Below are 1,144,651 nucleotides of genomic sequence, written 5' to 3' on the forward strand. Positions count from 1 at the left end.
GCTTCTACAATTTGCAAGCACATGGATGCTGCAGTGAAGACAAAGGGAAGTAATTCTACACTATGCAATTCACATCCCCCGTCTGCAGCTTTTTAATATTTTCAATATTATTAATTTTGCTATTAGGATTGAAAACTACTTCATCTTTCAATTGCCAGATGACGCTAGTCACCTAATACCTTCACTTCGGTTGCAATGGGTGGGAAAGACTCTCGATGCTGGTCATTTAGGATATGGAGAACAGTGCCTACGTTCTCTCCGATGTGGCTCCAATAAGAGCCGAAAATCGCGATTCAGAGGACTGGACTGTGCTCCGTATTCTAATTGAAAAGTAAGATTGTTTTACCTTCGCATTACAACTGAATAAAAATGGTATACATTTTTATTTTATAGTCGTATTACTCCTTAGAGTAACCAGGTACATTTTCCGTTGGAACTTTACCAAGCTGCATACGGGGGATGTGAATTGCATAGTGTAGAATTCCTTCCCTTTGTCTTCACTGCAGCATCCATGTGCTTGCAAATTGTAGAAGCCTTGGAGGTGTCACCAGTAAAGTGTACCAATAAGTTTTCAATTTAAAAATCTTTTAGTAATGTTTTTAATATTTTCAGTATTATTAATTTTGCTATTAGGATTGAAAACTACTTCATCTTTCAATTGCCAGATGACGCTAGTCACCTAATACCTTCACTTCGGTTGCAATGGGTGGGAAATACTCTCGATGCTGGTCATTTAGAATATGGAGAACAGTGCCTACATTCTCTCCGATGAGGCTCCAATAAGAGCCGAAAATCGCGATTCAGAGGACTGGACTGCGCTCCGTATTCTAATTGAAAAGTAAGATTGTTTTGCCTTCGCATTACAACTGAATAAAAATGGTATACATTTTTATTTTATGGTCGTATTACTCCGTAGAGTAACCAGGTACATTTTCCGTTGGAACTTTACCAAGCTGCAGACGGGGTATGTGAATTGCATAGTGTAGAATTCCTCCCCTTTGTCTTCACTGCAGCATCCATGTGCTTGCAAATTGTAGAAGCCTTGGAGGTGTCACCAGTAAAGTGTACCAATAAGTTTTCAATTTAAAAATCTTTTAGTAATGTTTTTAATATTTTCAGTATTATTAATTTTGCTATTCGGATTGAAAACTACTTCATCTTTTAAAAAAATTGAATTTTGCATAGTAGATTTGAAATGCGTTTATCTCGAAAACAGTTGAGTTAAGCGATGTAAATGTATACCTTTTTTAAGTAAAAATAATAGTGAAGATAAAAATTTTGATCGCATTACATGAGCGCTGAAAGACGCAAGTGGTGCCCTCTGGGTAATATATAATTTTTGGTGGAGTATTTAGGTTTATCGTCCTAAAAACCCCCACTCACCAAATTTTGTGTAGTTATTTCATGCTTGTCAGGAAATATTCAAAAATAAATAAAATAAAAGTTAAACTTTGACACCCTGTATTTCTGTTATTATCAACTTTCGTAATAAGGTAAGTTGGCTTAAATCGACCTATTTTAAGCTCAGAAATCTAAGGTATGGCCCATTCTTTACCAAACACTCTGTATACAGTTTAACCTATTGCTAAATCATGCACTACTTCGGTTACAGTCAATCGAGTTTATATTTATCTCGATTATTGACTTTGAATAAGGTTCCGGCATATTTTATACAGCCTGCCCTAATAGTACTATACCTGTCGGAGTTTTAATCTATGTGTGCCTGCAAGCATATGTCCCAATTGTGAGCCCGAACCAGTTGGGAAATTACGTCTTTTTTTTTTAATTTTGTAATGCCCTCGATATTCAGACTAGCAATTGTCAGTTTTGGCTCTGAGAAAGATGTTTGTGGTATTTTCTAGCCTATTTCTAGCCTATTTGTTTGTGTTGTTTTCCGTTGGTATATTGGTGGAGTTAATGGACTCTGAAAGTCAAATCAATGTTGGCTACTCAGGAATAATTTTCAAACAAAACAAAAATGCACACGTGGTGTTTGTTTAGGTTTTTATAGTTGGATTATATTGCTTGTAGGATGTTTAATTTTTACAAAATGGTAATGTGTTGGGTACCCGTGATTGTAATCCATGCTCATAGTATATTTCCTACCATATTTCCAAATATGGCTGGTTAAGAACCTGAAGAAACACAGTAAGTAGGTACTGTGTAGTGTGCAAATTCTTGATATTGTGTAGGGACATTTATAAAATTAAAAGCAATATGATTTATATGACTAACAAGGATTGTGTCTTTAGAAAAAATGTGCAGATGATTGTTAAAATAAAATAAAATTAAACATGATTACACAAATCCTGTGTATAATCCATTGACAAACGTCAAATATTTGATTTGTTTGGAAACCTATTTGACGTTTTGACGTCACACTATTACGGTCCATTATGCCAATCAACAGGCTCCTGTGAGAGCTCTTCAATCAAATTAACACAAGACTGCTTTTTTTTTCTATTTGCAAGCCATTCTATTGGCCTGCCTCTTCATTTCCTTTATTTATATAAACACAACCTATTATAAAAAACAAATTGTTTATTTGCTTATAGCTTTAAGCAAATACTGCTTTTTTTTATATTTGCAAGCCATTCTTTTTGGCCTGCCTCTTCGTTTCCTTTTTTTTTATATAAACACAAGTTATTATAAAAAACAAATTGTTTATTTGGTTGTACATATAATGATTAAAAAAAACACGAAACACAAACGACACAAGACTAAGAAAAATGGATTGACTGGCACGATCGTGCATATACCGCTAAATTGGACTCTAATCAAACGGAAACGAGACAAATGGACTCACGTCGTTTGGATTGCTCGTGTATGGGGGGTATTAGAACAACAGGAGTTGAACTAATCTAAGGAATTGGGGGCGAACTAAAATAGTTGGATACATGATCACAGGATCGAAGTATTTTGCGCCGATATTAAAACATATACTGTAAGCACCACGTCAGTAGATACACGGGTACCTAATTTCTAGGCTTGGGCTAATTCGGCCCATTCTCAACTGTGACTTTCATGTCTGTCATGTCATGTGACTGACATGAAACTATTCAAAATAATTGTTTTTCTCGTGTATGGGGGGTATTAGAAACCCAGGAGTTGAACTAATCTAAGAAATTGGGGCGAACTAAAATAGTTGGATACATGTTTACAGGATCGAACTATTTTGCATCGATATTAAAACATATACTGTAAGCGCCACGCCAGTAGACACACGGGTACCTAATTTCTAGGCTTGGGCTAATTCGGCCCATTCTCACCTGTCTATCTTACCTGACTTTCATGTCTGTCATGTCATGTGACTGACATGAAACTATTCAAAATAATTGTTTTTCTCGTGTATGGGGGTTACTAGAAACACAGGAGTTGAACTAATCTAAGAAATTGGGGACGAACTAAAATAGTTGGATACATGTTCACAGGATCGAACTACTTTGCATCGATATTAAAACATATACTGTAAGCGCCACGCCAGTAGACACACGGGTACCTAATTTCTAGGCTTGGGCTAATCCGGCCCGTTCTCACCTGTGACTTTCATGTCTGTCATGTCATGTGACTGACATGAAATTATTCAAAGCATTTGTTTCTTAAAACAAAAAATACATTAATTAATAGTATTGTTCTCTGCTTTAAAAAAACGTTATTTATATACCAACAATATTACAATACTTTATAACTTTTACCACTTTAACACAATGACAACTATGTGTAAACTTCAAATACAACAAACAGTCAACTTTCTATGTTTATGTTGGTTTCTATACAGCTTTTGACGTTCTAGACGTTACTAGACATAAAAGTAAACAGTGCAACAAGTGAAGGGTTTAGGACTGTATTAGCTCAATGTACCCGTATGTCTAGTAGTATGGCGGTTACTGTATACATTATTGAAAGACTTAACCAGTGGCGCACTATCAGTGTTTCCTTAATTAACTATATAAAATATATGTATGCATCAGCAGCCTATCGCTGTAAGTCAATAAAAGTTTGAAATGAGATAATAATATGTTTGTGAAAATAGTTGCAGAAAAATAAGGAGCCATTAAAAATAAATAAACTGTATTTTTTATTGAGCATAATATAAATATTTCTATTCTTCTTCTTCTTCTTTTGCCCTTTAATTCGTCCAATTCTGAACATAGGCTTCCCCAGTTTCCTCCATTCGCTTCTGTTTAGTGCTTTCTGTTTCCAGTGCGTTCCTCCTATCTTTTTAATGTCGTCTCCCCATCTCATCTGGGGTCGTCCTCTTGCTCTCTTTCCTGTCCATGGTCTCCATTGTTGTATCGTGCTATTCCACCTATTGTCCGTTTGTCTAGCGTTATGGCCTGCTAAGCTCCATTTTAGCCTGGTTATATGTTGACCTGCGTCTTTGACTTTTGTTCTATTTCTGACCCAGTTGTTTTGCTTTTTGTCTGTCAATTTTACTCCTAACATTGCTCTCTCCATGGCTCTTTGTGTCTTTATTATTTTATCCATGTTTGCCTTGGTCAAGGTCCATGTTTGGCATGCGTGTGTGAGAATTGGGAGTATGCACTGGTCAAACACTCTTGTTTTTAAGTATTGTTATATTTTTTTATTCTTTAGGACCCATTTTAATTTTCCAAATCCTGCCCAGGCTAATCTGACCCTTCTTTTTACCTCCGCTGTTTGGTTTTCCTTATTTATTTTTATAATCTGTCCCAAATATATATAATCATTAACCGCTTCTATTGTGGTGTCGTTTAGTATTACGTTTCTATTGTCTTGTGTGTTTGTCATTGTTTTTGTTTTGGCAAAATTCATTTCAAGTATTTCTATATATTATCTGAATAACAGTTCAAATAACTGTTCAAATAACAGTTCAAGTTGATTATCCAGTTGGAGTTGACTTTTCCTAGTTCGAGTCGACTCAAACGGCTGGTTTTAGTACAAGTTGATTATAAATATAAAATGAAGATTTTCATTCAACTTTTACCTACTAGTAAAAGTAGACTCCAACTAGTTAAAGTATACCTACTCTTCCCAATGCCATTTAGTAAAAGTTGATTCACACAAACAAACGATTCTAGAAATTAAATGTTACTGTATATTATGCTCAAATCGTGATATTTATAGTCCAGGCTGTATCGTCGCCCCCGTTAGGTAAATTATTCCAGTTCGACTTTTTTGCACAAACTTACTCACAAAGAGGTCCTTATAACGAATCCACAGGGTGTCGGGTGGTACCGTAATCGAAAAATTGTTTAAACAATTTTTTTTAAACAAATTCACAAAAAAAATTCACTTCGGACATTTTTTTACATCATTAATTTGGGTCATTCGGAGCAAAAGAGGTCTTTTGTGATTTTTCTGTAAAATTTATTGTTCTCGTAGTCCGTTCTCTAACGGTAAAATATTGCAAAACCTCTAAATTTTAAAGAACCGCTTGGATTGACATGAAATTTGGCATACACATAGCTAACAAGTCAAAGAAAAAAACTGATATTGTGCCGATATGTGCTTTTGCCCTGGGGGATGATTTTCACCCCCTGCTGGGGGTGAAAAAATATTCGTCCAAAGAAAGTCAGGAAATGGATAAACTGGCTAATTTTAAGTAACTTTTGTCCTATAGAGTTTTTTCATTAAGTCAATACTTTTCGAGTTATTTGGCAGTGAATATGTTCATTTTTTCAACAAAATAACCACGCTTTTAGACGGTTTTTCGCAAATAACTCAAATAGTAAGTATTTTGTCGAAAAAACATTTTTAGCAAAAATATAGCCTGTAAAAAATTTTAAAAAATGGTGTATACATCACGTCTCTGCACCTAGTAGAAGCAGAGTTATAGCTAATGAAAAATAGGTTCATATTCGTCAAATTCCAAATGGAATACTTTAACGTGAAATAACCAAAAATGAAGCACATTTCGGGGAAAACTCATTACAACTTATTTAAAGTGTTTAAAAAAAGCTTCATTTCTGTTTTATAAAAAAAATTTCTAGCATCAAAATTAAACAAGTTACGTACAAAATAAAGTTAGTCCCTTTTGGTTTTGGTAAAAAAAATCGAGAAAATCACCCCCTAATTAGTATCTTAAATGAACTTAATCGTTACGACTTCACAAGTTTCTTGACTCGTGTATATATTGTTTATATGATCTGTAAGTTTCATCGGTTCAAAGTCCTTATTATTGAAAGGGCTGTAGTTAAACGGGGTTGAACGAGTCACTGATCACAAATGTATGCAAATTTAGAAACACCAAATCTTAATCAATTTTTGTCTAAAAGAAAAACAAAAAAATACATGATATTCAGAAAAGCAAATCTGACTTTTTTGTTTTTCGAGATTTTTGGTATCTCTAACAATTTTTAAGCTATTTTGAAAAAAAGCATATTTTTCAAAATTTAAATTTTTAAAAATTTTACTTTGAAACCAAATTTTTTCAAAAATAAGCACTTTGAATCGATGAAACTTACAGATCATATAAACACAACATAAGTAAAATAATTTGTGGAGCGGTAACGATTAATTTCATTTAAGTTGCTAATTAGGGGTTGGTCTTCCCGATTTTTTTTTTGCAAAAACAAAAGGGACGAACTTTATTTTGAGCGTAACTTGCTTAAATTTAATGCTAGAAACTTTTTGTAAAAACAGAAATAAAGATTTTTTTAAACAATTTAAAAAAGTTAAAATGGGTTTTCCCCAATAAGTGCTTAATTTTTTGGATATTTCACGTCGAATATTTTATTTGAAATTTGGTGAATATGAATCTATTTTTCATTGGCTATAACTCTGGATTTATGAGATCCAGAGACCTAACGCGTACACCATTTCTTTTTACTTTTTTATAGGCTATATTTTTGCTAAGAACGTTTTTTTCGACAAAATACTTACTTTTTGAGTTATTTGCGAAAAGCCGCCTAAAAATGTGGTTATTTAGTTGAAAAATGAACTTATTCACTCGCAAATAACTCGAAAAGCGTTGACTTGGCGAAAAAGCTCTATAGAACAAAAGTTACTTAAAATTAGTTAGTTTACCCATTTCCGGACTTATTTTGGACATATATTTTTTCACCCCCAATAGGGGGTGAAAGTCACCTCCAGGGCAAAAGCACACATCGGCACAATATCACTTTTTTTCTTTGACATGTAAGCTATACGCATACCAAATTTAATGTCAATCCAAGCGGTTCTTTAAAATTTAGAGCAAAAACCGTGAAAGAATGGACGATCGAGTTATACGCGATTTAAAATTTGAAAAATGTGAAAATGGCCATTTTCAAGGCTTAATAACTCAGTTAAAAATTATTATTATGAAAGTCAGAATATCACCAAATCAAATTTTAACGACCCCCCTACAAGGTACTGAAGAAATATTTGTCATTTTTGTATTACTAAGCTGTTATTTTTAATTATTAACAATGAGCGCTAGGAGCGTATTGAGGCGGCTGTCAATGTGAGTGCGACTGACATGCACCATTGGACGGTAGGAATGGAGGATCTTACTCGCACTCACATTGACGGCCGTCTCAATACGCTTTTAGCGCTCATTGTTGATAATTAAAAATAACCGCTTAGCAATAAAATAATGACAAAAATTTCTTCAGGATCTTGTAGGGGAACCTTTAAACTTTGATTAGGTGACTTTATGACTTTCATAAAATAGTTTTTAATCGAGTTATTAAGCCTTAAAAATGGTCATTTCGCATTTTTCAAATTTTAAATCGCGTATAATTCGAAAACTATCATTTTTAAAGAAAAATCACAAGAGACCTTTTTTGCTCTGAATGACCAAAATAATCTAAAAAAATTTGTCCGGAGTGAAATACTTAGTTATTTATAAAACAGTTCGAGAAGTATGCTTTTTGCGCACGCACGCGATGTTTAGAGCACGAGCGGGCCGAGTGCTATACATCGCCTAAGTGCGCAAAAAGTACTTCACGCACCGTTTCATACAATATTTTATCTACCAAAAAAAAACAAATAAAAAACTGCAACTCTTCGTCACTGGAAAACATTCCTATTTTACAATTTTTAGAACTTTGACATTTAAAAATTCAAACTTCTGTCAAACCACAAAACTGTCAAAACTTTTTTTGTTATTTATTGCTCACATGTCATCACCATGACAAGGCGAAAGTTAAGGATATTTGATTATATGAAAGTGTGCTAGAAAAGAGTGCGAAAAAGTAAATCCCATTTAAAATACATTATTACTTCAGGCACACTTTAAACCCTTCATGTACTGCTATCTATATTTACAATTTTCACACAATAAAAACTTATACATAATATGAGGTAGAGTAGATAAGAAATTATTTTTGTGAATTTGGTTAACAAAAGTTGGTTAAACAATTTTTCGACCGCGGTACCGCCTGACACTGTGTATTTGTTATAAGGATGTATTTGTTTGAGTAAGTTTGTGCAAAAAATCTTCTTCTTCTTCTTATTCTTATAATAGGCCTCTTGGCCTGTTCCTTACCGATTTTGAGCTTGTATTCGTAGCTGTGATGTTGACTGCCAGCTATCTCGCCACCTTTTAAAGGGCCTTCCTATTGGTCTCTTGCCTATTGGCTTCGAATCCCTGGATATTCGGGCTATTATTCTCTCGCTGTCCATTCTCGTTACATGCTGATTCCACTCTCGTCGTCTCTGTCTTCCCCACCGTACTATATCTTGTATGTTACAGAGATCTCTTATTCTGTCGTTCGGTATTCTGTCTCTCAGTGTTTTCCCAGTTATTGACCTCAGCGTTCTCATTTCTGATGCTCTCAGTATCCTCTTGGTTTCTGCTGTGTCACATCTTGTTTCTATGCGTACGTCATGATCGGTCTTACACATGATTTGTATATGCGTACTTTCCCTTCCAGCCTCATATCTTTGTTTCTCCAGATGACATCCCTCAGACATCCTGACAAGTAATTGGCTTTATTTGCTTGCTTTCGGAAGCTCTCTTTAACATCTCCATAACTACATATTTCGATTCCCAGATATTGGAATCTCGAGACTTGTTCAATTAGTTCGTTGTTAATTACTAATTTGCATCTAATGGGTTCCCTTAACACTACCAGGGATTTTGTCTTGGCTGTTGATATTTTCATGTTGTAGTTCTTCGCCATTGTATTGAAAGTTTGTGCCATTCGCTGTAGATTATGCTCGTTATCGGAGATTAAGATTGCGTCGTCAGCATAACAGAGGATTTTTATTTGTTTTTCCGCCATTTTATATCCTTTTCCAGTACCTTTAATGTTTTCTATGATTTTGTCCATGACTAAATTAAAAAGCAATGGGCTCAAGCTATCCCCTTGTCTGATTCCCGAGTTGATTTCTACTTCCGATGTTAGTTCCTTCTCGACTTTTATTCTGGTTTTGTTTTTCGTATTAATGTCTTTAATTATCCTTATCATCTTGTTGGGCTGATTTTTCTCCTTTTATAGACTTCTTTTTCTCTGGTATATTATAGTATATTACTTTATTTCCTGTACATAGTTATAATATTTTATTGATAGAATTCTTTCCCTCAACACTTCTCTTCTACACCTATTGCCTCTCCTTCCTTTCTTACTGCGTCAAAACCTATTCCCGTGCACAAATGGGGAATAAGAACATTTTCTGGGGGTACAAACCTCATCCCTTTTCTTGAACAACTTAATGTCTTAAAACAGTCTAGAGGATATAAGGATTCTGGTCTTTTTCTCTCCGCCGGAGATCTTTTCGAAGGCTCTGCCTTCACTTGGTGGCATAAACACTATTTAAAAAAGTCATTTGCTTCTTGAGATGAGTTAGTTTCGGCTTTGAAACAAACCTATCTACCTGACAACTACGATAGAGCCTTATGGGAACAAATTCGTACTAAACAGCAAGGTCCTGATGAGCTTTTTTTCTCTTTTATAGCCGATTGTGAGGCACTTTTCAATCGTCTTGAAAAAAATGTTTCAGAAGCGGAGCGAGTGGAAGAAATTAGGTTAGGTCTTCTTCCTGATTTTGTTATGGGTCTTGCTATGGTCCAAACCCCCACTGTTGCTGATCTCATTAATGCGTGTAAGTGCATAGAAACTTCTCGTGCAATTTGTTCTTCCCGCTCTAAACAGCCCACTTCCTTACCTCAAAGATTCAGAGAAACATGTTCTTTGAATATAACTTGTTGGAATTGTCGAACTAAAGGATACGTCTATCAGGATTGCCAATCCAAAGTTACTATTTTCTCTTACGGCTGTGGAAGGCAGCGTGTTACAAAGGCAAGGTGTCCGAAATGTTCAAATGTTCAAAAAAACGACCATACTGGCGTCACCACCAACCCGCCAGCATTATCTTCCACCCCACAACAAGGAAGAACCGCAGATCAACCCAGCGTACCCCGTCATTAACCGATGAATCTCTACCTTCACTTACAACTCTCTCTTCACCTGTTATCTCTGACGACCTAACTTTTTACCAAAATAACTTAAATTCAAACATATCTTCGCCATCTGTTATTCCCTCTTCCCTCAGTGTCAATCCACCTGTCTCTACCATTACTCCAGTATCTTTGGCGCATACGTTTCACATTAGTCGAACTTTGTCTACAAATCCTCTTTTAAAAGTTCGTAAACATGACAATCGCCCTTATCTTTCAGTCAGTATTTTAGACGACTGTATATCTGCTCTTATTGACTCTGGTCCTAACGTGTCAATTTTTGGTTCTCAAGCCCTTTATCTATTGAAAAAATTTAAATTGCAGATTAGTTATGACGTTGCAATACACTTAACGACAGCTGACGGTAGCCTACAAGATGCCATTGGCTCTGTTCACGTTCCCGTTACCTTACAGAACACCACAAACTCCTTAAAATTTTTAGTTGTTCCTTCCATATCACATAAAATCATCTTAGGTATGGATTTTATTCGTCTTTTTGGTTTATCTTTTAATTTTTCTGATTTTTCATATAGCTCCAATAATTTTTAAACTTGCGTTATTAATACGATTTCTGATAGATGCACATTATCTCCTTCTCAACTCGCTCAATTAGATTCGATCATTTCTCTATTCAAAGAAATAGCTCCAGAGGACTCTGTTGGTCGAACAACCCTTTATACTCACCACATCGACACCGGAAATGCAAAGCCAGTAAAACAAAGGCAATACCCTCTATCGCCTGCAATGCAGAAAATCCTCAATGAAGGTGTTGACGAAATGCTGAAGCTAAAGGTTATTCAACCCTTACACACTCCAACTCCTTGGATGAGTCCTCTATGGCTCGTTAAAAAGAAAAACTGCACACATCGCGTCTGTTTTGATGGTAGGAAGCTGAATTCAATAACTCTTCCGGACAGTTACCCTATGCCGCTTATCGACTCTATTATCTCTGAAGTTCGTGATGCTAGGTATATAACATCCATTGATTTACGACATGCTTTCTATCAAATTCCTCTCGACGACGAGTCTAAGATAAAAACAGCTTTTTCTATTCCAAATCGTGGAGTATTTTGCTTTAATGTTCTTCCCTTTGGTCTAAGTAATTCCGCACAAGCAATGTGCAGATTAATCGACATGGTAATCGGTCCCAAACTTGACCCCTATATCTTTTACTACGTTGATGACATTATTGTGGCGACTCCAGATTTTGAGACTCACCTTAAAGTACTCTCCTCGCTGTTTAGACAACTGAAACTTGCCAATTTGACCATCAATTTTGATAACGGTCAATTCTGTAGACCATCTCTAAAGTTCCTAGGGTTCATTGTCGATAAAAAAGGTCTTAGAAAAGATCCTGAGAAAATAGATTATATTTTAAAATACCCTGTACCTCAGAATACCACACAGATCAGACGCCTTATCGGTTTAACTTTAACTTTAGCTAACTTTAGCTCTGTTTGTTCTCCAATTTCGGATTTGTTAAAAGGAAAAAAGAAAGGACAGCCCATATCATGGACTAAAGAGGCTGATTCAGCTTTTCATGAGATAAGAAACCTTCTCACTCGTGCTCCTATTCTTGCTAGTCCTGATTTCTCAAAGAAATTTTATATTGCCTGCGATGCATGTGACTCTGGAATAGGGTCAGTCCTGTTTTAAAAAGAGGATGGTTTTGAGCACCCCATCGCTTATTTTAGCAAAACTCTTAACAAATGCCAACGCAAGTACAGCACGACCGAGAAAGAACTTTTGGCCATCCTCTATCAGTCGAAAAATTTAGAGGTTATATCGAAGGCACAGTTTTTTGCGTAATTTCTAACCACGCTTCACTTCAGTGGCTTTTCACTATGAAAAACCCTTCTCCTCGTCTAGCTAGATGGATAATGAAGTTATCTTCTTATACGTTTGACATAGTGCATCGTAGCGGTTCTCTTAATGTCGTTGCTGATTCCCTTTCCAGAATTCCAGAAAATGCCACAGAAGTTTTAGTTCTCAATCTGTCTAATCTCACTAGGGACAATTGGTATAACACCTTAATAAAGAAGGTTACCAATGACCCACATAAATATCCTTCTCTTAAAGTTGAAAATAATATCTTATACAAGCATGTCTTCTCTCGTTCCAAATTCTGCGATTCCTCTCCGGATTGGAAAATTTTTGTTCCCTCCCCACACAGAAAATCTATCCTCCATATGTACCACAACGAACCTACAGCAGGTCATTTAGGTGTATCCAAAAACCCTTGGCAGAATTTCCGAATTGTACTATTGGCCTAAAATGATGCAATATGTTTCAAAATATGTCTCTAAATGCGAAGTTTGCGCTTCGTGTAAATCACCAAATTTACCCCCAGCAGGCCGAATGGGTAAATACAGGGACATCAACTACCCCTTTCAGTTCCTCTCAGCTGACCTTCTAGGTCCATATACTCGATCTAAGAAGGGTAGTCGATATCTTTTGGTCGTTGTAGATTGTTCACTAAGTTTATCTTAGTTCACCCCATGTCCTCAGCGACATCTGCTGGCATCGTGAAATTTATTGAAAATCAGGTCTTCCTTATCTTCGGTGTAACGCAGATTTTTGCTGCTGACAGTGGCCCTCAGTTCATTTCTAAGGAATTTAAGGACCTTATGAAACGATACAATGTACAGAAAATCTGGTACAGTGCCAGATATTTTCCCCAGATTAACCCGACTGAGAGGGGTAAACAAAACTATCGTAACAGCTATCCGCTCTTTTATTCAAGACAACCACAAAGACTGGGATAAAGACATATTTAAGATAGCCCAGGCAATCAGACTCGCAAAACATGAGGTTACCAAATTTTCTCCCTCTTTCCTAACTTTTCCCAGGAATATTCCAACTGACGGTTCCTTTTACGGAAGCATTGAGGATAGGGCAAATAATTCAGTAAATATTAACAATAGTCTTTTCTCTCCCTTGACTCCCGAAAGCTTGACCCTTATCTTCGATGAAGTCCAAAAGAGAATTCGTCATTCCTACACTACCAATAGGGATCGTTATAACTTACGTAGAAGGCCCTCTCCGACTTATTCCCCTGGAATGAAAGTCTGGAAAAGAAATTTTGTCTTGTCTAAAGCTGTTGATAATTTTACCTCAAAACTTGCTCCTAAATTTGTTCCTTGCATTATTGACAAAGTTATTTCTTCCACTGTTTATGCTGTCAAGGATCTTAATGGTGTTGACTTAGGGAATTTCCATGTCAGAGATTTAAAACCTGATGAAACAGATTGTAACGACATTGACGATGATGACGTTGATAACGATACAGACATCGATAATAATTGATTTTGTTTTTCTCTTATATTTAAGAGACATTTTCCACATCTTTATTTTAACAACATTTCTGTCAATTTTTCTTTGTAATCAATATTTCGAGGTTCATAACTTGTGTCTTTTTATCTTGCATTTTTCACGATTGTGATCGCTGAATACGCGTTATCTTGAGTTTGGGCCACCACCAGATTCTATTCTTTCCGTGTTTGGAACTATCTTAGCGTATATTAATTACTAATCTCTTTTCGAAACACAAATGTTATTATGCAGCCGTCCCAGGTGACACCTTTTGTGTAATTCCATGGCGTTTTGAAATAATTTTAATAGTTTTTAGAAAACCATTACCCTCAGGTCGTAAATACTTCCTGAAGTTAAGCGTGCATTATGCATATATAGTTTTTTTCAACTTCTGCGTAATCATGTCTTCTGCTTTAATAGGAAAATTTTATGACACCTTTTACCAATTTTCTCTTTCATGAACCTTCGATTTTTTTGCTTGCATGACGCCCTGGCACTCTTGAAATACCTCCTTACAATTTGAGCTTCAACTACTTTCATCTTAACACCCACCAAAACATCTGAGATTTATTTTTTTATATATTGTGAATACTTTAAATATTTCAAGAGTCTTCTTTTGTTTTATTGACATTGTTTGTTATTGGCTCTTAATATCAGAATTTTAAATGATGTTCATTCGTTATCATTCTTCTTTATCTTTTCTAATTTCATTGTTTCATTTTTATCTATGATTATAACCTTGACTTGTCTAAACTTTTCTGGCAGTTTATCTAGTACATCTTTATTTTACTATCAATGAAATTTTGTTTATCTCATATTACCGTACCTCCATTTTTATTGATAGGCTGTATAATATGTTGTGCTTCCTGCCTAACTTTTGCTTTGACCTAGGGGTGCTTTACTTTACTCCAAAGGCGCAACCCTTATTATTTATTTTATTTATAATTGTAAGTTTAAATTTTAGCTTTTAGTATTAATTAGGTATACCTACAGAATTTGTTAAATATTAATTCAGCTTATTTTTTAGTTATAAATACAATGCTTTATTCTTTTTCTTCGAATGAAGGTATCTGCAGCAAAAATTCAGAGAACAAGGCTTAACTAGCTAGTTAGCGTCATGTCGTATTAGACAGTTGATTTTTATAGTACAGCTATTAGCAACAATTTTTTATTGCTGGTCCAAATATTTATATTTAACTTTAATAACTTGATTTGTGCTAAATATTCTCTCTCTCTCTCTCTCTCCCTCTCTCTCTCTCTCTTTCTCTCTCTTTCTCTATCTCTCTTTCAAATCAACTATTTCTTCTTTTTGTTTTCTTTTTAATATTATCTTAAATATAATTACCCTACTTATTCATTCTTCTTCTGCTTCTTCTTCTTTTCACGTCTCGAGATTTTTATCAACATTTTCTTTCTGCCATTCTTACTTGTCATCCTTCTTCTTATTTACATTTTTTTTACAACTATTTATTTTTTTTGAAAAAAAAAAAATTTCAAGTCCGTGTGAAAAAATTTTTCGGTACCTTGGGGCGTGTGTAACGTTTCAATCAGCCGATTGAACGCTACACCAAGCTCCGCTTGGTATTTGTCCCTCGGACTATATATTTCTACAAGCGACCCTACTATCGCCAAGTCAATTAGTACATCTCTTCGAAGGTATTTAATCCGATACAAATTTGTACTTGCTCTTTTGCCATTGCCACGTAAATCAGGCACAATATTGGCATACATTATCGTGTTTGTGTGTAGGCCGTTAAACAATGGGTAAGTCTGATTATCTAGTTTTAGCCTCAGTTTTTTTTACTAATTTCTTTTGCGCAGCAGATACCTACTTTCTTCCTTGAAATAAGCTTTAAAAACTTTTCTAATTTTATTTCTTTTTCTCTGGTATATTATAGTATATTACTTTATTTCCTGTACATAGTTGAAAACGGATCGAAACCGTATGAATTTGACTGAGTTAACGCGATAAATAACTCGTAAAAGATGCTGGTTAAGTGATTACAACGTGTGAAGAATATTGACTTTATTATCTTTAAGGCACTAACATTAAACAGTAAAATATAAGATAAGTCCGTTACACTTGAACTGTCTAAAGTTTTTGATAAAACACGACCATTTGAATAGATTTGCACAATAAGATGGGATTGTTTCGCCCAAGCCGTGGTGTTTTGACGCGTATGCCTTTACGAACCTTTTCTTGAGCAACTGCTTTGCCGACTGCCTGTAGGCGACTGCCTTTATCGTATGATGATGTGGATATATTGGTATAAAACTACCACGTTGCCACGTCATAAAAAAGGCAAAAATAAAGGAATTAAGAGGGCATAAACATGGCCCCCGCCTTGGCAAACACTGCCAACAAATACCGCTAAACAACTGTTCAAATGTCTTAACTAACTTAGTCCGAAATAGGCAACGGACACACTTTGGCGAAGGAACGAGTAATAATACCATTGTCTGTCTTTATCTTAAAAACTCTTGCTACACCATCGCTGCCACGAATCAGTTCAATCACGCGACCTAACTTCCACCTTAATGGAGGCAAATTGTCCTCTTTAATAAGCACTAACGCGTTTTCCGTCACTTCACCATGAGTAGTAGTCCACTTGGTACGCTTCTGTAGTTCGGAGATGTATTCCTTGTTCCAGCGTTCCCATATGTGCTGGGAAAGCTGCTGGATATGTTGAAACTTCGAGAGACGATTAACTGGAATATGACGAAGATCTGATCTGGATTGGTAGTAAGTGGTCTTCCGATGAGAAAATGTGCAGGAGTCAAGGGGGAGAGATCATTAGGATCACAGGATAAAGGATGAATAGGTCGGGAATTTATTATGGCCTCAATTTGCACAAGCAACGAATAACATTCCTCGAACGTTAGGTGGGCATTTCCTAAGACTCTATGTAAATGATGCTTAACTGTTCTTACCCCGCTTTCCCACAAGCCGCCAAAATGAGGAGAATACGGAGGTATAAAAGACCACGAAATATCATCCTTTAGCAAGGATTCTCTTATCGCTGGAGTGTGTGGCTCTAAAAACTCTTTCAACGCTCTCAATTCCGAACTAGCTGCTATGAAATCAGTTCCATTATCGGAAATCATCTTTTGAGGCTTGCCCCTACGCGCAATAAACCTTTTAAAAGCCAACAGAAATGATTCCTTAGATAATTCGGTAACTAATTCTAAATGTATGGCCTTCGTACAGAAACAAATGAACAAACACATATAACTCTTTATTAATCGGCAACCTCGACCCTTTCTATCGCGAATTAAGAAAGGTCCCGCATAATCAACACCGGTCACGATGAACGGTGGACCACCTGCGATGCGCGACGCAGGTAGATTTCCCATTATTGGCTAAATGGGCTTAGATTTCAAACGAAAACATTTCACACATTTATGCACGGTACGTCGTGCTAAATTTCTACCCGATATGGGCCAAAAGGTTTCTCTTACTGTAGAGAGCAAAAGTTGAGGACCCGCGTGCATTAAGTCCTTATGAAAATGATTAAATATTAAAACCGTAACTACATGATCTGCCCCTAAAATGATTGGGTGCCTTTTATCATAAGAAAATTCCGAATGTTTTAAACGACCGCCTACTCTCAGAATGCCCTGACCATCAAGAAATGGAGACAAGTTTATGAGCTTACTGTTTTTCTCCAGAGGCCTTTTCTGGCTCAAAAGACCAATTTCGCTAGAGAACGTTTGTGCCTGGCATATTTTTAAAATTCGATTAAAAGCGGAATTTATTTCTTCTGCCGAAAGGGGATCGGAAGTCTTTTCTTTGCTTTTACAAAGGTGAATAAATCTGAACACATACGCGGCGGTTCGCTTCAATCGCAAAATACTGGAAAAGCGCTCAAACGAAAATACTTCCCCATTGTGTGTTGTGTCCAGCTTGTTGACAAAAACCTTTATGTTTTTTCGCTCTTCGCTTATTTCAGTAGGCGCAACTTGTAAATTTGGCCATTTATCAGGTTCTTGCATGAGCCACTCGGGTCCATGCCACCATAAGTTGCATTCCATTATTTTTTCTGGCTCCACCCCTCTGGACACTAAAACTGCAGGATTATCTTTACCGGGAACATGTCGCCATTGCGCAAATGACGTGGTTTCTTGTATTTCGGCTACGCGATTGCTCACAAACGTCTTCAATAAATTAGCCGGGGTTTTCAACCAGCTAATCACTATTGAGGAGTCTGTCCAGAGGTAGCATGCGTTAAATTGTACATTTAATGACATTTTGACCTTATTGGTCAAACGCAATAAAATTATTGCTCCGCAGAGCTCTAAACGCGGCAAGGTAACGGGTTTTACGGGCGCAACCTTGCTCTTCGCACACAATAAAAATGAATGTGAGCTACCTAACGTATCGGTAGATTTTACGTATATGCAAGCGCCGTATGCTCTTTCAGATGAATCACAAAATCCATGCAGTTCAATATTGACCTCACGAGAACATATGACGTGCCGCGGTATTTTTAACTTATTTAAATGCCGTAGTGCGCTCCTGAATTGCAGGTAATTTTTCGCTAAATGCTCGGGTATGGGATCATCCCACGAAAGACGCTCCAGCCATAGCCTTTGCAGCATAATTTTCGCGGTAATTGTACACGCGCCTAACAGACCCAAGGGATGGAAAATTTGAGCTATTTCCGATAATAAAATTCGCTTCGTAACGGTACGACATAGAGACGAATTTATACTATAAAATAAAGTATCTGATTAAGGTGAATATAACAAACCTAAAGTTTTCGCGTTTTCATTTTCGCCGAATTGAATAACCGAGCCCGTGACAGTAGTATCCTGAATATCTCTTAATACTTCCGGTGCATTTGAATAAAATTTACGCAATGTGAATCCTCCTCTCTTGAGGACCTCAAAAAGTTGCTTACAGGTTTCGCGCGCCTTTTGTTTTGAATTAAAACCCGTTAATAGATCGCCCACGTAAAAATCGTTCCTTATAATGTTAGCAAGGTCCGGGTTCTTAGCTTCTAGCTCCTCACCCAATGTCATTAGACACTTTATCGCCAAATATGAAGAGCATTTCATCCCATACGTCACTGTTTGCAATTGAAAAACCTCAATAGCCTCTTTCGGAAGATTTCGCCACAAAATGCATTGCAAAGATTTCTGCTCGTCTTCAACCAACACCTGGCGGTACACCTTTTCTATGTCGGCACTCACCACATGTAGATGGGTTCGGAACCGCAATAAAATGGAGAGTAGGTCATTTTGCAGGGTTGGCCCAGCCATTTGAATATGATTTAATGAGACGCCGCTTGTTGTTGGAGCGCTACAATCGAGCACGACGCGCAAACGTGTGGTCAGAGAACTTTCCTTTAGAACTGGATGATGTGGCATAAAGTAAAATGTGCCCTTTTCGCTAAAGTCTGTTACCGCTTCCGAAACTTTACACAAACTTTTCATATGACCTAATTCTTTATATTCTTCAATGAATGTACTATAAAGAGTTCTTAAATCAGCGTCTTTACTTAATTTTCGCTCGAGATTTAAAAAACGATATTTCGCTTGCCGAAAAGAATCTCCGAGTGAACTTATCGGCTCCTTGAGCGGTAAGGATACTATGAATTTTCCCGCTGCATCGCGTTTTACGGTATTCGCGAAATATTTCTCGCACGCAACTTCTTCGCTTGAGAAGGCCGGTTTTTCGCTAAAAACCTCCTCTAGCTCCCAGAACTTACTTAACTGCTCTGTGACTTCCATAGTGTTGGCAAAATTACACTTGGTTTTTCCGCTTCGTGCTGAGTTATTTCGGGTAGAGTACGGCCCTGCTATGATCCAACCAAATGAAGTTTCCTGCATAAATGGTTTATTCTTCCCTAAACTGATTCTATTCGTGCCAAGAATTTGCCAGAACAGATCACTTCCTATTAATAATTCGACCCGTTGTGGTTTATAGAAGTAATCATCCGCTAATTGCAAATGACTGGGTATCCCTAGATCGCTAATATCTATTTTAACCGCTGGCATGAAGCCTGTAATTTCCGGAATTACGAAACAGTTTAACATTGTACAAAAGCTCGTGTCGCTACGGGATTGTACTTTTATTGGGCACCTGAAACGAACGGGAGATGACGCGTTGTTTATTCCTAAGACAGAGATGTCCACTCTGCTTCGTTTAATTCGAAGTCGATCGCATAAATTCTCCGTGATAAATGAACTCTGCGAGCCGCAGTCTAGTAGCGCTCGCACCGCGTATGAGTTGCCCTGCCCATCGACAATATTGACCAATACTGTAGATAGTATGCTTTGTTCAGAGCTGGCCTTGCTGCTAACAGCAGAAGCTGTCAAATTGGTAGTATTTAGAGTGCCTTGTAGGTCATCTACCGCTTGATTTTCGCTAGCGTTTACTACAGGTTGTCGCATTGAAGGTGTGTTTCGCTCGCTTGATCTATCGGGGTGCAAATACGTGTGGTGCTTAGAAGAACACCGCTTGCACGTTGATTGTTTACACCGCCTGTAGTAGTGTCCCCCCTTGAAACAATTCGTGCAAAGGTTCATCTTTCGTACTTTATCGAATCTTTCCTTCGATGAAAGCCTTAAAAATTCGCCGCATTGATAGATAGCATGTTCCCCCTTGCACATAGGGCAACATCTCGCACTATCTGTATTGTTTGGAGTGTCTTGCGATGAGTATAGACCGCGAGTATTCTGCAAATTTTTTGTATTCCGCGGATATGCGCCCGCTTGCGAATTATTTCGCGTATTCTGTTTTTCCGCTTGATTTGCCTCAATTGATTCTAAAAGGTCCGCTCTTGATTTTAAAAACGTCTTAAAATCGTCGAAACTAGGTATTTCGTTGCTCGTTTTGCTGTTCTCCCACGCGCGTAAAGTATATGTGTCAAATTTGCTCGAAATAATATGAATGAGGAGAACATCCCAATATTCTGTAGGTAAGCCTAGTTGCTTTAATGCGTATAAATGTGTTGAAAAAATGTCAACTAGCTGCCGCAATCTACTAGATGACTCTTTATTTACCGGTTCTATATTGAATAGTGCATTAACGTGATTAGATATTAATAATCTATTATTATCGTATCTTTCCCTAACTAATTTCCACGCAATCTCGTAATTTTCCGCAGTGAATTCCAAGGTTCGTATGACTTGAGCTGCGCCGCCTTGTAGAGAACTTCGTAAATAATGAAAGCGCCTAGTATCATCTAAGTACTCATTCTTGTTGACCAATGACTCGAAAATATTTGCATAATCAAGCCAATTATTCATATCCCCGCTAAAATTTCCTAATTCTATCGGTTTCAGCTCGATACAGTGACCCGCGTATGAATTTTTAGAGCGTTCACTTGCTTTATCGCCCCCATAGTCGCGGATGATTTTTCGCGCAATCGCTACTAAAGAAGGTTTGTTATAAAATTCCTCGCGCTCAAGAACCTCCGTAGCTAATTGATCTCCTTGGACCGAAGTTTCGATTTGGTCCTGAATTTCATCAAACTCAACTAAGCTCTCAATGCTACTTAGCATTTCGATCGTCTGTAAAACTTCTAAGTCGGAAATGATGTCACCCCTTTTTATTTTGTCATGTAATGGAGAAATATATTTGCTAAAAATCGTTAATTTGCTTTTACAACTGCCTCGTTTCCTTTTAAAACCTTCCATATCGCAAATGATTATCTAACTAATTGCAAAGGTAATTTATCCAAAATAAAAACCCAAAAATGGTTATTCAATAAAATGACAATGTACCTAATTTAATCCAAATAAATCCGCAAATGATTAATAAATGTAATCTGTTCAAATAACCCTCAAAAATGATTATTCGACAAAATGACAATATAATTTATTCAAAATAAATCCGCAAATGATTAATCAATGAAATGCTAAATGCAATGTGTTCAAAATATCCCGCAAAAATGATTATTCAACAAAATGACAATATAATTTATTCAAAATAAATCCGCAAATTATTAATAAATGAAATGTTTGCAATTTATTCAAAATTGCCCACCAAACGTTCATTCAAATCCCTTCGCTGACTATACAAACAAAAACACGCAATAGATGTCATAAATTATGGTAGGTAATAAATTTAAGGATAAAGGAAGCTATATTTCTCACCCTCGTTTGCAGATGCTGTTATCACTTGTCCTCAAAACCACAAACCACAGGTACTCACAGTCTTTAATTCACGCTCGACTTTTGGAGATACGAGATACGATACACATCTGGCTTGCGTCGCTAGCCGCTCGCCCACTCGCCACTCGCAACGTTGCTTAAGATCTGCAGTCGGCCAGTTCTATATTGTTTTGTCGCACTTAAAAGGCCCGTTCGAAAAGTCTTTTATCTTCTTCTTTCACGTTAAGTATTTATTTGGCTCGCTTAAGGACCATGGAAACGGATCGAAACCGTATGAATTTGACTGAGTTAACGCGATAAATAACTCGTAAAAGATGCTGGTTAAGTGATTACAACGTGTGAAGAATATTTACTTTATTATCTTTAAGGCACTAACATTAAACAGTAAAATATAAGATAAGTCCGTTACACTTGAACTGTCTAAAGTTTTTGATAAAACACGACACTTTGAATAGATTTGCACGATAAGATGGGATTGTTTTGCCCAAGCCGTGGTGTTTTGACGCGTATCCCTTTACGAACCTTTTCTTGAGCAACTGCTTTGCCGACTGCCTGTAGGCGACTGCCTTTATCGTATGATGATATGTGGATATATTGGTATAAAACTGCCATGTTGCCACGTCATAAAAAAGGCAAAAATAAAGGAATTAAGAGGGCATAAACAATAGTTATAATATTTTATTGATATAATTTTTTCCGTTTCTTTTTATTTTTAATAATACCACGCCGTGGTCAGAGATTTTGCTGAGATCGTGTTTCTTTCAATACTCAGCTTTATTTCTGATCGGGCTTTTCTTTTGGGAGAAAACTGATCCTTGTTTGAATTTTTCTAGCCCCTACCTCGGGAAGAAGACTTTAGTCAAGCACTACCTGGAAAAGAAAACACACTACCTTGGAGAGCGGAACTGGCTTACAACCGTATCCTGATGCATCAGTAGAATGAATTAGACAAGACAGCCCTACAGAGACAAGACAGCCCAACAAGGTAGCCCTAGACTTCCCATAACTGCCGGCGACGACAAGTTCTGCAGGGATTGGGGACCTCCTTTAGGAACTGTGACGGGAAGACTTAAAGCTGAGTACATTTTTTATCTTTATAACTTTTATACCGGTTACCAGCAGGGTCTCGGTCACAGGCTCAGAAAATTAATGGTTGTCTGTATACAATAAAATGATTTTTGTTAATAGGTCTGGATCCCGCGTATGAAAAAAAAGTTGATTAATAGCAAGCTGAAAATTTGTTAATAGCTTAAGGGTGTCTAGTCGGATAAACTTTGATATATGGGAACACTGAAACAGGGGCAGTTTTAATTGTGGAACAGGTTAAAAATTTGGAACGGTCAGACCACGAAAACGGCACATTTATTTTGTCCGATAGAACAGACTTAAACTCTCCGAACAGAGATTAAACTCTCATGTAAAAATCAGACTGATATTTATCACCTGTCATAATTCCTGTCATATGTTCTTCATATTCTACATGTTCCACTCATTAAAATACCCATTTGGTGATAAATAGCAGTCTGATTTTTGCATGAGAGTTTAATCTCTGTTCGGAGCGTTTAAGTCTGTTCTGTCGGACAAAATACATGTGCCGTTTTCGTGGTCTGACCGTTCCAAATTTTTAACCTGTTCCACAATTAAAACTTCCCCTGTTCCAGTGTTCCCATATATCAAAGTTTGTCCGACTAGACACACTTAAGCTATTAACAAATTTTCAGCTTGCTATTAATCAACTTTTTTTTCATACGCGGGATCCAGACCTATAAGTTTTTTTATATCTGAATAAATACTGTATTTAAAATGATTAGGTAGACTTTTTGTTTCCTGTACCTTTCTGGGATGGGTGTGAAGGAAGAATGAACAGGGAATGAACAGTAGGTGTGTTGCTGGAATTAATTGAAATGAATGTAATAAAACGAACGGTAAATATTTATTTTATTCTTGTACAAAAATGTGTTTCGCTTAAGACACTCGGAAGAAGGGTCGTTGGGTGTGGTCCGACTTGTTTGCCTGCTGAGCTATTACTAAAGAAGAAAGCCACAAACGATAATATGTTTGTGTTCCTTTTCCTCTGATCAGATGTCAATAAATCACTAGGTCTGGCGTATACTTTTGCAGTTTTGAGAAAACAATTTCGAATGCATTAAGTGAGTTGTTGACATAATGGTCTGATATGGTAACTAATTTATGTGGGTAAGAAAACAGATGGTGACAGGGTAAAGCCATGTCTCTCTTAACATTTTGTATTTGAATGTGCATTTCGAATGACTAACGTTGTTTCGTTTTTGAGAAATAAAATTAGCAAAAATAGTAATTAAAGCGTATCGCTATACCCCCCCTCCGAGAGACTAAGACGATAGATAATACATAATATATACAAATTATAATGAAAATTGAAAATAGAAAAAAAAACAATGCAAAGTTTATACGAGGAGAACGGAAAATCACTTAATACACTGTGAACTGACACTTTCTTGGTAGCTTCCGGTAAATCTTGTTCTTCTCCCCGGTCTGTTGTTTGTTTTGCTGGATACTGTCATTTCTTTTGTTTCGTGATGGGTAGAGTCGTGAAGCTCGTACGCTGGTTTCAATCTGTCTATGGAAATTGTTGATCCTTTTCCATTTACCCGGACGACAAAAGTCTTGTCACCTCGCTTAACAACTGGAAAAGGACCGTGATATGGGTTTTCTAAGCTGCTTTTGATTGTATCACGGCGGATGAAAACGTGAGAGGTGGTTTTCATGTCTTTGAAAATGAAGGTACTTTTGGATCCATGATGCGACGGTTGCGTAGGACGGAGGTTTTCGAAATGGTTTCGAAGCGTTTTTAAATAAATGTGAGCATTGTCGTCGGTGTTTCTTTGTGACGAAAACAATAGTTCACCTGACAAACACAATGGTTGTACGTACACGAGTTCGGCGGCTGAAGTACCTAAATCTTCTCTCCACGCTGCTCGTATGCCCAGTAACACTGAAGGTAGGCTTTCGGTCCATCGGATGTTTTCATGACATCGAATTGCTGCTTTTAACTGTCGATGAAACCTTTCTACCATACCATTTGCTTGAGGATGATAGGCGGTTGTCCTTAAATGGGTAGTTCCAGTTAATTTGCATATTGATTTGAAGAGATGCGATTTGAATTGTCGGCCTTGATCTGTTGTGAAGCGCTTGGGAGTGCCGAAACGAGCTATCCAACCAGAAAAAAATATTCTGGCTACCGTGTTTGCTTCTTGATTACGCATCGGGAAAGCTTCTGGCCAACGTGTGAAACGATTGACACATGTTAAACAGTATCTGTTTACTTCTGAAACTGGCATCACTATAATGTCTATGTGGACATGTTCGAATCGGCTGGAAGGTGGTAGAAAACTTCCAGTAGGTGAAACAATGTGGCGCGATATTTTCGATTTTTGGCACTGTAGACACGCTCGAGTCCATTTCCTCACATCTGATTTAATGGATGGCCAAACATATCGTTGTGTGATCATCTTCACAGAACTGTTGATTCCGGGATGTGCTAGGTTATGCATGGTGCGAAAAATTGCCATTCGAAGTGGTTTCGGTACAAATGGTCTGGCTGTAGCTGTTGATATGTCACAGTACAAACTCACGTTTTGTTCGGAAAAGCGTATTTTCTTCATTTGTAGTGATGTTTTCTCACTTAAAAAAGTTTGCAGTTCTGGATCAGTTTCTTGTGCGAGAGCTAAGTCAATGATGTCGATATTTTTCTTGATGCTATCGACTCGAGATAGTGCGTCTGCCACAATATTTGCTAAACCAGAAATGTGCTGAATGTTAGTGCAAAACTGTCCTATATAGTCTAAATATCTAAACTGTCTAGGACTACATTTATCTAGCTTCTGAGCAAAGGCGAAGGTGATTGGTTTCTGGTCTGTGTATATCGTTATGTCCTTGACTTCGATCATATGTCTGAAGTGTTTTATGGCCAGATATATAGCTATTAGTTCTCTGTCGTATGCACTATATTTCTTTTCGCTAGGTGAGAATTTCTTAGAAAAGAAAGCTAAAGGTTTCATACCTGTATCCGTTTTTTGTTGTAGTACAGCTCCCGCACAAAAATCAGAAGCGTCACAAGTGATGGAGATATCAACATCGTTTACAGGGTGGCTCAGTAAAGCAGCGTTAGCTAAACTGTTTTTGCAGTCGTCAAAGGCTTGGATTCGCTGTGGTGTCCATTCGATTGGTGCTTTTCCTTTGACATTACCTTTTAGGGCATCATGTAGTGGTGCTTGTAGCTCAGCTGGATTGGGTATGAACCTTCGGTAGAAGTTTAACATACCTAGAAATCTGCGTAGGTCTTTCACTGTTTTTGGCTGAGTGAAATTTTGTACAGCTGCTACTTTTTCTTGTGGAGGTGTGAGTCCTCCGTCTGATACTGTGTATCCCAAAAAGGTAATCTCGTTTTTGCCGAATTGACACTTCGCTGGATTTATCACAACGCCAAACTGCTTGAGCCTTTTGAAAATCTCTTCCAAATGCGACATATGCTGCTTTTCGGATTCTGATGCAATGAGAATGTCATCGATGTAGGCGTAGGCGAAGTCTAGACCACGTCAAATCTCGTCTATGAAACGCTGGAATGTCTGTCCTGCGTTTCGTAAACCAAAATGCATATATAAGTATTCGTACAGCCCGAATGGTGTGGTAACGGCGGTTTTTGGTATGTCTTCGGTGGCTACTGGTATCTGGTTGTATGCTCTCACTACATCTATTGTAGAGAAAATTGTCTTACCAGCTAGCGACTGACCGAAATCTTCGATGTGCGGAATTGGATATCGATCTGGAACTGTTTTTTGGTTTAGACGTCGATAATCTCCGCAGGGTCTCCATTCCTCACCTTTCTTCGGGACTATGTGCAGTGGAGTAGACCAGTTACTTTTCGATGGTCTTATGATGCCTAGTCGTAGAAGATTTTCGAACTCTTTTTTAGCCCATTGCAGTTTGTCAGGTGCTAATGGTCGAGGCTTCGAAAAAACGGGTGGACCTGGTGTTGTACCGAATTGGCGCTTGGTTTGATGTTGAATGTCTTTCACGATACCGGCGGGTCGCGTGATTTCCGGAAATCGTAGCAGCAGTTCGTGGTAACGCGACGCTTCCGCGATAGTCTTTACACTGCCGTCGAAACACTCTTTAACGAGTCCCTTTGCTCGAAGGGTTGTCGTACTGTCTACTAAGCACTGGTTAGCAATATCCACTAGGAGCGCGAAATGGGAAAGAAAATCAGCTTCGATAATGGGCTTTGAAATGTCCGCCACTACGAATCGCCACGTAAAATCACGCCGTAGTCCGATGTTTAATGTCAAGTTCACATAGCCGTACGTCGCTATTTTAGTGTCATTGGCCGCGTATAGTTCGTATGAAGTCTTTTCGCGTGCACCCCGTACATATTTTCGCGGGAAAACGCACAGATCGGCTCCGGTGTCGATTAAAAATTGTTTTTTTGTATCATAGTCTGGTACGTAAAGGCGGCGAGACTTTGGGCTTCGATCGGATGCCGCATTTACCGACTGCCCGCGACGTTTCCCTGATGCTTGCACGGAGGAGAGCACTTTTGAGCCTGGTCACCAAAACGGTAGTGGTACCAAAGAATACATATCTCCCAAGAACCGACACAAACGGATTATCTATGAACTAAATTTTTATGCGCATGTGCCAGATCGACCATTTCTCAATTTGTATGAATAGCAAATAATTTTGGTGACATTTGTCTTGTACAGGATCGGCGTTTGTTGTCACAGTTGTTTGTTTGGCTTGGCTTGGCGTTAGTATATTGTTTTTGTATCAGTTTGTAGCTCATAATATTTTGTATTGGCTCTGAGCTTCGCTGGTGTCGCTCCTAGCGGTTACTAATTCAACTTTTACCGGTAATTTTTAAATTTATTATTTAATTGTTTTCGTTTAATATTTACAACGCAAAAAAGTAATTAAATTGTAATCGATTTTTTAAAGATTTTTCTAATCATTTTGACGTTCTATTGATAAAATATAAATTTCTTACTTCGGATACTTTGACAATAATCGTGTAGATGGCGCTAAGATTATAATAGATTATTTATAATTAGATATTACGGAACATTAAAAAAACTTAAATTCAATATTTAAAACGTAAGTATATTTAAGGTAAAAATATATACCACAGCTTTGACCAACTAATATTGTTTATAATTAATGTTTTTAATTTTAATTTTAAATTAATCACTTTGACATTTATGTCAAATTTCCAGTAAACGTTTACAAATTTGTCACTAATGGCGTTCGCGAATTTGTAAATATCCCCTCTACGTACGAGCTCACAGCGTATAGACTTATTTTCTATATATATTTTCTTATATAGCCTACAACTATTAATTGTTATTTTCCAACATTTATACAATTTAATTCTTTTTGAGATATCTTGATTATGTGAATTAATTATTTTAAGCTTTTTCGTGAACTATAAACTATCGTATAAAAAATTAATTTTGTATTTATTGGGATTTCAAAAAGAATTTGAATCTAAAATATCATACAAATTCTCTAACCTTTCTTTGACCTCTACTGTACCAAATGCATCTGCAGGAAGAGCACAAAGTCATATTTTATATGTGTTCATTCCACAAGCCACGTGCTGTGTTTAAAAAATTGAGAATCCAATACTCACAAAAACTTCCATAAAGTACTTTTATCAGCAAACCTAAATTAAATTTAATAAACTATGTTTCATTAAATTGTTTCTGTAGTTTGTATAAAACAATAACTTAGGTCAAATATATAAAACAATTTATGACTGACTACTTGAAATTCAGGATTTTCAGGAGTAACATTATATAATTTAGCTAATTCAAAAAGTTTGATCCAATATCACTTGAAATTGTTTCAACATTCAAGTTAATGCTTGATAATTGACAATACACTCTTCATAATAGGTTTACATTCTCTTGATTATACTTGCGTTCCAACAAAAAAAAGCTAAAGGCTGCTTTCATATGGAATATAAGCTTCTGACCATAATGATCAAAACGTTTCCGTATATATATTAATTAATATATTAATTAAAAAAATCACTTTTTCTCTTTTCTCGATTGCTTATTAGTTTTTATTGTATACTATATATATTTTTTCAGTTATTACATCTTTATATTTATAGAAATAAAATAGTACAATACTTATTAGTTTTTTATTTATTTACCCCGATATTCGACTTTAAATAATCTACTGGCTGGTTTTGGCTGGAATGTACGGAATGTTTTGGCTGGTTTCCAAGACAATAAAAATTGAAAATATTGACATTCGATTTTAACATACAGTTTCTTGTTGTTGATCACGAACATTTGTCATCCAAAAAGAATTGGATTCCGTGACGGTTACAACGGCTGTTATTTTTCGATTATTTTACGAAATAACGAATATAATGAATTAGGAAATACCTCGACAAACAAGTAATTGGTCATAGGTTTTCACCCAAAGTAATCGAAAGTAGAACTGGAAGTCGATATTGGAACTCTTCGTGTAACTTTGCGTCGATTGATCTACGATTTTACTAATTTTGTCATCTTGTTTTACATTCATATCATATTTTGAGTGACTTTAAAACAACTCTAAAACCGAAGTCCGATGTCAAATTTCTCATCTTTAATACCATCCATGGGTTATAAGCTTTCATTCGACACCTCATTTGTCATTCTATCTGTATTAGTAACTGAGGAGTTGTATTCGCGGTCGGACGGACAGACAGTCATGAAACCAGAAGTATATATTTGTTCTCGTCTTGCGAATGCGCGTCGAATAATATATCACTTGTGCTATTGCATTGACTTTAAAAGAGTACTTCCGGTCGCATTTCTAAAACCGGAAGTCCTAGGTCAAATTTCCCACCTTTAGTACCATCCATGTATTATGAGCTTTCATTCGACACATGAGGAGTTACATTTCCCGTCGGACGGACAGACAGTCTAGGTCAAATGTCTCACCTTGAGTACCATCCATGGATTATAAGCTTTCATTTGACACCTCATTTGTCATTCTACCTGGTATAGTATAGTGACTGAAGGAGTTATGTTCGCGGTCGGACGGACAGACAGCCTATTAGGTCACACCAAGTCGTTCAAATTCTCACCAACTTGTTCATACTTTTTCAAAATTGGTGAAAACAACAAATTATATTTTGTATCGTTGTATCAATATAAGCCAAAAAGAATAATTAGTGAATGTCACGCCACTATAATATATTTTATTATTGGTCTTTCAATGCTAAAATCAGGATAAAAAAGGTATTTTATCCATGGTTTTAATCAATATAATTCTCATCATTACTTTGTGTTGTATTTGCAACCTTTTGTAAATCAAAAATAATTCCACCATATTAAGAATGTCAACAAAAGCCGGCCCTGCATGCAACCTTTCTCTCAGTGCAACTAAAATTTTATTGATACACGCCAGAAATGTGCGAGACTTTTCTCAGTGTACTCGCGTGTACACTTGCCAACTCGATACTAAAATTAAGTACATGCTAACAACAAAAGAATCGCCGTCCGTGTCGGTTCTTGTGAGAGATATGTATTCTTTGGTGGTACCAACAAATGTCACTATTACGTTCCCTGCTGTAGCTGCTGTCTCTAAGATAAGGTCTGCCTCTTGAGTAGCTGTGGTTTCGACGGTATCTGTTAGCTTGTGCTTGAGTATTTGACAAGCTGGATAGCTGGATTTTCATTTCAGCTAATTCGGCTGTCATTTCCCGATGGCCACTGCAATCCGATCTGAAACACTATTGTTGGCGCTGGTCGTCATTGTTGATGTTCACTGTATTTAAAACCGGCAAGAGTGTAATATTATTAACACTAACTTTTTAAATTTTCGCGGCGGTTTAAATACTCGCGGGGTCACCAATATTCCGGTAGGTGTGTTGCTGGAATTAATTGAAATGAATGTAATAAAACGAACGGTAATTATTTATTTTATTGTTGTACAAAAATGTGTTTCGCTTAAGACACTCGGAAAAAGGGTCGTTGGGTGTGGTCCGATTTGTTTGCCTGCTGAGCTATTACTAAAGAAGAAAGCCACAAACGATAATATGTTTGTGTTCCTTTTCCTCTGACCAGATGTCAATAAATCACTAGGTCTGGCGTATACTTTTGCAGTTTTAAGAAAACAATTTCGAATGCATTAAGTGAGTTGTTGACATAATGGTCTGATATGGATCTCATAATTTATGTGGGTGAGAAAACAGATGGTGACAGGGTAAAGCCATGTCTCTCTTAACATTTTGTATTTGAATGTGCATTTCGAATGACTAACGTTGTTTCGTTTTTGAGAAAAAATATTAAAATTAAAATTAGCAAAAATAGTAATTAAAGCGTATCGCTATATAGGTATTGTTATACTCGTCCTCCACTGGTCTGGTACACGCTGGCTACATATTATTTCTTGAAAGAGGATCTCTATGTTTTCGATTAAGGTTTCTCCTCCGTATTTCAGGAGTTCATTTGGTATCCCATCGGGTCCTGGTGCTTTTCTGTTTTTTAATTTACGTATGTTATTCCTTATTTCTTCTTTTGTGATTTCTAGTTCTGTGTCTATGTTGGATTCGTCTTCATTTCCTGTTTCTTCCTCTTCTTCAGGTACTATAGTATCTTCCTTATATAGTTCTTCTATATAGGAAGTCCATTGTTCTGCTTCTATTCTATTCAGGAGCGTCATTTGAAATTTTGTTTGGGGGGGGGGGCAAGTACTATATATACATTATATTATATGTGATGTTATGATGAATATTGATGTATTTTCTGTAAATTTCAGTCATTTTCAGGGCCAGGGGGGGGGGAAATGCCCCCTTGGACCCAAATGAAGCCCCTGATTCTATTTAAACTTCTATATTCGTTAATGGGTTTTTTCCTATTTTTTAGTATTTTCCAAACTTTTCTTTGCGCCCCATACAAATCGTGTTCCATTTCTTTGGTAAAGCGTGTCCAATATTCCCTTTTTATATTTCTTATCTTAGAATTAATGTCATTTCTTGTGTCTCTGTATTGTTGGTAATTGTTTGGTGTTTTGTTAGTGCAGTATTGTAGGTATGCTTTCCTCTTCTCATACGCTAGATCTCTTATTTCAGTATTGAACCAGGGCTTTGATATTTTTGTTGCATTCAGGTTAATTTTTCTGACCCCTATGCTTTCCTTTGCGGCTTTTAATATATTATATTCTATTTTTGCCCATGTCTCATTTACTCCTTCACCTGTTGTTACTGGGTTTATCTCAAATCTTTGTTCTAAACGTCTTTTATACAGCCATTTTGTGTTTTGGTTCTCTAGAGACTCAATGTTTAGTTTTTCGAAGTACTACTAGAACTCTGCCTATCCACTGTTGGGTGAACTGAGTAGCTCAGCAGCGGGTTGCTGGTCCCAAGCCCGGATAAAGGAGGAGAGTTCGAGGGTGAGGCTAGCGACCTACCACGGTAAAAATGAAAATGCTCATAGAACCGATCACCAAGCAAAAAAATCGAATCAGAATAATTTACCTAACGGGAGCGACGTTACAGCCTGGACTAGTAATTAGTGGACTAATAATTTAAATTTTTCAAATCAACTTTTACTGCTCGTTTCAGTTGGAGTTGACTCGAACTAGGAAAAGTCAACTCTAACTGAGAATCAACTTGAACTGTAACATATACATAAATACAAATAAGGACAAGCTAATTGTCGTTGGTGTATTCTTTTGTGTTACATCTCATAAAACATTTTTAGGAAGAACTTGACTTACACCGTTTAACTTCTGAAGCATCGGTATATTAGTATGCTAAGAAGTTTTAAAGACAACGCATATTAGTATAATCTTATTATAGATTATTGGTGAAAGTTATAATCTAGCCTAGCAAAATTGTACCTTACAAAAATTAACTCATACTTGCTATTCATTTTCAGGTAATTAAATAGGCAGCAGTATCCTTGAAAAGTTAACATCACTTTAAAATATTCGGTACAGTTTACTGCTTTATTAGCCCATAAACACTTCAACAGTATTTCCTTACAACTTGGCGTCAACTAAAAATGAAATTATCTTAGTATTTAAAAATTATAATAATTATATATCTTTTGTATATATTTTCTTATTATGTGGGAATTATTTTGACATACACGATGCACATACATACTTTACGAAATTACTTGGCAATCATGTAGATATACTTCTTTTTCATATTGACGATAAGAACTTCTGTTTACAAGATATAACAGATTCAAATGGGCTCTCACGTAAAGAACTAAGTTAGTCTAATAGCACCCAAAACAACATTAAAAATGTTGCACCAGATTGAAAACAATGGGAACCTTCTCTAGTTACACCTCCGAGGCTTCTAAAATTTGCAAGCCATAACGGATGCTGAGACTAAGGAAGATGAGGGAATTTTACAATTTATAATTCACGTCCCATCTGCTCATCGCGGTAAAGTTCCAACGAGAAGGATCCCTTCGTACTGGAATCAGAGTAAATATGTAAATCAAAAATGAATAACCATTTTCAATTTAGTTGCAACACGAGACTACAGCCGCATCATATTCAAGTTCAATCAGAGAGTGCTGTAAGCACCTCTACCGGTTTCGAAACTTATTAGTCTCTCATCAGGACGCACATATTCTGCTCTCTCTGACAAAACCAGGACAAACCCCGGCGTGCAGTCACGAACTGCAACGAACGAAATGGCATGGATGCCCTAGCGGCAACTGCCAGCAAAAGACTAAGTTTTCAATCTAATAGCACACAAAACCACCTTAAAAATGTTGCTCTACATCCTACCAGATTGAAAACAATGGGAACCTTTCTCGGGTTACACCTCCGAGGCTTCTAAAATTTGCAAGCCATAACGGATGCTGAGACTAAGGAAGATGAGGGAATTTTACAATTAGTTAGTATTCCTGTAACTGTTTTTTTATAAATTTTAATTTTTTTTAATTCTTAAAAAATTAATTTTAAACACTATTAGATACAATCAGGTCTATTTTTGCAGTCGCTGGAAGCATTATTAACAAATATCGACAGCACGAAAAAATTTGTAAAAAAAAATTGTACGAAATTGCATTTTAACAATTTCAGTTTCTAACATTTTTGTCGAACAGTTGAAAATGGCAGGGATGTCGTATGTCGAACAAGAACGGTTCTTCCTTAAAATTAATATGGCGGCTAACGCGGCGGCGGAATTCAGTTACGATTTAAATTACACTATTACTGACCCACCCAAATATTCATCATCATCATTGGCTCGACAGCCCTTTCTGGGTCTTGGCCTGTTCCAGGATTCTTCTCCACTCTGATCTGTTTCGTGCTTTTTTTCTCCAGTTTTTTATTTTTAAGGTTTTTATATCATTTTCTATTTGTTCTAAATATCTCAGCTTCGGTCTTCCTCTTGTTCTTTTTCCTACTGGCATCTGTTGGAATATTTTGTTTGGTATTTCGCCTTCTTCCATTCTTTCTACGTGTCCCATCCAACGCAGCCGTCCTATTTTAATGAATGTTGTGATATCTGGATCCTGGTATATTTCGTATAGTTCAAAGTTGTACCTTCTTCGCCAAATTCCATTTTCTTTTGTGCCCTTATATATGTGTCGCAAGATTTTTCTTTTAAAGGTGGCTAGCAATGTTTCCTCTCTTTTAGTGAGTGTCCAGGTTTCTGAGCCGTATGTGAGTACCGGTCTTATTAGGGTTTTGTATATTTGGCATTTTGTTTTCCCTGCGACGTTGTCTGATCTTAGTTGCCGAATTAAGCCATGATAACTTTTATTGGCAATAAATATTCGCCTCTTCACTTCCTCTGCTACGTTATTATCAGATGCCCACCCAAATATTAGAATAATAAAATTTGAGGCAGCTCGCCATGGAAGGTCAAAAGACATCCCGACTGGACTACTAGTAACTATTTAGTAATTTTAACAATGATAGAATGTTGGAATGGGCCCATTTACCGGTCGTCCAAATCAGATATTGTTTAATCCAGAAGACGAGTATTTAATTTTGATAAGAATTGTTTTGTATATTTAGAAAATTAAATAAACTAAAACATCCATGGTAGCGATAAACCGATTCTGAGAATTAATAAGTACTCAAATTGAAATCAGTGGCGTAACTAACGCCAATGCAACCAACAACCAATGCGGGGCATTGGGGCACAGGCCTTAGGGGGGCGCAAAAAACTGATATTTTGGAAAATATAAATGGGTAAATATTTTAGATCATTCAATTTTGAATCAAAAAAACTTTTGGATCTCCGATTTGTCTGAAAATTGGTGTATAGCATCTGCGGAATGTAAAAATAAGATATTTAAAGTCGAATTGTCTTCTTATTCTTCTTCTTCTTCTTCTTCTTCTTCTTTTCAAAATGTTGTTTTAAGCGATTTTACAGTGATTTGGTACTTATTTAAACAAATTTACATTTTCTATCGTAAAGTATCAATGGAAAAAATAATATTTTAAGAGAAGGGACTCAAAAATGTCATTATATGTAATTATAACAAGTTATTTTGATTCAAAACAAGTTTTTGATCAAATTTTATTATAGAAAACGTTAAAATACATTTTACATTTTACATAAAATACATTTTACATTTTTCTCCATTTCAAAAATACATCATATTCAATTTGGCTGAAAATTTGACAACACATAAAACCAAAACAAATTACTTTCAGTGGTTAAAAGGATTTGAATAATTTTTCAATACAAAAAGTTACATGCAATATCATAGTCAAAAATATAGGCGTCTACTGTAAGTGCAATTAACTCAGAAAATATCGACCTCACGACAAACATTGTTAAAAAGAACTTGTAATAATTGTAAATACCATTTTCCACCTACCTCTACCGAAAGTATACTTTTCAGGACCTGATTGTAGGGAGCAAAGTTGTACTTTTCCTCCCTAGGGAGGAAAATATTTTTCCTCCCTAGGGAGGAAAAGTAAAACTGACGTCATGGTATTTCATTCATGAAATATAACTTATTGACGCCCTGTACAATATCTATTTTCTATTACGTAAATATCTATACATTTTAACGTTTATTTATAAGACCTGTATTTTGCAGAATGATAAAAAACAGTAAATTGTTATTTTGATTTAACAATGTTTACATTAATAATTTGACTTAAATTTGACAATTGACAGTTATATTGTACCTACTTGTTAGTATTAGTTCTAATAAATTTTGTTGGTTAGTTACATAAATAAATTAAGTAAAAATGAAAAAATGACTTGTTATTTGAGGAAGGTGGAAAAACCATATGTATAACATGGGAGTAAAGTGCCTTTTCCTCCCTTGAATGATTACTGCCCTCAGCTACGCGTCGGGCAGTAAACTTCATTCTCGGGAGGAAAAGTAGCACTTTCCTCCCTTGTTATACAAATAGCTATTATTTGGAACAATTTCAGTTCCTACCATTTTTGCCGAAAAGTTAAAAATGGAGAAATATTGAGCAAAAACGGTTCTCCTTTAAAATCACGATTGCGACTAACGTAACGGAGGAAGGGACGGCCGAAGTGATGACGTAGAAGTTTCAATTTTTATAATTATAAATACGAAGCAAGTTTTCAATCCTAATAGCAAATAATTAATATTGAAAAATATCAAAAATCACTAAAAGATTTTTAAATTGAAAACTTACTGGTACATCCCCATGTATACGCCTCCAAGACTTCTACAATTTGCAAGTCATATGGATACTGCAGTAAAGACGATAGGGAAGGAATTCTAAACCTTGCAATTCAAATCCCCCGTCTGCAGCCGGCTAGGAACTGAAAGATGCACCATAGTTACTCTACTGAGTAATACGAAAATAAAATAATAAAAATGTGTACCATTTTTATTCGGCTGCAATACGAAGGAAAAACAATCTTACTTTTTAATTAGAATAAGGAGTGCAGCCAGTCCCTTTAACTGCAGTTTTCTGCTCTTATTGGAGCGTCATCAGAAGGAACGTAGGCACTGTTCTCCTTAATCCAATCAAATTGCATCGAAAGGTTTTCCCAAATATTGCAGGCAAAGTGATGGTAATGGGTGGCTAGCGCCATCTGGCCGTAAAAATACGAAGCAAGTTTTCAATCCTAATAGCAAATAATTAATATTGAAAAATATCAAAAATCACTAAAAGATTTTTAAATTGAAAACTTACTGGTACATCCCCATGTATACGCCTCCAAGACTTCTACAATTTGCAAGTCATATGGATGCTGCAGTAAAGACGATAGGGAAGGAATTCTAAACCTTGCAATTCAAATCCCCCGTCTGCAGCCGGCTAGGAACTGAAAGATGCACCATAGTTACTCTACTGAGTAATACGAAAATAAAATAATAAAAATGTGTACCATTTTTATTCGGCTGCAATACGAAGGAAAAACAATCTTACTTTTTAATTAGAATAAGGAGTGCAGCCAGTCCCTTTAACTGCAGTTTTCTGCTCTTATTGGAGCGTCATCAGAAGGAACGTAGGCACTGTTCTCCTTAATCCAATCAAATTGCATCGAAAGGTTTTCCCAAATATTGCAGCCAAAGTGATGGTAATGGGTGGCTAGCGCCATCTGGCCGTAAAAATACGAAGCAAGTTTTCAATCCTAATAGCAAATAATTAATATTGAAAAATATCAAAAATCACTAAAAGATCTTTAAATTGAAAACTTACTGGTACATCCCCATGTATACGCCTCCAAGACTTCTACAATTTGCAAGTCATATGGATGCTGCAGTAAAGACGATAGGGAAGGAATTCTAAACCTTGCAATTCAAATCCCCCGTCTGCAGCCGGCTAGGAACTGAAAGATGCACCATAGTTACTCTACTGAGTAATACGAAAATAAAATAATAAAAATGTGTACCATTTTTATTCGGCTGCAATACGAAGGAAAAACAATCTTACTTTTTAATTAGAATAAGGAGTGCAGCCAGTCCCTTTAACTGCAGTTTTCTGCTCTTATTGGAGCGTCATCAGAAGGAACGTAGGCACTGTTCTCCTTAATCCAATCAAATTGCATCGAAAGGTTTTCCCAAATATTGCAGCCAAAGTGATGGTAATGGGTGGCTAGCGCCATCTGGCCGTAAAAATACGAAGCAAGTTTTCAATCCTAATAGCAAATAATTAATATTGAAAAATATCAAAAATCACTAAAAGATTTTTAAATTGAAAACTTACTGGTACATCCCCATGTATACGCCTCCAAGACTTCTACAATTTGCAAGTCATATGGATGCTGCAGTAAAGACGATAGGGAAGGAATTCTAAACCTTGCAATTCAAATCCCCCGTCTGCAGCCGGCTAGGAACTGAAAGATGCACCATAGTTACTCTACTGAGTAATACGAAAATAAAATAATAAAAATGTGTACCATTTTTATTCGGCTGCAATACGAAGGAAAAACAATCTTACTTTTTAATTAGAATAAGGAGTGCAGCCAGTCCCTTTAACTGCAGTTTTCTGCTCTTATTGGAGCGTCATCAGAAGGAACGTAGGCACTGTTCTCCTTAATCCAATCAAATTGCATCGAAAGGTTTTCCCAAATATTGCAGCCAAAGTGATGGTAATGGGTGGCTAGCGCCATCTGGCCGTAAAAATACGAAGCAAGTTTTCAATCCTAATAGCAAATAATTAATATTGAAAAATATCAAAAATCACTAAAAGATTTTTAAATTGAAAACTTACTGGTACATCCCCATGTATACGCCTCCAAGACTTCTACAATTTGCAAGTCATATGGATGCTGCAGTAAAGACGATAGGGAAGGAATTCTAAACCTTGCAATTCAAATCCCCCGTCTGCAGCCGGCTAGGAACTGAAAGATGCACCATAGTTACTCTACTGAGTAATACGAAAATAAAATAATAAAAATGTGTACCATTTTTATTCGGCTGCAATACGAAGGAAAACCAATCTTACTTTTTAATTAGAATAAGGAGTGCAGCCAGTCCCTTTAACTGCAGTTTTCTGCTCTTATTGGAGCGTCATCAGAAGGAACGTAGGCACTGTTCTCCTTAATCCAATCAAATTGCATCGAAAGGTTTTCCCAAATATTGCAGCCAAAGTGATGGTAATGGGTGGCTAGCGCCATCTGGCCGTAAAAATACGAAGCAAGTTTTCAATCCTAATAGCAAATAATTAATATTGAAAAATATCAAAAATCACTAAAAGATTTTTAAATTGAAAACTTACTGGTACATCCCCATGTATACGCCTCCAAGACTTCTACAATTTGCAAGTCATATGGATGCTGCAGTAAAGACGATAGGGAAGGAATTCTAAACCTTGCAATTCAAATCCCCCGTCTGCAGCCGGCTAGGAACTGAAAGATGCACCATAGTTACTCTACTGAGTAATACGAAAATAAAATAATAAAAATGTGTACCATTTTTATTCGGCTGCAATACGAAGGAAAAACAATCTTACTTTTTAATTAGAATAAGGAGTGCAGCCAGTCCCTTTAACTGCAGTTTTCTGCTCTTATTGGAGCGTCATCAGAAGGAACGTAGGCACTGTTCTCCTTAATCCAATCAAATTGCATCGAAAGGTTTTCCCAAATATTGCAGGCAAAGTGATGGTAATGGGTGGCTAGCGCCATCTGGCCGTAAAAATACGAAGCAAGTTTTCAATCCTAATAGCAAATAATTAATATTGAAAAATATCAAAAATCACTAAAAGATTTTTAAATTGAAAACTTACTGGTACATCCCCATGTATACGCCTCCAAGACTTCTACAATTTGCAAGTCATATGGATGCTGCAGTAAAGACGATAGGGAAGGAATTCTAAACCTTGCAATTCAAATCCCCCGTCTGCAGCCGGCTAGGAACTGAAAGATGCACCATAGTTACTCTACTGAGTAATACGAAAATAAAATAATAAAAATGTGTACCATTTTTATTCGGCTGCAATACGAAGGAAAAACAATCTTACTTTTTAATTAGAATAAGGAGTGCAGCCAGTCCCTTTAACTGCAGTTTTCTGCTCTTATTGGAGCGTCATCAGAAGGAACGTAGGCACTGTTCTCCTTAATCCAATCAAATTGCATCGAAAGGTTTTCCCAAATATTGCAGCCAAAGTGATGGTAATGGGTGGCTAGCGCCATCTGGCCGTAAAAATACGAAGCAAGTTTTCAATCCTAATAGCAAATAATTAATATTGAAAAATATCAAAAATCACTAAAAGATTTTTAAATTGAAAACTTACTGGTACATCCCCATGTATACGCCTCCAAGACTTCTACAATTTGCAAGTCATATGGATGCTGCAGTAAAGACGATAGGGAAGGAATTCTAAACCTTGCAATTCAAATCCCCCGTCTGCAGCCGGCTAGGAACTGAAAGATGCACCATAGTTACTCTACTGAGTAATACGAAAATAAAATAATAAAAATGTGTACCATTTTTATTCGGCTGCAATACGAAGGAAAAACAATCTTACTTTTTAATTAGAATAAGGAGTGCAGCCAGTCCCTTTAACTGCAGTTTTCTGCTCTTATTGGAGCGTCATCAGAAGGAACGTAGGCACTGTTCTCCTTAATCCAATCAAATTGCATCGAAAGGTTTTCCCAAATATTGCAGCCAAAGTGATGGTAATGGGTGGCTAGCGCCATCTGGCCGTAAAAATACGAAGCAAGTTTTCAATCCTAATAGCAAATAATTAATATTGAAAAATATCAAAAATCACTAAAAGATTTTTAAATTGAAAACTTACTGGTACATCCCCATGTATACGCCTCCAAGACTTCTACAATTTGCAAGTCATATGGATGCTGCAGTAAAGACGATAGGGAAGGAATTCTAAACCTTGCAATTCAAATCCCCCGTCTGCAGCCGGCTAGGAACTGAAAGATGCACCATAGTTACTCTACTGAGTAATACGAAAATAAAATAATAAAAATGTGTACCATTTTTATTCGGCTGCAATACGAAGGAAAAACAATCTTACTTTTTAATTAGAATAAGGAGTGCAGCCAGTCCCTTTAACTGCAGTTTTCTGCTCTTATTGGAGCGTCATCAGAAGGAACGTACGCACTGTTCTCCTTAATCCAATCAAATTGCATCGAAAGGTTTTCCCAAATATTGCAGCCAAAGTGATGGTAATGGGTGGCTAGCGCCATCTGGCCGTAAAAATACGAAGCAAGTTTTCAATCCTAATAGCAAATAATTAATATTAATATTATTTGCTATTAGGATTGAAAACTTGCTTCGTATTTTTACGGCCAGATGGCGCTAGCCACCCATTACCATCACTTTGGCTGCAATATTTGGGAAAACCTTTCGATGCAATTTGATTGGATTAAGGAGAACAGTGCCTACGTTCCTTCTGATGACGCTCCAATAAGAGCAGAAAACTGCAGTTAAAGGGACTGGCTGCACTCCTTATTCTAATTAAAAAGTAAGATTGTTTTTCCTTCGTATTGCAGCCGAATAAAAATGGTACACATTTTTATTATTTTATTTTCGTATTACTCAGTAGAGTAACTATGGTGCATCTTTCAGTTCCTAGCCGGCTGCAGACGGGGGATTTGAATTGCAAGGTTTAGAATTCCTTCCCTATCGTCTTTACTGCAGCATCCATATGACTTGCAAATTGTAGAAGTCTTGGAGGCGTATACATGGGGATGTACCAGTAAGTTTTCAATTTAAAAATCTTTTAGTGATTTTTGATATTTTTCAATATTAATTATTTGCTATTAGGATTGAAAACTTGCTTCGTATTTTTACGGCCAGATGGCGCTAGCCACCCATTACCATCACTTTGGCTGCAATATTTGGGAAAACCTTTCGATGCAATTTGATTGGATTAAGGAGAACAGTGCCTACGTTCCTTCTGATGACGCTCCAATAAGAGCAGAAAACTGCAGTTAAAGGGACTGGCTGCACTCCTTATTCTAATTAAAAAGTAAGATTGTTTTTCCTTCGTATTGCAGCCGAATAAAAATGGTACACATTTTTATTATTTTATTTTCGTATTACTCAGTAGAGTAACTATGGTGCATCTTTCAGTTCCTATCCGGCTGCAGACGGAGGATTTGAATTGCAAGGTTTAGAATTCCTTCCCTATCGTCTTTACTGCAGCATCCATATGACTTGCAAATTGTAGAAGTCTTGGAGGCGTATACATGGGGATGTACCAGTAAGTTTTCAATTTAAAAATCTTTTAGTGATTTTTGATATTTTTCAATATTAATTATTTGCTATTAGGATTGAAAACTTGCTTCGTATTTTTACGGCCAGATGGCGCTAGCCACCCATTACCATCACTTTGGCTGCAATATTTGGGAAAACCTTTCGATGCAATTTGATTGGATTAAGGAGAACAGTGCCTACGTTCCTTCTTATGACGCTCCAATAAGAGCAGAAAACTGCAGTTAAAGGGACTGGCTGCACTCCTTATTCTAATTAAAAAGTAAGATTGTTTTTCCTTCGTATTGCAGCCGAGTAAAAATGGTACACATTTTTATTATTTTATTTTCGTATTACTCAGTAGAGTAACTATGGTGCATCTTTCAGTTCCTAGCCGGCTGCAGACGGGGGATTTGAATTGCAAGGTTTAGAATTCCTTCCCTATCGTCTTTACTGCAGCATCCATATGACTTGCAAATTGTAGAAGTCTTGGAGGCGTATACATGGGGATGTACCAGTAAGTTTTCAATTTAAAAATCTTTTAGTGATTTTTGATATTTTTCAATATTAATTATTTGCTATTAGGATTGAAAACTTGCTTCGTATTTTTACGGCCAGATGGCGCTAGCCACCCATTACCATCACTTTGGCTGCAATATTTGGGAAAACCTTTCGATGCAATTTGATTGGATTAAGGAGAACAGTGCCTACGTTCCTTCTGATGACGCTCCAATAAGAGCAGAAAACTGCAGTTAAAGGGACTGGCTGCACTCCTTATTCTAATTAAAAAGTAAGATTGTTTTTCCTTCGTATTGCAGCCGAATAAAAATGGTACACATTTTTATTATTTTATTTTCGTATTACTCAGTAGAGTAACTATGGTGCATCTTTCAGTTCCTAGCCGGCTGCAGACGGGGGATTTGAATTGCAAGGTTTAGAATTCCTTCCCTATCGTCTTTACTGCAGCATCCATATGACTTGCAAATTGTAGAAGTCTTGGAGGCGTATACATGGGGATGTACCAGTAAGTTTTCAATTTAAAAATCTTTTAGTGATTTTTGATATTTTTCAATATTAATTATTTGCTATTAGGATTGAAAACTTGCTTCGTATTTTTACGGCCAGATGGCGCTAGCCACCCATTACCATCACTTTGGCTGCAATATTTGGGAAAACCTTTCGATGCAATTTGATTGGATTAAGGAGAACAGTGCCTACGTTCCTTCTGATGACGCTCCAATAAGAGCAGAAAACTGCAGTTAAAGGGACTGGCTGCACTCCTTATTCTAATTAAAAAGTAAGATTGTTTTTCCTTCGTATTGCAGCCGAATAAAAATGGTACACATTTTTATTATTTTATTTTCGTATTACTCAGTAGAGTAACTATGGTGCATCTTTCAGTTCCTAGCCGGCTGCAGACGGGGGATTTGAATTGCAAGGTTTAGAATTCCTTCCCTATCGTCTTTACTGCAGCATCCATATGACTTGCAAATTGTAGAAGTCTTGGAGGCGTATACATGGGGATGTACCAGTAAGTTTTCAATTTAAAAATCTTTTAGTGATTTTTGATATTTTTCAATATTAATTATTTGCTATTAGGATTGAAAACTTGCTTCGTATTTTTACGGCCAGATGGCGCTAGCCACCCATTACCATCACTTTGGCTGCAATATTTGGGAAAACCTTTCGATGCAATTTGATTGGATTAAGGAGAACAGTGCCTACGTTCCTTCTGATGACGCTCCAATAAGAGCAGAAAACTGCAGTTAAAGGGACTGGCTGCACTCCTTATTCTAATTAAAAAGTAAGATTGTTTTTCCTTCGTATTGCAGCCGAATAAAAATGGTACACATTTTTATTATTTCAATTTTTATTGACATATGTCATGTCAGATTTTTCCAAACCTTTCCAAACAAACGTTGTTTAGTGTGGCAAATTTGTATTTTTTATTATTTTTTTATTATTTTTATGTAAGTATTGTTATAGTTACTACAACAATTTTACAAGGTTGTGTAAATAATAAAGCATGATGTTTTATATAAATAGCAATAAAATGTATGTATGGGTGAAGTAAGGTTTGAATTTATTTGATTTTTAGAAATTTTAGATTTTATATTTTATTTTATTTTTTTTTAGATTTTATACTAATTAAAAAGTCTTGAGATTCGGTAAAACCTTGCTTTTCAACGTGTTTACAATCTTTGTTTGGAAAGTGATCATAATAACACTGAATATAGCTGCAGTTGGCCATGACGTCACACTCCGGCCGTCTATTTATTTGCGATTTTAAATTTAGACTACTATTGATTAGAGAAAAAGATTAGAATTTTGGGCAGCTCGGCATGCAAAGTCAAATGATATCCCGACTGGACTAATATAATTTTGAGTCTGATATTATTGCATGTAACTTTTTTTGTATTGCAAAATTATTCAAATCTTTTTAACTACTTAAAGTCCTATCTTTTCGCTATCTGTGGGCAAATTTTCAGCTAAATCGAATATGATATATTTTGGGAATGGACGAAAATGTAAAAAAGGTATTTTAACGTTTTCTACACTAAAATTTGATTAAAGACTTGTTTTGAATCAAAATAATTTGTTATAATTCCTTATAATGACATTTTTTTCAATTAAACATTATTTTTTTCATTGACACTTTAGGATAGAAAATGCAAATTTGTTTAAATAAACAAAAAATCACTGTAAAATCGCATAAAATAACATTTTAAGAAAAAAAAAGAAGCAGAAGAAGAAGAAGAAGACTTTTGACCTTAAATATCTTATTTTTATATCCCGCAGAAGCTATACTTACAACAAGCTTCAGAAAAATCGGAGATCCAAAAGTTTTTGCCTGAGTGATATGACATGAATGTGCCAAATACGAATAGGTTCACACGGGGAATACTTGCATTGGGGCGCAGCGCAGTCAGAATAGTTACGCTACTGTTTGAATTTAACTATAGCTTATTACGTACCCATAACATTAGCTTCCTGAGATTTTTGTAGTGGAGCTTTTCCAAACTATATTGGAGAGACGGTAAACTCTCAAAAGTAGGAGTATTAAAAGTGTACATATATCCCAAAAGCTTTAGTTTTCTGAGCATAATTTCTGAGGATTGATTGGTCACATTTGCGCTACAAATGGTCTAACATTAAATCTAGATTTACCAGTCAACACTTTAAACTACATTTTAATTTACATCTAATTTTTAATGTCAGTTGGAGGTTACTTCTGTATGATATGCAAAATTTAAAGCGTCAGTATCTACCTGCAAGAACGTCCGCATATTGCTGTCAGATACGCGAAAAATATAAATATAATTTCTTAGATTTTTGTATTACAAAAGTACTTGATGAAAAAATATCAAAAATTGAGTATATTTCAGGTTACGGTCTACAGATTTCGAATAGTTTTCAAATAAAATCCACAAGGAAATTGAATTCCTGTAGCTGGCTGTATACCATGAATCACAAAAAATGTAAAATTTGTTTGTGAAAGGTATATTTAAAAATATCTATAAAAAGGGCTACATCAAGACTCACCCATAGACAGGGAACGTGAGCTGGGTTTAGACCGTCGCGTCGTGAGACAAACAAACGTTTTCGGAATAAGAATTCCATCATCAGGTTTTAAATTCGAAGTAGCATGCCTGAGCCACCAAAATAATAGGGTGAATAACCTTTACCTTTCACCCTTATCCGAGCAGCACATTTACTTACGTAACCGGACAACTCGGGTCCGCTGGACCCACCACTGTTCTTGAATGTACTTATTTTTATAGTCGGATCGCTAAACTCAGACACAACTGGCTAGTTATTTTAGTAAGTAATTTTGCCGATTTAATAAAATTGGCAAAAAAATAATTATTAAATAGTTAATAATTAAAAATGAATAACCATTTTCAATTTCGTTGCAAAACGAAAATACAGCCGAACCATATTCTAGTACAAACAGAGAGTGCTGCAAGCAGAGATGGGACGTGAATTGTAAATTGTAGAATTCCCTCATCTTCCTTAGTCTCAGCATCCGTATGGCTTGCAAATTGTAGAAGCCTCGGAGGTGTAACCAGAGAAGGTTCCCATTGTTTTCATTCTGGTGGGGTGTAGAATAGCATTATGTTGTTTTATATGCCATTAGAGTGAAAACTTAGTCTTTTGCTAGCAGTTGCCGCTAGGGCATCTATGCCATTTCGTTCGTTGCAATCCGGGACTGCACGCTGGGGTTTGTTTTGGTTTCATCAGGGAGAGCAGCATATGTGCCTCCTGATGAGAGACTAATAAGTTTCGAAACCAGTAGAGGTGCTTGCAGCACTCTCTGTTTGTACTAGAATATGGTTCGGCTGTGTTTTCGTTTTGCAACAAAATTGAAAATGGTTATTCATTTTTGATTTACATTTACTCTGTGTGGAGTATGAAGGGAACCATTCTCGTTGGAACTTTACCGCGCTGAGCAGATGGGACGTGAATTGTAAATTGTAGAATTCCCTCATCTTCCTTAGTCTCAGAATCCGTATGGTTTGCAAATTGTAGAAGCCTCGGAGGTGTAACCAGAGAAGGTTCCCATTGTTTTCATTCTGGTGGGGTGTAGAATAGCATTATGTTGTTTTATATGCCATTAGAGTGAAAACTTAGTCTTTTTGCTAGCAGTTGCCGCTAGGGCATCTATGCCATTTCTTTCGTTGCAATCCGGGACTGCACGCTGGGGTTTGTTTTGGTAGGATCAGGGAGAGCAGCATATGTGTCTCCTGATGAGAGACTAATAAGTTTCGAAACCGGTAGGGGTGCTTGCAGCACTCTCTGTTTGTACTAGAATATGGTTCGGCTGTGTTTTCGTTTTGCAACGAAATTGAAAATGGTTATTCATTTTTGATTTACATTTACTCTGTGTGGAGTATGAAGGGAACCATTCTCGTTGGAACTTTACCGCGCTGAGCAGATGGGACGTGAATTGTAAATTGTAGAATTCCTTCATCTTCCTTAGTCTCAGCATCCGTATGGCTTGCAAATTGTAGAAGGCTCGGAGGTGTAACCAGAGAAGGTTCCCATTGTTTTTATTCTGGTGGGGTGTAGAATAGCATTATGTTGTTTTATATGCCATTAGAGTGAAAACTTAGTCTTTAGTTAATAATTACTAAATAGTTAGTAATTTTGCCAATGTTGGCAAAATTGGCCAAAAACAAAAAAAAAATACCTACTTACTAAAATCACTAGCCTGTTGTGTTTGAGTTTAGCGAACCGACTATACCTATATACTCCTAATATTATTTTTTGATTTTTGATTAAAGTTCAATTTAAATTGTCTAGATTTAAAAAAAAGTGCTACTATAGTATGCGGTCTACCTCGAGGGTGCGATCTTCCTGAAGGGTAGGTACATAATATGTTTCCGAGTCACAGCCACAGGCCAACATATTTTCATGCCATATTTATCTGGTTTTAAAGGCATAGACTGCTTGAAAGAACACCTTCCTCGATACGGAAAAAGTTGCTCATCTACCGTTATGTTTTTACCTGCTAAATAGTATTTCTAAAAGTTTTGGTTGACTTGATTCCATGCGTCGCGTATAACTGCTAATTTATCGTTCCTTTTTTGTTCAGACCTCGTGTCCTTATCGTAAAATCGAACAAATCTTAGCAAATTTTTAAATCGTTTTAACCCCATGGTAGCTTTAAATATAGTGGGTCCATAAAAGCTTACTCTAAAGTACATCTACACTCTGGTTGTTGACACTCAGGTGCCCTGTGGTTAGTAGTAGTCCAATAAAGCCATATAGCTCTGTAGAGTCGCAATATTTCCAGTTCTCTATCCCCAGGACTGTTTCGGCTTCTTTATTTGTACACTTCACTATTTCGTTCACAATTTTTTCGTCCACAAACTAACCAAAGGAATCAACAGGATCATCTACACTTTGACCATTGGCTGACATTACTTTGTGCACTTTAGTTTTTATTATGTCGCAGGATAGCATACGTCCTGTCGGTTGTGGTTAATTCTTCCAGTTAATTCCATCCTTAGTTTCAAAAATTAGAGTCTCTGAAATCTGGGAACTTGTAGCTACACATTCTTTTTCAATATCACTCAATACTACTTGCTGATCATCATCCTCTTTACTGGCTTCCGAAAGATGATCTTCAATTTCAGAGTTATTTTCAATGCCACCTACTTCAGAAGATTCTTCATCATCGGAGTCCCATAAATTATTAGCAATCTCTTGCAGTTCTTCAGCTGGTAATTGTTTTCGGAACATTTTATTCGCACTATCTATCTACTTTCACTGTAATTCAATATAATCTTAGAAGATTACTTGTCGACACTAACATCGATATCAAACGACTGATAGCAGATGCATTATTTATTTTAAAATATGTATAGGTACCTACCTAACGTTATTATTGCATTCTAACAATGATCATCTGTTTTAAAATTCATTTAGAATAGATATAACACCTATTGTAAGCATTTCATTGATGTTTACATAAAAGAGATGTTTACATTGTTTGTAACACGTTTAGACTGTATTATTGGATTTCCGGAATCATAAAAGTCGTTTAGATAACCCACGTAAACATTTTCTAAAATCATTACCTGAGTGATTAAATTTTGTAACAAAAATTTTTAGACTTTAGGTATAAATACAAATAGTAATACAAGGGTCCGTCGGACCCTTGTTGTCTCTTTACGTGACAAAATTCTTTCGACGCGTTAATTTTAAAAATGATAATGAATATTTTGAATAGCTCATGACTATGTTAACGGAAACATACTTCTAAACAAATTCATTGATGCATAAAATTCAATAAATTTTTTTTATCAGTTTATGATAAAAGAATTGGCGTCTCGGGCCCATTGAACCCACCTTGCCCGGATAAGGGTTAAAGGAGTTAATGCTTACAAAGATTGTACATAGTTTTGTTTTAGTGTTTTAAATTTTCCTAGATTTAACTTCAGGCAACATATAATCCTGCCCCATGTGGGTTGCAATGTCCAGAGGGTGAACCTCCAGAGGTTCACCCAACAATAACCTTACCAACAATTACCTTAACAACCAATGTGCGACTTATTCATTGAAAAAACGCAAAATTGTTTTAAACAATACTTACAGATCTTTTGCCAAAATCATTGCTTTTTCTTTACTGATTCGATTATTACTGCAAATGGCTACTGCAGGAAAAGGAACAGTTCTCGTCTGCGTGGTGGAAAATGCTGGTGTCACAATTGTTGGGTGTTTCATGAAAGAAATATATTGTGCTACAACAACCCAAATAGTGACTATACAAAAGCAAATATAGGTCATAATCCCCAATAATCTGTAAAAAGTTTAGTAAAAAGTTGAACAACAAGATTTACATAACATAGATAGTGTAAAATTGTGAACACTATATCAATAATTGTTATTACTGGCCTGCGTTTCAATACTTTTTTTTGTGAGGTCAAGATAGGTAAATAGGTGGTTTTATACAGGGTGTAAATATTTCGCGAAATGAATATCGGATCGAAAAACTGAAAAATGCGTGTTCAATAATTTAAAAAAATCTATCGAATGACACCAAACACGACCCTCACTCCACCCTCTGAAGGTGGGGTGGGGGTAACTTTAAAATCGTAAATGGAAGCCTTAGAAGTGATGCTGGCTAGATGGCGCAGTTCTCAAAGGTTATAAAAGAAGAAAAAAATGGAAGCCCCCAATTTTTATTGCAGATTTGAGTTTCTTACGTAAAAGTAAGCAACTTTTATTTGAGACATTTTCTCGAATTGCGCAGATGACGCTATAATAGGAAAAAACGATTTATCGTGATACCATAGGTAAATTATAGAAACATTCTAAAGACTCGGGAAATACACTTCCAAATAAAAAACAAAAAAAAATCATTTTTAATATTTTTCAAAAACCTATCGAACAATATCAAACATGACCATCCACCCCACTCCTTAGAGGCGGGGTGGGGAGTAACATTAAAATATTAAATAGGAACCCCATATTTTATTGCAGATTTGGATTTCTCATGAAAAAATAAATAATTTCTCATAATAACATTTATTCGAAACATTTTTTAGGATTATTGATAGCTGGCCCTATAATCGGAAAATACGGTTTATTAGCTCCATCTATCAACAACTCCTAGAAATTAAATTAAATTAAGAAATTAAATTAAATACCTTCATGAGAAATCCTAAACTGCAATAAAAAACGGTGGTTCCTATTTAACATTTAGAGTTACTCCCCACCCCACCTCCAGGGTGTGGAGTGGGGGGTCGTGTTTGGTGTCATTCGATAGGTTTTTGAGTAATATTAAAAACGTGTTTTTTGCGTTTTCATTTGGAAGTGTATTTTCTCGAGACGTTAGACTGTTTCTATAATTTACCTATTGTACCACGATAAATCGTTTTTTTTTTTATTATAGCACCATTTATTCAAAATCGAAAAAGTTGCTTATTTTTACGCAAGGAATTCAAATCTGCAATAAAAATTGAGTGTTTCTATTTATTATTTTTAAGTTACCCCCACCACACTTCTAGGGGGTGGAGTGGGGGGCCGTGTTTAATGTTATTCAATAGATTTTTGCAAATTATTAAACTGTATTTTTTAGTTTTTTGATTCGATGTTCATTTCGTGAAATATTCGACCGTTCCGCTACTTTTGGGACACCCTATATATTAGTGCATTCTGAATTAAAAAATATAACTCATTTTGCTCAATCAGGTGAGATTGTTTTGCTATCTCAAATTAAAAAAAATATATTACTGAAATAAGGAGCATAGCTATTATTTCCAATATGCTAATTTTGTTACAATGTATATGTTACAGTTCAAGTTGATTCTCAGTTAGAGTTGACTCCAACTAGTTGGAGTCAACTCCAACTAAAACGAGCAGTAAAAGTTGATTTTGAAAATTTAAATCAACTTTTACTAGTTGGAGTTGACTCTTCCTGGATAGATTCAGTAAATGTTGATTATACGAGAATCTCAAGTGCATTTTTGATGAGTGTGCGTTTCTTTGTTTTGACCGTTTCAACTACTTATTAGTATAGTCTGTAACGTCGCCCCCGTTAGGTAAATTATTCTGATTCGATTTTTTGCACAAACTTACTCAAAGAAATACATCCGTATAACAATCCTTATAACAAATACACAGGGTGTCACGCGGTACCGCGGTCGAAAAATTATTTAACCAATTTCAGTAAAGTCAGTCAGTAAAGTGATTCTTTATCGAACGAGTCTGATATTACGAGCAGAGGAACAGACGCGTTCGATAAAGAGTATTGAGGTGGTGCGTACAAAATTGTATCGTCAATCATAAAAAAAATTAACACTTACATACAACTTTGAGGATTTTTTTTAAATTTTAGACGAAATAAAAATTCGAATGACAGTAATGACAGTAATGACAGATGACTTTTGCATGATGGCCGGTTTTGATGTTTAATCGATAGTTATCAATATTGTATACCTACCTAATTACTAAATCTGTAAAGTTTTGATTTATTTTGTATCAATATAATTGCGAAACACTACTACACCAGGGTAGAAAAATAAATATGAGCGATTTCAGGGTAAAAATCAATACAGGTATTTCAAGGTGCCAAATCGTAGGGGGGATATAGTTTATTAAAAATACATACAGAGGTACTCGTAAATCGACCTCATTTTTTTATAAACAAAGGCCAAAGTCAGAAAATATTGTTTCTTGCCTATAGCATTTCTAGTATCATATTTACAGCAAAAGTTGTATTACAAAAGTCCTGTATCATGAAATAACGAATAATTTGAATTTTTTAAGTTAAACTACATAAAGAATTAACCGAGATAATTGCAAAAAACCACATTTTTTTCACTATTTTGTAAATGTTAATAACTTTTACCAAATAGGCCTTAAGAAACTAATTATACCTTGATCATGAGGTAATTTAGTGCCTGTATTAGTGCACACAATTTCGAGAAGATCTATTTGTTAGTTTACATGTTATGTTAAACGATTATCCCAGACATCGAATATGTAAACAATCATTGTTGCCCAAGGAGTATTTTCAGAAATTTTTGGCAAAGTGGAATGAGTTCATAAAGACTCAAATTACTAATAAAGTAAAAAAAAGAATATATTTGTTTTTTAAATGTTGTTAAACAAGTCGATAAAAAAATGGTGAACTTTTTCCTTATAAACAATTAGAATATCTAATCTAATCTATCTAATAATTTTTATGATATCTAATTATAGCTGGTTGTATCAAAAACTTGGTAAAAAAAGTCACATTAAAGCAGAAAAAAAACTTTCTAGGACCAATAATAGCCAAGTTATACTTTTTTTTTGAAAAATTACATATCTATTGTTTATAAATATTAAGAGTAGAAATTTTTACATAATGATAACAAATATCTATATTTTATATTACAATTGATAAGTACGGAATATCTTCTATTTAAAACGAGTAATAACCCTTTAAAATCAAGTTACTCACGCTGACTTAGCTGGGACCGTGTGATATGGAAGAAGGTCGGAGTCCAGGTCCTCGCGTCTAGATTTTGCTATAGAAATTTCTATTTGGAGCGCTTGAAAAATTTTACACTATCTCAGCTTCCAGAGAACTTAGAGCTTTCAATTTTTTTTTTGAATTGGGGTAACTCGACGAAAGAATAACAACTAGCTCATTTTCATTGACCGGAAAAATCGGAAAATTCTGGAAAATCGACTTTTTTATTCAACATCCATTTACAACGTTAACACTAATATATTTTGATAAATATTTTCATAAAATATTATAATATTGTGAATAAATATTAAAATATAATTATAGTATATGTTTATTTATATACAGGGTTGTTCATTTTATTCGCCTCGGTGTCTGTACGGAAAACGACTTGATTTAATTAAAATTTCTTCATAGAAATATACAGGGCCATTAACACTACAATCTAAAAATAATATAAATTATACAGGGTGCTTCAAAAAAGAGTGGTATAATAAAGATATATTTTTTTATGGAACACCCTATACCTGATAAAATTTTTGAATTGCCCTTAAAAATAAGCTAGACTATACCTAAGTACAGGGTGTTTTGATTTATTTCAATTTTAAAAAAAATGTACGGTTTAAAAAAATAATAGATATTTACGAATCTAAGAATCGGTGACAAATTTTTCTTAGATCTTCATAATAGAGTATTCAGCATATTTAAACAGATATTTATTGTAAATTTTTTTTTATCTATCTAATTCCTCGACAACTAATGGCCATTGGCATGGTAGGTACGGTAGATTTTTGCAGTTAGGTACCTAGTATCATGTTTAGTGTGTGTGTTTAGTAAATGTCTTGTTACTTTGCAAAGTCGACGTCATTGTCTTTGCAAAGAGACGCTAATTATATCCGAACGTCTGCGGTCCCTCCGGTGAGTACCGATCCCACAAGGACAGAAACTATTTTCATTTATTAATTTATAATAAACGAAAAATTCCTGACCCTGGTAAGATTCGAACTCACGACCATTCGGACCTTTCGATCCAAAGGTAGGCGCTCTTACCACTGAGCCACAAAGGGGGTAACAAAATTTATAATTACTTAATCGTACATTTTTAGATTTAAAAATTAATTGAAAACCAAAACGTTCTCAAATTGAAAAAAAATATGTATAGATTATAATTATTGATATTCGTTAATTCTACACAGTTTTAATACAGATTCGTTAATTTCTTCCACATTATCCATAATTTCTTGAAATAAATCAATTGTACCGAGCTTTGCATAAATTTCAAAGATGACACTGACGAAAAATATGCTACAACCTTTTGACAGTTATTATATATGACGAAACTGTAGTTGAAGAAGATTTGTTTAAAAAAATTAGGGATAATGTTGAAGAAATTAATGAATCTGTACATAAACTGTGTAGAATTAACGAAGATCAATAATTATAATCTATACATACATTTTTATTTCAATTTGAGAATGTTTTTGTTTTCAATTAGTTTTTAAATCTAAACATGTACGATTAAGTAATTATAAATTTAGTTACAATAAACATCTGTTTAAATATGCTGAATAGTATATTATGAAGATCTAAGAAAAAATTTGTCACCAATTCTTAGATTCGTAAATATTTATTATTTTTTTAAACCTTACATTTTTTTAAAAATTGAAATAAATCAAAACACCCTGTACTTAGGTATAGTCTAGCTTATTTTTAAGGGCCATTCAAAAATTTCATCAGGTGTAGGGTGTTCCATAAAAAAAATATATCTTTAATATACCACTCTTTTCGAAGCACCCTGTATAATTTACATTATTTTTAGATTGTAGTGTTAATGGCCCTGTATATTTCTATGAAGAAATTTTTATTAAATCAAGTCGTTTTCCGTACAGACACCGAGGCGAATAAAATGAACAACCCTGTATATAAATAAACATATACTATAATTATATTATAATATTTATTCACAAATTTATAATATTTTATGAAAATATTTATCAAAATATATTAGTGTTAACGTTGTAAATGGATGTTGAATAAAAAAGTCGATTTTCCAGAATTTTCCGATTTTTCCGGTCAATGAAAATGAGCTAGTTGTTATTCTTTCGTCGAGTTACCCCAATTCAAAAAAAAATTGAAAGCTCTAAGTTCTCTGGAAGCTGAGATAGTGTAAAATTTTTCAAGCGCTCCAAATAGAAATTTCTATAGCAAAATCTAGACGCGAGGACCTGGACTCCGACCTTCTTCCATATCACACGGTCCCAGCTAAGTCAGCGTGAGTAACTTGATTTTAAAGGGTTATTACTCGTTTTAAATAGAAGATATTCCGTACTTATCAATTGTAATATAAAATATAGATATTTGTTATCATTATGTAAAAATTTCTACTCTTAATATTTATAAACAATAGATATGTAATTTTTCAAAAAAAAAGTATAACTTGGCTATTATTGGTCCTAGAAAGTTTTTTTTCTGTTTTAATGTGACTTTTTTTACCAAGTTTTTGATACAACCAGCTATAATTAGATATCATAAAAATTATTAGATAGATTAGATTAGATATTCTAATTGTTTATAAGGAAAAAGCTCACCATTTTTTTATCGACTTGTTTAACAACATTTAAAAAACAAATATATTCTTTTTTTTACTTTATTAGTAATTTGAGTCTTTATGAACTCATTCCACTTTGCCAAAAATTTCTGAAAATACTCCTTGGGCAACAATGATTGTTTACATATTCGATGTCTGGGATAATCGTTTAACATAACATGTAAACTAACAAATAGATCTTCTCGAAATTGTGTGCACTAATACAGGCACTAAATTACCTCATGATCAAGGTATAATTAGTTTTTCTACAACCACTATTCAAAGTAGAAGAGTAGCCACTTCAGCGCACTTTGACCTTTGAACCCTAGCGATACAACATCGCGCGTGGCTGTCGATGCACCGCGTGACTCCGGCGTGGGTGACGTCAGTGGGGTAACTTGTCGGGACTTGTCGGGTGACGTCAGGGGGGTAACTTGTCGGGACTTGTCAGGTGACGTCAGGGGGTGACTTGACGGGACTTGTCGGGTGACGTCATGGGGCCACAGCCCGATTAATTATTTTAATTATTTTTAATCATATTTTAAGTCATTATAATAGTCTAAGTATGTCAATAACCATTAATATTAAACAAAAAATTTTTCCTTAGCAGGGAATTGAACCAAGTACTAACAGGACAGTAACTAGATACACATTCCGCTAACCCACGCAAACGCTTGCTAGACACGGGTAATATAAGGTATAAATAAAAAACAAATAGATAGGTAAAAATTGTAAAGAAAATTACTACATACTTAAATGTATTATAAAATTAATATATTCCTAAATTTTAGAAGAAACATTCGTAAATAGGTACATTTATACAAAACACAAAAGCATGTAGGTACCTACACATAAGTATTACTGTATATGAAGAAGCTTCTATAACAGGACAAAGGGATAATAATCTTCTAAGCAGCTCAATGTACATGCAAGATATCGCTTGAAAACCTATTGCGAATAGATGAAAAATCAAACACATCATACCACAGGTCATCCTCACATTATGACCAAACCACCGAACGTGTCTAAGTATAGGTACCTACACGGCTCTCGTCTCTCACACAGATACACACAGATGACCTACAATATTCCTATATAATTATGGGTATTAACCAGCGAATTCTTACAGTATGACCAAACCAACAAACATCCTTTATAATCTTAAAAGTCAATATACAATATTCTTTTTTGTGATTTAATCAATGAGCATGATCCAGTCTTACAGTATAGCCAAACAATAAAAACCTATCTTACTCGATAAAGATATCAGCTGAACGATCACTGCTCAACATGGACCTTATATGAACGATCACTACTATACATAGGTCTCCATTGAACGCGCACAGCTATTATTCTGTATATGCCTATCATATGTATGAAACTTACTAAATCGAGAGGGTATTGTGAGCTGCATACTTTATTTTATCTACGACAATTCAGGTAATACTCTCCAATGAACGTACATTACTATACGCCGCTATTATTCTGGATATGCCTATCATTTTAGTGAATATTACTGAAGTATTGTGATTTGCGTACTATATTTTATCTACGGCAAGTGTGTAATATTATGTTTTTACAGGTTGATATTGAACATCTTCGATAAGAAAGATATGTTGGTCATAGACGGTTCTTCGATAGACATCAGGCAACAATTTCCCCTGATCATGTTTATAAAACATACGGAATGCACTGTATATACTAACCCAAGCTGACAACATACTTTGCAGATATGGATCACGATCAGCTTATAGGTTTATGTACGATTCCCTTCGTAAAGGTACATAGGCGTGCATCCGCGTGGGATAAAAGTCGACCGTCCTTTTTATACTCCGAATAAGAGGACCATCAAATATTCAAAGTTAAAATGTGTCATGGCGAGAAAATAAAATTATATACAGTTTATGTGCGTAAAATATAAACGGTAATACAGGGTAATAACGAAAAAAAATATGTTAATGTACAAAAACGATATCCAACAGTATTGTCGTAAAGAAAAGGGATGTCGTAAAGGTCTTAACGTTAAATCATCTAAATAGCTTAATTTAGCGAGACAAATGATACATCGATGTTAGCATATACATGACAGTCGACTGTCATGTAAATGACACGTACTGTGCTACACGACAATTTTAAAACATTGATTTGACAGACCAATACTTGACGGCTGCGGCAAAGAAGTTGACATGACAAACAAAAAGAAAAAGAATTTACAGCAACATGACAAACGAAAAGGAGAAGAAGAAGTGACAAACGAAAAGAAGAAGTGACAAATCGAAAAGAAGATGAAGAAGAATTGACAAACCGTAAAAAAGAAGAAGAATTGGCAGTTAATATTGAACGTTGACAGACCGCAAAGAAGAAGAAGTAAACGTGACAAACGAAAAAAAGAAGAAATGACAATGGCTCAGCACAATGAAGAAGTGACAAATCGAAAAAAGAAGAAGAAGAATTGACAGAAACATGGCAAACGAAAAGAAGAAGAAGGATTGACAAACGAAAAGAAGAAGAAGGCTCAACACAATGAAGAATAATTTAAAAATCGAAAAGAAGAAGAATTGACAACATGATAAACGAAAAGAAGAAAAAGAATTGACGGCAACATGACAAACGTAAAGAAGAAGAAGTGACAATAGCTCAGCACAATGAAGAATAATTGACAAATCGAAAAGAAGAAGAAGAATTGATAACAACATAACAAACGAAAAGAAGAAGAAGAAGAAGAACTGACAGACCGAAAAGAAGAAGAAGTGACAATGGCTCGACACAAAAAAAGAAGAAGAAATTAAATACGATTTAATTAATTATAAAAAGTTACATTTCACATCTAATACTAGTATTAAATAGAATTTCATTAGTCACACAAAACGAATGTGTCAGCGGTCGTAAGGCATATTCCTCATCTCATATTACACCTGTAACATTATATTGCAATAGTAAGAATGTAGGGCAATGACCGCAAAAAAGCAACGATTATATTTTTTGCAACATCGCCAGAAACACCTTGCAAATTTCAATAGCGGAAATTAAAACTGCAAATTCTAGAAATAATATTCACATGTCGTTTAATTTATGTCGCATTTAATCTGATGGTGCAAAATTAGCAAGAATGTATAATATGACAATGATGCATTAAAACCGCAAGTTCGAACAAAAAAGCATCGATTATATTTTTTAGTATACGATTTTCATCATTATGACATAACATTGTAGACGAACGAAACGAACAGGGAAATCAGTGTAGAGTGAGCACATCTTAAATAAGGTAAATGATTCTTATTTCTGCAATTCTTTTTTAGTAAATACTAGCTGACCCGGTGAACTTCGTTGCACCTTAGATAGTGTGTCATAATTAGATAATCTGTCATAATTTTGATTATAGATCAGTTGCTTGAGCGTAATGGCTAAAAATCAATTACTCAAAATCAACTGCTCGAAAATGAATTTCTAGACATGAAAATTGATCGAAATGCAATTTCCTCGAATAAAAAAGAAAATTATATGTCCAAATATTTTATGCAAAATTTGTAAGTATGGTCGAATGAAATCCGATAGTTTTAAGGCATTCCAGAAGCCGCTACAGATAAAATGTTTTAACAACTTATTAATCATTCAGAATTAGTCGACACTTATTAAAAGTTAAAATAATTAAGACAATAACTGGACGATAACGATTTAATGAGTGGAAAACAATTAAAAATTATTTTGCACATCATATTTGAGACAGTATTTGGTTGAAAAATCTCATTTTTGCTGGCCAAAAATATATTAATTTGTCTGGACTAAATTACAGTTCTGTTTATCTTAAAAGGAATATGATACTATCAAAATTCACACAGTGTTGCCAAACTGGATTTTGTTATTTTGAGTCTAAATTTTCCCAGCGATCTCCGAGGGTACAATACATAAGAAAGATACATAATATGACAAATTATATGATATTCCACGTATACAGTACGTAAATAGTTCAGCTGGACATAGGGAACATACAATATATAGATTTAGATACATAAATACATACATTGTATTATATTGAGATAATTGAGGCAACTGAGTTTTCTCGATGACAATATGGTTGTTAGCATTAAGGGGCATTAACCTCAAAGTTTACAAATCATTTCGACTGACACAAATAAACGTCAAAATATGAGAATGTAGTAGGTAGCTAAATATTTTTGGCCTAAGAGAATGGAAAAACTGTTTAGGTTTTAAAGTAAAATAAATTTTATTATTTTAATTCATACCTTAAACTTTAACTACACGCGCTGGCGTATTTTTGTACGCCACATATAAGAATTCTACTACAAATGAATTTAAAAATTTAATTTTTGTCTTTGTTTATTTATCTAACCTATCACTGGAATGTGCTTTACACTGGATTTAGTTTCGTTATAATCGGCATTCTAAGAAGATCTTAATTTACAATTTATTATTTGTTGTTTCCGGTGGTGGATAACATACGCCACAATTATAGTAATACAATGAAATATATAAGTACATATTTCAAATGTTTTTTAGTCATTATGGCACAAATATATTTTTCTTTATAAACAATACTTTTTCTCAGGTAAAAAATAACGTTTAAAAAAAATATTATTAGCAATTTTATTTATCATGGAATCAGATTCCAATTATATATCCCAATTTGCTTACAGAGAAGGAACTCCAAGTATCCGCTGACGCCGAGTAAGGTTTATAACAAACAAATAAGTGTAATTTTTCAAAAAAAAACAAATCCGCTGTTTTTAAGTATATTTTCTTGTGGCGTATAAAGAACGCCACGCGTGTAGTTATGTTATATTTTGATGTGCGGGTAGTTAAAGGTTAAAATTCTAAATATTAATTAATTATCACAATAACAAAAAATATTATCAATCATTTAATACATGCAATAATGTACATGATATTTTTCGTTAGTTCATCTAATAAACATAAATAAACTGGATGGTTTGCCCACGCGAAAGCAAGATTTTTTGAAAATTCGTAAAATTAAAAAATTCATATTTTATCCAATTTGAGTCCAAAAGTTATTCTGTTGCACTTTTCTTTTATGAAATTTCCCATTCGTTCTTCTTCTTTGCTCAGAATTTTGCTACGGCTTACGGTTCGCTATTTCGGAAAGGGACTGCGCTAGAGAAGAAAAAATAGCAGCGTTTTGTTGGGAATTCAGCAGGAAATCTAATGGCCAAATTTCATGAAAATCGGTGAATTCGTTTCGGAGGAGTATGGCAACAAAGCCGTTCTCGAGTTATTATCAGTGTAACTAACATAACTCGACTTTCTTTTATATATATAGATGTACAATATTTAAATGGCAATTAAAAAATAACGGTTGAAGATAAAAAAGTGAAAATTTAGGATTGTATGTATCTTTTGCTTCTACATCATACAAAATTAAGAAAAAACGGTTTGTCAAAAAATTAAAAAAATATATCAGGGGGGGCAAGCCCCCTTATGACGTACGGGCATGAATTCAGAGTTATGCCTATTCCCAGTCCGGTAGAATACACGTGTAAAATTTCATAATAATCTGATGAGCCGTTCTCGAGTTATTATCAGTGTAACTAACATAACTCGACTTTCTTTTATATATATATAGATGTAAAATATATTTAAATGGCTATTAAAAAATAACGGTTGAAGATAAAAAAGTGAAAATTTACGATTGTATGTATCTTTTGCTTCTACATCATACAAAATTAAGAAAAAACGGTTTGTCAAAAAATTAAAAAAATATATCAGGGGGGCAAGCCCCCTTATGACGTACGGGCATGACTTCAGAGTTATGCCTATTCCCAGTCCGGTAGAATACACGTGTAAAATTTCATAATAATCTGATGAGCCGTTCTCGAGTTATTATCAGTGTAACTAACATAACTCGACTTTCTTTTATATATATATAGATGTAAAATATTTAAATGGCTATTAAAAAATAACGGTTGAAGATAAAAAAGTGAAAATTTAGGATTGTATGTATCTTTTGCTTCTACATCATACAAAATTAAGAAAAAACGGTTTGTCAAAAAATTAAAAAAATATATCAGGGGGGGCAAGCCCCCTTATGACGTACGGGCATGAATGCAGAGTTATGCCTATTCCCAGTCCGGTAGAATACACGTGTAAAATTTCATAATAATCTGATGAGCCGTTCTCGAGTTATTATCAGTGTAACTAACATAACTCGACTTTCTTTTATATATATATGTAGATGTAAAATATTTAAATGGCTATTAAAAAATAACGGTTGAAGATAAAAAAGTGAAAATTTAGGATTGTATGTATCTTTTGCTTCTACATCATACAAAATTAAGAAAAAACGGTTTGTCAAAAAATTAAAAAAATATATCAGGGGGGCAAGCCCCCTTATGACGTACGGGCATGAATTCAGAGTTATGCCTATTCCCAGTCCGGTAGAATACACGTGTAAAATTTCATAATAATCTGATGAGCCGTTCTCGAGTTATTATCAGTGTAACTAACATAACTCGACTTTCTTTTATATATATATATAGATGTAAAATATTTAAATGGCTATTAAAAAATAACGGTTGAAGATAAAAAAGTGAAAATTTACGATTGTATGTATCTTTTGCTTCTACATCATACAAAATTAAGAAAAAACGGTTTGTCAAAAAATTAAAAAAATATATCAGGGGGGGCAAGCCCCCTTATGACGTACGGGCATGAATTCAGAGTTATGCCTATTCCCAGTCCGGTAGAATACACGTGTAAAATTTCATAATAATCTGATGAGCCGTTCTCGAGTTATTATCAGTGTAACTAACATAACTCGACTTTCTTTTATATATATATATAGATGTAAAATATATTTAAATGGCTATTAAAAAATAACGGTTGAAGATAAAAAAGTGAAAATTTACGATTGTATGTATCTTTTGCTTCTACATCATACAAAATTAAGAAAAAACGGTTTGTCAAAAAATTAAAAAAATATATCAGGGGGGCAAGCCCCCTTATGACGTACGGGCATGACTTCAGAGTTATGCCTATTCCCAGTCCGGTAGAATACACGTGTAAAATTTCATAATAATCTGATGAGCCGTTCTCGAGTTATTATCAGTGTAACTAACATAACTCGACTTTCTTTTATATATATATAGATGTAAAATATATTTAAATGGCTATTAAAAAATAACGGTTGAAGATAAAAAAAGTGAAAATTTAGGATTGTATGTATCTTTTGCTTCTACATCATACAAAATTAAGAAAAAACGGTTTGTCAAAAAATTAAAAAAATATATCAGGGGGGGCAAGCCCCCTTATGACGTACGGGCATGAATTCAGAGTTATGCCTATTCCCAGTCCGGTAGAATACACGTGTAAAATTTCATAATAATCTGATGAGCCGTTCTCGAGTTATTATCAGTGTAACTAACATAACTCGACTTTCTTTTATATATATATAGATGTAAAATATATTTAAATGGCTATTAAAAAATAACGGTTGAAGATAAAAAAGTGAAAATTTACGATTGTATGTATCTTTTGCTTCTACATCATACAAAATTAAGAAAAAACGGTTTGTCAAAAAATTAAAAAAATATATCAGGGGGGCAAGCCCCCTTATGACGTACGGGCATGACTTCAGAGTTATGCCTATTCCCAGTCCGGTAGAATACACGTGTAAAATTTCATAATAATCTGATGAGCCGTTCTCGAGTTATTATCAGTGTAACTAACATAACTCGACTTTCTTTTATATATATATAGATGTAAAATATTTAAATGGCTATTAAAAAATAACGGTTGAAGATAAAAAAGTGAAAATTTAGGATTGTATGTATCTTTTGCTTCTACATCATACAAAATTAAGAAAAAACGGTTTGTCAAAAAATTAAAAAAATATATCAGGGGGGGCAAGCCCCCTTATGACGTACGGGCATGAATGCAGAGTTATGCCTATTCCCAGTCCGGTAGAATACACGTGTAAAATTTCATAATAATCTGATGAGCCGTTCTCGAGTTATTATCAGTGTAACTAACATAACTCGACTTTCTTTTATATATATATGTAGATGTAAAATATTTAAATGGCTATTAAAAAATAACGGTTGAAGATAAAAAAGTGAAAATTTAGGATTGTATGTATCTTTTGCTTCTACATCATACAAAATTAAGAAAAAACGGTTTGTCAAAAAATTAAAAAAATATATCAGGGGGGCAAGCCCCCTTATGACGTACGGGCATGAATTCAGAGTTATGCCTATTCCCAGTCCGGTAGAATACACGTGTAAAATTTCATAATAATCTGATGAGCCGTTCTCGAGTTATTATCAGTGTAACTAACATAACTCGACTTTCTTTTATATATATATATATATAGATGTAAAATATTTAAATGGCTATTAAAAAATAACGGTTGAAGATAAAAAAGTGAAAATTTACGATTGTATGTATCTTTTGCTTCTACATCATACAAAATTAAGAAAAAACGGTTTGTCAAAAAATTAAAAAAATATATCAGGGGGGGCAAGCCCCCTTATGACGTACGGGCATGAATTCAGAGTTATGCCTATTCCCAGTCCGGTAGAATACACGTGTAAAATTTCATAATAATCTGATGAGCCGTTCTCGAGTTATTATCAGTGTAACTAACATAACTCGACTTTCTTTTATATATATAGATGTAAAATATTTAAATGGCTATTAAAAAATAACGGTTGAAGATAAAAAAGTGAAAATTTAGGATTGTATGTATCTTTTGCTTCTACATCATACAAGCCCCCTTATGACTTACGGGCATGAATTCAGAGTTATGCCTATTCCCAGTCCGGTAGAATACACGTGTAAAATTTCATAATAATCTGATGAGCCGTTCTCGAGTTATTATCAGTGTAACTAACATAACTCGACTTTCTTTTATATATATATAGATGTAAAATATTTAAATGGCTATTAAAAAATAACGGTTGAAGATAAAAAAGTGAAAATTTACGATTGTATGTATCTTTTGCTTCTACATCATACAAAATTAAGAAAAAACGGTTTGTCAAAAAACTAAAAAAATTAATCAGGGGGGCAAGCCCCCTTATGACGTATGGGCATGAATTCAGAGTTATGCCTATTCCCAGTCCGGTAGAATACACGTGTAAAATTTCATAATAATCTGATGAGCCGTTCTCGAGTTATTATCAGTGTAACTAACATAACTCGACTTTCTTTTATATATATATATATATATATATATATATATATATATATATATATATGTAAAATATTTAAATGGCTATTAAAAAATAACGGTTGAAGATAAAAAAGTGAAAATTTAGGATTGTATGTATCTTTTGCTTCTACATCATACAAAATTAAGAAAAAACGGTTTGTCAAAAAATTAAAAAAATATATCAGGGGGGGCAAGCCCCCTTATGACGTACGGGCATGAATTCAGAGTTATGCCTATTCCCAGTCCGGTAGAATACACGTGTAAAATTTCATAATAATCTGATGAGCCGTTCTCGAGTTATTATCAGTGTAACTAACATAACTCGACTTTCTTTTATATATATATAGATGTAAAATATATTTAAATGGCTATTAAAAAATAACGGTTGAAGATAAAAAAGTGAAAATTTACGATTGTATGTATCTTTTGCTTCTACATCATACAAAATTAAGAAAAAACGGTTTGTCAAAAAATTAAAAAAATATATCAGGGGGGCAAGCCCCCTTATGACGTACGGGCATGACTTCAGAGTTATGCCTATTCCCAGTCCGGTAGAATACACGTGTAAAATTTCATAATAATCTGATGAGCCGTTCTCGAGTTATTATCAGTGTAACTAACATAACTCGACTTTCTTTTATATATATATAGATGTAAAATATTTAAATGGCTATTAAAAAATAACGGTTGAAGATAAAAAAGTGAAAATTTAGGATTGTATGTATCTTTTGCTTCTACATCATACAAAATTAAGAAAAAACGGTTTGTCAAAAAATTAAAAAAATATATCAGGGGGGGCAAGCCCCCTTATGACGTACGGGCATGAATGCAGAGTTATGCCTATTCCCAGTCCGGTAGAATACACGTGTAAAATTTCATAATAATCTGATGAGCCGTTCTCGAGTTATTATCAGTGTAACTAACATAACTCGACTTTCTTTTATATATATATGTAGATGTAAAATATTTAAATGGCTATTAAAAAATAACGGTTGAAGATAAAAAAGTGAAAATTTAGGATTGTATGTATCTTTTGCTTCTACATCATACAAAATTAAGAAAAAACGGTTTGTCAAAAAATTAAAAAAATATATCAGGGGGGCAAGCCCCCTTATGACGTACGGGCATGAATTCAGAGTTATGCCTATTCCCAGTCCGGTAGAATACACGTGTAAAATTTCATAATAATCTGATGAGCCGTTCTCGAGTTATTATCAGTGTAACTAACATAACTCGACTTTCTTTTATATATATATATAGATGTAAAATATTTAAATGGCTATTAAAAAATAACGGTTGAAGATAAAAAAGTGAAAATTTACGATTGTATGTATCTTTTGCTTCTACATCATACAAAATTAAGAAAAAACGGTTTGTCAAAAAACTAAAAAAATTAATCAGGGGGGCAAGCCCCCTTATGACGTATGGGCATGAATTCAGAGTTATGCCTATTCCCAGTCCGGTAGAATACACGTGTAAAATTTCATAATAATCTGATGAGCCGTTCTCGAGTTATTATCAGTGTAACTAACATAACTCGACTTTCTTTTATATATATATATATATATATATATATATATATATATATATATATATATATATATGTAAAATATTTAAATGGCTATTAAAAAATAACGGTTGAAGATAAAAAAGTGAAAATTTAGGATTGTATGTATCTTTTGCTTCTACATCATACAAAATTAAGAAAAAACGGTTTGTCAAAAAATTAAAAAAATATATCAGGGGGGGCAAGCCCCCTTATGACGTACGGGCATGAATTCAGAGTTATGCCTATTCCCAGTCCGGTAGAATACACGTGTAAAATTTCATAATAATCTGATGAGCCGTTCTCGAGTTATTATCAGTGTAACTAACATAACTCGACTTTCTTTTATATATATATAGATGTAAAATATATTTAAATGGCTATTAAAAAATAACGGTTGAAGATAAAAAAGTGAAAATTTACGATTGTATGTATCTTTTGCTTCTACATCATACAAAATTAAGAAAAAACGGTTTGTCAAAAAATTAAAAAAATATATCAGGGGGGCAAGCCCCCTTATGACGTACGGGCATGACTTCAGAGTTATGCCTATTCCCAGTCCGGTAGAATACACGTGTAAAATTTCATAATAATCTGATGAGCCGTTCTCGAGTTATTATCAGTGTAACTAACATAACTCGACTTTCTTTTATATATATATAGATGTAAAATATTTAAATGGCTATTAAAAAATAACGGTTGAAGATAAAAAAGTGAAAATTTAGGATTGTATGTATCTTTTGCTTCTACATCATACAAAATTAAGAAAAAACGGTTTGTCAAAAAATTAAAAAAATATATCAGGGGGGGCAAGCCCCCTTATGACGTACGGGCATGAATGCAGAGTTATGCCTATTCCCAGTCCGGTAGAATACACGTGTAAAATTTCATAATAATCTGATGAGCCGTTCTCGAGTTATTATCAGTGTAACTAACATAACTCGACTTTCTTTTATATATATATGTAGATGTAAAATATTTAAATGGCTATTAAAAAATAACGGTTGAAGATAAAAAAGTGAAAATTTAGGATTGTATGTATCTTTTGCTTCTACATCATACAAAATTAAGAAAAAAACGGTTTGTCAAAAAATTAAAAAAATATATCAGGGGGGCAAGCCCCCTTATGACGTACGGGCATGAATTCAGAGTTATGCCTATTCCCAGTCCGGTAGAATACACGTGTAAAATTTCATAATAATCTGATGAGCCGTTCTCGAGTTATTATCAGTGTAACTAACATAACTCGACTTTCTTTTATATATATATATAGATGTAAAATATTTAAATGGCTATTAAAAAATAACGGTTGAAGATAAAAAAGTGAAAATTTACGATTGTATGTATCTTTTGCTTCTACATCATACAAAATTAAGAAAAAACGGTTTGTCAAAAAATTAAAAAAATATATCAGGGGGGGCAAGCCCCCTTATGACGTACGGGCATGAATTCAGAGTTATGCCTATTCCCAGTCCGGTAGAATACACGTGTAAAATTTCATAATAATCTGATGAGCCGTTCTCGAGTTATTATCAGTGTAACTAACATAACTCGACTTTCTTTTATATATATATATAGATGTAAAATATATTTAAATGGCTATTAAAAAATAACGGTTGAAGATAAAAAAGTGAAAATTTACGATTGTATGTATCTTTTGCTTCTACATCATACAAAATTAAGAAAAAACGGTTTGTCAAAAAATTAAAAAAATATATCAGGGGGGCAAGCCCCCTTATGACGTACGGGCATGACTTCAGAGTTATGCCTATTCCCAGTCCGGTAGAATACACGTGTAAAATTTCATAATAATCTGATGAGCCGTTCTCGAGTTATTATCAGTGTAACTAACATAACTCGACTTTCTTTTATATATATATAGATGTAAAATATATTTAAATGGCTATTAAAAAATAACGGTTGAAGATAAAAAAAGTGAAAATTTAGGATTGTATGTATCTTTTGCTTCTACATCATACAAAATTAAGAAAAAACGGTTTGTCAAAAAATTAAAAAAATATATCAGGGGGGGCAAGCCCCCTTATGACGTACGGGCATGAATTCAGAGTTATGCCTATTCCCAGTCCGGTAGAATACACGTGTAAAATTTCATAATAATCTGATGAGCCGTTCTCGAGTTATTATCAGTGTAACTAACATAACTCGACTTTCTTTTATATATATATAGATGTAAAATATATTTAAATGGCTATTAAAAAATAACGGTTGAAGATAAAAAAGTGAAAATTTACGATTGTATGTATCTTTTGCTTCTACATCATACAAAATTAAGAAAAAACGGTTTGTCAAAAAATTAAAAAAATATATCAGGGGGGCAAGCCCCCTTATGACGTACGGGCATGACTTCAGAGTTATGCCTATTCCCAGTCCGGTAGAATACACGTGTAAAATTTCATAATAATCTGATGAGCCGTTCTCGAGTTATTATCAGTGTAACTAACATAACTCGACTTTCTTTTATATATATATAGATGTAAAATATTTAAATGGCTATTAAAAAATAACGGTTGAAGATAAAAAAGTGAAAATTTAGGATTGTATGTATCTTTTGCTTCTACATCATACAAAATTAAGAAAAAACGGTTTGTCAAAAAATTAAAAAAATATATCAGGGGGGGCAAGCCCCCTTATGACGTACGGGCATGAATGCAGAGTTATGCCTATTCCCAGTCCGGTAGAATACACGTGTAAAATTTCATAATAATCTGATGAGCCGTTCTCGAGTTATTATCAGTGTAACTAACATAACTCGACTTTCTTTTATATATATATATGTAGATGTAAAATATTTAAATGGCTATTAAAAAATAACGGTTGAAGATAAAAAAGTGAAAATTTAGGATTGTATGTATCTTTTGCTTCTACATCATACAAAATTAAGAAAAAACGGTTTGTCAAAAAATTAAAAAAATATATCAGGGGGGCAAGCCCCCTTATGACGTACGGGCATGAATTCAGAGTTATGCCTATTCCCAGTCCGGTAGAATACACGTGTAAAATTTCATAATAATCTGATGAGCCGTTCTCGAGTTATTATCAGTGTAACTAACATAACTCGACTTTCTTTTATATATATATATATATAGATGTAAAATATTTAAATGGCTATTAAAAAATAACGGTTGAAGATAAAAAAGTGAAAATTTACGATTGTATGTATCTTTTGCTTCTACATCATACAAAATTAAGAAAAAACGGTTTGTCAAAAAATTAAAAAAATATATCAGGGGGGGCAAGCCCCCTTATGACGTACGGGCATGAATTCAGAGTTATGCCTATTCCCAGTCCGGTAGAATACACGTGTAAAATTTCATAATAATCTGATGAGCCGTTCTCGAGTTATTATCAGTGTAACTAACATAACTCGACTTTCTTTTATATATATAGATGTAAAATATTTAAATGGCTATTAAAAAATAACGGTTGAAGATAAAAAAGTGAAAATTTAGGATTGTATGTATCTTTTGCTTCTACATCATACAAGCCCCCTTATGACTTACGGGCATGAATTCAGAGTTATGCCTATTCCCAGTCCGGTAGAATACACGTGTAAAATTTCATAATAATCTGATGAGCCGTTCTCGAGTTATTATCAGTGTAACTAACATAACTCGACTTTCTTTTATATATATATAGATGTAAAATATTTAAATGGCTATTAAAAAATAACGGTTGAAGATAAAAAAGTGAAAATTTACGATTGTATGTATCTTTTGCTTCTACATCATACAAAATTAAGAAAAAACGGTTTGTCAAAAAACTAAAAAAATTAATCAGGGGGGCAAGCCCCCTTATGACGTATGGGCATGAATTCAGAGTTATGCCTATTCCCAGTCCGGTAGAATACACGTGTAAAATTTCATAATAATCTGATGAGCCGTTCTCGAGTTATTATCAGTGTAACTAACATAACTCGACTTTCTTTTATATATATATATATATATATATTATATATATATATATATATATATATATATATATATATATATATATATATATATATATATATATATATATATATATGTAAAATATTTAAATGGCTATTAAAAAATAACGGTTGAAGATAAAAAAGTGAAAATTTAGGATTGTATGTATCTTTTGCTTCTACATCATACAAAATTAAGAAAAAACGGTTTGTCAAAAAATTAAAAAAATATATCAGGGGGGCAAGCCCCCTTATGACGTACGGGCATGAATTCAGAGTTATGCCTATTCCCAGTCCGGTAGAATACACGTGTAAAATTTCATAATAATCTGATGAGCCGTTCTCGAGTTATTATCAGTGTAACTAACATAACTCGACTTTCTTTTATATATATATATATATATATATATATATATATATATATATATATATATATATATATATATATATATATGTAAAATATTTAAATGGCTATTAAAAAATAACGGTTGAAGATAAAAAAGTGAAAATTTAGGATTGTATGTATCTTTTGCTTCTACATCATACAAAATTAAGAAAAAACGGTTTGTCAAAAAATTAAAAAAATATATCAGGGGGGGCAAGCCCCCTTATGACGTACGGGCATGAATTCAGAGTTATGCCTATTCCCAGTCCGGTAGAATACACGTGTAAAATTTCATAATAATCTGATGAGCCGTTCTCGAGTTATTATCAGTGTAACTAACATAACTCGACTTTCTTTTATATATAGAGATGTAAAATATTTAAATGGCTTTTAAAAAATAACGGTTGAAGATAAAAAAGTGAAAATTTAGGATTGTATGTATCTTTTGCTTCTACATCATACAAAATTAAGAAAAAACGGTTTGTCAAAAAATTAAAAAAATATATCAGGGGGGGCAAGCCCCCTTATGACGTACGGGCATGAATTCAGAGTTATGCCTATTCCCAGACCGGTAGAATACACGTGTAAAATTTCATAATAATCTGATGAGCCGTTCTCGAGTTATTATCAGTGTAACTAACATAACTCGACTTTCTTTTATATATTATAGATGTAAAATATTTAAATGGCTATTAAAAAATAACGGTTGAAGATAAAAAAGTGAAAATTTAGGATTGTATGTATCTTTTGCTTCTACATCATACAAAATTAAGAAAAAACGGTTTGTCAAAAAATTAAAAAAATATATCAGGGGGGGCAAGCCCCCTTATGACGTACGGGCATAAATTCAGAGTTATGCCTGTTCCCAGTCCGGTAGAATACACGTGTAAAATTTCATAATAATCTGATGAGCCGTTCTCGAGTTATTATCAGTGTAACTAACATAACTCGACTTTCTTTTATATATATATATATATATATATATATATATATATATATATATATATATATATATATATATATATATATATATATATATATATATATATATATATATAGATGTAAAATATTTAAATGGCTATTAAAAAATAACGGTTGAAGATAAAAAAGTGAAAATTTACGATTGTATGTATCTTTTGCTTCTACATCATACAAAATTAAGAAAAAACGGTTTGTCAAAAAATTAAAAAAATATATCAGGGGGGGCAAGCCCCCTTATGACGTAGGGGCATCAATTCAGAGTTATGCCTATTCCCAGTCCGGTAGAATACACGTGTAAAATTTCATAATAATCTGATGAGCCGTTCTCGAGTTATTATCAGTGTAACTAACATAACTCGACTTTCTTTTATATATATAGATGTAAAATATTTAAATGGCTATTAAAAAATAACGGTTGAAGATAAAAAAGTGAAAATTTAGGATTGTATGTATCTTTTGCTTCTACATCATACAAAATTAAGAAAAAACGGTTTGTCAAAAAATTAAAAAAATATATCAGGGGGGGCAAGCCCCCTTATGACTTACGGGCATCAATTCAGAGTTATGCCTATTCCCAGTCCGGTAGAATACACGTGTAAAATTTCATAATAATCTGATGAGCCGTTCTCGAGTTATTATCAGTGTAACTAACATAACTCGACTTTCTTTTATATATATAGATGTAAAATATTTAAATGGCTATTAAAAAATAACGGTTGAAGATAAAAAAGTGAAAATTTAGGATTGTATGTATCTTTTGCTTCTACATCATACAAGCCCCCTTATGACTTACGGGCATGAATTCAGAGTTATGCCTATTCCCAGTCCGGTAGAATACACGTGTAAAATTTCATAATAATCTGATGAGCCGTTCTCGAGTTATTATCAGTGTAACTAACATAACTCGACTTTCTTTTATATATATATAGATGTAAAATATTTAAATGGCTATTAAAAAATAACGGTTGAAGATAAAAAAGTGAAAATTTACGATTGTATGTATCTTTTGCTTCTACATCATACAAAATTAAGAAAAAACGGTTTGTCAAAAAATTAAAAAAATATATCAGGGGGGCAAGCCCCCTTATGACGTATGGGCATGAATTCAAAGTTATGCCTATTCCCAGTCCGGTAGAATACACGTGTAAAATTTCATAATAATCTGATGAGCCGTTCTCGAGTTATTATCAGTGTAACTAACATAACTCGACTTTCTTTTATATATATATATATAGATGTAAAATATATTTAAATGGCTATTAAAAAATAACGGTTGAAGATAAAAAAGTGAAAATTTACGATTGTATGTATCTTTTGCTTCTACATCATACAAAATTAAGAAAAAACGGTTTGTCAAAAAATTAAAAAAATATATCAGGGGGGGCAAGCCCCCTTATGACGTACGGGCATGAATTCAGAGTTATGCCTATTCCCAGTCCGGTAGAATACACGTGTAAAATTTCATAATAATCTGATGAGCCGTTCTCGAGTTATTATCAGTGTAACTAACATAACTCGACTTTCTTTTATATATATATAGATGTAAAATATATTTAAATGGCTATTAAAAAATAACGGTTGAAGATAAAAAAGTGAAAATTTACGATTGTATGTATCTTTTGCTTCTACATCATACAAAATTAAGAAAAAACGGTTTGTCAAAAAATTAAAAAAACATATCAGGGGGGCAAGCCCCCTTATGACGTACGGGCATGACTTCAGAGTTATGCCTATTCCCAGTCCGGTAGAATACACGTGTAAAATTTCATAATAATCTGATGAGCCGTTCTCGAGTTATTATCAGTGTAACTAACATAACTCGACTTTCTTTTATATATATAGATGTAAAATATTTAAATGGCTATTAAAAAATAACGGTTGAAGATAAAAAAGTGAAAATTTACGATTGTATGTATCTTTTGCTTCTACATCATACAAAATTAAGAAAAAACGGTTTGTCAAAAAATTAAAAAAATATATCAGGGGGCAAGCCCCCTTATGACGTACGGGCATGACTTCAGAGTTATGCCTATTCCCAGTCCGGTAGAATACACGTGTAAAATTTCATAATAATCTGATGAGCCGTTCTCGAGTTATTATCAGTGTAACTAACATAACTCGACTTTGTTTTATATATATAGATGTAAAATATTTAAATGGCTATTAAAAAATAACGGTTGAAGATAAAAAAGTGAAAATTTAGGATTGTATGTATCTTTTGCTTCTACATCATACAAAATTAAGAAAAAACGGTTTGTCAAAAAATTAAAAAAATATATCAGGGGGGGCAAGCCCCCTTATGACGTACGGGCATGAATGCAGAGTTATGCCTATTCCCAGTCCGGTAGAATACACGTGTAAAATTTCATAATAATCTGATGAGCCGTTCTCGAGTTATTATCAGTGTAACTAACATAACTCGACTTTCTTTTATATATATATGTAGATGTAAAATATTTAAATGGCTATTAAAAAATAACGGTTGAAGATAAAAAAGTGAAAATTTAGGATTGTATGTATCTTTTGCTTCTACATCATACAAAATTAAGAAAAAACGGTTTGTCAAAAAATTAAAAAAATATATCAGGGGGGGCAAGCCCCCTTATGACGTACGGGCATGAATTCAGAGTTATGCCTATTCCCAGTCCGGTAGAATACACGTGTAAAATTTCATAATAATCTGATGAGCCGTTCTCGAGTTATTATCAGTGTAACTAACATAACTCGACTTTCTTTTATATATATATATATATATATATATATATATATATATATATATATATATATATATATAGATGTAAAATATTTAAATGGCTATTAAAAAATAACGGTTGAAGATAAAAAAGTGAAAATTTACGATTGTATGTATCTTTTGCTTCTACATCATACAAAATTAAGAAAAAACGGTTTGTCAAAAAATTAAAAAAATATATCAGGGGGGGCAAGCCCCCTTATGACGTACGGGCATGAATTCAGAGTTATGCCTATTCCCAGTCCGGTAGAATACACGTGTAAAATTTCATAATAATCTGATGAGCCGTTCTCGAGTTATTATCAGTGTAACTAACATAACTCGACTTTCTTTTATATATATATATAGATGTAGTGATAAATATAATTTTATTTCTTTTAACATTTCCATTTAACATTTATTAAGATAATAGCATTTGATTTTTACGGTCTATTTCTAAATTCGGCGTTGCACCTATCCGCATATTGTTGATTGATTTTACGTTTTATTTAAAAAATAATAGCTTTAATGACACATTTCTAAAGTACTCCTTCTTTTATCCTTTTCTTGTTATGCAAATAAATGAGAGAGGTTGTTGCTATCCACAAAAGGATAATAATATTTTATTTTATGGTTTATTTTTTGTTTCTAATTTAATCTAAATGTATTTTTATGTGTTGTTTTTTTTTATAAATTGTATGTTTCATTTGTCCTTATATTTTTGATCGATTTTACGTTTTATTTAAAAAATTATAGCTTCCGTAATACTTCTTCTGTTTAGCAATATACAGTGGAACCCCGATAAGTCGGCCCCCGATAACCCGGAAGTCCGGCTAACCCGGACCGATTTTCATCAGATAAACATTTTGATTTTCAATATTTTGTATTTTTCAATTTAATTGTGGCTTATTTCCAATCAAAATAGTTAATTATCAGACAATCCTTTCAACAATAAAAGTGTATGTAATATAATATTTGAGAGATAATGTGTCTAGACTCTCTGTGTCGTGTACTTATGTGTGTAATTTGAACACGAGATTAAAAATTACTCATAGTACACGCCGCAGAAACAACAGCCAGCTGTCTGTAGTATCTATTCCTTTTTATTTCAAACTGTCAGCATTGTTTAGGAAAGACTATTTAAAAAATTCTTTTATAAACAATGGTCTTTAGTATTGTGTGTCTTGTATTGTTTGGGTTTGGTGTTTTTTTTAGAATTGTAATGAGTAGGTAATATGTACTGTGCATATTTATAAAAATATTTCATGTTATTTCAATTCTAACGGAGTTTATCTGTAAGTATACCGTATTTTATTAATTTTTACCATATTCTCCGGCTATCTCGGATTTTCGATAACCCGGATCGGTCGTGGTCCCGATTAATCCGAGTTATCGAGGTTCCACTGTACTATCAATCACAGCTAATATTTATTTTTTAATAGCGTGATAATAATAATGTTGCATTTGTACACGTCCCAGCGTATTTTTTTACTTTATAAAAATATATTGACAATCCTACTAATGCATTGGGTTAGTAAATAACACTATGCGTTTTTTATTATTTTTATTTAAATTATTTCATACGAGTACATTGTTAAAGTTAGTAATAATTAAAAAATTAGCCAATTTATTTTAACATTTTCATCCATGGATCTAACGGAATAACGGTTAAATGAAGGTGTCTCGTATTCTATGTCTGTGCGCTATTTAAATTGTTGGCAGATTATTCATTACTATTACAACGTTTTTTCTAATTTTTCTATGCATTTTCAAAACGACTTCGACGACGTGTTTGCTCATTTTTAAACAAAGGTTTGATGGTTTTATTACATTTATCCCGGAATGCTTGATATGTCAAATATCCTGGAGAAACTCTATGAATACCTGTGACCTCTTATATTTTTTATAGTTAAGGCTGTCCTTTGTCGTAAAGTCTTGAGGATTCTTATAAAATAGTAAATTGTTTAGCCCACAAGTAGTTTTGTGCTTGTTATCGTTAATCAGTACATTTTTAGGAGCAAATTTGATGTTTTTTGCCCATTATCCTTTTATCAGTTTTCCAAACACACTGTGGACCTTAAGCTCTATCAATATCTGGGAATAATACCAATATTTTAGAAGGTGTACATCTTCTTCTTCATCTGTGCTCTCATCACCCTTCCATTTTTATATCTTCACCGCTTTTACGCATAAACATTCCTTTTTTCATCGTAATTTTTATTTAATGACATAGAAGTTCTTTTTCATCAGCTTGTATTTTCCGAGAACTTTGTACTTTTCTCTCACTATTGCCGCACGTTTGTTTACCTGAACCGCTCTACTGAAGACATGTTAACAAATGAATTCTCACATGAATGACTTTGAATCTTTGTATATTTATATTTCTGTGCCCTTCTGTTAGTGTGTCTCTGATGACGTCTGAACGTCTCAGGTAATCTTTGTGGTCGTCTGTGCCTTTTGTTAGCGTGTCTCTGATGACGTCTGTACGTCTCTGGTACACTTCTATGGTCGTCTGTGCCTTCTGTTAGCGTGTCTCTGATCACGTCATATTTAACGCCAAATGTCATGTCCTGTGTCAAACGACACGTCCTGCGTCGAATGTAACGTCATTCACGTCACGTCTTTCACATCATATTTCACGACAAATGTCAAGTCATTAACGTAACGTCATTCATATAGGTAAAAAATGGGGGTTACTATACTTTCGACTACCGTGTTTCAACTACCATTCCAAGGTCACAAGCTAACGTAGGTAAGCATGCGCTAATATTTTAAATTGGTGTTCATGGTTAGGAGAGGAAAGAAAAGACAAAACTTTCTGATCTAAGTAATATATTTTTAATAAAGAAGTAAAGACTTAACATTATTTTTAATATAAATACAAAGTTCTAAACACAAAATACAGCTCGTTCTTTATTTTTACTCGGCGTTGTTCTGATTTTATCTAGTTTTAGTTTAATCCTATAATGTAGACTTATGTGTAAATCGTTTATTTCTTTCTCCAACCAGTAGTTGGATACATATAAATCACTTGAATTTTCTAACGACAAAATGTATCTTATTTTATTTCTAAATTTAATTTCTCTTATTCCTCTTATAATATGCTCCGTTCCCTCCTCCAGTTCCTCCAACCGTCGACACTGTGCAACTTTTATTTTGGCGTCAATCTCTTCCATTGTAACCTTTTTGAGATTGTTTATATCGTCCTGGTTATAACTGTCTTCTACAGCAAAATTCTGCCAAACCGGTGTATAAAATTTTAGATTTTCGATCTTTGCAAATGAATTTCCATTAAATGTACATAGTCCGTTTGTATTAAATTCAGCGAAATTATCTTCCGACGGTAAGTAAACGATGTCCAAGTTTTTACAAGGTAAACTAAGATAACCATATTCTTTAAGCTGTTGCCTGTTTTCGAATGCCTTTACAAAGACGGATTTTGCGTATCCTTTTAAAAAGTATACATTTTTATGTCCATCGTTTTCTAATAATACTCCAACATGGGGATATTTGCCCCTATTGTTTACCGTAAAAGCAGAAACTTTATAAAATCCGGATGTTTCCATATTCTTCCAATTCTTAAAATAATTACAAAATTTCTCTTGGGCCGCAATTATTTTCTCTTCTTTTTGGAGTAAAGATTTGTATTCGTCCTTAATTGCAATAGTTTTTTCGGTAAATTCAACTTTCCTCTTTTTAATTTCTATTTCTTCCAGCTCCAATTTCCGTTTGCTGGCACTTATTACGAGAACCGTCGAAAGAGGAGTAATTTCTTTAAAAGGGTATGGAAACAGTTTACTATTCTTGTTCGTTCGTGTTCGTAGAACCTGCGGTATAACATTATTTGTCTTTACCAACCCCAAATCGAAAATATTAATTTCTTTTGGAATTGCGGAAAATAGTGTCTTAGATCGAGTAAACAAAGTTTCTCCAGCCTTAATATAACATTTGTGCGTAACAGTCACATTATTTTCGTATTCACATTCGTTTATCTCCAAATAGTTTACAGGTAAACAATTAAAACTGAATGCAGATAACACATAATTGATTAATTTTTTACGACCATCCTCGTTCTCTGGTAGTTCAATTTGTATTCCAGATAATTTTCTCGTGCATCGATTTCCCCAGTAAACATACTGCAGAAGATTATTAAACACAAGACAACAGCTATTTTGTAAGCAATCTGTTAACTTAGTCCACATTTTAGATAGCGCAACCGAGTATAACGGTGCATTTTGTAAAAATTGTTTATTCATTTCCAAGATGTCTAGGCAATCTTCTATTGGATCAAAATGGTTACAAAGTCTGTGGTTATATATTGTTGCCTCCAATCTGGTAATTCCATGCTCTTTTGCCAAGGAAGATGCAAATGTTTGCTTAAGTCGTTCATCTGGACAATTTATAAAATCTATAACATGTGTTCCAAGTTGTTGGTTGACACCAGGACTGGTAATTTGACAAACAAATTTGTTGTATATTTTAATTCTACAATTGGAGTTCAACCATGTTAAGCAGTCGATTCCAACTGTATTATCGTTATCCACAATTACATTAGAATTTTCGTCGTATTCGCCTTGGTAGCAAAAGTTAAAAGTATTTGTCAAATAATCGCACATCTCGGTCTTGTTAAAAATTCCAGCAAAATCTTGCGTAATGTCCAAATCCAAAAGATAGAAATTATCTGCCTGGAGTTGGTTTAGTAACATCGGTAATTTTTCCAGCAAAATTTGCACTTTAACATCTGCCAATTCAATTTTGTATGGTATAGCAACAGGATTTCCATATTTTTCTTTAATTTTATCCATTTCCTCTTGTCCAATTTGTTGTTCTATTTTTTTTGCTCCTTTTATCACAGGCATCCAAGAGAAATGGCAGCTTTGCTTTGACTCCGTGTCTAGCAGAGACGAAGTCGGAAAATTTTCCACGTAAATAACTGTTAAACGATCCGCACATTTCCTTCTTCAAAAAAACTTTGTTACTTTTCTGCAATATTTGCTGCTCACAGTCACCTCGGTCACATATTTTAATAACCATAATATTATCGCAAAATGGTTCTGTAATAGGCAGGAGTTCTTTATGCTTAAAGCGTGTCTCATTTTCCGTGTACTTTATACTGCCCACATCAGTAATGAGATTGTTATTTTCCAGGTTTTCGAAAAGAAGCCACAACCCGAAACGTTCATTTGTAGGTTTTACTCTATTTCCCAAGAGCTGCGTAACACTATATACTTTGGAGCAGAGGATAGCACGTCGGACGTCACGTCAATGTCGTCCTACGTCGAATGTCACATTCGTGCTAACCTCTGCTACGCTCTGCTAACCTCTGCTACGCTCTACTACACACAGCTACGCATGCGCTAATATTGGGATATAGTTTTTAGCCTCTGCTAACCGCTGCTGTGCTCTGCTACGCTCTACTGCACACAGCTACGCATGCGCTAATATTGAAAATCGGGAAAGTTCGGGCATACTCGAACTACTATTGAAATATATAAAAGTGCAGTCAGAACAATCAATTCTCATAACTCGCAAGTAGTTGAAACTGTTAACATGTCTCTCTCCAAAGTATATAGTGTTACGCAGCTCTTGGGAAATAGAGTAAAACCTACAAATGAACGTTTCGGGTTGTGGCTTCTTTTCGAAAACCTGGAAAATAACAATCTCATTACTGATGTGGGCAGTATAAAGTACACGGAAAATGAGACACGCTTTAAGCATAAAGAACTCCTGCCTATTACAGAACCATTTTGCGATAATATTATGGTTATTAAAATATGTGACCGAGGTGACTGTGAGCAGCAAATATTGCAGAAAAGTAACAAAGTTTTTTTGAAGAAGGAAATGTGCGGATCGTTTAACAGTTATTTACGTGGAAAATTTTCCGACTTCGTCTCTGCTAGACACGGAGTCAAAGCAAAGCTGCCATTTCTCTTGGATGCCTGTGATAAAAGGAGCAAAAAAAATAGAACAACAAATTGGACAAGAGGAAATGGAGAAAATTAAAAAAAAATATGGAAATCCTGTTGCTATACCATACAAAATTGAATTGGCAGATGTTAAAGTGCAAATTTTGCTGGAAAAATTACCGATGTTACTAAACCAACTCCAGGCAGATAATTTCTATCTTTTGGATTTGGACATTACGCAAGATTTTGCTGGAATTTTTAACAAGACCGAGATGTGCGATTATTTGACAAATACTTTTAACTTTTGCTACCAAGGCGAATACGACGAAAATTCTAATGTAATTGTGGATAACGATAATACAGTTGGAATCGACTGCTTAACATGGTTGAACTCCAATTGTAGAATTAAAATATACAACAAATTTGTTTGTCAAATTACCAGTCCTGGTGTCAACCAACAACTTGGAACACATGTTATAGATTTTATAAATTGTCCAGATGAACGACTTAAGCAAACATTTGCATCTTCCTTGGCAAAAGAGCATGGAATTACCAGATTGGAGGCAACAATATATAACCACAGACTTTGTAACCATTTTGATCCAATAGAAGATTGCCTAGACATCTTGGAAATGAATAAACAATTTTTACAAAATGCACCGTTATACTCGGTTCCGCTATCTAAAATGTGGACTAAGTTAACAGATTGCTTACAAAATAGCTGTTGTCTTGTGTTTAATAATCTTCTGCAGTATGTTTACTGGGGAAATCGATGCACGAGAAAATTATCTGGAATACAAATTGAACTACCAGAGAACGAGGATGGTCGTAAAAAATTAATCAATTATGTGTTATCTGCATTCAGTTTTAATTGTTTACCTGTAAACTATTTGGAGATAAACGAATGTGAATACGAAAATAATGTGACTGTTACGCACAAATGTTATATTAAGGCTGGAGAAACTTTGTTTACTCGATCTAAGACACTATTTTCCGCAATTCCAAAAGAAATTAATATTTTCGATTTGGGGTTGGTAAAGACAAATAATGTTATACCGCAGGTTCTACGAACACGAACGAACAAGAATAGTAAACTGTTTCCATACCCTTTTAAAGAAATTACTCCTCTTTCGACGGTTCTCGTAATAAGTGCCAGCAAACGGAAATTGGAGCTGGAAGAAATAGAAATTAAAAAGAGGAAAGTTGAATTTACCGAAAAAACTATTGCAATTAAGGACGAATACAAATCTTTACTCCAAAAAGAAGAGAAAATAATTGCGGCCCAAGAGAAATTTTGTAATTATTTTAAGAATTGGAAGAATATGGAAACATCCGGATTTTATAAAGTTTCTGCTTTTACGGTAAACAATAGGGGCAAATATCCCCATGTTGGAGTATTATTAGAAAACGATGGACATAAAAATGTATACTTTTTAAAAGGATACGCAAAATCCGTCTTTGTAAAGGCATTCGAAAACAGGCAACAGCTTAAAGAATATGGTTATCTTAGTTTACCTTGTAAAAACTTGGACATCGTTTACTTACCGTCGGAAGATAATTTCGCTGAATTTAATACAAACGGACTATGTACATTTAATGGAAATTCATTTGCAAAGATCGAAAATCTAAAATTTTATACACCGGTTTGGCAGAATTTTGCTGTAGAAGACAGTTATAACCAGGACGATATAAACAATCTCAAAAAGGTTACAATGGAAGAGATTGACGCCAAAATAAAAGTTGCACAGTGTCGACGGTTGGAGGAACTGGAGGAGGGAACGGAGCATATTATAAGAGGAATAAGAGAAATTAAATTTAGAAATAAAATAAGATACATTTTGTCGTTAGAAAATTCAAGTGATTTATATGTATCCAACTACTGGTTGGAGAAAGAAATAAACGATTTACACATAAGTCTACATTATAGGATTAAACTAAAACTAGATAAAATCAGAACAACGCCGAGTAAAAATAAAGAACGAGCTGTATTTTGTGTTTAGAACTTTGTATTTATATTAAAAATAATGTTAAGTCTTTACTTCTTTATTAAAAATATATTATTTAGATCAGAAAGTTTTGTTTTTTCTTTCCTCTCCTAACCATGAACACCAATTTAAAATATTAGCGCATGCTTACCTACGTTAGCTTGTGACCTTGGAATGGTAGTTGAAACACGGTAGTCGAAAGTATAGTAACCCCCATTTTTTACCTATATGAATGACGTTACGTTAATGACTTGACTTTTGTCGTGAAATATGATGTGAAAGACGTGACGTGAATGACGTTACATTCGACGCAGGACGTGTCGTTTGACACAGGACATGACATTTGGCGTTAAATATGACGTGATCAGAGACACGCTAACAGAAGGCACAGACGACCATAGAAGTGTACCAGAGACGTACAGACGTCATCAGAGATACGCTAACAAAAGGCACAGACGACCACAAAGATTACCTGAGACGTTCAGACGTCATCAGAGACACACTAACAGAAGGGCACAGAAATATAAATATACAAAGATTCAAAGTCATTCATGTGAGAATTCATTTGTTAACATGTCTTCAGTAGAGCGGTTCAGGTAAACAAACGTGCGGCAATAGTGAGAGAAAAGTACAAAGTTCTCGGAAAATACAAGCTGATGAAAAAGAACTTCTATGTCATTAAATAAAATTTACGATGAAAAAAGGAATGTTTATGCGTAAAAGCGGTGAAGATATAAAAATGGAAGGGTGATGAGAGCACAGATGAAGAAGAAGATGTACACCTTCTAAAATATTGGTATTATTCCCAGATATTGATAGAGCTTAAGGTCCACAGTGTGTTTGGAAAACTGATAAAAGGATAATGGGCAAAAAACATCAAATTTGCTCCTAAAAATGTACTGATTAACGATAACAAGCACAAAACTACTTGTGGGCTAAACAATTTACTATTTTATAAGAATCCTCAAGACTTTACGACAAAGGACAGCCTCAACTATAAAAAATATAAGAGGTCACAGGTATTCATAGAGTTTCTCCAGGATATTTGACATATCAAGCATTCCGGGATAAACGTAATAAAACCATCAAACCTTTGTTTAAAAATGAGCAAACACGTCGTCGAAGTCGTTTTGAAAATGCATAGAAAAATTAGAAAAAACGTTGTAATAGTAATGAATAATCTGCCAACAATTTAAATAGCGCACAGACATAGAATACGAGACACCTTCATTTAACCGTTATTCCGTTAGATCCATGGATGAAAATGTTAAAATAAATTGGCTAATTTTTTAATTATTACTAACTTTAACAATGTACTCGTATGAAATAATTTAAATAAAAATAATAAAAAACGCATAGTGTTATTTACTAACCCAATGCATTAGTAGGATTGTCAATATATTTTTATAAAGTAAAAAAATACGCTGGGACGTGTACAAATGCAACATTATTATTATCACGCTATTAAAAAATAAATATTAGCTGTGATTGATAGTATATTGCTAAACAGAAGAAGTATTACGGAAGCTATAATTTTTTAAATAAAACGTAAAATCGATCAAAAATATAAGGACAAATGAAACATACAATTTATAAAAAAAACAACACATAAAAATACATTTAGATTAAATTAGAAACAAAAAATAAACCATAAAATAAAATATTATTATCCTTTTGTGGATAGCAAAAACCTCTCTCATTTATTTGCATAACAAGGAAAGGATAAAAGAAGGAGTACTTTAGAAATGTGTCATTAAAGCTATTATTTTTTAAATAAAACGTAAAATCAATCAACAATATGCGGATAGGTGCAACGCCGAATTTAGAAATAGACCGTAAAAATCAAATGCTATTATCTTAATAAATGTTAAATGGAAATGTTAAAAGAAATAAAATTATATTTATCACTACATATTTACTAAAAAAGAATTGCAGAAATAAGAATCATTTACCTTATTTAAGATGTGCTCACTCTACACTGATTTCCCTGTTCGTTTCGTTCGTCTACAATGTTATGTCATAATGATGAAAATCGTATACTAAAAAATATAATCGATGCTTTTTTGTTCGAACTTGCGGTTTTAATGCATCATTGTCATATTATACTGTAACAAAATAATTATTGACCTACCCTCGTATACCAGCTCCCGTCTCCGCACAGACGGAACACTATCGATGTTTCGAGATACGCCGATGCAGCGCCGATGACGTGCATGCGATACAGATATTCCAGAAATATCTATATATCTCCAGCTATGTCCATATATATTCTTGCTAATTTTGCACCATCAGATTAAATGCGACATAAATTAAACGACATGTGAATATTATTTCTAGAATTTGCAGTTTTAATTTCCGCTATTGAAATTTGCAAGGTGTTTCTGGCGATGTTGCAAAAAATATAATCGTTGCTTTTTGCGGTCATTGCCCTACATTCTTACTATTGCAATATAATGTTACAGGTGTAATATGAGATGAGGAATGTGCCTTACGACCGCTGACACATTCGTTTTGTGTGACTAATGAAATTCTATTTAATACTAGTATTAGATGTGAAATGTAACTTTTTATAATTAATTAAATCGTATTTAATTTCTTCTTCTTTTTTTGTGTCGAGCCATTGTCACTTCTTCTTCTTTTCGGTCTGTCAGTTCTTCTTCTTCTTCTTTTCGTTTGTTATGTTGTTATCAATTCTTCTTCTTCTTTTCGATTTGTCAATTATTCTTCATTGTGCTGAGCTATTGTCACTTCTTCTTCTTTACGTTTGTCATGTTGCCGTCAATTCTTTTTCTTCTTTTCGTTTATCATGTTGTCAATTCTTCTTTTTTTCGATTTTTAAATTATTCTTCATTGTGTTGAGCCTTCTTCTTCTTTTCGTTTGTCAATCCTTCTTCTTCTTTTCGTTTGTCATGTTTCTGTCAATTCTTCTTCTTCTTTTTTCGATTTGTCACTTCTTCATTGTGCTGAGCCATTGTCATTTCTTCTTTTTTTCGTTTGTCACGTTTACTTCTTCTTCTTTGCGGTCTGTCAACGTTCAATATTAACTGCCAATTCTTCTTCTTTTTTACGGTTTGTCAATTCTTCTTCATCTTCTTTTCGATTTGTCACTTCTTCTTTTCGTTTGTCACTTCTTCTTCTCCTTTTCGTTTGTCATGTTGCTGTAAATTCTTTTTCTTTTTGTTTGTCATGTCAACTTCTTTGCCGCAGCCGTCAAGTATTGGTCTGTCAAATCAATGTTTTAAAATTGTCGTGTAGCACAGTACGTGTCATTTACATGACAGTCGACTGTCATGTATATGCTAACATCGATGTATCATTTGTCTCGCTAAATTAAGCTATTTAGATGATTTAACGTTAAGACCTTTACGACATCCCTTTTCTTTACGACAATACTGTTGGATATCGTTTTTGTATATTAACATATTTTTTTTCGTTATTACCCTGTATTACCGTTTATATTTTACGCACATAAACTGTATATAATTTTATTTTCTCGCCATGACACATTTTAACTTTGAATATTTGATGGTCCTCTTATTCGGAGTATAAAAAGGACGGTCGACTTTTATCCCACGCGGATGCACGCCTATGTACCTTTACGAAGGGAATCGTACATAAACCTATAAGCTGATCGTGATCCATATCTGCAAAGTATGTTGTCAGCTTGGGTTAGTATATACAGTGCATTCCGTATGTTTTATAAACATGATCAGGGGAAATTGTTGCCTGATGGCTATCGAAGAACCGTCTATGACCAACATATCTTTCTTATCGAAGATGTTCAATATCAACCTGTAAAAACATAATATTACACACTTGCCGTAGATAAAATATAGTACGCAAATCACAATACTTCAGTAATATTCACTAAAATGATAGGCATATCCAGAATAATAGCGGCGTATAGTAATGTACGTTCATTGGAGAGTATTACCTGAATTGTCGTAGATAAAATAAAGTATGCAGCTCACAATACCCTCTCGATTTAGTAAGTTTCATACATATGATAGGCATATACAGAATAATAGCTGTGCGCGTTCAATGGAGACCTATGTATAGTAGTGATCGTTCATATAAGGTCCATGTTGAGCAGTGATCGTTCAGCTGATATCTTTATCGAGTAAGATAGGTTTTTATTGTTTGGCTATACTGTAAGACTGGATCATGCTCATTGATTAAATCACAAAAAAGAATATTGTATATTGACTTTTAAGATTATAAAGGATGTTTGTTGGTTTGGTCATACTGTAAGAATTCGCTGGTTAATACCCATAATTATATAGGAATATTGTAGGTCATCTGTGTGTATCTATGTGAGAGACGAGAGCCGTGTAGGTACCTATACTTAGACACGTTCGGTGGTTTGGTCATAATGTGAGGATGACCTGTGGTATGATGTGTTTGTTTTTTCATCTATTCGCAATAGGTTTTCAAGCGATATCTTGCATGTACATTGAGCTGCTTAGAAGATTAATATCCCTTTGTCCTGTTATAGAAGCTTCTTCATATACAGTAATACTTATGTGTAGGTACCTACATGCTTTTGTGTTTTGTATAAATGTACCTATTTACGAATGTTTCTTCTAAAATTTAGGAATATATTAATTTTATAATACATTTAAGTATGTAGTAATTTTCTTTACAATTTTTACCTATCTATTTGTTTTTTATTTATACCTTATATTACCCGTGTCTAGCAAGCGTTTGCGTGGGTTAGCGGAATGTGTATCTAGTTACTGTCGTGTTAGTACTTGGTTCAATTCCCTGCTAAGGAAAAATTTTTTGTTTAATATTAATGGTTATTGACATACTTAGACTATTATAATGACTTAAAATATGATTAAAAATAATTAAAATAATTAATCGGGCTGTGGCCCCATGACGTCACCCGACAAGTCCCGTCAAGTCACCCCCTGACGTCACCTGACAAGTCCCGACAAGTTACCCCCCTGACGTCACCCGACAAGTCCCGACAAGTTACCCCACTGACGTCACCCACGCCGGAGTCACGCGGTGCATCGACAGCCACGCGCGATGTTGTATCGCTAGGGTTCAAAGGTCAAAGTGCGCTGAAGTGGCTACTCTTCTACTATTCAAAGTGCACTTTTCTGCACGGTTTTATGTTAGTAAACTTGATATTTTCTCACAGTATAAGATATTTGACATTAGTGTGCAGAAAAGTGACGTTTCTGTACCGCAAAGTGACGTTTCTGTGCCGCAAAGTTCTTTTCTGCACAGTTGACTACCTCATTCTGAGTAACGTTATATTCTGTTTACATCCGTGGACTACCGCATTCTGAGTAACGTTATATTCTGTTTACATCCGTGGTTAAACTTTAGACAAATATATAACCTATAAGACAATTATTATATTTAACTATAGCATAGAAACTAAATTATGGATGTTACAACTGTTTTATTTTAAAATTTTATTCTTATTAAACATTTTATAATTATCAAATAACCAATAAGGATTTAGCAACCTGTGCAAGAGACGTCGAATGAAGTAGGTTTTGTGTAAATCCGTGACTGCATAAATATAATGTCAATAATGTGTAATAATTGTTTAAATTTAAACAAATTAAGGCAGTGCATTAATTTTTTAACTGATTTCTGTGCAATTTATTTAGGTATAAGGAATTTAAATTGATTAGTAGGTATTAATTAAATACAGTTTAAAATTTATCACATAGGTACCTATTATAATTAATCGTCGTTTGGAAATTGTGATTTTTATTTTTAGGAAAAACTGTGCTTGTAGAAAAAGTATAGTGTGAAACACGTGCAGAAAGGTAATTTCTCACTCGTTTGAATTGCGGCACTCGCTTGCGCTCGTACCGCAACTTTTCAAACTCGTGAGAAATTAGTACCTTTCTGCACTTGTTGCACAATATACTATTGCTCAGAATAACCCAAATGATTTAAAAAAAATTGTTCGAAGTGAAAAAATTATTTTTGTGAATTTGTCTAAAAAATTGTTTAAACAATTTATATATCAAGGTACTGCCTAGCACCCAGTAGATTTGTTATAAGTACCTCTTTTTGAGTAAGTTAGTGCCAAAAATTCGAATCGGAGTAATTTACCTAACGGGGGCGACGATACAGCCTAGACTAATTTGAACATATTCAGTAACATTTAATTTCTAGAATCGAATGTTTGTGTGAATCAGAATCAACTTTTACTAAGTGGCATTGGGAAGAGTATACTTTTCCTAGTTGGAGTCTACTTTTACTAGTAAATGTTGAATATAAATCTTCATTTTATATTTATAATCAACTTTTACTGAAACCAGCCGTTAGAGTTGACTCCAACTAGTTGGAGTTTGGAGTCAACTCCAACTGGATAATCAACTTGAACTGTAACATATATATATATATATATATATATATATATATATATATATATATATAAAGTACAATAGAGAAATACTTATTTCAGTAAATAAAGGACTTTTGATTTTACGGTTTCATGTAAATTTCATTCCCAGAAAATGAAACTTTTCTACTAGTAGTCACAGGTCATTGGTGGCAATATTCTGCAATAGTGGATGAGGACAAATATGGCACCAATGGTAACCTGTGTACGATGGTGATGGTGGAAGGTGAGGAATGCCTGTCACAATGAGTTACAGGCTGTTTGGACTCAGTACTTGAGTGTCTCTTACAAAATGAATCGAAAGTGCAAAAACCATTCCGATCGGTTTTGCTACATTTGTGGTAAAGTTACAATATCAACTAGGATATCAAAAATACCACCGTTTGTACGTTACTGTAAAATGTACCTTACTTACCTAGGTTTTAAGATATGAATTTTCCACCTTACATATGTAAAACATTGTGCTGAAAGCCTGCGACGCTGGAGCAAAAAGAATCAAGCATATTTAGAATTTTGTGTACCTATGATTTAGAGGGAAGGACGAAACCATATTGTTGACTGTTATTTCTGTATGACAAACTTGACAAGTAAGTTACATTTCTGTTCCATCTTCGGATGCCTCCTCATCAGATATCCAGATTGTCACTTGATCTCTTCCTTAGCATTCCTATACTCCTTCGGCCGTTTGGTGATCTATCTCGTGCTATCTTTACCAGTCTTCCTTCTCCCATTCTGCTTATATGACTATACCATTCTTTTTTTCTTTTCAGTGGCAGTCATTTATGTTCTCTATATTACAGCATTGCCTGAGCTATGCCTGTCTGTGCTACGTTGTCAGTCCCATAATGATTTTCCTGTGATATCTCGGACTATTTTCATTTCACACGTTTCCATCAGTCTTTTTGTGCTTGTGGTGTCAGGTCCTTGTTTCCGCAGTGTAAGTCATAATTGGCCTAACTACTATCCTATAAATATTGGCCTTTGTTTCTGTCCGTACATGTGTGTTGCGCCAGACACTAGACATCCTGCTATTCTGTTGGCTTTGTTTATTTGTTGGGCAACTTCCGCTTCCGCTTCTGTATCTCCATAACTGTGCATTAGTAGTCCCAGGTAGCTGATACTTCTTTCGTGCTGGATTATTTTGCTGTCCACTTCCAGCTTGCACCTTATATAAACCTTAGATTTTAAAAAAGAAAATATCTAAGATAATCCAAAAACGTAAAAATATACAGGGTGTACTGTATATTTGGAAATATTTTTAAATTCTGATCCTATCTATGCCCCAATCTCATTAAATCATTTTTTTGTATATCTTACTACAAACGAGTAAGCGACTTCTCCGCACTCTTTATACATAGGTACATAAAAAATCTCTGGTAAAAAAATTTTTCCAAAAAATGTTATTCGTTTTTTTAGAATACCTCCGCTAATTTTTACGATATCAGGTTTATCCGACAGCCTTTTCAAAGATAATTATACTCAATATATTATAATTATTTTCAAAGACTATAATACATAATACCGTATTAAACTTAATCTTCTAAATCCATATGGAATGTTTCGAACTTAACGCGATCGCTCTTCAGGTGGCAGCCATAACTTTGACTTTTTTAAATGGGAAAGTACATCATGTGACACCTCATTTAAAAGACTTTGAAATGCTTATTACAAAAATGTATAATACTTTATTTTTATTTAAGAGCGTAGTCGCAAAATTTCGGAGGAATTATTTTTTAACGCATTATTTTTTTTTCGAATTCTGAGAACAATAATAAGTATTTTTTAAAAATTTAAACGCAGAATGAAAGATTGCATTATTACGGAGGGCTGAAAGTACCTTAGTTTAAACAAAAAGTTTCTTTTGAATGATATATTTTAAATTAAAAATCAGCCTAAATTTTCTCTTTTTTTCATCCTTGTGACTTATTAAAAAACATTATAAAAGTTCTTAGGAAATCTCTACCCTCCGTAATACTGTAGTATTTCATTAAGCGTTTAAATTTTTCAAAAATACTTATTAGTTTTCTCAGGATTCGAAAAAAATGAATGTATTTAAAAATAATTCGACCGAAATTTTGCGCCTGCCCTCTGCAATAGGATTAAATTATTTTACATTTTTGTAATCAGTATATCAAAAGCTTCTAAACGAGGTGTCACATGATGTACTTTCCCATTTAAAAAAATCAAAGTTATGCCTGTCACCTGAAGAGGGATCGCGTAAAGTTCGAAAAATTGATGCTATAATATACTATGATTATTTTAAAAATCGACCTGTCCGAGCGTTTTGCTTATGTGCTAAAAATAAATAGGTTAATAAGGGGGTAACACTTATTCCAGCGCACTGTATAAAGGCAATAGACTCGATGGGCAGAACATGTGATACGTAGTAACGACAATCGCCTTGTAAACAATGTGTTTTGAGAAAGTCCAAATGGGAGAAGGTCTGTAGAACGGCTTAGAAAAAGGTACAAAGATACCTACAGTCAGAGAAGATCTGGAGAAAATAGAAGTGAGATAATGGGAAATGCTGGTACAGGACCGACAAACATGGAAGGCAATAGTCAATAGACCTAAACGCGGCAAAGACTCACGAAGTGTTGTAACGCCATTGATGATGATGAATATTATATTTGTGTTTATATTACTTAGAATAAGCTAAATAGATTTCAAAATAAATATGAACTCTATCCGTGGATACACCGAACACCTAACAAGTACCTACAATGTACCTATTGTACCTACCTACCTATTTTGAAATACTTGTGAAATTGCGTAGATTCGGTTATAAAGCAAGCTGAATCACATGTTCACACTTACCTGATTAGTAAATTTTCAGTTATATGATTTGTTAAATACTTTAAACCAAGAAAGGTAGAATTTGCACAAAACTTTTGGAAAAGTGTTTGAGTAGTTGTTAAATTCGAGTACATATTTAACTCGAATAAAATTTAAAAAATATGCATCCTTTACATGGCACGTAAGATCGATCTGTTTACATATCATTTTAGCAACTTATATACTGGTTTAAAAACAAGTAAAGTTAAAAATATAACAAACTCAAAAAAATAACAAACCTAATAGAAGACGTAAACCATCGAAACTACAAACGTTGGAAGAAAGAATAAAATATGAAGAAAAAGTTAACAGAGAATTAGATCACAATGTGAACGATGAAAACATAGAACAGCTATGGAAAATGGAAAACAATAAGAATGACTGTGACAAATGCAATAACGGACACAGATGGAAATGTAAAGAAAATACAAGAATCATGGTTTGACCATTGCCAAGAAGAACTTGAAGAAAGAAATAGGCTAAGATTGAATATGTTATCACAACAAACAAGACAAGCAAAGGACAAATATAATATACAAATAAGAAAAACTAAAAATGTCCTACGGAAAAAAAAGGAAATTTTATGAAGAAAAATTAAAGCAAATTGAAGAAGATTACAAAAATAAACAGATTAAAAATTTATACAGAGGTGTCAAAAATGAAAAAGAGGTATACCAAGCGAACACTGTATATTATAGAGACAAAAATGGCAAAGTGATCATTGAAGAAGAACAGATCCTTGGTTACTGGAAAGAATATTTTGAAAAACTTCTAAACACTACGACAGAAACACATGAGGCCAACGATTACCACGAGATGAGACAAACAGACCAACTAGAAGCGCACAAGAAGATGACCAAGCACCAACTCTTATGGAAATAAAGAAAATCATAGATAGCCTAAAAAACAATTAGAGCCCAGGGAATGATAATACAACGGCCGAATTGCTCAAATATGGCAAATCAAGGCGAATAAGTAAAATAAATAATTAGAAAAAGACTGTATGACTCGTCAACACTTATATATAAGTCATAACGGCAACAGGTGTACGTTTTCAAAAACTGATAGTGTGTAAAGTATTTATTAAAATCAGCTAAGTATTTTCGGCATAGCAATTGCCATCATCAGAGCTTCGTATTATAGGTATAAGAACCTCATAAAAGAGTAATTGTTGACAAACAACGTATTGAATTTAAAATTTTTGATTCAGGGATCACACCCTGTATCAATTTTAAATTTAATATAGGTATTGTTTGTCAACAATGACTCTTCTTTGAGGTTTTTATACATTTAAGATGTAGCTCTGATGCATTTGCTATGCCGAAAGTACTTAGCTGATTTTAATAAATACTTTACACACTATCAGATTTTGAAAACATACACCTTTTGCCGTTTTGACTTAATAAGAAAAATACATGAGCTGTTGAGAAACATATGGATACAAGAAACAATCAAATAAACGTCAAATTGAAAGGCAGTTTATTTAGAAGTTCTCTTAAAAATTATTAATTTTTAAGGTTTTTTCTTAACTTTTTCGGTATTACTAGTAGTATGAAGAAGTACTAAACTAGTGCTCTGTAAGAAAGTGTAAAATTTCGCGCCTAGAAGTTAAATTTCAGAAAACAAATAATATGGAAGGTGTACCACCGGAACCTCCAGATAGAGGAAAATTTTATGTAGAATTGGAAGGAAATGGGATGATGGAATATAAGAAATTAAATAAAAATAACAATAGGGTAACAAACAAACAAAACCAAACAAGTAGCACTATTGAGGTTAGTAACAAATTTAGTTCCAATAACGATGAAACTTTGACAAATTTAAATCAAAGAGATAAATCAGGTAAGCAACATTTAAATAAAGTAATAAATTTAAGATTAAAACAGATATAAATTTGGAGATAATGCACCTTATATAGTACATATGATAGAAAATCAAAACGGTACCAGTGGTAGATTACACAAGATCGACACGCCCGATTGATTTTAAGTTTAGTATCTGAAATTGAAAATAATATCACACAAATTACAGTAGTTGGTAGAAATAAAATCCAGGTAGAACTAAATAATTTTGCTAGTGCTAATAAATTAATTGATTCTGAAAATCTAAAAAGCAAACAGTACGAGGCATTTATTCCAACGGTTTTTACTCAAAAGAAAGATGTTATAAAATTGTTAAATAAAGAGATAGAAGATAATGATTTATTATCATTAAATTAACCTAGATTTGGAATTAAATTCGAAGTATTACATGTAAAAAGAATTATGCGGAAAGTGATTTAAGAAAATGGAACTACTATTTATGTAAAAACAGAAACCGTAATTGTAACTTTTAAAGGTCAGTCTATACCTAAAAATGTAATAATAGAAAAGATGTGGCAAAGAACACAATAAACCAAATTGTTCCAATCCGAATAATTTACTTTGTGTATTGTGCAAAGGAAAACACAGCGCTACTGACAAGGGAGCAGATTGTACAGAAAGACAAAAACAGGAGTATAATAAAAAATTTATGAATACTGAAAGCATAACATATTATGAAGCTAATAATAAATATAAAAAATATTATGCAACACTAAGTAAAGAACAAGAAAATACTTCAAATAAATATACAATATGTAAATGAAAACGATCAAGTAGTATTGATTCTAGTAGTGTAGATAAAGAATTAATGGAAGCACACAGAAAAATTTTGCAAACACCAAAAGTACAAAATTAGACTTGTTATAATTTTAATAAGCCCATTTATTCTAACAAAACACAAACACAAAACGATAATCAAAATAACATAAGAGATATAATAGTAAACTTTATTTCAGCAACATTAAATTAAATTAATCACAATTTAGATCAAAAAACGTTGGAATTATTGAAAAACAATATTTCACAATTATTATTATAACCTCGTGATGGCTAACATTTCATTTCTTCAATGGAATGCGAGATCAGTTAAAATAAATAAGGGTTATCTAGAAAAATTCTTGTATGAAAATAAAATAGATATAGGACTAATATCAGAAACTTGGTTAAAAGAAAGTCAGTTTATTAACTTTACTGGTAATAATGTCTTTAGGCATGATAGGGATGATAGATATGGTGGAATAGCCATCCTTTTGGAAAAATTAATTAAACTTTACAACAGTCCTACTTTTTACCAAATTAATGACGTAATGTGCAATAGCATATCAATTAAAATTCAATCCGGTAAAAAGATTAAACATTTATTCAATATACTTAGAACCAAATCTTTAAATCACAGAAAATTAATGTAAAAAGTTTTTTAATAGTCTAGAAAAGCCTTTTGTAATTAGTGGTGATTTTAATATTTACAATTATGTTTGGGGTTGTAGTACTGCAGAAGCTATTGAGGACTGTAATCTTGTACTTTTAAATAATGGTAAAGAAACTTTGATGCGTAGACCGAATAGTAATAATAAATCTGCAATAGATCTTACAATATGCTCAATAAGTCATTTTTTTCTATTGAGATGTTGTGGACGAGATATTAGGATCAAATCATTTTGCTATTGTTATTAAGTCAAATATTATATAATGTTAATAAAGCAGAATGTGTCAATACAAAATTCCAATGGAACATAAATAAAGCGGATTGGTCTCTTTTCTCTTCTATCACGGATAATTTCATAAAAATTGATAATAATTTAAGTTACCAACAATTTTTAAATAAATTAAACGAATATTGTAAAATATGTATACCGGAGAAGAGAACAGGGACTAATCCACGATTTAGAAAAACTTGGTGGAATGACAATTTGTAAAAAAGTAATACAAGAACAAAAACTAGCTTTACGCAAGTTTAAACTACAGCATGTTGAGTATTTCTACCTTCGAGTCGCTTTGCAGCAGCTTTGCGCTTGGGCGTAGTGAGAATAATTCAACAGCTGTCCCCTTCTCTTTTGTAAATCATTCTGCGATTCAATAACATATTCCGGTGTGCATCACTTTACAATTTGAAAGACAAAAAAGAAATTGAAAATAAAAGTTGTCAAACTTTAAACGCTAAGTTACTTTTTAACTCAAAAACTACTAAAGCGACCCAAATAAAGTTTTGCATATATTTTCTTTAGACATTTTCTGAGGGAACACTGTTGGGATATTTTTTGTTCCATGGATATTTTTTGTTTAACTATAACAAATACCTATGTTGATTATCACCCTTTATTTACAAAAAAAAAAATCGTTATTTTGACTTCTGAGTGATACCAAAAACTCAAAAATCATTAAAGCTAAAAAAACTCGACAGCATTACCTCGAGAAACTCATAATCTAATAAAATCTTTTTTGAATGTTTTTCCGAAAAAATCCATTTTTTGAGGTGTCTGTAAAAATATGCTACTGTTGGCTTATTAACATATTGACTTTAAGTTTTTTTTATACTTTTTGAATTGTGATCAATATGTTCTATTTAATTTAAAAATAAAATAATTCTACTATAGTTTCAAAAAAAATCACAAACATGTGCTTGAAATGTTGATTACAAACATTAATATATACCCTGTTCCACGAACATACGCCTGTTTTGGATTACTTCGACAACGAATATTTTACTGTGCAAAATAAGAAGAACGAAAGTAAATTGCAAATTACATTGTTGTTTATTGGAATGATGATTAGCGCCATTTACTTTCGTACTTCTTATGTTGCACAGTAAAATATTCGTTGTCGAAGTAATCCAAAACAGGCGTATGTTCGTGGAATGGCCCATACATATAATATAATATAATTACATTAATATAATATAATATGTTACTCCTTATATTTGCAACTGACTTTTAATAACTAGACTATAAATTCTGATTTATAATAAACGATGTTTTGTTCACAAAAATCGTCATTACTTATTTTTCAGCTTTTAAATATAAAATCGATAGTGCAATCATGTTTTAGCAGTTCAAAACAATGTATCCATACTATTTTATTTGATATCGTGTAATAAAGAATAAAATTGTACGTCAATCATAAAAATCAAAACATTTTTTTATAAATATATACATATAGGGTGAGGCAGATAACTGGCCAATTAGATCTCGAGAACCAAAGGTAACTAAATCATGAAAATTGTCAAGAAAGGATTTTGAAGAGTGAGCTGTTCAATGAAAATATTTTCTTCTATTTGCTACTTCCGGTTATACCGAATTTATATTATAACATCGTTTTTTTAATGGAGGACCCTATATATTTTTACATATTTGGATTCTACTCGATGTCTTCTTTCTCAAAATATGAGGTTTTGTAATATTATACGGGATAGTTTACAAGATAATTACGTTTTTTTCTTAATTTCGTAGCAATATTCAGACCCTGTAGAATTGTAGTGATTTGACATCAAAAACTTTATTTATGTTCATATGATTTTTAATATAGTCTATTGTTGAAAATTATTAATATAGCGAAATGCGTAATTTTAGTATACAGGGTTAATAGCTATCTATCTATACCTAACTGCTTTAGTTTGTGAGTTACTTGTGATTCTTTGTCGAACATGAAGATACAACAATGGTGACCATGGACAGGAAAGAGAGCAAAAAGACGACCCCAGATGAGATGGGGAGACGACATTAAAAAGATATTAGGAACGCACTGAAAACAGAAAGCACTAAACAGAAGCGAATGGAGAAAACTGGGGGAAGCCTCTGTTCAAAATTGGACGAATTAAAGGGCAAAAGAAGAAGAAGTCAAACATTAATTGCAACAAAAATTCGTGAAATTTTATTAGTTTGTCCCGTGAAAATATTCAATAAAAAATAATTTTTCGAAAATAAATACATATACTAGATACCTACTAATCATACTGATCCTTAATTTATTATAGTCCAGAAAGCCACTGCGCATCCGCTAGGAAAAATATTCTGATCAGGATTTTTTGCACAATCTTACTCAAAAAGGACCCCTATTAACAAATTTGCATGGTGCCCGGTGCAAAAGTGAGTCAAACATTTTTTAAACGTTTTTTTTTGTTTTTTCCATTGAACAAAGTTTTTTTAGGTTTTTTGGATCATTCCAAAAAGTCTTTAGTGACTTTTCTATAAAGTTGATAGTTTTTGACATATAAGCGATTAAAAATTTAAAAATTATCTTCCATTTTTAACCTTGTTAAACAACTATGTAAAAAAACTGAAAATTTTAATGTTGCCAAGGTAGGTAGATATTCTTTAAACATCGATTGATGAAATCCCGAAGAGTTTTTTCCAATACAATATCGATAACCCCTTTGTTTTTTAATTGCTAATCAAGCGGGCGCGACACTATTTTCAACAGTTGCATGTAGACGTAATCCGAAAACAATTGAAGTTAAAAAAAAATTGTTTAAAATTTTTTTTGACCCATTTTTGACTCTGGCAACATGCAAATTTGTTAATAGGGTACCTTTTCAAGCAAGATGGCGAAAAAAATTGAATCAGAATATTTTTCAGCACACATATTTATGCATATTACATATATATGCAACGGTTGAAAATAGTGTCGCGCCCGCTTGATAAGCAATTAAAAAATAAAGGGGTTTTCGATATTGTATTGCAAAAAACTCTTCGGGACTTCATCAATCGATGTTTAAAGAATATCTACTTATCTTGGCAACATTGAAACTTTCAGTTTTTCACATAGTATATGAGGGTTAAAAATGGCCGATTTCGCAATTTTTAAATTTTTAATCGCTTATATGTCAAAAACTATTAACTTAAGAGAAAAGTCACTATAGACCATTTCTGTTTTGAATGATCCAAACAACCTAAAAAAAACTTGGTTCGATGTAAAAAAAAATAATTTTAGGAAAAAAACAAAAAATAACGTTTAAAAATTTTTTGACCAACTTTTGGACCTGGTAACATGCAAATTTGTTAAAAGGGGTCCTTTTTAAGTAAGATTGTGCAAAAAATCCGAATCGGAATATTTTTCCTAGCGGATGCGCAGTGGCTTTCTAGACTATTAATATTGGACAACAAAATACTTACGCATACTAAAATCACAATAAAGATGCACTAGAAATAAACAAATCAAGACAAGTTGAATGTTACCAGGAGCTCTCCCAAATCATGATTTACAATGTACCTATGAGAAAAAAAATCATGATAAAAGTCGTCAAGAGAAATTGCTGGAAATTATTTTCGAGTTTGTCAAACGTCCGTTAGAGGGCGTAACAACCAACACAAAGTAGAAAAATGGGATTTTTATAGAATTTTGTCTAATGAAAGTTTATCGATGATATCATTTTCATATTTACAGACCATTTCCCTACATTTTTTGCCTAAAACGTTTTGTTCTATCTATCAAAATAAAGCAGTGGGGGAAGTTCAATTGTTTTTTAAACAAACCAAGATTTTTTCCGTTTCTTTTGACCGATTTTAGCAAAATTAGGCTCGTATGAAAGAGCATAATTTGCGCTGCAAAACGCTTATTTGGTTTTGAATTTTTGACTTTTGCTGTGCCGCTAGATGGCGTTAACTGAAAAGGTAGCAAATTTTTTGAGTTAAAAAAAACAAATGTAATGGTATATTAATTTTTATATATTTTAAAAGAGGATAAATTTCTCTATAATTTAATGAAAAGAATTTATTATCTACCTTTTCTTGAACCGTCGATATTGACCAAAATATAATTTTATTACATTAAAAAATGGCACGCCACTGTTTTTTATCAAAATAAAAATCAGTTTTGTAATCTCTTATTAGTGGCTAACAGAAAGAACCTCTTGACTTTTTTTCGTTAGACAAACGGTTTTGGATTGAAAAAATAAAATAGGTTTACATACTGATAAATAAGGTTCAAAATTATTTTTAAATATTACATCTCACAATAATAAAATTATTACCTATTATTTTTATCATTAATAATTATTTAATTAGCGAGAGAATGCATTAGTTCATAATTTATTAATAACAATTATTATCATTTCATAAATTAAATTAAAAATCAAACTTAACTAGGCCATGATCTACGAAACTGAAAATAAAACTAAAGAAAACACCAAATTGTCAATCACGCTAATATTCATTTTGACACTTCCTACCATTGACATCTAATTTAATGTTATGTAAAAAGTATTTTTACAACAAATCATGCCTTTTACGAATGAAGAAGCCTTTGATATGTTGAGAATTTATTTTCAATGTTTTGAAAATGCGGCGATTGCTTCTAGGTAGTATGCACTGCGTTATCCCCTCCGAAGACGGCATTCGAGAATGGTTTTTCGTCGTTTAGCCTTACGTTTAAGGCAACATGGCCAAGTGCAACTAACTCCAACTTTGAGAAGAAATCGTAGAGTAAGAAGAGAAGATAACATTATAAATGTGTTGGCTTATATTCATGCAGACCCCCATTTAGGCATAAGAGAGATCTCCAGATATTTAGGAATATCCTATGGCTCAGTGCAAAAAATATTAATGGATTTTAAAATGCATCCGTATCACGTCGTGATTCATCAATCCTTAAAAGGGACTGACTTTGAACGTAGGCTCGATTACAGCTACTGGCTTAGAGACTTCATTAGGGAAAACCGTCTTATTTTGTCACAAATATTGTGGACAGATGAAGCATCATTTAGCAGTAATGGTAAGGTAAATCTGCATAACATGCATTACTGGGCGGACACTAATCCACACTGGTTACGTGAAGATTACCAGCAGGGTCGATGGAGCGTTAACGTCTAGTGAGGTGTTATTAATGGTGCTATTATCGGTCCGCACATATTTAATGGCAATCTAACCGGTGACATGTATTTGAACTTTTTATTGAACGATTTACCAGGACTCTTAGAAAACGTACCTTTAGAAGTAAAAAGAAACATGTGGTTTCAACAAGACGGATGCCCGGCACATTATTCTCGAAATGTGCAAGATTTTATGAACAGGCATTTTCCTAACCGTTGGATTGGTAGAGGCAGTCTATTTTTCTGGCCACCACGGTCCCCCGATTTAACCTGCCTTGATTTTTATCTGTGGGGCCGAATAAAGGATTTAGTGTATAAAACTCGACCAACTACTCGAGAAGACATGATAGTCCGAATTCAAAACGCGATAAATAGTATTCCAAGATCGGAAATTGAGGCAGCTGTCAACTCCACCCAGAAGAGATTGGACCAATGCATTCAAAATAATGGACAACATTTTGAACATTTACGACAGAATTATTAATTTATTTTTAACGTTTATTTTTAAAGTTCTGTGTTCTTGTTTTTAGTGTTATTGCTCTTGCTGTTGTTGGACAGTTTTATTAAGATTTTTTCCAAATATGTAAATTACCTAGTATGTTTCGAGATATGGGCGCCCCATGTAAACATATCTTATTTTTTCAATCCAAAACCGTTTGTCTAACGAAAAAAAGTCAAGAGGTTCTTTTTGTTAGCAACTAATTAGAGATTACAAAACTGATTTTATTTTGATAAAAAACAGTGGCGTGCCATTTTTTAATGTAATAAAATTATATTTTGGTAAATATCAACGGTTCAAAAAAAGGTAGATAATAAATTCTTTTCATTAAAATAAAAATGTATACATTTTTATTCAATTGTAATGCGAAGGCAAAACAATCTTACTTTTCAATTAGAATACGGAGCGCAGTCCAGTCCCCTGAATCGCGATTTTCGGCTCTTATTGGAGCCTCATCGGAGAGAACGTAGGCACTGTTGAGGTTCCAATAAGAGCCGAAAATCGCGATTCAGGGGACTGGACTGCGCTCCGTATTCTAATTGAAAAGTAAGATTGTTCTGCCTTCGCATTGCAACTGAATAAAAATGGTATACATTTTTATTTTATAGTCGTATTACTCCGTAGAGTAACCAGGTGCATTTTCCGTTGGAACTTTACCAAGCTGCAGACGGGGGATGTGAATTGCATAGTGTAGAATTCCTTCCCTTTGTCTTCACTGCAGCATCCATGTGCTTGCAAATTGTAGAAGCCTTGGAGGTGGTCACCAGGAAAGTGTACCAATAAGTTTTCAATTTAAAAATCTTTTAGTAATGTTTTTAATATTTTCAATATTATTAATTTTACTATTAGGATTGAAAACAAACTTCATCTTTCAACTGCCAGATGACGCTAGTCACCTAGTACCTTCACTTCAGTTGCAATGGGTGGGAAAAGCTCACGGTGCTGGTCAATTGGGGTATGGAGAACAGTGCCTACGTTCTCTCCGATGAGGCTCCAATAAGAGCCGAAAATCGCGATTCAGGGGACTGGACTGCGCTCCGTATTCTAATTGAAAAGTAAGATTGCTTTGCCTTCGCATTGCAACTGAATAAAAATGGTATACATTTTTATTTTATAGTCGTATTACTCCGTATAGTAACCAGGTGCATTTTCCGTTGGAACTTTACCAAGCTGCAGACGGGGGATGTGAATTGCATAGTGTAGAATTCCTTCCCTTTGTCTTCACTGCAGCATCCATGTGCTTGTAAATTGTAGAAGCCTTGGAGGTTGTCACCAGGAAAGTGTACCAATAAGTTTTCAATTTAAAAATCTTTTAGTAATGTTTTTAATATTTTCAATATTATTAATTTTACTATTAGGATTGAAAACAAACTTCATCTTTTCATTAAATTATAGAGAAATGTTTCCTCTTTTAAAATATATAAAAATTAATATACCATTACATTTGTTTTTTTTTTGAAAAAAACTCAAAAATTTGCTACCATTTCAGTTAACGCCATCTAGCGGCGACAGCAAACGTTAAAAATTCAAAACCAAATAAGCGTTTTGTAGTGCAAATTATGCTCTTTTATATGAGCCTAAGTTTGCTAAAATCGGTCAAAAGAAACGGAAGAAATCTTGGTTTGTTTAAAAAAACAATTGAACTTCCCCCACCGCTTTATTTTGATAGATAGAACAAAACGTTTTAGACAAAAAATGTAGGGAAATGGTCTGTAAATATGAAAATGATATCATCGATAAACTTTCATTAGACAAAATTCTATAAAAATCCCATTTTTCTACTTTGTGTTGGTTGTTAGCCCTCTAGCGGACGTTTGACACACTCGAAAATAATTTCCAGCAATTTATATTGGCGACTTTTATCATGATTTTTTTTTCTCAAATCTATACGACCAATATCTTATGAGATATGGCCGCTTGCTACCCTTAGGTAACTGATCACCCTGTACATTGTAAATCCCAAATCATGATTTACAAATGCGGAAATACTTCAAATGTCTTTAAAATTTCCCCATCTCTTAAAATATGTGGCAGACCAGCGTGGTCCAAAGCAGACGTTAAAATTATGTGAAAGTAGAGAACTCACATGTTTCTAAAGGCAATACATTGCCATCGACTTTAAGTCGCCTTATTTTCTTTTATTTATAATGTAGGTTGGACATTTAATCCAACCAGTGCCAGTGTTTGGCATTGTGGCTATTTTTCAAGGACACGGAGTTCACTGAAGATGGAATGATAAGTCCAAAAACGTTCGTTCTGAACAGTGAATGTAATCCTTTTTGATTTTTAAAATTTTAATTCTTGAATAAATTTGATACCAACTACACCAAGGAGTTTTTACTTCATATTAAAAGTTACTTAACTAAATGGTGTACAGCCAACTTACGGGAACTATCCCGTTTTATTTTTATATAAGTACCTATGTAGCAAAGATCTAAGCTTATAAGTAACTTAAAAGACGCCTGATTGCATGGTATTGTGTTCTATTTTCGTCGTGGACTATTTCGAGCGACAAGAACATAATAGTAAAATGTTGAAACGAAGGAAAATATGAGTTAGTACCAGTTATACTTTAGGGAAATATTGAGGGCAGTAAATACAGTTCGCATTGATTTGATGGTGGCCAACGTCCGGAACTTCTAGAACACTTTAAAAAGAAGAAGAATATATCTATATCATATACCTATCTATGCGGTATTACTTTCTAACACACATGTATATGTATAATACATACTTGTAGTTTGTTTAGTAACTTAGTTATGATCTAATCGCTGGTTATCTCAAATATTACGAGTAGATAAATATTTTATACATTTTTCAATCATGTGTTTTTTGTGATTCACTACTAAAGCTTCATTTCATAAATGTATGAGTTATCGTTATTCTTATAAGTTATTCTACAGGGTATTTAAAAAAGAATGTCCAATCTCTGAGTTGTATATTCTAGACTCTAGACCTCAAAATATTAAGATTTAACCCAAATCCCTTAAATAAAATGTGGCTCCTTACTGAGTTACAAGGTGTTTTATTTAAAAATTTACAAACTATTTTTACCCTGTGACGTATCCTTATCATACTTATCAGACAGTGTAGCTACTTTACACACCCTACTAAATTATGATAAATAAACGTTTCTAGCTACTACCAGAGGCGTACGACAGGGGATGGTGAATGGTTGACCCTTCCCAAATTCTACGCCACTGTGGGAATTACTATTTTAGCGAAAATTTTCGATGCTCCAATATTTTTTATGCAAATAATATACTCTTCATTGGTAACAATAAAGTCATTAATTTTCGAGATATTTGAAGTTAAAAATGGAACGGCACAGATATTTTGATTAATTATATGTTTCATATGATTAATGATTAATATTTAAAAAATATTTGTATCCAGCACTATAAAATTATTTGACGTATCCTTATCATACTTGGCAGAAACTGTAGGTACTGTACACGTACACCCCACTACATTATGTTAAATAATCGTTTCTGGCTGCTACCAGAGGCGTACGATAGGGAAAAGTGACTATGACCCTTCCCAAATTGACGCCACTGGGAGAATTGCTATTTTAGTGTAATTTTTGAATTTTCTAATACCTTTTATGTAAATACGATACTCTTCATTCGTAACGTTAAAATCAACAGTTTTCAAGATATTTGAAGTTAAAAATGAAGCGACACAATACATTAATCAAAATAACTGTGCTGTTTCATTTTTAACTTCAAATATCTCGAAAAATAATGACTCTATCGTTACCAATCAAGAGTATATTATTTACATAGAAAGTATTGGGGAATCGAAAAATTGTGCTAAAATAGTAATTCCCCCAGTGGCGCAGAATTTGGGAAGGGTCAACCATTCACTATCCCCTATCGTACGCCTCTGGTAGTAGGTAGAAACGTTTATTTATCATAATTTAGTAGAATGTATCTTAGCCACACTTTTTGCCAAGTATTATAAGGATACGTCAAATAGTTTTAAAGTACTGGGTAAAAATGGTTTTTAAATTTTTAAATAAAATACCCTGTAACTCAGTAAGGAAGGAGCCATATTTTGTTTAAGTGATTTGGGTTAAATCTTAATATTTTGATGTCTAGAATCTACAATTTAGATACTTAATATTCTTAATGAAACACCCTGTATTATATACGATATAATTGTTGTTTATAATTCCACATAATACAGGGTTACTGTATAACAACTGCTTTTTCCTGTATAACAAAAATGCAGGTCATAAATTAAAACACATATTCTGGGACCAAAATAGTTCGATTGAACCTAACTTATTTTAGTACATATGTACACATAAAAAGTTACAGATCTTTGAAGTTACAAAATGATAATCGATTTTTTACAATACATATCTCGAAAACTATTACCTATAGATTTTTTATTGAAAATGGACAAGTGGCATACTTAACTTTTATGCAGTTTCAATTAAATTATTATTGTTGTACCATTGGTTAAACACAATGTTTTTAAAACTTTTTTGCCCCTTAGTACTTTTTCGATAAGCCAGTATTTATCGAGATATTTTGGATATTTGTTGGACCTGTTAATAATTTGAAACTTTATTAAAATTTACATTTTTAGGTACCTATATTTTGAAACACATTAAAAAAGAATGATGAAAGGGTTGCCAATGCGAGTCCATTATACAATTGGATATGGTAATTGAGTCAATACTCGCAATCTTTAGTTTGTATTTTTTATTAGTTGTTATGTAATCATGGGGCAACCGGTTTCGAGTCTTACAATATATGACTCATCATCAGGCCCAGTACAAAAAGTCTTCTCTATACAAACTACAAGATAACAGCCATAGAAACTGTTCCACAGCTAAAGATGTACCTGGAAGTCACCAGCCTCATAAGAAGAGTTGACCAATCAAACAGCCCTTAGTCGCTTAAATTGTTAGTTAAGTGTAATTTGGAACCGTACAAGAAATTATTTTATACTGTGTTCCCAGTGGTGTGTGTTATTTCTCTTAAACAGTTGTTCTTGTCCAATTTAGCAGTTGTTTTTTTTGTTTTATGTAGAAAGAATGTACAAACATTTAATAATTATTAAAATAATGGGACATCACACACAAAATTTCACATGCACAAAATTTTAAAAATTGTTTTTCGGTTGCCAGAGACTTTTTTTTTTTTTTGGAGAAAAATGTCTCTGGCAACCGAAAAACAATTTTTAAAATTTTGTGTGTGATGTCCCATTATTTTAATAATTATTAAATGTTTGTACATTCTTTCTACATAAAACAAAAAAACAACTGCTAAATTGGACAAGAACAACTGTTTAAGAGAAACAACACACACCACTGGGAACACAGTATACAATAATTTCTTGTACGGTTCCAAATTACACTTAACTAACAATTTAAGAGACTAAGGGCTGTTTGATTGGTCAACTCTTCTTATGGGGCTGGTGACTTCCAGGTACATCTTTAGCTGTGGAACAGTTTCTATGGCTGTTATCTTGTAGTTTGTATAGAGAAGACTTTTTGTACTGGGCCTGATGATGAGTCATATATTGTAAGACTCGAAACCGGTTGCCCCATGATTACATAACAACTAATAAAAAATACAAACTAAAGATTGCGAGTATTGACTCAATTACCATATCCAATTAAAAAAGAAGTTTATCATCTCGATAAAAGATGGCTTATCGAAAAAAGACTAATAGGCAAAAAGTTTTTAAAACACTGTGGTTAACTAATGGTACCACAGTAATAGTTTAATTGGAACGTACACAAACATTTGGGCGCTTTAAAGGAACAAAACTCCCATAAAATTTTTATGTTAACATATTAAAAAAGAAACGCATCTCGATAAAAACTGGCTTATCGAAAAAATACTAAGAAGCAAAAAAGGTTTAAAAACATTGTGTATAACTAATGGTACCACAATAATAATTTAATTGAAACGTACACAAAAGTTTGGGGGGGGGGGGTTTAAGGGAATAAAACCTCATAAAAATTTTATGGGGTGTACAAATTTCAGTGTTATTTCTCACTGAAGATGTTCCTGTCATAAGAATACCACATATCCATATTAAATAAAAAATCTTAAACAGTTTTCGATATATTGAAAAAAAAATCGATTTTCATTTTGTAACTTCAAAGGGCTGTAACTTTTTTATGTGCACATTTGTACTAAGGTAAGTTAGGTTCAATCGAACTATTTTTGGTCCCAGAATATGTGATTTAGTTTATGACTTGCATTTTTGTTACACCTTGTATACATAGTGACTGCAAAACACCATTTTAAAAGTTTTGAAATTATAAAATTATTGATATGTACCAAAACTCACACAAACAAATATCACTGTTACAAAAACAACCAAATAAAGCACCCACCTCTAGTCTGAATACATATTATTATACTTTCTATTGCATAGGTACCAGGGTTGCCAATTTAGTAGATTTTCTACTAGATCTAGTAGAATTTCTTGTGATTTAGTGGGAAAATTTTAAATCTAGTAGATTTTAGAATCTGGTAGAAAATTTAGTAGATTACAGTAGGATTTGGTTGTAGTAAAGGAATCTTTTATTTTGACAAATGACAATGACATTACATATTTTTATTTTTGTAAATTTTGTAAAAAATAACTTCTAAAATGTGCTAAAATTCTATTAGTTACCTGTAATATAGATAAAAAGTAAAATAAGATCATGGAAAAGAGTAAAACGTTGAATTTAATTAGTATTTTGTCATTTAAAGAACAACATAACCCATCATAATACTCATCCTACTGGAAGTGTATTCAGAAATACTCTATTTTAGTTGTTAAATAATTTTGCATATTATGAGTATATAAAATGAGGAATTTATGGACAATGTATTGTTAGGAAATATCCAGTTCTCAACTACCTAATGAAATGACACCATTGCAGAATCTTCAGGCAGCAGTTAAAGTGCTGTTTAATCAATCATAAATTATTGCTTCAATTGTTATTGAAAGAAGGTTTGGTATTCTAAAGAGATTTTTCATATTAATATGTGAAATGAGATGCAATGCAAGATACCTTTTGTTCAAATAGTATCAGCTTTACAAATATTGCAGTTGTTTAGAGAAAACATTGAAATACTGGCAACTGAGCCTGCGGTTATTTAATCCAACAAGCTATGGCAGTACATTTATACATTTTTAACCAGGAGAAAATCTAGTGCAACTTTTTGTGCGTGTGTGTTTGTTTGTTTTAAAATGTTGCCATTTAAGGCAAATACAGTAAAACCTCCGTTAACCAAAACATTGTTAAACCGAAATGGCTGACAGTTTCAATAATTTTGTCAATAAAAAGTAAATTAAACAAAAAGCAATAAAATTAAGGAAAATGAACATGTTGAGTGTTTTTTTAAAGAAATCTATTTTCTTTTGTGTTTCCCTTTGACAATGATGTTTTATAGCTACATCTCTCCAATACTATGTAATTTGATAAAATAATAATACAAAAAACAATGTAATTTTTTACTGAAATTTTTGTTATCCAAAATGGCCTACCCCCCAATTATTTCGATTAACGGAGGTTTTACTGTAAATGGTTAATGTTGATAATATATTATTTTTCTTGGACTGCAGTTTGTTAATAAATTTATAAATACATACATGATATTGGTGTTTGATTTGAAATGATTTAAAGTATCATTTAAAGTATGTTATATCACTTTCCGTTAAAAGAACTTCCACAACTAGCAAAAATGTATGAATAAACAAATTGTTTTAAAGGACAAAAAAAAATAATAGTAAAGGAATTGGCTTTATGGTGGTTTTTTTATAGCACATTTAAATAAACAAATGCTGGTGGCATGCAAATGAAATTGTAATACTTTTAGTTCAAAACTTTATAGATTCTAATACATAAAGTATTAAAATTTAAAAAATAAATACTTATAGCTTTGTTTTATTGTATTAACACGTTTATATTGTTAATACCACTTATGTTATATATCTGTTGAATTGAACTCCTACTTTTGAATCCAGAATTTTAACAAATCCTAGACTTTTCCACAATGTCTCGTCTCAAGCGTGATATTTGTGCATTCAAATTAATTTACATTGCATCTTAAATGCCTTAGATTGCATATCAACCAAAGGATAACATGGAACAAACACCTCCAAATGAAATGCAGGCAGTTGGATCTCAAGTTCAGACAAATATACTGGCTCCTTGGTAGGACATCCAAATTGTCATTAAATAGCAAATTACTACTATACAAAGCCATGTTGAAATCAATTAGGATGTATGGTATCCATCTCTGGGATTGTGCTAAATTAACACACATTACAACCATACAACAATTTCAATCAAAAGTCCTTAGATTAATTACTGGCGCACCCTGGTATGTCAGTATTCTCACACTGACCTGAATATTCCCTTCGTAATATGAAGAAATACACATAGATGAAATACAGCTACCAATCATGAAAGTCGAACAAGAAACCAAGATAACGAACTGATCAAACATATCTACCAATGGACCGATAATCAGAAGATTCAAGCAAACGTGGCTACAAGATTTAATACAACAGTGAAATAAACCTATAAGACGAAGCATCATTGGATCATCATCCTTCCTTGCTTAAAATTTCATTCAAACTTGCTTAAAACTTTTAAGAAATTGATTGTAAATAAAAGTTCACAAGGAGCAAAAAATATATACAAATGTTATTTTAATTCCGATATACCTACCTTTAGACATTACAAAAGACAGAAACATACCATTGTGGGTTTAGAATTAGAGGAAATCGAAAATATTTTAAGTTAAAAATGAACTTTGTACATATATACTATTTAAAATTTTTTTGCCTAGAACTTATAGTTATCTTTTACATTTTTAATATGTAGAACTTTCCTTTCAGTTAAATACAACTTATTTTGTTATTTTTACCTTAGGATATTCTTGTGATATGTGCAATCAAATGAAATTGCCAATGCTTGCAGCATTTTATCAGTTGGGGCACAGATTAACACAGCATTATGTTATGTTAATCTGTGGTTGGGGTTTATTGAGTGTTAGAAACGAACTTTAATACACTATTTTTACTGGGAACAAGCTATAGTTTTACATTAAAATAAGTTTACAATTCGAAACGCTAAACTAAAAGTAAAATTTTGGATAGTAAACTGTGTTAAGCACAAGAAAGAGACTTTAAAAAAATTAAATGTACAAAATGTATTAGCATTGTTTAAAAAAGGGTAGTTCTTAAATAATGGTATTAGTTAAAATGTAACTTGTTTCTCTTGTTTTCACCACTTTCTCCTAGAGAGGATATATTTTTCTATAGAATAAGTATTTAATATTATTTTAAATTATTTTTTAGAAATTTCAGTTATGTTGTTCATGTAAATATTTATAAAAATTATTATATTTTAAATAAAAATGGTTTTTGTATATAACAAAATAGCCTGTCATCTGTCATTTCTTCTTCTTTTTCGGCTGTCATCTGTCATTTCTTCTTTTTTTGGGCAGTCATCTGTCATTTTTTTCTTCTTTTTTGGCTGTCATGTGTCATTTGTGAGCAAATAATTTAGTAGAATTTTTGGTAGATTTTATCCTCAATCTAGTAGAATTTGGTAGGTTTTATATATAAATCTAGTAGAAAACGAGGTTCGGTCGTTGGCAACCCTGTAGGTACTTAAGCACTCGAACCCAAACCGTAAACAAAGGCGATTCGGTGCGTTCGGACGACCATAGCGGCTGGCTGCCAGCAGAAATCGGCTGAGTGGTTGCATCCAGCCGTGATAGGGAAAGCTTAGTAAATCTCTCAGCGGCTGGCTTCCAGCGGTGACGTCTGACAGCTACTGCTGGCTCAGCTGTCCAGCCGCTGTGGTCGTCCGAACGCACCCATTGATTCAGAAGCCGAAGTCGATGTTGCAATGGAACAAAAGTTCCAAAAAGTGATGTTATTTGATATTGATGTGTGTATGTAATTTTCACTTATATCCTGTTCGAATGTTTAATCTGGATATAGACGATATTTGTATTATTTTTACTATTATTAAAGTGCATCGACAATCATTCATTTTTGTTTGATAAGGTAAATTACAATTATTATTATTATTGCATACCTAAGCTTTTATTATGGTAGGGGAGCAAAGTATGCTAAATGTGCAGTCACTCGAGCGTTATGGGGACCTATTGGGTTGTGAAGAGTAGGTCCTAAAACCAAAAAAAGTTAAGTAAATTTTCCATTTGAGTGGGCGCTTGAAATTTTAAAATTTAATTTTCCATTTTCCAAAAATCGTTTTTTTCCATTATAACGCGATCTATCCATAATTCGAAAAAATGTTTCGAGTAAAAGTTACTTATTTTTACGTAAGGAATCTAAATCTGTAACAAAAAATGGGGGCTCCTATTTAAGATTTGAAAGTAACCCCCCATCCCACCTCCGTGGGGGGTCGTGTTTAGTTCCATTCGATAGATTTTTCAAAAGTATTGAAGAAGTGTATTTTACAATTTTTCGATCTGATGTTCATTTCGCGAAATATCGCAGGATTCGTATTTAAAATATTAAATTTACCCCCTACCCCTCTCCGTGGAAAGTCGTGTTTATTATCATTCGGTAGATTTTTAAAAAATATTGAGCACATATTTTTTAGTTTTTCGATCTGTCATTAGTTTCACGAAATATTCGCTTTTTTCTTGTGAAACTTTGGGACTCACCCATTTCCTTGCGCCCGGCTCAAATCGTCAGATTTTTGACATATACACTCTTTTGCATGTACTTAACTTACCTTATCATAATCTGACAATTTCGAGTATTTTTAAGGATAGATTTTTTTTTCGGGCCCCCTTAACGAACTCCCCTGTGTTAAGAGCCAATATATCGCACACCTAGTTCAATTGTGCCACAACTGCAAAAAATTCGAATTTTGGGTTAAGGCTGTAAAATATTGCCTATATAATGGCCCATCTAATGCAATACCACTGGCGAAGCGTCCATGTAACCATTGTTACCATTGGTAACAGTTAAAATTTGTAAATAAATATTTTATGACTACAGTGGAACCTCGATAACTCGGATTAATCGGGACCGCGGCCGATCCGGGTTATCGAAAATCCGGGTTAGCCGGAGAGCATGGTAAAAATTAATAAAATACGGTATACTTATAGATAAAGACCGTTATAATTAAAGTAACATGAAATATATATGCACAGTACACATCTAACTTACCTATAGTTGTATAGAGTATGTATAGTATAGAATAGAGTATAGACAGTATAGAGTATTGTTCATTTCTAGGTAAAAAACTCAGTCAGTCTTTGTCTGCCATCGGAACGATGTTATGTTATTTAAGAACAGTGGCTCTTTCATTGTTTAAAAGACCATTATTTAAAAAAGAATTTTTTAAAAGACAGTTGGAAATAAATAAAGGAATAACACGTGCCTCTGTTGTTTGTGATAGCCCAAAATAATGAACGTCGCTCTGCCGCTGCCTTGTGCCATGAGTCATTTTCACTATCATATAGTTCAAATTACACAAATACCCATTATCTCTCAAATATTATATTATGGTCAAAGCGAAGTTTTATCAATGAAACTCGATATTTATAAGACAATCCAGAAGAGGCTACAGATAAAATGTTTTAACATAATATGTATGAAAAAAAAATACCTAGATACATACATTTTTATTGTTGAAATGTTTGTCTGATGAAAATCGGTTCGGGTTAGCCGGACGTCCGGGTTATCGGGGGCCGACTTATCGAGGTTCCACTGTACTATGAAATAATTCCATTTATATTTTTTAAAAATAGAAATATTTGTTAATAGTATCTACCTAATTCAGTAAAATAGCCAACTAGACGCACGAAAATATCAGCGAGTTTATGTAAAATCGGTTGCACGTTATTATAATACGCCCTTACCACAGTATAAAGAGGTTCCATATTTATTATACTGTGCCCTTACCGTGCGCCGCGCCGTTTACCACTTCTGTGAGTGGCAACGATAGTAGGATCTTTGACTGGATCGTCTCTGAAAATTTTGCGGGGACGATGGCTCTGAAACCGCGTATTGGTGTTACCAAATTTTAATTTGGTGACGCTAGGTAGGGCCGGTGTCTATCGGGACAGAAAATACCGACCGTAAGAATATCAGACTTAATAAATGCAATTTTAATTATTATTATAATTATAGGTAATAATTATAATTCCATTTATGAAGTCTGTTATTCTTATGGCCGGTATTTTCTCGATTAAACTCCAGTTAGTTAACCGTACCGGCCCTTTGGATTCGATTATTGCATAATATGCATTATTAATTATCAGTTTATAACTTGTAACTGTACTTGCTTATTATACAGATAATATATCTATACCTTTTTATCCTATATAAATCATATTAATCGATTTTAATTACTTGTCGAAATATATTAATTAACAACAACATTATTATAATATGACATATAATAATATTGATTATACAGTACATTGTAGTGTATAATCAATAAAATAAAAATTATTTAATATTTTAGGCTAAAAATGACAAATGAATGTACTGATTAGTATACTAATTATACAATTTGGATTTTTTAATAAAGTATAAAGGTGATATAATACATATTTTACCTAAAAACAACAAATATGTTTTTAGTTTGTAGATACTTTATAATTTCTTAAATTTTAAATTTTTTAATTTTATTTCATCTATTTTTATAATAGACCTGGATCGCGCGTACCAAAAAAAAGTTGAGTAATAGCAAGCTGAAAATTCACGGTGTCTAGTCGAACAAACTTTGATGTATGGAAACACTGTATATATAAAAATATTTATAAAATACATTATATATATAGATAATATATAATATATCTGGTATATATTTAATGTCTGGTTTTGGTAACACTTTAGAAAAAGTCACGCGTCGCCACTGTGCAATACAGCCTGAACTAAAATATTGTTTTGGATAAGTATAAAGTAAGTTACTTCGGTATTTCACTGTAGGGTTTTTGGAGGTTTTGAAAATGCAATATGGCCATAACTGGGAGATGTGGCGATAATATACACTGCCACAATACAACCGATGTAATTCAATACGTTCAATACGGCCACAACTGCAAAAATCAAGAGAGATGTGGCGATAATATACACTGCCACAATACAACCGATATAATTCAATACGGCCACAACTGCAAAAATCAATTGATTTTTTCATTATATTGCCGCCGTATCTCCTAGGTATCGTTTTATAAATGACTTTCTTCACAATGCAATATCGCCATAACTATCAAAATAATAATAACGTTTTATTTTTAATAAATTGTAATAAGATCCAGCCAATAAGTGTATAATTTGCTACCTTAATTGTAATTTTGAAGCAAGTCATTCTCAAAATAAATTATTTACAGGGCAAAACGCGTTTACTACAGAACGTTTTGCTCATTTCTCGAGAATATTGTGTTTTGCACTTGTGGCACTATTGAACTAGGTGTGCGATATGGTAGAGGTACATCTGCAGGGTACAAGGTTTCTCCCCATATGCTAATCTGACGCGCTCGAGTAACTGCAAAAATCCCAGCTTGGGCTCCCCTATCATTATGTCTTATAAATAAATTATTAAGATCCTGTTTTATAATGCAAGTAGCGAGTAGACTACGGTTATTGTTACGTTTTCATTATTTTATACGATTATTGTGTGGGAATCCCAGGTTTCACGAATATTTTAGTGAAGGAGTTTAGGCATAATGCACACGAAGCGTATCGTCATAGACGCGTATTAGATGCGACGTACGAAAAGCATGCGACGTACGAAAAGAGGGAACCTCTATATACCGTGGCATACGCTTTCGTGCTACTCACTTGTGTCTTTATGGGATACTGTACACGAAGCGTAAACGGCGCGGAATCGTCAATGCAGACAAGCTTCAAGCCGCCAGGCGTACAACGATGTCAATCGCTTGTAGTACGCTTGAGGCCGGTCGTCCATTGGAAGCGTAGTCGCGCGACTCGTAGGTAGCGCGTATACGTCCGTGTATGTGCGATTATGCGACTGAGCGACTGGTATCATCCACTGCAGACGACTTATACTACTTAGTTCGCGACTGTCAAACTGACTGTCATCATCAAAAGAAAGTGTATTTTTGTGAATATCGTAAAATATACATAAAAGGCATAGTTTGAAAGGAATAATTTATTACACAAATATGGATGTTATTTATTAACGTTGTTCTGAAGCTATTTCCTTGTGGCATTTTTATAGTTAAGTATTTTCGATGGGAAATAAGCCACAATTTTACAAAAAAAATGAATTTATTAACGTTTCAACGCCCAAGTCGGGTGTCGTTGTCAAAATACAAAATAATACTAAATGAACAAAAATGTTGTTGCTTAGTAAAAAAAATTCTTCTAATAATTTATTTAATCTGACTCATTTATATCGGCAATTCAGGCATGTATTATACATTTTAAAGTAAAAGACTTTAAAATGATAATGCCAATATTGATGAGTTGCGTTCCTGGGACGACTTTACTAAAAGATAGTTCGTTCGATTACATGAAATCAACCCCAACTAAATATTTATTTTACTGCCATTTTATTAAATACATTTTACTGCCATCGTTGCATTTGGTTGTCTTTTTAGAGACAGATCACATGCTATGATTTTTTGGGGCGGATATTCTTGAGTTGCGGTTGATTTCATGTAATCGAATGAATGTCTTTTAGTAAAGTCGTCCCAGGAACGCAACTCATCAATATTGGCAATATCATTTTAAAGTCTTCTACTTTAAAATGTATAATACATGCCTGAATTGCCGATATAAATGAGTCAGATTAAATAAATTATTAGAAGAATTTTTTTTACTAAGCAACAACATTTTTGTTTATTTAGTATTATTTTGTAGTTTGACAACGACACCCGACTTGAGCGTCAATCGTTAATAAATTCATTTTTTTGGTAAAATTGTGGCTTATTTCCCATCGAAAATACTTAATTATTTATTAACAACTTTTAAAAGGTTTGTACCTTTGTACAATGGCCTCCCCTTCAACGGGAATCGACTCTTCCATATATTGTTGTCGATTCAAATTTACACGAAATATTTACTACACTTTATCAGTATTTAATTACATTTTTCACCAAATTGAAAAAAAACATTAAGTAATTTGTTAATAAAAATAATTTAAAGATTTATATAACTTTATATTTACTTGCTTTAGATGTAAGACGTTTATTATTATAAAAATTTCAAATAAAAATTCTTTCGAAAGTTTGTTAATCCTAAAACTATAAGAAGTATTCACTTCTGTCGGCACTCGCAAGTGCCACGCTCTATTTTTTTTATTTTTCGTTTACATTGTAATTATATATTATAATATAATAATATTAAAAACTCTTTATCACTAGCACCTACTTCTTCTGCAACTTTCGACCACAATTTCCTTTGAACATCACGTGAATGATATCTTGTGTCTTTCACGTTTTGTCCCACAACGGAGACTTTTCATAAACGGCACTAATCAGTTTTTCTAATGAACTATTTTAAATGGGAAATAAGCCACCATTTTACCAAAAAAAAATGAATTTATTTTTTTTTTGGTAAAATTGTGGCTTATTTCCCATTTAAAATAGTTCATTAGAAAAATGCCACAAGCAAATAGCTTCAGAACAAAATCAGTTTTTCGTTATCAATTTCCATATCGAAAATAACACAATTATCGAAAATTAACACAATATCAAAAATACCTTCACAGATATTTATTGCAAACCATTGTAGCATCAACATGCGATTACCAGCGACTAATCCCATTCTAGTGGGATCGGTCGCCAGTCGCCTGTGGTCGGCCGAGCCCGGTCGCTCAAAGTCGTTTGCAGTGGACGTTGTTTAGTTACATTTTATTTGTTAAGATTAGTCGCTTCTATACGGGCGTATACGCGCTACCTACGAGTCGCGCGTCTACGCTTCCAATGGACGACCGGCCTGATTGTTATAACACGTTTTTTGACGGAATTTTATGAGAATGGCGAATCAAATATTAAAATTTGTCCAACTGATTGAAAATTATCAGTGTTTATATAATAATACCCAAACAAGAGTACCCCAGAAAAATGTGTGGAATTTAGAGTCATCTTCGGACAACTCTTTGGCGGCAATAAATAACATTCTGTTGTAGTTTTTGTAGATATAAGGACGCACCCAAAATTTCCTCTGTTTCTTTTTTTTTGCGGTGGCGAAAATAATTTAACAAATGTAAGTCCTCTTCATCACTTAACATCTTTGCAACTACTGTAAAAGCATGGAAAACCTTAAAACAAGACGATCACATGCCGCTTGCAAATCGAATCGTTTGCGGATTTGGAGGCGTAAAGGAATTGTTGCTGCATGACGAAACTTATACGCGTCTATGACGATACGCTTCGTGTGCAGAATGCCTTAACTTACAGAAAAAATCTAACAAGATGGAACTTTTTATAATTTCATTAAGAAATGTATAATAAACAAGATATCAAAAAGTTCAACTCAAAAAGTGGTTGCTTAATTTTTTATTAAATAAATGAACCGCAAAATTAGTTGTTTTTTAAAATACCTACGAAAATATAAATTTTCGAAAAAAAATGACCTGAAAATTGAGAAAATCAAAAAATGTTACACAAAAAACCATATTTAAAGATTTTTCTAAAATTAAATCTACAGCTTATATTTATAATTTTTTATTTATAACGCTCGAGTCACCCCTCTTACAGACAACTGGTGCAATGTATGTAGATTGTAGATGTAGAGTAGAGTTTGGCCTAGGCTAGGGCGCGATTAGCTTAATTTAACACAACGTTTTAATGAATTGATCAAATTAAATTTTACAAATTGGAAGTGAAAGAAGTTAAAGCTATTTTATAGTTATATTACAAAGAAAAAAATATGTGAAATACAGTTTATGTTTCCTTTTGATTCAGAGGCGGTTCAGCATCCTCAGACAGCTGTTTCTGTCCCTAGACTTCTTCAGTGGGGCTACCTGAACACCTCGGAAACGAAAAGAAACCAAACTGTGTATTTAAGCAGAATTATAAAAATAATTTTTATAATCAACTTTTAGGACGCCGTAGCGACATCTCTTAAAGAAAAGATGAAAGTCCAGATGCAAAATTTATTAAAAATATTAACATACATACATACATAATCGATTATCCTCTTATACCGTAAGGTGTCGAGGTGTCTTCTTTACTCGTTATTCTCTGCGAAATTACGCCACTTTTTTCGGTCCCTAGCTAATTCTTTGGCTTCCTGTCACGATTTTCCTCCATCCTGCAATATTTCCATCACACTGGTATTCCACGTTTTCCTTGGTCGGCCTCTCCTGTTTTTCCCTATCGGCCTCGCTTCCCATGTCATTTTAACCTGTCTACCGTCGTTCATTCTGAATAAGTGCCCAGTCCATTTTAATTTCTTTTCATGAATTTTTTCCTTTAATGATTTTATTTTTAATTCTCTTCTAATATCATCGCTACGTCTTTTATCGGTTCTCCTAGCTCCCGTCACTTTTCTTAAATACCTCATTTCCGCGGCTTGCAATCTCTTTTCTTGTTTGTCGTTCATTACCCAATTCTCTGCTCCATATGTAGTGATAGGTGTGTAAATTGTTTTAAATACTATCATTTTGGTTTTCCTTGTTATTTCTTTTTTATTTAGGAAGTTTTTATACAGCGAATGATATGTTCTTGTGGCTGCTTTTATCCTATTTCCAATTTCGTCTTCTTGTGTCCCCTTCTTATTTAAAATTATTCCAAGGTATTTAAATGTATCTACCTGTTCTATTGTTTTGCCTTGGATTTCAATATTTAGCTTAACATCTTTCTTCGATATTGCCATTTCTTTTGTTTTTTCCATATTAATTATTAGATTGTAATTTTTTAATTCTGCCTCCCAGATTCTTATGTTCTCCTCCAGAGCTCTTTCTGTTTTTGCCACAATAACAATATCATCCGCAAATACACAGACTTAGATTTTTATTTGTTGTAGATTTCTGTATCCTATGGTATATTTTTTTGTTTTTGGCCAGCACTTTTTAATTACTTCGTCTATTACACAGATAAACAGTAGGGGGCTCAATACCCCTCCTTGTCTGACTCCGTCGTTATTCTCAAATTTGCTGGAAATAAGATTGCCAGTTCTTACCTGATTTATGGTATTGCAATACAAACTCTTGATTGTAGTTATCAGTTCCATATCCACTTCCTTATTTGTCAAGCTTTACCATATTCCCTCTCTGCTCACCATGTCAAAAGCTTTTTTCATATCTAGGAATCCCAAATATACCGTTTCATCTTTTAGTATGGCTTTTTCAGTGATCTGCTGTAGAGTGAAGATATGGTCCTGAACGCTATGTGCTGGCCTAAACCCACTTTGAATATCTGCTAATCTAGGCTCGACTAAATTCCGGAGCTTCCGTTCTAGGACAATTTCGTAGACTTTTAATGTTGAACAGAGCAACGATATGCCTCTGTAATTTCCACATTCTCTCTAATCGCCTTTTTTGTGTATAGGCAATATTATAGCCGTGTTCCAGTCACTCGGTATTTTTTTAGTTTTCCATGTTAGGTTTAACAGTTCATAAATTTCCTTTTTGCCCAATTCTCCCAGATATTTCAACAACTCGGCATCTAATCCATCTATACCTGCAGCTTTGCCTATTTTTAGATGGAAGGCATCTTCCACTTCATTCATTTGTATTTTATTGTCCTTCAATTACGTCTTGTTCTTTTGTGGTTGTATTGTTTAACTTTGCTGTTTTGCTGCCTGCTGTTGTCTTGTCTTTGCTTAAAAGTTCCATAAAATGTTCTTTCCATCTTTCTATAATGTGATCTTCTTCAGTTATTATATTCCCATTCCGATCTTTAACCAGCTGCAGCTTCATTTGTGGTTCCTTTCTCATATTTTTTAGGACTCGGTAAAATAATTTATTATTATGGGTTCTATTTTCTTCCATACTTTTCCCAAAATCTTCCCATGCATTTTGTTTTTCTTGTTTAACCATTGTTTTAACTTTGTTTCTTTGTTCTTTATATTTATCGTAGACTAACTGATTTCTGTTTTGTATATACATTTTCCATAAACGTTTCTTCTCTTTCACTTCTTTTTTAATATCTGCATTCCACCAGCTCGTCTGTTTTCTCTTGTTGTTTCTTCTTGTAAATCCACAAACGTTTTCTGCCGTTGTTAAGAGTATTTCTTTAAATCTATTCCATTTAACTTCCACATTGTTTATATGTTCACTTTTATCATTATTATTATCAACATTAAATATTAAATAATATTTTAATTCTGAATTTTTTGTGGAACTTCTTTCTGGTGACATCCTAAATCTCTGACTTTTACAATGTATAAGACAAGCGACGACGAATAAAGAAGACGAAAAGGACTCTACAATATGCAGTCACATTTCGCTTCATCCGTCTACGAAAAGATCCGAAAGTTAGTTCCTAGTACTCAACAATCTGAGTAAAGGTAAAAGTGAAAGAAAGTTTATGTTTCCTTTAGATTAAGAGGCCGTTTAGCATCCCAGACAGTTGTTTCTGTGCCTTGACTTCTTCCGTGGGGCTACAAAAAAATATAATGTGTATAAGTACAGTGTGGCCGGAAACTGGTACGTAACATGAATTTTGATTATTCAAAAATGTGTTACTAATACAATTTTATCTAATATCTTTTTTTTTTTGGGAGGTGAGAATCTTCAAAAGACCCTCTGGGAAGGTGTTCCAGGTGTGCCGGATTCAGTCCGGCACGCTTCACCGCGGGCCGAGGCCGCCTATCGACTAAACTCACCCCCTCTTTCTCCAGCCGACGGGTCTGGAACCGCACTTAGCGTGCATATCTGACCCGCCGACCTTACTCCTAACTCCCCTCCGGCACTCTTCGCGTGCATTCCATGAGTTTGGCGGCCTCCTAGCCTCCTCCCCGCAAGAGCCTCACGTCAGACCGGCCGGTGAAGCGACCGTTCAGCGCAACCCTCCCGCGGACAGGGCGACCGGGATGCCCCCCTCACGATGGAACTAGCAAAACAGAACAGTTGGTAATTACGAGCAACGCCAAACATTCTTACTTTCATTAATTCATTCATTCAATACACACATTCATTAAAAATCTCAGACTTAAAACAAGGAGGCAGTTGGCGTAGGTTGGATGTAAAAGGTCCTCCCCCGCCAGCTGCCCCAGGACGGACACGGGTAGAACAAGGAAAACATAAATCAAAACAGAAACAAAACGAGAAACACAAGAGGCACTCAGCCTGAGTAGAAGGTAAAAGTCCCCTACTGAATGCCTCTTGAGACATGCACCACAGTTTAGATTAGAATAAAAACGGTAAAATATTATATAAATAAAATTGATAAATAAATAAATAGATCGATAAAACATAATAAATAATATAAAACAAGGGCAGTCAGCGTAGATTGGATGTAAAGGGTCCTCCCCCGCTGACTGCCATGCATGGCACAAACACGTTAAAAAAATGAATAAAAAAATAAATAATGACGATTGGTCATCCCGCTTGCAAACGCCTCTCTTTTTCCTCTTTGTGCTTGACTGTCTTGGTGACAAAAGCAATGATCAGGTCGAAGTCTCTCTTGCTGTCAATAGCTTTATCGATTAGCTCATGAGGCTCGCCTAGAGGGGATCCCAGCTCCAGCTGCAGCTCGGTACGCCCCGCGTGATATGCAGGGCCCTCAAACACAACATGCTCCGCGTCATCTACCACTCCACACTCGGGACATAGATCGTCCCCGGTCTTCCCTATATGATAGGTAAATTTCCTAAACGATCCATGTCCCGTCAAGAATTGTGTGAAGTAATAGTTGACGCGCCGATGCCGGCAATCGTACCATCTCACCACATCCGGAATCAAGGATCTTGTCCAGGCTGCCTTCTCGACTTCGGCTGTCCATTCCCTCTGCCACATCTGTAGACTTCTCGTCCTTTCTTGTGGTCCTGAACCTATTGCCTCCTTGCCCCTTTGGTACATTCGGACTCTTTTTCCGGCCAGGATGTGCACCGGCGCAGCACCAGCCACCACCTGTAAGGCAATGGTGATACGGTTCTGTACGCGCTGCACACCCTGATCAGAGGTTTTCTCTGGGCCCTAAGAAGCATGTCTTTGTACTTCCTCATTCGAAGGACCTCTTGCCACACTGGGGCCCCGTATAAAACTATAGATAGGATTGATTGTAGCATCACCATTCTTTTCTGGGATCCTGGACCTCCTATATTTGGCATTAACTTGTTTAGTGTGGAGGTCCTTTTTTCTGCCTTCCGACATGCTTCCTGTACGTGTTGTCCGAATGCAATCCTGTCGTCGAATATTATACCTAAGTATTTCACTGTCTTCTGGGGTCTTATTGCGGAGCCTTTGTATTCAAATATAATATCATTTCCTTTTCTCGGTCCCTTCAAGATTATGGCTTCCGTCTTCTCTACTGCTAACTTTAGGTCGTTTCTTTCTATCCAAGCCGCGGTCTTTCGTATTGCCCTATTTACTTTTTCTATTATTCCCCCATTCGTGTCGTCTTCGATTAGTAAAGCTAGATCGTCCGCGTATGCAATCGTTCTCACTCCTCTCTCCTTGTTTACTTCTAGTACCCCATTATATAATATATTCCATAGTAAGGGTCCCAGGACTGACCCCTGGGGTACTCCCGCGGTCATCCGATATGCATACGGTTCTATCAGATAGGTAGTCCTTTATTATGTTGGACACATATTCTGGGGCCCATTCGACGATTCTGTCTACTATAAGGCCCCAGTTTGCTGAGTTAAAAGCATTTTTTATGTCCAACAGAACAAGGACCACCCATCTCCTCTTGCTTGTTTTTGCCGCGTCCCTTATCCAGGTCGCGGCGTCGACTGTCGATCTACCTTTACGAAACCCATACTGTTGATTTGATAACACTCTTTTATCTTCCAACATGCCTTCCAGCCTCTTCTTGATAAGTCCCTCATAGAACTTACCAAGGCAGTCCAGGAGGCATATTGGCCGATAAGAGGATGCTGAGTCGGGGGGTTTCCCAGGCTTCAGGAGAAGAACTAGGTTCGCCTCCTTCAAGTCCCTGGGGAACTCTTGTTTCTGCAGTAGGTCGTTATATATTCTTCTGATCAAGCCTGGTTTCTCAGTTGCTACTATCTTAATTGCCTCTGGTGGCAGCCCGTCGGGGCCGGGAGCTTTCCCCGTCTTCATTTCCTGACCAGCGGTTCGTATTTCCTCTTCTGTAAACTCCTCTACCATTGTTGGAAAGATTTTTACAAAATTCTGGATTTGCTTGGTGGGGAAGAAGAGTTCAGCTGATTCCATCCGCTGGTCCTCGTCAAGTTTATATGGGGCCATGATCTTCAACGTCTTCATGGTAATTTTATATGCGTCGCCCCATATATCGTCTTCCAATGCTTTTATCAGGGTCTGCCACTTCTCTTTTTTTTCCTGTCTTATTTTTTTATTTAGATCTTTGTATATTTCGTTCAGCTCGAGGTTGCCCTGGCTTCTCGTGTAATTCCTACGACCTCTGAGGCATCTCTCCCGTAGACCTTCTATCTCATCCGTCCACCAGTAGGGGGATTTTTTATTTTCCTTTCTCTTCACGGTGGCCAACTTTGCAGCGTTTTCTAGTGCTCTTCTCAATTGGCCAAGGTCAGAAATCTCTTCCTCTTTCTCAAAACGAAACAACATTAGTCATTTAAAATTCACATGTAATACACAAACCAGATGCTAAGAAGTTTTACGAAACCAAATGTATCCTTAACGATAATATGTTTTTATATGTGTTTTTATATGTGTTCAGTTTAACAAACTGAATTTCCCATAAATTAATTACCTTATCAGACCTTATGTCAACTTCTTAAAATACAAAAAGGTTCTCATCTTTTAAAAGGCAGATGCAGTAATTTATGACCCTTCTAGCCATTATCGCAAAACCGCCAACCAGTTGACATAATAGTTGGTGGTCCGGCAAGTCAGTCTCTACACAGCATGTGAACGATGCAGACACCCTCGCTTTCGCTAACAATACCCTTTCGAGATATAAGCAAATACACCGCTTGTTTACCCAAAATAAATAAATTTATTACTGTTCGTTGTTACACTTATTTTTAATTAATTCCGTCAACACACACCACCGGAATATTGGTGACCCCGAGAATATTTAAAACGCCGCGAAAATTCAAAAAAGTAGTGCTAATAATATACTTTTGCCGTTTTTTTAAATACAGTAAACATCGAAAATGACGGACGGTACCAGTGCCAATAACAGTGCTTCAGTGCTTCAGGATAACAGTGCTTCAGTTGATCGGATTTCAGTTAAAATCCCACCGTTCTGGCCCAACGATCCTGAAATATGGTTCCTGCAAGTAGAAAACCAATTTACACTGGCAAACATAACAAGTGACGCAACAAAATTTAACTACATAGTTGCTAATCTCGAAACAGTTTAGTTAACGCTGCTTTACTGAGCCACCTTGTAAACGATGTTGATATCTCCATCACTTGTGACGCTTCTGATTTTTGTGCTGGAGCTGTACTACAACAAAAAACGGATACAGGTATGAAACCTTTAGCTTTCTTTTCTAAGAAATTCTCACCTAGCGAAAAGAAATATAGTGCATACGACAGAGAACTATTAGCTATATATCTAGCCATAAAACACTTCAGACATATGATCGAAGGCAAGGACATAAATATATATACAGACCAGAAACCAATCACCTTCGCCTTTACTCAGAAGCTACACAAATGTAGTCCTAGACAGTTCAGATATTTAGACTATATAGGACAGTTTTGCACTAACATTCAGCACATTTCTGGATTAACAAATATTGTAGCAGACGCACTATCTCGAGTCGATAGAATCAAGAAAGATATCGACATCATGGACTTAGCTCTCGCACAAGAAATAGATCCAGAACTGCAAACTTTCTTAAGTGAGAAAACATCACTGCAAATGAAGAAAATACGCTTTTCCGCAAATCGCCAGGAAATTTTGACATTCCTGTCAAAATTTCTTGAAGAAAAAGTCAGGACTTCCTTACTGTAAGGAAATGTCATTTCCTTACTGTAAGGAAATGATATTTCCGTACAGTTGTTAGTGTTCTACATAAATGATAGAAAACATTGTCAAGTTTGACAATTCAACCTCAATACGTTTCCATAGTAACCCAAGTAATTTTATTAGGAATTTCAAAGCACCATTTATTTGGGAATAAAATTATCGCGTTTTTTTTAAATCAATCAATATCTGTCGAATTTTAAACGATTTGCGGAAAAATAGTATGTTTACCTCGTAGGAAAAGCCACATTCCTGGACTCTGTGTTGCTAAGTCTCGGCTTGCGCCTCGACTTAGCAATCTTCACAGTCGTCCAGGAATGTTAAGCTTTTCCTACCCGGTAAACAATGTACTATTTCCGAGCAAAACGTAAGTTTGTACTGTGACATATCAACATCTATAGCCAGACCATTTGTACCGAAACCACTTCGAATGGCAATTTTTCGCACCATGCATAACCTAGCACATCCCGAAATCAACAGTTCTTTGGCCATCCATTAAATTAGATGTGAGGAAATGGACTCGAGCGTGTCTACAGTGCCAAATATCGAAATTATCGCGCCACATTGTTTCACCTACTGGAAGTTTTCTACCACCTTCCAGCCGATTCGAACTTGTCCACATAGACATTATAGTGATGCCGATTTCAGAAGGAAACAGATACTGTCTGACATGCGTCGACCGTTTCACAAGTTGGCCAGAAGCTTTCCCGATGCCTAATCAAGAAGCAGACACAGTAGCTAGAAAATTTTTTTCTGGTTGGATAGCTCGTTTTGACACTTCGAATCGCATCTCTTCAAATCAATCTGCAAATTAGCTGGAACTACCCATTTAAGGACAACCGCCTATCATCCTCAAGCAAATGGTATGGTAGAAAGGTTTCATCGACAGTTAAAAGCAGCGATTTGATGTCATGAAAATATCCGATGGACCGAAAGCCTACCCTCAGTGTTACTGGGCATACGAGCATTGTAGAGAGAAGATTTAGGTAGTAGATAGTACGGAGAACCATTGTGTTTGCCAGGTGAACTATTGTTTTCGTCGCAAAGAAACACCGACGGCAGTGCTCACATTTACTTAAAAACATTTCGAAACCATTTCGAAAATCTCCGTCCTAAGCAACCGTCGCATCATGGATCCAAAAGCACCTTCATTTCAGTGGCGTAGCGTGAGTGCCGGCCGCCCGGGGCGGAAGACAATTTTGCCGCCCTCTCATTTAGGTATTTTAATTTATTTATAACATTACATACATTAATTATAGAGAACTTTTCGGCAAGAACAGTCATCATTATTTTGCATTATACAGGTTGGATTTTAAATAAAAAAGTTTATCTAAGTTTTACAATCACGTTTATTAATACAAAAATTCTTTTACTTTAACCAATTAGATACATTCATATAACTTAGGTACCGATCACTTAAGATTAGGTACACCGTGGCGATCGACAAAATTAAATAAAATCAATTTTTAATTAGAACTAGAAAGATACTATAATGTTATATTTTTATTTTTATTGAAAAGTAATATGAGTATTTTTGTTAGAATTAAAAACAAAACTTCCGTCTTCAATTAAAAATTTATACGTCTACTTTTTCAAGAGCAAAGTCTTTTATTGCATCATCAATGTCTATCGCATCACACACCTCTTGCTCAATAGACAAAATAGCCAAATTAGTTAGTCTTAGAGTACTCATTGTCGATCTTAAATAATTTTTAATCATTTTCAATTTTGAAAAACTCCTTTCACAGCTGGCATTGCTTATAACTGAATAAAATATTCGGAGCGTTATTAAAATATTGGGCAGAGTATCTTACAGCTTGGATTTAACAATAAATTTTTTCTACAACCGTTTAATAATATAGTCATTATTCGCTATTTTTTAATAGATAATAACACCCATTACTTTACACGTGAGTAATAATTCATTACTCACGGGCTGAAGTCACTCGCGGGTCATTACTCACGGGTTGAAGTTAGATTCAAGTGGTGCAAGGCACTTTTAATATACCTATTAGCAAATAAAATTACTTAAACTTGTTTATTTAATAAAATAATCATTGCAATTTATATGAACAGTTAAATTTGAAAAATGTTTAAAGGCTTTTTTCTACAACCGTGTTAAAAATGCAATTTTTAGCACTCCATACGAGCGTTAAAAATGCTACTTTAAGGCACTAGTCCTTTAAAATATTTTTAAGGCACTGCAGTTTGTATTGACCGTATAGGCAATTTTGATGTAATGTCAAAAAAATATAAAAATGGAATGTCAGTCAAGTTCAAGTAAAAGTTTTTGTAGATATTGTCCTGTAATTACGTTTGTAGAAAAAATATTGTATGATATGCGTGTTAAAAAGTACATTTTTAAGGCACTCATGTGAATTGCAGAACTCGCTATTGCTCATTCTGCAAACTTTCACATGCGTGCCTCAAACGTGTACTTTTAACACTTATATCATAAATAACTATTTAACTTTAAAATGGGTTAGTATATTTTTTACGTTTAAATTTCAACATTTGACATTTTAAGATTGACGTTATTAAAAGGTAAACAATAAACAATCGGTATTAATTTCGTAAAAGGACTTACGGATATGAAATTTATATCAATGAATTCTGTTTTACTTACTGTTCATTGTACAATAGATTTTAATCGAGAGCACACGTTATTTTTCATGTAATTGTCTTAAAATATGTATGTCTTATTTTTCCATTCCATGACATAATGACAACTGTTTGATTGTTTCATAAGCTCAAGGAGTGTAATTCTAACAGTGTTGCCATAGTTATATAAATTATATTTTCTTATGAAAAATAAAATATTTCGTTTGAAATAATGTTAGTAGTTGATAATTATATTTTTCTACCAATCCAAATAAAAAAGGTCGTAGAAAAAGTATAGTATTCTACTTGCGTGTAATGGCTAATACTCATTCTGATGAATTACGACACTCGCCAACGGCTCGTGTCGCAAACTTCATCATCGTGAGTAATAGCCATCATTACATGCTCGTTGAATAATATACTATAAATAATTCAAGTGAGTCTGCAATATACAATTTCTTTGCCTGTAGCAGCAACGAAATTCGAGTCGAAGCTTTTCCAGCTTGAAACCTTGCTCGTCAATTTCGTCAGATGCGTAGTTTAGACTACATTCAGTGTTGTTGCTGTTGAAAATGCTCACGAATTTCTACAATAACTCTATCTAACGAAGAAAACAGCTTTCGTCTCAACTCATTTTTCGTTATTGAAAATATGCTTTCTTGTTAGGCGCCTCCGAGGTTTTATGGAAATTACAAGTTCTTCACACATATTTTTGCATAACCTACAGCGCCATTTGCCCATTCCTCTTTTCTCTGTCAATATCATCTGCAAAGCATTTACTTTCTGAGCGCATAATCTTATGTCAAGTCCCCTTGTTTGTAAATATTTTGTGCATCATTCACTTCATGTAGCACCGGTTGCCATAGGCCCAAAAAACAAAGAAGGAAAAATGACTGCATCGAAACTAGTAAAGCACCTGCGTCTGTTCTAGTGTTTAAGCTTTCACCTGCCTCTGTCAGTTTTTCCAAAGTGACGAGAATGTCTTTGTAATGATGCCATGTCACATTTACGGCATAGCTGCTATCAGAACGATGTGTCGATGAAAAAAAATAAAAAGAATAGCAACGTAGCAAGTCAGTATAGACGTTAACGTTATAGACGCCTTGCCAGTCGCAATAAATATCATTCAAAGAAAAGGAATTCCCTGAATTCGTCACAAAATAAGTAATGAAAAATTCCGTGCTCCTTTCAATCGGTCCGAATTTGCAGTTGCGATAAAAATATAAAATGGTTCAAATATTTACAAAATATTTTTATTATTTATTGTTAAATTTTGCCGCCCCCTAAAAAGTGCCGCCCGGGGCGGGCCGCCCCTGCCGCCCCCACTACGCTACGCCACTGCTTCATTTTCAAAGACATCAAAACCACCTCTCACCTTTTCGTCCGCCGCGATACAATCAAAAGCAGCTTAGAAAACCCATATCACGGTCCTCTTCCAGTTATTAAGCAAGGAGACAAGACTTTTGTCGTCCGTGTAAATGGAAAAGAAATAACAATTTCCATAAACAGATTGAAACCGGCGTACGAGCTTCACGAAAGTATCCATCACGAGCCAGAAAGAATGACAGTGTCCAGCGAAACAAACAGTAAACCGAAGAGGAAAACGAGATTTACTGGAAGATATCAAGAAAGTGTCGGTTAACAGTGAATTCAGTGATTTTTTTTTCTCGTGGTATAAACATTACGTTGTTTTATTTTCTGTTATTTTCAATTTTCATCAAATGTATATATTATGTATTATCTATCGTCTTATTCTCTCGAACGGGGGTGTATAGGGATACGCTTTAATTACTATTTTTGCTAATTTTATTTTCTTAATTTTTAATAACTTTTCTCAAAATGAAACAACATTAGTCATTTAAAATTCACATGTAATCGACAAACCAGATGCTAAGAAGTTTTACGAAACCAAATGTATCCTTAACGATAATATGTTTTTGGTGTGTTCAGTTTAACAAACTGAATTCTCCATAAATTAATTACCTTATCAGACCTTATGTCAACTTCTTAAAATACAAAAAGGTTCTCATCTTTTAAAAGGCAGATGCAGTAATTTATGGCCCTTCTGGCCATTATCGCAAAACCGCCAACCAGTTGACATAATAGTTGGTAGTCCGGCAAGTCAGTCTCTACACAGCATGCGAACGATGTAGACACACCCTCGCTCTCGCTAACAATACCCTTTCGAGATATAAGCAAACACACCGCTTGTTTACCCAAAATAAATAAATATATTACTGTTCGTTGTTACACTTATTTTTAATTAATTCCGTCAACACACACCACCGGAATAGTGTATTGTAAGAAATTCTAGGACTATTTTTAAACAATATATGCGTTCTCAAAATGTAACATATACACAAGCCACAGGTCCCAGTAAGCTGGAACCATACGCGAACTTTTTTATTATGTATTAACTTTATGAAAAAAAAAATATTCTTTATAAAATGCTCTGCATAATCTAAAACCTGAGATGCAATCATCAGATATAAAATTTTATCAATAGTGTACGAGGTATGTTAAAAAATATGAATTTCGCTCAAAAATGAAGTACCTTTATATTTCACAATATCGAAAAGTGTTATTAAGAAAAGTTATTTGGAATTAAAAATTGTTATAATATGCAACTATGGCTGAAAGACTTCGGTCGATGGCCTTTTGGTACATTGTATCAATAAAGTATGTCTCTCTCTCTCTCTCTCTCTCGCTCTCTCTATGCAACTATATTCTTCTATTTTAAAATTTTTCTCAAATTACGGATACTTTTGATGATATCCTACGGATATCATCAAAAGTATAAAACCTTGAAAAAGCATAACTTGCTTAAAAATAGTCGCACAACCTTATACAATAGACCATTTTAAAGGTAATGGACTTCTATTTCTACTAAATGTAGGTACCATTACATATACCTAGAAATGCGTAGAAAAAAGTTACAGAACAATGTTTGCGAAATAATGGGGAAAATGGCGCTAAAAATGTTATGAGCGGAGAACTTTGAAAAATCCTATTTAGGAAAATATAAATCTTAGTGACTTCTACTGAACGTTATTTTAAAGAGAAAGGACTGAAGTTATTTTTCGCTGAAGCAATACCTATACCTATATCCCTGAGGAATAAAGTTATGGGACAAAAAATAAAATTGCTTTCTTTGGTGTTTTTTTCTTGCTTTTCTTTTGAATATATTTTTGTAAAAAACATATTTTTGACTCTAAAATGTGATATTTCGATAGAAAATTTAACCTGGAACAATTTTCCTGTAGACGTGTTTGTACCAAAAGTGCATAGAACTCGCCCTAATTCACTCTGAGCCTAATGACTAATGCGCCCCTTTCTCAAAAACGCACCTATTTACAGGGTAGCACTCCGCGGTTTTTCAAATATAGAGGGCCTTTGACCATATGAGACAATAAAATCCGATTAACGGTGTAGTTCCTTTTAGCTCTCTTATTTTGAACTTAATCAATAGCCAATTTTGAATATTAGTTATTATCTGATCCCTTTCCCTTGTTTCTAAATGATATTCAACTGAGAACACTAAGGTAGGTCATGTTATATTTATATTTATGTAAATGTGTTTATATCTTCTGATACCTATATATTTTTATTATTTTTTTACTCTTTCATTTTCTTTTTATCCAATAGCGCCCACTCGAGCAATTAAATTTCTATTATATTTAAAGTCTTTTTAAGAATCCACCCCCTAGGTCTCTGAGACTTAGTAGCTACCGAGGCATTCCGAAAGATACATAGCACAAAGTATATATTTATTGTATCATGCCATGCCTATGACCAAATAACAATGTTTAAGTATATTTTTATGATTGTTTAATTTGTCGTGCTACAAAACAAAAAAGAAATTGATAAAAATAAAAGTTGACAATACTTTAAACGGGTTTTTCCCAAAACTGCTTCTTTCAAAGCCTGTAGACGTTCTAACTCAAAAACTACTTTACAAACACCTGAAATTTTGTATACGTTTTCTTTACATAGTCCTTGAGGTAAAGCTGCCGAGATATTTTTTGATTTGTGCTTATTTTTTTTTAACAATAATAAATATGTTGATTTTCACCTTTTTTGCAAAAGAAATTCGTTGTTTTGACTTCTGAGTGATATCAAAAAGTCAAAATTCGATAAAACTAAAAAACTCGACAGAGTTACCTCGAGAAACTCGAGTTAATAAAATCTTTTTGAATTTTTTGTTTACCATGATCCAATGATAAGTTCTGATGTCCACCGCAAAATTAATTGTTTTTTGAGGTGTCTTTAAAAATTTGCCACCGTTGGCTTATTTTTCAATATTTTTCCTTGAAATTTTTTTTGAATAATCTATGAATTGTACTGAATATACCTATTAAATTTAAAAATAAAATAATTCTGCCATACTTTCAAAAAAAAATGTGCTTGAAATATTGATTTCAACCTATATGCCCTTTAAGGATAGCTATGACACGATTTTAATAGGCAACCCATGTTAAAAATATTCGTTTATATATGAAATTTAATAAAAAAATGTTTCATCCGGAAAGCAGATGGGGGCAGGTCGACCTATATTCGGATCCCGTACTATCATGAATAATTTCGTTGCTTTTGTAGCGTAACCATGTAATAAAATGTTTGACAACTTAATTTCTAAATTTTCGTAAATTTTAACTATTTATAATGGGAAATAAGCCACAATATTATTAAAAAATGATTTTTATTAACGTTTCGACGCCCAAATCGGGTGCCGTTGTCAAAATACAAAATACTGCTAACATAAACAAAAATGTTGCTTAGTAAAAAAATTCGTCTAATAATTTATTTAATTTGACTCATTTATATCGGCAATTCAGATACATATGATACATTTTAAAGTAGAAGACTTTAAAATGATATTGCCAATATTTATGAGTTGCGTTCCTGGGACGACTTTACTGAAAGATAGTTCATTCGATTACATGAAATCACCCCCAACTCAAGAATATCGGTCTCAAAAAAATCATAGCATGTGATCTGTCTTTAAAAAGACAACCACATGCAACGGTGACATTAAAATTCTCGCGTTAGAGATCTCATAGTAAATCACGAGGGAAAACCAGGAAAAACCTCGTGATACTATCCCGACATCGTAAGTATTTGGTCATACATTTAATTTACTCTCAAAATTAATACCAAATTCTGACTTTACTATAATTTTGTTTAAATTATAAATAATATCAATAATACATGGATATATAATGGAATACTAAAATATAAAATATGTACTAACTCGACTATTGACTTACTAATTGTGGTATTTTCTTTCTATTGACTTCCTCTTTCAGTATGGGTATCCACATCCTACTGCATTCCACCGAGGAATTTGCGACACAATTGGTTTCGTTTAGCATAATTAGAGCCGCTTCTTTGATTTTTCTCTTTTTACTATCTGTTTCTTTCAGGACTATACTTGAATCTCTCCACTGAACTCTATGTTCATTATCCCATGCGTGTTGACATATTTGAGATCTATCAAATTCTCTATTTTTAATATAAGATTGATGTTCACTTATTCTAAAGTTTAATGGTCTTGATGTTTCACCTATATAAAACTGTTCGCATTCACAAGGTATTTTATAAATACAATTATTTGTCCTTCCTTGTCCATTGTTAGGTTTAGTTTTAGATAGAATAGATCTCAATGTGTTTTAAGTTTCTCGGATAGTCCTTTTATGTATGGTATTGATATTTTCCTCGTATTATTTCTTGTGAATGTTGTAGGATCCCGTTCTATGTTGTTCTGTTCCATTCGATCCGATCTTGACAATTCCTTATTTATAAACGATAAAGGATAATCATTTTTTAATAAAATAGATGTTAAGAATTGTTTTTCTTCTAAAAACGAATTTTCGTTAGAACAAGTAATTTTGGCTCTATCATATAAGGATTTTATGATTCCCTTTTTAACGTTGATGTTGTGATTTGATTTGTAATTGAGATATCTGTTGGTATGTGTTGGTTTGCTATACACTTGAGTCTCATATCCAGTATCCTTCTTTGAGAGTAAAACATCGAGGAAAGGCAGGGTGTTATTATATTCCTTTTCCATTGTAAATTTTATTGTCTCTTCTTGCGTTTATAATATTCAGGAATGTATCCAACAATTCTGATCTATGAGGCCATATTGAACACACATAATCTACATATCTCCACCATACAGTGGGTTTTAAATTTTGTTTAATATTAGTTTCGAAATCCTCCATAAATATATTAGCCAATAATGGAGATAAAGAGGAGCCCATTGCTAGACCAAAATTTTGTTTATAAAATTCATTATTTAGTTGAAAATAGGTATTATTAGTACATAATGTCAATAACTCCATTATAGCTGATACATTTAGTTTTGTCCTAGTTGTTAATGTATCATCATTCTCTAATTTCGTTTTGATTATGTTTAAAGTTTTATTTAATGGCACATTTGTAAATAAACTGTTTATGTCAAAACTTACTAAAATATTATTTGGATTAAACTCAGTAGTTGATAATTTGTTTAAAAAATGTTTTGTATTTTTTTATAAATGTGTCATCATTATTAGCAAATGGTTTTATAATGTTTAATAAAAATTTTGATAGTTCACTACAAGGAGAACTGGTGGTACTACAAATGGGTCTAAGTGGTATGTTCGCTTTATGAATTTTCGGCACTCCATAAAAATGTGGTGACTTACTGTACTGAGGTGTCATTAGTGTCATAATGATATTCTTGAGTTGGGGTTGATTTCATGTAATCGAATGAACTATCTTTCAGTAAAGTCGTCCCAGGAACGCAACTCATAAATATTGGCAATATCATTTTAAAGTCTTCTACTTTAAAATGTATCATATGTATCTGAATTGCCGATATAAATGAGTCAAATTAAATAAATTATTAGAAGAATTTTTTTACTAAGCAACAACATTTTTGTTTATGTTAGTAGTATTTTGTATTTTGACAACAGCACCCGATTTGGGCGTCGAAACGTTAATAAAAATCATTTTTTAATAATATTGTGGCTTATTTCCCATTAAAAATAGTTAAAATTGTAAAAATGCCACAAGAAAATAGCTTCAGAACAACATTTCGTAAATTTAGCATGCATCTGAGTTTTAATGTTTTCATTTTTTAATGTATATTTATATTTTTGCAGATTTAAAAAAAATGGGAAATGGTTCTTCTGGTTATAATACTCTTAATCTTACTACCACTAGTTCTTTACGACTACTTTACTACCGCAATTGCTCCTCCTGCAACTTTGAATATCTTTAATGATATAGCACTAACTAGTTCTAGAAATGATTTAGACAGATCGTCAATCCCCGATAAAGCTTCCACAGACAGTGCATCAATTCATCCTAAAGCTATTACAGATAATACTACCAGAACTCCTGGTTGTGGTGTTACAAGCTCTAAAACTAATCTGGAAAGATCAGAGACTAGACGAGATAATAACGAAACACTGGCATCATCTGGAGGAGATTCAAGTTCATCAAGAATGATAAATCAACATTTTATGAAACATACGAACACAACCGCCCTTATACCAGTACGCAAAAATCCAGAAATATTAACACATGTATTCAATATTTTATACAATTTTAATATAAAATTGACTAATGATGTATTTCAATTAGAAAGTCTGAGAGAAGAGTCCTGGGAATATCAACGTATTAAGAGCATATTTTTTCAATCTAATAAAAGTTTCTGTAAATTACATAGCATCGAGAAAGTACACAATCCTTATCTTCAACTACATTACGCACTTAAAAAAGATGAATACATTCGTAAAGGAATCCGTTACATGGAAACAATGCTGTTCCACGGAACAAGGAGAGCAATTATTAAAGATATTTGCCGAAATAATTTTAACTGGAGATTAACAGGTACGTAAAGATCTTTAGAATGTGGATGTTGAGCGATACATATATAGTACAATAATTCATGGTATTGGTTATCACAAAGTAGCTGTATAATTTAATTCGCCCTTATGTATCTGTGTATGTAACCCATTATCCCTCCTGTAGTCTTATGGTAGTCGAAACATTTTTCCATTTCTGCCTATTTTTCGCGATGTAACTCATCTGTCTAAAGGTCATATTGGCTTCTTCTTGGGTACTTCTAATCCAAGTTTCCTTTGGCCTTCCTTGTTTTGTTCTTCCTTGTGAGTTCCAATGTAAGACTTTCTTTGGAATTTCGTTTTCGTTTTTTCTTAAAGTATATCCCAGCCATCCAAACTTCCGTTTGTCCGTTCGCGTATTTGTTTTCCTATTTCCTCTTCTTCTTTTCGGGCCCATAGCTCTTGGTTGCTTATAACTTAGGGCCAACCACTGCTGTAAAGACTTTTAATTTTGCATGGGTTGTCAGGGTGCTTGTACGCCATATCTTATTTAGTTTTGCGAAAGTGCTCTTGGTCTTATTTATTCTTTTCCAGACGTCTTTGAGTACACTCTATTCTTTTTCGACATAGTACTTCCTAAATAGTTAAACTCGTCTATTTCTTCTCTTACTCTTAGTTTGTATATTTTGTGTCGCATTCGAGCTCATCGATTTGGTCTTTCCGTTATTAATTTTTAATCATGACTGGAAATGAAAAGGACTTGCAAAAGAATATTACAATCTGGAATGAAGTACTAAAAGAAAATTATATGAGAATAAATGGGAAGACGAAAAAGAAATTGATGGCAATAGCAGAAGAAAAGCTAAATTTGAGAATAAAGTTAGAAAACCAAGAAATAGAGCAAGTTAACCAATTCCAATATTTGGGAGTAATAATAAATGAAAATGGAGGACAAGAAATCGAAGTGAAATAACGAATAAATAAAGCAACGAAATAGTACTTCGCTATAAACAATACATTTATAAATAAAAAATAAGTGTCTAGGAAAACCAAAATAAGTGTATATAAATCAATGTACAGACCAGTACTCACCTAGGGATGTGAATCCTGGGTGTTAACAAAAAGAATAAAAAGTCAAATACAAGCTGCAGAGATGAAATGCTTAAGATTAAGAAGAGTTAGAGGAGTGACTAAAATGGATAAAATGAGAAATCAGCAAATAAGAAATGATTTAAAAGTATAACCAGTTTTATAATTATTAGAAGAGAGATAGCTTAGTTGGTGGGGGCATCGCCAAAGAATGGACGGCAAGCGACACAAGAACAATATGGGAAGCAAGACGCGACTCACGAAGAAGAAGAGGAAGACCAAAAGAAACATGGGATGATGCGATAGCAAAAATATTGAAGAATCGTGATAAGTTGTGGAGAGAAGCCAAGATGTTAGCTAGGAACAAAAAGGAATGGAGCAGATTTGTACATAAGAATTAAAGAGTTGTTTGTTATCCCTACACCTTACGGTAGAAGGGATTATATATATATATATATATATATATATATATATATATATATATATATATATATAAACAAACAAATGAAATAGAGAATGCGGAAAAATCCCCTTACGAACAATTCACACATCCACTACTTCGTGCTGGGAAAAATTTTTTGAATAGAATCGAAGATCCAAACACCAGCTCTTAGAAATGTGTTTCGCCCTCTTCAACCTCTATGGGCTCATCGGTGAAGATGAGAGGTTGAATATCTTCAGACACATTCCAATCAAAAAACAACATGCGAGACCTAGACATAGCAGGAACGTAAATCTACGCCCAACCTGACAATGCCATTCTCAAGTTTTAATTCCCTAATTACTTTAGAGCAAGTAAGATAATGTTTATGAAAAAACAAAAGATGTAGATCTTTGAAACACACTCAGTGATCAAAAGATCCACAGGTACTGGTTTGGACGACCACTCGTACGAAAACAAACAAATGAAATAGAGAATGCGGAAAAATCCCCTTACGAACAATTCACACATCCACTACTTCGTTGTTTTTTGATTGGAATGTGTCTGAAGATATTCAACCTCTCATCTTCACCGATGAGCCCATAGAGGTTGAAGAGGGCGAAACACATTTCTAAGAGCTGGTGTTTGGATCTTCGATTCTATTCAAAAAATTTTTCCCAGCACGAAGTAGTGGATGTGTGAATTGTTCGTAAGGGGATTTTTCCGCATTCTCTATTTCATTTGTTTGTTTTCGTACGAGTGGTCGTCCAAACCAGTACCTGTGGATCTTTTGATCACTGAGTGTGTTTCAAAGATCTACATCTTTTGTTTTTTCATAAACATTATATTACTTACTCTAAAGTAATTAGGGAATTAAAACTTGAGAATGGCATTGTCAGGTTGGGCGTAGATTTACGTTCCTGCTATGTCTAGGTCTCGCATGTTGTTTTTTGATTGGAATGTGTCTGAAGATATTCAACCTCTCATCTTCACCGATGAGCCCATAGAGGTTGAAGAGGGCGAAACACATTTCTAAGAGCTGGTGTTTGGATCTTCGATTCTATTCAAAAAATTTTTCCAAGTAGGAAGTAGTGGATGTGTGAATTGTTGGTAAGGGGATTTTTCCGCATTCTCTATTTCATTTGTTTGTTTTCGTACGAGTGGTCGTCCAAACCAGTACCTGTGGATCTTTTGATCACTGAGTGTGTTTCAAAGATCTACATCTTTTGTTTTTTCATATATATATATATATATATATATATATATATATACATATATTTATATATATATATATATATATATACATATATATATATATATATATATATATATATATATATATATATATATATATATGTCTTCATATCAAGGCGAGATCCGTTTGTATCATAAGCTATACAAGATGAGATCCGTTTTGCAAGGCGAGATCCGATTTTGGATCTCACCTTGTATTCACGTGTATATAGTGACATCTCGATGTAACAATGGTTGGGGTACAAGGAAATCGATTTTTGTCTGGATCTCATTTTGCACCCCTTTTGGTGAATTTTATATTGCAGTGGTTCCACTAAATCCGCTGTAGAGGGCAGCGCGCGGGAAGGCATAACTCTTGACGGAGAAATTTATAATGCCGAGCTTCCACATGGCTCCGATCCTACTATCCCTACCCCAAAATACTGCAGCAAATGTTGCATTAACGGACACTCTATCGACGAATGCCCTCAAAAAGCATTCGTCTGCCCCCACTGCGGCGGCAATCATAAATCCAGCGCCTGCACAAAACAGCAGGAACCCAAATGCCCGAATTGCAGTGGTGACCACCCTGCATATTCCAATAAGTGTCCACAAAGACACACTATCCCCTCCGCCCAACACGAAATACAGCCACTATCGATCGAAAGATCATTCCCTCCTTTTGAACTCCCAACGGAAACAAAGAACATCCTGTCGATCCAGACTGCTCTGCTGCTGAACCTGTTGCCAGAACTTCGCGAGCATATCGCAGCAATCACGGCTAATCTAATTAGCCAAGTCTACGACCACTCGACAGTGGTCCACGGGTACGGAAGCAATGTCACGGTGACATTCCGCTCCAACTACTAGACACCCTCCCTTATGGATTTCACCCTAGGCACAGTCAACTGTCAGGGTCTCTCCAAAAAGAGACCCCTCATCAAGAATATCCTGTCGAAGCACAACATCCAGATCCTCGCACTCACAGACACTCTGTCGAAAAGCGATCCACACTTCGCAGGATATTCGATCATCCATCGAAACCGCTGTCAGGTTTCACGTGGGAATGGTATTCTCGTGAAACACGGAATACCGCACACCACACACACATTCCCACAAAATTTTCGTCCACCTGACGTGGACTTCCTGGCAATTGACGTGCATATCCCCAATAACGAAACCCTCACGATAGTCTCTTACTACAAACTCCCGGGTCAGCCACTCAGCAGGCACTTGCTTGAGTATTTTTCGACGCTTAGCAAGGCCGTGCTGATGGGTGACCTAAATTGTAGACACACACAGTTTGGTGATCACCGTTCAAACCCAGAAGGCATCCGCCTCACGGATTATCTACTAGACCTTCCCATCTCAAGAATCACCAACACTGAATACACGTTTTTGAACGCCAATGGGGCCTCTATTGTCGACCACATCCTAGTTACTAGTAACATTCTGGATCGGTTCGGGGATAGATGCCACACGGGCGATTCAATAACGTCAGACCACGTACCACTTCTTGTCGACACCGACATACTAATTCCAAAACAACCAAACCCTCCAAGATCTATAAGAGACTATCGTCATGCTAACTGAACTGAATTCCAAAATTTCATCACTCAAAATCTCCCTATGTTAGGCGAACTCGACACTAACGATAGTATCGACACCAGTGCAACCGAAATTGAGAACCTCATCAGTGAGGCGATCACGCACGCAATCCCACTTAAACAAATAACCTATACATCACCGGCACTTCCACAATACATCATTGCCAAAATCCAACAAAAAAGACGTCTTCTACGTCAATACAAGGCCAATAGAAATCCACTAATCAAAACAGAGTACAACCGAATCTGTGCCAGGATAAAGAGGGAGATATCTGACCTAACGGCTCGCCGGTGGGAAGATACTACCTCAAAACTGGACTACAGAGACAGAGGTAAATTCTGGCAGAAATTCAAAGTCCTAACAAAACAAAAACTATCTCAACCATCCCATCTGTTGGTCAACAATCACATAGTCAATTCCCCAGAAGGGAAAGCTGAAGCATTCAGAAATTCGCTTCAAAACAATTTTCAAACTCCAGACAACCCGAACTTTGATCGCTTATTTAAATTCAACACAGAATACATAGTAAATGTTACTCTCAACCACCATATTCTAGTCTATGATCCTATCATGGACCCCCTCACAAACAGGGAAACGGAGAGCTTTTGCCAAATAGGCAAAAACAGCGCTCCCGGACCTGATGGCATCAACCGAAGGTGCCTCAAAAAACTTCCAGAGAGTATCATCCCTCTTCTAACTAAAATATTCAATGCATGTCTCAAAAACAGCCACTTTCCTACTCCTTGGAAAGTGGCCAATACCATCATGCTTTTGAAAAAAGGCAAACCCCCAACCGACGTGGAATCCTATAGACCAATCTCTTTAATCAACACTCTGGGTAAGGTTCTTGAGCTAATCCTAAAAGAGAGGCTCAATGACTTTCTCGAAAACCACAATATCATACCAAAATTCCAATACGGATTCCAGTCAGGTAGATCTACTAAACATGCATTAATAGATTTCACTACTAAAGTTACTCAAACCATCAACGATGGTTCATTCGCCATAGCCACATTCCTGGATGTGCAGAAGGCTTTCGATCAGGTCTGGCATGACGGGCTTGTTCGGAAACTTCTGGACATCGGGCTACCATTACAATTTACCAAAATTGTACACTCATACCTCCACAACCGAACTGTCAGAGTGAAAATAGGCGATCAAAAGTCCACCCCCTTCACTCCACAAGCTGGAGTTCCCCAGGGTTCAGTCCTAGCACCGCTGTTGTACATCATCTACAACAGCGACATCACTAACCAAAATATCCCAGGTACTCGGCTGTTTCTCTATGCAGACGACACGACTCTGCTCACAACAACCTCTCGATACAACCCAAGACTCCTCTTCAGAAGAGCCCAGGCTCTGTTGGACGGGGTCGGCGAATGGTGTTGTAAGTGGAGAGTCACGCTGAACGCGAACAAAACAACAACAATTGTGTTTCGCGCCCCTTCTGTGTCATATAGAATCATAATTAATGAAGACGACCAATATCCACTGAGACTGTTGGGAGAAAGGCTTGTTGTTAGCCCGACTGCGAACTATTTGGAAGTACTGTTCACCAGGACTCTCAACTGGGACGCAGATCTAAAGGCAACTTTAGATAGGGTAAGGAACAGGGCCAGACTTCTCAACCCTCTCTCGGGAAAAATTGGCAAGACACACAAGAAGACTCTCATTCACACTTACAAGACCTTTATTCGACCCGTCATGGAGTACAAATCATGCATCTACTCTCTTTGTGCTAGATCAAGACAAGAGAGGTTGTTGGGGGCAGAACGTAGAATCTTGCGTAGATGCAACTATGAGCACTGGCGATACCCCTCAAACGAAATCCATAACATCTCAAACATCCCCAAAATCACCGAGAGAATAAACTCTCTGAACAGGAACTTCACAATCAAAGTAATTAACGGCCCCCCCTCCGACACACAAGAATCTCTCAAATGTTCCTGTTCATCTTCCGGCCACGTACTCTGCCGAACGCCCAAACACAAAAAGATTCATTTACCGTCTGCTCTAATGCAAACATGCATTGACGAACTCCCGGCAGAGTACGAAAACATCCTTGAGGCTACTCCGTTAGCCTTCCGTACCCACCTATAACATATCCTCTTCCCTACCCCGAACAGGGAGAAGTTGGTTTTTTGCGGTTTTCCAACTTCATTGCTCAATTATACCTGTTCGTCCCAAGAAAATAGCCGCAACTATTTTCTCCACTCGAACGCTCACTGTCCACGCTACGCTCAAAAGCCACCTCCTGACCGCCCACGAGGGACGCAGGTTCGCCTGTCGTTGTACAATGGTTTCTAGGGAGACTGGTCGAGAGCAAAGCACGGACAGTACACGTAAATGTCTACGGAACCAACAACAATCCATCAAAACTTTCTTCTCTGTTGACTTTTAGCCTTCTGGACACCACCGTCCGGCATAACCAAGGAAAAACACCAGGATACGACACTTGCCCCAGTGTGTTTTTCGGACTGTTTGCTTTCACTGCCACACAATACATTCACGACAAACCCTGAAGAGGACAAAATCCTAAACGGGGACGCACATTGAACGCATTTCTTCTTAGCAATTATCTAGACAAGCAAATCAAACAATGTTGGACTGGCGCGGGATCCGTTGTGTATATGGTAAATATATATTTTGCAGACAACCCGAGATCCGGTAAATTTGGAAACATCGCAAATGAATTTCACGGTCAGCTCTCTCACTCGGCTTATGTCTAGCTTGAATAAGAATGTTTACATTATTTAAGGGCTCTGTCCAGAAAGGCGATTGTCAAATATCTCGAGAACTAGACGGCATATCGAAAAAACTTTGGAATGCTTTTTTAATGGTTTTCAAAATCTATATACTTATGCAATAGCAGGGTTCTTATTCTGCCTGCGAAAGCGGTGGGTGTAGCAACTTTGAATTTTCAACTGAAACCCTTTATTTTTAATTAAATAGTTGAAATTTAGAATTAAAAATACACAACTTTTGTTTGAATCGATAATAGCTTCTTTAATCCAGTCGGAAGAGCTTCAAAATCGTCGTTTTGATGTAATTTTTAGGGTTTAGGGGTACCTCGTTAATGTTTATTGATAAACAAAGCTCCAATTCTATTTTACTTCAACTCATTTTAAGGCTATTTCAATAAACTAATCGGTTCTTTTTCAGTTTTTTGGTAAAGTATTGTAACTTATAGACGAAAATTCTTAAAATCGGCTATTTTTCATTTAAATTGTCAATAAATAATTAAATTGAGAAAAAACTGGTCAGATTTACATAAATTTTGTTATTCCGTCCATATAGAAACTAAAACAATTGTTACGTAGTTACACTGAGTGTCATAAAAACCGTGTATTTTTACTCATTTCTTTGAGCTATTTCACGTAATATCGAGATATAAGTTGTATTTTTTACATAAGTTATATTAACGTTAAACTGACTTAATTTATAGTTTTATAAGCAACAATTAAGTATAGCGAAATTTATAAAACCTTGTTTAAATTGTTTTACATGTTCTATAATGCGGTTATCTTAAATTTTGTTTTGAATGTTTTTCTTCTTACTGGTAGACAAAAAATGGCAAAATGTGCATTTTTGACATCAAATTGTTGATAACCAACATAGTTACTACTCAAAATATTAAAAAAACTAACCGTCGGTATAACAGGTTGCCTGGCAACCAGATGCAGAACAGTACCATAAATGTTTTAGACTTTTTAGCACTTTCTTTGAGTGAAATTTAAAATCAGTTACCACCAATAACTTACACCCATGTTCACTCATTACGAAATCTGTTACAAGAATTTCAGCGATTTCAGCCATTTTTTCAAAATTTATTTGGATTTTCTCTAGTAATCCTTCCAAAAGCAATACATAAATGATGAATACCTTTTACACCAACTTCAAGGAGGGTAATTTATACAGGTACATACCTGGAATTATTATATGGACCGTTCATAGGTTGTGATGTTTTTTTGCCTTCTCTACTATCTTCTTCCACTCTCTGCGGTCCTGAATCTTTTCTCTCCAGTTTGCAATTTCCATCTTTGATATATCGTCTAGCAGTTGATCTTCCCATCTAATTTTTGGTCTTCCTCTTGGTCTATTTTTTACTGGTTTCCAGTTCATTATCTTCCTGATTAGTTCTTCTACCCCTCTTCTTTGTGTGCGCCCAAACCATCTGAGCCTTTGTGCTTTAATGAATTTTACTATATCTTCTCCTTTATTTATATTTACTATTTCATGGTTCATCAGCTTTCTATATTCCCCTGTTTCTGTTTTTACTGGGCCATGTATTCTTATAATTTTTCTCTCAATTATTTTTAACTTTTCTTCGTTTTTTGAAGTGAAAACTTCTTTAGGGACGTTGTGCGATTTTTGGATAGGGGAGAAAGCATTGAATTCGCGACCGTCATCGCGACCGTCATCGCGACCGTCATCGCGACCGTCATCGCGACCGTCATTGCGACCGTCATAGCTTATGCTATATATTACATATTTGTATGTATATATAAATTGTATAGAAGTATTTAAATTTAAAATAAGTGTAAAACCTATTTTAGGATGGGGAAAAACCATTTATTTCGCGACCGTCATCGCGACCGTCATTTTGTACGTATATGCATTGAAGTGAAAACTTCTTTAGGGACGTTGTGAACTTTTTGGATGGGAAAATGTATTAAATTGGCGACCGGAAAAAATTATTAAATTAGCGACCGTCATCGCTTCGACGAAATAAATTTTTGAAGTGAAAACTTCTTTAGGGACGTTGTGCACTTTTTGGCTGGGAAAATGTAATAAATTAGCGACCGTCATCGCTTCGACGAAATAAATATTTGAAGTGAAATTTCTTTAGGGACGTTGTGCACTTTTTCAATGAAAAAAAGTATTAAATTAGCGAACGTCATCGCTTCGATGAAATAAATTTTTGAAGTGAAAATTTCTTGAGGGACGGTGTGCACTTTTTGGATGGGGAAAAATTATTAAATTAGCTACCGTCATCGCTTCGACGAAATAAATTTTTGAAGTGAAAATTTCCTTAAGGACGTTGTGCACTTTTTGGCTGGGAAAATGTAATAAATTAGCCACTGTCATCGCTTCGACGAAATAAATATTTGAAGTGAAACTTCTTTAGGGACGTTGTGCACTTTTTCAATGAAAAAAAGTATTGAATTAGCGAACGTCATCGCTTCGATGAAATACATTTTTGAAGTGAAAATTTCTTGAGGGACGGTGTGCACTTTTTGGATGGGGAAAAATTATTAAATTAGCTACCGTCATCGCTTCGACGAAATCAATTTTTGAAGTGAAAATTTCTTTAGGGACATTGTGCACTTCTTGGATAGGGAAAAAGTATTGAATTTGCGACCGTCATCACTTCGCTGAAATAAATTTTGTACTTATATAAATTATGTGTATGTATACATAAATAGCATAGGACATACGCATCGCGTATATGATATAGGTATAGCAGTTCTTGTTGCATGGGGAAAAATAATTGAGCTCGTAATTTATATACTATAAGAAGTTTTCACTTCTGTCGGCACTCCCACGAGTGCCTTCAATTTTTTTTTCGTAAGGCACATTACTTCTGCTCCATAGGCTATCACTGATCTGATTGCTGCTGTGTATATTTTTGATTTTGTTTTTTTGCTCAGGTTTTTGTCCTTGAGTAGTTGGTGATATTTCCAATATACTCTATTACCTGCTTTAATTCTGTCGTTTATCTCTATACTCCTTCCGTTTTTGCCGTCCACCATCACCCCCAGGTATTTGAAGGAATCTACTCTCTGGAATGTATTTTCACCTATCTTTATTTCTGCTATTCTGTTTACATTGTCTCGTGTGCTTATAAGATATTTTGTTTTATTCTGATTGATTATTAATCCTCTCGTCTTTGCTTCTCTTACCAGGGTTAAAAGTGCCTCTTCTAGTCTTTTTTTATCTCGTGCTACCAGTCCCAGGTCATCTGCATATCCTATGATCTGTGTTGAGCTTTGAATAATTGTCTTTTTCAGCCCTGTGTCCCTAATTACTCCTTCTAGAGCGATATTAAATAGTGTCGTCTGTCGTTGACAGACTGTCTCCTTGTCTTACTTCAAGAATATTTTGATGTCATTTGTATCGCCCTCATTTGTTTTAACTTTTGCTGTTGTCTTTTATTGTCATTCTAGTTAGTCTTATTAATTTTGCCGGTATCTCCATTTTTTTTCATTTCTTTTAATAATTGTTGTCTGTATATGCTGTCGAAGGCCTGTTGGAAGTCGATGAATAGTATGTGTAATTCTATGTCATGTTCATAGATTTTTTCAATTGTTTGTGTCAGTACGTGTATTGCATCTATTGTTGATCTTACTTTTCTAAAACCCTGTTGGTGTAGTCCTATAATTTTTTCTGTCTATTGATTTAGTCGGTTTCTTATAATTGTGGTCAATATCTTATACGTTGTATTTAGTAGCATAATTGGTCTGTAGTTGCAGCACTTAGTTGGATCTCCTTTCTTAAAGATTGGTGCGATGTGTCCGTTTTTCCATTCTATGGGCATGCTTTCGTCCTTCCAAACTGTAACCATTAACTTGTGCATTCGCTTCGTGAGCTCCTCTCCTCCGTTGATGATCAGTTCGTTGTTGATTTCATCTGGCCCTGGCGTTTTGTTTACTTTTAGTTGTTTTAATACCTCCATGAATTCCTGATAAGTAGGTGCGCCTTCCTCTTCATCTCTGTTATCTCTTATATCCTCATCCTCTGAATATGCCTTATTGTCGTTTTTGTATAGGTCCGTGAAATGTTTTTCCCAATATTTTTTGTTTATTTTGTCACAGATTTTTTGGTACTGTATTGTTGTTTTATCTATTCGAACAATTTCTTGTTGTCTTTATTATTCGTTTCTAATTCTTGCATTTGTTCAGAGAACCATGTGTTCTTTTTCTTCTATAGAGTTTCAATGCTTCTTGTTTTTCTTTTCTATATTGGTCCAGTTGTTCCTGTTCGGCACTTTGTAGCCATTTGTTTCTTGCAAGGTGCTTCAGTTGACTTTTTTGGTGACATTCCTCATCAAACCATTCTTTCGATTCTTTGTTTTTTTGGAATCCTATTATTTGTTCTGCTGTCTCTATTATGCTGTTCTTTATGTTTTTCCATTCTCCTTCTATTTCTATGTGCTCGTACTGACCCAATTTCTGTTCCAGTTGTTCTGTATATTGTTGCTTTGTTTCTTGCATTTTCAGATTGGCTATATTCCATTTCCTCCTTTTTCCTTCCTTATGATTATTTGCTTTGATTATTTTCATCTAAAGTTTTGCTATCAACAATATGTGGTCAGTACCTTCATTTGCCCCTCTATATGACCTTACGTCTTGTACTATTTGTGTCCACTTTTTCGAAATTAGAGTATGATTTATTTGGTTTCCATCCATTCTTCCTGGTATCATCCATGTTATTTTGTGTTCTTTTTATGTTTATGCCCAGTACTAACTATATATGTATTTGTTGCTGCTGCTAGGTTGCAGATTTCTCCTCCATTATCATTCGTAGTTTCATGAATGGTTTCTTTGCCAGCTACATTACGATTATAGTCCTCCTTTCCGATCTTTGCATTGAAATCACCCAATATTATTAATATGTCATTCCTCGGAATATTTTCACAGGTTTCTTCCAGGATGTCGTAGAATTCTGCTTTATCTTCTTGGTTTGCTTCTTCGGTGGGTGCATAGCAATTGACTATCGAGATGTTGGCTTGTTTATTTTCTTATGTAAGATATCCTTTCATTAACTGCTTTGAATTGTATCAGTTTTTCCCTCATTTTTTTGTTCACCATAAATGCCGTACCATTCGTTCCCTGTTTGTTTTCTCCCGAATAATACATGCTAAAGTTTTTCTTCTCAATTTTTCCTTCTTTCTTCCATCGTATTTCCTGTAGGGCTAGGATTTCTAGTTGGTATTTTTTCATTTCAAGAGCTATTTCTTGCATCTTGCCTACTGCCAGCATGGTTCTAATATTCCAAGATCCCATTCTAATGGGATTTGTTCTTTTCTTCTTATTGAGATTTTTTCTTTATTTTGTGTGCGTTATTTTTTTTTTCGTTAACCGTTTGCATTTCCGAGTCTTCTTTTGCCATGTCAATATCATATTTCAGCCGCTGTTCTTCGTTTATTAGTTTTTTGAATTTTCTATCAGCTGTTCTCTCTCTTCGTCCCATATCTAGATTTTGCCATTCACTATTAATTTCTTGTAGCCGATTTTCGTTTGCTTACCTTTGCTTCTTTCGTCCTTTGCTATTTTAGTTATTTCCTTTTGTATTTCTTTGTCTTTCGATGTCCAATCGTTGTTTATATAGATACGATCTTTATGCTGTTTTAGTTTACGTTTCTTGTTTAGGATTTCCATTTTATCCGTGAGGGCTTCTGTTTCTATTGCGCATACTGTTTCTCCTATTTTTTTGCACTTCTTAGTTTTATTTGTATTTGCAACTCTTGGGCTCTGAAATTTTCCATTTCTTCTTTTAATGTCTTATAATCATTTGTTTCTACTTTCAACCCAGTTACGATCAAGCTTTTCTTTTTGCTAAATTTCTCCAGTTGCTCCATTTATTCATGTAGCTGTTTTACTTCTTTTTTTAGTTTTTGTTTCTCTGCTTTTACACCCATTATCTCTTTATTCGTTTGTTGTTATTCTTTCCTTATTTGTTTTATTTCCTGAAGCATTTCATCGTTTTTATTCATTAGCTCTTTCATTATTGTAATCATAACATTTTCCATGTCTTCCTTGTTTTCGTTGCCTGCTTTGCTTGGTGACCGTTTTTTAATTTTACTTCTATTAAAACAATCATCCAAGTTTTCTCTTTTGCGTTTCGTTTCATCATCGGTTTCACTTCCTGTGCCATTTGTTCCATTTTTAGGAGTGCAGCGCTAAATACCTGGAATACCGATATTAGATTATCAACAATACTTAAAAAATGAAAGTTACCAATTCACCGGTAGTTAATGGGTTATCTAAAAATTAACTGCGCACCAGAGTTGCCAGTTGACCTGTAATTAGGATGGGGGATTAAAATAGATACGAATTCACCGGGACCCGGAAATATGCACACCCTGATATTCAAGTTACGTAAACTCGTCCGATTGGCGCATGACGTCAGCAACAGAGTAAAGCATAGTCCCGTCTATGCGTACGCGAATAAAATTTGAGAATAGTCAAATGAATGAATTATGACTAAAAGAAACTAAGTGAATTTTATAGTTTAGAGGAAAATTATTAAACTATTTACTTTTATTTAAATTGATTTTCAGTTATTTGTAAAGTTCCCAGTTTCTTGATTATATTGGTATCCGGAAAATAAAAATATTCATATAATCGACATCTAATAAAATTATTATATTTCGTTAGTTGGCAAAAATTGATTAGTGGCCTACACATTAGTAAATATAATTTTTACCAAGGGGAAGAAAAGCCCCAAAATAAAACCATAAATTTAATGGATTGATAAAAAAACAAAATTTTTTACTTTTTAAATAATGTATTTCATCAGATTTAAGTAAGAGGCTTGGAAAAGACAATAAGTTTTACAGTTTTCATGCCATGCACTTTATTTAAATTTTGTGCATGTGAAATAGACGTACATACAGCAACTATGTAGCAGTTTTCATAATTTTTCTTTTACGCAATGTCAGGTTGTTAAGAGACTTGTTTAATTCTTTAATTCGGAAGTACATCGAAGACCTAAAAAATAACTTGTTCGCTTTGTTAGAAGAGTCTACAGTTACACTTTTGGACATAAGGTTTTCTAAATAATTTTTAGTTACCAAAATGGAATCACCATTCATGTGGAAGGAAAAATTGTCTCCAGTTACTTAATATATGACAAGAGAGTGTCTGATGGTTTACATAAACCACACTTACTCAAATGATCAACCCACGCGTACGTTGAAACATCTTCGGATTGAATACTGGAGTCCTTCAATTTATGGCAGATCTAAACAGCCAAATTCTCCAAACCATCATACTCGAGGTCACTAATGTTTTTTCATTCTGACTCTCATTGAAAACTTGAAAATCCACAACTGTTTCGTTGTTAGAATCCAGCCTTTGGATCAATTGTCCAGAAATTGGTAAATCTGGGATGTCGTCTGTTTAACCCTTAAACGCCCAACCTTTTTTAGGTCCCATGTACGCCCAAGGGTGGGTAAAAAATGTCCACCTTGAAAATAGCTAATATATTTATTGAGAGTTGTTGGAAATGAATTAAACTTAAGAATCTGATGCTCAAGGAACACAGCATCTTCTAAAATATTAATATAAACAATTTACAAACCTTAAAACAAAATTACAATGTAAATCAAAATTAACATACCAGTAACTGCCAGTAATTCAGATTTGTCGATTTTCTCCACATTCTTCCTTTCAGCCTCCTCATTGGCGGATAATTATGTCGATAATGTAATTATACGTCGATAATTATATGGATTATGTTCCTACCAACGAGAAATTATAGAGAAACCTTTAGTAACAAGTTTTACCAAAGGTGTACTTTTTATGCCCACCCATATTTAACTCAAGATATTACTTTTATTTTCAAAAATATCGGTAAAACCAAATTAACATCAGATAAAGGGAATAAATACTACGTAATAAATAAGTTACAAGGGAATACGCATTAGGTGGACATTTTTTACCCACCCTTGGGCGTTTAAGGGTTAAACGTTCGAAAATTCGTTCCGTTGTCTTTCCTACCCGTATATAACTTTTATAAAATATAATAAAGCTTTTTGTAAACACTTTAAAAAAAATTTAATGGGTTTTCCCCGAAAAGAGCTTCATTTTTTGGTACTATGTATCACGTTAAAATATTTGATTTGGAATTTGAAGGATAAGATCGTCTTTTTTATGACCTACAAATTTACTTTTACTGGTGCTATAGACTAAGAATATACCATTTTTTCGTTTTTTTTATATGCTAAATTTTTTCCAAGAATATTTTTTCGATAAAATACTTACTTTTTGAGTATTTGCGAAAAACCGCCGAAAAACGTGTTTTCTTTTTGTTGAAAAGTAAATATTTTTAGTCGCAAGTGACTCTAGTACCTACTACTGAATTAACCTAGTACCTAAGTTAAAAAAACTCTATAGAACAAAAGTTGCTTAAACTTAGTCAGATCTGTTTCCGGACTTATTTTAAACGTATATTTTTTCACCCTCCAAGTAAAAGCAAACAACGGCACAAATTCAACTTTGAAGTGGGGGATGGGTAGAATCTAAATCCAAATTTTCATGCAATTAGGAGTTGACCCTGAAAATTATGTGTGTTTCTTTTTATATTTTAAATCATTTTACTTAAAATCATTTTTTAACTATCAAATAATAATTACATATTGAGTTATTTTATTTTTTAAACTTTAATAATATTTATAAAAAATTTTACTTTCTTGTAATGTATTTTTAAAACAAGCAATCATTTAAATAATTATTTTGTAACAATTTGTATTATTTAAGAATATAATAATTATATTTTGGTTTCGTAGTAAGTGTTTTTTAAGAATATTAATGTATAGTTTTAAAATATTGTATTGCAAATAATTATCATTATTAAATGGTTATTATTTGTGAAGTATTCTTTTTCCTTTTCACACCCTTATGTATGTAACAAAACTAAGGGACTTTCTGAAAGGTCAATCGTAGACGTTAAAGACACAAAAGAAGCGATACCTACTTAAAAGTTACATAAAGAATTCGAGACAACGCTGTTGCTGCCGTCACACGGTGGTCCTTTTTCATAATCTATGATTGCAAAAGGTATAAAATTTATCTTAAAATAATCGGTTGTAATGACACTCATTGAATACCTAGATAACTAGGTAAACAAAATAAATCGTTCTTAGAACTCAACTCCCACCTCGAAGTGAACAATTGAAACCGAAAGTTGTACTTCTTTACCGAACTTATGCTCAGTAGTTTCAGGCAATTTACCAGCGCACGTGCCCTTCCAAAGTGAATTTAAGTGTACCTAAAACTGTTATTTTAATATTTTTTTGAAATGGAAGTCAAGCGACAGGTATATTTACAATATTATAAAACAATAGTTGTACCTCTGTTGATAAAAAAAATATTTGATTGTAAAGATGATGATAGATTAGCACTAAAATAAGAATTTGTAAAGATTCTAATAGAGTAGAACTTTTGGGATTGTTCGGGATTGTTGCTAAACTATTTTTTTATTGTTACTTTATTCATTTATCTCTCAGAAAAAGTTACTCTTGTGTGCTCGAACGTGCTCTTTCTATATTTTTTTAATTTTTGTACGTTCTTGTATTTTACATATACAACAATGTTTTACCTGTATACGAATTTTCAGTCCCTTATATTTAGTCTAAGAGCTGGGAGCGGATTTTGTGCGTGATAAGTAATATGGAAAAACTATACGGGGGTATATTGAATTAGTTGTGCACATGACTTTCCCCAACAGCCGGAAACCAGAGTGGGGGCGAGGGTAGTTATAAGGGGTCAAAGTCGTGGTTTTTATTATTTTTTTTGTGACGCCCATGATGGAGATAGTGCACCAAAATTTGGGAATAAGTAGATCATGACATTACTAAGTAAAATCTCCAGGGGCGGCATGCTGCGTGGCGGTCAAATGTTGTGATGCGTCACAAAAAAAATAATACAAACTGTGACTTTGACCCCTTAAAACTACCCTCATCCCCAACTCTGGTTTCCGACCCTGGAGATTTTGCTTAGTTACGTCATGATCTACTTACTCCCAAATTTTGCTTCACTATCTCGATCACGAACGTCACAAAAATCCCTTATAATTTTTATATTCACCCCTGCCCCCACCCCTTTGTCGGCACGCAACGTTCCGCCCCTGGAGATTGTACTTACTTACGTCATGACCTACTTATTACCATATTTTGGTGCACTTTCTCGATCATGAGCGTCACAAAAAAAAATAATAAAAACCGCGACTTTGACCCCATATAACTACCCTCGTCCCCCACTCTGGTTTCCGGCCGTTGGAGAAAGTCATGTACACAACTAATTTAACATATTTCCGTATAGTTTTTCCATATTACTTATCACGCACAAAATCCGCTTCTATCTCTCCGACTAATTGTGGTGTAATACTTTTGCAACCATAGATCGTCAGAAAGGACCACTGTGCGTCATTGACTCCGCCCACTATATATCTTTATATCGTGGGAAATATACAATACAACACGAGCTCCAATCGCTCGACTAATACTCTTTAGAGCTGGCATCAGTGTGTGATCTCGCGTTGATCGGTAAATATCTAAAATTTCGTATATAAGTCCTCCCCTTTACTTTTCAGCTACGGATCTCGTTTCGCTGTAAATTTATCAGAAAAATTTAAGTACAAAAATCTTTTCCCCTCTAAGTGTGCCATGATTAATATGTTAATTATAAAGATACTTATGAAAAATATACTCCAATAATTAATTTCCTATTGGTGGATCTCGGGTTGTCCTCGATTTAGTCGGATCTCGCCTTGATATGAAGACGTATATATATATATATATATATATATATATATATATATATATATATATATATATATATATATATATATATATATATATATATATAACAAGGTTGTATTCTTGGGGAATTCAGCAAATTTTATGTGAAAGAAAACACTTTTTACTTGATCCAAGCTTTCGTAAACTTTAATGAATCGTTTACATCATCAGGGTAGACTGTAATAAAAAACGATGGTAGTTTTTTTGGTATAGGACCTTATAAATTAATATACTCACAGTAAGTTGTGGTTGTTCACAAAAAGGTGTTGTAAAAAGTTAATTAAAATCATAAAATGTCTCTTGAAGTTTAAAAAGTGATGGTTAAAATATTTTTTTACATTGATAACTACAATTGTTTTTTAAATTGTAAACAGTTTTTTAAAAAACAAAATATCACAGAATATATATATACTATGACAGATCGGATTACACAAGTAAATAACAGGCAGGAAATATTAGAATGATTTATCATAAAAAATCGGTTTTTAAGCTATTCAGCCATGGTCTTGTTATTAATAAGTATTGAGCCAACTCCAGTATGATTTGAACAAAAGTTATAATGTTGTAATCAAAGTCATTTGAGATTGATAGTAAGTTATTATTGTTAAGATATAGTTTTTTTTTTTTGTTTTTTTTTTTTATTTTTAAGTATTCTAATATAATATTAATATATATATATATATATATATATATATATATATATATATAAATATCATTTATATATATATATATATATCATTTATATATATATATATATATATATATATATATATATATATATATATAAATATCATTTATATATATATATATATATATATATATATCATTTATATATATATATATATATATATATATATATATCATTTATATATATATATATATATATATATATATATAAACAAACAAATGAAATAGAGAATGTGGAAAAATCCCCTTACGAATAACTCACACATCCACTATTTCTGGCTGGGAAAAATTTTTCGAATAGAATCAAAGATCCAAACACCAGTTCTTAGAAATGTGTTTCGCCCTCTTCAACCTCCGTGGGCTCATCGGTAAAGATGAGAGGTTGAATATCTTTAGACACATTCCATCAAAAAACAACATCCGAGACATAGACATAACAGGAGCGTAAATCTACGCCCAACCTGAAAATGACAGTCTCAAGTTTTAATTCCCTAATTACTTTAGAGTAAGTAAGATAATGTTTATGAAAAAACAAAAGATGTAGATCTTTGAAACACACTCAGTGATCAAAAGATCCACAGGTACTGGTTTAACGACCACTCGTACGAAATCAAACAAATGAAATAGAGAATTTGGAAAAATCCCCTTACGAATAACTCACACATCCACTATTTCTGGCTGGGAAAAATTTTTCGAATAGAATCAAAGATCCAAACACCAGTTCTTAGAAATGTGTTTCGCCCTCTTCAACCTCCGTGGGCTCATCGGTAAAGATGAGAGGTTGAATATCTTTAGACACATTCCATCAAAAAACAACATCCGAGACATAGACATAACAGGAGCGTAAATCTACGCCCAACCTGAAAATGACAGTCTCAAGTTTTAATTCCCTAATTACTTTAGAGTAAGTAAGATAATGTTTATGAAAAAACAAAAGATGTAGATCTTTGAAACACACTCAGTGATCAAAAGATCCACAGGTACTGGTTTAACGACCACTCGTACGAAATCAAACAAATGGAATAGAGAATGTGGAAAAATCCCCTTACGAATAACTCACACATCCACTATTTCTGGCTGGGAAAAATTTTTCGAATAGAATCAAAGATCCAAACACCAGTTCTTAGAAATGTGTTTCGCCCTCTTCAACCTCCGTGGGCTCATATATATAGAAAGAAATTTAGGATATTGGGTTATGCAGCAAATTCATTTGCTGCATAACCCAATATCCTAAAGTTCTTTCTATTTACTGTCAGCAAAGACTTCTTGTCTTCTTATATATATATATATATATATATATATATATATATATATATATATATATATATATATATATATCAAGCAGTGATTCTTGAGGATGCAGTCTATTTTTGGCCCACAAGACAAAGAAAACTCTTTGACCTACTGTCAAGCTTTCTTATCTCTTACTTCTTACTCATCTTCAATAACTCAAAAAATATTGATTTATTTTTATAACATTATATAACAAATTTTGCTTAGAATTTGTCCCTCTATCGATATGTGGGGTTATTTTTAATAAAGTAATTTTCACCTCCGAGAAGGGGTGGTAACCACCCTCAGGGTAAAGGCGCAAGGTGGCACCATGTCACCTTTGTTTGTTGGGGTATCCTCTAACCACTCACCAATTTTCGTGAAAATCGTTGAAGGTTCACCGAAATTGAAGGTAATAGTTGATTTTTACCTTCAGTGACTGCACTATACAAAATAAATTGCAATTTAATGACCTAATGGCACGTATTTTGGGAGCTCATAAATTATTAAACGATATTTAGTCGCCAAATAATTAATTTAATGCATTTTAAGTACAACTCTCTCTTAAGCCTGGAAAATGGGGTGGTTTGTTTGCGAAGGGGTTGTAGCTCAATAATCGAAATGCGCATGATTTAAGAATTTATTCTTAGAATATATAAGCTATTGGAATAATATTTCTGATACAATATATTTTAATTTTTTTCAGCATGTTTCTCTTAAGTAAAATCAATTAAAGGGTTGTTTGTGGTGAAGGGGATGAGCTCAAAAATCGAAACTATATCATTTCAAGAGCTCATAAATAGCTCGTAATTCTGCCGCAAAAATCGATTCAATATCCCTATTTTTCAGTTGTGGGGGGGGGGGGCTTTTAATATTAAATTCCTGCTCAGTGGAACGAGCTCAAAATTTTTAATTTGCGGAATATGAAAGCTCATAAATAGCTCATAAATCAGGGCTATTTGTTTTTTAATTTTTGCAAGTGGGGGGAGCCAGCTCAACACGGGTTGAAATCGGACTTTTCGTTCAGAAGTTATCGTGCTATTAGTCACATATGTATAGTCGCCATTTTGAACGCCTGCCATTTTTGTAAAAGGCAAAATCTGAGGTGGCCTCATATCTAAATTTGAACCTTTGTATGTGTAGCATATGTAGTCTAAATTATATGCTTCTACGATTAAATGCACAATAATTCTTACAATATTTGCACGAATCTGCCACACATAGCTACATGTAAAGATAAGTTATGCATTTATTAAATGGTAATTAAAATAACTAAAAAGTTCAAAATATTTCCTAAAAAATATTTTTACGCTCTTTTCAATGGTGGTATTAACTTTTTGAAGAATTAACATATACAGGGTGAAAGAATTGAAAAAAAAACAACATATTTTTACATAAAAAATCAGGAAAAACACACCTTCTGGTAAACCGATTCTTCCGGTTCAAGAGCTCAATCTTATACACCAATAATAAAACCCATATACCAAATTTGGTTGAAGTTTGAATTTTTGGTTCAAAAGTTATCGTGGTATTACTCACATATGTATCGTCGCCATTTTGAATGCCCGCAATTTTTGTAAAAGGTAAAATCTGAGATGGCCTCGTATCTAATTTTGAACCTCTATATGTGTCAAGGGCGGATCCAGGGAGGGGGCCATGGGGGCCATGGCCCCCTCCGAGAATTTAGAATAATATAAATGTAAATATTTCCAGTTCAAATGTTTTCAATTTCAAACACATATATAGTCGGAAAAATGAAAGAATAGGGCTTTTCATTCACAGTCATTTGTTTCGAGCTTCTGTCATGTGTCACAGAATATTAATATATCTACGTCATACGTTATTATTGGTATTGTAAATGATACAAACCAAAGACGTATGACGTAGATATATTAATATTATGTGACACATGACAGAAGCTCGAAACAAATGACAATCGATGAAAAGCCCTATACCCATGAACGATCACATCAATCACTTATTTTTAGGCCAGGGTAATAAGACAAAAATATACCCTGTTCGTGACACTCGAGCAGCCAGGGTACTGAAGCGTTTTTTCGACAAGTAATACCTATAGGAACAAATTGTAACTATTTCCTGCGTAGGATCTGGCGGCCATTTTTATTTATAAACAATTAACTGTCAAAAAATGGCATTTTTACCTTTTTTTTCAAATCAATGGAAAACAGTGAAACTTATGATTTTTTTAGTACAAATATCTTTGAGATTATGGAAAAAGCTTTAAAATGACATATTACAAAGTTTGATATACTCATTTATTGTTAATATAATTGCGAAAAAAGGTCGGAATTGCAAAAAAAATTATTTTCGCAATAACTGCTGTAAAAGTTAGTGTACAGGTTTGAAATTTTTGTCAAATGAGGGTTCTTTGGTGCTTAATATGTGATAAAAATTTCAACTCGATTCATTCAATTGTTTAAATTTTATTCGAATTGTTTATCTCAGTGAGCATTTTTTTTGCACTAACATAAGTCAGAAAAAAATGACGTTAGAACCATTTCACAGGTGTCAAATGGAAGAGCATGAACTATATTTTCAACTTGGTTTAAAAAAAGCGAATAAAAAATGCATTTATTAGTAATAAATAATTGTGCAAAAGTATCGTAAATCTTTCCTTATAAACTTTTTGAATAACTTTTTCCAAAAAAATTAACTTTTTTACCCTGTTTTAAGTGCACAACTACCAAATAATGTTATTTATATCATAATTGATAAAAAATTGTAATAAATATATATAATTTCTTATATAACAAAATAAAAAGTTTATAAGGAAAGATTTACGATACTTTTGCATAATTATTTATTACTAATAAATGCATTTTTTATTCACTTTTTTTAAACCAAGTTGAAAATATAGCTCATGCTCTTTCATTTGACACCTGTGGAATGGTTCTAACGTGATTTTTTTCTGACTTATGTTATTGTAAAAAAAATGCTCTCTGGGATAAACAATTTGAATAAAATTTAAACAATTGAATGAATCGCTTTGAAATTTTTATCACATATTAAGCACCAAAGAACCCTTATATGACAAAAATTTCAAAGCTGTACACTAATTTTTACAATAGATATTGCGAAATTATTTTTTTTTGCAATTCCGACCTTTTTTCGCAATTATATTAACAATAAATGAGTATATCAAACTTTGTAATATGTCATTTTAAAGCTTTTTCCATAATCTCAAAGATATTTGTACTAAAAAAACCATAACTTTCACTGTTTTCCATTGATTTGAAAAATAAAGGGAAAAATGCCATTTTTTGACACTTAATTGTTTATAAATAAAAATGGCCGCCAGATCCTACGCAGGAAATAGTTACAATTTGCTCTTATAGGTATTACCTGTCGAAAAAACGCTTCAGTACCCTGGCTGCTCGAGTGTCATGGAAAAAACCTTATTACCCTGGACTATTTGTATTTTCTGTCCTTTTGTATAAATAACAAACGTTTGTTATAGAAAAAGACATCAAATACAAAATAAGTGATGTGATCATTCATGGGTATTCTTTCATTTTTCCGACTCTATATGTACAAAACAGGGGATAAATATACGTTTTCTGGACTAGAATTGAAAAAAAGAAGTAACGGAGAAGCTTCAAGAATGATTTTTGGGTTTTTTATAAATCAAAATGTTGATAATTTTACAAAGTGCCAATTGTTAGAACGATCTTGAGAGCCATAAAAATCGTATAAATTTCCATATTCTATACACACAAAGAATAAAAAAGAAGTGAAGCATTACTTGGGTCACTAGCACTTAGACTTAGAACAAAGGAGTTGGTTGGTAGTTTCGCACAGTCAAAAGAAACTGTTTTACAGATATTGCGTTGCATTTTTCTAATGAAAAATATGGTCACAATAACGGGATGAGAGCCCAAAGCCTTGTCACGAAACCTTTAACATCTTTCGCCAAACTCATGAGCAAAGACGGAGTCATATAAACCTATGAAAAAACATCATACTACAAGGAGGGCGTTCAGGTTGAGCTGGATTTTCTAAAAAGTTATAGCAACCCTTAAAAGCCAGTCATTAACCAGATAGACTCTCAGAGGTCTAAACAGAAACAAAAATAAAGAAAGACTACGACCAATAGTAGGGTCTATAGTCTATAGTGTTCTTAGGTCGACAAAATATTCCTCTAAGAGACCATCGTGATGATGGCCTTATGCTTCTGAACGAAGATGCTGGACCTAGGAATGAGGGGAATTGCTGTGGTACTAAGGCAAAACCCGATCGTGTTAAGGTTTAAAATTGCATCAGGAGATAAGACTCTTAAATTATACCTATCCACAGCATCTTCCTTAGCAACATGCATTAGTAGCAGCAGTCAAAATCAATTTATAACATGTTGTGGTGAAGAAATAATTGAACAAATAATATTTGACGAAACGACTGACGTATCCCACGTGGAACAGCTTTCTCTAAATTTGGGATATATACACAATAACAACATTCGTGAAGACTTTGTCAAATTTATTGACGCTTATGAGAACCTAAAAATAATTAGTAAAAATCAAGAAAGAGGGAAAGAACAAGCTTCTCCTGACAGGAGAAGCATTGGAAAAAATAGTATTAAACTTGTTGAAAGAACTGCACTTGGATCCGAAGAAATGTGTAGGAATCGGTACTATGGAAGGAATGGTGAGTTTTAAGGCACTTCTCAAAGTCTGTGAAAAGTGACCTTAAAACTCACCATTGTAACCCTAATTTTTAAAAATTGCCCCCCGTACTTCTGGTACTCCTCCCCAAAAAAAGTTTATGGCCCCTCCCGAAAATCGGTCCTGGATCCGCCCTTGATATGTGTAGTATGTGTGGTCTAAATTATATGCTTCTATCATTAAATGTACAATTCTTATAATATTTGCACGAATCTGCCGCACTATTAGTGAACCATACGCCGCCCAAGCAAGTATTATTCGTCGTTGAAATTCACAGATCTGATTATCCTTGCTTATTCTGATTTCATGACCGAGATATACCTATGTACTGTTCTGTCAATTCGACCTCGACCACTTGATTTTGGATAGTTAGGTGTTCGCTGGAAGCAAAATTTGTCATTTTGGTCTTACTGAGGTTCATTTTTAGACCTATTGTTGAACATACGTCTTCTAATTCTTGTAGCATTTGTTGTGCTTCACCCAGATATTCGGTGATAAGTACTATATCATCGGCAAAACGCAGATGGTTGAGCATTTCCCCATCTATTTTTATTCCTATATTTTCCCACTTTAGCATATTAAAGGAGTAGTCGAGGACTGACTGTTATAAATAATTTAGGTGAGATAGTGTCGCCCTGTCTCACACCTCGCTTGATATGTATTTCTCTAGTGGTATCATGTAGTTGTCTGCGCTTTAGTCATGATTAAGGTCAACAAAAAATATTTATGATTAAACAAAATATGTTATTTTAGGTACCGCTTTTGGTTCCAGATTCGGACAAGGCGTAAACTTTGCATCTGAAGCTTACTTTGCAACACGTTTCTGTGACTGTGGAGGTAAAAAAGTGATGATAATAGCTCATGTTTTAATTGGTTACAGCTGTAGAGGATATATTGACATGGTGATACCACCGAATAATTTTGATACCAGCACAAACGACAAGCAGAACGTATACGTTAAATACGACGATAATAATTTCTATCCTTCTTACCTTATTCACTTTGCTGAATAAGATTACAAGAAAAAGAATCGACCAAGTGTCACTGAAAGTTTTAATATTTATTATAAACTGAATATTTATCTATAATGTTTATTTATTTATAATGTTTAATAATATCATGCTGAATAAAGAATATTTAACAATTGTGCATTTGCTTCATATATTTGGTTTTAATTGCATCAAAGCATTTTCAAAGCTTTAGCCGGAATCCTTCATTCTCGCATATTTTTTCATACAGCTCAAAAGATAGAAATAGAATTTATGGAATCGTGTTTCGTTTATTGCCGTTAGAGTAGATGCCACATTTGAGAAATAGATTCTTCAGTTTGACAAAGAATTTTCTCAGATGGGATGAAAAGAGGAGTGACAGAGCAAAAATTAATGCCCTTTGACAGAGCTATGTTAGCTGAATCGGATATCTGAATATCTGAGAAATTGTGCACAACAGTAGAAGGTTGTTTATTTCAAAGTGGCTGTGGATTTTATTGGCAGATAAGTTGGGCCAGTTTGCGTTTCTGGGTTTGGGTTTTGTTGTTGTGTTGGGCTTTTTGGTGAGAAGGACGAACGAAAGTGTCCCATAATAATGGATGGATATTGTAAGAGTGAATGTCATTGTAGGTTTTGAAAAGTTGGGAATTTGTTGTGTCTTTGCATCGTGTCGATTAAATTGAATTTCGAAATAGCGAAAAACCAGTTGTTCTAAGAATTTTGGAAATGGATGAAGATTTGGTGTGATGTTTAATTTGCAGAGATTTTGAAATCACATGATTGTCACGATAAGATCTAAGAAAAGCAAGGTCACAGGGAAGACGGCATTTGCGTGTAAGAAGATTAGAAAAAGATTTAGTTAGAATGAAAAATTCCTCCCCGTAGAGGAAAATGAAATATTCAGTAGTAATTACACGAGAGCTCTAAAATTATCGATTTGTATCCTGAGTGACCCTTTGACAGTTTTAATTTCATGAACCGAAAGGAGTAAAATTATGTCAAAGTGTCACGATGGCAAAACAAATCGATAATTTTTAAGAGCTCGAGAGTAATTCGATAAGATTATTTCATGAATAAAACTTAAGAAAGTACTTAGTAATTCGATAAGATTATTTCATGAATAAAACTGTCTTTTTAAATCATTTTAACTAATATTTTATTGATATCGTCACCGTCACCTGCATATTTGCTAAACCTGTTTCTTGGTGTTTTCTGTGACAAGTTGTAAAACGTTAATTTTCATTAATGCCACTGAATGTTCATTTTTTAGTAGCAACGAAGGGCATCTAACGTAATACTTGACGACGGGAAATTATCAATAGTAATTGCACGAGAGCTTTAAAATTATCGATTTGTTTCCCGAATGACACTTTGACAGTTTAAATTATGTCAAACTGTCGCGAGGACAACAAGTCGATAATAATTTTAGAGATCGAGTGTAATTCGCTGAGATTATTTCATGAATAAGTATTTTTAAATCATGTTAACTAATATTTTATTGACATCTTCACCTGAATATTTACTACACCTGTTTCTTGGTATTCTCTGTGACAAGTTGTAAAACATTAATTGTCATTAATGTCACTGAATGTTCATTTTTGAATAGTAACGAAGGCCATCTGAAGTACCTAATGCTTGGCGACGGGATATTATCAAAAATGATCGCTGTAATTTTTATTTCTGTAGCCTTCCTATTGGTCAGAATCTCCTATGAATGAAATAATCAAAAATTATTTGCATTAACATCACAAGAGAGTGAGAATAAATTGACAATAATGCGACAATTTTTAGAAAACTTAGAATAGACGCAAGGCAATAGACACGAGAACCCGCAGGGCTCGAGTTTCTATTGCCCAATTACAACAAATTTTAGAAAAAGTGGAGCCTTATCTTCTTATTTATTCTTACGGTCGTGTGATATTCGCAAGGTTGTTTTTTAATACTTACATATAAAATTGTATAAAAACATTCAGTAACATTGATTCCAATTAATGTGACACACATTTTTCAACTTTCAAATCATAAAACAAATTGGGTCTGTTCAGACTTAACATTCAAAATGCAATTAATTTAAATCTTCCTCTTAAAACAAATGAAAATATTGAGGTAGCAGTCCATCACCTTACAACAATCATTCAACAGGCAGCTTGGAGAGCAAAAGAGAAAACTAAGAAAACAGTGGCAGACTTCCAGATCTCCTGGGGACAAAACTCAACTGAATAGGGCCACTCGCATGCTTAAAAGAGAACTACACAATTACAAAGATCAAGGCATAAATGAATTTCTTGAAGGTCTCACTGCGACGGATGACACAAATTACTCTATTTGGAAACTCTCAAAAAAACTTAAACATCAGATCAAGCATGATGGACCCATTAGAAAGGAAGATGGTGATTGGGCCAAGGCAGATGACGATAAAGCCCAAGCTTTCGCTAATCATCTCAGGCAGGTTTTTCAACCTCATCCCAGAATTGTCCCTACGGAAGAAGAAGAATTCATTCACAAGAGCTTAGAGGTACCCTACCAGATGTTACCTCCTATTGAAAATATCAAATAAATGAAATTAAAGATTTAGTTAAAAATCTTAATATCAAAAAGCTCCAGGGTATGATTTAATATCGGGAAAAATCTGCAAAAACTTACCTGAAGAAGGACTTCGATTGGTTATGTACATATTCAACGCTATAATAAAGTTAGGCTTTTTCCGTTTCAATGGAAAATGGAACAAATTATTCTAATACCGAAACCAAATAAAGATCCTCACGAACTATCATCTTATCGTCCAATCAGTTTGCTTCCCATTATCTCTAAGATATTTGAAAGATTACTCCTTCAAAGACTGAATCCTATAATCGAGAGACAAAAGTTGATACCGGAGTACCAGTTTGGATTCAGGCAACAACATGGAACAATTGAGCAGGTACATAGGTTTGCCAAGGTAGCAAGAGATGCAATTGAAAAGAAAGAATACTGCACTGCAGCCTTTTTGGATGTCTCACAAGCATTTGATAAGGTATGGCATGATGGGCTGCTATCTAAAATAAAAACTCATTTTCCCCATCCTCTGTATACACTTCTAAGATCCTATAGAAGATAGACATAATGAAGCAATATCAAGTAGGTATAACTCCAATTCTATCAGGAGTACCCCAGGGCAGTATATTGGGACCAACATTATACTTACTCTACACAGCAGATATTCCCACAACAGCAAACAGCACAATTGCTACATACGCAGATGATACTGTTATAATGGCCTCTAGCTCGGTTCCAGTTACAGCGTGCCAAAATTTACATCATTTAAATGGTTTAGAGAAATGGTTAAAACTGTGGCGAGTTAAAGTAAATGGCAGCAAATCTGCACATATAACATTCACTTTATGCAGGGAAAGTGTACCATCTGTGCATATAAACAATACCATCATACCCACAAGAAATGATGTTAAATACTTAGGAACACATTTTGACAGCCGACTAAATTGGGGAAAGCACATCTGGAAAAAACGACTACAACTAGGAATAATATACAGGAAAATGTATTGGTTTATGAACAAAAACTCCAAATTAAGGCTATACAATAAATTATTATTGTATAAGTCTATCCTAAAGCCAGTTTGGACTTACGGTATTCAGATATGGGGTACAGCATCTAATTCCCATTTACTGAAACTTCAGCGTTTTCAATCAAAAGTCTTGAGACATATTACCAACACACCGTAGTATGTGCCTAATTATGTTATACATCGAGACCTTCAGATCCAAAACATTAAAGACACCGTTGTCTCACTCAGTAGAACCTACAAAAATAGACTACTGAAGCATCCAAATACGCTCGCGCAAGACCTACTTAAGCGACCGAGGAGAGGAAGACTAAAACGCCGTGACCCATTAGACCTTTCTGTATCTGTAATTACTGAAACGTGGACTATATAATTTAATGTGTGTGTATTTTAACTATTGATGTTTTTTTTATATGTTCGTAAAATATGTCTCTGTAAATTATTTAGATCTCAGATATTTTTACCAGATAATGTATCGTAAAGGATTTTCATCACTGGATGGATTTCCACTATGTTAATGTGATAAACCTATTGCTTATTGTTTTTTTTTATTGTAAAAACAGATTGCAGTAAATAAAGGATGTTTAAAAAAAATTTCAACTTGTCAAAGTGAACAACACTGTTTAACAAATATTGATATTGGGATGAAGATATTAATTGATTATACGAGTATAATCTCACGTGCTTTTTTGATGACTGTGCGTCTCTTTCTTTTGACCGTTTCAACTACATACTTATCATGATTTGAAAATATAGGCCAGGCTTATTATGCTTATAAGCAATATAGGCTTAGGCTTATATAGGCAATGATTAGGCTTATTTTACCCTCTAATTAATTTTCTATATTGAGCCATTGTACGCTTTTGGTTTTTTAAAGGTGATAACTACCCCTAATTGTAAAAAATTTTAAAATGACATTTTAAACTTTAATATGGTTAACATTTGGTTTTTCTTAGTTAAATAATGATTGTTTTATGCTTTAGGATATAATATCATAATATTTCAACCACCCTTGTTGCAGCTATATACAGTGCATTCATGAAGTGTGGAAACGGTCTATTATCTCACGACTTAATTATTTTCAGAGTTGAAGCTCTGACAGGGTGATTTTTATTTTTAAATTATGGTTTTTTGACGTACATCCCCTAATAATAGTGACGTCATCGATTTGGGCGTGATGACGTCATCGATGATTTTTTAAAAGGGAATAGGGGTCGTGTGGCAGCTCATTTGAAAGGTGATTCAATTCTCTATTCAGTAATATAAACATTAACATAATTATTTTTACAGGGTAGCCCAAAAAATAATTTTTGGAATAAAATAATTGACGCAAAAAGATTGTATGTAATTTATTTAACTCAAAATACATGTTACTGATGCCACATAATATAAAACATGTTTATTTCATAAATAAACATTGCTTTTCGCTTAAATTAAATGTCAAACAGCAACACACCTACCTCTTGGCAGTTTGAACATTTAATTTAAGCGAAAAGCAATGTTTATTTGTCAAATAAACCTTTTTTTTTCTCTTTTCTGACAGCAGTAAAATGTATTTTAAGTTAAATAAATTACATACATTTTTTTTGCGTCAATTGTTTTAATTAAAAAATTATTTTTTGTCCCACCTGTATAAATAATGATGTTAATGTTTATATTACTGAATAGAGAATTGAATCACCTTTCAAATAAGCTACCACTCGACCCTATTCCTATTTAAAAAAATCATCGATGACGTCGTCACGCCTGAATCGATGACGTCACTATTATGGGATATACGTCAAAAAATCATAATTTAAAAACAAAAATCGACCTGTCAGAGCTTTAACTCTGAAAATAATTATGTCATGAGATAATAGACCGTTTCCACACTTTATGAATGCACTCTATAAAAAATGTATTTATCCTAAAACAATAATTTGGGCTTACATCGATTTGCATAAAAATTTGCAATTAGGATCATCTCAACCTGTACTTCATATTCTATATCATGCTCAAGGGCGTTGATTATTTTTAGGGGTGTAAACTACCCCTTATTGCAAGGGGTGTAAGCTAATCTTTAACATGCCGTATCTCAGTTTGTTTTGGTTGTAAAAAAATTATAAAAAAGGATTTTGTTTGTGTTTCTAAAAGATACAATTTTTAAAGCTACAGTTTTTGATTAAATGTATATTTTTTGAGTTATTTTCAAAATACCCTTTAAAAAAGTCGATTTTTTTCGTCGAAAAACTTTTACTTTCAACCGCTAATAACTTGAAAAATATTAGTTTTACGAAGAAAACCTAAAGAACATTTTTTTCTCAGAATTACATTTTCCATCGATTTTCTTGGTTAAAATGTAATGAAAAATTCCCGCCCTCGAGATGGGGTGGCAACCACCCCTAAGGTTTTAACGTACAGCGGCAAGATATAAAAAATAATCCTTGGGCTATTCCCTACTTTCTGTGAAAATTTCAAGTAAATCCATGCTGGACGAAAAAATTGCGAGCCAAAATGCTTCATTTCCTGTCCTATATCCAGTAAGATTTAATTTCTAGAATCGGTTGTTTGTGTGAATCAACTTTTACTAATTTTTTTAAATGTGATTTTTTACAGGAGAAAAAGTATTGTTTATAAAGAAAAATATATTATTTGCCATAATGACTAAAAAACAATTAAAATATGTACTTATATTATGACTTATAGTAATATAATCCTGGGGTATATTGTCCACCACCGGAAACAACAAATAATAAAATGTAAATTACGATCTTTTCAAAACGCCGATTATAACGAAACTAAAACCAAATTATAAAGCACTTTCCAGTGATAGGTTAGAAAAATAAGCAAGGTCAAAAATTAAATTTTTAAATATATTTCCAGTAGAATTCTTATATCTGGCGTACAAAGTACGCCAGCGCGTGTAGTTAAAGGTTAAAGTACTTAACGCATGTCCAGTTTGATACATGCGTACCGAAAGCGATAAGCTTTGAGCTTGTGGATAATTTTAAAAATTGACATTAAGAAGGTTATTCCGCGTCATTTTACAGGGGGCATGCCAAAATAACTAAATATAATTAAATTGTCTAAAACTTATTCTACCCGAAAATAAATAAATGTTAGAATCATAGCAATATTAAAATAAAGAAATAAGGATTCCCGAACATTCACCCCGCCAAAACCAATGTTTTCAAAGTAACAGAGAAAGAAAAAAAATAAAACTAAAGTTAAACTTAATTACACTTAATTAAAAAAAAAAGGCAGTTACATTGCCTAATTGCCTGGAAGAGGACAAATCTTGACCACCGGTCGTTTCATCGTGCCGCGAGAAGTTTTGACTTCGAAAACGCGAATTACATCATCCTGTCCCGGAAATACGTTAACAATACGACCAAGTTCCCATTGCAAAGGAGCTTGCTGATCATTCTTAATAATTACCAGATCCCCTATAGAAACCGGAGGAGACTGTTTGGTCCACTTGTGTCTTTGTTGCAGTGTTGCCAATCGGCGGATAATTATCCGATTTGCGTACCTTTTTGAGAGTTGTCGTATCTTCTTCGTATCTTTAAATAAATCGGATATTTGCGGATATTTTTCAGTGTATCTACCATCGACTAAAACTTTCTCATCCATATATTCCCAACACCAACAACACATTAATTTTGTTTGGTTCCACCCAAATTTTTATAAATAGCCTATACTGGATGAATGTTAGTGACATCCGATACTTTTCATCTTTTGACAAAAGGGACATGTGCCGATTCTTTTGTTTAGAATTTAAATGCACAAGTGCATCCACTTAAGGCATACTAATCCAATTCAAATTTCAAAAACCGACTGCCCTCCGATGTTATTTATGAGTTTTTAATTTTTAGTCTTTAAACTTATGAAAGCTAATTAACGCACGATTTAGTTTTATTTTCATTTTATGTAGTGCAGTGCTTAAGTAAACGTTTCCAGATTTCTCGGACATGAGATGTAGTTAAATCTAGTTCTTTTTTGTAAAGTTCTATCAAATCTAATATCTTAAACAAAACCATTTCATCAAAACATGTTATACTTACCTAATTATATTTATGATTTTTTTGAGGAATGTAATGGTACTATGCAGAAAAGAACTTTCCAGCACAGAAACGTCACTTTTCCGCACACTACTGTCAGTTATGCTGTGAGAAAATATTAAGTTTGTTAACATAAAATTGTGCAGAAAAATGCATTTGAAATAGTGGTTGTAGAAAAATCTACTTATTTGAAACTAGTAATATCTAGATATCTACTAATTAACTCAAAAATCCTTCAAATTTTTTGCCTATAAAAATTATTTAGTCGGGCATTAACGTTGAACGCACCACGGGTATTATGGATAATAACTTTGATACCTTAATAACTACAAGACTGTCAAATACATCTCTATTTTTTCAGTTCTAATAAATCTTTAGTTGTTAAAAGAGCGTAGGCGCAAAATTTCAGACCAATAATCTTTAAACGTATTTATTTTTTTCGAATCCTGAAAAAACTAATAAATATTTTTGAAAAATTTGAACGCAGAATAAAAGATTACATTATTACCGAGGGCTGAAAGTCCCTTAGAATAAACAAAATGTTTCTTTTAAATGAGATATTTGAAATTAAAAATCACACTTAATATTCTCTTTTCCTTTTACCCCTGTAACATAATATTAGAATAAAAATTATAGAAATCTTCAGGGACTTTTGGCCCTCGGTAATAATGTAATCTTTCATTCTGCGTTTAAATTTTTAAATAATACTTATTAGCTTTCTCAGGACTCGAGAAAAATAATGCATTTTAAAAGCATTGACCAGAAATTTTGCGCCTATGCTATTAATGTAGCTGTATTTTATTTTGTATTGATTTATTTATTATTTATTTTTCCAGTACCTAGTTTTAGGTAGTTATTACGTTTAATAAAATAATATTTAAAAGTGTTTTTTTTTACTTAAATAATTATAATAAATTAATATAACGATCCAAATAATGAAATATTTAGATTTATTTATTTATTTAGAATTTAACACTTACGATAATACAAAATACGAATAATATAATAATAGTAAGTAAATAGTATTTACATACATGAATTAGGTAATAATCAGCTAGGATACGAGATTTTCATCTATAAACGAAAATTTTTAAACTGTGAAATAGAGAATCCAGTAGATTAAAGGGCCGGTTGTTCGAACGTTAATCAGAAATGGAATCAACTGATCATTATCAAATATTTAATTACTGTCAATGTCAACTTTGATTGGGTTGCTGAAAACATAATTTATTACAATTATGAGATTAATTCATTAATTAATCAATTATGTTAATAATTGTTAGGTTAATTGATAATTAATAATTAATTAATCAATTATGTTAATAATTGTTACGTTAATTGATAATTAATAATTAATTAATCAATCAATTATGTTAATTATCATAATGATAATTGATTACAATCAACTGATTGGCGTACGAACAACGGATTTTGTTATTTGATGGTTGTTAAGGGGACTAAAAGAATAACATTGGCAACATTGATTTTAATAACAGAATAATTTTTGACCTAGTGTACCTTTTCGTGACAAATCGGATATTTTTCGAGCGATCATCGGATAATCTAGAGAAATGCGATTGGCAACACTGCTTTGTTGAAGAGTGTTAATATACTCTAAAGACCAACGTTTCCAGAAATCGCTTTCGATACGTTGCAGTAGCTTCCAACGACTTAGTTTGTTAAGACTTAAATGCTCCAAATTGGGTTCAGGAATCGGATACGTTGCAGTAGCTGCCAACGACTTAGTTTGTTAAGACTTAAATGCTCCAAATTGGGTTCAGGAATCGGATTATTTAACGACTCGAAAATCAGAAAATGTCCAGGCGTAAGTGGCTGCAGATCAGTGGCGGCTCGTGGTAATTTAAGGAGGGTGTTCAATTAAAGAATGTAATTATACGAACGGTGAATACGCGCCGCAGGCGAAAAATTTTTGGGGCCTCGCTAAAAGATGTTCTGTAAAATGAAACCTATCTTTGACCCGATTAGTCAGGATGTCACACACTACACACTTTTTTTGTTTTGTGCAGAATATGATACCTACTGAATGATGGCGCTTCTTCGGTGGTGAAGGTGGAGGCAGAAGTTACGAATAATGAAATGGCTTTGTCAAAACTGTTTAAAAATCCGTTTATTTTAACGGCATCCAAAGACCGAGATTGAAATTATAGTTTTATTCTTTGAAAATACTAAACATGGAAAACAAAATAAAGAATGTAGTTTATCACACCCACATAATCACTAAGTTTTTCTATATTGTTCAACTTTAAAACAATGTTTAAACTTTTTGTTTCTATTGCACATTCCTGTACCAAGTTTATGTCCTGCCAAGTTAGTCCATTCTTTTTATAAGAAGTCGATTTTCAAAACTATTTGCATTTTCTTTTATAAACTTTACTGAATAAGGCTCCACCATCCTAAAAAAACTACCTACCAATATTGTATTTAATAAAATCCCACAACAGAAAATGCCAAACTGTGAATCGAAACGCTTCGGCCCCGTCCCGGTCGCGAATTTACAAAACCTATACCATTTCAGTCATGCCAGCGACTGAATTCGAATAGGGTTTGTATGCAGAATATTAGTTACATATCCTATACCATTTCAGTCATGGCAGCGACTGAATTCGAATAGGGTTTGTATGCAGAATATTAGTTACATATCCTATACTATTTCGGTCTAGAAATTAACTGTAGTGGTGTAGGATTTGCAAACGAAATTTTTGATTATTATTGAGCAAATATCTATACTGTTTCAGTCATGTACGTAAAACTAATCAAATATTTACTAAGTGGATTTATTTATCATAAAATTTAGATATGTTTTGAAAATTAATATGAATAGTATATATTTGGATAATATTAAAAATTAAAAACAAATGAATAATTACTAATGTATGAATATATACAGTATGTCCCTGTAAGTTGGAACCATAGGGAAAAATTTTTTATTAACGATTTTACGCAAAAAAGATATTCTTCATAAAAAGTTCTGCATGGTCTAAAACCGAAGATGCAATCATCTGATATTAAGTTTTATTAATAGTATATGAGAGATGTCAAAAAATATGAATTTCTGTCAAGAGTAAAGTATCTTTATACAGAGAGGGGCTAAGTTATGGAATAAATTCATTTTATCTAAAATGGACGACTTGGGAAAAAAATCCCGAAACAGGTCGATTTTATTTTTAAATTACAATTTTTTGGCATATATTTCATACTAGTGACGTCATTCATCTAAGCGTGATAACGTAATAGATGATTTTGTTAAATGGGAATAGGGATCGTGTGGCAACTAATTTGAAAGTGTGTTCAATTCTCTGTTCAGTAATATAAACAATAATATCATTATGTATACCAATATAAGGTGACCAAAAAAATATTTTTTAATTAAATTAATTGACGCAAAAAAGAAGAATGTATGTAATTTATTTAACTCAAAATACATTTTACTGCTATCAATAAATAGAGAAAAAAATGTTTATTTCACAAATAAACATTCCGCCTTGCTTAAATTAAATCACAAACAGTCTCCCACGTAACTCTTGGCAGTTTGAACATTTAATTTAAGCAAAAAACCAATGTTTATTTGCCAAATAAACAGTTTTTTCTATTTTCTGACAGCGATAGAAAGTATTTTGATTGAAGTAAATTGCATACATTCTTCTTTTTTCGTCAATCAATATAATTCAAAAATTGTTTTTTTGGTCACCCTGTATAAATAATGATATTTGTGTTTATATTACTGAATAGAGAATTAAACACACTTTCAAATGAGGTGCCACACGACCCATATTCCTATTAAAAAAAAATCATCGATTACGTTATCACGCTCAGATGGACGACGTCACTAGTACCTATGAAATATATGCCAAAAAAATTATAATTTAAAAATAAAAATCGACCTGTTTTCCATATGGTTCCAACTTACAGGGACATACTGTATACATATATTCGTACATTAGTAATTACTCATTTGTTTTTAATTTTTAATATTATCGAAATATATATTATTAATTTTAATTTTCAAAACATATCTAAATTTTATGATATAACAATAAATGCACTAAGTAAATATTTGATTAGTTTTACTTGCATGACTGAAACAGTATAGGATATGTAACTAATATTCTGCATGCAAACCCTATTCGAATTCAGTCGCTGTCATGACTGAAATGGTATAGGATATGTAACTAATATTCTGCATACAAACCCTATTCGAATTCAGTCGCTGCTATGACTGAAATGGTATAGGTTTTGTAAATTCGCGTCCCGGTCTCTGTGTGCAGTGCACAAATGGTCAATGTTTTAAGATAGGAGAATCCCTGGTTCACGGATTTAAGAGCTCTCGTTCTTCTATAGGGTTACTGTATAGTCGTTGGGTTCAATTTGAATTCTGCACTTACCACGTGCATCTAGCGTAGCGGTGTTGTGCAAACAAATTATGTGATTAATAAATACAGTTATATTTTAATGATACTATGATATTTATGAGATTTAAGAAAAAATATTTTAATGATATTTATGAGATTTTTAAAAATATGTATTTTAATGAAATTTGGTTGGGTGTTCACTGCACAAATGAACCAATGGAGAAACCGCCCCTGCTGCAGATCACTAGGATCTGAGCTAATGGGACACAAGGGACGAGAATTTAGAATAGCCTCGACTTGTGTTAGAAAGTTAGAACTGTATAGAATTCTTCTAAGGTTAAAATTTGATTTCCCATAACTCGGTAAAAATATGATTAAAATGACTTGACGCCAGCCTCGACCAATCCATTCAAATGCGGAGAAGCGGGAGGATTAAAATTCCAAGAAATGTCTAATTTTTGTGCTGTAATTTGAGCAAGTTCTATTAATTGATTATTAGCACCCTTAAAATTAGTTCCCTGATCACTTACAATATGATTGCACCTACCCCTTCGGGCAATGAAACGTCTAAAAGCTGCTAAGAATGACTCTGAACTAAGATCAGATGTGGCCTCCAAATGAATGGCCTTAGTAGCGGTACAAACAAATAAACAGACATAACCCTTAAAAGTTTTTGCTCCTCTATGTTTGCTCATCAAAAGCGAAAATGGACCAGCGAAATCAATGCAAACTGATGAGAATGCCTTTAACTGAGAAACGCGGAACAAGGGTAAATCAGCCATATAAGGATTATATGACTTGGGTTTAGAACGAAAACATGTAATACATCTAGATAAACATTTATAAATTGCTGCTTTAGGGGATAAGATCCAATATTGTTGAAGCAACAAGTATTGCAAAGTCTTTAAACCAGGATGAAAATATGAGCTGTGAACTGATTCTATTATCAATTCTGTCAGTCTGTGTGTTTTGGGTAAAAGTATAGAATGTTTAATGTCATAACTAAAAGAAGATCTTTTAAGCCGACCACCAACTCTAAGTAAACCATCTGGGTCCACAAATGGGGCCAATTTACGAAAAGGTTTTGGCAGTAACTGATTTTGATTAATCTTAAGAAAAATATCAGAAAAAACATCCAGCTGAACATATCGAATGATCGGTATAAGTGAAGAATTTATTTCCTGAGGAGTAAGGATTTTGTTTTCGTTGAGTATTTGTTTAGACCTAGAATTTTTTATAAACTTTATAACATAAGCTGAAATTCTTTGAATTTTAAGCAAAGAAGACAATCGGTTAAGTAAATTAAATAGAAAATTGTCACTATTAACTGTCACCGCAAGTGCAACTTGTTTTTCCTCTTTTTGGATCTCTATTGATAAATCAGAGTAAGATTCATTTGTAGGCTGACAGGGCCAAGTGGTTCTAGGCATATAAAGAAAAGGAGGGCCTGACCACCACATAGAAGTATTTAGAAGTTGAAGCGGACTTTGACCACGACTTGCATAATCGGCAGGATTCTGTGAAGACGCCACATGATGCCAACTAGAATTAGGGACAGTTTCTTGTATATGACTTAGGGTACTCTGTTAGCTATAAAAGTCTTCCATCGACTTGGTGAAGAAGACAACCAAGCCAAAGTTATCATAGAATCTGACCATGCATATACAGCGTCAAACATTATGAAGCCCTCATAACTTCTTTGAACAAAATTAATTAAGTTAGCCAGAAGAACTGCTGCCAAAAGCTCCAAACGAGCAATAGACTGGGTCTTTAATGGAGCAACCTTGCACTTAGCGCTAACCAAAAAGGTTTTGATATTACCAGTGGTTTCTTCAATTCGAAAGTAAACCACACTAGCATAACCTACTTGAGAGGTGTCACAAAAGCCATGTAACTCGATGCGAGATATGGCTTTAGGACCCAAATAACGAGCAATTTTAATATCAGCGAGATTTGGTAATTCCGTTTTGAATTTTGTCCAAATTTCGGTAATCTCGTCGGATAAGATTTCATCCCAAGGGACCTTGAGCTCCCACAATCTTTGTAGCAGACGTTTTGCAAGCAGAAGACAGGGTGAAATAAATCCGAGAGGATCAAAAATCCTACTAATTTCAGACAAAATGTGTTTCTTGGTACAAGAGCGATCAAAAGGGACATAGGAATAGGAAAATATGTCTGATGACGGATCCCATTTTAATCCCAACAGTTTGATGAATGAAGGTTCGTCCTTATCAAAACTATAAGATGAGTTCTGACAATCGGAAGCATAAAGATGAGTAATTAGATCAGGGTGATTACTAGCCCATTTTCCAAGTTCAAAACCTCCTCTTTTTATAACTGCGATTAAGTCAGATTGAAGAGTCAAGGCTGAGGGAATATCATTAGCTCCCAGTAAACCATCGTCCATATAAAATTGAGTTCTTAAAGCTTTAGCTACATGAGGATAATTATTTTCTTCAGAAGCTGCGAGTTCATACAAGGTACGTAATGCCAAATATGGTGAAGAAGATATACCATATGTCACAGTGCGTAAATGATACTCCTGAAGAGGTTCGGATAGGGAGAAACGCCATAGAATACGTTGATAGTTCCAATAGTCGGCAATCACATTAATTTGTCTGTACATTTGCTTAATGTCGCAAACAAAGACATAGGCATAAAATCGAAATCTAAGTAAAATACTAGCAATGCCCTTCTGAATCTTTGGACCTACAAGTAAGGTGTCATTTAGAGATACACCGTTTATGTCACGCAAACTTGCATCAAAGACTACCCTTATTTTAGATACAATCTCGAATTCGGAAATTTGTTCCTTAAATATTGCATGATGGGCTATAAAATAGGCCAAAGGAGAATGGTTATGCTCTGTAGGAACGAGAGACATGTGACCCTTATCTAAATAATCTTGCATAAAATCACAATATTTTGTGCGTAAATCAGGATTTTCTCTAAAACGATTTTCAAGCTTCGAAATACGTCGATGGGCTTGAGAATAAGTATCAAGAAATTTAGGTTTTTCTTGACGAAAAGGTAACGGGACAAAAAATCGACCTGTAGAATCTCTAAGAGTGAAAGACTTATATATTTCTTCACATTTTTTATCTTCAGAGGATAAAGGTAAGGATTTAGAAATCTCCTCAAGCTCCCAAAATTTTCTTAATTGCGTGTCGATATTTGTTTCAAGAGACATATGACAATTAACAAGAGTATTTATAGAAGAATCATTAGGGAGGCAATTTACTTTACCTTGAAGAACGTATCCAAAAACAGTTTCTAATGCCACTGGTTGATTTGGATTTCCAAAAATTCTACCCGATTTTAAAATAAACGGAGTGAGTTCTGCACCCACTAACATGTCTATAGAACCAGGTATGTGGAATTTAGGATCTGCCAATTTTAAAGTTTGAAGATGCGTCAACCCAGAAGGATTAATTAGGAATTTTGGCTGATTTGAACATACTTTAGGAAGAACAATGGCTTCAAATGAAAATGTTGGATCGATTTGTCCACACGGTTTCATTGTGCACTGCACTATACCACTGTTTGCAGCCAATGATATTCCATTGAGACCTTCAACAGGAATCGAAAAATTTCTTTTTGAAAGGCCAAGACGTTGAACACAAGATTCAGAAATAAAATTCGCCATAGAACCTGTATCAAGAAGAATTCGTATTGTGGTAAAGTTACCTCGAATATCTTTTACTTTCGCTTCAGAGGTTGACAATAAAATAGTTGATTGAGGAAGTGATAAGGTGTTTGTAATACAGTCAGAGCTGATATAAGTATTTACAAGGGTATTGGTAATCGAAGAACTAGTAGACGGGTTGCAACCCATTGACGGACCAACAGAGGGATTGGAAGAAGTAACCTGAACGTTTGAATTCTGCTCAGACGCTGTTTCGTTTAATTTTTTATCAAAGTGCAATGTTGTATGATGGGGGAATTTGCAAACACGACATTTATGAGATGACCCACAATTCCTCATAGAGTGTGGCGAAACTAAACAATTAACGCAAAGTTTGTGTTGTTTAGCAATAGAAAACCTCTCTTGAGGGGATTTAGAAAGAAATATTCCACACTTATATAAGGCATGAGGCGAAGAACATAAGATGCACTTGTTGTACTGCTCAACTGAATTAGGGCTGGATTCCACCAGAAAACTAGATACGTGTTTTTTATTGTTCACCTTTGGATTGTGAGATGACGAAGCAATATACTGAACAGACTCCAGTGCGATGCATTGTCTATCAAAAAACGACATTAATTGCCTATAAGTTGGCAATTCCTGGCTAAGGCTATGTTCCAGTTCAAAATTGGTTCTGGTTTTTGAATCTAATTTATTAAGAAGCATGTTAAATAGCAAAAAATCCCAATGATCCACAGGCAACTTCATTACCCTGAGAGCAGCAATATTTTCTGAAAAGACACTTAATAATTTTCTTAGTTCAAAAGAATTTGCCTTTGAAATTGAGGGAGCATTAAAAATTTCATTATAATAGTGGCTAGCTAAGATACGTGTATTTTTATATCTTTTTTCCAGATTTTCGTATGCTACAGTATAATTGCCCTCCGTAAGAGGAATGCCTTTGATTAAAGCTAGGGGTTCATTACCCAAAGAAGTAAGCAGATACTGAAACTTTTCAACATTAGATATGTCAGGATTATTGTGGATTAGACTGTTAAAGACATCAAAATAAGTAGGAAAATCTTTATAAGAACCTTCGAAACGCATCAAGGAAAGCTTTGGAAGGTTTACGACACTTCTACGGTTAGAAGAATTAGAATTATCTACAGTAGACATGTTTGCCGCTTGAGAAGATGAGACATTCAACAAAAAATCATGTTTTAGTGATAAAACTCCATAAAAGGCTTTATCAGCATTTAATCTCATCTCATCATAGGAAGAAAATTCATCATCATTGATTAATGAAATGACAGTGTTATGATTACTTTGAAATTCATTATAAGTGCCATCAATAGCATTGGCTCTAGCAAGAAATTCAGGCTTTAAAGACTCATCATTCGAAACTTTAAGACCACACTCGTAAGTTTCTTGTAATCGTTTAAAAGCAGTAGTTCGCTTTAAATTGGTTTTTGTTAATTTATCAGACATGTTAGAAAGTTAATTTAATAAATTAATATTCTAATAAAATTTACTTAAATTTGATTGATTTGTATTCTAAATAGCGAATAAAAAAATTATTAATCAAAGACACAAGTGGTTTAAATAATAAACGTAATTCAAATAATAATTGTTTTGTTATAAATAAGCGAACAACAGCAAGTAACTTTATTTATCAAAATCGACATAAAAATAAACAAGAAAACCTAATTAACGTGAACCCATCAAATTAACCGATAATAATAATTAGCGACAGGTTTAGAAATGCAAAAACTAGAAACCGATGTACCGTTCAATTTCTCGATTCAAAAATATGTGCGAGAATTTACTTTAGGTATCGTATTGTAAAGTTTTTAAAAGTTACAAAAAAGTGACTGTTAATAAAAAGCCTATAACGTTTGTCGTTTATAGAAGCTTACAAGGTTTAAAAATGACGCAAAATAAGCTTATATTATGTAAAATAAATAGAAAAAAGGCTCAAAATCCGGCTCGAAGGACCAAAAATGTTTCAAAATGTTATGAAAACTGCAGGAAATATGAAAACTGAGTTGTAAAAAATAGAATTTAAAATTATGTTTCCACAAGCTTTGCACAATATCGCTTACCTGGAAATCGGTGATGTTTAAGATATGGTAAAATTGTAGATCCAATGGGTGACTCAATTCTGGACTCCTTCCATGGAATTCGCGATGCACGTGGGACGCGGACCACGGTACCGTCAAAGATCACGAAAGGGAGTACCTTTTTCGTTGAAAGCTTGAAGCGAAGTCGCAGCAGTGGTACCTTGTCCTTAAAGTACTTAACGCATGTCCAGTTTGATACATGCGTACCGAAAGCGATAAGCTTTGAGCTTGTGGATAATTTTAAAAATTGACATTAAGAAAGTTATTCCGCGTCATTTTACAGGGGGCATACCAAAATAACTAAATATAATTAAATTGTCTAAAGCTTATTCTACCCGAAAATAAATAAATATTAGAATCATAGCAATATTAAAATAAAGAAATAAGGATTCCCGAACACCCATAAAAAACAAGAAGGTATTCGCATTTTACACCGAGAGAACAATTTCTTTTCTCCTAAATCACTGATTTCTTTGAACTATCTTTCTTAAAAGTTACGATATCATATTAACTTAAACATACCGCTTCACATATAAAGAAACGAGTTTTTAAACACAACTCAATAATTTCTTACAGATAATTTCTTCAATACTAAGAAATGCATTAATGGTTACATTTTAATTTTCTTATCCTAAAGTTTTTATTTCTTAACTTGAAAACTACAAATATTTTGCAGTATAAGAAATATTATGTTAAGTTAATCCATATTTTATTTATATTTGTGAACAAGAAATTTTCTTGCAATCAAATAAATATTTTAAACCACAAGAAACAATTCTTCAGAAATACCTTCTGTAGTAACTGTGGTTATTAAATAAAAACTTTATCATCAATGTCGAAATGTTACTTGCAAAGAGATTTTCTTGCACAAAAGAATTGCGCAGTATCCATTATTCACTATTTGTGATTTAATCTCAATATTTGGCAAGATGGCGTGAAATTAGTTCATTTTCATAGATGGATTTTGGATTTTTTGGTTTTCTTTAAAATCTAAGGGATAGTTTGAAGGTAGGTACATATAGGTATTAACTAAAAGTAAATTGATTAATGTAGGTAAGATGTAATAATAATATTGTTGCACATCCGAATATGTAGTTCTAAAAGAAACATAATAGTATCTTTATATGTATTTTAGATATCTATAATGATGGACAACTCTGAAAGAAAGGATCTTATTCTTACTGGCAAATAAGCCACAATTTAACTTAAAAAATGATTTTATTGACGTTTCGACTTTCACCTCGGAGATAATAATATGATATAAAGCTTCAGAACAATATTGAAAGGAGCTATTAACCAACTAGGGGCTTCCATAAATGGTCGAACTTTATACAGGTAAGTACCTTTATAAAAATGTGTATACTTATGTATAAACTATAATATATTTCTTGAATGTATCGTCTTCTATATACAATCCTACAATTCAACGTTATATCAAACATGGCGTGTGCTTTATTTGTCATAAAGAAATATTAGTTAGTCTAAAAGAAACATCTTAACTGTTAAGAAATTTAGTTAATAGGTATAAAATGGCTTAAGATATAAACTAATAATACTTTCCTGTAATAAAATTTCTTAATGATTAGATTTGCTGTCTCTTTTAGATTATATAAATAAATAAAATTACAATATTATGCCTGCTTCAATGTTTTACATTGGTTGTATTTTTCTTCTTGTTTTAGCTAAACAATGTCTAGTGTGTGACTTAATATTATACAGATTATAAATAATTAATATTTCATAAATATACAAAAAGAACAAAATTAACAAAGATGGTAGGATAAATAAAGCCATGTTTGAACTAAATATGATTGATTATTATTTGTTGAAATGCCAAGAAATGTTTTTGGATTGTAGACTGTTTTACTGATACCTACCGTTCTTATACCAAAAAATTAATAATTTTTATGTGGGCCCGTGTATTTTTTTTTGTATTTCCTTTTGTCAAAATAAGTAGTACTTATATCCTTATAAAAATTTTTGTATTAAAATAAATTTACTCTCTCTCTACATAACGGTTTTTTTTTTCAGGTAATTGCTGATATAGGAAGTGCTATTAACAAAAAGAAGGAAAAATTAAGGAAGTTGGATTTGCCTCTCCATTCTTTTATTATTGAATAGAAGCCAGTGGTTTAAGACGGGAGAAATTATTTGTATGTATTAATATCTAACGTTTTATATCCCGTTTTCATTATCTAATAAAGAATAATTTTACCTTAACAGAATGTTTTATTTCGCCGTATGTAATATCACTTTATTTTTAAGAAACTTAATTCTAAATATACAATTATATCTGCGAAATATATTTCTTAGCAATAAATACATTAATTAATAATGGTAAGCTAATAATATTCAAAATAAAAATGTGTACCATTTTTATTCGGTTGCGATGCGAAGGCAAACCAATCTTACTTTTCAATTAGAATACGGAGTGCAGTCCAGTTCCCTTCACCGCGATTTTCTGCTCTTATTGGAGCTTCATCAGAAGGAACGTAGGCACTGTTCTCCATACTCCAACTAAATTGCATCGAGAGGTTTTCCCACACATCGCAACCAAAGTGATGATAATAGGTGGCAAGCGCCATCTGGCAATTGAAAGACGAAGCAAGTTTTCAATCCTAATAGTAAATTAATAATATTGAAAAATATTAAAAATCACTAAAAGATTTTTAAATTGAAAACTTATTGGTACATTTTGGAGGTACATTTTTTACGGTATTTTGGTCTTGGAGGTGTTACCATGAAAATGTACCAATAAGTTTTCAATTTAAAAATCTTTTAGTGATTTTTAATATTTTTCAATATTATTAATTTACTATTAGGATTGAAAACTTGCTTCGTCTTTCAATTGCCAGATGGCGCTTGCCACCTATTATCATCACTTTGGTTGCGATGTGTGGGAAAAGCTCTCGATGCAATTTAGTTGGAGTATGGAGAACAGTGCCTACGTTCCTTCTGATGAAGCTCCAATAAGAGCAGAAAATCGCGGTTAAGGGAACTGGACTGCACTCCGTATTCTAATTGAAAAGTAAGATTGGTTTGCCTTCGCATCGCAACCGAATAAAAATGGTGCAAATTTTTATTTTATTTTTCGTATTACTCCGTAGAGTAACCAGGTGCATTTTTCAGTAGGAACTTTGCCGGCTGCAGACGGGGGATGTGAATTGCAAGGTGTAGAATTCCTTCCCTTTCGTCTTCACTGCAGCATCCATATGACTTGCAAATTATAGAAGTCTTGGAGGTGTTACCATGAAAATGTACCAATAAGTTTTCAATTTAAAAATATTTTAGTGATTTTTAATATTTTTCAATATTATTAATTTACTATTAGGATTGAAAACTTGCTTCGTCTTTCAATTGCCAGATGGCGCTTGCCACCTATTATCATCACTTTGGTTGCGATGTGTGGGAAAACCTCTCGATGCAATTTAGTTGGAGTATGGAGAACAGTGCCTACGTTCCTTCTGATGAAGCTCCAATAAGAGCAGAAAATCGCGGTTAAGGGAACTGGACTGCACTCCGTATTCTAATTGAAAAGTAAGATTGGTTTGCCTTCGCATCGCAACCGAATAAAAATGGTGCAAATTTTTATTTTATTTTTCGTATTACTCCGTAGAGTAACCAGGTGCATTTTTCAGTAGGAACTTTGCCGGCTGCAGACGGGGGATGTGAATTGCAAGGTGTAGAATTCCTTCCCTTTCGTCTTCACTGCAGCATCCATATGACTTGCAAATTATAGAAGTCTTGGAGGTGTTACCATGAAAATGTACCAATAAGTTTTCAATTTAAAAATATTTTAGTGATTTTTAATATTTTTCAATATTATTAATTTACTATTAGGATTGAAAACTTGCTTCGTCTTTCAATTGCCAGATGGCGCTTGCCACCTATTATCATCACTTTGGTTGCGATGTGTGGGAAAACCTCTCGATGCAATTTAGTTGGAGTATGGAGAACAGTGCCTACGTTCCTTCTGATGAAGCTCCAATAAGAGCAGAAAATCGCGGTTAAGGGAACTGGACTGCACTCCGTATTCTAATTGAAAAGTAAGATTGGTTTGCCTTCGCATCGCAACCGAATAAAAATGGTACACATTTTTATTTTATTTTTCGTATTACTCCGTAGAGTAACCAGGTGCATTTTTCAGTTGGAACTTTGCCGGCTGCAGACGGGGGATGTGAATTGCAAGGTGTAGAATTCCTTCCCTTTCGTCTTCACTGCAGCATCCATAAAAATCTTTTAGTGATTTTTAATATTTTTCAATATTATTAATTTACTATTAGGATTGAAAACTTGCTTCGTCTAATAATATTCCTTACTAAGAAATATTATTGCTCAGAAAGAAGAGTTTTGTAATGCCAAGAAAATATATTCTTATGACAAGTATAATTTCTTTCTGGCAAATGGGTTTGCAGTTTGTAAGAAAGTGATAGTTCAATCAAGTTTAAGATATATTTCTTTGGGTGTATTAAAATTGAATTGAAATATTTTAGAAAATTATATCTTACATACAAAGATATATTTCTCACGCAATATGCCAAGTCGATCTTTCTTAAATATTAATAAAGTTTCTTTATGTCAAGAATTTTTTTCGTTCGGTGTACTTTTTTCAACCATTTATGCTACAATTAGGACCTTCATATTTCACCAAGAAAAACTTTATAAGATGATAAAACAATACGGTAAATTTCATTAAGATCCGTTTAATACACACACCGGCAAAATTAGCCGAACACCTTAAAAATGGGACATGTTTGATGTCTTGAATTTCCTAAACCACTGGTCCGATTTGAGTGATTTTTTTAGTATGTTATACCCTTGTTATTTAAGAATATCGTTGTAATAATATTGTTGCTAGACAGGTAAATATCATTTTATACCGGGTGTACCAAGCATACTGTGTTTTTTCTTAAAGTTTGGAACACCCTGTGGAATATTCTAGCATATGTAAAATATCAAAATTAATACGTGATTGTAGACTTAGGCTTTCTTAACATTCTCCTTTTTGATTCATTTACTTATGTAAGATAATAAAAAAGTTATGTGCGTTAACAACTATCCATATTTTTCATCAATAAATCCTCATAGTAGGGGAGGAAAGTATACTAAATTTGCAGTTACTCGAGCATTATGGGGATCCATTGGATTGTGAAGAGTATGTGCTAAAATCAGAAAAAGGTTAAGTTAAGTTTTCCATAAAGTGGGGGACTTTTCATTATTTAATTTAATTTTCCATTTGAAGCAATCATTTTTCTCCGATTATAGCGCTATCTATCCATAATTCGAAAAAATGTGTCGAATGAAAGTTGCTTATTTTTACGTAAAGAATCCAAATCTAAAATAAAAATTAGGGGCTCCTATTTAAGATTTTAAATTGAATCCCCCACCCCACCTCCGTGGGGCGTGACACCCCACGGAGAGGGGTGGGGGGTAAATTATAAATTTTAAATACGAACCTTTCGATATTTCGCGAAATGAACATCAGATCGTAAAACTGCAAAATACACATATTCAATATTTTTCAAAAATCTGGCACCAAACACGACCCCCCACGGAGGTGGGGTGGGGGGTTACTTTAAAATCTTAAATATGAGCCCCCAATTTTTATTGCAGATTTGGATCCTTGACTTAAAAATAAGCAACTTTTATTCGCAACATTTTTACCAATTATGGATAGATATATCCTATATTTCCTATAATCGGAAAAAACAATTGGTGGAAATGGAAAATTAAATTAAAAAATGGAGAGTCTCACACTTTATAGAAAACTTAACTTTTTTGGTTTTAGCACCCACTCTTCACAATCCAGTAGGTCCCCATAACGCTCGAGCAACTGCAAATTTAGCATACTTTCCTCCCCTACTATGCGGATTTATTGATAAAAAGCATCGCTAGTTGTTAAAGCACATAACTTTTTTATTTTCCAACAAAAGCAAATGAATTAAAAAAGGAAATATTAAGAAAGACTAAGTATACAATCGAGTTTTAATTTTAATATTTTATATATGCTAGAATATTCCACAGGGTGTTCCGAACTTTAAGAAAAAAACACAGTATGATTGTAACACCCGGTATAAAATGACATTTACCTGTCTATCAACAATATTATTACACCTATTTTCTTAACTAATAAAGCTATAACATACTAAAAGAATCACTCAAATCGGACAACAGGATCAGGAGATTAGAGACATCAAACATGTCCCATTTTTAAGGTGTTCGGCTAATTTTGCTGGTGTGTGTAGATTTTGCAAAATAATTTTTCAATCCAGCTTTCGCAAAAAAAAATTCAATTTTCCGCAAATCGCCAGGAAATTTTGACATTCCTGTCAAAATTTCTTGAAGAAAAAGTCAGGACTTCCTTACTGTAAGGAAATGTCATTTCCTTACTGTAAGGAAATGATATTTCCGTACAGTTGTTAGTGTTCTACATAAATGATAGAAAATGACAATTCAACCTCAATACGTTTCCATAGTAACCCAAGTAATTTTATTAGGAATTTCAAAGCACCATTTATTTGGGAATAAAATTATCGCGTTTTTTTTTAAATCAATCAATATCTGTCGAATTTTAAACGATTTGCGGAAAAATAGTATGTTTACCTCGTAGGAAAAGCCACATTCCTGGACTCTGTGTTGCTAAGTCTCGGCTTGCGCCTCGACTTAGCAATCTTCACAGTCGTCCAGGAATGTTAAGCTTTTCCTACCCGGTAAACAATGTACTATTTTCAGAATTTTGCAGGACTCATAATAAAGTAGATAGCAAGTTGAAATTTAGAAAACACTGTACCTTTCATTTGCAATTTGCAAAATTGAAAGCGGTTAATTAGCACGGCGTTAGGAATTTTTTTAATTAAACATTATTTTTTTTTAAATGAGTGAAAATAATTTCGACCACGAGTCAGTATTCTATTAACCGAGATACAATAGTAACAAGCGGCGCCGCTAGGAGAACACTCCAATAATGCGTCTCAGATTACTTTAATGAAACGTGGTCATTTTGTACTCTAAACCGAGTAAGGTATGAAAAAAAAAGAAAATAATCGTTTTTCGTTTTGATTCAATTCGAGACTCTTGCCATCCTCTGACACCGTGTTTCGGGGTCTACCCTTTTTCAAAGAGGCTATGCAAGGAGACTGAATTGAACCATAACGAAACGAAGAAGAACTGCATATATTAAAATATTTGCAGCGGAGTGTGGTTAGACTGTCCTCTAACGGGGAATGACAAAATGAGTGAAAATAATTTCGACCACGAGTCAGTATTCTGTTAACCGAGATACCGAGTAAAAGAAAATAATCGTTTTTCATTTTGATTCAATTCGAGTCTCTTGCCATCCTCTGACACCGTGTTTCGGGGTCTACCATTTTTCCAGAGAGGAAACACTGTGTCAGAGGATGGCAAGAGACTCGAATTGAATCAAAACGAAAAACGATTATTTTCTTTTCTTTTTCATACCGTACTCGGTTTAGAGTACAAAATGACCACGTTTCATTAAAGTAATCTGAGACGCATTATTGGAGTGTTCTCCTAGCGGCGCCGCTTGGTACTATTGTATCTCGGTTAACAGAATACTGACTCGTGGTCGAAATTATTTTCACTCATTTTGTCATTCCCCGTTAGAGGACAGTCTAACCACACTCCGCTGCAAATATTTTAATATATGCAGTTCTTCTTCGTTTCGTTATGGTTCAATTCAGTCTCCTTGCATAGCCTCTTTGAAAAAGGGTAGACCCCGAAACACGGTGTCAGAGGATGGCAAGAGACTCGAACTGAATCAAAACGAAAAACGATTATTTTCTTTTCTTTATTATTTTTTTTGCTTATAAACAAATAAAATATCTCTTACTACGCAATCAAAATAAATTTATAAAAGCTCATTGGAAAGGTCTTTAAAAAATGCTTGTTTAAAAAAGTTACGTTATGTTCGGTAGTTGCCGAGACGGACATTCAAAGTTGAACGCCATTTACAACAAAAGTATAAACAATAGGTGCATTTTTCTTGCGCCAAAATGTTTGTCATTTGAAGCTCTTTCTATGTACAAACTTTCATAATGTTGGAAAATCACAAACACCAAAAAATATTTCTGGTTTGAAATCGAACTTTCAAAATGGAAAAATAAAAAAAATGCATTATGTTGGGTTCTAGTGAAGCGATTTTTATAACCGATGTATCTCTAAGCGAAAATCACAAATAACGATCTTTATTGAACTCAACAGAAATTACAAACTGATAACTGCAAACTTCAAAATCTGAATTACAACTGAACTGTAAAATGTCAAACACATATGTTTATATAGATTTCTGACGTTCTGGACGTCACTAGATATTTCTGGGTTATTCCATGACATCCAGAACATTCTCGTACGTGACTACTTCTTCTTTTACGTCAAGGGACTTTTTCTATGTAGGATCAATCTACGGAACTGTCATAACACTGCTCCCTCCTTTATAGTTATTCGCCTCGGATAACTGGTCTATCAGGGTCTGGTTGAAGCCAACAGGGTGGATCAGTTCCATAATATGGGGCTAAGCTCTCGATATGAACTACCTTCTGTTCACTTCTAGCTGAAAACTGGATGTGGTAGACTAGATCATTTATTTTCTTCAAGACGGTGTACGGGCCTTCCCAGTTTCGTTGAAGTTTCGGACAAAGTCCTTTCTTGCGTGTGGGATTGTATAACCATACTGGGTCACCTCTTTCGAAAATTGTCCCAGTAGCATGCATATCCAGCCTGGACTTAGCTTTATCACTTTGAAGCTTCAAACTTTTACGAGCAAATTCGTAGGCTTTTTCCAATCTTTCTTTTAAGTTTTCAACGTAGGTCAAGGGTGAAGGTTCTTCTTCGCAGGGAGGCAATCTTCCGAAAATAAGATCTTGAGGAAGCTTCATTTCTCTTCCGGTGATCATCATCGATGGAGAAAAACCAGTTGCTTCATGTTCGGAATTTATGTAGGCTAACAAGAACAGAGGAATTAGGATATCCCAATCTTTTTGATTATCAGCAACAAACATTGAAAGATATTGACAAATAGTTCTATTATGTCTTTCGATCATTCCGTCTGATTGTGGATGGAGAGGCGTAGTTCGAGTTTTTTTAGTACCCAAGATTTTCATTAATTCTTGCCATAATTCTGATTCAAAATTTAGACCTTGATCAGAATGCAACTCTAAAGGGACTCCATGTCTTGATACGACGTGTGTTATAAATGCTTCTGCTACTGTAGTCGCTTCTTGGTTAGGAAGGGGTGCAATTTCAGGCCATTTTGAAAAATAATCCATTGCAACCATTAAGTACTTGTTTCCTCTCTCTGTCAGCGAGAGTGGACCGAGAATATCTACTGCAAGCCGTTCAAAAGGCTTTACGGAAAGATATTGTGCCGTTTTACCACGACTTCTTGTTCTAGGGCCTTTTCTACCGTTACATAAATCGCATTTCTTACACCAAGCTTCTACATCTCGGCGACAATTTATCCAATAAAATCTGTCTCGAATTCTGGCCAGTGTTATTTTTACTCCAAAATGTCCTCCAGACAGGCTGCTATGAAGTTCTTGCAACACACTTTTAATGTGTGATTTTGGTAGTATCACTTGTTGAACTATACGTACTCATCGGGATTTTCCCATTTCCGATATAACAGGCCATTCGAAAGATATAAAGATTCCCATTAAGTAGGTACGCCTTATAGTTCCACTGTATTTGGATATTTCCTGCCAAATAGGTCTTACTCCATTTTTAACCCATTCTCTTTTGACTCTTAAGTCATTATCTTTCTTTTGACTCTTCTTAATATTTTCCAGGGAAGTCTGATCATTATCTTCATCCTGTTCAACCGTAGTCATGCAGAGACTTACTTCTTCGGAAACACTCTCTTTTTCTTCAAGTCTTTTACAGTACCTACTGACATTGTCGTTCAAAACAGGGTCGTCTAGAAAGAATATCGGCATTGTTATGGAGACGCCCTTTTCGATGTACTATGTCGAAGTTATACTGTTGAAGTCTCTCTATCCATCGAGCCACTTGTCCTTCTAGCTTTTTAATATTCATTAGCCACTGCAAAGCACTATGGCAGTTCTGATTGTAAAATTTCTGTTATAAAGGAAGGAGGAAGGTATGAAAATATTCTAGAGCTTTTATGATAGCTAAGAGCTCTTTTCTGGTAACGCAATAATTCTTTTCTGCCTTTCCTATTGTTTTACTAAAATATGCAATAACTTTTTCTTCGCCTTCCTGTTCTTGTGATAATACGGCGCCAATACCATGCTGAGGTGCGTCACAATCCAACAGAAATTTTCTATCTTCTCGTGGATAGGCTAGGATAACTGCTGTTGTAAGTCGTTTTTTTAAATCTACGAAGGCAATTTGACAATCTTGTGTCCAGTCAAATTCAATATTGTTTTCGGTTAGTCGATGAAGGGGCTTAGCGATGCGGCCAAAATCTTTAATAAATTTTCGGTAATATGAACAGAGTCTAAGAAAACTTCTGATCTCCTTTTTCTTTCCTGGTTTGGGCCAATCTTTAATAACTGAAATCTTCTCTGGGTCAGTTTTAATTCCTTCTGCTGAAACAATATGTCCTAGATAGTACGCCTCTCTTTGAAATAGTGAACGTTTCTTATAATTTAGCTTTAAATTGGCATTTCTCAATCTGTCAAATACCTCGTTTAAGTTTTTAAGATAGTCATCAAATGATTTGGACATAATCATTATATCATCAAGGTACACTAGACATGTTTTCCAGGTAAGTCCTCTTAAAACCATCTCCATCAGACGTTAAAACGTAGCTGGAGCATTACAAAGACCAAATGGTAGAACCTGGAACCTGTAGAGACCACGTCCAGTTGAAAAAGCTGTTTTGTCTCGATCATCAGGATGTACTTCTACTTGCCAGTAGCCGCTTTTTAAATCTAATGTTGAAAACCATTTAGCACCTGATAAAGTGTTTAGTGTATCATCTATTCGTAGCAATGGATAACTGTCTTTTTGTGTAACTTGGTTTAATCTTCTGTAGTCTACACAAAAACGAGTAGATCCGTCTTTCTTAGTTACTAAGACTACTGGTGAACACCAGGGGCCCGAAGCTTCTTCGATGATATCGGAGTTTATCATATCTTGTATTATGTTTTCAACTTCTTTTTGTCTAGCAAACGGTAATCTCCGTGGGGCTTGACGAATTGGTCTTGCATCTCCAGTATCAATTCTATGTTGAACTAAACTAGTACGCCCTGTAGCTTTATCTGATTCAAAAATGCCGTAGTTCTCATTTATAAATTCATTAATTTTTGCTAATTTGTTGTAATATTTTTAATTAATTGTTTCGCGAAGTTAGCGTCAACTTGGTAAGTTTAAAGCTGTATTCATTTTCAAATATTTTTCACACTTGATTACTTTTTCTCTTGGCGTCCATAATGCTCTTTGTTTTGTCCCTTCTTCAATTTAAAAGGCTTTTTAAACAAATTAGCAATTCTTACTGGAATCTTCTTATCTACGTTAACGAGGCATCTAGCTATCATGATTCCGTCATTAACAAGTTCCTCGCTTTCCACAATGCCAAAATGTAGACCTTCAGGTTTTTGACTCAATCTCTCCAGGACGATATTTTCAGAATTTAGAGGAATTTCTGTATCTTCGGTCACTATAACTCTTACTTGAGGTGTCGAGTCTTTAAAATTTAGAACAATTTCTTCATTCTCAACAAACAAAATTTTATTTTGAAGATCTATGATAAATTTGTTCTGCATAATATCCATCCCAAGAACGCATTCATCTTTAATATCAGCTACAAGAAACAGGTGTTTTATCAAGGTGTTGCCAATCTGTATGGTTGCCGCAGTTGCCGTTATTTCTCCATGAATTGGAATGGTGTGACCTGAAGCTGTCTCAAGAACTAAGTTTGTTTTAGTTGGCTGTAATTTTCTCTTCAGAAGTCCGGTGCGAATAAACGATTTTGTTGCACCGGTATCAATAATAAAGGTGCATTTTTTATTGTCAACGTGGCCCTTAAGTAATAAATTCTGTTCATTTTTATTAAAAGTATAACTGCGAATTTGGGGGCTTTCGTTAGATACAGCCGACGCTCGCCCCTTAGTGTCGACTTTTATTCGTTTCCCTGGTCATTGCTTGGACATCTGTGGTCAGTTTTGGGGGATCGATTCCTTAGATACCTATCTCTACTAGTATTACTTGTAGGACTATGTGATGGGCATCTGGATGTGGCTTCTGCAATTGTTTTGAAAATGTCCAATTCTTCCGTAGTTAAAACATCTTCTCTTTTCGTTTCGAGGTTTTTGTTGAATATTTTGTAGTATGCTTAAAATTTGGGATAAAATAGGTTGTTGATTATCTGAGGTTGTGACTTCTTCGTTTTCTCTTATCTTATTTCTTTTAATTTTGGGCGAGATCTGGAAATACTTTTTGCAGCTTCAAACTCCTGAGCTGAGATTAGTGTTCCATTTAGTGTGTTGTGGTGTTGTAATCGGAGAGCCCGCTGCATTTCGGTATCATGTAGTCTATCTATGAAAGCCTGTATCCCAATTTGTTCCAGAAAATCTTTAGGTGCCTGAGGGTACGCTAAATACAATAATCTTTTTATATCGGCTTCGAACTCTTGCAGGCTTTCGTTATGTTTTTGATACCTAACTTTCAGTTGACTCTGGAAAACCTGCTTTAGATGCTGCTGGCCATATCTTGTCTCTAAAGCTTGTACGAGCGACATATAACTAACTGCATCCTGAGGAAGAAATTGTAAAACAGTTGCAGCTTGTCCTCTAAGTGACACTACCAAAGAAGCAGCCATTTTTTTCTCGGTCCATCCATTTGCTCTGGCTGCAGCTTCAAATTGGAAACGATACCTTTCCCATGCTGTTTGGCCATCGAAAGTAGGTGGTTTTAAACTTTTAGTTGTTCTAATTGCTGGTTCAACTATGTAATTTGATGAAGCTGTCTGTTCTGGTTCGATATTAGTTACTGAAATAATATTAGGCAAAGAAGCTTGGGTATTAATCTCTCTATCTAATTCAACAATTTGTCTTTCTAAATTAAATTTAAAATCGTTTTCTTGTTGTTTTATTTTTTCTAAATCGTCTTGTTGCTGTACTAGTCTATGGTCTAAATAATTTTGTTGTTCGTCTATTTTGTTTGTTAAATTAGTTTTTAATTCGTTTTGTTGTTCTACTAGTTTATTTTCTAAATGGTTTTGTTGTTGGTCTATTTTACTGTCTAAGTAGTTTTGTTGTTGCTCTATTTTGTTGTCTAAATAATTTTGTTTTTGTTCTATTTTTTTATCTAAAGAGTTTTGTTTTTCTTCTAATATATCTATTTTATTAGTAATTCGACTTACCTCTAACTAAAAATGTTCGTGAATTTGGGACAAACTATTCATAAATTCTACCTCTGCTTGTCTACGCCTCTCCTCCTTCTGTTCCTCTTCTTGTCTACGCATCTCTTCGACTTCTTGCCTACGCTTCTCTTCATTTTCTTTCTCTTCTTGCCTACGTTTTTCTTCATTTTCTTTCTCTTATTGCTTACGTTTTTCTACATTTTCTTGCTCTTCTTGCCTACGTTTTTCCTTCACCTCCCTACGCTGCTCCTTTTCCTCTTCCATTTTAAAAAACCATGCTGGTGGTCCGGACGTATCCATTTCTTTTTCTAATTTAAAGGATCTTGTATTCACCATAAATAATTATTGTCAAAATCTTCTTTAATATCTCTTGAATCCCACCGCTGCCACCAATGTTACACTTCTTCTACAGATCTTTATTGAACTCAACAAAAATTACAAACTGATAACTGCAAACTTGCAAAGTTTATACACACCAACCCTAGTTCTGTTGACCTTACCCCTGCATTTTTTGCAATTTCGTCCATTAGTGTGATGAATAACAAAGGAGTCAGAACAACACCTTGTCTTACACCTGTCGTTGTGTAAGACAGTAAAGTATTCTTCTATATGTAAAAAAAATTAACTTGCTATCTGCTTTATTTTCAGTCATGGAAAATTTTTAAAAATTGATTTTTTTGCGAAAGCTGGATTGAAAAATTATTTTGCAAAATCTATTTAACCGATCTTAATGAAATTTACAGTATTGTTTTATTATATCATAAAGTTTTTCTGGGTAAAATATGAAGGTCCTAAGTGTAGCACAAATGGTTGAAAAAAGTAAGATGCGAATACTTGTTTTTTATGTATTTTTTCGCAATTATTGCTTTTTTGCAACAAGGGTGACAAATTTTAAAATTTTTAACCAATCCTACCTTGTAGGAAATTTAATCACGCAACTTTTATGTCATTCAACAACTTTTCTCGGAAATGAATGATTTTAACGTTATGATTACATACGTCAAAATAACTGTCAAAGTCGTGTTCGTTTTTTGGAGTTCGTCCCAAAGAATTATTAATTTTGGCAGTTTTCTCGGCCTTGTTTGCACGTGCAGAGTTTTATCAATAGTTTCTGTTTTGTGGTACTTTGTGGAAAACTAGTGTTTTGAAGACAGCTTTGTTGTACAGAAAATGTCAGGTATCGGGGGCGATCCTGGCCCGCCCTCGGTCAATTTAAATACTAATAATCAAATATATAATAATGATAATCAAATTAATGTTTCTTCAATGGATACAGTATCCTCAAATTTCGAAAAATATGACTTTGATAATAAATATCAACCGACGGATGCAGGTCCGTATCAGGTATTTTTGGAACATACCGATAAGAATCTTGGTCGTCTTTTTCCTATCAGAATTGGCTTTTACTTCCAACAAGTAATTGAATTTAGAAATGATGTTATTGATATTCATTTTGTAGGTTTAAAACGTGTTAAAGTAATTTTTAGAACATACAAAATCGCTAATTTATTAATTAATCACGAAATACTAAAAAAAATAAGTTGATTGCTTATATTCCAAAATTGTTCACGCATAAACGAGGCATAATACGCGGAGTTGATACCTTTTTTACTGAAGAATACTTGAAAAAAGCAATTAATTCCATAGTTCCAGTGGCGGAAGTGAGAAGAATGAAACGAAAAATTATAAACCCTGAAACCAAAAAAGAAGAATTTGTCAATAGATAATTGGTAGTAATACATTTTAAAGGTAATAAAATTCCGTCCTTTATTAATATAAATATGGTTAATTTCCCTGTAGAACCATACATCCATCCAGTCGTTCAATGTGTAAAATGTTTACGTTACGGTCACAATATCGTTCAATGTAAAGGCAAATCTCGTTGTTCTCGATGTGCAAATGAGCATTCTTCCGCTGAATGTAATTCCGAGTTGCAAATGTGCGTTCACTGTAAATCTTCTGATCATCCTTCAATTTCAAGAGACTGCCCAATGTACAAAAAACAACACGACAAAAAAGTAATGGCTTTCGAAAATAAAAGTTTTAAGGATGCCGAATTATCGATTAACAATCCAGCTTATGCCAAAATTAATACCAACAATAGGTTTGATATATTAAATAATCTTGAAAACTTTCCCGATTTAGCACCAGCAAACAAAACAATTTATTATGCTCCTTTAAATAAACCAAAATCAAATTCAACCGCATTAGAATCAAAAACAATTAAAAGGCGAAGAACTGAGACTTCTTCTCAGACTCCAAGCACTAGTAATTCAGATTTAGAAAATTCCCATCAAAAAAGACAAATTTCTCTTCCCCCATATACACCCGCTCCACAAGAGAATAATTTCATGTTTTGTCGAGATAAACTTTTTTCACAGATATATTTATTAATCACAAATATAATTAATAATTAGGGAAAATTTGAATTGAATAAGATCAGGGACAATATCATTACAATATTCGATAATAATGAAGATAATTTAGAATCCATTCTCACAGATAGTGAAAATGGCTACTAAAAATATTACAGAAAAACTAACCATATTACAATGGAATTGTAGATCTATTTATAGTAACAAAGGCAGTCTTATGCATCATATTAACAACTACCATACAGATATATAATAGTTTTATCAGAAATATGGCTCACATCCGGTCATCATTTTAGACTTAAAGGATACAACTTTATCAATAAATGTCGTGAAGATGGTTACGGTGGCGTAGGTATTTTCATCAGACAGGGAATAGATTACCAAGAATCCGAAATTAATAATAATTTCGATGACAGTATAGAAGCATGCGCAGTTTTTTTTTAACAAAATTAATATCTAATTTAATTTAGTTATTTAATAGAAATAAATGACTGGATCAACCTATTCCTTCAGTTTAATATTGCAAAAACTATTTTTCTGGGAGATTTTAATGCTCACCACGGTATGTGGGGGCCAATTGCAGACGACAGAAATGGTAGAATATTAGTAAAGGCCATGGATTATTGTGAAATAATTACATTAAATGACGGAACACCAACAAGAATATCCCCAACTAGTAATCATTCAGCCGTTGACTTAACTCTAACATCTCCCCTCTTAGCCGACCATATAGCTTGGTCAGTAGATTCAGATTCATTAGGTTCAGATCACTACCCAATCAATATAGAAATTTAAATCAATCCCTCCTCCTTTGTCATCAACCCATCAACAAAATGGAATGACTCTCGTGCTGACTGGTCTGTTTTTAGAAATATTTTTGAATTAGAAATTAGTGAGCTCAATAATTTAGATAAGAATTCAAATTCAGTAGACAAAATCGAACACTTTCTGTACCTTCACACATTTCACATCTTCTGTACCAAGACCTTATTGGTGGGATGACGAATGTTCTGCGATTGTTAAAAAACGAAAAGAAGCTCTCAGCGAGTTTAAAAAACAAGGTAATTTTATCAATTATCTACAATATCAAAACATTTCTGCTAATGACAAACGTACGTTCAAACTTAAACAAAAAAACAGTTGGAAAATGTTTTTGAATAAATTAAATAAAAACACTCCTCTGACTGAGATATGGAACACTGTAAGATCTATTTGCAATAAACACCATCAAAAAAGAAAACCACAATTAGACGAAAGCCTTATTCAAAAAGTTCTTGATACATTGGCTCCTTCATCTGCTGCAGGTCCAATTTTTAACGAAAACATTAATCAATTTCACTTCCATCTAGACTCAGACACCCTTTCAAAAAATTTTAGCTTTTCGGAATTAGAATTAGCCTTAAAACAATCAAAAAATACTGCACCTGGACTTGACGGGTTCACGTATATGATAATAAATAAACTGCCTGAAAGTGGTAAACTTCTTCTATTAGAAATTTTTAATGATTGGTGGTTGAAATAAAAGTATTCAGATAGTCTTAAAAATATATTGTGTGTCTTCTAGCGAAACCTAAGAAACCACCTGACTTACCTTCGTCCTACCGACCTATTTCATTGTTATCGTGTATTACAAAAACTTTCGAAAGGCTTATAAAATTTAGACTCGAACATTTTGTCGAAAACAGATCAATTTTATCAAAAAATCAGTATGGATTTCGTAGAGGTATAGGTACAATTGATGCAATCTCCCATTTAGTTACAGATGCTCAATTGTGTCTATCAAAAAATAATTACATGTTGTGTCTTTTTGTGGACCGTAAAGGGGCTTATGATGTGGTAGATTTGGAAATATTTTATTAAAAAATGGCAACGTTTGGTATCAATAAAAGAGTCTCTATAAATGTTTTAAATTTGTTTGCTAATAGAAAAATATCTTTGCGAGATAGTCATAACGTTTTACATGGTCCAAGAGTACTTTACAACGGGCTTCCGCAAGGCTCTATTTTAAGTCGCCTTTTGTTTAACTTATACACTGCAGACTTGCATGATTTGATGAGCGATGACATACAAATTATTCAATACGCGGACGATTTATGCATTTATGTCACCCATAATAACTACGATCGCTGCATGATAGACTTAAGACGTACTTTTGACAGGTTACAAAACTGGTTCGACGATATGGGTTTTAGTGTTTCACCAGAAAAGACAGCTGTGATGTGTTTCACAAGGCACAGATATCAGTTAGTCGATAATTTATATTATCGACTATAGGTAAATACACTATTCCTATCGTAAAAGAATATAAATATTTAGGTATAATTATAGATAGTAAACTTCTATGGACCAGTCACATTAAGTATGTCAAGCAAAGATGTGAAAAAGGGAATTAATCTTCTGCGCTTCCTCTCCAAACAGAGCTGGGGCGCGGATCAACAAATTTCCTTAATGTTCAACAAGTCTTATATTCGCTCGATTTTGGATTATGGGTGTACTCTCTATGGTTCTACCTCCAATACGAACCAACTTACTCTTGATCGAATACAATATAGAGCTCTGAAAATATTGTTATGACAGTTCCGTAGATTGTTCCTACATAGAAAGAGTCCCTCGACGTGAAAGAAGAAGTAGTCACGTACGAGAATGTTCTGGATGTCATGGAATAACCCAGAAATGTCTGGTGACGTCTAGAACGTCAGAAAACTATATAAACATTGACTGCGTTCACCAGATGCAAACACATTCACAAATGTTTGCGCTTTGATTCTAAACTTGTTGACAGCGAACTGAACGGTTGGTTGTTTAGGTTAAAATTTGACATTTTGCTTGCTTGGTTTGAACGTAACCTAAAATAAATTTTTTCTCAATAAATACGTTTTTGAATTTATTTTTTTTTTATTAAAGGAAAAAAGAAAATTTATTTAATAGATAATAACGTAGCAGAATGTCTTCAGTAGCCTTTATTTTATATATAAGACCCTTATCAATATATTTTAAAATATATACAATTTAAATTCCCGCCATATTTCAACACGTTTGCAAAGTTCAACTTAAATATCTTATGTTTGCAAAAATGGCGACCGCTTTCCAAACATGTTTGACGTTAGCAAGTCGTTCAGAACCATAAAGCGCAAACTGATTGCCAACGTTTGCATCTGGTGAACGCGCCCATTGACTGCGTTCACCAGATGCAAACACATTCACAAATGTTTGCGCTTTGATTCTAAACTTGTTGACAGCGAACTGAACGGATGGTTGTTTAGGTTAAAATTTGACATTTTGCTTGCTTGGTTTGAACGTAACCTAAAATAAATTTTCTTAATAAATACGTTTTTGAATTTATTTTTTTTATTAAAGGAAAAAAAAATTATTTAAAAGATAATAACGTAGCAGAATGTCTTCAGTAGCCTTTATTTTATATATAAAACCCTTATCAATATATTTTACAATATATACAATTTAAATTCCCGCCATATTTCAACACGTTTGCAAAGTTCAACTTAAATATGTTATGTTTGCAAAAATGGCGACCGCTTTCCAAACATGTTTGACGTTAGCAAGTCGTTCAGAACCATAAAGCGAAAACTGATTGCCAACGTTTGCATCTGGTGAACGCGCCCATTGTGTTTGACATTTGATAGTTCAGTTGTATTTTGAGATTTTGAGTATTTAAAGTTGTCAGTTTGTTCAAGTTGTTAACGTATTGTAATATTGTATTGGAGTTTAAATAAAGTATTGTAAAGAACTTGTAACATTGGTGACAGCGGTGGGATAAGAAGACATTAAGTAATTTGTATATTGTCAATACAAGATCTACTAAATTCGAGAAAGAAATGGATACATCCGGACCACCAGAATGGTTTTTAAAAATGGAAGAGTTGAAAGAGAAACGTAGGCAAGCAGAGAAAGAAAATGCAGAGAAACGTAGGCAAGAAGAGAAAGAAAATGAAGAGAAACGTAGGCAAGCAGAGAAAGAAATTGAAGAGAAACGTAGGCAAGAAGAGAAAGAAAATGAAGAGAAACGTAGGCAAGCAGAGAAACGTAGGCAAGAAGAGGAGTAGAGGCGTAGACAAGTAGAGGTAGAAATAATAAATAGTTTGTCACAAATTCAAGAAAATTTTACATTAGAGGTAAGTCAAATTAATAGTAGAATTGACACATTAGAAGAAAAACAAAACTATTTAGATAATAAACTAGAACAGCAACAAAATGATTTAAAGCAACAACAAGATAATTTAAAATCTAGTTTAGAAAGACAAATAGTTATGTTAGAACGAAAAATTGATACCCAAGCTTCTTTATCGCATATTTCAGTAACTAATATCGACTCTGAACAAACAGCCCCTTCATCTTCGATAGTGTATCCAGGTACCGTCAGAACGAGCAAAATCTTAAAACCACCGACATTTGATGGCCAAACAGCATGGGAAACTTATCGTTTTCAATTCGAAGCTGCAGCTAGAGTAAATGGCTGGAATGAGAACGAAATGGCAGCTTCCTTGGTGGTGTCGCTTCGAGGTCAGGCAGCGACCGTTTTGCAATTTCTTCCCCAGGATGCACCCAATTATACCTCTCTCGTACAAGCTTTAGAGACAAGGTATGGCCAGCAACATCTGAAGCAGGTTTTTCAAAGTCAGCTGAAAGTTCGATATCAAAAACATAATGAGAGCCTGCAAGAATTTGAAGCCGATATTAAAAGATTATTACATTTGGCATATCCTCAGGCACCAAGAGATTTTCTGGAACAAATCGGTATACAGGCTTTCATAGATGGACTGCATGATATCGAAATGCAACAGGCTCTGCGATTACAATACCACAAAACGCTAGATAAAGCACTAATCTCAGCTCAGGAGTACGAAGCGGCGAAAAATATTTCTAGATCTCTTCCACAATTAAAAGAAATAAGATTTACAGAAAATAAGCAAGTCACTACCACAGATAATGAACAACTAGTTTTATCCCAGATATTAAGCTTACTACAAAATATCCAACAAAAACCTCGAAATGAAAACAGAAGATGTTTTAACTGCGGAAGAATGGGACATCTAAAATCCAATTGCAGAAGCCGATCCCAAGCACGAAAAGAAGAATACAAGAATGAGATCAGAAGGTCGCCTAGTTCGACATCCAGAAGCCTGTCGCAAAGTCTCACTAGAAATGATGGTAGATGGTCACTAAGAAACAGATTTCCTACAACTGACCATAGAAAGGAAGAAAATACACTGGAATTTGAAGTTAGCCATTTGAAGGAACAACTAGCGATTAGTAAAAATAAAATAAAAAGATTAAGAGAACAGGTGACAATATTGCAAGAAGAGTGTAAGGTAATTCAAAATAATGCAAAAACTACACAGTCCAATCTGGAAAACGAATGTCAAAAACTGATGAAAGAGAAGAATGTGTTAAATAAACAATTTCAAGAATACCAAAATGCATTAAATGAATTACAAGTTCAAAGCCAACGTCAGCTAGCACAAAAAAGAGAATGTAACCGAAGAAGTTAGTCTGCGGATGACCACAGCTGAACAGCAAGAAGATAATGACCAGATTTCTCTGGAAAACATTAAGAAGAGTCAAAAGAAAGATAACGACTTAAGAGTTATACGAGATTGGCTTAAAAATGGAGTAAGACCTCTTTGGCAGGAAATATCTAAATACAGTCGAACTATAAAGGCGTACTGGGCTCAATGGGAATCCTTGCATCTTTCGAATGGTTTGTTATATCGGAAGTGGGAAAGTTCCGATGGAGTACGTATAGTTCAACAGGTGGTACTGCCAAAATCACACATTAAAAGTGTGTTGGAAGACCTTCATAGCAGCCTGTCTGGAGGACATTTTGGAATAAAAAGAACACTGGCCAGGGTTCGAGACAGATTTTATTGGATCAATTGTCGCCGAGATGTAGAAGAATGGTGTAAGAAATGCGACTTGTGTAACGGTAGAAAAGGCCCTAGAACAAGAAGTCGTGGTAAAATGGCACAATATCTTTCCGGAGAGCCTTTTGAACGACTTGCAGTTGATATTCTCGGTCCACTTCCAACGACAGAGAGAGGTAACAAGTACTTAATGGTTGCAATGGATTATTTTTCAAAATGGCCTGAAATTGCACCTCTTCCTAATCAAGAAGCGACGACTGTAGCGGAAGCATTCATAACACACGTCGTATCAAGACATGGAGTTCCTTTAGAGTTGCATTCTGATCAGGGACGAAATTTTGAATCCGAATTATGGCAAGAACTAATGAAAATCTTGGGTATTAAGAAAACTCAAACTACGCCTCTCCACCCACAATCAGACGGAATGATCGAAAGACATAATAGAACTATTTGTCAATACCTCTCAATGTTTGTTGCTGATAATCAAAAAGATTGGGATACCCTAATACCTCTATTCCTGTTAGCCTACAGAAGTTCTGAACATGAAGCAACCGGTTATTCTCCATCAATGATGATCACCGGAAGAGAAATGAAGCTTCCTCAAGATCTTATTTTCGGAAAATTGCCTACCTGTGAAGAAGAACCTTCATCCCTGACGTACCTAGAAAGCTTAAGAGAAAAACTGGAAAAAGTCCACGAATTTGCTCGTAAAAGTTTGAAGCTTCAAAGTGATAAAGCCAAGTCCAGGTTCGATGTGCAAGCTACTGGGACAATTTTCGAAAGGGGTGACCCAGTATGGCTATACAATCCCACACGCAAGAAAGGACTTTGTCCGAAACTTCAACGAAACTGGGAAGGCCCGTACACCGTCTTAAAGAAAATAAATGATCTAGTCTACCGCATCCAGTTTTCAGCGAGAAGTAAACCCAAGGTAGTTCACATTGAGAGCTTAGCCCCATATCATGGAACTGATCCACCCTGTTGGCTTCAACCAGACCCTGATAGACCAGTTATTCGAGGCGAATAACTATAAAGGAGGGAGCAGTGTTATGACAGTTCCGTAGATTGTTCCTACATAGAAAGAGTCCCTCGACGTGAAAGAAGAAGTAGTCACGTACGAGAATGTTCTGGATGTCATGGAATAACCCAGAAATGTCTGGTGACGTCTAGAACGTCAGAAAACTATATAAACATTGTGTTTGACATTTGATAGTTCAGTTGTATTTTGAGATTTTGAGTATTTAAAGTTGTCAGTTTGTTCAAGTTGTTAACGTATTGTAATATTGTATTGGAGTTTAAATAAAGTATTGTAAAGAACTTGTAACAATATGTTTGGGAGCCATGGCATCTTCACCAAATGATGCCATTCTGGCAGAGTCTCAAGAACTTCCTCTTAGTTTTCGAAGACAGTTTTTAGCAAATAAAAGTCTATTAAAATATAGATGTTACAACAGTGATTTGATCGCAAAAATTAACTTTCTTGTAATTGAGAACTTGACAAATCATTATTGGAAAAAGAAAAACTCTCCTCCTTTGGCAGATGCATTTATTGATACAAACTTATTTCAAAATGATATTGTTAAACTTAATAAAATACCATTGTATACACACAGTTTCGATTCTATAATTGACAAACCTATCACCATATTCCCTCGGTATTCAGATTGTAATATCTTAAACCAAGCCATGATAAAATCCATTGTGAATGGTCTCGGGTCGAACTTAACTAAAATATATACAGATGGGTCAAAAACGGAGTTAAATACAGGTTCGGCATTTTTTGTTTCAAACATAAATCATATTGAAAAGTACAGAATCTCAAATTATTGTTCCATTTTTACCGCCGAGTCCTTTGCTATTGAAAAGGCACTAAAATGGTGTGCAACTCAAACATGCACGAATGTGGCAATAATTTCAGACTCAAAATCAGCATTACAAGCTATTAGCTGTCACCCAATAAACCAATTCCGAAATGCCTTAATTTTGAACAATAAAAAATGAATTATGGATCTTAAACAAAATAATGTAACTGTTTCGTTTATCTGGACGAAAGGACATTGCGGAGTCGAAGGTAATGAAATTGCGGATATAGTCGCAAAAAGTAATCACAGTTGCCACCATATTGACAAAGTATTTAATTTAAAAGATTTGAATAATGCTCTCAAACCTAATATCAGAAGGAAATGGGAAACTGATTACAAAAGAATTGCAAATAAATCTACAAACCATTATTTCAGGATTTACCCTACACTTCCAAAAAACATTTCTCATTTCACCTTTATTTATAATAGAGCGCACATGTCAGTATTGACTCGTTTAAAATTGAACCATGCTCGCTTTCCATCTCACTTATATAAAATTGGAAAACTTAACTCTCCTGTCTGTAATTGTGACAATATATCCATTGGTGATCTAAATAATATATTTCTAGAATGTTCTCTGAACTCTCAATCTTCTTCAATTCTGTATCAAGAACTAATTCATCACGAGTGTCCATTGCCACTAAATATTACAGCTCTCCTTTCTTCCTCAGATAAAGCGGTACTAGACTCCATCATTAATTTCATCAGAAATTCAAAAATAGCGGTACTTTAGAAATAGACAATATGAAATCATTTAATGTAATTAAGAATTTACATGTTTTGTGGCAAATAGATTTTGTCTGATGCCAGGATCTCTCTCTCTCAAAACACACACACACACACACACACACACACACACACACACACACACACACACACACACACACACACACACACACACACACACACACACACACACACACACACACACACACACACACACACACACACACACACACACACACACACACACACACACACACACACACACACACACACACACACACACACACACACACCACACACACACACACACACACACACACACACACACACACACACACACACACACACACACACACACACACACACACACACACACACACACACACACACACACACACACACACACACACACACACACACACACACACACACACACACACACACACACACACACACACACACACACACACACACACACACACACACACACACACACACACACACACACACACACACACACACACACACACACACACACACACACACACACACACACACACACACACACACACACACACACACACACACACACACACACACACACACACACACACACACACACACACACACACACACACACACACACACACACACACACACACACACACACACACACACACACACACACACACACACACACACACACACACACACACACACACACACACACACACACACACACACACACACACACACACACACACACACACACACACACACACACACACACACACACACACACACACACACACACACACACACACACACACACACACACACACACACACACACACACACACACACACACACACACACACACACACACACACACACACACACACACACACACACACACACACACACACACACACACACACACACACACACACACACACACACACACACACACACACACACACACACACACACACACACACACACACACACACACACACACACACACACACACACACACACACACACACACACACACACACACACACACACACACACACACACACACACACACACACACACACACACACACACACACACACACACACACACACACACACACACACACACACACACACACACACACACACACACACACACACACACACACACACACACACACACACACACACACACACACACACACACACACACACACACACACACACACACACACACACACACACACACACACACACACACACACACACACACACACACACACACACACACACACACACACACACACACACACACACACACACACACACACACACAGTCTTTGATTAACACATCTGAAATAGTGGCGGCCTTCTGGTCTGGAATTGCGTAGATCTCCACCCACTTCGTGAAGTAATCCATTACCACCAACATGTATTTGCATCCATTGTCACTTTCTGGAAATGGCCCGGCAATATCCAAAGCTATTCTTTCAAACGGACTTCCAACATTGTACTGTCTCATAGGAGCCTTTCTTTTCCGGTAGGGCCCGTTACTTGTAGCACAGGTAGTACATTTCTTACACCAGTCCTTCACATCGTCGGAACTATTCATCCAATAAAATCGTTTCCGAATTCTCTGAAGGGTCTTCTTTACACCAAAATGCCCTCCTGATGGACTGTCGTGTAACTGACGAAGTACTTCGGCTACTCTGCTCTTTGGAATCACCAACTGTGTTCTCCTCACCGAACCATCATCATTTTCTATTACTCGTTTAAGCAAGCTGTCTTCCAAGATAAATGAGTCCCACTGGGCCCAATACGACTTAACTACTGAGCCTAGGCTTGATATTTCTTGCCAAGATGGTCGACGATGTTCTTCTTTCCATTTTCGAATCTTCTGTAAAACTGCATCTTTTTCTTGTTCTTCCTTGATCTTGGTAGGCTTCCACTCGTCGTTGACCACTGTTGTTCTTAGTACTGCTGCTTCCTTTGACTCTGTTTTGTTGCAATGGGAACATTCTGCTGGACAAGGTCTTCTAGATAGAGAATCAGCGTTCCTGTGGCTAACTCCGGCTCGATGCTCGATCTTAAAATCATATTCTTGAAGTCGTTCAATCCATCTGGCTATCTGACCCTCTGGATTCTTAAACTGCATTAACCATTTAAGGGCGGCATGGTCGGTTCGGATTAGAAACTTCCTTCCGTAGAGGTATTGATAGAAGTGTTCCACTGATTTTACTACTGCTAGAAGTTCTCTTCTTGTGACGCAATAATTTCGTTCAGGTTTTGAAAGCACTTTACTAAAATATCCAAGGACTCGTTCCTGTCCTCCTTGAATCTGCGACAGCACTCCTCCAATTCCCACATTACTTGCATCCATATCTAAGATGAACTCTCCTTCTGGCAGTGGATACCCTAATATTGCCGCTGTAATTAAATGCCTCTTCAAAGTTTCAAAGGCCGTTTGGCAGTCTCCATCCCAGCAATAATCCCTTGCTTCCTCTGTAAGTCGCGTTAATGGCTTAGCGATATCTGCAAACTTCTTAATGAACCTCCGGTAGTAAATACATAGTCCCAGAAAACTTCTCACTTGATGTTTATCAGTTGGTTCAGGCCATCCCTTAATGGAATCGATTTTTCCCTTATCCACGGCCACTCCTTCTTTGCTGACTATATGGCCTAAATAATTGACTTTACTTTGAAATAGCTGGCATTTCTTGGGGTTTAACATTAACTGGGCAGCTTTAAGTCGATTAAAAACGTCTTCTAAATTCTTCAGGTGGTCTTCAAACGTCTCTCCCAAAACGATTATGTCGTCTAAATACACCAGGCACGTTTTCCAAGATAACCCTCTCAACACATTTTCCATAAGCCTCTCAAATGTCGCAGGAGCGTTACAGAGTCCAAACGGCATAACGTTGAATTCCTATAATCCAGATCCTGTCGTAAAGGCCGTCTTCTCTTTGTCCACTGGATCCATTTCTACCTGCCAATATCCAGACTTCAAGTCCAACGTAGAAAACAATTTACTTCCAGCCAATGTGTCCAACGTGTCGTCGATCCGAGGCAGAGGATAACTATCTTTCTTGGTAACATTGTTCAACAAACGGTAGTCCACACAGAACCTCGTAGTTCCATCTTTCTTCTTGACCAGGACCACCGGAGAGACCCATGGGCTCGTAGAAATTTCTATCACCCCGTCTTTCTTCATTTCTTGAACAGCGGTACCAGTGTCAATTTTATGTTTGACAACTGTCGTTCTTCCTGTCTTTCCTCCTTTCGGTACGAATATGTCACGATATTGCCTAAGAAATTCCCTTAATTTCCTTTTTTCCATTTGATTTAGAGATTGGCCTGCAACTGCAACCATTTGGTCGAACTTATCGTTGTAATTATCTGATGTTGTCGTCTGACGGATTATGGACGTCACAGTTACACAAGTTCCTACTTTTGTCTCCTTCTTGATGGTCACTGGGTAGTCATTAACATTAATCAATCTCACGGGAATTTCTTTAGCAGAAGTAACCAATTCCTTTCCAATTATGATTCCTCGGCCAACCTCCTCGTCGTGGTTCCATGGCTCCATCATAACAGGCGTTCCTTCTTCTACAGTTCCCTGTAGCCGCGCTGCCATGATCGTTTCACTCCTCGCAGGCACAACTGTATCTTCTTTAATGGCTACTAGCACTGTTCTGTCATCATGTGGATGAAGAAATACCTCCTCGTTGCCAACTTTGATTACCTTATTCTTAAAATCCAATTGAAATCCATGCAAATTCATTACGTCCATTCCTAATATAACATCTTCTTCGATGTCTGCAACTATGACAGTATGGACGAACTTTTCTGCTCCAATCCCTAATTGTATCTGGATTTCTCCATGGGTGTTGGCGTTTTCACCTGTGGCAGTCCGCAGTCGCAACCTCGTTGGTAAGAGTTTCTTACGGCTGTTTAAAACTGACGGTCGTATAATGGTCCTGGTCGCTCCGGTATCCCCCAACAATGTATACTTTTTACCATTTATTTCTCCATCCACATATACACTATCTTCACGACATTTCAAAGAAGCTATTAGTATTAGATAGTCTTTAGAGGAGTTCTGAGTCGAGGCTGCCCCCCTAGGGTCTGTGCGTTCTCTTATTTCCTGCTGGCGAGTTTCTTGATTTGCGTTCTTCCTTAAACTCCGTGCGTACCCCTTTTCACCACAATTGCAGCAATTCATGGTCTTCGTTTTCTTCGATGTAAAGTCTTTCATCATATTAACAAGCTGGTCAAGTTTGTCCTCATCCTGTTCCTCTTTCACAGTCCTCACTTTACTGTACCCACCAGAGGCCTGCGTAGCTGATTCGAACTCGAGGGCCGCGGACAATACATCGACCAGCGTCTTGTGACGAGCTAATCGCAGTGTTCTCTGCATTTCAACATCACGAAGACCATCCATAAATGTTTGAACAGCCAATATTTCCATCACGTCTTCGGGAGCTGTTGGATATGCATATCGTACCAACCTGGCAATATCTAGCTCATATTCTTGAAGAGCTTCATCTTTCTTTTGTCGTCGGTTTTTAAGCCGCGCCTGATAGACATACTCCAAATGTTCGTGCCCATAACGCATGTTTAGTCTCTTCATGAGTTGTTCAAAATCATTCGTCTCCTCTACAGCTATGGTCTGGAGTACATCCAAAACCTCTCCTCGAAGAGCAATAACCAGATTTACAGCTTTGTCTTTTTCAGACCATCCGTTCGCTCTTGAAACTGTTTCAAACTGTTTCTTATAACTGTTCCATGATGACTTTCCGTCGAAATTTGGCACCTTAACACGGGCATGACCTACACTCCCTTCAACTATCGACCGTGGCTCCAGTTTGTATTAGGTTTCATCATCTTTAATGTCTGTTAAGATGGGTTCCATCCCTTTGTCTACTTTTTCCGTTTCCTCCATTTTCTTTTCTATTTCCTTGATCTTTTCTTCAAAAGTAGATTTTATGGACGATATCTTGTCGTCAAAATCCGAAGTGATCTTAGAGATGTTAGCAGAGATCTCGTTAGTCATTTTGCTTTCAAGGGATGAAATATCACCCGAAACTTTCTTCTCTAACGATGCAATGTCTGTCGAAACTTTCAAAACATCCGAGGAAACTTGAGAGATTTCACTAGAAACTTTGCTCTCTAACGATGTAATGTCTGTCGATACTTTGTTCTCTAACGATGTAATGTCTGTCGATACTTTGTTCTCTAACGATGTAATGTCTGTAGAAACTTTCAAAACATCCGAGGAAACTTGGGAGATTTCACTAGAAACTTTGGTCTCTAACGACGTAATGTCTGTCGAAACTTTAGAAACATCGGAGGAAACTTTCGAAATCGACGAGATCACAGCAGCATGCTTGTCTTCAAACAAATAGGTTTCTGGATCTTGACCCTCTTCCTGAAGAGCGTTCTTTAGACGTTCGACCAGATCAGCCTTTTTCCCAGTAGAACTCAGATCCCTTTCTTCCAATTCAAGTCTCAGGTCTGCAATTTTTAGCTTACACAAGGTAGACATGATCACACACTTTATTACGATTTATATTTTATTTCTTTTTAAAGGTTCCACACTGTATTTAAACCGAAAATTTACGTTGATATTTATTTCAAGTATCCCTACTTCTGCACCATTTTGTTACGCGATTGACTCTACTATTTTATTTATTTATATCTTTAGGCACTAAGTTTAATTTAAATAAAGGAAGACTTACTGATATTATTTTATTTACCTCACTTATTTATTTTAATAATTACAAATAACACCAACTAACACATCTAATTTATTTACAACTCAAATTTATGATTTAATTAACTAAACATAATAACTTCGATAACTAATATATACATTTCATTAAATCCGATTCGAATACAATTATATCACGCGTCGCGGCTCGTTCATTGACTGACTGGCCTGTGCTCGAATTCCTGTTCTTAAATACTCTGACAGCGGTCGCCTCGAATCGCCGTGGAAGGTCTGGCCTTTACTCGTAACCCCGAGAAGATTCAAGAATAACTAGGCCGGGTTGTGAGGCGTCACAATAATATGTAGATAATTAGATAGATACCAGCCAAGACTCATATAAATTGGACAAAAAACCAATATGCAACAAAATTTTATTTTTGTGATTCAATAATTTATTTAACTATTAAGAATTAAACACATACCATTAAGCTTATTATTTGATATTATGTTTGTAGTTTTGCCAATTAATCAACAATATTTAATACTTTTATCAACTATAATAATTATAAAATAATCAAAATATAAGGTAATATGTATGTATACACCGTTCTTAGGCGTCAACGCCCTTCGGTAGGGATCTATGGAGGAGTATCACCAAGCCGGAAGCCCTTATCCCTTCCCGTACCGCTCCTCCATAGGCCGATCAGACGCCAGTTTATTCCAGACCAAGCCGTAGACTCTATTGAGTTTTATACTACGGCGTTGGCCTTTTATAAATTTCATGACCTAGCTGAGGCTCGAACCAGCGACCGCAAATCGCAAATCCACTAAACTTGTCGATCGACTGAGCCCCAGCTAACTGGACCGTCAAGACCGACTAAGGTAATATCTAGTGCAAATTAATTGTTTTTTATTGGACGAATAAATATTTATCACTGGTTGTGTGATGGCCCAATTAATTTGCACTAGGTATTACTTTTACTTTTTCTTTTTTATATCGCTGTGTCTAAACGCCGCTTTAGTTGTGATCTAATCGCTGGTTATCTCATAGATTACGAGTACCTACATAAATATTTTATACATTTTTCAATCATGTGTTTTTTGTGATTCACCACTAAAGCTTTATTTCATAAATTTATGAGTTATCCTTATTCTTATAAATTATTTTATTATATACGATATAATTATGTCTTTTATAATTCCACATAATATATTAGAGACTTTAGTTTGCAGTTTTTGTCATAAATATTTATCGGTGAAACCTGTAAAAGTTTATCGAAACAGGCTTATACAATGTGGAAGGTGTGTTGATAATAAGGAAGCATCAATCCATAAATCAGAAGGGGTAGAATCACTATATGGAATAATTGCCGAACAATCTTTATTTAAATGTGTTAACAGGTTTGATGGTTGTCGAGAACTGTTAACTTATTCCCAGGTGCGGGAACACGAAGAGGTAAGATTTATTTATATACACCGTTTTTAGGCGTCAGCGCCCTTCTGGTACGGATCTATGGAGAACTATCACTTTTATCCTTTGCCATACTGCTCCCCCATATTCCATAGGCCGATCAGACACTAGCTTATTCGTAGATTCTTAGAATTGTATACTACTGCGTTAGCCTTTTTATTTTTCTGTTCACCGGGCCGCATATTTACAGATGCTAGCGTCTGTAGACACCAGGGTGTTGAAATCAGTTAGGGTTTGCCGGTTTGGACAAACAGTACATTTACAAATACTATCAGATTTGGACACCAGAGTGTTGAAACCAGCTAGCTTTTTTAGTGGCACTACATCTATATATGCATAGATGCTAACGGCTATTGACATTGATTTTATACAGTATGGTGCAAATGTCTGGAATAAATTCATTATTTCGGAAGCCAGTGACTTTAAGGAAAAATCTTGAAGCAGGTCGATTTTTAATTTTAAATTATGACTTACTGACATATATATCATACTAGTGACATCCATCTGGGAGAGATGACGCAATCGATGATTTTTTAAAATAAGAATAGGGGTCGTGTGCTAGCTCATTTGAAAGGTTATTCAATTCTCTATTCAGTAAATATAAACATTGACATAATTATTTATACAGGGTGTCCTAGAAAAATTAGTTTGAATTAAATTAATTGACACAAAAAGAAGAATATATTTCGAGGGTTTAGTATCAAACAACGTTAACTACAAAAACATAAAGTGGCAGAAAATGCGAAAAACTGTTTTGAAACTTAATATCGGCCAACAAATTTTTGATTACGGAGGCAAAATACATTACAATAGAAATCTGTAAATTTATATAGTATTATTATGGTTTCTTTGACATATGGTAAAAATTATTACAGGTTATTGTTATTCTATAGAGAAATAAATAGAATTTTTTTCTAATAATGACCTGATAATGCTTTTTGATATTACCGATTTATATTTTTTGTAACCGTTAACGTCGCATCTGATAATAATAGTTTTACTACAGGGTTAGCACTGCTGGGTGAAAATGTAAAAATGTAATTTCCCTAAAATGTTGAGAAAATTTCACTAATATTTCCCCTTTTTTAAGGATATCCTTTAACTTAAATTCGCTGATATTTGCAAAATTTTCAGGATATCCAATGCAGCACTAACCCTGTATTATAAAAAATGTTATAAGTGTATTTAAATAAAAAACTTTATTTTTCTAATAACATACAATTATTAAACTTATGAAATGTCTAAATACTTATAGGTACCATCTTTAAACGTCTTCATCTTCTGAAACATTTTCATTATGATCATCACCCCTTCCTTGAAGATTCTAGTAAAAGAAGTGATAGTGGTCTTTTATTTTGGCTCACAAACTAAACCTTTTAACTTTTTATTATTAATCGTTAACGGTTTGTCATATTTTCTTCTTGGCACAAGTTTGTTAATTGAAAATGTTCGAAGTTGTCTTCTCTGTATTTTTAATTTCGTAAAGTTGTCTGATTTAAAATTAATAACTGTGTGCAGTGTCTTCTTTTATAATATGTATATTGTAGCCAAACTATGTTCAACCATTTGACAGCATTTCCTTCAATGTCAGTTTTTTTTTATTTTTAATCATTTGAATTTGAAGTTCTTTAAAATTCAAAATGTCTTCCTGATCAATTTCAACTACTTCGTATTTTGATTTCTTTAAAGCCATTTTAATCACTGTACATATACCATCCCGATGGATCATAAATTTCCAAGCCTTTACTCGCGTTTTCGATGTGGGCATGGACCATATCATGTTCCATTTGTTGGGAATATCCGGGCTCAAAAAATAACTGCTCGATTTTTGAAATATTTATAGGGCCGATTGTTCGAACGCTAATCAACAATGATCACTATCAAATATTTAATTACTGTCACAACTGTCAATGTCAACTTTGATTGGGTTGCTGAAAACATAATTGATTATAATTATGAGATTAGTTAATCAATTAACATAACAATTATTAACATAATTGATTAACTAATTTCATAATTGTAATCAATAATTATGTTTTCAGCAACCCAATCAAAGTTGACATTGACAGTTGTGACAGTAATTAAACATTTGATAATGATCATTTTTAATTAGCGTTCGAACAATCGGGCCTTAGTGTTTCAACAGCAAACAGAAACATTTTGGCCCGAACAACTTTCAGACATAAAAGCGAAGTCTTTCCCAGTAACTTCACTTTTCATTGTATTTGTAAGGCAAGAGGCTACCTCAGGAGATCCACAACCCGCTAGTGCTTCGTGTCATAAAAAGTTTTGTGCTACGACTGGACATTTTTCTGTTAAACACTGACAAAATCAAAATATTAATTAATTACGACAAATATATACGTAACCGGCAATAAGAAAATAACATATATGTTTTCTTTTAACTTCGGCAAAACTAAAAAATGTAATGAGTAATCAGATTATTGTAATCATGTAATCATGTAATGAGTAATCAGATGGTAGAATCGAACAATATCGAAAATAAACAAATGTATTTAGCTATCCAGTATCAAAATGACGTTTTTCAAACAAATACGAATTATAATAATAACGCTGTCTACAATTACAGCTTAAAATATTAGTGTCAATAAACGTTAACAGTCGATAACTGTTTTTGATGTATCACGAAATTCACTGTGAAATAACGTTATCACCTCTTAGATGTTTTTGACATGAACAATTTTTTCACAATTGGTAGTTAAGTTTAATGTATCTTGTAATCTGCTGCAGATAGAGATACAGGTTTTTGTTACTAAATTAATTCGAAAACGGTGAACTCGATTATAGATATATCTCAATTTCACAAAAAATGTAGATAACGTTGTTTGACACTAAACCCTCGATTTATGTAATTTATTTAATTCAAAATACATTCTATTGCTGTCAGAGAACAAAAAAAAATATTGATTTTATAATTAAACATTACTTTTCGCTTAAATTCAATGTTCAAACTGCCAACAGGCAGATGGGTGGCAGCTTGAACATTGAAAATAAGCGAAAAGCAATGTTTATCAAAAAACTTTTTTTCTGTTTTCTGACAGCAGTAGAGTGTATTTTGAATTGAATAAATTAGATAAATTCTTCTTTTTGTGTCAATTAATTTAATTCAAAACAATTTTTGTTGGACACCCTGTATAAATAATTATGTTAATATTTATATTATTGAATAGAGTAAACTGAATAACCTTTCAAATGGGCTAGCACGCGACCACTATTCTTATTTTAAAAAATCATCGATTACGTCATCACTCCCAGATGGATGACGTCACTAGTATGATATAAATGTCAAAAAATCATAATTTAATATTAAAAATCGACCTGTTTCAGGATTTTTCCTTAAAGTCGCTGGCTTCCGAAATAATGAGATTTATTCCAGACATTTGCATTATACTGTATAAAATCAATGTCAATAGCCGTTAGCATCTATGCATTATGCATGTATAGCCACTAAAAAAGCTAGCTGGTTTTAACACTCTGGTGTCCAAATCTGTTAGTATTTGTAAATGTACTGTTTTTCCAAACCCTAACTGATTGCAACACCCTGGTGTCTACACACGTTAGCATCTGTAAATGTACTGTTTTTCCAAACCCTAACTGATTGCAACACCTTGGTGTCTAGACACGCTAGCATCTGTAAATGTACTGTTTTTCCAAACCCTAACTGATTTCAACACCCTGGTGTCTAAGCATCTGTAAATGTAGTGTTTTTCCAAACCCTAACGGATTTCAACACCCCGGTGTCAACACACGCTAGCATCTGTAAATGTACCGCTTTTCCAAACCCTAACGGATTTCAACACCCTGGTGTCTACACACGCTGGTCTCGAACCATGGTCTCGGGCCATGGTCTCGAACGCACATCCACTAGACACTAGATTTATCTGTCGATCGCCTCAGCTCGTTTGGCTATCTGACCGACAGATAAGATTTAAAATATATAAAAACGAAGAAGATTTCGTTTTATTGTACCGCGCTAGAGTGACATCTTGCGGGTGTCGCACTCTACGATTTTGTTATTACAAAACTCTTAATTTTCAATTTAAAGTATGTACTTTTTAATTAACAAAAATTGTCGATCTCTTGTCCCTTGTCCGGTCCGACAAATTTACAGCCGCGTTCCGTTAGTCCGACAACGTCTTCTTCCTCTTTATAAGCAATTCTGCTTGTTCATTGGCGGATTGATACCTCTATGAAAGGTTGTCACTCCATCTTTTGCGCAGTCGGCCGATACTTCTTCTACCGATTGGTGATTTATCTCTTGCTATTTTGACCACACGTGTCTCCCCCATTCTGGTTATGTGGTTGTTCCATTCTTTTTTTCTATTTAGTGTTCATTCGTTTATACACTGTACGTTACATTGTCTTCTAATATATTCGCTCCTCTTTCGATCTCTCAGTGTATTTCCTGTAATTCTTCTCAGTACTCTCATCTCTGCCGTTTCCAGTAGTCTTTGTGTTGTGGCTGTATCGGGTCTTGTTTCTGATGCATATGTCATTATTGGTCTTACACTGGCTTTATAAATTCTTGACTTCATCTCGTGTTAATATGTCGGTTTCGCCATATAGTGTTATTAAGGCATCCTGCCAATCTATTTGCTTTTGTACTTGATTTCTCACTTCTTTGTCTAGGTCTCCGTAACTTGACAATGTAATTCCAAGGTATTTTACTTCCATTACTTGTTCAATACTGATACCATCAATTTCTATTTTGCATCTGATTGGTTCTTTACTGATTACTATTGTTTTAGTTTTCTGAGATGAAATTGTCATATTGAATTCTTTTGCTCTTATGTTAAATCTGTGGACTAATCTTTGCAGACTATCTTCATCTTGGGCTATCAATATTGCGTCGTCTGCGTAGCAGAGTATTTTTACTTCTTTGTTTCCCATTCTATAACCTCTTCCTTTGTTGACGTTTTTGATGAGTTCATCCATGATTAAATTGAAAAGCATAGGACTCAATGAGTCTCCCTGTCTTATGCCGCTGCCTATATCTATAGGTTCTGTAAGTTGTCCATCTATTCTGACTTCCATTTTGTTGTTTTGGTAGATGTTCTCAATAGTTTTTATGATATCTAGAGGGACTTCTCTATTATACAGAAGATGGATTACATCTTGGAGTCTTACTCTGTCAAATGCTTTCTTTAAGTCAATCAGACATAGAAATGCTGGATTAGATATGAATAGAAATGAATAGATTATACTCTAGTGATTTCTCAGTAATTTGCTTTATGACGAATATTGCATCTGTACACGATCTTCCAGTACGAAAACCCTGTTGTTCATCTGCTACAGTCCGACAACGTAAAAAGGTTAATGACGCGGGACGCGGTAACGCGTCCAACCTGCACTCTGAAATTTTTCAGAAAGTGGTAGACTCTCTCAAACGAAGCAGTTAAGACCATTTTTAAGACTTTTGTAATCATCTTCCAAAAATGACGATGTAGGGGAAAGGTAGGTAAAGTGGAATGGGTGGGTAAAGCGGAATAAGCTTAAAATTTAATTTCAAAATTGGCGGTTTTTGTTGTAACTCCTACCACAATATACCTTTTGACATTTGGCAATATTTACTTCAATATGGCGCACTTTCATTGATATGTTCATGTGAGTTAAACAAGATCATTGTTTTTTAACAAAAAGTTGTAATATTTGGTGACTAAGACGAAATTTCTTATCAGCAACAGGTAAGTTTTTCTAACCGTATTTATTATCTATTGTATAAAATGGTTATTTGTGGACATAAATACTCTTTCTTTAACTTATTAGCACGTTAGGTTAGTAGCTATCGTGTTTGTACAGAAAAAATGTTGATGCGGGTAAAGTGGAATGAAACGTATGCGGGTAAAGCGGAATGACGTTCCACTTTACCTCCTAAAAGTTTAACAATGTTATTAAGTGACAACATTTTTTTAGCATGCCTAATTTTTACAAACGAAAGACTTCGCAGCAGAGTTGGAACGAGAAGGCAATGGCTGAGGCTCTAACTGCATGTCAAGGTGGTTTATCAATTCATTCTTCTGCAAAACAATATAACATTCCATCGACAACTCTTTTTAGAAGATTAAAGCGACCACCAGAAGAACGTTTAGTGAAGCAACTTGGACGATTCCGTTGCGTGTTCACGGTAGATCAAGAGAGGATGTTGGTAGACTATATTCTTAAAATGGAAGAACGCCTGTTTGGGCTAACTATTTCTGACTTAAAATATCTTACCTACGAGTTTGCCATACGAAATAACATTGAACATAGATTCAATAATGAGAAGAAAGAAGCTGGTAAAGTATGGTTGCTTGGTTTCATGAAACGGCACCCAGTTCTTTCACTTCGACTTCCAGAAAAAACGTCAGCAGCGCGAGCGTCAGCATTTAACGCAGTTAGTGTCGGAAAGTTCTTTGATTTATTGGAAGACTTATACCAAAAACACAACTACAAACCTAACCGCATCTATAATTGTGACGAAACCGGAATCTCTACCGTGCCAAATAAGCCTTCAAAGACTATTTCAAAAAAGGGGAAAAAGCAAGTAGGAGTTTTATCATCAGCTGAAAGAGGTACGCTTACAACTGCAGAAATTTGCTTCAACGCTGCAGGGGAATACTGCTCTTATTTTTCCACGGGTGAGACATCACTTGACATTCGACATTGGAGTTCCTCTGAATACCAAAATTTTCACGCATGCTTCTGTATGGATGCAGACCGAAATCTTTACGGCTTGGTTTCACCATTTTATTAAATTTGCGAGGCCTACCTCCGAGGACAGGGTTTTACTAATTTTAGATGGCCATTCAACCCACATAAAAAACATTGAAGTCTTAGAGCTTGCTAAGAAAAACTTTGTAGACATCCTGGTGCTACCACCACATTGCACACATCGACTTCAGCCACTGGACGTATCATTTATGTATCCCATGTCGACCTTCTATGAACAGGCAGTGCGAGTTTGGCTGCGAACCCACCCGGGGAAAGTTGTGACGATTCATGATGTCGGTCCTCTCTTCGGAGAAGCTTACTTGAAGGCAGCTAGTATGGCAACAGCTTTCTCAGGATTTAAGAAGACGGGTATTTGGCCGTTTGAGAGACCTGATCCAAACGTTTTCGTGGCTGCAGATACAACTGATCGTCCTGGGCCTCTACTCGCTACATCTAACCTGCCATCAGCGTCCACTCCAGTGTCAAATGACATTCTCCTCCATAAGACTATTGTTAGTCCTGCGGATATTTTACCTATCCCACGGGTCGCTTCAAATATCGAAAATCCAACGAAGAAAAGGGCTCGATCAGGAAAAACTGTAGTAGCAACTTCTACCCCTTTTATTGAAGGGTTAAAGAATTTGAAGGCTCCGACCCCAAAAAATCCAACCAAGAAAGTTACGAAGCAACTATTTCAAAGCGACAGCGAAGAAGAAGATGATGCAAACATCAGCATTTATAGTGACACCGACAGCGGTTCAGAGTTGGACCTACCAGTTCAAATTCCTACCATAAAAACAGAAGATATTAAGGAAGGGATATATGTAGCTGTAGAGTACAACGGACAAACATTTCCCGGTTTAGTAATTTCAAAATCAGGTGAATCAGCGTCTGTAAAGTGTATGGAAAGGACGCAAAAATATTTCAAATGGCCTAATAAAGATGATGTATTAGATTACAACATTAAGGACATTAAAATGATTATTAATGAACCAAAACAGTTAAGACGAGGGTTTTTCAATGTTCCTGAGCTCTGTTTATATGCTTAGTTGAATAAATAATATTAATTCATTTTAAGTTCTTGTATTCCGCTTTACCTCCAATATGGCGGGTAAAGTGGAATATTACACCACTGTTACTTTTGACGTTTTTCTCCGAAGTGGTGATATATTAGTTTAATTTCTTAACAGTACTACGTAGGGCTATAACGTAAGTGGCTTCTTCCATAAACTCAAACTTTTAAGACGAATACTTCTACCGGGATACAAGCTTGAATCGGTAATTATTCCACTTTACCTACCTTTCCCCTACTGTGGACTAATACCTGTCCACCACGAGGATATAGGACATTTTGCTTATAATATGCCCCTCTATCGATTTATGGGGTTATTTTTAATAAAATAATTTTCACACACGAGAAGGGGTGACATCCACTCCCAGGATAAAAGCAAAAGTTGGCACTATGTCACTTTTGTTTCTTGAGGTATCCTCTAACTACATACCAGTTTTCATGAAAATCGATGGAGGTTCACCGAAATCGGAGGTATTTTTAAGTTGCGTGACTACACAATTGTAGGTATTTTTTGCTCATAGGAGCAACTAGAGTATTACGATACATCTGACGAATATAGTCGGTTCGCTAAACTCAGACACAACTGGCTAGTGATTTTAGTAGGTATTTTTTTTGGCCAATTTGACCAATATTGGCAAAATTACTAACTATTTAGTTATTATTATTAACTATTTAGTAATTATTTTTTTTTTTTGCCAATTTTACCAAATTGGCAAAATTACTTACTAAAATCACTAGCCAGTTGTGTTATGAGTTTAGCGAACCGACTATATCCGTAAAACGATTAAGTCTAAAATTTATCAAAAGCGAGACTATGATCTGTTGTAGCTTAGGACCGATCAGTAAATAAACCTAATCGTTAAAAACATCTTAGTGTAGGAAACAGAGGTTGAACCTCGCAAAATGGACACAAATCCGGTTTTATTTTTTCTTCTGGTATATCAAGGGGTGCATATTATAAGACTAACTTTTTCTTAAAAAATTTTGCCCCGGAACCCCCCTTTTCATCCCTTTAAAGGGGGTAATAATAATAATAATATCGTATGGCATTTTTGCCGGGGAGATCCTTTCGGACAGTTCCGGCGCCATTTACATCTTTAACCATGTTTCAAGTAACTAGTACCGATGTACACTAGCCCAGGGGGACCGACGGCTTAACGTGCTCTCCGAGGCACGGTGAGACAGCCCGTGTCATTATTGGAAATGAAAATGGTTTGTCTTTGGTAGGGCTCGAACCCACGTGCACTGGCATATGAGGCCAGCGGTATTGCCGTTACTCCACGGCCGCTCACGAGAATTTAAAGGGGGTAATTTGTGGTTTTTGCGAAACGTAGCCCTTCCTGTACGTTTTGCAAAAAATTTACTTTATTGTAAAATGAAGAGGACTATATTATTTCCTACTATTTATTTTCCGACAGCATATGTCTATCACCCACCGTTTAGCGGGGGTGCCGCCCCAAAATTGACAAGTTTTTAAAAAAGATGTTTTAAAAAAATTATTTTTTCCCTAACTGTAATGAAAATTAGGAAGAAACTCTGGGGAGATTAATCACAAATAAATGGCTGATTTTTTGGTATATGTTTCGATTAAGGGCAATTGCTCATTTTTTAATTACAAGGGTGTTACATTTTAAAAAAAAACCCTTTTTATACCATCTGAATCGCCTAGAGCTAAAACCTGCTAGAGTAAAAAAACTTTCAGCGATTATCCATGTACTGGTGTTATTTACAAATTTCTATAATGCACCCCCATTTTTTTCCGGAACCACCCCAAAAAAGGAGAAATAATAAAGAAAGTGATTTTCTTCGAATCCTTCACACTCCCTTTATTAAAATGCTTCACATATAATTTTATGCACGTTCTTATTATCCATGCATGGACACCAAAAGAGATTTCTTTATGCAACCCCTGTAGCCAAAATAAATAAATAAAGGGGGAGTTGAAAACATTTTTTTTCTTTTTTGCTTTTTGACCCATATGGACATATGCTTCATCAATAGAGTTTTTCACAAATATATATATGGTTATTGCAACATCCCTGCGGAAACTACCCCTATCCCTTGGCAAGCATGTTTTTACGATTTTCTCATTACCTATGCATTTTTTTGAAACAATACTGAATTAAAGATTATTTACTATTTTCAACACTATTTTCTCTACAAATAAGGTTCTATGCATTTTTTTTCGTATAAGCAACCGTTACGGCACAGTGGCGCCGTAAACCTCAGAAATGCTTTGGCGGGCTCCAGTTTTTGTTTCTTTTTTTTTTGTCACCTATTCATTTTATGGATAACGTACTTATGGAAAATAAAAAACACACTGTCTGCTACACATTATGACCTATGTATATTTTATTTTCTTTGAACCCTAAAGCCACAGTGGTGGCCCAAAATCAATTTTTGATTACTTTCTTTATTTTTTCTTCTTTTTTTGAGGTGGTTCCGGGGAAAATATGCCGGTGCATTATACAAATTTGTAAATAACACCAGTACATAGATAATCGCTGAAATAGACCTGGATCCCGCGTAAGAAAAAAAAGTTGATTAATAGCAAGCTGAAAATTTGTGAATAGCTTAACGGTGTCTAGTCGGACAAACATTGATGCACGGGAACACTGAAACAAGGGTAGTTTTAACGATGGAGCATGATAAACGTGTCGTCCTGACAAGTTTATGATGGTGAAAAATAGCAAGTTGTTTTTAAGTTTATTCAATAGCCAACGTTATATAATATATGAAAAAATGTTTGTCCGACAAAAAGGTTGGGCATTTTAACGAGTCCGACACGTAGAACATGTCACATCACAGGAACTATGTTGGTGATGAATAGCAGTCTGATTTTTGCATGAGAGTTTAATGAAAGGTTAAAAAAGCAATTGGAAGTTCTGTCGGACAAAATGAATGGGAAATTTTCCTAGTCGGACATTCTAAACATGTAAGATATAGACAAAAATGATGGTGATAAATAGCAAGCTAATTTTGATTTGTTTATGTACAAATTATATTTTGTAACGCAAAAAGTTATATGTCGGACAAAAAGTTTGGGCAAATCGAAGGAAATAAATAAAAAACATTTTTTCAGAATGACTTAGTCACATATTGATAAAGCTATGTTAGTTGTATATTATTATTTATATTCACATATTTGCATGTGCATATATATACATGCACACTCCAAAAACAGTGAGGTAAGTATCAATGCATGTATATATTGCAAAACAATTATTTTTTTGGGTGGAGTTTGTTCTAGATATTCTCAAAATGACAATAAAAAAGTCAAAGAACATGTGAAAGCAATCTCTTAGGGTTTTCTAATTAGGCGCATCAGAAAGTACGGAAAATTTCCTACAAAAAACGTTGTATACATTTTTTTCCATACTCAAATCTTAACCCTGTAAACGACATTGAAAAATGTGAAGAGTCTAAAACTTCGGTGCTTATATAATAAGAATAGACGTAAATATGACACATTATGCTTAGAAGTATGTATTAGAAGGCTGCATTTGTCAGTGTGACACTTTGTGCTATAAAAGTAGTATTTGAAAGTACATGGTCTCTGAGTTTCTGTTTGCCACGTGTGTTGGAAATTAAAATTTATATTAACTATGGAGTATTTTTGTGTCTATTTTTGAGTGTCAACAGTTTAAATTTTAAGTCGCCAAATCAAAAGTGAAACCATTCAACGGAACATTTTTGAGTAATTTTCGAACATTTTACAAAGTTAGTAAAATACTTGGTCATCAATTTAATGAGGTTCAGTTGCCAGATAATTGTGAAAGTTCTATTGAATATCATTCTTCGTGCTATAATGCTTTGCTTGATTGAAAAAGGGTACCTAAATAAATTATTACTAAAATTGTATAACGTAATTTTTCTCAACTTTCTACAAATGAAATAATAATGTAATTAATATGTCACATGGCAAGAAATAATTTGCTGCCAAAATAAATCGATTAGATTAAATTTGAAGTTACGATTGCAATTTATTATGAATTATTTTCAAAAGTGACAGTTTTTCTTAAATGGAAATGTATTCATAGACATAAGGGTAGACAGGGAATACAGTGCAAAAAGTCAATAGGTGGTCTATCTATCTCTTTTAACCAAGCGATCCCGCGCATGTGGCAGACAAAGATAGCTAGACCACTCAATCCCTAATATAATTTGCCTGATCTACTATAAATGTATTACAGTGAGGTATCTAAATGATGTTGAGATAAATCGAAAGATATCGATTGTAATTGATTGCAGGTACTTTTGACATAGAATAATCACCCCTTATTGAAATTTCAAAAATTATTTTTTGAAATTGTCCGACTACAAAATCTACCCCTTATTTTTTTCCGACAACAGCCATTCTTGGTAAGGAATAATTTACTTTATTAAATTTCGTCTTTGTCGGAAAGCTATTTATCACCAGCATTTTTGTCTATATCTTACCTGTTTAGAATGTCCGACTACGAAAACTTCCCATTAATTTTGTCGGACAGAACTTCCAATTGCTTTTTTAACCTTTCATTAAACTCTCATGCAAAAATCAGACTGCTATTCATCACCAACATAATTCCTGTGATGTGACATGTTCTACGTGTCGGACTCGTTAAAATGCCCAACATTTTTGTCGGACAAACATTTTCGCATATATTACATAACATTGGCTATCGAATAAACTTAAAAACAACTTGCTATTTTTCACAATCATAAACTTGTCAGGACGACACGTTTATCATGCTCCACAATTAAAACTTCCCCTGTTCCAGTGTTCCCGTGAATCAAAGTTTGTCCGACTAGACACCGTTAAGCTATTAACAAATTTTCAGCTTGCTATTAATCAACTTTTCTTTCTTACGCGGGATGCAGGTCTAAAAGTTTTTTTACTCTATGGTTCAGATGGTATAAAAAGGGGTTTTTTAAAATGTAACACCCTGTAATTAAAAAAATTGCATTTCCCCTTAATGAAACCTATACCAAAAAATCAGCCACTTATTTTGTGATTAATTGCTGCAGGGTTTCTTCTTAATTTTCATAACAGTTAGGGAAGAATAATTATTTTTTTTAAAACATCTTTTTTAAAAATTTGTCAACTTTGGGGCGCCACCCCCGCTAAGCGGTGGGTGATAGACATATACTGTCGGGAAATAAATAGTAGGAAATTGTAGTCCTCTTCATTTTACTATTAAGTAAATTTTTTGCAAAACGTGCAGGAAGGGCTACGTTTCGCAAAAAGTAAAAATTGCCCCTTTTAAAGAGATGAAAAGGGTGGTTCCGGGGCGAAATTTTTTAAGAAAAAGTTAGTTTCATAATAAGCACCTCTTGATATACCAGAAAAAAAATAAAACCAGACTTGTGTCCATTTTGCGAGGTTCAACCTCTGTTTCCTACACTATCTATAATAGAACATGTTCTATAATAATTTACAAGATGGATTCTCAACAAGAGTAGGTATCCTCCCGTATCTACTAGTTCCTTAAATGATTTTTCCATTAAATAAGTAGGTATCTTTTGAACCACAACGTGTGAAGTAGATAATTTTAAAATTTTGATGTTTGTGGTGTGTTTTAACACTAGAAAGTCGGAGGGGCCAATTTGGCCCCTGTTGAGATTTACAGATATTGTAGTTTTTTTATTTGAGGCAATATTAATTTCATATTTAATGACTTTTAATATTTTGATACAAAGCCTTATTTAACACAAAAAAATATTGTTTACTAAATTTATTAAATGGTTTTTCTAACGAATCTACCATAGAAGTCTAAAGGGCTCAAATTGGCCCTGTGTAAATTATTATCGTTTTCTGGGAAATTCGTCGAGACTTTCTTTCAAATTCCTGTCGGATGGGTAAAATTATATGTATGTATGTTTACTGATCATCTACCTACGTAATAATGATACAATTGTTGGTGAACACAAGTGAACACAATAATGAACATTGTTGGAGTAGAGGACCAAATAACGCGTCTTTATACTACAAAAGTAACTTCAAGACGATGGCCTATGTACGTGTTTTATAATACTCTTGGAAGCAATAAATGCATGGATTATTTATAAAGAAATAACTGCAAGTAGACTCAGTTCGTAAGTTTATTCTTCGGTTGTGTGAAGAATTATGCGCCCCATACCCAAACCTTGCCTCCCGAAATCTGGAACTACGCCTAGCAACTAGCAACATCAGGTCTACCAACAACTATCACTGTTACTATCCAAAGACGAAAAAAATATCAGTTGAAAATATTTTGTAAAGGAAATCATACTTCCAATCATTGCCACCGCTGTAACAAGGCAACGTGTGTCAAATACTTATCAAATACTGCAAACTGTATGGTGTTCCGAATGTTTTTGATAGGCAGCGAATGCGTTAAACAATGAAAGTAAAAAAATAAAATCAGATTCTACCGTCTAGAGTAGATTTAATTTCTTTAAACTGAGTTTTAATTGATTAAAGAACTTGGGGCCAAAATGATCCCACCGGGTTTTCTAGGTAGGAATGCAAAAGCGCGTGATACACACTCAAACACTCAAACGGGTTTAAAGATCGCGGACTTACTCGGCTCGTCGTCGGTGATACACGGCAGACTTAAAATACGCGGTTTTAAAGATCGCGGTCGCCGTCGGTGGTTTGTGCTATTTAGGAATTTTATCGTATTATATACTTCGTATCGTATCCTATCGTGTTATATTATGTTTAATACTAATAAAAAAAAGACGAAATCGAAAAATGTGGGTAACAAACAAAAATCATAGATAAGAGGGTAATATTTTCATCAGGAGGATAAAACAGCCTATAAATAATTAGGTTTACTCAAAAACAGATAATCAAAAATAATTAAGTATAGCTTAAAATAGTGTTTTACGGTTTTCTCAAAACTTATAAAATGTAACTTGTCTTTTTTCAACAATAAACGATTGAATTATTTCTAGGCAATTTGCTTAATTAGTGAAAATATAAAGCGCGTGATACACACGCAATCTTTAAGTACGCGAGTTTAAAGATCGCGGACTTACTCGGTTCGCCGTCGGTGATACACGGCAGACTTAAAGTACGCGGTTTTAAAGATCGCGGTCGCCGTCGGTGGTTTGTGCTATTTAGGAGTTTTATCGTATTATATACTTCGTATTGTATTATATCGTGTTATATATTTTTAAGAGGATCGGTACGTATTTTCGGCTGCAATGCTATTCAAATGGGGATTCATTTTTTTCAAATCCTGAGAAAACTAATAAGTATTTTTAAAAAATTTAAACGCAGAATGAAAGATTACGTTATTAGCGAGGGCCGAAAGTCCCTGAGAACTTCTATAATGTTTATTTTAATAAGTTACAGGGGTGAAAAAACTAAGAGAAAATTTAGTGTGATTTTTAATTTCAAATATCTCATTCAAAATAAACTTTTTATTTATTCTAAGGGACTTTCGGCCCTCGGTAATAATTTAGTCTTTCATTCTGCGTTTAAATTTTTCAAAAATATTTATTGGTTTTTTCAGGATTTGAAAAAAATGAACACAATGCCGTGGTAATATTTTCCAAATCTGTCTTTGTCTTACAACGCACTCAACCGAATATAATATTGTCAGCATATATTGTCAGTCAGACACTGACAATCAGTGACAATTTTAAATATTTGACATTGCATCGGGAATATTTTGAGAAATTGATTAAATATTATTGATATATAGTGTATTTGATAAATAATTGATTTAAGACGTGAACTTAATAAAAAGTTATTTATTGTGTATTATTTGTGGAAGATCCAAGCAGAGAATACATCAGATTGATATATCCTGTGATCCAAGTATTTTGTTGTTAGAGATGTTCAAAATTGTAAGCGTTCCAAAATAACAACATATTATTAAAAAATCACTTTAACACTTTTCCTCTTTTCTCGATTGATTATTAGTTTTTGTTGTACAAATAAATTATTACAATCACTGAAAACATAGTTAGTGAAAAAATTTCACATTTATTAACTGAATTAATAATTTGCAATTATAAAAATAACAGTTATCCAAGAACATTCAAAAGCCATCTCTTTAAATTAATTATGACATTTTCAAGTAGAATGACATTCTAGTAATGTTTACATATCCACACCAGTGTGAATTTTACTACACGTAATTTGCCGTGTAAAGACAGAAAAAGTAGGGATACACGTAAAATATTTGCGAATTATGTACCCATAGCCTTAATACTAATAAAAAAGACGAAATCGAAAAGTGTGGGTTACAAACAAAATATCATAGATAAGAGGGTAATATTTTCATCGGGAGGATAAAACATCCTATAAATAATTAGGTTTACTCAAAAACAAATAATCAAAAATAATTTAGTATAGCATAAAATAGTGTTTTACGGTTTTTTCAAAACTTATAAAATGTAATAGGTCTGGATCCCGCGTATGAAAAAAAGTTGATTAATAGCAAGCTGAAAATTTGTGAATAGCTTAAGGGTGTCTGGCCGGACAAACTTTGATATACGGGAACACTGGAACAGGGGCAGATTTAATTGTGGAACAGGTTAAAAATTTGGAACGGTCAGACCACGAAAACGGCACATTTATTTTGTCCGACAGAACAGACTTAAACTCTCCGAACAGAGATTAAACTCTCATGCAAAAATCAGACTGCTATTTATCACCAAATGGTCGTTTTAATGAGTGAAACATGTAGAATATGTCAAATGACAGGAATTATGACAGGTGATAAATAGCAGTCTGATTTTTGCATGAGAGTTTAATCTCTGTTCGGAGAGTTTAAGTCTGTTCTGTCGGACAAAATAAATGTGTCGTTTTCGTGGTCTGACCGTTCCAAATTTTTAACCTGTTCCACAATTAATACTGCCCCTGTTCCAGTGTTCCCATATATCAAAGTTTATCCGACTAGATACCCTTAAGCTATTAACAAATTTTCAGCTTGCTATTAATCAACTTTTTTTTCATACGCGGGATCCAGACCTATAACTTGTCTCCTTTCAATAATAAACGATTGAATTATTTCTAGGCAATTTGCTTAATTAGTGAAAATATAAGTGTAACTTTAAACGCAATAACATAATGGCTCGAGGCTCGTGGAAGTGATACACGTACGGGTTACGAGTATGATTTCAAACTTGTTGGATCGACGGCGTACTTACTCGGCGGACTTAAAGTACGCGTACTTGCGGTGATACACGCGCGAAAAAGCTCGCGAGCCATAAGTTCGCGTACTTACTCGCGTGTGTATCACCCCTTTAAGTGTAACTTTAAACGCAATAACATGATGGCTCGAGGCTCGCGGCTCGTGGCAGTGATACACGTACGACGTACGGGTTACGAGTAAGATTTCAAACTTGCTGGATCGACGGCGTTATTACTCGGCGGACTTAAAGTAGGCGTACTTGCTGTAATACACGCGCGAAAAAGGTCGTCGAGCCATAAGTTCGCGTACTTACTCGCGTGTGTATCACCCCTTTAAGCCAGACTTTCTAGTGTTAACTATACTACTACACTGAGCACTGATTCTTTCTCCTTTCTGTTTGGTTTTGGTTTGTTGTTTTTTAATAAATTGATTTGTGGTTCATCCTGAAGACACGGAGACAGTGTATTATTTGATTTCTTCATAACTTCATTCTATTATTTTGAAATTCCAGGTAGATACACTGCCGAGCAAAGAAATCGGGTCACTCGATGAAATATACACGTTTGATGTCTCAAATTTCCTAAACCTGTTGTCCGATTTGAGTGATTTTTTTAGTATGTTATAGCCTTATTCTATAAGAATATCAATGTAAGACAGGTAGATGTACTTTTATACCAGATGTAACAATCATACTGTGCTTTTTCCTCAAAGTTGGGAACACTCTGTGGAATATTATAGCACAGATAAAATATTGAAATTAAAACTCAATTGTAGCCTTATAGGCTTTCTTAACATTTTCTTTTTTGATTCATTTACTTATGATGGATAATAAAATAATAAAAAAGTTAGGCACTTTAACAACTAGCCATGTTCTTCATTAATACAGGGTGTTGGGGTGTAGCGATGGATCGCCTCCACGTGGTGCACCCTGGGTAACGGCAAATGATCCATCCTCCCAATCCTAAGGTGTAACACCATCGTGCCGACGGGATGCATGGTACAGGGAGTAAAGTGTATCTAAAGCGATGCCCTAGAGAGATGGCGAACTCTGGGGGATTATAGCCTTAGCACGGTAAGGGCGCACTGCCGTGCCTGACAGCAATTCGTCCCAACTCGTGGGAACAAATATGGAGAACGAGATTGAAAAAACAAACACAAAAACGGGAACGGACACAGAGGCGACTTCAGTCGTGGATTCTGTATCTGTCCCAAATACTGAGCCAGAAGTTGTTCCAAGCGGAACAGACTCTGCACAAAGTAGCAAAAAACGCCTTTCTGGAGCTCAAAAAAGAAAGATGACGAAAAAGGCAAAAATGGCTGCTGGAACATGGACCACAGCAAATCCCCATAAAAACAAAACGGGAGTACTGGTAAAACCCGAGGGCAAAAAGAGACCGCGGGAGAATACCATTACCCCCCCCCCCCCGCAACAAAGGGTTGCTAAGAGACCAAGGAGCTCTCATGAGCAGACTAGGTCATACAGCAATGTCACAAAAGTATTCAGGATAGCGGTGGCACACAGGCACCATCCGGATACTCAACTAGATCAGGCTCACGCAGACCTGATCATCAACAAACTAAAGCTAGCAGTGGATGAGGCTCCTGTTGGAAGTCAAAATCAACTGCTACAGTTCCATAAAACATCGTTTAGCGCAGGTACTCTGTGGGTAAACTGTGCTAACGAACATACCAAAAAATGGACTACTGAGGTGGTAAGGACTATGGAGGGCCTGTGGGAAGGAGTCGACTTAAATGTGGTCGATCCCAGCCACATGCCAAAACGCCCTATGGTCCTCGCCCGCATCCCCGAGAAAGAGGCTGAAGAATCAACAGTCAGAACCCGTTTAGAGAGGCAAAATAAAGACCTTAAGACGGAAGACTGGTTGTTGAAAAATCGGAAGGTCGGAGAGGACATGCAAATCCTCGTATACACGATCGACGAGGTCTCCTATAAAACATTGAAGGCTGCAAATTTCAAGGCGTATTACAGACTTGAAAAGATATCCTTCAAAACCATCAGAGGCATTGATGGCTCCAATCAGAATCCTGCAAGCGAATCTCCAGCATAGTAAGTCAGCTTCGGCAGAACTTACTGTCGCCATGAGAAGGTTTGATGTAGCCTTGATACAAGAACCCTGGGTTTACAAGGGCAAAATAAGAGGTCTATCGGGTATTGGTGGAGAGCTTATATATAGCCGATCTGCCGATGTCCCGAGAACTTGCATAATAGTCAAACGAAACATCAAAACACTGCCGTTGATAAATCACTGTTCCAGGGATTTAACCACGGTAAAGATGAAGATCATAGATGGAGGAGGGGTGAAGCAGATAGTTTTCGGATCAGCATACCTCCCATATGATGATCCCGAACAACCACCATCAAGGGAATTGGAGCAGCTAGTGAGAGATTGCAGGAAAAATGGATTGCAATTGATCATTGGCTGTGATGCGAATGCGCACCATCTGACTTGGGGCAGTACAAACACCAATGCAAGAGGTGAGTCAGTACTACAGTTTATAATGCAACATAATTTAGACATATTAAACGTAGGAAACAAACCAACCTTCGTGACTTCACGACGGAAGGAGGTGATTGATATAACAGTTGCCACGACTAACGTGGCTAGAACTGTGAAAAACTGGCATGTGTCAGATGAGGTGTCCTTTTCAGACCATCGACACATTTGTTTTGAAATGACAGGCAATGAGCTTATCAAGGAAACTTATCGTAATCCTCGTAAAACAAACTGGGAAGCATATCAAGCAGACATAGAATATAGCTTAGGCAGGATTAACGGGAAGATAAGGCATACATTGGACCTAGACATGGCTGCCGAACAATTTCAAGAGATTGTCACGTCAGCGTTCGAAGACAACTGTCCGGAGATAGTCAGGAATTCCAACAGGAAAGTTCCCTGGTGGAATCATAATCTTGCAAATCAAAGGACAGAGGTTAGACGAAAATTTAATTTCGCCAAAAGGTCAGGCGAGTGGGGCGATTATCGCAAAGCTCTGACTGACTACAATAAGGAACTGAGAAGGGCAAAAAGAGAATCGTGGAGAAGGCATTGTGAAGAGATAGAAGGGACTTCAGAAATGGCAAGGCTCCATAAAGTTCTCTCAAAGGACCCTCAGATAAGTATTCCCTCGCTCCAAAAAGAGTCAGGTGAATACACTCAGAATGGTGAAGACACCCTAAAAGAGCTTTTCAGGGTGCACTTTCCTGAGTCTGAGACAAAACTGATACCACTAGACACATGGCAAACCGGACTGGATATCATGAATTATGGTTCTAGGGAAAACTGGCATGTGGCAAAAGAAGTTATAAACCAGGACAAAATCAAATGGGCAATAAACTCATTCGAGCCATATAAATCACCGGGTCCGGACGGGATTTATCCAATACTTCTACAGAAGGGAAACGACCTTCTTTTCAAAAAATTGTGTAAGATACTGCAGGCTAGTTTAGGGCTGGGGTACATACCAAAAGCATGGAGGCTGATAAGGGTGGCTTTTATACCCAAACCTGGCAAAATCGGACAGGAAAGGGCCAAGTCTCTGCGGCCATTAAGTCTGATGTCATTCGTACTGAAGACCTTAGAAAAACTGCTCGATAGGCATATCAGGGATGGTGTATTGGTTGAAAGTCCGATACATCGGGGACAATATGCATATCGAGCGGGAGTCTCCACAGAAACGGCACTGCACCATCTTGTACAGAGAGTGGAGTACGTTCTAGAAAACCAAGAGGTGATGTTGGGTGCATTTCTCGATATTGAGGGAGCATTTGACAACACCTCTTACGAAGCGATCACAAGGGCGATCCGTCTAAAAGGAATAGACGAAACAAGCTGTAGATGGATAGACTGCATGCTGAGAAGCCGTGTGATATATGCTACGTTGCTAGGGGATACAGTGTCAGCTCAGGTAGCCAGAGGCTGCCCACAGGGGGGAGTCTTATCTCCTCTATTGTGGAATCTGGTCATGGATGGCCTGATAGCTGGACTCGACAACGATAGGCATCACGTCCTGGGCTATGCGGATGACCTAGTCATCTTAGCCCACGGAAAATTTAATGGTACAGTCAGAGATCGAATGCAACAGGCTCTGACAGTAGTTACAGAATGGACTTCAAATGTAGGGCTTAACATCAGTCCTCTAAAGTCCAAAATCATGAAATTTACTAAAAGAAGGAATTCAGAGGAATTGGGTCCTCTAAGTCTAAATGGTATACATTTAAATCTGGTGAGTGAAGTAAAGTATCTCGGGATAATATTAGACTCAAGACTTACTTGGAATCAGCAGATAGAAAGAATAACGAAGAGAGCGGTATCTACGTTAATGGTAGCCAGACGTACTCATGGAAAAATGTGGGGTTTGAGACCAGACATGGTATATTGGACTTATAACATGGTAGTAAAACCCACAATTACATATGCATCAGTGGTATGGTGGCCAAAAGTGCAGCAAAAAAGTGCCATCATCAAATTAAGCAAGGTGCAAAGACTTGCTTGTCTCGGGATCACGGGGGCTATGAGGGGCACACCTACGGCAGCTATGGAGGCACTACTGGATCTCCCTCCTTTACATATAACAATAAGAGGTGAGGCGAGAATGGGTTATTATAGACTGCGAGAAAACCTGAGCAACGTACCAGTTAAATCAGGACATAGTAAAATAACGAATGAAATTAATGATGCCGAATGGATGATGATTTCTGACCATATGACATCAAGATATATGCCTGAAGTACCTTTTCAAGTGGACATTTGCCCACGAGACGAATGGGACAGAGGAAACTCTCGACCCAGACTGCAGGGTTGCACCTGGTATACGGACGGGTCTAAAACTGCAGACGGTTCGGGCGCAGGAATATTCTATAGTGGTGGAAATTTCAACATTTCTATTCCACTGGGAGAATGTACCTCCGTATTTCAGAAAGAGATTTTTGCAATCTTGCAGTGTGCAAGAGAAAACAACCTGAGGGCATTCGAACTGCAGCGGGTTAACATATGCACAGATAGCCAAGCAGCCATTGGGGCTCTTATAAGCCCTAAGGTGAACTCTAGGCTGGTGTGGGAATGTCGACAAGAACTTGATAGACTGGCACAACATAACAGTGTTATACTGGTATGGGTTCCAGGTCATCGGGGCATATACGGCAATGAAAGAGCTGATGCACTTGCCAAGAGAGCATCAGCTACAAAATACCTGGGTCCAGAGCCGGCCGTGGGAGTGCCAAAAAGCACCGTCCGCGAACGAAAAAAAGCCTGGATCCGAAGCCAACACAACTCACACTGGGAGAGTGTACCCGGTCAAACACATGGCAAGATGTATATCGGACGGACATGTGCTAGTAGAGCTGAGTTACTGCTGAAAACAAGCAGGAATCAGCTCAGAGTCATAACAGGTTTCCTCACTGGACATGCGCCAGTTAAGGGTCACCTGCATACAATGGGGCTGTTTCATGGAGACTTGAGCTGCAGACTCTGTAACAGAGAACCTGAAACAGTCAACCATATTTTGCATGACTGTGAGGCATTGGATCGGAGGCGGCAAACACTTTTCGGAGACATCGAAATGACTCCAAAATTATATGGCACCCACCCACTAGACCTGTACAAGCTGGTACAGGGTTCCAGAATTCTGGAATGGGTTTCATAAACAATGGAAGATGTACAATAAGCCAAGTGGCTGCAGTACAACCGGTTCACAACAGACGGCTTCCAGGAAAAAAAAATACAGGGTGTTTCTAAATAAGTGCGACAAACTTTAAGGGGTAATTCTGCATGAAATAATAATGACCGTTTGTTTTATAAACATATATCCACAAATGCTTCGTTTCCGAGATATGGGATGTTGAATTTTTTCTTACAAACTGACGGTTTATTTGTTGCTCTAAACCGGTTGAGACATGCAAATAAAATTTGGTAGGTTATAAGAGGTAGTTATTGCGCATTTTTTGACATACAATTAAGAATTTTATATTCACCACTGGTGTGCATACGGGATGTATCTAAAATGTTTATACCCGTATTCACGCCAATGGTAATATAAAATTCTTATTTGTATGTCAAAAAATGCGCAATAACTACCTCTTGAAACCTACCAAATTTCATTTGCATATCTCAACCAGTTTTAGAGCAACAAATAAATCGTCAGTTTGTAAGAAAAAATTCAACATCCCGTATCTCGGAAACGAAGCATTTGCAAACATATGTTTATAAAGCAAAAGGTCATTATTTTTTAATGCAGAATTACCCCTTATAGTTTGTCGCACTTATTTAGAAACACCCTGTATTGATGAAGATTGTGGCCAGTTGTTAAAGTACCTAACTTTTTTATTATCCAACATACGCAAATGAATCAAAAAAGAAAATGTTAAGAAAGCCTAAGGCTACATGTGAGTTTCAATTTCAATATTTTATCTATGCTATAACATTCCCTAGAGTGTTCCGAACTTTAAGGAAAAAACACAGTATGATTATTACCCGGTATAAAATGGCATTTACCTGTCTAGCAACAATATTATTACATTAATATTCTTAAATAATAAGGCTATAACATACTAAAAAAAATCACTTAAATCGGACAACAGGTTTAGGAAGAAATTCGAGACATCAAACGTGTATAATTCATCGAGTGACCCGATTTCTTTGCTCGGCAGTGTATTATATTTAATTAACAGATCCTTTATAAGCAAAACTTTTCTCTTCTTTTTCATTTGCAAACTGTTAAAAAAGTAAATAAAATTTCATTATTAGTCAGAATTTACAAAAATTCATGGTAGGTATTTCTGGGCTGGGATCCCCCGGTGTCAATTATTGAGATGAACGAATTTTATCCAACGCTGCCACGCACTGCGCACTGCACTTAGTAAAAGTCAATAACAGTCAGCTCAGCGATTTGCCTTTAGCGCGAAACGAAAAGTCGAAAGCCGCAAAAATATAAATAGAATAGAGTTAGAATTCGTTGTTCACTGCTGCTCTTTAGAGTAATTTAGGCTAGAGTTTCGTTTCGGTAGTAAATATTTTATATTATATTTTACAGTTACGTATTTGTGTAGGAAGATTGTTATTTGATAGATAGATTTATATCTCGTGATCTCGTTATCCCTAGACCTAGACGTTATCTACAATATTATTATGGCGTTTATAATTCCAGATAGTATATTAGAGACATTACTTTGCAGTTTTTGTCATAAATATTTATCGGTGAAACCCATAAAAGTTTATCCAAACAGGCTTATACAGTGTGGGAGATGTGTTGATAATAAGGAACAATCAAACCACAAATCCGGAGGGGCAGAATCACTATATGGAATTATTGCCGAAAACATTTTATTTAAATGTGTTAACAAATTTGATGGTTGCCGAAAATTATTAAAATATTCTGGGGTGTGGCATCACGAACAGGTAAGATTTATATAATATATAAATCATATTACATTACATATTACAATCATCTACATATTATGTAGATAACTATGTATAAACTAGCTGATCCGACGAACTACGTACCGCCATATTTTTACCGTCAATACTGTCTACTACCTAAAATAAGATTTTAATTACATTAAATTTATATCAATGAATTCTGTTTCACTTTTACTGATTGTACAATGGATTTTTATTCGGGACAAACGTTCTTTTTATGTAATTTCCATTTAAAATATGTATGTCTTATTATTTAAAAACTACCGCAATTAAATACACGAAACGTCGAAATCAGAGCTTTTCATCGATTGTCATTTGTTTTGAGCTTCTATCATATATGTTGTATAATATTAATATACACGGATTATACGACATATGACAGAATCTCGAAACAAATGACTGTGAATGAAAAGCCCTATGGACCGTGATAGTGGGTGCATTTAGCAGACGCAATCGCTGACTAATCGCTTAGTGATTTTCTGCTGAATGCCACATAAATTTTCGATTAGTTATCATTCGATGACTTATCGGTAGCCTTTTAAAACATCGGTTTTGAAATATGATTACTTAGCGAATCGAAACCAGATTGACGTATGACGCTACGTGTATCGTGTATTCTACATGTATTTTAAGACTAATTTTAAGTTATCTGTTATCTTAACAAAACAAGAATTGAAGGCATATAAATCACGCTGATAAAATAAATCAGCAACAAAACAAAAATGGAAAAATATGACAGTTGTCATAACCTATTTCGTATGTATATGAAAGTATACCATTCAGAAGAATCGTTGGTGATTACACATTACAGATCGCTAAGTAATCGATTAGTCATCACAGTTTTCTGCTAAATGCAGCCAGTGTGACGTCAAAAAGGTTTCCAAACAAAGCAACTGTCAATAGGGCTTTTCATTCACAGTCATTTGTTTCGAGCTTCTGTCATGTGTCACATAATATTAATATATCTACGTCATACGTTATTGGTATATAGGGCTTTTCATTCACAGTCATTTGTTTCGAGCTTCTGTCATGTGTCACATAATATTAATATATCTACGACATACGTTATTGGTATATACAATAATACAAACCAAAGACGCATGACGTATATGTATTAATATTATGTGACACATGACAGAAGCTCGAAACAAATGACAATCGATGAAAAGCCCTATACCAATGATACAAACCAAAGACGTATGACGTAGATATATAAATATTATGTGACACATGACAGAAGCTCGAAACAAATAACAATCGATGAAAAGCCCTATTGATTATACACGTGATTTGTGTAAATATTTTTAATTTTATTTTGTGTTAACAATCATCTGCACATTTTTTCTAAAGACACAATCCTTGTTAGTCATATCAATCACATTGCTTTTAATTTTATAAATGTCCTTACACAAAATCAAGGATTTACACACTTCATAGTTCTTACTGCGTTTCTTCAGTCTTCAGGTTTTTAACCAGTCCTATTTGGAAATATGGTGGGAAATATACTATACAAGCAATATATTCCAATTATAAAAACGAAAACAAACACCATTGTGTGAATTTTTGCTTTGTTTGGAAAACTTTTCAGAGTAGCCAACATTGATTTGACGTCACGACTATCACGGTCCATAACAACACGTCAACAAGTCATGACATCATGACAACTGTTTTTTCATCCACAAGGAAAAAGTTTTCCTGTAATTAGCTGTATACCATGTAATACAAAAAACAGTAAAATCCTTTATAAAAGGTATATTTAAAATCCCTAAAAAGGGCTACATCACAATCACATAACTAGTTTTCGACTGGTTTACCAGTCATCATCAGTGCTTACGTGAAGTTTACATGCTAACCACCAAGATAAATTTACAAAAATATTAGGGTCAAAGCCCTGTAAAAGTAATCCGTCAAGCAAACATCCATCGAAAATACTGACTTAAGCGTGGATGTTTGAAATATTTGCTAATATGCCCCAGGTAACATCTGAGCTGTGATTTGACTTGTTCACATACCAGTCGAAAACTATACTTGGTAAACCAGTCGAAAACTAGTTATGTGATTGTGATGTAGCCCTTTTTAGGGATTTTAAATATACATTTTATAAAGGATTTTACTGTTTTTTGTTTCTTCATGTTTCATTTGTCATATTTCATCAGCTCAAGAACTCAAGAAGGGTAATTCTAACAATGTTGCCATAGTTTTACAAAATATATTTTCTTGTGAAAAATAAAATTAACAGATGAAAGTATAGTAACATCTTATTATTAACTACGTTTAACAAAAAAAATACGGGTTTGTTAACATATTTAGATTAGATTTGGTTAGGTTTGGTTACCTACGTTAAGTTAGATTACAACATTTTATTTTTACCTACTTCTAACAAAAAAAATTCTAGTTTGTTAGCAGTTTTAGGTTAGATATGGTAAGGTTAGGTTACGTTTAGTTATGTTAGATCAGTGATATGGAAGAGTGTTAATGGTTAGATAAGATTAAATGTTTCAAATAAAATTTTGATACCTTTTAAAAGTTAAAATTGCAACAGTGTCGAATGTAGATACAATTTTACTTTGTTTGTGGGCATGCCGCCATAATTTTTTGAAATATAGAAAAATCTTAATTATTTTAAACAAGATTATGTATTTTCTCATAATTTAATAGTATATTTAAATAGCAATTAATATGGGTTAATCTTGAACAAATATTTGAATACTGTGTGTAAAGCAGAGACATGTAAAGAGGATAGACTTGGCTAGTAATCTGGGCAGATTATCGGAGAATAGGCCATTTTTGGAAAAAGTTATTTACCAGCAATTTTATTGCTGGAATCGAATCTTATGACTGTATATATTAATAATATAGGTATGCAAAGTCCGCAGATAGTGTGCTACTTTTTTATACACAAAATGGCGCCCTAAAATCATGTTTTTTTCAAGTTTTGCCCTATAACTCCAAAGATTTTAACTTTACACCAAAAACACCCAAATAAAAATTCACCGTGATTAAATTCTGCATAGATACGTGTTTTTCCCGATTTACTTCGACGAAAGTTTTCCCCGGAAAACGCGGGTTTTTCCAACAAAATCTTTAATTTTCAACCAAAATTTTAGATAAGTAACTGTTTATCAATAATTAAATAACTTGGTAATATAAAAGAGTTTTTTGTATAGATTATAATTCCAGAAGCCGATGGAAATTGAATGAACAGTTTAGCAACAACTGAATTGTTAATTACAAAGTTAAGGTCGCTATAATAATGACAATAATTACGATACATAAGAATAATTATGATTTTTGTATAAAAAGACACTGTACCTATGTAATGTACTTTACAGAATTGAAATTGGACTATTTAAGCGGCTTCAGGAATATTTTAAAATTATAAACAATTTTTTGGCTTATAAACAGATAGAATATCTCGGGAAATATTAAATTAAATCATGAAAACGGTATTGAAAAACAAGCGACAGGAAGCTTCTTTTAAAAGAAAAAACTTTTAATTGTGGTTCCTTAAATGAGTAGTTTCTGAGTGGTTCCCCACTTAAATGAGTGGTTCCTGAGATACAACCGGTCAAAGTTGACCGGCATTTACGGCAAATATATAAACAATAGAATCATAATTTTTGAACCATCACCTTTTTATTTTTGTCCTCTTTGTCCACACCAATTTTCATATCTTTAAAATACTCATAACATATATTATTATAATAAAAACTATCGATATTACGAGTGAAAATTGCCAAAAATAGCAAAATTCCAATCAAAAATTAAGTTGAAGAAAATGTAATCTCAAAGTTCAAAATCGGTATACGTTAAAAAAATGCATTTTCTCAGCTTCCCATGGAGCAATTTTCTTCATTCTTTTTTTGTTCCCAAGTAACTCGAGTAGAGCCATCTAACTAACGCATTATTAAATGTCAAATTTGCTTTTGTTTTGTTATAATAAATTAACTATTTATTATAAAAAATTTTTACATTTGTTTAAATAAAGATTGTTTAAATAATTATACAGCTTTCAAATGAGAATATTTGTGTTTTTAACGTTAAAAGGTACGCTTGTAGGAAGTTTATCTAAAAAAAGTCTACAACTGGAAAACATATTTAGTTTTCTTCCCTTATAAATAAATTAATCTATTATAACAAAACAAAAGCAACTTTGACATTTAATAATGCGTTAGTTAGATGGCTGTACTCGAGTTACATGGGAACAAAAAAAGAATGAAGAAAATTGCTCCATGGGAACCCGAGAAAATGTATTTTTTTAACGCATACCGATTTTGAACTTTGAGATTACATTTTCTCCAACCTAATTTCCGAATGGAACATTGCTATTTTTGGCAATTTTCACTCGTAATATCGATAGTTTTTATTATAATAATACAGGGTGTCCCAGACTAAACTAGCCAGGCTATATCTCTTAAACGAATAGAGATTTTCGAATGGGACAAGAACTGATCTATTCCATTTATAATACACTGTAATATGGCGTGTAAAAAATCATCCCCTAAATATACATCCCTTAGTTACAACCCCTAACTTTAATTTTTTTAATAGCACCCTGTACATTTTTTTATAGTTTTGGATGTGATCTTCGATCGTCTATTCAACACATTTTTTAAAAATAAAATCGGTTAGTAAGTAATCAAGAAAAATATCAGTTTATTTTTGATAATTATGTGTCCCAGATAATTTATCCAGACTATATTTCTTAAATGAATAAAGATTTTCGAATGGGACAAAAACTAATCTATTACATTTGTAATACACTTTAATATGGCGTAGAAAAAAATCATCCCCTAAATATTCATCCCTTAGTTACAACCCCTAACTTTAATTTTTTTTTAATAGCACCCTGTAACTAAGAGATAAATATGTAGGGGATGATTTTTTTCTACACCATATTAAAGTGTATTACAAATGGAATAGATCAGTTTTTGTCCCATTCGAAAATCTTTATTTGTTTCAGAAATATAGCCTGGATAAATTAGTCTGGGACACATAATTAACAAAAATAAACTGATATTTTCTTGATTATTTACGAACCGATTTTATTTTTAAAAAATGTGTTGAATAGACGATTAAAGAAGACATCCAAAACTATAAAAAAATGTACAGAGTGCTATTAAAAAAATTAAAGTTAGCGGTTGTAACTAAGGGATGAATATTTAGGGGGTGATTTTTTGTACGCCATATTACAGTGTGTTAAAAATGGAATAGATCAGTTTTTGTCCCATTCGAAAATCTCTATTCGTTTAAGAGATATAGCCTAGTCTGGGACACCCTGTATATGTTTTAAAGATATGAAAATTGGTGTGAAGAAAGAGGTCAAAAATAAAATGGTGATAGTTCCAAAATTATGATTATATAGTTTATATTTTTGCCGTAAATGCCGGTCAACTTTGACCGGTTGTATCTCAGGAACCACTCATCACAATTAAAAGTTTTTTTTATTTTAATAGAAGCTTCCTACCGCTTTTCCTGCCGCTTTTTTGCAATACCGTTTTTATGATTTAATTTAATTTAGTATTTCCCGAGATATTCTATTTTTTTTTAAAAGCCAAAAAGTTGTTTATAATTTTAAAATATTCTTGAGGCCGCTTAAATAGTCCAATTTCAATTCTGTAAAGTACATTACATAGGTACAGTGTCTTTTAATACAAAAATCATAATTATTCTTATGTATGATAATTACCGTAACTTTGTAATTAACAATTCAATGGTTGCTAAACTGTTTATTCAATTTCCATCGGGTTCTGGAATTATAATCTATACGAAAAGAGCTTTTATGCTACCAAGTTATGTAATTATTGATAAATAATTACTTATCTAAGTTTATTTGAAAATTAAAGATTTTGTTGGAAAAACCCGCATTTTCCTGAGAAAATTTTCACCGAAGTAAATCGGGAAAAACACGTCTCTATGCAGAATTTAATCACGGTGAATTTTTATTTTAGTGTTTTTGGTGTAAAGTTAAAATCTTTGGAGTTATAAAGCAAAAATTGAAAAAAACATGATTTTCGGGCGCCATTTTGTTTATAAAAAAAGTAGCACACTATCTGCGGACTTTGCATACCTATATTATTAATATATACAATCATAAGATTCGATTCCAGCAACAAAATTGCTGGTAAATAACTTTTCCTTGTATTTTGCTAATTAGCCCAGAGTATATAGGGATATGCCACTCAATGCATCGGGGTGTAACGTCGACATTGGATTGAGTGGTCTAGCCATCTTTGTCAGTCACATGCGCAGGCTCGTTTGGTTAAAAGAGATAGATAGACCACCGATCGACTGTTTCCATGCTGTTTCCGCGTTACGCTTTTTTGGTGAGTATGCCGAGTCTACGCTTAATATGTCAATGGTGTAAAGACCATAGATATAATAACACAATAAATTAGGCCAGGTCCGAAAAATAGCGTAACGCGGAGCAGTTCGGGTCGGTGGTCTATCTATTTCTCTCTACGGGCGCTTATCTTTCTCTCTCTGGCATATGATGGCTGCCGCCTCTGTGTCACTGTCGTTCCATTACTCCCACCTCTTGGTAGATACGCTCACACTCGCACGACAGACAAAGATAGCTAGACCACTGTACTTGATATTGGCGTTACACAGTTACATCCCGATGCATTGAGTGGCATATCCCTATTAGCCAGATCTACAGAGATCTCTGGTAAAGACGCAGTATTCGCGATATTAAGTCACAATGACGGCCTCTCGTGGATTTCGGCTGAACTAGTTTTGAGGGTGTTTTCAATGTGAAACGCTGAGCACACATGCATTTGAAAGGCAAACAAGTAGGTAGGTCATATTATTTTTACATGTTTTAAATTAATTATTGGGTAATATACCTAAAATGATTAACACGGAATCTTCACGTTTCAATAAAAGTTGGCGTCGATGTTGTATATGTTACAGTTCAAGTTGATTATCCAGGTGGAGTTGACTTTTCCTAGTTTAAGTCGACTCAAACGGCTGGTTTTAGTAGAAGTTGATTATAAATACAAAATGAAGATTTTCATTCAACATTTAGTAGACTCCAACTAGTTAAAGTATAATCTTCCCAATGCCATTTAGTAAAAGTTGATTCACACAAACAACCGATTCTAGAAATTAAATGTTACTGTATATTATGTTCAAATCGTGATATTTATAGTCCAGGCTTTATCGTCGCCCCCGTTAGGTAAATTAGTCCAGTTCGATTTTTTTGCACAAACTTACTCAAAAAGAGGTCCTTATAACGAATCCACATGGTGTCAGGTGGTACCGTAATCGAAAAATTGTTTAAACAATTTTTTTTAAACAAATTCACAAAAAAAAAATTAACTTCGGACATTTTTTTTACATCATTAATTTGGGTCATTCAGAACAAAAGAGGGCTTTTGTGATTTTTCTGTAAAATGTATTTTCTCGAGTTATACGCGATTTAAAATTTGAAAAATGCGTTAATGACCATTTTTAAGGCTTAATAACTCAGTTAAAAATTATTATTATGAAAGTCAAAAAGTCACCAAATCAAATTTTAACGACCCCCTACAAGGTACTAAAGAAATATTTGTCATTATTGTATTACTAAGCTGTTATTTTTAATTATTAACAATGAGCGCTAGGAGCGTATTGAGGCGGCTGTCAATGTGAGTGCGACTGAGATGCACCATTGGACGGTCGGAATGGAGGATCTTACTCGCACTCACATTGACGGCCGCCTCGATACGCTTTTAGCTTTCATTGTTGATAATTAAAAATAACAGACATAATAATGACAAAAATTTCTTCAGGATCTTGTAGGGGGAGCTTTAAACTTTGATTAGGTGACTTTCTGATTTTCATAATAATAGTTTTTAATCGAGTTATTAAGCCTTAAAAATGGTCATTTGGCATTTTTCAAATTTTAAATCGCGTATAACTCGAAAACTATCAATTTTAGAGAAAAATCACAAGAGACCTTTTTTGCTCCGAATGACCAAAATAATCTAAAAAAAAATTGTCCGGAGTGAAGTACTTAGTTATTTATAAAACAGTTCGTGAAGTATGCTTTTTGCGCACGCGCGCGATGTTTAGAGCACGAGCGGGCCGAGTGCTATACATCGCCTAAGTGCCCAAAAAGTACTTCACGCACAGTTTCATACAATATTTTATCTACCAAAAAACAAATAAAAAAACTGCAACTCTTCGTCACTGGAATACATTCCTATTTTACAATTTTTTAGAACTTTGACATTTAAAAATTCAAACTTGTCAAACCACAAAACTGTCAAAACTTTTTTTGTAATTTATTGCTCACATGTCATCACCATGACGAGGCGAAAGTTAAGGATATTTAATTATATGAAAGTGTGCGAAAAAGTAAATCCCATTTAAAATACATTATTACTTCAGGCACACTATAAACCCTTCATGTACTGCTATCTATATTTACAATTTTCACACAATAAAAACTTACACATAATATGAGGTAGAGTAGATAAGAATTATTTTTGTGAATTTGGTTAACAAAAATTGGTTAAACAATTTTTCGACCGCGGTAGCGCCTGACACTGTGTATTTGTTATAAGGATGTATTTTTTTAAGTAAGTTTGTGCAAAAAAATCGAGTCAGAATAATTTACCTAACAGGGGCGACGTTACAGCCTGGACTAATAAGTAGTTGAAAGGGTCAAAACAAAGAAATGCACACTCATCAAAAATGCACGTGAGATTATACTCGTATAAATTGTATAATCTACTTTTACTAACAAGAGTTAGGAAGAGTCAACTTCAACTAGTAAAAGTTGATTTAAATTTTTCAAATCAACTTTTACTGCTCGTTTCAGTTGGAGTTGACTCGAACTAGGAAAAGTCAACTCTAACTGAGAATCAACTTGAACTGTAACATATACAGTATGTCCCTGTAAGTTGTATCCATATGGAAAACTTTTTTATTATTAATTTTACGAAAAAAAGTTATTCCTCATACAAAGCTCTGCATGGTCCAAAACCTAAGATTCAACCATCAAATATCAAATTTTTTGAATATTATACGAGGTATGTCAAAAAGTTTGAATTTCACTCAAGAGTAAAGTAGCTTTATTTTTCACAATATTGAAAATTGATATTATGAAAAGTTGTTTGGAATTAAAAACTATATTCTAGTATGCAATTACATCCTTCTAATTGAAAAAAATTTTTTTGATAAATTTAGGTTAACTAACATTTTCAGTTATTTCAATTCAGATAAAACTCTTTTATTATTAGTTTTACGAAAAAAAGTGATTCTTAATAAAAAGTTCTGCATGGTATAAAACCGAAAATACAACCATCTTATGTCAAATTTTATCAATTTTATACGAGGTATGTCAAAAAATATGAATTTCGCTCAAGAGTAAAATACGTTTATTTTTCACAATATCGAAAATTGTTATTATGAAAAGTTATTTAGAATTAAAAACGATGTTTCAGTATGTAATTACATCCTTCTAATTGAAATATTCTGAACTAAGCAGGTACTTTACTTATTTTTTTTTTGACATACCTCATATAAAATTGATAAAATTTGATATAAGATGTTTGTATTTTAGGTTTTAGACCATCCAGAACTTTTTATTAAGAATCACTTTTTTCATAAAATTAATAATAAAAGAGTTATCAGAATTGAAATAACTGAAAATAGTGTTAGTTACCCATAATTTTCAAAAACATTTTTTTTTTCAATTAGAAGGATTTAATTGCATATTAGAATATAGTTTTTAATTCCAAACAACTTTTCATAATAGCAATTTTCAATATTGTGAAAAATAAAGCTATTTTACTCTTGAGTGAAATTCAAACTTTTTGACATACCTCGTATAACATTCATAAAATTTAATATCTGATGTTTGAATCTTGGGTTTTGGACCATGCAGAACTTTTTATAAAGAATAACTTTTTTTCGTTAAGTTAATAATAAAAATGTTTTCCATATGGATACAACTTACAGGGACATACTGTATAAAATTTGCAAAAAAAAAAAGAATGTGTGTACTTTTGTAAGCACGTAAGAAGTTATACTTCTATTTTTAAGATTTCAACGAAACAAATGTATTTTCAACATTTTAATTGTATTTTTATTTAAATAAACTAATTTTAATACTTAAAATGATACCAAAAATTAAAAATAACATTAATACGTCATTTTTTATAAACTGGAGCGTCTCCGCAATAATTGATTTTCTGGTGAGGAATCGTATAAACTCTAAAAAACGTCGTTTTTCGACAAAAAATTTATACTATAATTTTTTCATGGGCTCTGGCCTTTCGAGTTTCTGCTGTGTTTTCGTCATATTTTAAAATCATTAAAAATGGTAAATTCTCGATAAATAATGTTAATCCATGATTTTTTGACGAACTGAAGCGTCCCAGCAATTATTGCTCTTCCCTTGAGGAATGGTAGAGATCTAAAAAACGTCAGATTTTCTACACAATTTTAATAGAAATATAACTTCTAACGTGCGTACAAAGTACACACACATTCTTTTTTTCTACAGATTAGTTGGTTAGTAAATCTAGTTAGATTCTATTGATTAGTTGGGTAAAGCTCTGTAGATCCGTTATAGTAATAGATAGCGATAAAAGTTAATAACAAAAATTTTAGCCAACTTTGAGCTTTCACATTACAAAAGTAGTTAGAATGTTACAGGTGTTCGACAATATAATGACAGACCAAACTTACGTTTTTTTTTAATGGAACACTCTGTATTTTATTTTATATTCGAAATTCTCTTAACTTCTTCATTACAAAAATATAAAGGTTTGGTATGTTATATGGGGTATTTACAAAGTTATAACCAATTTTATGTGAAAATCGTAACAAGTTCAACTCCCTGTATAAATAAAAATAAGCAGAACGGCAATGGTTTATTGATGCCATATTTTTTATTTATTGTCAAAATTTTCATAAATGATTAATATTGCTAATTTTTTTTATATTGAATACAGGGTGAGTCAAAACGCAAGTACATTATTTTCTCGTAATTTTAAATGTAACACCCTGTATTTTATATCACTATCGAAAAGTACCATACTTTAATTTGTATACAACATTCCCTATGTCCAAATTTATTTGTTTTCGAGATACATATTTTCATTTTTCCATGGACCAGTAGCGTGGCCACCCAGATTACCAAAATTTAATAAACTGGACCGATTATTTTGGGGTTACTTAAAGAATAAACATTATAAAATCAAAATGCCTTCAACAACAAGAGATGAGATGAAAAATGGAATACCTACAAAGTTTATTTTGAAGTGTTAATTTCCAAATGCTTCGTAGTGTAAGTAACTCATTCAATGACCGTTTTTAAGCATGCATAAGTGAATAACTTATGTAATTAAGTATTTAAAATATTTTATTAAAAGTAGCTTTCAATTTTTTCAAAAATGTTGTGTTTTGTGTTCATGTTTTTTTCTGTGAAATTTTTTATTGATAAATTATTTTTCGTTGTTTATTTGTTACATTGTTACATTTGCATACAAAATTAGTTTTTAATGGTTTTCACAAAATGTTGTATTTTGTGTTATGTTTTTTTTTTGTAAAATTTATAATAAATTTAAAAATTTAAATCAATTATTAATAAATTCAATTTAAGAATCTTTTAGTAATATTTTTAATATTTTTCAATATTATTAATGTTGCTATTAGGATTGAAAACTTTACCTTTCAGATGACGCTAGTCATCTACACCATACACGTCAGTTGCAATGCGGGGATTAACTTTCATGGTTTGGTCACTTCGAGTAGAGATCAGCAGGCCTAGGCCTCTCCGATGATGACTCCAATAAGAGTCGAAAATCGTCGATTCAGAGTGCTGTACTGCGCTTCGTATTCTAAGTGAAAAATAAGATTGTTTTGCCTTCGCATTGCAAACTGAATAAAAATGGTATACATTTTTATTTTATAATAAATTATTTTTCTTTCTTTATTTGTTACACTTACATACAAAGGTAGTTTTTAATTGTTTCAAAAATGTTGTATGTTGTGGTAGTGTTTTTTTTTGTAAAATTTATTGCTTATAAATTATATTTCCTTATTTGCTACATTGTTAAATTTATTATCAAATTGATAATCAGTAATCGTAAATTTTCAGTTTTAGACAATTCAGTCATGGCTTAATTAAAATTTGGAAAGGATTAGACCCATAATTAATAATTTGCTCTGAATAATGAAAATATCTCGAAAACTAATAAATTTAAACATAGGAATGTTATACAAAAATTAAAGTACGTTAATGGTACTTTTCGACAGTGATATAAAATACAGGATGTTCCATTTAAAATTACTGAGAAAATATTGTACCTACCTGCTTGCGTTTTGACTTACCCTGTATTCAATATAAAAAAAAATAGCAATATCAATCATTAATGAAAGTTTTGACAATAAATAAAAAATATAGCATCAATAATTCATTGCTTTTTTGCTTATTTTTATTTATACAGTGAGTTGAACTTGTTACGATTTTCATTATATAAAATTGGTTATAACTTTGTAAATACCATGTATAACATACCAAACCTTTATCTTTTTGTAATGGAGAAGTTAAGAAGATTTCGAATATAAAATAAAATACAGGGTGTTCCATGGACGTATAAACAAAGATGGGGTGTTCCATTAAAAAAAAACATTAGTTTGGTCTGCCACTATGTTATCGAACACCCTGAATCATTCTAATTAATTTTTAAATGTGAAGTTCAAGTTGGCAACAATTTTTGCTATTAACTTTTATTGCTATCTATCTATTACTATTACGGATCTACGGAGCTTTGCCCCACTCATCAATAACCCTGTAGATATATTAATAAGCCCAAAAATATATATATAAAAACTATTTAAAAGGTATTGCAACTATAAACTCACTTTTGTCTTTGTTCTCGCAACTTTTAAAACACAACTTAATAGTAGGGGAGAAAATTATGCTAAATGTGCAGTTGCTCATTTATACTTCACAACCCGAGTGGGTTGTGAAGAGTAGGTCCTAAAACCAAAAAAAGTTAAGTAAAGTTTCTATAAAGTGGGTGACTTTCCATTTTTTTAATTTAGTTTTCCATTTCCGACAATCGCTTTTTCCGATTATAGCGCCATCTATCCATAGTTCGAAAAAATGTTTCCAATAAAAGTTGCTTATTTTTACGTAAAGAATCAAAATCTGCAATAAAAATTGGGGGCTCCTATTTAAGATTTTAAGCTCCGTGGAATGTCGCTTTTGGTGCCATTCGATAGATTTTTCAAAAATATTGAATACGTGTATTTTGCAGTTTTTCGATCGGATGTTTATTTCGCGAAATATCGCGGGGTTCGTATTTAAAATTTTAAATTTACCCCACCCCTCTCCGTGGGGGGTCATGTTTAGTATCATTTGATAGGTTTATGAAAAATATTGAAAATCTATTTTTTAGTTTTTTGATCTGACATTTCGCGAAATATTCGCTTTTTTTAAACTTTGTGACTCACCCATTTCCTTACGCCCCGCTCAAATCGTCAGAATTTTTAAATGTACACTCTTTTGCATGTACTTAACTTACCTTATCTTAATCTGACGATTTAGAGGTTTTCTAAGGATAGATTTTTTTCGGACCTCCTTAATGGACTCCCCTGTATTAACCCTTAAACGCCCAACCTTTTTTAGGTTCCATGTACGCCCAAGGGTGGGTAAAAAATGTCCACCTCGAAAATAGCTAATATATTTATTGAGAGTTGTTGCAAATTGATTAAACTTAAGAATCTTATGCTTACTAAACAGAGCATCTTCTAAAATATTAATATAAACAATTTACAAACCTTACAACAAAATTACGATGTACATCAAAATTAACATACCAGTAAAAGCCAGTAATTCAGATTGTCGATTTTCTCCACATTCTTCCTTTCAGCCTCCTCAATGGCGGATAATTATATCGATTATGTAATTAGACGTCGATAATTATATGGATTACGTTCCTACCAATGAGAAATTATATAGAAACCTTTAGTAACAAGCTTTACCAAGGGTGTACTTTTTGTGCCCATCCATATAGTCCTGTCGCCCAAGTTTTTTTTATATATTTTGATCCGTAGAACATGAATTTTTTGGGTAACAGTTGATCCGGATGTCGATAAGATTGTTATAAACAAACAACTTGAGGAATTACTTACCAGCCATTTTTCGCAAAACAAAACATTTTTTTTGTATTTTTTGGGCCATTCTAACCAAAAAGTGTTCCTACAAATTTTTTCGTGGGATGCATAGTTTTCGAGATAAACGAGGTTGAACTTTCAAAAAATAGAAAAATTGCAATTTTTGAACCCGAATAACTTTTGATTAAAAAATAAAATAGCAATTCTGTTTACCGCATTTGAAAGTTCAAGTCAAATTATATCGGTTTTAGTTATTTGCATTGCTAAAAATTTATTATTTTATTGCTAAACCAAGCTACAAACACCTAGTGTTTGAGTGATGTTGTCAATGATTTCTCATTTAAAATCGAACGAGTAGGTAGAGTAGGTAAAAGTGCAGGCGAGGCGATTTCTACGTAACATGCGTTAAAACGCATGTATTAGGCACGGGAAACACTATGTGTTTATAGCTTTTTTTAACAATAAACAAATAAATTTTTAGCAATGGATATATCCAAAACCGATAGAATTTGTCTTGAACTTTCAAATGCGGTAAGCAGAATTGCTATTTTATTTTTTAATCAAAAGTTATTCGGGTTCAAAAATTGCAATTTTTCGATTTTTTGAAAGTTTAACCGCGTTTATCTTGAAAACTGTGCATCCTACGAAAAAACTTGTAGGAACATTTTTTGATAAGAATGGCCCAAAAAATACAAAAAAATGTTTTGTTTTGAGAGAAATCGCTGTTATGTAATTCCTCAACTTCTTTGTTTATAACAATCTTATCGACATCCGGATCAACTGTTACCTAAAAAATTCGTGTTCTACGGGCCAAAATACATAAAAAAATCTTGGGTAAGTCCATCTGAATACAGGAGGCCGTTGTACCCCCCCTGGCGACAGGACTAATATTTAACTTAAGATATTACTTTTATTTTCAAAAATATCGGTAGAACCAAATTAACATTCGATAAAGGGATGTATTTTTAAAAATAAATAATTTTTGAAAAATTTTTGAACACGTAATAAATATGTTACAAGGGAATATGCATTAGGTGGACATTTTTTATCCACCCTTGGGCATTTAAGGGTTAAGAGCCAATTATGGTAGAGGTACATTTACAGGATACAAGATTTCTCCCCATGTGATAATCTGACGCACTCGAGTAACTGCAAATATCCCCGCTTGGGCTCTCCTACCATAATAACCATAACCATAATAATAAAATTGACAACAACACACAGCGCCGGATAAAGGGGCGGGCGAGCGGGTCGACCGCCCGGGGCGCCAAATTTTGAGGAATGCTGATATAAAAATAAAATATTTTTTATATTATTTTTTTATAACTTTGAGCATTATTCCTAAAACATGATTGAATAGTAATTTTAATAATAAGAAAACTATAAACAGAATCAAAAACTCAAAAAAAGAATAACTCAAAAACAAAACTTTTCTGATCAATGTAATGCAACCTAAGAATTTTTATCGCCCATATAATATTAATGCAGACTAAAAATGTTTTTTACGATCTAAAAAGTTTGTTCAGTTTTTAAAAGAACATTTTTGTCACGTACCTATCACTTATGGTAACAATGTAATACATACATACTTAAAAAAATTGACAAAGATCAAATTTATGGATAGTCAGGAATATTATAATACTGGCGCTTGTATATTATGTCAGAGATGTTACATACGCCTCAATGGTTAAGGTTAAATGAATAATTTTGTCTTTCTGTTCTGTAAACTTCCGTTAACAAGACTGGCGTGTGACCGTGGGTGTGTAATAATTAAAGTGAAATAAAACAAAGATTTGTTAGATATTGAGAATTTGTGGTATTGTGGTATTAATTAGGTATTTTTTTACGTTATATAAATTTCGGTAAGTAGGTATCGACGTAAAAAAATATATAAAATTTATGGTAGGAAACATAATATTAAATTGCACATTGTCAGAAGGTAAACAAAATTTTGAACATTTGAAGTGATTTTTTAAAATTATTATTCTCATCGTGTTAGTAAATAAATTTACCTATTCTTTCATTTAAAAGTGATTTATTTCTTCTTCTGACAATTTTTTCTGCCAATAAACTGGGTATGAACGAATTGGAAATGACAAGTTCTTTTTCATATGAATATATTATAGAAACTTATTTCGAATACTTTGTAAGGTTAAGATGTTTTATTTTTTGCATAAAACGGCGCGTTGCATGAAAAAAGGAAAGATAAATAATTGAATTGAATCATGAATTGAACGAAGAATTCCAAAGTGATATTTTATTTGAAATATCTCAGTGGCGTACTTTTTTTTCTTTAAAAATTTCAGACCATTACCCGTATTCGCGCCAAACCGTAGATATAAAATTCTTCATTTTATGTCAAAAAATGCGCAATAATTATCTCTTAAAACCCATCAAATTTCATTTGCATATCTCAACCGGTTTTAGAGCGCTAAATAAATCGTCAGTTTGTAAGAAAAATTTCAATAGCCTGTATCTCGGAAACGAAGCATTTGCGGACATGCATAAACTTTGTCGCACTTATTTAGAAATACCCTGCATATTACTAAAGATTTAAGCAGTTTTCACTGTATTCTATTATCCATTTTGATAGCTACTTTTTTATTCTTGTAGACTGCTCTTATTAATATTCGCAGAATTTCGATGTCTTCCATTGCTTTCCATAGTTTGGTTCTGAGTCCTACTCATTATATAAGATAAATAAAAAGTTAATGAATGGTTTTAATTGAATTTAGATTTAGATGATTGTAAGGCCAAGGATATGACAGTGGCTCTAACATGAATGGATAAAATAAAGGTGTACAAGTTCGTGTTTGCAAAGACTATCGTCCTGCTTTTTTTATGCCATATGGATGCCACTTCCTCAATTTAGTCATTGGGGATGCAGCTATATCTTGCGCACAATCAACATCTTTTTTGGTATTGTACAACATTATTAACATTTTTTTCTGCCTGTTGACAATATGCATTTATCTTTATCTTTTATCTAGCTCCTTCGTCGTTTGAACTTCCTTATGCTATGTCATATGTTGGATCAGTTATAAATAATAACTACTGTACTATTTTTTAAATAAACATATTTTCACATAGTTCTTTTGCCGTAAATTTGTAGGTATATTCTTGTATGAAAGGGCGCCAAATTTTATTTGCCTAGAACCGGCCCTGACACACATTTTTTAACCACAACCGCCATATTTTAGTACAAACGTGTAAGGTATCTGCGCGTGGCACCAACAATTTTGACGAATTTGCTCACATTTACATTCACTCCCTATCGCGCCTAAAGAAGTAGGTATAACTTCAAAAAAAGTAAAAATAAATAATGAATATTACCCACTGGTTTCAAATGCATGTGCACTCAGCGTTTGACATTAAAAACATCAGCCGAAATCCACGAGTGGTCGTCATTGTGACTTAACATCACGATAACTTTATAATAATCGAAATCGAAAATTGACGTATATCAACACATAAAAGATACTGTGTTGAACAATAGTAGTTTTATAATAGAATAAAAAATCGTTCAAAATATTAAATTGATTGCATCAGAATAGAATAAAATATATTTATAAAATAAATATTCCATTTTTATTCAGTTGCAATGCGAAGGCAAAACAGTCTTATTTTTCACTTAGAACATGGAGCTCAAACCAGCACTCTAAATCGACGATTTTCGACTCTATTTGGAGTCATCATCAGAGAGGCGTAGATCTGCTGCTCTCTGCCCGAAGTGACAAAACTACGAAAGCTTATCCGCGCATTGCAATTGACGTGTATGGAGTAGGTCAGGGGTCACCAATTGGCGGACCGCGGTCCGCATCCGGATCGCATAATAGTTTTGTGCGGATCGCGATTAAATTCAGAATATAGTGTTTTGCAATTTTGAAAATTTTTGGCCATAAAATTGTGTATGTATTATGTTTGTCTCAACTTATGCGTGCGAAGCAGCTTTTTCAATAATGAACTGTATATTAAAAATCGGTACACATCTCAGCTAACAGATGAATATCTCAACTCCCTAATGAGAATCAGTTGCACTAAACTCCTTCCAAACTTCAGACAAGTTGTACATTTTTTTACACAGGAAACAATTTTTTTAAACAAATTCAAAATTACCTTTTTCTTCAAAAAATGTATTTTTAAGTTTTTTTGGTAATTGTAAACTAAAACAGTCTCTTGTTATTTATCTCAAATATTGATAGTTTTCGAGTTATAAGCGTTTTAAAATCTGAAAAATGCGAAAATACGCATACGCATTTTCGAGGCTTGAAAATTCATGTGTAAATTATTAGTGTTCAGGTTGACACAACTTCAAGATTCTAACGAATAATCGGGGCTGATGTCAATATAGACCGTTGTTTTTTAATTGTTAATCGTTGCGCGTCGCACTTTATGTGTATACGTGCGACAAAGGCGCACAAACATATTATACACTAATGCGAAAATTTATTAAAATTATATATTATTAGTATTAGTCATAGTTTTTTAGTTTAAAATAATTTATTTACTTATTGAGTTAATTATTGCTAATGTTCTAGTTAAATATGCCAATCATATAGTGCGATACGCACCATATAGTGAGACGCGCCGCCGCGACGGCTTAAGTGTCGAGTGGACGCGCATAATTAAAAATTAAAAACAATGGTCTAAATTAAAATAAGCCAATTACTCATCAGAATTTTGAAATTGAATGCTTAAGCTTCAATTTAGGTACTTACGTCACTTGACCACCTCAAAAATAATAAAAATCCACAAGGAAGAATTTCCTGTAGCTGGCTGTATACCATGAATTTCAAAAATTGGAAAAAAGTCTTCTGCGTAAAAGGTATATCTGTATTATTATATTAATAAATATACCTTTTATGCAGAAGATTCTTCAATTTTTCAAAAATAATAACTTATACATATTTTCAAGCTTCGAAAATACTTATTTGTACATTTTTCAGATTTTAAATAAAGCTCGAAATCTATCAACTTTTGAGAAAAATGACAAAATATCTTTTTTGTTTAAGATGACCCCAAAAATGCGAAAAAACATACCTTCGTGGGCAAAAAAGGTGATGTTTTGAATTTGTTAAAAAAAATGATAAACAATTATTTCTGTCCAAAAAGTTCGCCCGCTATTCTTACGATTTGTTTAAAGCACAGGCGTAGCCAGGTTTTAGTTTCGGAGGGGGTTCAAAAAAGTAAAATGACTAAAACTACATAAAATAACCTTTATATTCATAATAAAAATTTGAAATATGTTAATATCTTAACTTTTCGGGGAGGGTTTGAGCCCCAAAACCCCCCTGGCTACGCCCGTGGTTTAAAGGGGATATTTTTTAACAAGAATCCGCAAATAAACCGAATCAGAACAACCAGATACAGGTAGCATTTAATCCGGACCCCGCAAGTGTCACAGGTTCGAAACGGACCCTCAGGGAACATAATTGGTGACCCCTGGAGTAGGTGACTAGGGTCATCTGGCAACTAAAAGTCAAAGTTTTCAACCTAATAGGAACATTAATAATATTGAAAAATATTAATATTACTAAAAGATTTTTAATTGAAAACTTATTGGTCCATTTCCCTGGTCACCTCAATGGCTCCTAAAATTGTAAGCCAGATGGATGCTGAAGCAAAGAAGACAAGAGGGAATTCAAGAACTTACAATTCACGACCCCTTCTGTTCAGCTGGTAAATTCCAACGGAAAATTGACCTAGTTACTCAAAGGAGTACAGACCAATATAAAAATAAAAATTTCATTTTTATTCAGTTGCAATGCGAAGGCAAAACCGTTTTATTTTTCACTTAAAACAGGGAGCGCAAACCAGCACTCTAAATAGACGATTTTCGACTCTATTTGGAGTCATCATCAGAGAGGCGTAGGTTTGCTGCTCTCTGCCCGAAGTGAGAAAACTACGAAAACTTATCCCCACATTGCAACTGACGTTTATGGAGTAAGTGACTAGCGTCATCTGGCAACTGAAAGTCAAAGTTTTCAACCTAATAGGAACATTAATAATATTGAAAAATATTAATATTACTAAAAGATTTTTAATTGCAAACTTATTGGTCCATTTCCCTGGTAACACCTCAATGGCTCCTAAAATTTCAAGCCAGATGGATGCTGAAGCAAAGAAGACAAGAGGGAATTCAAGAACTTACAATTCACGACCCCGTCTGTTCAGCTGGTAAATTCCAACGGAAAATGGACCTAGTTACTCAAGGGAGTAAAAAAAAATTGAAAAAATTAAATAAAAATTCCAAAAAAAAGACGGTTTTGCCTTCGCATTGCCACTGAAAAAAAAATGGAATTTTTATTTTATTTTTATATTGTTTTTTACTCCCTTGAGTAGCTATGGGTTCATTTTCCGGCTACCATCTAGGGATTTTTTAGTGAAACAATTTTTAAATAAACAATAAAAACGTCAAACTTAGTTGTTTGCTCATAACTTAAAAACTTGTTTATTTAGAGAGTTGGTGTCCACAGGTAACTTTTTCAGAAAAGAAAAAAATATGTATCGAATGAGATACGCTAAATGAAAATCGGTTAATAAACAAAAAAGTTATTGCAATAAAACGCACGACAAAATTGCTGTTTTTGAATATTGTTAATAACAATTTTATTGTTTATTAAAATTTGTTTAAATGTACCTACACTTGAGGGTACACACTATAGTATTTGAAAGGTGTGGAAAAAATGGTCCAGATTTTTAAATAGTTTTTGCGAAATTGCATTTTTTTTTATAAAATTTGAGGCTGGTCCAGTTAATTTGGCAGAATGGATCTCAATAATCCGGTGCTTATTTCCTTCGTTAAGATGTATGTTAATAGCCTATGAAAAAAAAAGTAAAACAAATTCATTTATGTACAGGGCTATTCACTATATTTTGACCCCCCTGTAAACTGCTTTATTTACAGAATTAGAAAAAAAATGTAAAATATAGTATTTTTACTACAAAAACTTTATTAAGTAGGTCAAAATTTTTGACGTAAGAGAACTGTCAAAACATTAGAATGCGACTTTTCATTATTGCCATGTTTTTATAAAAGTCACATTCTAATGTTTTGACAGTTCTCTGACGTCAAAAATTTTGACAGTTCTCTGACGTCAAAAATTTTGACCTACGTAATAACGTTTTTGTAGTAAAAATACTATATGGGCCATTCCACGAACATACGCCTGTTTTGGATTACTTCGACAACGTATATTTTACTGTTCAACATAAGAAGTACGAAAGTAAATGGCGCTAATAATTATTCCAATAAACAGCAATGTAATTTGCAATTTACTTTCGTTCTTCTTATTTTGCACAATAAAATATTCGTTGTCGAAGTAATCCAAAACAGGCGTATGTTCGTGGAATAGGGTATACAAAAGTTATTCGATTTTTAAATTATGATTTTTTCACATATACAGGGTGTCCCAAAAGTAGTGGAACGGTCGAATATTTCGCGAACTAAACATCGGATCGAAAAATTGAAAAATACGTGTTCAATCATTTTCAAAAATCTATCAAATGACACCAAACACCAACCCCCACTACACCTCCTGGAGGTGGGGTGGAGGGTAACTTTAAAATCTTAAATGGAAACCCCTAGTTTTTCTTGCAGATTTGGATTCGTTACGTAAAAGTAAGCAACTTTTATTCAAGACATTTTTTCGAACTGTGGATAGATGGCGCTATAATTGAGAAAAACGATTTATCCTGATATCATAGGTAAATTATAGAAACGGTCTAATATCTCGAGAAATACACTTCCAAATGAGAAACCAAAAAAAAGGTTTTTAATACTTTTCGAAAACCTATCGAATAACACTAAACATGACCCTCCAACCTACCCCCTGGAGGTGGGGTGGGGGGTAACTTTAAAATCTTAAATAGCAACCCCCACTTTTTATTACAGATTCGGATTGGTCATGAAAAATTAGGCAACATTTATTCGAAACATTTTTTAGAATTGTTGATAGATGGCGCTTTAATTGGGAAAATACGATTTATTAGCGCCATCTATCAGCAATTTTAAAAAATGTTTCGAATAAATGTTGCTTAATTTTTCATGACGAATTCGAATCTGCAATAAAAAGTGGGAGTTGCTATTTAAGATTTTAAATTTACCCCCCACCCCGTCTCCAGGGGGTGGGTTGGAGGGTCACTTTTGGTGTTTATCGATAGGTTTTCGAAAAATATTAAAAACCTGTTTTTTGGTTTCTCATTTGGAAGTGTATTTCTCGAGATATTAGACCATTTCTATAATTTACCTATGGTATCAGGATAAATCTTGAATAAATATAAATGTCTTGAATAAAAGTTGCTTACTTTTACGTAACGAATCCAAATCTGCAAGAAAAACTAGGGGTTTATATTTGAGATTTTAAAGTTACCCCCAACCCCACCTCCAGGGGGTGTAGTGGGGGTTGGTGTTTGGTGTCATTGGATAGAATTTTGAAAATGATTGAACACGTATTTTTCAGTTTTTCGATCCGATGTTTAGTTCGCGAAATATTCGACCGTTCCACTACTTTTGGGACACCCTATATATCATACTAGTGACGTCATCCATCTGAGCATGATGACGTAATCAACTATTTTTTAAATGAGAATAGGGGTCGTGTGCTAGCTCATTTGAAAGGTTATTCAATTCTCTATTCAATAATATAAACATTAAGATAATTATATATAGGTACAGGGGTACAAAATTTTTTTTAATTAAATTAAGTGACACAAAAAGAAGAATTTTATTTTCCTCGTGGATTTTTAAAAAGAAGAATGTGTGTAATTTATTGAATTCAAAATATCTTCTACTGCTATAACAGAAATAAAAGTTTATTGCACAAATAAACATTGCTTTTTGCTTAAATTCAATGTTCAAACAGCAGATGGGTGGCAGCTTGAACATTGAAGTTACGTGAAACATGGTTACACCTTTGGTGAAAAGTAATGTTTATTTGTTTAATAAACATTTATTTCTATTTCCTGACAGCAGTAGAATGTATTTTGAATTAAATAAATTACATACATTCTTCTTTTTGTCAATTAATTTAATAAAAAAAAATTCTTTGGACGCCCTGTATAAATAATCATGTTAATGTTTATATTACTGAATATAGAATTAAATAACCTTTAAAATGATAATATCAGACGACCCCTATTCTCATTTAAAAAAATCGTCGATTACGTCATCACGCCCAGATGGATGACGTCATTAGTACGATATATATGTCAAAAATTCATAATTTAAAAATCGAATAACTTTTGTATTTTACATTTTTTCTAATTCTGTAAATAAAGCAGTTTACAGGGGGGTTAAACTGAATAACCCTGTACACAAAATTATTTGTTTATAAATAGCACTTTTTAAGCTTATAAACAATTACAATAACTCCGTAGAAATTAGATCAAATTAAATGGCAATAAAAAATACGGAAAGCTGGTTAAAAAAAATAAACGACTCTTGAGGGCTGAGATGGCCCCTTTTTTTTTAAATCACTATTACGTTAATTAGCAACATTAAGAGCTGAAATTAACCAATCTTTTATAAGAAAAGTCAAAGTTTTTAACACAATTTTTAGCAAGAAACAATATTACAAATTGTTTAAACAGGAGTGTTATAAACAAAGAATATTTTGCGTTCCGATTAGGGTAAAAAATAGTGGGCGTAGCCGAATGATAATGAATTCGCGCGCTACTAGTACACTAAGGGCCGGATGTTCGAACGTTAATCAACAATGATCACTATCAAATATTTAATTACTGCCACCAACTGTCAATGTCAACTTTGATTGGGTTGCTGAAATCATAATTGATTATAATTATGAGATTAGTTAATCAATTAACATAACAATTATTAATATAATTGATTAACTAATTTCATAATTGTAATCCATAATTATGTTTTCAGCAACCCAAACAAAGTTGACATTGACAGTTGTGACAGTAATTAAATATTTGATAGTGATCATTGTTGATTAGCGTTCGAACAACCGGGCCTGAGAGTCGGTATAGGTGAAATTTGCTAATCATTTTAGGCACGATAAGATAACTTAAATAGTAGAATCTAAAAGAAAACATCTGAACACTGTGCCGTCACTTTTTAGTGGCACATGCGTCGACAGTGCCACTCCTCACTAACAAAATTAATTTTTTTTATTTTTTTAGGTTCTATGTGATTAACAAATAAGACTCAGCGTAATTTTAGCCCACCACCCCCTTCCCCCACCATCACAAACTTCATTTTTCGTTTTTATTTTTTTTTTTTTAGGTGGGATGCAATCAATTTTAAAATTACAAAAAATTCACACGCATATTTGAGGCTTTTACAAAACATGTCTATTTTTTATGGACCCCTAAGTTGAGTGAGTGTACATAACTTCAAAAAAAATTTTAAATTTTTCGAAAAAAGTTTTTTGTGGATGGCTGCAGGTCTATTTTTTTAATGTTGTGTATTTTATCAAACACTATGTTTCTAATTTTTATCAGATTTTTCCGTAAGGTTCGCCACCTCCAAAATCCGAAGAACTGTTTTTTAGAGAGTTTTTGGGGATTTTCCCTATTTTATAGACTTCAAAATAGATCAAATCAATGTTTTTATAGGTCATATGAAAATTGAAGTAACTGAGCCCCTTAGAATATTTAAAAATCACAAAACACGTTCAAACACTCAAAAACCCCTTAAAAAACAGTTTTTTTGGGTCCTTGAAGGTGGCAAACCTTACGGAAAAGTCTGAAAAAAATTAGAAATACGTATAGGGTGAGGCAGATAAAGGGCCTATTAGAAATATCTAGAGAACTAAAGACAACTGAATTATGAAAATAGGAATAAGGGGGTTTTGAAGACTGATCTATTTAATGAAAATATTTTAATCTATTTGGTACTTCCGGTTATACCGGAAGTTGCTTATAACTTCGTTTTTTTTTAATGGGACACCCTGTATAATTTTACATTTTTGGATTCTCCTCGATTTCTTCTTTCCTAAAATATAATGTTTTGTAAGATTATACAGGGTCGGTTAAAAGATAATTACGTTTTCTTATTAATTTCGTAGCAATATTCACACCCTGTAGGATTGTAGTAGTTTCACATAATAAACTCTATTTATGCTCGAATGATTTTTAGTATAGACTACTATTGTTAACAATTATTAGTGTAGCTAAATTTTTAATTTTAGTATACAGGGTGGGTCGAAACTCGGGATGAGTATTTTCTGAGTTTTCTTAAATGGAACACCTTATATTTTAGTATTGTAATGAAATGATATTTCATGGTACTTTTTACTTCTTAAGCATTCCCTATACCTAACTGCTTTAGTTTGTGCTTAATTGTTAATCGCACCAACAATCTTAACTTGGATGGTATTTTGATACCTCAACCACTATTGGCAATTTTAAGTATCAGTATAGATTAATATGTATTCATTTCCAAAAAAATTATTGTGACTGAATATTTTCACGGCCAACCTAATACAATTTCACCTATTTTGTGTTGCAATTAATGTTTAGTTTGAATCACCAATAACTCAAAAATTAAAGAAGTTAGGTATAGGGAATGCTTAAGAAATTAAAAAGTACCATAAAATAACATTTCATTACAATACTAAAATACAGGGTGTTCCATTTAAGAAAACTCAAAAAATACTCATTCCGAGTCTCGACCAACCCTGTATATTAAAATGAAAAATTTAACTATACCAATATCTCTTAACAATAGTAGACTATATTAAAAAGCATTTGAACATCAATACAGTTTATTATGCCAAACTGCTACAATTCTACAGGGTGTGAATGTTGCTACGAAATTAATAAGAAAACGTAATTATATTTTAACCGACCCTGTATAATATTACAAAACCTTATATTTTAAGAAAGAAGAAATCGAGGAGAATCCAAAAATGTAAAAATATACAGGGTGTCCCATTTAAAAAAACGAAGTTACAATCAATTTCCGGTATAACCGGAAGTAGCAAAGAGAAGAAAATATTTTCATTAAATAGTTCATACCTCAAAACCCTTATATTCCAATTTTCATGATTCTCTTAGCTTTAGTTCTCGAGATATTTCTAATAGGCCCTTTATCTGCCTCACCCTGTATAGTGTTATAAGATTAAAAAAATTAGACCTGTAACCACCCCCAAAATTAGTTATACGAATTTTTCTGAAAAATTTTTTTGTGAGATTATGTAGGTACACTCAACTTACGGGCCCATAAAAAATAGACTTGCTTTGTAAAAGCTTAAACGATGCGTGTGAATTTTTTGAAATTAAATGCAATTTGCATTTTTGCATCCCTCCTTTTGCAAAAAAAATGCAAATTTTTGTATCCCTCCAAAAAAAAATAAAAACGAAAAATGAAGTTTTTGATGTTGGGGTAAGGGGGAAGGGGTGGTGGGTTTAATTTACGCTGAGTCTTATTTGTTAAACACATAGAACTTAAAAAAATAAAAAAATTGAATTCTGTTAGTGAGGGAGGGTGCCTTTTAATTTATTCATCCCGTCTATAAGTTGAAAGTTTGATGCGCCACTATCGACGCAAGTGCCACTAAAAAGTGACGGCACAGTGTTCATACGTTTTCTTTTAGGTTCTACAATTTAAGTTATAGACTCTTATCGTGCCTAAAATGATTAGCAAATTTCACCTACACCGGCTCTTACTGTAGTAGCGCCCGAATTCATTCTCATTCGGCTACGTTCACTATTTTTTACTCTAATCGGAACGCAAAATACTCTTTATCGCCAACCGTCACTAAAGTCATTCATTATTGTACTCATTTGACGCCATTTGCGGCAGTTATGTAACACTTTATTGTACTGACAGAAGAATTTTACTTTACCTGTCACGATTAATCAAATTAACTGATATTGAATGTAAGCGGTTGATAGCAGTAATCGATTATTCATTTGAGTAAACTTAAAATTTATTTACTTTAATTATTAAAAATATTGTACAAAATTTACGTTATTATTAATTAAATTTATGTCAGAAAGTGAAATTCTGTAGTATTTTGCAATTATATTCATAAAACATAAATGGAAACTTTACATACAGATTTAGTAATTAGGTACTTAGTAATTAGGTATTTAATATTGATTACTTGAACAACTATCGATTAAACATCGAAATCGGCCATCATGCAAAAGCATTCAGTCATCGTCATTACTGTCACTGTCATACGAAATTTTTATTTCGTCTAAAATTAATAAAATTGTTAAATCTTTTAAATGGTGTTTTTGTTAATTCGGTTATAATATAGGACGGTGACAGATATTAATGATAATTTGTTAGCAAATATATTTATTTAGATTTTCTACTATTCATCACGGAAAAAGCAACTGCGCTACGGAAGGCTACACTTCATAAACAAAAACGTAACTATTAACGGTATTTTTAATTGTTGTTATTTTATTGTAAGTGTTAAAATTGCTTTAATATTTAAATAAAAATACGATTAAACTGCTTAAAATATATTTATTTCGTTGAAATTATAATAATAGAAGTATAACGTCTTACGTGCGTAACAAGTACATACACTCTTTTTTCATTAGGATGTAATTAAGTATTAATGTTTTTTATGATTGGCGATAAAATTTTGTATGCACCGCGTCAGTAAAGACTCTTTATCGAACTCGTCTGTTATTCGCCTCGCTCGCTAATGCTCGCTCTGCTCATAATATCAGACTCGTTCGATAAAGAGTAACTTTACTGACTTGATACATAAATAACTATTGTTTATAATACTTACGTTTAAACAATTTGTAATATTTGTTCTTGGTAAAAACTTTGTTAAAGACTTTGACTTTACTTATAGAGATTGGTTAATTTTAGCTCTTAATGTTGTTAACATTTAATTTTCTACGGGGTTATAATTGTTTATAAGCTTAAAAAGTGTATGTGATTACATAAATGTATTTTTTTTCATAGGCTATTAGTATACATCTTAACGAAGGAAATAAGCTCCGGATTGTTCAAATCCATTCAGCCAAATTAACTGGATCAGCCTCAGAAATTAGCTCGTTTTTCAAAAATTTTTATAAACAAATTAAATTTCGCAAAACCTATTCAACAGATCCAGACCATTTTTTATACACCATTAAAACATCATAATACCCATAATAGTCCTGTCGCCAGGGGGGTACAACGGCCTCCTTAATTCAGATGGACTTACCCAAGTTTTTTTTTATATATTTTGACCCGCAGAATACGAATTTTTTGGGTAACAGTTGATCCGGATGTCCATAAGATTGTTATAGACAAAGAACTTGAGGAATTACATAACAGCGATTTCTCGCAAAACCAAACATCTTTTTGCATTTTTTGGGTCATTTTAAGCAAAAAATATTCCAACAAGTTTTTTCGTAGAATGCATAGTTTTCGAGATAACCGCGGTTGAACTTTCAAAAAATCGAAAAATTGTAATTTTTGAACCCTAATAACTTTTGATTAAAAAATAAAGTAGCAATTCTGCTTACCGCATTTGAAAGTTTAAGTAAAATTATATCGGTTTTGATTATTTGCATTGCTAAAAATTTATTATTTTATTGTTAAACAAAGCTATAAACACCTAGTATGTGAGTGATGTTTTCTATGATTTCTCATTTAAAATCGAACGAGTAGGTAGAGTAGCTACAAGTGCAAGCGAGGCAATTTCTACGTAGCATGCGTTAAAACCTATGTATTAGGCACGGGAAACACTATGTGTTTATAGATTAGTTTAACAATAAAAAAATTAATTTTTAGCAATGCAAATAATCAAAACCGATATAATTTGACTTAAACTTTCAAATGCGGTAAGCAGAATTGCTACTTTATTTTTTAATCAAAAGTTATTCGGGTTCATAAATTGCAATTTTTCGATTATTTGAAAGTTCAACCGCGGTTATCTCGAAAACTATGCATTCTACGAAAAAACTTGTAGGAATATTTTTTGCTTAAAATGACCCAAAAAATACAAAAAGATGTTTTGTTTTGCGAGAAATCGCTGTTATGTAATTCCTCAAGTTCTTTGTCTATAACAATCTTATCGACATCCGGATCAACTGTTACCCAAAAAATTCGTATTCTACGGGTCAAAATATATAAAAAAAACTTGGGTAAGTCCATCTGAATTAAGGAGGACGTTGTAGCCCCCTGGCGACAGGACTATAAGTTTAGGTACATTTAAACAAATTTTAATAAATAATAAAATTGTTATTAACAATATTCAAAAACAGCAATTTTGTCGTGCGTTTTGCAGTAACTTTTTTGTTTATTAACCGATTTTCATTTAGCGTATCTCATTCGATGTATCTTTTTTTCTGAAAAAGTTACCTGTGGACATCAACTCACTAAATAAACAAGTTTTTAAGTTATGAGCAAGAAGCTAAGTTTGACGTTTTTATTGTTTATTTAAAAATTTTTTCACTAAAAAATTTATGAATCCCTACATGGTAGTCTTTTTGTAATATCTCATTTCAACGGTCAAACCCCGTCCTTTCAGTTATCTCGAAAAAAGCGTACTTGATTGATCTATCTGACTGATTTGGTGAATTCCAAACTATAGGTACGCTTTTGCAACTGTTTATCATCTTTTCTTTCTTTTTGTCGGTTTATCGTTACTCTGGCTCTGACTGGACTGTGATCGCTTCCTACTGATTGTTTATTGAGTACAGTTACATCTTGAGTAATTTGTTTTTTGTCTGTTATTATATGTAATCATATTCGTTTTAGTTCTTCCGTCTGGACTAACCCACGTCCATTTTCTATTCGGTATCTTCTTCAAAAAGGTGTTCATTACATACAGTTTGTGTTGCAGTAGAAAGTTGGTAAGCATTTCGCCTCTTTCGTTTCTAACTCCGATTCCAAAATCTCCGATTACCACTTCTTGATCGTCTTTTTCCTTCCGAGTTTCTCGTTAAAATCTCCCATTATCAGATTGTAATACACAGGTTCCTGCTTTTTTGTTCTTTCGATTTGTTCATAGAAGGTTTCAACAATGTCATCTCGTAATCTCTGGTGGGAGCGTATAAGTACCTGGATTATTTTCAGATTGTATCTCTTATTTAGTCTTAGATTTATACACATAACTATTGCGGAAATGCAGTCAATGCTCTATCTCTTTTTCTGTAATTTTGTGTGTACATACTAATAAACCTATTCCTTCAGTTGTCGATTCTGTTTCCCCTTTATAGTGGAATATGTTGCCTGACTTTAGTTTGACCTGATCTTTACCTCTTCTTTTGACTTCGTTAATTCCTATAATATCCCGTTTCACATGTTTGATTTTACTTTACCTTTAAGTACTGGGCAATAAAAATAGCCAAAAAAATAAATTAACAAAAGCTCACGTTTTTAAGCCCACTTCGAAAAATTGAAATTATTAAGGGGATAGGCGCAAACTTTCTGCTCCAATGCTTTTTAAATGCATTCATTTTTTTCGAATCCTGAGAACACTAATAAGTATTTTCGAAAAATTTAAACGCAGAATGAAAGATTACGTTATTACCGAGGGCCCAAAGTCCTTGAAAACTCCTATAATGTTTATTTTAATAAGTTACAAGGGTGGAAAAAAAAAAGAGAAAATGTAGTGTGATTTTTAATTTCAAATATCTCATTCAAAAGAAACTTTTTATTTATTCTAAGGGACTATCTTCCCTCGATAACAATTTATGTTAATAACATTAGTCTTTCGTTCTGCGTTAAAATTTTTCAAAAATATTTATTAGTTTTTCCAGAATTCGAAAAAATGAGTACCATGTCCCTGGTGATATTTTCCAAATCGAACATTCTCTATCGTTGTCATACAACGCACTCAGTCGAACAGAATGTGGTGTCAAGACAGTTAGTACGTTCTTTGAAGGTAAAATATTGCAAAACCTCTAAATTTTAAAGAACTGCTTGGATTGACATGAAATTTGGCATACACATAGCTAATAAGTCAAAGAAAAAAAGTGATATTGTGCCGATGTGTGGTTTTGCCCTAGGGGTGAGTTTCACCCCTTTCGGGGGTGAAAAATATATGTTCGAAATAAGTTCGGAAATGGATAAAATGCCTAATTCTAAGCAACTTTTGTTCTATACAGTTTTTTCACCAAGTTAATACTTTTTGAGTTATTTGCAAGTGAATATGTTAATTTTTCTACAAAATAACTACGCTTTCAAAGGGTTTTTCGCAAATAACTCAAAAAGTAAGTATTTGGTGAAAAAAAAATTCTTATCAAAAATATAGCACGTAAAAAAGTGAAAAATTTGGTGTACATATTAGGTCACTGTATCTAGTAGAAGCAGAGTTATAGCTAATGAAAAATAGGTTCATATTCGTCAAATTCCAAATCGTATATTTTAACGTGCCATAACCAAAAAACGAAACACTTTTTTGGGGAAAATTAATTTTAACTTTTTTTAAAGTGTTTAAAAAAATGCTTATTTTTGTTTTTTTAAAAAAATTTTAGCATCAAAAGTAAACAAGTTACGCTCAAAATAAAGTTGGTCCCTTTTTTTTGGTAAGAAATCGGGAAAATCACCTCCTATTTAGCATTTCAAATGAACTTAATTGTTATCACGTCACAAGTTTTTTACTCGCGTATCTATTGATCATACGGTCTGTAAGTTTCATCGGTTCAAAGTCCTTATTTTTAAAAGAGCTGTAGTTAAAAGGGCTTGAACGAGTCACTTATCACGAGTGAATGCAAATTTAGAAACACCGAATCTTGACCAATTTTTGTCTTACAGAAAAACAAAAAATACAAAATATTCAGAAAAGTAAAGCCTACTTTTTTTATTGTTTAAGACTTTTGGTATCTCTAACAATTTTTAAGTCATTTTGAAAAAAAAAGCATTTTTTTCAAAATTAAAATTTTTAAAAATTTATTTATTTTGTCATTCCCGTTAGAGGACATTCTAACCACACTCTGCTGCAGATATTTTAATATATGCAGTTCTTCTTCGTTTCGAGTTGATTCAATTCAGTCTACTTGCATAGCCTCTTTGATAAGGGGTAGAGACCCCGAAACACGGTGTCAGAGGATGGCAAGAGACTCGAATGGAATCAAAACGAAAACGATTATTTTCTTTTCTTTTTAAAAATTTTACTTTAAAACCAATTTTTTTTTCAAAAATAGGCACTTTCAATCGATGAAATTTACAGATCATATAAACACAACATAAGTAAAGTAACTTGTGAAGCGGTAACGATTAATTTCATTTAAGTTGCTAATTGGGGGTGATCTTCCTGATTTTTCTTGCCAAAACAAAAGGGACCAACTTTATTTTGAGCGTAACTTGCTTACATTTGATGCTAGAATTTTTTTTAAAAAACAGAAATAAAGATTTTTTTTAAACACTTTAAAAAAGTTGTAATGTGTTTTCCCCAAGAATGCTTCATTATTTGGATATTTCACATTGAATTATTCTATTTGGAATTTTTCGAATATGAACCTATTTTTCATTAGCTATAACTCTGCTTTTGCTAGGTATAGAGATCTAATATATACACCATTTTTTTCACTTTTTTATAGGCTATAATTTTGCTAAGAATATTTTTTTCGACAAAATGCTCACGTTTTGAGTTATTTACGAAAAACCGTCTTAAAACGTGGTTATTTTGTTGAAAAATGAACATATTCACTTGCAAATAACTCGAAAAGTATTGATTTGGTGAAAAAACTCTATAAAACAAAAGTTGCTTAAAATTAGTCAGTTTATCCATTTCGAAACTTATCTTGAACATATATTTTTTCACCCCCGAGATGGGGTGAAACTCACCCCCCAGGATAAAAGCACACATCGGCACCATATCACTTTTTTTCTATGACATGTTAGCTATGCGTACGCCAAATTTCATATCAATCCAAGCGGTTCTTTAAAATTTACAGCAAAAACCGTGAATGAATGGACTAAGTGACAAACAAGGCTACTAAATATTTGTAGGTCAAACTAGCAAACAGGTTGTATGTTCTCAAAAATATTGATAATGTGTAAAAATAATTATTTTTAGTTCAGCTAAGTACTTTCGGCATAAATCATGCCATCATCAGAACTACGTCTAACAGGTCATAAATACCCCAACGAAGCGTTATTGTTGACATACAACATATTAAAAACTTATTTAAAACTTTTTGCTGCTGGGCTGCGTCACTCATTAGGGCAAAAACCCTTAAATATTCAAATTTTACATCTGATGTGTTTAAAGTTAACAATGGCTACCACATTGTCCCAGGAACAGCTGAACAACAGGAAAGTTTTAAAAGCCAATTTAAAAATCCTTTATATTTAGTATGAAGGGCTATAAATCCTTATAAATATTGAAGTGAAAGACAATTTATGTTTCATTTGGATTCAGAGGCTATGCACAAACTACAGACAGCTGTTTCTGTTCACAACGTCTTCAGTGTAGCTGCGTGCCCACCTCTGAATCGAAATGAAACATAAATTCTTTTTCACTTCACTCATCTTTACTCAGATTGTGAGTACTAAGAACCTTTTTTCGTACCTTTTCCTAGACGAATGAAAGCGGAATGTGGTTGCATATTGTAGAATCCTTTTCGCTTTCGATATTCATCGTCTCTATGTCTTATAAGTTGTAAAAGGCAGAGATTTAGGATGTTAACAGAAAGGGGTTCTAATAAGGAAAGTTTCAGATTTAAATATATACTCAGGGACAAAAATTTTGCATATGCATGTGGAATGAAATTTTTTTTGCTGCTTTCCTTAGCTCCCCTGTATCATAGCAATAGGACTTCTTTTCCAAATGCGATGTTTTAAAGTATCATATAAATGGTATAATCGGATTTAAATCTGATCTAGGCTATATGCTGGCCAGTATAATTTTTAAATTGAGTCTCATCATGGTATACTCACTATGCTAACGGCATGAAGATGTGCATTAGCAGCCATAAGTCATATCCAATATGGCTTTCAAATTGCAAAACATGATCTTCTAAATGTTTTTAATGTACGTATCAGTTGGCATTCGCCGATCACCTCCACGTGTTCCGTATGGCCTTTCAAAGCAATACCGCTCCATAGCCACTATGCCGCCACCACCAAAACTAACGCTCTGTATGAGGTTACAACTGACATACTCTTCGCCAACTCTTCTGTAGACGAAGTTTTGTATATCTTGCTTCCATGTGGTGAACGATATGCCAGATGTAACCTCATACAGACTGTTAATTTTGATGGTAGCGGCATAGCGCTATGGAGTGGTATTTCTTGGAAAGGAGAGACCGAACTTGTGGAGGTGATTGGCTGAATGACAGCTGATAGGTACATTAAAACATTTTAGAAGATCATGTTTTGCCAATTGCCAGCCATATTGGATAACAAATTCGTGTTAATGCACCATGACCATGAAGCAGGTCTTCATGTCGGTAGAATAATGAGCACTTACCTTGATGAGATTTGATTTAAAAATTATATTGGCCACCATATAGCCCATATACTCCAGGCTGTGGGTGAAAAATAGGTCGATTTCAGGAAATAATTCAGGAATTTTTGAAACCTATCAGGTGTTGTAAAGGACGATGCCAGGAATAACTTCTACTAAAATGTGACCAAAAATATTGTGAGCTTTTTTTATTGCGATTTTCATTTGTTAAATTTGCAATTTTTAAAGATTTTTAATTTTGCAGCTTAGGATATTGATTCTAGAGAAAAACTTTTAAATAGAAAATTGTAGTAAATTAAAAAACCTACAATTTGAGCTATGGTAAATTTAATTTCGTTTATTGGTTATTGCAAAACAGCCTGCGAAAGGTCCAAAATTGCCGTTTTTTACAATTACGTTATTTATTGTATAAATATTTTTTTTTATTTTTTAAAGCTTTAAAATAAAGATCTTTCAATTCCAAACATAAAAAAAGTTGTAAGGCCGGATTAACGAATTTGTTGCTTAGATATTATAAATTGTTTATCACAAGAGGTCAAATGTTATAACTTTTTGAATAAAAATCGTAGAGAGTTGGTGAAACATCCAATCTCCTTCTAAAGAGTTATATTTTCATATTCTAATGTAAATAAATGCGTGAAACATTTTTAAACCTCTAATTTTTGAGTTTGAAAATAAGGGGGCATTTTCGTTAAATCATTTAGAGCTGAAGCGGCCCTGTACATCCTATGAATTTTTAACTTACAGATTATTGTTGCTGAAGACGAAACGAAGATTTATAAAAAAATAAAAAATTTCTACGACCAACTGAAGCCGAGCTAAATGTTGGGTTTGAAAATAAGGGGGCAAATTTCGTTATAAACATTTAGAGCTGAAGCGGCCCTGTACAACCTATGAGTTTCTAACATACAGATTATTGTTGCTGAAGACGAAACGAAGATTTATAAAAAAATAAAAATTTTCTACGACCAACTGAAGCCGAGATAATTGTTTTTTTTTTTTCTTAAATCGTAGTGCCTTTATTTATAACAATTAAGAAATTATTTTACAGTCATTGACTAAATAAAGCCTTATATTATCTTAAAACAAAAATTATTATAAACTATAGTCACGTTTAATTATTAAAAATTATTTTTAAATTCGGTGCTTTTGCGAGCGGCCGAATTTTGCAAATCACCCGGCTCGCTTCAAATCCGCGCGCTCGGAAAATTTTTACGTAACTTGTATTAAATTTTGACCGAAAACAATTTAATAATATTACCATTATAATATACAGTCTATTTACCACTGTATTTGTTTTTTCTTGATAAACTTTTAATGTGAAATCTCATTTCTGAAGAAATAATATTACAAAAATGATACATATACAGGGTGTTTCATTAATAATTGTCCATATAGTGACTGGAGAAACCTTAGAACAAAATACGAAGATTTAACCTAAAGCATTTAAATAAAATGTGGTTCCTTAATGAGTTACAGGGTGTTTTATCTGTAAATTTAAAAATTATTTTTGCTCAGCATTTTAAAACTATTCGACATATCCTTTTCATACTTGGCAGAAAGTGCGACTACTATACACCCTACTAAATTATGATAAACAAACGTTTCTAGCTACTACCAGAGGCGTACGACAGGGGATAGTGAATGTTTGACCTTTCTCAAATTCTACGCTACTGGAAGAATTACTATTTTAGTGCCATTTTTAGATTCTACAATACTGTCTACGTAAATAATATACCCTTCATTGGTAACGATAAAGTCATTTGTTTTCGAGATATTTGAAGTTAAATATGAAACGGCACAGTTATTTTGATTAATTTATGATATTATGATGCATATGATTAAAATTTCAAAAATTATTTGTACCCAGTACTTTAAAACTATTTGGCGTATTCTCATCATACCTGTCAGAAAGTGTAGGTACTGTACACCCTACTAAATTAAGATAAATAAACGTTTCTAGCTACTACCAGAGGCGTATGACAGGTGATAGTGGGTGGTTGAACCTTCCCAAATTCTACGCCACTGACGAAATTGCTATTTTAGTGTAATTTTTTAATTTTTCTATACTTTTTATGTAAGCGATGTAAGCTTTTTATTCGTAGCGATGAAATGATTAGTTTTCGATATATTTGAAATTAAATATGACGCGACACAATACATTAATCAAAATAACCGTGTTTTTTCATTTTTAACTTCAAAGATCTCGAAAACTAATGATTTTATCGTTACGAATGAAGAGCATATTATTTTCATAGAAAGTATTGGAGAATCCAAAAATTGAACTAAAATAGCAATTATGCCAGTGGCGTATAATTTGGAAAGGGTCAACCATTCACTTTCCCCCGTCGTACGGCTCTGGTAATAGACAGAAACGTTTGCTTAACATAGTTTAGTAGTTTGTATAGTACCTATTCTTCCTGCTAAGTATGAAAATGATACGTCAAGTACTTTTAAAATGCTGAGCAAAAATAGTTTTTAAATTTTTAGATAAAACACCCTGTAACTCAGTAAGGAACCACATTTTATTTTGAGTGTTTTGGGTTAAGTCTTCGTATTTTGTGCTAAGGATTCTCCAGTTACTATATGGACAATTATTAATGAAACACCCTGTATATGAAACATATAACTATATTTTTAATTTTTTCATTGTTATATAAATATAATAATAATAATGTTACTTCTTATTATACAATATAAAACTTTTTCTTCTTGTAATGACTATCCGTTTTGGATGTTGGCGACAAAATCGGTACTGCTGCTCTAAAAAGATTTGTAGTTGTTGTGTTGAACGACGTACGTAAATTTTCTAGCAAGGTAATCCTTCGCCTTCCTGGTTCTCAGTTTCCAAATGGGGTTTGCCAAATTGCCATGATGGTCGCCAACATCCAAAACGGATAGTCACTACAAGAAGAAAAAGCTTTATATTGTATAATAAGAAGTAACATTATTATTATTATATTTATATAACAATGAAAAAATTAAAAATATAGTTATATATTTAATATAATAATATGTATCATTTTTGTAATATTATTTCTTCAGAAATGAGATTTCACATATAAAAGTTTATCAAGAAAAACAAATACAGTGGTAAATAGACTGTATATTATAATGGTGATATTATTAAATTGTTTTCGGTCAAAATTTAATACAAGTTACGTAAAAATTTTCCGAGCTCGCGGATTTGAAGCGAGCCGGGCGATTTGCAAAATTCGGCCGCTCGCAAAAGCACCGATTTTAAAAATAATTTTTAATAATTAAATGTAACTATATTTTATAATAATTTTTATTTGAAGATAATATAAGTCTTTCTTTAGTCAATGACCGGAAAATAATTTCTTAATTGTTATAAATAAAGTCACTACGATTTAAGAAAAAAGAAACAATTATCGCGGCTTCAGTTGGTTGTAAAATATTTTTATTTTTTTATAAATCTTCGTTTCGTCTTCAGCAACAATAATCTGTAAGTTAGAAACTCATAGGATGTACAGGGCCGCTTCAGCTCTAAATGTTTATAACGAAATTTGCCCCCTTATTTTCAAACCCAACATTTAGCTCGGCTTCAGTTGGTCGTAGAAATTTTTTATTTTTTTATAAATCTTCGTTTCGTCTTCAGCAACAATAATCTGTAAGTTAAAAAATCATAGGATGTACAGGGCCGCTTCAGCTCTAAATGTTTATAACGATATTTGCCCCCTTATTTTCAAACCCAAAAATTAGAGGTTTAAAAATGTTTTACGCATTTATTTACATCAGAATATGAAAATATAACTCTTTAGAAGGAGATTGGATGTTTCACCAATTCTCTACGATTTTTTTCAAAAAGTTATAGCCTTCGACATTTGACCTCTTGGGATAAACAATTTATAATATCTAAGCAACAAATTCGTTAATCCGACCTTACAATTTTTTTTATGTTTGGAATTAAAAGATCTTCATTTTAAAGCTTTAAAAAATAAAAAAAAATCATTTGTACAATAAATATCGCAATTGTAAAAAACGGCAATTTTGGACCAGTCGCAGGCTGTTTTGCAATAACCAATAAACGAAATTAAACTTACCATAGCTCAAATTGTAGGTTTTTTAATTTACTACAACTTTCTATTAAAAAGTTTTTCTCTAAAATCAATATCTCAAGCTGCAAAATTAAAAATCTTTAAAAATTGCAAATTTAACAAATGAAAATCGCAATAAAAAAAAAGCGCACAATATTTTTGGTTACATTTTAGTATAAGTTATTCCTGGCATCGTCCTTTACAACACCTGATAGGTTTCAAAAATTCCTGAATTATATCACGTTTTTTCACCCACAGCCTGGGGTAATACTAAATTTAAATCCTATTATACCATTTACATGATACAATAAAACATCGCATTCGGAAAAGAAATCCTATTTATATGACACTGGGTACAGCACAAAAAATTTTAGTTCACACAATAATTTCAAAATATGCAATATTATTGTCCGTGAGTGTATATTATCTATTATTATTTTAATAATGGATTCTGTATCTGGGACTTTCCTATTTCCTTTAAGAGATGTCGCGCCAGCGTCCTAATGGTGGATTTTTAATCTATTTTTGAAATTCCGCTTAAAAAGACAATTTCGTTTCGTTTTGATTCAGAGGCGGGCACGCAGCTACACTGAAGACGTTGTAAACAGACACAGCTGTCTGTAGATTGTGCATCGCTCCTGAATCGAAATGAAACATAAATTGTCTTTCACTTCTATCTTTACTCAGATTGTGAGTACTAAGAACCTCTTTTCGTGCCTTTTCCTAGACGAATGAAACCGGAATGTAATTGCATATTGTAGAATCCTTTTCGCTTTCTATATTCATCGTCTCTATGTCTTATAAATTGTAAAAGTCAGAGATTAAGGATGTTAACAGAAAGGGGTTCTAATAAGGAAAGGTTCAGATTTAAATAAGTATCTACCTATTATTATTTTAATAATGGATTCTGTATCTGGGACTTTCCTGTTTTACTAAAAAATATTGAGTTTTTTGTCTCCATTTAATTGAAAATTTTAATTACCTATCACATATATGTATACTGTATACTCAGTGTTAATTGATTTTAAAGTTATAATTATTTGATGTTTTTAGGTGTGCTTGGAAAAAATTCACAAGTGTCCTATTTGTTCTGAAGAAATCACAAGTTTTCTAATGATGCGACACTTTCATTCCCACCACAAGGATGCCATATTGGACTATCCAGCACTTGTTTTCAACTTAAATGACCATTTACAAATACCTCGTGCTTATATATACCAAGAAGAAGATAATTTGTTTTTTCTGTATATTAGCTATAGTAAGTCAGAAAATGCAATAAAATTAGATTTTGTTTATATGGGCAGCTATGAACGCGCTAAAAATATATACCATCAATTTACCGTAAGTAGTGAAAACAAAGAATTTGATATTGTATTGAACCAAAAATCATGTACTAATGATATTGTTGTTGTGGATATATCACGTATGTCTAATATATTACTAATTAAATTTAAATTGATTGATCGCAATCAAAAGATTTTGACGATACTAGGTATTACTACTACTGCTGTGATAAAACCTACACCCAAAAATGATCCACAAGGGAACCAAATTGTAAAATACCGATCAGAATTAAATCTACAATGTATTATATGCCAAGAATATTGCATTTTTTCATTGTCTAATTGTCCAATTCAGACTTGCTATATCGACAATCACAATAATTATGTATGCTACTATTGCTATCAGTGGTTCAAATATAATGGAAAATCTGGTCTATATTTTAAAAGACTAATTCCTGATGAAATAATTTATATAATGAAGTTTTTCAAATGGAATTGTAGTAATTGTTGTATGGATATTAAATTTCCAAATATGACATCACATGAAATAAAGTGTAAACTGGGTAGACAATTTAGTTGCCCTATAAAAAATTGTTGTAAAAAAGGAACTACTCACCAAATGATCGAACATTTGAAAGTTCATAATTGTTTGGCATTTTCGTCTCACTTTAAACTATCTTTAAATATTTTAAGCTGCTATGTGTTTGTAAACGAGTATATTGTATATTTAGATTTATCTTGTTCAGGATCGGAAAATTCTGTTAGGACATATAATATTCAGGTGGAACTAGTAACAAAAACTGACAATTATGAAAAAGAAACAACAATGCAACCATATGTTCTGATTTTTGACACCAACAATGAACTTATTAATAATTTGTCTGTATATAATAATGAAATATTTGTAAAAGTTATTGTAATCTAATTAAACTAAATAGTCTTCGTTGAACGTTACTGACTGTATACCATTAATCACAAAAAAATTTATTGAAAATCCTTCATAAAAGGTAGGTATATACAGTGATGAGCGTGCTAATACCCGACAAAATAACGCAAAAGATGGAAAACATAATGCATTGTGAAATCAAAAGAAATGAAACTATGGTCTGTTTTTAAACCAAGAGGAGTAATTCAAATTTACCGCGCCATAATGCTTGTTTGTCATTGGTCCAACCTCAGGCAAGTTTACTCCACTGTTACGAAATTTTGACACTAATAACATTTATGAAATTTTGACACAACTGGCATTTCATGGGTTAATTAAGTTATATCGCCGATTTTTTGTGTTTTCTGCGTTATTCCTTTAATTTTTAAATTTGTAGCCCACTTTTATATAAAAAGCAGTTGTTTTTAGAACTATTTAGCGACGTATTAATATATCATAAGTATGGATTACCGTCGAATGCCGACATGATCAACAAAAAAAGAAGATGTATTTGGTGATTTTTCTAGTGACTTTCTTGGGTGTTATTCTTTTTAGTTTACTCCTCCTGGTTTAAAAACAAACCAAAGTAGAGGGGGAAATTATCGATATAAACGTATAAATTAGCATTACATTCCATAGTTGCACATTTAGACGTATCAGAGGAGTATGACAACTGTCACTGTGACAAGAGAATTTTTATAAAATACTCCTGTCACAGATGTCTAAAGGTGAAAAACTATGTAATGTAATGTTAATTTAAACGTTTATATCGATAATTTCCAATTCTACTGGTTTTATCTCTTTTTATTTCAAAATGTATTGGCGATCTTAAGTCATAATGACGACCTCTCGTGAATTTCGGCAGAACTAAAATTGAGGGTGTTTTTCTTCTTTTTTTTTATTGGCCTACTATAGTGCACGGTTATTAGACATTTACTACGGTTGTCTTGTCCGACGGTGGTGGGAGACTTAAATTTTTGACTTTACGTCACAAGAATAGGTACACAATCTCATATTTTTAAATGATTTTCGTCCATTGAATGTGTATTATTGTGTATGTATGTGTATTATTTGTGTTATTATTTATCTTATATATCCTAGTTTATATTTTTGTATTTGTAATTTTGGTGTTGTTTCCCGTAAAAACTTAGTTTTAATTATTCATGAAGTTATTTATTATATGTAGTTGTACATCCTACCTATTGTAGGAGCTTAAGAGGATCGGTACGTATTTTCGGCTGCAATGCTATTCAAATGGGGATTCATTTTTTTCGAATCCTGAGAAAACTAATAAGTATTTTTGAAAAATTTAAACGCAAAATGAAAGATTACGTTATTAGCGAGGGCGGAAAGTCCCAGAGAACTTCTATAATGTTTATTTTAATTAGTTACAGGGGTGAAAAACTAGGAGAAAATGTAGTGTGATTTTTAATTTCAAATATCTCATTCGAAAGAAACTTCTTATATATTTTAAGGGACTTTCGGCCCTCGATAATAATTATGTCTTTCATTTTGTGTTTAAACTTTTTAAAAATATTTATTAGTTTTTTCAGGATTCGAAAAAAATGGACACCATGTCCGTGGAAATCGAACATTCGCTATCTTTGTCATACAACGCACTCAGTCGAATATAATGTTATGACAAGACTCAAGACAGTGACAAGTAGAGATGTGTCCGACCCGCTATTTTGATATAGCAGTTCATTCTCCTACTGCTTTTTAACGCTTTTACGATGATAATAAAATCAATCAAAGAGTTGTTTATTAAATAGTATTGATAGTGTATTTGAAAAATAATAATTGATTTAAGGCGTAAAATTAATAAAAAGTTATTTATTGTTTATATATTATTTATGGATAATCCAAGTCTTTCAAATCATTAAAGTTCAAATAAAGGTATCATTTTATAAGAGTTTGTTCCGATAACCGTAAATAGGGCTTTTCATTCACAGTCATTTGTTTCGAGCTTCTGTCATGTGTCACATAATATTAATATATCTACGTCATACGTTATTGGTATATAACAATGATACAAACCAAAGACGTATGGCGTAGATATATTAATATTATGTGACACGTGACAGAAGCTCGAAACAAATGACAATCGATGAAAAGCCCTATAGGTACGAGTTTAGCTATAAAGTAAAGTGCCAATGGTGGCATAAAATGTAGTAAATGCTAATGCTTCAAGTACGTACTACATTTTTGAAGATTTCACTACACTTAAAAAGCATTTGCTTTTCTCTGTAGTGTTTGCTTCTATTTACCAGCCTACATGAAAGAATGTACTACGCTTTTGAAGTATATGCTTGTTTAGTAGTATTTTGCTTCAGTTTAAGTGAAGTTGGTGGGTGGACGTCTTCGGCGTATGTATTTTTTTGTTACAATATGGCAGCATTTATGAATGTGTGTCATAGAAAAATTTACAAACTAAGAAGAAGATTCTTAATTTTTGGGGTCATTCTTTTATCAAATAAAATTTAATAATTGTGAAGAAGATTAACAAATAACAATTGTTCATTTTTATCCTCGCGTAACTCGTTTGTCGCTTCGGAATCTGAGTCACTCGTTTTACTCATGTACAATTCTAATAATTAAATAATCCAACAAATAGGTTATTCCTTTAAACGAGAATAAAATTTAATGCGAAAATTCTTGGTTTACCGATAGATTTTATAGATCATATTTTCACTATAAATTTAAAATTAATTTAAAAAATACAATAGTAATTAATTTGATTTATGTAAAAAAAGTACTTACTTCAATTCAGCTAACCGTCTATTTATTCGCTTTTCAGTAACACATTTCTTGTAACAACGTCCCATATTTTAATTTGCGCAAATAAAGAAATAAATAAAGTCTTTATAAATTAATTGAGTAATACTACATTTATACAACGCAGTTCTTCACATGTTCAAACCTTATCTAAGCTTTCCATGGTAACACTACATTATTAAAATAACTTTACAACTTTTTTTCTTTTTCGACTATTTTTATAGTATATAAATAATGGTAACCACTGAATACATAATTAGTGAAAAAATAATCCTATCATTTATCCAAGGTTTATAAAGGTTATCCAAGAACCAAGAACATTCAAAAACTGAACGAGACCGAAATAGCCATCTCTACCTTTCTAATGACAATGTCACTGTCAACCTAATGTTTACATCTGCAGTTTTCATACCAGTGAGAATTTTACTACACGTAATTTGCCGTGTAAAGACAGAAAAAGTAGGGATAGCCGTAAAATATTTGCGAATTATGTACCTATAGCCTTAAAGAAGAATGTATATTTATAACAACGTAGAATGAAGTAAACACTTCTGATGTATATAGGTATATTATAAATTTATTAAAAAAATTTTAAAATTCATCCACAAGGGAGTGGTTGTACAAAACGTTTTCGGTCAAACTGACCATCCTCAGTGTAAACCTGGAAATAAGTGAACCACTTAGATTGAAATGCAAAAGGGTGAAATTTTGACAGTTAAAAAAGAAAATGTGGTTACTTACGTCCAGTGTACAAGTAATTGAAACTAGCCACTTGAAAAGGTGTAAAACCTCAAAATAACATTATTGCTACATTATGAGATGTATAGTAATCGACAATAAGTCGATGTCTTAAGATTAAAAATGTATCACATGTGGATGTATGTCATCCTTGCTCGGAATTAGCACAAGGTTGTGATCAGGTTAGAGGTTAACAACCAACTGATTAGACAGATTGGTGCCTGAAAATTCATGACAAGATGTCAAAGAAGATAGGTGGATTTCTCAAATGTCAACCGAAAAATTTTTGACAGTGTGCATTAATATTTAACTTAATTATTCAATTGTGAATATGCAACTATTAAATTTGTTTGATATGAATTCTAAATTGTAAATAAAGGTTAATAAGCTATAATGATATATTCATTTGTTTACGGTGCACTAATGAATATATCATTATAGCTTATTAACCTTTATTTACAATTTAGAATTCATATCAAACAAATTTAATAGTTGCATATTCACAATTGAATAATTAAGTTAAATATTAATGCACATTGTCAAAAATTTTTCGGTTGACATTTGAGAAATCCACCTATCTTCTTTGACATCTTGTCATGAATTTTCAGGCACCAATCTGTCTAATCAGTTGGTTGTTAACCTCTAACCTGATCACAACCTTGTGCTAATTCCGAGCAAGGATGACATACATCCACATGTGATACATTTTTAATCTTAAGACATCGACTTATTGTCGATTACTATACATCTCATAATGTAGCAATAATGTTATTTTGAGGTTTTACACCTTTTCAAGTGGCTAGTTTCAATTACTTGTACATTGGACGTAAGTAACCACATTTTCTTTTTTAACTGTCAAAATTTCACCCTTTTGCATTTCAATCTAAGTGGTTCACTTATTTCCAGGTTTACACTGAGGATGGTCAGTTTGACCGAAAACGTTTTGTACAACCACTCCCTTGTGGATGAATTTTAAAAATTTTTTAATAAATTTATAATATACCTATATACATCAGAAGTGTTTACTTCATTCTACGTTGTCTTAACAAAGGTATACAGCCAACTACAGGGTTTACCCTTTTAATGTATATTTATAAGATAGGTTGTTTTGCGAAGTTGTTATGCACCGTATGGGAAAAGTCATGCAAGTCGTCAGAACAGTTAAAAATAGTTAAAAATAAGTTAAAAATCGAAACTTAAATATTTTGGCCATGTTATGCGACACCCAGAGAGATATAATCTATTCCATTTAATAATATAATGCAAGGTAGACGTCATGGCTTAGAAACCTGAGAGAATGGTTTAACAGATCCTCTGCATCCCTTTTTCGAGCTGCCGTCAACAAAATTACTATAGCCAACGCTCGATAATCGAGCACGGCACATGAAGAAGAAGGTTAAAACGTTAAAATTTCATTATGTATTAACGTAATAATAATGTTAATGACATTTTAGAATGCCAGGTACAAGCTGTAGTGTGGCCAAATTTATTACCTATTATTTAAATTCTTACGATAAATTATACAACTAATTCTAATTCACATAATCCTAGTTGACCTCTAAGGTATGTATTCAATAGTTAATCCAGTATTAATGGAAATCCAGCGACAAATTTTCAGTGTAGAATGGAGATTGAAGTCCTAGATTTCCGTAAATATTGCATTAACCGTTGGATAAATGTCAACAGTTTTCCATAATTAGGTATTTTAATCCACTAAACATCTTTATTTCTTAACTGTCTTGACTATTTTCCAAACATCAAAGACATAAAAATACCGATTAATCATATTACGATGCAAATTACAGTATACTTGTGACTCATAATCGCACCCTTAATATTCATTGGTTAGTCGATCTGGGCAACCGTAGTTAATGCATAGATATAATAACCAATTAATTAGGCCAGTTCCGAAAAATAGCGTAACGCGGAGCAGTCACCTCTTGGTAGATACGCTCACACTCGTACGACAGACAAAGATAGCTAGACCACCGTACTTGATATTACCACCCTAGTCTGGTCTATTGTTAACATGTCTCTAAGTAAATGTCTAAGAACCGGTAAGAACCGCGACTATAATGGAGGTTTTTAATGTCAAATCGTTGTCAAATTTTGAAATTTCAAACGCGCGAAAAAATATTCATTGTTTACATTTAAATGAATTGTTGGGTAATATTGTTGAGTAATTGTTATACCGGGTGTCCACTTATATTTTCCCCCATTTTAACTGCCTATAACTTAATGTTGTTCTGAAGCTATTTTCTTGTGGCATTTTTACAATTTTAACTATTTAATGGGAAATAAGCCACAATATTATTTAAAAAATGATTTTTATTAACGTTTCGACGCCCAAATCGGGTGCCGTTGTCAAAATACAAAATACTACTAACATAAACAAAAATGTTGTTGCTTAGTAAAAAAATTCTTCTAATAATTTATTTAATTTGACTCATTTATATCGGCAATTCAGATACATATGATACATTTTAAAGTAGAAGACTTTAAAATGATGTTGCCAATATTTATGAGTTGCGTTCCTGGGACGACTTTACTGAAAGATAGTTCATTCGATTACTTGAAATCAACCACAACTCAAGAATATCCGTCACAAAAAAATCATAGCATGTGATCTGTCTTTAAAAAGACAACCACATGCAACGGTGACATTAAAATTCTCGCGTTGGAGAACTCATAGTAAATCACGAGGGAAAACCAGGAAAAAAGGGATAGTATCACGAGGTTTTTCCTGGTTTTCCCTCGTGATTTACTATGAGTTCTCCAACGCGAGAATTTTAATGCCACCGTTGCATGTGGTTGTCTTTTTAAAGACAGATCACATGCTATGATTTTTTTGTGACGGATATTCTTGAGTTGTGGTTGATTTCAGGTAATCGAATGAACTATCTTTCAGTAAAGTCGTCCCAGGAACGCAACTCATAAATATTGGCAACATCATTTTAAAGTCTTCTACTTTAAAATGTATCATATGTATCTGAATTGCCGATATAAATGAGTCAAATTAAATAAATTATTAGAAGAATTTTTTTACTAAGCAACAACATTTTTGTTTATGTTAGTAGTATTTTGTATTTTGACAACGGCACCCGATTTGGGCGTCGAAACGTTAATAAAAATCATTTTTTAAATAATATTGTGGCTTATTTCCCATTAAATAGTTAAAATTGCCTATAACTTCTAAACAGCTCCGGCTCAAGATAGAAATATGCGGTTTTCGCTGAAATGTTTTATTTTAGTAAAAGTTTTGTCTGAATGGATTAAATTTTTTATATCGCTTTCAAATACGAAAAAAAATTAAGGATTTTTGAAAAAAACACTTGACTTTTTTTTAATGGAACACCCAGTATATTTTTTTTGCAAATTGAAATAAAGGTCATTTACCTATCCAGCGATAAAGTTTTTCAAAATCGGTTGTCAAATCACTGAGTAATTTTTAAAATGAGAGGTGCAACGTGGATATCACATACCTATTCCGGTAGGTGTGAGTTGACGGAATTAATTAAAAATAATAAAAATAAGTTAACGACGAACAGTAAAACATTTATTTATTTTGGTAACAAAAAGGTGTTGCTTACTTAGATCTCGGAAAAGGGTCGGTCGTTAGCGAGTAGTGCCTTGTTTGCCCGCTGTGAATAGACTGTTAAGAAAAGCCACAACCTATTATATCGATGTTATGCCTTTCTACAATATGGCCCGGAGAGGACAATAAATTATTTTGATCTGACGTATAAAAACAGACACACTTCTACAGTTTTAAAAACGAATGCATGTCCCAAAGTGAGTTGTTGAAATAATGGTCTCATATGGTAATTAATTTGTGAGGACTTCAGTTTGTTAATCTGACACTTCAAAAACATATGGTTGGATGCATTTCGTTTCGTAAAACCATGTCTTTCTTAGCGTCTGGTTTGTATATTAACGGTAACTTTATATGACCCATATTATTTCGTTTTGAGAAAAAATATTAAAATTAAAATTAGCAAAAATAGTAATTAAAGCGTATCGCTATATACCTAAATATCATAATTAAGCAAATTGATATTATGTTATGTGATTTCCACAAAATAAAAATTAATTTCTCACACATTTGAAAACCGATTTTAAAAAAATTTATATTGCTGGATAGGTCCGTCTTTTCAAGTTTTTAGGTAAATGACCATTTTTTTGTATCGCTTTTAAATAAAAAATGGCGAATTTTTGAAAAAAAAACGGTGTTGACTTTTTTTATTAAAACACCCACTATATTTTTTTGTAACTTGAAAAAACGGTCATTTACCTATCCAGCGATATAAATTTTTTAAAATCGGTTGTCAAATAAGTGAGCAAATAATTTTTAAAATGAGAGATGCAATGTGGAAATCACATAACATAATATCAATTTGCTTAGTTATGTTATTATATTTGGTATGTGAGATCCACGTTGCGCCTCTCATTTTAAAAATTAATTACTCAGTGATCTGAAAACCGATTTTGAAAAACTTTATATCGCTGGATAGGTGAATGACCTTTCTTTCAATTTACAAAAAAATATACTGGGTGTTCCATTAAAAAAAAGTCAACAACGTTTTTTTTTCAACAACCCGCCATTTTTTTCTTATTTGAAAGCGATATAAAAAATTCAATCCATTCAGACAAAACTTTTACTAAACTAAAACATTTCAGCGAAAACCGCATATTTCTATCTTGGGCTGTTTAGAAGTTATACGCAGTTAAAATCGGGGAAAATATAAGTGGACACCCGGTATAACAATTACTCAACAATATTACCCAACAATTAATTTAAATCATTTAAATGTAAACAATGAATATTTTTTCGCGCGTTTGAAATTTCAAAATTTGACAACGATCTGACATTTATCGTATTTATCGTGACATTTTATTAAATATATCGGTGAAAGAAACCGAAAACTTAAAGAAGGTGAAACAATTTTTGATGTTAATGAGCTACTGTACCTGTGAAGCAATAACATTGTGATCAAATTAGGTACACTGTGTACCTATCTGCTTATAGGCCAGGGTAATAAGACAAAAATATACCCTGTTCGTGACACTTCAACAGCCAGGGTACTGAAGCGTTTTTTCGAAAGGTTATACTCATAAGAACAAATTGTAACTATTTTTTGCGTGGAATCTGGCGGCCATTTTTATTTATAAACAATTTAGTGTCAAAAACGGCCTTTTTCCCTTTTTTTTCAAATTAATGGAGAACAGTAAGAATTATGGTTTTCTTAGTACAGACATCTGCGAGAGAATGGAAAAAGCTTTAAAATGGCGTATTACAAAGTTAAATATACTCATTTATTGTTAATATAATTGCGAAAAAAGTCAAAATTTCAAAAAAATTAATTTCGCAATAACTAGTGTAAAAATAAGTATAGAGCTTTTAAATTTTTGACAAATGAGGGTTCTTTGGTGCTTAATATGTGACAAAAATTTCAAAGCGATTCATTCAATTGTTTAAATTTTATTCAAATTGTTTATCCCAGAGAGCTTTTTTTTGCAGTAACATAAGTCAGAAAAACATAACGTTTTCTACAGGTGTCAAATAAAAAAGAGCATGAACTAAACTTTCAAATTGGTTAAAAAAAAAGTGAATAAAAATGCATTTATTAGTAATAAATAATTACGCAAAAGTGTCGTCAATTTTTCTTTTTTTGAATCCTTTAAACTTTTTGAATAACTTTTTTCAAAAAAATCTTATTTTGCACCGTTTTTTAGGTAGGTACATAACTACCAAGTAATGATTATTGTAATAAATAAATATATAATTTTTTATTATATAAAAAAATAAAAAGTTTATAAGGAAAAATTGAACAGAATTTTGCATAATTATTTATTACTAATAAATGCATTTTTAAACTTTTTTAAACCAATTTGAAAGTTTGGCTCATGCTCTTTCATTTGACACCTTTAGAATGGTTCTAACATTATGTTTTTCTGACTTATGTTATTGCAAAAAAAGCTCTGTGGGATAAACAATTTGAATAAAATTTAAACAATTCAATGAATCGCTTTGAAATTTTTGTCACATATTAAGCAGCAAAGAACCCTCATTTGACAAAAATCTCAAAGCTCTATACTTATTTTTACAATAGTTATTGCGAAATTATTTTTTTTTGAAATTTCGAAATTTTTTCGCAATTATATTAACAATAAATTAGTGTATTAAACTTTGTAATACGCCATTTTAAAGCTTTTTCCATTCTCTCGAACGTCTCGAAGATGTCTGTACTAAGAAAACCATAAATCTTACTGTTTTCCATTAATTTGCAAAAAAAGGAAAAAGGGCCGTTTTTTTGACACTAAATTGTTTATAAATAAAAATGGTTACAATGGTTACAATGGTTAAACATAGTTACAATTTGTTCTTACAGGTATTACTTGTCGAAAAAATGCTTCAGTACCCTGGCTGTTGAAGTGTCATGGAAAAACCTTATTACCCTGGACTATTAGTATAAAGATAAGTATCATTAATATAAATTACTAACTTGCAGTAATGTAGTCTTTTTTAAAGTTGTCACTGCAAATATAAAAATACTTGATATTTTTGCTTAAACTACAAGCTTCGATCGATAATACTTATTCCATTTTTTAACTGGACAATATTGCAATTTTGTACTTCATCAGCAGATTTTTTTATAAGTTTCTGTACAACATCGACGCCAGCCTTTATTGAAACGTGAAGATTACATGCTAATAATTTTGTATTAGCCACCAATTTGTAAAAATAAACAATGAATATTTTTCCCGCGTTTGAAATTTCAAAATTTGACAACGATTTGACATTAAAAACCCCCATTATAGCAGGCTCAATAAAAAGAAAAAAAACAACCAATTTTAGTTCCGCCGAAATCCACGAGAGGTCGTCATTGTGACTTCTTCTTCTTGATGTGCCTATGCTTGACGAATGTTGGCGATCATCATGGCAATCTTCACTTTATCTGCAGCAACGCGGAAAAGCTGAACAGATGTATTGTACCAGGTTCTGAGGTTCTTTAACCAGGATGTTCTTCTTCTTCCTGGACCTAGCTTTCCAAATATTTTTCCTTGCAGGATGGCTTGTAGGAGGGCATATCTGGATTCATTTCGGATAATGTGTCCAAAGTATTCCAACTTTCGAGATTTTATGGTGGTTAGTACTTCTCAGTTCTTCCCCATTCTTCTAAGGACTTCCTCATTTGTGACGCGGTCAGTCCATGGGATTTTAAGAATTCTCCGATATAGCCACATTTCAAATGCTTATAATTTTCATCACATATCGTCGTTCAAGGTCCATGATTCAACACCATAAAAAAGGACAGAGAAGACGTAGCATTGTGACTTAACATTGCCAATTATAACTATCTTACATTATTTTCATCTTTTGCATTATTTTGCCGGTTATTATAGTCGGAGAGATAGATTTGCTCATGATAGGTAATATGGAAAAGCTATATGAGGATATGTTGAATTAGTTGTGCACATGACTTTCCCCAACGGGCGAAAACCAGAGTGGGGGACGAGTAGTGTTGCCCAAATGCATGACCAAGACGAGACTTAGAGAGTCTTGGTCTTGGTCTTGCGACAGTACATCTGGTCTTGGTCTTGGTATTGCGCTCCAGGTCTTGGTCTTGGTCTTGCAGCAAGAGTCTTGCAAGTCTCGCAGTTGCCCATTAGCCTATTACATATCTTAGAACAACGTAACAGAGTAGGTCAATTTTAAGCTTTAATATCACAGCCATAGTAAAGACCAACTAAATAATAAATATCTAAACAACTGACACCGGGTGGGGTTTGAACCTACGATCTAAGCGATCCGTGTCTATGTTCCTAAGTTTATTAGGAACTTACGTATTTTTTCGAGTATTTGCTATTGACACTATGTGATTTGAAAAGCATTCAATTCGGTGACAGATGTGCACAATATGAAGGGCCAGAGGGAAAAAGGATGGATGTCAATTTTTGGTCATTTTGAGATTTTTGTGCAATCTGTTAGAAAGAGTACTATCAACCTGTGAATGGACAAGGGGAAATAAATATGATAATCGTCTTAAAATCACGTCACAAGATTGGACGCAAGGGGTAAGAACAATGAATATGTAACTTTGTTTCTCATTTTACCGAAAATGCTTGCAGATAGACATGCATCGTTCTTTCCCCTGGCCCTTCATATGTTAATGCCAGTTCTCATTTGTGTACCGAATACCAAACCGAGAATTATACACTTCTCCAAGAAATTAAGGCACCTCCTTAAAAATTGGTAATTTTTGATGTCTCGAATTTCCTAAACCTGTTGTCTGATTTAAGTGATTTTTTAATATTATATAGCCTTATTCGTTAACAATATCGCTGTAATAATACTGTTGCTAGAAGTTAAATTGTCGTTGTATAGGTACCGGATACCGTATCGGTACTATGAGTGTACCCATCAAACTGTGTTTTTTTCTCAAAGTTAGCATCATCCTGTGGAATATTCTAGCATTTATAAAATACTGAAATTAAAACCCAGCTACAGTCTGATATTTTTTTAACATTTTGTTTTTTCATTAGCTTATGTTGGATAACAGTAAAGTTAGATATTTTAACAACTAGCCATGTTTTTCATCAATACAGGGTGTTTTTAAATAAGTATGGCAAATTTTAAGGGGTAATTCTAAACAAACGGGTCATGTTACCCGTATGCGCGCCAATGGTGAATATTAAATTCTTAATTGTATGTCAAAAATGCGCCACCCAAACCCACCAAATTTCATTTGCATATCTCAACCGGTTTTAGAGCAATAAATAAATCGTCAGTTTGTAAGAAAAATTTTAACACCCCCTATTTCGGAAACGAAGCATTTGCGAACATAGGTACAGCTGGTTCCAAAAAAAACTGATACGACTCTTAAAGCGTATTTTGTAGAAAATTGAGCAGTGTACTTTCTTCTTCTTCTTCTTTTGTTTTTGATCTCGCTGCAAGGCAATTACCAGCACGATTTATAGGGGATCTTGATGTAGTCTGGCTCTAAGCCATGTCAAAATCGCTGACTATGTTCTTGTAAAACGTTTTTGATGAGGTGTGATACAATGAATATGAGTTTAATTATATTTAATTTATTATATTTTGAAGGATAAATACTTATTATTTACATACTGTCACTGTCACTGCCAAATCTTAAAATTTGTCAGATAACTTCAACCTTAAAAAATGACTGTTTGTTTGTTTATTTTATTATTTGTCTGTCATAATAAATATAATATAATGTCAGACCAATCATACACTGCTCAAAATGATCAAATCTTACTAAGAGTCGTATCAGTTTTTTTAGGAACCAGCTTTACATTTATAAAGCAAACTGTCAAATTATTTTTCATGCAGAATTACCCCTTAAAGTTTGCCATACTTATTTAAAAACACCCTGTATTGATGAAAAACATGGCTAGTTAAAAAAGTACTTAACTTTTTATTATCCAACATAAGCGAATGAATCAAAAAACAAAATGTTAAGAAAATATGAGGCTAGAGTTGGGTTTAATTTCAATATTTTATAAATGCTAGAATATTCCACAGGGTGATGCGAACATTGAGAAAAAAAATACAGTTTGATTGGTACACCTGGTATACAATGACAATTTACCTGTCTAGAAACAATATTATTACAGCGATATTTATTCGCGGTGTGCAAGTACTTGGAAGGGAAACGAGAAAAAAACGTGCGCGAGTCGCGGAGAAATATTGCAACTATCTTAAATAATTCATATTGTCAATTGAAATTGTCAAATTGACGTATATTTCATACCTTCTCTCCTTGAAGCAGAAAAATTATATATTGCTCCACAATATTGATATGATATGCAATTATTATATAAAGGTAAATTTAATTAATTGTATTTTGCTTGCAGTACTGCATTTTAATAACTAATTTTATTTACTACATACAATTGTTTAAGTTTGCATAACATAACCTGCATCTTATTTTTTCTTCTTATTATTTTTTTGGACTATGGCCTTGACAATTATCCAGCAACCAGGACTAATATAATTGGCCAATATAATTAAAAGTGCGAATAAAAGTACAGAGCGTAGAAATAGAGGTCGCTTTGCCGAACTTGCACGGTCCCAATACAGAATAAGGCTATATTATTATCAAACATAAAAATCAAATAAATAAAAAATCAAATTATCAACCACTTAAATCGAACAAGTTTAGGAAATTCGAGACACCAAAAATAACTCGTTTTTAAGGTGGTGCGTTAATTTCTTGGAGTAGTGTATATAAACCAAAGAGTATCAAAAGAACAGTCGATTGATAAAACAAATGACCAATTTAATTCAACTACCTAAAGAAAAAACTGCCATCAATGTCCTTTTGTTTTCCATGTACTTCACTGTAAATGTTTCTTTGTTGAATGCCTCGTAGACAGTATATCGTTACTAAATATTTGGGTATTTGGTTACACGGTATAGCCGGCACGGCATTATCTGTTATTAATATGTCTCGTTATCGTAATCCCACTCAGCAGAAAAAATATACATAATAGTCTTATTATTCTATATATCGATATGATTTGTGGTGTTGAAATTCCTAGAAAACTAATTAAGGAAAAAAATGAACTACTTATTAGGTAGGTATATTTTTTATCAGCATATGACATATTTTTAAAAAGTTTCGATATATTAATTTATTAATAGAGGGCGGCTATTCTCAAAACCTGGACAACTAATTTCAGAGCGAAGAATGTATGTTTGTTTATGGTATTGTTCGTAAGGCGCATAAGTCCAATTTTACAAATTTTTTTGCTTCTCATAGAGTACCTACCTAAGAATATACCCGAACTAATATACTTCATAAAACGACCCTCAGTTCTAATTGCAAGATGCAAGAGTCTTGCAGGCTTAGTCTTGTTCTTGCTCAAATCTTGCACGGTAAGTCTTGGTCTTGGTCTTGCTCAAATTAGGCGGTCTTGGTCTTGGTCTTGGTCTTGCGAAAACGCAGGACCAAGTCTATAATATAATTTTATAATTTTTTACAATTAGGGGTAGTTTTTACCCTTAAAACATCAAACGCGTACAACGGCTCAATATAGAAAATGAACTAGAGGGTGTAATGAGCCTAATCCCAAATTTTTGTACAAATCGATGCTGGACGAAAAAATTGCGAGGTTTTGCCATTTTTTCAGCTTCATTTCCTGGACTATATGGTCTTTCCATACAGTCTGCCTATATAAGATGATATTGTCCTTTTCATGAGCATTTTTCAGTGCGTAACAAATGATAGGAAAAAGGGTAAGTCCGTGATAATACCAATGAACTGTCAATACGGATGGAATAGGCACAAAGACAACTAATGCAGCCACGATACAAGAGAGAGGTCCTAGAGAGAGACAGACAAGGTGGTGGAAACTTTGACAGGCCGTGTAATTTGAGTTGCCTATATCAACTTAAATCGGGGAAATATAAAAGTCTAAATATAAAAGTAAAGGCGGCTGCACAATTGACCGGGAACGGGAACGAGAACGGAAACGGGAACGAGAACGGAAACTGAAAGCATCAGCAGATTCACAATTAAATGGTAAACAGCTGTCTTGTGTCACTGTCACTTGTGGTATTAATTATTTTTCTTCTCAAAATAAATTTTGTGGAACGATCTTTTTCTAATTTTATTAAAAGAACATGTCTGTTAACTCTAAAAATATGGATTTATTTGATGACAAGCTTTTAATATTTTCGTTTTTTATAATCTTGGAACTAATTTACACAATATATGTGTGCAATCGCAAAGGTTTGTCAGCATAAAGATAAAAAGCATATCATTCAAATATGTATATTATTATTGTATCTAATTACCATATAAGTACGTGTACTATGATCTACATCAATCATACGGATGAGGACATTTTTCCAATAAAGAAATCAATCGTTCGTCATTTATTTTAATGCAAAATGTATAAAAATTGTCACTAAAACTTGATCACACACTTCTAATAACAAATTTTTATTGGGCATTTGACAGTATTTTTAATACTGCCTTCTGATTGGTTCCGGGAATACAACGGGAACGAGAAAGTTAAAACATGGTCAACTTTCCCGTTCCCGTTACCGGACAGCTTCTCGTTCTCAGTTATTGTGCATCTACAACATTAATTTACATAGAGGTTAACTTTTTTCCCGTTCCCGTTTCCGTTCTCGTTCCCGTTCCCGGGCAATTGTGCAGCCGCCTTAACATAAAAACATAATCAAGGACTTCTTCACTTTGTATAAAACAGTCACTAATTTAGTATTTAAATAGTTTTAAAATTATTTAACTCCCAAATACTTTAGGAAAGTAGGTATTTGTTTTGATAAATACAAATAACAATTCTGAAAAGTATCTAAACACCAAGTATGGCACTGTGTACTCTATTTATCCCCTAAATACAAAAAAGTGGTTAAATTTTGAAATATGTACTGCCAATCAGCATTAGGCCTTAGCCAAGTTAAAATATAAGTTAAAATATTCAACGAACTGTAAATACTGATTCAATCGTGTCCATTTATATAGGCTACTCAAATTACACGGCCTGTCAAATTCTCCAACACCTTGTCTGTCTCTCTCTAGGACCTCTCTCTTGTATGTTGGTGTCAATCTTGCTTCACAATTTGAATGGGACATGGCCATTCCATCCGTATTGACAGTTCATTGGATAATACACATTTATGACATTTATTCTAACATGACATTTTAGTTAAATCTGACAGTTGTCACATTTTATTTTCAATTTGGAATAAAAGCAAATCAAATGTGTTTCTTGCATTTATAAAATGGTATTTTCTTTGATTTGTATAGTCTTATAAATTATACAGATTATATTTGTAATATTATTATCTAATTAAAAAAAATTATTTTTTTTATTATGGCGCCATCTATCGACAACTAAAATAACTAGAATAAATGTTGTAAATGTCTGTAATCACGGACGTGCCTTTTTTCTGTCACATACAATTTAATGCGTTAGAAATCGAAAAACTGTGACGCACTGAAAGATGATCATGAGGGAAAAGAATATTATGCTGATTCCTGTTTTCGCAGTTTTTTCTATTTATTCTATTATTATAACAACTACTATTATGACATCAATATATAAGAAAGGAAATAGAAAAAATAGAAAAAATATACACTCACTGGCACAAAATTCCGCCACCCAAAATTTTTGATTAAGTTTGACAATCTATAACTTTATTATTTGTACTCCCATTTTCAAGATTCTTACATCAGTTTGTAGGTACATGTATTGGTGTTGTTTGTTATTATTCCGGTAACAAAAAATTGTTGCTTAGATGGCATTATACGGGTTCATACTTCTTTTTTGTTATCCTGGAGGCATCACTAAGGTTTTATTTTTGAATTATTCGAATATCTCTTTTATTGTAAGAGCTGTAAATAAAAACTTGCTTTGAAGGTTTATTTAATTAAAATTATCAAGCACACTAAAATTAACAAAACAAAACAAAATTAACAACAAAACAAAAAAATATTAAATAGCGGGTATGTCCACCCCTTGCAGCAACGACTGCTTACAATCTGTTTGGCATCAAAGGTGTGTTATCCTTGCCTGGGGAATGGCCCGATATTCCTCTACCAGAACCATAACTGTACCAAATTTTTTGGAGGCCTAGGATGAAGGCGAATAGCATTTTTTTTTAATCCCATAAATTCTCAATAGGATTTAGATCTGGGCTGCATGCGGGCTATTCTAATCTTATCAATCCAACCTCTATTTTATGAGTCAATCAGTGTTTTTATTTACAAACACTGGTACAGCTCTTATAGGCTATTGATTATATTCAAAATAAGATAGCTAAAAGGAACTACAACGTTAACGGGGTTTTATTAATTGATATGGTCAATGGACATCTATATATGAAAAAACCGCTTAGTGCTACCATTTAAAGGGGTGCGTTTTTGAGAAATGGGTGAATTAGTCCCTGGGCACAGGTTACATTAGGGTGAGTTCTATGCACTTTTGGTACAAATACGTCTACATAAAAATTGTTCCTGGTTAAATTTCCTATCTAAATATACCTTTTTAAATTCAAAGATACTTTTTTTTACAAAAATATATTCAAAAGAAAAAGCACAAAGAAACCCAAAAGAAAGAAATTTTGTTTTTTGTCCCATACCTTTTGTCCACGGGGATATAGGTATAGACATTACTTCACAGAAAAAAAACTTACATATTTTCTCTTTAAAATGATGTTTGGTATAGGTCATTAGGATTTACAGTTTTCGAAATATGATTTTTCAAAGTTCGCCACTCACAACAATTTTGGGCAATTTTCCTTGTTATTTCGCAAATATTGTTCTGTAACTTTTTTCTACGTAACTTTAGGTATATGCAATGGTACACGTAATAGGAATAGAAATCAATTACCTTTAAAATGGTCTACTGTATAACGTTGTACGACTTTTTTTTTTAAGAGATTGTGGTTTTTCAAGATTTTATACTTTTAACGATTTTTTTATTATATAATATATTATATATTATATAATACCTAATATAAAAAAATATACCTAATTTTTTACATTTTTTACGATTATTTTTGAAATTTCTCATTATAACTTTTTTTTTCTTGTACATGAATATACTATCTATATATTGCGCAACAAAGAGGGCTTACTTTCTGTTCTTTAAAATGGTGTATCATCTATATTTAAATACATAATGGAAACCGAGTGATTCTTTGATATTTTTTTACTTGTATTATTTAAAATATTTCTTTTACAGAAATTACAAAAACATTAGTCTTAAAAAACATCACTTTAGTTAAAATTATTTAAACGTTGACATTTAAAAAATTTTCAAAATCAAAGTCCATCTCTTCGTTAGCATTAGCTTCAATATCTTCCTCTGACACCTCAGTTATCTTAAAGTTCCCACAATTAGTACCCATGCACATGCACCCTTTGCAGAATATTGAACAACTAATTCCTGTCTTCCTACAACCGCAGTTTTTTGTACATCCTTTGGTACATTTACATGCTATTTTTTCAAGCGAAGCTTGTGGTGCAGGAGTTTTGACAGTAAATATTGAAATTAATCCATATTTTCAAGTTTGCCCGGCCGAGTCAAGTGGATCAAAAGTATTACCTATAAAAAATAAGATTCAATCATAACACACAATCACATAAAATAGTTATATTGACGAATTTAAAAAATAATCCTAAAATCAAAAATCGTTGCAAGTACTTATTACAATTTGAAAAAGCATATCTTATTCAAAAATAACCCTAGAGTTTTTTATAATACACCATTTTAAAGTAAACAGAATAAGCTTTCTTTTTTATTATATAATATATACCATATAGAAAAAAAAGTTATAATGGGAAATTTAAAATTAATCGTAAAAATATAAAAACTCGTTAAAAGTCTTGAAAAAGATAACCTCTTTAAAAGAAGTCGTATAACATTATACAGTAGACCATTTTAAAGGTAATTGATTTCTATTCCTCTTACATGTCCATTGAATATACCTAATGTTACGTAGAAAAAAGTTACAGAACAATATTTGCGAAATAACAAGGAAAATTGCCCAAAATTGCTGTGGGTGGCGAACTTTGAAAAATCATATTTCGAAAATTGTAAATCCTAATGACCTCTACCAAACACCATTTTAAAGAGAAAATATGTAAGTTTTTTTTCTGTGAAGCAATGTCTATATCTATATCCTCGTGGACAAAAGTTATGGGACAAAAAACAAAATTTCTTTCTTTTGGGTTTCTTTGTGCTTTTTCTTTTGAATATATTTTTGTAAAAAAAAGTATCTTTGACTTTAAAAAGTTATATTTAGATAGGAAATTTAACCAGGAATAATTTTTATGTAGACGTGTTTGTACCAAAAGTGCATAGAACTCACCCTAATGTAGCCTGTGCCCAGGGACTAATTCACCGATTTCTCAAAAACGCACCCCTTTAAATGGTAGCACTCCGCGGTTTTTTCATATAGAGAGATTCATTGACCATATGAAATAATGAAACCCCGTTAACGTTGTAGTTCCTTTCTATATTACATAATCAATAGCCTATTACAAGAAAAGAGATATTCGGATAATTCCAAAAACAAAATTTTAGTGATGCCTCCGGGATAATATGACAGGACTATGAAACAAAATCAGCTCTTCCATTTTTCCACAGAATTTTTTAAAGTTAGAACAAAATACAACGTTTCCATTCACCCCTGTATAATGCCATGCAAGCAAAATTTTTTGTTACATATACATACCTACAAAATTGTGAAAGGATCTTGAAAATTGGAGCACAAATAATAAAGTTCTAAATTGTCAAACTTAATCAAAAATTTTGGTTGGCGGAATTTTGTGCCGGTGACTGTATATACGCCAGTCAATGGGAGCAAGAATAGGATATTACCTCCGAATTCTATCCTACTGCATGGATTTTAATGAAATTTTGGCCCTAGCCTCTATTTATCTCCTAATTCGAAGTCTACCCTATGCCGATGTGTGCTTTTATCTTAGGGGTGGACAATTTTTTGGTTAAAATTACCACGGAATTCGCTAGAAAACCTAATTCTAAGCAAAAACTGTTCTATTTTTTTTAACAATACTTTTTGAGATATTCATGGTTGAAAATTGGCCATTTTCATTGAAACAATAATATCTAGGTACCTTTTCGAACTGTTTTTTGCGAATATCTTAAAAACTATGCATCTAACTAAAAAAACTATATTAAACATTTTTGTAGGTTATAAAAAAACAAAGAGACACTTGCCTTCATAAATCTTCTAGTTATAATACAAAAAGAGATATGGTAGGTGAAAATAGTTTGTTTTTTGGTACATTATCAAATTGGTATACTCAACTTGAAATAACAGAGAAACGGTCGATTTTAGGTGTATAATGCTTCTAACACCTTTTGTAGTGCTTGAAAAGGCCTTTAAAATGGGGTATATTAAAGGTTCATTACATTAAAACTAAGCGAGATATGCTGCAAACAAAATTGATAACTAATGTATTTTAAGAAAAAATGAGAAATAATTTTAACCTCCGTCCACCAAAATGTAAATGCATCGTTTTCCTTCCACAATACCTTTTATTATAGTGTTATTTCTATGTTCAAAAAGTTGGACGGGTTTCAAATTAATGGTTTTTGAAAAAAAAAAGCTCAAATTATAGAGCGCATTTTTAAATTTTCTTAAAAATCTTCCTTCTTCTCCATGTAACTTGAAAATGATAAGAGATACAGTAATGAAAAATACAAAAAAAAAATATCATAAAAAGCTCTACATTGTTGTGTGGTATCTTTTTTTCGAACAATTGGTAATTAACCAGCAAGTACAAAGATAAATTACTAGCCACTGAAATGGATTTTTGGAGAAGGTCAGCAAGAAGATCTAGACTAGAACACATAACGCCCGAACCACACGGACCACGCTGCAGCGCTACTCTGTGGATCCACAGAGTGGCTGAAACAGGCGATTTTCTAACGCCGGCGACTACGCTGAGAAGTGGATCGTTTGGAAGGGTGCGGCGGGTAATGAATGGGCGAGAAAAAAAAGTTTGTTCAAATGATTAAAAACTTGCTGGCTAATATTTTTTTTAAAAGTGTGTTCGTCAAAATCAGTGTTTGTAATGTCCATAGTTTTAAATATTTTATAAAATTTCATACTTACATAACTTTAATACTTAAATAAACTCCATAAATGTAATTAAGAAGAACGAGACAAAAACAGCTATATCACAGAAAGAAGCACATAAAAAATCAACCAGTACATCTGGTATTATATAGGTGTAAAATAGTTTGATACAACCTGACAACCGAGTGAAAGTGAAAAACATGTTAGCTTGCAACCCTCTATATATATGATCGCTTTGTTTTCAACAACAAACAATAAAACCTTTTTTGACCTAGAAAAGGTCAAATAAATAGGTCTAGAAAAGGAAAAATACCTATTTGTTTTGTTCAGTTCAAATGCATCCAATGCATAATAAAATGTAGGTAAATATAAATATGTAATAGAGAAAACATTGCTTATGGGATTTATTCTTTTCGATAGGACCTTCTTTAAAATCAGAAACAAATAATTTAAAGATGACGTCCCACGGTTTTCCTTTTAATGACCTATAAATATGCGCTCGGGTTCTTGTATCACATATTATATCCGGTCTGTTTTGCACTTCAATCAAAAACCGTTCCGAATCGAAATTAATTTTAGGTGCTCACCCTATAACCTCTCGTAAACATCTGTGGCGGCTACAAAAGTGGTCCGTCTGAATTGGGTTTGCCACTAGTGGACGCCACTAGCGTCTGTGGCCGGCTGCTGTGGCCGGCTACACTCGCTCGTGTGGGGTGCGACGGCCACTCTACATAAGAACCCACGGTAAATCATCGTCAGCCACTCTGTGGATCCACAGAGTAGCGCTGCAGCGTGGTCCGTTTGGTTTGGCTCTTAGAAACGACGACATTAGACAACAAATGGAAATAGAAAGAACAATCATAGATGACATCGAAAGACAACAGCTTTGTAAGGACACGTAAGACGAATGGACGAAAGGAGAATCCCCAAAAAAATGTTAGAATGGACTCCCACAGAAAAACGAAAACGAGGAAGACCAGCAACTACATGGATAAAGGGCATCTCCAAGGCGATGTCTGAAAGAAATCTAAGAGAGGAAGACTGCCACAATAGAAAGTAGTGGCGATTAGGAACGGAAAGGCGTAGAACACTATAAAACCAGTGGTGTAGTGGTAAAATTAGCTGTGCCGGAGCTATACCTCTACCGAAAAATTTTTGAAAATTAGCCTACTACCCAAATCGTGAGTTTTAAGGCCCTTTGGCAAATGTTTTGAAAAGTTTAATAATTAAACTAATTAATGATCTTTTAGAGTGATAGTAGTTACAGTAGGGCCTCCTACACATTCTCCTCCAAAGAATAATTTTAACTTTAAAATATGGTAAGACTTTCTTAAGGTAGATTATTACAGTTTGATACCTTAAAAACTGTTTTTAAGGTATCAAACCATAATAATCTACCTTAAAAACTCTATAATTTAAGTTGGAAGCCTTGCTGACAAAAATTAAAAAAACACTGGTGTAAGTTAGGCAAATATTGTAAATGACTAAGTTTTCATTTTCAGTAGTATTAATTTATTATTGTGAAAAAATACACCCACAAGTTACATTAGTATATATATTTTTTATTATTTAACACACACAAACATTATAATCTGTGCCAAAAAAATTAAGAATTATTTGAAAAAACTACATACAGTACAAATAACTTGTGTATTTAACAAAATACATATAATAAATACATCAGATTAATTATAACATACATACTCAAAGTAAGTGCCAAAATGCATCCTTCTTTGCGTTCTTTTTTGGGTTTTCTGCAACTCTTGTCCTGGAATCGTCTGCAGACCGGTGGCTCCTCAGCCATTTAGTGACGTACGTCTCAGGCTGCCATTCTTGGAGAGGTGGACCTTGGATTTTTATGAACATCAATGATGATACATGAGCAACAGTCAAAGCGTTTCTTGATGGTGTAACCATATTGTTCATACAACTGAAACCCCGTTCACAATCAGCTGAGCTGCAAGGTATTATTTTAGTGCAGTTTAACAGTTCTTGCAATCCATCAGGCACTTGTCGGCTGTTGTCCAAATAGTCTCTGTAGGCAGAGACAGCTTTGTTGACGTTCAATTTAAATCTCTTGCACAGTTGCTCTACTTGAGTTTGACCAAAACTTGGTGGAATGCAGGTTGGCCAATACTCAGGTTCTAATACTTTAAAAGAGTTTATAAGATCTTCATATTGGGCTTCCCCATCAAATGTGGTGACAAACATTCTTTGCTTTAGGTTATTTATAACACTAGAAATAAGTTGCTGTCCATTGAACGATACAATTTTTGGATTAGTTTTTAACACAACTGATGCAAAATTTCCTTCTTTTATGGCGATTTGTGCTTCCAGAACTTTCGTGCCTGGCTTCTCCTTTAAGTGCTCTAAATATCTTACGGATCTGTTTATCAGTTTATCTGCATACACAATAGAAGTGTTTCTATTCTCTAAGCTCTCTGATAACAAAGCCAATTCAGCAAGAATGTCAAACATAAAGGCCAAGTTTAGTAGAAAACTCTGAGATGTTAGCCTATTTAATAAACCACTATATTTGCTTTTTTCAGTCGATGTTCTGTCAGGATCGTTTATGGCTTTAGAGAAATGGTTTGCCAAAGCTTGAAAGCCAAACCACACAGCCGAAACGGTACGAAAGCTACTGGCTACCCATCTTGTGCTCAACACTCTTCCGATTTTGTTCATCTGAATGTCAAGTTCTTGTGCACAGTCTTTTAACTCACGCTTGTTTTTTGGAGAGGCGCTGTACAGCGAGTACAGTTTGTCCATAAATATCTGGAAATGATTCACTCCGGCCACTTCGCTGACTGCGTCCCCAATAGCCAATTCCAATCTGTGATTTAAACAGTGCCAAACGATTATATCAGGGTACAAAGTTGAAAACCTCTTTGCCACTCCTGAGTGTTTCCCTAACATAACACTAGCCCCGTCACTTGTGAAAGAAACTAAGTTCTGTTTTAAATAACCATTGTCAAACCCATATTGTTCAAGGCACTTAAGTGTACTGTTAAAAACAGATTCGGCCCTTTGATCAGGAAGTTCAACTAGATCTAAGAACAAAATGTTAGGGGACTTTTCTTTACTTATTTCACACTTCAAATAAATTATGAGTACTGACTTTGAACTTATGCTGGTGGATTCATCAATAATGATAGAAATTTTCCCAGAAACTTCCTTAACCTTATTCAATATTCTTAACTTCATCTCTTTTGATATATGATCAATAATTTCTACAGCACTGTATCTTGAATGAAGGCCTACACCGATATCTACTCCATTTAGTTTTTGAAGTTCTAATAAACCGAAATGATCGTTATATGGTCGGTCGTTCTTAGCTATGTAGTAAGCTGACCTAAAAATAGCTTTAGTTGATTCCATGTGAGCTGTATTTGCAGAATCAACTAATTGCGTAATAGGATTTTTATGAGAGGATTCAACAATGGCCTGAGCAGTACTATGTGCTTTGGACTGTTTGTGCTCTATAATTTTTTTTCTAAGTGATTTGAGCTGGTTAGTTCGGTTTGAGCCGTAACAGCTAACTTGAAATGTGCGCCACTCATGACTTAAAGAAACGTGTTCTTTCTTAAAAGCACCCATAGTTGTGACTTCAAAACAAACTTTGCAGCCTAATTTACCTTCTTTGCAATCTATCCAAGGATAAGTTTCCTTCTTACGAGTCCACATCTCTTCTGTCCAAACGTCAGGCCATTTTGTTTCTTTTTCCTTATTCGTTGATGTGCTGGGTTCACTTATTTGTTCGTTTTTATTTAAAGAGTTTCCAATCGCTAATTCATCAACCGAAACAACATTGGATTTATCTTGCTTGGTTCCTTTAGGTAGGCCTAACGTGTTTAGTTCACGTTTCACCGACGCACTAAAAAATGAGGTTAAAGTTTTTTGTTTAGGTTTAGAGTTATCCATAGCGATACTACAGGTAGCTGATGTCAACAGATTTGGACGTTGGGCAAAGATAACACAACTATTAAAACTATTTCACCTCTTCCAGTAGGTATCCGCGACACGTAACGTAATAATTGGAGCAGAAACACTAAATTAATATACAGTGCACGTGCACTATGCAAAGCAGACGAGACGCAACTACAACTGAGCAGGATTAGCATGGCCGGGTGGGCTGGAGATGCGCAGTAGCTACGGAGTGGATTTCAGTGGTGGGGGAAGCGACTCCGGCGACTCAGTCTGTTGCCGCTCTCACTGCCGTGTGTATCGCTCCAGTCTACAGTGTACAGGGCCAGCTCGCTCCGCTACCGCTCCTCGGGCGGGGCGCGGGTGATCGGAGCGTCGAGTGAGCTAGAGAGAAATCGAGGGGGAGAGGCGAGAGATAAGAAGGACACAATATTTCAATATTGTTGTGGCTATTCCTCCTTCCGTGGTGGGGGGAGGGTTGTGGTGACACGGACACGGTAGTGCTGGGTGCGGACCGCTGAGATGTCTATCATGTCTATCCATCAACTATCCCGTCTGCCAGTCGCTCGCTCAACTTTTGCGCTTACAATTACGAACTACCTAATCGTAGCTGCGTATGCCTTAACTGATTAACCACGATAACTAACGTGTAAAAATTACTTAGTAAAGGACAAAACAATATTTTCTAAATAAAACAATTTCAGATCTATTTTTGTCCTATATAAAAAATTCGATTGAAAAAATCGTAGCCGGAGCGCCGCTCCCCCTTCAAAAGCTGTGCCGGAGCGACGCTCCGGACCGCTCCGGCTCCACTACACCACTGTATAAAACCGATATAATATATATCTTTTTTTCGTATCTCTTATCTTTTTCGCGTTACATGGAGGAAAAGGAAGATTTTTAAGAAAATTTTAAAATGCGCTCTATAATTTGATCTTATTTTTTCAAAAACCATTCATTTTAATCCAGTCCAACTTTTTAAACATAGAAATAACACTATAGTAAAAAGTATTGTAGAAGGAAAACGATGTATTTAAATTCTGATGGATTAGGGGTTAAATATACTTCTCATTTCTTCTTAAAATACATTAGTCATCAACTTTTTTGCAGAATATCTCGCTTAGTTTGAATTTAATCGACATTTAGTATTGCTCATTTTAAAGGTCTTTTCAAGCACTACAAAAGTTATTAGTATCATTATACACCTAAAATCGACAGTTTCTCTGTTATTTCAAGTTGAATACACCGATTTGAGCATGCAGCAAAAAATCAAACTCTTCTTACCTACCATATCCCTCTTTGTATTTTAACTAGAAGATTTATGAAGGAACGAATCTCTTTGTTTTTGTATAACCTACACAAATACTTTATATAGTTTTTGAAGTTATACTTCTTTAGGCGCGATTGCGATTGAGGGTGAATTAATATTAATCGGCGCGCGTGCGCACACCGACAGTATGGTATTAGTCGTTATACGGGCTCTGATTGGGTGTTGAAATGATCTGTCAATAATAAATAATTGTTCAATATGAAGGTAAACAAATTATAATATATTAGTTTTATTGTTGTGAGGACAGAAACAAAAAAGTTTATAATAATTATATGTAGTGACTTTTAAATAGTTTTTAAAAGCAACAGGTACGTAATAATTGTAAATGTATCATAGGTACCTACCTATTTGAACCTACCAAAATACATAGTATGTAATACTTTTATTTACATAATTTGATTACCATCAAAATGTCTATCAATATTCACCTAATATATTGTTTTCTTACTCTATGTTTTGTTGTATTTTTTCAATTCTAAATCATTTCAATTCAAAATCAAAATAATTTGATTTAATTCAAAAATGTCAAAAGTTTAATCCGTTTAGTTAGTCGATCTTCGCACATAATGGCACATTGTCTCCGTGGCGAAGCGTTTAATGCGAATGAACCCCAATACAACGCCAATACCAACCGCGCTGATAAGTTGGTTCGAATCCCAATAGAAACTTTTATTTTTTTTTTATACATTTTATGATTGTAAGTATATTTAGTATATAATTTTATTTTCATAAAATACGTATTTTGTTAAAAAAATTCCGACAATTAATGTTCAGAAATCATTTGTGGCATTTTTAATGTGTTTGTGTGTGTTTTATTCTTTTATTATTTTAATTTTTGGAACTGTTTTAATAAAAATGTTTGAGAAGTTGTAAGTATAAATTAGTTTAATATTTAAATAAAATATAAATAAAAAGTATATTAATTTCGTTTATAATCATATAATAGAAGTATAACTTCTTACGTGCGTACAAAGTACACACCCATTCTTTTTTTGTTAGATGCATAGTTTTTAAAGTATTCGCAAAAATCAGTCCGAAAAGGTGTCATTTTTCAATGAAAATGGCCAATTTTCAACCACGAATAACTCAAAAAGTATTGACTTCTCAAAAAAAAGTTATAAGGAGTCAAAGTCGCGGTTTTTATTATTTTTTTGTGACGCTCATGATCGAGATATTGCACCAAAATTTGGGAATAAGTAGTTAATAACCTAACTAAGTAGAATCTCCAGGGGCGGAACGCTGTGTGGCCGACAAAGGCTTGGGGGTAGGGGTGAATATTAAACTTATAAGGGGTTTTTTGTGACGTTCGTCCCCGACGCAGCGTTCCGCCCCTGGAGATTTTACCTAGTTATGTCATGATCTACTTATTCCCAAATTTAGGTGCACTATCTCGATCACGAACGTCACAAAAAATCCCTTATAATTTTTATACTCACCCCTATCCCCACTTTGTCGGCCACGCAGCGTTTCGCCCCTGGAGATTTTACTTCGTTACGTCATGACCTACTTATTCCCAAATTTTGGTGCATTATCTCGATCATGAGCGTCACAAAATAAATAATAAAAGCCCCGAATTTGGCTCCTTATAACTACCCTCGTCCCTCACCCTGGTATCCGCCTTTGGAGATTTTACTTAGTTATGTCATGGTCTACTTATTCCCCAATTTTGGTGCACTATCTCGATCATGAGCGTCACAAAAAAAAAATAATAAAAACCGCGACTTTGACCCCTTATAACTACCCTCGTCCTCCACTCTGGTTTCCACCCGTTGGGGAAAGTCATGTACACATCTAATTCAACATATCCCCGTATAGTTTTTCGATATTACTTATCACTAGCAAAATCCGCTCCAAGCTCTTGGACTATTAGCGCGCTCATCACTGTATACAGTGATGAGCGCTGAAGATGATAAATATATGCCACTGAAAAATGACAGAGCTTGTTTTATTACTTTTTATTGTTTAAAGATACCGTCAATCAATCATAAGGGCAAGTTTACAGGACAGGCGCTTAGAAGTGCGTTGCGTTAGCATCTGTACGGCCTGAGTATGTAAATGTAAATAGTAGTAATCGCGCGTTATCAAAACCCACGTAAGCGTTTGTCATGTGATCGTGCCGTAAAAGAATTTTAAGATTTTTTCAAAGCATCTGTTTCTGTGAGACATATTGTGTGCAATGGTTCAAGCTCAATTTCCAAAAATTAAAAAATTTTTAAAATATAAATACCTACAAATGCTGAAATTCAAGTTTTTAAAAAATATTAACTAATAGGAAACTTGCATAAAATTTTTAATTCGAAAGAATGCTATAAATCACAACAGAACATAATTTAAAGCATATATTATCACAGAAAAAAAAAAGTATTTTTGTCTTTCGTTAGGCCCCTAAAGACGATTAAAATTGAGAGAAAATTTAAATTATAGCAGGCAGCCCAAAACGCACCCTTAAGGCAAGCGTCCACAGACACGCATCTTACGCAACGGATTTTAGTTTGCCTTGTTCAAAAACTTATGTATTCTTTTTCCAAAGTCAGTTTGCCAAGTTCGGCTTTTGAGATTCTTTGATGCCATTGCCGACCATTGGCGTGGAAATTAAGAAAAAGGATCAGTTCATCACACGCATATTTCAAGAAAAATCATATAATTTTTGCATAATTATATTCAGGAAAATCTCTCAATTTTTGGGCAGAAATTGTTTAAACAATTTTTTAAACAAATTCAAAATATCACCTTTTGTGCTCCAAAAAATATTTTTTTAGGTTTTTGGGTGACTCTAAATAAGAAAGGTACTGTGTCATTTTTCTCAAAAGTTAATAGTTTTCGAGTTATAGGCGATTTAATATCTGAAAAATGCGAAAATACCCATTTTGGAGGCATAAAACTCATATTAAAATTATTATCTTTGCGGTTGTCAAGAGCTTAAATTGAAGTTTAAATATTCATTTTGAAGATTCTGAACAGTAATCGGGTCTAACTTCGATTTAGACCGTTGTTTTTTAATTGTTAATTATGCGCGTCCATCCGATTTTTATGCCGTATACTATTTCAAAAATCTCTTATGTTGCTTTGTTGAAAAACATTTTTTTGTTTATTTTGTGTGTCATTCTAAATTCTAAACAAAAAAGGTTTCTTGTAATTTTCTAAGATGTTAATAGTTTTCGTGTTGTAAGCGATTTAAAATCTGAAAAATACGCATTTTCGAGGCTTGAAAACTCATATGTAAGTTATAGTTTTTGAGGTTATCGTGTGCTTAAATTGAATTTTAAACATTCATTTTCAAGATTCTGAAGAGAAATCGGGTCTAACTTTAATTTATACCGTTGTTTTTTAATTGTTAATTATGCGCGTCTATCCGATTTTTATGCCGTATACCATTTCAGAAATCTCTTATGAACTTCTCAGAACAATGAAAAGAAATATGTTGTGTTTAGAATGGCCTACAAAATCAAAAAAAAAATGTTTTTTTTTTAAATAGTATATCTCATAAAATCGGATGGACGCGCATAATTATCATTTAAAGAACAACGGTCTAAATTGAAGTTAGACCCGATTACTATTCAGAATCTTGAAAATGAATGTGTTTAATTTAAGCTCTTGACAACTTCAAAAATAATAATTTAAATATGAGTTTTCTAAGCCTCTAAAATGCGTATATTGGCATTTTTCAGATCGCCTATAACTCGAAAACTATCAACTTTTGAGAAAAATGACAAAGTCAAGGTCTTGTTTAGAATGACCAAAAAATTTAAAAAATTATATTTTGGAGCAAAAAAGGTGATGTTTTAAAGTTTAAACAAATTCTGCACAAAAAATTAGCTCGACGCCCTTCAGATTTGTTTAAGGGGATATTTTTGAACAGGAATTTGCAAATAAATCGAATTATAAATTTTTTCAGATTGGAACGTCCTCACAATATGTAATATCTACCTATTTTCTTTGTAATAAACTAATAAGTTATAAACTGTCTTATAAACATTGATAAACGTCCTTTGCAGCGGTGTCAACCCTACCCAATTTTTTATTTCGTCGCTTTCGTTTTAAGGAATGATATGTAACAGTTCCTAATTTAACAATTTTATAGATCGTCTTATAGTCGATTTTTTGTTAATTCCTGAATTCTCGAAACAATTGCATTATCAGTCATTCCAGTATATTCTTTTTTGAAACGAGTTCACATTGGACGTGCAAATCGTTGTTTTTTAATTCGATTAATTATTTATATAGTAGCAAAATATAACCTAACCTTCCAGTTACAACTCCGCCACTGTTGGATGGACAACAACAACATTTGTTTGTAGAGACACAGGTGTTCCGCTGTGCTGTGTTGCCACCAACGATGGCCCAAATTCGATGCCAATTTAACGATAGGCATAGTAGGGAAGAACTAACTAATAGTGTTCTTTTGTTGCTGAATTGAAACGAAATATGTAAGTAATGGATGTGACCATCACTCTTTGGTTTTTTATTACTTAAAATTTGATACTTTCAATGTTTAAACTTGTTTTAACATTATAGCAAATTCTTAATATCTCGTTAAAATCATCAACATGGCAACGTCAATTTCAAAGGGGCTTCGTAATTTTGTCCAGCCTACAGTGTTGCCGATACTCCAAAATTTCTTTAAAGTATAATATATACAAAGTTGCTTCAATTTATTAGTGAAGGCCCATTGAAATTTTAAGTACTTATTTAACTAATTTATATATTTTTTAAGAATATCTTCATATTATCTTTGTAACAGTGTCATTGAATAACAATTGAATGGTAAAGTAGAGAAAACATTTTCAGAATATATAAACTTGGGAATTTTAGGAAATATATCTGACAATCTTGATTCGAAAGCCGGTCTCTTTGATATCAATATGACTGCTGATTATGTTGGAAAATTATTAGTGGATAAACTCTAACTGCGTCCACTGATCCGCATCGTACGGATCGCATCATCGGTAATGCCGAAGGGTTGCTTCGAGAGGCAACTTTTGCGATGCGTGCCGATGAATCATTCGGAATGCCGACCAGTGGACGCACCCCACTCACTCTGTTCGGAATTTCGCTTGGCCCAGTGGGAGCTTAATCTACGGCTAATTTGCATTTGACGATCGTCTTCTTCGTAATGAAACAAGTAAACTCAGTTTTAACTTTTATTTTATATATAGGTATATGCAGGTAAAAATATTACAGCCCATGAGAAGTTGATTATGGGGATTAAAATATAAATATTACTCATTTTTCATGTTTTGAGTATCCAACTATGAGAATTATTCTCGTTAAAAAAACAACACATTTTTCTATCTTAAAATGCAATGAAATTTTAAAAAAATATTAGACTTGTTAATGATGTTCCTGAGAGAAGTGTAAAACTGATGCAAGACATTTCATTTCCCTCACAAAAAATGAAAAAGCAAGCAAAGTGTGTTACAAGTACAGTTTGGCCAAACTGTTTAAAAACACAGAAAGTATTTTACCGATTTCAGAAAGGCAACTTTAATTAATCTTTAAAGAAACTTTTACTGATGTAGTTAATATTTTCCATTTAAATCAAATTGTAACAGCTTTGTATATTCCTTTATATCCAAATGTATAATTAGTTAGAAAATGGGTGCTACTATGCGGTCTACCGTCGCGTCGTGTTTCTGCTATAGCTTACGGTCTACCGAGAGAATTGGTGTATAAGCTGTAATATTACTATGCCGGTAAAGAACGTTTACAAATCATTTTTGAATGTATTTTTTTTTTAAATATGTAGAATTTGTGTAAGGTTTTATAGGTCTAAAGTTAATAATTTTCGAAATATTTAAAATGACATATGAGAGTTTTACCATTTTTAAATAATTTAATATCTTTGATATAGGTGTATCAATATAATATACAATGTGATCACTATTTGAAAATACATTTTTTTTCATTTTTTTAAATGGACAAATGGTATAGATATTAGTATTGCATTTTGTAGTAAATATTACAGGCTTTCTTTTGATATCAGGTTGTATGTACCTAAATAGTATGTTTCGTTTTGTAGATATTTAAAAAAGAACTATATATTTTACGTTTTTGAGGATTTCTTATTACTAAACAGATACATTAAAATATCATATTTTGCCATAATAATAAATATAGTTAATATGCATAAATGAATTATTAAATTAAATAAACAACCAATTTTGAAGTGTACCTTAGTAATTTTTCTACCCTAGCAGGTAGTGGCATCGGTAATCCGATCACTGCCGATACAGTGGACGCAGTATGAAAAATTAATCCGATGTGTCCGATGCGTACGATGCGGAGCTGTGGACGCTTCCCTTTTGTCGTGACCTCATATCATTATAGTATTTGATGTCCTCGCCATAATTCATTAGGTTTGGCATTCGTTAACACACTCAGTTTTATAAATATTTTGATATTGTCCTTTTCATAGGAATTTTTCAGTGAGTCACAAATGGTAGAAAAAAGGTAAGTCCGTGATAATACACATTTATAACATTTATTCTAACATTACATTTTAGTTAAATCTGGCAGTTGTCCAATTTTATTTGCAATTTGGCATAAAAACAAATCAATTGTGTTTATTGCATTTATAAAATGGTATTTTCTTTGATTTGTATAGTCTTATAAATTGTACAGATTATATTCGTAGATATATTATATAATTCGTAAATATTTTTTTCGATTATGGCGCCATCTATCGACAACTAAAATAAATGTTATAAATGTCTGTAATCACGGACGTGCCTTTTCTTCTGTCACATATGTACAATTTAATGCGTTGGAAAGAAATCGAAAAACTGTGACGCACTGAAAGATGCCTATGAGAAAAAGAATAGTTGCTATTTCTGAGTAATATTTGAGTGTTTTTGTTAAGACATTTGTATTATTACAATGACATACGATAAATGTCATTATAAATTATAATGATGTGACGTCACAAGTGTTCGCGCGCTTTTTGGTTCGTTTGAAATGGTTTAAATACACAGAAGATTTTAAATTTGTACTTCTAAGTTATTATGAATTTTTCAGGCGTGAAAATTTTGGAAATCTCATTTTTAAACAAAACAACATTATTATGTAATAAAAAAATGTACAAGTTCCCTATTAGACAATTATAACATAGTATATTTTAATATATAGGTATAAGCATTTATTGTTTCATTTATATTATTTGTAATTGTAATAATTATAATTATAATTTACATAACTTATTTGTTTATTTTATTACCCTATAATAGTACAAGATCCCATTGCAAAATCACTACATTCATAATGTAGTTAATTAATAGTTATTTATGATATAAGTGTTAAAATTACACGTTTAAGGCACGCATGTGAAAGTTATAGCGAGTTCTGCAATTCACATGAGTGCCTTAAAAATGTACTTTTTAACACTCATATCATACAATATTTTTTCTACAAACGTAATTACAGGACAATATCTACAAAAACTTTTACTTGAACTTGACTGACATTCCATTTTTATATTTTTTTGACATTACATCAAAATTGTCTTACGAATTGCAGTGCCATAAAATTTTTAAAGCACTAGTGCCTTAAAGTACCATTTTTAACGCTCGTATGGAGTGCTAAAAATTGCATTTTTAACACGGTTGTAGAAAAAAATCACATAATTAATAGTGATTCCTATATTGATGAATCTATTTTTTCAAATAGTGAAACAACTTAGTTCTATTACACAAAAGTATAATAAATTAATTATAAATAAACACTACTTCCCTATGAATCAACAATAACAAATTCTTAAAATAATACACTACTGCACTGAACTGATATCGATACAGATAACAGAAGAGATAAGAGAATCGTGCTATTATTACGCTATTACACTTCGAAATCTGACGCAGGTTTGTCAAAATTACTATTAGTTCCAATGTGACACACAATCTAGGCATGGGATAAAAAAGTTTATTTGAAGAAAGTGTATTTTTTTGTTCTTCTTAATGGCGGTACAGGCTCGTTTTTTAATATTGTATTTAATTATAGAGTAATTTCCACATACTAACATATTTCTCAAATTCGGCTCTGTACCGCCATTCTTTACTATATTACGAATATGTGTGTCAACTATCTCGACAAAAATTTAAAATTAAAGCCGCAATCTTGGAACGCGTTTTCCGTTTTGGTGACGCGCTACTGTAGCCTCTTAAAAAATATCATCGTATTAGACAAAAAATTAGCTTGAATTTATTAGCTTTACAGTTCATACTAAACCGTAGCCGTGATATCTCCAAAGCCCTCGACTGAAAATAAAGTTTCAGATGACATTGCATCTTTAAAAAATAAACTTTCAGGTGATAGAACATCTCTGGAAAGCAAAGTCTTTACCAAGATTTCTTCGCTGGAAAGCAAAGTATTTGCTAACGTCACCTCTGACTTCGACAAGATATTTTTGTTAAAAAAATCCAGTTTCTGCTTTCGAAGAAAAGATAAAACAGAGGGAAAAGAAGATGTAGGAAACAGGGAAAGCAGACAGAGAAATATAACCCATTTCAGTAGAGACAAAAGACGATGAGCCCAAATGTTAGTTGGAGCCATGGCCTATATTTGAAAGGAGGCTCTACCTGAGTACGACTTTTCCCATATCCCTGATAACAAATTTGCATCCTTGGAGGCCATACAAAAGTTCAAAGGCCAATTTTGGAAGCAATTTACCAAAGAATATATAAGCAACTTGTCGCAGTCATACAAATGGGAAGATCAACCAACTCCATTAGAACCCGATGTGCTTCTTCTAATTCACGACAACCAGCAACCGCCCAACAAGTGGTCTCTGGGCAGAATTCTACAGGTCCATCCCGGACGCGACGGGTGGCTTCTCGAGTGGCTTCCATCAGGACTTCATCAGGAACTATCAAGCGGTCAACCAGACATTTGTGTCCATTACCTTTACCTATTCCTCGATGTTTTCGATTATGTATGTATATATGTACCTTTACCTACGCAAGTGAAGTAAAACTGAAGTTCTAGTGTTTAGTGAGTAGTTAACCCCATATATAAATATGAATTTTGAAGGTAACCCTTGAGCCTACCCTCCGCGCTTCCTGACGACAAGATCTCTTGGACAAGTTTGCGGTATCTCTTTCTAGCACATTGTATCGAGAAACTAAGATGACATTAACTGTGATTATAGGCACGGAAGGGGAGGACTACTGTCGCAGCTTTACTATGCGTAAGAGTGAAATAGCACTGAGCCAAAACAAAAAAGATGGTGTCGTCACTTCGCTCTGAATGACACTATGTCTATGATAATATACAGTGAGGACGTTTGAGTTGGAATAAATTCATTATCTCGAGAAGGGGCGAATTTGGAGAGAAATCCTGAGACAGGTCGATTTTTATTTTTAAATTATCGAGTAGGGGTCGTGTGCTAGCTCATTTCAAAGGTTATTTAATTTTCTATTCAGTAATATAAACGTTACTATAATTATTTCTACATGGTGTCCAAAAAATTTTTTAATTAAATTAATTGAGACAAAAAGAAGAATATATGTAATTCATTTATTTTAAAATACATTTGAGTGCTGTCAGAAAACAGAAAGAAATGTTTATTTGACAAATAAACATTATTTTTCGCTTAAATTCAATGTTAAAACTGCCACCCACCTGTCTCTTAGCCGTTTGAACATTGAATTTAAGCAAAAACCAAAGTTTATTTTTGAAATAAACATTATTACCTGTTTTTCTGACAGCAGTAAAATGTATTTTGAATTAAATAAACTTCTTACATTCTTTTGTTTGTGTCAATTAATTTAACAAAAAAAATTTTGTACACCCTGTATAATTTTTTTTAAATATCAAATACAGGGTGAATCAAAACGCAAGTACATTATTTTCTCAGTAATTTTAAATGGAACACCTTGTATTTTATATAGGTAACTATTGAAAAGTACCATTACCGTACTTTAATTGTTAGATAACATTCCCTATATCTAAATCTATTAGTTTTCGAGATACAGTAAAACCTCCGTTAACCGAAACCTTTTTAACCGAAACATCGTTTAACCGAAATGACAGTTTCAATAATGACTGACAGTTTCAATAATTTCGTCAATAAACAGTAAATTAAAAAAAACAATAAAATTAAGGAAAATGAACATGTTTGGAGTGTTTTTTTAAGAAATCTTCTATTTTCTGTTTTCCTTTGACAACGATGTTTTGCAGCTATATCTCTTCAATACTATGTAATTTGATACAAGAAGAATACAAAAAACAATATTATTTTTAACCGAAATTCTTGTTATCCGAAACGATCTCCCCCCCAATTATTTCGGTTAACGGAGGTTTTACTGTATTTTCATTTTTCAATGGACCAGTGCGTGGCCACCCAGATCACCAGACCAGAATTTACTATACTGGACTGTAAGTCCATTGAAATGTTACATTTAGGGTTGCATTTCTTAGAGGAGTCAAATAGAGGGGGTGCAAAGGGCTTTTGCGCTGTATCTCCTAAACTAGCAACCCTACAGAAAATTTAATTACACGTAAAATGTAGCAAATTAAATTTTCTACAATTTTATATATATATATATATATATATATATATATATATATATATATATATATATATATATATATATATATATATATATATATCACTTTTTATCGTCAAGTGACCAACAAAAAAGTTATAAACATAAATAAAAGAAAATTTTGTAAGAACTTTCCTTTTGGAGGTTATAACCAGGGCCGGCGATAACGGGCCTGCAAGGGATGCAATGCAGGCGGGCGCCCCTGTTTGGGGGGCGCCAAAATGAGCGTCTTTTTCTGCTGGTGTTACACAAAATCATAGAAAAATTAATTTTTTAAATATGGTTTAAATTCCAGGCATAATTCTACCAGTGGCGGAAGGATATTTAAAATAATTTTTAATACGTATCAATTAAAGGGAATAATCACCAAACTGGCCGTTTCCATGATGAGACTAGTAAACAAGAACCACTGCGCATTTCCGAGTTATGAATCATATTCCCAAACTTAATTTTGTTGCATTCTACATGACATGCCAGTAAAACTGAATAATAATGACAATAATGATATAATACGCTTTGTTTCTTACACTGATGGCATTGTGAAGATCAACGAAAATTTCTTAGGATTTATTGAAATTGATGATTCAATGGCCGCGGTTGATACGAAAAAATATCAGAAATATTGGAGAAATGGAATAATTCCATTGACGATATGCGTGGTCAAAGATATGAGATTGGAGCGAATATGAGGAGGAAAAATGGGCTACAAAATTTAATTTTAACACAAAATCCTCTGACTTTGTTTGTTCCATGTACTGCGCATACATTCAATTTAACAATAAATGACGCTGCAAACAGTTCAAGAACTATATACCTACATAAAACTTTTTAATCGTCCCCAAAACGTTGGAATATTTTATTACAAGTTATATCAAATTTAACTCTAAAGTAATCGTCAGATACGCGCTGGGAAAGTAGTGTATGTCTTAAAGTTAAATATTTTAAATTTATTTGCAGTTTAATAATTTGGTAACATTTACTCAATAGAAGTATCAATCCAATAGTAAAGCTATTCAAGAGGAAAATATAAATATTTCGTTTATAAATATATCTATTAGAAGTTCGACAGTTAAAAAATAAGCGTCAATTTGTTTATGAACAACCAGATGAACAACCTAAAACGGCCGAAGAGAGGGTTTTTATACTCTAGTTTTTTGTTTTTTTATACCCTTATAGATGATACTCCTTTATGGTCATTAAACGAACTTTTTGACTTGTTAGAAAATCACTTTAATACTTAGCTTTAGGTGTTTATAAAATCTGTTTGAGATAAATAACAAAGATTTAAGAAAACACTGACAATTTACAAGTAAGTTTGACACACGGTGACAACAAAGGTGTTATTAACTCCATAGAATTTTTGGAGGAAATATTGATATACAGTTATTTTTAGTACAAGTGCAAATACGACAATACCAGTAAATCCATTAAAGATTTTAAAATTTATAATCTCAAATCCATTATCTTTTTCAAATTTTGCAATGCAATAGAATTAATTTATTCACGGCTCCAGTAAGCGTAGTGAGTGGCGAACACTCATTTTCAAAATCCTATGGATAATTTTATAGAAATTTAAATAAGGAAAATAATTTTTTTAATATATTTACATCTTAATTACATTTTGTACAATTGCCAGAAGATAAAGTATCTAAATATAGGTACCTAATTAAACCGAAGGGCGCCTTAGCTAGTTTTGCAGGCGGGCGCCTTATACCCTAGCGCCGGCACTGGTTATAACTTTTTTTCGTTCAATTCACAATAAAATAACATCAAAGCGATTTTGTAGAGGATTTTTCAACGAACAATTTCCACTAAAAAGTTGTTTAATTTTATTTAATTATCTAGGTTTCACAGCGCTCCAAACTTACCAGGTTCTCGAATTCTCATAGGATACGATAAAAACAAAACCTTAGGTTTAGATACTTTTCTATCTACATATTTATTTATTATGATTTTAACATTCCTATTGGTAGGGGAGCAAAGTATGCTAAATGTGCAGTCACTCGAGCGCTTTGGGGACCTATCGGGTTGTGATTATTAGGTCCTAAAACCAAAAAAAGTTAAGTAAAATTTTCCCTTTTAGCGGGCGCTTGCCATTTTTTAATTTAATTTTTCATTTCCATTAATCGTTTTTTCCGAATATAGCGCCATCTATCCATAATTCGAAAAAATGTTTCGAATAAAAGTTGCTTATTTTTATGCAGAGAATTTAAATCTGCAATAAAAAATGGGGGCTCCCATTTAAGATTTTAAAGTGACCCCCCACGGAGGTGGGGTGGGTCGCGTTTGGTACCATTCGATATATTTTTCAAAAATATTAAATAAGTGTATTTTGCAGTTTTTCGATCTGATGTTTATTTTGCTAAATATCGCGGGATTTGTATTTAAAATTTAAAATTTACCCCCCACCCCTCTCTGCAAGGGGTCGTGTTTGGTATCTATCGATAGAATTTTGAAAAATATTGAAAGTGTAGTTTTTAGTTTTTCGATCTGACGTTCATTTCGTGAAATATTCGCCTTTTTCTTGTGAAACTTTGTGACTCACCAATTCCCTTACGCCCCGCTCAAATCGTCAGATTTTTTAAATATACACTGGTTTGCATGTACTTAACTTACCTTTTCTTAATCTGACAATTTCGAGTATTTTTAAGGATAGATTTTTTTTTTCGGGCCCCCCTAAACGAACTCCCCTGTGTTAAGAGCCAATATATGGCAGAGGTTCATCTGCAGGGTACCACGTTTCTCCCCATATGATAATCTGACGCGCTCGAGTAACTGCAAAAATCCCCGCTTGGGCTCCCCTACCATATGCTATTATTAAGCTATTTTTAACCCTTTTCACCGCCACCTATGAGGTAGAGTCTGGAGGCGCGTTTTTTCTGTGGCATCCCCAATAGGGGGTCAGACCATGGAGTGGGGTGCCTACATTGTGAAAATGGTGTGCAACCTATTCTTCATGCTATGGCATGCTGGACGAGCCATACAGTCAATAGTCAACACCCCGAGGTATGAGCGGGAACACAAAGTGTATTAATACTCATACGCTTATGAAACGCACCTGACGGGTCATAAGGGCCTTCATATTTTACTCTTTTTCAACTTGTCTTGAGTAAAATGTCTTTAATCTTTCCTATCAGCCTCTCTTGGCTAACACTTGTTTCTTCCGACCCCGAATGGCTATTAGGTTTACGAGAGCAGACGGGTCACTATATTATTTCTTTCTACATACTCTTCACCGAATGATTGCCGGTATAAGCAATCCCCCGCTTGCTGACCAACGGCTTCGTGCGGATGAGTTAGTAAGTGGTAGGGCACTTTTTTGTCCTGGGGTTGAGAAATCGGCCCCAAAGGCGAATGTACCTATATTATGGTCAACGGCATAACGATGTAGAAGGCAACGGGAAATCACTACATTAAAGATCCCAAAGGATATCCCAAGAAAAATCACTAATGAAGAGTCAAAACAAAACGGCCCCGAATGCCCGGTGTCTCTTAAATGGGACAGGGGTGCGAAGAATCCCCGGGCGGAAAAATAAAATAAATATAAGTCTTATTGCAACGTGGAATGTAAGAACATTATATAAAATTGGACCACTAGCAACAGTATCACTAGAAATGAGCACACTTAAAATAGATATACTTGGCCTCAGCGAAGTAAGATGGCCCAGTGCTGGACAGTGTTATCATAACGACATTGTCCTTTATTACTCGGGTAGCAGTACTGGTGATCACAAAAATGGTGTAGGAATCATGATTAAAAAAGCACTATAACCGTATGTCTCTAACTTTATTCCCTATAATGAAAGAATAATAATGTTACAGTTGAAAACCCACCCCATAAACATAAACATAATTCAAATTTATGCTCCAACATCAAGCAGCACTGATAATGACATAGATTCATTCTATTCAGATTTACAAGAACTAACGAAAAACATAAAAAAAACATGAAGTTAACGTAATAATGGGCGACTTTAACGCCAAAGGCGGTAAAGAGAAAGTAGAAGAGATTGTAGGAAATTATGGTCTAGGAATAAGAAATGAAAGAGGAGATCGATTGGTACAATATTGTCAAGAGAAAGAAGTAGTCATTACAAACACCTTTTATCAATTACCACCAAGGAGACTTTATACATGGAGTGCACCAGGAGACAACGAAAATAGTCTGATAAGAAACCAAATCGATTACATTCTTGTCAACAAAAGATTTAGAAATGGGATTAAAAGCGTTAAAACGTATCCTAGTGCTGATGCAGACTCCGACCACAATCTACTTCTTGCCAACGTTAATATTAAACTGAGAAGACAACAGAATAAAAGTAACATTCAGAGACTAGATCTGTCAAAGCTTGAGAATGATCAATCTCAACAACAAATAAACGAAACAGTTGCACCAGCATTCACAGAAGTGTCAAAAAAAGATATTAATAGTGTCTGGAATGTAAAGAATCGGCAGTACTTAACGCTGGACAAACGTTTGTGGGTAAAAAAGAATCAAGTACCAAAAATGACTGGATGACACCAGGTATTATTAAACTCATAGAAGAAAAACGAAAATACAAAAATACAAATAAAGAAAAATACAAGCAAGTGAAGAAACTAGTAGAAACACAGATCAAAGAAGCTAAAGAACGCTGGATGGAAAAAAATTGCAGAGAAATAGAAGAATTTAATATGAAACATGACACACATAACCTACATAAGAAACTGAAAGAAATCACAGGTAATACACGGAAGAGAATACCACAAGTTATACGAAATTCCATTGGAGTATCAGATTCCAATTATCAGAAAAGGAAAAACAACAAACTTGGGAGTAATACATCAAGGACTTATTTGCATATAATAGGGAAGAAATAAATGAAACATTACCAACTAATGAAAAATTAAAAATTCTGGCATCAGAGGTGAAACAGGCAATTAAAAACTCAAAAAGTGGTAAAGCGCCAGGTCCCGATGAAATTCCTGTAGAAATATTAAAAATCCTGAATGATGAAAATATAGAATGTCGTAACTAAATTATTTAACAAAATATACCACGACGGTCAACTCCCTGATGAATGGTTGAAATCTATCTTTCTACCCTTACCCATGAAAAATAATCCTAAATCTTGTGATGAGTACCTACCGATTAATTAGTCTTATGAGCCACACCTTAAAAATACTTCTTCTTCTTCAGTGCCTTATCCGGTCCGGATGTTGGCGATCATCAAGGCTATCATTGTTTTGTTGACTGCTCTGCGAAACAGCTCCGCGGAGGTTATCCCAAACCATTGTCGGAGGTTTTTCAACCACGAGATACGACGGCGTCCCGGTCCTCTCCTGCCAAATATTTTGCCCTGCATGACAAGTTGAAGAACTCGATATTTTTCTTCGGTCCGCATCACGTGGCCAAGGTACTCAAGCTTACGTTGTTTTACTAAATTAAGCACTTATTTTTCTTTTGTCATGCGCTGTAGGACCTCAATGTTGGTGACATGGTCCACATAAGATATTTTTAGTATCCTCCTGTAGATCCACATCTCAAAGGCTTTAATCCGCTTTTCAGTGGCTTGCGTCAGTGTCCAGGCTTCAACTCCATACAGTAGCACTGGAAGAACGTAGCACCTCACTATCCGCATCTTGGTTCCCAAATTGAGATCACCGCAGCACAGCAAGGATCTCAGCTTGATAAATGTAGACCGTTCCATTTCAATTCTGGATCTAATCTCTTGAGCGTGGTCCCATTGTGAGTTGAGGGTAGTTCCGAGGTAAGTGAATCTGTCGACTCTCTGGATCTCTTCGCTATCTGCCATTAGTGCCCCGGGATCTAAATTTACACGGCTGACAACCATGAATTTAGTTTTCTTAATATTAAGGTTCAGTCCGTATGTTACGCTCACAGTTCTCACACGGTCTAGTAAGGCCTGTAGATCATTTAGGCTGGTTGCTAGTAATACAGTGTCATCGGCGTAGCGGATATTATTAATGTATTCACCGTTCACTCGGATTCCCATCTCTAAGTTTGTGAGGGCTTCAGTAAAAATTTCCTCAGAGTATATATTGAAAAGAGTCGGCGAGAGCACACAGCCCTGCCTTACTCCTCGCACGATCTTCACTTGGTCGGTCAACTGGTCTTCGACCTTGACATGAGCACGCTGGTTCCAGTATAAATTCATGATGATCCGAATGTCCTTCTCATCTAATCCTACTCTTTGTAGGGCGGTGACCATCTTCTGGTGCTAGCAACGGTCAAATGCCTTGGCGTAGTCAATAAAACAAGCATAGACATCACAACTAACATCGCGGCATCTCTGAAGTAGAACTTATAAGGTGAAAAGTGCTTCACGTGTACCCATGGAATCGCGGAATCCAAATTGCATTTCACCGACATTTTCCTCGCATTTCTTGTAAATTCTGGCATGTATGATTTTCAGAAAAATCTTAAGTGCATGACTCATAAGGCTGATAGTCCGGAAATCTTCGCACGTTTTCGCAGATCGTTTTTTGGTATTGTTACAAACGTTGACAAGAGCCATTCCTCTGGGATATTACCTGAGTCGTATATGGCGTTGAACAGTTCAGTTAACTCCTTCGTGCTTACTTCACTCATCACCTTAATAAGTTCGACGGGTATTTCGTCCGGACCTATGGCTTTACCATTCTTAGACTGTTTTAAAGCCGCTTTCACCTCGCTTTCTAGTATTGACGGCCCTGTTATGCAATTTATTTCTGGGAGGTTGCCTCGGTAGTCCCAGAAGAGTTCTTCGATGTACATTTTCCAGGTCACCAGCTTCTCCTTAACTGTCATCGCCAGGTTCCCGTCTTTGTTTATGAGGAGGTGTGTGTTTCTCCTCTTGTATTGACCAGTGGCTTCTCGAATCTTTCGGTGAATATTTATATGATCGTGTTTCACTTGGAGCTCCTCGATTAATTTACATTTTTCTTGCATCCATGTCTCCTTGGCTCTTCGTATTTCTTTTTTAATTGTTTGGTTGATTTCTTGGTATTTCTTCGCGTCCCTGATCTTCATTAATCTCATTTGATCCATCATCTGCAGAATGTTATCAGTCATCCATTCTTTATTTTTTACTCTTGTTTTCTTTCCCAGATGTTCTTTTCCCGCATTCAGCACGACGTCTTTGATATAACTCCATTTTTGTTCTACACTCTGTTCTTGTTGTTTAGCGGTTTCTAGTTTTACTCTCATTACATCTCTTATGTTCTGACGAACTACGGGTCTTTTAGAGTGTCATAATCCAGGTTCTGTTTAGGTTTACTTTTGATGAGTTTCTTTAGTTTTAGGCCAGTACCTGGCCCACTAATGGGTTGTGGTCCGATGAGACGTCTGCTCCTGGGTAGGTCTTCACCGAAGTCAAGCTGTTCTTGAACCTTTTGTTAATGAGAATAAAGTCTATCTGGTTTCTGATGATATTGTTGGCTGTATCTGCAGGTGATTTCCATGTGTAAAGTCGTCTCGGGGGAAGTCTAAACCACGTGTTAGCAATAGTAAAATCTTCTTCCCGGCAAAATTGGATAAGTCGGTCTCCCCTTTCGTTTTTCTCGCCTAAGCCGTGTTGTCCGACAGTGTCTTCAATTCTGTTTTTTTGGCACCGACTTTGGCATTGAAATCACCCATGATGATGGTAAGCTCGTTCTTCTTGGTATATTTTAGTGCTTTTTGTACAAGTGCGTAGAACTCCTCGATGTCCTCCTCTGGCTTTTCTGATGTTGGAGCGTAGATTTGAATGATGTTGGTATTAACTGGCCTGCTTTGCAGCTTCATGAGAATGACTCTGTCAGAGAGAGGTAGCACGCTGATCACAGCCCCAGCAATCTTTTTGCTCAGAATTACGCCTACGCCATTCCAGTGATGTGGTTTATCGTTTCCCGCATAATATACTATATGCTCATCTACACAGCACTGTCCCGAGCCTGGCCATCTCATCTCGCTGATTCCCATCACGTCGATATTTAGTCTTTTCATTTCTTGAATGGTGTTGTGTACCTTTTCCCCTTCAAACATATTCGAACATTCCAAGTATGTACAGATTTTTTGAACGTTCCACGTGCATATTTTTTCTCTATTAGTGTTTAAATATTGGTAAGGATTTCGTGAGTTAACGACCTGGGAAGCCTTACATATTCGTGTTCTTCCTCCCCTGCCAGATCTTGGTATCCGAAGTCCATGATCAGTATCTTCTCCAAATTGGTTTACATTAACCATGATGAATGAACTAGGGATTGTTTATGGGGTGGTTTCCCGTTGCCTTCCCCATCGCAGTGTCACAGCCGCTTAACTCATGATGCGAGTGGGCCTGTGAGTATCTAGAATTAAGCCTACAGGATTTTTTTTATACTTTCCCACAGCCTTAATCCAGTAATGACATTACTGCTGCCTAATGTCATATCCTCAGTTGATCCGCGGGTACTTATTTGGCAATGCCTTATTCGTACCTGTCCTGCATATCTGCAGGAACTTTCCCTATCAGCCATTGGGTCGCGCCGTGTCGAGGTTGAGGACTTCCCCGCCCAGTCTGTCTTACGCAAAGTACTGAAGGGCTCTACTCAATTCAAAGCCCCTTCTCTACGCAAGTTGAGACCGGTCACGGTTACTTAAAAATACTACTTAAATTATTCAACAGCGTATATATAAAAAACGTGAAGAACAATAATTAGACAACACACAGTTTGGATTTAGAGGTGGAATGGGAACAAGAGAGGTTTTGTGCGCAATGACGGTACTATTACAAAAATGCAAGGAATACAATAAAAACGTATTCATATGTTATATATATTTCCAAAAGGCGTTTAATAGAGTTCAACATGGTATTCTCATACATGCATTGAAACACATACAGCTACCTTCCAGGTTCGCTCAAATTCACAATTGTCACGACAATATAAAATAACGGAAGGTGTTCTTCAAGGAGAATGCTTAAGCCCGACTTTGTTCTCAATTTTTCTTTCAGATGTGGAGGCCTTTTTTAGGGAGGCAGGGGCAAAGGGAATTAATATTGATGGTAATACTGATATTCTTCTATTACTCTATGCCGACGATTTGATAATATTAGAAGAATCAGAAGTTGACATGACCCGCAAATTACGAATATTGGAAACCTACACCTCACAGAATAAACTGACTATAAACACTTCCAAAAGCAAAATCTTAGTCTTCTCGAGGGGTGGCCATTTCTCCAAGGAGCGAGGATTCCTACTAAATGGTCAAAAACTTGAAAGCGTTAATAAATTTAATTATCTGGGTGTAACGTTTAGTAGTTCCTCGTTATTTCGAGAGATGGCCGTTACTACGATTGCTAGAGCCAAGCAGTCTATAGGAGCAGTAATGAACCTCTTGTCTAATGCAATAGTAAATTCATGGGAGACGAGAATTACATTATATAATTCCATTATTTTAAACTGTATTTCTCAGTGTATATCTGTCTGGGGTCTGCGCTACTCAAATACTCTAGAACAAATTCAAACTAATTTCTTTAAGAGACTGCTGCATCTACCAAAAAATACCCCCAATACTTATGTTAGGCTAGAAGTTGGCCAAGTTCACTTAAAATACTTAATTTTTAAAATATCACTTAATTGGCTTGAGAGAATTTTACTTATGGACTCCTCTAGGTATCCAAGAATTTGTTATAACCGTCTTCGTCAGCTATGTAACAATAATGACAATAATGAGAATTATAACTGGGTAGTTCAGCTAAAAAATTATTTTTCTGAAATTGATGCAATAGAAACTTGGGAAAATTTATCATGGGGGTTACTGAGGCATCAAAGAAACGGTTTGTTATTAAAAATGAAAGAAAAACTCTTCCAAGATGACTTATCAGCATTAACAAGTTCTCGCTATTCTTTGTACTATAAACATTTCTCACACAATAGGCAACCGCAAAGCTATTTACAAATAAAAACTCCCATATATATTACAAGACTTTATTCACAAATCAGACTTTGCTCTAAACTTTACATAAAATTTTATTATAAAGGGATTTCGTATCACATCGACCAAACTGAAAATTGTTCAATATGTAATTTACACAAATTAGAGACTCTTTCCCACATTTTGTTGGAATGTCCATTATACTCGTGTTTTAGATCAACCCTTATTCGATCATTTGTAGAGAATACCGAGAGCTTTTTTCTGTTTTTAAATACAACCCATTCTCCCACTGAGATTAAGGAACTGTGTACATTTTTTATTAATGCACTCAGATTGCGTTCATTTATATTAAATGAATAATTGTAACTAAATCTCCATTAAGCGTCGACTATTTATGTGTAATAATTTGTACTCAACCTCTTGTTATATGATTTTTCATTAGAAACAATAAACATATCTATCTATCTATCTATCTACATACAGCTGGATTCCATGGATATTAATTTAATCAAAAATCTATACTACAATCAAACAGCGGTTGTACGGGTAGAAGATAGTGAGACAAACCAAGTGGAACTTCAAAGAGGAGTCAGACAGGGATGCGTGCTGTCGCCACAATTATTCAATGTGTACTCCCAACTAATATTTCAGGAGACATTATGGGAAAGAACTGAAGGTGTAAGGATTGGAGGGAGCATCATTAATAACATAAAATTTACAGACGATACCGCAATCATGGCAGAGAATATAGACGATTTACAAATTCTCCTAGATATCATTAACAGAGATAGCAAAAATATGGGACTAAAAATGAATATAAATAAAACCAAATTCATGGTGATCTCAAAAAAACCCTGTTGACAACATACATCTGACATTGGAGGGTAAACCGAAAGAAAGTGTCGAGAAGTATAAATACCTAGGAGTAATTATAAACTCACAATTATTGGATCAAGATGAAAGATGAGGAGATAAAGGTCAGAGTCAGAATAGAAATAGCTCGAAAAGGATTTATAAAATTCAACTCAATGTTTACAAATACCTAAGAATTTGAGTATGGACATTAGATTGAGGTTCGTCGAATTTTGTTTGGTCGCAACTACTATATGGGGTAGAAGCTTGGACTCTAAAAGCACAATCTGTAAAAAAATTGGAGGCATTCGAAATGTGGCTATATAGGTGTATTCTGAAAATTCCTTGGACTGCAAAAGTCTCAAACGAAGAAGTGTTGGGAAGAATTGGGCATGGCAGGAAGCTTATGAACACAATTAAAATAAGAAAAACATCGTATCTGGGCCACATACTTCGTAACGATAAATACTCTCTGCTACACGTCATCATGCAAGGAAGAGTAGAGGGGAAAAGAGGCTTAGAAAGAAAGAAGAAATCTTGGCTGAGGAATATCAGAGATTGGACTAACCTCAGTGTTGAACAGATATTTCACGTTGCAAAAGACAGAAAAGCGTTTAAAAAAGTGATCGCCAACCTTCGTTAGAAGACGGCATAAGAAGAAGAGGATCCCCAAAAGGTCTAATCCACGGACAATTTCTAGACAAAATAATATTATTTATTATTACATCTTGAAAAAGATCTATCATAGTTATTACTTTTTCATTTTCTTCGATGGTTTAGGCTGCGAGTCAAGATCTGAATCAGTATCCGGGGTGAATTTTTGTGGTAAACCTAATGAGAGTTAGAGTTTGAGTCATTGTCGGTAATTCATCTTCCAATTCATTTTCTTCAATAATTAATGTTGATATGTCCACGATGTTGCTGCCACTTTCACCACCACAATGGAGGCACACTGCTGAACATTTGAGGTCTGCTTTTTGGCAACCACATACACTTCCAATTTCCATTGCATCTGCAAAAGATGAATTTAATAAGCTCAGGGGAAGTTTGGATTGGTATCCAAAATTTTCCATGCTTTTTCCAGCCCCAATCTTTTGGATCACAATGTTTACCGAGCCATGACTGAATCTGGTGATACACTCGGAGTCTGTGGAATCGGGCTGCATCTTGTGTTGGAGGAAGTGAGAAGAGATTAAATGCATTTTTTGTCACTGTTTTAGCGAATCGTTTGTATTTCAGGGTTTCGAGAGAATCGTCTTTATTTCCGCCATATAAAGAGACGAAAAACGTTCGCCCACAACAGTAAGTAAAGATGGCTCGACTTTCCCACTGACAAATAATTTTCCCCAGAGGTTTCTTACAAATAAAATAACCACCACTCATGATGCGCGCTTACAAAAAACACAAAATGCTTATCTAATCACAAAAATATAAATTTTACTCACAAGACTCTCAATAGAATTATCCTATAAAACTCAAAATACTTTTCACAATTTTTAATACGACTACGTGACCAAATAGGTAGCACAACTGTAAGAATAAGTTAAGTAGAGGGGAACCGACTGCTGTGCCACCCAGGATAAATTATAATAATAAAACTAATAGCAGGCAGATATTCAGTCCGGTATGGAGGAAGAGTGACGTATTAACTGCAAATTTTCTTAATTCCTATTGTATAAAGTGAAAAAGAATATGCCTAATGAAATATACCTGATATTAAAATCATATCTGAACGAGCGATTTTTCCAAATCAAAGTAAATACCTCACTTTCCAAATATCATCCTATACAATCCGGAGTACCTCAAGGTAGTGTCCTCGGTCCCTTCCTTTATCTCCTTTACACTGCTGATATACCTGCTGATGATGACATTACTATGGCCACATTTGCCGACGATACAGGAATCCTTACATCAGACGATAACCCAGATAGAGCTTCTAACAAACTGCAAAACTATTTAAGTTCACTTCAAACATGGTTAACAAAATGGAAGATTAAAGTAAACGGTGAAAAGTCTTCACAAATTACGTTCACAACAAGAAGGATCGACTGTCCACAGGTTCATATTAACAACATTCCTATCCCCTTAAAATCAGATGTCAAGTACCTGGGACTCCATTTGGACCGAAAGCTGACATGGAAGAACCATATCAAAACCAAGAAAGCTCAACTAAATTTAAAAGTCAGACAAATGTATTGGCTGCTAGGTAAAAGATCCCAGTTATCATTAGAAAACAAAGTATTATTATACAAAATTATACTAAAGCCGATATGGAGTTATGGTATAGAGTTATGGGGCTGCAGCAAACCGAGCAACACTAAAATACTGCAAACTTTTCAATCAAAGACGCTGCGCATGATAGCGAATGCACCATGGTACGTCTCCAATATAACTATCCATAATGACCTTGGGATACCATTCATCGAAGATGTTATTAGACTACAGGCAACCAAAGCCCAAGAAAGAAATTTCGCCCATGAAAGTCAAACTATTCAACAACTCTACCAGCCGCCACTTGTGGGAAAAAGACTGAAAAGGACATGGCCAGAGGACCTAACTGATTAGGTGTATTGGAGAACCATCGATGGATGGTGCCCAAAGCATGCCAGGATTCAAGACTTTGCTACTATTTGCTAAATACTCTGTGTTGTAATTGGAGTAGATTGTAAATTTGCACTTAATAAAATGAAAAAAAAAATTCCTATTTATTGCGAATTAACTTCTAAAATATTATGTACAGATGATACAAAAACGACCGAACTGTAAAAATGTACTGAGCCACTATAGAGTAGTTGCGTCGTTACTGAAATACGCGCTACGTTAGACCTTGTTAAGTTTAAAATTAAGTTATCTAATGAAATTCGAACCAATGTCGATAAAAATAAAAACCATCGTTGTCAAAAAACAAACGCCATACCGATGATCCTGGACGATTACTCTTAATTTAATCCCTATTTTAAATATTCAAAAATCGTATTTTTGCTCTTCTGAAGAATTTTGCATTTTTCGGTTGCGTCATTCATCTTCTGGACCGGCGAATTTGTCTTCAAACAACTTCTTGTACCTTTTCTATATATGCTTAGGGTTCTAAGTTTTATAGTGGAGAGAAAGGTCGAAAATATATTAATAATAGCATAGAAGTGTTAAAATCATAATCAATAATTGTATGAATAAAAAATATACAGGGTGTTTCATTAATAATTGTCCATATAGTAACTGGAGAAACTTTAGCACAAAATACGAAGATTTAATCTAAAACACTTAGATAAAATGTGGTTCCTTACTGAGTTACAGGGTGTTCTATCTAATAATTTAAAAACTATTTTTGCTCATAATTTTAATACTATTCGAAGTATCCTTTTCATAGTTGGCAGGAAGTATAAGTACTGTACAAAATACTAATTTATGTTAAACAAACGTTTCTGGCTATTACCAGAGGCGTACGGAGGGCGAAAGTGAATGGTTGACCCTTTCCAAATTCTACGCCACTGGCGGAATTGCTATTTTAGTTTAATTTTTGGATTCTCCAATACATTCTATTAAAATAATATACCCTTCATTCGTAACGATAAAGTCATTAATTTTCGAGATATTTGAAGTTAAAAATGAAACGACATGGTTATTTTGATTAACGTATTGTGTCGCTTCATTTTTAATTTCAAATATCTCTAAAACTAATCATTTTATCGTTACGACTGAAGAGTATATTATTTACATAAAAGGGATTGAAAAATCAAAAAATTACACTAAAATACCAATTTCGTCAGTGGCGTAGAATTTGGGAAGGGTCAACCAGCCATTATCCCCTGTCGTACGCCTCTGGTAGTAGCTAGAAACGTTTGTTTATCTTAATTTAGTAGGGTGTACAGTACCTACACTTTCTACCAAGTATGATAAGGATACGCCAAATAGTTTTAAAGTACTGGGTACAAATAATTTTTAAATTTTAATCATATGAATGATATCGTAAATTAATCAAAATAACTGTGCCGCTTCATATTTAACTTCAAATATCTCGAAAACTAATGACTTTATCGTTACCAATGAAGAGTGTATTATGTACGTAGAAAGTATTGGAGAATCTAAAAATGGCACTAAAATAGTAATTCCTTCAGTGGCGTAGAATTTGAGAAGGGTTAACCATTCACTATCCCCTGTCGTACGCCTCTGGTAGTAGCTATAAACGTTTGTTTATCATAATTTAGTAGGGTGTATAGTAGTCGCACTTTCTGCCAAGTATGAAAAGGATACGTCGAATAGTTTTAAAATGCTGAGCAAAAATAGTTTTTAAATTTTTAGATAAAACACCCTGTAACTCAGTAAGGAACCACATTTTATTTAAGCGTTTTAGGTTAAATCTTCGTATTTTGTGCTAAGGTTTCTCCAGTTACTATATGGACAATTATTAATGAAACACCCTGTAAAGATAGAAAAGTAAGCCTAACGTTTTGTTTTTATTGTATCCCATGAGCATTCGAGAATCTGGTCAAGTTTGAAGCGCTGTAAAACCTAGATAAATAAATAGAATTAAACAACTTTATAGTGGAAATTGTTCGCTGAAAAACGCTCTGCAAAATTGGTAAAATGTTATTTTATTGTAAAATGAACTGAAAAAACTTCCAAATGAAAATTTTTAACTTATTTTTGTTTATATCTTTTTTGTTGGTTACATGACGACAAAAAGTAATGGAAACAAAATTGTAGAAAATTTAATTTGCTACATTTTATGTTCTACTAGATTTTACGTAGGGTTGGTAGTTTACGAGATATAGTTCGAAACCCCTTTGCATCCCTTTTCCAGGATCGCGGCCGGGGGACAAGGGTGGCGACCCCAAAAACTTGAACTTAAGCTCCTACTGATCTCTACACAATAAAAAAATAAAATTGACTCGTCTAACAAATGTAAGGTACGGCCTAAAAAATGTACATTTCAATTGACTACTGATTTTTTTGGGGTTACGTTAATGATGACGTTTATAAAAATCCTCCAACAACAAGGGATGAGATGAAAAATAGAATATTTTGATGTGTTAATTTACAAATGCTTCGTAGTCTAAGTAACTCATTTAATGATCGTTTTTAAGCGTGCATAAATGTGTTAGGACAGTTAGGAGGTAATTTTGAACACTTTATGTAATTAAATATTAAAAATGTTTTATTAAAAGTTACTTTTAATTTTTTCAAACATGTTTTTTTGCAAAATGGATTATTGATAAATTATTTTTCGTTCTTTATTTGTTACATTGTTACATTTACATACAAAAGTAGTGTTTAATTGTCTTCAGAAAATGTTGTATTTTGTATCTGTGTGTTTTTTTGTAAAATTTATTATTAATAATTTATTTTTCTTTCTTTATTAATTTGTTACATTTACATACAAAAGTAGTTTTTCATTGTTTCAAAAATGTTGCACGTCGTGGTTGTGTTTTTTTTTTGTTTAATGTATTAGGTACCAATAAATTATTTTTCTTTCTTTATATATGCTACATTGATTACCGGATTGATAATCAGTAATCGTCAATTGTCAATTCAGACATGGCTTACTTAAAATTTGGAAAAATTTAGACACCTAAAATAATTGGCTCTGAAAAATGAAAATATATCGAAAACTAATCAATTTGGACATAGGGAATGTTATATAAAAATTAAAGTACGGTAATGGTACTTTTCAATAATGATATAAAATGCAGGGTGTTCTATTTAAAATTACTGAGAAAATAATGTAATTGCGTTTTGACTTACCCTGTATTTGATATAAAGAAAATTAGCAATGTAAATAATTTTTGAAAATTTTAACAATAACTTAAAAAATATGGCATTAATAAACCATTGCTGTTTTGCTTATTTTTATTTATACAGGAAGTTGAACTTGTTACGATTTTCATATAAAATTGGTTTGTAAACTTTGTAAATACCCTGTATAACATAACAAACCTTTATATTTTTGTGATGCAGAAGTTAATAGAACTTCGAATATAAAATAAAATATAGGGTGTTCTATTTAAAAAAACATAAGTTTGGTCTGCCACTGTGTTATCGAACACCCTATAACATTCTAGCTAATTTTGTAATGTGAATCTCAAAGTTGTCTACAATTTTTGTTATTAACCTTTATTGCTACCTATATTACTATAGCGGATCTATTGAGTTTTACCCCACTAATCAATCACCCTGTATGGCAAAAAGTCATAATTTAAAAATAAAAATCGACCTGTCTCAGGATTTCTCTCCAAATTTGTCCATTCTCGATATAATGAATTTATTCCAACTCAAACGTCGTCACTGTATAAGTCTATGATATTACCGCGTATTTCAATGACATACCGTCATACGGGGTGAAACGGATCAAAATTGGAAGTTTTTAGTGCTTTTTCTTTGTAGAAACATTCTGAAAAAATACACAATATAGCTACATGCCTTGGCTACGTGTCATACTAGTTTTAATTGAAGTTGGTCAGCTGCTTTTTTTATTTTTTTTTTTACTTAAACAGTGATCCGTTTCACCCCACCTGGTTCACCGGAACCACCCATATATTTTAACGGAAAACTCATTTTATCAAGTTCGCAATTTCTTCGCAGTTTTTTTGTGTTTTATTGAAAAAAATAGCAATATTGTAGTATAAAAACGCATTTATTAATAAAAATGAACGAAAATAGAAACAAAAACATTAAAAAAATTAAACCAAATTGCTCAAAACTGAACGAATACAATTTATTGTTTATGTTGGCTTATAAAACTTATTGCTTATTAAGAAAGGAATAACATTACAAACGATTAACTTAATCCTAAAATTAACAAAGGAACAACATTTTCAATCAGGTATTTCTTTATATAGGTATACATTTAAAAGGTCATTCTAGATTGTACGAACCAAAATGTCTTAAAATAAATTTTCCTCTTCTTAAAGGTTCCACATAATTTTTTTTTACTATAGAACATTTTGGAACCGTTGAAATATCTTACTTGTAATTTTTTAAGTGAAAACTTCTTTAGGGACGTTGTGCACTTTTTGGATATGAGAAAAAGCATTGAATTCGCGACCGTCATCGCGACCCTCATCGCGACCGTCATCGCGACCGTCATTGCGACCGTCATCCCTTATGCTATATATTATGTGTATGTATATATAATAAATTGTGTAGAGGTATTTAAATTTAAAATAAACGTAAAACACATTTTAAGATGGGGAAAAAGGATTTATTTCGCGACCGTCATCTCTTCGGCTAAATAAATTTTGTTCGTATATACATTATGTGTATGTATATATAAATTGTATAGAAGTATTTAAATTTAAAATACATAAATATAAAACCTATTTTTAAATGGGGAAAAACAATTTATCTGGCGACCGTCATCGCGACCGTCATCTCTTCCGCGAAATAAATTTTGTACGTAGATATACTATATTATGTGTATGTATACCTATATAAATTTTATAGAAGTATTTAAATTTAAAATAAATGTTAAACATATTTTAAGATGGGGAAAAAGGATTTATTTGGCGACCGTCATTTCTTCGGCGAAATAAATTTTCTTCGTATGTATATTATGTGTATGTATATATAAATTGTATAGAAGTATATTTATTATGTATGTTTTTTGAGCGTAAGTGTAAGACCATTCTTGATCGAAGATCGTCTAATTTACCTGTCGTATCTAAGTTAAATTCTGCCAAAACGTTGATTAATTCCTCTTTCTTTAATTTATATACCCAGCCTACCGTCTCATCCGCTATTTCTAAACCCACCGTGCCGTCTGATTCCGCCATATTTAATATAAATTCGTACAATCCGTTTAAATGTCTTAAATCTTTTAAAATATCTGCTCGGGCGCCAATGTAACGAGGTCGTTGCGTTGTCGTTACTCCAGGTAATTATCAGTTGAAGAAAAAGAGTTCGATTTTTTAAAACATTTTTATTTGGAATCAAAACATACAGAAGATAAGATCATTAGCCTTAATTATTCGCTAGGTTCGTTAATAAAATATATTTATAATTCTACACATAGAGCGTTCTGTTCGGGCCGATGTGACGATATTTTTATACATGAATGAATGATTTTGACGTTCGCGCGAAAATAGGAATTGCTTTTATTAATACGACATGAATGTATAAGGAAAGGGGAGAAAGGAGATCCTGCTCACCTCGCCGGATGAAAAGACATATAAAGGATATACGATCACCGCTCATATAAGGATAGGTAAGAAGAAAACTGTCGGATTCGCTCAGCTCGCCAAAACGACAGCGGAAAATTGTCGCGAAATACTACCTACATAAACTCACCTCTTGTACCTTGCTGTTGTTTATTATTCTTCGATCAACGTTCCAAGAATAATAACACTGTTCTACAAAATATTTTTTTCTGGGGTACTGATGATTGATCCTAAATGGCCTTTTCGTTCTAAATCAGAATCTGTAATTTAAATTGCTCTATCAGGCACAGATTTTGAGATATTTAGTATTTTATGGTAAAATTCAGGTAAAAATGACCCTAATTAAAATACAATTATGTAGGATAATATCTACCTGGTAATTTCTACCAAATTAGTAACCAAGGGCAAAAATATACCTAAAACTATATTTTCGGGATTATTATAATCCTCACAACACAATAGGACATACAAAAGAGAGGGATCTAATAATAATAGCACGAACTTTCGACAAGGCGGAGGCGGTACCTCTAACCCAGTGCGCATGAGCGCATGGCAGTTTATAAAACCTAATGTAACAATATGGGTGGGGTTAGTTTCATCTAATTCGTTCTTATAGAAAGTTGTGAAGTGTGTTAAGTGTCCGAGAAAATGTCGTCAGGTTATAAGTGCCGCAATAACCCAGACAGTTTCTGCTATATTTGTGGTGAATACATTTTTGAAAGACACAGAAAACAAATGTCTCCAGTTGTACATAAAGCCTACAAACTATATTTTGGTTGTGCCATTGGTGATCAGGATAAAAAATGGGCGCCACATTTTTGTTGTGCGAACTGTTATGTGAAGTTGATACAGTGGTGGAATGGAAAACCTGTTTCGATGGGCTTTGGTGTTCCAATGGTATGGCGCGAGCCCAAGGATCATGTTACAGATTGCTACTTTTGTCTAACAAATGTACGGGGTTTTACTAGCAGGAAGTCTAAACAACACATAGGATACCCCATAAACGTACCTTCTGCTATACGACCAGTACCTCATAATGCAGAAATTCCTGTACCACCAGTTCCCCGTGATGAAGATAAAATCCGTGGTGTAATTGAGAATATGCCAGAAACAGAAGCAGAAACACCTTTGGACACTTCTGCGGAGGGAAATAACTCAAAGAATGAAGAGCCCTTGTCTGCATCAGACCCAACATATGAGCCTTCTAAACACGTAGTACCGCATCTTTTGTCTCAGGGTGAATTGAATGACTTAGTCAGAGATTTAGGTCTAAGTAAGAGTAAGGCAGAGCTTCTGAGTTCACGTTTGCAAGAATGGAAGCTTTTACAGCCAAACACACGTGTAACAGTTTATAGAGACAGAGAGCTTGATTTTGTCAAGTTTTTTGAGAAAGATGACATCATGACCTTTTGTAAGGACATCAGAGGCCTAATGACAGCCCTGGATAGACCATATAAAGCTTCTGATTGGCGCCTATTCATAGATGCATCTAAAACAAGCTTAAAAGCTGTTTTACTTCATAACGGTAACTTAATATCTTCGGTTCCCGTTAGTTATGCAAGTTTGACGAAAGAATCATATGGTGTGCTTCAACATGTATTAACAAAAATTAAATATCAAGATCACAAATGGAAAATTTGCGGAGACTTTAAAATAATCGCAATGATACTTGGCATGCAAGGAGGATATACGAAGTACTGTTGTTTCTTATGTGAGTGGGATAGTCGTGCTCGAAAAGAACATTTTGTAAGAACAGTATGGCCAACCAGAAAATTAATAGTTGGAGAGAAAAATGTGACGAATGAATCTCTTGTTGCCCCTAATGATGTAATTTTACCACCGCTCCACATTAAACTGGGTTTAATGAAACAATTTGTGAAAGCAATGGATAGAAATGGCCAAGGATTTGCTTACCTCATTACCAAGTTCCCCCGCCTGTCTGATGCAAAAATTAAAGAGGGTGTGTTTGTGGGACCACAAATAAGGTATCTGATGAAAGACGATAGTTTCGACACACTTTTGTCTAGAAAAGAAAAGCGTTCCTGGATTGCGTTCAAGAAAGTATGTAAGCAGTTTTTGGGAAGACATCGTTCTGAAGACTATAAAGATGTAGTTAAGTAAATGTTAAATGCATATAAAGATATGGGATGTAATATGTCTTTGAAAGTTCATTTCATGCATTCCCATTTAGACTACTTTCCAGTTGATTGCAGCAAAGTATCAGATGAGCATGGAGAACGCTTTCATCAAGAGATAGCGGCAATGGAAAAAAGGTATGAGGGAAAATGGCAACCGTCAATGCTTGCAGACTACTGCTGGAATCTTAAAAGAGACTGCGACGATAAATACAAAAGAAAAAAATAAAATGTTGTGAAATTATGTTTTTCGATCTTTGTATATATTCTATTAGTATTAAAAAATATATTTTGTAAAAACTTTTTAGTTTTCATGTTAAATATACAGCAGTTAAAAACATACGTAAAATGTGTATTATTCTCATGTGGGGTATCTAAGGAGGAAAGGTGTAGGGGGCACAAATATTTTTTTTAATTTTTTTTTAAATATATTTTCGTAATATACATATAATAGCTGGCATCAGTTAACCCGCGTATAGTTGGTCCTGCCTTAAAAAGTCTTTCATTCCACTGGCGTATTTTGTAAAATAATGGATCAAACAAAAATTCAAATTACTCAAAAACGGTGCCTGATAGAGAAATTTTGAAAGTAAATCTGAATTTAGGAGACCAAAATCATTGATAATCAAGTGCCAGATAGTCAGAAAAAAAGAAAAAGTTTTTTTTTTGTAGAACAGTGTAATCAACTAGGTATAATGGGATTTATCTCATTATTTAGATCTTTTAGAAATCCTTAAATTAACTAAAGTATTCGTTGGATATTTATTTATAAAACAATAAACATTACGCATATTTGTTATAATAATTGCAAAGTAGAACACCTTAGTTAAAGTCCACGTTTTGCTTATAGGCTATTGATTATGTACTATAGAAAGGAACTACAACGTTAACGGGGTTTTATTCTCTATATATGAGAAAACCGCGGAGTGCTACCATTTAAAGGGATGCGTTTTTGAGAAACGGGCGAATTAGTCCCTGGGCACAGGTTACATTAGGGTGAGTTCTATGCACTTTTGGTACAAACACATCTACATAAAAATTGTTCCTGGTTAAATTTCCTATCTAAATATCACTTTTTAAAGTCAAAGATACTGTTTTTTTACAAAAATATATTTAAAAGAAAAAGCACACAGAAACCCAAAAGAAAGAAATTTTGTTTTTTGTCCCATAACTTTTGTCCACGGGGATATAGGTATAGACATTGCTTCACAGAAAAAAAACTTACATATTTTCTCTTTAAAATGATGTTTGGTAGAGGTCATTAGGATTTACAGTTTTCGAAATATGATTTTTCAAAGTTTGCCACTCACAGCAATTTAGGGCAATGTTCCTTGTTATTTCGCAAATATTGTTCTGTAAGTTTTTTCTACGCAACTTTATACATATGCAATGGTACATGTAAGAGGAATAGAAATCAATTAACCTTTAAAACCTTTAAAATGTTCTACTGTATAATGTTGTACGACTTCTTTTAAAGAGGTTATCTTTTTCAAGATTTTATACTTTTAACGAGTTTTTATATTTTTTACGATTATTTTTTAAATTTCCCATTATAACTTTTTTTTCTTCATTTAGGTATATATTATATAATAAAAAAGAAAGCTTATTCTGTTTACTTTAAAATGGTGTATTATAAAAAAATTCTAGGATTATTTTTTAATAAGATATAATATGATTTTTCAAAATGTAATAAGTACTTGCGACGATTTTTGATTTTAGGATTATTTTTTAAATTTCTCATTATAACTTTTTTATGTGATTGTGTGTTATTATTTTTTATAGGCAATACTTTGGATCCACTTGACTCGACCGGGCAAACTTCAAAATATGTATTAATTCCAATATTTATTGTCAAAGCTTTGCTTGAAAAAAGAGCATGTAAATGTACCAAAGGATGTATAAAAAACTTCGGTTGTAGGAAGATAGGAAGTAGTTGTTTAATATTCGGCAAAGGGTGCATGTGCATGGGTACTTATTGTGGGAACTCTAAGCAAGGGCGAATATAAGGGGGGGCCGAGGGGGCCCGGGCCCCTCCCGAAATAAAAATAAATAAATGAAAAATGGTTGATGAAGTTAAAAAATACAAGTTAACACAAAATATTGAAGTGGATGGAGATTGATTGATTTTATGGAGATTGATATATACTGTTTGTTGTGCATGCTGGCTGTTCGGAAGGATTTATCCAAGGAGCATAACTGGTTTATAGAGCCTACACTACTATTTTATAGTGGAGATTATCATTGTCAAATGAATTCCAAAATTTTTGAAAAATATGTAATAGAAAAATTGTTAAGACATTAAACAAGAAAAGGGGGAAAAAGCTCGGACTCGGAAGTAGGTGCTAATTATGGTAACCCCTCACTTACGTCCGTGCATTATTCTCCCCTTCCTTTTTTGGGATCTCCCTAAACGGCAACTTTGCTCAGAGTCGTTCTTAACGTAGCCAGTACATTTTACTTACTACCGCTTTAATTTTAGCGATATGGCAACGCTGTGCGGAACGTTCTCGGCGCATGCTGTGTTGATTGTTTTCAGAGAAGCGTCAGTTACAAACTGCAATTAAGTGGTGTTGAGTTTGCTTTATTTGTTATTCGTTTGTTGTTATCCGTTGTTATATAGTTCAGCTCATTTCGTTATGAAGAGACAAGCTTCAATTGAAACCTTTTTTACGAAAAGGCTAAACGTAAGTGAACCTAGTGAAGTTAACTGTGCCGTTAGCAATGATGCTGCGTCTTCTGTTGTTGCTACTACGAGCACCGATCCATTTCCAGTAGCAGAGGACCGTAACCAGTTAGGCTTATTACAAGTAAGAGCAAACAAATATGATATTGGACACTATTGTCAAATCAACTCTACTCAAAGCTTAACAAATGAAGAAAAAAATTCACTGTTAGAAAATGTTTGGAAACCTCCGATTGGATATAAATTTCCTACTATTTCTAGTTCAAACCATGCTAGATCTTTTCAAATGAAATGGCTAGAAGAATTTAAGTGGTTAGCATATTCCGAGGAAAAATCTGGGTCATTTTGTAAATACTGCGTAATATTTTCTCACTCCGAAACTGTAGGAAAAGGAGACCACCAAATGTCAGGGGCATTGGTAAATAAGGCTTTCACTAATTTGAAAAAGGCAAAAGAAGTATTTGGTAAACACGAAAAATGTACATATCACAAACGATCAATTTTGGTAGCTCAAAATACAGAATCTGTTGTAACTAAAAAATCGGAGAGTGTTATCAATCAACTAAATGCTCAAAGAATAATAGATATTAAAGAAAACAGGAAAAAGCTTATTCCTATAATAGAAAGTATAAGATTTTGCGGGAGGCAACAAATAGCACTAAGAGGCCACCGTGACAGTGGACGAATAGGCTTAGAAGAGCCAGAAAAAAATGATGGAAATTTCCGATCTTTGCTCAGATACAGGGCTAACAGTGGAGACAATGATCTAAAACTTCAATTATTGAGCAGTGGTGGTAAGAGTATGTACACAAGTTCTTTTATTCAAAATGAGCTGATTAGCACGTTTGGTCATTTGATTCAAAGTCAGATTGTCACAAATGTCAGAAAATCTATTTTTTACTCTGTTTTGGCAGACGAAACAACTGACATTAGTCAAGTTGAACAGTTTTCTCTTTGTGTACGGTATGTCGACGACTCATCATATAAAATCAGAGAAGATTTCCTGACTTTTGTTCCAGTGTATGACGTTACTGGGGCAGCATTAGCTAACACAGTTTTGGATACCTTGTCAAGCTTAGGGCTTGACCTGAACAAATTGAGAGGCCAAGGGTACGATGGTGCTTCCACGATGAGAGGGCCCTTCAGAGGGGTGCAAGCGTGCATCAAACAGAAACTGCCTCTAGCGTTGTACACACACTGTTCTTCACATACCCTAAACTTATGTTTATCAGATGCAAGTAACATACCTTCTATAAAAAATTGCATGGGCGTTATTAAAGAAGTCTGAGCATTCTTCCATAAGTCAGCCAAAAGAACTGAAGTATTAAAATTAACCATTAATGAATGTTGTCCTGAACAAAAGAAAAAGAAACTTATTTCTTTATGTGAAACAAGATGGGTGGAGAGGCATGACTCGGTGCTTTTATTTAAGGAACTATTGGAACCCGTCAGTCTTTCCCTTTTGAAAATTGAAGAAGAATCAAGTGACTCAGCGCCTAAGGCACACGCTCTAGGTAGTTCTATCACTCAATTTCAATTTCTTGTAAATACTTTTGTTTTGAGCCATATGCTGTCTAAAACACATAACTTATCTGAGAATCTTCAAAAAAAGAACTTAGATCTCACACAGGCTGTGAAAAATGTTTCGAATGTCTTAGATCTGCTTTCAAAAGAAAGGGAAAATGCCGATAACAACTTTAAAGTCCTGTATAGTTAAATACAGGAGCGGGCTGACAAACTTAAGATTAAAGAGGAGGTTCCTAGAATTTGCCGCCTTCAAACAGCCCGCAAGAACGTTCCATACAGTACCCAAGAAGAGTACTATCGCCGAGCTGTTTATTTACCTTACCTAGACGATTTTTGCAATTCGCTGAAGGAACGCTTTGAGTCTCACAAGGAAACAGTTGCATCCTTACAAAACATCCTTCCAGAATTTTGTATCAAAACTGATTTCTGTGCATTGGAACCTGCTTTCAATTCCTATGAAGAGGATTTGTCCCATAAAGAGGTTGTGGAAAGCGAGTTCATGCTGTGGAAAGAAAGGTGGAGCCAAGAGAAGTATGAAAATCTTCCCAAGTCAGCCGTAAGCTCTCTTGAAAAATGTGACCAAGATTTCTTCCCAAACATTTATGTTCTATTAAAACTGCTAGCAGTTCTGCCTGTTTCTGTGGCAACCGTGGAAAGATCGTTCTCAAGTTTAAGAAGGCTAAAAACATACTTGAGAAATAGCACTTCGGAAAATAGGCTTAATGGGCTAGCGTTGCTTTCAATCCACAGAGACTTTGCAATAAGCAATGAAGAAGTTCTTGACAAGTTTGCGAGTGTACCAAGAAACCTTGATTTTGTGTTGTAAACTTAAAATATAAAAGTTGTAATAAAGTTGTAAACTTAAAATATTAAATTAAAATAAAAATATACCAATTCTTTAAATTTTTTTTCGTGGGAGTATACCCGAACCCCCCTCTGCTTATTCCATACCCCCCCCCCCCCGGATTCCCCGGTTATTGGGCCCCCCCAAAATATTTTCCTATATCCGCCACTGACTCTAAGATAACTGAGGTGTCAGAGGAAGATATTGAAGCTAATGCTAACGAAGAGATGGACTTTGATTTTGTAAATTTTTTAAATGTCAACGTTTAAATAATTTTAACTAAAGTGATGTTTTCTAAGACTAATGTTTATGTAATTTTTTTTTAAAGAAATAATTTTAAATAATACAGGTAAAAAAATATCAAAGAATTACTAGGTTTCCATTATTTAAATATAGATGATACACCATTTTAAAGAACAGAAAGTAAGCCCTCTTTATTGAGCAATATATAGTATATTCATGTACAAGAAAAAAAAAGTTATAATGAGAAAATTAAAAAATAATCCTAAAATCAAAAATCGTTGCAAGTACTTACTTATTACATTTTGGAAAATAATATCTTATTCAAAAATAATCCTAGAATTTTTTGTAATACACCATTTTAAAGTAAACAAAATAAGCTTTTTAATCTTCCGTTACTTGCACACGGTGTATGAGACCGGCCCTCTAAATAACTTCCTATAACCCTGATTGTAGTGGAGATTTTGAATTGCTGCTGCATATACCTCTTCAGTCATCAGTCAACTGTGTGTGAAGTCCACGTGCAGTGTAAAAAAGAGTATTTATTGTACTTTTATTATTAGGCAACACGGTGCGGTACAACGGGTATGAGTATTTGTGCATATTTTTTTTTTTTTTTTTGTTTAAATCAGACGCCGATAGTTTTAATTAGTAAGGTAATTTAAGATCTTTTTCTTATTTTCAATGTTTATATATTTGCTTATTTATATCTAGATATGAATTAAGAGAAGGAGAAGCAAAGATTTTTAAAATTATTTGAGGAAGTATCGACTGACGAGGAAACGTATGAAGATGATGATGGACAAAGTTACATTTTATTAAAGTAATATAATGTTGACACAAACGCATATCTACAAAATTATATGATCATATATTCATTAAATAATATATATGTACACAATTTTGCAAAAAAAAATTTTAAGTATTGCTGACCCATATTTCTGGACCCGGTCTTCTGACCGTGCGCGAGTATTCGATCACAAAAAGTTGCCGCGAGTAACGGAAGGTTAAAAAAATATATTATATAATATATACCTAAATGCAGAAGAAAAAAAGTTATAATGAGAAATTTCAAAAATAATCGTAAAAAATGTAAAAAATAATATTTTTTTATATTAGGTATCATATAATATATAATATACTATTATATTATATATACTATATATTTTATTTTTATATTATATTATAAAAAATCGTTAAAAGTATAAAACCTTGAAAAACCATAATCTCTTTAAAAAAAAGTCGTACAACGTTATACAGTAGACAATTTTAAAGGTAATTGATTTCTATTTCTACTACATGTACCATTGCATATACCTAAAGTTACGTAGAAAAAAGTTACAGAACAATATTTGCGAAATAACAAGGAAAATTGCCCAAAATTGCTGTGAGTGGCGAATTTTGAAAAATCATATTTCGAAAACTATAAATCCTAATTACCTCTACTAAACAACATTTGAAAGAAGAAATATGTAGATTTTTTTCTGTAAAGCAACCTATATCCTCGTGGACAAAAGTTATGGGACAAAAAACAAAATTTCTTTCTTTTGGGTTTCTTTGTGCTTTTTCTTTTGAATATATTTTTGTAAAAAAAGTATCATTGACTTTAAAAAGTGATACTTAGATAGGAAATTTAACCAGAAACAATTTTTATGTAGGTATGTTTGTACCAAAAGTGCATAGAACTCACCCTAATGTAACCTGTGCCCAGGGACTAATTCACCCATTTCTCAAAAACGCACCCCTTTAAATGGTAGCACTCCGTGGTTTTTTCATATATAGATGTCCATTGACCATATGAAATAATAAAACCCCGTTAACGTTGTAGTTCCTTTTAGCTATCTTATTTTGAATATAAGCAATAGCCTATTAGATCAACAAGGTCGATTATTCATTTTGACACACTAACGAGAATATATACAAACATATTTACAAAACGAAGTATTTGATAAATATGGGAACACGATCAGATTTGGGTCATTAGTGGGTCAGTCGAAGTAGTTAGTTAGGTTTGGGAGGTTGCTGCCGTTAGAGCAGAATAATGTAATCACCTATCAACTGAATACATTTATATGGTATTAGTTTAACCAAATAAAGTAGTTCTGAGTACATAGTGCCTTCCTGTTAAACAAACCCCATTCCAGTATAGTAAATATCCAGCTACCACCTTTTCGATCCGATTTTTATATCGTTCGAAACAGTACAAAAACGTGTTTTACTTAATTCATTGGTATACTCTAGATTCTAGATGATAAAATTATATTATCGTCACAAATTTAGGTGATTTTTTTAATGTTATAGCCTTATTCTTTAACAATATCGGTGTAATAATATTGTTGCTAAACAGCTAAATTTTCATCGTATACCGGGTGACGAATCGACCTGTGTTTTTTTCTCAAAATTCGCAACACACTGTGGAATATTCTAGCATCTATAAAATACTGATATTAAAATCCAACTATAGCCTCAGATTTTCTTAACATTCTGTCTTTTGATTCATACGCTTATGTTAGAATAGAATAGAATAGAAATATGCTTTATTGTCATGAAAAATTTAACAATTTTATAGACAAAGCTTACAAGAATCATAAATAAAAACAATAACAAATACAATTTACTAAAATTATATAAATCGTCAATATAAATAAAACATAATAAAGTGAAATAAAAATCAGTAACAATATATTGCAAAATTAAAAAAAATTGCAAATTGCGTAATCTACCTTAAGAAATTTAATAAGTTAAGCTGCTGCATATGACACTCAAATATAGATTAAGATTCTACTTATACTGTTGGATAATAAAAAATAGGTAATTTAACAACTAGCCATGTTCTTCATCAATACAGGGTGTTTCTAAATAAGTGCGCCAATCTTTAAGGAGAAGTTTTCTGCATGAAAAAATAATGACAGTTTGCTTTATAAACACATGTCCTCAAATGCTTCGTTTCCGAGATATGGGATATTGAAATTTTTCTTATAAACTGACGATTTATTTATTGCTCTAAAACCGGTTGAGATATGCAAATGAAATTTGGTAGGTTTTAAAAGGTAGTTATTGCGCATTTTTTGACGTACAATTAACAATTTTATATTCACCATTGGCGTGCATACGGGTCATATTGCCCGGTCATATTAATTTTACTTTAATTAATTTTTAATCACAGTGGAGTGATGTTCGTTACCTTTTTCAATTTTAACAAGTTTTACACCAGTGGCTACATAACTAATAAGTAAATATTTTCATTTTTTGTTGCACTGTCATTTCTGTCATGTCATTTCCGTTACATATTATCAGTTTCCAGTTGCCACCAACCATTCACCATGTGAACAACTCAATTTGGGGTCAAATGGTCAGAGACATGTTCAGGATAGACTTGGCTAAGGATATATGCCACTCAATGCATCGTTTGGTTAAAAGAGATAGCTAGACCACCGATCGACTGTTTCCATGCTATTTCCACGTTACGCTTTTTTGATGAGTATGCCGAGTCTACGCTTAATATGTCAATGCAAGTGGTACCCTGGGCATAATACATGAATGTGATATTATGTGCATACATGTTTAATTTCATAATAAATTATAGTCAATATATCCATGACTGATCAAGTTTAAAGGGTTTTTGCCCTAATATTTTTGTATTTTGATGGTTAGCATGTCAGCATTTTGTGAGTATAACCTATAATTTTTTTTAAGCCGTAGTCAACATTTCAAAAATTTTGCTTAAACTTATCAGGTTAAACTTATTCTACGTCAGCACTGATAATGATCTGTTATCAGATTAACAACTACTGCTTGTGATGTAGCCCTATTTAGGGAATTTTAATAAATACATCTCCTAACATGTATTCTCCGCATTGGAGTATCACAGTTGTGTCTATACAAAGATCTGTTGTATTCGACGGATTCTTTTATTAATACTTTGAAGTATTAAATATATTCATCGTTAGCTGTAACTTACTTATTCTCTTGACTAACAGAAATCAAGTTTGGGTACTATTTTCTCTTTTTGTGTAGTCATTTTGTAATCGTTTTGCAGTCAGATATCTGGAAAAAAATGAGAGTGAGACAATGGGAAATAGTGACACAGGACCGACAAACATGGAAGGCAATAACAAACGCGGCAAAGACTCACGAAGAGTTGAGTTGTAAAGCCATTGATGATGATAACGATGATTTTGTAAACGCTTTATTTCATTCTGTCAGGATTTGTAAATAATATCGTAAAGTTTTTGTATTTAAGTTATCAGTAGACTGTATATTGTAGATATCAAATGGGGTTTTTGGCCTAGTAAACACTTGTTTAACTTTTATGATCTGACAGATCTTTTGTGTATATCATGCATCTATTATTGTGGCTTTCTAATGGACTTTATGAATGGCTTGTGTCTGAGCCTTTCTTTCGTTCTTTAACAAGTATTTCTTGCTGCGTCGCTCATACTCTCCTTTTTCGTCCTTCTCGGTACTGGTCTTCATGGAAGATTTTCTTACTGCATTTCAGTAGTTCCTCATCATCTTTAGAAGTATGGACCGTAACGGTATCCGGTAACGGTAATTCTCCGGTCTCCGGATGATTAGGACTACGTAATTCTACTTACTAATTTACTTTGTTTGTTTGTTCATGTTCACGCAACACTAGGAAGCGGATGATTACTACCAGTAGAATCCCGCATAGCGACAAAAGATTAATGAAACCTGGATGTCACCAGGCGGTATCATCGATAAGCACTTCCTTATCAGCCACCATGAACAAGAGTCCAGTTACTACTGCCTTTACCCGTCCACAACAATTGCTCTCCATGCTCTCAGTCTCAATTTTAGCATACGTCTGAGCTTCATCTTGAAGAAGAACGAAGAACAATAGCGCAGTCAATGAGGGTATTTACATGACTCCGAATTCCATCCTACATCGATTTACTTGATATTTTCACAGTAGGATATAGCTCAAGAAACAAAGTCTACCCTACATACTATGGCGCATTTATCTTGGGGACGGTTCCCACCCCTTCAAGAGGGTGGAAAGTTTCTTGGTCAAAATAACCACGGATGTGGCTAGAAAACCTAATTCTAAGAAAACACTGTTCTATAAATATTTTGAAAACTCGATACTTTTTGAGTAATTCGTGGTTGAACATTGGCCATTTTCATTGAAAAATGACACCTTTTCGGGCAGATTTTTGCGAATACCTTAAAAACTATGCATCTAACTAAAAAAAAACATAAAACATTTTTGTAGCTTATAAAAAAACAAAGATATTCGTTTCTTCATAAATCTTCTAGTTATAATACAAACAGAGTTATGGTAGGTGAAAAGAGTTTGTTTTTTTTGGTGCATGCTTAAATCGGTGTATTCAACGTGAAATAACAGAGAAACGGTCGATTCTAGGTGTATAATGGTACCAATACCTTTTTTAGTACTTCAAAAGACCTTTACTTTAAAATTTACTTGTTTAAAAACAATATTATTACAGCGATATTGCTAAAGAATAAGGCTATAACATATTAAAAAAATTACTTAAATCGGACAACAGGTTTAGGAGATACGAGACATCAAAAACGACCCATTTTTTGGGGGTGCCCGTTTTCTCTGACGCGCAGTGTATTTTAAGAAAAAATGAGAAATATTTTTAGCCCCTCATCCACCAGAATCTAAATGAATCGTTTTCCTTCTACAATACCTTTTATTATAGTGTTATTTGTATGTTCAAAAAGTTGGAGGGTTTAAAATGATTGGTTTTTGAAAAAAATAAGATCAAATTATAGAGCGCATTTTTAAATTTTCTTAAAAATCTTCCTTTTTCACCATTAACTCGAAAATCATAAGAGATACGAAAAAAATATACCGTACAAAAATATAGGGTTTTTTAGATAAAAATTTTGTTTTTGTTTTTCATTACTGTATCTCTTTATCATTTTCAAGTTACATGAACAAAAAGGAAGCCTTTTAAGAAAATTTAAAACATTAATTTTAAACCCGTCCAACTTCTTGAACACAGAAATAACAATATAATAAAAGGTATTGTAAAAGAAAAACGATGCATTTAAATTCTGGTGGATGAGAGGTTAATATACTTTTCATTTTTTCCTAGAATACATTATTCATCAATTTTTTTGCAGTATATCTCGCTTAGTTTGAATGTAATCGACATTTAATATTGCTCATTTTAAAGGTCTTTTCAAGCACTACAAAAGGTATTGATAACTTATGTATAGCCTGCAGATAGTTTATCAATTTTAGATCTAACTCATAAATATTGGACAAAGAAAAAATGTTCCCTTCTTGTAGATAGTTACTTGAAAATATCTCAATACCGAAGTACTTTCTATACTTCTGAAAATCAAGTTTCACCTATGTATTCCCATGTATTAGAAGAACTTTTCTCAAAACAAATTAATACCTTTTTATGGATATTAATTTAAATCCAGCCATTTTTCAATCATTTATACTTCATAAATGGCCACATTATCAGTTTTACTATACAGATGGATCCAAAGTACAAAACAAAGTAGGATGTGAAATAATCAATATTCAAAGTGGATTTAAAAAATTATTCAAATTGCCTTATGAATCATCGATATACACCGCTGAAATGATACTTTTTGCTTTAAAACACATATTTAGAATAACAGAAGTAAATAACGTTAATTGTAAAATCAGAATAGAAAACAATAAAATCAAGGAAATACATAAGAATAGATTATATGCTTACAATCCGAAAACACAGTGAGTGACAAGTGTGATGAAACAATGTTGTTAAACGAACATTTTTATTTTTATTTATGTATTTACGTAGTTTTAGGAAGTTTGTATATAAAATAAATTTTTTGTATTGATTACAACACAGTATGGGTTGGTAGCACTACTTGCAAAATTTTCTGCCCGTAGTCAGAAAATTCTTAAGAGGGAAAGGTGTACAAGAATTCATCTGTACTCATTAGATATCTTTTAAAAAACACCCTTTAATTATCTACGCTAATTTCTTTCGGTTATTTAAATGTCATCATAAACAATTCCAACCTTCTTTCGTTACATAAACATTGTTGACCTAGATCGTGAGGTGTAATTATACATACAGCCACTATAAACACTTTTCAGGGTCGACGCTGACTTTGCACTTTTAAATATATTTATACAACCAAAACATAATAAGGGAATCCTCATTACACATTCCACATTCGTCATTCTATTTTATTAGATGTAAGATTATTCACATTAAAAGATAGTGTCATCTACATTCCGCGAGACGACGTTACGTGGGTTGCTACCAGCTTGTACTCATGCGAGTATAATAAAACAACTTCAACAGTGAAACGACTATTAATCATTCCACCCCTCGGATAAGGGTTAACCACCCTTACCGGGAGAAGATAGCCCTAGTAATCCTGGACTATCATAACGAACCCTATAGCTGCATAATATTTACATGCAGTAAGAGTGTCTTTGACAGACTAACTAACGTACATAAGTCCCAACAACTCAATCATATAGAACTGGAAATTTTGACTCCTTATAATAAAATTGCAAATTTAGGAAAAAACATCATTATAGCATGGATAAAGGGACAAGCAGGTATTAGGGATAACGAAATAGTAGACAGGCTATCCAAATCCGCCCTAGAAATAGGCGAAGAACTTCCCATGAACTTACTACCCATTTCGGATATTGATATTATTAGTAGACGACACCAAAAAGAAAATTGGCAAAGGTGTTATCGAAACACGAGAACTGGTAGTAATTACAAACAAATTCAGCCTGAAATTCCCATTAAAAGATGGTTTCATTCTGTATCAAATCGCCATTTCATAAGAGTTATAAATAGATTGAAATGTAATCACGCTCTTACCCCCCTTCATATGTACAGTTTGGGTCTCACAGAGTCACCTAACAGTGAGTATGGAAAAGAACGTGATCTACTACATATTCTCCTCGAATGTTCATATCAATCAGTAAATACATATAAACAAATTTTATGATAATCTTAATATATTAAAAATTCCACTTCCCGTCTACCTGAACAATTTGATATTTTCTGAAGATATTAATACATTAAAAACAATTTACGAACATATCAAAAACTGTAAATATAGATTGTAGCAATAAAATTTACCCTGTATTTAAGAAATTTTGTTAAAACAAAGCAGGCATGTTTATTAAAACAAAACAAATATGTTTGTTTTGTTGTTATCTTTTTTAAACCCTGTAGATATAAGTAATTATTGTGTATTATAATTGAAAAAAGAAAAGAACAAGAAAAAAAAGAGAAAAGGAAAAGCAAAAAATGCAAAAAAGAAAAAAAAACTAAGAAGATGTAAACCTCCGAGATGTTGAATCGGGTTTATGTCTTAGCGTAGTAAAAAAACAATTCATCATCATCATTCTCTTTGCCTTATCCCTATGCGGGGTCGGCTTCCCTAATTGCATTTCTCCACACAATTCTATCCTGGGTCATATCAATATTTATCCCCTTTACCAACATGTCCTGCCTAATCGTCTCCCCCCACGTCTTCTTTGGTCTTCCTCTCCTACTCCTTCCAGGAATCTGCACTTCAGCTACTCTTCGTATTGGATGATTAACGTCTCGACGTTGAACATGACCAAACCATCTCAACCTATGCAACCTATTTTAAATGTTATGCTTTCTTGTCACTCCACTCATCCATCTAAGCATTCTCATCTCCGCCACATGCATTCGTTGTTCCTCTTTTTTTTTCATTGCCCAACATTCAGTTCCGTACATCATAGCCGGTCTTATGGCTGTTTTATAGAATTTTCCTTTCAGCTTCATTGGAACTTTTCTGTCACACAACACACCACTCGCTTCCTTCCACTTCATCCACCCAGCCCTAATTCTACTGCATGCATCTCCATCTATTTCTCCATTACTCTGTAATACCGATCCTAGGTACTTAAAACTATTGCTTTTTACAATCAGTTCACCATCCAAAGATACCATTTTATTTGTAGTAACTCCATCTTTAAATCAACATTCCAAATACTCTGTCTTTGTCCTACTAAGTTTTAAACCTTTTTCCTCCAGAGCTCGTGTCCACTGTTCCAGTTTTTGTTCTAAGTCTCTTTCACTATTTCCTACTAACACGACATCATCAGCATACATTAAGCACCATGGAATGTTACCCTGTAGTTTCGCTGTTATCTGGTCCAAAACTAATGATAATAAATACGCACTAAGCACCGAGCCTTGGTGCAATCCTACTTTCACATGAAATTTATCAGTCTTTCCCACACCTGTCCTAACACTAGTCGTTACTCCCTCATACATATCCCTTACAATCTTTACATATGCACCAGGGACTCCTTTCTTATTGAGTGCCCACCACAGAATATCTTGAGGAACTCTATCATATGCTTTTTCAAGATCAAGGAATACCATATGAGCGTTTGTTTCTTTACTCCTGTATTTTTCCATCAACTGCCTTATAATGAAAATTGTGTCTGTTGTTGATCTGCCCTGCATAAAGCCAAATTGATTCTCGGATATGTCGGTCTCTTCACGTATCCGTCTATCAATTACTCTCTCCCATATTTTCATGGTGTGGCTAAGCAGTTTTATAGCCCTGTAGTTTGTACACTGCTGTATATCTCCCTTGTTTTTGTAGACAGGTACTAGTATACTGCTTCTCCATTCGTCTGGCATTTGTCCAACTTCCATAATTCTATTAAATAAACCTGCTAGCCACCTTATTCCTTCTCTCCCAATGCTTTCCATACTTCCCCAGGAATATCATCTGGTCCTACCGCTTTTCCTTTCTTTATTTTTTGAAGCGCTTGAGCCACTTCCTCGTTTGTTATTTTGGTGACCATTGCTGCTACTGTCTCCGTTGGCTCCACAGGCTGTCTGTCAAATTCTTCATTTAATAAGCTGTCAAAGTACTTTCTCCATCTCTTTTTGACATCCTTTTCGTGAACTAGTATTTTATTATTTTCATCTCGGATACATCTAATCTGATTAAAATCTTTTGCTTTCTTTGCTCTCTGTTTGGCTATTTTATATATCTTCGTTTCGCCTTCCCTGGTATCAAGTTGATCGTATAGGTTTGAATACGCTTCTGCTTTAGCTTTTACTACTGCTACTTTCGCTTCCTTTTTCGCGACCATATAGTTTTGAAGATCTGTGTTGGATCTGGTTTCTTGCCACTTTTTATATAATTTTCCCTTCTCTTTTATTTTTCCTTGAACTTCGTTTGACCACCACCAAGTCTCTTTATCCTCAAACTTTTTTCCTGACGTTTTCCCCAGTATTTCAATAGCAGTCTCTCTAATACTACTGGCCATTTTTCTCCAAATTGTAGTAGGGCTTCCTTTCATGTTCCAACATATTTTCTCTACTATTCCCATCTTTCTCATTCTCATCTTTTAGCATCCACCACTTAATTTTTTGTGGTCCTCTTCGATATTTTGGTTTAGTTTCACTTTTTACTTCGATGTCCAGAACAAGCAGCTTATGTTGTTGGCTTACTGTCTCACTAACTATTACCTTGCAGTCCTTGCATTCACGTATGTCTACTTTCCTTATCATGAAATAGTCTATTTGGGATTGATGTTGTCCACTTTTGTACGTAATAAGTTGAGTTTCTCTCTTTTTAAAGAATGTGTTAACAATCGCCATATCTAGTGCTGTTGCTAATTCAAGCATATCATCTCCAGCTTCATTTGTAGTTCCAAAGCCTAATCCCCCATGTATTGTTTCGTATCCTGCCTTGGCTTGGCCCACATGTGCATTGAAATCACCTCCTATTATAACTCTCTCCTCTGACGGAATATCACTCAGGACGTCTCCTAATTGGTCATAGAAAGCTCTTCTTTCATTCTCACCCAGACCTGTTTGAGGAGCATACACACACATACACAACATTCAATATCTCTTTATCAATTACAAATTTCACTGACATCATTCTATCACTCGTTCTTACAACTTCCACTACGTTATCTTTCATTTCACTATCAGCAATTATACCAACTCCATTTCTAGTGTTACTACTCCCTGCATACCACAATTTGTATCCTTCACCTAGTTCTTTTGCCCTTTGTCCTTTCCACCTAGTTTCTTGAATGCAAGCAATTTGAACTCTCCTTCGTTTGAGCGCATCCACTAACTCCAGACTCTTACCTGTAAGACTACCAAAATTCCAAGACCTTATCCTGATTTTTCTAACCTGCAATGGTGTTCCCCCTGAGATAGTCCTCACCCGGAAATCCGAACGGAGGCTCATTTTACTTCCGGCACATTTTACCTCAGGAGATGCCATCATTTCAGTATAAGTTTAATATCATTGGAGAAGGTCTTTTCATTATTATGGCCTGAAAAGATTTTGTTTGGATATTTGATGCCTGAATGCCTTTTCTATCAGCACCATACCCTGCCCTGCACGTTTAGCCAATACATCACCAATGCAGCCAAAGTGCAGTATTACCCCACACCCGCCTGCATTTTTCTGTATAGGCCAGGATCTCTACTGAAAGGACTGCCCTATTGGGACCGTGCAAGTTCGGCAAAGCGACCCCTATTTCTACGCTCTGTACTATTATTCGCACTTTTAATTATATTGGCCAATTATATTAGTCCTGGTTACTGGATAATTGTCAAGGCCATAGTCCAAAAAAATAATAAGAAGAAAAAATAAGATTCAGGTTATGTTATGAAAACATCAACAATTGTATGTAGTAAATAAAATTAGTTATTAAAATGCAGTACTGCAAGCAAAATACAATTAATTAAATTTACCTTTATATAATAATTGCATATCATATCAATATTGTGGAGCAATATATAATTTTTCTGCTTCATTGACAGAAGGTATGAAATATACGTCAATTTGACAATTTCAATTGACAATATGAATTATTTAAGATAGTTGCAATATTTCTCCGCGACTCGCGCAGGGTCGTTTCTCGTTTCCCTTTCCAAGTACTTGCACACCGCGAATAAGCCAATGTATTGTTGCCCGTATCCCGCCGCTAGGAGGAACGTACTTTATTCGGGACACAGTAAAATAAAGTAAAAAAAGTAAAAAAACAATTAATAAAAAATAATAATAAAAATAATAATAAAAAACAAATTAAAAATATAAAAAAATACAAAAAAATAAAAATTTACAAAAACAGTGTATTATTTAGTTAATAATTGTAATATGTTAGTTTGTTATGTATTTAGAGTTAGAAATACAGAAAAAATTCCTCTGATTGAAAAAACAAATTTGTTGGTTTTTAAAATAACAAAATGTCTGGCTAATTGGCTCGGCCAAAGCCATCAGATTCACACAAAAAAAGCTATTGGTAGCATTATACACCTAAAATCGACCGTGTCTCTGTTATTTTAAGTTGAATATACCGATTTGAGCATGCACCAAAAAAACAAACTCTTTTCACCTACAGACCATACCATATCTAATTTTGTATTATAACTAGAAGATTTATGAAGAGATGAATCTCTTTTATTTTGCATAAGCTACAAAAATATTTTATATAGTTTTTTAATTAGATGCATAGTTTTTAAGGTATTCGCAAAAAACCATTCGAAAAGGTGTTATCTTTCAATGAAAATGGCCAATTTTCAACCACGAATAACTCAAAAGTATTGACTTCTCAAAAAAAAATATATATAAAACAGTTTTTGCTTAGAATTATGTTCTCTAGCCACTTCCGTGGTTATTTTAACCAAAGAATTTTCCACCCCCAAGATAAAAGCGCCATAGTATAGAGGGTAGACTTAGGAGATAAGTAGAGGTTATTCCCAAAATTTCATTAAAATCCATGCAGTAGGATAGAATTCGGAGGTATTCTTCGGAGATATTTGCCTGGTTTCTTTTGGTTCGAAATATACTCATTATAGTCTAAGAGCTAGAGCCGTAAAATCATCGTCATGAGTAATATGGAGTTTGGCATGTGAAATGTGTCTATTGTATATTGATAATTATGACTCCTTTCAGGCTGACACCTCAGTGGATACAGGAAGTAGCAATAAGGGATGAAAGGGGAAAATTAGTGTAGTCGTTAAAGGTTTTCACCTCCTATATTGTTAAACCTCCATCTAGTTGCATGAAAATTGGTGACTAGTTAGAGCAAACCTCAAGAAATAAAACTGATTTGGTACCAACTTGCACTTTTACCCTGGGGGTGGATACCACCCCTTCTCGGGGGTGAAAACTATTTTATTAAAAGTAAGCCCACAAATCGATAGAGAGACAAATTTTAAGTAAAATTTGTTATATCATGTTATTAAAATAAATCAATACTTTTTGAGTTATTAAAGATAAAAAATTTGTCTGTTTAAGAGCACATGCGTGAAGTTACGGATGATAAAAAGAACGTATTAATTAATTGTATGTTACTAAAATATTATTTTTATATTATTTCGATATTATAAATTTAGCCAAAAATGTATTCGAATATGTCAAATGTACCCATTATTGGACACCCCCAGTTTCTAAATATATTCAGTTTATATTGATAGAACAAATTCTTTATAAAAATAATATTTTACTAACATACAGTTAATTACTATGTTCTTTTTATCATCCGTAACTTCACGCATGTGCTCTTAAATAGACAAATCTTTGATTTTTAATAACTCAAAAAGTATTGATTTATTTTAATAACATGGTTTAACAAATTTTACTTAGAATTCGTCCCTCTATCGATTTGTGGGGTTATTTTTAATTAAACAGTTTTCAAAATCAGGGAGGGGTGGTATCCACCACCAGGGTAAAAGTGCGAGGTGGCACCAAATCAGTTTTGTTTCATGAGGTATGCTCTAACTAGTCACCAATTTTCATGCAAATCGATACAGGTTTAACAAAATAGGAGGTGATAACCTTTAATTACTGCACTAACTTTTCCCTTTCATCCCTTATTGCTACTTCCTGTATCCACTGAGGTGTCAGCCTGAAAGGGGTCATAATTGTCAATATTCAATGGACGCATTTCACAGGAAAAACTCCATATTACTTATGACGATGATTTTTCGGCTCTAGCTCTCCGTCTATTAGGACAGATCGAAAAACACGTACAAGATTCTTGTCTATATTTTTATTTAATAAATAATAAATACAATCTAATTAACGCTAGTAATACTCGATTAGGAGCAACAATAACATATTGCACAATTATTTTAATAAATATAAACAAAAATAACCACTTTAGTTAACATTGTACGTTTTAGTTGACTTATATGTTACGGAGGTCGAAAGATGTATTCGGTTCCTTATATTTCCACGAGGAAAATAATTTTTAAGACATTTTTTAATAAACAATACACGGAAATGCAATTTTTTGTCATGGTAATCAACGCCTATTAATGACCAAGTAATTATCATTTTTCAGATCTTTTACTATTATACATTCACAGCTAAAAATGTTATACATTTTAATTTCGGTTGTTTTTTTTTTTTGTTTAAAACTTGTGTACTTTTTATGACGAAATATCACAGGAGCGTTTTACGTATGTTGCCATTTATTACAGGTAAAAAATGTTTAGATACCTACTGCCATCTTAAGTGAATAAGTTGTTATAATAATAAACAGCATACTATGCTTGAAGAACCAAAAAAATGCATCATTTTTCTTCCTTAGTTTATCCCTTTTCAAGGGTGGCTGTGCTTTATACGTCTTTGCCACTCATATCGCCAAAAAATTAAGTTCAAGAAATTATGTCTTCTGGGTGTAACACTTCTAATGCCACTGAATATATTTATGTTAATACAATTGAAAATACTATATGACAAAAAAATTTTAAAAAATCATAAAAGCTATGTTGTGCACTGCATCTCTGTAACTAAAGCCTGGGTTTCCTCGAAAGCGGCACCGACAAACTGTGACAGTAACACTTCGATGAATTACGTCAGATTACGGTGAAAAATTTAAGGTTCTTCACTGCGCCAATGGAATGTGCAAACTCAGCAAGCGGTGGCTTCCAACGCATCCTTGGAAACCACCGCTATTATTTTGCATGGTACAGTTTTCTATGACGTCATTCATCGCAGTGTTACGTTCTCAGTTTGTCGGTGCCGCTTTCGAGGAAACCGAGGCTTAAGCGTCTTTCAACTGAATACATCTTAAGACCTCCTCGGTACACATGATACTAACGGAACAATATTTTTTGACTTATACTATTGGGTACACCGAATATTTTTGAATTTTAACTAAATAAAAAATCAAAAATATCCACACAAAAAAGTAAAATAAATCACAGTCAAAAAGTATTAAGTATTTATATACCTTTTACAATTATCTATAAAAATATTTTGGAATGTTAATACATACTCATGGGAGGAACAAAAACATTGTGTAACGAAATATTTCCAGGAAAAACTTAAACCATTTGACTGTAAGCCAAATTTTTGTCAATGGTGTATTATTATCTATGAAAAGACGTATTTGTACATTACCATGCATGTCGATTCGGAAATAGCTTCTGATTGCATACAACATGGCCAACTAGTTTGACTTTTTTAGGTCGCGATATACACTTCAGAGATACGAAACTGATTTATGAAAAAATAGTAGTAGTAGAATAAGTAGTAATAGTTTAATAAAAATTTACATAGTGAAAGTTACAAGGATGTGAAAAGTTACCTTTGTGTGAGTAAACTAGAAGAACGATAAATGACATCAAAAGATCTGGAAGAACATATATTTCACAGATATGAGATTCATTTAATACGAAGAGATATTGAGTGGTTAGCTCCTATAAATATGGGAAAGCTCTAATAAGAGAGTTAGAGTAAAAATATATAGCAAAAGAGAAAATGAAAGAAGATATTTTTCGCAGAAACGATAATTATCCAGTATGAGGAGTTAATACCGTAGTTCATAACAAAAGAACAAGAATTAAACCATGGTAGGAGAGAATAATAATTTTCTCTCTCTAGTGTGTCCTGCTCTAAAAACACATATTGGAGATCGAAAATCAAAGTCTACTAAACTATTACCGGACCAATAAATAGTACGTTCTGGATGCGAGACATGGGTGATGACAGAAAATACAAAAATTAAGCTGTAAGTCTTTGAAAGAAAAGTCCTAAGAAAGGATCCATTACCGAAAATGGATTATGGAGATCCAGCTACAACCATGAACTCTACCAACTGTTCAACTGTTCAAAGAGACACCGATCTCAGAATTCGTTAAACTTAAGGGATGTCGATGGGCTGGTCATGAGAATGTAGACCGAAAGATTGTCAAAAAGAGCCCTAGATATGCAGGGCGCAATACCAAAAGGAAGGCCACGGCGAAGGTGGAAGGATGAAGTCAGTGGATGAGCAAAACGAAAAATTAAATGGTGGGAGAGGCCTCAAAAGGACATTTCATAGAAACGAAAGATTATTTCAATATGCAAAGTTCGGCAGTTTTTATTCCTACAGAAGGAAAATTCTAGGAAAGAGATGAAGCAAAAACAGATTACAGGAGAGATGATAAAAAATATATATTCCGTAGAAACGATCATTATTGAATATGAAGTTACTGATTAACAATATAGTAAGTAAGTTCCACAGAAACAAAAATCATTTAATATAAGAAGTTAAACAGTAGACTAAACTTAACAAATCACTGCATAGCCTTTTTCCCAACGATTTCCAGTATATGACTAAAAAATACGTAAAAGAACAATCTCTTATTCATTAAAAAAATGTTATTAAAAAAGTCGATTATTTCGTACGCTTCAAGCTTGATGATTGTATTAATTTTATTGTATCTCTACTCATTGACCTTTCAATATAAATAGTTGTGGAGAATAGACAGTCGAGTATTCTTTTTACCCTTTGTCTTCTATGTTTTTTCCATTTTCATATCATGTTATAAATAATTTTTGTATAGACTAATATGAAAAACATTGAAATAGCAACAAAAATATAATTATTCAATACTAGATAAATAATATATTCCCATGAGTACTTTATATATTTTTAAATAGTAAGAATGCAGTACTCTTTAGAATGATTTTTGAAGATTTTGTTTTAGTTCTATTGAAACCCTTTTTTTGGCAATGAAAATATTGACGGCAATGTTCTACGTATTGCCAGCGGCATCGGTCTAGTATGTAATATAAATACCTACTATATGTATATTGTTGTTGGGAGCACAGAGAACATATTTTCAATACACTGAACTAAAAAAATGTTTCCAAGTAAGAAAATATATTTATGAGATGTCAATATTAAATAACTGACGCTGCAACGTCGCTCTTTGTCCTACCGTCGTCCTTCCACGCCAAAAACGGATAACAATATTGTAGCGATATGACGCCTGCTGCCCGGCGTTCGGCAGATCAATAGCAGAGGATCGAACGCGTTTCCATATCGGCGAAACCAAGGAGTGATGGCTACCGAGAGTGTATTTAAGACGAGCAAGGAGAACCATGAAATCAGTTACTCGCGGCGTACTGAACCGGGAAGAACTCAAACGGCAGATATGCAATGAAGTGAATTGGAACCTGCCGAGGTGGACACGCTCTGTAGTGAGGAGGCGTTCCGTCGGAGCTGTAACCGCAGTGAGCGGTAGCCGCCACCTCTGCCCAGAGCTGGCTGATGGGTAACTGTGTGTCGATGTTTGATTGGAGACTACGAGTCTGAGTGTCTAATTATGAAGATAGATTGATTCCTTATAGCGCGATTGCTATTATATAAACTGTGTTGTTATTATATTTCTGATGATAGTTATAAATACAATTTTATTTAGGGAGCTTGTTCGGGAACGGGGCGAAAATAGAATGATATTTTATTTTGTTATTTTTAATTTTGAGCTGTATATAAATATCCTTTATATATTTATTTTATTGTAACCTGTGTTTTACTGAGTATCTTGTCCTAAAAGAACTACCCGCCACAAAGCCCGAGCTAAAATGGAACATTAAATGAATAAATACAAGTTACCAATTTGTATCTAGCCGTTACAAATTGTATCAATTGATAAAATTATTTTATATAATAATTTAAACACGCGAAAAGGTGAGCAAATTTTGAATTCTCTGTCACGAAGTTTCTAGATCAGTATAGAATTCCATAATTGAAACAGATGGTTTATTCGTTGGATCTTGCGCTGTGCAATTTTTATTTGTTGTTTTCCAAGGTAAAATCTGCACAATAGAACAAGATTTGAAGCTATGAAAGAGAAAACGGCACACGCTTTTAAAGAACTACCTCCCTCACTATTTCGAATAATGGAAGATTTGCAACAAACGTTATAGGATAGGATAGGGGTAAATATTGAAGAGGATAATATGGGATCAAAGTAAAATGCTTTACAACGTCAGTCTCGTTATTTAATACTACTCCCTGTATATATTTGTTATATTTCTACAAAATAATTTGCACAATAATTCTTTTGCTATTAATTATATTTTTTATTGCGACGTTGCAACTAAATTATTATATCCATTGAATCTAATATATTGGTCTGATTGTTTAACTACATGAAAGGCCTTTTTCTAACTGCCTCAGTCATAAATTATTTGTAGACTTAATCATTTGGTTCATATCTTCAAAGTACTACATCGTTACCACTTTCCACAATACACCTAAAAATCGAATCTAAAAATTGAAAAAAAAAATTCAAGAAAGAATATCACGATGTGGAAGCAGGCGTTCTAGTACGACTATGGGCCCGCCTTGGGATAGAAGAAGTAGAACTAGAAATAAAGGCGTAACGTTGAGGGGAGGGCGGCTCCCCTGGTTGCCTCCACAACCTCGAAGGAATCTTCTTCGAGGGCGTCGAGTCACTCGTCCCTGGTGGCGTTACTGATGGAGGGCGCGACTTCCTTGCGGTCCTGGGCGATGTTGGAGATAGAAATTCAGTCACACTGAAACAAGGAAAAGTACTTGTATAAGGTTATTCAATTAAAATAACGAATTGGTTGCATGTGTGAGTCTATTTCAAATGGGTTGAAGAAATATATTTCATTAAAAATGAATAAACATTTTCAATTTTGTTGCAATACGAAAGTACAGCCGTATTATATTTTAGTTCAATCAGCGGTTGTGCAAGCACCCCTACTGGTTTCGAAACTTATTAGTCTCTCGTAAGGAGGTGCATATGCAGCTCTCTCTGACTGTTCCAGAACAATCCCTGGCGTCCAGTCTCGGATTGCAACAAACGAAAAGGCAGGGATGCCCTAGCCACATCTGCTAAAAAAAGTCTAAGTTTTAATCTAATAGCACATAAAATAAAATTTAAAATATTATTTTACATACCACCAGATTAAAACTATTGGGACGATTTTCTGGTTACACCTTGGAGGCTTCTAAAAATGGAAGCTATAACGGATGGTGAGACTAAAGAAAGAAATTTCTTAAAAATTTTTTAGAAGCCTCGGAGGTGGCCATTTTTGAGATTATGTAGACACGTTAATATGTCATATCCTAAAATAATATGCAATTATTTTTCTTTCAAATGCGGTTTTCCTGCTTCTGGATTGAAATGGGTAGTGTTTATGGGATATTAGGGGTAGAAGTGTTTTGTTTCGATCATTAAACATAATTACTGTATGTGATTTTATTTTGATATGAAACAAAAACAATTAATCTTAGGGACTCCAGGTGGGTTTGCCTGGTTGCGGAGTGAAAGAGGTGGTTTCTAGGGGTTAGATGGATTTGGGGTGTGTAGATTTGAGATTTTTGGATTTGAAGTTATTTGATTCGGATTGTCAGATTTGAGGCTGTTGGTAAAAAGTTTTATGAGATTTGGATTTCTGAATTTAGATTTTCCGTTATACACACCATATGGTTAAATGGTAATAAGTTATGGTTTGTAGTTTTTAAAACTAAGAAACCTTAAAATGATATACCTCAGCGAAAAAGGAATATATCTCAGTAAACTCAACGTCATTTAAAATATTGAGACTTATACTTTAAGATGTTTATGACAGCTTCTGAAAGAAAAAATTATTACGATGCTACACAACCTCAAAAACGGCCAAAAACAGCTATTCTTATGGTTAGGATGTCTCAGAAACCAGAGCTAATTTGGCAATTTGGAGTATAGATTCGGCACACAAGAAACCTTCTGAAAAGTATACTCAGATCTCTGATTCTCTGGTTCCGAATATTGGTCAAATTTTGACCTGTGTAATAATGTCTTACTATTTAGTTACCTTCCGTCCATTTTTAATCGTTTTAAGTTCAGTTCAGTTTTTAAGAAATGTGATACCTATTTTATCAATTATTATTAAATTTATCACAAGGAAAAAAATTCCCGTATACCATAAATCACAAAAAATAAAAACCTTACCTTGTAAAAGGTACAGGGTGTTTCATTGGGAAACGGAAATACTTTAATGGTGAATAGAGGTCACCGAGCCGGTTCTAGATATAGTACATATTTTGCCCTACCGACTTTTATAACCGAGTTACAGGGTGTTTTATCGATTTTGCCCATGTCTTTCGTAAGCCATAACTTTAGAACCACCCTGTATATTTTTTTGATATTTGGTACACATACGTCTCATTCAAAACCCAAACGACCGACATACTAATCATAAGAAAAATCCAGGTTCGGATTAACAAAAAATTATAAAGTAATTACCACCCTGTATATTGAAATTTTGAAAATCTGTTTGCATATCTGAAAAGAGCACAAAAAAGTAAGTTTAATGGTTCGCTTCAATTTTTCGGCCAGACAATTTTATGACTTTAATTTTGAAATTATATTGAATTTTTTAAGAACTTTGACATTAAAAAGCAGATATTATGAACTTTTAGTTACAAATTATTAAAGTTAATGAATAAATACTCATTTTAAAAATAATCAATACTTATTTACCACATTGGAATGACCCAATTACTAATGACAAGAAAAATCCAGGTCCGGATTAAGAAAAAAATACAAAGTAATTGTGACCTTGAACCAACACCCTGTATATTGAAATTTTAAAAATTTGTCTGCGCATTTTAAAAGAGCATGAAAAACTGTGATTAAAGGCTTATTTTAATTTTTTCGCCGTTGATTTAATTACATCAATTTTGAAATTATATTGAAATTTTAAAGAACTCTGAGATTAAAAACCAGCTATAATTAACTTTTAATAATTTAATGTTAATGAATCAATACTTATTTTAAAAACACTTAATAATTATTTACTACGCTGGCTTCATGGATTCTCTGTATTGGTAGCTGTATGCACATCATTAAAAATTAGAATTGCGAGAATTGGGATATTTTAATGAATTAGTAAAGAATTAAAAAAACTGCTATATCTAATAAAACAAAAATTCGTTACAATTCAACAATTTAATATACCTAAATTAAAAATATTTGAACTATAACAGTTGCTCAAAATGTCCGCCATTTTGTTCGATGCATTTCCTTGCTCGTTTTAAGATATTTCGAATCGATTTTCTAAGTACATTGGGATTGTTCTTCATTTTTCTGGCAGATTCGTGTCACCTTGACAGAATTAATCAATATGATTTCAAAATTGCCGTAATTAAATTATCTGCGCAAAAATTTGACATGCACCTTTTAACGCAGTTTTTATGCTCTTTTAAAATACACAAAATTTTTTTCAAAAATTCAATATACAGGGTGTTGTTTCAAGGTCACAATTACTTTATATTTTTTTCTTAATCCGGACCTGGATTTTTCTTGTCATTAGTAATTGGGTCGTTCCAATGTGGTAAATAAGTATTGATTATTTTAAAAATTAGTATTTATTCATTAACTTTAATACTTTATAACTAAAGTTAATAATATCTGCTTTTTAATGTCAAAGTTCTTAAAAAATTCAATATAATTTCAAAATTAAAGTCATAAAATTGTCTGGCCGAAAAATTGAAGCGAACCATTAAACTTACTTTTTTGTGCTCTTTTGCTCTTTTCAAATATGCAAACATATTTTCAAAATTTCAATATACAGAGTGTTGTTTTAAGATCACAATTACTTTATAATTTTTTGTTAATCCGGACCTGGATTTTTCTTATGGTTAGTATGTCGGTGGTTTGGGTTTTGAATGAGACATATGTGTACCAAATATCAAAAAAATATACAGAATGGTTCTAAAGTTATGGCTTAGGAAAGAAATAGGCAAAATCGATAAAACACCCTGTAACTCGGTTATAAAAGTCGGTAGGGCAAAATATGTAGTATATCTAGAACCGGCTCGGTGACCTCTATTCACCATTAAAGTATTTCCGTTTCCCAATGAAACACCCTGTATATTTAAAATACCTAAAAATTGTTATATCACAACAGAATGTTTTCGGAATCAGTATTCCATCATCAGTGTTATCACCTAAAATAAGTATAACTCTTTAAGTAAAGCATACGTGAGGTTAAATTTTGACTGGGGTAAAAAAGTTAATAGGTTAATAGTACAGGTCACATTACATGTTTTAAGCGACCAAGATATACGGGTAGAAACCCTTAAGTTGTTTTAAAATTGTGAAGGTTACATTATATTACAAAATTTTATAAATTTTTATTAAGTATATTTTTATTTTTAAACGATGTTAAAAATATTCCCATATTAACTCCCGGCATCACATGACACCAACCATATTGGTTGTAATATTTAAAGGAAGGACCTCACATGGCAGAGTTTAAATGACAACTGAACTTATTGGCTCTCTGAACGATGTCAGCACTAGGCTGTCAATGTTCCTTAAAAAACTGTAATAATATGTATTAGCCCAGGAGGTTGTGTCAAATTTGACCGGAGCATTTTAGCATGGTTGTTTTCTATTTATTTAGTTAGGTGTTCAAAAGCTTATTAACAAATGATGTGTCAGCTGGTCCATATCCGAGTAAATTAGGCAAGAAAAGGCAAAATGTGAAACTTGATGGAAAAACGCTACAAATTATACGTCAAATATTTATCTCCTTGACTTATGTGTATATTGGCGTAGAATACCTAGCTATTGGCTTTCACCCAGGGGACACGGGTTCAATTCCTGGCGTTGGAGATTTTTTTGTTTTTAAAATTGACATTTTGATTTGAAAAATAATTATTTTTTGATAATACTACGTTTTTATTATTTATACGACACAATATAAAAAGAGTCTGTAGGTATGTCTTTTATAGAATCGTAAACTATGCATTTGATTATAGATATTATGATTTGACCTTAATAAGCAAAGTTGTTATACATGAACCCCTGAAGCTTTCTTGATAAGATGCATAGTTTACGATTCTATAAGGGACATACAGACAAACATTCATTTTTATATATTATAGAGAACAGGGAAATATTTAGATGGCTATTAAAAAATGGGGGTTGGTGATAGAAAAGTGAAAAATTAGGCTTGTATGTATCTATCGAAACGAACGTCACCGATGCGTTTCCTACTAACCCTACGTTAGCTCTTTCGATGTCTAAATGGCTGTGCTAAAACCTATTCCGAGCGAGAATCCAGTTCGAGTTTATTGTAAATTGCGGATTGCGGTCGATGCAGCGCCGTTGGAATAAAAACCGAGCCGTCGACTTTTTGTCACTAGTGCGTGGAATACACGATTAGAACCTATTCCAAGGTACCTGCTCCAGTTCCATCATGCCATCTGTAATGTATCTTTTGGTTCTACATCATATAAAATTAAGAAAAAACAGTTTGTCCAAAAAAATAAAAAATAATGTCGAGGTAGATATTTCTGGAATAAAAAAGTAGATTCGTACTAACTCAGGAAGCTTCAGGGGTTCATGTACAACAACTTTGCTTATTAAGGTCAATCATAATATGATCAAATGCATAGTTTACGTTTACGATTCTATAAAAGACATACAGACTTTTTTATATTGTGTCGTATAAATAATAAAAAAGTGGTATTATCATTGATTATATACACGGATAAGCGGTATTATCAAACAATAATTATTTTTCAAATCAAAATGTCAATTTTAAAAACAAAAAAAATCTCCAACGCCAGGAATTGAACCCGAGTCCCCTGGGTGAAAGCCAGTAGCTAGGTATTCTACGCCATTATACACGTAAGTCACGGAAATAAAGATTTGACACATAAGTTGTAGCGTTTTTCCATCAAGTTCCACATTTTACCTTTTCTTGCCTAAAATCCCCGGATATGGGCCAGCTGACACATCATTTGTTAATACGGTTTAGAACACCTATCTAAATAAAAAAACAGCCATGCTAAAATGCTCCGGTGATATTTGACACTACCTCCCGGGCTATATAGTTAATTGAGCCAAAGAATTTAAATATTATGTTAATATTTAAAATAATAACAGTAGTGAACAAACATTTGTTTAACCATTTGTAAACCAACAACTGTTTCTTAACTACTGTTATTACTTTAAATATTAACACAAAATTTAAATTCTTTGGCTGAATTAACTATACATATTATTAGAGTTTTTCAAGGTACATTGACAGCTTAGTGCTGACATCGTTCAGAGAGCTAATAAGTTCAGTTGAATCAGTTGTCATCTAAATTCTGCCATGTGAGGTCCTACCTTTAAATATTACAACCAATATGGTTGATGCGATGTGATGCCGGGAGTTAACCTGGGAATATTTTTAACATCCCTTAAAATTTTATAATATAATGTAACCTTCACAATTTAAAAAACCTTAAGGGTTTTTACCCGTATATCTTGGTGGTTTAAACCTGGTAATGTGACCTGTAAGTAAAACTATCTATTAACTTTTTACCTTAGTCAACATTTAACCTCACGTTTGCTTTACTTAAAAAGTTATACTTACTTATTTTAGGTGATAACACTGATGATGGAATATTGATTCCGAAAACGTTCTGTTGTGATATAACCCTTTTTAGGAATTTTAACTATACCTTTTACAAGAAAAGGTTTTTATTTTTTGTAATTTATGGTATACAGCTAGTTACGGGAATTTTTTTCCTTGTGATATATTTTTTTAAGAATTGTGATATTTGATCAATCATTAAACTATCTCCTTACCTGGAATTGCTGTGCAGCAGCATGAAACACACAAAAAATCTATTACAAGTACTGGAAAAGCAATTTTTTCAAACTAATCTTTGTTTATAAGGCCACTTATATCTTTCATAAAATGTAGATACTATATAAATTTGTATTTGAATATATATACTCGTATTTAACGTATAGGCCAGGAACCGAAGCTTTTCACCTCGCAATTTTTACAGAATGGATCGATTTGCTTGAAAATTTGAGAATAAGTAGTGGATAGTCCAAGGATCAAAATCTATATGATTCCGAAAGGCGCTTTTACCATGGGGGTGGTTGCCACCCCGTCTCGGGGGTGGAAATTTTTTATTATATTTTGACCGCAAAAGTTGTTAAAAACATTCATTCTAAGCAAAAAATGTTCTATACATTTTTTTGATAAAATTAATAGTTTTCGATTTATTCGCTATCGAATGTGTTAGTTTTGTATTGAAAAAATCAATGTTTGACGATATACTCATTTACGATTCACTTAATTTTTGCCATAGAAAAATTTTTTTCAAACTAAGGTCTTTGGAATTAAATAACCTACAATTTTATATTGAAACATTTTTTTGTATCTCTGATGCTAATCTTTCTATTCTGAAGAAAATGGCATTTTTCACCAAACTACAAAAATTCGTTATTCACTTTTAACTCCAGTTTTTTAAAAACTAATCATTCTAAGCCAAACTTCTAGAAGTCTGTGCAAGTCCTGTGCAAGTCAAACTTCTAGAATCTATTAATAATACATAAATAAATAAGAATGAATAAGGCCAATGACTAAAAACACCGCTAACTTACATTATTATGCTTCCAATTGGATTTCTCATTTTTTTTTTCAAAAAAATATATTGATTTTTTAAACGTAACGTTTTTTATTTTTTATCTTAGAAAGTTTGGTAAAAAATAATTTTGTAGGTTTTTACAAGATCTAGCAGCCTATTAACATTAAATCTTTTTAAAATCCTCAGTTACAAAAAGAGGTGACTTTGAAAGGGTTGGTAAAGGTGGTTTTTGCATGTTACTGCAAGCTTTAATTGTCAATAGCTCACTCAATTTTTACCGTAGAAAAAATTTTTGCAAACCAGGTTCTTGGGAATTAAATAAGCTACAATTTCATATTTGAATATTTTTTCGTATCTCTGATGCTAATCTTCCTATTCTGAAGAAAAGGCCATTTTTTTCCAAACTACAAAAATTCGTTATTCGCTTTTAACTCCATTTTTTTTTAAACCAATAATTCTAAGCCAGTCAAACTTCTAGAACCTATTAATTATACATAAATAAAAAAGACCAAATAAGATTAATGACTAATTTTAATTAAGGTGGTGATTAGGGGGTTGCTTGCGATCACTTTTTCGCTGAAAAAAAATGGGGACTGACATTCGTTTCATTATAAGTCACTTAATTTTTGAGCTAGAGACTTTTTTTTTATTTCTGGAGATAAATATTTTTAAGTACTTTAAATTAGTTTGAACAAGTTGTCCTCGAAAAATGCATAGTTTTCCCGTCTTTTGACTTTGAAACTACAATATTTAGCATTTGACGAGGAAGAGCCAATATATAATAAAGTATAGCTCGATTGCTATTGGTCTTAAAGAAAATTAAAAAACACGGTTTTGTTTATTTTTTCGAAAGGTACATTTTTGTTAAGTAAAGTTGTTTTGATAAAACGAAAACTTTTGCAGTTATGCAGAAAACTTATTATTAAAAACATTTATTTTTTCCATATAAAACTAACTCTTTCGATAGCGAATAAATCGAAAACTATTAATTTTATGAAAAAAATGTATAGAACGTTTTTTGCTTAGAATGAATGTTTTTACCAACTTTTGCAGTCAAAATATAATAAAAAATTTCCACCCCCGAGATGGGGTAGCAACCACCCCCATGGTAAAAGCGCCTTTCGGCATCATATAGATTTTGATCCTTGGACTATCCACTATTCATTCACAAATTTTCAAGCAAATCGATCCATTCTGTAAAAATTGCGAGGTTTTGTCTTATTTTAAGCTTCATTACTTGGACTAGTATTTAAAATGGAATAAATCATGTAACGACAACAAAATAGATCACAACAAAAATATGTATACAGTGCTCTTCAGATAAAACTATCCACCTTAAATAACTTTTGAACCACTGCTTTTTAGAAAAAACGAAAAAACACGTCAAATACTTGGAGGGGGAGACATTATGCCATATTTAAGCTTGCCGGTAAAGGCACCCTCTCATCCCCCGTATCATCCCTTATTTTTTTTTAAATTACTACCCTCTTTTTTTATTTTATATTTGGATTCTCCTCTTTGTACTGATTTCAAAAATGTAAAATACCTGATGCTTAAAGTGATTAGTTTATGAGAAAAATAAATACAAAATCAACAAAACTGGATTGAAAAAAATTATTTTTTTAACAATTTTATTACATTAGATATACAATCATTTAGACTGAACTTTTCACTACCAAAAATTTTAACAATAGGTAATTACTCAAAATGACTTTTGAAAGCTTGACTAATTATTGTTAAAATTTTTGAATAACTAATGTTAAAATTTTTGGTAGTGAAATGTTCACTCTAAATGTTATAAAATTGTTAAAAAAATAATTTTTATTCAATCCAGTTTTTTGCTTTTGTATTTATTTTTGTCATAAACTAATCACTTTAAGCATCAAGTGCTATACATTTTTGAAATCAGTATAAAGAGGAGAATCCAAATATGAGATAAAAAAGGGGGTAGTAATTGAAACAAAATTAAGGGATGATACGGGGGCTGAGAGAGTGCCTTTCCCGGCAAGCTTAAATATGGCACAATGTCTCCCCCTTCAAGTATTATTTGACCCGTTTTTGCGTTTTTTCTAAAAATCAGTGATTCAAAAGTTATTTAAGGTGGATAGTTTTATCTAAAGAGCACTATATAATTCTACAAACAATAAATACATATTTAAAAATGGGAATTCCTACTTAAGAGAATGATACATTAACACTTTAGAAACATTTTTGATTTGCTATATTCAAATTCCCATTTGTAAATCACTGTCCTATCTCTATCTTGTGTTAGACACTATCACAGACTACCCTAGTTTAAATAAATCAGTTACTTTTAAAACTTAAAGAACAGTAAAAATATTCATGTAATGATTTTTTGGTTTAATCTTAAATTATATTTTTTGGAAAGAGATATAAACATTTTAGTACTATTTATATACTTTCCAAAAATTCTACGTATTTATCGAGTATTGTTCTCATATGAAAAATCAGACTAGATTATAGTCCGGGAGGTAGCGTGAGATTTGACCGCAGCATTTTAGCATGGCTGTTGTTTTTGATATACCTAATCAGTTGTTCCAAAGCTTATTAACAAATGGTGTGTCAGCTGGCTCAAAACCGGGGCTTTTAGACAAAAAAAGATAAAACATGAAAGTAGATGGAAATACCCTACAACTTATAAGTCAAATATTTATCCCCGTACCTTACATCCATAATGGCCTAGTGGTTAGAATACCTGGCACCTCGCTTTGGGGTTCGATTCCTGGTGTCGGAAAAAATTGACATAAAAAATTGAAAAATAATGGTTTTTTAATACTTTTTTGTGTTGTGTCGTATAAATAATAAACACGTGGTATTATAAAAATAATTATTTTTCAAATCAAACTGTTAATTTTAAAAACAAAAAGGATTTCCGACGCCGTGAATCGAACCCAACTCGCCTGGGTGAAAGCCAGGAGCCAGATATTTTAACCACTAGACCATTATGTATGTAAGGCACGGAAATAAAATAATACTTAACTTAAGTTGTAAGGTTTTCCATCTACTTTCATATTGTATCGGAGTCGCGCCAGCTGACCGACATTTTCGTTATCAAACAAGTACTATCTATCAAAATAAATTCATAGAATCCGTGCTAAAGTCACCCTAAAAATTTGACACTACCTCCCTGACTATTAGACTCGACTGAATTTTTTAGATCAACCATACATCCCATCACCTTCTTGTTTTTCAGTGGAAAAAGCTGGAAGCTGGACTACAAAATCATCACGAAGCAATTCAAAATGTATATTATATAATATGAGATGCCACTGAACAGAAAGCTTGAAGGAAGAGTAGGTACCCTGAAGGAAGAGCTATTCCCACCCCGCGACTGACAGTGCAGTGGGATGTCGAAGCTGAGCCTGTACCTTTTACCACCGGTGAATTTAATGAAACATTTCAAGTACATTTTTGTGAATTTTTTTTGAAAGTATGGTAGAAATATTTTATTTTTAAATTAAATAAGCATATTCAGCACAAGTCATAGATCATTAAAAGAAAAATTCAAGGAAAAATATTGAAAAATAAGCAAACGGTGGCAAATTTTTAAGACAACTCAAAAAACAATGAATTTTGCGGTGGACATCAGAATTCATCATTGGATGAAAAATTTCAAAAGTATTTTATTAGCTTATGAGTTTCGCGGTTTCTAGGAGTAACACTGTCGAGTTTTTTAGTTTTATCGACTTTTGACTTTTTGATATCACTTAAAGCTTTGATTGAATACACCATTCGTGTATTCAATCAACGTTTAAAGTCAAAACAACGATTTTTTTTTTTGCAAAAAGGGTGAAAATCGACATATTTATTATTGTTAAATAAAAAATAAGCATAAAAGGAATGTTAAAAAAGTGAATAAAATGTGAATGTGAATAAAAGTTACCTCAAGGAATGTTTAAAGAAAATACATACAAAATTTTAGGTGGGTCGGTCAAGTAGTTTTTGAATTACAATGTCTACCGCCTTAGAAAAAAGCAGTTTTGAGGAAAACGCGTTTAAAGTATTGCCAGCTTTTATTTTCAATTTCTTTTTTCTCTGTCAAGTCGTAAAATGATGCACACCGGAATATATTTTTGAATCGCGGAGTAATTTACAAAGGAGAATGAATGAAGATTGAAACTAGTTAGGGTGTTTATGGCACTCTCTGAACAAACTGAAATATAATACGTATCTTGTTTTCGTTTCACGGCGAAATTCTGTTGTATTCTTTATTTTATTATTATTATAAATTCCTAACTGAGTATAGAAACCATGTTTTCGTTGGAATTTTGCCACGTTGAATAGACGGGAAGTAAGTTGCAAATTATAGACCTTCCCTGCTCTTCTTTATTTCAACATTCGTATGGTTTGCAAGTAATAGAAAAAAGTTTCCCGAATCGCTTTTAATAAAATTTTTTAGGGGTATCTCATCGAAATAAATACTTTTTCTCTCTTGGTAATTTTTCGAAAAATTCTTCTTTAATCTTTAATGCCTTAGTCAGTGAATTTTGGAATTTTTTTCAAAAAAACTAATAAAAGAATTGCAATTCTACAAGAAACCATTTATCCTATTAAAATATACTTACTTGTACTTTAAGGTTTAAAGATTATAAAGCTTTTTGTAGAATTGCAAATTATTAATAGACTTTTAGAATAAAATTCTCGGGGTAACGGAGTATATATGTGTACAAACATGTAAGGAAAATAATGAAATTTTCATGATTTTCTAGGTCCTGCCAACTAAATAAACTAAACATATTTATTTCAAAATGCTCAAAAAAAATATTGGCATGACGTCTCCTAATGTTTAAGTATACTTGTCCCTTGGAAAATTCTTCGTAAAATTTTCACCCTGATTCAGTGATTTTCTTAGTCCTGCCTTTAAAAAGTTATAATACGTAAATACAATCAATACCTTTTCGGTACTCGGCAGGAAGGTTAAACGGTTCTTGTAAGCCGGCAGGGGTCCTAGACTTGTAAGAAAATTCGTGAAAAATCAATGATTTTCTAAGTCATGCCATTTTGCATATGTTTCAAGAATCTTAATATAAGTCTATTTACAAAGAGGCAGGATGGTTTTATGGTTATTTTGTATACAGGGTAGGGCATTAGTGTGACAAAGTCCAATTACTCGTTTGTCGTAAGATATACGAAAAAAGTTAATTAGGTAAAACATGGGCCACAGATAGGACTGTGATTTAACAGTATTTCCTAATATACAGGGCTACCCGTTTTAACAGGGTGACACAAATTTATGTTTGTTTAAATGGAATACCCTGTATATTTTTACATTTTTGGATTCTACTCGATGTTCTCTTTAATAAAATATAAGTGTTTTGAAATATTATACGAGGTAGTTTAAAATATAATTACGTTTTTTTGTTAATTTTGTAGGAACATTCACACCCTATACATATTGTTAGTGATTTGATATCCAAATTTATATTAATTTATGTTTAAACGATTTTTAATATAGTCAGTTATTTGTCAGTTATTAATAGTATACCAAAATGTTTAATTTTAGTATACGGGGTTGGTTGAAACTCGGAATGAGTATTTTCTGAGTTTTCTTAAATGGGACTAGTATTATAATAAAATGATATTTTATGGTACCTTTTTATTTGTTAAGCATTTTCTATACCATATTTATATACTAATTCCGGCAGTAAATTGATACAGACAGATTACTCAGGTGGTTTTTGGGGTTTCTGAACAAGAATGTCACATTATAACAGATCTTTACCTAGTGCTCGGGGTGACTGATATACACGCCATATTCTTAAATTTCGAGGCTTTCAGACATTAAAGTGATGCAAGTAGATTACTCGAGGAGTTTTGTGGTTGCTGAACATGAATACGCCATCAGAATCGACCTCCAAAAACCCTCTAAATTAGAGATCAGTCACCCTGGGCACCAGGTGCTCCGAGGGTCGGTTGTAATGTCATATTCATGTTCGGCCATCCCAAAAACCCTCGAATAATCTGTTTGCTTTAATTTATTGCCGACATCCCACGAAACTCCAGATGACGTGCCTTAGCAGCAACTCTGAGCACTAGGTGATTCGGAGGTCGGTTCTGCTTGCGTATTCGTAACTCCATAAACCTCCCAAATAACAAAAGTTTGCCCCTAATACACTGATTTTGACAGGTTTATGCATTTTTGGATGCATGTTATGTACTTAAATGCAATTTCCACCCATTTTTATATTGTACACCTTTTCCTGATGTTATCCTGAACACAATGCAAAAAGTTGCAAGTAGATAGGTGCTGTATTTAAAAATCGATTTATTCTGGTGTTGTTACTGTTAGGACATTTTGCTATCAAATCTAGGAAACAATATCTACAATCCTACAATATCAGGAAAACCAGTTGAGTGCGGCAACTTAGCGCCTGTTACTCGTACATGCGTGTATATTTTGTGTTCGAACAAGTAAGAAGGCGGAATAAAATTGCTATGCAACAAAAATATATTGATAACAATAAACAACGTTTCATGGATATAAAACGGGCAAAACAAATCTTAAAGTCCGCCTACCAATGAAACAAGTGTGATTCATGCTCATAAAACATTTTTATTTTCGGAGAGTCGCATAAATGGCCGGACGTCCATTTGTTTAGCAGTGTTTTATTTCCATGAAACGTGATTTACGTTTCATGTTTCTTTGATGTGCCAATAAGTTATGAGATAAAAAATATCCGTTGATCTACCCCAGACGGATGCCTATGACCAGTACTAGAAATTCACAATTGATAAAATCGATTCATCTCTGGAAGAGAAATAAACGTAGCAGTTTTCGTTTTCCTCAATAGAATTTTTCTAAATTCTTTTAAACTCAAAAAACCAAAAACCGAAAAATTTTTCAAATCGATTTTTATAGAGAACTGCGTATTCTTCTGAGTTAAAGCAAAAGTACCTTTTAGTACAAAACTATCCCAGAATTTAATAATCCAGTGTCAGAAATGCTTAAAAGTTAGACAGAAAAGTTATTCGATAAAATATCCGTTTCCGTAACCAAAACGGACCCCTATGACCGGTACTAAAAATTTACAATTGATAATTGACATTTGACAATTGACCTCTGGAAGAACAATAAGTGTACCAGTTTTCGTTTTTCCAAATAAAAGCGTTCTGGAGCTATTTTAAAGAATCTAATTACAAGACTTCGATATGCTTCTTTTAGACGAAGCATATCGAAGTAGAGGTCGTCCGCCAACCAGATGGTCTGATGACATCAAACGGATCGACAGAAACTTGATGCAGACAGCACAGGACAGAAATGCATACAGAAGACTGAGAGAGACCTATATCCAGCAGTGGATAGATCCGGGTTGAATTATGACGATGATGAATTACAAGACGCCATCTTTAAAGAGCTCTAGCTTTCCACGGAAGCATTTTTGAACTAGGTGAATTGAGTTAAATTTTCTTAAAATTATCTGAGGAATCTCCGGTTTTCGTTTGTTATGAGAGTTTCTGGACACCCTGTATAATATAATGGGTAGGTAAATTCCCTACTATAACCAATAAATTGTAAAAATTGTTTATTTACTTTTATTGCGTTTACTTAGATCAAAATATGATCTAATCACTTAAAATAAAGATGTTACAGTTTGCTATTAGATTTGAAAAGTGTGTAAAACTTCCGAGACATTATTCAGGAAAATAATATTTAATAGTATTCGATTGTTTTAATAATATACAAATTAATTTTTTGTATTATTCATCTTTGCGGTTATCCTGCCAAGTTTTAAACGGTTTTAGATTAGTGTTTTTTAAGCATACTCGACATGGCATGACTCAGAAAATTGTGGTGATATGAATATGTTTATAACACCCTGAAATAATTTTACAGACACACAATTTAATTTTTTTATACGAAATAACCATACAACCATCCTGCCTCTTTGAAAATAGATTTATATTAACCTTCTTGAGATATGTGCGCAATGGCATGACTTAGAAAATCGTGTAATTTTCCACGAATTTTCTTACACATTTTTTAACTATATATAGATAAAAATGGTGTAACTAAACATCCTGCCATTTTGAATAATGTCTACTGAAATTATTTATTTTATAATGAAATTTATTTTATGACTTAGAAATTATCACGGAACCAGAGTGAAAATTTTATAGAGAATTTTCCAAGAAACAAGTGCAGTTAAATATTAGGTGACGTCATGCCAACTTTTTTTTGGTCATTTTGAAATAAATATGATTAATTTATTAAGTTGGCAGGACTTGGAAAATTATGAAAATTTCATTATTTTCATTACATATTTGTATATCTGTATACTCCCTTAGTCCTTTTGCAACTGTCCTGCCCAAAAAATTTTCTTCATAAAATAGATAGTATCCTGTTACTCTATGGATATGGCAGGACTTAAAAATTCATCGCAACTCCCAATTTTTTTTTTCATGGAAAATCTAATTTTCACTGGAAAATGTCACAGGAAACCAGTGGATTTTTCCACAAATTGTAAGTACCTTCTCTAACCTTCCGGTATTGCAAAGGGCAGGACTTAAAAAATCGTGGTTGAACTTCTGTTAATATCTCCCGGTTTATTTGTAAATATCCCCTCTACGTACGAGCTCACAGCGTATAGGTACATCCCAACTCCACCTTTTGACGAACCTTCTTTAGTCCAGAAAGCCATTGCGCAAAATATTATAATTCGTATTTTTTGCACAATCTTACTCAAAAATGGGTCAAAAATTTTTTAAACGTTTTTTTTTGTTGTTTTTTTAATATTATTTTTTTACATCGAAAAACGAACACTTTTTTTAGCTTTTTTGGTTGATTCCAAACAGAAAAGGTCTTCAGTGACTTTTCTCTAAAGTTTTTGACACATAAGCGATTAAAAATTTAAAAATTGCGAAATCGGTCATTTTTATCCCTCATAAACTATGTGAAAAACTGAAAATTTCAATATTGCCAAGGTAGGTAGATATTATTTAAGCATCGACTGATGAAATCCCGAAGAGTTTTTTGCAATACAATATCGAAAACACCTTTGTTTTTTAATTACACTATATTGAATCGTTGCATGTATACAACATTGTATGTAATATGCGTAAATATAATATGTGCGGACAAATATTCCGATTAAATTTTTTTTTCACCATCTTGCTTGAAAAGTTTCTCTATTAACAAATTTGCATGTTGCCAGGGTCAAAAATGGTTCAAAAACGTGTTTAAACAATTTTTTTTTAAACTTAAAATGTTTTCTGATTACATATTAATTTATACATGCAACGCAACGGTTGAAAATAGTGTCGCGCCCACTGGATTAGCAATTAAAAAACAGGGGTTTTTGATATGGCAAAAGATGGTAAAAAAAAATTGAATCAGAATATTTTTCCGCACATATACCTATCTACGCATATTAAAAAATAATATACATGCAACCAACGCCAACGCTGCAACGGTTGAAAATAGTGTCGCGCCCGCTTGATTAGCAATTAAAAAACAAAGGGGTTTTCGATATTGTATTACAAAAAACTCTTCCTCAATCAACGTTTAAAGAATATCTACCTGCCTTGGCAACATTGATATTTTCAGTTTTTCACATAGATTTTGATGGTAAAAATGTCCGATTTCACAATTTTTAAATTTTGAATCGCTTATATGTCAAAAACTGTCCACTTTAGAGAAAAGTCACTTAAGACCTTTTCTGTTTGGAATGACCCAAAAAACCTAAAAAACTTTGTATATATATATATAATCGGTTTAAAACGTCCTCCGACGTCTTCCGATGCCCAATCTCCATGCATCTCTATCTTCCCAAAGGTCTTCGTCTAAACCTCTCTCTCGGATCTCTCTGTCTATTCCTTCTCTCCAGCTCTTTCTGGGTCGGCCTCTTTTTCTTTTTCCATTTGGTGACCAATCTAGAATCTGTTTGGGCAGACGGTGTTCTGGCATTCTCTGCACATGTCCATACCACTTTAATTGTTGTACTCTTATATCTTCGACAATCGTATGTGTGACTCCCATAATCTCTCGTATACGTTGGTTATTAACTCTTTCGAGTTTTGATTTTCCTGCGGCACGTCTCCAGTAATCCATCTCCGTGGCTTGTAGTGTTCTTTCAGTAGTTGTCTTTAATTGCCACACGTCACTTCCATACATTACTATGCTCTTTATAATAGTGTTGTATATTCGATGTTTATTTTTTTTGGATATATGTCGATCCCAAATAATACTATTTAGTTGCGATATGGCCCTTCTACCTTGAATGTTTCGTTTTTTTATAGCCTGATCTGATTTGCCGTCGTCCGTGATTTCTACTCCTAAATAAGAATATTTATTGTTGTACTTAATGTGTTGTCCGTCATTTAAAATTAGACTCTGCTCGTTGCCACCGATGTTCATGTACATTGTTTTATCTATGTTAACTTCTAATCCCCATTTTTTGTATTCTTCGATTAATTTTCGAGTCATGTATTCCAGATCGTCATATTCGTTAGCAATCACAATTTGATCATCAGCAAAACATAGAGTGTACAGGTTGTTATTATTTAATTGTATACCCATGCCGCTGCATTTCCGCTTCCAAAGTTTCAATGCTTGTTCCAGATATATTTTGAAAAGTGTCGGCGATAGGCAGCATCCCTGCTTCAGTCCTTTGTCTACTACGAAACCTTTGGAAACATTCGTTCCTATTTTAACTTTGGCGTTGGCGTTATCATATAGTTTTTCCACTGCTGTTATGAGATTTGAGTTGATGTTCGTTTGTCTTAGAGTGTTCCATAACTTATTTTGGGGGATGCTATCGTAGGCCTTTTTTAGATCAACAAACAAAAAGTGGACTTCTTGATTTACGGCAACCTTTTTTTCTATAAGTTGAGTGATACAAAAAAGGTGGTCTATGGTCGATCTACCAGCTCTAAAACCTGCCTGTTCTTCTGCCTCCATATCAGTATATTCTCTTTCTATTCTATTTTTGATCATTTTCCCATAGATTTTACTAATGGTACTAGTAACTGCTATTCCACGGTAATTATCGCAATTTTGTTTGTTTCCTTTTTTATGTAAAGTTGAAATGGTAGAGGTTTTAAATTCGGCTGGAACCTCTACTTTGTTTATGCAGTTTTGAAAGAGTATTGTCAGGTGCTCATATAGTTTTTCAGTTCCATTTTTTATTAGTTCTGAGGGTATATTGCCAGGTCCGGGTGCTTTTTTGTTTTTGAGTGAAGTACAAATATCCTTTACTTCCTTTTTCGTGATTCTTATAGGAGATGCTTCAACGCGTATGTTTTGGTTATTATCTTTTATTTTGAATTCTACTCGATCTTCTTGTAACAGTTTACTGAAGTACATGTCCCATGCTTCTAACGAAATTGGTGAGATTAAATCTTTTTTCTTGTCGTTGGTCCTAAGAGATTTAATAAGTTTCCAGCTTTGTGTACTTCTGGTTCCTCCTATGTACGTATTTATTTTTTGACAGTTTTGATCCCAGGATTAATTTTTTTCTGTCTTATCATTTGTCTCACCTTAGCTTGTTGGTTTTTGTAATTAGACCAATTGGTATCTGTTTTTGCACTTAAATATTGTTCATACTTTTGTTTCTTTTGTTTTATCGCTGTGTCTATTTCTTCATCCCACCAGTATGGAGTATTTTTGTTTTTCTTTTCGTAATATCCAAGGGCTTCTTTTGCTGCAGAGTGAATACTTTCTTTAATGTAATTGTAGTGGTCCTCGATGTTATTGAAAGTTATGTTTTTAAGTTTCTCGTTTAGTCTGTTTTGATACAATATTTTTACACTATCTTGTTCTAGGCTTATAAGATTATATCTTACGTCATCTGCCATCTCTGAGCGAACTACTGGTTGTTCCTTCTGGCATCTTCTTGAAAACATTATTTTTGCTTTTAAGAAATGGTGATCGCTTCCACAAACTGCACCTCTATAAGCTCTTACGTCGTAGATTTTAAGATTTGATCTTTGGCGTACAATCAAGTAATCTATTATAGATTTTAGATTCCTTGTTCTCTGTCCCCAGGTGTATTTATGTACTTCTCGATGTTGATAGAATCCATTTGTAATACGGAGCTGGTTCTGTTCGCATATTGTGATGAGTCTGGTCCCATTGTCATTTGTTATGTTTTCTCCGTAAGGACCAATTATTTTATTGTTTTGTTTTTTTCCGACCCTGCCATTAAAATCTCCAAGTAAGATTAATTCCCTCGTATTTCCTATCGATGTTATTTCTCGGTTTAGTTTCTCGTAGAATTCTTCTTTCTTGTTAACCAATGCATCTTCGTTAACTGCATATACACCTATTATCGTTAGTTTATGAAAAAAAAAACTTTGTTTGATGAAAAAAAAATAATTTTAGGAAAAAAACAAAAAAAAAACGTTTAAAATTTTTGACCTATTTTTGGACTTGGCAACATGCAAATTTGTTAAATGGGGTCGTTTTTGAGTTAAATTGTGCAAAGAATTTCCTAGCGGATGCGCAGTGGCTTTCTGGACTACTTCTCACTTCTCTAAAACAAGTCTCATCATACATTCGCTATATAGGTTAAATCGCCTTGTAGAGAATACCCTTTTGATTAAATTTTAAAAATAACTGACACATTAAACACAATATACAATACTCAACTAGGTACCTATCAGACAGGATGTGACCTTTGGTAGGTAAACTGAATAATTTTTTAATTACCTTGAAGTAAAATGTAAAATTTATATCAAAAAATATATATTTTATTCTAAAAATAAAAATAAGTATTGTTTGATCACTTCGATAAAATCTTTAGAGGTATTATACTAACAGTTTCTAAGAAACTAAGTTACTAAACTATTATTGGATATTATCTTTTGCGACACAAATCCGTGATTTTAAATCATTTACATAAGTTTTTATTCTTCTGCTAACTGTATATTTTTTCTTTATGGAATATTCTGACATTTGATTTTTGACCATCTTAGTTCAGTCATTCAGTTACCTGGAAAGTTTTCCGAGAGTTTTGAAAATTGGTAGTTTTATGGATTTCGGTATGCTCTTTTCGACTTTCAACTTGCTACCTCTTATCTCCGCCGCTCTCGCCGCCATATTGAAAAAATGGCGACTAATAATACGCCAGTCAATGAGAGCAAGAACAGGTTATTACCTCCGAATTCTATCCTACTGCATGGATTTTAATGAAATTTTAGAAATAGCCTGAAAATATCTCCTTATTCAAAGTCCACCCTATGCCGATGTGTGCTTTTGTCTTGGGGGAGGTTCCCACCCCTTCTCGAGGGTGGAAAATTTTTTGGTTAAACAACTACGGAAGTTGCTAGAGAACCTAATTCTAAGCAAAAACTGTTCTATAATTTTTTTTTTTCGAAAACTCAATACTTTTTGAGTTATTCGTGGTTGAAAATTGGCCATGTTCATTGAAATATAACACCGTTTCAAACGGTTTTTTGCGAATACCTTAAAAACAATGCATCTAACTAAAAAAAATATATAAAACATTTTTGTTGCTCATAAAAAAAAAACAAAGAGATTCGTTCCTTCTTCAATCTTGTAGTTATAACAGAAAAAGAGATATGGTAGGTAAAAAGAGTTTGTTTTTTTGGTGCATGCTCAAATCAGTGTATTCAACTTGAAATAACAGAGAAACGGTCGATTTTAGGTGTATAATGCTACCAATAACTTTTGTTGTGCTTGAAAAGACCTTTAAAACAAGCAACATTAGATGTCGATTACATTCAAACTATGCGAGATAAACTGTAAAAATTTGATGCCTAACGTATTTTAAGAAAAAAAATGAGAAGTATATTTAACGCCTCATCCACATGAATTTAAATGCATCGTTTTCCTTCTACAATACATTTTACTACAGTGTTATTTTTATGTTTAAAAAGATGAGCGGGTTTAAAATGAATTGTTTTTGAAAAAAAAATAAGATCAAATTATAGAACGCATATTTAAATTTTCTTAAAAATCTTCCTTTTTCTCCATGTAACTTGAAATTGATACGAGATACTGTTATAAAAAATAAAACCAAATGTTTATCTAGAAGAAACCTACATTTTTGTATGGCATCTTTTTTTTGGTATCTCTTATCATTTTCGAGTTACATGGAGAAATAGGAAGATTTTTAAGAAAATTTAAAAATGCGCTCAATAATTTGATCTTATTTTTTTCAAAAACCATTCATTTTAATCCCGGCCAACTTTTTGAACATAAAAAGAACACTATAGTAAAATGTATTGTAGAACGAAAACGATGCATTTAAATTCTTGTGGATGAGGGGTTAAATATACTTCTCAATTTTTTCTTAAAATACGTTAGTCGTCAAATTTTTTACTGTTTATCTCGCATAGTTTGAATGTAATCGACATTTAATATTGCTTATTTTAAAGGTCTTTTCAAGCACAACAAAAGTTATTGGTAGCATTATATACCTAAAATTGAACGTTTCTGTTATTTCAAGTTAAATACACTGATTTGAGCATGCACCAAGAAAACAAGTTTTTTTCACTTACCATATCTCTTTTTGTGTTATAACTAGAAGATTCATAAAGGAAAGAATATCTTTGTTATTTTATAAGCTACAAGAATGTTTTATATAGTTTTTTTTAGTTAGATGCATAGTGTAACGTTACAAACGTCACATCTTTGATATTTTATTTTTAAATAATTATTTTATCTTATTTCCTTCAATATTTATCTTCTTCTATTTGGTTTACCCATTTCCCCCTTTAAAAATCGGTTGGCGCCCGTTCTATAATAGGCAACCCTATTTACATTGTATCATCTCTTGTGTTCCATGTTCGTTATTTCAAATTTCGTCCAAGGTTCGTTGTCATGTCATTTTAATGACAGTGACAACCCCCGTATCTCATTCTCAAAATGGAGGTGGAAATGTTTTAAAAGGCAGAGCAGCTTCAAAAATAAATGATTTTATTTCAACAAATCATCTTCCTCTTGGGTTTTTGGGAATAAAGATCACAGTCCTCCCTCCGGGAGCTTCAAGCCATCCACACCGGTGATGGAACTAGGGCTATACCACAACAGTTGACCATGAAATCTAGGCTGCACCACACTACAACATCTTTCGCTGCAGGAGCCTAGGGCCGAAGATCCGCCCAGGCCTACGAGAAGTTCACAACAGCAGTACCATTCGACATCAAAAAGTTACCATCGAGCCGAATACCAAAAGCTATAAGTATAATCCAGAATTGTTAGTTTTTGACAAGAATTTGAATACATTCGTTAATGCAATTTACTAAGTCATTTTATTTATTATATCTTTATGAACAATAAACATGATTAGTTAAACATTGTTGTTTTGTTTGCTACCATTCAAATTTTCATAGTTCATATCTAAGGTTAGGACAAGACGAACACACACCTGAGTGACTGAGCTAAGCTAAGGGTGTAGCGATGGCTATCTTGGATGATTGAGGTAATGTTTTCGAATGTTATTTCAATTAACGGGGTAGTCCATCGCATACTCGTTACAATAGTTTTTAAGGTATTCGCAAAAAACCGTTTGAAAAGGTGTTATGTTTCAATGAAAATGGCCAATTTTCAACCAGGAATAACTCAAAAAGTATTGAGTTTTCGGAAAAAAATTATAGAACAGTTTTTGCTTAGTATTAGGTTCTATATCAACTTCCGTAGTTATTTAAGTAAAAATTTTCCACCCCCGAGAAGGGGTGGGAACCGCCTCCAAGACAAAAGCACAAATCGGCATAGGGTAGACTTTGTTTCTTGGGATTTTCCCTACTTACTGTGAAAATATCACATAAATCGATATAGTAGGATGGAATTCGGAGCCACATACCCTCATTGACTGCCCTATAACAGTTTTTTTGGAATATCTCCTTTCCGACGCATTTTATAATAGTACATTATATACCGCGGGACTGAAGTAGTACATTTAATCCTGAAGGTAAAGTTTATGGCCCGACCGCAGGGAGGGCCATAATTTACCTGAAGGATTAAATGTACTTCAGTCGCAAGGTATATACGATACTTTTCGTACTTCCGGTATGATTTTATTAATTATTTCAATAATTTCAATCAGTTTTTTCTCTCTTCAACTCATTTAATAAACTGTCTTTAAAATAAGTTACCATAGTAACATTGCGTTGTGACAGTTATAATTTAGAAACATTGTCATTACTAGTGTCATTGTAAAGAAACATTGTTATTGATAATTATTGGTATCATGAGTGAAGAAGGTGTATCTGATATTGATAAAAGAGCAGCCGAAGTAGGTGAAGAATTGTTACCACCGAAATCTAGAAAACTATACGAGCAGCAGTACGATGCTTTTAAAAAGTGGTGCCGCTTAAAAAATGTGAGACAACCTACTGAAAATGCGCTGTTAGTCTACTTCGATGATAAATCAAAAGCGGTTTGTGCCTCAACTCTCTGGGCACATTACTCAATGCTGAAATCGGTTATTAACATTAGAGAAGATATTGATATAAGTAAATTTCCAAAATTATTAGCTTTTTTGAAGAGAAGAAATGAGGGATTTAAGCCAAAGAAGTCAAGAATTCTCACGTCTGAGCAGGTAGATCAGTTCTTACGGGAGGCTCCGGATGATAAATATTTAATGCTTAAGGTAAATTTGGAAATTTGTTTATATTCAGAAATTTTAAGAAATCAATTTTTTTGTAGGTTGCACTTATTTTGGGCGTTGCGGGAGCTTGTCGTGGAAAAGAGTTGGTTGATTTAGAAATCGACGATGTGAGAGATTTGGGCGATTCCTTCCTAATTGCGATTAGAAACACCAAAAATAAAATTGACCGAAATTTTGTGATCAAAAATTCAGAAAACAGTGCCATCAGTTTTGTGGCGATATTTCGGAAATATGTGGCATTGCGAAAGACAGGGACAACTCATTCAAAATTTTTTGTTCAATACATCAACAAAGAATGTACTACGCGAGTAGTAGGAAAAAACATGTTTGGTACAATTCCACGGCAAATAGCAGCTTTCTTGAAATTAGAAAATGCGACGTCTTATACGGGACATTGTTTTAGACGCACATCTGCGTCTTTGTTAGCTGATTCGGGAGCAACAATAGACGTGCTGAAGAGACATGGAGGATGGAAATCCTCCAACGTGGCCGAGGGATATATTGAATCGTCTATTAAAAATAAACAAAAAATTTCAGATAAAATATTTGGTCAAGTCGCCGATTCGTCCACTATAGTTATGCCACAGTCCTCATTCTCGCTTCCTGTTTCCGCAGGATCTTCGAAACAAACACCAGTTCAATATGAAAAGGACCTATCTGTTACTCGTCAGTTACCTGCTGCATTAACCCAGGAAAGACTGGTCAATATGACGAACTGTCACAATATTAATTTGAATATTAACGTTAATTACCATTCTAATTAATTATATTTTTCAATAAAATATCCCTTACATTCGTTTGTTTGTGATTTAATCGTTCCGGGAGTTTCGTCAATATTTAATCCCGGAGGGATTAAATGTGACACTTTAGTACCTGTCACAAGGGAGTGAAGTTGTCACTTTAGACCCGGAAGTACGAAAAAAATCATTTATGTACAAAATTAAATTAGAAAAAATTCCTACAATTTATGTATTAAATTTTTTTCTGTAAAATCAATAGTATTCGCATACCAGCGTGACAAAGTATTATTCATCTACACCACCACGTGTATTCGACGGATATTATGAAGATCTAGCAAACCGTAGAACCAAATACGCGGAGCCATCCCGACGATCACGAAGAGCTGCTTCAGTAGACATACTTTTTGATGAGACAATGATTCCAACTGTGTCACAAGTTGGAATTCCCCAATTCCTAGGGAATGATGTGAACAAGAACCGCCTCATTAGAGTGTTGAAGACAAAATTTGAAGGGCAAAATTTCATCTTCTGAGAACAAGCCACAGAAGATGCGGATGCGCTAATTATGAATACCGCAATAAATGTTTCGCCAGCATTAGATACCGTAATAGTGATCGACGTACATATAAATTTTCTGATTCTTTTCATAGCTCTACATATGTACGCGATCAAACGTGTACTTTCTCAAACCAGGAAAAGGAAAAATTTCCCAACAAATATATTCCACTGAAAATATCATAAATATATAAAACAGTGCAGATCATATTTTATTTTTGCATGCCTTCAGTGGCTGTGATACATGAGCACAGGGTGCATCGAAAAAGGAGAAATTTTTTTTTTGCGATGGAAAAGTAATACCTTACAAAAGTTGCCCAATCAATTGTTAAGTATGTTGGTAAAATTTTTTCGAAATTGGAAAATATCTTCTGCCCCCCAAGACAATTAAAAATTTTGAAAAAATGTTAACAGACGAAAAAAAATTTTATTTCGAAACGAAAATGTAATAGCTGACAAAAGTTGCCTAACACACTATTTAGTATTTTAGTAAAATTGCGTTGAAATAAAAAAATATTTTCTGCCCCACACGGCAACTAAAAATTAGAAAAAATACATTAATATGCGAATTTCTTTTGTAATGGAAATGTAACACCTTATAGAACTTGAATAAATAAATCCGGTTTAAATTGGAAAATATTTTCTGGTTTCACAAGACAATTAAAAATTTTACTGAAGAAAAGTATACTAAAACATTCTTTTTATAATAAAATAGCCTAACTTATCCGTCTCCCTGACGTCACCCAAGTTTTTTAATACTAAAATAAATATAAAGCGAAGTACAAAATTAGGTATATAAATATTACAAAAAAATATGGTAAAAGCATTCTATTCGAAGATGTCTTCCGATTTAGCATTAAAGTGAGTCATAGTTTTTCTGGAATCAATTCGAGTTTTTATAAATCCATCCCTCGAATACGCTCCACAAACTGCTAGAAAAGTTTGTGTCACAAGCTTGACACATCGTTCTACACATTGTTTTTGGCAGTGATATTTCTCAATCTCAATGTTAAAAGGGTCTAAGTTAGGATTCTTAATAAAATCTCGCAGATTGTGGTATTCTTGTTAGTTAAATACAGTGGCGGCCCGTGAGGTAGTGCCCGTGAGGTAGTGCCATAGAGCCATGGCACTACCTTGCTAACTATGCAGAAACATATTTTTTATCTTCAAAACTTTTTAATTCCTGTTAATTTTTTTGTGTGTATTTCTTTTGATCTTCATAAATTATATAAAATATGGCAACTATGGGCGTAATACAATCCCTGCCGACAGCGGAGAATATTCGACAGGAGAATCTCCTTCGTGCCGAAGTCAGTACTGGCACGACTAAAGAGAGAAAGATTTTACAAGCATTCTATGTAAGTGATAGAGAAAGAGCTATATTGGACTATTAGTATACCTTAAAATTAGAATCTCTGTGCCAGGCACGAGGGTATGATGCCAGTTCTATTTATTTTGAGTTTCTTTACGTGCTGGTTTGTCGCTTTTATTATGTATATTTTCTGTTAAAAAGTTTTTGTATTTATAATTAAACTTTTACTGCATCATGATCGTGGGTATTTTGATAATATTTTGATTATTTCTTAAGTTTAATTTATTAATTGACAATGAAGATTAGTATCTTAAAAAAATTTTTTGGTGGTTTTTCGCTAGAAAAAAAACTACAAATGTTATAAGGTGTTGTGGAGCTTTCGAGTTAGCTTTAAGAGGTCACGACGTAAAAGAAAATTCAGAAAATAGAGGCATATGTAAGGAGCTGGTCAATTTTAGCTCCGAATTAGACAACGACTTAAAGATTCATATTATTCAAAGTACCAGATCTTTCAAAGATCTACCTTCTCCGGACATTTAGTTGCTTCTAATTTATTTATGTCGGAGAAGTTTTCTGCTTATAAGCATCAGTTTTTCGAATCATTTCTTAATGAAACATGGAGACAATTTTAATTTTTAAGCAAAACTCGGTTTAAAACTGAATTAGAAGTAGGTACTGTATTAGCGAGACGAATTAAGTACTACCTCTGAGGCTGTTTCGCTATCGGTTTTATTGTAGAGGGAAGGTTTAAAAAGCACAGTTGAGGAAACTATTAAACTTTTAAGTATTTTAGTTACCATTCCTATATCAACATCTGAAGCAGAACGCTGTTTTTCGATGTTAAAACATAGTGATTTAGGTATGCTATCTGCAGAAAAGCATTTTGTTAATTGTATTGATAATTTTAATTATAAAGTCATTGAAAACATTGCAACGAAAAAATAGGAGAATGAACTTCATATATCGTAAACTTTAAAAGTGACATTACAAAAATTTGTGCATGTGTGTGAATAATGAAATAGTATTATTTTTATAAATTTGTAAATAGAGACTAAATCGTAATAACAATTTTCAAGCACTATCACTATCAGCATTGAATGCTGGTAGTAGGTTAAGAGGTTTTTATTATTAATTAATTTACGGAACTGTTTTGATCAATGTTGGACAATTGCTTGGCACCTCAGATCAATAAACTTAAGATACATAAGATAAAAGTGTCCGCGCATATTTTTTTTAGTTTTTGTTGTCAGTATACCTTTTTTTGACAATATCGCGAATCCGCCACTAAAAATTTTGGGGACTGCCCGAGTTCTGGCACTACCTTCTTAAAGTGGTACGAACCGCCACTGGTTAAATACCTCAAAGTAGTCGTTTGAATCAAAATTTTTATAGGAGAAAGTTTGAAGACCCTCACGTTTTTTGATTTGGTCACTGGCAAACTGCTTTTGATGTCCAAGGGGTAGATGATTTGAATGTCGCAGACATACAAACCACTGAAGCGGTTTTTTAAGATGTTCTTCTAACAGCCGTATTACATCACCCTTAACGCCAGTATTTACGACTGTTTCGTTACATGCAATAGCTGGATTTGATCCTTTCTGATATACCAGATAGCGGATACCCATATCCGAAATATTTGCACCCTGGCTCATGCACAAGTGTTAAGAGTTGTTCCACGATCGATTGACCATAAAACTTGGTACTGCTTTTTATTTGAGCTAAAGTTTTGTCTTTGCGTCAGTAACTTTCTCGTTTTACCGTTGTTCTCTCTGATTATATTTGTTTTTGTTTTCCCTATCAATCGAGCTGATCACCATTTTTCTGGGACCTCTTTGATTTGATGGAAATTCGCGCTCATCCAGAGGCACTTTTTGAAATTTGCTACAAAGACAATTAATCAGAGTGTCACATTTGCATGCTGCAAGATCGGAACGTGTAGTTTTACTTTTGTTCTTAAAGCATTAAATTTTAATTTTGTTAAATTCACTGTTTTGCCTGTTCTTAAATGGTTTCATAAGTTTCATAATATATTTGTCATGATAGGCTTTTAATAGCTGAATAATTCTTGCATGTTAAATTATTGGAATTAAAGCCTACTTCCATATTTCCTCCAATTTAATTGCAACCTGTTCGGCAATACCAGAAAATTCTGGCTCTTTCTTGCTTAGTTTTTTATCCTCTTGCAACCACAAAACTTCATCGCTTGTTTGTATTTCGGTAAAACATTTTCAGGTATATTTGGTGGTTGCCCAACAATGGGGCGGTCCACAGCACATCTTGATTTTATTCTCCATGGTCCTGGTTTGTCTATTTTAAAAATCTTTCGCTTAGAATCACAGAAAATTCGCTTAGAAAAAAAATTAAAAATACTAATATGCTGAAAAATAACACTAGCAACTTTTTCACGCTATTAGATATAACATTTCCAACTTTTATTTTTTCGATGCACCTCTAACTAAGGAAAAATGAAATCCATTAACGTACTCCGAAAACATCCTAATTTGAACGAGGGTATTGAGGTATTCAAAAATCTAAACGTTGATCCAGAGAGCATTTCCTCCTTCAATTATACGGTTACAGTGATGTGAAAAGTAAGAAAAACATGTCTTTAAACAAATATATAGTCCGTCCGCTATAACTTTTCCCATGCGGTACAATTCATTTTCAATCAAATTAAGTCAAAACATAAATTGAAACGAACGTCGATGTGTATATACATTTTGTATACTGTATACTATATACTACACACATCGGCGTACGTTTCACTTTGTTTTGACTTAATTTGATTGAAAATGAATCGTACCGCATGGGAAAAGTTATAGCGGACGGACTATAGATATGTGTACTTTACAAAATCAGCATATAAAAGTAAATTTAATATTGCATCGCTACCACCAACAGAAACAGCAGCACGAACGATGGTTCTTTCAAAACCAGGTTCAGCAGTGGTACGAAAATGAAAAAAATGTAGAACAATGGGGAACAATGAAAAAGAAATAAAAATGGACTAATTCCTGTTACGATGCTCTAACCCTCCGCTCCACAATCGTTATTGAAACTTATGTCTTGTAAGTGTAGAAAGCCTGTGGATGCAGAAAAGCTGGATTAAAATGCTCCGTTATATGCACAAATTGTAGTGGTACTCTGGTACTTGTAATAATTCGCAAATTCCATCATATAATTATTATGATGAAGAGGAAGAAATGGCGACTATTTTTGAAAAAGATTTCGATGAAATCGAAAACGAACAGGCGTTTGATGAGTCTGATAGTAAACTGCTCGTCAAAAGTTAGGGATATAGAAAATTCTGCTGATTTTCATAGTTGATTTTTTCGCGAACAGACGGATTCCGCTATTTTTTTTATTTTAGCCTTTTCTTTAGTATTTACACAGTTGTGCAAAGGTTTACTCAAACTTATTTTTTGTACTTATACCCGGTGGAAGAAAAAAATAGGTTTTTCTTGTGTTAAGTTTGAGACACCCTGTAGGGAGAACGAGGTAAAAATGTGAGTATACATCAGAATGGTACCCCGTCAAAATAGCCCCGTCAAAAAAGTTCCGACAAAATAGCCCCGACATAATATCCCGCACACAAAATAGCTCCGACAAAATAGCCTTCAGACAAAATAGCCGCGGAATAATAGCCCGCCGACAAAATAGCCCCGACAAAATAGCCCCGAAAAAAAAAAGCTTCCTTTAGAATTAATCATGAAATAATTCCTTAAAAATACATTTTTTCGGAAATGGTAATTTTCTCTATTCAGATGTTTATCTTAACCACATTAAATAAAAATTGTCTTTTCAGAGAACTCGAGTCCTGTCTTTCCTGGCTCTTGGAAGTTTGAATATTTAAGTTAACGACGTTCTACACCTTCGGCAAAGAATTAAGGATTTACATGAAATTTTAGTATGTTATAGTTTACTTCAAAAAACTAAGACTTGATTTTTTAAAAATTGTTTTACCGTGCCGTTTAATTACTATTAAGGGTCAAAGTTAAGTTTTAACATGGGCTCTTATGGAAATTTTTAAAAAGTTAATAACTTTTGACCCAAAATTTACGACTTTTAATTATTTGTGCTTAAATTAAAGTTTTTTTTGTAAGGAATAACATATTAAAAAATGAGGATTGTTTACCGTACCATTTATTTTTAATTTATTTATTATAATTAATTCCGTAATTTATTCCGTAATTTTCGTAATTTATTATAATTTAATTTTATAAAGTATTCAATACTGAAACATATGATTTGAGTATTCTGCTATAAATGCAATGTTACCAACTTTCGCTTGCATATAAGTTTCCCCCCTTTCCTCTGAGAGGCATACCCCGCAACGAAGGTGTAGAACGTCGTTAAGCGAAAATCAATGTTAATTTATGATATAAACATTTTTTTCTGTTTTCGGGCAACAGTAAAATGCATTTTAAATTAAATAAATTAAATACATTCTTCCTTTTTGTCAAATAAATTAAATTAAAAACAAGTTTTTGGACACCTTGTATAAATAATTATGTAATTGTTTATAAGAGGCTGTTTTAGCCGGGGCTGTTTTGACCGGGGCTATTTTGTGTGCGATCTATTTTGTCGGGGCTATTTTGTTTGCGGGCTATTTTGTCGAGGCTATTTTGTGTTTGGGCTATTTTGACGGGGCTTTTTTGACGGGGCTGTTTTGACCGGGCTATTTTGACGGGTCACGCATCAGAATAATATTGTAGTCTTATGTTTTGTGAACATGCTGTTGTTTGAATGACCCTGATATCTTTAGAAACAAAAAAAAATAGACGGTTTTGTAATTTAACATGTGTTTTAACCGAAACAAAAGTTTGAGACACCTTGTAGGGAGGAAAAGGCACAATGGTGAGTATACCCCGATATTATGTAGTAGTCTCATATTTCTTGAATATTTTATTTTTTTAATTTCTCTGATATCTTTAATAACAAAGAAACTAGACGGTATTACTCTTCAATATGTTTTTCTATGTTTCACATGTGTGATGTGACGCACGTCGTCAGTTAAAACACATATTAAAGAGTAATATCTTCTAGTTTCTTTGTTATTAAAGATATCAGAGAAATTAAAAAAATAAAATATTCACAAAATATGAGACTACAACAAAATATCGAGGTATACTCACCTTTGTGCCTTTTTCTCCCTACAAGGTGTCTCAAACTTTTGTTTCAGGGTGATATTAAGGGACATTCAAAAAATAAAATGTTCACAAAACATAAGACTACAATACGATTTCGATATATACTCCCATTCAGGCGCGGATACAGAGGGGGGTCAACGGGTCCATAGACCCCCCTTTTGTATTTAGTCTATAAGTATTTTTTTATTATTTATTATTTTTTTCTGTCAACCAGAGCTCATTTCTTTTGATACCGTAGGTATCTGAGATGACTGAATTTTATCTTTAGAGTAAGCGTGAGTCGTATGGCTAAATCTGGATAGTAAAATATTTGCTGCACCTCTGACCCCCCTATTATGAATTTCTAGATCCGCGCCTGCTCCCATTTGTACCTCGTCCTCCCTAAAGGGCGTCTCAAACTTAACATAAGAAAAACATTTCTTTTCTTCCACCCGGTATAAGTACAAAAAAAAGTTTGAGTAAACCTTTGCATAACTGTGTAAATACTAAAGAAAAGTCTAAAATAATAAAAAAAATTTAGCGGAATCCACTTAATCTGTTCAAGAAAAAATCTACTATAAAAATTCAGCAGAATTTTCTATATCCCTAACTTTTGACGAGCAGTTTACATCGTAGATGATGCAGACGAAATTTTGGTCTGCGATGTCTCGATCGATGCTCAGGACGAAGTCGCAACACCTGGTCCATCAGAAACAGCAAAGCGAAGGAGATTGCGCTAAATTTCTAAATAAATGAATAACATGTGGATTAAGCCTACAGGGGAAAACACAATAAAAAAAACGCGCCGCTTACTCTACCTTCAGTTGATGTGGAAATGAGTTTTTTTAAAACGTCTATTGAAATGTACCTACCTACTTTGCGGCCCCGTACGCCAAAACAATTTTTTTTACAGAAAAAATTATAAATACATAAATTGTAGAAATTTTTTCTAGTTTAATTTTGTACATAAATGTTTTTTTCATCAAATGCGCCGGAAAGGAGATATTCCCAAAAAACTGTTATTAGTCACTATTTTTTCAATATGGCAACGCGAGCGGCGGAGATACGAGATAGCAAAGCTGAAATTCGAAAAGAGCAAACCGAAATCCATAAAACTACCAATTTTCAAAACTCCCGGGTAAAACTTTCTAGGTAAAACTACCAAATGATTGGACTACGCATTAAAAAAAACTGATTTACACACAACTAACAGATTAATTCAAATTTCGTGTGAGCAAACAATACTTTTGAAAGAACTGTTTCAGACGAAAGCACAGGAATATAATAAATGTAACATACAAAAAAGGTTGACACTACATAAAATTATAACACCGAATATCAAATCGACGAATACTACCTTCCCGATTCTGAAGCTATTGTCCCAGCCGAGAAATGCGATTAATAACAGCAGCATAAACAAAACAACATAAAATCAATGAAATCATTGTTGATTTAAAGTAAGTCAGGATACAATGGAGTGTGGAGTGGCACTCTTCACTCTTCACCAGTTTACGTCGGCAAAGAGAAATAGAAAATAATAGTGAAAAGACAAGGGAGCACAGTTGGCACCCCACCAACACTTGGAAATTAAAAAAATCACTAATCACAAAAAGTATCGCATAATTTTTGAAACAGAAAAATAGTTTAAATTGTTTGCATATTTCGCATATTTGAGAACTTTACCAAATTTTGCATATTTGTAAAGAAACGTGCATATTATGTGCTTATTTAAAGTCATCTTTGTCCAAACAAAAACATTTTAAAAATTTTTGATTTCGACACAAAATATTCCCCCGCACATGCTGTCATATCTTTTCAAAAACTACCTGAAGTCGGCGCATTAACTACCTTTTCGGTTTTTCTTAGAAAACTAGTACGCGATCATAAAATGATTGTAGAATGTTAAATTCCCTATTGTTAAGTGAATATTTACACCTCTATACATCGTTTTACGATTCTCTAACGAAAATTTAAATATGATTTAAATCAGATCCCGAAAATCAGCAAAATTAGTCACCTTTAGTCGGTCAATGCGAATCTTCAGTTTTTGTATAAAGTTACTTTTGTTTGTGAATATGCCGAAATATTCTAGCCTGGTTTACTCCTGGATTAGAAGCTATTCCTATTAGCTTCTTTACACGAATGGAAAATTATTCTGTAAAGTATGTAATAAACTGGTGAGTTTAAGATTGCTTTCTTCCTCCTTTTTCTTTAATAAATAATACTTGGCTGATTCCTCAACATTTTAAGTTTAAACAATTTGAAAAAGTATGTGTTATTGTCGTAGATACCATCTTAGCGAATATTTTCGGTTAAACAACACGTCGGCACAGAACTACATGAGTCAAAATGCAAGAAGATGAGCGAATCGAAAGTAGTTTTGATCAGTCACCCACTGACACTAGACAATCGTTGATGACTTCATCCAATGAACAATATAAATTTAAAAAATGAATGGGTTGCATGTGTGAATCCATACTATTGTAGTAAAGAAAAGAGAGACGTTCTCACAAACAATTTATTTTACAACTGACGACCGGTTTCGCTGTCTACAATATTCACAGCATCTTCAGGTCACGGTAAAAGTAAAATTAAATGCTACAAATAACAAAAAACCAGAGTTAGTTAAGTGGTCTGGTTGAAATCAAAGGGTAATGATCAAGCCAATATTAAAGTATATATTATTTATGCATACATATAAATACTAACATGAACGTAAATATGGTTTACAACCCTCACACTCACATACATGCACGCATTCAAATGTAGTGGCAACAAAAGTATGTTAAGTATAAGTATAAAATATACACTTACTTTCCGGTATAAGGGAAGAATATAGTAGTATTCAATATCATACTTTTTCTCTATATTATGCTAAAGGGAGAGATGGTAGAGGGGCAGATTTGAATGTAATGCATTAACAAAACCAAAATAATTGGCAGGATCTTGAGGGGATTAGTAAGGAAACACGACATTAAACCGTGAAACCAAAAAAATTGTTAGTTATATATAAAGTAATGTTATTTTTATATTTTTAATTAATAGTGTATATTTTAATTTAGTTGGGATTATTAGATGTTGTTCTGGATGTTCAAGAACTAATAGATGTAAGATTGGTTGTGCAATTTTCCTAAACCAGAATTGGTCAGTTGTGTATTAGTTGTGGTGTGATTGTGAAAATGTTTTAATTTGATTTGTTGGAGATATTGAAATTAAATTGAACAATAGTAATTAGGTAAAAATTTGCTAAAATTTTTTAATATTAAAAGTGTCAAACAATAAAATCATTAATAAATAATTCAGAAATTAAAGTCAAGTGTAAAGGTGGTACATGAAATTAAATTTATAGTAATATAAAGTTATGATTATTTGTGCAGCAATGAGATTTTATGAGATATTACTAAAAAAAGTTAGAAAAAGGTAGAAAAAGGCAAATATGAAAAAATCATTCATTTATGTTAATATCTGTTGAATGTAATAAATAGTTGAGTAAATTGAAAATTAATCTCAAAAGATCTTTGAAAAAGTTACCTGGTTGAGCTGAATTATATGGTATCTTATTGGAATTATCTTCTTCTTCTTTTGCCCCTTAATTTGTACAATTTTGAACATAGGCTTCCCCCAGTTTCCCAGTATTGGAAAAATATAAAATAAATAGCCTCATGCGCCCACCCGAGTTAACTCGGTTATGCGAAAATAGAAACGTATTTCAATACCGAGTTAACTCGGGTGAGTGCGTTAAGCGGTTAAAGTCGATAAATAACACATAACAGATTCTCGAACGCACACAAAGGAGATGGACATAACAGGAGTTTGGGAATTTTTGATGAGGAAAGCAATCTGTGTACTACCCCAGCATAATAAACGAAACCAGCAAGGACACTCCCCGATGCCGCCTTTGAAGTTGAAAAGTACAGAGTCGCCATTTTTAGCGTAGTACATCTCAATGGTGATGTGATGTGTTCGTTCGTCAGTGTTGCCGATGTCACTGTATGAAATTATATTAAGCCACTGCTAAATGATCAGATTTTGCCAAAAATTATGTTAAAATTTTTGATGTTGGTAGTTTCTAAGGGTAATAAAAATACATTAAGAAAAAAGTTAATTTATCTAACTTGTTAATTCAAAAATACTTGTAACAAAATTATTTGCAATACATTATACTATAATAAAACTACATCTGGAACGCTTTCAAATAATATTTCCTCATCCTCATCTTGTGAAAATGAAGACTTTATGTGATTAAAATAATTTAACATTTTTTGTCTGTTTGAAAGGAGTAACATTCTTTTACTCCTTCACTTTTGCTAACACTAATTTAATATTTGCTTAATATTTAATTGAAAGGAGTAACATTCTTTTACTCCTTCACTTTTGCTAACACTAATTTAATATTTGCTGACACATCGCATTTAAACGTCGACAGACAACGACATCTAAGAAAACGTGATTTTTTTTATTTCTGCATTGCTGCAGTATCAGTTATTGCACTAACTGTATTACCCGTAAGAGATTATTTTTGAATATTTTCTGAAATTTATGCAAAAGATTAACAATACAATCGCCATTCATCGTCAATATTTTGTGTTTTGTCCCAATTATTGACATAATTCCCACAGGCATACGTATAAAATTATGTTAAGAAATATTTATTATCAGAATGTCATAAAAGTTAAGAAGATCTGATAATTATGTACAAATAGGCAACACTGTCGATTTTCTACACTGTCTGGTACTGCGCACAAAATGGCCGACGATCCGCGCAGTAATAGTGCGCGAACTTTTCCCGCCTTCTAGTATGTCACTGCTGTTGCGTTTATTATGCTGTGGTACTACTACATCTTATTTCTTTTCGATTTTTAAGAATTGTAAAAATTCCTCTAATTTGGGTTTATTTACAAAGAAAACTCAAATGTCACTGAGAGTGGGAGGTTAAGTCAATGTCAAATTCTTCTTCTTTTATGATGTAGTAATAGTTGCAGGCCTTGTCAGTTTGCGATAAAATATATATTTTTTGACAATATTGTTAATGAATAGTATTGGCTAGATCTAATACAAATTTGTGCAATACTATGATGGTAGAAATCAATTTAAATTAACATATTTGGAAATTACTTGTGGTTACAAAAGATGAATTACAGATAATTAACAATACTGGTTGGGGGGAGGGGGGGGTTGTATTCAAATGAGGAGCAAAACCAGGGTTTTGGTTTTAATACTCATTAAAATCAGATGGATTTATTTGAAAATCAAGTTAAATTGTGACCTGTATAACTGGAAATTTACTCTAAATAAATGTAAATGAATAATTTTTTTATATATTTTTAAAATTTCAAGCAAATTCTGTTGGTATCGTTTAACTGTCAAAAATATTTTATATTATAAAGTTGGTAGAGTGTTAAATCATCTGTTTTACGGCCGGATATGAAGGCCAGGAGGGTGGGGAAAAACTCATTTAAAATTCGGTTGTTAGATTTTGTTCCTCCTTTGAAAAATCCCCTAACAGGTAGCTTTTTCAAAGATCTTTTGAGATTAATTTTCAATCTACTCAACTATTTATTACATTCAACAGATATTAACATAAATGAATGATTTTTTCATATTTGCCTTTTTCTACCTTTTTCTAACTTTTTTAGTAATATCTCATAAAATCTCATTGCTGCACAAATAATCATAACTTTATATTACTATAAATTTAATTTCATGTACAGTTACCTTTACACTTGACTTTAATTTCTGAATTATTTATTAATGATTTTACTGTTTGACACTTTTAAAATTAAAAAATTTTAGCAAATTTTTACCTAATTACTATTGTTCAATTTAATTTCAATATCTCCAACAAATCAAATTAAAACATTTTCTCAATCACACTACAACTAATACACAACTGACCAATTCTGGTTTTACTCTGGGCTAATTAGCAAAATACAAGGAAAAGTTATTTACCACCAATTTTATTGCTGGATTCGCATCTTATTATTGTATGTATTAATAATATAGATATGCAAAGTCCGCAGATAGTGTGCTACTTTTTTTATAAACAAAATGGCGCCCGAAAATCGTGTTTTTTCAATTTTTGCTCTATAACTCCAAAGATTTTAACTTTAGACCAAGAACACCCAAATAAAAATTCACCGCAATTAAATTCTGCATAGAGACGTGTTTTTCAGATTTACTTCGACGAAAACTTTCCCCGGAAAAAGCGGGTCTTTCCAACAAAATCTTTAATTTTCAACTAAACTTTTAGATAAGTAGTTGTTAATCAATAATTAAATAACTTGGTAACGTAAAAGCCCTTTCCGTATATATTATAATTCCAGAAGTCTATGGAAATCGAATGAACAGTTTAGCAACAATTAAAATGTTAATTAAAAATTTACGGTGGCTATAATAACGACAATAATTATGATGCATAAGAATAACTATGATTTTTTCATAAAAAGATACGATACCTATCTAATGTACTTTACAGAATTGAAATTGGACTATTTAAGCGGCCTCAGGAATATTTTAAAATTATAAACAATTTTTTGGTTTATAAACAAATAGAATATCTCGGGAAATATTAAACTAAATTAAATTTTGAAAACGGTATTCAAAAGACAGCGGCAGGACGCTTCTTTTAAAAGAAAAAACGTTTAATTATGACGAGTGGTTCCTGAGATACAACCGGTCAAAGTTGACCGGAATTTACGGTAAAGATATAAACAATAGGATCATAATTTTCAAACCATGACGTTTTTATTTTTGTCCTCTTTCTCCACACCAATTTTCATATCTTTAAAATCCTCATAACATATATTATTATAATAAAAACTATCGATAATACGTGTGAAAATTGCCAAAAATAGCAAAATTCCAATCAAAAATTAGGTTGGAGAAAATGTAACCCTCAAAGTTCAAAATCGGTATACGTTAACAAAATGCATTTTCTCGGCTTCCCATGGAGCAATTTCCTTCATTCTTTTTTTGTTCCCTAATAACTCGAGTAGAGCCATCGAACTAACGCATTATTAAATGTCAAACTTGCTTTTGTTTTGTTATAATAGATTAATTTATTTATAAGAACAGAAAATTACATATTTTTTCCAGTTGTAGGCTTTTTTTAGATAAACTTACTACAAGTGTACCTTTTAAAGTTAAAAACATAAATATTCTCATTTGAAAGCTGTATAATTATTTAAACAATTTTTATTTAAACAAATTAAAATATTGTGTTATAATAAATAAATTAATTTATTATAACAAAACAAAAGCCAGTTTGACATTTAATAATGCGTTAGTTCGATGGCTCTACTCGAGTTACTTGGGAACAAAAAAAAAATGAAGGAAATCGCTCCATGGGAAGCCGAGAAAATGCATTTTTTTAACGTATACCGATTTTGAACTTTGAGGGTTACATTTTCTCCAACCTAATTTTTGATTGGAATTTTGCTATTATTGGCAATTTTCACACTTATTATCGATAGTTTTTATTATAATAATATATGTTATGAGGATTTTAAAGATATGAAAATTGGTGTGGAGAAAGAGGACAAAAATAAAAAGGTGATGGTTTGAAAATTATGATCCTATTGTTTATATCTTTGCCGTAAATTCCGGTCAATTTTGACCGGTTGTATCTCAGGAACCACTCGTCATAATTAAACTTTTTTTCTTTTAAAAGAAGTGTCCTGCCGCTGTCTTTCGAATACCGTTTTCACAATTTAATTTAGTTTAATATTTCCCGAGATATTCGATTTGTTTATAAGCCAAAAAATTGTTTATAAATTTAAAATATTCCGGAGGCCGCTTAAATAGTCCAATTTCAATTCTGTAAAGTACATTAGATAGGTATAGTGTCTTTTTATGAAAAAATCATAGTTATTCTTATGCATCATAATTATTGTCGTTATTATAGCGACCGTAAATTTTTAATTAACATTTCAATTGTTGCTAAACTGTTTATTCAATTTCCATCGGCCTCTGGAATTATAATATATACGGAAAGGGCTTTTACTTTACCAAGTTATTTAATTATTGATTAACAACTACTTATCTAAAAGTTTAGTTGAAAATTAAAGATTTTGTTGGAAAAACCCGCTTTTTCCGGGGAAAGTTTTCGTCGAAGTAAATCAGAAAAAACACGTCTCTATGCAGAATTTAATTGCGGTGAATTTTTATTTGAGTGTTTTTGGTCTAAAGTTAAAATCTTTGGAGTTATAGAGCAAAAATTGAAAAAAACACGATTTTCGGGCGCCATTTTGTTTATAAAAAAAGTAGCACACTATCTGCGAACTTTGCATAACTATATTATTAATATATATAATCATAAGCTTCGATTCCAGCAATAAAATTGCTGGTAAATAACTTTTCCCAAAAATGGCCTATTCTCCGATAATCAGCCCAGACTATTTAGGAAAATTGCACAACCAAGCTTACATTTATAAGTTCTTGAACATCCAGAACAACATCTAATAATCCCAACTAAATTAAAATATACACTATTAATTAAAAATATAAAAATAACATTACTTTATATATAACTAACAATTTTTTTGGTTTCACGGTTTAATGTCGTGTTTCCTTACTAATCCCCTCAAGATCCTGCCAATTATTTTGGTTTTGTTAATGCATTACATTCAAATCTGCCCCTCTACCATCTCTCCCTTTAGCATAATATAGAGAAAAAGTATGATATTGAATACTACTATATTCTTCCCTTATACCGGAAAGTAAGTGTATATTTTATACTTATACTTAACATACTTTTGTTGCCACTACATTTGAATGCGTGCATGTATGTGAGTGTGAGGGTTGTAAACCATATTTACGTACATGTTAGTATTTATATGTATGCATAAATATATATACTTTAATATTGGCTTGATCATTACCCTTTGATTTCAACCAGACCACTTAACTAACTCTGGTTTTTTGTTATTTGTAGCATTTAATTTTACTTTTACCGTGACCTGAAGATGCTGTGAATATTGTAGACAGCGAAACCGGTCGTCAGTTGTAAAATAAATTGTTTGTGAGAACGTCTCTCTTTTCTTTACTACAATAATATAAATTTAATTTACGCCGCGACCCACCTAAAATTCGCCCGCGACCCACTAGTGGGTCGCGATCCACCGGTTGGGAAACGCTGGTCTATCGTCTCCTTTAAGTATCTACAAACCCATAACATTTTAAGTTGAAGCGTGTTTTTCAAATCAGTAAACAAAACGTTGTTAAAGAAGAATATTTATTTTGGACATTTGTGTTCGAGAATTTGATCTGTGCACTATGTCTGCTTGAGTTTTCAATGACGAGGTACGTTCTTACAAAAAAGTGAGTAATATAACGTCAGAACAAGCAGCCCAAATTGTAGGTTTAATTGAAGATGGACGATCGCAGCAATATTTTGCTGAGTTATGGGAATCCACCAATCCAGCGTTTCCAGTACTTTAAGAAGGTGTAGAGAAAGTGAAGGATACACAAGACCAGTTTCAGGACTTGCCAGGTGCTCGAACCCTGCAGATAAACGTTATTTACATCTGCAGACTTTGGTTACACATCATGTTAAAGCTAGACAATTTCGAAATGATCTTAAGACAGCCTGTGGTCCATAATGTTCGGTTCGTAAAGTGTCAATTCGGTTAGAAACAGATTAAGGAAATTTGGAGTCAGAGCCAGAATTCCTGCTACTGCTCCACTGTGAAAGAGGTTACATCATATGGCACGTTTAGGTTTTGCACCAGAACATGTCGATTGGGCTATTAACGACTGGGATAATATTCTTTTTATTGATGAGTTAAGATTTGCACTTTGTGGATCCGACAGTGCCAAGTGTCTGTCGGATTCATAAAGAGCAAACCTTGACTTGTAAAAAGAATATTTAGTCCAGTCGTTAATATCCCAATCGATATGTTCTGGTGCAAAACTTAAACGAGCTATGTGCACTCGTTAACGGTGGAGCAGTAGCAGGCATTCTCAAGCCCTTCTTCTCCACTGGGCAAGGCGGATCCAGGGAGGGGGCCATGGTCCCTCTGAGAATTTAAAGAAATATAAATTTAAATATTTTCAGTTTAAATGTTTTTAGTTTCAATCACATATATATGTACAAAACAGGGAATAAATATGTTTTCTAGACTAGAGTTAGACAGAAGCAGCAACAGAAGCTTTTAGAATGACATAGGATGTTTTGTAAATAAAAATTTTGATAATTTTACAAAGTGCCAATTGTTAGAATGACCTTGGCAGCCACCAAAATCGTATCAATTCCATATTCTGTACACACAAAGAATAAAAAAGAAATGAAGCGTTACTTGGATGACCATCACTTAGAACAAAGTAGTTGGTTGGTACTTTCTCACAGTCAAAAGGGACTGTTTTACAAGTATTGCAATTTATTTTTCTAATGAAAAATATGGTCACAATAAAGGGATAACAGCCCAAAGCCTTGTCATGAAACCTTTAATATCTCTCGCAAAACTCACAGGCAAAACGGAGCCATACAAACCCATAAAAAACATTATACCACAAGAAGTGCGTTCAGGTTGGGCTGGATTTTCTACAGAGTTATCGCAACCCGCAAAAGTCAGTCATTAACCAGATAGACTCTAAACAGAGACTCAGAGGTCTAAACAGATACATGTAAATAGTGAAACACTACGACCAATAGTAGAGCCTTCTTAGGTCGACAAAATATTCCTCTAAGAGGCCATCCTGATGATGGCCTCCTGCTTCTGGACGAAGATGCTGGAGCTAGAAATGAGGGGAACTGTTAAGGTTTAAAATCGCAATCAGGAGACAAGACTCTTACACAACACCTATCCACAGCATCTTTTCGAGCAACATACATTAGTAGCACCAGTCAAAATAAATTGATAACTTGTTGTGGTGAAGAAATAATTCAATAAAATAATGAATCAGGTTCAAAGTGCAAATTAGTACTCTGCCATATTTGACGAAAGGACCGACATATCCCATGTGGAACAACTTTCTCTAAATTTGAGATACATACACAATAACAGCATTCGTGAAGACTTTGACGTTCATTGACCCTTATGAGAACATAAAAATAATTAGTGAAAATCAAGAAATAGTGGAAGAACAAGGTCTGACAGGAGAAGCATTGGGAAAAACAGTATTAAACTTGTTGAAAGAACTTCACTTGGATTCGAAGGAATGTGTAGGAATCGCTACTGACTTACCTAATACTGTAATAACGATAAGTTTTGAATGACTTTATGCCACTCAAAAGTATGTGAAAAGTGCCTTAAAACTCACCATTGTAACCCTATTTTTTTTAAATTACCCCCAGACCCCCGATACTCTCCCCAAAATAAGTTCATGGCCCCTCCCGAAAATCGGTCCTGGATCCGCCCTTGCCACTGGGCACATTGGGCACGTGTTAAGGACCCCGCGATCGATTGCAGTCCCAAAGATTAATAATTTTTGAACTTAATCCCCATAATTGATACCCTAGGCGTTCATCTAAAACAGAGATTAAGTTCGTATAAGAACACTAGCCAACGCTTTAGATTAAATTTTCGCTTGAAAACTTTGAATTTCGAAGAGTTGAGACAAAGTTACAAATAATTTGCTGAAATTTACTATGAAGGGGTAAACGAGAAAGAGTTAGAAATGGAATGTCTGCCGTTAACAGAATACCTGAAACTTAATCAAAGTAAAAAATGAAGCAATTAATAATATTCTGGAAATATATCATCCTTTAACCCTCGTAAGGTTGTGCTTAGATTCTTATATAAACAACGGTGCGGGGCACGGTTATTAGACTTTACTACGGTTGTCTTGGCCGACGGTGGTGGGGAGACTTATATTTTTGAGTGTACGTCACAAGAATACACAATCCCATATTTTCAAATGATTTTCGATCATTGAATGTGTGTTATTGTGTATATATGTGTATTATTTGTGTTATTATTAAATAATAAGACAAATAATACACATTTTACCTTATACCGGGTGGTGAATCGTAAAACGGGTCATAGAAAACTCAATGTAAAATTCTAAATTGTTGAATTCCTGCTTCCCTAATTATTTTACATCAAAAGTCATGAGAGAATACTTGTAGAGAATTAAAATCTGTATTAGAATCAAAAGTTAAAATTGTTCTACGACTTAAATGCATTCCAAAATTTTGAAAAATATGATACATTTGCCACAATAGGTATGCGTGTAAAAGTTAGGCCACACGTTACTATTTAACTAACAGTGCTCACACCATTGACTGAATAAAAAATCTTTATTATTAATACTTTCTCCGCAACTGAGGGTATCTTATCAACTGTATTGTTTTTAAACAATAATTGATAAAATAAAAATATTGACAGTTCAAAAATGTGAACATTATTGCATTGTGTGTGGCCTAATTTTGGGCTGGAAAACTGAAATGTATTACATTTTTACAAAATTTTGGAATATGTTTAATTCGTAGACCAATTTTAACAGTTGTTTTCAATACAGATTTAAATCCTCTCTCTACAAATAGTTTCTAATGTTTTTTTATGTAAAATAATTAAAGAAGCTGGAATTCAAACAGTTTATAGAATTTTACATTGAGTTAAGCAAAATTTTGACGCATGTCAAAATTCTCAATGTGTTTTAATTGTATTCATTTTTTTTTTTTCGAATCCTGAAAAAACTAATTTTGAAAAATTTAAACTCAGAATGAAAGACTACATTATTACCGAGGGCCGAAAGTCCCTGAAAACTTCTATAATGTTTATTTTAATAAGTTACAGGGCTGAACATAAAAAAGAAGTGTGATATTTAATTTCAAATATTTCATTCAATAGAAACTGCTTGTTTATTCTAAGGTGCTTTCCGCCATCGGTAATAATGTAATCTTTCATCCTGCATTTAAATTTTTCTAAAATATTTATTAGTTTTCTCAGGATTCGAAAAAAATCATATTACGATTCAAATGACAGTACACTGGTGACGTAATCGCACCCTTAATGTTCATTGGTTAGTCGATCTGGGCAACCGTATTAATGTCTAAGAACCGTGGGTGCGGGGTGCATTTGCACCTCATCTGTATATCCATTTTTTTTATGTGAACGCTGGGGAAATTAAATTGAAAGATAATTAGGAGTTATTTATTATTGTATGAAACATAATTTTACAAAAATAGTACTCGTTTCTTTTTAATAAAATATTATCGTTGCAAGACAAACACATGAAATTTTTCACAGAATGAGCAACACAAAGTTTTTACACACAATACAGTTATGCCGGGACTTTCGGTCTTTTTTCTCTGACATAAGTAACACCAACCTTGTCCCGTAGCTCTGTTAGCTCCAGGTGGAACATCAGAGACGTCCAATTCAGGATGACATTTTCATCATTTACACCCTACAGTCATTTTTCCAAAAAAGCACGTAAACGCAAAGAGTTTTAAATGCTGTAATGGGTGGAATACGTTTAGAATTGAATTTAATACGAATAAAAAATGGACAAAAATCAAAAAAATTTATTAAAAAAAAATACGTGAGAAAAACGAGGTCTGCAGTTGCACCCCGCACCGCCTTCGAGGGTTAAAAGAGAACAAAATTGAAAACATCTTTCCTAATGTAGAAATGGCACTGAGAATCTTTTTAAGCATGATGGTAACAAACTGCAGTGGGGAACGCTCCTTCTCCAAATTAAAACGAATAAAAAATGAATTAAGGAGTACAATGCTTCAAGAGGGACTAACAGTTTGTCGCTAATGTTGATAGAATGTGATATGCTCGAAAACATAGATTTTGAAGATGTAATTAACGATTTTACTAAACTCAAATCTAGAAGGGTGCCTCTTCAATCCGCATAGATAGGTACTTATAAGGACTAATCGTGGATGCTAATTCCTGGAACTGGTTTTCTTGTGTATCCCGCACTTTCTCTATACTTTCTTAATGTACTTAAAACGCTGGATTGGTGAATCCTCATGACATCAGCAAGATATTGCTGCGATCGTCCATCTTCAATTAAAGCTACAATTTGAGCTGCTTGTTCTGACGTTATATTACTCATTTTTTGTAAGAACGCGCCTTCTCATTAAACACTCAAGCAGATATAGTGCACAGATCAAATTCTCGAACACAACTATTCAAAGTATGTAATATTCTATTTTAACAACGTCTTGTTTATTGTTTTTTTTTCTTAAAAAACACGCTTTAACTTAAAATTATATGGGTTTGTAGATACCTAAAGAAGACGAGAAACAAGTATTACAACATTCTGCTAAAAATTAAAAAATATTTTTAAACCTTTTCTCTGTTTCAAAAATTATGCGATACTTTTTGTGATTAGTGTATTTACTTTTTGATCAAATCAGTCGGACCATGCTTGTCCCGTCGAGTATCCACCACTAGTGTTGGTGGTGGATATTTTAGTAAGTTGGCTAATTTCGTTGGAAATAACGTTATTTCACGTTGAGTTGATTCCTGTCTTTAGTTTTTATTTTTTTCTATTATATATTTTATATTTCTCAAGCCGTGCCACACCACGTTCCGTGGATCCCAACTGTATAGTGTGTAGTGGAAGGCATTTTGAGTTTTTTAGTTCGAAAAACTTTACATAATTTAGATATGCAGGGTGTTTGGCAAAGAATGCGCCATAGCTTAACCTCAGGTCCCTGAGGTTAAAATAGGCCGATTTAAGCTAACTTACCTTAGTTCAAAGTTTATAATAACCAAGATACAGGATGTCAAAGTTAAACTTTTTTTTTAATTATTATTGAATATTTCTGACAGGAATGAGATAACAACATGACATTTAGTATGTGGGTTTTTTTTGGGTCGAGAAAACTAAATTCCCTACCAAAAATTATGTATTGCCCAGAGAGCGCCACATACGCCTTTCAGCACTCATTTATTACGTTCAATTTTTTTTATCCCTCACTCTGTATACTTTTGACATTAAAATTTTTATTTCCTATTAGTTTTGCTTAAAAAAGGTATACTTCTTTTATCTCCCTAAACTCAACCGTTTTCGAGATAAACGCATTTTAAATCTGCGATACACCATAATTTTTAGCATAATATCATTGTAGTTACACCCGAAAAATAACTTAAAACCATAATAATTGTGTCAGTTCTCAAATTTATGTAATGGCATCGCAAATTCCATTTGAAGAAATTTGCGATACATTTTTAGATAATTTTATGGTTTTAAGTTATTTTTCTGGTGTAACTACAATGATATTATGCTAAAAATTATGTTGCACCGCAGATTTAAAATGCGTTTATCTCGTAAACGGTTGAGTTGAGGGATATGAAAGAGGTATACCTTTTTTAAGTAAAACTAATAGGAGAATAAAAATTTTAATGTCAAAATTATACAGAGTGAGGGATAAAAAAATTGAACGTATTAAATGAGTGCTGAAAGGCGTATGTGGCGCCCTCTGGGCAACACATAACTTTTGGTAGGGAATTTAGTTTTCTCGTCCCGAAAAACCCCCACATTGCAAATTTCGTGTTGATATCTCATGCATGTCAGGAAATATTCAATAATAAATAAAAAAAAGTTTAACTTTCACACCCTGTATCTCGGTTATTATAAACTTTGTACTAAGGTAAGTTAGCTTAAATCGGCCTATTTTAACCTCAGGAACCTGAGGTTAAGCTATGGCCCATTCTTTACCAAACACCCTGTATAGAGTCTAACAAATGGTCCAAAATTATTTATTAACTATTCTAAAGACGATTTTATTTGAACTCTACACACTTTTTAGTTTTTGGACTACGTTGCTAGCAATAGCCCTATATATTTTTTGACCTCGCCTTTATAGGCTATTGATTATGTATTTTAGAAAGGAACTACAACGTTAACGGGGTTTTATTGTTTCATAGAGTCAATGGAACTCTATATATTAAAAAACCGCGGAGTGCTACCATTTAAAGAAGTGCGTTTTTGAGAAAAGGGTGAATTAGTCCCTAGGCACAGGGCAAATTAGAGTGAGTTCTATTCACCTTTGGTACAAACACGTCTACAGAAAAATTGTTTCAGGTTAAATTTACTATCGAAATATCACATTTTAAAGTCAAAAATATTTTTTTTTACAAAAATATATTCAAAAGAAAAGCAAGAAAAAAACACGAAAGGTAGCATTTTTGTTTCTTGCCCTACAACTTTTTTTCACGGGGATATAGGTATAGGCATTACTTCATAGAAAAAAAACTTCCATCCTTCCTTTTTAAAATGGCGTTTGGTATAAGTCTATATAATTTACAGTTTCCAAAATATGATTTTTCAAATTTCGCCACTCACAACAATTTTGGGCGATTTTCCTTGTTACTTCGCAAACATTGTTCTGCAACTTTTTTTTACGCAGCTTTAGGTATATACAATGTTACGTTTAGTAGGAATCAAAGTCAATTACCTTTAAAATGGTCTATCGTATAAGGCTGTATGACTATTTTTAAGTAAGATATGGTTTTTCAAAATTTTATACTTTTAATGATTTTTGATATATTTTACGATTATTTTTAAATTTCTCATTATAACTTTTTATTGTATACTTAGGTATACACATTGTGCAATAAAAAGGAAAGCTTATTTTCTTTACTTTAAAATGGTGTATTGTAAAATATTCTAGCTCTATTTTTAAACAAGATATGCTTTTTCATAGTTTGACATATACACATGCAATAGGTCCCACTAAGTTGGAACCATATGGAAAACATTTTATTATTAACTTTATGAAAAAAATTATTCTTTATAAAATGCTCTGCATAGTGTAAAACCTAAGATGTAATCATCAGATATAAAATTTTATCAATAGTGTACGAGGTATGTTAAAAAATATGAATTTAGCTCAAGAGTAAAGTACCTTTATATTCCACAATATCGAAAAGTGTTATCAAGAAAAGTTATTTGGAATTAAAAATTATGTTACAATATCCAATTATATTCTTCTAATTGAAAAAATAAAAATTTAAATTTTTTCTCAAATTACGGATCCCCTTGGATATCCCACGGATATCTTGCTTAAAAATAGTCCTAGAGGTGATTGCAATACAACATTTTAAAGTAAAGAAAATAAGCTTTTTTATTCTAAAATGTATATACTTAAATGTACAAGAAAAAAAAGTCATAATGAGAAATTTAAAAAAATAATCATAAAAAATATCAAAAATCATTAAAAGTATAAAAGCTTGAAAAAGCATAACTTGTTTAAAAATAGTCGTACGACCTTACACAGTAGACAATTTTAAAGGCAATTGACTTCTCTTTTTACTAAATGTACCATTGCATATACCTAGAAATGCGTAGAAAAAAGTTACAGAACAATGTTTGCGAAATAATGGGGAAAATTTCTCAAAAATTCTGTGAGCGACAAATTTTGAAAAATTCTATTTTGGAAACTATAAATCCTAGAGTCTTCTACCAAACGTCATTTTAAAAAGAAAGGATGGAAGTAATTTTTCGCTGAAGCAATGCCTATACCTATATCCACGTGGAAAGAAATTATTGGGCTAAAAACAAAATTATTTTCTTTTGTGTTTTTTTATTGCTTTTCTTTTGAATGTATTTTTGTAAAAAAAATACTTTTGACTTAAAAATATGATATTTCGATAGTAAATTTATCCTGGAACAATTTTCCTTTAGAAGTATTTGTACCAAAAGTGAATGGAACTCACCCTAATTCACCCTGTGCCTAGGGACTAATTCACCCCTTTCTTAAAAACGCACCCATTTAAATGGTAGCACTCCGCGGTTTTTTCAAACATAGATGTTCGTTGACCATATGAGACAATAAAATCCTGTTAACGTTGTAGTTCCTTTTAGTTCTCTTATTTTGAACATAATCAATAGCCTATTATATTCATTCGTTATTAATTAGTATTCGGTTCGTGATAGGGTCCAAAGCTACTATTAAGGAGTTTTCTTTCCATTGCTTTTGTCAGCATCCACGTCTCACACCCATACAGCACCGGTCTAATCACTGTTTCATATATCCTGATTCTTGATGGTCGTGTCTGTTCGGCTCTTGCATTTAATAGATCTGTTTACTCCCTAAATTCTCCCTTTTATCTCTTCCGCGATATCGCCGTCTGCGTTGATTATCGGTCCGAGATATTTAAAATATCTCCACTCTTTCAAAGTTTTATCTATTGTTACATTTGCCCTATTCTATCTTGTATCTATTGTTGGCGATCATCATGGCAATCTTTATTTTATCTGCAGCAACGCGGAAAAGCTGCACAGATGTTCTGTTGGACCAGGTTGTTACATTCTGCAGCCAGGATGTTCTTCTTCATGGACCTCGCTTTCCAAATATCTTTCCTTGCAGGATGGCTTGTAAGAGGGCATATTTGGATTTATTTCGCATGTGTCCAAATTATTCCAACTTTCGAAATTTGATAGTGGTTAGTACCTCTCGGTTCTTCCCCATTCTTCTAAGGACCTCTAGGCGGTCACCACGATAAAAGCCTACATCCAAACTATGTACAACATTTTTCCCTTTACTGCATCCAACTTTTGCATTAACAATATAAAACTTGCAATTTTTAATGTCTTTGTATAGGCTTTGTAACATTACAAGTCGAAGCGTATTCCCGTAAAAAATAGCAAATTGGTCAAACTTATCTCTTGACTCTTATACACGGCAAATTTTCAATAGTTATATAAAAATTTTATACTAAAAAAACTTAACACACCTTATCCAATACAATAAAAACGTATTAAAGCATTTTAAGACCGCAACTGAATTAGCCGCAAAAGTACACATACTTTTACACAATTTCAATATAAAAATGTAATAAAATGTAATGAAAGAATATGAAGACAAAAATTTATAAAAAAATACCAATATTTTTTGACAAAATGCCTTGCTAGGAATATCTATCGAGATGGTTAACTTGTATAGGATTATTTCAGAAAAAAAAAATGATTTCATCGTATCTTACGTTTCACTTTATTTTATTTTAAAATGAATAGGGCACATGGGAAACAGTTGTCAGTGCATGACATTCACTAACACTTGATATTGACAGTACCTACTAGCAAAAAAGTGCATCTAATAGGGCTATGAAAAAAATAATTGAGAAGGGAGGAATAAGAACGGACCATGAGATAGTAAAAATGGTAAAAAGCTTAAAAGAGTGCGAGAATTTACATAAATCTGAAGGCTAAATTTTAGATGATATTAAAGCAGATCAAAAGCAGCATATTAAAAAAAACCAAAAAAATCATCTATAGGACCGTAATTGTAAAAAGCAAGCAAAAAGAAGATTTAAAAAATCAGAGGAGGAACTATTAGACAAATGGGAGATCAAAATATAAACAGCTATATGCGGAAGTGTAAATACAGCAAAAGTATGAAGACGAAAAAAAAATAAAAGCAGGAAAAATGCAGAATGAATATAAAATAACAACATGCATAAGAGCATGTATAATCATATTATTAGGACACTAATCAATGGGAAATAATATAATGGCTGTAGTCGAAATAAAAAATTGATTTATAATACTACTCGTCGCGATTATTGAAAAACTATTTTAAATTGTTGATCTAGTTTTCCTTTAATTATATTTCCATAAGTTTCTGTCTGGCTGTAAAAGTACGTGTACTTTGTGCTATAATAAAACTATTTCAGATTTGTTATCATGGCACCTACTTTAATGAAGAACCTATAGATACAAAATGTAAGCAGATGATACCCAATGTATGAAAAGAATCACCAACGTGCTAAATGTTTAAAGATATATTGAATGTTAGATAACTGTGTTTTAGTCATGATGATAAGTGCAGTAAAAATTATGTTCTTTTTACCTGACTAGAGAACCTGCACTACCATCAACTGGTGATCCACCTAGAAGGGAGGGGCCTGCGGAGATTGGTCGCATCTTAAAAATAAAAAATCATTCAATTTTTTGTACCAAATACCAAAATCAAATAATTTTTTGTTCACTTTATATTAATCAAATATTCCCTGGACAAAATTATGTCGGACACCTTTGTTTTTATAATTTTTAACATAGTAAATTACATATCAAATAATTTTCATCCATTAAACAGATCGTTGAAGGTATTTCTTATATCGGATCTTACACTATTATATAATTAAATTTTAACATTATTCTAACTTAATCGTCATAATTACTCTTCTCTTTATTAGTATCTGGCGTTATTTTCTTTATTTGATTTCTACATACGTTTCTATCTTGTTTCAGCCCTGTTCAATAGTACCATTTTATCCCTCCTATTTCTTACCCTCTCTCCTCATCCCTTACAGACAGATAATATACTTGGATTCGCGACAGGAGAAATCCCGCTCTCTCTCATCAGCCGTTCGACGGTGAACAAGTACCACTCACACGTGAGGGTGCAATCTCCTCGCCACGATATTTCGACGGATCAAGTCGGTACCGCTCATCTCTTGACGGTCCAGCCTTTCTTTTGGGCTGAAACGAACAATAGCAATACGTGCACGAACAGTAATTCGGGAGTGACGCCATACACGATTTCGCAACAGTCAAAACGCGAGGCACGTGGTACGGAAACAGTCATCTCGTATGTGACTGGCTTCAGTGTTCCGGACAAGGTTTCACAACTTGGTAAGACTTTATTATACATATAAATATTGTCTGTATAAAACCTTATATTTTATATTTCCACCTGAACCTAACAATTCTAACTACAGTCCACACCCTCTGAAAGTATATTCATACTCTCACATATGTACAAGTTATCGTACACATGTCTTGTGTAACCATCTCCCACCATCTCGTCTTTGATCTTTCTTTCCTACTCCTTTCAGGAGAGGAAGCTTAAAACAATAATATTTTGCGTACTGAACGATTCTCAATTGAATGATCAACCTGCTCTGATAATCTTAACTTATGGTCCCACATTTTAGTAACATTTATTAGTTGGTGCCATATCTCGAATTTCCCTAAGAAATTCCTTTTTAATTTTCATCTTTCGTCTAACCTCTAACCAGATAAAGATCTGGGACTTTTACAACATCTATATTGGAATAAAGAAGCTTATATTCTGGTAGACGACAAAGAAATAGACAAAATTTGCATTCGAAGAGGTGTCAGACAGGGTTGTGTGTTGTCTCCAACTTTGTTTAACGTTTACTCAGAAATCATTTTTACTGAAGCCTTGGAAGGGCAATGTGGCGTTCGAATCGGGGAGAAACTATTAATAACATCAGATATGAAAATGACACCGCGATCATGGCTGAAAGTATCGAAGATCTTCAATTCCTTATAGATCGAGTCAATAGATAATGCTCCAATAACGGACTTAACATAAATACAACAAAGACAAAGTACTTTGTACAACTTGTAGTTAGTAAAGTACAACTTGTAGTTAGTAAACAAGACGTCGGCCATAAGCAACTAATTGTCAGTAATGAACTGATAACCAAAGTTAACCATTGTAAATACCTAGGATAGATAAATGAGACAATAAATCCGGATGAAGAAATCAAAACTTGTATAGAAATTGCAAGAGGAGCATTTACGAAACTTAGATCTATTCTGAACAATTCTCAGCTGAACTTACAACTAAGAATAAGTTCCTAAAATGTTATGTGTATCCTGTATTACTATATGAATGTGAAACCTGGATCATGAAGGTTAACATTATGAACAAATTAGAAGCTTTCGAGATGTGGTCGTGGTCATATCGTAGAATGCTCAGAATATCATAGGTTAAACGCATTTCAAACAGAGAAGTCATAAAGAGAGCAGGTCAATGCGAAGGTGACTTAATGAAGATGATAAAATAACTTGAATATCTGGGGCATATAATGAGAGCTGGCAGATACAGGATACTGCAGTTAATACTCGATGGAAAGATCGACGGAAAAAGAGGAATTGGTAGGAAGAAATGTTCATGGATATTTCTTCTGGCATAAATGGACTGGCTTATCAGCAGATCAATTATTACATGCCGCGCAAGATTAAAGAACGATACAGGCAAATTGTCATGGAAGCTACTCACGCCTCAAATTTGGGCACCGTACTTAAAGAAGAAGAAGTCTAACCTAACACAACTCATCCACATAAGTATTCTCATCTGTACAATTTTTCCATCAGTTTCATTTCTTTTTGCCTGCTCCACATTCACTACAGTACATCAATATTTCATTCAGGAATATAATATTTCCATCTTCTTCTGTTCTGCGCTATCCAATTCTTTTGAGGTCGTCGGTCCATCGCGTTAAGGGCTTCTCCAGCTTAGGTTGTCTGTCTACATCGTCAACAAAATCACATGAAGCTGAGTGTTCATGATCCTTCAACTTCAATGCTTCTTTTCTTTCAAACTGGTAATTTATTTATTGCTCTAAGACCGGTTGAGCTATGAAAATGACATTTGGTCGGTTTTAATAGTCAGCTATTGCGCATTTTCTTGACATACATATACAAATTTTGTATGCATCATTTGCGCGCATACGGGTAATAGTCTGAATTTTTTTAAAGAAAAAAAAAATTATACGCCACTAAGATATTTCAAATTAAAAATTATTTTTAAATTCCACGTTTAAATTATGATAAAAAACCTCTCTTGTATTATTTTCATATGGAAAATGCAAAAATGCCGTTTTTATGCAAAAATATTCATCTTAGCGCGTATTTTTCATTTAATTATAGTTATTAAGGTACCAAGGGTATTATAAGGATAATAACGCTTGAGGTCAATGGGACCAAGAATAGGATATTACCTCCGAATTCTATCCTACTGCATGGATTTTAATGAAATTTTTGGCCTAGCCTCTACTTATCTCCTAATTTGAAGTCTACCCTATGCCGATGTGTGCTTTTATCTTGGGGTGGTTCCCACCCCTTCTTAGGGGTGGAAAAATTTTTTGGTTAAAATGACCACGGAATTCGCTAGAGAACCTAATTCTAAGCAAAAACTGTTCTATAATTTTTTTTTGAAAACTCAATACTTTTTGAGATATTCGTGGTTGAAAATTGTTTTTGCGAATACCTTAAAAACTATGCATCTAACTAAAAAAACTATATTGAACATTTTTGTAGGTTATAAAAAACAAAGAGACACTTGCCTATATAAATCTTCTAGTTATAACACAAAAAGAGATATGGTAGGTGAAAATAGTTTGTTTTTGATACATTCTCAAATTGGTGCATTCAACTTGAAATAACAGAGAAACTGTCGATTTTAGGTGTATAATGCTACTAATACCTTTTGTAGTGCTTGAAAAGAACTTTAAGGCTGATTCTCACTAGCATGCAAGGCAAGTGCTCGGCATGGGCAAAGCATCGGCTCGGCAAGATACATTTTACATAAAATCTTATGCACTTCACGGGATGCAATTCACACTATGCGTGCCAGGCACCGGCAAGCGACGTTCTTTTCGAAACAATCTTTGCCGAGCATGTGCCTTGCCGTTGCCGGTACGGTTCCTTGCACGTCTAATGAGAATCGGGCTTTAAAGTGAGCTATATTAAAAGTCCATTACATTATAAGTAAGCGAGATATGCTGCAAAAAAAAATTGATAACTAATGTATTTTAAGAAAAAATGAGAAGTAATTTTAACCCGCATCCACCAAAATGTAAATGCATCGTTTTCCTTCTATAATACCTTTTATTATAGTATTAGTTCTATGTTCAAAAAGTTGGACGGGTTTAAAATGAATGGTTTTTGAAAAAAGGATCAAATTGTAGAGCGCATTTTTAAAATTTCTTAAAAATTTTCCTTTTTCTCCATGTAACTTGAAAATGATAAAAGATATAGTAATGAAAAATAAAAAGGAAATTTTTATCTGAAAAGGCCCTACATTTTTGTGTGGTATCCCTGAAAAGGTTTTAATCTGAAAAGGCCCTACATCTTATTTTTTTCAAAAACCATTAATTTTAATCCAGTCCAACTTTTTGAACATAGAAATAACACTATAATAAAAAGTATTGTAGACTTTAATGGATGAGGGGTTAAATCCTACTTCTCATTTTTTCTTAAAATACATTAGTTATCAACTTTTTTGCAGATTGTCTCACTTAGTTTGAATGTAATCGACATTTAGTATTGCTCATTTTAAAGGTCTTTTCAAGCACTACAGAAGTTATTAGTATAATTATACACCTAAAATCGACAGTTTCTCTGTTATTTCAACTTGAATACACCGATTCCAGCATGCAGCAAAAAAACAAACTCTTCTTACCTATCATATCCCTCTTTGTATTTTAACTAGAAGATTTATGAAGGAACGAATCTCTTTGTTTTTTTATAACCTACAGATATTTCATATAGTTTTTTTGTTAGATGCATAGTTTTTAAGGTATTCGCAAAAATCCGTCCGAAAAGGTGCCATTTTCAATGAAAATGGCCAATTTTCAACCACGAATAACTCAAAAAGTATTGAGTTTTCAAAAAATAATTATAGAACAGTTTTTGCTTAAAATTAGGTTCTCTAGACTCTTCCGTGGCTGTTTTAATCAAAACATTTTTCACCCCCGAGAAGGGGTGGGAACCGCCCCCAAGATAAAAGCGCACATCGGCATAGGATAGACTTTGTTTCTTGAGCTATTCCCTTCTTATTGTAAAAATATCAAGTAAATCGATATAGTAGGATGGAATTCGGAGACAAATATCCTCATTGACTGCCCTAATGGTGTATAGACCGAGAGCCTTCGGCCCGAGGTATATACGTTGACCGAAAGCGTTATTATTATAATACACGTGGTGCCTTCAACGTTTAATGTCCGACTAAATTATTCTTTATATGCAAAAAATTTGAATGAATTTCGAATTAATTAGTTTTCAAATAAGTACATTTACCAGAAATAGTCGTAACGTAATTGTGGTAACCATAGTTTTACTGAGTTTTATTTGTCAACTTGACAGTATTTAACTCGTTATTTAAATTTAATAGGCCCTAGGGCGTTATTGTTCAATAACACGCCCTTGGGCGTTATATCGTACTTAATAGACTTCGAAATAATGTCATTATTTGTCAAATAATAAACCAGTCGGACATTAATACATTATCAAGAACTATCTAATACAATAATACTAAACTAGAACAATAACAGAAAATATCACTAATTAGATTTCAACCAGGCGCAAAGCTACAACAAATGTTCAAAATGACCTTCTTCAGTGGTGACAGAAGAATTTTATATTCCTCATTGAATTTTTCTAATGATAAAAATAGTACGCCACTGAGATATTTTACATTAAAAATCATTTTTGAATTGCTCGTATAATTTATGACAAAAAATATATCTTGCCTTTTTTCATATGAGGCGCCGTTTTTATACAAATAAATAAGACATCTTACAAAGGATTCTTACGTAAAAGCTTACAATGTATTCGAGGTAACGAGCGATCCAAAATTATTGGGATCAAAGCTAGCCGTGCAAAAAATTACGTATGTCCTCTTTGAATCTGAATTTATATCATTGGTTTATCAATTAATTTTGATTAACATTATAAAACATAAAAAATCAGTCAAAACCTTTAACACAGAACTTTAATCAAAAATAAAAAGAATTAACAACATTATAAGTAACAATAATAAATAAAATCAAACAACCAACATCTCTACATAACCTAACTTTTCTTGAAGTTGACGTACACTGCAAAGTTGACGTAAACTGGTAAATATATCTGAATTAAGAATAGACATGCACTGTATAGCTATCTCTGTCGTTCAGAGCCACCTATGGTGACAATAATTTTGGATCACACGTTAGTTTCCATATGGGTAGAAACTTATTTCAAATATGTATTTTGTAAATGTTAAGATGTTTTATTTTTTTTTTAACGGCGCCTCATATGAGAAAGATAATAAGGATTTTTTGTCGTAAACTGAACGAGGAATTCAAAAATGATTTTTAATGTGAAATATCTCAGTGGCGTACTATTTTTCTAATTTTAAAAAAGTCAGACCATCATTCTCACGCGCGCCAATGAGGATTATAAAATTCTTCTGTCACCTCTGAAGGAGGTCATTTTGAACATTTGTTGTAGCTTTGCGCTATTAATGAAATAAAAAAATACGCGCTAAGATGTTTTTTTTATAAAAACGAGACGAGTTAGGTTTTTTATCATAAATTAAACGTGAAATTTAAAAATAATTTTTAATTCGAAATATCTCAGTGGCGTACTACTTTTTTCTTAAAAAAATCAGACCATTACCAATATGAGCGCCAAGGATAACTACAAAATTATTATTTGTATGTAAAAAAATGCGCAATAACTAAGTACCTCTTAAAACTCACTAAATTTCAATTTCATAGCTCAACCGGTCTTAGAGCAATAAGTAAATTGGCAGTTTGAAAGAAAAACATCCCCTATCTCGGAAACGAAACATTTGCGGATATTTGTTTATAGAGCAAACTGTTAATATTTTTACATGTGTAATTAACCCTTAAAGTTTGTCATACTTATTTAGAAATACCCTGTATATTAACTGGTAAAATTTTTAGGATGACTCTGTAAGAAATAATTCTTTTTTTGAATATGTAGACTATTGTACTGTGAGATCATAAGAAATGTGGTATAATCAAATGTACATAGAAACTTCCAACTTACCCTTTCTGTTTGTGTAGCTGCGTTACACGTGGAACTTTCGCACGTGGTGGAAGCTGGTGCGGAATTGGCGTGGTAGTTGTCTTCTGCGAGCCGTACCATCTGTTCTTGAAGATTTTGCACCGTCTTCTCCCTATCCTCCAGTTGGCCTTGCAGGAATAGCACTTGCCTCCGTAGCTCAGCCAGTTCTGATATCACTTTCGCTTCGTTTTGGCCGCTGCCGTCATCGCTCACGTCATTGTCGGGACACAGACTGTTGAAGATCCCATTCGTCAAGTGCTGACTTTCAAATGGGTTGTGAGTTTCTGACTGTAAATTATAAGGCACATTATGAATATTATTATTGTAATATATAATCAACTTATTCTTGAAATTGAAAGGCAATTTATGTTTCCTCTCGATTCAGAGGTGGTCCACCATCACCAGACAGCTGCTTCTGTCCCTAAACGTCTTTAGTGGGGCTACATGAACACTTCTGAATCGAAACGAAACCACACTGCGTATTTAAGCTGAATTATAAAAATAACATATAATCCACTTTTCTGGAATCCACTTATAAATCCAGATTATAATCAACTTATTTTTCTTTGTTTTCTGTTCTTGGGTTTTTAACCTTTAGACATGTAATTATACACATTGTGTTCCAACGAAAATTTGACCCTCCCAGAAACTCAGAAACCAAGAGATTCTTCAGAATTAAAAAAACCCTCAATTTATACTGGTAGGGGGACAAATTTTCATGCAAAATTCATGTCCTCAAATGTAACCCCCTAGTGCCTCGTATCAACCCCCATTTTTTTTTAAATAGCAAGTGTGGTCGAGTGGCACATCATTTGAAAGGTATTGTTTTCTCTACACGACACTACTTTTTTTTAATTTGCGGAATAACTTTGAAGATAATTTTGGATATAACTAATTTATTGGTTGAACATCATTAATAAAAAAAACTTACAATTTCATCAAATTAACCAATTAAATGTTCGAATAACCTCCTCTGACCTCCATACAACAATACAGTCTATTTTCAAAGCCTCTTCGTATATTTGCAAACACCTCATCATCACCATTCTCTTTGCCTTATCCCTATGCGGGGTCGGCTTCCCTAATTGCATTTCTCCACACAATTCTATCTTGGGTCATATCAATGTTAATCCCCTTTACCAACATGTCCTGCCTTATCGTCTCCCCCCAGGTCTTCTTTGGTCTTCCTCTCCTACTCCTTCCAGGAATCTGCACTTCAGCTATTCTTCGTATTGGGTGATTAACGTCTCGACGTTGAACATGACCAAACCATCTTAACCTATGCTCTCTCATTTTGGCATCAATTGGTGCCACACCTAGACTTTCCCTAATATACTCATTTCTAATTTTATTCTTCTTTGTCACTCCACTCATCCATCTAAGCAATCTCATTTCCGCCACATGCATTCGTTGTTCCTCTTTCTTTTTCACTGCCCTACATTCAGTTCCGTACATCATAGGCGGTCTTATGGCTGTTTTATAGAATTTTCCCTTCAGCTTCATTGGAATTTTTCTGTCACACAACACACCACTCGCTTCTTTCCACTTCATCCATCCAGCCCTAATTCTACTGCATGCATCTCCATCTATGTCTCCATTACTTTGTAATACCCAGGTACTTAAAACTATTGCTTTTTACAATCAGTTCACCATCCAACGATAGCATTTTATTTGTAGTAACTCCATCTTTAAATGAACATTCCAAATACTCTGTTTTTGTCCTACTAAGTTTTAAACCTTTTTCCTCCAGAGCTTACCTCCACTGTTCCAGTTTTTGTTCTAAGTCTCTTTCACTATTTCCTACTAACACGACATCATCAGCATACATTAAGCATCATGGAATGTTACCCTGTAGTTTCGCTGTTATCTGGTCCAAAACTAATGAGAATAAATACGGACTAAGCACAGAGCCTTGGTGCAATCCTACTTTCACATGAAATTTATCAGTCTCTCCCACACCTGTCCTAACACTAGTCGTTACTCCCTCATACATATCCCTCACAATCTTTACATATTCACCAGGGACTCCTTTCTTATTAAGTGCCCACCACAGAATGTCTCGAGGAACTCTATCATATGCTTTCTCAAGATCAATGAACACCTCAATATGATATATTGAGATTGGATATTCAACCAATAAGTTAGTTAAATCCAAAATTATATTCAGTTATTACGCAAATTAAACAAAATAGTGTTTCGTGTAGACACCTTGCTATTTAAGAAAAACTGGTGGTGGATGCGGGGTAGTAGGGGGTTACATTTGAGGGCATGAATTTTGCATGAAAATTCGTCCCCCTTCCAGTATAAATTTACGTGTTTTTTTTTATTTAGAAGAAACTCTTGGTTTCTGAGTTTCGGAGGGGGTCAAATTTTCAGTAAAAACGTAGATTAAAATTTACGCTTTCTAAACATAAATTCAAAGGTATAGGGTGATTCACACAAATCTTGCATGGTTCATCATTTTTATTTATAATGTAATACCTTTTATATTTTTATGTTTTTAGAAGCTACTGACCAACACATCCAAAAAATTGTGAATAATATAAGTTGAGATTTTTAAATTATGTATATTTTTCGTCAAGTATGTATGTTTATATACACACATCCAAACTTATTAGGAATCACCATGTATTTCAAAGTAATATTTATTTCTTTTGAAAAAACTTGTTATTGTTGCGAAGAATAAAGGTTTTTATTGAAAATAAACAAATCTATAAGACAATCAGATAGTACAGCTCGGTACGGTATAGGTAGTGTGACCAACTCCAATTCAGTCGAATCCGGGACAAGGCTGAAAAAAATACCTGAAATCCGGGACTTTTCAATGAAAATCGGTCCATTGTTTTTTTCAGAAGACGATAATTATAATATTTCTCGTTGTCCTTATGCCCAATAAGGACTTTGCTAGATGCAGAATGTCAGACTTTGCTGTCACCTATCTATCTGTTACACATTTCTTCCACGCCTTCCGGTCTCCTGCCATTTCCTTCATCTGTTGCACTGTTTCCCTCTCTTAATCCTGATTTCCTGGATTTGTTCCATCGACCCCTTTCTAGGTCTGTTCCATCCACCCCTTCATTTATCCCCCTGTCTTTTCGCATCTGTCACCTTCTTTACTAGTCTGTTCTCGTTTATTCCAGTTATATGTCCAAATCAATTCAGTTTTCTTTTTTCAATTTTTTTCTCTATTGCTTCCTGTCTTAGCACGTTTTTGATGTGTTCGTTCCTTTCCCTGTCCAGCTTCATCTTTCCAGCTATTTTGCTCAATTGCTTTATTTCTGCTGCATTTATGGCACTTTCATGTCTTTTATTTGTAGGTAACTCATGTCTCGCTTGTATATAGACGTGTTGGTACTGTGATTGTATACCTATATGTATTTTAGTTTCCTGGCTGATTTCCCTTTTTCCCAGTATCGTATTATTAATCTTGTAGCTTTCTTTGTCCCATTTGCAATTTCTAAGTCTAGCTTTCCATACAAAAACGAAAAAAAGTTGACCGTTATAGGTTTCGTAGAACTATAATACCACGATATAAAATGCACGCGTTTTGGATGTGCTGTTAGTATTATTACACCCTAGAAATTGTCGACTTTTTATCGTCCCACCAATTCAATTTGCTGTGAATTATTTGCAGAATAACGTATTCAAAATTTCAAAATAGAATTTTACCAAAACGTTGAAAATTCGGATGGCCCGGAAGACTTGTCCGGGACGCCGGGACACGACTTTTTATTTCGGGCCATGTCCCGGATTTTTCGGACTAGTTGGTCACACTAGTATTGGCTTGAGTTCCAATTGAACGAAAATAAATAAACTAACTTTTGCGTCCAAAAACAAGAAAATATGCGTCATATGAGGTTAAAAAACTTACAAAGGGGAAATATTATTGGTCTTGTGGAACAAGTAATGTTCTTAGAGGGACATAGCTGTAGAGCTAGGCGTAACACAGGGCGTTCTGTCCAAAATATATGCTAGGTAACAGGACTAAGAAAGCTCAAAAATAAAGCAAGGGAAAGTCGCTAAAAAGTAATAACGGCTCGCCACGATCTTTTAATTGTCCATTCAGCTGGAAGACACCCAACCATTTCTCACCTGCAGCTCCAAAGGCAGCTTTTGGAAGCTACAGGTGTAACTCTTTCAGTTAAAACGATAAGAAGAAGAGTTCGTGCCAAGAAGTATACAGCAGGAGACAGTTATGGGTTCCCGAGTTATCCAGGGAGCACAAGATTGATCACCTAAATTGGTGTCTTCACCACAAAAATTGGAACATTGGGAACTGACAAAAGTGCTATTTTCAGAAAAAGTCAGGATTTGTGTAAAATCAGATGACCCACGAAATCGTGTACTTAGAGGTCGAGGAAGACAAGCAAGAACGAAAACTGTCAGATCGGTTCACAAATATACAAGAAGAAGTGTAATGTTCTGGAGAGGAATTGTGATCCGCAAAAAAACTCATTTAATTTTCATCCAATCAACTTTAACTGCTCACAGTTATGTTGATAACCTGTAGTTAGGTTCTGGAGAGGTGCAACAGGAGAAAATTTAATTTTCTTACATGATAATGGACCTCCACATACCATTAGAGTGACTAGAGACATCATTGAAGCAAAAGGTATCCCTTGTTTGGAGTGGCCTGCTTGCTCACCCGAGCTTAACCCTATAGAAAATTTGTGGGATACGCTTAAAAGAAAAATTAGAGCTCGTCAGGATAATCTACAAAACACCTCACGGATAGAACAAGCTGCTCTTGAAGGATGGAGCAATCTACCACAACAAAATGTTGATAATTTGATTAGGAGCGTGCCCACGCAAACTGAAGCTTGCATAAGGACTAGAGGTGATAACACTGACTACAAAAAAAAAACAAAAAAAAATAAATAAAAACAATTTAAACATTATTCGTTTTACATTGAAATTTTTTATAAAACGACTAATTTCAATTTGTTTGTTAAATACTTTATTGTTTTATTTAATTGTTATGCATTTGTTATTAAATTGCTTTAAAATAAATTATGTTTGATTTCGTGTGTTCGTTTTTTTAAATTCGCACGAAATAATAAGAAATATCAGGTGATTCCATATAAGTTCGGTTGTGTGTATATAAAATTTTGAAATATCTAATACATCACACTTTAAATAACGATATATTTTTTAAATCAATCAATTTGATAAATGAAATATCAATATATTGGGTTTTATATTTTTTCTTGACAAACACATTATATTTTCAAAATATCACGTTGTATTATTCATAAAAGAGCCTATATAATACAGTTTGTTGAGATCAGGTGTTAAGGAACTTTTTAAAATATACAGGACGTTTAATTAAAATGAATTTAAATGAAGCTGGAGATGACATGCTTGAATTAGCAACAGCATTGGATATGGCGATTGTTAACACATTCTTTAAAAAGAGAGAAACTCAACTTATTACCTACAAAAGTGGACAACATCAATCCCAAATAGACTACTTCATGATACGGAAAGAACACATACGTGAATGCAAGGACTGCAAGGTAATAGTGAGTGAGACAGTAAGCCAACAACATAAGCTGCTTGTTCTGGACATCGAAGTAAAAAGCGAAACTAAACAAAAATATCGGAGAGGACCACAAAAAATCAAATGGTGGCTGCTGAAAGATGAGAAAGAAGGTCTATTCAGGAGAAGAATAGTAGAAAAAATATGGTGGAACATGAAAGGAAGCCCTAATACAATTTGGAGAAAAATGGCCAGTAGTATTAGAGAGACTGCTATTGAAATACTTGGGAAAACGTCAGGAAAAAAGTTTGAGGATAAAGAGACTTGGTGGTGGTCAAACGAAGTACAAGGAAAAATAAAAGAGAAGAGAAAATTATATAAAAAATGGCAAGAAACCAGATCCGACACAGATCTTCAAAACTATATGGTGGCGAAAAAGGAAGCGAAAGTAGCAGTAGCAAAAGCCAAAGCAGAAGCGTATTCAAACCTATATGATCAACTTGATACCAGGGAAGGCGAAACGAAGATATATAAAATAGCCAAACAGAGAGCAAGGAAAGCAAAAGATTTTAACCAGATTAGATGTATCCGTGATGAAAATAATAAAATACTAGTTCACGAAAGGGAAGTCAAAAAGAGATGGAGAAAGTACTTTGACAGCTTATTAAATGAAGAATTTGACAGACAGCCTGTAGAGTCAACGGAGACAGTAGCAGCAATGGTCACCAAAATAACCAACGAGGAAGTGGCTCAAGCGCTTCAAAAAATAAAGAAAGGAAAAGCGGTAGGACCAGATGATATTCCTGGGGAAGTATGGAGAGCATTGGGAGAGACAGGAACAAGGTGGCTAGCAGGTCTATTTAATAGAATTATGGAAGTCGGACAAATGCCAGACGAATGGAGAAGCAGTATACTGGTACCTGTTTACAAAAACAAGGGAGATATACAACAATGTACAAACTACAGGGCTATAAAACTGCTTAGCCACACCATGAAAATATGGGAAAGAGTAATTGACAGACGGATACGTGAAGAGACCGAAATATCCGAGAATCAATGTGGCTTTATGCAGGGTAGATCAACAACAGATGCAATTTTCATTATAAGGCAGTTGATGGAAAAATACAGGAGTAAAGAAACAAACGCTCATATGGTATTCATTGATCTTGAGAAAGCATATGATAGAGTTCCTCGAGAGATTCTGTGGTGGGCACTCAATAAGAAAGGAGTCCCTGGTGAATATGTAAAGATTGTGAGGGATATGTATGAGGGAGTAACGACTAGTGTTAGGACAGGTGTGGGAGAGACTGATAAATTTCATGTGAAAGTAGGATTGCACCAAGGCTCTGTGCTTAGTCCGTATTTATTCTCATTAGTTTTGGACCAGATAACAGCGAAACTACAGGGTAACATTCCATGGTGCTTAATGTATGCTGATGATGTCGTGTTAGTAGGAAATAGTGAAAGAGACTTAGAACAAAAACTGGAACAGTGGAGACAAGCTCTGGAGGAAAAAGGTTTAAAACTTAGTAGGACAAAAACAGAGTATTTGGAATGTTCATTTAAAGATGGAGCTACTACAAATAAAATGGTATCTTTGGATGGTGAAATGATTGTGAAAAGCAATAGTTTTAAGTACCTAGGATCGGTATTACAGAGTAATGGAGAAATAGATGGAGATGCATGCAGTAGAATTAGGGCTGGATGGATGAAGTGGAAAGAAGCGAGTGGTGTGTTGTGTGACAGAAAAATTCCAATGAAGCTGAAGGGAAAATTCTATAAAACAGCCATAAGACCGGCTATGATGTACGGAACTGAATGTTGGGCAGTGAAAAAGAAAGAGGAACAACGAATGCATGTGGCGGAAATGAGAATGCTTAGATGGATGAGTGGAGTGACAAAGAAGGATAAAATTAGAAATGAGTATATTAGGGGAAGTCTAGGTGTGGCACCAATTGATGCCAAAATGAGAGAGCATAGGTTAAGATGGTTCGGTCATGTTCAACGTCGAGACGTTAATCACCCAATACGAAGAATAGCTGAAGTGCAGATTCCTGGAAGGAGTAGGAGAGGAAGACCAAAGAAGACCTGGGGGGAGGCGATAAGGCAGGACATGTTGGTAAAGGGGATTAACATTGATATGACCCAAGACAGAATTGTGTGGAGAAATGCAATTAGGGAAGCCGACCCCGCATAGGGATAAGGCAAAGAGAATGATGATGACAGGACGTTTAATTAAAAATAATGATGACGAACTAAGCTATACTTGCGTGAATCACCTTGTACATTTAAATTTATATTTAAAAAGCGCATATTTGAATTTAAAAGTTGACTGGTACCAGCGTTTTTTATAATTTTCTCAGATAACACACAATTTTATTCCATAAGTAGTTTTCACACTGTATAATTTCAAAAATTTCATTCTGTATTATTCATACTAGACCCTACATGATAAAGTTCGTTGAAATGAGATTGTCAAGCAGCTTTTACAAATATAAAAATATACAGAGTGTTCCATTAAAAATAAAAATTATAGATTATGTTAGACTTGCGTGAATCACCCTTTACATTTAAATTTATGTTTGAAAAACATACATTTATATTAAGAGTTCTCATAAAAACGAGTCTCAGCGTTTTTATAATTATTTTAAAATAACACAAATTTTATTCCTTAACTGGTGTCCACCCTATATATTTTAAGAATAGCAAATTAAAATTTGTACAAAAATACAGTAGGTATACTGAATTCGCTCTATCGAGATTCACTTTGATACTGACGTTAGTAATTTCTTTTTTGGGAAATTCAGTTGTCAGATGTGACTGGAAATTACTACACAACCAACGCTCATAGCCAATATTATTAATAGTAAACAGACATAAAAATAACATAAACCTTACGCCAATACCTTATCAATAATTATTTATTTACACCATTATAATGTATTGATAACAAATGAGAAAATTATTTATTGTACAAAATAAAAATATTTTGTAGAAATAAACTCCACGAAATTTTATGAGATTAGTAGACACTCCCACTATTTCTAATAATTCTTCTTTTTTTAATGAAAGATTAAGTTGATTTTAGCAGTTAATAGTATGAGGTAGGAATTTTTGTGTTGTATGTTTCCTATTCCGAATGTGTCAAAGTGAATCTCGGTAGAGCGAATTCAGTATATCCGCCAACATCGACAGTACCGAATATAAAAAAATGTATTTATGAATTAATTTTTATACTACATATATTCAAAATGTGCACCATGACGTTGCAAAGAAGCTTCATAAAGTTTCTGAAGATCGTTAAGCATTTTTAAGAAAAGTGGTTGCCGCAAATGTTGAAAATAAGTAATTATTCTTTGCCGTAGTTCTCTAACAACAGTTTCTGGCGGATTTTCCGAGCGAAATATGGAATTCTTCATCATACCCCAAATGTAGGCATCAGGTGGTTTTAAATCCGGTGAATGAGGTGGATACACGGAGCAAATTTATGGAGCGTTCAGCTGTATGGCTTGTTGCGCCATCCTGTTGAAACAATTGCTTAGGGATTTTTAAATTACTCGCACGACAAAAGGTTTTTAAATCTCTGACAAAAGGTGTCACAATATTATGTATATACCGCTCTTGATTGACAGTAACTGGCAGCTCATTCTCGTCTTCAACAAAATAAGGACCAAATATCCCATCATGACCATACAAAGCTCGAGTAACCCAAATAGCACTGTGGAGAGGCTTTTCTGCAATGGCATCAGAACGTTCAAACTCAAGGAATCGATTTGTTTGTCGGTTGATGTAACCGTTAAGGTGAATGTGACTTTCGTCAGAAAACCACGTTTCTTAAAAAATCGGGATCTTCATACACTAAGCTGCACGCGTCCACAGTCACTGACGGATCCAGAGCGGGGGTTACGGGGTCATGACACCCCCCAAAATATTTGAAAACCCACTTATCCTATTGGTGGTAAGACTAAAAGTGACCTTGCATCAGAGAAAAGTAATCACCATCAAGATCCATGACCCCCCACCAAAAAAAATTTCTGGATCCGCCAGTGTCCACAGTAAATTTCTCTCAAGTTTAACCGCAAAATTTAATTCGGTATGGAAAGCAGCCAATAGATTTGAACATTCGACGTTTACGTTTCACTTATATTCAGTTTACGTGCTGTTTGTTCAAGACTTCTTTGCGAAGAGTGGATAATTTGGTCAAACACTAGCACGCCCCCTTCATTAGAATTGGTACAAACTGTTCTTCGACGACCTTTACGTTGACATAATACACTGCCAGTGCGACGAAATTTCTCAACAACCGCTAGCATTACAGCTTTACTAGGGGACGCCTTGTTCAGATGTTGATATCTTTCTGGCACTTGTTTTAACCCTTTCGATGCGGCTCTCTCTCCGGCGATACTCATGCCCCAGTGCGGCTATTTCTGACGTCAAAACGGTCGGCCGCTTTCGCGCTAAATAATGCGACTAAATGATTCTTTATAACGTTGTTTTATATAAACAAAATAATTGGGTAATTATTTATAATTTTTTTTATTTTTTTTTGAAACAAAATAAATTTTACAAAAAAATACAAAAACGCTATTGTTTAGAAAAACTTAGGATAGAAAGATAGATAAAACAAATTAAAAAATTATTGCACATATTTTTGCATTCAAATTCAATGTAAACAAATGTTAACAAAACAAATAAAAACAAAAAAATTATCCATAACAAAAAAACAACAAAATTATCCATAACAAAAGAAAAACAAAATTATCCAAAACAAAAAATAAAACCAAATAGTCATTTGTTATGTAGAACTTACTTTCTAAAAATGTTTGATGGTGTGAAATCTTTCAAAACAATTCACAACACATAAAGGCACATTGCACTCACGGCACATAAAACTTGTTTCTTTTCTTTTTTTGTTTTTGGCACACACAACACATTTTCTTAGTCCAACTTTCCTACTTGTTGTGGGAGGTACATGCGACGGAAAATGCCTACAAGTAAGCCGCAATGGATTGTCGTCGACTGATCTTCGACCTGCTGACGTGCGCATTTTCCCCTTGTGATTTTCTTCCACTATCTGTTGGATGAGTGTCAGTTGAAATTCTGCCAACGAAGTTTTAGTTTTTGCTACTATATTATTCAAAACGTTTGCATTGAGCAGAACCATATCCATAAGGTGAAGGAAAACTTTTTTGTACCATTTCGCAGTTTTTCGGACGCACTCTACTGAACTCAGTAGCATGTCCGTCTTGTCTACTGCACCCATAAACTTATTGTATGCAACAATACACTGGGGTTTTACAATTGTCCTCCCAGTGAGGCGATCTTTTTTACCAGTTTCCATACCGGTGTTGTTATGTAAGCTCGTAAGCATGTATACTTCTCGTTTATCACAATATTTTAGCGACAACAATTTGTCATCACTTCGGAAACTCCATTCTCCTCTCTGAAGCTTTTCTGCCATTTGCGGCATATATTTTCTATTTTTCCGCACAGTTCCACACGCATTTGTAGCTCTATTATACAGCCATACAAACAGACTGGGGCTTGTATACCAATTGTCACAATACAAAGTATGACCTTTATCCAAATAGCGTGCCAAAAGCGTTAGCACCACATCGCCAGATTTACCCAAATTACAATTATTCGTTTGTAAGTCAGTTGTTGCTCCAGTATAGACAACAAAATCGAGAATGTACCCAGTCACTGCGTCGCATAAAACAAAAAACTTTACACCAAATCGATGTCTCTTCGAGGGTATGTACTGTTTGAAAAAGAGTCGGCCTTTGAAAAGCAAAAGGCTTTCATCTATGCACAATTCTTTATGCGGCTTGACAGCGTTTCGGAAAGCATCACGTACGTGGTCTATTACTGCTCTAATCTTGACCAAACTGTCGCCGTTTTTTGGCAGATTGTTGTCCGAGAAATGCAACATTCGCAAAATCAGAAAAAACCTGTCACGCGACATAAGCTCAGAAAATGCTGGAGTAGATAATAGTGTGTTTGTTGACCAGTATTCACTGAGGCGCAATTTTTTTACACGAGGCATCAGATATGTAATCCCAAAAAATAACCACATCTCATTGAAATCTGTATCTTTCCATTTCTTCAAACGTGACTTAGCGGATACTTCCACATGTTCACAAACGTAAATATAAAATTTGTTTGTTTCCGTAACTATATGATTTACTATATTGTCCGTAAAAAATACTTTACAAAAATCCAAAGGTTTATTTTCAGCAGTCAGCCCATCAATTGTGCAACCAACCTCTGACGAGTCAAATGCAAATGTTTTTGGTAGAAGGTCTTTTTTTTTCCAGAGAAAATCGTAGGTATTATTCGATGTTTGGTCTTCGGGCTCTTGAGCAACGTCCATTTCTTCATCGGAATCTAAAGCATTTTGCGTATTTTCTATGTATTCGTCTTCACTGTCGCTTCGAGTAAGAATTTCAAGTAACTCTTTTTCAGTATAAAACTGCCCCTTCTTAGGTCTTGGTAACGCTTTTGAAGGCCCCGGTTGCTGCTCGTCCATTATTTATAAAAACTAATAGGACGATACTGATGTAAAAATGATGCAATACTAAAGTAAAACTGATAGAAATCGCAATGTTTTCGTGTTGGGACAAGCATCGGCAATGAGTGAATAACAACATCTAAACGCAGACGTAAAGAGACCGCCCACTACTCAGCAAGCGCTAGCCCCGCCTTGAATTACCCACAAATGAACACGTGCGCAGGAAACTGCAATTGTCGGCCACAGCACTTCACGGCAAATCAAAATAACTAAATGACGTCCATAGCACTGTAGGCACGGCAAATCAAAGACGTCAAATGACGTCCGCAGCATTCAAAGGGTTAAACATGGACCATTATTCCGTCCAACTCCGTATGAGCGGAAATAATGTTCTACTAAAAAAACTTCTTTTTCGGTAGAAAAAACCATAGTGACAAAGATTTTAACCGTAACGTAATGTCAAGTATACCAAATATGATAAATGCAGCTTGCGTGAGCAATTTCACAGCCCTCTTAATTTCGGTACTGTTTATTTTGGCGGATACCGTACTATAAAAATCTCAACTTACCCTCAACAATTCCTCTTCTACTGTCTGATGGGTAACAAAATCACAATACATGCAAAAAAACAAAAAAAAAATGTGCATCAAAACTAAAGCAAAATAAGTGAAAATACTCATTCAAAAATAAAATAAACAAACACTCCAATGGGAAATATCGATTTTATATTAACGTAGAAGTAATACTGCTCGATTTTGTCAGTAATATTAAGACATTGATTCTTCTTCTTTAGGTAGCGTCTCCTCTAAGGAGGTAATCATCACAGCTATTTTCACTTTTGAGATAACAGCTCTGAACAAGTCGATAGAACTGCAATTATACCACTTTCTCAGGAGATGCGTCTTCTTCCAATACTTTTCCCTGCATTATGGTTTGTAGCAACACATATTTAGCCCCTATCATAACGCCCACATCTCGAATGCTTAAAGTCGATCGCTTATTTCTTTCTTTAAGGTCCAGGCCTCCACCCGATACAGCAGCACCGAAAACACATAATATGAATGTAATATTCTTATTTTGTGTTGCAAACTAAGATCTCTTCTGCATAATACTTTTCTCATATTATTAAATGTTGTTCTAGCTTGTGCAATTCTCATTTCTATTTCTTCTGTATACTCGTTATTTTCGTTGATAATTGTATCAAGATATCTGTATTTTTTAACTTTTTCTATTGGAACCCCTCTTGTGTTTAAAATGTCTTGTTGTGTTTTGGAAATTGTCATAAATTTTGTTTTATTAGCGTTAAGCATTAGTCCGCTTTCCTCCCTAGCATTTACTACATTATCTAAGAGTGCCTGTAGGTCTTGTATATTCTCTGCAATTAGTATAGTATCATCGGCATATATGATATTGTTGATGGGTCTGCCGTTGACTTTTACTCCAATTGTTACATCTTCGAGTGATTTTTAATCATTTCTTCCGAATAACGATTGAACAATAAGGGAGAGAGAGTATGCAACCTTGCATTACGCCTTTTTTATCTCTATTTCCTCCGAAAGTTCTTTATCTAGTCTGACCTTTGCTGTTTGGTTAAAGTAGAGATGAGTTATTATTCTTAAGTCTTTTTTGTCAATGTGTTTATCTTTAAGCAACTGTATAAGACGGCTGTGTTGGACCTTATCAAATGCCTTATTGTAATCAATAAAACAAACATAGAGTAGTTGGTTTACATCCATACATCTTTGCATGAGGACGTTAAATATAAATAATGCCTCTTGTGTACCCATGGCATTCCTAAATCCAAATTGGGTTTCAGTAATGTCTTGTTTTACTTTTCTGAAAATTATACCGACTTATATCTTTTGTGAATTTCTCTTTGCCCAAATTTCTCTACAAAATATCTTTCTTTCATGATGGTTTATACAAGTAGGTTTTTTTTATTAATGGCTTTGACATAGCCAATTAGCCAGACTATTTGTTTTTTTTTTGTATGGTATGTATTACAATAACAATTTTAAGTTAATATCTAAGCCTACTTATTATCTAAATTTACAGGGTGTTATAATATATTAATGGATACATTTTTCAATTTTTTGTGACATTTTTACAATTTTTAATTTTATTATCTAAGCCTATTTAAAATTTAAATTTACAGGACGTTACATATTCGTAAAGACATTGTAACGTCTGCTTATTTTTTGGAAAAAGAATTTCGTTTAAATTGACAAGTAACGGACAATTTAGATCAATTAACTTTTCATACATTACTTTAATATTTTGTCTGTACTGTCCACACTCCAATATGAGGTGCTGTAGATCTCCCATTCCACCACAGGCGCAATATGGGTTATCACTGATACCTATGCTGTGTTTGTATGCTGGGGTTAGTGCGTGATTTGACCTCATTCTGTTTATTGTTTTTATAAATAGCCTATTTGATTCTTGTTTAAACCATCTCTCATTGGGAATTAGTGGTTGGCAATTTCTAAAATTTATTCCCGTTGTACTTTGGTTATATACACGTTACCAATTTTGTTTGCAATGGTTTTTACTGATATTATCTATATCGGTTACTGGTAGAAGTATGTTGTTTATGTTTCGTTTGGTTAAAGCTGCAGATTTAGCTAATTTGTCGACTTCTTCATTTCCAAATATTCCAGAATGTCCTCTAATCCAACAAATAATAATTGAACTGCCCGAGGAAGTAATATCATAATACTATAGAATATAGACTCTTAATTTCTATCTCAATGTGGTTTAGATTTTTTGTCGATTGGATAGAAGTGAGTTTGTCCACAATACTTCTACAATCGGTGAAAATGATATAATTGTCCATACCAACAGAGGCTATATATTTTAACGCAAGTAATAAAGCTGATAATTCGGCAGTATATATTGAAGCTTCATTAGGCAATCGGCATGATTCTTTGTATTCAGAATTCCAGTGATATATTGCACTTCCGGTTTTATTTTGAATTTTGGAGCCGTCAGTAAAAATATATTGAAACATAGGCCACCTGTTTTTAATTATTTTGTTGATAATACTGCCTGGAAGGTTTGAATCCATGTAATTTGTTTGTATTACCTTGGAAAAGAGAGTTTCAGGAGGTTTAGTGTAAATTGGAGGTATTTTATTTTTGTACATTTGGTCTTCATATATTGTCAATTTCCTATAGCTTTCAACGTATATGGGGGTTCTTTTACTACACCAATATTTGTGGCTTAAATCTAATATATTCAAGTTACGAATAGTCCTTAAGTAGCTGACGTTTTTTGAGATAGCTCTAGTTACAAACTTATATGTACAAAACTGCCTCAATAATAGTAATAAGAGTAGATTTTAAGTAACCGAGAGAGTCTCAAACATTTATTCCTTTGGATTTCAACTTTATTAAGATATCCTGTTGACGCAGACCTATATAAATGACAACTATAGTCGAAAATTGGTCGAATCATTGAGCGATAGAATAGCAATGCAATATTCGGGTCAGCTCCCCAACCGGTTCTACAAAAAGCTCTAAGGATATTCATAGAATTTTCTAATTTATTTATAATATAATGAATTTGATCCTTCCATAACAATTTACGATCCAAATACGTCCCAAGATATTTAACACAATTTTTTATCGGAAATTCTATTCTACCTAATTTGAAGGTGCCTTGAGGAATTTGGCGTTTTTTGGAGAAAAACAAATTTCAGTCTTTGTCGTTGATATGGATAAACCTAGAGAATGGTAATCATTTTTTACACAATCTAATGTAAATTCAAGTTGACGTCTACAAATGTCTAGAGAAGAATGGTAGGTGTACAACACAACATCATCTGCAAATTGTAAAATATTAGAGTGTGGAGGTACTATGTGTTCTAAATCTATATTGTACAATGAAAAGAGAAGTGGACTTAAAATACTACCCTGTGGTATACCTATACTCGTTAACCTTGGTGGTAAAAGGTTCTCGTTTATTTTTAAGTAAGTCCATCTATTCTTGTACAAGAATACAATGAAATTTGAAATTTTAACTGGCATTCCAAGATCTACTAATTTTTTATAAAGAATGTCTAAATTGATGTTATCAAACGCTGAAGTTACATCTATAAATGCTGCAGCTGTCGACGCCTGATTTGTAAAATTGACCTGTAAAGAAGAGACTAGGGAAGTGAGAGCATCCTGTGTAGACCTGGATTATCGAAAGCCGTACTGAGATTTGGGAAGGATATCTTCGGACTCAAGCCAGTATTCAGCCGATTTTTGATTAATCTCTCTAGAGTTTTTAGTATACAGGAACTTAAAGATATAGGTCTGTAAGATTCAACTTTGTTATCTGGCTTTCCTGGCTTTTTTATAGGTAATACAATGTAGTCCTTCCATGCTTTGGGAATTAAATTTTTGTTTGGCCATATAGTGTTAAAAATTTGTAGTAATAATAGTTTGTATTCTGTAGGTAGAAAATATAGCATAGAATATGATATACATTCCATCCCTGGAGATGAACTATTATTTTGCTTGAGTCCATGATGTAATTCCCATAATTCAAATGGTTTCTCTAGAATCAAGTTTTCTCTGGGTACGGTAACTGTAGCTTCATTTATTTGACTTGGAACCCAAGGAGGTGAAATCTTGAAATGGAACTCTTCTATCCATGTAGCTTCGGTGTTTATCGGAAGTTGATTGGACTGCTTTCGGTTTTTGTAGCGATTTACTTTCTTCCAGACGTCGCTGATTGGAGTGTTGGAGTTTAAGCTTTCGCAGTAATTTATCCAATTTTATTTTTTTCTAATTTTAAAAGTTTTCTTTGCTAAGGCATCTAATTTTTTGTATTCAATTAGATTGTGAAGATTAGAATTTGTTTTATAACGTCTATATGCTGTTTTGCGGTTATTTGCAGCTGATTCGCAGTTATTATCCCACCATGGTTTTGGTAGCTTGTTTGTAGGATATTTGTTATTGTTGTACGATTTTGGAATTGAAATGGTTGCGCATCGGTTTATTTCGGTAACTAATTCTTCATAAGTTTGTGGTTGTTTTCCCGAATAAAAGTTCGATGAATACAAATTCCAATCTGCTTTATGTAAATTCCATCTTTTGTGTGTATTGTCACCAGGTTGTATTGCTTGTTCCGAGTTTTCCAAGGCGATGATCAAGGCTAGATGATCAAAACCATGTGGATCTTGAATAACAGACCAAGTTAATTTAGATACAATGTCCTGGGTACATATTGTTATATCGATTGCTGATGGGCTGGAAGTTAGTGTAAGAGTTGGAGAACCATCATTTAAGTATAATAGATTACATTGTTCTATCGCCTCTAATAAAACTTTACCGTGAGTATCATTATTTTCGCAACCCCATGCCATGTTGTGAGCGTTCACCAATGATGAATGGAGAAGGAATGTGTTGAAAAAAATTGACCCATTCTTCAACCGTTACTCTAATACCTGGTTCTTTATATACGGATATTATATGTATAGGTTTCTTGATACACGAAAGTTTAACAGCTATGCAATTATAAGTAAAATTATAATTATCCAATAAATTTATCTCTTCTGTAATTATTTTATTTTTAATTAAAATTGATGTGCCTCCGTACCAATCAGGGCGATCAGATCTAAAACAATTATATCCTGAGAAGTTATAAAAATTTTCTGGTTTAAACCATGTTTCTGATAACATGGCCACATATACATTTTTTTGAATAAGTAAGGCTTCTAAATTTGGTTTATTAGAAACTGCTGAGCGACAGTTCCATTGTAAAAAGTTTATGATGTTTGAAATAGTAAGTCTTCTTGTGAGATCGCTGCCGTACTTAAGTATTTATTAATTTGTTGTATAATCTCTGTTTTTGATTTGTCTAAATTTTCAGTGAGTTTTAATGAACTAATTATATTAAGAAAAAATTCTAAACTTACATTATTTAATTGTGATGGTACTCCTAGTGTTTGCAAGTTTGTTGCATTTTTATGCTCTGTATATTTAGACGTATTATAAATACCACCTTTTTGTCTCGGAATATTTTCTTGAGAAAGTATTTCTTTTCTAGCTGATTCCAAAGGATTGGGAGAACTTGGCCGCTGTCGCTTAAAATTTATTTTTTCTGGGTTATTACTGCTGAAGAACATTTGTGAGGAGAATTTCTTTGAGGATGAAGCTGACTGATTTGCAATTACTTGATAATATTGCTCATTCTGATTAGAATTGGTTGACAAGGAAGAACTACTATTTCTGGCAGCAATATTGGCATATGAAACTTTCGGAATTTGTTTACATGCATCAAAGAAATTTAAATTTAATGATGACATCGTATTCTTAATTTGTTTCTGTCTAGAAAATTCAGGACATGAACTTAGGTGTGTAGTCAAATGATTACCTTGACAGCTGAAACAAGTTGGAGTATATTCATTTACTGTACAATCTTTTGTATTATGAAAATCATGACATTTGTTGCACCTGGGACGTGCTTTACAATGAAATCCAAGGTGTCCAAAATGAAGGCAAGAGAAACATAATAGAACTTTTTGAGCATAGGGTTCGACGTCTTTAATCACTTTATTAATTGTGATATATTTAGGAAGAGTTTGTGCTTTAACATTAACAATACATGATTTTGTTGGAACTTTGTTTATTATTGTTTTATGTTCGATATGTTTCTCTACCTTTCTATTTATTCTTCTAACCGAAACTACTTCGAACTTACAGTGCATATCATATTGTTTAATTTTATTTTTGATATATTCTTCTGAAAATTCTATATCTATGTCCCTAATTATACCCTGTCTATGGAGTATAAACTTCGGAACGTAAACATCTAAATTGTTGTTTGTAAACAATGAGCAAGCTTTTTGATTGATTAAAAAATTGGCTGATTGATAATCTTTAAATTTAATTCTAATTCTATTCTTGCCTATTGAATCAATACTAGTAATTTTGTTATCTAAATTCGAAAAATTAGAGAGTATAATGTCGCCAATTTTGATAGCATTAAGCTGACCTTTAAAGTTCGGAGTATTATTTTCTATATATACATGAAAAGGACCTATGTCACTGCTCTGATATAGGAAATGTTCTCTTATATTGTCTGTAGAATTATCAGATTTATTACTTACAGTTTCTCCTTTATTTTTTGATTTACCGTCCCATGTGTTATTTATATTAATGTCACTTTTCTCTATATTATCATCTTGATCCATCCTGTTAATATCTGGAGGTTTATCTGGAGGTTTCCCTGCATAGTCCATATTAAATTTTAAAGTTTTTAATAACTAAACACTTTGTCGCTTCCAATTGACGTCTCCAAACGGAAACCTCAAATGGGGTAAAATAAATTCAAATACAATTAACTTCTAGGTTTTTCTTGGTCACTGGGAATAAAAAACTATTAAGGATGTAATAGATCGAGTTTTACAAGCCCAAAATATATTATTTCACTATTTAAATAGTAATTTTCAGGAGCTGTTTTTTAGATGACTGTATTTGACGTCTACAAAAGTCAAAAGTGTACAAGTAGGTTATTGGTAATAGTTTTAGACACCAGACGTGGACTATTTTTAACCCATCTTATTCGTGGTATATAATTCAAGTACAGTGCTGGCCAATAGTCCACTCCTCTACGTGTCTTTTGTTACGATTATACTTATAATGGTGAAATTAGGAGAGAGGAAATAAATGGACGTACCTATGCTTCTCAACTAATCATAACAGGTGACGGAATAGTCATAGATGACGTTACATGTTTTTTTTTTTTTTTTGAAAAATGGCTTTGGCAGAGCCAATTAGCCAGACTTGTTTGTGATTGATTGCAGATTCATAGTCATAAATTTCTTATAAACATAAGTACATTCTACAATATTATTTTTATAGATACATTGGTACATTGTGTAGCTTTTTTTTTTTTATTTTGTTTTTTTTTTTTTTAATTATTTTACTGTTTTTTTAATATATATTTTAATTTGTGCGAAACACTTCTTTTTTTATGTTTGTTTCTATTTTTTTTCTTTTTTTGTTATGTTTGTTTCTATTTTTTTTTCTTTTTTTTTATGTTTGTTTCTATTTTTTTTTCTTTTTTTTATTTATTATTTTTTTGTTATTATTTTATTATGTGTTTTTTTATATATATATATATATTTTTTTTTTTATTTTTTCAAACCACATTAACAAATTATGCCTATTATATTACGTTTACAACTTGTATTTACATAATTTAACATGTTTATAAATGAGATGAAGAATTTCCATATCATTTGTAAATATTAAAGTATTAAGGTTTATTGGGAAAAAACATTTTAAATCTTTTAATTCCTTATAAAAGTCGTTTATGTTATTTATGTTTAAATGACATTCTAATATGACATGTGTTAGATCTCCGATTTTGCCACAAGTACAATTGGGAGTATCTGACAAGCCGATTCTATGCATGTAATATGGCGTAAGAGCATGATTGGCTCTCAGCCGATTAATGGTCTTTATAAAATGTCTGTTATATTCTGCGTAAAACCATCTTTTTGAGAATATCCTAGGGTTACAATGAGCAAAATTTGAGCCAGTATTACATTCTCTGTAATGCAATTGCCAATTATTTTTAAGTTTTTGTCTGCTAAAAGTATCAATATCTGAAGCTGGAATTAAATTTTTGTTTATTTTTTCTCCGATTACATAAGCTGATTTAGCAAAATTGTCAACTATTTCATTGCCTTTTATTCCCGAATGACCCTTAATCCAAGCAACTGTTACATTTACTCCTAATTGTGTAATTTGAAACAGAGTTTTAAGTATATTCAATTCAATGTGGTTTATGTGTTTGACTGTTTGAATGTTACTTAATCTGTCCACCGCGCTTTTACTGTCAGTAAATATAACATAATTGCTAGTTGGATTCAGTAGTACATACTGAACAGCAAACATTACTGCTATCATTTCTGCTGTGTATATTGAGCATTCAATAGGTAGGCTATATTGATGATGGTAATTTTTATTTTCGTGGAATACTGCACAGCCCGTTCCATTTGCGTCTTTTGACCCATCGGTAAATATGTACTGAAAATTTGACCATTTTTCTCTAATAAGTATATCAAACATATTTGGCGCTAAATGTGAGTTTAAATAACATGTTTTAACCTTGTTAGAAAATAATGTTTTTGTCATTGCACTGTAGTAAGGCGGAATTTGGCTTTTATAGATAACTTCACTGTACTTTACCGTGCTTAGATAACTTTCTACCAAAGGTATAGATTTTTTAGTTCTCCAGTACCTATGAGTGAGGTCTAAAACTGATAGCTCATGTAGATCTTGAAGGTATTTACATTTTTTGGACAGAATTCGAGTTGCAAATTTATCACGTTACATGTTACAATGACCGATACTCATCTGCTATTCATCTGCTCAACTTATCCTCTGACTCACTAGTTCTATGCTCTGTTTTTAAACCAGGAGGAGTAATTCAAATTTACCGCACCCTAACGCTTGTTTTGCACGTGGAGAAAGATACAAGATACAACTTGCTCCAACCTGAGAGAATTGTACGGATGTACATCAAATGAACTTTTCAGAACAGTCGTGTGTAAAGTTCGAATAGCTATGATGATTGCTGACCTCCGTTGCGGACATGGCACTTGAAGGAGAAGAATGCTTGTTTGTAATTGGACCAGTCGCAGGCAAATTTACTCCACTGTTATAAAATTTTGACACTAATGACATTTATGAAATTTTGACGCTATTGGCATTTCATAGGTTAATTAAGTTATATCAGCGATCAGCGTGTTTTCTGCGTCATTCCTTTAATTTTTAGATTGTTAGTCTGCTTTTATATAAAAAACAGTTGTGTTTAGAACTATTTAGCGACCTATTAGTATAATATAATATTTATCGATTACCGTCGAAGATCGATTTGATCAACCAAAAAAAGAAGATGTATTTGGTGATTTTTCTAGTGACTTTCTTGGGTGTGAATCTATCTTTTTAGTTTATTCCTCCTGGTTTAAAAACAAAGCATAGTAAAATTTTAGTTAATATACGTTTTAGGGTAGTATTTACAGTTTATGTCTCTGTAGCTTGCTGACTGTTTTTTATGTCATTGTTTGAATATACAGTGATGAGCGCACTAATAACCAGCAAAATAAAGCAAAAGATGGAAAACATATATTAAGTTGTGAGATAAAAGGGATGAACCTAGTAGAGGTGTTAAATTTAGCGATAGTAACTTAAAAATTGACATCTTTGACACCTTTAGACGTATCGGACGAGTTTGAGGAATGCCACTGTCACAGTGACAGTTTTAGTTGACATGCTCCTCTGATACGTCTAAAGGTGGGAAACAATCAATATAATGTCAATGTATATGTTACTATCACTAATTTTACAACCTCTACTAGTTTTATTTCTTTTTATCTCACAATTTAATATGTTTTCCATCTTTTGCGCTATTTTGCCGGGTATTAGCGCGCTCATTACTATAGAATTAGTTCGCTAGGTCTTGATTCTTCCCGTATTTTATTGTGTTTTATAATTTTGTTAATAATTAATATTGTTAATTATTCTGTCATTGCTGTTCTACAATAATTCAGTAATCAGTTTTGGTTCTGTTAGTGTCCTTCCTCCGTTCTTTGACCTCTTATAAACCGCCATACTTCTTTTCGCAGATTATAAAAATCATGTTCCATTTCTTTCGAAAACCGTTTCCAGTGATCAGTTTTTATTATTGTTACAAATGCATGTAGACAAGCCGAAAATTGCGGGTTCGTTGGAAAAATATTCCCATGGGTTTTTTTTCATAATCACATTCGTGAGACACCCCACAATAAGGTTCAAGAAGTCGCCCACGCGAAAAATGGTCCTAATTTTTTTAAACAAATTGCAAAAATCAATATTTTTGGTTCGGACATTTTTTTAGGTTTTTTGGACCATTCTGGACAAACAAGGTTTGTTTTAATTTTTCTCTAAAGTTGATCGTTTTCGAGTTATAAGCAATTTAAAATTTGAAAAACGCGAAAATGACCGTTTTAAGACTTAATAACTCAGTTAAAAATTATTATTATGAGAGTCAGAAAGTGACTAAATGAAAGTTTAAAGCCCCCTACATGATTCTAAAGAAATTTGAGTCATTAATTTATTACTAAGCTGTTATTTTTAATTATTAACAATGAGCGGTAAGATCATATTGACGCGGCTGTAAATGTGAGTACGAGTAAGATGCACGATTGGACTGCCGGAATGGCATCTCTTTCGAACTCACCATTGACGGCCGCCTAATACGTGCATGACCCTAATTATTATTACTTAAAAATAACAGCTTAATAATAAAATAATGACAAAAATTTCTTCAGAATCTTGTAGGGGGTGCTTTAGACTTTGATTTAGTCACTTTCTGACTTTCATCATAACAACTTTTAACCGAGTTATTAAACCTTGAAAATCGCCATTTTTCGTTTTTTTTTCAATTTTAAATTCCTTATAATTCGAAAACGATCAACTTTAGAGAAAAATTATAAAAGAACTTTTTTGTCCAGAATGGTCCAAAAAACCAAAAAAAAAATTGTCCGGGCCGAAAATATTTATTTTTTACAATTTGATTAAAAAAATTGTTTAAAAAAATTTGGACCACTTTTCGCGTGGGCGACTTCTTAAACCTTATTCTGGGATGTCTCACGAATGTGATTATGCAAAAAAAATCTCATAGGGATATTTTTTCCAACGAACCCGATGTTTTCGCCTTGTCTAATGTGTTTCGTTTCTCATTGCCTTGTAATTATTATCGTATGTCTCTTGTGTGTTGGTGAACATGTAGGTATAGTATGTTCGCTAAACTCAGACACAACTGGATAGTGATTTTAGTAGGTAATTTTTTTGTTTTTGGCCAGTTTTGCGAAAATTGGCAAAATTACTAACTATTTAGTAATTAGTAACTATTTAGTAATTATTTTTTTGCCAATTTTACCAAATTGGCCAAATTACTTACTAAAATCACTAGCCAGTTGTGTCTGAGTTTAGCGAAATGACTATACTTCAGCTTTATTGACAAATTTTTTCCAGGTTATATGCTCGCCCACGTCAGGTAAATTATTCCGATTCGGTTTTTTGCACAAACTTACTCAAAAAGAGGTCTTTATATAACAAATGCATAGGGTGCCGGCGGTACCGCGGTGGGAAAATTGTTTAAACAATTTTTTTAAACAAATTCAAAAAATTAATTTTTAACTTCTGTCAATTTTTTTACATTTTTTACTTCGTTCTGAGCGAAAAAGGCGCGTGCGATTTTTCTCTAAAATTGATTGTTGTCGAGTTATACGCGATTTAAAATTTGAAAAACGCGAAAATTGCCATTTTCAAGAATTAATAATTAATAACTGTCCCTATTTTATCACAAGGCTGTTATTTTTATTTATTAACAATGAGCTCTAAGCGCGTATTAAGACGGCCGTCCGCGAGAGAGATGCACCATTGGACGGCCGCCTCAATACGCGCTTAGCGCTCATTGTTAATAATTAAAAATAACAGCTTTGTAATAAAAATAATGACAAAAAGGACCCCGCAAAATTCTTATGGGAAATGGCTCTCTGTCAAATGCTCTGAAACTTTGGGTCTGGTAGTCCTTGATGTGTAGAACAAAAGACTCAATGGGCCCCTAGCTCCAAAAAATCATGGTTTTAAGATATAAGCCTCTAAAGTTACATGTACAATGAGGACGTTTGAGTTGGAATAAATTCATTTTCTCGAGAATGGGCGACTCTGGATATAAATCCCGAATCAGGTCGATTTTTATTTTTAAATTACAATTTTGTGGCATATACATCATACTACTGACGTCGTCCATCTGGGCGTGATGACGCAATCGATTATTTTTTTAATGAGAGTAGGGGTCGTGTGATAGCGCATTCGAAAGGCTATTCAATTCTCTATTCATTAATATAAACATTAACATAATTATTCATACATGTTACAAAAAAATTTTTTTTAATCAAATTAATTGAGACAAAAAGAAGAATGTATGTAATTTATATAATGTAAAATACATTTTACTGCTGTCAGAAAAGAGAAAAAAATGGTAATTTGAAAAATAAACATTGCTTTTCGCTTAAATGTTCAAACTGCTAAGAGGCAGGTGGGTGGCAGCTTTAATATTGAATTTAAGTGAAAACAATATTTATTTATCAAACAAACATTTTTCCTGTTTTCGGACAACATTAAAATGCATTTCGAATAAAATAAATTATAATATACATTGTTCTTTTTGTCTCAATTAATTTAATTGAAAAAAAATTTTTTGGGCACCCTGTATAAATAATTATGTTAATGTTTATATTAGTGAATAGATAATTGAATAACCTTTCGAATGAGCTATCACACGATCCGTATTCTCATTTAAAAAAATCATTGATTGTGTCATCACGCTCAGATGGAGGACGTCACTAGTATGATGTATATTCCAAAAAATTATAATTTAAAAATAAAAATCCACCTGATTCGGAATTTATCTCCACAGTAGCCCATTCTCGAGAAAATGAATTTATTCAACTCAAACGTCCTCATTGTACATATAACTTCAGAGGCTTATATCTTAAAACCATGATTTTTTGGAGCTATGGGCCCATTAAGTCTTTCGTTCTACACATCAAGGACTACCAGAACCTAAAGTTTCAGAGCATTTGACAGAGAGCCATTTCCCATAAGGATTCTGCGGGGTCCTTTCTTCAGAATCTTGTAGGGGGGCTTTAAACTTTGATTTGGTCACTTTCTGACTTTCAAAATAACAATTTTTAACAGATCCTTGAAAATGGCCATTTTCGCGTATTTCAAATTTTAAATCGCGTTTAACTCGACAACGATCAATTTTAGAGAAAAATTACAAAAGCAAAAGAAAAGAAATAAAAAGAAATGAGAACATAAACAGAAAACACAAAGATATAATAAAAATTTATAAACTAAGGGAAGAAACAACGAAAATAAGATACACAGAAGGGCTAGAGAAAGAGATGGACAATGAACATGAAATAACAGAAACAATAGAAGAAGAATGGGGAAAATTTAAAAATCCGATGATAAAAACAGCTAAATCAATATGTGCTACAAGAAATAACAACAGAGGGAAACGAACATCTTGGTGGAACGATGAAGTGAAAAGAGAAATAAAAGAAAAGAAGAAATTATGGAAAGAATACATACAAGACAAAACACAACAAAAATATGAAAATTATAAGAGACAAAGAACAAAATTTAAAGAGATAGTTAAGAAAGAGAAAAAGAAAAGTTGGGAAAAATTCGGAGCAAAAATTGAAGAAAACAACACAGAAAACGTAAACTTATTTTATAGAACACTGAAAAACCTAAGAAGCAACAAAGAAACGAAACTGAAACAAATAATGAACAAGGAAGGAACAATAATAAATGACGATAAGACAATAATGGAAAGATGGAGGGAACATTTCCAGCTGATACTGAATGGAATTCAAGCGAATACAATGGAGAAGGAAACCCACATCAAGAGAGTATCCATGAGAAAGACGGAAAATCCAGAAACTATAGAAAAAGAAGAACTGGAAGAAGCAATAAGAAAGATAAAGATTGGAAAAGCACCAGGAAGCGATGAAGTAGCACCAGAAATGATGAAATATATAGGAGCAAAAGCAAAAGAAAAATTGTTATACGTTATACATATATTATAACCTAATATGGAAGAGAAAAGTAATACCCAGAGAATGGACAAATGCAGTAATTATACCTATATACAAGAAAGGAAACACACGAGACTGTAAGAACTATAGAGGTATATCACTACTATGTGTAGCAGCAAAAGTATACGAAACCATAATAGAAAGGAAAATCAGAAAAGAAATAGAACATAAATTAGAGGACGTACAAAGTGATTTGAGGAACGGACACAACACACAAGACCATATATTCACCATGCAACAAGTAACAGAAACAGCATTAAAGAAAAATTAAAGGCACTCGTGGGAGTGCCGACAGAAGTGAAAACTTCTTATAGTATATAAATTACGAGCTCAATGCTTTTACAAAAATTTTACAATTTACAATGCTTTTATGCATCCAAAAAGAAGTGCTATACCTATATCATATACGATATACGCGATGCGTATGCCCTATGCTATTTATGTATACATACACATAATTATATGTACAAAATTTATTTCAGCGAAGTGATGACGTTCGCAAATTCAATATTTTTTCTCTATCAAGGAGTGCACAACGTCTCTAAAGAAATTTTCAATTCAAAAATTTATTTCGTCGAAGCGATAACGGTCGCTAATTTACTACTTTTTCCCCATCCAAAAAGTGCACAACGTTTCTCAATAAGTTTTCACTTCAAATATTTATTTCGTCGAAGCGATGATGGTCGCTAATTTAATACTTTTTTACATCGAAAAAGTGCACAACGTCCCTAAATAAGTTTCACTTCAAGTATTTATTTTGTCGAAGCAATTACGGCCCTAATTCAATACTTTTCTTCCATACAAAAAGTGCACAACGTACCTATAAAAGTTTTCACTTAAAAAAATTATTTTGTCGAAGCGATGACGGTCGCTAATTTATTAATTTTTCCTTATCCAAAAAGTGCACAGTGTCCCTAAAGAAGTTTTCACTTTAAAAATGTATTTCGTCCAAGTGATGACGGTCGCTAATTTAATAATTTTTTCCCATCCAAAAAGTGCACAACGTCCCTAAAGAAATTTTCAATTCAAAAATTTATTTCGTCGAAGCGATAACGGTCGCTAATTTACTACTTTTTCCCCATCCAAAAAGTACTCAACGTCCCTCAAGAAGTTTTCACTTCAAAAATTTATTTCGTCGAAGCGATGAAGGTTCGCTAATATAATATTTTCCCCATCCAAAAAGTGCACAACGTCCCTCAAGAAGTTTCCACTTCAAAAATTCATTTCATCGAAGCGACGACGGTCGCTAATTTAATACTTTTTAACACGGTCCATAATTCAATACCTTTCCCCCATCCAAAAAGTGCACAATGTCCCTCAAGACTCAAGAAGTTTTCACTTTACGAATTTATTTCATCGAAGCGATGACGGTCGATAATTTAATACTTTTTTCCATCCAAAAAGAGCACAACGTCCCTAAAGAAGTTTTTACTTCAAATGTTTATTTCGTCGAAGCGATGACGGTTGCTTATTTATTACTTTTTCCCCATCAAATTTAATAATTTTTCCTCATCCAAAAAGTGCACAACGTCCCTAAAGAAGTTTTCACTTCAAAAATTTATTTCGCCGAAGCGATGACGGTCACGATGACGGTCGCTAATTGAATACTTCTTCCCCATCTAAAAAGTGCACAACGTCCCCAAAAGAAGTTTTCACTTTAAAAATTTATTTTTCCGAAGCGATGACGGTCGCAATGACGTTCGCTAATTCAATACTTTTTCTCTATCTAAAAAGTGCACAACGTCCCTAAAGAAATTTTCACTTCAAAAAATTTATTTCGTCGAAACGATGACGGTCGCTAATTTAATCATTTTTCTCCATCCAAAAGTACACAACGACCCTCAAGAAGTTTCCACTTCAAAAATTTATTTCTTCGAAGCGATGACGGTCCGGTCGCAATGACCGCCGCCAATTTAATACTTTTTCCCATCCAAAAAGTGCACAACATCCCTAAAGAAGTTTTCACTTCAATACATATACGTACAAAATTTATTTCGCCGAAGAGATGACGGTCGCGATGACGGTGGCGAAATAAATCCTTTTTCCCTATCGAAAAATAGGTTTTACATTTATTTTAAATTTAAATACTTCTATACAATTTATGTATAGATACACATAATATAGATACGTACAAAATATATTTCGTCGAAGAGATGACGGTCGCTATGACGGTCGCGAAATAAATCTTTTTCCCCATTCTAAAATAGGTTTTACATTTATTTAAAATTTAAATACTTCTATACAATTTATATATACATACAAATAATATATAGCCTAAGCGATGACGGTCGCTATGACGGTCACGATGACGGTCGCAATGACGGTCGCGAATTCAATGCTTTGTCCCCCATCCAAAAATCGCACAACGTCCCTAAAGAAGTTTTCACTTCAAAAATAGAGAAATATATCTGAGCTTTATAGAATGGAAAAAGCATTCGATTCAGTCAAAAGAAAAGTATGGGAAAGCCTAAAGAAGAAATGGGAAAGCCTAAAGAAGAAGGAAGTAAGTGAAGAACTGATAGAAGCAACAAAGAGTATATAAATGAGAACAACAAATACAGTAAGAATGTTAAATATACAGTCAGAACCATTTGAAACAACTCAAGGAGTTAGACAAGGGGAAGTCTCAGCCCAGTGCTATTCATAAATGTAATAGATGAGATAGTGAAAGAATGTAAGAAAACTTTCAAGAAATACTGCATCGGTTGGAACAGAATGCAAATGATAAACGCTGAGATGTGTATATTTGCAGACGACATAGTATTAATTGCTGACACAGCAGAAAAACTGAAATACAACTTAGAGAAATGGAACCTAGAAGCAAGCAAATACAACTTAAACGTAAACAAAGAGATGACTCAGATAATGAAAATATAAAGGAAACAAGGGACGGAAGATTAAATAGAAGTAATGATAGACCAACAAAAAATAATACAGACAAATTCATACAAATACTTAGGAACAGTAATCAACAACAAAGGAGACATCGAGGACGATCTTAACAATAGAATGGAAAACACAGGAAAACTATTCCAAGCGCTAAATAGAGGATTCCTTAATAAAAAAGAAATATCAACAAAGACCAAGATGACAATATACAAAACAATATATAGACCTACGGTGGCATATGGAGCAGAAACTTGGATATTAAACAAAAGACATCAGAGCAGAATTCAGGCAGCAGAAATGAAATACCTCAGAAGAACGATCGGAGTAAAAAGAACTGATAGAATCAGAAATGAAGAAATAAGAGAAAGACTTAAAATCAAACCGATAGTCGACTCAATCAAGGAGAAAAAATTGGCATGGTTCGGACATCTAACCCGGATGGACAATAATAGACAAGTAAAAAGAGTGTGGGACGCCAAACCAATAGGGAAGAACAGAAGAGGAAGACCCATTAAACAATGGAACAGTGACATTTCGCAGATACTGCAGAGTAAGGGTAAGACTTGGCAGGAAGCAACACAGATGGCATCCAATAGGAAGGAATGGAGAAAGTTCCTTAAGAGCTAGGACAACTCAGAAAATTGTAAAATATTGTAATTTAATGAATTGTATTATAGACGGCCCAACACCGAAAGGTACAAATGGGTCTACTGATTAAGTAAGTAAGTAAGTAAGTAAGTAAGTAAGTAAGTATTACAAAAGACTCTTTTTGCTCAGAATGACCCAAAGACTCAAAAAAAATTGTCTGAAGTGAAAAAATTGATTTTTTGAATTTGTTTAAAAAATTGTTTAAACAATTTTCCGACCGCGGTACCGCCTGGTACTCTGTGAATTTGTAATAAGGACCTCTTTTTGAGTAAGTTTATGCAAAAAAAAACGAATACAGTCGAAAAAATTAATGAATACCCATGAACGAACATATAAAACACGCTGTATTTTCCTGTCACTGTGTCACACAAAAAATTGGCCAGCGCAAGTACATGTAATAATTATTGTTACATGTATTTGCACTGGACAATTTTCTTTGTGACACGGTGACAGGAAAATACAGCGTGTTTTATATGTTCGTTCATGGGTATTCTTTCATTTTTCCGACTGTAGGAATAATTTACCTAACGGGGGCGAGCATACAGTCTGGACTAATAGATAGTGTTAAATGTTAAGGGTAAAATAAATTAGGCACTATATTTAATTACGATTCAAAGGTTATGCAGATATCTCGGATATCTGCATAGGTTTTGTTTGCCTTTGGTTTTGTTTATGTAGCTGTTATACGTTTTATAACTATTTTGCTCTATTTTGTACTTATCCGGATCGGTAGAGATTTTGTCTAATATTCCTTTATATGGCTCACAGTGAATGATTTTAACTAAATTTTCGTGATTCAAATGCAAAGAGATTTCTACTACCAAGACTTCTGTTAGAAAAAGTTTCTTTCGCTTATCTCCTTACCTTTATTGACTGAATTTTTCTCTCTTCTACTCCCCTGACATATTATTTCCCTATTCTAGTTATTTTAGCTGGTACTGTTTTATTATTTCTCTTCTGTCGACTTTAATAACTTAAAATATGTGTGACATTACAAAATGAAAATAAAAAGTTTTACCACCAACGCATGCAATTACTTAAATTTATATTAGGGCTGATTTATGTTAGGACGGGGTGTGCACTATAAGTGCCGTAGAACAATAGAAAGCGCGCGTCCCCGGTACTCCCCGGTGTCGCCCCGTTCCGTTGTACGATAAACCAGCCAATGCTTTTCATATCACACGATTGTTCAACGTGCCCCGTAAGACCGCCGTGCCGTCCACGTCCCGTCGTAAGATAAACCAGCCTTTATGGTGTTGCCAACAATCCGGACACCTTCATAAACCCATTATGAGAAAATGCATTAGAAGGCTTTAAAGTTAACGTTAAAACGTTCCAGAAAAAAATTAGAAACTGTGATTTGTTTGATTTGTAGGAAGATTGGCACCATCTGGTCAAAGATATATTTATGTATATATCTGGTGGTATGATAAGTAACGTCCTTTAAGATCCATCAGATCTCTTGGCCAGGTTTGATGTTATCTCTTTGTAGCACATTGTATCGAAAAACGAAAATGAAACTAAGTGGGGGTGTAGGCACAGCAGAGAAGGACTAATGTCGCAGCTTTAATATGTATAAGAGTGAAACAGCACTGATAAAAAAGATAGTGTCGTCACTTCGCTGAACATGATACTCTGTCTATGTTAATACGTAAGTCTATGCTCTAGGAGGTCTAGCCTTTTCTAGGCATACACATAAAATTTTAGCATGATGCGGCTATTGGTATATTTTGACAACTGCAAAAGTTGACGTGTTTGTTAAAATGACTCATATAGAGCAAAAACGTTTTAGATCTCTCGATTAACATTATTATTTGAAAAATATTCGCCAAATTGGCGAAGGATATAAAAAAAATGATAAATATTATGGAACTAATGGTCATTAAGACTACACTGTCAAATTTTGGTTCCATGGCATGCAATTACACCGCAAAATGTGAAGAAAGCCTACGAAATGGTTCTAATGGGCCGTAAGTGAAGGTGAATCAATTGGCAGACAAAAGAATTAGTAAAGAGTCATATTTTGAACGAAGTTTTAAATATAAAAAAAATTATCCTGTCGATGGGTGCCGCGTTTGCTGACAATTAACCAAAAACATAACACCACTTCTCAGCAGCCCTTTGGGCCCTATGAAACGCAATCTTTCGGACTTTTGGCGTCGACTGGTAACCTTTGATGAAACCTTGATCCACTACTACACATCAGAGAACAGAATGAATGCACTGTATTGGACTAAACTCGGCAAAAGTCAATCAATGTGTCATAAAGGTCATGGCCACTGTATTTTGGGATTGCAAAGGTTTGATTTTAAATAATTATCTTGAAAAAGATAAACCCATCAATAGACCAGACAGCAAAGTATGAACTCAGTGAGAAAGGGCTCCATATGCAGAAGAAAAAAAGCAAGGCACCGGCTCTCGAGAGCGTTATGACAATGGTAAACATTCATCTCTTTGGATTCACTTCATCCAACTTATTCTCCTGATTTGACCCCCTCCGATTATTATGTATGTGTTCAAAAATCTGAAGATATGGCTTGTTAATAAAAAAATCAGGTCGAATGAAGAGATCATTGATGAAACAAGCACCTATTTTGAAGAGATTCCAGAATCGTATTATTCGGATGGCATAAAGAAGTTGGTAAATTACTCGAATCGATGTATTGAGCTAAACGGAGTCTATATCCAATGGTCCAATTATTTAACTATATTCTCAGTGTACGCATTAACCGAAGACGCATCAGTGAATGATAAAAATGAATTGTACGGCTCTCTAAATCAACTATATACAGAAGCTCCTAACCACGCTATCAAAATAATACTAGGGGATTTAAACTCAAAAGTATGCACAGAAGAGTACGTAATACCCGTGGCAGAAAGATATATAGTCTACATGACGTTACAAATAATAATGGTTCACGATTAATCGACTTTGCGACAGGCTGCAACTTAGTCATCAAAAGCACCCAGTTCGCTAGAAAAAAGATCCACAAGACAACATGGAGATGATGGAAATAGATCATGTACTGATTGATGGGAAACATTCTAGCAGCATAATAAGCGTAAGAACTATGATAAGGCCAGAGAGCGACACGGACTATTTTCTCGTAAAGGCCAAACTCAAAAGGAGGGGAACAATAATTTCAATACAAACAAGAGATAAACAGATAAAGATCGAAAGATGGAATGTAGCGAAGCTGGAAGAAGAAGATAAGGAAGGACAGTACCAAATAGAAATAAGAAACCGGTTTCAGGTTTTGGAAATAAATGAATATGAAAGTGACGATTTAGATCAGCGATGGCACTCTATAAAAAGTACTATCAGAGAAGCAGCAGAGAATTCTATCGAAAAAAAGAAAAAAACAAATAGGAAAAAATGGTTTGCCGAGGAATGCGACATAGCACTAAAAGAAACAAACAAAAAAATTTATTATCTGTCGAACCCATCAAAGAGAGAGAGAGAGGAAGCCACAGCTAGAAGAACACTTAGGCAAAAAAGAGACAATATCTACAACAACTAATTGAAAGCGTAGAAGGAGAAAATATACGCAATAAAAGTAAATCATTCTACAGAGAAGTAAGACAGCATAAGAGAGGCTCGTATATAAGGACACACAACTTTGAAGAGATAAAAATGGAGAAATGCCCACCGCAGAAAACAAAATAATAGAAAGATGGGCTGAATATTTTGAAGAGCTTCTGAATATCCAAAATATCACTGAAGAAAACGACGAAAACAATGAAGGTGATGGAAATAACGGAAATCATGAGTATCAAACGGTCAAATTAGAAATACCCCACCAAGACTAGAAGAAATTAGACATGCGCTTAAAACGCTTAAAATCGATAAATCCCCTGGTCTAGATAATATTAATGACGAGTTCATAAAAAAAGGCGGTCATGAACTCATAAATAAAATCCATCAATTAATAGAAAAGGTCTGGCAACAAGAAACAATGCCGAAAGAATAGTGTGGTAATATTATTGTACCAATACACAAGAAACGAAAAAAAAAAGGAATCATGTATGAACTACAAAGGTATTTCACTAATCAATACTAGGTATAAAATATTGGCTTCGGTATTAGTAAAAAGATTACTACCATATGCCAAAGAAATAGTTTGTGACTAACAGTGTGATTTCGGGCTTGGAGGATCGACTATTGATCAAATATTTACTATTAGACAAATGATTGAAAAATATTCGGAGTATAATCAAGACGTGCATCAGATCCTTATAGATTTCGAACAGGTGTATGATTCAATAAATCGTCCAACACTATGGAAGGCAGCGCTGGGCGTACTCAAGAAACGAACTGCGCTAACGCAAATGTGTGTGCACAAGTTAGAATAGGGGGGAAAATATCAAATGCTTTCTGCGTAAATTCTGGACTGAGACAGGGAGATCCGTTGTACCCATTGTTGTTTAATCTGGCCTTAGAATATGGCATGCGAAACATTTATCAATAAATCACACCAGACATAGTGCTCGGGGAGCAAAAATCGTATTTGCCTTTGCCGATGACGTAGATGCAGTCGCACAATCAACATTAGAAAATAAAGATATTTTCTCGAGCTTCGAAAAAGCTGAATTAAATATAGGTCTAAATATAAATGAAGACAAAACAAAATACATGGTCGTGTCAAAACAAGAACGACGGCGAATAAGGCAAAATATTACTATAAACATAATGTAGTTGTCCAGATATATACTATTAGCACGATCAAAGAACAATCTGACCCAAAAAAAATAAAGCAAGGATGAACATTTGGGAATAGGTAGTTGAAATTGTCTATTATTATATAAGAAAAAGTTTACAATTCTACATCCCCTCCATTTTATAAAAATGGAGGGGAATACCCCCTCTCGAAGATGAAAAAAAAATACATTCAAAATAAGACCGGAATTGGATAAAATGACTAATGACTAACTTTTCTTCTATAGAGTAAAATGACTAACTTTTCTTCTATAGAGTATTTTCACTAAGTCAATACTTTTCGAGTTATTTGCGAGTGAATATGTTCATGTTTAACAAAATAAAACATGTTTTTGGACGGTTTTTCGGAGATAACTCAAAAAGTAAGTATTTTAGCGAAAAAAATATTCTTAGCAAAAATATAGCCCATAAAAAACTGAAAAAAATGGTGTATACATGAGGTCTGTAGACGAAGTAGAAACAGAGTTGCAGCTAATGAAAAGTAGGTTCTTCTTCGTCAAATTCCAAATCGAATATTTCAATGTGAAATAACCCAAAAACGGAGCACTTTTAGGGGAAAATTCATTTTAACTTTTTTAAAGTGTTTAAAAAAAGGGTTTATTTTTGTTTTTTTTTTAAACTTGTAATATTAAAAGTAAGTGAATTACGCTCAAAATATTGTTGGTCACTATTATTTTTTGGTAAAAAAATCGCGAAAATCATCCCCTAATTAGCATCACATATAAATTTTAACATTACCACTTCACAAGTTTCTTTGTCTATGTATTATTTATATGATTTGTAAGTTTCATCGGTTCAAAGTGCTTCGTTTTGAAAAAGCTGTAGTTAAAATGGCTTGAACGAGTAACTAATCACGAGTTTAGGCAAATTTTGAACAGCCATAGCATAACCAATGTTTGTCTAACAAGAAAACAAAAAATAAAAAATATTCAGAAAAGCAAAACGTACATTTTATTACTCTTTGCGATTTTTTGTATTCCTAATTGTTTTTAAGTTAATTCCATAAACAATTACGATTTTTTTCACAAAAATATTCAGAAAAGCAAAACGTACATTTTATCGCTCTTTGCGATTTTTGGTATTCCTAATTGTTTTTAAGTTAATTCCATAAACAATTACGATTTTTTTCAAAATTAAAAAAAAATGTTTTATTTTAAACAGAATTTTTTTCAAAACTGAGTACTTTAAACCAAGGAAACTTATAGATAATATAAACAATACATAAGTAAAGTAACTTGTACAGCGGTAACGATTAATTTTATTTGAGAAGCTAATTAAGGGGTGATTTCGCCATTTTTTTACCAAAAAATAAAAGGGGCCAACAATATTTTGAGCGTAACTCACTTACTTTTAATGTTAGAAGTTTTTTTAAAAAACAAAAATAAACCTTTTTTTAAACACTTTAAAAAAGTTGTAATTAATTTTCCCCGAAAAGTGCTCCGTTTTTTGGTTATTTCACATTTAAATATTCGATTTGGAATTTGACGAAGAAGAACTTACATTTCATTAGCTGCAACTCTGCTGCTACTGGGTCTGCAGACCTCACGCATACACCATTTTTTTCAATTTTTTATAAGCTATATTTTTACTAAGAATATTTTTTTCGCTAAAATACTTATTTTTGAGTTATCTACAAAAAACCGTCCAAAAAAAATTTTTTTTTTGGTTAAAAATGAACACATTCACTCGTAAATAACTCGAAAAGTATTGACTTAGTAAAAAAACTCTATAGAACAAAAGTTACTTAGAATTAGTCATTTTATCCAATTCCGGACTTATTTTGAACGTATATTTTTTCACCCCAGAGACAAAAATTTTTCACCCCATATTTTCCAATTTTTGTAAAATGGAGGGGATGTACAATTGTAAACTTTTTCTTATACAGTGCGGGGGAATAAGTGTTACCCCCCCCCCTGTTAACTTGTTTATTTTAAGAATATAAGCAAAACGTTCGGACAGGTCGATTTTTAAACTAACCGTAGTATATTATAGCATCAACGTTTTGAACTTTACGCGATCCCTCTTCAGGTGACAGGTATAACTTTGATTTTTTTAAATGGTAAAGTACATCATGTGACACCTCATTTAACAGCTTTTGAAATACGGATTTCAAAAATATATAATACTTTAATCCTTTTTGAGATCGTAGGCGCAAAATTTCGGTCGAATTCTTTTTAAACGCATTTATTTTTTTCGAATTCTGAGGAAACTAATAATTATTTTTGAAAAATTTAAACGCAGAATGAAAGATTAGATTATTACCGAGGGCTGACAGTCTCTTAGAATAAACAAAATGTTTCTTTTGAACGATATATTTGAAATTAAAAATCACACTAAATTTTCTCTTTTTTTCACCACTGTGACTTATTAAAATAAACATTATAGGAGTTCTCAGAGACTTTGGACCATCGAGAATACTGTAATATTTCATTCTGCGTTTAACTTTTTCAAAAATATTTATTAGTTTTTTCAGGATTCGAAAAAAAATGATTGCATTTAGAAAGAATTCGACCGAAACTTTGCGCCTACGCTCTCAAACAAGATTAAAGTATTATACATTTTTGAAATTAGTGTTTTAAGAGTTTTTAAATGAGGTGTCACATGATGTACTTTCCCATTTAAAAAAATCAAAGTTATGGCTGTCACCTGAAGAGGGGTCGCGTAAAGTTCGAAACGTTGATGCTATAATATACTATGGTTAGTTTAAAAATCGACCTGTCCTAGCGTTTTGCTTATATTCTTAAAATAAACAAGTTAACGGGGGGGGGGCAGCACTTATTCCACCGCACTGTATAATAATAGACAATTTCAACTACCTATTCCCAAATTTTCATCCTTCCTTTATTTTTTTGGAGGTTTTCGTAAAATTTTGCGTTCCCTGATCGGGCTATATAATCATAACTTCGAAGAGGTTAGAGAACTTTAGATAGGGTAAGGAACAGGGCCAGACTCCTCAACGCTCTCTCGGGAAAAATTGGCAAGACACACAAGAAGACTCTCATTCACACTTACAAAACCTTTATTCGACCCGTCATGGAGTACAAATCATGTATCTACTCTCTTTGTTCAAGACAAAAACAAGAGAGGTTGTTGAGAACAGAACGTAGAATCTTGCGTAGATGCAACTATGAGCACTGACGATATCCCTCAAACGAAATCCATAACATCTCGAACACCCCCAAAATCACCGAGAGAATAAACTCTCTGAACAGGAACTTCACAATCAAAGTAATCAACGGGCCCCCTTCCGACACACAAGAATCTCTCAAATGTTTCTGTTCATCTTCCGGCCACGTACTCCACCGAAAGCCCAAACGCAAAAAGATTCATGTACCGTCCGCTCTAATGCAAACATGCATTGACGAACTCCCGGTGGAGCACGAAAACATTATAGGAGTTCTCAGAGACTTTGGACCATCGAGAATACTGTAATATTTCATTCTGCGTTTAACTTTTTCAAAAATATTTATTAGTTTTTTCAGGATTCGAAAAAAAAAATGATTGCATTTAGAAAGAATTCGACCGAAACTTTGCGCCTACGCTCTCAAACAGGATTAAAGTATTATACATTTTTGAAATTAGTGTTTTAAGAGCTTTTAAATGAGGTGTCACATGATGTACTTTCCCATTTAAAAAAAATCAAAGTTATGGCTGTCACCTGAAGAGGGGTCGCGTAAAGTTCGAAACGTTGATGCTATAATATACTATGGTTAGTTTAAAAATCGACCTGTCCTAGCGTTTTGCTTATATTCTTAAAATAAACAAGTTAACGGGGGGGGGGGGCAGCACTTATTCCACCGCACTGTATAATAATAGACAATTTCAACTACCTATTCCCAAATTTTCATCCTTCCTTTATTTTTTTGGAGGTTTTCGTAAAATTTTGCGTTCCCTGATCGGGCTATATAATCATAACTTCGAAGAGGTTAGAGAACTTTAGATAGGGTAAGGAACAGGGCCAGACTCCTCAACGCTCTCTCGGGAAAAATTGGCAAGACACACAAGAAGACTCTCATTCACACTTACAAAACCTTTATTCGACCCGTCATGGAGTACAAATCATGTATCTACTCTCTTTGTTCAAGACAAAAACAAGAGAGGTTGTTGAGAACAGAACGTAGAATCTTGCGTAGATGCAACTATGAGCACTGGCGATATCCCTCAAACGAAATCCATAACATCTCGAACACCCCCAAAATCACCGAGAGAATAAACTCTCTGAACAGGAACTTCACAATCAAAGTAATCAACGGCCCCCCTTCCGACACACAAGAATCTCTCAAATGTTTCTGTTCATCTTCCGGCCGCGTACTCCACCGAAAGCCCAAACGCAAAAAGATTCATGTACCGTCCGCTCTAATGCAAACATGCATTGACGAACTCCCGGTGGAGTACGAAAACATCCTTGAGGCTACCCCGTTAGCCTACCGTACCCACCTCTAACATTTCCTCTTCCCTACCCCGAACAGGGAGAAGTTGGTTTTTTGCGGTTTCCCAACTTCATTGCACAATTATACCTGTTCGTCCCAAGAAAATAGCCGCAACTATTTTCTCCACTCGAACGCACACTGTCCACGCTGCGCTCAAAGCCACCTCCTGACCGCCGACGAGGGACGCAGGTTCGCCTGTCGTTGTACAATGGTTTCTAGGGAGACTGGTCGAGAGCAAAGCACGGACAGTACACGTAAATGTCTATGGAACCAACAACAATCCATCAAACTTTCTTCTCTGTTGACTTCTAGCCTTCTGGACACCACCGTCCGGCATAACCCAGGATCCAAAAACACCAGGACACGGCGCTTGCCCCAGTGTGTTTTTCGGACTGTTTGCTTTTGCTGCCAACACTACACATTCACTACAAACCCTGAAGAGGACAAAATCCTAAACGGGGACACACATTGAACGCATTTCCACATAGCAATTTATCCTATACAAGCAAATCAACAATGTGATGATGATGATGAGGTTAGAGAATTTAAATATCTAGGAGCAACAATCACCAATAACACAATCATGTTACCTAAAAAAAGGTAAAGCCCGTACCGACGTGGAATCCTATACATCTATCTCTCTCATAAACACTTTGGGTAAAGTTCTTGAGCTAATCTTAAAAGAGAGGTTCAACGACTTTCTCGAAACCCGCAACATCATCCCAAAATTTCAATACGGTTTCCAAAACGGTAAATCTACTAAACATGCATTGATTGACTTTACCACTAAAATCTCACAAACCATCAACGACGGTTCATTCGCCATAGCCACCTTCCTAGATATGCAAAAGGCTTTTGATCAGGTCTGGCACGACGGACTTGTTCGGAAGCTAATTGACATCGGTCTACCATAACAATTCACAAAAATTGTACATTCATATCTCCATGACCGAACTGTAAGAGTGAAAGTAAGCGGTCAAAGATCAACTCCTTTTACTCCACAAGCTGGAGTTTCCTAAGGATCAGTAAGAGCATCACTGTTGTACATACTCTACAACAGTGACCTCTCAAACCAAAATATTCCAGGCACCCGGTTGTTTCTCTATGCTGACGATACGTCTCTGCTCACAACAACTACACGATACGACCCACCACTCATCCACAGAAGAGCTCAAGCTCTGCTAAAGGCGGTCGAGGAATGGTGTTGTAAGTGAAGAGTAACACTAAACGCAAACAAAACAACAACCATTGTATTTCGCGCCCCCACTGTGTCATCAAGGATCATTAGACATGAGGACGACCAATTCCCACTGAGACTGATGGGAGAAAGGATTTTGCTCAGCCCGACTGCAACCTACTTGGGAGCACTGTTTACCAGGACTCCCAACTGGGATGCAGATCTAAAGGCAACTTTAGGTAGGGTAAGAAATAGAGCCAGACTACTTCACCCTCTCTCTGGGAAAATTTGCAAGACACACACGAAAACTCTCATCCACACTTACAAGGCCTACATTCGACTCGTCATTGAGTACAATAACAAAACCTGAAGTTGTTGCGAGCGGAACGTAGAATCCTGCGTGGAACAAGCTACAAAGCCTGGAGATTTCCCTCCAACGAAATCCATAACATCTCAAATATCCCCACTATTATCGAGAGAATAAACTCTCTGAATAGGAACTTCACAACCAAAGTCATCAACGGCGCCCTCTCCGACACCCAACAATGTCTTAAATGTTCCTGTTCATCTCTCGGCCACGTACTCTGCCGCCGAAAGCCCAAACGGACAAAACTTCACCCACCGTCTGCTCCAATGCAAACATGCATTGACGAATTCCCGGCAGAGTACGAAGAAATCCTTAAATCCTTAAGGCTACACCGCTAGCCTTCCTCACCCTCCTCATCTGATCCTTATCCTTTCCCCGAACAGAAAAAGTTGGTTTTTTGCGGTTTCCCAACTTCATTGCACAATTATACCTGTTCGCCCCGAGAAATAGCCGCAACTATTTTCTCAAACTTAAACGCTCACTGACCATGCAATGACCAAAACCACCTCCTGACCGCCGACGAAGACTGCAGGCTTGCCTGTTCAGTGTACAATGGTTTCTAGGGACGGTGGCCGAGGGCAAAGCATGGACAGTATACACATATGTCATATCTGGTCATATCACTTTTTCCCAGTGTTTTTTCGGACTGTTTGCTTTTGCTGCCTACACACACATTCACCGCATACCCTGAAGTGGACCACAATCCTAAACAGGGACCAAACAATGTAATTCACTCAAATACAGATTATCCTTTACCTACCCTTAATTACATTGTCTACAGTCGGAAAAATGAAAGAATACCCATGAACGAACATATAAAACACGCTGTATTTTCCTGTCACCGTGTCACAAAGAAAATTGTCCAGTGCAAATACATGTAACAATAATTATTACATGTACTTGTGCTGGCCAATTTTTTGTGTGACACGGTGACAGGAAAATACAGCGTGTTTTATATGTTCGTTCATGGGTATTCTTTCATTTTTCCGACTGTAACTAATCACCAATGACAACAAAATAGATCGAGACGTTGAAACGTGAATAATGGCAGGAAACAGATCTTTCTTTGCAATGCAACATCTGTAATGAAGGCAAAACTTCGCTCACGAGGTGCAAAAATCCAGATACATATATAAGACCATAATACGACCAGCAGTCGCGTATGGGAGCAAAGCATGGAGGCTAACAAAAAGAGAAGTAAATAAATTGCTGGTGTGGGAACGAAAAATCCTTCGAAAGATAAACGGCCCTTGCAGAGACAGCGTGACAAACGAATGGAGACGCAGATACAATAACGAGTTAAAGTCGCTCTTCGGAAAGGAAAATCTAGTCAGATATATAAAGGCCAACAGACTCAGATGGGCAGGGCATGTGATACGCGGTAACAACAATCGCCTTATAAACAATGTGTTTTGGGAAAGGCCAGATGGGAGAAGGTCTGTAGGAAGGTGTCTGTAGGTCTGAAGGGAAGCTGTAGGTCTGAAAAGGCGGAGAGATTCTGTCAGAGAAGATCTGGAGAAGATGGAAGTACAGAGACAGATGGGAAATAGTGGCACATGACCGACAAACATGGAAGGCAACAGTCAACGCGGCAAAGACTCACGAAGAGTTGTAACGCCATTGATGATGATGCTGAGTCTATATCAAATAAAATAAAATAATTTTCTCAAAAAACATGTTTTTCATTTCAAAGAGGTTACTCATTAGACCACCTAGTAGTTTTGGTAGAAGTGTCAGGGTTGTTTTGCGCAGAAATAAACTAATAATAAAATAAACTACACAAACACTTAATTTGAAGATACCGACTTACCTCATTAAGAACTCGTCTAAGCTTTAACAACATAGTCTTGATTCCTACGATGTCCTGCTTGACGGCCGTATGACTGGCGCGATCGAGACGGATACTGTCATCCGAATCGTAGCCACATGCAGACGAAAGATTGGCGACTCTGTTATAACGGACTGGACTGCTGGTTGCCGAAGGACGTGAAACGCGTCCTAAAGTCTTCGGAGAGTCTACGGTGGAGTTGGGAGTGCTGACCCGCGATGATAGTAGGCGAGTTCTCGAAGCAGTGGTGCTGTAAAGAGACAAACAATTATTATTACAGTCAAATTCAACACGTAATTACAGATTTCTTACATTAACACAACATTAAAATTAACAATCAAAGTGATAACAAAAAAACCGAATGAAATTATAACAGCAGAAGAACAACATGGTTTTAGGTCGGGAAGATCATTCAGGTTTTAGGTCGGGAAGATCATTCACCGACGCTATATTTTATAATGAGGCAAATTCAGGAGAAATCATTTGAATACAACAAACCGGCATATTTATGTTTCGTGGACCAAGAAAGGTTTGACAGGGTCAAATTAAAGGACGTTATCCATTTATTGTACGCAGGAGAGATACCTTTAGGAATAATTAAAACGATCGAAAATATCTACCAGAACAACACAATAAAAGTAAAAGTAGACGAAGAACTGACTGACCCAATTGAAGCTGGCAATGGAATAATCGAGTCCTTCCTCTATTGTTGAACCTAATAATGGTTTAAATAAAAAAATTAAGAACTAAAAAGGTACACAGTGGGAGAAAACAACTTAAAATAATTTGCTATGCAGACGATGCAATACTAATCTCTTAAAGCAAAGATGATTTACAACGTATGGCGCGCAATTTAATATATGTAACTGCCAGAAAATGTAACATTAATTTCTCCAAAAAAGACAAAATGCATGGTTATCATGCATTCTACTATCAGCAAATCTACTAAGATGTAAAATAGAGCTGGAGGGTCAGATAGTAGAACAAATATCTAGGCATCACATTATCTAGCTACGGAAAGCTCGAAACAGAAGTGCAAGATCAAGTGAATAGAGCAAACAGAGCCGCAGGTTGCCTGAATGAAATAATATGGAGAAATAAAAATATCAAAAAAGAAATGAAAGGCAGAATTTACTAAGCAGTCATCAGACCAATAATGACATAAGCGGCAGCAACATGACCTGATACAGAGACGACAAAAAGAATGCTAGAAACAGCAGGGATGAAAACACTTCAAAAACTGATTGTAAGACATCATGGGACGTAAAAGTAGTACAAAAAAGGTAAGAAACACAAGAGTAAAATGGAACGACCACATAAGTCGAATGACAACAAATAGAGTAGTAAAGACGGCGAGAGACGGTTACCTAATAAGAAAACGATCAGTGGGAAGACCACGAAAACGATGGAACGACCACTTACTGGACGCACATTGAAAAAAGAGAATCATGTCAAACAGACACAAAAAGAAGAAGGGTAAGAAGAAGAAACACAGAATGTTATTATAATCAAATTCAAATAGAGCGACGGAAAAAATATATGAAAGAATATCGAAGAAATGGTTTATAGCATAAACAATGATACTCAAATTATTAAAAATAAACAAATGCAATTTATTATAATAACAGGTTCTATATTTACAAAAAGTTTTTTTTTATAGTTATATATTTTCTTGTAGCATTCCTAGGTTATCTACTATATTTAATGGGAATAAACCACAATGTCAAATAAAAATACGTTATGTCAAACGTATGACACAAGTTATGTCATACGTAATAAAATACAGTGGAACCCCGATAAGTCGGCCCCCAATAACCCGGAAGTCAGGCTAACTCGGACCGATTTTCATCAGACAAACACTTCAACCATAAAAAATGTATGTAATATAATATTTGAGAGATAATGGGTATTTGTGTAATTTGAACTATACGATAGTAAAAAAAGACTCATGGAACACAGCGGCAGAGCGACGTTCATTGTCTCGGATTATTGGAAACAGCAGGCACCTGTTATTCCTCTATTTATTCAAACTGTCTTAGCATTGTTTAAAAAAGACTAAAAGACTATTTAAAAAATTATTTTTTAAACAATGTTCTTAGTCTCCACTGTTCTTAAATAACATAACATCGTTCCGATTGTGACCGTATTGTGTGTAGTACAGTCGAATTTCAATTATAACGGAGTTTATCTGTAAGTATACCGTATTTTATTCATTTTTACCATATTCTCCGGCTAACCTGGATTTTCGATAACCCGGACCGGCCGTGGTCCCGATTAATCCGAGTTATCGAGGTTCCACTGTAAATAAATTTATTTATTTATTTTTAATTTTTCTTCTTATTAAACTGGAAGATGGTAAGTAGCAGGGCTAGAAGCGATAAGCAAAAGGCAGAGAGATTTGCCACATCATATTTAGAAAATACATTGAAACTGCATAAATACCAAATTAATGATCAAATATCATTAGAGCCTAATCAGACAAAAGGGAGAATCAAACCAACATCCAATTGTGATTCCAAACCACCAATTTGACTTTAGGTTGACCCTAGGTTGATGGAAGACCGAACAAATGAGAAGAAAGTTGTACAGTCAGCCAGGACCCACCCAGGGTTGTAGCGCTACGTGATGATGAATTTGACTTTAGAAATAAACCTTCTATGACAAACCAAGACAACCAAGGCTCCGTAGTCATCTAAACATCGAGGCCATACAGCACCTCGATAATACTGAATTAAAAAGACGACTCAAATGAAGACAAGAAGACAACCATTTGAGTTATAATAAAATCTTAACTAGTGTGTGAAAGCAGAGCATTGGGCTGTGTTGTATATTAGCTGTAGTGCATAATGGTTAGATAAAATAAGAGGACACCGTAGGGCATAATAAGCTCTTAGAATTCCTCTACAACGAGCTTGAGGTGGAAGATGTAGATAAAGTTATCAAGATTGTTAGAAACAACGGTAGTCACAAACAACGGCTCCATAGTCATCTAAACATCGAGGCCATCCAACACCTCGATGATACTGGATTAGAACGACGACTCAAACAAAGACAACAATTTGAGCTATAGTAAAGTGTTAACTAGTGTAAAAACAGAGCATGGGGCTGTGTTGTGTGTTAGCTAAAATCCATAGTTGTTATACATAAAATAAGAGGACACCATAGGGCACCATAAGCTCTTAAAATTTAAGTATCATTAAGTAATTAAAGGAAAAGAAGAATTGATAATTGATCCACTGTGACCAGATTTCAGTGGTACCTATAAATACAGCTTAGTAGACCTGGAACCCGCGTACCAAAATAAAGTTGATCAATAGCAAGCTGAAAATTTGTTAATAGCTTAACGGTGTCTAGTCGGACAAACTTTAATGTACGGGAACACTGGAACAGGGGAAGTTTTAATGGTGGAACAGTTTAAAAATTTGGAATGTCATATTACGAAAACGTCCCATGTATTTTGTCGGACAGAACATCCAATTGATTTGTTACCCTTTCATTAAACTCTCATGCAAAAATCAGACTGCTATTACTAACCAACATGATTCCTGTCATTTGACATGTTCTTCGTGTTCCACTCATTAAAATGCCCATTTGGTGATAAACACCAGTTTGATTTTTGCATGAGAGTTTAATGAAATGGTAACAAATCAATTGGAAGTTCTGTCCGACAAAATACATGGAACGTTTTCGTAGTGTAACGTTCCAAATTTTTAACCTGTTCCACAATTAAAACTTTCCCTGTTCCAGTGTTCCCATACATCAAAGTTTGGCCGACTAGACACCGTTAAGCTATTAATAAATTTTCAGCTTGCTATTAATCAACTTTTTTTGGTACGTGGGATCCAGGTCTATAGTATATATAGTATAGGATAGTCTACCCAGACAGCCAAAGTGAAAGTTATCCTCCAACACCAAATTGTTCTATAAAATTTAAAACAAAAAAGGTCCTATACATAATTGTTATAAAATCAACGGTTCCAGAGTTACGGAGGGTGAAAAGTGGAGGTTTTCGATACTTTTTATATTTTTTGGACAATTGATGATGATTTTGGGTGGTGAGGTTGACGTTTCTTTAAGGACTTATCACTAACATACCATCGGCTACTGAAATAGCAAATTTTATTTACAAAACACAATCCTGTTGAAGAAAATTTCTTTCATCAGTAATAATATTATAAATTGCCCAAAAAATATAAAAAGTATCGAAAACCTCCACTTTTAACCCTTCGTAACTCTGGAACCGTTGATTTTGTAACAATTATCTAGAGGACCTTTTTTGTTTTAAATTTTATGTAGAACATTTTTGTATAGAACATTGTTTACGCTAAAACATTGTTTTAGAAATATTGACGAAAAGCGTAAAACACTACTAATTTACCGATTTCTCCCCCCTCTCCACTCCAAACCCGACACTCAAAATGGTGTGACTTTTTTCTGAACATTATGTGGACCATATAGAACAATTTGGTGTTGGAGGATAACTTTCACTTTGGATGTCTGGGTTTGGGTCTAGTTATACCACACTACTATAGGTGTTTAATAAAAAAAAATTAATTTGTAAGTCCACTACGAAAATAGCGTCAAATTTTAGTTCCGTGTGAATTTTGAGGCACAAATTATGACTTAACAATACTTTTTATGCAATAAATAACATACTTTGGTGAATTCCATGTTTTGATACTAGCCGCTTCACCACTGACTGAATTTTCTAGTTTTCTCGCTGTTGACGGAGATCTTTTGTACCGTAGTTCTGTGGTTCGGTTTATTCTTATTATATTTCCATTCTTCATTATTTGTTTATAATAAACTACTATTGTATAAAAATAAATATTCTACGTTGTCATACGAAATTAATATCTAAACGGTAGAAAAGAATTTTAACGGTATGGCTTTTCGTAGGGCGAGTCAGATGCCTTTTCCTTAACAAAATAACAATCAATTACTGACTCTACTATAGTGCAAAAAATAGAGAGGAGCTGAATAAGAAACGTGAGGGTAAGAAGAAGCTATCAAATAGGCATTCATCACTGCCTACTGGAAACTACATTTAAAAGTAAAGGAAAAGAAATAAAAAGAATAGAAGACAAGAATATGAAACGCAAGGAGATAATTAAAATAAATAAACTAAGGGAAGAAACAACGAAAATAACAGATAATAACATATATAAACAGGAGTTGGAGAAACAAATGGACAAAGAAGAAGAAATGACAGAAATAGTACAAGAATGGGAAAAATTTAGAAATGCTATCATAAATACAGCAAAACGAATATAAGAAATAATCGAAAACCACAAGAAATAATAGGAAAGAGAAACGGATATCATGTTGGAATAAGGAGGTAAAAATCGAAATAAAAGAAAAGAATACATTATGGAAAGAATACATACAAGACAAACAAAAATATGAAAGATACAAAATACAGAGAATAAAAATTGAAGAAATAGTCAAAAATGGAACAAAGAAAAGCTGGAACAAGTTCAGAGAAAAAATGGAAGAAAACACTAAAGAAAATGTAAAATTGTATTATAGAACACTAAAAAACCTAAGAAGCAACAAAAAAAAAATAAAGATGAAACAAATAATGAACAAAAATGGAACAATGTTAAACGATGACAAGGATAAAATAAAAAGATGGAGAGAATATTTCGAGTAACTGTTGAAAGATATCTAATAGATGATATCTAAAAATAAATGAAAAATATTTTGTTGCCTTTACTTTAATTACATCGACTGTTGTCATCGAATGTCTGTTAAATAGTAAATCAAAAGAGTAGTAGTAATAACTAGAGAAACGCCTTGGCAAATATCGGCTTGAGTAAGATGAAAGTGCAATTCTAACAAATATATTTTATAAACATAGTTTAAAAAATTATGCATCACCTAAAATTACGCTCATTTTCATGGTTAATTTTTTCATGAACAGATGAACGGATTCTGCTAATTTTTTTTATTATTTTAGATTTTCCTTTGTTATTTACACACTTTGGCAAATGTTTACTCAAACTTCTTTTTTGTAGAAGAAAGGTTGGTCTGTGTCCATTGAACTGGCAAGAACCACAAGTTCTTATCGAGCAGGGAACCATGTTGCCCTTTGAGCACTCCAACACATTAAATCTTTCAACATCGACTTGGAGTCGCTATAAATATCATACAATTACTATGTAAACCATAATTCACGATGTAACCTTTTTCAAAAAGTTGCTAGTTTCATGTACTATGCAGAACGCACTGAGGATGATCTGATCCAGATTGAAAACGTTTTGCAAATCCTTTTGGATGACTTTTAATGTTTTTTAATAAAACTTTTTTATACCATTATATTTTTACTTCTGTATGATTTTTTAATTATGGTATTCAGCCAGCTACTGGGATTTTCCCATTGATTTTCTTTTTTGTACTTATACCGGGTGAAATAAAAGAAATGTTTTTCTTATGTTAAGTCTGAGACACCCTGTAGGGAGGACAAGGTGCAAGTGTGAGTATACATCAAAATCGTACTGTAGTCTTATGTTTTGTAAACATTTTGAATGTCCCTGATATCTTTAAAAACAAAGAACATACAGGGTGTCCCGGAAAATAGTGCGTTCCTTTAAGGTATGGAGAGAATACACAATTTAGAACAAAAAAGTCCTATACCATTTTTTTTCTAAAGTTAACCGTTTCCAAAAAAAAGATAACATTGTTTTCCATATACCTGTATTTTAATGTTTGGAAATTTTAATAAACTGGCAACATCGTACGCACTATGGAATAATAACAGATAATAAGAACTCGTTTGTGATTGTGATTTACAGTATTTAAAATAATTAAACCTAATAGTAGGTACTTATTTATTTACTATTTGTTTACTAAAATTATTTTCTTTTGAAATGTATTGAAATACCTATTGCATAATTTTAAACGAATTACACATCTTTTAACTGAACTAGTATTATGTATTTAGTAAGGTTTAAATGTGTTGTATGCTGAGTATTGCTGAGGGCTTTAACTAAATTACATAGTTTATAGTGGAACTTAAATACTCCAGATAATGTCTCAGTAATTTGTTTACTTGTGAACTGAAATAATTAAGTTGTACTTACTTGAAAATAATTATTATACCGAATAGATGTTCCAAGTAACATTTTGAAAGAAATTAATTATAGTCCAGGGCGCATCTGTTTTGAGACGGACGTTGAGAGGTGACTCAAATTTTTTTGCAGAAATTGCTTGAAAATAAATCAAATAATAATATTTGAGTTATCCTTCCTCTCAAAAAGGTCCGGAACATTGTTTAAATAATCAAAATGTCAAAAAATTAAGGAAAAATTCGATTTTTTTCTTGGTTTTTTGATTATAACTTTAAAAGTATTCATTTCCGAGAAAAGTTGTACCGACATAAAAGTTGCGTAATTAAATTTCCTACAATGTAGAATTGGTTAAAAATTTAAAAAATAGTCACCCTAGTTGCAAAATAGCAATAATTGCGAAAGAACCATACAAAAACAAGTATTCGCATTTTACGTTTTTCAACCATTTATGCTACACTTAGGACCTTCATATTTCACCCACAAAAACTTTATGATACAGTAAAACAATACTGTAAATTTCAAAGGCTATGGGTACATAATTCGCAAATATTTTACGTGTATCCCTACTTTTTCTGTCTTTACACGGCAAATTACGTGTAGTAAAATTCACACTGGTGTGGATATGTAAACATTACTAGAATGTCATTCTACTTGAAAATGTCATAATTAATTTAAAGAGATGGCTTTTGAATGTTCTTGGATAACTGTTATTTTTATAATTGCAAATTATTAATTCAGTTAATAAATGTGATAATTTTTTCACTAACTATGTTTTCAGTGATTGTAATAATTTATTTGTACAACAAAAACTAATAATCAATCGAGAAAAGAGGAAAAGTGTTAAAGTGATTTTTTGATAATATGTTGTTATTTTGGAACGCTTACAATTTTGAACATCTCTAACAACAAAATACTTGGATCACAGAATATATCTGATGTATTCTCTGCTTGGATCTTCCACAAATAATACACAATAAATAACTTTTTATTAAGTTCACGTCTTAAATCAATTATTTATCAAATACACTAGGACCGGTTGTTCGAACGCTAATCAACAATGATCATTATCAAATATTTAATTACTGTCACCAAAACTGTCAATGTCAACTTTGTTTGGGTTGCTGAAAACATAATTAATTACAATTATGAGATTTATTATTAATTATGTTAATAATTATTGTTATATTAATTGATTATAGACTCCACAGACTTTTTAACAACCCAAACAAAGTTGACATTGACAGTAATTAATTATTTGATAATGATCATTGTTGATTAGCGTTCGAACAACCGGCCCTTAATGTCAATAATATTTAATCAATTTCTCAAAATATTCCCGATGCAATGTCAAATATTTAAAATTGTCACTGATTGTCAGTGTCTAACTGACAATATATGCTGACAATATTATATTCGGTTGAGTCCGTTGTAAGACAAAGACAGATTTGGAAAATATTACCACGGCATTGTGTTCATTTTTTTCAAATCCTGAAAAAACCAATAAATATTTTTGAAAAATTTAAATGCAGAATGATAGACTAAATTATTACCGAGGGCCGAAAGTCCCTTAGAATAAATAAAAAGTTTATTTTGAATGAGATATTTGAAATTAAAAATCACACTAAATTTTCTTTTAGTTTTTTCACCCCTGCAACTTATTAAAATAAACATTATAGAAGTTCTCAGGGACTTTCGGCCCTCGCTAATAACGTAATCTTTCATTCTGCGTTTAAATTTTTCAAAAATACTTATTAGTTTTCTCAGGATTTGAAAAAAATGAATCCCCATTTGAATAGCATTGCAGCCGAAAATACGTACCGATCCTCTTAAGATCGGTTCTATAGATTTTGCAAAATAAATTTTGCAGTCCAGCTTTCGCAAAAAAAATTCATTTTTTCAAAATGTTACAGGACTGAAAATAAAGCAGAGAGCAAGTTGAATTTTTTTTTTGCTTATAGAAGTGTACTGTACCTTTCATTTGATATTTTCAAAGTTAAAATCGATTAATTACCACGGCGTCCGAAAATTTTTGAAATAAACAATAATTTTTGGTGCTACGCGCAGGACAGCGGTGTTCGATTCACACAAGTTGATTTCCACCAAAATTTCTTCCAATCTTTATCTAATATATTATTTTCTTAATCTATATTTTGTTGTATTTTAATATTTTAATTCCACAAAAATCAAACTTATTTTATTATTGCTTGTGAAATATTGTTTAAACAATTGCATATGTGTAAAAATAATAAACTTTTATTTTTTAAGTTAAAATATAATATGAACAAAGAAAGTTTTTGCCAATAAAAGTGTTATTTCAAAGGATAGAGTATGTGTTTTTATTTTGCAATAAACAAATTTATTTATTTATATCGAAATTTAATAAAAATTAAAATGTATCAATCATTATCAAAGGTCATTGGAATGCCCAATCAGAGCAAACTATCCGCTGTCCTGCGGGTAGCACCAATAATTAATGTTTATTTAAAAAAATTCCTGACGCCGTGGTGTTAATCGATTTTAATTTTGAAAAATGAAAGGTACAGTAGACTTCTATAAGCAAAAAAAAATTCAACTTGCTATCTGCTTTATTTTCAGTCCTGTAGCATTTTGAAAAAATGAATTTTTTTTACGAAAGCTGGATTGCAAAATTTATTTTGCAAAATTTATTAAAACGATCTTAATGAAATTTACAGTATTGTTTTACTGTATCATAAAGTTTTTCTGGGTGAAATATGAAGGTCCTAAGTGTAGCATAAATTGTTGAAAAACGTAAAATGCGAATACTTGTTCTTGTATGTTTTTTTTTCGCAATTATTGCTATTTTGCAACAAGGGTGACTGTTTTTGAAATTTTTAACCAATTCTTTATTGTAGGAAATTTAAATACGCAACTTTTATGTCTGTACAAATTTTCTCGGAAATGAATACTTTTAAAGTTATAATCAAAAACGAAGAAAAAAATCGAATTTTTCCTTAATTTTTTGACATTTTGATTATTTAAACAATGTTCCGGACCTTACTGAGAGGGAGGATAACTCAATTATTATTATTTGACTTATTTTCAAGCAATTTCTGCAAAAAAAATTGAGTCACCTCTCAACGTCCAAATGTACTAATATTTTTACAGATGCGCCCTGGTCTATTATAGTATGCCTCTCCATTTAGTGATCTGCCATAAATAATCAACGTAATAACATAATAGGTAATACACTCACGATTCGAAAACATTTTCGACATTGACACTAAACAGGATTCTTTAAAATTATCTGTTTACTATCAATCTGTCTTCTATCTATTTACATGGGACTGTCGATGCTTAAATTTGCGTACCGCACATAGTTGTCAGATTTAAATTTGCATACCAAAATGCATTTTAATTTTTTGGTCAAACGGTTGCATTTAGAAAAAAATGTTATAGAGTTTTTTGTTCTACATGGTGCCTTTTACCTATACCTTTAAGGAACGCACTATTTTCCGGGAGACCCTGTATAAGTACGGTTTTATTCTTTAACATGTATTTTAACTGAAACAAAAGTTTGAGACACCCTGTAGGGAGGAAATGGTAAAAAGGGAGGTATACCTCGAAATGATGTTATAATCTCATACTTCGTGAATATTTTATTTTTTTAGTTTCTCTGATATCTTTAATAACAAAGAAACTAGACGGTTTTACTCTATAATATGTGTTTTAACTGACGACATGCGATACGTGGGGATTCATTCCATGTCTTATCATACACTAAGATGAAATTATTTAATATGTGTACCATATGTTGTACCATAGTGCGAAAGGAACATACCTCTCGCTATTTAAAGAGCCTCCACGTAGACACCAAATCCAAATTCCACCCCAGAACATCACAGAGCCTCAATTATTAAACAATCTAGTCTCTATTATGTTGAGCCAGAGGCCAGAGCCTATTTTACTTTAAATCAGGCCGGAGGCACTACACAATTTTCGGGCCCCTAAATATGATTTAATAATTATAATATTTTTTGAAGAGGAAACAGTAGCGATCAACAGGTAGCGAAAACGCGTTCCAAGATCGCGGCTTTAATTTTGAATATTTTGTCGAGATATTTGGCACATTTCGTAATGTAGTAAAGAATGGCGGTACAGAGCCCAATTTGAGAAATATGTTAGTATGTGGAAATTACTCTGTAATTAAATACAATATTAAAAAAACGAGCCTGTACCGCCATTAAGAAGAACAAAAAAATACACTTTCTTCAAATAAACTTTTTTGTCCGATGCCTAGATTTTGTGTCATTCTGGAACTACTAACGAAATAAAAAATTTTAGTAGTTCCAAAATGACACAAAATCTAGGCATCGGATAAAAAAGTTTATTTGAAGAAAGTGTATTTGTTTGTTCTTCTTAATGGCGGTACAGGCTCGTTTTTTTAATAATGTATTTAATTACAGAGTAATTTCCACATATTAATATATTTTTCAAATTGGGCTCTGTACCGCCATTCTTTATTATATTACGAATACGTGTGCCAAATATCTCGAAAAAATATTCAAAATTACAGCCGCAATCTTGGAACGCGTTTTTGCTACCTGTTGATCACTACTGTTGCCTCTTAAATGAATTATATAAATATATAAATTATATAAATAAATTAAATTTATATTTAATTAATTAAACATCGTTTGAATACAGTGTTTCGCATTTAAGATAAAGGCAGCTTTGTATTTCGGCTATCAAAATAAATACAGATTTGAAGTGCACAGTCATATAGGTTGAAGGTTTACATTTTTTAAGATACTCAACTGAAATTTAAATTTTAATCGCGGCCTACTGCGAAGCCACAAACAGTGTAAATTTTCTATCTTTTGCTTCGCGTTAGAGATATAGGAAAAAGTTATTTGAAAAATAGCTTTCAAATCTTATTCTAACCCCACATACCGAATTGCATGATAAAATTCGTACTTTTAGTTTTTCAGCTAATTATAAGTTTTAGGATCCTGACTACAAATAATGAAAAAAACAAAAGTGCGAATTTTGTCATGAAATGTGATATGTGGGGCTAGAATAATATTTGGAACATCTTTTGCAATAACTTTTTCCGATATCTCTAACGCGAAGCAAAATATCTAAAATTTACACTGTTTGTGGAGTTGCAGTAGACTGCATTTAAAATACATATAAATTTTAGCTGAGTATCTTAGGACAAAAATTTATTGGTTGCTATTATTCGTTGAAGAACGTTTCTACAATGTTTTTATTCTTCTAAATAACTTTTTTTCATTAATGTTACAATTTGTCCTGCTGTACTACTTTTCTTGACAACCAATTAATTGATGAAATATGTTCAGTAGATCACTCATGTTGAATACTGTCCTATTGGTATTTTCAGTCAATATACCCAGCGAAAGTTAGAAAAACAATAATTTTCGTGGAAATCAGTTTACAAACGTAACAATAAACACGGCTACATTTAGGACTATAAACTAACCACTCGCGGAGAATTTTTCCCCATCAGCTTTCATTTTATAAAAAACTGCAATTTGCAAATGTCTGGTTTTATTATTATCCAGTTGTCTAACACATTCACTAATTTTATCAATATCTTGATTCGGTCGATAATTTATAAGATTTTGTTGAAATTCCAGATTTAAATGTTTTGGCCAATCCCCTATATCCCTAGGAAAAGAGTTATTGACATTGTCGTTTTCTACAGAAGATGACGGAGATGTACTTGCGACAGGTGAAGTCGCTTGAAAATCAACAGTGGAGTCATCTATTCTCATTTCCTGTTCATAAAATGTAAGAATTTTGGAAAATTATTTTGTTATTACAATAAAAAAAATTTTTGGTGATCTTTCCGGGTCCCAATAATATGCGGGCCCGAGGCAGGTGCCTCACAGGCCTAGTGGTAAAATAGGCCCTGTGTTGAGCTGTGCATACCGCTCACTTGGTCGACAAATAACTCTAAAGGTGTCAACCAGAATTGGTAACGTTATTATGCCCTTCCGTTTTTAAAGAATTGTTAACTGTTTTTTGAAGTTATACTTCTTTAGGCGCGATTGAAATTGAGGGCGAATTTACATTGATCTGCGCGCATGCGCACACCGACAGTATGGTATTAGTCATTACACGGGCTCTGATTGGGTGTTGAAATGATCTGTCAATAATAAATAATTGTTCAATATAAAGGTAAACAAATGTATAATATATTAGTTTTATTGTTGTGAGGACAGAAACAAAAAAGTTTATAATTGTAGTGACATTTAAATAGTTTTTAAAAGCAACAGGTACGCAATAATTGTAAATGTATCATAGGTACCTACCTATTTGAACCTACCAAAATACATAGTATGTATGTAATACTTTTATTTACATAATTTGATTACCATCAAAATTTCTATCAATGTTCACCTAATATATTGTTTTCTTACTCTATGTTTTGTTGTATTTTTTCAATTCTAAATCATTTCAATTCAAAATCAAAATAATTTAATTTAATTCAAAAATGTCAAAAGCTTATCCGTTTAGTTAGTCGATCTTCGCACATAATGACACATTGCCTCCGTGGCGAAGCGTTTAAGGCGAATGAACCCCAATATACCAACCGCGCTGATAGCTGGTTCGAATCCCAATAAAAACTTTTACTTTTTTATTTTTTTTTATACATTTTATGATTGTGTATATTTATTATATAATTTTATTTTCAGAAAATACGTATTTAGTTAAAAAATTTTCCGACAATTAATGTTCAGAAATCATTTGTAGCATTTTTAATGTGTTTGTGTGTGTTTTATTCTTTTATTATTTTAATTTTTGGCACTGTTTTAATAAAAATGTTTGAGAAGTAGTAAGTAGGTATAAATTAGTTTATAATATTTAAATAAAATATAAATAAAAAGTATATTAATTTCGTTGAAATCATATAATAGAAGTATAACTTCTTACGTGCGTACAAAGTACACACACATTCTTTTTTTATTGTTAATGATTTAGTTTTGTTTCAGTTACAACACGTTATGTTAAAAAATAAAAGCTTATATTTTCTTTGTTTCTAAAGATGTCAGGGACATTTAAAATGTTCACAAAACCTAGGACTACAATACAGTTTCGAGGTATACACATACTTATACCTCGTCCTCCCTACTGGATGTCTTAAACTTAACATAAGACAAGCATTTTTTTCTTCCACCCGGTATAAATTAAAAACTAAGTTTGAGTAAACCTTTGCCAACTGTGTAAATACCAAAGAAAAATCTAAAATAATAAAAACAACTAGCGGAATGCCGTAATCAGTTCACGAAAAAATCAACTATGAGAATGACCATACTTTTTAGGTGATGCACTTTTGAAACTATGTGTAGTTTGTCCATTATAAAATCCTCTAGAGAGTCGTTACAGTTTTTGTGAATTCGTTTTTTTTTCTGGTTTTCCTTTACTATTTTGCATCAAGTATTATTTGATTGATATTCCATGAAGTATTTATTATGTCACATCTGTCACACATTTGAACAGGTGTGGACAGTAAAGGTGAGACTAAAGAGAACAAGTAGTACACCAGAAACACGGAAGATATCCACGATAGCTTAAATATAATTAAATTCGAGAAAACGTAAAGACGAACTACAGATTGTTTTTCAAAGAAGCGTAAGGAAGGGAAGAATGCAAGAACTGAATTAGGGGCTATATGGGATGATATAAAAAACAAAATTATGAGAGAAGAACAGAAAGGCTGTCGCAATCACAGTCAACGATGTAAAGAGCAACTTATAATAGACAGTACAATATTGAAGCAAGCAGAAAAATAAAACAAGAATCTCTACACATGCTATATCGGCTATAAGAAGGTATTAAACTTGTCCCACATAGCTGGCTACCAATGTCTCAAAGGATAAAACTCAACTTACAACTTCTTCACTCCAAAACTTATTATTACTAACACTCCCAAACATAGAATAACATAACACACAGAATTAGTGCACAAATACATCGAATAATCAAAATTTGATGTATCACAGAGCAGAAAAACATTCGCCCTCATATCTTTCCAGTCATAGTTGGCTGTTGCCTACAACCATCACAGGCAAAGTACCATTTTGTGTTGACTAGAATATGGCATAGCATAACCTCAATAATAATAGTAACAATTGGCGGTTGTGTTTTTACACACCTTATCAACAAATTATAGTTTTTAATTTCTTTTAATGACGATATCCGGAAAGAAAATGGAAACGTTAGGTATTTTTAGTTAAATATAAATTGTCATTACAATCTAACTGTGGCTAATCCCGTATAAACACAACATTTAACTCGAACAGGTTACAAGTCAACAGTTTTAGAACCCTATGTACAGATAAAGTTGTAAACAAATTTATGTAGGCCAGGATAATCGAAATATCCAATGAAAAGAAGTAAACCATAATGGATTTGAAATGAGAGAAGTTTTGTTTTCAATAAAGCAACAAATTATTCTTATAGAAATCATGAATAAAATATTATTATAGAGATCATGATAAAAAGCTAAGATAGGTGGTTCTTTTTACATAAACGGTATATTTTTAAACAGTGTTGCCAAATCTATGATTTACCGAGCAACAATTGTTAATTTCATTAGTACTAAAACTTTCACAAAAATTTATCGGATTTCACTTGTTTATCCCATTCTGACTCACCCTATACATTTTAAAGGGCACGGATAGGTTTGGATATTATTGAATAGGCACTGTGGTCACACGACTTTCCGAAAGTCAAAAATTATCTATAGTTTTCAGCGACATCGCGACTATCTCGCCACTTTGAGGAAACTGAAAGAAAATCGTTTTCGGGATGGATGGACGTTCCACATTCTACTCTAGAACGCAATACAACGGAGCGGCGCTATCGATTTTAGGTTAGGAACTACGGTGGAGAAATGAACAATTCGTGTTTTTATTGGGGAAAAGTTTTATGGATCATCAGAAGATAATTCATACATTTTAATTGAGGATTATAAAGGAATATTTGCTGTGAAAAACAGTTTTCGACTGTGAAAAACATTACGACAGCGCTTCTCAAACATTGAAAGCTTTTTTCTAAAATAAAATAGATCATTTCTTCAAATTTATATTTTGAAACTACTAACTCGAATATAAGCTTTCACGACACTACAAATAGTTCATTGACTTACGGTTTTTGCTCCAAATTTTAAAGAACCGCTTCCATTTGTAATGAAATTTGGCATACACATAGGTAACATAAGAAAGAAGAAAAGTGATATTGTGCCGGTGTGTGCTTTTGCCTGGGGGTGAATTTCACCCTTCCTCGGTGGTGAAAAAATATACGTTCAAAATAAGTCCGGAAATGGATAAACTGACTAATTCTAAGAAACTTTTGTTTTAAAACCTTTTTTCACCAAGTTGATACTTTTCGAGTTATTTGCGAGTAAATATATTCATTTGTCAAAAAAAAAACACATTTTTAGACGTTTTTTTGCAAATACCTCAAAAAATAAGTAGATGTCCCGTCATTTGGGAAGGTACTAATTTGAATATTGTGGTGCATCTAAAAATTGTCTAAGAACCGCCTTTAAAGTTGGCAATTGGTTACTGACATTCGAAACTGTTACTGAGTATTGAAATTATTTAATACCAAGAAGTGGCTTAGAAAGGAACTTCAAATTTGACCTCTGTATCACTACAGTAATATGCAAATTAGTGCCATCCCAAATGACGGAACCTCTATTTTATCGAAAAAACGTTCTTTGCAAACATATAGCTTATAAATAAGTGAAAAAAATGGTGTATGTATGAACTCTCTAGACTAGACTGTCTAGACCCAGTAAAAGCCAAAGTTGTAGTGGCTAAAAAAATAGGTTCATATTCGTCAAATTTCAAAGCGAATATTTCAACGTGAAATAACCAAAGAATGATGCACTTTTTGGGGAAAGCCCATTAAAATATTTTTAAAGGGTTTAAAAAAATGTTTACTTTTGTTTGTTAAAAAAGTATCTGGCATCAAAAGTAAGCAAGATACGCTCAAAATAAAATCAGTCCCTTTTTTTGTCAAATAAACTCGGGAAAATCACCCCCTAATTAGCATCTTAAATCAAATTAATCGATACCGCTTCACAAGCTACTTTACTTATATTATTTGTTTATGATCTCTAAGTGTCATCAGTTCAAAGGGCTTATTTTTGAAAAAAAATTGGTTTTAAAGTAAAATTTTCTAAATATTCAATTTTGAAAAAAATGCTTTCTTTTCAAAATAACGTCAGAACAATCTGACTAAAAAAAAAATAAAGGAAGTATGAAAATTTGGGAATAGGTACTTGAAATTATCTATTATTATTAAAGTTTACAATTCTACATCCCCTCCATTTAACAAAAATTGGGAAATACCCCCTTCCCGGAAGTGAAAAAATATACATTTAAAATAAGTCCGGAATTGGATAAAATTACTAATTCTAAGCAATTTTTGTTCTATAGAGTTTTTCCACTGAGTCAATACTTTTCGAGATATTTGCGAGTGAATAAATATGTTAATTTTTAAGAAAAAAAAAAGACATGTTTTTGGACGGTTTTTACCTCAAAAAGTAAGTATTTTATCGAAAAGAAATATTCTTAACAAAACTGTAGCTTATAAAAAAGTGAAAAAATGGTGTATGTTTGAAGTTTGTAGACCCAGTAGAAGCAGAGATGTCGGTAGGTTCTTATTCGTCAATTTCCAAATCGAATATTTCAACGTGAAATTACCAAAAAACGGAGCACTTCTCGGGGAAAACTAATTACAACCTTTTTAAAGTGTTTATAAAAGGTTTATTTTGGTTAAAAAAAAACTTCTAACATGCTTCTAACATTACTTCTAAAAGTAAGTGACTTACGCTCAAAATATTGTTGGTCCCTTTTATTCTTTGGTAAAAAAAATCGAGAAAATCTTCCCCTAATTAGCATCCAAAATAAAATTAATCATTACCGCTTCACAAGTTACTTTGCTTATTTATGTATTCTTTATATCGATGCCTCAGAAGCTAATCGGTGTAAGTCAATAAATGTTTAAAATGAGATAAGAAGATGTTTCTGAAAGTAGTTGCAGAAAAATAAGGATTCAATAAACATGAATAAACCGTCTTTATTTATCATAATATGTATATCATTGTAACTATTGTAAAAATAAGTGTACAACTTTGAAATTTTTGTCAAATGATGGTTCTTTGGTGCTTAATATGTGACAAAAATTTCAAAGCGATTCATTCAATTGTTTAAATTTTATTAAAATTGTTTTATTGTTTGTCCCAAAGAGCTTTTTTTGCAATAACATAAGTCAGAAAAAAATAATGTTAGAACCATTCTACAGAAGTCAAATGAGAGGGCATGAGCTAAACTTTTAAATTGGTTTAAAAAAAGTGAATACAAAATGCATTTATTAGTAGTAAATAATTATGCAAAAGTATGGTAAATTTTTCCTTATAAGCTTTTCATTTTTTTTAAAGTTTAAGGGAAAAATTGACGATACTTTTGCATAATTATTTATTACTAATAAATGCATTTTTTTATTCACTTTTTTTTAAACCAATTTCAAAGTTTAGTTCATGCTCTTTCATTTGACACCTGTGGGATGGTTCTAACATTATTTTTTTCTGACTTATGTTATTGCAAAAAAAAGCTCTCTGAGATAAACAATTTGAATAAAACTTAAACAATTGAATGAATCGCTTTGAAATTTTTGTCACATATCAAGCACCAAAGGACCCTCATTTGGCAAAAATTTCAAAGCTGTACACTTATTTTTACAATAGTTATTGTGAAATTAATTCTATTGAAATTTTGACCTTTTTTCGCAATTATATTAACAATGATATAACAGTATGTGTGTAATAGTATACAGTATACAAAACGTATGTACACATCGACGTTCGTTTCACTTTATGTTCTGAAGTTGTTTAAAACTGAAACGTGACGCATGGGAGAAGTTATAATGGACGAACAATATTAAACTTTGTAAAGCTTTTTCCATTCTCTCAAAAATGTTTGTACTAAGAAAACCATACCTCTTACTGTTTTCCATTAATTAAAAAAAAGGAAAAAAAGTTAGTTTTTTAACACTAAATTGTTAATAAATAAAAATGGCCGCCAGATCCTACGCAGGAAATAGTTACAATTTGTTCTTATAGGTGGTGCCTGTCGAAAAAACGCTTCAGTACCCTGGCCGTTGAAGTGCCACGAACAGGGTATATTTTTGTCTTATTAGCTTTGATCGCGCTGTACGTCCTGGGTATACCCAGAGGGAGAACGCCTGCGCATTACAAAATCGAGTTCGCGGAGTTCAAATCTTTCCCTCTGAATACCCTCCGGATTTTCAATTCGGTGTTCGCGCAGTACAGAAAAAAGATCTTGAACGTGTCCGGGATACACTCTCGACGTTCGAGGATTGTGTTTCGGATTTTAAGTTCGCACAGGCGCACAAAATATTTGGGAAGAATTTCTTGACATTCTACATTCTGTTCTTACTCCTTCCGATTCTTAACCTAAAATATTGTTTTGTTAAACAACTTGTAGATGTAGATTATTCTGGTTTTTAAAGTTTTAAAATGATGTAAAGTGTTGTATCATTTAAATATTCTTCAAACAAATTTTAATATTTTTTATATTAAAGCTTTTTTAGTTGTGTTTGTCAATGTTTTCCATTAGTATGTTTATAAATAAGTAGGTACCTTTTCTAGTATTATTTTCATTCGATATTCGATAATTATCTATTACGGTAGTATGTATTACAATAAATTGTACTTTGTTTTTACTTAATTTCTTCTATCTAGATGAGCTTATAAGTACCTACATATTCTTGTGGTTTATTTTTCAGTTTAATTTATGAGTTAAATTATTAGTCTCTTATTGAATATAATGAAACATAAACAACACATCAAACATTCTGAAACTATTTCTTGTGTTTTGTTATATTTCATTATTTTTGTGGTGTAATAAACCACAACACAATGCCACAACCTATCAAATTCAATACATATAATATCAAAATTGGAAATGATTGCTTTACTAAATTATTTCTTCCTTCAGATAATGTTCAACCCCCAGTAAGTTAAAGGTAATTTTTATATCTAAATATCAAGCTGCCATTTCCAAGTGATACATAACAATCTTTTACTCTCTGCAAAAATATAAGCTGGATTTCGGCTTGGAAATACCAAATTATCGAAATAATAAAGAAAGACGCTAATCAAATTTCTAACTTCTAAGAAAGGCATTGGGTGCATTCAGCAGACACAATCGCCAACTAATCGATTAGTGATTTTCTGCTGAATGCCACATAAATTGTGGCATTCAGCATGTAAGTCACAAATCGATTACTAATCGATTAGTTAGCGATTGCGTCTGCTGAATGCACCCATTGATGAATAGAAAGTTAATCCTTTGCCTGTTGCTTTTATTCTCTTTCTCTTTGTTGACATACAAATTTGTGGCATTTGCATTTTTTTGACATTGATTTCGAAATAAGAAAGGGACAACAATAGGCTTCCTTCTCTAACCTTAATGTATGCAACCCGTCATTACATTACGAATCCGAAAATTGTTCGCGGAGCGAAAAATCCTGAGCATGTCCAGGATAAGTTTACGTTGACGCCTGCGCATTGGAAACTAATCCCGAACTTACTCTGAATACGTTCGAAATGTACTGCGCGAACACTGCTATTACCGTGGCCTATGTATGTATAATAATAGATATGTATACTGTTGTAAAGTGTTCCCGTGTCAATGGCCATCCGCTGTCGAGACACGTTAATTACAAATAAAAAAAGTACTTCAGGTCTGTCACGGCTGCTTTTCTTTTAACAACTTACTGTTGTAGGTGGAAGTGAATCATTTGACTCCGTGTTTGTTATTAACCTTTTTGTTTGTTGACCGACTCTGTCCACTTTGCGAGTAAGATACGTCATTAGTTTCAACCACACGTAATATTGGTTGATCATCTAAACTAAACACTTTTTGTACATATTTAAACACATTGTATACAATACTCGATTCCATATATTTTATTTCTATCGATAATCTCATCTGTCTACTTGTATAGGGCAACCACCTCCATTATGTACAAAAACTATTCGGAAACCTCCCACAAAAGCGCAATGTAATTAAACAGCATTCAAAGCAAGGTAGTGGAAATTAAGGATTTACTAGGTTGTTCAATAAGTTTTGTTATGTTGGTACACTCTTCATATGAACGTATGTGAAGTTTTATTTCAATCTGTCAATTCATTATTTTTTTAGAAGCCTATCGATGTGTATATATATATAAAAATCCACTAAACGACATCCTGTCAGAGTTGGAAACCAAAGTAAATTATAAAATAGGATTTTGGAAATCACAAGAGCCACCATATCTGATTGAAATCAAAAATAATTTTGACAAATACCTTATTAATCTATATAAAGAGAATATTAAATCCTGCTTTCAGATCGAACTGAATTATATTACTGGAACATTTCAAACAATTTTCTCAACCCACAAAAAAATAGAAACCTATACTCATCAGGAATTTCTTAATGAATTTTCAGCTTCATATGGAAATTATACATGGGTATTTACAGATGGTTCTTTAGATCCCGAGTCGAGGACAGTAGGTTTTGGGGTACACATACCTTCAATCAATTATAACTATGCATCCAGATTACATGAGCACACTCAAATATGCACTGCAGAAATTATTGCAATTAACAAGGCAGTATCTGTTTGTATTGAAAAAATTTTTAAAGAAGCAATAATTTTTTCAGATGCTAAAAGTGCTATCCAAAAATTACATAACACCACCTGGGGACAAACAACCATATTGTAAACCTAACTAAAAGACTCATTATTGAGTCAATGGAAGCAGGATTTAATATAATCTTAGCTTGGATCCCAGGCCATACTGGAGTAAAGGGGAATATAGAGGCTGATAAATTGGCAAATATAGGCAAGACTTTAAATGTTCCTGCAGACATTAAAATAGATAAATTTGACTTTTTGCCTTTTATTAAACAACAAATTGTAAATGAGTTTAAAGTTGAATGGATAAAGCAGTTTAAAACTAAAGGGAAATGGTATCAACAATACCAAAGTGATTTTTCTATAAACCCTTGGTTCCAAAAATTCACATTTGTGGATCGAAGGCACTTGACATCAATTATTAGAATGCGAACGGGCCATTGTCACACACCAGACCATTTATTTAAAATTAATTGTAGTGATACTCCTTTTTGTGAATGTGGACAAATAGGAAGTATAACTCATATGTTACTTGAATGCCCAATTAACAAAACAGATCAATTTGACCTGTATCAGGAACTTGTTAATATAGGAAGTCCAACCCCCATTTCAATACAAAATCTCCTACATAATATTAATGACCAAACCTTAAGAAAGATCAATAAATTTTTAACAATATTTCAAATTAAAATATAAAATAAAAATAGTTATTTGAAAATCATATCACAATGAATTTAAAGAAGGGAATATGGAAAAATCCAGACCCTTTGAAAAGAGGATTCCCTTCCAGTTAGTCTAAATACGAGGACTGGCCAAGTACCTAAGAGGTGGAGGCCATGAAACTACAAGAAGAAGAAGAAGACTATCAATGTGTCACAGTATTTTTTATAATGGAAATAAGTGTTGTGCAGTGATTGTATTTTTATTTTTGGAAGGTTTAAAAGCAAAGGTTTATGAACGAATGTTAAGAGTATAAGGACTCTGCTTTCAATTATTACAGTAGAAAGATGAGTTGCTCAATTTAAACGTGGTCGTTCAAACCTTGGAAGACGATCTATCTACGTCAAGGACGCCCAAAAACAGCAACAACACCAGAAATCGTAGAAAAACACAAGATATGGTATTGGAAAATCGTCGAGTAACTGAAAGTGATTTAGTAGAATCCCTATGCAACTCATTGGGCAGTGTAAACAACATTTTTGCAGAAGTATTGGGTTTCAAAAAGCTGTGGTCACAATGGGTGCTGCATTTACTGACAACGGAACACAAACACATTCGAGTGCGACTTTCTCAGAAACATTTTTAGGGCGTTTTCGACAGGATAAAGTAGTTTTTGTGTGTCGATTCATCACAATGGATGAGACTTGGTTTATCACCATGATCCTAAATCAAAACAAGAGGTTAAAGAGTGGTAGAGTCTGGTTTTTCGGCTCCGAAGCGAGTTTGTATCCAGAAAACGGTTAAGAAGATTTTAGCATCACTTTTTGGAATGTGAGAGGAATATTTTTGTGGATTACTTGCAAAGTGATAAAACAATAAATTCTGGATATTATTGTGACCTTTTGGACCAGCTAAAGGAAAAAAATCGTGAGAAAAGACCCGGTTTGCAAAAGAAAAATATCTTTTTTCATCAGGACAATGCACCGTGTCATATGAGCATTTTACCAATGGCTAAAAAACGTGAATTAAAGTTCGAATTGTTAGAGCATCCACAGTATTAATCAGATTTGGTTCCCAGCGACTTCCATTTGTTTCAATAACTAAAAAAATGTATGCGTGGAAAGCGTTTTTCATCAAATGATGATTATATAGCAGCTGTGGAAGCGTATGTTGCAGAGCTTCCTGATTCTCCCGTCAGGAATGTAATTTATAAATTGAAATCTCGTTGGAACGAGTGTATTGATTTTCAGAGAGACTATACCGAATAATAAAGTGTATTTCAAGTCATAAAATTGTATTTTTCTTATCAATTATTATACTTATTATTAAACTTCTGCTAAGAATTATTCTGTACACTGAAATAATGAGAAAACAAACACTATGGGTGGTGATAAACAATTTCTCACACATAATTCTCTATTACTCTACTTGAATTTGATTTTTTTGTACACTATTACAAAATAATATCTATCCCCCTATAATTGCGCTTTTATTAATTTTTAAAAAAATTCTCAACTCTGTATTTTGAATCGACCCCGTGACTTTATCATTTCTATATAAACAAGGTAAATGGACGTTTTTCATAATAGTTGACATTTACAGGTTTCTCGTTCCATTTACCTTTTTTAGGAATCATACCAAAATGCGCATGGATTAGTTGATTTTAATGGCCCAACGTAACCCACGAGGTATCGATTTTGGAAATGCATGCGCCAGAAACTGGTGGTAGTTGTTTTCTATAATAGTATGGTTATGGTATGGTCTTTATTTTCGGCAAGCGGCGTAATGACCCCATTAATTATTTCTCCTTCAGAGTATTCCCACTGTTTATCGTTTTATTGAGGGAGAGGTTTACTATAATATTTATTACTCCAGCAATGATTACGCTCAGGGGTAGCCAAGCTCCTTGATAGTCCGAGCCATTTTACAAAATTTGCAATTTTTCGCGAGCCGCAATTAAACAATTATCTAAAAAATGTAAAAAGGTATTACATTTTTCTCCCACTATTTGGAATTTACGAACCTTAAAGTGGAATAAAATTGTTCACATCGTTGTTCCAAATAGGCAAATAATAATTCTCCAAACAGCCTTTACTAATTCAGGATAATTTAAGAATCGAATTCGATTCTTCATCATCCTTCCATCTTTTTCTGGAACGGCCTACTGATCTTCTATCGTCTCTCAAAAAACACTGTCTTTAACACTCTGTCTTCCTCTGATCTACCACATGACCTGCCCATCTTATCTTAACTTTTTATTATGTTGACCATGTTTTCAGTACCATACACGGTGACCAATTTAGTTTTGCGGCGCCTTCTTCACTCTCTTGCCAATTCGTCTCTTTGAGGGCAAAATATCATTCTGAGTACGTTGCTTTCAAATACCAACAGTTTTTTTTATTTCACGCTGATGTAGAGTCCATGTTTCACTTCCAGATGTAACAATTGGGAGAATAATTGGCTGTCAGTCTGAATTTAGTTTGTCTTATTAGCAGCTTAGATCTTAATAATGATAATAGGGAGTATAATGCTTTATTCCACGCAGCTATCCTTAATGAGACCTCATTTTATATGTGGTTGTCATCTGCGAGTACCACCCCTAGATATTTAAACTCTTTTACTACTTCTAAAGTTGTGGTCGTTAATAGCTATATTCTTCTCTTGGTCCAGATTGATTTATTCGAAGGCCCAGACTACCTGTTTCTTCCTCGAGTTGAAAATACCTCCCTCATGTCTCTTGTAGAATGAGCTACTGCATCTATATCATCAGTAAAGGCCAACAATAGTTTTGATCCTCGATTCGCAAATCCTTCTGTTAGCTCAGATGGTATTTTATTTATTAAATATTCTTGTCTAAGGATAAATTGAATAGCAACAGTGATAAAGGGTCTTCTTGTCCAAGTCCTGATGTTACACTACTTAGTCTTTGACATATATTTTTTATTTTTTTAATTTAGCTTAATACCTCGACAACTTAGTCCATTGGCATGGTATAGTGGATTTATGCAATCAGGTACCTAGTGTAATGTGTAATGTGTATTGAGTAAATGTCTTGTTACTTAGCAAAGGCGACGTTATTGTCTTTGCAAAGAGACGCTGATTATACCGATCCCACAAGGACTATAACTATTTTCATTTATTAATTTTTAATAAATGAAAAATTCTCCACCCAGGTAATCTTCTGTTGTCAGTAATTTAGGACATCTTAAAACACAAAAATTAAAAGTAATTTAGTACATTTATCGAGAATCGAGAGCCACAAATAATCCTTCAAAGAGCAGCATGTGGCTCGCGAGCCACAGTTTGGCTACCCCTTCAGTGAATCAACTACGATCAAGGTATTCAAATTCTAACAGGAGAAAAGGAAAGAGAATAACGGGAGGTAGTGATTTTAATGTAATTGTAGAACAATCTAAAAGATGAAAAATATGATATGGAGACTATTATTATACAGGGAGACCGGACGAAAATGAAACATGGGCATTATCAGGAACTACGAGAACATTTTTGAAAAACAGGTCAATTTTGATTAAAGCCGTACATATTTTCCAGTATATTCGATTATTTTACTCTCGCCTCTAAGCCAGGGTAAGAATCACCCGAACTTTTTTAATGGCAATGAGGTTCAAATAAGATATCGTTTTAAAGCCCAATTCCCTGTACATTAGTTTTTAGATAGGGCATTCCAACATGCTGTAAAAATTAAATCAATATGGCAGCCATTTTATTCTTAGATCATTTTAGTTGCGTTTCTTCGTAATTTTGTTTTGTACAAGGATTAATTTTACATTTTTACTAGAAGAATTAATTTAAAAAGCTAATATGCCTCATTTCTGTTGTATTTTGAAGTGTGGAATGCGAAATATTCATGATAAAGTTCAATTTTATAGGTTACCATCAGTGCTACATTTTAAGCATAAAACAACTAAATAAGTTATCATCTGAGAGACAAAAACATAAAACAACTAAATAAGTTATTATCTGAGACAAAATCAATGGTTAAATGCTATAAAACGTCCTATAAAAATTCTAAATAACAATCTCCCTGTTACTTACGCTTGGAAAACTGTCTAAACCGTAGATTAACTCAGACCCTTAAGGAAAAGTGGACCTATAGGTCCACCTATAATGGAGGATCTAGGTCCCTAGTGGACCTATAATGGAGGACCCGATAGGTCCCTAGTGGACCTATAATGGAGGAAATCGAACAAGCAATACGAAACGCAAAAAACGGAAAAACTGTAGGTCCAGACGAAATACCTGCAGAATTACTGAAATGTCTAGACGATGAAACTCTACCTGTACTACTGGATCTGTTTAATGAAGTATATAAAACCGGAAAAATACCTCAGGAATGGTTGGTGTCCACCTTTGTAACAATACCTAAAACAATATATGCCAAAGATTGTTCAGACTATAGGACAATATCACTAATAAGCCATACCCTCAAAATATTTCTAAAGGTGATTCATGGAAGATTATACAGAAAGCTAGAAAATGATATGGATGATACCCAATTTGAGTTCCGCAAAGGACTTGGAACAAGAGAGGCATTGTTTGCATTTAATGTCCTCTCTCAAAGATGCTTAGATATGAACCTGGATATTTATTCCTGTTTCATCGACTTCGAAAAAGCGTTCGACAGAGTCCGACATGAAAAACTAATAGAATTATTGAAAAACAGAGATATAGACAGACGAGACTTACGAATTATCATCAATCTGTATTGGAATCAAAAGGCCAATATAAAGATAGACGAACAAGAGTCCGAGAATATTGATATAAAGAGAGGGGTAAGACAGGGTTGTGTACTGTCGCCGCTACTGTTTAACGTGTACAGTGAAGCCATATTTCAGGAAGCGATAGCGGAACTAAGTGATGGAATCTCTATAAACGGAAGAACAGTAAATAACATAAGATTCGCTGATGACACCGTTATAATGGCAGACACCCTTGAGTCGCTACAAGAATTGTTAAATAGAATTAACGATTATTGCATTCGATATGGACTCAAAATAAACAAGAAAAAAACTAAATTTATGATTGTCTCAAAAACACAACATGGAAATGAAAGGTTAACACGTTGACGGACACTGCGTCAAATGTATAAGCTACATTAATGGAAATTAGACGTCTATAGACGTTGTTGTCCGTCAACGTGTTAATACTAGAGCAAACCCAAATAGAAAAAGTAAAGACATACAAATATCTGGGAACCTGGGTTGATGACAAAAATGACCAAAGCAAAGAAATTAAAGTCCGAATTGAAACTGCAAGGCAAGCGTTTATAAAAATGAAGACACTGCTTACAAACAAAGACCTTCAGTTGCCTCTCAGATTGAGAGCTCTAAGATGCTACATATTTTCTATATTACTATACGGAATGGAAGCTTGGACATTGAAAAGGCAACATATAAGAAAAATAGTAGCGTTCGAAATGTGGTGTTACAGAAGAATGTTGAAAATTCAGTGGGTTCAAAGGATTACCAATGTTGAAGTGCTACGACGTTTAAATAAGGAGTTAGAAATTATGAACAGCATAAAAACAAGAAAACTAGAATATTTGGGTCACATTACCAGAGGAGAGAAATATGAGCTGCTGAGAGTTATTATGCAAGGAAGGATCCAAGGAAAAAGAAGCATAGGAAGAAGACGCATCTCCTGGCTGAGGAACCTTAGAGAATGGTTTAACTGTAGTTCATTACAACTGTTCAGAGCAGCAGCCAACAAAGTGACCATAGCCATTATGATATCCAACCTCCGCTAGGAGATCGAACTTTAAGAAGAAGAAGGACCTATAGGTATTATTTATTTTGCCAATCTTTTGCTTGGACCTACTAGCAACATTTGTATTGTCTACCAACAACTTTATATGCACTCATGTTTATTTATTTACTGCTTAAAACCAAATAAAGTCGTTCAAGTACTTCTACAACTAAAAACTACACAAAATCTACAATAAAATGTTTGAAACATACAACTAAAAAACTGTTAACGGTAAAAAACTTAAGAAACATGTACAAATAATATAAACAAAGACAATGTTTGGCAGTTTGCTTCCCAGCGTTTTCATAAACGTCAAAGTCTTGGAATGCCCTATTCAGTCCTTACAAAGACCTTGCTTTATTTGTTTAAAGCAAATATAGTAAACTTTATTTACCTGTTTACTTCGGTAATCTAGTACGCCAATGGTTTAGATTTTAATTTCTTTTTTCGCATAGCGTTTGTTTTATTTTCAACATTTTTTTAGAATTTGTTTAGAAGTATTTGTTTAGAAGTGTTTCCTTCAACATAGTCATGAGCTATTCAAAATATTCATTACCATTTTTGAAATTATTGCATCGAAAGTATTTTGTCACGTAAAGGGGCAACACGGTCCCGTCGGACCCTATTTCTATTTATACCTAAAGTCTAAATCTTTGTTACAGAAGTTAATCTGACAATCAGGTAATGTTTTCGTGGATTATCTAAACGTTTTTTATGATTCCGGAAATCCAATAATAAAGTCTAAACCTGTAACAAACAATGTAAACATCTCTTTGGTGTGAACATCAAAGAGATGCTTACAATAGGTGTTATATCTATTCCAAATGAATTTTAAAAACTGATCATCATTGTTGGAATGCAATAATATTGTTAGGTAGGTACCTATACACATTTTGAAATAAATAATGCATCTGCTATCAATCGTTTGATATCGATGTTAATGTCGACAACTAAGCTCCTAAAATTATATTGAATTGCAGTGAAAGTAGATAGTGCGAGTGCGAATAAAATGTCCCGAAAACCATTATCAGCTGCAGAACTGCAAGATATTGCTAATTAAATTTCTTTCTTCGCGCAGCTGATGTTTTTTCACATTTGTCAAAATAAGTAAATAATATGATATAAACACATAAAGCATATGAAATTTGATGATTCTCTTGTAAGTATCAGTTTTAAGCATTAATTATTTGTCTTTAAAAATTTATTACCATGGTTTATTCCATTCCGGAAAGAGTAGATGTGGAATGTGGTTTCTTTGTATCAATAAATGGGCCAATGTAGGAGCTCGGCAAATTAATGAACGATACCAAGATAAACACAATAGTAGGAAGTATATTTTTGAGTTAGTAAAAACTTTCAGGAAGCTGGAAATATTGATCATAAAAAACCAAAAACTGAAGGGCATGTAGCTAATGAAACTAGTGAAGTTGCAGTATTAGGATATGTTCATTTAGACTCCATGTTAAATACGAGGCAAGTAGCAGCTGTATCTGGAATCAACCGAACTAGTGTCTTGAAGAAAAAATACATCTTATGCCACCGCAAGTACCCAAACTAAAAAGCCCCGACATTTCGAACCAAGTCGAGAGCAAAAGCCAAAAATTACAGACGACAAATGTCACTTTTGTAGTTATTAGTAACTTGAACCCAATGTACACCCCTATACAAGTCGTTCACTATATTAAAGAGAAGCTAAGCATTAAGGAATATATTAGATGTTACGCACTCCTTAAAGATGCCGACACAACAACTGGCTCTTCGCTCTTCGTTCAAAATAGGTATAAAATCTAAAACATCGATTAACTTAACTATTTAGTAAGGAAATTTGGCCACCTGGTGTTAACATTAAATGGTCTATAGAATCTTCCTATTCTGAACCAACACTTTCATCTGAGTCATATAAGAATCCGAAGAATCTTAGAAGCCCTGTCACCTTGGAAAATCCAATTACCAATAATTCACGAAAGGACAAAGATGAAGTAGAAAACACAAACATACGTACAGACAAGCAGTCCATCAAAGTTTGTAAATCTAAGCATCCGTTCCATTCGCCTTTAAGTTCCATTAAGAAGGATACTTTAGAACCATCGATAAATCTGGATCTTTTGACCCCACCAAGAGTTAGATTAACCAATAACTCGAATAGTCGATATCTTCTAACCAGATTAAGGGAATCGGATATCTTAAAAGCCATTAAACTTCATCTTGCTTATCTACACGACCAACATGCCTCAGTTTTTTATGATGGATTTACTAACACAAGCGTTAAACCCTTTTTGGCTTCCGAGGGACTTCCTACTAAAACTGAAGATCTACGACAAATTCTGCTAGAATTTAACAATGCCTATGGAATTGGTCCAGATGAGGTGGAAGCTGATCTTGCTGCTTTTAGGTCCTTTCTCACTTCTGAAAGGATTATACACCTGCACAAATCAAGGGAATGTCACCGAAATTACTATTCCGCTGTCTCTCCAAAACGAAATTTTTAAACATCACGACTTGTTCTGAGGGACTAGAATCCTCAAATTGTTTTAGTGATAACAGCTTTAGCATGGTTCTGATTAATATTCGTTCTATAAGATACAAAACTGATGAATTGTTTTTGTTCCTAGACGAATTGGGATTTCCCCCGGTAGTTGCGGTTACAGAGCACTGGCTTGAAGTCAACGAGCCTTTTTTTGTAGAAAAATACACCACAATTGCTAGGTATGATCGTCCAAGCTCAGCTCATGGAGGCACCCTGATTCTTTCTACGAGCAATGATTTTTCTTTGGTAAACCAAAGCTTTCAACTCCATATAGGAGGACACTAAAGAATTTATCTAAGAATTCTTATGCGTATATTGATACTTAAAGACAAGTTGCACAGCATCTTCCTAAGACTGTTAAAAGAGCTTCTGGCTTTTTCAATACGAGTTTTTATTTCGTAGCTATGATCCCAAGTATCCTTAATGTTGCAGTCCAGATAGCATATTTTCTGTACTCTCTCTAGGGGTGTATTGTTTACTGTAATTTGGGCTAGGGGTGTATTGTTTACTGTAATTTGGGCGTTTATGTTGGTGTTTTTACTAATGATCATTATTTTTGTCTTCTTACAGTTTAATTTTAGGCCGTATTTGTTACATGCTTCTACAACATTATCCATGATCCTTTGGAGCCCCTGCGCACTATCTGCCAGCAATACTGTATCGTCTGCATATCTAATATTATTTATAAGTTGTCCATTTATTGCAATACCATCTTCTGATTCGTCCAAGGCATCTCTAAAGATGTTTTCAGAGTATATGTTAAACAATTCTGGTGACAGTATGCAACCCTGTCTGACTCCTTTTTCGACTGTGAAGATTTCGGACAGTTCATTTTCGAATCGAACTGTTGCTTTTTGTTGGAGATATAAGTTTGAGACGAGTCTTATATCCTTACCATCGAGTCCTGATGTTTTTAGGATATCGATTAGTTTTCCATGTGGGACTTTATCAAATGCCTTCTCGAAATCTATTAAACATGCATACACATCGCAGTTGACATCCCTGGCTCTCTTTAGAACTTGCAAGCTGAAAAGTGCTTCTATCGTTCAGAGTCCTGCTCTGAATCCAAATTGAACTTCACTCAGCTGTTCTTCTAATTTGGTGTATATGCGCGAGTGAATGATAGTAAGGAGTACTTTAAGTACATGGCTCATCAAACTAATTAATCTATGTTCTTCACATTTTCTAGCGTTGGCTTTTTTGGGAAGTGGAATGAATATTGATAGTAGCCAGTCTTTTGGTAAGTAACCAGTCTCGTATATGTTGTTGAATAACTTCGTAAGAGCTGTAATTTTGTGTGCCTCTAATAGCTTTAAAATTTCACCATGCACCTCATCAGGTCCTGGTGATTTCCCATCTTTAATCCGCTTAATGGCCATAGTTACTTCTTCGTTTGCTATTTCTGGGCCGTAGGGATTGTCTAATTCATACGGACTTCGTGCAGCATCTTCGAATAATCCTTGCATATATTCTTTCCACCTTCTTAATGTATCTTCAATTGTAGTCAAAATCTGACCTTCTACGTCTACGACTATGCCTGTATTGCGTTGTCTTCTGATGCTCTGTACTTCTTTAATCTTTTTGTGCATATGGAAATCGTCATGTTTGCGTTGTAGTGTTTAAATTTCTGTACATTTCTCCATCAGCCATGCTTCTTTTGTCCCTTTTATTTCCCTTAGTATACTCTTATGCAACTTTTTGTATTCATTGTCATTTCTACCTTTTAATTTCCTTCGTTCCTCCATCATCTGCAATATTTTATCTGTCATCCATTCTTGCTTCTTTTCTCTTTTTGGTATAAGATATTCATGCGAAAGTGTGCTAATAGATGTCTTCATTTCGTTCCATTGTTCTTCTATGCCACTAGGAGCGTCTTCAACTATTTTCGCAAAATTCTTATTAATCTCTGTTTTTACTTTTTCCTGGATGTTATTTTCTTTCAGTAGTTTTATATCTATCTTGGGTCTTATTTTCTTATGAATTATTTTTAGTCGTATGTTTTTTATATAAAATGTTTGCAACTAACAGACTATGATCTGAGAAGACATCGGCGCCTGGATATGTTTTTGTTGAGGTGACAGAATTTCTAAACCTCTTGCTTATGTTGATAAACTCAATTTGGTTTCTTATGATTTTCCCTGGGGTATCACCGGGTGCTTTCCATGTAAAAAGCCTTCTTGGATGTAATTTAAAAAATGTGTTCATTACAACAACTATACCCGTCTCTTGGCAGAATTGTATCAGCCTTTCTCCTCTTTCGTTTCTTGTGCCAAGACCATATGACCCCACATTCTCGACCGTACCTTTTCTTATTTTGGCGTTGAAATCGCCCATGATGATAGTTATCATGTTTTTTTGTCAGCTTTAGAGAGTTTTCTAGAGTCTGGTAGAAATGTTCTATTTCTTGTTCAGTTGATTCGGATGTCGATGCGTAGACCTGAATGATATTTATATTAGAGGGACTTGAACTAATCTTCAATAGCATCACTCTGTCTGATATGGGCATAAATCCTATTACTGCTTTGGCTATTTCCCTTTTTACTATCATCGCTACGCCATTTCTGTTTCTTGTTGTGTCATCTCCCGAATAATAGATATGGTGTTCACCTATAATTTTTATGCCAGAATTTGGCCATCGAACTGCATCCTAAAATATCTGTTTAGGCGAGTCATTTCTTGAATAATATTTGCTGCCTTGCCTGCTTGATACATGCTTCGAATGTTCCATGTACCGATCTTTTTCACTTTTGGGACATCATTGGCTGACCGGGGGATTCTTAGCACCTTCTCCCCATTTAAGGGTTGCCCGGGACTGAGGGCCGTTTGTTTTGGGTTTTCAGCCATTGTGTGTCCTGGGGATATCCTTATGGATATTTAATGTGGTAGTCATCCCGTGGCTTTCCACATCTCAATGCCGTTGGCTAATTTAGCTCATCCGTCTTCGGAGTCAATTTCCCAGCTCCAGGGCAATGAAGTGCCCTACCAAGTGTCGGTTCTTCCACCCGTAGCTGTTGACAACAAATGGGGGATTACTTATACCGGTAATCGTTCGGTTAGTAGAGGGTGTAGTAGAAGGAAATATAGTGACCCGTCTGCCTTCGGAAACCTAATCGCCATTCGAGGTCGGAAGAAACAAGAGTTAGCCAAGAGAGGCTTATAGGAAAGGTTGAAAGACATTTCACTCAAGACAAGTTGGAAGAGAGTAAAATGTGAAGGCCCTTATGATCCGCCAGGTGCGTTTCATAAGCGTATGAGTATTAATACATTTTGAGTTCCCGCTCATACTTCGGGGTGTTGACTACAGACTGTATGGCTCGTCCAGCATGCCATAGCATGGAGGATGGGGTACACGACATTTTTACAATGTAGATACTCCAACTCCACGGCCTGACATTAACTTTATGAGTTTGAATATTCAATTTGTTTATATTGTATGGATCTATGGTTTCTACGGACGACGCGCGTTTATGAGTATGAATGTTCAATTTGTTTGTATTGTACGGTGGTATGGTTGCTACGGACGACGCGCGTTTTTCAAACTTTAACGCGCTAGAGCGATAAAGTGACGGTACTCAGTAAACGTACTCAATGGCAACTTTTCGTTGCCATTGACAAGCGAAAAAGTCTTCTTTATCAAGTGATTGTAGAAAAAAATATTTATTTTATCAACCTATTTATAATTCTAACAATAAAACACTGAAAACGTTTGTTTTCTATACTTCCACAAAATTTATTATATCTAAGTGACTACAGCTGTTTCGGCGGAGTGCCTTTCTCAAGTAATATAGTTTACAATGTGTTTGCCTTTTTAATCTTCAACTGAAGAGGTTGAGGAGTGGGGAGACCTTCAACCTCTTCAGTTGAAGATTAAAAAGGCAAACACATTGTAAACTATATTACTTGAGAAAGGCACTCCGCCGAAACAGCTGTAGTCACTTAGATATAATAAATTTTGTGGAAGTATAGAAAACAAACGTTTTCAGTGTTTTATTGTTAGATAAAATGAACTTCCATCAAGTAACGGTCGAATCCATCAACTATTTATAATTGCACAGTTAATATATTCCCACCTCGTAAATAATTATTATTGTGTTTGGCCTTAATTACTTTTTTACTTACGAATAATTTCTCTACCAATTTAATATGTTTATTTTTTAAAATAGATACTTCAAATTTATTTAACCTACTTGTTTATTTATACTACAGAAGAGGGAAAGTTACGAAATATTATATTCGCGAAAATGGAAATCCTCTCGCTATTATATCGTTAATTCAATTTATAATACACTGCTAAAAACATACACCATCATTATACGATTAATTGTACGGAAAAAATAAGTAATCGGGTACGTATCTATAACACTAACAAAATTACAATGTAATTCTGTTAATATACCGGGTGTCCACTTATATTTTCCCCCATTTTAACTGCCTATAACTTCTAAACGGCTTAAGATAGAAATATGCGGTTTTCGACGAAATGGTTTATTTTAGTAAAAGTTTTGTCTGAATGGATTGAATTTTTTATATCGCTTTCAAATACGAAAAGAAAAATGGCGGATTTTTGGAAAAAACGTTGTTGACTTTTTTTTGAATGGAACACCCAGTATATTTTTTTGTAAATTGAAAGAAAGGTCATTCACCTATCCAGCGATATAAAGTTTTTCAAAATCGGTTGTCAAATCACTGAGTAATTAATTTTTAAAATGAGCGGTGCAACGTGGATATCACATACCTAAATAACATAACTAAGCAAAATGATATTATGTTATGTGATTTCCACATTGCATCTTTCATTTTAAAAATTATTTGCTCAGTCATTTGACAACCGATTTTAAAAAATTTAATATCGCTGGATAGGTAAATGATCGTTTTTTCAAGCTACAAAAAAATATCTGGGTGTTTCAATAAAAAAAAGTCAACAACGTTTTTTTTTCCAAAAATCCGCCATTTTTTATTTAAAAGCGACATAAAAAATGGTCATTTACCTAAAAACTTGAAAAAACGGTCATTTCCCTATCCAACGATATAAATTTTTTTAAAATCGGTGGCCAAAAAACTGAGCAAATAATTTTTAAAATGAGAGATGCAATGTGGAAATCACATAACATAATATCAATTTGCTTAGTTATGTTATTTAGGTATGTGATATCCACGTTGCACCTCTCATTTTAAAAATTAATTACTCAGTGATTTGACAACCGATTTGAAAAAGCTTTATATCGCTGGATAGGTGAATGACCTTTCTTTCAATTTACAGAAAAATATACTGGGTGTTCCATAAAAAAAAGTCAACAAAGTTTTTTTCAAAAATCCGCCATTTTTCTTTTCGTACTTGAAAGCGATATAAAAAATTTAGTCCATTCAGACAAAACTTTTACTAAAATAAAATATTTCAGTGAAAACCGCATATTTCTATCTTGAGCCGTTTAGAAGTTATAGGCAGTTAAAATGGGGGAAAATATAAGTGGACACCCGGTATATAACTTAAGTTTTGGTGATGTATTGGGTTTCAAAAAAGGTAACACCGTTTTTAGGATAGGTAAAAAACTGAAAAATAATTGAGGTTTGCTTAGTAAAAATTAAGTGTAATCAAAATTCCAACTTCCAATATCATACAATTTTACACCAAAAGGTACTCTTGGTAAAACTCAATAGTGTGTATCGTTTTCGGAATATTTTGATTTGAAATTATGAAGTAATAACCGATGCTGGTATAAAGTAGAGATGAAGAAAGAAAAACAATATAAACAATTTTGTATAGGGCCAGTTATCAATAATCCTAGAAAATAAAATCACAAAATATATACCTACATAAAATTCAAAACAATTCACTTGCCAACTCTGATATACAGAAGCGAGATGAACAACTAAAAGGCAAGAAAGCCGAATTTAGGTACAAAAAATGAAATTTCTGAGTAGTGTGACATGATTATGTCACCCGACTGTTTTCAGCTCTTGCCCTATTTATTATAATTTAACAGACCCGTTTTGGTTGCTGAATTTGATTTTATGTGTTTTTGAATGCATTTAAAACGGGGGACCTTTTTAACAGGTACATACCTCGATATTTCTTTTTTATTCTAGAAGTTTTATTGATTTATTATGTAAATATTGTTTCTCGATTTTTCTGTACTATTATTTTACTTGTATTATGTAAACATACAATTTCTTTCCGGAATATTCGCGAAAGATTGTGTTTCTATAAAAAGGAAACAAAATTGTATATTTGGTGAGTTGTGAATTTGAAACCGTCGGTGCACTTTTGAATTTGTAATTAGATAAATTTGGTGTAACAAATAAAGTAGATATCGTAGTTTGTAAAATAAAAGATATAAATTCAGTGTTTTTCATTTGTTTAGTTGTAAGTTAATAAAAATAAATAAAGTCAACTAAAATTAAACATTAGTGCCTAAAAAATCATCTCAGAAAAGTCAAGTCAGTTTTGTAGCAGTAGGTTTAAAGGTTACATAAATATACCAATCCAAACTGGATAATTAATGAAGAATGGCAACTGAGGTGACTACATTACCTAAATGGGAGTCAAAGGGAAATGTCTAGTTTTTTACACATTTTATATAGCATTTTCACCAAAATTGTCGTTTATTAAAAAAAATTCAAGACTTCGAGATTTTTCGTCCAGCAGTGTATATACAAAGAATAATTGCTTAATGTCAAAAGTATTAGTCTATAAATACAAGTACATACAGTGCACGAACATGTTAGCAGTGATTCAACGTTTTTATCTAACCTTATCCGTAATGGATTGGATATTAGGATAGTACTGGTAGTTCTCTGACGCCTTTTAGTGCGTGGTCAACTTAGTGTAACAGAGTCATTGATCTGTATTATTGTTTATGCAACATTGCCATTGCTCTTTGTAATAAATGAACAGTTAGTTATTCAATAACATTTTAGATTTATTAAATTTTTTATGATCAAACTATATAATAATTAGCTCTATATTATATGATATATACGGGATGGCCGAACGAAAACGAAAAAACAGGCATTATCAGGAACTACAACACTATTGAAAAACCCAGCGACACGTCAATTTTTGATTACAAGAGGACACATTTTTCCGCTATTTTCGATTATTTGACTTTCACCCCTAAGCCAGGGTAAGAGTCAGCCAACATTTTTGCAGCAAATTAGTGCCAATATTAATAGCGACGGGGGTCAAATAAGATACTGTTTGAAAGTACCAATTATGCCATTATCACAAACTTCCATAAATGAACAACCCTTTAACCAAAACAACTTCCCTTTTGGAACAAACAACAGTTTAACTGTTCCTACAACTACTCAGAACAATGAATGGCAAACAGTGAACTACAAAAAAAGACAAATACGCCCTGAAGATAACAGAAAAGCTAAAAGACAAACCAAAATAAAAGATTATTGAGTGGCAAAACCTAATACCAGCACCAGCAATATATATAACAATCTCCAAGAAGCAGATGAGGATAAAATAGACCAATCGAAAACGGAAATGGACAAAAGAACCCAAACCACCACCGATATTTGTATCCGGTGTCGAAGATATGAATCCCTTAAATAAACTCCTTGTTGAAATTGCTAAAGATCAGTACACTTTAAAAGCCCTGGGTGAAAGGCAAGTAAGAATCCAACCAACTTCGAGTGAAACATATATGTACTACTATAGTGAAAGCATTAGACAGTAAAAAAACGGAGTATCATACATACCAGGCTAAACAAAGCAAGCCCTTTAGAATAGTAGTAAAAAATATTCATTATTCATCAAATCCTGACGATATTAAACAGGACATAGAAGCTCTTGGACATGAAGTTCTAAATCGGAATGGGACGTTTCATCGCCGCGGGTTCATCGCCGCCAGTTCATCGCCAGTCCATTTCATCGCCGTCCGTTTCATCGCTGTCCATTTCATCGTCAGTTGTCAGTTGATTTTGTATTATGGGAGATGACACGATACGACGTTAAATTCAGTTTAAAACTTATGGCAATTAAAAAGATAAAAAATATTCTTTTAATTTACTGTTCTATTTCTACTTCCCCTAAATTTGATACTAAATAGTATTAAATTTGTAGTGTTAAATGGCCTTGTAGAAATATAAATATATTTTCAAATTTATGTAGTGTCAGGTTAGGTTAGGTTAGGTCATTTCCTAGAATTCCTAATTAATATTAAAAATAAATAATAAATGTAACTGTAGAAAATTGGTCGGAAATTTGGAAATAAATCAGTTAGCGATTAATTAACTGGCGATGAATCGTCCGGCAATGAACTGGTGGCGATGAACTGGCGGCGATGAAACGTCCCAGACCGTTCTAAATATATGGAATGTTAAACAAAAACATAACAAAAAAACCCATTGTCCATGTTCTTTGTCAATCTAAAAATTAAAGAAAATAATAAAGACATCTATAATGTCAAGAAACTAGGACACTCGATAGTTACAATTGAAGCCCCTTATGCATGCTAGAAGAGCTATTCCACAGTGCAAGAAATGTCACAGATTCGGTCATACAAAAAACTTTTGCCATAGAGAATCCAGATGTGTGAAATGCACAGGGTCACATCACACTTCAGAATGTACCAGGAAAATAAAAGACGAAAATGTGATATGTGTAAATTGTGGAGAACAACATCCCGCAAATTACAGAGGGTATATTATACATATGCAACTTCAAGAGAAAATGCATCCAAAACTTAGAGAACGAAGTGGACAAACATCTAAGGAAAACAGGGCTACAACACATGGAATGACATATACAGAGGTAACCAATCAAAATAATCAACAAGAAGGTAACACTATGTACCAACAAAACAATACAAGTCAACCTAATGATATCTCTGAACTAAAAATAATGATGAGAGATCTCATTACGCAAACGGGAACAATAATGAATCTTATCACCGCTCTTGTCTCAAATAAGTCATAATGGTACAAATACTAAAAATAGCATCATGAAATGCAAACGGCTTAAACCAGCATACTAATGAATTGAAAAGTTTCATAACCAACAATGAAATAGATGTCATGCTAGTTACTGAAACGCACTTCACAAATAAAAGTCACCTAAGCATATTTAACTACATTACTCTACCAACCATCCAGATGGGACTGCTCATGGAGGCACAGCAATAATAATAAGAACTCAATAAAACATCACGAACTGGAAGATATATAGAAAATCACATACAAGCCACTACCATTGCAATATAAGGAGTTACTGGAATCACCAAAATATCTGCTGTATAGTGCCCTCCCAAGCACAACGATAAGAAAGACAACTATGAGATTTTCTTCAAAACGCTTGAAAACAATTTATAGCTGGTGGCGCTTATAACGCTAAAAAGCACACTATGGGGTGCGAGAGTTACAACTACTAAGGGCCGTGAGCTACTAACTGCAATGCATTGCAATAATCTAAACTACCTGTCAACAGGAGAACCCACATATTGGCGTTCGGACCCTAATAAAATACCAGACCTCCTTGACTTCTATATCACAAAAGGAATCGACAACAAATTAGTCACAGCAACATCCAGCCTAGACATGTCTTCGGATTACACTCCAGTCCTTATGAACATGTACTCTGATATAACTCAGAATCCAAATCCACCCACTTTGTGCAATAAAAAGACCAACTGGAATACTTTTCAAGAAGTATTAGATGAAGAAATAGATTTAAAAATACCATTAAAAACACCTGCAGATGTTGAATGGGCGGTAACTAACCTCATAAATAACATACAGAAAGCTTCATGGGAAGCAACTGCAAACTACAAACATTCAACAACAAAAGAATACTGCCCTCCAACTATAAAAGAAAAAATTTCACAGAAAAGAAGGCTAAGAAGAAATTGGCAACAAAACAGAACAGTGAGCAATAAAAATAAATTTAATAAAGCAGCAAGGGAACTAAAAAAATAATACTTGAAATAAAAAATGATTATGTACAAAGATACTTATAAGAGCTTACACAGCCATAGGAAAGCCACACGAAAACTAAAAAGTCCTCAGACACCAATACCACCAATAAGAAAAAAACAGCAAATTGGCAAGAAATAACATGAAGAAGGCAGATGCCTTTGGTGGCTATCTCTCACAAGTCTTTCAACCAAACAGCTTAGAATCAACACCCGACGAATTGGAGGAAATAAATAGAGTACTAAATGAACCTTACCAAATGGAGCTGCTCATACCGAAATTTAAGTTCAATGAAGTTAGGATGTAATAATGAAAGAAATTAATCCTAAAAAAGCTCCTGGTTATGATCTGATAACGGGCAGGATACTACAAAATTAACAAAGAAAGGAATAACAGCAATATTACAAATTTTTAATGCAATAATAAGATAAAATTATTTTCCGCAACAACTGAAAATGGTAGTTATAATTATGATCCCAAAACCAGGATCCCAAAACTAGAAGAATTAACATCATATATGCCAATAAGTTTACTGTCTGTGCTTTCCAAAGTGCTGGAAAAATTATTAATGAAAAGCATCAAGCCAATACTAGATAGCAAAAACCTCATACCAGAACATCAGTTTGGGTTTAGACAAGAACATGGAACCATAGAGCAAGTCCATAGATTAGTAAAACATATCAGCAACGACTTTGAAAATAAGCGATATTGCTCAGCAGCGTTTCTTGATATAAGCCAAGCGTTCGATAAAGTCTGGCACAAAGATCTACTCTATAAACTGAAAAACCTATTGCCTCATCCGTATTATGAACTTCTAAGATCTTACCTATCTGACAGATTCTTTTCAGATATTGTTGATCCCATTCAGAATATTCAGAATTATACGAAATAAAATCAGGAGTACCGCAAGGCAGCGTGTTAGGACCTTATAACTTACCGTATAACTTACAAGCCAGCCTTAATAATATCCAAGCATGGTTAAACAAATGGAAAATTAGAGTTAATAAGACCAAATCAATCCATGTTACCTTTACACTAAGAAGAGGTATATGTCCACCAGTGTTATTACGTAATCAAATGATTACTCAGAGAAATGAAGTCAAATATTTAGGTTTACATCTTAACAGAAGATTAACATGGAGAACACATATATTTACAAAACGAAAACAATTGGGACTCAAACTAAGACAACTTTACTGGCTTATTGGCAGGAAATCACAAATCTAACAAATAAGGTCTTAATATGTATATAAAGCCGTACTGAAGCCAATATGGACGTATAGCATTCAATTATGGAGTTCGGCTAGCAATTCAAACCTAGAAATCGTACAAAAATTCCAGAACAAAGTTCTTCGAATTATAACCAATGCTCCGTGGTATGTTACAAACAACATAATAGAAAAAGACCGCCAAGTTCAATCCATAAAAACTGAAGTCACAAAGTACATTGAAAAATACAAAAACAAAACTAGTGACTTAGTGCGTGAACTGTTTAATGTCAACGATGAAGTGCGTCGACTAAAGCGTTTTAAGCCTACAGACTTAATAAATAGATTTAAATAAAATTAGTTAACATGTACCATTACATTACTAACTTTGTTTTTTAATTTTATATTAAAGGAAACCTCTCACTGGAGAGAATTCCTACATGCCATTTTATAATAATTGTCATAAAATTTAATTTTTGTTATGATAACAGATTGTAAATTAATAGTTCAATAAAAAAACCCGTTTGAAATTCCGTGCAATTTTCTATGCATGTCTTTAATTTAATTTGGTCCAGTACTTGATTAACATTAAGATTAAATCCAGTACTTGTAAGTATGTAAGTGTATTCATGGGAGAACAAACTATTAAAGCAAAACTGTGGATCGGTCACTGCCCACTCACTGATAATTTCACCCGTGTTGAGCTGGCCCCCCCCCACTTGCAAAAATTAAAAAACAAATAGCCCTGATTTATGAGCTATTTATGAGCTCTCATATTCCGCAAACTAAAAATTTTGAGCTCGTTCCACTGAGCAGGAATTTAATACCCTAGTGGGGGGGGGGGGCTGACTCAGCCCCCCCACTACTTAAAAATAGGAATATTGAATCGGTTTTTGCGGCAGAATTACGAGCTATTTATGAGCTCTTGAAATTATATAGTTTCGATTTTTGAGCTCATCCCCTTCACCCCCAAACAACCCTTTAATTGATTTAACTTAAGAGAAAGATGCTGAGAAAACTTAAAATATATCGTATTGCGGATATAATTCCTATAGCTTATATACTCTAAGAATAAACTATTAAATCAAGGGCATTTCGATTATTGAGCTACAACCCCTTCGCAAGAAAACCACCCTATCTTCCCGGCTTAAGAGAAAGTTGTACTTAAAATGCGTTAAACTAATTATTTGGCGACTACATATCATTTCATAATTTATAAGCTTCCAAATTACGCGCATTTAGATCAGTAAATTGCAATTTATTTTGTATAGTGCAGTCACTGAAGGTAAAAATCAACGATTACCTTCAATTTCGGTGAACCTTCATCGATTTTCACGAAAATTGTTCAGTGGTTAGAGGATACGTCAAGAAACAAAGGTGACATGGTACCACCTTGCGCCTTTACCCTGAGGGTGGATACCGCCCCTTCTCCGGGGTGAAAATTATTTTATAAAAAATAACTGCACAAATCAATAAAAGAACAAATTAAAAGCAAAATTTATTATATAAAGTTAATAAAATAAGTCAATACTTTTTAAGTTATTAAAGATCAAAGATTTTAATTATTTGTGAAAAAAAATGCATATTTTAAAGAGGTTTTTTGTAAATCACTGAAAAACTGTAAGTTTTTACAAAAAAGTTAATAGTAGTTTAATTCGTATAGCTTATATTCTAAGAATAATCTCTAAAATCACGCGCCTTTCGATTATTGAACTACAACCCCTTCGCAAGAAAACCATCCCATATTCCCGGCTTAAGAGAGGGTTGTACTTAAAATAATTTAAATTAATTATTTGTCGACTATATATTGTTTAATAATTTATGAGCTTGCAAAATATACGCATCTCAATTATTGAATTGCCATTTTCTTTCTATAGTGCAGTCACTGAAGGTAAAAATCAACTATGACTTTCGATTTCGGTAAATCTCCATTCATTTTCACGAAAATTGGTGAGCGGATTTTGAAACTATCAACTTTTTCTGGATCTTATTTTTGATGGGTATTTCTAAGTACTTTGACAAGTATTTAGTACCTAAGTGTTATAAATTGCATCTTTTTCCCGTTATTTAAGCTTGAACCCTTAGATTTGAACAGTCGCGGAAAAAAATATACATTTAATTACCAATAACTTACTTTAAATTAACATTAAAGGTTTTTCAAGTAAGCAATTTATTATATTTTTTATTAGCTTCAATTTCAGTGATGAAAACTTTTTTGTAAAAACTTACAGTTTTTGAGTCATTTATGAAAAATCGCTCTAAAGCAGAGGTTCTCAATCTGTGGTACATGTACCACTGGTGGTACATATCATTATTGGCGGTGGTACACAAAACACAGAAAAAATTAAAATAGTAGTACTTAGTAAGTATTGATAATACAATTTAAAAATATAGGTGGTACCAAAAATAATAAAAATAACTGTAGGTGGTACATCACTCAAAAAGGTTGAGAACCGCTGCTCTAAAGCATGCATTTTCTTTCCAAAAATTAAAATATTTGATCTTTAATAACTCAAAAAGTATTGATTTATTTTAATCACATTATGTAACAAATTTTGCTTACACTTTGTCCCTCTCTCGATTTGTGGGGTTATTTTTAATAAAGTAATTTTCACTCCCGAGAAGGGGTGACATATACTCCAGGCTAAAACCCCAAGTTGTTATTGTCAATTCGTGAAAATAAATGGAGATTTACCGAAATCGAAGGTAATAGTTGATTTTTACCTTCAGTGACTGCACTATAGAAAGAAAATGGCAATTCAATAATTGAGATGCGTATATTTTGCAAGCTAATAAATTATTAAACGATATGTAGTCGCCAAATAATCAATTTAAATTTTTTAAGAACAACTCTCTCTTAAGCCGGGAATATGGGATGGTTTTCTTGCGAAGGGGTTGTAGTTCAATAATCGAAAGGCGCGTGATTTTAGAGATTATTCTTAGAATATAAGCTATACGAATTAAACTACTATTAACTTTTTTGTAAAAACTTACAGTTTTTCAGTGATTTACAAAAAACCTCTTTAAAATATGCATTTTTTTTCACAAATAATTAAAATCTTTGATCTTTAATAACTTAAAAAGTATTGACTTATTTTATTAACTTTATATAATAAATTTTGCTTTTAATTTGTTCTTTTATTGATTTGTGCAGTTATTTTTTATAAAATAATTTTCACCCCGGAGAAGGGGCGGTATCCACCCTCAGGGTAAAGGCGCAAGATGGTACCATGTCACCTTTGTTTCTTGACGTATCCTCTAACCACTGAACAATTTTCGTGAAAATCGATGAAGGTTCACCGAAATTGAAGGTAATCGTTGATTTTTACCTTCAGTGACTGCACTATACAAAATAAATTGCAATTTGCTGATCTAAATGCGCGTAATTTGGAAGCTTATAAATTATGAAATGATATGTAGTCGCCAAATAATTAGTTTAACGCATTTTAAGTACAACTTTCTCTTAAGCCGGGAAGATAGGGTGGTTTTCTTGCGAAGGGGTTGTAGCTCAATAATCGAAATGCCCTTGATTTAATAGTTTATTCTTAGAGTATATAAGCTATAGGAATTATATCCGCAATACGATATATTTTAAGTTTTCTCAGCATCTTTCTCTTAAGTTAAATCAATTAAAGGGTTGTTTGGGGGTGAAGGGGATGAGCTCAAAAATCGAAACTATATAATTTCAAGAGCTCATAAATAGCTCGTAATTCTGCCGCAAAAACCGATTCAATATTCCTATTTTTAAGTAGGGTATTAAATTCCTGCTCAGTGGAACGAGCTCAAAATTTTTAGTTTGCGGAATATGAGAGCTCATAAATAGCTCATAAATCAGGGCTATTTGTTTTTTAATTTTTGCAAGTGGGGGGGGGCCAGCTCAACACGGGTGATAATTTCACAAAACTGTAAACAGCAGCAGGGCCGTCTTAACCCGGGGGTGCAAGGGGTGCGAGGCACCCGGGCGCCAAGTCCAAGGGGCGCAAGCTGAAAACTTGCTAGGCTCAAACTTGCGCTTTTTGTCCTTAAAAAAACTACAAATAACAAAAACATACAAGTCCACTTTCGATATTTTTTACAAAGGCTATTAATGCTTACTATACCTACGATATGGAAATGAAATATGAAACCCATTTAGATTATTCCGACAATAATTTCAAAAAGGTGACGAGTATACTATTTTGACCAATATTGAATGTCGAGTGACAATGAATCACTTGTAAGATTTGAAATGTTGAGGGAACATAATTATAATTTTGAATTGAAGAAAACTTAAAAAACAACACAGTGTTTAAATTTACAAAAAAAAAACTAGCGCTTAGAAATAGATCTGATATAGATGGTGAAGATCTATTCCATGAGAATTGTTACTAATATTTTTTTAAAATATAGACACAACTCCACTCAATATTTTAAGTTATATCTAAAATAATTTACTCTCCGCTTTCCTAAATATGTCTACATGTCTAAAGATTTATTTAACACTTCCAGATAAATAGCTGAAGGAGAAAGGTCTTTTTCTAAACTTAAATTGATCAAAAATAATTGGCTTTAATAAGTACCTATAGAAAAGCAAGTAAAGATAGATATCACCGAAGCAATAAAAACTTTTGCCGACTTAAAAGCTAGAAAAGTTGACTTTGATAGACTTTAAAAATATGGTATAGTTTATAAGATTGATCTTTTTTGAATACTGAAACCATGTTTTTTAATATACAAGGTGGGCCAAAGAAAACAGCCCACAGATATTTGGCAGTAGTTATTAGATTTTAAGGAAATGCAGAAATATTTCGATTGTTATTGTTATATTGCAATTTTTTGGCATATATTTCATACTGGTGAAGTCATCCATCTGAGCGTGATGACGTAATCGATGTTTTTAATGGGAATAGGAGTCGTGTGGTAGTTCATTTGAAAGGGTGTTCAATTTTCTATTCAGGAATATATAGATTAATATCATTATTTATACAGGGTGGCCAAAAAAATAATTTTTTAATTAAATTAATTGACGCAAAAAGAATGTGTGTAATTTATTTAACTCAAAATACATTGTACTGCTGTCAGAAAATGGAAAAAAATGTTTATTTCACAAATAAACATTTCTTTTCGCTTAAATGAAATACAAACAGCTTCCCATCTACCTCTTGGCAGTTTGAACATTTAATTTAAGCGAAAAGCAATGATTATTTGCCAAATAAACATGCTTTTCTATTTTCTGACAGCACTAGAATGTATTTTAAGTAAAATAAATTACATAGATTCTTCTTTTTCTGCCAGTTAATTTAATTCAAAAATTATTTTTTTGTCCAACCCTGCATAAATAAAGATATTAATGTTTATATTGCTGAATAGAGAATTGAACATCTTTTCAAATGAGCTACCACACACGAGCCCTATTCCCATTTAAAAAAAATCGTCGATTACGTCATCATGGCCAGATGGATGACGTCACTAGTATGAAACGCATATAAAAATTGTAATTTAAAAATAAAAATTGACCTGTTTCGGCATTTCTTTAAAATCTAATAAATACTGCCAAATATCGAGGTGAACTGTTTTCTTTGGCTCACCCTGTATAAATAAAACAAGCAAACATAATTAGTTTTAATTTTACCGTACCTATAACCTATATAATCTTCTGACAAAAGGGGGCGCAAAGATGAGTCTTGCACCCCGGCGCTGTGTATGGTTAAGACGGCCCTGAACAGCAGTCATAATCAGGCTTATTGAGTCCCTGCTAAGGTACTTTATATGGATGGAACACCGGTTTATAGCGCCCTGCGACTTCCGGTTTCTATTTCCCAGCCGGGTCGATCTGTCCAATCTCCTCGTCGTAGATCTCTCTCAGACAATGCTTTCTGGTTTCCACTTATCCAGATAGTTTTCGGTCTGCCTCTTTTCCTTCTTTACGGGGGTTGCCATTCCATGATCAGCTTTGGGAGTCGATGTTCCTCCATTCTTTGTATACCAACAAAGTTATTTTTCTTAGATTTCTTCTGTTATATTTGTTTTCCTATTCATAATATCTCGTACTCGTTCATTCGTTATGTGTGAGACTCTAGAGATGTAGGCCGATTTTGCATAATATCTTAACCGATTTGAGAGCAATAAATAAATCGTCAGTGTGTAAGAAAAATTTCAACACCCCCTATTTCGGAAACGAAGCATTTGCGGACATACGTTTATAAAGAAAACTGTCATTATTTTTTAATGCAGAATTACCCCTTAAAGTTTGCCATACTTATTTAAAAACACCCTGTATTGATGAAAAACAAGGATAGTTGTTAAAGTACCTAAAATTTTTATTATCCAACATAAGCGAATAAATCAAAAAACAGAATGTTAAGAAAACATGAGGCTATAGTTGAGTTTTATTTTCAGTATTTTATAAATGCTAGAACATTCCAAGGATCCCGCGAACTTTGAGAAAAAATCACAGATTGATTGGTACACCGGGTATACAAAGACAATTTACCTGTGTAGCGACAATATTATTACACCGATATTGTTAAAGAATAAGGCTATAACATATTAAAAAATCACTAAAATCGGACAATAGTTTTAGGAAATTCGAGACATCAAAAATGACCAATATTTAAGGCGGTGCGTTAATTGCTTGGAGAAGTGTATATTTATGATTAAGAAACAAACTTTACTCTTTTAATCATTAAATAAATCGAAACGCGAATGCGTTTCTATTCGTTTCAAAGTGTGTGATAATAAATTTTATTCTCAAAAATGTATCAGTCACCTTGTAGATTTTTTAAATTATAATGTGTACAAGAACGTAATCCAATATGAAACCATATTGCTACCTTTGAACTACAGTTATTCCTCTTATAGTCCAGGCTGTATGCTCGCCTCCGTTAGGTAAATTATTCCGATTTGATCTTTTTGCACAAACTTACTCAAAAAGACGTCCTTATAACAAATCCACAGGGTGCCAGGCGGTACCGCGGTCGGAAAATTGGTAAACATTTTTTTTAAACAAATTTAAAATGTCAATCTTTTCACTTCGGACAAGTTCTTTTAGATTCTTTGGGTCATATGAGCAAAAAAGGTCTCTTGTAATTTTTATCTAAAATTGATTGTTGTCGAGTTATGCGCGATTCAAAATTTGAAAAACGCGAAAATGGCCATTTTCAAGGCTTAATAATTCGTTTAAAAATTATTATTATGAAAGTCAGAAATTGACCAAATCAAAATTTAAAGCCCCCTACAAGATCGTGAAGAAATTTTTGTGCCATTATTGCATTACTAAGCGGTTATTTTTAATTGTTAACAATGAGCGCTAACCGCGTTATTCGGCGGCCGTCAATGGTGAGTGCGAAAGAGATGCACCATTCCGGCCGTCCAATTTGGCATCTCACTGGCACTCAGAATGTATACAGATTCGGCACTTTTTTAACTACCCTATGGTTTATTCAGTGTGTGGAACAAAGATAATACTTAATTCTTTGAATGCGAGTGAGATCAATCATGTTGTGGATCGTCTCCCCACTCCAGTCAAGTAACGAGTCTGACAATTCGACAGTGTTGCTATATTTCTGTTATATCATTCCTTCTAAAATATTAGTCGGATATTGAATGTAAAATAATATTTAAGTCCGTTACAGTTTACTGTCGAATGAAAATTAATATTGTCCCAACAAAACTTAAATGAAGTAGCTTATGATTTGCTTCTATTTTTCGTATTTTCGCGTTCAACAGGTCGAATTTCAGATTTCAGGTTCTATTGTTTACATTTACAAGCTGTTGTCACATAAGGTTGAAATGAAAATTAAAAAATAATTAACATGCCAAACTTTTATAAACGAGAAGAAAAGATCCAAATGATAAAATGGTATTATGTGGGACATTCTATTCTGACAATAATACATTTATTTATTGGTGATTTTGAAAATCGCCCAATTCCAACAAAAAAAAAAAAAAACAGTTCGGTCAATAATTAAAAAGGACATCGCACACATCTTATGGAAAATATAATGTCACTCAAATTCAATAAAATTTATACTAATAGATTCGTTTTAAATTAACGGTCAAATCTTATCATTGCGTCAACTCTTAATTATGATTAATTACGGCGCAAATTGCAATTAAAGTTTATCGAAATCAAATTTTTTAGTCAGTAAAAGTGCTGTTCAAAAGAGCTTTAAACCCCGCTGGGCCTAAGCGGATTAGTAAAACTAATACGCTGATTTATGGAGTACCGACAATTTGGGTATTATAAAATATTTTTTCTCTCTCTAACTTATGTACGTATCCATTTGATTTCAGATTTATTTATATTTTATTTCTGCTCTTATTATTGAAAATATGGAGTTGGCGCAATGATAAGATTTGACCGTTAATTTAAAACGAATCTATTCGTATAAATTTTATTGAATTTGAGTGACATTATATTTTCCATAAGATGTGTGCGAAAATTTTGGTTGCATAAATAACTGTAGAAAATGTCGTCCTGCGAATCAACCACGACCGAAAGTAATTTCTGTCGAACGCGAAGCTCGCGAAATGCAAGTCTGCTTAGCTGCTGAAGAAAAGCCTTGTTCGAGCAGACAAATTGCCGACGAAGTTGACCTAAAGGAGAGCACTGTGAGGAACATTTTAAAGCGAAATGGATACAAGTGCTATAAAGTGCAAACCACACAAGAACTTTTCCCAGACGATCATTTTAAGCGTATGCAATTTTGTCAAGCTATGATTGAGAAGTCGAATGTCGACAATAACTTTTTAAAAAATATTTTGTTTACCGATTAATCTTCATTCACCATCCACAGACGTCATAATCCATCTGTCGTCCGCTATTGGTCTAGGAAAAATAAACGATTGAGTATTGCTGTGCGAACACAATACCCAAAAAAATTAAATGTGTGGACTGGACTTTATAGCGATCATATAATTGGTCCATTTTTTATTATGGGAAATCTGAATGGACGTAAGTACCTAGAATTATTGCAAAATCAGATTATTCCCGCAATTCGAAACGTCGCGCCCAACTTCGACGATGTCTGGTTTCAACAGGATGGTTGCCCAGCACACAATTCAGACGCAATCAGAAATTATTTGGAACAAACATTCCCGGGACGATTAATTTCTACTCGAGGGACAATAGAATGGCCCCCTAGATCACCAGACTTAGCACCTCTAGATTTTTATTTCTGGGGTAGCTAAAATCCTAAATATATCAGCATGAATTTGAACGAGCGACCACTTTAGCAGAATTACAACAAAAAATTGTTCAGCTCTGCAGTAAGGTAGAGCCAGATCAGCTGAATGCAATGAGATCGTCATTGTATGATCGATTCGGTTTTTGTTCACTGCAAGAGGGTGGTTTGTTCGAACATTTACTTGTTTAGAATTGTTTTTGCCTTTAATTTTAATTTAATTATTTAGAATAAATTTTTCAGTTGGTTTTCTTATAAAAAAATATTTTTTTAAAATGAGCTTAATTTTAATTTCATTATTTAGAATAAATTTTTCAGTTGGTTTTCTTATAAAAAAATATTTTTTAAAATGACTTTAATTTTAATTTAATTATTTAGAATTGTTATTGTTATGTTGGTTATATTTTTATAAAAAAAGTACTTATTTTGTTATTTAGGTTAAAAATTTTTTGGGGGATAAAGGGGTAGAATGCGAAAACATGGAGTTGATTCCAGTTTACTCCAATTAGCCTCTTCTACGCAAATCCGACTCTCACCTTCACGTTGGTGTCCCCTCTTAACCGAGCAACCCAACCGAGAGATCCGGTATCCAAACCCGGGTGGAAAGTTGGGTCGGGAACTGACGAGAGCCGAAAAGGGGGTTTGGCGTTGGGTTAACTACCCAACCCCGTAAAAATCCATAGTTACGAAATCTAAAGTTGAAAATGCTGGACGGAATCTCGACGACGACCTATATGCAACGAAATAAGGACAAATATTAAATTGTATGAAGCCATGGATGAATTCCACATCCCTGATAAACTGATAATATTGGTTAAGGCTACAATGCGTAAAGTTGTAAAGTCGAAATACAGGGCGAACAATGGCGTTTGAAACGCATGTTGGGCTGCGACCGGGAGATGCGCTGGTGTGTCTCATTTTCAACATAGCTCTGGAAAAGTCGGTTGAAATGCCCGAATAGACAACAGAGGAAATATTTTTAATAAATCATCTCAAATTTTGGCATATGTAGATGACGTGGACCTAGTTTCCCGACAACACGCAAGCTAGAAGAAATGTCACCTTCTCAAATGCTTCAAAAAATATAGGGCTGCAAGTAAACGAGGAGAAAACTAAGACGATGGCATCAACACCCAATAATAGAGCCAGAAACATCGGTCACCAATTCACTGTTGATAACTCTACCTTTAAAGCGGTGGACAAATTCACATACTTAGGCACCCTGATCGCCAAAGAAAACGTCATGACGGAAGAAATCAAGCGAAGGATACCTACAACATTTTTGTTCAATTTATTAGATAATATTTTGTATTTTGACAACGACATTCGAAGTAGGAGTTTTTTAAGTTAAACTGTGGCTTATTTCCCATTTAGAATAATAAATTACATAAGTAAATGCCACAAAAAATAGAAGCTTTTTATTAGATAGAACAATAGAAGAAATAGAACAATGTTTTAGGTGAAATATGTTTTAAATTTAAATAGAATACGTATCCATAAACTTATAAAAATAAGAATCCATTCGTAAATACCGCGTAGATATGCATAGAAAGCTGCAATCGTGCAAGTAGTTAGTTTCATTCGGTTCCCTTGGCACGATGCAGACCCTTAAGTCACATATCGCACCGGCAGAGGATATCGGACTGAACTGAAGTTTAATTTTGGCAGGCGGGCGTGGCTTATTTTGCTACGAATTGAGGGGAATAACGCGTAGTTGCCACGCATCAATTCCGTAAGTCAATGTTCTTTGTTAACTAATTAAGTAATTAATAGAATCGCTTAGAAAATAACTATTACATTGCTACTTTATTTAAGTTTTTTTTGTGACAATATTAATTTTAATTTTACAATGAACTCTAGTGAAATTAAATATTATTTTACTCTTATGTATCTCACTAATATTTTAGAAGGAAAGATGTAACAGAAATGTTGCAACACTGTTTCAAGATCAAACCCACTCATTCGAGATCGTGACTGCATCTCACTTGTATTCACACAATTAAATATTATCTTTATTGCACACACTGAGGGCCGGTTGTTCGAACGCTAATCAACAATGATCACTATCAAATATTTAATTACTGTCACCAAAACTGTCAATGTCAACTTTGATTGGGTTGCTGAAAACATAATTGATTATAATTATGAGATTAGGTAATCAATCAACATAACAATTATTAACATAATTAATTAAGTAATTTCATAATTGTAATTCAGCAACCCAAACAAAGTAGACATTGACAGTTGGTGACAGTAATTAAATATTTGATAATGATCATTGTTGATTAGCGTTCGAACAACCGGCCCTGAATAACCCATAGGGTAGTTAAAAAAGTGCCTAATCTGTATATGTAATTTATTTATCAGCATTGACGGCTAATACGCGCACGCGCTTGGCGCTCACTGTTAATAATTGCAAATAACAGCTTAGTAATAAGTTTCTGCAAAGAAACGAAGCGAAATAATTTACCTAACGGGGGCGAGCATACAGCCTGGACTATTAGTAACTATTAGCAAATCATTTGTTAGTTTCGCAGTAACTCGTACATGTCACTACAAATCTTACTTTAATAAAGAACAAAGAAAAAATGTGTGTCCTTATCTACGAAATGGAAGAGAGAGTAGCAAATTGAGCTGCAATATGTACAAAGACAATGACAGGCTATTTTTGCATGAGTGATTATCTTTTTTGTAATTTCTTGTTGTAAATAAGGTGTTAAGGTAATATGTATGTTTTTGAACTAACTCATTTCCTTTATGACTGTTGGCTACTAATTTTTACGGATACAATTAATTATTACACAATATAAATGGCAATAGTCCAGTCGACTAGAGAATTACTAAAAAAGGAAGACATGTCGTCATCAATACCATCCATATCATACTGTAATGAATAAAATAATGGATGAAAAGAATAAACAAATTCTTAAGGGAGCTTACATACGAAAAAGATAGTGATTACTCATTACGGAGAGCCATGAAGAGACTCAAAAGGCCAATAAGACAAAATCCACCCATTAGAAAATCAGATGGGGCATGGGCTAAGAGTAATGAGGAAAAAAGCGAACATATTTGCTGATCATTTGGAAAATACTTTTAAACCGCATGATGTGGAATCTGAGGTTGACAACTTTCTAGCATTAAAATGTTAAAGAGAAAATGCAGTTAGTAACACCTAGAGAAATTAAAACAGATAACTAACAAACATCAATCCAAAAAAGGCACCGGAGTACGACCTCATAACAGGAGAAATCTTGAAAAAGTTGCCAAGAAAAGCAATAGTTAAGCTATCAAATGTATTCAATGCATCGATTAGACTTAAGTACTTCCCAAGATGCTGGAAGGTAGCGAAAATAACTATGATACTAAAACCTGGGAAACCATCAAACGAGGTAACATCATATCGACCAATATCGTTGCTGCCAATGATTTCAAAATTATTTAATAAACTCTTATTAAAAAGACTAAAACTTGTAATAGAACAAAAATGTATTATCATCGGCATCACTCTAAAGAAAAAAGTCTGTTCGGTAGTTTTTTCTGGATGTTACCCAGGCCTTTGATAAAATCTGACATGATGGATTAGAATACAAACTGAATTTAATTTTACCTAAAGAACATAGCCAATAATAACTCAACCCTCTAACTGGCAAGAGTTCCCTGAAGGCCCATTCTCTTATTATTTATTTAAGCCATAGGTAAAATTAATGTAACCGCAAACTGTTTTGAATCTTCTTCTCTATTTCTTCTAGAGACGTTTAAAGTACCTTCTAAATTCATTACGCCGTATTATTACATTTTTCTACCTTAGTTTTGTGCGACAGGTTGAGGTGAACGCAGAACAAATATCTCTCAGAAAATGTAAAATTTTGATACTGCAAGTAATCTGAATTTAGTGGAAACATTTTTTTATGAGTTGTTAACAGCTTCGAGTTTCACTGTATATTGGAATTATTATCAAACAAATATTCTGAGTGTGCTTTAGAAACGAAAATACAAAGGGTTCCTTGCCGGTTTAGGTGAAGTTTCGTCTCAATTTGTTGTGATTGTTGTGTGTTGTTGTGCTATTGTTTTCCAATATTTGATCACTTATTTGTATATTTGGCTTCTGGAAATGGCAGGCAATATCAACTGGAGAAAGAAAAAGTTTGATTTGTCGATAATGACCGAAGATGAAATTCAAAAACTTATGGATTCTGTTGAAACTGATTGAAAAAAAGCAAAACATCCCATTGATAACATTCGCATCGACAATATTGATCACTTTCCACTTTGGCTCAGCAAAGAGACTGGTAAAAAAACGTAAATTTTGCAAAGTATCGAAAACTTAATGTGTGTGTAGGAATGATGATACTCACTTATGTTGTTCTAATGCCAAAAACTGTTTTTATAATTGTCACCATAAAAATAGTTTATACCTATTCTGTTCTGATTGTTTTTTAAGTTTATTTTAATAAAAACCGTTCAAATCAATTTAATCAATAAAAGCTATTTTTAACTTAAACCGGCAAGGGGCACCTGAGGACCCCTTTACCTGATTTTACCTGGAAGCCAAACAAAAATTGATAATTAAATTTTAATAGCATTTCTAGGTTTCTTAATACATTATTAAACTTGAAAAAAATACCCAGCTAAATAGAATAATTTTTAGAATCTTGCCAGTTAGAGGGTTAAATCGTTTATGAAAGATTGTTTAGAATAAAATATGAAGACTGTTACTCTGAATTGAGAACAATTGGCGCTGGAGTACCCAAGGCAGTGTTTAAGGTCCATTACCTTATCTGTTGTACACCTACGATATACCAGTATTAAACACAACCACAACTGCTACGTTTGCTGATGACACAAAAATATTAACAGTTGATGATGATACAATTGAAGCAAAAGTAAAATTGCAAGAGACACTCAATGAGGTTAATGCTTGGACCAAGAAATGGCGTATTAAACTCAATGCGACTAAATCAATACATGTAGATTTCACCAACAAAAAAATAAACAAAACATCAATAGTACTAAATCACACTACTATACCATATGCCAATACAGCAAAATATTTGGGTATTAACCTAGATGTCAGGCTGAGATGGAAAGAACACAGCAAAAAGAAAAAAATAGAATTGAACATCAAATATAGAATACTGAACTGGCTCCTCGGACCAAATTCAGAACTGTCAATGCATAATAAGCTCATGATATATAAACAAGTACTGAAGCCGGTATGGACATATGGCATACAGCTCTGGGTATGTGCCAGTGCGAATAACATCAAAATGATTCAAAGTTTTCAGAATAAAGTATTAAGGGACACTTTAAATGCTCCCTGGTACATAAGAAGTAGCGACCTACACAAAGACCTAGAGGTAGAAATGCTGTCAGATGTAATTAAAGTATTCGCAAAGAAGCATGAAAACAGACTTCATAACCATGCCAACGTAGAGGTGTTTCAACTCCTGGATCAGCATTGAATAGTGAGAAAACTCAAGAGAACTAAACCTTTCGAGTTAGTGTAAAACCTTTTGAGTTAGGGTAAATAGTAAATGTCTAAAAATAGAGTCATGTGCGTGTTAAGTGCTAGGTTTAAGGTGGCTAAAAAAATTGAGGAATACCATTAGGACGAACTCAACAAACATTAGTTTTAACATTGTCAATAAAGAAAATTTGCTCATTAGATATTTAATATTTTGTGACTAGTTGCAAATAACCAAGGTACCGCCTCGGTGTTGTTTAAAATAAAAAAAAATCCTTAAACAAAGAAATCCGAGCATATATCATAAATATACTCCTTTTGTACAGTTAAAATACTACATGCAAATTGTTTCAACAATAGATGTAATAATGAATAATGGAGGAGGTTATATTTTCCGGTTTCTTGCGCAACTTAGTTATTATAGCCATCAGTGATCAGTAAAGAAGTACTTTTAGAAAGTTGATTACATTTTTTCTTTATTAGATAGGTAATCTGACCATTGTAGCATGTTATTCAGTTCTGATTATATTGATCTCAATAAGAACTTCGTTAGATGCTAAATTAACGAAAAGGATTGTCTGTTTGTCAATTTTTTAGTTGTAAAAAAGTAGTTAGGAATTATATTAAGGATTTACAAACATTGTATCTGCACCATTATACTCTGGGCTAATTAGCAAAATTCATGGAAAAGTTATTTACCAGCAATTTTATTGCTGGATTCGAATTATAAGATCCTATATATTAATAATACAGGTATGCAAAGTCCGCAGATAGTGTGCTACTTTTTTTATAAACAAAATGGCGCCGACAAATCGTATTTTTTTCAATTATTGCTCTATAACTCCAAAGATTTTAACTTTACAACAAAAACACCCAAATAAAAATTCACCGCAATTAAATTCTGCATAGAGATATGTTTTTCACGATTTGCTCCGATGAAAATTTTCCTCGGAAAATGCGGGTTTTCCTAACAAAAACTATAATTTTCAAATAAAGTTTTAGGTAAGTAATTATTAATCAATAATTAAATATCTTAGTGATATCAAAGATTGTTTGGTATAGATTGTAATTCCAGAAGCCGGTGAAAATTAAACGAATATTTTAGCAACAATTCAATTGTTAATTAACAATTTACGATCGCAATAATAACCAAAATAATCATGATACATTGATCAAACTTATAAAGATTATAAAGATGAGATGCTTGTTTAAGATTTATCGACAAAATATAAATTTTTCTTTTTTTTTGCATAATCTTTAAATTTTGAAAAAAAAATAGTTATAATACGTTGGTCTAATTAGTAAAGTACAAAGAAAGGTTATTTACCAGCAATTTTATTGCTTTAATCGAATTATAAGATCATATATATTATTAATATAGGTATGCAAAGTCCACAGATAGTGTGCTACTTTTTTATAAACAAAATGGCGCGGACAAATCGTATTTTTTTCAATTATTCCTCTATAACTCCGAAGATTTTAACTTTACACCAAAAATACTCAAATAAAAATTCACCCCAATTTAATTCTACATAGAGGCATGCTTTTCCCGATTTGCTCCGATGAAAATTTTCCTCGGAAAATGTGGGTTTTCCCAACAAAATCTCGAATTTTCAAATAAATTTTTTGGGCCAGTAATTATTTATCAATAATTATATAGCTTGGTGAAATAAAAGCTTTCTTGGTATAGATTATAAATTCAGAAGCCGGTTAAAATGAAACGAATATTTTAGCAACAATTCAATTATTAATTAACAATTTACAGTCGCAATAACAACCAAAATAATCATGAGACATTGATCAAACTTAGAAAGATTATAAAGGTGTGATGCCTATTTAATATTTTGCCGACAAAATATAAATTTTTCATTTTTTTGCATAATCTTTAAATGTTTAAAAAAATTGTTATAAACAAATTAACATTTCTTAGAAATTGTTTATTATATTCTAATTTTAAAAAATACTTAAAATGCATATTTCATAGGTCTTGAAAATGAATGCTTTAAAAAAATTTTCCAACCATTTGCAAAAAAGTTAGAAAACAGAAAAATAGATATACGATATCTCCATTGTTTATAATTTGTTTTAATTGTTTCAAAGCTTAAAAGTGAGTCTATGGTACAATCTAATTACTCACAAAGAATGTCAAAAATTAGTGCAATGGTTATATTTTAATCAAAGATTAAAAATACTTTTTTTTGTAATTTTTAGCGCGAAAGTAGGCTTGATACAGAGCCGGCGATAAAATGTTCACTCGAAGCGACTGACACGCTTAAACTCGCGCGAGTTGTGTATGTGGGCGGGTAGCTACGGTACTGTATTATTCTACTTTCGCGCGTGTAAATTACAAAAAAATATATTTATAATATTTAATTAAAATATAACCATTAAGCCGATAATCGATATTGTTTTATAAATAATTAGATTGTACTTTAAACTCACTTCTACGCTTTGAAAGAATTAAAAAAAAATTATTAACACCGTAGTAATCGTATGTTTACTTTGCTGTTTCATAACTTTTTTGCAAATGGTTGCAAAAAAGTTTTAAAGCATTCATTTTGAAGATATTTGAAATGCGCATTTTAGCTATTTTTTAAAATTATAATATAATAAAAGCTTTCTGAGAAACGTTAATTTGTTTATAACTATTTTTTTTTAACATTTAAAGATTATGCAAAAAAATAAAAAATTTATATTTTGTCGACTAAATGTTAAATAGGCATCTCATCTTTATAAGATTTCAAAGTTTGATCAGTGTATCATAATTATTTTGGTTATCATTGCGACCGTAAATTATTAATTAACAATTGAATTGTTGCTAAAATATTCGTTTAATTTTCACCAGCTTCTGGAACTATAATCTAAACCAAGAAGGCTTTTAAGTCACCAAATTATTTAATTATTGGTAAATAATTACTTATCTAAAACTTTATTTGAAAATTAAAGATTTTGTTGGGAAAACCCGCATTTTCCGAGGAAAATTTTCGTCTGAGCAGATCGGGAAAAACACGTCTCTATGCAGAATTTAATCACGGTGAATTTCTATTTGAGTGTTTTTGTTGTAAAGTTAAAATATTCGGAGTTCTAGAGCAATAATTGAAAAAAACACGATTTTCGAGCGCCATTTTCTTTATAAAAAAATGTAGCACACTATCTGAGGACTTTGCATACCTATATTATTAATATATAGGATCTTCTATATTATTAATATCTAGGATAAAAATGGCCTATTCTCCGATAATCAGCCCAGACTATTAGGGGAGTCAATGGAGGTTTTGCTTATGAAAAAAATCAAAAAGATATAACTTTTTGTAATTTTATTAAAAAATGTTTAATAAACAACATATCAAAAAGTTCTACTCCAAAAGTGGGTGCTTCACTTTTTATTAAACAAATGAACTGCGAAATTTGTTGTTTTTTAATACCTGCGAAGTTATAAATTTTAGAAAAAAAAATCTGACTAAACCATTAAAAAATTCAGAAAATTTTACACAAAAAGCCTTACCTATATAAAGATTTTTCTACAATTAAATATATAATACAGCTTCTATTATTTTTTATTTATAACGCTCAAGTCACCACTCTCACAAACATTGACGCACTGTATAGTAGCGTTCGACGCAGCGCGCGTTTGAGTTTATTTATTATAATGTTAATAACTAATTGATCAAATTAAATTTTACAAATTGGAAATTAAAGAAGACCGTTAAAGCTATCTTATAGTTGTAATAAAAAGGAAAAAAATTATGGGCATAAGTACGGTGTGGTTGAAAAATGAGATTTACACGAATTTTGTTTAAAAATGATTTAAAAATGTGTAACTAATCCAATTTTACCTATAAAACTCTAAAATTTGCACAACTTACTTTTCGAACATCTTATTAAACGATGTTTCATTTCAAAAAAATCTCAAATATTTAATTCAGATGATAAGCCGTTTCAAAAAATGTAATTTTTGAAAACTACGTAGTTTTACAAAATTACTTCCACTTAAAGAGGACATTACTTAAGTTTAAACGGATATATTATAATTTTATAGGTGTTTTTTTTTAAATTAAGATGTAATCTCAAAAGTTCACTAAATCATTTTACTTTAAAAATGAAATAAACAACCTCTGTTTGAGAAAATTAAGAAAGATAAAAAATGTAATACAAAAATTGAAAATTATCAGATAAAAAAATGTTTATACAAAGTCATCAAACTTTTTTCTGTACAACTTACCTAACACATATTTAACAACAAGCTTAAACAGTAATAAATGTTTAAAAAAATTTTTGTTTTGAGCTCTTTAGTAGTATGTCTGCGTAACCTGGAACATATTGAAAATTTCTTTATTATCAATTTTACAAAAAAAAAAGTTTTAATGCTCTGCATCGTATAGAATCTAAGATGCAACCATCAGATATCAAATGTTAATTTTATACGAGGTATGTCAAAAAATATGAATTTCGCTCAATAGTAAAGTACCTTTATATTTCACAATATCGAAAATTGATTTTAAGAAAAGTTGTTTGGAATTAAAAACTATATTTCAATATTCACTTACATCCTTCGAATTGAAATATTGTGAACTATAAAAAGACCTGGATCCCGCGTACCAAAAAAAAGTTGATTAATAACAAGCTGAAAATTTGTTAATAGCTTAAGGGTGTCTAGTCGGATAAACCTTGATGGACGGAACACTGGAACAGGGGAAGTTTTAATTGTGGAACAGGTTAAAAATTTGGAACGTCAAACTACGAAAACGTCCCATGTATTTTGTCGGACAGAACTTCCAATTGATTTGTTACCCTTTCATTAAACTCTTATGCAAAAATCAGACTGCTATTTATCATCTGTCATAATTTATGTCATTTGACATGTTCTACGTGTCGGACTTATTAAAATGCCCAGTTGGTAATAAATACCAGAGAGTTTAATGAAAGGGTAAGAAATCAATTGGAAGTTATGTCCGACAAAATACATGGAACGTTTTCGTAGTCTGACGTTTTAAATTTTTAACCTGTTCCACAATTAAAACTTCCCCAGTTCCAGTGTTCCCGTCCATCAAAGTTTGTCCGACTAGACACCCTTAAGCTATTAACAAATTTTCAGCTTGCTATTAATCAACTTTTTTTTTGGTACGCGGGATCCGGGCCTAAAAGGTACTTAACTCTTAAACGAAATTCATATTTTTTGACATCTTAGATTTTAGACCAGGTAGAGCATTTTATGAAAAATAACTTTTTTTTTTCGTAAAATTGATAATAAAATAGGTAGGTATTAAAATTGAGAAAAAAATGCAATTTTTTTTTTTTTCGATTAGAAAGATGTAAATGCATATTTAAGTATCGTTTTTAATTCCAAACAACTTTTCATAATATCAATTTTTGGTATTCTGAAATACAACGGTACTTCACTCAACTAAATCCATATTTTTGACATAAAATTTATAAAATTTGATATCTGATGGTTGTTTTACATTTTAGACCATGCAGAGTATTTTATGAAGAATAACTTTTTTCGTAAAATTGGTAATAAAAAAGTTTCCCACATGGTTACTAGTTAAGCAGACAAACTGTTCTGTTTATAACTAATCCTTATCTTGATAAGTCAAATTTGGATATTTTGGGATTAAATGACACTCTTTATTTTATCTTATACATACATATTTTATTAACACCAATTTAGCAGATTCTCCAAAAAAAGTGGCTACAGATGCTATTGTATTTGCGTAATTATTCATGATGACGTAGAATGATAAGCATCCACTTAAATGACTAATATTAGATAAATTTTAATGAACCGGTTGATGAAATTTAAGTAACATTAGACAAATGATTAATATATGCACAAATTAAAAAAATGGTATTTATATGCTACTAAACGATGTGCAAATTATTGAGAAATAATAAAAGTCACAGATGCAAAATAAGACATATTTTGAATGTATAAAGAACATCCCAGTCTGTATAAGATTTTTCAGCTGTTCTTTTCTTCACTGGCTTAAAAACTAAAATGACAAATTGTATGACACAATATCAGATACAGACACATTATCAAATGTCGCCATAGTTGGTGTGTCGATATCATATTATATAAAAAACAGGTATTTCGGCACTTTTTTCTGTACAAAATGTCAATAACTCTTTCTGAATAAATTTATTTCCCGCTAATCGATTATCGTCTTTCAGGATGTTATATTGTCGAATATTGTAGAATGATAAGCATCCACTTAAATGACTAATATTAGATAAATTTTAATGAACCGGTTGATGAAATTTAAGTAACATTAGACAAATGATTAATATATGCACAAATTAAAAAAATGGTATTTATATGCTACTAAACGATGTGCAAATTATTGAGAAATAATAAAAGTCACAGATGCAAAATAAGACATATTTTGAATGTATAAAGAACATCCCAGTCTGTATAAGATTTTTCAGCTGTTCTTTTCTTCACTGGCTTAAAAACTAAAATGACAAATTGTATGACACAATATCAGATACAGACACATTATCAAATGTCGCCATAGTTGGTGTGTCGATATCATATATAAAAAACAGGTATTTCGGCACTTTTTTCTGTACAAAATGTCAATAACTCTTTCTGAATAAATTTATTTCCCGCTAATCGATTATCGTCTTTCAGGATGTTATATTGTCGATTTCTTTTTTATTATATTTTACAGTTCATTTCTAAAAGTTTCTGTAATGTTGAGTGATACACAAATACCTATGTTGACTTTTTTTGACTAATGGACTTCCAAATATATATAATCATTACATATATAATTAAGTATAATTATAGGTAGGAGGTCTTAGATACTTCTTCGGCATACAGGACAGCCTTCTAAGATTTGATTGTTAGATATATTTAGTAGTTTTAAACGCTTTTCTTTAGTTCAATCGTTTTGGTCAAATCTTTAGACGTTAATTTGACTGCCTTTTCTTCAATGCAAATGAATGAAAATTTGCAGACATATGCACTCGCGGGAACAATACACGAATAGTCATTAAAAAAATGTTTTATGTTTATTAATCGTTTAAATAAAAAAAACGATTTTAATGGAAAATGCTTAAATTCTCTTGTTTCTTACAATGAAGAAACTTGAAACTTTTACAGATTGTAGCTAATTATATGAACTATACATAATTTCACTATTTACGTTAATGGTTTACGTTATGCTTCATAAATAAACAATAGTTTCAATTTTTTTGCCGATTCCGACTACTTTTCATGTTTGTACCTACATCATAATATATGTTTTATACATATATTTTAATAAACATGACGATATATTTTAATGTTTGAAAAGTGTAAGACTAAAAAGTAAAAAATAAAAAAATATAAAAAAAAAATTTTAAGAAACGCTTTTCTTTAGTTACGAGTGACTAAAATTAAAAATATTATAAAAGAATCAACTAAAAAGCAAAAAATAAAAAAAAATTCAAACTCGAAGGATTATTCGAAAAAAACTGTTAGACATTAAATCTAACACATTCGTTAAAGAAAATCGTGTGAGAATGTGTGAGATTTTTGTATACTTAATATGTTTTCCGTAACATTTTTTTTTCGACTAATCCTTCGAGTTTGAATTTTTTTTTATTTTTTGCTTTTTAGTTGATTTTCAACGAAAACATTTCGTTTATAAATTCGCAAAAGTGTGTGTGTGTTATTGCGTTGCCGCTCCTGCAATAGTCAGATCAGATTTATCGATGGATTCTTATGTAGTTTTTTCTTCTGAATCCAAATCTGAAAACGGCATTTCGATATTTCTAACCGTCTTCGAGATAATCGACCTCAAAGTCTAAAATGTGACGTCACAATCGTTTTATTTTCTTCCGACACACTACACGTCCAGCTGAAATCGTTGCTATTAAGTAGGCTAGTTTTTTAATCTCGATTTGTTAAGCAAATCATAGGTTATTTACATTTGAGTTTGACACTTCGTGAATGTCAAACTAAATTTTAAATTAAGTATTAATAAATCATCAATGACATTTGATAGTGAATTTAATTATTAAATAAAATAAATAAGATGTTCAAAAATACATTTTGAGTAAATTTTAAAAATAATAATTTATTAACAGCTTTAAAAGGGTTTATACGAGTATACAACCTCCCCTTTATGATAAATGGACTGTTCCGTTTGCTATGAAATTAAAATATAGTCGGTTCACTAAACTCGACACAACTGGCTAGTGGTTTTGGTAGGTAATTTTTTTGTTTTTTGCGAATTTTGCCAAAATTGGCAAAACTACTAATTATTTAGTAATTATTAACTAATCAGTAATCATTTTTTTGGCAAAATTATTGACTAAAATCACTAGCCAGTTGTGTCTGAGTTTAGCGAACCGACAGTATATGAAATAATATTGTTTGGTATAAAAAATTATGGTCTGATATGTGCAATTACATCCTTCTAATAATAATGGAAAAAAATATTTGAAGATTTTTCTCAAATTATGGATACTAACAACATTTTAATTTATAACTCTTTTATTTTTAATTTGACGAAGAAAAGTTATTCTTCATAAAAAGCTCTTCATATTCTAAGATTTATGATGCAACCATCAAATATAAAATTTTATTAATTTTATACGAGGTATTAAAAAAATATGAATTTCGATCAAGAGTAAACTACCTTTATAGTTTTTTACACTTTTACTTTTAGTAGAGAAACACTCGTAATTAAAGAAAAGCGTTTTTTAAAATTTTTTGTATATTTTTTTAATAATACGCTTCAATAAGAAATTAACGCACCACCTTAAAAATAGATCATTAACTTTCATAACACTTTTTTTACTTTCTCATACACCGACCATTAATACTGCGCATAGACGCCATCGTCCACCGGCACCTTTAGAATCTTTCAATTGTGTCTAATTTATTTAATTCAAAATACATTTTACTACCGTCAGAAAACCTAACCTAACAGAAAACAATGTTAAATGAAAAATTTGATGAATAATAAACATTGCTTTTCGCTTAAATTAAATGTTCAAACTGCCAAGAGGCAGATGGGTGGCAGCTTGAACACTGAATTTAAGCGAAAAGCAATGTTTAGTGATCAAATGAACATTTTTTCCTATTTTCGGACAGCAGTAAAATTTATTTTGAAGTAAATAAATTACACATCCTCCTTTGAGTCAATTTAGTTTAAAAAAAATTTTTGGACACCCTGTATAAATAATTATATTAATGTTTATATTACTGAATAGATACTTGAATATCCTTCCAAATGAGCTAGCACACGACCCCTATTCCTATTTAAAAAAAATCATTCATTACGTCATCACGCCCAGATGGATGACGTCACTAGTGTGATATATATGCCAAAAAAGTCATAATTTAAAAAGAAAAATGGACCTGTTTCGAGATTTATTTCCAAAATCGTTCATTCACGAAATAATGAATTTATTCCATTTTGCTTTTATACAGGGTGTTTCATTAATAATTGTCCATATAGTAACTGGAGAAACGTTAGCACAAAATACGAAGATTTAACCTAAAACACTTAATGAAAATGTGGTTCCTTACTGAGTTACAGGGTGTTTTATCTAAAAATTTAAAAACTATTTTTGCTCAGCATTTTAAAACTATTCGACGTATCCTTTTCATACTTGGCAGGAAGTATAGGTACTGTACAGGCTACTAAATTATGTTAAACAAACGTTTCTGACTATTACCAGAGGCGTACGACGGGGGAAAGTGAATGGTTGACCCTTTCCAAATTCTACGCCACTGGCGGAATCGCTAATTTAGTTCAATTTTTGGATTCTCCAATACTTTCTATGAAAATAATATACTCTTCATTCCTAACGATAAAGTCATTAGTTTTCGAGATCTTTGAAGTTAAAAATAAAATGACACGGTTATTTTGATTAATGTATTGTGTCGCTTCATTTTTAATTTCAAATATCTCGAAAACTTATCATTTTGTCATTACGAATGAAGAGTATATTATTTACATAAAAAGTATTGGAGAATAAAAAAATTACACTAAAATAGCAATTTCGTCAGTGGCGTAGAATTTGGGAAGGGTCAACCAGTCACTATCCCCTGTCGTACGCCTCTGGTAGTAGCTAGAAACGTTTATTTATCTTAATTTAGTACGGTGTACAATACCTACCATTACTGCCCAGTATTATAAGGATACGTCAAATAGTTTTAAAGTACTGGGTACAAATAATTTTTAAATTTTAATCATATGAATCATACCATAAATTAATCAAAATAACTGTGCCGTCTCATATTTAACTTAAATATCTGGAAAACTAATGATTTTATCGTTACCAGTGAAAAGTATATTATTTACGTAGAAAGTATTGGAGAATCTAAAAATGGCACTAAAATAGTAATTCCTTTAGTGGCGTAGAATTTGAGAAGGGTCAACCATTCACTATCCCCTGTCGTACGCCTCTGGTAGTAGCTAGGAACGTTTGTTTATCATAATTTAGTATGGTGTATAGTAGTCCCACTTTCTGCCAAGTATGAAAAGTATACGTCGAATAGTTTTAAAATGCTGAGCAAAAATAGTTTCTAATTTTTAGATAAAACACACTGTAACTCAATAAGGTCCCACATTTTATTTAGGTATTTCAGGTTAAATCTTCGTATTTTGTGCTAAGGTTTCTCCAGTTACTATATGGACAATTATTAATGAAACACCCTGTATACTGTATATAATTTATAATTATTTTCAGAGTGCTTACAAAAATGCTGAAATCAACTTACCAATTTTAGTAAATCATTAAATTACATACCTGAAACAAAAATGAATAATTAGATAGGGGGTAAATCAACATAAACTATTGATGAAATTTAGATATCTTGATTTTAACAGTCTGAGATTAATATAAGAATGAATTATTTTTCATACTATTGGGCGAATTACCATTTTTAATGAAACTTCTTACACTATTCTCAATGAAAATACTAAATAGATCTGTTTCTATTTGTTCGTACACGGTGTTTGGCGACTGAGAAAATGATACAATTGATCCAAAAAACGGCATAACCCAAATATCCAAAGTGAAAGTTTTCCTCCAACACCAAAATCCAACCACATATGGTCCACGTAATAGGTTTGTTCTAGCAAACAGTCAAACTAGTCAGAAACCATCAGCAAACAGTTGGTCAGTGAGAAAACATAATACAGTCACCAGTGCTATCCCCTCTACTAGCGCTGGTCCACTATTCGCTGATGGTTTCAAACCGTTTGAAACTGATGCTATGATAGAACAAACCTAATGTTCAGTAGAAAGTTACACCATTTTGAGCGTCGGGTTTGGGGGAGGTGGGGGAGAAGTCGGCAAATTAGTAGTTTTTTAAGTTTTTCTTCAATATTTCGGAAACTATGCGGTTTAGCGTAAACAATTTTCTATACTTACAAAAGTTTTCTGCATTAAATTTTAAACAAAAAAAGTCGTACCTATGCATAATCCTTCTAAAACGAACGGTTCCAAAGTTACGGAGGTAGTATAGTATAATTGGTCCAAAAAAGGCCTAACACTGCCATCCAAAATAAAATTTTTCTTCCAACTCCAAATTGATTTATATGGTCCACATATTGTTCAATAAAAAGTTACACCATTTTGAGCGCCGGGTTTGTGGGGAAGGGAAGGGGAGAACTCGGTAAATTAGTAGTTTTTTAAGTTTTTCGTCAATATTTTTAACGTAAGCGGTTTAGCGTGAACAATATTCTATTAAAAATGTACTCATTAATTTGAAACGAAAAAAATCCTACACATAATGGTAGGGGAGCAAAGTATGCTAAATGTGCAGTCATTCGAGCGTTATGGGACCTATTGGGTTGTGAAGAAGAGGTCCTAAATCCAAAAAAAGTTAAGTAAAGTTTTCAATTTTAGTGGGGACTTTCCATTTTTAATTTATTTTCCATTTACAACCCTTATTTCCCAAAAATTTTTCGAATAAAAGTTACTTATTTTTACGTAAGGTATTCAAATCTGCAATAAAATGGGGGCTCCCATTTAAGATTTTAAAGTAACCACCCACCCCACCTCCGTGGGGGGGGGTCGTGTTTGGTGCCATTCGATAGATTTTTTAAAAATATTGTGCACGTATTTTTTAGTTTTTCGATCTGTCATTCATTTCGCGAAATATTCGCTTTTTTCTTGTGAAACTTTGGGAATCATCCATTTCCTTACGCCCCACTCAAATCATCAGATTTTTTAAATATACGCTGTTTTGCATGTACTTAACTTACTTTATAACTTACTTTATCTTAATCTGACGATTTCGAATTTTTCTAAGGATATACTTTTTTTCGGTCCCCCTCTTAACGAACTCCCCTGCATTAAGAGCCAATATACGGTACAGGTACATTTTCAGGGTATAAGGTTTCTCCCCATGTAATAATCTGACGCGCTCGAGTAATTGCAAAAATCCCCTCTTGGGCTCCCCTACCATAATTGTTCTAAAATCAACGGTTCCGGAGTTAAGGAAGGTGTAAAGTGGAGGTTTTCCATATTTTTAACCTTTTTCGGGCAAATTATAAAATTATTACTGAGGAAACTATTTTTTTAACAAAATTGTCTTTTCTAAATATAACTTGCTATTTCAAGGGTCGGTGGTATGTTACTGATAAGCCCTTGAAGGAACGTTAACCTCACCACCTTTAAGAGGCTTCTACAGGCTTAAGCCATTTAAATCTCTGGTACGAAAAAGGCCACTTTGAACTTTCTATGGACAATGTCGCATAAATATCTTTCCAACAATAAAATTTTAGTTTCAAATTTAATGTAGAACATTTTTGTATAGAATATTGTTCACGCTAAACCGCTTAGAAATATTGACGAAAAACGCAAAAAACTACTAATCTGCGACTTCTTCCCTCCCCCTCCCCCAAACCCGGCGCTCAAAATGGTGTAACTTTTTACTGGACAATATGTGGACCATATAGAACAATTTGGTGTAGGACGAAAACTTTTATTTTGGATGACGGGGTTAGGCCTTTTTTTGGACTAATTATACTACACTACCTCCGTAACTTTATAACCGTTCGTTTTTTTTTTATTTAAATTTATGTGTCTCGGCAGCAATGGCCGTTGACACAAACAATATTGGTTATACAATAATTAATTACAATAAGGACTTAATACTAAATATTATAACAGTTAATTTCTAAATCTTAAATAACATTAGGTAAAAATTATGAAGAAGAAAAAATTGGATATACAATCATTGGATACTATAGAGACGTACAACTAATTATAAAATTGCTTCGGTCTTCTTGGGATACTTCGGACGTTGTTTAGTCATAGTAGCAGTTGCATATGAACTAGCAAGTTTACTGGAAGAATTGGATCCAGACATGGTGTTGCTAACAGTGGGGGAACATTGATTTAAATTGTTACTCATGTAGTCAAAAGTAACTTGAATTTACTCTTTATTGAACTCTTTAGTCATAGTAGCAGTTGCATATGAACTAGTAAGATTACTGGAAGAATTGGATCCAGACATGGTGTTGCTAACAGTGGGGGAACATTGATTTAAATTGTTACTCATGTAGTCAAAAGTAACTTGAATTTGTTTATATTAACGCTTTGGATGTCTGGAAATGAGTGATAACCTTGGAAACATCACTGCAATACTGGTTGCCTAACCGTTGGCGTCCTTTGGGACGGGATAGCAACAGTGAAAAACTATTGACAGTTTGACACTGTATGTGTTTAAGTTGGAAGATTATTAAGTAAAACATCTCTTACTGACAGAAGTTACAGCTTGTTCTTGATGATTAACACGTAACACAATTGTTATTAGTCACTATTTGAGCGAAAACTAATTTTGATAACTAGTATTTACAGTAATAATTACAAATTTCGGCACCAATTTACAGATCGATACATACACGTTCTGACGTTAGTTTGACAGTCCCCGCTCGTTTTAGAAGGATTATGCAAGGACCTTTTTTATTTAAAATTCAATTGGAACTTTTTTGTATACAACAGTGTTCACGCTAAACCGCATAGTTTTAGAAATATTGACGAAAAACCTAAAAAACTACTAATTTGCCGATTTCTACCTCACCACCCCTCCAAACCGGACGCTCAAAATGATTTAACTTTTGACTGAACAATTTGTGGACCATATAGAACGATTAAAGGATAACTTTCACTTTGGATGTCTGGATTTGGGTCTAGTTATACCGTACTAAGATATTGATACACTAGAATACTCCGAAGTAAAAGTCAAAACGTCAAATAAACTTAATTTCAACCTAAAATTGTGGCTTGTTTCCCACAAAAATAGTAAATTGCATAAGATGCCTCAAGAAAATAGCTTTAGACCGAGTCAGCATCACCTGTGTTCAATCAATATGTTTAATCTAACAATAAAAATACTGAAAATTTGTGTTTTTAATACTTTCACAAAATTTATTATAAATTAAGGTCACTACAACTGTTTCGGTACCTTCAATATTTTTAATTCCTTGCTGAAAAATCAAAACTGAATTGGATATGGACAAACCATAGGTTTGGAGCTAAAGGATTATTAAAAAATGTTAACAAAATGTTTGGAGCTTTTGTGTATCATCAACCCAACGTAAAAACGGGACATTTAGACGTCCCGGGAGACTTTTTCGGGACCCCGGGTACGATTGTTAAAAAACGGGACAATCTCGTTTTTACGGGACGTTTCGTCACCCTAGTATACGACGAATCTCTTCTTCTTCTTCCTTCTTGTATGTAGGCTTTAAAGCCTGTTTCTTCTTCAATATTAGCCTCCTAAATTGTTTAAGTTATCGCACCATCTTTTTCTTGGTCTGCCAATACTTTTTCATCCATTTGGTGACTTATCTCGTGCTATTCGTACTATCCTATCCTCTACCATTCTACTAATGTGTTCGTTCCACTCCTGTTTCCGTTTTGTCTTCTACATCCATTTATCTCTTCTACATTGCATGATCTTCTTATGTTTTCGCTTCTCTCCCTATCCAACAGACTTTTCCCTGATATTCGTCGGAGTATTTTCATCTCTGTTGTTTCTAGTAGTCGTCTCGTTTTAGATGTGTCAGGTCTTGTCTCCGCCATGTATGTCAATATAGGTCTAATTGCTGCTTTATAGATTCTTGCTTTTGTGTCTTGTCTTAGGTGTTTGTTCTTCCAGATTGTGTCATTAAGAGATCCCGCCGCTTTACTTGCTTTTAAGCTTTGTTGTCGTACTTCCTCTTCAACATCTCCGTAACTGGTTATATCTATTCCCAGATATCTAAACCTTGCTTCCTGCTTTATTATTTTCCCGTCAATTTCGATTTTACATCGTAGTGGGTATTTAGATGTTGTCATACATTTGGTTTTGTTTGCTGATATTATCATATTGTATATCTTGACTGTTGTATTGAAGATTTGTGTTAATCTTTGGAGACCACGACGAATCTCGTGGGTGAAAAATATAAAACAGTTGACCAAATAAACGGTATTATATAGTTCACAGCCGCCAAATCAAAACGTAAGCTAGAATTATTATCACCAATGATCCATGATGATATGGAATAACGCAATGACAAAGAACAAAGGTAACGGTACTTTATTTATTTATTATTACCCAGATTTAGCCATACGGCTCTCACTCCCTCTAAAGGAAAAATTCACTCATCCCAAATACCTACGTATCAAAAAAATGATTGAACTCTGGTGGGACCCTTTCCGTGTTGGTGTTATCGAGCCCTAGGTGACTTAGTATGTTGGAGTATCTCCCAAAAATGTTTCTACACATCTGGCCGTCGAGAGAAATACAACTTTCTACATCGACTTATAGAGATGTTCATTCAGATTAGACCCAGCGTTTTCTAGGAGCTACTTCGGAATTACTCCAGTAGTAGAGAGAATAATAGATATTATCTGAGTACTTTTGTATTCTCCATTGTCTTCGTATTTTAATTTCCAGATCTCTGTACTTTGCGATCTTTCAGTATATTTAATACATAGATTATTGTTGTAAGTTATCGCCACATCAATAATTAGTGTTATTTGTCTCATTAATTTATTAACTATTTGGTCACTGTTTGATCTGTGAGCATAGTGCGGTCCCAATATAGCTTGTAGTTGTCATTCCCAAGCATACTCTTCTCAGGAACGTATTGATAATATGGGAGATGGTCCGTATGGAGAAGTCCCAGTGTATAATTAATATTTTTTTGATTAATATTTTCCTACTTTGAGGCTATTGATTATGTAATTTAGGAAGGAGCTAGAACGTTAATGGAGTTTTATTGTTTAATATGGTCAATGGATCTCTAAGTGTGAAAAAACCGCGGAGTGTTACCATTTAAATGGGGTGCGTTTTTGAGAAAGGGGTGAATTAATCCCTAGGCATAGGGTGCATTAGGGTGAGTTCTATGCACTTTTGGTACAAACAAGTCTACAGAAAAATTGTTTCAGTTTAAATTTACTATCGAAATATCACCTTTTAAAGTCAAGGATATTTTTTATTTATACAAAAGTATATTAAAAAAAAGCAAAAAAAACACGAAACAAATAAATTTTGTTTTTTGTCCCATAATTTTTTTCCACGGGGATTTAGGTACAGGCATCACAGAAAAAACTTCTACCCTTCCTGTTTAAAATGACGTTTGGTAGAAGCCTTTAGGATTTATAATTTCCGAAATATGATTTTTCAAAATTAGCCAGTCACAGCGATTTTGGGCCATTTTCCTTGTTATTTCGCAAACATTGTTTTGTAACTTTTTTCTGCGCAGCTTTAGGTTTATGTAATGGTACATTTAGTAGGAAGAAAAGTCAATTACCTTTAGAATAGCCTATCGTAGAAGTGTGCATGACTATTTTTAAGCAAGATATGGTTTTTTAAAGTTTTTTTTAATGATTGTTTTTACGATTATTTTTAAATTTCTCTTTATAACTTTTTCTCTTGTACATTTAGGTATATACATTATAGAATAAAAAAGAAAGCTTAGTTTCTTTACTTTAAAATTCTAGGACTATTCTTAAACAAGACATGCTTTTTCAAAGTGTCCCATATACACATGCAATATATCCCACTAAGTTGGAACCATAGAAAACTTTTTTATTATTAACTTTATGAAAAAAATTATTCCTTATAAAATGATCTGCATAGGCTAAAACCTAAGATGCAATCATCATCATCAGATTTTATCAAGTTTATCAAGTCACAATATCGAAAAGTGTTACTAAGAAAAGTTATTTGGAATTAAAAATTATGTTATAATATGCAATTATGTTCTTCTAATTGAAAAAAATAAAAATTTTTAAAAATTTTCTCAAATTACATACACCATTGGATATCCTGTGGATATCTTATTTAAAAATAGTCCTAGAATTTTTTACAATACACCATTTTAAGTTAAAGAAAATAAGCTTTCTTTTTTATTGCACAATGTATTGTTATGATCTGCTATCTATTACTTTTATTTTAATTAGTATTTATTTAATTAATAATTGAATTGACGTAAATCATACAAAATAAATTAATAAAAAATCTCAGGGTGCCTTTTTGTCATAAAAAAATAACTAAATTATCTTAGGTTATACTTATCCTCTCGTCTCTCTTAGTTGATCCTTATCGGGATAAAATAGGAAAAAGAAATAAATAGAACAACCATAAATAAACACATACAAATACCTTTATTATCAAAAGGAATGCTCTGAAAATCTATCAATTAAATCCTGTGGGCATAAATGTCCAAATGAAACTTTTACCATATCATTAATCTAATTTAAACAATTATTTATCGCTTTGTTCCTGATACCATCTATAACATAAGCTAAACAAACAAATTTAGGTATTTGCAAAACTACTTATACTTCCTATTAAATTATTGAAATGTTGGAATCTTAATTCATATGCTTTTACGCAAATATTTTAACTTCTGATTATAAAGAACATCTATCACATAAGTTATTGACTGACCTTTTTGATTCACACACAATTATGTCTCCTCTTGACCCAAACAGCTCTTCCTTGTTGATTATGTTAGGCTACCAATCAAAGCCCTCTCCGTTCTCAGCATCAATCCAGGAGCATACCAGCAACTATTTCTCCAAAACACAAGCCAGGCCGCTTTGACCAGTACTCGTTCAATAAACTCCAAAACTCTCTCCTCTCTTTCTCTCAATAATAATCTCCTGAGACCCAAGAATCTTTTTTACTTGGTGTCACAAATAATTTTAATAACTATAGTTCTTGTAACTTACTCTCTTGGACTTTACAGAATCAAAGATGTTTTTCTTCTCAATTTGATTTGTCTCTCGTTCCACTTTTCAGCTACTCTCCACTATCAAACAACCACTAGTACTTGCTTCTGAACTATACGCGAAAACTTTCGACTGCCTTTCTCGGATGCCGGCAACACAAATGAATCTTTCTTTTCCAAACTGTCTCAACATTCAACTTCCCTTTCCCCATTCCAAATTGCCAAGCCAATCAGAAACATTTCTCTTTCCACATTCCTCTTTTCATTCGAAAAACCCAGGCATTCTTTCAAACAATACTTCTACTCATCCTAATCACTTTCCGGAAATTATACAAATATTCTTGTGCTTAAAACAAACAGACTTAAAATTCCAAATCTCTCTACCTTTATTTTTCTAAAAACTAATAATTACAGCTACCTGTGGATTTTACCTTCCCGTAACAAACAATCTTTTTAAATTATAATCCGAAATAAATTGTCATTTCACTTCACTGTATTTACAAATGTCTTTAAGTCTTCAGGGAAAAACTCATTAAGGAGAAACCCACTGCGTAAAAGCTACCTTCTACTAAATAGTTACAAATCAATATACAGGGTGTATCAAATTTATGTGCCCGCGTTATAATAAAAAAATTAAAATTTTTACTCTATCTTTGATTGATAAAGTGATACATAATAGTATATACCTGCAAATGTACAAGAAAAAAAGTTGTAATGAGAAATTTAAAAAAATAATCGTAAAAAACATCAAAAATCATTAAAAGTATAAAAATTTTAAAAACCATAACTTGCTTAAAAATAGTCGTACAACCTTATACAATAGACCATTTTACAGGTAATTGACTTCTATTCCTACTAAATGTACCATATTGTATAATGTATTGTATGCATTGTAGAAAAACAGTTACAGGACAATGTTTGCAAAATAATGGGGGAAATGGTCCAAAAATGCTGTGAGTGGCCAACTTTGAAAAATCATATTTCGGAAACTATAAATCCTAGAGACTTCTACCAAACGTCATTTTAAAGAAGAAGGAAGTAAGTTTTTTTTTCTATACCCATACGTAGATTCTCGTGGGAAAAAGTTATGGGGAAAAAACCAAATTGCTTTCTTTAGTGTTTTTTTTTTGCTTTTTATATTAATATATTTTTGTAAAAAAATATTTTTGACTTTAAAAGGTGATACTTCGATAGCAAATTTAACCTGGAACAATTTTTCTGTAAACGCGTTTGTACTAAAAGTTCATAGAACTCACCCTAATTCACCCTGTGCCTAGGGACTAATTCACCCTTTCTCAAAAAAGCACCTCTTTAAATAGTAGTACTCCGCGGTTTTTTTATATTTAGAGGTCCATTGTCCATATGAAACAATAAAACCCTGTTAACGTTGTAGTTCTTTTTAGCTCTCTTATTTCGAAGATAATCAATATCCTCTTTTTTAGATTTACGACTTTAATAAAAAATACTGATGAGGCTAGCAACCACTCTTCTATTTTCATAGACTTTTTAATGATAATCCGACCCTGCATGTTTTTTTATTAATTTTAAAACTAATGAATGTGGCCGTCACACCCGATCATAGATATTATTTTTACAAACTTTTACTTCCGTATCTAATTTATTTCATATCCAACCTACGCGTTCATAAACTGTTTAAAACATTAAAAAGTTAATTTTGTTTTAACCTTTCCATTCAGGTGGAAGTTCTGTGACACATACCTGTGCTCGTACAATACAGGAGAACAAATAATTAAGAAAATTATTAGTTTAATTTTACCAATAATTCTTTGTTATATCTTTAATTACTATTTTAGTTGGGTTTTATTGAGGCAATTTTGTGGCTTATTCCCAATTAAGAGGCTACAGTAGCGCGCCATCAAAACGGAAAACGCGTTCCTAGATTGCGGCTCTAATTTTGAATATTTTGTCGAGATATTTGGCACATATATTCGTAATGTAGTAAAGAATGGCGGTACAGAGCCCAATTTGAGAAATATGTTAGTATGTGGAAATTACTCTATAATTAAATAAAATATTAAACAAACGAGCCTGTACCGCCATTAAGAAGAACAAAAAAATACACTTTCTTCAAATAAACCTTTTTATCCCATGCCTAAATTTTGTGTCACACTGGAACTACTAAAAGATTTTATCTCTAACAAGAAATCGAGCATATATTATAATTAATAACTGATTAGGCAACATAGAGAAATAGTCACTGTCATTTTGACAAACCTGCGTCAGATTTCTATGTGTAATAGCACGATTTTTCTTATCTGTTCTGTTATCTGTATCGATGTCTGTTCAGTGCAGTAGTGCATTATTTTAACAATTCGTTAGTGTTAATCCATAGGGAAGTAGTGTTTATTTATAATTAATTTGTGGGACTATGTATTTGAAGAAATAGATTATTGTTAATTGTAGTTTTACTTATAGGTAAGTATATTTTAGGGGCCCAACTGTTCGAACATTGTAAGATTCAAGACAGGTGAATTACTTACTAGAACGGATGACCAAGTAGAGAGATGGAAAGAGCACTTTCAGGAGATGCTAGGCACGCCCAGGGATAACGCAGATGAAATTGTCGAAAACCCGCAGAATATAGACTTGCATATATCTTGCGAGTCCCCTTCCAAAACGGAGATAATAACAGCTATCAAATCTCTGAGAAATAACAGGTCCCTGGGAATCGATAACATTGCTGCCGAACTACTTAAAACTGACCCGCATCTAATCGCTGAACTTTTTCTCCCCATAATCCGAGAGGTGTGGGAAACAAACCGCATTCCAGCGAGCTGGAAAAAAGGTAACATTATTAAGCTTCCAAAAAAGGGCAACATCACAATGTGCAAAAATTGGAGATGAATAACCTTGCTTACCGTCATAAATAAAATTTTTACGACCATCATACATAAAAGATTAACAAACAAGGTTGAATTTCGAGCGAATCAAGCAGGTTTTAGACCAGAATCTTCCTGTATAGATCACATTAATACTGTGAGGGTAATAATGGAACAATCGGTTGAATGGAACACACCTCTATACATGGTTTTTGTTGATTTCGAACGTGCCTTTGACAGCCTATCTCATGCTGCTATATGGAAAATTTTAGAGCTAAGAAACATTCCTCATAAAATAATTTCCATTATAAAGTCACTGTACACTGAGGCGACGTGTATCGTGACACACAATGGGATCAACAGTGACGAATTTGACGTACTTACTGGAGTCAGACAGGGATGTGTGCTTTCTCCGTTTCTGTTTAACATAGCTCTAGACTATGTTCTCTCCAAACTAGACTTCGACACAAAAGGGATACAATGGACGTTAACCACACGCCTAAGTGATCTAGAATACGCCGACGATATCTGCCTGTTAGGACAAAAGTTCCAGGATGTGGCCGACCAATTGGAAACACTATCCACTGAGGCCAATAATATAGGTTTAAAAATCAATCTTGGTAAAACCAAATTCATGAGAATAAAATGCAAGGAACAACACGCTATTTAATATCGACAACAAGCAGAGAGAAAATGTGGAAAACTTCACGTACCTTGGAAGTGTCATAACAGAAAGCGGAGGTACAGAAGACGATATTCGTATGAGGATACGAAAAGCTCAACAAGCATTCAGCATGCTTAACCCTGTTTGGAGGTCTGGGGAATATACTACAAGGACAAAGATCCGAATATTCCAGTCAAATGTTATGTCTGTTCTACTCTATGGATGTGAAACCTGGAAAGTGACAAAATCCCTTACAGACAAATTGCAGGTCTTTGTTAACAAATGTCTACAAAGAATTGTCCGTATTTTCTGGCCAAACACCGTCAGAAACGAAGATCTGCTACACCTGACCCAACAAAAGAGGGTAGAAAATGAAATAAAATCCAGAAAGTGGGGGTGGATAGGTCACACACTCCGAAAAGATAGTTCCAGTATTGCAAAAACTGCCCTAGAGTGGAATCCCCAAGGAAAGAGAAAAAGAGGTCGCCCAGCACAAACTTGGAGAAGATCCATCATGGACGAGATAAGAAGTCAAGGAAAGTCTTGGAATGAGGTGAAGGCCCTAGCGCAAAATAGAACCCGATGGCGCGTTTTCACTGAAGCTCTATGCTCCACTTAGGAGTTCAAGAACATTATATATAAGTATATTTTACGTAAAAATATTTCGAATTCTAATGCGAGTATATAAAGTTTTAGGAGGATTTTTTATTCTAAAAATATTATCAATAGTTTAAAAAAAATGGGAAAAGTTAATCAAACGAAAAATAAAGTGAAACCTTCCAAGAAAAAGTCCATTAAAAACCGTGCCAAAATTATGCGAAAATCGAAATTAGAGCCACCACAAATTTTAATAATGTAAGTACCTATAAGAAGTAATCTACTGTTGTCATAAATAAAGTGTGAAAATGTGTTTCCCATGAAAATGAAATTCGGAATAAATCTATATTTAGGTACAGAAATCCTGACTACAGTACAACTACTTTTTTCAGGTATGTAGTTATAAATTCATTGTCGACAATATTTTCGAACTTGCTTCAATTTGTCGTTCATTTTTTATTTATGACTAAACTAGGTACGTATTTGATATAAACGTTTATATGAAAACTTATAAGTAGAGCTCGGTTTATTTTATTTTGGTTTATTTTTCTAAATATTTATTTACAAATAATAAAATTGTTTTCTGTTACTTCCATTTAGCGCGCCTATGAATATATTGTCACAATATTGATCTTAGATATTGTCAAATATTGTCACTGTTGCCAAAGTATCGCAGAACTTTCGAAAAAAGGTATTATACTATCTCCCGAAGTAATATTGATGACGTGCTACTGTGGCCTCTTAAAGTAATAAATCGGTATGACAAAGTGTTAACTTGTAAAATTAAAATAATAGATAATTCTTCTGATTTATGCGTTTTATTTGCTTTTCATTATAAAGATTTTCATTATAGTGTGATGCAAACCTTCTGAAAAAAGAGTAAAAAGATTATGGTATTGGATAGCCACACAGGTAGGTAGGTAGGTATACAGTTACAGTGCCAGCAAAAAACTTGATAAAGTGAATAAAACGAATAAATCAGCAAAATTATCCGGGCGCTCCATTGGCGCGCATACGGGTCATATTACCGGTATGCACGCCAATGTGTGAATATAAAATTCTCAATTGTATGTCAAAAATGCGCAATAACTACCTCTTAAAGCTCACCAAATTTCATTTGAATATGTCAAGCTGATTTAGAACAATAAATAAATCGTCAGTTTATAAGAAAAATTTCACCCAGTATCTCGGAAACGAATCATTGGCGGACATAAGTTTATACAGCAAACTGTCATTTCTTTTTCATGTAAAATTACCCTTTAAAGTTTGTCGCACAGCCTGTATTGATGAAAAACATAACAAGTTGGTAAAGTACCTAACCTTTTTATTATCCAACATAAGCGATTGAATCAAAAACAAAATGTTAAGAAAATCTGAGGCTATAGTTGTGTTTTAATTTCAGTATTTTATAAATTCTAGAATATTACACAGGGTCCCGCAACTTTAAGAAAAAAATAACAGTTTGATTGGTACACCCGGTATACAATGACAATTTATCTGTCTACCAATAATTTTATTACAGCGATATTGTTAAAGAATAAGGCTATAACATCATCATCATCATCATCATCAGTAGCTCGACAACCCTTTTTGGGTCCTGGCTTGTTCTAGGATTTTCCGCCATTCTGTTCTGTTTCTTGCTTTGTTCTTCCAGTGGGTAATCTCAAGTGTTTTCAGATCTTGTTCCACTTGTTCCATGTATCTAAGTTTGGGTCTTCCTTTTGACCTTCTCCCTACTGGTGTTTGCTTCATTAAATGTTTTGGTGTTTCTATCTCTAACATTCGTTCCACATGGCCCATCCAGCGCAGACGTCCAATCTTTATGGATGTTATGACGTCGGGTTCGTTGTGAAGGCTATAACATACCTATTAAAAAAATCACTTAAATCGGACAACACGTTTAGGAAATTCGAGACATCAAAAATGACCCATTTTTAAGATGGTGCGTTAATTTCTTGGAGTAGTGTAGTAAAAGGAATCACTATTACTAACTTGAGGTATGCAGATGACACCCAGTTAATGGCGAATAATATAGAAGATTTGCAGGAAATAGTTCAAAAAGTTTATAAGGCATATTTACATTAGTCATGGCTTAAATCGGTGCCGCCCAAAATCCCGACAGCCAAAATCCCGACGGCCAAAACACCGACACGCCAGAATCCCGACACGCCAGAATCCCGACAGGCCAAAATCCCGACATGCAACAATCCTCGCATAAGTAAAAATTCCGACTTTTGTTTAATACTTTTAATACAAAATTCTTTTGTTTAGTATATATATATATATATATATATATATATATATATATATATATATATATATATATATATATATATATATAATTAAGGATCACTCGAAGAGTGGTGGGTTTTTCGGTCAATAGGTGGAGAAATAAGACAAAGAAGGTGGCTACTTCATCTATTTATTCGAAGACGTTTCGCTCTCTAATCAAAGATCATCATCGGTTCATCTAAAAAGAATAATATGAAAAACCAAACATCCAAAGAGAAGTTAATACAACAGTGTTACCTCAAAAAGACATGTAGCAGTCAAAGGTATAAAATTGTAAAAAAAGCTTGAAACAATGAACCATTGAATCGTTAGGTTGTAGAAACAATCAATAAAAGTACAGTTTACAGTTTAACAAAGACTTTGAACAGCAAAAGCAGCATGTGGTTATCATACATGTGATTAAAAAAATATGTAAAAAACTTGTATTCGCCGAGAAACTAAGTAAGATCACAAGATCAACCTTCCAACAAAAGCATATTAATTTAGTTTGATTTTGACTTTAGGTAACATTATTAAAATGATTATAAAAGGTAACAGTAGCAAAATTTATAAAAAAGGTATTAAAAGTTACCACAAAAGCTTCTACACTATTCAAATCCACTCGGCAAAATGGGCATTTCTAAAGACAACGAACCATCCCGTAAAAGACAGTGACCTTGAAGTCAAAACTGACACAACAAGGCGAAATACCAACCGCTAATGCATTTGAGCGGTAAATTTGAAGATGTAATATAATATGGTAAGAAAAACTTGTTGTTTGTACGAAACATTATAAAGAAAGCAACAAATGGTTAGTAAACACCATTTAACTTTCAAGGAATGGTTCGAGGAAAAAACAAACTAGTGAGGACGATCTTTCCATATCACCATACAAGTGACTTGGTTTTAGCTGGCTAGCCAGCCAAAAACAAGTATAAATTTAATTTAACTTCCACAGTCCAAGGTTCATAATATTATAGAACTGAGTAAGTAATGAGAATTAATGAATCCAATTAATTTAAAATTTCATTAAACTATTTTATCAAAAATTTATTTCCAGCAATAAATATTTAGTTAATAATAGTTATGGTTAAAGTAAAAAATTTTAAATTGAATTTATTTAAGTGAAAATGTATACAGAAACACACCATAGGAGACAATATTACAGTAAACTGACAATGACTAATTCTGCAATATTAATGCACGATAAATTTGGCTCAGGTTACTAATGTCCATTCTTTTATTCAGAGCATTGGGGTGCTTCAGTATCGAACACATTTCCAAGAATTGCCTTTTCATGAGATTACGTTCGTTGCCAAGAATCCTAACTTCATTGAAGTCTACCTTGTGTTTTGTGGTAATAGCATGCTGAGAAAGAGCACACGTATGCTTGGATAAGTTAATATCACTGCGGTGTGTTGTAAGACGCCCCCTTAGTGATCTCCCTGTCTGACCGATATAACAAGAGTCACACTCAGCACAAGGTATGTGAGAGATGACGTTAACTTGTTCCAGAAGGGACAAGGGTGTTTTAGTTTTAGAAAACAAATTTTTGACCGTCTTGGCATTCTTAACAGCAATTTTGACAGGAATGTTATTGTGTTTATACAGTTTAATAAGTTTTTCAGTAACATGAGGAAAATATGGTAAAGGGGCGTAATGGGTAGTAGGAGTCCCAATTACAGTAGTAGGCAGAACAGTGTCATTGACAGTGTTATTTGATATTGATCTGAGTTGGTCACCATTGGGTATGTCATTTAAAGAAGAACCATAACTCTGTGAATAAAGGTATTTATTAATGAGGGAAGATGGGTAGGAATTCTCAATCAATATGTTTCTGAGCAGTATAAGGGATTCCCTTCGATTAGTCGGATGTGTCAACCTACTCAGCCTGCAGCTTAAAGCTTTGATAAGGTTTAGTTTGTATTTAAAGGGATGACAAGAATGGTAGTTGAGAAACCTATTGGAGGCCATTGGTTTCCTATACCAACTTGTAGTTAAAGTATTGTCTCCCATTCTGATGACACGCATGTCTAAGAAGGGAATACTTTTAGTGATGGGGTCCTCAAGTTCAGCAGTGAACTGTAAGTGAGGATCAAACCCATTAAACAAAGACAAGGTGGCCTGTATCTTGTCTGGAGGTAAGGCTAGTAATAGGACATTAGTAACCTGAGCCAAATTTATCATGCATTAATATTGCAGAATTAGTCATTGTCAGTTTACTGTAATATTGTCTCCTATGGTGTGTTTCTGTATACATTTTCACTTAAATAAATTCAATTTAAAATTTTTTACTTTAACCATAACTATTATTAACTAAATATTTATTGCTGGAAATAAATTTTTGATAAAATAGTTTAATGAAATTTTAAATTAATTTGATTCATTAATTCTCATTACTTACTCAGTTCTATAATATTATGAACCTTGGACTGTGGAAGTTAAATTAAATTTATACTTGTTTTTGGCTGGCTAGCCAGCTAAAACCAAGTCACTTGTATGGTGATATGGAAAGATCGTCCTCACTAGTTTGTTTTTTCCTCGAACCATTCCTTGAAAGTTAAATGGTGTTTACTAACCATTTGTTTCTTTCTTTATAATGTTTCGTACAAACAACAAGTTTTTCTTACCATATTATATTACATCTTCAAATTTACCGCTCAAATGCATTAGCGGTTGGTATTTCGCCTTGTTGTGTCAGTTTTGACTTCAAGGTCACTGTCTTTTACGGGATGGTTCGTTGTCTTTAGAAATGCCCATTTTGCCGAGTGGATTTGAATAGTGTAGAAGCTTTTGTGGTAACTTTTAATACCTTTTTTATAAATTTTGCTACTATTACCTTTTATAATCATTTTAATAATGTTACCTAAAGTCAAAATCAAACTAAATTAATATGCTTTTGTTGGAAGGTTGATCTTGTGATCTTACTTAGTTTCTCGGCGAATACAAGATTTTTACATATTTTTTTAATCACATGTATGATAACCACATGCTGCTTTTGCTGTTCAAAGTCTTTGTTAAACTGTAAACTGTACTTTTTATTGATTGTTTCTACAACCTAACGATTCAATGGTTCATTGTTTCAAGCTTTTTTTACAATTTTATACCTTTGACTGCTACATGTCTTTTTGAGGTAACACTGTTGTATTAACTTCTCTTTGGATGTTTGGTTTTTCATATTATTCTTTTTAGATGAACCGATGATGCTCTTTGATTAGAGAGCGAAACGTCTTCGAATAAATAGATGAAGTAGCCACCTTCTTTGTCTTATTTCTCCACCTATTGACCGAAAAACCCACCACTCTTCGAGTGATCCTTAATAACCCACCACTCTTCGAGTGATCCTTAATTTATATTGGATTAACGGTCGCACTCCTTTTCTCGATATATATATATATATATATATATATATATATATATATATATATATATATATATATATATAAAACAAGGAGAGGTTAGCGCGAGTTAATAAATATCGGCATGGCTCGCAATAAGTATGAAAAACAAAATATGCACAAGGTGGAATGCAACCATAGACACGTGTTTCTGACTTATTAGTCGTCATCAGTATGATATAGCTAAACAGGAGCAATGCAACCAATTTGTGGCTATAATGTTAGAAGACCCTCAGGATTCGAGAGCAACAACTAACAAATCCACGGAGGAAGCTACAGCTACCTGAGGCAAGGAATGCCAAACGTTTAGAACGTTTTAAACAATCAAACAAGGAGAGGTTAGCGCGAGTTAATAAATATCGGCATGGCTCGCAATAAGTATGAAAAACAAAATATGCACAAGGTGGAATGCAACCATAGACACGTGTTTCTGACTTATTAGTCGTCATCAGTATGATATAGCTAAACAGGAGCAATGCAACCAATTTGTGGCTATAATGTTAGAAGACCCTCAGGATTCGAGAGCAACAACTAACAAATCCACGGAGGAAGCTACAGCTACCTGAGGCAAGGAATGCCAAACGTTTAGAACGTTTTAAACAATCAAACAAGGAGAGGTTAGCGCGAGTTAATAAATATCGGCATGGCTCGCAATAAGTATGAAAAACAAAATATGCACAAGGTGGAATGCAACCATAGACACGTGTTTCTGACTTATTAGTCGTCATCAGTATGATATAGCTAAACAGGAGCAATGCAACATTATAGCCACAAATTGGTTGCATTGCTCCTGTTTAGCTATATCATACTGATGACGACTAATAAGTCAGAAACACGTGTCTATGGTTGCATTCCACCTTGTGCATATTTTGTTTTTCATACTTATTGCGAGCCATGCCGATATTTATTAACTCGCGCTAACCTCTCCTTGTTTGATTGTTTAAAACGTTCTAAACGTTTGGCATTCCTTGCCTCAGGTAGCTGTAGCTTCCTCCGTGGATTTGTTAGTTGTTGCTCTCGAATCCTGAGGGTCTTCTAACATTATAGCCACAAATTGGTTGCATTGCTCCTGTTTAGCTATATCATACTGATGACGACTAATAAGTCAGAAACACGTGTCTATGGTTGCATTCCACCTTGTGCATATTTTGTTTTTATATATATATATATATATATATATATATATATATATATATATGGCTATATATGGCTATACCATACTGATGACGACTAATAAGTCAGAAACACGTGTCTGTGGTTGCATTCCATCTTATGCATATTTTGTATATATATATATATATATATATATATATATATATATATATATTATTATATTTCTATTTGATATAAAAATTAAAATTTGATAATTATAAACAAAATTCACTTTAATATAAAATATTTTTAATTTTCTCAACCTCGGGCATATAAATTTAGAACAACCTGTATACAACAAATTGTTATATTTAATTTTAAGAAGTGATTAGAATAAGCGTACGAAACTCGGAACAATGTGCTTAGATAAACAAAGTGAATGACGCGTACCATTATCGTTCTTCTCGGAAGGTCGATCATTAGCCTATGCTAAATAAAACTCAGTGAAATAGATGATAGTTCATTATCGTTTTTCGCGGAAGGTTTCGATCATTAGCCTATGCTAAATAAGACTCATTTGAAAGAGAGAATAGGTCATTAAAATTTGTAAATAGTTAGAAAGTATTTTAGAATGGGAATTAAATATTTTCTTTTGAAATCCATTAAGCATATTTAGAAAGATTAAAAATTGGTTTTGAGGAATATTACGAATGAGAGTTGGTGGTGGAAGATTGATTTGTGAATTTGGAAGGGATATTTAGAAAGTGAGGGCAGAATGTTTTGAGCTGTCGAGAAGTGAAGTCGAGTAGTAGACGGTAGTGTACGGAGAGTGAGAAAGCCGATGTAGTTCCGTGAGTGTGGAGTATCTATCGTGGAACGAGAAGTAGGCCAGGTCGAGAGTAAAAGAACCTCCTTGAGCCAAGAGTGTCCCGGTAGCTGATAGCAGTTTCGAGAAAGGTAGAACACAGCATCACGACAGACGCAGGAACGAGAGCTATACGAGCTAGTTTTTCAAAGGAGAACATTACTGGAAGCCAGGACGAGGTTTGATCGCAGCCAAGGATAGCAGGAAACGGGTCTTGTGTGAGGACATTTTCAGTTCACCAGGAAAAGGTCAGTCTCATTTGTTTGGACATGAATGTATGGGTTTTTCGTATTAAATTCCACATAAAAAATTGAATAACATAATCAATAATATCAGAAAAGCTTCATCAAACTTAAATAGAGTTGTTCCTAATAACTCCTAATAGTTAAATGTTAATAAAAACTTTCAATTGAAAACCAAAAGGAAATAAGATTCCCATTTGTAAATGTTATGTTTAAGAATAATAAGAAATAGCAAATATTAAGCATTGATTGCCTTTTAAATAAAATAAAAAATATTTTGATTATAATTGTAACCCATATGTGTATTTTTTTTACTCTTTTCTTTTCTATCCCGATTAGGAACCATTAAGAAATATTTAGAAGCCACGAAAGTAAGTAATTAATTTATAATTCGCCCTGAGATTGAAAACATATTGATATGTGATCTGGTTAATTAATTAGATTAGTATTAATACATTGATTAAATTAAGTGACATATAAGAATATTATCTCATATCAATAATCAAGATCACATCAACTGTCGTCCAACGTGGAAAGCATTGTAAAGTATTTCTAGTGGCAAATTTGAAGGATAGAAAGAGTAAAGCCGGTATTTGAAAATTTATATGCCTGTGGTAAAAAGTGAGATACTTACATTTGATAACATAAAATTTTAGATCTCTTTAGGTACAAATTTTACATAACTGATTTAATATTTTATTTTTACGATATTTACATTTGATATATTTATTGACAATTTATAATATTTGGGTGAGAAAAAGTCGTCTTGGTAACATACTAGTAAAATTTCATATTTGGCGGGGACAGTACTTCTTGAAAACAAATGTCTGTGACAAGAAGCCAAAGCAAGGACAACAAAAAACAAAAAGAACATTCAGACCAAGAAGATATTTTAGACAAGACAATCATGGCATCAGAACAGCAAGAATTATCAGGAATAGATAAACTATTACAACTGATGCAACTCCAGTCACAAAAAATGGATGAAGCAAAAAGGACAATGGATAAAAATCAGGAGGAAACAAAACTAGCAATGGATGAAGCAAAAAGGACAATGGATAAAAATCAGGAAGAAAATCAAAGAAAATGGATAAAGTGGATCAAAAAATGGAGGAAACACAACAAAAAATGGAACAGAAAATGGATAAAGTGGAGAAAAAAATGGATGACAATCAACAGGAAACAAAACAAGCGATAGAAGAGAACAATAAGAAAATAGAGGAACGCATAGAAAAGTATGAAATGAAAATTAAAGATCACATGCAAAAACAAGAAATGAGAATGAAGGACCACATGAAAGAACAAGAAATGAAAATTCAAAATAAAATGAAGGAGTTAACGAATTGCCAGAAAAAAGAAATGGAAAGTTTGGAAAACAAGTTGCAAAACGCTATTCAAGCAGACATAGAAGAAGTGGAAAGAAAGATTGCGGAAATCAATACGCAACAAAATGTCGGAGAAAGAAGAGAAATGGTTATACATAGCACAGATGACGTGAAGATAAGGTTTGGCGGGGATGTAAGAAGATTACACCCAGTGCCGTTCATTAATAGCCTGAAAAAGAAAATACAACACATCGGAAATTTCGATACAGCAAAAGAAACTATCAGAAACCATCTCAAATATGAAGCAAGCCTATGGTTCGATAGTAAAGAAGAAGAATTCGGCAATTGGCAACAATTTGAACAAAAATTTTTGAATTATTTCTGGGGAAAGGTCCAACAATTGGAAATTAACAAGGAATTGCAAAATGGGAAATACAATGATAGGATGGGTGTATCAGAAAGGACATATGCTTTGCAAATTTACAATAATGCAAAACATTTACAATATAATTACTCATCGGAACAATTAGTCGAACTGATTGCAAGACATTTCGAAGAAACGCTGGAAGACCATATCACATTGCAAAACTACAAAGACATAGATAGTTTATGCCAATTCCTACAAATAAGAGAATTACGTGTAAGAGAAACAAAATCAAGAAGGTCGCGAGAAGATTACAGGCCCCGAGAAACACAGGATTACAGAGATAGAAATCAAAATAGGAGGGACTATACAAGACGAGATTTTAATCCCAGAAGGGAAAACGAAAATAGAGACAACGGAAGAGGAAATTATGAACAAAGAAATAGGCAATGGAATGAGGACAGAAATCGAGAATACCAGAATAGAAACACCACACGCTCAAATCAAGAAAACAGAAATAATGGTAGACAAAATGAACAGGGATATCAAGAAAACCGAAACAGATCCGACAGACCAAGAGAAAATAGAAGAGAAGTGAATAATACCCAGACAGATGAATATGACGGAGAGAGACATTATGACGAAAATATAAACAACGATGAGCAACCGGCGTCTTTTCACGACGGCGCTCACTAAAAACCAAAAATCAAACAGGAATCTTTTGTCACCCCAAGGAGTTTATTAAATTGGCAGGAAACAACGAAAAGAAAAATGGAGTTAATTTAAAATTTGTGGATGGATTTATCAACGAGAAACCAATTAAAATTATGATAGACACTGGATCTGAAATAACATTGGTCAACAGAAAACTAATAGAAGAAGTTAACTTAACAAATTTAATTTACAAAATACCTAGGGTAAATTTAGTGGGCGCAAACAAACGGACATTGGCAACTATAAATGAAGGCATACGAGTAATGGTACGACTGGGTAAGAAGATGTATGCACTACAATGTGTAATAATGCCAAACATGTCACATGACATGATAGTAGGAGTTGACGAATTGGCAGAAAAACATGTAGTGATAGATTTTAAAAATAATACGATGAATCTAACAGAAAAAAAAGAAGAAGAACAGGACAAGGAACAGGAGAAACAAAATACGGACGAATCAGGTAAAGAACAAACAGTGGAAATGAATTTGGCAACGAAGCAAGGACAAAGAAGAAAAGGGAGAAAAAGTCAGAAAAAGACAAAAGAAAATGAAACCTGTGGCTCCTCAAAAGAAGAGTTGAGCCCAGAAGAAGAAAATTTGAGAGTATCAGAAACAAAGGAAACCTGGGATTCCTCAAAAGAAGAGACGAGCTCAGGAGAAGAAGAAATAAAGCAAAAAAATGAAAGCGAAAAAGATATGATCGAAACAGTGGCATTTGAAGAGGAGGCATATGAAAACAAGGATGCAGAATACACGATAAAAGTATGTGAAAAATCTGAGGAAAAAGACAGAAGATTAATATGGGAAAAAGGGAAAGACAACATAATAGCCGACACTCTAACACAGGATGAGGACACTGAAAATAAGGAAACAATTACTCTACAGGTGGGACTAATTAGAGTAATACAAGAAGAAGGGGTATAAGACGTAGATTAAAGTAAGGAAATATACAGGGAGTTGGTTTTGCCTCGAGAAAATTTATTTAAAAATGCAGATAAATTTTATCGAATACAAGGCGGGGATTTGTTATATTTCTATTTGATATAAAAATTAAAATTTGATAATTATAAACAAAATTCACTTTAATATAAAATATTTTTAATTTTCTCAACCTCGGGCATATAAATTTAGAACAACCTGTATACAACAAATTGTTATATTTAATTTTAAGAAGTGATTAGAATAGGCGTACGAAACTCGGAACAATGTGCTTAGATAAACAAAGTGAATGACGCGTACCATTATCGTTCTTCTCGGAAGGTCGATCATTAGCCTATGCTAAATAAAACTCAGTGAAATAGATGATAGTTCATTATCGTTTTTCGCGGAAGGTTTCGATCATTAGCCTATGCTAAATAAGACTCATTTGAAAGAGAGAATAGGTCATTAAAATTTGTAAATAGTTAGAAAGTATTTTAGAATGGGAATTAAATATTTTCTTTTGAAATCCATTAAGCATATTTAGAAAGATTAAAAATTGGTTTTGAGGAATATTACGAATGAGAGTTGGTGGTGGAAGATTGATTTGTGAATTTGGAAGGGATATTTAGAAAGTGAGGGCAGAATGTTTTGAGCTGTCGAGAAGTGAAGTCGAGTAGTAGACGGTAGTGTACGGAGAGTGAGAAAGCCGATGTAGTTCCGTGAGTGTGGAGTATCTATCGTGGAACGAGAAGTAGGCCAGGTCGAGAGTAAAAGAACCTCCTTGAGCCAAGAGTGTCCCGGTAGCTGATAGCAGTTTCGAGAAAGGTAGAACACAGCATCACGACAGACGCAGGAACGAGAGCTATACGAGCTAGTTTTTCAAAGGAGAACATTACTGGAAGCCAGGACGAGGTTTGATCGCAGCCAAGGATAGCAGGAAACGGGTCTTGTGTGAGGACATTTTCAGTTCACCAGGAAAAGGTCAGTCTCATTTGTTTGGACATGAATGTATGGGTTTTTCGTAATAAATTCCACATAAAAAATTGAATAACATAATCAATAATATCAGAAAAGCTTCATCAAACTTAAATAGAGTTGTTCCTAATAACTCCTAATAGTTAAATGTTAATAAAAACTTTCAATTGAAAACCAAAAGGAAATAAGATTCCCATTTGTAAATGTTATGTTTAAGAATAATAAGAAATAGCAAATATTAAGCATTGATTGCCTTTTAAATAAAATAAAAAATATTTTGATTATAATTGTAACCCATATGTGTATTTTTTTACTCTTTTCTTTTCTATCCCGATTAGGAACCATTAAGAAATATTTAGAAGCCACGAAAGTAAGTAATTAATTTATAATTCGCCCTGAGATTGAAAACATATTGATATGTGATCTGGTTAATTAATTAGATTAGTATTAATACATTGATTAAATTAAGTGACATATAAGAATATTATCTCATATCAATAATCAAGATCACATCAATATATATATATATATATATATATATATATATATATATATATATATATATATATATATATATATATATATATATATATAATCAAATTCCCTTATACCATATTGGTGTCGGGACTACAATAATAACTTTGGTTTAGTAACAAAAAATAAAAAACAGATGGATATAAACAAAAAACAAGAAATACATGTATAGTCGGTTCGCTAAACTCAGACGCAACTGGCTAGATATTTTAGTCGATAATTTTTTTGTTTTTAGCCAATTTTGCAAAAATTTGCAAAATTACTAACTATTTAGTAATTATTAACTATTTAGTAATTATTTTTTGCCAATTTTACTAAAATTGGCAAAATTACCGACTAAAATATCTAGAAAGTTGCGTCTGAGTTTAGCGAACAGACTATAAATATATCGTCATATCCCGGCAAAAAGCCACTAACTGACATTTTGTGAAAAAAATCATTAACTTCGCCGATCGAATGAAATTCATTATATCTTTCTATTATAAAAGTCACTACTTGCTGAATGTGTTTCTAAATGACTATTTCTGTGTGTTGAAAAATCACTACCCCGTTAATACAGAAAATATTAAGCAGCCAAAAATACCTAAGTGACTTAGTAACTTTTTACATACGAATAAATTGTAGAGATATGCGTTAAAACTCATTAATGGCACTTAGTGACTTTTTCCATAATAATAAACCACTGCTGTGTTTGATTTTACTCTTCTATTTCTCAGTTATTAATATGCAGTTAGTGAGTGAACACGTATTATTTTGCTAAAAAATATTTCTTGGTGACGTTACTTGTTAGTATTGTTACAACAACTGATTGTTGAAGTTTAATAGTTAAAAATATATGATTCTGTTGGGAATAATGATGAGAATACACCTCTAAAGAAAGTTTTTTCTCGATGTAGAAAAGCTGATCCCTCTAAATGGTCAAAAAATATTGAGAAGAATAATAAGTTTAACTGTTTGCCCTATAAAACAACGAAAGGTATAAGGGTATAAAGGTCCCACAACGAGTAAACTGCCGATCTTGTAAATTTAAATGCAGTCAAAATTTTTCGGAAATGGATAGGATCAGCATTTGTAAAAAGTACTAGTCTGACTGACGTCATCGAGAGGATAGCCAGGTTGAAGTGGAGATGGGCAGGACACGTAGCCAGAATGACAGATGGGCGATGGACGAAGAGGTTATTGGAATGGAGGCCAAGAGAAGACAAGAGAAGCGTCGGTCGACCGCCTACAAGATGGACTGACGACTTAAGAAAGGTAAATAAAAACTGGATGAGGGCGGCGCAGGATAGATGGGGTTGGAAACGAGGGGAGGAGGCCTATGTTCAGCAGTGGACTTTTGAGGCTGGATGATGATGATGATGATGACTGGTCTTTTTCTAATTATAAAAGACAGAAAGATTTAATTTTAAAAATGGTTCAAACAAAAGTACCGTTCAAACAAAAGAACCGGCAAGACCTTTGGCAAATGTTTCAAATAATAAAAAGAGAAAGTGCAGCGGAGCATACTTTCTTATAAGCAATGAATATGGAGTCTGTATGAATTTCTTTTTTCATTTTTCTTTTTACAATTTTTCATTTTTTGTGTCGAAAAAGGATCAAGGTACCCACTGTAGTAAATTTAGGGACGCAAAACGAATAGATTCTGTATCACCTGAATTAGAACATAAATACAATGCCCACTTAGAAAGAAAGAGGCAGGCCACAATTGCTAAAGAAGAAGATGAGATCCGATCTGAAAATGACCTCTCATTTATGTCTGCAACGCTTAGCTTCCAGAGTGTTCTTCAAATACCGTCTGGTGAAGAGTATCTGTTATATTACTGTCGTAAACTCTGCCTTTATAATTTCACTGCTTATGAGTCACGGTTTCCAAATGAAGCATATTGCATGCTGTGGTCTGAGGCGAATAGTAGAAGAGGCAGCAATGAAATTGATACAGCTTTAATGCAGTGGATTAATGGATTTCCAAAGAATGTTAGAGCTTTCATTGTTTTCAGACACTTGTGGAGGTCAAAATCGCAATCAGCACATCTCTGCGCTTCTGCTGTATTTGACCCAAACTACTCATATTGAAATCATAGAGCAGAAATACTAGAATCCGGCGATTTTTTCATGGAAGTTGACAGCATGCATAGTGCCATTGAAAGGGAAAAAAAGGCATGTGTCTGTTAGTTCTGTTATGGAGTGGATGAACAGTATAAAAAAGGGCCAGATCAAACAGAAACTAAAGCTCCGACAATCCCCACCATGTTAAACAGCAGTCTGATATCTTGGATCTTAGAGATCTTTCAAAACGCACAATTAAAAATCGTCCGAAAGATGAGAATGGTAACATAATCAGATGGCTTGAAATCAAGTCTTTGCGATATGAAAATGCCAATCCAGACATAATAAAATTTCGCTACAGTCACACAGAGTCCTACATTATACTAAATGTACATGGAAGAGGTCGGCAAAATTGAGTGAATGAAATTAAAGCTTACAATCAACTGCTGCTTATTAGTAACCAGAAAAAGGTGAACTTGATGAAATTATGTAAAAAAGAAATTACACCAGAGAAACTGCATAGATAGTATTCTTCTCTACCAACAGCCAATAATATACCAGATACAATAACCGAGCCAGCCGTTGAGGATGACGAAGAAGAGGAACTTTATTGATATTTTTTTATTATAACGTATTTCGATGTTTTATGTAATAAATATAATAATATGTAATAATTATATTATTACGTAATAAATAGTTATTACCAAAATTCATTATTGTTGTTTATGCAAAAAATCACTAACTGATATTGTTGCACAAAATACATAGCAGAGTAGCTTCAAAGTATTAGTAACTTCAAATTAATAAATATAACAGCCGTAAATACACCTTAAACCAGTTTGTGATAGAAAATTTTACAAACCTGATTTATAGTGAAGATTTTATATTTAACTTCAAATATCTCCATAACAATAAAATGTTAGTTAGTGACTCCTCGCCGAGATATGACGATATGTTAAAAAGAAGCTTATCAAACCTGTCGGGATTCTGGCCTGTCGGGATTTTGGCCTGTCGGGATTCTGGCGTGTCGGGATTTTGGCTGTCGGGATTGTGGCTGTCGGGATTTTGGCTGTCGGGATTTTGGGGTAGACCCGGCTTAAATATGAACTTGGATAAAACCATGCTTCTGGTATTTACCAAATAATAATGCCCAGTTTATTATTGATGATTATTAATTATTAATTCAAACAAAATTTTTATTACTTCAAGAAGCCATTGCATTTCAATTTCAAAGATTTGACGTTTTAATTTCAAATATTTTGAATATGACTAAATCAGCTGTCTTATGCTGGTCTTATGCTCTATGGAAAGTTTTAGAGCTAAGAAACATGCCGCATAAGATAATTTCCATATAAAGTCACTGAGCACTGAGGCGAAATGTGGCGTGACACAAAATGGGATCAAAATTGACGAATTTGACGTACTTGCTGAAGTCAGACAGGGATGTGCGCTTTCTCTGGTTCTTTTTACAGGTTCTCTCCAAACCAGACTACGACACAAGAGGGATCCAATATCTAAGTGATCTAGAATAAGCCGACGATATCTGCCTATTAGAACAAAGATCCCAAGATGTGGCTGACCAATTGGAAACATTTTCCACTGAAGAAAATAAAATAGGTTTGAAAATCAATATTCGTAAAACCAAGTCCGTGAGAATAAATGCAAGGAACAACACGCTATTTACTATCGACAACATGTAGATTGAAAATGTGGAAAACTTTACGTATCTTGGAAGTATCATAACAGAAAACGGAGGTACAGAACACGATATTCGTATGAGGATACGAAAAGCTCAACAAGCATTCAGCATGTTCAACTCGAGGTCTGGCGAGTGTACTACAAGGAAAAAGATCCGACGATTCCAGTAAAATGTCATGTCTGTTATACTCTACGGATGTGAAACCTGGAAGGTGACAAAACCCTTACCGACAAGCTGCAGGTCTTTGTTAACAAATGTCTACGAAGAATTGTTCCTTAAATAAAGTTTGAATTGAAATAAAGTCCAGAAAGTGGAGTTGTGTTGGTCACACACTCCGAAAAAATAGATCCAGTATTGCAAAGACTACCCTAGAGCTAGAGTGGAATCCCGAAGGAAAAAGAAAAAGAGGTGGCCCAGCACAAATGTGGGGAAGGTCCATCATAGACGAGATAAGGGGTCAAGGAAAATCTTGGAATGAGATGAAGGCCTTAGCGCAAAATAGAACCCGATGGCGCGTTTTCACTGAAGCTCTATGCTCCACTTAGGAGTTCAAGAACATTATTATATAAAACAGTTTAATCCCTCGTTTTATGTAGGTTTCGTAAACACTTAATAATCACTCCCCGTATAAGCATATCTTACCCATTTTGGTATCCAACTTTAATAGGAATATATCCATTGGCACTTTTCATACTGTTAACACTATCTTTCATACTTTTTGTCGAATTATTCATTGCCGATAAAAGTTTATGAGTCACTGATCAACGAAAAACAATATTTTATATAAATACATACAGTTAAAATATCGAGTAACATTTCTGTTGTTATTTGTTATTCACATTTTACCAACAACTGCGTGCGTAGCGTTGAACAAAACTATCAAATTGTATAAAACTAAAAAAAAATGATCAACGCTGGTGCGATTCGTCCACTACACTGGCAATTGTTTCACCTGTCAGTTATTACACAGGTAGTTACGCTACAGTTGAGTCTCAGCGTTGCCATGGTTTCGAGATTATCCGTCAAATATCTACCTATATGTTATATTTTTTTACATAAACATAAAACGATAAATCGCGTGACGCAATAATTACTAAATTAGTACTAAAAATCTGAATATCTATGTAAATGTATATAAATACTTATTCGTTTTCTTTTGTTTATATTTTTAAATGAAATTTTTAAAGGGTATGGTGACATATATGTTTTTTATAAAATGTCTATCTGTGTACATCATTATCATTCTCTTTGCCTTTATCCCTATGCACGGTCGGCTTCCTTAATTAAATTTCTCGTTAATTTTCTATCTTATGGATATACGGTTCATACCAATATCAACCCCCTTTAGCATCTACATCAAGTCTTCTTTAGTCTTTTTCTCCATTCCTTCCTTCTTCTTTAAGTGCCCTCTCCCAATCGGTGGTTGATATCGTCATCACTATCTTTATCTACCGCTGCTCTGAAGAGTTCTATAGACTATAGAACTGCATTTAAACCAGTCCCTTAAATTCTTCAACCATGACACTCTCCTGCTTCCTATATTCCTTCCGCCTCTTATCTTTCCCTGTATCATCAATCTTAGCATTTCATATCGCTGTCCCCTCATTATGTGCCCAGATATTATAACTTTCTTATTTTTATTGTGTTTTATTATTTCGCATTCGTTGCCATCTCTCGCAATACTTCCGTGTTCGTTTTCTTCTGTATACATGCTATTTTGAGCATCTTTCTGTAACACCACATTTCAAATGACTGTAGCTAATTTATATGTTCTTGCTTCAATGCCCAGCTTTCAAGTTCATATTGCAGTATCGAGAACACGTAGCATCTCAAAGTTCTTACTCTCAGTTCTAATCTAAGGTCTTTTTTGCAGAGAATTGTTTTCATTTTTACAAACGCGTGTCTTGCTATTTCTATCCTGGTCGTGGTCCTTATTTCAGGTCCATGTCACCAGCCCCCCCTTTTTCGATTTGAGGGTCAAAAAAAAGCTCATTCGTTTGTATTGCGTTAGTACTGTATTGTATCACCCTTCATTCGTTTGTACTGCCCCCACCCTTTAAAATCTGCCTGGAGGGGCTGGTGACATGCCATCCCCCCTTTTTCGATTTGAGGGTCAAAAAAAAGCTCATTCGTTTGTATTGCGTTAGTACTGGATTGTATCACCCTTCATTCGTTTGTACTGCCCCCACCCTTTTAAATCTGCCTGGAGGGGCTGGTGACATGCCATCCCTCCCTTTTTCGATCTGGGGGTCAGGGATGGGTATGTTCGTTTGTACTGCGTTACTATCGGATTGTATCGCCCTTATTTTGTTTGTACTGCCCCCACCCGTCTAGATTGGCCTGGGGGGGCCAGTGACATGCTACCCTCTACTCTGCACTTTTTGCCTTCTGAATGTCGAAAATAGGCTATTTCGTTTGTACTGCGTTAGTACTGGATTGTATCACCCTTCATTCGTTTGTACTGACTCCACCCTTTTAAATCTGCCTGGAGGGGCTGGTGACATTCCATCCCCCCTTTTTCGATATGGGGGTCCGGGATGGGTATGTTCGTTTGTACTACGTTAGTATCGGATTGTATCGCCCTTATTTTGTTTGTACCGCCCCCACCCGTCTAGATTGGCCTGGGGGGCCAGTGACATGCTACCCCTCTACTATGCATTCTTTGCCATCTGAATATCAAAAATAGGCTATTTCGTTTGTACTGCGTTAGTACTGGATTGTACCGCCCTTATTTTGTTTGTACTACCCCTACCCTTCTACATTTAAAACAGAGAAGGATTAGTGCTAGGAGGAAGGACACAAAATCAGCCAAACCTTGCACATAGTAACACCGCGGGTGTAAAATTTGGTAAATTCGTCAAAAATGAAACGAATTAAATTTTGAAACTGAAAAACAGGCTTGCAAGCCACTCTCCACTCTCCATGGGGAATGGAAATTTACCCCCTCAGATGGATCTCGGAGTAGTAACGATTTGAAAAATGGTACATGTATTTGTTGGAGATATTTTGAACACCATTTTCAATCAGAAATCAGATCAGCGACCTTGTCTTTTCCTATTAGGAAGAAATTTATCCATCACCTCAATAAATTTTACAGTTTCAGACGCTATCGATATGAAAATCAAAGATCTTATGCGGCGCATTCCGAAATACACTCTTCGTTGTACAATTTCAACCTCTCTGGATAACTGATTAACTGAAACATACATACGGCAGAATTCATTGGAATCGAAAATTATTAAAAGTATTTGGAACATTAAATGAAAAATTCCCACAATCAATATCTTTCTTACCATCGAATGTCAGAGACCAGATAACAATAATTGCCGCTGCTATGTTATGGTAATTTGTTTTCTAGAAAGGTTTGTATTGTTCGTTTATGACTGCAATAAGATTCAGAATTTCCGTATTTCATTTGTAAAATAAATATAGTGTCAAAAACTTGCTTATACATTTGACGCACGACGCACTGTCCGTCAACGTGTTAATTGACTCTACAGATTCAGTGCCAAAACGAGACATTTTTATAGAAAAATATTTGCAAGTATATTAAATGCCAAACTGACCTATTAAATAAACAATGACATTGCAATTTTCGATTTCTACTATGGAATTATCGCTGTATAGACCAGGGCGGATCTGTCTTGAGGTGGATGTGAGAGGTGGCATTCCGATTTTTGCAGATAAAATTAGGTGACAACTTCAGTAATTATAATTGACTTATGCTCCTTCTCAAATATGTTTGGAACATTATTAAAAAAATTTAAATATTTAAAAATTTCGAAAAACATCGATTTTTTTCAACTTTCATTGCTTGTAACTTAAAAACGATTCATTTTGGAACAAAGTCATAGGGAAATAAAATAAAGATAATTAAATTTTGTATGATATACGACACGACTGGTATAAAATATCTTAAATGATTATCCTTTCTGCAAAATATGTAGCAATAAATACAAAAGAAGAGGGCAAAATAAGCCTCTTTTTATTCAATGTTTTTCAACCACTTTGGTTGAACTTAGAACCTTCGTATTTTACTTAGAAAATTCTTACAACATACTCAATCCGTCCACCAAGTTTCATTAAAATCGACATAATAGATTTTGCATAATAATTTTGCAATCTAAATTTTTTTAGAAAAAGTTCAAATTTTTTAAAAACTTTCTGAACAAAAAGTAGACCTGTTAGAAGTTTGCTAATTTTTTTACATATCGAGAGGTAATTTACCAATCCAATACACTTTACAAAATTAAAATCGGATTATTTAAGCGGCCTCAGCACTGTTTTAAGGATATAAACAATTTTTTTGTTTATAAACAAATATAGTGAGGACGTTTGAGTTGGAATAAATTCATTTTCTCGAGAATGGGTAACTCTGGAGTTAAATCTCTAACATGTCGATTCTATCATACTACTAACGTCATCCATCTGGGTGTGATGACGTAATCGATGATTTTTTTAAATGAAAATGTGGGTCGTGTGCTAGCTTACTTGAAAGATTATTCAATTCTCTATTTATTACATAATTATTTATACAGGGTGCCCAAATTTTTTTTTAATTAATTCAAACAAACAGAACATTTTACATTTTACTGTTGTCCTAAAACAGAAAAAAATGTTTATTTGATAAATAACAGAAAAATGAATTTATTCGTATTTATTAACTCAAACGTCCTCACTGTATTTTTTTATAAGCCAAAAAATTGTGTATAACTTTAAAACATTGCTGAGGCCGATTAAATAATCCAACTTAAGTTCTGTAAAGTGTATTAGATAGGTAGGGCGTATCTTTATATGTAAAAAAATTAGCAAACTTCTAAATATTGGTCTACTTTTTGTTCAAAAAGTTTATAAAAAATTTTAAATTTTTTAAAAAAATTTAGATTGCAAAATCTATTATGTGTATTTTATAGTCGCATATGATAAAAAATTCAATTATCTTTATTTTATTTCCCTACGACTTTGTTCCAAAATGACTCGTTTTAAAAACGATTGAAAAGTTGAAAAAAATCGATGTTTTTCGAAATTTTTAAATATTTGAATGTTTTTATTAATGTTCCGGACATATTTGAGAAGGAGCATAAGCCAATAATTATAATTACTGAAGTTGTCACCTAATTTTATCTGCAAAAATCGGAATGCCACCTCTCACATCCACTTCAAAACAGATCCGCCCTGGTTTATACAGCGATAATTCCATAGTAAAAAAATCTAAAATTGCACTGACGTTGTTTATTTAACAGGTCAGTTTGGCATTTCATATATTTGCAAATATTTTTCTATAAAAATGTCTCGTTTTGGCACTGAATCTGTAGAGTCAATTAACACGTTGACTGACAATGCGTCAAATGTATAAGCAAGTTTTTGACACTATATTTATTTTGCAAATGGAATACGGAAATTCTGAATCCCATTGCAGTCATAAATGAACAATACAAACCTTTCTAGAAAACAAATTACCAGAACATAGCAACGGCAATTATTGTTATCTGGTCTTTCGCATTAGATGGTAGGAAAGACATTGATTGTGGGAATTTTTTATTTAATGTTCCAAATACTTTTAATAATTTTCGATTCCAATGAATTCTGCCGTATGTATGTTTCAGTTAATCAGTTATCCAGAGAGGTTGAAATTGTACAACGAAGAGTGCATTTCGGAATGCGCCGCATGAGATCTTTGATTTTCATATCGATAGCGTGTAAAACTGTAAAATTTATTGAGGGGATGGATAACTTTCTTCCTAGTAGGAAAAGTCAAGGTCGCTCCTCTGATTTCTGATCGAAAATGGTGTTCAAAATATCTCCAACAAATACGTGTACCATTTTTCAAATCGGTAGCGTAGAACTACTTTGAGATCCATCTGAGGGTGTAACTTTCCATTCCCCATGGAGAGTGGCTTGCAAGCTTGTTTTTCAGTTTCAAAATGTAATTCGTTACATTTTAGACGAATTTACCAAATTTTACACCCGCGGTGTTACTATAATAGTTTTGGCTAATTTTGTGTCCTTACTCCTAGCATTAATCCTCCCCTGTTTTAAATGTAGATAGAAGGGTAGCATGTCACTGGCCCCCCAGGCCAATCTAGACGGGTGGGGGCGGTACAAACAAAATAAGGGCGATACAATCCGATACTAACGCAGTACAAACGAACATACCCATCCCGGACCACCATATCGAAAAAGGGGGGATGGCGTGTCACCAGCCCCTCCAGACAGATTTAAAAGGGTGGAGGCAGTACAAACGAATGAAGAGTGATACAATCCAGTACTAACGCAGTACAAACGAAAAGCCTATTTTCGACGTTCAGAAGGCAAAGAGTGCAGAGTAGAGGGTAGCATGTCGCTGCCCCCCCCCAGGCCAATCTAGACGGGTGGGGGCGGTACAAACAAAATAAGGGCGATACAATCCGATACTAACGCAGTACAAACGAACATACCCATCCCGGACCCCGTGATCGAAAAAAGGGATCCCCCTCCAGTCAGATTTAAAAGGGTGGGGCAGTACAAACGGATGAAGGGTGATATAATCCAGTACTAACGCAGTACAAACGAAATAGCCTACTTTCGACGTCAGATGACAAAAAGTGCAGTTTAGAGGGGTAGCATGTCACTGCCCCCCCCCCCAAGCCAATCTAGACGGGTGGGGGCGGTACAAACAAAATAAGGGCGATACAATCCGATACTAACGTAGTACAAACGAACATACCCATCCCGGACCCCCATATCGAAAAAGGGGGGATGACATGTCACCAGCCCATCCAGGCAGATTTAAAAGGGTGGAGGCAGTACAAAAGAATGAATGGTGATGCAATCGAGTACTAACGCAGTACAAACGAAATAGCCTAATTTCGACATTCAGAAGGCAAAAAGTGCAGAGTAGAGGGTAGCATGTCACTGCCCCCCCCCCCCAGGCCAATTTAGACGGGTGGGGGCAATACAAACAAAATAAGGACGATACAATCCGATACTAACGCAGTACAAACGAACATACCCATGCCGGACCTTCAGATCGAAAAAGGGGGGATGGCATGTCACCAGCCCGCCAGGCACATTTAAAAGGGTGGGGGCAGTACAAACGAATGAAGGGTGATACAATCCAGTACTAACGCAATACAAACGAATGAGCTTTTTTTTACCCTCAAATCGATAAAGGGGGAGATGGCATGTCACCAGCCCCTCCAGGCAGATTTAAAAGGGTGGGGGCAGTACAAACGAATGAAGGGTGATACAATCCAGTACTAACGCAATACAAACGAATGAGCTTTTTTTTGACCCTCAAATTGAAAAAGGGGGGCTGGTGACATGGACCTCCTTATTTCTGTTGTTTGATTATTATTCTCTGAAATCCAGGTTCGTAGGTAATTATATTTATCAACTAATTCTATCGGTACATTTTCTAAATGTATGCTTGTTTGTATGTTTGTTTTCTTAGTTATTATCATGTATTTGGTTTTTATAATCATTTTTAACCCATATTTTTCACAGAAACTGTTTGTTTTGTTTAGTAGTAATTAGAGTTGTTCAGCAGAGCTTGCCATAATCACGGTGTAATCTGCATGTCGTATGTTGTTAATAGATCTTCCGTTAATTATTATTCCTTCACTTTGAGATAGTACTGCTTTTCAAAAATGGCTTCACTGTATACACTAAAGAGTAATGGAGACATAATATATCCCTGCCTAACTCCTCGCAAATAACGCCTCTCTAGTTCCTAGTCTGTTTCTGAACCCAACCTGACTATCATTTATTCCTTCTTCCAGATTTTTATTTATACGACCATGTATTATTTTCAAGAATAATTTGAGAATGTGACTTATTAAAGATATTCTCTATTCACTGCAATCTTTAGCGTTTGTATTTTTAGGGATAGCACAAAAGGTGCAGAGTAACCATTGTTTTGGTATGTTTCCTGTTTTGTACACTGTGTTAAACAAGTCTGCGATAATCTCTAAGGTTTCATCACTTAAGGCTATGGGTACATAATTCGTAAATATTTTACGTGTATCCCTACTTTTTCTGTCTTTACACGGCAAATTACGCGTAGTAAAATTCACACTGGTATGGATATGTAAACATTACTAGAATGTCATTCTACTTAATAATGTCATTATTAATTTCAAGAGATGGGTTTTGAATGTTCTTGGATAACTGTTATTTTTATAATTGGAAATTATTAATTCAGTTAATAAATGTGATAATTTTTTCACTAACTATGTATTCAGTGATTGTAATAATTTATTTGTACAACAAAGACTAATACTCAATCGAGAAAAGAGAAAAAGTGTTAAAGTGATTTTTTAATAATATATTGTTATGGAAAGCTTACAATTTTGAACATCTTTAACAACAAAATACTTGTATCACAGAATATATTATCCTGATGTATTCTCTGCTTGGATCTCCCACAAATAGTACACAATAAATAACTTTTTATTAAGTTCACGTCTTAAATCAATTATTTATCAAATACACTATATTTCAATAATATTTAATCAATAACTCAACATATTCCCGATGCAATGTCAAATATTTAAAATTGTCACTGATTGTCAGTGTCTGACTGACAATATATGCTGACAATATTATATTCGGCTGAGTGCGTTGTAAGACAAAGATAGATTTGGAAAATTTTACCACGGCATTGTGTTTATTTTTTTTCAAATCCTGAAAAAACCAATAAATATTTTTGAAAATTTTAAACGCAGAATGAAAGACTAAATTATTACCGAGGGCCGAAAGTCTCTTAAAATAAATATAAATTTTATTTTAAATGATATATTTGAAATTAAAAATCACACTAAATTTTCTCTTAGATTTTCACCCCTGTAACTTATTAAAATAAACATTATAGAAGTTCTCAGGGACTTTCGGCCCTCGCTAATAACGTGATCTTTCATTCTGCGTTTAAATTTTTCAAAAATACTTATTAGTTTTCTCAGGATTCGAAAAAAATGAATCCCCATTTGAATTGCATTGCAGCCGAAAATACGTTCCGATCCTCTTAATGCATTTTAAGCTCTCTACTCTTTCCACTGCTAGACAAAAAGACCAACGTTGGAATGCAACAATACAACACTGGAAACCTTACGAAAGTAAACGACCGAGAGGAAGACCACAAATGAGATGTGTTGATGATATTAAAAGAGTAGCCGGAACAAATTGGAAATATGTTGCTCAGGATAAAGACCGATGGAAGGAGTAGGGAGAGGCCTGTGTCCCAACGTGGATGATAGAAGGCTAAGAAGAAGAAGGAGAATAAGAAGCTTTCTATCCGGATTTGGTCTGGACCTACTGCTTTACCATTTTTGCTGTTTTTTTAATGCCGATTTAATTTCCTCTTTTAATTTCCTTCCATGATGAATATATACTCATTATGGGTGACTTTAATGCCCGTGTTGGCAATGACACAATTCCGGTAATAAAACAGCGATATAATGAAAATATCAGAAATGAAAACGAAGACCTTCTGACGGACCTCTGCAGCATAAATGAAATACGAATTAACAATACATTTTCCCTCACAAAGAACAATACAAATACACTTTTGAAAACACTAGAGGATAAAGATCTATGATAGACTATATTCTGTCGAATAGAGAGTTACACCCGTCTCTAATCTTGGATGTAAGAGCACTAACATCAGCAGAAATAGGAAGCGATCATAAATTGGTATTGTGAAAAATCAGAATGAAAACACATATATGTGATAACAAAACAGCAGAATACACCACCAAGATTAAAGTCGAAAGCTTACAGGACGACTCCACAAGATACCTATTCCAAAAAACACTAACGGAAAAAAGCAGCAACATGTATATCACAGAAAGTGATGGAGTCGAAGAAAGCTGGGCAAAAATTAAGTCTAATATCTTAGCCTCAGCCAAGGAAGTTCTTGATGAAAGAAACATTAATAAAAATAAATCGCTTCCAAGACGAAGAACTCCATGGTTTTGTACAGATGTGAAGGAAAAATGTAAAAAGAGGAAAAAAGCTTACCTAAAATACATGTCAACTAAAACACAAGAAGCATACGATAATTTTAAGACTACAAGAAACGAAACACATTCAGTAGTAAGAAGAATAAAAAATGATCACTGGGAACGTTTTTCGAAAGAAATGGAACATGATTTTTATGGTCTCCAAAAGGAAATATGGCGTTTTATAAGAGGTCAAAGAACGAAGGTAAAGGAACTAATAAAACCAAAACACATAGAAAAGGATGCATGGATTGACTATCTAAAAAAGATCTATGCAGAGGAAGGACAAATGATGCTAGAACCGGAAACACCATAAATTACCACAAATGAAGATGTTAATATAAGTTCACAGGAAGTACGAAAAACACTCGAAAAACTGAATAACAGAAAAGCTGCAGGTAAGGATGCAATACCAAACGAATTACTGAAATATTGTGGAGCAGCAATGACAGAACAATTAACAACATTAATTAAAAAAATCATAAAACACAATAAAATACCGGAAGAATGGAGAACGAGCGAACTAATTTTACTATTCAAAAAAGGAGATAAAAAGCAGCCAGAAAACTACAGAGGTATCAACTTGTTAAATACACCCTAAAACTTACAACTAAAATCTTACAAGACGAAATTAATCAGAGGATAAGTTTAGCAGATGAACAACAGGGTTTTCGTACTGGAAGATCGTGTATAGATGCAATATTCGTCATAAAGCAAATTACTGAGAAATCACTAGAGTATAATAGACCAGAATTTCTATGTGTGATTGACAAAGAAAGCATTTGGCAGATTAAGACTCAAAGATATAATCCATCTTCTGTATAATAGAGAAGTCCCTCTAGATATCATAAAAACTATTGAGAACATCTACCAAAACAACAAAATGGAAGTCAGAATAGATGGACAGCTTACAGAACCTATAGATATAGGCAGCGGAATAAGACAGGGAGACTCATTGAGTCCTATGCTTTTCAATTTAATCATGGATGAAATCATCAAAAACGTCAACAAAGGAAGAGGATATAAAATGGGAAACAAAGAAGTAAAAATACTCTGCTACGCAGACGACGCAATATTGATAGCCCAAGATGAAGTTAGTCTGCAAAGACAATTTCATCTCAGAAAACCAAAACAATAGTTATCAGTAAAGAACCAATCAGATGCAAAATAGAAATTGATGGTATCAGTATTGAACAAGTAATGCAAGTAAAATACCTTGGAATTACATTGTCAAGTTACGGAGACCTAGACAAAGAAGTGAGAAATCAAGTACAAAAAGCAAATAGATTGGCAGGATGCCTTAATAATACTATATGGCGAAACCGACATATTAACACTAAGATGAAGTCAAGAATTTATACAGCCAGTGTAAGACCAATAATGACATATGCATCAGAAACAAGACCCGATACAGCCAGAACACAAAGACTACTGGAAACGGCAGATATGAGAGTACTGAGAAGAATTACAGGAAATACACTGAGAGGAATACAGTGTATAAACGAATGGACACTAAATAGAAAAATAGAATGGAACAACCACATAACCAGAATGGGGGAGACACGTATGGTCAAAATAGCTCGAGATAAATCAGCAATAAGTAGAAGTATCGGCCGACCGCGCAAAAGATGGAGTGACAACCTTCCATAGAGGTATCAATCCGCCAATGAACAAGCAGATTTGCTTATAAAGAGGAAGAAGAAGAAGAAGAAGAAGAAGAAGAAAAAATTTCCTTCCAGGACCTTGCAAATCAGTAATTTTTGGTATTAGTTGATTAAAATTTACGACTTTGCCCGAACCACCTTGACTTATGCTCTCTCCTTTTGACATCAATTGATGATGAAATCCTAGGACTTCCACGAATATACTTATTCTTAATGTATATTTTTTGTCACTCCACTTCTTCAGCATTCTTATTTTCGTCACATGCATTAAAAACGCGCGTTAAGCGCCTCTCATGTGAACGGGCTCTTAATCTTTACGTTGTGTTAGTAATCTCTCCTCTCAGTGTGATGGATGTTTTTCATTATCATGGGTATTTACCAATACGCCTGGATCCCGCGTACCAAAAAAATGTTTATTAATAGCAAGCTGACAATTTGTTAATAGCTTAACGTTGTCTAGTCGGCTAAAATTTTGATGTATGGGAACACTGGAACAGGGGAAGTTTAAATTGTGGAACGTGATTTTAATTGTGGAACTTGTCATCCTGACAAAATTATAATTGTGAAAACTAGCAGGTTGTTTTTAAGTTTATTCAATAGCAAACTTCAATATACGAAAAAATGTTTGTCCGACAAATATGTTAGGCATTTTTAAGTTCGACACGTACAACATGTCAAATGACAGGAATTATGTTGGTGATAAATATTAGTCTGATTTTTATATGAGAGTTTAATGAAAGGGTGACAAATCAATAATTAGAGGTACTGTCCGACAAAATATGTACATTCCATACAGACGTTTTCGTAGTCTGACGTTCGAAACCTGTAACCTGTTCCATAATTAAAACTTCCCCTGTTCCAGTGTACCCGTACATCAAAATTTGTCCGACTAGACACCGTTAAGCTATTAGCAAATTTTCAGCTTGTTATTAATAAACTTTTTTTGGTACACGGGATCCAGGCCTATAATTCGTGACGTTTTTTGGCATGTATTCAATTCTACCTTTGTATAAAGTTTCTAACAGTATTAAATTTCATTTAATTGCATATATTCTATTAACTATTAAAATGAATCATTTCCATCTTAAAAGTAAGTTGCCCTTGATTTTACACTTAAGTAGAAACGATCTAGTTAGAAAAACGAAACCAATAGCAGCGTTGTCGGTTCTTTCTTAGATAATTTTAGATGAACAAGAAGTTTAGTACTCATACAGATCTTATAAATTTTTGAATATTTGAATTTTTCTTGCACTTGAAAACTCCACCATAACACTGAATACCAAATCGCTTAAAAGAGTGAGCAAATTTAAAGACTGGGCATCGGACAGGGAAGTGAAATGTCGCATTTGGCAAACTCGACAAGCGTTCGTAAAATTCAGGAAGGTACTGACCCAGGTCCTGATATTCTAGTTACGGAAACTCGTCCGATTGGCGCATGACGTCAGCAACAGAGTAAAGCATAATCCCGTCTATGCGTTCGTAATACGAACGCGAATGAAATTTGAGAACAGTAATGAATGAATTATGATTAGAAAAAACTAAGTGATTTTTATAGTTTAGAGGAAAATTATTAAACTATTTCCTTTCATTTAAATATATTTTCAGTTATGTGTAAAGTTCCTAGTCTCGATTATATTGGGATACGGAAAATAAAAATATTCATATAATCGATATCTAATAAAATTATTATATTTGGTTAGTTGTCAAAAATTGATTATTGGCCTACACATAAGAAAATATAGTCTTTACCAAGGGGAAGAGAAACCCCCAAAATTGAAACCATAAATTTAATTGATTGTTAAAAAAAAAACAAAATGTTTACTTTTTAAATATATCTAATGTATTTCATCAGATTAACGTGACAGATTCGGAAAAGGCAAAAATAAGTTTTAGAGATTTCATGCCATGCACTTTATTCAAATTTTGTGATTGTGAAATAGACGTACATGCATACAGCAACTATGTTGCAGTTTTTATAATTTTTCTTTTACGCAATATCAGGTTGTTAAGAGATTTGTTTAATTCTTTAATTCGGAAGTACATCCGAGACCTAAAAAATAACTTCTTCGCTTTATTAGAACAGTGTACAGTTACACTTTTGGACATAAGGTTTTCTAAATAATTTTTAGTTACCAAAATGGAATCACCATTTGTGGAACGAAAAATTGTCTCGATTTTCTCAATATATGACAAAAAAGTGTCTGATGGTTTACATAATAAACCACCCTCACTCAAATGATCAACCCACATGTACGTTGAAAAATCTTCGGATTGAATACTGGAATCCTTCAATTTATGGCAAATATAGCCAACCAAATTCTCCAAATCACCATACTCGAGGTCACTAATGTTTTTTTCATTCTGACTCTCATTGTAAACTTGAACATCCGCAACTGTTTCGTTCTTAGAATCCAGCCTTTGGATCAATTGTCCAGAAATTGGTAAATCTGGAGTGTCGTCTGTTTCCACGTTCGAAAATTCGTTCCTTTGTCTTTCCCATCCGTATATAACTTTTATAAAACATAAAAATAAAGCTTTTTGTAAACACTTAAAAACATTTTTAATGGGTTTTTCCCCGAAAGAGGTAATTTAATCTTTTGGTAATATCAGGTTGAAATATTTGATTTGGAATTTGAAGGATAAGAGCGTCTTTTTCATGAGCTACAAATTTGCATTTACTGGTTCTATAGACTAAGAATACACTTACCATTTTTTCGTTTTTTTTATATGCTACATTTTTTCTAAGAATATTTTTTCGATAAAATACTTACTTTTTGTTTGAGTATTTGCGAAAAACCGCCTGAAAACGTGTTTTTTTTTTGTTAAAAAGTAAAAATTTTTAGTCGCAAATGACTAGTACTACTGAATTAACCTAGTACCTAAGTTAAAAAACTCTATAGAACAAAAGTTGCTTAAAGTTAGTCAGTTTATCTGTTTCCGGACTTATTTTAAACGTCTATTTTTTTCACCCCCACAAAGGAGTGACTTTCACCCCCAAGTAAAAGCAACCAACGGCACAAGTTCAACTTTGAAGTGGAGGATGAGTAGAATCTAAATCCAAATTTTCATGCAATTAGGAGTTTACCCTGAAAATTATACGGTATCGCCGTATTTCACGTTCATTTATTGGAGCCTTAAATTTTAAAGGTGTTTCTTTTTACCCTTTAAATCATTTTGCTTAAAACAATTTTTTAATTATAAAATAATTACATAATGAGTTATTTTATTCTAATAATTATTAGGTCTGGATCCCGCGTATGAAAAAAAAGTTGATTAATAGCAAGCTGAAAATTTGTTAATAGCTTAAGGGTGTCTAGTCGAATAAACTTTGATATGTGTGAACACTGGAACAGGGGCAGTTTTATTTGTGGAACAGGTTAAAAATTTGGAACGGTCACAGCACGAAAACGGCACATTTATTTTGTCCGACAGAACAGACTTAAACTCTTCGAACAGAGATTAAACTCTCATGCAAAAATCAGACTGCTATTTATCACCAAATGGGCGTTTTAATGAGTGGAACATGTAGAATATGTCAAATGACAGGAATTATGACAGGTAATAAATAGCAGTCTGATTTTTTCATGAGAGTTTAATCTCTGTTCGGAGAGTTTAAGTCTGTTCTGTCGGACAAAATAAATGTGCCGTTTTCGTGCTGTGACCGTTCCAAATTTTTAACCTGTTCCACAATTAAAACTGCCCCTGTTTCAGTGTTCCCATATATCAAAGTTTATTCGACTAGACACCCTTAAGCTATTAACAAATTTTCAGCTTGCTATTAATCAACTTTTTTTTCATACGCGGGATCCAGACCTATATTGTTATTTTAATAATTATAAAAATTTGTACTTTTTTGTAAAGTATTTTAAAACAAGCAATCATTTAAATAATTTTGTAACAATTTGTATTATTTAAGAATATAATGTACTAATTACATTTTGTTTTGTAGTAAGTGTTTCTTAAGAATATTAATGTATAGTTTTAATATATTGTATTGCAAATTATCATTATTAAATGGTTATTATTTGTGAAGTATTCTTTTTCTTTTTTCACACCCTTATGTATGTAACAAAACTAAGGGACTTTATGAAAGGTAAATCTAAATATAGTTAAAGAGGGGGCGGCTTAATTGGAATTGCACGCGGGCGGCCAAACTCTTCGCGGCGGCTCTGGTAAGATCCACATCCAAAAAGGCACAACGCATGTTTAACGAACATATTCACAACGTTATAAATAAATATCACAACCTTATACAATATACAATAAATTCAAAATATTTATAAAGAAAACCACGGTAGACTTTGAAGACACGAAAGAATGCGATACTTAAAAGTTACATAAAGAATCCGAGATAACTCTGTTGCTGCCGTCATTGACTCCACCCACTATGCGCATTATCTTATCTTCTGTGTCTTTATATCGTGGTACTGACCTGTTCAGAGTTCGATCATCAGAGAACAGCGATCAGATGAACGACGTGATCGTTGTTCTCTAGTTCGATCTTCAACTGAGACTTAGGCTAAGGCTTTGGCCACACGGGCGATTTTTTACGGCGCGATAATTTACGGCGCCCATTGGTTTGACTACCTCCTCCACCAATTTTAGCAAATTTTAGATGAAATGATTTCATCTAAAATTGGTATAGGAGGTAGTCAAACCAATGGGCGCCGTATATTATTGAAATCGTGCCGTGAATTATTGTAGATGAAATCATTTCATCTAAAATTGGTGGAGGAGGTAGTCAAACCAATGGGCGCCGTAAATTATTGGCCGTAAAAATTGGAATTTACCAGCTGAACAGACGGGGTCGTGAATTGTAAGTTTTTTGAATTCCCTCTTGTCGTCTTCGCTTCAGCATCCATCTGGCTTGCAAATTTTAGAAGCCATGGAGGTGTTACCAAGGAAATGGACCAATAAGTTTTCAATTTAAAAATCTTTTAATATTTTTAAATATTATTAATATTGCTATTAGGATTGAAAATTACTTCATCTTTCAATTGCCAGATGACGCTAGTCACCTAGTCCATTCACGTCAGTTGCGGTGTGGGGGATAAATTCTCGGTGTTGATCACTTAAAGTATGGAGTAGCAGGCCTACGTCTCTCCGATGAGACTCCAACAAGAGTCGAAAATCGTCGATTCAGAGTGCTGTACTGCGCTCCGTATTCTAAGTGAAAAATAATATTGTTTTGCCTTCGCATTGCCACTGAATAAAAATGGAATTTTTATTTTATTTTTATATTGGTCGTTACTTCTTTGAGTAACTAGATTCATTTTCTGTTGGAATTTACCAGCTGAACAGACGGGGTCGTGAATTGTAAGTTTTTTGAATTCCCTCTTGTCTTCTTCGCTTCAGCATCCATCTGGCTTGCAACTTTTAGAAGCCATGGAGGTGTTACCAAGGAAATGGACGAATAAGTTTTCAATTTAAAAATCTTTTAGTAATATTTTAATATTTTTAAATATTATTAATATTGCTATTAGGATTGAAAACTACTTCATCTTCCTAATAAATATCTAAACAACTGACACCGGGTGGGGTTTGAACCCACGATCTGGTGATACCTGCCTATGTTCTAACTAACTAAAGTTAAAACTACCTCTTAAAACCCACAAAATTTCATTTGCATATCTCAACCGGTTTTAGAGTAATAAATAAATCGTCAGTTTGTAAGAAAAATTTCAACATCCTCTATTTGGGAAACGAAGCATTTACAAAGTAAACGTTTATGAAACAAACTGTCATCACTTTTTTGTGCAGAATTAGGTACCAATTAAAAACATCGCTAGTTAAAAAAGTATCTAACTTCTTTATTATCCAATATAAGTGAATGAATAAAAAAACATAATGCTAAGAAAATATGAGGCTATAGTTGAGTTTTAATTTCAGTATGCTATTGCATGCGTGAATAATAAGTTAGCATAATGCTGAATATTCCACAGAGTGAGAAAAACCACAGTTTGATTCGTACACCCGGTATACAATGACAATAATTGACGTGTCTAGCAACAATATTATTAAAGCAATACATATTTATAAAAAATAAGACAACATATTAAAAAAAATCACTTAAATCGGACAACAGCTTTAGGAAATTTGAGACATTAAAAATGACCCGTTTTTAAGGTGGTGCGTTAATTTCTTGGAGAAGTGCATATCGTTAAAATAATATTTCGGTATTTTGTTTACACGATATCCGACATTATCTGTATTTTTGTCTCGTACATTATCTTATGATACTTTTAAGTAATAGCCGCTGTTTCGGCAAATTTTGTTTAGCCGAGTGACCTCATAGAACAGTCAGCATAAACAATACATAATAGTCTTACTATAATATGTATACCGATAAGATTTCTGGTGTTTGGATTCCTAGAAAACTAATAATGAAAAAAATTAAATACTTATTATACTTATTAAGTATATTTTCTATTAGCTAAGGTGACACATTTTTAAAAAGTTTGTATACGATATCCGAATTACTGTAGGCGTCGCAACGCAGGAATGTTATGTTATGATTAGAAGACGCCTGTTCTCAAAACATGGACAATTAATTTCAGAGCGAAGAAGTCGGCTGCTGGGAAAGACTGTACAAAATATTTTATTTTTACATTATAATACTGACCTCTGAGTAGGTACATGTCAAATGTGTCAAGTGTTTTTTAATGGAGATTTTGTTTCGATATGTATGTTTATGGTATTGTTCGTAATGCGCATAAATCCAATTTTCATTTTTTTTTTACAATTTTTTTTTTGTTTCTCATAGAGTATCTAAGAATATGGCCGAACTAATATACTCCCTAAAACAACCCTCAGTTCTAACTGCAAGACGCAAGAGTCTCGCAGGCTTAATCTTGTTCTTGCTTAAGTCTTGCACGGTAAGTCTTGGTCTTGGTCTTGCTAAAATTAAGTGGTCTTGGTCTTGGTCTTGCGAAAACGCAAGAACAAGACCAAGACTGCCAGACCAAGCCCGATTTTGGGCAACACTATATTTCATCTACAATTGGTGGAGGAGTTAGTCAACCAATGGGTTTACTGCTCTTACGGCGCCATAAATTATCACCCGTTTGGCCTTTCGCTAAGGTTTACAAGTGCTACGTATGGTCGGTGTTGCTATTATGGCGTAGAGGTCTGGACACTCAAAACGAGGGATATAAACATATTAGAAGCCTTCGAAATATGGCTTTATCGCCGTATCTTAAAGATACCATGGACGGCGAAAGACACAAATGTAGATGTCCTTAAAGCGTTGGTTTCCTCGAAAGCGGTGCCTACAACCTGGGATCGTAACACTGCGATGAATGACATCATAAAAAACTGTACCATGCAAAATAATAGCGGTGGTTTCCAAGGATGCGTTGGAAGCCACCGCTTGCTGAGCTTGCACATTCCATTGCCACAGTGCAGAACCTTGAATTTTTCACCGTAATCTGACGTAATTCATCGCAGTGCTACGGTCGCAGTTTGTCGGTGCCGCTTTCGAGGAAACCAGCGCTTAAGGGGAAAGGCGCAAAATGTCGCCTGTCAAAATTAGCCAATGTGTTTTAAGTGTATTCATTTTTTTTGAATTCTGAGAAAACTAATAAGTATTTTTGAAAAATTTAAACGCAGAATCAAAGATTACGTTATTACCGAGGGCTGAAAGTACCTGAAAACTTCTATAATGTTTATTTTAATAAGTTGCAGGGTTGCAATTCATTTAAAACACATTGAAAATGTCGACAGGCGACATTTTGCACCTTTCCCCTTAAAACAATCAAGAAAAGGAAAACGGCGTATCTGGGTCACATCATGCGAAACGAAAAATACCAGTTCCTTCAACTTATAATTGAGGGTAAAATTATTGAAGACAAAAGAGGAATAGGACACAAGAAAATGTCCTGGTTCCGAAACATAAGGCAATGGACAATGAACAGGGATTAACGAAATACAAACTCTGATACACATTGCAGAATACACAGAGAGTTAATGGAAAATGTGATCGCTAACATTCATTAGTGGATTTGCATCTGAAGAAGACGAAGAATTTTTTTTAGTATTTTCAATAAAAATATAAGTTTTATCAACTTTATTTTATCTAGTGTCCATAGAAATACCCCTGTTCCTTACGTTTATCTCTCTTATTAGATTTACATTGATAAAGCTTGTCGTTGCTTATTAGTTATTAAAAAAAATTATGAAAGATCGATATGAAACCACTTTAGATACAGTTGAGTCCGCGAGTCTTTACCCGTGCGTCATTAATACCTGGCGAGATAAAATACATACTTTTTATCTAGCATCATTCTCCCCCACGCATGAAACTCATGACAAACCAGCTGCCGTTTGTTATTAAGTAAAAACACATGTTATTTTTATGAACCATCTAGAATCTAGACTCAGTGCATTGAAAAGAGATAGGTGCAAAAAAAGACGATTCGGTATTTTTTCATATTTTAAGCACAATTTGTTTGACGTTTCTGCTTTGTTTACTTTTGTGGCTGTCAGTCAGTTGAATTGTTTGCGGTTTTTGTCGAATTTTTGCGTTTTGAAGTTTCTTTATATTACACAAACAGTTGTTTTCACAACTAATTTTATATTGGGCTTTGAAATTATGGGTAAATAATTATATTTTGGCAATTAATGTGATTGTGTAAAATGATTGTGTTTAGATTTCCGTCAAAGTGAATAAAATAACAAAAATAAAATATGTTATTGCATTTTTTTATAAATTTTTTATTTATTTATTAATCAATAATAATAAAAGAATTTATTAAGCTACTTCAAATGTAGCTGTAATTCTGCACAAAAATTTTGAAGCAAAACTTACATTTGACATTCTATATATTTGATAACATCAAATTTTATAATAAAACCCGTAATCGGAACAGTAGCCACTTTCTGTCAGTTGTTGCGTGAAATAGATTTCCGACTTATTTCGTATGCTTTAAATGATGACGCACGGGTAAAGACTCGCGGACTCAACTGTACACAATAAAAGAAATGAAAGTAGTAAATTCTACAAAATCAGGAACAACTTGACGTCGTAGCAATATATTCTACCTATACGAATACCATTACGACTACATATATGTCCTTATGAACAAAATCACTTATTAGTCAACAATATGTACAACAATATGTAAACGCAAAGAAGACAAAGCTTATGACTTATGATCATTAGCATATAGTGTGACCAACTAGCCCGAAAAATCCGGGACATGGCCCGAATTACGAAGTCGTGTCCCGGCGTCCCGAGCCATCCGAATTTTCAACGTTTCGGTAAAATTTTGAAATTTTTAATACATCATTCTTCTAAGAATTCACATCAAATTGAATTGGTGGGACGAAAAAATGTCGACAATTTTTAGATTGTTATACTAATACCACATCCAAAACGCATGCATTGTATATCATCGTATTATAGTTCTACGAAAACTCAAACTCTTGACTTTTCCGGTTTCTGTATTTTAATTATCGTCTTCTGAAAAGACTATTTAAAAACATGAATATCAAATAATGATAATTATATTTTAATCCAAGGTTCAATTTACATGGAAATCCAACATTAATTGATTTTCTAATTTTTCGTTTTTGATAACGATTTTCGGATTGGAAGTCGAAACGTCAAAAACTAACAAAAATGTAATTATCATTACAACCCATTCCATCAAAAACAATTTTTGTCATCATAAAAATGTTAAATAATCAATAAAATGATGATATTATAGTTTTATATTTAAAAAATGGCCCGATTTTCATTGAAAGGTCCCGGATTTTAGGTAGTTTTTTCAGTCTTATCCCTAATTCGACTAAATTGGAATTGGTCACTCTAAGCATACAAAAAGATAACAGAAAGTCAACTCTACGTAAATCAAACTTATGTAGAAAGAGGACGCATTACAACTACATCTGCACTATAATAAATAAAGAATGGACCACCAACCAAGAGATAAAAGAGCGAATCGAAAAAGTTACATCCACCTTTCGCCGGATGCGAATTTACAAAACCTATACTATTTCAGTCATGGGGGCGACTGAATTCGAGTAGGTTTTGTATGCAGAATATTAGTTACATATCCTATGCTATTTCGGTCCAGAAATTAACTGTATCGGTGTAGGATTTGTAAGCGTAATTTTTGATTATTATTGAGCAAATGTCTATACTGTTTCAGTCATGTAAGTAAAACTAATCAAATATTTACTAAGTGGATTTATTATTATATCATAAAATTTAGATATGTTTTGAAAATTAAAATAAATAATATATATTTGGATAATATTAAAAATTAAAAACAAATGAATAATTACTAATATACGAATATATACAGTATGTCCCTGTAAGTTGGAACCATATGAAAAACTTTTTTATTATTGATTTTACGAAAAAAAGATACATATTCTTCATAAAAAGTTCTGCATGGTCTAAAACCGAAGATGCATTCATCTGATATTAAGTTTTATTAATAGTATATGAGAGATGTCAAAAATATGAATTTTTGTCAAGAGTAAATATCTATATATTTCACAAGATTGAAAATTGTTATTATGAAAATTTATTTGGACTTAAAAATAATGTTCTACTACATGCAACTACATTCTTCTAATTGAAAATTTCTCAAATTATCTCAATTTAATTTTCTCGATATTATTAGTTTTACGAAAAAAAAGTTATTATTTATAAAAAGTTTTGCATGGTCTAGAAACTAAGATACAACCATAATATATTAAATTTTATCAATTGTATACAAGGTTTGTCAAAAAATATAAATTTTGTTCAAGAGTAAAATACCTTTATAGTTCACAATATTTCAATTAAAAAGATGTAATTGTATACTCATACATGTTTTTGAATTCTGAACAACTTTTTATAATAAAATTTTCCAATATTGTGCAAAATAAAGGTACTTTAGCGAAATTCATATTATTTTTTGACATACCCCGTATAAAATTGATAAAATGTGAAATATTGTTATTAAATCTTATTTTGTAGAACGTGCAAAACTTTTTATAAAGACTAAATTTTTTTTGGTAAAATTAATAATTTCGGAGTTAAAAATAAAAATGATGTTAGGTATATTCAATTTTTTTTTTTTCAATTAGAAGAACATAATTGTGCATTAGAACATAATTTTTAATTCCAAATAACTTTCGATAATAACAATTTTGTGGAATATAAAGGTGCTTTACTCTTGAGAAAAAATCATATTTTTTGACATACCTTGTATACTTTTAATAAAATTTGATATCTGATGATTGTATCTTAGGTTTTCGACCATGCAAAACTTTTTATAAAGAACAACTTTTTTTCGTAAAAATAATAATAAAAAAGTTTTCCATAAGGTTTAAACTTAGTGGGCCATATTGTATAAGAATTAAAAAATATCTAACATGGGTATTTACTAATATTAGATACTTACTAAATTATTGAACAGAGTTAAGTCAGTGTTTTTTTTTGCACTAGACTCGTTTTTTTCTATGCTTAAACTAATGTTGTGAGGTTTCTTCTTTTTCTTTTTTTCCAGAGTGGTTGGTCTTCCAGACTGTATGCGATTCTGACCTTTTAGTCCCCTATCCTTTCTTCGAGCTATAGCGGTAGGTTGTACTCGAATTTTTCGGTTCCTGACAAATCGAGTTGTGTGAGAAAACATAGATACTATTTGTGACGGAGTTTTCATTTTTTCCAATGTTCTCACAAATTTTTTCAGCACTGTGGTATACGAGGGACATTGATCTTTTTTTAATATATCTGAAAGTCTTATAAATTCGGCGTGCATTCTATCATTTTTTTTTTCAATTAGAAGAATGTAGTTGCATATTAGAAAATTATTTTTAAGTCCAAACAAATTTTTGTAATAACAATTTTCAATCTTGTGAAATATATAAAGGTACTTTACTCTTGCGACAAATTCATATTTTTTGACATCCCTCGTATACCATTGATAAAACTTTATATCAGATGATTGCATCTTCGGTTTTAGACCATGCAGAACTTTTTATGAAGAATATCTTTTTTTTTTTCGTAAAATCAATAATAAAAAAGTTTTCCATATGGTTCCAACTTACAGGGACATACTGTATATATTCGTATATTAGTAATTATTCATTCGTTTTTAATTTTTAATATTATACAAATATATATTATTCATTTTAATTTTTAAAACATATCTAAATTTTATGATATAATAATAAATCCACTTAGTAAATATTTGATTAGTATTATTTACATGACTGAAACAGTATAGACATTTGCTCAATAATAATAAAAAATTTCGCTTACAAATCCTACACCGATACAGTTAATTTCTGGACCGAAATAGCATAGGATATGTAACTAATATTCTGCATACAAAACCTACTCGAATCCAGTCGCCCCCATGGCTGAATAGTATAGGTTTTGTAAATTCGCCAACCGGATGGGAGCCTTCTTCAAGAGCCATAACCTCTTTCTTGGCATAAGTGAGAAAGCTGCGATGCTATGTATACTCTGCGATGTATACTCGTCCTATTTATGATGTTAAATCGTGGTCCTTACTATGTAGCTAGACCGGAGAATATTTAAAATCCCGTGGACTGACCGGGTCACAAATGAGAAGGTCCTCAAAAGAATGGAGAAGAATCGAGAGGTAGGGACCACCATCAAATCTCGAAAGTTACAATACTTCAGAGACCTTATGCGAAATAAATCCAGATATGCCCTCCTACAAGCCATCCTGCAAGGAAAAATATTTGGAAAGCGAGGTTCAGGAAGAAAAACATCCTGGTTAAAGAATCTTCGTTCAACACATCTGTGCAGCTTTCCCACACTGCTACAGATAAGATAAATATTGCCATGATGATCGCCCATATTGGTCATGGATAGGAACATCAACAAGAAGATGCGAATATACCACAATCTACCAAGGGTTTACATTGTATTCTTTCTCCCATTCGTACTTTCCAGCGCTGTATACATATACGACCAATTTTCATCTTGCAGTTTTCTTGTTTGCATGGCTTCTCCATCTTTAATCGATATTCGAGGTCTTCCCCTATTTCTTCTTCATATTAGACTCCAGTAAGTAATGTTGTTTATCCAGCATTTTGGGTTCGCCCTTCTGCTTCTGATATGTCTAAACTCTAGGCTACCCTTTTTATCTGTATATAATCGATTATATCCGAGTTCGTTCCTGTAGGCTTCTTAATCTGTGTTCTTATTTTGTATCTGTCCTTGAAAATTCCACATTATTATGTTACCCTTATTTTGTATTTGTTTTTCATATAAGTGTCTTCGTTTTCACACCCGTAGGTCAGTTAAATTTTTGTTATGACATTGTATACTCTGATGTTTGTTTCTCCAGTAATGTTAGTCTCTCCTATATAGTCTCGTGTATGATTGAATCTATTATTTACATCTTCTTCAGTTGCACCTCTGTTTGACATAATGAATCCTAAAAACTTAAATTTGTCTGCTCCTTTGAATTATGTTTCTCCGTATACCTCCAATTATCTTATGCTGTTGCGTTTTGTTATTAAGTATTCAGTTGTTTTAAACACATTACTTCTGAATCATTCATCTCTTCGTTGTTCTCTCTTTATTCAATATATGTCTTTCTGGATTATAAACTGCTCGTCAAAAGTTAGGGATATAGCAAATTCTGCTGATTTTCATAGTTGATTTTTTCGCGAACAGACGGATTCCGCTATTTTTTTTTATTTTAGCCTTTTCTTTAGTATTTACACAGTTGTGCAAAGGTTTACTCAAACTCATTTTTTGTACTTATACCGGGTGGAAGAAAAAAATGTTTTTCTTGTGTTAAGTTTGAGACACCCTGTAGGGAGAACGAGGTACAAATGTGAGTATACATCAGAATAATATTGTAGTCTTATGTTTTGTGAACATTCTGTTGTTTGAATGTCCCTGATATCTTTAGAAACAAAAAAATAGACGGTTTTGTAATTTAACATGTGTTTTAACCGAAACAAAAGTTTGAGACACCTTGTAGGGAGAAAAAGGCACAAAGGTGAGTATCTTCTTCTTCAGGTGCCATCTCCGCTACGGAGGTTGGCAATCATCATAGCTATTTTAATTTTTGAGGCAGTAGCTCTAAATAGTTGTTTCGAGCTGCATCCAAACCACTCTCTCAGGTTCTTCAACCATGAAATTCGTCTTCTTCCGATGCTTCTTCTGCCATCTATCTTTCCCTGCATTATGAGTCGTAGGATGCCATACTTCTCGCCCCGCATCACATGTCCGAGATACTGTAGCTTCTTTTCTTTAATTGTAAGTTCAACTTCCTTTTCTTTACCTATTCTTCTCAGTACTTCATTGTTTGTAACTCTATCTACCCAGGAAACCCTCATAATTTTTCTATAGGTCCACTATTCAAAGGCGTTAAGTCGTCTCATTGTCTTTACATTTAACGTCCATGATTCCACTCCATAGTATAGAACACTGTAGACGTAACATTTTGTTAGGCGTACTTTAAGAGCTAATGTTAAATCTTTGCTACATAGGACCTTTTTCATTTTTATAAAATTAGAACGTGCTTTTTCGATTCTGACTTTTATTTCTGCAGTGTAGTCGTTATTTTCTGTTATAAGTGTTCCTAGGTAAGTGTACTTTTTTACTCTTTCGATCTGCTGGCCCTCTACTATCAAGATTTCGTTAGTATTATGGTTGTTTTTACTAATTTTCATAAACTTCGTCTTTTTGATATTGAGAGAGAGTCCGTACTCCCTACTACACCTTACTATTTTACTCATGAGTCTTTGCAGGTGTTGTAAACTATCGGCTATTATTACTGTATCATCTGCATATCTGATGTTGTTAACTAAGACTCCATTTACTCTTATGCCGACTGTTTCATCTTCCAGAGTTTCTCGCATTACCTCTTCAGAATAAGCGTTAAATAATAGAGGTGATAGTATGCAGCCTTGCCTGACTCCTCTCTTTATTTCCATTTCTTCAGATGTTTCTTTTTCAATTCTTACTATTGCTCGCTGATTGTAATAGAGGTGTGTTATTAGTCTTAAATCTCTTTCATCTAGATTTTTATTTTTTAGGATTTCCATGAGTTGATCATGTTTTACTTTATCAAACGCCAAAAGGTGAGTATACCCCGATATTATGTTGTAGTCTCATATTTTTTTAATTTCTCTGATATCTTTAATAACAAAGAAACTACACGGTATTAGGTACTCTTTAATGTGTTTTTCTATGTTTCACATGTGTGATGTGAGGCATGTCGTCAGTTAAAACACATATTAAAGAGTAATATCGTCTAGTTTCGTTATTATTAAAGATATCAGAGAAATTAAAAAAATTAAATATTCACAAAATATGAGACTACAACAAAATATCAAGGTATACTCACCTTTGTGCCTTTTTCTCCCTACAAGGTGTCTCAAACTTTTGTTTCGGTTAAAACACATGTTAAATTACAAAACCGCCTATTTTTTTATTTCTAAAGATATCAGGGACAATCAAAAAAAAACAAAATGTTCACAAAACATAAGACTAAAATACGATTTTGATATATACTTGCTTAAAATTGAAATAATAGTTCAATTTAGATATACAATTTGCAAATACTCCAAATACCTAGTTTTCTGAAAAATCCAATCGCCATCACTGTGGACTATTTTCTCGATGTTAAAAGCGATATTATCTACAAAAAATGATATTGATTTAAGTCAGTTCAAAAAGTTGAGCAAGGGATTGGATATAAACACAAAAAGTCAAAAACCTTTTCACAAAGCGAAATATGCAGATTTTTGTGCGAAGCCCCTGACGAAATACACTTATTAAACAAGGTAAATTTTACATGCTAATTGTTGTCAATATTGTAGTTTAGTGGAGGATTATTTTTTATAGGTTGTTCTAATTATTGGAATTGCTGGTAATACCTGTAGACGTGATGAATTGGTAAAAATGAGTTGTAAAGATATTGAAGACAAAGAATCTCTTTTTATTAGTTACTATTCCTGATTCAAAGACACGAAGGACTCGAGTTTTCATTGTCATAAATAACATACAAGAAAATTCTATTGACTATTTAAGTTTTTTTAGATAAGTGCTAGGAATAAAAATACACCGCTACGATTTTTCTTAAAATATACCAAGGGAAAGTGTTTCAATCAAGTTGTGGAAATGAACACTATTGCCAAAATACCGAGCGCAATTGTCTACAAGACAGCCATTTATACACAGGACACTGCTTCCGCCGATCATCGGCTACTTTTTACTGGTAAACGGTGGAGGTGATATCACACAATTAAAGCGACAGGGGGTTTGGAAGAGTTCGACGGTTGCCGAAAGCCATATGAATGATAATATTAATGAAAAAATTTAAGCAACAAAGAAAATTTTGCCTGGGTGATCGAATGGACAGGTAGGAGATAATGTCAATCATAATTATCCAGAATGTAGATCTAATATTTCTTCGGAGTCTGGAATAATAATTAAGGACTGTACTGACCGCACTTTCAATTTCCAAATTACAAAGTGAATTACTATTTATATTTGTTCAACTAGGTATACTAAAGTTAATGATTTAAAAATAGTTTCATTTTATTAAGTGATTGTAGAAAACTTGTTGTATGTATTACAAGCATAAAGTGACATTATTGCTCGATTATTACGACATTATTATCGAGTAATTACAGCGCTCCGCTAACTATTTTGCTCTCAAGCAATAATGTATCACTTTTCGCTCTAATACATAAATAACTATATATCGCTTCATTTGACAAACCGTTTTTTACCAAAGATAAAAAAATAGAAACTTTCACTTTTCGTTTATACAATATTTCATATTCAACGTGCTTTTTTGTTAATTTAATAAAATTTCTCATCTTTTGTGTCCTGTGACATTTAAATAACAGTAGTTTCGAGGATATTTCGAAATTTTGCCGTTATGAAATTTGTGAGATTAAAATCGGTAAATAGTTATATTGTTTGGTATTTTAATTTGTTACGTGGGTACAATAGAAGAACTAAAAATATTCTATAAAAACTAAATGAATTTATCAGCATAGTGTAGAGAACTTAATGTAAAACAAAATGGGGAAAGTATGTCTGTATCATTTCTTTGGGATTTGCAGAGCTTGTTGCACAATCAAAAACAGCAAATTAATGTTACCAGAGAACAGCAGTTCTCGCCAGTGGCGCACAACACCGCTACATGGCGACACTATAATATACGCGAAATTTTCGATTTTCTAAACCTGAGTGAATTGAAAATTGGGCCATCCCATCTTAAAGTTTAGGAAAAGACTCGTCCATCCATATGTTACCTCTCCATTTTGGTCCAAGGGTGTCCTTCCCATTTAGGGTCTGAACTTAAGTCCGACCTTTGCGGCTTCTTATAGCACAGATCATTACCTTTCCAACGCATGTTTAATTTTGAAAATCGGTTATACCTTATACCATTCAAAAGTTACCGAGCTCAGAAGTATGACTCAATTTTTATTTAAAAAGGCGAAAATGTTTGTGGATATGTATGTATGTATGTATGTATGTATGTATGTATGTATGTATGTATGTATGTATGTATGTATGTATGTATGTATGTGTGTGGAAAAGTTACACCGATCTGAATTTTTTTCTGTGTTTCAAGAGGGTATGAAGGCCGATTCAGAACCGGTGTAATTTTTGACTTCTGACCACCCATAAGCCAGCTATAGGACTTGGTAGGTACAAAACGGCATATTTTTTGGGGGTATATATCTTCGGTTCAAGAAGAGGCAGGAGAACCGCAAATACACCAAATCAATAGTGTTGAGTTAAGCCTTTCATATGGTGTCTAAACCGTCAGGATCAGACATACACACCGCTCAGTATAGCCGAAAAACTGAAAAACTAAACTTTGAAAATTTTGGTTTTTCGACAATTACTCAAAATTTCAACCTATGAATTGCGCCAATAACTGAGCCTTTGTAGAAGGGCTCTAGGCGCATCTAACGTTGTATACCTCATATCCGGGAAAATTCGAATTTTTAAGTTATATGCTTCATAAGTATGATCAAATCTATTTCATATGGGAAAAACAGTTTTTCAAAGTCAATAATTCCTGTAATACCTTCAGTTATAATACTTAACCTTAGATGCATCAGATACTACTTGTCAATACCTTTTAAACTCATGTTTAGTGATCAAAATCGGTTAAGCCGTTTAGAAGTTATTAAGCTACAAAAGTATAATCCAATTAACCATTATCCCCGAAATGGTTTATGTAGTTGTAGTGGTTACGACGCTAAATTTGATCGGGCAACGGGCAATCCGAGTTCATTTACCGGCCATCCCAATATTTTTTTTTCAATCTATTTCGAATAGAAAAAAATCTAGTTTACATTCGATGTACACTAGATCATTGTTGGGAGATAATGCGACAAAGGCGACCATTTATAAAGCTTAACGTGTAATCGAGAAACATTACATTAAACTTCATACATTTAATTTATAAATAACTTTGAAAAACTCCTGATACAAGAATAAAAAACCGCTAAACGCCGTAAAAATGAGTGTCGCATACAATATTCCAGCTACAAAAGATCTGATATGCATATTACGTGGCGCGAAAATGTATTTTCATTTTGATGGAAAATAAAATTCTAGTTTTATTTTAAAATGTTTTTTTCATAATATGTATTTGCTAAATTTGAAGTAAACGCGCCACAAAAGAGCTTCAAAATTCAAACTGTATGAAATTTAGTCTTTTGTGGCGGCGAGTTTTACTTCAAATTTAGCAAATATTATGAAAAAATCTTTTAAAATAAAACTAGAATTTTATTTTGCATCAAAATGAAAATACATTTTCGCGCCACTAATAACGATAGCTTAGTATTATTAACTACTTTGGAAATAAATCCTAATAATTGTATTAAAATTACATATTTTTACGTTTCAGTTAGTGTTAGAGGAGACAAAATTAACCTTCAGAAAATCAACACTCGTTCAGTCGGATTAGTTAAAAAAGGCTTAACATTGCATGACGCGCTACCCCAAATTTAATTGTTCTAACCTTTAGGGGGGCCAATAGAAGTGTGAATTTAAAATCGCGACTAAATTCCGCTTCTACGTTAGCTACCATCTTGATTTACAACAGTTTCTGCTCAACATCTCCACAGTTTTTAACTTTTCGACAAACATGATGTTTACTAAAATTGTAGCAAATGTGATTGTCTACAATTTCTTTTTTACAATTTTTTTTTTAAGTTAAAGAGAGAAATAGTAACAAAACATAATTACTGAATTATTTCGTTTGTTATTAATACTACCACGTACCATATGCGTAGGTAACCAAAAAATTTAGAGAATTATATTTTCAATTTTTCTTTTCTAAAATCAATATTTAAGGCTGTTTTATCAGTTGAAGCACATTGCAATGTTAAGTGGGCGTATCACTTACTTTCGTAGACTGCTTACGTCAGACACACGTGACTCCCTACTTGAAATTGATTGGAAGTAGGGAGTGCGACCGACAATTCGATCTTTACTCAGTGGCGCCGGCGGACAAGTATTTTAATGACAACAAAATGCATTATTCTCCATTCAAATTAGTTTTGTCGGGAATACCTTGTTAGATTGATTTTATCGTGGATAATATTTTAAAAAGAATTATCACATTTTTGTCACATAGTTTGGCCTAGGTCAAACTAGTTTATCCTGATATAATAAAGATTCACACTTCAGGATAAACTAGTACGGCCTTCTTCTTCTTCTTGTAGTGCCTATCCGTTTCGGATGTTGGCGGCCATCATGGCAATCTCTACTTTTCACACTGCTGCCCTGAAAAGATTTGTAGTGGTTGTGTTGAACCACGTACGTAGATTTTTCAGCCAGGAAATCCTTCGCCTAGTACGGCCTAGCCTACACTAATTTAGCCGAGTCGAAAGTAATTTGACGAACATGTAAGGACTTTTACATGCGGGGAATTCCCAAATTACGTCCTTTATAATCCAAGGATGGTACTAAAAGTGAGAAATTTGACCTAAGCTGTCTGTCCGTCGGTCCGTCCGACCTCGAATATAACTGCTCCGTCACTATACTAGGTAGAATGACAAATAAGGTGTCAAATGAAAGCTTATAATCCAAGGATGGTACCAAAGGTGAGAAATTTGAGCTAGGCTGTCTGTCCGTCGGTCCGTCCGACCGCGAAAATAACTGCTCCGTCACTATACCAGGTAGAATGAAAAATGAGGTGTCAAATAAATGCTTTTAATCCGAAGATGTTATTAAAGGTGAGAAATCTTAGCGAGGCTGTCTGTCCGTCTTTCCGTCCGATCGCGAATGTAATTTGTCCGTCAATATACCACATATAATGACAAATGAGGTGTCAAATGAAAGCTTAGAATCCAAGGCTGGTACTAAAGGTGAGAAAGGACCCCGCAGAAACCTTATGGGAAATGGCTCTCTGTCAAATGCTCTGATACTTTGGATTCTGGTAGTCCTTGATATGTAGAACAAAAGACTTCATGGGCGCGTAGCTCCAAAAAATTATAGTTCTGAGATATAAGCCTCTGTTATAAGTTATAGGTCCAGTGAGGACGTTTGAGTTGAAATAAATTCATTTTCTCGAGAATGGGAGACTCTGGAGATAAATTACGGATCAGCTCGATTTTTATTTTTAAATAATAATTTTTTGTCGTATATATCATACTAGTGACGTCATCTATCTGGGCGTGATGACGCAATCGGTGATTTTTTTAAATAGGAATAGGGGTCGTGTGATAGCTCATTTGAAAGGTAATTTAATTCTCTATTCACTAATGTAAACATTAACATAATTATTTATACAGGGTGGCCAAGACTTTTTTTTAATTAAATTAGTTGAGACAAAAAGAAGAATGTATATAATTTATTTATTTCGAAATACATTTTACTGCTGTCATAAAACAGAAAAAATTGTTAATTTGAAAAATAAACATTGCCTTCCGCTTAAATTAAATGTCCAAACTGCTAAGAGGTAGGTGGGTGGCTTTAATATTGAATTTAAGCAAAAAACAATATTTATTTATCAAATAAACATTTTTTTCTGTTTTCTGACAGCAGTAAAATGTATTTCGAATTAAATAAATTATATACATTCTTCTTTTTGTCTCAATTAATTTAATTAAAAAAAATTGGGCACCCTGTATAAATGATTATGTTGATGTTTATATTAGTGAATATAGAATTAAATAGCCTTTCAAATGAACTATCACACGACCCCTATTCCTATTTAAAAATATCATCGATTGCGTCATCACGCCCAGATGGATGACGTCACTAGTATGATATATATGCCAAAAATTATAATTTAAAAATAAAAATTGACCTGATTCGTAATTTATCTCCAGAGTCGCCCATTCTCGAGAAATATTCTCGCCCATTCAGAGGCTTATATCTTAGAACTATGATTTTTTGGAGCTACGCGTCCATGGAGTCTTTTGTTCTACACATCAAGAATTACCACAATCCTAAGTTTCAGAGCATTTGACAGAGAGCCATTTCCCATAAAGTTTCTGCGGGGTCCTTTGTTCTAGGACTTCCGGTTCTAGACGCTCACTTCAGGCCAAACTAGTTTGGGCTTTAGTAACATTCTTGGATTATAAGCTTTTATTTGACACCTCATTTTTCATTCTACCTGGTATAGTGACAGAGCAGTTATATTCGCGGTCGGACGGACCGACAGACAGACAGCATAGGTCAATTTTGTCACTTTTAGTACCATCCTTGGATTATAAGCTTTCATTTGACACCTCATTTGTCATCCTACCTGGTATAGTGACGGAGCAGTTATATTCGCGGTCGGACAGACCGACAGACAGACAGCCTAGGTCAAATTCCTAACTTTTAGTACCATCCTTGGATTATAAGCTTTCATTTAACACCTTGCTGAAAAATCTACGTACGTGGTTCAACACAACCACTAAAAGTCTTTTCAGAGCAGCAGTGAGAAAAGTAGAGATTGCCATGATGATCGCCAATATCCGAAACGGATAGGCACTAGAAGAAGAATAAGAAGAAGGCCGTACTAGTTTATCCTGAAGTGTGAATCTTTATTATATCAGAATAAACTAGTTTGGCCTAGGCTAAACTAGTTTGGCCTGAAGTGTGTTTATTTATATCAGGATAAACTAGTTTAGCCTACGCGTGATATGATAAACTAGTTTGACCTAGGTCATACTAGTTTATCCTAGGCGGTTAGGACAAAGTAGTTTGGCCTAGGCCAAACTAGTTTGTCCCGAAATCGGGTTTGGCCGGTAACATATACATTATTTTAATATATTTATAGGTTGCAGTTACATAAAAAAAAGTATCCAATTGATGAATAAAACACAAATCGTGGATAGTAGTATAATTTTCTGTCTTATTTTAAAACACCCTGGGACTCATTTCTTATCTTGTCAACTTATATCCCTAAACTAATGTAATACTTAAAAATACGCGTAAACTAAAGAACTTGTAACTTATACCACTAAACTAATAATATATTATGTACTTAAAATACCAGTAAACTAAATAAGTTTAATGTTTTCAAAATAACTAAGAATACTGTAAACTGTAAACACTAAGCAAGTTGATGAAGAAAATACAAGAATGAATAACTGGAAATGGATTCTAATAATTCAAGCGAACTGACCGACTGACCGTACGTTCATGAGATTTGTCGTCACGAAGGCGATAACGATGAAACTAAGCGCCAATGCTGCGTAACTCGTTTCATTATTAGATTTCAATATTTTTAGCAAATTTTCTTCAAAGTTGGAACACGCTTTTCTCGATTATTACTGGACACAGAAAGGTGAAAAAAAAAATCAACGATTACAGAAAAAAAAACTCTTTCAAGTGATGGGAGTAAAAAGTTTGGTTATAATAGAACGTTAAACATTATAATCTAATTTTTCAACAGAATTTTCAAAAAAATAAAAAAAGTAAAACCATCATTTTAAAGGCAACATAATTTCGAACAACGTGTCCAAATTTCGAGACATTCTGTCGGTAAATAACAGAGAAAACACTGTCCCTAGGTTTTGGTGCACCGATAAAACAGCCTTAAAGTCGTAGTCGAGGAAATGAAGCATTTTAGCTCGCAAATTTTTTCGTCCAACATGGATTTACTTGAAATTTTCACAGAAGGTAGGGAATAGTCCAAGGATCATTTTCTATATAATGCCGTTGTACGCTAATACGTTGGGGGTGGTTGCCACCCCATCTCGGATTGGGAATTTTTCGGTACATTTTAACCAGGGAAATCAATTTAAAAGGTAATTCTAAGAAAAAAATGTTTTTTACAATTTCTTCGTAAAACTAATATTTTTCGACTTATTCGCGCTTGAAAGTAACATGTTTTTCGACGAAAAAATCGTATTCTTTAGAGGGTTTTTTTGAGAATACCTCAAAAAATACGCATTTAATCAAAAAAAACTGTAGATATCAAAATTGTATCTTTTAGTAATACAAACCAAATTATTTTTCTGTAATATCTTTAAGACCAATACAAACCGAGATACGGCATGTTAAAAGTTAGCTTTTTTCGTCAAATGCATAATTTGAAATATTAAAAGCCAAATAACGGAAAAAATTTGCATTTTTCGAGGAAAACTTAAATAATATTTTTTCAAGTATACATTTAGACCTTTCAAAAAATAGTAATAAAAAGTTTCTAGCATGAAAGTTAAGCGACTTATGATCAAAAAAAGGTCGGTACCTGCTTTTTCTCTATGAAAAAATCAGTGAAAACAACCCCCTAACTACCCTCTTAATTAAAAATTGGTCTTCACCTTTCTGTAATTTCTTTTATATTTGTATTATCAATATACCCAAGAAATTTGACCTATTTAAAAGGCCTAATTTTAGAAAAATTTGAGTTTAAAGAAAAATAGATTTTTTGTAATTTCCTATTTTTTACCTTTTAATTCAAAATATCTCCAAAAACAATGGAGATACGAAAAAAATGATAAACTACTGAATTATAGCTTTTTTAATAACGAAAATTTTATTGTGCATAGATTTTCATTATAGTGAATAGTTAGCGAGATATAGCTGTTTAAAACCTCTATTTACGAGCGAACACCCCCTTATTCGAGCCCTTTAAACCCACCCCAATTAAAAATTAAGGGATGTTACGGAATTCAGTTTACACAGTCTTATAGCTCTTCAAAAATCCTACAAAATCGTTTTTGAAAAAACTTTTTATCGCCAAACATGAAGGAGCCATGTTAATAAAATAAATGTTTTTTTTTCGACAAATTCGAATAGCCCGCTTATGGATCATTTTCAATGTATGTATAATACCACAGAACCGGTTCGTATACTGGAAGATGACTAAAAAACTATTTGTATTTGCACATATTTGTAAATTAGTATTTTTGTGTAAATAAATGTTTTCGTAATTAGAAAAAAGACTAAGTTTTCACTCTAATGGCATATAACACAACATAATGCTATTCTACATCCCACCAGAATGAAAACAATGGGAACCTTCTCTGGCTACACCTCCGAGGATTCTACAATTTGCAAGCCATACGGATGCTGAGACTAAGGAAGATGAGGGAATTCTACAATTTACAATTCACGTCCCATCTGCTCAGCGCGGTAAAGTTCCAACGAGAATGGTTCCCTTCGTACTCTAATCAGAGTAAATGTAAATCAAAAATGAATAAGCATTTTCAATTTCGTTGCAAAACGAAAATACAGCCGAACCATATTCTAGTCCAATCAGAGAGTGCAGCAAGCACCTCTACCGGTTTCGAAACTTATTAGTCTTTCATCAGGAGGCACATATGCTGCTCTCTCTGATCCAACCAAAACAAACCCCAGCGTGCAGTCCCGGATTGCAACGAACGAAATGGCATAGATGCCCTAGCGGCAACTGCTAGCAAAAAGACTAAGTTTTCACTCTAATGGCATATAAAACAACATAATGCTATTCTACATCCCACCAGAATGAAAACAATGGGAACCTTCTCTGGTTACACCTCCGAGGCTTCTACAATTTGCAAGCCATACGGATGCTGAGACTAAGGTTTTTTTTGGTAATTCTTTAATTCTACTTTTTTTTCTGTATAGATCTATTAAATTATCTACTTATAAAAATTGTAATGTTATTAAGGGTGGTTTTTAAGGGTTGAAATATTATATTATATGCTAAAGCATCATTATTTGACCAATCAAAACCAAATTTTACCCATATAAAAGTTTACAATGTTTTTATATAATATAATTTTTGACAATAGGGAGTAGTTTACACCCCTAAAATATATGCTAAAGCATCATTATTTGACCAATCAAAACCAAATTTTACCCATATAAAAGTTTACAATGTTTTTATATAATATAATTTTTGACAATAGGGAGTAGTTTACACCCCTAAAAATAATCAACTCACTTAAGCATGATATAGAATATGAAGTACAGGGTGAGATGATCCTAATCCCAAATTTTTATGTAAATGGATGTGAGCCGAAATTATTCTTTTAGGATAAGTAATTTTTTATATATAGCTCCAACAAGGGTGGTTTTAAGGGTTGAAATATTATGATAGTATATCTTAAAGCATAAAACAATCATTATGTAACTAATAAGAACGAAATGTTGACAATATTAAAGTTTAAAACGTTGTTTTATAATTTTTTACAATTAGGGGTAGTTTTCACCCTTAAAATCCAAAAGCGTACAACGGCTCAATATAGAAAATAAACTAGAGGGTGTAATGAGCCCAATTCCAAATTTTTGTACAAATCGATGCTGGACGAAAAAATTGCGAGGTTTTGCCATTTTTTCAGTTTCATTTCCTCGACTATCGTATGTGTACGGTAGAGGAGTGAGCGTAAAATCTTGCGAGATATTGTTCAATATCTCGTCCTTTTCAACTTCTTGATAAAATAGTTACGACTTAAACTGTTGCAACTGCAATTTCCTACAATTTCATCTTTGCAAATTTTTTGCGCGATGTTGATATTTTCCGAGTTAAAAGGGAAACGTATAATTATTAGTAATAATTATTTCCCTTGTTAACTCTATTTTCTTATCATCATCAGGGCTTTTCATTCCGGATGAAATGTTTGCCGCTCTTACGTAGAGCTCTCTGATTCGCTTATTGCGCTGAATCACTCCGCATTCCACTTGTGTTTTGTCAAAGTTTGTTGTATGATTTGGCTTTCCTTACAATTTTCTTCCACTCATTTCGTAATGTGCATAGTTCCCTCCAGTTTCTCACTTGATATTTCTCATGACCTGGTCCTCCCATCTCTCTCTGGGTCTTCCCCTTCGTCTTTCAGTTTCTGGTTTCCATCTGGTGATCTTCTTAATCAGTAGGTCGTTTTTCCTTCACTATATGTGTCCCAGCCATCTCAGTCTCTGGGCTTTAATAAATCTAACTATATCTTCTCCGTTCATTATGTCTCTTAGTTCATGGTTCATTCTTCTTCTAATTTCTCCGTTGTCTATTCTCATCGGGGCCATAATCCGTCTGAGGATTTTCCTTTCGAATATTCTCAATTTTTCTTAATCTTCTTCCGTGGGGCACATTGTCTCAACTGCGTACGTAACTGCTGGTCTGATTGCAACTCTGTATATTTTCAGTTTTGTATTTCTGGATAAGTTCTTGTCCTTCATTAGCCTATGATATCTCCAGTATGTTTTGTTGTCTGCTAGTATTCGTTCCGTTACTTCTTCACTTCTCTTATTTTAATTTTGGCCATTCACTATTACTCCCAAATATTTAAATTGTTGGACTCTTTCAAAAGTGTAGTTTTCTATTTTGATTTCTCTCGTCCTGTTATCTTCTCTTCTTGAGCAGAGTAGATATTTTGTTTTCCTCCGTTAATTTGTAGACCTCTTGTCCGTGCTTCCTTTGCCAGGGTTGTTACTTCTTCTTTTCATATTTCCTTGTCTCTTCCCATAAGAACTAAATCATCTGCATATGCAACTATTTGTGTTGATGAGTGGGCTGTAGTTCCTTTAATTTTGCTGGCCTTGACTGTCCCTTCTACTGCTACGTTGAATAATGTGGCTGACAGAGAATTGCCTTGTCGCACTCATGTTTCTACTGCAATTGATTTTGTGCTACCTTCCTCTGTTGTTACTTTAGCTCGAGATCCATCCATAGTCATTTTTGTTAATCTGATTACCTTTGCTGGTACATGTTGATTTTTCATTTCTATAAATAATTTATTTCTTCCAATACAGTCAAAGGCTTGTCTGAAGTCTACGAAGAGGATGTGGAGTTCTATGTTGTGTTTGTGTCATTTTTCGATTGTTTGTGTAATTATGTGGATTGCATCTGTAGTGGATCGGCCTTCTCTGAATCCTTGCTGGTAGTCCCGAATTTTTTTCTCTGTGAATTGAGTGAGTTTTTGTCCGATTAGAGCGGTTAGAATTTTATATGTTGTGTACTCAGCAGACATATTCCTCTATAGTTGTTACAGTTTGTTACTTCTCCTTTCTTAAATATTGGTATAATTCTGCCTTCTCTCCGATGTTATTTTTAAATTACAAAAAAGACCAATAAGATATCTGTTTGGCCTCAGAAGAACAACACATTCCAGAAGCTATTTCAAAGATCACAAGATTCTAACACTACCTTCTTTATATATTTTAGAAACTGTTTGCTTAATTCGTAAACATCTCCATGTCTTTCCAGCAAGACCTATACATGATTATTCCACCAGAAATTCTACCTTTGACATCTATTTACCGATCCCGTCCAGTGAGTTAATAAAGAAATCTATATTATATTCTGCAAAAAAACTTTACATCCATCTTCCTCTACAACTTAAATCTGCAACATCTTTCCCCAAGTTCCGTAAAAGGACTAAAGCCTATTTATCTGAAAGACCATATTATTCAATAGCAGAGTTTCTTAACCAATAACTAAGAAAGTGCAGTAATCTTATTTATAAGTAGAATCTTAATCTATATTTGAGTGTCATATACAGCAGCTTAACTTAACTTATTAAATTTCTTAAGGTAGATTATGCAATTTGCAAAATTTTTTTAAATTTGGCAATAGATTGTTGCTGTTTTTTGTTTCACTTCATTATATTTTATTTATATTGACGATTTATATCCTTTTAGTAAATTGTATTTGTTATTGTTCTTATTTTTGATTCTTGTAAGCTTTGTCTATAAAATTGTTAAATTTTTCATGACAATAAAGCATATTTCTATTCTATTCTATTTTTAAATCCTCGGGCATTTCTTCTGCTTCCCATATTCTAACTATTATTTTATAGATGCTTGTTAATAACTTTCCCCCTCCGTATTTAACTAGCTCGTTGGGAATTTCATCTGGGCCAGGTGTTCTTTTTTATTTCATTTTTTGAATGATGTCTAAATATTCATCATACAGTGCGGTGGAATAAGTGTTGCCCCCCCCCTGTTACTTGTTTATTTTAAGAATATAAGCACAAAGCTCGGACAGGTCGATTTTTAAACTAACCATAGTATATTATAGCATCAACGTATCGAACTTTACGCGATCCCTCTTCAGGTGACAGCCATAACTTAAATTTTTTTAAATGGGAAAGTACATCATGTGACACCTCATTTCAAAGCTCTTAAAATACTGATTTCAAAAATGTATAATACTTTAATCCTGTTTGAGAGCGTAGGAGCAAAATTTCGGTCGAATTCTTTCTAAATGCAATCATTTTTTTCGAATCCTGAAAAAACTAATAAATATTTTTGAAAAATTTAAACGCAGAATGAAATATTACAGTATTCTCCATGGTCCAAAGTCCCTGAGAACTCCTATAATGTTTATTTTATTAAGTCACAGTGGTGAAAAAAAAAAAGAGAAAATTTAGTGTGATTTTTAATTTCAAATAAATATATTATTCAAAAGAAACTTTTTGTTTATTCTAAGGGACTGCCAGCCCTCGGTAATAATATAATCTTTCATTCTGCGTTTAAATTTTTCAAAAATACTTATTAGTTTTCTCAGAATTCGAAAAAAATAAATGCGTTTAAAAAGTGTTCGACCGAAATTTTGCGCCTACGATCTCAAAAAGGATTAAAGTATTATACATTTTTGAAATCAGTATTTCAAAAGCTGTTAAATGAGGTGTCACATGATGTACTTTACCATTTAAAAAAATCAAAGTTATGGCTGTCACCTGAAGAGGGATCGCGTAAAGTTCAAAACGTTGATGCTATAATATACTGTGGTTAGTTTAAAAATCGACCTGGCCGAGCGTTTTGCTTATATTCTTAAAATAAACAAGTTAACAGGGGGGGGGCAACACTTATTCCACCGCACTGTATATGTTGGTATCCCTATTTCATTATCTCTCATGTCTTCCATTGCGCCTACTTCCTCTTCTGGGCTTTCTTTACATAATATGTAAAGTAGTTCTGTGAAGTGTGTTTCTCATGATCTATTGATTGTCAATTTTAACTACTGGTTTGCCTTTCCTTTGTTGAGCTTTTAGGTATCCAAATAGTTTGGCGCTGTCGTTACTATTCTTTTCTAGGTCCTTTAACAGCTTCCATCCCCCGTTTTTTTTTTGTTCTTGCAACACTTATTTGCTACTATTTTTTCGTTGTATTCATTTCGATAATGTTCTTCTTTAGTTGATATCCATTTATCTCTTGCTTGATTTTTCTGTTTGATTTTGATTTCGCATTCTGCATCAAACCACTCTTTCCTTCTTTTTATTTCCCGCTGTCCTACCACCTCTTCAGCTGAATTCAGAATGGATTTTTATATTTTTCCATATTTCCTTTGTTATTTGCTTCTGTTAGATTTTACTTTAGGATTGTCTCATATTGTTCACTTAGTTCCTGTACTTATAACTTCTCCAGATATCATGTTCTTTTGTTTTCAAAGTACAAGAAACTCGTTTTGTTTTGTCTTGTTCTCTCTGTTTTAATTATCTTCATTTTGATTTCTCCTTTTTATACCCACATAGCGGTTTTCTGCCAGGTAAGCAATAACATATATTATATAATCAAACTTGACACACAGAGAGTATGTGAGTCATAAGAATTTGTTGTTTATAAATAAATGGACGCAAAATAAAAGAAGATTATTAATTAGGTTGTGATGCTCGAACCACAGGTATGCTCTGGCTAAGATACATATCAATATAACGTGTACATCGTCAACTGAGTTCTATCAATTTGTAATACAGTAAAACTTCTGTTAACGGACACCCCTCCACAACGGAAACCTCTGCTGAATGGACAGTTTTTAGATCACCGAATATTTCATATGTGGGTAAATAGGAAACGACTCCCCCGAGTTTACGGTATCCTTTTGATACCGTAGGTATCTGGCATGAGTGAACTTTCCCCTTAGAGTTAAAGAGAGCTCTGTGGCTTAAATTTGAAAATTAAATAAATATGCACCAACTTACCTTTTCTTGTGCTTTTCTGTTCCTCTGTGTGGCGTATGATTCTCTGAATTCCACTCCCTCAGCTCCTTGTAAATGTCTGACGTTTCCTGTCTTTGTGGTGTAAGAGTTTCATTTAAAGATGGATATCCACTGCTATGTCTGTAACAAATATATTTTTTTAATTGTGCATATTTAGTGTTATATTTAGTATAGTTCGATATGTTCATAGAGGTAACTTAGCTTAAAACTGAAAATTAACTGGACATACCTTGAAACTGAAAGACGACAGACGGAACAAAATAATTATACATTAGAGACCCTGGAATTCCAAACAAAAAGAGGAAGACCACCTTACATTATCAGATATCATTAAACCGATGTTGGACCGAGATGGATACAAAAAGAGAAATATAGAAAATGAAAGGGGGCATACACCGAAAGACGGACGTTTTTATTTGATTAGAAAAAAGAAACATGTTTGGTACGCAGGGGCGGTTTCTCCATTGGTTCATTTGTGCAGTGAACACCCAATCAAATTTCATTAAAATACAGATTTTTAAAAATCTCCTAAATATTATAGTATCTTTAAAATATTTGTTCTTAAATCTCATAAATATCGTAGTATCATTAAAATATAACTCTTTTTATTAATCATAATAATTTATTTGAACTACACCGCTACGCTAGATCCACGTGGCAAGTGCAGAATTCAAATTGAACGCAGCCACTATACAGTAAACCTATAGAAGAACGAGAGATCTTAAATCCGTGAACCAGCGATTCTCCTATCTTAAAACATTGAGGATTTGTGCACTGCACACAGAGACCGGGCCGGAGCGTTTCGATTCACAGTTTGGCATTTTCTGTTGTGGGAATTTATTAAATACAATATTGGTAGTTTTTTTAGGATGGAGCCTTATTCAGTGAGGTTTATAAAAGAAAATGCAAATATTTTTGAAAATCGACTTCTTATAAAAAGAATGGACTAACTTGGCCGGAGATAAACTTTGTACAAGAATGTGCAATAAGAAATAAAAAGTTTAAACATTGTTTTAAAGTTGAACAATATAGAAAAACTTCGTGGTTATGAGGGTGTGATAAGCTACATTCTTTGTTTTGTTTTCCATGTTTAGTGTTTTCAAAGAATGAAACTATAATTTCAATCTCGGTCTTTGGATGCCGTTAAAATAAACGGATTTTTAAACAGTTTTGACAAAGCCATTTCAATATTCGTAACTTCATCGTCCACCTTCACCACCGAAGAAGCGCCATCATTCAGTAGGTATCATATTCTGCACAAAACAAAAAAAGTGTGTGACATCCTGATTAATCGGGTCAAAGATAGGTTTCATTTTACAGAACATCTTTTGGCGAGGCCCCCAAAAATTTTTCGCCTGCGGCGCTTATTCGCCGTTTGTATAATTACATTCTTTAATTGAACACTTTATAACACAATATTCTTTTTAACACAATATAATTCCTTTTTTTTATATATTATTCTATTTTTCTGGTATAGGTAGTTCATTATGTTCATAATACATTTTGTAAGAATAAATCGTTTTGCTTTTTAGAGTCGTATCTTTCCATAGTTTTCATACTCTATAGTTTTTATGACTTTTTAATATTCCTTTTAACTTGGTCCTGAAACTGCTTTCTTGTGGTGGGCCGTTGTGTAACGTGTTTTTATTTTGTTTTTTAATTAAGTTTCCTGACGCCAGAAAAGATGTATGATAAGATAACTTACCTCACAGTGTTTTGTTTTATAATTAATTTTATTTTTTTCCAATGCCACAGAGCTATATAAGAATGAGATTTTTACGAAAAAATCTAATCATCTAATGAACGTCAAAATTGTTTTTTTAAATTTATTATGTTCGGCTGAGCCAACAAAAAAGTGTTTGATAAGATAACTGCCATCATAGTATGTATTTTGGTCCATAAGTAATTTTTTCCTCTGCCACAGAGCTATAAAACTAAGAATTTTTCAAAAAAACTATATTTTTTTTGGATGATCGATTTTTTTTGCATACAAAAAATTAAATTGGGCTAAAGCTGACTTTGTTTGAAACACATGAAAAGTAAACGAAAAACGTCCTCTCAAAATCTTGTGTTTGGCAAGGGTATGCTGTTACATATACCAAAAGACTGGTTTCGGAATTTTTAACAACTTTCCTTAGTTGGTCTTTTGATAGCTTCATAGCTACACGAGCTGTCTATAAAAGTTTCTGGCAGTCGATAATCTTAAAGTGTTCCTTAGCGTTGTTCTGAAGCTGTTTATTATTAATTATTCCTTAGCGTCAAAAAATAATTCTCTTACTTCAAAATGTCGCTTATCTTTGTAATTTAATTGTCTACTCTTAAAAATTCTTTGGAATCCCAGTTGTCTTACGTTTTTACGTTCATCAAATAGCATAGCCAAAATAATGTTTTCAGGACTTCCAAAGTATCCATTTCTTTGAATACTCTTGTAGACTAAATCTTTTAATTCTGGTAGTAAGAAGATGTCTGGTCACAGAGTCTTATTGTCTTTAATAGATGCCTTGCACCATAAATGCATGACAGTTGAGCTTAAATGCAAAACCACATGGACGCATACACTTTTATTACAAAATGGCTTAGTATTTGTAAATTTCCAAAGGGTTTTCGACTGCTACATATAACCGAAAGATGCGGGAAGCAGTGGTAAGCCAGTGAGAATGAACAATTTTCCCAGGCTGTCTCTTAGAAAGTTGTTCTGAACAAACACCACTTTTAACTTTTTGACAAATATCGTACAGGAATTATTGTTCTGTACTGAGATCGTCGCTACGGAATTCGTCTACTGATGATTCTATTTTTGAAAATGAAGCTAAAGATAGAGTTCCGCTAACATGCAGTCATTTTCCAAGAGGCCCGGAAATGCACGTGGTCCACTGGTACTGCCATCCAGTTGTTCAAATAGATGTCTTAACAGCAAATTGTAAGCAGACAAACCTTTAAGAGCAGACAAACCTGTAAGAGCCTTCCAATTTTATTCTCCAGTAGGTAACACTATAATGCCTCCTTTATACCCTGTGTTTATGACAGTACCGTTCAGTACAGAAGCGTTGACGTCCAAGGTTACGTTATTTTAGAAATGAAATAATTGGTAATGTTAACTTTTTTTACACTAACGTATATTTTATTTGGGTATTTCGCTACATTTTTTGAAGTGGGTTTCTAAATAAATTTTTGTGTATTTATTATTTAGATACCCAAAAAAAGTATACGTTAGTTAGTACTTACACAACGAACATGAACCCGCCACAACAATACAGATTTTATTTAATTTTTTTTTGAGACACAACATAAATATCGCTGATGTTTCAAAAATTAGATAATAAAAAATATGAAGATCAGTGCTTGAAAAAGTTATTTTTTTTTATTTTTTCCACTGCCACAATCACTTTTTATATAAAGCCTTTGTGGCAGTGGAAAAAAATATTTTTAACTACTCATTTTGGACTTAAAATTTGTGTTTGAGTACAACGAAACTTTTTTGATCCCAGGTGTTGGTATTTTACAGAAAAAATTATTTCGGCCCACCCTGTCTAAGATAAAATATATATTATGTTTATATGAGGTTAACACACAAATGAGTATAATGAAAACTTCATTTTATAATTGTTTTGACGTTTCGATTTCCACTCCGGAAAGAGTTAAAAAAAAGTTTTTGTGCCTTTGCCACATAGATCATGGCATCGATCTGGTATGCAAATAGCGATGCTTTTAATTGATAATAATTTTAAGGGCGGTGTTTGTACCATCAGGATAGGTTACCCTGATATCAAATTCTGATTAATTTGTATGTTTATGTATTATGCGTTTATATGTTATATGATTGTGTATTTTGTGTTTATGTGTTATGTATAAATGTATAATTGTAGACGATGTCTCTCTGACTTTCTATTAATCCTTTAATGTTGATATATTATTGTTACTGTTACTCCTTTAATATTAATATTGTTCTGAAGCTATTTCTTTGTGGCATTTATGTAATTTACTATTCTACTTAAACAAATTGTTGTTGCTTAGTAAAAAAAATCTTCTAATAATTTAAGCTAATTTGACTCATTCATATCGTCAATTCAGACATATAAGTATCACAAAATTAAAGTAGAAGACTCTAAAATGATATTGCCAATATTTACGGGTTGCGTTCCTGGGACGACTTTAATGAAAGATAATTCATTCGATTACAGGAAATGAGCTTTAACTCAACAATGTCCGTCACAAAAAAATCATAGCATGTGATATGTCTTTAAATGTTTCCTTTAATATTGACAACCAAGCCTGCTACATTCTGCTGATAGGTTTGCTACACATTTTTCTTCATTATGTAAGATGAGAGGAGCTGCTTCTTTGATTTTTCTTTTTATTATATCTGAACTGTTACTGCCTAGGATAACTATCTGGTGGATCGAGTAGCTTGGTAGGTATCACAGCCGGTCCTAGCCCGGATAAAAGTGGAGGGTTAATAGGCGAGGTTAGCAACCTACCTATCGTAAAATAAGGCAATGCTGAAAGAACCAACGGGATGCCTCGGAACAGGACGGATACACAGATGACGAAAACGGCGAAAATCAGGACAAAGACTAAGAAAAATATACTCAGAATAGCGATATGGAATATAAAATCCTTGAACAACAGAGACCAGGAGTTAGAAAAGGAACTGAGAGAAAATAAGATAGATATATGCGCGATCCAGGAAACAAAAAAGAAAGGGAAAGGACAGATGTGGCTTGGCGAATACTTCTCGATCTATAGTGGTGTACCAAAAAATACGAGAGTCAAAGAAGGCGTGGCCTTGATGATACACAAAAAATGAGCAGATAACATATGTGAATGTCAATACATATAAGAAAGAATCGTAGTTACAAAGATCAAATTAGAGAAGCAAAAAATAATTATAGGAGTTTATAGCCTATGAAAACTGCAAACCTGAAGTCGAAAGACTCCACTTTTTATAACGAGCTTCAACAGACAGTCGACGAAATACCAGCCAATGAGATAATATACATTTTAGGAGACATGAACGCAAGAGTCAGTAACATAATTATACCAGGAATAAAGCAACGATTCAATGAAGACATCAAAACTGAAAATGGAGAACTATTTGTTAAGTTTTGCTCTCAGAACGAATTTCGAATAAACAATACGTTCTTCAGACACAAAGATCAACAAAAAAATACATTCCAAAATACAAGAGGACACAGCTCCGTTATTGATTATATATTGACAAACAGAAACATCCACCACCCTCAAGTACTAGACATACGATGTTAAGTTGAGTTAAGACATACGATGTTAAGTGCAGCTAATATTGGAGCGATCACAACCTAGTACTTGGCAAAATCAGAATAGAGCTACAAAGAAACAGAAAAGAAGACCCTGTTGAATGTGAGACAAGAATAAACGTAGAACAGCTACGAGACTTGTCAACACGAGATCTATACCAGAGAAGACTACAAAAATACTGAATAAAAACTACATAACACCGGATGAAGACATAGAAGAAAGATGGAGGAAGATCAGAGATAATATCAAAATGGCAGCAACAGAAGCACTTGGAGAACGTAAGATAAGTAAACATATACGAAAGAAAAGGAGAACATCATGGTTCTGTGAAGAAATAAAAATAAAATGCCAAGAAACAAAGAAAATCTACCTAGAATAAAAGTCCAAAAGAACGAGACAAACATATGAAGAATATAAAAGAGTACGAAATGAATTAAACTCAATAGTAAGAAGGAAGAAAACAGAACATTAGGAAGCATTTTCAAAAGAGATGGAGCACGACTTTTATGGGATGCAAAAGGAAATGTGGAAAATGATAAGAGGTCAAAGAGCAGAGATGAAGGAATTGATAGAAGTAAAACATATTGATACAAATACATGGACAACTTACTTAAAAAACCTCTATCAAACAGCTAATCACGAAGAACTGGAAACACCAGGATTACAATCGGATGAGCAAACAGAAATTAAAGAGGAAGATATAAAGAACGCCTTAAAAAGATGAAAAATCGTAAAGCTCCTGGGAAAGATGGAATAGCTAATGAACTTTTAAAATACAGAGGAGATAGACTTCACAAAGAACTGAATATCCTTATAAGTAAAATAATAAATACAGAAAGAATTCCAGAAAAATGGAGAACCACTCAAATGATAGCGTTATTTAAGAAAGGTGATAGGGCAGACCCCAGTAACTATAGAGGGATAAATTTACTGAGCACTATACTGAAACTCACAACAAAAATACTTACGGAGAAAATAATGGCGTGCATAAATATATCGGATGAGCAACCAGGATTTAGAAGTAGAAGATCATGTAACGATGCAGTTTTGGTGATTAGACAAATAACGGAGAAATCATTAGAATATAACAAACCAGCCTTTTTCTGTTTCATAGACCTAGAGAAAGCGTTTGATAGAATCCAATTAAAAGATGTGATACACCTACTATATGACAAAAATTTACCACTGGATATCATAAAACTGATAGAAAACATATAAGTAAGAAATAAAATAGAAATGAAAGTCAATGGAATAATAACAGAACCCATAGAAACAGACACAGGAATCAGGCAAGGAGATTCACTAAGCCCTCTATTGTTTGACATAATGCTGGATGCAATATTAAAATAAGTGAAGAAAAAAAGAGGGTGCAAAATGGGAGATAGAGAGATAAAAATACTCTATTACGCTGATGACACCGTGTTAGTAGCAGAGCGCGAAGACGACCTATAAAGATTACTGCACGAGTTCAACATTAACGCAAAAGAAATGAATATGAAAATATCAGCCCAAAAAACAAAAAGCTTAGAAATTGCCAAAGAACCAATAAGATGCAAATTGGAGTTAGACAATCAAATTATACAAGTAATGACTTTCAAATACCTGGGAATTAATCTATCAGCCGACAACAATATCTAAGAAGAGGTAAAAGACCTAATAATTAAAGCCAGTAGAACGACCGGATGCCTAAACGACACAATTTGGAAAAACAAACACCTAAGATTGGAAACAAAGTCCCAAATATATAAGTCAGTTATTAGGCCAGTTATGACTTACACGGCCGAAACAAGACCAGATACAAGCAAACACGAAGGTATCTGGAGACCAACGAAATGAAGATCTTAAGAAGGATTGCTGGAAAAGGACTACAGGATAGGGTAAGAAGTGAGGAAATCAGACGCATATGTGGGGTAGACAATATAAATACCTGGATAAAGAACAGAAAAGAAGAGTGAATGTCTGAATCAAGGATAGTAAGACTAGCCAGGGACAAGTCACCGTTAGGCAGGAGAAGTATAGGATGCCCAAGGAAAAGATGGAATGCCAACTTGGGGGCAGAATGAAAGGCGCCGTTGAAGTAAAACAGGCAGTACTGCCTATATAAAAGAAGAAGAAGAAGAACAAGAAGAAGAACTGTTTTTGTCATCAACTGTTTCTACCATGACTATTTATGCACGCTTCCGTTGTACTCTGCTCGTTGTCTAAGGCATATTTGAATATCTGTCATTTGTCGAAGTCTCTGTTTTTATGCATGTTTCATGCTCGTTTATTTTGACACTTAATGATCTTGCGGTTTGTCTCACTTAAAAATTCTTGCATTCACAGAATATTTTTTATATATGCATGGATATTTTTTGTGTTGTTAAAAGTTTAAATACATGGGCTTCTTATTCACATCGCACTTACTGTTTTATATTATGTTTATATAATGAAATTTTCATTTCAACGTCTTTTCTCTACGTAAAAAGTGCAAAAGGTAGTGTTGTTCGATAGCAAACTGTAGATGTATTGTAGAAATAAAAGGTTATTAATAACATCGTCAAACATCTTAAAAATTCTGCCTGGTCTTCTCCAATATTTTCCATTATATCCGATGCTAACTTAGTCTTAAAGATTTTCCTATATTCTTTCTTATCTATTTATTTATTTATTTATTAAGCGCAAAAGGCCTTGTAGGCCTAGGGCTAACATGTTTACATTTCTGATTACATAAATAATTAATAACTTATTCTAACTTACATAACTTATACTTACAAATTTTATTTAATTTTTTAATTTAATTTTTAAATTTTTAATTTTTTATTTAATACTTCAATCTTTTTATACACTCCTTCACCACCTCCCTCCATCTCCTTCTATCCAATGCTAGTTCTTTCCACCTCTCAATGTCACTTTTATTCAGGTCTTCGTACACAATGTCCTTCCATCTTTTCCTTGGCCTGCCTTTCCTTCTCTTTTGTATTGGTCTTCGTGAGAGTACCATTTTTGGCATTCTTTTACTCCCCATTCTCTCGATGTGCCCCAAATATGGTATTCTCTGTACTTTGATCATCGTCGTGATCGTTGGCTCTTTATATAGTTCCTCCAATTCTTTATTGGTTCTTCTTCTCCACTGACCTTCTATTTTCACACCTCCATATCTCTTTGCATTCTTCTCTCCCATCTTTCTAAAAGGTATGTTTCTGACTTTTTGAGCACCCATGTTTCGCATGCATATGTTACTGTAGGTCTGATAACAGTCTTATAAATTCCTATTTTTGTTTTTCTTGATACGTATTTGGATTTCATTAATGTGAGCAATGCTCAATATTTTTTACTTCCTTTAGCTACTCTTGCCTTTATTTCCCCTTCCTCATGACCATTTTCATTTATTTTGGCTCCCAGGCAAATAATTTCTTTGGCTCTTTTGAACGAGTATGTTTTTTCTCCATCTATTTGTACTATGATGTTTTTTTTTTGATCTCTCCCATTATCATATTTTATATTTTGTCTTTTCTTCATTTATTTTAAATCCCAATTTTTTGGCTTCTGTTATTATGGTTTTCATTAACTTTTGTAGTTCTTTCTTGCTTGTTGCTCATAGTGTCAGATCATATGCAAATGCCGTTCATATGCATTGGTGGCCGTTTTTAAATATAATTTCTTGCATGCTTTTCCTGATTATTCATTCCAATGTTAGATTGAATGCAATTGTGGATAGTGGGTCTCCTTGTCCTTTTTACTTCTCTTTTTGTATTCATGTTTTTATTCTCGTAGTATAGTACCTACGTTCTTTGACGGTAAAATATTGCAAAACCTATAATTTTTAAAGAACCGCTTAGACTGACATGAAATTTGGCATAGACATAGGTAACATGCCAAAAAAGAAAAGTGATATTGTACCGATGTGTGCTTTTGCCACGGGGGTGAATTTCACCCCTCCTCGGGGGTGAAAAAATATACGTTCAAAATAAGTCCGGAAATGGATAAACTGACTAATTCTAGGCAACTTTTGTTCTATAGCATATTTTTCGCTAAGTTAGTACTTTTTGAGTTTTTTTTTATTGGCTTTAGGATTAGACCATGCGGCCAGAAACAAAGTAAATAGTACATACATAAACATAATATATATCTTATCTAAACTATCTAATTACTAATCTAAGTTAAGGTTATCTAAGTCTGACCGACCTTTTTGTTAAGAATAGATATAATAAAAATTTTATTTTCAAAGTGAATTTTTGCTAAATTAATCTTAATAAAAATTATGGGATAAAGACAAGGGTCACACTTTTCTCATTCAAGGGTTTTTCTTTTTTCTTAATAATTATTGATTACCTATATACCCACCCCACACGGTAAGGCAGGCATGTAGGCAATCAAAAGGAAAGACATGTTACAAGCCTAATCTAGTCATTCTATAACTTAATATTACAGTCATTTAGGAAAAACAAAATAAAATCAAAAATACGTTTATCACTCAGTGCCAAAAGATACATAACATTATAGGGACCGTAAACGTTTAAACTTCTTAAATTTTTTGTAAGAATGTCCGACTGATGTGTGTACTTCTTACAATTAAAAAATATATGATCCAAGTCCGCCGTTTCATTGCAAATATCACAAAGATTGTTATCAGTTATTTTTATTTTGTATAAATGTGCCGGATAGCAAGCATGTCCAAATTTCATCCGAGATATGGTTATTATGGAACTTCTCGGATAATCGTAATTTTTAAACCAGTAATTTTTTCGAATATTGGGTTCTAGCAATGTATATCTTGTGCCTTTTGTCAAAATAAAATGTTTATATTGTTTAGACCATTTTTTATATAAATTATCCTTAGCAATATTTATTCTCTCATCTAATGTTAATAAGGGTGTAACATCTTCTCCCAACTGTATGCTTTCTTTAGCCGCTTTATCAACTTGTTCATTGAATGTGATACCTGAGTGTATCATTGAATGTGAAAATAAAAACTTTGCTCTCTCAAATGCAAAAAACTAGAAAATTTATTTTTGTGTGGGTGAAAGCATACTTTTTGAGTTAGTTGCTAGCAAATATGATTATTATTTAACACAAAAAACACGTTTTTAGACGGTTTTTTGAAAATATCTCAAAAAGTTAGTAAAAAAAACATTCTTAACAAAAATATAGCCCATAAAAAAGTTAAAAAAAATGATGTATGTATGAGATTTCTAAAAAAATAGACCTAATAAAAGAAGGGTTGTAACTAGTGAAAAATAGGTTCATACCAAATTCCAAATCGAATATTTCAACGTGAAATAACCAAAAAATGAAGCACTTTTTGGGAAAACTCATTAAAACTTTATAAAATGTTTAAAAAAGCTTTATTTTTGTTTTGTAAAAAAGTTTCCAGCAATAAAAGTAAGGAAATTATTCTCAAAATAAAATTATTCCCGTTCTTTTGGTAAAAAAATCGTGAAAATCACCCCCTAATTAGCATCCCAAATGAAATTAATCGTTACCACTTCACAAGTTGCTTTACTCGTGTATGTATTGTTTATATGATCTGTAAGTTTCGTCGGTTTAAAGTGTTTATTTTTGAAGTGGCTACATTTGAAAAGGCTTGAATGAGTCACTAATCACGAGTGTATGCAAACTTTGAACGGCCATATCTTAACCAATTTTTGTCTTACCGAAAAACAAAATGAAACTAGAATATTTATAATTGAGGGGGTTAGAAGTAAAAGGGTTTAAGTGCACTTTTTTTTAATTTAACTCTAAGTACAGATTCGCATACTTAAATGGTATTATAACTTGGTGGTAAAACGAGTTAAGCATATTTCGCCCTACAGTGGCCATCTATCGCCATTGCATTTAGTTCACTGAAAACAAATGCAGTTTGCTTTGGTAGTAAACAGGTTTAACCGTGCGCTTGAACCGTTTGATCACAAAACTATTTTTAGTATTCTGTAAAAAATAAATAGTAATAAACGGGTTTAATTGCGCTTGAACCATTTTACCACAGAACTATTTTTAGTATTCTGTAATGTGTAAACACATGTTAATACTGGATTAATTTCAAGTAAATAAATATTAGATTTGTGACCAATTTTGAAGACTAATTAAGTATTATGCAACGTGCCAGTTGTAGTTACACTGTGGCTCACAGCTGGAACAAAAATGATTACTAATATGTAGTTAACATCTGCACTTGAACCGTTTTACCAATAACATTTATCAACACCATGTACCGATTCAAGTACATTTTTAATAATTGAAAAAAAGGAAGGATATAGTAAGAGTAATAATATACCCTTATGTTTTTATCATTTTATAGTACATTGTACACTAGACATATTTTAGTTTAATGACTTCTAGAATTTATAAAACTCAAACAACTTTAAAGCTGATTATCTCAGAACTATCAAAACTGCACTTAAACCCTTTTACGTCTGGCCCCCTCAATTGCAAAACCTACATTTTTTACTCTTTGAGATGCGTGCATACGGGTCATATTACCCGTATGCACGCCGATGTGTGAATATAAAATTCTCACATTGAAGTTGCTGTAGTTGAAAGGGCTTGAACTAGTCAATAATCACGAGTGTCTGCAACTTTTGAACAGCTATCTTACCCAATGTTTATCTTCAAAAAAAAAAACGAAAAATCCAAAATATTCAGAAAAGCCAAACCTACATTTTTTTGCTCTTTGTTATTTTTGTTATCACTAACAAATTTTAAGTTATTTTGAAAAAAGAAGAATTATTTTATTCATAATTAAAAAAATTTTAAAAATTTTTACTGTAAAATCAAAATAAAAACCTTTGAACCGATAAAACTTAGAGATCATATAAATAATATATACCGTAAAGTAACTTGTGAAGCGGTAACGATTAATTTTATTTAAGATGGTAATTAGGGAGTGATTTTTCCGAGTTTTTTTTACCAAAATCACCCCATAAAAAGGGACCAACTTTATTTTGAGCGTAACTTGCTAACTTTTGATGCTAGAAACTTTTTAAAAAACAAAAATAAATATTTTTAACACTTTAAAAAAGTTGTAATGAGTCTTTCTCAAAAAGTGCATCATTTTTTGGTTACACGTTGAAATATTCTATAGCTATAACTTTGCTTTTACTGATTCTAGAGATTTTATACATACACCGTTTTTTCCACTTTTTTAGAAACTATATTTTTGCTAGAAAAATGAACATATTTACTCGCAAATAACTCGAAAAGTATTAACTTAGTGAAAAAATTCTATAGAACCAAAGTTGCTTAGAATTAGTCAGTTAAATTTCCGAACTTATTTTGAACGTATATTTTTTCACCCGCGAGAATAGGTGAAACCTACCCCAGTGGCAAAAGCACACATCGGCACAATATCACTTTTCTTCTTTGACATGTTCCTATGTGTATGCCAAATTTCATGTCAATCCAAGCGGTTCTTTAAATTTTGGAGCACAGACCGTGAAACAATGTACTAAATACAAAGTAAAAATAGCGAAAAAAATCACTCACTCGAAGATAATAAACAAAAAGGTCAAGAAAACGTTGGTCAGACAGTAAATAAAACCGAGAGGGATATCGAATAAATTATATGCCTATGTATACAGTGAGTCCAACTGTAGCGGGTAGGAACTCCTTTAGAGTCCTTTGGATTCTATTGGATAATCCTATCAGGGAAAGCTTCTTGACCCGGGAAGCTAGCACCTGCTAAGGGTCCCTTGTCCAGGGTTACGGATGAAGTCCAGAACGGCATCCAAGGCGACGAAGACTACTTTTTGGTACGGCGAAGGTGGCGGAGCTGGCAACCCTTGATTTTAGGGATAGTATAAGATCAGGGTAGGTGGGACTCTTTAGCTGTAGTGGAAGCAACTCACATAGGAGAAGGATACTCCGATGTAAAATCCCTGGCTCTCCAAGTTGGGGGTTAAGGCACCGAGCTAACTCCTCGGTACTTATAAAACACGTACAATGTTAAAAAGCATAACCAAAGCCTCGGGGCACAAGATTGGAAACACAGTAGACGGAAACTGCAAAGAAAACGGTTAATGAATTTTTGTACATGGAATGTGCAAGGTATCTACCGAAAAACACCAGAAATCATGTCAGAACTCAAAAATGCAGAGATAGATATCGCGGTGCTTACGGAAACTAAAAAGAAGGGTAGTGGTTCCGAAAAGTGGGGTCAGTATGACATGTTCTATAGTGGAGTAACTAAAGACCAAAGAGCACAACAAGGAGTTGCTATTGTTATTCGCAAAACTTTAAGAAGATATATTACCTCTTGGGAAGCAATTAATCAGAGGTTTATAAAAATGAACATCACGATAAAAGGAAGCAGAATAGCCATACTAGGAGTATATGGCATTAATGAGGACGCATTGATCAACAATAAAGATGAATTTTTCGAACAACTGAACGATGAAATTATAAAAGTAGGAACATCTAGAGAGATCATACTTCTAGGAGACTTCAATAGCAGAGTTGGACGGGAATTTAACAACAAAGCGGTAGGAGCACACGGTGAAAATACCAGAAACGATAATGGAACCAGATTAATATCAACATGCACACAAAATAACTTAAAATATTAAATCGATTTTATCCACACCGTGATATACACTCACCGGCAGAGAAAACGGGCACTCCAAAAAATGGGTCATTTTTAATGTCTTGTATTTCCTAAACCTGATGTCCGATTTAAGTAATTTTTTTAATATGTTATAGTCTTATTCTTTATCAATATCGCTGTAATAATATTGTTGCTACACAGGTACATTGTCATTGTATACAGGGTGTACGAATCAAACTGTGTTTTTTTCTCAAACTTTGGAACACCCTGTGGAATGTTCTAGCTTTTATAAAATACTGAAATTATAACCAAACTATAGCCTCAGGTTTTCTTAACATTCTGTTTTTTTATTCATTCGCTTATGTTGGATAATAAAAAAGTTAAGCACTTTAACAACTACCCCTGTTTTTCGTTAATACAGGGTGTTTTTAAATAAGTACGGCAAACTTTAAGGAGTAATTCTGCATGATAAAATAATGACAGTTTGCTTTATAAACGTATGCCCGCAAATGCTTCGTTTCCGAGATAGGGGGTGTTGAAAGTGTTCTTACAAACTGACGATTTATTTATTTCTCTAAAACGGTTTGTGATATACAAATGAAATTTGGTAGATTTTAAGAGGTAGTTATTGTGCATTTTTTGGCATACAATTAAGAATTTTATATTCACCATTGGCGTGCATACGGGTATAAATATTTTAGATATATCCCGTATGCACGCCAATGGTGAATATAAAATTCTCAATTGTATGCCAAAAAATGCGCAATAACTAGCTCTTAAAAGCTACCAAATTTCATTTGCATATCACAAACCGTTTTAGAGCAATAAATAAATCGTCAGTTTGTAAGAACAATTTCAACACCCCCTATCTCAGAAACGAAGAATTTGCGGGCATAAGTTTATAAAGCAAACTGTCATTATTTTATCATGCAGAATTACCCCTTAAAGCTTGCCGTACTTATTGAAAAACACCCTGTATTGACGAAAAACAGGGGTAGTTGTTAAAGTGCCTAACTTTTTTATTATCCCACATAAGCGAATGAATAAAAAAACAGAATGTTAAGAAAATCTGTGGCTATAGTTGGGTTTTAATTTTAGTATTTTATAAAAGCTAGAACATTCCACAGGGTGTTCCAAAGTTTGAGAAAAAAACACAGTTTGATTCGTACACTCTGTATACATTGACAATGTACCTGTCTAGCAACAATATTATTACAGCGATATTGATCAGGAATAAGGCTATAACATATTAAAAAAATTACTTCAATCGGACATCAGGTTTAGGAAATACAAGACATTAAAAATTACCCATTTTTTGGGGTGCCAGTTTTCTCTGCCGGTGAGTGTACAGCTGGTTCCTAAAAAAACTGATACAACTCTTATTCAGATTTGATCATTTTGAGCAGTGTATGATTGGTCTGACATTATATTATGTTTATTATGACAGACAAATAATAGAATAAACAAACAAACAGCCATTTTTTGAGGTTGAAGTTATCTGACCAATTTTAAGATTTGGCAGTAACAGTGACAGTATGTAAATAATAAGTATTTATCCTTCAAAATATAATCAATTAAATATAATTAAACTCATATTCATTATATTACACCTAATCAAAAGCTTTTTACAAGAACATAGTCAGCGATTTTGATTTCGCTTAGAGCCAGACTACATCAAGATCGCCTATAAATCGTGCTGGTAATTGCCTTGCAGTGAGACCAAAAATAAAAAGAAGAGGAAGAAGAAAGTACACTGCTCAATTTTCTACAAAATACGCTTTAAGAGTCGTATCAGTTTTTTTTGGAACCAGCTGTACATAAGTACACTTGGATACAACAGACCAGAAATCTGAAATCTATAATAGATTATAGCGTTGTAAGACAGAGAACTACAATTAAAATACAAGATGGGCGAGCAGCCAGAGGGCCATCATGTGGCACCGATCATCATCTGCTAAAAGTTAAAGCGGTACTCCCAAACAGACATGAAAAAGAAGCACATCGAGTCAAATCAGTTAATAAAACAAGTACGGTACAATCTATACAGTCTAAACCATGAGAGTGTAAAGCTATTGTATAAAAAACGTTTAGACGAAAAATTAGAAAGTGGTAGTTTTGAAAATACCGAAGAACACTACGAACACAAAATGTGACGAAAACCATAAAGGACAATAAAACCGTACTGGTGGGATGAAGAAGTAGAAAAGGAAATTACAGATAAACGTCGGAAATACCAAACGTTCCTATCAACAAAAACAGACAACGATAAAATAATTTACAAAGAAGCCCAAGCCAAAGTAAGAAAGAAGATAACTCAAAAAAAGAACGAATCATGGGAAAAGAACTGCCAAAAAATCAACACTTACATAGGAGGTAGAAGAAGCACAGAGAGTTGGAGATTAATTAAAAATATGAGAACTAATAAGAAAAAAGACGTTATATCACCAATAACAACGGAAAAATGGGAAGAATATTTCAAAAAATTACTAACAGAACAAAGACCAGAATTTGTTAACATAGAAGAAAACACGATAGGTATACATATAAATTCATCACCATTACAAATAAGTAAATCAGAGATGGAAGAAATAACCAAATCCCTGAAAAATGCAAAATCCCCTGGTCCTGGTAACATCCCTGCAGAATTAGTGAAAGCCGGCATAGACAAACTCCAAGAACAGCTAAGAAAACTCTTCCAAGATTGCTTAAATGGTGCCGAATTACCAAAAGACTGGAAATTATCTATCATGTCAACAATCCACAAAAAGGGCAGCAAGGATCAATGTGAAAATTACAGAGGAATTGCGGTAAACAGCACAATAAGTAGGATGTATGGGAAACTTATTAAGAACAGAATAGAAAATGACTATAGAGATTACGAAGCAGAGGAGCCAGCTGGCTTTAGAGCTGGGCGGTCCACGGTAGACCACCTGTACTCTATTACGCACGTTATTGAGAAAAAAAACAGCCGTCAATAAAGAAGTTCACCTGGTATACGTAGACTTACAAAAAGCATATGACAGTGTGCCCCTCAGCAAACTATGGTCAACCCTACATCAAACCAACATTAAACATGGTCTTATCAAAGCAGTCCAAAGTCTGTATAATGGAACGACTGCAAAAATTAAAACTGGATCAAGGATGTCTGAGGGATTTAAGGTCACGGAAGGATTGAAGCAGGGCTGTTGTATTTCGCCTACCCTTTTTAAAATTTATCTGGAACAAGCACTCAAGCTGTGGAAAAGAAAATGTAATGGCATGGGAATCCCTCTCAATGACGACACAACACTATACACTTTATGTTTCGCTGATGACCAAATTCTGATTGCTCAAGATCATGACGACTTAAGTTATATGACGCGGAAGCTAATAGAAGAATATAACAAATGGGGTCTCGAAGTCAACATTAAGAAAACTGAAGCCATGTGTATTGGAGGAACAAAGCAGTCCATTACATTAGACGAATGGGTAGAAATTAAACACTGCGATGAATACAAGTACCTGGGCATGAAGATAACTCAAGATGGAACACTCGATGCTGCTATAAAAGACAGAAACATACAGGGTAGAAAAGCGATATCCATAATGAACGGCATTCTGTGGGACCAGACAATATCTAAAGCGAACAAACAGCTCATATACAATAGCATACTTAAAAGTATAATCACATATGGCAGTGAAGTTTGGCCACTGAAACAAAGAGCGCAGAAAATGTTACTAGTAACAGAAATGGACTTTTGGAGAAGAGCAGCAGGCAAATCAAGAAGAGATCGGATACCGAACGAGAGAATACGAGAAATGATGGGAGTAACACATACAATAATTGATGACATAAAAACAAAACAACTGGTATGGTACGGCCATGTACAGAGAATGCCAGATGGCAGGATCCCTAAACAGATTTTGGCATGGACACCACAAGGGAGAAGAAAAAGAGGAAGGCCGAGAAGAAGCTGGAGGGAGAGAATTGAAAAAGAACTAGAGGAAAGAGAAATCTCTCCAGGTCTATGGTTAAACAGAGAAGAATGGCGGTTAGGAGTCGGAAGGCGTCGGAGAACGCTGTAAACCGATAGTAGTAGTAGTATACAGTGAGTCCATAAAGTAATGCATAAATTCATTATTTCGTAAACCTGCGCCTTTAAGGAAAAATCCCGAAACACGTAGATTTTTATTTATAAATTAAAATTTTTTAATACACAGTGATGAGTAAAGCTCGGATTTATAGGCAACAAAAATTGAAGAAAAAGGCGCCTATATAGGCAAAGATTTTTATTAAAAAAGGCAGGAATATTAACATTTAGGCAAAATATAGGCAATAAAGGAATATAACTTATTATTTATTGTACAAAGTGAATTAACGTAATATTAACTTAAGGCAGGTATATTTACACATTAGTATAAATAAACTAGTAACTAAATAACTGTTAATTAATAATTAAACATTGTAACCACTTAAAATTTTATCATTAATAGAAACAACTAAATGTGTTTCAATATTTTCGGTCTTAAAACTATGTCTTCGATCACTTAAAATTAATTTGTACATTGAAAACGAACGTTCGACATCGACAGATGTAATTGGAGCATATTTCAGAGCGGATAATAAATCTGGCATAATTTGTAATTCCTCGGAAAATGTCCCATTCAAAACTTTAGCAACATTAGATAAAAACGAAAAACCTTCATTCTTGTCGAAAACATATTTAATTTTTTTAAAAATTAATTGACCGTTACTTCCAGGTGCCGATTTAATTTTCGTCTTTAAATTATCTATTAATTTTACTGAATCACATAAATTTATCTCTTGTTTTTCTAATAAGGTAATTGTGGTAACTATTAATTTATAATTGTCATTGATATAAGCGAGTTCCTGTTTCAATTTGGGATTTTTTAATATTTTTTTTACTTCCCGAATGGCTTCGGAAATATCATCATCAAATTCTGACATAACTAATTCTATTTCATTGCAGCGTTCAAAGTAAAAAAAAACTGCTTCGAGCCAGGTTCCCCACCTTGTAATTACTGGTTTAGGTGGCAAAGGGACACCGAGAAGTCTTTCTTTATATATTTGCACCCTCAACGGAGCCTTTACAAAAACTTTTTTCATAAAATTTATAAAACTATTTACCAACGGAAACAGATTTCTTATTTCTTCAGCAATTCTATTTACAACGTGGGCTACACAAGTGCAATGAATTAAATTAGGATAAAAAATCTTTAAATTAACAGCAGCTTTTAACATAGATGCCGCAGCATCTGAAAGCATTAAAACTATTTTATTCACTGGTATAGGGTTGGGTAAAAAGAGGTTTGTTAAACTATCTTGTATAAATCGACTTATTGTTAAATTGTTTGTTTTTTCCAATTCTTTAACGGCAACTAAATAAGGTTTTCTCGCAAAGTTTTCGTTCAAAATTCCAATCATTAAATTAGCTATATACCTGCCGCATACATCTGTCGTTTCATCCACGATAATATACAAAAAATTGCCCTCTAACTCCCGCTTAATTTTTGAAATACATTCCACATAACATTTTTCCACGGTATGTTTTCTCAATGTACTCTCGTCCGGTAAGGATTTATTAAGATATTTTTCGAAAGAGCATTTAAAACTAGGGTTATTAACTTTATATAGAGGAATGTTGGATGCAATCATCATCTGGAATAAATCAAATTTAAATGCGTCTTCCTCCTTTTTTTTGAACTGCTTAAACTATCCCGCAGAGATATTTGGGCTAACTTAGAGGAATTTAATTTTTCCAAATTACGTTTATGAAGTGGGGTTCCACAATGCTGGTCAATAAAGTACTTTTTTCTACTTGAAATCTGAGAATTAAAAAAAAATAATTAGAATTCTAAAACCGCTTTAGAATTTAGTTATGTTGTGGGACGAGAAAAAAAGAGAAAAAATAAAACTTACCGATTTGCCGCATGGTTTACAAAATGCTCCATCTCCTTCTAGAGAAAGTTCCTAATAAGGTGCGATCCATAGCCTTAATTTAGATGTCATCTTTTCACACAAATGTTTAAAACGTTTTAAAACGTGTTCTTTGCTTTTCGGTATACGCAACAAAACTAAACTAGGATATAGCAATTTGTGACTAAACTCTGATACAGTAACCGACTGTACAACTGATAATAAACTAATAAAGCTTAGGGATTTCCAAATAGTTAACCCTCAAGTCTCGATCAGGTACATTTTCCTAGAAATCTGTTATATAAACAAACCATTGATATTTTATTATTGGCCCAAAATTTTATTATAGAATGGTTTAGTAATAGAATAATATCATGGGTAGTACCATGAAATTTTAAAAAAGGCACAAATAGGCGGAATTTACGAAAAAAGGCAAAAAGTGCAAAAAACAATTATAATAGGCAAAATAGGCAAAAAAAGAATAATCCGAGCTTTAGTGGTGAGCGCGCTAATAACCGGCAAATAGCACAAAAGATGGAAAACGTACATAGATTGTGAGATAAAAAGAAATGAAACTAGTCGAGCTGGGAAATTAGAAATATTAACCTAAAAAGTTACATTATATTGATTGTTTCCCACCTTTAGACGTATCGGACGAGTTTAGCAACTGTCACTGTCACAGTGACAGTTTTAGTTGACATACTCCTCTGATACGTGTAAAGGTGGGAAGCAATCAATATAATGTAACTTTTTAGGTTAATATAGTTAAATTTCCCATCCCGACTAGTTTTATTTCTTTTTATCTCACAATTTAATACGTTTTCCATCTTTTGCGCTATTTTGCCGGTTATTAGCACGCTCATCACTGTATATTTCATACTAGTGACGTCATACATCTGGGCTTGATGACCTAATCGATGATAAATTTAAATGGGAATAGGGGTCGTGTGATAGCTCGTTTGAAAGGGTATTGAATTCTCTATTCAATAATATAAACATAAATATAATCACTTAGACAGAGTGTCCGAAAAAAAAAAAATTTTTAATAAAATTAATTGACACAAAAAGATGAATGTATGTCATTTCTTTAATTCTAAATACATTGTACTGCTTTCAGAAAACAGAAAAATGTTTTATTTGAAAAATAAACATTGATTTTCCGTTAAACGAAATGTTCAAACTACAAAGAGGCAGGTCGGTGGCAGCTTTAACATTGAATTTAAGCGAAAAACAATATTTATTTCTCAAATAAACATTTTTTCCTGTTTTATGACAACAGTAAAACGTATTTTGAGTTAAATAAATTACATACATTCTTCTTTTTGTCTGAATTAATTTAATTCAAAAATTTGTTTTACCTTCCTGTATAAATAATGACGTTAATGTTTATATTAGTGAATAGAGAATTGAATACCCTTTCAAATGAGCTATCGCATGACCCCTATTCTCATTTAAAAATATCATCGATGACGTCATCACGCCCAGATGGATGACGTCACTAGTATGAAATATATGCCAAAATATCGTAATTTAAAAATAAAAATCGACCTGTTTTTACCTTCCTGTATAAATAATGACGTTAATGTTTATATTAGTGAATAGAGAATTGAATACCCTTGCAAATGAGCTATCGCATGACCCCTATTCTCATTTAAAAATATCATCGATGACGTCATCACGCCCAGATGGATGACGTCACTAGTATGAAATATATGCCAAAATATCGTAATTTAAAAATAAAAATCTACCTGTTTCGGGATTTTTCCTTAAGGCCGCTGGTTTACGAAATAATGAATTTATGCGTTACTTTATGGACGCACTGTATATAAACAGAAGGAAGAATAGCACATAACATTCAAAACGTTAAATATGTTTTCAATAATGGCAAATTAAACTATTAGCTACTTAGGTACTATATTTTAGGAATCAATAGCCTTAGAAATTAAAATGTATTATTAAAATATAAAATGATATTATTAATTTGGTCCTAAGTGTTCATTTAATTTTACCTAAGTTTATTTAATGCAGGTGACAAATTAATGATCATTCTCCATCAGTACCTTGATTAACTATTTATATGGGAAATAAGCCACAATTAAATAAAAAAAAAATTTATTAACGTTTCGACGCCCAAATCGGGTGTCGTTGTCAAAATACAAAATACTACTAAAATAAACAAAAATGTTGTTGCTAAGTAAAATATTCTTCTAATTTATTTAATCTGACTCATTTATATTGGCAATCCAGACATATATTATGCATTTTAAAATAGAACACTTTAAAATGATATTGCCAATATTTATGAGTTGCGTTTCTGGGACGACTTTACTGAAAGATAGTTCATTCGATTCCATGAAATCAACCCCAACTCAAGAATATCCGTCACAAAAAAATCATAGCATGTGATTTGTCTTTAAAAAGACAACCAAATGCAACGATGACAGTAAAATTCTGTCGTTAGAGATTCCATAATAAATCACGAGGGAAAACCAGGAAAAAACCTCGTCATACTATCCCGTTATCGTAAGTATTTGGTCTTACATTTAATTTACTTTCAAGCAACTAATACCAAATTCTGACTTTAATATGTTTAAATTATAAATAATAATACATAGATATACAATAAGTAATACTATAATATAAACTATGTACTAACTCGATATGCTATTGACTTACTAATCTCCGTTTCCGAATAGACGGATCTCCGTCTATTCCACCATATCCCGTTAGCATAACTTAAGCAGAAATATCATGTTAATGAATACTGAGGTAGTAGCTCCTTGTAACCGAATGAAAGTATGACACGTTATAATTGCATGATTATAGACCGCATACATCTGCATGTTTGTGAGCTTGGGGACGATTGTTACCGCCCCCGAGTTGGAATGCATATGTCTGCTATCTTAACTACTTTTATGTATGTTGTTCAATATTGGCTTGATCTTATGGATCTTTAGCATCTTTTACAACCGGACATTGTTCTAACTCTGGTTTTTATTTGTAGCATTTAGTGACTTGTAACCGTTGACCTGAATATGCTCTGCATACTTTAGAGAGCGAAACCGGTCGTCGGAAGTTACAATAAATGATTGAGACTACGTCTGTCTTTTACTTCATGGAACAGAACAACTTAGAACGGGATCCTACAACATTCACAAGAAATAATACGAGGAAAATATCAATACCATATATAAAAGGACTATCCCAGAAACTTAAAACAATAGGAAATAAATTCAACATTTCAACAACATTCAAAACAACAAACACATTGAGATCTATTCTCTCTAAAACTAAACCTAACAATGAACAAGAAAGAACAAAGAATTGCATTTATAAAATACCTTGTGAATGAGAACAATTTTATTTAGGTGAAACATCAAGACCATTAAACGTTAGAATAAGTGAACATCAGTCTTATATTAAAAATAGAGAATTTGATAGATCTCAAATATGTCAACACGCATGGTATAATGAACATAGAGTTCAGTGGAGAGATTAAAGTATAGTCCTGAAAGAATCAGATAGTAAAAAGAGAAAAATCAAAGAAGCGGCTCTAATTATGCTAAATGAAACCAATTGTGTCGCAAATTCCTCGGTAGAATGCAGTAGGATGTGGTTACCCATACTGAAAGAGGAAGTCAATAGAAAGAAAATACCAAGATTAGTAAGTCAATAACATATCGAGTTAGTACATATTTTATATTATAGTATTACTTATTGTATATCTATTTATTATTAATATTATTTATAATTTAAACATATTAAAGTCAGAATTTGGTATTAGTTTCTTGAGAGTAAATTAAATGTAAAACCAAATACTTACTATGACGGGATAGTATCACGAGGTTTTTCCTGGTTTTCCCTCGTGATTTACTATGGAATCTCTAACGCGAGAATTTTACTGTGATCGTTGCATTTGGTTGTATTTTTAAAGACAAATCACATGCTATGATTTTTTTGTGACGGATATTCTTGAGTTGGGGTTGATTTCATGTAATCGAATGAACTATCTTTCAGTAAAGTGGTCCCAGGAACGCAACTCATAAATATTGGCAATATCATTTTACAGTCTTCTACTTTAAAATGCATAATATATGTCTGAATTGCCAATATAAATGAGTCAGATTAAATAAATTATTAGAAGAATATTTTACTTAGCAACAACATTTTTGTTTATTTTAGTAGTATTTTGTATTTTGACAACGGGTGTCGAAACGTTAATAAAATTATTTTTTTTTTTAATTTAATTGTGGCTTATTTCCCATATAAATAGTCAATCATAAAAATGCCGCAAGGAAATAGCTTCAGAACAACATCAGTACCCTTTCAGACTAAGACACTTGGTGTCTGACACCGGTGTCCGCCACCGGTGTTCAATTGCAGCAAAGCATTGTTTTAAATGAACGACTACAGATGAGCCACATTCCGAGTGTCTGGCTGATTTTAGTGGCTCAACAATGCTTTGCTGCAATTGAAAACCGGTGGTAGACACCAGTGTTTTAGTCTGAAAGGGTACTTATTATTCGATTTGTCATCGATTGGGTCTATTTTGGAACAGTTTCACAATTTATTAACTAAGCAATTAACAACTGAAGAGTAAAATATACGTACGTTTCACAATCATCCAATCCACTACTCTGGCTATACCCGAAATCCATCATCAGATCATCACTGGCGATACTCTCACACGGACTCAGTGTGTCTAGAGATCCAGTTCTGTTAATGGAAAACTTTTTGTTTTTGGTACTTAGCGGGCTATTTTCCACTCCTGACGGTATTCTTCGTCTAGACTTTGGAGTAGAATCCATTAGAGTTTCCGAACTAATATCATTATTTAGTGGATGAGTTCGATCTTCAAACATCAGAGCGGGTTGGTCTGCTATTTCATCGTCTATGAGGAAATCATCTTTTCCACCTGGAAAACACAAAACATTAGAGATGATTCAGTTTAAAAGGTGTGTATTAAATTATACCACATCACGGAAGACATGCTCGCGCAGATAACTAAAAAATTTCACGGTTCGGTTTCCTCTCCGTAAATAGTTTTCAAAAAAAGATTATTTAATAATTGTGTTGAAAAGGACATATTTACAGAGGAGAAAAATACAATTTTATAATCTTCTAATGGAAGGAAACGTGGAAGGAAAAAGAGGTCCAGGAAGAAGAAAATGCTCCTGGCTGAAAAATGTAAGAGACTGGACAGGCATGGACACACATTCGATACTACGAACAGCTCAAGCTAGAGAGCAATTTGCTGTAGTTATAGCCAACCTTCAGTAATGGAGAAGACACCTTAAGAAGGTGAAAGGTGTATAACCGTCTCAGAGTTGTTGAGGAGGTTATATCTTTTCTAAAATTAAATTGACTCTCCCTCAGTTGTTTCCAGTGTACCCTACACTGGATCGCTTGTAGCCAGTTTCCCGCTACTCTTGATGTCGTCAGTCCATCTAGTCGGTGGTCGTCCTCGGCTTCTTTTGTAGTTTCTGGGCCTCCATTCCATGATTTGTCTTGTCCACCTGTGGTATTATAATATCACACCTCCCCGTTTTGTTAAAATTACATATTTTTAAAATGTGATGCTCCGATCCTGGCAGGATCGCCATGTAATAAATAGTGTGATGTTACTGTCTTCTAGGTCGTAATTAATTAAAATATTAGTTAATTAGTTAAAATAATAACATTGCATATGCTATTTTTGAATTTTTATTGAATTTTTTTCGAATATGTATACTACTATTGAATTTTTATTAGCCAGTTGTTTTTATTATTGATATTTATTGATTCTATAGATACATTTTAATCGATTTTGTGTTAAATTTTGTATGATATGAACCTGAATTAATATTTTTTGAGTGATAAATGATATTTTTTTAATAATGATTAGTGATGATATACGATAAACATTGCTATAAGCAAGAGATATATTTTTAACGAACCGACCTGAAGAGTCGAGATAAAGAATCTGGAGGACTATATAGATAAGAAGAAGAACTAACAATATTATAAGCTAAATATTATGAGGCAACTAGAGACAATAAGAAACCCACTGCTCTTGTCAAATTGGGAAGGTACTAAGTGATTTATAGAAGCTTGAAAGCTTATTAGAGACCCACTCTGTGTTTTGAGAGTACCTATTTTATTCATGATTATTCGTGAATAAACAACGGCCTCAAAGCAAGGGATTGAGGTTGTGATATTTTTAGAAGAATTTGAACCGCATAAAATACCTATTTCGTGTTTTGAGTTAACTATACCACCTTAATGGTGCGTACAGATCAGGGCGAAAATTCGGGTTAATATTGGCGGAGAACTAAGACATCCGAGTGAAACCTCTTTTATTAAGGTAAAACGAAGGTATCGGAGCTAGTATATGAAGTGATGATTATGACGTTATATGAAATGATATATGAGATAAATGATATATGATTGTTATATGAAATATGTATATGGAGATGAATTATGTACACTGTAGGAGTGTTATAATGTGGAGAAAAATGAAGAAATATATAGTTGTAGTACCAGACAAGAAGAAGAGAGAGAAAAAATTTTTTATTAAAATATGTGGGAAAATTAAAAGAAGCAAAATTAAGAAGATACTAAGCAAATAAGTAGCTAATCATTGAATTATGTCTAAGAATTAAAGTTGTAAATTTTTTTTTCTCTAAAGTAACGTAAATTATAAATAACTTATTTTTAAATGCATATAATGAATTCAGGTTAAATTTTCGCGGAAAATGGAAGTGTTTGAATTAAGGATAGACAACATCTTACAATAGTGTTAGTAGATAGTAAGCAAAGGGACACAAAAAGTGAAGTTCTTAGAGAGATTAAATCTTTATTATAGGTACAAGAGAGTTATTAGAAGTTTTTTAGAGACACATATTAAAAGTTTTAGAGAGATTACATTTTTATTATAGGTACAATATTTTAAAGTTAGTAAGGCGTATATAAATAAATCAAAATAAGACTGAAATAATAAGATGAAATAGTAAAGTAACGTTAAATTCTTTTTTTTATATACCATTTAATAGAAGTTTAGGTAATATTTAGCTTAGCTTAGGAAGTATTAAAGTCGAGATTTTATTACAATTAGATTAGTTACGGCCTATAGGCACTAAAAGACTATTTAAAAGTTAGGATCAATTTCATTCACTGTGGACACTGTTTTGATGAAGTGAATTAGTGAACGAAAAAAAAAGGACGAAAAGACACGACGTGAAAGTACGTGAACTAGTAATAGGTTATAAAATACCAGTTTAGTATAGGGAAAATATGAACTTTTGTGTAAAATAGGAAAAAGAATATACATGTTTAGGGAAAAATTGATTGATCTGAAATGTAATGTTACAGTTAGTTAGCATAGTTAGGAAATTTAATTTTTCAAAATAGTATTAGGTAACCATAAACATTTTTGTAAAAGGGAAAGAGGAGCATCACATTTTAAAAATATGTAGTTTTAACAAAACGGGGAGGTGTGGTATTATAATATCACCCTGTACAAAATATGTTTAAAACTCATTCAAAGTCATTAATCCATGTAGTATCTGTTCTTGTATCAATAACCGCAAGTAACATTGAATTGTCATGTTTTGTTATTATTTAAATGTGTATATAAACATTAACTCGGTGGAGAAAGATTATTGTACTCAGTATTTAATTAATGTAAGGTAGGTCGCTACTGATATATGTAAACAGATAGTTATGGTTAGTCATTGATGGAGTTGAGTGTAAATAATATAATGTATTTGAACTAAGAAGAGAGTTTTAATTAATTACGACCTAGAAGACAGTAACATCACACTATTTATTACACACCGTCTATCTTGTGTTCTAGCTAAGTGCCCTGCCCAGTTTCGTTTTAGCGTCGTGATTCTTTCGATGACATCTTGAACTATTTATCTTTGTCTGATTTTTTGGTTTGTTATGTGGTCTCGAAGGCTCACCGTCCAACATTGCACGTTCCATTGCTCGTTGTGTAACGCTGCGTTTATTCAGGGATTTTTGCATCAGTGTTAAAGTCTCTGCTCCACAAGTTTATACAGGCAAAACACATTGGTTATAAATCTTTCGCTTGAAACGCACGGTAATTGAACTTTTTAGAATATGGCTTAGTTTGCCAAATGTTGCCCATGGCAGGCCTATTTGCCTCTGTATTTCATGTTTGATTGTCACTGCTTATTTTCATCTCGTATCCGAGATATTTGTAAATGTCTGCTTGTTGTATGGCATTATTGTCAATAGTTATATTTCCACTCATTACGAGATTTCTCATAAGTTTAATTTTCTTAAAGTTTCTTTTTAATCCTGCTCTCTCAGACAGAGTTTTAAACAAACGTATCATAGAAACTGTATCTTGTAATTTTGTAACGTTACAAACGGCACATCTTTGTTATTTTATTTTTAAATAATTATTCCACTTTATTTTCTTTAATATTTCATTAACAATAATTTCATTCTATTTGTTTTACCAGTTTTCTTTGTTAAAAACTCGTTGGCGCCCTCTTTTATTATTATCTTCTATTTAATATATGAAGACACAAGTGCATGAAGGGTCTATGTGACAAATTTTTCAAAACATGTTTTTATGTTAAAAGTAAGTTTTTCGAACCTAAAAATCTTTCAAACAAGCCAAACACGTTTTAAAATTAATATTTTCTAAGTTACTAGAGCGTAAAGGATCTATGTACACAGTAAATTTTAAAACGTAAGTGCATAAAGGATCTATGTACACTTTTTATATATAAAAAATATATAATAAATATTTTTTTAAAGTTTTTTTTAATAGTGTTAATAAATATATAAGCTTTAGGACTACGTATCCTATAATTTTAGTCTATTTAGATCTTATAGTAGTTAAAAAGTTCTAGTATAAAAACTTTAACTTCATTTTTCTCAATAACTTGCAAATGTCACATAGACCCTTCACGCACTTGTGTCTTCATATCTTTTCATCTAAAATCTAAATCATCATACTGAACGTATCCCGTATATTCTTATTCTGTGAATATCTGTTTTAATACGGAACATGCCTAACTTCTTACAGTTCACGCTGTCATTTAAATTCTCAAAATAGTGGTGGTAATGTCATAAAAGGCAAAGAAGCTTCAAAATTAAAACATTTTATTTCTAGACGATCTTTCTCTTGGGGGAAGAATACTAAGAATTATAATTATTACAATCATTATATTCCTCATTATATTCCATGCATACCTAGTTTCTTATAACAGTCTTTCTAATATTTTTTATACCTAACCTTCAAATGTTCAACCATGTGTTTGGTTTCTGTATTTCATTTTATCTATTGATATGCTTTTAGTAATGAAATTTTAACTAGTAATATTCAATCTTAATTCCATTTAAGTTGTTCTTGTCATCTGCTACTCTTTTTGATTATTTCTTAAAAGAATGCAGACTTGGCACAATTTGGTTATTAGCTTCTTGATTGTCACTTATACGCATTATTCTTCTAGTTTTTGGGAATAGCTCAACTTTTCTTCCTGCGGGAGCCTCAAGCCTTCTACATCACCGGTGATGCTACTCATAAGGCAGGATTTCATGGATGCATCGCAACTAGACTGCAGCGATCAACATCACCAGTAAACTAGAGCTGCACTGACCTGAGGCCTACCATCGACCCCAGGTCAAGAGAAGTCAACAGCTGTAGCATTCGACACCAAAAAGTTACCATCAGATACCAAAAGCCATAAGTATAATCCAGAATTGTTAGTTTTTGGTAAAATTTTAATATATTGGTTATGCACTTAATAAGTCATATTGTTATTATATTTTTAATAAACAATAAACGTGATTAGTTAAAAATATTGTTTTGTTTGCTTCCATTCCGAATCTTCATAGTTCATATCTAAGATTAGGACAAGACGAACACACACCTGAGTGACTGAGCTAAGCTAAGGGTGTAGCGATGGCTATCTTGGATGATTGAGGTAATATTTTCGAATATTATTTCAATTAGCTGGGGTAGTCCATCGTTTTTTATTTCGTTTCACTTTGTCTGCGACTAATACAACATCATCTGCAAATCGCAGATAATTTAATCTTTCACCATCCATATTGATGTCCATATCTTGCCACTGAGTGTTCTTAAATATTGACTCTAGAGCTGCCGTGAACAAGCTGAATTTTTCTGTGTCTTCATGTAGTCGTACACTTGATGTACCGTTCTCGTAGATGTTTTTAATTAGTGACGTATACTTGTAATATCTATATATTAAATAGTGAGCGATATGAGACGTAATACATGAGATATAATATTATAGTGTAGCTCCCCGTCAGTAACAACCTTAAGGTATTTTGTTTATCGGTTATCTGGCGAAAGGAAGAACCATCAATATCAAATATAAGGGTAAGAACAGAACAAGTGGGTCGAGGTGGAGGTGTAGGTCGCGGTAGATGCCACTAGTTAAGTCGCGGTCGATGTCGACAGTACATAGCAAGGAGGTCACCTGCGCTGTCAGCCGAGCTAGAACCACTATCAAGTGAAGTAGTTTAATGAAATTTTAATGACAAAAAGACTGTGCTTCTGCGATGTTGTGTCAGTCAAGTGATGATAGTGATGCAATGTCAGCTATAAATAATCAGATCCCCCTTCATATTACAAAAATTTGCTGAATTTAATTACTTTAGAAATTCAAAAATAAACTGAATAAAAAGGGATTATATAAAAAGTATCAACTCAGATAGCGCAGGTAATGACAACTTGTCTTCGAACGGACCAATCACAGGGAAGCATCCCTGTAGGCCGCGCAGTAGAAATCCATGTAAAACAAACTCATTTGATTTTCAAAAGCATCGATGTAAACCTCCTGGATGGCACCGCGCTAAACCTCCACCGCGACTTACCTGCTCTGTTCTCTTCCATTCAATACAATGTGTTTGTTTTACATGGATATCGACATCGACCGCGACCTTCACCTTCACCTCCACCGCGACCCACTTGTTCTGTTCTTACCCTTATAGAGCATAGACAGTGCATATGTGAGCATAAATTGAGAAAAAACGTCCGCAAAGGAAGAAAAACAAAGTACTCTTTCGCCTATTTAACGTATCGTGTCACAAATCGATCGTGAATTACTTATGCAAACCTTTAGAGAGTCCTACAGGGAAAAGATTTGCACCAAATGAGAAGATCATTGCAGAAACCTTTGACCAAAGACAAATGGTTCTAGCGGGTGGTGAATTGGAAAACGGGCCATAGGAAACTCAATGAAAAATTCTAAACTGTTGAATTCCTGCTTCCCTAATTATTTTACATCAAAAGACATTAGAAACTATTGGTAGAGGATTGAAATCTGTATTGAAAACAACTGTTAAAATTGTTCTACGAATTAAACATATTCCAAAATTTTGTAAAAATGTAATACATTTTTCAGTTTTTAAGCCCAAAATTAGGCCACGCACAGTGCAATAATGTGTCACAATGATTTCACATTTTTAAACTGTCTATATTTTTATTTTGTTATTTATTGTTTAAAAACAATACAGTTGATAAGGTACTCTCAGTTGCGGAGAAAGTATTAATAATAACGATTTTTTATTCAGTCAATGGTGTGAGCATTGTCAGTTAAATAGTGACGTGTGGCCTAACTTTTACACACATACCTACTGTGGCAAATGTATCATATTTTTCAAAATTGTGGAATGCGTTTAAACCGTAGAACAAATTTTTGATTTTAATACAGATTTCAATTCTCTACAAATATTCTCTCATGACTTTTGATGTAAAATAATTAGGGAAGCAGGAATTCAACAGTTTAGAATTTTACATTGAGTTTCGTATGGCCCGTTTTACGATTCACCACCTGGTATAATAAAAGTATCGTTGGAGTCAGTCACCGTAGAAGGATACTTGCTGAATAAGGTGAAATTTTGCCTAAACGACTTTTGTTTTATTGGGTACGGCCTCGATTAATTGTATTTTTTTATAATATTCATATATTTATAAACAAATACTTACTATTATTCAAATTATCATTGTCATCTGAGATAGATAAAGAATTTGATGCATTTGTAGGAGTGCCAGGACTAGGTGGTGTCAACTTTTCGTTAATATCCTTTGAGTTAGATGAACTTCGGTTTAATTTCCGCCGGAGTTCTTCTGACTCAGAAAAACTCATTACACTATCAACGGGAGAAAGCAATGTTTCGTCATCCAAAAGAGTTCCTGGAACAAACATTAAGCTCAAATATTTTACAGAATGGTCAATTCAGTAATTAAATTCTGCAGTAAAATTTAACTGAACCTACAAAAATAAGTCTATCATCTAGTACTCTTGTTTCCTAATGTTCAGTTATGGTTTTGTACGTTTTCAGAAGTTTTCCATTAATGTGATTTAGTTCAATCATTTGGTCGAAAAAAGGGGGTTATCTGGGAAGTTTTCCGGAAGTTTTGAAAATTGGTTATTTTATGGATTTCGGTATGATCTTGTTGAATTTCAACTTTGCTACCTCATATCTCCGCCGCTCGCGCCACCATATTGAAAAAATGGTTCCTAATAATAGTTTTTTTAGAATATCTCCTTTCCGACGCATTTTACGAAAAAAGCATTTATATACAAAATTAAACTAAAACAAATTTCCTACAATTTATGTATTTATAATTTTTTCTGTAAAGTCAATAGTATTCGCGTACCGGCGTCAGAAAGTATTCTTCATCTATCAGAGGAAGAACAGTGTATATCAATAAACGGAAAAATCTTGAAAAATCTAAGATCCGCAGAGGATACTGCCATTTTTGCAGACAGTCTAGAAGTATTGTTTAATCTCAAACATTCAATATTCATATTCGATATTAAACAGTATATATTTATCACCCCGTATATCACATAAACGCAATTTGTTATTATATTTACACATGCGCGGGCTACTAATTTCGTTAACTAATTGCAAATCGTAAACATTCGGGCAATTGCATAATTATTTTGATGATCGAATATATGTATTTCTTTGTTCTCAATATTTTGTAAATATATTTAGCGCGTGGGCTGACCCCAATACTAGTGCCGCTAAGAAAGAGTATACATTAGAATCATTCTTTCGAGTCAATTCAACGAGTCATGATGTGACTTCAAATGATTATCAATTCAAAAGTCATACGAGCCGGGCAGTACAGCTACGTCATTCAGTAGACATTTAAGGTCTCCCAGGTATAGAGTGTAGTTAGAGAAATAAAGTTTTATGTTTAATTTGGTGTTTCACAATATTTCGTCTTTGGTGTTTTGCCTCTAATTTGGTAGCGTGCCGAGATACGAGGTAGCAAAGTTGAAATTCGAAAAGAGCAAACCGAAATCCATAAAATTACCAATTTTCAAAACTCCCGGAAAAGTTTCCAGGTAAAACTACCAAATGATTGGACTATTTTCCAAAACGTTAAACAAATTCTTATCAATTGTGCTTGGAGATTTTTTTAAATATTTGTGAACGTTTAATGAATAATCCCCAACGTTTTATTTACCAATAAAGTATTACCTGTATTGCTGGCAACAGCGGCAAATTTTGGATCCTCAATGGTCAACATCACGTTCTTAGTGCTCGTGGCAAAGGCTTTGGATAAGGAACTATTCATTAGACTGTGCAAGCTCGCGTTTATAACCGTTGCAGAGATTGGCATTTGTACAGGCGCGACTTCATGATTCTTATCTTTACTTTCATCGCTAGAACTAAGCGAAAAACTGACGTCGTCTGCCATGGCTTCTCCACCGTGTAACTGAAAGTACAATAAATAATATATCATAAGAGACAACGGACCCCTCGTATATTATACAAGAATAAAAAACGCGCCACAAAAGAGTAACTTTGATACAGTTTGAATTTTGAAACTGTTTTGTGGCGCGTTTACTTCAAATTTAGAAAACATGGAAAAATCTTTTAAAATAAAACTAGCATTTCGTTTTGCATCAAAATGAAAATACATTTTCGCGCCACGTAATATTCATATCAGATCTTTTGTAGCTGGAATATTGTATGCGCCACTCATTTTTACGGCGTTTGGCGGTTTTTTATTCTTGTATCAGGAGTTTTTCAAAATTATTAATAAAGTTGAATGTATGAAGTTGAATGCAATGTTTCTCGATTACACGTTAAGCTTTATAAATGGTCGCCTTTGTCGCATTATCTCCCAAATGATCTAGTGTCCATAGAATGTACACTAGATTTTTTTCCTATTCGAAATAGATTGAAAAAAAAATATTGGGATGGCCGGTAAATAAACTCGGATTGCCCGTTGCCAGATCAAATTTAGTATCGTAATCACTACAACTACATAAACCATTTCGGGAATAATCGTTAATTGGATTATACTTTTGTAGCTTAATAACTTCTAAACGACTTATCCGATTTTGATCACTAAACATGAGTTTGAAACGTCTTTTGCAAGTATCTGATGCATCTAAGGTCAAGTATCATAACTGAAGCTATTACAAGAATTATTGAGCTTGAAAAACCGTTTTTTTCCTATAGGAAATAGATTTGATCATACTTATGAAGCCTATAACTTAAAAATTCGAATTTTTCCGGATATGAGGTATACACCGTTAGATTCGTCTTGAGTCCTTCTACAAATGCTCAGTTATTGGCGCAATTCGTAGGTTGAAATTTTGAGTAATTGTCGAAAAAGCAAAATTGTCAACGTTTAGTTTTTCAGTTTTTTGGCTATACTGAGCCGTGTGTATGTCTGATCCTGACGGCTTAGACACCATTTGAAAGCTTAACTCAACACTATTGATTTGGTGTATCTGCGGTTCTCCTGTCTCTTCTTGAACCGAAGATATATACCCCCAAAAAATATGCCGTTTTGTACCTACAAAGTCCTATAGCTGGCTTATGGGTGGTCAAAAGTCACAAACTACACCGGTTCTGAATCGGCCCTCACCCCCTCTTCAAACAAAAAAAAAATTCAAATCGGTGTAACTTTTCCACACACATACATACATACATACATACATACATATCCACAAACATTTTCCCCTTGTTAAATAAAAATTGAGTCATACTTCTGAGCTCGGTAACTTTTGAATGGTATAACCGATTTTCAAAATTAGACATGCGTTGGAAAGGTAATGATCAGTACTATCAGAAGCCGTAAAGGTCGGACTTAAATTGTCGAAATTTTTGGGAGTTTTGAGGACGAGAACGAAAAACAGACCCTATATAGGAAGGGCCGTAAAATCCACAGTCTTGGACCAAAATGGATGGTTGACATATGGATGGGTGAGTCTTTTCCTGAACTTTAAGATGGGAGTTGGCCCAATTTTCAATTCAGTCAGATTTAGAAAATCGAAGATTTCGTGTATATATAGTGTCGCGTGAAGGGGGGTTGTGCGCCACTGGCGAGAACTGTCGTTCTCTGGTAATACTTATAGAAAAATATAAAAACAAATCGATGGATGTGCAATGGGTGCAAGTATTTCGTGTCATTGCTCAGCTGGTTTTGGTAGATTTAAAAGAATCTATCATAGGTCACTTATATTTTAATGTACCATTCTTCTACCGCTACATCGATGACTGTGTATGCGCTATGCGCTATCCCAACAAATAAAATCAATGAAATTTTAGATAATTTCAACAGCTACCATCCAAAACTAAAATTTAGTTTAGAAATTGAACAACATAATAAAGTAAATTTTCTGGATGTCACTTTACATCGCACCAATAACACCATAAAAACTATGTGGTTCACAAAAGATACGTGGTCTGCACGATATCTAAACTATAGATCCCATCATCCATTCTCCCATAAGAAGTCTGTATTTATAGGTCTTGCTGATAGATCTATTAAACTGACAGATCCAGAATACAAAACCGACTGCAATAAAAAAAGCAAAAAATGCCCTCCTAACCAATCCCATACATTTAGTCGAAACGATATTCAAATCCAGACTAAACAAATTTTACAACAACACCAATAACAACAAAAGCAACAGTACCAAGACTACGTATACAACCCTTCCATATATAAACGGTTTATCTGAACAACTAATGCATCTTTTAGCCAAACACAATATAACAGTGGCTCACAAGGGCAACAACTTTTTAAATAAGTATTTAACCAAACTTGAAACAGAGACCCCAAAACTTAAAAAATCACACGTTGTGTAGGAGATACCAGGTACTAACTGTGAAGGTGTCTATATCGGGCAAAGTAGGTAACTGGTAACTGCTTCAATCTAGAATTCGCTCTCACAAATACGATAAGAACAACACTGCTGCGCTCACAAAGCGTGACAATGACAAGAAGCATAAATTTGACTTCGAAAACATCAAAGTCTTAAAAACCGAAAAAAATAAAGAGGGAGGTATACGAATCGATTGAAATAAAAAGAAACCCTAATGCAATCACCGAAAAAAAGATACTAACAACTTAAATAAAATATATTTCAATCTTATTTAAATAATAATAAGTATAACAACAAAAAAACCTCTTTAAGTCGTAACACATGCCCACTTTGCATCAGCTTTTTACAACGACATAAAAGATACGCCACTTTAACAAAATTTACCGTATTTTATTCTGTGCATGGAAATAATATTTGAAGAACCTGTCGCATGAGGCGATATAAGCGACATAGTCCTTAGTCAGAAAGATATGGTAATCGTATAAAGGGTAAAAGGAACGAAGAAGGAATCGGTGGAGAGATGTGTCCAATAGGACACTGGATGTGAATTGTGGAAGTGGTCAAAATCCACCACAGGTCGTAGCGCCGATAATTATGGTTATGATATGTAAACAATAAAAAACAGAATTGCTGAAACCAGAAACTAAAAGATTATAGAAGGAGCTGTTATACAGTGTGAGAACGTATTATTTGAACAGTTGGAAATTCACAACAATCGAAGTAGAAATTCCCTTTAAAGTTAATTATAACTGCGAGTAAAATATACTCTGATCTTCATTTTAATCATGGATGAAATCATCAAAAACGTCAACAAAGGAAGAGGATATAGAATGGGAAACAAAAAAGTAAAAATACTCCGCTACGTAGACGACGCAATATTGATAGCCCAAGATGAAGATGGTCTGCAAAGATCAGTCCACAGATTTAACATAAGAGCAAAAGAATTCATTATGACAATTTCATCTCAGAAAACTAAAACAATAGTAATCAGTAAAGAACCAATCAGATGTAAAATAGAAATTGATGGTATCAGTATTCAACAACTAATGGATACCTTGGAATTACATTGTCAAGTTACGGAGACCTGGACAAACAAGTGAGAAATCAAGTACAAAAAGCAAATAGACTGGCAGGATGCCTTAATAACACTATATGGCGAAACCGACATGTTAACACTGAGATGAAGTCAAGAATTTATAAGGCCAGTGTAAGACCAGTAATGACATATGCATCAGAAACAAAACAGGATACAGCCACAACACAAAGACTATAGGAAACGGCAAACGGCAGAAATGAGAGTGCTGAGAAGAATTACAGGAAATACGCTGAGAGATCGAAAGATGAGTGAAGACATAAGAAGACAATGTAACGTACAGTTACAGTGCATGAACGAATGGACACTAAATAGAAAAAAGAATGGGATAACCACATAACCAGAATGGGGGAGACACGTGTGGTCAAAATAGCAAGAGATAAATCACCAATCGGTAGAAGAAGTATCGGCCGACCGCGCAAAAGATGGAGTGACAACCTTTCATAGAGGTATCAATCCGCCAATGAACAAGCAGAATTGCTTATAACGAGGAAGGAAAAGAAGAAGAGTAAAATATACATAGTATCTAACTAATATGCTTACCCATTCTTGCTCGTCGGAACTAGGCGGACTGGAATCATCTCTGAGCTGAGTTGTCCTCGATTTGAAAAAGTTCGGTTGAGGACCCGATGGTCTGATGAAGGTTTTCTCGCTTCTAAACAGATCTCTGTAAGTCTTTTCTTCCTCTCCATAATCGTCGCTGAATCCTTCCGACGACGTTTTTGATATCTTCCTTAGGCGATTGTTTCTATCAAGATTGCGTTGGTATTCTACTGTACGGTCTCTAACTAAACCAGATGGGTGATATGAACTGAACAAAAAAGAAAAATGTAAAATAATTATGTTTTAGAAACAAATTTGGTAACTAAGAGAGTAGAAATAAAAAAAGACAGTTAATGCAAAAGGGCCAATAAAAATAGTAGAAATAATATAAAAGATAAAAACATCACAGGATCAAACAAATAAATATATGCAATGAGTTTTTCAACTTTATTAGTGTCGCATCGCGTATCCGCTTGCTTACGTTTCTTGTCGTTCTAATCTCCATTGCATATTCCTCTACTTTTCATTGCATTACGAATATTTTAAATGAATTTTGTTTGCAACACAGCTAGCAGACTGCCAGATCAACAGGGGAACATCATCACAGATAGAAGTCAAGAGCATAAAGACCAAATACATACAAGAACTATTTGATGATAATATGTTCGAACAACCTCTTTCCTGAATAATTCTAATCTAATAAAATTGATGAATTATTTTTGTTTCTAGAGGAATTATGATTTCCCCCGATAGTTGCGATTACAGAGAACTGGCTTGAAGTCAACGAGCCTTTTTTTTGCTCACAATATACCACAATTACAGTGGAACCTCGATAACTCGGATTAATCGGGACCGCGACCGATCCGGGTTATCGAAAATCCGAGATAGCCGGAGAGTATGGTAAAAATTAATAAAATACGGTATACTTACAGATAAACTCCGTTAGAATTGAAATAACATGAAATATATTTATAAATATGCACAGTATAATACCTACTCATTTTTTTTTTTCGTGGAATTTATGGCTTTGGTGAGGACCAATTAGCCAGACTATGTTAGATTGTATAAATAGTTTGTGTAAATTGTTTCATAGTATCAAACTTGAGCATGATGTATTCATTTGTTTTGTTAGTAATATGTAGCATTAGTAAAGTGTAAGGTGTTTAATTTTTTTTCCTTCCGCGCTAGAGCATCAACCCGGTTCAACGCCGCGGAGGTTTTAGCCCTCTTTGTGTGTTTTTATTTTTTTTTGTTTTCTTTTTTTTTTGTTTTCTTTTTTTTGTTTTTTTTTGTTTTTTTTTTGTTTTTTTTTTGGTTTTTTTTTTGGTTTTTTTTTTTAATTGGTTCATTTTTTTTTACTTGGTTTATTTTTTTTATTATTTTTTTTTTTTTTTGTATTCACCTTTTTTTTTCCTTTAATGCTTTACATTTAGTTTGTTTTGCAGAATTGCTTACAAAATTGGTTAGTAATTTTACAATTTTAGTTTACAGTTTATGATGTGTTGATGACATAAAGTATATTATTATTTCCTGAAAAAATAATACAATTTAGGTCTATTGGAAGGTTTATCTTGTAGTGAATTAAGTTTTTATATAGATTATTAATGTTTACAATATTTATTGGACATTCAAGTAAAACATGTACCAATGTACCCATTTTACCACAACTACACAGTGGATCGTCTGTAATTTTTATTTTGTGCTTATAATAAGGTGTTAGTGCATGGTTTGCACGTATTCGATTTATTGTGGCGACAAAGTTTCTGTTTGGTATTTTGTGAAACCATGGTTTTCTGGGGATCCTTGGCTGGTGTTTACAAAAGTTTGTTCCAGTTGTTGATGCACTGTATAGGTTTTGCCACATCTCATTTATTTTGTTCCTTTGATTTAAGAATAAATCGGACGGGGGTAGTTTAAGATTTAGTTCTTCTCCTGATGTTGGAGCTGTTTTTGCTAAGGCATCCACCATTTCATTACCTGTTATACCTGCGTGTCCCTTTACCCATAGATATATGACGACTTTATTCTTGATGTGTATCTCATTATGTAAATACAGGATTTTTGCTTCAATATGATTAACTGATCTATTTATTTTAACATTTTTAAGTTTATCTACTGCACTTTTGCTGTCCGTACATATTATAAATTTGTCGTGGTTAGAGCCGAGTACGTATTTCATAGCTTGCACTATTGCTGTTAGTTCTGCAGTGTATATGGAAGCTTCCTTTGGTAAAATAAATTTTTTGTCAGTATTTTCCTCAAAATGGTAAAAGGCACAACTGGTATATTCTTTTGACTTTGATCCATCAGTGAATATAGAATCATAGTTTGGCCAGTACTTGTTTTTTGTTTCGTTGAACTTTGTTTGATTGATACTTGCTACTTCTTCACTTTCAAAATAGTAGGTTCTAATTTCACGTGAAAAAATTTGTTCAGGTGAGTAAATTAAAACTGGAGGGAGTTGGTTGGAATAGAGTATATCTGTAATGTCAGCTATTTCTGAGAAAGATTCTACTATGAGGGGGGTTTTCTTGAAGTGCCAGTATCTATGGGTCAAAACTTGAACTGTTAGTGACTGTACACTATTGAGGTAAGAAGTTTTTTTTGAAATGGTTTTTATCATGAATTTTCTGCTCAATAGTTGTCTTCTTAGTTTAAGAGGAGGTTCCACGGCTTCAGCTTGTATAATGTTTATGGGCGTTGACTTAAGATATCCCAGGCAAACTCTTAAGCATTTATTTTGTTGTATCTCGATTTTATTTAGATGTGTATTTGCTGCTGTTCCATAGAGTTGACTTCCATAATCCATTATTGATCGTACCATTGTTTTGTAGAATAGTAAAGCCGTATTTGGGTCTGCTCCCCACTTTGCTCTACAAAACGCTCTTAGGATATTTATAGAATTACTTGTTTTTTTGATAATTTGGTGGATACAGTCCTTCCATAATAGTTTTCTATCTAGATGCAGACCAAGATATTTTACAGAGTTACTAATACAGAGTTTATATTTTCCTATTGTTAATTGTCTTTGATAGTTGTTTCTGTTTCTAGAGAAAATACATATATTGGTTTTGGACTCGGATATGGAAAGTCCCATGTTGTCTAGGTATTTTTGGATTTTTATAAATTCAGTGTTGATATTTTCTATACATTTGTCCTCTGATTTGCTACTGGTGTAAATAACAACATCATCAGCGTATTGAATGATTTTAGACTTTTGTGATATAACATTTTCTATATCCATTGTGTACAGGCTGTAGAGGATTGGGCTCAGGATACTACCTTGTGGTATTCCAGATCTACATATTCTTGATTCCGAAATTTCTTGATTTATCTTTAAGGAAACTGATCGATTAGAGTAAGCTGATTTTAAGAAGTTGGCAAAGGAGGTTGGTAGACCAATATTGATGAGCTTCTCTTCTAGTATATTTATTTGAACATTATCATATGCTGAAGTTATATCCAAAAATGTGGCCAAAGTGCTGTATTTGTGTGTGAATCCTAGATAGATGTCATTTACTAGTATCGTTAGGGGTTCCAAGGAAGATCTTCCCTTTCTAAAAGCATATTGTGAGTCAGGTAATATTTTTTCATTTTCTAGCCAATATTCAAGCCTGTTCTTTATCATTCTTTCCATGGTTTTAAATATACACGATGATAAAGCTATGGGTCTATATGAATCTGCATTTCCATTCTGTTTTCCAGGTTTTTTGATAGGTACTATGATGTATTCTTTCCACATCGGTGGAAAAGGAATCCTATTTATCCATATCGAATTGAACAATTCCAACAGGGCTTTCTTATGGTCTAAGGGCATTTTATGCAACATATTATATGAAATGTTATCCGCCCCGGGAGATTTATTATTTGTTGATTTAATGCAATGATCGAGTTCCCATAATTGAAATAACGATTGTAGGAAAGAAGTGTTCCTATTTACAGTAGCTATTTGTTGAGTAATGTTGTTTTCGACCCATGGAGGTGAGATTTTTGTGTGGAATTCGCTTATCCAGTCTTCTTTGGGGTCCATTAGGGGTTTATTCGCTTGTTTTCGGTTTTTATATCGGTTTACTTTGTTCCACACTTCTTTAATTGGTGTATTTTGATTTAGATTTTGGCAGTAATTTATCCAACTTTTTTTCTTAGTTTCTTTAAAAGTTTTTTTAGCTACTGCATCAAGTCTTTTATATTCCGTTAGATTATTAAGATTTGGAGCCTGTGTGTAGGTTAAGAAAGCTTGTTTTCTTGCTTTAGCAGCTATGTTACAGGTTTCGTTCCACCAGTCCTTTGAGCAATGATTTCTATTTTGTGCGTTTGATTTTCGTAACGGAATTGCTTTGTCGGCAGCTTTGTTAATATTGTCGATAATGCCCATTAGTGATGATTTTGGTTCTGTTGCTTCAAGGGTAGCGGTGTATACATCCCAATTAGCAGCCTTGAGTCTCCATATATTATGTTTTGTCTGTTTAATTTGCGCAGGTGGGATATTCCTTCCAAATTGTATGTGTATTGGTAAGTGATTAGAGCCATAAGGTTCTTCTAAAGTACACCACGTAATTAGTTGTGTCAGATCCTGTGTACAGAGGGTCAAGTCTACAGCTGACTTCTTATTGTTTGCTAATGTAGGTGATCCGTCGTTTATAATTACTAGGTTGCATTGTTCGATAGCTTCCAAAAGAATCTTGCCATAGATATCGTCATATCCATCGTTCCATGCCAAACTATGTGCGTTAAAGTCGCCCCCAATTATGAATGGTTTTGGAATTTGTTCCAAAAAGTTAATCCACTGTTGTAATGATATTCTAGTTCTCGGTTTAAGGTATATTGAAACAAAGTAAATTTTTTTATGTATATATGGAAAATTTACCGAGATACAAGTATGCTCAAAGTTGATTGTAGTTGGAATTGAGACTTCTTGGTATATTAAGTCTGATTTTAATAAAATGGCAGAGCCGCCGTACCCGTCGTCCCGGTCACAGCGAATATTGTTGAAGCCTTTAAAATTATAGTATTTTTCTGCTTTAAACCATGTTTCCGATAGAAGTGCAACGGAGTAGTTGCCCCTATCTAGTAGATATTCTAAGTTATTTTTATTAGAAACTGCCGAACGGCAGTTCCATTGAAGGATATTTATTGCATGGTTGAGGTCTGAGAATGTGATGACGTGTTTCCATTTATAGTTAATTTGACTAAGTTTTCGAGTTCTTCCTTATTTATGTTTATACTTTTTGTTACTAAAACTTTTGTGACAATTTCTATAACTAATTCTAATATTGAATTTATCATGCTCAAGTCTGAAGGAGATGCAACTGGGTTATTATTAATATTTCCCTTATAGTTAATGCTGTCTAATATTCCTCCCGTAGGTAATTGAGATCTAGGGGAAGATATAATTTCATTATGCAAAATTAATGTTGGATCTGGACTATTTGGTCTCTGTCTTTTGAATGTTCGAGAATTTGTACTATTTGAATTATTATTGTAGAATATATTATTAGTTGACATTTTGTTAATTGGATTTGATGGGAATTGGGTGGGTGTATAATTATTGGGATTTAATGGAGGGAAAGTTTTGAGGCAGGAGAGGTTTGTAGTTTGTTCCGTATTTATGGATGTTACTTTTGCATAGGAGTTTCTGGGGAACTGTTTGTTTGCGTCTTGATAACTAATATTATTGGAAGACATAGCGTCTTTAATAAGTTTTTGACGCTGAAATTCTTGACACGCGCTTAAATTTGTAGTAAAATGATCCCCCGAACAGTTAAAACATTTTGGAGTGAGATCGGTCTTTTTACAATCTTTTGAGTTGTGGGATTCTTGACATTTATCGCACCTAGCCTTGCTCTTACACTGCCCACCTGTATGTCCAAATCGAAGACAATTAAAGCATAATAGCACCTTTTGTTTGTATGGTTCGACTTCCTTTAGTACCTTGTTGATTGTTATATATTTTGGTAGCACTTGTGACTTAAAACTAACTACGCATGTTTTTGTTGGAATGTATTGAGTACCGTTTTCATCTACTTGTCTTCGATTTAATCTTGTGACTTGAAGGACTTCAAATTTACAGTGTAAATCGTACATTTTTATTCTGTTTTTAACATACTCTACTGAAAATTCTGTGGAAATATCTTTTATTACGCCCTGTCTAACTAAAAGAAACTTAGGAATGTATATGTCTAGATTATTTTTTATAAATATTGCTTCATTTTTTTTAGATATGATATAGTTAGCCGATTTATAATCTTTAAATTTTATACGTATTTTATTTCTTCCTACTGCGTCAATGCTTACAATTTTTTCATCAATTTCTTTAAAATTTGTGATAATAATGTCACCTATCCTTAACGCGTTTAATCTGCCTTTAAAATCGGGTGAATTATTTTCTAAATACGCGTAAAAAGGTCCTAGGTCGTTTTGTCGGTAAAGAAATTCCTCCCTTTTTGTTCCTACTTCTTTGTTAATGTTATTTGTTATTGAAGTGTGTACATTAGCAAAGTCATTATCGATAATGGGTTTATTATTAACAAGTTTTGTGGTACTTATCTGTGTAACTGGAACAAGATTTTGGAATCCTAATAGCTCCTCCTTTGAAGATGTTGCATGTTCTGTATCCATTTGGGTTTCTAAAACATTTTTATCGGGGGCGTCGCCCCCGCTAACTGCACTCATAACTTTTTAATGCTTTTATTCCGATTTCGCTTTTTTATTTGGTGTAATTAATTTACTTTTAAAGTTCACAAAATATTTATTTAAATATCTAATTTATAGACACCGGTTTTAAAAAACAAGCTTCTTTCCTACGCACGTCTGACTACCACGACGAATGGAAGTTAAGTGTACCTACTCATTAAAATTACTAAAAAAACACCAAACACAAACGTAAGCAAATGGAAGCGAACAATACAAGACACACAATACAGTCACAATGATGTAATGTTATTATTTTAACAGTGAAAACTAAAGACCATTGTTTATAAAAGAATTTTTTAAATAGTCTTTCCTAAACAATGCTGACAGTTTGAAATAAAAAGGAATAGGTACTACAGACAGGTGGCTGTTGTTTCTGCGGCGTGTGCTATGAGTCATTTTTAATATCGTATAGTTCAAATTACACACAAACACATTATCTCCCAAATATTATATTACATACATTTTTATTGTTGAAAGGTTTGTCTGATAATTAACTATTTTGATGGGAAATAAGCCACAATTAAATTGAAAAATACAAAATATTGAAAATCAAAATGTTTATCTGATGAAAATCGGTACGGGTTAGCCGGACTTCCGGGTTATCGGGGGCCGACTTATCGGGGTTCCACTGTACTAGCTATGACCGTCCAAGTTCAGCTCATGGGGGCACCCAAATTCTTTCTACAAATAATGATTTTTCTTTGATAAAAAATATGACTTTCTATTAAGTGAAGCCTTCTTTGAGTTTTCTTTAGTTTATAATAAGAATCTTAATCTTTATATTATTTGCATCTATAGATCACCTGACTCTTCCGTGGAACTATTTTTTCTGAACCTGCTAAATTTGTTAGATGACTTTCCTCATAAAAGCAGAAAAATTCTATGCGGGGACTTAACATTAATTATGCTGCTGCTTGTGCTACCCAAATGTTCTTGGTCAACATATTTGAATCGTATGGTCTCTCAATACACGTTAATTCTCCTACAAGGATTACAAAAATTACATCTACCACTATTGATTATATTGTCTCAGATTTCTCACCCCTCGATGTCTGCTCTAAATTTATTAATGCGGTAGGTACTATCAGATCTTTCTTTCTTTCTTTCTTTCTCCCCTTCCTTATACCCTTTCAGGTGTCGGATTTGGGTTTAATTTAGCTACATATTCACCCATCTCTTCCATTCTTTTCGGTCCTGTGCTATTAGTTTCATTTCTTCTAGCGTTTTCTGTTTGATTTTTCCTGCTTCTACTATTTGCTGTATCCATTTTTTCTTCGGCCTGCCTTTTTTCTTTTTTGTAATATTCCTTGTTTCGTGAATTTTCCTTGCTAGTCTACTAGGTTTCATTCTCATCAGATGTCCATACCAGTTTAATTGCCTCTTTATTATTTTATTCATTATTGGTTCCTGTTTAGTTATCCCTCTTATTGTCTCATTTCTTATTCTATCCCATTTGGTCTTTCCGGCTATAGCACGTAAATGTCTCATCTCAATTGCATTTATCCTACTATTATGCTTTTTCTGTAAAGTCCAATTTTCGCTTGTATACAGTATCGTCGGTATCACAATCGTATTATATATTTTAATTTTTGTTTCGTGGGACAATTCTTTTTTCCTCAGAATTGGCGCTAGTGCGTAGTACAGTTTATTTGATTTTTTAGTTCTGTTTGTTATTTCGAGGTCTATTTTCCCATCATTGGTAATAATACTTCCAAGATAATCATATGCTGTAACTATTTCCAGTTGAGTATTTTTGCATTTTATAATTACTTCATTTTCTTCCTTTTCGCCGATGACCATTATTTTACTTTTCTCGATGTTTATTTCCATTTTTAATTTCTCTATTTCTTCTGTCCATATATTTATGAGTTTTTGCATTTTTGTCACGGAATCTGCTATAAGTACTATGTCATCCGCATACAATAGGGCTTCTATTTTTATTGGCTGTAATCTTTGGTATCATATTGTTGTCTGTATTTGGTTCGTTCTTTCTCCAGTATTTCTAGTCAATTCATTCATGACTATTATGAATAGTAGCGGACTAAGACTGTCTCCTTGCTTGATACCTCTTTCCCAATTGAATTCTTCAGATCTTTCTCCTGCTATCTGTACACGTCCTTTTACTACTCCGTATATATTTTCAATTATTTTTATCAGTGTACTTGGTACTTTCATGTTCTGCAAGCATTTCCATATAATTTGTCTTTCTATAGAGTCGAATGCTGCCCTTAGATCTATGAATGCTAGAATGAGCTTTCCCCCCGAGTCAATACTTCTTTCTATTATATTTCTAATGATGTAAATGTTATCGTTTGTCTGTCTTTCTGGTCTAAACGCTGCTTGTTCTTCTCCCAGTTCTTTTTCTACCTCTTGTCTTAGCCTCTTCTCTACTATTTTCGTGTATATTTTAAAACATACCGATGATAAACATATTGCTCTATAATTTTCGCAGTTGACGTGTTCTCCCTTTTTGTATATTGGCACTATAAGGTTACTTTGCCAGTCTTTTGGGATTTGCTGCTTTTCCCATGCCTCTTTGTATATTTTCAACAACCAGTTTATCCCTTCTTCTCCCATGTACTTGACCATTTCCGGGTCTATGTCATCATCCCCTCCAGCTTTACCTATTTTTACGTTTGATACTTCCAATATTACTTCTTCTCTATTTATTTGCTCTAATTCTTTGTTCTCGTTATCTTGATATGTTTCATTTCTATCATCTATTATTGCATTTCTAAATTTGTTTTCATAATTCTTTCCATACTTTAGCTATTTGTTCTGGAGTTGTTTGGATTTGGTTTGTTGTATCCCTTACGGCTGTTATTTCTTTATGTTTTCCTTTCTTCATATGTCTGATTGTTGTCCAGAAGCTTCTATTATTTGTTACATAGTTTTGTTGTAATTCTTCTCCAAACTCTTTCCACGTTTTTGTTTTTACTTGTTTTATGGTGTTTTTCGCTAATCGTCTCAGCCTTTTGTATTCTTCTTTATCTTCTTCCAGTTCGGTCTCAATGTATTTTTTCCATGCTATTTTCTTTTTCTTCACTGCTGTTTTAACTTCATTGTTCCACCATCTCGTTCTTTTATGGAGTTTGTTATGTTTTCTGATTCCACATATTTCTGTTGCTGTAGACTTTATGACTACTTTGAAGGCGTTCCATCTTTCTTCCAGTGTCCATGCCTCTTTTTGGTTTTCTAGTTGTCTTAATCTTCTATTTGTTTCTTTTTTGTAATGTTCGCGCACCTGTTCTAATTTGAGCTTATTTACTTTTACTCTTTGGTAATCTTTTCTTTCCACCTCCTTTATTTTTTCATCCTCGAGTTTTGCAGTAACCATCCTGTGCTCTGTAGCTAGTTCCGGTTCCTTTTCAGTTAAGACGTTATGTATTTTATCTTCTAGGTTTATCGTATAAACTATGTAATCTATCAAACTTTTCGCTCTTCTCTCTTCCGCCACGAACGTATATTTGTCTTCGATGTTTTGGTTTGTAAATGTGTTTCCTATTAGTAGGTCATTTGCTTGGCAGAAATCTAGCATTTTGACACCATTCCTGTTCAAACATTCCTCTCCGTATTTTCCAATGCATCCTAATCCTTTGTTGACATCCTTGCCCACTCTTGAATTCCAATCTCCTAAAATTATGATTTTCTCTCTCGATTCTCTTAATTTGTCTAGTGCTCTTTGGAGTTCATTGTAGAATTCTGTCATCGTTTCTTCATCTCTGCCTTCAGTTGGTCCATATAATTGTATGAATCCTATTTTGTCTTTTAGGTCCATTTGGATTGTTATAATTCTAGATGATAATGTTTCATAGTGTGTTATTCTTGGTTCTAGTCTCTTATTTACTATTATACCAACTCCTTCCTTTGCTCTTTGTCCCTGCGGTACTCCTGAATAATAAAGACTATATTCCTCATTTAGATTTATGTGCCCTCCTCCTACCTTTTTTGTTTCACTTATTCCCATTATTTGGATACCCACTTTTTCCATTTCTTCAGTTATTTCTATTTCCTTTCCATTTAGAGAGGTCACGTTCCATGTTGCTATTCCTATTTGTTCTGATTCTTCATTTACAAAACTAGTATTTGATTTTCCATTATTGTTATTACTACTACTACTATTTATACTACCTATACTACCAATATTTCCACCACCCATCCTATTTCTATTATTATGTTTAACATTTGAACTCCTAAACCTAATCTTATCACTAATCGAGTCTATACTTTTATTTTCATTGTCCAGTGTATTCGTAATTTCCTTGTTTTCTGATCCTTGTCTGGCATCTACTTCGTCTCTTCTCTGTCGCTCTGCTAGTTTTTTGGACTCGCTACCTCCACTACCTTTTCCTCATTGTAGTTCCATCTCCATTCCTTACCATCCACTGTAATTTTGTTGTACCGAATTTTCACTGTTTTTCCTTTATCTCTCATTTCCCTTGCTTTGTCTCTTAGAGATTTCATTTTTTCTCTCTCTTTTTTTGTAAGGTCCTCTGTTATCCATATTTTCTTGGGTTCAACATTCTTTAGTTTGTTCCTATTTCGTAGAATGGCTGTTTTTTCTGTTTCGTTTCCTAGTTCTATTAAGCATGTTCTTATTCCAATCTTACATGCTCTTTTAATATTAATATTTACACCTAAATGTTTTCCAATCATATTTGTTGCTCTTTCTTTCAGTGTTGCTGAATCGTCAGTATCAATTTCTAACCCACTAATAATTAAATTATTTTTCCTTTTGTCTTTGTCCATTATTTCTATTGTTCGTTGGAGTTCTTTTATATCTTCTGTTATCTTTTTATTTTCTTTTTTAAACAATTCATTTTCTTCTATCAAATCTTGTCTTTTCTTAGTCCATTCATTTTTCATTTTTTGGATTTCTAGTTTTATAATATTTATTTCTTCATTATTTTGTTTTATTTCTTCTTTTAGTTCTTTTATATCACTTCTGGTCTTCTTATTTTCTTCCTTCATTTCTGTTTTTAAGTTATTTATTTCTGTTTTAATCTCCTGCTTCAGTTCTGCTAATATGTTCTTTATTTCATCCATTTCTTGCTTTTCCTTATCGTCTTTTTGTACTATCAGATCATGAAGCAATATATACGAAGTTTAACATATTCAGCAAATCCTCCTCGAAAACCCGATGTTTAGGTAGAATTTTTTCCGCTCGAAATTTTCATAAATTCCATTTATGCTTAACTTCTGAGTGGCATTTTCCTTCTACGGACGTGGACTATAATTTCAGTGATTTTTAGCTAGGCTTGTCTGTATCATCAATAAGGCATTTCTTTTAATTACAATTAAGCCAAAACATCGCAAACCCTGGGCTACCAAAGGTATCCGCATATCATCCAAGAATATGCGTTCACTACTGTACATCAAGAAATTTACTACCACCATCTCTATCACTGAATATATCACCAAGTATAGGGTAACTTATCTAAAACTCATCAAATCAACTAAAAAAGCCTACTATCAAATCGTCTGGGAAGCTCTAAAAGTGTTGAAAAAGAAACCTGGTGCATAATAAACGATCTTCGAAATAAAACTCACGCAGCTCAAACATTTGCCCTTCCAAACCCTGAAAATCTAAATGAATACTTCATTAGCGCCGGACTCCACTTGCGATTTTCTAGTCGCGCGATTGTTTTGTCGCGAATATTGAATACATTGTTTCAAATGGATTGACTTGTATTTGAAACAATGTGTTCAATCTTCGCAACAAAACAATCGCGCGACTACAAATCGCAAGTGGAGTCTGGCGCTTAATGTGAGTAAAAATATAACATCAACTATTTTGCCGCATCAACTAAAAATATAACATCCTATCTCCCTAATTCAGGAAAGGTCTCGAATTCATTCTTTATAAGACCAGTCGGTAAATCTGAACTGATTCAAACAATCAATAGTATCAAAAGGAAATCAATAGTATCAAAAGGAAATCATCCTGTAGTACTGATGGACTATCTATAAAAATCTTCTCAAATCTCCCAGAAAATGTGTTGGAACTCCTCGTCTCACTATTTAATGATTCCTTTGAAAAAGGTAAGAGTGCTTAAAGACAGCCATTATGATTCCACTTCATAAGGGTGGTGAAAATCTAATGCCTGCAATTATAGACCTATTGCCTTACTACCAGTACTCTCCAAAATTATTGAGAGACTCATAAAAACCCGACTTATGTCCTTTCTCATTGGTAACAACATTTTATCATAAAATCAGTTCGGCTTTTTAACCAATAAATGTAGCACTGATGCCATGTTTTCTGTACTACATGAGGTTTACCAAGCACTAAACAATACTCTTTATACTGCCACTGTTTTCTGTGAACAGGCCAAAGCTTTTGATTGTGTGAATCACGACATTTTGATAAAAAAACTAAATTTCTACGGAATTCGAGGTATTTCTTTGAATTGGTTCCAATATTACTTTGATAATAGGAAACAACTGGTTAGAGCAAATGATACTGACTCTAGTCTCATAAACATTATATGTGGAGTACCACAAGGTTCTACCTTTGGTCTTTCCTTATCTTTATAAATGACATCACTAATTTAAAAATTTATGGAAAAATTTTTCTTTTTGCTGATGATACCAGTATTACTTGGAGCAACTCAACTATTGCAATTCCACATGCAACTATAAACTTCTGATCTGCTTACGATAAAAACCTGGTCTGACTCTAATTTACTCTCTTTTAACGTAGATAAGACAGTAGCATTATCCCATAAAGGTTCTCTTCAACCCTTGCTTCTTAATAATAGCCAGATTACTACCGTTGATTCTGTAAAATTTCTTGGTATTTTTTTAGACAGCAATCTCAAATGGTCCCTTTATATCAATTTATTAAGTAAGAAACTCGCCTCAGCTTGCTATGCTATAAGATCTGTTTCGAAGGAAATCAGTTTAGCATCTTCTAGAATAACATATTTTTCTTTATTCGAATCTCATATTATGTGTTTGGGGATTTTAGAAAAATGAAAAAAGAGCAAATCTGTCGGTAATTCGACTCTTGTTTTTAGAAGGGAATGTTGGAAACGGTGACTCTTCTCCTTCAATGGAAACCGTCAAAAATGGTTTAACGAGTTTCAACGTACTGGCACGTCGGTTTTTGAACACTCACTCCCAGGTGCCCCGAAAATGGCTACTAATGAGTAAAACGTGAAAGAAATCCACGATCTCGTATTGGTAGAGCACCGACTGAAGGTGCGTGAGATAGCTGAGACAGTAGGCGAGAGAGTAGGATCAAAAGATCTCGTTAGTCATATCCTGAATGAAATTTTGCTCATAAAAAAGCTGTCGGAGCGATGGCTGCCGCATTTTCTAACTTCGGAGAATAAACGCAACCATTAGACCACTTCAGAGCAGTGTCTGATGCTGCTTAAGTGGAATTAAAATGAGTTTCTACGTTGTTTCATAACGGTCGACGAAACAAGGTTCCACTGGTATACATTAGGTACACCAGAGTCCAAGGAACAGTCGATATAGTGGATGTCACCCCGCGAACGTGCCCCGAGGAGGGCGAAGACTGTCAAATAGGCTGGAAAGGCGATGACCGCCATTTTCTGGGATTCACAAGGTGTGATCTATATCTACTTCCTGGAAAAGGGCAAAACGATCACAGGGCTTTACTATGCCGCATTATTAGCCCGATTCGACGCCGAATTTCAGAAAAAACCGCCCCAACTGGGGAGAAAAAAATACTCTTCCACCATGACAATGCTCCGGCGCACGCCTCTGCCATCGTCATGGCCAAATAGGGCTACAAACTGCTGTTCAATCCAACGTATTCTCCAGATTTGGGCCTGTTCTTTTTGTTTCCAAACTTAAAAAAGTCACTGGCCAGGCAGAAATTTGAGTCGAATAAAGAGTTCATCAGCGCCACGGAATTCTACTTTGCAGACATCGAGAAAAGGTATTTTTCAGACGGGTTAAAGAAGGTGGAGTATCGATGGGTCAAGTGTATCGAGCTAAAAGGAAACTACGTTCAGAAATAAATCGCCACTTTTCCAAAATTTTCATTTTCTTTTGAAGGCTAAGTACTTATCGGACCGCCCTAGTACGCTACTTGCGTATAGAATAGAGTCAAATGCCATGAGAAGGTCTATACAAGCAGTATGAAGTTCCTTTACTCTCGTTAACCTCTTCTTTATTAAAAATATATGGCCAACGCAGGGTCGTCCTGGTCGATATCCACTTTGTTCTTCAATCTACATGACCTCTACTTCTATTAGGGTTTTTATGACTACATATTGTAACGGTACGAAGGTCATTGATATCTCACCCCTTAATTTTTTTGTGTTAAGACCGTATTTATATTACGACCCCGGTATAAGCATTCTGTCTAATAGTTTCGTATTCCGAAGCCGCGAATTGTCTCATGATTTACATCTGAAGTGGGATGTTTACATGAATATTTTTTAAGTTCCTCACAGACGTATGGTATTGCGTAATCCTCGTTCCCACATCTTTCCGTTTGCCCAGAAGTAGAGCATTTGTTTATCTTCATCGAGTTATCAAAAGAATTTAATGTTTTTTTGAGACTAAATTCTGTCCACTACAGCCGGAATGTTGATATAATAAATTCCATAGTAGCGATTAAATTCTCAAGTGACTTTGAGTTTAGATTAGTCGTTAGAGCTGAGCTAGCAATTTTGGTGAGAACCAAAAAACTTGTTTACGGATAATGAGTATTTTCTTATTGGTTAAGAAGAAGATTTACAACTTTACAACTGATGATTGCTAGAATGGGAGTGTAAATTTCTGCGTTGAACTTTGGAGATAGGAGTTCGAGGAGATCGAGAAAGTCAGTTACGTTAGAGCCGTCAAGAAGAAAAGTCTAGTTTGAGCCGCCAGGAGGTTCCAGTTTAGTATAGTGAAGTTTAAAATGTAGTTACAAGTTTCTTCGGTCGGTTGATAGCTTAACTCAGCTCGGCATACACGGCGGACAGAAGACGTGGACTCCGGCATTTTCGCTGCTGTTAAGCGGATGTCGATATTGTTATACCACTTTTGGTATCATTTTTTCTTACATGCAGTCAGATCCAGGAATTATGCAGAAGGAGTAGAATTTTTTGTGTTACTAGTTCCAACATCCTAGTTAAAGCACGGAGTTGCTTTTATTTTAGTATTTTTGAAAAACTAGAGACATTTTTTTTTTATGTTTTTGTTCGAGTAGTGCCAATTTGTTTTGAGAAATAAATCTAATGCTGAATTTTTCTATAAATTTTTTTTATAAACTATGGGGGTAACCTGATGTACTTTTATTGAATCAATTCATTTGTAAAGTGACATTTGGTGAAGTGGACTTAAAATCAACCAAGAAGATTCAGGACTAACAAACAAGGTATTATTTTTTCTATGTTAAAACTTTTCATTTTCTTTTTGATAAAAATGATCTCTATTTGTAACACCGTAAGAGAACACAGATTTAATTTCTTTTTGGTTCAATAAATAATGTTTGACTTGCAAAATACAATTTTATTATTTCTCTTTTCCTTCTCTCTTGTATCGTAAGTACAACAAAGATTTAACTGAGTAATGACATAGATAAGGTAAGTCACGCTATATTTTTTTCACACCATAAGTATTTTGTATATTTTATAATGACTAGTTTTTTGTTTAATTTTTTTTTGAGTTAGCTATCTTTTCTTTTAATATTTCTATTTTTTTGTATATTTTTGGTACCCATAAGGTAACCAGTGGCGCCCAATATTTTATTTCTTTTTATTTGACATTCTTATTTTGATTTTTCTACTTTTTTATTTCTAAGCTAATAAGAGCATTTTAATGGCATCTTGTTAAGAACCAGCCCATATCTCTTCCGATTCTAAGCAACCGTGGACTTGTTCTCCAAATTGTGTAGCACGTCACATCCTTATATGACATATCAACATCGTGTCAAATTTTATTTAACGCTATTTAGGCATGTTACATAAATGTCGCCCACCGTCTAGGCTTTGTTTTCATTGACGGTACACTATTTCGTAAAGTGTTTTAATATAGAATATATTACTGATCCCTAGGAAATTACTATAAACTATTAATTTAAAGCCCTTTTTAAACATTTTACACGACAGTTCATACTTTTTTGTCGTAGTATGTTTAATTATTAAGTCGATAGGTAAATCACCTGGTCCTGGTCCATTGTTTTTACCTGGTGATATCTGCTAAATTTACACACATATTTCATCTAGATTCAGTTGTGTGTCTAAATACGCCCTACGATGGTTCTTCCAATCGAGAAATAGTTCAACTAAGTAATATCTTTTCTCCGCTAGGTAAATCTTACACGTTGACTATTAAAAAAAGATCCAAATCACAGCAATGAAAACAACACTGTTAAGAAATATCGAAAAGGTCCCATGAATGAATAATTGAGAAGACACCAATCAAAAATTCAAAATCTCCCATAACATATTACTTACTTATTCTTATGTTCAGGTGTGGAATGGAAGGCGCTGGGTAACTGCGGCAATGGCGGAGCTGAAACACTGTCACAGCTGTCATTCGAGTCTTCCAAGTCTCTGACATCGAACGTGTTAGTACCGGTAACTACTACTTCTAAATTTCGAGGTTTATGATGGCTGTTTTTTCTTCGTCGGGCTCCAAACGTCGGTGATGAGTCTAAATGGTCATATCCTCTAAGTACTACATCGGTTTCTCCTACATAACCTACAAGATTAATATAATAACAATTTCATTATACACAAACACTTTTTTTTATTTTAGAAGCTTTAATTAGAAGTACAGGGGAAACGCGCGTTGCTGGTTTACATTATGGCCTATGATCTGCCAGGATCGCCATGTGGCAGCGATGTGGTGGCAACTTAACAGTGGTTTATTACTTTCTCTCTATGGAGCTCGATCTATCTTTCTCTCTATCTCAATATCAAATAAAGTTTAGATCAAAATAATATAAAACGCTACCTAATAATATCACACATTTTATTCAAAAAAAGTATCTCTATTGGCGCCATTTAAACAGTTTGAAGTCATTCAAGACTCTTAGTTTATTGAGGTTAGATTTTCATTATAGAAAATCTAGGGTAAGCGATAAAAAGCATTTTGCAGGTTTCCCTTTGAACTTTTGCGTATAAAGTTTTACCTAAATTACTTATATCTTACTTATATACAAGGATTATATTACACAAAAAGGAGGGTTTTTATTGAGGTCAGAGATGTAGATTATAAGATTAACAGCTTTAAAAATGAAAACGAAAGTAGTTTACCTATGTAGGGTAAAATAGTGGGGCAACAAGGAAAACTAGGCTTATATTTATCTAACAATAAAACACTGAAAACGTTTGTTTTCTATACTTCCACAAAAATTATTACAACTATGTGACTACAGCTGTTTCGGCAGAGTGCTTTTCTCAAGTGATTTAGTTTACAATGGTTTGCCTATTTAAATTCTTTCACTGAAGAGGTTGAGGAGTGGGGAGCTGTTTGTCTCGAGTTGGTCATTCAGAATTATATCTGTATTTTTCAATTTATTAATTTCCATAGATTCTAATAAAGATAGCTTAAGGCCTTTATTTTGAATATGCAGAATTTGAAACTGTTCATTAAAAGAATGATTATGATCTAGAAGGTGAAGTGCGTATGTAGAAGTGTCTGTTTTTCTATTGTTGAAAGCCCTTTTGTGTTCTGCTATCCGTTTGCCAAAGGTTCTGCCAGTTTGACCGATGTAAGTTTTCGGACAGTCACCACAAGTTAGTTTGTACACACCACTCTGTAGTTGCTTTCTCTTTCGGCTTTTATTGTTCTTAATATATTTACTTAAGTTGTTGTTAGTTCTGAAAGCTGGTGTTATTCCTTTCTTTTTTATGTATCTGGCTATTTTTGTTGTTATCTTGCCATTATGTGATAGAGCAGAAGGTACTGGGTTCTTTCTGTGGTGGTGGATAGACTAATTTCAGGGCTTTCTTATGAAGTTTTTGGTTTAAAATTTTGTTAATTGTTTTTTCGTTATAGCCATTGTTTACTGCTATTTGTTTAATGATGTTCAGTTCTATCTCGAAGTTACATGATACAGTCTATGTATCATGCTATGGTAGGCTGCTAGTTTGTGTTGTGTAGTATGGGATCATGAATTGTGTATAGTTGTGTCAGTATGGGTAGGTTTATGATATACGGAGAACTCATGTTTGTTGTGTAGTCTGGTAATTGTTACGTCTAGAAAGTTTATGGACTTATTCTGTTCTGTTTCTATTGTGAACTCAATGTTACTATGAAGTGAATTAATGTATGATAGAAATTGGTCAAGTTGCCTGTTAGTTCCTGTAAAGCATACTAGTATATCATCCACGTATCTCCACCAATATAAGAACTGTTTAAATACGGGATGTTTAGAAATTGTTGTTTCAAGCTGGTTCATAAATATATCTGACAGCAATGGGCTCAGAGGATTACCCATAATAAGTCCTGCACTGTTGTTTGTGTATATTTGATTATTGAATTCAAAATAGTCTTGATTTATGCAAATTTCAAGTAGGTGTAAAATTTCAGATGCAATGATCGGATTTGTACTATTATGGTATAAAAGATTTTTAACTAAAACAAAAGTTTCTGTAGGAGGAACACTAGGAAAAAGATTTTTATGATCAAATGAAATTAATCTGGAGTTGTTGCGCAATTGAAAATGTTGTATTTTTTTAACTAGTTCTAGTGTATTTTTTACGGTGAATTTAGGTGAAAATTTAGTGTATTCTGTAATAATATCTGACAGTTTTTTTGAAAGTTTATATGACGGAGCTGTATAAAAAGAAACTACAGGCCTTATTGGGTGGTCAGGTTTGTGTAGTTTAATACATCGAGATAGAACTGAACATCATTAAACAAATAGCAGTAAACAATGGCTATAACGAAACAACAATTAACAAAATTTTAAACCAAAAACTCCGTAAGAAAGCCCTGAAATTAGTCTATCCACCACCACAGAAAGAACCCAGTACCTTCTGCTCTATCACATATACTGGCAAGATAACAACAAAAATAGCCAGAAACTAACAACAACTTAAGCAAATATATTAAGAACAGTAAGAGCCGAAAGAGAAAACAACTACAGAGTGGTGTTTACAAACTCATTTGTGGTGACTGTCACTGTCCGAAAACTTACATCGGTCAAACTGGCAGAACTTTTGACAAACGGATAGCAGAACACAAAAGGGCTTTCAACAATAGAAAAACAGACACTTCTACATACGCACTTCACCTTCTAGATCATAATCATTCTTTTAATGAACAGTTTCAAATTCTGCATATTCAAAATAAAGGCCTTAAGCTATCTTTATTAGAATCTATGGAAATTAATAAATTGAAAAATACAGATATAATTCTGAATGACCAACTCGAGACAAACAGCTCCCCACTCCTCAACCTCTTCAGTGAAAGACTTTAAATAGGCAAACCATTGTAAACTAAATCACTTGAGAAAGGCACTCTGCCGAAACAGCCTGTAGTCACATAGTTGTAATAAATTTTGTGGAAGTATAGAAAACAAACGTTTTCAGTGTTTTATTGTTAGATAAAATGAACTTCCATCAAGTAACGGTCGAATCCATCAATTGCTTATATTTATATTAATTTTTATAATAAAAAGTCAGATATTGCTAATTTTTTATGGTACAGTAATCTAACATTTTGTTTCTCAACAGTAACTTTCCCTCCCAAGTCAAATTTTAACCGTCAAAAACTGGGTCCATACGTTAATATTCTAAAGACAATCGTCTATAATATTCTTACAATATTTCACTTAGAATTAGAGCGTCCGAAAAATCGGACGATATTTATTGGCTCTGAGAGTCCATAAAAGCTTGACACTACATATACCTATAGTCCCTTCTTTTTCTTCTTTTGAAGAGACATTCAAAAATTGTTAAATTTGTTATTGTCATTATGAAAAACAGTGGTATTATCAAAGTCCACGGAATGATCTGTGAAATGGACGAGTTTGACTAATGCATAACGATCTGGATGAAGGCGTGAATTACTTTTATGGAGACTGATCCTAAACTTTATTTGTTGAGATGTTTGGCCAATGTACGACTTATTACATGAAGAACAGAGAATGCTGTTACAGTTAAAATTGTCTACAGTAGACAATTTTACGAAGAATCGACAAGTATACCATTAATTACAAGTAAATAATGAAAAAAATTTACTTGGTAAAAGGTGTATTTATTTAAAAACCCTAAAAAGGGGCCACAAATATCACAACGTTTTCTCCCTCTAAAAAGAGCATCATCAGTGTTACAGGCTTGACATGCTGAGTCACCCAAAAATACGAAGGTTACAACCTTTTAAATATTGACTAAATGTCTTACATAGCTAAACTAAATATGAAATCCAAAGGATGGATATAATCCCTAAGGATAAGGCCCTGGGGCACTATGTAACTCCCACGAGGCACGTGGGTTGCTAGGTGAAAATTAAACGAATTGCCATTCACCGCTCTCAATGTGAAGACTTAATTTTCACCTAGCAACCCACGTGCCTCGTGGGAGTCATATAGTGCCCCAGGGCCTTATCCTTAATACCCGAATAAAGTGCGTGCCTCCTAGTGGCGGAATACGGGCAATAATACATTGGCTTATAGGGCAGTCCTTACAGTAGGGATCCTGGCCTATACAGAAAAATGCAGGCGGGTGTGGGGTAATACTGCACTTTGGTTGCATTGGTGGTGTATTGGCTAAACGTGCAGGATTGGGTATGGTGCTGATAGAAAAGGCATTCAGGCATCGAATATCCAAACAAAATCTTTTCAGGCCATAATAATGAAAAGACCTTCTCCAATTATATAAAAACTTATACTGAAATGATGGCATCTCCTGAGGTAAAATATGCCGGAAGTAAAATGAGCCTCCGTTCGGATCTCCGGGTGAGGACTATCTCAGAGGGAACACCATTGCAGGTTAGAAAAATCAGGATAGGGTCGTGGAATCTTGGTAGTCTTACAAGTAAGAGTCTGGAGTTAGTGGATGCGCTTAAGCGAAGGAGAGTTCAAATTGCTTGTATTCAAGAAACTAGGTGGAAAGGACAAAGGGCGAAAGAACTAGGTGAAGGTTACAAATTGTGGTATGCAGGGAGTAGTAACACTAGAAATGGAGTTGGTATAATTGCTGATAGTGAAATGAAAGATAACGTAGTGGAAGTTGTAAGAATGAGTGATAAAATGATGTCAGTGAAATTTGTAATTGATAAAGAGGTATTGAATGTTGTGTGTGTGTGTATGCTCCTCAAACAGGTCTGGGTGAGAATGAAAGAAGAGCTTTCTATGACCAATTAGGAGACGTCCTGAGTGATATTCCGTCAGAGGAGAAAGTTATAATAGGAGGTGATTTCAATGCACATGTGGGCCAAGCCAAGGCAGGATACGAAGCAATACATGGGGGATTAGGCTTTGGAACTAGAAATGAAGCTGGAGATGACCTGCTTGAATTAGCAACAGCATTGGATATGGCGATTGTTAACACATTCTTTAAAAAGAGAGAAACTCAACTTATTACCTACAAAAGTGGACAACATCAATCCCAAATAGACTACTTCATGATAAGGAAAGAAGACATACGTGAATGCAAGGACTGCAAGGTAATAGTTAGTGAGACAGTAAGCCAACAACATAAGCTGCTTGTTCTGGATATCGAAGTAAAAAGCGAAACTAAAAGCGAAACTAAACAAAAATATCGGAGAGGACCACAAAAAATCAAGTGGTGGATGCTAAAAGATGAGAAAGAAGGTCTATTCAGGAGAAGAATAGTAGAAAAAATATGTTGGAACATGAAAGGAAGCCCTAATACAATTTGGAGAAAAATGGCCAGTAGTATTAGAGAGATTACTATTGAAATACTTGGGAAAACGTCAGGAAAAAAGTTTGAGGATAAAGAGACTTGGTGGTGCTCAAAAGAAGTACAAGGAAAATAAAAGGGAAGGGAAAATTATACAAAAAGTGGCAAGAAACCAGATCCGACACAGATCTTCAAAACTATATGGTGGCGAAAAAGGAAGTGAAAGTAAAGTAGCAGTAGCAAAAGCCAAAGAAGCGTATTCAAACCTATACGATCAACTTGACACCAGGGAAGGCGAAACGAAGATATATAAAATAGCCAAACAGAGAGCAAAGAAAGCCAAAGATTTTAATCAGATTAGATGTATCCGAGATGAAAATAATAAAATACTAGTTCACAAAAGGGATGTCAAAAAGATATGGAGAAAGTACTTTGACAGCTTATTAAATGAAGAATTTGACAGACAGCCTGTAGAATCAACGGAGACAGTAGCAGCAATGGTCACCAAAATAACAAACGCGGAAGTAGCTCAAGCGCTGCAAAAAATTAAGAAAGGAAAAGCGGTAGGACCAGATGAAATTCCTGGGGAAGTATGGGGAGCATTGGGAGAGACAGGAACAAGGTGGATAGCAGGTCTATTTAATATAGTTATGGAAGTTGGACAAATGCCAGACGAATGGAGAAGCAGTATACTAGTACCTGTTTACAAAAACAAGGGAGATATACAACAATGTACAAACTACAGGGCTATAAAACTGCTTAGCCACACCATGAAAATATGGGAAAGAGTAATTGATAGACGGATACGTGATGAGACCGAAATATCCGAGAATCAATTTGGCTTTATGCAGGGCAGATCAACAACAGATGCAATTTTCATTATAAGGCAGTTGATGGAAAAATACAGGAGTAAAGAAACAAATGCTCATACGGTATTCATTGATCTTGAGAAAGCATATGATAGAGTTCCTTGAGGGATTCTGTGGTGGGCACTCAATAAGAAAGGAGTCGCTGGTGAATATGTAAAGATTGTGAGGGATATGTATGAGGGAGTAACGACTAGTGTTAGGACAGGTGTGGGAGAGACTGATAAATTTCATGTGAAAGTAGGATTGCACCAAGGCTCGGTGCTTAGTCCGTATTTATTCTCATTAGTTTTGGACCAGATAACAGCGAAACTACAGGGCAACATTCCATGGTGCTTAATGTATGCTTATGATGTTGTGTTAATAGGAAATATTGAAAGGGACTTAGAACAAAAACTGGAACAGTGGAGACAATTGGATTGGACAACTGAAGGAAAAAGGTTTAAAACTTAGTAGGACAAAAACAGAGTATTTGGAGTGTTCATTTAAAGATGGAGTTACTACAAATAGAATGGTATCTTTGGATGGTGAACTGATTGTAAAAAACAATAGTTTTAAGTACCTGGGATCGGTATTACAGAGTAATGGAGAAATAGACGGAGATGCATGCAGTAGAATTAGGGCTGGATGGATGAAGTGGAAAGAAGCGAGTGGTGTGTTGTGTGACAGAAAAATTCCAATGAAGCTGAAGGGAAAATTCTATAAAACAGCCATAAGACCGGCGATGATGTACGGAACTGAATGTTGGGCAGTGAAAAAAAAAGAGGAACGACGAATGCATGTGGCGGAAATGAGAATGCTTAGATGGATGAGTGGAGTGACAAAGAAGAAGATTATTCTGCTTTTCATGTGTTTCACTAAGTTGATTTTAGTGGAATGTTTGTAATCCATAAATTATAAAGAGTATTGTTGTAAATATACAGTATGGTGCAAATAAATGGGAAAAATTCCTTATTTCGTTAACCGGCGACTTTAAGGAAAAATTCCGAAATGGGTCGAGTTTTAATTTTAAATTATGATATTATGGCATACATATAATACTAGTGACGTCATTCATCTGGAAGTGATGACGTAATTGATTATTGTCTTAAATGAGAATAGGGGCCGTGTGCTAACTCATTTGAAAGATTATTCAATTCTCTATTTAGTAATATAAACATTTACATAATTATTTAATACAGAGCATTCAAAAAAAGTTTTTGAATTAAATTAATTAACAAAAAAAAGAAGAATGTACGTAATTTATTTAATTCAAAATACATTTAGCTGTTGCCGGAAATCAGAAAAAAATGTTATTTCACAAATAAACATTGTTTTTCGCTTAAATTTTTTTCTCATTTCTGGGCAACAGTAAAATGTATTTTGAATTAAATAAATTACATGCATTATTTTTGTTTTTGTCAATTAATTTAATTCAAAAATTATTTTGGACACCCTGTATAAATAATTATGTCAATGTTTATATTACTGAATAGAGAATTGAATAACCTTTCAAATGAGCTAACACACGACCCCTATTCTCATTTTAAAAAATCATCGATTAAGTCATCACACCCCGTTGGATGACGTCACTAGTATGATGTATAAACCAAAATATCATAATTTAAAAATAAAAATCGACCTGTTTCGGAATGTTTTCTTAAAGTCGCCGGTTTACGATGCTACTAATTTATTCCTTTCATTTGCGCCTTACTGTATATAGTATATACTAAAGGACTTACTACTAAAATGGCTTCCCACTCCCGAATCTTCAGTAAGAGACCCATCTTTGGAAGAAGTTTCTTCTGGATGCTGTTGATACATTCCGGCTACTCTTCTATTGTTGTTCGCCACCGTTTTAGCTGACTTTGTTTCTATGACTCTGATTGGTTCGGGTCTAGGTAACTGTGTTGATTGTAGGGTGAATTTGCCAATCTAAAAAATTAATCAAACGTTTTATTCAAAGCAAAGTAAAAAGCACATTATATATACATAGGATTGATAGATACTTACTCCAAAAAAGAATAACATAAAGAAGCAAAAACATATACCACAGAAAGTGATAGAGTAAGAAAGCTGGGTAAAAATTAAGTTTAATATCTGAGCCTCAACCAAAGAAGTTCTTGGTGAAAGAAATATAAATAAAAATAAATCGTTTTCAAGGCGAAGAGCTCCATGGTTTTCGAAAGAAAAAAACTTAAATGAAATACGTTTCAACCAAAACACAAGAGGTATAGGACAATTACAAAACAATAAGAAATTAAACACATATAAGTACTTGTAAGAAGAATAAAAAATGATCACTGGTAACGTTTTTTGAAAGAAATGGAACATGATTTTTATGGTCTGGACAAGAAAATATGGCGTTTTATAAAAGAGGTCAAAGAACGGAGGTAAAACAACTAACAGAACCAAAACACATAGGAAAGGAAGAACAAAATGACGCTAACGTTGATATGCACAGAAAGTTCGAAAAACACTTGAAAAGTTTAAGTATAGAAAAGCTGTAGTTTAAGTACCAAACATTAACGAAATATTGTGGAGCAGTAAATACAGACCAATTAACAACATTAATTAACAAAATTATAAAACACAAAATACCGGAAAATGGAGAACTAGCGGACTAATTCTACTAATCAAAAATGGAGATAAAAACAGCCAGAAAATTACAGAAGTATAAACTTGTTAAATAGGTACTAGCCTAAAACCTACAACTAAAATTTTACAAGAGGCTAATGAATCAGAGGAGCAGATGAACAACAGGGAGTAGTGTAAAATCGTGCAAAGATACAATATTCGTCACAAAGTAAATTGCTAAGAAATCACTACAATATAATAGACCAGCATTTCGGTGTCTGATTGACTAGTTGAAAGAAATTTTGATAGAGTAAGACTCAAAGATGTAATCCGTCTCCTGTATAATGAAGAAGTTACTCTAAATAGCATAAAAACTATTGAAAACATCTACCAAAACAACAAAATGGAAATCGGAATAGATGGGTAACTTACGGAGCCTATATACATATGCAGCGGAATAAGACAGGGGACTTACTGAGGCATATGCTCTTCAATTTCATCATGGGCGAAACCATTAAGTGTTATCAGGACAGAATGGGAAACAAAGAAGTAAAAGTACTCTGTTAGTCAGACGAGGCAATATTGATAGATCAATCAAGATGAAAAAAGTTTGCAAAGACTAGACTATAAAGAACCAATCAGATGTAAAATCATTGACGGCATCAGTATTAAACAAGTACCGTAAAATGGGGTGACTTTGACCGATTTTGTACTTTAATCCTATAAAAATCATATTTTAAATTTTGCTACATTTTTGTTATGGGTTTAGGCGTCTACTTTCAGTAGTTTAGATTATAATTACCAGAAAATAATCATGACTTAGAAAAAAAAATAAAAAATGCCTTTGATCAAGTTCACCCCATCTGGGGGGAAGTTGACCGTATATGATTTTTGGCTGTTAAACTTATTTTTCTTTTAGGTGGGGTTAATTTGACCGTTTTTTAAACCATTTTTTTCTTAATTCGTTATATCGGTGGATTTAACAACCCTTGGAATATTAATTCTTTTTTTTATTTAAAAATGAATTCTTAGATATTTATAAATTTGAATCGTTAAAAATAATTTTAAAAATTATACAGGGTGTCTGAAGTATATCACAATAAATATTGTTCTATTGTCAAAGTAACCCCATTTTACGGTAGTGGAAATAAAATACCTATAATATGTGAAATTACAATACCTACAATTACAATGTGGAATTACACTATCCAGCTATAGAGACCTGTACAAAGAAGTAAGAGATCAAGTACAAAAAGTAAATAGACTGGCATGCGGCAGGATGCCTTAATAACAGTAGGTAGGATGGCGAAACCAACATATTAACACAGAGATGAAGTTAACACTTTAGAAAGCCAGGGTAAGACCAATTATTATGCATCAGAAACAAGACCCGACATAGTCACAATACAAATACTACTGCAAACAGCAGAGATAACAGAAGAATTACAGGAAATATGCTAAGGATCGAAAAGAGATAGTGAAGAAATTAGAAGAAAATGTAACGTACGTATAAGCGAATGGACGGTAAATAGAAAAAAAAAAGAATCGAATATCCACATAAGCAGAATAGAAGAGATCCGTGTGGTCAAAATAGCAGGAGATAAAGATGCAACAATAGGCACAAGAAGTATCGGACGACTGCGCGCAAAAGATGGAGTAAAAACCTTATATAGAGGTATGAATTCGCCAACGAACAAGCAGAATTGCTTTTAAAGACGAAGAAAATTGGTGTACTGATATTACAGCAGGTGTAACAGTATAGTTTTTGTATAAAATTTATATCTTTTTTATTCAAAGCAGAACAGAAAAGGTACATATATACGTTCGATTGATGCACTAAAATTACAGCTAAAAATGGTACTAAAATACTTTTTGGCTAAAGTTTATAATATATTTTAACTCTGTCAACAAAGTCAAATGCTTTTTAAAAGTCGGGTCCCATTATTTCTGCATACTGTTGGTAATATTATAAAAGAAATAAACGTTGTAACAAACTAACCCCTTACGCTACGGCCCTGGAGGGTGACTAATATTATGAACCCCAACACATCGCTGCCTAAGTATTACAAGTATGTAAAGTATGTAAAGGGTGTATGTAACAAAATTAAAAAATCAGCAATTTTAATATAACAATGTTCTATGTATCATAAGGCACCCATAGAACTTTGTAAATCTAAAATATATGCATGCAATGCTCTAAAATTAATCGAAAATCATGGGTGTATGTTGTAAAAATATGTAAAGAGCGCAACATAGTCTATGTTAAACATAGGACTTTGCTTTTCGCAAAATTTTAGTGAACTTTCCAAACTCAGTATAATATGGTCCTATGTACGAGGATTTCATAAAGGAGAAAATTAAATTTGACTCCGGTAAAAATTAATGTGTATCGCAAAATATTTTGCACTGAATTCAATTATTCATTTAAAAAACCTCCAAAATATCTATGCGACCTGTGCTGAAATAGACTGCATGAATAAAGAAAACACCCTTAATGGAGAAAAGAAAAAGAAATATGAAAAATACTTGCACTTTTAATGAGAGAAGAGAAAAAGACGGATATTGAAAATGGTAAGGCAGTACTGTGTTTTGACTTACAAAATGTATTCGCATGTCCAAAACGAGACGTCAAAAATTTCTTTTATAAAAATAAGCTAAATGTGTATAACATGACCTTTCCATAAACCGGACTGTTTATTGCGCGATATGGTCAGAGGCAATGCATGGTCGGACTGGGAATGATATTGCCAGTGCTGTATACAGAATCCTGAAAAGGGTTGTAGAGGACTATGTTCTTGGAGGATTTGACTTTGTGGAGCGATAGTTGCGTTCCGCAAAATCGCAATAAATTTATGAGTTTTGCCATTGTACATATTTTAAAAACTAACACGAACTGAAAGAATATTCAAATGAAGTTTTCAGTACCTGGACATTCCTGCATACAAGAAGTCGATTCAGTTCACAGTGTAATTGAACGCAGTTTGAGAAAATCTTAATACTTTTCTCCACTTTCGTTAGTAAGAGTCCTTTCGAAAGTAAACATAAGAAAGCCTTACACCATACTTCAATTGAAAGAGTAAGATTTTCTGGATTTTTCAACCTATTCATCAAAACTGAATTATACCGCAGTTCATTTACAAAGCGTAAATACAAAATCATCAATTTAAGACAACGAACTGGGAGGAGACATGCTGCTGAAAATGACGAAATACCCATATAAACAAAAATGATCAAATCACCTTGGCACAAAACAAGGTGGAAGCTCTCAAATTTTTGTATTACAGGTGGATGCCAGAAGTAGACAGATACTTTTATGTTCACATGTTTTCTAACATGTCTAAACATAAACAGTAAAACTGAGACTGCTGATCAGAAGATAATGTTACAAAGACTTATGTTGGTTGTTTTTGAATTTTTCGTTTTTTGTTAGAGTTGCAAAGTTCTGTTATTTTATTTTTTCAATAAAAATATGGGAAAAATTAAATATTTTTTCTTCGTTTTTTTTTTTAAATGTGCTCTTGTAGTTGACTTTTAACTATTACGTTTAAAGCAAAAGCAAATTATACTTTGTTTTATACGAATTCTAAGGGTCAAAATATTCAAAGTTATTTTTCTCAGTTTCGTCATTTTGTATCATACAACCTTGTAATTCTCAGGCAGCGCATGGCATCTCGAGAATGTGTTCCAAGGTTCCAAGGATCATACAGTGGTGTGCAGAAAGGTACTGCAGGTATTTTATCCAAGCTTGGACACAGCTATTTACTGGCAAGTACTTTCCAATGTTGCATGCAAAATCATTTGTACAATTGGCGTTCCACGCTAAGCTGATATCTTGAATATGTGATTGCGACAATCCATTCTTGATTCTGATTGAGTCAGATTCTGAATTTTCGAATAGATCCGTGGATATAAACATTAGAGACATGACTCAAAACGTGATGTTGACCAATGAACAATTCTAAGAGGTTTTGTCGAGATTGTCAGTACAAAGTGCTCCCGTTTCGCCCTCGTTCCAAAGTGGCAACCTGTCGAAATGCCCTTCGCGTTTTAATGGACATAAGGACACCGACGTAAATGTCTTTATTAGCGCTGTAGAAATATATTAAAGATTGTGCATTAGTGTCGGACGATAGTGCATATCGGGGAATCGCGATGCATTTTGATGATTTCGCGACAAAATGGTATCAAGGCGTTAAAGATACCATTTCGATATGGAAGGAACTTGTTCCTCTTTTAAGAATTACATTTGGTCCGAAAAAAACCGGCATATCGTGTGTACCGCGAGCTATTTGCCGAGGAGCAAGAAGGAAAAACAACAGTGGACGTCTTCGTTTGCCGATGTAGGGCTGTTCTCGCGCAATTAGAACCAGGCACAGCCTTATAGAAGAATTCAGCTAGACATGGTTTATGGGTTATTAAACAAGGGGATTCGAGAAAAGATTTCTAGAGATTCCGTTTTAACTTTTACTGAGCTGCTTACAAAAGCAAGGAAAATTGAAGATGTATTTGAAAAACTTTGTTCTAAGAAGGACAAAGCCCCCCACAATTGTTGTGTTCTCAGTCATTCTAAGGATGAGTGTCGAACTTTACGTGATCAACAATTCAAGTGCGTTGGTCGCGCCGGTAGTAATAGTGCCGAAAAAAGATGAAATTAGACTTTGCGTATATCATCAACGTTTAAGCGCTGTGACTAGTGACTCGTATCCGTTACCGCGTATGGACGATTTGATATAAGCCGCGAAGCGAACATTATATACAGAGAAGGGCTAAATTATGGAATAAATTAATTTTCTCTAAAATGGACGACTTTGGAGAAAAATCCCGAAACAGGTCGATTTTGATTTTTAAATTACAATTTTTTGGCATATATTTCATACTAGTGACGTCATTCATCTGGGCGTGATGTTAAATGAGAATAGGTGCCGTGTGGCACCTCATTTGAAAGGGTGTTCAATTCTCTATTCAATAATATAAACATTAATATCATTACTTATACAGGGTGGCCAAAAAATAAATTTTTGAATTAAATTAATTGACGAAAAAAGAAGAATGTATGCAATTTATTTAACTCAAAATACATTCTATCACTTTCAGAAAATAGGAAATAATGTTTATTTGGCAAATAAACATTGCTTTTCGCTTAAATTAAATGTTCAAACTGCCAAGTGGTAGGTGGGAGGCTGTTTGTGATTTAATTTAAGCGAAAAGAAATGTTTATTTGTGAAATAAGCATTTTTTTCTATTTACTGACAGCAATACAATGTATTTTTAGTTAAATAAATTACATACATTCTTCTTTTTGCGTCAATTAATTTAATTCAAAAATGATTTTTTTGGTCACCCCCTATAAATAATGATATTATTATTTATATTACTGAATAGAGAATTGAACACCGTTTCAAATGAGGTGCCACACGACCCCTATTCCCATTTAAAAAAATCATTGATTACGTCATCACGCCCAGATGGATGACGTCACTAGTATGAAATATATGCAAAAAAATTGTAATTTAAAAATAAAAATCGACCTGTTTCGCGATTTTTCTCCAAAGTGGTCCATTTTAGATAAAATTAATTTATTCCATAATTTAGCCCCTCTCTGCATGTCTACCATAGACTTGCGATCGGGGTATCAACAAGTGAACGTCGCGGAAGTTGATCCGGATAAAACTGCTGTGGTATCGGAAAGCGGTTACCTCCGAGAAACGTGAAGGAAGCCCGTCGATTCAAAGAAGAAGACCAAAACCACCGCTCCCAGTAACAGGTCGGAAGGTTCGACAGCTAAGTTCTACCCGAAGAGAGATGATCAATCGAGTGGTATCGCCTGTGAGCTATGATGTTTGTGGAGTGGACACCCCTGCTGCCCTTGGTGTGTTCCACATATCGGCGCTTACACATGAGAACCTCAACGACGTTGAAGCTCAACGAATGTAGTGCCAATACGAAAACGAGGGCGCCCAAGGAAGGAAACTGTAACTTTTGCTGGCCCCTCCCCTAATGAGTTCGAGGCCAGGGGGAGACTGTAACAAACTAACCCCTTACGCTACGCCCCTGGAGGGTGACTGGAATATTATGATTGTCAAACCCCAACACATGGCATCTCGAGAGCCCGGTTTCATAGACCAGTGCCCTAAATAGTGTGTCTGAGCGTTGTGTATTATATTTAATGTGTTGCAGATGTGAATAGAATAATAGAACAACACTAAAACACTATTATGTATTTGCTTTTGCTTTTTTTAACTAACGATCGACTTTTGTATAAGAAACACGAAATACACAGCTCCATCCAATATCGTAATTTTCAATGTAAAAAACCCTAAACTATCTGAGCTTAATTATTAGTAACATTGTATTATATGTTTGGCTATCCAACGTATAGTATGTTAAAACGTGCAATTTACCTGTGGTGGCGGTGGATCTACTCTGTACATTCTGTTTCTGTTGTTATTGTCCGTAGGTACAACCGTTCTAGCTAACGCGATCGGCTTCTTTACAAAATTATTGTTCTTGTTTTGATTTGTTATGTCGCCAGCATTATTCACGTCTGCAACTTTGTTCAACCTAGAGGTCTGAGTATGCCTGAAAAGAAAACAAAGAGTAAATAAGTAATAATGTAGAAATCGTAAGATGTCTTAATACTATTTTGTCTGATTTCCTGGTCCTTCGTATCAGTTTGGTTCAGATTTAATTAATATTGTCAATATAGTAGAACCCCGTAAATTCGAACCCCGCGAATCCGAACTTTCGGCAAATCCGAACCAACGGAAAGTGAAAAAAATTTAAAAATTCAAGACAAAACCTTAAAAACATATTTATTATACAGAGTAAAGCCATAAAATTGGACAATGTAGGATTACTAGGACTTTGACATTTAAAATTTCTTAAAAATAAATATTATACTTTAATATATAGGTTTATAAAGTGTTTATAAAGGTTAAACACAAACTTACTTTGGTTCTCTCGTAGTCAACTTGAGTCTAAAAATATTGTCCACACTCTTGCGAGAACGTTTGGCTACTCAAAATCACAATGAAAGCTTTGAACTACTAGTTAAGGCTAACTTTCGAATAATCCGAACTTTTCGGAATCCGAACAGGCCGTCCCCCCAATTAGTTCGGATTTGCGGGGTTCTACCGTATATTGTGGTTAATACTGAATTTACGGGTAATAAATCAGAATAAATCAAAAAATAAAGGCGGCAGGCATGGTCCCTGTTGCGGAAAATTGGAGGAGCTAACCAGCTGGAATCCAGAGAGTCTAAAATGTCTCCTAACAAGGTTGCCTCCCATATAGTATCTTTATCCAGAGCTCCACGAGATCGAACACCTACTGCCAACGTGAAAAGAGACTTAAGGGCATTAAAACAAACGAACAGAACGGACTCCGAATATTCAGCAAGAATTTTTATTTGTGAAATCACACATACGCTGAAAAAAATGAAATCCGGTAAAGCACCTGGGTTGGATGGTATCCATCCTGAGTTCTTGATACACAGTGGTGCATACACGAAACAGTGGCATACAATGCTCTTTAATGATATATTTCAGTCGGGCAACATTCCTTTCTCACTTAAGCGAAAAAAGATAATTGCAATTCCGAAACCGGGCAAATCAAACGATAAGCCAGACAACTACCGTCCCATAGCTCTACTCAGCATGGTATATAAACTATTAGAAAAGCTTCTCTTCAACAGAATTAGTCACAGGATACTAGAAAACGTCCCCACTGAACAAGCTGGCTTTCGCCCTCATCTAAGCTGTACGGACCAAGTGCTGTCATTAACAACTTTTATAGAAGCTAGTTTTTAAAAGAAACAAAAGACAGCAACAGTATTCATAGATCTAACAGCAGCATATGATACTGTTTGGAGACAGGGATTAATATATAAACTGGCCCGTATTATCCCCTGCAAAAAGATAATTAACCTCATTGACAACATGCTGACAAACAGAACCTTCCAGGTAATACTGGGAAAGGAGACGAGTAGACAGATGAAACTTAACAATGGCATTCCACAGGGTTCTGTCCTTGCCTCTTTACTTTTCAGCCTCTATATTGATGACATGCCTGAAACCGAATCTCGGAAGTTTGGATATGCTGACGACTGGACCCTTGCAACAAGCCACCAATCTTTAGAAACTACAGAAATTACTCTCACGAATGACCTATTCATCCTTAGCGAACACCTTAAGAAATGGAGACTACAACTAAGTACTACAAAAACTGAAGTATTAGCTTTTCCTCTCAACAACAGGCTGGCAAACAGAGAATTGCGAGTGTATTTTAATATTCTATTGAAACACAATAAATACCCGAAATACCTTGGGGTTACTCTAGACAGAACCACAGAGAACATTCAGAGAACACCTGACGAAAACAGCAGCAAAATTGAGAACAAGCAACAATATAATACAGAAACTCTGCGGTACTACATGGGGGTCCACAGCATCAACTTTAAGATCCTCTGCTCTTGGGCTGATATATCCGGGGGCAGAAAACTGTGCACCAGTGTTGCTAAATAGCAGGCATATCGACCTGGTCGACACTCAACTAAACCTTGCTATGCATATGATAACAGGCACAATTAAGCCCACCCCTACCCTTAGTAATACGAGTATATTACCACCCAACCTACGCCGCAACATGCATTAGTTAAAGAATATAACAACATAATGGACAGTCGCCAACTTCTAGTCCATAACGACATCCCCGATATTCTTGGAAACCGTCTTCGATCCAGGTTACCCTCTCTAAAATCTGCTCAAGCGCTGCAGTAATCCAACTTTGACTTAAATACCCGATGGAGGGAAGATTGGGAAAGTAAGACATATCCGCATTACCACAGTCTACCGGACATCATAGAAAAACCTGGCGAATTTGAACGTCCCCGTAAGATTTGGCCAGCACTTAATCCAATTAGAACAAACTGTGGAAAATGCGCCGACTCCCTCTACAGATGGGTAAACTTCCCTCGCCTTCTTGTGACTGCGGCGCTGCAAAACAGACAATCAGCCACATAATTCAGGACTGCCCACGCAGAACATAAACATGCGACCCTATAGACTTTGTAATGGCAACCGAAGGGTCAATCGAATATATAAAAAAAACTAGACATCTGTTTGTGATGCATTGTATAATTAATTACCTATTCTGTGATGTACGCCATACGCTAAATAAATGAAACACGGGTAATATACATACTAACATAGGTGAAAACGGATTTTGTGACGGATTTTATATAGGAATGACGATAAGTGTGACTGCGGAGCAATACAGAACATAGAACATCTACTAGCCCACCCAAACTGCCCGTATATATGCACTCTCGATGACTTATGGACAGGCAATCAACTAGCATGGTCACCGCTCAAAGCTGGGCTCAGAAACTATAGTTTTCCGGACACGAAAAAGTAAAGTAAGTCGGATTTTGTTTCAAGGTTTTCATTAATAGACATATGAGATGAATTTTCAATATACGAGGGGTTTTCGACATTGTTATTTCAAGTGGAAAATTTATTGAATTCCAAACCAGTACCAGTTAGCAGCAGATTCTTCAGCTTCTCAAGCGCTATCTATAAACAGTTTACTTACCAAAGATGTTACTTATCTTCCGGTTTATAGTTTAGGGTTTTTGGAACAGACAATCTGAACAGTTTAAAATGTAAAAAATGGGATAAATGTGAGATTTACATTAACGTAGGAATAACAGTCAAGGCTCTTCAATGAGTCCCTACTTGATTAATTTTGTTATGGATGAACTGACACAGAAGGTGAAGGTAAGGGAGGGGACTCCTTGGTCGGCTCTTTGCGGATGATATCGTGTTAGTGGAGGAGATCAACGAAATGTTGGAGGAGAAGTTGGACGGTTGGAGAAAGGGCTATTGAAGAGGGAGGACTTAATGTTAGAGGGTCGAAAATGGACTATATTTGGTTGGAAGGAGTAGAAATGGTTGGGGAGATCGAATTGCTTGAGGAAAAACTAGGACGAGTAGAAGAATTAAAATACCTTGCTCAAATCTTGGCTCCTACATATAGTGGAGTCAATGAAGGTTTTCACCTCCGATTTCGTTGAACCTCCATCGATTTTCATGAAAATTGGTATGTATGTAGAGGATACCTCAAGAAACAAAGGTGACATGGTGCCAACTTCCGCTTTTACCCTGGGGGTGGATGCCACCCCTTCTCGAGGGTGGAAATTATTTTGTTAAAAATAATACCACTAATCGATAGAGGGATAAATTGTAAGTAAAATTTGTTATATAAAGCTATTTCAACAAATCAATAGTTTTTGAGTTATTAAAGATCAAAAGTTTTGATTTTTCTTGAAAAAATCCATGTTTTAAAGCAGTTTTTCATAAATAACTCAAAAACCATAAGTTTCTTCAAAAAAGTTGTTGTTATCAAAATCGAAGATAATATAAAAATAAATAAGCTCCTTATTCGAAAAATCCTTTACTACATATACAAAGTGAGTTATATGCAATTGAATGTATATTTTTTTTCCGCGAGTACCCAAATCTTAGTATTCAAGTTTAAATAACAGGAAAAGATGCACTTTATTAAATAGAGATACTAAACATTTTAATAAATTACTTAAAGTTAACTATCAAAAAGCTATATAAGAAGTCGATAGCATCAAAATTAAGCCAGTTATGATGGAAATAAGAGGACCCTTTCAGATTTTTTAGGGAAGAATGGAAAATGAAACCTACGTCATTTCCACAAAAATTAAAATTTATAGTAACCCATTTAAAACTTTATTTATTTTAACATTAGTAATAACTTCAACAATTTTGACCGGTTTAGAATGCATATTTTTGAAAAAAAAAATACGATTAAAAAAAATTAGAATGTTTCAAATTTTCGTGAAGTTCATTTTCTTTTGATAATAACTCCAAAAATACTCGATATACTTAAAAAATGGTAGAGAACAAAATTTTAGTTTTAACTTTATTTAAGCTTTTTCTTTTTTTAATATCTTTTTACGACAAAAAATAACCGAGATAGAAACATTTAAAACGTAAATTTTACTGCGAGAACCATGTAACCGGGGCCCTTTCACCTTGTATTAAAAAAAAATAAAGGATTTACAAAATTATGTTTAATACAGTGTTATAGACCTTTTACTTAGCTTTGTAATGGTTTTTGGATAATCCTCATATTTCAAAAATTAACGGAGTTATTTAAAAAAAAAACCAATAACATTTTCTTTGAAAAAATTTTATAGCGGAGATTTTGTATGTATACAGGTTGTGGGAAGTCCAATTAGTCGTTTGTTGTAGGAGATATGAAAAAAGTTTATTTAGGTGAGATTGGGGCATAGATAATATCAGAATTTAAATACATTTCCAAATATACAGGGCCACCCATATTGACAGGGTGAAAAAAATTATCTTTTGTTTAATGGAACAGCCTGTATATTTTTACATTTTTGGATTCTCCTCTATGTTTTATTTCTTAAAATATCAGGTTTTGTGATGTTATACGAAGTAGTTTAAAAGATAGTTACGTTTTTTTTTCAAATTTCATAGCAATATTCACCCCCTGTATAATTGTAGTGATTTGACATCAGAAAATCAATTTATGTTCAAGTGATTTTTAATATAGTCTATTATTGTTAAAAATTATTAATCTAGCAAAACGTTTAATTTTAGGTAATACAGGGTTGGTCGAAACTGAATGAGTGTTTTCTCAAAGTTTGAGAATATGAGTTTTCTCAAACGGAGCAGCCTGTAATGCCTGTAATGAGCATTGTAATGAAATGCTATTTTATGGCACTTTATTATTTCCCACCCTGCCAGTGAGAACTGAATTTATTTTTGAAATTCCTAACTTTATATCTTTAATTATTTTAAATATTGTAAACGATTAAAAAACAATCAAATTAAATTGAAATGAATAACCAGTGTATATCTTCCACATTTACTTCATATTTAACGTAGCCTGTACCATAACATTGCATAGATTATTATCCCTGTATAGCAACGATATACCATGAATGTGAATTCATACTTGAGAAATGTCCTATATCCAGTCTCACAAAAAAAGGGATTCCTCAAACATAATATATATGCAGACAAAATCAGCCAAAGTGATTTGCGATATCTAATGAAAGGTATGTTCCGTTTGTTTGTAGAATTATATTTAATTAGATTTGCTTTAATTACTAAAATAAATAAATTTTCAATTATATTTTATGTATTTGTGGAAAAGGAAACCTAGCATTAGTGGCCACATTTCTATAACGGCCAATTGTCTTTTATTTTTAGTGGCCGTTATTGACAGGTTTTACTGTACCAATAATATTTTATTAAATTATGAAACATTATTTAAATAACAAATTTATAAACTTGATAAAAGAAAGTTTTCTTAGAATTTACTCCTCTATCTAATTATGGGGTTATTTTTAATAAAATAGTGTTCACCCATGAGAAGGGGTAACATCCACCCCCAGGATAAAAGCGCAAGTTAGTACCACATCACTTTTGTTTCTTGAGGTATGCTCTAACTACTTACCAATTTTCATGAAAATTGATGGAGGTTCAACGAAATCAGGGGTGAAAACCTTCAGTGACTGCCCTTTTGGAAATATAAAAGAATAATTTTTTTCGTGATTGTCAATTTGCCAATTTTCTGATTTTTGGTTGCTATAAGGTTTGAAAAATTAATAAAAATTATAAATCATGCATATAAATGTAAAAAAATATTTATTTTACTTAATTAAACGAGATTGCTTGAGCCAGAATGCTGAAATCTGCATTTTTATCATTAAAAAAAAAAAGGTGGATTTCACCCCTAAAATGCAGAAAGCGCAACTTTGTGCCATATCACTTTTGTTTTTGAGGTATCCTCTAACTACTCAACAATTTTCATGAAAATCGATGAAGGTTCAAAGAAATCGTGGGTGAAAACATTCAGTGACTACACTTTCAGAAATATAGAAGAATAAGGTTTTCGTGATTTTCGACTTGTTAATTTTCGGATTTTTGGTTGCTATAAGGTTTGACAAATAAAAAAAAATGTAATTCATGCACATAAATATAAAAAAAATATTTATTTTTCTTAATTAAACGAGATTACTTGCGCCATAATGCGGAAATCTGCATTTTTTACAATTTAAAAAGTAGGGGTGTATTGCACCCCTAAAAGGCAAAAGCGCAAGTTGATGCTATATAACTTTTATTTGTTGAGGTATCCTCTAACTACTTACCGATTTTCATGAAAATCGATAAAGGTTCAACGAAATAAAAAGTGAAAATTTACAGTGACTGCACTTTCAGAAATCTAAAAAATAATTTTTAAGAAAGGGGTGTATTTCACCCCTAAAATGCAAAAAGCGCAAGTTGGCACTATGTCACCTTTGTTCCTTGAGGTATCCTTTAACCACTCACCAATTTTTATGAAAATCGATGGAGGTTCAACGAAATCTGAGGTAATAACTCATATCCACCTTCATTGACTCCACTAATAGTGAAAAATCGGACTGTGGAAAGTATTGGAAAACGGAAGTAGTATTGTGACAAATGGACAAAAAATACGAAATAATAAATACAACATAAATAAGAAAGTTACAATATCTGGGACAAGTAATAAGAAGACAGCGATATGAAATGATAAGAATGATAATAGGTACAAGGGAAATATAAAAGGAGGAAAGAGTACAACAAGAAGGAGAGTGTCATGGTTGAAAATTTTAAGGGCCTGGTTTAAGCGCAGTTCACTATTAGAACTCTTTAGAGCAGCGGTAGAGAGCGTAAAAATAGTGATGATGATCTACAACCTGCGATTTGAACACAACACTTAAAGAAGAAGAAGGATTATGATGATAACTGACTAAAAATAGTTAGGTGTTTTATCTTTTACGTTTTTTAGCAAATCATCTAAACCTTTAACATACTACTACGATATAACTTTAAAACACACTAAAAATAGCACTTTAAACTTAGTTACCATAACAAAATCACTTAATTCTACATCCTTAATTACCTGGGATGGTTCGAAAACTATTTTAACCAAAAAATCCACTTCCTCTTCCTTTGATACAAAAAATAAACTACCGACAACTGTCTATCCACGAGTAGAATTGTACTCAAAAAAGATTTCTACTGTTTGACGGAGACATAAAAATAAACCGGCATGCATGTGGATGTATGGAACGATATAAATATTTTTAAAACTACATAGTTAAGTGTTTTGGAGAGTTCATTGAGATGTTAGGTAGAGTAAATTAGTTTATTCTTAAATAAACGAGGAATTTGAGAGCGCTTATAACATGTTTGAAGTATTTTGAATTTTATTGATTGATTAATTAATTGTTAATTCATCGATTTTCATGAAAATTGGTGAGTAGTTAGAAGATACCTCAAGGTACAAAAGTGACATGCTGCGAACTTGCGTTTTTGCCCTAGGAGTAGATGCCACCCCTTCTTGGGGTTGAAAATTATTTTATTAAAAATAACCCCATAAATCGATAGAAGGACAAATTCTTAGCAAAATTTACTATATCAAGCTATTAAAATAAATCAATAGGTACGTTTTGAGTTATTAATGATCAAAGATTTTAATTTTTCAAGAAAAAATGCATGTTTTTCCTAAACCATACTGTTTTTTCTAAATAACGTAAAATCTATAAGTTTTTACAAAAAAGTTATTATTACCAAAGCTAATAAAAAACCAAATTAATTCCTTGCTTGAAAACCTTTTAATATTAATTTAAAGTGAGTTATAGGTAATTGAAAATATTTTTTTTTGGCGAGTACTCAAATCTAGGTATTCAAGCTCAAATAACGGGAAAACGATGTGCCTATTTTATAATATACCTACTTACTGATACTGTCAAAGTACTCAGGAATACCTATCAAATGAGCTCCAGAAGAAGTTGATATCACCAAAATTAAGCATATTATGATGAGGCGGTCAGATTAGCCAAGCGGACTGAGGCGCTCTATCGACAAATCTAGAGGATATGCGATCGAGTTTTGAGCCCCAGCCCGGTGAATAGAAAAATAAAAAGGCTGATGTTAAAATTCTAAAAAAGAATCTACGACTTGGTCCGAAATAAGCTGGTATCTGATCAGCCTATGGAGGTGCGGTACGGCAAGGGATAAGGGCTTGCGGCTCGGTGACACTCCTCCATAGAACCCTACCAAAGGGCGTTGTCGTCTAAAAACGGTGTATATGTTACCGTTAAAACCCGATTTTAGTTAAAGCCCGAATTTACTAGGAAAAACTAGTTTTAACTAAGCGCTTTAGACAATTCTAGTTTTAACTAGTCAAAACTAGATTTGACTGCTACATTCAGTTAAAAGTAGAAATCCCGAACGGATTTCATTTAGAGTAGTTTATATCAGTTCAAAGTAACTTATTTGGAATTACTGGCGAATACCAGTTAAAATTGAGACAAGTATGTAGAGAGCAGAGATATAAGAACGTGAAAATAACGTGTTTTGAAAATGATTTTACAAATGGAAGAGACAGAGAAGAAAGAAAGTTACTACAATGTTGTGACCAAAAGCATATATATATATATAATAAATTAATGGTCGAAGTACAAGATGCGGAACTGTCTGCCAAGAAAACACCATTACAAAATCGAAGACTAAAATAATTTAGAATTGTTGGAGTTGGCGAAATAAAAAAGTTAGCTTCTGAAATTGATCCCATAAAATATTATGTACCTGTCGAAAATATTTTTGGCCTAATTGAAGCAGCCCATGTTTTTCATGGAAATCGGGATAGGTTGAAGACTGAAACCGCCAAGAAATAGGCAAATATAACTTTTTATTGATATGATCAATATTTTTATACCAATGTGTGAAACTTGCCAAAGGAAGAAGAGTAAAAATATAAAAACGAAGAGAGGTCTTGTGTCCAAAACTATATTGCATTCAGAAACGAATAGTCGCTGTCAGGTAGATTTGATCGATATGCAATCATAAGAGAATCGCATATAAACTACTCTAAATGAAATCCGTTCGCGATTTCTAGTTTTAACTGAATATAGCAGTCAAATCTAGTTTTGACTAGTTAAAACTAGAATTGTCTAAAGCGCTTAGTTAAAACTAGTTTTTCCTAGTAAATTCGGGTTTTAACTGAAATCGGGTTTTAACGGTAACATATATATTTATGATGAAAATAAAAGAGCCCCTTCTAATTTTTTATGAACAAGTGAAAAAGAAAACATACGCCATTTCCACAAAAATTAAATAATAATCCCTAGAAGAGATTTTTTATTGTAGGATAAGTAGTAACCTCAAAAATTTTGGCCGGTTTAGAATACATATTTTAAAAAAATATGGCTTAAAAAAATTCGTAAATTTCATTTTCTTTTGATAATAACTTGAAACACACTCGATATATGTACGTAACAATATTATAGAGAATCAAATTTTAGTTTTTTTTTTAAGATTTACTTTTTTATTATTTATGAAGGATAAAAAATAACCGAGATAGAAACGTTTAAAGCCTAAATTTTACTGCGAGAACCATGTAACAGGGGCCCTTTAACCTTTTATATTAAAAAAGGGGTATAAAAGATTAAATTTAATACGATTTTATAGCCCTTGAAATTGCCTTTCAAATGTTTCTGGATGAACCTGATATCACAAAAATTGATGGACGTATTCTTAAAGAAACAATAACATTTTTTTGAAAACATTTTTGGAGCATATAAATTTTGATGCTATCAACGGTTATTTTATTGCATAACTTGCATTGCTTTTGTCTTTAATTTTTAAGCATTTTTGACTCTGGATTATTAAATTGTGAGATATTCTAAAACTAAAGGGTACACTTGCTTCAAGTCGATAGGATACACCGTTTTCTAGAAAAATCGATTTAAAAATTTTTCGTTTTTTGAATTAAAAAAAAAATAAAAAATAATTATTTAGAAAAACGATAACTGGTACGTTTATTTACATTCCAGAGATGAATCGATTTCATTAATTGCGAACTTCTAGTACCGGTCACACGCATCCGTTTTGAGTAGGTCAACGGTTATTTTATCGCATAATGTTTTTGTCTTTAATTTTTAAGCATTTTTGACACTAGATTATTATATTATGAGGTATTTTAGTACTAAAAGTTATTCTTGCTTTAAGTTGGTAAAAACGCTCGTTTTTTTTGAAAATATTTTTCAATTTTCCAATTCCCTGAGTTACTGGTTATCTGGAAACATGTAGAAGTTTCGATCAAAGAAAAGTACTAGTAGTCTAGGATTTTTTCCTGGCTATTTTCGAGGGTCTTCGGTACTACATTAATGCAAACGGATTAGTTATAAGTTTTTGGTGTTGCTGAACACGAATACGTGATCAGGACAGACACAGGAGCACCTAGTGCCTAAGACGGGTTATATTCTGGAGTTTCGGAGGAATCAATGGATTACTCTTGTGTTTTTGGGGTTGCTGAACATGCATACAATATCACATCCTTTCTGAGTTGCTGTTCAAAAAAGCGTACAAATTGGTGAAAAGTTTTTTTTGCTATTTGTAGATTTTTATTAAAATAACTACGTTGTGCTATTCAATTGTTTTAATTATTTAAAAATTTAAACTCAATTTATATCTGATTATTTTTCCTTCATTTATTTTAAGATCGATTTACTATATTTTATTTTGATAGTGTTATTCTTCGTGGTCACTAGATACTCCAGAGTCTTTTATCTAAGTCATATTTGTGTTCAGCAACCCCAAAAACACAAGAGTAATCCGCTCGCATCAATTTAGTACCGAAAACTCTCGAAACCCCAGAATATGACGTGCCTTAGGCACCAGGTACACCGGTGTCTGTTTTGATGGCATATTTGTGTTCAGCAGCTTCAAAAACCCATGAGTAATACCCATATGCATCAATTTAATGTCGAAACCTGTCGAAACTCCAGACGAAAACCTGCCTTAGGCACCAGGTGCTCCGTGGGTCGGATCTGATGGCGTATTCACGTTCAGCAGTCCAAAAAACCTGTGAGTAATCAGTTTACATTAATTTAGTACCGAAAGCTCTGGAATCTTCAAAACAAGACAGGCACTCCGATGTCTGTTCTGATGGAGTATTCATGTTCAGCAACTCCAAAAACCTATTGATCCGTTTACATCAATGTAGTACCGAAGACCCTCGAAACTGCAGGAGCCCCTTTCATTGACCTTGGAAACCAGGTGCTCCAGGAGTCGGATATGGTGGCATATTCGTATTTAGCGACCTCAAAAAACCCTCCAGTAATTCATTTGCATCAATTAAATGCCGAAAACCATCGAAACTCTAGAATATGACGTCCCTTGCAGTGGCCCTGAGCACCACGTCCTCCGGAGGTCAATTCTGATGGCATATTCGTGTTTAGCGATCCCAAAAATCCATGAGAAATCTGTTTATATCAATTTAATGCTGAAAACCCTTGAAACTCTAGAAGATGACGTCCGTTGAAGGTCAAGGTCAAAGCAAAGGTCGCCATTGGATAGCCAGGAAAAAATCCCAGACTACTAGTACTTGTGTTTAATCCAAACTTCTACATGCTATATGTGCCTCTATATCTTGAAAATCCTCCATACGATCGACATGTGGCCATGAGAACTTTTTATCAGGATGCTTCAAAGAGTATTTTCCCAAAGTTTGAACTAATTCCACTGGGAACTAATTTCCATAAGGTTTGTGCGGGATACTTTACCGCGCCGTAATGCTTGTTTGTAATTGGTCCAATCTCAGGCAAGTTTACTCCACTGTTATGAAATTTTGACACTAATGCCATTTATGAAATTTTGACACTAATGGCATATCATAGGTTAATTCAGTTATATCAGCGATCAGCGTGTTTTCTGCGTTATTCCTTTAATTTTTAGATTTATATTCTGCTTTTAATTCTTTTGCAGGTGCTTTCGTTGTTGATATTGTAGCAAAACAATGAATCACCAGCCGCAGGTAGCACCTCGAGATGTAAGCCGAGAAAATTCTGGCCCAAGCATGATATACGTGGAATCGACGCGCGGTATGTGGAAGGTCACACAATAGCTAGGTGGCGAAGTTTGGAATGATCGAGTATAACGTATTTGCTATTTAATGGGAGCCCGGTTTTATTTGAGTTTAGTATATAATTAGTCTGGGCTGATTATATCGGAGAATAGGCCATTTTTGGGAAAAGTTATTTACCAGCAATTTTATTTCTGGAATCGAATTATAAGATCCTATATATTAATAATATAGGTATGCAAAGTCCTCAGATAGTGTGCTACTTTTTTTATAAACAAAATGGCGCACGAAAATCGTGTTTTTTTCAATTATTGCTCTATAACTCCGAAGATTTTAACTTTACAACAAAAACACTCAAATAAAAATTCACCGTGATTAAATTCTGCATAGAGACGCGTTTTTCCCGATCTGCTCCGACGAAAATTTTCTTCGGAAAATGCGGGTTTTCCCAACAAAATCTTTAATTTTCAAATAAAGTTTTAGATAAGTAATTATCTACCAATAATTAAATAATTTGGTGACTTAAAAGCCTTTTTGGTTTAGATTATAGTTACAGAAGCTGATGAAAATTAAACGAATATTTTAGCAACAATTCAATTGTTAATTAATAATTTACGGTCGCAATAATAACCAAAATAATTATGATACACTGATCAAGCTTTGAAATCTTATAAAGATGAGATGCCTATTTAATATTTTGTCGACAAAATATGAATTTTTTATTTTTTTGCATAATCTTTAAATGTTAAAAAAAAAATAGTTATAAACAAATTAACATTTCTCAGAAAGTTTTTATTATATTATAATATTAAAAAAGAGCTAAAATGCGCATTTTAAATATCTTTAAAATGAATGCTTTAAAACTTTTTTGCAACCATTTGTAAAAAAGTTATGAAACAGCAAAGTAAACATACGATTACTACTGTGTTTATAATTTTTTTTAATTCTTTCAAAGCGTAGAAGTGAGTTTAAAGTACAAGCTAATTATTTACAAAAAAATATCGATTATCAGTTTAATGGTTGTATTTTAATTAAAGATTATAAATATATTTTTTTGTAATTTACACGCGTGAAAGTAGAGTAACACAGTACTGTAGCTAAAATTTTCACTCGGAGCGACGACCGGCCGCGTGATGTACACTTTTAATAATTAATGCATGCTGCGTGTCAGTCGCTTCGAGTGAACATTTTAGCTCCGACTCTGTATCAGGCCTACGTTAGCGCTAAAAATTGCAAAAAAAAGTATTTTTAATCTTTGATTAAAATATAACCATTGCACTAATTTTTGACATTCTTTGTGAGTAATTAGGTTGTACCATAGACTCACTTTTAAGCTTTGAAACAATTAAAACAAATTATAAACAACGGAGATTTCGTATATTTATTTTGCTGTTTCATAACTTTTTTGCAATCATCATCATTCTCTTTGCCTTATCCCTATGCGGGGTCGGCTTCCCTAATTGCATTTCTCCACACAATTCTGTCTTGGGTCATATCAATGTTAATACCCTTTACCAACATGTCCTGCCTTATCGCCTCCCCCCAGGTCTTCTTTGGTCTTCCTCTCCTACTCCTTCCAGGAATCTGCACTTCAGCTATTCTTCGTATTGGGTGATTAACGTCTCGACGTTGAACATGACCGAACCATCTTAACCTATGCTCTCTCATTTTGGCATCAATTGGTGCCACACCTAGACTTCCCCTAATATACTCATTTCTAATTTTATCCTTCTTTGTCACTCCACTCATCCATCTAAGCATTCTCATTTCCGCCACATGCATTCGTTGTTCCTCTTTCTTTTTCACTGCCCAACATTCAGTTCCGTACATCATAGCCGGTCTTATGGCTGTTTTATAGAATTTTCCCTTCAGCTTCATTGGAATTTTTCTGTCACACAACACACCACTCGCTTCTTTCCACTTCATCCATCCAGCCCTAATTCTACTGCATGCATCTCCATCTATTTCTCCATTACTCTGTAATACCGATCCTAGGTACTTAAAACTATTGCTTTTCACAATCATTTCACCATCCAAAGATACCATTTTACTTGTAGTAGCTCCATCTTTAAATGAACATTCCAAATACTCTGTTTTTGTCCTACTAAGTTTTAAACCTTTTTCCTCCAGAGCTTGTCTCCACTGTTCCAGTTTTTGTTCTAAGTCTCTTTCACTATTTCCTACTAACACGACATCATCAGCATACATTAAGCACCATGGAATGTTACCCTGTAGTTTCGCTGTTATCTGGTCCAAAACTAATGAGAATAAATACGGACTAAGCACAGAGCCTTGGTGCAATCCTACTTTCACATGAAATTTATCAGTCTCTCCCACACCTGTCCTAACACTAGTCGTTACTCCCTCATACATATCCCTCACCATCTTTACATATTCACCAGGGACTCCTTTCTTATTGAGTGCCCACCACAGAATCTCTCGAGGAACTCTATCATATGCTTTCTCAAGATCAATGAATACCATATGAGCGTTTGTTTCTTTACTCCTGTATTTTTCCATCAACTGCCTTATAATGAAAATTGCATCTGTTGTTGATCTACCCTGCATAAAGCCAAATTGATTGTCGGATATTTCGGTCTCTTCACGTATCCGTCTGTCAATTACTCTTTCCCATATTTTCATGGTGTGGCTAAGCAGTTTTATAGCCCTGTAGTTTGTACATTGTTGTATATCTCCCTTGTTTTTGTAAACAGGTACCAGTATACTGCTTCTCCATTCGTCTGGCATTTTTTTCATAACTTTTTTTCATAGCATTTTCATAACTTTTTTGCAAATGGTTGGAAAAATTTTTTAAAGCATTCATTTTCAAGACCTATGAAATACGCATTTTAAGTATTTTTTTTAAATTAGAGTATAATAAACAATTTCTGAGAAATGTTAATTTGTTTATAACAATTTTTTTAAACATTTAAAGATTATGCAAAAAAATTAAAAATTAATATTTTGTCGACAAAATATTAAATAGGCCTTTATAATCTTTCTAAGTTTGATCCATGGCTCATGATTATTTTGGTTGTTATTGCGACTGTAAATTGTTAATTAACAATTGAATTGTTGCTAAAATATTCGTTTGATTTTCACCGGCTTCTGAATTTATAATCTATAACAAGAAAGCTTTTATTTCACCAAGCTATATAATTATTGATAAATAATTACTGGCCCAAAAAATTTATTTGAAAATTCGAGATTTTGTTGGGAAAACCCACATTTTCCGAGGAAAATTTTCGTCGGAGCAAATCGGGAAAAACATGCCTCTATGCAGAATTAAATTGGGGTGAATTTTTATTTGAGTGTTTTTGGTGTAAAGTTAAAATCTTCGGAGTTATACAGCAATAATTGAAAAAAATACGATTTGTCGGTGCCATTTTGTTTATAAAAAAAGTAGCACACTATATGCGGACTTTGCATACCTATATTAATAATATATAGGATCTTATAATTCGATTCCAGCAATAAAATTGCTGGTAAATAACCTTTCTTTGTACTTTACTTATTAGACCAGCGTATTATGACTATTTTTTTTTCAAAATTTAAAGATTATGCAAAAAAAAAGAAAAATTTATATTTTGTCGATAAAATATTAAATAAGCATCTCATCTTTATAATCTTTATAAGTTTGATCAATGTATCATGATTATTTTGGTTATTATTGCGATCGTAATTTGTTAATTAACAATTGAATTGTTGCTAAAATATTCGTTTAATTTTCACCGGCTTCTGGAATTACAATCTGTACCAAGAAAGCTTTGATGTCACTAAGTTATTTAATTATTGATTAATAATTACTTACCTAAAACTTTATTTGAAAATTAAAGTTTTTGTTAGGAAAACTCGCATTTTCCGAGGAAATTTTTGTCGGAGCAAATCGTGAAAAACATATCTCTATGCAGAATTTAATTGCGGTGAATTTTTATTAAGGTGTTTTGGTTGTAAAGTTAAAATCTTCGGAGTTATAGAGCAATAATTGAAAAAAATACGATTTGTCGGCGCCATTTTGTTTATAAAAAAAGTAGCACACTATCTGCGGACTTTGCATACCTATATTATTAATATATAGGATCTTATAATTCGATTCCAGCAATAAAATTGCTGGTAAATAACTTTTCCATGAATTTTGCTAATTAGCCCAGAGTAAATATAAATTCGTCTGTAACTTGTATAAAAATCGTATAAACGAACCGAGAGTATTACTTTAACAGTAATCACGTTATAATATTTTTAACTTGATATTTTTCTATCTCTCTTTTTGATATTCTTTTATGTGTATTTTTTTCAGTGTACATATTTTTTTGGTATTTTTATGCCACCGTAATTCTGGCATTGTATTTTGCTTCCCTTTTTATGTGCTGGGAATATTCTCGTTTTTATCCAATCTTCGGGTAATTTTTCTTTGTCTCTCTACCAAGAAAACGAGAAACGGGAAAACGAGAGATTACCTTTTTAATACCCCAGCGAATAACAAAAATTACAAAGGCAAAACATACGACTTAAAAATGAAATTAAGTTACTTAGAAAACATATTTTAGTTATAAACATAGGGACAGGAGGTACATACTAAGAAACTCACCTAAAACCAAATCTGGACACCTTTGTGGCGTTAGCCTCCTTCTTAGGCGGCAGCAACCTTGGAGTGGATCTCCCAGTGGGTGCCGCATTTGACGTTAAAGCGTCCGTATCCCTAGAATCGTTACCATTCCTATCAATACTCTCGGTGGTAGTGGTTCCATCAATGGAACCTTGGTTATTTGCCAGCCTTCGTGCAGCGGTAGCATTTGCTGCGATAGATGGTGCAGTTTGTCGACGCTTGAAGCCGAAAGACATTGCGACGCCCTTGGTGGTAGCTGCCGTCCCGACGTTGGTTGTGGTTTGAACGAAACGCTGTTGGTGCTGCTTATTGCTGTCCTGCGTTATCAGCAATGAGCGAGGCTTGTTGTCGTCGTCAGGACTCTGTAACAATAATATATCCGTTTAACTACAGTTCTTTCATGTTCTAAAGACCAAGAAAAAGAATAATAAAACTGTATTCTCTCCGTGTGTGACCATGGTGAGGATACACGAAACTATGCCAGCGTTTGTAGCGGCGAAATATGACAAATTTGGCGACTCTTTGTAATGTCATTGTCATTGTTTGTACAACAAATTTTATCAAAAATGGTAAATAACTATTACATGAAAAATATGTCATATGCATCATTATGTTTAACGTCAAATTTTGGTCGCCAAAAATGTGAGGTTACGACGCTAGGTGTCGCGTCTCGCGTCAGTCAAGTACGGAGCGAATATAGGATCTCAAGAAAGTAGATCTGACACAAATCTTAAAAATTACAAAGTTGCCAAAAAGGAAGGGAAAGTAGATTGATACCAAAGAGATAGGTAGAAGATAAATGCAAGAACTAAAGAGAAAAAAATTAAAAAAATGTTAATCAAATTAGATGTATCAGAGACGAAAATAATAAAATACTGATGCATGAAAAATATGTCAAAAAGGGAAAAAAGGCAGTCTGTTAAACGAGGAATTTTGACAAAAAACAGTATAGCTAACGTAGACAGTATGGTGACCAAAATAATAAACGATGAAGTTACTCACGTAGGGATGTACTTCAAAAAAGGTAAAGCAATATTGGGCTAGATGACACGGCTTGAAAAGCATGAAGAACGTTAGAAGAGACAGAAATAAGTTCACTGACAGGTTTGTTTAAGGGAATTATGGAATAAAAAACATAACGCATACATAGAGAAGCAGTATCTGTGTCCAAAAAATACGAAAAATGTACACAGTGTTCTGTTTTGTTCAATAGGGCACTGTTTTTAATGATTTATATGTCCTCTGAGATCGACAATCACTACGAAAATGGCATTGTGACCTAATAATACAATAAATAATAGAATGCTTCGCTATTACTAAAAATTTGTTATTCAGAGCATGCTTGTTCTTTGTATAATCTATGTGTAGTCAGATTGTAAAAGCGTCACATCGCATATTACGATATTTTTTAATACGTTGTATTTTGTAGTCATTTAAATGTATTCGATGCTAGAACCCAAAATAAAAGTATGATCGAAATGGATCGAGTTGATAAATCTGTTATAGATCGTACATCGACTTTTATTAACCTGTAACTACTATAGTTTAGCCTGTTACTAATTCTCCAATGTCTAAATCTACGTATGACAAACATGACAATTTACTAACAAATCAACTTACTCTTAAACAAAGCAACAGCATATTTAGAAACTTCAACAGCAAATAATAACTAATTTAATACATACTATACGGATAAGCCAGATGATGAATATTGCATCACACCTGAAAATATTACTAAATACTAAACACCTCATATTTGTATAACCTTAAAATATTCTGCTACTATTTACAGTTACGTTCATATAGACTACCTTGGAAAAACCAGTCTATTTGCTCATTTAAATGCAGTAGTATATCTTAGTTAAAAAAAAGGAAACAACAAGGAACTACATGAATGATTTGAATAAAGCAAGTGATGGCGCGACTAATAAAAATAATCTGAAACATCTTCAAATAAAGGGGCTTAAAAAACATACAAAATAATTGAAAGGAAATTACATACAAATCTACACAAAGAACCCCGGCACTTTTCTTATGTAAAAGTGGTAGCTTTGATCTATCAAAAGTTCTCATTCCCCCAATAGTCCATTGAATTACGGTTTTTGCTCTATATTTTAAAGAACCGCTTGAATTGACACGATTTTGACACTATGTGAATTTGGCATACACATAGCTAACGTGTCAAAGAAAAAGAGTGATATTGTGCCGATGTGTGCTTTTGCCCTGGGGGTGAGTTTCACCCCATCTCGGGGGTGAAAAAATATATGTCCAAGGCAAGTCCCGAAATGGATGAACTGACTAATTTTAAGCAACTTTTGTTCTATAGCATTTTTTCACTAAGTTAATACTTTCCGAGTTAATTGCAAGTAAATATGTTTATTTTTCACCAAAAAACACGTTTTTATGCGTATTTTTGCCAATAACTCAAAAAGTAAGTATTTTATCAAAAAAAAACGTTCTTAGCAAAACTATAGCTGGGGCAATTTCATTGTTAAGTGGAGCAATTCGAATATGGGCTCGACATGACTTAACCCTTACGATATGGGTCATTTAAATGCAATGCTAAAGTTGCAATGAGTTATCAAATATCTTTATTCATCGCTAAAACAAGAAAAAAAACATATAAGGAGAGAATTTAATACAAACGTCAATATCAGCATTTCTTCAAACGGTTCTTGAAAAAGATGACAAAAATTTAAAACCTACGTCACTCAGTAACAATCCTTTTAATAGCTATCCTTTTCATCTTCATATTTAGCTGAATGTAGATTTAGTGATGTAAATGATTTACTGGTAAAAAAGAAATCAGCTGAATATACCACAATGTTGGCTCTTGAGACCGAAGATAACCAAATTGGAACCTAATATAAAACCTCTGTGCATCAAGAATCAAGAGCAAGGATCTCACTAAATTAAAAGAACAGATTAATATAGAAAAATCTATGTTAATACACTGGGGTGCAAAATTATCCAGACACCTTAAAAATGGGTCTTTTTTGATGTCTCGAATCTCCTAAACCTGTTGTCCGATTTAAGCGATTTTTTTAATATATTATAGCCTTATTCTTTAGCAATATTGCTGTAATAGTATTGTTGCTAAATAGTTAAATTTTTATTGTATACCGGGTGTACCAATCAAACTGTGTTTTTTTCTCAAAGTTCGGATCACCCTTTGGAATATTCTAGCAGTTATAAAATACTGAAATTAAAATTCAACTATAGCCTCATGTTTTCTCAGCATTTTGTTTTTTGATTCATTCGCTTACGTTAGACCATAAAAAAGTTAGGTACTTTAACGACTAGCCACGTTTTTCATCAATACAGGGTGTTCTTAAATAAGTATGGCAAACTTTAAGGGGTGATTCTACATGAAAAAATAATGACAGTTTGCTTTATAAACGGTATGTCCGCAAATGCTTCGTTCCCGAGATAGGGGGTGAGGAAAATGTTTCTTACAAACTGGCGATTTATTTATTGCTTTAGAACTGGTTGAGATATGCAATTGCAATTTGGTGGGTTTTAAGAAGTAGTTATTGCATATTTTTTGATATACGACTAAGAATTTAATATGACGGCTCATATTACCCGTATGCGCGCCAATGGTGAATATTAAATTCTTACTTGTATGTCAAAAAATGTATAATAACTAGGTCTTAAAACCCACCAAATTTAATTTGCATCTCAACCGGTTTTAAAGCAATAAATAAATCTTGAGTTTGTAAGAAAAACGTTAACACCCTCTATCTCAGAAACGAATAATTTGCGGATATAGGCTTATAAAGCAAACTCTCCTTATGTTTTCATGTAGAATTACCCCTTGAAGTTTGCCATACTTATTTAAAAACACGCTGTATTGATGAAAAACATGGCTAATTGTTAAAGTGCCTATCTTTTTTATGGTCCAACATAAGCGAATGAAGCAAAAAACAGAATGTTGAGAAAACATGAGGCTATAGTTGGGCTTTAATTTGAGTAATTTAGAAATGCTAGAATATTCCACAGGGTGATGCGAAGTTTGAGAAAAAACACAGTTTCATTGGTACACCCGGTATACAATGAAAATTTACCTGTTTAGCAAAAATATTATTACAGCGATATTGTTAAAGAATGAGGCTATAACATATTAAACAAGCTGAAAATGCGAGCATTGTCATAACGAAAACTTTGTATATTTACGTATTTTAATTCATAATATGGAAAATTTCTATTATGAAAAGTAGTTTAGAATTAATAATTATGTTTTAATGTGCAATTATATCATTCTAATTTAAATGTTATGAACTATAAAGGTAGTTTACTCTTGATCGAAATTCATATTTTTTATATACCTCGTATAAAATTAATAAAATTTTACACAAGGTGTCCCAAAAGTAGTGGAACGGTCGAATATTTCGCGAACTAAACATCGGATCGAAAAACTGAAAAATACGTGTTCAATCATTTTCAAAAATCTATCCAACGACACCAAACACCAACCTCCACTACACCCCTGGAGGTGGGGTGGGGGGTAACTTTAAAATCTCAAATGGAAACCCCTAGATTTTTTTGCAGATTTGGATTCGTTACGTAAAAGTAAGCAACTTTTATTCAAGACATTTTTTCGAACTGTGGATAGATGGCGCTATAATTGGGAAAAACGATTTATCCTGATACCATGGGTAAATTGTAGAAACGGTCTAATATCTCCAGAAATACACTTCCAAATGAGAAGCCAAACAAATTTTTTTAATATTTTTCGAAAACCTATCGAATAACACTAAACATGATCCTCCAACCCACCCCCTGGAGGTGGGGTGGGGGGTAACTTTAAAATATTAAATAGCAACCCCCACTTTATTACAGATTCGGATTTGTCATGAAAAACTAAGCAACATTTATTCGAAACAATTTTTAGAATTGTTGATAGATGGCGCTTTAATTGGAAAAATACGATTTATTAGCGCCATATATCAGCATTTTTAAAAAATGTTTCGAATAAATGTTGCTTAGTTTTTCATGACGAATTCGAATCTGCAATAAAAAGTGCGGGTTGCTATTTAAGATTTTAAAGTTACCCCCCACCCCACCTCCAGGGTGTGGGTTGGAGGGTCATGTTTAGTGTTTATCGATAGGTTTTCGAAAAATATTAAAAACCTGTTTTTTGGTTTCTTATTTGGAAGTGTATATCTCGAGATATTAGACCGTTTCTATAATTTACCTATGGTATCAGGATAAATCGTTTTTCCCAATTATAGCGCCATCTATCCACAGTTCGAAAAAATGTCTTGGATAAAAGTTACTTACTTTTACGTAACGAATCCAAATCTGCAAGAAAAACTAGGGGTTTCCATTTAAGATTTTAAAGTTACCCCCACCCCACCTCCAGGGGGTGTAGTGGGAGTTGGTGTTTGGTATCATTGAATAGATTTTTAAAAATGATTGAACACGTATTTTTCAGTTTTTCCATCCGATGTTTAGTTCGCGAAATATTCGACCGTTCCCCTACTTTTGGGACCCCTATACAGGGTGTCCAGAAACTCTACCGACAAACCAAGACAGGAGATTCCTCAGATAATTTTAAGACAATTTAACCCAATTCACCTAGTCCGAAAATGCTTCCTAAGGAGCTAGAGCTTTTTGAAGATGGCGTCTGGTAATTAGTTTTTCTTAAATATCTCCAGAACGCTTCTACTTAGAAAAACGAAAATTGGTACCCATATTTATTTTCCAAAGATAAATCGATTTCATCCATTGCAAATTTCTAGTACCGGTCATAGGCGTTCGTTTTGGGTGGGGCAACAGTTATATTATCACATAACTTTTTTGTTTTTAATTTTTAAGCATTTTTGAGTCTGGATTATTAAAATATAAGGTATTATAGTACTAAAAGGTACTCTTACTTTAAGTCGCTATAATACACTGTTTTCTAGAAAAATCGATTAGAAAAATTTTCGTTTTTTGAATATCAAAAAAAAAATTCAAAAAAAAACTATTTAGAAAACCGAAAACTGGCACGTTTATTCATATTCCAGAAATGAATCGATTTCATTAATTGCGAATTTCTAGTACCGGCCATTTGCGTCTGTTTTGGGTAGGTCAACAGTTATTTTATCGCATAGCTTTTTGTCTTTAATTTTTAAGACTTTTTGACACTATATTATTAAATTATGATATATTCTAGTATAAAAAGTTACTCTTGCTTTAAGTTGGTAAAATAAACCGTTTTTTTTGAAAATTATTTTCAATTTTTTTTCAAATTCAGGGAACGAAAAATTTTCAAATCGATTTTTCTAGAAAACGGTGTGTCCTACCGACTTAAAGTGAGAGTACCTTTTAGTACTACAATACCTCACAATTTATTAATCCAGTATCAAAAATGCCTAAAAGATAAAGACAAAATAGTTATGCGGTAAAATAACCGTTGCCCCACCCAAAAAGGACGCCTATGACTGGTACTAGAAATTCACAATGGATGAAATCGATTTATCTCTGGAAGATAAATATGTGTACCAATTTTCGTTTTTCTAACTAGAAGCGTTCTGGAGGTATTTAAGAAAAACTAATTACAAGACGCCATCTTCAAAGAGGTCTAGCTCCCTTAGGAAGCATTTTCGGACTAGGTGAATTTAGTTAAATTGTCTTAAAATTATCTGAGGAATCTCCTGTCTTCGTTTGTCGGTAGAGTTTCTGGACACCCTGTATATGATGGTTGCATCATAAATCTTAGAACATGAAGAGCTTTTTATGAAGAATAACTTTTATTTGTCAAATTAAAAATAAAAGAGTTATAAATAAAAATGTTCTTGGTATCCATAATTTGAGAAAAATCTTCAAATATTTTTTTCCATTAGAAGGATGTACACAGACACAATACTGGTTAGTGATTTTAGTCAATAATTTTGCCAATTCGACAAAAAAATAATTTCTAAATAGTTAATAATTATAGTAATTTTGCCAATTTCGGCAAAATTCTCAAAAAAAAAACAAAAAAAATACCTTCTACAATCACTAGCCAGTTGTGTCGAGTTTAGGGAACGACTAGGTATACATATTTTAATTTTATAGCAAATGGAACAGTCCATTTATCTTAAAGGGGAGGCCGTATTTATACTGGTATAAACCTTTTTAAAACTGTTAATAAATGATTGCTTTTAAAATATTTATACTCAAATTGTATTTTTGAACATCTTATTTATTTTATATAATAATTAAATTCACTATCAAATGTCATTCATATTTTATTAATACTTAATTTAAAATTTAGTTTGACATTCACGAAGTGTCAAACTCAAATGTAAATAACCTATGCTTGGCAAATCGAGATTTAAAAAAAAGTAGCCTACTTCCTAATCAACCATTTGAGCTGACTTTTAGTGCGTCGCGTAGGAAATAACCGGATTGTGACGTCACATTTTAGACTTTGAGGTCGATTATCTCGAAGACGGTTAGATATATCGAAATGCCGTTTTCAGATTTGGATTCAGAAGGCAAAACTACATAAGAATCCATCGATACACCTGCTCTAAGTATTGCAGGAGCGGCAACACAATAACACACAGACTTTATAAACGAAAAGTTTTCGTTGAAAATCACTTAAATCTGACAACAGGTTTAGGAAATTCAAGACATCAAAAATGACCCATTTTTAAGGTGTCCGGTTAATTTTGCACCCCAGTGTATTTGTTTGGAATCTGAATTTGAGTTTTTCATTATATGTTTTGGAAATTTACTTAACTGTTTCGTTAACAATTTCCTAGTGATTTTTTCCTAAAACCTTTCATTTAATCTTCTAAGTAAACAATTTAATTTTTTAATATTCAAAATTATGTATGTTACAGGGGGGCATAAACATTTTTGAAATTGCTAAGATGAGGCATGGCACAAAATGGTTGGGAAACATTGTTATAAATAAATAAAAAAAAAAATGGTGTATGTATGAACTCTCTAGACCGTCTAGACCCAGTAGAAGCAAAGTTGTAGCTAATTTCAAAGCGAATGTTTCAACGTGAAATAACCAAAAAATCATGTACTTTTTGGGGAAAATTCATTATAAATAAAAAAATTACAAATCAGCATCAAAACTAAGGAAGATACGCTCAAAATAAAGATGGTCCTAATTAGGGCAAAATCACCCCCTAATAAGCATCTTAAAGCAAATTAATCGTTACCGTTTCACAAGTTACTTTACGTATCTATTATTTATATGATCTGTAAGTTTCTTCGGTTCAAAGTAAATTTTTAAAATTTTTTAATTTTGAAAAAATGCATTTTTTGTCAAAATACCTTAAAATTTATTACTGATACCAAAATTACAAAAGAGTAAACTGTAGGTTTTGCTTTTGTGAATATTTTGGATTTTTTGTTTTTCTTTAAGCAAATATTGGTTAAGATATATTTGCTCCTGAATTTGCACTCGTGATTAGTAACTAGTTTAAGCCCTTTCAATTACAGCCTCTTCTAAAATAAGCACTTTAAACAGATGAAACTTACAGATCATAAACAATACATATGTACACGAGTAAAGCAACGTGTGAAGTGGTAACAATTAATTTCATTTGGTATGCTAATTAGGGGGTGATTTTCACGATTTTTTTTACCAAAAAAAAAAGGAATCAACTTTATTTTGAGCGTGTCTTACTTACTTTTGATGCTAGAAACTAAAAAAAAAAAACAAAAATAAACATTTTTTAAACACTTTAAAAAAGTTGTAATGAGTTTTCCCCAACGTAAAAGCACAAGTTGGCACCATGTCACTTTTGTTTCTTAAGGCTAAGGCCACACAAGCGATAATTTACGGCACCGTAAGAGCCGTAAAATAAAGCGCGAAAATGGGTCCAACGGTGAGAGTAGTAGATGGCCAGACTGAGCTGTAAAATATCGCGCAGCAACATCGAACGGCCCCATCTTCGGCATCGTATCGCAAACCAATGGACCTGGGTCCAAATTTGTAGCTCATCTAGCCTCAACAACGACCAAAACACTGTATTTATATCTCGCGACACGCCGTAATTTACATCCTCGTCTGGCCATACTTTTTACTGCAGCTACTGCCGCTTCATTTTACAGCGCTTACTGCTTTTACGGCGCCGTAAATTATCGCCTGTCTGGCCTTAGCGTGAGGTATTCTCTAACCACTCACCAATTTTCATGAAAATCCATGGAAGTTCGCCGAAATCGGAGGTAATAGCTCATATCCACCAGAAAGTACCACTAATAAAATGTTAAATACGTGCGAAGCTACAAAAGATGTTCACAATGACTTCTCTGAAACGTGACTTAAGATTCAACTCTTAGCTTCACTGGTTGTCTTTGCAGAGAGGTAGCTTGTCATGCTCATTTTTGTGGTTAGCGAGCTCATCACTGTATATAGTATATAGTGCTGTACTGTATACAGTGATGAGCGTGCAAATAACCGGCAAAATAACGCAAAAGATGGAAAACACTATCCGTTGTGAAATAAAAAGAGATGAAACTAGTAGAGGTGTAAAATTATCGATGGGAACCTATAAATTTACAATACATAGTTACCTACCCACCTTTAGACGTCTGTGACAGAAAATTTTTATAAAATTTTCCTGTCACCTGTGATAGTTATCATATCATACTCCTCCGATACGTCTAAAGGTGAGAAACTATGTAATTTAATGTAAATTTATAGGTTCTTTTCGACAATTTTACACCTCTACTAGTATCAACGTACCTATTATGTTTTCCATCTTTTGCGTTATTTTGCCGGTTATTAGCGCGCTCCTCACTGTATACTGGTACCTATATCAAAACAAAATAAAAGTTACACATGGGTATTTATAATTTTGTAAAACAGTAGAGACACCAATTATAACTACATATGTACTAACATACAATAATAATTATACAATGCACGATACTGCTTGGTAATCATGATGAATCTTAGAATTGATTGTTCTGCTCTCAAATAGTAGCATTATATATGATTACATTTCCTCTTGCTATAGTAACTACCACGTGTCCCTGGGCCATATCCTAGAACTCGTCTTATTATAAAACTCAACAGTTACTATATGCAATTTATTTTTCGAATTGCATGTTATTAGATAACGTTCAATCGCTGTCTATTGTAATGTCATTACGTAGGTACAACGCATAATCAGGTAAAATTTTACAGTGAATAAGTAACCACCTAGCTGGTAGTGATGAAAGTATTAATTTTTATGTAGGTTGTTTTATTCTTTATAGGAACACATTTATAGACCAGTCGTTGTTTTTGAATTACAGAAAACTTACAAGTATATTTAACGACAGTTCTGGCTGTTTTTTACAAAGCAAAACAGTCGTTTATGAGAAAAATACAATATTCATTCTAAATTTTATGTATATCTTCTTCTTCTTCTTCAGCCTGTTTGCATCCACTCCTGTACAAATGCCTCCTTATGAGTACTTAATTCTTCTCTGTTTTGTACTATTTCGTGACAGTTTCTTCCCATTTTTACTTTGCTGTCGTCTAGCCATCGTTTTTGTGGTCTTCCTCTACTACGACCGTGCTCGCGTGGTCTCCAATGTACCGGGTGTCCCAATAAGAATGGCTCTCGGCCATATCTCAGGAACCGTTTATAGTAGAGCTTTGAAATAAAAAACTTTATAATAAAAGTTGCCTCAGGAAAAGCCTGGAAATTATTTTCATAATTGTGGGACCACCGCTAGAGGGCGTAATTGAATATCAAAAATTAAAAAATCTAAATTTTACAAAATTTTCCTAATGAAGGGGCACTGGAAATCCGATCGTCGTATTCTTCATAAAATTCTACGCATATTTGATTTGACAAGTTTAGGTCTACCTTTGGAAATAAGAGGTGGGGGTGAGTGGGAACCTTGTTATGAAAAACTGGCTGTGAGTCCGGTTCTGCTTAATCAAATTTTGCAAACTTGGTCTTGTTGAAGACAGATCTTTTTCGTCAATGTAAAAGTTATGATTTCGAACCAACTTACTGAGTAATATGCCAGCTAGAAGGCATTATTTAATTTTTTTCAGAAATCTAGTTTTCTTTGGAAAATATTAAATACAAACATGCATTTTTAATACCATATTACAAAATTAGACAAAATTAGCAACAGAATAGCGAAAACCGCATGTTAATACCTTTTTTCTATCTCGAGATATCTTACAAAATGTGTAAATTTAAAAACATAACTGTTACTGTCACCGGTAAATGAAATAATTCATTAAAAGTAGTGTGCTATGGAAACAACAAAGAAACATTTTCCAGCTGTCAACGTATATTAGGTCTTTTCAACGCTTCTCATTTGTTTCGAGCCTCGTTCATATCTCGTATATTAATATTATACACGGATTATACGGCATATGACAGAGGCTCGAAACAAATGAGAAGCGTTGAAAAGCCCTATTACCAAGAAATAAAAACAACTATTTAGTGATGACATAAACGTTCAAATTTTTGCCCATCATTTTCGTTGCAAACATTTACTCTTTCAAGAGTAGATTGAACAGCAGTCTCAATTTCTGCTCTCGATATGCTTTGAATGGCGTTTAGTATTCTCTGGATAATGTATTCTAGAGTAGTGTATGATGGGCAACAATTTGAATATTTAGGTCGTCACTAAGTAGTTCTTTTTGTTCTGTGTTATATTTAATTTTAATAGTATTGTTTCTCTTTATATTGTTGTTTTAATTAATTATATTTTTATACGTTGACATCTGGAAAATGTTATTTTGTTTTTTTCCACAGCACACTACTTTTCATTAACGTAGTTTAATGGTGATAGTAACAGTTATGTATAAAATTTACACGTTTCTCGAGATATCTTGAGATAGAAAAAAGGTATCGACATGCGGTTTTCGCTATTCTATTGCTAATTTAATCTAATTTTATAAAGTATGATTAAAAATGCATACTTGTATTTAATATTTTCCAAAGAAAACTAGATTTCTGAAAAAAATTAAATAACACCTCCCAGCTGGCTTATTACTTATTAGGATGGTTCAAAATTATCACGCTTACATTGAAGGAAAAAGATCTGTCTTCAACAAGACCCAGTTTTCAAAATTTGATTTAGCAGAACCGGACTTACAGCCATTTTTTCATAACAAGGTTCCCACTCACCCCCACCTCTTATTTGCAAAGGTAGAGTTAAACTTGTTAAATCAAATATGCGCAGAATTTGATGAAGAATACGATAATCGGATTTCCAGTGCCCCTTCATTAGGAAAATTTTGTAAAATTTAGATTTTTTTATTTTTGATATTCAATTACGCCCTCTAGCGGTGGACCCACAATTATGAAAATAATTTCCAGGCTTTTCCTGAGGCAACTTTTGTTATAAAATTTTTTATTTCAAAGCTCTACTATAAACGGTTCCTGAGATATGGCCGAGAGCCATTCTTATTGGGACACCCGGTACAACGTTTCTCGTCGACCTTTCGATGTTTTGTCGTGCCACGTGTCCTACCCAGTTTAGTGCAGTCACTGAAGCGTAAAATAGATTTTTACCTCTGAAATTTTTTACTATGAACCGATTTACATGAGATTTTGGAATTAGGCTTATCTTACCCTTAGCTTCAAAAGTGATATTGACCCGAACTCCGTTTTTTATTTTTAAGGGGTGAAAACAACCCCTTAATGAAAAAATTGACATTGAGCCATTTTATCGCCAGAAAACGTGTTTAATAATAAAGAGTGACATTGTGAAGTATTTTCTAACACAATAACCTCATGTTAAACTCATTTTCATCCCCTTGAAAACCGTACAACCCTTGCAAACAACCCCTAAATCGAAAAAATTTACAAAAAAATAATTCAGTATGACATAAAAAGATTTAAATATAGAGTAAATGATATTTTACGTTCTCTATCTTAATTATCATATTGTTAACACCCTTTCAACCCTTAAAAACAACCCCTAAATAGAAAAAATTTACAAAAAATTAATTTGGTTTGACAAGAAGACTTAAATATATAGTAAATAATATTTTACGTTCTCTATCTTAATTATTTAATTGTTAACCCCTTTCAACCCTTAAAATCAATCCCTTGATTAAAAATTGTATAAAAAATTTCTTTTGATGAACTAAAAATATCGTTCCACGTTCTCGAAAAAGCTATGCTGGAAAGTCATATGCTCAAGTTCTTTAACCCTTAAAACTACCCCTAAATTAAAACATTGAATATGTATGATTACACATTTAAAAATGTTTAGTTTACTAAGTAGAAAAAAATACGATTAGTGTTTGGGCAATAACTACTTAAATTTTGAAGCTATCACAACTTATAAAAAAACATGTTGAAGGTAATTAAAAGAGCTACAACTTTTTTCAGCATAATATGTAGTGAAAAATCTTTTATTTTGAAACGGCTAAGGGTCAAAGGGCTTGAGAGAGACTGTGGTTGCGCTACCGCGCGCTCTTTAATCAATTATATCTTTGTCAATTTTCGTATCAAAAGCAAACAAACCAAAATTTTTGTCAAAAATAAACCTATTTTTTTTAATATCACATTTTTCTACGAATTTTTCATTTTTTTTGAGATATTATGAAAAGAAGGTGTTTTTTTTTAAATTCGAAGTTTTTTTTTCTTAAAATCGTGATTTTTTTAAAAAATATGTGTTCCAAAGCAGCGAAACTGCTAGAATCCATCAAACTCTTTATATTGAAGTTGATTCTAGACGGAATACTATTCATTTTAATTTTGGTGGAAATGGAACTTATGAAATCCATTGATTTAAAAAAAAACATTTGATGTTCCTTTTTTTTCCATTACAGCTCACTTATTTTACGTACAAGACTTTTAACAGTACTCATTTTAAAGCTTATTTTAAGCACTATAAAATCCTTTGTCATCAGCATGCATAAAGTTTATTCGCTTTTCCGCTAGATGGCATTGAATACATCGATTAAATTTCACACAAAATAAAAAAACGGCTTTGATCTTCAATATCTCGCTTAATATTGCACCTAGAACACTCTTAAAAAAACCAGTTTGTTCATTTTTTTACCAGCTACAATTTTGTAAAGTATAATATTATTGTTATAATATATATATTTTTGGAGATATTTGCAAAAAAAACTGTTGAAAATCATGAGAAAATTCCGAATTTTCAATTGCCAATAACTTGAAAAGTATTGGGTTTTTGAAAAAACTGTATACAACATTTTTTGCTTAAAATTAGGTCTTCTATTGATATCTGAGGTTATCTTGAAAAAAAAATTGTCCACCGTCGAAAAGGGGTGGCAACCACCCCCAGGGTGAAAACGGAGTTCGGGTCAATATCACTTTTGAAGTTAAGGGTAGGATAAACCTAATTCCAAACTTTCATGTAAATCGGTTCATAGTAAAAAATTTCTGAGGTAAAAAGCTTCAATGACTGCACTAGTTCCATTTCATGTGCGCAATTCTTCCAATTACATCTTCCACCTTCGTCCTTCTTCGCACTGCCTCATTTCGTGTATGTTCCCTCAGGGATATTACTAACATAGCTCGTTCGATCGCTCTCTGTGTCGTTCTCAATGTATTGGCTGATACCTCTATAAGTGCCATGGTCTCCATTCTATAGGTCATAACTGGTAGAATACAACTGTTGAATAACCTTTTCTTTAGATTTATTGGCATTATTTTATTTTTCAACACATCACTGAGTCTTCCTACTGCTCACCAAGTGATTCGGATTCTTCTAGTTATCTGCCGTTTGATTCTGTTTGCCTAGCTTGATCGTGTTACCTAGGTATACACACACCCAAACTTATATGGAATTACCATGTATTTCAAAGTAATATTAAGTTCGTTTGAAAAAACTTGTTATTGTTGCGAAGATTAAAGGTTTTTATTGAAAATAAACAAATATATAAGACAATCAGATAGTACAGCTTGGAACGGTATAGGTTATTTGCTTGAGCTGCAAATTGAACGAAAATAAATAAACTAACTTTTGCGTCCAAAAACGAAAATATGCCTCATGTGGGGTTATAGACCTTACAACGAGGAAAGATTATTGGTCTTGTGGAGAAAGTAATGTTCTCAGAGGGACATAGCGGCAGAGCTAGGCGTAATACAGGGCGTTCTGTCCAAAACCTAGGCCAGGTAACAGGAACTAGGAAAGATCAAAAATAAAGCAAGGGAAAGTCGCCAAAAGTAATAACGGCTCTCCACGATCGTTTAATTGTCCAATCAGCTGAAAGACACCCAACTATTTCTCACCTTCAGCTCCAAAGTCAGCTTTTGGAAGCTACAGGTGTAACTGTTTCAGTTGAAACGATAAGAAGAAGAGTTTGTACCAAGAAGTATACAGCAGTAGACAGTTATGGGTTCCCGAGTTATCCAGGCAGCACAAGATTGATCGCCTAAATTGGTGTCTTCACCACCAAAACTGGAACATTGGAAAGTGATAAAATGTGCTATTTTCAAAAAAAGTCAGGATTTGTGTAAAATCAGATGACCCACGAAATCGTGTACTTAGAGGTCGAGGAAGACAAGCAAGAACGAAAACTGTCAGATCTGTTCACAAATATACAAGGGGAAGTGTAATGTTCTGGAGAGGAATTGTGATCCGTAAAAAAACTCTTTTAATTTTTATCCAATCAACTTTACCTGCTCATAGGTATGTTGATAACCTGTAGTCAGGCTCTGGAGAGGTGTAACAGGAGAAAATTTTATTGCATGATAATGGACCTCTACATATCATTAGAGTGACTACAGACATCATTGAAGCAGAAGGTACCTATCCCTCGTTTGAAGTAACCTGCTTGCTCACCCGAGCTTAATCCTATAGAGTATTTGTGGGATATGCTTAAAAGAAAAATTAGAGCTCGCCGGAATAATCCACAAAACACCGCACGGCTAGTACAAGCTGCTCTTAAAGGATGGAGCAACCTACCACAACAAAATGTTGATAATTTGATTAGGAGCGTGCCCACACATACTGAAGCTTGCATAAGGACTAGAGGTGATAACACTGACTACCACAAAATAAAAAAAAAACAATTTAAACATTATTCGTCTTACATTGAAATTTCGTATGCTCTTGACTTTAAAACAAATATTTTGAATTTGTTTGTTAAATACCTTATTGTTTTATTTAATTGTTATGTGTTTGTTATTAAAGTGCTTTAAAATAAATATTGTTTGACTTAGTGTGTTCGTTTTTTTTTAAATTCGCACGAACTAGTAAGAAATATCAGATGATTCCATATAAGTTTGGGTGTGTGTATATACTCTTCCACTCTTTCGATCTCACTTCCATCTTAGTTGATTGTGGTATATTGATTTGTTATCTCTTTTGATTTATTTAAATTCATTTTTAAACATACTTTCTCAGATTCTTGTTTAAGCTCCTTTAGCATTAGATTAGATCTTATGTATTGCTGCTTATGAGTACTATGTCATCGGCAAATCTTAAATGAGTTAAAAATCTGCCATCAATTTTAATTCCTCGTTATTCTCAATTTAACTTGAACACATCTTCTAATGCAAGAGTAAATAATTTGGGAGAGATAATGTATAACTGTCTAACTCCTTGTCTAACTCCCTGTCTAACTCCTCCCTCTGTTCTTATTTTTCTTGTTGTTAGACTTTCTGATACATTTATTTGCATAGTTGCATTGTCGTATATGTATTTTAGGATTCTATGTCTGGAATCAATTCTTTCGTTATTCATTCCTTCTAATACGGCCCAGAGTTCTATGGAATCGAATGCCTTATTGTAATCCACAAATGCCAAATGAAGAGGTTCATTGCATATAAAACAGTCTATATATTATGTAAATAATACCAAACTTAAGCAAGTTGATAAAATTGTTTACCTTGGACAGCAATTAAATTGTAACGCAGAAAGTCACGGCGAAATTAGATCTAGGATAGAGCAGGCTAGAGTGGCTTTTAGAAGGATGTCCAAGGTGTTATGTAACAGAGACCTAAAATTGGCATTGAGGATCCGCCTACTTCGCTGCTACGTGTTCTCGGTCTTACTTTATGGTGTCGAGTCCTGGACTGTGAATAAAATCGATCTAAATCGCCTTGAGGCTTTCGAAATGTGGTGCTATAGAGGAATTTTAAAGGTTTCCTGGGTGGAGAAGATTCGAAACTCCACAATACTAGAACGTCTCAGCAAGACTACTGAGATCATAAAAAGCATCAAGCAGGGAAAGCTGGAGTATTTCGGACATGTAATGAGAGGTCCCAAATATAGGTTGCTACAAAATATCATGCAAGGAAAAATAGCAGGCAAACGCAGTCCAGGACGAAGAAGAACCTCATGGTTGAAGAACTTGCGAGATTGGTATGGTGTTGATACAAGCATGCTATTTAGGGTGGCAGTGAATAAAATTAAGATAGCTATGATGGTAACCAACGTTCTGAAAGGACATGGTACATGAAGAAGAAGAAGTTTGTAATTATGTTGACAAGCAGTTTGTACGAATGTGGTAGCAGGCTTATTGGTCTGTAATTTTCGAGTTTGTGTTTGTCTCCTTTCTTCTGTAGTAAAAGTACCTGCGCATTTTGCTAAGAAGTTGGAATAGCATCCCCAATTGTTCATTAAGATTTCAATTGCCTCCAAAATAGTTTGACCGGCAGCTATAATCATCTCCTTTGCAGTGCCGGATTTACCACTAGGCCGACTAGGCCGCGGCATAGGGCCGCAAGCAAAAGGGGGCCGCAGCGTTTTGTAAAAAAACTTTTTTTTTAATTTAATTTAATTTAAATTTTTATATTCATAATATTTTTATTTTTGAGTACCGTAGCCTATTACTATTACAGTTCATATTATTTTGCTTGTTCTTTTACTTATAATGTCTTTGCAATTCGGCTTTTTTTAGTCTTTTTTGTCACCTGTACTTTTCCCCATCGAATGAAATAAATGTTACTTAACTTCAACAATCCTAATTTTAGCCCAGTAAATGACCGATTTGGAGTGTAATTTTCAGGGGAACTCCAAATTGCATGAAAATTTGGATTTAGGTTCTACTTAGCCTCCACTTCAAAGTTGAATTTGTGCCGTTGGTTGCTTTTACTTGGGGGGTGACAGTCATCCCTTCTCGGGGGTGAAAAATGCGTGTTTAAAATAAGCTCGGAAATGGATAAATTGACTAATTCTAAGCAACTTTCGTTCTATAGAGTTTTTTATGTAAGTCAACGCTGTTCGAGTTCTTTGCGATTGAAAATGTTTATTTTTCGACAAAAAATCTACGTTTTCAGACAGTTTTTCGCAAATAACTCAAAAAGTAAATATTTTATCGAAAAAAATATTCTTAACAAAAGTGTAGATTATAAAAAAAACACCAGCTAAACGGGGAAATTTTCATGATTTTTTTTACAAAAAAAAAGGGGACCAACTTTATTTTGAGCGTAACTCGCTTATTCTTAACACTAGAAACTTTTGTAAACAGTTAAAATAAAGCTTTTTTAAACACCTTTTTAAAATTTACATGGGTTTTTCCCGAAAAGTGCTTAATTTTTTGGTTATTTCAAGATGAAATATTCCATTTGGAATTGGACGAATAAAAACGTATTTTTTATGAGCTACAAATTTGCTTTTGATGGATCTATACACTTCACTACACAACTATTTTCGTTGTTTTCTAAGCTACACTTTTGTTAAAAATAGTTTTTTCGATAAAATATTTACTTTTTGAGTTATTTGCGAAAAACCGTCTGAAAACGTAGTTTTTGTCGAAAAATAAACAATTTCAATCGCAAATAACTCGAAAAGTTTTGACTTACATAAAAAACTCTATACAGTTGAACCCGCTTATTAGAATACCATTTATAGGAATATCCCGCTTAAAGGAATAAAAATTTGAGGTCCCGGAACGTTACTAATATATTAGCCACCAATGATCGGTTATTAGAATATAGAAATACTTTTGCATGGCACGAAGGCTATTTTAATAAGCGGGTTCGACTGTATAATGAAAGTTGCTTATAATCAGTCAATTTATCCATTTCCGGTCTTATCTTAGCTACTGCCTCAAAAATTAAAATGGCCATAATGATTGCCAACCTAGGTAGCGGAGATGGCACCTGAAGAAGAAGAAGGTATTATCTTGAACCGTATGTTTTTTCACCCCCGAGAAGGGGTTACTGTCACCCCCCAAGTAAAAGCAACCAACGGCACAAATTCAACTTTGAAGTGGAGGGTAAGTAAAACCTAAATCCAAATTTTCATGCAATTCGATGTTGCCCCTAAAAATTCCACGGTATCGGGTATCGTCGTATTTCCCGGTTATTTACTGGGCTATTTAGGTATAATATAATAATTTTAGCAATATTAATATATTTACAAATAATTGATTGCTAACTTTTTGAGTTAGGTAGGTATATATTTTCTATAAATTATAGAAATTGTTGTTGAAGCTGTTTTGGAATTTTAGCCCAATTTGTGCACCAAGAATATTCAATTAGTGAATACAACTTTTCAGTCTATTTATGTACCGTTTTCAAATAATAGAACATTAGTGGCATTTCTCTTCATTTATGTTATGCTATCGTGAAGTTATCGGGGGCCGCTCGGGGTAATTTGGCCTAGGGCCGCAAGTATCCTAAATCCGGCACTGCTCCTTTGTTATTTGATTGTTCAATCCAGTAGTTTTTCCATTGTTCACCTGTTTTAAGGCAGTTATAACTTTTTCGTTAGTAGTTTCTGGTAGTATTTCAGATCCTATATTTAGTATTATTCGTACCATATCATGGGTTTCGGGTTTTGCTACACTGGACTAGTACAATTCTGTATAGTAACCTTCAACAATGCTTACTATCTGGTTTTTGTTGTTTGTAATGACTCTATTTTTATCTTTTATCTGATGTACTTACTGCCGGCCTTAGCTATTTAGAGGTTTTAGCACTTTCATACTCTTGTTTTTCTCTATATTTTCAATTTTTTCGGTATTGTTGTTCCTAATGTCTTGTTTTATTCTTGTTCTTATTGCCTTATTAAGTTATTTATATTCTAGTAAATCTCAATCCATGCAGCTTCGGTCCTTAATCATCTGTTTTGTTTCTGTCTTTAATTTATTATTTATCGGTTTCGGCATTGTATGTGTTTTTTGATCGCAGTGATTATGCTCGTTCTTACCGATTCTTCCAAATCATTTATGTCTTTTTCTTTTAGTTGTTCTATTGACTTTAGGTTAACAAGATGTTTCTGGTAATTGGTACTGTTTTACATAAGTTGTTTAGTTGTTAGGGTTCTTTTTTGCATGATTAATTTGTTTCTTTCTAATTTTTTATTGATGACTATTTTTGCTCTTATATTAATCTATTGAGTACCAATACATACCTTACTATATGCTTCTGGTTGGCTAATTTTTTTAGTTAATAAATCTTATGTCTTTAGTAAATATAAAATTTAGAAGTGGTAAACTCACAAAAGAAATATTAGACGACTGCCTAGAGAAGTATGCAAGCTAATTTCATGACACACATTTTAGACACTCGACAGCCAATAGTCGACTTCACTGCACAGCATAAAAAGTACGAAAATAAATATTGCTCTAGACTCTAGAAGATAATATGAAACAAGTAATTTCTTAATTGGATATAATGTAATTAACGTGCTCGTTACATTTTACGCGGAAATGTCTGTTTGCCCAAAGCAGTTTTACCTTTTTTGCCCAACATTAAAGACAGTTCCATATTTACGAGGTAATGAAAATATTTAGACTAAAGAATTAGTTAAAACCAGATTAGTTATTAACTAGAATTTAATGTGGTTCTAATCAGTGAGCTCTGAAAGATTAACATAAGCGTAGATAGTTGTGAATCCCTCTTAACCTGTAGTTGGGTTGTTGACCATTCGGAAAAACTGATACCTTACTTTAGCGACACTCTCAAATCGGTTGCAAATTCGTATTTTTCGATCTCTTTTCAATACCACCACCGGGGTAGAGTTTCAGAAGCGTTTTTTAATGTGGTATCCCCAGTAGCACACATTTTCAAGCATACACTTGTTCTTCATCAACACGGTTAATGCTTGATAATAGAAGAGTTTGAACACCATGTTTTCTCACTGTTACATTATTTTCGGTTGTAACTTCTCCACACATAAAGGAAAGTTTCTCCACACACAAGAAGTTGTAGGAAATCATAATTGCAAATTGAAGTTGTGACCATTTTGTCGAAAAGTTGAAAATGGTCAATATATTGAACAAAATCAATTCCTATAAAACCAATAAGATACTCAAAGACTAAATGTATGGCCGGGTATAGCGGATATTCAGAATTGGGCCGTTTTTCATGGAAGGAAATTTAACAAGCAGATAATTATGAAATGCTACTTAGAAATGAAATTGTACCTGTCCTGAAAAACAAGTGTGTAGCCAATTTTACTGAGATATGTTTTCAGCAAAACGGAGGTCCAGCTCATTTTGGTGTAAATGCTCAGCATTATTTAAACCAGACATTTCCCGATGTGGATTAGGTACTATTGAATGGCCTCCCCGATCATCCGATTTAAATCCTAAAGATTATTTTTATTGAGAATATTTGAAAAGTAGAAATCCATATGAATTTCTGGAGAAACATAGATAATAATGTAATAGACGCATTCTATCATCCTTTAGGATGCTATCAACATAACAACGGAGGACATTTTGAACACTTGACTACGTAGACATTAATAATTTAGCAATGTACTACACTTTTAATTATGTTTAAATTTAGTTATACATACATAGTTTGAATAAAAATATGTTGGGATGATTAGGCGTTTCTAGTCTTTTAGTTTATCTTTTTAAGATGTTCTTAACTATATAAAATAGCAAGTATTGCATACGGTTAAACTTTTGTTGAAATGGAGATTTCAATGAAGGTCCAATATACAGGATGTTGTATTTAAAAAACCAAAATGGCTAATGATATCAGAAAAATAGTAAATCTAGCAACAATGCAAACATAACACTTGAAACTTCCATATTGCAGAATAGTTTTTGTAGTTTTTCTACAACTCGGACCACCCATTACCAGAGAACGGCAGTTCTCGCCAGTGGCGCACAACACCCCTACATGCGACACTATATATACACGAAATTTTCGATTTTCTAAACCTGACTGAATTGAAAATTGGGCCAAATCTCATCTTAAAGTTTAGGAAAAGACTCGTCCATCCATATGTTACCTCTCCATTTTGGTCCATTTGGGTGTGGATTTTACGGCCCTTCCCATTTCGGGTCAGTTTTTCGTTCTCGTCCCCAAAACTCCCAAAAATTTCAAAAACAGTCAACCTTTACGGTTTCTAATAGTACAGATCATTACCTTTCCAACGCATGTTTAATTATGAAAATCGGTTATCCCATTCAAAAGTTACCGAGCTCAGAAGTATGACTCAATTTTTATTTAAAAATGGGAAAATGTTTGTGGATAATGTATGTATGTATGTATGCATGTATGTATGCATGTATGTATGTTTGTATGTGTGTGGAAAATTTACACCGATCTGAATTTTTTTCTGTGTTTCAAGACGGTATGAGGGCCGATTCAGAACCGGTGTAATTTTTGAATTCTGACTACCCATAAACCAGCTATAGGGCTAGGTAGATACAAAATGGCATAATTTTTGGGCGTATATATCTTAGGTTCAAGGAGAGACAGGAAAACCGCAGATACACCAGATCAATAGGGTTGAGTTAAGCTTTCAAATGGTGCCTAAACGATCAAGCTCAGACATACACACGGCTCAGTATAGCCGAAAAACTGAAAAACTAAACTTTGAAAATTTTGGTTTTTCGACAATTACTCAAAATTTCAACCGACGAATTACGCCAATAACTGAGCGTTTGTAGAAGGACTCGAGACGAATCTAACGGTGTATACCTCATATCCAGGAAAATTCGAATTTTTAAGTTATAGGGTTCATAAGTATGATCAAATCTATTTCCTATGGGAAAAACGGGTTTTCAAGCTCAATAATTCCTGTAATAGCTTCAGTTACCATACTTGACCTTGGATTCATCAGACACTACTTGTCAATACGTTTAAAACTCATGTTTAGTGATCAAAATCGGTTAAGCCGTTTAGAAGTTATTAAGCTACAAGAGTATAATACAATTAACGATTATTCGTTTATTCGCGTAAGACGACCATTTATAAAGCTTTACGTGTAATCGAGAAACATTACATTCAACTTCATAGATTTAGTTTATAAATAACTTTGAAAAACTCTTGATACAAGAATAAAAAACCGCCAAACGCCGTAAAAATGAGTGGTGCATACAATATTCCAGCTACAAAAGATCTGATATGAATATTACGTGGCGCTAAAATGTATTTTCATTTTGATGTAAAACAAAATTCTAGTTTTATTTGAAAATATTTTTCCATAACATTTGCTAAATTTGAAGTAAACGCGCCACAAAAGAGTAACTTTGATACAGCGTGAAATTTTTTGAAACTCTTTTGTGGCGCGTTTACTTCAAATTTAGCAAATGTTATGGAAAAATATTTTAAAATAAAACTAGAATTTTGTTTTGCATCAAAATGAAAATACATTTTAGCGCCACGTAATACTCATATCAGATCTTTTGTAGCTGGAATATTGTATGCGCCACTCATTTTTACGGCGTTTAGCGGTTTTTTATTCTTGTTTGAGATATAATTAGACATTTCCACACTTTTGGTCCACTCTGTATAGTAATTAGATGATGCTACTTCCTATATCCCCATTTTTTAATTAAAGATGTCCTTAATTTTTTATTACGTGCCATTTTCTCTTCCACTCTAGTTTTTAAGTCTCAAACATCGCAGTTGTTGTTATTCTAATATCTAATAAATAAAAGTTTGAAGACATCTTTAGCTTACATTTCTTCTTGTAATAATTAATCTTAATCTAATATACAATCAAATTTAGAGACCCGCGGCCACATTTAGATTACAAATGCACGAAACAGATGGCACATGTAATAAAATTCTAACCAACTAAAATGAAGCACGAATTCCTATAAGTAGAGAGAGCCAAATAACCGTAGAAAGTTTTTATTGAAATTATTTAGATCATATTCAATTAATTGGTCTAGACTACGTTAGTCAATTTACCACCATAATCGGCGTATAGGCCTATAATTATTTAATTAAACTACCATTGCAAAATTGAAATTCTTACTACAAATAATTATTCGCGTTTGTCGGTAGTAAATCGAGATATCTCGTTCTTATTCATATAATCTTGCAATATTATTGTTTAATATTCATTAATTGAAAAGAAAGGATTCGAGAACATGGACTTGGAAAGCGCAATGAAAGAGGAGAAAGGTTGGTCGAATTTTTACAAGAAAAACAAATGGTAATAACAAACACGTTATCAAGCTTAAACCAAAAAGATTATAATACGTCACCTAGGATACACAGGATTAAATTGTAAGAATCCTTCTTCCTCTTCAAGTGCGATCTCCGCAACGGAGTTCGGCAATCATCATAGCTATTCGGAATTTAGAGACGTTGCTCTGAAACGTTTATTTGACGTACATCAACACTATGCTTTTTTTCCTTCTATCTTTCCTTGCATAATGAGTTGGAGCAAGTTGTATCTTTATCCACGTGTAAATGTCCAAGATATTCCAATTTTCTGGTTTTGATTGTACTTATTCAAAACTTCCATTTCTTTATTCATCTTTCTCAGAACCTCTTTGTTTGTGACGTGTTCTGTCCAAGATATTTTCAGAATCCTTATATAGACGCACCCATTATAGCAGGAGACTTTAATAGCAGAGTAGGAGCAAATAAGCAGGAATATAAAGAGGTATTAGGAAAATATGGAGAAACAGCACGAAACAACAATGGTATAATATAATGGTGTCATCCTGACAAGTTTATGATTGTGAAAACTAGCAGGTTCTTTTTAAGTTTATTCAATAGCAAACTTTATATAATATTTATATGAAAAAATGTTTGTCCGACAAATATGTTGGGTATATTAATATGTCCGATATGTAGAACATGTCAAATGACAGGAATTATGTTAATGGTAAATAGCAGTCTCATTTATGCATGAGAGTTTAATGAAAGGGTAACAAATCAATTGGAAGTTCTGTCCGACAAAATACATGGGATGTTTTCGTAGTGTGACGTTCGAAACCTGTAACCTGTTCCACAATTAAAATTTCCCATGTTTCAGTGTTCCCGTACATCAAAGTTTGTCCGACTAGACACCGTTAAGCTATTTACAAATTTTAAGCTTGCTATTAATAAACTTTTCTTTGGTAACCTGTTCGTTAAGTTTAAAGGAAATATTTTTATTTCTCTGTGTATATCAATAAAAAATATAATATAATATTATACATTTTGTCGCCATTTTTAAAGTACCTACTAGTTTTGAATTGAATAACAATACATTTTTACATACTCTATATGCGTTGCATATAATGCAATTTTTTTTTTCTCTGATTCTGGCTTTGGTTTAGAACTAGAACCTTTAGCCACGTAATTGTATAACTTATCACTAAGTCAGGGGAGTAATGTGTAGTGTGTGTGTTGAGTAAGTGTCTTGTTACTTTGCAAAGTCGACGTCATTGTCTTTGCAAAGAGACGCTAATTGTTTCCGAACGTCTGCGGTCCCTCCGGTGAGTACCGATCCCACAAGGACAGAAACTATTTTTCATTCATTAATTTTAATGCAATTTAATTTACAAAATGTTCGCAATTAAATAATCCGTTATCCATTGTAATAATTAAATTCAATTAAAAAAACTGCTTTTGATATTATACCATCAGAGCAAGGACTACTAATGTTATAAAACAATTAATATGTGATCATTAATGAATAATTTTACTAAAAACATCGCAGCTGCGCGAAAAGATTATAAAATTTGAAAAATTTAAACACACAATGAAAATGTTGTTCTGAAGCTATTTCCTTGTGGCATTTTTATAATTAACTATTTAGATTGGAAATAAGCCACAATTAAATTGAAAAAATAATTTCATTAACGTTTCGACGCCCAAATCGGGTGTCGAAACATGTATTTTGACAACGACACCCGATTTGGGCGTCGAAACGTTAATAAAATTATTTTTTCAATTTAATTGTGGCTTATTTCCCATATAAATAGTTAATTACACAATGAAAAATTACATTATTACCGAGGGCCAAAAGTTCCCTAGAATAAACAAAAAGATTCTTTAGAACGAAATATTTGAAATTAAAAATCACACTAAATTTTTTATTTTTTTTTCACCACTGTAACTTATTAAAATAAACATTATAGAAGTTTTCATTATGCGTTTTCATTAATCTTTCATTATGCGTTTAAGGGCCGGTTGTTCGAACGCTAATCAACAATGATCATTATCAAATAATTAATTACTGTCAATGTCAACTTTGTTTGGGTTGTCAAAACATAATTAATTACAATTCTGAGACTATAATCAATTAATATAACAATAATTATTAACATAATTAATAATAAATCTTATAATTATAATTAATTATGTTTTCAGCAACCCAAACAAAGTTGACATTGACAGTTTTGGTGACAGTAATTAAATATTTAATAATGATCATTGTTGATTAGCGTTCGAACAACCGGCCCTCAATTTTTCAAAAATACTTAGTAGTTTTCTCAGGGGACATCTTGGATATTAGTGCACCCTATGTAACGCACAGCTGAATCTTATGTTTGTGCGTCACAGTGTTGCCATACCATTTCTTTCATAATTTCAATCAATGTTAAATGTCCCTACAAGAATAATAAAATAAGAACGTTTACTTCTCCGTCATTATACTAGGTAGAATGAAAGCTTATAATCCAAGGATAGTACTAAAGGTGAGAAATTAAACCTAGATTGTCTGTCCCTCAAAAAATAAGCGTTATATTGGGGATTTCTAATGTCGACATTAAAAGTTGCACTATTTTTTTTCTATGAAACATTTTGATCTAAAACTTACCAGAAAACTTCTTTGTACCCTCTACTTTGAAATAAAAGTGATTAAGAAGCTAAATTTTAAACTTCGTCACACAACTTTTGCGATTAAACTTTGCAATGCACAAATCCGCACCTTTTTCTTTGAAAAATTCATAACATTTATCATTAATTATTTATATGGGAAATAAGCCACAATTAAAATGAAAAAAATAATTTTATTAACGTTTCGACGCCCAAATCGGGTGCCGTTGTCAAAATACAAAATATTACTAAAATAAACAAAAGTGTTGTTGCTAAGCAAAAAAAATTCTTCTAATAATTTATTTAATCTCACTCATTTATATTGGCAATTCAGACATATATTATACATTTTAAAGTAGAAGACTTTAAAATGATATTGCCAATATTTATGAGTTGCAATTATTACCTTGTGATTTACTATGAAGTCGCTAACGCGAGAATTTTACTGTCGTTGCATTTGGTTGTCTTTTTAAAGACATATCAATGCTATAATTTTTTATGACGGATATTCTTGAGTTGGGGTTAATTTCATGTAATCGAATGAACTATCTTTCAGTAAGTCGTCCCAGGAACGCAACTCATAAATATTGGCAATATCATTTTAAAGTCTTCTACTTTAAAATGTATAATATATGTCTGAATTGCCAATATAAATGAGTGAGATTAAATAAATTATTAGAAGAATTTTTTTGCTTAGCAACAACACTTTTGTTTATTTTAGTAATATTTTGTATTTTGACAACGGCACCCGATTTGGGCGTCGAAACGTTAATAAAATTATTTTTTTCATTTTAATTGTGGCTTATCTCCCATATAAATAATTAATCATAAAAATGCCACAAGGAAATAGCTTCAGAACAACATTAAGAAACCGGTATGGGCCTATCGTGTGTCAAAATTTTAGGAAATTGGAAACCTTCTACGAGAAACTGGCACATTGTCAAAATTCAATAAAATTTTTAAGAAGATGTAGAAATAACAACATAATACCAAAGGGCTTGAGGTTACGGCCAGCATACTCAAGCAGAAGACTCCAAAATATTCTACATAGAGCCAGTTTGTCGATGATCCGGGAAAGGTTGCAATTTCACAGGTCAAATTTATTTTGTATCGAACAAGACATCGTAAGTATTGAAGATTTACTTTTCGGAATGATATCAAATTCTGATTTTGATCGAATTATTTTTAGTTTACACATAATTTATGAAAATTCATATCAGAAACAAAGAAATATACATTTAAATAAATTTAATAATCTTTTAGAACAAAATAGTTTACATACTTTTGATAACCTAAATAGAAATAATGACATATTAGCGACAGTTGTCAATCTATCAAATAGACATTTAAATGCAACGGAAAATTTAGTATTGTCAAAAGGTTTAAACTATGCTGTTACTCATCCATCTATTCCAAAATTAGACATAATCAGCTCAGTGGAGAAAATATCCCAATGTCTACCAACTCATGAAAAAGAACAATATAGGGTACTATGTAAACTTGAATTGGAAAAGTCTAATCAAATTGAACAGAACATCAGCAAAGAGGAAATGAAAGCTTTAAAAACTTTAAGAAATGATGACTCCATAACAATCCTACCAGCGGATAAAGGCAATGCAACTGTAATAATGAATAAAATACAATATGAGGACAAAATTACAGATCTAATTACAAATGGACCTTATAGCAAATTAACGAAGGATCCAACGAAGACACTGGAAAACAAAATATATAGAACTTTATTCAAATTTAAAAATGATCTAACATACTATCAAAGAAAATTAATGACACCTCACTACAGTAAGACACCACATTTTTATAGAGTGCCGAAAATTCATAAAGCGAACATACCACTTAGACCCATTTGTAGTACCATCAATTCTCCTTGTAGTGAACTATCAAAATTCTTATTAAACATTCTAAAACCATTTGCTAATAATGATGACACTTTTATAAAAAATACAAAACATTTTTTAAACAAATTATCAATTATTGAATTTAATCCAAATAATATTTTAGTAAGTTTTGACGTAAACAGTTTATTTACAAATGTACCATTAGATAAAACTTTAAACATAATCAAAACGAAATTAGAGAATGATAATACATTGGCAACTAGGACAAGACTAAATGTATCAGCTATAATGGAGTTATTGACATTATGTACCCATAATACCTATTTTCAACTAAACAATGAATTCTATAAACAAAATTTTGGTCTAGCAATGGGCTCTTCTTTATCTCCATTATTGGCTAATATATTTATGGAGGATTTCGAAACTAATATTATTTCTAAACAAAATTTAAAACCCACAGTATGGTGGAGATATGTAGATGATGTGTTTTCAATATGGCCTCATAGATCAGAATTGTTGGATACGTTCCTGAATATTATAAACGATCAAGAAGAGACAATAAAATTTACAATGGAAAAGGAATACAATAACAGCCTACCTTTCCTCGATGTTTTGATCTCAAAGAAGGATATTGGATATGAGACTCAAGTGTATAGAAAACCAACACACACCAACAGATATCTCAATTACAAGTCAAATCACAACATCAACGTTAAAAAGGGAATCATTAAATCCTTATATGATAGAGCCAAAATTACTTGTTCTAACGAAAATTCCTTTTTAGCAGAAAAACAATTGTTAACATCTGTTTTATTAAAAAATGATTATCCTTTATCGTTTATAAATAAGGAATTGTCAAGATTGGATCGAATGGAACAGAACAACTTAGAACGGGATCCTACAACATTCACCAGAAATAATACGAGGAAAATATCAATACCATATATAAAAGGACTATCCGAGAAACTTAAAACAATAGGAAATAAGTTCAACATTTCAACAACATTCAAAACAACAAACACATTGAGATCTATTCTATCTAAAACTAAACCTAACAATGATCAAGAAAGAACAAAGAATTGCATTTATAAAATACCTTGTGAATGCGAACAATTTTATTTAGGTGAGACATCAAGACCATTAGACGTTATAATAAGTGAACATCAATCTTATATTAAAAATAGAGAATTTGAGAGATCTCAAATATGTCAACACGCATGGGATAATGAACATAGAGTTCAGTGGAGAGATTCAAGTATAGTCCTGAAAGAATCTGATAGTAAAAAGAGAAAAATCAAAGAAGCGGCTCTAATTATGCTAAATGAAACCAATTGTGTCGCAAATTCCTCGGTAGAATGCAGTAGGATGTGGTTACCCATACTGAAAGAGGAAGTCAATAGAAAGAAAATACCAAGATTAGTAAGTCAATAATATCGAGCTAGTACATATTTTATATTTTAGTATTACTTATATATCTAGTATTATTAATATTATTTATAATTTAAACATGTTACAAGTCAGAATTTGGTATTATTTTTTGAGAGTAAATTAATGTAAGACCAAATACTTACGATGTCGGGATAGTATCACAGGGTTTTTCCTGGTTTTCCCTTGTGATTTACTATGAAGTCTCTAACGCGAGAATTTTACTGTCGTTGCGTTTGGTTGTCTTTTTAAAGACATATCAATGCTATAATTTTTTATGACGGATATTCTTGAGTTGGGTTAATTTCATGTAATCGAATGAACTATCTTTCAGTAAGTCGTCCCAGGAACGCAACTCATAAATATTGGCAATATCATTTTAAAGTCTTCTACTTTAAAATGTATAATATATGTCTGAATTGCCAATATAAATGAGTGAGATTAAATAAATTATTAGAAGAATTTTTTTTGCTTAGCAACAACACTTTTGTTTATTTTAGTAATATTTTGTATTTTGACAACGGCACCCGATTTGGGCGTCGAAACGTTAATAAAATTATTTTTTTCATTTTAATTGTGGCTTATTTCCCATATAAATAATTAATCATAAAAATGCCACAAGGAAATAGCTTCAGAACAACATTAAGAAACCGGTATGGGCCTATCGTGTGTCAAAATTTTAGGAAATTGGAAACCTTCTACGAGAAACTGGCACATTGTCAAAATTCAATAAAATTTTTAAGAAGATGTAGAAATAACAACATAATACCAAAGGGCTTGAGGTTACGGCCAGCATACTCAAGCAGAAGACTCCAAAATATTCTACATAGAGCCAGTTTGTCGATGATCCGGGAAAGGTTGCAATTTCACAGGTCAAATTTATTTTTTATCGAACAAGACATCGTAAGTATTGAAGATTTACTTTTCGGAATGATATCAAATTCTGATTTTGATCGAATTATTTTTAGTTTACACATAATTTATGAAAATTCATATCAGAAACAAAGAAATATACATTTAAATAAATTTAATAATCTTTTAGAACAAAATAGTTTACATACTTTTGATAACCTAAATAGAAATAATGACATATTAGCGACAGTTGTCAATCTATCAAATAGACATTTAAATGCAACGGAAAATTTAGTATTGTCAAAAGGTTTAAACTATGCTGTTACTCATCCATCTATTCCAAAATTAGACATAATCAGCTCAGTGGAGAAAATATCCCAATGTCTACCAACTCATGAAAAAGAACAATATAGGGTACTATGTAAACTTGAATTGGAAAAGTCTAATCAAATTGAACAGAACATCAGCAAAGAGGAAATGAAAGCTTTAAAAACTTTAAGAAATGATGACTCCATAACAATCCTACCAGCGGATAAAGGCAATGCAACTGTAATAATGAATAAAATACAATATGAGGACAAAATTACAGATCTAATTACAAATGGACCTTATAGCAAATTAACGAAGGATCCAACGAAGACACTGGAAAACAAAATATATAGAACTTTATTCAAATTTAAAAATGATCTAACATACTATCAAAGAAAATTAATGACACCTCACTACAGTAAGACACCACATTTTTATGGAGTGCCGAAAATTCATAAAGCGAACATACCACTTAGACCCATTTGTAGTACCATCAATTCTCCTTGTAGTGAACTATCAAAATTCTTATTAAACATTCTAAAACATTTGCTAATAATGGTGACACTTTTATAAAAAATACAAAACATTTTTTAAACAAATTATCAACTATTGAATTTAATCCAAATAATATTTTAGTAAGTTTTGACATAAACAGTTTATTTACAAATGTACCATTAGATAAAACTTTAAACATAATCAAAACGAAATTAGAGAATGATAATACATTGGCAACTAGGACAAGACTAAATGTATCAGCTATAATGGAGTTATTGACATTATGTACCCATAATACCTATTTTCAACTAAACAATGAATTCTATAAACAAAATTTTGGTCTAGCAATGGGCTCTTCTTTATCTCCATTATTGGCTAATATATTTATGGAGGATTTCGAAACTAATATTATTTCTAAACAAAATTTAAAACCCACAGTATGGTGGAGATATGTAGATGATGTGTTTTCAATATGGCCTCATAGATCAGAATTGTTGGATATATTCCTGAATATTATAAACGATCAAGAAGAGACAATAAAATTTACAATGGAAAAGGAATACAATAACAGCCTAACTTTCCTCGATGTTTTGATCTCAAAGAACGATATTGGATATGAGACTCAAGTGTATAGAAAACCAACACACACCAACAGATATCTCAATTACAAGTCAAATCACAACATCAACGTTAAAAAGGGAATCATTAAATCCTTATATGATAGAGCCAAAATTACTTGTTCTAACGAAAATTCCTTTTTAGCAGAAAAACAATTGTTAACATCTGTTTTATTATTAATAGGGAATTGTCAAGATTGGATCGAATGGAACAGAACAACTTAGAACGGGATCCTACAACATTCACCAGAAATAATACGAGGAAAATATCAATACCATATATAAAAGGACTATCCGAGAAACTTAAAACAATAGGAAATAAATTCAACATTTCAACAACATTCAAAACAACAAACACATTGAGATCTATTCTATCTAAAACTAAACCTAACAATGATCAAGAAAGAACAAAGAATTGCATTTATAAAATACCTTGTGAATGCGAACAATTTTATTTAGGTGAGACATCAAGACCATTAGACGTTAGAATAAGTGAACATCAATCTTATATTAAAAATAGAGAATTTGAGAGATCTCAAATATGTCAACACGCATGGGATAATGAACATAGAGTTCAGTGGAGAGATTCAAGTATAGTCCTGAAAGAATCAGATAGTAAAAAGAGAAAAATCAAAGAAGCGGCTCTAATTATGCTAAATGAAACCAATTGTGTCGCAAATTCCTCGGTAGAATGCAGTAGGATGTGGTTACCCATACTGAAAGAGGAAGTCAATAGAAAGAAAATACCAAGATTAGTAAGTCAATAATATCGAGCTAGTACATATTTTATATTTTAGTATTACTTATATATCTAGTATTATTAATATTATTTATAATTTAAACAGAATTTGGTATTATTTTTTGAGAGTAAATTAATGTAAGACCAAATACTTACGATGTCGGGATAGTATCACAGGGTTTTTCCTGGTTTTCCCTTGTGATTTACTATGAAGTCTCTAACGCGAGAATTTTACTGTCGTTGCATTTGGTTGTCTTTTTAAAGACATATCAATGCTATAATTTTTTATGACGGATATTCTTGAGTTGGGTTAATTTCATGTAATCGAATGAACTATCTTTCAGTAAGTCGTCCCAGGAACGCAACTCATAAATATTGGCAATATCATTTTAAAGTCTTCTACTTTAAAATGTATAATATATGTCTGAATTGCCAATATAAATGAGTGAGATTAAATAAATTATTAGAAGAATTTTTTTTGCTTAGCAACAACACTTTTGTTTATTTTAGTAATATTTTGTATTTTGACAACGGCACCCGATTTGGGCGTCGAAACGTTAAAAAATTATTTTTTTCATTTTAATTGTGGCTTATTTCCCATATAAATAATTAATCATAAAAATGCCACAAGGAAATAGCTTCAGAACAACCTTTATCATGATAGGAATAAAAACTTGAAGCAGGTACCTTTGTCTTCAGAAATGTTAGAGCTATATACTGTAAAAATTTCAGAAAAAATATTAAAATGGAACAGAGTTGTAGCGAGGTAAACGCAAAAAACGTGATTTCATTTTTTTTATTTTTAGGTTAAAATTGCGATTTTGACAAAGGTCCCCTACATATAACTCAAAATAAACCTCATTTTCGTTTACAGCACCCTCGAAAATGTAACGTATGAATAAAATTAGCCATTCGCCCCTCCGTGGTCAGTATCTCGAAAACTAAGCGCTTTTTTGAGGGTGTCCCGCTCGTGTATAATATCACAAAAAATTGTAACGTGATAGTATGAAAAAATAGAGGATACGGCAACGGTGTTACAAGTGATGGTCGGATCCAATGCCAAAATCTACACAGACATATTAGGGTGCACTAATATCCAAGATGTCCCTTTTCGAATAGGGGTAGCCTTCACTCTTAAAAAATAAAGAGCACTTTACGGTACAGCTTCCACTTTGAATTAGAGAGTAAGTAGAACCTATAGCCACATTTTGGTGCAAGTTGGTGCAGCCTGAAAATTTTAGTTACGCGGTATTTTACCTTCATTGACTGGACTATTGGACGTACAAAGTCAAAGTCATATAATTAGTGTCTAAACTCTAAACAATGAGTGTATAAGTCTCTAAATATGAATACTATACTGATGCAACATCATTAGGTTGTAGACCAGGGCGCATCTGTAAAAATATTAGTACATTTGGACGTTGAGAGGTGACTCAAATTTTTTTGCAGAAATTGCTTGAAAATAACTCAAATAATAATATTTGAGTTATCCTCCCTCTCAAAATGGTCCGGAACATTGATTAAATAATTAAAATGTCTAAAAATGAAGGAAAAATTCGATTTTTTTCTTCGTTTTTGGATTATAACTTTAAAAGTATTCATTTTTGAGAAAAGTTGTACTGACATAAAAGTTGCGTAATTAAATTTCCTACAATATAGAGTTGGCTAAAAATTTAATAAACAGTCACCCTTGTTGCGAAATAGCAATAATTGCGAAAAAAACCATACAAAAACGCATTTTACGTTTTTCAACCATTTATGCTTCACTTAGGACCTTCGTATTTCACACAGAAAAACTTTATGATACAGTAAAATAATACTGTAAATTTCATTAAGATTGGTTCAATAGATTTTGCAAAATAAATTTTGCAATCCAGCTTTCGCAAAAAAAAATTCATTTTTTCAAAATGTTACAGGACTGAAAATAAAGCGGATAGCAAGTTGAATTTTTCTTTAGCGTATAGAAGTGTACTGTACCTTTCATTTGCAATTTGCAAAATTAAAATCGATTAACTACCACGGTGTCAGGAATTTTTTTAAATAAACATTAATTATTGGTGCTACGCGCAGGACAGCGGATAGTTTGCTCTGATTGGGCATTGGGCTCTGATTGATACATTTTAATTTTTATTACATTTCGATATAAATAAATAAATTTGTTTATTACAAAATAAAAACATATACTCTATCCTTTGAAATAACAATTTTTTTAGCAAAAACTTTATTTGTTCATATATTTTAACTTAGAGAATAAAAGTTTATTATTTTTAAACATATGCAATTGTTTAAACAATATTTCACAAACAATAATAAAATTAGTTTGATTTTTGTGGAATTAAAATATTAAAATACAACAAAATATAGAGTAAGAAAATAATATATTAGATAAAGATTGGAAGAAATTTTGGTGGAAATCAACTTGTGTGAATCGAACGCCGCTGTCCTGCGCGTAGCACCAAAAATTAATGTTTATTTAAAAAATTTCCTGACGCCGTGGTAATTAATCGATTTTAATTTTGCAAATTGCAAATAAAAGGTACAGTACACTTCTATAAGCAAAAAAAAATCAACTTGCTATCTGCTTTATTTTCAGTCCTGCAACATTAAAAAAAATGAATTGTTTTTGCGAAAGCTGGATTGCAAAATTTATTTTGCAAAATCTATTAAACCGATCTTAATGAAATTTACAGTGTTGTTTTACTATATCATAAAGTTTTTCTGGGTAAAACATTAAGGTCCTAAGTGTAGCATAAATGATTGAAAAACGTAAAATGCGAATACTTGTTTTTGTATGGTGTTTTTTTCGCAATTATTGCTATTTTTCAACAAGGGTGACTATTTTTTAAATTTTCAAATAATTCTATATTGTTGGAAATTTAATTACGCTACTTTTATGTCAGTACAACTTTTCTCAGAAATGAATAGTTTTCAAAAAACCAATAAAAAAATCGAATTTTTTCTTCATATTTTGACATTTTGATTATTTAAACAATGTTCCCGACCATTTTGAGTGGGAGGATAACTCAAATATTATTATTTTAGTTATTTTTAAGCAATTTCTGCAAAAAAATTTGAGTCACCTCTCAACGTCCATCTCAAAACAGATGCGCTCTGGACTATTGGATAAAAATAAAAATGTGATATGATCAAAGCATCGTACATATTAGGGGAGTGCAATTAGAACGAAAACATGCACTGTTTCGGAAAAATTCAAACAAGCTTATATTTCTCTAAAAATCTATTCGCAGATTTGGCCGCTAATTGTTTATTAATTGTTTAAACAATAACAATTGTTTTGTATAAATAATTTTTAAAATATCGTTAAATTTATCAATTTACTTTGATCAAATATGTTTCTATTTTGTTTTTGATTATGCTGAATCCGAATATGGCATTGCAATTTGAAAATTCTTATACAGAAGATCTTATACAGTGTGTCTGCGTAGCTAGGAACCACATGGAAAACTTTTTTATATCAATCTTACGAAAAAAAGTTATTCTTAATAAAATGCTCTGGATAGTCAAAAATCTAAAACTCAACCATCAGATATCAAATTTTATCAATTTTATACGAGTTATGTCAAAAATATGAATTTCGTTAAGGAGTAAAGTACCTTTATATTCCAGAATATCAAAAAATGCTATTATTAAAAGTTGTTTGAAATTAAAAAATATGTCTAAATTTAAAATTACATCATTCTAATCGAAAAAAAAAATTCAATTTTTTCTCAAATTACGTATACTCATCATTTTATTATAATTATAATAATTATTTTATTATCACTTTTACGAAAAAAAGTTATTCTTCATAAAATACTCTCCCTGGTCTAAAATCTAAGATACAACCATCAGATATCAAACTTTTTTAATTTTATACGAGGTATGTAAAAAATGTGAATTTTTCTTAAGAGTTAAGTGCCTTTTATTATTCACAATATTTTAATTAGAAGGATGTAATTGAACACTAAAACAAATTTTTTAATTCCATGCAACTTTTCTTAATAACAATTTTCGATATTGTGAAATGTAAAGGTACTTTACTCTTAAGTGAAATTCATATTTTTTGACATACCTCGTATAACATTAATTAAACTTGATATGTGATGATTGCATCTTAGATTATAAACGATGCAGAGTATTTTATAAAGAATAACTTTTTTTCGTAAAACTGATAATAAAAAAGTTATTAATAGGTTCCAAGTTACGCAGACATACTGTATAAGAGCTAAAAATTTTTTTTGCTGAACATTTATTATTGTTGAAGCTTATTATTAAATGTATTTTAGGTAAGTTTTATAGCAAAAAGTTTTGATCACTTTGTGTAAACATTTTTTTAACTGGTAATTTTCGGTTTTTGTATTATATTTTTGTTATCTTTCTTAATTTTCTTAAAAAGAAATAGTTTATTTCATTTCTAAAGTAAAATAATTCAGTGCATTTTAAAGATTACATCCTAAGCTTTAAAAAAAGCTTTTATAAAACTGTAATAGATCTGTTCAAACTTGAGTAATATCGTCTTAAAGTGGTGGTAATTCTATAAAACTACGAAGATTTCAAAAATTACATTTTTTGAGACGTTATATCATTTGAATTAAATTTTTGAGATTTTTTTTTAATGAAACATCATTTAGTAGGATGCATGAAAGGTAGGTTGTGCAAAATTGAGAGTCTCATAAGACAAATTGAATTAGTTACACATTTTTAAATAATTTTTAAATAAAAATTCATGTAAGGCTCACTTTCCGCCCACTCCGTACTTATGCCCAAACACTTTATTTCTTTCTATTATAACCATAAGATAGCTTAATTATTCTTCTTTCATGTTCAGTTTGTAAAATTTCATTTGATCCATTAGTTAAAGAATTACATTAAAATGACACAACCGTGCACTTAGCCGTACGTTAGTTTACAGTGCGCCAATGTTTGTGAGAAGGGTGACTTTGGCGTTATAAATAAAAAAATATAGAAGATACAGATTTAATTTTAGAAAAATTTTTATATAAGGTTTTTTTGTGAAATTTTCTGAATTTTTCAATGGCCAAGTCAGTTTTTTTCTAAAATTTATATTTTCGGAGTTATTTAAAAAATAATCTAATTTCGTAGTTCATTTGTTTAATAAAAAATGAAGCACCCACTTCTCGAGTATAACTTTTTGATATGTTGTTTATTTAACATTTCTTAATGAAATTACAAAAAATTCTATCTTGTTTGATTTTTTCCGAAGTGAAAATCTATATGCACTTCCGTATACAGTGCGTCCATAAAGTAACGCATAAATTCATTATTTCGTAAACCGGCGATATTAAGGAAAAATCTCGAAACAGGTCGATTTTTATTTTTAAATTCCAATTTTTTGGCATATATATCATACTAGTGACGTCATCCATCTAGGCATGATAATCGATGTTTTTTTAAATGAGAATAGGGGTCATGCGATAGCTCATTTGAAAGGGTATTCAATTCTCTATTCACTAATATAAACATTAACATATTTATTTATACAAGGTGTTCAAAAAAACATTTTTTTAATTAAAATAATTGAGACAAAAAGAAGAATGTATGTAATTTATTTAATTCAAAATACGTTTTACTGTTGTCAAAAAACAAGAAAAAATGTTTATTTGACAAATTAATATTGTTTTTCGCTTAAATTCAATGTTAAAGCTGCCACCCACCTGTCTCTTGGCAGTTTGAACATTTCGTTTAAACGAAAATCAATGTTTATATTTGTCAAATAAAGTTTTTTTCTCTTTACTGACATTAGTAAAATACATTTTGAATTAAAATAAATTAGATATATTCTTCTTTTTGTCTCACTTATTTTAATTAAAAAATGTTCTTTGAACACCCTGTATAAATAATTATGTTAATGTTTATATTATTGGATAGAGAATTGAATACTCTTTCAAATGAGCTATCACATGACCCCTGTTCCCATTAAAAAAAATCATCGATTACGTCATCACGCCCAGATGGATGACGTCACTAGTATGATATATATGCCAAAAAATCGTAATTTAAAAATAAAAAGACCTGTTTCGGGATTTTTCCTTAAAGTCGCCGGCTTACGAAATAACGAATTTATGCGTTACTTTATGGACGCACTGTATATAATTTTATTAGCTAATACTAAAATACTCGCTTTAATAATTTATCAAACATACCTGTATGTAACTGCTCTATTTTTTTTAAACATTTTTTTAATATCTTTGTTGAGGAAGAACATAAAAATAATAATTATTCTAATTGTTAATATCTATAACAGTAGTAACGTTTTATTAATACACACAATACATCATACACTTATTGCATAACTTCGCGAAGTGGACAAGATAATAAAAGAATCATTTTTCAAGTACCTACTATACATTAGCACATAAGTCCGAGTTCTTTCGACACAACAGGTGGCAAATGCAATTAACCGCTTGATTTTATCTAATGTTTCCCTTTCCCGTTAGTATATTTTAAAATAAAAGGGAGCAATGAGCTCGTTAAAAGATGTGAAAATGGCTGTAGTGTAGATCCAGAGTACGGAGAGGTAACAAACTCTTAGGCCATCCGCACACACAGCTACTAAAAAGAAACCAGTTGGTAACATTAGCAGGGCCGCGTTTAGGTCAATTGACGCCCTAGGCAATTCTCTAGTAGCCGCCCTTCAAGCATGTACCATTTTTGCGAAAAAAAAATTGCAAGCAAATTTTTTTATTTAAATAAGAATACATAAACATTGTCATTCCAATTCGATCACATCAGATTTCTTTTTTGATTTTTCTTTGGAAAAATCATCTATAATGTCGTCATAATTTATAGCCTTTGTACGTCACTTTCTATGGACAAAATCGACAAATCGACGTTCTTGCGTCATACTTGATCGGAAATTATTTTCATGACTATTTTAAATTCTTGAGATTTTCGAAAGTGACCATTCAGCGGACACGTTGGTTGGCAACTGGGAGGCACAAATAAATGCGCAAAGCAGTATCAAAATTAGGGAAAATACCTTTCAATCCACTCTTCTTTAAATATTTAGATATGTCAATATTGGTGATTGGTGATTTTATTGTGGTATCCAAATGAACCTTTAAGTGAATGCATTCATGTATGAATGACGTAGGTATCTAGTGCAGTCAGTGAGGGTATTTGGCTCCGAATTCCATCCTACTGCATCAATTTACTTGATATTTTGTAAGTAGGGAATAGCTCAAGAAGCAAAGTCTACGCTATATCCTATGACGCTTTTAACTTAGGGGTGGTTCCCACCCGTTCTCGGGGGTGGAATTTTTTTTATCAAAAAAACACCGGAAGTGGCCAGAGAACCTAATTCTAACCAATAACTGTTTTCTTATTTTTTTTTGAAAACTCAATACTTTTTGAGTTCTTCGTGGTTAAAAATTTGCGATTTTCATTGAAAAATGACACTTTTCGGAGACTGTTTTTTGGGAATACCATAAAAATTGTGGATCTAACGAAAAAAATTATATAAAACATTTTTGTAGTTTTTCATAAATCTTCTTGTTTTAATAAAAAAAGAGATGGTGGGTGAAAAAAGATTTTTTTTTGTGCATGCACAAATCGGTGTATTCAACTTAAAATAACAGAGAAATTGTCGATTTTAGGGGTATATTGCTACGAATACCTTTTATAGTGCTTGAAAAGACCTTTAAAACGAGAACTGTTAAATGTCTGTTACATTCAAACTAAGCGAGATACGCTGCAAAAAACTTATGATTAATGTATTTTAAGGAAAAATGAGAAGTATATTTAACCCCTCATCCACCAGAATTTAAATGCATCGTTTTTCTTCTAGAACACCTTCTACTATAGCAGAGGTCGGCAACGCGGCGCCCTTCAATAAATGTCAGTGCGCCCTTAAACTATTGTTAATTTAGACAAGAAATTCAAAACGTATATATGTTTTATACGCTTATATTTGTATATTTGTTAGTTCAAAAAATAGTTGGCGCCCGCCATGAATTTTTAATTTAGTATTTCACTCTTTACATTAAAAACGTTGCCGACCTCTGTACTATAGTGTTATTTCTATATTCAAAAAGTTGGACGGGTTTAAAATGAATGATTTTTGAAAAGAATATGATCAAATTATAGAGCGCATTTTTTAATTTTCTTAAAAATCTTCCTTTTTCTCTATGTAATTCGAAAGTGATAAGAGATACGTAAAAAATACCTTACAAAAGTGTAGGTTTTCTTTGAGATAATAATTTTATTTTTCTTTCATTACTGTATCTCCTTATCATTTTCGCGTTACATGGAAAAAAAGGAAGATTAAAAAAAATTATAATGCTCTCTATAATTTGATCTTATTTTTTTCAAAAACCACACATTTTAAACCCGTCCAACTTGTTGAACATAGAAATAACAAAAATGAATAACCACTTTCAATTTCTCTGTGTGGAGTATGAAGGGAACCAGTCTCGTTGGAACTTTACCGCGCTGAGCAGATGTGACGTGAGTTGTAAATTGTAGAATTCCCTCATCTTCCTTAGTCTCAGCATCCGTATGGCTTGCAAATTGTAGAAGCCTCGGAGGTGTAACCAGAGAAGGTTCCCATTGTTTTCATTCTGGTGGGATATGTTATATGCCATTAGAGTGAAAACTTAGTCTATAGAAATAACACTATAGTAAAAGGCATTGTAGAAGCAAAACGATGCATTTAAATCTGGTGGACGAGGGGTTAAAATATACATACTTCGCATTTTATCTTAAAATAAATTAGTCATCCTTTTTTGTTGCACCATATCTCGCTTAGTTTAAATGTAATCGAAATTTAACAGTGTGGTCGTTTTAAAGGTCTTTTCAGGCAGTACCTACTTACAAAAGATATTGATAGCATTTTACCCTTAAAATCGACCATTTCTCTGTCAAGTTTATTTACACCCATTTTAGCATAAAAAATGTCTTTTCACCTACCATATCTCTTTTTATGTTATCACTAGAAGACTTATGAAGGAACGAATATCTTTGATTTTTCATAAGCTACAAAAATGTTTTATATAGTTTTTGTCGTTAGATGCATAATTTTTAAGGTATTCGCAAAAAACCGTCCGAAAAGGCGACATTTTTCAATGAAAATGGCAAATTTTCGACCAAGAATAACCCAAAAGGATTCAGTTTAATTATAGAACAGTGCGCCCGCCGCCTTTGCGGTGCTGCCGACGGTCTAATAATCCCTAAGTTTACGACTTCTGTTCTTTTTGAATGAATGGTGTTAAGAAAATGCAATTTGTTTTCTAGAAATGAATGCCCACTTATATTCCATTGATGGATGTACGATGTACTTAAATCTTATTCGATTTTAATTTTTATATACAAATATTTTTTGTACAGTATTTTTGCCGCCCTCTCATAATTTGCCGCCCTAGGCAACTGCCTATATTGCCTAATGGATAAAGCAGCCCTGAACATTAGTTACCAATCAGTTACTTAGTAGTCACTGCCCATGTATTTTAATGAGTGTCCGCACACAGCGCTACTAGTTAGCAGCCGGTCTATATGCGGGAGTGATCAGTCTACAGCGGACTGGACATGCAGGTCGCTTGGGGACTAGTTTCTAGTCTTTTGTGATATTTTATTAAAGTTTAACACGCAAAATTGGCGGAAGAGTAGTTTAACATAAAATTAGTGCAAGAAGTGGAAAATATTCGTGCCTATATAAACTTAATTAACCAGTTTTGATGGAAAATAAGCCACAATTTTACTAAAAAAATGATTTTATTAACGTTTCGACGTCCAAATCGGGTGTCGTTGTCAAAATACAAAAAAAAATATTAATGAATTAAACAAAAATGTTGTTGCTTAGTAAAAAATTCTTCTAATAATTTATTTAATCTGACTCATTTATATCGGCAATTCAGACATATATTATACATTTTAAAGTAGAAGACTTTAAAATGATATTGCCAATATTTATGAGTTGCGTTACTGGGACGACTTTACTGAAAGACAGTTCATTCGATTACATGCAATCAACCCCAACTCAAGAATATCCGTCACAAAAAAATCATAACATGTGATCTGTCTTTAAAAATACAACTACATGCAACGGTGACAATAAATAATAACAGCAATCATTCCCATTTCAGAAGCCAACGAGTAAAGTACTCCTCGCTTATCGTCTCTGCTAATAGTGTATCATATAAAAACTAGTTAGTTAATGTGCTGTGTTTACCAACAAAAATACTGGTAAGGCGATTTTTAATTAACAGCAAATATCGACAACCAAAAAATTAGGCCAGTTCTTACTGGCCATACATATTTAATATTTTGGCATCCAGAATATTAAAATCAAATTATGGCATCAACATCATCTCAAACATCATCACAAACAGTACAACCCAGCTTCGCCGCAGTAACAAAAATCACACCAAAAAAACCTACAACAGCAATATCATGTCCCAGTAGAAGTTTCGCCATCGTTATGAACGCTCTTCCTGACGTCGTGCTATTTGAATACATCAAGGCAATCGGCGAAATTGTTACCCCTAAAGAAATAACCTTTGCTTCACGAATTTCTAACCAGCGTATATGCATATATCTTTCTTCCTTATCCGTAGTGGATAATCTTCTGCAAAATTATCCGACCATTACTGTTAGAAATCAAACAGTATCTATTCGCAGACTTATTACACCTGCAAAGAGGCTACTACTGTCCAACGTGAGCCCTTCGATCCCGAATTCACTCATAGAGCAAGCACTTAAAGAAGAACTTCGATTACAACTTGCTTCTCCTGTCTCTTTTATGCGATGCGGCTCACCTGAGGACGAATACGCTCACATTTTCAGTTTTCGACGCTCTATCTATATTATACCGGATAAAGAAAACTTTGAATTAAATACCTCAATTTTAATATCGCATGAAAATAACAATAATAGAATCTTTATCACTTCGGATAAACTTGAATGTTTCTTATGTAAACAATCTGGACACACTGCAGACTCCTGTTCTAACCCTCAAGAAATATCTACCAATCTTTCTCAAAATACAACTTCTAGCCTAATCCCATTTGAAACTCCTTCTACTATGTCTCGTCCTTCCTCCTCCTCAAAAGAAGAAATCAATCCAACTAATAACGACTTAATAATTCCAAATGAACAGTCTCTAATGTCAGTGTCCTTACCTTCAAATCCTTGCATCAAAAGAACTTATTCTACCGACACAAGTCTCGAATCACCCACTTTATCGGTTACTGATAACCCCCCAGACTTAAACCCTATAAATGATAAATCTCCCACAGCCTTTGCAACTCCTAAAACAGCTCCTAAAAAGAAATTAAAAACTGATGACAAAGAACTTGGTAAAATTACTCCCTCTGCTCAATCAACTATTGAACAATTAATTAGTGCTCACCCAGAGAGATTTTCTTTGACAGCATTACAGCTTATTGCCTTCCTGGAAAATTCCTTTGGTAGCAGTGATCCTCTCAAAGAAGCTCATAACTTTACCACCAACATTAAGTCTCTTTTAGAAGACCTTACGCAAATATATCAAGCTGTATCTGATAGATCGCTTAAAAATCGAATTACAAGATTATCTAAAAAGCTTAAGATCACATTAAATCCCGTAGACGCTGACGAAGTTGCAAGCCTTTCATCCAATAATTCATGTACCTCCAACACCAATGATACCGATCTTTTCTAAAAATAATACAAAAGTCACTTTATTATGGGTACCATCCCATGTTGGCATTAGTGGTAACGAAAAAGCCGATTGCCTTGCCAAAAAAGCTGCATCATCGATGGATACCATACTTAATGTACAAATCTGTAATGATCTAAAAGCCAGACTGAAGAAGCACACTCTATCCACCTGGCAAATTCACTGGAATAAAATTACTTCAGTGCTGCATAAAATTAAGCCCTCAGTGAACCTATTTACCTGCCCTAGTTTATCTCGGAAAAACATGGCAATCTTACGAAGACTGCGTATAGGACATACCCGCAACGCCAACAGCTTGGTATTAGTCCTAACTTCAAAGATGCCCTCAACAGTACAGACCAAATCAACAAGGTTATCAAATTCCTCGAGAAGAATCAACTGTTAAACAAAATATAATTATTGTTAACTGATCTTTTTTTACTTATGTTAACTACTACTAATGTTAACTATATATTTATAATTTGTAATTTATAATATTACCATGTAAACTGTAACTCGTGCTAATGGCCATAGATGTCACATACACGTTAATTTAAATAAAAAAAAATAACAGCAATATCATTTGAAAGTCTTCTACTTTAAAATGTATAATATATGTCTGAATTGCCTACTGAATTTTTTACTAAGCAACAACATTTTTGTTTAATTTAGTATTATTTTGTATTTTGACAACGACACCCGACTTGGGCGTCGAAACGTTAATAAAATCATCTTTTAGTAAAATTGTGGCTAATTTCCCATTAAAAACTAGTTAATTACAAAAATTCCACAAGAAAATAGCTTCAGAACAACATTATATAAACTTAAACACCGCCTAACAAAGCTACTCAGTACAAAGTACAGTCAAGAAGTGACTCGTTTTATTAATTTTCAGTAGCGTAGTGTGCGAGCCATAGTTGATAATCAGTTGATAATTCTAGTTACCAACTAGTTTAGTTTCTTTTTAGTAGCTGTGTGTGCGAAAGGCCTTAGGGTACGAACATGCCGAAGATACATGGATACGCGCGGTTAGGTCGCGATCGCGGTCACTACATCGATGTCAAAACAAACCTTCATTTTCTTATGAGATCGCACATACCAAGGATGTGTCACCCGTTCACCCTCGAGACCTATCATCGCGGTTTACAGCGATGTCGATGCCAAAACAAAATAGTTTGTTTTGGCATCGCGATCGAGCTGCTGATCGCGAGGTAAATATTAAAGTTTATTGGTGTTTTTTTAACCACGTGACATTCGCCAGAGATACAGCTGGTGTATTTATTCATTTCTTGTTGCTATCAGGTTGCGACAAGTTTTGGTTATATGGAAACCGCAAAGAACACTGAAAGGAAGGTATCTTCGGTATGTTATGCCCGTCATCGATGTAAACCTCGACCGCGATCGCGACCTACAACGCGCTCATCCATGTATCTTCGGCATGTTCGTACCCTTAGAATCATTTGAAATAAAGAGTGGTCTGAAACAAATAGACACGCTGTCATCTCTCCTTTTTAATAAAATCCTGGAGAAGCCAGCAAGAACAACACAAATTAGAACATAACTACTGACAGTAAATGGACCAAAATTACTACTGGCATACGCGGATAATATTGACATTGTGGGAAACACAGTCACCAATAAAAAGTATACTTTCAATAAATTAGAGGTAACAATTTTTGAAGTTATACATCTTTAGGCGCGATCGCGCGATTGAGGGTGAAATTTTATTAATCTGCGCGCATGCGCACACAGACAGTACGGAGTTCGTTACTAAATGTTTTAATTTATGTATGTATCAGTCCAGAAAAGGTGTGGAAAGGATATATTAGTGTTTTTAAATATATTTTTCTATAAACGTGTTAAAAATGCAATTTATAGCACTCCATAGGAGCGTTAAAAATATAAAGCACCAGTGCTTTAAAAATTTTAAGGCACTGCAGTTAAAAGTGAATTGTCAAATTGTGAAACGTCAAAATATTTATATTTCATTTATTAACATTAATATTAATAATACAACTTGCGCAATTTGAAAAAGGTGGTTTAAAAGGTTTTTTTTAAATTTAATTTAAACTGTATTATTGCATTTTTAACACGTTTGTAGAAAAAACTATTAAAATTTGTTAGAATATACAAAAATAAAAGTAGATGTTATTCTATAGTTGTTATAATTTACGTATTGACAGTATAAGTAGGCAGTTTTGATGTAATGTCAAGAAAAATATAAAAATGGAATGTCAGTCAAGTTCAAGTAAAAAATTTTTGAAGGTATTGTCCTATAACTGAGAATGAATAAATTATAATTGTTGATATATAAGACGTTTGTAGAAAAAATATTGTATGATATATGTGTTAAAAAGTACATTTTTAAAGCACTCATGTGAATTGCAGAATGAGCGAAGCAAATCTTTCACATACGTGCCTTAAAATTGTGCTTTTAACATTTATATCATAAATAACTATTATTATAATTTTTGTGTATTTGGACTTGTCTACCTCGGGAATAAGATAAGTAATATTTAAAGTATTTTATAATTCACTTCGTATGTTTGTCACTATGTCTGAGAAATCTTGTAGCCCGTATAAACAAAAGGGTATAGCTCAGTGGTAGATCAAGAGGTCCCCGGTTCAAATCCTGGTGTTTTCTAATCTTTTTTTAATTTTTGGTATTGTTTTAATAAAAATTTTTGAAAAGTATTAAGTAAAAATTAATTTAATCTTTAAATAAAATACAAATAAACTGTCCGAAAGTATATTTATTTCATTGAAATCATATTTAGAAGTATAACTTCTTACGTGCGTACAAAGTACAAACACATTCTTTTTTTACTAAGCAACAACATTTTTGTTTAATTTAGTAATACTTTGTATTTTGAAAACGACGTCCGAGGTGGAAGTCGAAACGTCAATAAAATCATTTTTTAAGTTAAATTGTGGCTTATATCCTATTAGGCTATTGATTATGTATTTTAAAAAGGAACTACAACGTTAACGGAGTTTTATTGTTTCATATAGTCAACGGACCTCTAAATATGAAAAAAACCCGGAGTGCTACCATTTTGAGGGGTGTGTTTTTGAGAAAGGGGTGAATTAGTCCCTAGGCACAGGGTCAATTTGGGGAGTTCTTTGTACTTTTGGTGCAAACACGTCTACAGGAACATTGTTCCAGGTTAAATGTACTATCGGAATACCACATTTTAAAGTAAAATATATTTTTTTTTACAAAAATATATTCAAAAGATAAGCAAGAAAAAACACGAAAGATAGCAATTTTGTTTTTTGCCCCATAACTTTTTTCCATGGGGATATAGGTATAGGCATTGCTTCACAAGAAAAAAACTTCCATCCTTCCTCTTTAAAATGGCATTTGGTAAAAGTCCCTGTAATTTACAGTTTCCAAAATATAATTTTTCAAATTTCGCCACTCACAGCGATTTTGGTACATTTTCTTATATTATTACTTCGCAAACATTGTACTGTAACTTTTTTTCTACGCATCTCTAGGTATATGCAATGGTTCATTTAGCAGAAAGAGAGGTCACGTATCTTTGAAATGGTCTATTGTATAAGGGTGTATGATTATTATTTTTAAACAAGATATGGTTTATCAAAACTTAACTTGCTTTAAAATTGTCGTACAACCTTATATACAATAGACCATTTTAAAGTTAATTGACTTCTCTTTCTACTACATGTACCATTGCATATACCTAGAGATACGTAGAAAAAAGTTACAGAACAATGTTTGCGAAATAATGGGGAAAATGGCCCAAAAATGCTGTGAGCGGCAAATTTTGAAAAATCCTATTTTGAAAACTATAAATCCTAGAGACTTCTACTAAACGTCATTTTAAAGAGCGAGGATGGATGTTATTTGTCGATGAAGCAATGCCTATACCTATATCCCTGTGGAAAAAAGTTATGGGGCAGAAAACAAAATTGCTTTCTCTCGTATTTTTTTTTGTTGCTTTTCTTTTGGATATATTTTTGTAAAAAAAAATTATTTTGACTTTAAAATGTGATATTTCGATAGTAAATTTAACCTGGAACAATTTTCCTGTAGACATGTTTGTACCAAAAGTGCATAGAACTCACCCTAATTCACTCTGTGCCTAGGGACTAATTCACCCTTTTCTCAAAAACGCACCCATTTAAATGGTAGCACTCCGCGGTTTTTTCAAATTCAGAGGTTCGTTGACCATATGAGACAATAAAATGCCGTTAACGTTATAGTTTATTTTAGCTCTCTTATTTTGAACATAATCAATAGCCTACGAATAATAAATTACATAAACGTCACAAAGAAAAATAGCTTCAGAACAATATCAAAAAATATATGTGCATTAACAGGCGAAAGAGACTAGACAGAATAGGGAAGGATGTAACAATAGACCCTTATAAATTTGAAAGAGTGGAGAGTTTTAAATATCTCGGAGTGACAATCACCGCAGACAACGATATCACGGATGAGATAAAATGAAGAATTCAGGCGACAAACAGATGTATGTATGTACACGTATAGTAAGGTCTCTTTTTATGCGGATTATTTTTATGCGATTTTGAAGTTATGCGGTTGGTATTTCATTCAAAAATGTCTATTATTAACAATTAGTATAATTAATATTAACTATTCCCATGAAAGGTATTAGGTCTGGATCCCGCGTATAAAAAAGTTGATTAATAGCAAGCTGACAATTTGTTAAGCTTAAGGGTGTCTAGTCGGACAAACTTTGATATATGGGAACACTGGAACAAGGGAAGTTTTAATTGTGGAATAGGTTAAAAATTTGGAACGGTCATACCACGAAAACGTCACATGTATTTTGTCCGACAGAATTTCCAGTTGATTTGCTACCCTTTCATTAAACTCTAATGCAAAAATCAGACTGCGATTTTAATGGGCAAATGCTATTTTAATCAGACCAAATGGGCATTTTAATGAGTGGGACACGTAGAACATGTCAAATGACAGGAATTATGACAGGTGATAAATAGCAGTCTGAAGTTCTGTCGGACAAAATACATGTGACGTTTTCGTGGTCTGACAGTTCCAAATTTTTAACCTGTTCCACAATTAAAACTTCCCCTGTTTCAGTGTTCCCATACATTAAAGTTTGTCCGACTAGACACCCTTAAGCTATTAACAAATTTTCAGCTTGCTATTAATCAACTTTTTTCCATACGCGGGATCCAGACCTATATAACTTGTAATTGTTTTGAAATTAAATTTAAATGTTGCTGATTTCAAGTTGCAGTATAATAAACAGCACATTTTGATTTCTGGATTAAAACATTTAATTAAGTGTCGTAAAGTTTTACGTTCCATTAGAAGAGGTTTTTGCAATCTCAATATCGTTAGTCTGCGTTTTTAATTTCTTCGTTAAGATTTTATTTGGCCCAATGAAGAAAAAAAAAACATCAAAGACACAATTTTTGGTGGACAAACGTCCACCATTTTATGTGATTTTAGAAAATCACGGAACGTATCCCTAGTTTTTCAATACAAGTAAAGTCTTTTTTATGCGATTTTTTTATATGCGGTTTTCTGAAGAACATATCCACCGCATAAAACGAGACCTTACTCTACACTCTATAGCGTTCACAACACTATTATATTTAAGAACTTAACACGAACATAAAAAATCACGATATATAAAACAGTAATTAGACCAGTGCTCATGCACTGGTGAATGCTAACAAAAGCAATGAAAAAAAAACTCATGAGTTTTGAGAGAAAAATCCTCAGAAGCATCTTTGGACACAGATATGTATAGGACTAGCGACGAATCCAAGAGTTTAAATCCCAACGTCTAAGATGAAGGCCATGTAATTAGACCAGTGCTCATGCACTGGTGAATGCTAACAAAAGCAATGAAAAAAAAACTCATGAGTTTTGAGAGAAAAATCCTCAGAAGAATCTTTGGACACAGATATGTATAGGACTAGCGACGAATCCAAGAGTTTAAATCCCAACGTCTAAGATGAAGGCCATGTAATTAGACCAGTGCTCATGCACTGGTGAATGCTAACAAAAGCAATGAAAAAAAAACTCATGAGTTTTGAGAGAAAAATCCTCAGAAGAATCTTTGGACACAGATATGTATAGGACTAGCGACGCATCCAAGAGTTTAAATCCCAACGTCTAAGATGAAGGCCATGGCCATAGACTCCCTAATAACCGCCTTACAAAGTTAGTCTGGGAGGAAGCCCCGACAGGAAAAAGGCCCTTAGATTAGAACGTTCATGAATGCGAAGGAGAGATAATAATATAACGTATGTCCCTAAAGTTTTCGGAAATAGTACATTGTTTACCGGGTAGGAAAAGCTTAACATTCCTGGACGACTGTGAAGATTGCTAAGTCGAGGCGCAAGCCGAGACTTAGCAACACAGAGTCCAGGAATGTGGCTTTTCCTACGAGGTAAACATACTATTTTTCCGCAAATCGTTTAAAATTCGACAGATATTGATTGATTAAAAAAAAACGCGATAATTTTATTCCCAAATAAATGGTGCTTTGAAATTCCTAATAAAATTACTTGGGTTACTGTGGAAACGTATTGAGGTTGAATTTTAATTATGTATGTAGAACACTAACAACTGTACGGAAATATCATTTCCTTACAGTAAGGAAATGACATTTCCTTACAGTAAGGAAGTCCTGACTTTTTCTTCAAGAAATTTTGACAGGAATGTCAAAATTTCCTGGCGATTTGCGGAAAAAATATATATGTATTTTTTAATTGTAAATTAATTTTATTTTATTAACTAAATACAAAAAATTAAGTCTACATATTTAAGGTTTATAATGTATTTTTATAGAACAGAAAGAGGTCCGTGATCTTCGATGGCACGTAAATTTGGTCTTGCATGTGCAATAAGTCTTTGGACTGTTTCTAAATCGATCTCACGAAATTTTTGCAAAATTCTTTGCCTTAGCTGATCTTCATTTTGGACTTTTCAGCCATTATTATATACCATTCGACTCAAAACAGCCCAAAACTCTTCTACAGGCCTCGCCTGAGGCACATTTGAAGGGTTGTCGCGCTTGGGAACAAAATTTATATTTTGAGCAGTTAACCAATCTGTAGTTCTCCTGGCGTAATGGCATGACGCTAAGTCGGGCCAAAATATAATTTCATCATTGGAGTGATGAGTATTTATAAATTGAACAAGCTTTGTAAGACACCTGTCAATGTAAATGTCCGCATTAAGAGCTTCACCGCGAACACGCCCAACAAACGGCTGTGAAACACCAGCTTCTGAGATGGCACACCATATCAAAATTTTATCGGCAAATTTCACTTTTCCCTTAAACCTAACTTCGTCCGCTGCATCTTGTACATTGCGTGTATAAAATCCGTCGTTGCCCTTCATTTCGGAATTGGATAAAGTAAAATACTTTTCATCATCCATAATAAGAATTTTACCAGGAAAATGGATGCGTCTCAATGCACGGCAACATCTAGGAATTTTTTCTAACTGGGTTGGTGTGTACTTAGGAGCTTTTTTCTTTTATATCGTTTTAAATTATTTCTAGAAATTGTTCTACTTACAGTCATTCGTGAAACATTATATCTTCGGCCAACATTTCGCAAAGATTTTCCTAATTGGTTCTCCATACTCTGAATTAATCTCTGTTCTCGAGCAGGAGTTAAAACTCTTGGTCTTCCACTTTTGGGCAAATTAAGGCATGGTATACCATTTTCGCACTCTTTAATTATCTGGTAAATCGTTGACACAGAAATATTTTGAGCACTAAAAATTCTTACAATATTGCGTTTTGGTACAGTCCAACTAAACGATAAATACTTTGACGAATATTAAGTTTGTACGACATCTTAACGAACCGTATTTGTTAAAACTGACATTGTTTATATTGTTTAAGTTGTTTACTAATTTTGGTTTCCAATGGCAACTTGATCCAACGCTTCCTACCAATAATAATTTTAAATCTAAAATTTTCCGAAAACTTTAGTGACGTACGCTATGGACAGATTTAAGAGCAATGAGGCTGTCCACTGACTCAAGTATCATGAACGATCGTTCGAGATGGAAGCTAGTGGTGCAGTCAGCTAAGATCCATCCCGCGCTGTAGTGATACGAGAAGAAGAAGAAGAAGAATGTCCAAAGTTCTCAGTCGACTCCGTAGGTGAGATTTCTATGAATGAAAATATGTACTGTTTTGTTACGTTGATCTACTTGTGTTAAAAGTAGTACAGTATTTCTCATGATCATTTTTCAGTGCGTAACAAATGATAGGAAAAAGGGTAAGTCCGTGATAATACACATTTATGACATTTATTCTAACATGACATTTTAGTTAAATCTGACAGTTGTCATATTTTATTTTCAATTTGGAATAAAAACAAATCAAAAGTGTTTCTTGCATTTATAAAATGGTATTTTCTTTGATTTGTATAGTCTTATAAATTATACAGATTATATTTATAATATTATTATCTAGTTAAAAAAATTATTTTTTTATTATGGCGCCATCTATCGACAACTAGAATAACTAGAATAAATGTTATAAAAATGTCACCGACGAAATGTAATCACCGACGTGCCTTTTTTTCTGTCACATACAATTTAATGCGTTAGAAAGAAATCGAAAAACTGTGACGCACTGAAAGATGATCATGAGAAATACTGTAAGTACCCTATACTAGAATCACAATAAAGATGCAGTAGAAATAAACAAACTAAGATGCGTTGAATGTTACGGTAAACGTAGATATTGCCGGTAATTGTATACAATTACCAGGGTCGACGGTAAATGTAGGAAATATTCTTTAAAAACCCTTTATTTCCTACTTTTACCGGTAATTGTATACATTTCTCAGAGGATCTTGGTAAAAGTAAGAAATTCAAATTATAATGATCAACACGCAAGCGGAATGCCACAATACATAACTGTAGAAATTATAACGATCTATTTGGATATGTGTGAAACTTGCCAGAAAAAATCTTAAGTTGCCAAAAAAGGTTTAATAGTTAAACCTATACTGTTAAAAAGAAATAAATAATAGATGTCAAAGAGATATGAAAGACCAAGCATATAATTAATTAAAGTTCATTTTGGTGTGCCAAGACCACTTAACAAATTTTTTACAATTAAGACCGTTGAAAGCACTCTGTTCCATGTGGAAACATTTGAAGATAGTGCACGGTAATCCAAGACACAGTCAGTTAAAAGGATCTAGTTTTCGTGCGAATAAAGACATTGAAAATATAGTAAGTTCCTGGTTGAAAAGCAACCAAACAAACAGGTGTCAAAGGGTCTTCGATCTGTACAATTCTTTGATGCCTTCTGGCATCAAGTGCAGTCTGTATGAAGATATGTTTGGGGTTCCTGCCAAAATTGGTTTCAAAGCTTCATCACTACCAGAAGATGCTCTAGAAAATATTTCGACTGAAGAAGATTTTAAAGTAGAAAACCAAGTAGAAATAACCCAGTCAGGTCCTGATTATGAAGAAGTGGATAAACCAAACGAGCTTCTAGTAGTACAAGACCAGAACCATAAAACCCCGAGAAACCATCAGGCAATGAATCTAATGTGATTCTAGAAAAACTATTTTCTAATCAAATTTAAGAGAGGCGAGATTCTGTTGCAATTAAACGGACATTTGGAAAAGAAGGTCTTGAAAAGCAAGCAAAGAAAATGCTTAAAACATCAAACTTGAAATGTCCCCATGGTAACGGCGATGATACGTTAAAATTAAGAGTGCCAGAGGTTGGCAGGGCACGAAGTGATTCTAGAAATGTGTGGCTGTTTTTATATGTGTTTAAAATTAATTATACGAATTTGGTACTAAAGAAGGGCGACTGCCACAGTTGTATAGCAGAAATCAATTTACCATCTGCAAAGAATCATTCATTTCTCTAGACATGGTTCCAAAACTAAACATTTCGTTGCGCTAGTATGTTAGAAAAACGTCTTTGTCGGGTGGGCAAGGCTATCGGCAATGTGCTTGCAAAACTAAATTTAAAACAAATAAATGTAAATGTAAAAAAATAAAAAGTTGTGTCATTCCAAGTTGCCACACAACAAGTAGTAAGTTAGTAAAGTAGTATGTAGTATTAATTCAGGTAAAAAAGCTCAATTCAGTTTAAACGAAATGTCTCTTGTTTTTAATTCAGTTCAATAAAAATCACACTTCTTCAATGACTGTTGGAATTTATTGTTTTTATTTCATCATTTTACTTACTTTTACAGCTGGTCCTTGGTAATTGTATACAATTACCGGTAAAAGTAGATAATTGAATATAATTTCCTACATTTACCGTCGGCTCTGGTAATTGTATACAATTACCGGTAATTGCATACATTTACCAATTATCCACTTTTACCGTAACATATATACATTATAAATCCCAAATTATGGTTTACAAAGTATATACATTATAAATCATGATACGGGGATGCCCCTCGTAACATTCAACGTATCTTGGTTTGTTTATTTCTAGTGCATCTTTATTGTGATTTTAGTAAAGTAGAATCATCATTCGGGAATGCTCCTCGTAACTAGGGATGGCGGTTTTTGACAAAATACCGGTTTTAGGTTATACCGGTTTTTTGTTCTTGCGGTTTAATCTGGCGGTTATAACCGGCCAAAAAAACCGGTTTTTCCAAAAACCGGTTTTTGGTTTTTTTAATCTAATAGGTTACAATGTTACATTTTCAATGCACATTATGTTTAATTTAACATTTAAAAATATAATCCCCTAAAATACCCACCAATTATCCTCTCCTCCCAAACCCAAAAAATTCCCCAACCATTTTAACTTATAAAAATTTTTCCAGAATCTTTCAAATGGGATTTAAAAAAGATTATTTCAACATAAATATTTTACTTAAAATTAAATTGGATAATGCAATTTATCTTTTATTTTTACTACCATCAAAAAAATCTATCATGTATTAATTAACACGTTTGTATATTTGTATAATAGGTACATTTTAACTCATTTAATACTTCCCGTATGGGTGTATCGTTTTGAAAACGTAGGGAAATCCTTGGAGATTCGTATTCGTAATCGTTAATTCGATATTCATAGTCAGAACATTATTTTTGGTACCTAACCAGAAAAAGTCATTCACCCACTTTCAATGTCAAGAGTCAAGTGTAAAAAATAAATGATGTTTGCGTCTACTTCAACCAGACCACTTCTTATTAAATATTATGATTACAAATACCTATTCAACGAAATATTATAATAAAATTTAATTATTGTTTCTGGCTGATGTAAGTTTGCACTTTTAGTTTGCTTCTGTATTTATAAAATTAAATTTGAATTATGGTTTTGTTTTGAATAAAAACTTGAGAATAATAATTATGATTGGGATCCAAAATAATACCTAACCTAATCCTAATCACCTTAAAAACCTAATAACCTGTTTTTACTTTAAAAAGAAAAAACCGGTTATAGCCGGGACAAAAAAACCACCGGCAAAACCGGTTATTGAGAAGTAAAAAAAAACGGTTTTAGGTTTAAACCGGTAGGTTTTTCCCATCCCTACTTGTAACAGTCAACGTGTCTTGGTTTGTTAATTTCTAGTGCATCTTTATTGTGATTTTAGTACAGTACCGACTTATTAATTTTTAACGAAGGCGAGGTCTTCCCTTTTTCATTTTATAATGAGGTTGTTATGTTAGGATCTGCTTTAGAAATCGATCTTCGGGCATTCTTTGGCCATGCCCATACTATCTTAGTTGTTGGATACCAATATCTTCTACTATTGTATGATTTACTTTAATGATTTTTCTTATTCTACTGTTAAAAACTCTCGATCGATTTCCCTTGTCGAACGTCTCCAGAAATCCATTTCCGTTGGCTCCAGTTTTATCTTATATCTGCTATATTTCATTACTATCAAGCTGTATGCTCGCCCCCGTTACGTAAATTATTCTGATTTTTGTTGCACGAACTTACTCAAAAAGAGGTCCTTATAACATATCCACAGGGTGCCAGGCGGTACCGCGGTCAAAAAATTGTTTAAACAATTTTTTTAAACAAATTCAAAAAATCAATTTTTTCTTTGGGTCATTCTGGGCAAAAAAGGTCTCTTATGATTTTTCTCTAAAATTGATTGTTGTCGAGTTATACCTACGCGATTTGAAATTTGAAAAACGCGAAAATGGCCATTTTCAAGTATTAATAACTGTGTTAAAAATTATTATTATGAAAGTCAGAACAAAGTTTAAAGTCCCCCTACCAGATCCTGAAAAAAATGTTTGTCATTATTTTATTGCAAAGCTGTTGTAATAATTAAAAATTGTTAATAATAATTAAAAATATCAGCTTTGGAATAAAATAATGACAAACATTTTTTCAGGCTCTTGTAGGGCGGGATTTAAACTTTTGTCAGCTTTTATTTGGTCACTTTCTGACTTTCATAATAATACTTTTTAAGCGAGTTATTACTTGACAATTTACCCAATTACAATTTATTCTATTATTACACAACATACCAAAACATTTCTCATTATCATTATTTTAAATGCAAAAATCATCTTATTTTCAATTCATTAAAGCAACACGACACTAAAAGGTATTATTGTTTGTTGTATCTCTATATTATAACTTTCTAGTTCGTTATCTCGTATAAGATTGATACAACTAATGATTTAAATAGGTACAATAATAAAATCAGTGTCTAGTTATTACATAAATCAGTCGGAACACACCACGGGTGTCTTTTATATAAAACTGAGTGTTGTTGGGTTCATTAAGCCTAATAAATACCTAGTTACTGTATTAAACAGCCAGTACCAGATGGCATTTAGAGGTGCATGAGAATTAATACTCTAATCTTAATGGGATGTTGGCGATATTTGAAGAAGTATAAATAAATATTATTGCAATGAAGGTCAGCTGTAGATAGAAGATAGCTAGAAGATTCTAGGAAACGATTTTGATTAAGCTTTGTAAAAACAACTGACGGAGGGTTACATTTTTTTTATATGTTATATAAGATATAGAGCTATAAATATCCAAAAATACAAAACAAATAACGGACTATAACGGAATATAAAAAAACGGACAAATAATCCCGACAAAAAATCTCCACAAATTATACCTGGACAAAAAATCCCCACAAATAATCCCCGGACAAAAAATCCCCACAAATTATCCTTGGACAAAAAATCCCCACAAATTATCCCTGGACAAAAAACCCCCACAAATAATCCCCGGACAAAAAATCCCGGACAAATAATTCCCACACATTTTTATGGACAAAATATCCCCACAAAAAAAATCCGGACAAAAAATCCCCATAAATATTTGTTGCCGAATAATTCTCTAAATGTTTTCCAATCGCCATGAAACCGGTTTTCGTCACGAAAATAATGATTAAGCATGAATTGTAATTTCGATTACCAAATTTCGAATTCCAATTCCATGTCGAAAACTTCAAATTTTACATGAGAAAAATGTGTGATTTTTTTCAAAAATCGTGGAAGATATGGAGAATGAGCTAAGGCTGTGGGAATCATGCTGTAATTATTCGCTTAAATCTTTTGCTCACTCTGTTTTGAATAACTATCTTCAAAACATTTCCTATTCGTGATGATAACCTAACCTAACCTGAAAACGATAATCTTGATTGCGATGAAAAAAAACTTTTTGTTCGTTTTGTCAATTTAACGACAAAAATATTTAGTCATCATCACCATCAATGGCGTTATAACTCTTCGAGAGTCTTTGCCGCGTTTACTATTGCTTTCCGTGTTTGTAGGTCCTGTGCCACTATTTCCCAGTGTCTCACTCCCATTTTCTTTAGATCTTCTCTGACTGCATCTTTCCACCTTTTGCTAGACCATCCTGCATACCTTCTCCCATCTGGCCTCTCCCTGAGCAGCTATGTATGTCCGGTTTGATTTTTGGATTTTTATACATGAATAATTACAACATCATTCCCACAACCTTAGCTCATTCCCCATATCTTCCACGATTTTTGAAAAAAGTCACACTCTTTTGTCATGTAAAATTTTAAGTTTTCGGCATGGAATTGGAATTCGAAATTTGGTAATCGAAATTACAATTCATGCTTAATCTTAATTGCTGATCAGTATTTTCGTGTCGAAAATCGGTTTCATGGTGATTGCTATAACTCATTCTATTTTGTAAATTACTCCGCGATTTAAAAACATATTCCGGTGTGCATCACTTTCGAGATATTTTTGTTTAACAATAATAAATATTAAAATTCATGGTGACGTTTCAATTATTGCGTTAATCATCGTCAGAATAATAAGTTTCTTGAGCGGATGCTTTAAAATAATTTTAAAGGAACAAACAATAATTAATGAAAACGTAAAAATGACATTGACAATCATTGGGTTAAGTCAATAATTTCAAACACGCCATGTCTTGTTGCGTGTTTAAGGGTGGCTTCAAAAGAAATATGGATAATGCCTCCTTGATGCTGAGTTCCGTTGGAGAACTTGCATGACCAATGATTGAGAAGTCCTTACGACTAATAGGGTGGTCAGAATCAGTCATTTGTTGGAATACCGCTGAATCTGGAATTGTTCTTGATCGTCTTCCTAAGTGAGGAGTGACACCTAAGTGTTCGCAATAATAAATATGTTGATTTTCAGCTTTTTTTTGCAAAAAAATCGTTGTTTTGACTTTTGATTCTGAGTGATATCAAAAAGTAAAAGTCTATAAAACTAATAAAACTCGACAGCGTTACCTCGAGAAACTCATAAGATGAAAAAATATTTTTGAAATTTTTGTTTACCATGATCCAATGATCTACTATGATTAGTGTGACCAACTCCAATTCAGTCGAATTCGGGACAAGGCTGAAAAAATATATCTGAAATCCGGGACTTTTCAATGAAAATCGGGCCATTTTTTTTAATATGTAACTTTAATTTCTTTTTATTAATTATTTAACATTTTTATGTTTACACTGATATTTTTGATGGGATTAAGACCCAATTTGTTGTAATGATAATTACATTTTTGTTAGTTTTTGACGTAGGATAACAGTGTATTAACACCGAGTATTACCCCCACCAATTCAATTTAATGTGAATTGTTAGAAGAATAATGTATTAAAAATATTTCAAAATAAGAATTTTATTACCAAAACGTATTACTACCAAAACGTTGAAAATTCGGATGACCCGGAAGCCTTGTCCGGGACGCCGGGACAGGACTTTGTAATTCGGGCCATGTCCCGGATTTTTCGGACTAGTTGGTCACACTAACTATGATCAATGATCCTAGTATTGACCAGATATTCACAATAAAACAGATAATGGAAAAATGCTGGGAATTTGATCGTGAGCTTCATCAGATGTTCATAGATTTTAAAAAAGCATTTGATAGAGTATGCAGGGATAGACTGTGGACAGCGATGCAGAAACTTAGCTTTCCAAAAAAACTAGTCAGGTTGATACGGATGTGTATGGAACAGTTACGATGTAAGGTGAGAGTTGGACAACAATACTCGGAGACATTTGAAATAAACAATGGACTAAAACAGGGAGATGCACTTTCACCACAACTCTTCAATTTAGCTCTGGAGCACATAATCACAAGTGCAAGAATCGAAAAACCCAATACAGTATTTCATCGAGAAGGACCCAACTTACTACTGGCATTTGCAGACGATATCGATCTAATAGTTAACACACGATTAAGGATGAAGGAGACTTTCGTGAGGTTCGAGAAGGAAGCAGAGAAGATGGGGCTCCAAATCAACGAAATTAAGACGAAATATATGTTATACAAGAGAAAAAAATTTTCTTTCCTTGTGGATTTTGAAATATGTATATGTTTATGAGCCGGAATAACCAAAGCAGAGACAGAATTGGTCAGAACATCACCATCGATGACTTTAACTTTGAGCGCGTTAGAGAATTCAAGTATCTTGGAACAACAATAACTGAAGACAATAACGGATCACAAGAAATAAACAACAGGATGCAGGCCGGCAACATATGTCTTTTTGCCCTCCAAAACCTTATAAAATCAAAACAATTAACAAGACGTACGAATATACAAGTCTATAAAACAATCATACGACCCGTTGTGATGTATGGAAGCGAAACGTGGACGATAACAAAGGCAAACGAAGAGAGACTACTTGTTTGGGAAAGAAGAATCCTAAGGAAGATCTTCGGTCCTGTGCCAAATGAAGCATCAGGACAATATAGGATAAGAACTAACAGAGCTCGAAGAACTTTACCCAGATACCAACATCATAAAATAAATAAAGTCCAGAAGCCTCCAATGGGCGGGACACCTCAGAAGACATTCTGACCAAAGAACAGTAAGACTGGTGTGGGAGGAAGTCCCAACTGGAAGGAGACCACGCGGACGCCCTCGACTCCGGTGGCGAGATAATATAGCAGGAGACCTAAGCGCGATGGGCGTGGAGAATTGGATGGAGGTTGCTCAAGACAGAAAACAGTGGAGGCATATTGTCCAGTCGGCTAAAACCCACGAAGGGTTGTAACGCCACGAAGTAAGTAATTAAGTAAGTAAGTATGATCCAATGATGAGTTCTGATGTTCACCGCCAAATTCATTGTTTTTTTGAGGTGTCTTTACAAATTTGCCACCGTGCGTTTACTCATTTTTCAATGCTTACGGATTGTACGCCCCCCCCTTACGGATAGCTACAAGATTTTGATAGGCAACCCATGCAAGTAATATTTGTCTATATATGAAATTTAATAACAAAAAAGTTTCATCCTGAAAGGCGATGGGTGAAGTTCGACCTAGATTCGGATCCCTTACTAACAGGACAATTTCAAATTTCTAACATTTATTTTTTCAATTATTTCTAAACTACTCTTTAAATTATAACGAGTTGTGAATTCTTAATTAGTTCTCTAACGGAGTTTCGTGACCGTCGTATTTGATTATAATCTTTAACTGTATAATCAAATATAATCAAAGAAAATGAGATTCAATGTTACACCAGTAATCCGGTAATGGCAATTCAGCTCTTGTCCCAACAAAACTACAGAACAGACGTAAAAAGTGACTTGCACACAAATAAATTCAAAGAGCTTCCTGCAATTATTGTTATAACTTTTCATGTGTTGTATGTAGGTATGTAGGTAAAGGAAAGGAGTATTTTTGACAAATTACTACTATTACTTGTGGCTTCATATCAGTCAAAGTATATGCATATTCAATGAACCATCACGATTTGTAGTTACTTGTCGGATAGAAGAATCACTGTAAATCGTACCGTTTTAAATACATATTTTATTGTTTGTACATTTATGTATATGTTACAGTTCAAGTTGATTCTCAGTTAGAGTCGACTCCAACTAGTTGGAGTCAACTCCAACTGAAACGAGCAGTAAAAGTTGATTTTAAAAATTTAAATCAACGTGTACTAGTTGGAGTTGACTCTTCCTGGATCGATTCAGTAAATGTTGATTATACGAGAATCTCAAGTGCATTTTTGATGAGTGTGCGTTTCTTTGTCTTGACCGTTTTAACTACTTATTAGTAGAGTCTGTAAGGTCGTCCCCGTTAGGTTAATTATTCTGATTCGATTTTTTGCACAAACTTACTCAAAGAAGTACATCCGTATAACAATCCTTATAACAAATACACAGGGTGTCACGCGGTACCGCGGTCGAAAAATTGTTTAACCAATTTTTGTTAACCAAATTCACAAAAATAATTTTTATCTACTCCATCTCATATTATGTAATGTAAAGGTTTTATTGTGTGAAAATTGTAAATATAGATAGCAGTACATGAAGGGTTTAAAGTGTGTCTGAAGTAACAACGTATTTTAAATCGGTTTTACTTTTTCGCACTGTTTTTAGCACACTTTCAGATAATTAAACATCCTTAACTTTCGCCTTCGGGAGGAAATCAGTCACTCCCTTGCAACGGCAACTGAAATGCTCACAAAACAGCGACCACGGAAGCAAAGATGGATGACAGAGGAAATATTGGATTTAATGGACGTCAACTAAAAAACAACAAATCTGTAGGAAATGATGAAATACCAGCTGAGCTATTGAAGTTAATCAACGAGGAAAACTTAGACCTTCTTCTTGGACTATTTAATAATGTTTACAATACAGGGACTATCCCTAAAATATTGCTTGAATCAGTCTTCATACCACTGCCTAAAAAGAAGAATGCCAAATTATGCCAGGACTTCCGCCTTATAACTCTATTAAATAACATTCTGAAGCTTTTCTTGCGTATCATACATAACAGAATATATTATAAAAAATGTGATGGGGTCACCGGTCAAGAACAATTTGGCTTCAGGAAAGGTATGGGGACACGAGAAGCAATATTCTGTGTTCAAACTCTGGCACAAAGATACAAAGATCGGCAAGCAGACCTTTTTATCTGTTTCATAGATTTTGAGAAAGCGTTCGATAGAGTGAAGCACAAGACCTTGATCGAAAGATTGAACGACATCGCGGTCGACAAAAGAGATTCTAAAATTATAGAGGCTATTTATTGGAATCAGACAGCAATCATAAAGACCAATGGTAATACGTCAAGGCCAATTGAAATACAACGAGGTGTTAGACAGGGTTGTGTGCTATCACCCATACTTTTAACGTCTACTCTGAGGTAATATTTGCGAACTCTTTATCGCACTCTTCAAAAGGAATCAGGATAAACGGGCAGAGAGTAAATAACATCCGGTATGCAGATGACACAGTATTAATGACTGATTCGGACCATAGTCTGCAGATACTGTTGGATAGGGTTACTGAGAGTTGTGAAAAAATGGGGATGAAGATCAATACTGCGAAAACCAAAGTTATAAGAATATCAAGGAACAAAAATTTACCTCTTCCAATAAATATGTGAAACACCAACAGCTTGAATACGTAAGCCAGTACAAATATCTTGGTTGCTGGTTAAACAATCAACTTGATTATAAACAAGAAGTCAAGAGCGAGAATAGAGGTAGCCCGACAGGGGTTTATCAAAATGAAAAGCTTATTTTGTAACAGTAGCATTAATATCAGCCTTAGATGTCGTTTTCTGCATTGCTATGTGTTCAATACTTTTGTATGGAACGGAGGCCTGGACACAACACAACACTGATGAACAAGTTGGACGCCTTTGAACTCTAGCTTTATAGAAGAGACTTGAAAATACCTTGGACAACCCACACCACCAACGAATATGTTCTGAGGAGAATAGGTACAGATAGGGAACTGCTAAAAATCATTAAAGTCAGAAAAGTTAGCTACCTGGGACACATAATGAGAAACAAAAAGTACCGCCTCACGCAACTGATCATCCAGGGTAGGATTGAAGGAAAACGGGGTCCCGGTAGGCGCCAGATTTCATGGCTTACAAATATCGGAGACTAGACCGGCCTTGATTCAACATCTTTGTTTAGAGCCGCATTGGACAGAGACAGATTTGCCAGTGTAGTCGCTAACCTCCACTAAAGAAGAAAGCACCACAAGAAGAAGAACTTTCGCCTTGTCATGGTGATGACATGTGAGCAATAAATTACAAAAAAAGTTTTGACAGTTTTGTGGTTTGACAGAAGTTTGAATTTTTAAATGCCAAAATGGTGCAATGGTGCATCTCACTCGCACTCACATTGATAGCTGCGTCAATACGCTCCTAGCACTCATTGTTAATAATTAAAAATATCCGCTTAGTAATAAAATAATAACAAAAATTTCTTCAGTATCTTGTAGGGGGGTCGTTAAAATTCGTATGACAGTAATGACAGTAATGACAGATGACTTTTGCATATTGTACACCTACCTAATTACTAAATCTGTAAAGTTTTGATTTATTTTGTATGAATGTAATTGCGAAACACTACAGAATTTTTCTTTTTGACATAAATTTTACTAATAATAAGATAAATTTTATACAATATTTTTAATAATTAAAGTAAATAAATTTTAATTTCACTCAAATAAATAATCGATTGCTGCCATTGACCACTTACATTCAATCTCGGTTAATTTGATTAATAATCGCGGTAGGTAAAGTAACATTCTTCTTTCAATACAACAAAGTGTTACTTTACTGCCGAAAATGAGGGCAAATGAGTACAATAATGGATGATTTTAGTGACGTTTGGCGATAAACAATCATTTTAAACAAATTCGCTAAAATAATTTTTTCACTTCGTACAATTTTTTTTTTTAGATCCTTTGGGCCTTTTTTCTCTACAATTGACTGTTGTCGAGTTATTAGCGACTTAAATTTTGAAAAACGCCAAAATAACCATTTTTAAGGTTTAATAACTCGGTTAAAGATAATTATTGTGAAAGTCGAGCGAGCGGCCGTGGAGTAACGGCATAATTGCTGGCCTCATACGCCAGTGTACGTGGGTTCGAGCCCTGCCAAAGACAAACCATTTTCATTTCCAATAATGACACGAGCCGTCTCACCGTGCCTCGGAGAGCACGTTAAGCCGTCGGTCCCCCTGGGCTAGTGTACATCGACACTAGTTACTTGAAACAGGGTTAAAGATGTAATTGGCGCCGGAACTATCCGAAAGGCAAAAATGCCATACGATATTATATATATTATGAAAGTCAGAAACTAAAAAAATCAAAGATTAAAGCTATCTCTATAAGATCCTGAAGAATTTTTTGTCATTATTTCATTAATAAGATATTATTTTTAATTATCAACAATGAGCGCTAAGCGTGTATTGAGGCGGCCGTCAATGTGAGTGCGAGTGAGATTCACCATTGGACGGCCGGAATGGTGCATCTCTTTAGCACTCACCATTGACGGCCGCCTAATACGCACTTAGCGCTCATTGTTAATAATTAAAGATAAAGCTTAGTAATAAAATAGTGACAAAAATTTCTGCTGGATCTTGTAGAGGGGGCTATAAACTTTGGTTTGGTCACTTTCTGACTTTCATAATAATGGATTTTAACCAAGTTATTAAGCCTTGAAAATGGCTATTTTTGCATTTTTCAAATTTTAAATCGCGTATAACTCGACAACAATCAATTTTAGAGAAAAATCACAAAATACATTTTTTTGCTCAGAATAACCCAAATGATCTAAAAAAATATTGTTCGAAGTGAAAAAATTATTTTTGTGAATTTGTCTAAAAAAATTGTTTAAACAATTTATCGATCAAGGTACTGCCTGGCACCCAGTAGATTTATTATAAGGACCTCTTTTTGAGTAAGTTTGTGCAAAAAATTCGAATCGGAGTAATTTACCTAACGGGGGCGACGATACAGCCTAGACTAATTTGAACATTTTCAGTAACATTTAATTTCTAGAATCGGCTGTTTGTATGAATCAGAATCAACTTTTACTAAATGGCATTGGGAAGAGTACACTTTTCCTAGTTGGAGTCTACTTTTACTAGTAAATGTTGAATATAAATCTTCATTTTATGTTTATAATCAACTTTTACTGAAACCAGCCGTTAGAGTTGACTCCAACTAGTTGGAGTCAACTCCAACTGGATAATCAACTTGAACTGTAACATATACATTAATTTCAAAATTAACCTCTTTTCAGCACTGTAGTTTCATTATAATAATATCCAAACCGAGAATTACCTAAAAAACTTTACATTGAAGTAAAAACTTCTAATTGGTGTATTTGTTTACTAACCAACATTGAAATTTTAAAAATTGTACAGTTAGAATCCATCTTGGGACTTTGCTTTTAGTTGATTGTGTCATTTTTGTGAATAAAAATGAGAGGAAAGTTAAAAAAGAACGTAGCACTTGGAGAGTGCCGAGTGCCGACAGAAGTGAATACTTCTTATACAGCGTTATTAGATACTATAATATGTAGATTAATTAAATATTTTATTCGATTCGATTCTATTCGATTCGATGCGATCTTAATCGATTCGATAGGATTCGATCCTATTCCATTGTTTTATTTACTATTTTTAAATTTTAATTTAATTTAATCTTAGTTAACCAACACCTATAGGGTTGAAACCACCCAGAATTCAGTCAACAATAGAAAATTCTGAATCTACGTTTAGTTTTACCACAAAAAAATGTGTCGCACTATATTTTTCAAAAAAGCTGAACAAATCAACCCCTATAGGGTTAAACCACCCCGAAGCTATTAGTGAAGAATTAAAAATTCGGAAAAATATATTTAGTTTTAGCATGAAAACATGTGCCGCACTATATTTAAAAAAAAAACAGAACAAACCAACCCCTATAGAATTGAAACCACCCCGAACCCAGTCAATAATATTACAATTCGGGATCCGTATTTAGTTTTATCATAAAATTATTTTGAAAAATTGAACATATCAACTCCTATAAGGTTGAAACCACCCCGAGGCCAGCCAATCATATAAAATTTGGAATCGACATTTAGTTTTAGTATAAAAACATGTGTCGCACTATATTTTTTAAGAAAAACTGAAAAACAAATAACCCCAAATGGTTGAAACCATACCGAATCCAACCAAATTCGGAATCTATACTTAGTTTTACCATAACAACATGTGGCGCACCATATTTTTTGAAAAAAATTAACAAATCACCCCTATAGGGTCGAAACCACCCCGAATCCAACCAATTATAGAGAATTTGTAATCTGTATTTAGTTTTACCATAAAAACATGTGTCGCACTTTATTTTAGATTTGATTTTTGCAAAATACCTATCTTATATATGTAAAATCAATAGTTTTCGAGATAAATGAAGTGTCCACCCCTGATCATAGATTATAATATACAGCATCAAACTGCAGGTATGATTTTTTTCAAACTGCAGTTCGTAGACTACTGAATTTATCATCACTCAGATTTAAACAAGACTTATTCTCACTCTGATAATTACATATTTCTCGTTACATTAGTTCTAGGTCACTGTAATATATTGTTATTGCCTTTTGAACGAACACCACTGAGGAAAACAATGTCGGAATACAAATCGTGACTGTACCTGTATCCTGTATTCATTCTAAGCCAAAAGAACATGAATGAGGATGGGAGTTCTGGCTGTCAGGTTTTCAATTATTCCACCTTCGAAGACGAAGCGGCCAGCTCCAAACAATCGACATCCAACCTTTAAGTTCTCTGATGTAGAAATTCTAATTTCGTGAGAAAACAAAGAGAAATTTGTTTAGAATAGATTTGAAAGATATCAGTTAATTAAATGTGCGAACATTGCTTTGAATCGTTGAAATTATCAATAGAAAATCATACCGATAATAAGACAGTTGTTGTAAGATTCGTATTTGAGATGGCGAAGTCTAATGGTCCAGAGAAATAAGGTTTTTGTCGGGACACTTGACCAGCCAGGTTGCAAGTGGGTTTTTTGCCTGATACATTATAAATACAAAAATGCCCGTCACAGTTCGGACGAGAATTTTAGTTATTAACAAATAAAGGTCAAAAATGACAATTTTTTCGTTTAAATCGCTACAGTAAAAATAGGGTAATTAAATTAACTTATTAAGGGGCCGGTTGTTCGAAAGCTAATCAAGAAATTGATTATAATTAAGTCCCCTTAACAACCATCAAATAACAACACCCCTCATTCGTACGTCAATCAGTTGATTGTAATCAATTATGTTAATTATCATTATGATAATTAACAGAATTTATTGATTAATTAATAAATTTTAAATAACATAACAATTATTAACGTAATTGATTAATAAATCTCATAATTGTAATCAATTATGTTTTCAGCAACCCAAGCAAAGTTGACACTGACAGTAATTAAATATTTGATAATGATCAGTTGATTCCATTTTTGATTAGCGTTCGAACAACCGGCCCTTACAGTATTCATCTTTTAGTAGATGAGCAAAGGTTTAAAATGGCAGTTTTTGAATTTTGGTTCGATGATTTGTTGCTTCGGAAACTGCAAAATGAGACTAAAATTTCGAAAATAAAAAATTTGATGCAAAATGATACAGCAATTCTACGGAAACCACATGAAAGAAGAACACTTATGTTTCAACGTATTTAAAAAAATCAATAAAAGGTCAGTTCTACCATTGACTTTTTTTTAAATTTTTTTGGACGAAATTTTCTACTTTAATTTTATATGATGTAGTATTAAAAAATACATACAATCTTTAATTTGGGTCTAGGATGTTTCATCGCCGCCACTTCATCGCGCCGTTTCGATGCCGCCAGTTCATCGCCGGCCAATTCATCGCCGGCCGATTCATCGCCGGCCGGTTCATCGCCAGTCAGTTAATCGCTAACTGATATATTTCCGAATTTCTGACCAATTTTCGACAGTTACATTTATTATTTATTTTTAGTATTAATTAGGAATTCTAGGAAATGCGAGATATGACCATTCCCGTTGCCATACTTACTCTTTTAATAGACTTTTAAACTTTTATAATATAAAATATAATTTAACACTACAAATTTAATACTATTTATTATAAAATTTAGGGGAAGTAGAAATAGAACAGTAAATTAATATAAATAATATTTTTTATCTTTTTATTAAATAAAATTTTGTCATAAGTTTTAAACTGAATTTAACGTCGTGTCGTGTCATCTCCCATAATACAAAATCAACTGACTAACCGGCGATGACACGTACGGCGATGAAACGGATTGGCGATGAACCGGCGGCATCGAAACGGCGGCGATGAACCGGCGGCGATGAAACGTCCCATTCCGCTCTAATTTTCATGTTTCTATCACCAACCCCTATTTTTTAATAGCCATATATATTTACATCTATAAAATTTTTCTGTCATCACGTTGTTAGTTGCCATACTCGTTCGAGACAGCTTGACCGATTTTTATGAAATTATATAATAGTAGGGGAGCGAAGTATGTTACATGTGCAGTCACTCGAGCGCTTTGGTGACCTATTGGGTTGTGAAGAGTAGGTCCTAAAACCAAAAAAATTGAGTAAAGTTTGTCATTTTAGTGGGGACCTTCCATTTTTAATTTAATTTTCCATTTCCAACAATCGATTTTTTTTAGATTATAGCGCCATCTATCCATAATTCGAAAAAATGTTTCGAATAAAAGTTGCTTATTTTTAACGTAAAGAATCCAAATGTGGAATAAACATTTGGGGCTCCTATTTAAGATTTTAAAGTAACCCCCCACCCCACCTCCGTGGGATGTCGTGTTTGGTACCATTCGATAGATTTTTCAAAAATATTGATTAATATACTTTGCAGTTTTTCGATCTAATGTTTATTTTGCGAAATATCGCGGAATTTGTATTTAAAATTTTAAATTTACCCCCACACTCCTCTCCGTGGGAGTTCATGTTTGGTATCATTCGATAGATTTTTGAAAAATATTAAACAAGATTTTTTTTAGTTTTTCGATCTAACGGTCATTTCGCGAATTATTCGCTTTTTTTTGTGAAACTTTTAACTCGCCCATTTCCTTACGCCCAGTTCAAATCGTCAGATTTTTGAAATATACACTGTTTTGCATGTCCTTAAATTACCTTATCTTAATCTGACAAACTCCCCTGTGTTAAGTGCTAATATATGGTAGAGGTACATCTGCAGGGCACCAGGTTTCTCCCCATATGACAATCTGACGCGCCCGAGTAACTGCAAAAATCCCCGCTTGATCTCCTCTACCATAATGCATTATGTATATTCGGTAGGTCTGAGTCGTAATCGTCGTAATATCGGTCGTAATCTATTTTTCATATCCCTGAGTGATAAAGAGGGTTCCCCCTAACATTTTGTAATCTTAAGTGGTGATTTATATACATAATGTACTCTACAAGACTACGAGTATTGTACCCTCGGAGATCCGTGGAAAAAATTTACACCCAAAATAAAAAAATTGTTTGGCAACACTGTGAATGTTGATAGTAACATATCCTTTTTAAGATAAACACAACTGTAATTTAGTCCAAACAAATTAATATATTTTTTTCCAACAAAAATGAGATTTTGCAACCAAATAATGTTTCAAATATGATGTTCAAAATAATTTTTAATTGGGTTCTGCTAATGTGCTTCCTCTTTTTGTCATTAAAGTAAAAAATACTTCAAATTTCACTCATTAAATCATTATTGTCCGGTTATCGTCTTAATTATTTTAACTGTACTAATATCCGTCGAGTAATTCTGAATGATTAATAGGTTGTTAAAACATTTTATCTGTACCGGCTTCTGGAATATCTTAAAAATATCGAATTTCATTGATAAAATGCACACATCCCACCGATCTTCGCTTCGACCATACATACAAATTAAAAAAATAATGATCAAAATCCATCAACAAGCTCAGGAGATATTAATCGCAACAAATGTTTGAAGAATCAATTTTTGTGCAATATATGGACTACTTGACTCAACTTTTGATGCAATATCAAAGTCTTATGTTCATTTTTGCAAAAGTTATAGCAATTTTTTTATTTTCGATGTTTTAGTCGTTTTTTGCAATTTCCGAAGCAACAAATGATCAGACCAAAATTCAAAAACTGCCACTTTAAACCTTTGCTCATCTACTAAAAGATGAAACTCTTAGGGCCGGTACTTTATGTCTCCGTTAACAGCCGGTTAGTTAACCGGGGTTTAATCGGGACAGAAATATATGCATAACATAGACATAAACGCAATTATACTTATTATTATATTCATAAATAATTATAATAATAATTATAATTGCTTTTATTACAACGCAAGAGGCTCTATGAGGTACTTTTCTGTCCCGATTAAACCCCGGTTAGCTAACCGAGGTTTAACCGGGACATAAAGTACCGGCCCTAAATAAGATAATTTAATTAACCTAATTTTACCTGTAGCGATTTAAACGAAAAAATTGCCATTTTTGACCCTTATTTGTTAATAACTAAGGGTGCGTTCACTACGGAGATCATAATATGATGGTATCATATCCTAGAACATGGTATCGTACTCTTCATATTCGTCAATTCTCGCATTTAAAATAATGTATTTATTTTACATAGCGATCGATAATATAGTTTCGTTTGTCAGGTAAAATAAATACATTATTTTTATAAATGCGAGAATTCACGAATATGAAGAGTACGATACCATGTTCTAGGATATGATACCATCATAATCTCCGTAGTGAACGCAGCCTAAAATTCTCGTCCAAACTATGACTGACATTTTTGTATTTATAATGTATTAGGTATATAGTACCCAAAAAACCATTTGCAACCTGGCTGGTCAAGTGTCCCGACAAAAACCTTATTTCTCTGGACTAGAGGCCCATCAGACAGTCTCCTTTTTCGTTTCTAATATTATCATATTATCGTTGCTTTATTCCTGGAACTATATCATTGCCAACACGGGCGTTAAAATCGCCCGTGTGTTAAAATATATTCGTCATTTGTGTTCATAGAAGTTTTCTGTTGTGGTGGCATCTCTGTTGTTTTCAGGTGCATAGATTGCTAATACGAGTATCACATTTTTATCGCTGGAATTATATCATTGCCAACACGAGGGTTAAAATCACCCATACTGATTATTTATTCAGCATTCGTGTTTATAGTAGTTTTCTCTTGTATTGGCATTTCTGTCGTTCTCAGGTGCATGGTGCATATTATATTGCTATCAAATCCAGAGGTTTGATATCCAGTTTGATTTTTTACACTAACTATTTTTTCAGAAATATACTTACATGTACCCTGTTTTTTGGACTCTATAATTGCCTTTTTTTCTGCTAAAAAAATTCCAAAAAGTGTGTTGTTTTTATTGCAATATTTTTGTTGCACGTTATCAAGTGAAATTGACTTATATTTTATGTTTTTGTTTTCTTCTTCTATTTTAGTTTTTTTTGATATTATATTAATTTCAGAGATCTTTATATTTCTGGCAATTCTCACTAAATATGTATAAACAGTTTAATTAGATTTCTTAATATATTCTGAGAATATCGTTGACCTGATTTCAGTTTCTACACGACCATTTTTGTCGATTAATTTGATGAAGACTATTACCGTTAGAATGCCTAGAGCACAGTGTATTAAGACTTCAAACGTTCTATAACCTGTAATTATTCCAAAAATAGTTTTTTACGCTACACTAGATACCGTAATTTTTATGCATTTCTACCACCCACCGTTCGAAAGTCTATGAACCAGATAAACGATATAAAGAATGGGTACTGGACTATATTTAGCAGAAATATACACTGCTTGACGCCAATTAAAAATTTGTCCAATAAATATTTTATTGTGTGAGATCTGAACTGTTAATGGTGACTTGCATATTTTAAAAATATATATAACGAAAGTGAAGACCTAGAACAGATACAAAATGGATATAAGGAGGACAATAACATTGAGATAACAAACGATAAGATAGAAAACATCATAAAGTCTCTTAACAGAAAAAGTCCTGGACCAGACGATATCACAAATGAGATGCTTAACCACGGAGGGAAAAAATTGAAGAATGAATTACTAACCTTATTTAAGAATATTATAGGAGAACAGAGAATAGGTACCGAGCGAATGGAAAAATAGCATAACAATACCGATTTTCAAAAAAGGGGAGGAAACACATTCAGAAAACTATAGGGGAATAACACAAAGTGCTTAACAGCACTCTCAAAGCATTCACAAAAACGATATTGTTACTCGATATGACCAAGACATTTTGACAGAGTGCGATTAAAGGACGTGTTAGAAATAATGGGAGAAAAAGGGCTAAACCACAGGCTAATTAACCTAGTACACGATATTAACAAACAATGTAAAACAAAAATAAGACTAGGAAATTTGGCAACAGAAGACCTAGTTATAAACACAGGAATCCATCAAGGTGGTTCACTGAGCCCGGTTATATTTAATTTAATAATGGACAAAATAATAGAAAACCTTCCCAGAACAGCTGGACTTAAGATGGGTAATACATTCTTTAGAGTTATTTGCTACGCTGACGATGCTGTCCTAATCGCCGATTCTGAAGACAACCTCCAAAGGCTACTGCATGCATTTAATACTAAAGCTAAAGAACTAAAAATGCTCATTAACACTGAGAAGACTAAGTGCCTAGTAATTTCCAAAGACCCGATAACATCCAAATTAGAAATTGACTCCAAAACTGTGAAACAGGTGAATCACTTCAAATATCTTGGAGCGGAAACAACAAGCTATGGAAATCTCTCAAAAGAGGTCAGAGAACAAACAATAAAAGCAGCTAGAATCTCAGGATACCTGAAAGAAATCGTATTGAAGAACAAATATCAAAATACTGAAAGCAAAATCAAAATATATAAGACAACAATAAGACCTATTATAACATACGCGGTAGAAACAAGACCAGGCACAAATAGAACGTTACAAATGATGAGAACAGTTGAAACGAGAATACTAAGAAGTATACAAGACAAAACTCTACATAACAGAATAAGAAGTAAAGGCATCAGACAAAACTGTGGAATACAGGACATAGGAACTAGGAAGGTGGGTCAGACAAAGATGTAGATATTGGAACAAACATATAAAGATAATGGAGGACAGCAGACTCGTTAAAAGCGTAAAACGAATAACCCAGTAGGTAAAAGACCACAGGGTAGACAACCAAAACGATGGCGAGAATGCTGGACCTCATCGTCCGGGGAATACTTGATGGCAATGAACATACAGTAGCCTACTAGCATGATCGATCATGCTAGAAAGAAGAAGAATGTTGACTTAATGAGAAAGCTTTTGAGATGTGGCTTTTTAGGAGAATTTTGAAAATACCATGGACGGTCATATTACGAAGGAAATGGTGTTCAGAATGGCACAGAATGGGAAGAGACAGAGAACTTTTGATCACCATTAAAAGGCGAAAGACAGCATATTTGGGGCATATACTTAGAAATAATAAGTACTCCTGGGTCCTGGTACTCCTGATAGACGACAAAAATATCCTGTCTGAAAATCATACGCGACTGGACCGGGTTGAACACACCGACCCTTTTCAGAAAAGCAGAAGATAGAGACGAATATACAATGGTTATAGCCAACATTCATTAGTGGAGTCGGCACTAGAAGAAGATGACGATGATATTTGAGGATGTTTATAGAATTGTCGTTTATAAATAAGGCAGTTTCAATAGACAGAATGAACAACTTAGAACAGGATCCTATAACATTCACAAGAAATAATGCGAGAAAAATAACAATTCACTACATAAAAGAATTATCGGAAAAACTTAAAACGATAGGAAATAATTGTTTATTCATTGTTTAAACAATAACAATTGTTTTGTATAAATAATTTTAAAAATATCATTGAATTCATCATGTTACTTTGATCAAATATGTTTCTATTTTGTTTTTGATTATGCTGAATCCGAATATGGCATTACAATTTAAAAATTCTTATATACAGAAGCTCTTATACAGTATGTCTGTGTAGCTAGGAACCACATGCAAAACTTTTTTATTATCAATTTTAGGAAAAAAGTTGCTCTTCATAAAATGCTCTGGATAGTCAAAAATTTAAAACTCAACCGTCACATATCAAATTTTATCAGTTTTATGCGAGTTGTGTCAAAAATATAAATTTCGTTAAAGAGTAAAGTACCTTTATATTCCAGAATATCAAAAAATGCTATTATGAAAAGTTGTTTGAAATTAAAAACTATGTTTTACAATTACATTATTCTAATCGAAAATTTTTTTTTCAATTTTTTCTCAAATTACGGATACCCATCATCATTTTATTACAATTATGATAACTACTTTATTATCAATTTTACGAAAAAAAGTTATTCTTCATAAAATGCTCTACTTGGTCTAAAATTTAAGATACAACTAACAGATATCAAACTTTTGCAGTTTTATACGAGGTATGTAAAAAATATGAATTTTACTTAAGAGTTAAATGCCTTTATTATTCACAATATTTCAATTAGAAGGATGTAATTGAACACTGAAACATTTTTTAATTCCAAACAACTTTTCTTAATAACAATTTTCGATATTGTGAAATATAAAGGTACTTTACTCTTGAGTGAAATTCATATTTTTTGACATACCTCGTATAAAATTAATAAAATTTGACATTTGATGGTTGCATCTTAGATTATATACGATGCAGATTATTTTATAAAGAATACCTTTGTTTTCGTAAAACTGATAATAAAAAAGTTATCAATAGGTCTCAAGTTACGCAGACTCTTATACATTAGTATAAGAGCTAAAAGAAAATTTTTTTATTGAAAATTTATTATTGTTGAAGCTTATTATTAAATTTATTTTAGGTAAGTTTTATAGAAAAAAGGTTTTGATCACTTTGTATAAACATTTTTTTAACTGGTAATTTTCGGTTTTGGTATTACATTTTTGTTATCTTTCTTAATTTTCTCAAAAAGAAATAGTTTATTTCATTTCTAAAGTAAAATAATTTAGTGCATTTTAAAGACTACATCATAAGCTTTAAAAAAGCACCTATAGAACTGTAATAAATCTGTTCAAACTTGAGTAATACTGTCTTAAAGTGGTGGTAATTCTGTAAGTTTTCAAAAATTACATTTTTTGAAACGTCGTATCACTTGAATTAAATTTTTGAGATTTTTTTGAGAGAAACATTGTTTAGTAAGATGTCTGAAAGGTAAGCTGTGCAAAATTGAGAGTTTTATAAGAAGAATTGTATAAGTTACACATTTTTAAATCATTTTTAAACCAAATTCATGTAAGTCTCACTTTCCGCCCACACTGTACTTATACCCATACATTTTATTTCTTTTTATTACAACCATAAGATAGCTTTCTTTCATGATCAATTTATAAAATTTCATTTGACCCATTAGTTAAAGAATTACATTAAAATAACTCATCCTTGCACTTCGCCGTACGCTAGTTTACAGTACGCCAATGTTTGTGAGAAGGGTGACTTTAGAGTTATAAATAAAAAATCATAGAAGATACAGATTTAATTTTAGAAAAATTTTTATAGAAAGTTTTTTTGTAAAATTTTCTGAATTTTTCAACGGTCAAGTCAGTTTTTTTCTACAATTTATATTTTCGGAGTTATTTAAAAAAACATCTAATTTCGCAGTTCATTTGTTTAATAAAAAATGAAGCACCCACTTCTCGAGTAGAACTTTTTGATATGTTGTTTATTAAACATTTCTTAATGAAATTACAAAAAGTTTTATCTTGTTTGATTTTTTCCGAAGTGAAAATCTATATGCACTCCCCTATTTATCTAAAACTAAAACAATGAACGAGAAAGAACAATAGGTATATTGTATTATTTATAAAATACCTTGTGAATGCTAACATTTTTTTTTTTAGGTGAAACATCAAGACCAGTAAACGTTAGAATAAGAAGTGAAAACCAATCTTATGTTAAAAATAGATAATTTGATAGATCTCAAATATGTAAACACTCGTTGGAAAATGAACATTAGGCCAGTGGAAAGATATAGCCAGGTATAGTCCTGAAAGAAACAGATGGTAAAAAGAAAAAATCAAAGAAATGGCTCTAATTATGTTAAATGAAACCAACTGCGTCGCAAATTCCTCGGCAGAATACAGTAGGATCTGATTACCCATATTAAAAGAGGAAATAAAAAAAGAAAATCAGCCCTGTGATGAATCACTCACGTTAAATAATATAACGTAAAGTTATCCTGTAGTTAAGTTATAATCATCGAATTGGTGTGATGTATCATATTTAACTAAATTACTTGCGTTATTTCTTGACAGTTCTTGAGTTATCTCATGTATTAACTGTCACTTTATAACGCGATGTTAAACGTGTAGTTATGAGATAACTTTATAATTATGTGAGGATTGTAAGGTTGTAACGTTACAAACGTCACATCTTTGCTATTTTATTTTTAAATAATTATTCTATTTTATTTTCTTTAATATTTCAATAATAAAATTCACAAGGAAAAGAAAAAGTTTTCCTGTAGTTGGCTGTATACCATCAATCACAAAATTGGAAAGAAATCCTTTGTAAAAGGTATAAATTTTTTTTATTAAAAATCCCTTAAAAGGGCTACATCACAACAAAACGTTTTCGATTTTTATAAAAAATCATCATCAGTGTTCGATCTAAAAATAAGTATAACCGATTTAATGAATATAAAGTTATTATTTAAATTTTGACAAAGGTTAGAGCAAGTTGGTTATACTTACAAACTGGATGCTAGCTGAGCCACAAAAGAAAAATATCTGGGTAAAAACCCTTTACATAAAATATAGATGCCTTAAAAGTGCATACTTCAAGAAAAAGGCCTGTGATGGTCACATGGCAAACAGGATAATGCCCTAAGGTAAGGTATACAGGTTTCCCAACACGTGGGATCCAAATTGAGTTGATCACATTTCAATGACTTAATGGCAACTGAATGCGAAATGAGTGATGTTTCTGAAAGGTGTCAAAAGACAGATGGACAACGTGACGTGGAATTTACCCTGTATTACGACAGCCAACTAATTGTTAGTAAAATATTTAATGAAAATTTGCATAGTAATAACAAACATCAACAAAGTTGTGGCTATAATTACATTTAAGTAAGTACCTTGAATATGTAAGATGAACGTAAAGTATGAAATGATTTTTATAATGAGAAATAGCCAGAATCTATGCAGCCATCTATACATGTTCCTATTCAAATTGAAGTAAGTCCAACTGTGCTGTTGAAAATTTGATTTACTATGAATTAAAAGGAGTGTTTGGTTTAATTGTACCAATGGCAGAGTAAATTAGAGAGTCTGTGGTAAATGAAAGTCTGATATTAAAGTAGTGTTGAAATTAAGATAAGTTGTATGAGTCACAGGAGGAAACTGATATGATATAATGATATGTGAATTAATTGGTTAAGGTACCTGAGTGTTGATATTGGAAGTGAAGAAGAATATCAATTGAACTAATAACCTGGCAAAAGTATGAGGTCCTTTTATGTAACATAAGCATCTAGGGCTAAACATGTTTATGAAATAGGGATTTTTTCTATTTTTTATTTTTTTATACCAAGTTATCGAGTTGAATTGAAAAGGTTTAAAACTGGATGGATGTATGAAGGTGTATTGGAAAACAAGCAATATGTGTAAAATTAGAAGGTAGTGAATAATTTGTGAATAATTTAGGCAATAAGTTACGAAATTGGATGGTTCCACCCAATTCCGTTACTTATTCGTAACCATTTGATCAGGTTTTCGTTATAGGTCCAACTAAACTTCAGAAAAATATTTATAAAAGGTTTTTATACTAATTCTTCCACTCTCTTATCCATAGGATGTGGGGTCTGGTTTCTGGGGCGCCCAGCCTTTTTCATCACACCTCATTACAGTAAACAATTCTGATATCAAATCACAAATTATTCACTACCTTCTAATTTTACACATATTGCTTGTTTTCCAATACACCTTCATACATCCATCCAGTTTTAAACCTTTTCAATTCAACTCGATAACTTGGTATAAAAAATAAAAAATAGAAAAAATCCCTATTTCATAAACATGTTTAGCCCTAGATGCTTATGTTACATAAAAGGACCTCATACTTTTGCCAGGTTATTAGTTCAATTGATATTCTTCTTCACTTCCAATATCAACACTCAGGTACCTTAACCAATTAATTCACATATCATTATATCATATCAGTTTCCTCCTGTGACTCATACAACTTATCTTAATTTCAACACTACTTTAATATCAGACTTTCATTTACCACAGACTCTCTAATTTACTCTGCCATTGGTACAATTAAACCAAACACTCCTTTTAATTCATAGTAAATCAAATTTTCAACAGCACAGTTGGACTTACTTCAATTTGAATAGGAACATGTATAGATGGCTGCATAGATTCTGGCTATTTCTCATTATAAAAATCATTTCATACTTTACGTTCATCTTACATATTCAAGGTACTTACTTAAATGTAATTATAGCCACAACTTTGTTGATGTTTGTTATTACTATGCAAATTTTCATTAAATATTTTACTAACAATTAGTTGGCTGTCGTAATACAGGGTAAATTCCACGTCACGTTGTCCATCTGTCTTTTGACACCTTTCAGAAACATCACTCATTTCGCATTCAGTTGCCATTAAGTCATTGAAATGTGATCAACTCAATTTGGATCCCACGTGTTGGGAAACCTGTATACCTTACCTTAGGGCATTATCCTGTTTGCCATGTGACCATCACAGGCCTTTTTCTTGAAGTATGCACTTTTAAGGCATCTATATTTTATGTAAAGGGTTTTTACCCAGATATTTTTCTTTTGTGGCTCAGCTAGCATCCAGTTTGTAAGTATAACCAACTTGCTCTAACCTTTGTCAAAATTTAAATAATAACTTTATATTCATTAAATCGGTTATACTTATTTTTAGATCGAACACTGATGATGATTTTTTATAAAAATCGAAAACGTTTTGTTGTGATGTAGCCCTTTTAAGGGATTTTTAATAAAAAAAATTTATACCTTTTACAAAGGATTTCTTTCCAATTTCAATAATAATTATTTTCTGTATTGGTTTTACCTGTTTTCTTCGTTAAAAACTCGTTGGCGCCCTCTTTTATTATCGTCTATTTCCTATCTCTCTTTTCATCTAAAATCTAAATCATCATACGGAACGTACTTCATATATTCTTACTCTGTAGGTATATGTCTTTTAATACGTAACATGGCTGTCCATCTCCTAATACTTTGCGCTGTCATGTCAATGAGAGTGACAATTAGTAATGGAGAGGAAAAATTAATTTATTTAAAGACGTGAAATTTAAATATAAGCTTCATTTTATTTCCCGACTCTAATATTCTCTTGGGGTGAGTTTATTTATTCTTATCATATTAATTATAATCATTTTTACGTATCTAACCTAACCTCCTATCTAAAAGTATGTGTTTTGATATTTGAGTTTTAAATAATATATCTTTTTAACTTACATATATATGCATGTGAGTAATCAAATTATTTAACTATTCCCCTCATCTTAATTCCATTTAATTTACCCCTTGCCATTGCTACTTTTTGAATACGTTTTGGCGAGGTACCTTCCTTCTTGATGTCAAAACTTATTCACTTTTTGTATTCTAGTTTTTGGATAGAAATCATTTTTCTCCCGTCGGGAGCCACCTGCCTTCATCACCGGTGATGCACACTTAAAGACAACAAGATGCATCGAACAGACAGCAGCACCCGACAACTCTAGTTGCAGCGACCTAGGGCCACAACATCTGCCCAAGTCTACAAGTCTACAGCTGTACCATCCGACATCAAGAAGATCTACCATCAAATACCACAAGCCATACATAAGTATAATCCAGAATTGTTAGATTTTTGGCAAGAATTTGAATATATTTGTTAACATTTTTATTATATCTTTATAAACAATAAACATGATTGGTTAAAATACTATTTTTTTGCTTCCATTCTAAATTTTCAGAATGTTGTTCTGAAGCTATTTCCTTGTGGCATTTTTATAATTACGTATTTTTTATGGGAAATAAGCCACAATTTTACTAAAAAATGAATTTATTAACGTTTCGAAGCCCAAATCGGGTTTCGTTGTCAAAATACAAAATACTATTAAAATAAAACAAACATGTTGCTAAGTAAAAAAATTCTTCTAATAATTTATTTAATCTGACTAATTTATATTGGCAATTCAGACGTATATTATACATTTTAAAGTAGAAGACTTTAAAATGATATCGCCAATATTTATGAGTTGCGTTTTATTATTAATTTATTATTATTTATTATTATTTTATTATTAATCTATTATATTAATAGTATTTTGTATTTTGACAACGAAACCCGATTTGGGCTTCGAAACGTTAATAAATTCATTTTTTAGTAAAATTGTGGCTTATTTCCCATAAAAAATACGTAATTATAAATTTTCAGAGTTAATATCTAAGATTAGGACAAGACAAACACACTCCTTGAAAGACTGAGCTAGGCTAGGGTGAACGATAGCTATCTTGGTTAGTTGAAATATTATTTTCGAATGATTAGCTGGGGTTTTATTATTGTCGTTTTCGTTTCAAGGTTAGGTTTATGTTTTGATTTGTTTTTAGTTAGAAATCAAGTGAATATTTGACGTAGAACGCTGTTTCAGGTTGTCCCAGGAACTTGTGGGGCATTCTATTAATTTAATAAATCAAATTTAATGTCAAATATAAAGCAGCACAAAATTAAAAATATTAAAAACATAAACCTAAGATAACAATTAAAAACAAATAGGTAATAATAAAATTAAAACAATAATTAAAAATAAAAAATAAAGCTAATAATAGAATAGAAGGGTAGTACAATTTTAAAAATCATACAAAAATCAAATCGAGAGATATACCTAAGTTGAAATTTATATACATAGGGATTTTAAGTAGAACCATACCTACTTTTATGGTTATCTTCACATCATGTGCCATGTTCCCATCATTCTCTCGCACTCGCTCCAACTTGTACTATTTCTACATAAGGTTCTCTTTGTTAGAGAAACCAATAGTTACTTCTTTTTTAACGTTTAAGAAATAACTCATCTCATAACGGTGACGGATACGTCACACGGAATTTACATAAAAAGTTATCGAGATAGTTATCTGTCAAAGTTATCTTAACTTTAACGTAAACGTTAAAGATAACTTCGGTCATCCATCACAGGGCTGAATACCACTATTAGTTTAGTGAGTTAATAACATACATAATTTGTTTTAAAGTAACATACATATAAAATTAGAGTTTGGAGTTAATATTGGGGGTATACTAACTGTAAGATCAAATACTTACCATGTCGGGATAGTATCATGAGGTTTTTTTCCTGATTTTTCCTCATGATTTACTATCGGATCACTAACGGGAGAATTTTATTATCATCATTGCATGTCGTTGTCTTTTAAAAGACAAATCACATGCTATGATTTTTCTGACGGATATTCTTAAGTTAAAGTTGATTGAATGTAATTGAATGAACTATCTTCCAATAAAGTCGTCCCAGGATCACAACTCAAAAATATTGGCAATATAATTTTAAAGTCATCTACTTCAAAATGTATAATATATGTTTGAATTGTCAATATGAATGAGTTCGATAAAATTAAATTAAAATAATTTTTTACCCAGAAACAAAAACAAAATTTGTTTAATGTATGTTTTGTATTTTGAGACGATTATCGAAGTGGAAATTTAAAAGTCAAATAACTCAAGTAATAACTAATAAGTCAAGATAACTTAATTTTAAAGTAAAATTGTGGCTTATTCTCAACAAAAATAGTAAACTGCATTTAGATGCTACAAGAAAATAGCTTCAGAACAATAATACATAGACTAATGTATGAAGAGTTAGTTGATCTAAATTACCCTTTACCTATTAATTCAAACGAAATTATTTTTTCAAATAATAAGCAGACGTTAAAATGTATGTACAAATATGTAACGTCCTGTAAATTTAAATTTTAAATAGGCTTAGGTAATAAAATTAAAAATAATTGTAAACATATCACACACAATTGAAAAAGGTATCCATGAATATTATAACACATTGTAAAAGATTATAAGTAGACTTAGATGATCAAATTAATTGTTATTGTAATACCATACAAAAAACAAATAGTCTGGCTAATTGGCTAAGCCAAAACACGATAATACCCTATCCTATGCCCTATAACTTAAATAGTAGAACCTAAAAGAAAACGTATGAACACTGTGCCGTCACTTTTTAGTGGCACATGCGTCGACAGTGGCGCATCAAACTTTCCACTTATAGACGGGGTAAACAAATTAAAAGGTACCCTCCCTCACTTCCAGAATTCAATTTTTTAATTTTTTTTAAGTTGTGTGTAAAAACTTCATTTTTTTTTTTTGAAAAAAGCTTCTAACTTTTTTTTGAGATGGCTGGAGGTCTAATTTTTTTTTCTATTTTGTGAATTTTTACAAACACTCTGTTCTTAATTTTTTTTCGGATTTTTCCGTAAGGTTCGCCACCTTCAAAACCCAAAAAACTGTTTTTTGGGGGGTTTTGGGGATTTTCCCTAGTTTATGGACTTCTAAATAGATTAAATCAATGTTTTTTTATAGATTATATTATGTAAGTTAAAGTAAATGAGTCTTTTAGAGCATTTAAAAAATGGAAAAAACACGTTCAAACTCCCAAACCCTATAAAAAACAGATTTTTGGGGATTTTTGAAGGTGGCGAACCTTACAGAAAAATCTGAAAAAAATTAAAAACACAGTGTTTGATAAAATACACAAAATAGACAAAAAATTAGACCTCCAGCTACGTCCAAACAAAGTTATACGCTTGTTTCCAAAAAAAATAAAATTTTTTTGAGGTTATGTGCACTCAACCTACGGATCTATAAAAAATAGACATGTTTTGTATAAGCCTGAATTACGCCTATGAATTTTTTGAAATTTAAAAATTGATTGCATCCCACCTAAAAAAAAAATAAAAACGAAAAATAAAGTTTTTGGTGGTGGGGGAAGGCGAGGTGGGTTAAAATCACGCTGAGTCTTATTTTTTAATCACATTAAACTTAAAAAAATGAAAAAAAAATTAATTCTGGGAGTGAGGGAGGGTACCTTTTAATTTATTTATCCCGTCCACAAGTGGAATGTTTGATGCGCCACTGTCGACGCATGTGCCAGTAAAAAGTGACGGCACAGTGTTCATACGATTTCTATTAATTTCTACTATTTAAGTTATAGGGTCTTATTGTGTCTAAAATGATTAGCAAAATTTCAAATATACCCGCTCCTAGTCTATAATAGATATTTAATATCTTCATGATTTCCCATGAAAATCACCATCATATCCAGACAACTAAAAACCGTTACTGATATCCGTATATCCGAAGTTCGGCCGGAGAGGAGCAGCACATTAAACAAATAATTAATTATAATTATATAATAATCATAATTATTTGTTTAATGTGCTGCTATAACAATTATTATCCACTGAATACTAATTTTATCAACGCAAATACAAAAATTAGTTGTTTAATCTCATCCGAGTCAAATTATAGATACATAATATACTCATACATATTAAACATTAAAGGTATTAATTAAACTATTTGTTTCAGAGATTCGAATGTTTAGAAAGTGTTTTTACAATTAAACTGTTTACGGTGTATTCTCTAGGCCATGTTGAAATTTATACCCACAAATTTTCGAAACAATATTCAATAAATCAATAAAATTGTCAGTTTTATAACGTGATAGTTATCGGCCATAAATAAAATTTGTATTACATATTTGGCAATTGCACATTTTGGAAGGTTAATATAATAACTGGAATCAGTCTGTCTTTATAGTACTTCTTGGCCGATGTAAAGGATGTTTAGTACATACACTGTTTTTAAACTTTGACTTATAATTATTTAAAAAGTATAATATGTATCTTCTTCTTCTTTAGCCCATTTCTATCCAACCTTGGACATAGGCCTTCCCCAAATCTTTCCGTTTCCGTCTGTCCCAGTGGCGTAACTAACGCCAATGCAACCAATGCGGTGCATTGGGGCGCAGGCCTTAGGGGGCACAAAAAACTGATATTCTGGAAAAATTTTAGCAAAAAAATATGTTGAAGCAAAACTCCCTGTCGCTTACCGAAAATAAATGTAAAAAAAATATTCGTGGTACTTTTAATAAGAGCCGTAGGCGCTTTGTCAGGGAATAGGAATTAACGTACAGTGTTGTCACTATGAGCTATAGGCAGCTGTTTGATTGTAAGAATGCATCATCTAGTAAAATTAATCAAATTTTGAGAAACGGAACATGAACATTATATTGTAGCTTACAATATCATGTATACTGTATAGTATAGGTACGGTGACCATATCTTTTTAAAGAAAAATAAGTACAAAAAACAAAAATGTATTAAAAACGCAAAATGTATCTTGTTATTGGACAAATATAACTTTTTGGCATTAAAAATAAATAAACTATTTAGCTAACCATAAAAAATTCAATCAATTAAACTAAACATAAGGCATTATATTAACTTTGAAAAAGTTACAAGCCTGTAATTAAGAGTTTTTAGATGAGGGACCCGGAATAGCCTCATCTTCTTCCGGTTTTCTGCATCATTCATATTTTTCTGAACTTAAAATTAATTTAAGAAGGTCCAGCGTCGACTGAAGTAAATGAAACATTTCATACAAGTCTCATCAAAATTTGCGTACACCAGCTTCGCTGCCTTGAAAGTGGATATGAACATTTGTGACTTTTCCGAAGTCCAATAATTATTTATTACAGAAAATAAACGCACGATAGCCGCACCAGTACCCGGAAGACAAAAAATAAATTCGCATAATATTTGTAAGATTTTCAGTTTGAATTTATCTACACCATGGACGTATAAATAAAGATTTTTAATTATAAAAATCTTTATTTATACCTCCATGATCTACACACTTAAAAACTTCAAGCCATCGATCCTAACTATTTTTTTCTTCTCTGTTCCACTCAGCAATTTTTTCACTTGTAGCCACGTCTTTCAAAATTCCCAGTTCGTCAAAGAGTTGATCTTCATTTAACATGGTTGCCTTGATATACAATTTAAAAGCTTCGAGATAATAACAAACATCGTTCCATGTTATTTCACTTCTTAGATCTATCCTTTTGAATAGTTTAAATTCATAAACATTTGTACTCCAGTTTTCTAGGTAGGTTACACATTTTGTGTAAAAATATTTAACTTGTGCAGTGAAGTTTTGTGCACGACCACCGCACCATAAGCCTGATGTCTCACACACTTAAAATGTTTTTAAAGATCATTCATAAACGCATTTACAAAACACTTGATATGGATATTGAAGAATCCCACTTTGGATTCCGTAGAGGCGTAGGTACCTGTGAAGCTCTGTTTGCATTCAACCTACTAATCCAGAGATGCTTGGATGTGAACCAGGATATGTACGTCTGTTTCATAGATTACAACAAGGCTTTCGATAAAGTCCGCCACAAAGAGCTAATGGACGTCCTCAAAGCAAAACAATTACAGTACAATGACCTTTGAATTATAACAAATTTATATTAAGTATAAACAGCAGCTACACATACGCATTAACGAACATACATCAGAAGAGTTCGAAATTAAAAGAAGAGTACGACAGGGTGTGTATTGTCACTACTACTATTCAGTGCATGCTCTAAAGAAATTATGAAAAAAGCTCTAGAGGGAGGAACAGCAGGAATAAAGGTAAATGGAACGTCAACTAACAACATTAGATATGCGGACGATACTATCATAATAGCGGACAACCTCCAAGACCTCCAAAAGCTAATGAACAAGATAGTTGAGTATGGGAAGAATATGGATTATCAGTAAACATCAAGAAAACTAAATTTATGAGGATATCAAAAACCCAAAGTAATGATAAAAGCCTGACAATTAAAGGTAAAACTTTAGAACAAAACTACAACTATCTTGGCACAATAATTAATCACACAAACGATTACTCCAAAGAAATCAAAGTTCGAATAGAGAAGACAACAACAAACTTCAATAAAATGAGAAAGGTAGTTTGTGCAAGAGAACTGAAGTAATTAAGACTTGAGCGTTAGGCTGGCAAGGTGTTATATTTTCTCGACTCTGCTTTACGGGATAGAAGCATGGCCAATTAACGCGTCGACTACTAAAAATTTGGAAGCATTTGAACTGTGGGTGAAGGTACCTGAAGATAGCAGGGACCGAGCCTATAACAAACAACGAAGTCATGAGAAGAGTCAACAAAAGAATGGAAATATTGGAAACCATCAAGATACAAAAGCTGCAATACCTGGAGCAGTATACAAATAAATTTGTTGAAAAGTAGTAAAAGATAAAAAATATTCATTTTTTAGAAAAAATAAGTACATTTGCGTGTCCTTAGAAAGGTTTTAAAGTACATTAAAACAATATTTAAAAATAAGTACTGTCCTACTTAAATAAGTACATATGGTCACCGTAAGTATAGGGCACTGAATAAATATAAAATGTTAATAAGTATGTAATGTGATCCTTACTTCAGTGTGCTTCAGTTATGTTAATGGTGTTTGAAAATGTTTAGTAACTTAATTTTACTTTCAATTTTATTTTCTAAATTTAAAATCTTAATTTTACTTTTGAATTAATATAAAGCGTAATATAATAATATAAAGCGTCATCTATCCATAATTAGAAAAAATGTCTCGAATAAAAATTGCATATTTTTACGTAAAAAATACAAATCTGCAATAAAAATTGGGGGCTCCTATTTAAGATTTTCAAGTAACCCCGCCCCACCTCCGTGGGGGGTCGTGTTTAGTAGCATTCGATAGATTTTTCAAAAATATTGAATTAGTGTCTTTTGCAGTTTTTAGATCTGATGTTGATTTCGCGAAATATCGCGGTGTTCGTAGTTAAAATTTTAAATTTACCCCCACCCCTCTCCATGGGGGTCGTGTTTCGTATCATTCGATAGGTTTTTGAAAAATATTGAACATGTATTTCTTAGTTTTTCGATCTGACGTTCATTTCGCGAAATATTCGCTTTTTTTTTGTGAAACTTTTTGACTCACCCATTTCCTTACGCCCCACTCAAATCGTCAGATATTTTAAATATACACTTTTTTTTTTTTTTTTTTTTTATTGGCATACACATTAGTGATTCAGCCAGTCACAACATACATATTATAACCCTAACTAACCTAAATAATCCTAACTACCCTAAGCGAATATTCGAAATAAAAATCAATAATTATGTCAAAAGGAACATTAACTGGGACACACACTTCTCGTCCAGGGACCCATCAGGACATTTTCATACAACAACACAAGACTAGGCCACGGATAAGTAAGGTAAATTTACAAAAGGTTAGACATAGGTTTCAAACACTAACTAAACCCTAAGTTACTATTATAATACAATTTTACAATTTGTGAGAAAGTCAATAAGTAACCTAAATATTTCTTCCAATCCCAAAGTTATCAAATACTGTATATTAAGAGGAGATTGCAATCCCAACGTTAAAAAACTATTATATAATTTCTTTGATTCTTGTATGTTTTTACTGCATCCAAAAAATAAATGGTCTAGGTCACCTTTCATGCCACAATGTTCACAATTTTCGGATTCAATTACTTTTAACTTATATAAATGTGAAGGATAACATGCATGACCAAATTTCATTCTGGTTATCGTCGTAATGTATTTCCTTGGCACATCAAGTTCTTTGTGCCAATATTCTTTGGGGAGTACTGGTTGACTACTGTTGTATCTATTGGGGTTTGTAAAACAGTATTCCTTCCATGCATAGTTCCATCTGTTAAGGACTTTATTTTTAGACATCCTAAGAACTTCTGGAGCGCATATATCATAATTAGCTTCAGTTCCTACGAAAATGCTCTCCTTTGCCAAAAAATCAACAGCCTCATTATCTTTAATCCCAATGTGTGCTTTCACCCAAATGAATTTTATGTATCTTCCAACTCTTCTTAAACTGAAAATGTTTTTTCTGATTAATGTTATGAAAGTGTTACTTTGTGTTTTTGGTATATCAATTTTTTTTATCGCTTGTAATACCGATAGCGAATCTGAAAAAATTAAAACAGTTTGAAAACTGGATTCGGTAAACAGAATTAAAGCTTCATAAATCGCAACAGCCTCAGCGCAAAAGATTGAAAAAAATTCCGGCAGTTGGAACTGTTTTTTGATACCTTCTTTGGGTGCATAGTAAGCTCCTCCAGTACCTTCCTCATTTTTAGATGCGTCAGTAAAAACCACTAAGGCTTCAGCATTGTCAGAAAGTAAGCTATTGATCTTAATACAATTGACTAAAGGGTGATTACTGTAGCAAGGTTCTACTACTTTAACCTCCATAAAAAAGGAATCAAAATCTTCGAGAACCATAATGTTATCCAAATACTGTATATGATTGTTAATGAAGTCATTGTTTTGGAATGCCTCACATAACGGCGGTAAATTCTTTTTTTTCCAAAATCTGTTAGTTAGGGTAAATTCATTTAATTTTCGAATATCAGAGAACAGGGCATGATTCTGATTCTTGCTTTTTATTAAGAATTTGTCACTCAAATAATTTCTTCTATACTGTGGTGGTAATTCAATGGCTTCCGCAAACAACGCTTCAACCGGAGTGGATCTCATGGCTCCTAGACATACTCGAAGGCAGCAATTGATGGTTACGTTTATTTTCTTTAACAAATTGTTGCTGGCAGATCCATATAATATGCTGGCATAGTCTATGATCGATCTTATATAAGATCTAAAGAACAATAAACTTGTCTTTACGTCTGCTCCCCACCATACTTTCACTGTAGATTTTAAAAAATTTAGACCCTTTTGACATCTTTCCAGCATGTAGTCAATATGAAGTTTCCACGTCAATTTTCTGTCCAGTATCACCCCCAGATATTTTACACTTTGTTTGTATGGAAATGTATACGTATATACCGATATACTCTCTAATCTTGGTAGATTATGCCTTGTAAAGATTGAGATGACAGATTTGTTCGCTGACAGCTCAAATCCGTTATATGAAAACCATTCTCTTAATCGAGAGGAAATATTTTCTAATGCGTTGTTTATTTGCTCATACTTCTTGACTTCCCAATAGAAGCAGAAATCATCAGCATATTGAATCACTTTAAAAGGCATCTTTTCGGTTGATATGTTGTGTATATCAGCAGTGTACATATTGAATAAAATGGGGCTGAGAACTGACCCTTGAGGTACACCTTTTCCGTTTTTCCTAGGTCCTATGATGGAATTATTCTGATTCCGTATATATATGTCTCTGCACGAGTAGAAGTTGATTATGGTGTTGACAAGTACAGCCGGTATTTTGAAAATATTTAGCATTTTATTTTTCAATATGTTTAAACATACTGCGTCGTAGGCTCCTTCTGCATCCAAAAAGAGTGCTGGCATATAGTTATTTCTAGAAAAGTTAGATTGAATATCAACTACGAGGGTGGTTAAGGCATCTAGAGTCCCACAACCTTTCTTGTACGCAAACTGATTTATAGGTAATTTGTATTGTTTTTGTAGCCACCACTCCAGTCGATGTTTTATCATTCTTTCAAGGCTCTTAAGAACACAAGATAACAAGGAAATCGGCCTATAAGATTCTGGGAGATTAGCATCTTTACCTGTTTTTAGTATGGGTACGACTACTATCTTCTGAAAAGCATTTACTTGGGCACCTAAGAGTATATCGTTAAAAATGTTTAACAATGACAGTTTTGCGATTATTGGCAGATGATAAAGCATAGAATACGTAATACCGTCATAACCAGGAGCGGTGTTTGTCCTATTGCTTAAGACGAACTTTAACTCATCTAATGAAAAAGGTCTAGTAAGAAAGTGGTCTTCAAAAATCCCATTGTTCTCTGTATTTTCTGATTCTTTCACATAAGGAGGGGCCACTTTATCGTAAAATCCATCTATCAAATTTTCATTAAAAGGCGGAGTGCTCTTGATGTTATTTCTTTGCATTTTCCTAGCTTGCTTCCAAAGTGTAGCAGATGATGTATTTTTATTCAAAGAGGAGCACCATTTTATCCAACTTTCTTTCGCTTTTTGTTTTAAAAGTTTTTTAGATCGAGCCATAATTTCTTGATATTTTACATAATTCGTAGCAGTTGATTCAAGCTTATATTTTTTCAATGCTTCTTTTCTCTCAGATACAATTTTATCACATTGTTGATCCCACCAGGGCGGGGGTGCACGAGCTCTTGGTTTAAATGGTTTGTATATAGGTATGGATATTTCTGCTGCTGAGTTTATACAAGTTTCGAGAAAACTATACTCTTCGTTTGTACTATTAAAGGTGCGAGAATTGCTAAAACATTTTTCAATTACTTCATTATATAACGGCCAATTTGCCTTTTTAAGATTCCATTTACTCCTGGGATAGATAACTTCATTTGACCCCTGTGAGAAAGTTAAGGTCATGTTAATAACAAAGTGGTTTGAACCTAAAGTATCTGACAAAACAGACCAAGAAATTTTGTTAGCTATTGAATCGGAGCTAAGAGATATGTCTATCATTGAATCTAAACAACCGGGTCTAGTGAGACAGGTGGGTTGACCATTATTTAGGATAACAAGATCCAGATTACTAAAAATATTGATAAGTTGCTGCCCAATACTACTATTTTTTGGAGATCCCCATGCAGAATGGTGAGCATTGAAATCTCCTCCAATGATGAACTCAGCGCTAAATTGACTAAACACGTTTTCCCAATCCTTGGGACTAATTCTAACATCCGGAGGTCTATATAACGAATATAAAGCCAAGACTTTTTTATTATACTTAATTTTGGATCCACAGACTAATAGATCTTGGTTAAAATTATTAACCAAATTAATTTCCTCATAAGGAATAGAATTTTTGATCAATATAGCGCAACCAGCAAATCCATCAAATCTATCCCTCCTTATAATATTGTAACCATTAAAAACATACTGTTTATTTATTTTAAACCATGTCTCGCTTATAAGCGCTATATCTATATCATAAGTGGATAAAAAGGCTACAAAACTGTTTTTATTCGCTACAAGAGATCTGGCATTCCATTGACAAATATTCAAAGTTTTATTTTTCGGATTGAAGGTTACTTGTTGACGTACCCTCCAGTACTTTATTAATTTCTTTACTTATAGATTCATCATTAATCATTTTTAAATCTTCTATAGATTGAATATTTTTTAAAAAAGAAACTATATATTTTGTAACAGAGTTAATAGTATCTTGGTCAAATACTCTCCTATGATAACTTGGACTATGAGAATTCTGTGGTAGAGGTTTACTAGGACCGAACTGAAAGGGAAACATAGGTTTAGGGTTTGGAGAAGTTACAGGAGATGATATTTTTCTTTTCTTTGTGCTGGAAGTATTGCTATAATAGGGAGTTGGTCGAGATTCGTGTAAAAAGTTTTTAGTCTGAGAAAAACCCGTTACTCCAGTATTTTGACTATGATTGGGAAGTGGTGGAAAGTTAATATTAGGATCAGCCAGTATAGAAAAGGAATTTTTAGTAATAACGTTCGAATATGAACCTTCACAGTATTGTTTTGCTTCAAAAAATGATATATTTTGTTCAATCATAACGTTTTTGATTTGTTTTTGATGCTTATTGTATGGACAAAGCTTGGATATTGAAATATGCTCATTACTTTTGCAATACATGCAAAATACTGCACTTTCTTCACAGTTATGGTTTTCATTTTTAATAGAACTGCATCTTATGCAAAGTTCGTGGGTCCCTTTACAATTCCGGGCCACGTGTCCATATTTTAAACAGCGGAAACACTGGGTACAACGGGCCTGAACTTTATCCACCGAACAATATACGCTGTTTATGCAAATATAACTAGGAAGAACATTGCCTTCAAAAGTGATAATAATCGATTTTTTGGGAACGTATTGGAACGTACCATCTTTTTCTATTTTTCGATGATTTCTAGAAATATTGACTACACGCGATGGTGCAGAGATATTCTCGATCAAATATTTGGTATCAAATTGAGTGTCAATGTCTCTAACAAAACCTTTGACTTCTAGGAGATGATTAGGAATGTAAGCTTTTAGGTTTTCAGACTCTAACTTAGGATTAGTTATCAAAGCGTTTGCATCGCTTAAATATTTTACCACAACTTTAACCCTGTTCCTACCCAGACTTTTGATCTGCAAAATATTCGGTACGTTTAATTTTTTATGAAGTATGTGTCCCAAAAAAATAGGGTGAAGGTTTCCTACCCCGCCCTCAATATTAATTCGTTCAATATAAACATTTATATTTTGTAAATTATACTTATCGGTTTTGTTGATATCGAAAAGCTTTTTCTGGCTGCTAGCAGGCCGATTGCTGTTGACCTCGGGCGAACTTCTATCTTCGTCTATCAGCATGGGTTTGCTACTTTCACCAATATCACTCACATCACCGCTACGACTTACAAGTTCACCTAAAGGTGACTTCGGGGTGTTAACTTCCCCCATTAGGGGGAACACTATTCTCACTCACTTATAATTAAATAATTAAACTAACCAAAAACAAAAAACAAAAAACACAGCTTAACAATATACACTGCGCACTGCTAGTTGTATCGTAGACCAGTTCACTACGGTGGATCGTTAGCTACTGAAAATATACACTCTTTTGCATGTACTTAACTTACCTTATCTTAATATGACAATTTTGAGTTTTTCTATAGAAAAATTTTGTTTTGGACCCCCTTAACGAACTCCCGTGTGTTAAGAGCCAATATTTGGTAGAGGTACATCAGCAGGGTATGCTTCTTTTAATGAGCATTTTTCAGTGCGTTACAAATGATAGAAAAAAAAGGTAAGTCCGTGATAATATAAATTTACATATATTTACCTAACATTTATTCTAACATGACATTTTAGTTAAATCTGACAGTGTTGTCACATTTTATTTGCAATTTGGCATAAAACCAAATCAATTGTGTTTATTGCATTTATAAAATGGTATTTTCTTTGATTTATATCGTCTTATAAATTGTACCGATTATATTCGTAGATATATTATATAATTATTCGTAAATAATTTTCTTTTCGATTATAGCGCCATCTATCGACAACCAGAATAAATGTTATAAATGTCTGTAATCACAGACGTGCCTTTTTTCTGTCACATACAATTTAATGCGTTAGAAAGAAATCGAAAAACTGTGACGCACTGAAAGATGTCTATGAAAAAAAAGAATACCCGGTTTCTCCCCATATGATAATCTGACGCGCTCGAGTAACTGCAAAAATCCCCGCTTGGTCACCCCTACCATAATTTTTTGAATAAAATTTTTTTTAATAATTAATTTTAAAATTACTGCACATAATAAATATTTCTTTGAATAATCTTTCTCTAATTGGATAGAGTTTGTACAATATCGTGTGTAGTGAAATAGTATCCAGGAAATGTGGAAGTACGGAGAAATGTCATTGGTAGTTTCGTTGGGGAGGTGAGAAAGAGTCTACGAATAGGGGCGCACGGGGAATACTTGCATTGGGGCGCAATAAGACTAGTTACGCCACTGGTCTGTCCTTGGCTGCGCTTTTCCAGTTAGTTCCTGCAGCTTTTACAATATCGTCCTTCGATCGAATCTGAGGTCTTCCTCTTCCTCTTCTTCCTGTCCACGGTCTCCAGTTTTGTATTTCAGCATTCCATCTTTTATCTTCCTGTCTCGCATTGTGGACCGCAAATTTCTATTTTAACCCTGTTATATGTTCAGTTACATTTTTTACTTATGTTTTCTCTTATCCATTTGTTTGATTTTCTGTCTTGTAGTTTTATTCCCAACATGGATCTTTCCATTTTTCTCCGATTTATTTCAATTTTGTTTATGTTGGCCTTTATTAATGTCCATGTTTCTGAGCCATACGTCAGAACAGGAAGGATGCACTGGTCAAATACACGGGTTTTTAGGTACTGTCGTATCTTTGTGCTTTTTAGTATCCATCTTAACTTTCCAAATGCTGCACACGCTAATCGAATTCTTTTCTGTACTTCAATTGTTTGGTTCTCTTTATTTGCTTTGATTATAATATGTATAGGAACTTTGTTATTCTAAATGGGAAATAAGCTACAATTTAACTTAAAAAATGATTTTATTGACGTTTCGACTTCCAACTTGTGACGTTCGTTCTCAAAATACAAAATATTTTTAAATTAAACAAAAATGTTGTTGCTTAGTAAAAAAAAAATCTTCTAATAATATGATTTAATCTGACTCATTCATATCGGCAATTCAGACATATGTTATACATTTTAAAATAGAAGACTTTAAAATGATACTGCCAATATTTATGAGTTGCGTTCCTGGGATGCTTTGAATGAAAGATAGTTCATTCGATTACATGCAATCAACTTTAACTCAAGAATATATGCCACAAAAATGTCATAGCATGTGATTTGTCTTTAAAAAGACAACCACGTGCAATGGTGACAGTAAAATCCCATAGTAAATCAGGAGGAAAAACCTGGAAAAAACCTCATGATACTATCCCGACATTGTAAGTATTTGATCTTACATTTAGTTTACTCTCAAAATGAACTATCATTTGTTTTCATGTAATCGAATGAACTATCGTTCAATAAAGGTGTCCCAGGAATGCAACTCATAAATATTGGCAATATCATTTTAAAGTCTTCTACTTTATAATGTATAATATATGTCTGAATTGCCGATGTGAATGAGTTAGATTAAATTAAATTATTAGAAGATTTTTTTTACTAAGAAAAATTTTTGTTTAATTTAGTACCTAATATTTTGTATTTTGAGAACGACGTCCAAGTTGGAAGTCGAAACGTCAATAAAATCATTTTTTTTTAAGTTAAATTGTGGCTTATTTCCCATTTAGAATAACAAATTACATAAATGCCACAAAGAAATAGCTTCAGAACAATATGTATAAGAAATGTCAAACAATAAGGAATGTACGTAATTTTCCCGTTGCCATATTCTAAATTTGAAAAAATATATAGGGAATAATCAGATTTTTTTGACTTGCCATTCCTATTACAACGAGCATTTCATTGAATAAAATTAAGTAGTGACGAGATTGTAAATGGTAACTGACGTCTGTCATAATATTGGAGGTTAAATATTACGTCAAATTATTGTTTTCAAATTATATTTTATTTATTTAGTTTATATTTTAACGACAGTTTGTTTTTTATCCCTTTCCCTTCCCTATCCTTGATTGGTCGATTAGGTTCGTAATAGTTTTGTTGTATGGTAGGTTTAGGTAGGCGTTAATTTCATGAAATGTTGATGGCTAAATAGGCAAAGCTCCCAAAGGCAATAAAATAAGAAGAAAAAAATAAACAACCAAAAATCTTACATAACCTTTAACAGGGCAATATGACTTTGACACTTATATTACAGATAGTTATCTGTACACAGCTGATAGTCAGCTGGCGAGGTCACATCGCTTGCCAAATCGGCAGTCGATTTAGCAAACCACAGTCCGGCACACACAAAACCCTATTGCGAAGAGCCAGTGACCAAGGTCAAAAACCAAGGACACAGGCTCACTGGACGGGCACACATTAAGAGAAAAGGCAATTCTATAGAGGATTCACGAAAAGAAAGGTACATAAGGAAGAACATAACACCAATACCTAAGAATGCGGCATAGAAAAGCCTCTCGGATATCCCATTTCCCAGAGCATCTAAGATTAAAAACAAGTAAAATCTCCCCAACGTTATGTGTGTGATTGGTGAGGGGTCGAAGGTAGCTTGGGGTCAGGGAGGTACAGTCTCCACGAGACGTGACCTCATTGATCTTCGAACATGAGAACACCCTACTCCAAGAATCTGATGCCCCTAGAGCTGGGATTTACTTTGTTGTTTGTATGTGGATATAACTTGGACCGAAAGTTACTGTGGAACCAAACACACGTACTCACGGCCAATAGTAATTGTAACTTATACTCTGGGAAGTAGTGTCAAATTGTTACGGTGATTTTGGCATGGATTCTATGAATTTATTTTGGTAGTTAGTACTTGTTCGATAACGAAAATATCTGTCAGTTGGCGCGATTCTGGGACTTTTGGGTAAGAAAAAATAATAGGTTTGTTCTAGCAAACAGTCAAACTAGTCAGAAACCGTCAGCAAACAGTGGGTCAGTGAGACAACATAATACAGTCACCAGTGCTATCCCCTCTACTCGCGCTGGTCGACTATTCGCTGATGGTTTCAAACCGTTTGAAACTGATGCTAGAACAAACCTAATATGAAGGTAGATGGAAAAAACACTAGAACTTAGATGTCAAATATTTATCTCCATCCCTCACATCCAATATGGTCTAGTCTCTAGCCAGTCTAGTGCTAGGATACCTGGATTTCACCCAGGAGTCTCGGGCTCGATTCCCGGCATCGGAAATCCTTTTTGTTTTTAAAATTAACATTTTGATTTCAAAAATAATTGTCTTTATAATACTTTCTTTTTATATTGTGTCATATAAATAATAAAAACGTGGTATTATAAAAAAATATTTTTCATAAAAGTGCAATTATTTTTATTATTAGGAAATTTCCTGGTCTATTTTCATTTTATGCCCCGGATTTGGGCCAGCTGACATATCATTTGTTAATACGGTTTGAAACAACTGACTATATAAAAAATCAGCCATGCCAAAATGCTCCGGTCAAATTTGACGCTACCTCCCGGACTATTATAGTAACAAATTATTTACATGCTGTTTATTAGGAATGTAAAACCACATCAATTCAAACAAAGGTTTAAATGTTTATTTTTTAATCAAAATTAACTGAATATAATATGTATGTACTCCTATTCGTTATGATTATTCTTCTTTTTGTCATTAAAGAAGTCTGCAAAAGTAAGTTTATTTCAGCTATTAATAAGATGTGGTAGGAATTTTTCTATTATATATTTCCTATATTGCCTCTTGTCAAAATACTGTCAAGCCGAGTGAACCGTCTATACGTCTTACCCCTCTTTCATACTTTACGATTTTGTTCGTCACGACAAACGGTCGTACGACACTTTTTGGAGATTTAAGAAATGACCAAAATAAATTTTTTAATTATTTCCGCATGTCAGTGACAAAGAGTTTCCTCGCCCTTCTTATATATTGGTAGTATTAAATTGCTTTCCCAATCTTTTGGGATCCTTTTCTCCTTCCATGCATCTTTGCATATTGTCCACAGACAGTCTTTCTCTTTCTCTCTTAAGTATTTGATCATTTCTGGTGCAATTTCATCCTCCCCTGGAGCTTTACCTACCTTTAATTTTAGTATCGCTTCTACCAGTCCTTCTCTTAAAATCTCTCTTAATTGTTCCCCCATGTCATTTATTTCTCTCAGCCTTTCTTGCGGTGTACTTCCAAATTTTTCTTCATACAAGTTATCAAAATACAAAACATTAAATTACATAAATTTTTGTTAAATACAGCTTATTAAATTAAATGCTTGCTTTAAGGATTGTTGTCCCATTTTTATTGTCCCAGTTCAGTAGCAATATGTTGTATAAAAAAATATATAGATACCTATTTTGTTAATAAATAGAATTCAATTAGTGAACAATAATTATTGTTATAGGGCTCAATTTTCATCTTTCAATATTTAAAAGATCCGTCTAAAAAACTGATTTTAGATTATTTAATATACCGATTATATTAATATCTATACATATTTAAACAAGAAACAACCAAAGAAACAAGTAACGAAAGAAACAAGTCAAAAATTAAGGCGATGGAAATAAACTATTGGAGACGATGTTGCCGACTCACTAGACTTGATAGGGTGAGAAACGAAGATATTAGGAGACAAATGGAAATTTATCTAGGTAGAATAGACACAATCGAAGCCAAAAGACGTAACTGGTATGAACACCTTCAGAGAATGCCTGAAAATAGATGGCCGAAAAAAATAGAAAAATGGACTCCACCCACTAGAAGAAAACGAGGTAGACCAAGACGATCTTGGAGAGAAGATGTCGAAGATGCAATGACCGCCAGAGACCTAAAAACTGAAGATTGCTTCGACAGAAAACGCTGGAAATTAGGATGCGAGAAGCGGCGACAGCTGTAGAAGACTCGCTTATTATATATATTTATATACATATTTAAATAATCATTAATAAAACACGAATATATATCTACGTTTATGTCACTGGACATTAAACTGTGCTATAAAAGAATCTTTAAAATATTAACAAGAAATTTTAGATATTCCGGATGCACATTTATGATTTAATTTTTATAATAGGGTACATTATTAATAATGCATTTTATAATAGGGTCTATTCCTCGGCACTTTGAAAAAGTCATAAATATTGTTAATGCTGAAATTTTTGTCCTCACAATGAGATAATACCAACCAGATGCTTACCTATGTATTGTATCTATGTAGGTAAAAATTCCCCATCTTATATTGGCTGCTATTATGTAGGTACGTGCCACTGGATTCACTGGTACTACACGACTAACTGTCGTTAAGTATGGAAGCACTGATTTATGCCCGTGGTTCACTGATAGCACGGCACGACACGACCGTCGTCCATTGCAGTGACATTGGACGACAGCCGAAGAGCAACGGCACGACAGTTAGTCGTGGTCGTCCTGTGTGAAAGGCTCCGTACATTGCTGTATTGGACTAATGGAATGTACGACAAACGCCAAACGTCTTTTATAATAGGGTCTATTCCTCGGCACTTTGAAAAAGTCATAAATATTGTTAATGCTGAAATTTTTGTCCTCACAATGAGATAATACCAACCAGATGCTTACCTATGTATTGTATCTATGTAGGTAAAAATTCCCCATCTTATATTGGCTGCTATTATGTAGGTACGTGCCACTGGATTCACTGGTACTACACGACTAACTGTCGTTAAGTATGGAAGCACTGATTTATGCCCGTGGTTCACTGATAGCACGGCACGACACGACCGTCGTCCATTGCAGTGACATTGGACGACAGCCGAAGAGCAACGGCACGACAGTTAGTCGTGGTCGTCCTGTGTGAAAGGCTCCGTACATTGCTGTATTGGACTAATGGAATGTACGACAAACTGTCGTTACGACCGAAGTCGTAAAGTATGAAATAAGCCTTATAATTACCGCATTAGGAGAAGGAGCGGTGGTCATAGGGAAGATAAGGTGGCAACAAATTGCAAATAAGACGATATAAAATAGCTATGAAAACAAATAAGTACAAAAATATACAAATAAATATAAAAATAAAGAATACTAAACTTATAAGTGAATAAAGAATAAACATTATTTCTCATAAAATGGAATAAATTTCTTGTCAGAATCGAGTATAATTTAATTGATCTGATATTATGATAACATGTTACAAGTAGTACCAGTTACCGAGTAACCTTAAGGTCATGGTCTCTTTGTAGCCATAGCATAATGAACTTCACTAAAAAAATCGAAGACATAGTAACTTTTGTCATTTGCTCGAAAATCCGCAGTCATTTAACCCCAAACAACAACAAAAATATAAAAAGCTGAAAAATTGTATCGGCACATATACAAATGTCAAAGGTGGCAGTGAGTTACTATTTCACAATACTATATTGTAATAAAAGAAATGAGTACCTATTAAGAAAAGCGTTATAAGCTTGAAACGAACCAGAATGATGACAGTGATGATGAGTACAGAAAAGAAGATATTTTGTTTATACTATTATTATTACGATATATTATTATTTGTTTTAATTCTTTAGTTGTATATCAGGTACTAGAAATAATATATTTACGGAAAGAACATATCTTTTTGAACACATAAAGTCATAAAATATTCATATCACGTAGTCTGGCAGTCGCCAGTATGTCATTATGGGAAAACCACTGAATCTTACCCTTAGGTCAGGAGGACACTCGTCCATGAGTAGATTGCTCAAATGATCCTCCATATTTCCAACACGTCCACACTACATATCACAAAAATATCACTTCCTTTAAAAGCTTTTCCTCGATACGACTAATTGATCATGCTAAAATTTTGGCAAACTGAATAGCGACGCAATAGCGTTGGCGTTTTCGACGTTTTAAAATTGATCGGGGACGCGAAGAAACGACGCCAGAGCGCCGTTGCGACGCCTGAGCGCCATGCGCCTTCCTGACCTGAAGGAAAATATGAATTCGGGTGATTGTCTGTCTTTTTCAAGACATGGCTACAGTCCAATTAGTTTTTGCGGTAGATTACGGATTACGGGACGAGACGTGGAAGATTGTTTCATTTTACAAGAAGAGTCAGAAGTCAGAAAAAATTAATCGTTTAAAAACACAAGGCCGAACCATATACAGGGTGTTTCTAAATAAGTATGACAAACTTTAAGGGGTAATTCTACATGAAAAAATAATGACAGTTTGCTCTATAAACATATGTACCAAATGATTCGTTTCCGAGACACGGGGTGTTAAAATTTTTCTTTCAAACTGCCAATTTATTTATTGCTCTAAGGCCGGTTGAGCTATGAAAATGAAATTTCGTAGGTTTTAAGAGGTAGTTATTGCGTATTTTTTATATAAAAATAACAATTTTATATTCATCATTGGCGCGTATACAGGAAATGTTCCGAATTTTTTTAAAGAAAAAAATAGTACGCCACTGAGCAATTTCAAATTAAAAATTATTTTTATATTCCGCGTTTAATTTATGATAAAAAACATCAAATGTCTTATTTCATATGGTGCACCGTATTTATGCAAAAAAATAAACATCTTAGCGCGTATTTTACATTTCTTTAATACATTATCACTGTCTAATACCATAATATGAAACTAGAACAATAACAGAAAATAACACTCATAAGATTTCAACTAGGCGCAAAACTACAACAAATGTTCAAAATGACCCAATAGGGGTATTGGTACGAAGTTAAAAAATCATTTTTAAATTCCACTTATAATTTGTGACAAAAAATGTATCTTGCCTTTTTTCATATGAGTCGCCGTTTTTATATAAAACATAAAACATCTTAACGCTTAATTACCTATTCGAGGTAGTTTCCATATGCATATGCATTATTTCAAATACTTTGTAAACGGTAAGGTGCTTTATTTTTTTGCATAAAAACGGCGCCTCATATGAAAAAAAGGCAAAAAGATTTTTATCGTAAATTTAAGAAGAAATCCAAAAATGATTTTTAATTTGAAATATCTCAGTAGCGTACTATTTTTTTGTCATTAAAATATTCAGACCATTACCTGTACGCGCGCCAATGATGAATATAATATTTTTCTGTCACCTCTGAAGAAGGTCATTTTGAACATTAGCTGTAGCTTTGCGCCTAGTTGAAATCTTGTTAGTGTTATTGTCTGTTATTGTTCCAGTTTAGTATTATTATGTTAGATAGTTCTTGATATTATATCTCATAGGCGTACTACTTTATTCTTTAAAAAAATTCAGACCATTTCCCGTATGCGCGCCAATGATGAATACAAAATTCTCATTTGTATGTTAAAAAATACGCAACAGCTACCTCTTAAAACCCACCAAATTTCATTTTCATAGATCAACCGGTCTTAAAAGGGATGAGAGACACGCGAATAAATACGTGGACTTAGAACCCGTTCATATGACAGGCAAAAAGTCAAAAATCAAAAACTAGAAAAGTAAAACTAGCACGGCTAGTAAAAAGCTGCTCTTGAAGACTGAAGCAACTTAACCACACCAAAATGTTGATAATTTGGTTAGGAGCGTGCCCACGCAAATTGAGGTTTGAATAAGGACTATTGGTAATAACACTTACTACCAAAAAAACATAAATAAATAAACAGTTATTTATGATATAAGTGTTAAAAGTACAATTTTAAGGCAGGCATGTGAAGGTTTGCCGAATGAGCGAAGCGAATTAAATTAAATTAAACAATTATATTTATTCATTCTCAATTACAGGACAATACAAAAACTTTTACTTGAACTTGACTGACATTCCATTTATATTTTTCTTGAAATTACATCAAAACTGCCTATACTGTCAATACATAAATCATAACAACTATGGAATAACATCTACTTTTAATGTTGTATATTCTAACAAATTTTAATAGTCTTTTTTCTACAAACGTCTTAAAAATGCAATAATACAGTTTAAATTAAATTTTAAAAAACCTTTTGAAACCCATTTTTCAAATTGCGCAAATTGTACTATTAATATTAATGTTAATAAATGAAATATAAATATTTTGACGTTTGCTTTCAAAATTTGATATTTCACTTTTAACTGCAGTGTCTTAAAATTTTTAAAGCACCCCGTGCTTTAAAGTGGCATTTTTGAGGCTCCTATGGAGTGCTAAAAATTGCATTTTTAACACGTTTGTAGAAAAAATAAATTTAAACGTTATTGGTTTTACATTGAATTTTTTTATGCTTTTGACTTTAAAACATACAGTTTAAATTTATTATTTCAAGACTATTGTTTTGTTATTATACAATTTGTATTAAATTGCTTTAAAATAAATATGGTTTGAATTCATATGTAGTTTTTTTAATTTGCTTGAAATAATCAGATGACTTCATATAAGTTTGGTTTTGTGTATATCTTATCTTTCTTCTAAATCAACATTAAAATTGTATTCATTATAATTATAAAAGATTTGGAGCAACTCATTAAAAATTTAATGACCTGTCTGTCGTTTTTGCTGACTACGTTAATTTAAGGTGCAAAAAGGTCAAATTTCATCTGTGAAAGTGCCTTTTGTCCCTTTGGGATTTGCGTGGCAATTTGCACGTAAAACACTGGAGTCGTTTGTTTTTTAAGAGTTCGTTACTTACGGGTAATTTATGATTCGTTCTAATAATTGTCTAAAGTTTTTGTTATCTATTTTAGGGTTAGTATGATTGAAAGGGAGTTTTTTTTTATTTAAATAAGTATTTTAGTTTATAGAATAAGTCGGGATAGTATAAAATTTGCTAATCATTTTAGGCACCGTAAGAGTCTATAACTTAAATAGTAAAACCCAAAAGAAAACATAATACTATGAGCACTATGCTGTTAATTTTCAGTTGCATTCATGAGTCAACGTGGAAATCAAACTTTCCACTTATGGACGGGATAAATAAATTAAAGGATACCTCCTTTAAGATTAGAAATCCCAGAATTATTTTTTTTACATTCTTTGTGATTAAAAAATAACACTCGCGCAATGTTAATCCATCACCCCCTTCTTCCTCTTCCCACCATCAAAAACGTCATTTTTCGTTTTTATTTTTTTAGGTGGGATGAAATAAATTTAAAAATTTCAAAAAATTCACACGCATAATTGAGGCGTTTACAAAACATGTCAATTTTTTATTCGCGGTGTGCAAGTACTTGGAAGGCATACGAGAAACGATCGTGCGCGAATAGCGGAGAAATATTGCAACTTTCTTAAATAATTCATATTGTCAATTGAAATTGTCAAATTGACGTACATTTCATACCTACTGTCGTTGAAGAAGAAAAATTATATATTGCTCCACAATATTGATATGATATGCAATTATTATATAAAGGTAAATTGTAAATTTAATTAATTGCATTTTGCTTGCAGTACTGCATTTTAATAACTAATTTTATTTACTACATACAATTGTTTACGTTTTAATAACATATCCTAAATCTTATTTTTTCTTCTTATTATTGTTTTGGACTATGGCCTTGACAATTATCCAGTAACCAGGACTAATATAATTGGCCAATATAATTAAAAGTGCGAATAAAGTTGCAGAGCGTAGAAACCAGGTGTCGCTTTGCCGAACTTGCACGGTCCCAATAGGTTAAGTGTACGTAATCTTAAAAAAAATTTAAAGCGTATAAGTAACTTTTTTTAAGGTGGCTGCAAGTTTATTTTTTTTTTATTTTGTGTACTTTCATTTGTATGTGTATACATATCATTTTAAAGCCATTTACACACTTTGTCTGAATCGTCAATATGGTTGCGCCAGATAAAATTAAATTATTTTTTCTACGAGCGTTTAATAACATGCTCATTATTCGCTATTTTTTAATAGATAATAGCACCCATTACTGTACCCGTGAGTAACAGTTCATTACTCACGGGCTGAAGTTACTCACGGGTCATTACTCACGAGCTGAAGTTAGATTAAAGTGGCGCATGAAACTTTTAATATTAATCGTATATAAACTGCAAATAAAATTACTTAAACTTGTTTATTTAATACAATAATTATTGTAATTTATATCAATAATTAACTTTTTAACTAAAATTTTTAAAGGAATTTTAACTGTAACAGTGTCAGTATATTAATTTTTTACGTTTATATCTTGTTTACTAAAAATTTTGACGTTTATCATTTATTTTAGTGACAGTGACATTAGCGCATTTTGTCTGTGTTAATTGGAATTTATAACTATAATATTAATAATATTGTGTTTACTTTTTAAGTTATATTGTGTTAAATATGTTATAACATATTATATATAGTTATATTATTATATTATTACATATAGTTGAATGTAAATATACATTATAACTATATGAAATACGCCCACCGATAATAGCCATTTTCTATTTATTAGATTCACTGACAGTAGGTACAAATTTATGATTATAATTTTTCGGAAACGAATAAAACTTGGATTGACTATTTCTTGTTGTATTTCAATAAATAAGAATTTGGTAATAGTAGGCAACTATTTTAGGTAATAGTAGGCAAATAATTTTGTAAATTATTATAATTTAAACCTCGAGTAGATGATAATTATATTTCTTACTAATTAAAATAAAAAAAGGTCGTAGAAAAAGTATAGTATTCTACTTGCATGTAATGGCTATTACTAACTCGGATGAATTACGACACTCGCCTACGGCTCGTGTCGCAAACTTCATCATCGTGAGTAATAGCAATCATTACATGCTCGTTGAATAATATACTAATAAGAACTTTTTACCAAGTAAAAACTCAAAGTTTGTTTAAATTTATTTAAGTAAAATTGTGGCTGATTTGCAATAAAAATTGTAGAACCTATATCGGTACACACTGTTAATTAAACTAGTTCCACTATTATAACCGTCCATCATCACAAGTCATCCATAAATAACTCAGAAAAGAGGAAAATTGCCTTAGGTCTGGAGATAAAGGTAATTTATATGGTTTGGTGACCGAGCCCTCAGTAATAATAGAAAAGGTTCATTGATTCCTATATCTAGACGACGACGGAAACGATTTTCACAAAAAAGTGTTTTAAACATAACTGTAAGTGCTCGTTAATGAACCGTGAAAAATATAAATAGGAAAAAATTACGCAAAATTTACTTGGTTGTGCAAGAGTTGGTTAGATATTTGTATGTCTACATAATAAATTATGTACGAGATACAATACGAGTAGGCCTGGATTCCGTGTATCGTGTATCAAAAAAAAGTAATAGCAAGCTGAAAATTTACGTAATTTGCTAAATTTAATAATAGCTTAAGGTGTCTAGTCGGAAAAACTTTGATGTATGGGAACAGGGGAAGTTATCATTTTGGAACGTGTCATCCTGACCAGTTTATGATTGTAAAAACTAGCAGGTTGTTCTTAAGTTTATTCAATAGCAAACTTTATATAATATATAAAAAATGTTTTCCACCTATGTATCTCTACCGAAAGTATACATTTCCTGACCTGATTGTAGGGAGCAAAGTTGTAATTTTCCTCCCTAGGGAGACAACGTACTTTTACTCCCTCCCTAGGGAGTAAAAGTAAAAGTGACGTCATCGTATGGTATTGATGAAATAACTTATTGATGCTCTATACTCTATACAATATTCTATTTTCTATTACGTAAGTATCTATATATTTTAACGTTTATTTATAGAACACCCTGTATTTTGCAGAATGGTAAAAAACAGTAAATTGTTATTTTGATTTAACAATGTTTACATTAATAATTTGACTTATATTTGACAGTTGACAGTTATACTGTACCTGTACCTACTTTTAGTTTTAATTCTCTAATAAATTTTGTTAGTTACATAAATAAATTATTTAAAAATGATAAATGACTTGTTATTTGAGAGAGGTGTAAAAATCATATGTGTAACATGGGAGTAAAGTACCTTTTCCTCCCTTGAATGATTACTGCCCTCTGCTACGCGTCGTGCAGTACACTTCACTCTCGAGAGGAAAAGTAGCACTTTGCTCCCTTGTTATACAAATAGCTATTGTCCGACAAATATGTTGGGCATTTTAATAAGTCCGACACGTAGAACATGTTAAGTGACAGCGTTTAATGAAAGGGTAACAAATCAATTGGAAGTTCTGTCCGACATAATAAATGGGACGTTTTCGTAGTCTGACGTTCGAAACCTGTAACCTGTTCCATAATTAAAACTTCTCCTGTTCCAGTGTTCCCGTACATCAAAGTTTGTCCGACTAGACACCGTTGAGCTATTATGGTTATTAAGGTAATAACGCTTGAGGTCAATGGTGTATATACCGAAAGCCTACGGCCCGAGGTATATACGTTGACCGATTTTTATTTGTCAACTTGACAGTATTTAACTAGTTATTTAAATTTAACGCCCAATGGCGTTTTCAAAATAACGCCCTAGGACATATCATATTTAACTGACTTCGAAATCATGTCATTATAGTCCAAGAGGCAGCGCTGAAAAATTTCTCTGAATTTACTAAAGCTAGTTATTTCACAGTTGATTACTGTGATTGTGTAGAGAAACATACCGCAGTCGGTCAAGCGAACTGTAGAACAGGTGGTACTGACAGCTTGTCAAAGTTGCTTACCTGCAGAGGTAATTAAATCCATTTACTAAGGCTGAAAATCAGTACACACATTCTAAATTGAATATAAATAAAAGTTATTATAGTCGGTCAGCTGTATGACGGGACGGAGCCGGTCGGTCGGCCCCAATGAATGTACAGGGTTATTCACTATATTTTGACCTCCCTCTAAGCTGCTTTATTTACAGAATTAGAAAAAAATGTAAAATACAAAACTTATTCAATTTTTAAATTATGATTTTTTGAGATATATATCGTACTAGTGACGTCATCCATCTGGGCGCGATGACGTGATCGACTATTTTTTTAATAAGAATAGGGGTCGTGTGCTAGATCATTTGAAAGGTTATTAAATTCCCTCTTATTTAAAAAACAATGGACACCCTGCATAAATAATGATCTTAATGTTTATATTACTGCAAAGAGAATTGAATAGCCTTTCAAATGAGCTAGCACACGACCCCTATTCTCATTTAAAAAAATAGTCGATTACGTCATCACGCCCAGATGGATGACGTCACTAGTACGATATATATGTCAAAAAATCATAATTAAAAAATCGAATAACTTTTGTATTTTACATTTTTTTCTAATTCTGTAAATAAAGCAGTTTACAAGGGGGTCAAAATATAGTGAATAACCCTGTACATTCATTGGGGCCGACCGACCGGCTCTCTCCCGTCATATAGCTGACCGACTATAATAACTTTTATTTATATTTAATTTAGAATGTGTGTACAGATTTGCAGCCTTAGTAAATGGATTTAATTACCTCCGCAGGTAAGCAACTTTGACAAGCTGTCAGTAGCACCTGTTCTACGTTTCGCTTGACCGACCGCAGTATGTTTCTCTACACAATCACGGTAATCAACTGTGAAAAAACTAGCTTTAGTAAATTCAGAGAAATTTTCCAGCGCTGTCTCTCCGTCTATTATTTGTCAAATAATATACAAGTCGGATATTAAAAAAATTTTCAGCTTGCTATTAATAAACTTTTTTTTTGGTACTCAGGATCCAGGCCTACAAAGTGCGGCTAAATTATGGAACCAATTCATTACTTTGCAAACAATTTACTTTTTACAAAGATCCTGAAATAGGTCGATCTTTAATTTTAAATGCCGATTGTTTAAATAATATGCCACCATGGTGATGTCGCCAATTTTGACGTGGTAACGTGATTGGTATTTTTTTTTTCTAATTGAAATGTGGGTCTTATAATACTTCATTTGAAAGGTGCTTTTCACCAAATTTTTCACCAAATAAAAATTTTTATTTTTCAATTTGAAAATTTGGTAGGTACTATTCGCTCCGTGTGTGACCATGGTGGGAGTACATGAAACGATGCCAGCGAGAGTAGCGGCGAAATATGACAATTTTGGCGATTCTTTGTAATAAGTGACATTGTTTCTATAACAAATTTTATCAAAAATGGTAAATAAATGTGGCGTAAGTATTTAATTGTGGTAATAATAGTCAAAAAAGTAAGCGTAATTTCTATAGATCTCCAAATCTCCAATAATGACAAATAAATTAGAGAAAAGATTTAAACTAGGAGGAATAAACTCAAACGACAGATTCACACCGAAACATAGTGTTTCGCTTTAAACTCTAAATACTTCTGTAGATATATTTCTTTTGTTTCTCTACTGATTGTCTTTTATCAGGAAGATAGTATTCGTGTCGCCGTTCTATCTTTTTGAATATTTAACCAACAAAATTTTTATAGCATTTAACATTTCCCTATACAGGGTGTCCCGAAAAGATTGGCCATAAATTATAACACATATTTTGGGTTCAAAAATAGGTTGACTGAACCTTACTTACCTTAGTACAAATGTGCACATAAAAAAAGTTACAGCTCTTTGAAGTTACAAAATGAAAATAATTTTTTTCCAATATATCGAAAACTATTAGAGATTTTTTACTGAAAATGGAGATGTGGCATTATTATGGTAGGAGCATCTTAAAAAAAAATTAGAGTGAAATTTGTGCACCCCATAAACATTTTATGGGGGTTTTGTTCCCTTAAATCCCCCTAAACTTGTGTATGGTCCTATTAAATTATTATTGTAGTACTATTAGTTAAACATGAGTTTTTTAAGACTTTTTTGCCTCTTAGTACTTTCTCGAAAAGCCAGTTTTTATCCAGATATTTTGAATATTTGTCAAATCCACCACATACTTGTATAAATATGGTTAAGTACGATTATAGAGACCTGGTAATAATATGAAAAAATACTAAGAGGCAAAAAAGCTAAAAAAAACTGTGTTTAACTAATCGTACCGCAATAAAAGTTTAATTGGAACGTAGACAAACATTTGGGGGGTTTAAAGGAACGAAACCTCCATAAAACTTTTATGTAAACATATTAAAAAAAAGCCACAACTCGATAAAAACTGGCTTATCGAAGAAATACTAAGAGGCAAGAAAGTTTTAAAAATATTGTGTTTAACTAATGGTACCATAATTCAATTGGAACGTACATAAGTTGGGGGGGGGGGTTATGGGAACAAAACCCCATACAATTTTTATTGGATGTACAAATTTCACTGTTGTTTTTGTTTTAAGATGATCCTGCCATAAGAATTCCACATGTCCATTTTGTACCTTGAAAGGGCTGTAACTTTTTTTGTGTCATCATCATCATCAGTAGCTCGACAACCCTTTTTGGGTCCTGGCTTGTTCTAGGATTTTCCGCCATTCTGTTCTGTTCCTTGTTTTGTTCTTCCAGTGGGTAATCTCAAGTGTTTTCAGATCTTGTTCCACTTGTTCCACGTATCTAAGTCTTTGGGTCTTGGTGTTTGCCTCATTATATGTTTTGGTGTTTCGGTCTCCAACATCCGTTCAACATGACCCATCCAGCGCAGACGTTCGATATTTATGAATGTTATGACGTCGGGTTCGTTGTATGTTGCGTATAGTTCAAAATTATATCTTCTGCGCCATACGTCATTTTCTTTCACCCCCTTATATATGTGTCTGAGGATGTTTCGTTCAAACGTACCTAATAAGCTCTCATCGCTTTTCGACAGTGTCCATGTCTCTGATCCATATATAAGGACCGGTTTTATCAGGGTTTTGTATATTTTGCATTTGGTTTTTCTCGTGATGTTGTTAGATCTTAGATGTTTAATTAGTCCATTATATGTTTTATTAGCAATATGTATTCTTCTCTTAACTTCTTCGCTGATATTGTTAACTGCGGTAACTAGTGAACCTAGATATGTAAAATTTTTTACGCTTTCGATGTTATAGTCTCCTATTGGCAGAATCTGTAGGTTTCTTGGGCCTCTCGATTTGCTGTCCTTCATGTATTTGGTTTTTATTTCATTATTATTTAGGCCACTGTTTTGTGCCGCTCTTTCTATCGCATTAAATGCTTCTATCATGTCTCTCTTGCTTCTAGCTATGATATCAACATCATCTGCAAATGCCAATATTTGTACACTTTTTGTTATTATTGTTCCTATGGTGTTGACTTTTGACTCTAATTATTTTCTCTAATAATTTTTTTTGTGTGCACTATTGTATATAGGTAAGTGAGGTTAATCAACCTATTTTCGATCCCAGAGTCTGTAGTATAATTTGTGACCAATCTTTTCGGGACACCCTGTATATCAAACCTTTTTCTGCTATATTTGTTCAGCTCTGCTACTACTTTCATTTTTTACCAACGTATCTGCTTTTACAATGTTCTCAGGTTGAATTTTATTGCCTATATACTATACATTTCAATTCATTAGTTCTCGTAAATATGTATACTATGCAAAGTGCTCTAATTAAAGTGAAAGAAAGCTCATTATATATTTTATGTATAAATTTTGTACATATTCTAGAATTTCAGCTGAAATACGCCAGCTGTACAAATCTGTCTAAGAAATATGAGGCAGATAGTACATTTATAGGTATTTCTAAACATACATAATTATTGTATTGTACACAACCCATCTTTATGTGCAACTTTTATTCTATCGTTCTGTATCACCCTTTCACTTTTATAATTTATTTTCGGATCGACTGCTGTGTGATCTTCATATCTACTAGAAAATCTTACTTTCCTTTACTCTACGAATATTTCATTAAAAAATCACCTACTTGTTTTTATATAAAATAAAAATTACAGATAATAGGCTATTTAAGTATCGAGATAAAATCGGTTCATCCGTTTCCTGCAGTTTGTAAGGAAATAATCTCTTCTGCATTTACAGAATGCCTGATCTTCTTCCATCGTTATTGAATTATACTCCAAACACTGAAGTTCAGGACGTGGAGATATTCACGCTGAGTTGACAAATTAGCAGACAGTGCAGGATCCACATAAAATGGAAGTAGACTATCGGTAGACGCCAAATTCAAAGCTTTTTTCATTATCTGCTAATCGCACTCGCGTAATGAATATTCTAATTTTATCCAATTCCGTTTTTTTTGTTTTTTACTAAATTAGTCGACCCAATCGTGCAATATGGTAGGGGAGCCCAAGCGGGGATTTTTGCAGTTACTCGAGCGCGTCGGATTATCATATGGGGAGAAAGGTGGTACCATGCAGATGTATATATATATATATATATATATATATATATATATATATATATATATATATTCATATATATATATATATATATATATATATATATATATATATATATATATATATATATATATATATATATATAACCGGTTCTATAGCGTTCTACGCCTTCCGGTACCCAATCGCCAAGCCTTTCGATCTAGCCAGTCATTTTCTTGAAGATTTCTTTCTGACATGGCTTTTGTAATTCCTTGTTTCCAGGAGGTCGGTGGCCTTCCTCTTTTCCGTTTTTCTGGCGGTATCCATCTCATTGTAATTTTTGGTAATCTTTCATCTCCCATTCGTTGGACGTGTCCATACCAGGTAAGTTGGTTTCGTTGTACCTCGTCCACTATTGTTTTCTGCTTACCTACTTTTTCTCTGATCTGTTCATTTCGAACATGGTCCCATCTCGATATTCTGGCAGATCTTCTAAAAAAATCCATTTCAGTGGTAAGCAGCTTATTTTCGGATTTTTTTGTCATTTGCCACACTTCGGAGCCATACGTTAAAATTGGTTTCAGAATAGCGTCGTACATCCTCATTTTGTAGATGTACCTCTACCATATATTGGCTCTTAACACAGGGGAGTTCGTTCAGGGAGGCCCGAAAAAAAAAATCTATCCTTAAAAATACTCGAAATTGTCAGATTAAGATAAAGTAAGTTAAGTATGTACATACAAAAGAGTGTATATTTCAAAAATCTGATGATTTGAGCGGGGCGTACGGAAATGGGTGAGTCAAAAAGTTTCACAAAAAAAAGCGAATATTTCGCGAAATGAACGTCAGATCGAAAAACTAAAAACTACGTGTTCAATATTTTTCAAAAATCTATCGAAAGATACCAAATATGACCCCCAACGGAGAGGGGTGGAGGTTACTTTAAAATCTTAAATGGGGCCCCCAATTTTTTATTGCAGATTTGGATTCTTTGGATAAAAATAAGCAACTTTTATTCGAAACATTTTTTTCGAATTATGGATAGATGGCGATAATCGAAAAAAACCATTGTTGGAAATGGAAAATTAAATTAAAAAGTGGGAAGTCCTCACTAAAATGGAAAATTTTACTTAACTTTTTTTGGTTTTAGGACCTAATAATCACAACCCAATAGGTCCCCAAAGCGCTCGAGTGACTGCACATTTAGCATACTTTGCTCCCCTACCATTTAAGTTTATTTGACGTTTCGAATGTTTTATAACTTTAAGCAATCGCCATTTTAAAACTTTATTTATTTTAAAGGATAAAGTTTTGTAATTTTACCTCAAATATTAAGCGTTTTAGTGGTAAACAAAAAATAAAAAAAATGGTAATTTGTACACTAAATTGTTAATACAAACTTGTAAGTTTTCTATATACAGGGTGTTTGGTAAAGAATGGGTCATAGCTTAACCTCAGATTCCTGAGCTTAAAATAGGTCGATTTAAGCTAACTTACCTTAGTACAAAAGTTGGTAATAACCGAAATACAGGGTGTCAAAGTTAAACTTTTATTTTATTTATTTTTGAATATTTCCTGACTGGCATGGGGACAACAAAACGAAATTTGGTAAGCAGAGGTTTTTTGGGATGAGAAATCTAAATTCGCCAACAAAAATGATGTATTACCCAGAGAGCGCCACATACGTCTTTCAGCGCTCATTTAATACGTTCAATTTTTTTTATCCCCCACTCTATACATATACTTTTTGAATCAAAACTTTTATTCTCTTAATATTTTTACTTAAAAATGGTATACTACATTCATCTTGATAAACTTAACTGTTTTCGAGATAAACGCATTTTCTGCGATACAACATAATTTTTTACATAATATCATTGTAGTTACACCCGAAAAATAAACTTGAAATCATAATAATTGTGCCAGTTCTATATTTATGTCATTACATCGCAAATTCCATTTAAAGAAATTTTTGATACATTTTTGGAAATATTTATGGTTTTAATTTTTCGGGTGTAACTACAATCATATGCACAAAATTATATTGTCTCGCAGATTTAAAATTCGTTTATCTCGAAAACGGTTGAGTTTAGTGAGATGAATGTAGTATAACTTTTTTAAGTAAAAATATTAAGAGAATAAAAGTTGTGGTCCAACAAGTATGTAGAGTGGGTAATAAAAAAAATTTAACCTATTAAATGAGCGCTGAAAGACGTATGTGGCGCCCTCTGGGTAATACATCATTCTTGGTGGAAAAATATTTCTCTTCCCAAAAAATCCCGCTTAGCAATTTTTGTGTTATTATCCCATGCCTTTTAGGAAATATTCAAGAATAAATAAAATAAAAGTTTAACTTTGACACCCTGTATTTCGGTTATTATCAATTTTCGAACTAAAGTAAATTAGCTTAAATCGACCTATTTAACCTCAGGAATGTGAGATTAAGCTATTCTTTACCAAACACCCTGTATACGCCTATAATAACTAAAAAAATGTCAGATACCTAGTAAGACAGTCAATGAGGGTATTTGGCTACGAATTCCATCGTACTACATCGATTTACCTGATACTTTCACAGTAAGTAGGGAATAGCTCAAGAAACAAAGTCTACCCTATATACTATGGCGCTTTTTATCTTGGGGCGGTTACCACCCCTTCAAGGGGGTGGAAAAATGTTGGTCAAAATAACCACGGAAGTGGCTAGAGAACCTAATTCTAAGCAAAAAATGTTAGCCAACTAAAAAAACTGTGTAAAACATTTTTGCAGCTTATAAAAAAATAAAGAGATTCGTTCCTTCATAAATCGTCTAGTTATAATACAAAAAGAGATATGGTTTTTAAAGTGGTGCGTTAATTTCTTGGAGAAGTGTATATAAATGACGTTTTTTGCTCACACGGTACTTCATTCATATTGACCAAGTTTTATGAAACACAGATTTAACGCTCGGCAAAACAATTTACTCATGCGTTAAGTAATATATGGAAAATAAGAACATTTAACATGAAATTTTCGAACAGTAAATCGTTCAAAGAATGCAAATTATTTAATATCTAATTGAACGATAGACAATCAGGTTACCGTGGACCGGTCAATGGCATGAAATTACGTTACATGGTGATGTTTTTGCAATGCAATTTATACGATTGTTTATCATAATTTTTTACTACTAGCACTTACTTAGACTTAAAACTTACTTAGACAAACTTATTTGTTTGTTAAATAATATAAACTAATAATTATTTAAAACGCTTTTGTTATGTTTATGTCAACGATATGGTTTTTCAATATTGAAAAATAACAATAGTTGTGATATTAGCGATTCAAAAAGATTAAATTTATGAACTCTTATTACTTATATTTTTTATATTAATATTATTTATATAAATGTCCCAAATAAAATATTAATAAAATAAAAATGTCATCTCATAAATAAACAATATGTACAGGTAACAAAAATACAGGTCATAAATTAAATCACATATTCTGGGACCAAAAATAGTTCGAATGAGCCTAACTTACCTTAGTACAAATATGAACATAAAACAAGTTACAGCCCTTTGAAGTTACAAAATGAAAATCGATTGTTTCCAATATATCGAAAACTATTGGAGATTTTTGATTGAAAATGGATATGTGGCATTCTTATGACAGGAACATCATAAAGAAAAATTATAGTGAAATTTGTGCACCCCATAAAAATTTTATGGGGGTTCTGTTCCCTTAAACCCCCCCAAACTTTTGTGTACGTTCCAATTAAATTATTATTGTGGTACCTTTAGTTAAATTCAATATTTTAAAACTTTTTTGGCTCTTAGTATTTTTTCGATAAGGCAGTTTTTATCGAGTTGCGGCTTCTTTTTTAAAATGTTTACATAAAAATTTTATGGGGTTTTATTCCTTTAAACCCCCCAAATGTTTGTGTACGTTCCAATTAAACTATTACTGCGGCACCATTAGTTAAACACAGTATTTTTAAAACTATTTTTACTCTTTATATTTTTTCGGTAAGGCACCTTTTACTGCGATGCGATTAGTTAAACACAGTGCTTTTAAAACTTTCTTGCCTCTTGGTATTTTTTCGATAAGACATCTTTTATCGAGTTGTGGATTCTTTTTTAATTCGGTTCAAAATATACCTAAAAATGTAAATCATAAATAAAATTTCATATTGTTACCAAGTCTTCATAATCGTACTTAACCATAAATATACAAATATGTGGTGGATTTGACAAATATTCAAAATATCTCGATAAAAACTCGTCTTTTCGAAAAAGTACTAAGAGGCAAAAAGTTTTTAAAATAGTATGTTTAACTAATGGTACTACAATAATAATAAGCAGATTGTGAGAGCGACAGATTGACGCTAGCAGTAGCAGTAAAATGAACTTAAAGTTCCGCGGAACGGAATAGGAATAGCCGAACTGTACCGACTACAGGACTTGTGCGTAGTCGGTTCAGTTCGGCTATTCCCGTTCCGTTCCGCGGAACCTTAAGTTCATTTTACTGCTACTGCTAGCGTCAATTTCTCGCCCGTGGAGCCTTAGGCTAAGGCTCCACGGGCGACAAATTTACGCCAGCCGTAGCCGTAAAACGAACTTAAGGTTCCGCGGAACGGAATAGGAAAAGCCGAACTGAACCGACTACGCACAGGTCCTGTGGTCGGTTCAGTTCGGCTATTCCTATTCCGTTCCGCGGGACCTTAAGTTCGTTTTACGGATACTGCTAGCGTAAATTTGTCGCCCGTGGAGCCTTAGCCTTAGCCTAAACGAAACTGTAGTAAATTGTCGCTCAAGATGGGGAAATGCACGTCGCGTCGTCAAGGTCATGTCGCAGACGAATAGTTCCCGACCTATTTTTTAGCAGTTATTTGCAGCTCGTTTCTGGCTCCACTGGCAGTATTGTGTCGCTCGTAGGTGCAATTGCCATTCAATCAGATTTTTTTGTTCTTGTACGTTTATTTTGCTGTGTTTGGTATTTTGTATTGTATTCATAATGGAAACAAAATTTGTGTTTGATAGTGAACTATTAACACTCCGATGCACGACTCCTTTTCGAATTACATGAGTACACGACGGTGGCTGTCAGGACCAAAAATTGTGTAATTGTTTTTCTAACCTTTGGTACATACAAATTTAAATTATTTTTTGTAATACCTATTCGTTTACGTTTATACTATAATATGTCTTAAAAACTGTTAATGCTGCTGTTTTTGTATAGATATATGACGTCAAATAAAAACACTAATTTTTAATAATGGTTTTATGCTAATTTACAAAACTATAAAAAAATTTAAATGCACAACAAAAATTATGTTTCTGGATAAAGACCATGTGAAACATTTTACTTATAAACTCAAAACAAAATATTAACCAACTGCGCAGAAACTATAATAACTTAAAATACGTTAATTATTTAGGTATGATTTCCTGGATATTCTGCGCAAGTTGCTGTCGTATGCTCATGATCCTTGCAGAGCCAAATTTGTAAAATTTTGTAAAAAAAAAACGAATTTTTCGTTTTTTATAAGACTTTTGCAACACCTCTTTTATTTGGTGATGGATCTGGTTGTTGTTGGATTGGCCGACCAGAATATTTACCTATGGCGTTACAGATGTATGGATATAACCCTGATGTTGTTGCTCGAGAAGTCATATTCCTTGACCAACTCTAATCCCAAAGCTTTTACAAATAATTTTCTAACATCGAAGTAAAACAACTTCTAAGTAGTAGGTATAATTTAATAAAATCCTAAAAAATCCGAATGGATTGCATAAAATATGTTCAACTAGCCCCAGAACCAAAAATGGTTGTAATTATAATTCAATCTACATTCTAAAGTAGTGAAATTGAAATGGCTTAACGCCGATCTTAGTAGATAACCTCCGGGAACATGGTGAAACCCTGTACGAAGACTTTAATCAACCATCTTGAACAGACATTCATGGCCCACGAGGCTCCATTCGTGGCCCTTTACAACTGAGCGACATATAAGAACAGCTCGAGTGGTCGTCGTCGACAGCTTCCAGCACCCGTGTTGAGCTGACGCCCCCCCCCCCACTTGCAAAAATTAAAAAACCAATAGCCCTGATTTATGAGCTTTCATATTCCGCAAACTAAAAATTTTGAACTCGTTCCACTGAGCAGGAATTTAATACTTTAGTGGAGGGGAGGGGGCCCACTACTTAAAAATAGGAATATTGAATCGGTTTTTGCTGCAGAATTACGAGCTATTTATGAGCTCTTGAAATTATATAGTTTCGATTTTTGAGCTCACCCCCTTCACCACCAAACAACCCTTAGTTGATTTAACTTAAGAGAAAAATGCTGAGAAAACAAAATATATCGCATTGCGGATATAATTCCTACAGCTTATATACTCTAAGAATAAACTATTAAATCACGTGCATTTCGATTATTGAGCTACAACCCCTTCGCAAGAAAACCACCCTATCTTCCCGGCTTAAGAGAAAGTTGTACTTAAAATGCATTAAATTAATTATTTGGCGACTACATATCATTTAATAATTTATTAGCTCCCAAATTACGCGCATTTAGATCAGTAAATACCTCAAGAAACAAAATTAACAATAACAACTTAGCCGGGGGTATATGTCACCCCTTCTCGGGGGTGAAAATTACTTTATTAAAAATAACCCCACAAATCAAGAGAGGGACAAATTCTAAGCAAAATTTGTTATGTAATGTTATTAAAATAAATCTATACTTTTTGAGTTATTAAAGATCAAATATTTTAATTTTTGTGAAAGAAAATACATGCTTTAAAGCAATTTTTCATAAATAACTTAAAAACTGTAAGTTTTTACAAAAAAGTTTTCATTACTAAAATTGAAACTAATGAAAAATATAATAAATTGCTGACTTGAAAAACCCTTTAATGTAAATTTGAAGTAAGTTATAGGTAATTAAATGTATAGTTTTTTCTGCGACTATTCAAATCTAAGGATTCAAGCTTAAATAACGGGAAAGAGATGCATTTTATAACACTTACTAAATACTTGTCAAAGTACTTAGAAATACCTTTCAAATGAGCTCCAGAAAAAGTTGATAGCATCAAAATATATACTCCAAAAATTTTTACAAAAAAATGAATTTTTTTTTAATCACTCTGTTAATTTTTATGATATCAGGCACATCCAACTATTTGAAAATTAATTTCAAGAACTATAAAACTGTAATTTAGGCCCGATACTTTATGTCTCGATTAACAGCTGGTTAGTTCACCGGGGTTTAATCGTGACCTCTTTAGGGTCTCTTGCGTTGTAATAAATGCAATTATAAGTATTATAAGTATTATTATTATTCTTATTTATAATCATAATAATGCTTGTAATTGCATTTATTACAACGCAAGAGACCCTAAAGAGGTCCCGATTAAACTCTGGTTAACTAACCGGCTGTCAACCGAGACATAAAGTACCGGCTTAATCTTTCAAATACATACTTTATTTTTTAGGATAATAGGTTAAAGGGTTCCAGTTACATTGTTCTCGTAGTAAAATTTAGGCTTAAACGTTTCTATCTTCGTTATTTTGATTCATACATAAATCAAAAGACAAGTAAAATCTTTGCTAATAAAAAAAACCCAAATTTCGTTATCTATCATTTTTTACGTCAATCGAGTATTGTTGGAGTTATTATTTTAAATATGATCTAAAAAAATAAAGTATTTGAAAGATTAAATGTAATACAGTTTTATAGCTGTATACTTTATAAATATAAATTTTGATGCAATCAACTTTTTCTGGAGCTCATTTTTGATAGGAATTTTTAAGTACTTTGACAAGTATTTAATACCTAAGTGTTATAAAAATGCATCTCTTTCCCGTTATTTAAGCTTGAATCCTTAGATTTGAACAGTCGCTGAAAAAAATATACATTTAATTACCAATAACTTACTTTAAATTAACATTAAAGGGTTTTTCAAGTAAGCAATTTATTATATTTTTTATTAGCTTCAATTTTAGTGATGAATTTTTTTTTGTAAAAACTTACAGGAGTTATTTATGAAAAATCGCTTAAAGCATGCATTTTCTTTCACAAAAATTAAAATATTTGATGTTTAATAACTCAAAAAGTAACAAATTTGCTTAGAATTTGTCCCTCTCTCGATTTGTGGGGTTATTTTTAATAAAGTAATTTTCACCCCCGAGAAGGGGTGACATATACCCCAGGCTAAAACCGGAAGTTGTTACTGTCAATTCGTGAAAATGAATGGAAATGGTCATAGCTTGATTTTTACCTTCAGTGACTGCACTATAGAAAGAAAATGGCAATTAAATAATTGAGAAGCGTATATTTTGCGAGCCCATAAATTATTAAACGATATGAAGTCGCCAAATAATTAATTTAAATTATTTTAAGTACAACTCTCTCTTAAGCCGGGAATATGGGATGGTTTTCTTGCGAAGGGGTTGTAGCTTTATAATCGAAAGGCTCGTGATTTATGAGTTTATTCTTAGAATATGAGCTATACGAATGAAAACTACTATTAACTTTTTTGTAACACTTACAGTTTTTCAGTGATTTACGAAAAACCGCTTCAAAACATGCATTTTTTCACGAATAATTAAAATCTTTGATCTTTAATTACTTAAAAAGTATTGACTTATTTTAATAACTTTATACAGGGTGTCCCGAAAAGATTGGTCATAAATTATACCACAGATTCTGGGGTCAAAAATAGGTTGATTAAACCTCACTTACCTATATACAATAGTGCACACAAAAAAAGTTACAGCCCTTTGAAGTTACAAAATGAAAATCGATTTTTTTTAATATATCTAAAACTCCTAGAGGTTTTTTTATTGAAAATGGACATGAGGAATCTTTATCATAGCAACATCTTAAAAAAAAATTATAGTGAAATTTGTGTACGCCATAAAAATTTTATGGGGGTTTTGTTCCCTTAAACCCCCCAAACTTTTATGTACGTTCCAATTAAATTATTATTGTGGCACCATTAGTTAAACACAATATTTTTAAAACTTTTTTGCCTCTTAGTACTTTTTTGATAAGCCAGTGTTTATCGAGATATTTTGAATATTTGTCGAATCCACCACCTATTTGTATATGGTTAAGTATGATTATAGACACCTGTTAATAATCTGAAAATTTATTTATAACTTAAATTTTTTGGTATATTTTGAAAAAGAAGCCACATCTCGATAAAAGTTGACTTATCAAAAAAAGACTAAGAGACAAAAAAGTTTTAAAAACACTGTGTTTAACTAATGGTACCACAATAATAGTTTAATTGGAACGTACACAAACATTTGGGGGGTTTAAAGGAACAAAACCCCCATAAATTTTTTATGTAAATATAGTAAATAACTAGCCGCATCTCGATTAAAACTGGCTTATAGAAAAAATACTAAGAGGCAAGAAAGTTTTAAAAACATTGTGTTCAACTAATGGTACCACAATAATGAATTAATTGGAACGTACACAAAAGTTTGGGGGGTTCAAGGGAACAAAATCCCCATAAATTTTTTATGGGGTGGACAAATTTCACTATAATTTGGTTTTAAGGTGGGCCTGTCATAAGAATGATACACGCCCGTTTTCAATAAAAAATCTTTGAGAGTTTTCGATATATTGAAAAAAATCGATTTTCATTTTGTAACTTCAAAGGGCTGTAACTTTTTTTATGAGCACATTTGTACTAAGGTAAGTTAGGTTCAACCGAACTATTTTTGACCCCAGAATGTGTGGTATAATTTATGACCATTCTTTTCGGGACACCCTGTATAATAGATTTTGCTTTTAATTTGTTCTTTTATTGATTTGTGCAGTTACTTTTTATAAAATAATTTTCACTCCCGAGAAGGGGCGGTATCCACCCTCAGGGTAAAGGCGTAAGGTGGTACCATGTCACCTTTGTTTCTTGAGGTATCCTCTAACCATTGACCAATTTTCGTGAAAATCGATGAAGGTTCACCGAAATTGAAGGTAATCGTTGATTTTTACCTTCATTGACTGCACTATACAAAATAAATTGCAATTTACTGATCTAAATGCGCGTAATTTGGGAGCTTATAAATTATTAAATGATATGTAGTCGCCAAATAATTAATTTCATGCATTTTAAGTACAACTTTCTCTTAAGCCGGGAAGATAGGGTGGTTTTCTTGCGAAGGGGTTGTAGCTCAATAATCTAAATGCACGTGATTTAATAGTTTATTCTTAGAGTATATAAGCTATAGGAATTATATCCGCAATACGATATATTTTAAGTTTTCTCAGCATTTTTCTCTTAAGTTAAATCAACTAAGGGTTGTTTGGGGGTGAACGGGATGAGCTCAAAAATCGAAACTATATAATTTCAAGAGCTCATAAATAGCTCGTAATTCTGCCGCAAAAACCGATTCAATATTCCTATTTTTAAGTAGTGGGGGGGGGGGGCTAAAAAACAGTAAATTGTTATTCTGCTTTAACAATGTTTACATTAATAATTTGACTTATATTTGACAGTTGACAGTTATATTGTACCTACTTGTTAGTTTTAGTTCTAATAAATTTTGTTGGTTAGTTACATAAATAAATTATTTAAAAAATGTAAAAATGACTTGTTATTTGAGGAAGGTGGAAAAACCATATGTATAACATGGGAGTAAAGTGCCTTTTCCTCCCTTGAATGATTACTGCCCTCCGCTACGCGTCGGGCAGTAAACTTCATTCTCAGGAGGAAAAGTAGCACTTTCCTCCCTTGTTATACAAAAGCTATAATTCTACCATGCTTGTAGTATTTATTTTACAAAAATAAACTTACATTCCAATTTGACATTTCCTATATTCCTATATATGCAATAAACAAAATAGCAAAAACGGATCTATTGCATATGCAACATAACAATAAAAATATAACCAGAGAAAATATAGACAATAAACTAACAACACACAACACATTATGTACCATGCACACAAAATTAAGTGAACTAAATGACATAGATACAGATGACAAGATAAAATTAAATGTCAACAGTAGTGGTTTTTACCTCAGAACAGTTAGTTCTGGCAATTTGACGTATTCAGAGGACCCAAACCAATTAACTTTACAGTTGAGCATCAGTTTAGTTAAGGAAGTGATGGAAATACCGCACCCAGCTTAAGCTTTTCCTTAACTTTTGACATAGGCTTAGCTAAGCAAAAGCTTAAGTAGCTATTGAAATACCGGCCCTAAGTGTACAAATCAATAGTAATCATAATTTTTATTCCCAGGGCCAGTGAGAAAGTAGTAACAATGTGCATTACATTTCTAAGTGTTAGGAAAGATCTCGTAAGAATAAATAGATCTGTAAAATGAGGATTAACCTAATCTGTTTAACCATCGAAATTCATGTGTTGTTATAAAAATAATAAATCTCTATTTCATATCATTTACATTTACATACATTAGCCTGGAATTTCATTGCGTCTACATTAGTGACCATAGTCACAAACCTACCCTGTTCAACGGAAGTACTGTCTCTCGCAGATGTAATATCTGGTTTGATAAATTATTGCTAAATAAATTTTGTGAAAAGTAACTTTTCACAAAATAAACACAGTTTCATAACTATTTTGTTTGATGAACAGTTATTGCTTGCAGATATACATTGAACCTTTTTTGCAATAGTAAATAATGCAGTCACACTCAATATCGTGGTCGCCTTGAGTCACTCATTTCCTTATATGGTTAACAGCTTGGGACAGAAGTCACACTCAATACCTAATTCGGTAGTCGCCTTGAGTCACTCATTTCCTTATACGGTCAACAGCATGGGACAGAGTCGATACGGGCCTACTGGTGGTGCGGTGATGATATAAACACAGCGGAAGGCGATAGATAGCTGAATTGGTATCCTAAGTTCGTGGCGAAAGGTATAATTTGGTGTGTGATTACTGTTGACCATTGTGAACGAGTTTAAGTATTAAATAAATATATTTTCCTAAATACTTGTTTAAATATTTTAATAGACTACATCAGAAGTGTGTTAAAGGACCTACGGTAGAGCTTAGTGAATTTGTTTAAGTGAAGTATAGTGTTTATTGTTTAAGTGAAGGAAAGTGGTAAAAAAAAATTAACAAACTTAAGGTAAATTTTTTCCATATCATATAAGATTTCTTTAATAGTAGGTGCTCTTACTGCTATTGGAAAAGAAATTATTAAGTATGCTGTTGAAATTGCTCAAATCAATGATATCAATTTATTGGCACTTTATTAAGAAACAATTTTGATAACAAAGAGCCGGAAAAATGATCTGATTTAATAAATCAAGATGTTTTTTATTCTAAATCAAAATTTGTACATACTAACAAAGTTCTAACAAGAAATTTAACAAAAATAAATATGAGTTGAGGAATGCAAGGTCACTCAAAAAAAATATTGTAAGGACAGAAAGCAGATAGATATGCAGGCTTTGTAAAATTGAACGTAATGTAAACATACAGTTTGATTCTTTGGAAAATAAATTTAACAAAAGTTATTTTCGTAAATGAGCATATCCATATTAGGTGCATTCTTTGATTTTGGCAGCGATTGTTCGTTAATTTCAAAAGAATTGACAGATAAGTTTCAATTAGAAATAAAATCATTGACTGAAGATGTAAAATTTTCCGGATTTTTGGAAAATTCTGTATCAGTTAAATAGGTATTATATATTTGCTAAACTAAAAATCGATTTTGTATGTGCCCTTATTTTATGTTGTATGTAATGCATGAAGATTAGGTTATTGACTTTCTAATAGGAAGAAATTTTACAGCAGGTGTAAATATTATGTATTGTCTATAGTCTATAGGATAGATAATAATTTAATATTTAAATATAAGAAAGACTTAGATAAAGAAATAACTATAGGAAGTACATAATCTAAATACGAGAATATGATGTTGGAAAATATTTTTTGTGTTTTAAAAGAATTTTTTTTTAATTTTTGGAAATACCAAACGAATGATAAATGATGCAGGATTGACTTTTGTTTTCAAAAGAATTTTTGAATTGTATGGGAGAGAGAGGAATTATAGTGTTTACTAGTGATGTAGCGCATCTCATTTTTTTTAACATTCGCGAATACGAACGCGAATGCGAATATCTGTGAACGACATTCGCGAATGCGGATGCGAATACAAATGTTTAGTTTTTTAAATTTGTTTCTATTTTTGTAATGTTTTCTAAATTAATAATGAGAAGTTAATTGATATTTAGTGTAAATCAATCTGAATCTTAAGCTTTATTACACAATACCGAATAATAAAATAAAGTAAAGTCTGATAATGTGATTATACGAGGTTAAGTTACCTTTTCTTAAAAAAAAGATGAGAAGGAATAGATTTTGATTATTTTAACCCAATATTTTGTTCAAATTATTTTTTTTCTGATATTCATATTCGCAAAACATTCGCACAAATTTTGCGAATGCGAATGCGAATATGCAAAAGTATGCGAATACGAATATTCGTTGCATCACTGGTGTTTACAAATGCAGTAGGATTGACAAGAGGCAATGGTCAAGTAGAAAGGGCAAATAAAACATAATTGGATACTATGGCCAAAATCGGTATAAAATTTGAGTCCGATATGTGGGATAAGAATTTAAAAAACATTCAACAAGGAATGAACGGGACAAAACACCGAATAACTAAATCTTCTCCAAGTGAAGTGTTTTTCGGATACAAATTGAGAGTTGATGGAGACAAATACATAGATGATAATGACATGGACATTATTGATGTAACGTCATTGAGGAACGATGTAGCTAAACGATTAGAAGAAAATAGAATCAAACAGAATAACGAATTTAATAAAAAAAGATGTTCTCCAGTGAAATATGATGTTGGTGACCTGGTATTGACAAAAGTTACAAGTTTTCCAGCAAACAATGAAAGTAAGAAGCTTTTAGAAAAGTACACAGGATTATTTTTGTAAGTATGGTTGTTGAGTTTCTAGCAAATGGTAGATATACTATAAAACAAAAAAAAGATGAACAATCATCAAGAACAAGGCATCCCTCGAGAGAGTTGTTGGTGAAGAACACATCAAGCGATTTAAGATTTAAAGATCTTAAAATTATTCAGGTTAGTGACATTATAGTATAGTCATTCTGTAGAATGACATAAAGATATTCTATTGTTTAAAAGGAATTAATAGCTAAAACTATTTAAAAAAAATTTAACTGTCATTCTGAAAAATGACAACAAACTGTTTTAATGATCTGAATGGGTTTGTTTGAGTAGTTTTGACTATTTGAAGCAAATTTATCCAGATAGTCATTATGAAAAATGACAACTTTATGTTTAAATGTTTAAAATATGTTTGTTTTAGTAGCTGGAGCTGTTTGAGAAAAATTTATCCAGATTGTCATTCTCAAAAATGACAACTTTAGGTTTGAATGTTTAAAATATGTTTGTTTTAGTAGCTGGAGCTGTTTGAGAAAAATTTATCCAGATTGTCATTCTCAAAAATGACAACATTATGTTTGAATGTTTAAAATATGTTTGTTTTAGAGGCTGGAGCTGCTTGAGGCAAATTTATTTAGATTGTCATTCTGAAAAATACAACCATATGTTTGAATGTTTAAAATATCTTTGTTTTAGAGTCTGCAGCTGCTTGAGGCAAATTTATTCAGATTGTCAGTCTGGAAAATGACAACCAAGTGTTCTAATATTCTGAATGGATTTTCAGTTCGTCATTCTGAAAAATGACACACAAATGTTTTAATGTTCTGAATGGATTTTCAGTTCGTCATTCTGAAAAATGACACCCAAATATTTTAATGTTCTGAATGGATTTTTAGTTCGTCATTCTGAAAAATGACACCCAAATGTTCTAATGTTCTGAATGAATTTTCAGTTCGTCATTCTGAAAAATGACACCCAAATGTACGAATGTTCTGAATGGATTTGTTTGAATAACCGTAACTATTCGAGACAAGTTTATTCAGTTCATCATTCTGCAAAATGACACCCAAATATTTTAATATCTTGAATGAGTTTATTTGGATAGCCGTTGCTATTTGAAACAAATTTATGTATTTACATTGTCATTCTGAAAATGACAGTCATATGTTTAAATGTTTAAAGATGAGCTTGTTTGGATATCTGTAGCTATATGAAACGAATTGATTTAGACTATGTCATTCTGCAGAGTGATGGAGCCTTCCTATAAATTGCAATTCTTTATAATAAAGTACACAATATTTTTATAATAGGTATTGTACGATCGAGGACGATCGTGACGTCAGGATGGTCGAATGCAGTCACACTCAATATCGTGGTCGCCTTGAGTCACTCATTTCCTTATATGGTTAACAGCTTGGGACAGAAGTCACACTCAATACCTAATTCGGTAGTCGCCTTGAGTCACTCATTTCCTTATACGGTCAACAGCATGGGACAGAGTCGATACGGGCCTACTGGTGGTGCGGTGATGATATAAACACAGCGGAAGGCGATAGATAGCTGAATTGGTATCCTAAGTTCGTGGCGAAAGGTATAATTTGGTGTGTGATTACTGTTGACCATTGTGAACGAGTTTAAGTATTAAATAAATATATTTTTTCTACAACCACTATTCAAAGTGCACTTTTCTGCACGGTTTTATGTTAGCAAACTTGATATTTTCTCACAGTATAAGATATTTGACATTAGTGTGCAGAAAAGTGACGTTTCTGTGCCGCAAAGTGACGTTTCTGTGCCGCAAAGTTCTTTTCTGCACAGTTGACTACCTCATTCTGAGTAACGTTATATTCTGTTTACATCCGTGGACTACCGCATTCTGAGTAACGTTATATTCTGTTTACATCCGTGGTTAAACTTTAGACAAGTATATAACCTATAAGACAATTATTATATTTAACTATAGCATAGAAACTAAATTATGGATGTTACAACTGTTTTATTTTAGAATTTTATTCTTATTAAACATTTTATAATTATCAAATAACCAATAAGGATTTAGCAACCTGTGCAAGAGACGTCGAATGAAGTAGGTTTTGTGTAAATAAGTGACTGCATAAATATAATGTCAATAATGTGTAATAATTGTTTAAATTTAAACAAATTAAGGCAGTGCATTAATTTTTTAACTGATTTCTGTGCAATTTATTTAGGTATAAGGAATTTAAATTGATTAGTAGGTATTAATTAAATACAGTTTAAAATTTATCACATAGGTACCTATTATAATTAATCGTCGTTTGGAAATTGTGATTTTTATTTTTAGGAAAAACTGTGCTTGTAGAAAAAGTATAGTGTGAAACACGTGCAGAAAGGTAATTTCTCACTCGTTTGAATTGCGGCACTCGCTTGCGCTCGTACCGCAACTTTTCAAACTCGTGAGAAATTAGTACCTTTCTGCACTTGTTGCACAATATACTATTCCTAAATACTTGTTTAAATATTTTAATAGACTACAATAATTGGTGATATTCTTCCTAAACTATGCATTAATATGAACTTTTCCCAGTATTTTGGGAATGTTAGTGATTAACTTCATTTTGAATATTCATATACTTAAATCTTTTTTACATTCAGTGGTATATATATTATATTTTGTTTTGGTATTTAACCTTACCTGAATATTTATGGAAATATACTAGATGTGGCCATCATAGGACTCTCACTTATAGATGCAATAAAATTCGTTGTTTATTTTCATTTTAAATGTTATACTCCCAGTATTGCATGTAATACCTAGTATTAAAACATATTTTTAATTAAAAATATAAATATCTTATTTTTATAATGAATAACATAGATATAGTGATAGTAAATATTTTTAACTCGTTTAGCTTTTGACGATATTTGCCATATGTTTTTGTAAGACATGTTTAACGAGTAGTCTAAGTTTGTTATACAAAGTAGACATAAAATTTTTAAACTTTCACTTTTTCATTGTTTCAATATTAAATCCCACATTTAGACTCACCACCATTTTCTTATAAAAAAGTATGTTCAATTTTTACCCCGGGTAGACCGAAACCACCAAAAAATTGATGTTAATTAATTTTTTCTTAGGTTTTTAGTATTAAAAAAATGTGTCGTTTCATCAGATACACAAAATAAATACAACTGATTATGTTCGGATAGTGGTGTTCCCCTAATTTTTATTCCTAAAAACTTTACTAATAAACCAAAGTTTTAGTTAAAAAAAACAAAATGTTTGCTTTCTGTGTGGAGTTACAAAAATAAGTTGAAATGCTATTTAATTTCGTATATATTATTTCGCTATATTATTTCCTGGGGATCCTCTACCCCAGTTAATAGGTAAAAAAACATGAAAAAATGTTAAGCAGGGTTTTGAAGGTGCTAAACGGTAGATGAGTGATAACTGATGATAATTCCGTGAAGACGTACAGCTAATTTTTCTTCTTCTTTTTTTTTAACAGTTACAAAGAATGAAAAATTCAGTTTTTTGACGATAAAACGTTTTTTGTTCATTTTAGAGAAATTTGTTTCGAATAAATATTGTAGACCTTAAAAAGTTCTTTAATTTGGTGGGACAAATATTGAAATATAATAACAATTGACCGAGATAATTGCAAAAAACCCTCATTTTTGCACTAATTTATAAATATTAATAACTTTACTTTTTGCATAATGATATATAATTTAACTACTTTAAATTATGCTATTTAATGGGCTATTTAAATCTGCCAAATTTCAACCAGATCGACCAAATAGTTTATAAGTTATTCAATTTGTTTATCCAAGAGAGCAATTGTTTATACAACTGTTCTTGCCCTAACAGTGGCCCTAGAGATATTTAGCAAATCGCAATCAGTTTTTCGAGACTCCATTTTTAAGATAAATTAACAAAACTTAACATTTTATTAAAATTGTTATTAAAAAACCGTTTGAAAGAGGCCCTACTTTTTAGGTTATAAACAATTAGAATAACTTTGACAGTTTTTATGTCACACGCTTGCATGTAGGCTCACTGAAAAGCTGATGAAAAAATACATATTAAAAAAGAAAAAATAATTTTATATGAGTAATAGGAATCAAGTTAGTTTTTTTTAGTAAATCAATTTTGCCTTGTTTATAAACATTAAGAGCTGAAAATTGAACATATTGTATTTATGGAAATCTATATTTTATGATCCAGTGTATAGATTGCATAGGCAGTGAAATAATAAAAACTTATTATTATAACGGTATCGTTAACTGACGGTACTCGTGAAACACCACCAACGAAAGTGAAGGTGGGAACTGTTCGAGCTTCGCTTCCTTTTTTGGAAAAAAAAACTGCAATAAATTATCACCTTCCATAGCACGCGCCACCTTCTTTTTTAAACTGGGGTAGCTCAAGAAAATAATAAAAATTGTGCAAATTTCACCTTCCGGGAAAATTGGAAAATCCCGTGAAAATAAATTAATTCAATTATACTATAAAAGTTATTGAATTTTACAAGTATTTCGTAAAAATTCTTTAAATTTTATTAAATAAAGTATATTTTTTATATAAATATAAAATAATTATAAATTAGTACAATACATTATTTATTTATTTTAATTGCAATAATTAAAAAGTATATAAAAGTCCTTAATAGATTTTAAAAAATTAATTTTTTTTTATTATGATTTAATTGAAAGAAGCTATTAATATTTGTCTAGGTAGGCATCTAATAAGTATAAAAATAAAAAATAAAACATTATTTATGCATTTTAATTTGATTATTCTAGTGAAGATCTACAACTTCTAAACTTCTCGGCAAGTTACAGTTAGTTCATCGTCTACAAAGTCTGACTCGACATCGTCAAGAACCACTGCAGCGCGATTTCAACATTTTTCTCCTCTTCTTCCACTGTACAGTTTGTGCAAAGATCCGTGCAGTTTATACCATATTTTTTACAGCCACATCTTGTACTTTTGCAACCCGGTGAACATTTACATGTTATTTGTTTTAATATCACTTCAGGAGTCAAACAATCCAAGGTGTAAATGGGTTCAAAATCCATATCAGTTTTTTTCTGTCCATATTGGGTATGGGTAGCATTCAGTTTTTTACCTAACCAGTGTTGTAATTGACGATAAACGCAAATTTTTTTCCCTGTATTTCTTATAAATTGTAAAAATCGTAACTCATTTAATGTCAATATGTTATTGTGTTTTTTTTATACAGTGCGGTGGAATAAGTGTTGCCCCCCCTGTTAACTTGTTTATTTTAAGAATATAAGCAAAATGCTCGGACAGGTCGATTTTTAAACTAACCATAGTATATTATAGCGTCAACGTTTCGAACTTTACGCGTTCCCTCTTCAGGTGACAGCTATAACTTTGATTTTTTTAAATGGGAAAGTACATCATGTGACACCTCATTTAAAAGCCCTTAAAATACTGAGTTCAAAAATGTATAATACTTTAATCCTGTTTGAGAGCGTAGGCAAGAAATTTCGGTCGAATACTTTCTAAATGCAATCTCATTTTTTTCGAATCCTGAAAAAAACCAATAAATATTTTTGAAAAATTTAAACGCAGAATGAAATATTACAGTATTCTCGATGGTCCAAAGTCCCTGAGAACTCCTATAATGTATATATTAATAAGTCACAGTGGTGGAAAAAAGAGAAAATTTAGTGTGATTTTTAATTTCAAGTTTAATTTCATTCAAAAGAAACTTTTTGTTTATTCTAAGGGACTGTCAGCCCTCGGTCATAATCTAATCTTTCATTCTTAAATTTTTCAAAAATACTTACTAGTTTTCCCAGAATTCGAAAAAATAAATGCGTTTAAAAAAGTTCGACCGAAATTTTGGGCCTGCGATCTCAAAAAGGATTAAAGTATTATACATTTTTGAAATCAGTATTTTAAAAGCTGTTAAATGAGGTGTCACATGATGAACTTTACCATTTAAAAAAATCAAAGTTATGCCTGTCACCTGAAGAGGGATCGCGTAAAGTTCGAAACGTTGATGCTATAATATACTATGGTTAGTTTAAAAATCGTCCTGTCCGAGCGTTTTTCTTATATTCTTAAAATAAACAAGTTAACAGGGGGGGGGGGCAACAGTTATTCCACCGCACTGTATGTAACATCAATTGCAGCAGAATACAAAGTAACAATGATATGATATCCGTTTTTCATGATGTCGTCCTTGTTAGCATTCTCGTCATAAAAAATATTTATCAGATCTAAAAAGTTGTATCACACCCAGTAAAAATATATAAGAACCCAACGTATTTTCTTATATGAGAATGTTTAAACCTATTACAACTATAATAGATAGATAGATTGTCCTTTTTCGCTTTTTTTTTTCAAAATATATGTTATTGTCCGGAGCAGAGAGTTGCGTCAATATTATGATTATATCGGTATCATTACAAATTATTACAACGATCTTGTCAGGTTCACAGTACCGGCGCTAAGGTATAAGGCGCCCGCCTGCAAAAGAAGCATAGGCGCCCTTCGGTGTCTTTTAAATTAGTATTTTGTATAGCACCGACAGAAAAAGGTCATTTTGGCGCCCCCCAAACAGGGGCGCCCGCCTGCAGTGCATCCCTTGCAGGCCCGTTATCGCCGGCCCTGCAGGTTCATATATATGTTCGTAAAGAGATGTCTGCACTATTAATACGTCTGCATCTTCATCTGCTACTTTAGTTCCGTACCCAGATTTGTTGAGCTCTGCACATAAAAGTTGAATTAATTGTAGATTGTTTTAAATTGGGATTCCATTCTAAAAAATAAAACGAAGCTATTCTCACCTTCACATTCGTTGGCGGTGTTTCACTAGTACCATCAGTTTAACGGGTCATGACTTTTTATTTTTTCACTGCATAATATGCAATATATGAAGTGGATCATAAAATATAGATTTTCTTAAACAACTCATTCAATTTTCAGCTCTTAATGTTTATAAACAATGGAAATATGATTTATTGAAAAAAAAATTCTAACTTGATTTCTATTGGTCATATAAAATTCTTTTTACAATTTTGATGTGTATTTTTTCACGCTTTTCAGTGAGCCTACATACAAGCGTGTATCATAAAAACTGTCAAAGTTATTCCAATTGTTTATAACCTAAAAAGTAGGGTCTTTTTCAGACGGTTTTTTTAATAACAATTTTGATAAAATCTTAAAACATTTTCAATACATCTTAAAACTAAAGTCTCAAATAATCGATTGGGATTTGTAAAATATCTCTAGAGTCACTGTTAGGGCAAGAACAGTTGTTTAAACAATTGCTCTCTGGGATAAACAAATTGAATAACTCATAAACTATTTGGTCAATCTGGTTGAAATTTATCACGCTGAAATAACCCTTTAATTGGCATAATATAAAGTAGTTAAATTAAATATCGTTGTGCAAAAAATACAGTAATTAACATTTATAAATTAGTGCAAAAATGAGAGTTTTCACAATTATCTCGGTTAATTATTTATATATTTCAATATTTGTCCAACGAAATTAAAGAACTTTTTAAGCTCTACAATATTTATTTGAAACATTTTTCTCTAAAATGCACAAGAAACGATTTATAGTCAAAAAAACTGAGTTTTTCATTCTTTGTAACTGTTTAAAAAAAGAAGAAGAAAAATTAGCTGTACGTCTTCACGGAATTATCATCATTTATCCCTCATCTATCGTTTAAAACCTTCAAAACCCTGCTTAACATTTTTACGTGAAATCGATGATTTTTTTCCCTATTAACTGGTGTACTCTGCAATACTAATTTTACATTGTTCTTACATGCATGTATATTCATCTTAAATGGGTGGTTGTAGTTTTGTATATTTTATTTTTATTTTAGTTTTGTAATATTTATACAAATAAATATTTTATTTAAATAAATAAAATTATAATTATTCTGAATTGTTGTTTCTTTATCGAACTTCTTTTTTTTTGAAAATAGTATCAACAAATCCATATATTTAAATTAAATATAAATGTAAATTTTATAAATAGAATTGACATAAAACAAGAATTTTTCATGAATGTTCGTTTAGTTTATCTCTTCTTCTTGTCTTTTTCCTTATGCCTATTACGGTGTCGGATTATGGTCCGTTGTTTCTTTCACCCATTTTTCCACGCTTTTCTGTTTTTGGCTAGGCTTTTCATGTCTTCCTTCGTTTTCCCTCGTGCATTTCCTATGTCCTCTATTTGATCCCTCCAATTATTTCACTGATGCCCTCTTCTCCTTTTTGTTGTGTTTTCCATTTCCAGAATTTTTCTGGACATCCTTTCTGGTCTCATTCTTATCATATGTCCATACCATTCTAGTTATTTATTTTGGATGTGATATAATATTGGCTCTATTTCCGTTCTTCTCTTATTTCTTCATTTCTTATTCTACCCCATTTTTATTTTCCTGCAATCTTTCTTAAGCGTTTCATCTCCATTGCTTCTATTTTTGACTCATGTTTCTTCTGTATTGTAAAATTTTAACTTGCATAGGTTATTACTGGTCTTGTCATCGTATTATGAATCTTTCTTTTCACTTCCATTTGTATGTCTTTATGTAATAGTATGGGTTTATTTAAGGCATAAAATATTCGTGTCGATTTGTTTCCTGTTTGCTATTTCAGCGTCTATTTTCCCGTCGTCAGTTATTATTATTATACTCCCTAGGTATTCATAGGTTGATACTTTTTTTAATATTATCTTATTGCACTTTATTTCTCTGTTGTTTAGGTCCTCCTTGTTATTTATTATCATTGTTTTGGTTATCTCTTAAGCTTTCGTTTCATTTTTCACCTTTCGGACACCTTATTATTATTAATCCATATCATGTATTCCTTTTTCTGTTCTTCAGTTTTACTATTACATCCTTCGTGGCTCTTGGCATTTGAACACTTCAATAAAAAAATTTATAGACATCAATTTCAATCCTATTCTTTAATTAATGTATGGTATTATCTCTCTGTTATTTGTAGTCTAAAAACAATCATACAAATACTTGCATATACATACATAACTATGATAATTACATACAATTGAACACATCTAAGATGAACTTAATTATCAATCAGTAGCCTCCATAATACTCAAAATATTATTTTTTAAAGTCTACTGACCTTGAGTGACTTACTGAAATTTGAATTGCCCGCCAAAAGTGACATTTCTCTCAACCAAATTTTGGCAACACTGTATTCCATCAGGGCTAACTTTAACGGCAGCTCAGCTGGAGCGGTCAATTGTTGACATACACGAGGTGTGTCAAAAAATATAAGTTTTGCTCAAGAGTAAAGTACCTTCATATTTCACAATATCGAAAATTTTTATTATAAAAAATTATTTGGAATTAAAAACTATGTTTTAATGTAAAATTACATCCTTGTAATTGAAAAAAAAATTACAAACTTGCAACCGCTGAAGAGCTATTGGCGATAATTCTGGCTATAATTAGTTTATCAACTGATGCTTTAAATATATTAGTTGTTGTGGAGAACCATTTCCTCAGGTTTTTTAACCATGATATTCTTCTTCTCCCTATACCTCGCTTTCGGAATACTTTGCCTTGAAGTATTTTCAGTAATCTGTATTTAGTTCCGTTTCTCATTATGTGTCCGACATATTCTAAGTTTCTCTTTTTAATTGTAAACATCACTTCTCTTTCTTTCCCCATTCTTCGTAGTACGGTCTCGTTGGTTATCTTGTCCGTCCCATGATATCCTTAGGATTCGATTGTATAGCCACATCTCGAAGGCTTCAATTTTTTTCTCCATCGCTTTAGTGAGTGTCCAGGATTCAACTCCGTAGTACAATATTGAGAAGATATAACATCGTAGGAGCATATCAGTAGGTAACATATTACGGACGCCGTATCTTCAAATTGTTTAATTGATTTTTGTAGATCATATTCATTTTCCGTTATTATTATGGCGTCGTTGGCGTAATATATTATCTGTATTTCCTATTTTATATCTTATCTTTCTTTGGCTGTTTTTAATAATGTTAGTGACATACAAACGGTGTTATATCATGACTGTTATACTTACATTTGAGGGAACTAAATGGTTTCCGAACTTACCTAAAACAATAAAAAATATAATTGGTATGCTTTTATCTATACAATCAATCACAAAAGAGCAAAATAATTATTTCAAAAATCAAATCAAATGCAAAGTTTTAAAGGCAACCAATGAAAAAGCTGAGTTGCGTGCGTTTCTTATACAGGGTGTTTGGTAGGTCGATGGAAATTTTTTAAGGGATAATAGGGGAAGCCATTTGCAAAATTTTTTGCTCATAATGTATCTCTCAAACTGTTAAGGTTTCCGAAATAAAGTTAAATTTGTCAATATTCGAAAATAAGGCTGCTCGTCTATTTTATTTTTAAAAATAATTATCTAAGCGAGATACTTCCCTGACATACAAAATGCCCTACGTACTACTTGCTCAGATTGCAAAGACCCTTCGTTGTTAATGCCACTCCAAACACAATTCGGATGTCAAAACAGTAAAACGCACCTTTCATGCGCATACAATAACCATGTTTATAAACCAAAATAAACCACTTCATAGCAGGTAGATTGTTTGTTAGCATAGCAGGTAGATTGTTTTTTGTTTGTTATGCGTTCGGAGAATGACGATGGCTGATGGAAATTGTATGCGAAGAGTCAGTGTTGTAGGTTTACATTTTTATTCCATTCGTAAAACAGGGAGGTAGTACGCCTAGATAATTTTTAAACGTGAAATAGACGGTTGTCGAATATTGACAAACAGGCAACACTCCTTATGGAAAAGTGGTCCCGGTCAAATTTGATGAAAGTTTAGTCAATGATACTTCTTGATGTGTAGATTAAAAAAGTCAATGGCACCTGGGTCTGAATAACTACTATTCTCGAGTTACAGCCTTCTGAAGTTATTGGATTCGGGTGCTCGGTTTACGTTAAGTGCACTAATTTACGGTCAAGTGAACGAAAATATTTATTACTAGAAGAAGAGAAACTCATGTTTTTCATACATACTTGCGTGTTGTATATGAATTCGTGGTCAAAAATAGTTGGATCGAATTTTAGTCTTCAGAAAACCTCCGAAAAATCTTCAGGAAACTAAAGAAGTGCGGTATAAAAGGTGCTGCTAGATCGATTTAAGCATTATCATGTTTTCATGAATGCTTCTCAGTAATGGAATACCAGCAAAACTACATTTCCGCCTTATCTTTAGAAAACTACTGAACAGTGGCGGATCTAGGGGGATGGGGTAATTCCATTCGTAACATGTTCCAGAATAATTAAAGAAAAAATTGTTGAAACATAAAAAATACATTAGTTGACATGAAACTTGTGCCGCATATCAGATATAAGACAGGTAGAGAACATGGACTTGATTTCAATAAAAAAAAAACAAAGTAAATGGTAGCTTGTAAATGCTAAATATTAATTACAATTGTCTATGGAAAAATCGGGTTTAAATCATCTTCGACTATTAGTATGTTAACATTTTGCTGATTTCGGTTAGATGCATCATATATCGTGTTAACTAACGACCTATCAGGATACTTAACATTGGGTTGATGTATTGCAAAGCCTAAAAACCATAACACACTGGTGATATGAGCACAAGTACCTACAGTTCTCGCACCAGATTGACAGGTACATTAGTAGCCGTTAATCGGTTCTTCTACAGGCTCATCTTTATCATTATCTTCATCAACCGTATACGAAATTAATACTTGGTGTTTTGGAGCTTGCCGAAACCTAGAAAATATTCGAACTCTTATGAATCCCGGTTCATTCATATTCTCATCAATTTGAAACTCTTCGTCATTTTGTCTTATTATTTTATCTTGTATGTAAGATGGTGCCAGTTTAATTTGATATATCCCAATCGTAAGGTCTTTTAGGTAGTCTAAGTCAAAAACAGGAAAGTTAGCAAAATCATGAATATGAAGCCTTCTCCACTGACCATTTCTTCTATATGATTATACCTAAGTATGAATATTATAGTTGTTATAAAAATAACCCTACAAAATTATTCTCCATAATATTTTGTATTAAAAAGCTCATCATCATTGGCTGTAGAACCCCTGGTGGACCTCGGTCTGTTCGAGAATCAGCTTCCATTCCATTCTATCTGTACAATAAATATATTATACACGGCTCACTAAAATAATTAGTTACGCCCCTGTACTACTGATTACTTAAAATTCAAGTAGTATTTATGTAACCTTTCTGGAAACTCCAGGTTATTGTTGAGACTCGCATTTGAACCCCTCGCCGGGGCAGATCGTCAAAAGCTTCCTAACGAGAATCATCTCTAATCTATCGACGCTCCCGCTATTCGTAAAAAGGCCGCATTTTACCGGTTTTTTTTTGCTATCGTTTTATACCGCTCAAATAATTCAATCTGCTCAGTATTATCGACGATGATTTATTTAGCGTATTAGTGAGTGCCTTACAAATGAACCAAATGGATTATGGAATTCAATCAGAGCTCTGATGTGACACGTCATCAAGGAATAAAACTGTAAGTACTCTACATGTATGTGAACATAACTTATTAGTCGTGATACTGTATGCATTTTGAACCATATACCTCTCGTAGCAAATATTCTTTGTGCCATTTATGCAGATAATACTTTAAATTACATATGAAAAATCGTTATCTACTCTTAACCAGCTTACCTATGGGAATATACTCTATAACCGTACAATAAGTATAGGTTACTATTGTTAAGGATACTTTACGTATTGCCTAAACATTTCTGTTCCATCGAGCCGTATCATATTAATTATTTATTAATTAAATCCTCAAGGTCCTTCGTATTTGCATATTTTGATAATCTCTATTCTGAGAATAACGGTTTTTCATTTATAGTGTCTTTCTGTTGCATTTGGAAATTTCCAAGCCACGCCGCCCCGGCACAAAAATAAAATATTCCTCTCTTTCTGCACTCAAATTCTCAGTATTTAACCCAGCACGTCTCTACAATAGCTGGTAGGTTGTTAAGCCCGGTCTACACGTGCAATTTCAGAAACTACTTGCTTTGTTCAAATAAAGGAGTCGTTTTGTTTGTATGAAAAAATATTTGCATATATTACATTATTTTATTTTCGTAAATATATTTTTCTGTTTATAGTATACAAAAAGTGTACTCATTTCTTGGCTGATAGTACGGGTGTTATAATTTTAACATTGTTTGTTCAACCTTTTGATTTAAATTAAATTTATAATTTTGAATCCGATTAAGCCTGGTTCACAGGTTACAAAAATTATTAAAAATAATTTTGTTTTCTTGCATAAATTGTAAGTTTTTGCTACATTTAGCTTCGCTTAAGCTCATTTTACACTTCTAGAAAACTATAGAAAATAAATAATTGTTTTTTCCTTCAATTTAATTAATTTAAATACTTGTTAAGGGTGTCTCACACTTGCTGAAAAATACCCATTTTGGAAAATTGCATATATTTTGAAATTTTATAGTTTTGCATTTCATATACTAATCTGCGCTCATACAGGGTGATACTATTAAGCCAATCTCACACTATTAAACGTGTAATATATAATATATTGTACATATTCTCTCATTTTCGCATCGATTTATAGGTTTAGACATTTGCAAATAATCTATCTAATCTCACATTCTCGCAACATGGCTGACCGATCAAAATATAACCGACAGAGGCTCACCGCAAAACTTGATATAACCAAGTTGGCTGATTCGGTTCCCACAACTCTTAATTCTCTAAACAAATATAAAATTCGTGAAATAATTTCACAACTCAAACATTCTTACGGACTTTTCCGCGATGCTCAAAATGTGCTGGAGACGATCCCCGAGGAACCTACCCCCTCTACTGATTCCTCTGTGGTTTTTGATAAATATTTGGATACAATTTCTCTATTGGAAGAAAGGTTAGAGGTCATTGAAAGTTCTAATGTGACTGCTACCCCCTCCCTCCAATTTGACCCTAATTCTTCTCTAACCTCACAGTCTATGGCTAGGCAACGAACAGTAAACCTCCCTCGTATTCAGTTAAAACCATTTAGTGGCTTAGTTACTGAATACAATTCATTCATTGAGACCTTTGATACAATAATAGGATCTGATACTACATTAAGTGATCTGGAAAAACTCATTTACCTCAAAAGTTTTCTAACTTCCGAGCCTTTGACGCTTCTCGAGCATATCCCACTCACAGGTGACAATTACAAAATAGCCCGGGATAACCTGACACAAAGGTACGCCAACTCTAAATCGCTTATCAAAACTCTCATCTCTCAAATTCTTGATGCGCCTCCTATTTCTGGAAACGCAAATCACTCACAATTAAGAAATTTTCATACGGTCATGTCAAATAATTTCAAGGCCCTATTGAACTTGAATAGGCCCCCTTCAGATCTCTTGCATTTACTTCTCATACATATCGCTACTCAGAAACTCGACGCACCTACCATTAGGGCTCTTGAGTTCCAATCCGGTGGTAGCCAAGCTACCCCTGATTTTGTCCATTTTCTAGGGGAAATCGAGACACGCGTTGTTCATCTTGAGAATATTCAATCTCAATCAAAACCAAAATCGACTACTACTTCCAGACACTCTTTACACCTAGCCTCAGACACTTCTACCAGTAACCTTTCGCCTCGCTTAGGTCCTAAGAAATGTTCCTATTGCAACGACTCTCACTCGATCTACTCTTGTCCTCAGTTCAAGCAGTTGAATTCTAAAGAACGTTTTAGTTTTGTCAAACAAAATAAATTTTGTATTAATTGTCTTGGGTCTCACATGCTCGATCAGTGTAAATCCAAATTCTCTTGCATAGTTTGTAAATTTCGTCATCACACGTTGCTCCATTTCGACAAAACGGGTCATAGTAACCCTTCCGCGGCTGTTGGCCAACACAACTCAAATAATCATAATAAAACCGCTATCTCAAATAACTCCCATATACAGGGTAATTCACAACAGGGGCCCTCACATGTTAGAGCTCCTGAAACGGAAGTTAATCTTCAAAATTCGACTCCACATTCAATGGCTCTATCTGCAGCCTCGCTTGATAATCATTTGGTGTTACTAAGCACACTCCAGGTCTATCTTGTCGCTCCTAGCGGCAAGAGGGTCTTCGCAAAGGCACTTTTAGACTCGGCCTCACAGGTTTCATTTATTAGTGCTGACCTCGTAAAGGAACTGTCACTCACCACTAGAGATGGAAAATTACGGGTCAACGGAATTAACTCCACCTCATCCTCGTCTCAATCTATTGTAGATACAACAATTTTCGCTGTCGCTAACGACGTTCCTTTTGACATCTCGTGCTCTGTACTCCCAAAGATAACAAATCCGCTTCCTCAAATTTCTATTTCGGCGAGCAAACTAAACATACCCTCAGAGATACCATTAGGTGATCCGATGTTCCATGTAACATCCCCAATTGGTATCCTGCTCGGTGCAGACCTGTATAACGATATCATTCAACCTGAAATAATTCGTTTGGGAAAAGGTCTTCCCGTTCTTCAACGCACTCTACTCGGGTACACGATATCAGGGTCAGTTCCAGACTTTGCTCTTAAGTCGAAAAATACTAAAAAGGCTTTGGAATTTTATTCAAACTCTCTCGTTACTTGTTGTTCTCATAACACTCCTTCCGCCGTAAATGAGCCGGTAGTGTCCAACGAGGAACTATTCGATCATTTACAAAAATTCTGGGAGCTGGAAGAAGCCGCTCCTCAGAACACCGATCTCGTTAATGATCACCCCGCTGAAATTAATTTTGTAAAACATGTTAATGTTCTCCCCAATGGACGATATGAGTCCACACTCAATCTCAAACTCCCTATCGAAGATATAGACATGGGAAATTCGTTTCTCTCGGCAAAAAGACGTTTTCTAAGTCTCGAGAAACGTTTTCAACTCAACCCTGATTTATTGGAAAAGTATCAGGACATTATATCGGAATATCTCAATAACGGACAAATAATTCAAGTGCCGTTAAAAATGCTAAATGACTCAGGTAAACCTAATTACTTTCTCCCTCACTTTCCCGTTTTCAAATCCAACTCTACTACTTCCACTCGTATAGTTTTCGATCCAAACAATAAATCGTCTACGGGAATCTCCCTCAGTGACGTCATAGACAAAGGTTATGTCGTCCAACATGAACTTTTTGACATTCTCGCTAAGTTTCGTCAGTTTAAATTCGCACTAGTAGGCGACATCAAGGCTATGTTCCTACAAATCGCCATTTGTCCCACTGAAACATTTCTGTTAAATTTTCTCTTTAGGGACAATGTTCAGCAGCCTTTACGGTGCTATCAATTTCAAAGATTACCCTTCGGGCTCCCAAGTAGCCCATTTATCGCTCAAAGAGTTATCAAGCACATCGCTGACAACAACAAACATACCCACGAACTTGCTACTAGTGTTCTGCAAGAATCTATCTATATGGATGACCTGATCAGCGGTGCTGACAGTCTTCATGAATTAAATTGTCTTTTCGAACAATTAACTTCTTTGCTAGAAACCCATGGTTTCCTCCTCCACAAGTGGAACTGCAGTTCTTCAGAATTTCTGTCTCAACACAATTTAAATCCCGTCTCTGAAGTCAGTCTTAACTTCACGGGATCTGATAAAGTCTTAGGCATATTCTGGGATTCAGAACACGACCACTTTTCGTTTAAAACTCCTATCTTCAAATTGGCTAATGTTGTTACTAAACGTACTATTCTCTCCTACATTGCTACTTTGTATGACCCGCTAGGATGGTTATCCCCTGTCCTTGTGAACGCTAAGCTCTGGATACAGGAAATATGGTCCCAGAAACTGGACTGGGATCAACCCATTGACTCACCCATCATTATGAAAAATTGGCAAAACCTCTTATCGACATTCAAAACTATAGAAGAGGTCAAGGTACCTCGATGCTTACTTTTACAAAAGAAAGTTGTTGATGTTCAATTAATTATTTTCACCGACGCATCGGAAAAAATATACAGCACTTGTGTGTATCTCAAAGCGACATACTCAGACTTTTCTGTATCGTCGCGGCTTATCGCTTCTAAAAACAAAATTTCTCCGCTAAAAAATAAACTCACCATCCCCAAATTGGAACTTTGTGGAATAGTGTTGGGAGTCACTCTGGCTCATAGACTTTTTCACATCTTCAAGAAAAATTTGAGTATATCTTCATCTCATCTCTTTGCTGACTCTACAATTGCCTTGTCTTGGATACTTTCTAAAAAACACATTTGGAACATTTTTGTACAAAACAGAATTCAAAAGGTCAATTCCTTGTTGGAAACTTTTCCTTGTGATTTCCATTTCGTCAGAAGTCACGAAAACATCGCTGACCCCGCTTCCAGAGGGATAAATGTCTTTGATAATCCCCAGACCACCGAAGACTGGTTATGCGGACCTAGCTTTATTAGAGACAATCCCATCGATTTTTCTCTTCATCAAATTCCTCATTTTCAGGATGATCTTCCTGAATTAAGGAAGTTAGTTGTCTCAAACATAGCAACAAATCACGAACTCAACGACACCTTTGAAAATCTATTCGCTAAATCTTCTTCTTTTCGTAAAATTCAAAGAATTGTCGCTTATCTTTTTAGATTCATCAGTAATATTAAAAAGAAAATAAATAACTCTCCACGAGATACGGATATATTGACGCCACCCGAAATGGAGATCGCTGATCACGCGATCATCAGGTATATCCAAAGTATCTACTTTAAAAAAGAGATTCTTGAATTGAAAAATGCTAAACTCGTGACCAATAAAGCCATTCGTAAACTCAACCCCTTCCTACAACATAATGATGGGCTGATTCGTGTGGGAGGACGTCTCCGACACGCCCCCATATCGTATAATCAAAAACACCCCATTCTACTTCCTTCTAAATGTCGAGTTGTAGAACTAATCTTGACTCAAGCTCATCATAAGTTATTACATTCAGGCGCGCAAACAGTACTTTCGTATGTCAAAATGAAGTACTGGCCAATTGACGGATTAAGACAGATTAAACGCTTAATTCGTAAGTGTGTAAACTGTTTCCGATTCATGACACCCAATTCTGTTCAACAGATGGCAGATATGCATCCCGATCGTGTACTCCCCACTAGACCCTTCCAAGTCGTCTCAGTGGACTATGGGGGGTTCTTCTTAATTAAGTCCTCACATTTGAGGAAGGCACCGCTTTACAAAGCATACGTAGCCTATTTCATTTGCATGAGCACTAAATGTGTTCATATCGAACTCGTCACAGGATTAAGCGCAGAAGCCTATATTCTTACTCTGAAAAGGTTTATTGCCAGAAGATCCACGCCCAGTATTATTTGGAGCGACAATGCCACAAATTTCCATGGGGCAAAAAATGAAATGCGCGAATTCTATGATTTTTTCTTAAATCAAAATAATTCGGAACAGATTAAGGAATTCTGTACTCAAAACTCCATAACTTTCAAGATGGGTGTTCCCCGCAACCCCCATCAATTCGGCCTCCATGAGGTAGGAATAAAGAGTGTGAAGTATCACCTCTATCGAATTATAGGAAATTCCCACTTCACCTTTGAAGTGTTTAACACAGTATTATGCCAAATCGAGGCTATTCTAAATTCGAGACCCATCACTAGGATGTCGTCTGACGCCAATGACTTCGCTTTCCTATCTCCAGCTCACTTCTTAGTTCAAAGAAGTTTAACCGCGCCCCCTGAACCAAGTGTTTCAGAGATACCTGAAAATAGGTTGAATCTTTTTCAGCGTATTAGTAAAATTCAACAGCAATTTTGGAAATTGTGGAAAAAAGACTATCTTTGCCTCCTGCAGCAAAGAAATAAATGGACCGACCCTACTGACCCTGTCAAGATCGGGGATTTGGTTCTGTTGAAGGAGGATGGTACTCCTCCACTCTTATGGCCAACTGCCAGGGTAATAGATGTATTGCCTGGTAAGGATGGTCTAGTTCGTACTGTCAAGATTCACACTACTCACGGTGATTTTCTTCGTGGTATTACGAAAATCGCTGTGATTCCCCTGGAAGATTAAAATCTATCCCTAGGGGGAAAACTTATCGTTTTCCTCCATTTTATCGTTGTTACCCCTTGTGTATATAAACTCTAATTTCTTCAAACATTTCTTATCGTTGTGCACATCTTTGCCAATCCCCTCTCTTCGAGGTGATATAGGCCATCTCTCTCGCCTGTCGCCCCCGGCAATATGTACAATAAATATATTATACACGGCTCACTAAAATAATTAGTTACGCCCCTGTACTACTGATTACTTAAAATTCAAGTAGTATTTATGTAACCTTTCTGGAAACTCCAGGTTATTGTTGAGACTCGCATTTGAACCCCTCGCCGGGGCAGATCGTCAAAAGCTTCCTAACGAGAATCATCTCTAATCTATCGACGCTCCCGCTATTCGTAAAAAGGCCGCATTTTACCGGTTTTTTTTGCTATCGTTTTATACCGCTCAAATAATTCAATCTGCTCAGTATTATCGACGATGATTTATTTAGCGTATTAGTGAGTGCCTTACAAATGAACCAAATGGATTATGGAATTCAATCAGAGCTCTGATGTGACACGTCATCAAGGAATAAAACTGTAAGTACTCTACATGTATGTGAACATAACTTATTAGTCGTGATACTGTATGCATTTTGAACCATATACCTCTCGTAGCAAATATTCTTTGTGCCATTTATGCAGATAATACTTTAAATTACATATGAAAAATCGTTATCTACTCTTAACCAGCTTACCTATGGGAATATACTCTATAACCGTACAATAAGTATAGGTTACTATTGTTAAGGATACTTTACGTATTGCCTAAACACTATCCTCCGCCTTGGTTTTCCAATTTCGTACTCTTAACACCCGTAACTCATCTTCTCTGGTCCTTAAATCGTACTCTGGACCATGGGCGCCGATACCCATGGGCAGGGGGGGCCGTGACCCTCCTGGCTTTTCGGGTGCTTTGAATTATATATGGTTATTCAAAGTATACAAAATATAATGTGCAACATCTTCACGTTTGCCACCCCCCTAAAAATTTTTATATGGGCGCCCGTGCTCTGGGCTTACGTCTTTTCATCACACGATCCGCTCTTTGGTTATAAATGTGTATTGATGGCTCCATCTCGTTCATTTTCGTTAAATAAAGTTATTTCATTAATTCTGGAACATTTTACCGATGGAATTACCCCTATCCCCCCTAGATCCGCCACTGTTCAGTAGTTTTCCAAAGATAAAGCCGAACTGCAGTTTTTCTGGTATTGCATAACTGAGAAGCATTCATGAAAACATGATAATGCTTATATCGATCTAGCAGCACATTTTACACCGCACTTCTTTAGTTTTCTGAAGACTTTTCGGAGGTTTTCTGAAGACAAAAATACGATCCAACTATTTTTGACCACAAATTCATATACAACACGCAAGTATGTATGAATAACATGAGTTTCTCTTCTTCTAATAATAAATATTTTCGTTCATTTGACCGTAAATTAGTGCACTTAACGTAAACTGAGCACCCGAATCCAATAACTTCAGAAGGCTGTAACTCGAGAATAGTACATAGTTATTCAGACCCAGGTGCCATGGACTTTTTTAATCTACAGATCAAGAAGTATCAATGACCAAACTTTCATCAAATTTGACCGGGACCACTTTTCCATAAGGAGTGTTGCCTGGTCCTTTAACTTTATTTCGGAAACCTTAACAGTTTGAGAGATACATTATTAGCAAAAAATTTTTCAAATAATGGCGTCCCCTATTATCCCTTAAAAAATTTCCATCGACCTACCAAACACCCTGTATAACATAAAACTATAAAGCAAAAATATCTACAGTACGTAAAACTTACATACGTTAATAACTCAATTTAAGATTTTTGACCATTAAATGTTACGGCAATGTCACAAATAATACATTAAAGCATACTTAAATCGTGTCACTACTTCGGTTGAACATGACAAAGTGTATTTTTAACAAAGTTTAAATAATAATTATTTATCACATACACAAACCACAACGTATCTTACAGTGACAATTTTATTGAAGATTTTGTAGAATGTGGTCGTTAGATTTTTAGAAATACGGATTTCCCTTCTAATTTTAGGTAGGTATGTACGAGTAAGTATACCACTTGCTAACAATGAAAATACTCATTGAACTCGCTTGAGTACACAAAACCGCTATATACTGCTTTTGTGGATTTTGAAAAGATCATTGACAGTATTGAACACTGGGCAATACAATCATCGCTAATAAATGGAAGGATCGACTATCGATACATAGAAATGTTAAAAAACATCTACGAAAAAGCAACAATCACAATAAAATATCCAAACCATTAAAAATAAATATAGTCTGGGCAGATTATCGGAGAATAGGCCATTTTTGGGAAAAGGTATTTACCAGCAATTTTATTGCTGGAATCGAATCTTATGATTGTATATATATTAATAATATAGGTATGCAAAGTCCGCAGATAGTGTGCCACTTTTTTTATAAACAAAATGGCGCCCGAAAATCGTGTTTTTTTTTTAATTTTTGCTCTATAACTCCAAAGATTTTAACTTTACACCAAAAACACCCAAATAAAAATTCACCGTAATTAAATTCTGCATAGAGACGTGTTTTTCCCGATTTACTTTACCCCGAAAATGCGGGTTTCTCCAACAAAATCTTTAATTTTCAACTAAAATTTTAGATAAGTAATTGTTTATTAATAATTAAATAACTTGGTAATATAAAAGCTCTTTCCGTATAGATTATAATTCCACAAGCCAATGGAAATTGAATGAACAGTTTAGCAACAATTGAATTGGTAATTAAAAATTTACGGTCGCTATAATAACCACAATAATTATGATAAATAAGAATAACTATGATTTTTGTATAAAAAGACACTGTACCTATCTAATGTACTTCACAGAATTGAAATTGGACTATTTAGGCGGTCTCAGGAATATTTTAAAATTATTAACAATTTTTTGGTTTATAAACAAATAGAATATCTCGGGAAATATTAAATTAAATTAAATCATGAAAACAGTTTTGGAAAAAAGCGGCAGACCTCTTCTTTTAAAAGAAAAAACGTTTAATTGTGGTGAGTGGTTCCTGAGATACAACCGGTCAAAGTTGACCGGCATTTACGGCAAAGATATAAACAATAGGATCATAATTTTTGAACCATCACCTTTTTATTTTTGTCCTCTTTCTCCACACCAATTTTCATATCTTTAAAATACTCATAACATATATTATTATAATAAAAACTATCGACATTACGAGTGAAAATTGCCAAAAATAGCAAAATTCCAATCAAAAATTAGGTTGGAGAAAATGTAATCTTAAAGTTCAAAATCGGTATACGTTAAAAAAATGCATTTTCTCGGCTTCCCATGGAGCAATTTTCTTCATTCTTTTTTTGTTCCCAAGTAACTCGAGTAGAACCATCTAACTAACGTATTATTAAATGTCAAAGTTGCTTTTGTTGTGTTATAATAAATTAATTTATTTATTATAACAAAAATTTTTAATTTGTTTAAATAATTATACAGCTTTCAAATGAAAATATTTGTGTTTTTAACGTTAAAAGGTACATTTGTAGTAAGTTTATCTAAAAAAATAGTCTACAACTGGAAAAATATGTAGTTTTCTTTTCTTATGAATAAATTAATCTATTATATCAAAACAAAAGCAAGTTTGACATTTAATAATGCGTTATTTAGATGGCTCTACTCGAGTTACTAGGGAACAAAAAAAGAATGAAGAAAATTGCTTCATGGGAAGCCGAGAAAATGTATTTTTTTAACGTATACCGATTTTGAACTTTGAGATTACATTTTCTCCAACCTAATTTTTGATTGGAATTTTGCTATTTTTGTCAATTTTCCCTCGTAATGGCGATAGTTTTTATTATAATAATACAAGAATAAAAAACCGCTAAACGCCGTAAAAATGAGTGGCGCATACAATATTCCAGCTACAAAAGATCTGATATGAATATTACGTGGCGCGAAAATGTAGTTTCATTTTGATGCAAAACAAAATTCTAGTTTTATTTTAAAAGATTTTTTCATAATATTTGCCCAATTTGAAGTAAAACGCGCCACAAAAGAGAAACTTTGATACAGTTTGAATTTTGAAACTCTTTTGTGGCGCGTTTACTTCAAATTTAGCAAATATGAAAAAATCTTTTAAAATAAAACTAAAATTTTGTTTTGCATCAAAATGAAAATACATTTTCGCGCCACGTAATATTCATATCAGATCTTTTTTAGCTGGAATATTGTATGCGCCACTCATTTTTACGGCGTTTAGCGGTTTTTTTATTCTTGTATCAAGAGTTTTTCAAAGTTATTTATAAATTAAATGTATAAAGTTGAATGCAATGTACACTAGATTTTTTTTCTATTCGAAATAGATTGAAAACAATATTGGGATGGCCGGTAAATGAACTCGGATTGCCCGTTGCCAGATCAAATTAGCGTCGTAACCACTACAACTACATAAACCATTTAGGGAATAATCGTTAATTGGATTATACTTTTGTAGCTTAATAACTTCTAAACGGCTTAACCGATTTTGTTCACTAAACATGAGTTTGAAACGTATTGACAAGTAGTATCTTATGCATCTAAGGTAAAGTATGATAACTCAAGCTATTACAGGAATTATTGAGCTTGAAAAACCATTTTTCCCATAAGAAATAGATTTGATCATATTTATGAAGCCTATAACTTAAAAATTCGAATTTTCCCGGATATAAGGTATACACCGTTAGATTCGTCCAGAGTCCTTCTACAAACGCTCAGTTATTGGCATAATTCGTAGGTTCAAATTTTAGTTTTTCAGTTTTTCGGCTATACTGAGCCGTGTGTATGTCTGATCCTGACAGCTTAGATACCATTTAAAAGCTTAACTCAACGCTATTGATTTGGTGTATTTACTGTTCTCCTGTCTCTTCTTGAACCGAAGATATATACCGCCAAAAAATATGCCGTTTTGTACCTACCAAGTCTTATAGCTGGCTTATGGGTAGTCAAAACTCACAAACTACACCGGTTCTGAATCGGCCCTCACCCCTCTTCAAACACAGAAAAAAAATTTAGATCGGTTTAACTTTTCCACACACATACATACATATCCACAAACATTTTCCCTTTTTTAAATAAAAATTGACTCATATTTCTTAGCTCTGTAACTTTTGCACGGTATAACCGATTTACATACGTTGGAAAGGTAATGATCGCTTCTATTAGAAGCAGCAAAGGTCGGAGTCAAATTTTTGAAGTTTTTGGGAGTTTTGGGGATGAGAACGAAAAACAGACCCTAAATAGGAAGGGCCGTAAAATCCACACCCTTGGACCAAAATGGATGGTTGACATATGAATGGGTGAGTCTTTTCCTGAACTTTAAGGTGGGAGTTGGCCCAATTTTCAATTCAGTCAGATTTAGAAAATCGAAAATTTCGTGTATATATAGTGTCGCGTGTAGGGGGTGTAGGTGTGCGCCACTGGCGAAAACTGCCGTTCTCTGGTAATATGTTATGAGTATTTTAAAGATATGAAAATTGGTGTAAAGAAAGCGGATAAAAATAAAAAGGTGATGGTTCAAAAATTATGATCCTATTGTTTATATCTTTGCCGTAAATACCGGTCAACTTTGACCGGTTGTATCTCAGGAACCACTGATCACAATTAAACGTTTTTTCTTTTAAAAGAAGCGTCCTTCCGTTTTTTTTCCAAAGCCGTTTTCATGATTTAATTTAATTTAATATTTCCCGAGATATTCTATTTGTTTATAAGCCAAAAAATTGTTTATAATTTTAAAATATTTAATGCTTTCTATCGAATTAATAAAAATTATAGATGAACAGCACATTGATGTTCTAGTTATACTTTTAAACCAAATTTATAGCTCAGGCGTATTACCCAAAGAATGGTTAACGTCGATCTTTGTTTGTCTCCCAAAAAAGAAAAACGCAAGAGAATGCGCCGATTACCGCACCATCAGCTTCATGTCCCATGTGATGAAGTTGCTACTGAAAGTCATCCATAACCTGGACATCCATATCAAAAACTGGACATAGATATTAATGATACACAATTTGGGTTTCGCAAAGGCCTAGAAACGCGTGAAGCTCTTTTCTCACTTAATATCCTAATACAAAGGTGCCTGGACGTCAATCAAGATATATATGTTTGTTTTATTGACTATAATAAAGCTTTCGATAAAGTACGACATGAACAATTAATAAATGTCCTGAAACTAAAGAAGATAGACTAAAATGACCTCAGGATCATATCTAATTTATACTATAAGCAGCGAGCAAAAGTACGTGTTAACGAACAGTTGTCAGATGAAATTGAAATTAGACGTGGGGTGAGACAGGGATGCGTATTGTCGCCAGTTCTCTTTAATGCCTACTCGGAAGAGATCCTAAAACAAGCTCTTGAGGTCGAAACAGCTGGAATAAAGGTGAACGGAGTTCCCATTAACAACATTAGATATGCGGATGACACTGTCGTCTTAGCCGAAAATAATGAAGATCTTCAGAGACTGGTTAACAGAAGAGCGACATATAGCCAAGAATACGGTCTAACAATGAACATCAAGAAGACAAAATTTATGAGAATATCTAAAACTCAAAGAAATAACGAGAATCTCCTCATAAACGGAAACAACGTCGAACGAGTAGACAAATATGCATATCTTGGAACCATTATCAACTCCACAAATGATTACTTCTAGGAGATTAAAATTAGAATCGAAAAGGCTAGAGCGAATTTTAACAAAATGAGTAAAGTGCTCTGCACAAGAGATCTAAGGTTGGAGCTAAGAGTAAGGTTGGCTAGGTGCTACGTTTTCTCGACTCTGTTTTACGGAATGGAAGCTTGGACCTTAAATGCGGCATCAATGAAAAAACTGGAATCATTCGAGATGTGGGTATATAGAAGAATTCTAAAAATATCATGGACAGAACACGTCACAAACAAAGAGGTTCTGAGAAAGATAAATAAAGAAATGGAAGTCTTAAATACAATTAAAACCAGAAAATTGGAATATCTCGGACATATTACACGTGGAGAGAGATACAACTTGCTCCAACTCATTATGCAGGGAAAGATTCAAGGAAAAAGAAGCATAGGGAGACGCAGAATATCGTGGCTACGCAACCTGAGAGAATGGTACGGATGCACATCAAACGAACTTTTCAGAGCAGCCGTCTCCAAAGTCCGAACAACTATGATGATTGCCGACCTCCGTCGCGGAGATGGCACTTGAAGAAGAAGATAACTCGAAAACTATCAACTTTTGAGAAAATTTACAAGATACCTTTCTTGTTTAGAATGACCCACAAAACTTAAAAATATATATTCCGGAGCAAAAAAATTATCTTTTGTATTTGTTTAAAAAATTGTTTTTCAACAGAAAACAAGTTCTGACCAAAAATTCAGCACGGCACCCTTCAGATTCGTTTAAAGGGGACATTTTTTAATAGGAATCCACAAAGAAACCGAATCAGAAATTTTTCCAGACAAGAGCGGTCTCACCCTCACCACATGGACTATTAAACGATATTAGAATTTAAACCATTCACAATTTCTACATTTCAAATTTATAGCAGATTCTTTGACACGCTTGAGTACACTTTTCTTCTGACTTCTATAAAGCGGGTCACAGAACTAAGCCTTGAGAGGTTAGTACCATTGTTAAGCCCTTTAAATAATGACTAATTAATTTTAATTACCATCAATGCCCTATTATACACACATTGTTATGCTAACCGCCGTTCTTAGTATGGGAACGGTGAGTATAATAATGGGAAAGTAGAAAACCGTAATGAAAATAACGGCTGAACAATTGTGCAATGTTTATCGTAGGAAAGAAGGTCTGAAATTGTACATGATGTGCAGTTATTGGTGTTTTTAATTTTGTAGTTAAGCGGCATAGAAGAGGAGCTCTAAAGAAAAAGGGAAATGTCACACACACACACACATTTTACTCATTTTACATTTCATTCTTACATATTACATTTTACACACACATTACACACATCTTAGATCTCCTCATCAGGAGATGCATATGCTCTTCTCTCTGACGGAACCAGGATAATACTCCCTGTAATAAAGTATGATAATACTCCCTGTAATACAGTATGATAATACTCCCTAAGAAGCCCCGAAACCGATAGAGATGTTTGCTGTACTGTCTGACTGAATTAGAATATAATACGAGTTTCGGGTTGCAACGAAATTGAAAATGTTCATTCATTTTTACTTCAAGATGTATTAAAGAAGTGCTCAATATCTGCCTTTTATTTGGAAAATTCAAATATTATAGACTAAGAGCCGCTATAGGTGAAATTTCTTAATCATTTTAGGCACGATGGGACCCTACAACTTAAATAGTAGAACCTAAAAGAAAAGGTTTGAACACTGTGCCGTCATTTTCAGTGGCACATGCGTCGACAGTGGCGCATCAAACTTTCCACTTGTGGACGGGATACATAAATTAAAAAAAATACCCTCTCTCACTACCAGAATTCAATTTATTTCATTTATTTAAGTTCTATGTGATTAAGACATATAGACCAGTAAGGATCTGTTTTTAGGTGGATGTGAGAGGTGGCAATCAGATTTTTGCGGATAAAGTTAGGTGATAACTTCGTTAATAATAATTGATTTATGCTCCTTCTCAAATATGCCCGCAACATTAATAAAAAAAATAAAATATTTAAAAATTTCAAAACATTTCGTTTTTTTTTTTACTTTCTTTGCTTATAACTTAAAAACTATTCATTTTAGAACAAAGTCCTATAGGAATAAAACAAAGATAATTAAATTTTCTATCAAATGCGATTGGTTAAAAATGTCTTAATTTATCACCCTTGCTTCAAAATAGCAATAAATATTAAATAAGGGGGCAAAACAAGCCTGTCCTTATTCAATGATTTTCCATCACTTGGTTACACTTGGAACCTTCCTAATTCGCTTAGAAAATTTTTGGAATGTGCTAAAACCGTACACCAAATTTCATTAAAATTAAATCACTAGATTTTGCATATAGTCCATTCTTTCACGGTTTTTGCTCTAACTTTTAAAGAACCGCTTGGATTGAACATGAAATTTGGCATACGTATAGCTTACATGTCAAACAAAAAAAGTGATATTGTGCCGATGTGTCCTTTTGCCCTGGGGGTGACTTTCACCCCCTCTTGGGGGTGAAAAAATATATGTCCAAAATAAGTCCAGAAATGGGTAAACTGACTAATTTTAAGTAACTTTTGTTCTATAGAGCTTTTTCGCCAAGTCAACACTTTTCGAGTTATTTGCAAGTGAATATGTTCATTTTTCAACAAAATAACCACATTTTTAGACGGTTTTTCGCAAATAACTCAAAAAGTAATTATTTTGTCGAAAAAAATGTTCTTAGTAAAAATATAGCTTATAAAAAAGTAAAAAAAATGGTGTACGCGTTAGGTCTCTGGATCTCGTAGAACCAGAGTTATAGCCAATGAAAAATAGATTCATATTCACCAAATTTCAAATAGAATATTTCGACGTGAAATATCCAAAAAATTAAGCACTTTTTGGGATAATCTATTATAACTTTTTTAAAGTGTTTAAAAAAATCTTTATTTCTGTTTTTACAAAAAGTTTCTAGCATTAAATTTAAGCAAGTTACGCTCAAAATAAAGTTGGTCCCTTTTGTTTTTGCAAAAAAAAAAAAAATTGGGAAAACCACCCCCTAATTAGCAACTTAAATTAAATTAATCGTTACCGCTCCACAAATTATTTTACTTATGTTGTGTTTATATGATCTGTAAGTTTCATCGATTAAAATTTTGAAAAAATTTGGTTTCAAAGTAAAATTTTTAAAAATTTAAATTTTGAAAAATATGCTTTTTTAAAATAACTTAAAAATTGTTAGAGATAGCAAAAATCTCGAAAAATAAAAAAAGTCAGATTTGCTTTTCTAAATATCATGTATTTTTTTGTTTTTCTGTTAGACAAAAATTGATTAAGTTTTGGTGTTTCTAAATTTGCATACATTCGTGATCAGTGACTCGTTCAACCCCTTTTAACTACAGCCCTTTCAATAATAAGGACTTTGAACCGATGAAACTTACAGATCATATAAACAATATATACATGAGTCAAGAAACTTGTGAAGTCGTAACGATTAAGTTCATTTAAGATACTAATAAGTAGAGACCGACCGAATGTGACTTTTTCGGCCGATGCCGAAGCCGATGCCGAAGTTCGGCCTGAAGGATACCTTCGGCCGAAGCCGAAGCCTAAGCCGAAGGTGACTAAATATTTGCATTTATAGTAGGGATAGTCGATGGTCGATGTTTTGCCATTAATATTTAGGTAGTCAAAACACCAGTAATCTTGAGTTTTAACAAATACAATAAAATTATTATAGTTTCTCAGAATTTTACTACGTGAGAAATATTCAAATGAAGATCTTTGAGACATCTTGGCCTATTGTTAAAATTTATGTCCTACCTACTACCTGAAAGTTTGTAAAACGTTTTGGTTTATTAGGGTATAAAATAGGGTGTAAATATTATTCAAATTATCAAAGGCTCGCCGAAGCATATTGTTTAGAGTTTATTTATATAGTATAGTATACTCGGAGCATTTTATTATTCCACCTTCGGCGAAACCTTCGGCTTCGCTTTGGCCGAAGGTTTAAATATTGGCCGAAGGTGGCCGAAGCCGATGCCGAAGCCGATTAATCGGTCGGTCTCTACTAATAAGGGGGTTATTTTCTCGATTTTTTTACCAAAACCAAAAGGGACTAACTTTATTTTGAGCGTAACTTGTTTAATTTTGATGCTAGAAATTTTTTTTATAAAACAAAAATGAAGCTTTTTTAAACACTTTAAATAAGTCGTAATGAGTTTTCCCCGAAATGTGCTTCATTTTTGGTTATTTCACGTTAAAGTATTCTATTTGGAATTTGACGAATATGAACCTATTTTTCATTAGCTATAACTCCGCTTTTACTAGGTGTAGAGACGTGATATATACACCATTTTTTTTTATTTTTTACAGGCTATATTTTTGCTGAGAATGTTGTTTCGACAAAATACTTACTATTTGAGTTATTTGCGAAAAACCGTCTAAAAGCGTGGTTATTTTGTTGAAAAAATGAACATATTCACTGCCAAATATTTCGTAAAGTATTGACTTGTGAAAAAACTCTATAGAACCAAAGTTACTTAAAATTAGCCAGTTTATCCATTTCCTGACTTTCTTTGGACGAATATTTTTTCACCCACAAGAGGGGGTGAAAACCACCCCCTGGGCAAAAGCACATATCGGCACAATATCACTTTTTTTCTTTGACTTGTTAGCTATGTGTATGCCAAATTTCATGTCAATCCAAGCGGTTCTTTAAAATTTAGAGGTTTTGCAATATTTTACCGTTAAAGAACGGACTAATAATAATTTTGCAATCTAACTTTGTTTAAAAAATTAAAAATTTTTAAAATCTTGCACAACAAAAACTAGAATATACAAAGATTTGTCAATTTTTTTACATATAAAGAAGTATTCCACCTATCTAATGCACTTTACAGAATTGAAATCGGATTATTTAAGCAGCCTCGGCAATGTTTTAAAGTTATAAACAATTTTTTGGCTTATAAACAAATTAGTGCTGTGGCCAGGAGGGGGTGCTACGGGCTCCTTTATTTAGATGGATTTACCCAAGTTTTTTTATGTATTTTGACCCGTAGAACACGAATTTTTTGGGTAACAGTTGATCCGGATGTCGATAAGATTATTATAAACAAAGAACTTGAGGAATTACATAAAATCGATTTTTCGCAAAATAAAACATTTTTTTGTATTACTTGGGCAATTCTAAGCAAAAAATGTTCTTACAAGTTTTTTCGTAGGATGCATAGTTTTCGAGATAAACGCGGTGGAACTTTCAAAAAATCGAGAAATTGCAATTTTTGAACGCGAATAACGTTTGATTAAAAAATAAAATAGCAATTCTGCTGACAGCATTTGAAAGTTTAAGTCAAATTATACCGGTTTTAATTATTTGCACTGCTAAAAATTAATTTTTTTATTATTAGACAAAGCTATTTGTTTATTAGCCAAAAAATTGTTTATAAATTTAAAACATTGCTGGGGCCCCTTAAATAATCCGATTTTAATTCTGTAAAGTGTATTAGATAGGTAGAGCACCTCTTTATATGTAAAAAAATTAGCTAACTTCTAAACGGTCTACTTTTTGTTCAGAAAGATTTTAAAAAATTTGAACTTTTTTAAAAACATTTAGATTGCAAACTTATTATGCAAAATTTATTAGGTCGATTTTAATGAAATTTGGTACAGATTTAAGTATGTTACAAAGAATTTCCTAAGCGAATTACTAAGGTTCTAAGTGCCACCAAAGTGGTTAAAAAATATTGAATAACAACAGACTTATTTTGCCCCCTTATTTTGTATTTATTGCTATATTGCAGAAAAGGTAATACCTTAAGACATTTTTTACCAGTCGTATATCATACAAAATTCAATTATCTTTATTTTATTTCTCTACGACTTTGTTCCAAAACGAATCGTTTTAAAGTTATAAGCAAAGAAAGAAGAAAAACATCGATGTTTTTCGAAATTTTTAAATATTTTAATTTTTTTATTAATGTTCCGGGCATATTTGAGAAGGAGCATAAGTCAATTATTATTACTGAAGGTGACACCTAACTTTATCTGCAAAAATCCGAATGCCACCTCTCACATCCAAAAATAGACGTTTTTCGCAGATCTTCACTGGTCTAATAAGGTTCATCGTAATTTTAACCCACCACCCCCTTCCCCCACCATCAATAACTTTATTTTTCGATTTTATTTTTCTTGGGGGATGCAATCAATTTTAAAATTTCAAAAAATTCACACGCATAATTAAGGCTTTTATAAAACACGTCTATTTTTTATAGACCTGTAGGTTGAGTGTACATAACCTCAAAAAAAAATTTTTTTGGGAAAATAGTGTATAACTTTTTTTTGGGGATAGCTGCAAATCTAATTTTTTTCTTAGTCTTGTGTATTTTATCAAACACTATATTTCTAATTTTTTTCAGATTTTTCTGTAAAGCTGATCACCTTAAAAAATCCAAAAAACTGTTTTTAAGGGGATTTTGGGGGGTTTGAACGTGTTTATCCCATTTTTAAATATTCTAAAGGACTCAATTACTTCAAGTTACATTATAACCTATAAAATCGAAATTGACTGATATATTATGAAGTCTATAAAATAGGGAAAATCCCCAAAATCCCCCAAAAAACAGTTTTTCGGATTCTTGAAGGTGGCGAGCCTTACGGAAAAATCTGAAAAAAATTAGAAATATAGTGTTTGATAAAACACACAAGATTAAGAAAAAATTAGACCTGCAGCTATTCCCCAATAAAAGTTATAAGCTTTTTTGAATTTTTTTTTAATTTTTTGAAGTTGTGTACACTCTACCTACGGGTCTATAAAAAATAGACATGTTTTATAAAAGCCTCAGCTATGCGTGTGAATTTTTTGAAATTTTAAAATTGATTGCATCCCAGCAAAAAAAATAAAAACGAAAAATGAAGTTTTTGATGGTGGGGTAGGGGAAGGGGGTTGTGGGTTAAAATTACGCTGAATCTTATGTGTTAATCACATAGAACTTAAAAAAATTGAATTCTGTTAGTAAGGGAGGGTATCTTTTAATTTATTTATCCCGTCCATAAGTGGAAAGTTTGATGCGCCACTGTCGACGCATGTGCCACTGAAAAGTGACGGCATAGTGTTCAAACCTTTTCTTTTAGGTTCTACTATTTAAGTTATAGGGTCCCATCGTGCCTAAAATTATTAAGAAATTTCACCTATAGCGGCTCTTAGTCTATTAATTTGACCGATAATAAGCTAATTTTCAGTTTATTTATACAATATAAGTCTTATTGGATGTTGGTGAAACGTAGATGTGTCACTTTGATTGGTCAAATAATTGTATTAATCGAATACAGAACTATTCGTCATTAGTGAAACCAGCAATTACACACTCATCCATCATTCCTATTATCTTCAACTCTTGTTACATGGATTTAAAAACAATGCTCCATCCTGTAATTGTCTCTTGATTTTGTTGGACACGAAATCATTATCGATATATAAAAATTCAAGTGGTATTCGACCTACAAATTCCGGAGATATAATCGGCAACTCCGGTAGAGAAATACCCGTTCCTACATTTATCTCTTTGAGTTGTATATTTTAAGTCATTCATTTTATTTGTTCAGTAAAGGTCAGGGTGAAAAATTTCCTAGACGTTAGTGTCTGTAATTATTAATATTTGTTTTTAGAAGATCAAGTAATAGCAGTATTTGTACAGGTGTGTCGATATGGACTTGCAATTTTGTAATTATTTCCTAGTTGGCAGCTGTACGTGGGAAGTTAGAAATATGTATGTCTTCTAAACTTGGTATAAAACACTTCATTGAATTATTTTTCTGATTACGTTTGGGTCATTTTAACAAGAATCTCTCCGATTTTGTGCAACGATTAAGATTAATAGATAAATAGATAAATAATAATATTTAATAGATAATAGTCTAAGAGCTAGTGAACCCTCCGACTAACGGTCGTCCTGTAAGGCTAGAAATTTGTCTAGCGATAATTCATAGCACACCAAGGCTAAAAACCATGACCTGGCAGGCATCAGCGGTGCACGTGTATCTACCAGGTGAATCGAAAAGTGCAAATTTAGGGGGTAAAATAAACTTTCTCCTGTAAGGTTTAAATTTAAGTATGTGTTTGAGTAAGTTATTTAGAAGAAATGTGTACAATGACAGGCGATTCTGAAGAGCATAAGACCTTGCCAGGCGAGGGGAAAGATTAGGGGTTTTTCCTAAAATTATCTTTTTTGCATCGAACAAAGTTTTTTTAGGTTTTTTGAATCATTCCAAACAGAAAAGGTCTTTAGTGACTTTTCTCTTAGGTTAATAGTTTTTGTTATAAGCAATTAAAAATTTTGAAAATTGCGAAATCGGCCATTTTTAACCCTAAATCGGACATTTAACTAAAAATTTCAATGTTGCCAAGGTAGGTAGATATTCTTTAAACATTGATTGAGGAAATCCCGAAGAGTTTTTTGCAATAAAATATCGAAAACCCCTTTGTTTTTTAATTACTAATCAAGCGGGCGCGACACTGTAGTATAAATGAGGACGTTTGAGTTTTCATAAATTCATTATCTCGAGAATGAGCAAATTTGAAGAGAAATCCTCAGACAGGTCGATTTTTATTTTTAAATTAGGACTTTTTGGCATATATATAATACTAGTGACGTCATCCATCTGGGCGTGATGACATAATCGATGATTTTTTTAAATGAGAGTAGGGGTTGTGTGATTCCTCATTTGAAAGGTTATTTAATTCTCTATTCAGTAATTTAAACCTTAACATAATTATTTATACAGGAGGGTGTACAAACATTTTTTTTCTTCTTTTTGTCTAAATTAATTTAATAAAAAAAAATTTTTGTACACCCTGTATAAATAATTATGTTAATGTCTATATTACTGAATAGAAAATTAAATAACCTTTCAAATGAGCTATCACACAACCCCTACTCTCATTTAAAAAATCATCGATTACGTCATCTAGCCCAGACTGATGACGTCACTAGTATTATATGTATGCCAAAAAGTCCTAATTTAAAAATAAAAATCGACCGGTCTGAGGATTTCTCTTCAAATTTGCCCATTCTCGAGATAATGAATTTATGCAAACTCAAACGTCCCCATTTATAATACAGTGTCGCGCCCGCTTGATTAGCAATTAAAAAACAAAGGGATTTTCGACATTTTATTGCAAAAAACTCTTCGGAATTTCCTCAGTCAATGTTTAAAGAATATCTACCTACCTTGGCAACATTGAAATGTTTAGTTAAATGTCCGATTTAGGGTTAAAAATGGCCGATTTCGCAATTTTCAAAATTTTTAATCACTTTTCCACTGAGAAAAATCACCAAAGACCTTTTCTGTTTGGAATGATTCAAAAAACCTAAAAAAAACTTTGTTCGGTGCAAAAAAAAATAATTTTAGGAAAAACCAATAATCTTTCCCCTCGCCTGGCAAGGTCTTATGCTCTTCAGAACCGCCTGTCATTGTACACATTTCTTCTAAATGGCTTACTCAAACAAATACTTAAATTTAAACTTTACAGGAGAAAGTTTATTTTACCACCTAAATGTGCACTTTTCGATTCACCTGGTAGATACACGTGCACGGCTGATGCCTGCCAGGTCATGGTTTTTAGGCTTGGTGTGCTATGAATTATCACTAGACAAATTTCTAGCATTACAGGACGACCGTTAGTCGGAGGGTTCACTAGCTCTTAGACTATAAATTTAAGAGTGAAAAGAAAGTGCCAACGAAAAAGTTTTGAGATAATCCAAACAAAACAGTATAAAGATCCAAAAACATTACCGACGAAAACTTTATTTGGTATATATTTAACCTAAATTGCTAAAGCTATTCTAAGAAAAAAAAATTGGTCGTTAAATCTCACCTGAGCACACCTGAGGACTACGTGCATGTTTCGAGCAAGGATGAAGTACATCCACATGGTTTTTCAATAATCTTAATACATCGACTTAATGTCGCTTACTTTACAATGTTAAATATACCAACAATGTAATTTAGAGGTTTTTACACCTAATGAAGTGGCTAGTTCCAAATACATGTACACCGGACGTTCACACTGACGATGGTCAGTTTAGATCGAAAACGTTTTGTGTTTTGTAATTTTCCACTACCTTGTGGATAAATAAAGAATTTTTAATAAATTCATATACATACACCTACATACAACACAAGTGTTTACTTCATTCTACGTTATTCTAAGAAAACTTATTGCAACAGTAACTTCTAGTGATGTAACGAATATTCGTATTCGCATTCGCATTCGCGACTATTCGCATATTGTTGCATATTCGCATTCGCATTCGCGAGATTTGTGCGAATGTTTTGCGAATATTAACATCAGAAAAAAATAATTTGAGGATAATATTAAGTTAATAAAATCAAAATCTATTCACATCTTATCTTTTTTATTAGGAAAAGGTAACTTAACCTCGTATAATCACATTACCAGCCTTCACTTTATTTTATTATTTGTTATTATGTAATAAAGCTTAATATTTAGATTGATTTAAACTAAATATCAATTAACTTCTCATTAGAACTTTAGAAAACATTACAAAAAGACAAACCAAATTTAAAAAAACTGAATATTCGCATTCACATCCGCATTCGCGAATGTCGGTAGCAGATATTCGCATTCGTATTCGCGAATGTTCAAAAAATGACATTCGTTACATCACTAGTAACTTCCTATAAAAGTAAATGACCGTTCTGGAGTGTAATTTTCAAATTTCAGGATTTGCTTGCAAATTTGGATATAGGTTCTACTTACTCTCCACTTCAAAGTTAGACTTGTGCCGTAGGTTGCTTTTACTTGGGGGGTGAAAGTCGCCCTTTCTCGGGGGTGAAAAAATATACGTTTAAAATAAGTCCAGGAATGAACTAACTTACTAATTCTAAGCATCTCTTGTTCTATAGAGTTTTTTCACTAAGTCAATACTTTTAGAATTATTTGCGTGTAAAAATGTTTATTTTTCAACAAAATATTGTTAGCAAATATCTAGCCTACAAAAGAAAGAAAAAAATGGTGTATTCATGAAGTCTATAAACCCAGTAAAAGCAAAATTGTAACTCATGAAAAATACGCTCTTATTCGTCAAATTCCAAGTCGAACATTTCAACATGAAATAACCAAAAATAAAACATTTCTCGGTGAAAACTCGTTAAAAACTTTTTTAAACCGTTTAAAATATCTTTATTTTTATTTTTCATAAAAGTTTCTAGCATCAAAACTAAGTGAGTTACATTAAAAATGAAATTAACCCTTTTTATAAAGAAAACTCATGACTCATGAATATCTCGGCATTTTGCACCCCAAATGAAACGATTAAATCGATTATTGCCAATGATAAATCAATAACGATTATCATTGGCAAAATACTTTCTATGTGAATGTATATACAAAATAAAACATATAAAAGATGGAAGGCAAGCATATACATTATACATACACACACCCAAACTTATATGGAATCACCTGATATTTCTTATTATTTCGGGCGAATTTAAAAAAACGAACAGACGAAGTCAAACAATATTTATTTTAAAGCAATTTAATAACAAATACATAACAATTAAATAAAGCACTAACTTATTTAACAAACAAATTGAAAGTAGTTGTTTTAAAGTCAATAGCATACAAAATTTCAATGTAAAACAAATAATGTTTAACTTGTTTTTATTTATTTTTCTTGTATTTTGTGGTAGTCAGTGTTATCACCTCTAGTCCTTATGCAAGCTTCAGTTTGCGTGGGCACGCTCCTAATCAAATTATCAACATTTTGTTGTGGTAGGTTGCTCCATCCTTTAAGAGCAGCTTGTACTAGCCGTGCGATGTTTTGTGGATTATCCCGGCGAGCTCTAATTTTTCTTTTAAGCATATCCCACAAATACTCTATAGGATTAAGCTCGGGTGAGCAAGCAGGCCACTCCAAGCAAGGGATACCTTCTGCTTCAATGATGCCTGTAGTCACTCTAATGGTATGTAGAGGTCCATGATCATGCAATAAAATTAAATTTTCTCCTGTTGCGCCTCTCCAGAGCCTGACTACAGGTTATCAACATACCTGTGGGCAGTTAAAGTTGATTGGATGAAAATTAAAGGAGTCTTTTTACGGAAACACAATTCCTCTCCAGAACATTACACTTCCGCTTGTATATTTGTGAACAGATCTGACAGTTTTCGTTCTTGCTTGTCTTCCTCGACCTCTAAGTACACGATTTCGTGGGTCATCTGATTTTCCATCTGATTACATTAAATTCTGACTGTTTTTGAAAATAGCACATTTTGTCAATTCCCAATGTTCCAGTTTTGGTGGTGAAGACACCAATTTAGGCGATCAATCTTGTGCTGCCTCGATAATGCGAGAACCCATAACTGTCACCTGTTGTATACTTCTTGGTACGAACTCTTCTTCTTACCCTTTCAACTGAAACAGTTACACATGTAGTTTCCAAAAGCTGCCTTTGGAGCTGCAGGTGAGAAATGGTTGGGTGTCTTCCAGCTGATTGGACAATTAAACAATCGTGGAGAGCTGTTATTACTTTTGGCGACTTTCCCTTTCTTTATTTTTGAGCTTTCCTAGTTCCTGTTACCTAGCATATGTTTTGGACAGAACGCCCTGTATTACGCCTAGCTCTGCAGCTATGTCCATCTGAGAACATTACTTTCTCCACAAGACCAATAATCTTTCCTCGTTGTAAGTTCTATAACCCCACATGAGGCATATTTTCGTTTTTGGACGCAAAAGTTAGTTTATTTATTTTCGTTCAACTTGCAACTCAAGCAAATAATCTATACCGTACCGAGCTGTACTATTCGATTGTCTTGTATATTTGTTTATTTTCAATAAAAACCTTTAATCTTCGCAACAATAACAAGTTTGTATACACACACCCAAACTTATATGGAATCACCATGTATTTCAAAGTAATATTTATTTCTTTTGAAAAAACTTGTTATTTTTGCGAAGAATAAAGGTTTTTATTGAAAATTAACAAATCGATAAGATATTCAGATAGTACAGCTCGGTACGGTATAGATTATTTTCTTGAGTTGCAAATTGAACGAAAATAAATAAACTAACTCTTGCGTCCAAAAGCGAAAATATGCCTCATGTGGGGTTATAGAACTTAGAGCGGGGAAAGATATTGGTCTTGTGGAGAGAGTAATGTTCTCAGAGGGACATAGCTGTAGAGCTATTCGTAACACAGGGCGCTCTGTCCAAAACCTATGCTAGGTAACAGGAACTAGGAAAGCTTAAAAATAAAGCAAGGGAAAGTCGCCAAAAAGTAATAACGGCTCGCCACGATTGTTAAATTGTCCAATCAGCTGGAAAACACCCAACCATTTCTCACCTGCAGCTCAAAAGGCAGTTTTCGGAAGCTACAGGTGTAACTTTTTCAGTTGAAACGATAAGAAGAAGAGTTCGTGCCAAGAAGTATACCGCCGGAGGCAATTACGAGTTTCCGAGTTTTCCAGGCAGCACAAGATTGGTCGCCTAAATTGGTGTCTTTACCACCAAAACTGAAACATTGGGAATTGACAAAATGTGCTATTTTCAGAAAAGTCAGGATTGGTGTAAAATCAGATGACGCACGAAATCGTGTACTTAGAGGTCGACAAAGACAAGCCAGAACGAAAACTGCCAGATCTCTTCACAAATATACAAGGAGAAGTATAATGTTCTGGAGAGGAATTGCGATCCGTAAAAAAACTTCTTTAATTTTCATCCAATCAACTTTAACTGCTCACAGGTATGTTGATAACCTGTAGTTAGGCTCTGGAGAGATGCAACAGGAGAAAATTTAATTTTCATGCATGACAATGGATCTCCACATACCATTAGATGGCTGGATACATCATTGAAGCAGAAGGCATCCCTTGTTTGGAGTGGACTGCTTGCTTACCCGAGCTTAACCCTATAGAGTATTTGTGGGATATGCTTAAAAGAAAAATTAGAGCTCGCCGGGATAATCCACAAAACACCGCACGGCTAGTATAAGCTGCTTTTGAAGAATGGAGCAACCTACCATAACAAAATGTTGCAATTTGATTAGGAGCATGCCCACGCAAACTGAAGCTTGCATAGGACTAGAGGTAAAAACACTGACTACAAAAAAAATAAAAGAAAATAAAAACAATTTGAACATTATTAGTTTTACATTGAAATTTTTTATTCTATTAGTTTTAAAACAACTACTTCTAATTTGTTTGTTAAATACTCTATTGTGTTATTTAATTGTTACGTATTTGTTATTAAATTGCTTTAAAATAAATTATGTCTGACTTCGTGTGTTCGTTTTTTTAGATTCGTACGAAATAATAAGAAATACCAGATGATTCCATATAAGTTTAGGTGTGTGTACGTATTTCCGATTAGTTGGTCATTATGAGAAAGGTGTAGCCAAGGTAGAAAAGGTGCATGGTAACTTGGGAAAGGATCAATACAGGAGCAATGTTACCATTTGTGACTTCATCATCATCATGGCGTCTACACTTCTAGCGGAGTGATTGCCGCCCTCTTTGGGCTATTCCGATTCGTTCGTCACGATGAATCAATCCGCATTAACATTTTGGTTTTACTGTTGGTTGTGTGACTTGGCATCTCCTACAATTTTTCTCCATTCGCTCCTGCTTTTGCTTATGGTTGCCCATTCTCTGACTCCCATCTTCTTAAGGTCCTCGACTATCTGGTTCTCCCATCTAGTTTTGGGTCTTCCTCGTAGTTCGCCTGATACAGGTCTCCAATTGGTAATTTCCTTGATAACGGCTTCTGGATATCTCCTTTCTATATGTCCCATCCATCTGAGTCTTTGTGCCTTGATAAATCTGACGATGTCTTCTCCTTTCAGAAGTTCTCTTACTTCGTGGTTCATGAGTTTTCTTCTAAATTCATTATTACCTAAGCTATGTATATATTATCTTTACTGAATGAATACAAGCATTGCAATCTTTAAGCATCGGTCAACTCCTCCACTCTTACTTTCCTCGTTGAAACGACTAAAACAATCGTGTACAACAAGATACATATATAAGTACATACTCCATAAAAATAAATCGTTTAGGTACACAAAAGGAAGTAAGCTCATTCAACTAAGTTTAATACAACCAAGACCACTTTCATCGCATCCATATGCAATGACTTTCGTCTAAAAAGAGAAAACAACCACTCGTTAGATCGGACATGTGTACAGATATTAATCACAAAACCATCAAGGTGAATTCCAGAATGAGTGTAAAAGTGTATTATTTCTTTTAAAACATATTAAAACTTTTAGTTTCAATAAAAAAGAGAGAACGATTATTTAATTAGAATATTTTTTACGTCATGCTCTGTATTGCAAAGTTACAACCAATGAACGTATATTTTTCATGTAACGAAATATTTCAATAAAATAAAAGTGTAAGTTTCAAAATAAGTGATTAAATAATAACCATTTAAAAAATGAGTTTTTTATGGTTTTCCTTATCGTTTATTCATAATCTACTTCTTTAAGATTTTTCCCGACACTGAAAAGTAAAAGGGACTTAAAAGACTATATATATATATACTTCTTTAAGATCTCCGATCTGTTAATACCGGTTCATCGCTGTATTCAATAAGTTAGTAAATTAATAGTTTTTCGCTAGGTTCACTAAATGAATAGTTTTCGAGTTATTTGCGAGTAAATAGGTTCATTTTTCAACAAAAAAAAACATGTTTTAGGCGGTTTTTTGCAAATAACTTAAAAAGTAAGTAGTTTATCGAAAAAAAAAACATTCTTAGCAAAAATATAGCTTCTAAAAAAGTAAAAAAAAATGTTGTGTTTACGTATGAACTCTCTAGACCCAGTAGAAGCAAAGTTATAACTAATGAAAAATAGGTTCATATCCGTAAAATTTCAAAGCAAATATTTCAACGTGAAATAACCAAAAAATGATGCACTTTTGGGGAAGACTCATTACAAATCTTTTAAACTGTTTAAAAAAATATTTATTTTTGTTTTTTTTTAGTTTCTAGCATCAAAAGTAAGCAAGTTACGCTCATAATAAAGTTGTTACTCTTTTTCTTGGTCAAAAAACTCGGGAAAATCGCTCCCTAATTAGCATTTTAAATCAAAGTTTTAATTTTTTATTTTGAAAAAAATTATTTTTTTAAACAAATTAAAATTTATTAGTAATACCAAAAATCACAGAATAAAAAAATGCAGGTTTTGCTTTTGTGAAAATTTTGGATTTATTGTTTTTCTGTACGACAAATATTGGTTAAGATTTAAGATATGGCTATGGCTGTTCAAAATTTGATTACACTCGTGATTATTGACTAGTTCAAGCCCTTTCAACTACAGCCCCTTCAAAAATAAGCACTTTGAACCGATGAAACTTACAGATCATATAAACAATACCTACACGAGTAAAGCAACTTGTGCAGTGGTAAAGGTTAGTTTCATTTGGGATGATTAGGAGGGGATTTTCACGATTTTTTTTTTACCAAAAAAGGGGACCAACTTTATTTTGAGCGTAACTTCCTTACTTTTAATGCTAGTAACTTAAAAAAAAAACAAAATTAAAGCTTTTTTAAACACTTTAAAAAAGTTGTAATGAGTTTTCCCCAGAAAGTGGTTCATTTTTTGGTTATTTCAAGTTGAAATACTCAATTTGGAATTTGACGAGTATGAGTATGAACCTATTTTTCATTAGTTACAACTCTTCTTTTACTGGGTCTAGGAATCTCATACATAAACACATTTTTTTTTACTTTTTATGGGCTATATGTTTGCTAAGAATGTTTTCGATAAAATACTTACTTTTTGAGTTATTCGCAAAAAAGCGTCTAAAAACGTGTTCTTTTTGTTGAAAAATGAACATATTTACTCGCAAATAACTCGTAAGTCTTAACTTAGTGATAATAATATGATATAGAACAAAAATTGCTTAGAATTAGTCAGTTTATCCATTTCCGGACTTATTTTGAACGTATATTTTTCACCCCCCGAGAAGTCGTGAAAGCCCCCCCTTGGCAAAAGCAGACATCGGCATAATATAGCTTTTTTCTTTGACATGTTACCTATGTGTATGCCAAATTTCATGTCAATCTAAGTGGTTCTTTAAAATCTATAGGTTTTGCAATATTTTACCGTCAGTGAACGGACTAAGCGTTTGGTCACACGGGCGGTTTTTTACGACCGCCGTAAGAGCAGTAAAAATCAGCGCGAGAATGGGTCCCACGGTGAGAATAGTAGATGACCAGACTGAGCTGTAAAATATTGCGCAGCAACGGTCTGGCCATCTACTATTCTCACCGTGGGACCCATTCTCGCGCTGATTTTTACTGCTCTTACGGCGGCCGTAAAAAACCGCCCGTGTGGCCAAACGCTTATCGTTTCTTTTACGGCGGTAAAAGAAACGCTAAGCCGTAAAAGACTCTTTTACGGCGGTAAAAGAAACGCTAAGCGTTTGGCCACACGGGCGGTTTTTTACGGCCGCCGTAAGAGCAGTAAAAATCAGCGCGAGAATGGGTCCCACGGTGAGAATAGTAGATGACCAGACTGAGCTGTAAAATATTGCGCAGCAACGGTCTGGCCATCTACTATTCTCACCGTGGGACCCATTCTCGCGCTGATTTTTACTGCTCTTACGGCGGCCGTAAAAAACCGCCCGTGTGGCCAAACGCTTATCGTTTCTTTTACGGCGGTAAAAGAAACGCTAAGCCGTAAAAGACTCTTTTACGGCGGTAAAAGAAACGCTAAGCGTTTGGCCACACGGGCGGTTTTTTACGGCCGCCGTAAGAGCAGTAAAAATCAGCGCGAGAATGGGTCCCACGGTGAGAATAGTAGATGGCCAGACTGAGCTGTAAAATATCGCGCAGCAACAGTCTGGCCATCTACTATTCTCACCGTGGGACATTTTCGCGCTGATTTTTACGGCTCTTACGGCGGCCGTAAAAAATCGCCCGTGTGGCCAAACGCTAATTCGACGTTTAAGTAAATCACATGTTTGTCCCTTTAGCTTCGAATGATCCACGTTCCGCAGGACTACAATATTTTCAAACATTAAATATTACATAGTTCTTTTACGTAGTACAAACATCATAGTTTTTTAATATTTTATATAGTTAACTTTTTCTTTTATATTTATACCTTAATAAGACACTAAAATTCGAGCCTTCGAAAAATTTCTCTTTTTGTAATAATTTCACACTTCTTCGCCCTTTTTCTTGTGATTAGCAACGCGTGATAGTCTCGTATCCAATGTTACATTGTGATTTACAACGCAATACGCAACGTTATATTGTGATAACTCCAGTAGTGGTTATGTATCTACCTAGACAGATAAATTAAAGGTAAGTGACCTCTTTGGTTTCGGAATGAAATTACACCACGTACTAACAGCAATGGTAGCCGAAACCGAGAAATATTAACAATCACGAACGACGCTGATTGATTTACAATGGGGTTTTATGTACATATACGTACCGGGTGTCGCAATAAGAATGACTCTCGGTCATATATCAGGAACCGTTTATAGTACAGCTGAAAAAAAAATTGTAACAAAAGCTGCCTCGGGAAAAGCCTGGAAATTATTATCATAATTGTAAGTCAACCAACATGATTCCTGTCATTTGACAGTTCTTCGTATTCCACTCATTAAAATACCCAGTTGGTGATAAACACCAGTTTGATTTTTGCATGAGAGCTTAATGAAATGGCAACACATCAATTAGAAGTTCTGTCCGACAAAATACATGAAACGTTTTCGTAGTCTGACGTTCCAAATTTTTAACCTGTTCCACAATATTAAAACTTCCAGTGTTCCCATACATCAAAGTTTGTCCGACTAGACACCGTTAAGCTATTAACAAATTTTCAGCTTGCTATTAATCAACTTTTTTTGGTACGCAGTATCCAGGTCTATAATGAAAGGGTACTGGAAATCCGATCATCATATTCTTCATAAAATTTTGTGCACATTTGATTTCACAAGTTTTAGGGCCGGTTGTTCGAACGCTAATCAACAATGATCATTATCAAATATTTAATTACTGTCACCAAAACTGTCAATGTCAACTTTGTTTGGGTTGCTGAAAACATAATTAATTACAATTATGAGATTTATTATTAATTATGTTAATAATTATTGTTATATTAATTGATTATAGACTCCACAGACTTTTTAACAACCCAAACAAAGTTGACATTGACAGTAATTAATTATTTGATAATGATCATTGTTGATTAGCGTTCGAACAACCTGCCCTTAGTCTACCTTTGCAAATAAGAAGTACATGAGTGGGAACCTTGTTATGAAAAAATGGCTCCAAGTCCGGTTCTGCTAAATCAAATTTGCAAACTTGGTCCTTTTGAAAACAGCTCTTTTTCGTCAATGTAAGAGTTATAATTTCGAAACAGCCTAATAAGTAATATGCCAGCTAGCAGGCCTTATTTCACACGGCATCTGTGAGTATTTCATAGGGGCTATTTTCTCTGTGAAATTATCAGTAGTAATTGCACAAGAGCTCTGAAATTCTATATTAATTTCAGAGGTCGAGTGCAATTTGTTGCGATTATTTCATGAATAAAACTGTTCAAAACCAAAATTTTATTGTAATTTATTTATGTAAGTACCATTAAACACACAGTTTTTATAAATATTTGACGATTGAAAGTCATCACTTTTATAATTTTTAAAACATTAATTGTCATTAATGTCACACTGTGATCTCATGTAATCTCACATGTAATCTCCTATGAATGAAATAACCAGTAGTAATTGCACAAGAGCTCTAAAATTATCGAATTTTTCCCGAGTGACATTTTGACAGTTTTAATTTCACGACCCGAAGGGGAGTGAAATTAAGTCAAATGTCACGAGGGCAAATATTCGATAATAATTTTAGAGATCGAGCGCAATTTGTTGCGATTATTTCATGAATAAAACTGTTCAAAACCAAAATTTTATTGTAATTTATTTATGTAAGTACAAATTAGTACAATTAAACACACAGTTGTTATAAATATTTGACGGTTGAAAGTCATCACTTTTATAATTTTTAAAACATTAATTGTCATTAATGTCACTGAATGTATTTTTTCGTAACAACGAAGGGCATCTGACGTAATATAATTGAAGACGGGATATTATCAAAAATTATCAGTAGTAATTGCACAAGAGCTCTAAAATTAGAGCCAAAGGCGAGTGAAATTATGTCAAAGTGTCACGAGGGCAAAAATTCTATATTAATTTTAGAGTTCGAGTGCAATTTGTTGCGATTATTTCATGAATAAAGCTGTTCAAAACCAAAATTTTATTGTAATTTATTTATGTAAGTACAAATTAGTACAATTAAACACAAAGTTTTTATAAATATTTGACGATTGAAAGTCATTACTTTTATAATTTTTAAAACATTAATTGTCATTAATGTCACTGAATGTATTTTTTCGTAGCAGCGAAGGGCATCTGACGTAATATACTTAACGACGGGCAATTATCAAAAATTATCGATTTAATTCAGATTTCTGTAGCTTTCTATTCGTCAGAATCTCCTATGAATGAAATAATCAGTAGTAATTGCACAAGAGCTCTAAAATTATCGAATTTTTCCCGAGTGACACTTTGACAGTTTTAATTTATGTCAAAGTGTCACGAGGGCAAAAATTCGATAATAATTTTAGAGATCGAGTGCAATTTGTATCGATTATTTCATGAATAAAACTGTTCAAAACCAAAATTTTATTGTAATTTATTTATGTAAGTACAAATTAGTACAATTAAACACACAGTTGTTATAAATATTTGACGGTTGAAAGTCATCACTTTTATAATTTTTAAAACATTAATTTTCATTAATGTCACTGAATGTATTTTTTCGTAGCAACGAAGGGCATCTGACGTAATATACTTGACGTCGGGATATTATCAAAAATTATCAGTTTAATTTTTATTTCTGTAGCTTTCTATTGGTCAGAATCTCCTATGAATGAAATAATCAGTAGTAATTGCACAAGAGCTCTAAAATTATTGAATTTTTCCCGAGTGACACTTTGACAGTTTTAATTTCACGAGCCGAAGGCGAGTGAAATTATGTCAAAGTTTCACGATTTTTTGTATTTTTTGTAACCGGGGTTTTTTTGTATGGGGATTTTTTGTCCAGGGATAATTTGTCTGGGGATTTTTTGTCCTAGCTACCATTTTACCGACTTAAAGCAAGAGTACCTTTTAGTATTATAATACCTCACAATTTAATAAGCTAGTGTGTTATACAGGGTGTCCCGAAAAGATTGGTCATAAATTATACCACAGATTCTGGGAACAAAAATAGGTTGATTAAGCCTCACTTACCTATATACAATAGTGCACCCAAAAAGAGTTAAAGCCCTTTGAAGTTACAAAATGAAAATCGATTTTTTTTAATATATCGAAAACTCCTAGAGCTTTTTTTATTGAAAATGGACATGAGGAATCTTTATCGTAGCAACATCTTAAAAAAAATTATAGTGAAATTTGTATACCCCATAAAAATTTTATGGGGGTTTTGTTCCCTTAAACCCCCCAAACTTTTATGTACGTTCCAATTAAATTATTATTGTGGCACTATTAGTTAAACACAATATTTTTAAAACTTTTTTGCCTCTTAGTACTTTCTTGATAAGCCAGTGTTTATCGAGATATTTTGAATATTTGTCGAATCCACCACCTATTTGTATATGGTTAAGTATGATTATAGACACCTGTTAATAATCTGAAAATTTATTTATAACTTAAATTTTTTGGTATATTTTGAAAAAGAAGCCACATCTCGATAAAAGTTGACTTATCAAAAAAAGACTAAGAAACAAAAAAGTTTTAAAAACACTGTGTTTAACTAATGGTACCACAATAATAGTTTAATTGGAACGTACACAAACATTTGGGGGGTTTAAAGGAACAAAACCCCCATAAATTTTTTATGTAAATATAGTAAAAAAGTAGCCGCATCTCGATAAAAACTGGCTTATCGAAAAAATACTAAGAGGCAAAAAGTTTTAAAAACGTTGTGTTCAACTAATGGTACCACAACAATGAATTAATTGGAACGTACACAAAAGTTTGGGGGGGGGGGGGTTCAAGGGAACAAAATTCCCATAAATTTTTTATGTGGTGGACAAATTTCACTATAATTTGGTTTTAAGGTGGGCCTGTCATAAGAATGATACATGCCCGTTTTCAATAAAAAATCTTTAAGAGTTTTCGATATATTGAAAAAAATCGATTTTCATTTTGTAATTTTTTTTTAGAGCATATTTGTACTAAGGTAAGTTAGGTTCAACCGAACTATTTTTGACCCCAGAGTGTGTGGTATAATTTATCACCATTCTTTTCGGGACACCCTGTATAATGCTGAGTTAAAGACAAAAAAAGTTATGTGATAAAATAACCGTTGCCTTACCCAAAACGGACGTCTATGACCGGTACGAGAAATTCGCTATTTATGGAATCGATTTATCTCTGGAAGATAAATAGGCGTACGAGTTTTCGTTTCTCTAAACAAAAGCGTTCTGGAGGTATTAAAAAAAACTAATTACAAGACGCCATCTTTAAAGAGCTCTAGCTCCCTAGGAAGCCTTTTCGGACTAGGTGAATTGGGTTAAATTGTCTTAAAATTATCTGAAGAATCTCTGGTCTTCATTTGTTCGGAGAGTTTCTGGACACCCTGTACTTGTTTGTAAGTGGCGAGAATCAGCTTCCACCCCTTATTCTTCGCCTTGGTTCTCCAATTTAGTACTTTTTTTTATTAACATCCAAGTTTTTTTACAATCTGTTTTACAATGAAAACGATAAGTAAAATTGTTTGTCTTTACAATGGCAGAAAGATGTAAGGTCCAGTGACCAAAGCATCACGACACATACACATTATGTACCTTGTTTACCGGTGAGATGCGCACATACACTGATACGCGAGCACGAAAACTAAAACTAAAACTGGCACAGAACACAATGGCTGGACGCTGTTGAAGGCGAGCTTCCTCTGCTGTAGGCTCTGTCAGGATCGGTTAGGTAGGTCCAAGGGATCATATCGCTTCAATCTCTTCGCTTGTTGGTTGTTGAGAAGATTGTGTGCCAGGGTGTTTGGATGTACCCGCAACCTATTTTGATATTGTTCAGAAGATTTTTTGCACTCATCGGAGACTGATAGTACCTGAAGATCTCTATGTATTGCGTCATTATGGATGTACCAAGGGGCATTAGCGATTATTCTTAGAGTTTTGGATTGAAATCTTTGTATTTTCATAATATTAGATTTGCTAGCTGATCCCCAAAAATGGGTTTTATTATTGTTTTGTATATAAGCAGCTTGTTATCGATCGATAGGTGAGAGTTTTTTCCCAACATCCAGTAAAGTTTTCTGTATACAATTTCCAGTTGAAGTCTTTTCGTCCATATATGTTTGGTCCAAGTTAGTCGTTTGTCAAGGTGAATACCTAGATATTTTACGTCATCCTTTTGAGGTAAAGGATGTCCATCGAGATTAAGTTCTGGACATGTACCTCTTCTTAGAGTGAATGTAATGTGTGTGGATTTTGAGGGGTTTACTCTAATTCTCCAGAGTTTAAGCCATTCATTTGTTTTGTTCAGATGTAGTTGCAGTCTCTCTGATGCTATTATTGGATTACCATGAGAGGCCAGGAAAGCAGTATCATCTGCGAATGTTGCAAGTGTTAGGTCGTTGCTTGTTGGCAGGTCAGCCGTATATATTAGGTATAGGATCGGTCCGAGCACACTACCCTGAGGTACACCAGATAGGATGGGGTAGAGTTTTGTATAGGCTTCACTATATTTTACCAGATATCTCCTTTCTGTAAGGTATGATTGAAGCAGTTTGAAGTAAGTGTAAGGTAGGTTTTTCTTTAATTTGTACAGAAGTCCTGTGTGCCACACCTTGTCAAAAGCTTGAGAGGCGTCTAAAAAGGCTGCAGTGAGGTATTGCTTGTTTTCGAGACTAGTTCTTATTGTTGTGTACAGTCTGTGAACTTGTTCTATTGTACTATGTTGATTACGAAATCCGAATTGATGGTCAGGTATGAGACTCTTCTCTTCTAATATTGGTTTTATTTTTCTTAACAGAAGTTTTTCAAACACCTTAGAGATGACTGGGAGCAGACTTATCGGTCGGTATGAGTTGACATCTTTTGGATCTTTTCCAGGTTTTTGAATTAGTATAATCTGTGCCACTTTCCATTGCAACGGGAAGTAGTGCAGACTTAAAATAGCATTAAAGATCATAGTGATTATTCTGTAACAATCATCGGTTAGTTCCTGAAGGACCTTACCCGTTATGAGGTCGAATCCTGGTGCCTTATTAGGTTGTATCTCATTATTTATTATCTGTTTTACTTCTTTAATATTAAACTTGGAGATTGGCAGTTCCATTTGATATGGAGCCTCAAGAAAAGAATGAAATGGTTCTTCTTGTTCTAATGGTACTACTGTAGTAAAGGGACTAAATACTGTCGAAAGATGTTCTGCGAATGTCTCGGATTTCTCTGTGTCTGTTCTTGCCCATTTACCTTTGGCGTTTTTTAAAGGAGGTATGGCGTCTTTTGGTCCTTTTACTTTTCTCGTCGTCTTCCATAGCGAATAGTTAGTGTCTTTGAATGGAGTCAGATTTTCTACGTAAGTATGAATCCCCCTGTTTTTTTCTTCTTTTAATAGATTTTTAAGTCTTCTGGTAATTCTGTTTAGATTTTCTTTGTCAATACGTGCATGTGTGTTTTGCCATTTTCTCCTAAGTTTTCTTTTTCTTCAATCATGTTTTTTGCACTCAGAGAACAATTTATGGTTTCCTTCCATAATGTTTGTTCAGGTGTAGCACTCCATCCCGCCTTTTGTATGGAGGTATACCCTATTCCACGAACATACGCCTGTTTTGGATTACTTCGACAACGAATATTTTACTGTGCAAAATAAGAAGAACGAAAGTAAATTGCAAATTACATTGTTGTTTATTGGAATAATTACTAGCGCCATTTAATTTCGTACTTCTTATGTTGCACAGTAAAATATTCGTTGTCGAATTAATCCAAAACAGGCGTATGTTCGTGGAATGGTCCATAGTAAGTTGTTTTACTGCATTTTCAATTTGTATTTCTGTTTTAAGTGGCAAATTTGTTGATATTTGTTCTGTTAATGCACTTCGGAATATGTTCCAATTTGTTTGGTTATTGGTTAGGACTGGAGGCTTATTTCTGAGTATGGCTTTGGAGTCTAGGTCAATTAGAATGGGAGAATGATCTGACGAGAGGTCCCAGCATGATTGTATTGCTAAGTAGTTAAGAGAGATACCTTTAATCACACAGAAGTCTAAGAGATCTTGTGTTTTATTTGGATCTGTAGGCCAATAAGTTGGTTCTCCTGTAGATATGTGTTGTATATTGTTTCTTATTATCGACTTCAGCAGTTGTCTACCCCTTGTTGTGATTATTCTAGATCGCCAGTGATGATGTTTACAGTTAAGTCTCCTCCTGCTATGAATTTGTGTCCAAGTGAACTAAAATAGGTATTAAAGTTATTTTCGTTGATGGATTGGCCAGGAGGACAGTAGACAGCAGATAAGGTAAGGTTGCCTAACCAGTCATCAATGACAATGCTAGTTGACTGCAGGTACTTTTCACTGAACTTATTTAACTCATGGTATTTTATATTAGATTTGATAATGATAGCTGTGCCACCGTGTGCTTTGTCATTTGGATGTTTTGTGTAGTTAACAGTGTATTTTGGAATTTTTATATAATTTTTGTCTGTGAGATGGGCTTCTGATATGAGCATAACATCAATTTTCTTCTCGTCGAGAAAAATTTTTATTTCTTGGATATGATTCGTTAGCCCATTTGAGTTCCAGACGGCTATTTTAAGTGCGTTTTGCATTAGTGCATTTTGGAGATCATAGTGGTAAGGAGATTAAGCATAGTATCCATTATCTCCATTAATGTTGCCATCATGTTTTCCAGGTTGGCAATTGTCGTTAAATGGTTTGAGCCAACATTACGTTGTTGGTTTGTGATTTCAGCTGTTTGACTATTTGCTGACGTTTTTTGAGCGTAAGAAACACCAGGGGTTACTGTTTGGCTGTTAATTGTATTGATGTCTGTTCTATGGGTCTCTTGTTTCTGTCTGAGTTGGGGGAACTTTTCTTTTTGTATTTGTTTGTATACGCTGCAGCCCTTATAGTTGGCCGGATGGTTTCCCATACAGAGTACACATTGTACGTTATTGCTGCGTTCCTTGCGTGGGCAGTCTAGAGTATGATGATTACTTGCACACTTTACGCATCTTGGAGGCATATAACAGAATTTTTGTGTGTGGCCATAACGTTGACATTTGGTACATTGGGGAACCTGACGCTTGGGATGTGGTGGTTCGAAGGACACAATCATATTCTGAAGTGCTCCCACTTCGTAAATGTCTTTATTATTTGGCTTAGCTTTTAGTTCTATATAAAAAAAGCGGAAGCGCCGTTTTGGATCCATTCTTATATATATATTAGCTATGTTGGTTACTTCGTGTCCCATTTGTGCTAACTCATCTTTTAAAGCATCTTTATCTGATGTTTGATGCATATTACGAAGTACAACTCGGAATGTTCTTTCTTCCTTTGTTTGGTAGGTGTAATAGTGTGTTTTTTTCTCATTTAGTGCTTTGGCTATGTTTCGGTAATGTTCAGAGGTTGTGGGCTGGATCTTTACTTGGTTGTTATAAAGGCATTTGATGGTGTATCCCAGTGGGGATATTGTTTCTAACAATTCTCTAAGAGGTTTTATATCACCTACATCTGAAACAAATATGGGTGGGGGCTGAATACTATTTTTAACTTCATCAGTTTCGGTTTGGTTGGACTCATCAGGTATTTCATCTAAGCTAGCAAATCTATTAGACGTTGGTGTGGGTGCTTTGAGCCAGTAATCGCTCATTATTGTTTGTCTTAGTGGTTTATCAGCTTCAGGGCTGTCCTTTCTTGCTCTTTTGCGCGCTTGAACAGTGTCCCATCCTTGGTCCTGATTTTCTTGGCTATCGTGTAGATTACTGATGTGTATTTGTGACGGTTGATAAGAATAAGAAGAAGAAGAAGCATGATTAGAAAGAAAGAGTTACCTGGTTGTTCTTGTTGATTGTTAGTAGAATCAGTCTCTTGGTGCACTATAATGCTTGAGTAATTTTCATTGCTTTGTTGCTCACTAGACGAGGCTGTGGTTGAATCTCTCGATGGTTTTTCCATGGTATTTGTTTGCAAGTTAGCGGTGTATTCTTCTGAAGTTGATCTTCGCGTCGGAGATCTGCTCACTTTATTTGAATTTAGAAACGGATTGTCTATGTCTATGATTTCTACATTTTCGCTTATTTAGTACTTAATACTCGTAAGTTGTCTCCCACCTGGTCCTTAAATCGTGCTCTGGGCCTGTTTCTTTTCCTCGCTCCGTCCGGTCTTTGGTTATTAAGGGCTCCATGGCTCGATCTCGTTCATTCTCTCTAAGTGACCTAGCCATCGCAACCTGTTTATTTTTATGGACTTAATAATATGTTCATATATCAATATTTTCGTTGTTTTTGTGACTACGTTTGATGTTAAAAGTTTCTTTAATCCATAGTATGCTCTACCAAGGGCGCCCACAGGATATTTCCTCAGGGGGGGCAAAGGGTATTGAAACAAAAAATACAAGAAAAATTGTTTTGCTGTTTAAAACGCAACAAGGTTAGTGTCAGTAAAATGTTACTTAAATAATAATTGAATTCTTCTGGTGTCCATCGCAAATAAATCAATTACTTTCTGCATGAAGTTTTCTTTATTTTCTTTTATTTTTCTTCTGTGTACAGATAACAGGCATAGCCCACTTAGACGATTGTTCGACATCGTATTCCTTATCCAGGTCTTCACACGTTTGAGAGTGCTGTAAAAAAGTATCGAGGTTGTTATATTGTAATGTAAGTTTTAGAAGAACTGAAACACATGGATAAGAATATAACGTAATAAAATTATAGTTAGTTACCTGAATGATCGCTCGATGGTGCAAGTTGTTGGTGGCAGACAAAGAGCTATTTGGATGGCTTTTGCTACTGACGGCAAAAAGCAGGCATGCTCATGCTCAAGAACCTCTATTAAGTTCAGTTTTTCCAAGGCTTTGGCATCTATCTCCGTGTTTTTCCAAAGGTCGAACCACATAATTGATTGCTCCTTAAAGTTGTCTAACAATTCACAATACGTGCTGTTTATATTGTTAATATACTTTTCAAAATCTTCCTTAGAAAGATCTTTCATGATTTTAGGGTGCAGATTGAAAATTTCAAATGATGGTTTGTTTCTATCTGAAAACCTATCTTTCAACGATTGAACCAAAGAATCCAAATAAGGCAAGAAAATGGACTTTCTATAGTATTCGTTGATAGTCTGGGTAGAGTGATTTGGTCTGTGAACCTGTCTCGCAGCAACACGAGGACATGTGAGCTCGATTCCAAGCTTGTTTGCTGTTGTTTCAACATTTGCCATAATGTTATCAAACTCTTTTTCTCCATTTTGTCGGTCTGAACTGAATAGCTCAGTAACCTTCTGAATGTGTTTTGATATATTCAAAATATCTACACTGACACCTTGTAACGATTTCTAACTTGGCAGAGTATTTGGCAATCACATGTAGACATATCACAAATGCTGTATTTGTAACTGCGCAATGAAGCTGGAAAGCTTTCTGCCTTGTGTCACGGTTACCTTCAGTCGATAGAGCCTGAAGTGCTTCAGCGATGCTAACAAACTGCTCACTAAACTTTCGAATTGTTTTATATTTTTCGGTCCATCTGGTTTCACATAGTTTTTGAAGAGTTCCCACTATTGCCCTTCTTTGGCCATTCTGCCGAAAAAATGTTATAACTTCTTTAACTGTGCCAGTTGTATTCCTGATTTGTGGTATGTCATTTAAATCACTGACTACTAAATTTAGCCGATGACTGGTGCAATGAAAATATAGAGCTTTTGGGTATTTCTCAGTTATTCTTTTATGTACTCCAGTTATTTCCCCAGCTATTGTACTACAACCATCATATCCTTGGCCAACTGCATTTTCCAAGTTCAAGCCCCAATTTGTTAATGTTAAAGTAATAGCATTTGCTATATGTTCAGCATCTAAACTTTTTAATGGGGTGAAACCAAGGAAGTCTTCTCTGATGCAATTTTCACTTTTATCAAAATATCTCACGCCCAGAGAGAGTTGCTCTGTACCAGTAATGTCCATTGTTTCGTCTGCTAAAATGGAAAATATTTCATTATCATTGATTTTTGTAACTAACTCGTCTCTTAAAACCGTTGCACATAAATCAATGATCTCATTTTGTGTCCTATGGGAAATGTACATTGCATTTTTCGGCGCATTTTTCAGATGGTCTTCTAAAACAGAATCACCAGCTTCTTTCCTAAAATGTAAAAGGTTATTGAACACAGCATCCTCATTGGTATGACCTCTTAATGGTAAGTCATGTAGTGCACTAAACAAAATTGAAGAAACAATGGATTTTAGTTTCGCTCTGTTCGATTCAATTTGCTTGGCCAAACCATAATTTGCAAGACATTCAACATTTTTCTTTTCATTTTTCATGACAGATATAAAGTTACTTGAGTTTTCAGATGCTTGTCTGTGCCATTCAGAGTTCATATGCGATTTCGCATTTTCATGAAACTTTCTGAAATTGGTGAATGGGCGATTTATAAAGCCGCTTTGATAACTACCATGGGTTACGCGGGGCCTAAACAGTACACACAACTTGCATAGCCCACCTTTAACTTCTTTTGAATAAGCTAACCAGGGGTACGTATTTAACCATTCATGGATAAATGGTCGTTTGCCATCGTCAATATCATACTTGAAATTGTAACATTTATCTGGCTTCCATGGGTTTGTTAACAAAGTAAATTGCAAGCGGTCGTTCAAGCTACAAATTTTATTAGTATCAAGGAAGTTCCCAACATCCAAATTTAAACTGTCTTCAACAATCGCAAAATTATCCGATGCGGTGGCCGTTACAACGTTAGTTTCTCTTTGAGAGGCGGATACAGCTGACTCCAAGCTAGATGGCCCTGCTACAGCTAAATCATTTTGACTGCATACTATACTACTGTTTTCGGTACTGTTCGGTATGTCAGATCCATCATCAATTTTCAGCCGCTTGTTTGGCTTGTTAAAGAACTTCCTTATGTCCATTTTTCTACAAATACAGTAGGCTAATTAAATTGATGCATTCAATCAGCTAAGTGTTAGGTGTCAAATAAATTAACGCATTTAACCGGGGAGTAGGCCGATAAATGGACAGAATAAGACCAAATGGATAATCTAGTTGCATTGAAAAATATTTTTAAAACCTTTTAGAGAAGTAAAAAATTCATCTAAGTTAATTAAAATTTGTAGATTAAAATACCTACCTTGCACAGTTGAATATCTCAACTGCGATACAGGAATAACTTATTTTCTTAAAGTAGGAAGGGTACTTATAAAAAATGTTATTACCTCAAGCACAATTTTTGAAATAAATATTGTAATTGTACTTCATAGACGCAAATGATGTTATTTTAATTCATAAAAAAGTATTTTTTACCTTTACACACAATAGATAACTACCTCGTAAAAATAAGCCTATTTTATTTAAGGTCAAGTGAGAAATAAAGTATATTATATAATACTTACACGTTGCACAAAAAACACTTTTAACACGTTAATATAAGTTCTATGAATAACAGTATATAAATTGTGAGCACTACCGTACTACTAGACGTATCAGATCGGCCGTTCAGCCCACCTATTTCATTTCTCAACTGGATAAGCCTAGACCGGACATCATCAGTGCATGCGGCATGCGCACCGAAAACGATGCGGTTCCATCCAAACATATGCGTCTCAGTCAGAAGGGATAAGGGATTGAGAAAAAATACATTTAAACTGGCATATCTCGTGAGCGATTATGATTAATATGGAATTTATTTTATAATATAAAGTAAGAGAGAGCTAAATATTTTTTACACGCTTTCGCCAAATTCTCAGGGGGGGCGATGGCCCCACCTGGCCCCTCCCTGGGGGCGCCCTTGTGCTCTACTTGCTAGATATATACTGTTATATTTCTATTTGATCTGAAAATTAAATTTTGATAATTATAAGCAGAATTCAATTTAATATAAAATATTTTCAATTTTCTCAACCACGGGCATATAAATTTAGAACAACCTGTATACAACAAATTGTTATATTAATTTTAAGAAGTGATTAGAAGAAGCTTACGAAACTCGGGACAATGCGCTTAGAATAAACAAAGTGAATGGCGCGTACCATTATCGTTTTTCGCGGAAGGTTCGATCATTAGCCTATGCTAAATAAGACTCAGTGGAAATCGATAATAGGTCATTATCGTTGTTCGCGGAAGGTTCGATCATTAGCCTATGCTAAATAAGACTCAGTTGAAGTAGATAATAGGTCATTAAATTTTGTAAATAGTAGAAAGTAATTTTAGAATGGGAATTAACTATTTTTTTTGGAAATCCATTAAGCATATTTAGAAAGATTAAAAATGGGTTTTGAGGAATACTGCGAATGAGAGTTGGTGGTGGAAGGTTGATTTGTGAATCTGGAAGGGATATTTAGAAAGTAGGTGAATGACTGAAAGGAGAGATCAGAATGTTTTGAGCTGTCGAGAAGTGAAGTCCAGTAGTAGACGGGAGTGTACGGAGAGTGAGAAAGCCGGTGTAGTTCCGTGAGTGTGGAGTATCTATCGTGGAACGAGAGGTAGGCCAGGTTGAGAGTAAAAGAACCTCCTTGAGCCAAGAGTGTCCCGGTAGCTGATTGCAGTTTCGAAAAAGGTAGAACACAGCATCACGACAGAAGCAGGAACGAGAGCTATACGAGCTAATCTTCAAAGGAGAACATTACTGAAAGCCAGGACGAGGTTTTGATCACAGCCAAGGATAGCAGGAAACGGGTCTTGTGTGAAGACATTCTCAGTTCACCAGAAAAAGGTCAGTCTCATTTGTTTGGACATGAATGTATGGGTTTTTCGTATTAAATACCACATTATAAATTGAAGAACATAATCAATAATATCAGAAAAGCTTCATCAAACTTAAATAGAATTGTTGCTAATAAATCCTAATAGTTAAATGTTAATAAAAACTTTCAATTGGAAACCAAAAGGAAATAAGATTCCCATTTGTAAATGTTATGTTTAAGAATAATAAGATCTAGCACATATTAAGCAGTGATTGCCATTTAAATAAAATAAACAATATTTTGATTATAATTGTAACCCATATGTGTGTATTATTTTACTCTTTTCTTTCCTATCCCGATTAGGAACCATTGAGAAATACTTAGAAGCCACGAGAGTAAGTAATTAATTTTATAATTCGCCCTGAGATTGAAAACATATTGATATGTGATCTGGTTAATTAATTAAATTATTATTAATGCATTGATTAAATTAAATAACAAATAAGAATATCATCTCATATCAATAATCAAGATCACATCAATACTTACTAGATTATATTGTACGTCTGTTAATATCTGCAGTTTTGTATTACTTTGGTTGATTTGTGAGCTTGATACAACATGGTGCAAATGAAAGGAATAAATTCGCTATTTCGTAACCCTGCGACTTTCAGGAAAAATCCCGAAGCATGTCGATTTATATTTTTAAATTATGATTTGTTGGCATATACACGGTAAGGAGAAAGTATGGAAACACGGTAATTTCTGGGAAACCGCTTGAACGATTTTTGTAAATTTTAGGAAGTAAGGGTGTTCTAATGCGGCCGATATTATAGTGGTAATTACATTGTTGTCAAATCTTTCGTTTTTCTGGAAATCTAATGAACTTTCTTATTTCAAATGGAACACCCTGTATATTTTTTGGGTTTGTAGTTCTTAAGAAATACGGATTATTTTTTATGTTATATTCCCTATACCTAAATGCCATAATTTCGAAGTTATTGCTACATTTATTAAACAAAAATTTTTAACAAATTATAAAAATCAATTTTTTCGGCGCGGGTAGACATTAATTTAGGCTCTTTGAATCATTGGGAACAAAAAAGGACTTTTGTAATTTTCCTCAAAGTTAATCGTTTCCGACTTATAAACAATTAAAAACTGAAAGAAATCGAAAAATGACGATTTTCTAGGTTCAAAAACACAAGTAAAAAATCATTTTTAACATTGGGAAGTATCTAAATTCAAGCTAAAACCTTTTTCTATCAGATCCCTGTAAGAATTTTTGGCATATTTTATTCTAAAACATTTACGAGAAATTACCGTGTTTCCATACTGTCTCGCTACCCTGTATATCATACTAGTAACATCATCCATCTGGACGCGATGACGTAATCAATGATTTTTTTAATGAGAATAGGGGTTGTGTGCTAACTCATTTGAAAGGTTATTAAATTCTCTATTCAGTAGTATAAACATTAATATAATTATTTTTATACAGTCTGTTCCAACCATGGACGTATAAATAAAGATGGACCGGTTTATTTACATCTTTACTTGAAGCCACGAGATCGTCACAGTCATAGCCACAAATCCTTAATTTGACGTTGTCATATTATTTTGTTTTCAAGTCAATATTTAAAATAATTTTCAATTTTTAGTATAATTTACTTTTAATTTATAAATCAAAATATATTACTTAGTTACTAGAAACCATTTCTAAATATACTTATTCCGCAACCAAGGAATTAAAAGAAAAACATTAATTTTTTAATTATTAAATGAAACTATATTCTGATAATTTCAACTATTTGTGAAACTTGGCACCACTGGTAATATCAACCAATCATAGTGCTTCAAGAAGAAGGAACGTGGCGTCTCGTGTTGTTTACGTTTATTTTGATAATTTCAGAATTTCCTTTTGTGTCATTTGAGTGAATTTGTTAGCGTATTTTGACTTTGAATTGAACAATCGTAATCGTTAAGTGTCTTAATCATGGTGCGTAACTGTGTCGTATGCAGGAAAACTGCATATTTACATCCACAACTGTCATTTCATTGGTAAGTATTTATCAAGTACATATTATAAACAACATCCATTGACGTAGCACAGGGATATGATATTCTCCTTTTCATGAACATTTTTCAGTGCGTCACAAATTATAGAAAAAAAGGTAAGTCCGTGATAATACACATTTATGACATTTATTCTAACGTGACATTTTAGTTAAATCTGACAGTTGTCAAATTTTATTTTCAATTTGGAATAAAACCAAATCAATTGTGTCTATTGCATTTATAAAATGGTATTTTCTTTCATTTGTATAGTCTTATAAATTGTACAGATTATATTGATAATATTATTATTTTATTTAATAAATAATTCTTTTTTGATTATGGCGCCATCTATCGACAACTAGAATAATCACCGAACTAGAATAATTACCGAAGTATTCCCAGACGTGCCTTTTTTTCTGTCACATACAATTTAATGCGTTAGAGAGAAATCGAAAAACTGTGACGCACTGAAAGATGATCATGAGAAAAAGAATATTAGGTTATCCTTGAATTGAAATAAAATAAATAAATAAATAAAACTTAATAATTTTGTGAAATAAAGTAAATTTTGTAGTATTATAAATACATTTATTTATTTATTCGAATCTACAATATAATTTCTATAAATTTTCTTGTATGTTATTATATTACCTATATAATAATGTAAAATTAAGGTTTAATGTGTTTTATACATTGTTGTTAATAGGATTTGTTGTTTTGTTGTTTATGTACTGTTCAATAATAGTTTGTATGTTTTCTTACGTTTATTAATATTTTAATAATTAATATGGTTGACCATTCAACCAATTATGCTCCGTTTGTAAACCAGGAGGAGTAATTCAAATTTACTGCGCCGTAATCCTTATTTGAATTAGGTCCAATCGCAAGCAAGTGTACTCCATTACGAAATTTTGACACTATTTACATTTATGAAATTTTAACACTATTGGCATTTTATAGGTTAATGTAGATATATTAGCGATTTTTTGTGTTTTCTGCGTTACTCCTTTAACTTTTGAATTTTAGTCGTCCTTTTAAAAACACATATTTTTTTACCATAGCAGCCAAGTTTACTCCACTGTTATGAAATTTTGACACTATTTACATTTATGAAATTTTGACACTATTGGCATGTCATAGGTTAATAGGTGTTTTCTGTGTTACTCCTTTAATTTTTAGATTTTTAGTCTGCTTTTTAAAGGCAAACGCAAACGCAGTTGAAACAAGCGGATATATTATAATTGTGTCACCGGAAAGCGAAAAAGGTAAGGCACAACTTGGAAGACCCAATAGTTTTCTAACTTCGCTTCTGGTGAAGCAACAGAGTTGGAACAAGCAGATATATTATAATTGGGTCACCGGAAAGCCAAAAAGGTAACGCACAACTTGGAAGACCCAATAGTTTTTTAACTTCGCTTCTGGTGAAGCAACGGAGTTGGAACAAGCAGATATATTATAATTGGGTCACCGGAAAACGAAAGAGGTAACGCACAACTTGGAAGACCCAATAGTTTTCTAACTTCGCTTCTGGTGAAGCAACGGAGTTGTAACAAGCAGATATATTATAATTGGGTCACCGGAAAGCCAAAAAGGTAACGCACAACTGGGAAGACCCAGTAGTTTTCTAACTTCGCTTCTGGTGAAGCAACGGAGTTGGAACAAGCAGATATATTATAATTGGGTCACCGGAGAGCCAAAAAGGTAACGCACAACTTGGAAGACCCAATAGTTTTCTAACTTCGCTTCTGGTGAAGCAACGGAGTTGGAACATGCAGATATATTATAATTGGGTCACCGGAAAACGAAAAAGGGAATGCACAACTTGGAAGAGCCTATAGTTTCCTAACTTCGCTTCTGGTGAAGCAACGGAGTTGGAACAAGCAGATATATTATAATTGGGTCACCGGAAAACGAAAAAGGTAACGCACAACTTGGAAGAGCCTATAGTTTTCTAACTTTGCTTCTGGTGAAGCAACGGAGTTGAAATAAGCAGATATATTATAATTGAGTCACCGGAAAGCCAAAAAGGTAACGCACAACTTGGAAGAGCCAATAGTTCTCTAACTTCGCTCCTGGTGAAGCAACGGAGTTGAAACAAGCAGATACATTACAATTGTGTCACCGGAAAACGAAAAAGGTAACGCACAACGTGGAAGAACCTATAGTTCTTTAATTTTGTTTCTGGTTGTAGGAACAAGCAGATATATTATGGTAGGGGAGCAAAGTATGCTAAATGTGCAGTCACTCGAGCGCTTTGGGGAACTATTGGGCTGTGATTATTAGGTCCTAAATCCAAAAAAAGTTAAGTAAAATTTTCCATTTTAGTGGGGACTTCCCATTTTTTAATTTAATTTTCCATTTCCTACAATCTTTTTTCCGATTACAGCGCCATCTATCCATAATTAGAAAAATTGTTTCGAATAAAAGTTGTTTATTTTTATACAAACGATCCAAATCTGCAATAAGAAATGGGGGCTACCACTTAAGATTTTAAAGTAAGCCCCCCACCTCACCTCTGTGGGGGTCGTGTTTGGAACCATTCGATAGATTTTTTAAAAATATTGATAAAGTGTATTTTGCAGTTTTTCGATATGATTTACCCCCCCCCCTCTCCGTGGGGGTCATGTTTGGTATTTTTCGATAGATTTTTGAAAAACATTGAACACGTAGTTTTTAGTTTTTCAATCTGACGTTCATTTCGCAAAATATTCGCTTTTTTTTGTGAAACTTTTTGACTCACCCATTTCCGTACACCCCGCTCAAATCGTCATATTTTTGAAATATAGACTCTTTTGCATGTACTTAACTTACCTAATAATCTTAATCTGACAATTTCGAGTATTTTTAAGGATAGATTTTTTTTTCGGGCCCCCCTGAACGAACCCCCTGTGTTAAGAGCCAATAGATGGTGGAGGTACATCTGCAGGGTACAACGTTTCTCCCCATATGATAATCTGACGCGCTGCGTAACTGCAAAAATCCCCACTTGGGCTCCCCTACCATTATATTTGTGTCGCCGGGAAGCGAAAAGGTAGTTCCCGAAATGTTCGCAAACTGTGGCTTATTCCACATAAAATAGTAAATTGCATAAGATGACACAAGAAAATAGTTTCAGAATATGTAATAACAAAATAAGATGTAGTAGAAGTACAGGACAGAGACATGATTATCTACAATTACTAAACGTTCGTATGTTTCCTCTGGGCCGTCAAAATGAAAAATTTTAACGAACAATAACCGCGCCTCAAACGCGCGGCGCTCACACGGCGCGGAGTTCGCGGCGCGGATATGTATTTCCGCCTTAAGATATAACATTTCAAACTTTTATTTTTTCGATGCATCCTATTATGTATAATATTAGTTTGAATAAAATATTGTATAATATAGCATAATAGTAATTTGTGATTTTGAATACTAACTCATCTTTATTCTTTTGTGTAAAACAATGTTTGTAAATATATTCTATACATTGAAAATTAAAATTATTTATTTTTCGTTGTTTCTCACTTCTTTCAAATATTGTATATGTTTACGATACTAAAAATACCATTAGTAATCATTTATTCAAATAAAAAAATTGTTTCAAATACCGTTCAATTATTGGAAGGTACGCCACTGACTAAGAAGGAAATGTCACAGTCTATCACCTCGTCCCCTTCCTCGCGCCTATAAACTGTTTGGCTTCAAATTTCGGTGAACAGAGAATAGAGCATGCCTGCCTAGTCCATCTTTATTTATACGTCCATGGTTCCAACGAAAATTTGACCCCTCCAGGAACTCAGAAACCAAGAGCTTCTTCAAAATTTAAAATAAGACGTCAATTTATACTGGGAGGTGGACGAGTTTTCAAGTAAAATTTATGCCCTCAAATGTAACCCCCTACTGCCCCGCATCAACCCCCAGTTTTTTTAAATAGCAAGTGTGATCGAGTGGCACATCATTTGAAAGGTAATTTTTTTCTCTATACGACACTGTATTTTTTTTAGTTTACGTAATAAGTTTGAAGATAATTTTGGACTTAACAGATTTATTATAAATTAGTTATTCTTTTCGTCAAGATATAAGAAATTTGACCTGACGCTGGTGGGATGTCCCTACCGATTTAGTATCATAATAAATAGTTGACGTTACTAATCCCTCAATTGTCTTTGCGACGGGTGGCAATAGTTTTGGAACAGCTACTAGGGCCGTACTTTATATTATTTACAGAACTGACTCGTTACCTATCAATGCAAATAAATTATTAAAATTAAAATTTCTAGACAATGTATTAAAAATTTTGTTTACTGTAGACGAATTCGTTTAGTCATCTGAAATTAACTTGCTTGGAATCAATTACAAACGATCACAAACAATTTTTATGTTCAATGCGCTCATTTCGTGAATTTTATGGAGTTAGATTATAATGTGTTTTATATCGTTTTCACTTTAAACAAAATGGACTTACGATAATGCAGCTTTCTATCTTTAAATAAAAAAATTAAAGAATCATTAGAAAGAGCATTAGTTAAAGATAAGATATACCTCTAATTATTATTCTATAGCTTTACACATAATTCTCGTGCTTATAGGTATTTAGGTAAAATTAAGTATCATTTATTTATCCAGAAAACATACATTATGGAACATTATGAAAGGGGGGCAAACATATTTAAGTTTGACATTTGCACATTCAGGCAGTTATTTTCTTGCATTTAGATAGAAGGTTAGATCGCGAGTATTCAAGTAAAATGTCTGAAGTCGGTGAAGCTAGTGCTAAGTGTAAAACACGTGTACATTTATCTGATGATGCCAAAGAAATTATTAGGAATGTTTATCAAACTGTGAAAGAAGATAATCCAAATCCAGAAGACGGTAAATTCCTCATCAAGACAACATCTCGACTGACAAGGATGCCATATAAAACAGTGTGGAAAATTGTTACGAATAGAATTCAACCTCGTAAAAAGCGGAGTGACTTTTCTACACATAAAGCAGTAAATGAAAAAGATGCTGAGGTAATTAGAAGAGCCATTTACAATTTCTATTCAAAGAACCTAGTTCCAACGCTTAGTATGATCTACGATCAACTTGTTAAAGACTATTCCATTACGTATTCGCCTTCAACTTTATCAAGATTTTTGAATCACATTGGTTTTCGATATAAGAAAATTAATAAGCGATCATCAATAATGGATTATCCTCGTCTAATTAAATGGAGAAATGAATACTTGGATGCTATATCTAAATTTAGAGATGAAGGAAGACCGATATTTTATCTAGATGAAACATGGTTCGATACCCACGATACTGCTTAAAAAGGTTGGACAGTGGCAATTCTCAGCCGATACAAGCAAAGCCCTATGTTTCACTTCCATGGCTTACTGAGGACGAGTTTTTTTGGAATCTCATGATCATTGCAGCATTTGCTCTAGCCATTGTAAGTTAAAGAGAGGTAAGATTAATTGCTAATTGTAACTGATTATATATCCTTATTTGATTATACACACCTAAGATAATTTTTATTTTGAGATTTTATTTTATTAGTTTGTACTAAAAAGCTTAAAAATAAATGAACAAAAAAAAAACATTAAAATCGTGTCTTTGTTGCGATTCCACATTTTGCTGGACCCGCGCTGGATCCAGCTGGATTCAGGCCAATCTTGCAAAAACCCAGCTGGACTGAAAATGCTGCTGGATTGCGCAATCCCTAATTCATCTATATTATACCAATAACATATTTGTACAAACTCACCTGAAATTTCTGATGTTTCTGAATTTTTGTCGGCCGATTTTGGGACACCGCTGCCGATGCTGCAAAGGCCCCTGCGGCCTTACGAGACATACATTGCCCCATCGGACGTGCTGGACTCGTCCGATTCTTTTCCTTGAAATAAGAAATATCAAAAGGTGTTAGTCATCTGATACTATACATAAACAAAAAAAAGATTGCTCGAAAAGGGCGCAGAGGTACTGGTTATTTATTTATTAAGCATAAAGGTCTAGGGCTACTTTTATTTCCATTTTACTTTTAATTATAGTTTATTTAATTAATATATAAATATATCTCATTTTGTTTTATAATTTTTCCATGCACTTCTTTACTACTTTCAATTTCCCTGTGTACTACTTTTCTTTCCCATTATCTTCTTCTTCTCCTTTCTCATAATCCTTAATGCCCTTCAGGGCGTCGGATGTCGGGTTCCGCCTTTTATCCTTTTCTTCCAATTGCTTCTATTGGTGGCTAGGTTCTTCATATCCCTCATACTGATGTGTCTCTTTGCACCTATATCCTGGATCTGGTCCATCCATGTCTTCCTCGGCCGTCCCTTTTTTCTTTTGTTTCCCATTTTGGCTTCATGTACCTTCTTTGTAAGTCTTTCTTGCTCCATTCGTTGTATGTGTCCAAACCAGCTTAATTGTTTGTTTTCGATCTTCCTCATTATCGGTTCTTGTTCCGGCTCTCTTCTTATATCTTCATTTCTAAATCTATCAAACTTCGTAACTCCGGCTATTCTTCTCATGTATTTCATCTCGGTCGCGTTTATCATTGATTCATGTTTCTTTTGGACAATCCATGTTTCCGCCCCATATGTCATTATCGCATTTACTATGCTGTTATATACTCTGAGTTTAGTTTTGTTGTTTATTTCTGACTTTCCAAAAATTGTATTATTTAAAGAGTAATACACGTTAGTTGCCTTCTTCAGTTTATTACTTATTGCCAAGTCCGTTTTCCCATCATCTGTTAGTATATTTCCCAAATATTCAAAAGTAGATACGTGTTCTATTACTTGTTCCCTTACTATTATAGTTTCCAATTATCAATGTTCATTATGTGCAGATCTCTATCCAATGTTTCACGATCTGACTTTTTTCGTTTTTTTCTTTATTGGTTTACTGAAGAGCACCAATTTTGTCATTCATTGACCGACTACATCATAGAGGGATTCAACCAGAAGAAATGCACTGATATTGCCTTCCTAGACATCAGCAAAGCATTTAACAAAGTTTGGCATGAAGAGCTTATTCACAACGTGGATGCTGCAAGACAATGACATGCATTCTTTCGTCCTACTTAGCCAATAGAAAGTTTAGGGTTTAGATACAACACGCCTATCTGAAGTCGGAATGATCGAGGCTGGAATGCCACAGGGGAAGTACTATTACCCTTTCTCTAGACTGTGTATACCATATACCAATATGGCCAAACCATGCTCAGTCTATATGCCGATGACACAGTAATGGCTGCGATAAATCTGAATGCAAACCTAGAAGATGCATACAAGATGTTTTACATCAGTTGGAAGATTGGTGGATTCAGTGGAAAATAGCAGTAAACCCAGAAAAATCACAGGTAATAATGTTCTAAAAAATATTCGGAAGTCCAGCTCGCCACGTGAGGATGTTCAACACAGATAGAATGGTCAAACCAAATCAAAATATTTATGAGTGCTAATGGACAAAATAATGACGTACACACCACATGTCAACAACGTTATCACTAAGAAAAGGCCCCGTTCATACCACAAGCGCTTAACGCGCGTTTTGATAACGCGCAATTACAACTACGTACATTTTATTTGAGGCAGTTCACATACCAACTCGCGTTTTAATGGCTTAAAACACGCGTTAGCATGTAAACGGCCTCAAATAAAATGTAATCATCATCATTCTCATTCTCTTTGTCTTATACCTATGCGGGGTCGGCTTCCCTAATTGCATTTCTCCACACAATTCTATCTTGGGGTTGATACCCTTTACCAACATGTCCTGCCTTATCGTCTCCCCCCAGGTCTTCTTTGGTCTTCCTCTCCTACTCCTTCCAGGAATCTGCACTTCAGCTATTCTTCGTATTGGGTGATTGACGTCTAGCCGGTCTTATTGCTGTTTTATAGAATTTTTCCTTCAGCTTCATTGGGGTTTTTCTGTGAAACAACACACCACTCGCTTCCTTGCACTTCATCCATCCAGCCCTAATCCTACTGCATGCATCTCCATTTATTTCTCCATACTTAAAATTATTGCTTTTCACAATCATTTCACCATCCAAAGATACCATTTTATTTGTAGTAACTCCATCTTTAAATGAACATTCCAAATACTCTGTTTTTGTCCTACTAAGGTTTAAACCTTTTTCCTCCAGAGCTTGTCTCCACTGTTCCAGTTTTTGTTCTAAGTCCCTTTCACTATTTCCTATTAACACAACATCATCAGCATACATTAAGCACCATGGAATGTTACCCTGTTAGTTTCGCTGTTATCTGGTCCAAAACTAATGAGGACAAATAAGGATTAAGCACCGAGCCTTGGTGCAATCCTACTTTCACATGAAATTTATCAGTCTCTCCCACACCTGTCCTAACACTAGTCGTTACTCCCTCATACATATCTCTCACAATCTTTACATATTCACCAGGAACTCCTTTCTTATTGAGTGTCCACCATAGAATCTCTCAAGGAACTCTATCATATGCTTTCTCAAGATCAATGAATACCATATGAGCGTTGGTTTCTTTATTCCTGTATTTTTAAATCAGTTGCCTTATAATGAAAATTGCATCTGTTGTTGATCTGCCCTGCATAAAGCCAAAATGATTATCGGATGTTTCGGTTTCTTCACGTATCCGTCTATCAATTACCCTCTCCCATATTTTCATGGTGTGGCTAAGTAGTTTTATAGCCCTGTAGTTTGTACATTGTTCTATGTCTCCCTTGTTTTTGTAAACAGGTACTAATATACTGCTTCTCCATTCGTCTGGCATTTGTTCAACTTCCATAATTCTATTAAATAGACCTGCTGGCCAACTTGTTCCTGTCTCTCCCAATACCCTCCATACTTCCCCAGGGATATCATCTGGTCCGACTGCTTTTCCTTTCTTTATTTTTTGAAGCGCTTGAGCCACTTCCTCGTTTGTTATTTTGGGGACCATTGCTGTTACTGTCTCCGTTAACTCCACAGTCTGTCTGTCAAATTCTTCATTTAATAAACTGTCAAAGTACTTTCTCCATCTCTTTTTGACGTCCTTTTCGTGAATTAGTATTTTATGATTTTCATCTCGGATACATCTAATCTGATTAAAATCTTTTGCTTTCTTTGCTCTCTGTTTGGCTATTTTATTTTTCTTCGTTTCGCCATCCCTGGTATCAAGTTGAGCGTATAGGTTTGTATACGCTTCTGTATCTTTAGCGTGCACGCTAATCTCTTTAGCACGCTAATATCTTTTATCTATAGCAAGTTAAGCCTGGACACGAAGTTAAAAATGGCAAACACCATCATCATCCTAGCCATAACATATGCATCAGTAGCTTAGGGTCAAATCTGTAAAAACAACAGGAAGAAATTTCAAGTAGCACATAACCACATTATAAGGGAAGCTGTAAACATTCCCACATACGTATCCGAAAGATTCCTATACCGAGAAACTGAATTGGAGACTAGATTTTATAAAAAGTCTCCTAATAAGATCATCTAAATTTTTATAATTTTCCGTGGGAAACCACAGGCGTAACCAGGATGATCCTAAGGGGGGGTTACAACTACCTGAAAGGGGGGGGTTACAAATACTGATAGGTCTCTGAGAGCTATGGTGTTAAGCGTATAGAGCTCAAAGTACATCCCAATGGGGGGGGGGGGTTATAACCTACGCCTATGTGGGAAACCCCTATTCTAACAATCTGAAAATCACCTACACCAATATTTAAAACCTACACCTGTAAAAGCACATAGAATAATAATTGTAGTCCAGTCAATGGCCATTTTTTCTGCGTAATTTGCTGACCCTGTACCGATTTACACCCAAAAATTTCTCGGGGGTAAAAATATTTTTATTAAACATAACACCGGCAATGAATATACAGGGTGTTTGGTAACGAATGGGCCATAGCTTAACCTTAGATTCCTGAGGTTAAAGTAGGTCGATTTAAGCTAACTTAATTTAGTACAAAAGTTGATAATAACCGAAATACAGGGTGTCAAAGTTAAACTTTTTTATATTTATTTTATTCTTGTATTTTTTTTATTCTTGAATATTTCCTGACAGGTATCGGATAATAACACGAAATTTGGTAAGCGAGCATTGTTTGGGACGAGAAATCTAAATTCGCCACCAAAAATTATGTATTATCCAGAGGGCGCCACATACGTCTTTCAGCGCTCATTTAATAAGTTCAATGTTTTTATTATCCACTGTAAATAGTTTTTGAATCAAAACTTTAATTCCCCGATTATTTTTACTTAAAAAAGGCATACTACATTCATCTCGCTAAACTGCACCGTTTTCAAGATAAACGAATTTTAAATCTGCGATACAACATAATTTTTTGCATAATATTGTAGTTACGCCCGAAAAATAACTTTTTTTTTTTTTTTTTTATTTAATGGCATAGACATTAGTCATTCAGCCAGTTGCAATAAACAAAATACAATCCTAATCCTAATACAAAATAAACAGAAACAATATAGTAACACAATAAATAATACAATACAATAATAATACAATAAAAACAATAATGGAACTCTGATAAAGTGATAAAACATTTATGACAAAAAAAAAGATGCAAATCTGAACTTAAATCATAAAAAATCTCATGCCCGCGTACAAATCTTATAGGACTGTGCGTGTATCTGACAAGAAATCTATAATGATATTGTATATTTGTTGTGAGCCTGTAGCCAGCAAAGACTGAATCATAATAATTTCCAAAAATGTATCGCAAATTCTTTCAAATGGAATTTGCGATTTAATAACATAAATATGAGAACTTGCACAATTATTATGGTTTCAACTTTATTTTTCGAGTGTAACTACAATGATATTAAGCAGAAAATTATGTTGCATCGCAGATTTAAAATGCGTTTATTTCGAAAACGGTTGAGTTTAGCGAGATGAATGTAGTATACCTTTTTAAGTAAAAATATTAAGATAATAAATTTTTTGATTCAAAAAGTATGTAGAGTGGGGGATAAAAAAATTGAACGTATTAGATAAGCGCTGAAAGACGTATGTGGCGCCCTCTGGGTAATACGTTCTTTTTGATGGCGAATTTAGATTTCTCGTTCCAAAAAACCCCCGCTTACCAAATTTCGTGTTGTTAGTCCATGCCTGTTAGCCATGGCTATTCCATGCCAGGGAACTATTCAAGAATGAATAAAATAAAAGTTTAATTTTGACACCCTGTATTTCGGTTATTATCAACTTCCTACTAAAGTAAGTTAGCTTAAATCGACCTACTTTAAGCTCAGGAATCTAAGGTTCAGCTCATTTGTTACTAAACACCCTGTATAACCAGCAACTTTTGTCTCATGCACTCTTTTTTCTGAAAATCAATACTTTTCTACCTATCCGCTAGTAAAAATGTCAATTTTTTAACAAAAAAAAATTTTCAAACTGTTTGTTAGAATTTCTTAAAAGTACGTATTTTATCTAATTCTTTTTTTTTAATGTAGCTTATACCCCAATACAAGCGAAGACATAGCTTATTGAAAGTTGGTTCTTCATCATCAAAAGCTAAAGCTAAAATATAAAGTTAACGTGAAATATGAAGAAACCAGTGCATTTAAAAGTTGGGCTGGTTTAAAATACTTATTGAAAAAAGTTTTAAAAAATGTTTGAAGTGAGAGAATAATTTTTGTATTTTTACAAAAATTTGTCTTTTTTTTCAAATAAATAGAAAACTACTAGAGATACGCAAAATTTTGTGTAGGAGAAAATTGTAGGTTTTTCTTTTTTGTATTTGGTTTTCGATTTATTTGAAAAAAAAGGGAATTTTTTGTAAAAATACAAACCACCTCTCACTTAAAACTCAATTTTTTTAAACTAAGCATTTTAAACCAGCCAAACTTCTAGTCTATAATAGAGCATACTACTATAAGTACATTAATAAAGTTAATTGCAAAGGTTTTTCGGATAAATAGTATATTGTACAACAAGAGAGAAAAAAGACATATTTCTCACGAGCGCAGAAGTTTGTTGGCACGAGCCGAGGTACGAGACGAGTGCCGCAAATCAAGCGAGGGAGAAATATGTCGTTTTCTCTCGTGTTGTACACTGTACTTTTTCTATGGATGCGTTTTTGTCAAGAGTTTAAACTTCAAAATTAAATAATTTAGGTGCTTTTATGAATATGCCAAAATTGAAATAAAATACATATTATACACATATGTAGGTATTTAATATTTCTAATATTTATATACCTCCTTTTATTTATTTAATTATTTAACAGTTTTGAAAGATAATTCCTCGTAAGTTTTGATTCGACACATTTTATTTGACAAAAATATTTGTGTTTGTATTGTGCATGTTACCATGGAAACCGCGATTCTACGTATGGAATCCGTGAGAAAAAATATTTCTCACTGCAATGGCCGACTTTTCTCACATCCTGAGAAACTGTTCGTTTTGAATGTATGTAAGTAGTGAGAGAAGTTGCACATTGTATAGCATCCATAGAAAAAGATTATTTCCAAACGCTACAAAAAAGGTTTTGTGAGTTTACCAAGAAAAACGCATTGGTTTTCACGTTGAAACTTTCAATTTTGACGTTTGAGTAGAAGAACCAACTTTCAATAAGCTATTTCTTCGCCTTTTTGGGGCTACAGACACCATAAACTCATCATTCCTTTTGTTTTTTGTTTTCAGCATTTTTTTTTAATGTAAAAACGTTGAATTATCCACGTCCGTCTGTCCGTCCGTAAACACAACTCCTTCGTCAGTATACCAGATAAAATGACAAATGAGGTGTCGAATGAAAGCTTATAAGCCAAGAATGGTATTAAAGGTGAGAAATTTGACCTAGTACTTTTGGTTTTATAGTTACAACCGGAAGTACTGTTTTAAACTCGCCGAAGTAATACAAGCAATATATTACTCGACGCGCCTCAGCAAGACGAGAATAAATATATGTATTCGTTTTTTATATTGCTTTCACCCATTTTGAAAAAATGTGAAAACGTTGAATTATCCACGTCCGTCTATCCGTCCGTAAACACAACTCTTACGTCAGTATACCAGATAGAATGACAAATGAGGTGTCGAATGAAAGCTTATAAGCCAAGGATGGTATTAAAGGTAAGAAAATTTCACCTAGTACTTTTTTGTTTTTAGAATTACAACCGGAAGTACTGTTTTAAAGTCGCCTAAACAATACCAATAATATACACACACCCAAACTTATATGGAATCACCATGTATTTCAAAGTAATATTTATTTCTTTTGAAAAAACTTGTTATTGTTGCGAAGAATAAAGGTTTTTATTGAAAATAAACAAATATATAAGACAATCGGATAGTACAGCTCGGTACGGTATAGGTTATTTGCTTAAGTTGCAAACTGAACGAAAATAAAGAAACTAAACTTTTGCGTCCAAAAACGAAACTATGCCTGATGTGGGGTTATAGAACTTACAACGAGGAAAGATTATTGGTCTTGTGGAGAAAGTAATGTTCTCAGAGGGACATAGCTGTAGAGCTAGGCGTGATACAGGGCGTTCTGTCCAAAACCTATGCTAGATAACAGGAACTAGGAAAGCTCAAAAATAAAGCAAGGGAAAGTCGCCAAAAGTAATAACGGCTCTCCCAGATCGTTTAATTGTCCAATCAGCTGGAAAACACCGAACCATTTCTCACCTGCAGCTCCGAAGGCAGCTCTTGGAAGCTACACGTGTAACTGTTCCAGTTGAAACGATAAGAAGAAAAGTTCGTACCAAGAAGTATACAGCAGGAGACAGTTATGGGTTCCCGAGTTATCCAGGCAACACAATATTGATCGCCTAAATTGGTGTCTTCACCACCAAAAGTGGAACATTGGGAATTGACAAAATGTGCTATTTTCAAAAAAGTCAGGATTTGTGTAAAATCAGATGACCCATGAAATCGTGTACTTAGAGGTCGAGGAAGACAAGCAAGAACGAAAACTGTCAGATCTGTTCACAAATATACAAGGGGAAGTGTAATGTTCTGTAGAGGAATTGTGATCCGTAAAAAAACTCCTTTAATTTTCATTCAATCAACTTTAACTGCTCACAGGTATGTTGATAACCTGTAGTCAGGCTCTGAAGAGGTGCAACAGGAGAAAATTTGGTGCATAACATTAGAGTGACTACAGACATCATTGAAGCAGAAGGTATCCCTTGTTTGGAGAGGCCTGCTTGCTCACCCGAGCTTAATCCTATAGGATATTTGTGGGATATGCTTAAAATAAAAATTAGAGCTCGCCGGGATAATCCACAAAACATCGCACGGCTAGTACAAGCTGCTCTTAAAGGATGGAGCAACCTACCACAACAAAATGTTGATAATTTGATTAGGAGCGTGCCCACGCAAACTGAAGCTTGCATAAGGACTAGAGGTGATAACACTGACTACCACAAAATACAAAAAAAAAACAATTTAAACACTATTCGTTTTACATTGAAATTTTGTATGCTATTGACTTTAAAACAACTACTTTCAATTTGTTTGTTAAATACTTTATTGTTTTATTTAATTGTTATGTATTTGTTATTAAATTGCTTTAAAATAAATATTGTTTGACTTCGTGTGTTTGTTTTTTTAAATTCGCACGAAATAGTAAGAAATATCAGATGCTTCTATATAAGTTTGGGTGTGTGTATTACTCGACGCGCCTTAGCAAGTTCCGGCATATTTAGTTCCGGTTTTTGATGTCATTTCCGGTTAAAAAGTTATGACCTGAAGTTTGGCAAATATTACTCAAAATGAGTGAAATCGTATAAATCGATGTAAAGTTCTACGAAGAGTTCAAATATCGACTTCCAGTTCTACATCCGGTCACGTTGGGTGAAAACCTAGGACTTACGAAGTCGAATTGCTAAAAAATGATTTTAAATGATTTTTAAAATAATATATATATATATATATATATATATATATATATATATATATATATATATATATATATATATATATATATATATATATATAAAATACGTAATTTTTTAGTAATTCGCAAAAGGCCGTTTAAAAAGTGTTTTTCACTTGCGAATAAGTCGAAAAGTATTCACTTTCAGAAAAAAATGTATAGGACAAAAGTTGCGTATTCATTCCCGGTATCATTTTTAATAAAAAATTGTTACTCCCGAGCAAGGATAGCACCCCCTCCTGTCCACATACGACACAGGGTCAACTTTGAAGTAAAGAGTAAGTAGAATCTATAGCCAAATTTTGGTGCCAATCGGTACCGGCTCAGAAAAATATAGAATTACGCTACATTTTACCTTCATTGTCTGGACTATTGATAATTAAGTATAATAATAATTACAGCTTTCATCAAATATGTTTCATTAAGCGTGTAAGTTGACGCAAGTTCTACGTAGGAATATACTTATAATGTTTATAACAAGCGATATGTACATCACTTTAAATAGGTGTTAACGCGATATGAATATTTGTTGAATTTTGTTGCTAAAATGTATCAGTAATTTAGAAAAAATTATTATAAAATGTGTTTCTCTAACACATTTTCAAGACATGGCTCGTATGAATAAAAATGAGAATGAAGTTTACACTCCAAATGTTGGAGTATATACTGCATCAACTCTTATGAACTGTGAGTAGAAACTCATCACATCAAAATATTTTTATTCATACCAAATAGAGTATAAACTTATACTTTATGCTCATACTCATGAGAACATACTCGTGAGTTTATACTCCGTTATTATTCATACCACCGAAAGCAGTTTATTTTCAATAATAACTAATAATTTTTCTTCATCTCCACTTTAAGGATTTAGGCTAAATTTCCGTCTTCAGAGTTTACGTATCTCTATATCCTCTTATGGGTATATCTTCGACAATGAGTTTAGTTCTGGAGACTTGGACACCTAAACGGGTACAAGGATAATGTAAAGAAGAAAACGAAGAAGTTTATCTCCTAACTCATTCTAAAAATAATATTATTACTGTGATGCATACAGGCAGCATTATCCAAGACAAATTAAATTTTCTTCGAGGTCCCAAAACAACTTATAGAAAGAGGATATTCTTAACAGTTTTCTTATGTTGACAATACACTTTGAAGAACAAAACTTATGACACTAACAGTTTGGAATTATACATAGTCCCGAAGCCACTCGCGAAGAAAAATAGAGTAACTTTGTTATGAGTCCTCTTCTTCTCTAAGTGCCTAATGGCTATTTTGACCTTCGAGGCAGCTGCTTTGGACAGTTGGACAGTATTGAGCTGCAACCAAACCATTCTCTCAGGTCCTTCAACCAGGAACGCGTCTCCTTCCTACGCTTCTCCTACCCTCTATTTTCCTTGAATTATGTCTCAATATGTTTCAGGGGTGGCCAAGTTCCTTGATAATCCGAGCCATTTTTCAAAATTTGAGCTTTTGCGCGAGCCGCAATTAAACAATTATCTAAAAAGTGTAAAAAAGGTATTAAATTTTTCTTTCACTGTTTAGATTTTACGAATTTTAAAGTAAAATAAAATGAAAAAAATGAATAACCATTTTCATTTTCGTTGCAACACGAAACTACAGCCGCATCATTATTCAAGTTCAATCAGAGAGTGCAGCAAGCACCTCTACCGGTTTCGAAACTTATTAGTCTCACATCAGGAGGCACATATGCTGCTCTCTCTAACCCAACTAGGACAAACCCCGGCGTGCAGTCACGGATTGCAACGAACGAAATGGTAGGGATGCCTTAGCGACAACTGCTAGCAAAAAACTAAGTTTTCAATCTATAGCATATAAAACAACATCCAAACATGTTATTCTACATCCTACCAGACTGAAAACAATGGGAAACTTCTCTGGTAACACCTCCGAGGCTTCTACAATTTGCAAGCCATAACGGATGCTAAGACTAAGAAAGATGAGGGAATTTTACAATTTATAATTCACGTCCCATCTGCTCAGCGCGGTAAAGTTCCCACGAGAATAGTTCCCTTCGTACTCCAATCAGAGTAAACATGTAAATAAAAAATGAATAATCATATTCAATTTCGTTGCAACACGAAACTACAGCCGCATCATTATTCCAGTTCAATCAGAGAGTGCAACAAGCACCTCTACCGGTTTCGAAACTTATTAGTCTCTCATCAGGAGGCACATATGCTGCTCTCTCTGACCCAACTAGGACAAACCCCGGCGTGAAGTCACGGATTGCAACGAACGAAATGGCAGGGATGCCTTAGCGGCAACTGCTAGCAAAAAACTTTTTAATATAAAATGGTTCACATCGTTGTTTCAAATATGCAATAAGCAGCCGTTACTAATTCAGGAGCCTTCGATTCTTCATCATCCTTCCATATTTTTCTGGGATGGCCTATTTATCCTCTATCGTCTCTTAAAAAACGTTAAGCGCTTGTCATGTGAACGGGGTCCTCGGGGTCCGAGGCTTCTACAATTTGCAAGGCATAACGGATGCTAAGACTAAGGAAGATGAGGGAATTTTACAATTTATAACTCACATCCCATCTGCTCAGCGCGGTAAAGTTCCCACGAGAATGGTTCCCTTCGTACTCCAATCAGAGTAAACATGTAAATAAAAAATGAATAATCATATTCAATTTCGTTGCAACACGAAACTACAGCCGCATCATTATTCCAGTTCAATCAGAGAGTGCAGCAAGCACCTCTACCGGTTTCGAAACTTATTAGTCTCTCATCAGGAGGCACATATGCTGCTCTCTCTGACCCAACTAGGACAAACCCCGGCGTGCAGTCACGGATTGCAACGAACGAAATGGCAGGGATGCCTTAGCGGCGACTGCTAGCAAAAAACTAAGTTTTCAATCTAATAGCATATAAAACAACATCCAAAAATGATATTCTACATCCTACCAGACTGAAAACAATGGCAAACTTCTCTGGTAACACCTCCTAGGCTTCTACAATTTGCAAGCCATAACGGATGGTGAGACTAAGGAAGATGAGGGAATTTTGCAATTTATAATTCACGTCCCATCTGCTTAGCGCGTAGAGTTCCAACGAGAATGGTTCCCTTCATACTCCAATCAGAGTAAACATGTAAATCAAAACTGAATAACCATTTTCAATTTCGTTGCAACACGAAACTACAGCCGCATCATTATTCCAGTTCAATCAGAGAGTGCAGCAAGCAGCTCTACCGATTTCGAAACTTATTAGTCTCTCATCAGGAGGCACATATGCTGCTCTCTCTGACCCAACTAGGACAAACCCCGGCGTGCAGTCACGGATTGCAACGAACGAAATGGCAGGGATGCCTTAGCGGCAACTGCTAGCAAAAAACTTTTTAAAATAAAATGGTTCACATCGTTGTTTCAAATATGCAATTAGCTGCCGTTACTAATTCAGGAGCCTTCGATTCTTCATCATCCTTCCATCTTTTTCTGGGATGGCCTATTTACCCTCTATCGTCTCTCAAAAAACACCGTCTTTAACACTATGTCTTCCTCTGATCTACCACATGACATGCCCATCTTATCTTAGCTTTTTTATGTCTGACGATGTTTTCAGTACCACTCTCCTGTCAATTATTCATCTCTTTGAGGACCAAATATCATTCTGAGAACTTTGCTTTCAAATACCAGCAGCCTATTTATTTCCCAGTAGCTTCTTCTTCTTAACGTGCCCTATCAAGTCCCCTTGACGTTGGCGATTAACATGGCGAAACTGTCTCTGTCTCGAGCTATTCTAAATAGGTGTTCTGCTTTCTTTATTCCTGTCCACTCCCGGATATTCTTCAACCAAGAGGCCTGCTTTCTACCAATTCCTCTGCGTCCTTCGATTTTACCCATCATAATAAGTTGAAGAATATTATACCGGTCTCCCCTTACTACGTGTCCAAAATAGGCCATCTTTCTATATTTGATGTTATCAAGCAGCTCGCGGGTAGCATTTGCTCTCTTAAGGACTGCCACATTTGTCAGCATAGCCGTCCATGGTATTTTCAGAATACGTCTGTGCAGCCACATTTCAAAGGCCTCCAAACGGTTAATGGTGGATATTTTTAATGTCCATGCTTCGACACCATACAAGAGGACTGACCAAATGTAGCATTTAATCATGCGCTTTTGAAGTTGAAGTTGCAAGGTATCATTACAGAAGAATGACCTCATTTTTAAAAATGTCGTGCGGGCTATCTCGATTCTACATTTTATCTCTTTATCTGGATCTAGTTGTTCAGTAATATGGCAACCAAGATATTTAAAACTGGGTACTCTTTGAATTATATGACCATCAACATATAACCGTGAATCTTGATGGGCCAAACGGCTAAATACCATGTATTTTGTTTTTGAACAGTTTATATTTAGGCCAAACTCTCTTCCCACTCTGTCAATGGCATTTAAAAGGTGTTGTAATCCATTCATATCATCACTTAAAATAACTGTATCGTCTGCATATCTGATTGTACTTATCACAATTCCATTAACCTTCACACCCCATTCCAAATTATGCAGCGCTTCCTTAAATATTCTATCTGAATACAAATTGAACAACAGTGGGGACAGTATACAACCCTGTCTGACGCCTCTTTGTATTTTGCATATTTCTGTTGATTTTCGATTTATGCAAGCTGTCGCTGTTTGACGCCAGTATAATTTTTCTATGATTCGTACATCTTGACTATCAACTCCTTTATCCTTTAGTATTTTAATTAATTTGTGATGTTGTACTCGATCAAAGGCCTTCTCATAGTCAATAAATACAGCAAAGACGTCTTTCCTTTGATCACGGCATTTCTGCAATAACACATTTAGTGCAAAGAGTTCGTCCCGGGTTCCCAGTCCATTTCTGAAGCCAAATTGTGTTTCATCCTGGTCTTCTTCACATTTATCTCTGATTCTACTGTGGATGATACGTAGAAAGATTTTCAAGGTGTGGCTCATAAGGCTTATCATTCTATAGTCGCTACAGTTTTTCGGACGTTGTTTTTTTTGGTAGGGTTATGAATTCGGACTTTAACCAATCTTCAGGGATATCACCAGTCGAATAAACATCATTGAAAAGTTTGACTAGTATTCCAATGTTTTCCTCATTTATGAGCTTTAACATTTCTGTAGGTATGTTGTCGAAACCAACGGCTTTCTTGTTTTTTGCCAATTTTATAGCATGTTGTATTTCTGATTTTAGTATTTCTGGTCCTTCACCTTCATCTAAAGTGTCCAGTTCTTCGGGTCTATCATCATTATACAGTTCATTTATATAATTATACCAGGTAGTTCGAATTTCGTGTTCGTCTATTATCATTTTTCCCGACGAATCGGTTATAGTATGTGGAGTTTTCTTATAATAAAAACCAGCTACTTCTCTAACTTTTTTAAACATATTAAACGTATCATGTTTTTCATTCAACTTTTCTAATTCCTTGCATTTATCCTCCATCCACTTTTCTTTAGCTACCTTTATTTTTTTGTTTAATTAGTTTCTGTTTTTCTTTGTATTCTGTTTTGTTATCTTTCAGTTTTCTTCTCTGCTCCATCAATTCCAGGATTTCATCAGTCATCCATTGTTGTTTTTTGTGCCTCTGCATCGTTGTTGTATATTTTTCCATTACTTTCCAGGTAAGATCTTTAAACGTGTTCCATATTTCTGTATTGTTTTCATTTGTTGAATTCTTTAGCTGATTATTCAGGTCATTTTCTATTAGCGTTTTGTTGGATGCTGATATATGTAATTTTGGTGTTTTGGGGCTTTCTTCGACTTTTTTGAGCTTCACTTGGATGTCAGCTATTAGAGGGTTATGGTCTGAACCGATATCTGCACCAGGATATGTCGTTGATCTCTTGACACCATTCTTAAATCTCTTGTTTACTAGAATATAATCTATCTGATTTCTAATTATATGAAGCGAGTTATCTCCTGGTCCCTTCCATGTATATAATCTTCTTTTGTGTAATTTGAACCATGTATTTGCGATTATCATGTCATGTTCTTGACAGAACTGGTATAATCTATCGCCTCTTTCATTGCTCTCCCCTAGTCCATATTCACCTATCAGGTCAGATCTTCGTCCTTGACCAATTTTCGCGTTAAAATCCCCAATAATATATGTGATTTCGTTCCTTTTTAGATTGTTAAGTGTCTGTTTTAATTGACTATAGAATGATTCAACATCCTTGTCATATTTCTTTTCTGAAGTAGGGGCATATATCTGGATAACATTGACATTAAATGGTTTACTATTTAATTGGAGTATCGCTAGTCTGTCATTTACAGGTACAAAATTTTTTACAAATTTCTTGAATTTAGATGTTATAAATATGCCAACTCCATTCCTATGATGTACGTCATCTTCTACACTTCCAGAATAGTATAGTGTGCCTTCATTTTGTTCACATGTTCCCGCTCCAGGCCAGCGGAGCTCACTGATGCCCATTATATCAATTTTTAAGTAGCTTTTCCCAGTAGCTTATTTATTTAATTTGTGACAACATAGTCGATCTTCAACAACTTGTCACTATAATCGGAGAATACAGTAAGACAATGGGATTAGAGATTAATACCAAAAAGACCAAATCCATGATAATCTTTAGAAACATGGATGCATTTTAAAACTCCACCATAACACTGAATATCAAGTCCATTGAATGAATGAGTAAATTTAAATACTTGGGAACGTGGCTTTTTGAAGACGGCATCGGAAGTAAAATGTCGCATTGAGCAAGCTGGACAAGCTTGCGTAAAATTCAGGAAGGTACTGACTTGTTCAGAGTTCGATCTATCGATCTTCAACTGAGAGTAAGGTTTACTAAGTGCTACGTATGGTCGGTGCTATTTGGCGTAGAGGGCTGGGCACTCAAAATGAGGGAAATAAACAGAGTAGAAGCTTTCGAAATGTGGCCTTATCGCCATATCCTAAAGATACCATGGACAGCGAAAGTCACAAATGTAGATGTCCTTAAAAGAATCAACCAAGAACGCCAACTTTTCGAAACCATTAAGAAAAGGAAAACTGCGTATCTAGATCACATTATGAGAAATAAAAAATACTAGTTCCTCCAACTTATAATCCAGGGTAAAACTGAAGGCAAAAGTGGAATGGGACGCAAGAAAATGTCCTGGCTCCGAAATATAAGGCAATTGACAGGGATTAAGGACATAATATATCTGTAGCTGGCGTGAATAAGTGGATAAGTACAAAAAAGTAAACTTTCCAGTATGGGCAAATTAGTGTTTAAACATGTCTCCAAAATCAGGTTTTTCCTTAAATGCTGTTGTTACACGGTTAAAACAATAAAAATACGGTAACTTAAAATAATATTAAACGTTTGTTAAGATATAAGTTATTTTAAGGGTAGTTTCATGACTTACCTACTTATGTACGCACACTTGATACAAAATACCATGAGATGTCTTGTTATTCACGAGCATTGTTAGAGGTTTTGCAACGAAAAAATAAAGTAATTAAACAATTTAAATGTTTATTAAAAGCTACAAACATATGAAGAATCCTACTCTACGTCTGCGTCTGGATCAATTTCTGTTAGGTTTGGATCTACAGATGTCAAATCGTGTGTAACCAAGTTTACGTAAAAATTGTGAAACACATCATCTATCAGCGGCAAGAGTTTAAGGAGGTCATCCTTTTTTTTTCCTTACTGATTGGTACAACTCCTTCATTGACACACGGCAGGACTGCAGGAATAGATTGTTTTCCTCTTCTTCGTATATTTACTATTTGAAATCCTTCATCGCTGTTTAGAGAGTGTTTATATTTTAGAGTTCCGAGTTGTTGTGTATATTGTAACCACTGCGTTGGTTGCCAAAGGAATCTATCGCCAACCTCATTAGTTTTTTTAAGCACGAAAGGTCCTTTACCTTTACCTAGACTACTGAAATTAAAAAAATGTTCTCTCTTCATAACCACTACGTCAAATGGGTTTTTTCTTTTGCATTTTGATCTCACGAGTTGATACCAATCATTTGGGAGATTGATTTTAATAGCTGTTTTTTTCTTTGCTCTTTTAATTACGGCATGATCAGAATCACACTCCATGTGTGTATGACCACTATCTAAGAATGTATGGTTAATTTCTCCAAATTCGGACACTGCTTCATGACGTAAGTAACCATAAAAGCTACGTGGCTATTTTGATTTTGTCCTCCGCATGTGTCAAAAGTAACTTTTTCAATATCGGACGGCAAACTACAAATGTGTCGGTAAATGCAAGAAGCAATTTGATTTCCTTCTCTACCGGATACAGATTCATCCCACATATAACATTTCGCTTCATCAGTAGCTAAATCATGTACTGTGAGGTTGAATATCCACAACTGTCTGGAATAAAATGCTTTAATGGTTGTTAGATAAGTAGTGGGCAAACATTGTTGAAAATCAAAAGCATAAGTTTTATTTAAGTTATTAGTTTTTGACACAGATTTGTCACTTTTTTTTTGGCATGTATGCCTGTTCCACAAGTATGTGATGAGCATCCCTCTCCTTAGTCACTAGAACTTTGGCATCGTCATCTGCTACATTTAATTTCATTTGCAACAAATCACACTTGTAACAAGTGTCTTGTTTGGGTTTCTTAAAAGCCAAGTTCAAGTCATGAAAAGTTTTACTATTACTGCTTGTTTCTGTATTAGCTTGCTTTAAAACAAGGTCTAATATCACTTAACCACGACCTGACATGATTCAGTATTCAGTACTTTATTTCTATTTATTTAGCAATACCAAAGTTAGGCTAAGAACGTTGTTGTTCACTGCTTACGTTTCCACCCTAATGCAGACTATAACAATGGAACTCTAGTTACCTACTTATTCACGGACAAATTCAGTGTGGTATTTTTAATGTAACTAGAGTTATCCAGTAATGCACTTCAATCTAAGATATAACCAGTAATGCACATGTGTATAAACTGTTGCATACTTTTAACTAAAGTTACGTACTTATTCACATGGTAGCCCATATATTTATAAAGCTGTTGGCACAACTTACCCAGTTTTACACAAAACTTGACTTATCGACTTATTCACGCCAGCTACAGATATAATTTCTGATACATATTGCCAGAAACAGAGAGTTAATGGAAAATGTGATCGCTAATATCAATTAGTGGATTTTCATCTGAAGAAGATTTATTTACCACTAATGTAGAGTCCATGTTTTACTTCCATATGGAATTATTGGGCGAATAATTGGCTGTACAGTCTTAATTTAGATTGTGTTTTTAGCAGCTTAGAGCTAAATAATGATGATAGGGAGTGTAATGTTCTATCCCACACAGCTATCCTTGCTGAGACCTCTTTTTATAATGTGGTTTTGGTCATTAATAGTTATCAAAGAACGAAAAACTCGAAGAAGTACCACAAAGTTTTAAATTATTAAAAAGGTCAAAAATGGACGCGTTTCGGCTCAGCAAGAGCCATCATCAGCATAAAGTACAGGAACACAAACATCAAAACTGACCGACCGACAATGTAAAATTATAAAGAATCAAACGTGAGAATTTTAGCATGTGGTGACAACTAATTAATTAATTAATAGTTATGTTCCGCCTAACTCTTGATCTTGGATTTTTGGTTAGTTGCATGTAATTCGTCTTCTCTTCATTTGTTCGAAGGCCCAGACTACCTGTTTCTTCCCCGAGTTGTGAAAACACCTCTCTCACGTCTCTGGTAGAATGAGCGACTGCACCTATATCATCAGCAAAGGCCAACAATAGTTTTGATCCTCGATTCGCAAATTCTCCTGTCAGCTCAGATGATATTTTACTTATTACATATTGTAAGGCCAAAATGAATAGCATCAGTGATAAGGGGTCTCCTTGTCCAAGTCCTGATGTTACGCTTAGTCTTTTATATTTGTTGCCACATTTTAAAACAGAAAAATTAAAAGTAATTCAGGGTCATTTATTGAGAGCCACAAATAATCCTTCAAAGAGCCACATGTGGCTCGCGAGCCACAGTTTGGCCACCCCCGGTGGCCTCTTTCACATCGCCTCTCATCACATATCCGAGATATTTCAATTTTCTTTATTTTATTGTGTTTTCGATTTCACTGCCTCTGCCTATTCTCCTTAACACTTCTATATTATGAATCCTCCTCTATCTCTATTTCTCCGTCGTAAGGATGTAGTGGCGTCATGTAATCTGTTTGACTATTTCTGCCCAATTCTTCCGCCAAGAAGATGCCAAGTCACACAACCAATTGTAAAACCAAAATGTTAATGCGGACTGATTCCGCGCGACAAATGAATCAGAAGAGCCCAAACAGGGCGGTAATCACTCCATTGGTAGTGTAGATGCCGTGATGATGATGATGATTTCTGTCTAACTATCTCTCTCTCCTGATCATTACTTTGGTTTTTTGTATATTTATTATGAATCCATATTTCGTACTCACCATGCCTAGCTTATTCATAATTTTTTACAGTTCTTCTAGTGAAGACGCCAATATAACCATGTCATCAGCCAGTGGCGGATCCAGGGGAGGGCGATGGGGGCGATCGCTCCCATTAATTCGCAAACATTAATTTATTCATGTATTTTTCAAAGAAATTTAGCCAATTGGCCCCCTCTCTTGACGATGCTGAATCCGCCACTATCATCAGCATATCGTAGGTTTTTGATTTTTCTTCCTCCTCTAGTTGCTTCCCCTTACGATTCCTCAAGAACTTGACGCATAATATGTTCACTGTATATATTGCATATAATGGGGGTATTACACATCCCTGCAGAACTCAAGATTTCAATTTTAAATTTTTCAGAACCACATTATTAACTCTTATATTATTAGCGGTCTTATTAAGGTATATTTCTTATAATAAACAGATTAGATGTCTTGGCGTAGGTACCCATTTCTCTAAGTACTGGCCACATTTTATCCCATTTTACGTTGTTATATGTCATAAATAAATTCCTGGTAACGAGATTGTTGATAATCTTGCTAAAAGAGGAGCTAGTACTCATTTTACCGAGCTAGGACAATGTTGCGGTTCAAAAGTTAATCAAAAGTGTTATTACACTCTTCTGCTCGCTACGCAAAATACTTCAAATTCAGAACTCTTAGAAATTCAAAAGTTTTAACTCAAAATCCTCAAATGTTCTGACTGGACACTGCTCACTCGCTTTCTAAATGAATAAAGCGGACAGCGTAACATGCAGATTTTGAGAAAATTCAGTACAAATGGTTGAACATATCTACAATAACAGAACAAGGTCAAGAACAACAATAACAGAACACTAACAGGTCTACAATAACAGAACAATAATAAAAATTGTTCGTAATAGTCTAGTCGCAACATAGGGGGTCCCGTGGGAAATTCTAGCTCGCCGTGATTTGATGGTGGTATTATAGGTTTTTTATTATTTATTTTATTAACTTACAACTATTAACTAAATAAAACTTACAACACAGAAAATGCCACGATAGAAGAGCTGTGGGATAAATGCAAGTATGTATATACACAAGCAGCAAAAGAAACGATAGGAATACAAAAAAGAAGTAATAAACCATGGCTATCGAGAAGCACGTGGGAAAAAATAAACGAAAGGAAACTACTTAAATGTAAAATGCTAAAAAATTATCTAAGAGATAGGGAACAAATGAAGAGAGAATATAGAGAGAAAGATAAAGAAGTTAAAAAAAGTGCGAGAAACGACAAAAGACAATATAACGAAGAACTGTTAATAAAAGCAGAAACAGCAGCAAAAAACAACGACATGGGAACTCTATATAAAACGACGAAAAAACTAAGCTCGCGCGGAAAAATGAACGTTGAGCATGTAAAAGACAAGAACGGGAAAATATTGAAGAATGAAAAGGAAATAGTTGAGAGATGGATCGAACATTTTAGAGAAGTATATGCCAACAGAACAATAGAACACGAAATGGAAAATGAAGAAATAAAGGAAGAACTAAACTTCACCGAATCGGAATTCACAAAAAAAGAAGAAAGTAAAGCAATACAACAGCTGAAAAGAGGGAAAGCAGCTGGAATAGATAACATTACCACAGAACTACTGAAAGCAGATAGAGAAACATCGGAAGAAATCCTGTATGTACTAATAAACAGAATATGGCAGGAGGAGAGAATACCTGATGATTGGAAAAAAGGTATAATTGTAAAGATACCCAAGAAGGGAGATCAAACGAATTGCAACAATTGGAGAGCAATAACACTACTTTCTACAGTGAGCAAAGTCATGACAAGGATGATACTAGAAAGAATGAAAGAAACTATAGACCAGATGTTAAGACCAAACCAAGCGGGCTTCAGAAGTAATAAAGCATACACAGATCATATTAACACATTAAGAAACATTGTAGAACAAACAATAGAATGGCAGAGCAAAATCTATATAAATTTCATTGACTTTAGACAAGCCTTTGACCGGATTAACAGAGAAAAAATGTGGGAAATATTAAAGAGATATGGAATTCCATTAAAATATATAAGAATTATCAAAATGTTCTATGAAAACTATACCGCACAAATCATGCACAATGGGAAACTCACAGAACCAATCAACATAGACAGTGGAGTCAGACAGGGGTGTATTCTATCTCCAACCATATTTCTGATCTAAATTGACTGGGTCATGAAGAAGGCAACGAAAAATAAAACAGGAATTAGATGGAATGCTTTCGGTCAGCTTGAAGATCTAGACTTTGCAGATGATATATGTCTGGTGTCCGAAAAAAGACAACATATGCAGAAAAAAACAGAAAAGGTGACAAAAGAAGCAAGAAAAATAGGACTAGAGATTAACACAAGAAAAACCAAACTTATGAAGATAAATACGGAAAGAGAAATGGGTATATTCATTGAAGGAGAAGAAGTAGAAAATGTACAGAAGTTTTGCTATCTGGGAAGCATAATTGACGCTAGCGGTGGAATAGAAGAGGAAATTAATGGAAGGATAACTAAAGCCCAAAATGCGTTCTATATGCTGAAGAAAACATGGGAGTCCAATAGATTAACAACCAAAACCAAAATCAGGATATTTAATACAAATGTAAAGAGTATTTTGCTATATGCAGCAGAAACTTGGAAAATAGAGAAAAAGATTATACAAAAGGTTCAAACATTTGTAAATAGATTCCTTAGACGAATATTGCAAATATATTGGCCAAATCGGATAAGTAACAAGGAACTTTGGAGAAAAACTAATCAAGAGCCGATAGCCAAAACGATAAACAGACGCAAATGGAAGTTTATTGGACACACATTAAGGAAAAATGAAGATGATATAACCAAACAAGCCCTGGATTACCAACCAACTGGAAAAAGAAAACAAGGCAGACCAATGACATCCTGGAAAAGAAATATTACCAGAGAGCTAGAAGACAATGGGTTAACATGGAAAGAAGTGAAAGCCCTGGCCAGAAACAGAGATGAATGGAGGGGGACTGTAGAGGCCCTATGTTCCAAATGGAATCAAGAGGAGTAAAGTAAGTAAGTATTATAGGTTTTTTGGGTCGCTGAATCCAATGGAAGTGGTCTGGAAGCCCAAATATGGTGGGTTTAATCGTTATTAACAAATTATGGTAAAATTAGGTATTTTTCAGGAATTATTACAAGCCCTGTAAATAAATTGATAGTGTTGAGGTCTTCTCTGGTGTATTTTTGGTGGCTGAATCGAATGTGATTAGTCGCGATTACTCAAAATATGTTCTTATTTTGTTAATAACAAAATAATTGTTTATTCGCCGAAAAGCTCGAAATATTGCGCTATCTACAGAAAGTTTGTAGTCTTTTTCTAGTATTTTTATCGCTACATCGATTGCCACTAGTCGTGATAGCTTAAACCACGTTCTGACTTTGTTATTAATAAAGTATTGCAAAAATAACGGTTTATAGTACGTTTACTCACGGTTTTTGCTCTAAATTAAATAAAAACCACTTGGATTGACATGAAATTTGGCATACACGTAGCTAACATGTCAAACAAAACAAGTGATATTGTGCCGATGTGTGCTTTTACCCTGGGGGTGAGTTTCACCCCTTTTCGGGGGTGAAAAAAGAAAACTTTAAAATAAGTCAGGAAGTGGATAAACTGATTAATTCTAAGCAACTTTTGTTCTATACACTTTTCAATAAGTCAATACTTTTCGAGTTATTTGCGAGTGAATATGTTCATTTTTCAACAAAAACCCACGTTTTTAGACGGTTTTTCGCAAATAACTGAAAACGTATTTTTTCAAAAAAAAAATTTCTTAGGAAAAATTTAGACTAGAAAAAAGCAAAAAAAAATGGTGTATGTGTGAGATCCGTAGACCCAGTAGAAGCTGAGTTGTAGCTAATGAACTTCTTCTTCTTCTTTTAGCCCATTTCTATCCAATTTTGGACATAGGCCTTCCCCAAATCTTTCCATTTCCGTCTGTCCTTGGCTGCATTTTTTCAGTTAGTTCCTACAGCTTTTACAATATCGTCCTTCCATCGAATCTGAGGTCTTCCTCTTCCTCTTCTTCCTGTCCACGGTCTCCAGTTTTGTATTTCAGCATTTTATCTTTTATCTTCCTGTCTCGCATTGTGGCCCGCAAATCTCTATTTTAACCCTGTTATATGTTCAGTTACATTTTTTACTTTTGTTTTCTCTCTTATCCATTTGTTTGATTTTCTGTCTTGTAGTTTTATTCTCAACATGGACCTTTCCATTTTTCTCTGAATTATTTCAATTTTGTTTATGTTGGCCTTTGTTAATGTCCATGTTTCTGAACCATACGTCAGAACATTAAGGATGCACTGGTCAAATACACGGGTTTTTACATACTGTTGTATCTTTGTGCTTTTTAGTATCCATCTTAACTTTCCGAATGCTGCCCACGCCAATCGGATTCTTCTCTGTACTTCAATTGTTTGGTTCTCTTTATTAGCTTTGATTATTTGACCCAGGTATATATATTCGTCAACAAACTCAATATTGACATTATTTATATTTACATTTATTCTGTCCTATCTATTTAGAGCTTTTTCTATCGACCATACCTCGACACTATCGAACACTTTTTCATAGTCTACAAAGGCTAAACATAAATCTAGGTTGTATTCGTTTGCCTTCTCTATCAATATTTTCATAGTGAGGAGATGATCTATGGTACTAAACCCTTTTCTGAAACCTGCTTGTTCAACTGGCTGATAACTGTCCATTTTATTTGTTAGTCTATTTGTTATAATTCTAATAAAGAGTTTGTACATTTGTGAGAGTAGTGAGATAGGTCTGTAGTTTTTTAAGTCTCTTTTGTCTTCTTTTTTGAATAGCAGTATTGTAATACTCTCATTCCAGTCGCTAATGAACAACAGGTTCATATTCGTCAAATTCCAAATCGAATATTTCAACATAAAATAACCAAAAAATGAAGCACTTTTTGAGGAAAATTCATTACAACTTTTTTAAAGCTTAAAAAAAACTTTATTCTTGTTTTTTGAAAAAGTATCTAGTATCAAAGTAGTCCCTTTTTTTAATAAAAAAAAAAACGGGAAAATCACCCCCTAATTAGCATCTCAAATTAAATTAATTGTTACCGCTTCACAAGTTGTGATGTTTTGCAGAATTGCGTGGATGTTAATTAAACACCGAAGTACTTCTAGTCAGTTTTATTTTAAAAGAAAACTCAATAATTCTACAAATAACTTAAACATCAAAATCAACATTTATTTTTCTTTTTTTTGACACATGTTTTTACTTATCGTTGACATCTGACACTTATATAACATTGTTTCCAACTACATCATACAATAACAAAAATCCCCTAGATTTGCCGTTGCTTATTTTTACTGGGTATTCAACACCCCCCCTCAACGGTAAATCTCCTAGATCTAAATTAATTTTTTTTATTCTAAACCTAGCAACTCTCTAAATTTTTTAAACAGAGTTAAACCTAATGGTTTTGTACATATGTCAGCCTGTTGGTCACTTGTATTAAGATATTTTAATACAACAATATTTTCCTTAATTTTATCTCGTACAAAATGAAATCTAATATCAACATGTTTTAGTCTTTTATGAAATTCCGGATTTCTACTAACCCTTATAGCGCTTTGATTGTCTGCATGAATTAGAACCGCTACATAATCAGGTTTTATTTTTAAATCATACATTAAGTATCTTAGCCAACATGCTTCACTCACACATACACTTAGTGCAACATATTCAGCTTCAGTAGAGGACAAACTGACTGTAGACTGTTTCCGTGATGCCCATGACACCGTGCAATTAAAAACTTTGAATACATATCCTGATGTAGATTTTCTATCAGTACGGTCACCTGCCCAATCTGAATCTGAGTACCCTACTATCAAATTTTCCTGTTTATATTTATGTTTATAGTATATCAAACTCATAGTAACTGTGCTTTGAATATATCTCAATACTCTTTTTATTGCTACCCACAAATCGTTACTTGCACATGTTTGATACCTGCTTAATATACCTATAGCTATACACAAATCTGGTCTTGAGCATAACATTGCATACATCAAACATCCTATAGCAACTCTACATTTCTTTTCTATCTCTATGCTCTCAGATTTTTCTCGTTTGAGAAAATCGTGGTGAAAATTATTATCCATTGGTGTTGTTGATGGCTTGCAGCTTGACATGTCAAATTTCTTCAAAACATTTTTTAAGTAAACAGTTTGATTAATTTTTATTTTGCCTTCAGACAAATTTTGAGTTATGCACATACCCAAAAAATGTTTTATTTGACCTAAGTCGTTCATTTTGAAGTTTTTGTTTAAAATGTATTTTATTTTCTCAACTTCTTGATCATTTGTACCTGCCAACAGCAAATCATCAACATACAGCAAAATGTATATCCTACCTTTTTCATTTACTTTAATATAAAGACAATATTCATATTTAGATCTTGAAAAACTCAAATTTTGCATCAAATTATGAAATTTGTCATTCCAATTTTTAGGTGAACTTTTCAAACCATATAAGGATTTTCTTAATTTGCAAATAGTGCCCTCTTTTTCTTTAAATCCCTTTGGGAGTGAAATAAAAACATTTTCTTTAATATCCCCATTTAGAAATGCACTACAAACATCTACTTGATGAATTTTCATATCAAAAGTATTACACATGGCTAAGAAAATCCTTATTGATGGTAATTTTGCTACTGGACTATAAATATCATTAAAACACATACCAATTTGTTGAAAACCTCTAGCTACCAAACGAGCTTTATATTTCACTACTTTACCATTTTCATTTTTCTTTTTCTTGAACACCCACTTGCACTCAATGACTTTTTGACCATCACTACTTTGCACAAACTCCCATGTTTCATTTTCTAGCAACGCATTTATTTCTGATTGCATAGCTTTCTTCCAATTTTTACACTCACTACTGGCCACTGCATCATCATACGTCTGGGGTTCTTCATCATCACTAAAAGTCAACAAACTCATTTCGTCATCATCCAGAACATAATCATCATATCTTGAGGGTCTTTTTATATGTCTTCTCAGGTCATATCCATGCTCCTGCTCTATTTCATTCACATCTTCAATACTGCTATCAGTTTCGAGGTCACTCTCACTGCTTTCTTCTCTATTATTTTGAGGTTCTTCTGCTTCACTGTCATCTTCTTCTGACTTTATCTCCTCACATATCATCTGTATGTTTTTATTCATGTCTGTCTCCCCATTTTTTATTTCTATGGTTTTCTCGGGCAAAAATATGACATCTCGATGAATTTCAACTTTATTTTTGTCTGGGACAAATATTTTGTAACCTTTTACATCCTCACTGTAGCCAATAAAGAAACCAAACATATTTTTTGCATCCCATTTTAATCTCTTCTCTTTTGGGACATGCACTGATACTCTAGAACCAAAACTCTTGAGTGTAGAAATATTATTGACTTTCTTTTTGTACCATAATTCATAAGGTGTCACATTTTTTATGCTACTAGGGCCTGTTCGGTTTAAAACATACACTGCTGTATGTATGGCCTCTGCCCACAAGTTTTTATTCAACTTTTGCCCTTGTATCATAGTTCGGGCTGATTCAACTAGGGTTCTATTTTCCCTCTCAGCCCTACCGTTCTGCTGAGGCGTATACACTACTGATCTCTGATGTTTTATGCCTTGATAGTCAAGCATCTCCTTTATTTCTTGGTTCATAAACTCTAAACCGTTATCTGATCGTAAAGTTTTCATCTTGTAGCCTGTCTCTCTCTCGGCTAATGATATAAAATTTTTAAGGTGTTTCTTAACTTCTGATTTATTTTTCATGAAATACGCGTACCTATAATTTGTATAGTCATCCTTTAACAACAGGAAATACCTATTTCCCCCTAAAGACTCTTCTTCCATAGGGCCACATACGTCTGTATGCACTAATTGTAATGGCTCACTTGCTCTTGATTCACTTAACTTGAATGGTATTCTGTGTTGTTTACCTGTTAAACACTGTTCACACACGAATTTTTCGTCTATAAAATCAATGTTATTTTGCCTTAAAAAGTTTCTCACATATGTAGTATTTTGATGTGCTAGTCTGCAGTGCCAAACTCTCAAACTTTCTGTTGTTTTTGCAGAATTACACTCTGATAAAAATACATCTACTAAACAGCTGTTTTCTTGAACTTGACCGTCAGACAAGTTTTCGTTAGGGGTGCGTTCCGAAATTAAAATATTTGCAAAGGTTTCAGTGTTTTGTTCTTGTGAGAATAACATTTTGTATAATTTGTTATCCCGTGTTGCCAATGCTCTTATTTCTCCTTTGTCATTATAAAATTCACATTTTTCATTGTTTGAAAACATCTTATAACCTTTATCTAAGGCACATCCAGCTGAGAATAAATTAAATTTTAAATCTGGCACAAATAATACATCTGACAGGGTTGACTTTATAAATTTCTTACCATTAAATGCCCATAGAGTTATTTTTCCAATACCTTTAACTGGTAATTTTTCTCCATTTCCGACTTTTACTTGTTTTTTATAGCTTATCTCTATCAATTCTTCAAACAGATCTTGATTCCAGCACATATGTTCGCTAGCTCCTGTGTCCAAGCACCATTCATTTTTATTTTTCTTACTCCCAGTATATACCATGAATGCATTACTGTCAATTTTATTTTCTTCTCTGCTTGTCTGTTGTTTTTCATTTTTATTTTTATTAAACCAACACTCTTGTAAGTTGTGTCCTCGTCTTTTACATTGACTGCATACTTTTATGTCTTTCTGGCTATTATTATCTCTCTCTTTCTTCTTGAAAAAGCAATTTTTCGCAATATGGCCACCTCTGCCACAAAAATGGCACTTTAACCTGGTTTTCTTTTGCCCTTTAAATTCTCTGCTTGTATCACTTTTCATCGCCAATGCTGTGCTGCCCTGTGCTGACTTACTTCTTTCTTCTTCGATAAGTAGTCTTGATGTAAGTTCATCTAGGGTTTGTTTATCAGATGGTACGGATTCCCATGCGGACCGAAAATGCTTATATTCCTCTGGCAATGCCATAAGTATTTTTGTCATGATCATTTTATCGGACAGCTCTTCACCAGCTTGCTTTAGCTTATTTTTTATCTCTTCAAGCTGTGATATGAATGAGGCAACATTTTTACCTGATGAAAACTCCAAGAGAAAAAACTTTTGTTGCATTAAATGAATGCTCACCTCTGACTCTTTGTCGTAGACAGACTTCAACTTTGTCCACATATCTTTCGAGGTCTCACAGGATAAAATGTGTGTCATAGGGCCTTGCTCTATTCTGGTTACTATAAATTCTTGTGCTTTTGAATCACCAGCATCCCATTTCTTTTGGTCATCTCCAGTAGTGCTCGGTCTCACAGACTTTCCTATTACTATGTCATAATAACCACGGCTTTTTAGCACTACCCTTGTTTGAAATTTCCAGGCTACCCAGTTGTCACCACCACTAAGTTTCAACGCAGCCGATGAATTTTCCATTTTTCGGATTTATGTTTTTCTTTTTTTATGTATATATACTCGAGCTTCTTTTTCACCTTTTTTTCAGCTTTTCTTTTTTATTTTCGTTGGCCGCGGCAAACTACCGACACAGGCTCTTCAACACTGACTTTTTTTACTGGCGAAATACTCACGAAAACAAGTGATCTGGGCCCATAACCTGATGTTTTGCAGAATTGCGTGGATGTTAATTAAACACCGAAGTACTTCTAGTCAGTTTTATTTTAAAAGAAAACTCAATAATTCTACAAATAACTTAAACATCAAAATCAACATTTATTTTTCTTTTTTTTGACACATGTTTTTACTTATCGTTGACATCTGACACTTATATAACATTGTTTCCAACTACATCATACAATAACAAAAATCCCCTAGATTTGCCGTTGCTTATTTTTACTGGGTATTCAACAAGTTGCTTTACTTATGTTGTATTTATATGATCTGTAAGTTTCATCAGTTCGAAAGTGCTTATAAAACCACCAAAAACGTGTTTTTGAAGTTATACATCTTTAGGCGCGATAGAGAGTGAATTTTTATTATCCCACGCGCATGCACACACAGATCGTATGGAGTTAGTTGCTAAACCTTTCATTTTATGTATGTATCAGCGCAAATAAGATGTGAAAAGAATATATTAGTTTTTAGTAAATATATTTAATATAATTTTTGTGTCTTTGGATTTGTTTTCCGCTGGAGTAAGATAATTATTAAACATTTTTATATTTATTATACTTCAATTAATCTATTTGTCACCGTGACAATTGACTTATTTTAAAGGTTTCTTTTTTCACCCCCGAAAAGGGGTGAAACTCACCGCCAGGTTAAAAGCACACATCGGCACAATATTACACGAGCGGGACACCCTCAAAAAAGCGCTTAGGTTTCGACATACTGACCACGGAGGGGTGAATGGCTAATTTTATTCATACTTTATATTTTCGGGAGTGCTGAAAACGAAAATAAAGTTTATTTTGAATTTTATGTGGGGAAACATTGTCAAAATCGCAATTTTAACCTAAAAATAAAAAAAAATAAATCACGTTTTTTGCGTTTACCTCGCTACAACTATGTTCTATTTTAAAAATTTTTTCGTACTTCCGGGCCTAAAGTGACAACTTCACTCCCTTGTGACAGGTACTAAAGTGTCACATTTAATCCCTCCGGGATTAAATATTGACGAAACTCCCGGAACGATTAAATCACAAACAAACGAATTTAAGGGATATTTTATTGAAAAATATAATTAATTAGAATGGTAATTAACGTTAATATTCAAATTAATATTGTGACAGTTCGTCATATTGACCAGTCTTTCCTGGGTTAATGCAGCAGGTAACTGACGAGTAACAGATAGGTCCTTTTCATATTGAACCAATGTTTCTTTACAATGACACTAGTAATGACAATGTTTCTAAATTATAACTGTCACAACGCAATGTTACTATGGTAACTTATTTTAAAGACAGTTTATTAAATGAGTTGAAGAGAGAAAAAACTGATTGAAATTATTGAAATAATTAATAAAATCATACCGGAAGTACGAAAAGTATCGTATATACCTTGCGACTGAAGTACATTTAATCCTTCAGGTAAATTATGGCCCTCCCTGCGGTCGGGCCATAAACTTTACCTTCAGGATTAAATGTACTACTTCAGTCCCGCGGTATATAATGTACTATTTCTGAAATTTTTACAGTATATAGCTCTAACATTTCTGAAGACAACGGTACATGTTCCAAGCTTTTATTCTTATCCTGATAAAGGTTATGAATTTTTCAAAAAGGTGCGGATTTGTGCATTGCTAAGATTAATCGCAAAAGTTGTGTGACGAAGTTTAAAATTTAGCTTCCTAATCACGTTTATGTTAAAGTAGAGAGTACAAAGAAGTTTTCTGGTAAGTTTTAGATGAAAATGTTTTATAGAAAAAAATAGTGCAACTTTTAATGTCGACATTAGAAATCCCCAATATAACGCTTATTTTTCGAGATACTGACCATGGGTGAATGGCTAATTTTGGTCTTAGATTATGTTTTTGACCGTGACAAAAACAAAAATGAAAATTTTTTAAATTTTAGGTGGGGGAATATTGTCAAAATTGCAATTGTACCCTAAAAATAAAAAAAAAATGAAATCACGTTTTTTTGCGTTTAGCTCGCTACAACTCTGGTCCATTTTAATATTTTTTTCTAAAGTTTGTACACTATATATCGCTCACATTATTGAAGACAATGGTTTCTGCTTTAAGCTTTTAGTCTTATTCTAGTAAAAGTTACTAGAATCTTTTAAAGTACAAGATTCGTAAATTGCAAAGTTTAATCGCAAAATTTGACTGACAAAATTTGAAATATAGATTTTAAATCAAATTCAAAAATAAAACATGAGTACAAAGAAGTTTTCTGGAAAGTTTTGGATCAAAATGTTTTATAGAAAACAAATGGTGCAAAGTTTAACATTTACGTTATAAATCACCAAAATAACGCTAATTTTTCGAGATACTGATCATTGATGGTGAATGGCTAATTTTGGTCTAACTTTATGTTTTTGATGGTGCTGAAAACGAAAATCAAGTTTATTTTGAATTTTAGGTGGGAGAACATTGTCAAAATCGCAATTTTGCCCTAAAAAATAAAAAAAAGTTAAACCACGTTTTTCTTAAAATTAAAAGTTGCACCATATTTTTTTCTATAACACATCTGGACCTAAAACTCCCCATAAAACTTCTTTGAACTCTATGATTTAACATTAACATAAACGAAATCAAATAGATAAATTTTAAACTGCTATTCACGAATCTGCACCTTTTATTTTTTTAAATACATAACGTTTATAAAAAAAGACTGAAAGACTACAGTTACTTTCATAGTCTTCATAAAGGTGAGATATATATGCTGTAGAAATTTTAGAAAAAAATATTAAAATGGAACAGAGTTGTAGTGAGTTAAACGTAAAAATACGTGACTTCACTTTTTTTTTCATTTTTAGGTTAAAATTGCGATTTTGACAATGTTCTCTCACATAAAATTCAAAAGAAACCACTTCTTCACTGTCAGCACCATCGAAAACATAAAATAAGACCAAAATTAGCCATTCACCTCCCATGGTCAGTATCTCGAAAAATAAGTGTTAGTTTGGGGATGTATAACGTCTATATTAAAAGTTGCGCCATTTTTTTTCTATTAAACATTTGTAATTAAAACTTTCCAGAAAACTTCTTTGTACTCTATGTTTTAACATAAATGTGATCAATAAGCTAAATTTTAAATTTTGCCTCTCAACTTTTGCGATTAAATTTTGAAATTCACGAATCTGCACCTTGTAATTTAAAAAATTCATAACTTTTACTAGAATAAGACTAAAATCTTAAAGCAGATACCGTTGTCTTCAAAAAAGTGAGTTACATATAGTGTACAAACCTTAGAAAAAAATATTAAAGTTGTAGCGAGTTAAACGCAAAAAAAACGTGATTTCACTTTTTTTTATTTTTATGGTAAAATTTCGATTTTGACAATATTCCCCCACCTAAAATTTAAAATAAATTTCATTTTCATCTTCAGCACCGTCAGAAACATAATCTAAGACCAAAATTAGCCGTTCACTACCCATGGTCAGTATCTCGCAAAATAACAGTTATATTGGGGATCTCTAATGTCGATAATAAAAGTTGCACTATTTTTTTTTTCTATAAAACATTTTGATCTAAAACTTTCCAAAAAACTTCTTTGTACTCTATACTTTAACAAACACGTGATTAAAAAGCTAAATTTCAAACTTCGTTGCTCAACTTTTGCGATTGAACTTTGCAATTCAGAAATCTGCACCTTTCACTTTAAAAAATTCATAACTTTTATTAGAATAAGACTGAAAGCTTAAAGTAAGTACCAATCTCTTAAGAAAGGTGAGAAATATATACTGTAAAAATTTCAGAAAAAAATATTAAAAGGGAACAGAGTTGTAGCGAGGTAAACGCAAAAAAACGTGATTTCTGTTTTTTTTATTTTTAGGTTAAAATTGCGATTCTGACAATGTTCCCCCACATAAAATTCAAAATAAACCTCATTTTCGTTTTCAGCATCTTCAAAAATATAAAGTATGAATAAAATTAGCCATTCACCTATCCGTGGTCAGTACCTGGTCATTTTAGGGGTATCTCCCGCTCGCCTATACGCTGTGAGCTCGTACGTAGAGGGGATATTTACAAATTCGCGAACGCCAGTAGTGACAAGTTTGTAAACGTTTACTGGAAATTTGACATAAATATCAAAGTGATTAATTTAAAATTAAAATTAAAAACATTAATTATAAACAATATTAGTTGGTCAAAGCTGTGGTATATATTTTTACCTTAAATATACTTACGTTTTAAATACTGAATTTAAGTTTTTTTAATGTTCCGTAATATCTAATTATAAATAATCTATTATAATCTTAGCGCCATCTACACGATTATTGTCAAAGTATCCGAAGTAAGAAATTGATATTTTATCAATAGAACGTCAAAATGATTAGAAAAATCTTAAAAAAATCGATTACAATTTAATTACTTTTTTGCGTTGTATATATTAAGCGATAACAATTAAATAATAAATTTAAAAATTACCGGTAAAAGTTGAATTAGTAACCGCTAGGAGCGACACCAGCGAAGCTCAGAGCGTATATCACTTGTTCTGTTTGACATGTTATTTAAGTCATGTCATGCTGGCTATGCCAAATTTCATGTCAATCCAAGTGGTTTTTTTAAATTTAGAACAAAAACCGTGAGTAAACGTACTATAAACCGTTATTTTTGCAATAATTTATTAATAACAAAGTCGGAACGTGGTTTAAGCTATCACGACTAGTGGCAATCGATTTAGTGTATAAAAATACTTGGAAAAATACTACAAACTTGCTTTAGATAGCGCATTATTTCGAGCTTTTCGGCGAATAAACAATTATTTTGTTATCAACAAAATAAAAACATATTTTTAGTAATCGCGACGAGTCGCATTCGATTCAGCGACCAAAAGTACACCAGAGAAGACTTTAACACTATCAATTTATTTACAGGGTGTAATAATTCCTGAAAAATACCTAATTTTACCATAATTTGTTAATAACAATAAACGCACCATATTTGGGCTTCCAGACTACTTCCATTGGATTCAGCGACTTAAAAAACCTATAATACCACCATCAAATTACAGCGAGCTAGAATTTCCCACGGGACTCCCTATGTTGCAACTAGACTATTAAAGCCACATAAAGGCGGATATACATATGCGCTCTGCTCGGTGTGCGAGCCGCTCGCGCGCAGCGTATTCGTCAGATTAGTACGTGTTTTCAAGTGACGCACAAACGGCACGCACACGGCGCACCACGATCTAAATTCTGTCGGTTTTTCAACAAATGCTTTGATGGTTCGCAGTACGTATTTGGACGGGTTTGCGAGTGGTTTGTTGGTTTTGGCGCGTCTGAGTTGAATATTTGTTAGTAATGGAATGGTCGGAACTGTCGGAAGGAAATATCTAACTTATTGATGTTTACCGTGGAAAATCATTATTGTGGGATCCTCAATAAAGAACCATTTAATTTAAAGAAACAACTTAAATCCGATCTGAACGGAAATATGTAGAAGCTGAGATAAAAAATATACATGCGGACCAATGTAAAAAAAGGTTAGTTCATTGTTGTACTAAAAATAACATGTATTAAAAATAAGATTTACTATTTTATTTTGGCATAAGCCACAATTCGAGTTTGAAATCAAGTTTACTTGACCTTTCGACTTTCATTTCGGAAATAGTTATCAATATCAAAAAAACATTCATAAGCAGATATATATTATGTGTCACCGGAAAGCGAAATAGGTAACGCACAACTTGGAGAACCTATAGTTTTCTAACTTCATGTCTGGTGAAGCAACGCAGTTGAAACAAGCAGATATATTATAATTGTGTCACCGGAAAGCGAAAAAGGTAAAGCACAACTTGAAGAGCCTATAAATTCCTAACTTAGCTTCTGGTGAAGCAACGGAGTTGGAACAAGCAGATATATTATAATTGGGTCACCGGAAAACGAAAAAGGTAATGCACAACTTGGAAGAGCCTATAGTTTCCTAACTTCGCTTCTGGTGAAGCAACGGAGTTAGAACATGCAGATATATTATAATTGGGTCACAGGAAAACGAAAAAGGTAAAGCACAACTTGGAAGAGCCTATAGTTTCCTAACTTCGCTTCTGGTGAAGCAACGGAGTTGGAACATGCAGATATATTATATTTGTGTCAACGGAAAGCGAAAAAGGTAACGCACAACTTGGAAGAGCCTATAGTTTTCTAACTTCGCTTCCGGTGAAGCAACGGAGTTGGAACAAGCAGATATATTATAATTGTGTTACCGGAAATCGAAAAGGTAATGCACAACTTGGAAGAGTCTATTGTTTCCTAACTTCGCTTCTGGTGAAGCAACGGAGTTGGAACAAGCAGATATATTATAATTGGGTCACCGGAAAACGAAAAAGGTAAAGCACAACTTGGAAGAGCCTATAGTTTCCTAACTTCGCTTCTGGTGAAGCAACGGAGTTGGAACAAGCAGATATATTATAATTGGGTCACCGGAAAACGAAAAAGGTAACGCACCACTTGGAAGAGCCTATAGTTTTCTAACTTCGCTTCTGGTGAAGGAACGGAGTTGAAACAAGCAGATATATTATAATTGGGTCACCGGAAAGCCAAAAAGGTAACGCACAACTTGGAAGAGCCTATAGTTTTCTAACTCCGCTTCTGGTGAAGCAACTGAGTTGGAACAAGCAGATATATTAAAACTGGGTCACCGAAAAGCGAAAAAGTTAACACAGGGCTTGGAAGAACCTATAGTTTTCTAATTTCGTTTCTGGTGAAGCTACGCAGTTGAAACAAGCAGATACATTACAATTGTGTCACCGGAAAACGAAAAAGGTAACGCACAACTTGAAAGAACCTATAGTTCTCTAATTTTGTTTCTGGTTGTAGGAACAAGCAGATATATTATGGTAGGGGAGCAAAGTATGCTAAATGTACAGTCACTCGAGCGCTTTGGGGACCTGTTGGGCTGTGATTATTAGGTCCTAAAACCAAAAAAAGCTAAGTAAAATTTTCCATTTTAGTGGGGGCTTCCTATTTTTTAATTTAATTTTCCATTTCCTACAATCTTTTTTCCGATTACAGCGCCATCTATCCATAATTAGAAAAAATGTTTCGAATAAAAGTTGTTTATTTTTATACAAACGATCCAAATCTGCAATAAGAAATGGGGGCTAACACTTAAGATTTTAAAGTAACCCCCCACCTCACCTCTGTGGAAGGTCGTGTTTGGAACCATTCGATAGATTTTAAAATATTGATAAAGTGTATTTTGCAGTTTTTCGATATGATGTTTATTTTGCGAAAGATCGCGGGATTTGTATTTAAAATTTTAAATTTACCCCGCCCCCCTCCCCGTATGGGTCATGTCTGGTATTTTTCGATAGATTTTTGAAAAACATTGAACACGTAGTTTTTAGTTTTTCAATCTTACGTTCATTTCGGAAAATATTCGCTTTTTTTTTGTGAAACTTTTTGTGTCACCCATTTCCGTACGCCCCGCTCAAATCGTCATATTTTTGAAATATAGACTCTTTTGCATGTACTTAACTTACCTAATCTTAATCTGACAATTTCGAGTATTTTTAAGGATAGATTTTTTTTTCGGGCCCCCCTGAACGAACCCCCCTGTGTTAAGAGCCAATAGATGGTGGAGGTACATCTGCAGGGTACAACGTTTCTCCCCATATGATAATCTGACGCGCTCGAGTAACTGCAAAAATCCCCGCTTGGGCTCCCCTACCATTATAATTGTGTCGCCGGGAAGCGAAAAAGGTAGTTCCCGAAATGGTCGCAAACTGTAGCTTATTCCACATAAAATAGTAAATTGCATAAGATGACACAAGAAAATAGTTTCAGAATAATGCCAAAATAAGATGTAGTAGAAGTACAGGACAGAGACATGATTATCTACAATTACTAAACGTTCGAAGTTTCCTCTGGTTCGTCAAAATGAAAAATTTTAACGAACAATAACCGCGCCACGAACGCGCGGCGCTCACTCGGCGCGGAGTTCGCGGCGCGGATATGTATTTCCGCCTTAAGGTTTTTCTAGAACATGATCAGGTAGGAGACAACTCCGAAAAATACAATAGACATTCAGGATTTAGATCTTTTCAACTAAAACATACGTGTAGGGTATATACCGACCGAAAGGTTCAAAATTATGGAATAAATTAATTTTTTCGAGAGTAGACCACTTTGGAGAAAAAAAAGTTGGGATGATTCTTACGATGGCTTATGGGTGAAAGTAAAATAATCTAAAATATCGGAAAAATGTGTCCTCCTTTAATCAAAAATTGACCTGTCAAGGTTTTTTCAAAAATGTTCTCGTAGTTCCTGATAATTCCTCTGTTTCGTTGTCGTCCGGTGATCCTGTATATACGTTATCATAGGAAAAAAGAATTACTCGTTACAATAATATCAAATGTATTCGAGCGTTAGTTACTAAACAAATAATATATACATCCTCAACCAAAAGTATTGATTTTTGCAGAAAGTGAACTAATACAATAGCGTAGAACCCACAACCACAAAAATAATATTATACTCACAATGATTTTGTTGTTTTGAACAACAAAACCGAATGTCCAAGCGACAATTGACAATCTGTTAAAAATAAAAAAAATGAATAAATAAAAAAATAAAAACAAAAAACAATAATTCACAGTAAATTAAAAAAAATTATATATAAAAGATAAATATGTAGATATATTAAAACATTTAATGTTTTAACATTTACGACTGAAGGCTTGTAGTCTTTGGCAATCATCAATGTGTTGATACATATTATGTGTATTCTGAGAATTTATTGGCTTGATCATATTATAACTAACATGGAAGTCCTTACAAGAATGAAAAAAGCGTGCAAAATATTAAAACACTAATAGTCCAGAGAAATAAGGTTTTTCTCGTGACACATCCCCCTCCAGGCCGAAACCAAATTTTTTGAGTAGTATGGACATCTATATTATTAACCTATATGTTTCCTGCAGCCGATTTTGATGATATACATAGTTATAAACAAATGAAAATCGAAAAACGGCAAATTATCGCTTTTTTCGTCTATTACCAAAACGTTAAGCACTTTAAACAAATTTAAGAGTAAGAAACTCATAAATCGTATAAAAAACTTCAATATGGCATTCGCTGAATATGTCCAACCTTATTGGTTGCTTAGAAAGAAGAACCTTTATGAAAGAAGAACATTTATACTATTACCTTAATTAAAAATAAATGACAAAAAATAATTTTAAACAGTGTAAAATTATTTTGCAAAAACATGTCCATTTTTTGCTTACTTATAAACAATTAGAATAACTTTTTAACCGTTACCCGTAGAAAAATTATTTTTTCATATTTAGAAAGACTGAATTTTTATACAGCTTTAGAAAGAAAAACAACTGTTCTAGGACATTTAGGGACAAAGTTAGCCCCCCCATTTTTTTAATTCACATTTTTTTGCAAAATTATTTTGCAATATCTATAATTATTTTTTGTCATTTTTTTAAAATTAAATTAATACTGTAAATTTTCTTCTTTCATAAACTATCCAAAATATTACTGTAACTTCATCATTTTCTGACTTACAGTGTTGCAAAAAAAATTAATTTTGGATAAACAAATTAAATAACTTTTAAACTATTTGACCAATTGCTTTGGAATTTAGGGTGTAATTTAAGCACCATAAGTCTCAGCATTTTATGTAATAAGAAGGTTCTAAGTTAATTTTTACATAAGTTATGAATATTTATAAAAACTCAAAATTTATGATTTATTTGGCAATTTTCTAAGTAACCAATAAGGATAGACATATTCAGCGAACGCCATATTGAAGTTTTTTATACGGTTTATGAGTTTATTACTCTCAAATTTGTTTAAAATGCCCAATTTTTTAGTAAGAGACGAAAAAAGCGAAAATTTACCGTTTTTTGATCTTCATTTGTTTATAACTATGTATATCATCAAAATCGGCTGCAGGAAACATATAGGTTATTATTATAGATGGCCACATTACTCGAAAAATTTAGTTTCAGCCTGGAGGGGGATGTGTCACCAACACGATATTTTTTTTCCTTATTTCTCTGAACTATAAAGCTATAATTACTGAGTCATAATATAGATCCGTGAAGTTGGCCCGAAAAAGGCGGGGAAAAATGTGAGCGACGCCATTCGATTGTCCATTGAATCTCCACGTTTGTCCACTGTGTTAATTCGTTAGTTCACCCATCAATTTTTTTTTATTTTTTTTTCGGGATAACTTCACAAGTCCAAAAATTTTCGAAAATTCGAAAAATCTATTGCTATATTGTTTGTCCACCGCCTAATCATGTTTGTCCACCCACTGACTTTTTTAAAATAAAAAAAATTATATATTTATTGCTTACGGATAATACAAGGTAGAAAATTATCTTCAAATGCAGTTACCTTAATTCTATTTGACTTATATTTAACACATCTGTAATTTTATCTCAAGGATTGACCATTTGAAAGTTCACGTTCTCTTCTTGTCAGATAAATACAATTAAATTGACAAAAAAATCGTTCACACCTACAAGAAGTACTCTTAAGATTTATATCGTGAAAGTAAACGTTAAGTTTTTGTACAGGTACTTCGATCGTTTTTTGCTTAATAATACTAAGTAGGCTAAGCCTTTATCTAGTTCCTTACTTAATATTAATTGGCGTGCCAAATTGGATAAATGCATTTTTGCAATTTGCAGCGATTTCTAGAGGAAATATGTCGTGCTTGTATGTCGTGAGAAGAAACACTTCGCTGTTTTAAAAGGTGAGCATTTTGTACACGGATGATCGATTATACTCAATTGTTAGTAAATCATTAGATGAAGAGAAGTGTTAAGTACCTACCGATGCCAAATTATATAATATAATGGCAGGAGTAAAACGAGAAGATTTTAATTTGGTACTGAAAAAATACCAAAATAGACAACATAGTTACAACAACGATGGTTACATCAGGAAACGTAATAAAGAAGAGAGCTGAACGAAGAAGGCAAAAGGAAATCTATAGAATATGTAGAAATCAATAAAACAATACGCAAAATGATACAAGAAAATAAGAAAAACGAACAACAAATAAAAATAGAAGAATGGTATGGTGCTGATAGAAAAGGCATTCAGGCATCAAATATCCAAAAAATCTTTCAGGTCATAATAATGAAAAGACCTTCTCCAACGCAATAAAAACTTATACTGAAATGATGGCATCTCCTGAGGTAAAATAGTCCGAAAGTAAAATTAGCCTCCGTTCGGATCTCCGGGTGAGGACTATCTCAGGGGGAACACCATTACAGGTTAGAAAAATCAGGATAGGGTCTTGGAATCTTGGTAGTCTTACAGGTAAGAGTCTGGCGTTAGTGGATGCGCTCAAACGAAGAAGAGTTCAAATTGCTTGTATTCAAGAAACTAGGTGGAAAGGACAAATGGCGAAAGAACTAGGTAAAGGATACAATTTGTGGTATGTAGGGAGTAACACTAGAAATGGAGTTGGTATAATTGCTGATAGTGAAATGAAAGATAATGTAGTAGAAGTTGTAAGAACGAGTGATAGAATGATGTCAGTGAATTTTGTAATTGATAAATAGGTATTGAATGTTGTGTGTGTATGCTCCTCAAACAGGTCTGGGTAAGAATGAAAGAAGAGCTTTCTATGACCAATTAGGAGACGTACTGAGTGATATTCCAACGGAGGAGAAAGTTATAATAGGAGGTGATTTCAATGCACATGTGGGCCAAGCCAAGACAGGATATTAAACAATACATGGGGGATTAAGCTTTGGAACTAGAAATGAAGCTGGAGATGACATGCTTGAATTAGCAACAGCATTGGTTATGGCGATTGTTAACACATTCTTTAAAAAGAGAGAAACTCAACTTATTACCTACAACAGTGGACAACATCAATCAAAAATAGACTACTTCATGATAAGGAAAAAGACATACGTGAATGCAAGGACTGCAAGGTAATAGTTAGTGAGACAGTAAGCCAACAACATAAGCTGCTTGTTCTGGACATCGAAGTAAAAAGCAAACTAAACAAAAATATCGGAGAGGACCACAAAAAAATTAAGTGGTGGATGCTAAAAGATAAGAAAGAAGGTCTATTCAGGAAAAGAATAGTAGAAAAAATATGTTGGAACGTGAAAGGAAGCCCTAACACAATTTGGAGAAAAATGGCCAATATTATTAGAGAGACGGCTATTAAAATACTTAGGAAAACGTCAGGAAAGAAGTTTGAGGATAAAGAAACTTGGTGGTGGTCAAAGGAAGTACAAGGAAAAATAAAAGAGAAGGGAAAATTATATAAAAAGTGGCAAGAAACCAGATCGGACATAGATCTTCAAAACTATATGGTCGACAAAAAGGAAGCGAACGTAGCAGTAGCAAAAGCTAAAGCAGAAGCGTATTCAAACCTATACGATCAACTTGATACCAGGGAAGGCGAAGCAAAGATATATAAAATAGCCCAACAGAGAGCAAAGAAAGCATGAGATTTTAATCAGATTAGATGTATCCGAGATGAAAATAATAAAATACTAATTCACGAAAAAGATGTCAAAAAGAGATAAAGAAAGTATTTTGACAGTTTATTAAATGAAGAATTTAACAGACAGCCTGTGGAGTTAACGGAGACAGTAACAGCGATGGTTACCAGAATAACAAACGAGGAAGTAGCTCAAGCCCTTCAAAAAATAAAGAAAGGAAAAGCAGTCGGACCAGACGATATTCCTGGGGAAGTATGGAGAGAATTGGGAGAGACAGGAATAAGTTGGCTAGCAGGACTATTTAATAGAATCATGGAAGTTGGACAAATGCCAGACGAATGGAGAAGCAGTATATTAGTACCTGTCTACAAAAACAAGGGAGGCATACAACAATGTACAAACTACAGGGCTATAAAACTTCTTAGCCACACCATGAAAATATGGGAGAGAGTAATTGATAGACGGATACGTGAAGAAACCAAAATATCCGATAATCAATTCAGCTTTATGCAGGACAGATCAACAACAGATGCAATTTTCATTGTAAGGCAACTGATTACAGGAATAATGAGACCAACGCTCATATGGTATTCACTGATCTTGAGAAAGCATATGAAAGAGTTCCTCGAGAGATTCTGTGCTGGGCACTCAATAAGAAAGGAGTCCCTGGCGAATATGTAAAGATTGTGAGAGATATGTCTGTATGAGGGAGTAACGACTAGTGTTAGGACAGGTGTGGAAGAGACTGATAAATTTCAGGTGAAAGTAGGATTGCACCAAGGTTCAGTGCTTAGTCCTTATTTATTCTCATTAGTTTTTGACCAGATAACAGCGAAACTACAAGGTAGCATTCCATGCTGCCTAATGTATGCTGATGATGTAGTGTTAATAGGAAATAGTGAAAGAGACTTAAAACAAAAACTGGAACAGTGGATACAGGCTCTGGAGGAAAAAGGTTTAAAACTTAGTAGGTCAAAAACAGAGTATTTGGAATGTTTATTTAAAGATGGAGTTACTACAAATAAAATGGTATCTTTGGATGGTGAAATGATTGTGAAAAGCAATAGTTTTAAGTACCTAGGATCGGTATTACAGAGTAATGGAGAAATAGATGGAGATGCATGCAGTAGAATTAGGGGTGGATGGATGAAGTGGAAGGAAGCGAGTGGTGTGCTGTGTGACAGGAAAATTCCAATGAAGTTGAAGGGAAAATTCTATAAAACAGCCATAAGGCCGGCTATGATGTACGCAACTGAATGTTGGGCAGTGAAAAAGAAAGAGGAACAACGAATGCATGTGGCGGAAATGAGAATGCTTAGATGGATGAGTGGAGTGACAAAGAAGGATAAAATTAGAAATGAGTATATTAGGGGAAGTCTAGGTGTGGCACCAATTGATGCCAAAATGAGAGAGCATAGGTTAAGATGGTTTGGTCATGTTCAACGTCGAGACGTTAATCACCCAATACGAAGAAGAGCTGAAGTGCAGATTCCTGGAAGGAGTAGGAGAGGAAGACCAAAGAAGACCTGGGGGGAGACGATAAGGCAGGACATGCTGGTAAAGGGGATGAACATTGATATGACCCAAGATAGAATTGTGTGGTGAAATGCAATTAGGGAAGCCGACCCCGCATAGGGATAATGCAATGAGAGTGATGATGATGATGCTGAAAAAAAGTTGGCCCCTTTTTTTTTGGTAAAAAAAAATCGTGAAAATCTCCCTCTATTTAGCACCCTAAATAAAAATTAATCATTACCGCTTTACCATTTCCTTTAAATGTATGTGTATTGTTAATAGTTTATATGCTATGTAAGTTTGACCGGTTTGAAATGCTTATTCTAGAAATAATTTGGTTTTATGGTAAAAGAAATGTTTCTAAAAATTTTGGAAAAATTTTCGTTTTTCAAAATAACTTAAAAAGTATTTGTGATACGAAAAATCTCACAGAGTAAAAAAATGTAGGTTTTGCTGTTATAAAGATTTTTTTTCTGTAAGACAAAAATTGGTGAAATATGGCTGTTCAAAGTTTGCATACAGGCATACACTCGTGATTAGTGATTTGTTCAGGCCCTTTCAACTATAACCCTTTCAAAAATAAGCACTTTAAACCGGTGTGAAACTGTCAGATCGTATAAGAAATAGATAAATCAAGTAAATTGTTTGTAAAGCGATAATGATTAATTTCATTTGGGGAGCTAAACACGGGAGATATTCATGATTTTTAACCAAAAGAAGGGGGCCAACTTTATTTTGAGCGTAACTCGCTTATTTTTAATGCTAGAAATTTTATAAACAATTAAAGTAAAGATTTTTTTAAATAGATACTTTAAAAAAGTTAAAAGGGTTTTTCCCGAAAAGTGCTTCATTTTTTGATTATTTGACGATGAAATATTCGATTTGGAATTGGACGAATAAAAACGTATTTTTCATGAACTACAAATTTGATTTTGCTAGATCTATAGATTTAACGAATAAACATCTCTTTTCGTTTTTTTAAGCTTCACTTTTGCTAAAATAAAATATGCTTTTTCGATAAAATATTTACTTTTTGAGTTATTTGCGAAAAACCGTCTCAAGACGTAGTTTTTTTGTCGAAAAATAAACATTTTCAATCGCAAATAACTCGAAGAGTATGGGTCCTTCCCAGTTCCACTTTACTATACATGTTATACATATTTTGCTTTAGATTTCCTGGGATTTCGTTGCCTTCCACACCAGAAAATTAATTTCTCTTTTGGTAACATGTGCCGTAAACTTTTCCTTGTAAAACCTACTGAAGTAGTTCGTTTTCTATATTTTGACTCAGTATTTCTAGCTATAGTGTTTTAATATTTTGCGCTCTTTTCTCATTCTTATACGGACTTCCATGTTAGTTGTTATAGTAGGAAAAATTAAAGATTACCCATGAACAATCATATTAAACACATCTTTTCTATGTTCCAGAAAAAAATAAACTAGTACCAGTGCTATAAGAACAGCCTCTATAAGTATTACATGTACTTGCGTTGACCAGTTTTTTTTGCGATACGGTGACAGAAAAATACAGCGTCTTTTACATGTTCGTTCATGGGTAATCTTTCATTTTTCCTACTGTATGTGATCCGGACAAAAAATCCCCACAAATTATTCCTGGACAAAAAATCACCAGACAAAAAATCCCCAGACAAAAAATCACCACAAAAAATCACCCTTAAAAATCCCAGGCAAATAATCCCCACAAATTTTTTTGGACAAAATATCCCCACAAAAAATTCCGGACAAAAAATCCCCAAGAAATATTTGTTGCCGAATAGTTCTTTAAAAGCTTTATAATCGCCATGAAACCGCTTTTCGTCACGAAAATAATGATTAGCTGTTATAGGCCTGGATCCAGCGTATCAAAAAAAGTTTATTAATAGCAAGCTGAAAAAAACCTGATGTCAATCCAAGCGGTTTTTTTTTTTAATTTGGAGCAAAAACCGTGAGTAGTTTGTGTACTATGTGGGTGAATGTCCAATAGCTAGTCGAAGCAAAAAAAAAATGTTTGGACGAAAAAAATGTCATCATGGAGAAATAACGAACACACTAAGTGAGTAATAAAAATGGAGATATACAGAGAACATCGTAAACAAGAGTTTGTATAGTTTGATAGAGAACGTATACTCCATTAAAATGTTACATTTTTTAAGCCATACCTTGCATTTGTTAGAGGAGTAAATTTTATTTCTTTAATGTGTAGGAGGGATCAGTAGAAGCTTAAGTTCAAGTTTTTGGGGTCGCCACCCTTGTGCCCCGGCCGCCATCTTGGAAATGGGGTGCAAAGGGGTTTCGCTCTATATCTCGTAAACTACCAACCCCACAAAAAATCTCTAATTCAACATAAAATGTAGCAAATTAAATTTTCTACAATTTTGTTTCTATTACTTTTTATCGTCAAGTGACCAACAAAAAAGATATAAACAAAAATATGTAAAAAATTTTTAACAAGTTTCCTTTTGGAGGTTATAACTTTTTTTCAGTTCATTTTAAAATAAAATAACACTATAGCAATTTTGTAGACGGTTTTTCAGCGAACAATTTCCACTATAGCTCCACAGCGCTATATTTCCACAGCTATATTTCCACAGCTATATTTCCACGGCGCTCCAAACTTGACCAGATTCTCGAATGCTCATCGGGATACAATAAAACAAAAGTTAGGCTTACTTTTCTATCTATATATATTTTTTATTCATACAATTTTATGATTTTAACATTCCTATGCTATTATTCTGTTTTTGACATTTCTCCCCACTATAAAACTTATAACCCTATGCATATATAAAAAAGGCCCAAGAAGTTGTTTGAGGACAAATTCGCCGGTTCAGAAGAAGAATGATGCAACCGCAAAATGCAAAATTCTTAAGAAGAGCAAAAAACGATTTTTGATATCAAAATCATAAAGTATGATCAAAATTAGCCATTCACCACACCGTGGTCAGGATCTCGAGATTTAAGCGTTTTTTGGGTTGTGCCTCTTGTCTATGAAGTAACATAACTTTTTTCCTATTATATATTTTGTCTTAAAATTTTCCAAATAACTTCTTCATGAATTATATTTTCTTGTTGTGTTGGTTAAAATTATAATATAAAAAGTTTGTCACTCAACTTTTTTAAGTAATCATGAAACTAACGAAATATGATGACAAAATGTTTAAAAATTAACAACTCCTTTTTTAATGTGTTTAAGCATTTTGGACTAATTTCATTGTTATCTACATACTTCAGATATGACACAGTAAAATTTTCAAAAGGAAATATTTACAGCGACCAAAGATACAGCGAGGTGAAAAATCATCAAAATCGATTTTTGGATTTTTTGTGTAAAATTTGACTTTTGAACATGTTCCACCACCTCTAGATAAAAATAAACTTCACATTCGGATTCAGCGACCTCGAAAACATCGAAATAGACCAAAATTGGTCATTCACCTTAAATTTGATTTTCGTGGTCGGCATAGCGGTTGATGCCGCTCGCCTAATATATGGATAGAAAAATATACAAGGTGTAACGAAAATACAGGTCATAAATTAAATCACATATTCTGAAACCAAAAATAGTTCGAATGAACCTAATTTACCTTAGTACAAATATTCACATAAAAAAAGTTACAGCCCTTTGAAGTTACAAAATGAAAATCGATTTTTTCGAATATATCGAAAACTATTAGAGATTTTTTATTGAAAATAGACATCTGGCATTCTTATGGCAGGAACATCTTAAAAAATAATTATAGTGAAATTTGTGCACCCCATAAAAATTTTATGGGGGTTTTGTTCCCTTAAACCCCCCCAAACAATATTTCTAAAACTTTTTGCCTCTTAGTATTTTTTCGATAAGGCAGTTTTTATCGAGTTGTGGCTTCTTTTTAATATCTTTACATAAAAATTTAATGGGGGTTTTGTTCCTTTAAACCCCCCAAATGTTTGTGTATGTTCCAATTAAACTTTTACTGTGGTACCATTAGTTAAACACAGTGTTTTTAAAACTTTTTTGCCTCTTTGTATTTTTTCGAGAAGGCAATTTTTATCGAAATATTACTTCTTTTTTAATATGGTTCAAAATATACCTAAAAATGTAAATCTTAAATAAATTTTCATATTATTACCAAGTCTCCATAATCGTACTTAGCCATATACAAATATGTGGTGGTTTTGACTTACAAATATTCAAAATATCTCGATAAAAACTGACTTTTCGAAAAAGTACTAAGAGGCAAAAAAGTTTTTAAAATAGTGTGTTTAACTAATGGTACTACAATAATAATTAAATTGGAACGTACACAAAAGTTTGGGGGGGTTTAAAAGAACAAAACCCCCATAAAATTTTTATGGGGTGTCCAAATTTCACTATAATTTTTTCTTAAGATACTACTACCATAGGAATGCCACATGTCTATTTTCAATAAAAGATCTCTAATAGTTTTCGATATATTGGAAAAAATCGATTTTCATTTTGTAACTTCAAAGGGTTGTAACTTTTTTTATGTGCACATTTGTACTAAGGTAAGTTAGGTTCAATCGAACTATTTTTGGTCCCAGAATATGTGATTAAATTTGTTACACCCTGTATATTTTTATTGTATTTCTATGAGAATTCGAGAATTTGGTTAAGTTTGGAGCGCTGTAAAACCTAGATAATAAATAAAATTAAACAACTTTATAGTGAAAATTTTTCATTGAAAAATCCTCTACAAAATCGCTATGATGTTATTTTATTGTGAAATGAACGGAAAAAAAGTTATAACCTCCAAAAGGAAACTTCTTACAAAATTTTCTCTTATTTTTGTTTATAACTTTTTGTTGGTCACTTGACGATAAAAAGTAATAGACATAAAATTGTAGAAAATTTAATTTGCTACATTTTATGTGTAATAAAATTTTCTGTAGGATTGCTAGTTTAGGAGATACAGCGCGAAAGCCCTTTGTACCACTTTTTTCAATATGGCGGCCGGGGGACAAGGGTGGCGACCAAAAAAACTTAAACTTAAGCTTCTACTGAACCCCCATACACATTAAAAAAAATAAAATTGACTCCTCTAAGAAATGCAACCCTAAATGTAACATTTCAATGGACTAGTAGTAAACGCATGAGGACCAGTGACAGGATGTCAGAAATTGGCACTTGATACAGGTAAGACCCCATTTTAACAGTCCCCGTTTCAGCGGTTCTCGATTCCACCGACCCTTTTCAGCAGTCTCCGTTTCAGCGGTACCCATTTCAGCAGTCCCCGTTTCGGCGGTTCTCGATTCCACCGACCCGTTTCAGCGGCGTTTGGTTCTGCAGCATGCCGTTTGAGAGGCATCGTTCAGGAAAATGAGTAAAAACAGGACCCTCTTGGGGACAGTAGTTTTAACAATAAAAAATGAATTTTATAAAATAAACAATAAATTGTCCCAAAATCACCCTATATATAGCTTTGCAATTGCATAAAAAGTAGGGTAATATAGTAAATAATTTGCAAAAATTTTTTTAGATTAATTCATGCAATAGATTTTGTAAAATTGTAACAGTTTATCCTAGAGGCTAAATATTTATAACATTATTCTACATAAACCAATTTACTTAGGATGATTCTGCGCGTACCTATCAAAAGAGGGGGAGCGAGTTTATCAAATCAATTTGTTAGAAGTAAAAAAAATATTTTTTCCACCTACCTCTACCGAAAGTATACTTTTCCGGACCTGATTGTAGGGAGCAAAGTTGTACTTTTCCTCCCTAGGGAGGAAAATATTTTTCCTCCCTAGGGAGGAAAAGTAAAAGTGACGTCATGGTATTTCATTCATGAAATGTAACTTATTGACGCCCTGTACAATATCTATTTTCTATTACGTAAGTTTCTATACATTTTAACGTTTATTTATAAAACACTCTGTATTTTGCAGAATGGTAAAAAACAGAAAATTGTTATTTTGATTTAACAATGTTTACATTATTAATTTGACTTTTATTTGACAGTTGACAGTTATATTGTACGTACTTGTTAGTTTTAGTTCTAATAAATTTTGTTGGTTAGTTATATAAATAAATTAAGTGAAAATGAAAAAATGACTTGTTATTTGAGGAAGGTGGAAAAACCATATGTATAACATGGGAGTAAAGTGCCTTTTCCTCCCTTGAATGATTACTGCCCTCCGCTACGCGTCGGGCAGTAAACTTCATTCTCGGGAGGAAAAGTAGCACTTTCCTCCCTTGTTATACAAATAGCTATTTCTACTAGCATGCGGAAAATCAGATTTTCCGCACCAAAAAAAACAGTGAGTAAAATCCATTTTTTTTAGAACCACTACTCAAAAAGAGCTTTTTCTACGCCCCATTTTTAAAGTTCCTAATATTACACCGGTTTGTTGCACTTAAAACGGCTGTTTATAGTTAGAGTGACAAAATGTAAAAAGGCATTAAAAAAATGCCACAGCGTTAACTTTATTTCACGGTTTCCATATGCGAACACAATTATTGATTAGTCCAGTTAGTCCACACCATACCGAAAATAAATTGTCAAGTCACCTTTGACTTTGACAGCATATGAACTACACATGTTTTTACGTGTGTAAGTGACTTACAAAATAATAATAATTGTAAAATTCAATAACTTTTACAATAAATGTAATGAATTTACTTTTCAGGGATTTTCCATTATTTTAAAGGGTCCTTACTTTTTATTATTTCACTGCATATACAATCCATAAATTGGATAATAAGATGTAGATTCTTATATAAAATCTTTTCAATTTTCACCTATTAATATTTGTAAACAATTGAAATATGATTTATTAAACAACAAATGTTAACTTGATTTTTACTGGTCATATAAAACTATTTATCTTAATAATATACTCTATTTAATAAAATTTACAGAATTCTTACGAAATAATTGTAAAATTCAATAATTAAAAAAAATGTAATCAATTGATTTTTCCATGATTTTCCATCATTTTAAAGGGTCACAACTTTTTATTATTTCACTGCATAGGCAGTTCATAAACTGGATCATAAAATGTAGATTCTCATATACAATCTGTTCAATTTTCAGCTCTTAGTTTGTATGAACAACGGAAATATGATTTATTAAAAAATAAATGCTAACTTGATTTCTGTTTGTCATATAAAATTATTTTTTCTTTTTTTATATGCATTTTTTCATCATCTTTTCATTCAGCCTACATGCAAGCACGGAACATAAAAAATATCTAAGTTATTCTAATTGTTTATAAGCTAAAAAGTCAGGTCTTTTTCAAACAGTTTTCTTAATAACAATTTCAATAAAATGTTAAAAAAATTTTAATACGTCTTAAAATTAAAGTCTCAAATAATCGACTGCGATCTGCTAAATATCTCACAGAGTCACTGTAGGGCAAGAACAGTTGTATAAACAATTGCTCTCTGGGATAAACAAATTGAATAACTTATAAACTATTTGGTCGATCTGGTTGAAATTTAGCACACTTAAATAACTCATTAATTGACATAATTTAAAGTCATTAAATTTTACGTCATTGTGCAAAAAATAAAGTTATTAATATTTATAATTTACTGCAAAAAAGAGGGTTTTTTGCAATTATCTCGGTCAATTGTTTATATATTACAATATGCTTACCACCAAATTAATGAACTTTTTAAGATCTACATTTATTTGAAACATTTTTCTCTAAAATGTACAAGAAACGTTTTATAGTCAAAAAACTGCTTTTTTCATTCTTTACAATTGTTTAAAAAAAAAGCAAAATCAGCTGTACGTCTTCACGGAATTATCATCAGTTATCCCTCATCTACCGTTTAAAACTTTGAAAACCCTGTAGAACATTTTTACGTGAAATCGATGATTTTTTCCCTATTAACTGGGGTATATTATATACCAGATACTTAGATATTACCTGTATATTTTCAAACAAGAATAGGTTAAAATAATATCCTACAATAATACTAATTACTTATCATTGTCATATTATTATTTTCTTATTGAGACCGCTCTATTGGGGACCGCGTTTATGGGGACCGCTGAATCGGGCACCGCTGAATCGGGCACCGCTGAATCGGGATACCGCTGAAACGGGGACCGCTGTATTGAGACCGCTCAATCGGGGACCGCGCTTATGGGGACCGCTGTATTGAGACCGCTCAATCGGGGACCGCTGAATAGGGGTGAAACCCTTGATACAATGCAAGATCAGATGTATCCAAGCCGGAAAAAATAAAATACTGAAAAACGAAAATTATGTAAAAATGGAAGATTTTCCAAAATAACAATACGAGAAAGAAGCAGCATGGAAATGGACAGAAACCAGTGATAATATGATATATGTGATACCGATACTTATATGTATAAGTGCTCAATAAGCTTAATTTTCCATAATAGGTCTTAGGCCCACAATTAAAAAAATTATTACTTCCCTCAGGGTCTAGGACGTTTCATCGCCGCCGTTTCGATGCCGCCAGTTCGATGCCGATGCCGGCCGATTCATCGCCAGTCAATTAATCGCTATCTGATATATTTCCGAATTTTCGACAGTTACAATTATTAGTTATTTTTAGTATTAATTAGGAATTCTAGGAAATGCGAGATATGACGGCGATGAAATGGACTGGCGATGAACCGGCGGCATCGAAATGGCCGGCGATGAACCGGCGGCATCGAAACGTCCCATTCCGCTCCCTCACGAGCATTTATTTATTTAGTTATTCATGTCTAGTCGAACAACTTTTCTAATACGGAAAATTTTTAGGAAAGAGGCGTTTCGTAAATACAGTGATGAGCGCGCTAATAACCGGCAAAATAGCTCAAAAAATTGAAAACATAATAAATTGCGAAACAAAAAGAGATGAAACTGTGAAAGTGGAGGTGGAAATGATCGTTATAAACGTATAAATTAACATTACTTTACATAGTTTCCCACCTTTAGACGTCTGTGACAGGAGTATTTTATAATATTCTACTGTCACAGTGACAGTTGTCATACTCCTCTGATACGCCTAAAGGTGGGAAACTATGTAATGGGTGGGTCTATGTAATGTAATGTTAATTTATATGTTTATAACGATCATTTCCATCTCCACTAGTTTCACCTCTTTTTGTTTCGTAATGGATTATGTTTTCCATCTTTTGCGCTATTTTGCCGATTATTAGCGCGCTCATCACTGTATACCGGGTGGTGAATTGGAAAACGGGCCATAGTAAACTCAATATCAAATTCTAAACTGTTGAATTCCTGCTTCCCTAATTATTCGACATCAAAAGACATGAGCAATTATTTGTAGAGGATTGAAATCATTATTGAAAACAATTGTTAAAACTGTTCTACGAATTAAACACATTCTAAAATTGAGTAAAAAATAATAAATTTTATCAAAGTATTTGCCAAATTTAGGCCACACACAGTGCAAGAATGTATATAAGGTTGCGTTCGGTCACAATGAAATTATTATTATTAACAATATTTTGAACTGTCAGTATTTTTATTCTATCATTTATTGTTTAAAAAACAATAAAGTTAAAAAAAGATGTCCTCAGTTGAGGAGAAAGTAGTAATAATAAAGATGTTTTATTCAGTCAATATATTTACGTACTGTCAGAAATAGTAACGTGGCCCTACTTTTACGCACTTACTTAATATGGCGAATGTATTATATTTTTCAAAATTACAATTTTAACTTTTATGTTTAATATAGATTTTAATCCTCTACAAATAGTTTCTCATGACTTTTGATGTAAAATAATTAGGGAAGCAGGAATTCAACAATTTAGAATTTTACATTGAGTTTCCTATAGACCGTTTTCCAATTCACCACCCGGTATAGGTTTCTAAGCTTTGGTGCGTCCGACAACTGGAGTAGGTGCTCTTAAAAATTTGTCGGACAATATTACCAGTTTTTATTAACCGTATTTCTCAGTTCAGTTTCAGTTTCTTTCAGTTTTTATCAAACATAGTTTTCATCAAAATATTTTTATCAAACAGTCCTACAGAAATCAGCTGTCAGGGTATAAATTTTATAACTCTTTATGTTGCGTGCGCCCCCCTATATAAATGATGATTTTTTTAAAGATTGTTTGATGAAAATATAATATACAATTTTCTGGTAATATTTTCCGACTCCGTAAGTATCATAAGGGAGGTAATAAATTTTTTAAGTGTGGGCTCAAGGTCTATAAGTTGATTTTCTATATTTCTAGAATTATACTAAAATCACAACCAAGATGCACTAGAAAGAAACAAACCAAGACACGTTGAATGTTACAAGGAGCACTCTCAAATCATGATTTACAATGTACCTGTATATGTTATGGTAAGAGTAGATAATCTGGTAATTGTACACAATTACCGGTAATTGTATAGGTACAATTACCAGAGTCGACGTAAATGTAGGAAATATTCATTAAAACCCTTTATTTCCTACTTTTACCGGTAATTGTATACATTTCTCTGAGGATCTTGGTAAAAGTAAAAAAAAACAAATTATAACGATCGACACGCAAGCGCAAAGGCTTTTTTTACCTCGTGCGTAATCGTCTTCAGTCTGCAGTGTTGATTGAGACATAAAATAAAAAGTGTTTCTATCCTGATTTGGCATGTACTTCGTGTTTAACAAAAATGTTACCTACATATATTTGAAGTGTTTTCTTTACCGACAAACGTTTGGTGTTAACCTACCTACATACAGAACTGTGCATTACATTATCTATTGGGCATGGAGGTAGAACAAGAATGTTAGAAGAATAGAAAAGAACATAACTGTAGAAATCATAATGATCTATTTGGATCTGTGTGAAACTTGCCAGTTAAAATCTAAAGTTCCAAAAAATCTTTAATAGTTAAACCAATTTTGTCAAAAGAAATGAATAGTAGATGTCAAATAGATTTGATCGATATGCAAACCCAAATTCATTTTTGTTTACCAAAATCACTTAACAAAACTTGTACAATGGACCGTGATAGTGTGACGTCAAAACGTCAAAATTTTTCCAAACACGTTGTGTCTAGGTATACGCTAACGTGTACGCAAATAAAAAAGTTAGGTAGAATTAAACGTCATAACAAATATTTTTCTATCAAACAAACACTAAACATATCAAAATAGCGTGTATCAAAATATACAGTCACTGCCCACGCTAAATAGTCACTAGCTTGATGAAGTTTAACGTTTTTATTTGCGTACATTTTAGCGTGTACCTAGACACAACGTGTTTGGAAAACTTTTTTTGACGTTTTGACGTCACGACTATCACGGTCCATTACGACCGTTGAAAACTAAACGTGCAGAAGAAGTAGCATTAGTTCTTCTTGACATATTTTGTGCCTTTGGAGCTCCTGGCATTCTTCAAATCGACAATGGACGAGAATTCTCCAACAGAATTATGGAAGAACTGTGCTCCACTTGGAAATATTTGAAGATAGTACACGGTAAGCCAAGACACAGTCAATCAGAAGGATTTGTTGAACGTGCGAATCAAGACATCGGAAATATGTTGTGGTCCTGTTGTGTTCCAACCAAACAAACAACTGGTCAGAGGGTCTTCGATGTGTACAATTCGCCAAGAACCGACATTCTGGCAACAATTGCAGTCCATATGAAGCTATGGTTGGAGGATCCTGCCAAAATTGATTTTAAAACTTCATCACTACCAGAAGGTGTTCTAGAAAATATTAGAAGAATAAAAAACCGCTAAACGCCGCCGCCATAAAAATGAGTGGCGCATACAATATTCCATCTACAAAAGATCTGATATGAATATTATGTGGCGCGAAAATGTATTTTCATTTTGATGCAAAATAAAATTTTAGTTTTATTTTAAAAGATTTTTCCAGAATATTTGCTAAATTTGAAGTCAAACGCGCCACAAATAAGTAACTTTGATACAGTTTGAATTTTGAAACTCTTGTGGCGCGTTTCCTTCAAATTTAATTTAATATTATGTAAAAATCTTTTAAAATAAATCTAAAATTTTATTTTTCATCAAAATGAAAATACATTTTCGCGCCACTTAATATTCATATCAGATCTTTTGTAGCTGGAATATTGTATGCGCCACTCATTTTTACGGCGTTTAGCTGTTTTTTATTCTTGTATCAGGAGTTTTCGAAGTTTTTTTCTATTCGAAATATATTGAAAAAAATTATTGCGATGGCCGGTTAATGAAATCGGATTGCCCGTTGCCAGATCAAATTTAGCGTCGTAACCACTATAACTACATAAATCATTTCGGGAATAATCGTTAATTTTATTATACTTTTGTAGCTTAATAACTTCTAAACGGCTTAACCGATTTTATTCACTAAACATGAGTTTGAAACGTATTGACAAGTAGTATCTGATGCATCTAAAGTCAAGTATGATAACTGAAGCTATTAGAGGAATTATTGAAAACCGTTTTTCCCATAGGAAATAGATTTAATCATACTTATGAAGCCTACAACTTAAAAATTCGAATTTTCCCAGATATAGGTATACCCCGTCAGATTCGTCTAGATTCCTTCAACAAGCGCTCAGTTATTGGCTCAATTCGTAGGTTGAAATTTTGAGTAATTGTCGAAAAACCAAAATTTTAAAAGTTGAGTTTTTCAGTTTTTCGGCGATACTGAGCCGTGTGCATGTCTGATCCTGACGGCTTAAACACCATTTGAAAGCTAAACTTAACACTATTGATTTGGTGTATTTGCGGTTCTCTTGTCTCTTCTTGAATCGAAGATATATACCCTCAAAAAATATGCGTTTTGTACCTACCAAGTCCTATAGCTGGCTTATGGGTGGTCAAAAGTCACAAACTATACCGGTTCTGAATCGGCCCTGACCCCCTCTTCAAACACAGAAAAAAATTCAGATCGGTTTAACTTTTCCAGCCACATACATACATAAAATACATATCCACAAACATTTTCCCTTTTTTAAATAGAAATTGAGTCATATTTCTGAGCTCGGTAACTTTTGAATGGTATAACCGATTTTCAAAATTAGACATGCGTTGGAAAGGTAATGATCAGTACTATTAGAAGCCGCAAAGGTCTGACTTAAATTTTCGAAGATTTTGGAAGTTTTAGGGACGAGAACGAAAAACAGGCCCTAAATAGGAAGGGCCGGAAACCCCCCCCCCCCCTTGGACCAAAATGGATGGTTGATATATGAATAGGTGAGTCTTTTCCTGAACTTTAAGATGGAAGTTGGTACAATTTTCAATTCCGTCAAATTTAGACAACCGAAATTTTCGTGTATAGTGTCGCGTGATGGGGGGTGTGGGTGTGCGCCACTGGCGAGAACTGCCGTTCTCTGGTAATTTCGACTAAAGATTTGGAAACGTTGGTGGAATAAGTCGAAGAAACCCACTCAGGTCCTGATTCTGAAAAATGTGAAGAAGCAGAGTGGAGGAACCAAATAAGCTTCTAATAAAACAAGAACCAGAACAATCTGAGCAACCATCAGTAAACAAATCTAATGCGATTCTAGAAGTATCTTCTAGTCAAATTTCAGAGAGGCAAGATTGTGTTGCAATTAAACGGAAACGTGCAAAGGAAAGTCTTGAAAAGCAAGCAAGGAAAATACTGAAAACATCAAACTTGAAATTTCCCTCTGGCAATGTCAGTGATGCGATGCGGTAAAATTAAGATTACCAGTTGTTGACGGGGCACGAAGTGATTCTAGAAATGTTTTGGCGGTTACTATGAGTGTTCAAAATGAATTATACGAATTGGGTACTAAGGAAGGGCGACTGCCCCAGTTCAGCATAGCAGAAATCAATTTACCATCTGCAATCATTCGTTCCTCTAGACACGGTCCCCAAACTAAACATTTCATTGCGCAAGAACATATGTTGGAAAATCGTCTTTGTCGGGTGGGCAAGGCTATCAGCGATGTGCTTGCAAAAGTAAATGTAAAACATGAGAGTTTTCCATGTTACCACAAATAGTAACCAAGTAGTACTATTAATTCTGGCAAACAATTCAAATCAGGTTATACAAATTGTCTCTTGTTTTTATTTCAGTTCAATAAAAATCACACTTCTTGAACAGCTATACCTCGTCCAATTTACTTACCGTTTCCAATTTACTTACCGTTGCACGTCATCCGCGCCATAGCCTGTGACACGATACCAACACGAAATATTTAGGCGGTGGATGTGTTCTTTTTTAGAATCAAAATGATTCTAAAGGGGAACACACCTACCGCCTAGATATTTCGTGTTGGTATCGTGTCACAGGCTATGGCGCGGATGACGTGCAACGGTAAGTAAATTGGACGAGGTATACATTTATTGAAATTTATTGTTTTTGTTTCATCATTTTATACTTTTACCGTTAGTCCTTGGTAATTGTATACAATTACCGGTAAAAGTAGATAATTGAAAATAATTTCCTACATTTACCGTCGACTTTATTGTAAACAATTGTATACAATTACCGGTAATCGTATACAATTACCAATTATCTACTTTTATCGTAACATATTGTATAAATCCCAATCATGATTTACAAAGTTTGTACATTGTAAATCATGATTCGAGAGTGCTCCTCGTAACAATGAAGTGTGGTGGTTTGTTTATTTCTAGTGCATCTTAGTTGTGATTTTAGTATATCTAAGTTATTCTTATTTATTACACAAACTTAACTGTGAACTTTACTGACTACAACTTACCGATGAGTTATTTTTCAATCTTTTCATATTAAATACCGTCAAGAAAAATTTGTTGAATATTTTGTAACTGGACTGAGTTTAGAAATTGAGATTGTTGACACAACTGGAAATAAAAAGAAACAGTTAAAACCAAAATAAACATCGTTTTTAGTTCAGCTTATCTTAAAAGATAAAAATAATTAATTTATACAATGTTAGTTATTTTAGTTATACATATAATAAAATTCTTAATATAACGGTTAGTTGTTAAGTTGTAAGTTAGTTACATATAAATCAATTATTTCCATAACTTATTATTTCTTTCCCTTACTATTAGGCTATTGATTATGTTCAAAATAAGAGGGCTAAAAGGAACTCCCACGTTCAAGGGGTTTTATTGTTTCATATAGTCAATGGATCTCTAAATATGAAAAAACCGCGGAGTGCTACCATTTAAAGGAGTGCGTTTTTGGAAAAGTGGTGAATTACCCCTATGCACTAGGGTGCATAGGGTGAGTTCTATGCACTTTTCGTACACACACATCTACAGAAAAATTGTTCCAAATTAAATTTACCATCGAAATATCACCTTTTCAGCTAAATCAACAATACTCTTTTTTAAACATAAATTATAAAAAAAGCAAAAAAAACACGAAGGAAAGCAATTTTGTTTTTTGCCCCATAACTTTTTTACCACGTGGATATGAGTAGGTATAGGCACAGCTTCACACAAGAGAAAAAAAACCTTCCATCCTTTCTCTTTAAAATAACGTTTAGTAGAAGTCTTTAGGATTGATAGTTTCCGAAATATGATTTTTCAAAGTTCGCCAGTCACAGCACTTTTGGGCCATTTCTTTATTATTTCGCAAACATTGTTCTATATTACGTGTAGTAAAATTCACACTGGCATGGATATGTAAACATTACTCGAACGTCATTCTACTTGACAATGTCCTGATTAACTTTAAAGAGATGGCTTTTGAACGTTCTTGGATAACTGTTATTTGTATAATTGCAAATTATTAATTCAGTTAATAAATGTGATAATTTTTTCACTAACTATGTATTCAGTGATTGTAATAATTTATATGTACAACAAAAACTAATACTCAATCGAGAAAAGAGGAAAAGTGTTTAAGTGATTTGTTAATAATATATTGTTACTATGGAACGCTTACAATTTTGAACATCTTTAACAACAAAATACTTGGATCACAGAATATATTATCTTGATGTATTCTCTGCTTGGATCTTCCACAAATAATACACAATAAATAACTTTTTATTAAGTTCACGTCCTAAATCAATTATTTATCAAATACACTATAATATATCAACGTTATTTAATCAACAACTCAAAATATTCCCGATACCATGTCAAATATTTAAAATTGTCACTGATTGTCACTGTCTGACTGACAATATGCTGACAGTATTCTATTCGACTGAGTGCGTTGTAAGACAAAGATAGATTTGGAAAATATTACCCCGGACATTGTCTTCATTTTTTCGAATTCTGAAAAAACCAATTTATCAAATACACTATAATATATCAACGTTATTTAATCAACAACTCAAAATATTCCCGATACCATGTCAAATATTTAAAATTGTCACTGATTGTCACTGTCTGACTGACAATATGCTGACAGTATTCTATTCGACTGAGTGCGTTGTAAGACAAAGATAGATTTGGAAAATATTACCCCGGACATTGTCTTCATTTTTTTCGAATTCTGAAAAAACCAATAAATATTTTTGAAAAATTTAAACGCAGAATGAAAGACTAAATTATTACCGAGGGCCGAAAGTCCCTTAGAATAAATAAAAAGTTTATTTTGAATGAGATATTTGAAATTCAAAATCACACTAAATTTTCTCTTAGTTTTTCACCCCTGTAACTTATTAAAATAAATATTTTAAAAGTTCTCAGGGACTTTCGGCACTCGCTAATAACGTAATCTTTCATTCTGCGTTTAAATTTTTCAAAAATACTTATTAGTTTTCTCAGGATTCGAAAAAAATGAATCCCCGTTTGAATAGCATTGCAGCCGAAAATACGTACCCATCCCCTTAAGCAAGATATGGTTTTTCAAAGTTTTATACTTTTAACGATTTTTTATATGTTTAATGATTATTTTTAAATTTTTCTTAACTTTTTTTCTTGTACATTTAGGTATATACATGGCTCAATAAAAAAGAAAGCTTATTTTTCTTTGCTTTAAAATGGTGTATTGTAAAAGAATTCTAGAACTATTTTTAACCCTTTCGAGAGGGGTCGCCCGTAACCCTTTCGAGACGCAAAGTCGGACGCAAAATTTTCGCAGTCGGCCCTGCTTGGTCGCAATAGTTATTTTTGCACGATTGATCATTTTTGACTGTTTACCGTGACAGATTTTACGTCAGTAGGTGACATTTACTAGCAACTCGACGGTAAGTAATCCAACTCGACGGTAAGTACTCCAACTCGACGCCGACGGTAAGTAATTCACTTACCGTCGAGTTAAAAAATCTCTTAATTTTATTTTATTTTTTGAAAGAATAAAGAAAACTAACGAATTATTTATTAATATTGAAACTTATGGTACAATTTGTTAAATTATTTTGCAGAATTTCTACATATGGAATTTTATCGTCTGGTTTATTAACGACTGTAAAAGTACGCTGGATGTTCGTTTTTGTATTGGGTACTTTTACAATCATTAAACCATCGGTTTGTTGGATGTCATTCATAGTAATATTATATAATTCTTCTCTTCTACAGGCACCAGATATTCCCAATATCATTGCGACCTACAAATTATGAAAAAATCTTCATTAGAGTATTTCTTTTACCTAAACTAGCTTATATTACCTTGTGAACTAGAAATTCTTCATCCGGTGCTTCCATCAGAAATTTTTCAAATTGCTCCCGTGTAAAAATGCTCGCTTTCTTAGGCCTATAGCCAACATTTTTTCTCTTCAAATACGGGATCAAAGTTGAAAACTTGGAAATATCAATGCCATCATAAAGAAAAACGGTGGATTTAATCATTGAATATTCTGCCCAGAGGCTTCCAGGAGCTTTCAACTGCATATGTCTTTGAACGAAATATGCCAATAGAGTCTTTTCTTCGATTCTTAAATTCTTGCCTTCGCACCATTTTTTAAAACTTTGGTAGGTATTTGGATAACGGATTTTGGATTTTTCGGGAATAATTGCGGAACACCCTTCTTCCCAAGCCCGTTCAATTTCTTCAAATTCACTTTCGCTCATATTTTAATTTATAATAATCAAAATTGTACTTAAAATTATTGACAACTAAATAAAAACTCAATTCTCCATTGTTGTTATGCACCCTAGTTACTACCTAACAACCAAAGTATCTATCTTGATAAAATGAATGAAACTAGTCAATATGACGAAAATGTTTAATTTTATAATTTATAATGGTATCAATCGTGCAAAAAACTTTATAAGCATGTCGAACGTTAAGGGTAACCAATCTCAGACAATAATTGGAGTCGTCGCTCCGCTCCTCCTCCAAACAATTGTCTTCGATCGGTATAAAACCCTTACCGTTCTCCATACTTAATATACTATTTCCTAACGAGTGCAGAAAGTCATTCTTTTCCACACGCGACTGCAGTTTGCCGAACGACGCGAAGCGGGAGTTCGGCAAGCAGACGAGTGCGGAAAAGAGACTTTCTGCAAGAGTTAGGAACAATATTTTTTCTAAGAATCTTTAAAAAATTACCAAATCTTAATCAATTAATTAAATTAATATGAAAATACATACACAAATTAATTATTTGACAAGGTTGTCAAAACCAAACTTTCAATATAATTAGTTAGCATGACGACGATCTTGGTTTCCATGACGATGATTCAAAACGAGTGTTATTGTCTACCGATTTGACTTTCGAATATTATGTCAAAATAATTTTATTTCATCGAATTGTCGAGTTAATTTCATTAAAACAGGAACACAATAAGATATATTTGAAATAAATTAGTAAATAATATCTAAATATTAGTTTATTGCATGTAATTACTTTAAGGCCATATTAACATATCTAAATTAACACGTGTACGGGAAAGTAAAAACCGCGTGCGGAAAAGTAACATGCGTGCGGAAAAGTGAAACTTTCTAAACTAAAATGCGTGCGCGAAAGTAGACATTTTTGCACGCTCGTAGAAAAAATATATTCCTTTTTCAAACTAAGGTCAAGTCAATATTAGGCCACTTAATGAGGTAGAAAGCAGGGGCGGTTTCTCCATTGGTTCGCTTGTGCAGTAAACACCCAATCAAATTTCATTAAAATACGTTTTTTTTAAATCTCATAAATATTATGGTAGGTATCAGTAAAATATTTTTTTTAAACCTCATAAATGCATTTCATAGTATCATTAAAATATAACTTTATTTATTATTCATATAATTTATTTGCACTACACCGCTAGATGCACGTGGCAAGTGCAGAGTTCAAATTGAACCCAGTCATTATACAGTAACCCTATAGTAAAAAAAAGATCTTAAAATCCGTGAGACCAGCGATTCTAAAACATTGAAGATTTGTGCAGTGGCACACAGAGACTGGTGGAGCGTTTCGATTCAGAGTTTGGTATTTTCTGTTGTGAGAATTAAGTAAAAATCTTAAATACAATATTGTAGTTTTTTAGGATGGAGCCTTATTCAGTGAAGTTTATAAGAGAAAATGCAAATAATTTTGAAAATCGACTTCTTATAAAAAGAATGGACTACCTTGGCCTAGATAAACTTGGTATAACAATGTGCCATTAGAAATAAAAAGTTTAAACATTGATTTTTCTATTCTCATACTATAATATATCAATTATGATGTCACTAACTGTATCATAATGAACGTCATTATGATACAGATTTTCATTAAGATACAGATTTTTAACCAAGATAATCGCGATATGGCATTCGCGATAAAGGTGGTACACGCGCAGTGACCAATAGGCCATTTCAAGACTTTGACGTTTATGACACTAAATTGAAAGCTGGAGGGCAAACATTGAAATTCTTATATTTGTACCGCATTGAATTTTTTGAGTTTTTTACGTTAAATAGTTTTTTTATAAAATAGTTATTGTTGTTATAAAATAGTGGTTTATATAATTGTTTTTATATAATAGTTTAATCGTTGTATAATAGTTTTTTATAGTTGTATTTTCCGAACATTTTGCTGTTGACTTCGTATAGCTTCTAGCTGTAGAAGTACTTTAACGACTGTATTTAGTTGTAAGCAGTGAATAAATAAACATAAGTAAATATTTTCAAAAGCTGTTGGTATATAGATCCATTTTCCCTCAAGGAGTATGAGTTAACCTACAGTAGAAAAAGTTTTTCAAGGGTAACAACTTGGACATAGTTACTTACATGGACATACCTAGTTTTTTTTGTATTTAGAGCTTAGTAATAGTTTTTACACAGGTCAACAAATGAAGGCATTCAAGAATTTAAATTCTTACAAATATTTTGAGGTAGGATTTGTATATAATTGTGGAGCTATAAAAATAAATAATTTCATCATAGTGGTTCACCCCAGATATCTTAAAAAATTTACCTTTTAAAGAATTTGTACAGTCGGAAAAATGAAAGAATACCCATGAACGGCCACGTCAATCTTTTTCCGACTGTACCTGCAGTGAAAAAATTTCAAGAGAAGAAACTGAGAATCTGCCGGAAGAGGTGAAATGTTTTTTGATTAGACAACGCTCCTGCTCATCCCTCTGAAAATATTCTATGATCAAAACATGGCAACTTTAGTTGTATGTTTTTGCCAAAAAATACAACATCGCTTATTCAACCCATGGATCAGGAAATAATTTTAGCAACAAAACGAATATATCGCAGAAAGTTTTTAGATGAAGATAACGCAGAAGATACAAGAGGGCAGCATACTTTGCAAAACTTAACTGTTACAATTTGAAATCAACAATTTAAGTTTGCTACAGCATGGAAAGGCAATTATTAAGGGGTTACATAGGTCTTGCGGGTAAAAAAGTGACTTTTTAAAAAAATTATATCTTGGAAACTAAAAATTATTTTTATTTATAATTGGAACATGTAAAAGTATAGTACTCTCAAAAAAATTTCAGCCAAAAATATTCATTTTTGTAGAGTTGACTGCAATTTTTCGACAACAGCCCTTTTTTGCGGTGAGCAGCATAACAAGTCCAGTCTCATCTGAAATCATAGATTCTTGTAGTTTATACCACTGGCTAGTGAATGAACGAAGGATTTTTTATTAGATGAGGTCATTTTTGTTTTATAAAAAAGAACTACTTTAAAAATGAGAAAAATTGGGGTCGAAAATGTGTTTAAACTTATGTAAAATCTTCAAATTTCATTTTTTTAATTCCTTCGTTCATTTACTAGCCAGAGGTATAAACTACAAGAAACTTTTTGATTTCAGATGAGACTGGACTTAGTTATGCTGCCCACCGCAAAAAAACTTATCTACAAAAATAAATATTTTTGGATGAAACTTTTTTTGAGACTACCTTAAGTACTATACTTTTACATGTTCCAATTATAAATAAAAATAAATTTTAGTTTTCGAGATATAATTTTTTTAAAAAGTCACTTTTTTACCCACAAGACCTATGTAACCCCTTAAAAAAATGTTTGGAAGAATTTGTTTGATGGCCAAGATGCATACATATTATTTAGAAGGAAAGTTCCTGATTTCTGTAGTATAATACATACTACCGAAGAGGAAGTAGCCCTAAGCGCCGGACTCCACTTGCGATTTGTAGTTGTGAAGATTGAACACATTCTTTCAAATAGAAGTCAATCCATGATTATTTAGTCACAAATGGATTGACTTGTATTTGAAACAATGTGTTCAATCTTCCTGATTACAAATCGCAAGTGGAGTGCGGCGGTAATAACACCAAAATATTCCATATATGTCCATAGAAGGTACACATACATTGAAAAATTCCTGGAATATCCCCAAAAACACGTTCCCTGAACATCCCAGGAAAATCCTGTGTCAGCATTTTAAACATTACCTGAATGTCTTATTAGAACATTCCATGAATGTCCACGAATGTTCTTTGGACATTCAAAATATATTTTTAGACATTCCCTGGATATACCAGAAATACAGTGATGAACGCTCTAATAACCCGCAAAATAGCACAAAAGATGTATTAAGTAGTGAGATAAAAAGGCATGAAAATAGTCGAGCTGGGAAATTTAGCGATATTAACTTATACATTTAGATTATATTGATTGTGTCCCACCTTCAGACGTATCAGATGAGTTTGGAAACTACCACTGTCACAGTGACAATTTTAGTTGACATACTCCTCTGATATGTGTAAAGGTGGGAAACAATCAATATAACGTAAATTTAAAGGTTAATTTCGCTAAATTTCCCAGCTCGACTAGTTTCATTTCTTTTTATCTCACAATTAAATATGTTGCCCATCTTTTGCGCTATTTTGCCGGTTATTATGGCGCTCATCACTGTATATCCTTGCTGATGTGACAATACCTCCTATCTGTTTTTTCATGAGTTTTGTAGGAGAGATGGAAAAACATGTTTTAAGGTCACCTCCTGTGTTCATATGTAAGTTTTGACTTGTTTTGTAGTTCATAGATAGTTTAATTTACTACAAAACAAATCAAAAAATATCATATGAAAACAGGAGGTGACCCTAAGACAAGTTTTTAGTCTCTCTTACAAAACTCATGAAAAAACAGTTAGGATGTATTATTACATCACTGACGATATGTGGCCATACCAAATAATACATCCTTGATAAATATAAACATTTTTATTGCACAAAATCTTTTCATACATTTTTAATGTAGTTTACTGATATTCCTACATATTTTTAAAAAAATGTGTCACATTTGCTTTGTATTCATTTCTTTTGCCTTTCGTAGCCACATATTCCATTCCCTTCCTAGTTTTTTTGTACACCACTTCTCTCAGCTGATTCTAAAAAAAATTAAAATGGTAATTTTTCTATCCTTTACAATTAACAATCAGAAGAAATATTAGTTACAGATAATGATATGCATAATAATAATAGGTTTGTTCTAGCATCAGTTTCAAACAGTTTGAAACCATCAGCAAATAGTGGACCAGCGTGAGTAGAGGGGATAGCACTGGTGACTGTATTATGTTCTCTCACTGACCAACTGTTTGCTGACGGTTTTTGACTAGTTTGACTGTTTGCTAGAACAAACCTAATAATAATGAATATTTTGTATTTTGACAATGACATCTGATGTGGAAGTCAAAACATTAATAAAATTATTTTTTCAAGTTAACTTTCACATGCGTGTCTTAAAATTGTACTTTTAATACTTATATCATAAATAACTATTAAAACTATCTTAAGAGGAAACAGTATCGATCAACAGGTAGCGAAAACGTGTTCCAAGATTGCGGCTGTAATTTTGAATATTTTTTCGAGATATTTGGCACACGTATTCGTAATACTAAAATTTTTAATTTCATTAGTAGTTCCAAAATGACACAAAATCTAGGCATCGGATAAAAAAGTTTATTTGAAGAAAGTGTATTTTTTTGTTCTTCTTAATGGCAGTATAGGCTCGTTTTTTAAATATTGTATAATTACAGAGTAATTTCCACATATTAATATATTTTTCAAATTGGGCTCTGTACCGCCATTCTTTATTATATTACGAATACATGTGCCAAATATCTCGAAAAATATTCAAAATTACAGCGGCAATCTTGGAACGCGTTTTGGCTACCTGTTGATCGCTACTGTATCACCTTAAAACATTGTAATTTGCTAAACCAGTATATTTTACTCTACTACTACTCTACTAGCTACCTCATTTTCCACTGTTTCTACAGACTTGTTTACATGGGTAGAGTTTTGAGGAGAGTAGAATAGCAGTAGTACTCTACCAAAAATGGCTTGATACCATTCACATGAGGAGAGTACAAGTATAGTAGTGATGCTAGTATAGTGAAACCGATTTTTGTATTTTTAAACACTCTTGATTATAAGTGCACCTTAAATTCTTAATTTTTTGCTTGAGCTTGTTTACTCCAAAGCCCCCTTTGCAATTCTTTCGACGATTTCATCCTCCGCAGCTTGCTGCATACTTTTATTTCTGTAGTATACACTACCTAAATTCCATAAACACTGGTATTCGCCGTATTATAGCTCTACAAGTTTTAAAGTTTCATCTTCGGTGAACTTCATTTTCACTATTTACACAAAACACAATTCCAGCCAGAATGACAGCGGCCCCATGTACTCTCCTACCTACTCTACTCTGCCATAATTGAGCGTGTTCCATGGGTAGAGTGCGCAGCCGAGTAGACATTTTGGCAGTGGTGGTGGCCATAGAGTAGTTACTTTGCCATATGTTGCTAGTCACTCTACTTTAACTCCTACTATACACTCTACTAGCTATTCTACTGTGCTGAGCATTTTTACAGGTAGAGTTACTCTACTCTATCAAGTACTTGCATCATTACTCTACCCGTGTAAACAAATCTACTGAAGTAACAGTAACCTACAACCAATAATGAAAAATGTCTAAAATCATTTACCCACCTAGTATTTGTAGAATTTAAGACAGTCCAGTGCCTTATAAATAATTTCAATATGAATATTTTTTCTTTTAATTCTCCTTTGATACCACTTCATTTTAGATTTTGGGGAACTTATTTCATTGTGTTTATAGCCCATATTTATTGAAGGAATCCAATCTGGATTGTTATTATCGATTAAGTCGGCTGGTTTTCCTATAAGATTAAAATGTTAACATCTTCAAAAATCGTTACTGTTGTAATTGTAACTTACCAGATATAAAATGATTACAGCAGACAGGACAGGAGAATTTTCATTTCGCTAGTAAAACCTTACATTGTATTGCATTTAACCATTGTTGTCTCTCAGCTGATACCGTATTTAGTTCAGTTTAAAAGTGAACTTTATCTTGACTTTATCAGGATTACTTTGCATTTCACACTTCAAAACACAACACCAATGAAGCATATTATCTTTCTAAATTAATACTTCCAGAGAAAATGTTAAATTAATCTTTGTACAACACAAAATTACAAAGAAACACAACAAAAATGATCTAAAACACATTTAAGAACCTATAGAATAACATTTATGTTTTACTTCCAGCAGCCATATTGATTTAATTTTGACAGCATGTTGGAACGGCCTATGGCGAGTCAAATACATACGCTTTGGCAGTTCTCAATATGTAAACAAACCGTCACACTGGCAAACTACTGAATTTATTTGTGTTACAAAATTAATAAATTTGAATATATTTTTTGTTGTAAATGATCATAGAAAAAATAGTGTATACAACTTGCATTTAATGATCATTATGAAGCTCGTACTCTATCGCCTCATACGGCTCGTTTCTTAACCCTCATACTCGCTTCATAATGACCATCATTAAATGCTCGTTGCATAATATAGGAACTATTAAAGTTGAACAATATAGAAAAACTTCGTGGTTGTGCGGATGTGATAAACTACATTCTTTGTTTTGATTTTCATGTTTAGTGTCTTCTAACAATGAAACTATTTCTTCAGAGTGGACCAAAACGGGCGTTCGGGGTTTATCTCACTATCACCAAAAATAAAAAAAAGAATGTGTGTGTACTTTGTACGCACGTAAGAAGTTACACTTCTATTATATGATTTCTTAAAAATAAATATACTTTAAACAGTTTGTTTTAATTTTTTTAAACACCAAACTAATTTTGTGTTTACCGCTTTCAAAAAAATTAAAAAAAGTATAGGATTTCTCCGGACTCGAACTCAAGATCTCTCGATCTCTGGCCGAATGCTATACCAAACACGCTACGAGTACTGTGTCTGTATCGGTTCGGACGTACCTAATGACAATTCACGGTAAAAAACAGACAAGTTAAATATACAATAACATGTTTTAATAATACTCATCTTACTCCTGAGGAAGACAAATCCAAAGACACAAAAATTATAGTAAATATATATAGTTAAATACTAAAAACACTAATATATTTTTTTCACACCTTTTCTTGCACTGATATATTTATACATAACTTGAAAGATTCAGCAACTAAGCGCCATACTGTCTGTGTTCGCATGCGCGTAGTATTGTGAAATTTTACTCTCAATCGCGCCTAAAGAAGTATAACTTCAAAAACACCGCTCTTCCCAAATTCATTATTTATAAAATAAATTGCAACTCTCGGATATTGGATGAACTGTTCGCCAATTATTATATTCTGGCTATCGAAAATTAATAAAAGACTTTACTCCAGTTTAAGCCAGTTAAAAAAAATCATTACATTTTGTCCCGTCTGATCGATTATGTAAAATTTTGTGGCGTATTCGAAATGGCTTTGCGGGGATATGGCGAGTCATCAGAAATGCTATATCCAGGAATATACACGCCGTGTAACGGGCCTCATTGATTTTGTATCAGAAATCGATATGGCTATAAAAGAACATTTACAGGAAATAATGTTTTTAAATGTACATCAAAATCAGTTCAAATTGACATATGTATGATCGAAGCGAAGATCTGTGGGATATGTGCATTTTATCAATGAAATTCGATATTTTTAAGACATTCCAGAAGCCGCTACAGATAAAATGTTTTAACAAGCCATTAATCATTCAGAATTAGGCGACAGATATTAGTACAGTTAAAATAATTACGACGATAACTGGACGATTATCATTTAAGGAGTGAAATTTAAATTTTTTTCTACTTTAATGACAAAAAAAAGCAAGCTCATTAGCAGAACCCAATTAAAAATTATTTTGCACATCATATTTCAAACATTATTTGGTTGAAAAATCTCATTTTTGTTGGCAAAAAAATATATTAATTTGTCTGGACTAAATTAAAGTTCTGTTTATCTTAAAAAGGATATGTTACTATCAACATTCACACAGTGTTGCCAAATTGGATTTTGTTATTTTGAGTGGAAATTTTCCCAGCTATCTCCGAGGGTACACTACATTCTTTAATTGAACACCCTCCTTAAATTATCACGAGCCGCCACTAGTAGAAAGCCCAAACCCTACGAAATGTTTGCAGCTCGATGAATTTCAATGAAACTTTTTGCATTCGATTTGTAATAGCCTTAGAAGACTTTGTCAACAAAAATGAAGATGACGAAATGAAAATTGCACTATTGCACAAGAAAAATGCATTTTCCAAAATCCATATCGAAGTGTTGAAAAATGATAAATTTGTAATTTAGAAATAATTGACGGAAATAAGTTCGACTTTGCTACCCTAGGTTTTTGGGCTCGTTGAACACGAATATCATGACGGCGATGGTCTCCGAAGCACATCGTGCTTAGGGTAGCATTCGTCTCCTTTTAAATGCCGGGTGGCATTCGATTTGTAAAAGCCTTAGGAGACTTTGTGAACAAAAATGAAGATGACGAAATGAAAATTGCATTATTGAACAAGGAAAATACATTTTCCAAAATCCATTTCGAAGTGTTGAAAAATGATAAGTTTGTAATTCGGAAATGACGAAAATAAGTTCATCCGGGGGTTTTTGGGCTCACTGAACACGCATATCATGACGGCGGTGGTTTACGAGGTACAGCTCTTGTCATACAAAATTGCTTTCTTTCGTGTTTTTTTTTGTTTTTGTTGAATATACACTTGAGAGCAAAAAATGGACTCAAAAGTAAAATAAGTTATATTTTTTTACTACGCTGCTGTTTGGAAAGTGTCTATCATAGATAATTTTATCTATAGATGAAATTAGAAGGAAAATATTGTGAACAGAAGTCACTTTTATTGCAATGACACCAATATAAAGTTAGTACTAAATAACATTACAAAGATAACTTAATATTGTATGTGAGAAAACATGTTATGTAATGAGCATAAAAGTAAATTAACATAAAAAATCAAAATTAGTACAGAGTATTTCCTCCTCTGGCGGAAGGAGAAAAGTGATATACCAATTTCTTTAAAACGTAAAACATCTGACCAATGTGTGTTGCCTGTGATGACTTATGGGGCCGAAACTTTGACATTGACAGCAACAACTTCTAAAATGCTGCAAATAGCTCAGAGGAAAATGGAAAGGTCAATGCTGAGTATATCGCTTCGTGGCCGAGTTAGAAATGAAGACTTAACACGAAGAACAGGGGTTACTGATGTAATTTCCCGAATTGCAACCCTGAAATGGAACTGGGCCGGACACGTCGCCCGAATCAGTGATGGGAGGTGGACAAAGAGATTACTTGAGTGGAGGCCGAGATTAGACAAAAAAAGTAGAGGAAGACCACCTACTCGTTGGACTGACGATCTCAAGAAAATATCGAGAAATTGGATGCAAAGTGCTCAAAATAGAGCACAATGGACAAAACCGAGGGAGGCCTATGTCCAGCAGTGGACGCAAAGGGCTGGAAGATGATGATTTCCTCCTCTGCGTTGTGTTATACTGTCCATGTGAGATCTTAAGAGCATTATTAAGTTTCTGACTGATTGCTGAAGAATCGCTTCCCACTCTTTATCTAACACAGTTTTTAGCTCCGCCACTGTCACTGGTGCTTGATTACGGATCCGAACCTTGCCTTTGAGCTCATCCCAAATGTCGTGTTGGATGGGATTCATATCCGGACTCAATGGAGGCCAGTCCATTGTTGTTATATTTGTGTTGGTTAGGTAATCATTCGTAATCCGCCTGTGTGACATTGAGCGTTATCATGCATTAAGCGCTGGTTTCCTCGAAAGCGGCACCGAGAAACTGCGACCGTAACACTGCGATGAATTACGTCAGATTACGGTGAAAAATTGAAGGTTCTTCACTGCGGCAATTGAATGTGCAAACTCAGCAAGCGGTGGCTTCCAACGCATCCTTGGAAACCACCGCTATTATTTTGCATGGTACAGTTTTTTATGACGTCATTCATCGCAGTGTTACGGTCTCAGTTTGTCGGCACCGCTTTCGAGGAAACCAGAGCTTTAGCATGAAGCCGTCAACTATATACAGCCGCCGTAAGAAACAACATGGTCTTGGAGAATACTCATAATGTATGAGTTCCCATTCGATGCCATTTGGTGTACATATTTCAATATGTCACTATTGTAACTACCTATAAACATATTTTTTACTAGCAGAAGGCAGGGCCTATTTTACCACTAGGCCCATGAGGCACCTGCCTAGGGCCCGCATTTTAAAGGGGCCCGGAAAGATCACTAAAAACATAATTTATTGCAATAACAAAATACATTTTCAAAATTCTTTCGTTTCATTCATTTAAAATCGCGTTGGACCAATCAAGCGAAGATTCAAACCAAAAATGGATGACGTCAGTTACAGCAAATTATTTATTAGGGAAAATGAATACCTACGTTAGAGTTTATTCTTATGACAACGATTTGAAATAAAATTTTGGACCGCATAAATGCAACCAGTAAAAGTTAAAATAGTGTATGAACTTTACAGTGGTTTAATCAAATATGTTGTATACTTACAGAAAGCAAGACAAACATTTTCAGAAATTGGAAATGAAGCTAAAAAATTATAGCCGAAAAGCGTTTCGTATATAAAGATGAGCTTTCCTGGGGACGGAAAACAATTTTTTGGTGAAAATTCAAGATTCTCGAAAATATTTTTTAATGAAACTTTTAAAATAAATAGTTTTTTGGCGATTTGTAATATTTTAATAATTACGCAACTATCTATACGAAAAGATGCTTTTAATTCTGTAAACGATATTTTTAACATCTTGTTCACAGGCAATAGTGAAACAGTAAACTTGTAGGTAAACTATTACCGAATATTATAAGAACGATAATAATATAGATGTTGATGATTTAGTGGAAGAAGTGGCACATTTTAAAGAACTTTGCAGCAGGAGCACATCTAATATATTACAAAATCCACAAAGTATGATGACCTTTTTGATTGAAAAGAACATTATATCGACGTTTACACATGTAGAAACGTTGCTTACAATTTATTTAATTTAACTATACCTACCCATTAGCAATAGCAACGCTCCAGGTTAAAGATCTTTCTCGGTACTGAAAAGAGTAGCGTCGTATTTAAGAAATTCTCTAAATCGACAAAGTCTGTCGTCTTTGGCTATTTTAAATATAGAAAATGATATATCTACCTAATTACAAAAAATTGATACAAATCGTGGTTGCTAAATTTGCAGTTACTAAAGCGTCATGGGGACCTATTAGGTTGTAAAGATTTGGATCTAAAACCAAAAAAGTTAAAGCTTTTCATTGTAGTGGGATTTTCAATTTTTTAATTTAATTTTCCATTTCCAACAATCGTTTTTTCCGATTATAGCGCCATCTATCCAGAATTCTAAAAAATGTCTGGAATACTAGTTAGTTATTTTTACGTTAGGAATCCAAATCTGCAATAAAAAAATGGGGGTTCCTATTTCAGATTTTAAAGTAACTCCCCATAAGGAGGGGGTCGTGTTTGGTGTCATTCGATAGATTTTTTAAAAATATTATAAACGCATTTTTCATTTTTTTTTTAGCTGATGTTTATTTCGTTCATTTCGTTTCATTTCGTTTATATTTAGAGGCCCGAAAATTGTATAGTGCCTCAGGCCTGATTTGTAGTAAAACAGGCTCTGGCAGAAGGCAGCTTATTCAAAGTATCAGATAATCAAATAAAAACGTAAAGTTTCAATAAGTACTTCATAATAGTTTTATTATAATAAGTATACTACTATACATAAATGAAATTGAGAATGTGTAGAACTACATGGATCAAAGTTTCATGGAAATAAACAGAATATTCTATTATGTACAATATGTTCTCCACTAAATACTGTATTCATATTTTTTTATTGAATTAAATTATTTTTAAGAGAGTTATTAATCTTACTAATTAGTCTTGTTATGATACATTCATAAATTAAGTTTTATGGATCATTTTAAAAAATCCAGAAGTAACATTAAAATTTTTTAAAAATCACTGAAAAGGGGTCATTAATTGCAATAATTATAATGTTGACATAAAAGAGGACCAGAGCTATAAACAAGGCTTTAGGGCGAAGGGCAGGAGGGTATTAAGGAGGGTTATTAAAAGTCCAAATTTATTATGACATACATTATGGATGTTCTTAAATTATTACATAATTAAAAAACATAAGTAGTAAGAATTAGTATACACTTCTCCAAGAAATTAACAAACCTCCTTAAAAATGTGTGATTTTTGATGTCTCGAATTTTCTAAACCTGTTGTCCGATTCAAGTGTTTTTTTTTTATTACGTTATAGCCTTATTCTTTAGCAATATCGCTGTAATAATATTGTTGCTAGAGAGGTAAACTGTCATTGTATACTTACCGGGTGTACCAATCAAACTCTGATTTTTCTCATTGTTCGTATCACATTGTGGAATATTCTAGCATTTATAAAATACTGAAATTAAAACACAACTATAGTCTCATGTTTTCAAGGTACTAGTACACTTTAGAAGACCAAAAATAATCATTTTTTTCAAGAATTTTTTTCTCAGAACCTTTAATAAAAATGAACATATAACTTTTTAATATCTAACTCTTAGAGAGTACAAAAGATATAACTTTTTTCATTTATGCACGTACACTAATATTGTAGAGGGCGCAAAAGTCGAGGCCTCGAAAAATGATGGCGGACAGTTAATCTCAGGATTGGGATATCTGAAATAAAAAAATCGTACTGCATTTGAAAAAGGAAGGTTTCCTACGTGACAATTTACCAAAATTTGACCAAAAAATAAAAAATAAATATTTTTTAACCATGAAAAACTGAAAAAAAAACGTGCGATTTTTTCACAAATTTTTTTAAAATTTCCGTAAATCTTTTTTTGCGGAATTTTTGCATAATGGTGGTAAATTGTCACGTAAGAAACCTTCCTTTTCCAAATTCTGTACGATTTTTTTGTTTTGGAGATCCCAATTCTGAGATTAACAACTGTCCGCCATTGAAACTACTTTTTTTCGAGGCCTCGACTTTGGCGCCCTCTACAATATTAGTGTACGTGCGTAAATGAAAAAAGAAATATTTTTTGTATTCTCTAAGAGTTAGATATTAATACGTAAAAAGTTTTATGTTCATTTTTAATAAAGGATCTGAGAAAAAAATCTTGAAAAAATTCTTATTTTTGGTCTTCTAAAGTGTACTAGTACCTTAACATTCTGTTATTAAGAAAATGTCTGCAATTCATTCGCTTATGTTGGATAATAAAAAAGTAAGGTACTTTAACAACTAGCCTTGTTTTTCGTCAATAAAGGGCGTTTTTAAATAAGTACGGCAAACTTTGACAGTTTGACTTATAAACGTTTGTCCGCAAATGCTTCGTTTCGGAGATTGGGGGTGTTGAAATTTTTCTTACAAACTGAGGATTTATTTATTGCTGTTAAACCGGTTAAAATATGCAAATGAAGTTTGATGGGATTTAAGATGTAGGTAGTTATTTTCGCAGTTTTTGATATACAAACAGGTAGCGAAAACGTGTTCCAAGATTGCGGCTGTAATTTTGAATATTTTTTCGAGATATTTGGCACACGTATTCGTAATACTAAAATTTTTAATTTCATTAGTAGTTCCAAAATGACACAAAATCTAGGCATCGGATAAAAAAGTTTATTTGAAGAAAGTGTATTTTTTTGTTCTTCTTAATGGCAGTATAGGCTCGTTTTTTAAATATTGTATAATTACAGAGTAATTTCCACATATTAATATATTTTTCAAATTGGGCTCTGTACCGCCATTCTTTATTATATTACGAATACATGTGCCAAATATCTCGAAAAATATTCAAAATTACAGCGGCAATCTTGGAACGCGTTTTGGCTACCTGTTGATCGCTACTGTATCACCTTAAAACATTGTAATTTGCTAAACCAGTATATTTTACTCTACTACTACTCTACTAGCTACCTCATTTTCCACTGTTTCTACAGACTTGTTTACATGGGTAGAGTTTTGAGGAGAGTAGAATAGCAGTAGTACTCTACCAAAAATGGCTTGATACCATTCACATGAGGAGAGTACAAGTATAGTAGTGATGCTAGTATAGTGAAACCGATTTTTGTATTTTTAAACACTCTTGATTATAAGTGCACCTTAAATTCTTAATTTTTTGCTTGAGCTTGTTTACTCCAAAGCCCCCTTTGCAATTCTTTCGACGATTTCATCCTCCGCAGCTTGCTGCATACTTTTATTTCTGTAGTATACACTACCTAAATTCCATAAACACTGGTATTCGCCGTATTATAGCTCTACAAGTTTTAAAGTTTCATCTTCGGTGAACTTCATTTTCACTATTTACACAAAACACAATTCCAGCCAGAATGACAGCGGCCCCATGTACTCTCCTACCTACTCTACTCTGCCATAATTGAGCGTGTTCCATGGGTAGAGTGCGCAGCCGAGTAGACATTTTGGCAGTGGTGGTGGCCATAGAGTAGTTACTTTGCCATATGTTGCTAGTCACTCTACTTTAACTCCTACTATACACTCTACTAGCTATTCTACTGTGCTGAGCATTTTTACAGGTAGAGTTACTCTACTCTATCAAGTACTTGCATCATTACTCTACCCGTGTAAACAAATCTACTGAAGTAACAGTAACCTACAACCAATAATGAAAAATGTCTAAAATCATTTACCCACCTAGTATTTGTAGAATTTAAGACAGTCCAGTGCCTTATAAATAATTTCAATATGAATATTTTTTCTTTTAATTCTCCTTTGATACCACTTCATTTTAGATTTTGGGGAACTTATTTCATTGTGTTTATAGCCCATATTTATTGAAGGAATCCAATCTGGATTGTTATTATCGATTAAGTCGGCTGGTTTTCCTATAAGATTAAAATGTTAACATCTTCAAAAATCGTTACTGTTGTAATTGTAACTTACCAGATATAAAATGATTACAGCAGACAGGACAGGAGAATTTTCATTTCGCTAGTAAAACCTTACATTGTATTGCATTTAACCATTGTTGTCTCTCAGCTGATACCGTATTTAGTTCAGTTTAAAAGTGAACTTTATCTTGACTTTATCAGGATTACTTTGCATTTCACACTTCAAAACACAACACCAATGAAGCATATTATCTTTCTAAATTAATACTTCCAGAGAAAATGTTAAATTAATCTTTGTACAACACAAAATTACAAAGAAACACAACAAAAATGATCTAAAACACATTTAAGAACCTATAGAATAACATTTATGTTTTACTTCCAGCAGCCATATTGATTTAATTTTGACAGCATGTTGGAACGGCCTATGGCGAGTCAAATACATACGCTTTGGCAGTTCTCAATATGTAAACAAACCGTCACACTGGCAAACTACTGAATTTATTTGTGTTACAAAATTAATAAATTTGAATATATTTTTTGTTGTAAATGATCATAGAAAAAATAGTGTATACAACTTGCATTTAATGATCATTATGAAGCTCGTACTCTATCGCCTCATACGGCTCGTTTCTTAACCCTCATACTCGCTTCATAATGACCATCATTAAATGCTCGTTGCATAATATAGGAACTATTAAAGTTGAACAATATAGAAAAACTTCGTGGTTGTGCGGATGTGATAAACTACATTCTTTGTTTTGATTTTCATGTTTAGTGTCTTCTAACAATGAAACTATTTCTTCAGAGTGGACCAAAACGGGCGTTCGGGGTTTATCTCACTATCACCAAAAATAAAAAAAAGAATGTGTGTGTACTTTGTACGCACGTAAGAAGTTACACTTCTATTATATGATTTCTTAAAAATAAATATACTTTAAACAGTTTGTTTTAATTTTTTTAAACACCAAACTAATTTTGTGTTTACCGCTTTCAAAAAAATTAAAAAAAGTATAGGATTTCTCCGGACTCGAACTCAAGATCTCTCGATCTCTGGCCGAATGCTATACCAAACACGCTACGAGTACTGTGTCTGTATCGGTTCGGACGTACCTAATGACAATTCACGGTAAAAAACAGACAAGTTAAATATACAATAACATGTTTTAATAATACTCATCTTACTCCTGAGGAAGACAAATCCAAAGACACAAAAATTATAGTAAATATATATAGTTAAATACTAAAAACACTAATATATTTTTTTCACACCTTTTCTTGCACTGATATATTTATACATAACTTGAAAGATTCAGCAACTAAGCGCCATACTGTCTGTGTTCGCATGCGCGTAGTATTGTGAAATTTTACTCTCAATCGCGCCTAAAGAAGTATAACTTCAAAAACACCGCTCTTCCCAAATTCATTATTTATAAAATAAATTGCAACTCTCGGATATTGGATGAACTGTTCGCCAATTATTATATTCTGGCTATCGAAAATTAATAAAAGACTTTACTCCAGTTTAAGCCAGTTAAAAAAAATCATTACATTTTGTCCCGTCTGATCGATTATGTAAAATTTTGTGGCGTATTCGAAATGGCTTTGCGGGGATATGGCGAGTCATCAGAAATGCTATATCCAGGAATATACACGCCGTGTAACGGGCCTCATTGATTTTGTATCAGAAATCGATATGGCTATAAAAGAACATTTACAGGAAATAATGTTTTTAAATGTACATCAAAATCAGTTCAAATTGACATATGTATGATCGAAGCGAAGATCTGTGGGATATGTGCATTTTATCAATGAAATTCGATATTTTTAAGACATTCCAGAAGCCGCTACAGATAAAATGTTTTAACAAGCCATTAATCATTCAGAATTAGGCGACAGATATTAGTACAGTTAAAATAATTACGACGATAACTGGACGATTATCATTTAAGGAGTGAAATTTAAATTTTTTTCTACTTTAATGACAAAAAAAAGCAAGCTCATTAGCAGAACCCAATTAAAAATTATTTTGCACATCATATTTCAAACATTATTTGGTTGAAAAATCTCATTTTTGTTGGCAAAAAAATATATTAATTTGTCTGGACTAAATTAAAGTTCTGTTTATCTTAAAAAGGATATGTTACTATCAACATTCACACAGTGTTGCCAAATTGGATTTTGTTATTTTGAGTGGAAATTTTCCCAGCTATCTCCGAGGGTACACTACATTCTTTAATTGAACACCCTCCTTAAATTATCACGAGCCGCCACTAGTAGAAAGCCCAAACCCTACGAAATGTTTGCAGCTCGATGAATTTCAATGAAACTTTTTGCATTCGATTTGTAATAGCCTTAGAAGACTTTGTCAACAAAAATGAAGATGACGAAATGAAAATTGCACTATTGCACAAGAAAAATGCATTTTCCAAAATCCATATCGAAGTGTTGAAAAATGATAAATTTGTAATTTAGAAATAATTGACGGAAATAAGTTCGACTTTGCTACCCTAGGTTTTTGGGCTCGTTGAACACGAATATCATGACGGCGATGGTCTCCGAAGCACATCGTGCTTAGGGTAGCATTCGTCTCCTTTTAAATGCCGGGTGGCATTCGATTTGTAAAAGCCTTAGGAGACTTTGTGAACAAAAATGAAGATGACGAAATGAAAATTGCATTATTGAACAAGGAAAATACATTTTCCAAAATCCATTTCGAAGTGTTGAAAAATGATAAGTTTGTAATTCGGAAATGACGAAAATAAGTTCATCCGGGGGTTTTTGGGCTCACTGAACACGCATATCATGACGGCGGTGGTTTACGAGGTACAGCTCTTGTCATACAAAATTGCTTTCTTTCGTGTTTTTTTTTGTTTTTGTTGAATATACACTTGAGAGCAAAAAATGGACTCAAAAGTAAAATAAGTTATATTTTTTTACTACGCTGCTGTTTGGAAAGTGTCTATCATAGATAATTTTATCTATAGATGAAATTAGAAGGAAAATATTGTGAACAGAAGTCACTTTTATTGCAATGACACCAATATAAAGTTAGTACTAAATAACATTACAAAGATAACTTAATATTGTATGTGAGAAAACATGTTATGTAATGAGCATAAAAGTAAATTAACATAAAAAATCAAAATTAGTACAGAGTATTTCCTCCTCTGGCGGAAGGAGAAAAGTGATATACCAATTTCTTTAAAACGTAAAACATCTGACCAATGTGTGTTGCCTGTGATGACTTATGGGGCCGAAACTTTGACATTGACAGCAACAACTTCTAAAATGCTGCAAATAGCTCAGAGGAAAATGGAAAGGTCAATGCTGAGTATATCGCTTCGTGGCCGAGTTAGAAATGAAGACTTAACACGAAGAACAGGGGTTACTGATGTAATTTCCCGAATTGCAACCCTGAAATGGAACTGGGCCGGACACGTCGCCCGAATCAGTGATGGGAGGTGGACAAAGAGATTACTTGAGTGGAGGCCGAGATTAGACAAAAAAAGTAGAGGAAGACCACCTACTCGTTGGACTGACGATCTCAAGAAAATATCGAGAAATTGGATGCAAAGTGCTCAAAATAGAGCACAATGGACAAAACCGAGGGAGGCCTATGTCCAGCAGTGGACGCAAAGGGCTGGAAGATGATGATTTCCTCCTCTGCGTTGTGTTATACTGTCCATGTGAGATCTTAAGAGCATTATTAAGTTTCTGACTGATTGCTGAAGAATCGCTTCCCACTCTTTATCTAACACAGTTTTTAGCTCCGCCACTGTCACTGGTGCTTGATTACGGATCCGAACCTTGCCTTTGAGCTCATCCCAAATGTCGTGTTGGATGGGATTCATATCCGGACTCAATGGAGGCCAGTCCATTGTTGTTATATTTGTGTTGGTTAGGTAATCATTCGTAATCCGCCTGTGTGACATTGAGCGTTATCATGCATTAAGCGCTGGTTTCCTCGAAAGCGGCACCGAGAAACTGCGACCGTAACACTGCGATGAATTACGTCAGATTACGGTGAAAAATTGAAGGTTCTTCACTGCGGCAATTGAATGTGCAAACTCAGCAAGCGGTGGCTTCCAACGCATCCTTGGAAACCACCGCTATTATTTTGCATGGTACAGTTTTTTATGACGTCATTCATCGCAGTGTTACGGTCTCAGTTTGTCGGCACCGCTTTCGAGGAAACCAGAGCTTTAGCATGAAGCCGTCAACTATATACAGCCGCCGTAAGAAACAACATGGTCTTGGAGAATACTCATAATGTATGAGTTCCCATTCGATGCCATTTGGTGTACATATTTCAATATGTCACTATTGTAACTACCTATAAACATATTTTTTACTAGCAGAAGGCAGGGCCTATTTTACCACTAGGCCCATGAGGCACCTGCCTAGGGCCCGCATTTTAAAGGGGCCCGGAAAGATCACTAAAAACATAATTTATTGCAATAACAAAATACATTTTCAAAATTCTTTCGTTTCATTCATTTAAAATCGCGTTGGACCAATCAAGCGAAGATTCAAACCAAAAATGGATGACGTCAGTTACAGCAAATTATTTATTAGGGAAAATGAATACCTACGTTAGAGTTTATTCTTATGACAACGATTTGAAATAAAATTTTGGACCGCATAAATGCAACCAGTAAAAGTTAAAATAGTGTATGAACTTTACAGTGGTTTAATCAAATATGTTGTATACTTACAGAAAGCAAGACAAACATTTTCAGAAATTGGAAATGAAGCTAAAAAATTATAGCCGAAAAGCGTTTCGTATATAAAGATGAGCTTTCCTGGGGACGGAAAACAATTTTTTGGTGAAAATTCAAGATTCTCGAAAATATTTTTTAATGAAACTTTTAAAATAAATAGTTTTTTGGCGATTTGTAATATTTTAATAATTACGCAACTATCTATACGAAAAGATGCTTTTAATTCTGTAAACGATATTTTTAACATCTTGTTCACAGGCAATAGTGAAACAGTAAACTTGTAGGTAAACTATTACCGAATATTATAAGAACGATAATAATATAGATGTTGATGATTTAGTGGAAGAAGTGGCACATTTTAAAGAACTTTGCAGCAGGAGCACATCTAATATATTACAAAATCCACAAAGTATGATGACCTTTTTGATTGAAAAGAACATTATATCGACGTTTACACATGTAGAAACGTTGCTTACAATTTATTTAATTTAACTATACCTACCCATTAGCAATAGCAACGCTCCAGGTTAAAGATCTTTCTCGGTACTGAAAAGAGTAGCGTCGTATTTAAGAAATTCTCTAAATCGACAAAGTCTGTCGTCTTTGGCTATTTTAAATATAGAAAATGATATATCTACCTAATTACAAAAAATTGATACAAATCGTGGTTGCTAAATTTGCAGTTACTAAAGCGTCATGGGGACCTATTAGGTTGTAAAGATTTGGATCTAAAACCAAAAAAGTTAAAGCTTTTCATTGTAGTGGGATTTTCAATTTTTTAATTTAATTTTCCATTTCCAACAATCGTTTTTTCCGATTATAGCGCCATCTATCCAGAATTCTAAAAAATGTCTGGAATACTAGTTAGTTATTTTTACGTTAGGAATCCAAATCTGCAATAAAAAAATGGGGGTTCCTATTTCAGATTTTAAAGTAACTCCCCATAAGGAGGGGGTCGTGTTTGGTGTCATTCGATAGATTTTTTAAAAATATTATAAACGCATTTTTCATTTTTTTTTTAGCTGATGTTTATTTCGTTCATTTCGTTTCATTTCGTTTATATTTAGAGGCCCGAAAATTGTATAGTGCCTCAGGCCTGATTTGTAGTAAAACAGGCTCTGGCAGAAGGCAGCTTATTCAAAGTATCAGATAATCAAATAAAAACGTAAAGTTTCAATAAGTACTTCATAATAGTTTTATTATAATAAGTATACTACTATACATAAATGAAATTGAGAATGTGTAGAACTACATGGATCAAAGTTTCATGGAAATAAACAGAATATTCTATTATGTACAATATGTTCTCCACTAAATACTGTATTCATATTTTTTTATTGAATTAAATTATTTTTAAGAGAGTTATTAATCTTACTAATTAGTCTTGTTATGATACATTCATAAATTAAGTTTTATGGATCATTTTAAAAAATCCAGAAGTAACATTAAAATTTTTTAAAAATCACTGAAAAGGGGTCATTAATTGCAATAATTATAATGTTGACATAAAAGAGGACCAGAGCTATAAACAAGGCTTTAGGGCGAAGGGCAGGAGGGTATTAAGGAGGGTTATTAAAAGTCCAAATTTATTATGACATACATTATGGATGTTCTTAAATTATTACATAATTAAAAAACATAAGTAGTAAGAATTAGTATACACTTCTCCAAGAAATTAACAAACCTCCTTAAAAATGTGTGATTTTTGATGTCTCGAATTTTCTAAACCTGTTGTCCGATTCAAGTGTTTTTTTTTTATTACGTTATAGCCTTATTCTTTAGCAATATCGCTGTAATAATATTGTTGCTAGAGAGGTAAACTGTCATTGTATACTTACCGGGTGTACCAATCAAACTCTGATTTTTCTCATTGTTCGTATCACATTGTGGAATATTCTAGCATTTATAAAATACTGAAATTAAAACACAACTATAGTCTCATGTTTTCAAGGTACTAGTACACTTTAGAAGACCAAAAATAATCATTTTTTTCAAGAATTTTTTTCTCAGAACCTTTAATAAAAATGAACATATAACTTTTTAATATCTAACTCTTAGAGAGTACAAAAGATATAACTTTTTTCATTTATGCACGTACACTAATATTGTAGAGGGCGCAAAAGTCGAGGCCTCGAAAAATGATGGCGGACAGTTAATCTCAGGATTGGGATATCTGAAATAAAAAAATCGTACTGCATTTGAAAAAGGAAGGTTTCCTACGTGACAATTTACCAAAATTTGACCAAAAAATAAAAAATAAATATTTTTTAACCATGAAAAACTGAAAAAAAAACGTGCGATTTTTTCACAAATTTTTTTAAAATTTCCGTAAATCTTTTTTTGCGGAATTTTTGCATAATGGTGGTAAATTGTCACGTAAGAAACCTTCCTTTTCCAAATTCTGTACGATTTTTTTGTTTTGGAGATCCCAATTCTGAGATTAACAACTGTCCGCCATTGAAACTACTTTTTTTCGAGGCCTCGACTTTGGCGCCCTCTACAATATTAGTGTACGTGCGTAAATGAAAAAAGAAATATTTTTTGTATTCTCTAAGAGTTAGATATTAATACGTAAAAAGTTTTATGTTCATTTTTAATAAAGGATCTGAGAAAAAAATCTTGAAAAAATTCTTATTTTTGGTCTTCTAAAGTGTACTAGTACCTTAACATTCTGTTATTAAGAAAATGTCTGCAATTCATTCGCTTATGTTGGATAATAAAAAAGTAAGGTACTTTAACAACTAGCCTTGTTTTTCGTCAATAAAGGGCGTTTTTAAATAAGTACGGCAAACTTTGACAGTTTGACTTATAAACGTTTGTCCGCAAATGCTTCGTTTCGGAGATTGGGGGTGTTGAAATTTTTCTTACAAACTGAGGATTTATTTATTGCTGTTAAACCGGTTAAAATATGCAAATGAAGTTTGATGGGATTTAAGATGTAGGTAGTTATTTTCGCAGTTTTTGATATACAATTAGGAATTTAATATTCACCAATGGCGCGCATAAGGGTAATATGACAGGGCGGGCGAACTAAGCGACCGCCCAGGGCGGTAAATTTAGGGGCGGGAAATTTTAGAGGACAGCCAATTTTTGAAATTGAAGACATATTTAATAAATTATGGTTTTAATATTATAAAAAATCAATATTATGAACAAGAGCGGCAAAAATGCAACTGTAAAAACGAGAATAGGAACATGCATAAAATTTTAAATTCGAAAAAAATGTTATAAATCACAACAGAACATAATTTAAAACATGTATCAAAGATAAAAAAGTTGTTTTTGTGTTCCGTTTGGCCCCTAAAGACGATTCTAAATTCAAATTATTGCATCTACCCCAAAACGCGTCGTGACGTCATATGGTTGTGTGTTTACATTCTGCACCAACAAAGTAAACAAAATTGTATACAGAGAGGTCCTAAATTATGGAATAAATTCATTTTCTCTAAAATGGACGACTATAGAGAAAAATCCGGAAACAGGTCGATTTTTGTTTTTAAATCACAACTTTTTGACATATATTTCATACTAGTGATGTCATCCATCTGAGCGTGATGACGTAATCGATGATTTTTTATATGGGAATAGGGGTTGTGTGGCACCTCATTTGAAAGGGTTTTCAATTCTCTATTCAGTAATATAAACAATATTATTATTTATACAGGGTGACCAAAAAATATTTTTTGAATTAAATTCATTGACCCAAAAAGAAGAATGTATGCAATTTATTTAACTCAAAATACATTATAGTGCTGTCAGCAAATACAAAAAAAATGTTTATTTGACAAATAAACATTTCTTTTCGCTTAAATTAAATCAGAAACAGCCTCCCACCTACCACTTGGCAGTTTGAACATTATTTAATTTAAGCGAAAAGCAAGGTTTATTTGCCAAATAAACATTTTTTTCTATTTTGTGATAGCGATAGAATGTATTTTGAGTTTATTAAATTGCATACATTCTCCTTTTTTCGTCAATTAATTTAATTCAAAAATTATTTTTTTGGTCACCCTGTATAAATAATGAAATTAATGTTTGTATTACTGAATAGAGAATTGAACGCCCTTTCAAATGAGGTGCCACACGACCCCTATTCCCATTTAAAAAAATCATCGATTAAGTCATCACGCTCAGATGGATGACGTCACTAGTATGAAATATATGCCAAAAAGTTGTAATTTAAAAACAAAAATCGACCTGTTTCAGGATTTTTCTCTATAGTCGTCCATTTAGAGAAAATGAATTTATTCCATAATTTAGGACCTCTCTGTATAATATTAAATTAGACATTATAAATCTAGTAGTCAGTAGAAAATACGTTTGAACGTTTGAACTATTTTAAATTCATAGAAAACTTGTAGTCCAGGAACCAAAGCTTTTCACCTCGCAGTTTTTACAGAATGGATCGATTTGCTTGAAAATTTGAGAATAAGTATTGAATAGTCCAAGGATCAAAAACTATATGATCCCGAAAGGCGCTTTTATCATGGGGGTGGTTGCCATCCCATCTCGGGGGTGGAAATTTTTTATTATATTTTGACCGCAAAAGTTGATAAAAACATTAATTCTAACCAAAAATGGTCTATATATTTTTTTGATAAATTTAATAGTTTTCAATTTATTCGCTATCGAAAGTGTATGTTTTTCGATATACTCATTTTTTAGATACTCATTTACGATTCACTCATTTTTTGCCGTAGGTAGAAAAATTTTTTTCAAACCGCGTTCTTGGGAATTAAATAACCTATAATTTCATATTTAAACATTTTTTCGTATTTCTGATGCTAATCTTTCTATTCTGAAGAAAATGGCATTTTTTATTAAACTACAAAACTTCGTTATTCGCTTTTAACTCCATTTTTTTAAAACTAATCATTCTAAGCCGGTCAAACTTCTAGAACCTATTAATAATACATAAATAAAGAAGACCAAATAAGTTCAATGACTAATTTTTATTAGGGCGGTGATTAGGGAGTTGGTTCCGATCACTTTTTCACTGAAGAAAATAGGGACTGGCATTATTTTCATTATGTCACTTAATTTTTGAGTTAGAGACTTTTTTTTATTTCTGGAGATAGATATTTTTAAATACTTTAAATTAGTTTAAAAAAGTTATTTTTGAAAAATGCATAGGTTTCTCGTCTTTTGACATTGAAACTACAATATTTAGCATTTGACGAAGAACAGCTAACATATAATAATAAAGTATAGCTCGATTACTATTAGTCAAAGAAAATTAAAAAAAGATTTTTGTTTATTTTTTCAAAAGGTACATTTTTGTTAAGCAAAGTTTTTTTGATAAAAAGAAAACTTTTTGAGTTATTAGCAGAAAACTAATTAAAAACATTGATTTTTTCGATATAAAACTAACACTTTCGATAGCGAATAAATCGAAAACTATTAATTTTATCAAAAAAATGTATAGAAAGTTTTTTTCTTAGAATGAATGTTTTTACCAACTTTTGTGGTAAAAATATAATAAAAATTTCCACTCCCGAAATGGGGTGGCCCACCCCCATGGAAAAAGCGCCTTTCGGCATCATATAGATTTTGATCCTTGGACTATCCACTACTTATTCTCAAATTTTCAAGCACATCGATCCATTCTGTACAAATTGCGAGGTTTTGTCCTATTTTAAGCTTCATTACTTGGACTATTGTACTTTTACAAAATAGCACTAAACAACACTTATAGTGTTTTCTTTTATTTTCCATAGTAGGTAAACCTTCTTTCCTTTCCTTTAAAAACTGTATCAAACTCGAATCTCAACAAACTGGTATATATTATTACAATGACATACGATAAAATGTCATTGGAATATAAATATTTTCTCTTATTCCGCGACGATGAGCTGGCCAAATACCCATGTAGGTGAAGGCCAACAAACTAAAGAATAAGAAGTAGAATATACCTAAATATTATAACCATAAATATAAATATAACCATAAAGTTCGACTATGTGACGTCACGGGTCTTTTGAACTATTTTATATCACAGAAAATTTTAAATTTGTACTTCTAGACCAGGGCGCATCTGTAAAAATATTAGTACATTTGGACGTTGAGAGGTGACTAAATTTTTTTTGCAGAAATTGCTTGAAAATGACTCAAATAATAATATTTGAGTTATCCTCCCTTTCAAAAAGGTCCGGAACATTGTTTAAATAATCAAAATGTCAAAAAATAAAGGAAAAATTCGATTTTTTTCTTCGTTTTTTGATTATAATTTTACAAGTATTGATTTCCGAGTAAATTTGTACTAACATAAAAGTTGCGTAATTAAATTTCCTACAATATAGAATGGTTAAAAATTTTAAAAAAAGATACAAAAACAAGTATTCAACCATTAATTTGTGCTACACTTAGGACCTTCATATTTCACCCAAAAGAACTTTATGATACAGTAAAACAATACTGTAAATTTTATTAAGATCGGTTCAATAGATTTTGCAAAATAAATTTTGCAATCCAGCTGTAGCAAAAAAATTCATTTTTTCAAAATGTTACAGGACTGAAAATAAAGCAGATAGCAAGTTGAAATTTTTTTTGCTTATAGAAGTATACTGTAACCTTTCATTTGCAATTTGCAAAATTAAAATCAATTAACTAGCACGGCGTCAGGATTTTTTTAAATAAACATTAATTATTGGTGCTACGCGCAGGACAGCGGATAGTTTGCTCTGATTGGGCATTCCAATGACCTTCGATAATGATTGATACATATTAATTTTTATTACATTTCGATATAAATAAATAAATTTGTTTATTACAAAATAAAAACACATACTCTATCCTTTGAAATAACACTTTTTTTAGCAAAAACTTTCTTTGTTCATATATTTTAACTTAGAGAATAAAAGTTTATTATTTATAAACATATGCAATTGTTTAAACAATATTTCACAAACAATAATAAAATTAGTTTTATTTTTGTGGAATTAAAATATTAAAATACAACAAAATATAGAGTAAGAAAATAATATATTAGATAAAGATTGGAAGAAATTTTGGTGGAAATCAACTTGTGTGAATCGAACACCGCTGTCCTGCGCGTAACACCAAAAATTAATGTTTATTTAAAAAATTTCCCGACACCGTGTTAATTAATCGATTTTAAATTTTCAAATTGCAAATGAAAGGTACAGTACACTTCTATAAACAAAAAAAAATTCAACTTGCTGTCTGCTTTATTTTCAGTCCTGCAACATTAAAAAAAAATGAATTTTTTTTGCGCAAGCTGGATTGCAAAATTTATTTTGCAAAATTTATTAAACCGATCTTAATGAAATTTACAGTATTGTTTTACTAAGTTTTTCTGGGTAAAATATGAAGGTTCTAAGTGTAGCATAAATGGTTGAAAAACGTAAAATGCGAATATGTACTTGTTTTTGTATGGCTTTTTTCGCAATTATTGCTATTTTGCAACAATAGTGACTATTTTTTAAATTTTTAACTAATTCTATATTATAGGAAATTCAATTACGCAACTTTTATGTCTGTATAACTTTTCTCAGAAATGAATAGTTTAAAAGTTATAATCAAAAAACCAATAAAATCGAATTTTTCCTTCATATTTTGACATTTTGATTATTTAAACAATGTTCCGGACTATTTTGAGTGGGAGGATAACTCAAATATTATTATTTGAGTTATTTTCAAGCAATTTCTGCAAAAAACCTCTCCTTTCAACAAAGTCACCTCTCAACGTCCATCTCAAAACAGATGCGCCCTGGACTATTCTAAGTTATTATGAGTTTTTGAAGCCTGAAATTTTGGAAAGCTCATTTTTAAACAAAACTTAACATTATTATGTAATAAAAAAGATGTGCAAGTTCCCTAATTGCAAGGTTCATTCGAAAGAAAATCCACAACACCGTCTTCTTCTTTATCGCATAGCAATTATTAGAATCGGACAAAACCATAGACGAAAAAACGCAAAAAGTTTTAAATTCAGAAACTCGTCATTGAAAAAATGTAATAGAACGACTGAGATATATCAATATCAATAATACGCTGAGAACTGAACTCCATTGAGGGCGATTCTGATAACCTTTTTCATCACAACAATGATAATTTTTTAAAGCTTATTGAGCTCTTTGGAAAATTTGATTCCGCTTTACAAGAGCAAATTAGAAGGACAACGAATTGCGAATTGTAGTAACAAGCAGCATCACTATCTATGGAAACTTGGGAAAACCTATTTAAAACGAAATTATTCAGCTCCTCCATGACCAAACCAAAAATAAAATTTTAAACTTTATGAAATCAGCAAAATATTTTAGTATAATTATAGATTGTACACCTGATATTTCTGAGGTGGAACAGATGACTATTGTTGTACGTTTTGCCGATTTAGGTTCCTGTTCACAAGTGTTAAAATTGCAGAATATTTTCTTGAATTTGTTCCTGTACTGGAAGCCACTGGCGTGGGACTTACAGAAATAATTTTGCAAAAACTGAATGAACTGAGAATACCTTTGAAAGATATGAGAGGACAAGGGTATGGTAATGGGGCAAACATGAAAGTGAAGAACTCTTCGTACCATGATCTAGCCATTCACTCAACTTTAGTCGTCAGCGATGCTGCTAAAGCCTCACGGTTTGTAGTTTCTTTCTTTTTCTTAGTGAGAAAAATTTACAACTTTTTTCAGCATCTATTCATTGTTGGGCTACACTGAAAAATCATATTTCTAGCATAACATTAAAACCTTTGTCCGAAACTAGATGGGAAAGTAGAATTGATGCAATTACTCCGATCAGATACCAAATTGAAGAAATCTACGATGCTCTTGTAGAAATCACTGTCAATGAAAACAACGATAAAATGGTTGCTCATGAGGCAAGCTCTTTTGCAAATAAAAATCCCTGATTTTACTTTTCTTTGCTCTGTGGTAATATGGCATGACATTTAATTCATATCAACGTAGTCAGCAAATCATTGCACAGTATTTATATGGGAATGTATCAAGCTGTCAGTTATTAGAAAAAAACGGAAACCCATTTAAGTCTCTCAGAAGTGATTTAAAATTCCACGGCTATTTGACAGCCGAAAAAGAGCTAGCATCAAAATTAGAAATTGAGATTCCGAAAATCGGAGGCACAGTATTAGCAAGAAAGAGGAAAGTGAAGAGACAATTTGGCTATGAGGCTGAATATGAAGATATGAACCTAGATCTAGAGACACAATGTAAGGTTGATTTCTATTTAAAAATTATAGACACAACCCTTAATGCATTAAGTGATAGATTTCAGCAAATTAAGAGCCATGGTGAAATTTTTTAGTTTTTGTACTGCATAAACCAAATTAAGGATATGACTGCTAGTGATTTGTCAGATAAATGTTTTACTTAAGGTATGTGCTGCTTTAACTTTTGATGAGTCAAAAGATCTAATCCATGCTGATCTAAAAGATGAACTCAAAGTACTTTCCACGATTGTGAAGCCCAAGAGTCTAGAGACCCTGAAAATGATTAGAGAGTATGATTTTGATTTTGCACCCAATGTTAGTGTTGCTTCTTTGAGAATTTTATTAACCCTACCAGTGACAGTGGCATCTGGAGAGGGAAGCTTTTCAAAGCTTAAACTAATAAAAAATTACTTAAGATCAACTATGTCCCAAGAACGTTTGAGTGCTCTAGCGATAATCTCTATTGAACACGAAATAGCTGAGTCCCTGGATTTTGGAGAATTATTAAAAGGCTTTTTCCGTGCCAAGGCAAGAATAGTGCTACTTACTTAAGGAAGTAAGTGTGTAATTATAAATGTGGATAGTGAGTATTTGGATTTTAAAGCATGTTAATATATCATATATCGTAATGTAGTAAAACGAGGGTGTGCCAAACCTCTGGTTTTCTTTGATTACGGCTAAATTATGGGATATACAAACAATATTTTTAACAAAATTAATGTATATCGAATCCGTCTATAATTTAAAATTATTTTCGATTATACAGGGTGAGTCAGAACGACGGTACGAACCAAAGCTACGTTTTTTTAAATGGAACACCTTATATATTAAATTATTTTTAAATATATTTTTTAAAAATATTAAGAATTTATATAAGGTATTATAGGCCTAAAGTTAAAAATTTTCGAAATATTTACACTATTATTGAGAAAAATGGTAAAAGGGCTATGGATTAGGCTTTCAAGCTAATAAAAATTTAAATGACATGTCAAAGTTTTTTTAGTATACTGTTATTTTTAAAAAAAAATTAACATATTTGACATATAGCCATAAAATATACAGTGTGATCACTATTTGCAAATACAAAATTTTCTCATTTTTTTAAATGGGACACCCTGTATATTAGTATTGGCTTTTGTGGTAAATATTACAACCTTTCTTTTGGTATAAGGTTATATGTACCTACATAGCATGTTTCGTTTTATAGATATTTAAAAAAAACTATAAATATTACGTTTTTGCGGATTTTTTATTAAAAATTTTTTTTGCAAAAAAATAATTATAATCTGGTTTTAGAAAAATACATCAAAATATCAAATATGAAAATAAAAACGTAATTAAAGATTGAAATAAATTGTATACTAGTACAATTCAATTGAATTTAATAACTTAAAATTATTTTACAAAAAATATTTTACCATACTAATGAATGCATAAATTAGTTACTAAATTAAATAAACAACCAAATTTGATATCTACCCTACTAATTTTTTGCAAAAAAAAAATAATTATAATCTGGTTTTAGAAAAATACATCAAAATATCAAATATGAAAATAAAAACGTAATTAAAGATTGAAATAAATTGTATACTAGTACAATTCAATTGAATTTAATAATATTTTTATAATTTAATAAAATTATTTTACAAAAAATATTGTACCATACTAATGAATGCATAAATTAGTTACTAAATTAAATAAACAACCAAATTGGATATCTACCCTAGTAATTTTTCTACCACAGCAACTTTCCTGTACCAAATTAATTGTTAGATATATTGTATTTACGAGTAAGATCTGTTACTTTTAATTTACCTTTTAAATTTACTTACATCTTGAGAACATAATTATAAAGTATGCTTTGAAACAAATGAATGTTAAATGTATTAGCCAAATTATTTATTAATATAAATAGTATTAACTGGTGTCACAAAAGCTAGTAATACTTTTGTAGTTGAAATTTTTGTAACAATTTTTTATATTTTAAATTTTAGTTTTTCAACCGAACAATTGATGAATATGACATTTGTTTTGGGTGAAACCATTAGAAATTATTACCAGCTTTTGTGACATGACTACATAGATACTATTTACTTCATAATATACCTACTTCTATAACGTTCATTTGTTTCAAAGCATACTTTATACGTTCTCAGGTAAATTAAAAAGTTATTAACTGATCTTACTCGTAAATACAATTTAACTAACAAAATTGGGTACAATAAAGTTACTAGGGTAGAAAAAATTCTAAGATAGATTTTAAAATTGGTTGTTTAATTTAATAATTAATTTATCCATATTAATTACTTATTAGTACGGTCAAAAATTGTTAGTAACATAATTTTGAAGTTATTAAATTCAATTAAGTTGCACTTGCATACGTTTTATTTTAATCTTTAATTACGTTTTTATTTTCATCTTTCATATTTTAGTGTATATTTCTAAAACCAGATTATAATTTTTTTTGCAAAATAATTTAATTAAAATTATCGCGGATATAAAATATCCGCGAAACGTAAAATCTATAGTTCTTTTTTAAATATTTACAAAACCAAACATGCTATGTACATACAACCTTATACCAGAAGAAAGGTTGTAATATTTACTACAAAATGCAATACTAATATACAGGATGTTCCATTTAAAAAAAATGAGAAAATTTTGAATTTGCAAATATGTAGTAATCACACTGTATATTTTATGGCTATAAGTAAAAGATATTAAATTATTTAAAAATGATACTATATTATAAAAACTTTCACCTACCACTTAAATATTTATTACCTTGGAAACACAATGCACAGCCCTATAAATATTACCATTTTTCTCAATAAAAATGTAAATATTTCGAAAATTGTTACCTTTAGACCTTATACAAATTTTTCATATTTTTAAAAACTATATTCAAAAATGATTTAATATATAGGGTGTTCCATTTAAAAAAATACAACTTTGGTTCATACCGTCGTTCTGACTCACCCTGTATAATCGAAAATAATTTTAAATTATAGACGGTTTTGATATACATTAGTTTTGTTAAAAATATTTTTTTGTATATCCCACAGTTTAGCTGTAATCATAGAAAACCAGAGGTTTGGCGCACCCTGTATATTATACATGTGTTTTAGGCGTACATTGTTCAAATAAAGTGGAAAATGGTGTATTAAATAAATTTAACACAAAACACAGATCAATAAAAATGCAATCTTGGCGATCCCTGAAGGAAGGCAGTGAGTTATGGGTTTACCAAGGAGGGGGGGGCAGCGGTCACTGATCTTCCCCAGGACGGCAAAATTCCTAGGGCCGGGCCTGCCCTTATGTGCAGCAATGGTGAACATAAAATTCTTAATTGTATGTCACAATTATTTTTAAAAAATGTACAGCTGGTTCCTAAAAAAACTGATACGACTCTTAGTAAGATTTGATCATTTTGAGCAGTGTATGTTTGGTGTGACATTATATTATATTTATTATGACAGATAAATAATAAAATAAACAAACAGCCATTTTTTGAGGTTGAAGCTACCTGACAAATTTTAAGATTTGGCAGTAACAGTATGTAAATAATAAGTATTTATCGAGGTATTTATCCTTAAAAATATAATAAATTAAATATAATTAAACTCATATTTATTATATCACACCTCATCAAAAGCGTTTTACAAGAACATAGTCAGCGATTTTGATATGGCTTAGAGCCAGACTATAGGCGATCTTGATGTAGTCTTGGCCAGACTACATCAAGATCGCCTATAAATCGTGCTGGTAATTGCCTTGAAGCGAGACCAAAAACAAAAAGAAGAAGAAGAAGAAAGTACACTGGTCAATTTTCTACAAAATATGCTTTTAGAGTTGTATCAGTTTTTTTTTGGAACCAGCTGTACAATAACTACCTCTTAAAACCCACCAAATTTCATTTGCATATCTCAACCGGTTTTAGAGCAATAAATAAATCATCAGTCTGTAAGAAAAATTTCAACAACCCCTATCTCGGAAACAAAGTATTTACAGACATATACATTTATAAAGCAAAGTGTCATTATTTTTCATGCAGAATTACCCCTTAAACATTGCCATACTTATTTAAAAACACCCAGTATTAATGAAACACAAGGCTAGTTGTTAAAGTACCTAACTTTTTTATTATCCAACATAAGCAAATGAATAAAAAAAAAAGAATGTTAAGAAAACCTAAGGCTATAGTTGGGTTTTAATATCAGTATTTTATACACCACAGGGTGACCTGAACTTTGAGAAAAAATCAGTTTGATTGGTACACCCAGTATATCTACAATTATAATTTACCTATTAAAATGACCAATTTGTAAGGTAGTGCCTTAATTTCTTGGTGAAGTGTAGATTCCTCTCAGAAGAAATAGAAACTATGAAATATTCACAATGTTAGTTTAACAAAAAAAAGAAAGGATAAATCTGGCATGCAAAGATAAATTCAAATAGGAAATACAGTCTAACCCGCTGATTAGAACACCTCTTAAAGGAATATCCCGGTTTAAGGAATAGAAATTTGAGGGCCCAAAATGTTTCTACTACCGACTAATGATCGGTTATCAGAATATCCTTGTTATAAGAATACTTCTGATTGGCACGAAGGCTATTCGAATAAGCGGGTTTGACTGTACTACATATTTTTTACAGAATAACAATATACTGAAAAGTATATTGTTAAACACTTTTAACTTTTATCTAATGCATTAGATATTGGACTCATGCATATGTAATTCTAATAGTGTTGTCAGGCATTGAATACAAAATAAATACTTTAACGGAGGTTTAATCGGGACCTGTTTAGGGTCTCTTGGTTTAGGGTCTCTTGTGTTGTAATAAATGCAATTATAATTATTATTATACTTATTTATAATTATAATAATACTTGTAATTTGCAATTGCATTTATTACAACGCAAGAGACCCTAAAGAGGTCCAGATTAAACCTCCGTTAACTAACGGGCTGTTAATCAAGACATAAAGTACCGGCCCTTAGAATTTCAAATTTATCATACCAAAAAGAAAACCTGTACTATTAGTCCTGGATCACACGTACCAAATAAAAGATTATTAATAGCAAGCTGAAAATTTGTTCATAGCTTAACAGAGTTGAGTTGGCTAAACTTTGATGTAACGGAAAACTGGAACACGGAATCTTTAATTGTGGAACATGATAAACATGTCATCTGGACAAGTTTATGATGGTGAAAAATAGCCGGCTGTTTTTAAATTTATTCAACAGCCAAGGTTATATAATATAGGAAAAAATGTTTGCCTGACAAAAATGTTGGGCATTTTAACCAGTCCGACACATAGAACATGTCACATGACAGGAATTATGTTGGCCATAAATGGCATTATAGATGAAAATGGTCATGAAGAAGGGGAGATAAAGGCAAGAATAGCTAAAGGAAATAAAAAATATGGAGCATTACGCACATTATTGAAATCCAAATACGTATCAAGAAAAACAAAAATAAGAATTTATAAGACTGTTATCAGACCTACAGTAACATAGGCAAGTGAAACTTGCAGAAACAGACCTTTTAGAAAGATGGGAGAGAAAAATGCAAAGAGCAATATATGGAGGTGTGAAAATAGAAGGTCAGTGGAGAAGAAGAACCAATAAAGAATTGGAAGAACTATATCAAGAGCCAACGATTACGACGACGATCAAAGCACAGAGAATACGATACTTGGAACACATAGAGAGAATGGGAAGTAAACGAATGCCAAAAATCGTACTCTCACGAAGACCAATACAAAAGAGGAGGAAAGGCAGGTCAAGGGAAAGATGGAAGGACAGTGTATATGAAGACTTGAAGAAAAGTAACATTGAGAGATGGAAAGAACTAGCATTGGACAGAAGGAGATGGAGAGAGGTGGTGAAGGAGTGTATAAAAAGACTGAAGTGTATTTAAATAAAATTTATAAGTTTTATAAGTTATGTAAGTTATATTAAGTTATTTATTATATTATTTATGTAATCAGAAATGTAAACATTTTAGCCCTAGGCCTACAAGGCCTGTTGCGCTTAATAAATAAATAAATAAATAAATAGCAGTCTGATTTTTGCATAATTCGAGTTTAATGAAAGCATAGAAAATCAATTGAAAGTTCTGTCTGACAAAATTCATGGGATGTTTTCGTAGTCTCACATTCGAAACTGGCTGTCTATAACAGGTTTCGAATGTCAGATTACGAAAATTTCCCATGAATTTTGTCGGACAGAACTTCCAATTGATTTTTTACCCTTTCATTAAACTCTCATGCAACAATCAGACTGCTATTTATCACCAACATAATTTCTGTCATTTGACATGTCTATGTAGGTACAGGACAAAAAATCCCCAAAAAAAATTCCGGACAAAAATCCCCAAAAAATATTTGCAGCCGAATAGTTCTCTAAAAGTTTTCCCGTGAATGCAATCGACTCAAATGTTTTTCAGGCTCAGTGCGTGAGAGTTATAACAATCACCATGAAACCGCACGAAAATACTGGTTAGCAGTTAATATTAAGCATGAATTGTAATTTCGATTATCAAATTTTGAATTCCACTTCCATGTCAAAAACTTCAAATTTTACATGACAGAAGAGTGTGAGTTTTTTCAAGAATCGTGGAAGATATGCAGAATGAGCTAAGGCTGTGGGAATCATATTGTTATATTATTAGCTTAAATCTTTTGCTCACTCTGCTTTGAATAACTATGTTCAAAACATTGCCTCTTCATGATGCTAATTGCTGGTCCTGAAAACGATAATCTTGATTGTAATGCAAAAAAACCTGTTCCTTTTTGTAAAGGACACAGCACACATCTTATGGAAAATATAATGTCACTCAAATGCAATAAAATTTACATGAATAGATTTCTATCTAAATTACATATCATTTCATATCATTGAGCCAAGTCTGAATTTTTTATAATAATGGAGTAAATTGATATAAATAAATCTAAAATTAGATGATAATGTAGGGAGTTAGAGAGAGACATAGACAACATAAGTTACATAAAGTTAAGACCTACATAAGTTAGAGAGAGAAAAGAAATTTTGTAAATAAGTCTTTTGTGAATGAGGAATGAGTCCTTAAATCTTAAGGTCTTAGGGGCCGTTCAAGTATTACTTAATGCAGGGGGGGTCAAAAATCGTGTTACGTAATACTTAAACGCTCCCTTACCTTATTTTTGTGAGGATATTTTGTCCAAAAAAATTTGTGGGAACTATTTGTCCCGGATTTTTTGTGGAGATGTTTTGTCCGGGGATTATTTGTCTGGGGATGTTTTGGGGATTTTTTGTCCGATGATTATTTGTCTGGGGATTTTTTGTCCGGGATTATTTGTCGGGAGAATGCCAGAGATTATTTATCCGCACCCCAATATAACGTTAGCTATTGAATAAACTTAAAAACAGCCTGCAATTTTTTACAATCATAATCTTTTCCGGATGAAACGTTTAAGTATCATGTTCATGTTCCACAATTAAAGATTTTCCTGTTCCCATATTCCCATACATTAATGTTTGTCCGACTCGACACCATTAAGCTATGAACAAATTTTCAGCTTGCTATTAATAATCTTGTATTTGGTGCGCGGGATCCAGGACTATATAAGTTTTGACAGATAGTTTTATTATTATTATCCATGTATTATCCTACAAGGACAAGGTTATGTTTAATCAAAATGTTTATTTTGTTTTGACAAAAAGATAACAAAAATAAGATTTCTACTTTTTATAATATTAGAACGTGTAATCGTGGATAATATGGATATTATACCATTAATAAGCATAAAAATTATCATAATTTTCAACAAAAAATGACACATGTCACACAAGAAAAAATAAACTTGGAATATCATTTTTTTATTGGAATGTCAACTAGATATAACGTGTAAATTAGGTGCCTACCTGATCCAAAGTTATTAAACAAATACAAATTCACAAAAACCATATTCACTTTAGCTATTTAACGCATTATCACTTGGGGTTTCATTCACGAACACCTGTCTTGTAAACCATGCAACCTACACCATTGACCACACCACGTTAACTCGACAAGAAGACCGACAAGGATTTAAAATTAAAAACCCGTAACCGTAACCCGTATAATGTTAAATGGTAAAGTGGTAAAGTACGGTACTGGTACTGGTTATTGAGGACTAAAATAGCACAGTGCTATTCTCTGCATTTTTAAAAATACAAACAGCAGTCAAACTGAAACTGTACTTGAATTTTGTGAGTTTCGTAAAAAAATAATGAACTGGGTTGCTGTAATTTACGGGAACTGAGAACTGGAACTGAACAAAAACTTTATAGGCTTTCACTCGAAGGTGGCGCCACTGAAAAGAGTTGCGAGTTGAACAAAAACAAAAACTGTAAAGTACTTAATTCCAATAATATAATATAGATGCCGACATAATTGAGAATATTCAAAAATATATTATATTATACAGAAATTTTACAATAATTGAAGACACGAGTGGATGAAGGTGCTATGTTACAAAATTTAGATTTTGAGAAAATTAAGGTTAAAGTTTTTCATTGTAAACTTTTCTCACATTCACTTTTATTAGGTAAAAACTTTTCTATGTCGTTACTAGTATATGGAATATGTTATTCACGGAAAAAAATATCAACAAAAAAAAATGTGTCTTACCAAAATTTGAAAAAAACAGTACATAACACCTTCATCCACTGTATAATTCTAAAGAAATTAAAACAACTACTGTTTTATGGAAGAATCATGTATTAAAGAAAAACTTATCTAATCAGCTAACAAGATGTTATTGCTTAATATAAGGTAATAACAGTAATATAACGTAATACATTATTTTTTTTCTAAGATTGGTTCATAGAAATATCGATATTCTGGTTTTACAAACTTAAGCTGTTCTTGGAGATTTTTTCTTTTTTCTTCAGAGATAGTTCCATATTTCTCCCGAATTCTTTCGATTTCAATATTCTCTGGCGCTGCTGTTCTATTCTTATTTTGAAGAATATTTACTTTTCTAAAAGGAACTGTTTCGTCATATGATTCTTTATACAAATAGGAACCATACTCTTCCACTCTTATCCATTTAATACCGTCTCTAAATCTGACTGTTTCATTTAGTTCGTCCTTTTTTCTGTTAGTAAGATGAAGTTTTTGCGGTAGATCAGCAATCCTTCTAAAGTGTTGAGCCATGTCGATGACTTGATTTTTTCGGCTAGCCTTTGAAATTATTTCCCGGTACGTATCTGGTACATATACCGTGTCGTGTTTTCGTAAAACCTTCTCGATTCTTCCGAAGTCTCTGTCACAATCTAAGTAAGTATGGCCAACCTCAGGAAACTTGTGGTCAATACAACGGAAGTATCCCTTCAAAATAAGATACTGATAAAGGCAAATCATGTGGAAGTTCTTGTTCTGGCCCGCACATGAATCGGACCAGATGATCAGATAATCCTTTTTGGTGATGCTTTCGTCGACTTCAATATATCTGAGTAGAGAACTGCATATTTCTGCACTTCCTCTGTTTGCAAGATCTTCGGTCCAGGTACAAAAACATGCTTTGTCTAGGCCTTTTGTAGTAATATGCACCCCAAAATTATAAAACCACATTTGCCTAAGGTAAAATGCTTTGGACGTTGTTATTTTTGGCAGTGGCATTGTTTGTTGCATATCGATTGTAATATAGACCAAGTTGTCTGAATCTTTTGCTTTTTCCTTGTCAACTTTGAGCGCTTTAGTTGATGCTGTGTAGTTTTCTTTATGTCCATCGTTAGATTCACCTCCATCACAGATACTACACGTATCACTTTTCGGATACCCAAATGATAAATTAAACTCTCGCGAAAAAATGTTGGAATATGAACATTTTTTAATTCTAAATTTTCCAGGAAGTTGTGCCAGATTACATTCCTCAAGATAGAACTCATACATTTTGCTCACATTTAGTAGGGGAGAAAGATATTTTTTATGAGGATTTCTATTTCTGGAATAGTGCGACTCTTCGACAGGAAATTTATTTATGTGCTCTATCACAAAATCCCTAACATCTTGGCCTATTTTGTGTGGCCTATTGGAGTGCTTACCTCTGCGATCTGGAGGAGGTGCTGCTACACTACTATTTATACGATTCTTTATAACATCAAGTTTTTTTCTGCCTATTTGGTATAAAGCGCATAACGCTTCTTTGCACACCTTTACGGTAAATCCATTTTTTGTAACGTTATACGTATATGACGCAGTTTTATGTTTAACAGCATCTTTTCTTTCCCTCAACACTGGTTTTTTAATGATTGATTTAAATAGTAAAGCATTTTTTGCATTAATATCAAGTCTATAAAATTCATCCAAAAATGCCTTCCTGTCATCTGCTAAAAATTTAGTGCTACAAGAAAATCTACAGCCTTGTCTACAAAGAATACCTTTTTCTGGCTCCTTTCTTGGAACGAGAATGTTTTTGTAAGACAAATATTCTTCACCTTTTGCTCTATCTAAAGCTGCTTTGTGTTTCTTCCACGTATTTGGATCTCGTTTTCGTTTTTTGGAAACTTTTGCTGTCGTTGAAAAAATCTTTTGCTTTCTTTGTTTTTCATTTTCTTGGTCAACCTCGTTAGACCCGTTAGAAGGATTAATTATAGGCTTTTGAATAATCCCGCTTCCTTCTTTGTCTCCAGAAATGAATGTACCTCCAACAAGGTTTTTTACATGACTGTGGTCCGCTCTTTCTTCGTCCTCCGTGACACTAGTTCCTGAAGAACTGCTTCCTTCATTACTCGGAAAGTATTCAGCATCACCTCTGCTGTCTGACAAGAATGGTTGGGTCCCCTCCAAATCTGAAAATAAAAACAGCTATTTACTTCTTACAGCTCCTTCTTTGTCTCCAGAAATGAATGTACCTCCAACAAGGTTTTTTACATGACTGTGGTCCGCTCTTTCTTCGTCCTCCGTGACACTAGTTCCTGAAGAACTGCTTCCTTCATTACTCGGAAAGTATTCAGCATCACCACTGCTGTCTGACAAGAATGGTTGGGTCCCCTCCAAATCTGAAAATAAAAACAGCTATTTACTTATACTTATATTTTAATTCTTCCTAATTATTATTGTTTAAAAATTACTTTTGAAAAGATAGCGGAATCCCCGGAGCAATCAAGTGTAAATATTTATAACAGATGATAGTTGGGTTATGTATTTCAACCAGCTCATTTACACTTTTATATAAATATTATGATCTAAATACCTATTGCCCAAAATATAATAAAACTTAATTATTTCATAACAACAGGATTGCACTTACCTGTTACATTTGAAATTTCAATGTTGAGGTTAGAACTTGCTGTGAATTCATTTTCATCATTTGGCAAATTTTGTTCACAGTTTATTTGTTCCTGCACTAGTTTTAACATTTGTTTACCTCTGGAACTCATTATAAATGTTAACTAGCATTAATATTATGATATTACTGCAAAAAACTGTAACAATGACACAGAACACGTGCGCGCAATACCAACTCACCAAGTAAAACAAAATGGCCAGTGAGTGGATGAAGGGGTTATGTGTGTCACTTAACACCATCATTCATATGACGAAGGTATACAAAATATTACATGAATGTGGATGAAGGTATTTTGTGCCTATAACACCTTCTTCCATTATTCACTGGAAAATAATGTAACATAACTCCTTCATCCTTTAAAAAACCTAGACTTCTGTTACGAATCTTAGAATTCTAATGTGGCCACGTGATAAACAGGTACATAACACCTTCATCCATACAAAAAAACCGTTTTTAGAAAAATGTTACATAGCACCTTCATCCACTCGTGTCTTCAATTATTATTACTACACTGCGCGTAAAAATTACCTCATAATTTTAAAATTATAATTTCAGTTGTAATGAAAAAATTCAGTTCTTTTCTGCTTTATGGTTGCTTTTAGAACATCTGAAATAAAAAACTTTTCTTTTTTTACAAAAAATGTATTGAAATAAACAATAGGTATAACATCATAAATCTAAACATCTAAACAAACATCTCATCTAAACAAACTAATATTAGGTATAAATAAATGGCGGAATTGAAATTTTTACGGTTCAAGAAAGTACCTACTACAGTAGAACCCGGTTATTGGAATAGCCTTTATGCCAAGCAAAACAGCAAAATTATTCCTTTAACCGGGATATTCTAATAACCGATCATTGGTTGCTACTAAAATGTTTCGGGACCTCAAATTTCTGCTTAAACCAGGATATTCCTTTAAGAGGTATTCTAATAAGCGGGTTCGACTGTATTAGTACCGAGTATTGCCTCCTCTAGCATTTATTATTAGGTACTGCTTGACAACGATCTCTCATACTGAGAATTACCGTTCTTATTTCTTATTTCTTCTATTCTTCTTGATCAATTTGATCCCAAATTTCAATTGCATCACCACAAAAACAGTTCATTTAATGTGTTTGGTGCATTAGGTAGGAGAAACCGAGGGAATTCTGCGCACCTAAGGTAAAATACTTACAAAAAGTTTCCTATGTACATACAAACTTCCATAATTTAACTGAAACTTATATCTATTGGGCAACGTTATTCCCATATTCCCATAAAAAAAAAGGATTAAAAGTTTTACGGATTTTGAAGAAAAAATTTACTTTAAAAAAGTGTCATAGCGCGGGTATTCCCCCAAGTACGGGGTAATTCTGCGCAGAATTAAACAAATATGTATTCGAAAAAAAAAATTATTGTAATAAAGCAAATATTGTAAACAAAACAAATTTCCTAAACACAAAATTAAAAAAACACAATTAAAGAGATAATTTTACTTTCTAACTGTTTTTGGTTCGACCTTGGCACACATATCGCACGTATAATTAACTGCTGAATCACAACCACTACATTCTGAATGAGCCCAATTCGAACACATTACACAACCAGTGCCGGATTAAGAGTATTGAGGCCCCTAGGCAAACCATGCTATGAGGCCCGGAGGCCCCTAAAGGAACCTGTGCCTTCTTCTTCCAAAACGTCGGATAACCTCTCCATCTCCGAGCGGTATTCCTTAGATAAGTGGATAATTCTATCCAGTGCTGCTTGGTTTTTTAAGGACTAGATCGTGGCAAATGGGATTGTTTAATCGAGTTTCATTTAAGCATTTGATCATAACTTCTCAACGGTAGGCAGAGGCTGAAAAAAAATTGTACGCGGACTGAACAAACCCAAAATACGATATTGCTCCAACGCAACGTTCATTAGCACTTACTCCAACAAAATTAAGTGAGTGTGCGGCACAAGGAATGTAAATTGCAAGTTTGTTAATTTTAGATAAATGAGCCTGGAGAATATTGTATTTGCCTGACATGTTTGCTGTATTGTCGTATGATTGTCCTCTCATGTCGTTTTAACATCAGTGCCACAGTGTTTAAAAAGATTAAAACAGCAGAAGAAAGATTTTCTCCACTATGGCTATACTTATGGGTAGAAATGTGAGAAAACACTCATGCATTTTACCATTAGGTGAACTAACATAATAATAGTTAACTAGTAAATATGAGATAAACCTGATGTTGAAATGACACTTAAGGAGTAGTATTCGGCCTCCTTAATTTCTTCATCTATTGTTTTCAAAACCTGTTTTCTCATTACTTCTATTACTTCTTCACAGATCTTTGAAGATAAATTAGGTTTTCCAGTACCCTTATTGCCATACCTAAATGACAGCTTAAAAAAGATCGTACTCTACAAGTAGCTCTAAAATGCCTAAATAGTTGCTATTATTTTGTGAACCAAGGATCTCTGTATGACATCATCATCATTATCAATGGCGCTACAACTCTTAAGTGAGTGTGCGGCACAAGGAATGTAAATTGCAAGTTTGTTAATTTTAGATAAATGAGCCTGGAGACTATTGTATTTGCCTGACATGTTTGCTGCATTGTCGTATGATTGTCCTCTCATGTCGTTTTAACATCAGTGGCACAGTCGTTTAAAAAGATTAAAACAGCAGAAGAAAGATTTTCTCCACTATGGCTACTTATGGGTAGAAATGTGAGAAAACACTCATGCATTTTACCATTAGGTGAACTAACATAATAATAGTTAACTAGTCAATATGAGATAAACCTGATGTTGAAATGACACTTAAGGAGTAGTATTCGGCTTCCTTAATTTCTTCATCTATTGTTTTCAAAACCTGTTTGCTCATTACTTCTATTACTTCTTCACAGATCTTTGAAGATAAATGAGGTTTTCCAGTACCCTTATTGCCATACCTAAATGACAGCTTAAAAAAGATCGCACTCTACAAGTAGCTCTAAAATGCCTAAATAGTTGCTATTATTTTGTGAACCAAGGATCTCTGTATGACATCATCATCATTATCAATGGCGCTACAACTCTTCGTGAGTCTTTGCCACGTTTACTATTGCCTTCCATGTTTGTCGGTCCTGTGCCACTAATTCTCATTGTCGCACTCCCATTTTCTCTAGATCTTCTTTGACTGCATCTTTCCACCTTTTTCTAGGCCGCCCAACAGACCTTCTTTCATCTGGCCTTTTCCAGAACACATTGTTTATAAGGCGATTGTCATTACTGCGTATCACATGACCTGCCCACCTGAGTCTATTGGCCTTTATAAGAGACTCTAGCTCGTTATTGTATCTGCGTCTCCATTCGTTTGTCACGCTGTCTCTGCAAGGGCCATATATCATTCTAAGGATTTTACGTTCCCACACCAGCAATTTATTTATTTCTCTTTTATCCAGTCGAAAAATAACTCTTCATTTATCCAACCGTTTTTTAACACATGTATATTGCTCCAATTGGGCCTCCTCTCATTAATTGTGGATTCATAGGTATTCGAGGGAATATGAACATAGGAGGGACATACTGTCCTGAAACATTTACAGCGCATACTATGGTGACATTTTTCCCTCTTTCCCAAGATATTACGGATCCTACTTGCTTTTAACCTTTTGGTGCCAAAATTTTTGATGGTTTCTGGACCGTAGAAATGCCCGTTTCATCTACATTAAAAATTCGACTCTCAGGAAATTTGAACTTTTCCATAACTGTGAGCAGATTGTTAAAAAATCGTTCAACCTCATCTTTATTGAATGCAGAAATGCTGTTTTGACTGGTACCTTCGGGTTTTCTAAAACTAATGTCTGGATGACGCTTTAAGAAGAGTTCTAACCAATCTTCGCCAACGATTTTCTTTATCGTGTCAAAACGGTGTTTTATTTTATTCTCTTTAGCAAACTGGTATGCTAAACGACTTAGTTCTGCTGGTGTAATTCCGAAAAACATATTCGCCAACTTTTTAACAAGGTTGGCTATGATGGATTCCTGTTCATCTTTAAAAATTGGTTTCCTGCCAAGTTTTATTTTTTTATGGCCATTGGACTTTAGTTTGTCACGTAGAGTGGATTCTGGAATATTGAACGATCGACCTACTTCTCGTATTTTTTGCCCAGATCGTATAACATTGATAGCAGCTTCTAGTTCATCTTCTGTCGATTTTGATTTTTCGGTTTTCCGAACGTAAGCACGAGGAATTTTGGAATCTAAAATGCAATACAAACAGTATCTCAGCAAAGATTCTTACACGGGGTAATACCGCGCAGCGCGAAATTACCCCGACACAGCTGCGCGTTATTCCCCCTAAGTGAGTAACATAATTTAACTTATCACTGTTCGTTAATGACTAAATACAATGCATTATCTATACATATAAAGCAAAATAATCATTAGTGTTTTAATGAAAATTAGTAATAAAAGCACTCACCACTTTTTAAAGACTAGTCGAAAATTACAACGTCTTGAAAAACAAACAATCGGTGACCTTGTCTAAACCAATACTACGAATGCAGTCATATTACAAACTACAAACATGTGGTCGGCTAGCAAATACGAGACGGCGCGTTGTGTTGAATGTTCCAATACTTATGCCGTGTTGCCAAGATACTGATGCGCGGAATTCACCCGTGCGCGGAATTTTCCCGGCTTCCCCTAGTTGTCGTATTCGTCTGCCTATGATGTCCCAAACATGTTCTATTGGGTTGAGGTCAGGGCTTCTCACAGGCACAGCAATCCATGGCAGGAATTCCAAACTCCTGATAGTATTAGTGCCCAATTCTTGTTATGTGTGGCCTCGCGTTATCTTGCATAAGCATCAAATTATCCCCAATTAATGGTGCAAATGGCACGACATGCTCTTCTAAAATCTCTGTAATATATATAGGTACCTGTACGCCAGTCAATGAGAGAAAAACAGGATATTACCTCCAAATTCTATCCTATCGCATGGATTTTAATGAAATTTTGGGAATAGCCTCTACTTCCTCTACACCCCTTCTCGGAGGTGGACAATTTTTTGGCCAAATAACCACGAAGTGGCTAGAGAACCTAATTCCAAGCAAAAACTCTTCTCTAATTCTTAACTCTTATATAATTTTTTGAAGTGAAAACTTCTTTAGGGACGTTGTGCGATTTTTGGATAGAGGAAAAAGCACTGAATTCGCGACCATCATCGCGACCGTCATCGCGACCGTCATCGCGACCGTCATCGCGACCGTCGCGTCATCGCTTATGCTATATATTATTTGTATGTATATATAAATTGTATAGAAGTATTTAAATTTAAAATAAATATAAAACCTATTTTAGGATGGGGAAAAGGATTTATTTCGCGACCGTCATCTCTTCGGCGAAATAAAACTCCTTTAGGCACGTTGTGCACTTTTTGAACGATGGGGAAAAATTATTAAATTACCGACCGTCATCACTTCGACGAAATAAATATTTGAAGTGAAAACTTCTTTATGTACGTTGTGCACTTTTTAGATGGGAAAAACTAATAAATTAGCGACCGTCATCGCTTCGACTTGCAGTGAAAACTTCTTTAGGGGACGTTGTGCTCTTTTTGGTTGGAAAAAAGTATTAATAGCGACCGTCATCGCTTCGACGAAATAAACATTTGAAGTGAAAACTTCTTGAGGGCACTTTGTGCACTTTTTGGCTGGGAAAAAGTAATAAATTAGCGACCGTCATCTCTTCGGCGAAATAAATTTTGTACGTATATGTATTGAAGTGAAAACTCCTTTAGGCACGTTGTGCACTTTTTGAACGATGGGGAAAATTATTAAATTACCGACCGTCATCACTTCGACGAAATAAATATTTGAAGTGAAAACTTCTTTATGTACGTTGTGCACTTTTTGGATGGGAAAAACTAATAAATTATCGACCGTCATCGCTTCGACTTGAAGTGAAAACTTCTTTAGGGGACGTTGTGCTCTTTTTGGTTGGAAAAAAATATTAAATTAGCGACCGTAATCGCTTCGACGAAATAAACATTTGAAGTGAAAACTTCTTGAAGGCACTTCGTGCACTTTTTGGCTGGGAAAAAGTAATAAATTAGCGACCGTCATCGCTTCGACGAAATAAATATTTAAAGTGAAACTTCTTTAGGTGCGTTGTGCACTTTTTCGATGGAAAAAAGTATTAAATTAGCGACCGTCATCGTCATCGCTTCTATGAAATTCATTTTTGAAGTGAAAACTTCTTGAGGAACGTTGTGCACTTTTTGGATGGGGGAAAAGTATTGAATTAGGGACTGTCATTACTTCGCTGAAATTTGTACGTATGTATATAAATTATGTGTATGTATACATAAATAGCATAGGGCATACGCCTCGCGTATATGATACAGGTATAGCACTGCTTTTTGGATGGGGAAAAAGCATTGAGCTCGTAATTTATATACTATAAGAAGTTTTCACTTCTGTCGGCACTCCCACGAGTGCCTTCAATTTTTTTTTAGAAAACTCAATACCTTTTGAGTAGGGCTTTTCTTCGATTGCCATTTGTTTCGAGCTTCTGTCATATGTTGTATAATCGGTGTATAATATTAATATACGGATTACACTTACAACATATGAGAAAAGCTCGAAACAAATGACAATCGATTATTATTAATTAAGCCCTGTTATTTGTGGTTGAATATTTCCCAATTTCATTGAAAAAAATCACCTTTTCGGGCGGTCTTTTGCGAATACCGTAACAATTAGGTATGCATCTAACGAAAAAACTATATTATAAAACATTTTTGTAGCTTACGAAAAATCAAATAGATTCGTTCTTTCATAAATTATATCTAATGCAAAAAGAGATATCGTAGGTGAAAAGAGATTTTTTTATGCATGCTCAAATCGGTGTGTCTACTTAAAATAACAGTTTATACAGCGTGTCTGCTTAAGTTGGAAACATATGGGAAACTTTTTTATTATTAATTTTACGCAAAAAAATTATTCTTCATAAAAAGTTCTGCATGCTCTAAAACCTAAGATTCAATCATCATATATCAAATTCTATCAATATTGTACGAGGTATGTCAAAAAATATGAATTTCGTTCAAGGGTAAGTACCTTTATTTCTCTAAATATCGAAAATTCTTATTATGAAAAGTTGTTTGGAATTAAAAACCAAGATCAAATATGTAATTACATGCTTCTAATTGAAAAAAAAATTTTACAAACTTTTCTCTTTATGAATACCCAACGTCATTTTTATTGATTACAAATTAATGTGATAACTCTCTTATTGTTCATTTTACGAAAAAAGTTATTCTCATAAAAAGCTCTGCATGGTCTAAAATCTAAGATTCAACTATGATATATCAACTTTTATTAATTTTATACGAGGTGTGTCAAAAAATATGAATTTCGCTCACTAGTATAGTACCTTTATATTTCACAACATTTCAATTAGAAGGATGTAATTACATATTGAAACATAAACTTTTTTAATAACAATTTTCAATATTGTGAAAAATAAAGGTACTTTACTCCTGAGTGAAATTCATATTATATATTACTACCTCGTATAAAATTAACAAAATGTGATATCTGGATCTTAGGATTTAGACCATGCAGAACTTTTTATAAAGAATAACTTTTTTTCGTAAAATTAATAATAAAAAAGTTATAATATGGGTAATAAATAAAAACGAAGTATCCATAAATTTGAGAAAAACTTGATTTTTTTTTTAATTGGAAGCGTGTAATTGGATATTTGATCTTGGTTTTAAATTCCAAACAACTTTTCATAATAAGAATTTTCCATATTCAGAGAAATAAAGGTACTTTACCCTTGAACGAAATTCATATTTTTTGACAGACCTCGTACAATATTGATAGAATTTGATATACGATGACTGAATCTTATGAAGAATAACTTTTTTTCGTAAAATTAATAATAAAAAAGTTTCCAATATGTTTCCAACTTAAGTAGACACGCTGTATAAACAGTTTTTGAAAAAAATAAGATCAAAATTTGATCTTATGATGATCTTATGATAATTTAATTATAGATCGCATTTTTAAATTTTCTTAAAAAGCTTCCTTCTCCATATAACTCGAAAATGATACAGTATACTGTGTACATAATTGTATTATGTATACACTGTATACATAATGAAAGACAAAACAAAATTGTTATCTGAAAAAACCCCACCTTTTTGTACTGTACCTATCTTTCTTTTGTATTTTTTATCATTTTCGAGTTACTAGCAAAAAAAGGAAGATTTTATTTTACTTTTTGCAAAAACCAGGTATTCATTTTAAATCCGTCCAACTTTTTGAACATAGAAATAACACTTCTTTCTACAATACCGTTTATTATAGTACGTGCAAAGTTTTTTCTACAATACCTTTTATTATAAACAATGCATTTAAATTCTAGTGGATGAGGGGTTAAAAATACTTCTCATTTTTCCTTAAAATAAATTAGTCATCAATTATTTTTGCACCATACCTCGCTTACTTTGAATGTAATCGACATTTTAACAGTGTTCGTTTTAAAGGTCTTTTCAAGCACTACAAAAGGTATGTGACGAATTTCTAACTGAGGCCGGCCCTGTCCCTAGCAGTCAACAAATAACGGCGACACGTCATCGACGAGTAATGTCTCCGCTAATCCAGAATTTTCCCGATGATAGGCGGAGACCTGCCTCCGGCGTTCCAAATGTTCTCGAAGCAGAGCCGTATCTATATAAGCGGATGATTTTTAAGCAGCAGGCAGTCAGTTACTAATTTCGACGCGATATTATATTGTTACGTTTTTGTGAACGGATTTGAAATGTATTTTTAAAGTAGATAAATAAATATTTGCAAATGAATTAAATAAGTTAGTATGTAAGTGTAAAATAAATTAGATATATTGTTGTAAAATTAAGTGTTAAATTGTAAGTGTTATAAATTAAACAATTTCAAGTGAGTCTTTTATTTATTTAATAATAATTAAAAGTCAATTCGCGTAATAGTTCACAAATAAATAAATCAGTACAGTAATAACCCAACAACTGGTGATCAGAAGTGGATAAAAAATAAATAAGTAATATAAGCTCGGTTTAATAGAGTGTGGAATCTTTAATAATAACTAAATATAAATCGTAATAAATAAAGTGTGTGATCATGCCTTCCTTGTGTAAGCTAACAATTGCAGACCTGAGACTTGAATTGGAAGAAAGGGACCTGAGTTCTACTGGCAAAAAGGCTGATCTAGTTGAACGTCTGAAGAACGCACTAAAAGAATAGGGTCATGATCCAGAAACTTACGTGTTTGAAGACAAGCATGCTGCTTTAATTTCGTCAATAACATCGTTAGAGAGCAAAGTTTCTAGTGAAATCTCCCAAGTTTCGACAGACATTACATCGTTAGAGAACAAAGTTTCTAGTGAAATCTCCCAAGTTTCCTCGGATGTTTCGAAAGTTTCCTCCGATGTTTCTAAAGTTTCGACAGACATTACATCGTTAGAAAAAAAAGTTTCTAGTGAAATCTCCCAAGTTTCCTCGGATGTTTTGAAAGTTTCGACAGACATTATATCGTTAGAGAACAAAGTTTCTAGTGAAATTTCGAAAGTTTCGGGTGATATTTCATCCCTTGAAAGCAAGATGACTAACGAGATCTCTAAAGTCACTTCGGATTTTGACGACAAGATATCGTCCATAAAATCTACTTTTGAAGAAAAGATCAAGGAAATAGAAAAGAAAATGGAGGAAACGGAGAAAGTAGACAAAGGGATGGAATCCATCTTAACAGACATTAAAGATGATGAAACCAAATACAAATTGGAGCCACGGTCGATAGTTGAAGGGAGTGTAGGTCATGCTCGTGTTAAGGTGCCAAATTTCGACGGAAGGTCATCTTGGAACAACTACATGAAACAGTTCGAATCGGCGGCCAGAGCGAACAGATGGTCCGAAAAAGAAAAGGCTGTAAACCTCACTATTGCTCTTCGAGGCGACGCTTTGGATGTCCTCCAGACCATAGCCGTAGAGGAGACCGATGACTTCGAGCAGCTTAAAAAGAGACTGAATATGCGATACGGACACGAACATTTAGAGCATGTCTATCAGTCCCAGTTTAAAAATCGAAGACAAAAGAAAGATGAAGCTCTTCAAGAATACGAGGTCGATATTGCCAGGTTAGTACGGTACGCATATCCAACAGCTCCCGAAGACATGATGGAAAAGTTGGCTGTTCAAACATTCATTGATGGCCTTCGTGATCATGAAATGCAAAGAACACTGCGGTTAGCTCGTTCAAATTACCTCCTAGGCCATTATATACATGGACATCTCCACAACATACCAAAGAAAAAATAGTGAGAAATCAAATAGACTACATTCTGATAGCAAGGAGGTATCGTAATGCTGTTAAATGTACTAAGACGTACCCAGGAGCTGATATAGGCTCAGATCATAACCCGGTAGTTACTGTGATAGAGGCGAGACCAAAAAAGATTAGGAGACCACACAGAAAGACACTAGATTTAGATAAACTTAGAAATAAAAATATACGACAAGAAACAGGAGAAGAAATAAATGAAAACCTCAGTTCAGTGCAACAACAAATTAATGATACGGATAACGTTAACCAAAAATTAAAGTACATAAATACAGCTATACAAACAGCAGGAAAGAAACATCTGACAAAAACAACAACAAAGAACAAGGGGTGGATGACACAGGACATACTAGACTTGATGGAACAAAGAAGAAAGATGAAGAATTACCTAGACAAATACAAAGAAATAAACAAACACATAAAAAAGAGAATAAAAGAAGCCCAAGAGGCGTGGATAGTGTGAAGAAATGGAAACCTATGAGAAAAAGTACGATGCGTTCAATATGCACAAAAAAGTAAAAGAGATAACAGGAAGCATAAAGAAATGCGAAATAGGTAAACTTAAAGACAAAGATGGAAATCTTATTGTAGATCTAGAGAATAAAATAAAAAGATGGACAGAATACCTGAATGAATTATTTGAAGACGATAGAAACAACTTAACTCAGATAATCAATGCAACTGGGCCAGACATATTGAAAGAAGAAGTAGAATACGCAATAAGAAACGCTAAAAATGGAAAAGCAAACGGACCTGATGAAATCCCTACAGAACTGCTGAAGCTTTTGAATGATAAATCCGTAACCATAATATTGCATATATTCAATACAATATACAGTACCTACTGGTATAATACCGCAAGAATGGTTGCTGTCTACGTTTGTCACCATACCGAAGAAAACTAAGGCAATGCAATGTTCAGATCATCGAACAATCTCCTTGATGAGTCACCTGCTTAAAATATTTCTTAGAGTCATTCACAACCGAATCTATCAAAAACTAGACATCGATATTAACGATACACAGATGGGATTCAGAAAAGGATTAGGTACAAGGGATGCTCTCTTTGCCTTGAACGTTCTAACACAGAGATGCCTAGATATTAACCAAGAGGTACACGCCTGCTTTATAGACTTTGAAAAGGCCTTTGACAAAGTACGCCACAGTAAACTCAAAGAAATCCTGGAGAGTAAGAACATTGACACCAGAGACATACAAATAATATTAAATCTGTACTGGAATCAGCGAGCTAATATAAAAATAGAAGAACAAACATCGGACGAAATAGAAATACGTAGAGGAGTACGACAGGGTTGTATATTGTCACCGCTCTTATTTAATATCTACAGCGAACAAATATGCCAAGAAGCTCTCTCATATGCAAACGAAGGGATAATAGTCAATGGAGAAGTTATCAATAACATTCGATATGCTGACGATACTGTGATAATGGCAGGAACAGCGGAAGATCTACAACATTTAGTTGAAACTATGAATGAGATATGTAATCACTACGGCATAAGGATGAACGTCAAAAAAACCAAATATATGACCTTCAGTAAGAATCCAATAAATGACACTAGTATCACAATAAACGGTACCCAACTTGAAAAAGTAAACGAATACAAATACTTGGGAACCCTTATCAATGAAACAGGTGACCAAAATCACGAGATAAAAAGACGTATTGAAATTGCCAGGTCTACTTTTATAAAAATGAAAAAATTATTTTGTAATCGTGATATTAGTATTCATCTACGAACTAGAATGTTAAAATGCTATGTATTCAGTACTTTGCTCTACGGTGTTGAGTCATGGACTCTTAAACAGAGGAATATTAAAAATCTTGAAAGCTTTGAGATGTGGTGCTACCGCCGTATACTACGAATAAGTTGGGTGGATAAAATTACAAATGAAGAAGTAATACGCAGAATAAATAACGAGCCAGAAGTTCTACGGAGTATAAAAAAGAGAAAACTTGAATACTTAGGCCACCTGATGAGAGGACAAAAGTACACATTCCTACAAAATATAATGCAAGGAAAAATCCAAGGACGAAGAAATCCAGGCCGTAGAAGAATGTCCTGGATGAGAAATTTGAGAGAGTGGTTTGGCTGTACCACTAACGAATTGTTCAAAACAGCAGTAAATAAAATTAGAATCGCCCTAATGATATCCAATCTCCGATAGGAGAGGCACTCAAAGAAGAAGAAGAAGCTCGTCACAAGACGCTGGTCGATGTCTTGTCTGCCGCCCTCGAATACGAATCAGCTACCCAGGCCTCTGGCGGGTACAGTAAAGTTAGGACTGTGAAAGATCAAGAGGATGAAGATAAACTACACCAGATTGTCAATATGATAAAGGGCATTTCATACAAGAAAACGAAGACCATAAGGTGCTGGAATTGTGGTGAAATGGGACACGTACGGAGTTCATGTAAGTACCCTAGGTACAATAACAATCAAGAGACTCACCAGCAGGAAAACTAGAACGGGTCGGCCTTAGGGGGGCAGCTTTGACCCGCAACTTTTCCAAAGACTCTCTCATACTAATAGCTTCTTTGAAATGTCGTGAAGATAGTGTATATGTAGATGGATAAATAAATGGTAAAAAGTATACATTGTTGGTGGATACCGGAGCGACCAGGACCATTATACGACCGTCAGTTATAAACAGCCGTAAGAAACTCTTACCAACGAGGTTGCGACTGCGGACTGCCACAGGTGAAAATGCCAACACCCACGGAGAAATCCAGATACAATTAGGGATTGGAGCAGAAAAGTTCGTCCATACTGTCATAGTTGCAGACATCGAAGAAGATGCTATATTAGGAATGGACGTAATGAATTTGCATGGATTTCAATTGGATTTTAAGAACAGGGTAATCAAAGTGGGCAATGAGGAGGTATTTCTTCATCCACATAATGACAGCACTGTGCTAGCAGCCATTAAAGAAGATACAGTTGTGCCTGCGAGGAGTGAAACGATCATCGTAGCGCGGCTACAGGGAATTGTAGAAGAAGGAACACCTGTTATGATGGAGCCATGGAACCACGACGAGGAGGTTGGCCGGGGAATCATAATTGGAAAGGAATTGGTTACTTCTGCTAAAAAAATTCCCGTGAGATTGATTAATGTTAATGACTACCCAGTGACCATCAAGAAGGAGACAAAAGTAGGAACTTGTGTGCCCGTGACGTCCATAATCCGTCAGACGACAACATCAGATAATTCCAACGACAAGTTCGACCAAATGGTTGCAGTTGCAGGCCAGTCTCTAAATCAAATGGTAAAAAGAAAATTAAGGGAATTTCTTAGGCAATATCGTGACATATTCATACCGAAAGGAGGAAAGACAGGAAGAACGACAGTTGTCAAACATAAAATTGACACTGGTACCGCTAGGCCAATTCGTCAAACAGCTCGACGATTACCACAAGCAAAGAGAGAGGAAGCTGAAAGGATTGTTCAAGAAATGAAGAAAGACGGGGTGATAGAACCTTCTACGAGCCCATGGGTCTCTCCGGTGGTCCTGGTCAAGAAGAAAGATGGAACTACGAGGTTCTGTGTGGACTACCGTTTGTTGAATAATGTTACCAAGAAAGATAGTTATCCTCTGCCTCGGATCGACGACACGTTGGACACGTTGGCTGGAAGTAAATTGTTTTCTACGTTGGACTTGAAGTCTGGATATTGGCAGGTAGAAATGGATCCAGTGGACAAGGAGAAGACGGACTTCACGACAGGATCTGGATTATGGGAATTCAACGTTATGCCGTTTGGACTCTGTAATGCTCCTGCGACATTTGAGAGGCTTATGGAAAATGTGTTGAGAGGGTTATCTTGGAAAACATGCCTGGTGTATTTAGACGACATAATCGTTTTGGGGGAGACGTTTGAAGACCACCTGAAGAATTTAGAAGACGTTTTTAATCGACTTAAAGCTGCCCAGTTAATGTTAAACCCCAAGAAAACATCAAGTGAGAAGTTTTCTGGGACTATGTACATACTACCGTAGATTCATTAAGAAGTTTGCAGATATTGCTAAGCCATTAACGCGACTTACAGAGGAAGCAAGGGATTATTGCTGGGATGGAGACTGCCAAACGGCCTTTGAAACATTGAAGAGGCATTTAATTACAGCGCCAATATTAGGGTATCCACTGCCAGAAGGAGAGTTCATCTTAGATACGGATGCAAGTAATGTGGGAATTGGAGGAGTGCTGTCGCAGATTCAAGGAGGACAGGAACGAGTCCTTGGATATTTTAGTAAAGTGCTTTCAAAACCTGAACGAAATTATTGCGTCACGAGAAGAGAACTTCTAGCAGTAGTAAAATCAGTGGAACACTTCTAGCAATACCTCTACGGAAGGAAGTTTCTAATCCGAACCGACCATGCCGCCCTTAAATGGTTAATGCAGTTTAAGAATCCAGAGGGTCAGATAGCCAGATGGATTGAACGACTTCAAGGAATACGATTTCAAGATCGAGCATCGGGCCGGAGTTAGCCACAGGAACGCTGATTCCCTATCTAGAAGGCCGTGCCCAGCAGAATGTTCCCATTGCAACAAAACAGAGTCAAAGGAAGCAGCAGTACTAAGAACAACAGTGGTCAACGACGAGTGGACGCCTACCAAGATCAAGGAAGAACAAGAAAAAGATCCATTTTACAGAAGATTCGAAAATGGAAAGAAGAAAATCGTCGACCATCTTGGCAAGAAATATCAAGCCTAGGCTCAGTAGTTAAGACGTATTGGGCCCAGTGGGACTCATTTATCTTGGAAGACAGCTTGCTTAAACGAGTAATAGAAAATGATGATGGTTCAGTGAGGAGAACGCAGTTGGTGATTCCAAAGAGCAGAGTAGCCGAAGTACTTCGTCAGTTACACGACAGTCCATCAGGAGGGCATTTTGGTGTAAAGAAGACCCTTCAGAGAATTCGGGAACGATTTTATTGGATGAATAGTTCCGACGATGTGAAGGACTGGTGTAAGAAATGTACTACCTGTGCTACAAGTAATGGACCCTACCGGAAAAGGAAGGCTCCTATGAGACAGTACAATGTTGGAAGTCCGTTTGAAAGAATAGCTTTGGATATTGCCGGGCCATTTCCAGAAAGTGACAATGGATGCAAATACATGTTGGTGGTCATGGATTACTTCACGAAATGGGTTGAGATCTACGCAATTCCAGACCAGAAGGCCGCCACTATTGCAGATGTGTTAATCAAAGACTGCATCAGCCGATTCGGAGTGCCTCTGGAGATCCATAGTGACCAAGGAAGGAACTTTGAGAGCGATCTATTTCAGGGAATTTGTGATAGACTAGGCATGAAGAAGACAAGAACTACGGCCTATCACCCACAATCGGATGGAATGGTGGAGCGTATGAATAGGACAGTCGGCAAGTATTTGACAAAGATGGTGTCCAATCACCAACGAGACTGGGACCAGTACCTTCCGTTCTTCGCAATGGCCTATAGATCTGCTGTTAATGAATCAACGGGCCAAACACCAGCAAAAGTCCTATTTGGACGTGAGATGCGTCTACCCTGTGATCTAGAGTTTGCGTGAATCATTACGTGAATGAATTGCGAAGAAGAATGGATGATATACATGAGTTGGTCCGTTCTAATCTTTAAATCGCTAGCGACCGAATGAAGAAACGATACGATACCCAAGCCGAGAAGGGATGTTTCAGGGAGAACGACAAAGTCTGGCTTTATAATCCAAAGAAGCGAACAGGTTGTTCTCCCAAGTTGCAGCAGTTCTGGGAAGGTCCGTATCTCATTGTCAAGAAAATTAATGACGTTATCTACCGAATAAGCAAGATTCCTAGGGGAAAGCCGATGATAGTCCACCATAACCTGTTGGCGCCGTACGAGGGAGACCACGACGTAGATGATGAAGTGGAAGTAAACCAAGTTCGAGAAATACCTGACCTCACGTTCGAGGAGTTCATGGGGGCATATGGAGGTACCGGTAAAGCGAGACATGGTGTTACCAATGAAAAAAAGCGAGATCTACTCGCACTTCGCGATGACTATTCACTGGCCCATACCATCCCGGCCAGTATCAAAGACGCACGAGGGTTGGCATCCGCCTTTCGAAGGAAGTTTGGTCGAGTTGCAGAACTTCAATGCCAACTGCCAGCTCCTGGCAAAGCATTGAAACTCCAAGATGCATCACGTTACCTATTCTATCTGGTAACAAAAGACACTATCCATGACCAACCTACCTACCAAAATGTATGGGATGCATTATTTCAATTGAGAGAACACGTTTTGGAGTCCGACGTGCAAAAGTTAGCCATGCCAAAGTTAGAATGCCGCCAGTTAGACTGGAGAGTTATCCGAAATATGGTAGAAGAAATGTTTAAAGACACCGAGGTCCGGGTGTTAGTCTGTTGCAATCCGCATAGTTACTGGTGCGGAGCGAAGACCGTCCCCTGCCACTTTTATACAACTGGAAGTTGTAAAAGAGGGTCCAGTTGCCGATACCAGCATCCAGTTCCAGTCCTGACAAGGTTCCAGGAGGAACCATCTTTTAAGGAGGGGGCAATGTGACGAATTTCTAACTGAGGCCGGCCCTGCCCCTAGCAGTGAACAAACAACGGCGACACGTCATCGACGAGTAATGTCTCCGCTAATCCAGAATTTTCCCGATGATAGGCGGAGACCTGCCTCCGGCGTTCCAAATGTTCTCGAAGCAGAGCCGTATCTATATAAGCGGATGATTTTTAAGCAGCAGGCAGTCAGTTACTAATTTCGACGCGATATTATATTGTTACGTTTTTGTGAACGGATTTGAAATGTATTTTTAAAGTAGATAAATAAATATTTGCAAATGAATTAAATAAGTTAGTATGTAAGTGTAAAATAAATTAGATATATTGTTGTAAAATTAAGTGTTAAATTGTAAGTGTTATAAATTAAACAATTTCAAGTGAGTCTTTTATTTATTTAATAATAATTAAAAGTCAATTCGCGTAATAGTTCACAAATAAATAAATCAGTACAGTAATAACCCAACAGGTATATAGTATTAGTAGTATTATACGGTTTACTGTAAAGAGACCGGAATCATTAGACCGAAAGCAGTAGACCGAACTCATTAGACCGAAAAGCACTTTACCGAAACCTCACTAGATCGAATAGCAGAAGACCGAAAAGCAGTTCTTTTTACTAGTCGCAGTAAAAGAGAGAAGACTAAATGTTATTTGTATGGTTATTATAAACAGTTAAAATGGTGTTAACGTCACTCTACCCTTAATTTATTTTTACTTTCACTAATTTGTGTAACGGATGAAAATTATTTCATATCAGACTGTACAGAGTAACAATTTACACAGTCTATATATAAAATAATACAAAAAAATACAATAAACAAAAAGGCAGATATACAAAATCTTAGCATAATTTACTGCAAACTTGTTAAATTTCTTTACCATTTCGGTCTAATGCTGTTCGGTCTAGTGAGGTTTCGGTAAAGTGCTTTTCGGTCTAATGAGTTCGGTCTACTGCTTTCGGTCTAATGATTTCGGTCTAATTGTCGTGTACCGTATTATACCGCTAAAATCGACCATTCCTCTGTTATTTTAAGTTGAATACACCGTTTTGAGCATGTACCAAAAAAATTATTATAACTAGAACTTTTATGAAACAATGAATCTCTTTGGTTATTCATACCTAAACTACAAAAATGTTTTGGTACATTCCATGTCAAATCACTCAGGCAAAAAATTTTGGATCTCCGATTTGTCTGAAAATTGGTATATAGCTTCTGCGGGACGTAAAAATAAGATATTTAAGGTCAAAAAATCTTCTTCTTCTTTTTTCTCAAAATGTTATTTTATGCGATTTTACAGTGATTTGGTGTTGATTTAAACAAATTTGCATTTTCTGTCGTAAAGTATCGATGAAAAACATAATATTTTAATAGAAAGGACTCAAAAATGTCATTATATGGCATTATAACAAGTTATTTTGAGTCAAAACAAGTTTTTGATCAAATTTTATAGTGTAAAAAACGTTAAAATACCGTTTTTTGCATTTTCCTCCATTCTCAAAATACATTATCATCAATTTGGCTGAAAATTTGTCCACAGATAGCCAAAAGATATGACTTTAAGTGGTTAGAAGGATTTCAATTATATTACAATACCAAAAAAGTTACATGCAGTAATATCAGACTCAAAAGTATATATTAGTCCAGTCGGGATAGCATTTGACCTTGAATGCCGAGCTGCCCAAAATTTTATTTTTCTGATCTTTAGGGGAGTCAATAGTAGCCTAAATTTAAAATCACGAATGAATTCCTCCGTTACGTTAGCAGCCATCTTGATTTTAAAGGAGAACCTGTTTTGCTCAATATCTCCGCCATTTTTAAATTTTCGACAAAAATGGTAGGAACTGAAATTGTTCCAAATAAATCGTATTTACAATTATTACAATTTCTTTTTAACAATTTTTGTCGTGAGGTCGATATTTTCGAGTTAATTGTACTTACAGTAGACGCCTATATTTTTGACTATAATATTGCATGTAACTTTTTTGGTATTGTAATATAATTCAAATCCTTCTCACCACTTAAAGTCCTATGTTTTGTCTATCTGTTGGCAAATTTTCAGCCAAATCGATTATGATGTATTTTGGGAATGGAGAAAAATGTAAAAAACGGTATTTTAACGTTTTCTACACTATAAAATTTGATCAAAAGCTTGTTTTGAATCAAAGTAACTTATTATAATGCCACATAATGACAGTTTTGAGTCCCTTCTATTAAAATATTATGTTTTCCATTGATACTTTACGATAGAAAATGCAAATTTGTATAAATAAACACCAAATCACTGTAAAATCGCATAAAATAACATTTTGAGAAAAAAAGAAGAAGAAAATTTTTGACCTTAAATATCTTATTTTTAATTCCCGTAGAAGCTATATACCAATTTTCAGACAAATCGGAGGTCCAAAATTTTTTTTGCTCCAAAATTGAGTGATTTGAAATGGAATGGCCCTTTTACATTTTTTCGCTAGATGCATAATTGTTACGGTATTCACAAAAAACCGCCTGAAAAGGTTCAATGAAAATGGCAAATTTTCAACCACGAATAACTCCTAAAGTTTTTAAAGAAAATTATAGAACAGTTTTAACTTAGAATTAGATTCTCTAGCCACTTCCGTTATTTTGTCCAAAAAATTTTCCACCACCGAGCAGGGGTGGGAACAACCCCAAGATAAAAGCGCCATACGATATAAGGTAGAATTTGTTTCTTGATCTATTCCCCACTTACAGTGAAAATATCAAGTAAATTGATGCAGTAGGATGGAATTAGGAACCAAATACCCTCACTGACTGCACTACTGTGTGCGATGTAATAGTCCAGGGCGGATCTGTTTTGAGATGGACGTTGAGAGGTGACACAAATTTTTTTGCAGAAATTGCTTGAAAATAGCTTAAATAATAATATTTAAGTTATCCTCCCACTCAAAATGGTCCGGAACATTGTTTAAATAATCAAAATGTCAAAATATGAAAGGAAAAATTCGATTTTTTATTGGTTTTTTGATTATAACTTTAAAACTATTCATTTCTGAGAAAAGTTGTACTGACATAAAAGTTGCGTAATTAAATTTCCTACAATATAGAATTGGTTGAAAATTTAAAAAATAGTCACCCTTGTTGCAAAATAGCAATAATTGCGAAAAAAAACATACAAAAACAAGTATTCGCATTTTACGTTTTTCAACCATTTATGCTACACTTAGGACCTTCATATTTTACCCAGAAAAACTTTATAATATAGTAAAATAGCACTTTAAATTTCATTAGGATCGGTTTAATAGATTTTGCAAAATAAATTTTGCAATCCAGCTTTCGCAAAAAAAATTCATTTTTTTTAAATGTTGCAGGACTGAAAATAAAGCAGAGAGCAAGTTGAATTTTTTTTTGCTTATAGAAGTGTACTGTACCTTTCCTTTGCAATTTGCAAAATTAAAATCGATTAATTACCACGGCGTCAGGAAATTTTTTAAATAAACATTAATTTTTGGTTCTACGCGCAGGACAGCGGTGTAGAATTCACACAAGTTGATTTCCACCAAAATTTCTTCCAATCTTTATCTAATATATTATTTTCTTACTCTATATTTTGTTGTATTTTAATATTTTAATTCCACAAAAATCAAACTAATTTTATTATTGACCAATATATATATATAAAATATATCAACCAATAAAGTTTTTGCTAAAAAAAGTGTTATTTCAAAGGATAGGGTATGTGTTTTTATTTTGCAATAAACAAATTTATTTATTTATATCGAAGTATAATAAAAATTAAAATGTACCAATCATTATCAAAGGTCATTGGAATGCCCAATCAGAGCAAACTATCCGCTGTCCTGCGCGTAGCACCAATAATTAATGTTTATTTAAAAAAATTCCTGACGCCGTGGTAGTTAATCGATTTTAGTTTTGCAAATTGCAAATGAAAGGTACAGTACACTTCTATAAGCAAAAAAAATTCAACTTGCTATCTGCTTTATTTTCAGTCCTGTAACATTTTGAAAAAATGATTTTTTTTTGCGAAAGCTGGATTGCAAAATTTATTTTGCAAAATCTATTTAACTAATCTTAATTAAATTTACAGTATTGTTTTACTGTATCATAAAGTTTCTGTGAATGAAATATGAAGGTCCTAAGTGTAGTATAAATGGTTGAAAAACGTAAAATGCGAATACTTGTTTTTGTATGTTTTTTTCGCAATAATTGCTATTTTGCAACAAGGGTGACTATTTTTTAAATTTTTAACCAACTCTATATTGTTGGAAATTTAATTACGCAACTTTTATGTTAGTACAAGTTTTCTTGGAAATGAATACTTTTAAAGTTATAACCAAAAAACGAAGAAAAAAATCGAAATTTTCCTTCATTTTTTGACATTTTGATTATTTAAACAATGTTCCGGACCTTTTTGAGAGGGAGGATAACTCAAATATTATTATTTGAGTTATTTTCAAGCAATTTCTGCAAAAAAATTTGAGTCACCTCTCAACGTCCAAATGTACTAATATTTTTACAGATGCGCCCTGGTCTATAAGCCCACAGATATAATAACTCGTAGATTAGGCAAGGTATGGGCCGCTCTGTGCCTCGGAGTGTAACAGAAATATTAGGTATTGGGTGGTCTAGCCATCTTTGTCTGTCACATGATCGGGATCGCTTAGTAAAAAGAGATAGATAGACCACCGATCGACTGTTTCCGCATTACGCTTTTTTGCTCAGTATGCCTTGTCTACGGTTAATATGTCTATGTGTAAGCCGCCCTCGATCTATTCTGACTAATTCCGTACGAGCCTCCAAATTAATCCCACTCCACACCATTACCGAGCCGCCGGCATACTGTACTGTACAATCTGTACAGTCCCTATGGTGTTACACTGTGCGTAGCGTTCCTCAGGCCTTCTGTACACTCTGTTTCTCCTGTCATCAGAAAAAAGACGGTATCTGGATTCATCAGTGAACAATATTCTTCCCCAATCGTCATTATTCCAAACAACATGTTCACACGAGCAAAATGGCTTTGCCTTCTATGGTCTTTGGTCAATAATGAGCCAGTGGGTGCTCTTCCAGGGCGTAGGTCGTTTTCGGAAAGTCTTCTACTTAGACTGCTAAAAGTTGCCTTTTAAAACATTAATGTTTTGACAGAATGGATCTAGTAACAGATGAGAGCAGCATTAGTGAGACAGTACCAGAAAATTTTAGCCAACGTACAATTACCAACCCATCAAGATATATCTAGGTACTACACATCACAAAACAGCACCAGCGACTGAGATCTACAAATCTTCCAACCAGATCTGCCTGAAAAATTGGTGATTCTTGTGATATACATTGGCAATGGTCAACAAGATGGATGTCAACAAGAGAATCAGATTATATATTCAGATATCCACTCCAACTAAAGATTTCATCGGATCAAATCTGTCCCGGCCCACCTGGGCGAGGCTTAATCGCTTAATACGTACACCGGACATGGTAAATGTGATAATTCGCTGTACAAATAGGGTCGTGTGGAAAGTCCACAGTGCGATTGCGGATCATTTAGACAGAACATAAGCCATTGTATTTCAGACTGCCCAAATCGTGCCTACCGTGGAAACCTCCAGGACTTCGTTGAATGTTCCCTAGAAGCAATTTCTTTGCTATATAAATTAGACATTTTTTATTTAGTTTCATTCATTCTATTTTAGTGTTGTCGTAATATATTATATTATTGTTGTTTATTTGGGTTTATATGACTGCGGACACTAAATCCATTCGCCAATTTTAATATTTTTTATTTTATTAGTCATTTTTTCGTATCTTATCCTAAAACTAATACTAATATTAATCTCTAATAAACAATTCTACTAATAAATAATTATTTTTGGATTTTTTTTAATAATTTTTTATATTATATTTTTTTTATTTATTTTTTTCTAAATGATGTTCTCAGAGTTCCACAGTAAAAACTGCAACATTCTTCTTTTCTTCTTTAGCCCTCTACTTCATTCGAAAGCTTTTTACTATGGACTGTCCAAGTTCGTCATTCATTTTTTTATTGTATATTTTTTTTATTATATATTTTTTTCTATTATTTTTTTTTATATATTTTTTTTCTTTTCTTTTTTCTTTTAATATATAACAATTTACAAGAAATACTTAAACTATATTTTACAATTACAACTTAAGTTTAATATCTAAAATATGTTTATACAATAGTCGATATACCAACTCATTATTTTCTAATGTTAATAAATAATTTAAATTAATGGGATGGTGGACATCAGACAAAGAATACAGTGAATTTAAAAACATATTAACTTTATTAGAAATAAGAGAACAGGTCAAAATTTTGTGTTGTAGGTTACCAAAGTGACCACAAATACATTGAGGGCTATCAGCTATATTAAGTTTAAATATATATGATGGTGTAAGACAGTGGTTAAATCTCATTCTGCATATGGTTCTTGTCATATCCTTTGTCGACTCCATTTTAGAAAACCAAGGTTTATCTGTGATATAGTTTCTGATTGATCTGTAGTGATTTCCTGTATTTATGTTCTCATCAATATACCTTTCTTTCCATTCTTTCTTAAGCTCCTTGAATAAATCTGATTCAATATCTCCAGATGTACAAAGATAATGTGTTAATACTCCTTTTGTCACCGCGTTTTTAGCCAATTCATCTACCATTTCATTTCCAGTTATTCCACAGTGGCTTTTAACCCATGCTAACTTAACAGACTTTCCTTGTTGCTGAAGTTCTTTAATTTTATTTATTATATATAATTCAATGTAGTTCACTTTTGTATATTATATTATATGACGCGTATTTATCGCACTGTAGACGTCCATTCGCTTTTTGTACTTGATCTCTCACTTCTGTGTCCTGGTCTCCATAGCTGGACAGTGTAACTACAAAGTAGATATTTTATTTCCATTATTTGTTTAATACTGCTGCCATCAACTTTTATTTTACATCGGATTGGTTCTTTGTTGATTATTATTGTTGTAGTTTTCTGAATTGAGATTGTTATATTACATTGTTTTGTTCTTATGTTAAATATGTTAATTACTCTTAGCAGACTATCTTCATCCTGTGCTGTCAATATTGCCTAGTCTGCGTAACAAAGTATTTAAACTTCTTTGTTTCCCATCCTGTATCCTCTTCCTTTTTGACACTTTAAATGATTGCATCCATGATATTAAATTGATGAGCATAGGGCTTAATAAGTCCGTTGCTTAATATTCCGCTGTCTATACCCGTAGGTTCTGTAAGTTATTTATCTATTATTCTCATTTCAATTTTGTTTTTGTAGATGTTTTCAATAGTTTTGGTTTTTATGATGTTTAGGGGGAACTTCTCTAGTATACAGAAGATGGATTCAGGCCCGGCCCCAGGGGTGGGCGAACTGGGCGGTCGCCCAGGGCAGCAAATTTTAGAGGACAGCCAATTTTTGAAACTGAAGAAATATTAAATTATGTTTTTAATATTATAAAAAATCAATACATATTATGAACAAGAGCGGCAAAAATACAACTGTAAAAAGGAGAATTAAAGAAGTGCAAAATAACAATTGCAAAGTGCATTCGACGGGAAATCGACAACATCGCCTTCTTCTTCATCGCAGCATAAGAATAGTGGGATCAGAACTAAATTAAATTCACTGAAATTCATTTAAAATCAAATTTACTGAAAATGGAATAATTGAACTAATAACTGGAAACGTATAGCCAGGGCCTATTTTACCACTAGGCCCATGAGGCCCATGCCTCGGGCCCGCATTTTAATGGGGCCCGAAAATATCACTTAAAGAATATTTTTATTGAAAAAACAAAATACATTTTCAAAATTATTTTATTTTACGAACAGGAAATGATAAATGATAACAAATTAGGTTAGATCGAGTTACTTGCTTGCAGACTACGATCCTTTTTAACCTGTACTGACAACTGACAATTTTTATATAGGTATGAATGTCGATTACCTAAAAAAGCTACTCGCAAAACTCTACGAAACTACAAAGGATTTCCGACTAACAAGGTTAGTGAAATGTCTCCTCCAGAATAGACGCTTCTACGTAACGCTTCAGTCCAAGAACAGTCGGTGGAGGGACCAAAAAAATGGGCTACCACAGGGAAGTGTCCTCGCGCCGATTCTATACAACATATACACCAACGACCAACCCATACACCAACAAACAAGGCAATTTATTTACGCTGATGATACAGCGGTGGCAGCTCAGGGAAGAACCTTCAATGAAGTCGAAGTGAAACTGACAGATGCCCTGGGAGACTTAGCTCTATACTATGATAAAAACCATCTGAAACCCAATCCCACAAAAACCCAGGTATGTGCTTTCCACCTGAGAAACAAGCATGCCCGAAAGTCGCTGGAGGTGGAATGGCGTGGTCAGATGCTGGAACACAACAAGACGCCAAAATACCTTGGCGTCCGTCTGGATAGAACTCTGTCTTACCGATACCACTGTCAAGATGTCAAGAAGAAAGTAAGTGCCAGAAATAATATCATCCGCAAGCTAACTAATACAAAATGGGGAGCACAACCACACACTCTCCGCACTTCTGCCTTGGCATTATGTTTTTCGGCCGCGGAGTTTGGAGCACCAGTATGGGCAAACTCTGCTCACGCAAAGAACGTCGACGTGGCTCTAAATGAAACGGTCCGTATAATATCGGGTTGCCTGAAACCGACACCTATCGAAGAGGTATACCCCATTGCTGGAATTGCTCCACCACCTATCAGGAGGAAGGTCACGTCAGAGGTAGAACGGAAAAAGCAGGAGACGGACCGAAGACACCCCTTATATGACCACCAAACTCAGCCAAGCAGACTAAGATCTCGGAAAAGCTTCCTGAAAACATCAAGATCCATCCCCGAAGCGCCAGAGACGCGCCGAATACACCTATGGCAAGCGTCAGCTACCGCGACACATTTTCCTCCCTCGGAGGAAATGGCTGCTGGACACAATTTACCGTATCCGACTTGGAAAACGCTAAACAGACTAAGAACCGGCGTTTCACGTTGTGCTAGTAACCTGAAAAAATGGGGATACCAGGAGGACGATACCTGCGACTGTGGCGCGGTTCAGACCAGCCGGCATCTACTATCATGCACAGAGATGAGAGAGACCTGCACAGAACAAGACTTAATTATAGCAAATGACAGGGCCATCTATGTGGCCAACCATTGGAAATACAGAATTTAAAGTTGTTGGTGTTCCGGACACGGAAAGTAAGTAAGTACCTAAAAAAGATATACCAGTACCTACAATAGCTTGAAATGGTTTTATTATTATTTTTAAGAGTACTTTATAGTGCACTACATTGCAACCTCAACATCTGGCAAAGCAATAAATAACTTTAGCAACAGTGAAACCCGTTATATCTAAATTTAGACAGCCACCTGAAAATGGCTGGGTGTAAATCGGTCATATTTCAATATCTTCAGTTGTATTGAACTATTATTTTATAATAATTATTATTGTGGTGTTTGAAAAATTTTATGTTTACTTTAAGATATTATTATTTAAATATTAAATGAAAAAAAAACAAAATAAAAACATGTCATTAAAATGAAAAATCGACTTGTTTTAGACTTTTTCACAAGGCTTTTAGTTTAGGAGATATCTAATTTATTCCATACTTTACAGACACACTGTACATTGAGAATACATATTTGTAGTCTGAATTACTTATTCTCAAACAAAAGTATCAGTCGTAGCAGAAATAAATGAATTGGAAATTAAAAACATTAGAGTTTTAGCTAAAATATTGACAAGCTCGTTAAGGAAAGCTTGGCTGGGCTCGCAAAAAATTTGGTTAGGCTTGAAGCTCGGGTCGTAAGAAACGAACCGACTTGAGCTCGAAGCTCGGCTCGTCAAACTAGCCGAGCCAAGCTAAGTTAGACCATCCCTATTACAAACATTTAAGTGGCAGTGAAAAACGAAAAGGGCAAAAACTAAGAGAACAGGAACGGCAAGCATAAAAAGATGCAGATGCAATATTATCATATTTTACACCCCACAACAGTGCGCAAAAAGGAAGTTCCTCCTCCCATCCTCTTCTTCTTCTTCTACGACACTACAGCCCAAATTGAGCCTTGCCTCCTTTATTTTTTGCCTGCACCCTTGTTTATCTGTCGCTGATCTTTTTTATACACGGACTCCTAAAATTTCTTGTGCAAAGCTGCTTACTGCGTGTCTTCTCAGCGCTTTCTTGGTTTTCCAACCGGTCTCTCTGCCTGCATCCTATCTAACGTTCATTGTTCTTTTTGGTAGCCTATCTTCTCCCATTATCACATGTCTGGCCCATTTAGGGGAGTGCAATTAGCACGAAAATATGCATTGTTGTGGAAAAATTCAAACAAGCTTATATTTTTCTAAAACTTTTTTTGTTAGTTTATATACATGTTGAAGTAAAAAGTTCTACTCGCAGATTTGGCCGCTAATTGTCTATTAATTGTTTAAACAATAACAATTGTTTTGTATAAATAATTTTAATAGTATCGATAAATTCATTATTTTACTTAGATCAAATAAGTTTTTATTTTGTTTTTGATTATGCTGAATCCGAATATGGCACTGCAATTTGAAAATTCTTATAAAGAAGCTCTTATACAGTGTGCCTGCGTAGCTACGAACCACATGGAAAACTTTTTTACTATCGATTTTACGAAAAAAAGTTATTCTTAATAAAATGCTCTGGATAGTCAAAAATCTAAAACTCAACCATCAGATATCAAATTTTATCAATTTTATACGAGTTATGTCAAAAATATGAATTTCGTTAAAGAGTAAAGTACCTTTATATTCCAGAATATCAAAAAATGCTATTATGAAAAGTTGTTTAAAATTAGAAACTTTGTCTAAATATTCAATTATTACATACATCATTCTAATCGAAAAAAAAAAATTCATCATTTTATTACAATTATAACTATTTTATTATCACTTTTACGAAAAAAAAGTTATTCTTCATAAAATGCTCTCCCTGATCTAAAATCCAAGATACAATCATCAGATATCAAACTTTTTTAATTTTATACGAGGTATGTAAAAAATATGAATTTTCCTTAATTGTTAAGTGCCTTTATTATACACAATATTTTAATTAGAAGGATATAATTGAACACTAAAACATATTTTTTAATTCCAAACAGTTTTTCCTAATAACAATTTTCGATATTGTGAAATGTAAAGGTACTTTACTCTTGAGCGAAATTCATATTTTTTGACATACCTCGTACAACATTAATTAAATTTGATATTTGATGATTGCATCTTAGATTATATACGATGCAGAGTATTTTATAAAGAATAACTTTTTTTCGTAAAACTGATAATAAAAAAGTTATCAATACCTATGTTCCAAGTTACGCAGACATACTGTATAAGAGCTAAAAAAAATTTTTTTTGCTGAAAATTTATTATTGTTGAAGCTTATTATTAAATGTATTTTAGCTAAGTTTTACAGAAGAAAGTTTTGATCACTTTGTATAAACACTTTTTTAGCTGGTAATTTTCGGTTTTTGTATTACATTTTTGTTATATTTCTTAATTTTCTTAAAAAGAAATAGTTTTATACATTTCTAAAGTAAAATAAAGTGCATTTTAAAGACTACATCCTAAGCTTTAAAAAATGACTTATAAAACTGTAATAGATCTGTTCAAACTTGAGTAATACCGTCTTAAAGTGGTGGTAATTCTAAAAAACTACGAAGATTTCAAAAATAACAATTTTTGAGACGTCATATCATTTAATTAAAATTTTTGAGATTTTTTTTTAATGAAACATTATTTAGTAAGATGCTTGAAAGGTAAGTTGTGCAAAATTGAGAGTTTTATAAGAAAAATTGTATTAGTTACTCATTTTTAAATCATTTTTACACAAAATTCATGTAAGGCTCAATTTCCGCCCATACCGTACTTATGCCCATACATTTTATTTCTTTCTATTATAACCATACGATAGCTTAATTATTCTTCTTTTATGTTCAATTCATAAAATTTTATTTGATCAATTAGTTAAAGAATTACATTAAAATAACTCAACCGTGCCCTTCGCCGTACGTTAGTTTACAGTGCGCCAATGTTTGTGAGAAGGGTGACTTTAGCGTTATAAAAAAAAGTATAGAAGATACAGATTTAATTTTAGAACATTTTTTGTATAAGGTTTTTTTTTGTAACTTTTTCTGAATTTTTAAATGGTCAAGTCAGCTTTTTTCTAAAATTTATATTTTGGGAGTTATTTAAAAAAACATCTAATTTCGTAGTTCATTTGTTTAATAAGAAATGAAGCACCCACTTCTCGAGTAGAACTTTTTGATATGTTGTTTATTAAACATTTCTTAATGAAATTACAAAAAGTTCTATCTTGTTTGATTTTTTCCGAAGTGAAAATCTATATGCACTCTCCTAATTGTAATCTTTTTATTCTAATGAAGTATGACAGGGGTGTTTGCTTATAAAGTTATAAGAGTTGTTTCCTACTCTTATTCTTGTAAGAGATAGTAGTATGAATTCATCTAAAAAGAGTTTATTTACAATATGTACAATAAAGATTATAAACATTAATATAAAATAACTAAAATAACTTAAAAATACAAACCTAAAAAGAGAATCAAGAACAATGCTATTTCTTACGCTATGAGTTTTTGACAACTGCTATCAAATAATTTACAAATGTCATTGAAACTAAAATTACACAGTCATGCCACCTAAAACTATAAATAACTTAAAATAACTAAATGTGGTTTTATTGAAAATAAACATAGTTTTATTTTTACATCCCCCACCAACAGGTATGACAAACCATGAAAGTCTATGGTTGGTCACAAGGCAACAATTTTGAGATGTGAAAATAATTCATATCGTTCCTTTTGTATCCAATATCTATTTCATATAAAGTATTTGAAATTTGTTTTTTTATTTGAAATGGGCCTAGTCTTACTTCATCAAGTTTTTTTCTATTTAGTTTGGATTTATTTTCTACATATGCCCAATCTCCTTCTTTAAATTCATGGAATTTTCTATTTTTGTCATACAGCTTTTTATTATATTCATGATGTCGTACTGAATTTTTATAAGCTATTTGCTTATCTTTTGATACATTTCTTGTTTCACAAAGTTCCTCGGGAACAATCGGATCCGCTTTTCCAAAAAGCAAATATTCTGGGCTGTATCCGGTTACGGAATGATCTGTTCTATTATATTCATCTATACATTCTTCAGCTATTTTTGTCCATGCTCTACTTCTAGTTTCATTTAGTTTACATCTTATCCTATTAACTAATGTCTGATTAAGTCTTTCATTTAAACCATTCGAAAATGGGCAGTCCACTGCTGTAAAAACCAGTTGAATATTTAACTGTTTCATATTATTTCTAAATATTTTGGAATTAATTCCCGGATACTGATCTGTTAATAATGTTTTTATGGGGTGTTTATCTTGAATTTTAGAGATTAGTTTAATAAAATCACCTGTCGTCTGATTTTTGGAAGTAACTGCAAATGCATATCTGGTAAAATGATCTACAAGTAAGTGGAGGTATTTTTTTGTTGAACGATTGCCAGCAAATCCTCCTATTGTATCTAGGGACATTATCTCGAAAGGCTCTTTTGCCGGACCTAATTGTGACAAGAGACCATATTTTGGACCTACTCTTGTTTTATTTTTACAGCAGATCTCGCATTTCTGGCAGATATCTTTTGCCAGTAAATCCAAATTCTTAATGTAGTAAAAATTCCTAATTTTGTTAATTACTTTACCAGCACAAATATGACCATACAATTTGTGAATTTTTGTTATTAACTCCACTCCAAAATCTTTGGATAATATTATTTTTTTCTGGTTCTTCCTTAATTTATAGAATACATCTTGGTTGGAAATTGTTCCTATCATTTTATCTATAGCTTGTCGATTATTATTCTGGTCTTGTTTTATCTCAGTTAATGTCACTAGGTTCACTGTTTTTATAAATGTTTCTGCATTTTCTATATTTTCCAAAACTGGGTTTCTAGAAAGGCAGTCTGCTTCTACATTTTCTTTTCCAGGTTCATATTTAATGTCGAAATCAAATTGTGAAAGAAAATGAGTCATATCTCCTAATTCTTCATCTGGTCTTGTACGAAGTTCTCTTCCCTCAAGGGGCTTATGATCAGTAATAACGACAAATTTTCTTCCCATTAGCCAGTATTGCCAAAATTTTAATGCTTCTTTAATTGCCAGGCATTCTAAAAAAATTGCTTTTTTGTTTTTCTGATATTTGTTCAATTTTTTTCAAAAAGTAAGCCACAGGTTTCATTTCTCCATCTTCTTGTTTTTGTTTGAGAACTGCACCAACTCCTAAAATACTAGCATCGGAATATATAACTGTAGGAGCATTTGGGTCAAAAATAGCTAGAATAGGTTCAGAGCAGAGGATACTCTTTACCTTATCAAAGGCTGTTTGGCAGCTTAAAGACCAGTGAAATTTAATATCTTTTCTAAGTAAATTATGTAATGGCTCTAATAACCTAGCTGAATCTTTTATATATTTGTGGTAAAAATTTACTTTTCCCAAAAACTGTCGTATTTTTTTTCTGGTATCTGGTGCTGGAAAATTTCTGATCGATATTAAATTATCATGTAAAGGACGAACTGAATTGTTTCCCACAATGTGTCCCAAATATTTTACCACTTCTCTTGCAAAATTACATTTTAGAAGTTTAAGCCTAAAACCCTCTTCAAGAATGGCTTCCATGAGTCTTTCAATGTGCTCTAAGTGTTCTTCAAATGATACTGAAAATATTAAAATATCATCTATGTAATTTATACAAAATGGGTTTAAATTATGTTTTCTGATAATATTACTTAAAATTCTTTGAAATATTGCTGGTGATGTTTTAAGCCCAAAAGGTAAGCATTTCCATTGCCAATGACCATCTTGTGTAACAAAAGCTGTCTTATATTTATCTTTATTCCGAACTGGAATACACCAAAAAGCAGAATTTATATCTAAAGTAGTAAAGAATTTAGCATTCCTTGTTTTGGTCAAAATCTCGTCAATTAATGGAAAAGGTTGTGGTTCGGGAACAATTAATTTGTTTAATTCACGAAAATCAATGCATAATCTTGTTTTAGATCCTTCATCTTTTTTAAGAGCCAATGTAACGGGTGCTGCAAAGGGTGAAGATGATTCTTCTATTAAATTTGCTTTTAACAATTGTCCAATTTGAAATTCTATCTCTTTTTGGTCCTCTAGTGAGCATCTGTAGGGCTTCTTTGCGACAAATTTATGTTCTAAAAGTTTAATTTGAGCTTCATTATTTTGAACTTGCCCAATATCAAATTTATGTTTTGCAAAAATATTGTCATATTTATTTAGTAATATTTCTATTTTACTTTTCTGCTCTGGCTTTAAATGTTCTAATTTTGCTTCAAAATGCTCTGTGGGAATTCCTTCATTAAAGTTTATGGAATATTCTGTCAAATTAACATTGTGATTAAACTTTTCAATCTTCTCTTCAATATATAGATCTAATCTTTGATAAATTTCTAAATCAAAATCTTGTTTCATTTGAAAATTCAAAATAGAATCCAATCCAAGTAGAATATCATACTCGAAATATTCATCATTAATTACAAAAAGATTAACATTTTTCTCAATTTTATTAATTTTCATTTTTGCAATTAGTTTTCCTGTAAAATTTGTTCTGCCATTTATCGTTTTAAACATATTCCTATCTTCATGAATAACTAATCCCAACTTACCTGCTACCTTCGAATTCAGAAGAGTAACATTCGAACCTGGGTCATAGATTCCACATAATTCTCTATTATTTAGGAATACTTTTAATTTGATCAATGGCAGCAAATTCAGTTTTTTTTGGTCAGTTACCGTTTCATTGTCTCCTGACTCCTCATATGTCTCCTGTATAGCAATATTATTAACATATTGAATATCATTTGATTTGTTTTCTTGTATTGTCCTTCTATCTTTTTGCTTTAAACAACACATTGCCTCTGGATGAAACCTCCCAGGGAATCCTTTTTTATCACAATATTGACAACTATTTTTTTGTTTTGGTATTATTGTATTTAATTTGGTAGGTATTTGTACAAAATTTGGGTTTGTCTCTGATTTATTCTTCTTGCTTATAACTGAACTCTCCAATTTTCGTAACTCACCTATCAATTTTTCCATTGTTGTAACCTCAGCTCTATTAATATTATTTTGTATATGAATTGGCAAATTTGTCACAATTAAATCAATTAATATATCAATAGGAAAATCATTTTTGATATTTAGCAATAAATTTTCTTTGCGAAATGCATAATCAACAAGACTACCACCTATATACTTAAAAGAATAAGCTTTTCTATGATTATCCCAACCTGTTTCACAAAAACTATCAAAAAAATTAACTTTCCATACCTCAAAACTGTTATCTAAGCCTAATGTTATTATTTTTGATTCAAACCATTCCTTTGCTATTCCATCAAGAAACAGACGTAGAATCAAAATCTTGTCTTTATCAGTATCCACCTCACATCGCGAACATTCTGATTCGAAGGTCTTGAGCCATGAATTCATTGGAACATTTCTACCATCAAAATTTCGAAGTACGAAATCATCTTTTATTTTTTTGTAACTTTTCTTTTCAACTTTAGGTATACTAGTTTCACCAAGTTTCTGGAGCAACTCGACTAATGGTGGAGATTGTTCAATCGCTTCTTTCTTCTCATACACTGGTAATAAGGTCTGTTGGAGGTACTCATTTTGATAAACCACATCACCATCTGAATCAAAATAAATCACTTTCAAATTATCATCTAAGGTAATGGTACATGTTCTAAAGCATCCTCTTGATTTCATAGATGCTAAAACAATTTTTACTTTTTTCAGACGAAATAGTTCAGAATGATAATCTTGAAGTTGCTTTTCAGCAGGCATTTCATAATAGAAACGGGACTCTGTTGGCTGCAACCACTTAAATTTATATACATTCTTCTTACTATCACTACTGCTTGCTTCTATAGCAATACAAATTCTCATTGATGCAATATTCATCCTTAATTTGTACAAATAACGGCTTGAAAATCTATTTTTATCGCTATTTTCGCTTGGTCAGCGTAAGTTCTTGATTTATAAGAGTTGTTTCCTACTCTTATTCTTGTAAGAGATAGTAGTATGAATTCATCTAAAAAGAGTTTATTTACAATATGTACAATAAAGATTATAAACATTAATATAAAATAACTAAAATAACTTAAAAATACAAACCTAAAAAGAGAATCAAGAACAATGCTATTTCTTACGCTATGAGTTTTTGACAACTATCAAATAATTTACAAATGTCATTGAAACTAAAATTACACAGTCATGCCACCTAAAACTATAAATAACTTAAAATAACTAAATGTGGTTTTATTGAAAATAAACATAGTTTTATTTTTACAAAGTTAATAATGCTCGTTCTTGTATCGAATTCTGAAGATTCCGTTTTCCTTCGCAGTTCACAGGTCCTAGTATTCTCCTCAGTACTTTCCTTTCGAATGTGTCGAGTTTGTTTTTGGATGTTTCTTTCAGGACCCATGCTTAACTTCTATAACATGCTATTGGTCGAATTAAGGTTTTATAGATTCTCATCTTTGTATTTCGGTGGACAGTTTTAGACCGAAATATAATATACAAAATATAACATATTATGGAAGAGGGCAAAATAAGTTCCGTATTTCTCCATCTTCTGATCCGTCTGCATATGAGGAGCTTTTTTGCAAAACTGCATAAATCCACTTTTCAAAAATTTTCAGGAGACGTAAAAACGTGCTGCAGCTGTTGTACTAAAACTTTCGAAATTTCTGAGACCGTAATCAATTGAGGTTAGATTTAGAAAAATAAAATGTTAATTATCATTATTTTTATTGATTTGCATTAACAAAATATAGCCATGTGTCTGTTGGAGATATCGCGTTTTGTAAAAAAATATAGGCACAGCGTGGCTACGCTACACACTGTCAGTGCGACCCGTGAATAGTTTTAGAACTAACGAATATTATATTTTGTTTCACGAATCAACATCTAATTCTAGAGGATACTTTTAAAACCAAACAAAAATAGTAGACGGATAGTTCTGCAGACCGGAGGATTTATGCAGTTTTGTAACACAAAAACTAATTTTAGTGGTTAGCTAAAGAAGGAGATGTTAAGTTTTGTATAAAAAAAGAGTGGACATGGGGTAAAGGTTTTTGAGTGGATTAATTAAGTTTTGTGGAAGAAACGTGATTGTTAGGCTCATTTTAAATGGAAAATATTAACTTTTAACACATGAGACTTATACACAAGATCTAGGGCAGGCCAAACTCTCGAAATTCAACAAAACATGTATTTTAGCCGGAAATGGATTTATGCAGTTTTGTAAAAAAGCTCCTCATATATTTCTACTCCCAGGTATGCAAACTTTCCAACCGTTTCAATGTCATCTTCATGTTCAATGTTTTGTGGGACTATATTTCTTCTGGTCTGTATCATTATTTTTGTTTTTTCTGTGTTAGACCTAGACTTTTCGTTTGCGTTTTTAATTCTGCGTATGTTTCCTGTGCTCCTGTTGATGTTTTACTCATAATAATATCATCGGCATAAATGGCCAGTTGAACGGTTCTGTTGGTCAGTAGTTTTCTCGTCCAGTTTGCATTTGCCTAACCGCATACTCCAGTGCCAGGTTAAACAATGTTGAGACCAGCCCATCTTCCTGCTTCAATCCCTGCAAGATTTTGAAAAGGTCTGTCCGGTAGTTTTGTACTCGTACAGATGCTTGAGTTTCATCTTCATCCATCATTCATTGTCGCTTTAATGAGTCAAATTAGCTTTTGTGGTATTGCCCATTAAGCCAATATCTAGTAGATATAGTCTCTTCCTTTTGACTGAGTTGTATGCCTGTTTGAAGTCTACAAACACGCTGTGAATATCAATCTCGTGTTCCCATGATTTGCTCAAGACTTGCTTGACTGTAAATATTTGGTCCATTGTCGATCTTCCCCAGCTGAAGCCCATCTGATACTCTCTAAATAATATTTTCTGCTAGTGGTTGGAGCCGCTGGTTTACAATATACTTACGTGAGGACTTTATAATGCTGTACATAGAAATTCCACGGTAGTTTTTGCTCTTTAAACAATTAAATAATGTTTAATTATTTAACTATAAATTTTATTAATTGTTAGTAAAAATTTAAATCTCTGGTGCAACTATATTTTTATTAAATAATAATTAATACATTTAAAAAAGTTATTATTATTACTATTAAATTTTTGCTAGGGGCCCGAAAATTATGTAGTGCCTCAGGCCTGATTTGAAGTAAAATAGGCTCTGCGTATAGCTGAAGCTTTGTCCAGCCACGCTAAGTCTCCATCTCATCTACAGTCATAGCGACAGTGGGTAGAACCAGCAATTAGACTAGAATCGGGCAAAACCATAGACGAAGAAACACAAAAAGTTCTAAATTCAGAAACTCGTCATTGGAAAAATGTAATAGAACGACTTAGGTACATCAATAATACAGTTCTTAGCACAACAGTGTCTGATAAACTTTTTCATCACAACAATGTTCATTTTTTAAAGGTTGAGATCTTTGGAAAATTTGATTATGTTTTACAAGAGCACATTTAGGAGAACAACGAATGGTAGTAACAAGCAGCATCACTACTTGGGAAAACATATTCAAAACGAAATTATTCAGCTCCTCCATGACCAAATAAAAAATATAATTTTAAACTTTTAAAATCAGCAAAGTATTATAGCATAATTAATTTTAGATTGTACACCTGATATTTCTGGGGTGGAATAGATGACTATTGTGTTACGTTTTGTCGATTTAGGTTCATATTCACAAAGTGTTAAAATTGCAGAATATTTTCTTGGATTTGTGCCTGTACTGGAAACTACTGGCTTGGGACTTATAGCAGATATTTTGCAAAAACTGAATGAACTGGGAATACCTTTGGAAGATATGAGAGGACATAAGAGTATGATAATGGAGCAAACATGAAAGGGAAGAACTTTTTGTCCCATGTTTTAGCCATTCACCCAACTCAGTCGTGAACGATGCTGCTAAACCCTTACAGTTTGCAGTTTCTTTGTTTTCCTTAGTGACAAACATTTACAACTTTTCCTCAGTATCTATTCATCGTTGGGCGATACTGAAAAATCATATTTCTAGCATAACATTGAAGCCTCTGTCCGAAACTAGATGAGAAAGTAGAATTGGTGCAATTACTCCGATCAGATACCAAATTGAAGAAATCTACGATGCTCTTGTATAAATCACTGTCAATAAAAACAACGATAAAATGGTTGCTCATGAGAAAGCTCTTTGGCAAATCAAATCCGTGATTTTACTTTGAGAACGAAGTCAGCAAATCACTGCAGAGTGTTAAGCTGTCAGTTTATTATAAAAAACGGAAATCTATTTTAAGTTTCTCAGAAGTGATTTAAAATTCCAGGGCTATTTGACAGATGCAAAAGAGCTAACAACAAAGTTAGAAATTGAGAACCCGAAAATCGGACGCACAGTAATAGCAAGAAAGAGGAAAGTGAAAAGACAATTTGACTATGAAGCTGAAGATGAAAGTATGAACCTAGATCCAGAGACACGATGTAAGGTTTACTTATATCTAAAATGACTTACTATTTAAAAATTATAGACACAACCGTTAATGTATTAAGTGATAGATTTCAGCAAATTAAGAGCCATGGTGAAATTTTTGAGTTTTTGTACGACATAAACCAAATTAAGGATATGACTGCTAGTGATTTATCAGAGAAACGTTTTAAGCTATGTATAACTTTTGATGAGTCAAAAAATCCAAATTATGCTGATCTCAAAAATTATCTCAAAGTACTTTCTACGAAATGTGAAGCCCAAGAGTACACCTCTAAAGACCCTGAAATTGATTAGAGAGTATGATTTTGATTTCGCACCCAACGTTAGTGTTGCTTTCAGGATTTTATTAACCCTACCAGTGACAGTGGGATCTGGAGAGAGAAGCTTTTTAAAGCTAAAACTAATAAAAAATGATTTAAGATCAACTATCTCAAGTTTGAGTGCTCTAACGACAATCCCTATTGAACACGAAATAGCTTAGTCCCTGGATCTTGGAGAATTATTAAGATTTTTCCCGTACTAAGGCAAGAAGAGTGCTAGTTAAAAAAGAAAGTGTGTAATTATGGATATGGATAGTGAGTTTTTGGATATTAAAGCATGTTAATATATTATTGTAATGTAGTGAAATTTCATGAAAATATTGCAAATATGTTTTTAAGCATGTATCGTTCAAATAAAGTGGAAAATGGTGTATTAAATAAGCATATTTGGATCACCAATCTTGGTGATCGCTGAAGGAAGGTGGTGAGTCATGGGTCTACCAAGGAGGAGGCGGTGGTCGCCGATCTTGCCCAGGAAGGCAAAATCCCTAGGGCCGGGCCTGGATGGATTAAATCTTTGGAGTATTACTCTGTCAAATGCTTTCTTCAAGCCAATCAGACACAGAAATGCTGGTCTAATATACTCTAGTGATTTCTCAGTAATGTGATTTATCACGAATATTGTATCTGTACAAAATCTTGCTGTACGAAAACCCTGTTGGTTTACTAAACTTATCCTCTTGTATCTATTAGGTCTTGTAAAATGTTATTCCTCCACTCTTCCAGAATTTTATTAATTCATGTTGTTAATTATTGTTCTGTCCTTACGGCTCCACAATATTTCTGTAATTCGTTTGGTATTCCGTCTTTACCTGCACATTTTCAAGTGTTTTCGAACTCCCTGTGTATTTGTATTAACTTCTTTATTTGTGGTAATTTTTTCCGGTTCTAGCGTGATTTGTTTTTCCTCTGCATAGAGCTTTTTTAACCAGTCAATCCATGCATTATTTTCTCTGTGTTTTGGCTTTATTAGTTTCTTTACATCCGTTCTTTGACCTCTTATAAAGAGCGCCATATTTCCTTGTGCAAGCCATAAAAATGATTTCTTTCGAAAAACGTTCAGTGATAATTTTTTTATTCTTTTTAAGAAGCTCTATAATATCCGTTTGTAAAAAAAATGATTAATCCCCTTTGTTTGAAGTGACCAGTTAGCTACTTTACATTACTGGTTTCTTCTTCGTTTTGCAGTATCGGCTCCTATCGGAGGTTGGCTATCATCACAGCATGGGCGCCCATAAAAAAATTTTTAGGGGGTGAGCCAGACGTGAAGATGTTGCACATTACATTTTATATACTTTGGATAACAATATATAGTTTAAAGCACCCGAAAAGCTAGGGGGTCACGGCTCCCCTTTCCTCCGAGTATTTCGCAACCAGGAAATCCCAATACGTCCCACATTTCTGTTTCCCGAGATTTTTCCTTAGCAGGGAGTACTTTTCCCCTCTCATTATGTGGCCTAGATATCCCAGTTTTCTCGTTTGTACGGTTTTTATGACTTCGCCTACCTTCCGCAAATCATCTTGATTTGTTACTCTCTGTCCATGGTATTTTCCACATTCTCTTGTAGCGCCACATCTCGAATGCCTCAATGTTTTTGATGTTTAGCTTTTTTAGTGTCCAAGCTTCCATGCCGTACATCAGAACAGAGAAAACATAGCACTTTAACATTCTCGTTCTCAATTTCAGACATATCTCGGCAGCATAGGAACTTTTTCATTTTGATAAATGATTGTCTCGCTATTCCTATTCGCCTCTTAATTTCTCTTGCCTGGTAATTAGTATCAATGAACCAAACCCCTAAATATTTGTAGGACGTAACTCTTTAACTTGCTTATTATTTATGGTTAAATTCACATTGGTGTATACCTTCTTTGTTACAATCATAAATTTAGTCTTTTTGATGTTCAGTTTTAGACCATACTTGTTGGTATAAATGTTTGTTTTCCAGCAAATACTGTAAATTTTATCTAACAATAAAACACTGAAAACGTTTGTTTTCTATACTTCCACAAAATTTATTACAACTAAGTGACTACAGCTGTTTCGGCAGAGTGCATTTCTCAAGTGATATAGTTTAAAATGTGTTTGCCTTTTTAAGTCTTTAACTGAAGAGGTTGAGGAGTGGGGAGTTGTTTGTCTCGAGTTGGTCATTCAGAATTATATTTTTCAATTTATTAATTTCCATAGATTCTAAAAAAGGCCTTCTTCTTAAGGCCTTTATTTTGAATATGCAGAATTTGAAACTCTTCATTGGATTATGATCTAGAAGGTGAAGTGCGTATGTAGAAGTGTCTGTTTTTCTATTGTTGAAAGCCCTTTTGTGGTCTGCTATCCGTTTGTCAAAGGTTCTGCCAGTTTGCCCGATGTAAGTTTTCGGACAGCCACCACAAGTTAGTTTGTACACACCACTCTGTAGTTGCTTTCTCTTTCGGCTATTATTGTTCTTAATATATTTGCTTAAGTTGTTGTTAGTTCTGAAAGCTGGTGTTATTCCTTTCTTTTTTATGTATCTGGCTATTTTTGTTGTTATCTTGCCAGTATATGTGAGAGAGCAGAAGGTACTGGGTTCTTTCTGTGGTGGTGGTTACACTAATTTCAGGGCTTTCTTATGGAGTTTTTGGTTTAAAATTTTGTTAACTGTTTGTTCGTTATAGCCATTGTTTAATGAGGTTTAGTTCTATCTCGAAGTTATTTTTTGTCATGGGAATTTCTGTCAGTCTATGTATCATGCTATGGTAGGCTGCTAATTTGTGTTGTGTAGGATGGGATGATGAATTGTGTATGGTTGTGTCAGTATGGGTAGGTTTATGATATACGGAGAACTCATGTTTGTTGTGTAGTCGGTAATCGTTATATCTAGAAAGTTTATGGAATTATTCTGTTCTGTTTCTATTGTAAACTCAATATTACTATGAAGTGAATTAATGTCTGATAGAAATTGGTCAAGTTGTCTGTTAGTTCCTGTAAAGCATACTAGTATATCATCCACCTATCTCCACCAATATAAGAACTGTTTAAATACGGGATGTTTAAAAATTGTTGTTTCAAGTTGGTTCATGACTAACTTTACCACTACTAACTTTACAGGAACTAACACTTACACTTTACAGGAACTGTCACTTCGTAGTAATTTTGAGTTTACAATAGAAACAGAACAGAATAATTCCATAAACTTTCTAGATGTAACGATTACCAGACTACACAACAAACATGAGTTCTCCGTATATCATAAACCTACCTATACTGACACAACCATACACAATTCATCATCCCATCCTACACAACAAAATTAGCAGCCTACCATAGCATGATACATAGACTGACAGAAATTCCCATGACAAAAAATAACTTCGAGATAGAACTAAACATCATTAAACAAATAGCAGTAAACAATGGCTATAACGAACAAACAGTTAACAAAATTTTAAACCAAAAAATCCATAAGAAAGCCCTGAAATTAGTGTATCCACCACCACAGAAAGAACCCAGTACCTTCTGCTCTATCACATATACTGGCAAGATAACAACAAAAATAGCCAGATACATAAAAAGAAAGGAATAACACCAGCTTTCAGGACTAACAACAAGTTAAGCAAATATATTAAGAACAATAAAAGCCGAAAGAGAAAGCAACTTACATCGGTCAAACTGGCAGAACCTTTGACAAACGGATAGCAGAACACAAAAGGGCTTTCAATAATAGAAAAACAGATACTTCTACATACGCACTTCACCTTCTAGATCGCATAATCATTCTTTCAATGAAGAGTTTCAAATTCTGCATATTCAAAATCAAGGCCTTAAGCTATCTTTTTTAGAATCTATGGAAATTAATAAATTGAAAAATAGAGATATAATTCTGAATGACCAACTCGAGAAAAACAGCTCCCCACTCATCAACCTCTTCTGTTAATGACTTAAAAAGGCAAACACATTGTAAACTATATCACTTGAGAAAGGCGCTCTGCCGAAACAGCTGTAGTCAGTTAGTTGTAATAAATTTTGTGGAAGTATAGAAAACAAACGTTTTCAGTGTTTTATTGTTAGATAAAATGAACTTCCATCAAGTAACGGTCGAATCCATCAATTACTGTAAATTTTCTAGGTTATCTGTTACTATTAGCACAGATTAACGTAACATGTTATGTTAATCTGTGCTATTAGCGTATCATCAGCGTATCGTATATTGTTAATTAATTCTTCGTTAATGTTCATACCAATATTTTGCTCTAGGAGCGCTTCCTGACATATTGTTTCGCATTACTGGTTTAGAAGCGCCCAATACTCCACAAGGAGGTATGATACCAGAAACGGACTTAATTTTTAATTTTTTGTTATAGATTTTAATTCGTTTTATTAACCTAAATTAGTTTTTTCTCGAAATAAATAAGAATGCAGATTTATATAAAAATATATTACATTGTAATTATTATTTACAATTAAAAAATCTTAAAATTTCAAAGAACAATATACACGATTTATTACAAAAAATTCCTAGTCTACAAAAATTTAAACATAATTTGCTTTGGTTATCAGATCCTAAAAATTCGATATGTTGTTCGACACAAGACACGATAATGTTAGGTTGTATTGTTAGGACACATTAGTTATAAAATTATTATTAAATGCTAAATACAAAGAAAAATACCTTAATACAGCATCGTTAAAAAAAATTTGAATCTTGGTATACAGTATTGGAAATCTTTTTTCGGAACATAGGGACTTTCAGTGCAATAAGATAGATTCTTGATTTACTATTAACCACTGTAAATTTCGAGACTGTGTCGCGATGTTTCATATTTAATTCATTTGTTCGAATGCATCGAATTAAGATCTCTTATTTGCAATTAACCAGTATAAATTTCAATACAACGTCGCGATGTTTTAAAATTAATTCGTTTGTTCGACTGCAATCCCTTTACCGCTGGCTCTCACACCTTCGCAAGTACACGATGCAATTCGATGAGGCACCTGAGTTCAGTGCAGTCGAACAAATGAATTAAATATGAAACATCACGACGTTGTCTTGAAATTTACACTGGTTAATAATTGCAAATCAAAAATCTAACTTCTTACATTAAGTCCCTATGTTCCGAAAAAAGATTTCCAATACTGTATGTCTACGAAGATCTTAGGTACTTTGGGCCAATTGCTTTGGAATATTCTTCTAGCGGATGCCTCCTCTTGTAAGTATCAAGTACTACGTGATTAATAATCACTAGAAAAACTAACGACATAATATGTCTTAGTTTTTTTTTCACTATCTTTTCTTTTGCTCTCTATACATCCGAAGGAACGTTTTTTACTCATTACGGATGACAAACTTCTTAGTTTATAATTTTAATCAACACAACATTAAAACATATGTCATGAAGAAATTTTCTGGAAAATATTAAGTCAAAATATGCAATAGGAAAAAAGTTATGCGACTTTATAGACGAGTGGCACTCCCCCAAAAAACGCTTATTTCTCGAGATACTGACCACGGTGTGATGAGTGGCTAATTTTGATCATACCTTATGTTTTTAAAGGTGCTGAAAACGATAATAAGGTTTATTTTGAATTTTAGATATGGGAACATTGTCGAAATCGAAATTTTAGCCTAAAAATAAAAAAAATAAAATCACGTTTTTTCCTAAAATTAAATGTTGAACCATTTTTTTTCTATAAAATATTATGTTCCTTGTACTCTATATTTTAATATAAACTTGATTAAAAAGCTAAATTTCAAATTTTGTCACTCAACTTTTGCGAGTAAACTTTGAAATTGAGGAATCTGCACCTTTTACTTTGAACAATTCATAACTTTTATTATAACACAGAAAGATTGAAGAAGGTACCATTGTCTTCAGAAAGGTAAGAAATATATACAGTGGAACCCCGTTAACTCGGATTAATCGGGACCGCGGCCGATCCGGGTTAACGAAAATTCGGGTTAGCCGGAGAAAATGGTAAAAATTACTAAAATATGGTATGCTTACAGATAAACTCCGTTATAATTGGCACACAGACACTTGTAAACCACGTTCGCGTTACACACATACAAAGCGTCGTCGAGAGTCTCATTTTTAGCTTTGCACCGATTGTCCAAACTGTCTTTTGTTATCATTTTGAAACAAAAACAACATTTTTAAGTTTTATTGCCATTACGTAGACAAAAAATCACGCAAACACAAAATCTGAATAGATTTACGAACGATTACAGAACGGAAGCGAACAATACGACTGTAATACACAATACGGTCTCAATCGCAACGATGTTATGTTATTTAATAACAGTGAAGACTAAGACCATTGTTTGAAAAATAATTTTTAATAGTCTTTTCTAAACAATGCTAAGACAGTTTCAAGTAAATAAAGGATACTACAGATGCCTGTTGTTTTCGATAACACGACAATGAACGTTGTCTGCCATGAGTAATTTTTACTAAGGTATATTGCATACATTTTTATTGTTGTAATGTTTGTCTGATAAAAATCGGTCTAGGTTATCCGGACTTCCGGGTTATCGGGGGCCGACTTATCGGGGTTCCACTGTACTATAAAAATTTAAAAAAAAATATTAAAATGGAACAGAGTTGTAGCGAGTAAAACGCAAAAAACGTGATTTATTTTTTTTTTATTTTTAGGGCAAAATTGCGATTTTAACAATTTTTCCCCACGTAAAATTCAAAATAAACCTAATTTTCGTTTTCATCAAAAACATAAAGTAAGAATAAATTAGCCATTCACCACAACTTTTTTAAGTAAACATGAAACTAACGAAATCTGACGACAAAATGTTCAACAATTAACAACTCCTCTTTTAATTTGTCTAAACATTTTCGGCAAATTTCATTGTTATCAAAATGCTTCAAAGATAAGACAGTAACATTTTCAAAAGGAAATATTTACAGCGACCAAAGATACAGCAGGGTAAAGTTGCAAAATCATTAAAACTGATTTTTCGCATTTTTTCATAAAATTTGATTTTTGAACATGTTCCACCAATTCTACATAAAAATATACTTTATATTCGGATTCAGCGACCTCGAAAATATAAAGAATGGCTAAAATTGGTCATTCACCTCAAAGTTGATTTTCCTGGTCGGTATAACGTAATTTTAGGGGTTGCCGCCGCTCGTCTAATGTGTAATAGGTTCTGTAAGGTATCCATCTATTCTGACTTCCATTTTGTTTTTTTGGTAGATGATTTCAATAGTTTTATACATTATACCTACATACAGTGCTAGTCAAAAGTCCGTACCCCCCTCGTCTCTTTTGAACGGTTATACTTATAATAGTGAAATTTGGAGGGAGGAAATAAACGGACGTAAGGTTCTTAACTAGTCGTGACAGGTGACGTAATTATGACAGATGACTTTACAGCGCCACTGTGACAGATAATTTTAAATGGGACCTTATGGCAAGTGATACCTCGTTTGAAAGGTATTGAAAATACCTATTCAATCATACTAATTTTGTTTCGAGTTTAAGCTAATTTTGATGAATAAATGAAATAAATATAAAATTGTAGTTTCGCATTTAATTAATAAAAATTCAAAATTCCGCATATGATTACTTGTCAAAAAGGTTGACGTTGACGTAAAAACTACTATGGTTTATTTTTTAACCAGCAGGAGTAAACTAAAAAGACAGATGCAGGAGTAAACTTAGTTAATTAAGTATTTTCTATGGGAAATAAGCCACAATTTTACTAAAAAAATGAATTTATTAACGTTCAGTGCACCAACGTGAACCAAATGCAACGACGACAGTAAAATTCTCGCGTTAGAGATTCCATATTGGTTGTCTTTTTAAAGACAGATCACATGCTATGATTTTTTTGCGACGGATATTCTTGAGTTGGGATTGATTTCATGTAATCGAATGAACTATCTTTTAGTAAAGTCGTCCCAGGAACGCAACTCATAAATATTGGCGATATCATTTTACTTCACTTTAAAATGTATAATATACGTCTGAATTGCCAATATAAATGAGTCAGATTAAATAAATTATTAGAAGAATTTCTTTACTTAGCAACAACATTTTTGTTTATTTTAGTAGTATTTTGTATTTTGACAACGAAACCCGATTTGGGCTTCGAAATGTTAATAAATTCATTTTTTTAGTAAAATTGTGGCTTATTTCCCATAGAAAATACGTAATTATAAAAATGCCACAAGGAAATAGCTTCAGAACAACATAACTTAATTAACCTATGAAATGTCACTAGTGTCAAAATTTGATAAATGTCATTAGTGACACAATTTTATAACAGTGGAGTTAACTTGCCTGCGGTTGGACCAATTACAAACAAGCAATACAGCGCGGTAAATTTGAATCACTCTTCTTGGTTAAAAAACAAACCATAGAGAATTGAAAAACGTCAACTTTTTTGACAAACAAACCATAGGCGGACATTTGAATTTTTATTTATTAAATGCAAAACTATAATATTATATTTATTTAATTTATTTACCAAAATCAAAATCAACTAAAACCGAAAAAATTAGTATGACTGAATAGGTATTTTGAATACCTTTCAAACGAGGTATCACTTGCCATAAGGTCTCATTTAAAATTATCGGTCACAGTGGCTATGTAACGTCATCTGTCACTATTACGTCAGCTGTCATGACTAGTTAAGAAGCTTACGTCCGTTTATTTCCTCCCTCCAAATTTCACTATTTTAGATATAACTGTTCAAAAGATACGAAGGGGGGTACGGGCTTTTGACTAGCACTGACATCATTAATTCAACTTCTAAATATGTTCTTCAGTATACATATTTATTTTTCCTAATAATTGTGCGAGTTGGGGTGTTATGAATAGCATCGTATCCAACTTGGCGTCTATGTATTTTGGGTGTATCTTAGTTACGCGTGACGTTGTGACCCTGACAGAAATGTGGTGACATCTGGTGACTGTCTCAATTAGAATCAAACAAATTTACCTATTGGGCTGACCAACTATAACTATAAAAACAATGGTTTTATATATGTATATACCGGTATTTAGGCGCCAACGCCCTTCCAGTATCTATGATTTATTGTGTTTTAAAATTTTGTTAATTGTTGTGATATGGCTGCTCCACAATATCTCAGTAAATCGTTTGTATCCAGTTTTCACCTGCAGCTTTTTATATAAATAATAATAATAATAAAATAAGAATAAATAGTATGTAAACAGAATACAACTCGTCATGATGATCGCCCAACCTTCGAAAGAAGACGGCATCTTAAGAAGAAGAATGTATCATAGCAATAGAATACAACAGATAAGATAAAAATCTCTTTATGGTCGCATTGTTATGATACCTGTTAGAGATAATAATCATATTCCAATAACTACTTTGCTAAAAAATACTTGTTATTAATTAATGACTAAAAACTAACCTTGCGTAGATCATTGATGGATTCGACCGTTACTTGATGGAAGTTCATTTTATCTAACAATAAAAAACTGAAAACGTTTGTTTTCTATACTTCCACAAAATTTATTATATCTAAGTGACTACAGCTGTTTCGGCGGAGTGCCTTTCTCAAGTAATATAGTTTACAATATGTTTGCCTTTTTAATCTTCAACTGAAGAGGTTGAGGAGTGGGGAGCTGTTTGTCTCGAGTTGGTCATTCAGAATTATATCTGTATTTTTCAGTTTATTAATTTCCATAGATTCTAAAAAAGATAGCTTAAGGCCTTTATTTTGAATATGTAGAATTTTAAACTCTTCATTGAAAGAATGATTATGATCTAGAAGGTGAAGTGCGTATGTAGAAGTGTCTGTTTTTCTATTGTTGAATGCCCTTTTGTGTTCTGCTATCCGTTTGTCAAAAGTTCTGCCAGTTTGACCGATGTACGTTTTCGGACAGTCACCACAAGTTAGTTTGTACACACCACTCTGTAGTTGCTTTCTCTTTCGGCTTTTATTGTTCTTAATATATTTGCTTAAGTTGTTGTTAGTTCTGAAAGCTGGTGTTATTCCTTTCTTTTTTATGTATCTGGCTATTGTTGTTGTTATCTTGCCAGTATATGTGAGAGAGCAGAAGGTACTGGGTTCTTGCGTAGATCATCTAAAAAGTACCTAAGAGGATGTTGATGATGTGTCCTTTAACTGAGGACTGGACATCAATATTGAGCTTAGTGCCAGCACAAAAAGAAATTGAATTATATGTGAAAAAGTTAGCTAAAGACCTTGGCTAACAATCTACTGCAGTCAAATAAGTGCCACAACAAAGAATGCCGAAAAACCATGTGCCCGGTTGCTGGTAGGGTTCAAACGAACAATTGATGGGACACAATTATAAAAAAATTAAACAAAATAAGAATTTCTGCTTAGATAATCAACTAAAAATTTTTATTCGCATTTTTCTATAAAACATATTTTGTCATATTTAAACAGCAAACTTGTTGGCACTTAGATGATACTATTAATGTCCAGTTTTTAACTGTTGTCTTAATATTAGTTTTATATTATTTAATCACACAAAACTATTGCACTGCGTCTAAACTGACAGTATTCAAACTTAAAGTAAATAAACTACGATATTTGGCAAGAAATAAGATCTAAGTATTCTTCGAGATTACGTATAATTCAGTCAAACTGTGTCTTTGACTAGGAAAGTTTTGGGGTAGTTCTGATTTCTTTGGTTTGATGAGGTTTGCGGACAAAATTTAGTGACGCAACATTGAAAAAATCGCGAAAAACGCAAAAAGTTTCTGCCTTTTTTCGCTTTTTTGTTTAAATCTCAAAAACTTTTAACTTTTAGTAAAAGGTCTGTTCACAGAAATTAAAGTACATACTTAAAATTCTCTACAAATACCACTATTTCGTTTTCTTTTCAAACGGGCCGTTTGGTCTGAAGTGCGAGTTGAAAATGTGCAATTTTCAGTGGCCTCTCCAAAATCCACTTTTTAGGTGAGAGAAATGTTTAAGCGGCGCCGACGTAAAGTGTTCAAAATTGGTGAAAACGTGATCGAAACTAAATTTGTTTAAACTGTAAAAGTTATCTCGCTGAAAACTTAGAATATTTGAGGTATGATACCGTATAACGAGTATATATATTGGGGTCGTTTTTTTAGTTTTCATCCCTTCATTAGGGGGTATTTTACTTAAAAAATATCGTTATACAGGGTGTTTCATTAAGAATGTCCAATCTTTGAGTTGTAGATTCTAGACCTCAAAATATTAGGATTTAACCCAAATCACTTAAATAAAATGTGGCTTCTTACAGAGTTACAGGGTGTTTTATTTAAAAATTTAAAAACTATTTTTGCTCAGTGGTTTAAAACTTTTCGACGTATCCTTTTCATACTTGGCAAAAAGTGTAGGTACTGTACACCCTATAAAATTATGACAAACGTTTCTGGCTATTACCAGAGGCGTACGACAGGGGACAGTAAATGGTTGACCCTTCCCAAATTCTACGCCACTGGCGGAAATCCCATTTTAGCGCAATTTTTCGATTATCCAATACTCTCTATGTAAATAGCATACACTTCATTCGCAACGATAAAGTCATTAGTTTTCGAGATATTTGAAGTTAAACATGTAACGGCACAGATATTTGATTAATGTATTGTGCCGCTTAATTTTAAACTTCAAATATCTCTAAAATCAATGATTTTATCGTTAAGACTGAAGAGTATATTTTTCATTCATAATGAGAAAATCATTAGTTTTCAAGATATTTGAAAATAAAAATTAAGCAGCACAATACATTAATTAAAATATCTGTGCCGTTACTTGTTTAAGTTCAAATATCTCGAAAACTAATAATTTTATCGTTAGGAGTGAGGATATGTTATTTACATAGAGACTATATTCTCTATTGAGGAATAACACTACTTCATCAAAACTAAAATCTCTTTTCGTAACCCTAACAAATAACATGTGTTTGACATACCTGTAAACAATACGTACGAGTGCAATTATTAATTCAGACAAATGCGCGCGGCGCTCGATGCAACCTTATGCGCATGTACTCAGTTGCGCACCTTTGCGCAGTTTGTCTTATATATTTTTTTTATTCCTTGCATTGTAGTCTTTCATATAGTGAAGGATTTAATTTGGCACAAGATGGCACAATAAACGTAATACGCTGTCAAACATTAATTTTATCAAAAATTGGATAGGTTTTTAGACAGCCGATTATATCAAAATCAAAATCACCTTTCAGTGAAGCTAACTATGCTATTTTAATCTTTAAAGCATGTACTTTTATCTCAAATAATTACTTTTATATTAGCTATCCACATAAATGAAGTAATAATTAAAATAAAAGGCAGCCTCTGAGGATTTAAATTTGATGTATAAAATTATATTGAATTTTGTACTTTTGATCATTAATACATCTGGCCCTAACAAACATAAAAAATCAATTTTTGCTGAGAAGTTGCATCATGAGTAGTACAAACAAACCCCTTAATTTCGGCATTCTCAGATTTTTTTTTGTACTTACGATCACGTTTCCTTCAATTTTGAACACTGTGCGATGACCGTGTACTTATAGTTTATCCACCAATAATTTTCCAACATAATCAGCACTCATATTGATATCAAAGAGACCGGCTTTCGAATCAAGGTTGGCAGATATATTTCCTAAAATTCCCAAGTTTATATATTCTGAAAATGTTTTCTCTATTTTAGTATTCAATTGTTACTCAATGACACTGTTAGAAAGATAATATGAAAATATTCTTAAAAAATATATAAATTAATTAACTAGGTACTTCAAATTTCAATGGGCCTTCACCAATAAATTGAAGCAACTTTGTATATATTATACTTAAAGGAAATTTTGGAGTATCGGCAACACTGTAGTCTCGGCAGAATTAAGTAGCGGGTTTTAAATTGACGTTGCCATATTGATGATTTTAACACGATATTAAGAATTTTGTTTTAATGTTAAAACAAGTTTAAACATTTAAAGTATCAAATTTTAAGTAATAAAAAACCAAATTGTGATAGTCACATCCAGTACTTCTAGTTCGTTTCAATTCAACAACAAAAGAACACTATTAGTTAGTTCTTCCCTCTCTGCCTAACGTTAAATCGGCATCGTATTTCATGAACGCGGCAACACCGCGTTCATAATTGTACACCTGCGTGTCACCAAACAAAATTCTTTCCGATTCGTTTATTTGAACAGTGGCGGAGTTACTGGAGAGTTATATATATTTTTGCTACCAAATAATTAATCGAATTAAAAAACAAAGACTTGCATGTTCAATGTGAACGCGTTGTTTCAAAAATGAATATACTTGAATGACTGATAATGCAATTGTTTCGAGAATTCATGAATTAACAAAAATCGGGTGTAAGACGATATAATATAATAGGTACAATTATTGTTTAATTAGGTACTGTTACATAACCATTCCTTAAAACGGAAGCGAAGAAATAAAAAATTGGGTAGGAGGATTGGCACTGTTGCAAAGGACGTTTATCAATAAACAGTTTATATCTTATTAGTTTATTACAAAGAAAATAGATAGTCCATATTGTGAGGACGCTCCAGTCTGAAAAAAATTATGATTCGCTTTCTTTGCAGATTCCTATTCAAAAATATCCCCCTTAAAAAAATCTGAAGAGTGAATAGCTATTTTTTTTGTCAGAAATTGTTAAAACAATTTTTTTAAACAAATTCAAAACATTTCCTTTTTTGCACCAAAATATATTCTTTTAGGTTTTTTGGATCATTCTAGACATATCAATTTTTCTCAAAAGTTGATAGTCTTCGAGTTATCGGCGATTTAATATCTGAAAAATGCGAAAATGCGCATTTTCGAGGCTTATTAACTCATATTTAAATTGTTATTTTTGAGGTTTCCAAGAGCTTAAATTGAAGCCTAAGCATTCATCTTTAGGATTCTGAAGAGTAATCGGGTCCAACTTCAATGTATACCCTTGTTTTTTAATTGTTAATTATGCGCGTCCATCTGATTTTTATGCCGTCGGCTATTTCAAAATCTCCGATTTTGCCCCGAAAACATTTTTTTATGTTTTTTGGGCAATTATAAACACAAATGGTTTTATCATTTTTCTAAGAAGATAATAGTTTTCGAGTTATAAGCGATTTAAAATCTGAAAAATGCGAAAATACGCTATACGTATTTTCACATTTTGCATATTTAACTCGAAAACTATTACCCTCTCAGAAAAATGACAAGAAACCGTTTAGAATGAGCGAGAAAATATAAAAAAATATTTTTCAGAGCAAAAGAAGATTTTTCTGAAATAGTATACATACGGCATAAAAATCGGATGGACTCGTGTAATTAACAATTAAAGAATTACAGACTAAATGGAAGTTAGACCCGATTACTCTTCAGAATCCTAAAGATGAATGCTTAAGCTTCAATTTAAGCTCATGGAAACCTCAAAAATAATAATTTAAATATGAGTTTTTAAGTCCTAAAAATGCGTATTTTTGCATTTTTCATATTTTAAATCGCTTATAACTCGAAAACTATTAATTTCTCAGAAAAATGACAAGAAACCTTTTTTGTTTAGAATGAGCCAGAAAATCTAAAAAAATGTTTTTCAGAGCAAAATATGAAATTTTTGAAATAGTATACGGCATAAAAATCGGATGGACCCGTATAATTAACAATTAAAGAATAACGGTCTAAATGGAAGTTAGATCAGATTACCCTTCAGAATCGTGAAAATGAATGCTTAAGCTTCAATTTACGCGCTTGGCAACCTAAAATTAATAATTTAAATATGAGTTTTTAAGTCTCGAAAATGTGTATGTTAGCCTTTTTCATATTTTAAATCGCTTATAATTCAAAACTATTAACTTCTCAGAAAAATGACAAGATACCTTGTGTGTTTAGAATCACCCAAAAAAACTAAAAAAATGTTTTCAGGGGCAACATAGGAGATTGTTGAAATAGAGCGCCACCGCACCGGCGTAACAATCGGATGGACGCGCATTATTAGCAATTAAAAAACAAAGGTCTAAATTGAAGTTAGACCAGACTACTCTTAAGAATCTTGAAAATGAATGTTAAAACTTTAATTTAAGCACTTGGTAACCTTAAAAATAATAATTTAAATATGAGTTTTTAACCTTCTAAAACAGCGATTTTCGCATTTTTGCCGATTTTAAATCGCCTATAACTCAAAAACTATCAACTTTTGAGAAAAATGACAAAATAACTTTCTTGTTTAGAATGACCCAAAAAACCTAAAACATATTTTCCGGAACACAAAAGATAATCTTTTGAATTTGTTTAAAAAATTATTTAATTGATATAAAAAAAATACAGATACAAAAACCGTGTGTGTTTCTTTTTAAAGTTAAAACAGAAATTAAATATGATTTTCCTCGAAATATGCGTTTGATGAACTGACCGACCCTTTTTCTTCATTTCCACGCCAATGGTCGGCACTGTCATCAAAGAGACTAAAGAGCCGACAGTTGGCAAATTCCCGATGGAAACACTATACCTACCTGCGCGTCTGCGTTCTCAGTCGTTTTGTTTTTTTTTAACGATTTCTACAAGTTGTGTTTACGTATGGCTTCTGACGTGTGATTTATTTGTGATAAAGTACTGGATAATGATGTTGAAAAGGTGACGACGGTGCGGGAAAAGGGTTTCAAACATTTACTGAGTCGAGCAGGAAGAGGAAGGATGATCATCATGTTCAGTTAAGTAAAAAAACTACTGTTGAGGTTTATGAGAAATGTCATAAAAACTAGAATGATGTAAATATGATTGCCGTTTTTTTGAAGAAGGTTGAGGGGGTTAGGGAGCAAGTTCAAAGACGTTCTACTGAATCATCTTTTAATTTTAAAACTCAATGTTTTATGTGTGGTCTCGTCATAACACCTGACTTTATAGAACAGCAAAGAAAAAAAAAGAAAACCAATCGCAATATGGTGTATCAGGTTTGAGTTTTAAAACTCAAAGAAACTGTTATGAAAAGAGCAGAAGAAGGTGATGAGTATAGAAAATCCATAATTAAACGTCTTTTGCCTGCCTCACACGTAGTAGCCTCTGATTGTCTGACAAAGACAGTCAAAGCTCATCTACTCACGGAAGCGATATAATTATTACCATGTCTCAAAACAAGAAGCAGGTAGTTTGTTTCAAAGTCATAGGTTATAAAATCTTGAACCACGCTTGGTACCAGCAAGCATTAAAAATGAACAAGTGGAAAGACTACGGATTGTTCAGACCTCAGCCTGAACTCATTCCTAAAATACTACGTACATGTGGTTTAGGTACAACCTAAAATGGTTGATGTGGTTTGCTCTTTGGGCTTTTGTTCATCTTATACAGAAGCTGTTCGTCTGGAAGTGTCAGGAATCGCAGGCGATCCTCAAAAATTGACCAGCCGTGCTTTACACAGCAGGTGTACGATAACGCTGATTTTAACGTACACACAATCGATGGATACCACACTTTTCACGTCATGGGTGGCATTTCTTGTACTGCACCAAAACATGCAGTAGCTCCTAACCAATCCATTCCTCGGTTAAAAACGAAACCCGCGCCTGAGGTTTATGAAGTCAGGGAGTTATACATTTTGTATTGTAATTTGTAATTTATTAATAATCACGATATTTAAAGTTTTATTTTGTTAGAGTCCTACCATTCGTGATAATGAATTTGTACAATTTCTAAATATTTTCTTTTTAATTAATTGTACAGAAAACAAGGAGAAATTTATCTAATGACAGCATTCTAAAAAAATAAGGTTTTGAAATGTAAAAAGTGAGTTTTGCAGAGACGGTTAAAAATTGCCAATTTTCAGCTCGCACTTTAGACCGAACGGTTGGTCTAAAAAAAAAAACTAAATGTGTAGAGATATCTGTAGAGAATTTTAAGTACTTTAATTTCCGTTAACAGACCATTTACTAAAAGTTAATAGTTTTCGAGATTTAAGCAAAAAAAGCGGAAAAAAGCAGAAATTTTTCGCTTTTTTCGATGTTGTGTCACGAAATTTTGTCCGCAAACCTCATATTTGGATTCAGCACCCCAAAATACATGTAGAATGAAAGAAATCAGAACTACCCAAAACTTTCCCACTAGAAAGCTCCTAGAGTACATACAAATTGACTGAATTACTATTCCACGATAATATTAACCTACGCACGTTGATCTTCAGGAGGTCTTTCTAGCGTACAGGGCCTTCTAAATTCTTGACCTACTTCGTGGATCCATTTATTCGACACCCACTTAGAACCTGCCAGAACGGGACAAGCGGCGTGTCTGGTCAAAACATCGCCATCACCACTAGGATGAAGGTTGTACCAGAAAGCAGCTGATCCTTTTTTGGGCCAGAGGGCAGCACCCACGATAGGAAAGACAGTGGCTCCGCCTTGCGGCACGTCACTCATGTAGAACAAAACAGTAGCTATTCTGTTTCCGGTTCCTAAACTTTTGAAGGCGTTTTTCTCGTCTTTTCTCGCGAAATCGAAGTGCGGTTCGTAATGACCGCCTATACCGTAGTTAACAACTTGTAATTCTTCGGCTGTTGCCATCGACAGACCAGTCAGATCTTCGACTCTTTGAGCAATATCGGCTATATGTTGATGCTCGTGTTCTTTTAACCACGCTGATTTACTGATTCTATAGTGGGCTATTTCTAACTCCCCTGTTACCGAATTTTGTACTGTAGCTCTTTGGAATTTTGGTCTGGCCAGACGTTTGACTGTTTCAATTTCTTTATCTCCCATAACGTCGTGAAAAATGTACAGATTTGGGTTTATGAACGCTTCTTCCATTTTGAAGGGCGCGATCCTTAAGAAGGGATTGTTGTTTGTAACATACCTAAAAAAAAAAAGAATAGAAAATAATTATTGTAGAGCCACAAAAAAATCAATAGTAGTAAAAAGTTTTTGAATATTTTTAGTTTGTACTTTATTCCTTTCGCAGATACTTTTTATTACTTGATATGATCATCATAAATAAAGAATATAATTTAGAAAGGAGATAAGATATGCGAAAACACAATTGTGTGGTAAATAATGTAATGAAATGGAACGCTATGCAAAGAAACACGATACAATTAATCTGCACAAGAAATGTGAAAGTAGTCGCCGGAAACAAAAGGAAACAATTATCACAAAGTTTAGAAGACAAAAAACGGACACACTATATTAGATAACAATGAACATTTAAAAGAATCGAAAAATTACATTACTGAATTATTTGAAAATGAGAGAGTAGAACACTGTACACCGATTACTATAACATGTCCATATACAGTGCATTCGTATAGTGTGGAAACGGTCTATTATCTCATGACTTAATTATTTTCAGAGTTAAAGCTCTGACAGTTCGATTTTTATTTTAAAATTATGATTTTTTGACGCATAGTACATAATAGTGACGTCATCGATTTGGGCGTAATGACGTCATAGATGATTTTTTTAAATGGGAATAGGGGTCGTGTGGTAGCTCATTTGAAAGGTGATTCAAATCTCTATTCAGTAATATAAACATTAACATCATTATTTATACCGGGCGGCCAAAAAAATAATTTTTGAATTAAATTAATTGCCGCAAAAAAAGAATACATGTAATTTATTGAACTTAAAATACATTTTACTGCTGTCAGAAACGAGAAAAAAAAAAGAATGTGTGTGTACTTTGTACGCACGTAAGAAGATATTCTTCTATTATATAATACGTAATTTAAACGAAGTAAATATACTTAAAAGGTTATTTGTACTTATTTGATTTAAAAATCAACTAACTTTCTTATCTACCACTTTCAAAAAAGAAGAATATCTTCAAAAATTATATAATAATATACTTACAATCATAAAATCTATAAAAAAAAATAAAAAAATAATAACTTGCTTGGGGCTTGAACCCACTTCACGTCTACCGCGCCGTACGAAAGTTGACGCCATTTCAAACTGCACCAAACTCTCGTATATGTCATGTGGGAATATACACAAACTAAACGTTTACACCATAAAGGACCCCGCACAAACCTTATGGAAAATAGGTCCCAGTGGATTTCGTTCATACTTTGGGAAAATACTCTTTGAAGCATCCTGATAAAAAGTTCTCATGGGCACAACTCAATCGTATGAAGTATTTTCAAGATATGTATAGAGGTCCAAACTCGGAAAATTATAAGATTTACGGGGTATTCCAATTGCGTGAGTTACTGGTTATTTGGCAACATGTAGAAGTTTGGATCAAGGAAAAGTACTAGTAGTCTAGGATTTTTTTCTGGCTATACAATGGCGACCTTTACTTTGACCTTGACCTTCAACGGACGTCATCTTCTAGAGTTTCGAGGGTTTTAGGCATTAAATTGATATAAACAGTTTACTCATGGGTTTTTGGGATCGCGAAACACGAATATGCCATCAGAATTGCCCTCCGGATGACGTGGTGGCCAGGGTCACTGCAAAAGGACGTCATCTTCTAGAGTTTCGATGGTTTTCGGCATTTAATTGATGCAAGTGAATTACTGGAGGGTTTTTTGAGGTCGCTAAACACGAATATGCCACCAGAACCGACTCCTGGAGCACCTGGTTTCCAAGGTCTATGAAAGGGACTCCTGGAGTTTCGAGGGTCTTTGGTACTACATTGATGCTAACGGATTAATTATATGTTTTTGGGGTTGCTGAACACGAATACGTGATCACTTTGTGCCGTAGACACAATGTGATTCGTGGGTCGGATCTGATAGTGTATGCATGTGCAGCAACCCCAAAAACCTAAGCGTAATCCATTTGATTCCTCCGAAACTCCAGAAGATAACCTGTCTTAGGCACCAGGTGCTCCTGTGTCTGTGCTGATCACGTATTCGTGTTCAGCAACCCAAAAAATCTATAACTAATCCGTTTGCATTAATGTAGTACCAAAGACCCTCGAAACTCCAGGAGCCCCTTTCATTTACCTTGGAAATCTGGTGCTCCGGGAGTCGGTTCTGGTGGCATATTCGTGTATAGCGACCTCAAAAAACCCTCCAGTAATTCATTTGCATCAATTAAATGCCGAAATCCATCGAAACTCTAGAATATGACGTCTCTTGCAGAGGCCCTGGCCACCACGTCATCCGGAGGGCAATTCTGATGGCATATTCGCGTTTAGCGATCCCAAAAACCCATGAGTAATCTGTTTATATCAATTGAATGCCAAAAACCCTCGAAACTCTAGAAGATGACATCCGTTGAACGTCAAGGTCAAAGTAAAGGTCGCCATTTAATAGCCAGGAAAAAAACATAGACCACAACATAGAGTTGTGCCCATGAGAACTTTTTATCAGGATGCTTCAAAGAGTATTTTCCCAAAGTATGAACGAAATCCACTGGGACCTATTTTCCATAAGGTTTGTGCGGGGTCCTTTATATGAATTTAATAAAATTAGTTTGATTTTTGTCGAAATAAAATACAACAAAAGATAGAGTAAGAAAACGATATATGAGATGAAGATTTGTAGAAAGTTTGTTCGTAATCAGATTATGTAAATTAAAGCATTGCCTACTAATAGGTAACTACATTATTTTGTTTACATTTTCCAAATAGATAGGTATTGAAACTATTAGATTTTAAATTTGATTAAATTTGATTTTATTTCTGTCCACACATCAATAAAAACTAATATTATACAATATTTTTGTTTACCGATAACCTCCATATTGAACAATTATTGACAGATCATTTCAAAATTTCAACACCCAATCAGAGCCCGTATAACAACAAATACCATACTGTCGGTGTGCACATGCGCGCGGATCAATCAAATTTTACCCTCAATCGATTCGCCGCTAAAGAAGAATATCTTCAAAAATGTTTATTTGACAAATAAACATTGCTTTTCGCTTAAATTAAATGTTCAAACGGTCAAGAGGCAGGTGTGTGGCTGTTTGACATTTAATTTAAGCGAAAAGCAATGTTTATTTATGAAATAAATATTTTTTTCTATTATATGTGGCATCAGTAAAATGTATTTTGAGTTAAATAAATTACATACTTACATTCTTCTTTTTGCGTCAATTATTTTAATTCCAAAATTATTTTTTGGCCACCCTGTATAAATAATGATTTTAATGTTTATATTACTGAATACAGAATTGAATCACCTTTCAAATGAGCCCTATTCCCATTTAAAAAATCATCGATGACGTCATTACGCCAAAATCAATGACGTCACTATTATGTACTATAGGTACGTCAAAAAATCATAATTTAAAAATAGAAATCGACCTGTCAGAGCTTTAACTCTGAAAATAATTAAGTCATGAGATAATAGACTGTTTCCACACTTTACGAATGCACTGTAAAACAGAACAAGAATAAAAAACCGCTAAACGCCGTAAAAATGAGTGAGTTTTATTTTAAAATATTTTTCCATAATATTTGCTAAATTTGAAGTAAAACGCGCCACAAAAGAGTAACTTTGATACAGTTTGAATTTTGAAACTCTTTTGTGGCGCGTTTTAGAATAAAGTTTTAAAACTTTCACCTTTCAAGTTTTAAAAGGAAAAAAAATAAAACTTTCACCTTTTCATTTTACAATCGATGACGTCACGCTTCTAACCATGAAATATACCAATCTTATTTCCAACAAACCAAAAGTTTTTTCTGGATTAGAGAGTTGCTAATTTAGACTTTACAAGAGATTCTCAAAATATTTTAAAACAGTTTTAATTATATTTTCAATCAGTTATTAACAACCTTTACATTTTAATTAAAATCCAAAAATTAAAACTACACTTTTTGAAGTTCGTAACCAAAAATTGACTTTACCTTGTCTTGTCATGTCACTCTTTGTCATTCCATTTCATTTTATATCAGTTGGTCTGTGCTAATTGAAATGGCAAGTACCTAGTTTTTTCGAGCAAGGAAGCATGTTGCTCTTTAGGCACATACATAATTTAATCTTTTAACATCGACTAGTAGTCACAATATTTTATTAAAATTTATAATGTAAGCCATATATTATGAAGTTACCACCTTCATTGGTGTGCTAGTTACAACTACTTTGCGGAATGTAAGTATTATCCACATATTTTTCTTATTAACAGCCACAATTTTAACCTTTTTGCATTAATTTAACGTGGAAATACTTCATTCTAGGCACTGAAGATGTTCTGATTAGAACGAAAACGTTTTGCAATGCATGTGGATGGCTTTTAGATAGTTTTTAAATAAACGATTTTATACCAGAATACAATTTGAAGTTTTTACTTCTGTATAAGTTTTTTAAACTATGGTATACAGCCAACTATTGGGATTTTCCCATTGATTTTATTTACTTAAAAATTATACAAATAACATACACATAGACAAAGGACAAACAGTGTAAAATAAATATTCGGAGGCTATATTGCTGGCAATGTCAGGACGCGGCACGATACTTATTCCTACGAAAATTTGTCTTGGATGGCCTTCTTGATTTTTTTACTTTTTGGTAAAAGCTTTTAACGTCCTTGCTTGTGTTTTCTTCTATTACTTCTAGTGTGCTTTCCAGATACTTTCTCATTTTTCGCCTACATATTCGTTTTTTCTATTTTTGATTTTTTTTTCTCTGGTTTAAGACTCCATACTAACCATTAGACCGTTATCAAAAAGTCTAGTCTTCTTATTAGACTACTAGTCGTTTTTCCACATAGTTTCTCATGTTTCGCCTACACTTGTCCGTTTTCTATTTTTTTGTTTTGTTTCTCTGGTTTAAGACTTCATACTAATCATTAGATTGTTATCAAAATTTTTCCAAAATATTGCATCTTTCTATGATCGTATAATATACGATAGAATATACAGGATATTTCATATTATGCAATATCCTGACGGAGTTACCGATTTTGTAATTCGTCAACAACCAGCTGATTAATGAAAAGACCGAATATTTAATTGCGATTATCATAAATCATACATATCGTCTATAATCCACTGATTGGAGGGTTATTACCACTTCACAGAATATTTAAAATTATTGAATTATCAGATAATTTTTGATTTCTGAATCTTTTAAATAAGCAATCTTCAATGGCTTGTTTATATAGTCCATTTGCTGACGGTAAAATATTGCAAAACCTATAAATTTTAAAGAACCGCTTAGGTTGACATGGAATTTGGCAATTTGGCATAGACATAGGTAACATGTCAAAGATGAAAAGTGATATTGTGCCGATGTGTGCTTTTGCCATGGGGGCGAGTTTCACCCCTTCTCGGGGGTTAAAAATATACGTTCAAAATAAGTCCGGAAATGGATAAACTGACTAAAGCAACTTTTATTCTGTCTACAGCATTTTTTCACTAAGTGAATACTTTTCGAGTTATTTGCTAGTGAATATGTTCATTTTTTAACAATAAAAAACACATTTTTAGACGGTTTTTGCAAATAACTCAAAAAGTAAGTATTTTATCGAAAAAAAAAAACATTCTTAGTAAAAATATAGCCAATAAAAAGTGAAAAAAATGGTGTATGTATGAGATCCCTAGACCCAGTAAAAGAAGAGTTGTAACTAATAAAAAATAAGTTCATACTCTCCAAATTCCAAATCGAATATTTCAACGTGAAATAACCAAAAAATTAAGCACTTTTAGGGGAAAACTCAATACTACTTTTTTAAAGTATTTAAAAAAAGCTTTATTATCGTTTTTTTAGTATCTAGCATTAAAAGTAAGGAAGTTACGCTCAAAATAAAGTTGGTCCCTTTTTTTTTGGTAAAAAATCGTGAAATTCGCCCCCTAATTAGCATCCCAAATGAAATTAATCGTTACCACTTCATAAGTTGCTTTACTCGTGTATACATTGTTTATATGATCTGTAAGTATCACCGATTCAAATTGCTTATTTTTGAAGAGGTTGTAGTTGAAAGGGCTTGAACTAGTCACTAATCACGAGTGTATACAAATTTTGAACAGCCATATCTCAACCAATATTTTGTGTCTTACAGAAAAACAAAAAACGTACATTTTTTTACTCTTTGTGATTTTTGGTATCACTAATAGATTTTAAGAGGCAACATTAGCGCGTCATCAATATTTTTGTTTTTCGAAAGTTATCATCAATATACTATCAAAAACAATAATAACTTTAGTCATAGGCGCGCTAAATGTTGCCAAATCAGTCAAGTTCGATTTCTTGTTATAGATAATCGTTTTTTAGTAGTTCCAATGTGACACAAAATCTATGCATGGATTAAAAAAGTTTATTTGAAGAAAGTGTATTTTTTTGTTCTTCTTAATGGCGGTACAGGCTCGTCTTTGCAATATTTTATTTAATTTTAGAGTAATTTCTACATACTAACATATTTTTCAAATTGGGCCAAATCATCATCATTCTCTTTGCCTTATCCCTACGCGGGGTCGGCTTCCCTAATTGCATTTCTCCACACAATTCTATCTTGGGTCATATCAATATTAATCCCCTTTACCAACATGTCCTGCCTAATCGTCTCCCCCCACATCTTCTTTGGTCTTCCTCTCCTACTCCTTCCAGGAATCTGCACTTCAGCTACTCTTCGTATTGGAAACCATCTCAACCTATGCTCTCTCATTTTGGCATCAATTGGTGCCACACCTAGACTTCCCCTATTATACTCATTTTTAATTTTATCCTTTCTTGTCACTCCACTCATCCATCTAAGCATTCTCATCTCCGCCACATGCATTCGTCGTTCCTCTTTCTTTTGAGTCTCCTCCTTTCTTATTGAGTGCCCACCACAGAATCTCTCGAGGAACTCTATCATATGCTTTCTCAAGATCAATGAATACCATATGAGCGTTTGTTTCTTTACTCCTGTATTTTTCCATCAACTGCCTTATAATGAAAATTGCGTCTGTTGTTGATCTGTCCTGCATAAAGACAAATTGATTCTCGGATATGTCGGATATGCATGATAAATCTATGCATGGATTAAAAAAGTTTATTTGAAGAAAGTGTATTTTTTTGTTCTTCTTAATGGCGGTACAGGCTCGTCTTTGCAATATTTTATTTAATTTTAGAGTAATTTCTACATACTAACATATTTTTCAAATTGGGCCAAATATCTCGACAAAATACTCAAAATTAAAGCTGTAATCTTAAAACGCGTTTTCCGCGCGCTGATGTCGACTCTTAAGTTATTTTGAAACAAAAAAGAGCGTTTTTCTAAAATTAAAAAACTTTTACTTAAAACCAAATTTTTTAAAAATAAGCCCTTTGAGCTGATGAAACTTACAGATCATATAAATAATACATAAGGAAAGTAACTTGTAAAGCGGCAACGATTAATTTGATTAGATGCTAATTAGGGGGTGATTTCCCGAGTTTTTTTGACAAAAAAAGTACTTAACTCTATTTTGAGCGTATCTTGCTTACTCTTGATGTTATAAACTTAAAAAAAAAATAAAAATAAAGATTTTTTTATACACTAACTCATAATGAGGTTTCCCCAAAAAGTGTATCAGTTTTTGGTTATTTCACGTTGAAATATTCGTTTTGAAATTTGACGAATATGAATCTATTTTTCATTAGCTACAACTTTGCATCTACTAAAAATACTTACTTTTTGAGTTATTTGCAAAAACCGTCTAAAAACGTGGTTTTTTTGTTGAAAAATGAACATATTTACTCGGAAATAACTCGAAAAGTATTAACTTCGTGAAAAAATGCTAACTATAGAACAAAAGTTGCTTAGAATTAGTCAGTTTATCCAGTTTCGGACTTATTTTGAACGTATAGTTTTTCACCCCCCGAGAAAGGGTAAAAATCACCTCCAGGGCAAAAGCACACATCGGCACAATATCACTCTTCTTTGACATGTTACCTATGTGTATGCAAAATTTCATGTCAATCCACGCGGTTCTTAAAAATTCGGAGCAAAAACCCAGATTCAATGGACTAATACGCTTCAAAATTAATAATAAAATAATTCGACTGGCTATTGACCACTGACCACTATGTTACTAGGCGAAATTCTTCATCGATGAACTGTAGTTTTATTAATCTTAATAAACACACCACATTTTTGTTATAAGAATTAATAGAAGTGCTAGTTATTTTTAAATAATAATACAAAGGGGACACACATTCATCAGAATATCGTTGTTAGTCCAGTCAATACTGGTAACAAAAATAACTGAAGTTGGCGGACATTGATGTTTTCGGACCTTTTATATTTTTAATATTTTTATAGAAATTTATAGAAAAATAAAAAAAAATAAATCATTTTGTTTCTCATTAAAACATTAGATTGGTTTTGTAACATAACTGCTTTAAAATATTTTTTTATATGAGTGATATACGCCTGGATCCCACGTACCAAAAAAAGTTGAGCAAGCTGAAAATTTGTTAATAGCTTAACGGTGTCTAGTCGGACAAACTTTGATGTATGGGAACACTAAAACAAGGGAAGTTTTAATTGTGGAACGTGACTTTAATTGTGGAACGTGTCACCCTGACAAGTTTATGATTGTGAAAACTAGCAGGTTGTTTTTAAGTATATTCAGTAGCAAACTTTATATATTATATGAAAAAATGTTTGTCCGACAAATATGTTGGGCATTTTAATAAGTCCGACAAGTAGAACATATCAAATGACAGGTATTATATTGGTGGTAAGCAGCAGTCTGATTTTTGCATGAGAGTTTAATAAAAGGGTAACAAATCAAATGTAAGTTCTGTTCGATAACATACATGAGACGCTTTCGTAGTCTGACGTTCGAAACCTGTAACCTGTTCCACAATTAAAACTTCCCTTTTCCAGTGTTCCCGTACATCAAAGTTTGTCCGACTAGACACCGTTAAGCTATTAACAAATTTTCAGCTTGCTATTAATAAACTTTTTTTGGTACGGTGGATCCAGGCCTAATACTTTTGTACTTGTGTGACAATTTTAACCCTTTCTATTTAGCTCCATCCCATACAATTAGATCAGGAAACTAACAATTTTCCCATGACACTCGTTGATACAGTTATCTAACAACTGCTTTTGATAAATTTGGTGATAAGAATATGTAATAAACAAAATATTCAAAAGATATATAACTTATAAACAATTTATAAAGAATGTAAGATAGCTATTTGATTTTAAATACTAAAGGTGAAGACCGGTAAATTATATGGAATAGTGACACAATTTTACTGAAAAAGCATACAAAACGCATATTTAAAAAAAATATTTTTATTAATTTGTAGCTTAATAATTCAAAATAACTTAAAAAGTCGATTTTTTGAAAATTAATAATAACTTTTCTAAAAATGCACCAAAAACTTTGATTTTGCTTAAGAGTGGGAACAATATCACAAATATTAAACTTTAAAAATTTCAATAGTTTGACTATTTAATAGTTATTGTAAAATTGAAATTGTTTATCCCAAAAACTTTTATCTCCAACGCTATTATGCGCAAACATGAATTCTGAAAGCACCAAATTGACGAAAAAGACACATATTATAAAATTAAATCATTTAAGTAACGATTGAAAAGTTTTTGTAAAATATTGTAAAATAGGTTTGCAAAAGTACTGTGATTTTAAGTTTATTGATTGTAGTAAGTACTGATTGATTTTTTTATAACTAGAAATATTTCTGTTAATTATTTACATATTGAAGAAGCTTGGGACATGAACTCAGATCATTCACCCATCCTTCTCACAGTTAGTGATACTGTTATTCAAAGCCAGCCACCTCCTAAACTGACTAATAGGCTAACAGATTGGCGGAGTTTTCAGCTTCACTTAGAAGAATCAATCAATCTGAAAGTTTCACTAAAAACTAGATATGAACTTGATGAAGAAACGGAATGTTTTGTTAAACAAGTTCAACAAGCCGCTTGGAATAACTCACCTGAACTGATTCATAGAGTTAAAGGTAATAATTACCCTAAAGAAATTAGAAAGCTAATCGAAGAGAAAAGAAAACTCAGAAGGATCTGGCAACGCTCTAGAGCTCCATCTGATAAAACAAAACTAAATAATGCTACACAACAGCTTAAAAGAGAAATTAAAAAAAATAAAAACGAATCAATTAGTAACTATCTAAGAGAATTGACAAATGATAGCACAACTGATTATTGCCTCTGGAGAGTCACAAAGAAATTAAAACGACCGATAATTCAAAATTCACCATAGGTCATCACAGGTAACACACATTGGTCAAATGTTTTACGTTTTAAAGAAATTGGTATATCGCTTTTAAATATGTCTTTGAGTTTTCCATAGACTGCCCACGCTAGGTTTATTCTTCTTCGTAGTTAGCATGTTTGGGATCTTTATTTCGTGTCCAAGGTATAATATGTATTGTAGTAAAGAAAAGAGAGACGTTCTCACAAACAATTTATTTTACCACTGATGACCGGTTTCGCTGTTTACAATTTATACAGCATCATCAGGTCCGGTTAAAGTAAAATCAAATGCTACAAACAACAAAAAACCAGAGTTAGTTAGGTGGTCTGGTTTAAATAAAAATTTTAATGATACAGCCAATATCAAAGTACAATCCACATACTCACAAACATGCACGCATTCATGTGCAGTGGCAAGCAAAAGTATGTCAAGTATAAGATATATACTTACTTTCCGGTATAAGGGAAGAATGTAGTAGTATTCAATATCATACTTTTCTGTGCACTTTGCTAGAGGGATGGTTGGTGAAGGGAAAGAGTTCAATGTAATATATTAACTAAACATCGGTGGGGTCTTGAGGGGTTTAGAGGGAAATACGACATTAAACCGATAGTCTAATTTGTTAGTTATATATAGTGATGTTATTTTAATTTAATTATATATGGTGATGTTGTTTTAATTATTAATGTAGCTTTTAATTATATATGATAGTTAGATGTTGTGCTGGGTGTGCGACTTTTAGAACAGATTGGTCGTTTATGTAATAGATGTGATCTGTTTGTTAATATTTATTTGCTATGTTTAAAAAATTGAAGTTAAAGAAGAAATTGAACAATAGTAATTTGTTAAAACTTTTTCATATAAAAATATTAAAATTGTCAAAAAATTAGTCAAAATGTAAAATCATTCATAACTGACTCAGAGTTAAAGCTAAGTGTTAAGGCAATGTAGTAAGTAAATTAAACTTATTGTAATGTGAAGATTAAACGTATTTCCCTCTAAACCCCTCAAGACCCCACCGATGTTTAGTTAATATATTACATTGAAATCTTTCCCTTCACCAACCATCCCTCTAGCAAAGTGCACAGAAAAGTATGATATTGAATACTACTACATTCTTCCCTTATACCGGAAAGTAAGTATATATCTTATACTTGACATACTTTTGCTTGCCACTGCACATGAATGCGTGCATGTTTGTGAGTATGTGGATTGTACACCATGCGCGCATACATGTGGGTATTCATGTACATGCATGAACATATGTACTTTGATATTGGCTGTATCATTAAAATTTTTATTTAAACCAGACCACCTAACTAACTCTGGTTTTTTGTTGTTTGTAGCATTTGATTTTACTTTAACCGGACCTGATGATGCTGTATAAATTGTAAACAGCGAAACCGGTCGTCAGTGGTAAAATAAATTGTTTGTGAGAACGTCTCTCTTTTCTTTACTACAATAGTATGGACTCACACATGCAACCCATTCATTATTTGTATAATATGTATTTTTCCACCAACCCTACTTCGTTGTCTCCAATATTGATATTTCCGTTAGGTACTAGGTTTGTCATGAATTTTGTTTTGGAGATGTTTATTTTAAGACCCACACTGGCACACACTAACTGAAGTTCATGTAGCATTGTACATGTACATATCTCCTTGAGGTTGTCAGAGAACAAAACTATGTCGTCTGTGAATTTCAAATTTGTTAATCTTCTACCGTCATAGTCTAAGAGCTAGTGAACCCTCCGACTAACGGTCGTCCTGTAATGCTAGAAATTTTTTTAGTGATAATTCATAGCAGACCAAGGCTAAAAACCATGACCTGGCAGGCCTCAGTGGTGCACGTGTATCTACCAGGTGAATCGAAAAGTGCAAATTTAGGGGGTAAAATAACCTTTCTCCTGTAAGGTTTAAATTTAAGTATGTGTTTGAGTAAGTCATGCAGAAGAAATGTGTACAATGACAGGCGATTCTGAAGAGCATAAGACCTTGCCAGGCGAGGGGAAAGATTAGGGGGTTTTCCTAAAATTATTCTTTTTGCATCGAACAATTTTTTTTAGGTTTTTTGAATCATTCCAAACAGAAAACGTCTTTAGTGATTTTTCTCTTAAGTTAATAGTTTTTGTTATATAAGCGATTGAAAATTTTGAAAATTGCGAAATCGGCCATTTTTAACCCTAAATCGGACATTTATCTAAAAATTTCAATGTTGCCAACATACGTAGATATTATTTAAACATTGATTGATGAAATCCCGAAGAGTTTTTTGCAATAAAATATCGAAAACCCCTTTGTTTTTTAAATTGCTAATCAAGCAGGTGCGACACTGTAGTATAAGTGAGGACGTTTGAGTTTGCATAAATTCATTATCTCGAGAATGGGCAAATTTTAAGAGAAATCCTCAGACAGGTCGATTTTTATTTTTAAATTAGGACTTTTTGGCATATATATAATACTAGTGACGTCATCCATCTGAGCGTGATGACGTAATCGATGATTTTTTAAATGAAAGTAGGGGTTGTGTGATAGCTCATTTGAAAGGTTATTGAATTTTCTATTCACTAATATAAACATTAACATAAATATTTATACAGGGTGTACAAAAAAATTTTTTTTATTAAATTAACTTTGATTAAATTTGACAAATAGAAGAAAAATTTTTTTGTACACCCTGTATAAATAATTATGTTAATGGTTATATTACTGAATAGAGAATTAAATAACCTTTCAAATGAGCTATCACACAACCCCTACTCTTATTTAAAAAAATCATCGATTACGTCATCACGCCCAGATGGATGACGTCACTAGTATTATATATATGCCAAAAAGTCCTAATTCAAAAATAAAAATCGACCTGTCTGAGGATTTCTCTTGAAATTTGCCCATTCTCGAGATAATGAATTTATGCAAACTCAAACGTCCTCACTTATACTACAGTGTCGCACACGCTTGATTAGTAATTAAAAAAACAAAAGGGTTTTCGATATTTTATTGCAAAAAACTCTTCGGGATTTCATCAATCAATGTTTAAAGAATATCTACGTACCTTGGCAACATTGAAATTTTTAGATAAATGTCCGATTTAGGGTTAAAAATGGCCGATTTCTCAATTTTCAAAATTTTCAATAGCTCATATAACAAAAACTATCAACTTAAGAGAAAAATGACTAAAGACGTTTTCTGTTTGAAATGATTCAAAAAACCTAAAAAAAATTTGTACGATGCAAAAAGAACAATATTAGGAAAAACCCCTAATCTTTCCCCTCGCCTGGCAAGGTCTTATGCTCTTCAGAATCGCCTGTCATTGTACACATTTCTGCTAAATGACTTACTCAAACACATACTTAAATTTAAACCTTACAAGAGAAAGTTTATTTTGCCCCCTAAATTTGCACTTTTCGATTCACCTGGTAGATACACGTGCACCGCTGAGGCCTGCCAGGTCATGGTTTTTAGCCTTGGTGTGCTATGAATTATCACTAGAAAAATTTTTAGCCTTACAGGACGACCGTTAGTCGGCGGGTTCACTAGCTCTAAGTGCCGGTTGTTCGAAAGCTAATCAACAATGATCATTATCAAACATTTAATTACTGTCACCAACTGTCAATGTCAACTTTGTTTGGGTTGCTGAAAACATAATATGAAATTACTTAATCAATTATGTTAATAATTGTTATGTTAATTGATTAACTAATCTCATAATTTTAATAAATTATGTTTTCAGCAACCCAATAAAAGTTGACATTGACAGTTTTGGTGACAGTAATTAAATATTTGATAGTGATCATTGTTGATTAGCGTTCGAACAACCGGCCCTTAGACTATCAATGCTCAGGGCTCTCTCTTCCCAGTTAAGTTTTTTACAAGCATATTGTAGTACTGCGGGAAACAGTTTAGGCGATAAGGTATCGCCCTGTTGGACTCCTCTGCCGATTGGGATATGATCCGTGTTTTTATGTAGCTTCACCGACATAGCTGCGTTCTTGTATGTATTGTAAATTAATCTTGTGTATCGGTAGTTAATGCGGCATGCTTGTAGTGCTTCCAGGATTTTGTCAAATTCTACCGTGTGAAAGGCTTTATGGAAATCTACAAATGCCAGAACGAGTGGTCGATTGTATTCGAAGGCTTTTCTATTACCATTTTAATGGTCTGTAGGTGATCATTTGTTCCAAATCCGGTACGAAATCCTGCTTGCTCTATTGGCTGGTAGAAATCAAGTTTTTTCTCAAGACGGTTCCTTACTATTCTTGTAAGGAGTTTGTACAGATGACTAAGAAGGCTTATAAGTCTGGAGTTTTCTAATTCTTGGAGATCTCCTTTTTTGTACATTAGAATTACCTCAGCATTGTGTCATTTGTCGGGTATATTACTGACCAAGAGGCACATGTTAAAAAGGTTTTTTATTTTCTTAAGTAGGCAAGTGCCTCCGATTTGGATTGCATCAGTAACTACACAATCTTCGCCTGGAGATACACGTCTAAATTGTCAAAAATGACTTTTTTCTATGGATGATAAACAATGTGCAACTTCTCTCACTACTTACATACATTCAAAACGAACAATTTCTCAGGCAGTGAGAAAAGTCGGCCATTGCAGTGAGAAAAATTTTTTCTCACGGGTTCACCGCCGGTTTACATACATATATGATCGCCATTTCCATGGTAACATGCACAATACAAACACAATTATTTTTGTCAAACAAAATGTGTTGACAAAACTTATCAAAAATTACCTTTTATAAGAATGTTCAACTGTGAATCATAATGTTAAATAAATAAAGTATATAAATATGTATCAAGAATATTAAATACCTGTGTGTATATAATATGTATTTTATTTCAATTTAGACATATAATATACCTAAAAGCACCTAAATTATTTAATTTTGAAGTTTTAACTCTTGACAAAAACGCATCCATAGAAAAAGTACAGTGTACAACACGAGAGAGAATGACATATTTCTCTCTCGCTTGATTTGCGGCACTCGCCTTGTGCCTCGGTTTTTTTCTCTCTTGTTGTACAATATACTATTTTTTTTTTAATAAATTGCGGTATCTCTGGGTCATACCGACGAGATATTTTATAAAAACGCATAACGTTTGCTATCATTTTACTAGTTTCAAACGGTTGGTGAACTCAGAAATTGTTGTTAAATTATTAACGTGTGAACACGCACGTTCTGGGTAAATATCCGTTAATTATGAAATGGATGAGTGCAATTTCGTTAACGATCACTTATAAAAATTTCTTTTTTATATTGTCTACCTACAGCAAGCTTCTTTTCAACAATACCTGGGGGCTTTGAACTTAAATAATCAATTCCATAAGATTAGAACTTACCATGCGTTTAATATACAATCGACTCCGTTCTACAGAGTTGAACGTAATATGAACTCGAGCTCAAAACACATATCATAAACATATAGATAAAACGCAATACAGATTCATGTAAAGTAAATGAATAAGGCATTATTATACTCCAGGGAAATAAGGCAAAAATGTACCATCTTCGGGGCACTTGACCAGCCAGGTTGCAATTGGATTTTTTTGGGTACTAATATACCTAATAGATTATAAACACAAAAATGCCCGTCACAGTTCGGAGGAGAATTTTAGTTATTAAATGTCGATTTTTAAATTTTGGTCCAATCATTTGTTGCTTCGGAAATTGCAAAATAAGACTAAAATTTCGAAAATCAAAAATTTGCTATAACTATTGAACGTAAGACTTTAATATTGCATGAAAAGTTGAGGTTAACAGTCCATATATAATGAACACAAAATTTCAAGATGATTAGTCAATTAGTTTAAATTTTATTCAATTTTTTTAACCCACGGAGCTTTTTTTGCAATGTTCAGAAAATAATGATGATATATAAATTTTGTGGGTACCACATGAAAGAAGAAGACAATTATTTTCATGATTTTTAATATAAAATCAACAAAAGTCATTTTTAGCTTATAAATAATTTGAATAACTTTGTTAATATTAGCTGTAGACTAAATCCACTTTGTTATTTGTAAAGCTGATATTTTTACACAAATTATCCCAAAAAAGTTTCGCCTAGATCAATTCAGGTCAAAGTTAGCCACTTTTTTATTTAGTTCACAGCTATTTTGTTTATAACAATTAAGCAACCTAACAAGCCCCATTTTGAAGTTCAAGGTATACCGGGTGGTGAATTGGAACACGGGCCATAGTAAACTCAATGTAAAATTCTAAACTGTTGAATTCCTGCTTCCCTAATTATTTTACATCAAAAGTCATAAGAAACTATTTGTAGAGAATTGAAATCTGTATTGAAAACAACTGTTAATATTGTTCTACGAACAATAATTATTTAAAATTTTGTAAAAATATAATACAATTTTCAGAGAAATACGCCAAAGTTACGCCACACACAGTGCAATAATGTGTATAAGATTGCATTCGGTGACAATGAGTTTATTATATTAACAATTTGAACTGTCAATTTCTTTATTTATTTTATCATTTATTGTTTAAAACACAATAAAGTTGATCAGATACCCTCAGTTAAGGAGAAAGTATTAATAATAAAGATATTTTCCTTAGTCAATAGTATGCTCACTGTCAGTTAAATAGTAACGTGTGGCCTAACATGCCCACACATACCTACTGCGGTAAATACATTATATTTTTCCAAAATTTTGGAATGTGTTTAAATCGTAGAACAATTGTAACTTCTGTTTTTAGTATAGATTTCAATCCTCTACAAATAACTTCTCATGACTTTCGATGTAACATAATTAGGGAAGCAGGAATTTAACAGTTTAAAATTTTACATTGAGTTTCCTATGGCCCGTTTTCCGATTCACCACCCTGTATAGTTTATGTGTAAAAGTTTGAGTAAACTTTGAAATTCAACAGAGTGGTCAATAAAGCTTTAAGAATGACGTCTTAACGAAATCAGGTCGGGGTCGGTGGAGGAGAATTATTAAAATCTGTGCACTCAAAGAACAAAACTGATTATTCAAACATATGCTGGGATTAATATCTCCGGAGCTTGTTGATGGATTTTGATCATTATTTTTTAATTTGTATGTACTTGTAGTCTTGTATAGTACGTTATGCACACATATCCCCACGTATCATTACAAAATGTTAGGGGGAACCCCCGTTATCACTCAGGGATATGAAAAATAGATTACGACCGATTCTCAGACCTATCCAAATACTTTAAAGGCAAATACTTTCGATCAGTACATATTGCCGGTTCTGACATATGGAGCTGAAACATTGACTTTTAAAACAACATAGTCCACAAAGTTCAAGAGATTATGGGACGAAGAATGCTCAACATTAAGCTCAACGGTCGCAAATCCAATGAAGAAAAAAATAAGAAGACGATTAAAAGTAACATATTATCTAGTCCAAAAGCATGTCATGTTAAAATGGAATTGGACAGGACGCATAGGAAGAATGGAAGACAACCGTTGGAGGCAGATTGCAGATCTCAAACTAGATGGAGTGAATACATCAAGCGAATGGCTAGTCACGAAGGAATGTAAAAAAACAACGAACAGAAATGAATGGACACACTTAAGGGAGGCTTACACCCCACGATGGATGGAATAGCTGTTGATGATGAATGATGATGAGTACGTTCCTAAATTTTATGTCAGAAGAATTCATAGGACATTAAAGATCCGGACAACGAGGAAACACCATATATACAAAGTGGATTAAAATCGACTAACTAAAAAAATACTAAATTACAAAGCAGCAGGAATAAAAAGAGTAGGATGCTTCGTGGAAAGGAGGAGCTCAGTTTGATGACGGAAGGGATCTTCTTCATGATGTGCCTATTCGTGACGAATGTTGGCGATCCTCATGGCAATCTTTATCTTATCTGCAGCGGCTCGAATAAGCTGCACAGATGTTGTGTTGCAACAGGTTCTGAGGATCTTTAACCAAGATGCTCTTCTTCTTCCTGGATCTAGCTTTTCAAATATTTTCCCCTGTAAGGTGGCTTGTAGAAGGGCATATCTGGATTCATTTCGCATAATAGGTATGTCCCAAGTATTATTACTTTCGAGATTTGATGCTGATCTGAACCTCTTAGGTTCTCTTCATTCTTCTGAGGACCTCGTCATTTGTGACTCGGTTAGCTGACGGTATCGTTCAACACCATAAAAAAGGACAGAGAAGACGTAGCATCGCAGCATTCTTACTTTTATACCAAGAGAGAAGTTGTGGCTTTTGAAGAAGGACCCCATCCGATAGAAGATGGATCTAGATGTTTCAATGCTCGCTCTTATCTCCTGGCGGTTGGTCCATTCTTCATTTATTATGGTGCCGAGGTATTCGTAATACGTCACTCTTTCTACTGGGTTTTGCTTGCGTTGAGTTGATCTTGTTCTTTAGTTACATTGTATCCCTGAAATAAGACTTGTACTGAGAACAAAGCCTATCTCGTACCAACAGCATTTATGAACCCCACCTGGGTGGTAGAAATTTGACTTTCACACATCTTGTAAATTTTTTTATGGATTTATCTTTAAGAACAATTTTAGGAGATGACTCATGAGGCTTACCGTACCTACGGTATTCTTCGCATTTTTTTTCGCGTTTTTGGAAAAGATGACAATTGCTTAATCTGGAATTATGTAAGAAGAAGACTATGACCTTCCCATATTGCGCTAAAAATATAAAAGATTTCACTCATGCAAAAAAGAACACCAACACTACCTATCCCATTCCTACTTCGTAAACATAATTTTTATATTCAAAACCGTTTACTATGACGAATTTACTGAACTCAATGATGCTATAATTTAGTAATATAACCGAAACATACCGACATTTCAGCTTGGCTTCTAAATCCACAGGCATTTTTATTTCCCCTCTACACAATCTTTCATAATGTTCTCTTCCATACGGATCAGAAGGCACATGCACCTCGTCTTGCTGTTGTATATCTTCGGATTCATCGTCACCTTTCTTTTTCGGCGAACTGATCGATTTCTGTAGCTCGTCTTCGTAATAAACCTTATTTCCTAACGCCCTCGGATGTGTTGGAATGATCTCCAAAAGCTTGTTTGTTAAATCTAATGCTAGGTGTATATTACCTAAAACAAAAAAGTAGGAAACTAAGCTACATATTAGGAAATATATTAAGTGTATAACCACCAAGTTGTTAAGGAGGTTGAACCTCTCTTTTTAACACAATTTCTTTAATAATTTCTTAAAATCTGTGATTTCTCTTTGACTCTAAAAGTCAAATTTTTTAAGTAAAAATGTAATTGTCATTACAATTAACTAAGGCAATCCCATATAAACACAATACATACAGGTTGGTCCAAAGAAAAGAGTCCACCTCAATATTTGGCAGTAGTTATTAGTGACAAGAGTTTTTATTTGTGAATCTCACCCTACCGTGGCCAAAAGGGGTTAATTATTCCCTTTTGCCTAATTGGACATCGGTGAATATTTTTGGACCACACACGACGTCCTGGGAGAAGAGCTTGTCCTTCGATATTAACAAATAGTGAACTTTTAGGGCAACTGGTTCTACGATTTTATTTGGTCTTGGTTTCAAGTTACTAAAAAAGGCGAAAGGGTTGTGCAAAGTAGAAAAATAAAAATATTAAGCGACAAAACATTTATTAACAAAACAACGAATTTAACAAATACGCGATCTAACGATTAAATTGTCTTTATTAGCGAAATAGCGAGTCTTTATTAGACACATTAGGTACCGTGTTAAAAAATTAGCGAGAAAGGTAATTATTGCGGACGGGAGAACAACAGAGAAACACACACGAACAGTTCGCCTTTTAAAGAGGTTGACTGCTAAACAGCATAATATTTTGTTGGTTCCCTAAGTAGTATGATAGAATTGATTCAAAAAACGACATAACCCAGACATCCAAAGTGAAAGTTATCCTCCAGCACCAAATTGTTCTATATGGTCCATTTAATGTTCAGAAAAAAGTCACACCTTTTTGAGCGTCGGGTTTGGGGGGGGGGGAGAGGGGGGAGAAGTCGGTAAATTCGTAGTTTTTTACGTTTTTCGTCAATATTTCTAAAACTATGAGGTTCAGCATGAACAACCTTCTATACAAAAATGTTCTACATTAAATTTGAAATAAAAAAGGCCCTATACATAATCCTTCTAAAATGAACGGTTCCAAAGTTACGGAGGTAGTATAGTATAATTATCCCCAAAAAAAGGCCTAACCCAGACATCCAAAGTAAAAGTTTTCCTCCAACACACATATATTGTTCAGTAAAAAGTTACACCATTTTGGGCGTCTGGTTTGGGGGGAGATGGTGGAGAAGTCGGTAAATTAGTAGTTTCTTTACGTTTTTCGTCAATATTTCTAAAACTATGTTTAAGCGTAAACAATGTTCTATACAAAAACATTCTACATAAAATTTAAAACAAAAATGGTCCTATCCATAATTGCTATAAAATCAACGGTTCCAGAGTTACGGAGGGTGAAATGTGGAGGTTCTCGATACTTTTTATATTTTTTGGGCAATAATTGATGATGATTTTGGGTGGTGAGGTTGACGTTTCTTCAGGGCTTATCACTAACATACCATCGGCCACTGAAATAGCAAATCCTATTAAAGAAAATATCTTTCAATCAGTAAAAATATTATAAATTGCCCAAAAAATATAAAAAGTATCGAAAACCTCCACTTTTCACCCTCCGTAACTCTGGAATCGTTGATTTTATATATCGGACCTTTTTTGTTTTAAATTTGATGTAGAACATTTTTGTATAGAACATTGTTTATGCTAAAGCATAGTTTTAGAAATATTGACGAAAAACATAAAAAACTACTAATTTACCGATTTCTCCCCCATCTCCCCCCCCCCCCAAACCGGACGCTCAGAATGGTTTAACTTTTTACTGAACAATATCTGGATCATATAGAACAATTTGGTGTTGGAGGAAAACTTTTACTTTTAATGTCTGGGTTAATCCTTTTTTGGACCAATTATACTATACTACCTCCGTAACTTTGGAACCGTTAATTTTAGAAGTATTATGCATGGGCCTTTTTTGTTTCAAATTTAATGTAGAACATTTTTGTATAGAAGATTGTTCATGCTAAACCGCATAGTTTTAGAAATATTGACGAAAAACTTAAAAAACCACGAAATTAGCGATTTCTCCCCCCAAACCCGACGCTCAAAATGGTGTGACTTTTTTCTGAACATTATGTGGACCATATAGAACAATTTGGTGTTGGAGGATAAATTTCACTTTGGATGTCTGGGTTTGGATCTAGTTATACCATAAAGAACTATTACTAAGAACATATTACTAAAGGGTAAAAATGCCACTTAACAAAAGAATGTCCACACATGTTATAATTAGTTCGCAAGGATAGATGCTAATAGCAACCACATGTGCGTTTTATCATTTGTGGCTAACACAACACAAAAAAACAAAATTTTTAAATCTTACTAGCAAATGGAGCATAAATCTTTTTAAATTTTCCCAACAAATTAAAAAGCGATATTTATACATAAATGCGAACCAATTTAACTGTTGTTTTCACAAAAAATAGATTTTAAGGGAATACCGAAACAGGCCGATTTTTATTTTTATATTGCAATTTTTTGGCATATATTTCATATTAGTGACGTCATCCATCTGAGCGCGATGACGTTTTCGATGATTTTTTAAACGGGAGTAGAGGGTCGTGTGGTAGCTCATTAGAAAGGGTAATCAATTCTCTATTCAGTAATATAAACATTAAATTAAGTGGCAAAAAAAGAAGAATATATGTAATTTATTTAATTCAAAATACATTTTACTGCTGTCAGAAATCAGAAAAATGTTTATTTCACAAATCAACATTGCTGTTCGCTTAAATTAAATGTCCAAACTTACAAGAGGCAGATGGATGGCGGGAGCTGGCTTGAACATTGAATATAAGCGAAAAGCAATGTTTATTTGTGAAATAAACATTTAATTCTGTTGTCTGACAACAGTAAAATGTATTTTGAATAAAAAAATTACATACATTCTTCTTTTATTTTGTCAATTAATTTATTTAAATATTTTTGGACACCCTGTATAAATAATTATGTTAATCAAAAATGAATAACCATTTTCAATTTCGTTGCAAAACGAAAATACAGCCGAACCATATTCTAGTCCAATCAGAGAGTGCAGCAAGCACCTCTACCGGTTTCGAAACTTATTAGTCCGGTTATTCATTTTTGATTTACATTTACTCTGATTGGAGTACGAAGGGAACTATTCTCGTTGGAACTTTACCGCTCTGAGCAGATGGGACGTGAATTGCAAATTGTAGAATTCCCTCATCTTCCGTAGTCTCAGCATCCGTATGGCTTGCAAATTGTAGAAGCCTCGGAGGTGTAACCAGAGAAGGTTCCCATTGTTTTCATTCTGGTGGGATGTAGAATAGCATTATGTTGTTTTTTATGCCATTAGAGTGAAAACTTAGTCTTTTTGCTAGCAGTTGCCGCTAGGGCATCTACACCATTTCGTTCGTTGCAATCCGAGACTGCATGCCGGGGTTTTGTTTTGGTTGGATCGGGGAGAGCAGCATATATGCCTCCTGATGAGAGACTAATAAGTTTCGAAACCGGTAGAGGCGCTTGCTGCACTCTCTGATTGGACTAGAATATGGTTCGGCTGTATTTTCGTTTTGCAACGACATTGAAAATGGTTATTCATTTTTTATTTAGATTTACTCTGATTGGAGTACGAAGGGAACTATTCTCGTTGGAACTTTACCGCTCTGAGCAGATGGGACGTGAATTGCAAATTGTAGAATTCCCTCATCTTCCTTAGTCTCAGCATCCGTATGGCTTGCAAATTGTAGAAGCCTCGGAGGTGTAACCAGAGAAGGTTCCCATTGTTTTCATTCTGGTGGGATGTAGAATAGCATTATGTTGTTTTATATGCCATTAGAGTGAAAACTTAGTCTTTTTGCTAGCAGTTGCCGCTAGGGCATCTACACCATTTCGTTCGTTGCAATCCGAGACTGCATGCCGGCGTTTTGTTTTGGTTGGATCGGGGAGAGCAGCATATATGCCTCCTGATGAGAGACTAATAAGTTTCGAAACCGGTAGAGGTGCTTGCTGCACTCTCTGATTGGACTAGAATATGGTTCGGCTGTATTTTCGTTTTGCAACGACATTGAAAATGGTTATTCATTTTTTATTTAGATTTACTCTGATTGGAGTACGAAGGGAACTATTCTCGTTGGAACTTTACCGCGCTGAGCAGATGGGACGTGAATTGCAAATTGTAGAATTCCCTCATCTTCCTTAGTCTCAGCATCCGTATGGCTTGCAAATTGTAGAAGCCTCGGAGGTGTAACCAGAGAAGGTTCCCATTGTTTTCATTCTGGTGGGATGTAGAATAGCATTATGTTGTTTTATATGCCATTAGAGTGAAAACTTAGTCTAATTATGTTAATGTTTATTTTACTGAATAGAGAATTGAATCACCTTTCAAATGAGCTACCACACGACCCCTATTCCCATTTAAAAAATCATCGATTACGTCATCACGCCCAGTTGGATGACGTCACTAGTATGAAATGTATATCAAAAAATTGTAATTTAAAAATAAAAATCAACCTGTTTCGGACGAGGAAATAAGAGAAGCAGGCGTCACAGGTGTCGTAGAACGCATAGCATGGCTGAAGTGGAACTGGGCGAGCCATGTGACCAGAGTGAATGACAGGCGGTGGACCCAAAAAATTACAGTGTGGATACTACGAACAGACAGAAGAAGCAGAGACAGTCTACACGATGGTCAGACGACGTCAAAAAAATCGCTGGGAATTGACTGCAGGAAGCTCAAGACCGACAGAACTGTCATAGGATTTGGACATACAAATGATGATATATCAACTTACAAAGTCGATTGGAAATATGAATGTTTGAAACAACCTTACTACACTACTCCAAGAAATTAACGCACGGCTTTAAAAATGGGTCATTTTTGATGTCTCAAATTTCCTAAACCTGTTTAGGAAACCGATTTAAGTGATTTTTATAATATGTTATAGCCTTGTTCCTAACAATATCGCTGTAATAATATTCTTGCTAAACAGGTAAATTTTCATTGTATACCAGTGTGTATACCATTGAATATTTTAGCATGTATAAAATACTGAAATTAAAACGTAACTATAGCCTCAGGTTTTCTTAACGGAGTGAGAACTGAAAGTCCGTGGTGTACAGACGTGTTTACAATTGCTCTCTAAAATATATAGTTTCGTGCCATTGATTGTTTTTAATTAATCAAACAGTAAGTCTTTTTTGGATCTACTACATACATTAGTTTAATTAACAACTTCAAAAAAACATAAACCTGCACCTCATTAGAAGAATGTCTTCAAAATCTCTGTGCTTATATTGCAATAATTTGTTAATGGAGATCGATAGCCAGGTCTCTTGTCTAAGTTGCAACAAATTATGCCATAAAAGATGTGCTCGATCAGAATTAAATGGTTGCAATGAAACATCCGTATCATTTGAGAACTGGCATTGTAATACCTGTAGACCCTCTCCGAATAACATTACTCTTCAGAATGAACCATCTATGTCTTCAGCCTCGCTACTCAGCAACCATCAGTTTGATTTACTTATGGACAAATTATCCATTCTCACAAATTCTGTGACAGAATTAAATAACAAGTTTTCTACACAATCACAAATGCTTGAAAACTGCATGAAGGATGTATCCGCTCTTCGTGATGAAAATAATCTTCTTCGTGAAAAAGTTAGTTCCTTGGAAAAACTAGTGAACTCTCCAACTCCGTCACAAGATGATATATATTACGAAACTACTCAGCGTTTGAAGCGGGAAAAGAACGTCCTACTCCTAGGAGTTCCTGAAAGATCACCCGAAGATGACGCTCGCATAATTAAAGAAGTAATTACGCACTTATCTCCGAATTCTGCGAATTGTATCCAGTCCGGCTATCGTCTTGGAAAAAATACTAATAATAACAAACCTCGTCTTTATCGTGTTATTTTTGGGACTCCTAAGGCTGCATTGGACGTTTTGAGAAACAAGAAGAATATTTCTCGTAATTTATATCCTTCAGTTAAGATAATCTCTGATATGACACCTAAACAGCGTCAACATCTAAATGATTTACGTGCAGAACTAGAGTTACGATTAAAAACTGAAACAAATCTCACTATTAAATATGTTTATGGAGTTCCGCAAATCGTTCAAATACTATCCAACAAAAGAGTTCGCGAGGAAGAGTCTTCACCTAACCGAGAGTCTGGCCTAAAAGTTGTAAAACCTGCCTCCTCGAAATCTGAATAGCAATCAGTACACATTGTTTTTTGGAACTCACAAGGAATTAATAGTGTTAATGACTTTTTAAGTGATTTCAATGATATACCCATTCTTTGTTTATCGGAAACATGGGTTATTACCGAAAATATAAAATTTTCAAATTATTTATCTACTTACTCATGTGCCAGTTCAGTTGCCATAAAAGAAAAATCCTTGGGTAGGGCTAGCGGTGGTCTATCAATTTTTTGTAATCCCAACCTTTCTTCTGTTTGTATTGATAAATCACCTTGGTGGATCTTTTGTTTAATATCTAGCAATAATTATAAATTTGTAGTCTGTAACGTTTATTTTAAACCTAGTCTAAGTATTGAATATTTATTGTCACTATTTCAGGAGGTGTTATCTAATATTTTAGAGAAATTTAATGATACACCTATAATTATTGGAGGAGACTTTAACTCCCGTGTTTCAGACAATGACGTATCCCCTCCTGAAATATTTGAAAACACAAATTTTTTTGACGAGAGACAAAGTTTAGATACTGTAATTAATGCAAAAGGTAGATGCCTTCTTGATTTCATGAATTTTAACGGGTTCTGTCTGTTAAATGGTAGGTGTATTTCTGATCGGCCTGCAAAATTTACTTTCGTCGGCCCTATGGGCAAGAGTACAATAGATTTAGTTTGGGTAAATAACTCACATTTGCACTTTGTTAATGATGTTTACGTAAATACAACGTGTACTTTATCAGACCACTTTCCTGTTTCATGCTTTATAACTCAAACGTATCTCTCACCTATGAAAGAAACTATAATAAAAAATAAAACTATTTTTAAGTTAAATGAATCTTTAGTTCTGTCTTATAAACTAAACATGCAAAATTCGGCGGGGGTGCACATAATTCATGATGTCGAAATGGCAAACAAAAACCTGTTGGATAATATTTATAAAACAGCTGATAATCTTGGGCTGTCAAAAAGTATAATCGCTCCTAACAGACCTAATAAACACAAACCGTGGTATGATTGTCAATGTAGAGATCTAAAGAAATCAGTTAAAAGTAAACTCAAAATTTGTCAACAAAACAATTTCTCAAATCAAACTAAAAACGAATACTTAATTATTAAAGCAGAGTATAAAAAATTATTAAAAGTAAAAAAAACTGAATTTCAACAAAATATTATTGGTAATATTTCCAACTCTACTGATTCAAAAACTTTTTGGTTTCATATTAAAAGAGCTCGAAATATTTCAAATAGTTACATATCTTTACCTGCTGCAACATGGGAAACATTCTACTCTGAAATTATGGGAGCCGGGATAGTGGACACAACCCTCTATTTCGATGCGAGGAATCCGTATTTTGATAATCCTATTACCACCAATGAAATTTACTTAGCTTTAAATTCCTGTCAAAACAACAAAGCTCCAGGATCTGATAATATTCCCTATGAGTTTTACAAATACTTACCAAATAACTGGATCTTATACCTTAACTCATTTTTCAATACTATCTTCAACACTTCCACTTTTCCTAATAGTTGGTCGAAAATTACTCTAAAAATGCTCCACAAAAAAGGTCCCTCTAACGATCCTTCCAATTACAGGGGAATTGCTTTAGTAAACTGCATTACTAAAGTATTCATGCAAATTATTTTGAACCGTTTAGTCAATTGGGTAGAATCGTTTAATATACTTCCCGAATCCCAATCTGGTTTTCGTAAAGAACGTGGTTGTTACGATAATGTCTATACTCTTACATCCATCATTCAATTTCGTCTCCGATTTAAAAAGCGCAAGCTATTTGTATTGTTTGTTGACTTTAAGCGGGCTTTTGATTGCATTAACCACGCGTTGCTCTGGTCTAAACTTTTTGCTTTGGGTATTAGCTCTAAAATTGTACTTCTACTTAAATCTTTCTATTCTAATGCTACCTTTAGGGTTAATGCTGACGAGCAATATACTAAATCGTTTAACATTTGTGAGGGCGTGTTACAGGGAGAAGTCCTCAGTCCCTTGTTATTTGCGTTATTTCTTGCAGACATCGAAGATTTTTTTAAAAGCCGCGGAGCAGAAGGCATCAATGTTAATAACGTAAATGAAACTCTTATGCTTTTATACGCTGACGATTTGGTAATATTAGGTCACTCGGAGATCGATATATCAAAAAAATTAAAAATGTTGGAGGATTACTGCAAACAAAACAAACTTACTGTCAATACTGCTAAAACTAAAATTATGTGTTTCTCTAGGGGTCCTTATAACTTAAAAAATAATATTAAATTCACTTTCAATCAATATCCCATTCTATTAACTAACACCTATAATTACCTTGGAGTGACTTTTGCCTCTTCGTCTCTATTCCGTGAAATGGCAGATGTGAGTAATGCGAAAGCTAAACAAGCAACTGGAGCACTTATACCTGTTCTAGCTAAACTTAAAATTGACTGCATGCAAACGAGGCTACAACTTTTTGATGCATTAGTAACAAGTACAATCTCCAATTGTATTTCTGTATGGGCACTCCGTTATGTAGATGTTCTCGAACAAGTTCAAGTACAATTCCTAAAACGAATTCTTATGCTTCCCATATCCACACCCGGTTACATAGTCAGAGTGGAATGCGGCAGAGTCAAACTCTTGTATAATATATTCAAGTGGACACTAAACTGGTTAAAGAAAATTTATATGATGGACGATTCCCGTTACCCCAAAATGTGCTTTTTTCGTCAACTACAACTGATGGAGACCGATAGCAGGTATAACTGGGCAGCGCAGGTAAAATCACTTTTTACTTTTATTGATGCTGAACCTATTTGGAATAATCTCTCCCTTCATTCCCTACAACTGAATAGAAAAGCCTTGTTAATCAAATTTAAAAATAAGCTCTCAGAATTAGATATTTCTCTTTGTCAGCAATCCAATTTTCTCCCCTTATATAAACACCTAGCTCTTTCCGAATTAAGTCAAAAATACTTATGCCTAAAAATGCCCATCCAGATTACAAGAACTATTGCACAGCTTCGATTATGTAATTCATTCTGCTTAACGTTCACTTATAAGGATTCTACATATAAAATTAATCCTAATGAAATCTGTACTATTTGTAACAATAAGGAGTTAGAAACAATTGAACATATACTTTTTGATTGTCCAATATATTCTTGTATGAAACAATCATCCATTAATTATATAGCCGATATTGATACTGTAACTCATACCTTAAATAACATTACAGTGTATTCAGCTAAAATAATAGCTGGCTATATCTGGAATGTTCTAAAACTTAGGTCTTTCATCATAAATGAATAGTTAAATACGTAAATTATACTTTGTATCTTTAATTAATTCTTATATAACTCGTTGTTTTTTTTTTTTTTTTTTTTTTTTATTTATTTCTTTCTTTTGTTTGACCCTAAAATAAACATATTGTGTGTTTCTTGGGATGAAGAAAGAAAGGGAAAAAAAAGGAACGAAATATTTGTTCTCACCCTTTCCATAAAATTGTAAAATTTTAAAAGGAAATAAATGTATCTATCTATCTATCTATCAGGTTTTCTTAACATTCTGTTTTTTTATTCATTCGCTTATGTTGGATCATAAAAAAGTTAGGTACTTTAACAACTAGCTTTGTTTTTCTTCAATACAGGGTGTATCTAAATACGTGCAGCAAACTTTAAGGGGTAATTCTGCATGGAAAAATAATGACAGTTTGCTTTATAAACATATTTTATGTCTGCAAATGCTTTGTTTCCGAGATACGGAATGTTGAAAATTTTCTTACAAACTGACGATTTATTTATTGCTCTAAAACCAGTTGAGATATGCAAATGAAATTTGGTAGGTTTTAAGCGGTAGTTATTGCGTATTTTTCGACATACTGTTAAGAATTTTATATTTTCCATTGGCGCGCATTGCACGCCAGTTGTGAATATAAAACTCTTAATTGTGTATATAAACAATGCGCAATAACTAACTCTTAAAACCCAACAAATTTCATTTGCATATCTCAACCGGTTTTAGAGCAATAAATAAATCGTCAGTTTGTAAGAAAAATTTCAACATCCCGTATCTCCGAAACGAAGCATTTGCGGACATAAGTTTATCAAGCCAACTGACATTTCTTTTTCATGCAGAATTACCCCTTACAGTTTGTCGCCCACCCTGTATTGATGAAAAACATGGCTAGTTGTTAAAGTACCTAACTTTTTTATTATCCAAGATAAGCGATTGAATAAAAAACAGAATGTTAAGAAAATCTGAGGCTATAGTTGACAAAAAGCACAGTTTGATTGGTACACCCAGTATACAGTGACAATTTACCATTCTAGCAACAATATAATTACAGCGATATTGTTAAAGAATAAGACTATAACATATTTAAAAAATCACTTAAATCGGACAACAGGTTTAGGAAATTCGGTGCGTTAATTTCTTGGAGTAATGTATTATAAACCGCGAGATATTAACAGAACTTCAACCACGATTTTCTAAGTCCTGCCCTTTGCAATACTGGAAGGTTAGAAAAAATACTTACAATTTATGGAAAAATCCACGGGTTTCCTGTGACATTTTCCTGTGAAAATTAGATTTTTCATGAGGAAAAAAATGAGGAGTTGCGATGAGTTTCTGAGTCCTGCCATATCCGTAGAATGACAGGATACTATCAATTTTATGAAGAAAATTTTTTGGGCAGGAAGGTTGCAAAAGGACTAAGGGAGTATGTAGATATACAAACATGTAATGAAAATAATGAAATTTTCATAATTTTCTGAGTCCTGCCAACTTAATCGATTAAACATAATTATTTGAAAATGATCGAAAAAAATGTTGGCATGGCGTCTCCTAATGTTTAACTACACTTGTCCCTTTTAAAATTCTGTGGAAAATTTTCACCCTGGTTCCGTGAGTCATAAAATAAATTTCATTATAAAATAAATAATTTAAGTAGACATTATTTAAAATGGCAGGATGTTTAGTTACACCTTTTTTCCTATACATAGTTAAAAAATGTGTACGAAAATTCGTGGAAAGTTACACGATTTTCTGTGTCATGCCATTTTGCACATATCTCAAGAATGTTAATATAAAGCTCTTTACAAAGAGGCAGGATGGTTGTGTAGTTATTTCGTATATAAAAATAACATTTTAAGTCTGTAAAATTATTGCTGGTTGTTATACAAACATATTCATATCACCACAATTTTCTGAGTCATGGCATGTCAAGTATGCTTAAAAAAACATTAATCTAAAACCGTTTACAACGTGGCATGATAATCGCAAAGATATTTAATACATAAAAATTAATTTTTAAATCGTTAAAACAATCTTACGGTATTAAATATTATTTTCCTGAGTAATGTCTCGGATTTTTACACACCTTTCAAATCTAATACCAAACTGTAAGATCTTTATTTTAAGCGATTAGATCATATTTGTATCTAAGTAAACGTAATAAAAGTAATAGGAAGAAAATCAATAATTTTACAATTAATTGGTTATAGTATGGATTGTACCTATTATACAGGGTGTCCAGAAACTGTTCTAACAAACGAAGCCCGGAGATTCCTCAGATAATTTTAAGAAAATTTAACTCAATTCACCTAGTCCGAAAATGCTTCCTAAGGAAGCTAAAGCTCTTTAAAGATGGCGTATTGTAATAAGTTTTTTTTAAAATAGCTCCAGAACACTTCTATTTAGAAAAACGAAAATTGGTACACCTATTTATCTTTCAGAGATAAATCGATTCCATCAATTGTCAATTTTTAGTACCGGTCATAGCCGGCCGTTTATGGTAGGGAAACGGATATTTTATCGCATAACTTTTCTGTGCTTAACTTTGAAGCATTTTTGACACTGGATTATTAAACTATGGGGTATTCTTGTACTAAAAGGTACTCTTGCTTTAATTAGGTAGGATACGCCAGGTTCTAAACAAATCGATTAGAAAAATTTTGCGGTTTTTGAATTTGAAAAAAAAAATAAAAAAAAACTATTTAAAAAACGAAAACTGGTACGTTTATTTCTCTTCCAGAGATGAATCGATTTTATCAATTGTGAATTTCTAGTATCGGTCATAGGCGTCCGTCTTGGGTGGATCAACGAAATCTCATAACTTGCATTAATTTTTAAGCATTTTTGACAGTAGAGTATTAAATTATGAGGTATTCTAGTACTAAAAGTTACTCTTGCTTTAAGTCGATAAATACACCGTATTTTCTTTATTTTTTTATTCAAATTTTTCTTAAATTCAAAATACGAAAAATTTTAAAATTGATTTTTCTAGAAAACGGTGCATCCTACCGACTTAAAGCAAGAGTACCTTTTAGTACAGTCGAACCCGCTTATTAGAATACCGGTTAACTGAATATCCCGGTTTAAGGAATAGAAATTTGAGGTCCCAAAACTTTTTACTACGCTTATATGATCGGTTATTAGAATATCCCTGTTATAGGAATACTTTTTCTTGGCACGAAGGCTATTCCAATTAGCGGGTTCGACTGTACTAGAATACCTCACAATTTAATAATATAGTGTCAAAAATGCTTAAAAGTTAAAGACAAAAAAGTTATGCGATAAAATAACCGTTGTCCTACCCAAAACGGACTCCTATGATCGGTACTAGAGATTCGCAATTGATGGAATCGATTTATCTCTGGAAGATAAAAAGGCGGACCAGTTTTTGTGTATCGAAAGGAAGCGTTTTGGAGATATAAAAAAGATAAATACAAGGCGCCATCTTCAAAGAGCTCTAGCTCCCTTAGGAAACATTTTTGGATTAGGTGAATTGTGTTAAATCTTCTTACAATGATCTTAGGAATCTTAAAATTATATACAGGGTGTTCCATTTAAAAAAACATAAGTTTGTGTCGCCCTGTCAATACGGGTAGCCCTGCATATTAGAAAATATTTTTAAATTATGATCCTATCTTTGCCCCACGTTTTACCTAAATACTTTTTTTCGTATCTCTTACGACAAACGAGTAATTGGACTTTGTCACACTAATGCCCCACCCTGTATACGAAATAACTATAAAACCACCCAGTCTCTTTGTAAATAGTCTTATATTAAGATTCTTGAAACATATGTAAAATGGCATGACTCAGAACATCGTGGAATTTTTCACGAATTTTCTTACAAATCTAGGACTCCCGCCGTCTTACTAGAACCGTTTAACCTTCCTGCCGAGTACCGAAAAAGTATTGATTGCATTTGAGTATTAAAACTTTTTAAAGGCAGGACTCAGAAAATCACGGAATCGGGGTGAAAAATTTCCGCAGAATTTTCCCAGCGACAAGTATACTTAAACATTAGGAGACGTCATGCCAATATTTTTTTTGATCATTTTGAAATAAATATGTTTTAAGTTATTTAGTTGGCAGGACCCAGAAAATCATGAAAATTTCATTATTTTCCTTACATGTTTGTAAACATATATACTGCGTTAGCCCGTTTGCAACCCTCCTGCCTAAAAAATTTTCTTCATAAAATCGATAGTATCCTGTCATTCTACGGATATGGCAGGACTCAGAAATTCATCGCAAAACCCTATTTTTATTTTTTGGGAAAATCTAGTTTTTACAGGAAAATGTTACAGTAAATTTGTGGATGTTTCCACATATTGTAAGTACTTCGTCTACCCTTCCAGTATTGCAAAAGGCAAGACTGAGAAAATCGTGGCTGAACTTCTGTATAATATCTCCCGGTCTATTAATCTGATTTCATTACTTCTGACGTGACTTTATTTGCAAATCTTGAAAAAATTATGAAGAGTATTCGCATGAAGTTTATCTAATATAACCTCTTAAAGGACTCCTTTTTCTACTGCCAAGTTCAGTAATACTTTTTCTTTGTACTGTTTTTACAATTATATAACGTCAATTTATATATATATTTTCTAGGTCAACAGAAAACTAGAATCGAGTCGCCATTTATTTCACTTATTCCCCGTTAGAGGGCGTTCTAACCTTACTCCGGTATAAATAGTTTTATTGTATACCGAGAACTACGGAAGTTTTGATTTAAATTTGTCTTCTTGCATAGCCTCCTTGACAAAAGGTAGACCTAGAAATAGCGCTATCGGGGGATGGCAGGAGACAGATTTAAATCAAAACTAAACCGTCTATTTTTGTATTTTTACTAATGCCATACTCTGTATAAGAGTACAAAGACTCGTTTCATATAGTTTCTCTGAACCGCATTTTTGGAATATTTCCCAGCGGTGCCTTTTGATATTTTGATTTCTAGGTCAACAGAAAACTAGAATCGAGTCGCCATTTATTTCACTTATTCCCCGTTAGAGGGCGTTCTAACCTTACTCCGGTATAAATAGTTTTATTGTATACCGAGAACTACGGAAGTTTTGATTTAAATTTGTCTTCTTGCATAGCCTCCTTGACAAAAGGTAGACCTAGAAATAGCGCTATCGGGGGATGGCAGGAGACAGATTTAAATCAAAACTAAACCGTCTATTTTTGTATTTTTACTAATGCCATACTCTGTATAAGAGTACAAAGACTCGTTTCATATAGTTTCTCTGAACCGCATTTTTGGAATATTTCCCAGCGGTGCCTTTTGATATTTTGATTTCTAGGTCAACAGAAAACTAGAATCGAGTCGCCATTTATTTCACTTATTCCCCGTTAGAGGGCGTTCTAACCTTACTCCGGTATAAATAGTTTTATTGTATACCGAGAACTACGGAAGTTTTGATTTAAATTTGTCTTCTTGCATAGCCTCCTTGACAAAAGGTAGACCTAGAAATAGCGCTATCGGGGGATGGCAGGAGACAGATTTAAATCAAAACTAAACCGTCTATTTTTGTATTTTTACTAATGCCATACTCTGTATAAGAGTACAAAGACTCGTTTCATATAGTTTCTCTGAACCGCATTTTTGGAATATTTCCCAGCGGTGCCTTTTGATATTTTGATTTCTAGGTCAACAGAAAACTAGAATCGAGTCGCCATTTATTTCACTTATTCCCCGTTAGAGGGCGTTCTAACCTTACTCCGGTATAAATAGTTTTATTGTATACCGAGAACTACGGAAGTTTTGATTTAAATTTGTCTTCTTGCATAGCCTCCTTGACAAAAGGTAGACCTAGAAATAGCGCTATCGGGGGATGGCAGAAGACAGATTTAAATCAAAACTAAACCGTCTATTTTTGTATTTTTACTAATGCCATACTCTGTATAAGAGTACAAAGACTCGTTTCATATAGTTTCTCTGAACCGCATTTTTGGAATATTTCCCAGCGGTGCCTTTTGATATTTTGATTTCTAGGTCAACAGAAAACTAGAATCGAGTCGCCATTTATTTCACTTATTCCCCGTTAGAGGGCGTTCTAACCTTACTCCGGTATAAATAGTTTTATTGTATACCGAGAACTACGGAAGTTTTGATTTAAATTTGTCTTCTTGCATAGCCTCCTTGACAAAAGGTAGACCTAGAAATAGCGCTATCGGGGGATGGCAGGAGACAGATTTAAATCAAAACTAAACCGTCTATTTTTGTATTTTTACTAATGCCATACTCTGTATAAGAGTACAAAGACTCGTTTCATATAGTTTCTCTGAACCGCATTTTTGGAATATTTCCCAGCGGTGCCTTTTGATATTTTGATTTCTAGGTCAACAGAAAACTAGAATCGAGTCGCCATTTATTTCAATTATATAACGGTTTTCCTACATTTTTTTAGATGACATTGTTTTTCTCCAGAATTGTCTTTTGAGATGACATCAAGCTACTTTGTTTTTCAGTTTATATTTCTTACACGCGGTTCATGGTGGATGTGATCACCTTTCACTTTCCAGTTTTTTATCCACCTAGTTGCACTCTCTCAAGATCTTCCGTTCATAGCATTGGTTATCCATTGTTGCCTGATTTGTCTTTGTAACGAGATTTAACTCATTATTCAGGTCTTTTAAAAATCCTAAATTAATCCATTAGATATTTATTTATAAATCAAAAAACATCAAGGACACGATTTAATTTAGCAAGTAGAACAGCGTAGGTGAAGTAAATAACTCCGGCATGTATTCTTGCAGACCTCAGCAAGGTTGTTTATGATATACCGATGAACTTGACACAGTAATGAAAAACATTGACAAACATATTTAGATAACGATGTGTCGATAAATAAGGGAACTTGAATAGATAGGGGAGTTAGTTGAGTTTGAAAATAATATAATCACCTGGCAGCTGAATGCACTTATATGGTATTTGTTACCTGAATAAACAAGATATGTGTATTTGAGTGTATTCCTGCTATCCAACCTCACGTAAGGGTAAACCAACGCCAACAACCACCATATGGCGATCCTGGCAGGATCGCCATCTAATATACGTTACCACCCTGGGAGGTAAAGATGGTAGTACTACAGGTTCTTTTCAATATTAAGCAGCTAAGGGAGAATAAACTAGGTGTCCGTTGAATAAAGATGTTTTATTCTACCTTAGCTGCTTAACACTGAAAAGAACCTGTAGTACTACCACCCTTACCTCCCAGGGTGGTAAAGTATATTAGATATTGGGCGTCCTCTTTTCCTTTTCCCTGTTGGTTGCATTACTTATATTTTTTGCCAAGTGACCAAGTGTAATGATTATATTATCTTTATTATATTTATGTAATGATTATAAACTGCGCGTCATAGAAAACGGGCACCCTAAAAAATGGGTCGTTTTTGATGTCGTGTATCTCCTAAACCTGTTGTCCGATTTAAATGATTTTTTGAATATGTTATAGCCGTATTCTTTGTCAATATCCCTGTAATAATATTTTTGCTAAACAAGTAAATTTTCATTGTATAGCGGGTGTACGAATCAAACTGTGTTTTTTTCTCAAAGTTCGCAACACCCCGTGGAATATTCTAGCATTTATAAAATACTAAAATTTAAACCCAACTATAGCCTCAGGTTTTCTTAACATTCTGTTTTTTGATTCATTCGCTTATGTTGGATAATACAAAAGTTATATACTTTAACAACTAGTCATGTTCTTCATCAGTACAGGGTGTTATAAGTCATAAGGTGTTTTAGGGACTAAATAAGTTCAACAAACTTTAAGGGGTAATTCTGCATTAAAAATAATGACAGTTTGCTTTATAATCATATATCCGCAAAAGCTTCGTTTCCGAGATACGGGATGTTAAATTTTTTCTTACAAACTGATGATTTATTTATTGCTTTAAAACCGGTTGAGATATGCAAATGAAATTTGGTAGGTTTTAAGAGATGGTTATTGCGCATTTTTTGACATTCAACTAAGAATTTTATATTCACTATTGCAGCGCATACGGGTAATATGACCGATCGTATTATTCGTATGCACGCCAATGGTGAATAAAAAATTCTTAATTGTATGTCAAAAAATGTTCAAAAATTACGTCTTAAAACCCACCAAATTTCATTTGCATATCTCAACCGGTTTTAGGGCAATAAATAAATCGTCAGTTTGTAAGAAAAAATTCAACATCCTGTATATCGGAAACAAAGCATTTGCGGACATATGTTTATAAAGCAACCGGTCATTACGTTTTCATGCAGAATTACCCCTTAAAGTTTGTCGTACTTCTTTAGAAACACCCTGTACTGATAAAGAGCATGCCTAGTTGTTAAAGTACATAACTTTTGTATTATCCAACATAAGCGAATGAATCAAAAAACAGAATGTTAAGAAAACCTGAGGCTATAGTTGGGTTTTAATTTCAGTATCTTATAAATGCTAGAATATTCCACAGGGTGTTGCGAACTTTGAGAAAAAAAACACGGTTTGATTCGTATACCCGGTATACGATGAAAATTTACTTGTTTTGCAAAAATATTATTACAGGAATATTGACAAAGAATAGGGCTATAACATATTTAAAAAATCACTTAAATCGGACAACAGGTTTAGGAGATGCGCGACATCAAAAATGACCCATTTTTTAGGGTGCCCGTTTTCTATGACGCGCAGTTTATTATATTATCTTATGGAAACGACAAATATACAAAGAAAGAAAAAATACTGTGATAATGGAGTCAGAGGCAGGACCAACAATAAGAGAACATAATAAAATCAGTTGATAACTTAAAAATATGAAAGCCACCTTAACTAATATATTACCCTGTTTATAAGTAGAAAATGCTAAATACTCCAAAATATCACTCTGATGTATCGTTTGGTTGGCTTCCTTGCGCAACCTTTCGTTGGCTTCGGTCATCCACAATAAAGTGTGGTAATAATCTCCGTTGTTGTAACTCTGTCGGCCCAGTTCAAAACAGTCAGCTGCAGTCAGTTCAGCACTGTACTTAATGCCGTTCAATTCGCCCCTGGCTAATGAAGATGTATCTAACCTGGAAAAAATTATTATTACAATACAAACACTATTTCACTTAATATATTGTTACATTATTACTAAAATAACGCTATGTGAACACGTTAAAAACGAAAAAGAACTCTTGTAGAAGTCAAAGTTTTTAACTTAATAAAATATAAAATAATATTAAATCAAAAACTTTTTTGGGACCATTTTCTGGTTACACTTCCGTGGCTTTTAAAAATGCAAGCCAATCGGATGCTGGAGTTCATTGAAACAATCAGTTCATGCATGAAGCCAATTCAAGTTCCATCTGTCCAGCGCGCCAGAATTCCAACGAAAATGGAACCCTATATACTCAGATAGGAGTAATACTAATAGAAATAAAAATGAATAACCATTTTCATCTCATTGCAGTGGCGTGCTGGCCATATAAATGAATCGGTGCAATCACCGAGAGGCCGCAACCTATTGAGGCCGGTCAAATAAGTTTTTTTCACAAAAAATTTTGGATGTAACAATTTTTTTTAAATTTCTAATCGAATGATATTAACAAAACATTTAAAAAATATTTTATTTCCATACATAGTGTTCGAGCCATTTGAATAATATTGCATTAATTCCAGTTGTCTGTTTTATACACACCCTGTATTTCAAACCGGTTAAAATTAAGACATTCAATTGAGCCATGAATAGGTATTATTCGGCTGATAAACACAGACTTTTACACAAAATACTACTGACAATTGTATATATTTTTTTAGTTGTGTGTTTCTGGGAAAAGTTCGTTAAGTATTTTTGGATATTTTCGGTTTTGCTGAGTGGACAGAACCAGGCGATGTATCGCGGTTATCTTGAAATTAGCGAGGATAGAATTATTAGAAATATATGTTTAATATAGATTTTCTATAAATGGAAAAACAACTTAAAACAATCTGCGATGCAGACGATGCAATACTAATGTCTCAAAGTGAACATGATTTACAACGTATCTCTCTCTTGTTGTTTCCCCATTACTGAAGATCGTGATTTCTTCCAATATTCCTAGCAATTTTATTCCATTGTTCTCTATCTTCAGATGCTCTAAGTGCTTTGTAAAATGACTTTCCAGCTGAATTCTTAATTTGGTCGGACCATCTAGTTGGTGATCGTCCTATTGATCTTCTGCCCGGAACTTTTCCAGAAACAATTAATATCTCCAAACTATCGTCACCTCTGTGAACCACGTGACCGAAGAATTACAGAATTCGTTACAGACATATTGTGGACAGACCTTTTTTTAATTTCGAGTTGGTTTAGAATGGAAACGTTTGTCCTATGAGCTGTCCAAGGTGTGCGCAGCATTCTTCTCCAGCACCACATCTTAAAGGCATCCGCTCTCAAAAGCACCACACTTGGACTCAAGAGTCCAAGTCTCTGTCCCGTATATTGAGAATACAAGGGCATTCACCAGTTTCATCTTGATATTTTGAGAAATAGATCTGTGTTTACAAACTTTAGTTAGGCGACTCATCGCATTTTTTGCAATACCAATACGTCTCCTAACTTTTGCTTCACAGTTACCATCGTCAGTTGTACTAGACCCGAGATAGACAAAGGTGTTTACTATTTGGTATTCCTGTAACATGTTATAGTCAGTTGAATAGTGTCGAATCTGTCTGACCACCATTATTTTTGTCTTAGCTTTATTGATTTTCAGACCAACTTTACTGCTTTCATACTCAACTTTTCGCAGGAGATCAAACATTTCTTACAACGTATGCTGCACCAATTTAACATAACCGCCAGAAAATTTAACATGTTACAGAACATGTAACATGTACAGCCGGTTCCTAAAAAAACTGATACGACTCTTAGTAAGATTTGATCATGTTGAGCAGTGTATTTGATTGATCTGACAAATTGATTATGACAGACAAATAATAAAATAAACAAACAACAAACAACTGATTCATGAAAAAACTAATAAGTATTTTAGAAAAATTTAAACGCAGGATGAAAGATTACATTATTACCGAGGGCGGAAAGCCCCTTAAAATAAACAAGCAGTTTCTATTGAATGAAATATTTGAAATTAAATATCACACTTTTTTTTATTTTCAGCCCTGTAACTTATTAAAATAAATATTATAGAAATTTTCAGGGACTTTCAGCCCTCGGTAATAATGTAGTCTTTCATTCTGAGTTTAAATTTTTCAAAAATATTTATTAGTTTTCTCAGGATTCGAAAAAAAAAATGAATACGATTAAAATACATTGAGAATTTTGACATGCGTCACAATTTTGCATTAACTCAATGTAAAATTTTAAACTGATGAATTCCAGCTTCCCTAATTATTTGACATCAAAAGACATTGGAAATAATTTGTAGATGATTGAAATCTGTATTGAAAACAACTGTTAAAATTGTTCTACGTAATTAAACATATTCCAAAATTTTGTAAAAATGTAATACATTTCAGTTTTCAGCCCAAACTTAGGCCACACACAATGCGATAATGTTCACATTTTTGAACTGTCAATATTTTTATTTTATCATAAAATACAGTTGATAAGATACCCTCAGTTGCGGAGAAAATATTAATAATAAAGTCTAATAACCGTGGAACAGAATAAGCTATGTGACAAATTTTAAGATTTGGCAGTGACATTGACAGTATGTAAATATTAAGTATTTATCCTTCAAAATACACTGCTCAATTTTCTACAAAATACGTGTCAAGAGTCGTATCAGTTTTTTTTGGAACCAGGTGTACATGTAACAGAAAATTTAACAACTTACTAGAGGCACATTGAAAAAACAGACAGAGTCATGTTTATACAAATAGAAGAAGAAGAAGTATTTTTGTCTTATAAATAAGAAATAAAAATTCTGATAATAGAAGATAAGATAAGGATGGGAGGCCGCTTTTCTATAAAATCACCGGGCCGCTTGAAAAGTACCAGCACGCCACTGTCTCATTGCAATACTACTCTGGGCTAATTAGTAAAATTCATGGAAAAGTTATTTACCAGCAATTTTATTGCTGGAATCGAATTATAAGATCCTATATATTAATAATATAGTTATGCAAAGTCCGCAGAAGTGTGCTACTTTTTTTATAAACAAAATGGCGCCGACAAATCGTATTTTTTTCAATTATTTCTCTATAACTTCGAAGATTTTAACTTTACAACAAGAACACCCAAACAAAAATTCACCAAAATTAAATTCTGCATAGAGATATGTTTTTCACGATTTGCTCCGACGAAAATTTTCCTCGGAAAATGCGGGTTTTCCTAACAAAAACTCTAATTTTCAAATAAAGTTTTAGGTAAGTAATTATTAATCAATAATTAAATAACTTAGTGACATCAAAGCTTTCTTGGTATAGATTGTAATTCCAGAAGCCGGTGAAAATTAAACGAATATTTTAGCAACAATTCAATTGTTAATAAACAATTTACGATCGCAATAATAACCAAAATAATCATGATACATTGATCAAACTTATAAAGATTATAAAGATGAGATGCTTATTTAATATTTTATCGACAAAATATAAATTTTTCTTTTTTTTTGCATAATCTTTAAATTTTGAAAAAAAAAATAGTTATAATACGCTGGTCTAATTAATAAAGTACAAAGAAAAGTTATTTACCAGCAATTTTATTGCTGGAATCGAATTATAAGATCCTATATATTATTAATATAGGTATGCAAAGTCCGCAGATAGTGTGCTACTTTTTTTATAAACAAAATGGCGCCGGAAAATCGTATTTTTTTCAATTATTGCTCTATAACTCCGAAGATTTTAACTTTACACCAAAAACACTCAAATAAAAATTCACCCCAATTTAATTCTACATAAAAGCATGTTTTTTCCGATTTGCTTCGACGAAAATTTTCCTCGGAAAATGTGGGTTTTCCCAACAAAATCTCGAATTTTCAAATAAATTTTTTGGGCCAGTAATTATTTATCAATAATTATATAGCTTGGTGAAATAAAAGCTTTCTTGGTATAGATTATAAATTCAGAAGTCGGTGAAAATGAAACGAATATTTTAGCAACAATTCAATTGTTAATTAAAAATTTACAGTGGCAATAACAACCAAAATAATCATGAGACATTGATCAAACTTAGAAAGATTATAAAGGTGTGATGGCTATTTAATATTTTGTCGACAAAATATAAATTTTTCATTTTTTTGCATAATCTTTAAATGTTTAAAAAAAAATTGTTATAAAAAAATTAACATTTCTCAGAAATTGTTTATTATATTCTAATTTTATAAAATACTTAAAATGCGTATTTCATAGGTCTTGAAAATGAATGCTTTAAAAAAATTTTCCAACCATTCGCAAAAAAGTTATGAAACAGCAAAGTAAATATACGAAATCTCCGTTGTTTATAATTTGTTTTAATTGTTTCAAAGCTTAAAAGTGAGTCTATGGTACAATCTAATTACTCACAAAGAATGTCAAAAATTAGTGCAATGGTTATATTTTAATCAAAGATTAAAAATACTTTTTTTGTAATTTTTAGCGCAAAAGTAGGCATGATACAGAGTCGAAGCTAAAATGTTCACTCGAAGCGACTGACACGCAGCATATATTATTTATAAAAGTGTACGTCTCGCGCGGCCGGTCGTCGCTCAGAGTGAAAATTTCAGCTACAGTGCTGTATTATTCTACTTTCGCGCGTGTAAATTACAAAAAAATATATTTATAAACTTTAATTAAAATATAACCATTAAATTGATAATCGATATTTTTTTGTAAATAATTAGCTTGTACATTATACTCACTTCTACGCTTTGAAAGAATTAAAAAAATGTATAAACACCGTAGTAATCGTATGTTTATTTTGCTGTTTCATAACTTTTTTGTAAATGGTTGCAAAAAAGTTTTAAAGCATTCATTTTCAAGATATTTGAAATGCGCATTTTAGCTATTTTTTAAAATTACAATATAATAAAAACTTTCTGAGAAACGTTGATTTGTTTATAACTATTTTTTTTAAACATTTAAAGATTATGCAAAAAAATAAAAAATTTATATTTTGTCGACAAAATGTTAAAAAGGCATCTCATGTTTATAAGATTTCAAAGTTTGATCAGTGTATCATAATTATTTTGGTTATTATTGCGACCGTAAATTATTAATTAACAATTAAATTGTTGCTAAAATATTCGTTTAATTTGCATCGGCTTCTGGAACTATAATCTAAACCAAGAAGGCTTTTAAGTCACCAATTATTTAAATATTGGTAGATAATTACTTATCTAAAACTTTATTTGAAAATTAAAGATTTTGTTGGGAAAACCCGCATTTTCCGAGGAAAATTTTCATCGGAGCAGATCGGCAAAAACACGTCTCTATGCAGAATTGAATCACGGTGAATTTTTATTTGAGAGTTTTTGTTGTAAAATTAAAATCTTCGGAGTTATAGAGCAATAATTGAAAAAAACACGATTTTCGGGCGCCATTTTGTTTATAAAAAAGTAGCACACTATCTGAGGACTTTGCATACCTATATTATTAATATATAGGATCTTATAATTCGATTCCAGCAATAAAATTGCTGGTAAATAACTTTTCCCAAAAATGGCCTATTCTCCGATAATCAGCTCAGACTATACGAAGCCAAAGCCGTCTTAAATTTAGTCTGTGTAGATAGTGCAACAAGCACCTTTACCGAACGGTTTCAAAACTCGTTAGTTTTTCCTCAGAGAATGCATATGTTGCTATCTCTAAACCAGCGGTTCTCAATCTGTGGTACACAGTGGTTTCCACTGGTGGTACATATAATAGGTCTGGATCCCGCGTATGAAAAAAAGTTGATTAATAGCAAGCTGAAAATTTGATAATAGCTTAAGGGTGTCTAGTCGGATAAACTTTGATATATGGAAACACTGGAACAGAGGCAGTTTTAATTGTGGAACAGGTTAAAAATTTGGAACGGTGACACCACGAAAACGGCACATTTATTTTGTCCGACAGAACAGACTTAAACTCTTCGAACAGAGATGAAACTCTCATGCAAAAATCAGACTGCTATTTATCACCAAATGGGCGTTTTAATGAGTGGAACATGTAGAATATGTCAAATGACAGAAATTATGACAGGTGATAAATAGCAGTCTGATTTTTGCATGAGAGTTTAATCTCTGTTCGGAGAGTTTAAGTCTGTTCTGTCGGACAAAATAAATGTGCCGTTTTCGTGGTGTGACCGTTCCAAATTTTTAACCTGTTCCACAATTAAAACTGCCCCTGTTCCAGTGTTCTCATATATTAAAGTTTATCCGACTAGACACCCTTAAGCTATTAACAAATTTTCAGCTTGCTATTAATCAACTTTTTTTTCATACGCGGGATCCAGACCTATAATTTGTTGCGGTGGTACACAAAACGCAAAAAAAGCCAAAATCAGCATCACTATTATAGTTAATTAGATTACCTAGCTAGATAGGTATGTAGGTATTTCAGTTAGGTGGTACCAAAAATAATAAAAAAAGTATTTTTCCACCTACCTCTACCGAAAGTATACTTTTCGAGACCTGATTGTAGGGAGCAAAGTCGTACTTTTCCTCCCTAGGGAGTAAAAGTAAAATCATGGTATGTCATTGATGAAATAACTTATTGACGCTCTATACAATATTCTGTTATCTATTACGTAAGTATCTATACATTTTAACGTTTATTTATAGAACACCCTGTATTTTGCAAAATTAAAAAAAAACAGTAAGTTGTTATTTTGATTTAACAATGTTTACATTAATAATTTTACTTATATTTGACAGTTGACAGTTCTACTGTACCTACTTGTTAGTTTTAGTTCTCTAATAAATTTTGTTAGTTACATAAATAAATTATTTAAAAATGACTATTTCACTAGACTGTTTTTAACTGATAAAACGGCATAGCAACGCATCGTTTCCTACTGACAAAACTCCTTAACGACGTGAAATCTCAGCGACAAAATTATGACAGATAATAAATAAAAATAAATAAATGAATAAAGAAATAAAGATTATATTTCGTTGATATGGTGCATTAATTGTCTCGTGAAATAGTCTTGTCGAATATCATTCGAGAGAAAATTATTTACCGGCAAAATTTTCTCCTGGTTTCATTCAAGTTCGTTGCCTTTTGGTAATTTTCGCTTATGAAATTTTGACAAAATCACTCGACTGACGTCTCGTGATTTAAGTCAAAATTTAATTCGCGAAAATTGCCAGGCAACAAACTTTCATACCAGTCGAAAATATTGCCGGCAAAATTTTCTCTCTTGTGATATTATATACGAAAAAATGACTTATTTGAATAAGGTGGAAAAATCATATGTATAACATGGAAGTAAAGTGCCTTTTCCTCTCTTGAATGGTTACTGCCCTCCGCTACGCTAGGCGTCGGGTAGTAAACTTCATTCTCGGGAGGAAAGGTAGCATTTTCCTCCCTTGTTATACAAATAGCTATTGTGGTACACGACTCAAAAAGATTGAGAACCACTGCTCTAAACCAAACTGACATAATTTAGATGACTAGCCTCGTATTGCAACTAACGAAATGGTCTAGGTGTGAAAGCGACATCTGCTAGATAGAAGTTAAAGTTTTTAACAATAATAGTTATTTATGTACCAAGTCAGTAAAGTGACTCTTTATCGAACGAGTCTGATATTACGAGCAAAGGGAGCGAAGCGAGCGAGGCGAGTAACAGACGAGTTCGATAAAGAGTCTTTACTGACGTGGTGCATACAAAATTTTATCGCAAATCATAAAAAACATTAACACTTACTTAATTAGATCCTTCTAATGACAAAAGAGTGTGTGTAGTTTGTACGCACGTACGAAGTTATACTTATATTATTATGATTTCAACGAAATAAATATATTTTAAACAATCTAATTGTATTTTTATTTAAATAACTAATTTTCTTAAAATAATATCTACCAAAAATTAAAAATATCGTTAATAGTTACGTCATTGTTTATGAACTGTATATCCTTGCGCAGTTGCTTTTCTCTTGATGAATCGTAGACAATCTAAATAAATAATATATTTACTAACGAATTATCAATAAATATCTACATATCACCGTCCGATATATAATCGAATTAACAAAAACACAATTTCACACATTATTCGCATTAGTAGGTAGTACCTAACTTAAAAGATTTAAAAATTTTATAAATTTTAGGCGTAATAAAAATTTTGTATGACAATGACAGTAATGGCATAATGCCTTTGCATTAGGGCGGTTTAGATGTTTAATCGATAGTTGTTGTCAATATTGAATACCTACCTAATTACTAAATTTGTAAAGTTTTGATTTATGTTTTATGAATATAATTGCAAAATACTACAGAAGTTCACTTTCTGACATAAATTTAATTAATAATAACGTAAATTTTGTACAATATTTTTATTAATTATAAATTTTAAGTTCACACAAATAAATAATCGATTACTGCCATTGACCACTTAGATTCAATCTTGGTTAATTTGATTAATCGTGACAGGTAAAGTAAAATTCTTCTTTCAGTACAATAAAGTGTTACTTTACTGCCTCAAATGAGGGCAAATGAGTACAATAATGAATAACTTTAGTGACGGTTGGCGATATAATATATAATAATATTAAATCAAAAACTTTTTGGGACCATTTTTTGATTACACTTCCGTGGCTTCTAAAAATGCAATCCAATCGGCTGCTGGAGCTAAGAAGATGAGGAAATTCTATAATATGCAATTCACGTTCCATCTGTCCAGCGCGCCAGAATTCCAACGAAAATGGAACCCTAAATACTCAGGTAGGAGTAATACTAATAGAAATAAAAATGAATAACTATTTTCATCTCATTGCAATACGAAGCCAAAGCCGTCGTATATTTAGTTGGTTTAAAGAACGCAACAAGCACCCTTACCGAACGGTTTCAAAACTCGTTAGTTCTTCCTCAGAGAATGTATCTGTTGCTATCTCTAAACCAAACTGAAATAATCAGATGACTAGCCTCGTATTGCAACTAACGAAATAGTCTAGAAGTCGAAAGTTTTCAGCTTAATAAAATATAAAATAATATTAAATCAAAAACTTTATTGGCACCATTTTCTGGTTACACCTCCGTGGCTTCTAAAAATGCAAGCCAATCGGATGCTGGAGCTAGGAAGATGAGGGAATTCTATAATTTGCAATTCACGTCCAGCACGACAAAATTCAGCATCCGATTAGCTCCAGCATCCGATTGGCTTGCATTTTTAGAAGCCACGGAGATGTAAGCAGAAAATGGTCCCAATAAAGTTTTTGATTTAATAATATTATTATTTTTGTTGCCAATGTTATTCGTATTTCGCCGCAAAACTTTTAAACTTTTGTTTTCTTTAATTATTTGAGTTATTTCTCTTGTATTGTTTTCTCTTATGTCTTTTCGGATTGACCGGTGGATATCTTTATTTAATTTCTTCAGTGTTGTGTAGTTGGAGTCGTATTTTTCCGTCAGGAACAATGTGGAAATAAAATTATCCAGGTTTTGGCCAAACTTTTCACCGAATGCATTTACCAAGAAAAAAGCCTTCTCAATGGAACAATGCAGTCATTGTTTTATTGCACAAGAAAGGTGACATAACAGATCTAAAAAACTACCGTCCTATCAGTCTGCTATCACACATATATAAACTTTTCACAAAAATTATCAAAAAGAGACTGGAGGCTAAGTTAGACTTCTATCAGCCTAGAGAACAAGCTGGCTTCAGATCCGGATACAGCACTAACGACCACTTCCTGGTAATAAAAAATTTGATCGAGAAGTCTGCGGAATACAACAAACCATTGGCACTGATATTCGTGGACTACGAGAAAGCGTTCGATACCATAAACCAGCAGAAAATGTTAAAAGCATTGACAGAATGCCGAATAGATTATCGCTATACTAACATGATAAAATATATCTACCACAACGCAACGGCTAGCGTAAGACTATCTGATCAACAAACAAATAAATTCTGTATACAGCGAGGAGTACGGCAAGGAGACACCATCTCACCAAAGCTATTCACAACCCTTTTAGAACACAGTTTTAAGAAGGCAGATCTGAACGAATATGGTATCAACATAAATGGAGAGAAGCTCAGTCATTTGAGATTCGTAGATGACATCGTCCTTATAGCCGATCGTATGGATGATGCAATAATAATGTTGAACAAGTTATATCACGCTTCCTTACAGATCGGACTAAAGATTAACATCAACAAGACGCAAATAATGACTAATCTGGTGCTAAATCGTAATATTGTTCTTGATGGAATGAATATTGAGCAGACTGCATCTTATAAGTACTTGGGACATGAAATTCGATTGGGAAGAGATAACCAGACGTGCGAGCTCCCACGTCGCGTAGGATTAGCCTGGGCAGCGTTTGGTAAACTGAGCTATGTATTTAAATCGGACTTACCCATATGCCTGAAAAGGAAAATCTTTGACCAGTGTGTATTGCCTGTACTCACTTATGGAGCGGAAACATTAACACTCACAAAAAAGGTAGTGAACAAGATTCGCATAACTCAAAGGGCTATGGAGCGCCAGATGTTGGGTGTCTCCCTGAGGGACCGAATCCCAAACGAAGAAATACGTCGTAGAACAAAAACAGCGGACGCCGTCGAAAGAATCGCGTCGCTCAAGTGGAATTGGGCAGGACACGTCGCCAGATTGTCAGACAACCGATGGACAAAACGTATTGTCGAGTGGAGGCCACGAGAAGAAGCACTACGGAGCAGAGGACGACCACCAACCAGATGGGCTGACGATCTGAAACGTATTGTCGGCAACTGGATGCAAGCCGCACAAAACAGAGAAAGATGGAAAGAGCTGAGGAAGACCTATGTCCAGCAGTGGACGCGTACGGGTTGATGATGAATATTATTATTTTATATTTTATTAAGTTAAAAGCTTTGACTTCTATCTAGCAGATGTCGCTATGACACCTAGACCATTTCGTTAGTTGCAATACAAGGCTAGTCATCTGAATTATTTCAGTTTGGTTTAGACATAGCAACATATGCATTATCTGAGGAAAAACTAACAAGTTTTGAAACTGTTCGGTAAGGGTGTCTATAATTCTTGCAGACTTTACATACCAACATGATTTACGTATTTACCTGCTGCAAACACGAAAACGGAAATCTAACTTGGAGAAAACTCAGATACAGCAAAAAAGTGGAAAGTCAACGGAACATTATACGAAACATGAAAACACATACATATGCTACGAGGATACCTAAACATAAAGTAAAATATATGAAAATATTTTGTCTGATGAATTTCGAAGAGAAGATATAGATACCTGTAAAGGCTGATCCACATCAATAAAAATTTGTGTATGTGCTGTATTTTAAAATACAGAAAAAACATTTGCGGCACAAATTTAAATCTGATCAAGTATTTTTACGACGTAAATATTTAGTTCGTGTGTTTTACCTCCGAATCCACTTAGCGGCAAGTGGATAATCAAGTCCACACTAACATTGCTGTGCGGCGCAAATTTCTTTGAAGTCGACTGAAAAACCGACAGCACGACGGATAGCGTGCGTTGTTCGTCACGAAAATATTTTTGCGTTAATCTATGCGGCGCACAGTCCACAGCTACAAAATAGTTAAACTAACGAAGCGCTATACGAAAAATATAGCAGACATAACTAAGAAAGAAATAGAAATAGTTATGACTCGAAAGTGAAATAATAAAGACCCAGCTAATAAGTACAGAATATTTAATAATGAATTCATAACATAATAAACTCTAAAAATTTTAAAATAGGTTTAGATTTACATATAAAAATATAAATTATTAACATTATTAAGAATTATGACCTATATTCAACACATTAAGGTTGATCTGAACCCCCCCAAAAATAAACTACACATTCAAAAAATTTGAAAAAAATTGAGAAGGTATATGTGATCACTAGAAGTATTTTGACAAATTTTGAGCAAACTTCATGTTTTCGTTTTCGAAAAAACTCAAAAAAACTCCTTTTTTTCAAGTATAAAGCGGGAAAACTAAACATACAATTTTGTTAATTTTCTTACATCATAAAGATATAATCCTAGGAAATACTTATGAATTTTTTTAAAATTTTTGAATATACAGTTTTGCCACAGTAGGAAAAAATAATATGTTTCGGCTTATAATAAAGCTACCGGTAAGAAATTGGATAACATTTCAATAACAACATATATAAAACTGTAACAATGGAAAATATTTCCAATAAAATGTTGAATATTTTTTCCTAAACATATGAAAAATCTCGTTAAACAAGAATTATATCTTGAATTGCCGCTAAGAATTTGTGCCGCCATGACATTGCGCCATCTACACCATCGGTAATATTTATGTTCGATAGATAGCAGTGCCTTCTGCTTCAATCGCGTCACACACTAACAGCGTTGCCATATCAATTACTTTGTACAACAAAATGTTTTAATGTTAGTAGGTAATATAAGCCTACTACTATAACGTCTATTTATAACGCATCAACGTGACCTTCTGAAATTAATTTAACTACTTTTGTTGAAATATTTTCAGTCCCCTTGGCCGTATTAGATTTTGATATATTTAGGGCCGGTACTTTCTGTTTCGATTAAACCCGAGTTGGCAATTGGCATTTTAATGTTTTTAAGTACCATAAAGTTGTCTTTTTTCTTTGTATTTCTTCATGTATCTCTGAAGCTTTGTATTTGACTATATTTTAAATTGGAATTGGAGCATAGTCTTCATTTGTCAAATAGTGTTTCTAATAACTACCATCCATGGTATTTCTCTTTTGTCGCACTTTTATGTTTATTAAAGATTTTAATTGAAATTATTACTTTATTTTTAAAATTTTCATTGTTCATTACTTTTTGCATTTGTGGTGAGCTAAATTTAGGAGAAAACAATTGGACGATATGTAAATAGATATGAAGTAAGCGTAAATAACCACTTCTAAAATTAATTGAGGAGAGGTTAAAAATATTTTCACCTTCACATTAAAAATAAAAAAAGGATCAATATACAAGGAATAATAGGTAACAATCAATTTTAAAAATCTTACATCTATATTGATTTATTCTCTGTACAAAAACAACAGAAATAAATAAATATTAGCGAAGACAAAAGAAAAAATGTGTTGTCACTTAATAATTAGGTATGTTAAATAAACGTATTGATTAGTCTGATGGAAGTAGAACTTAGAACTTATATATGGAGCTAATCTGGATCGGTATAAATTAAATGAGAAAGAAAAAAATCTAATAAACAGTTTCTTTAAGAGCAGGAAGAGAAAGAGTATGGAATATTAGAAAATGAAAACGGCGCGGCAGAATAATCATCGATAAAAAAGTAAAAAGAGGAAACGCGATAACGATATCTGGAACAATTGTTTTATCTGATAAGAAACGAAGAAGAGCAGAAATTGCTATCAAAATAAAAATTATAGTAAATAAAGCAGTGTGGATTGTTTCTGTGTTTGAAAAAGGTTATGGGTTTTTATGAGCTTCTCCGGACGGGTCAGTAGGTGACAATAATATTGTGGAAGTTAAGTGACTGTATTCATCCCGAGAATATTCATCTCTAGAGGCAGCCGAATCCATAAAAACATGTAGCTTGTTAAGTAAATGTCCCTAAAGAAAACAATAACTTCTTCTTTAGCCTGTTTGCATCCACTCCTGGACAAAGGCCTCCCATGAGTTCTTCACTCTTCTCTGTTTTGTGCTATTTGGTACCAGTTTCTCCCCACTTTTGCTTTGGAGTCATCTAGCCATCGTTTTTGTGGTCTTCCTCTGCTACGACTATGCTCGCGTGGTCTCCAATCTAAAATGTTTCTCGTCCACCTTTAGTTGTTTTGTCGTGGCACGTGTCCTATCAGTGGCGGATCCAGGGGGGCGATGGGGGCGATCGGCCCCAACTCTCAACCCAAGTGATTTATTTTTGAAGTTATACTTCTTTAGGCGCGATTTCATTGAGGGTGAAATTTTATTAATCTGCGCGTATGCGCACACAGGCAGTATGGAGTTCGTTACTAAATGTTTTAATTTATGTATTTATCAGTCCAGAAAAGGTGTGGAAAGAATATATTAGTGTTTTTAAATATATCTTTCTACAAACGTGTTAAAAATACAATTTATAGCACTCCATAGGAGCGTTAAAAATGCTACTTTAAAGCACCGGTGCTTTAAAAATTTTAAGGCACTGCAGTTAAAAGTGAATTGTCAAATTGTGAAACGTCAAAATATTTATATTTCATTATTAACATTAATAGATATTAATAATACAACTTGCGCAATTTGAAAAAGGTGGGTGGTTTAAAAGGCTTTTTAAAATTTAATTTAAACTGTATTGCATTTTTAACACGTTTGTAGAAAAAAACTATTAAAATTTGTTAGAATATACAAAAATAAAAGTAGATGTTATTCTGATTTACGTATTGACAGTATAGGCAGTTTTGATGTAATGTCAAGAAAAATATAAAAATGGAATGTCAGTCAAGTTCAAGTAAAAGTTTTTGTAGGTATTGTCCCGTAATTGAGAATGAATAAATTATAATTGTTCACATATAAGACGTTTGTAGAAAAAATATTGTATGATAGAGGTACGTGTTAAAAAGTACATTTTTAAGGCACTCATGTGAATTGCAGAATGAGCGAAGCGAATCTTTCACACGAAACTTTCACATACGTGCCTTAAAATTGTACTTTTAACATTTATATCATAAATAACTATTATTACAATTTTTGTGTATTTGGACTTGTCTACCTCGGGAATAAGATAATAAGTAATATGTCTGTTTGTCACTATGTCTGAGAAATCTTGTAGCCTGGATGATTAACCTGGATGATTAAAAGGGTATAGCTCAGCGGTAGAGCGTTCGACTGCAGATCAAGAGGACCCCGGTTCGAATCTTCGTGTTTTCTAATCTTTTTTTAATTTTTGGTATTGTTTTAATAAAACTGTTTGGAAAGTAGTAAGTAAAAATTAATTTAATCTTTAAATAAAATACAAATAAACTGTCCGAAAGTATATTTATTTCATTGAAATCATATTTAGAAGTATAACTTCTTACGTGCGTACAAAGTACACACACATTTTTTTTATTATAATATAAAGATTACAAAAACATTCATTTATTTTTTCAAATGGATAATTATACATGTTTTAAAATTACAATATTTGCCACCACCTCACAACGCAACACAACATTCGTTGGAGGTGAGAGCACAGGTGTTGCGGGCTAGCTTTTATACAGTGGAGATGGGGTGGATTCCCAATTTTACTACTTTGTTGTTAAAGGGGGCGCCAGACAAATTCATGCCCCAAACACCAATCCAGTGTACCTAAATTCCCGAATTTGCCAAAAGAATCGGAATAATACTACACTTTTGACACTTTAATTGAACGCATAATATATTGAACACTTTTTTAAAAATTACACTAAACTAACTACTAAAACTAACCAAACTGAACCAAACAACGACCCCTGATCACTGGGTATATTACCTAAATATGGGTAGCAACAAAAAAAATATATATAAATGTATATAAAAAAAATGCAATTTATAAATCTCGAGACGCAATCGTAGAGCTCTGCGTATGGTAAGGTCGAGTACGCGTAGCGGAAAATAAACAATTGACTATCCGATCAAGAGCCGTGTACATAAGAAATTATAAAAGGAAATACTAATAAATTAAAAAAACCAACCTAATATAGATACCTGAATTCAACAAATAAAATATACAAATAAATTACCGCAACCTAAATTATCAAATTCTACAGATTAAAAAAAAAAGAAGATCAGCAAATTAAATGGTTACAAATCAAAATAATTAAAGTAACTCATCTGAAATCCAGTTATTGAGATCCAAACCCCAAAATAAAAACCACGTGGAAAAAACCCTAAAACAAAACAAGCATTAATCCCACTATTAAAATTCACAAGTACCCCTTAAACCCCCCCGAGGTGGGATGTAATATAGCATAACTTACCCAAAATCGATGGGGTCTTCCAGCTTTCAGAGGCTCACGTGTCTTCAGTACAACTTCGATACAGAAACCCGTTTTCTGGCCTCAAACCAAACATTCATTCGTATCTAGAACAATTTACTCGTTGTCACACATAATCGATCACCCAATACGCAAATATCACTTACCAAATCGAAGAAATGACACCACAGCCGTATGTTATCCCAAAAATTGGACTAAACTAGTAATATATCTTCAAAATCAATTTTGCTAACTCCAATAATTACTAGTTTATGCGAAAGTCTGATTTATAGATCCCAAATTAATGGATGGATCAGATAAATCCTTATTTTCAAAAAAAATCAGACGTTTAAAAAAATTCGGCGGTGACGTTCAAATCAACAATTCCCATTTTACAAGCTGCTAAGTGACCAACTACGTCACATTCTTCTTTTAAAAATAGAACTTTGATTTGACAGATTTAAAAGTCTGTCAAAACATAAAACACGAACAAAAATACGATAACCAGAAGCGGTACCATATTGGATACGAAAAGGAAGAATTGTCAACGCTATGTATTCAACTAGAATCAAACAAACGTCAGCTATAGAGTAAATGACCAATTTCAATGGCAATAAAAAAACATAAAATACCTACAAATCGAATTAATGAATTTACGCTATTTATATTTAATCAAATTGATGAAATTGTTTTTATTACAACGAATGTTCTAGCTTATAAATACTTAAATCGTGTACCTGAGATGATTTAAAGTTAATTAGTAATTTTGACCGTAACAAATCATATGAATTATGAATTACATATAAATATATTTTATTAGTATGGGACTTGGCCAAAACGGGCCAGTGACGCCAATGTATTTTGAAATGAGTAATTTATAATCCTTATAAATTAAGAAATAAAAATAATCACAATAAGCATATTTAAAAAAATATATGTAATCCTATATTCTGTGAACACATACTAAGCATCTCCAAGTATAATTATAAAATTGTTTGCAGATAACTGATTGCAGTGTATTTTGGTTATCGATGCAAATAACATCTCTAATACTGATTCGTGCAGATCTTAGTTTGTATGTACATTGTTAGCGTGATTAATAGTATTTTGAGTTTCTTCTTCTTTTTTTATATTAATATAGTTTGTGATTTACGAAGAGTTATAAGATGTCAAAGAAACGATAAACGAAAGGAATCAGAAGCTTCTACCGAGAACTTAAAAAGTAAAAAATTGAAATGTCGCAATATAATTGATTATTTTTTTTAAATCAACGTAATTTGGGTGATAATATTAATAGTAATGATGATAATAAATATGTACAAGGTACATCTTATCAGATAGATCATACTATGAGACCTACTGATCTTGGATCAAATTTAAGTTCTGAGAGAATTCAAAACAAGTCATGCGATTTTTCAGTGTGCCCGATACAAATCAATGATGATGCAGTAAATACCAATTCTACTTTCGAGAGGTTTATGGAAAAATGTATGTCTAAAAAGGGTCGTTTACGACCCTTGCAAACCCATGCAAAACGTACGACCAAACATACGTTTTGTCAAGTGTATAGATACATATTAACGTTTTTCAAACAATGTGTTCAATCTTCGCAACAAAACAATTTTGCCAAGGATTTTAACTGCCTCCAAGGTAGTTTGACCTCCATCTCTAATCATCTCTTTTGTTATTCCGTCGTCTCTATATTTTCCATTTTTCATTTGATTTAGCATTTATAACTTCCTCGTTAGTAATAAACGATACCATAATAATAACGTTAGTAATAAACTATACCATTTATACTACAGCCAACGATCAAATGTGTAATTTGGAACAGAAGTGTCAGAAGAAATGGAGATAAGGAGAGGGGCCAGGCAAGGTTACATACTGTCGCCGTTATTGTTTAGTGCTTATTCTGAAGAAATCACACAAGAAGCTTTGGTAAACGAGACAGTCGGCATAAAAGTGAATGGAAATTTAATTAATAACATTAGGCATGCCGACGATACAGTCATAATATTAGACAACTTGGAAGACTTAGAAATAATAATGAACAAAATATTAAGATATATGTAGTGGAGAATACGGACTCTCTCTTAACATCAAAAAACCCAAATTTATGAAAAATAACAAGAACAACAATACAAATGAAATATTAACTATAGACGGCCAGCAGTCTGAGAGAGTAAAAAAATATACTTACTTGTGAACGATAATCACAGAAAATAACGATTAGACTGCAGAAATAAGAGAGAGAATTGAAAAAGCACGTGCCAACTTCGTGAAAATAAAAAAGATTTTATGCAACAAAGATCTGATACTGGCCCTCAGAATAAGGCTAATTAAATGTTATGTACACAGTGTGCTTTGCTATGGAGCTGAATCATGGACATTAAATCGAAATGCAATAAATCGACGGCTCTCTTAGCAAGACAGAGACGAACTAGTTTTGGTGTGAAATAGTTTTCAGTATTTTTTTCTGTTAACAGTCATTTTTAATATCTTTATTATAACCTTTTGGGTCTTATTCTGCGGTATCTCATGAAACTGATTACGCAAAAAGATCTCATGGGAATATTTTTCCCAAGAAACGCGAGGTTTTCGCCTTGCTTAAACATATTTTGCTGAATTTAAAATCAAAATCCTATTATTACATCTACAGATGCATGTGAAATATGCATCTACATCCATGGTCGTCGTCCACATGTTTACAAAAAACATATTGTTTCCACAAACTATAAGCGCTAAAACAAATTTAGCAATTTCCCTATTCTACTTTGCAAAATTCATATAGTGTCACACTTGATTATACATTTGACGCACTGTTCGTCAACGTGTTAAAATTTTTATGTGTATAAACAAAATTTGTGCAATGCAATACATTTTTACTTTGTCGACAGTGAATGGAAGAGGTCGTAAAATTTTATTACCATCTGTGTGAGATAAGATGAATGCTTTAGTAACTGGAATATTTAGTTACGGAGAAACATAATATGTAATTAGTCTATGTTGTGAGACCGCTTCCGTCTGAAAAAGAATCTGATTTGGTTTCTTTGCGGATTCCTATTCAAAAATGTCCCCTTTAAATAAATCAGAAGGGTGCCGGCGAAATTTTTGGGCAGAAATTGTTTAAAAAATGTTTCTAAACAAATTCACAATATTACCATTTTTTGTCCAGGAAAATATTTTTTCTTGTTTTTTGGGTCATTCTAAGCAAGAAATATATGCCATTTTTCTCAAAAGTTGATAGTTTTCGAGTTAGAGGTGAATTAAAATCTGAAAAATGCGAAAATACACATTTTCGAGGCGTAAAAACTCATATTTAAATTATTATATTTAAGGTTGGCAAGTCCTTAAAGTAAAGTTTAAACATTCATTTTTGAAATTCTGAGTAGTAATCGGGTCTAACTTCAATTTAGACGGTTGTTTTTTAGTTGTTAATTATGCGCGTCCATCCGATTTTAATGGCAATGCGGCAGGCTCTATTTCAACCATCTCCTATTTTGCCCTGTAATTTTTTAGGTTTTTTGTCTCCTTCTAAACAAAAAAGATATCTTCTCATTTTTCTGAGAAGTTAACAGTTTTCGAGTTACAAGGGATTTAAAATCTGAAAATTGCGAGAATACACATCGTTTGCTGAGAACATTAGTGACGTAACTTCAAAAACGTAGTTTGTAGCGCCGTAACTGTATCATGTATGGATATTGCACGGAGAATATAATATTATGTTTTAATGTAATACCGCCACATGTTGCGAGTTCTAGGGGTATTTTACAGAAACGTTTGCACAATATTCCGAAGTATGGGAGAGTTGTAGAAGGAAGTAATAGGACAAAGAATTTATGTTTCTATTTAACTATAAACAAATTAAGGAGAAGAGCATGCAAAATATTTTTATGAATACCCTTAATATTGGAAATCGATTTCTTCGAACAAGTTGGGCTGAGTCAAAAGATTATAACATCGTTCAGAAAGATAATAGAGGAAATCATCAAAAACGCACGATAGACGAGAAACTTAAGGAAACCGTCGTAAGAAAACACATAAATAGCTTTGAGCGCGTAGAGTCTCACTATTTAAGAGCTCAAACTCGTAGAGAATTCCTTGATGGATCATTAACCTTAGCTCAGATGTATAGATACTACAAAGAGTAACGAGAAGAAAAGCAGTTGCCATCTGTCAAAACATGTACATATGAAACATTTTCTAACACAGAATGTAATATCTCTTTTTTTAAACCGACGAAATATCAGTGCGCAACTTATGAGGTGTATAAACAACGCAATCAAGAAGAAAAATACAAAGGCCAAGAACAATACACACGTCACATTCGTAGTAAAGAAAGAAGCCGAGAAGAAAAAGCAAAAGATATTACAAAGCCTACATAAAAAATAATAAACTCATAGTAGCTTGCTTCGATTTGCAAGCAGTATTACCTACGCATTGCGGAGATATTTCTCTCCATTTTTTTTATAAGTCCTGCCTCAATTGCTTTAATTTTACGATTTTCGAAGTAGCATCGCAAACGGTTCCTGCTTTTTTGGGACGAAGCCACTGCTATGCGAGGAGCAAATTAAATTGCAACATGCCTCTCTAGCTATTGGAATGAAATGGACGCTGAAGACTTTTTTGACTTCAAGTACCTTTCAAAAATTTTTGGACAAAAATTCACCAAAAATTCGGATAACGAGAAAGTAATATGGAATAATATACAAATTCTTAAAGTAGAAACGTGTTTTCCTACAAAAGTTTTTAACAAAACTAACTTTGACTATACAACCTATAAAACTATTGACCTTTCTACTCGACGTTTTTCTGATAATAATAATATTTTAGAGCAATATAACTTAAAACCAGCCTACGAAAAGCCTCCTACTGTAGAAGAGAAAACAAAAGAGCATTTACTGGAACTATGCAAAAAAATCTTATTGCAAATGTACACCAATCATTTTATTTCAATTTGTTGAGTTAATTTCTTGTTAGTGATTTTTAATAATATACAATTATAATTATTAGATTTATCTAGTAAACTACCATTTATAACTTTGTCTGTTTTTTCATTGTTAAACTGTATAACCATAACAGTAGCAGTTATGGTTAATGAGTTATTTAAAAAGATAATGCAATACGAATACCGCCATATCTTACAAATATTTATAACGGTTAAATATTACTTGTTTTTGAAAAAAGATATCCATTCGTGTGCTATTGAATTACTAATATTCTAATATTCAATTACTTGTCTTAAAATATCTATGTTGTGTTGTAGAAGAAGAAACCCGCAGTTGTATCGGTATTGAATGGGATGTGCGATATATTAAGATAAATGATCTTTTAAGCTTCGAAAATGCGTATTATCGCATTTTTCAGATTTTAAATCGCCCCTAACTCGAAAACTATCAACTTTTGAGAAAAATGACAAGATACCTTTCTTTCCAATTTCTGGCCAAAAATTTCGCCCTCAGATTTCCTTCCGCAAAGAAACCGAAACATAATTTTCTTTCAGACGGGAGCGGCCTCATAATATGGACTAAATGTTTTTTGCTATTAACATTGTTATTAGGCGTTGATAAAATTACTGTTTAAACAATTTGGCATCATAGCCAATTGAGCCGATGGGTGTAACGATAAAAAAGTGTTCAGGTTTCTACATATTACTGAGTCATCATGTAGAAATCTACAATTAAGTTGAAAATGTTACCACAATGGCATGCTACAGTAGAGCCATCTCTAGGATCAGAAACAAATTAATTGAGGGTTCATATCAACCTTAAAGATAACGTACCACACAAATGAGATAGCAATTAGGTCATCATATTATTTGATAAATTCATTACAGTAATTTTATCGCTTTATTGAAATATTACTAAAAACTATCACGAAGTTGACAGTGTACAATCAATATTGTACGCCAATTCGTTTTTGTATATGCCAGAAAATAAGTTAATACCATAAATTCTAACAATAAAACATTGAAAACTTTTGATTTCAGTATTTCCACAAAATTTATTATAATTTAATGTCACTACAGCTGTTTTAGCAGACTGCCTTTCTCGTGACGTGTTTTTACTATGCATTTACACTTTAAAGTCTCTAACTGAATAGGTTGAGCAGTGGTGAGCTCTTTTTTTGCGATGAAAGAGCAACAATTTCGCCTTCACTTAAAATTTTAGCACAGATAAAACAATATTCTGACATTTTTGTTATAACAATGAAAATAACACGAAATAGGTTAAAAAATATAGGTTTAACACGTATTTTCACTCCGGAGTAGTACTCAAGACTAATTAATACCTCGAGGGTGTCATCTACCTGAAGGATTTCGCCACCCAGGAAGATTACGGTGTAATTTGCATAATAGTAAACAAACTAAATTTGCATAAAATTTATTGTATATTGAAATGTTTATTAGTACTAAACAATAAACATTTGGCCTAGAAAGTTGGCTTTAATTATTATGTTCAAACCCTTCTGAGGAAAGAATAGGTAGAGTGATTAGAGTAGCCGACGTACCGATAGAACGTGTTTATTCCGACCAAACCCATCTTTACAAATGGAATAAGACGCATAATTAAGAAGAATTATTATACGTTAATACTTTGTCATATCAATTTACTATTTTTGTTGGGAATAGGCCCTAAAATTGAAATAATAATTCTTATTATTTTCGCGTTACATTCACCTTGTAAAGATTTTTTTGTTGGCACTGTAATAATACAGCTTATACATTGCATCCCTCGGTAGACCGCAAGCTGTATAGTAGAAACATTATCATATTTATAATATTTTATAATATTATGTGTTTTATAAGTTAAGTTGACCGATAGAATATTATGTTTACTTGTATTACAGCTTCTGTGGTGTATAAATATAGGGTCTAGGACGTTTCATCGCCGCCAGTCCATCGCCGCCGTTTCGATGCCGCCAGTTCATCGCCGGCCGTTTCGATGCCGCCGGTTCATCGCCAGTCAGTTGATCGCTAACTGATATATTTCCGAATTTTCGACCAATTTTCGACAGTTACATTTATTATTTATTTTTAGTATTAATTAGGAATTCTAGGAAATGCGAGATATGACCATTCGGTTGCCATACTTAATCTTTTAATAGACTTTTAAACTTTTATAATATAAAATATAATTTAACACTACAAATTTAATACTGTATAGTACCAAATTTAGGGGAAGTAGAAATAGAACAGTAAATTAATATAATAATATTTTTTATCTATTTATTTGTCATAAGTTTTGAACTGAATTTAACGTCGTGTCGTGTCATCTCCCATGATACAAGAGCAACTGACTAACTGGCGATGAAACGGCCGGCGATGAAACGGCCGGCGATGAAATGGACTGGCGATGAACCGGCGGCATCGAAACGGCGGCGATGAACCGGCGGCGATGAAACGTCCCATTCCGATAAATATACGTGGTGTACTAATACATATTATGACGATTAGCAACTCTTTCAACTCTTTGAATCGTTGTATCTCAAAAACAGTGGCTCTTAGGAAAAAAATTATTAAGATATTTTTTATAGATAATTATCTAATCTACATTTTTTGTTAGAACTAATTTTATTATAAAACTTGCCGTTTCGCTGAAAATTGCTAAAAACTATATTTGGTGACCTTTGACCCCGCGTAAATTTTTTAGCTCGGGTCGGATTTATGAGGACTTTTTAGATTTCATTTATGATGGTATTTTGAACAATCCTGCCAATTTTCAGCTTGATGGTAATTATTGTAACCTCACTCCTATTTTTGAGTCTAACTAGACCGGTCTAAGATATTTACTGATAATTTATTAGTAAATATTTACTGAATTAACTATTTTGATTGGGAAATAAGCCACAATTAAATTTAAAAAATAATTTTATTAACGTTTCGACGTCCAAATCGGATGCCTTTGTCAAAATAAAAAATATTGATGATTATTTATGTATCATCATTTTGTATTTTGACCACGGCATCCGATTTGGACGTCGAAACGTTAATAAAATTATTTTTTTAATTTAACTGTGGCTTATTTCCCAATCAAAATAGTTAATTATGAAAATGCCACAAGGAAATAGCTTCAGAACAACAATATTTACGGAAGTTTAATTTCACGTAAGAAAATGGTGAGGAAGACTTAAAAATCACTTTTGTTTCATTTACAATCGGCAACAGCCGATTTGCCGGAAGTTCTTTCCGACAAAATACATGGGCCGTTTTCCTAGGCTGACGTTCGAAACCTCCAACCTGTTCGACAATTAAAACTTCCCCTGTTGCAGTATTCCCGTACATCAAAGTTTGTCCGACTAGACACCGTTAAGCTATTAACAAATTTTCAGCTTATTGTTAATAAACTTTTTTTGGTACGCAGGATCCAGGCCTAATATTTTTTATCTATTTTAATTTAATAAAAGGTAGGCATAAACAAACAAAAGTATTTCCATCAGTATGAAGAAAATACCCCACAAATACAAATAAAAATATTGTGTTAAAATACTACATACATACAAAATCGATTGCCTCTTATACCCATAGGTGTCGAGGTTTCTTCCTTTATATGCTACTCTCTGCAAATTTACGCCACTTCTACCTATCTGCTGTTAAAACTTTTGTTTCTTGCCACGATGTTCTTCTTTTCTTAAAGATTTCGTTTACACTAGTGTTCCAGCTTTTCCTTGGTCTGCCCCTCGCGCAGACTCACTGCTTTGGCCTCCCATGCCATTTTCACTTGCCTGTCACCACTCATTCTTATCATGTGTCCAGCCCATTTTAACTTATTTTCTTCAACTTTTCCGTTGAGCGATTTTACCTGTGGTTCATGTCATATCTTCGTTTCTTCTTTTATCTAATGTTCTTGCTCCCACCACTTTTCTTAAGTATCTCATTTCTGTAGCTTGTAATCTTTTTCTTTGTCTGTCATTCAGTACCCAGTTTTCTGCCCCATATATTGTAATTGGCAAATAACATACGGTTTTATAGACTGTCATTTTGGTTTTACTCGGTATTTCCTTTGTGTTTAGGAAATTTTTATACATTGAATAATAAGCTCTCGTTGCTAATTTTATTCTGTTTCCAATTTCATCTTCTTGTGCACCTTTGTTGTTTAACATTATTTCCAAATACTTAAAGAGGTGTATTTGCTCAATTTTTTGCCCTTCAATTTCAATATTAACATTTGCTTCGTTGTTGGCTATTGTCGTTACTTTCGTTTTCTTCATATTTATTATTAAGTTGTAGCTTTTCCTCTGCCCAAATTATTATATTATCTGCAAGAGCCTTTTCAGTTCTTGAAACTAAAACAATGTCATCAGCAAATGCACAGGCTTCCATTTTTATTTGTTGTAGATTTCTATACTCGATAGCACATTTTTTAATTTTTTCCAATACCTTTTAATTACTTCATCCATAACAGAAATAAATAACAGTGGGTTCAGCACTCCACCTTGTCTAACCCCGTCGTTATTAGAAAATTTGCCCGAGATTAGGATACTTGTCCTGGGCTCGTTTTTTGCGTTGACGCTTTGTATAGGTACAGTCGGAAAAATGAAAGAATACCCATGAACGAACATATAAAACACGCTGTATTTTCCTGTCACCGTATCACAAAGAAAATTGTCCAGTGCAAGTACATGTAACAATAATTATTACATGTACTTGCACTGGTCATTTTTTTGTGTGATACGGTGACAGGAAAATACAGCGTGTTTTATATGTTCGTTCATGGGTATTCTTTCATTTTTCCGACTGTATCTGCCAGTCGAGGCTTAAAATATGTACTAATAAAAAGTAAATTAAAATACAATGTTATTTTTGATCCCAATAGATATACCACTGTCACGTCGTGCGTCTTGTTATTATTTAGACGTCGTCAATCGGAGTGTTAAACAAACCACTATTTACTTATTATTGAATTTATTCCATTTGGCTGTTGCACGCTGTATGAATTCTTATTATTTCTAAATAGTTGATCGTTAGAATCATCTCTCAAAAGGTCTTGATTATCTCAAATTTCGTAAGAAAATTAGTTAACAATGACCGTAATGGTCATTGATAGTTTCTCAATAGTTGTATAGGTGTATGTGCAATTGTGGCGAGCAATTAAATTTGAATGTCAAATAAACGAAGAAAAAATATTTCTACTAAAAATCAACAATTTGTTTATTTGAAAACAATTTAGGGCTATTACATTGTATAACAAGATACATTAGTTTGCCTTTTAAGGAGCGGTATTTCGTTACTTTCATTTGCAAAAGACGGGACGAAGATTCTGTAATGTTATCTTTCTCACGAAACTGTCAAGAGGCCCTGGTTTATCAACAATTGCAAATGTAAATTCTGCCTTTCTCTCTTGCATTGTAAAGATGATCAAGGTTACAGTGCGGCATCTTCGCTAGCAATTATTGTAATGTCTTGGTTGAAGTCATGCATTACTTGGTGATTTTTATAAACTTTGACATATTCAAGGTTTTAATTATTTTCATAAGTTTCTATTTGAGAAACATCGAGAAACGTTCTTGAATAATTGACTTTCACTGATTCAATACAAACAGCTTATGAGAAAAGAGTGTAATGTTTATTTTAACTTATTTACAGTCTTCTAACACTTATTTTAATTTAAATAACATACATACATACATAATCGAAAACCTCTTCTACCCACAGGTGTCGAGGTGTACAAGTTCCCTTAAATTTTTTCTACAAATTTACGCCACTCTTTTCTGTCTCTAGCCAGTTCCTTCGCCTCACTCCATGTCTTCAATCTTTGTTCGAGAATCGTGTGTATGCTATTGTTCCATGTTTTTCTTAGTCGTCCTCTACGGTTTTTCCCTATTTTCCTCGCTTCCCATATCTTGTTCACCTGTCTAGTTTCGTTCATTCTGATCATGTGTCCCCACCATTTCAGTTTCTTTTCTTCTGCTTTAACCTTTAGTGATTTCGTTCAAAGCTCTTGTCTAATGTCTTCGTTTCTTCTTCTGTATGTTCTTCTAACATATAAAATACTTTCCTCAAGTATTTCATTTCACTTGCTTGCAGTCGCTTTGTTTGTTTTTGTCGAGTACCCAGTTTTCTGCCCCGTAGGTTTACAGGTTGGTAATTACACTGTTTGGTATACGATCATTTTTGTTTTTGTTGTTATTTCTTTTCTGTTCAAGAAGTTTTGGTATAGTGCATGATATATTCTAGTTGCTGAGTTTATTCTGGCACCAATTTCGTCTTCTTGTGTCCCTTTATTATTCAAACTTATCACTAAATACTTGAATACTTCTATCTGTTCGATTCTTCAATGTTAATGTTTATTTTTGTATTGTTTTTTGTTACTACCATCACTTTAGTTTTCTCGGTGGTTACTCTTCTTAAGTTGTATGATTTTAATTTTTCTGTCCACATTGTCATGTTCTTTTGAAGATCTTTTTCTTTTTTGGCTATAGCACTATATCGTCTGAAAATACGCATGTTTCTACTTTGACTACTTGCATGTTTCTGTATCCTGCAATATATTTTTTTTTTGTTTTTGGCAAGCAAGCTTTTATTACTTATAAACGCTTGTAAACAATATATTTTACGCTTATAGACAATAATGAGCTCAATACACCACCCTGTCTGACTCCATCGTTATTTTTGAAGATTTTTGAAGTTCTGTTTCTTGTTCTTACTTGGTTATTAGTATTTTCATACAGACTCCGTACCACCTTCAACAGTTCTTCATCTACAATCTTGTCCTCTAGGCTCTGCCAGATTCCTGTCCTGTCCACCACATCAAAAGCCTTTTTCATATCTAAGAATGCTAAATAGATTTCTTCATTTTTGACTATAACTTTTTCAATAGGGAACTTGCATACAATTTTAAATTCGAAAAAAATGTTATAAATCACAACAGAACATAATTTAAAACATGTACCAAAGATTAAAAATTTTTGTTTGGCTTTCGTTTGGCCCTAGTCCTGTCGCCAGGGGGGGGTACAACGGCCTCCTTAATTCAGATGGACTTACTTACGTTTTTTTATATATTTTGACCCGTAGAATACGAATTTTTTGGGTAACAGTTGATCCGGATGTCGATAAGATTGTTATAGACAAAGAACTTGAGGAATTACATAACAGCGATTTTTCGCAAAACAAAACATCTTGGGTCACTCTAAGCAAAAAATGTTCCGACAAGTTTTTTCGTAGGATGCATAGTTTTCGAGATAAACGGGCTTAAACTTTCAAAAAATCGAAAAATTGCGATTTTTGAACCCGAATAACTTTTGATTAAAAAATAAAATAACAATTCTGCTTACCGCATTTGAAAGTTCAAGTCAAATTATATCGGTTTTGATTATTTGCATTGCTAAAATTGATTAGTTTATTGTTAAACAAAGCTATAAACACCTAGTGCGTGAGTGATGTTTTCAATGATTTCTCATTTAAAATCGAACGAGTAGGTAGAGTAGCTACAAGTACAAGCGAGGCAATTTCTACGTAGCATGCGTTAAAACGCATATATTAGGCACGGGAAACATCATGTTTTTATAGCTTTGTTTAACAATAAAAAAATTAATTTTTAGCAATGCAAATAATCAAAATCGATATAATTTGACCTAAACTTTCAAATGCGGTAAACAGAATTGCTACTTTATTTTTTAATCAAAAGTTATTCGGGTTCAAAATTTGCAATTTTTCGTTTTTTTGAAAGTTTAACCGCGGTTATCTCGAAAACTATGCATTCTACGAAAAAACTTGTAGGAATATTTTTTGCTTAAAATGACCCAAAAATACAAAAAAATGTTTTGTTTTGCGAGAAATCGCTGTTCGCTATTAGGTTTGGCATTCGTTTTGACACTGACACTAAGTTTTATAAATATTTTGATAATTGCTATTTCTGACATATTTGAGTGTTTTTATTACTAAGACAATAGGGAACTTGCACATTTTTTTATTGCATAATAATATTCAGTTTCCTTTAAAAAAAAGATTTCCAAAATTTCACGCCTTAAAACCTCATAATAACAGAAGTACAAATTTAAAATCTATATATTTTTTTTTTGTTTTCTGGCCTGGGTTTAGAGAACCTTTAGTCAATTTAAAATAGTTCAAACGATCAAAAACACTTGTGAGGTTACATAACTGTATTTTCTACTGACGTTTATAATGTCTAATTTTAAATTCTGTTTACTTTTTTGGAAGAATGTAAACAAAATGTAAACGAATGACGTCACGACGCGTTTTGGGCCACCTGTTTTAATTTGAATTTTTAATCATCTTTAGGGGCCAAACGAAAGCCAAACAAAACTTTTTAATCTTTGATACATGTTTTAAATTATGTTCTGTTGTGATTTATAACATTTTTTTCGAATTTAAAATTTTATGCAAGTTCCCTATTATTTGCTGCAAAGTAAAATTGTGGTCTTGTGCACTTTGCGCTGGTCTAAATCCACTTTGTGCATCTGCTAGTCTTGGTTCTATCATTTTACGTAATTTACTTTCTATTATTCTTTCGTATACTTTTAGTCCTGCGCATAAGAGAGATCTTCCTCTCCTTATGTATAATATCTCCAATCTCGGGAAGATTGTTGCGATGTTCCACTCCGATGGAATCTTTTTAGTTTTCCATGCCATATTTAGTATTTCCAGCAATTCTTTCTTTCCATTCGGTCCTAGGAATTTTAATAATTCTGCATCTAGCTGATCACATCCTGGTGCTTTACCTACTTTAATTTTACTCAAAGGTTCCTCTAGTTTTTCCATATGTATTCCAGTTTCATTTGATTCGGTTATGTTGTCGGTCCCATTTTTCTTTTCCTTAATCTTAATCAATATTTTATTTTCACTATTTAGTAACCATGTAAAATATTCTTGCCATCGCTCGATAATTTTTTCTTCGTCTGTTATGATATTTCCCAGTTGATCTTTTATTTGATTAGGATTTACTCTTTTTGGTTTTTTCATGTTCCTCAGTGTTCTGTAAAATAACATTTTGTTTCTTTAATTCCCTTTTATTCCTCTTCTTCTTTTTATATAGACATAACTCTGTTTGTTTTTTCAATGTGCCTCTAGTAAGTTGTAGTTCCATCGTTTTCGTCGTCTTTCCACTGATCGTCTTCCTATTGGGAAACCGTCTCTCGCTGTCCTTACTCTATTTGTAGTCATTCGGCTTATGTGGTCGTTCCATTATATTCTTCTGCTTCTTACCCAGTTATTAATGTTATCCGCCTTGCATCTCCATCTTATATCTGTACTTCTATCTCTGTCCCATAGAGTCTTACCATCGATTTTTCTAAGGGTTTTCATCTCCACTGTTTCGAGAAATCTTTTTGTCCTCTCTGTGTCGGATTGTGTTTCTGACGCGTATGTCATTGTGGCCGGTTTGCGGGATGCAAAGTACTCGGAGTCACTTTAAACTATTTTATTGGTTTATTATTTAACAACAAACTACATACTAAAAATAAGTAAGGAAAAGTATGAAAGTTCTTTTCGGAGTTTCTGAATATGTTCTGAGTCTGACAGACGTCAGTTAATCGGTATCCTCTAATCCTCTTCTTTCCCCAGCCGGTCAACACATAATATGTGGTCGTAGGTTAACTGTCAATCTGCCACATCATTAATCATCAAGACCACAAACCATACATACTCATAGACGTTTCACGACCATGTTAATCTTTCGGATCGAATTAACGCCATCTCTTGATTGGAATGGGAACTAAATTGACAAATTTTAGTTAGGTTGGAATTTCAAATTATAAATTTTGCGGGATTTTTGATGAAATTTCGCAGGAAATTAAAACAGAAAGACAATTCAATGTTTTATTCAATATTTTACTGAACACTTCAAATATTCCAATTTGTTTTCAAAATGCTAAACACTACTGCCATGTGTCACGTGAAAGCACTGTTGTGTAATATTGAGTTGAATGAAAATTTTTGAAAGAATCTTGTAGGATGATTGTTTAGATAAATATTACCTTATAATCTTTTACAAACCCAAAAATATATAGGCCCGAAATGTTGATGACACACTTGGAATAAACTGTTTCAGGATCTATTATATTGTTTTTTTAAATGTGGAGAAACACAACACGGGATGATCAATGTAAACTAAATAAAAATTTTACTCATAAAAACGGAGAGGAGGTTAATACAATTATTGATTAAAATTGTGATTAAATCTAATTAAAAACGTAACACCACTATAATAAAATAATTAAGCCACAAACTGTAAAATAAAAAGTAAATAACAAATTAATTTATTTGTCAACTGTCAGAGGTGTTAAATATGACAAGAGGATTGACTGACAGCGACATCTCTGGATTGGAATGGTAACTAATTTGCTGTCTTGACCTTGACAATTTACGTGAAATGTCTATGAGTATGTATGGTTTGTGATCAAGACATCAAGGAATAGAAATAAACAATACTGTGCACAACTGTACGTAATTTAGATGTAGTGTGCATATGTATTTCATGTTTTTGCAAATATAATGTGTATTTGTTTATTATTTATATGTATTTCATTAATTTTTACCATATTCTCCGGCTAACCCGGATCGGCCGCGGTCCCGATAAATCCGACTTATCGAGGTTCCACTGTACAAATAATGAAGTAAACCAAACAAAAACTTCTGATGTAGAATGGTAAGTATATCTTTATTATAAAATTTAAATTATTCAAAAGGTTTAAAAATGTCAGTACGTTTTTGATCGTATCAGACCATCATCAGTCAAAACATCTCAAAAGTAATTGAAACTAGCCACATAGCAAGATCTAATAACCTTTACTTCTTAAATCTTAAAAGTTGTGACACGAGCTCGATGTTAGAGGTCGCTGCTAGAGGAATTCTGTCGGGAAAAAGGTTGAACTAGTACAACGAGTAAAGGATGCTTACAGGAGAGAGTCAAGATCCTCATGTGTTTGAGGGCAGGAATGCTGCTGTGGTTTCTTCTGATATTTTCAAACTTTCTTCTGATGTTTCGAAAGTTGCTGCTGATAAAGTTTCTACGGGCATTGTTTCGTTAATAAAATATAGATAACTAAATTGTAATTATCATTTCATCCCATATTATTACGTGGGCAGTCCGATAAGTAGTTAGCCTACAAAAGAAAAAGGAACATATTGGAAAAGTGGCAATTTATTTCTCTACATAGTCTCCTTTTAGCTCTATACACTTGACCCAGCGATGCTCCAACTTCTTTAACCCGTCTGAAAAATACCTTTTCTCGAGGTCTGCAAAATAGGCTTCCGTGGCGGCGATGACCTCCTCATTCGACTTAAATTTCTGCCCAGCGAGTGTCTTTTTCAAGTTTGGAAACAAATAGTAGTCGCACGGGGCCAAATCTGGAGAATACGGTGGATGGGGCAACAGTTCATAGCCCAATTCGACCAATTTGGCCATGGCGACGGCGGAGGTGTGAGCCGGTGCGTTGTCATGGTGGAAGAGCACTTTTTTCTTTGCCAAATGGAATCGTTTTTTCTTCAATTCGGCGTTGAATCGGCCCAATAATTCGGCACAATAGGGCCCTGTGATCCTTTTACCTTTCTCCAAGTAGTCGATGTAGATCACACCTTGTGAATCCCGGAACATGCTGTCATCACCTTTTCGGTCGATTGGACAGTCTTCGGAGCACGTTCGCCGGATGCTGTCCACTCTTTTGACTGTTCCTTGGTTTCTGGTGTAAACCAGTGAATCCATGTTTCGTCGACGGTTATGAAACGACGTAAAAAAACTCCTTTGGATCACACTTAAATGGCGTCAAACACTGCTCTGAAGTGGTTACACGGTTGCGCTTATTGTCTGAAGTGAACAAACGCGGCACCCATCGCGCCTACAGCTTTCTCATGCCCAAAATTTCATGCAAGATATGACCTACGCGATCTTTTGAGATGTCTACTGTGTCAGCTATCTCGCGCACCTTCAGTCGGCGGTCTGCCAATAAAAGATCGTGGATTTTTGTCACGTTATTCTCCGTGATAGCCATTTTCGGGGCACCTACGCGTGGCTCATCAAAAACCGACGTTCGTATACGTTGAAACTCATTAAATAAATTTTTGACAGTTGCCATCGAAGGAAAAGAGTCACCGTAGACAGCATCCAAGCGCTATTTGATTTCGCTGCCTGATTTCCGATATTGCTCTTTTTCCATTTTATTAAAATCCGCGGACAGGCTGACTTTCACACGCAATCACAACAATACTATAATTTCGATTTGGCTGAAATTTTGACATTAGCCGTCTACGAGAACGAATTAAATGACAGTACACTTCATTTGAGATAGTGGCGCCATCGGGCGGAGAGGCTAAGTACTTATCGGACTGCCCTAGTATGCCCCGCCTTGTCTCAATGAAAATGTGGCCACTATACAGGGTGTCCCGAAAAGAATGGTCATAAATTATACCACACATTGTGGGGTCAAAAATAGTTCGATTGAACCTAACTTACCTTAGTACAAATGTGCTCACAAAAAAAGTTACAGTCCTTTGAAGTTACAAAATGAAAATCGATTTTTTTCAATATATCGAAAACTATTAGAGATTTTTTATTAAAAATGGACATGTATAATTCTTATGTCAGGAACATCTTAAAACAAAATTATAGTGAAATTTGTCCACCCCATAAAAAATTTATGGGGATTTTGTTCCCTTAAACCCCCCCAAACTTTTGTGTACGTTCCAATTAATTCATTATTGTGATACCATTAGTTAAACACAACATTTTTAAAACTTTTTTGCCTCTTAGTATTTTTTCGATAAGCCAGTTTTTATTGAGATGCGGCTTCTTTTTCAATATATTTACGTAAAAATTTTATGGGGGTTTTGTTCCTTTAAACCCCCCTAATGTTTGTGTACGTCCAATTAAACTATTATTGTGGTACCATTAGTTAAACACAGTGTTTTTAAAACTTTTGTCTCTTAGTCTTTTGTTCATAAGTCACCTTTTATCGAGATGTAGCTTCTTTTTCAAAATATACCTAAAAATGTAAATTATAAATAAATTTTCAGATTATTAACAGGTCTCTATAACCGTACTTAACCATATACAAATATGTGGTGGATTCGACAAATATTCAAAATATCTCGATAAACACTGGCTTATCGAAAAAGTACTAAGAAGCAAAAAAGTTTTAAAAATAATGTGTTTAACTAATAGTGCCACAATAATAATTTAATTGGAACGTACACAAAAGTTTGGGGGGGTTTAAGGGAACAAAACCCCCATAAAATTTGTATGGGGTGCACAAATTTTACTTAATTTTTCTTTTAAGATTTTGCTGTCGTAAAAATGCCACATGTCAATTTTCAATAAAAAATCTCTGAGAGTTTTCGATATATGAAAAAAAATCGATTTTCATTTTGTAACTTCAAAGGGCTGTAACTTTTTTTGTGTGCACTATTGTATATAGGTAAGTGAGGTTCAATCAACCTATTTTTGACCCCAGAATCTGTGGTATAATTTATGACCAATGTTTTCGGGACACCCTGTATAATAATTCCACGTTCTTGTTTTTTTAAGAATAATTAATAACAATTGTAATTAAACAACATTATAAAGCTACGCCTATATTTTTTTAATTAAGCAAATTTTATATAAAAAATTGAACTTAGAAAATCATCCAAGAAAAACGATCAATATTAATTTAGGGAATAGTCTGCATGCTTTATTCGCGAATGTAAAGTGAATTATAAAGATATTTTCAATTTTTTTCCGTCATGTTGCATCTGCCATTTTGTTTTAAAAAAAAATGCCAGATTCGTAATCATCGATGCCAAAAAATCTTGAGTACGAAAGTTATTCCGAAGTGTATGAACAATATGAGCCCATCAGAATCAAAACCTGCTAGATCCTAAATTTTTCGTTTTCCCTTTTTTTACACAGTTTCAAAGTTCAAGTATCTATTAATCTACAGGCATAAGGTTTCGGCTCAAAACCTCCTAAATCCTCTTCAAAATACTACTGAAATGTTGACATAGAATCAAACCTTGCTATGTCTATAGTTTAATGAACAATAACATACTTCTTTTTCTTGTATATTTTGTATATTTTCCTATCAAAATGGTTTAATAACTACTTTTAGTGCATTAATTGCGCCTAAAAGTAGTTGAAAATGAGCAATATGGGCTTAGAATCACAAATTTGCTAAATCCAAACTAAAAGTACAAATTTCTGAAGATGTAAGGGGCATGCAGAAAAATAACTCTACTGGAGTTAATGCTATAACTCTACTGGATAACTCTACTGGACTAAATGCTCTGGATACTTTTTGAGAAATTTACATTTTTATTGTTTTTTTCGTCTCCTAAAAATTTTCAAAAAATGGATCTAGCAGGTTTTGATTCTATAGGCCTCATATATGCTTTTAAGGTTCATGACCACCTTTTCGGCATTTGGAACCACAGTACGTCGCGTCATAGCCACGCGATGACAACGTCAAGACACTCGCAAATAAAACTAATTTTAAAAAACCCGCGCAATAGCCGGAAGCCACCCGTCGTAGCATAATAAATCAAAACCCCGTGCGGAGCTCCGTTGTTCCAGGCCCCGTGCCGTACACGTCTCGTCCTAACATAAATCTGCCTTAAGACGGATCTTATTGCCACGGAATGAACTGCGAGTGCATTATCATTTTCGACAGGACATACTGTGTTATTTGGCAAATGTGTAACCTCGAATGAAGATAAAAATGAAATCGAGTATTTAGTCTGGCAAGTTTATCGGAAAATAGGCCATTTTTGAGAAAAGTTAAAAATAATCTGGGCTAATTAGCGAAATATAAGGAAAAGTTATTTACCAGCAATTTTATTACTGGAATCGAATCTTAATTGTAAATATATTAATAATATAGGTATGCAAAGTCCGCAGACAATGTGCTACTTTTTTATAAACAAATTAGCGCTCCGAAATCGTGTTTTTTTTTCAATTATTGCTCTGTAACTCTGAAGATTTTAACTTTACACCAAAAACACTCAAATAAAACTTCACCGTAATTTAATTCTGCATCGACATCTTTTCTTCCCGATTTGCTTCGACGAAAATTTTCCTCGGAAAATCCGGGTTTTTTCAACAAAATCTTTTATTTTCAACTAAAATTTTAGGTAAGTAATTATTTAGCAATAATTAAATAACTTGGTGACATAAAAGCTTTTTTGGTATACAGGGTGTCCCAGACTAATTTAGCCAGGCTATATCTCTTAAACGGATAGAGATTTTCGAATGGGACAAAAACTGATCTATTCCATATGTAAAATACTTTAATACGGCATAGAAAAGATCATCCCCTAAATATTCATCCCTTAGTTACAACCCTTAACTTTATTTTTTTTAATAGCACCCTGTATATTTTTTTATAGTTTTGGACATGGTCTTCTATGGTCTATTCAACAGATTTTTTAAAAATAAAATCGGTTTGTAATTAATCAAGAAAATATCAATTTATTTTTTATTTTTCTTATGTCTCCCAGACTCATTTATCCAGGCTATATCTCTTAAAAGAATAGACTTTCGAATTGGACAAAAACTCATATACTCCATTTATAATACACTTTAATATGGCGTAGAAAAAATCATCCCCTAAATTTTCATCCCTTAGTTACAACCCCTAACTTTAATTTTTAATAACTATACCATAATTAACAAAAATAAAAGATAAACTGATATTTTCTTGATTATTTACAAATCGATTTTATCTTTAAAAAATCTGTTGAATAGACGATACAAGACCACATCCAAAACTATAAAAAATATATACAGGGTGCTTTTAAAAAAATAAAGTTAGGGGTTGTAACTAAGGGATAAATATTTAGGGGATCATTTTTTCTACGCCATATTAAAGTGTATTACAAATAGAATATATTAGTTTTTGCCCCATTCCAAAACCTCTATTCATTTTAAGAGATATAACCTGGAAAAATTAATCTCTGACACATAAAAAAATAAAAAATAAACTGATATTTTCTTGATTATTTACCAACCGATTTTATTTTTAAAAAATCTATTGAATAGACCATAGAAGACCACATCCAAAACAATAAAAAAATATAAAGGGTGCTATTAAAAAAATTAAAGTTAAGGGTTGTAACTAAGGGATGAATGTTTAGGGGATACTTTTTTCTACACCATATTAAAGTATATTACAAATAGAATAGATCAGTTTTTTTCCCATTCAAAGATATCTATTCGTTTAAGAGATATAGCCTGGCTAAATTTGTCTGGGACACCCTGTAGATTATATTTTCAGAAGCCGATGGAAATTGAACGAATAGTTTAGTAACAATTAAATTGTTAATTAAAAATTTACTGTCGCAATATTAACCATAATATAATTATGATACATCAGAATAACTACAATTTTTGTATAAAAAGGCACCATACCTATCTAACATACTTTACATAATTGAAATTGGACTATTTGAGCGGCCTCAAGAATGTTTTAAAGCTATAAACAATGTTTTGGCTTATAAGCCAATGGAATATCTTGACCGAAAAAAAATTTCGTCGAAGAAAATCGGGAAAAAAAGATCTCTATGCAGAATTAAATTACAGTGAATTTTTATTTGGCTGTTTTTGGTGTAAAGTTAAAATCTTTGGAGTTACAGAAGCAATAATGGAAAAAAACACGATTTCGGAGTGCTAATTTGTTTATAAAAAATAGCACACTATCTGCGGACTTTACATACCTATATTATTAATAATTATATACAATTATAAGATTTGATTCTTTTTAATCGCTTTTTAATCTTGTTCTTGAATAAGTAATTAGACGGTTGACGGTGAGTGGAAATAACATACTTACAAACAAATCTACCCAATTAGCAGCATACGCGGATGATATAAACATAATGAGCAGAACAATGAATGCAGCGGAAGAAACCTACGTTGAGTTGAAACAGAGTGCAGAAGCAGTAGGGCTAGCAATAAACACAAATAAAACAAAACTACTCATACAAACCAGATCAAATAGACCGGCGCAACAACACTTTCTTGACGATATAGAACATGTGAAAAGATTCACGTACCTAGGAATGGATCTGGTTGCAAGCAATGAAGAAGAACCTGAAATAAATAGAAGGCTTGTGCTGGCAAATAAAGCCTATTCCGCGATGGACCACATATTCAAATCGCGAGACGTACACCGGAAAACAAAACTCCGGGTATATAAAACAATAATCAGGCCCATAGTAAGTTATGGCTGCGAAACATGGGTGGTGACACAGAAATCTGCCAATGCATTAGATGTGTTTGAAAGAAAAGTATTACGTAGGATACTGGGCCCAATAAGTGAAAATAACAACTGGCGAATTAGGTATAATAGAGAAATATACGAGCAATATAGCGAACCAACTCTAGCACAACACACTAAACTGCAGAGATTACGGTGGGCAGGGCACGTGGTCCGTATGCATGAGAATAGAATCCCCAGAAAATTGCTGAATGCAAGAATGCAGGGAAGAAGACCTGTTGGAAGACCTAAAAAGAGATGGGAAGACGAAGTCGATGAGGATGCCAGGAACTTCCTGGGAACGCGTTCATGGAAAAGAACAGCGGTAAATCGAAATGATTGGAGAAGCTTATTGAAGGAGGCCAAGGCTCGATTTGGGCTGTAGTGCCATTGGATGGATGGATAAGATTTGATTCGAAAAATAAAATTGCTGGTATTATAAATAACTTTTCCTTGTTTTTTCCTGATTTGCCCAGAGTAATTTGACATTGTGTGGAGATTTGACGAAAATCAGCTCGTACGGTTTTCGAATAATAATAAATCAAAATGGACAAATATTATCACGTGGATATGAATTTCGATGTTTTTGCTTTTTTATGTTTTTTTTTAAGTGTTTTTCATCTATACTGAATCTTGTATGGAATGATATTTATAATAGACAATGCACCTTCCATGCAACCACAGGTGTTGCATGAAAAAATGCCAACTTTTGCATCTCAAAAGGATTCATTAAAAAACTAAAATATTACTGATTGGCGACGGACTGATGGATCTATCCGTATTATTTGGTCTTATTCTCCGTCTTATTATGAATATCACCGAGTCGCAAGTATCTTGCGATAAAGCCCTTATCTCTTGCCGTACAGCTCCACCATAGGCCCATCAGACTAATCAGCAGCGTATTCTAGTCTAGGCAACAGATTCATTTTAAACTGCTATGTTGTCCCTTTTATTTTTCTGTATACTGGATCGGGATTCGAACGTATTTCCTCTAAACACTATGACATTTCGACCGTGAAATGAAATATAAATTTCGATCCTTGCCCCGCTTGGCTATCTGACCGACATGTCTTCTTCTTTTTGTATAGACATGACTGTTTGTTTTTTCAACGGGCCTCTAGTAAGCTGTCGTTCCATCGTTTTCGTGGTCTTCCCACTGATCGTCTTCCTATTGGGGAACCATCTCTCGCTGTCCTTACTACTCTATTTGTTGTCATTCGGCTTATGTGGTCATGTGGTCATATGTGACCATTCTATTCTTTTGTTTCTTACCCAGTTCTTAATGTTGTCCACCTTGCATCTCGTCGTATATCTGTACCTCTAGCTCTGTCCCATAGGTAGAGTATTACCATCGATTTTTCATCTCCGCTGTTTCGAGCAATCTGTTTGTCCTCTCTGTGTCGGCTCGTGTTTCTGCCGCGTATGTCATTATTGGTCTGATGACTGTTTTGTAAATTCTGCCTTTCATTGCTTTTCCGATATTTTTATTTCTCCATATTGTGTCATTCAGGCAACCTACGGCTCTGTTTGCTCTATTCACTTGATCTTCCACTTCTGTTTCGAGCCTTCCCTAGCTAGATAGTGTGATACCTAAATATTTAAACTCCATCAGACTTGTTCTGTTATCTGACCATCCAGCTCCAATTTACATTTTATTGGATTTGCTGTTATAACCATGCATTATGTCTTTTTTGGGGTAATTAACATGTTAAATTTTCTGGCGGTTATGATAAATTGGTGCAGCGTACGTTGTAAGTTGTAAATCATCTTCACTTTGATGAGAGATTAGTATTGCATTGTCTGCATAGCAGATTATTTTAGGTTGTTTTTCTCCCATTTGGTATCATTTTTTAGCTCTTACTTCTTTATTATTTCATCCATGATCAGGTTGAACAATAAAGGACTCAAGGAATCCCCTGTCTTATTCCATTGTCAGCTTTAATTGGGTCAGTTAGTTCATCTTCTACTTTTACTTTAATTGTGTTGTTCTGGTAGATGTTTCCGATCGTTTTAATTATTCCTAGAGGTAGGTACCTCCCTTGAGTATAACAAATGAATAACGCTCTTTCATTTGACCCCGTCAACTGCTTTTTTAAGGTCCACGAAACATAAATATGTCAGTTTGTTGTATTCTAACGATTTCTCTTGAACTTGCCTCATGATAAAAAAGCGTCAGTGCATGATCTTCCCGACCTAAAACCTTGTTGTTGTTCTTCTAATGTTATAATTTCATTCAGTTTGTTTGTTATCACTTTGGTTGTTAATTTTAATATTGTTTTTAATATATAATAATTGTCAGTTGCCATCAAATTGTCGTAATGTAAAGACAACAACTGAATTTACATCCCACGTGATGGGAAGGTTCATACCTTAGCTAAGGGCATAAGTCTTTATTAATTATATCCATCCCATGGAATTTTAAACAAATATGCATTTGTAATATAACTACATACCATTTAAAGGGTTCTCACTCTGGTATTTCTTTGGTGTAGCATTCAACCTGTTTATTATAACACTGATAATGATTTTGTAAGAAAATCGAAAACGTTGTGCTATGATGTAGCCCTTAAAGGGATTTTAATTTATAAAACTTAAAGGGATTTAAGTTTTTATACCTTTTAAAAAGGATTTTTTCAATAAAATAACTTTAAATGAAATACGTGAGAAGTTTTTCTTTTGCTTGTTAAGGTTTGACGCGAAAAATTGAAAAAATAACACTCTTGTCTAAAATCTCCATCTACATTTCAAAACGGTACTGAGTACTTACATTGCATAATTTCATTTGTTTTAGAAAATATATTATGTTTGGCAATCGTTTACCGTCAACCGCTGCAATTACATTCAGTCCGTGAAATTGACGTGCATAAAACATATTTCCTGTAATTTAATGCATTAAAAAAAGTTTAGTCGGGTTAGTAATGAATGTTTCAGTGTCACTGCATTACAATATTGTCAAGCTCTATTTCAATTACTATTATTTATAAAGACTAAAATATTTGGGAAAATCTGTTTTTATTACAAAATCAGACCAGAAGCTCTATTTCAATTACATATTATTATTTATAAAGACTAAAATATTTGGTAAAATCTGTTTTTCTTACAAAATCAGACTGGAAGTTTTATGCCAAACCCGTTCTTTTATCGAATATCAGAACTCTTGTGCTTTTGATAAAAACAATCCCAGAGAACGGCAGTTCTCGCTACTGGCGCACAACCCCCTACATGCGACACTATATACGAAATTTTAGATTTTCTAAATCTGACTGAATTGCAAAATGGGCCAAATCCTATCTTAAGTTTAAGAAAAGACTCGCCCATCAATATATCAATCATCCATTTTGGTTAAAGGGTGTGGATTTTACGGCCCTCACCATTTTGGGGCTGTTTTTCGTTCTTCTCTCCAAAAATTTCCAAAAATTTCAAAAATTTATAACCGATCTCTTCGGCCTCTGATAATATTGATGATTACCTTTTCAATACATGTCTAATTTTGAAAATCGGTTATACCATTCAAAAGTTACTGAGCTCAGAAATTTTACTCAATTTCTATTTAAAAAGGGGGAAATGTTTGTAAATGTATGTACATAATTATTGTATGTGTGTGGAAAAGTTACACCGATCTGAAGGAATACCGTAGATAAATCAAATCAATAGCGCTTGAGCTAAGCTTTCAAATGGTGCCTAAGTGGTCAGGATCAGACATGCACGCGGCTCAATATAGCCGAAAACTGAATAATTAAACTTTGAAAATTTTGGTTTTTCGACAATTACTCAAAAGTTCAACCTACGAATTGCACCAATAACTGACCGTTTGTAAGAGGACTTTAGACGTGTCTAACGGTGTATACTTCATTTCTGAAAAAAACTCGAATTTTGAAGTTATAGGCCTCATAAGCATGATCAAATCCACTTCCTATGGGTTTTTCGATCTCACTAAATCCTATAATACCTTCAGTTATCATATTTGAGCTAAGATGCATCAGACAGTACTTGTTAATACCTTTCGAACTCATGTTTAATGATCAAAATCGGTTAAGCCGTATAGAAGTTATCGAGCTCCAAAAGTATAATATCATTTAAACATTGTCGCCGAAATGATCTAGTTATAGTGGTCACGACGCTAAATTTGATCGGATAATCGAGTTGATTATTTGTTAGCCATCCCAATTTTTTTTCAATCTATTCCGAATAGAAAAAAAAAATAGTGTAGGTACAGTCGATGCACACAAATAATTAATTGAAAAAAAAAGTATTGGGATGGGTCGGATATGAACTCGGATTACCGTAACACAAGTTTAGTGTCGTAACCACTAGATGATTTGGGCAATAAGGCGACATTTATAACGCTTAACCTTTAATGGAGAAACATTACATTCAAGTTCATGCATTTAATTTATAAAAAACTTTGAAAAACTTCTGATACAAGAATGAAAAACCGATAAACGCCGTAAAAATAGGTGGCGCCCACAATATTCCAGCTACAATAGTTATTTTCCTAACAAGTGCATAAAGTCATATTTTTCCGCACGCGACTGCAGTTTACCGAACGACGCGAAGCGGGAGTTCGGCAAGCTGTCGAGTGCGGAAAAGAGACTTTCTGCAAGCGTTAGGAACAATATTTTTTCTACGAGTCTTTAAAAAATGACCAAATCTTAATCAATTAATTTAATTAATATGAAAATACATACACAAATTAATTATTTGACAAGGTTGTCAAAACCAAACTTTCAGCATAATTGGTTAGCATGACGACGATCTTGGTTTCCATGACGACGATTCAAAACCACTGTTATTGTCTACTCATTTGACTTTCGAATATGTCAAAATTATTTTATTTCATCGAATTCTCAGTAGTAATTGCACAAGAGCTCTAAAATTATTGAATTTTTCCCGAGTGTCACTTTGGCAGTTTTAATTTCACGAGCCGAAGGCGAGTGAAATTATGTCAAAGTGTCACGAGGGCAAAAATTCTATATTAATTTTAGAGTTCGAGTGCAATTTGTTGCGATTATTTCATGAATAAAACTGTTCAAAACCAAAATTTTATTGTAATTTATATATGTAAGTACCAATTAGTGAAATTAAACACACAGTTGTTATAAATATGTATTTGACGGTTGAAAGTCATCACTTTTATAATTTTTAAAACATTTGTCATTAATGCCACTGAATGTATTTTTTCGTAGCAACGAAGGGCATCTGACGTAATATGCTTAACGACGGGAGATTATCAAAAATTATCACCTTAATTTGCATGTCTGTAGCTTTCTATTGGATAGCTCTAAAGTCGAATTGGGGTGTCATCATCTGGCACTTTAAGTTTTAAATTTTTTTGCATTTTTGATAAACAGGTCAAATTTACATTTTTTATTGAAATAACCGATTTAAATTATTAATATAGACTCTATACTCATTAAATCTTATTTTTTTTTAGATATTTTACATGACTTCATTTATTATGGCTTCGTACTTGCTAATTTGCTTATAACACCTTTTTCATTTTATTTTTCAACTTTTGTAACATATTAGTGGCTAATAAGTTAATAAAACATGTTTATTTATGTTCTTGTGTTACTCAACACATTATTTTGTTTTTTAAACAAGTAGATCACAGAAAATTGTTAAGGGGTGCTGTGAGCACCCCACGTGGCAGTTGGCGCCTTGCAAAGCCACGTGGCAGGTGCCGGGTTAAAACATGAACACAATAAAATATATTTGAAATAAATTAGTAAATAATATCTAAATATTAGTTTATTGCATGTATTATAATTACTTTAAGGCCATATTAACATATCTAAATTAACACGCGTGCGGAAAAGTAAAAACCGCGTGCGGAAAAGTAACACGCGTGCGGAAAAGTGAAACTTTTCTAAACTAAAACGCGTGCGCGAAAGTAGACATTTTTGCACGTTCGTAGAAAAAAGATGATATGAATATTACGTGGCGCAAAAATGTATTTTATTGTAATGGAAAATAAAGTTCTAGTTTTATTTTGAAAAAATGTTCCATAACATTTGCTAAATTTGAAGTAAAACGCGCTCCAAAAGAGTCTCAGATTGCAAACTTTATCAAAGGTACTCTTGTGTGGCGCGTTTTAGGTACTTCAAATTTAGCAAATGTATGGAAAAATCTTTCAAAATAAATAATTTTATTTTGCATCAAAATGAAAATACATTTTTGCGCCACGTAATATTCATATCAGATCTTTTGTAGATGGAATATTGTGTGCGCCACCCATTTTTACGGCGTTTAGCGGTTTTTTATTCTTGTTTTCTTATAAGAGGTCTACGAATTTTCCTAGCTTATACTTGTTATACCGGTGTATAAAAGCCTCGTCACTAAGAGTTTCACGTTAACAAAGGATAATGTATAGGAGTTTCACCCCCGATTCGTATTTCCTGGACATTCACACTATGTATTAACACACTCTTCGAACATAAAAATATCCACAAATACACACGGGAAGTGATAAACAGAGGAGAAAAATCAATAATCGATTATGTAATAGTGGAAAAAGATTACAGGGCAAACATTACCGACCCCAAAGTACGAAGAGGTGCAGAAATCAATAGTGATCACTATCTGGTGGTAACAAAAATTAAACACCAAATTATGAAGAACGAGGAACAGAAACTAAATAAACAAAGAAAATTAGAATTTGAATCAATAAGATCTTACAAGTTGACAGAAGAAAATGTGAGAACTAAATATGAAGAAATAATAAATCAAGAAATTGAAAAAAGGCTATTAAAAAATATTATTATATAAAATTAATTATGTGGATCAATTATGGAATGGAATAGGAGGCATCCAAGGAAGCTTGCGGCGTAAGTAGAACAACTAACAACAGGAAACAGACATAATGGTGGAATGAACAAATTAAATCAGACACAAAGGAAAAGAAAAGAAGATGGAAAATATACCTATCAAACAAAACAACTGAAACGTGTGAAAAATATAAAGAACAACGAAAAATAGTAAAAAATATGATAAAAGATGCAAAAGAAGAAAGTTGGAAACAATTCGGGGAAAAACTAGAAGCAGATAGTAAAAGTAACCAAAAGCTGTTTTATAAGACCATGAAAACGTTAAGAAGGGGAAAAAATACAGTTCAATTGACAATTAGAGACGAAACAGGAAACATTTTGACACAGGAAGAAGAAATAATGGAAAGGTGGAAAAGGTATTTTCAAGAACTATTATCAACCGAAAACAAAACACCACAGTATACCATTAGCGTGACAAATACATTGAGAAACCATAGAAGGAACGCAAGACACTGCAATAACATGGGAAGAATTTACACAAGGACTGGCAAAAATGAAAAACGGAAAGTCACCAGGGCATGATAAAATAACAACAGAGATGCTCAAATATATGGGAGTAGAAGAACAACACATATTATTACAATTAATAAACAAGATATGGAAATCTGAAAGAATACCAAAAGAATGGAAGATCTCGTTGATACTACCCATATTTAAATCTGGAGATAAAAAGGAATGCAAAAACTATAGAGGCATAATGCTCCTGTGGTCGGCGATGAAACTGTACGAACAAATATTACAAGAAAAGCTGACACAGATAATCGATACATTAGCAGAATCTCAAAGTGCCTTTAGAAAAAGAAGAAGTGTGTAAGATCAAATCTTCACTATAAAACAGATCATTGAGAAAACGAAACTCAGAAGAGAAAAAGCATATTTTGCGTTTATCGACTTACAAAAAGCGTTTGATCTTGTTCCTCGGCAAAAAGTATGGTCGCTCCTGGAACAAACTGGAATACCAACCAAACTAAGGAAGAATATCGAATGTCTATATAAAAATACAACGAATTGTGTTATAACTAGAAACCTCAAGTCAGAAAATTTTATAACAAAAGATGGTCTAAGACAGGGAGGAGGACTAAGTCCAACACTGTTTACGTTGTTTATGGACGAAATAATTAAAAAATGTAGTCAGAGAACAAAACACCTATTTGTAGGATACAAAAATTTACAACCGATTGAAATATCAGAACGTGCTTTTGCAGATGACATCGTTATAATGGCAGCAAAAGAAAAAAACCTACAAGAAATCTTACAAACGTGGAATGAAATATGAGGAAAATGGCATGAAACTATACCTAACAAAAACAAAAGTAATGGTAGTAGATGAAACTAAAGAAAACGTGAGTATTCAGATCAACGGTATACATATAAGTACAACAAGTTGAATGCTTCGAATACCTGGATGTAAAAATAAGATACAGGTCAACAAGATTTAGAAATCGAGAAACGTATAGAGAAAGCAATAAATTCATATTATGCAATGAACACAACTTTTATAGGAAAAAAGGAAATAGCGCAGAGACTTGACAGTGTAAGAAATGAGGAGATAAGAAAAGATCTGGAGGTGGAATCAATCCTAGAATTCATAGAAAAAAGACAAATCAGCTGGTGGGGGCATTTACAAAGACTAGACGATAGAAGACTGGTGAAAATGATTTGGGAAGCGAGAGTAAATATCAAGAGGAAGAGAGGAAGACCAAGAGAAATATGGGACCAAGCTATTGGAAAAGTTCTACAAGAGAGGCAAATCCTGGAAAGAAATAAAAGTCTTGGCACAAAATACAACTCAGTGGCGTAAATTTGTACACAATATCTAAGTCATTATTGTAATCCCGACACCAATAAGATAGAAGGGAATTTGATTATATGTATATTCACACTATGTATGTTGTAAGGTGTTTATTCAATTGACAACATCCATTCACCATAGACATATTATGTCATATTATGACATATTAAGAATAGACTAGGTAAGGTATGGGCCGCTTTGTGAATAGAGGTGTAACGCCAATATCAAAGACGTCATTGGTCAATATTCACTTTGAGTGATCTAGCTTTGTCTGTCAAAAGCGCGGGGTTGCTCAGTAAAAAGAGATAGATATACCACCGATCACTGCCCGTGCGTTACGCTATTTTGCTCAGTATGCCTTGTCTATTCTTATTATGTCTATGGTTTTGAACCCATGAATATCAAAGTGTATGGAATAAAGTCATAAATAACAAAAATCGACCATATCACAACAAAAACTGCCAAACTCAAATGGAGCTTTGCAGGTCACACTGCAAGACAAAAAGAGCAACACTGGAACACCACAATACAACATTGGAGACCTTACCAAGGTAGACGATCAATGGGAAGACCACAGATGAGATGGGTAGATGACATTAAAAAAATGGCTGAAACAAATTCGAAGTATGTTGCTCAGGATAGAGATCCATTAAAGGAGTTTGGAGAGGGCATTTTCCAAAAATGGACAATAGAAAGTTAAGAAGAAGAGGAAGAAGTCCTATAGTAACTTACTATTTGTAATTGTAATTTTAAATGAACTCTTTGTTCACTACATTTTATATTGGTATTTTTCATATCCAATGTTGTTCTGAAGCTATTTCCTTGTGGCATTTTTATGATTAACTATTTAGATGTAAATATTTTTTATATGAATTTTTCATATCCAATGTTGCAATGACAACTTATTATTTTATTAATTAAAAGAATTTAATTAATTAATAATAAACTTATATGCAAATGAATAAATTTAGTTATCTTAGTTGTTTCTTATTAAAGTTCAGAGGTTCAGGTTCAGGTTTAAGGTTCAGAAATACCAATTATGTGACTATGATATCGCATATTAAAATATAAGGTAAGAGGGATAAAAATACATATCGTCGTCCTAATCGTAAACTGCGTAACTCCATAATTCTCTGATAATGAGTTATTACTACCATCTGTTTCAAAAAGTCCCTACTTATCATTTAAAAAAGGATGCACATGCATATTTTTACCCTTGCCGCCACATTTAGTACGAAAAATACGTAACTCCCTAGTTTGTCATACCATACGATTGACCTATCACTGTTTAGAAAGTGATATTTTCAAGAAAAAGTTGGTGGTAAGTAATATTAAATACTTATTAAACGATATACAAAAATGTTAGTGATATGTGTATCTATAAAATATTTCCATTTTACCATCCTATTCATATTTAGAGAGATAGTTTTTTGTGTCTCCTGTAAAATTTGGATAAATGAAGTAACGCAGTTTACAGATTAGGTCGACGATGTCAGATGTATAAATGTGTGATTATGTATGAATGTGTGTTCTTATAGACGGAGAGCTAGAGCCGAAAAATCATCGTCATAAGTAATATGGAGTTTTTCCTGTGAATTGTGTCAATTGTATATTGACAATTATGACCCCTTTCAGGCTGACACCTCAGTGGATACAGGAAGTAGCAATAAGGGATGAAAGGGGAAAGTTAGTGCAGTTATTAAAGGTTTTCACCTCCTATTTTGTTAAACCTCCATCGATTTGCATGAAAATTGGTGACTAGTTAGAGCATACCTCAAGAAATAAAACTGATTTGGTGCCAACTTGCACTTTTACCCTGGTGGTGAATACCACCCCTTCCCGCCGATGAAAACAATTTTATTAAAAATTACCACCCCTTCCTGCTGATGAAAACAATTTTATTAAAAATTACCCCACAAATCGATAGAGGGGCAAATTTTAAGTAAAATTTGTTATATCATGTTATTAAAATAAATCAATACTTTTTGAGTTATTAAAGATCAAAGATTTGTCTATTTAAGAGCATATGCATGAAGTTACGTATGATAAAAAGAACATGTTAATTAATTGTATGTTAGTAAAATATTATTTTTATATTATTTCAATATTTAATTGAATTTTTTTCATTATAAACTGAATATGTCCAGAAACTGGGGGTGTCCAATAATGGGTACATTTGACATATTCGAATACACTTTTACTAAATTTATAATATCGAAATAATATAAAAATAATATTTTAGGAACATACAATTAATTAATGTTCTTTTTATCATCCGTAAGGTCCGTAACTTCACGCATAATGTGCTCTTAAACAGACAAATCTTTGATCTTTAATAACTCAAAAATTATTGATTTATTTTAATAACATGATATAACAAATTTTACTTATAAATTGTCCCTCTATCGATTTGTGAGGTTATTTTTAAAAATTAGTTTTCACCCATGAGAAGGGGTGGTATGCACCCCCAGGCTAAAAGTGTAAGTTGGCACCAAATCATTTTATTTCTTGGGGTATGCTCTAACTAGTCACCAATTTTCATGCAAATCGATGGAGGTTTAACAAAATAGGAGGTGAAAACCTTTAAAGACTACACTAACTTTCCCCTTTCATCCCTTATTGCTACTTCCTGTATCCACTGAGGTGTCAGCCTGAAAGGAGCCATAATTATCAATATACAATAGACACATTTCACATGCCAAACTCCACATTACTTATGGCGATGGTTTTTCGGCTCTAGCTCTTAGACTATTAAATCCAAATTTCAGAAAAAGTAAAATATGTAGCAGTAATTAATTTAATTTAACTAATTTAACAACAAACTGTTATGTTTTTGTTTATGTCATAACGTTTTAAACTGTATCAAATGTAACACTGTATCAAATTGGCTTATTGTATGTTATTGACAGTACAGGGCAAAAGATCAATAGGAAAACACCAGAACTCATGGCTGAAAGACCCGAGAAGATGGTTTGACCGCTTATCCACAGAAATTTTTTGTGCCGCAGAAGATGAATAAACAACTTGCTGCTCGATCAGTTTGAAAATAATTCAGGTAAATCTTTAGCAAAAACTCTAATCAATACAATCTGTACCTAGACTTTTGATATAAAAACAAATATTATTATTGCTACATCATTTACTATTACTACACTGCCAATACAATAGAATCCCACCAAAGTGGCTTTTTGAAAAACAAATCTACCATTGATCAGAGATCAAATATTACAAATTTAGACAAATATTACAAAAATGATGAAGTATGACATAGATTGCTGTTACATTTTCATAGATTTTAAGTTTTAAGACAGTATACAATACTGTTCACAGACCCAATTATATTCTACTGTAATCGAATTTTTAATACAAAAAGAATTGGTAGAATTTACCAAAGTGGCAACAAAGAAAAAAAAATAAAACTAAGAGAGGGGTGTCCAGGGAAATGCACAATGATACACACTTCAACCTAGCTTTAGAAATACAGTAGAACCCCGATTATCCGTACTGCTTGAGACCGGATGTGGCACGGATAATTGAAAAGCACAGATAATCCGAACATTTATTTCTTATACAATATGTACTTATGTATATGCACAAAATGTACATACCATAAAAATATAACAGAAAAAATAAATCCTTCCTTATGAGTCTCCCGCTCGTGATCCGTAATATATTGCGGGTCCCGAGCAGGAGATTATTATACATAATGGCATATGCTGATGATATTGTGATAATTTGCAGAACTAGAAATAAAGAAATCGAAGCTTTCGTATTTATCAAAAATTCCACAGAAATCATCGGACTTGTTATTAACACGTTAGCTGCAGTGAGACAGACCATAATTGTCTCAAAAGCATAGAAGCATAATTGTCTCAAAAGCATAGGGAGACTCGTGTGGCTGTAGGTACCCACTTTTTTTAACATTACGGCAGCCAAGGTGTTAAGACCCAGAAAATTAAATACATAACGGCTATATCAAGAATGTAACAAAATAACTTATAACATGCAAAGTGGACTCCAACAACAATGCATTGAAAGAAATAAGATAAAGAATATGTGAAGTGTAGTTATAAGATAAATTAGATTAAAAATATAATGTTATTATAATGCTGTAATGGGGTGATAATACACCCAGTGCTCATTTACTTACATATTGAAAATATAGGGGCAATGACGATTCGAGATAAAGAGTTACTATGAATCTTTGAAAGAAAATTATTTAGGACCGTAATATGGCAGAGTTAGCGAACAGGGACTATGGCGAAGGCAATATAATTTCGAACTCTATAGAATTTTGGTGATGCAGAAATTATGAAAATAATCAAAATAAACGGTGTTAGATGGGTTGGCACTTATGTGAATAGGTTAAAGTGATCCTGCTAAAATAATTATACTCAATAGACCGGTCAGGGCTGAAAGACTTCAGTCAATGGCCTGGTACATTGTATCAATAAAGTATAATTCTCTCTCTCTCTAGACTGGTCAGAAGAAGAAGGGGGCAACATAAACTCAGGTATCTGAACCATCTGTACATTCAAGACCCACGTTGTAGGAAGATTTAAGAGAGATTTAAGGAGATGGAGAAGACATACACTGGACATGAGAGGATGGAAGAATGTTTTGAGACCAAAGCTTAAGAAGTGCTGTAGCGCCAACTGATGATGATATTGTTTGTAAAAATTTCAAATATTTATCAGCTTTTAAATGATTGCTGTTTATGTATATTCTTAATGTTTACTTTGAATACTTACCCATAGGTATCCTGTAACCGAGTTAAAGCTACAGCAGCACCATTAAGATCTTCGTCCGTAGGAAACAGTCGGCTCTCTTTAAAATAGCTAATATTAGTTAAATAATCTCTACTAATCTGTGATCCCATGAGATTTTCTAGTTCAGTCAAATCTGTGGTCAACCGCTTTACTAATGTATAGGCATTTATAGGATTCGAAACGTAGGTCTGAACATCCTCAGTGGCCCTATTATGTTGTGTTTGGTAAATATCCGCATACCGTTTCAATAGCTCAACTTTTTGCTCTTCTGCTTTGATGTAGTTTTTTAATGTATCTATTATAACTTTTTCCGTGTCCAGCAATTCTTCCAAGTCCGCTAAAGCGGTAAAAACTTCACATGATACATAGGAAACACAAAGAAAAGCGAAAAAAGGAACTAGCAAATGGCACAACAACATATTTAGTAAATTTTATAAATATCACGTTTAGTTATCAGTCTTCGATTGTTCCAGAAGCCGCAGAAATATATTCTGAATAGAGCGCCGATGTTGCGCCTACGCGAGGAAAACCTTGCCACGAATTGAGGAGTGAAGTCAGAGATTTATAAAACACATGGTATATTATTACACCAATGCTCCTACTCTTCCAATCCGAAATACGAACACTGAACACTCGATCCTCGATCCCAACATTAAAGATTACATTGCATTACATCAAAAATATTACACACAGCATACAGTAAACAAAAACAATAATCAACAGTAATCATCATTGCGGAATATGTCAAACGGTACAGTACGCTGCAAAAACTCCAAATAAATAACAAAGATATTCGGTATCCAGTGTTGCCACTTCCTATTTTTAAAAAGAGATATTATTTTGGTCAGACCACTGACATGCCCAAAAAGATAATTTCTATTATACCTATTAAAATATGAACTATGATATTAAATATTCGTTGACCCACGTTTCACCCACGGTGTTTTTTCCTCTATTATTATCTTAACAATTTCTGGTAGAACTCTGTCGGGTCCAGGTGCTTTCCCATCCTTGACTTTCTCTGCCTCCTTTTCAGCTCCTCCATAGAGAAGTCTACTGCCGGCGTTTCTATATGCAAAGGTGTGAATTTCTTAATCTCTTTCTGTGGGAATAGCTCTTCTGCTAACTCTCTTCTCTGGCTTTCTTCGATTTTGATGATACTACTTCCTTTGATATTTTTGTCACTATCTTGTATGCATCACCCCAGAGGTCATTCTCGAGGTTATCGCACAGTTCTTTCCAGCACCTTTTCTTTTCATTGGTAATTTCCTTTGAAGCTTCATTTCTTTAAAGTTTTTAATCGCTCTACCTCTTCCTCCACCAGTTGGTTCTTCTTTTTGTCTCTAGAAACTTTTCTTCTTAGTTCGATATATATTCACTTCTTATCCCTTCTATGTTGTCTGTCCACCAATTTGGGCGGCTGCTTATTCTTCAACCTTGTAGGCAACATCTTCTGGCCACCTCATTGATTTTTTCGTATCCCTCTTCATAATTGTTGGGATATTCCTCCATTGCTTTGATTTCTTGTTTTAGCTTCTGATGTGTTTCGTTCTTCTACCATCGTTAGTTTTCTTTACGTTCTCTCTTATCTTGAATAGGATGTGTCTATCATCATTATCATTCAACCCGGATCTATCCACTGCTGGATAAAGGTATCCCTCAGTCTTCTCCATGTATTCCTGTTTTGTGCTGTTTGCATACAATTTTTGTCTATCCGTTTTATGTCATCAGACCATCTTGTTAGTGGACGACCTCTACTCCGATATGCTTCTTGTCTTGGTCTCCAGTGTCCCATTATTCGCTGTGTTCATCTGTTATCTGACATTCTAGCCACGTGCCCCGCCCAGTTCCACTTAAGGGTCATAATTCTTTCTCTGGCATCTGTCACTCATGTTCTCCGGCTTATTTCCTTGTTCATAATTCAATCCCTTCGAGAAATGCCTAACATCGAGTGTTCCATGGCTCTTTGTGTAACACAAATTTCTTATTTTCTTGGTTAATGTTATTTGGTGCAGATTTTCTGCACCATATGTAAGAACTGGCAACACGCACTGATTAAAGACTTTTCTTTTGAGACACAAAAGTGTCTCATTGTCTATGGTGGATATATATTTCCCCTTCTAGTTCAACCCATTCAGTCATGTTCTTCCTCATCGTCGCAATCGCTAGCGTGACATGAGTCTGGCTATGAGTCTGGCTTTCTCCTCTAACAAAGATTGGCTTGGTCAGGCCATGATGTTTCAAGATGTGTGGGCTCCAAAATTATATGGGGTGCCATGCATCTTGTTACACCATGCTATGGTATGCTGGACGAGCCATACAGTCTGTAGTCAACACCCCGATTCTCCGATGTATGAGCAGGAACAAAAGGTGAAAAATACTCATACTCTCATGACTCGCATCTGGCGAGCCATGAGGGCCTTCACATTTTACTCTCTTTCAACTTGTCTTGAGTAAAATGTCTGTAATCTTTCTTGTAGGCCTCACTTGGCCAATTCTTACTTTTTCCGACCCCGAATGGCTATTAAGTTTCCGAGGGCAGACGGGGACGGGGCACTATTTTCTACTTCTATCACTTCTTCTATTCAATACTTCTCACCGAATGATTGCCGGTATAAGCAATCCCCCACTTACTGACCAACGGCTTCGGGCGGATGAGTTGGTGAGTGGTAGGGCACTCTGTTGTTCTGATACCGAGAAATTGGTCTCAAAGGCGGAGGAACCAAGAAATGGTCAACGGCATCAGGATCTAGAAGGCCAGGAGAAACCACTACATTAAAGATCCTTGTGGATATCTCTAGTACAGCTTCTCATGACAGAAAATGTAACTATACATACATTTAATGATCATGGACTTCGGAATCCAAGATCCGGCAGGAGAGGAAGATCACAACCAGACCACGGGGCCTCTCAGGTCGTCAACACACGAAAGATAGCTACTTGGAACGTAACAACTATGTTTGAAGGCGCGAAATTACAAAATATTCAGCTAGAAATGGCCAGACTAGACATTCCTATCCTAGGTATATGCGAAATGAAATGGCTAGGGTCAAACATGTTTGAAAGTAATGGATACATTGTATACCACTCGGGAAAGGCAGAAGGAGGCAGAGGTAACGGAGTCGCAATTATTGTCAAAGAAGAAATTCGTAACTGTATTCGAAATTTTGTTCCCTTCAATGATCGCATCATGATGATACAGCTGCAAAATAAATTACTGAATATTAATACATTACAAGTCTATGCACCAACAGCTGACAAACCAGATGAAGAAATTGAGCAATTAAACAGCCAAATTAAACAAATTCTCCGGAGCACAAAAAAACATGAAGCTACAATAATTATTATGGACGACTTCAATTCAAAAGTTGGTGCTGAAATCACACAAGATATAACCGGAAAGTATGGACTTGCAGAAAGGAACGAAAGGTGGCAAAGACTAATACAGTTCTGCCAAGAAGAGATGTGCATTATAGCAAATACTTTGTTTCAACAACCTAAAAGACGACTATATACCTGGAAATCTCCAGCTGATCAAGAAGGAAAGTTAGTCAGAAATCAAATTGACTACATTATCATTAATAGAAGGTTTAGAAACAGTATTAAGTACATCTGCAAAAACATACCGAAGTGCAGACGCAGCAACTAACCATAATCTGTTCTGTGCTGGATTCAAACTAAAACTAAAAATAATAAAAGCCCCGACAACGCAGAAGAAACCTAATAATCGACACCTAAGAAATGCCGTAATAGCAGATGAGTTCGGAAATAAGATAAATCCTGAGATTAAAAAACAGTTAGAAAGATCTGAACAAGAAAATATCGGTCAAAATCTAGATATAATGAATTCCGCCATGGTCACCATAGCAAACGAAGTTTTGAAACCAGAAAAAGACCAAATAAAGAAAAAGGATTGGATGAACTATAAAATACTACACCTTATTCAACAAAGAAGAAATTGGAAAAACAAAGACCAGATTCGATATAGAGAAATATATCGACAAATAAGATGCGAGGTCAAGCGAGCAAAAGAGGCCTGGATGGAACAAAGATGTCGTGAAATGGAAGAACTACAAAGAAAATATGACGAGTTTGATATACACAAAAAACTTAAATTAATTACCTACACTCAGAGAAAAAGAACTTCTCACTTTATGAGAAACTACAAAGGTAAAATAATTCTCGACTTGGACCAAAAAAAAAAGAATGGACTAACTACATAAAAGAGCTCTTCCTGGATACGAGGCCGCCACTTAACACCACAAAGTATACGAATACTGGTCCTAGTATTTTAAAAGCGAAAGTAGAGAAAGCCATCGAACAGAGCAAAAATGGAAAATCTCCAGGTCCTGACCAAATACCATCAGACTGGCTTAAACTTCTAGATGACGACAGTGTCTCAGAACTGACAAACATTTATAACCACATATACGAAACTGGAATGATGCCACAGATATGGTTAGAGTCTACATTTATTCCACTCCCAAACAAACCTAATACATCATCATGTAAAGACTTTAGACTAATTAGTCTCATGAGTCACTCTCTCAAGCTACTTCTTAAGATAGTTCTTAATAGAATCAATCACAAATGTGAAGAGACAATGGGAAACAAACAACTCGGTTTCAGAGAAGGATTGGGAACAAGGGAAGCTTTTTTCTCAATGTTAACATTACTTCATCGATCATGGAAATACAGAAACCAATTTACGTCTGCTTTATGGATTTTGAGAAGGCCTTTGATAGGGTTCAACATGATAGGTTGTTTGAATATCTAGAAATGATTGGAATAGATGATAAAGATCTGAGACTTTTACAACATCTATATTGTAATCAAGAAGATTCTATTCTGGTAGACGGCAAAGAAACAGACAAAATTTGCATTCAAAGAGGTGTCAGACAGGGTTGTGTGTTATCCCCAACTTTGTTTAACGTATACTCAGAAATGATTTTTAACGAAGCCTTGGAAGGAAAATGTGGAGTTCGAATCGGGGGAGAAACTATTGACAACATCAGATATGCAGACGACACCGCGATCATGACTGAAAGTATCGAAGATCTTGAATTCCTTATAGATCGAGTCACTAGAGAATATGCTCCAATAACGTACTTTCCATAAATACCTACAACAAAGACAAAGTTACTTGTAGTTAGTAAACAAGATGTCGGCCCTGTGTAACTAATTGTCAGTAATTAACCAAGAACAAAAGTTAATCAAAGGTAATACCACAGTCCTCTAAATTTTATCGATAAATTTTTTTGTTTTCACGAAAACTTCTTTATTTGGTAAAATTACGAAAACAAACCGAATGATAAAATCACGAGTCCGAAGGACGAGTGATTTTATCCATTTCGGTTTGTTTGAGTGATTTTACCCTAAATAAAGAAGTTTAAGTATGAAAACGAAAAAATTTATCAAGCAAAATTTAGAGGACGAGTGGTATTTGAAAAGATTATTTTGTGAACCATTATGTATTATTAGTAAATACGGGCATCTGTGAAATATTTTTAAGACAACTGGGATCAATGTCTTAAGTAGGTTATAGATAAATTATTTTATGATTTAAAAATGAACCAATTTATTTATTATATTGTTAATACATAAAAACTGTTTAAATAGAAAATGAACAATTATTAAAAACACAATTTTTATAACTAATATGAGATTTTCCAATGTCGTTCGTAACGTCTAATCTGTCGTCACTTTCAGTATCATTAATTACAGTCGCAGTTGATGTACTGGCAATGCACTCAGTTGTAGTAGTTGATCTAAGTTTATTAATAATTTTTTTATGATGTTCTTCATTAACTTGTAAATAAGCTTTTAACGAAGAAGCTGTGGCATGTCCAGTTATTTTTATTGCCTCCTGTTCTTGAATTCCTGCCTTAACAAGATGAGATACTACACTGGATCGGCTTGAATGATTTGTTATTTTTCGGTTTTGTGTGTCCAATCCGCATTTTTTTGCAGAGTTCTTCAACCATTTAGCCATTTCATTTGGTACAATGGGAGTATTTTTATACCATATTCCATTACCTGTTTGCCAGTATGTATTAGGGGTAAGGAAAAATCTATCGCTGGTAATATTTTTACCACGCTTCTCCATGATTTTTTTATATATTTATTTTTTTATTGGGCACCTTTCTGGATCTTTAATGTTTGGTGTCAGCCATTTTGAATCCGAACACTTTTTTTGACCACCTTGGCATGTTTTGGTAAAAATTGGATTATATTCAATCCTTCCTGTTTCTTTGCCGGCATTATTTATATCATATTTGAAATAATCAATTCTACAATGAACACCCTCACCACCGCGCCATGCTAACTCGTAAGAGACAACATGAAAAAATTTCATCTCTAATCCTAGCGGATTATTTTCATCGCACGAGTCTATAATACTCAAATACTCTTTTTCATCCAGCGCTATAGCACTTTGTTTTCTTTTTTCGGGACGACTTTGTAACTCTTTCCTTTTTTCATTTCTCACACGTCTCTTGCCTTCTTAAATTCAATGTCGATAAACGGGTTAAAACTTATATTAAACTCTGAAAAATATTTTTCTTGAATCATTTTGGCTGTTACATTCCAAATAGTTTTAACAGAGTATTCCTTGTAATCTTCACCATTCATTTTCTTCATATTCATTCCCCAATCTTCAAGAACTTTTGCAATTTCTTGAATAGTTGTATTATCATTCAACTGATAGTTCCTTACTGTGCAAAATTGCTCAAATTGTGTCCAAACAGACCTTTTTGTCTTAATTGTATTTTGAGGCGTATTATTTTTTAACAAATCTTTAATTTGTTCATGATTATTGTCACCAAATCTAACGCTAACGTCCATTTTGTTTAAATTAAATTATGACGATGTTAAATCGCGAAAATTTAAATCGGTCAAAATTGCGCGGCCTACTTGCTTCGTGGTCTTACCCAGCTACGCTGGGTGAGTTCACCACAGTGCAGTGGTGTAATTGGTTTTGCCTAACCCCCAGGTGAATGCATTTTATTTAATTAATATTCACCCGTGTTTTTGTAATAATAAAATAGGAGAATGTAATTTTAGAACTATTTTACTAATTCTACTAATATAATGTGTATTTTAAAAGTAACTATTGTTCCAAAATATTACGTTGTAAATATTCGAATCCTTTTATGTGATAACACTGGTTTGTTGAAATCGGCAACAAAATAGAAGAATTAGTTCTGTGTTCTGTGTACGGTTTACATCGCTTCTGTTTGACGTTTATGAAAAGTTTAGAAATATTTATTTTGAAAATAAAAACTGTAGAAAATCTGAGTATATCGTGGTTGGTGTTTTTAAAATATCTATGTACCAGGGCTGTTCATAAATTAAGTTAGTAAACACAGGTATGTACGTATTATGTAAAATTTAGGGTACCTTAAGTTTTATCAGGGAAGAGACTGTTTTATCAAGGAAAAGGCTGTTTTATCAGTATTACACTCAATGATTGGCTAGAACGACGCGTGGTGATTGGCTGAAAAAGCAAAAACGTCAGAATTTGACAGGTGAAAAAAATAATCATTTTAAATACCTAGGATGTTGGATAAACGAGACCCTAAATCCGGATGAAGAAATTAAAACTCGTATAGAAATTGCAAGAGCAAGAGAAGCATTTAGGAAACTTAGATCTATTCTGAGCAACTCTCAGCTGCACTTACAACTAAGAGTCAAGTTCTTAAAATGTTATGTGTATCCTGTATATGAATGTGAAACCTGGATAATGAAGTTAACATGATGAACAAATTAGAAGCCTTCGAGATGTGGTTATACCGTAGAATGCTCAGAATATCTTGGGTTTAACGCAATTCAAACAGAGAAGTCTTAAACAGAGTAGATCAAGGCGAAGGTGACTTAATCAAGATGATAAACAAGAGAAAACTTGAATATCTGGGCAGGGCCGTGCGGTGCTATGATGCGGTGAGGCAGCCGCATCAGGCGGCATCACAAGAGGGGCGGCATAATAATCAGTAAAATCAAAATACAAATAATTGAGCAATTCAATAATTAAAAATATATATAGGACCAAGTGTCAGCCGAAAATATTTAATCGGTGAAGTTACAGAACTTATTTTGACAAATTTGGAAAAATTAGTTCTTGATTTAAAACGGCTCAGAGGACAAGGCTATGATAACAAGATTAATATGAAAGGAATAAGAAATGGTGTGCAAAACAGAATATTTGAAAAATATCCGAGGGCGTTTTACGTGCCCTGTGCATCACACCTTAGTCATAAATGACGCAGCGTCTTCTTCTACAGAAACAACAACCTTTTTTTGTATTATACAAGAACTGTACCCTTTTTTTCTGGTTTTACAAAGCGTTTAGAAGTTTTGAAAAAACATGTTGCACAACTAACACTAAAACCGTTGAGTACTACTAGATGGTTAAGTCGAATAGATGCATTGAAACCTCTAAGATTTCAATTTTGTGAAATATGTAATGCCTTATTCGAAATAGTAGAAGACGTCAACAATGATTCAGAAACTAAAGTCAAAGCACTAGACTAGGATTAGTAAAAAATATTAGAAATTAGAAATTTATATGCCGTGCAGTTCTTTGGCATGATATTTTATTTCATATAAATTCAGTCTCGAAGACGTTGCAACATGTAACTATAAATTTGTCAGATTGTGTAAAAATATGGTCAGAAACTATGGAAAAAATGAAAATTTACTGAAAATTAGGCTACGATCAATTGAAAATTACTGATAATGAAATTGCAGAAAATCTTGTAAATAAGTTCCGAATTTCCTGCTGCAAATGAATATTGAGGCAAGAGAAAAATGCGTCAATTTGATCTATGGATCAGCTCTAAACAGAGGAAGAGCAATTATTTAAAGTAAATTTTTTCATCTATATTTTAGACATTGCCTTTAATTATTTGATTGATCGATTTTCGTCTTTAGAAACTCATAATAAAAATTTTAAATTTTTATATGATATTTTTAAATTGAGGGGCATATAAGAAAAGGGAAAAGGGAAAGATGATGAAATACTAGAAAATCTTCATTCAATACTTTTCATAGAAAAAGAATCGGATATAGAGGCAAATAATTTTCTAGAAGAATTATTGCATGCTTTATCCCAAATGATACCATACTCCATGAAACCTTTAGAGGTTTTGAACTATTTGTGCCAAAATAACCTAATTTCTTTATACCCAAATATAGTTGTATTACTAAGGGCCGGTATTATCTGTTCCAATTAAACCCCGGTTAGAGGAATTTTGTCATGCGAGGTGCAGAAAATACTCTCTGTCTCGGTAGCTAGGGGAAAGAAGTTTTTCAAAACTAGATTAAAAACTATTTACGAAGCTCCATAAGACAAACAAAACTAAAAAATTAGCACTTATTTCAATAGAGTCCTTACTAGCTGCTACTTTAAACTACACCAATCTGATTGACGAGTTTGCCAAAATTAAAATCAAAAGGATAAAATTGTAATTTTCGTAAATGTTATTTAATGTTAATACATATTTCATTTAATTTTAAGTATGTTTTGTTTTTAAAATAAAAGTTTTCATTCATTTTGTGTATTTTCATTTAATAAAAATAAATACTAGTATTAAGTTTAAATACTATTTAGGGGGCGGCATTTCGAAGACTTGCATCATATTGAAAAGATGTACCGCACGGCTCTGTATCTGGGGCACATAATGAGAGGTAGCAGATACAGGATGCTGCAGTTAATACTCAATGGAAAGATCGACGGAAAAAAGGAATTGGTCGGAAGAAATATTCATGGCTCCCTAACCTTCGTCAATGAACTGGCTTCTCAGCAGATCAATTATTACATGCCGCGCAAGATCGAGAACGATATCGGCAAATTGTTATGGAAGCTACCCATACCTAAAATTTGGACACGGTACTTAAAGAAGAAGAAGAATTAAAAGGAAGAATATTGGTTTGCCGTTATTAAGGGCTGATAGGTTCATTGCTTGTATTATATCATTCCACATATCTCTTCTGTGATCATTTTGTGGTGCCCACGTAGCACAGATTTAGCATTTGTGTTACCCGCAATAATTACTCTCTTTTTCCCTCTTGCATGACTAGCTATGTCATCCACTACTTTCTTGTATTCCCTTAGTGTGATATTCGGGAAGATGTAGATCGCCACCAGGACAAACATTCCGAGGTCCAGGACCACAGATCCCTCCTTCCTTAGGCATGTTCTTATTCCTATTTCTCTGTTTCTGATATGGATTGCTACGTTTTTCTTCTTGTCTACAATCCATCATACTATTACTAGATCCGCACCCGTTTCTTCCCCTCTTAACGTGATTATATCATGTGCCGACCTTCATCTCCCCAGGTTTAATTATAGTATTACCACCCCTTTAAATTCTATTGTAGGATTGAATTCTTTGGCTAACTTCCCCCCCCCCCCCATTTTGTGCTGTGGCTGTTCGATCTTCGTTAAAAAATTTCCTGTACTCCGAACAATCATTTGTCCCGTGCTGTGTTCGCTACATATTCGGCAGTAAGGTGTATTTTGGCAATTTGTCACATCATTACCTTCTTTCCAGCCGTTAAGGCACTTGACTCCCCGTTTTCTTTTTTTGAATGTGCTTCTTGAGTGTCCAACATGTAGGCATGCATAACACCTCTTTGGCCTATATTTGGGCGCCACAATTTTGCTTGTCACCAATCCTATTCTGTCCCACTTCTTGCTTATTAGGGTTTGGGATGCTTTTGTGTTGAACTGTTATTATTACCGTTTGACCCCGGTGTATCCCTCCTTTCTCTCCAGAATTCTTATTGTCTCTCCTTCTCTCTGCCCAAGTGTTTCTTCAATTCTCCAATGACCTCTTCGTCATTCATAGTTTAATCTACGTCCTAAATGATCGGCGTTTTATCCGGAAGTCTGGAATTAACTTCCAGTCACATTTTGCTCGCTATCGCTTTAGTTAGGTAAGTCTTTTATTTTATTTCTTTTTCTCTTATTACCAATTTAAGATCTCCCTTCGCCGTTTCCTTTTCAGTTTTTATTTCTACCCCGCTATTTGTGACATCTGCTTTATTTCTTACTTTTTGTACAAGTTGTGCGTATGTTGTGTCTCCGCGTTTTATTCAGATGTTTTCCCATTCTGTCTTTCCTTTTAGATTTGGGACCACCATAGTAATGGTCGTCCCCATATCCTTTAAGAAACATTCCAGGGCCTTTATGTACTTCTCCCATGCCATATCTTGTCCAATTATGTAGAACAAACATGATTATGACTAGCAATATTACCTATTTATTTTTGTTTAAAGGAAAAAGTTTATACTTTTTAAATAACTGATGGATTCGACCGTTACTTCGTGGAAATTCATTTTATCTAACAACGAAACACTGAAAACTTCTGTTTTCAATACTACCACAAAATTTATTATAAATTAATGTCACTGCAGCTGTTTAGGCAGAGTGCCTTTCTGAAAGTGATGAGTTATGAGTTTTTTCTTTTTTCTATGTATCTACACTTTAAAGACTCTAACTGAATAGAATGAGGCATGGTACAATAAATTCACAGTGTGAGTTTATTGTACCAAGAGGTTGAGGAGTAGGGAGCTGTTTGTCTCAAATTGGTCATTCTATTCAGAATTATATCTGTATTTTTTAATTTATTAATTTCCATAGATTCTAATAAAGATAGCTTATGACATTTATTTTGAATATTGAATTTGATACTGTTCATTAAAAGAATGATTATGATCTAGAAGGTGAAGTGCGTACGTAGAATCTGTTTTCTTATTATTGAAAGCCCTTTTGTGTTCTGCTATTCGTTCGGCAAAGGTTCTGCCAGTTTGACCGATGTAAGTTTTTGAACAGTCACCATATATGTCAGTTTGCAAACACCACTCTGTAACTGCTTTTTCTTTTGGCCCTTATTATTATTGTGTTTGCTTAAGTTGTTGTTTTTCTGAAAGCTAGTGTTATTTCTTTCTTTTTTATGTATTTGGCTATTTTTGTTGATATCTTGCCTGTATAATATGTGATAAAGCAGAAGGTACTGGGTTTCTCCTGTGGTGGCGGGAAGACATTTCGGAGCTTTCTTATTGAGGCTTTGTTTTAAAATTTTGTTAACTGTTTGTTCGTTGTACCCATCATTGTTTACTGATATTTGCTTAATGATGTTTAGTTATACCTCGACCTATACCTGTCAATCTATGTATCGTGCTATGGTAGGCTGCTAATTTATGTATTTTGTATAATGTATAGGATGGATGGGATGATGAATTGCGTATAGCTGTGTCAGTATGGGTAGGTTTATGAATTACGGAGAACTCATGTTTGTTTTGAAGTCTGATAATTTTTACATCTAGAAAATTTTCTTATTGTTCTGTTTCGTATTGTAAATTTAATATTACTACCGAGTGAATTAATGTATGATAAAAGTTGATCAAGTTGCCTGTTAGTTCCTTTAAAAAGCATACTTATATCTATCAACCATGTATCACCACCAATATAAGAACTGTTTGAATATGGGGTGTTTTGAAATCATTGTTTTCAGATGGTTCATAAAAATATCTGATATCAATGCACGGTAAAATGATAGCGTCTGATTTTTTGATTAAAACTGATTATAAGAGAAAATAGTTTTATGTACTATTATTATTCCTAGGGATTTAAAATTTGTCTACCTAAACGTTGTTCATTAAAAATGTATTTGAAAATTATTTTCGAGGAAATACGTCCAAAATAATAAGCCTTGATTATTAATTCAAGACCACTATAAATACTTTTTTGCAGTATTGTCTTAATAACCTGATGAAATGTTTTCTTTTAAATTGCCAGGTAATTAAAAAATATTTTCAAGAAAAGAAAACGTTGATGTTATAAATAATACTATTAGTTATATCGTCTTACTAAAAAAGGAAACAAAAAATGCAGACATTTTATAGAATATTTTATTGCAAGAGAACAAAACAAAAATAAAATACTATGTATTATATTTTAAAGTTGGTTAATTTTTACATTTTCTTATCTATGCTCCTTTGAGCATTTTAAACAACATTTTCTATTTAACTCTCGCAGCCTAATATAACTTGGAGTTTTAGCGAAGTAAAGGACAACTTCGTAAATTCGTAAGGCATTGATGTAGTTGTTATTTGGGGCGGGCATGTTTTCGACGCTAAAGTACCTGAGGGTCTTAAAAGTACCCGTGTTTTGGACGCTGCCAGAAAGTAAAGTTATGACCGAAGGGTTGGGTCTTCCTCCTTTGGGTCTTTTAAATTTAGCGTCCAAATCATGCACATCCAACGGGTTGTATAAATTCCACTGATGTAGAGTAAGAGGTAGAATAGGATTTATTCGGTGAGACATTCTGTATAGTAACATCTGATGACATATTGATAATTTATTTACGGTACTACCGAAACTAATTACTTTCGTTTCCCGCAAAAAACAAACTGGTAATTTGTTTGTAATCCATAAACCTGTGTCTATTTACAATAACTCATGTACTAGACAGGAATATAAACTAATAGTGAATATGGAAATTTCAACGTTAGTAAGTAATCGTGGTAAAATTTTGCTCAAAGTGAACAGTTTTACTTTTTCTCAAGATAAAGTACTAAAATCGGGAGAAACGTATTGGAGGTGCGTAAAACGGTCGTGTAAAGCGAAGATATTCACGAAAGGGCTAGAAAAGTTAGTGATCCGAAGTAATCTAGAACATAATCACGAGTGTGATATCAAGACGCTTAATAGACAGATTGTGCGTAGCAGTGCCAAAAGGAAGGCTAAGGATAATTTGACCGAAAGGCCGTCCAAAATCATACATAGTCCGTTGAAAGAAAATGTAGATTGCTTGAGCCACATGACTGTTAAAGACGTTAATTTAATACGAAATCAAATATACAGTGAACGGCGAATGGCTCAACCGAAACTGCCCAAAAGTAAAGAAGAAACTATTGCCGCGGTAAATATTATGAATATCAAAACACTTAAAGACGAGAATTTTATATTTGCGGTTGAACATTAGTTCTAACATTATCATCTTCTCGTGTAACACTGTAAAACATGCGTTTTCTGTGCGGCAGTGAAACGATTTATATGGACGGTACATTTAGTTACTGTGCTCAATATTTCAAGCAAGTTTTTACCATACATGTATTTATCAACGGCCATTATATACCATTGTGTTATTGTTTACTTCCCGACAAATCGGAACAAACCTATATAAAACTATTTAATGTTTTGAAAAGCAAATGTGAAGTAATTGGTCTGAAATTCAATCCAAAAATCATTTTCTCCGATTTTGAAATTGCTATCCACAATGCTGCGCGTTTTGAATTTCCAAATGTGCACATTAAAGGGGGCCGTTTTCATCTTATGCAAGCTTGGTATCGTAATATCGGCAGTTGTGGCTTAATTCGGGAATATAAATTGGCAGACAGTGAAATATCTAAATGGCTGAAATATATTTTTGGGCTGCCATTTTTACCTCCTCAGAAGTCGAAGAATCTTTCATATATGATTTTATGGCTATTCAACCAAAGGATGCAAACATTGAAAAGTTTTCCGACTACTTATTGGACAACTACATTGGCGACCACGCAACATTTCCGCCGGAGATGTGGGCTACGATGAGTGAGAGTTTAGAATTAACAACTAATGCTTGTGAATCGTTCCACTCGCGTTTTAATGATAATTTTTACCATGCTCATCCAAATATTTTCCATTTTATTGATGTTTTAAAAAAATTTCAAACTGAAACTTACATTAAACTTAATAGTGTCCATGAAAGTAATAGACTTAAAGATCCAAAGAGTAGAAAAAAAATTATGTTCGTTAGAGATAGGATACATGAGTATCAAACTAACTGTATCGATCGATACCATTTCGTAAAATGTATGTCGTATTTATTTCAAAGTGACAAATAAACCTTATCAAGCTTATTATTATTATTATACATAAACAAGGGCAGAGGGACAAGTCCCTATTATGCCCAAAAACAAAGAAATTACATAAGTAACCTACGAGTAAATACAATAAAAAAAAAAAAACAACAACGACAAAAAAAAGATACAATTTGGGTTTACATAAAAAAATATTTTAACTATAATAGAAAACTGTCAAGTCTGTTTTTAAATGTGTTGGTAGAGGGGGCTGAGACAATGTTATCATCCAGGTTATTCCAAATATCGAAAACTCTATTTGGTAAAAAATTCTGTCTTGGTCTCGTACAAAAGTTCTCTTTTTTCAGTTTAAATTGGTGACCTCTAAGGCGTTCATCTTGATTGATTGTAAAAATTTCGTCGAGATTTCCGAAATTAAATTTTAATATTTTAAATGTGGTTATTAAGTCGCCGCGTTGTCGGCGAAGTCCAAAAGAAGTTAGGTGGGCCATACTGAGCCTTTCTTCATAGGAAGGTCTTCTCAGTCCCAATGGAATTCGAGTGGCTTTTCTTTGGACGTTTTCCAACAAAATTTTGTCTCGAACCAAATCAGGATACCACGTTGGGCCAGCATATTCAAGAATCGGTCTTATGTAAATAGTGTAAAGTTTACAGAATGACTGCATTGAAGCTCTCGAAAAACACCTCCGAATAAGATATAGTCTGGAGTTCGCACGTTTACAAATAGACTGAATATGGTCGGACCACGTTAGGCTGCTGTTTACAATAACACCGAGGTCGTTATACGAGAACACTGAATCTAATGGTTGTCCGTTAACGAAGTACGGCACAAGTGGATTGTTTTTACCAATTCTAAGCACTACACATTTTTCTGTGTTTAAGGGTAGTAACCATTGGGAACACCAAGTAAAAATAGAGTCCAAGTCTCTTTGGAGGGCTAACTGGTTTGTGATAGGATTGGCATATATTTTTGTGTCATCAGCATATAACGATATTTTACTTGAAACATAGGAAGGAACATCGCTGGTATAAACCGTAAAAAGCAGAGGTCCAAGGACAGAACCCTGCGGCACTCCACTTTCCACTAACCTGTCCTGTGAGAAAGATTCGCCAACTCTAACTTTGTAATGTCGATCTGTCAGGAAATCATCAATCCAACATAATAAAGTACCGCGAACTCCGAAATGTTCTAGCTTATGTAGAAGTCTGCGCTTAGGAACACGGTCAAAGGCTTTAGAGAAATCTAGATAAACAACGTCGACCGGCTGTGAACTGTTAATAGATGACGTCCAGTCGTTAACACAATGTAGGAGATTGGTTAGAGTAGAGCGACCAGAAACAAATCCATGTTGTTGTGTTGGAATAACATTTTCTTGGAGAAGGAATTTAGTCATCTCCTCGGAAATAATGGCTTCCATGACTTTGCTAACTACTGGTAGTAAGCTAATCGGACGATAATTGTTGGGATCGAGTTTGTTGCCTTTTTTAAAAATAGGAGTGACCGATGCTAATTTCCAATTAGGGGGTAAGGAATTCTGGATAAAAGAAGTCTGCATAATTAACGTTAAAGGTATTGCAAGTGTATCTGCGCATCTTTTTAATAGTTTTGGTGTTAAACCATCTAAACCAGGTGAAGCGGATGTGCGAAGTTTCATTAAGTGTTGTTTGACATGATCCACTGTAAATTCGACTTGCCGTAAGGATGCATTGACACGGTTACACCTAATAGGAGGTAGATTACCATCATTCGATTCTTTAGTAAAAACCTGTGAAAATGCTAAAGATAGAGTTTCAGAAGAATCTTTGTCAGAAGAGCATAAAGTCTGATTAGGTTTTTGAAGTAGAGGAATGGAAACTTTAGACGTCAATGAGGACCTTATGTATTTGTAGACTTTTTTCATATTACCACTGTCAATAACACTTGTTTCAAAATTTTGTCTTAAAGTTTTTAGAAAAGTTTGTAAGGTATTTGAAAATCTGCGGTGGTTTTGAAAATCAGTGAGAAGCCCGGTCTGTTTAAATTTCCGCCAGAGATGTCGTTTGTGATTAATTTGGTTTATTGCTGTTCGATTTATCCAGGGTTTAAGATTGTTTTTATAAATATTACGGAAGGTAGTGTTTGTAGAAATTATATTGTGGACGGCATCGAGAAATGCAGTCCACATTAATGAAGGGTCGTTTAAGTCAGCAAAAAATAATTGCCAGTTGATTTGAGATAGTTTAGTGTCGATTTCAGAAAAGTTGGTAATAGTATATGTTACAGTATTATTTTTGCTGGGTAGTATTTGGTTGAATTGAATGTGAGCTGTTATAACTGCATGATCTGACTTTCCTATAGGAGAACTGATTTCAAGAGATGAAATTAGCTCTTCGTCGTTAATTAGCACTAGATCTAAAATAGAAGGTTGGTTATTAATTCTAAATCGGGTAGGTTCTGTGATGAGTTGTATCAGGTTCGAATTTACGACAAAGTTTTTAAACAAATTATGAGCGTTTTCGGCGTCAGATAATGCAGTTATTGGCCAGGTGATCTCTGGGAAATTAAAATCTCCAGTAATGATCAGATTATCAAAAGATGATAGTTCGTCAAGTTTAGTAAGCAAAACATTATCGTGAGCAAGTATTGTCAAAGGTGGGCGATATATACAGACTAAATTAAGGCAAAATGGATTTTTAGTAATAGATAAGTGAATAGCATCTATTCCAGGAATATCTAATGGCTTAATGTCAATTTTGAAAGTTGTGGTAATAATATTAGATAAATAAATGCATACACCACCACCCACACGAATTTCTCTGTCTTTACGATATATTGTATATCCATTTATGTTAACACATGAGTCAGGAATTGAAGGTTTAAGCCAGGTTTCGGCAATACAAATAATGTGTGGTTGAAGAAGTTGCACTGTGCATACAAATTCGTCAAATTTAGCGGAAAGTGAATCTAAATTGGTATATAGAAATAGCCAGTCATTAAATTTGTTGGTAGAAAAATTATGAACGAAAATTCGTGATTTTGGGAGTGCCATTAATGTATTTAATGGTTAAATCATATTCACCGTTATTTTTGCGAGTTTCTAGTTCATTTCGGAGTTCTTTTAAGCGAGTTTGTTGGATGGGCGTCTTGTCATCAATTATTGAGAATTTTTTCGTGGCGTTGTTCTCCAAAAGTTTAGCTTTATTTCTCAGAATATTTTTAACGTGGTATTCCGAACTCATTACTACCTTTATCATTCTGGGAAAAAATTGGTTTGCTTTGCCGACTCTATAGAAAGTGATTTGCTTTTCCTGACAGCCAACAGTTTCCAAGACAAGGTTAATCTTATTTGCGTCGTCATCTTTTCTGCGTTGTGCATCCCCAGAGGAAGATTCTGGAACACCTCTGATTAGAACATTCTTAGCACGTGTCATGCGATCTACAGCTTCGTTTGCAATATTATCAGTGAATTCGGTGGACTTAAATAAATCAATTTGGCTGAGCTTATTATTTAACTCTGTTAATTTATTTTCAAAATCATTTATTCTCGTATGAATATCCATTTTAAAGTTCAGCAGAAGATCTTTTATTTCCGAAATATTAGAAATATTTGAGCTGCAGGAATTACATAGGATACTTAATCCACGAATTTTTTGTCGAGTTACGCGATCGTTGGAAGAAAGGTCCGTGCATGTAATATGTATTTGCCGTTTACAACCATCGCACTGAAGTTTACGGTCAGCTGTCGCAAAGTTTTTTGAGCAGTTCGAACAAACTGAGGTAGAAGGCATGATCGGGTTTTTGGCATAAATTGGGAAATGGTACTCACAGTATATATTATGTGAATATATATCACTATTATGTTCACTGTAATTGTACTTATTACACAAAAATTTTTTTTTACAACCAATACTGACTATATTGGTATGTAGAAATGGTATGATTGGAAATTCTATGAAGATTCTGTCATCAACGAATGTCACCAAGTATTATAATTATAAGCTTAATCTCTAGAATTTTATTACCTGACTTTCCATTTACATTTCAATTGACCCAGCGTCCAAATCATGTATGCAGAAACAGGTAATTTTATTTTTCAGCGTCGAATTTTAAATCTAGCGTCCAAATCATACACGCCCGTTATTTGTGACATTGTTTTATCAGCTAATTTGTAAAAAATGTTCTCCTCTTTAGGTAAAGAGTTACCATGCATCTTATGGAACTCCGTCTCCAGTTTCAGAGCCACTTCCCACAAATCATCATTTGGATGTAAAAGAGAACCTCTAGCGACAGCTTGTATCCAGTCAGGGGCTCTATTCATGTCTCTATTAATGTTAAAATTAATTGTTCATCACATGTTGGAAGTTGTGACTCCTCAGTAATCCTCTATGTTCTTTTTATGTGCTAATGTACAACCTGAAATACTGTTTGATGATTTTATAATATCTTCCACCTCTTCTCTACGTCTTCTTTTTGGGATTCTCAGTGTTCTTTCTTCAGATTTTCGCTTTAGGTCAGTATTTGATGAGCCTCCAGGTAAGTTTAGAGTAGGTACTGAACCTTGTAGAGATTTATCAGCCTTTAAATGACGAGCATTCTTTGGAGAGTAATCCAAAAGCCTTTGTTTCAGAGGAATTTCATAATGTTTTTCTTCAAAATGTATTGAGCAAATCGTTACTTAAAAAAGTTAAAGTTACTTATACATAAAATATAGATATTATTATAGATATAAATATTTATTTAATACAGCTCTTTTTTGATATCTTCTTATTACTTGTTTTTGATATTATATCAATTTATTATAAATATGCATTTTAGAATTAATTCCAAGGTTACATTTTTTAAGGCTATGGGTACATAATTCGCAAATATTTTACGTGTATCCCTACTTTTTCTGTCTTTACACGGCAAATTACGTGTAGTAAAATTCACACTGGTGTGGATATGTAAACATTACTAGAATGTCATTCTACTTGAAAATGTCATAATTAATTTAAAGAGATGGCTTTTTAATGTTCTTGGATAACTGTTATTTTTATAATTGCAAATTATTAATTCAGTTAATAAATGTGATAATTTTTTCACTAACTATGTTTTCAGTGATTGTAATAATTTATTTGTACAACAAAAACTAATAATCAATCGAGAAAAGAGGAAAAGTGTTAAAGTGATTTTTTAATAATATGTTGTTATTTTGGAACGATTACAATTTTGAACATCTCTAATAACAAAATACTTGGATCACAGGATATATCTGATGTATTCTCTGCTTGGATCTTTCACAAATAATACACAATAAATAACTTTTTATTAAGTTCACGTCTTAAATCAATTATTTATCAAATACACTATATATCAATAATATTTAATCAATTTCTCAAAATATTCCCGATGCAATGTCAAATATTTAAAATTGTCACTGATTGTCAGTGTCTGACTGACAATATATGCTGACAATATTATATTCGGTTGAGTGCGTTGTAAGACAAAGACAGATTTGGAAAATATTACCACGGCATTGTGTTCATTTTTTTCAAATCCTGAAAAAACCAATAAATATTTTTGAAAAATTTAAACGCAGAATGAAAGACTAAATTATTACCGAGGGCCGAAAGTCCCTTAGAATAAATAAAAAGTTTATTTTGAATGAGATATTTGAATTTAAAAATCACACTAAATTTTCTCTTAGTTTTTTCACCCCTGTAACTTATTAAAATAAACATTGTAGAAGTTCTCAGGGACTTTCGGACCTCGCTAATAACGTAATCTTTCATTCTGCGTTTAAATTTTTCCAAAATACTTATTAGTTTTCTCAGGATTTGAAAAAAATGAATCCCCATTTGAATAGCATTGCAGCCGAAAATACGTTCCGATCCTCTTAAATTAATTTTATTATATCTTCTCTGCGACAAGCGATTATCCATTGTTTCGACAAATTATCTGTCTTTGGAAAGCTGAAGTATTTTATTTCAGTACCTTTTGTACTTTGACTACAGTTTTTGCAATTATATACGGCACAATTCGGCATTGTAAATTTATGCCAGACCCACACGATACCAAAAACAATACAAATAATAAATTGAATATTATTACGTTCAATAATGTCTAATAATTAAAAGTAACAAAATATATTTTTGCACGATTGATTATTTTTGACTGTTTACCGTGACAGATTTTACGTCAGTAGGTGACATTTACTAGCAACTCGACGGTAAGTAATGCAACTCGACGGTAAGTACTCCAACTCGACGGTAAGTAATTCACTTACCGTCGAGTTAAAAAATCTCTTAATTTTAATTTATTTTTTGAAAGAATAAAGAAAACTAACGAATTATTTATTAATATTGAAACTTATGGTACAATTTGTTAAATTATTTAATGAAATCCCACTTGTTTGGGCTGTGGTTTCACTTCTAACAGAAACTCCTGCAGAATCGCATACATTAGTAGTATCCAACATTTTTTCTCTTCAAATACGTGATCAAAGTTGAAAACTTGGAAATATCAATGCCATCATAAAGAAAAACGGTGGATTTAATCATTGAATATTCTGCCCAGAGGCTTCCAGGAGCTTTCAACTGCATATGTCTTTGAACGAAATATGCCAATATAGTCTTTTCTTCGATTCTTAAATTCTTGCCTTCGCACCATTTTTTAAAACTTTGGTAGGTATTTTGATAAAGGATTTTGGATTTTTCGGGAATAATTGCGGAACACCCTTCTTCCCAAGCCCGTTCAATTTCTTCAAATTCACTTTCGCTCATATTTTAATTTATAATAATCAAAATTGTACTTAAAATTATTGACAACTAAATAAAAACTCAATTCTCCATTGTTGTTATGCACCCTAGTTACTACCTAACAACCAAAGTATCTATCTTGATAAAATGAATGAAACTAGTCAACGCAATGCACTAGCATGACGAAAATGTTTAATTTTATAATTTATAATGGTATCAATCGTGCAAAAAACGTTATAAGCATGTCGAACGTTAAGGGTAACCGATCTCAGACAATAATTGGAGTCGTCGCTCCGCTCCTCCTCCAAACAATTGTCTTCGATCGGTATAAAACCCTTACCGTTCTCCATACTTAATATACTATCTCCGCTCCGTAAAACTATCAGGTGTAAAGAATTTCACAAATGCATGTAAAAATGTATCTGCAAGTCAAGTGGCAAGTGTGTGGGTTCCTCGAAACTGACGTCGTGCACGAAACGGACGGGATTAGGCGCCCAAATCGGCATACCGTCTGTACGTGTACCGTGATATCAATGGACTTGCCAAATTATAAGTCCTGCACTGTTTTTTCTTGTGTATAATTGATTGTTAAATTCAAAGGTGTAAAATTTCAGATGTAATGATCGGATGATAAGATTTTTAACTAGAACAAAAGTTTCTGTAGGAGAAATACTAGAAAAAAGATTTTTTACGTAAAATGAAATTAGTCTGGACTTGTTGGGTAATTGAAAATGTTGTATTTTATTAACTAGTTGTATAGTGTGTTTTTTACGGTGAATTTAGGTTATTTCATTCATAGAGATTCTGACCAATAGAAACCTACAAGAATAAAAATTACAGCGATAATTTTTGATAATTTCCCGTCGTCAGATGCCCTTCGGTGCTACGCAAACATAGATTCAGTGACATTAATGACAATAGGGCTTTTCATTCACAGTCATTTGTTTCGAGCTTCTGTCATGTATCACATAATATTAATATATCTACGACATACGTTATTGGTATATACAATAATACAAAGCAAAGACGTATAACGTAGATATATTAATATTATGTGCAATCGATGAAAAGCCCTATTAGGGCCGGTTGTTCGAACGTTAATCAAAAATGGAGTCCACTGATCATTATCAAATATTTAATTACTGTCACCAACTGTCAATGTCAACTTTGATTGGGTTGCTGAAAACATAATTGATTACAATTACGAGATTAATTGATTAGTTAATCAATTATGTTAATAATTGTTATATTAATTAATAATTAATTAATCAATCAATTATGTTAATTATCATAATGATTACAATCAACTGATTGGCGTACGAACAACGGATTTTGTTATTTGATGGTGGTTAAGGGGACTTGATTATAATCAACTTCTTGATTACCGTTCGAACAACCGGCCCTTAATGTTTTACAACTTGTCACAGAGAACAACAATAAACAGCATAGGGATTACGAACACTTGATACGAATCGTATTCGCCATGTTTTACCATAAGGCGCTATGGTAAAACATGGCGGATACGATTCGTATCGAGTGTTCGTAATCCCACTCCTGGTTTAGCAAATAGATATTCAGGCGAAGGTATCAATAACATATTAGTTAAAATAATGTAGAAAGACACTTTTATTCATGAAATAATCTTACCGAATTACTCTCGAGCTCGAATTATCGATTTGTTTTGCCCTCGTGACACTTTGACATAATTTCACTCCCCTTCGGGTCGTGAAATTAAAATTGTCAAAGTGTCACTCGGGATACAAATCGATTTTAGAGTGAAAAATTACTACTGAAAATTTACCAATGATACAAACCAAAGACGCATGACGTAGATATATTAATAATATGTGACACATGACAGAAGCTCGAAACAAATAATGACAATCGATGAAAAGCCCCATTCTACAATAATATCTTACAGTTTATTTGAAATTTTATATGACGGAACTGTATAAAAAAACTACAGACCTTATTGAGTCAGGTTTGTGTACTTTAATAAAAGAGTATAATTTTGGATGTTGTGGATTCATAATATTGAGGTATTTCTGTTCTGTCGAATTTTGTATTGATTGTGCATTTTCTATGGCCAGTTTAATTTGTTTTTGGTACTTTTCCGTGAGGTTCTGTGGATTAAACTGGCCATAAAAAATTCAAGCAAGGCACTCTGCCGAGACAGCTGAAAACCAAAGTTTTCAGTGTTTTATACTTTTTACTGAATTTTCGACAAACAGGCAACAGTGTAATTCCATTAAGTATGTTTATTTTCAAATAATTGATTCAGTGTCAGCTCAAGCTCAAAACCATGTTTTTTTATTTTAATTTCATTAAACGTCGACTCAAAAAATATTTATTTTCAGCCAAAGAAGTCAAACTAATGGTTCTGATTTTAGTATTTATATCAATTAATACATTTTTCTATCAATAATTGCATAATATTAGGAGTATTTTTGCTTGAGAGTGTACAATAGAATCAAGGACAATGATCTGTTGTTCTGTCTAAAGTTTCGGTTTCCTAATTCATAGTTTATGTGGGATTCTAAAGGCTGTATGACACTATGCATTTTCTTGTATCATTTCCAATATCGTTTCTGATATTAGAAAGTTGTATTATACATTTTCTTGTATCGTTTCTTGTACGTACATTTGTGCCCTGTCTTGTATCGAACACTGTGTGTATTCGGCACGTGATTGGTCGAAATTTTGTTTGTTACCCCGTGTCACGTTAAATTGGTATGGTAGTACTGCGTCTACAGCTGATTAAGGAAATTATAAAATTTGTAAACTTTTAAAATCTTAATAAATTTAACATTTTAATGTTAACCAGAATTTTTACGTTGACTGTTTGAGGTTGATTATATTTGTGTTTTTATTTTGTTTTGATATTTGTGCTAAAATATTTGCATTAGAAATTAGAATTATCTTCAGTTTGATCCAAATTAGGAACTATTGTATTTTTCTCTATTAAAAAATTATACAACATGAAAACCAAAGTACCTACCTAATAGTTTGAACTTTACTATTAGGAGCTAAATATATGGTTATTAGTAGAACAGTAGTCCATATATTAAGTATTAATAAAAGATTTATAAATAATACCTACAAAAACACAAATAAATTCATCAAGACATAAATCATATGATCACATTTTCAGCCGCCATTATGACGTTTAGTTGTTTTACCGGCAGGTTTTACGTTTTTGCTCTTTGCACAGTTCTTGTGTCTGACACAAATTCTTGTATTTTGTATATCTGTGTATGACACTATGCATTTTTTTGACATATCAGAAATGATATTCTTGTTCTCATGATCATTTTTCAGTGCGTCACCGTTTTTCGATTTATCTCTACTGCATTAAGTTAGATGAGACGGAAAAAGCGGTAGCTCCGGTAGTGTCATTTGTTTCGTGCTTCTGTCATATGTTGTATAATCTGTGTATAATACTAATATACACGAATTATACGACATTTGACAGAAGCTCGAAACAAATGACTGTGAATGAAAAGCCCTATTAATTTAGATTATAATAGATTATGAAGTAAAATATTGTAAACAGTGGGAGGTTTACGATTATAGTTTCAGTTTCAATCGGAGGTTTCATTAGTTTATTCTCGCAAATAGGAAATGTGTAGTAACTATTGTACAATCATCATTAACAAATAGATAAAATATAAAAGCAAGAATTAGGATCTACGACCAAATGAGATGCTATTTTAATTGTGGTATTTGCTAAAATT

General features: G+C 33.3%; 5 protein-coding genes across 15 annotated transcripts; 2 read left to right on the plus strand and 3 right to left on the minus strand.

The window, feature by feature from the left end:
* Positions 1–109,786: 109,786 nt before the first annotated feature.
* On the plus strand, positions 109,787–160,119 carry LOC126890036 (protein mono-ADP-ribosyltransferase PARP11-like). Its single transcript, XM_050658853.1, has 3 exons — positions 109,787–110,041; positions 133,773–134,505; positions 159,727–160,119. The coding sequence occupies exons 2-3, from the start codon at positions 133,791–133,793 to the stop codon at positions 159,984–159,986; spliced, it is 975 nt and encodes a 324-aa protein (XP_050514810.1). The 5' UTR covers positions 109,787–110,041; positions 133,773–133,790; the 3' UTR covers positions 159,987–160,119.
* Positions 160,120–232,922: 72,803 nt separating this feature from the next.
* On the plus strand, positions 232,923–276,041 carry LOC126890037 (uncharacterized). Its single transcript, XM_050658854.1, has 2 exons — positions 232,923–233,367; positions 272,966–276,041. Exons 1-2 carry the CDS (start codon positions 233,098–233,100, stop codon positions 274,118–274,120), a joined length of 1,425 nt encoding a protein of 474 aa, XP_050514811.1. The 5' UTR covers positions 232,923–233,097; the 3' UTR covers positions 274,121–276,041.
* Positions 276,042–296,945: 20,904 nt separating this feature from the next.
* LOC126890209 (E3 SUMO-protein ligase KIAA1586-like) lies at positions 296,946–299,162 on the minus strand. Its single transcript, XM_050659062.1, has one exon. The coding sequence runs from the start codon at positions 299,160–299,162 to the stop codon at positions 296,946–296,948; it is 2,217 nt and encodes a 738-aa protein (XP_050515019.1).
* A 52,211-nt stretch (positions 299,163–351,373) lies between these two features.
* LOC126890038 (uncharacterized) lies at positions 351,374–971,095 on the minus strand. Of its 11 annotated transcripts, XM_050658858.1 has the most exons (18): positions 970,868–971,093; positions 930,230–930,332; positions 910,141–910,195; positions 872,391–872,522; positions 680,666–681,045; positions 663,525–663,702; positions 656,289–656,481; positions 648,341–648,587; positions 631,224–631,491; positions 626,943–627,180; positions 625,432–625,638; positions 618,069–618,372; positions 593,725–593,862; positions 456,546–456,813; positions 426,418–426,441; positions 413,841–414,146; positions 407,098–407,171; positions 351,374–356,154 (listed from the first exon to the last, which is right to left on the minus strand). In XM_050658858.1, the coding sequence occupies exons 4-18, from the start codon at positions 872,490–872,492 to the stop codon at positions 355,920–355,922; spliced, it is 3,162 nt and encodes a 1,053-aa protein (XP_050514815.1). In that variant the 5' UTR covers positions 872,493–872,522; positions 910,141–910,195; positions 930,230–930,332; positions 970,868–971,093; the 3' UTR covers positions 351,374–355,919. The 11 variants fall into 11 exon arrangements, with proteins under 11 accessions (XP_050514815.1, XP_050514813.1, XP_050514814.1 ...); XM_050658856.1 differs by lacking the exon at positions 910,141–910,195; XM_050658862.1 differs by lacking the exons at positions 351,374–356,154; positions 910,141–910,195 and adding an exon at positions 388,588–388,714 and having other exon boundaries at positions 970,868–971,095.
* Positions 971,096–1,016,551: 45,456 nt separating this feature from the next.
* LOC126890041 (prolyl 4-hydroxylase subunit alpha-1) lies at positions 1,016,552–1,120,064 on the minus strand. Its single transcript, XM_050658872.1, has 4 exons — positions 1,119,318–1,120,064; positions 1,067,580–1,067,809; positions 1,049,010–1,049,280; positions 1,016,552–1,029,922 (listed from the first exon to the last, which is right to left on the minus strand). The coding sequence occupies exons 1-4, from the start codon at positions 1,119,752–1,119,754 to the stop codon at positions 1,029,238–1,029,240; spliced, it is 1,623 nt and encodes a 540-aa protein (XP_050514829.1). The 5' UTR covers positions 1,119,755–1,120,064; the 3' UTR covers positions 1,016,552–1,029,237.
* Between the last annotated feature and the right edge of the window lie 24,587 nt (positions 1,120,065–1,144,651).

This window comes from Diabrotica virgifera, chromosome 8 (genome assembly GCF_917563875.1).
Source record: "Diabrotica virgifera virgifera chromosome 8, PGI_DIABVI_V3a".
In the NCBI taxonomy this organism is placed as follows: Eukaryota; Metazoa; Arthropoda; class Insecta; order Coleoptera; family Chrysomelidae; genus Diabrotica; species Diabrotica virgifera.

Excerpts from the sequence above, each read along its gene's own strand:
- LOC126890036 (XM_050658853.1), top strand. The coding sequence starts at position 133,791 with ATGGTTCTTCTGGTTATAATACTCTTAATCTTACTACCACTAGTTCTT. Across the intron at positions 134,506-159,726 it reads TTTTAACTGGAGATTAACAG|GTACCGCTTTTGGTTCCAGA; the intron begins GTACGTAAAGAT and ends ATGTTATTTTAG.
- LOC126890038 (XM_050658856.1), bottom strand. The coding sequence starts at position 930,256 with ATGAAAAGATTGAAAAATAACTCATCG. Across the intron at positions 656,482-663,524 it reads TAGATCCACCGCCACCACAG|ATTGGCAAATTCACCCTACA; the intron begins GTAAATTGCACG and ends TTAATTTTTTAG. Across the intron at positions 631,492-648,340 it reads ACACCTGAACATAAGAATAA|TTCATATCACCCATCTGGTT; the intron begins GTAAGTAATATG and ends TTTTTTGTTCAG.
- LOC126890037 (XM_050658854.1), top strand. The coding sequence starts at position 233,098 with ATGGCGTTTATAATTCCAGATAGTATATTAGAGACATTACTTTGCAGT. Across the intron at positions 233,368-272,965 it reads GGGTGTGGCATCACGAACAG|GTGTGCTTGGAAAAAATTCA; the intron begins GTAAGATTTATA and ends TGATGTTTTTAG.
- LOC126890041 (XM_050658872.1), bottom strand. The coding sequence starts at position 1,119,754 with ATGTTGTTGTGCCATTTGCTAGTTCCTTTTTTCGCTTTTCTTTGTGTT. Across the intron at positions 1,067,810-1,119,317 it reads CGGTTACAGGATACCTATGG|GTTAGATACATCTTCATTAG; the intron begins GTAAGTATTCAA and ends AATTTTTTCCAG. Across the intron at positions 1,049,281-1,067,579 it reads ATTTTCTACTTATAAACAGG|GTAATATACACCTAGCATTA; the intron begins GTAATATATTAG and ends TTTTTGTTTTAG.
- LOC126890209 (XM_050659062.1), bottom strand. The coding sequence starts at position 299,162 with ATGGATAACTCTAAACCTAAACAAAAAACTTTAACCTCATTTTTTAGT.